This window comes from Falco rusticolus, chromosome 2, assembly GCF_015220075.1.
Source record: "Falco rusticolus isolate bFalRus1 chromosome 2, bFalRus1.pri, whole genome shotgun sequence".
Taxonomy (NCBI): Eukaryota; Metazoa; Chordata; class Aves; order Falconiformes; family Falconidae; genus Falco; species Falco rusticolus.
The window spans coordinates 114,486,858-115,640,290 of NC_051188.1; the positions used below are offsets into that span (position 1 = coordinate 114,486,858).

The window sequence follows — 1,153,433 nt, forward strand, 5'->3', positions numbered from 1 at the left end:
CTCTCATGTGATAGCCCAGTGTTTCCTCTGAGCCCAGCACAAACATCCCTTCACCCCGGGGCGTGCTGCCCCCGGAACCAGCTCATCTGGTGCAGCTCCAGCCACCCCACAGCCCCATGACAAAGAGCTCCAGCCCCGCTCTGCACCTTCAAAACCAGCTGTAGTAGACCCAAGTCTTCTAGTAATTACTTGGCTGTTTGTTTCTAACTGAATACAGCTGCTCTTGTTCTATAATTAGTATACTAATTGTTAATTGGCTTTTTTGTTCTCCAGTTCTTGTGTGTTTTCAGGGCTGGATACATCACTGAGCGAGATTCACCAGCACCAAGACTTTGATGTTCCTTACCTATCTTATATAGAACATTTCTTGCATCTCTCTTCTTCCATTTTTGTATTGGATCCCTATGCATAGCTAAAGACATTTGGTTAAAACCAACATATTTTAAAATAGAACCTGTGATTGTTAAATCACCTAAAGGAATAATAGCTAATATAAGGTACTTTTTATGGAGTGTTGAACGTCACGCCTTCCAAGTTGCTAGATGGGATTCTTACTCATCAGTGTGATGACCGTTCGGTCGTAGGTGCAAGATGAGCTGGTGCTCTCACTTCAATTCTTGCAGACTTAACTTTGTCGTGGTTGTCAGTAGCTGGCTCTGAGGGCACAGGGTGCTGATTCAGCACTTTTGTTTGTGGAAAAGTGTCCGGGACTGTCATCTGCATCATTTCATAAGCATTTCAGAAAGAAAATACTGTGCTCTAAAATAATTTGTGGTTATTTTACCCAGGGTTATAAAGAGCAAGGAAGGTTTCTGTAAACGTTTAAATGAACATGCCTTTTAAAGTTAGGTGCTGTGACAAAACCATTTGGCTTGGATGTTGGTTGCACTACAGAAGCTTTACAGGCTCAAGGATGTAACGTCCAAGACCCGCTTCAAAATTCTCTCCCGTTTTTCTCAAGTGATTTTTTTTTTCTTTACAAATTGAATGATGCTGTGCACCTGCTATCCCTGCATGTAAGGGTCGTGCAGCGAGCATATGGAACTGTGTGACCCTCCCCGTGGCAGGAGCTACCGCTCAGTCCGAGTGCAGGGAGGCTCTCAAACACACCCAGAGTTACAGTCGTCACCTCCACCAACACCTCCTCGCCGTGGCAGGAGCAATTCCCAGCCCTTCACCCCTTCCCACCTGTGCCCCCGTGCCCGCCCTGGCAGCTTGCTGGGGGCAGCGAGGGGGGGTACCGGTGGTGGCAGTTGCACGGTTTCCTCCCCCCACGCTGAAAATCCATCTGATCGCTCACATATTCAGCTTCATTCACACCACATGAATTTCACATCACGGCACTGAATGGATTTGATTGCAATCTGGAGGCTCTAAATTGGGTCTGTTACATACTTTTACAGAGGGGAGCTGGGCAAAAGATACAGAAAGGAGAAACTGAATGAGCTTCATGGTTAAATTTAAGAAATTATTCTTCTTGTCCCTCTTCTCACAATACCTCGATCTGTTTGCTGGCTATCAAGCAGTTCGGTGTAAGGACTATGAGGTGTAAGACAGTGAGCGCAAGATGCGAAGCAGCAGGACCCCTGGCCCTTCGGGCGGGCAGTGGACAGGCAGAGAGCAGCCCCGAGGAGCAGAAGAAAGGTCTCCACTTCCCCTCCACACATTCATTCCCTGGAAAGCAGATAGAGAGCAGCTGAAAGAGCAAGGTGAGGATAAATAAAAAGCTGAATTAGACCCAAAGAAGGGGAAAATATTCAATGCAGCAGTGATTTTTTTTGGCTGGTTTTTGTTTTTTTTGGTTTGTTTGTTTGGTTGTTGTTTTTTTTTTCCTTCATTGAAAGATAGTCTAAAACCAGAGGGGTGCTATAGAAAAGACTGTGAAGTGTAGCTGAGCTGCAGGAAAACACCCCAGTGCCACCTGCACACAGTATGGCAGGGAGCATCCCGCACTAAAGCTGACTGTCAGACTAACGCAACCTCCTGTGTTGCTGTGTAATGGCTGTAGGACAGTGCTACAGGAAAGCGTTTTCAAGTTGCAGAGCTGTGCAGGGGAAAATCCAAAGCTACTGTGCTGCATACCTGGAAGAGATACAGGCTTTTCTCCTTTCCATGAGAAGGTAGCTGGCATCTCAGTGAAACTGCAGGTTGGAAAACATGGGACATCCACTAGGATATATTACTGAAGAAAGAGTGGATGGGAGAGTGAGATTGGGAGTATCTTCTCTCTGGCATTGGAGCCCCAGATCTGTGTCCACCAGGGTTTTGAAGGCTATCACCAAGTTTGGTGGCAACCAGACGGCAAATGGGGTGCTTGGGCAAGCCACAGTGCTCAGAGTAGGATGTTGCCATCCACTTCTGACAGCGCTCTGGGATCACCTGAAGCGGTCATGTAAGCAGCGATGAAGTTAATATTTAGCTTTTCTACAGCTTAGCTTAAAAACGCTGTTAGACCTAGTTTACAAAGAGACACACCAGCATCAGAATTCCCCTTCAACAGACAGAGAAATTGGGCATGAAGGAGGAAACAAATTGCCTATCATCCCCTAACAGCCTAATAATAAAACCAGGGTTTGGATCCTTTAACGCTTCTGCGGTGAGTCCCCTTCCACCAGCACCTATTATACCTTCTAAAAATAGGAGGCGACTCAAAACCTTTAATGACATTCCTCCTCCCTGGCAACTTCAAATTGTCTCGTGAGGCGAGGGAGCAAGTGTGCTTCTTGGCAAACCATCAGCGGCGTTGCTGCTGCACAGATAAGCTGCTTGGTGATCTGTGTGATAACAAAACTGAGTGCTCCTAGTGGGGATCTTGCTCAATATAGTAAATGCAAAAAGGCTGGTACGAAAAAAATTGTAATTACTTGGCATTGATATGGGAATAACAGCTCTGAATGTGGTTGGTTTGTGTAGGTATGACTTCGAGCTCTTTATTCACTTTAGATCTTACAATAAAGACCATAAAATGTACCTTCTGGTTATATTAACTAGTTCTTGAGTGATTTAGCTTTACCCTGATGGAAGTGGAGTAGCCACCCCGGATGGGGTGCACTTAAGAAAAATGCAACTTCTGGGCTAAGTTCTGGGCTGGAGGGTGTCCGGGGGGGGGGGGGGATCAGCTGCCTCGGAGGGTGGCACTCCACAGCCAGGCGTGCAGATTCCGACATCTCCCCAGGTGGCCGAGTTGGCACGTGGGAGGTTCTGCAATGGGGAAGTGGGGAGGAGATCCATTCGGAAGCAAAATTCGATTCAAAACGTTAATTTGTTCCCAGATTCGCTCACTGAGAGGTGAATCGTGCAGGGTTCGATGAAACCCGGTGTAATCCAAGCCTGCCTGAAAGCCTCGTGGGCTGCCCCGAGCCAGGGACTTGGTGCTCCCACAGCCCTCTCCAGGGAGCAGCCTGCTGAGGCAGGGAGGGCTTCCCACCCCCCTGGGAAGTAAAGCTCCTTGGCAGCCTTGGCCATACCCAGAGCCAAGGACTTGGGATCCCAGGCAGCTGCGAGCTGGAATTGATGTTGTTGGAGTCACCGAACCCTCTCAGAACACAGGCAACAGATTTCATTACAGGGATGTTTCCAAAACGAAACATTCTTAGAATTCGCTGTTTGCAAAACGATTTGAAATGAAAAAAGGAAAGAAGAAACATCTTGTTCCAACATGGCCCAAGACCACGTTTGAACAGGAACATTTCTGGTAAGGGAGAGCCTGTGCTTTGTCATCCAGCTGCACGGAGCACACAAAACCTTGAGCACGTGGGAAGCTCCCTTAACCGAGGGCACAAATCAGGGAAAGGAAAAAACAACCCCCAAACCAAAAAATAACCAGCACCACAGGTATATCAAAAGTCAACTTAGATTTAGATGATTATTGCTTTGGGGCGTGGTTTTTTTGTGAACCGTATTTATTGCATTTCCTTTTTGCTGTTGTGCAGCATTAAGCCCATTATAACAAATGTGGTGTTATATTCAATTCATTTTCCAGGATTGTTTTTAGAAACACAATATGCCTCAGTATCTGCAATCTATGGACAACTTGTGTGTGCCACCTTTTTGCTGCCCTGCTCGGCTACACTGTTGCTTTCCAATTCCAGCAGTTCTTAAATTTTTCCTGTTTAACTGGTATCTCAGGCTAGATTCTTTGGGGTGCATTGGAGCGCTTCTTCTTATAATATCAAAGGTAAAGAATCCGTGTTTATTTAATGGACCCAAATATACTACCTATAAAGTAAATGGATTATGAACAGTGTTCTACGCTTTCAAAAATGTAAATAAAATTTAGGTTGAGCAAGCAAATATTTGTTGCAGCAGGTATTTCAATTCTTACTCTTATTTTCACTTTCTGAGGAAGTAAATATTCTCTTCCCCTATGCCTTCATTTTTTAAAGACATTTGACATTCCTAATTATGAGCGAGCAAAGGGAAATGAAAATCTATTTTAAGAGATAATTCTTCCTGTAAATAGTGCCTGGGCACTCCTGCCTCACCTCATTGCATTTGGGCTGTCAGATGAGCATGATAAATAACTCGTCCTATAACCTCCGTTTTGTTGTACTTTTTTTCTGTTGCAAATAATTGTCAGTTCTAGTCCTTGCCTACACGTTGCTGAAAGACTTCCTAAACGACAAAGATATGGGAGCCTTGGTTTAGCTGAAGATAATTTTAGCCTCTGTCTTCCAACCAAAATTGCACGGGCTAAATTTGGACACCATTTTCTTGCAGACCTGATAATATTTGGTTTATCTTTTGTTCTGTTTTCATTCTTCATTTGTTCAACAGCTCCAGTTATTTATTTAGAAGTATTTATTTCAGACAGACCATCAGTGTGTATTTGGGTTTTTTTAACCAAAGTATCTAGCTATTCTGCCAGGAACATGATAAATGTTAGCAACAGCAATTTCTAATGCACTTGCCTGACTTTACAGGAACTTTTTTTAAAAAAAAATAGGTTCACTTGCAGAAAAATGCAGACTATGAGGAAATAAATTGGCTCTTCAGGAAAAACAAAGCGTCTTTTTTGTTTACTCAGAAAAAGAGCGTAGTGAATCTCTCTTCCCTAATTTTATCATTGTACGAAGAGCTTGGTGAACCCACCCAAAACCCTGTATGCATTTAATCCTTTTGGTTGACTTCTACCTTGCCGCCTTTCTTGACTTCTAGTCATAATTGTGAGAGTCAGCCTAGGCTCTGGGGTCCAACACAAGCCCTGAGGCAATTGAAAATGCAATTTTTGTCTCATGATTTTAATGGCTTCCCACAGACAAACTGTAGCAATTAAATCTGTGTGGTTTCTTCCCTTCCTGATTCCAGGTGAGCTAGATCTCCTGGATCTGGTAAATGTAAGCGTAGCTCAAGAAACTAGGCCAAGGTATCCCTAGGACTGCAAAACATCAGGATAATGCATCAAACCCAGTATCTTTAGATATGCCATATAGAAATGATACATTGGATGGTAAAATTGTGGTGGATGCTGCAGAGATCCCAAACTTATTTTACGTAATAATTTGTTGTTGTCATTACTGAACATCAACTGGAGGATCTGGTTGAGGTTTTGAGGTGGAAAAAGCAAGCCCTAACTCCCCAGCTGGCAACAAGGATAGGGTGGGATTTTTGGTATGCTCTTGGGAAGTGACCTTTCAGGTGACTCCTCTTCCTTATATTCCATACACGCTAATTGAATGAACATTCGAATCGTATCAGCAGCTTCCACCAGCGTCCTCCGGATTTGCCAAGTTGTGCCTGAAATTTCTCATCTGTAAATAGGGTTTGTAAGAAGGCCAGCCCCCTAAAAAAAACCAGCAGAACCAGCAAGGTCCCTTTGCTCATGGACAAAGGAGAAACAGCACAGGAGAGGGCAGGAAAGGGAAGAGTTAAAACCAGTCCTTCTTCCAAATGAGTGAATAAAAATAACCCCGTAATAGCAGCAGGTAGAGAGGCTTCCTCCATTCTCTCCATAATTCAGCATGCACAGATCGCAAACGACATGTGGTCTTGCTATGGCAAAAAAATTGCAAATTCTTTTTTTAGAGGGTAGTGGAGGTGTTGGGAAAAGGGAGTGTAATCTCTTTTTTCCTCAGTTTCTGATGGGAGGAAGGACTTTAGCTCCGACATCTCAGCTCTAACCATGACATTGTGAAGCTTCAACCTTCAGAAATGGTGCAAACAGAGCCCTGGCTACCTGGGAGAGACCCTCACCCCGGCTCCATCACCGCCCCTGGCTGGAGCTTCCCCCGGGATGGGGGCAGTGGGCTGGAGGGCACCGGCGGCTGCCGCTGGGGCTGTGATTTAGGCAGCAAGACGGTGCTTGGTGTGGGTGCCAGCTGCCAAAAAGTCAGCGTGCTCATGAGGATCAGGCCCATGGTCTCTGGTAAGGCCCGTTCAGAGCCATTTTTGACCACCCGTTTATTTCTGCTGCCTCTACTCTCAGTATCGTCCATTTACGATTTCAGTATCGTTTTGCTTGAATCAGCGCGGAATGACTCCAGAAGCCCGTCCCTTAAACCATGCAAGGCTGAGTACTTCCCTAATTCCTTAATTTTTATTCCTGAGGCTGGGCAGGAAAGGGGTGACACAAAAAGGTGACAGCTGGAACTACTCGCTAAAGATTCGGGCTTTCTTGCCCCACTGTAAATATCTTGAATTAGCAACCCTGTACCGTTTGAATCTGACACTTGTCCCTCTCTTGTCTGGCGCAGTTGCCAGCTGATGGATGCACTAGTTTTGAAGATCGTGGCTTTCAGCTGTAAGGGATGGTGGTTGTAGGACACGACCATTCGTTCTGGGCTCCACGTCATCTGTTTGTGTGATACAACCTGAAAAGTCCGGGACAGATGCGCCAGTTCTGTTCATTTATCAACAGCCTTGCTTGAGGGATGAGTTCGGGGATTTTGTGTAGCTGAATCTGCAGATTAATGAATCTGTATTGAGCGTGTAGTAATTGAATTCTAGGCAATTTTTATAGATTAGCGTTCAATCCTATAACTAAGGCATGAATTGGGGGCAGCTCTCTAAAAATCAGCAGTCAAAATAAGGAATCGGTATTTTGTGATGTCATATTGCCATTTGGCATACAATGACAAGTGAAAATGCACCTGATTTCTTATTGTGTAACACAGAGGAAAAAAAATACTTACTGTTTGCGTGAGATAAGGTGGGTTTTTTTCTCAGTTTCGTTTTTCTAGCCAGTGGGAAATTATGCAGCTTGACATTTTTGCTGAACTGCTGTTTTTTAAAGGCACAGAATCGAAATCCTATGCCTACTCAGAACAAATTTGGATCAAAACCTGGGATCACTTTTATTTGTCGTTTTTGTGAGTAAGGCTGTTGCTCAACTCTTGAGGCTACCAGGAGACATGCTACTCTCTTGCATAAAAAGATCGCTTGCCCTTATCCTCGGGGTACTCCAGTGAAAGTTAAAGGCAATCAGGTGGTTTTGTGTGATTTTTTTAAAACCATACATGTCGCTTTATCAGTTCAACAACCCTTCAGTTATCTTCAGTTACCTCTTTAACTTTTGTACTGTTCACCCTACGACGGCACTTGAGAGATCGTTATGGTTGTGCGGTTGAACCTGGGCAACAGCATTTCACTAAATCACTGAGAAATTAATAACTGCATCTTGGTTTTAATCCCCCCACCCCCGAGGGAAAAAATAAGAATCTGTACATTCTCTTTTATATGCAATGATTTGCATTTATATCGTGATCTATCTTCAAGTAAGATAAATTCCTAGATACCATTTTCTCCCGTACATCTGTGTTTATGGAACCTCTTCTACCTTTGCACCAAGCAGAGTTGAATTTTAGTCTAAAGGGATTATACTTATCAGTCCCTAGTTTAATTTGTAAAGATGAGTAATTATGGCACTTGTCTACCTGGATGTATGTAACGACTGAATTCAAAGTTGTTTTTTCTCTTTTTCATGAGATGAGCATGGTTGCTTCTTCCCACTATAAAATGCACGCTTATGGTGCTTCTTGCCTGTGTATTTTTTCTGGTCTATTAAACATTGTCTACACAGAAACATCTCCGTTAAGTGTCTGTACTGCTGATCTGCAGGAAGATACCTCTCAGCAGAGACAAGGCGATGTCAGCTGAATTCCCAATGCATTTTGGCTGTTTGGCTCTTCCTGGTGTACCGCCAGCCTGGGGCCACGGGGGTAGCAGAGGCAGTGAGAAGTGGCGGGTTGGAGTCCAAACTTAGTCTCCCAATGACTTCCTCCTGCAAAAAAAAGATGCGGAAAAAATGATGGATAATTTAAGATATTGTTTCATGTTCCTTCCTTAATGCTTTCTTCAGCCGCTCCCAAGCAGAGTTGATGTGTTTTCTTTCACAGGGTTAAATTTCAGCCAGAAAGCAGTTCAGATGTACCTGGTGTCCTCATTTCCCATGGTGAACTGCCACGCTGCATCTCACTTTTTTGCTGTCTTTGCCATAGCTGGAAGACAAGGCTTGCTGGGCAAAGAGCCTCGTCCCAGGTCGGGTCTTTGACCAGACCCTCTGGAACAACCTCACTACTCCAATTTGAGGTAACTGCTGTGGCATGAAAGGTGATCAATGGCAGCAACAGAAGATGACTTGTACGTAACACTTGTGATATGTTTCCTTTTCTCATTCTAGTTCCTGTGTCTTGAAGGGGATTCTTGAAGGTAACTTTATTGTTTTTTCTAACTGGTGTATCAGTTGAATCGATTTTAAGGCTTGAAGGTGCCAGGATGATCAGCTTGTCTGATCCTCCTGCCCCAGACCACAGGATTTTTCATCAGATTTTAACCAATAGATCTTGTATGCATTTTTATCTCCAATATAGACGCCTCAGGAATGAGAATTCATCTCTGTGTTGGAATGCTCTCACTGTGATATTTTAATTTCCAACACCTCGTGAGATACAGAAGTTGGTATTCTATGCTTCCAGGTCCTCTGCAGGCTTCAGGTAGCCATGCCCAGGGGCTGGGATTTTAGGGTGGCAAACCCAGTCCAAAATCTGTGTCTCTTTCAGCACCCAAATGGGTAAAAAAGCACCGGTACTGCTGAGCATCCTCAGCTTCGGTGCTCACTCTTCCCCTGTGAGAAGTCTGATTACTCCATAAAATGTTAGCAACTTTCAAACCCAGTTCTGCTTTAACTCACATCAACAGCATTGCACTGCACACGTGATTTTTAGCTTTGCACCAACCACTGGAGCGTGATGGCTGTTGTGGGAATGGCAGGTCTTTTGTTTGTAGGCACACGGGTACTCCAGGATAAGGCGTTTTCATGTTGGTGTTTGAGTGTGGGGTATTTTTTGCAGAAAAATAGTGTTGTGATGGCTTACCTCTGAGGTGCAGTATGGACAGAAGAACCCGTGTTACGTGTGAGCTGATGAAAACTGGAGGTTTCTGTAGGGGATCGCTGGGTGCAGCATGCAGGGCAGTGCGGAGGTGGTCCGTACAAGGCTGCTGGAAGCCAGCATGTGGTGCCTTTTTCAAAGAGGTCCAGAGGCTCCAAACCTGCCCAGCTACTTCAGCCCCTTCTCTCCTGCCTAGTGGGGCTGCACCTCACCAAGGTACTCCCTGGCATTGTATGGGCTGCTGCAGTCTTGAGCCTCAATAAATTCTAGGGAAATCGTTCTGACTAAGCATTCTGAAAAATCCAGCCTCAAGCTATAACATCTGTTAAGGAGATAGCAAATGCTCTGCAATACTAAGCTTTTAAGATAGTGAAACTGAAAATATTCTGTCCAGATTAAATTTGGGTAAAAGTAACGCTCTGTGATTAACTTGGGAATAAAACGAGGTTTATTTCATCGTATTTAATGCGATTCAATATAATGTACTTCAGTATTTAATGCAATGAAATATTGTTGGGAAGGAATCGGGAGCTTGTCTCAGTTAAACAAGAACTGCAAATCAGCTGTCAAATAAATAAAAAAAAAGAATAAATAAAAAATAAATAATAATAAAAAAAGGAATAAAACTGTCTTTCTGTGACCTTACTTTAACACAACATCTTACCTGCTGATGCACTTCGTTTAATACAACCTTCATGTTTCCTGGGTTTGCCTAAACAAGGAGAAATGCATGAAGTTTTGGAGGGGTTTTGGGGGGTGGGGGTTGAATCTGTATCGCTTTCACCTGGGAGAAAGATGGGGCCTGAACGTGGGAGCTGGGAAAGAGGCATGCAAGGTTGTGTCCCATTTGGGAGAAGTGGGGAGTAAAGGAGCCTGGACCATGGGGAAAGGGGCGCACAAGGGTTGTGCCGCCGTGAGAGGGAAACTGTGTGGTTAAGAATAAGGCAGAAGGAATGCAAATGTATTTTTAGTCGAAATCAGAGCCACCTTTCTAAGTCTAAGGCCAAATTATCCAGGCTCCTCTTACACCAGGCAACAACTATCCTGGGGACTTGGCCTCAGGGTGACAAATGTGCCCGTGGAGCCGTTAAAAAGCAGAGTCATGTATTGTGGAATTCGAGTGTTGTACATACAGGGGTTTTCTCCTGGTTTTGCTACGTCCAGAAGATCCACTAGTCCAAGCTTGCAGAGAAATAAATATAAACCAGCATGTTATTTCTAGATTTCCTGAACTGAGGAGCTGTGCAGGAATATTCAGATTTCTGTGGGCTGGGAATGTCAGCTGGGAGCAGGGGAGCCGCTCAAATGTGACGCACGGGAGCTATTTAGAGCGCTAAGAAGCTGATAGCTGCACAGCTAGTGGCAAGGAATTTGCGGTGTGGCTGTAGATGAAAATTGCCGTGTGTGTGGAGCAGGCAGAATATCACTAAGCTGCTTACAAAGAGAAATTTTGAGCGAGTTGCAATCATTTCAAAAGACAAGGCACACTGGTGCCTGAGGGGAGAGGTATCGCACCGGGCTGGGAGCGGCTGATGTTGCCTCTCCACTCGGTGAGGGTCTCTGCTTTCCTGGCGTTATTTTCCATCGGTTATTTTCCTCTTGTTCAACAGGTGCTTCTCAGTGGTATGAAAAGATGTTTAGAACAGAAAAGATGCTCTCCAGAAGCTGAGAATAAATGAGATTACAGCCTGCTCTCTGGAAAAGGGATTGACAGTCATAGTCCTAATGCAGCTGTCGTCAATCACAGAGCAGAGACAAAAGCAAAAGCCCAGCCTGCTGCCTATAAGAATCACTGGTAAAGTGTGGGGTTTTGGTAGGTTGGGGTTTTTGGTGTGTTTTTGTTGCCTTTTTTTTTTTTTTTTTTTTTTTTGTGCTTTGGTGGGGTTAGAGGATGTATTGCTCCCTAAGGGGTGGGGAGACAGAGCCTTGCTGGCCATGGCTCCTTTCCTAACTCTTAAATCAAAAGACTTTTTCAACCTTTATTTGCAGGTGTTGAGCCTCCTCCTTCCTCTGGGCTGAGAAAATCTGATTGATCTCCAGTCTGCACTTGGACAGCGTGGACTTCGTTCTCCTTGTACTCCACCCAAGTGTCCCTCATTTCAGTCCGAGCTACTGAAAGGACATTAGTACCGGATTCCGGCTGTCTGCAGAAATGCAGCTGCAGAGCACCTCCTTTTGAAAGGACAAACCTAGCCTATGGTTCGAACAGTGCTCTGCTAAGACAAGGCAGTTAATCAAAGTCAATGATGTTTTACAGGCATCCCAAGCCAAATTATTTCAGACTATATTCCACTCACAGGTCAATACTGGAGGAAGCTAAGGCTAATTAGCAGGTATTTTGGTAGTCTGCTCAGCTTCATTTTTTCTACATCCTACTAGGTAAGAGTATGCAGATGACGATGACGATAATCATTTTTAAAGCCTTCTCGAAGTGCTGGTTTGGCTGAAGAGCTGAACGTTAGGAAGGGCTGCTCTTCTACCCTTACCGCAGGTTTGCAGCCAGACGCTCACTTCCTTTGTGGAACTGTTAATGGCTTTAAATGATGTTGGAAAATATGAGAAGCAATCTTTCTCGATGGGCATAATTAGAAAAATAAGCAATAAGTCTACTGCATTTGGTTATGAAATCTGTTGCCTGACTTGGTGGAGCTGCTTAAACTGAAAGGAAGGAGTGTAAAGGCTGAATTACATCTTGCATTTTAGCTATCGCACCTGGCTGTAAAAAGTAAGGATCTTTTAATTCAGTTTTGTGGGAGAAACAGATGAGAGGATGTTAAGCGAATGGCTGGAGGTACAAAGCTATCCAGGGCTTTGGAGATGGGCTAAAGAGAACTGAATATGGGAGTCAGCAGCACGGAGCTGCTAGGGGAGGTTAGAGAGTGAGAGGGCTCCAGTGAGAAAATACAGTAAGTAGAAGATGGGGGAAACACTGACGCTGGTTTGAAAACAGAAATTGCAAAACTTGAGATCCGTCAAGGCAGAGCAGTCTGCAAAGCAGACAGGATAAAGAGAGAGCAACCACTGACAGCCAGGGAAGGCAATGTTCGTGGAAGCCGCAGAACATTCAGGTAAAACAGCACCAGAAACGTCTACTTTAACTTAGCAGTTGCTGTTGAAGTGTACCGGAGGAAAACCAGGAAGCGAGCTGCCAGAAAAGACAAGGTCCCCTGAACAGACAGCTTGCCTGAGACCTACGGAGACAACTTGAAGAGATATGATCAATTTTGTTGTAATGGAGGCACCAGATAGAAGTCAGAAAGGTAGTGAGAAGAAGGGCATTTTTCCCAAGATTAGAGAAGTACAGCACTTGTAAGCAAAGTAGATAATGCAGTTGAAAATAATGGAGAGAACACTGAGGCACGAAAAGCGAAGGAAACGAAGGGACAAATTAAGAAGAGCGCAGAATGGATTACCTTCCCCTGAGGTGCTGCAAAGACCAAGCTCTTAGCACAACGGGCATCTTTGTAGAAAACTGAATCTCCTGAAAGCTGCAAGTAGAATCATAGAATCACAGAATGGTTTGGGTTGGCAGGGACCTTAAAGACCATCTCATTCCAACCCCCTGCCAGGGGCAGGGACACCTCCCACCGGACCGGGTTGCTCCAAGCCCCGTCCAGCCTGACCCTGAGCACTGCCAGGGATGGGGCAGCCGCAGCTGCTCTGGGCAACCTGTGCCAGTGTCTTCCTGGCTGGGTGCCAGAGTCCCTCACCACTGCTCCCAGCGCTCTGTAATCCTTCTTGATACTCCTTGGATGGCTCCTGGCTGTGTCTCTGGTGCCCATGTGAAACAGCAGCGGATAACAGTCTGTACTAGTCTCGGTGGTCTCTGGGTGATGTCCCTAATACGAGCCCCCAGTAAGGAGCCCAGCTCTCTAAAGAGAGTGTCAGGTGGACAGACGGGTGCCTCCGTCCCTCTCAGAAGAGAGTCACCTGCTGCTATCACCCATCACCTCTTCTTAGGTGCGCCGGTTGTTACACCAGGAGCAGACCGGGCTGCCTCACTCCGCTCCAGCATCTCTCCATCATCCTGTGGTGGGTCTGTCTTCTTCAGTCTGCAGAGCAGCAAAGCAGTTCTGCAAGGGCACCTCAGGCTTCGGGGGAAGTCTCTTCCTCCTGCAGGTCCTTGCCATTGCAAGCTTCCATTCTTCTGAATTATTGCTCCCCCCCTTCTGTGTACGCTGGTGGAAGAGTTGGTGGCTGTCTGGCCATGGGCTGTGGGTCCCCTGCGCTTGGAACCAGCTATCTAACTCCTGCTCAGCCTCCCTGGTGTTACGCAGCCTTCCCATTGCCTCCTGCCGCTCAGCCACCCGCTGCGGGAGGGCCTCCCCCTGGGCACAGCTTCTGCCGGCAGCTTCACAGCCCGTCCCTGCCCCAGGAGAAAGGTCTGGGCACGTCCTGCAGCCCCAGCTTCTTCGGCAGCTCTGTCTGGGTGGGGGCATCAGCCACCACCACGGTAGATGGTGCAGACCCCCCAGCTGGAGACGCGGCCTTTGCTTTAACATCTAGCAAATCATAATTTGCTAGAAAATAACTACTGGGTTTGAAGAATAACTAGTGATACTCTAAAGTATGAACGCCAGAATGGCCAGACTGTCAGAGGGATCTACTCTGCTTCCCAGCACCCTCCAACTCCCTTAAGATACTGAAGCCTCCATCTGCTCTTCACAACAAAGAAAAGCAAAAACCTGTGGTTTTCCTCGGGTGCAGTAGAAATTCTGCACTGAAAAGAAAATTTTCTCTGCCTTCTTTTCACAGTGATGCTGGCGGGTAGGACCAGTCTTTGATTAATTAAGAGCTACCATGATTGGTTTCAGGACTTAAGCATGCCTTAAGACAGAATCACTACGACCGTCAGAGCTTGTACCAAGGATATACCTCAAAGAGAACATCTCATTCTGTGATGTCTTCCAGATCTTTAAGTTACAGCTGTTCCTTTCATTCCCTTCTCTCTGAGGAGCGCTTCTTTTCCTCTTCTGCTTCTGGCACAGGATTTCTTTAAGGTCTTGTGGGCATCCACAGGTGCCAGTAAGTAACATGGACACCAAAAGTGTGTCCATGAAGCATTACCTTTAAGCTTCATTTGCCTCACTGTGGCTAAGAATAATGGTGCTGAGAGGATACAAGGTCTTAATTGCAGAGGTTTAAAAATCCTTTGATAGCCCAACAGAGAGGGGCAGTAGCAGAGATGCCAGACTTCCAGCTTCACCGTTCTCCTTTTCCTTACCAGTTTTTCCTGCTCAGAAAGGAACATCTTCCTTTCTAGAGTGACTGATGCTTCTGTAACTACTGAGGGGTTGTCTTACTTGCAGTGCATTTCCCTTCACACTTTAAGGATGCTGCTCCACAGCCCACATCTGCCTGGCCCGTGGGTGCTGTTCCTTCTCCCTGCCTGCCTGAGAGCTGCCTGCTCCCTGTCTGCAGCGCGGGCTGGGACTGCAGAAACGAGGTAGGAGCAGGGAACGGCAATGCCTCCTGCAGCTTTTCAAACGCTCGGAACGATTTGTCACTCGTGCAAATAAACATCTGACAGAAACATATGGCTAGGAATGAGCAATAGCCCCCTACGCTCGCTCACACGGGAGCTGGTAGGGCTGCTTGATGTCATGTACGGAAGAAAAAAGGAAGGGAAAATACATTTCTTCAAAACTGGGGTATTAAAATGTTCTCAAAAGTGATCTGTGCAGAATAGCTGCCAATTCCAACTGTTTGCACGCAGTGTTTGTCTCAAATTCTGTCTGTCCTAGCCCCCCCTAGTCTAACCGTTGCAGGAACCGAGCAGCGATGTGCTCAGTTTCTCCATCGTGTTGTACCTTGCGTTTGGGCTGGTGATCCCTGCCCCACCGTTCTGTTGTGTTGGCTCCTGACTTCTAAGTACCTGCTGTCCAGCTGCAGAGCCTGCCTGTCATCCTCCTCCTCTGAGTTTTGCCCAAACATCCAAATTTTTCTGAGCCTTGCTGGGTCAATTACGGTCTTTTTTTTTTTTTTTTTTTTTTTTTTTTTTTTTGTATAAATAGCAATGGTCTTCAGCAGGACTTGGAGAGAGAACTGCTGAGATTCAAGCAAGAGGTGATTGGCAGCTTCATCTCTGCAAACCTTGTCACAGGATTGCCCCAGAGACTCCTCCAAGGTTCTGGAGGGGCGAAGATGCTGCTGGAGCAAGTGGCCTTGTGCAGACCCAGCCCACAGGGAAAGACATGAGGATCCAGGCAACATCCAGCACCAGAATTCTACTCCACACAGCTCCTCTCCTTCCCCCTGCTTTATCTCAGGTGCTGACAGGCTGGTTTATTTTTAGGCTAGTTTTCCTAAAAATGCACAAAACGATCAGGGCCATTTAAATTGAGATCTACAGGACAAGGAGAAAATGTCAGCTGGCAGTCATGGGAAAAGTCCTGGAGCTGGATGCTAGAAGGAGCATCATGTGTGGTAGTGACTCTAAGCGGTGGAGGGAATGCCTGTTTACACCACTGCCTTTTTAAATCTCTATTTATGAACTGGTGGATGGAGGGAGGCTCTGAAACTAGGTGCTCCGGTCTGTTCTGCAGAGCAGTACCTCCCCGCCAATGCCCTGCCTGTACAGTGCTGATGGTCAATTAAGATCTGATGCTACAGGGATATGAAATGTGAGGGTATCAGGGAAGAATCACATACCCCCTTTACAACTGGTTATTCAGGAGGCAGCATTTTCTTCCTCCTGCTGTGAGTGATGTTGATCAGAGTTACTTGAAATTAGTTTGTTTGTTTGTTGGTTTGTTTTTTTTTTTAATAATCTGGTATTTCAGGGGGTTTGCACAACCTCAGCTCCTGAGTCAACCATGCCTGAAGTGATTGCCTTCAGAAGACTCCTTCCCTGCCCACTTGAGTGTCTGATTCTCCAGCACTGTGCATACCTGGTATCAGCTTGGGGTCTGAGTAACCTCCATGTCACCACAGAGAAAGAAAATAACAAATAAGCAATAATGCAGTCAAAAATAAGGCAAGAGCACAGTATAGCCTTTTAGGCTGTTTTATTGAATCTTCCTGGTTCAGACCTTGAATTCCTGGGTGCGTTTATTTACAATTTCAAACTCCAGGTCAATGTTCTGTATCTGTTTTTTATAGCCTGTTCTTGGTGTTGGTCTGCATTGACTCTTCATAAGGAAGATACGTGCCTACCTATTGCATCTCAAGTTTCCACCCTTGCGATAACAAATGTGTTTCTTGCTCCCCAGTAGAAGCCAAGACCATGCTCTCTTGTACCTTTAGTCTGCTGAGATAGATAGCCACAATTCTTCCTCCCAAATATAGGTTTCTGATGCTTTTCTCAACTGCTTCACGTTGATTTCTGGAAAGCGAGCACAGAAGGGTGGAGCTGCGGTGCTGTGCAGTGGTCCTCCCTGGAAATGCAGGAAACTTGTACTTTCTCAGTTCCAAACAGCGTGTGAAATAATGAGGTTTCAACACTGACAAAAGAAGAGGAACTCATACCTGCAAGACCAGGTAAGATGGGCTAGGCTGGCAAAGAAACGTAACATGCATCTGTATGACCAATTAAAAGCTACAATAACAGAAAGTTTCCACTTAACCAAACATAAATAATTATGGCATCAAATTCAAAAGTAGAATGGGTCTTTTAACTAACTTGTAATTAGCGTGATTCCCACAGAGAAGGTATAAACATCCCCAAGTTTTCACCCACGCTTCTACCTGCTTAAAATCCGCTGGACCCAAGGGCTTGTAGTGGAAGTTTAAGGGCTGTTTTGGGATGTTTGCGTGACGCCGGGGTGGGAAGGATTCCAGAGAACTGTGTCCCAGACTTCTCAAAGCTCATTAGGTATGCTGTGCTAATAACTGGCAGGAAATCTCGTGGAGTCAGCGGAGAAATTGTGTCTTGGTTTCAGGCCAGACTAAATTTAGGAAAAATGCTGAATGAAACAGACTCCTCCATTTTTCAGAATAACCATCAGGAGAAGTTTAGCTTTTGGGAGACATTGTTCCTGATCAGAACACCACCACCTTATCTTCCTTTTTTTTTTTTTTTTAATCCCTAGAGCTAAGTGACTTATGAAAAATTGTTGTTATTTTGATGGGTATTTATTTACCAATAAATTTAATTTCATGGTGGAAACCCCTTCATATCAGATACTTCTGAGAACAAGTCTCTTCCATCAGCCCAGTTCAGTATCCAGAAAAGGCTTCTCCTTTTTGATGGAAATTGTATTTTCTGTTTTTGAATAAATGTAAAAGTGCCTTTCTCTAACTCTTTCTAATCTTGCTGGAGGTATAAAATGAGATATAAGCAGAGATTTAATTAATTTTACTTTAGGTGCTGGTTGTGCACGTTGTGCGTTGGCTCCAGCTGTGAGCTGTTTAAGTGTGTCTGTTGGAGGGTGGCCGCCTGTTTCCCCTTCCCCTCGCTGCTTTTGGGTTCACCACTGTCCTCTGTGCTGGGGACACGCACGTAAGCCCTGCGTGGCTGTGACAGCAGGACAGCAGCGTGCCTTAGCTCCACACTGGGCGTTAAGCCAGCTGCCATCCTCTCCCTGCCCATCTCTGCAGCTGGAGCGGGTCAACACTGGCTGCTCTTGGACATGGGTTAGGAAGCAACTGCCCAAGTCGAGCTCCAGCAAAGTATTTTCTTCGACAATGACAGAAAGGGGATGTTGCAGGCAGAGGGAAATCAGTTTCCCCTTTTCAGATTATTCTCTGAATGGCCAACAATTTCTGCACAGTGTTTCTGTGAGATGCTAATGCTGCGGCAGTGAGGGCGCAGTGACAGCCCGGCCACAGCGGCAAGGAGCTCGACGGCAGCTCATTCCCACTGCTCTGCCTGTGCCGAGCTCTGCCCGAGCTGCCAGGCTGCTCCTAGTCACCAGCCTTGCTGACGGGCTGCTCGCGAATCTCTGCGTTTTGGGGGCTGCAGCATCGAAGTAGCTTTAGGTTGTCAGCCTGGAAGCTGGCAGTGGATGTGTAGATGAATGGGACCCCAGGCTTTGTGGGTCCGTGGGCAATGACACTGAGGAAATAACGTGCTGCAGGCAGCACGATGCTTAGCTCTGCCTGTCAACTTCAATTTTAGCTCTTTAATTTCCTGGGGCTGCAAATGATGGTGAAGGGCTGTGCTATCATTTAAAGACTCTGCCTTATACTACATGGGTTTTTTTGAACGAGATTGCAATTTTGTTTATATCCATCCTTAGGATCTTGATCTGCTGCTGTTCTTTGACTAAAGTCTTTAGAAATTTTCCTAGATTAAAAATATTAATTTTTATTAAGGTTTTTTTTTTATATTCAAGGGGCTTTGAGGACCTGAATAAAATCACTTGCCACCTTCTAATCCAGTAAATGTTGGGAGCTGTAGTGTTTTATCTCTAATATTCAGTATTAAAGAAAATAGGAATCGGGTTGAGCCTGTCATATTTGATTGTACTGGGCATATGCATGTAGCTATTTAGATGAGGTGTGTTTGCATTTGTTCTCTTTCCCCTTACAGTCTGCTAACTGATCCACTGGGTTATGTAAAATGGAGAAAATGGAATCTTACATCTGTTGTGAAATGAAAGTCAGTGGCCAAAACACTGGATGGCCCTTTTAGAGTGTTTTAAAATCTCCCCACACATACCAGAAAGTGTAAAATGGATTTTTGATGATCCCTTGGTTTTCTCTGGAGTTTTTACATGGATAATAACTACTCTTTCTTCATATTAGAAAAGAAAAAAAAAAATAATAAAAAAGATGTTTTGACACTGAGTAAGCCACACTGGAGATGATGCATGAGCTTTACTTCTGTGTGCTGCAGTTGCACCCTGACCTATACTTCCCATTTGAATTTGAACTCTCCTAGCTGCAGCACTGTAGAAATCATCCCTTTGTCTTGTGTAAGATCTTAGAAAAAGGAGGATATTCCAGTGTAATGAAAATGCATTATTTTCAGTGATGACAAAGCCAGTAACAATGCCTTACCCAATCCTTTTATATGCTTGGGAGGGTTTGCTGAGTTACAGCCTTTACTTGACTAGCTGCATCCTGGGCAGGAGAAGATGAAAGTGAGAAATTGTCTTGCAAAACCACATGGAAATACATGTCCCCAAGAGAAAATTTAAGGCAAAGAGGATTTCCAAAGTGTAAACAAAAGTGTGAATCATTGCCAGTGGGCATTAAGCTTCATAACTGCTTTTTACTTCAATTTGCCTAGCTGCACTTCCAGGCTGACTCTAGGTGACTGGGTACAATCTTTCTAAATCCTACCTTTTCCTCCTGTAGATAAGGCTTCATACCAGACCACTGCTGATGTGGTGTTTAATAAGGAAAATTATTTAGCAGTAGTGATATAGCTGCCTACCTCCCTCTTGCTGTAGTAGTAATATCTGCACTATTACTCACTTTTATGCCAGCTTTATACAGGTTGGAATTAAGATCTAGCAGGATCAGGGAATTGACACAGAAGGGGTAGAAACTCGACAGACACCGAGCAGTGGATTTTTGCCCGATGCTTTCAACTACAAATACGGTAAAAAATACAAAAGTAAGTATGTTCATTTAATGCTGTAGGAGGGAAGTAGCTTTTCAAACAGCTTTCTGTACAAAAACCCTGCAGGCTGCAGAAAGCAGATGGTTTAATAATTGACCCTGTCTCTCTGTTGCATTGAATCGTGATATTCTGGATTCTGTACCCTTTACACCATCCTTTTCTCTATTGCTGAGCGCCTTGATCTGCAGCCTGAAAAGCAAAGAGGTGGAAGAAGCCTTGTGAAAAGCGGAAAAGAGAGAAATAGTTTTTCAGTGAAACAATCAGAATCAGTTTATTTTTCCCCTGACATTTCACAAATTATGATTTTAGAGCGCTGAGTTTCTTGTCTCTCTTGATACAGTGGGATAGGATTCACATGATGCAAACAGGGATCTTACTATATATATTTTTTGGTGTGATTTTTTAAAAAGTTATGAATAAAATCCCTCTCTATTGCCATTGGTGGGAGGCACCCACACACCCAGTAACCGATCGGTGCAGAGAGATGTGGTGTGTTTGCAGGAAGCTGATGGGGCTGGGAGTTGTGGGGTGTTGATTGTAATCCTGGAAGCCTGGGTGTGTTTGAGTCTGCCTGCACCGGGACTGAGCGATACCTCCTGCTGTGGTAGGGTCATACTCTTCAGGAGTGATCAATCCCAAGTGAGTAACACAACGGTGTGTGTTGAGAACAGCTGCACGTTGCCCTTCATATGCCGAACAAAACTCCTTTGTTACAGAAAGAAAAAAAACCACTTCAGAAATATTGGAGAGGATTCTGCTGTGAGTGTTAGATGTTGAGTCCCTGAGCCTGTGAAACCCAATGCTTTGCTACAGGTTTTAATCAACTCAGTGTTTATTCAGAAAGAGGCATAAATCCAGTGCCCCTAAAAATTAACCTGATTTTTGACTAGGACTCGAGGTCAAGTCTCAGTTAGCTCATACTTCTGGAAATGTCTCAGCCAGAGTTTGCACGCACATTCCCCCATCCACACAGTATTAATCATACTCCTGCCAATTCAGGGTGCTGGGGTATCTCTGCATTTCCCAAGCATAATTTTTTTTTTCTCTTTCTCTTGGTGTTCTACAAGTCCACACACTATGGACTGACCCCCACAGCTACACCTAGTAAGCGTATCGCCTTCCTTTCTGTGGCATTTTCCTGAACACTGTGGATCTAGTACAGGCTGTAATGTAATGCTTGGCAGACCCACCCTCCCTGTAAAACAAAACTTTGTTTACTCTTGTTACTAGAAAAGCTTTTAAATGTGACTACTCAAGACTAACAAAGTAGGAGGTAAGCAAAACAGTATCTCCTGTCTGCTATTTCAAATAGCCATTATCTTCAAGTCATCCTGAATTTTTGCACTTGCCAACTTTGAAGTCTGGGGGCAAAATGCCTACTACGTTGGCCCCCAAATTATTTCCACATCAGCAATTCTGTGGTGTTTATTTCCCCCATATATATCTTGACGCTCCTGCTGCTACTGGTGATGGATGAAGTGACATTGCTGATTCTATAGGAATGCCTTGTGCTAAGGTGATCAGATTAAAAGTGAAAAAAGGATGTGGGCTGTAAGGAGCCTCTTCCCCTTCTTAACATGTGCTACAGAGCAATGCCACCTGCGTCAGGTCACAGATGTCAGTGCAGATGGTGTGTCACTTTACGTAAGCTGGCAGGGGTCATATAATAGTAGGACACCCCGTCTGGGTCAGGTTATACAACAGATTTGAGTCTGACGGCACGAACCAGCGTCTGCACTGGGGACTGTGCTCCCCCACAAACAACATAAATTACAATGATTCAGAGAAATCGCTCACATGTAATAGATTAAAATATTTTACTTAAGATCTCCAACACAAGTGATTGTAAATAAAGAACAAAGCAACGTACCAAGAATGACAGTAAAAAGTGGCGGCGGCAGCATGTTCAGGATGAGTACAAGGTGTGTGTCCCGAGGCTGCGTGATGATGCTGCGAAACTCCAGGCTGTTACCGGTGCTGATGCTTTAGACTGGGTCTCTGTAGCCAGGAACACTGTTTCCGAGCAGAAAATCCTGTATACTATCACTAACTAAAACATTCTTAATCTACATAAAATAATTAGGCTATTACCAACACTAAATTATTTGTGAGGTGTGCTCATTTCTTACGAACGAACGTCTTCGCCTTTTTTTCTAGTGTTCTTATTTCTGATCAGACTAAAGCCCATCTGTTGCAGCACTCTCCAAACTAGCTGGCTGCAACAAGGTCTTTTACCGTCTCATACAGCACTAATACATTACTCCGTGTTCCAACAAGCTTCTGAACATCCTCGTGGTCGCTCATTTCTTCTTTGACTGGAGACACCTTCAACGAGCACATAAATACCAGCAAGAACACCACCAGGCAGAGCAGCAGCAACAGCTGCAGGAACCACCCGTGGCACCGCGCCGCTCCCACCCCTTCCCCTGGCACAGCCATCACCGCTGTCTAGCTGCACTCGCTCTGGACCCGCCACCACTGCGGGCTGCCACGTCTGGCTGTGTATTCCACCGCTATTGCCCACCACCCTCGGTCTCTTAACTCCACGGCAGTCAGGCTTCCTTCTCTTTGATTCCAACGGCTCACCTTTACCGGTGTCTGATCCAGATCCCCAGGCTCTTCCCACCTGTCTCAACGTGAGCTGGATCACAGGCCATCCCTGCCTGTCTCTGCTATATTGGGCGCCACCATCACTGTTCAAAATGTCAAACATCCCCCGGCACAGCCACCACCGCTGACGCTGCTCATTGCACTCAGCCTCATCATCTGAAGGGCCTCACACAGGGCACCAGTTATCGCAGCACTCCCCAAACTAGCCAGCTGCCACAAGGTCTTCTACCATCTCATACCAGCATACTCGTCATGCCAGTCCCTCTGCTGCCTTCTCCTGGTCTCTCCTCACCCAGGGCACGTGTTCTCTCTCTGCTTCTTCCTCCTCTCTCTTCGTTGGCTGCTCAACCACTCAACAGAACCAGCCACAGCTGCACCTTATCTACCTCAGCCCCCTGCCCCTGAAGCCAGCCCACAGCTGTATATTATCAATATTAATTAACCTGCCTTCATTCCTCTACACCCACCTGTTCACCTACAGCTTTTTTTTTTTTTTCCATACTTTATGAAGCTGCTACCTTTATTTCAATTTTAAATGACATTTCATGGTCTCTTGTACCATCTGATGTACCAAGAACTACTGAAGAAACTAAAATTAGATTACAGTCCCTGGAGCCTACCTTAGCTTTGTGCTAAGGGGCTGGAAATGGGTCTCCGTAAGGAACGTGAGGGACGCTGCTCTGGACAACCTGTGGTAAAAGTCTGCTGAAGAAAACCCGACTGCTGGACATGGGCTCGTAAACTGAGCTCCTCTCGGCCAAACAGCACATCTGACTAGCCCCGCAACATATTTTATTTTATTCCCCCCCCCCCCGCTGTTGTCCCCTTCTCTTTTTATCAGCTTATACTTTGTGAGAATTCCCACCTCAGACCGCCTGCTGGCTTTCCTCACACTGTCCTCCAGATGAAGACCCTCTCCCTCAGGTCTGCTGGAGAGCCGCGCTCCTCCTCCAGCACGCTCTGCCTCGCCGCCACCCGCGGAGGCCATTTTCTCTCCTTCCCCCCTCCCCAGCCCTTCTCGCCCCCCACAACCTTCCCCACCGGAGCGGCGGGAGGGGAACGGTGGCTGCGCGGCCGCCGGGCCGTGGCCCCCTCTCGCAAGCCCGGAGCCCTTGGGCCGCTGGCCGGGGCTGGGCGCGTCGCGGGCCGCCGGGGTCCCGCACCTGTGCGCTGTCGCGGCGGGGCGGCCGTCGCGGCGGGGCGGCTGTCGCTGCCATCTTGCGGCCGCTCGGCGGGAGCGGCACGTACCTCGCAACCGCCGCCCCGGCGCCGGCGGGAAGGGCCGCCGCGGCCATGGCGGGACGCGGTCCCGGCCGCCTGCCTGCTGGCCTCGAAAGGGAAAGCGCTGCCTGAAGGCACTTCGGGGGTAAAAAAAAAAAAAAAAAAAAAAAAAAAAAAAAAACCGGGTTTTGGCCAAAATATTTCCAGAATGAGGAAAATATTTGGGAAACAGTGACCAAATCTGGTTTTTTCCTCTCAGAAATGAAAGGGGGAGAAAGGGCAAGTTAAATCTCCCTTGGGTGCCACATCAGCATACACTGCTGAGGAGGCAGAGCTGGAAGAAGGAGCTATCTGTGGCTGCAGATTTTTCTGTGTGCTTTTTTGTCTGTATTTCTGTCCTTTCCTCTGTGCCTATGATATCCTCATTTTATACATACGCATTTGTGAGTGATTGTACTGCTGTTCATCCTTGTGAGTATCTGTCATAGCATTAAATGCAAATAAGCACCTGCATGCTGATAGCCTGTAAAAACTTCCATTGATCTTGGGACATCCTTATGCAACTACGAAAAGATACATCTTTGTGTTTGTCCTGGCTTTGAAAAGCTGGTGCCCCACTCGCTCTTTCTGTGGACTTCTGTCTGTCTCTCCTGTTGTGACAAGGCAGAGACCTGATGCTCTTAGGGAAACCATGTACACACATTCCGTTATTCCTGGTAGCTTTTCCTGCACTTAAAGGCAATTACCAGGTCAACATTTCTGCGTTGAAGGCATCACAGCAGGGGTGATCGTGCAGTGAAGGTGCTCCATTTGGTTTGTGATCTCAGCTATACTTTACACGTACCTTTTACAGATGGAACGTGGCATAGCCAGGATACCTGTTTTGTAGCTCACAGCCATTTGTATGGCATTATCTTTACATTGTAACAGGGAAATAATGAACAGGAGAGCTAGAGCAAGGTCTCAGAAATGGGACTTGATTTAATGCAAGTTCCTGTTGGCCTGACCTGTCAGTCGCAGAAACGTAACAGTTCTGCTGAATACCTGCATCACCATATTTTTCAATAGACACTGTGAGACACTTGGACAGGAGAGGTGGACTCTCCCTCCTGAAAAGTGCAACCAGCAGTGTCACCATTTTTGTCATCTTGTGGGGTGACAGACTGGCTTGAGGGTCTAGTGACTAGGGGAGTGACTTACCAGCACACAGAAGTTTTCAGCAGACAGAACAAACCTTTTTTTTCCCCTCCCACTTCCATCCTGGTTACGTCTGCCTTGATTTAAGGCATTTTTATTGAAATTACAGGAAGGAGCAGTTCCTACTGGGAACAAACGTTCTCACACATGGAGCAAATGTCAAACCAACCTTCATTGCTGCTGTCCATCACTTAGCTTCTTTTTCCTTCAAGATTTTGTTAATACCCAAATGTCAAAAGAGTGTGTGAAAGAGAAATGGAAGAAATTCAACAGCAGCATTGCCTGCAAATTCTCCAGGGAAATATTCTTGTTGTACACTTGGATGCTTCCTCTTCAAACTATTGTTTCTGCAACACACCAACATAAATTTATTTAATTTTAACAGTTGCTTCATTGCAAATGTTGATTATTCCCTGTATTTCTCTGCCTGTCTGTCTCAGTCCTTTGCCCACTCTACCTTGCAAGGTATCCAAATATGTTGAAAAAAATAGCATTTTTTCATTCATTGACAGGAAACACGACTTGTTCAAATATTTATTGATTTAGAAATACATTCTTTTGGCAGCCACTAGGAAAAAGAAGGTTGTAAAACCTTAGAGGACCCAAATATGGGTACCCCCTGCTAAGTCTTAAGAATATAAAATTTAAATATATATTTACTTAAGAATACAATTCAGGTAGTTATAATTGGCTTTCCAGTTTGAAATGAGCACCTGCTCTGTGATGTTAGCATATGTTTCTCTGGAAGTTATCAACAGGGAAGAAAAGCCTGGAAAACAACCAAACTGTATTGTGCCTGATGGCTTCTGAAGCTGTTTTATGACCAATAGAGCTCAGACTTAAATCAATAAATCTGTCTCTGTTTTGACTGTAAGATGAAAAAAGTTTGCAGTGCCAAAGCTGAAAGGCACATTTTTTTTCCATTATTCAACAATTTTTTTCTCTTCATGTTCACTGGTGACAGAAAAGGAGCTTCGTAGAGATGCAATACATTTCATAAATTAGTTCCTATTGGAGATACTGTTGACTCCTGGATAACAAACTGGGCATGTTCCGGTGTCCCTTTTGTAGAAAACCCTTAATAAACATGACTGTGGCAGCAAGCAAAAAGCAAACACAGTTGCTGAATTGTTTTGTTTCAGTCTGTGGAGGGAAATGAGCCAAAAGAACTTCAGATAACAGTTAGGATCTAACTGGTAAGCACTGCTGAGAGACAGTGGTATTTGCCAGACTGCCGAGGAAGAAAGAAAGAAAGAAAAAGATATCTGATGCAGTGTATATTGCTTTTTGGATTGAAGAACAGCATTTGGGCCATACATATGGCAAACTAGCTTACTTCTCGGGGATTTACCATGCTGTTGCAAAACCATTTTCTGTGAATTGCTCAGCCTTAGGAGTTATCCCCTTGACCTTGCCTCACTTGTGAAAGATGCTAAAAGATCTTTAAAGAAATATATCCTACAGATATAAAGAATCAAACTCTAGAAACTCTTTCTGGGAGGAGATGGACATAAATGCAGGTATTGGGTAGCTGTATCCTGTGCCTGATACATGAGTATCAACGTGATTTGGCAGAAAGAAAAGTTCTGCCACTGAGTTTGTAAGACATGTAAATCTAGGAAGAATGTGGCTGCTTGTTTTCCCAGCGATCAGTCTCAAGAAGGAGTTTGTTCCTTAACTAGAGGCAGTAAACCTGATTATTTTACTTTCAGAATTGCTGGTGTAGAACCTAAGTAAAGGCATTTAGGGATGAAATTAATTCAATAATTCTTCTGTCTGGGGCAGAGTAATGAAAGGGAAAGAATCCCCGATTTAGAGGCTCTGGAAATAAGGAATGCAAACAATCAGGGAAGTGTGTCATTTTTCTTCGTTGTTCATGTCACTTTTTCAAATGAATTATCTGATTGTACAAAAGTGTGCAGCCACCACAGTTCTAGAGCAAAGAGAAGCCTGAGTTTTGTAAATTGAAGGAAAAGCAGAAAAGATCCCTGTGCCAAACAGGGTTATCTGTTCAAGTCTGATATTAAGAGGCTGTTTCATATTGGAAAATATGCCTTCCTTAGGGGGGCTGTGGTCTTGTCAGCATCCCCCCCTATAGTTTTAAAATACCTCTTTGGATGAATAGACAATGGATGAAGGCAATAACAACTTGGACAAGCTTCATGAGTGGGATTTAGTCTCCAGTCTTATGCCATTTCAGTGCCAACTTTCCAGACCACCAGCTGCTGCTCTTGAAAGCTGCAAACCTTCTATAGGTCCCATGTCCTATTTGAGAATGGATGTCTCAGACACCTGAAGAGACCCCATACAGCACAACAGCTATGTTCAGGCCATTGTTTAGCTGTGCTTTACTTTTTAATGAACAGCACTTTATCTTAAACTTAACAAAAGATTGTTCTCTAATGAGAAGAAAAGGCAGACCACTAAAGTTGGATTTGGTTTCTAGAATGTGAATCTCTCATTAGCATGTCTTACTGATTTGGTTGTGTATGGTTTTTAGAGTACTGATTTTAAGATATGTTGACCACTCAGTTGCCAATGAAGCCAACTGGAAGCCAAATATTTTGTATTTCTCATAGTGGCTTCTGAAATCATGTTATTTGCCAATTGTGCTTTAGAATTTAGATTACAAAATTGAGATTTAGCTTTACTGCTAATGGGAATGTTAGAGGGGTTGGAGTAGTGGAATAACTTCAGATCTGTGGCTGGAGGAGCTGTTGGAACAGAGAATTTCTTAGGAAAACATGCTAAAGACTGTGTGTTCAACATGCTAAAGCAGTTGTGAGGTGAGCCAAACTTCACAGGGCACCAGAGCCAAGACCAAACTCCTGGGCTCAGTCTGGATCCAGACTATGTATGTGCAGACTGTAGATGGTGACCGTGCATCTATAGATGTTTGTTTTTCTTCACAGTAAGCTTTGTCAGGTGCCAGGAATGCTTCCTTTGATGACACGAGAGTTTCACAGACAGCAAGATGTTAAGAAAACATAAGAAACCCTAAGTCCAGAACCATAATTTCACAGGAAATTTGTACTCAAGCCACAAAAAGCTTACATCCCACAAAGGGGATCAGGATTTTGTTTTAACAGCAGAACTAACACTCATTGGAAAATATCATGCGCTTACTTCAATCCTGTTGCTGGTTTTCATACTGCCTAGCAGAAACTAAGGGTACAGTTTCAAGGTTGGGTTAAGCCAGTCTTGCTGGGTGTCACCACAGAGAGGGGACAGGCCCTCCCTCCCACACTGCTGGCCGTTCCTTTAAGAACTGGCTGAACAGGTGCTGATGGTGAAGCAAGGGTAGCAAGTGTTAGTGCATTGCACCTGATAGTTACATTTAAGCTGGTTGTAAAGCCCCAGGGTGAGAGTCCGTCTGAGTAAGCACCATGCAAAATTATGGCACAGATTTTGAGCTGAGCTGTGGGTTTTGCTGGCTTTTGAATTCTTTTCTCTTTTAGTACTTTGCAATCCTTACGTGCCCAGTTTGTTACCTTGGACTATTTGGGACAATGATGGATGTTCACTTGCCACCCCTACTAAGAGACTTGATAAAGAGCAGGATGATAAGTGCTGGGTCCTGCTAGAAGTGCTAAGTAAAGCACTTCATCTGTTCTGAGGTCTGCAAACTGGAATCATAATGCTCGGTCTCTGCTTTCCTCTTAAATTCATCTTCTTAGGAAATGTGAATGGATACCTTATTCTGGAAACTTGGTACATCATTTCTGTTAATGTGTCCTTAGTTCTGACTAGTATTTTTGCAAGTCACCACGATAGAAATGGTAAGTGCTATGCACTGAGTCTGTTACCATAGAAAAGCAAAATGCTGGCTATTCTTGTGCTGCAATATTGCGTTCTCACTCTCACAGTCACTGCTCTGGTTAATCTGCTTTCTGTGATTTGCTGGTTGTTTATCAGAAACAAGTGTCTCTTAGGAGACTCTTAGGAATGTTTTTTGCTTTGTGTTTCAGTCCCTGATTAGGAGAATAAAAAAGACATGCTAGGTAAACCTACGCTCCACGTTCCACATCACATTTCTTCTCACTGCAGCTAATTTACAGATTGTTAAGTGCTAGTGTGCTATGGTGTTTCAGCTCCATATGTTTAAAATGGCCTTTAGATGTGCTCAGATTTTCCACAGATTTTTCTGCAAAAAGCCTCTGAAACATCTCTTCGTCCCTGCCATTTTTCTGCTCTTGTTTTTATAATAGCTGTTGTCAACTTGCTTTTCTTCATGATGTGGCAGGGAGGGGTTTGTAGTTTCGGATTGTAATTACCTGATACTATGTTTTATTTTGCTTACTGAAAGAAGGCATCTCATTTTTTGATACTAGGTGGTGTGTTTACCGATGTTTCTTTTGCTTGCTTGGTTGTTTGTAAACTGTTCCAATGAGCTTATGTACTGGGTTTTGTCCCTGAAAGATAAGTATTACAAACTTTTTATGGGCTACAGAGAAGTGATTATTCTAAAGAAATATTTTAATGACACCAAAGAGACAATGTTCTGTGTTTAAACACAAGGATCTATCCATGACTTGCCCAATGCAAACAAAATGTATTATCTTGTCTTTATTTTTCTGCAGAGACAGATCTTTTTAGAATTTATTACTGACAAATGCATAGGAGATTAACCTTTTTTCTTAATGGTAATTTATGATATTATAATAGGGTCCATGTAATGCTGTCTTATGCAGGAGGAAATGAAAACAACTGTAGTATGAAGAAACCCTTTTGCTGTGGATGACATCTAGTTGCCCTTGTTGATATTACACACCCATTAACGGAAGTGTTCACCATTTCACTCTGCAGGAGTCCCTCCTGAAGACTTTGCGTGCATGTGCTAGACAATTAGCTTCTGGAAGTATGCTGTAGCCAAGAACAGAGGGGTAGTGCTTAGATTTTCAGTGTGCTTAGGCAAGGCTCCTCAAGGTAATAGTGTTATGCCATCAGTGGCATGAAGGTGGTGGAATATGTCAGTGCACCCAGCCACTGTTTTTTTTTTTTTGTTTGTTTGTTTGTTTTTTTCCTAAAGCTGATTTTAGTAGGGGCAGTCAAAGGAACATCAAGCATGTTTTGGAAATTCTCCGTGCAGCACTCTCTTCAGCACCGCAACTTAGTGATAAAGTTCTTGCTATAGCCAGGAATAATAAAACAGTGGTGCTGATAACTGAATGAAAACAACATCTAATTGCCTCTTCCTATGTTAAAGACTCCTCTCTTGGCTGATGGGCCTTCTGGAGGGAGGGACATCCACATGCAGCTTGACCAGTTATTCTGCAAAGCCAACTTGCTTGTCTTTGCCATATCCCTGGAGCAGAGGTTCTAAGCACTCCCTTTTCCAGCTAGGAAACAAATACACAAAGCAACTGTTACTTATTTATTTTTAATGGACTTTTTTGACTTCCTTGAGGTTGGTACACAAAGTCAACACATTTATGCATTGGCATGACATGAGCTAACCTCAAGTCCCCTTCAGAACTCTTGATGGATAACCTCAGCACCCAGAACACCCTCACCTTCCCCATTCCATGTCTCCTGCTTAGTGAGGATAATGGATAGCAGTTTCAGCTAAGGATGATATTAAAGTCTAAAATATGGCTTTCCCCAAAGTCTCTGGAAACAATGTGGATGATTACTATTAGCAGAGAAGACAGTATATACATGTTGTTCCTTTGTAGCTGAGGAAAATGGTTGGAAATGAGTTAACACTGATGAATGTGCAGATAGCTGAACATGCAGAAATGTGGTAACACATTTACCATGCAGCCTGCAGTGTTAGCTTCTTATCTGATTTGCTACTGGTGCTGCTACTGTCGGGCTTGTGCTTAGCTGGGGAAAGAGGAGGATCCAAAGGCTCGTGGATCTTTTCTTACCTGTAATTTCATCAGATGTGCTGATACTTTGATATATGTAGGCTGGATGAGACTAGACAACTTCACCAGACTGGCTCAGGAACAAGTATTATCTCTACCTGGAATAAGTTCTTATTAGAGTTATTGTTTATTTTCAGTTTTCCACCCAAATGATAGTGCAAATTAATGGAACCTGTTAAAGGTCTTATTAACTACAGCTTGTGTTTACCTGCTCCAGAGCCTCCACTATGGGAATGCACCGGACCTGCTGGAAGCCCTATCTGACTCTCCCTGGGTCAGGCTACAAAGGATCTTCTGTAAGTTTGCTGAACAGGAAAGGATTAAACTATAAACAATGTTGAATGAGATGGGCAATAGGATTGAAAGCCTTTGATCTAGGTCACCAAATTAAATCTAACACTGTTAGAGTTTTATGCATGGTTCGGAAAGGGTTATTTTATTTTTTTTAAGTCACAGGCAGATAGATAGCCGTTTGACTCCAAATGGAAAAAAACCAATGGGAATTAGCTGTCCTTTGGTAACCTCCTCCTGGAAATCTGAGAATTATTTCTTAGCCCAAATTAAGTTAGTTAGAATCTGAGGGAACTTCTGAGGAGGCAGATGCCCACATCACAGAATTATTATCCCAGTGTGCTTGGGTGTTAACAGTCTCAGCAGACATAGTGTTGGGTATGTTTTCATTCTTGTTTGTTTGTCTTGGGAAGAAACCCACTACTGGAGACCTGGAGTACTTCTACGTCTGTTAGATAGGGGTTGGGTATTTTAATTTCCCTAACTTTCAACATCATATCTCTAATTTTCTAGATAAAGAAAAATAAACATATGATAATTACAGAACTTGCTGATGGCTTGAAAAGGATAAATCTGACTGTGTCAGCTAAGAAGGTGTGTCCAGTATTGCCCAGAGTTAAACCCACAAGAAATCTTATCACCTTTCATAGGAGAATCAAATGTGCTTAAGTTATTGCTTAAGCAATATTTTGTTAATAAAATGTTTTGCAATTCAATTGAACAGGCAGGGCAGGTTAAATGAAGTAAAGATAAAATTAGGGCTGGTGGAAGGATACTGGATTAAATTTAGGGTAAATTAAATAGCTGCAGAGTTTAGTAAAAGAAAAAAAAAGATTGTTGGTATTTCCAAATGTTATTGGAGAATATTGAGAAAACACTTCATTTTTAGTTTGGACTTTTTCCATGATATTGTGTTATTCAAAAGTAGTTCTGTATCTATAGGCAAAATCTGCAGATCACAGAAACTGAAATGATGTTAATGGTTGGGAAGACAATACAATGTAGCCAGTTAATGAAAGAGCTTGATCTGTACAGAAAATTATTTTGAGCAGATACAAACATATATAGAAAGCAAGATTAATTTAGAGACCTTTGTCATTAAAGCAGATTTTTCTATGGTTTTGTGCGGGATTTAAGGGGGATTAAATGTTTGACATCACTTTGCCTGCACAGGCTATGTTGAAGAGGTTACTGAGCGGGTGATGGAGAATTCAAATATGCGCCTGTGCTGAAAGAGTGGAAGCAATGGATCAGATGGCAGCCTGGCCAAACAAATTGCTGGTTCGACTACATTTCTAAAAGCAAGGTGCTTCTGGTTTGACAGCAGATGCCGCAGGGATGTAGAGCTGAAGGAATACTTATGATTTGCCAAAATATGAGGGAAACTGGGCGAGGACATCAGAACCGGGATGCCCCCATCTTCTGTCTTCAGTGATGCCTTGCTTCATGTGCATCCTTTGTATGCTATGCTGTTTCTAAACAGTAAAACCACTAAAAATAAAAAGTCAGCAAGGTGGATTGGCTGATCAGTGCATCTCTCTTCTGGAAGAGATGGTCCTGGTCATGAAACTTCTGTTCCTTACCTGTCTGTGGCCAACAGCAGTGCTACACAGTTCTCAAAGTCAGCATCACCATCTTCATCATCGGCAACAATTCTCATTCTTAAGAAGGCATAACAGGTAAGCAATATACTCTGTCTGTGTTCAGCTGATAGACATTATGCTGTCAACAACCTTTCAATGGACCCTTTTTGTTCACTGTCCTGTTTTGCCAGTTTCTGGATTTATAGTATGCATAGTATTGATAGGGTGTTCCCAAAACAGGAATGGTGAACTGTTAGTTAGTTTTCCATAACCAGACATTTCATATTGTGATTTCATGAATGCTTCATATATATGCAGGTATGTATACACTGACACCCACAGACAGCTCTTTTAACTTGTGTGATAGCAGGCTACTGTTGTGATAGTACTGTCGTGATGTACCAAGTATTCTTGCCCTCTCACTTCCATTACAAGAAGCAGAAATGCCTTCCAAAGTTCTATGCGAGCATTATAAAGTGACTTCCATTATCTGAACAGCAGAGTAGCTGTCAAGATACAGAAGACATTTTTATGGCACTAAATGTGGTGAATTGTAACTTATTTGTAAAGATGACACAGTGTGTTCCCTTTCTGGAATGTGCTTGTGCTTTTAGACATTTAATAGATTTAGACATCTCTATTCTTAGTCTTTTCAATCAAGTAGCTGGTTTAAAATGAATAATCATACAAAGGTTTTTACATGTAAATTTCTGTGCAAAGTGTTAGTGCTTTTTCCCCACAAATGCAATTTCACATCTGCCATGTGAGGTCTCTGAACCTGTTTCCAGATTAATCTAATAGTATGTGAACAGACCAATGACTGCCAGTGGTAATCCAAGCAAAATCTCTGTTGGGAGGTAGAAGAAATTGTAACAAGTAGCTCCATTTAAGGAAGGAGAAGGGATACAACTGTAAGATTTTTCTAGGTACTTGACCCCCTATTAGAATGAGCAGGGGAGCTCACAGTTTATTCATACAATATCACATGTGGAGGAAAAGTAACATAAGTGGACTCCTCTGATGTGTTTAAACTGGTTTTTTTTCAAGTTACATGCTTTGCAGCAGGTGTACCGCTGTTTACCTTCTGTATCACTTCTTGTGTGATAATCCAGCCGTGACATATCTCTGAATCCCTACGTGTCTTGATAAAATCACATTTAAGCAATACAAGGCAACAGAACATATCCCACTGACACAATGGAGGTGCCTGGAGATGCTATATCGCTCAGTACCTCTGGATTTCAGTTCAAGGTCATAAGTTCCAGTTTGGTCTAAGCCAAAAGCTCATTAAAAGAATGGCTGTTCAGCAGACTGTTTTAAACTCACCGACAGTTTTGGAGTGAGTGCTGGTGCACTTACATTTGTAGTAACAAAACAAAATAAACAGAACTAGCCCTAATATCAACATAAGGTCTAATCTGGTGCTTTGTTAGTCTCAGAAAGCAGTCGAGAATCAAATGGAAACAGAATAAAATACCTTCTTATTGCTGTAGTGTTAAGGAAGGTCTATTTTAAGCTCAGCTGATACACTTTTGTCAGTGGTAAAAGGGAAGCATATGTTGCTGTTGTTTGCATTTAGCCTGTTCCGCAATAGCTGAGAGGAATCGCTCCATCACTGACATAAAAAATCACAAAGCATGAGAGAAGCCTGGTGGTAGGAGACAGCATATTGTGCGGCATCCTGCTGGCCATCCTTTGCTGGCCTCTTGCCACAGGACAGCAGTAACAATACTAGCACAGTGTCCTCTCCATCTTCACCGATCTTTGCTAATACATACAAATGGATCCATACGACAATCCTGTGAGACAGGCAGAAGTGTGTTAACAGAAGGGAAGAATAGGAACATGGAGGAACGCCAGGACTGCACTCTCAGCTGATGCTGACCAGTGTAGCAGTTTTCTTTACACAAGGCAGTGCTTTGGCCTTCCATGTCTTCATTTCTTAGGTCCTGGTGATTTGGAAGTGGGAAGAATACTGCAGAATCTGAGCCACAGAAGATCCCACGGCTTAACAGCTGCAAATCAGCTTTTCTGTGGAAACGATCCAAATACATTTAATTTCTCTTTGTTTGATTCTCTGTTTTTTTTCTAAAGGCAGCATTATCCTTCAGTACGTTGCAACAGGGTCTGACTTTCCACCAGCCTCTTTTTCTTTCTGGGGAAAAATCTTTCAGCCAGCACTAGGGCTATTAGGGACACAGCTGACAGATGGCCTTGGTTAAATGGGTGGCCTTTTAAAAAAGAATCCCATGTGAAAATGTTACTTAACCTACAAGTTCCACCATTCTAATAGAGTAACCCAATTCTCCCCCCAAAGCTATTTGTCTGCATTCTCTTGTAAAGAAGATTTTAAAGAAAGCATTAACCAAAAGTACATGAGAAAGAGATTATTCTCGTGGTCCATTTCCTACAGCAAAGAACAAAGCATTTGACTGTCAAAATATTAGGCTTTTTGACAGTACATGTTGCTGATGTGACTGAACACTTAGAAATGCATTTTTATGTGTGTGAGAGAGAACTGTGCAGTTTTGATTATTACATTTATCTGGGATTCAAGATTTGATCAATGTGTTTAAATGTTTGAGATGACACTGCTGTGCAACTCCACAGGCTCTCCTGGGAATAAGAGTTCTGTGACTTGTACTGATTGGCTACCTTTGATTTGGTAGTAGCTAGAGTATCTTGGGGACACTGGAAAGAAGTTTACGGCCATTAAATCTAAGCTATTCTTTTCATGAAAGGGTCCTTCATAGTACTATTTTCATAAACTTACCTAGTTTCTTTCTGAATATGATGAGATTTTTTTTCCCCCACTACCTCCATATTGCAGCAATAAAGGAAGTGTGGTATCCTGGATATGAAACTTGTGTAACTGAAACCAAAACCTTTCCTAACTATCCTTCCCAAGGCACAAGTTTCCAATTTTTCAAAATCCGTTGTGATGAGGTGCTGGAAATGTGTTTATGTCTTTGTAAATACCCAGAGGTGCTTCAGCCTTCCTCCAGGCTCCTACCAAGAACTTTTACCATTTCATTAGTTATGCAGGCATTAAAACAGAAGAACAGCCATGCAGGATCTTACCAAAGGTCCATGTACTGTAGTGACATGTTTCTAACAAGGGCTGTAAGCACAAGTTTGGAAGAATAAGGACAGGGCAAACAATAAGACATTTCCCCCCAGTACTCCCACCCGTATCCAGTCACCAGATGTCCCTCAGAGACTTCCCGTGTTAGATATAATTTCTGGAGATTTAGTGACCTTCAGTGGATTTCTTTTCCATTAACTTGTCTGATTCCCCCTTGAACCAGCATAAACTTGTGATAACCTGGTAGGTTAAAGACAACCAGCTAGGATACTAAACACATAAATCCTGTGAATGCTACTGGTTATGGAACTACGTGAATGGCATTATGTGGTTAAATGCTTTAACCAAAACCGGTCCAAATACCCTTGAGCAGACCTTTGATCTTCCATTCACTATTAGGTATTCAAGGTTAGGTAGGAGCAGCTAAATTTGTCTTTAAAAGCCTGCAACATCTTTGCCCACTGTTAAAGAATTCTGAATTGGTTGCTTTGGTTTTGTAGGCAGTGACTAACTGCTCTTTGAGAGCTCTGTCAGATACCAAGGCACTGGGCCATGAGTCCATATAACAGTATTGGGAAGTGTCTGAAGAGTATCTCTCACTGGTTTCCATCCAAAGAGCTAGCGCTTCCATTAACTTCCTGGCGTGTCTTCCCTATGTGATCTGAAGCACTTAAAGTGCTGTTTATAACCCCTGTTGGAGTTTAATTATAGATTACTATTTCACTTGCGTAATGTAAAATGTTGCCTGGAATACAGCTGTGGTGAGCACAGCTATTATAACTTGGAGCAGTAGTTTCCTGAGCGTGTGCCTCGCTGAGACCAACAAAATCCTATTAATCATTGCTCAGATCTATGCTGATACCAAGCCATCTTTCAGAGTTCCCTTTGTTACTACTAACTCAGGTAGGTAAAGAGAGGTTTCTTCTCCTTAGGTGCATGTATTCTGCTGATGCATGCATCTGTTGATGATTTCACAAAAATTTCTTCACCAGAAGCGTTGTCCTGAATTGGAACAGGCTGCCCAGGAAATTGGTTGAGTTACCATCCCTGGAGGTATTTAAAAGACCTGTAGGTGTGGCACTTCAGAGACATGGTTTAGTGGTGGACTTGGCAGTGTTGGGTTAATGGTTGAACTTCAAGATCATAAGGGTCTTTTCCAACCTAAACAATTCTGTGATTCTGTGTAGGCTTTTCCTCTCAAACACCACAGCCTAACATCTGCCATACGATGAATGCGCAGAATCGATGACTGCATTTAGACTCCTAGGTTACAGTCCACTGGCCAAAGCTGCGTGATAAAGAGACCAGGGTGCCAGGCCACCAAAATATAATCTGTATCTTTGCTGTGCTTCTGCAAGAATGAAAAGTGTATCTCGACTGAACTCGGGAAGGTTTTCTGAGACCTACACTACTTAGATCTGTCTCTTCTTTTCAATGGGATTGGTGCCATGGGAAGGAGCACTCAAGAAAACATCTGCTGATGATTTCACAATGCTGTAGGGCTGATCAATAGTTAGATATGGGTCTAGAGTTGCTTGGGAGTAAACAAATATATACATGAGACTCCTTGAAGCGTCAGTTAAATAACTGTAATGCTGCAGTGAGAACAATTTAATACTGTAACTCTTAGCGAAAGAGCAACATCTGGAGTCCAGATGCTGATGTTAAAGGAGTATCTGCTAGAGAACACTTTTATCCTTGGGTGGGGGAAGCAGTCAAGAAGGAGCAAAAATGCGAAGCAGAAGTGTATTTGATACAGAATTTTTTATGGATTTTGTCTAAGTTTTGGTACCTTTACACATGCAGTGTTACCAGTGTCCATAAAATTAATTCCAAGTACCGTAAGCATATATCTCTGCCTGTAATCCTATTTTCCTTTGAAACAAAAAAAATAATCTGCCAAAGGAAGGTATTGAAGAAAAGATGTAGCATGTTTGTAATGCAAGTGCTATTCTGACCCCTGCAAGATCTTGCCTAGCTTGAACAACCACTTTTGATAGCAGCTAGAAATAATTATACGCACCCCACCATTTGTATATCAAACATCAGCTTGAAGAGGCTGTTCAACTAAGCGGGCACAAAGGATGCTTTGCATTTAGGCAGCATTTCTGTTTATTTTATCCTCATCCAGGGAAACAGAAGGAATATAAAAATCCCATAATATCTCTTCTCAGTGGCTCATTAAAAAAAGAATTCCTGCTCTGGTAGCTTATGTTTTGCCTCTTCTGACTAGGGAAAGTCTTCCTCAGTCACATCCTTGTTTCTTGTAAGAAGTTGCAGTAGATGTATCATCGTTTTAGCCTGCTTCTTCCAGTGAAATCACCGGAGCATCAAACAGATAATTTCCTTGGCATATCCAATGACAAATAACCTAATGCTTCCAAACTGTATTAGCTGTGCCATGGCATTCAGAACATAATTCATCATTTTCTCTTATACTGGTTCCCAAGCAGCAAAATTTCCTCATATACCTATTGCAGACCATTGTAGGTGTTCAGTTCTACTGCCCATTCTACTCTGATACAGGTTTTCTCTGTAGTGATTTTAATTCTCTGAAGCATGGGGTTTCATTTTAGCATCCACATAATTTTCATACAGAGACGACTAAAGTCTGTATTTGAAATGCCTGATGGGTGTTCTGATTGCCCTGGTAATTTGGTTCAGACACTGCCAGAAACATTCAGGAATACTAAGGTAAATTAATTTGTTCAAGCCCAACAGTTCTGAACAGCCCAGCAGCCACCTCAGTCTTCCAGTAACATAGCATTTTCAAAAGTAAGTTCTTGGGCTTTGTTATTAAGAAAAAAAGGGGGAAAGGAGGGGGGGGGCAGGAAGTAAATACAGGTATCCCATATTCTATACCTTGTCTTAAGCAGTATTTGACTACAGGGCAAACCTTCAGAACAGACATCTATCATTCAGTCTAAAGTAATAATTAGAGTTGCTATCAGCAAAGTCCCAGCGAATCACAGAAGGCATGAAAGAAATTGCCTAGGGAGAGTCCCTTGCCTGTGGCAAAGCAGCTGTATTTAAGTCATTCCTACAGATAGATGTCTAACCTATTCTTAAATAGCCCCAGTGAAAGGAGTCTGAAAACCTGCCCAAGCAATATGTTCCCTTGTTTCACTGTTGTCACCATGAGAAAGGTGTTCCTAATGTGTACCATCCATCTGTCTTCTTGCCACTGCGTATCCTACTGGGGAGCGGACACGCAGCAAAGGGCCCTGTAAAAGCTCATGATGTGTTCTGAAGACTGTGATATGTTCCCTCAGTCTTCTCCCTCTAAATTAAACTACGCAAGTTCTTACCTCTCCTGCAGTGGGGGCCCAAAGCTGGGTGTAATTCTGTAGCTAAGGGATGGCTGGTTCTGTTACTACTTGGGGCCATCCACTTAAAGCAGAACATGCAACGAGAGGTGGAAACTTAAGGAGACACCACAGCATTTTCCTTATAGCAGAACCAAAGAGTCTAATGGATTCTTTCTAAAGCCTGTGCCCCACAGTTGCCAGATCTGGCTGTAGATCTTGTCTGTGTTTACACCCAATACCTTTGTGATACGGGCACATACCAGACCCCTCTGCTGTCTGTGCCATTGTTTCTGTTTATAGAAAAAATGCATTGTGATGGGCATCTGTTGTTCATTTTAAATGCAGGCTCAGCCCATGAGATTTCCATCTGGAGAGTTCAAGTCCATTCTTAGGCATGTGATTTTCCCAGTGGAATTTGGGATATTGTGCAGCGTGTTCTGCAAAGGGAAGAAAGTTAGCAACAGTCACCAGAAAGAAGTACAGAATTCATGGTGTCCTGCTGAGAGCACAGGTTCATCTGTGCTGCCTTGGTGCTACGTAGAGGCTCAGTTATGTGTGGCATGGGGAAAAATGCAGAGACAGGACTCCTGATGCAAAGGAGTGCTGCGCGTGTGAGCAGCAAATAAGGGATGAGCTAACGAGTAATTTGGCCAAATCTGTGTGATGTTTAAGAGGATCTCCAAAGACAAGTCCCTGGATCTAAGACCATTGATTTCTGAGCCCTTCTGAAAAATTATTGACTCATGGGAGCTGCTAGGCAAAACAAAATAATAAAATAAAATATTTACAATAAAAAGTATATTTGTCTGTGTCATGGATAATGTATGAAGTGGTTTAAAAACATGGACACATGGTGTTACTTCCAAGTCTGAGTTGCAATGGTTATATGAATAATATTTTTTCAAACAGCTGTAATCTCTTGTATAATGATAGATACAATCTCTGAGTGGAACAGAAAAAGCGCTAGGTGTTCTGGGACTTTCTAGATATAATTGGTGTTCCTCATGGAGCTGGGCACCCTCTTACCTGATTTCCCTACCTTTCCCAATATAACTTTCTCCAACTTTATTAGCACAGTTTTTTCCCTTATCATACCAGATTCAACCATCCAGTATTCTTGGGTCCCTGCTTCATTTAACTAGAACTCTGAATGTCAGACAGAAAAAAATATGAGGTTTCTTACTATTTTTTTTTAAACATAGCAAACGAGAAATTAAAATGAGGAAACTTGACAGCACCAAAGTACGGCCACTTAAGTCTGAACAGCTTCTTCACATAGAGGACCATGACTTTGCACTGAGACCTGGATTTGGAGGTAAGCAGCTCATGCCTGCGCTGTGCTGGTTAATAGTTTATCCTCTCTCTGGAAGTTTGCTTAAACTCTGTCCAGCAGTGTCACTTAAAATTAAATGACAGACTTAATCGCAGCTCACCTCTTCTGTTGCACTCTGCAAATAAAGAAAGAAGAAATCCAGAAATACTTGAAGGCAAGGGACATTTTTGTGTTTAGCATATCAATAGCAGAAACTGTTTAAATTGTCCCCTTTTCAGAACTAATTTTAAAAATATTAGAATGAGATTCTTTGAGAACAGTGATTAAGGTATCCCTGTAAACTGCATAGTCTAGTAGCAATTAGCAAATTAGTCATCAAATTTGTTTTGTGAGATTGAAATGAACCATCAATTCTTAAATCTGCTCTACAAAATTAAAAAAACTACCCACAGGCCTTCAGTTTATTACCATGTTGTTTCTGTGTTGTTGGGCTCTGTGATGATTATTTCTTCATTTAACGAAATTGCATTGGATAAAGGAAGTATTCAATGGGATGTTCACAGTTTGGATTCAATTTTGAGTCTCCTGCATGAAAGGTAAAATGAGAAAGCTGTCCCACTAATAAGCTTTGTCTGAGCCTTTGTGTCACCATTTCTGTGTTCACGATTCATGAAAATAGACTGAACTGCTCTGGATTAAGACAAAATAAAATATATGAGGACCAATAATCAGCTGTGTAAACAAACATAAATCTGGCAGGCTAGCTGAAGTCTGTGGAACTATTCTTGTTGACACCAGTTGCTGGGACCTGGGGCATGCCGGGAGAGAGACCTGGGGTAAGAGAAGAGCCTCTCTGGATGCACTGGGAGAATGTGAAATGGTTTCTTGTTACCCTAGAAATTCTGTCTCATCAGAGAGCAAAAGTCTTGCCTGATTTTGAACAATAGTTGAGATACATCTGTTTCTTGACCACAAAAGTTAGGATTACCTCTTGCCTAATACCTGTCTAGTCTAATATCTATTAGTCTGGACATCTTGTTACCACCTGCTTTGCCACACAAGGAATTTAAATTTTTGAGTGTCATCTTAGAGAGGAAGTAGCATTTCCATGATAGCAAACAACAGTTTGGGATGTACTTTATCGCTGGATCATCCCAGAAAGCAATACTTATGATGTACATAAAAGCAGCTTTCAGAATATACCCTGTGATCTGGCAGATGTAATTTTCCACAGGCAGTGAGGATTTTTTTACACCCAGCAAATCTGTACCAGGCTTTTTCCCCTTGTCCTTTTATTTTCAGATGACTAGTCATAGAGCCCATTCAATTCCTATTGAAGCCAGCTGTAGTTTTTCCACTGACTTCATTGCACAGGCCTCTCAATAATCACTGTGCCATGGGTGTGATTTCAGCTGTACTCCTGTCTCTCAGAAATAGCTTTCAGCAGAAGAGTGCATCAGCTTTGCTTCTCTTCTATCATCCACACGCCATAGTGGCATGGGAGACGCTTTTTTCAGTCACATCCAATAGTTTACATGCTTCCAAATTTTCAGAACTCTCTTAATATGTGGCACAGGTAGGTGTGAATCTCTCTAAGACTAAAACGTAGATCCATTAACATTTTTACAGCACACAGTGAAAAAAGTCTCTAGCAAAATGAATGTAGATCCCAAATTTTACTCCATTATTCCTATCTTACCATTGATTTCAGTGATGTTACAGTGGTAAAGGATGGTTTGTTTTTCACAAGAGGCAGGTTAAGAAGGCAGCAGCAGAGAGTTAGTACACAGGTGTGACCTCATCAGACGACAAAACACACCAACTGAAACACAGATCTGAATAACATACCCAGAATTATTTTATGACAGCAGAGACAGAGAGCAGGTTTCTGTGAAGAACACTGGTGATTAAGTGTGCAGCAGAAGGAAACTTAACTAGAGGAGAAGGTGAAATTAGAGATACCATTGCTACAGTCATTGCCACGGCAGTTGTAACATAGCCCTGAACCACATAAAGACTTACAACACTGCAGCTTTATGTATTTAAAGCAGGTGAAGTTTTGGGTTTGTTTTTATCAAATCTAATGAAGCATTTCAGTATTGTCATTCATAAGGGGCTTGTATCTGTCACATGCCACAGTGCATGATTTATTCAGCTCAGCACAATGCATCAATTCACAATTCTGATGGGAAAAAAAACCCCCAGGTCAAAACAGCTGGGTGAAAACTAAGTATTTTAAAATCATTCTTTACCTTTAGAAGAGGGGAATTCTTTTGCCCTCTCCTATACCCCATTGTGATATGCTGGGTATGTCAGGGAGTTGGAATGACAGATTTTATTAATCTGGCTCCACTGTGCCCCTTTCTCTGAGGTCAATCATCCTTTGCACCTGTTTGGGAGAAAAAGCATCTGGAAAATTCATGCTGTTTTGAACCTCCTGGAGATCCCTCAGTTCAGGGAACTCTTAAATCTGGCTTGTTTGATTTCATTTAGCCCCACACATGCAAAGTAAATGAGGCAGACTACAGGATCCAGAGATTTTAGTATTTATAATTAAGTAACAAAGAAAAACCAGAGACAGCACATCCTGAATTTGACTTGTAAACTGAGCAAATGTGCACAGGAAAAAAACTGGAGGAAATGAATGTAGAACTCTTGGATACTGATGCTATCAGCTGCAGTGTTACTGGAAATAATTGTGACTTTGCTTACATGACTGGTTCCTTTCTCATGAAATTGTATCATTGATCTGTGGAGATAAGAATCCCTTTTTGGACTAAATGGACACAACTCCATTTGAGTGTTATTTACATTCTTCTGCGGTTGCAATGCCATTCCAGCTGTACAGTCAGAATTTGACTCTCTGACTGTTGTTTTCAAAATTTAGTCCTGACCTTGTCCATTTATTAAGAGATTAGCGATCAAAGTCTGAGAAGCATATTGTGTCAAGAGGAAGCAAAACCAACAAGCTGTTTCTACATTTTTGCTATAGACATGTTACTTTGTCTGCAGTTCATTATACAGTGAAGTTAAGTGAAGCAAACCAGTAATTCAGTACATCCAAACATTCTTAAAAAAACCTAAACTTACATTGTTAAACTGCACTTATTCCCAAGGCCAGGATCTTGGGTTGTTGTTTGGGGTGGGCAGGTGGTTGGGTTTTTTTTCTTTCCTGGATTTTTTTCTTTTGTTTTGTTTTGTTGTTGCCTTCTATGTAATGTCATAATCCAATTTGCTTTGGAAGTCTCCAACAGGTGGACCCCTGCTGATGCAAACAGATGTGGAGCAGCATAGTGATTTGATTAATTCCACTAGATATTGGACTAGGAGCATGGATGTTTCCTATGCTCAAACAGCTTTACCAACTGCATCAGTGAACATTGTAGGAATTACGTTTAATCCTTGCTGCTTCCAGAAGCACTGTTACAGGCCAGGAGATGGGTATGAGAGGGGTCCTGCAATGGTATAATATTGCTTGCCAGTTCTGGCAAGGCTGTCTGTCTGCATAGGTCCTACTAAAGGAAACAGAAGACTGTCAGTAGACTCAGAATCAGGTCTTTTCATGACTTATATATCTTCATACTACTATGGTGAAAGTACTTCAACTGATTTTTCAGTAGCCTGATAAACTGATAATCTGTGAGCAGATAGCTTAAGTTTGGGCTGGAGAAAAAGTAAGAAATTACATTATGTTGCCAGCACTTCTTGGAATGGTCATCCCCGTGTTTTAAACTCAGTAAGAAACGGTAAGCACAGGCCAAAAACAGCTAACGAGCAGAGACTTCTAGCAGCTCAGATCTGAGAGCTGTGATGCAGGCTGCCTTAGCAGCCAAAACTGTATACATTGAGAGAGGTATTAAAGCAGATCCTTTGAAATGCTTTAAAGTTACTTTCTTTGCTACTACACATCTATTTGCGTATATCCTATTATTTTCTGAACAATCTTATTTCGAAATACTGGCAGAAGTCATTGGTGTGAGCTCTTGGTTTCCTGAGTTCTATCTTCACTTACTAAAAATTAACATTGCCATTAAAAAAAATCATAGACTAGCATATAGAGGAGGCCATTCTTTTATTTCTCTGTACCTTGGTTTTCCTGACAGTAAAACACTTCCATGCACTCTCTGAACTGTTTTAGAGTCTAAAGGTTATGGAACCACATGATCATTGTCACTGTGTACATGCAAGTCCTTACTGTGTATATATATATATTTGTGTATAAATATATATTGAAGTATGACAAATTTATTTTTCTTTTACATTGTGTCTTAAGGACCTGCCATTTCCTATGCTGACAGTATGTTAGTTAATGAAGTTTAAAAATCCATTATCTCTGCTTTGTCAACCGGTATAGAGAATAATAACATTAGCAAGTATTAGAAATGATGGAAAAGAATTTAGTAGCATTTAGCTGGTCAAGAATTAACATTTTTTCTAGACAATTTGCATCCCAATTCCAATTAAGCATAATCTTAATTCCTAATTTTCAGAGGATCAGAAATTCCGTTAATTTACTCCCTGTTATGTTTCCTCCCTCCTCAAGCTAAATTAGTAACATTTAAATTCATCTGAAGGTAAACGGGGGGGGAGGGAAAGGAAAGAAAATAGCACCCAATTAATGTTCAAAAAATGCTGCAATTCTAACAACTCTTTGCCACCAAGTTGTTTTCTTTTTTGCACCACAGCCTTCCCTGAAAGGTCAGAAATATCTTCTCACTGTGGTGAAGACTCACTCTGACGAAAGTGGAATGGCTTCTTTTCTTGTGTTACTGGAAGGAGTAGCTGGGGTCCAGAACAGGAGGGAAATATTTTGGTAATTTGCAAGACCTTTAATAGGCTCCTTCGCCTGGATATTTTTTCTCTTACATTACTAATTCTTCCATTCCAAGAGTTGGCTACTGCTAATACCAGGTGCTAATATCACCTCCATTTCTTACACAAATAAGAAAGAGACAAAACCGTAACATGAAGAAAATACCATGCCAGTAATTTTCCTGTTTCAGCCATTGCCAAAGGAAAGTAAATACATCCACATAGCTTCACTTCCCTGGGGCTTGTTTACATTTGCCTCTGGTTTTCTTCCTCTACAGGCCCACAAGCCTTTTTCAGAAGAAAGGGCTCTTGTAGACCTTGATCCTTCCCTGGTCTCTGTCTTCTTCTGGGAGCTTTCTGTAAGACCTAGCTTTTTTCCAGCACACACTGTTACAAAGCCAACTGGGATACAGTGGCTGGTTTTTCTAAAGTCAACATTTCATCTTAAAGAACTTCAGGTGCAATCCGTGGTGTATTCAAAAGTCTATTACAAAAATACTATAGAATTCACTAAACCAGTCATTATTACTGTAGAAATTGATGCTAAAATGCTAAAAGGATATATTTTTTACGTAATATCCCTTCTAAAAAGGGTATTATAGAATTTACCTGCTGTACTATCTATTAAAAAAATTCCATGCGCATCAAGGAATTCTTTTGCCATGTTTAAACCTTTAAAATAAAAGACTGGAAATGGCTTGTGTGAAGATAAGCCCATCTGAAAACAGTTCTGTTTTTTCTGCTGAGGAGTAATTATCTTGAAAATCTGTGGAGCCTCCATTGCGAAAATCACTAATCCCTCTAAAATAATGATTTATAGCAACGCTCTGAAGCAACTGAAGCTGCTCAGTTTAATAACAAAATCCTCTCTGCCATCCACAGTTTTGTCAAACTGGGAAATAAAAATACAGCTTTGCTCAGGTTACTTTTTTTCAAAGTGAATTTAATGTTGTTGCCGGATGGTCAGCCAGAAATTGAAATTCTCTATATACTAGGGAGAAAGCTGTGGTACAGGCATAGAGGTAGACAAATCACTAGTCTGGCTGGTTTAGGATCCTTTCCAATGCTTATTGAAATGCTCTTTTTTAAAAACACCCAATTGTGGTAAAACATGTCCAAGTGATGAAGAAATTATAGTTCTCAGCAACCTGTTCCCAGTAGTTATTTAATATTGTTTCTGGTGGAGTTGATTTTTAACCACAGAAAAAAATATTTCCAAGAAACTAAAAAGCTCAGAAGGCCTTTACCTGAGGAAGGCCAATATGTATCTTATGTGGTGGTGGTGGTGACAATATAATAATGTTTCCAGTTAGAAAAGTGAACAGCACACTGAAGTGCCCAGGGTTGCACATATATGCAATGTTTAGCGTCTTTATCGTCTACTTACATTTGTTGCTAGAGTCAGAACAGGAAGAAAATATTCGCAGCTGCTATGATCTGTCAATAATAGGTCAGGGCTGGACTTAGGGGATGTGGTTTTATAACGGTCTGTGGTAAATGCTAGACTGAACAGTATTTTCTCATTAAGCAGCATAAGTACAGTCTTTGGCCTTTCCTCAGCTAGAGAACAGGAATCTCTTTTTAAGGAGTCTGTTTCACAGTTCTAGCATTTCGACCTAATCAGGAACAAATTTCATTGTAACAGTTCCCTTTTGATTTAATTCACTTTAGAACCATCCACTGTATTTCTCCTGGCCATAGCTTTTGATCTCTTTTATGCTATTGTGTCCCCACTGACTTGGTTTTATAATAGTTCCCAACTTAGTGCAAGCCGTCCTTTCAAAGAATCAAGTGCCTCTGTGTATTTAAGTGGCGCTTACAGTTTGTATGCGTGTGACCTATAACATAAGCTGCCACTAATTTCTAGTTCTGTGATCAGTTCCTTTGTATCTGCCCAGATAAGGTCAATTATTGAATGAAGCCATGCCCACACTGGAATACGCTTGTTGGGGTAGGAAATTGTAATTTTTGCAAATCCCAAGAAAGTATTAGGACTGCCATCATCACACTTGAGTACCTGTCACTAAGAAAAACCTTTTCCTCACTACACATGATAAATGGCTTAGAAAGCCAGTCATCCTATTCTGTGATATGATTTGTGGGTAGCTCTTTGCCTGTTTGAAGAATGTTGATGGCAGACATTTAACTTTATTTGCTTTAGATTCGTGCTTGACTCAGAAACTGGTGAAGCTGTTGTTTTACATAGAGAACTGCTCCCCCCTCCTCCCCTTCCATTCCCATAATTCCATATAAATAGGACTAATCCCACTGTTTTTAACATGCTAATCAAGCAAATCATCCCCCAAAGTTTTGGTAATAGCAGTTAAGGTCAAATGTACACCCAGATATGAGCACTTCCAGTATATCCCACCACGCGCCTCTGCCATAGTCCCAGGGTAGGAGTTTGGACACACCTACAATATCAAGAAGTTGAAGCTTCATGGTGGGTTAGGTTAGATAATGCACAGTTCATCTGCCTATTTGCAGTCACTCCAAGCAACCCTGGTAACCAACAGGCATTTCCAAGTCACAAGCCACCTCCCCCCAAGCTGGAACGTGCCTGTTCCACTGCATGGACTTTCAAGGGAGCCAAGGGCTGAAGCCAGATTTGTATCTTCAATGCTGTTCACTTATTTAGTCAGCTTTTGTACTGAACATGCTCCTAGGCTGGAGCACTGTGCTTCTACAGCTACCCTGCTCCCTGAGCCACCCTGCCTTGTGGACAGCTAGCTCAGGTGTCAGCTCTGCAGCCCTGCCTTGTCCTGTTTCATCACACAAACAAGGAGCTTGATAGACAACTCCTTATCTTTCTGCGGTGTTTGCATTTAAATGATGTGTGAAAGCTGTTTGTGAGTGATGTTCACATCATGTATAAATCCCACAATCACTTCTACTTAGGCTAAACCTGCCTTTAGTTTGCGAGATAGCTTAGATTTCAGTGGCAGACTGAGAAGACGACTCCACTCAGATTACAACCAGACATTTTTGCACCAGTACTTGGTACAAGTTGGTATTTAGGGTAAGTAAACTATTTGTGTGATGTGGACAAAGCAAAGACAAGAAGCAGTCAGAAATGGTTTAGGAGAGGCATAAACATTTTTATTCGTTTGTGTAAAGAAGCCTGGCTGGATATATACATTGATACTCTTGTGCATCAGCCTCTAGGGCAGATGTCTACTGCTGTCTCTATTCTCCAAAAGCAGCAGCGTTTTCCCAATTGCTGTCTAGTATTTTACTAATAAAATAATTGACGGAACTTTTCTGTCTGGAGTCCCGAATTTTGTTTTGAGCTTTGGCCAACAGCCTGAGCAATGCATTCCTTTCAGAGGCAGACGTGATTTCTGAGCCAGACAGCATAGCTCTTGTCAGTGCTGAAACATGCTCCTGTGTGCCCTGCTAACTGAACACGTTTTATCTTGCTTTCCCATGCACAATGCATCTTCATCTGTTCTGTGCAGGGTCAAACCCTCCATTAAAAAATACAAGTCAAATCAAGAGATTACAGAGCCAGATTTTAAAATACCTCAATAATAGTTCAAGATCTCTTGAACCGGTAAGAACTGGAGGCAGCTGTGTAATCCTCGAGGGCTGCTATTTTAAGGATAATTCCTAAAAGAGACACAGTATTGTGGCTGGTTATCAGGAGAGTGGTATTTCTGGACTATCTTAGCTTGACACTGATAAAAGGAAAAGACAAGAAAAAGAGCAAAAAAACCTGTTGCTATCTCCTGCTATTCAGACTTCCTTGTACTCATGTTTTGTACTGCATTTTGTACTTGAAAAATATGTAAGCTGACTATTTTAAACAAATGTAATTAGAATCCCATGTACAATAATTACTATCACTTTTCATGTCAAATGCAGAATTTTCCTCAGGGTGGGGGCATGTATGCACACATCACTCGCCCTCCTCTGTAAGGAAGTGATTAGACAATTGTTTTAGTGGAATGACTTGCTTGCTGAAAATTACACAGATACATAACCCGTATAGAACTAGATCCTTCACTCTAGATACTGTACACTGAAGAGACTGGAAATAATTTTACATTTTTCTGTATTTTTTGGTTGATTTTCAGTCATTTTATTGTAAAAATGCAAATATGGTTTTATAATTTGTTCATTCAGATCCCATTGTGTTATATGCTTACAGCTTTTTTTCAGTGGCATGAAATAGTGGGGTAGTATATAAAATAGTAATTTTTTATATATAAAATATATACAAATATTAGATATAAAATATATTCTAAAAAGTCACCTAGTGCAGTTTGGTATGTATTGTACTTGATAAATTATGCACTCAGAAAAACACCACACTCCATCACAGAACAAGCTTAGTATGTGTACAGCTTTTCCTTTAGGTAGTGAGCAGTCAATCCTTTTTCACAAATATCTGTGTCAAACTTTAGAAACAGTTAAGTAACTAAAGATAATTAGGAGGTGTAATAAATATTTTGTTTATAAATGTGGGAATAAGTATTGGAACTGGTAAGAAAGCTTTGCAATCTTTGATGTATTTGATACGTTTACTCAGCTTTTCCCTATGACAGTTCTCAATAGCACTCCAAGCAGTTCATTAGCTTTGGCGCCACAAGGAAGCTGTCACTGCTGTCCAAACTGTAATGCCAGTAACAACTAGTCTGGTTGCAAAAAGATCACTGAAGATTTTGTACTTATTTTTACAACTGTTTAACATCGGGTTTTACTTTGTTGCCATGGGCTTTCTCGATCAATTACTGAAGTGGACAGACTGTAGTAAATGCTAGGATGGGGTACTGTCTGTATGTTGCTGAAACACAGTCTTCCCTTGAAAAATATGGATATGTGCTCCTCATCCCTCTCTCATTCTGTTACATTGAAGGGTCGCCAATACCTGTGGGCATTGATGTGCAGGTAGAAAGCATTGACAGCATATCTGAAGTTGACATGGTAAGTTGGTTAGCAGAACCGGAATAAAGAATTTGAACCAAAAATTTGGGGTCTCAGAAACATCCAGCTGGATGATACAGAATAATACAGCTAAAGAAAGCAAACCCTTAAAGAACACAACCTTGCCTTGAAGCATGCAAGTTGTTCTCATTTAAACTAGTGAGTGTTTTATAAGAGCATGTGCTGAATTTCTCTCTGGACAAAAGGAACAGATCAGAGTGGATAGTGCTCTGATTTCAAAATGCCATCTATTCAGTAAGCCCCATGTACTTCTACATGAACTCTTAGTGCTCTGCGCTGATTAGTTACATTTTTATATATATAAGATATAAGATTATTATTATTATTTATAATTAGATGATGAGGCTTTATGTCCTTTGCTTCCTTTGCTTATGCAGATCTGAATATTCCCATCACTTATGGCATGGGAGGAACTATGGTCACAACAAATGGAAATAAAAAAATCACTTCCAGGAGGGAGACAGCCTCACTGCAATCAAGTACCTGTAGCATTGGAATGCAGGCTGTTCATTCCTCAGCCGAAATTGTCGCCAATAATGTCACCCAGACATTAGTGCCAAGTTTCTCCATCCTATAATAGCAGGGCAAACTAACTTTGCAAAGAGATCTCATTTACAATATCTTTTCACAGTGAGTGTAGCTCTAGTCATAGGTGTTGAGTTTCCTATGGGATCTGTCAGTATGAACCCCTGCATTCCTTTGCAAACCTATTAAAATCATAAAATCATATTATAGGGGAAGCCCCAAGTATCTTCCCAGTATTCTTACCAGAAGTAATTGTTCTACTGAGATAAATGATATCTGCTTAATAATGCAGAAGGTATGTAGGTGAGCACAGAGCAGTCAGGCTGTGCAGCGTCTCAGACTGGGTTTGCAGCATCCTCTCCATCTCTTTCCACATGTGCATTTGCAGTTATGTTATTTCCCTAAATAGGATGATAAAATATTTGTAACAATCTTTCATATTAAAAAAAAAAATTGTAATTCTTGTAAAATTTGTTTACCTTTATGAAATTCATCATACTGTCTCTTTATGATGCATTTCATTCATAAATGTACTAATCTAAACCCCCTTGTGCAATATTTGTACAAAATGTACAGATTAATGGATTTTACAAATTGACCTAATGCTCATGAAGAACTCTAATCCCTTTGTAAAGGAACCACGTACAGTTCATTCTGGGAAAAGCCTGTGAAGATTTCCAGAGGAAACTTTTTTCCCTTTGCCTTTGATTGGTTTTGAAGTTCCTTTATTGCTTCACTGATGGCCAAATCCAGCAGACCACTGGAATCTGTAAAAGTTTTATCTATATATAAATGAAGTATAAACCTCAGAATCAGCCAGCAGTGATAAGGCAAACAGCCAGTAACTCAGAGATAGTTCTGATCTATATTTAAACTCATTGAATAGCGTTTGATTCCTCTCATTAAGGATCCTCCAGATGATGTCCAGAGAAGAAATTGATCTTTTGCATGAGTTGATTATTTTGTACTGTTTTCTATTGTATGTGAATAAAACAAGCATTGTCTTCTTTCATTTTTAATTATACGAAGGACTTCACAATGACTTTATACCTCAGACATTACTGGAAGGATGAGAGACTTTCATTTCATAGTAACAAAAACAAAAGTATGACTTTTGATGGAAGATTGATAAAAAAGATCTGGGTACCCGATGTATTTTTTGTACACTCTAAAAGATCTTTCATCCATGATACAACGGTGGAAAACGTCATGCTCCGAGTATACCCTGATGGCAATGTACTCTTCAGTCTACGGTAAGAACAATACCCTTTTATAAAAAAAATACATGACTGTAATTGTGGACCAATAATCTGTACAGTGAAAAATTATTGGAAATACTTGCAGCTGAGATTCTGATGCTGGACTGGCATTAATCCCCTGGCATCAGATAATGGCAACTGGTGACCAGCGTACCAGTGGGAAAATAAATTTAGGATTGGTAACATACAGATAACATATTTTTCTGTCATTCATGTGTTGTTTCCTGTTATGGGATAACAGCAGTTTTTTCATCTATTGTAAAGAGTGCTGAAGTTTATCAAATATTAATTCATTGCCAGTTGTTTTAGCAATATTGCAGCAGTTTTACTATTGAGTACAGTAAAGCCCAAAATTATTAGCAAAGAACAAATGTGGTTTTTTTTTTTCTCTGAGTCTTTTAAAACTGTCTTAGCTGTTTTCGACCCTGGGATACCTGTAAACACGCCACTGATATTAATCGGGGCTCCAGATAGGCACGGAGAGCAGATTATTGGTGCTGATACCAGCAATGTTAGACAGGCATGTTGTGTGACTACAAGGAACAGGAAAATGAAACAGCAATTCCAGGACTGGAGCAGCAAGGTCATTAAATGTGTCTCCCTTCTGTCAACATGTTATTTCTTTTCTTTATGAAGCAGTTTTGGATGATGTGGCAGAAATAGTTTTAATGGAGGAATTTTCCCCCTATGGTAAAAGCCCTGAGGCCTGTGCATTGCAGAAATCACACTTGTCCAGTTTATTACTAATTTGGCCTCTGCACAGAGGTGATGTTTCATCTAATCTGGAGAGTTTGAAGATTTATGCAAGCACTTGAAATTTTGACTATGTAATAATTGTTCCATCAAGTAATGAATTTCTCTACCCTCTGATGAAGACATGCAGAAACCCTCACAACAGCTGTACGCCACTTTAAAATAGTGTATGCTCAAGGATCACACTGACCAGTAAGAAACAATGAGGTGAAGTATGCATTTTATTGCTGTATTCATTTCCACGCTTCATGAGAGAGAGAGGGATCAGAGGAACTACACTAGTGCACCAAGGCTTACAGCAGTGGCTGTCCATGTGAGGGGTATGACATACATTCAGCTGGGGGAAGGAAGAGTGGCGAAGAGACCCAAGATGTGCAAACACATTCTGTCAGCTTGCTGGAGAGGTAAAGTGTCATCGAAATTAACAGCAACAAATTGTGTGCAAATAGTTACAAACCAAAGGGAACATGTGATGGGAAGGACAGAAATGGAAAGAAAGGAAAAAGCGAGGTGGGAGGGAAGGAAAAGGAGGAAGTAGAGCTGAGGGACAGACACAGCGTGAATCAATTTGCTATGTTTCCTCATTGCTCGGAATCCCCTCTGTGATGGGAACCCTTGCCCTGTGTCCTGCATCGCATTTGCAAGCTGGTGCTCTACTTCCTTGCCCTCGCCCCCTCTGCTCCCACCGTTGTCCTTCCCTAACCCTGCCTTACCAGGTGGTGTGTACGAGGTGACTCCTCCTTGCTCTTCTGTACCAGTTCCTGCCAAACCTGTGGATTTCTTTCTGAACATAAGCACGAAGGGCAGGTGTGCTGTCCTCTTCCTTTCCTTCTCTATCAGTTATGATCAAACTGAGAGGCAGGGAAAGGGGTGACCCTAAAGGCTGGTGAACCAAGGTTTTAAAATGGTTATGGTGAAACAATGTGTTTCTAGCCTAAGTGGTGTTGATGCCTATGTTCCTAAAGAATCAGATGTTATTAAAATACCTTTTTGTATTGCCAGTTTTACATGCAGTGGGTAGGTTGTATTCCAAATACCTACGCGCAAGGAAATTGCATATTCCACAGTTTTTCTTCAGTGCCTAGCATCCAGGATTTTACTGAAGCAAAGTGGAACAGATAACCAGATTTGTTTCTAAAGTCTTTCCCCTTTTTTCAGTCAACATTTGCTTCTTGTTCCCCTGATACTTTAGTCAATAGCTAAAAGACGGAAACAACGTTCATAGTTGGAAGCCTTATGCATGATTTTAAAGATGTCCCAGACTCACAATCTCATTTCAAGCCAGTAAAATCTTACACTTGTAAAAATTCAGCTACAGTGTAATTACCGATCACAAGTTTTCAGAGATGACTTATATAACCAGTATATCCCTTATCACTTAAATCCGTGTAGGATTCAGCTTGGGGAAAACTGAAAAATCAAATAAAAACATCAAATGACATGCAAGCTGTGACAAGAAAGGGAAATTTGGCAGTATTTACCATATTTAAATTGCTGCCTCTAGCCTTTTTTTATTTATTTGTTAAAATGTCAAGCTATATTTATTTTCTGAACATTTGTGAAAAAGCAGGTGGAATATGAAATAATGTTGTTACCTACATTTCCTTAAGCTTTTTAGAGTACAAGGCATTTCCATGGCGTTGAAAAGGAGAGTAGGCTTCCTGAAATTGCAGCTTATCTTTTTAATGCAATTAAATACTGTAACTATTCTAGCTGGGAAAATAGCACTTGGAATAATATTTGCTCTAATCTGTAATATTACCTACTTCAATCTATGAGAAATCCAGTCAAGAAATGTGAACTCCCCTTGTTAATCTCTGTAAGTGTAACCTTTCACAGTGAAATGTGTGAAAGGCTAATGAAGGATCAGGCAGGCCAGTAAAGGGTTTAAAAATTGAAGGTAATGCACTTAATAAGAAAGACTATTAACAGTTTATAAAAACATGTTCTCTTGCTGATTTACTTTTATCTTGCTATCTTTAAGCAATTTTAGAAGCATCTAAAAAAGTAGAAAAATCCAATCGTTGGGATTCTAAACAGCAAATTGGTTGGGGTTCTCACTAAGATGTCTGCACAATCCTAGGAAAGTGTGACATTCGTCATGTAATTTCTGTTTTTCTGTTCCTTTCTGCAGAATAACAGTTTCTGCTATGTGTTTCATGGATTTCAGTAGGTTTCCTCTGGACACTCAGAACTGTTCCTTAGAACTGGAAAGCTGTAAGTTTAATTCATACCTGTTCTTCGCACGTGCATCTTTACCAGCACTCCATCTCGTTCATAATACCTTTTTCACTTATTTTGGTGTGTGACCTGAACCCTTCAACCTGTACGTATTAAACTGTGGCCAGTCTGGGATCCTTCCAGAACTTGGTGAGCTTTGGGAACATAGAAAATCCGTGATGCATCCTGCTTTGTTTCAACTGGGTTGATATTCCAGGGCCAAAATCTAAAAATGTTTCCTCTGTCAAAAATCATGGGTTTTTTCTGAGAAAAAAGTGCAAGTTAAAAGTAAAATGAGAGGGCCATTTTTGATCTCATGGAAAAATGAATATGAGTCCTTGTGTTACTGTGAATTGTCTGCTTTCTCACCCCTGACTCGGTTGTCTGTAGTAAGCTGTAGAGCTGGACAACAGAAGGTAATTTTGATAGCTCAGAATTTATACTTACTTGGATTATGAGTGGGAAATACCAGAAACCATAAAACTGGGATGCTGGTTTGTTGTTTAGTCTTGGAAAAGGGTCCTCAGCCTTCAGGCAGTCTGCTCAGTGTGGCAGCTCCAGAGTTCTGATCCTTTGTGCCCTGTGACCCTGAGCATGCCCATGTCCCCCGTCTGTCAGGTAAGCTGCTGGCAGGGCACAGGACTGGGCTACACTTGGAACAAGACGGAATATGGTCTTTACAATTTTTTCCATGTCAACTAACTGGCAAATTGATGTGAAAAGAATGCTTCTCTGGGGTTTTCCCAAGCTGAGTGGTCTCCTTTCCCTAAGAAAAGAAAACAGAAGCATTATTCCAGCAGCAGAAGTGATTTATTTTTTACTTTCCCATAGATGCATACAACGAAGATGATCTGATGTTATACTGGAAACATGGAAACAAGTCCCTGAGCACAGATGAGCACATCTCCCTCTCCCAGTTTTTCATCGAAGAATTCAGTGCTTCCAGTGGACTTGCTTTTTACAGCAGTACTGGTATAGTAAGCCCCTGTCTTTAGAACAGAGAAGCAGAGGACACCATCAAGCGAAATGTCTTTCACATTCAAATTCGTTGCTAATAAATGACTGTTACTGCTGACAGATCTCAGTTAAAATGAGGTCTGTCAATCACACTGGACTGTGTTGGCCAAGTCTTTGGTTCTCTTTACGTTACCAGTGTAACACTTTTCTTGATACTAGCAGAAGAGGCCATAACAATACTTACAATTTAACACCTGACAATAAGAACTTGTAAAAATTTGCACAGCAATCAAATACATGCTGTGGTGAGCTCTTGCAAAATTGTGGTGCTTCTCTGAAAGTCACTGGAGCATTGGGTTTGCAGGAATCTTTGGGTCCTGGTTATATAGAAAAAACCTGAAAATGCAAACCCTAAAGGGTGAAGTACTATAAAGCAAACAAGAGGAACCCCAGTGTGTTTTATTGTCTAAAATCTCCTCATGTTTGGAGCTGTAAAATGTCATTAAAAGTCTACCAAGTATAAGATTTCCACATGAGGGCATTTATAACCTGTTAAGGTCTAATTCATGGTTTCCTTAATGTTCCATGTTTATACATAAAAAAAACCTTTAAGTCAGTGTTACATTGTTTAAATACAGTTACCTGCCCCAGACAGGTATTTATTTCTCCCTATGGATCTCAAACTATACTTTCTGGCAAACTGCACAAGGCTTTAGGAGTTTATTATAGTCTTGATTTCATGCAAGGTGGGTTTTATTTTCTTTGTATTTGTACATGCAATTATAAATTTTGAAATACTTCCCTACATAAGTAATCTAACCACACATTTTTAACCAGATAAAATAGCATGCTTGCTACTGTACTTTCCAGTCAATACATTTCAGTGTGGATATTGTCTTTTATATCAAGGCAGATTAATACAATAGAAATTATTCCATAGAATATGATGAAATGCACACCACTTTGGAAAAAAAGCCTCTAAGACATACAGGAAAGTTGCAAATAGATTTATTTACTGTATTTTATTTACAGGATCACTTCTTTTTTGCATTTAAAAAAGAGCCATTCAAGTTTGCAGTGTCTGATGCCGAATGCAGACATTCCAGTTTAAATTATGATATAGCCTAAGCAGTGAGGAATTCACAGCTTGATCAGGTTCTTCACCCTTATCTCTTGCTTGTGCATGAGCTAAGAACAGAGGTCCAGCTTTCAAGAGACACTGTCATGTGAGAAGAGGGCAAGTGATGCCTTACTATCCTAACTGTGCCTTGCTGAGAGCTACGTCAAATTTGTCCTTGTTGCAAGAAGACCGGGATGTTTTCCACTAAACTGCTATCACTGTGTGTTGAAATGGGGTTCCAGGAACTCAGCTGGCTTCTTTCTGCCTGGCTATTCCCACCAAAAAAACACTTAGGCAAGCAAATACAGCCTTGTGCACAGCAGTACAACCTCATGCCACCCCTTTACCCAGGCCACTGCAGCATCTTCACAGCACCTCTGACTTTGCATTAACACTCGCCTGCAGATGTTTAGATGATGAGCTTATTCAGTGGGGTAGTGGTGAAAGGAAAGACTTTTTTTAAGTCCCAGGCACCACTGGGAAGTACCTGAACAATGCATGTACCATATCTGTTAATTAGAACACTGTCCTTTGTAGACATACACTTTGGCTTTGAGGTTTTGTTTCAGTTGGGAGGTTCCACTTTCTCTTGTTCCTTTATTTTGCTTCTTGTTGGAAGAAATGATTACACACAGACCCCACCCCCCGAAGTCAATAATAGTGGGGAACAATCAGCACAGCTCTAATGGGAGCCAGCTACCCCTGAAGAGTGTCAGGCAAAAAATGGACAAAAACCCTGGTCAGAAGCAGCCTTCTGCATTTTAGGTTCTGCATAACCTTTTCCGTGAATCTCAGTGAACTACCCATATGTAGCATTTAGGCTTCTGAAGTTTCCTGGCCTCCAAAGGAGTGACAATTTCAATCCATTTTTGAGACAACCATTTTTGAAACTGAAAACACATAGACTGTGTTTAATATCAGAAGGGATTATTGTTGAGATATTCTTTTTTATAAAGCCGCTCTTTGTGATGGGATAACTGCTCCAACACAGGCTCATTGATGTCTCTGTTTGTACTGGGCAGGCAGATGCTGCGCAGCCAGCCACTTTTGTCTCCTTTTCTTGTCTTTCCGATTTCCCTCCCAGCGCAGGAAGCCCAGCACGCGTGCTCTGCGGCACAGAGAGCATGCCCCACACCGCACTAGATGGCAGCCTTTCCTCTAAAGTCAACGCTGGGCCGGCGAACAGACCTGACTGCAGGAAAAGAAGCGCTGCCTGTCGCTATTTGTAGCGTGAGAGAAAGCAGGCTGGTTTTTGGGGGAGGCAGGGTGTTGGTTCCACTCTCGCAGCCGGACTGGACAACTATATTCTGTCTGTATTCTCCAGAGAGTTTCACTCGAAGTCTATTTACTTTTTTTTTCTTTTTTTTTAATAATTTCTTAACCTCACTTGTAAAATAGTATTTTATTTATAGCAGTTGTGATGCTTCACTACCAAGGCAGCAATATTTTAATGAGGTGTGATGGACAGTTTCTAAAGTACTATATAAAGCCAAAGTGGTGGCAATATTTCTTAGGCATTTACTATTACTGATGTGGATACACCGTTCCTAGTAGAAGGAGGGGGGGCAGCGAACAGAGTTCACAAATAACACAGCTCTCTTCTCCTCTCCCCCAACCTGTTCCTCTCTCTTTTTTCAATAGGTTGGTACAATCGACTTTTTATAAACTTTGCACTCCGGAGGCATATTTTCTTTTTTGTGCTACAATCCTATTTCCCAGCCATGCTGATGGTGATGCTCTCTTGGGTTTCATTTTGGATTGACAGAAGAGCCGTTCCTGCCAGGGTATCACTAGGTAAACCTTTAATGTATATTCCTTTGGGAAGTACAGAATGGAGAAGGGAGAGGGTCTGAAGTTACCTGAGCTTATTTACACAGCACATGAGTAAGTGTATCAGGTAATTAACTGAACAACACTGTTATTGCCACTGTTGTCACTACAACAAACTCCTTCAGTCAACCTCGACATTTGGAAATGGGATGTTTGGTCAGACTGGCTTTGCTATATTAGAAAACAGCTTGCACAACACAGAAGGAAAAAGGGATGATTCTGCAGATTTCCCTATGTACAATTTTACTACTTTTCCCTGCCAAAAACTGGGGGTTTCCTCCCTCTTCCCAGCAAAGTAACAGGCAGTAACAGGTAGTCAGATCTGTCCCCGAAACCGTGGTTCATGAGAGATCCTTCATAGGCATAGCACAATCCATCTAAAAGCTTTGCAGCTTTGCTTTCTCTCTAGAAACATTTGGTATCTTCCCACCCACTTGGAACCAGTTTCCTGACTGGTCCCATGTAGCAAAGCCTTCCTTTGTTAGGCACTGTGAAAAGGTTTGCTTTGGTGCCTGCGCAAGGCATAGGGCTTCTCTGGAAGCTGAAGAGTAAGTTGCACATCTTTCTGCTCTCAGAGTTTTAGTTCTGAACACCACAGCATGCGAGAAAAAGACTACTTACAGTGGGGTTTTTAATAACATTACTGTTTTTCTCAGTGATGAATCCGTTGATACCACTTCAAAACTGCCTTTGTTGGGAATTTAATGCTGATAGCCTTGGAATGAGGACATTTTGTCAAAGATTAGTATCTCTGTGACGATCTAACAGAACTTTGTTAAGATATCTAATGTAACCATCATGAATCTGAGCCCTGCAACTGTCAGTTTAATAATTAGTAAAGAAGCTCCTGTTTTTTCTTCTCACTGATGCTATCCCAGAAGCCAACTGTATGTTACCATTTTTCTTAGGCAAGCAAAAATTTGAGGTTCTTTGTTTAAGAAACAAACTTCCATGTACTGAGGGAGCCCTCAATTTTTATCTATAGCTGTATCAATCTAGAAAAAATAGGACTGTAGCTACCTAGCTCAGATCCCTTTCTACTGGCACAGCCTGAAGTTACTAATACATGAGATACAAATTTATTTGTTAGTCTAAAAGCAAATTATGGTACCTCCTACCTACTTTTATTAATGCACCTAGCAATTCCTTTTATTTATAAGAAATTTAACTTCAGCTTTAAAAATAAAGCTTTAATTCTGAGTAGGTGATTCGTAATGTCAATGATTTTGCTGATCATGTCCTTTAATTTGTGTATGGATTTCTGCAGAAGGAGTTCTATGAATAACACACATTTCAGTAGCATAAGCATACATAATTGACAGACAGTGTTAACAACAAAGTTTAAAAAGCTTATCTCCCTTAGCTTAGAGTATACTTATTTTAAATACATTGATTTTCTCTTCTATGGTACTTTTCAAACTCCATCCTTCAATCCAAGGAACTTGCACAGAGGGAGAGGGAAAATTATTCTATGTTCCAGTGGTCTTGAACTAGCATAAAACTGGTGACGGCTACCTTGAGACCCAGCTGAAAAGCCATGCTATCAGTCTGTGCTGCCTCACAGATGTTATGGAGATGTCTTCACTTTCAGTGTTACATTCATATCTTTAAAATCAGGGCCTGGGTCGGGGGTTGATGCTTCAGGGTTTTTTTCTAAGAGCAAAACAAAATGAGATAAATAGCTGCATGTAAGAGGACAGACTGAAAAGATGAGGGTGAAATTCTGGATACACTGAAGTAAGCACAAAAATATTTCTTAGTTTCAATTGCTACAGCATTTTTATGCCAGTGTTTTTAGGCAGCCGTGGGGTTATGAGGGAGACATACAAGCTGATACATGTTCTCAAGAAGTGCATTTTGAGAAAGGGTTGAGAGGGAAGTTGGTGATTTCTTCAGTGATTCTCCTGCACAAGAAAGTGTGTAGTGGAGATCTTGGTTCTGGGAAGTGAGAGACCACAGACCTTTCGCTTCTCTATAGCACTGCCTAAAGCTGTCATAGAGGTGTATTCCTTATGCTGCTGAATAACCAGTGTTGTGTTCCTGCTGTTCAAATCTGGCGTGCCACAGCTCTAACTGCGTGCACTGAGCAAAGATGATTTACTCATCTCAGTATTGTATGTGATAGGTCCTTCAAGGTTCACTCCACTTTACAGAGCCTGTGCAATGAAGTTAAAGGCAGTGTCAGTCATGTGCCCTCACAAAGCTGTGCTGCCCAAGCAACAGTGACGAGCTAAACAGAACCAGCTGGCCACTATTATGATAACCTCCCCTTTTTCTTTGGCAGGTATAACTACCGTGCTGACAATGTCAACCATCATGACAGGAGTAAGTGCCTCAATGCCTCAAGTGTCTTACATAAAGGCTGTGGATGTATATTTATGGATCAGCTTCCTTTTTGTCTTCCTGTCTGTCATTGAGTATGCAGCAGTGAACTATCTCACCACGATTGAAGAGAGAAAGCAACTCAAAAAAAGGGGCAAGGTACAATCCTCTGTGTTTTGTTGCCTTCAGAAAGCATCACAGAAGCCGTAGAGTAATCCTGATAACACCACTGTGATAAGAGTACAGTAACCATCTCTGTGACTCCTTTGTATCTCACTTTTCTTTACTTGGCTGAAGGGAGGAAATGTATCATCCTCTCTGAGAAGGTCTGTGCTTTCTCTCCCTTCCTTTTCTTGTGGCAGAGGTTAGGGAGTACACCTCCTGATTTTTATTCCCCAAGCCACCCCCAAGAGAAAAGTGACCTTCATTCTGTTCTCAAATACCTATTGATCAAAGTATTTTTCCTCTCACTGAAATATACTCGAGAATTACACTTATATAATATTCCTTCCTGCTTCCCGTGGAGCAGTCTCTTTCTCCTTCTCGTGCTTTGCCATTTTCAATTAGGAAGATGGGTTTAATGATGCCTTTTTGTCCCAAGACCAGATGAATGACAAAGTAATTTTTAGAAAAAGCGTGCCTGAAGCAGAATGGTTCACAAGTTAAACATTTGCTTTCCATGAAGCATTCACTTAAAATCTTTGCTTCAAGGATATTCCCCCCATGTAAACACATTTGTTGGAATATTACAAGGGGAAAAACACAAAAAAAAGTGCATGTGTTGTTGACATGATTTGCTAATCCCACCAAAAAACTACTCATGGAAATGTTTGAAGTGATTTCCCACAACTCCAGCAATGCAGACCTATGGGAGATGCAGAGTATGATTTTTCTGTTTCAGAAGATGGGGCACATATTGCCTGAGCTGGCAATAACCAGTCCGACAAGTGTGTTTCATTGCATGTCTCCCCTTTCTTGCTCATGTCCTGCTGGGGGGGCCGGCCCCACAGATAGCAATACTGAGAGGTAGCCCTGTTCTCCATATGATCTCCGCAGAGGGAACAACACTGAAGAGAAAGCATTCTCTATTTTCCGTTTTATTTGTTTAGAGTTTACTAGAATGGCTTCTGCTAGATGCAGAGTAACTATTCTTTGTTGCCAGGCTTCAGGAACGTATAGTATTGATGCAGTGCAAGCAATGGCTTTTGACGGCTGCTTTCACGACACGGATGTGGACGTGGACGTGGACATGGACGTGACTTCTTTCTCAGACCGCTGTGAAGAGAATGAGACTCGGGCACGCGCAGCCAGCGTCCCCAATCTGGACACAACTCGCATAAAGAGGAAAAGATCTCTGAAGGGAAACGTGGGCAGGATTATTTTACAGAACAATCACGTTATTGACACATATTCCAGGATTATATTTCCCAGTGTGTATATTGTGTTCAACTTTTTTTACTGGGGTTTGTACATATGAACAAACCCCATTATAAGCTAAGCAGTGTTTCGTGCATGAAGGTAGTAGCATCGTGCTTTCAAAATAATGCAACAGCAGTAGAGGTAAGGGTTCGAAGTTTCCGAAACTGACTTCTGCATCATATCAAGGCTGGTTTGGTTAGCAGCGAAACTGTTAATGAAAAACTCTCAGGAGTCTGGTTTCTTTTTCAACTGGCCTGTGCAATGCTTCTTTGGGGCAATCTAATGCACATGGTACTACTGCAGTAGCACAGAAGCAGTTTGCTCACTAAGGGAGCCCTTCGTAACACCCGTAAACAGACAGCAGCTCCCACCTGAGGTATTATCCCATCTTTACACTCTAACCGTTCCTCTTTAATCAGCCCTTCTGTTTGATCTCCACTTGCGGTCCATTTTAGTAGGCAATCAGCATCAACCACCTTCAAATAGCTCCTATCCTTATTTCTTTTGCTGCATTTTGATTTTGCTAGGCAACCTGTACACACCTCAGCAGCCTTTGTCCTCGGATGGTAACTAGGGGGAAAGTGATTCTGGCTTAGCAGTGGAGTAGGGGGAGCAGAAAGCAGGAAGGAAAGCTGATGGGGCTTTGCACATTGTGCATCATCGACACCTTCAGAAAACCCCGCACTTATTAGCTGTCCCTGACTTTCCACAGGATCACTAGGGAGGGCCTCCGATCTGGAGAAATCTTTCTCACTAGTCCCTGAGGCAGCAGAGGAACAATGTCCCAGACCCAATGCACTCAGTGTCTTACAGCCACCTCGCAGGTGGATGACTAGCATCACCTGCACAAGCTGTGCCCCTCATGCGACACCCATACACCTGTGCCTCATGTTGGTCTGCTGTAACCATCTGCTTTCTGCAAAACCCTTGGTTTCAGAAACATGGGCTTTGAGACAGAGATTTTAGGAGACTTCGTCTTCAGCAGAATCTGGTTCTTCTGCTTTATGTCGCATACATCAGCTTGGGGTTTTGCTCCTCTCCCCCTTCCTTTGGCTGTTGAGATTGAATGTTACAGTGCGGAGAAACTACATATGCCTGCTTGCAGCAGCGATCCCCAGCACGGTTCAAGATACCACACCGTGACACACAGGAAAAAAAAGGAAGCAGTTGTGCCAAAACCGAGCCACATACAGGAATCCTGTTGGTCCCACATGAATCCTGCACTGAAATATCCTTAGGTTCAGGCTAAGGACGTTGAATTAAGGATGTTCAGGGACACACGCAAAAAGTGCTCACAGCTCCAGAAAAGAATCAAGATGATTTTTGCCATTTTACCAAATAAGGACCATTTTCCACTTAAATTCCTTGGGTTTGTCTGTCATTTAATGAAGTGAGTTTCTATCTACAAAGTCAGTTCAAAATGGTAATTTGTGGTGTCAAAAAATGTCACAAGGTAAATGCTTGGTCACTGCTTGGTCAAGATTAGGAAATGGGAATAAATTTGGAAGCCTCAACCAGTCTCTGGTATTTGATTTTCCTGCTCCAATATTGTTTGCTCAGAGCATGGTGATGTCTCTTACTCTTTCAAAAAGCTTCATTTGTCAATCTCCCAGTTACAGAGCTGGAGAAGCTGGTGACACACTGCATGCCGGGTGATTGAAATCTGATGGAGCGAGTGGGTACTTTGGCAGCCAGTTCACTGCCAGACAAATGATCAGAGCTAAGATGGCTTTGATACTCTGCCAGGAAATCCTGTCATGGAAAGCAGAACCATACCAGGAATGACAATGCTGGGAACGTAAAGCCAAAGGACACGTGGGCTTTGGCAACAGCAACAGCACACTAGACGTCAAGCTGAGAAAATGTGTAATATAGATACATATAAAAATTACCATGACATCCTCGTTACAGCACTGCCATTATGGAGGCATCCCTCACAGATGTTCCAGATCGCCTGAGAAGATCCAATCTAATTGCTCCAGATGCGTAATGTGTGTCCTAAACATTTCACATGAACTAACATAACATCATTGTTTTCACATAATTTTTGCCATCTGCCTTACAGGAAGAGCTATTTGTTGTGTAGCCAACAGTGAATACTCAGCCTCCACCAGAAAACATACCCATGTGCTTCTTGACCCAAACCAGTTCCCTCTTCTAAATTTCTTCTAGGATCTGCAGCAGCAGAAGCCCCCCAGCACCGCGTGCCCAAGCCCTGTGTAGGCTGTCCAGCAAACAGGCCCCCACACGGAAGCAGGGAGGAAAAGATTCCTGCCTGCATTTACCTTCCTGGCGCTTCCTACACAGGTGCTGCACAGCTTGCATCGGTGGAGGACACGCTCAGTTACTTTCAGCTGCAAATGTCACCGTCAGCAGTGTTCTCCCCAGAGAGAGTACTATATAGCAAGTTTTATTATGATAATGAAGACAACTGCACATTATGATGAAACTTAACTGCATACTCTTACACCAAAGCTTATAATTTTCATCTTTTTAATGCAGTGACAGGGATGATACCAGGATGAATTATACTTCAAAAACCTATTGCTTGTATAACTAGTAAAAAATAACAAACAGTACTTAAACACATTATTTCTCATTTAGAGGGTGCTAGAGGGCTGATTGAAACTCACATGACTCTCATCTGAAGCTTGTGTTATCTTCAAGAAAGGGATACTAAATACTTTTAGTCAATTTGTCTAGACAGACCAGCATGGAAGTCTTTAAAAAAAGTATTCACAAGTATTTCCTGTTCCTGTTATTTGTGGCTGGTTTTGCAGCCAGTCAAATGTATGGGGCTTATGTCCCACAGCATTTACTAAAAGTTAAAACATCACAGCCATTATGTAAATACATATTTGTTTGAGTATTCATGTATTCATCCTAGTGGTAGTCAAGCAATTATGCTGAGAGTACTTTGTGGATTTTTGGAACAGAAATAACAGCCTCTAATGGCTTCTGTGACCAGTTGAGGTGCAGGATGTGGCCTCCCTATTTTTAGCATCTGCTGCTACACCCATCTGTAGTAAGAAAACATTCTGTAAGCGTTAATGTAGGTGATGCAAACTTTTCAGTCTGGAGAACTACATCCTTCTTCAAAGCCTTGTAATTCTCATGAAAGAAGTAAGCAGAATTTCAATAGTGACCTATTTTTCAGAGAGCTACAAAAACGTGCATCTGTAAATATCCCAACTATTGGTGAGTATTTACACTAAAATATTCATAATGTAATAAATTTTGCAAAGTGTCCTGAATGTTGAATGATGTCGTGATGAACTGTCAGAATTAAAAAGTGGAGAATGTTCTCTTTTTCTTCAAAACTCACAGCCCAATGAAAGAAATACACTTCACAGAGAAACTTAAATTGTACTATCTAATTCACATTTGTACAATTAGGACAACCTTAGGTTCACCTCTGGCAAAATCTTTCTCCTGGTAACGCATCCACATGCTGATTAAGCTGTATTTCACGATCAAGTGGCCATGACGTTTTGGTCAGCAGGTGACTGAAACGGTCCAGGCGGTAAAGGAGCAAGGACTGAACAGGGCGATTTTCTCTCCTCCACCCCCCTTTCCCACACCTTATATTTTGCCACTTTCTCTATTCAGTGCGTTGGAGTTTGCTGGATGCATTCATGAATGCAGAACCCACTGGAATCACATAACTTTTGTTCCAAAAGATCCAGCTTGTGCTAGGGACGCAGGAGTTACAACTGCATTAACAACCACACTACAAGAAGGAACCGGACTACAAAACCATTTTCTAGAGAGGGAGGGATTTGAACTGGTATTTTAAGTGTGGAAGGCTCTATTATTTCCCTCTAAACTGTTGACAGAACACAGTCCCCTCTCTCACCTGTCATTGCAAGGTCCTGCTAGTGACTAACTTAAGCCCAATATAACTTTCTACTGACACTAGGCACGCACTGCAAGGCTGCTGAGGTTTCCGAAGGGCACCGTCCTCTGGTAGTTCTGCTTCGCACGCTTCAAGGTACCGGTATCTGAGAACAAAACTTCAGTGAAACCCACCTATTTATCTAACATCTTTCAGTGAATGTAAATTAAACCATTAACGGGCATCTTTAATAAAGGCAACTAAAAAAAAAAAAAAAACCTTCTAGAAGTTTTCATGTGCTCAGTGAGGCTTCTAGAGGTTCCTCTGTGGAAGCCTCAGAGGGACTTTGGTCTGGGAAAAAAAATATAACCCAGCTGAAGCCCGGGCACTTTCGTGTCAATGAAGTAAAATCTTACACCAAAACTCCACAAGGTTTTGTGTCGTATCTCCTAATTGAATCCATGTAATAATTTTAGTGCAAAAACTGTTGTGCATTTCCTATCGGTTTCCAAAAAGGAGCCCTTTTCTCTCTCACATGTACATGCTCAGTAACTTGGGTAGACAAATGAAATATTTTTTTCCACAGGTTACGTTTTCAACTGGTAACCGGTATAAAACTCTGGTTTGGGAGTAAAAAAAATGAAAAAGTTGACGATAAGTGAAGTTAAATGGCGTGAAAAATCGCCCGCCTTCCGAGCTGCCTCCCTCCCCCTCAGCAGGCAAAGCGTTCGCGATGGCAAACCGCGCTTCTGCACAGCTCCCGGGAGCGGCAGCGCGGCCCCCGCCGCCACAGCGGCAGCCCACGCAGGTTCGGGCCAGGGGCCGCCGGAGGAGGTCTCGCCCCCGGCCCCCTCAGCCCCGCCGCCGCGCAGCCTCGGCCGTGCCGCGGCGCCCGCAAGCGCCACCTCCGTGACACGCTCCCGCCCCGGCCCGGCCGCCATTGCCTGCCGCCGCCTGCCCCGCCCCGCCCGCTGCGGCCCGGTGAGTGCGGGCCGAGCCCCGCGTCTGAGGGGGCCGCGGGGGAAGCGGGGGCTGATGGCGGCGGGGGGAGCGGGCACGGCCGCCGCCCCGCCGGGTTCTGGTCCCCCCCCGCGGGTGCGGGGCGCCTGGTGGCGGCGCCTCGTGGCTGGCTGAGCCGCCGGGGGAGCGGCCGCGGCCGCCGTGCTGTGGGGCGGTGAGGCAGGCCGGGGGCAGGGAGCGCTGCCTGGTGCCTGGTGCCTGCTGCGGGCACAGGAGCACAGGTGTCTGCGTTTTTGCCTTCTGGAAAAAGCTTAATCGTAGCCTGGTGGGGCCGTGCGGTGAGGGGGAACAGCGGGGGCCGTGTGGCCTCAGGACCGCTGCGGCCTTCTTCCCTGCCCGTTGCTTTGGAGGGCGCTGAGCCCACCTGCAGCTGCTGGGCCGCTTTAGAGGCCTGAGCTTATAAACGGGTACATCTGGTGTGTGAGGTGAAAAATACTGACGTGAAATACCTGGTTCTGTGCGAAGCAGGGCCCTGTTCTGCGGCTGTGTTTTTTCCACAAGCCCTGTGGAGAAGGACTTTGGGGGTATTGGTAGGTGACTGGGTATGACTGGAAATGTGCGCTGGTGGCCCTGAAAGCCAGCGGTGTCCTGGGCTGCATCAAAAGCCTGGCCAGCAGATCGAGGGAGGTGATTCTGCTCTACCTGCTCTTGTGAGACGCCACCTGGGGTACTGTGTCCCCACCACAAAACGGGGTCCTGTTAGAGCGGGTCCAGAGGGCCACCGCAATGATCAAAGGGCTGGAACGCTTTTCCTATGAAGACAGGCTCAGAGACGTGGGGTGGGTCTGCCTGGAGAAGAGAAGGCTCTGGGGGGACCTTATTGCAGCACTTCAATACTGAAATACTGTAAGATGCAGAGAGACTTTCTACCAGGGCCTGTAGCAACAGGACAAGGGGCAGTGGTTTGAAACTGGAGGAGGATGGGTTTAGATTAGACACAAGGAAAAAATTTTTTCGGATGAGGGTGGTGAGATGCTGCAAGAGGTTTCCCTGAGAAGTCATGGACGCCCCGTCCCTGGCAGTGTTCAAGGCCAGGTTGGACGGGGCTGTGAGCAACCTGATCTAGTGGAAGGTGTCCCTGCCCTGGCAGGTAGATTGCACTAGGTGGCCGCTTCCAACCCAAACCATTCTTTGGTTCTACAGTTGTAATAACTTAACAAAATGCAACAGAACAGCACACTATGAATAGTACATATCAGAGTTTAACTTTGTGAAATACGGTGTGAGTGAGCTGAGAGGTTGGGGTGATGGATTTAGGTCTGGAATTCAAAACTGGCAATTCAGGGTTGGTTGCATTTTTGTGGCTGGCATTTGGGGGCATCGGTTGTAGATATCAATGCTGGCAGCATCTTCAGGTGTTGCTAGCAATTGGGGACTAATTTTCAGTCTTAATTTTGAAGTATTCCCTTGCGTCATGGAGAACCGTAGCCTGCTGCAGCCAGGAATGTCCGTCCTCTCGGGAAGGTGGTGATGTGGATTCCCTCCTGTAGGACTGAGGTGACTGTAGGTTAGTGTTGAGGTACAGGCTGTTACAGGAACTGCTGATGAAACGCTGCCCAGGAGTATAGTGGGTCAATGAGGGTGTCCTGCTGTTGGACCAGAGAACCTAGTACTGCATGTAGATACCAGAACCAGAGTTGTGAGTTTCATGATAAGGGTTCTGTGTAAATAAAAGCATCTTAATAAATGAGAGCATTTACTTTTGGAAGTAAAGCTGTCTTTTTTCCTTACAAATGCATGCTCTACCTCCTCATGTGTTGGCTTCACAAGCTTGCTCAGACATGCCCTGTGTCATTTTGAGTTGGCTGAGCTGACTTAGCAGGCAAGCTGTGGTGCTAAAGGGCTTGGTGTTGGCTCATTGTCAGGATTCTTAGATCTGCTTCTCAGGCAGGCTTTTACTGCTGCCTGGTGTTCTGGGCTACTCTGAGGGGTGAAATGCTGGTGCAGACTTAAGGCAAGTACGTCTGCACATACTGTGGTGTTAGGCCTACCGTTACTTGATTTTTGCCTTTATTTCCTGAGAACTTGGCAGCTAAACCCTTTGTGAATTAACTTTTTTGTTTTTACATAATGATACACAGCCATATTACCTACCTGGAAAAACAAAGTAATGACTTCCAACTTTAAATTAAATGACTGTGCTTGGATGAAAGAATTCTTTTTATTCTACATAAACCACAAAGTTTGGTAGCATGGCAGAAAGGAAAGCAGAATCTTACAATTTTAGGTTTTGGTGTAATTGCATAGCATCAACAGAAAGTTCCCTTTCTTATGTAAACTTAGGGTGGCTAAACCTGGGATTTCAAGTATGGAGATCCTGACAGAGGCTGAAATGTGGGCTACTGCTGCTGCCTGGAGAGCATCACCAGGTGCCTGGCACTGCCGCATAATTTAGCATAAAATTGTTCCTAGGGCCTGAGGCTTCAAGTAGGTGCCCTTACTTCATGTTCCTAAAACTTGCCTCACCTGCAGGAGAGGAGCCATTTCACGGTTTTTTTCTCACCTTCAGAGAGAGTTTGCTCTGGGTTTTTCTGTTTCTGTGGAAGTTGCTGTAACCCTCCTGCCAACTGAATCATCCTAGCCCACTGAACCCGGTTACATATTCCTTCTTCGCTCACCGCAGTCTCTTTCAGTTGGCCTCCCCCCTTCCATGCCACATTTCCCTGTGTTTTCGTTGTATTCTTGTGTAGCCCTTAGTGCATGATGTGCTAATGCGAGTGTCCCCTCACTGCAGCCACACTCTTCTCTGTGAGTCCTGCTAAAGCTTTAGTCTGGTAACTGTGCAGCTGTGTAGGCACTGGGTTTATGATGCATAAGCCAGCTTGAAAGGAAAGCTTACCTTAACACACTGCGCACCAGCTACTGTGCTTAGCTGGTTGGATTCTGCGCTTGAAATGCCGTACATCCTCCTGTATTGTGCTCTGACTGGAAAGTTGTAAGAAGTCTTCACTGTGCTTTTTTCCCCCCACAATGTTAATGCATTTCAAGTGTAATAGGGTACAAGTTTCTGATCCTGTCCCCTCTCTCCGCCCCCCTCTGCATGTTGCCATTATATCTCTTAATTTTTTTAAGCAGTTCTTGCTACAGAAGACCAGTCTGCCACAGGTTCTTTGTGTGGCTGGATTCCTGCATCTGTAAAGATCTGTTGTGTAGACATCAGGTTTAATTATGTGGGTTTAGTATAAAGTCTGGTGGTGGGATTTGAGCTTCTGTGAGCAGCGGCTCCCAGTAGAGCCCTTTGGAGTTTGCTGAGGTTTGAGAGTATTGGAGGCTTGCTGCGGGCTTTCTTTTTTTGCTGCTTGGAGCAAATAGTGAGCATCTGAAAATGGCTGTTCCCAGCATACTCTGATATCCCACTGGGTAAGGCAAGAGGAGCTGCTCTGGGCCTGTGAGCTCTTGAGGTTGTGTTACTGGTTGACACTTTGATTCTCTCTCCTTTTGAACAGGAACATGCCCAAGAAAGGAGGGAAGCATGCTGAAATGGGAAAAGAAATGCAGGCACAGTGTAAACGAGCAAAGGTGGAAGCGGCTTGCTCTCCGTTGATCATGAATTTTGACAGCCCGGAGAGCCTCTTTGGAAGCTTGATCTCTCCCATCAAAGAGGAGGTGTTTTTCAGGGAGTATTGGGAGCAAAAGCCACTGCTTGTTCAGAGAGATGATCCCTCGCTGGCTGCTTACTACCAGTCCCTATTCCAGTTGTCAGATCTGAAGGAACTGTGCAGCCAGCGTCTATACTATGGGCGAGATATAAATATCTGCAGATGTGTGAATGGAAAAAAGAAAGTTTTAAATAAAGAAGGCAAAGTGAATTACATGCAGCTGAAGAAGGATTTTGACCAGAAAAAGGCAACAATACAGTTTCATCAGCCTCAGAGATTTAAGGTTGGATTATTTCATTGAATATAATTAATGCGTGGTATACTTTGCTTGAGTTGTACTAGACACAGCTTCATGGCTGTCCCCAGTAAATCCAGGGGAAGTGGCTGACATCAATGACCTGCTGAAATCTACACGTGAACTGTATTAATTAAGACATGGTTTATACTTTTGCACTTGCCCATCATGTTTCGGTGCTCAACTGTAAGAACAAAATCTGACTCATGCTATAACATTAGAAATTCTTTTTTAAAAAATGGCTTTGTCATGTGAAAGCTTAGAAAAAAATAGATGCACAGAATTGATGATTCTGCATCTGTCTACTTAAATTATCCCTTCTGCCCCACTGTTTCCTTGTGCAAATAGGGGCTTTTGCTTTCCTTTAATGGAGGGCAAGGTGTGAAACAATGTGAAATATTTCCAGGATGCTCCACTGTTCTTGCTAATGGATTGGCTTTGAATTGCACCATGGAAGTGTACCAGCCCATTTTAGCTTAGTGTTCTCTCTGTCTTGTTCTTTTTCATGCCTGTGCAACTTTCATGTATGAGAATGAGGTGGTGGTGTCTGCACAGTTGTGTAAAGGACTCAGATACTTGTGGGTACTTGGATTTAGGTAGTCCTTTTTTTGTCCCATGGTGTCAACATTTAATTTGACATTAACTTAAATGTCACAGTTTAACTGTGAAGTGGTCTGTAAGGACCCAAATACGCAGCTGAGTCCCAAGTATAGTGTTGCTGGCTGGTCTCAGTTCGGGTGTAGCTATAATGGCCTGTGGCAGGGGCATCTGCAGGTGAAGTTGAAATGTTGCATGGCAGACGCTGAAATCCAGAGCTGGAGCTGGAGCTGAAGCTGTGTAAAGTCTGGTTGAAGCTGCACTTCTGCAGGTCTGGTAGTTGGCACCTTCTGATATGAGAGTCACCGCTTCGGTGCTTTGTCTGTCATGTGTTAGATGTGGATGAGTAAAGTTTGTTCTCTAATATACCCAAACAATTGGAGTCACTGGAAAAAGGTCTCTAACCTTTGTATGCTGTCTTTGATACTAGCCCATACAATCAAGTCCTGTGTGGTTTTTTATGTGTCTTAATATGTTTTGCTGTTCGTGGGATGATGGGTGGTTTATTTTCCTCTGTTTTTTGCAGCCTAAAAACGGTACAGGGAAGAGAACAAATGTCAACACAATGTTGTGGCACCAGACTTCTTGACTTACCAGTTACCTTCACAGCGGATGTCCTTTGGGTCTACAGTGCTTGCTTTCAGGAGAAACACTCATACACAGCATCCGCCTTCGCATCCTCTGTCTCCTTGTGAGGATGTGATCATTCTCCAGAAAAACCTCGCAAGCGACAGGGAGGCTGTGGGCGCGGCGGCGGTCTGGCTTGGCTGAGCTCTGCCGTAATAACAGGGTTGTTTCTTTTTGAAGGAGGAGCTGTGGAAGATTCAGGAGAAGCTGGAGTGCTACTTCGGGTCTCTGGTTGGGTCGAATGTTTACATTACTCCCCAGGGGTCGCAGGGCCTTCCCCCTCACTACGATGATGTTGAGGTAGGACAGCACAACCTTGTCTGTGAAACTGTGCAGGCTTTTGCTCGTGGCAGTGGATACCTGCATGTGCGCTATTTCACCCCATCTCTTTTGTAAAATAACTTCCTATAGTAAAATGTTTTTTCCACTGAAAACATAACGGTAATTGGTTGCAAGTGTTTCTTTATAGTTGTTTTTCTTTTACAATTTTACTGAAAAGGTATTAATAGTAATACCTAATGGTAATTTAATGTAAAGTGTGTTTCCAGACCTGGTATATCCGTTAGATGAAAAGAGAATTTGTTTTCCCAGCTGCAGAAGCTTTCTAGGACCTTTTTTCGTTTTCCCTTCATTCAGACCCCCAAGAATCTGGAAGTCCTTTTTCCTTCACTAAGTACTTGTTCTTTCTCCAGCTGGACAGTGAAAGCAGGCTGACTGTGCTGATTCCCATTTGCTGGTCCTGCTGTTTTTAGGAAGTTACTGGTATGATGAAGTCCTGTGGTCCAAATGCGTTTTAAATTAGCTTCTGAAAGAAACATTTAAATAGGCACTGTATTAAAAAAAAGTTGGGCCATCCCACTTAAAAAGTCCCCTTTATATGTGTTTTTAGCTTTGTATTATTTTTGTTTCCATTAAATACATCTGGAGTTTCATCTTCCTTATGCTTGTTCAGCAGCTCTGCAGCCTGTGTGTTCTAGTGTATGTCATCAGCCCCCAGCTGACAGCATCCCCTAGAAGTTTCTGATGGCCTGTTTGTTGGTGCATGGTGATAAGACCTGAAATTTTGTTTGGCAGGCTTTACTTCGAAGTTAGTTGTCTGGGACTTAATGTAAGTCACTGGAGAGAAACTGGGGTTTCCAGTTGCCTGCCTTAGGATAAACCAGATCACACTTCACAGCTCCTCTCTGTTGTCTCTAAGTAGAGCCTAAAGAAATAGTTCAGATGTAAATTTCTGCATTGTAGACATCTGAAAAATGATATGAGGAATCTTGTTTGCCATGCTATGGAGTAGGTGAGAGCAGAGGGTGTGAAATCTGTTTCTTCTGTTGTCAGAAAGGCCGCCTGTGTCACTTCTGTTTGCTTTCTGTCCCTGGTTTCTGGCATGGTTTTACAGACTTTCCAAGTCAGGAGAGGGTTTAAAATTTCTGATAGGTTGGATGTGTGAGAGGCAGCAGGGCTTCCTTACTCATTTTCATTTATGACCTTTTGCAGGTGTTTATTCTTCAGCTCGAGGGCGAGAAACATTGGCGACTCTATAAACCAACGGTGCATTTAGCTCGGGAATATAATGTTGAATCAGAAGATAGGATTGGGAATGCCACACATGAATTCACGTTGAAGGTATTATAACTGAATTGCTGTATGTGGTCTGGGCTGTGATTGCCAGAAAAGTAGTCATGTTTAAAATGCTTATTTATTGAAGCCAGTATTCTGAATGATCGTGGTTGTGAAATTGAGGGGAGGGTTGGCACACAAAACACTCTGAACACAAGAAATTTGGGTGATAGTTGTCCAACCTATCATTTTTCAAAGGTATCCTTTGGTTTAGTTTCTTGGTCCATTATTTAAATACCAGTTATTTCTGGAAATTCTCCAATATTCTCCAAGTTAGGCACCCGGACTCCTGGATCGTGTTTGCAGAGTTGTGTGCAGAAAAACCACTGGGTTCATATATGGTTATGAAACATTTTTGTGCTTCTGCGTGCTCTTTATAATTCGGCTAATTCAGTGCACTAAGACTTACTGCTTTACTGAAGGCTGTCACTGTTCTAGTGCATTAGATTTAAATATTTATTCTTGGCTGATAAACAAAAGCATTAACTCAATCCCGTATTAACTCACTGTATTAATTTTATTTTTCTTTTTCCAAACCTGAAAATCAAGTGTTTGGCTGTTTTTTTGGAATAAAAAGAGCACTTCATGAAGGTTGATGAGTGCGGCCCCTTTGACAGCAGGGTGTCTGGTACTTGCCCCGTTCCATTTTACGTACTTGTGCTTTTTGAAGCAGGTTATTTACTCAGCAGCCAGCCCTGCTCCGTGTTGGAAGCCTCATTAGTTTCCCTGCCTTGTGGCCTGTCGTAGGGCCGCTCTCTGGAAGGTCTCCGCTCCGCCCGGTGCTCAGACCTGCCTTTGGGTGTAGATATTTATGAATGGTGTGACACACTGGATGTGGTACTGCCATCACTAGCTGTGTAGTCTCACAGGTGGTAATACTCAGTTGTCATGATGTGTTGGGTGATGCAAAGACTAGCAAATCACAGTTCCCTTTTTAATTTCTGGAACATTTTGGGCTGGAATTCAATGGTTTTGATTTTTATGGAATTACGATGTATTCCGCTAGCCGATTTACTGACATGAGCTGAGTTAAAATACTGGCTTCTGAAAAGGGCTTAAAAATTATCCAAGTTTTTAGTTTCTTTTTCTTCTGTTTGATGTTCTTCACTTCCTGTGACCCATTTCTTCCAGGTGGCTGCTGTCAGATTTTGGTTGTCTGTCTGGAGCTGTCTGTGACAGGGATGTTGTCAGATGACTCTTACTTCCTCCCTAAACATCCTTCTAGAATATTTCTTTTATCCTGTTTTCCATTTCTGTCTGCAGTCTGCCATCCTTGGGCAGTTTAGAGCACATGGACCAGTTCGAGATTATATGGGTGGTGTTCTCCCTTCCCACCAAAAACTCCCACCAGAGAGCAAAGGCATGCTGGTTTGTGTGTAAGATCCCAAGCCGCAGTGTGACTTTGGTGATGCTGTGACGGGCTGTTGGCCATGGCTGGTTTGTTATTGCTGTCAAGCCCAGAGCTGATTTGGTAGCTGGCTATCTAGGCACCTTCATGTATGATTTTCCATTTCATTTGCTGGTACTTCTCCCTTGCCTGCCCCTCCTTCCTGTGATTCAGAAGTGAGAAGGTGGCAAAGTGCTCAGACCCACATCGTCTCTTGTCAAATGCCCTCTCCTGTCCCAGTTGGGGTGTTGCTAGCTGGAGTCTGTGAAGATTCTGATTATTTTAATTGAAGAGTATTGTGTTTACTGGCTCATGTGAATGATGTTGATGAGACTGCCCAGCAGAAAAGGTGAGCAAGAGCTGGGCTTTGCAGCAAAGACTGCTTTGGAAAATCGTGATCCCAGCTTCTTCGTGGTAGGCATGGGGTGCTACAGCATGAACTATTTTTTTTGCAGACTAGTTTGTCATCACTCTGGTAGGTGTTCAGGGCTCTCTTCCCCTTGCCCTGTGTGACCCTCCCTCCAGCTTGTTTTCTTGCTGTGGATGTGAAACATAGGAAATGAGGAGAATTCAAAATAATCTTGGTTAGTGTAGTCCCTGCACTGGTAAGGAAGACAGTTTGTTAAAGGCAGAGAGAGGCTTGCTTCAGAACAAGTAAATTGTACATAGCTCATCTGTGATGCTTTACAGCTTGTTATAAATGGATGAAGAGACTTGATCTTGCAGAGTCCTGTGAAGCCTCATACTCTAAAGAGACCTTTCGACTCAGTGAAAAATCAGGTACTATTCACTTGAAAAAAATCTGTGTTAGACAGCTGGTAGGCTCTTAGAAGTTGGTGATGTGACCAGATTTAAGGAATGGTAAAATGAAAATGGAATCAAATTTCACCATTGTTGCTTTATGATTTTTTCTCTGTGACCATGCTATTCAACGATATAGACATTTATAGAAGCCTTGGAGGCAATTTCATGTGCTTTGCACTTCTGTCTTATCTTGACTTTCCTAATCTAAATTTTTATCAGTGTGGAGATTTAATTTAGATAGGTGAGAAGAAAGATAGGGAGGAGGAAGGCTGTACTTGTTTTTTTCAGACAACAGTGTTGTAAAATTACTATCTTTATAGAATTTTTGGCTCTTTGGAATACTGACCTTTTCTTTTGATGTGATCTGACCAAATTCACATTGCACTGCTCCTCTGCTAGCCTGCTGTGTTGTCAGCAGGTTCATCTCGGCTGCTTCTTTGTCCCCTTCATGCAGTTGGGTTGGAGTGTGCATGTTCTATAATGTTAAAAGCTTGCTTCCTGTTTTCAGACAGGTGTACAGAAGATGCAGTAAGTTGGAAAGTTTAAGGTGTTAGACTTCTGGCTTAGAGTGCTTTACTTTAATGACGTGTACAGTGGAGGATCTCTCTATTTTGTAATTTTAAAGAATGTCAGTCTGTCTGCTCAGAGGGTATTTTCTCTATTTTTTGACTGCGATAAGGTTTGACCAGGTGCCCTAAACGTATCAGTTCTCTTTCATTTTCTTGCAGCCAGGTGACTTACTGTACTTCCCAAGAGGGACTATTCACCAAGCTGACACTCCTCTTGGCATCTCCTATTCCACACATGTGACCATCAGTACCTACCAAAACAAGTAATTATTCTTTTTGTTTTGTTTTGTTTGTTTGTTTGTTTGTTTTAGTATGGCTTTTCTGAAAATGTCTTTTGCCAGATGGTGTGTGTGTACAGTACAAACCTGAAACAGATGTTTTGAAGAAGTGATGTCCTGTTTCTTAAAAAAAAAAACAAACCAACCACCTTTTAATGAGCTTGGCTTAGCTCTTTTCTGTGTTCATTCTATTTAGCTCTTGTGTGGTTTGTTTTTGTGTGGGTAACACAGGGATTGGGCATGTCACCTTCCCCCTAGAGATGTGCTGACATGGAATATATGTAGGTACCCCACTATTATATACGTGCCCTGCTGTTAGTAACAGAATCTAAGCCAGTGTTTAGGTAGCAGTAATTGAAAGTTTGGGGTTTGGGGGAAGGAAGGGAGTGAGAGCCTTGTTGTTTAAAGCAGCCTGTTTACTAGGTTTTCATGCAGCAAGCTTGATTGCTTTTTAATTGGTTATTTTATTATTTACCAGCTGTAGACTTTAATGTGGAGCATGTTACAACTGCAAACTCACTGTTGCATTTAAAAAAACCCAACTCTTACCACTGGCTGAAGTTACTGTTCATTTCATAACCCAGATAGTCACTGAGTTACTCCTTTCGACATGTTTCCTCCTACTTTTGATAGTCGCCCACAGCTATTCTGGCAGACTAGCTACGAATTCTTCCTTTGCAAGTATTTTCTACTTATCTGTGTTTTTCATCAACTACCCCCTGCATGCAAGTCAGATTTCCTTCGACACACGTCTGATCCTGATGCCCACTGAAACATTGGCATCCCACAGGGAAATGCTGCTGCCACCTAATCAGCTTCTCAGGTGCTGGGTTTGGAGTCATTGGCCTGAGTTAGGAATTGGGAAGTATTTCTACTAGCCGCAAAAGAGGGCAGAACAAGTCTGGGCCTGTTCAGGATGGTTGTAAGATGAATCTCTAACCACCAGCTGTACCATTCTGGAAGCCCAGGGTGCCAATACGGCTGGTAACTCTTGATGTGGCCAGTCCTCCCAGTTGGAGAGAGGGTTAAGATAAAGACGCCTAGAGGTGTAAGTCTTCATAAAAGTTGGCTTCAGCTGATTTTAATTCACACTCGTGTTCTATTCTTCTATTCAGAAGGCACCCCCCCAAAAAAAACCCCCAAAACCTGTTTTCTGTAAGCTTTGATTGCTGTTGCAAAGAGTGTTTGACTTCATTTGTCACGCAGAAGGCAATATTAGTGCTGAGCCTTTTGGCAGGATTGATGCTTATTCAGGGTGAGCAGTGGGGAGTTCAGTAGCGAGGGATTCTCCTCTGTTCTGCTGCCTTCTGTGTCTCACCGCTTCCTGGTGCTTCTCTCTCCCCTGGTTTAGTGAACTGAACAGACAGAAAAGTGACACTAGAAGTGGGTGGCTTGTTGGTGGAGGCTGGCCTGGAGTGATGTGTTACTGACGGGTGCAAGGAGTCCTCCTGAGCGCACAGGACGGGGTTTGTCCAGCTTGATCTGGACAGAGTTACCGGTCAAGTAGTGTTGGGGAGGTGTGAATTGGGTTCCTCGTAACAGGGTGGCTGGAGACCTGACAGGCTTGCGTGGGGTCAGTGCAGTTTCTCCATGGCTGCCTAATGCCAGCCCACTGCTTTCCTTGAGAAGCGGAGCTGTCAGCGAGCATGTTCCCTGGACACTGTCAGAATGAGGAGAGGAAAAAGGAAAAGCTTGAAGAGTGCTGTTCTAAGGATAAAAAGTAGAATCGTCATCCATTAAGGTTATTGGTAACAAAGCGTGAGAGCCTGCCTCTTCACCTGCTTTCAGCAAGCACAGGTAAAAGGAGCAGCAGTCCTGGTGCAGTCTGGTATTTTGATTTGGCTCGTAGCTGGAAGTATGCTCTGGAAGTGTTTCCTTGGAAAATTGAAGAGAACTCATTGAAAATAGCTGTCCTTATTATGGAGGATGTTTGGACTTGTGAGTGCTCTGGAAGCAGCATGTGCAGAAGGAGCTGGGAGGGGGGTAAGTGCTGGTGGAGGCGGAACTTTCAGGGATTTTTAGGCACCCAAGACAAAAGGGGCTCTGCTGTGCGCTGGAGGATGGTTCCTCTGGGCCAGATCCCAGGACGCAGAGAAAGGGGTTTGTGTGCGTGAGTTCATTATAAGCAGGGCAGTTTGGAAAAGCAATGAACAGCCGAAGATAGTTGCTGGCAGATGGAGATTGGGAGCAAAGGAAAGGAAGCAGTAAGAAATATGTCTAATTCTGTTTAAAATCAGCCAGGGTCCTTCCCTCCCAAAGTATAGCAGACAGTAGAACACTTAAGTGGAGATGATAAAAAAACAAAAAAAAAGACTAACAAGTCATATTTTTGTTCCTTTTTTAAACTGAAGTAGTGTCTAGAGATCAGTGCTGCAAACAGGGAGTGCTGAGGGAGGGCAGGAGCGGAGGGTGAAGTGTTCCTTGGAGGACGGGCCCTGCTCTGCTGCCTGCCCTAGCTGGGTGGGATTCTGCTGGCAGCCTTGGGTGCTGGGCGCTTGCTTGCCCATTAAACCAGCCTCTGAGGATGAGGGGGAGAAGTGCCTGTTCCTGATGAGGTTGACTCAAGCTAGGCAAAGAAGGTGCAGGCAGTAGTCCTCCCTCCCCTCTTCTAGTTTATTCTTGAACTCAGGGAACAGAGATTAAAGGCCAGTTTTGGTGGTTTTTTTGTTGGTTTTTTTTTTTAATGTAGCTAAGAATGGGGATTTAACACATGGAAGACACCTACAAGTTGCCTGTTAGGAATCATTAAAAACCCTGTAGAGATAGGTAGGGGTCTTGTTCCTGGTATCATAATTAAGTTTGTAGATGCCACGTTGGATTTGGTAACACTGGGTACATTTCCTCCGTCGATGTATGTGTCCCAAAAATGCCTCTTAAATGCCACCAGCCTCACGCACGTCATTGTGTGCAGTGAGGCCGCCGCACGTACGTGCGGTTGGACACTAATGGCCACAGTAGGAATTGCTTATGTACTGAGGTCAGCTTTAAGCCGGATCCACTGGTAAATGGAAGGATCTGAATCAGAAGAAACTGGACCATTCTTAAGCCAATTCCTTCCCTCTGTAGGAGCACCACTGACCTGAGCCTAGTGAGGACACAGCTGAGAGGAGTGAGTTATTGCATGAAACTACAGAGCGCTAATGGAAGGGCCAAAGGCACAAAGCAGATGTGGCATCGGAGCACTACATTTCCAGCCCTGACATGGGTTAGGATGACTGTTTTCTTTCAGTGCAACTATTTTAGCAATTTTTTTTCTTCCTGTCCTTTAGCTCTTGGGGAGATTTCTTACTGGATGCAATTCCTGGCCTTGTGTTTGATACAGCAAAAGAAGATGTGGCGCTGCGGACAAGCATACCAAGGCAACTGCTTATGGTAAGTAGGTGGGATTAAGGGAATAATTGCGGATCCAGCTGAAACTGCAGCACTGAGGCAAGCATGTATCTTGTCGATACGCTTTGAAAGCTCAGTGCAGTGGCAGTATCTTGCCTAGCAGCACAACCGCTTCTTTTGAAGTCTTCAGGATGACTGACCGTTCTGAGGTTTGCTCCATCTGAAGCATTGCCTAGTTCATCGCGCTGCCTTTCTTTCATGTCGCATTGTCCTTGTGTGGCTTGTTTCCTTCTAAAAGTGATGCCACTTGCTTTGAAGCTGTCAGACAGGCATAGTTCCTGTCAGGCCAAGCTTTTGAATCTTTAGAACTTCACAAAGCTGTAAATTGTTCAGTGACCTCTTCATGGTAGTCCAGCTGTGCTGCTGATCAGCTCACCGGCATGCAGAAGGAAAGAGTCTGTCTTTCAAGGACACTTGCAAGTCCTTTGGCATTGCAGGTAGCCCCAGAGTGAGGGAACGTGAGCATCAGTGTGGTGTGTGAACAGCTGGTGGGGAATGTGTAAAAGAAACAAAGTGTGTTGTTTTGGGAGTAAATGTTACCCTTTGCAAAAATAAAAGTGTGTCCAGACTTTCCCTGCTTTAGTGTACCTTTTTAGGCTAGTGTGTTTAGCTTCAATTAATGTGAGAGCAACTCTGTGAATATTTAGCAGGTAGAGGTAGCTGACTCGGCAAAAAACCTGAGTAGTCTTTTGAGAAGGCTTGCAGACCGTCTGGAAAACACCATTGAACTGAGATCGTCTGACATGAAGAAGGATTTCATTATGAACCGGTTGCCACCTTGGTTGGGATGTAACTCTGACCCTTTGACTCCAGGTAGATTTTGAAGTTTCCAAAACTGGCTGACGTGGTAGAGGTGTTGCTAACTCTGCCTCTTATGACTTTGGTGGTTTATGGTGGGTGAAGATCGTAGCCTGGCACCAGCTGTGTGTTGTGCTAGGCAATATGGGTGAATTTGCACACCTTGGTTAATTCCGTGTCTAGTGGAAGAGATGACGTGTGTCTCTGGGTGAAATAAAGGTTGTCCTACACTGAAAGCAGCAGCTTTAATAAACTGCTGTGTACTGAGAATATTTAACTGGTAGATTTTGTCCTTATGCTTTAGCTTGCTATTACAGCTATTTGTAGACTGGAAAGGCGAGAGAATTTAAAAATCTCGCTCTAACTACACTTCCCCACCCCTGGGTTTGACAACATGTGGCTGTTGAAACCTAGGTTATTAAAAAATCTGCCCACAGAGAGTGGGTAGTGCACGGAGGGCTCGGTTTGCACTGTTTGTTTGTCTGGTTTTCTTCCTTTCTAACCAGCAATTTTTTTGTCTCTAGGTGGGAAACTGCCAAAAATAGATAGCCAAATCAGACTGCAGTTTAGAGACCATGCTATCATTACAGTGGAACCAGATCAAGAGAACTCTGTGAGTATAACAAACCACCCTTGTGTGCTCGGGGTGGGAGTGCAAGCGCGAGCTGTGTGAGTTGTTGCTCTGTTGAACTGCTCTAACAGGGTTGTGCAGTTACACGTAGTTGGATCCTGCATCCCATTCGGGTTCGTCGGGAGATCGCGGGGTGGTTTGTTGTTGAGCAGTGATATGGCACACTCTTGCCTTCTGGAGGGCAGCTACAGAACTAAATTTGGTCTGTGATTCTGCATGGTAGATGCATGGTTTTTATCTGAGGTTAGAAGAGATAGAGCATTATAGCTGCTAAATGGCCTCCGTAGCTCTTGAAAATGGTTTTATTTTATTTTCAATTCTTTAAGAGCATGAATAAATTATAAAATCACGTTCCCTAGAGAGAGAATTCTCTTGGTTGCAGCTGCTGCTGACTGTGCTGCATTTAGTCTTCACTCCCAAGTTACCTTAAGTGGGTGCCAGTGGCACTACTAAGTTGCTACTTAGTGGCATCCACAAAATTGATGCTGACATCCTGGGATTGTGTTGTGTGCGGACTGCTTCTTAGCTATGAAGGTTTATTAGTATGAAATTGTAGAAGTGCTTTTTGTTGTCTTAATTTACAAAAATTTACAAAAAAAAAAAAAGGCAGGGATGGGCACAGGATGTACATTGTGCAATTGTTTTTGCACAAGTGAAGTGTTTCCCTCCAAGAAAGACATACTGCAATTTTCTGATTTTTCTCTTCTGTTTTGTTTGTATCCATACTGCTGTGAGACTGCGTACGTTTTGGAAACTTTTTTTTGCAATTTTTTTGCTGCCTTGCCTTCTGATGTCATACAGGTAAACCCTGAATGCCAGCACACATGCAAGGCTTGTGTCCACAGCTTCACTGTGAGACCTGCCCACAGAACCTTGAAGTGGTTCGTGCAGCTTTGACCAAGGAATAACAGGCACGTGAATTTTAAGACGGATGTGTATCAGAATGGAAACCTATTGCTGCACACTCGTTCATCAAGACTTTCTTGTGCACCACAACTGGCCTGTTTTCTCTGCAGCACCAGGCCTGTGAGCCTAGTAGAGGCAGTACTAAGGCAGAAGATTATAGGTCGGAAAGAAATTTTCAGAGATGTTTTGAAGACTCCCTTATCGCTGTAGCAGATGGCTGTTGGCTCATTCAGTTAGGGAGGTGAATTGCTGTAACAGTGGACTCCAGAATTACGGAGCTAACGCTGTCACCTGACTGAGATGGTGTTGAGGGTATGGATCACATGTAACCGTTTTCTTCCTGCTGTCTTTCAGGATGAAATTCGCAGAGAGATGGTTTATGTGTATCATTCTTTAAAGAACAGGAGAGAAACTCACATGATGGGGACAGAAGACGATGCTGCTGGCGAGGAGGGCACATTGCAGGTCGGTTCCCACAAACACACCCCAAAACCTGCCGTGCCCTGGTGGGTTTCACTGCATTCGCTGAGCCTGACGGAGGTGGTAGCGGGGGCCTGGGTGCTGCTGTGTTCCTCAGCGCCCGCAGCGTTTCTGCCCATCCCCTGCACACCCAGATGAGCTCAGGCTGTAACACAGAGGCAGTCATTAGTTGAGCTATGTAATCTCATGCTTAATTAAATGTTTTTGAGGTGTTAATAGGATTTCTTGCACATGCCTTACGTCCTGGCTAGCAAAGCTACTGCAGTGGCTGGAATAGCTTCCATGTCCTTTAGCATATCCTTTACTAAGGCTGCTGGATACATTGGCATATGTCCAGTCGTAGCAGGGACCGCTGTGCCTCATGCGCGATGTTCATGCCACGGTGGGTTCTGTAGCCACTAGAACGTACCACAGAAGGGTGCCCATTTTAGGGTGGGGTGGGTCAGCATTGGGAGTAAAGGGTTAACTCTTACTGAAACGTGAGGAGGAAGCTTTTTATATTGTTAATAACGCTGCAGATGAGCCATCTGCATTCTTAACTCCGTGCTTTCGCTCCAATTCTAAATACTCCTGAAGAGTGGCTGTGAGCTCTGGGACGTTTTGTTCGACTTCACGAGCGTAAGGTGCTCACTTTTAGGTCTGTGACTGGAAGCGCTGGAATACAGGTCTGCACAACTAACCCCCAGAGAGGCAGACCAGAGCACAGCCCGCTCTTGTCCAAGTAATTACAGCAAGGCTTTTTGCCAGGCGGTTACTTACCTTTTAAGGTAAATCTCATCAGTCCTCTAGAGTAGAGAATGCTGGTAGCCGAGGTTGTGCACTGGCACCTGTACAATGTGTGCACAGCCCAGACAACACCGTCCTGCCCTTAAAAGACACCATGGGAACGGAGGTCCTCTGGGGTTCTGTCAAACTGTGTCCGAAGACTGCATGTGGCAGAAACAAACTTGTATGACCTTCCAAAAATAATGGGGAAGGTTTGACAGGAGTGTAAATTTTAAAGTTATTTCATCTTCAGTGTGGAATCTGCATGAGGAAGCCACACACCTTAAGCCTCCCTACCTTACAAGGCGTGCTAGAACATGTAAGAGATTTCAGCTATTTTTTGTATTAAGAAAGGTGGCAGGGTAATACTGCACCTTTGGAGAATGCTCTCAGAAATACCACTGTGATGTGGAAGAGGAGTTTTACCTGCTGATCAGTACCTACAGCCTAACACACTGTCGTGTAGTAGGGGAAACTGCACTTAGCTGATGGATTTAAAAAAAAAATATTTTTTTTTTCCCCCCACAGCAGACTCATGGACTGCGGTTTCCTTTGTCATACTTGGATGCACTGAAGCAGATCTGGAGTAGCAGCACTGTTAATGTTAAAGAGCTTAACCTTACCTCAGATGCGGAGAAAGAAAACCTTGCCTTGTCGCTGTGGACTGAATGTCTAATTGAAGTTATTTGATGCTTTTGTGACTTAGTTCCTCCTGTAAGTACTACTGCTGGCCATTACGCATCCCTTGAGAGAAAGGCTTATTAAATGACTTTATCCATCCAGCCTTTGGTTCGTAGTGCTGTCCACAAAGCACTGCAATACACATACTTTGCTACTTTCTGGTGCCAAATGTTACTTTTCTTTCCTTAGCTTTGGGAAAATGGGCATCGGGAGAAACAAGTAAGCGGCTCGTTGCCAGTGAGCCATAGCTCCATGTCTGTGGGTGGCTGAAGTTACGCGTAGGAACACCGGTGCTGTGCTATCCCCTGTCCTCTGGATGTATGCCTGGAGGGGTGGACATCTAAGGGTACGCATACAGCAGGCTCCAGGACCTTGTGCAAAACCCAGTAACTTGGGTTTTCATTTGTAGAGTTCACCAGCAAGAAAACCTGTTTGCACCGAGAGAAACAAAAGCTGCTCAGCAGAAGCTGTGTATGTTGTTTGCCGAAGGGGGCCAGACTTTGCCCAAGAACACCCCTTTCCTCTCAGATGCTGCCACCACTGGAATAAAACCCAAACAACAGTATTAATAGTATTTAACCTCGACCTCCCCCAGCACCAATTTAATATGAAAGTAACCCAAGCCTGTGACCGGAATCTGTATCTTCAGTGCTCACTCCAGTGGGTTTTGATGGGAGTAGTATGGTTATTTAAATACTTGAACATCAACATTTAATATACAAACTAATATAACAGCACAGTCCGAGTGCTTACCCCTTTTTTGTCCATTTGAAGGGAAATATTTTACTGGAATGTGCCTGACTATTGCTGTATTTGGTCTGTTAAAAAAAGAAACCACCAAGCAAAATGTTTCTCCTAAAAAATATTTTATACAATTAAAATACACATGCTTAGCATTTTACATTCAAGATCTGTTAAGTACAACAGCCTGCTTTGCTTTGTTATATAACACTGACACACCAAACATGATCTAGTCATTCCTGGTTGAGAAGACTAAAACTTTCTACACAGCCTTTTAAAATTTCATACACATGTAGAACACTTGCTATACTGACTGGCTTACATAAAAAAAGCTAAACATGTGCTTTAGTTGGAAAAATACATACATACATTTGAAGATCTGTTACTTAAAACAGCAGATTTCTGATAAATTTTGAATGTAAAATAGTAAGTGCAAGTAGATATGTGTTTTTGTTTTTTTTTAAATAGTATTATATAGAACTCCATACAAAAATAGACATCCATATATTTCATTTCTGTGGCAAACTTCAGGTTACGTGTTTTTATTTGCTTGGGGATGAATCCTGTTTGAATGCACAACTGGAATAGTTAACAGCTTTTGGAAACTAAAATACCTGTCTTTAGCTAACTTAAACTTTTTAAATAGTTCTAGAAATAATACCCTGAATATACAAATAAGGAAAAAAAAAATACGATATTTTCAATGAAGTACATTAATTTAGCGATGCTGAAATCAAATGTAGTTACCAGTGATAAGTGTCAGGTGTTGGCAGCCCTACACAGCTCTGCAGCTCCGCCTCGCGTGAGGGCTGGTGGCACAGTGCTGAGGTCGAGGAACATCCTCATCCTCTGCGCCGAGGTGTATGTGCTGGGCTGAGCCACAGCAACGGGAACATGCAGTCACGCTGAGCTTGTAATGTTAAACAAGTGTTGAAAGGGAGGCTGCTAGCACCTTTGAAAATACCTACTAGGGTGAATTATTTTCTGAAGGAAGACATGATTTCAAGACCAAATTACATTGTATTAAATTAATCTATATACATCAGAACAAAATACAGCTAGAGTTAAAATCGTCACTGCTCTAAGTGTAGCTAGCCCTTGCAGAGGCCTAGCCTGACCCAGGCCCGCGTATTCTCTTCTGATACATGCACATACGGCTCCACGTTCTAGGTGATCTTCAGTGATAACTCACGATTTCACGGGTTGGAAACAGGCCGTGGGTCAGCGAGACCAGTTCCTGACTCTGGCAGTCCGGTACGGTTAAAACAACTGAAGACAAAGGCCTACCAGCAGCAGCAGGGGTGAGAGGCAGGTTTTCTGTTGCCTCATTTCACATGCTGAGCTGGTAATTCCAGTTCAAAGTTGTCTTTATGAACAAAATAAATTGCATTTTAGCAAGAGATACGATTTGAGCCTCGGGATCGCTTGAAGCCAAAACGGTTTCACTCAGGCCATAGAAGTCCAACTCAACCTTTTCCAAGCTCATCAGTGCATTCGTTCTTCAGGGAGCTGCTTCCCTCGGTCTGAGAGGAAGGCAAAGAACATTTCTAAAGAGCCTCTCCCATATTGCTTCTTGTGGCTGACAACCTGCAAACCCGATGTCTAGTCTTTTGCCTTTACTGTTAATACTTCAGATGACAAGTAACAGTGACTTTCATATGAATGGCCTCTAAGAATCACCTTCCTCGCAGGAAGACAACCTCCCATCTTCCGCATCCGTGCAAAATTCAGTTGGTTTAGAGTTGGTGCTCGGTACCAAGAAAAGGAGAGAGGAGCTGTTGCTTAAGGTTCCAGTGGTGTGTGACTTCAGTAGTTGTTTTCCCCCTCCAGGTGTTTACCCACACAAGGTCCATCTGTGTGGCGGGTTTTACTCACAGTATTTCAATATCCCATTTTTGTGAACATTTGTCGTCTATCGGCTGATTCATAACGATGTGATTCTTGTCATAGTAACTGCCTCCTTAAAAACAAAATCACAAAGGAAAAAATTTAAAAAGAAATACTCAGAAAAGTCTACACATCATCTTTAGTAAGTGTGACTAAGTAGGAAAACCAGCTGAACAACAGAACTTCGATGAGGTTGGGGGCTGGTGTCTGCCCCGCTGCCTCTGTGTGCTCGTCTCCTTCAGCCACTTGCCAGCTTGGGCTCGGAGGAGCTCCGCACCGCGCACCGCAGACCTCACACGTACCTCTGGGCAGAGGCAGCACCTCTGAACATTCTGCTTTTGGCAAATATACTCAGATACTGAGCTCCCACTACGTGTCTGGATGGTTGTGTGCATTGCTCTCGCAGAAACACACAGATTCACGGCTACAGGTGAGATTATTTGGTGTAGCAGATCTACGTCAACCACAAACTCAGGAAGTTCTTAAAATTTCCCTCCTTTGAATACACGTAGCATGGAAATGTCAGTGCGCTTTTATCATTACACCATAAATAAAAATCCATGAAAAGGAGCATTCCAAAGCGCTATCACGTGCTCTCTCTCTGCCACCAGCCTTCAACATCGCATTTTGCAGCAACCTAGGCAGCGCCGCTCTCGGCTACCCTGGGAGCTGCCGCCAGTGCGCCGAGACCTCTCGGCTGAGGGGACAGCACTGCAGAGCTCCCAAGGTCATTACCAGCCGCTGCCCCACAGCTTCTCCCTAGGGGTGACACCCTAGCGCCAGCAGCAGGGCTTTAACAACTTGTGCGTGAGGAACAGACATTCTCCAGTCGGGTAGTTCGACCGGGATGGCTAACGAGGACTAGGACTTGAGCAATGACAATTTTAACCAGCCTGAAAACATTAACGGGCACTTTTCTCTTTTTGAGCCGCATCTATTCCGTGATTGCTTTTCCTTCACCATTTTGTCTTCTGTAACTTGCATTTCTTGCCATTGGCATCACTGACCTGCCTGAAGTAGAAAAGCTGACCTGAACAAATAAACCCCTGGGATCGAAAGAACAAGGATTCCCTGTGCCCTCTGGTTTCTTGTCCCAGTCGTCCCACTGTCAAGCAACTGGACATAAACCTAACAGGAAAGATGGGATTCAGTACTTAACCTTAAATGCAAAAAGGGCTGGAATATGGCAATTAACCTCATCAAAAAATGCACTTAGAACATGTGAGGCTTAGTTGGTTGTTTTTCTTTCTTAAAATACCTTTAATATCGAGCACCAGTTGTTCGCTGAGGTATGAACTGATGGTTCCATCCTCATTGAGTCTCCACTTTTGCCTGTCCTTCCCATGTTCTGCCCAGAGCGCGACTTTGGCCCCAGGCACATCTCTGCCACCAATGACATCCAGACAAGCGTTGTTAGCCTAAGGAACGAGAGAGGAAGTGAGATCCAGGTCACACAGCCTCAGTTTTGTGTCGGACGAGCTTGTCTCGGGCATCGAGCATATTGCAGTAACTGCGCTTAGAGCTGGTAACAAGCCTGGCAAGCAAGCTAGGGAGAGATTATTCACCAACTGACCAGCTGCTTGAACAAAGGGCTTTGTTACTTCCCATGTTTCTTACTATGATAAATCAACAGGTTTTTTACATTAATAACAGACTACCAGGAGCAGCGTTAATAGAAAATAATTTGCTTTTTTCATGTACTACTTCTCAGAGAAATTCTTAACTCTTTGGAGGTAATACACTTAAACTCGCGACTTTAGACAAAACCAGGTTTCTACTGCCAGGAATGTCAGTCCCGTTAGACAGATGTGAAACGCAGTCCAGCTTGCCAAAGCAGACGGATCAAACCTGCCCGTGCACAGCGGGAGGACGCAGGTTGTAAGAGTTTTGGGTTAAGGTGCATGGGAGAGGCCAAGAGCTGTCCTGGGGCCCACGCTAGCCTACAGTAAAAGCAAGAAGCGAAGGTGCAAGGACAGCGGGCGATACAACCCCCCTGCGCCCAGTGTCCGGAAACGCACCTTGGATTTGAAGAGTCCACGACAGTAGTGCCAGATCTGGGTGTTCTTGCCGTTGTACGGGGATGCGCACACTGAGGTTGCTCTTATATCCGTGAGGCTTCCAGCAACCGTCAGGTATTTACCTTGGGCTCGGTTCCTCACTCGGAGGTACACTGCTGGCTGAAACAGCGCGAAGGGAGCCCGTTACAACACACGGACGGGGGAAGTCGATGTGAGGATGCCTCCCCTCCATCTTACAGCGGTTTTCTAAAGTTTACGTTCCATTTCCAGTTTCAGACAAGGATGTTCAATGATTTTTTTGTTGGGAACAAATGGGCATGTAAAGCAGCATAAGTGTTTTTCACATGCAGATAAGACAGCTGGAAGCAGCAACGGCAGTTTTGATTTTTTTTTAAAAAATGCATTTACGTCTATAGAACTAATTTCAGTGATATGCAAATCTCTCTAGTTCAGCACATTTCACTCATTCCAAGGCCAGTAACTGGGCTGTGCTCCACAAGCTTTTTATTCTCTGGACACAAAACTTACTGAGCCACATACCCAGCAGCTTCAAGCTCCATTAACTGGAATATACGGCAGAGAGTTACACCGTTGCTTTGGAAGGTACACAGAGAACAGGGTACTGACGTGGCATCCCTGTTTAGTCAGTTTACTCAAAAAATAAGGAGATTTTGTAGGGCTACTACAGGGTTTGAGCTTTTGCTCTGTTACTCACTGATTTTGGCACAAATAAAGAGCCGTGAGTCATAAAGGGCAGCTCTACTGGAACCCCAGCTCGGGCATGGGTTTTCTTCTGGGAGCTTTCAATCTCCTTTTTTTTGGTATTAAAACAAACCCGAAGGTACTAGCAATTAAGCCTCCCACCAGGCAACGTGTATTAGTGTAGTGCACAGTTATTCCTCACAAGGAAGGGATTGTATTATGAAGTCACCGAGCAGAATTTTTGTTTCTCCTTTTGCTTGATTTTCCAACATTTCACTTGTTCTTGTGCTGCCTTTTACACCGGCAGACTTGACTATTTTTGTAGTTCGTAACGGAGACGGAAGGAAGAAATACAAAGCAGTGCGGGTCTGTAGCATTACTCCTGTCTCAAAAAGAATTATGCCCACAGAAGTGCCGAGCACTGGTAGCTGACTGCACAAAGTCAAGGGAGCCCTCAGCCTGCGGGATTGAAACCAAAGCAAAACCCCCCAAATCACTGCACAACCCCCACATGCCAAAGTCCCAGCAAAGGACCTGAAGGAAGCCTTGTAACACCGCTAACGGTTGCGGTGTGAGGAAGGATGCTACCAAATACAAAAGCTCTTCCAGACAGAATTCTCTTTTTAAGATCAGCACCAATTATTTTCATTATTATTTGCAAAAGCTGAGCCAAAATAGGATCCTTTGGCAGTTACCAATTCCAAAGAATTCCAGGGAGCTATTAACCTCTTAGACTAACAAATCATCGGTGGGGGAAAAAACCACAAAATTCCTTTACTTTTCCAGGGGTGTGGGGAAGCAGATAATGCGTAACTAAGACTAAAGATTATTACTTTTGTTCACTGCTGGGTTTTCCCAATTGAATCTAGCGTTCAAAAACAAAACAGCACTTGCCACGATGTGGAAACAAGTTGTTCTGTGAGAAGCAGCTCTAACAAAACCTCTTTTCCAGTGGAGTTACTGCTCACGTTCCCTGCCACACTCCCTGTCCTCCTCCTGCCTGCCCAGACACTGCGCTCCCGCTGCGGCATGGCTGGGCACGCGGCAGCATGTGCTTTGACTGCTGTGGAGCTCACGTGTGCCGCTGATAACCTCACACACCTTGGAAAGGCACAGAAGCAGCACTGGACCTGCTTTTCCCTGAATGAGGGGCGTTTCCCCCAGTCTTGCTTCTCCATCCATCTGCCTTTCACCAAGCTCCTAAGAACCATGTGGTCTGGAGACCCGAATCTTTGAATGAGATTGACATTGGCATTATTTGGGGTGAGGCAGGGAGGGAAAACCTGGTGGGGCTGCGTAAATTTGGCTTCTTTTGGAAATCCAGGCTACAGCACAATAAAATTTGCTCTCGCTTCCATTCATGTTAATTATGAAACAAGCCGATGTAGAATTGGGTTTCTCATTATTATTGTTGTATGGCAAAAAGGTAAAAATAGAGCATCTACAGAACATGCTAATGAGCCATTCAGAAAAACAAAACTCAGCTCCAAGAAACTAGGAGTTATTTCCCTTTAGGAGCCTAACACGGATCTCGGGAACTGCCACTAGAGGACTTTTCTGCTTCAGTAATCTTCCAGTTGGCCCTTCTGCCTGTCATCATTTGGCCTGATTTAAGGAGCACGATGCACAACACCATTACACCTAGTGATAGAGCTGATACTTGTGCCCTAAACCCTGTGCAAAAAAAATAATAAAAAAAATCCTCAGAGTCTCACGGTACCTGCTTAACAGGACGAAGGGAGCCAATTACTTTCCAGCCACTGTGTTCATTCCAGTTTGAAATCTCACTGGGCTCCAGCAGAATCTGCTTTCCTAAAAAATTACATCCCTCGTATGCAATCCACCTGGATACAGAAAACAGAACATGAAAGGCTACACGTTACCCAAAGCAAAACTTAAGCTACAGGCCAGCGTTCAGCCTGGGCTCTTGAAGCCCCCAAACCTCCCCCGAGTAGTGCCAATACCAGAGCTCTTACCACCACGCCACAAAACGCACCATCCGTTTCAGTGGTTTAACTTTTCTGTCTAAATGAAGCCCTGTTTTCTGTTTGTCTGCCTGAAACTTGTGAACACCGCTCCGCACCCCCGTAATTTTCCCCACAAACACGAGTCTCTGCATGAGCCCCGATGGCAACAGCGCAGGTTTCAGTGCGTGCACTGGGAAACTAGGGAGCCACACACCAGACTCTGCTACTTGCAGCTTTGCCTGCTCGTACATATTAATTATGAGAGGATCTTCTCCAGTGTTTTCTTTTGTTCCAGTTAAAGCTTTTTATAGCTATTCCGCGTGTCTGAAAACACATACAAAATTTTAACTCTGTAACCTGTAGATTGCTGTTACAGCCTTTCCTGCAGTGAATATATCTGAGAATTTATGGAGAAGCCTGAACCCTTTCACCCAAGAGTTAAAGCACCCGCACGTACAGATCCCTTGTCATCCAGGCATCTGTTCAGTAAATACCGCCGTGCTGCTTCCAAAGGCAGCCTCAGGATCACAGATCGGTTTTGTTTGTATCAATAGGACATTGTTGTGCAGACAGTGAATCCTAAATGCTTGGCTCGCTAACTCATCTGAACACAAAGCAAACACTGTTCTCCCCGGGTTACCTGTTGTGCAGGCCAGCTGCTCGAGAACCGGAGGGATGGCTGCACGCTGGAGCCCGCTGCAGACACCCACAGCGCTCACAGCACCTCTCCTTTGCTTTCCCCCACCGCAAGTCATTTGGAGAAACTGACGGCCAGCCTTGTGCACGACTCCGTGGAGGCTGAAGTGTGCCACCGCGAGCTGGCTCCCGATGAGGCTGCATCACTGCTGTTTCTTCAAATTAAGTCCCAAACCTCCTGGCTAACAGGTATTCAGAGCAGCCTGACCACCACTGTGCGTTCCTTACCCTTCTAACACATTCCTGGCTTTTTTTTTCTTGCGATAACTTTCTGTCAAGTCACCGAGAACTCGCTGTTAAAATTGTTCTCGGAGCATCAGTCTCATTTGAGATGCAGTTCAAGGCAGACATTTATAGGGAACAGAGATGGGAAAGACTGTTACAGTGATAACCACGTGAAGCCAGCTTGGGCTTCTGGCGTTCAGCGACAGAGACAAAACTCATGTCAGCTCTCCCACGGAGCAGCACCCTCCGCTGTGCCATCCCTCCCACAGCTCGGAGCGCCTCAGCCCCCAGCCCCCTTCGCCAAGCCACGGTCTAGGCTCCTGCCATTTCTCCCCGTCAGCCGGCTCAGGAAGGATCCTTGTACCTAAGCCTGGCAGCCAGATGCCATCGGTGTATTTACATAAATCTTTGTCGTCTGCCTAAAGCCAACAGTAGCCTTTGGGGCAAGGAGCCAAAACAACCTCGAAATCCGCCTTCCTGAACCCTCGATGACAGCTAAGGCATACAAACCCGCCAGACATCCCACTGACTTCCTACCATCACCTGCCACCCTCAGCCTGGAGGCCATCTATCTGCAGCGGGCTGGGGACGGGCTGGGGACGTCTGTTCCCTAGGGAGCGCCACGGGGATCAGAGCAAGCCCAGCTGTTCTGCCCTGACCCTTCCCGGAGACAGGGAAGCGGAGGGAAGCAGCTAACCTGGCTCGGATAGTCGGAAAGGAACAGGAAGGCGAGAAGGGGCTGGGCTGCCGCGCTCACCCTCCCGTGCCTTCCCACCCTGTGGTCCCAAAGCCATCACCCTGCCTTTGCGGTCAGCACCGTGATTTAATTCCCAGTTCCACACCCCTGACGAAAGGCAGAGAAAGCTCATGAGGAGATGTCCCCCAACACGACACGTTTTGGACCGTAACAGCTCCACAGAGGCATGAAGATTGACATGCTCCCACCAGAAATAAGTCAGCTGTTCCTCCAAAGGCCTTTCCTCCCCCAGACTAGCACAGATCACGGGGAACGTACGCACGCTGTTCCCGGCCTCAAGTGGCGGCTGCTTGCCGCTCTCACCTGGGGAGCCTCAAGACCTCAGCAGCAGATGAACACGCTCTGTATTTTCAGCAAGGGCTCAGGATGGAAGTGACCCAGATTTTAGGGACTACAATTTGTAGCGAACTGGCAAAGCCCTGGGGGGAACCTTATATCCACTGTGGGCCCACAGCTAAAGTCAGCTCCCACTGACTGCTCTTAAAGAAAGGGAGGTTCAATCCTCAACCAACCATTCCAGAAAATGCTGTGTGTGACACTCCTGAAGGACAACAGTCCCCGGTGGGTGCTCTGGAGCATTAGCTAGGCTAGGCTTAGCCTTTGTACCAACCTCAAAGAACCAGGGGAGCGCTCAGCAGTGTTATCACGGGTATCCACAGAAGCATTTTGACTTCTAGGTGGCAGCAGACTAGATGCGTTTGAAAAACTCATCGTAAGAATCACAGCATAGATCTATACCTAAGCCTTGAACAGTCCACACTAATTCCCTGCCCAATTACTTCAGATTTTGTGTGGTTTTGTGTCATCCCGTAAGATCTCTCAAGAAAACTGCAGCCTTGTCTATTTGAAAAAGGTGGGGAAAAGGAAGGTTAAAAATAAACACTGGAGATGCGTGTCACATCACAACAGCAGTTTCCAGGCAGTCTCAGTTGCAGGATGAGACTCCACAAGTTATTTGTCGCTGCTGGGGACGTGGATGCTGAAAACCTGGCCGAGACAGAATACCTGGGGGTTGCTTCAAAAGGTGCAAGGGGCAGATGCAGGAGAGGTTAGAAGGTCACTTCTGCAGAGGTAAAATGGTTCTCACAGCTGACCCTGGGTGTGTATTCTGACTCACAGAGGGGGGTTTCAACTAATAACAGGAGCAAACTACTGTTCCAGCTGTCAGATCCAGCCCAAGCTTCTCTCCTACGTTGCTGCCTCTTTGCAGCCAAGCTTCACTGAACCACGGCGGCGGCTGAAGTTAAATCACCGCGGTTTATAGCTGCTATGCCACAGCCGGCTAACAAAGGCAGCGTGAGTTTACTCTGCCTGTCTTTTTAAGTCAGCAATCAAAACTTACCTGCTTTTGGCTTCTGGCTTGAACAACAGGCTCTATTGTTTGTTACTGTATAGGGATAAAAGAATGATTCTTACAGGGGGAAATCCATGCTCTGCCCAGAGTTTTGGTTCATTTTGTGTCCTGATACAAGAAGCGGGTCTAGTATTCAGTATTAGGATTTTGTATTGTCTCAAAATAGAATGTAAATCACATCCTATGGAGAAAGGCAGTAACTGCAAGAAAAATGCATACTCAGTAGTAGCTCCTGTAACGCAAAACTGACAAGAATATTTTTTCCATACTTACAATCCACTTCTCACCCATACAGACTGAGTGTAAAAATGAAGGTCCTCATTCAAAACAGAATTGATGGGTTCGGTGAAGTGCAGCTCTCTGCCCTTGCAGCATTCCAGAGCGAACAGACTGATGGAGGGCTCAGCAAAAACCTGCGGGGTGTGGGGGGAGAAAATAAAGCAGTTTTACTCAGAATAGTCTAGCTTCACTTGTTAGGCATGATGCACACATTTGCCCACTTCGGTTTAATTTCCACATGCTTTTGGGTTAAATCGTGCTCCCTCAGCAAACATAGCAGCAAGGAAAAAGAAAAATACATCCACAGTAGAGCACACAGGGCTGCAACATACTGGATTTATCAGTGGGTTTGTCATTAGAGCGTAGTGTCCCACTAACACAGGCCACAGTGAGTTGCTCTGAGATGCAGAGGCACCTGTGTTAGCATCTGAAAAATCTTTTTGATCCAATTTGTATCATCAGGGCCTTGATTCTTTTTCATAAATCCAGTGTATTTGTTGATGGAACAGGTTACAGCAGTAGTTTTCATGGTGATCTGCAGACTGCATCTGAAGTAGTGAGGCAAATCACAAGTCTATTGTCCACAGACTTCAGTTAGCAGTGGCTCACTGGAAAAACCTTAGGGATCTAACGAATTGGAAAAGGTTAAATACGTCAGACTAAAAAGTTCCCGATGTTTTTAAGAGACACTCCTAGGTTTCTACTGACAATCTTGAGGAAATAGCATAATTAGTAACCCCTTCAACGTCATGCAGAATTGAAACGTTTTTCACTTAATGCGTTCTTTTCTACAGTTGAGAGATTGCCTATGAAAGAAAACAAAAAGATCAGGAAAGAAAACAAAAAGATCAGTTTGCAGGAAGATGTGGTACAGCTCTAAGATCAGCAGAAAAGCAGAGGGAACAGATTTAAATATACAAAGCCTGTGCTTTGGAACAAGGAACACCGGTACAAATTTTCTACTATTTCTAACCTAAAACCGTAAGGGAATTATCATAACCAGACTCATAAGCACTTGTAATATATATCTTGATGCAGCTGGTGAAGGAAGATGGAACAGGTCCGAATAACCGCTTCAATTAGCAGCCCCTCCAGGGAAGTCACCTTGTTCTTAGGAGATGGTACCATGAGATAGCTGGCCTGGGCAAAAGATAGGATTTCTTTTGCAGCGAAGATATGGCCTCAGGTGGAACAAATAAAACAAAATCTTGAATTAAAGTTGACACAGGCGCTGAGTAATTAAGAGAACTTAACTTTCACATTTGAAGAGACACATGCGTTGTGCGAAGTCTGTCTGAAGAGCTCAGTGGTGAATCAGGACTTAGGAATTTACTGGCACTGACGCGTGCCCTTGGTATGTAGCTTGTTCAAGTCCTGCCTCAGAGACATCGCTTGCCTCTGCTAACCTGTGCACGGACAATGGAAGTCATGCAACACTGCATGGACAGGGAGTTTGCAGAGACATTTTAAAGAAGAGCCTGCAGTGGTCTGCCCAGAGATATTTTTTTTAAGCCCATCAGGCTCCCAAAAAATTGATGTTATGAAACAGAGAGAGATTAAAACCCATAACGTTTTCATTTTGGAATGTCTGCTCTTCCCACCTGCCTTCAGCTGGATGACGTGGGTCAAATTTAGTGTGTGTCCAAAGGGTTACTTTGAAATCTAGAGCAGCAGACCTAGCGCAGGCAGCTGCTTCTCAGATCGCCTGGCTCAGCAAGGCAGTATCATCACACGCTGGTTTGCAAGAGCCTGCTCCGTGGGCACTGGGAGTGCAGACCAGGAGCCATGCCCAGAACAGGTCCAACAGGGGCAATTTTCACCAGTGCATCAGTAACCACAGGAAACACCGTTTGGCATCCTCGTTGCTAGACACTGTTACCAAAGCCTAACATTTGTCCTGCTGTTGCAATATTCAATATGTTCGAGGCAGGGATGCTGTCCTAGGTCCAGCATATCCACTTACATACCAAGAATCAGAGCAGCAAATTGGTGGAGTCAATTAAAATGACCATAGCTCTCATGTGGTGGAGACTGTTTGAACTTAATGGGCCTGAGAAAGCCCTGTCCGGTTGCTCAGAGCCCCAGCACACAGCAGACGTTGCAGCTCTGACACACACACACACACACCCCCCATCACAAGGACCGATACCATCTTTCCAGGGAGACCTCAGAAGGACCCCACTGCACAGACGTGAAGCACAAAGAAAACACGCTGCCGTCTCAAGCTCTGAAGCTCTCATAGTTCCATAACCATATATAGTGCAAGGAGCCGATTGCTCACTTTATATATACCGCCTTACACCAACAGCTGGCAGCAGTGACTTGGCCTGGCTTTCTTCTCTGATTTTGTTTTCAGAGCTCCATGGAAACTACCAACAGCAGAAAACAAGGTTTTGAGGCCATGCTGTTACACTTAGTACAGAGGCAACTTGCTCCCCCCCTTCCTTGCAGAACGCCGAGGTGCACGCTCACCTATTCAAGAGTCAGCACTGATACGTAAGTGTGAGATCAGCGATACACAAGACAGGATCAGCTTTCTTCGCCAAGGCCCGATCCTGACAGCCCAGGGAGGAATGGGGCTCTCCAAGAACCAGAGGAAGGACAACTGGGCAACAGTACAAGAGGGGACAACCTCACATCATGGCATTGCTTTAGGTCCCCAATTTCTAAAGGCGAGCTGAAGCCATCCACATCTACCCACGACTGGCAAGTCACTCCTGGAACGGCAGCCTTTGAGGAAAGCTTGCCAGCTGCACGAATGACATTGCACTAAAGCCCTACTTAACCTGACCTGTGTGTTAAGGAACTAATTGCCTTGCTTAAACCAGTGCCCATGAAGTTTCAAGAGGTTTTGCCCATCCTCTTTTTTTTTTTTTTTCTAATGCCAGTGTCCAGGGAGAAACTTGAAGAGATTGAATATATTCAAGAGGCTGGTGATTAAGGAAGGCTCTGTTTATGTAGCATTTCAAGATACACGCAGCCTTGTGAGCTGTTAAATACAGTGATACTCTTTACTTAACAGGTCTGCCAGTCCAATGCCAATACAGCACGTGATGCAACGAAAATGACAGTTTTTTCCCCTCCTCACTGTGTGATTTCAGAGGCTGAAAGGTAAGCCGTGGAATTTAACACACTAAAAATCTCTTGCACAGTTCAACTCAGCTCAGACTTACCCCTCAACAACTTCCACGTTTTTTTAACAGAGAGAAGCTGCACACCACAAATTTTTCACAATTCAGAGCAGAATTTTCTATTTTACCAGTTTAGGAAAAAAACAGGCAATGCAAGCCTGAAGTATTTGATATTAAACAAAGATCAGTGCAAGATCAGCTTCCTTCAAATGCCTTTTGTTTGCAGTGCAAGGCTTAGGTGGCTTGACCAACTGTAAAGCAACAATATACAGACAGCGAGAAGTTAACCAAAAGGCGGTAGAACTGAAAACGCAGTGCACGGGTGAATTTGCACGCATGCTTATAATAAAAACAAGTATAGCTTTAGCTATCGATAACATACAGATGTTGTTTCATTATGAACTCTGCGAAAATTATTACTAATAAAACCCTTTTGAGAAGGGCTCATCCCCCAACATGTTTTTCCTTGCACCTTATTTTTGCAGACTTGGACTTTGCAGACTTTGATGGGAAAGCCCAATAAAGGCAAAGAAAGCAAGCCACGGGGCCGGACTAGAGCACCACTGTAACCCAGACACGGCAAGGGCTGGGACGTTTCCCCACTTCGCATCCCTGCTGACCGCTGCTATAAAACCAGCATTCACCAGAGCCGTAACTGGAAGAGCCTCCACAGCCGTATTACATCATCCTTGGAAAAATCTTTACTCTTCAGTCTTGGCTAACTCATCATTTACAACTGTCTTTACTGAAGCTGCGCTCGCCTGGCTGCTCCCTTGAGTGTGGGAAGGATGCCTGGCTGAGGGCGAGGAACGCTGTGCTGGATGAGAGGAACACCCATGGTCCAGTCCCAGCTACACAAAATGACTCATTCTCTGGCCGTGGGAAACACTAATTACTTTTTGTATCTGATTTCATTATTTGCCTCATAGGAATGCTGGGGAGATTAGTTAACACCTGTATTTAACTTACAAAAGATAACCAACACAGAAATACAGGAGCTATTATGATTGATCAGAGCGAGAGTAAGGAATGCCTCAAAAGAAAAAAAAACCAACCAAAACCCAAGCACGTTGCACAACCTGTAACACAGATCTCATTTTTGTTTTGAGAAACCAAGAGACTGGTTTAACTTTTGGGCTGAAGTTAGCATTTTAGATGGAAAACTTACTGCTCGCTGCAACCATCCTGGATACTCTTGCCCATGTGAGTCACACCAGATATTGCAGGGAGTTTGACAAAACATGCCTGAGAAAAGGCAGCACTAGAGCTGAAGAACATCGTAAGAACTTCTTGTAAGGGTCTCTATCCCAAAAGATTAACCTCTTCAAGCAACACTGGACAAATGCTCTAAGAAGCAACCATGGCCCTATAAATGGCCCAGTCGACTTCAGTCGCTCTCTTCCTGCCAGGCGAGCTGCCCGTGCTTTCCTTTTCCTGAATTCATGGCAACGCAAAAGGCAGGTCCTGACTGATGCAGGCACGGAAACCTCTAACTCTGCAGCAAATGCAGCAACCCTTAGCCTGCACTATGCTTTCACCCACCCGCAGAATGGCTATTAACAATAATAACCAGCAAATTTCATCAATAATCTTTTCTAAAAGGGTGCTTTGGGATTTTTAGATGAAAGGAGATGATGAGAGGCAAGTTACATTAGTTCCAGTTTTCCTACCACTACTAAATACATGTGTACCCTTTCTAATGTTAAGTGGGCTTCCAAAGCGTATAACTGCCTGTTCACTTAAAGAAATACATTCCTGTGAGATATCCTTTTTAGTGTTTTCCCCACTTACAAAATCCTACATGAAAAAGACTCATTTGTCTTTCAGAAGCATTCACTCCCCTTCTCAGAAGGGAAAGGCCACCTAACACAACGCTATTCAGTATGCAATCTAGATTAATACATGGGTATTGCAACACTATTTTTCCTCCTAGAACACCGAAAACAAGACGTTATTTTCTCATTATCAAGGTACAGATATGCTTGTTCCTTCTCTGTATCCTTTAATTAACCTATAGCTTTTCCAAAGTGCTTCCCGAAGGACAAAACAGTCCAGTCTGAATCTGAATGAAATGGAACAGCAAGGAAAAAATACAGGTAGAGCTTCCTAAAGATTTAGTTTGAGTATTATACACCTCAGAGAATAAGCCAAGATGGGAAAGAGGTTCCTGGGAATAAGGGAACACCTTCCCCACTTTCCTTACGAACCTGCCTAACTTTTACTTTGCTGCTTCCTGAACAAACAGTAAGGGAAACCGGCTACAGAGATGTGCTTAATTCCTCTACGATGCCAGTGCATCGCTAGCCTGAGCCTGTTTTCTTACCCAAATTCATTTTACACTGTTCTGAAAGTCTGGGGTTTTTTTTCCATTTTAACTGGGCCAACTCAGTGATGTAGAAAGGTATTTTTCATTTTGTAATGTAATTCAGCTCTTAAAAAAGCAAATTATATCTCTGGCAACTTTCAAACTAAAAATTCTAAAGTTTGCTTTCAAAACAAACACAACAACTCCTCATTTTTCTCATTTAGACTGCTTACTGTATTTGTTTGCATCAACGCTGTGTTTTCCAGAGAACTAACTGTTCCCTCAAATCCTTTCCTTATCTTCAATTGGTTGATCTATTTTCAAAAAAAATAAAAATAAAAAAATCAGTCAAAGCATTGCCAAAGTTCCTAGCTGTTTCACACAGATTAAGGCATTACTGTTACCTCACTCAAAAAAATTCCAAAAATCCCACCTTACAACACTTACAGTGTTGTTCCGTCAGGTCACAAACGCACCCCCATGCCATGAAGGAGTACGACAGATACGTAACTTCAATCCTCAAATTCTCCTTCCAAAACAGAGAGCTCAGAAGTCTCGTAGCAACTGACAACATCCAAAGATCCCCTGAAAACCATTACAATTTTAAAATGAAAACTCAAACAGTTAACACTGAAGGTACCAGTGCAATCAACAGCAAAAACGTTGCTAGATGTTCCTTTTAGTTGCTAGAACCGACAGGAACAGAAAGGGCATCGATGCGGGGTCAGATGCAGAAGCCGGTGTGGACGCCCCGCAGGTGTCAGCAGCCTGTGCTGACCGCGGTGTTTCACAGCTCCTTTGGAGTTAGCCCCACAGACAAGGATCTATATTCTTACATACATCCCGCATATAAAGGCCCAGAGATGGGACCTCACCCAGCTGTACAAAAATCAAGGTAACAGAGAGTTAATTACCATTACAGTCTTCCGAATTAGAAAGGGAATACCCAGATCCTGTGTCCCCATCTCCTCCAGCAGATTTGTTCTCCTATGCCAAAGACCTGGCGGAAACCATCTACTTTTAAAATATACAGCTGGACCACAGCTACACCGGTCAACACAGCTGGATTGTTTCCAAAGGCTGGCAATGAGCTAGCCTTAGGAGTCCTTTGTACTGCTAAACCCGTATTTTTTCCCCCCTCTGCCAGTGTCACACATGGGTCACTACTTCCAGTCAACATCTGGGATGCAGAATCCTCACGCAGTGAGGTCATACACGGTCCCCCCCCAGCATGACAGTCCTTCCAACAGTTACACTTACGGCAAATACACCTCACAGAGCAGAGCAGGAGACAACACACGTTCAGGGCTTGGTGTTGGGGTTAAACCTTCTCCCTCTTACGTGTAAGCTATCGAGATCCACAGCTTAGGTCTGAAATTGGGCTGGTATGTAAAGCTGGATAACGGAAGGGGTTCCCAATGTCACAATTGAATTCAATAAAGCCATACAACAATTCCACTTGGGAATACGCTTGCTGCTTTCTTGAATGAGCTAACAGAAATATCTTGTAATAAAAAGGGCTCTGTTCCAAGAACAGCGCACGGCGGACAATGCACAGAGCTAACGAGGGCTGCTCCTGACCACTGACGAAAAGCACCGCTGCGTGCTTAACATCACGTCTGGGCCACACAATGCCTGCGAGCACCGTCCTGGGCGATTAGCACACACAATGTGTTAGGGGCCGATGAGGGCATTTCTATTTGTAAACCAGGTGTGGTTCAATAGCAATTTACACTGTTTAGCGCCTCGATTTTATGAAGCACAAGGGCTCCTATTTGCAAGAGAGGAACTGAACTAAGAGGTGCTTGCTTAATACAAATGTTATTTACAAAATACAGGAAGATGTGTGTAACCTTCCCACACACAGCCTGCCAAACACACATCTCCCAGGGCTTGGCCCTCGGTAATCAAGGGCTGCCAGTAGCTTCCTACTATGCCAAACTGTAGAGTTACTTCCCTGTGAGATTACAGGCTGGGGGATTTGGACGAGACCTACCATTTCATGTCAGAACTTCACTCTAGATTTAGCAGAGTCGAGTCCAAGAGCCTAACGTGAAAAGGAGATCTTTAATCTGCAAACCAGGCTCTCGGCAGGCGGGAAGCTACAGCTCCACAGAAGTCACCATATCTACATAACCCAGTAAAAAGACCAAGTTGTACATCCTTCCCACCATGCCCACGGCTTTTGGTGTTTGGAGCCGTTTGTTGTTGTTTGTTTCTTTTTTAAAAAAAATCTGTTCGCAAGATTTGAAGAACACTGAATTGAGTAATCTTTAAAGTCTAGTTTCGTAAGAGTTACAGTGAAGAGCTACAAGTCACAGACTGAGTTTGTGCTCTGTGATGAGGGAAGCAGGAAGAGTTTTGGAGAAGTTGGTCAGTGCTAGAGAGGAGTACGCAGAGCAGCCACTTGATTCTCTTTTACCAACAGTGTTATGGCCAGCTTATCTTCGATGCTTTTCGATAGAAGCATACCAAGATATGGGACAAAGGCACAGACACCACAGCAAGAATCCAGAGGCATAAGCCTTGGGTGCAGGATTACAACAGGATGCACAAAAGGCCGTATCTGTCTTGTACTGCATAGTACAAGGCATTCCTGCCCAACCTGCTGGCCACAGAGGACCTCATATCTCACCCTACTGCTACAACAGGTCACTTAACTGCAAGTTTTCTTGGGTAGTACAACCAACGTGACCTGAAAGTCACATGAAGACTATATGCATGTGTAGGAAGTACTTGTCCTGTATCTCAGAACTGTCACCAAGAGAGAGGACAGCCACATGAGCTTTGGACTGGACCATCTGATGCGTCACACACGGCTCATAGGCCGCATGCACGGTATATTATACCACTTTATTGACCCATGACTTCAGACGCCATTAGGAGGCCAAACCCTTTTTTATATTTCTGTAAAATAGTACAGTACACAGCATTACGGCAAGTATATGCTACCTCGTAATTTCAATTTTCATGTCTTCCGTGTGTAGTTTGCTTTAAGATTGAACCTTGGCTGTAGGCCTTAGAAATGTAGCCCCTTAAGCTTAGATGGCGTGACAAAATGTCTCACTGAGTACTGAGCTCGCTGAGCTGTATCATAAAGACCTATACTGAGATTGTGGCAAGGTTTTGCCAGGAGCTACAGGGGTGACTTCTGTGAGAAGCTGCCAGGAGCTTCCCTGTGTGTGATGGAGCCAACGCCATCGGCTCCCAGACGGGCCCAACACTGGCCAAGGCCGAGCCCAGCAGCGATGGTGGCAGCACCTCGGGGACAGTGCATTTAAGAAGGGGAAAAACCAACAGCAACTGCAACCAGCTGGAGAGAGGAGGGAGAACACGTAAGAGAAACAGCCCTGCAGGCACCCGGGTTGGTGCAGAAGGGGAAGGAAGAGCTGCAGGTGCCAGAGCACAGACTCCCCAGCAGCCCATGGACTGCGCCCCCCAACCCCCCCCGGGGCAGGGGGTGCCCGCAGGGGGCTGTGACCCGCGGGCAGCGGCGCTGGGGCAGCTCCTGGCAGGGCCCGTGGCCCCGCGGGGAGAGGAGCCCGGGCTGGGGACCCCGCGGGGACCCCCCTGGGGCCGGCTGGGCCTGGGGGGCTGCGCCCTGGCAGGGCCCCGGGCTGGGGCAGGGGCAGGGGGCGAGGAGCCTCCCCATGGGGGGCAGGGGCGGCAGGGACAGCTGTGAGGGACTGACCCCAGCCCCGGCCCGGCCCGGCGCTGCTGGGGGGGCAGGAGGTAGAGACACCGGGAGTGGAGCTGAGCCGGGGAGAAGGGACGGGCGGGGGGAGGGGGTTTAAGATGTATGTTTTATTTCTCATTATCCTACTCTGATTTGATTGGTACTAAATTAAACTAATTTCCCCACGTTGAGTCTGTGTTGGCCATGCTGGTAACTGGTGACTGACCCCTACCCTGCCCTCACCCCGACCCAGGAGCCTGTCGTCGTATTTTCTCTCCCCTGCCCAGCTGAGGAGAGCAGTGACAGAGCAGCTCTGGTGGGCACCTCGTGTCCAGCCAGGGTCACCCCACGACAAGACCAGTCAGAAAAATGCCAACCAACACAACCTGTATGAAAGAGAGCACCTTTGAGCCCAGAACACTCAAAAGCACGCGCCTACAACTGACCACATGCACGCAGCCTGGCTTGTTCCTAACCCAAAAAATTCCGTAAGCCAAGAAAACAAACTTCACTCTTTTCCCTGAGTGGGAGTTTGTTAAGTGCAAGCACTTGCGTCAGACATCTGACTAGAAAAAAAGAGTTCTGAAAGGTTTTTTTGTGGTGGTTTTTTTTTCCCCAATAAAATCCTTACATATTGAATAGGCTTGAGGGATTTGATTGCAGCAGTCGGGCAGCCACAGGAACTGAGGTCAACGTAGAGGCCTTCTTCCAGCACACAGTGATTGTCAGTGATTTCCCCCTGGTAATACAGGAGCCAACTGCAAAAATAATGTGACAGAAAAGATCACCTGCTCTAGCTGCTTATTAAAGGTAAGGTTTTTTTCAAGACTTAGTATTTGCTAAGGAAACAAGGAGTAAAAAAATTTGTTTGTTCTTGTTAAGCTTAAAAGTAAGGTGACGTGAAAGGTTATGTGGCTAAGCAACCAAATCAGCAAAACCAAATCGTGTGGCACAGAAATCTCAGTTCCAGAGTCAAACGACGCGAGTGGAATGCAGACACTTCTACTGTACCAAGTTCTCAGAATCTATAATACATTCTAACTGGAGTTGAAAAAATAAATATATCACAGTAACTGCAAACTTCCCAGAGGGAAAGCAAAATGCATACTAACTGAAACCAATGACAGGACAACAGTTACTGGGATGCACTGCAAGACAAAGGGTCTAAAACATGGTGGAATACAATGGGTATGTGTTATGTGCTTTCACCTGTCTGAAATTTAGTAGTGTTTAAAAAAAAAAATATTTCACATTACTTAAAATGGTGGCATGTAAAAACAGACTTACCATCCCCGCAGAACCTTAAAAGAACATGGTATGAATGATGTAAAATCAGAAACTTCTGCTGTGAAATCTATACATGCTCCTTGGAAATGTGTATTACTGAAAGCTTTGAGCTACAAGAACAAAACAAAACAAAACCAATGACTAGAAGGAAAATGAACGCATTATCATCAACGTAAACAGAGATAGCTGTGCTCTTAGAGAACTATCCATTCGATTCACAAAGGTACAATAAAAAGGATGAATTCTCATTTAAAGAAGCTTTTATGTTTCTACAACTGCTTTAGTTTTAGAAAGATTCAAGTGTTTTACCGTCTCTGGGCCCAGTACAGGATGCTTCCCAGTGATGCTAAGGCAGTGGTATCAAGCCTAAGTTCAACTGCAGCAGCAGAGGGCCCAGAGAAAAAGAGAAGGCTAGCACTGAGGGATGTTATCTTCCAGCCAAAGCGCCCCTGAACTGCGGCTAACTCTTGCTACAGCTCAGCAATCCGGTGTTCAAAACAGGACAGGGAAGTGCTGGTCCAAAGATACAGGGCTACTATTGATAAAGTGCCTTGAAATCTTCTGTTATCACTGTGATTGTAGGTAGTTTCTCATTTAAGAACATTTTGGGGGGAACCGGGTACAGGCAGGTAGATGCACCATGAACTTCTGAAGTTCAGCTAAGCTGGTTTTATATGTCATGATAAAGGAATTGAACCATACCCCACCAGTAAGATGTGATCAATTCACCCTGAAAAAGCAGTAAGGTTGAAAGTGCTGCAGTAAAAGAAAAAGGAAAAAAAGCAGTATGCTATAGCCTATGACCTACAGCAAAGTCGCCTAGAATTCTGTACTGCCGCTGTGTAACTGAGGTGAATTTCACTTCAAAGCCTGAAAAAGAGGCTGGAAAAGAATGAAAAAAATATAATTGTATCAAGAGAACAGCTCGTATTCTGTAATGGAGGAAAAACACGATGGCTGTTGCAAGAGCTACTTCCCCCTTCATGCCCCAAACTGGCCTAGCTTCCTGCCAAAGAAAAGAAATCAAATGCTTTTGCCAGTACAGAGCAAGGCGGCCAGACACAAGTATCAGCAAATGATTTTATGGAAAAGCTCTGTCCGTGTTTTTAAAATAAATGAGTATGTTTCCTGTTAGAGAGAACAAGGCTTAACCTGGCTTTACATGCTGGAACTGCAAATGGGAGAAGAACACAATCAGATACAATATCATGAATAAAGTGTAACTGATTTTTCTGTAAATATAATTGTACTGCTATGTCACAGAGCGTCTATTTAAGCTGTAATTACATAGTATTTTCTACCCACTTATCTCAAAGCTCTTTATAAAAGAACATATACATATATACGTACACATACACGGCCTTTCATAAGCCAGATGCTATGCAAGGCTTTTAAAAAAGGTCTCTTAACTCATTTTTATACAGAATATATCTAATAATGAATGGTGGTCTTAATTTGACAAAAGCTCGGCTGAAGCTCTGATTTCCCCGTGAAAGCACTGCATATCTGCAATTAATCTCAAACTGCAGCTTTATCTACTTTGTCAGTTTGACATTATTATACAAGGTTTCACTTCCTAAAAAGTCAACAGATAGCACGTTAAAATACAAGTTATCAAAGCAATTATCTCTGCTTCCTAAAACATCTGTACAAGTCAACTGCTACTGAAAGAGGCTTTGTTCTTGCTGGGCAAAACCAAATCGTATTTTTAATAAATAAAATTAATGGCTTCTTAGAGTTGGTGACTTCAGACATTCTTGTATTCTATGTACTTCGTTTATTAGGGAGCCTGGCATGAGGAAAAGGTCAGGGGAGTTACTGAGAGATTTAAGAAAATTTACTTGCTTTTCAGTTTCTGACAAGCAACTAAAAACAAAAGTGAAAGGATACACTCTTGTAGACAGTGAAAACAGTCCCCTTAGCTCAGACATATGTTTATTAAAGGTGGGAGAATGTATAATCACTAAAAATAACTGGTATATAGCTTATACAAAGGTCAAACATTGGGATGCTTACGATGCTTAAGGATTTCCCAGCTCATACACACCATGCTTTGAAGTTCCAAACTGAGAGACTGTTGCATACATGGAAACTTCTATTTTACTCTAAATGGGAAATTCTGCGTATTTATCCAAAAGACTGTCCTTTACTTACCCTAAGCGATTGATTTTTTTCTCATAAAAACTTACTCAAAATATTTCCCCTAAAAGAACTGTAGCAATATGAATTATGTTCTTCCTTCCCTAGCTTTGTGGCAGAATCTTATGAAAACCAGGATTGTGATAAACCAGGACAGTATTTTTTTTTTTTTACAAACAGAGTAAGGACTGCTATTAGAGAGCACAAAAGGCAAAACACAGTCTAGCACGTCAGTATTTACAAGTGACTGTGCATACCCACCCACAGAAGGTTTTTTTTCCACGTATTACTGGAAATAAAACAACTGTAAAGCACAATTTATTGAAACTTCAAAGGTTTTAATTGATACTCAAGGTGGAATAAAGCACTCAAAGAATAGTTTCTGGGTGATCCTGAAAAAATAGAAGAGTTGAAGATGGAGAGAAAATTATCTTCAACTGTTTGGACGTCACCATTTCGTCCGAGTCTGTTATTTTATCTGGTATCATTTGCCAAGGCATTACTGTGAACATACTTGCAAGTCTGTGGATTTGGCTGCAAACTGCCACATGAATAGGTCTGGCAGGAAAACAGTGTTTAAGACTAAAATAATACACCAATTATGTCTTCAGACAGGAAACATTTCCTGTAGTGCTGGGTTAACCATAAAATTGTAGAACTAGAATAAGTGGAGAAAAAGAAGGGTGTGGTCAACCTAAGGAACACAATGTATGTATTTCCCATGTGCTTCTGGCTGTTATACCCATCCAAGCAAGAAAGAGCATTCTGTCCAGACGACAAAATACTTCAGCTTTCTGAAGCAGAACCAATGAGCTCTGAAGTCTCTTTTGTCCAAAAAACCGACACGTTTCTTGAAATAAAATTTTCCAAATTTGCTTAATTAAAAGCATATCATAGAGAAAGCAATGTAACCACTCAGATCATCACCCATGCTAGTAGCATACTCCAGGACAGGAAAAAATAAATCAAACAACTAACATAGGAAGGGAGGAGAACCCTGTTGGGAAAGAATGTTGTGGGAGACATAGACCATGCTTGGTGATGAGCCAGACACTTAGAGCAGGTTTTTGTTTTAGAAAGATATCACAAAGGTACATTAATGGAACGTAATTTTGTAAGATAAGGACCAAAAATAAACCCCCAAACTAACTAGTTTTTGAGACTAGAAGTGAATTATAGGGACTGCTTTCTCTTTATAAGTCGTCACCAACTTAGACACAACTTTCAGGGAAATTGTCAGAATGTATGGTAGAAGAGATTTTTCATAGATTTAATATAATCAGGATGTGTTCAGTTCCGGTCATACGTTACCGTGAGGAAAAGGGAAGCACGGAGCAAGTGGTGCCTATTCCTTAAGGAGCAGCTGTACGTTCCTTGGAAAGTACGAAAAGCAGAGCTACCAGCCTACAAGACTAAAAAACCTAACTTCCCGGGTCAATGCGTCTGCAGGTTTGAAGAATGCAGTTCAATTTTCTGCAGTTTATACTTTCCCATCTCATGTACGAGCAAGATAGTGACAAACCAGATAAAATGCGAAATAATGGAAAGAAAGTACACCACAAAGAAGGATGAATGCATGTGATAATGAGTTTCTAGAATCAGGAAGGAAAGAGAAGGAAAATAAGTAGCTAGGGAGAGCCAAAGTCACTCAAAAACCTACTCAACTGCTTGTGTTTTTGAGGACAGAATACTAAAGGGTATGGTCTGCAAAAGCAAAGAGCAGAGCATTAGCAAACTTAACCTTTATACATCTACCAGTTTCCTCCCATCAATGGTTTTCTGTGTGGAGATGATAATACTGAGATACTATCGGAAGTAACAAAGTAAAGCATTCAAGATTACCTGTATTTAATTATTAAATGTAGTTTAGTACTAGAGACTGTTACATAATGCCAACATACCAAATGTGGAGGCTCATTCGTCCCAAGTGGTTCCTGCAATAAAAAAATACATATCAATAAATACAAAATATTAACTACAATTTATTTCCTACAAGACAGGTCAAGTTCCTGAAATTTGTTAATTATGAACTCAAGAGCAGAAAAAAGCCCCCATTTCCCAGATTCCTGGCACGATTCTCTTCCCCAACCTCTTCCATCAGCTGCCCGTAAACTCACGACTACCTGCCTGACTTGCTCTGTGCCTTTCACACAAAGAACTTGCAGCAGTATCAATTAGTTCACCTAATGTGGATTAGAGTCCATGTAAATGTGTCTGCATTTATTTTTTCTGTTTCTTGAAAAAAAGACAGAATTAAAACCCACAGAAGACTGTGACACCTCTTTCAACATGTGCTCTTCAAAATAAGGTTAAATGTTGCTTTCCTATTTTCAGTGCAGTAGTATCATTTATTAATATACTTATTGCTGAGGTTTGCCTTTATTTCGCATTAGGATTTTGACAGTTCTGGCACTAATCTATTTGGGCAAGTTGCACTACCTTAGATTTAATAATGGATTAAAAATATTTCCTGTCTTTATTCACTATATGTATTACAAATATTCTAGCATAAAAATAAGAAAAAAAAAATATAAGCAGACCTCTATTACACAACATGGGGCAGATAGAAACAGTTGAGAATTTATTTCCATTATCAATTAGGCTCCACAAATTACTATGTTTTAAGGCAAATTATTCTTTCCATGAACGCAGCCTGCCACAGGGCAGTTGTTTTTACAAAGTATCCCTGACAATCTTCTCAAGGACAGAAAGATCCAGAGCGGTCATTTCAGTCTCCACCCTGAACAGACTCTTTATGTCATTCACGAGGGTCTTTAAATTGTTTCCAAGTAAACAGACGATTGGATTAAACAGCACAGCCCACATTATAACATTACTGTACGCTTTGAACTCCAAAGGTTTAACTTCTTTTAAGTTTTCCCCTTAACAAGTTCTGGTAACTCACCAACTTAACAGGTCGAATCGACATGATGATTTTACTAGATCCTCCCCAGTCAAAGAAACATTTATATTTTCCTTTCTCCAATATATACTGATCTCCACAGAAGTATTTCTGCCGATAGGCGACCCACCTGGAGAACAATGCAAACATTAAACTGAAAACATCACATCTTTCTGTATAGTTTGATGAAAATACTAACAAGTTAAATAGAACAATTTTGTCCAGCTGTCTTGGTTAAGCCCATCTGACAGACAGTGCAACATAAGACTCAATGAGAGGCACAGAGCTGTTACACACTTGATTTTCTGCTTTTACTGTGCAAACACCACTTTGACAAACACACAGCTTTGGGTCTCTGCCTTTCTATCAAATATACATTGAGCATGAGATGATGCCTTGCTTAGAAGCCCAGAGGAAAGACACTTAACTGACAAGTTTTTGAATCTCTCTCAGCTGAATCTTTACCTGTTCAGCATCCCCAGACAGGGCTTTCTTCCAACTTTTCCAGCTGGATTTAAGAAAAATGGTGCAAGAAGAGAGCGAAGTAAGTGAGGAAGCCTTGATGAGATAAAGCAAAAGCTTGCAATAGCTGGCAGTTCGAGCTTCTCCCACCCTACTTTCTCTGTTGCAAGAACAAAGAAACCCCCAGACTATGTGAGATCGAGAGTCCCTCCAGCCCCGCGCAAGCTCTCTGGCAGCGGCAGAAGGAGAAGGAGGCTAGTTAGACGCCACTGACTTTGCCACTTTTGGTGGTGTGCTCCTCTCTTAAGTCACCCATTACCCGGGGCTGTTATGTTAGGGATATTAGAGTGCGTCTCCTTTCCTAGTCCTTTCAGCACCTGTTTATGAACCTGTCATTAATTTGTCTAATGCTTTGTTAAATTTCCTGTTGCTATCTGTTACCACAGGCTCCTTCATCAGGAAGTTCCAGAAATTCACAGCCTCTGGTGTAAAAAAGGCTTTTTGCTCCCCACCTCTGTTTTAAAGCAATCTCCAGTTAGTTCTGTAAAGCATCCCCTAAACTGTTGTCATATGGGATTCTGTGAATGCTGCTGCATTAAGCTTGTCTACCACCTTCAGGATGCCACAGATCTCATTTCTATCCCTCCTCATCCATCTCTACTCCAAATTGCGTTGCAGCCTGTCATCCTTGTACCTCATCCTCATGAGACACTACTATCCAGTCTCTATGTGAGTAGTTCAAATCCCCCACTGTTGCTACCTGTCCTAAGTTTGAGGCTTTTTTAGTCTCACTTAGCAGTTGCTGATCCCTGTCACCACCACCATTAGGGCAGGTATGACAATGTTAATACTGCACTTTTAAAATTACTATTAAAGTCTGGAACTTCCACCCACGATTCCATAGTGATCTTTTCCCATAACGTATTTTATGTTTCAGCACTTGAATATCATTCTTTATGTACAGGACCACTCCTTTGCCTATAATAGCTTACTCTAACGTTCCCGTAGAGTTGGTAGTGCCTCTGCTGATCCTTCCTGTGAATGTCTGCAGTATCTGCTATATCTGAGGTGTTATTTCATGCCAAGCATCTGTCAACAGATACTGCAGATGGTCTAATGTGCCCCTCTTATTTATTGCAATTGTGCTGTTTGTTTTCCTCCTGGACTTCACATATGCGCGCTGAAAGTTAGCCAAGTCCACCCTGTAGGCTGTATCAGCTTGAACCAGTACTCTCCCACAACTGCTGCTTTAATCCCCTTCTTTTAAATAGTTCTCTAAAAAGCATCTTAATTTTCAGTGCCAGCAGCCTGACTTTACTATAAATAAGGCACAGCTCATCCTTTCTGTACAGCCTCCACCTATCCCAAAGGTATCCTAGTTCTTGACAAACTTAAAATCCCTCTTCTGTATCACTGTCAAAGTTCTTGTATCATGAAACTACAGTCTGTGTGACCTCTGGAGGGACATCACAAGCTTTTTGTAGTAATAAGAATATGCAGATCCAAATCAAGGTGTAGGCATGAGATTTAGAGAAGATTTTTTTTTTCTTCTTCCATTTACCAAGGAAACTGAAAGAAACACCTTTTTTTTTTTTTTAACCCCTGTACCCTGTGAAATCTATTCTGTCAAAGGATGTACCCAAACCCAACTGCACAGAAAAATACTCAATACTTCCATTCATGTATTTCAGTAGACTTACACTCCACTTCTCACAAGAATCGATCTCGTCTCTGGGCCAAATCCAGTCTCCTCCAAATCAGGGATTTCTTCATTGACAACGTCTAATGTTTTCCCATCTTCATCATCAGACTGAAAAAGTGCCACTGACGACTCTATGAAATCCTAAGAGGCAGCACAGGAGTTAGACAACAAGCTGTCACAGCTCAATGACACCTTGCAACATGAAACATTTTGGAAAAGAGTTGTAGCATGAAAGAGTGTTTTATAAAGCAGTCAAGGGAATTAGGTCCCTTGTGTGGATCTTTACGGGATATTTTGGCACTGAAGTGCCTAGCTGGAAGTCTGGCAATCTGATATGGCCTTCAGTGGTTTCCGCTGAAGAGAGGAAGACCCTGCTGCCCCTGAGCACCATCCTTTCCTCTATGAGGGTGACTTACGAGTGCAAAGAAGCCTGCAGGGGGAAGACAAAGGTTGGGGATTTAGCACTGAACTTCCAACAGCTTCACAAATGACTACTCCAAGCATTACCATGACTATAGTTTTTTACTTCCAGTTCTCCTTCCTCATCCTTTCCTAGTGACAACGCAATAAGGATGGAGAGGAAAAGATCACCTTTCCAGCACAAGGGGTTTGTGGTTTCTGGATATATCCATTGCATCTAACTGTATCCACTGCCTAATCACTACAGCTGTAAAATAAATCCCACATCACATTGCCATGTTCTCACTTACATAGCCATGTGCCATTGCTTTACGCCTTCAGCTAGCATAGTTCTTCGACCAGATTACTTGCACAGCTTCAGATTATTTGAATTTGGGTTTCAAATCTCTAACTTCTTAACCACTTAGCAATTTCGAGCACACAGTTCAGTCACCGCTTGGGAAAATGGAAAACAACCATCCATTCACTTTATTCCTTTAACTTTTAACAGAAAACATGAACTCAATTCTATTTCAGTGCTTTTGAAATATTTAGCAATGTTACAGTAAGTTGAAAATAAGTCAGTCTTGTAAACAAGAGAAAAGGTTATCAAGCAAATACAGGAGCTGATATAGAATCACAAACGTATGAGGACACCATCACAGGAATTGTTGCACTAAATACTGCTGCTGTAGCATTTAGAAGCTACCAACCACAGAGCAGTAAACTGAAGGCTACACTGAGAAAACAGGCTTGCAACAATCAAAAACCACTCAGAAATTAAGGCCAGGCCAGGTATGCAGTCAGATTCATTTGGCCCAGTGACCCTTATCAAACTTAGACTCCTTAGAGGACACCGTACCTTTGTATAGGATTCAGTCACCACGAAGAGTGAAAACCAATTTTAGAACGAACACTTGATGTGGCTCAACCTCTCTGCATTGTTTACAGGACACTAAAAAGTGGCAGAACAAATTCTGTAGTAAAATTGGTTTTCCTACTATGTTGACCATCTCCTCCTTTTGTTTATTTAAAAAGTCACAACTACATCAGGTATACACTAGAAATCAAAGTGCCAGGTCTGGCAAAATCATCATAAACAACTGCAGCTTCAGACTACTTTTTTAGAAAAAAACAACAAACCAAACAACAATTAACCCCAAAAGCCACTAGTGCAGTTTTATGAATGAAAACCAGCTACTCTTAACAGTCTTAAAGCAAGGACTTGTAAGGCTTCCCAAAAATCCATGCAGATCAAATCTGCACATGATTTCGTTGACTAAATTTAAAATACTGAAATATACCCATGATTGTTACCGCATTTAAAACACGTTTCAAATTCAGCCATCATTCTGTCCTCCCTAAATTTTCACTACAGCTTCTCTTACAATAAGCAATAGAAGAAATACATAAAAATGGACTTTTAGACCAAGGCAAATCATTTTAGACTTGAAAACATTAGTGGGAAAGCTCCAAAGGCAGCACATTCTGTTCCACTGAAAAGGACTCGGACACTTTGCTCTTTCCCCAACCACAACAGCCACAGGAAGCCCCAGGTCCACAGATTCCCTCATTTGACGCTGCAGAAAAGAAGGAAATGCAAGCGTCCCCCAAGCCAGCACAGTACAAACTGCTCTCTGCCCTCAGGAACAAGCCCTGTATTTGACTCCGGTGCGTCCAATATAGATGCTGCTAACAGAGCTGGCAGTACGTTGGAGAAAAACAATTCTTCAAGCTCTTTCTATCTCTGCTTTCAAAACACTCCCTGAATCCCCACATTAGAGCTTGTGAGTGTTTGCAGCAGAATTTATTTAAGACTGAAAACTCTTGCAGCATGCCTACATGCGTATGCACCTTCACCAGTGGGTGGGGAAGGGTGACTTGAAACAATCCCTCTTCTGCGTGCCATCTAACCTTCCAATTTGTCAGAAAATTAAATTCATGCCTCAGCCGAACTGCAGTCACTCGTATGTGTACAGAAACACGTGCTGGATTTTCCTAGCGCTAATAAGCTCTGGTGGAACCTGTCACACTGAGCGTCGTGGCGCAGGAACATCTGAATAGCTTTGCATAGTACTAAGCCGCGTCGACAGAGCTGGGACTGACACAGGCTAATGAAGCACGCTGTACCCAGCCTGGCTCTCTGCAAAGCCATTTACGTGCTCCTGTACCACACTCCCTGCTCTGGGAGCATGGCATAAAGACACTTGATCCAGCTCTGCCTGGAGCTGACTCAGGTACACAAGGCTCATTAGCTTCAGCTGCGTGAGCCAGGCTAAGTTGTTTCCAGGTCTGGCCTGGCCTTAAAGCCAACACAGTCAAGGTCGTCTGGTGTCATGCCCAAGCCAAAAAAAAAAAGAAAAAAAAAGAAACAAAAAAAGAAACAAACAAAAATACTCTAGCTGGATTGGCCCCTACATGAGACCACATCAGCGAGTGCATATGAAGAGCAGCGTCAATGCCCAGCCCCACTCCCTAAGCTGATCATGAATAATGCAACGCGGCTACATGTCACAAAATCCTTCATCTTCTGCAGAGACTCTTGAATTCACCCAATTAAAACAGAATTTCTAGGGAAGAGCAATAAAGATCTGATATCCAGGAACAGCCCTGCTGAGTCAGACACCATCGCAACCGTTACCACGCTACTTCTGACAGAATTTCTGAGATGACCGAGAAGACCTACTGTGCTCACAAGGGGCCTGCAGCACACAGAACTAGTTTTGGATTTTTGCCCAGGCCCTTTTGAAAACATGAGTTTGGTACTAAAATGTTATTAAATACCTGACCTTGAGTATCGCATACAAAGTCATGAAGGGAGCATATGGCAAGCCTGAACGCTGACCTACGTACTGCACATCAGCGAGGCAGTCAATCTGCTGGTCAAGCCGAACAACAAAATGCCAGTGCCATGAGTCATTTTATCGGCAACTAAGCTAATTGCCTTTAGTTATGCTACAATTTGAGAAAAAGCATTACTTATGCTTTTATTACATACATCGGTATTTATATGCCAATTTGCATGATCGATGTCGGTATATGAGTGCAAATGATACGTGTTTTTAAAATGTTAATGACTGTTCCTGGCACGAGTCAAATTAAATACATGCATATATGTGGAAGGTCAACCCTGCTAGGCACGTGCACAATTTTAAGCTTGTAATTGTGTCCTTTGACAAGAAGAAGATCTAAAAAGATCAATTTAAGTTACTCAAGTATCCTACATACAGCCTGAAAAGAAAGAAAAACTAAGATATAGTCAATAATTCAGCCGAATTCCACACGTTCAAAAAACAGCCTGTTTTTCTCAGAAACCTGGAAATAAATTAGAGAAGGACATTTTCCTTTAATTCAGTTTATTCTTCTATCTTTCAGTTATATGATAGATTCTGATTATAAATATAGATTCTTCTAGGTACCTTTTATAAAAACCAAAACTGCAAACTGTGAATTTAAGCATGGCCTTTCTGGATTCACATTAACTTTATGTTTTTCCCTTTAAGTAATGACTGTTGAGACAGTCCGTTTGCTCTAAATGCCTACCCTCAAACTTCGCCAAATTCCTGGCTCAGGAATATCACACCTCCTCACATGAGGAGATGAGTAAACCGAGTATATATGATTGAGCAATCTCAGAGTGAACAATCTAATTCTCAAAAGGAGTCACTCTCTGCAGCTGTATTTAAAGCTCACAGAGTTCCTATTATAACAAAAAAATCCTCAAACCCCCAACAAACAAAAAAATGCCAAAGCAAAGGAATTGATGAAGTTCTAATCCCATGTTTCCCCAGCACTGAAAAGTCTAACTTGGCTTCCAATACTGGACTCTTGATACAGTTTTTATTATTATTTCATCTGTGCCCCCACTAAACACTTTAGTAGCAGGGATTTTTTCACCATGATTATTTTTGCTGCCAAAATTTTCTGGCACAAAAATCACAGAGACAGAGGGTAATGCTGTTTTAAGGCTTGCAACAGCTGCTGTGCTGAAAAGCTATTTTTATTTTAATAAAGAACTACACTGTACACTTCCTCATGGTTAAACTTTTAAGAAAATTCTGTTCTAGAGATTCAAATAGCTTGAAGTGCAGAAGTGAGATATTTGAAAAATCTGGCAGGTAGACAAGGAATTCTGCAAGACACATTCTTTGTATGAACTTTACAAAGGCTCTTTAGAGCCTGCTTTTGCTTTACCATGTATATACAGTGCAGTCTAAATTTCAGCAAGTAGGAAAAGAATCAGAATGAACTCGGGCAAAAGATGGAACGACTAAACCCAAGACAGCTGTACCATATAGAAAGAATAACCCTCCTCTTTATGCCTAGAGCTGTGCATAATTGGTGTGAAATTCATAAAAGTACTTACAGCCTGAAGGAACCGGAAAGACAGGAGGACACTGTCAGTTCCCCCCCACGAGTGTCTGTCTTCATAATCTCCCTCCTCCAGCAAGTACTGATGGCCTTTGTAGCGTTCTTTATCATAGGCAACCCATCTACAGCAACCACACAACAAAAGAAAGAGAAGTAACTAAAAGCAAAATGACTGCACGCCTGATTTTCCCTAACAAATAAAAGGGGAAGAGAACATCCTAAGAACCCTACAATGAGTACCACAGACTCTGCTAACAAACAAGGCAACGCTTGTTTGAAATCACGACAGTCATCCACAAAGTGTTCTTCGTGGATCAATACTCCATGCGATTCCTTCTCCAACAACAGTTTCTTTGCGTAACACTTCCCCGCACACCTCCTCTGGGTCAGCCACGTTCCCAACACCAACATCCAGCACTAGAGAGGCCAGTACACCAGCCAAAACACCATAACCCACCAAATGTTAATGAAAAAACCACCAAGCAGTAGATGTCTTCAGTGTATTAATAAGTGATGAGATTCTACCCTTGCTGGAGCAGGTGACAAAACAATGGGATTTCAGCAGAACAGACTTTAACCTGCTTATATTGTTTCCTGCTCTCATCTAAAAACACATATATATGAGTAAACAAGTGAACTGAATATATATAAAATATTGCATATGGAATACATTTTAGCACTAAGGGAATAAGAGTTTTTAACTTTTTTTTTTCATTTTTTTTTTTTATTTTGAACAAAGAAGGCTCAATTAAAAGAAGGTATTTCCACATCAACTTTGAAAGCTCTAATGGAGCTTAATTTGAAAAAGTGCTTCCCCCTCCTTCTTTCTTGTAAGCATTTCTTTCATCAAAGCTTCCTTCTAAGTATTAGAACTACTGTACAAATTCTGTCAGCACTGAAATTTGGCAGGCAGGGATAGCCTTACTCTTTCTACCATTTGGTTTACATTAATTCAGCTGTTTTAAGTTACCGCAGTATTAAATATAAAAGCCGCCACAACAGACAGAAGGATGATTTTTAATAATTTGAGGCTTCCCCGATAGTAAATACATAATGTATTTATGAATAGATTATTTTAGAGTATTCACAATTAAGTTTATTTGTAATTTAGTGCTTGTAAGATTCCGACAACAGCCTGAAAGGACGCGTATGATTGAATCTTTATACTGAAGTATTAACATTGAAATCATGCAAGAAAAAAAATAAGAATTTCTGAAAACAATTTTATTGCTAAGCTCCTTGGCCGAAGCAAACATCCTGCGTGCTTTCAAACAGTCCTGTCCTGTTGAGTCTTGGGAGAGGTTGAAAGAATAATGCATGGTGGGGTTGGTAGCTACCTAAAATAGCTGGCGCTGAGCCTACCTCGCGAGCAGGTGACCTAAGGGCTGCGTCACACAGCCCTTCTCGTGCCTGTGTACGACGGAGAGAGCGAGGCAGGGCAACACAGAATCGATCTGAGGCCCCAGTGAAGGAAAATGAGTAGGTTCTTAATGCCAGCTACCACGCAGCAGGGTTGCAAAGGAAAACCATTAAAACAATAAAACAGTTTATAGATTTCAGAGGCATTATAATGTCCAATTGAAGACTGACCACACCTACCCAAGGTCATTTCCATAAATTAATTAGAGACTATCTGAAGTATAAAAAGCAATATAAATTAAAGCTCTGTGTTCCTTAATGACAGCATTTACAAAGTGGCCTAGTTTATTGGCATACAAATGGTAAACACTGACTTCACACCTCTCACACATTTAGTTTTATCTTCCTATGTTCCCTAGATAAGCCACATGGAGAGGTGGTTTTATCCAAGGCTGACAACTGACAAAAGAAATATATATTCCTTACTTTTCAAAACATCTTACCAGCGAGAGGTTCTAACCCCCCCTTAGTCAGTACTTCTCAGCATTTAGTTATGATTTCCTATTTTAAAGTAAATAAATATAAAAGTGAAATATACTTACACTCCACCAATTACACGTATTGATCCAATTTCCTGAAACTCCTCTTCACCACCAAACACAGCTGGGACAGAACTGATGTTCTCCGAAAACTCCTTGGACCATCCTCCAAAGTGGGTTTTCTCATATATTATTATCTAGAGGACATGATGTTAAACAATGCCTTAAGAATGCCCTGAACAGTAACTTGAAGGCTGGGGGGGTGTACTGCTCCAGTACGTGGAAGACATCCTTCTTCCCCCTCCAACAAGCCATCACTATGAAGAAAATTCAGTGTTGCATTCCCTCAGCCCTTCTGACTCAAGTGCCCTTGTCAGGCTATTTGCAGACGTTTCCACAGAAAAATACTTATTCACACAATTCTATATACATAAATGCACTCTGCAGCTATACGACTGTGATTTATTCTGTAATCCTGTGCCTGGGCAGTGCATACTAGCCTGCAGTGAATCCTACCTGGTCACAGCTAGACACACCGAGCTTAATCCTTCAAAAGTAGTCACAAAGTCCTTCTCTGACTTTGCTGAAGTTATTTCAGTGACTGCAGTTAACAGTCCCTTCTGTTTCCTCATCTGCCAAATCACACAGATCAGCCATTAATAGCATTAATATTTATTGTGGTATTGATTAGAAAAATGCCTGAGTCTTGCATGTATTTGGATAATTAAAAGTTACCTAAAACATTAGTATTTTTGTGAAGAACTAGAAAAAGGAGGGAAAAGGAACAATAACTGGATTAGCTTTCTGCTCCTCAAATCACAGAAAGGTCATGGCCTCACTCACGACTCTTGCAACGGGATCAGGTATAGGAAGGAACAGTCCTATTCCTGCCCTCTTCCTCCCCTCCCTTTTTTTAAACTCTGTATGTTAAATAGGAACATCTCTTCTCATCCTTTTCCATTATGGTGACTGATGTGTCAGTCAGGAAAACTCATTTTATTTTGTAAAAGCTTTACAATTCTTCTATAGGAAATTCACATTCTCCTAATGTGTAAGAAACAAACTACTACTACTTTTACATCTCACGAAACACTAGTAAGAAAGTCTGGATTTGACAGCATTAGTGAATACTTATTCATCAGCAAACACTGAATACTTCATCGAACATCACACATCCAACAAAAAAACCACAACAGCTTAAACAAAGGTTTTATATTTCCAATGTGCTCATATTTTATTTCCAATGTCCTCAGTGCTTACCTTGACATTCATTGGCATTTGTACTTTTAGTCCACCCTAAAAAAAGTAAAGAGGGGGGAAAAAAAAAAAGTATTTATATAAAACTTAAAGCTTTGACATATATTTCGTAGTACTATTGGAGCATGAAGTCTTTGTAATTATATTCACCATTTTCAGTGTTGGCCAAATAAAATGCTAGTTTAAATGCTCTGATAATTCCTGAAGGCCAGGGACACTATAATCCTGACCTATGAACAAATCAGTGCGTTGACAAGCCTGTAGGAGTGCAAGCAATTTAAAAATATTCCTTCACTGTTTATTAGTAAAAGCAAATATTTACTATGTGTTTTCAAGCTAATTGATATTGACCTATTTTTAAAATTAACTTTTAGATCTTTGTTGTATGTATTTCAAGTTTCTTAAACACAGATGGTGGAACACTAAGAAACTATGAACACCAGAAGAGAGAGAAAATAGAGGCTGACATATTCATATCTATGGTCGAAGAGCAAATGCAACAAATGCACTTTCTCTGAAAATGTTAGTGAATAACGTTCCGTGAGGAAATAAGACACCTACTTCCCATGAGCGACTAAAGACAGCTGTTACATCTTATTCCTTTGTGACTTTTAAACTCTCTTTCTGAGGTTTGCTATGTATACAGTACAGTTATGTGTTACACCCACAACTCTTTCGTATTTAGATCTACGTGCTGTCTAGCAAAACAAAAATCAGCTGCACCTCCCAAGGTTTTTGTGCAACGTGTGGTCACAGGAGTCCTACCTGGGTAATAAACTCCTCACCTGATCTTCCACCCCTGGTAGATTCTAGCTGTACCATTAAGAAAAGAAAATCAACAACTTCTGAAGAGCTTTTTTAGTTAATGAATTGGTGTTGGCTGCAATACAATTAAGAGCCTTTCAGTTCTGGCTTATTCAATCTCCACTCCACAACAGCAGTTTCCCAGGAAGATGTCCTGGTGAATCAGAAGCCCAGCAAGCCAAGGTGACTGCTGTGCCATTACAACACTGCAAATACACCATGGCGTGAGATGTTACATAGATAAGGTTTAACCTAAATCATATTTAGGTCAAAACTCTCTGGGAAGCAACAACATAAAAAGGAAGACACAGAGCTTATCAGGAAATTGTGAAGTCCTCACCATTTTTAAGGGACGCAGAGATTTTACATCTGCTGAAGGAATTCCAGATGGTGAATCGCATTCCTCCAAAACCTTCATCTCTCCTTTGTAATTAAAGTCTGAGTAAGCAAGCCATCTATAACAACAGGGACACAGGATTTATTGATCTGATTAGATAGATTACCAAATACAAACATCTTATTAAACTTATTTTCCTTTTTGTACTCAGAAGAGCTAGATGATGTGTTTTAGATACTGCCAGCACACCAAAACAAAGCTATATTTAAATGTACTGGCAACATCAATACCAAGATGATCTCACTTTTTCTCAGTCCAAGCTAAACATAAATGAAAGAGAAGATAATTACCAGTTTGTTCACTTTAAGAAGTGACTTTGTTACGCTATGAATACACAAAAGCATCATTAGTACTGAGGATGAGACACATCAAATTTTACCTCAGATTGTCACCTTAGGAATTAAAAGGCTTCTAATATCAATCCTACTTTGTTTTTTCAGTTATTAAAATAGTGATGATTTACAAGACTTCTTTGTAAATCAGGCTATCATAGTATTGACATGAAGATTAAATATGGTAAGACTCCTTCAGACTGTTTTAAATCAAAAAGCTGAATGAAATAGTGGGACACGGGGTTAGCAGACCAAATAAGGGAAGAAGGAAGATGCACTGAGCCATATGAAAAATTATTTTCTTAAAACTACACAGACCGACCATAAGCAGTTAAAAGCTATAATAAATTCTATCAAAATAAAGAGAAGACTCTGTTTTTAATTCCTGCACCACCTCAAGCTTCAGAGATGTACTGTGAGATTGTGGGAAGGAAGGCTCGGCTCATGTGGAAAGGCAGACTCAAGACTCTTGTAACACAACAGCTAATGTCACTCTGCAATGATTTATAAGAAGAGGCACAGAACTCCCAAACTTTAGGAACTGCGAAGTGCTGGCCACTTACCCAGGAAACAGACTATTCTGCTCAATGCACGAAATGCTGGGCTACCAAGGGGCCTGTATCATATCGCATCACCTCTCTCCAGAAAGTCAGGATACGGCTGTAGCTTGAGAAATGCTTGGATGATGCAATATTTATTTTCTGGTATTCAGCCATAGTGTTACAGCAGGGTGGAGGACTAAGGAGACATCATCTATTCTCCAATGAACTAAAAGCTAATTATAGCTGAGCTGCTTAATCTATTTATAAAGCTACTAAAAGATAGTGTTATAAAAGACTTCTGCCAGTAACTAGAGGAAAAATGCCTTCAAAAATTTGGTTCCATTGCGAGGAGCCTACATACCACAACGCAGAAATGTATAGTTTGGAATATCTAGTGTATGTTACCCGATTTGTAGCGCTCCCCCCACCTCCCCAATATTATTTCTGTTGCTGACTGACTTCCATCCCATGACGTTACTCCTCTACCTGCTGGCAAAATGCTATTAAAAAAGGTTCAGTACTCACACTCCTGATTTGACTCTTATATAAGGGTTTTTCTCAACATCCAGTTCTTCTAAATTGGCAACTGCACTCTGTATGCAGATAGGGAGTCCCTCCGTACTGCCAGCTGCCGGGCAGAATTCTGCCTCTGGAACGCCGCAGCCCTGTGGAAACAAATCAAAGGGTAAGTAAGGTTTATCCGTGCTTCCAGAGCCCGGCCCCTTGCCGTGGGGGAAGGGCCAGGAAGGTTTCCTTCTTTTTTCCCCTGTCTTCCGACTCTTCTAATCTAACTCCAGGCTTCATATGATGGGAGGGTTTTAGTTTGTTTGGTTGTTATTATGGGGTGGTTTTTTTTTTTTGTTTGTTTGTTTGTTTTTTTTTTTTCTTCAAATGAAGACTGGAACTTTTAGAAAGGCTAAGGGAAGTAAATTTCCAGCTCCCACTAATTTTCAAAGAAGAACTATGCGTTTACGCCTGTTAAGCTACTTTTAAAAAGCTCAGTTTAAATACTCTCCAAGTCAAGGATCTGACAGTATTTACTGATGGACAAACCATGCCTACAATACTACCGACTTTTTTGTTTTGAAAAACAGTGCTTCCGTAACACACACAGATACATATGATGCAAGCATAACCAAAACTTTCTGGAAGCGTTTGCTACATCCCCATCTCCCTCCCTCAGTGACAGTTAGGTTCTGTAATGCATCTGACTATGGTTTCAAGCCATACGAGTTCAATTTTCTGTCGCGCTAAATACATCTACCACGTTTTAGACAAAAAAAAGAAAAAGATCAGTGCTATAAAGTATTTGTTTTGTTAAGTAGACATTTTAGTAAGTTTCCTGTTACTACAAAGCAACAACCCCTGTTACCTTACTGAAAGTTTTCTACTGATAGGTAACACCATGCTGGAGAACAACTTGTTGAACACATGATCCTCTCTAGAATTTGCAGGGATTTTATTGAACCACCCTCGTGTCATAATATTTCTATAAAACGCATGGCCAGTACTTTCTCCCCCAGCGTTCAAACACATCGTGAATCAATGAGGATCTTCCATAGGGTGCTGCTCCAGCGGCACGTTACAGAACAGCCTTCCTGCTACAGCGAAAGGTGGCTCACCTGCTCCCAGTTTGCTCAGCTGTTGCTGGAAACCTCCAGTTCTCAGTGACAACTTCACAGCACCCTTCCCCTTATCCCCTCCTGGCCCACGGACCCATCTGCATTAGGACAAAGGGCTTGGACAGCATACAGGGACCCTGGAAAGTTCTAAACGTGGCTGGAGGAAGATGCCCCTTGCATATGCACTAGATAAGAGGGATAAGAAGCCGTCCCTGAGGATGCCCTCGGGAAGCACCTGGTTACTGGATTTGTTGAGGACGCAGGCAGGTTCGTATCAGGACAGAGATACCATACGGCCTGGCCTGTAGCTTCTGCCAGACCCGAAGGGCAAAACCACAACAGCTTGCAGAGAAACCCAGCAACAGGGCACGAAAGGTCTTAAAAGTCACAGCACCTCATCTCACAACAACACCTGCATGCTCTCCTTTTACACATAGGTTTTGAGTGTAGCTTTCAAATGATGGAGTAACATCCCACCGAGGAACACACCTCCTCTTGGCAAGTAAAGCTCTTTCAGGAGTTATTTCACTGTCAGCAATAAACGTGGCAATTACAATAGATGGACTTCAGGGTATTATTTCGATTTCCTCATGAAACCTGAAGTAACAGTTTACTTTTGCCAACTCTCCCTCATGCACAATCGTGTTTCCTCTGTATCATACCTTGCAAACAATGCGCCATTTGTTTTTGGAACAAAAACTGCAACACCAGAATTTTTATTTTCAGAAGAGTGAAACCAGAATAACTAAACTAGGAAAAAAGACTTTTAGTACAATGTTACTTTATGGCAAAGCGCTAAGGAACACCATTCCTCAATTGTAAGTGTATTGCTAGACACATTTTTTATAAAAAAAATTACCACAAAAACCTCCTCATAGTTTTCACATGTCTGTGCATCTTATTAAATCACAGTTAAGAAGTATTTGAAGTTCATAGTTTTTTCTAATAATATCTGATACGTGATAAGGCTGAAATCTGTGAATTCAACAATAAAACTTGATACTGAAAATCAGAAGCTGCACCTGTAAGAATTCCACAAATAATGATGCTACTCTTAATGGTTTCATTCTAAAACAAAGTACCTACAAGACTAGACAAGTGGCAAAATAAAGTATCTTTGCCTGCGGCCTCAGACAGTACAGGAGACGGAGTATGTTTAATTTTAATTCAGTAGGAGGCTTTTGTTGTTTTTTTTTCATTTGAAGATTGGAAAAAGTCAGTCTATGTTTTCTTTTCAAGTCTGCTCTCCTGCCTCTGAAGCTCACAAGGCAGGCTCCACCTCAAGAGATGAAGAATGCAGTAGTTCTCCAAAGGGTAGGTAAAGAACTCATAATAACATCTCTCCTGTTTATCACCATTTCTCTCCAGCCAGATTTTGACAGTCATAAAAAAAAAAATAATCTACCCATTGTGATGGTATTTGTGTGTGTAATAGATTAAGTCCACAAAGTCCTCTCATAAATCATCACACAGTAAACTGAGGTCTTCATCAAAAGCAATTCAAGTATCTATTTTTAAAGGTAATAACATGTTTGAGCAAGAAGTACATTGTATTTTCTAAGCTCATTTTTTTGAAGTCACAGTATACCTTTTGACTTAAATACTGAGTTAAATTTACATATACTAATTCACAGACTGCTGAAAATGGTAAAATTTAGTATTACTGCATGAGGTGAAAACCATGTATTTGCAGATGTACACTCCAGTACTATGCCATCAATTCATGTAATTTAAGGTTGTAAACTTTGGCTTGGTAAATATTTGCCCTAACACGTTCATATTCGCCTCCGCATATTTAATAGGAATCATTACTTTCAGGTTTCTTTGACATTCCTAATGAAGCCACCATCTTTAGAAACAAAATGAAAACCACACAGATACGATAGCATTCAGGTTGAGAACTAGATCCTTCAGTCCAAAGCCCTTTCATTTGCAAGGCGTCAAGATTTTGAAATAAGATACCCACAATGCAAAACTATTACCATGCAAAACTATTTACCACAGCGTTTCAGGCCAGATCCAAAACTGGGAAGTTTCCTCCCTGTACCTCCCCTGGCTCTGCCACCCCCATCACAACCAGCCAAAACTCAGGTCATGGGCATTATCCTACTGACACATCATGCAAAAACAGAATATAAAGCCCAGCAAACAGATTAGGTAGCTGTGTTCATTTCCAATGATAATGCACAACCAGCAAATGCTCAGGTAGGTCGCAGCCTCCAGGCACCCCGCTCTGTTTTCCTTCGCTCTGCGGTACGCTCCTGCTGCCTCCACGCTGCCATCCTGGAGTGCCTGTGCTTCCCTCGCCGTCTTTTGGGAGCAGAGATGTTTCCAAAAGGACAGGGAATACTTGTGCTAGCTCACACAGAACAGACACTTCCCAAACAGTAACACAGCCCTCAGCAGAAAGGTTAAGGCTTCTTCCGAAGAGGGTTAGGATGACCCTCAAGACCTCAGCATGAAATATTACTCTTCCATAGCATCTCTGCCATTTTTCTAGTCCAACCAAGAGCTCCACCAGAAGTAAGAGACCTAGAGCCTTCAACCCCCTCCAGGCGGCTTTAGCCGTTTACCCTTCTTTCCAGCTTCAGGGCTGCAGCCCCAACAGGGCTAAATGATTTCAGCACTGTTAGGTCTTCTCCTTGGACTTGTAAGCTGTGGTGACTGAACCGATCTAAAGTAGCTTATTTAAATGAGGTAGCCTTTTATCTCAACAACAGGACAAAGAATGACTGAAGTCTGGCTTCTTAAGCTAAATGCCAGAACAATGATGAGAGAAGAGTCTATTGAAAACCAGGCCTAATTAGTTCTGGTATTCGCACGATTCCTTTTTAATACAGTCTAGACACGCATCTTACTTTTGATACACAGTTTGTCCTTAGGATATGTCAGCTTCCACAGCGTTTTTTACTTTAAATCTTACTCTCTGTTGGTCCTCCAGCCTTTTTTACCCATTCATAATTCTTTCTCCTGCTCTGTACCACTCTCGCACTTCTCCACCAAACCAAACTACAGAACTCAACAGGGCTGGTAGCAAAATAAAATAATACTAAGGAAATTAATGACTGCTGTTTTGTAAATACCGACTAGCACATGAGACAATCTGAAGCTGCTGGGTGTCTCCCTGTGGCATCTGACAATGTAGTCCATGCTTGAATTAATAACTTTTCACCTAGCAAACCACACAAACAAAAGAAACACACCCTTTGTGTCATACCGTGAACATTCCCAATCACAAAGAGCTTTGCTTAAGGACAGTCCACAAGGAATTCAGTTATTCCCTGCTCAGCCACCTTGCAGACAGTGATTATAAACTGCCGTTTCAGATCTCCTGCCATCTTGCAAAATAGTGGTTTACAAGATTACTGCAGAATGGAAATATCAGCAACCCTTCTCAGCTCTTAATTTTGAGAAAGTAGTATTTAGCACCCTCTTTGAGGTTCCAGAAACAGACAGAAAAAGCCCTCCAATTCCATACGATCAATATATACACTTGCAGTAGGCCAGAGAACTGAATTGGCTAAACAGACTGTACAGCAGGAGCGGCACTGAACCCGTGCGTGCAGGCAGATTTCACCAGCCCGGGCTCACGCTGACTTGCTTCAGCGGAGTTCAGACGCCACATTACCTCAAGTAGGACTTCATTTGACTAATGGCGTGATCTTTTCCTTTGGGATATTTTTCTCCCCCCTCCTAAGTTCCTTCAAATTAAACACATATGCATACATCTAATGCGCATCCCCAGTAAGTCAAGCCACAAGCTAACCACAGAGCTAACAGAATCTTTGCTTGCTGTGGAGGCTTGAAGCCAAATCAGAGCATGAAGCTACTGGCAGACTGTTTTTCTCAGCAAACTAACATCTGCCAGTAAAAAATAAAAATAATATTAAATGTACCTCCTACAGTTTCTTTAGTAAACATCTGCTTTTCTCTTCTTGGCAAGCTATTTTCTTCTAAAAGATTTAGCCAATTTTCAAGTCTGTTAACTGAAGGCATCTGAGCAGCCATTAAAGAAGCACCATAAAAAGCCACTTGAAGGATCGGAAGACAAGCCAGACAGCCTGGACACACAGCCAGTATGACCAAACGAGGCAGGAGAGAACCACTGAGCTACCCAGCCTACAAAAAGAGAGAACGGCAGTAAAACACGTGTGTGATCCTGCAGATCACATGAGCTGCCTGAAAAAGAAACAGCCACTTGTCAATTAAAAACAATGCGTGTATTTTTCACAAAAAATAAATAAGGTGCTGCTTTGACAATCTTCTAAAAGTAGTTCCACAGCAGCTGAAGTACAACCTAAAAAAAAGAGGGGGATGCTTTCGCAAATCAAGGTTTAGAGGACAAAACCCAGCTTAGCGAGTCCCACACCCACGCTAGCTCCACACAGCCCTACGGGCTGAAACAGCAGAAGCCCTCCCAACCAACCATACCTGCTAGAGGTTTAAGTTACACAAGAAACAGTGTTGATTACTGAACTAGTGTACTGTAACAAAGCTTTCCATCTGTGTTCCACACAACTGAACCCCACACGGGAAGAAGAACAACGCTCGAACCTACTTAGCTCTATTACAAAGATTTTTATCAAGCACGACGAAGCTAACCACAGTGTCCTTCCGATCCAAGGGTTTTCTTTGATACCCAAGACACACCCAGCTTCCCTTGGCTTCAGACCATAGTTCCACATGTTTTTGTGGTATTTCATTAATTGTTTAGCTGCCTTCCACATTATTGAGCAATATTCCATATTGGTCAAATGCTTTTGTTTAGCTCAAATAAATGTTAACTTCGTTACTCATGCCCTCAGCCAGCCTCTTTTGAATTTATCTATTTATTGTTAAAGCTTTAAGAGAATGAAAAAGTATTTCTAATTGTTACGGCATTATGCCCCCATGTTGACGGCAAAAAGGTTATCAATTTTAAGATGACCACTATACCAGTGGAGAACAGAGACACATCTTTTTTCAGAAAAACTTCCACATTGCGATACAAATGGTAATTCACTTGCAGTAAAGGGCCATTGCCCTGTGAATAACTGGAATGTTACGCTAAACAATAAGAACACTAAGTCTTCCTAAATCACAAGATCTGGTAAATATATTCCTCATGCACTGAATAACAATAGAGGCATTACATTTAGTTTTCAGCATTTGATTCCCATCTTTTCAACAAAAGGCCTTTTAAACTTCTGGCTGTACACAGAGCCAGATGCTGTAGGTGTACCACTTGTGGAGGCCCTACAGATGGGACAACACTGTAGAAAAGAGTGACAGTAATTTTTGGAAGCTGTGCTGTACAAACGGGATCGGAAACCCAGCTACTAACTTCTGAAACAGAAGCCATACAGACACAGTAGATAGTTGAAGCTTTAGGTGAACACTACTTCGAAAAATATGGATTGATTCCATTTAATCTCAATTAACTGGACAGGTAAACATCTAAAAGGTGGGGAGAGTCGTTATTAAATGTCACATAAAGTTGGTGTCAAAGAAAGATAATCCATCATCTTTAGGAAGAAAGGCAAATCTAGCACAGCAAAAGCTCTGGAATTTATCTTGAAGGTGAAAAACATAATTCACGGCAAATTTGAATGAAGTCAGAAACAGAGCATACACACATTTTCCACTGCCAGTAATACACCGCTACTGCCAACAGAAATTCATTATGTATGTGAGTATATTATTAACAAAGTCTATACCTTTGTTACATGTTTGATCGAACCAACTGTAAGGTTTCTTCGATGATGCTTCATGCCTGGAAAATCCCAAAGGTAATCCAGCACCGCCTCTCCTTCTTCCAGTACATGTTTCCGACCCTGGAACTTTGGTTTCTCATAAAAAATCCAACTGTAATGATACCATCAACTGAGTTGTTGCAGTTAGGTAAGACTGTCCGTATACACCTCTGCTGTAAAGCTCAGTAACTGAGATCATCTTATCAAGCCAAATATCACACCTTTCTTACGCTGCCCCTCAGGAGTCACATTGATTTTAGATAAATATGGGGCTTTTATTTCTGTGCTTTAAATGTAAAATACACAGTTCTCCTCCAGGACATAGCCTAACATAACTTAAAATATAACCTGTATAAAAATACTACAAAATACCATGTAAATAAGCAGCCTTATTTTACCAGAGCAAATATATTAATTGTCACATCAAAACATGTCCTGTTCAGGCAGATACTATGCAAGGCATTAAAAACATACATACTAATGATGGCATTCAGTATTTCTTAGAACATGAAAGAAACGTATGCAAAAACCAAACAAGGCTGCCTCAAAACTGCATAAATGTGACAATGCATTGTCACTATGGCTGACAGCCAGACATGTTCACTGTAAGCACCACCAATTAAATTCTGATGCAACAACTGATGTGGTCCCAGCCCCAGCTTCCTGAAGCAAGCCTGAAGAAAACACTAGCAAAATCTACCTTAAAGGTAATTGTATATCCTTCTGCATCCACATTCTTCCAAATGCTACATTACAAACAGCAGCTGAGATTGTTCATTTTATGGTCCTTTTGCAACAGTTACTATATAATGAAACTGAACTGTAAAAAGAAACATTTTCTTTGGCATACACATGCTTCCACTGATGATTATGGCCGTACTGTCTCAACACTTCAAGCAAGAAATCTAAGCTTACTTGTGGTTCTATTAGAAACTTTCCGTTTGAAGCTAGTTCCCAAGGGAAACTTTTTTTTTTTTTTTTGTACTGCAGCATTTGAAGCCTCGTTTCATGCTTTTTTTCATTGGTACCAGTCTAATTATAAAGAAAGAAAAAGACACTTGCAGAACAGACATGTGTCATAAATAAAAAGAAACGAAAACACCAGAGAAACACATATACAGTCTTTTGGAAAGACTATTTAATTACGACCTGGATTTCTTACCATCCTCTAATTATCCTAAGTAATGATCCAATGGGAAAGATCCAGGATGTGGCATCTAGCACATCAGAATGAACTTCTTGTTTACTTTTGTTGCCATAAATATCATAAATAATAATCTGAAACAACATACAATGCATATGAATGAGGGCCCACTTCATATTGTATAGACTGTTATTTTTTGCTTGGAATGAAATCTATTTCACTTTGTGCCCATTCAATTGATATGCTACATATTTTCTTTTATGAAAAATTTTACTGAACTACAAAAGCAGTTGTTCACAGAAATACAGTAGAATTACTGGTGGCAAGACTTTTAATAATACAGTGTCATTATTAGCATGTGCAAGCATATGCACCATTAACATACAGAGAACTAGACTAACTATCCCAAATGCTTTCCATTCAAAAATTTTGGTCTAACAAATTATTCCATGTATCATATTGATTCTATGTGACACAAATTCTTCTTACCTTTCCCGGTCTTGGATTATATTTGAGACTTGCCCTGTCAATGAGGTTCTGAAATTAAAAGGACATGGAAGACTACTATTAACATCTACAACAGCAGCACAAAGCATAGGCAGATTATTCTGCGTCCACTATTCCTATAAATTGTATGCAACCGTTGCTAGCAGAAACAGCCAGGATTTGTTTCGTTGTCGTTCAGAGTTGGTGCAAATAGTTTAATAGAATGAAACTATCGGTAGAAAGCAGCAAGTGCCAGAAAGGAAGAACTATTATGGAATTGGTAACCTCTGCAAATGTATTAACCATTCCTACCAAACAATAAACTGCCTTTCTTAACAGTGTCAAAACCAAGAGAGACCTCTAACACAGACTGAAATATTTCCAACATCATGGTAGGACTTTCTTCTTCAGTTATGTGTTTGGGCTGTGTGGCATTTTCAGTTTCTAAATACTGGGAAAAATCTTTCCATATCCTCATTAGCCATTGCTTGAAATAAACTAAAAGAAATACTTATCTATGGAAGCAGCTATATTACTTACTTGCTAGCTGAGCTACAGTTTGTAGAAGACTCTGTATGAAATAATCAAGTAGCCCAGTAAGCAGGTATTTGTATTTTTTGGACAATACAGCTCTACTAATCTCCAAAGTGGAAGAAATTAAAGAACATTTTTCACACAAAAGGCAATTCCATCATCTTCAGGTTGGAATGTCCTTAACACGGACAAGTCTGTGTTTTGCTATTACACAGATTTGCTATAATGCATATTTTACTATCATATTTTCTCTTCACATCTCTTTTACAATTAAATCACTTTCGTCTGTGTGGTGAACCAAGAATACCGTGTTTTCAAAAGCATTTTATCAGAAGACTTCTTACTTTTTAAATTATGATCTTAAACAGCCTAATTACTTTTCTTTATGGTAGAAGAATTAACCTTAAAAAGGGAGGAAGGAGAATAGGGAGACAGCAATTTCAAATCTGGGCTAATTACTTTATTAATATTAATGTGACATGACATCTTACCGCTGACAGTTCTCCCAGTTTTGGCATAGTGTTGTCTTGAGACCAATGAATCTTTGGCTGCAACATATCCTGGAGAATGCTTCCAAACCTGGTCCCCTTCTCAGAGGGGCAATTGCTGGCAGATTTCAAATACTGGTAGTACACACTTGTAGGAGGATGCTTCGGAGCAGCATCAGCTTTCTGTGAAACTGCCTTACAAGGTGTTTCACTGGGGGAAGCTGCATCTGGAAACAGTTCTGGTTGTTCCTTAGAGTCAAGTTGTCCTTTAGAAAGAAAGGGTGACTGTTCAGGAAACAAAGATCTATTTTGGTCATTTGATGGAAACGTGGTTTCTAAACTCCCTCTCCACTGACTGGAAAGACAATTGTCTTCTTTCTCAGCATCAAGCATATTTTCTTCATATGACGATGACTCTTCCTCCTCTTCCTCTACTCCCTCCTCCTCTTTACTGAACCGAGTAGTAAACTGTAAGCGCTCAGAAACTGACTGGAGAAGGGAGAGCACAGAAGCATGGTCAGTGTTATCTTTAGATATTCCACTAGGATGGCCTTCTGGTGACACATCTGTGGAAAGTAAGTCTTCTTGGGAGCTGTCATCTTCGTATATTGGAGACAAAGAGAAAGGATATACTCTATAGCGCCTGGCCTCCACACTCAGAAACGATTCTGTGCTACGGCTGTCGGTTGCTTCGTTCAACTTGTTCTCCTTCCCATAAAGACAGGCTGGCTCACATTTATTCTTCACTGTTTCACACATTAGATGATCTATATTATCTGAAGGCAAATCAGAAGAAGAAAGTGAATCAGTTTGCATATCATCAGTCGGGACAGATTTGTTCTCAGTTTGAAGGGCACCTTCATAAATGATAGTAAAAGAACTGTTTTCCCACTGTTCAATTAGTGGAGAAGAGGCCAAAAGATCTGTTGGTTCCTTCACGTCGTCACTGCAGTCCAGACCATTTTCTTCAAGCTGATCATTTCTCTTGCTGTCTTGATCCTTCATTTGTATCAGCTTCAGATTCTCATTACTTTGAGCACGGTCTGTGTTGAAGCAGTTCTCTCTTTCACTGTCCTCTCCAGTAACAGACAATTCAGGTACAATGAATCGTGCATTTAATCCCGTATTAACCTCTGCTACCTCACTTGCCCCTTTTGCTAGTTCCTCTTTACTGTCCACTGCCTTTGGATCTTCTAAGGTTGCTTTTATCTGTGCTGCAGCCTCTCTTCCGCAGTCTTCATATGGACCGTCCTCTGCACTGCTTTCCAGGGACCCCCGAGGACTGCTTTTGTCTTTGGATTCATTCTGCATGCCAATACATTCTTCATCAGGCGTAAAAGATAACAAATTAACATTCACAGCTGGCAGCAATGTGCAGTCTGGCATATTTGCATTATTGCACGAGTCCTTTAACTGCAACGACAGAAGCATCGCTTCAGTCACGGTAGCATCTCTATGTATTAAATGTAAAGATCTATCAGATTTCCCATTAGTCACCGATACCTCAGCTTTGCCACACACCTCTACTGCAGCCAGATGTTCACACACTTTTCTATTCTGTCTCTCTTTTGCTGGTGTCATGAGTTCCAATTCTGGCCTTGATGAACTGCCAGTGGGCAGAAATCCATTTGTTTGGCAAGTGAATGCATTATTTGGTATCTTTTCACCTCTTTGGAGGCCATCTATGCCATTTTCCACACTACTTGGAAGCAAAGGAGGACCTGAGCAATCTGCCTTTTCACAGTTTACAGTTACATCCTGAGTTTCCTTCTTCCCTGTTGGTTCCTGTGACTTGGCAGGTAACTTCACATCCAGGTTTAAAATCTTTGGTGTTTCAGCCTTTGGTTTAGGATCAACCTTTTCAGGCGGCCTTTTATTCTCACTGCCTTGCCACTGATTGGATATCAGGTTTTGTTTGGCTGAGTTAACAACTTCATCAATTGTTTCTTTTGCTTTCAGTGCTAGTGCATTATGCAGATCAGTTTTATCAGGGATGTAAGATATTATCTTTTCATCTTGATTATTTGTATCCACCATTTCATTTCCTGTAAATGAAGATGAGCCTTTTCCACTGCTCTCATTAAAATGTCTTAATGACTGCACAGCTGACTGGATTTCTTCCGCTTCCAGCTGTACAGTTTCAGCTTTCTGATCATTTAGAGTATCTGTATTTACTAAACTATCCTTGCTCCCAGAAAGCTGGCAGACACCATTGGCTTGCTTTGCTATTATTTCTTCTATAGCCAAGTGTAAAACTGAGCCCACTATTTCCTCAGCTTTTTTAAACAAAACAGCATCTTGGAATTCAGCACGTTCTTGTCCCTTCACATTGTTACCTTCCCATACTTCCTCAGAACAGAGCTCATTTGACTCCGTAAGTGCAGCGGGTGTTTGATCATCCACTACAGAAGGGACTTCTGAGATGGCAGAAGCATTGTTACCCAGCATCACCCGTCCCACAGCATTTTTGCACGTGCTCTCGGAACAAGCTGACTTGTCTGCCATTTCCAAAGACTTCACAGGACAGCCGGGTGATGGCATTGCCTCCGCCAAGACACTACTGTCAGCCTGCTGTGTGGAGGAAGCCTCCTCTGCCCCACCACTAGCTCTTCGACTGTAAGAATTGCGGTTCCCCTGAGCAATGCCTAACATTTCCAAGGCAGAAACGGAAAGGTTGGAGGCTTCTCTGGATCCCAGAGTAGGTGAAGTGGGCCTGGGGATGCAAACACCCCCCACATCTACTCCAGCAGCAGAGCCATCAAGCAAAACTGGAGTGAGCTCAGGTTCCAGAGAACCACCTGGGACCAAAGCTCTCAGGTCTCCTGAGCAAAGTGGCACCTTGGTCATTCTGTCCTCAGAGATTATTCTCCTACACTCAGCACCTGGAAAAATAAAGCTGTGCTGTTCAGAAGCAGCAGACCATCTAGCAATCTGGCCACTTTCAGAGTTCGTGGCAGGAGAAGGCATTTTTGCTTGGTGGTCAGTTGAAACATCAAGTACTGTGGGTGGTATCCTAGGCTTATTACTGTTTTCCTTCTTCAAAGAAAAATTAATACACCTATCCTCAGAAACAGGTGGAGATTCAGAAATGATGTCTACATCAACGTCTTTTTCAAAGACAAAACCAGAATGGTTGGTCAAAGGTCTTCCTCCAGATCTCAAGGCAGAATGAGAAACCTCCAGATTTTTTTCCTGTGACTTAGAAATGTAAGAGGAAAGTTCAGAGATGTCATCTTTACACTCAGAAGGAACAAGAGCAACCGCCGTCATACCAGTCTTGTCAATTTTAGAAGCAGCAGGAGTACCGTTGTCTGTCCTGTCAACAGTGACTAAAGGGCAAGATGCAGGCTTTACTGTGCTGTCTTCTGTGAGTATAACTAGTGCTTTGGCATGAACGTCTTCAACAGTTTCAAGGGAAACAGGACCATGGTCGTGGACATGCATAGAGTTTTCTGAGAGGTTCACCTCTACAGGCTCAAAGGATTCGCTCTTCTCATAGTCAAGATCAGGACAAGAAAGCATCTCTCGTACATCTTTTAAACTGACTTCTCTTTCCCCTATAGTTTTAGTTTTGAACTTGCAACTAAGATTAACAGAAGGTAAGCAACAGCCTCCAATTTCAAAAGAAGACTCACAAGACAGAGGCGCTGCCAGCTCACTGAAGTTAGGCATCACACTTCCACACCCTTGTATGCAGGATGAAACACTGGCAAGGTTTTCCACTGCAGCCTCTGATAAAACCTTCATTGTTTCCACACCATCAGTTTCTAGACAAGGTAAACCAGTCTGCTGTGTGGCAGTGTTCTTGGAACTCTCCGCAGTGATCAATTGGTGATCATTTCGTACATGCACTGGTTTCCCTAACTGACTTAGTTCTTCATTACAAGTCCCCTTGTCCTTGACCATATCTTCATTGTTTTTAGTAGATGACACTGAAGTAGCTGGATTACCTGTGGCTATGCATTCTCCTCTGGACTCCATGCTAAGTGAAGTGGGTATTTGTTCATTAAAAGGTAAAAGAACAGTAGCAACAGAGCTCTGTGGATCTTGCTGTCTTTCTACAGCAGCCACAATTTTCTGTGTATCACTTTTTCTTGGATCACTATCTTTATTTGCACTACCTATATGCTGATCTCCTAGCAGCTGGAACGCAGTGGTACTGGGACGAAGTATCTGGCCATTCAATAGCTCTGAGTGACTATCTGTTTGATGACTACAACAAAATTCTCCCTTACTCACCAGTAGCTCTTCATTAACTGCCTTACTTTTTGATTTGGGTGAATGTAAACAATCACCCTGCATTTCTTTTGTGGGCTCCATATTAGCTGTTTTACTACAATCGTTTTCTTTATCAAAGTTAGCAGTGCCATTTTGGTCTGTCTGAAACAGCGCTTCTGTCTCTCTCAGCAGCCTGTCTTCTTTTCCAACCAAATCGTTTGCAGAGCTCATTTTAAGGGAACTGGTAATCCGGGAAGTGGAATTGGTTAGGATCTCACCGTTTCTACTGCTAGATGATAATAATGAATCTAGCGAATATGTCCTTTTAACTTTTGCTGCGCCTAAAGCAGGCGTATGTTTTAAATTTATCTCAGAACACGATTCAGTAGATGAAGTTGTGGCCTTTGCAGTTATTTCATGTTTACTGCTACCTAAGCAGTGCTGAGCTTTACCAGACTTCTTCCTTCCCATCTTAACTGCAGAAGTATTTACTACGGTATCATCTTCATGATCTTTACCCTCATCTTCCCTGTTTTCTTTTATTAAGTGTCCTGATTTCGCAGAGACAGTTGCTTGGATTTCTCCATTTTCTTTGATCATTGGAGCATTTCTGTTCTCAGCACTTTCTTCTCCTTTTTCAGCCATTTCTGTTTGATTCTTCAGTAGCTGCCTGATCCTTGCAGAACCTCGATATGTTGCATAAGTGACTGCGGGTGCTTCTGGCTTCCGTTGCATCTGCCTGTAACAAGGACCATCATTATGAGTAGAAGACAGACTATCTAAATTGCTAGCTTAATAATAAAGGTTAACACAAACTGCAGATGATGCACGATACTGTTTTCCTTCACAGGTTAGCACAAACTGTAGATTGCATGCAACACTATTTTCCTCCTTTTTCTGCTTGTTCTAAATATGGGTTTGGGTGACAAATGGATACATACACTACCTTTTACAGAAAAAGTCAATGTAAACTAAAAAGCAAAAAGTAGATGTTGCTACGAACAACTTCCATCATTTGCTTCTCAGTAGACAATGGAATTATTATTCATAACTGCTACTGCAAGTCAACATTTGCAGTGACAGAATATAAACATATTTTTGTGAAGACATTACACACTACTAAAGCAGGTCTATAATTTAAAACTGAAAGAAAATTACTGCACTAATGCTCATTAAAATATTGAATTGAAATTTAGATTTTTACCCAAGGTCTCAATATATTGTTAAGGAACACAAAAATGAGAAGCAAAACATGGAGAAAAGAAGTATACAACCAGGGATGTGTTCTGAAACACAGGGTGGTAAGGAAAGAGAGTGAATGGAGACCAGGTAAGAACGAAGACTTGCTTGAAGGCTGGAAGAAATACCAAAATAAGAAGCCTAGAAATGTGGCAAGGATCTGGTAGATCTAGTCCATCATTAGTCTTAAAGTTAGTAGCAAAAAAAGTGAATGCAAAAACTAATGAAAGAACCACCATGGAAAAACCGTGACTCTGATCCTTTACTGCTCTTTCTGATAATACTAAGGATAAATTCAGAGACTGTCACGTTCAATTTTCTGAAGCAGCTGTTTTTCTTATTTCTTGAAACTAACAGATGTCACAAATACCTTTCTTCCTAAAGCTTATTTCCTTCCCCCTTATTTTTTTATTGGTTAAAGACTTCTCATAAAAATCAGGCAGTGACAATATGAATGTGACCATCAGCTTTTCCATTCTTTACCTTAGGACAAAGCAGAGGCTCAGGCTGTGCTTAACTCCATTCTGCCCCAGCCTCCACCTAAACTAAGAACAAGCCCTTCCAAACTCTCATCCAGTCTGCCCTATGTCTGCTAACCCGGCGGCTGGAAGTGGCCATGCACCTCTCTTGGAAATGGTCATACTCCTTTCAGATGAGTCTCTCAGGGGTGGGGGTGGAAAAGGTGTCAGCTGAGATTTTGATTTCTAACATAAAAGCATTGCCGTAAGTAAAAAATACCTTCACAGCTTTTTTAAGAGCTCTCTGCATCTTACCAGTAGTTCACACTTTACGAGAAGTTATTACAGCTCTGGAGCTGAGGACAAATAATTTAAGTGAGAAATCAAACATACATTTACTAAGAAAAATGGAACAGCAAAATAAATAATTGTTTCTTTGAGTATCACCGAGTCACTAATTTCAAAGATTGTCTGTATGAATTCCGAGTGTGTATTCGCTCAACAGGCACAGAAGAAGACAAAAATAGAGTAGATTTACCAGTCTAAAATAGAATCTCTTTTCGATCAAGGTGTTAGTGGCCCAGATTCTTACTTCAATATTAATTTTATTTTGAAGAGGGAACTTAATACTATTTAAAATCACAAGGAAACTCCCTCCTTGTGCAGTATTTGTACATTCAAAGAATACAAGTGAACCAAAAGTGAAATTATTCGTATCTATAAACATTAAACCAGATATAAACAGTCATTTATATGCATGTTTTACATTGCCAGGTATATTTAGGCTAATGCCAAAATACATGAATACAGGAATTTAGACATTGTGAGAACCTGATAAAGAAGTTTGTATTGGGATTAAATTAAAAGTAATCTCTGACAAAGGCTACAGCAGAATCTCAACATAGGGTTTATTAGCCAGGTATATTGTCATAGAGGAAACAGGAAAATTGTGTATAAATAGCATGTCTCCCAAGCATTTGCCAAGTTAGATGCCTACATTTAGTCTTTTATACCACTCGTTTGTTTTCCTCAGATACCAATAGTGATTGCTGCTAAACATCACACACACAATTTGTTAAAGTCACCATCTTCCGATTCGCACCTTTTCAAAGAAAAATACACATTTCTGAATTAAAGAAAACAAAACACAGTTGGAAAAAGGGTCGTAATTTTTGTTTCCCTTAAAAAAAATAAAATTACATTATTTTCCACTTCCTCACAGAATACCTTCTTCTACATTAGAAAATATTTTCCAAAGCTCCAGAGATCCTAGAAATCTCAGAGGAAGGATCTGTTGAGTTCTGCAGTACACTATATTCGCTCGGCATTAAACAGTCATAGCCATAATAAAAATAAGTCTTATGAATGCAAAACCTGATCATGCTGTCATTCAGAATTAACCTTACCGAGTAACCTCTCCTATTTCAGTTACGTCAGAATGGGGTCAAAATGTTTCAAATAATCACTATTAAGCTTTTGCAAAACCCATCAGCTCTCCTAGACTTTGGCCAACCTCAGAAATAAAAGTTGGTCTACAACTGTCCTGAATCCAGAAAAAAATTTCAAGAAAACAGAACACAGGTTGGCACCAATTCTCTGAACCAGTTTTATGGATTTTTGAAAAGGAAAACTGTAATGCTACATGTTTAAAGTGAGCACACTGATGGTATTTTGCAAGGTACCAGACACTCATTTCCACTGAAAGGAAGGCATTATTTTGAATGAACGGCTCAATGGCAATTAACTTTTACTGAGTGTCTTTCATTTCACAGTTGGTATTTTGTCTGCTACACAGTGGGAAAAATTCAGAATTTATCTATAAACATGTGGAAGCACTACTGCTCTGACACAAAGCTGGAAAATGTCCTTCCATTTGCCTCTCATACCCAATACTGCCTTCAAATTCTTGCCACGAACTCAGCAATTCCTAAACCCAAACCATCCAGAAATATGACTAGGTTATTTTTGCAGAAGATTGCCTACACAGGGATGACAAGGAGAAGCCAGCATGATGGGACACTATTTCTACATTGATCTGAGCCACAGATCCAAACAAATAGTTACAACGTGTATTACACACAGCCAGGCAAGACAAACATAAGGTTTTTTTCACCTATTTGGTGCCCTTTATAATTTCCCCCAATTATTTTTGCTCTCTGTTTGTCTTCTGAGGGAATTTTATGGTCCAATTGATTGATTTGGAGTCTGAGCAAGGCTCAGAGCAACCTGCCCTACGGAGCTCTGTGCACAAACCCAATCCTGACTAGCACTGGCTACAGCACCACTTTGCGGAGCCCCATCCTGTAGCTGGCCTCTGCTAGTGCCTCCTAACACACAGCTCTGCTTTCCTGCAGACCTGCCTCTACCGATAGCTTTTGCAGTGGATGCTGTTTTAAAAGGGAACCAACCTCTCCTCCACAGACACGGCAACTTCAGGATCTCTGACCTCTGATAAAAGAAATTGCTGCTCAGTGTATTATAAAATTTTTTTCAACAGACCTTTTTGTCCTGATGCATTTACTTTTACAGCACATAGAAGTGTGTTCAATCTGAATGCTCACACGCAACAAGACACTTAAAAAATGAAACGCCGTGTTCCTATGCAGCAGCAGCAATTCATCCGTAGTCTTATGAAACACGTTTAGAAGCAGGCTGCGTCACAGAAAATCTTTTGAAAGTGTCACTAGAGACTTGTCTCATAGACATTTAAAGTAACAATTCTTTTCTGATCACAAAAAGAATACGGCAGTTCAGAACCTACCTTAAAAAATCTATGTAAAAAGAAAATTTTTTTCAGCTCTTATGAGGATACAGATGAAAGCCTGATTACACACAGAACCCAGTGTGTATTCTGTCACATTTATCAAATACTGGGAGATTCCTTCTCTCTCTTCTTCACAGGAAGCTATTCAATTCCCTATAAAGCCTTAATTCAGTTTCACAAAAGGCTGTTTGACAGCAACAAGAGAGGATGTCAACATGAGTTACATTAAATTTGTCAAAAGTAGGTCCTTGTTGAGATATCTTCTAATCTGAAAGAAAAATAAAAGTTCAAGAGGGACTAACTCAAGGAGGAGGGAGTTCTCCTTCTGACATCTCATATGGTGGACAACTTGTGTAACTTGCCCCAAAAGTGGCATTAGTTATAGTCATGGTTTAGCCCTGACCAGCAACCCAGCCCCACGCAGCCACTCACTCGCTGCCCCTCACGCAGAGGGATGGGGAGGAGGATCGGGAAGGAACGTAAAACTCAAGGGCTGAGATAAGAACAATGTAATAGGCAAAGCAAAAGCCGCGCACGCAAGCAAAGCAAAGCAAACCCAGGGATTCGTTCCCCACTCCCCACGGGCAGGCAGGGCTCGGCCATCCCCGGGACAGCGGGGCTCTAGCACACAGAACAGTGACTCGGGAAGACAAACGCCATAATGCTGGATGTCCCCATCTTCCTTCTTCCCCCAGTTTATATAGCCAGCATGACGTCCCATGGTAAGGAATACCGCTTTGGCCAGTTGGGGTCAGCTGTCCTGGCTGTGTCCCCTCCCAGTTCCCCGTGCCCCCCCAGCCCTCTGGCTGGCAGGGCCCAAGGAACCGAAAAGTCCTTGATTTAGTGTGAACATCACCCGGCAACAACTAAAACCATCAGTGTCTGTCAACACTGTTCTCACACCACATACGAAACACAGCCCTGCACCAGCTACTGAGAAGAAAATTAACTCTGTCCCAGCGGAAACCAGGACAGTTATAAAACAATCTTGGTTTTGAAGCCCTGAAGCGGGACACCTACAACCTTGAATGCCTCACCTCACTGCATTCATGAAGACAATATTGTTTGCATCTTTTTCAAGTGTATGTCATCCGGATGGCGACCCCTCCAATCTTCATATTTTCATAATTTTCCTATCTTTATAATTTCGTAACACAGAAAGCAGACTTCCCTAGTCTGCTTTCAAAAAGACTGAGGAAGATCACACAGCATGATACAGCACTACGTGGGTACAGCACCTCCGATCCCCAGGCAGTCCAGCTCCCTTTGCACCGCACAGCATCCGTGCTAGAGAGCCCTCCCGAGCAGCATCACCTGGCCCTGGGCTCACTGCTGAAGCATAAGCATACTGCGGGATGACTTGTTTCTGCAGCATATGGGCTTCCCCAGACGTGCAATGGTCATTTTTTCCTCATACCTCACTCTTCCAGGTATTTTCTCCCCCGCCCAGCAGTCTCCTGCTTTTTCCAGCATACCTGTGCATGTTTCCCCTAATCTCCTCTCACAGACCCCTCAGAAGCAGCTCCCAGAGCAGAGAGATCTGCAGGCTACAGGCTGAAAACCACTGATCCAAATCAGTATGTCTCTTGTGGTTCCCGTCTCCCTCTCCCTGACTATTTTAAAATTATGCTATTGTTTATTTTAATTTTTTTCCACTTAGCTTTTTTTCTACTGTGTACTTAACTGACAACTTTTTTTTCCTTCATTATGTTAAGGTCCTTTGTCTGGAAACAACTGCCTTAAAGTCACTTTGAAGAACCTTCTGGTTCTAACCTTACTTAGTCAGCTGGTTTCTACACTCATGTCAGATCTTCATAAATGGAAAAACTAAAAGCCTTTATTGAAAAAAAAAAAAAAGACACCGTGGGCTAACTGAAAAGTTGCCATATACAATGAAAGAAAATTATTTTTTAGCCTGAGGGGATAGCTTCATGATTTAAATCTGAAGTTTGAAATACTAGTGTCCTGGGACTCCATAACATGTGTTTCAAAAGGTCAAAAGTTTGGTTGAAGTGATTTGCACACAGCTGATTCTGCAGGAAATTTCAAAGCTAATGTTCCGTAAGGACAATTAAGAGTCAGTGACTATTTTAATAAAAGCAAATGTAGTCTTTGTGACCTCGGAAGGAATGCTTTGCCTTCCCCTTTGCCCTTCATGGGACTACTTGATTATCTTCCACACCTGGAAAAGCAACCTACTCTTTGAGTCTGGAGGAAGAAAGCACAGACCAAGATTGATGCAGAACACTGGCAGCTGGAAGAGCAAGAGCAGCATGAAGGGTCTGGAATCACTCCCAGTTCCTCCCCGCCATCCCGCCACCCTTCCCCAGTACCTGTCAGCAGCCAACCTTTCTGCCCCATACTTGCGGGAAGCACCCACGCACACCTACCTGCCACCCTTGCCCCCCCCCCATGTAGTTCAGCGAGCAACCCCTCTGTCGCTCAGGTATTGAGGTGCTTAAATGCCTGTGTCCTGCCTCTCCCAGGGAGCTGGGACAAGCACGGGCTGTGCTGTCTCTGCGGCAGTTTGCCACGCTCTGCCTTGCGCTGACATGCAAGGAGGGCTTACAAGATGCTGCACAGTCCAATGAAAAGCAAATCGCCTTCAGAAGCTGGATGGCACAAAGTCACCTGGTGGGAGACGGCCTTGCCTTTGGGCACAGAGCTGTGATACAGGCTGGAAAGGACCGTGTGAGACCGTCCAGTTCAGCCCCTGATCCACGCTGAGCCAGCTAGCTCAGGGTGCTCGGGGCTTCGTCCCACCACTTGTGAGCACTTCTGAGGGACAGAAGCCCTGTGCATGTGCCCCAGGGCCTGACCACCTTCACAGATATCCCATGTTCCTGTTGCCTCTAGTCCCAACAGCGCACATCTCCAAGAGCAGTCTGCCTCCATCTCCCCTAAGGCCTCCACGAGGGAGCAGAGGACAGCAGGAAGGTCTCCCCTCAGCCTTCTCTTCTCAAGACGGCAGCAAGCCACCCCTCTTGGCCTCTCACACATAAGGCAGAGTTAAAGCTAGAACATCCCTCTGCTCTCAAGCAGGAGCGTAGCTTCAGATGTGTTAAGGAAACCAAAAGGTTTGACTTTGCGATGCCAGAAAGATTATTCTTCCCTTCCATGTACGCCAGGGCCAGGAGGAGTTCAGCAGGTGCATCAGCAGATTATTCTGGGACCTGCCCCGAGCATTACACAGGCAACCAAAGGTGATTACATGCTCCAGCAGCCCACCTGCCTACTTAAAGCAGGAACCCAGTGGCACCCTCTCCCTGATGCTACTTGCTACCCTGCAACAGTAAAGATGAAGGTGCGAGAATTAAGCCCTGATTGACAAGTAAAGGCGCAGGTGGCCTGAAAAATTACATTGCAGGTAGCTCCTTAACTTCAAAATCACACTGTAAAATACTGTTTCTAAGAAACAGTCTCTGTTTAATTGAATACACTGCACAAGTGAACAACGCTACTGAAAAATGTTCAGTGCAACAAGACAACCCAATGAATTAATTTGCAGCTTAATTAATTTAGCTCAATTTTGCATCAATGCATCTGTTAAGTATTGCTTTTAAACCAAGCAGCTTTCACCCTTCAGAAACACAGAAATCTTTGCTTTGGCGCCAACAAGAACATCTCCTGTGGCCCACATCCCAGCTCCAGGCAGGTACCCTTCCCTGGTGGGCAGGCCTGGCTGGCATTCCTCCTGCAGCCGAGCCCTGACATCTGCCCACCCCACTGCTGGAAACGGGGCGCTGAGCCCCAGCACAGCACCTATCCTGACAAGGTCTCGGGTCACAATTTGCAGCTCTGTGAGTAGCGTTAAAGGGTGGTTTGTTCAAATCAAGGTATGGATGTAGAGATGTGTCTGGACGAAACAATTAAAGAATAATGAAGCCCTCTTCTTTAGTGACCTAACCCTAAATCCTTCTATGGGGGGTTGTGTATACCCCTGCAATCACTGCTGGAGGCTTCCCTCCACAGCTCACCAAGAGAATTAGGAGCAGGATGATCCTGATCCTTCCCCAGGGCAGCCTTCTAAATGAATTTTAGGCCATATTTGACTGTCCAAGAAGGGTGAAGCTCCCCACCTAGTTTACACTCCTCTCAAGCAAGTCACTCTCAGCAATGACTCACCGTCCACCTGAGCACCAACCACTGAACAATGCGCTCCCACCCTCAGTTTCTGAAGGCAGAAGCTAGAGAGCCATTGGAAGACATTTTTTATTTTTGTTATAAATTACTACGTTCCCCTCCTCCCTTCTCGTTTCCCCCCCCCCCCGATACTTCTGCCCCCACTCCTCCTTGTGCTGCTTCAAGTGTCTGTTCCAGTGCAAACTGCATCAGGGAATCAAGACCAAAAGTAACCGATCTAGGTCCAAACAGCAGTGCTTGCAGGCAGGCAGGGCACACGCTGGCAGGACCACCCAGGGTCCACAGCTTCCTGGTCTTCCCCAGAGCCACCACCGAAGGCAACCTCTTACTAAAAAGAGAAGCAGCTGTCCCTCCTGCCTCTGACGGGTTGTATACTACTATATAGCTATCCCTATTTGTCTGTACAATGGGAATCTTTACGCAGGTATTATTTAATAGAAGTAACCAACACAGTGCTCTCATTTTCCTCTTACTGCCATCACCCAACAGATGCTTTCAAAGATGGATGGACACTGCCATGCTGTGTGTACGCTTACGGTTTTAAATGTTCAGGTCCTGTATGTAAAATAGGTCCTGGGTAGGCAATTACAGTGACAGGCACAGCTCTGACCACAAGATGTATTTGGTTTCAACAAATGCAGTAGCAGCTTTCCCACTCTTCTACATTATACCTCAGGAATCACCTGGCGAGCCCACTGCTTGGATTAAGTCATTTACTTTCCATTCATTTATTCTTGATTGTCTGCCAAAGGCATCTATAGTGAAAGATGAATGCTGCTGATACTGATGGTATCAAAACCACAATACACAATCCATCAGACAAATTAAGAGCTGTTCTGTATCACCACAAGCCTGCATTTGACCAGTAACACAAAGGTGAATGACAAGCTCTGAAACAGACATGTTAACCAGAACTATGTAGACCTAAAGGGTTCTATCAGATGTGTTTCTAACAGAGCAAAATAAAAGGGCAGGATTTTTGACAGCACTAAGATGGGAAACACTATGCAATTAGATGTATAGCAACAGGTTTACTAGATGACAAAATACATTAAAAAAAAAAAAAAAACAACTCCTCACAAAACCCCATAATGTGTAACACAGTAGAACTGTAAATGGTCTGAAATTTGTCTCTCCTCAAGGCTACCTCCCTTTTCGAGTAGGGTGTGAAGTGTAAAAGCACAGTTTTGAGCATTTGCTTTTGATCCTATGTGGAACTGGATTCTTTCTCACTTCCAAGTCCACAAGGTTCATAAAAGAAGGTAGAGATCAGGACCTTAAACATTTTGTTGAATCGGGGTATTAGCATCTTAACCAGCGGTCAGGATTTTATAATCCAAACATTTAGAGTGGGTATAACTTTGATTTTCATCTCGTCAACCACGGGTTTCCTGCTGAACTTCAGAACAAGCCGTGCAGTTTCACAAGTACTATTGTTTTGCACACCACTACATGCAACATCCACTTATTGTTACTGGATGTTATAAAAATAAAAAAAAACTACTAGAAAATAGGCAAATGGCAAGCAGTCAATAGAACAGATCTGGCTCATTACTCTCGTTACTCTTCCCCTCCCCCCCAGGGAAAAAAGAAGAAAAACGAACATAAATTATCAGGGTTGTGTTCTCAGTCACCTATAGAGTACTGCCTATTACCACGACTGGTATTCCTCAGAAGATGACCAGTATGTACCGCAGGAAGTCCATTCTCAGGAATCTTAAGTGAAACAGCCTCAATTCCGAAGCCAAATCATTGCTTGTCAGTGAAAGGCAATATATGTGTAACTGAAAGAACGTTGCGTTATAGGAATGAAAGATAGTGGAGGCAAACCCATGTTTATTTCTGTCACTTTATGAAACCTTGATCTCCCTCCTGTAGACTTTTAGCAGCAAGAAATTAGATTAAGTGCATCCCCACTGTTCCACAGCTTTATTTTTAAGGCTTATTTAATCAGGTAAAGGTTGGTTTTTAACATCATTAAGAAGGAATGCAAAGGTTAAAACTAAACATGAACCTTTCACTTTTGTACTTACTCCTCTGCCACTATGGACTACTCTATACAAAAGTTGTCATCTTACTTAAGAGACTTTTTTACGCTTAGCAGCAAATACCTTACTTTGCATTTTTCTTTTCCACTCATAGCTGAATAAGCTTTACTGTAAGACTATATTTTACTGACCTCATCCTTAACTTTTTGTAGAACACTGCAAGCCCAATTCTTTGCTTCACTTCTCAATGGTAAGGAAATCTTAACTATCCCAGACAAATGGAAGGCTAAGGGATGCAGTATCCGGAGACTTGGACAATGCAACTCTCCTCACCCATCTTCAGGGCTGCAATTACCATGTTACTGTCTGCAGTAACTGTTGTCTAGAGGCTTTGCCGGATTTGTCATGGTTTTGTCCTGCGTGCTTCTCCTTTACCACTTGCCACTGTCTGGATTAAAGAGCAGAAGCCGTTAAGGTATAGTTACCTGTGAGCCAACCAGTCAGGGTGACGGAGGAATAACATGACATACACATTTTGTCCCTCACAAACACGTACTCCACAGACTGAGCTCATGAATTCCACTTTCCTTGGCTCAGGGCCTGGAAATTTGAGTCTTTACCAAGTGCCAGGCCTCCCACTGAGGGCAAGATTAACCTCAGCCTACAGGTCAGAGCAGTCTGATTTCCTTGTATTTTGCAAAATATTGCTTTAAGGAGATGAGGTTAATGAAGTTGTCTGGGTAGAGGCATCTGAACCCATTTGGTGGATATTACAGTTCTGAAAGATTGTTTTTTGTGGGTTTTTGTTTTCTGGGTTTTTTTAAACAACTCTAATGGGGATTACGCAATCTAACAACTGTTCTCTTATCACTGCAACCTCCTCCCTAACCACAGATAACCTCCAATTTAATATCTGAGGGTAGTTTAGAATTAACAAATTCATTTAAATGTTCCTCATGACAAAGGGAACAGTGGTAAAATTAATAATGCGGTGGTCTTAAGGATTTGTAAAGCCCACAGCTGCAATTTGCTTCTACATTAAATGCTAAAATTGCAGTTTAACATAACCATCAATGGAATCAATAGTAATCAATAGTACCTTTGAATTTATATGGATCACTAGCACATCAAGAGATTCACAAAAGATCACCATTCCTTACCTTCATGGTACCCATGGACCTTCCTGTTCCTTTGTGCTACAACTTCCCCCCATCGTTATTCATGTGTTTTTAGCACCCACCTTCAATGACTTCTTAATAATTTCTACAAAACTATCTGGCAAGCTGTCAGCAATCGGGAGCACTTTTACAGTTTAACTATGCTAAATGAATACCAGTTAGTTAATATTTAGTAAAGTAGCTAGCTAGTACTGAAAAGAAAAATCTGCTCTACGTTTTTTAAACTTATAAACTAAAAGAGAACAAACCCAGCATAATCCCTTCCATAACAGAAAAAAGAGGTATCCTCAAGTCAAGCTTTTGAAAAGGTAAACAGTGCAAACCTCTGCTTCCACATTTCCATCTCCATTTCTCTTTACTAATTGCTTCAAAACACAGTTCACATTGTGTGGTCAGGCAGAGAAAAACACACACGAAAGTTACACAGATTGTCTAACTTGTTTGTATCCTGAGCCAAAAAGGGCAAAATGTACACAGTACCTTTGAGAATGAGCTTAAAAGGAAAACGACTGGTTTAACGTTTGCCTGATTTTACAACAGCTACAACACCCCCCCCCCCCCCCCGCCCGATTTTCTTCCATTTAAAAAAGTAATTTTCCACTGGAAAACTTCAATCTGCATACTGACTGACTTACCCCTACCTCCAAACTAGCAACACACATTTTCATATGCTTGCCTGACCATGAGACAGGTAAATTATACTGAAAAAAATCTACACTGATTTGCACAGGTTATCTAACGACATGGGACAATTGTCAAGATATGGTCAACTGAAAATGCCACCTCCAACTCTGATTTCAAGGAAACTAAAGTAACTCAAAAATACTTGCACAGAGCAAGGAGGTCACTTCAGTGAGTTAATAACCACACCTTCTGAACTTTATAAGCTTTTATTAATGCCAAGCTTACTAATCAATGTTGTTCTGAAGAAGGATTTCCAACAAGCAAGTGAAGACTGGGACCATCTGGACCCTCTAAACTGTGCATACAGACTGCTCAGCACCTTACCAGTTTACTGCTCAAGGGGGCAGCAAAAAAATACCATGACTTTCTGCCACTTCCACCGCTGCTATTCACAGGCCTGCAGGCGTCAATAAAACAGGAAAATCAAAACAAGGCTCATGCATACATTTTGAAAAGCCAGCAGAAGTCAGAGGTTTCTACCTGGAAGGAAAGACGTGCATCAGCTCCTTATTGCATTGGGGGTGTGTGGGGGGGATGGAGAGAGACTGACTTTGCAAGGGGCTGGCCATGGCTGCCTCTCATCTACTTAGTGCAGGCTCCGATGGCCATGTTTAGTGTTTATTTCACCACATTCTGGGGGCCTGCAGCAAATCTCCGAGATTCCTATTTGTCTGAACAGGCAGGAGACACCCAAGGTAAGTTAGAGGAGCACAGCATCTAAGAGGACTGACTTTGCTGGCGAAGACAATAAGAAAAAGACAACTGCCCGGAGGACAGACTGCCACTGCAAAGTGAAGGATACAACCAGTAGCTGTGGATAGCTAAGTACAGCCGAAAGCATGCTGAGAGACAATATGGAAGAAACCACATGGAACAAAGTAAAAAGTGAAAAAGATCTATTAATGCCTACTGTCTTTTTTCTCTTTGAGGCACGGAGTGACTTTTCTTGTGTGTCTGCACAGCCCCTGGCACAACGGCACGCGATTTACCTGCAGGTTTCCAGATTATACTACTGAAACAGCAAATCGCAGCAAGAGACATGCAGCAAGCCAGCCTGTCCAAGGCTTTAAGGAATACGTGGTTTGTTCAGGAATTAAGACTCAACAATGTAACGCTCCTAGGCCTCTCCAGATAACAACTGAGGGAAGAAGAACTTTTCTTCTAGATCAACCGATACGGTGGTGCTGGGCTGCAACACGCAGCTTGGAAAAAGCTTCAGTCAGATGTGTGTGACTACGGTAAGATTCTGTAATAAAAACCAGGCGACCACATCACACCCCAAACCAGAATACAACTATTATTATTATTAATTACAAGCAGTACTGTATTTTGGTAGTGGAACTACAGTCTTAAGTTCACCTGAATAGGTATCACATCCCCTATTCATATCCTGATCGGCCGTTACATTTATAATATAAAGGCCAATGACAGATGCCTCAAATCGCAAGTCTACTGAATAATAAATGAGGACACAGTACCGGAGACATCCCCAGTATGGAAGCGAAATTCATTAGGCAGCTGCTTTGGGAATCTCTGACCTCCTATATGCAGATGAAACACTTCACATGCCACAAATAAATATACTCAGCGCAACTCAAATTTATAACTTCAAAGGAAAAAAAAAAAAAAAAAGAAAGGTGTTTTTTCTCCGTACATCCACTCATTCTGCAATACAAGTACGAGCATGGTGACAGACTTACTGGTTACCCCAAATGATTATTTTTGGCTTAAATTTGAAAAAAAATATCCTGGGCAGTATTGAAAATCTGAGTAAACATCACTTACGAATTCATTGCCTGTGGACAAGTCCATATTCTACACAACTATCAAAAACTGGACAGGTACCACATGCATACGTACACACCTAACTCCAAACTCACACTGTACTGCCCCACATATAATCAAATAGTCAACACAACAGCCACAGATGTTTATGGCATACTATTACCTACGTTTATGCCACAGTCAGAAAGATTTTGTAACATACAGTGTGGACCACAGCCAATGTTTTTGCTTTTCTACTCTCAAGCTCACATTCGTGCCCTTGGCACCATTTTTTTGGAAATATTACAAAACTGTTAAGGATGTTCCACATTCAGGCTAACAGTGTGTTTTATGTAACATTACAAGAAAACCCCAAAGAACAAGGGGAAACAAAACACAGAAGCAAAAAATCACCAGGTCAAATAAACCAGAAAAGATAGTTTAAAAATGAGGAAACCTTACTTGCAGAAGTAAAACCACTGAACTAGTGAGATACAAAAAAGATAAATACTCAAACCTTTATTTAGCCCACAATATGGACAGAAGTAAGCTCTTCTCACTTTTTTTTTTTTTTCAGTAGATCCACAATACTGAATGTATTTCTAAATGCCACATCTTTAACCTCTATCACTTAGATGGATCTACACTGGATCTATCCATGGTCAAGAGACTTCTAGAAAGCCTTCTTTAAAGTTTTATTTTGTTGCAGTCAATCTCCTCATTTATTTAAGATAGTTGCTACTATAGTTTTGCATGAAATCAAGTCAGGGACACTCCAACCATCCTTACAAATGACAGTCATTTGTCACACAGTCAGCAGAACTTAGACAAGGTAGTCCTGTGTGCACACACATGCACCAACATCAACATATTTAATACTAAATTATAAAACTTACTTTTGTGCATCGGCAGATCGTTTCCAGCCTCCCTGCAGATCCTGTGAGATATCTTTCCTGATACTATTTAAGATGGCATCATCTTTATTTACAGAATCTTCTTTTATTCTAGCTGTAGAACAGATAGGCTCCTCAATTTTCAGATGCTTTGGCTGCACGTTCTCCGGAAGGGTATTTGCGTTCTGTAAATCCTTTTCACATCTGTTGGGTTCATCTTGAAAGGTAGAAGGTTTAGATTCCACCAAAGAAGATTTTGTTGCAATATTAAATAAGCTTCCAAGAAAATGAAAAAAGCCTTCTCGGGGTTGCTTGTCTTTATCTGATGTTTTGATTCCAGGAGTCAAACTAGGAAGGCTGTTAGCCTTTTTCAGCTCCTCCTGGATTTCAGACTTGCTAAGCTCTTCTGTGGAATGATTCTTCTCTTCATTTTGACAAACCTAAGACAAATACAAGAAGCACATAAAGGAGATGTTTCCTGTCATTTTCCCACATTCCCAAATTCCTTAATTTTAGTTTGCTCCTATGCAATATATTCCTTTGAGGAGATTTGTTGTTTAAAGGTCCATTTCAAGATCAAAGCCCTGGGCTCTCTTCTCCTGTTTTTTGTACTAAAGAGGTACCTATTCTACAAAAAAACAAAAGGACTACATAGGCTAGAAGACTTACAAAACAGCTGCTGTGGAAGTGAAGTACAGAAAGACAAATGGAGAACAATTCCTTCAACTGACAGAAAAAAAAAATCAAGGAAGAAGCAAGGGGCAATTTTTCATCCTTTAGACTCTGATCTGCTCAAAAAGCACAACTTCACAAGCAAACTTCTACGCACTTGGAAGATGAACAGTTTTCAGCTTGAAAATATACACAAGAACACCACAGCAAAACACAAATGTACCATAGCCTTAAACATGGGGTAGCCTGCCATTGTAAAAAGAACAGGAGAATCAAGAACAGAATTTGGATAAAATAAACTCTAATCACAACCCAGAGACTAATCCCTACCCGCTATGCTTAGCAACCCCACGTTGCACCCTTTGGCCAGCCTTCCTTCAACTCTACAGCCAATTAACTGCACAACTCTATTTCCAAATCTATTTGTAGCTTCACACAGCTCCATAGTCTACCATGCTCAAACTGCACAGTCTTCCATACAGCCAAAGTCCTACACACCACCACCCCTGCACCCAGGACCTTCTGAACTGGCCATCAGCTAACTGAAAGTAATTAGTACTAAGGCAGAGCTTCACTTCATTTAAACCACCTGTTCATTTCTTCCCTCAACTCTGCTGAGCACCTACCCCCGGGGCAACAAAAGCTCTGGTCCTCACCAGTTTATGCCCTTGAATTTCCTCCGTGTCAGCTTCCCTTGCAGACCCAAGAACCTCTGCCCAAGCCCATGCTACTTCTACCATGACCATCTGCCCCAAAGGATGATGCAACTTCACCGGTAGGCTTCACAAACACCGCATGTAATGCCATTTTCAGCTTCACAATCTGAAAATGCTTTTTCCCTGGCCTAAAATGTGCTGGGGAGCACCTCTCACCCATCCCCACCCTTCACAGCGGGTGCCATATGCTGCTGCTGCCTATTTTATCTTTACGGTACAATCCTTGCAATTTCAATCTCTGATTCAACCCAGTTTATTTAAACAGAATAAAGTTACCCCAGGTTTTCTTAGACGAAATCTATTCTGCTCAACAGGATTGGGAAAGGAGAACATGAACAAAAGGTCCTAGGCAAATTTAAGTTGTGTCAACAGTATCTTTGGATAAGAGTAATTATTTAAAATTGGATAACACCTACCCATCCAATCTATGCAGAGAGCTACTATTTTCATTAGGTCACTAATCCTATTTCAACTTTAAGACATACTTGTTCAAGTAAACTAAAATAAACAAGTAGGCTTATTTGAATATTCCATCTAGTATCATGTTAACGATGAAAAAAGCGTTTTAATGAACAAAGTTTAATCCTTGGGAAACAGCAATTTCTTAAAAACTTGCGAGTTATGCCTAGTGATACTGGAGCAGTGGGTCTTTGATCTTTAAGCAATATTTTTTCACCTTTTTCATACAAAGAATAGATGCAATTGCTTAGTATTAAGTGATCAGATATATGTGTTGAAAATTGAATTGTTTATGTGAGGACAGAAGTTGAATGGCACTAATTTGTTCTTGAGAAATCCATACAAACTTCTATTTTCTTCACACTGGCAAGACACAAACAACCACACCAAAGTAGACTTTCAAAAGTGGGCTGAGTCAAACTCCAGCTTTTTTGGTCCCACCTGGTTCCCCACATACTGCACTAATCAGTAGCTGATGCATCCCAAAGGGATGTAGTCATCCCTGCAGTATTCAGGTATTTACTACTTTACAAGTCAACTCTACCCAAACCCACCACTGGAAATGAAGACAACAGCGCAGCTCACAGAGGTTCCGCAGTGCTGGCTGCTATCTTCAGTACGAGGCAAACTGCGTAAAGTAACATGCAAACCTAAGATGAATCTCTGGTACAATTAACTTTACCTCATGGGAACTAAATACTTTGCATAACAAAAACCAAAACACACACAAGAAAAAAATTCATTTCCAAAATTTGGTAATACATGAATGAATGAGTCACCATAGTCAACTTCAAAGTTCTAGCGTCGTAGCTTCTTCCTTCACTTTGAAAAATACCTCCGCATTCTTCAATACCAGGCAGAGTTTCTCCCTTGTTTTGTGATTCATATCATTCACACACATCTGTCAGTTAAAGTATCTCGGTGCAGGAAGTGCACACTTCATATTATTTTCTCTGCAGATATAACTATTATGGACTACAAACATTTATATTAATTACTACAGTATCTATGAAGTTAACAGCTAAATGCATTAACTATAAAATAAAATATTACATTTGAAACTTGTCAACAGTTCAGTATTATGTGTTTTTGTTGGTTGTTTGTTGGGTTTTTTTAAAGTCATTTGTATTCAGGAACTACTGGGTTTTTTTCCTATTAGGAACTGAGACTTCAAATATGGCTAAATCTCTACATGTGAAACTCTTCCCCTAGCAGCTCCGAGACATAACGCTTGTAAAGACTGTGCTGCTTATTTGTGAGCATAATTTATGCCTTGCATGAAAAGCTGTTTTGTAGTCTCTGTTTCCAGAAACAGAAATCTATTTAGACTTCCCTCCCTCTTTAATCTTCGTTTCCTTACTTAACTTCTGGTAAATCAAAAGAACAGGAAGTTTTAATATGAAAGGGTCCTTCCATACCTTTAACCGTAAATAGTGTCTTGCATAAAAAAAAGCCCTGGAGAACATTTACACTGTGCTTACTTGAAGATAGACACGGATATTAAGTCCCAACACAGAAACTATGCAAATCCTTCTTTCTTGCCTTCAATACAATCGATCCTACTCTCCATATATGCTCCCTCCTGCTCCACTTTGCCTTTGCTATGAAAGACAGCACGAGCTATTGCTGCTTCATCATTTGCCCAAAGAATCTCAGTTCGAAGTCTGAACCACTGTTTAGGCATTATACAAACGAAACCGTTCCTGCTACAGATTTTGAAGTGTGTGTTTGAAGATAATGCCACATTCAAGTTATTGGGACAAAAGCACATGATCTGTAAAGCCAGTAAGCCTTTAACACGGCAGGAGCCTGCAGGCCCTAGCACCTGACAAACACAGCCAAACAGCGATTCCATGAGGCAGTGTCACGGTAACTTTCACTTATTTCTCATATCTCTCTCCAAGCTCAGCTCTGACAGAAGCCCTGAGAAAATACTCAGGGGAAAAAAAGACAAGGGTGTAGGGTATAGGCAAAGTAATCCTTTCCCTGGTATATCCCACCAGTTTTTGAGTCAGGGCCTTCAGCTGACCTCGACAGAGCAGTTCCATCTGTGTGGCGAACAAGCTTGAGCAGTTTGATATTCACACCACTGGAAAAATACCAGTGACTCTCCTATTCATGTCATCAGTTAAAATAATCATCTTCTAGTGTCACAGCAGTCTGAACAGTTTCTCAGGCTTATCGCACAAACAGTAGTTTCTGGATTAAAACCTACCTGCCAGATCCCCTTTGAGATACTTGCTGATGCAAGGGAAAATGTCTTCCTGCCATAGTGTTGTCTTTCTGCTCCTTTTCTATACTGTTATCAGCCTTCCCCTTGACTCTTTCTCTACTCTCCATGAGCTTGTCCACCTCCTTGTGACATGCTCCAAAAAAGCTTTAATTAGCTTTTATTCCTTTACCAACTTGTTACTCAAAGTTTCACTGAGCAAGCCCTGGGTAACCTGGCCTGACCTTATAGCTGCGCCTGCCTTAAGTGGGAAGCTGGGCTAGATGACATCCTGGCATTCCTTCAACCTGAATTATCTTATGGTCCTGTGACCTCACATGCAACCAGAGCCAGTGCAGAGGGGAAGCTCGGCAGAGCGTGAAACAAGATTATGACTTAAATCAGGTGACTGAAGAGACTGCAGCAATAACCGAAGCTGTACCTACCGTGCAGTCAGATAGCGTGGTCCCACCTTGCTGAAGCAACCACTGCAGAGAAGCCTGGCAGCTCGGACTCAGAACATAAGCCCGTGATGTCATGTCTCAAGTGTGATTCTTATCTGAGCTAATTTATTCCATGGTAGATTAGGTATGCTTTCCAAGCTGTAATCCACCCCTGACTGTAGCACAGACATACGCCCAAAGCCTAAGTGCACCTAGGCAGTCAGGCACAGGGGTTGCTGCCAGCGTGAACAGCCCCCCTGAAGGGCAGAGAGCAGCTCCAGCGGTGCAACAAGCACCTGGAAGAGGGATTGCTTTGCCAGGTTTGCCTCACCTCCCTACCAGCTGGGAACAGCCACCCCGGTAGCCACCGTCTCTCGGCAGTCGGGTGGCAAAAGTTCAAATTGCCAGAGGTTCTCATTTGGCAGGGGTTATGTCTGTCTGCCAAGGATACAGTCTCTTTTATTGCCCTAACAAGTGAATGAAATGAAAACGTTAACAGCACTAAAACAAAGATCTCTGTGAACACAGAATTAGCTTCCAGCCACAACAGCCAGACATTTCGAATTTCACTCCCCACGAATACAGGCTCATCACAAAGCAGAAACTCTAGATAGCTGCATGGAGACCTCTCACAGACCGCCTGTCCTGCCGCACTGGGAGCTGCTGATGGAGACATTCTGCATATCGTGCAGATATACTCCTGCACTTGAACCACCCCATCCCACCTGCACCTGTGAGAGAGGATGGCCAGTCATCAGGATTTTAGGATCATCAGTGATTCACCCCAGGGACCTCCAACAAACCATTTAACCACAACATCCCAATTTATTCATCTGAGAAACAGTCAGAGCACTACTCCAGAATTTCTGTTTGCTAGCAAGCAGAAATAGTTTAAGAGCTTCAGATTAAAGTGTTGGGTGCACAAAGTAGCACATTTAGGCATTGCTCCCTCTAATACTGGAAAATTAACCATGTTCCTAGCCTTGACTGTGACCTTTCAACATAGCTAAGATGGTTGCATTTCATTTAACAATTATGAGCATCCCATTTAATTTGAACAGTGATACAGTATGTAAACATTGTATGCTAAACAAAATCCACGCTGAAATAGCTCCAGTTGCTGGCAGACTAGCACATCCTCACAATGAATCACTACTGTATGTTCTTCAGGAGATTTCCCTTCTCTGGGAAGCTAAAGCATCTTTGGTGTGATCGCCCACTTGTTTGCAATGAGTGGGACACGCTGAGGTACAGTCAATCCACACACAAAATAAGCTTTTTTTTTTTTTTCCCAGCTACTGTGAGGAAAAGAAGTTGGGCATTCCCAACCAACAGGAGGCAATGCATACAGAAACCCAATTAAAAAGAACCAGACATAGTGAGACATAGATTAGGAACAAGACTCGTTTAAGAAAACTGTCATAATATTAAAAAAAAAATAATCAGGAAACATGTACTATCAGAATGTGAAATACAGAATAAGCACAGAACTCCTAAAAGTCCACTGTTGCTAGAGTCCATGAGAAAAATGGATTTAAAAAAACATGCAAAGCGGGGTTTTCCTATTTATGCCAGTAATTAGAGTGGGGATGGAGATGATGCAAGGGAGCTCCACCATTGTCAAAAACTGTTTAGTCTTAACTAAAAAACACCTTTTAAACAATCACAAAAAAGCAAAACCCCAAAGATTAATAAAGACAGCCTTCAGGCTTTGGGGGGATTTAAGTTAAAGGTGAGTTCTCCATCTCTACAAGCAATCTGTGCTTTGAACCTCTGAATATTTTGGCTTTTTTATACTGTGATGTTTTCCTTCCACATCCTCCTTTCCCTGCGTGTTTTGACATGAAAAAAATCAGGTCATGACAACCCCGGAAGACAAGAGTAACTAGAAAACTAAGGAAATCATGGCATCTTCATAATTGGGCTAAAAGCTAAACAGGAATGGACTTTTAGTTAAACTGTACCAGTTTTGCATTTTTAAAAATAAACCTCTTTAAATTCAATTACTATTTAACATTTACCATTTGGAAAGACAACTGCCTCCGTTGAAAGTTCAGCATTGTGACTTTAAAAATTTGTTTATCCCATTTGAATTCTTGAAACACCAAGGAGTCCTTAATGTAAATTTAGTTTGTCAGATGAGTAAAGAAAAGATGAAACAAACACTCTCTGAAACTCTGTAATGGTCTCCTAAAACCAGAGGAAGCATCCAGACTCGCCTTCCCTGAGCAAAGAAAAAACCCCGAAGTGGTAAAGGTGAACACTTCAAATGAAAAGGTAGAGGAAAAAGGAGGTACAATATGAAGTAAAGTTTCTGTTAGGTCACCTTTACAGGGAATTGTAAAGAACTGTAAACTCAGTGAAAGCCTCTAGAATGGCAGTTCACTTTATGATTTAAAAAATTCTGTTTACACCATTTGCAGAGTTTAAATTTTCTCCCTTCTGAATTTTCTCCTGAAATTACTGTAAAGCTGTGATTGAAGGTTAAGAATTGTACTCATTTCTTAGCATGTAACCATTGCCTTATTACTACAAGGTCTAGCATGGAGCCAGAGACAACAGAATTTAATTGTCGATCTTATTTCTGTTCTTTCCTCTAAATTCTCCCAGTATTACACTTCTATTGCCTTCTAGTGAAAATGATTTCACAAAAGTGAAATAATTTTAATCCTCTTTTACTCAATTATTCCCTGATATTTGAAAACAGATTAAAAAAATAAAGGTGAAATTCACCTTTCCAATGCAGAAGGTGTGCACAAGCAGGCAATACACTGAGAATGGGGTCAGACAGTGCAATTTCCACCCATACTTACATCCTACTGGCAGCCTACAGCACCTGGCACCAGCTTCTGCTTCTCATCTGCTGTCTCAGCAGTTTCCTGTGCCTGACTGAGCAAGGTTTAACCCCCTCCCCCCCCTTTTTCCCCCCACCCATTCAGAAGTGAAGTTTCCTGCTCAAGACCCTTTCTTTGAAGAACTGAAGTAGTAGAGAGTTCTATTTCAGGCTCATCCTTTCTAAAAATCTTCAGTATGATAAAGGAATTTACCAAGATTTTAGATAGGATGATCTTGAAATATCTTCCTGAACACATACAGCTGATAACACCATTAATTCAACAAAGCATCCTGGGAAACCAGGAGGTACTATGTACGCCTATGAAATTCCATTTCAACAAGAGTCTACATCATTGTCAAAGAGAAAAAGATCTGCTTTCAGGTTCCACAAGGGAAATCCTGGTCATGCAAACTCTAAAACCATTCTGGTTTTGCTTTTCACTTGTGGTCAGCAACAATCTTTAAAGGTAACTCTCAGATTTTCCAAAAATTCATGATTGCCAGCAATAGGCCACCTCCCTTGACTCCCAAAAGACAAAGAATCCGTCTCTCTGATTTCTAATTACTGGGTCTAAGACACAGGCATTCAGCAGGCATCCACACACAGGCTGAGCAGACATTACTTTGGTAATGTTCATATGAAGTAAGACAACATAAAATAAAACAATGACAATATAAACCCCCCCATGCTATATGGAAATGTATGTGGGTAACCAAGCCACTGGGCTTAATTTTGATTTCTAACTTTGTGTAGAACTTGAAACTAATTATAAAGTCAGAATTAGGGACATTCAGTAAGAATAGCTATATATATTCAGCAAGTTTGTGGCATTTTTTTTAAAAAAAAAACCTTACGTGAGCTCACACACCAGATGAAAAATGATGTGACAGAGAATTACAGAGCAAATTAGGCTGAAAGGAATGTGGCTGGGGAGTTCATGTAGTCTAATCTCCTGCTCAAAGCAGCTCCAGTTAGAGCAGGGCTTCACCCAGCTGTGTTTTGAGTATTTCCAAGGATGAAGATTCTGCAACATCTTTGGGCAACATGTTCCAATATCTGACCACGCTTTTTTTAAAGGGGGGAAAAGGAAAAGAAAAAAAGAACAAAAAAAAAAATATCTTACAGGTGACTAGAATTTCTCATGTTCCAACTCGCGCCCGTTGCCTCTTCTCCTATTTGCTGCAACTCCAAAAAGAATCTGTCTCCATCTTATCACATAAATTGCAGACCTTGCCATCAAATTTTAATATGTCTCCTGTTTAAATACAACCATCTTTATGTTACCTTGAAATTAATGTGGGAAAGCAGGGCTACAGAATAATCACATCTCCATCTCCACAGTATACAAGAGTACTTGTCAGAGGACAATTAGCAACAGGTTTAATTTGTAGTAAGGAAGCTTTAGATGGGATGTTAAGAAAAAGACTTTGTAATTACAAGGTTTATGAAAGCAGTAGAACAGTTGTCTGCTGAAGTTGCTGAGATCTTGGAGATCTCCATCCCTGGAGGTCTTTGAAAACAAGTTAGACAAACTTCTATCAGGTAGATAAAGGGATCTCACCTCGGGGCAGCGCAGTGGGCTAGATAATGCTCACAGTACTTTCTGCTCCTATGTTTTCTATGAAGGTTGATACTGCCTCTAGTTAACCCAGGTGACTAGTGCCCAGGCTTGAGCCTACGGGTCAAATTATTAAATATTTAATGCTATTGAAATACTGAAGTCTAAATTACACATTTGGTATATCATATATGCATCTACTTCTTCAAACTTCTGCATTTGCCTGACAGAGCTCACATAGTAGTTCCTGTGCTGAGATGCTTAAGAATTTCTTCCTAATCAGTTATGGGATAATGTGGTATTTCCTCCATGCACCGCTACAGGAAGGATATCTGGGAATGATCAGCAGGCAAGTGAGTTTGCCCACACTGTCATGGCAAAGACTTCAGATGGATGAAAGCCTCGGACAGGGCAAGCCTGGGACCTAAGCCATCCACTACTACTGCAACTAACCCAAGCACCTCTCACTGCTGCAACTACATGGTAATACAGGCAGGAGCCAGGTTAGACTTGCAGCACAAGCACATCCAACAAGATGTTGCATAATTTCTTCGAAACTGTATTAACATGACATTCTCCGGCACATGGCTTGCTACAGTAGCAGTGTTAGCTTATTTGGTAGCTGTTCCACACGATCCAACTAACAGTGGGCCAACCAGTTATAAACCTCTGTTTTAAGGGCATTATCAAAAGCAAAAGTATGTGAAACTTGCAGGAAGCACTGTTGCAATATTCCTTTTAAAAACAAAGTCCCTGTAGCGCTAAATGTGAGGTTAATGATATACTAGCACAACCTGGACACTATGTAATGCAGATACTTAGAACACTAAGCATGAAGTTCAAGAACTGTTTACATCCACACAATCATCTGTTCAACAATCACATCACTCAAATGGAGTGTTTACTCAGAAAGAGCTCTAATTCAAAGAAACAAGCAAAACAGAAGCTGTAAATAATACCGGGGGATGACTGTGTATTCTGGCAATGAATTAATAGACCTGGCAAACATATTTCAGTAATACTTTCTCAAAAGTGATCAAGTGATGATTGATAGTCACCTTTGCACAGAAAATTCAGGCTTTGTATTTGCATAAGATGAGTATTAAAATATTGTCTCCTTCCCCACTGAGCTAAAGACCTCATTGCAGGGAAAAAAATAGCTAGGGTGAATTACAGAACTGGTAACCGAAGTGCTCTGAAGAGCCAAAGAGCTACCGTAGCTCAGCATGTCAGCTATAATTTAGCTGTCCGACCACTGCTGCTGAATCGGACTTACAGCTGCCCCAGCCTCCTGCTGAGACAGTCAATGAATATACAAAATCACAGCACGTAAGTCTATCAGAAACATGATAACTCACTAACTTGGTGACACACACAGTACGGCTTCAACTTTTGGTCACCATCCACCTGAAATGACAAGGTAGAAGCACAGTGCAGAGACATGGGCATGTACAGGAACCTGCCTGAACCCGATCCATGTAAGTACACAGATTTAGACATTCCTCACAAAGTACATTTTCCGTAACAACAAAACATTTTTTTTCAGCCCATAGTAACCTTGATGAGTCAGTGAATTGAACTGGAATGTCTTTCAATATCATACATTATCCCTTTCATATGAAAATCTCAGATGTCTCCAACTGTTCAGCTGCATTCGAGTGATCTTTGTACAAGACAGTTTATTTTGGCCAAGGTCAGGCACCAGGCACTGGGGTGTTATCAGAATCCAAGTGTGTATTGTAGGGAGCAGTGGAGGTGGAAACTGAAATATTTTCTTCACAAAAAAAAAAAAAAAAAAAAGGGGAACACACACCAGCAAGCAGTAGAAAATAAATTACTTTCTCCACCTCCCTGTATTCAGTTTTTACTATCTAGTTGTAATTTCAGTGCACACAAGATGTAAAACTATAGTTCTAAAAGTACTCATTACTATGCATATGAAACTGTTCAAGTGTATCTGAAGGTTTTTGATCAGCTTAAGAAAGAGGGAAGTCAGTCAGACAGGAAGCCCTCAGTACAGTTGAACAGCCAGCACATTCTGGTAATGTGAAAACCGCACCTTTCTTCTAAAGCCTATACAAACACCCAGTGTTATTTCAAAGGTAATGTAATGTACACTGTAACGCTTTAGACTTCTAAACATAGGTTAAAGACCATATAAGTAAATAAAAAGTTATGGCAAGACAAAGAAAACAGGCCAGACATTTGGAACAAAATTTCACAGCATTAATATTGGCACCAACTTTTAGTGCAGTATTACAGAAGCACAGTTTCCGAGTAGAAGACTTTACTGCAACAAATCTAGATTCAGTGAGAAAGATTCTGAATTTGGGCTTTTTTAAATTAGAAAGTAAATGAGATTTAGTTTTTGGCAAGAAAGAAACACTCTTAGGTAATTCAAACCTGATATGCTCCCTTTGCTCCAAGTATGCACCCTGCTTGAGACCTAGCCTTCTTCATGCTTCCTTTTAAGCAATTCCTGGTGTTGGAGTCCTGTGCACGTATGCTAAATGTACAGGAGGCCATTCAGTGGCATCTTCCAGGAGCTCAGAACTGACAGAGCTGGCTTGAATCCACAGGGCTTCTGAACAAACATCATCGCACTGTTACTCACCTTGATGCAGATAAACTACATTCAACATGGAATTGTTCTTGAGCTAATAACCCTGCCGGACCAAACTGGGTCTTTGCAGAGGCAACTGCCGTGTCTCCTCACCTTTGGCAAAGCCTAAACAAATGGTCCCCAGATAGTGAAGACGCAACTACACAGAGACTATAGGCCACAAAGGAAGCAGATTGCTTCCTTCTCCATATACCATTAGTGCTCAATAAATGCAATACAGGATAGAAATATCAGATTCAGTGTTTGAAAAGCCTACTGCATCTCCAAGTAAATCTGGCAGACTAATCTAGCACTTTTGGGTAAGTAGCCAAGTACTATCTGCACTAAAATAAAATGACTAGGAAAAGTGCTAAAAAGAAAAAAAACCAACAAAACCAAACAAGCTAAAGTACTTAGTGAATGAACTGCTCCAATGGCTCTGTGCAGGGCATGATGTGACAGCAGCAAAGACGGCTGTTATCACCAGGCCCTGTCCTCAACATAATCATTTATGATATTTGACTAAATCTAAAGACAACTTTATAGGCAACCACCACTTTTTGTCAAGTGACATAGGAGAAAGTCCTGTGCGCAGAGAAGCATGTCCTTTTTTTTTTTTTTTTTCTCTCCAGTAAAATGCTTACAGAGATGCTTACAATGCTTACATGCTTACAAGCACGGATAACACTGGTGAAAAACAGCCAACATGCATATGACTGTCAACAGGAAGATCTTAACAGTGTTTTGGCTGGCAACCAGTGGACCTTCAGGCAGGCAAAGACTTGCTAGTTAGATCTTCATAAATGATACAGAAATGGTGCTTTAGAGGAATGCCTGAAACCATTGCTAGATAAAAATTTTAGCTTCCTTCTTCACTGGCTAACTGCATGTAGAATTAGCACTAGACTCCCACTTCCTTAATGTAAGTGAAGATGTGAATTTTAAGAATACAAAAGTAGACAGTTTTTCTGTCCTCTGCATGTGTGTAAGTACCCTGGTATAATGGATTAACCCATAATATGGCAACCAGGTGCTGCATTACAGTGCAGGAATACATCCAACATCACAACACTAGCAAGTAGTCACAAGCACAGGTGGTAGGCTTTAGCTCAATTAAATATTAGTAAATAAAAACCGTACCTTCAAAAGTGCAGGCTGAGTTGTGCTTTCCTTTTGGTTGCTCTTTAAATTTATGGCTTCACTTCCTTTGTTTTCAGAACTGAAAAACAAAGATATTTTATCATACTGAGGACTTGCATTATTCAAATCTACCTGACAGTCAACACAGTATCATTCAATTTAAACACCAGAGCATTAACTGAAAAGGACAGAAGAACTTATTTTCCAAACCATAGCCCATATTCTGCACATATTGTAATGGAAAAAGCTATGCCCCAAAAAGCTGAAGATGAAGCAAAATGCCTGTTTCATTTCATATAGAGGTTTTCAAACTCAAGCGTTCAGAAATGGTACACAGCATTTCAGCTCTTCCAGCTGAAAAAACCCAAGCTTTCCATGCAGTGTATGTATTATTTTCTGCTGGAAAAATGATACTATAGTTGATCAATCATTTCTACAGCAGCATTTGTTGCCACAGCTCTATCTGGCACACCTGGCAGTTAGAGGGTACTCCCAGTCCTTATACTGAGGACTGTGATTAAGTGGAACATATTCAGGGCAGACGGAATCATCACAAAATGCAGCTACTACATGAAACAGATCATTACCAAACACACCTAATGGGGCTTTGCAGGCAAATTCAGAAGAAATTTTAGAAAGGGACAACAGGCATATTGTTATTACCAAGGCAAAATCGGCTGTTCCATTTTAAAAGTCAGAAGCCCAAAGTCACATATGTCCTTATTGCCAGTTTACCTTAGTCAAATTTCCTTCAGAGCCCATCTTTGGAATGAAGGGAACCATCTTCCCTGCCCCCCTCCCCTCCCCCCAGCCATCTTAAAATGATCCTTGAGCAAAGCCCAGCAGAGAACATTTTTAATCAAAACCATTACGCTACACGCAACTTAAAAGCAAAAATGTATGAAAGAAAACATTAGAGGATGTTAACAACAGACATCACTTCTTGCATTGCATATCACAAGCTGAAGAAAAATAACCTTACACCAATATATCAAAGTTGTCAGTATTGCAATGAAGTCATTATCACTTCAAAAACCCTTCTTCATCAATTAGAAATCTAGCTTTACTACTCATAAGTGCACAAACCCTTATTTCCGAACTTGTATGAAGAGGTGAATTGAAAGCTGCTTAAATGAAAATAAAAAATATTTACATTTTCATGAAATTCTCCTAGGGTCTGGAGAAAGGATTTACACGTACCAGTACTCCTGCCACTACTGACTGTTAACCACAGGTAAGCACGTCTGTGTAAGGCTTTGGAAAAGAAAGGTTTTCTTCCCATTGTGGATTAGACATCTGAATTAAATATACTTTGATACACATGCGAAATACAAAAGACAGTCTGACTAAATGTTAGTTTCCCTCTCAGCTGCTCACAGACAACATTCCCTGAACAAAAACGAGAACAGAACTGTCCCACAATTTTTTTCAAGATCTTTCAGATCTTTTCAGATACATCAAAAGAAAAGCGCCTTCCTCTCTTCTATAGATCCTCTTAAAGTTGAAAACCATGTACTTTCAGATCACCTCAGGTAATCGTTCATAATGCATTCATAAACACAAAGATGCTTTTTCAGGGACAGCATCAGAGGCAAGTCTGGGCTGTTCTTTGCCTCTGCATTAAGACAGAGCAGATGAATTAATATTCTATCCTATTAATTTCTTCTGCTGTTAATGCATGTCATGAAGGAGATGTCACAATCCACAATCACTACTGAGCAAGCTGGTACACCAATAAAAGGGCTTCTCAGCACACAGCCTATTTCTCCCTCATAGTTTTTTCTTTAAAAAAACCCATCCTTCTCAAATCTGCATAGCTTTTCCTGATGCTGATACACTTGACATGAACAGGAACTCCCTGTACTTCAGAGCAGAATAATACGCTTGATTTCCACCACACGGTCTTCCTGGCTTCAGGATATCACTCTTTACGGAACTGGTCTGCAGACCACAAATTCGATCCTTGCTTTTGTTAAGTATTGCCAGCACAGATCACCAGTGCCCTATTCTTTTATCACTTTGTTTTGCTCATATTCTTCCCTTCACATCATGTTTTTTCCCCAAACTTTTTTCACTTTCCTACTTCTTTGTATTTGAAATATATGCCTGCATTACTTTCTTCTAGCTAGCCAGGCTTGGACAGATTGCTATAAATTCCATAGTGTACATACCAAAACTGAAAGAATGCAATTTTGCAGATAAGTATCTTAAAATCTACAAGTAAAAAAAAAAAAAAAAAAAAAAGTCTCAAAACTTTACTTTCCAGCACAAAATAAACCTAAACCTGGAAGCAATTCTTCACACCCTTTCATGGTTTATATTCTAGTGTTTCTACATTCCTTAACGTTTTGCTTTAAGGTGTAGTTCCTCAACATGCTGACTTTGTCAGCAGAACCAGCTTTAAAAATTTCCACTCCTTCCTTCTCAAACTCGGCTATCTCTTCCCCCACTTAACGCAGCCAAGCAGGGCTCCCAACAGGGCCATGGTCTTGGATACAATCGAGGAGGGAGCAGAAGTTTCCATCGGGAAAAATTCAGCCTGTGATGCAGCACACAGTGCAGTGATTTGCAGCAGCACAGAAGAAGGGGCAATGAATGCCACAGGGAGGGACAAGCAAGCATCACCACTGCAGCTCACTTCAGCACTGAAGCTGCTTTTTGTGCACCTCTGCCACCCTTAGCCAGCACCCAGATTTAAATGCATCTGACCAAAAACAAGTCTCGCACTGAATGAATGAAGTTTACAGCACAGAAGTTCGCTTTGCTGGAAACCGGCCTCTTGGATTATTTAGGATAAAACTGTTTTGTTTTTCTGGAGAGTCAAGATGATCTTATACAGCCTAAACACCACAGACAGTAGCTGGTGCCACACTCAGCACTTGGGATGGGAGAACATGTTCGTTGGGCTCAAATGGTGCGGCTTATCACTTCCCGCTACCAATCCCCTAAATTTTCAGGGCTTTTTCCCTTCTTGTCATTGCATCAATCACATTCACTAATTACAAATTTTGGAACACTACCGGTATCTTCCCCACAAATTCTCTGAAGAGGAAAATAAAATAGTAAAGTTCATAGACTCACACCCAACCCTACACCCCCGTTAAAAAAAAACATACACGGTGAAGCTAATGTAATTATGCCACACATTTTTATGTTGTAATGTAAGCCTGTGTTGTCCATATGAAGCTATATTCAGAGATGCAGTAAACACAATTATGGAGCTATGACATTCACGATTAGAATTAATTCTTGGGAAATATGCAAGACATTTAGTATTTATGCTATAAATTCTCCATTTTTCCTTCTATGTCCATGCTATACTATCATTAGTGGCTACATATTACACTTCCCAAAACCTATTCCAAGAGGGTGTTTATATATATATATATATATATTTACTTTTTTTTTCCCTACAGGACAACCTCTGCAACTAAGTACTGTTACAAAATGTTGACTTGGTAGCTACATATCACACCATCACATTCTTATGCCTTTACTAAGAACTGAAAACAACAGACTGGTAGCATATACACGCTCACTGTGAACTAGGGATTTCACCCCATCCCCTCACCTCTGAATCGGGCTGCATCTGTATTATTGAAGTTTGGCTCCACAGAGTTTCATCCTTGCCCTAAGCTTTTCCAGAGCGGTGCGTTTCTGGAGTGCTTTGCCATGGCAGACACTGAGATGCTATCTCCAGTTCAGCACTCTAGAAGTCAGGTTTGTGTTTAACCACCCACGTGGCTTTGCTAGATCAGCCAGCCAGCTCTCAGGCAGCATTTCAGCACTTCCTAAATTGCAAAGATGAATCTCATCAGTCTTCCACTCTGTGCTTCACAAACTACTACTGTTACATTATATACCCAGCAACAGGACTCACCTAACCCCAGTTTTGAATCTACTTGTACTTGCTCTTAAGAGGTGAGAGAGCAAAGCATGATCCTAGGAAGACAGAAAACACCTTTGCCCTGCCAACTTGCTTCCATGGACTTCTAACTATACAGGCACTCAGCTACAAATTGTCACAACCACCCATTTACATATTTAGGCAGATATTGCTTTCATTTTATAGATTTTTCTTTTTTAAAAAAGCATGGAAATACTAAAGAACACCCATAGTAATAAAGGCAGTGTCAAACTTAACACTAGAAACCCAGCCTCTCAACTACTTCTCAAACATGTAGTGTACGGCCTTTCTGCTGCTGTTTCTGCAGATATTCCCTTTTCTCTTACATACTAGTGTATCCAACATGGATGGGTTAATCTTCAGTGATGGTAAAGGGATCTCTTCTCAGCTGTCTTGCTGCTCTTCCCTACTGTCTTGCCAGCATGCCTAACCTGATTAGCATCACTCCTATTTTTAAATAATCAAGATTAAACTCAAGTTACAAAAGATTCTGTTCTGTATCTTCTGCACAAAGCTTTCTTTGTGTGATTTTCTAACACTTTCTGTCCCTCTGCTGCTGAAAATATGTTTTGACCTTTCTGTAATACCTGGACAGGTGGTCTCTGAGTGAGATGCAGATTTGTGGTCCAAGTTTTTTACCATTATGCTTATGCAGGAGAGGTTAGAGATTCTTACGGGGCAGACGAATGCTCGTATTCTGCATTGTTGCTCACAATTAAAAAGTAGACACATATAAATAGAAGTACTCAAACTCAGGTTAGCTAACATACATGAGGCATTGCAATCAAGCCAAAAATCAATTTAATGGAGCAAATTTAAGTACATGGTTTCCGAGATCTTTTCCAACCACCTCTAAAACAGAACGAGACAATTACAAACAATCACATCTTCAAAAGGCCCTCATGGCATCCCCGTATGGTGCGAGAAGTCTGCTTCCTCCATCCTTGTCCTTCAAAACAATCCCTCGGAACTTGCAAATTAAAAGCCCTTCCCCTTCTTCCTTTATTTAATCTACCCCACCCATGTTATGCACACAGCAGATTGTGAATATGTTGTGTTAGATTAAAAAAAAAAAAAGCTACAGGCAGCATGCAAGTGAAATAAAGCACAAACATGCAAGTTTTGATAAGCTTGACTAGAAGCAGAGCTCACCAAACTGAAAGTAACTGTTGTGACATTTTAGTTTTCTTTTACAAGGAGAAGGTATGGGCTGCTGATTGCTGTTTGGGAAGGGGGAAATTAATCAGCAGTCTCTTAAGGAACCAGGGACAGCTGTCTAAAGCTCAGCTCGGGCAGCACTGTGACAGCACTTCTGGGTGTTGAGCCTCCCTCCTTCCCCCACTGCTTAGAAGCAAAGTCTCTTCCAGTGCAGCAGCTCCAGCAGTTACTTCTCATGCAGTCCAGATGCTACCACACAGGATAGCGGTCTACCATTTTGCCATCTTTTTCTCTCTCTTCAGGGACAAATGACTCCTTGAAAAATCAAACCCTCTTTGCTACTGCACTAGGCTAGCATTATTTGCTTTTAACTGGTCTTCTCTTCACATTAACTCAAGAACCATTCAGCCATTTAATGTCATAACTCGTAGTGGTTAAGAGAATACGCAATGCCTCACCTGAAAGATGCTCCAGGGTGCCAGGAGGCAAGAGGCTTCTACATCTGGCTCTAGTGACATAATGCTAATAAACTAAGCATGACCTACACATACATCTATCTATCCAGGTTTCATGACATTACTTGTGACATCTCCTTCCCAATATTTTCTTAACAGTTTTGCTCAAGTTGTTGTGTTTTTTGGGGATTGTTGACTGAATTCACTCTCTGCTGGAGTCCTCACTTAGGCTAACGTCATTTTTAAGTTTCCATTCTTCCCAGTTTCTTTATTTCAGCACATTCTGGGTGTAATGCCAGCTCATGACCCCTGCCTTTTACCTCTCTCTCAACAAAAGTAATGCTCCTCTGTGGGAAGTAACCCCTCATTTGGGTTTGATATCATGACTTCTTTCCAATGTTACTTAGTGCCAACACACTGATACCTTCAGTACACTGATACCTTCCAGATATTTCAACAGGGGAATAGAGATTGTTAACAAGGATCTCATCACCTGGTACTTTAAAATCCATCTGTGCAAGAGCCTCCCTGAAGAACGAGTGGAAAACCATGAGTGTAATATGACTATCAAATATAGATGTGCAAGACCAAAAGCTCCATGAAGTTAGAGTGCATTACAGGGATTCTCAAACTACATCCACAGAGCAGTGGTAGTTATGCAACTTTTATTATACATCTGCCAAGAGCCATAGGTTAGCTAGTGTTGGTTTCTTCTCTGTTGTGGCTCCCAAGTGGTAATTAAAAAGATGACTACTGAAAATTCAGACCTTTTGAGTACTATTTTTCTATATATAGCAGTTACCCTACTCACCATACAGACCCTTATGGTCACTAAAGCTGGCCTCCTGCATCATCTAGATCACAAAATTTCACCAAGGGAGACCTGGGTCAAGCCTTTAACACCTAACCAAAAGATATAAGCTTTACCTAAACTCATCAAGAAATGGAAAAATCTATCACATTTGTAAATAAGATCTTTCCATGTAAACTACTACCAGATTCACTACTTAAAATCAGGCTTACTAGTCTGATTTCTCAAGCCTCATCTCTCAGCCACGGGATCAACCTAGATCTTATGTGGGACAGATTACAAAGGCCTTGGGTTCAAATAATCTCTTCAAGTCAAAGGTCTACTATGACATGAAGCACTTGACTCTCATTCCATTTATATATCTTGCGGCAGAGTCATTCCTCAAACTGCAACCCTGTCATTTCAAAACCTTCTCTTAGACAAGCTAAATGCTATTAAGCTACTTAATTTTATCCTGTGAGGGAGGATTTCCAGACATCAAATTGTTCTGGAGCTCTTCTCAGAGCCCTTTTTGTTTGTCAGTATCTTTTTCATAATAAACCATGGACACCGCAACTAGACTCAGCACTCTAGTAACCAAGTTCATCCACAGAATACATGTACCTTGCTATTTATACATCCAAGAATCACATTTTCCCTCTGAGCCACCACTTCGCTGTGGCAGCTCACTGTCAACCATGGCAACTTGGTCTGCTTTTAATGTCATCTACATGGTGATTCCGATACTTTTCACTCTAGTCATCTGCAAACTTCATATGCTACAGTTCTGTCCTCTTTCAAATTATTTGTGGAGGTTAAATTAAATAAATTGATTCAAAAATACATCCTTTTAATTTTCTTGAAATATATCAAGTAGGAAATTATGTTTCACATGTGGTCTTTTTATATCCCTCTGTATGTCAACTGTTAGCCCACTGCCATTACACTTGCAAATATTTAATTGGAGCATCAGCACCAAGTCAGGTGCCTTAAAGAGTCTTAAGGATACTATTTCATCAGTTTGTCAACCAAAGCTGTAATCTCATAAACAAAACAGCCTGGCAGTTCCCATCCTCCATGGATATTAGGATCAACGTCATCTTTATTAACTTCTCAAGGTCACCCGGAAGCCTTGGTAAATCAACTTTTCAATCTTTCCATTCTAATCAAACCAAACACAATAGCCTTAAAAGTGAAATACCAACACTTTTCTCTAGATACTAATGTCACACTTGTGAAGCCGCTCATGTGCTGTGCAGCCAGGAAAACTATCAGAACGTGGTCTACAAAGAGAAGCCAATTTTTTAAGAGTCAAATTTTTGACATGTATATTGAATGACATCAGCAAGGGGGTACACTATACATTGGTTAAATGTATCAAAAGGAAGACATTACAGTAAAGCTCAGTGACAACAAGATTTTAGGAAATCAATGAAGATTCCTAAAAACTGCCTTCTGTGTCACATGACAGTTAAAATACCTTAGTATTTTAACAGAAATTAAAGATGCTAGCATTTTAACAGAAAACAGTAACAAATAAAGAGACTTCCTTCCTCTGTCCCATCGTCCGTGTCCCATCCTGTCATGTCGTTCCCCAAGTATTGTCCTTTTTGAAAAGCTCCAAAATGAAAATTTTTGGCCAAATTCTCAGCGAGATTCCCGAGGCTAACACTGTTCCTGGGAAACCAAACGGCAGTAGCAGTGACAAAGTCTGCCCCTAGCCTCGGGCAAGGCTGTCAGGGCCTGTCTTAGGGAATGCTTGCACTGAAATCTGAATGTGAAGTTTCTGGCTCCTATTTCTGTGCTTAAGCCTAGGCCACACACATAGGGGAGGAAAAGAAAAAAATGAAGATAAATAGAAATTATAAAAACAAGTTAGTGAATTTGAAATTAGAGGGTCAAAGGAAAGCAAAGCTGCTATTCCATTTAAAAACAATTAAGAAAGGAAGTTGAGGAAAAGGGAGAGAAAGCAGAGAAAGGTAAGGAAGGAGAAAATGGAGCCAGGAACTTAGGCAAAAGAAATGTTACACAATCAGCTGATTAACTGAAGCGCTGGGATAGCACAAAATGTAATACGTTCAATTAAACTATCCCACTTCGAAACTGGCTCAATTACAGACAGCATTAAGCAATTTAGATTGTTTTAACTGAAACAATTTTTCCCCTCAGACCTGTTTATGCTGGTTATTTACATACTGTTCTGCTGGTGTGGCAAAGCTAGGCCAGCTTCATGTTCTGCATTAGCAGCGCCGTGTCACACAGACTATGTGAGCTACATGGAATGCATTAGCATAAAACAAAGAGGTTTGTTTTTTTTAATCTTCTTTCAAAATGCAACTAAAAGTATGGAAAATAACGATGTTATAAAATCACAGATATGCTGCATTTTGCAATGAAAATTGACATGAAAAATGCAAGAAGCAAACTGTGTCTTTACACTGAACATATACCTTTAAGTTTAAAGGCTAGAACTAAGTGAAATAAGTATGATGGCCCATAATCGTCCTTGCTGAATGACTTAATCCGTTTTACATGTGAGGGAATTGAGCAGCCGCACAAAGGCTAGAGAAAAGAAATATAAATGTTTCTGAGTAGAGCTTACTTCGATATTGGGCAGTATGATTATACCAGATTACATCAAGGTTTTTCTTCTGGCATCTGTCAAGCATAGTAACCAACATTAATGTAGAATCTGCTCCATATTTGCCAGTCTGACTGGTTAGATAAATTCCCAGCATTCTTATCATACAAATATATTACTGGCGGCTAGCACAGAAACATGGTGTAATATCAGAAAACAGATTTATAAACTATTTAAGTTTATTAAGGTTTAAATTGTTGAATTAATAGACAACAGGCAGGCCATTATGCAACTGTTTTCAAATGGCATGTTTGTAGGGTCAGGATCAACGATGGTACTTACAAATGGCATGAAAACAGAAGATATTAAAAAAAAATAATCCAGGAAAGCTTTAAAGCAGCAGCAACTGCTGTCCTCCTGATAAACAGAGCATAACAGTTTTTAAAAGATGTCATTAAGAAAAAGCACCCAGGAAAAAAACAAGCAAGAGAGGCAGGTGTCACCAGTACAATGCAGCGAGCTCTTCCAGTCAGGTTGGAGCAGACTCTTGTAGAGGCACACAAGGCTGCCAGTTCAACACAAGAAAATACGTATCCGGTTCTCCCCATTTTTCACTCACAAAATATACATTGGGAAGTATCCCACAGCCACTTTCCAGTCCTTATCAAGGCTGCCTCTTTTGTGTTGAAAGCATTCATTTTCCATTCAACCAAAATAAATGTGATGGCTAAATCTGCAGCCTTTAATTGACAATTAAAAAGTCTGTTGTCACTGCAAGTCTTTCTGCATTTGCTCTTCATGTGCTCACAAGAAATGCTTCCCCCTATGTTTTCCCTACACAACTGTCCATAGGTGAAGCGCAGAGCCACACAGCGTTCATAAACCTAGGCTCCAAGACCTCCAAACTGCTCAAGCTGATATACTGTGTTCAGTAAAACATTTTTGCAATTTAAGAAACACTGGAACATTCAGGAAAACAAGACTCCACTTCAAAATAAGGCAAGTAATGACATCACGTTAAAAGAACACAATTAGAGACTGTATTTCTTGTTGAAAAACTGACATGAGAAAGTGAAATGACTAAGAAAACCCATGTTTCTCATCTTAAAAGTCTTCAAAAGTGATACTGTAAAGGTGGTTAGAATCTATAAAAATCATTTTAGAAATGAAAATTAAAATACCAGAAAAATAGAGGTATAATATATGCCCTGGAAAGCCTAAGCGACATAGTGCTGTGCTAATGTCTGGAAGTGTAATAGCACATGGTAACTGAATTGTATGAAATCCAAAAACTCCTCAGAAAATAACAGTAGTTGGGTTTCCATTCTTTTAGGAAGTTTCAATAATCAGAAATACAATCCCCACAGCAACATGGGTTTGAATTTTGCTTTTTTCCCCTACCTGTGAGCCTTTTGTTCACCAAAAGACTGAAGAGTTTTCATCTTTGTAAAACTGTTCCTTAGAACAACAGACTTGTAGCTGTTTTGGAAATATTTTTGCATTATTAACTCTAGCATTTATGCCAATAATTGGGAAGGAGACAATGCTGTTAACATTTAAAACAGCGGAAGAAAAATATGTTGTTTTGTTTTTTCCAAGGAGCCCTACTATTATAATTAATACTCTAGTAACATTTCCTTTAGGAAATGTCTTACACATACACGGCCATCTGCTGGGCTTGCTCCTTCTGGTCTCAGTCCCATGAGACATCTTAGGTAAGCGCCTAATTCAAATGAAACAAGTAGTCCCACTACAGCGCAGAGAACTATTTACCTATTTAATTATAGGCAACCACTTTGGTACCCTGCTGAATCAGGGCCTTTGCTACTATTTTGAATTATCCTGCAATAAGAGTCATAGTAGAGAAATCTACAAAGCAAAAAGAAAGAAGCACACACACACACCCCCCAAAATTAACAAACACACACAAAATTTTCATAATGCATCTTGCTCAGGTAAGTCTAACTTGAATTCTTCTATATGGTTGGAGTAGTCCCCTTGCTGATTCCACAAACAGTCATCCCTGATGTACCCTCACAAGCTAAAATTTAACAACAAAAATTCCTGCTCTGTCTTTGAAAGAAAAAGTTTCTTTATTAGAAAGCAGAGATTGAGTTTTTCAGCAAACAATGGATTTCTTCAAAGATGCTAATGGTATCTGAATCAAAACTAGCCAAGAGGTAGTAAGTTCAGAAGAATTAAGTTTGAAATGTATTTATTACTCCCTTTTCAGTCAATTCCCAGCAGTTCCCAAATGCACAGTTTTTACAATTACAAAAATACATATTCTTTGTAAACAGGAACAATGACTGGCAGTCCCAGAGGAAGAAAGAGACTCTCTAATCTCTCCTCAGGCAGAATAAACAAAGTTCTTCCATCTCTGAAAGCTCTTACTTAGAAACTAATGGGTGAATGGAACAATAATCTCAGCCTGAATAACAAAAATAAAAAAGCCCTTTAAAACCAAATAAAAGGTTGCTCTTCCCTGTTCGATGTCACTGGTACACTTCAGTGATGCAGAAGAAGTATCTGGACAAACCAACAAAGGCCCACTGGCACTGGTAGCTATTTGACCAACCAACCAACAGCACTTGGAGGGGAAAAGATAAACGTGAAATGAACCTGCTAAACAATATTTAGAATAACTAATAAAATACATCCATAGTTTAAAGGAGATTTTGGTGGTAGCTCTGGGTTAAAGTGATCCGTGAAAATGTGTCACACCTCCTTGGCAGCTTCTAAAGTGACCTGAAAGGTCATATTTATTTGCAACACAACAATTGTTCAGCCACAGAAGCTGCATATTTATGAAAGAATCTGTAGCGGATTGACTTAGACTGTAAAAGCTGTATCTTCATCCAGATGGACTAAGGAAACATACAAAAAAACCCCCACCACACAAAACCCCTGCCTCCCATTAGAACAGTGAAAATTCAATGGCATTTTTTTCACCCTGGGGATTTAGACTGCTCCAGGACAAACACTGTAGTAACAAATAATCAATTTTGTATTATTGAATAGCAAGTGGCCAAGTAAAGCATAATGACTGTCTTAGACAGAAGTTACCGATAAAAAACTGGGATGAAAGCACCGAAGCCCTCCTTCAAAGCAGCCCCAGCTCTGAAGAACACACTTAGGCAGGCAAGAACTCAGTGGGAGATACATCATTTTTGTCTACATTTTATGTAAAAGCCAAGTAAGCCCTTTACACATGTGCTGTTTTTTTTACCGGCATGAAACTTGCAACTAATCTGCACGGGTTATTTTTTCCACAAGCAAGCAAGCCTCCAGCGATTCTCATGCTCATCAGAGCTACAAATTGCTGAAAGGACAAGTTATTAACATAAGCTCTGAGAACCTCATTTGATGAAGAAGAGTCTAAGACACTGATTAACAAACAGTGTAATTTCCCCTTCCCCTTATTTAAACCAGGGCCACAGTAGGTTTGGGTTTTGGTTTTTGGCGTTTTTTTAAGGCTACGTCTGAAGCTGGTGCCTAGAGCAAGAGTGGGTGAGAGCTCCATATGCCACTGAGCAGAGGGGCAGCTACGTGGCTGCGGGAAGGAAAGCTGGGGGTTTCCATCCAGCCGCTGCTGCCTAACTTGCGGGAGCAAGTGGAGGACAACTTTTGGATGTACGCAGGCTCATTTCTGCAGGCTTTAAAAATTTAGGAAACTGTTGTGTTCTGCACAGGCAGGAAGCACGATGCGTGCCTCCAGAGGTCAATGCAGGTACACAGGGTGTGTATTTGGCCCTGTATAACACACTGCTCCATCTCCTGCCTCTTTATTTAGGTGTTCTGCTTTTTTCGAAACCCAACTGTAGATAGAGTATCTCCACACACAAGTTTCTTTCCATATATTTCATATTTGATCTGGTTCCAATACATATCATACTGATAACATGAACAGGAAAGTAACCATCCCGATGTATATATTTCTCATAACACTTCACAAAAGACGTATTCCCCAACTTGCCTCACGCGCTCCACACCTGAACAATAAACATACAAAGCAGCCTTGGTTCCCCCTCCCCACAGACACACACGCTTTGTTCGGCGATCCATTCTTCTACACCCATCAAGCTCACTAAATAAACATGACGAGCACACACCTGCGGCACTCATCCCAGCCCAGCGCTGTTTAATGTATGCAATTACGCTAATCTATGGAGAAGGCTGCCAGTGGAAACCAAATACTAGAACGTCAGCATTCCTGACTAACATGCCACGCTGCAACCCAGCTCAACAACAAAAAAAAAAAAAAAAAAAAAAAAAAGCGCGCTCCTTAACATACCAAATTAGACTTCTCAGAGCAGGAGCGTTTTTGCTGGCTTCCAATCCAGCAAGGAATCGCGGCTACCACCCTCCAGCTTACTGCACAAGGAGTTCAAGAACAAGGCCAAGAGGCCTGAGCCTTTTCATATCTCCTTTTCATATCTCCGTGGACTATCCCAGCTTCCTTGGCTGCAGGAAATGAAACTGTGATTTAGATAAAGATAACAGACTCCAGCCCCAAGTTAAATGGAGCAGGTCTATCACGAGTGCAACCTATAGATGGGCTACTGAGCACGCAAACCACTGAACTAGCATCGCCTTCCTCCTTACCAAGGCAACCGCTACACTTTTTTTGTTTATTCCAAACCACAGCTGTAGGGAGATGGTAAGGAGCAGCCTGATGAAACCTCTCCTATTGCCTCCTCAGGTCCTCTGCCAGATCCAAGCCTCTTCCTTCTCCCGTATCTTAACCAGGTGTAATAACCACACTATTCCCACAACCGTAAAGATGCCCTTGATTCAGCAGCCTAGTGATTTTTAATTTTTTTCCCCCCAGAAAATAAAATGCAATGGTTCATGCTCATGAAAGGCCAGTGGATCCTTGGTGATGTACTGATGTGTCAAATGCTTACAATAAAACAAAATCCCAAAGTTAAAAACCTAGACAGTGCACTTATGAGACGGTCAGTGTATGATAGCAAAACGCTCTGCTATTTTTCATGATTGCTAAGAATAGGTAGAGCAAGATCCTGAAGTTTTTTACTGAAAGAACTGCTGTGATACCCACTGCCTATCTGATTAAACTGCACTTAATTGTCTGCCAATTTAAACACAGACATACGCAGCATCACGAACAACTCAAAAGATTAAAACCACCATGTCGAAAGCAAAAAATAAATATTACACCTGAGGAAATAAGGGCTAGCCAGCTGGCACCTTTTCACCACAAAAATATCTTAATTAACAAGGGGCAATAATAAGGCTGCATGAGGAACAGAAGGAAACTTTATCTGTGCTTCTTTCCTACATACACACAGAAATCTGCCACCAGGAACAAACAAAAAAAAATAAAAGAAAAAAGGAAGAGGAACAAATACATGCAAAGTTTCCAAACGTTTTCATCTTGTAAAGTCTCCCTGCGCTAAGAAATATTTATTAATGACCAGATTTTCATAAACCACAAGTTTTGCATTGAGACTTACGCGCATCAGTAATATTTATATTGCATTAACGTTTGGTTTACGCCAGTCCAAAAGAAAACTTAAAAGTGTGAAAACTGTAGAGGGAAAAGAACCCACCCAAAGAAACAAAAAAAAGGCACGGGCAGACACACACACCCCGGGCGCTCTGCCCCGCTTTCAGTTCCCAAGGCAGGGGCTGCAGCCTGCGGAGCCCTCGGCGGGGCAGGGCCGGCAGCGGCCCCGCGGCGGCTCCTCGCAGCCGGGCTCCATCCGCCGGCTGCGCTCCGCGGCCCGGGAGTGGGGCAACGCGCGCTCGCCCGGCGCCGCCGCTCACCCGCGGCCGGGCCCGCTGCCGGGAAACCCCCTCCCGCGGCCCGAGCCCAGCGCGGGGGGCCTGCCCCGCACCCTGCCGCGGCTCCGTTACGCCGAAGCCGCCAGAGCCACCGGCGACGGCAGCCCCGCCACCACCCAGCGCGGCGTGACAAGCCGCCGCCCCGGCTGCTCCCGCGGGAGCCGCAGCGCCAGCGCCGGGACGGGCCGAGGCGCCCCGCGGCACCTCAGCGCCGGGACGCCCGGCCAGCCCCCCCGCCCGCGTCTTCCCTCTCCCTCAGCCGCCGGTGCCGCAACCCCCCGGGGCGGCCCGCACGGTCCCGCGTCCCCCGCGGCGGCTCACGGCGCTCAGGTGGGACGGGGCGCCGTCCTCGCCCCCCACGTACCTGTTGGCGCCCGCCGTCCCCTCGCCGGGGGTGCTCCTGGAGAAGAAGCGGGAGAAGGTGCTGTGCCAGGAGGGGCCGGCCCGCCGCCGGCTGCCCCCGCCGGACATCGCCGCCGCCGGGACAGGACGCTGGCGGGACGGGAAGCGCCGCCAGCAGCCGCCCGGCACCGAGTCCCCGCGGCGGGAGGCTGCAGCGGCACCCGCCTCCCTCCGCCCCCAGGGCGGGGCCGCCGCTCCGCCTCCGCCCGCCGCTTGTGGCCGGCGCGGGCCGGGCCCGGAGGGCGGGAAGGGCGCGGGGCAGCGGGGGGGGGGCGGGCGGCTGAGGGCAGCTGCGGCCCGCGGCTGGCAGCGGGGTGGCGGTACCGCAGCCCACCGCCCCAGCCCCGGGGAGGGGGGCGTTCGGGTGGCTTTTTTAAGTCACTGCGACATAACTAGCGTCAACAAAGAGGAAAACGATCAGAAGCGAAAATGAACTCCGTAAGAAAAACGACAGGCGGCCCTCGGAGCGTCACCCCGCCGGCGGCGAGCACCAGCGCCAGCCCCGGGTGTAACCCGGGCCGGCTCTGAGGGGCCGATGAAAACGACTGCCATGGAGGAAGGGGGTTTCTCCTGCCTGTTGAAAAGATTTCTTCCTAGAAAAAGAGTTTGTTGTCAGGGGGTTTTTTTTGTTTGTTTTTGCTTTTTGATTTTTTTTTATACTGAAACCATTTTTCTCCAAGGGCTGTGGCCTCCCCTCAGTTAACATCAAACTATCCCGATCAGCAGAGATGACCTTTCCGTTGCAACAACCCAGTAACAAATACCATCCTCGTTTTACAGAGGTGATGCACCAAACCTTAACGATTCACTGAGTGTGAATTACTACTCTTGACATTAGGATTTTACATGGAGAGCCACACTCTCCTCTTTCTCGCCTCAATGAGCATCTCTGCTGTTCTTTGTAACTGCTGGCACCTCACACCTGTATATCCACTCCTTTTGGCATCGTGCCATCTCACAGGATCGCCCAGTGGCTGAGGTTGGAAGGGACCTTGGGTGGTCACCTGGTCCATGCCCCCTGCTCGAGCAGGGCCACCCAGACCAGGTTGTCCAGGGCCATGGCTTTTGAGTATCTCCAAGCGTAGAGACTCCACGGTCCCTCTGGGCAACCTGTGCCAGTGCTCACCTCCTTTGCTGTAAGATTTTTTTTTCCCATTTGTTCACCTCGATCCACCCCCTCTATACCAAAGGCCTCTTTGCCCTATTCTTAACCGCTGTGCCATAGCATCAGCCTGCCCTGGCTGCAGCTTGGGGTGGCATGAAGCGGTACACTCCAGGCCCATCGGCAGAAAAACTGTCTGGAAATCAACTCCTGGCTACTTTTCTGTCTCCATTCCACTGCCTCAGTTATGAGCAAAATCTTCAAGAAATGTGAGACAGCTCCCGTTTGTATTGTCTTGTATGGCTTTGACGTGGATTTTGAAAACACAGACACAGGTGGGTACTGGACATGTACTTAAATCTCTACTGGTCAGAGCTGGGACTAGTTGGCTGTTTCACAGGTTACAAGAAGTAGCTTTCTCATGGTATAATTACCAGTCACAAACCTTCTTCAGGGGACCAGCACTTACTACACAAGGTCCTGCCTAGTTTTCAGTGGCCAGACAAGGAGCAGACAGTTCTCTTAGTGACACAATGCCCCATACCTAGCACAAAACTACAAAATGTTTAATTCCAGACCAGTGCAGAGAAAAAAGATACCACATTTTGAGAGTACCTACACATAGCTGCCCGTTCTCAGGGAAATGGCAATCAGGATTAAAACTACAAAATGTAACAGCAGCCCCTGTTACAGGAACATTAGAAGGAGACACTCCCTCTGACATTCAAAATGAGAAGTAATTAAGGCTCCAAAACCAAATTAGATGAGTGGCTATTTATTGGGACTGCACAAACAGGCTGCAGGGAGGCTTAGGCTCTCAGTGATTGTCTATTACTTGTAATTCTTACTTGCCACATACATCTTACAGCTTCCCTACCTATTGCTTAAGTAGGGTTTAATCCCTAATCTGTAGTAAACCTGAATATAATAATTAGCATTTATAAAGCTAATATATATATATAAAAAGCTATAAATCCAGTATCTCCGAAGGATTTAGGCATTAATTAATCCTCATAACCACCTCAGGATGTAATGAAGTATAATATAGTGAGTGGTTTGCACACAGAGACAGTCAAAACACCTAGCTGTGTCCAAAATCTGTCCGCACTCTACCAGCGAGGCGCTCAGAGGGGCACCACAGGGCAGCACGAAGCATTACCAGGGCTGCGCTTGTCCAGGAACAAAGAGCCAACCTCATCAGAAATGCTAATCCCAAACAGTAACATTTTGTGCTCAAATCTGTTTCTCCTTTCTTCCTTGCATCTAAAAGCAGAATATACAGAAACATACCAAACTACAGTTCTACGGGAGGCACGTAAGTAAATTCTAATCAAAGTAGTAAAACTATATTAATATAAAACCCATGAACGTCCCAGGTTAAATAATCCCTTATTTATTCCATACTCTGGAGTAATTTAGTGCCACATAAGTTAAGAGTAAATAATTTTCACACATTTAAAATAATAAAATGGGAACCGCCAGCAGAGTTGCCCACAGGAAGCCAGTTTTAGCCACCTACACCTTCCACAAAGGGAGAAAAGTTAGGCTTTTACCCCAAGATGCAGTATCGACCGTGTGGCAGGTGGCCTCGCATATTAACACAGCTGTCGGCATTAACAGCAGCACCAACACATGCAAGCCAAAACAGATGGGGGGAAAAACAGGTTCCTCTCTGCCTCAGATTAGAGTACTCACATGTGGCCCGTACGAGGTAATACGGCATCGCCAAGGGCAGCGAGAAACCATTAAAACAGAGTTGCAGAGGGGCACAATGGCACAGAAGAGGAAAATGTCAAGCCGAGGCTCTCAATACTTTTTTTTTTGTAGTTCAACCCGCCCAGAGTTTCACTTGAATCAGTATCTCGAATAAGAGAAGGGAGGGTGCTGTGCCCATTCCATATCCACTGATTTTCTACTGCAATTCAGATTTATAATGGTTGTGCACAAGGGAAACCTCCCCCTTCTCCTTGCTGCTTTAGGGTGAGCAGATGGTGAAGTTTTAATTGTGCTTTCTGAATTTCCTCCTTTTTATGGGTCTTTACAATCTTGAGTCAAATCTTTTGTTTTTGTTTGGATACCAAAAAGGAAAGCAAGTTTCCATCCTACTGATTTATGAAGAGCTCTCCCCTCACACCCTGTTTTAGAACTTTCCTGATACACTGAAGTCGTAATGAGGGGAGAAACATAGTCTTAAAACTACCAAACTAAACATTTTCACTGCAAGCACATTTTTAGCACAGCTGTTGAAGAAAAAACCCACATTCTCAAACTGTTAGCATGGTTGGACTGCTACAGTAAGAAATGGTCCTATGTTTTGAGGTACAACCCTGCTAAACAAAAGCATCGTTCTGTTTTCATACATGTTTAATGCGTTTATCTAGAAAAATGTTTTGTATGTCTTGACTACTGTCTCTTGTTAAGAGGCAATCCCATTTTCCAGGCTCTTAGAGAACATGTCTACAGTTAGGGTATATGGGATGCAAATAGCAATGGTATGTTAATAATGGATGGTCCCTTACTTATCTTTTTCCTTTCCAGTATATATTATGGCAAGGCTTCTCATAGGTGGCATGAGACCATGAATTAATAACTGCACTTAATGGAGTCATCACATGTAGTATTTCCTAGCCATTTTTCACAATGTTAGTTGTCCAGATGTTAAAAAAATACTGATGCCTTTGAAATCTCTAATCTATGCTTATCCTAAAATGAAGGTGAGTAACAAAATTGAAGATTTGGGTCTCGGATATGTTATTACACAGATGAAACATGTTAGGCAAGGATTTCTAAGATATGTTTTCTATCTAGCTATGACCTTCAGCAGTAAAACATGCACTGTGCAGCTTCCATCAATCCTCATCCCTTTAACTGCGAACACACAGTTCCTCCATTTGATTTACTGAAAATGGTTTAAGAGAGCGCCACACAGTCAGCTGCTATTGTTCAAATGCCTTCGTGTCTGGAGAAGACAGCTGGAAATGACTCATGGTGTTAACTGCAGTTACTGAGGGTTGTAACCGTGTTCTTTATTATTTTGGATAAGATTTATACACCGCGTTACCTATGGCCAAAGTTCAGTGTAGTAATTAAAATCTTTCAATCAACTTTTTGGAAGGCCTCTCCTATCTGTTTTCCACACTACAGTTTGTGACATTTATGTTTACCCAGCAGCAGAAGTGCTAAAATGGAAAACTGATTGTAAAGAACAAAATAAAAAAATGACCAACACACTTACAGAACCTCTTTTAACATAGACTTTCGCTGCACCTGGGCATGGAGCAAAAAGTATTCATAAGCCTCACACTACGGTGGTATATATGTACCTAACCACCCTAGATGACGACCAAAGTCCTTTTCTGTTAATTCCATCAGAACTGATAACTTTAGGCTGATTAGCACAGCTTGGCTGGAAGGCTTCCAAGACATTTTTGATAGCCCCTCCTATCAACTACACTCGTGTGAATACAAAGATGAAACTCACTTGTGTTCTTACCAACACTAATCATTGCAAAACACCCTGCCCTAACTGGAGCTCAAGAAAAACCTGCACGTCATATAATGAGGTCTCTGTAAAACCATCATATTCTGGGTTATGCTTCCTTGCTAAGCCAATCTGTTTATTCACCACCATCCTTACTAGAAAACTCATGGTTAAACAAAGTGCTTCAATAAGCTAACTTCATCCAACTTCTAACATATATTCAATGTACAGTAAAAAGCAGCACAAGTTATTTAGTGTCCAGAAGAATACAAGAGGAATTTCCAAAAAGAGGAAATCCGTGAAATACATAACCAGCAACTTGTATATTGTAATTAATTTAACACTTTTCCGTATAGAATGTCTTTTGAATATCAGATTTGTAGTTAAAAAGTGAATATGCACCTTTCTGTACAAATCTACACATTTTCAAATATCAAATCAGGTTACTAATATTCTAAAGGCTTACCCTATTTCCATGCATGTACATAAAAGCACATTTTTCAGTTTGCAGATTCCTAAGAAGTTTTGAATTGTGGTGCAAGCCTACATACAGTAAATTTAAGCCTCTGGACAGCAGACCTGCCATTTTTTATGTTACCTTTCAAAGATTTAGAACTGGTCCCTGGACCCCAAGGCTTCCTAGAACCACTGACTGCAACACACTGGCAGACACACACTAATTCCACCCCTTTGTCTATCCTGCTGGGTTTCACAACACAGAATACTTTTCAACCCAATGATCTAAGCCCTTTATAAAACATTATTAAAAATGTTTTAAAATCAGAAAAAAAAAATAGGTAAAGTAAACCCTTACCACATTCATAGCAAGCATATGTATTGGTATAATCCAAAAGGAAGAATCATTTCAAGTGGCTGGAGAAATACACTGCAAAATATTCCGTATGTAAAAACGACTGCAAGTACACCCGTCTCTAACAAGCAGAATTCTTACGGATTTGAGCCAAACAGGATCATAAAAGCTTTTGGCTGCAAATGTTGCAGAATCCCATCTGGTTTCATGTAACAACTTATTTTTCTCTCCACTTCATTTAAGCTTCCAGAAAGAAATTTAAAAAAAAAGAAAAAAGAAAAAAAAAAAAGAGGAAACCTTTTCCTATGTATACAAATTATATCCGTAGTTATTCCAAACAGGCAGAAAACACTCCAATCTTATTACAGAACAAACAGAAAACCAGCATCTAATTCTTGGCATACAAGTTTTACATAACAGTAAACAGTATGTATAGCATACAGAAAAAGGGTAAGAAATAATAAAGCCCAAATTTGTAAGAATGCAAGTGACCATTAACCGGACTGTGCGTGACTCCTCTCACCCTGCCCCCATCTTTTTTTTAAGCTCAACACAACAGAACCTTTTGTAGGGGAAAGAAGATTTCTCTTAATATGTAAGAACGAGAATTCTGAATAATCCATACATTCCCTGACTCAGGCGCTCATTATTGTTGAAGTTTGAGAACAGCAGTTTTTCAGCAAAGCAAACACCATCATAAGGAAATGTGTGGCTAATGGGAATATAACTCTGAAACTTGGTCTTTTCATCTGATGTTTTATAGAAATATTTTCTGTATGTAATGTACAGCTTTAGCCCAATTAAATATGAGTAATAAGACTAAAGATGCTTCCCTACAGTGGAAGATAGTATTTTATAGGATGTAGTTACTGTAGCTCATAAATATTAGATGTACACCAGTTTGTCCAAATTTTGTTCAGGGTGTGCTGAGCTGCTGCTGAAAAGAAAAGCTCACATTATCTCTTCATTAAATCAGTTCCCTGAATAAAGCTGTAAAATGTCCTTTCTATGAAAAACTGACTGAAGTGCTCCTATTTAGTACAATGCTAACATTAGATCAACTGTCATTCACTTAACAACTTGGGCATTGCTACAGTCTTGAAGAACGTACATAGATCGTTTGTATTCTGCATAATAAAGGACTTATTAAAATGCATTACCTGCCATGATGACAGAACACACACCTCAAGGAAAGCATGACACTTATCACCCATAAAAGTTTTTTTTATCCTTCTTTGAACCATTGCATGACATATCAGAGCAGACTGAGAACTAAGTGGTACTTTAACAGCTATAAAATGGTTGAAAAGCAAGTTTGGAACTAAAACCCCCCATTCCTACAACCTAAACTAGTTGATTTTGGATACGTGTCTCTTAATTTCCAGAAAGCGTAATACTACAACATAAAAGGTCTGTACATACGCTAATATTGGTAAGTCAACACTGAAGTGGCTATTCCACAATTGCTTTCTAAGATAAAATTTATTGTTCTTATTTTATAATGGTACTAATTAAAGAAATAATACAGCTAAAGCCTAAATTGTAATACACAGCAATACCTTCTAACCACTAGATCGGATTAGTTTATAGATCAATCCAGTTTGCTTTGAAACTTCTGCCAAAAATTTGTTAGAGCACTAACTTGCTCTTAATTTAAACCTCAACAGAGGACTTAAAACCCAGACAATTATCCATGGGTTCTAGCCACCTCAAAACAGAGTAACGCTTCCCCTGTGAAAGCTACCTTAAGAATGTAAAAGATCCCCTAATTAAAAGGAAGGGGGGGGGGGGGGGGGGGGGGGCGGCAGCAGGGAAGGAAATAGGACAAGAGAAAAGCATCACCTTTCCCAGCAGAAACATTCTACCTTTACGAAGAAACCCTTCATCCATCCTTACTCCTCTAAAGCAAGGATGTAACCACTGGCCAACAAAATGATGTCACAAAGATGTTAAACTGGGACCAAGTTGCTTCCATGTAACCCATTGAAATAATAAACTATGAAAACATTCTCAGAACATTGTGATCATTGAAAACAACATACACTTTCTGGTTCATTGAATCCATTTGTTACTTGTTACATCATTTTTTTCCTGTTCAGTTTAAACTAATAAAAGTTAGTGGATAAGATTAAAACAGAGATTTACTTGCAGAGTGACATTAAGTCAAAAAAAAGCATTGCAAAGTTTTTCCCCTCATAACTTTAAACCTGTGTGATCATAAATACAGACAATGCCAGGATCAGCAATGATGCCTGACAGCCAATAACAACAACTTTTTACATTCATGATTGCCTATTTTTCCACAACTCACATTATGCCATTTCTTTTACATTGGATGCATTGCCACTTAATCCCTGTCTAATGGTTAGATCCTTTATTAGTGGAATAAACTTTCCCAGTTCCAACTGGAGTGTACTACAAACTTGTATTTTCACTAGATATTTCACGGGAATTATTCCTGGGGAGCCGTGGCATTCAGAGACCTCTTGCCAAGTTCTGCTATTCTTTTACATGGTTTCAACTCCATGGTTTTAAAACTTTGGGATTGTTTCCCTCTTAAATTTGTACAGGCATGCCAATACGAGTGCATTAGTTCAGGTCACAAGGGTACTTTAAAGATCACCCTCACTAACTGCGCTTTTGTTTACATCACAAAGTAGGCTGGGAGTACACAAACTGAATTCTTTTTGGATGAAGCTACACTGGAAAGCTCCTTACTAGGGAGCCTGTATTGCCACTTCAATCATTTATCGTGGTGACTTCATTGAGCCTCAAGAGGCTTGGGCTTCTTCAATATTTGTTAGCATTAGCATGACTCTGCTTCAGCCCAAACTTCTTCCACACATCCCCCCACTTTCCTTGATTTCATACATCCTTTTCCTTACTATCTTTTCTTCCCTTTACTGAGAACTTTTGGGCAACTCCTCAGCAAACTAAATTTGGTCCAATAACTATCTTGCTAGGCCTACAATCTCCTAACTGGTCTCCAAAGACAAAGTTGTTTTTAAAAAGGCTGCTTAGCATGAAGTTTCTAAATTATACACTTCTTTTACTGAACAAATTAACTTGATGTTCAAAGGTGCCCCCTAAATCGCAGAGAAATTACTTACTCTCCCTTGTGAGCTGGTACCCAAGTAATATGATTGTAATACAACCAAGTTCATCTTCTGATAAACAATTTGTAGAACATAAGATCATTTAATGGTAGACAAGAAACGTTAACAGCCTAGCTTTCATTTTAAGGATTGGTTTTGGAAAAGGGTAGTGGGACTGGGTTTCATGCTATGATAAGAAAAGTGGAAAAAGTAAACATGGCTGATTCGCACAGTGAGATCCTGACATGCACTGAAAGACAATGGCATGTTATCACACACACACTATGCTTCTGAGAACAAGAACTTCATGTGGCTAGAAATATTCAGCCAATTAAGTAGCAATCCAGCTGACTGAACACTGGTAAATTAATTATAAAGTGCTGGTTCACACCAACACAGATGCTTGCATGATGTAACTTACTGTGACAGGAGCTACAAAGCCTCAGAACTAAAGTACAGTTACAGAATATTACTAAAAACACTTGGCATTTGTTAAAAGACAGCATTATAAATCCTGAATTCTGATTAGCTAGTACACATATTACTAGTAACATATGGGCTGTGCAATAATAATAAAAAAGATCAGGGCATATCAAGTTAGCCTTTGAAAGCAAATTTTCCTGACCTTTCTGAAAAAGGACAGCTGAAGTCTTTTCTCAGTAGTCCCCTTTTTTGCTTTTTTTATTCCAGTCTTTTTGACCTTCTCTTGTTATCTATTTTGCTTCTTAAAAAAAGAAAACAACCGGGAAGGGAGCTGCAAAGTTTCACTAGCAGAGTACACAAAAGTTAAAAGGAGCAGACCAGAGAGTTTTGAAGCAAAACTGTAAGGACTTCTGTGAAACAGAAATAAGGCAGACCAGAAAGAATTAAAGAAATGGATGACAAATTAATCATGAGGAGAGTTATTTCTCAAATGAGTAAAACAAAAAAACCCAAACCCACAAAAAACAACACTTAAGATTAAACTGTATTTCTTGGCATAAGAAATACTTGCTTTTAAGGACAAGTATTTTGATCAACATTAATAACATTTTCTTAGTAACAAGAAATAAAATTTCCTAGTTAGAGCTTCTAAGAGAAGAGCTGTTTTCTGAGACAGCATTGCACAGCTGTTTTTAGGAAGCACTGAAATGCAGGATTATCATTCCACATATTACCACATCAGAATGCCTTCCTGTAGACAGCTAAACTGAGCTGTTATGTCTAGCCTTTCACAGCAGCTTATCTTTCTTATTAGTAAATAAAAAGTGCCAAGCATATTATAGTTAGAGGGCTGAGATTAAAAGGAGGATCCATTACATTTACATCCTACACTTAGAACTGCAATTGCTTAACAGAAATTTGCCCAGGAGTCTTCAGGCCTCACAGACTCTTGGCGTACCTGCAAGTAGCTACAGGTTGAACACCAAGTTCCCATGGATTCACGTCCCGAGTACAAGAGAGGCAAGGCTCGAAAGAATTAGGAATCACACATCTTGGAGCATCCAGGCAGAACTCATTCTTTTAACATCCTAAATGTAATGGGAGAACAGTATTGAAGACTGACAGCCACCGGGCCCTCACGAACCAACTCCAAAGAAGCCTTTCTTCCACAGACGCATGAGGCTTTTGTGCAACAGACGAACTTTGTACTAAATTCAATGTTACAAAAGCAACTCAAGGCTGTAGCAAGTGTGTATGTTAGGGACTTATGCCCGTACACCATGCGGAGAGGAGCGGTGAATATGCAAACATCCCTCCAGTAGCTTTATGTCCACAGAACGATCACAAATGTTCTAGAAGTGAGACACAACTAATGGCTGAAGTGGTAAGGAAAGGGGCGTGGCAAATAAATAAATAAATAAACAAACAAACAAACAAATAAATAAACAAACTAATAAATAAATAAATAAATAAATAAATAAATAAAGTCAAGCATTTCACCAACAGGCCTGTCCCCATTCCCACTCCTTCCAAGAGGTCTCCATCCAACCCAGTGTCCTGGTAGGAGGGGAACAGAAAGCTGCTGAAGAAAAAACCCCACCGTGAAACAGGAAAAAACCCCAAGAAGGGGAACAATCACCAACGTTAAAACCTGCTGTTTTCAAGAACGGCTTACTAACCACATCAGAAAGCAAAAAGTAAAAGACAATAGGGCACTTTCCTCAGATTTGTAGGGGGAAGAACAAAGCAGTAGGTTCAAACAGCTTCCCATGACAGTAAAGGCAATCCATAAGATAAACATCAAGTACTTGGTGTAGTCCAACATAAACAAAAATAATCAGAATGCCATCAAGGTTCAGATTATTCAAGAAAGTCAAAAATGCAGACAGATTTTCTAACAACTTAAATTTTCTTTGGTAGAAAAAAAATAATGCCAACATAAACCTAAATTGAAGCCATATAAATGAACCAAAATAATTAAAAAATACACCTAGTCAGCAAAAGGTATTTCCAACAAGTATTATTTTTGTTACTGTATTATCCAGTGCAAACCAAAAAATTATCTGCCCCACAATTCCGTTAGAAAAACACCTCAGAATTATATGATTTTTCCTCCTTTGTATTTGATTTTTGTATAGATATTTAGATTGAGAGTTGACAGAAGGCATCACAGAAAGAGACATGAGAGATAAATACTTTCATAAGAAACTGAACTGTCAGAATTATGACATCCTGTAAGAAACATTTTTTTACAGTAAGACTCAGGTTCCTCTAGCAAAGCAAGAGAGTTAAAATTAACCAGTTAATAATAACTTGAAGTACATGGAAATATTCTACCATTTCAGGCAGGTCCCTTTGCTCCAAATATTACTCTTTAAGTGAGCCCTAGAAGGCATGCTTACAGAACATTTGTGTGTTTTATATGATAATAAGGTGTGTGTGGGAGCTTTTGCAAGACCTACATATTATATCTGCCACAGGAATCACCTAATCACTCAGTTAAATACAGCCTTCAGCATTCCCAGTGTCAGTCTGCTTGTTTCTTGGACAAAGGAGGAGGTATTAAAGGGGAAGAGGTGGCATGACAGAAATAAAGTTCTTAGCATTGGCTTAATTTGCTACCTATGGTACATATTTGTAGTCAGAAAGTTTATTAACAATTATTCTTGAAAGTAAAACTGTTTTTATACACAACAGAAGTATAAGACATATTTCATATTAATGATTAGTAAACTAGTGAACTGTCCCTTGACTGTGTTTCCAAAATATAACTTTCAACCATATGCTCTTTAAATATCTGGAAGAGCAGTCTAGTTTATTAGAAAGTGTAGCAAATATATTAAAAAAAAATTTTGGCAAAGGAGACACAATTTTATTACAGTATACAGTGCTATATTCGTTGAAAAATGGATAAACAAATTCCAAATGAAACTAACAGAAAACCAAAAATCTCTTAAGATGTCAAGACCATCAGTGAACATTTTAAGTTAAAAAAACAAACCATGGCATGTTGTATATTTGAAGTTTTATTAATGGGAATGCAACAATAACCATAGCATATCACACAATCAATTCATAACATTTCATTAAATCAGTTCCTTAAAAACATCTGCAATCATCTATAGCAAATACACTGAATATTTGAATCCTTGTCTTTTAAATCAAAATATTCCTCTAGAAGCCTATTGTAGATAGTTACTAAAAACCGAATGTCAAACTTTACAATAAAAAAAATGCAGAAATACCTAGAAATGGGCACGTAAAATTAGTACATATCTCATGCAGCTGTATTTCAGGAAGTGCTGATTTTTTTTTTTTTCTCTGGAAAATAAATATTTCCATTTGGTCAAAAGGTGCCCCCTTAAAAAACAGAGGGGCATTTCCTGATGGCTATCATCTAAAACTCAAATGAATGCAGATGTTTATTGTTAACACAATTCTTCTTTTAAAATAGGCTCTCCAGTTACAAGATTCAATTTAATTCATCAGTGTGCATACCTGAGGTGCTATGTTGCCTACATTCAGTTTTCCTGGAAGAGATACTAAAACGAAACAAGTCAACACAGTATATTTTAGCTGAACTGTTCATTTTCTTTAAATCATTTTTCCTTTCCAAGGATCTTGTACACCTACTGACAAAGTTTGTAAAAGAATGCCATATATCCTTTATTTATCTCTCATGTCTTCATTGCTTGGATCTGATCTGTTAATAAAAAGAAACATTTAATCTTAACACAAGGTGAATTCTTGTTGTGTTTTGCTTTTTGAAAAAATAACCCAGTATTGTCTGGGTTACAGAACTACACCAATAGATACTTTAGTGTAGCTACTTGACTGGGGGACAATGCAGTTAGTGTTGTTTTCAACTTGCTCTCTCATCCACTTCAGAAATTCCTCTGTAGCCAAGTTTTTTCCCCCAAATGTTGCTAACTGGACTGGAAGGCTCTTCCACATAATTCAATTTTTATATTTTTTTGGGCTTATAAAGTAAGCTGATGAGAATAAGGCCTGGAAGTTTACTTTATGAAGTATGCATTTCAATTCCTTGTACGTTTCAGCTTCCACATAACTGAACACACATTAACTCCCCAGATGCAAAGGATTTAAAGTTTATTTTTGAATAACTCACATGAAAACTTCTTTGCTCTCAATAGCCAAATTTCTCCATACTGCTGCCTGATTGCCACTTCTCAATTCACTACAGGCATTCCCTGAGTTAGCATAAATATACTGCATCCCCATCACAAAATGTGGAAATCAGCACAATTTCTCAGCACTAATAGGGAATGTGAACTGGGTTTAGACTGTTGAGAGACAGGTTAGTTTTACCCTACCAATAATGTGTTGTTGCAATAGTAACCCCATTGCTAAGTAGGGAAATAGGCAAACTCAGCCTTCACCAGGGGAAAAAAAGGCAAAACCTTCTGCCCCTGCTGCCCCAGATCTGCGAGCTACCTGTGTAATGGGTCTGCAAAAGGTAACTAAGGAAAGCATGGCTGTTGATAAGGAGAACTGTGCATTCGTTAATCAGTTGTCATTTCCTCCACTGGATTTCATGGCATCTACAGGCTGTCATTTAGGGACCACTATAACTTAAGAGTCGTTCCAAATATTTCTATCTAGTGCTTTAGGAATGAGGAGAATAGTAGTAAAAAGACATTTTCCTGAACAATCCATTAAAAGTATAACTGCCAAACTGCATATGTTTAGGCAATAATGCAGTTTAAATCAAATCCCTCCAACTGTTGGGGACACTGAGCCATGAAGTAAAAGAAAATGTTTAGATAAACCCATCCATAAAAAATTTCAGGTCAGAAAATTAAGAGTTAACAATACATAAGAAATTAATAGCTATGAAGACCTATGTAAGTGAATGACAGCAGAAGCACCTGCTTACTGTGCTTAAAAATCTACATACAACTTTAATAGTTTGTCAGAAAATATTTAGGCAAGCATTTGAGATATTTTTAAGTAGCTTGAAGCTATGTACAAAACCATCAATTTGAAATTTGGACTGAAATTTAAAGGTTGCTCAAAGATAAGCAGAGACCCTGAAAATCACAGGAAAATAATACAAAATCATAATTATACCTGAGATCTGGAAAAAAATACATCATTGGGAATCTACCTCTATGATAATAGGGTACAGCAAGGAAGGAAACTCTGTACCGAGACACTGGTTCCCCACCACAGAACTTTTTTAGAGGTGGAGGATGCATCACTGTTGTTCTGTAGGGCAGCAAATTATTTTGTAAAGACTTATTTTTGGCTGGTCTCCCTTCCTCTGAAAACATGACCAAATGTGTTTTATTCTGCAATAACACTGTAAAATACACCATCTTTCTAATTAGCAGTAAGGATTCTAATTAGGAAGGACAGTCTGGTACCCACAGATAAATGCAGATCTGTCAAGTCAGGGACAACGGCTATCATTTAGCTGCAGTTTGAAGGTAATTAGTTTGGTTGACTCTGGATTCTGGATCGGGGCTGACATCTAGCGGCTGCCACAGCAGAGGACACGCCAGTGCAGGGAAACCGTCTTCCAGGTTCAGGTTGGAACAGGAGACGCAAAACACTTGGGAGTGTAAGCAACGTAAATTAGGGAGCTAAATTTAGAATGAGTCTACCAAAACAATACCACACTTCGCTATTCTATGCATTTAGCAGTACATGGGAGGATAAGAGACACCAGAACCTTGCCAACATACAACAGAAGGATATACAACATCCATACCAAGTTTGCAAATAAAAATGTATATGCAATACATCACCTAAGCTGGATCTGATATTTTGTATGCAGTTATGAATGTCTGCATAAACTATGATCATTATACTGTAAGATGTTCTTATTTTGGCTCTAGATTAAAGAGCTGAAGTTGAATAATCAAAACTACTGCATTTCTGTACTTTGCTTATTTTGCTAGCCTGCTTATTCACCATTTCCTGATATGTAACCTTAGGTTACGTAAAACTGTAACAGGACAGTAAGAATAAATTAAAGAACAAGCTGAACTACTACAGTAATAAATTGAAGTGCAGGAAATGGTATTATTATTGTTTACAAGAAAGCCTTACACTGTTTGCAAGAGTATGCATTAATATTTCATAGCATACACTTCTGTCGGAGAAACTGACATGATCTTTTGAGTACTTTAAGGAGGTAAATGAAAGGCAAATATGAGACAGAGCATCAGTACTCACTGTGTAATTTGGTCTGACAGCAGAAGTAGACAGAAAGAAAACAAAGGAAATAATAAAGAAAAAACCTTACAAAATGAAAAAGTTGAACAGAATGAAAATAGAGCAAGAGAATGACATATGGTATACCTTGGAGCCAATCCACACCTTCTTGTAACCCTTCTCCTTTAAGAGCATCACTGGCACTGAAAGAAACAAATCAAATTATGAAAATGTTGTAAATATACCGGGTTTAGTGGAGTCAATCGCTATACTTGTAATTTACAGAACTGCAAAGCAGCATCAAGTACTTAAGTTTTCTTCACATGGAGAAGGCCACTTCCCAAATGATGTATTCTAGAGTACCTCCCCAATATGGAACCACCATTCCAAGATGCAATCTGTATTTTAATTCCAGTTTCAAGGCAGAGGAATCATTCTTAGAACATGAGGGGTTTCTGGAAGAGCTCCCACACAAGGCAGCCACATTGTTCTGTGGCACCTCCACTTAGATAACACCCTCCTCAGACTATGCTATAAAAGATGTTTACTACCTGCAAGAACAGTGATGAATCATAGAATCATTTAGGTTGGAAAAGACCTTTAAGATCATCAAGTCCAACTGTCCTGCCACTCAGCTCCTATACACAGCGATAATGTTGGAGTACTAGAGGGAGAAAGTATAGGGCATATATACTTCATTGTAACAGCAACCCTAGGAGTATCTGTTAATATATATTAATATTAAGCTACACTGAGAACAGCGTAAACCTACCTTTTGAATCACAGGGTCATAACTGTTTAAAGGCCCCTCGTTCTTCAGTTTATGAAAACTAGCACAGCAATAAATCTAGATTGTTACTGTGGTTAGCTATAAAATTATCTTCCAAGGACCTTGGGAATTCATCAGTGTAATTCCTGAGACAAAAAGCAGTGACCCCTAAAACAATGGCCAGGTAATCAAGTTCAGTGTGAAAGGGCCTAAAATGAATATTGTAGTTTTCAGTAGCATTTAGCTGCTGATTGCACTTTTTTAATAGTATCTGAGGACTTTATTAAGACAAAAAATTAACTCCTATAAAACACTTTTGATATAATGAGAGGGTTTTTTCCTTGTGAACACTAATACAAAATCCTTCTATTCATAGGAAAACTTAAATCCTTCAGACAGAAAAGACACTAGTTTCTACAAGTAAAAATCCCCTCAAACATTACACAGTACAAAGAGTACTGTGTCCCTCTGAATTCACATGAGAACAGCTGCGAAATGGTTTTTCAACAGTAGTTTGCTAAAGCATCTGCACAGTGGAAAAAAATCCCAACTCTAAAGGTTTTATTGTTGATATTCTGAAACCTACAAGACAAACTAGCAGCAGCACTCTGATAACAATGCTACTCAATTTCCCAGCAAAAAATAGCAGCAGCTCTTCTGATAAGCCACTGCTTTCTGATTTCAGTAGCGGTCTTCCATTTCACTCTCTGGGTAACAGTTCTATTGTGAAAATTTTCAAGACACAGTCTACATGAACGCATTGTGCATTTAAAACAAGTTTTATAGCAAGTATTGTAATGTTACTACTGTTTCCACATGTGGCAGCACAGCATTTTATCTGGTTGATCCAATTTATGTTACATAATACTGAGTGGCATGATAGAGCTTAAATATGACTGTACAAAGCAATACCAATAAAAGGATACAAAAAGGGAAAATTACCAGATATGCCAGGGCTTGTCTTTGATGTTTTCTAATGACAGTAACTGAGATACTTTCACAGATGATATTGCATCCCTGAGGTCCATCTTGTTAGCAAAGAAGAGAATAGGCAGTCGACGGTGCTTAATATCTAGGCATGGGCAGAAACATAACGATCATGATACTTACTAATCTCTTCATGTAATAAGCTACAAACAATACAGGAAGATATTCTGCTCACCTGGAACTGCCATTCTCTGAAGGTTGTATCCTACCAAGACGCACACTGTTGGGTCACATGTCCTCTGATGCATGCTTCAAGAATGCTCACAAACTTTCTGGAAGGCTTTGGGATCTTCCACCCACTCCCTCCCTACCTTATACATACATTTAAAGCTGCAGGTATAAATTGCTGGTGAAGCCGAGGATCAGGAGATCAAGCAACTGCCTACAAATGCTACACATCTCTGCTTAGTGAGAACTGGATGTATGAAATGGACAGAAACAATTATTTCTGTTCATTCATAACCTCACAACAATAGGTGCATAACAGTAGTCTGAATTATCCTTCGGCATCCTGGAGAATGTCCATGGCTTCATAAAAAAAAGTGCATGTCTGGACATCCCTTATCCTACCTTCACTTGAAGAAGGACTTTCTTCCAAAAGTTCTTATCAGCTAGCACTGAGAACTACAGATCAAACAAAGTACACTGGCAATTTCTGGCATATTTACACATTCAAAAGCACAAGCCTCGCTGATTACCACAAAAGAATAGAGTCATTGGAAGGAAAGGAAGTATACTCTCTTAAAATCTGACAGATGTAAAACTACCAAAAAATTACCAGCACCAATGCTAACTGTAAGATCTTTTCACATTATTTAAACAAAGGATTAGAGAAAAATCTAAATTTGATTCTATCAATCAATTCTGGATGGCAAAAGAAGTTAGACCCCTCCCCAATGAAAACTGCTATACAGTTTTGGGTTTTTTTTAAATTGTAAAAATAAAAGGTTATTTCATATAGAAAACAAGCTAAGGATTTATTTAAAAACTTCAAACATAAGCCAGCTGCCCCTCCTGGGGGAAGGGGGACAAAAACCCCAAAAACCCAACAAACTGTCAGTGCTGAAGTGGTTTGAACGTTCCTAATTAGGTTCTTTTCAAACCCCCTACTGAACCTTTCCACAAAAAACAGTGGAAGTAACACTATCTATTCATTCATACTCAGACATCAAATGCTGACTAAAATGCTGAAGATTTCCACAACTATTTACTCTGTCTGGAGCTATTTTTTCCTCTGATACCCTCGAACACAAAACAAAGGCCTCAAAATATAAGCACAGAGTATCATTAAATCTTTGCTTTGATTCCACAGCTGAACAACTTTTGTGTCTCCTGATTGAAACTTCTACATTAACCAATAGTATAAATAAATGAACCCTGGCACCCACAGGTTGCAGGTTATGGATAAATTAAGCCCACACAAATTAGTTGACATTGTGTATGCAAGTAGCCAAGTTAATCAAGAAATTTTCAGTACTTTTCTAAAGCAATTAAGAAGGGGCACAACCTACCCACATAGACTCATAAATGTACACTGAAAGATGTTTGCTAAATAAAGTGGTGGTTGCATGGTTTTAGATTATTTCCTACCTTATCATTGTTTCCTGCTACACAGTATTTGCTAGCTGCCACCCCCCACAACCCTTTTTCACAGTCATTAATGGAAAGTTAAATTTTCTATTTGCATGTAGTTATGAGTTACGCATTAAAAAAAATCCCAGACACTAGATATTTGTGATGTGTAATTTTATACAAAGAATTTCAAATTTACAGGGATTTCAGTTTATTTTAGAAGCATGTGCTGGAGGTCAAGTGACCCAAGAGTTAGTATCCAAAACAAGAAATCTGCACACTACCGTCTTACAAAATGCTAAAGAATGAAATTTGTTTTAAAACAAATAATACTGTAACAGTGATCATTAAACAAGCCATTATTTGCAGAGCGTTGTCCAGTTATGTAAGTAAAAATAATGTATGGTTCTGATCCATAGAACAGTCCCAGCTAGTACAACTTCTAACCCCGTTGACACTTGACAGTACACCCTCCCTTGCTGACAACCTCAGGCAAAGTCTGGCAAAAAAGTGAGGGAACTGTTTTACTGAAGGATTGCTAAGACTTTCAGAGACAGGAATTGATTCAAGGTTGTTACTGCATCCATTTAAACCTTAAGCAAACACACGTAAATTTAAAGCACTCCACAAGGTTCACAGAGGCAGAAACACAGATAGGGAGAAAGTAGGGTATGCAGAAACAAAAAGCAGAACAGTAATACAAATAAAAATATTGCTACAGTAAAACAGTTATATATCAATTCAGTTAAGAGCTACTTTTATCAAACATTACTACTAGAAGAACTTTTTATTCTCTTTGGTTCTCTTAGATATGAACAATCAAAAATCTGAAACATTGGAATAGGAACACTGTTGCTGCATTTGAACTGAGCTACTCCAAGGCAGAAACACTCAACTGCCCTTTCCTGGTTCTATACAATGTACTAGGTGGGCATAGCCGTGGTCTTTCAGAACTAGAAGACACAAATACGTCAAAATCTGAACAGTGCTGACCTGCTAAATCAGTGTTAATAACCTATTAATGCCTAAATGAAAAGTCCCACCTAAGGTTGCATCTCCTCAGTCTTAATATTTTCACTCTTTTGCCTTCTAATAAACCAGTGACTTATTGCAGCAGTCTTTACTTCCCACCCTTGGTCCCATTTTACCAACACAATTGCCTTTTACTACTGTGGTTAAGACCTGCTTTGGTACAAAGTTCCCTGGCCTCTCTATAATTCACCTGCAGCCTTTGGTTCACCTCATCCTCCCCTTTGACATCTGCCAGACTGTCTTTTCAGTGTCTGCATGTAAAGTGGCCCATACCCTCCAGCACGAAATTAAGAGGGCCCAGTCAGCTCACACACACTCAGCTACAGCATCTTTGTTGACTAACTAATGTATTACACGCAGTCTTCACAGAAAATGAAATCATACTAACATAACCGCCCCTATCACATACTACTTTTCTTGGGTGGAAATACAAGTCAGCTTCTCCATTCTTACTTTCAGCATGGTAACCCCACAAGTTAAGGCTCTACCAGCTTAATAAATAAATAAGGAATTACAGGATTATTTCACTTTTAAATTTCCTGCATGTAGTTTTATAATCTAGTTAGTCACAGCAACTACTTTAAGTGCTGAAAGTCAAAATTGCAGACTGCTTACAAAAACATTCCAGTAATGTTGCTATATGGAAGGGCAAAGAAGCAGAGAATTCACTGATCTCAGAACTTAATTAAAAAAGTATAGTCTCATGTAAAAAAACCCAAAACAAAATAAACAAACCCCCTTATGAATGCTCTTATATCCTCTCCCATCCCATGTATCCTTTTATAAGCAATTGAAACTGAGTGGTATAATTATCCCTTCTTATTTGTGACTAAAGCATAATAAATAGAAAGAAGATGAAAAAAGAAATTAAAAGTTACATTAAAGGAATTAGCTGTCTTCATGGAAAAATTCAGACAGAGATAGACCTTTTTGTATGTGTTGGTCATCACATACAGGCTCTCCAGCTTTCAAAGGGTCCAAGTCTAATTCTTCCTCAAAACGATGCAACTTTGGATCTACACTGATTGGTAAGAAACCAATTCAACTCAGTGTAGCCAAATGAAGTATATAGTCAGTTTGTAAGTGTGAATAGGTACAAAAAACCCCAAATGCCAAACTTATTGAAGACTATTACTGTTCTAGTATTCATGAACAGCTAAAATATTTGCAAAGTACTCAGAATGCACAATGTGTCAGATCAGATCAGGGCTTTTCTTAAGACAACATAACAAATATGGAGACAGAAGGGGAAAAAAGCCTCCTCACCTGGATGATTCAGAAGGGTGTCAAGCTCTTCTTTGGCCACAACCATTCTTAATTTGTCACTGCTATCAATGACAAAAATAATGGCTTGGCCTTCTCTGCATAACATAAAAAAAGCAAAGAGGCAAATTATAGGTTCTCTTAAACTGTGACTAAGAAAAGGCTTCAGAAGAAACACCAAAAAAAGCAAACCAACCTGATGATTTTTTTTCCATCTATTTTTTGTTGTTATTTACCATTAACATTTGAATCCAGTCTTATTTCTGAAATTCAATCTTTTGGTAACCTGCATAATTTTTTGAGACATGATGTTGTTAGCTGTGTGGCTCATACAAAGTTCACTCTACACAGACCCTTCAAAAAAGCTTGATTTCACTACTAAGGCTGAAAAAAGAACTCTGAAAATGTAACCAACCGCTATTCTGACAGTGTGGTCAGACAGACAAAGAAAATCAGGACAGGTTTTTGTAGAAATAATTTCCTACACTAGAACAAGTTTATTTAGAGAAAGGTCAATTACCTTTTCAGAAAAAAATGTGTGTCCACATCTGTTTAACAACTAGGCACATGCAGATTAATTTAGCTTTTACAAAAGCCGGCATAAACAGGATCTTTCTTTTGTTTTGAGTAACAGGAAAGAACTGTCACCTATTGCAAATCATTAAGACATTCTTCTGGCAATATGACCACAGTCACAACATATATACAACTTTCAGCTCATTATTTCAAGATATTATTAATATTTTATGATTTGATGTTCCATTTATTGAAACTTATTATTTGAAAGCAAGTTAAAGTCTGACCAATTCAGATGAACAATTACAAACACCCACACGAGGTATTTTTATTTACATTTTAATGTAACATTCACTTCTCCTTTGTTTTACATTTCTCTGAGACATCATTAAGGCTACATTCTTCACCCCACTGCCCCCAGCACCATCTACCTTTGTATTTTGATAAGAAACAGTCCTAGATCTACTCAAAACCAGAAATAACTCAACCAGCCTAAGACTGTATCAGAAGGTCCGTTCTTTTCTGGAGTACAGAACTCCAACAGCAAATAAAGCTTTTGCGTATTAGCTGAAAACGTCTAAGTAATTTTTATGAACATACAGTATTTTTCTAGAGGAATCACAGTCTTAGCATGTATTTACCACCAAAAATATAACTTCAAAAAGACGTACGAGTAATAGGGACACAACTCGAGTTTACAGATATTTAAGACAAGTGTAATTTGAGAACATATTAGAAGACAGTTTCAAGCCAAACACAAGAAAACGGCAAGCTTCAAATATGCGAAAGCAGCCACTTAGACACTTGATCGGATTTGATTGCCATTTTGCAATTCTTGCAAATTAAATCTTGCATAACTTTTATAAACTGAACAGCAAATTATTGTTTTTACATTATTCTTAGAAGTTAATCTTAAACACATGACTACTGCACTAACTCAGGAGGAAAGGTGGACACGATTGCACATTTCGCTGTCAGCATTACGTAAGAAACTCCCTTACTGTTAAGATAAAAAGCTGTTTATGTGGCACAAAGGGTATGTTACTGCATTAAATACAGCAGTCAGAAAAATTGTTTGCTTACAAAGCACTTGGGTAGTATTTTGGGAACAGCCTAAGGGCATCAGTTATTGAAATCCAAAAGATTTGGGAGACATACATCTAACACACTCGAACAATGAAGATCTACCCACATAACAAGTTTTCAAGAAAATATTTCAAATATATCATTGTTCAAAAAAATTCCAAAAAAATCAAAAAATAACACATTTTCCATAGAAAGGACATGAAGTGTTAATCCTCAGTTAAGAATACTTTACGCTCTATCACATCAAATATTAATGAGTATGATAATAATTTCTCTGTTCTATTTCTCCAAGCTATTTCTATGTGGTTTACTACTGTTCACCTTATTTAGATCAGTATCGGGTATTACAGAATAACAATGAGACAACATAAATGAAGATTCAAGTTTCATTAGAAGCCAGAAAACCAGCAATTGGCACTATTACAAATAAGGCAATACCATAGTGTCATAAAGTACCGCAAATATTCTGCTTAATAAATAACATCTAGGAATACCTGGTCAAGTTCTTAGTTACATGTTTGTTTCTCATTCTCTGAGGTTAATTTCCCTCACCTCTCAAAATCTCAGACATCAGCCAATACCTTTTAGGTCTTAAGTCACTTACCTACAGAAGAACAGAAAAACAGGAAGCCTAATTCATCTTGGTGCTTTCTTACAGGATCGATTTTCAGGTTTCAACATGTAAATCCCACCTCTAGTATGCTCCCCTAATCGCTGAGTCAACAAGATGTCCCCAAAAGCATGCTGACTAGCAGCGTATAAAATTTTTCATTTTTTAGAACAGAAAGAGAAGTTGTATTTATCCAGCATGACCTTCTGTCAAACACCAGGTGTAAGTCTTCTCTGAATCACTTTTAACCACTAGATATTACCATACTCTGTTTAAATAACACACAAAACAGCCAATATGAACAGCAATGCTTTAAAATAAATGATAGGCTTACTTGTAGTAATGTTCCCAGAGGTTTCTGTATCTCCCTTGACCTGACATATCAAACACTGTGAAAGACAAACTGCAAAGAAAAGAAGCATATGAGACACAGAAACAGAGAACAAACGCCAAACCCAAATTATTTGCTTTGCTGCCCTGACAGAAAAAAAAGCCAGATCAACTTGAATCCTAATCAACTGGGAAAGATTCCCAAAGGAACTCTGGTTACTTTACCTGCCTTCAAACTACCTATCCTACCCAGTTGTGCAGTCTTATTATAGAAAAATCTCGTATGAGAAAATGTGTTTGTTTATTCTCTGAAAAGAACAAAACCAATTATAAAGTCACATCAAATATAAAATAATATCCCATTCAGCCTCTCTTGTTATCACGTTAGTATCGAATATTGTTTATAATGCTGAGTAAACGGAATTCAGATGATCCATGACTTAAAATTCACAGCTTGTCTTAAATTCTGTCCCTAGACAGGCACCAATAACATCCAAAGGGTTCTGTATACAAAATAAAAGGCTTTAAAAAAAAATAATTCCACCTTCAGAAAAAAAAAAAAATCACCTTCTATTAATAACAGGTTACTTCAGATGACCAATCTACAAAGGGTAGTCTTCACAACTTTGACATTTTACCCAAATGCTAAATACAGTGAATCAACTTAAAGAACATTAGAAAAAAAATTCTGATCCACTCCTGGAATGTTTACAGAGGCAACACTTCATAATTCAGTAAACCACACAGAAATCAGCAAATGCTTAATTCAGTATTAAGCTTTCCTGTTTTGGGTAGTTCCAAATATCTCCCCCAAGTGGAGGCCACATAAAAATGAGGAGGTTTGGAAAAGGAAGCTCTCCAGCCATCCTTTCCACTCTGTATGTAGACATCCTCTGATTCTTGACTAGCTGCTCTGCTATGTGTAGTTATTAGCAACCCCCAAACAATGTTTTGATTGTAATATTAGATTAATGAGGTTTTGGGGTGGGGATGGGTTGTGAGTTTGAGTTTTTTAAATCATTCTACATGATGTATTTGCAGGTCACCTCTCCTGTTACAGGATGAGAATAAAGGAAAGCAATATTAACTGACTCACATTCTCACACATGTGCTTTACTGAGAAAGAATACAGTTGTTGAGCCTCCTATAAAAACACAAAACCTATCAACCCCACACATCAGCTCAATGAATAAACAATTTTTTTGCAGATCTCTCAACCAGTGGGGCACGTCGCTTGGTTTGAAGACTAACTGTACCCATTAAAAATACATTGTGAAGACTACAGAATAAAATGTTAACTAATGTTACCTGCTTGAAGTATCTTTGTCTCACAACATTCCTTTTCTAAATCTTAGCCTTCATTCAACTAATGATTTCTTCCTCCTGTTCCTGATCTTTGCCCCTGCCATCTTTACATTGCTAATGCTGTCGCCACCATTTTTCATTTAATGAGATTAGACTGCAATCTCTTCAGAGTCCCTTCCAGTGAGAGTGTTTAATGGAATATTGGTTACCACCTAAGCAACTGTCTCTCCTCAGGTCTGTAACAGTGCCCTATTCTGAAATTCTTAACAGACAGACATCAGATATTAATATACACTACTGCAAAAAAAAAAAAAATTTTTTTTTGGAACACATGTATAGTTTTATAGCAACACAATACATATGTCATGTCATTATACCACCGCACACTATACTCAGTTACATCCCACTGAAAGAGGTAATTAAGTCCAACTACTGTATATTAATTACTGTTAAATGGAGAAAACAAAAGAAACTACTACCTTGAAGTCTTGAATTTCTCTATGCTGAATCCTATTGTTGGAACAATGTCCTGAGTTTGAGCCTTTAAAGGAAAGAAAGTAAAAATTTTACAATCAAGTTGGAAAATGCAAATATTGAAATATATTTGAAACATGAATACACTACAGATCTATTTTTCCCCAAACCATGCAATACAAGAAACTTTCTACAATCCAGATACATTACAGTAAAAAAGTTCCCAGAAAGTACAGTAATTAAAAATCAAGGTTTTGTATTTTCTAGGAAATACAGTGAATGCTGTTGGACAAGAGCATTGAAGACATTTTAGCCTCAAGAATGAGATTCCACCGTTTACATTAGTCTGTTTGTACATGTATGGGTGTACATCACATAAATAGGAGATAGGTTAACATGGAAGAAAACTGCTTGAAGATTATGACTGAGGTCAAATTTCACAATATTTGTGCACTTTGGAAGTCACAATGTCAACCCAAACAAGTCTGTACATTATCGCAAGCCTCTTAGGTAGAGGAGGGTATAATTCTATCAAGATACTAGATTGGCCATACTCCCAGCTTCTGTCCACAGGCAGGATATTTGACATTGGGAATTATACTTCAGACGTTACACAATGGCTTCTATTCTATTTTAACTACTAGACCACTAAAAGAAAACACCATTTGCCACAGAGGAATGGCCAAACTATAAAGCATTATTAATAGATCTGTCTGATAACCAGGTTTACCGTGGAGCTATCCAAGCAACTTATCAGCTAAGTTGGTACAACAGTATAGCTCCTTCAAGAAGCATCGATATTGATCGGTGAGAAAGGTCACATTCATTAGATTACAGAGCTGTCTGAGACAGTGAGATGCAATCCTTTTACAGGCTTTCTAGAGCCCCTTTATTAAAAGTGTTATCTATAAGCAACTGACTCCTCACATACAACTGAAGCAAGCTCAGCTTGTTCACCTGGAGCTTCATTATGAAAATGGCATTCTACCACTGTAAATAAACAGTTTAGTCCACAGTTCCTGTCACCAAGGGAAAATTATTGCAGAGTAGAAGAGATGTTACTTCTTTAACATTTCTTTCAAACGTATTTATCAGGCTCAGAAGAAACAACTCCAAACAGATGCTTGTATTTGCCAGACACCCAATATATTGCCCCTGGCGAAAACTAGTAGTTCTCAAGGTGGCTGGGCTGATCCACAGCTCAAAATCATCTATCCATTGATCTTCCTAAAAATAAACAATTACACCAAATCTGATCTAATGACACTTGTTGCACATTAAAGAATTTGTCACGTCTTGCAAGGATAGGACTTACACAAGTTGTACGCAAAGCTATCCTCCTAAAAGCATCATGTTAAATGAAAATGTTCAGAAGCAGATTCTCATGACACAATTTACAGCAAAGCAAGTAATTTCTATTTATTCTGCTTGTGTAATTCCCTTGGAACCTTCTCTAATACCTATTATTGTGATGAATCTTGTAGTCTGCATTCAACTCTAGTTAGGAATCCTTTACCGCTTAAGGCATGACATAAAAACCCTGCTACAATAAATGTCTCAAAAAATTACATAAATGTATAATTTGCCTGGTACAAATTGTAGTATTTCTCCAAAATGACTGGCAGCATATAGTAGCAGTTTTCATATTTGTCTATAAATCTATTTAATTTTCATGAAAGAATAATTGCCCGGAACAGAAGAGTGGCAGAGACTTTACCATGCTACATTTTCTAAACAATGTCCAGTGGTACTCTTTAGGAAAAGTTCAGTGGAAATTAAAACCCAAAAGCTGTGTCCTGATATAAACAGCAGAAGTCACAGTTTTGCAAATGCATATAACCAAGATGCACAAGCCTCTGACTCGGAACATGCCTAACAAAATTAATCTATTTCTATTCCATAAATACACCTAGAAACACGGTAAACCTATTTTAAAACTTTGCTCATAATATTATGCACTCTTAGTGGCCTGAAACACTTTTCACTGGATGAATGAACTGCAAGCATAAATGCTACTTCATTTAAAAAGCTATTCTGCTTCAAAAATGCCAAAGTCACTATTAAGTATGCATCTTCACATTATTTCCTATTTTATTATTTATTATATCTTTATTATTTCTCAGGAAAAGATTAAAATAAACACGAGGAATTTAGATAAGTTGTTATACTTACGTGCAAGTTGTTGTATTAAACCCAAATGATCGACACATCACTCATAACTGCAACCCTGTAGCAATTATTTAAGTGACTTAAGGAAAACTTTTCAGATCCTGATTTCAGCCATCATAAACCCTTCCTTACTGGTCATCTTAGAAAAATCATGCCATATCAACAGCGATTTTTTGGGAAATGTTTTCCTAATATGCATGCAGATGCTTATATTTAGTCAGTTGGAAACTCATAAACATATTTGTTCCACTGTACTAAATCAAAGAGTTCTTCACATCTTTTCCATGGTTACATTTAGTATAACAGCATGCAAAACCAGTTTAAACAACCATCAATTCTGCAGTAAAAATGTCAACAGTGAACTAAGTAGGCTACTTACATTTGAAGGTTTAAGTTTATTTATGATTGTTGTTTTGCCGCTATTGTCCAAGCCAAGGCACAAAACGTGAACCTCCTTTTTCTTCAGCCCAAGCCATCCCGCTAGCTTGTCAAACAATCCCATAATTCTCGTTCAAATACACAGGGATTACCTGTTGTTCAGAAAATCGGAGAAGGAAATAGCTGTTGGAAAACTGTTACAGCAGCGCTAGCACAGTAGGTGGGCATGTGGCTAAGCAGTCCTTAAACTTTTAAAAGGACAGTGCGAATAAGACACTATACAAACACTGTCACAGCAGGTTTGCTTGGTATGCTAAACAAATGGAGTGTAAGCTGATTATAGCGAAGAGGCCTCGACACAAAAGCAGATTGACCGTTTATAGCCCTGTCTATATAATGCAATGTCCTTGATTCGCTGGGTGGCAATACTGCCATCATTCTGAGCAGTCCAAATAGGAGTGCAACTGCAATGCCTCTTTACCTTCCATCAAACTGAAAAAAAAAAAAAGGAAGACCATTATATTTTACTTCAGATTGTCACTAGTCGTAAATTAGACAACAAAGCTAAACAGTATTTCCCTTCTTCAGCATCTGTTACATAATTTACCCAATGATGAAGTAAGTAAAGTACCCTCTGTCAATTCAATTCAAACTCTCATTGTAACAGGCTTTGCCAATATTAACATGTATAAATTAGGAACTCATTCACTACAAATAGAAACTGATTATAATAGATCCAACAGACATGAAGCCAGACACCGTAACATTCACCCACACCTCAGGGAGATTGCAAACTCCTACATCAAAAAAGATGAAGTTACCTGTCAAGTAGCACATTTGAAGGAGCTTACATCATGAGTTCCCTTGTGGTACCTGGCTGAACACACTTTGCAAAGAGGATAGATAACTCTTGTCTATCCTGAATGAATTCCACTAAGAATAATTTCACCAATCAGACAGCTGAAATATTTGTGATGCATTCAATAACAAAGCAGTTAACTAATGTCAGAGGAACTTCGTGGTGAAGGCTGTTTTTTCTCTTAATAAAAGTGTCCCCCCCCTCCGCCCAGCACTGGACACATACCACAATCTTTACCCCAGAAAATCATGGCAGGTGCATGAAAAGGAAAATACATAAATGACAAGTGTTTGGTCTCACCTCTTCACTGAATTTAATAAAGTCACATAAGCCATCACCTTTGTCTGCAGTATGTTTCTGTTTCTTTTTTTAACACAGATGCTTTTAAAAGCTTTATCTAGTGCATTTTGATTCAAGACTAGTACTGATCTACCAAGTGGCTATGTGTGTAACAGCTACATACAGCTGTTACTGGGTCAAAATTGGCCAACATCAGTTATGGCGATTCCCTCAAAGAAAAAAAACATTATGGCTTTTCTTCTAACTCCCTTTCTTTTACACCCCACTCCTTTTTTTAACATACATACAACTCTGAAAGCAGATTAAGGCTCGATGTTTATTATCAAATTAACCTGACAAAACCCTGCTCCAAAACATGCTATTTTCTAGTCCAATCAAGAGTCTTATCTATGTATTCTAGGTGATAAGGTCCAAAAAAATACCTTGCTAGTACTCTTAGAATGGAAAAGGAGGAAACACAAGCACATGAAAGATACTTCTAGGGGTTCGCTTTTAAACAAAAAAAACCTAAATACACATTCTTTGGCAACAGTTTCTGGCAATTTTGTAATTTTTTCTAAAAATCCACGTTTTTTCTAGCAGTTTTTCCTAACATGGCAAAATCATTATTTAAGAATACAATAGAAAAAACGTACCCTTGACTTCTTGCCCTACCCCTTTTCTGCCATTCTTTTTCCCAGCTGTGAAGAGTTTCACCAGTTACAGCTGGCACAGGTTCCTTTTTTTTTTTTTTTTTTTTGCCAGCTGATATTTAGCCTACAATTCTATACAGCATGTTAAACATGGCCTAAAATTATTTTGGATAGAGTTTGGTCCAGGAACTTGTTCTCCAGCTCCGGGACATGGAGCCAAGCGAGCTGCAGCCACACTCCCCGGAGATGCCCGAGCAGGCACGGCCACCTGTCTCCGGTGGCTGCTAAACAAGACATGGCAACCTGTCACCCCAATTGTCAGGACACTGTGCTGAAAGCAACGAGCCACAGAGCACGATACTCATCGTCTCCTTGAGTTTTTGAGACGGTGGTCAGCGCAGGTAACCTGCGGATGGCCCTTCCAAACTCAACGGCACTAGAAGGCCATTTAATTCATGTGGACTACTCAACCATAAACGCTGAGATACCAAGGCTGCCTAAGCCACCAACAGAAGGCCTTTTCAGAATAGCATCACCTAAAACTCTAGCGATAGATGCTTTTTTTTTGTTGTTTTTTTTTTTGTTTTGTTTTGTTTTTTCCAGGATCCCCTGCTCCCACCGCACTCAGGGCGACAAGCCAGGGCCCAGCAGGTCCCCAGTAGCGCCTGCGGCCAGGGCCAGGGAACCCCTGGGCAGCCAGGCCGCTCGCAGCTGCCAGGACAGGTGGCCCCCTCCCGCCGCCGAGGTCCCCCCCTCAGCAGCATCCCACGCCGCCCCGGCCAGGGCCGCCCCCAGCCGCAACCGGCAGCGGGTGCGAATTCCCTCGCCCGGGGCGGGACGCAGGGCCCCACGCCGGTGGGACATGGGTTCCCACAGGGGGCCGGGCGACACCGATGCAGCGCCTCACGGCTCCCGCGCTCCCCGCGGCCGCAGCACCGACCTCGGCCCGCGAGACGTCGGCCAGGCCCCGCCGCCACCAGCCGCCGCCGTTGCCGAGGAAACCGCCTCCCCCGCCCCCGGCAGACCCGCCCCTTCCGGCCAGCTCGCGAGGCGGTGGTTGGGGCGGGGCGCGCCCTGCGGCCACGCCCACTGCACGGTCCCGGCGGCCGCTGTGAGGGGGCCGCGGGCACGGGCCGGGGCCGTTCGGGCGCCTCAGCGGCTGCCGTGAGGGGACAGCGGGCCGGGGCCGTTCGGGCGCCTCAGAGGCCGCTGTGATGGAACAGCGGGCCGGGCCCGATCGGGCGCGTCAGCGTCTGTGGCAGCTTTGCCTGTTGCCGTGTCACTGGTGCCCGGCCGCCTGTCATCTTCACCGGTGTAACTCACCTTCACCTGTGTCATTTTTTTCCAACCCCAGCTCCTCTTCTTGCACAGCGGCCACAAGAGCGCTCAGATAAATCCTCTTGGGTGTTACAATTAACGTAGGAAGAAAAAGGTCAATAAAAATTAGCATCAAAGGTGTTCACAGTAACTCTGGTTCTTAAGCAGGCGGTGTGGTGGAGTACAGTGTTCAGGGAAAACCTTAAACCCACTTGTCACTTAAATAATGGGTGAAAGTATTTAAAAATCGTGTAAGTAATGACAAAAAATGGTGTTTGGGAAGAGGGCGGCTTGCCTAGGCCAGGCACAGTGTCGGAAACATGCTTCGGTAATTTTTTGCTGTGTAGCACTGTCCAGAGAGCCTGGTTCTAGGATTGCTGCACCAACTTAAATCACTTAAAACGAGCTCCAAACAGGAGCATGTATAAACTAAACCCCAGTCTCTTTTCTGCCACGTACTTTTATTTAGCTGCCAAATTGTTCTCAATTCTGCAAAAGCGTGCTGTTACCCCCTCTGCTTCAGCACTTAACAAATGCAGTTGAAAAGACTGGTTTGAACTGGAACAGTGGGTTTTCCTTACTCTCTCAGCTCTGTTGAGGTATTCCTGGGATGTAAAAAACTTTATATGCTGCTGGATGCCGACACCCTCCATGGCAGGCCCTGCTGAGAGCCCGCGGCCAAGCAGCAGAGGCAGGGAAGCGCTCCGCATGCTGTCCCAGGCTCGCCCCTCACAGACTGAAATACTAAATGTATTTTTGGGTTTGTCCTTCAGTTTTGAACAAAGAGAAGCAGTGACTGAGGGGTGAAGTAACCAGTTCTGCCTCCACTTCCCAGAAGGTGCTCTGTCCTCCTTGGCTTGAAGAAGCAATTTTTCTTCATGGAGCTCCACCCCTTATTTTGAAAAACTCCAGTTTTATGTATGCTGAATGCAGCTTTCAGTCTACTGTCTCAAGTTCTGCCCTGGGAAGAGGAGTGATGAATGGAAATAGCTGTTTGATGGTGATGCAAACAGTTCTTTTTAAGACAAAACTGATGCCAGAACATCCCAGATAGAATGTGCTTCACATTAAACTTCAAAGATCAAAAATACTACAAACACGTCTATTGTTTGGCTTTCTGACTCTTATTGTCACTTCCATTATTATTAAAGGTTTGAGGTAAACTGCAACCATGATTTCGTGATTTCCCTATTCCCAGAAATGTTCTGACTAGAACACGAGATTCCCTCATAGTGACCTTATAAGCCATTAAAGGAAAAGCAAGTAGCATAAATCTCACAGGGAAGTTCTGGATTGAAGCACTTTCTAAAAATTTAATCAGGTTGTGGGGTAAGTATTTGTTAGTAGAGGGCGTCATCTCCTACTTTTTATATTGAAATCAGTACATATCTGAGAGCTAGTTTTAATCGCAATAAAGAACAAAGAATACCAAAGGCATTTCTATAACCAGATCTAAACACTGATTATTCATTCGTCTTATATACACAATGTTAAACCTGACAGTCCTTAGTGAGAAAGCTCTTCCCATGTAAAATATGCAGGATGTAATGGACTGTGGACATCTGACATTAATTTCCCATTAATCTATACATGCTTCTGTTCAGTTTTGTATTGTATGCATGTGATGTTATTAAATGAAGGGCTAATTAGAATTTTAAAAATTTTGAGGTGGGATCTGATGATTGTATATGGCATTTACTTCTTTGTGAATCGCTGTGTGTTGCCATTTACATAATATGATCAGGTTTAAAACTGCATTTGTCAGTGAGAGTTTTGAAAAACACCAGAGAAGGAGTTGCATGGCTCAGTGAACCACAGTAAAGAGGGTGAACAGTACTGCAGGTTCTTAGTAGCACATTAAAATCTATTTAAAATTCAGATTCACAGTGTTTCTCAAGAAGGAGGGAATGCTGTTCTTTGGAACTTTTAATGTGTACATTTTTATCCTGATGTTGTTAACAGTATGTGCATTTTGACAAGGCGTTTATCAGAGCATAAACAGCCAGTGGTAAGCACAGAAAAGGCCACTATGATTAAACATACTTTAGCTGAAAAAAAACCACCACCCTGAAGCATCTCAAGTGTTCGAACATATTGCCGGTCCATCTTTATTAGTACACCACCCTGTGTTAAGCAGCTGGGGTTTTTTTGCATGATCATGTATGACAGGCTTCACTGTGTATCATTAGATTAGTAACTTAAGGCAAAATAAACACCATTAACTCAAAAATAACCACCAGTACTGTAACTTTTATTTGCTAATAAATATCTTAATAAACAGGCTTACCCCATCTGTAAGACCTGATAATGCCTCTTAGGAAATTATAGAAAAATAAAATACAATAATAATCAGTAACTTGTACTTTGTACAAAAATCTTATTATGTTGCTCAGCAGGTAGCTTTGCCAAACCCCATATTCTTTCTGCAAAGAAATGGCATATGTAATGCAATTCACCTTAAAAACACCCTAATGTTGAGAGCTGAGCATTCTATTACACTATTAACTTGTAGGCATGCCAGCACATGAAAATTTACATGGAACATATTATCATAGGAATAGAAGAATAATAAAAAAAAGGAAGATAACACCACTTTTCAGTAAATAATACCAACTTCACTTCTAATGTAAATTCCCCTTGGGACTGCAAATCAGTATATTAAGCTTTTTATTTCATGGTTATTCCTACAATACTGTTATAAACTGGCAAAAAGGCAGGAACAAAAATGCAGTGGGAACTTTATGGGAGATACATGACGTGAAGAAAAGTCATTCTGAAGAGTGAGGCAGTCCCAGGGGGAAACCAACGACACCATCTGTGAAATGTTCAGGCTCTCAGAATGAGCAGATCCTGCTTTGCTGTGTGCAATGTGACATGAGTTCAGACCGATGAAGATATAAATTAGAGGTACAGTACCAAGGCTGCTTTTCTGTGAGATGAATGGTGAAGGCTGAGTCACAGGTAGTTGTCATCATTCAGTTACATCTCGGTAAGAGGAAAGAAGCAATGGCAAAGCAAATGTTAACTGGGGTCTCTAAAGAAAAAGTGGGTTTCAGACTACTGGTAAGGATATGAGACCTGTGCTGAGGCCACGGTTTGTCTGTAAAATCATTTGCAAGTATTATGATTATGCCATTACTTTGGAAGCCATCTACCTTTAAAGTTTTGACATGGCTGGTTAAATATATAATCTAAAGTGTCTGGCATCAAATAGTTATTCATATATACACATACATTGATACATTTTATGGCTATGCTAGAACAGCAAACTATGAAGAGCAGTCATATTTAGTTGTGTACAATCTAATTTCACAGAAGAGACAGAGATTAAAACCCCTTTTAATTCAGATACGTTTAAAACCAACACACAGAAATAGATAGAGGCTATCCTGAGAAAACATACCAACCATGTTATCTTCCAAGAGTAAATCAAAGCTAATTTTTGGAAGGTAGTAAAATATTTTTCTTGTATTTTTTCTGTAAGTCGAAGTGTTGTTGTTTTTTTTTACATGATGACAAAATCAAGACAATTAATTCCAGCTTGATCAGTGAAGGTTGCTTTGCTAGAAAATAAACCATTGCCTTTGAGTAAATATGGATTCACATGTTTTTTTAATTTCCTTGTTAAACTGCAGATGCAATCCTGAGAAGTGCAGAGTACCTGCCGTTGTTACCGAAGTCAACAGGAGTTATACCGCACCAAACAAGAACAAGCCCTTTTGGTTAGTCTCCGGGTTTCAGTTACAGCATCACCGCGCATGACATAACTGATACCAGCAGAGAATTTTGACATTGGCCTCATCAGAAGCAGATGCAAGGCTCTAGGTAAGAGCGACATATACTGAAGTACTGTCTGAATCCAGTTCCTTCACCAGAGTTAACCAAGAAAAAAACTTTTCCCACTTTTAATCTGAAACAGCTCTCTCTACCTTATGTAAAAAGTTGGGAGAAGAAATTGCTGCAAAAGAAATGGTATTAAAGATGTTACGCTGCCAATTCAAAGCTAACCGTTTCTTGTGGAGAGGCAGATAGGGAGTCATGGCCATAAGCTTTAAAATGGTTACGTGTTTACGTGTTTGGAATCTTAGAGTAGGACAGCTTTCTTGAGATAGGGAGTTAATGAAAGATTCCAATAAACAGAACCACTAGGAGGGCATTAGTTATGTTATTTGCTGCTGTGCCTTTCATTAAGTGGCAAATCTCAAAACTTACACTGCAACAGACTGGAAGTATGAAACAGCTTGTTCAAACAGGCAAACGAGCAGCTAGTACTGCTGTTATGAAGGGGAGATCATATTGCATAATGTTATAAGTTTAGGAAAGCAAAAAGATGGACAAATACTATTTTTTGGTAAGTTTTGTTTGTTTGATGGGGATGGTGGTTTTATCCTGAATTTAAATTAATGAGTTTGGGGAAGTTTCTAGAGAAAAAAAAAACCACACACCTAAAACATTTCTGTTAGATACTCTGTTAGATGTGGAGGTCATTTTAAATACTTATTCCAAACTCAGAGATGGAAGCCCATTCCAGATTAAACAACAGTGCAGCAACTTTGCCGTTCAGCTCTGTCATGTTGAAGGTAACCATAATCTATTTTACCACATTCCTGAGGTAGTAGCCTTGTCTTTCATGCTCAGTGCACTCTCTTCTCCCATGTTAAATGAGGCCATCCATTCCATGCAAATCTACAGAAACCTTTGATCCAAAATCTGTTTCAGTCTATTGTCATCTTCTTAAGAACTTAACTGACTTTGGATCATGCCCTGAAGGACCAACCTACATGTCCACCCAGAGAAATTAAAAGCAAAAGGTTGTAGCGATACACTCGAATGACAAGGCAGCATGCATCCTAGTAAGTGCTGGTTCTCTACCAACAAATTAGCCAATCAGTAGTGGGATGCAGGAAGGGAGAATCTGGTTGGAGAGCTGAATCCTACATACAGTATGTATAATGTAGGGCTTCATCCCACTGCCGCTGAAGTCAGTAATAAACTCTCATGAAATCTGGTCACAGCAAGACCATGCCTATTGACACCAAAGCATTTAATTTCTCACAGTTACATCACTGTCCCAGGAATTATTCCATCAAGTAGTTTACTAACACTTTCAGCAGGATTTGGAAGTATCAGGTTTTTTAGAGCAGAACCTTCCCAAGACAAAAATGGAACTTGTGACATTGGCATTTAGTAGCTAAAATAATCTACAGATTTGAAACATTGGCTGCACTTTGTCTTTTTCAGCTAATACTATTGTACATAAAGGGACTGTGATGGTAAGTTATTCAGCTTAAAGCACTCAGCTTCTTAAAAAAAAAGAATCCTGTTTTGCTTTTCCTTTTTGCTTCTCATTCGTTCTCAAGTAGAAATCAATCTGAATGACAGAAACCTGAAAATTCAGTTTGTAAGCCACTCTTAACTGGAAAGCTCTACTCTTTACTGTTTATTTAGGTTCCTCTGAAAAAAACCTAGTATGCAACAAGGAGACCAAGCAATCTTCAGTTACAGAATTGTGTCTACGGGAGGGTCTAGTCTAAATCATGATAATTTGAGCAACCTGGTCTAGTGGAAGGTGTCCCTCTCCATGGCAGGGGGCTGGAACAACATGATTGTTAAGGTCCCTTCCAACCCAAACCATTCTATGGTTCTCTGATAATTGTACCTGGGTTTTTTTTGTCATAGGCTGGACCCTGGAAAGTGAACAAATAGATTTTTTCTTATCACTGCTGTACATCAGAGCATTATGCAGTGATGATACTATAAAAATGCTCCCTAGACTGTTTCAGTGGGCACCTTTTCATCATTCACAACCAGAAATGAATATTTGGATTCCAGTGCAGATTTTCCCCAAATTTGATTTTCCAGATTCTAGATTCAAGGTTACTTTCTATACAACCAAGCCCCCAGGCATCACAGAGTTCAGAATACAAAGAGCTAGATTTCTCTCTCATTTGTGAATTTTCAGTCCCAGGGGTTTGGCTTATCTACCACTCAACATACGTGATGCTGCTTACCAGTTCTTCACTGAATTGTCAATAATGAGAAGTATTAGTATAATATTATGGTTTATTCACAAATTTGTAATCAGCTTGCTGATGTGCATGTTAGAAATGAGTATTGCCCCAAACATGTAGTATTTCCCAAATGAAAAAAGTCAGCAGTATCTCCTCACATATCAAGAACAATATGTGCAGGAGGTTTTGTGATAATGGCAATGAATATACTGGACCCCGCAAGGAAACCACATGTGGTAGTGAAGTTAAAGAAATGATAAAATATGTTATCTCATGCTGTCTTACAAATATTTTATAAGGACTTGGATTTGCAAGTGCTTTATGCCTAACTCTGCTCAGGTAAATAGTCCCATTTCTAATCAGCCTCCTTATATGAATTAAGCTGCAGAAACACGTAACTGTTTACAGATTCAGGAGTTTCTGAGCGTGACACATTGCATAATTATGGACACGTGTGTAGCCTAGTCAAAGTGTTCAGATTCTTAGACATAGGTCAAATTTTGACCAAGAACTAAGTAGGTGTGAAAAGTTCAAATGATTTTGAGACTGATCTTTTTAATATTTTTTTTCCCATATCTTTAGTGTCATGACTTGGCATTTTTTATTCCAGTTTAAGTAAACAGGTATGAAAGATCAGATAATATACTAAACCTTTCTGGAAGAGAGATGTACTTGGGAAATCTCTTGCAGGAAAGAAAGATAAGAGATACTTATGTAGGATATTTAAAGAAACATATACATAAATAGGTTTCACTGAATGGCATTGTATTATTTAATGTATAAAATATGGAAATATATTTGAACTCTAATCCATTTTTTAACCTCATGCTTTGTCATCAACCATTTTTGTTGGTTTTCCTCTCTAAAACATAGCATATCTTTTTATACTATACGCTGGCATATCCTTACTCAGAGCGCCTTGAAAATTTGTCTCATTTTAACCTCTTAAGTGTCTATAAATGGCTATTTAAAATAAAATAGTTTATATACTGTTTAAACATCTTGGAGACTTCAGCAGAGGGACTCAAACTTTTTATAGCACAGACTACATCTTACTAGATATGCTGGCTCACGGGCACCTTGCTTCTCCCTTATGATCACTGACGATTTCTGGAGTAACTAGTTGTAAAGAAGCAAATCAATAGAAAGGGGTTTGGTGTGGTGGTGGTAGAAGGGTCAGCACCAGCTGACCATGCAGTTTTGTGTAAGCCAGTTTGAAAATGGTTTTGTCTGCCTGTGGAGGAAAAGAGAGGCTGTCCATTTCCAGATAACAAGTCAAGGAAGTTTGGGAAGTCCTTTACACATACAGTACATGCCGTTAAAAATTTTAAAAGCCAATGGAGTGGATCAACCCCATTAGCATTATTGACAGTTAGGTAATTAATTCTGTAGGTTTGAAAAATCTCAGACATTATGATATACATCATATTTACAATTCTTTATGTACATATAGACAAATATTTTGTATCCATAATGTGCTCAACATATTCTGGTCTATAATCTGAGGAACTATATACAACCATAGCACTGGATAGGCAGCGTGCACTACTAATTACAGTATATGATGGTAGAAAATATTTGTGAGCTGTAAGTGCATGCAACTGTCTTATCTAACTCTCTTGTTTTACATTAGAGCTCCTTAGTACAATATGGATAGCTGTTCCTTCTTCACCATATTGTAGGCTTTAGGGATTTTTTTTCCTTTTCAGTGCTGATTCATTTGTCTCTCCAGGAGATTTCAAGACTACTGTCCTACTGTTAGCCCAGCCCAACAGATCTTCCCCTCACTCTCAAAATAATAATAACAGTACCATTATAAGAAGAAAAAAAAAAAAAAGATTATTATCTTTGCCATTTATTCAGGAATGATCAACTACAGTTGGTAAACAAGACTATTCTGGAAGAAAACTGCTTAACAGAATACAGTGCTTTTCAATCATGTGCAAATGCCATAAGTGAAATACCTCTATTTTTAATACATTTCCTAGAAGTTGCAATGGAAAACAGACTTTTTATTATGTCTCTGACTTTTGTTACTCTAAAAGATGTGTTGGACTGGATTAGAAGTGAGTCCTCCTTTCCACTCTCTGCAGGACATATTCCAAGAGAGACTGAGCTCATTATGGGGTAGTTAGAGGTACCCTGTGCTCATAAGAGAAATTCTCAGCTGCCAGAACATGTCCCATAGAACCGTTCCATCAGCTCAGTTAACTAAACACACACTTCAGTTTGCCATGGAACTAGCTGAATTTTAGCAACTGGTCTTCAATACAAGTTAAAGTATGTTCTGTGCTGCTTTACCTTGGTGGCTGATGTCCCGTGGGGTCATCCTAACATGGAATTTGCTGTGGTTAATACAGTCTTACTATGTACTTCCACGGTCCCAGCTAGTCCATGTAGTAAATCTCTACTGCATCTGAATAAAGGGTGTCTGTATGTTACTTATGACCCACCTTTGGATCCTGTATGAATCTGCATTGAAAAATAAATTAATGGAGTCCCGTATTAGGCTCATAATATAAAAAAAATGGAAAATGGATAGTCAGTCTTAAATTACAGAAAAATCAAAGTACTACAGTCTATCAGTTCCATGTCAGAATAATCCACCTAACGCAATTTTGGACACAGAATGCTTTTCCAGAGCAAATGATTTATTTGAATTTATTGTTGGGTGCACTATTTGCAATTAAAGGATTGCCTTATGCCAGAAAATCTTGGCTGGTGTCTTAAAGCATAGCTATGTGTCTAAGCTTTTATTGGACACACACTGAATTTACATTCATAGGAAACAAGCAGGGTAACTTTTGTTTCAGAAAAAATTCAACTATGTAGCTCAGTGCTCTTCCTTACACCTCATGGAGTCCTATTGCTTCTCAGTAAGTCCAATGTGCAAACACCTCATGAGCAAAATCTACTAAACTTTTTGCTGTTATTTGTTCAATTTTAACGCCAGCATTATGGACAAGATCCTCTCTTTTTTTCACAGGTGCAGCATAAGGACTAGATACAATCAGTGCATGAGATTCATCTGACTAAGCGCAGATACCTGGATTTGAGCTAGTCATTTTGCTGTCTTTGAATGCAAAGAAATGGGCTTCTTTGGCACAATTCATCTAATCCAGAAGTAAGTAATTACATTTGTCAGATGACTCACATTCTACAAGGATCCACTTCCTTTCATTGATTAAAAGGGAACCTTGGTTGACTATCTCAAATGCAGACCTCTGAAACTAGGTGAGAAGAATTCCTCCCAGTAGTTCCCAGGGCTCTGATTGACAAGCAGGGATAGCTTGAGTAAGGATGACCGACATGTTTTCCATGTTAGATGACCATCCCACTTGGTTGCATGGACATCAAGTTGCTTGTCAGTCAACTTTGGAAGCACTGTGATTGGCACATGATGGACAGCTGGGGCAGCGCACTTGTTGGCCAAAGAGATGCTACCTGGTCCTGCTCAGCAGTCAAGGCCCTCCCCTAAGCTTTGTTTTGGAGGCTTAAGTGATACACAAGTAGTGGTAGAAGTACAGATGGATGGATTTTATTCTAGGTTAATGACAGTCAAGTCTGTGAGAAAAATGTACACACGGATATTACTTGTAAATAACTTAGAACTATTTCCTTGCATCCACATTTTGATGCCTTTTTTTTTTTTTTTTTTGCTTGCATATCATGCACACTTTATTTTGTGAACTTTCAATGAGTACTTTTAGTCATGAAGCACTCTGCAATGTGGGATGGATTCTCAAAAACAGCCTACTAGATATGCTTAAATTTCTTAAACTAAATTGCACACTGCAATATGCAGGATAACCAAATAGAGCTAATTTTCACCTGAAGAAAGTATCCCCTGTAACAAAGAAAGTTACTCATATACATTTGTGGCCTGCACAGAATTAAGCTCACACTTGAAAAGTCACACCTGTTGGTTTTTTGTTTGTTTTTAAATGAAAAAATTAGGACACCACCCAAAATAAACCAACTGAGAGTAGGCTTGGAACCAGAGCAAAAGCAAATAAAATGTTTCCAAAATGGGAAAAATGTAAAACTGATCCAGATAACTATTATAAAAGTGTCATACTGCACCACAACAACAACAAAACCCCAAGCCATATAAACCCACAAAATCCTGGATTTACAATGTTTTTCATAAATGTTTTCACCCAAAGAATCCCTTGTTCTTTCCTTTCTGGTTACCCAAACTCTTGTTTATATAAAAAATATATCTGATTAATAAATGTGTTAATATTATATTTTTTCTATTGAAAATATATTTTCAGTAGTGAGATAAATTTGTAAATTAATTTCCATGAGATGTATCCAGGTTGCGTTCACAAAACATGCTGCTCTGCGTTCTCACTACCAGGAATGAAAAAACTGCAAAGTACAATTTAAAAGTGCACATACATGGTTTGGATTAGTTATGAGCAATTTTGAAACCCCATTAACAAATAACAGACTCATACCTCCTCAGTAACGTATTTAATTGTGAGAGAGGCTCCTTCCACAGATGTCACGTTGTTGGCCACGGAAGCAATGACAGGCAAAATGGATAACAAAATGGATAAAGGAAAATCAACTTTTAAATTACTCTGTGATGATAGTATTTTTTAAAAGACCATAAGAGAACCTTTACCAAAAAATTATTCAGATGTGGAATTCGGGCAGAATTTTTCAAGTGACAGTCACAGAACAAGAACAAATGCTTTTTGTCCCCTCTAAAGGCCTGTGATCCTGTAAAACACACGTGCTTGTACAATCCTGTTCAGCGGGACTACTTCATGCTGGCAAAATTACCTTTGTAGCCAGAATAGGACTGGAACTGCCCCTCTTTGAACAAGCTCATCAAATTGGCATTGTAGAACACTGGTGAATCCTGATCTTTAGAAAACTTGCTCCTCAGTTAAATCTGTCTTTTTTTTTTTTTTTTAATGAAAGAAAGGAAAATTTACTTAGTGCACTACTGTTACCTCACTTAAATTAACACAGTTATTCCAACATAAAGTGACAACAGTGAATCAGGCCTAGCGTGTTCTACTCTGTGAACTGGTTGGAAGCATAATCCTTTCTGAGTTGTTTTCTGATTTTCTTTCTTTGCCACTGGTATACAATGGCAGCCTTTCCCAAGAGTTAGGAAATACATTTTGATTTACAAGGTGTAAATTAAGCAGTAAATATCATTATGATTACATAAAGTAGTTCATTTTGATATACACATATATTATACTAATTACCCAAACGTACGATTTAATGGAAGAGTTGTAATGCTCGAGTATATTGGAATGCCACATAACTCAAAAACGTCCTCCAAACTATGTATAAATCAACAAAAGTATCTGCACCCTGTTTACATGTGACATGCATGTAGATCTGCGTGTGACTTCTAAAGCATGCAGACATGCGCTCTTTCCCCTGTTCCCAGTAGCGCATATCCCATGCAAAAGTTTGGAAATGTAGCCCAGCATGTCTGTGTAAGTTATCTGAATAAAACATGAAAGCTGTAAGTCCTAGAGAGGTACAAACATTATGTTAGGCCTTTGCAGACATTTTCTTGCATGTAAATATGGCTATTGAAGGGTTCTAAAGGTAATTGTCTTTGATGTCATTTAGATATCTGTACTAAATGAAGATCTAGCCCGTAGTAACCAGAGCTCCATTTCAGCAGTCTGCTTTTTACTCCTAAAAGCAGTTAGAAGTAGATTCAAGGCAACATATTATTACACTGCTGTCCTACATCTCCTTTTCTGCCTATGTACAAGATAACTGAATACCGCAGCATGTAACTTCCGGCATTAGTTGGTGGTTGTATCACTGCACTCAACTGGAGGATGATATGGCCAGCCTGCTCCCATGGGAATAAGCACATCGCCCCACTGATGGCTGGCCCTCTAAGGTCTACTACCCAATTATGCTTAGTTCAAGCAGCAGAGGCCAGCATTTTTGGAACAGAAAGCTTTCTGAAGTCTATGTGGCCATGATACAGCTGACAACCATGTTTTACGTGTGGTTATGGAAAAGTTACAATCAGTTTTCCAGTGAATATTTGCCACGTAGTAGAAGCAAATGCTGAGTACTACAAAAAAATAAACCCAAACCCAAACCAAACAAACACCCCCCCTCCCCCAAAAACAACCCCCAAAACCCCAAACCAAGGACTAGGGTGGTGAACAATCCCAAGGATGAACAAGTTTTCCAACCTAATCTCAAATCTAAAGCATAAAAAGTGTCGAGTGCTAAAGTAACTCAAACTCAAGGACCTTAAGATTTTGAACAGATTTCTCTCACTATCCTCCCAATTATTCACATACTGAAAACTCACTACATAAAATCATCAGTCATTTCTGCAAACAATACTAATGTTTTGAGGCACCAGCTTACCAGCATTCAAACTGTTACAAAGTAATATAACTGTAGGACCCATACATTTGGATTTAATCAAGAGATAAAATAAATATTTATGTCAAACTTCTTTTTGATTGCACATTTGGTATTGGAAGTTACATGGTCACAGAACATGAAAGAAGTCAAATACTTTTTGATCTACCAGCAAACTCTAAATACATCGATAAAGAAGCCACACCAGGCCAAATAGATTACTACTTTCAAGTAAGTTCATGAAAGTTTCCCAAATACTGTTATACAAAGTTACACATCCATGCTGAGTTATTCATCAATGTGTAGCAAGAGTCTTGCAGTAGGACAGGATTTGATCGGCAGATAACTGGCGGAGGAGCTATGCAGTGTGATTAAAAATTCCAGTTTGGAAGCATTAACATAGAAGTACTTTTTAAGTCTGAACAGGAGACTGCAGTTCTTGAAGTTGGGAAGAGCAGAAGGGAAGAATGAGAATATTTTTCCATTTTAGAAATGCTGAGGCACAAAACACAGTTGATTCTAGTACTTTCATACATGAAATCCTTTCTCCTGTATGTGCATCATGTGTAACCGCAAAGTCTGTAAACTGCTGACTATTCGTCTCTGGTGTCCAATGAGTACAACTCCAATTCTTCTAATGTCACTGCAAGATAAAAAGTTTCATCTTGGAAGCAAGCATAGTAAAGCCCCTTGTACACAAAAGAGGATAAATATATGATGAATTGCTCTTCTTCAGGACAGTTTATCTTCCTGACGGGGACATATAAGAAAGCTGCAAATGTTTCAGTTTTCTGCAACTGTCGATTCAAAATTTTAAAGACAGCCATTTAAGAATTAAAAAATATTTTGTAGTTAGGGAACTGGTATCTTTTTTGATAACAATAGTCAAGTAATTTTTCCAAGTCTCAAGGAAGAATCTGAGAGGTGGGTTCTAACGGCCCGTTTTTGGTAATGTGTCAGTAGCAAATGTTTCCCACTCACACTTGCAAAGGAATGGGGCTGATACACTCACTCTTGTAGTCTTGAGGTGGAAACAAAAGAGGGTGTGCTTCTGGGGATTTGGGGAATGGTAGGGAGAGATGGTCTAAAGATCAGAATAGCAGAGAATCACCCGGCTTGACCCAGATTTCCCTCCTGGTTTCCCTTCATCTCATCTAGACCTGCACCCCAGAGTGGGTGGTTCACCCGCAGAGCTGAACTGTTTGGCAGGAATGAAGTCAACACCCTCAGCATCCAGCACAATCTACTACTTGAGTTGTTCTCTAAACACCACCAGCTGCAAGATGCTGAGACAGATCACAGAGATGGCGAGGGCAGGAAGCTTCAGATATGCCTTGTCAGTTGTGCAAATCCCACCCTGGGATGTAGCATAGACACTGCCTGGTTAGATATCCTCAAAAATTGTGTGACGATCTAGCTAGTAAAGGAGCTCACGGGATGAGGCATGACCTTTATGACTTTCAGATCTGCAGTTCAAGATACCTCCCTCTGTATCCCCCAGATGAAGAGGCACTGGATAGCAGCAACTATTATGTACTTAGGCTTAACATCTGCATGGGGGATGATACACAACACTTAAGGTCAGCAGGGACTATGCAAAAAATATTGAGCATCTTAGAAGCTAAAAAAGGTCAGCTAAAAGAATAAACCTTTGCAGGGAGGAGTGGCATTAGAAATGCAAGAACAACGCTTAGCACTTATCAAGGAAGGCCGGATAAAGCTCAGAAAGAAGCCGCAGACCTAGGGTAACAAAGGTTATTTGAAGAAAGAAGAAATCTTTCAAAAAGCTGAAGTAGTATCTAAAGAGAGGAAGTAGAAAGGACAATAACCTTAGACAGATTATCTGTAAAAGCACAGTGAGACAGGTTAAAAAAGAACTTCAGGAACTACTAGAAAAAGGACACAATAATAAAACTCATAATACACCTTTTTGCAAAGTCACTGGGTACAAGAAACCTGCCAGAGTGTCTGTGGAGTCTAATAATGAATTGGGTATAAAAGAGCATGGAAAGACTGGCCAGTGTTGGAAGACTAAACCAGTTACTTGAGTTGACATTCACTGTGGAACAAATTAAAGTGACTCCCGTGCCAGAACCTTTATGGGGGACTTGCCAGAGAATCTGTCTGAAGTTGAAGTGACTGCAGGAGAGGTGATAGGACAAACTGAAAAAACAAGCAACAACCCCTCTTCAGACCAAGAGTATAAAAAGAGCTTAAGGATGAAACAGTGGAACTACTAACAGAGATGTGAGAGAAGAAGTTATCAGTTGTGTGCCATGTGACACCAATTTTTTTGGTGTCAGAAGCATGGAGAGTGATATGGGACAAAAATAAAAAGTTTCCAGGGGACACCTGGGGAACCACAGATCTGTGACTCAGATCATTGCAGGGCATAATAGAAACTACAGTAAAGTACAGGTTTATTGGATGCTTGGATAAATTATGTACTTGAGTCTCCATGGCTTTTGCAAAGAGAAGCCTGTTTTATAAAGTTACTTGTTTCCGATGGAGGAGTTAGCATACACATGGATGAAGGCGATTCATTTGATACATACACCCCATGTGGATTTCCAAAAGATTTATATTCCTTATCAAAGCTTTACAAAGAAAATAAGGAGCTATAGCATAAGAAGGTCTTTAAACTAAACCCGACTAAATAATGGGTTTAAAGAGAGGTTAGGACTAAATTGTCAAGTTTTACAATGTTATCATCAAATAGAAGTCTGCAGGCACCTATGCTGGGGTAACATCAAACGTTATTGTTCAACAAATCAGTAAATGGTCTGGGAAAACAGGTGAGAACAGACATGGAAAAAGTCAGTTGGTGAGACTGAATCGTTCAGGGTAGTAAGAAAAATGTAAAATGATTGAATCTTGACTGACTGTTACCATTATTAATACAGACAGTCCCAACATCAAATAAAAGATTAGGAATTCATGGGAAGGGCACAGAGAACCAAACAGATCATGTCATTATGCTACCATATTAATATCCATAGTTTTCCCAAACTGTTACATACTGGGTGCAGGCCTTTAATTTAAAAAATGATAGAGTGGTATCAGAGGTGGTTGAAGAAGGGCATCAAGGTGTGGAACAACTTCCTTTTGGGGACTGACATTGGCTTGATGATGTTCGTAGCAAAGTAAGAAAAGATTTTTGCCACTGATCTCAGTGATCTAGATCAGAACTGATTCTTCAAGAAACATTTAAGGATGCTCACTGCCTGATCTTTGGTAGTGTTTGGTGTGGTCATAGAATGAAACTATCAGTTCTGGGTCTCTTAATCATATCATTTTCCTATGTTGTTTTGGTAAAAAAAAGAAGTATTTGTCTTTTATTAGCTTAGGTAGGAAAGGAAATGAAAGCACTGTTCCATACAACATGATAATTACATCACTGCAGCACCGAAGCCATTTCACATTGATTAGTCACTATAGGGATAATAGATGACATACTTACTCAATATTCATTCTTGAAACCATATCCAAAGTTGTGAAACCTGCTGCCATGAAGTTATTTTTATACTGACCCATTTTTATGGAGTCCAGCCAGTCACTGACTGAAACAAACAAAGGATATTCTGAAACTTCACCAGGTGAATCTGGCATTCTGCAAAAACAAAATGCAAAGGTTACCAAAGCCGTACAAAACACAACGCTCAATTTACTCTGGTAGACATTGTTTTTATTAAAAGGCAGAAGGAATGAGAGAGAAACCTGAGCTGCAAGGTCAGATCTTAACGGAGGATCTCTCTAACCCATTGTGTAAAACTTATAAATCACGTCAGTCTGCCAAGTTGCACTACTTAAACAAGACTTCGTGGTTTTGAGCACCGCAGCTGAGTAACAAACCAAGGAGCAGACATCTCCCACTGCTCTTATTTTTGTTCCCACAGGGTGTTTCTTTACAGATCTTATGTATTCAGGATGATAGTAATTTGTAAATACAGTAGTCAAAGTAGAGGACAAACAAAATTTAACATGAGATACAATTTTAAAATATTAAAACACTGCAAGATAATTTTAATGTTTATAAAAAAACCACAAATAGCTCCTTATTGCTATACCATTATGCAATGGGAACATTTTGATTACAATGTTCAAACCCTAAAAATAACCCTAAAAGAAGCAAAAGGAATAAAATTTTACATCTTTTCTTTTACATAGATTTATGTAAACTAGCAAATAAAACCGAAGGAGCTAATTTAGTCACATTTCTGGTTCAGTTCTTTTCCCTAATATTATCACAACTGAAGTTGAAAGATGGGCAGGGAAAAAAAGAAATCCAATTTTGGGGCATATATTTCCAGTCTTCTGAAGTGTACCACACTGGTGAGGGCTCACAACTTTGTACATTTTGTGTAGAGAAACTGTAGGAACAGAATGCAGAAAAAACACATTGCTGTTTATAAAAGCTTTATGATAGCCTTTAGGAGAAAGATATAATTTATTTAAAATGAAAATTTAGACAGAAAAAGCCAGCCAACATTAACTGATGGAACATGACTTACGTGTAATGTAGAAAGCAACACAACCTATTATCTTAACATACTGAGTTTCAACACCACATATTCAAATACACTAAACAAACTGATTGTCATTCCTATTATCAAAATGATTGGAAGAAAAACTGAAAGACAGGAGAACACTATTAAGTAGAAACCACAGTTAAAGACCTTCCAAGGTCCTTTCCAACCTGAATTATTCCATGATTGTACAATTCCATAGAATAACTGCTGACCTCGTAAGTTAATAGTACACAGTAATCATGCAGATTGACTGCATCAAGCATTCCCAAATGAACGGAAAAACTTTTCCAAGCAGACAAGCTTGGTCAGAGCTTGACTGCAAGAAAACAGGCTTAAGTTTTTAGATCTTAACTAATGTTTTAAAATAAGAAAAGATAAAAATGCATCACTCTGATGTTAAATAAAGTGACCCAAGTACAAGTAGCAAGTCATATCTATATTTATATGTGAATACACACAGAGGCCACTAACTAGTGGATGGGCGTTAAATCCACTAACTTGTAGTAGATGAAATGGCTGTAGCCCTAATTGTAGGTTTTCCCAGTAATCTCTCCATTCAGACTCAGTCTTTGCCTTGTTGCTCAGCCCTTCCCAAAAAAACATACACTCCCCCTCTTAACCCACTGAGGTTCTCAGCAAGACCCACGTGGGTCTTGAGAACCCCTTATAAACCCGGAGGGCCTCCATGAAAACACCTTTATCTTAAGGTGAATTTCAGCTAATGAAGAGACCGAGGCCACCTGCACCTTCACTGATTTCAGCTAGTATCCAGGGTGAGCTTGGATCACTAAGCCTACAAACATTGACAAATCCTTCCACCAGAGCTTTACTTCTCCTGTGACTGCATTCATTTCTGTAATATCATTAATGCAAAAAACTTTGGGCAATGCCATCAAGAATTTTTTTGTAGGATGGTAATAACATAATCTCTTATTTGGTCACTGTTGTCATTCTTCTGCAGATAAATAAAGATCTAACAAGCTAAGACAACTTTCTGCAGGAAATTACTCCAAGGCAGTTCAGAAATTGCTTGAGCACTGTCAGATGGAGACACAGGCTGTTGAATAGAGAAAATAAATTACAAAGAGAAAACAAGCACATAGGAGATGCACAAAAAAAAAAAAAAAAGGAACAAAGATTCACAAAGATTAAGGATAGATAACGCACAAACAGAACTCAGACAAAAAAATTAAAAAAAGAAAAATGCTTAATATAATCTGCATGATTTGAGAGAAAAAATCCTTCTACAGCAGTGTATTGACAATAAAGCAAACATCAAAAGGGAGATAAAGTTATTTGAATCCCCGTAATTTTGTGAATTCAGACCTTTGTGCCTCTCTCTAAAACATCTAGCAACAGCCACCATCTGTTATACCAAAAAATAAGTACCCAAAAGAGTCTTACACAAGTACGTCCTCCACTAGCGTATGAAGGGTGCTCGGATTGCGGATCAGTTTGTCTAGGAAGCTGACGATGTCACTAAATTTTGGACGGTGGTTCCTCTCCTTTTGCCAGCAGTGAAGCATTAGTTGGTGAAGAGAAGCTGGGCAGCCCATGGGAGCTGGAAGCCTGTAGCCTTCTTCAATAGACAGTATAACCTAAAGAAATACCATGCATATGATTACTGGGCATTGGAGTTAAATGTCAAAAGGCAGCTTAAAGTTGACAATTAGAAACCAGTAATAACAATTAACGGCACAGCCACCCTCACTTTATACATTGCTGGGGCTTCACTCAGGGAATTGGGACTGGCAGGAGTGTGACCAGAGCAGACACCAAGTATTTTGTAGGCATGTGAAACATGGCAGGCGCTTCTTTAGGCTTTCTGGCCACCTTCTTCAAACGGCCAAGAAAAGAGGAGGGGAGGAAAGGACTAGTATCACTATCTTTTTCACCCACTTCAGGTTGATGTTGTACTGAATGGGGTCACAGGGCCACAAACTAGCCTTGGATGGCCACTGCATGCGGGGATGCTCTAATGTTTGCATCCTGACAAAGTGTTACCGTGTGGCAGTGTCACAGTACAGTCAAGCACTACAAATGCACATTGCAGCGCCTGGTGAATTTACCTGGTGATATTATGTTTCTGCTGATTGTTAAGAGTACGATTAATTCAGGCACTGTCCCGCACACTGAGTTACAGCGAAGCACAACATTATTTTGCACAGCCTCTCTCAGAAATCTGGATGTCCAAGCTGTTTATGACTAAACGAAAGTTAACAAAATTACGGTGTTGTCATATACCCTAAAGTGAGTACAACTTCCAGATTCAGCAGATGTGGAAAATGTGTTTGGTCAGGATTTGGAAAGAGACAGAACTGATGTCACAGGTAAATCACACGCATGAAAAATTACATTTGATCAGAGCTGGAGAGAGGCTTGTTTTTAGTAAGTAACAAAAAACATTGGCTGAAAAGGACATTAGCAGCCCTGGATGACAGGAGCTAGCAAAAGTAGGTAAGGTCCATGAAAAGCTGGCTGGATTAATTCTATGCAAGATTAAAAAATGAGGAAAAAAACCTAGGTTCTGCAATGTGTAGTGGTGGCAATGGGGGGTCATAACATAGGATTTCTTGTATATAAAAGCATGGAAAGATAGTGAGTGGTTGATCAAAAAACAAAGCTAGGAAAAAGACAAACCCTACCACACACATAACCCTTCCCCATAAAAATCCAATCCATGCTAAATGTCCTCTAAAATACAAATGATTGAACACAATATTTATAATAACACGGTGCACTTATGAGAAACATACCTAATGCATTTATACCTGCTCTGCTTTAAGGAGACATTTATCATTTTCACACAGATGTATGTACATGCTGCAGACGTACTAATGCAGCTGGAAGGAGGTACATTGAACTGTTTACAGCAAATCAATGTTTTATAGCACTGGCTGTAGCTTCATTATAGTCAATCTTACTATCCTGGAGTATATCCTCATTCTCTTTTTGCATTTTGAATTAATGTTGTTGGCTCTGCTTAGCAATGCCTAATGCTTATGCTGCAAACATTATGCAAATAAATAAGAGTAATGAAGCTATGTTAGGACCTTAGCTCCCCTTCATGGCATGGTAGAAAATGGAACAAGACTCTTGTAGCTGTACGCAGCTGGGTGTCTGAGTTTTATAAAATGAGGTGACTTGGTCCTACAATGTGTATCCCTCCTGTATCCTGGCAAAAACTCCTATGCATGAAAAACAAGCGTTTGCAGCACAGCAGGGAATTGGTTTTGCATGGGGTAAGTTTAAAATCCATCAGCAACAGCACAGGGAAGTACAGGCTACTCCGAAGGCAGCATTACTTGCCACTGGGATATCTGAATTTTATGCCCCTGTGAGTATTGACAGATCACATACTGCAGCCGGGACTGGCTGCACACACACAGCAGTGGTGCCTAGCAGTAAATAATATATCAGTATGTTAATCCTTCCACCTGCCTTTCCGGCTACTTGTTTATCTCCCTGGGATTTCCTTCAACAGGCCAAAATCCGGGTTGCTGAAATGGCTGCTATAGGAAAAAATACCATCAGGCTGCCAGGGAAAAATTTCCTCCAGAGCCTTGCCTCCTAACGATGAATCTGCCCCCCTGATCGCTCCTGTTACAGACTCAGGATGGGTGAGAAATTCAGCTCCACGTGCATGAAATTTTATTTATGAAACTGTCAAACCTCATGCGTCTCAAGCAGTTTGTGGAAAGTGGCTTCACAAAACGTAGGGACTGGTTACGGTGTGGGGTATAGCTTAGGTGACACTTGTCACTGATGAGGCAATCCCCAGAACTGCAGCTATCATCGTCTTTACATTTAACTGTACCTGTGGCAAATGATGACTTTGTGAAATGTATTTTGTTTTTAAAGCAAAGGGAAAGCTTCTCTACTTTGATGAGATGTAGAACATTTGCTCGACACAACAATAGAGAGCTGATGAGGTTTTTTTCTGAAATAATTTATTCAGGAAAAAACCCCCAAAGCAACCACAATTTTCCAGACATTATATTTTCTCTGACACATTCTATTTTACAATATCTTTGAAAAATAAGTTACAGTGCATTTTGTTTCCTGTCTTCTTTAAAAGGAACATTTCAGTATGAAGAGAAATGCCAGCTGGTACTGGGATAATTATAATTTCTCATTAATATCAGCACATTTATAAATAAACTGCAAATATCGCCTCATTAGTATCCCTTGTGAGGCAAGTATTATTTTCAGAGTCTAAGAAGCAAGAGTAAAGATGTGATAAGTGTCTAATACTGCAATGGGAATCAAGTCTCAAAGGAAGAATTAGAGCTTTTTAGTTCCTAATTTATTTATATATTTATTTCAGCTCCCACTTTGCTACTTGCATAGCACCTATCTCTGAACAGCAGAATTAGATATCCATATACCTAAAAGGGAAGAAGTATTACATTTTTCTTGGCAATACAAAATTATATCTTATATAATACATAAAGATTATACACGTTAACATCTTTTAAATGCCTTTTCCCTTGCCAGTTTAAGGTTGAAGAAGCACCACATTAATCGTGAAATGGTCTAAACATCTCTATCTACAAGAAGGATATAGCAACAGCTCTAGCAATCGGCGTAACTCCTTGCACCTTGGCAAATCAATGTCCCATCTATTTCAGCCTGAAGGAACAGTAACATCAGTTTAGGTTCTACACAAACGAAGCCCTGAGTCTGCTAACAAAAAAAACCTGATTACTGCTCTCTAGTTCTGGTCTCCTGATGAACACTTGATGGGTGTCAAAAGGAGGAAAATATGCGTGTGTTCTGTGCTGCCATCAAACGCTGAGAAAAAGGCTGTAGTTTCTTTTTGGCGATGAGTATGTTTAAAACTCATTAGAAGGTCTTGTGGGTCAGCATTAAGGTGAATAAAGTGGGCAGGGTGTATTTTTACAACTAATGCTTTTTGGCAAGTAAGAATATAAGCTGTAAGGGAAAGGGAATATTTTTTACAGTTAACATAGATAACTTTCCATGTTTTTTATTTTTATAAAGGGCACCATTCTTTTTATCTATTTTTGTAGACAGATGATATGTAACACTGGACACTGTTAAATACATTTTATCATTTTTGTTTGATGTTAGATGTAGCTGTAAAGGTTGAAGACAGGGTTAATATTAAATATTAATTATGATACCAAAATTTTATGTATGTTTACTTTCAAAATAATTTGAAATTGGCAAAAATGGCATCGGAAAATTAAGCTGTAATCTTTCTGATAGTTTCATTATTAGCAGTAACAGATTTTTGCTTTCCAAAGTTAACTGACAGATTTTTTAATGAGACTGAGACAGACAAAAGTCCAGGGGGACGTTGTCCCTGTGTCCTGCTGTCATCTGAAAAATCTACCAGGAGGGAAAGGCAGCTGCTCATGCCTCATGGTACAGAGCCAATCCCAGGTGCCTGCCAAGTGTTTTGATATCTGTGGGTTGAAAGAACTATATTATAGTAAGGTGTTTTTTTTACTATTACAAGAAACCTTCATAAATGTAAGGACTTTGTTTGCTAGTAGATTTCTTGCATATTGATTACAATCTATTAAATATATATATATATTTTAATACTCTAGTTCTGCAACATGCACTGATTTATACAGTGGCCTCTAACAGGTGTCCCAGTAGACTTCACTCACAGCTGTTCTACAAACCAAATGCACGGAATATAAATCTTCCTTCCCTCACTTGAGCATTAGCAAGCCAGGCTCTTAGCACAATCTGTTCATCAGTACACTACTTTCCTTGGAAAGTTCAATATCTTAGCTAATGTTTATTAATTAAGCAATAAGACACGACAGACTGTGCAGCAGCCCTAATTAATGGACACCTCTGGTGCCTGCCGCACATCTAAGAAGTGCATTAATCAGCACCAACACAGGTCGGAAGTGACTTGCCACAATAATAAAATGGTTATTTACTTAAACAAGAACATTTCTCAAAGTTAACAACATTTTTAAACCTCTACATTATACCACGTACAGTAAATAAATAAATAAAAAAATAATCATGAGAGGCATTTTCAAACCTGGTTGCCTAAAGGTCAGCTTCCAAATCCCTGCTTAGGAATATAAATAGAGGATGCTAGATTTGCAGAGGTGTTCGGTCTCTCTGGCTTGCGCTGACCTGACAGGTACTTGTGAACAGCGCTAGTCTCTGAAAACCAGACTGGGTTTATTTAGGTGGCTGGTATCCGTTTAACACTTCTCATCGCATCGGCTTGGGCTGTGTGCTGCCTGTGCTGGCTCCTTGTGATTCGATTGCTGTGAGTGAGGGGTCAGACAAGAGACCCTCGGTAGACTTAGCTCAGCCCTACTCTTGAGCCAACTGACCGCAAGGTGTGCTGACATGGCAAATACCCGCACCAGACAGCCGTGACCTTGCCTCTCCCAGCATCGCCTCCCTTTGGGTAGGGCTGGGTGTATCGTTGGCTTCAATGTTATGCATGTAAGCAATGAGCATGTAACTGGCAGCCGCTCAAAACGTCACTCAGCCATGGTCTAGAAAAGTGAATTAATTTCCCAAAGTTGTTTAATTAGAAAAGCAATTTGTAAGATGAAATGCAAAAAAAAAACCCAACAAACAAAACCCCAAAACCTTGCTCTGTGGAATTTATACTCTGAAAACTTTTGGTACTTCACAAAAACCCACCCAGTTCAATAAATATTTTATCACTAGCTAGAGAAGACCTTTATTATGATCAAAACACGGTAAGCGTTGTTCTGTTAACGTCGCCAGACATTTTGTTCTTGCAGAACCCCTGACTACTTATGTAAGACCTTATTAACTGTTGTTTGCATAATGTGTCTTTTATGAATCTTTTTAGTGCGTGCCCCTCTCCGTTACCTTCCCTGCCACATGTACAGTGTCACTGACTTTTGGGAAGGTCCTATTATTTCTGCAAAATAAGCTTATGTGAATTCAGGGTAATTTACTGTACTAAAAGGAATGTCCTGATACCCAGCAAAGTAAGCTTTACAATATGTCTAATAACTTGAAATTTCCCCATGACATTTAGAGTCACTGAACATATTTAAAAGGTCACAGGTGCTCACTGTTAACATTTTGGCACTGAAAGCCTGTGGGTAAGGCTCCAGGGAAAAAGAGTCCTTTGTGCTGTGCCTTGCTGAACTGCAGAGAAAGCCCCCCCTCCCCTGCCCGTCAGCATCGTTAGCGTTAGCAGCATCCATAGGGCCCACATCATTATTCTGTATTAACAGATAGCTCCACTTTGGATGTAGGAGTAATTAAGTGTGGCTGTCTTCATGCTGTAGCAGATTATTTAACATACTCTAAATGGAGGGGTGGCTTTATGAATCCTCACTGCTGGCGTGGCCTCAAATAGGTACGGTGTAGGGTCTGATAGGGGGGAAGAGGACGGGCTGAAGCCAGCCTCAAACAAAGGGAGAGGCAGCTGGAATGAAGGTCTGGGTTGTGCACTGCTCTCACCTGGCAACTTGAATTCTATGTGAGGGTCCCACCAGCCCTTCAAACCCTCTTCCCAGGAGGTGAATAGTGGGGCCGAATGGATGTGATAGAAAGCCTCTGTCTCCTCCCATTCCCAGTTAGTGGTAGTTAGCACTGGGAGAGTCAAGAGGTGGTCTGGTGGCAGAGCTGGTGTGAGGAGAAGGGTTATGATTACAGAGGTAAAAAGAGATGACGGCAGTTGGGCTCCTCATAGAGAGTTGACACAACACCAGGTGAAATCACTCACAACTGGAAGAAAGACTGGAATTCCCCATGATGTAGCACAAGATCCTGTGACCGTGGGACATGATGGTTGAGGTGGGCTGACCCTGGCCGGACGCCAGGTGCCCACCAGTCGCTGCTCTCCTCAGCTGGGCAGGGGAGAGAAAATACAGTGACAGGCTCCTGGGTCGGGGTGAGGGCAGGGTAGGGGTCAGTCACCAGTTACCAGCATGGGCAGCACAGATTTGAAGAAAAATTAATGTAATTTTTTACCAATCAAATCAGAGTAGGCTAATGAGAAATAAAACTAAATCTTACAGACACCTTCCCCCCACCCTCCCATCCTCCCGGGCCCACCCTCACCCCCGGTGTCTCTCCCCCTCCCCCCAGCAGCGCCGGGCCGGGCCGGGGCTGGGGTCAGTCCCTCACAGCTGTCCCTGCCGCCCCTGCCCCCCATGGGGGGCTCCTCGCCCCCTGCCCCTGCCCCAGCCCGGGGCCCTGCCAGGGCGCAGCCCCCCAGGCCCAGCCGGCCCCAGGGGGGTCCCCGCGGGGTCCCCAGCCCGGGCTCCTCTCCCCGCGGGGCCACGGGCCCTGCCAGGAGCTGCCCCAGCGCCGCTGCCCGCGGGTCACAGCCCCCTGCGGGCACCCCCTGCCCCGGGGGGGTCCTGCCCGGGCTGCGGGGGGGAGCTGCTCCCCCGGGGGCTCCATGGGCTGGGGGCACGGCCCGCCTGGCCGGGGGCTTCTCCAGGGGCTGCCGGGGGGTCTCTGCTGCGGCGCCTGGAGCCCCCCGGCCTCCTGCCCCGGCCTGGGGGGCTGCGGGGCTGGGGCTCTCGCATGGCCTCACCCCGTGCTTTGGCTGAAATTGCTGTCGCAGAGCACTTTTTTCCCCTTCTTAAATGCACTGTCCCCGAGGTGCTGCCACCATCGCTGCTGGGCTCGGCCTTGGCCAGTGTTGGGCCCGTCTGGGAGCCGATGGCGTTGGCTCCATCAGACACGGGGAAAGCTCCTGGCAGCTTCTCACAGAAGCCGCCCCTGTAGCCCCCCACTACCAAAACTTTGCCACACAAACCCTACACAATGATACAGCAAAAAAGCATCTCTTTCCCTCCCACCTCCTTGGACTGCAGTCAGTGCCAGCTGCCCGTCACCCACAGCTAGATAAGCCATGTGGCAAGGTGAGGGGCAGGAGCAGAGTTACAGAGAGATGCCATTGCAGCTGGAAGCACTGGCACCGAACAGAATCCAGGCACCACGGTAGGGCTGGCTTCGTTCTGAAGTGTCCCTGGCTTCACGGGCTTCTTTCATCTCTTAAAAACACCAGCCATGAATGCGGTGCTGCAGAGGGAACGGAGAAATGAAATACCAACTATACAGTGAGGAAAACCAGGCAAAAGAGCACTGCCCATGATATGCTCAGGGGATGTGCCAGGGCCAACCGCAGAAAGGACTGTGAGCCGATGCTGCATTTATGACAGTGCAGTCCCTCAATCAGGCAGTGCTAATGGGGGTGGGATGGAAAAAGAAACTGCCCAGTGAGCCTTGCTTGTCAAGGCATGCGTGGACATTGTACTTACAGCTCAGAGGGCGTTGAGTGGACAAGTTTGTGCTCCGTTGGGGCACAAACTGAAAAACATGGAATTCCATCAAAACATAAGAAAATGCTTTTCTATTGTGCATGTGACCGAGCAGTGGCACAGGCTGCCCAGAGAGGCTGTAGGGTCTCCATCCTTGGAGATGTTCAAAACCTGATCGGAGACGGCTCTGAGCGAACTGCTTTAATTGACCCTGCTCGAGCAGGGGGACTGAACTAGACAATCTTAAAAGCTCCCTCAACCTCAGCAGTTGTGTGATTCTGTGATTTGCTGATACCTTTTCCCCAGTTTCTTGTTCTGTTCTGTCTCCCGTTAAATGAAGGCTCCCAGTGAAACTAACCGTTGCATCTTTTAGTTTGGGAAGGCAGAAAACTTGAGGCTATATGTGCATTTTGATACCAAGTACATTCCGTACAGTGCAGAGTAATCAGGTTTTGCGACAGCATGGTAATGATGAAGGGGCTGATATTGCCATGGCTGTGTTCAGCTTTGCCTCTGAACAGAAAATTAGCTCAAGAATAGCACCCTCTGCTATTGCAAGGCTGAAGCGATGTCCCAGCTCCTTAGCAATCAGCTCCTAAATCACCACAACTCACAATGTGGCTTTTTTAAGGAAAGCAATGGCAGTTTTGCCTTAAATTGGTGCTTGTAAGCTGTGGCAGTTCAGGAGCTGGTAAATGGCTCTCAGTTCAGTCAAGGTACTGAGGATCAGGTACTCATATTTTTAGCTGGAATCTGCTTTTTCATTCTTTTTGGTTAACTTTGAACCCATCGGTTCACTTAAAGAAGTTGTGTAAGACTCAGAAGCTGGGCAGAGGCATAAAGTTGCTGTAGGACAGAGACTTAAATATATGAGAAATCTATACACGGATGATTTCACACTGTGACCTAGGGGAAAAATAGCCTTAATTCAGTTGTCTAAGCTTAGGTGTCAAATTTTAGACTCCCTAGGGTATCCTGCCTGGCCTTTAGCTGTTGTTCCAGAAGGTCTCAGGTCTCCTGCATGTCCTGTGTCAGCCGCACGTGGAGATCTTTGTTACTCTAGGGCATCTCAGATGCCAACAGATTGCTACCTGTGGGAAACAGAATTGAGCCTACTGGGTTTACCTGCTTATTTCACAGTAGATCCACGATGTGTTTATAGTTCAGATAGTATCAAAATAACGTTCCCACTGAAGAGAAAAGGTCTATCTCAGCTGAGTGGTTGCTTGTTCCTTTCAGCTGGGCAACCAGCCACCACTGCCTTGGTCAATCAACATAAATGTAGCTCAAAAGTAGGCACAGCATGAACCGTACCATACCTGGTGGTAATTAAGGAGCAGCAGGGAGGTGGGTTGCTGGCAGGTGGATGTGTGGAGAGGGGATGGAAGCCGTAGCATTGTCAGGGGAGAACGATCTACAGGACAGCTGGTTTAATTTCAAAGGGTAGACTCAGAAGAGAAATGCTGGAGAGAAGTAAGATTATAGCACTGGTGAGGCTGTAGAGTACAAAACCAAAGGAAATAAGGCTTTACTAGTTCTGCTGGTCTTTTCTGTTTTGGGTGGGTTTGCTTGGCTTTTTTTTACCTTTTCTTTCTGAAACACTCTGAAATGATGTTTTTTTAATGAAAAGCTCTCTCAGATCCTTATCCCCAAATGACTGATCAGCCTTAACAAGCAACCAGACTTGAACAGCTGAATACCTTAGCAACAATATAAAACCAGCCATCTGGGAAAAGTCTTGTCAGCTCTTCAGAACCAATGCAGAGGTATTCTAGGCACATATATGAGAGAGGTTAAGATGGGCTGGCTGATATTCTGCATTTTGACACAGAGATTGATGGCTGGTGTGAAGAATGAGTATACCAGTTTGAGCTGTCATGGGGATCCATCAAATGAGAATTACTGAAAATTTAAACTGTGGTGAAGAAAAAAAACATTTCCCCTTTCCCACTCTTCATTTTCTAGAACAATTTTACTAAAAGCAAACGTGTTGGTTTTTTTTTTTAATTGGGAAAGCTCACTTGGCCACATCTTTTGCAGAAAGAAGTCAGAGGAAAACATAACTTTGTTATGAGGGAGGATTATTGTCCTGCACTGCGGTTAAGCCTGTATGTAGTTTTTAAGGTAAATAGAATGCATTTAATTCTCAGAAAGGAGAATTGGCAAATACATTTCTCATGGCAGCTTAACTCTTCTAGAATTTAACCATGTATGCCCATTGAAGGGTACTGTCAGGCTGTACTGGAGATAATGGGCCAAATTCATCATCAGAATAGTTCCAGTATTCCCTCAAGTTTTGCTGTACAGCTTAACTGAGAACTGCATCAACTTGCATATCTGATGCAGATTCCCAAGGATTTGGATGAAAGCCCCGTATAGCCAGCATTAGAACCTGGAAAGCTGCTGTGACTCTTTGTAATAAGTTTTTAATCCTTGGGAGGAAGCCAGTCAAGGTTTTGGTTATAGAGGGTCAAGTCTTCAGGCTGCATAAATTAACTGTCCCATGGAAGCTGACAGAGTTATGCTGATTTAAATAAGTTGAAGTTCCAGCGTAGGAAGTGAATAAGAAAGCAAAGCGGGGCAGGGATTGACAATCATTTTCAAGGAACATTTCAACAGCTGGCAGATTAGTCACAGGTGGTACTTACATCCTGGTTGGACATCTCCCAGTATGGCCGTTCACCGTAGGACATCACCTCCCACATTACAATCCCATAGCTCCACGCGTCGCTTGCCGAAGAGAACTTCCGGTAAGCTATAGCTTCAGGAGCGGTCCACCTTATGGGGATTTTTCCACCCTGGAAAATATGTTGAGAACTTGTCAATATGACTGGAATACTGAATAGCACATGTTTAAAAGAACAGAAGAAAAATATATCCTGGATGCTGACATTCGACATTCTGTCAATTTGCTGCAAGTGGGAAGGAAGAAATATACCTTTTTAAGAATGTGATAAAAAATTGCTTTTATTTGTGGTCTAATTCACAAAAAACAGCACTCTGTGACAACAAAACTCAGTTCAAAGAACAGAAAGCATTTTATATGATTCATGTTTGCTCAGTCATATAATCAGTCAGAACATGCCTTTTGATTGAAAACATCCCAAGCCTGAAATTCCTTCTGCATTGACTTATAAAGTCTTTTTTCCTTAAATGAAACAGAAACATCTGTTGCAAAATGGCACACCAAAAGCACTTAATGAAACTATATAATCAGAAAGGAAACTATAGGCTTCCTATTATTCTTTACTTTTGATAGTATCTTTTATTTTTTGTTGTGTCATTTAAATATCCAGGTAAATAGCAAACCAAGTGTGTTTCTAATAGGCGTTGCTGTAGGATACTGAATAGAATAGTTTCATTCTTCGGCTTTCGAATCCAAGTGCTACCACAAAAAAAAAAAAAAAAAGGAAAAAAAAAGGTCAGAATTCAATCAACAAACCTGACTTACTCTTCACCAGACCACAGGATGCAGAGCTTTTCTCTGACATTAGTAATTTAAACCATTGAAGCTCTTCTATTCTCCCATAAATAGTTCATGTATGAAAACTACTTTTCCATTTGAAAATGAAGTATTTCTTCTCCAGATACATTTATCTTTTCAAAAGTATATGTCTTTATTTTCAAAAGTGTACGTTTGTTATCATTTTCCACTTAACTCTTTTAAGTCAAGAGCGAGCAGTGTCCTTCAGGTGCCACTAGATGGTAGGAGGAGGCAGCCAATAGAGCTGAGCTCACTTGGTTCCTTTCAACAAGCAGTAATGGATTGTGCTCAGCGTTTTAATTTTATTTCTGGCAGAAACAAAAGAAGAAATAAAGTAGAACATCCGTTTGGCAATTGAAGAGAAGACGCAGTTAAAAACAAGTATGTAAATCTCTGTTAATTTGCTTTGAATACATAAAAAATTGTCTGCAAGTTGTTGAGGCCTGACTTCAACTGACTGAGATGTTTATTCTACCAAAAAAGTGTTCAGAAGCAAAGCTCTGTGTCTGTGGTGATGTGCCAGTAAGCTAATTTCTCACTACTGAGTCTCACCTGCTGATGAACAATGTAGGGTTAACATTTACGTTGTATGATGGTTATGACAGTAGCCAAGATGTCCTTTGTATGATGTGATGTTCCTTTTTTTTTTTTCTTTTTTTTTTTTTTCCCCCTCCAGCTGCTTTTTTAAAGCCTTTGCTTGCTTGGTTGTGGTTGAAGTCAGTGGAAAACCACTTACTGGTTTTAGCTGAAGTAAAGGTAATACTTTATTTTGTATTTTTGCCCGAGTACCTCCCCTGCCCCCTTTTCTTATTCCAATAACCTGGTGGTCAGATCACTCCTCTGTCAGAGATGTCAGAAATGTAAAGGACTTTACACCCCACCCGCTGGCATCTCTAAGCTTGCCCTAGCCAGCACTGCAGGCTGTGATGCTCTCCGTCCCTCCCTGGTACAGCCGGTCCACTTGGGAAGCAACTACAAATGCTTCTGGGTATGAGACTGAAGAAACAGCGTGACAAAGGAGGCTTGTGCTAAGACATTCTCCAAGGAAAGACCAGTCTAATTTCTTGTCTCTTCCCCAGGAAACAGTTAATACGTCTAAACAAGTTGGGTAAGAGCATGTGGTGCTTGATCTCGTGGTCTGGTTGCAGTGGTGCTTTGGTGGATATGTGGATGCAGGTGTCCTGAGGCAGTGGTAGATTTAGATATTCTGTGCCCCAAATGTACACTGCACACTGGGCTGTCCAACCAGGCCACATCCAAAGGATGTGTCTTCTGAGAAACAGGCACTTTGGGGTCTAACTCCAGAGTATAGTTCAAAATATCTCCTCACACCAGAGTTACGGGCCTTATCCTTTTAACTGGATTGGGCTTAGTCCTTTATTTTTAAACATTTTATTGCCAAAATGATGTCACTCCATCCTTAGATCCCTGGCTTCTGCAGACTTTTGGGGACAATGTTTTCCTGGCCTAAGTCACAGGGTCATGGTAGGCATTGAACTCCTCCTTTGGACCTGGCCACATGTGCTTTTCGAACAGTAATCAACAGTCCTGGTGATCCGTGTCACAACAGACACCGTCCTGACAACCCTGAGTGCCCTTCCTCATCAGCAGCACCATCGGTCCTGGCTGACAAACGATGTGGAAGGTGAGGGACTTGTTCCATCGCAGGAGTTCATTGCCTGAACCTTGCCGTACCGAGCAACCCCCTTTGATGCCTTTGGCTTTACATCCACTCGAGCGGAGTGCTGCCCCAGCGTTTGAGGGAGGACGAAAAAGAAAAAAGTTCGTATTTTCTTTCCTTATCATGGATCTGAGGAGATGACAGGAAAAAAACTCTACCCGTTTAGATGGCTGTGTTACTTTAAGACTCTATCAAGACAAACTGATGGATCAGCAAATTTGCTATGAGCTAGATTTGTAATTTGAAGAGTTTTATTAATCATTTATTATTGTTTGAATGTTAATGAAAAGTCTTATGTTAATAATTAAATATCTACCTGTAGGGAAAACACAAATCTATACATGAAAATAGAAGGCATTTGGGTATTTACAGATTTTACTTTTAGTGTCTATAACATAATATGGATAACATAACAGGAAAAATATTTTTAAACTGTGTCCTTTTCATAAATCTGATTATGTGTTCCCAAATTATACTCGAAAAAGAGGTCACGTCTTGAGCAGCACTTGCAGCTAGATTTGTGAACAATTGGCTAAATATAAATGAGTTTTAAAGACTCTGATTAGGCTCTACAGCTAGTTTCATGATACAGCTTTACTGACTGATCCCTTTTGGACTGAAACAGTAGTGGCTTATTGAGTGTGAAAATGAGAATGGAGAAAAAGGTCTTAACACAATTCGGGGCAGCTCACGTTCAAGGGTATAAGATGTGTTCAGTGTTGTAAAATAAAATTCTTTTGTGCTGGCTTTAATGAGAAAGTGAAAATTTTTACAATGGATTCATCTGATGTATGAAGATGTTATATTCATAAAAATGTAAATTTCAATACTTAATTATGTCTGCGGAACATCCTTTTATGCAAAAAAGTTGTTTTATATATTTGAAAACATTCAAAAGGCAGGGATTGCAACATGACTACCTTAAGAGACGAATATGAGTGAACAGTAGTAATAGCTGCTCATGCATAATAAAAGAACACATAAGGTTTAGAGTAGCTGAAAATATATTTCCCATTTCTGATTAGAGTAATAAACAGTATTGCTGATATTGGACATGTCTTTTTACGTTTCGATGTAACTGGGAAAACAATAAATGCAATACTATTTACGCAATGCCCCACCTTGGAATTAAGATAATTTATAAGTCATTTACATTTTACTACTGTAGCAATGAAATCTGTCACAGCTGCCTGTGTGAGAGCCCTTATGCAAAGCCGTTTTGCTTCTAGGTTATTCTCTCTCTTTGGGGGATGAGGTGGCGGGGCAGAAGGGGTGTTAGGAACCAAATTGTATTTCTGCCTCATTTCATACATTAATAATGATATCGGTGATAAGCTAATTTTATTCTCACATAGTAAAAGAAGACTAATGCTGCTATCCAAATGATTAGAATTCAGCCTTTTTTTTCCCCAATTGCTGCAAGCTGAATAGTGTCTATCCCCTGATTTTTTTCTTGATTGTAATTTGATAAGCAATTTTACTATGCAGTGTCAAGAGTCCCCTTGGAATTAGAATATTAGGCTCACATTTCTTAGCTTGTTTGGAGATCAGCCCTCAAAATGAAATTTCCCCCCTTGCCCACCCACACCTCCACACACGCTCGCTTTCCCCCCATAGCTGGCAACAGCAGAGCTTGCTGCACGTTTAAGGCAGAGTTGGAACTACATGTTGCAGAATGCCTCATTCTTTACCTCAAGCTGTGCAAGAGAGGGAGACAGTCTTCCCCAAATGCCGTCTCATCTTTGAGCTTGCAAAAAAAAAAAATTGCTTATGAGCTGTTCTGTGAAAAGACCTCGGTGAGGCAACTGATACTGACATTGTATATGGTCCAACAGTGTTTTTGCCATCTCCCATTTGATTTTTTTTTCCATCTTAGACATCTTTTTAAAAACCAGAGCCATTAACAGTTTCTTTAATGAAATATTTAAATATATTTTAAAACTCCAGCAGAATGACGTAATGGCCCATTATTCTACCAAGGTGAAAGTTGAGATGTATCAGCAAGCTCAAAATGCATGATGTGAAAGATGTTCAGAGAGGGCACAGAAGCAAAGAAGGAAGCCTGTTAGATGCCCGGAACTTTTGGCATGCCCTGCTAGCTCCTTAAAGTGAGGCATGACACCTCTGAGAACCTTAGATATAAAACTGAAGGGAAGATGTATGAGCCCCTAATGGATGTGCAAAGACAGTGATAGACGTAAGCAGCCAGAAGCCTCAGGCTGATGGTGCCCCAGAACTGGCAGTGATGTGAAACAATGCCTGTCTCTCCTGAAAAGCCTGTTCTCTATTTTCCTTGAATGACAAACACTGCAGAGGGACTGTCACAGAGCTGGCTGTTTTTACTAAATGATGAGGTTCCAGATGCAGAGACATCTAGAACCGTCTATTTCTAGGACAAAAGGTACCAAACTATGGGCACCACTAGCTTTACCTGGCACGGTAATCCCTATGCATCTGTCAGTTACTATTCCTTTATGTAGGTTGTTACTGAATTGTGCAATAATTTCCCATTAAACAAGTGTAGTATCTGTCTTTTTCTCTACCCCAAATGACAGAGATGGGAGAAAAAGAAGAACTTCAGAGTGAAGAGAGACAAAAGTAATGAGAGAGATTAGTTTTAAATATTGGACATAATTCATCATTCTGTACAAAAGCCTTATGCCACTTTGCTGGAGCGATGCTTTTGTTTGAGCATATGAATCAAATTTTTCATGTGCAAAGTTACAAATAGTCAGAATTTAGCATCCTCAAATCATAATTTAGAACTATTCATTATTATCAAGAGTCTTCTCTAGTGCCTATTGGAATATCAGAGGAACTACATGGCAAGATAACAAAACTGCTCTGAAAAGGCATTTCAGAATTTGTTCTCATTATGCCCAATTCCAGTCAGTTCTACCAGTCTTTCATTTCCCTCAGAACTGAAATGAACAAAATCCCCTGATTTTCAAAAAGACTGGATTTGCTTTTAGTCTCTGGGAAAGTATTCATTTTCTTTCACATATCCTGATTAAGAATGCTAAAGTTAAGTATGTGGAACTTGATTCCCGCCCCCCCCCCAAGTTAGCAACCCAATTTTTCAGCACAAGTTGTTTATGATTTTGAGAATACATCAATTTTAGTGAATATTAACCCTGACAGTACTGATCTATTTGTGTTTTCCAAAAGGGGGAAAGCTGTTGATAGATGGAAGGAATCAGCGTTTAAGATATTGACAGAACTAAAACAGCCAAGATGAAATGTCTGCCCACAGATCACCAGAAACACTTCATGTTATTAGAGGTAGAGCAGGACGCTTCTCCAAAATACTCCACCCAACCTGTCATTTTGTCTTCCTAAAGGTCATCTGTGGGATGAATTGAGTAGTGGTATATGTACACAGGCAAACCTCCAGAGAGACAGATATATCCTACCCTCCCGTATTTCAGTTCAAAAATCAAAGAATTAAAATATTAGATTACTTTACTAAAAATTGAAGAATTATGAAATCAGGAACTCTCTCTAAACCAGCTGGGATTCTCATTAGTAGTAGTAGTAGCATTTCCTTTGAAACAAAACACTTCAACATGCTGTCTCTTGCCTGTTCTGAGGCATTGATCTTCACTTGGGTTGAAAGATAATAAGATGTCTGATAAAAATGCATAGCTTTGACCCTCAAAATCTATGTGAGTGAAATGGTAGTGAATATTTCTGACCACTTATATCTGTCCTGCATTCGTGTTTTCTTGACAGTGCAATTTAAAGGACTTTATACAATGACAAAGATACAGCAAACTACCAAAGACAAGCAGTTGATGCGATTGCCTCCTGTTTGTGTTACCAACTGGACTACAGACATCTTTCTTTGTTAGCCATGATGCCTTTGAAAGATGCTCGTTGAAAGACCCAAGGTTTTTACCCATTTAGTTTAAGAACATATATTTGTTTAGTTTCTGAATAGACAAAGTAGTTCATTCCAGTGATGGAGTGAAAGGGGTCCGCGGCTGAAGATGGGCAGAGGTCTCGCTCTTCTAGAGCCGAAAGCTCAATGTGCTTTTTTTTTCAGAAGAGGAAGAGGAAAGTAAAGAGGAAGAAGGGAAAGACAGGAAAGAGATTAAGAATGATGCAACTTTCAGAAGTTAACTGCTTTATGCATCAGCGCAGGCAGCTAGAGCTGTCAGAGCAGCAAGAGCAGGGCTGCTCCCTGAGGGATGGGGAGCCAGGAGCGGCCGCCACACAGGCTGAGCAATGCCCTCACGGACAGGGTGCACCCCACGGTGCCCGGCGGGAAGAGCAGGGCAGGGCGGTGATGGCAACGGGTGCTACAGACAGACCCTGTGAGCACCAGGCAAAGGCGAGGTAGCAGGCCAAGGTGAAGCCAGCAAATCCAAACAACTTCCAGCCAACAGGGCTGGGGCTGGCTGGCTGCGACATCGCTGGAGCAGGGATCGGTGGTCCCAGGCTGAGCTGAAACAGGGTCCTGGGCCCGTCCATGAGCAGGGCTGGGGGAGTCCCACAGGAGGCCAGGCAGGCCAGTAAGGACTGGTGGTGTTCTCAGAGCCCTGGTAAGAACCAGGCGATTGTACAAGGACAGATAAAGAGTATTTTGCAAAACTTCTTTGAGACTGGTCTTTTGAAAGGTAATGGTGAGACTGGTGGGGCCAAGGCATCTCGTAATGTTTTAGAGAGTGGGATTTTGCATTTCCCTAGGATTAAGAATGCACCAGTGAATTTTACAGTATTGGGTGCTTGGCCCTCAATCACAGAGAAACCCTTTCCTTTTCTGAAATTAAATATCAGAACGATGCATCTCGACCAAATCCAGTTTAGAAACTATAGCACCACTTGACAGTAATGATAGGAAAAAATGTCATTTTCCTTGAAACTAATATTTCTGGCAAAGATCTATCTCTTTTCAAGAGCATCAATTTCCAGCTATCTGCCAGCTGTGTCAGCACAGCTCACATTACAGCCGTAACCAATTTCTTGAAAGTTACCCCTGCAGAGTCCTTCTATCTGCACATCCAGAGCCCATCCACTTTGCTTACACAGGTCGTGCTGCTGGAGTCAATGGAAAAGGTGAAAAGGATTTGGTCAGAGGCGCTTATTGGAAGGATACCTTACGATGCACAACTCTGTAACACAGGAATTTGCTACAAGGTCCATTCTTATGGCAAAACTGAGTTACTGAATACAAATATCTCTCAAACCCCAAGTAATTTATGTTAAAAAAAAAGTTACTAGGCACTATGCTTTCTCAAAAGCATCAACAAAGACTTGTCTCTGAAATGATACCCCTGACTTGCCCGGGGTTTACTGAAGTGTTTATTATCGAATCAAAAGTACACTGTTACCATTCACTGCTTGAATACTTCATGTCATTAACTATCATTAACGATTTCACAGCTAGTGATTTCCACATGCATATCTAGTTGACATGCACAACAAACAGTTCCCATGTTTCAGTAATCCAAGTGGCCTCTCTCTGTGCTGCAATAATGCCCAGATCATTCACACTCTACTGCCTTGCCCTGATCCCTGCCAGAATTCACAGAATCACAGAATCCCAGGATGTTTGGGGTGGGAAGGGACCTCTGGGCATCACCCAGCCCAAGCCCTGCCAAGGCAGGGGCACCCGGAGCGGGTTGCACAGAGTCACGTCCAGGTGGGTTTTGAGTGTCTCCAGAGAAGGAGACCCCGCAGCCTCCCTGGGCAGCCTGTGCCAGGGTCTGTCACCCTCAGGGTAAAGATGTTCTTCCTCATGTTCAGATGGAGCTTCCTGGGCTGCAGTTTGTGCCCGTTGCCCCTTGTCCTGTCACTGGGCACAGGATAATGCAATACCTACAATACACTATACACATACACCATACGATTTGAAGTGGCCAATAAAACCTCAGAAGCATATGGAAACTTGACAATTGAAAGTGAAATGCATTTAAATGCAAAATCGACACCATATAGGCTATGGTACTGTCTCCAGTATACATTTTTGTATTCCATTCTTTGGGGTGCTGCACTAGAGAGAACGTAGGAACTTCGATACTGAATTCACATGCAGCTTGCTCTGAGGTACACTAGATTTTATTTATCTAAGGCTTCTTCAAAACTTTATTCTAGAAACCAGTCAGAAACATCACAAAAATCAGGCTTTTCTTTTGAAAGTTACGGTGCCACACACAAACATACAGATGGTGATGATCAGAAGTATTATGAGGCTGAGCTACTCTGCAAGTATCATTGCTTGAGTTTTCATCCCACCTGCATCAGGAAGTGCAGAGGAGGATTAATATCTTAGTAACTGATGAATTAAATGTTCTGCTCACATTTTTGTGAGGTCACTTGTCATTTTATCCTGAAGGAGTTTGCCAGTTATTTAAGTTTCAGTCAACTCATGGATAAGTAGCTGGTCAAAAGACAGGAAACAAGCAGACAGAAAGAAAAGGTCAGTTTTTAGAGTGGCATCCCCCTGGGACCAATGCTCAAGTCCTGCTGGCAGCGTACGTATGTAGAATCTAAAATACAGACCAGACAGAAAACAAGTAAAATTGTGCTAGCGCTCCAAAGGTATTCATGGTGGCAAAGATGGTGGTTGACCACAAAAATTTGCCGAAGAGTCTTATGATACTGAGTGGCTAAGCGATAAAATGTCACAAAAATGTCACAAAATTCAGTCTCATAGTGATGCACACAGACTAAAACGCTCCTAACTTTACGTCAAAAATAACAGGACTCTGTACTAAGCAATCACTCTCAAGACAGATCTTGTGGTTGTAACAGCCAGCCAGCTCTGTAAAATTATCAATTCCCTGCTCAAAAGCAGACTAGTGGGAAAAACTGAAATGAAATGATAGAAATGATCAGGAAATAAAAAAAAAAAAAAAAGGCATGGCACTATTATAACCTAGGATATTCCTGCGTATTGCTTACTGATTGCAGCCTTCATCCCCCACCCCAAAAGCAGACACTGAAACTAAGAGACCTGTAGAAAAAGACAGGATGGGTGTTTAAAGGTACGGAAGAAAAGAAACTAAGAAAGGTCTGTACAACCCTGAATATAATGGAGCAGATAATAGGTAGTGAGTAGAGAACCATAACTGGCAAGTAGCAGATTAAAAACATCAGCAATTTTTTTTTTAATAAGGAAACATTGCTATGGGATGACATGAATTCTAAAATTACAAAGACCTTCAAAAAGTAACAAGAGAAACTTACAGAAGAAATATTAATGAAAGGTACTGTATGTAAAGACCTACCTCTGACTTAAAGAAACCTTTGAACGACAGGCTGCTAAAAGCTTGATAACCAGAACTGAGAATGCATCATGACGTGCTCTCTCTTATTATAGCCCTCCTTGACGTTGGCTACTTGCTTGCACTGTGGAGACATGCTTCTGAGCTCGCAAGCGTTGCAGCTGTCTGGGTTTGATCGTTGTTCCCTTCCTATGATCTCAGGTCACTTGCAAGTACAATATAAACATGACATAATAGTGTAATCAAGTAAATGTGGGTGATAAATGTGTTGCCAACATTTCTGGGGAAAGTAAGTTAAAGAAAATTAAAAAGTTCAAGAAAGGCACCTGAAGTGAGGTGTTCTTTGCTGTGAGACAGTGTAATTGTAGAAGGCTATCTTAAAGATCCCAAGACATTTTTGTTGTTGATTCTATTGATGACATTACTATGTCTTTCTACAGGACCCCAATGTTTATAGATACCCTTTATGAATAAACCCTTTGACAAAAGGAAATAAATAGTTCTACTGTTATTAAGTTTTAGTGACAGAAAAAGGACCGAGTACTAGAAAGAGAAACTGGCAGACTTAGCTGTAAAAGTACTGCCCTGAGATAGTAGGGGCTTGCTACTGGGTGAGTATGCGGAGGCCTTATGTTTGCTCCGTGGAGCAATGACACTGTCTCGTAAAGGTTTTGGTCTTGTATCTTTCTTCATCAATAATTTTTTTCACTTAGGGGAAAAAAAAAAAAAAAAAAAAGGGAATAGAAGTATTCCCAGACTGTTGGGATGCATGCAAGCGAGCCCACATCCTGCATAAAAATATTGTTTATATATTGTAGGGGAGATGGGAGAACAGATGCTGATGAAGGAGAAGCAGCTGAGCCCAGGGCCACGGGTCAAGAAGCATGACAGGGGCCAGGGACCTGTCAAACGCTATCTCCTGCCTTCCCGCCTGGGGACAGGGAGGGGCAACGGGGAGGATCGGCTGGCCAAGGCCAGGGTGGGCAGTCAGGCTCAGCAGAGAAGAGGACGGTAACAGCCGCTCCTCCTGCAGTAGGTCAGAATGGTCCCAGTGCCTCCCTGCTGGTTTTCCAAAGAAACGAGGTGTACGCACTGCTGCTGCACCGCTGGGATGCCGGTGGGCCAGCTGGCCCCTGGGCTCAGAGCGTCAACCACTGCCAACTGCAAGAAGCGCGGATGGCGGAAAGGCAGAGGCAGGAAAGACATCAAAGACCAGATCAAATCACCTAAACATGGGGTCTGCTGTCCCTTTAGGTGCTGTCACTGGCTCGCTAGCTGTTGTTTTAGGGAAATGCAGGTCTCCCACTCTCTCGTTCTTGTGCCTGCTGGTCCTTTGCAGAGATCTCAGGTTCCCCATGATATCTCAGAGGGCATTGGACCTCTACCTATAGGCAGCTGATCCATTCCTGATTTCCCACATATTTAATGAAAAACAGTACCTAAGCAAAGGAGAGAGCACAGTATTTCTCCACAGGGAAAGGCAGGAGAGCTCAGGATGCAGCCGTTCTTCTGGACCCACCAGCAGGTAGAAGGCAGTGGCTCAGTGGCTGACCTTGCTGCCACTTGCCCAGCTGGCAAACTAGGCAAATGTTTGGGCTACTGGGGAGACAAGCAGAGGGATGTGGAATACGAATATTGAATATTGAAATGGAATTTGATATGAATAATTCAATATTGTATGAGGCCACAGGGAGATGGGAGTGATCTAAGCTTTACCAAGGAAGCAAATGTGGTGGAGCACAGCAAGAAGCTGGAGGTACCGTGAAGATGCCATAGGGAGACTCTGAGAAGAATGGAAGTTAGGCTGTTGAGGCTGCAGAAGACAGCCCCAGATCGGGGATAACTGCAATGTGAAAATGCAGTTGGCAATGTAATGGAGCCCTAGGACACAGGGCTTCATTAATTACGTTCTCGTGAAATAATTTTTTCTCTATCTCTGACCAAGGAAGGTATCCTGTTACAGCAGAAGTTACAACACAGCATTATCATACCGTAACTGCACAAACATGGATGAAGCACATCACCAAAAAATTACGAAGAAGTGAACGTATGAGAGCAGTTTTCAGTCCAAGTTAGGGGCTGCTTCACAACAAAGTTTCTCTGGTATTTCTACTCGGTTCAGTGACATACTGGTATTGTCCATAGATCACCGTAGCGTGGCAGCATGCAAATTGTTGAATAATAGGATAACCATCTGTTTGATGATGAATAGTCTGGCACAGGAGCGTGGTCGAGCCTTCCTGCAGATACCCATGCTCAACTAAATCTCCGTCAGCTGTCTGAATAAAGGGCACTGAACGTCAGGTTAGTTTCTATTTCCCTACCATCACCTTACCAGCACAAACCAGTGACTGATGCCTATGGTGGCAGCTCCAGTCATACTAACGGCAATACCAGTTTAATGTATAGTGTTTATACTGGTGTATTACTGCTTTACAGACACAGAGAATCAGCTTCTGACTTCTACAATAGTGACATTTCTTAGTATTGCACCTCCTAGACTTTTGTACTTCTTTTCTATATCTTGATATAGTTCAGTTTAGGCTGTTCATGAATTGTGGCACTGGGATGCCTTCTGTCCTATAAGTCAGCTGAATTTACTTCTTCTATTCCCCAGATGGCATAAAGTTTTGAGTAATACCCTATTAGATTATCTTTTTTCTGATGATGCATCGTACTAAATCATCATCTGACTGATGATAATATAATGGGAATAACATATTAACATAATTGATCATCCCTGTACCTTGTTCAGGGGATATTTTACTTTATCATATAATATATTAGTTGTCACTTCCATGATATATTACAGTAAGACATCATCAGAAGGAAACATTTTGATGAAGTAGTACCTAACAGTAGAGACTATTATCTAGGGATAAACAGCCCTCAGGGGTACTTTGTTTAACAGAATAGTGTAATACAAAGGTAAGAAGATACATGGTGTAGTGAGAGATGTGATTTTTCTTTGACATCAGACTTGCCACTGGTGCTAGACCAGCTGTGGTTGATCTTGGAATAGTAATTTATATAAATTGCCATACACCCTCTAAGCAGTGGTGACTTTTGCATTATCTACATGAATGTACCAAAAAGCTTCATCAAAGTAGTTGAAACTTGTTTTGACCTTTTAGAGTGTCTTTACAGATAAAAAAAAGCCAGTGTGAAAAATGAGGTTATGTTGTGTTTGTTTGTTTTCAAATTTAGAAATATTATTTGAGCAGAGGTATATTGGCAAATGACAAATCTTTTTTAACCAGAAATTCACTGATAGCCATTTAATAGTTTTTAGCATTCAGGCTTCATGGAAATTAAGCTTATGCATCTGGCAAAGTCATGGCAAAGCTGGCTAAATGCCTGCCTTCAGGCACAGGTGCATGGCAGTCACGTGTTTGCATGGCCAGCTCACATAACATATGGATACAACTTCTGCAGGGAGTCCCTTTTTCTGCTGTAACAAAGCGTACGCACTGAGTTTTTCTTTTTTCCCCCAATCATCTCAGTTACATTTAGGTACTGAAAAATGAATACATGCATATATGCATATAGATATATGTAGGACATGGATTTCCAAAGCTCTTCTTGCGGACAAGCAAAACATGCATTCCAACAGGCTGCTCTAGCACAGCTGTGCCTGGAGCATCTGCAGGTAAACTCTTAGATGATAGCATTGGGAAAGAGAGTAAATCAAAAGCATTCAGCAGAACTCAATGACATTTCAAGAAAAAGCATTTTTCTCCTTTGTCTATAGATAGCTGACATTTTACTGTTCTGCTGCTCTTGATTATGACCTTGTATACTTAAGGAAATTAAAGCCAACTGGTTTTGTTACCAATGGAGTATGAAGTTACAGAATACTAATGCATAGTTTTGATTCCTTAGTTTTAAGATCTGTGTAAAGTGCTAACGTTCAAGCCAATCTTCAAAACCAGAAATTCATATCACTTTGAGGGCCAAAATGCCAATCAAAGCACTACCTATTTTCACAGAATGGAGTATATTTTATAGCACATGCATCCCTCCATTGCTTGTTTCAGTGTTGACTGGAAAATTTCTGGAGCGGACTGGTGGTCAGTAATTTCCAACAACCCACAGGATCCCTTTAGTTCTGGTGAAATAACTAAAGAACAAACTTGAATTTTGTAAGGACGGGCATGATACTTACACCTGATAAAACCAGTGGTATCAAGATGAAAAACTTGTCAGGTAAACTCAGCGTTGAGTGATTTCACATCACCAAAAACACACTGTAAGGAAGACAGCATCCCTTACCAGCATTTCCCAGAACGATTTATTCCAGGTACGGGAGAGCTCGCTGATTGCAACCTCAATGTGCTCTGGCAAATTGATCTAGACGAGCCATCTATCCTCCTTAACAAATTTCCACACCTTCTGGCATATTCTCCAAAACTTCCCCCATGACTAGGCCACCAGTATCCCCTCAGCATGTGTTCTTATGACTAATGACAGGTAGATTAGTCTGCACTTCCGGCATAACTCAGCCTAACTTAAAAAACACAAAGCAACAGCCTCCACCCCTAGTTACATGGTCACCTACAATGTAAAAATCAATTAATAGGAAAAATTAGACATACAAATGCACTGTTTTCTTCCAAGGATGAGATGTAACGTTTGGAAAGGAAGCCCTTCACTGCTCTTCCCATCTTGTCTTTCTGTGCTGCACCCACGGTGCACCACCGATGTGGTCATCCTCTTGGTTGCTACTTCTGTTGAGTCCATGTACTTGAGTCGTTCACTGAGCCCTCACATTTCAGTGCCTCAATTAAATGTTTTTCTCTTCACATTCATGCCTCTGTTTTACTATTATGTGCTACAGGTGATATTTAATTAGGGAACTTTTTTTATTTCTAACATACAAGTGGGTGCTAGAGATCTTTGGGTTTTAAGTGTATCTACTACTGCTTCTGCTGATTTATCTTGGCTGAAAAAAGGTACATCTCCAGTCTTAATCTGCCTGGGGTCAGAGGATTCAATCCAGCATCTTTACCTCCTGTTCCATGGTTTTAGGCATCATTCTCAGTGGCAGGTATCTCACTCACTTATTTTCATGTTCTCTGTTTACAGAGGAGATGCCATTGCAGATAGCTTTCTAGTGATTCCCGTATGAACAGATGTTCCCTTGCTTTCCCCAGACTCCTTTTTCTGAAGCTCATGTTTTCTACTCCAGATTCCCTTTGGGATGCTGGAATGATCACAATCTCATTTGTCTAAATGAAGTTGTCGATGCCATGCTCTTGGTCTTTCTAGCCCTCTTTCCCCATCTCAGCCACAGTCTGGAATTCAAATAAAAACCCAAGAATAGGGGAAAAAGCAGTCTTCAACGTCTCACAGCTATATAGGAATAATGGAAGCAATGGACTGATCAGTTTTTTCATGTGTACTGCTTTTTGCAATATACACAAACATTGTGTTCATGGACTAAACCCATAATATTTTATTGCACATTTGGTCTTTTAAAAGTGCTTCAAAGCGTATTAGTTGTTTTTTTCAGCAACAGGATATGGGCAATTGCTGCTGCATTAAAAATGTCTACCAAAAATAAACACGAGGATATTTAAATAATTTTGTTTATTTTGGCATTTGAGGGTTAAAAAGCTCAGGGCTGAAACTGCCTTCTTTAGATTTGTGGTAATCACAGCAAATGTACCATACAAAAGCTCTTGAGTCAGAAAAACAAGCTTGTTTTTGTATTGTTCCCCAATTGTCTTCACAATTACGTAAAAGCCTATAAAGCATTTGTTTGATGTACGCTGACCAACAATGATTTTTCCAAGTACTGCAACCAAATTAGGAAACTGGGCTTTCACTCTTCATATTTTATAAGTATTTCCAAAAACAAGAGATGATTTTGCTGAAATCCGTTGAACATTGAAATGGTGCAATAACACAGCTTAGCCATTTTGCCTTTCAGAGCGCTTTACAGCTCATAACTAATTACTCTCATGGCAACCCTCTGAAGATGCTGCTGTCTCCATTTAACAGTAGGGAAAACAGAGACAGAGGTTGAAGACTGGCAAACATGCAGCGATACCTGCAACTCCGCCTGGCAATCACTGCATTTCTACATGAACGCTGTTACCAAAACCAGACTGTGAATGATCTATGATGAGTAAAACTAAAAGACCAAGAACCTCTGAGACAAAGTCCCAGCTTATGCAGTTGTTGGTTTCCTGGGCTGTGCCTTCACCTCACAGCAGAGAGCGCTTTACGATGGATTTTGTACTTATAAAAATAGAAGAACAAATTAATGTTCAGCTGCTATGGATGCTTACATGGACACCTTTCTTCTTTGCAGTCTGTTCATTTAAGTAAAAAAATCATATAAAGTTTTTTAAGAATGAAATAATTACAGGCAAAGCTGAACCAGTTCTATTTTGGGACAGAAATATCAAAATTATTCTCACAGTACGCACCTCACCAGGAAGATGAAACATGTGACACAAGGAAATGTATTGACTTCCATAATTCCACCTTGGAGCAATCTTTATCATACTTACCAGTCCTAGCATTATATTCCACATACAACTGAGAAATGTTGCTAAAGTTATTAAGCAACAGTAACACATATAAATCTCCGGACTGTTAAATAATGAATCATATTCACTGTAATAAATCAAACCTTTCCCTCAGTGCAACACTGTGGTGTGTCTCCCAAAATACAACGATGCTGATCTCCTATCTCTCAATCTTTGTAAACACTACAAAACCAGCAGAAAGATGTTTAACGTCTAAGAGCATACAATCCTTTCATTATCTTTTTTTAGTTTAGCTCAACAGATCAGAAAGCAAGCTAAAAATAACTTCTCTCCTTCGTTATTCAACTTGCTTGATAACTTTCATGATGAAAATTCAGCTTCATCTTTTCAGCTTGCATTTGTGGCTTTTTATTTTTTTATTAAATTTTGCTCCTCTTATCATTAATTTGATTAAGCACACATCACTACTACTAAGCTGCAGGAACAAAATGTTGGCTTTAATGTGTTGCTCTGGGACTTGTCATCAAGCCAAATTCACAGATGTTCCAACGAACACATGGCATTTGGTCCATTTCTAGGATAAACATTATGGATTACTTTATCTGAAGTGTCACAATCCTATAAAGTAAGCAGTAGGATCATGTCCCCTCACCTACTCTGTCTATAGCTCTATATTTTTAATAAGCTGATCCAAAGGAGGAAGCAAGAGGAAAAGGCAAAAACAGGGGAAGAGGGGAAATCCTTGTGGTCTTCACGCCTCATCATGAAAGATTTTCTTTTTTGAAGATTCCTTTGTAGTTTTGTCTATCGTAAGATGATGTACATTTTCTTATAAACAGTGAGGTAGGTAGAAGCATTTGTACTTAGAAGTGGGAAACCCTGTGAAATTATATCAAGTAGCTGAGTAGAAATGAGATGATCATGATGGCTCATAAGGGTGTGAATAACCTTCCCAGAATCCTCATGAGGTCTTACCAACTTCTGTTATGTTACTGAAAGATATTGGCCTATAAAAACTTAATAGGACAGAAAATTGGGATTTCATATTTTGAAGCACTATGACATAAACAAAAGAATGCTTGTGCATACATGAAGAAATTGTTCATGAGCAATAAACAGCTCTTGGGACACGTTAGCAACAAAACAACTGCAAATATAAAAGTGTGATCCTTTACAACATACAGGAATGCTTAACAGCTTTGAGGTGCTGTTCACATGGACTTAAACCTGCTGTTGTATGGCTACCAGGAAGAGTTGTGCGCATACTAACTATGAAAAATAGCATTTTTCCACAGATAATACGCAACTAAAAATATAGGAAGATCTTGGGTAGAGAGATGTTCGCTCCTCATATATGCTTGTCCCGGCCTTGTCCTCCATGAAAAAAATATTACTCAAATTGCAGAAGTTCACTAATTTTTGAACAAGAATTTTTTTTTTAAGAAGCTTTTAAGGGACAAATTTTTAAAGTTTTCTTACTGTTACAAGAACTAGGCGGAAGAAAAAAAGGCATCGGTATTTCAGTCTCATGATTATTCCAAGAGTTGATTCTTCCTAAGCAAAGATAACTCAGAGTGAAATCCCATGTGCTGACAAGTGAGATGCTAGCAGACTGTGGAGCCCAGCCTGTGCATCTGCTGGAATTAAATTTGTACACACAAATTGGAGCGTGCAGTGCTGCCATTCCTCTTAATGGGACAGACCTTCTAGGCAGAACTTTTAAAGCCTGAGTTAAAGTCTTCTTTTATTTTACTGAGTCTTCACTATGTCACATCAATCTTTACTTATGGCTTTATGTGTGTTTTATACATATTTTTTTTTTCACTGCATAGATTATCAAAGAACATCAGTTGATGTATAGCTGGCTAACACAAATACCTTTTACTATTGGCTATAAACAAGCCTGTGCAAAAAGCCCAGGACAATACAGCACACCACAAGCAAAAAACCTAAATACAGCACTAAAAGCAAAAATTCAAGACCATGTTAAAAACCCCCATAATTACTTTGCATTTAGCATATAGAGGTTGGTTATGTTGCCCCTGTAACAATTTCGAACTTTAATTTCAAATCCTTATGTTTCGATGTTTAAAGCTTGAGAGCACTATAGCATTATTCATGTGGAAAGCTAAGTGAAACGACGTGGCAGCAAGAGCCTTTTTCTTGCTTTTATTTATACACCTCGTAATACACAATTTCAATTCCAGTGTGGGACTAGAAGTGGGTACCTCGACACCAAGAAGATACAGCTTGTTGCACCGCAATCTGCAACTCTGAGGAGATCACGGACAGCTTGATTTCACGACACCTGGTCAAAAGGCATGGCTGAACTGGCAGTGGCACGGACTTTAAAAAAATAAGCAGCCAATGCAGTGCTTGGCCAACTGTTTTGTAAGGGAGAGAGGTTTCCAGAGGAGCTGGGCGGAGGAACCTTGTCTAGATGTGCCGTCAAGAAGCACAGAGCTTGCTACCTTCACCCTGGGGCACCACAGTGGCAAGGATATTAAATAAAAAGGAAAAAAAAAAAAGACATGCAAAAGGACAAAAACTATCCCAAGGTGCAGCCCCCACCCTCATACAATTGGGACACTGTCAGGAATTTAGGACTTTCCTCGGGACATAACACACACTTGGAAAGAAGCTGTCCATGCGACAAACATTCATGTTTGTGCACCTTATCTGGGGGGGAGGAAGGATGCTTCACCAAAACATAACGTCTGCAGCAGTGAAACAGGATTTGTGGTGTGGCTGGTTATGTAGGGCATGGAAAAAATGAGAGGTCAGTTAATGGCAGATGGATGGAGTAGCAGCCTCTATAAAGGTATGACAGCACAGAGCCAAGCAGGCTTCTGCTGGCTTCCCTGAGACTTCCAGAGTGACAAACCTTCCCATGCAGAAAAACATCTTGTCAAAGAAGCCAGTAAGCAATTTCCTATATAGTTTTGCTGTCTCAAATATAGTAAAAGGTGTGTTAAAATTAGTAGGTTCCTATAACTGAACCTATAATATGCTTTTAATAAGGACTTGGTTCTGCCTTCAGGTATCACCTGAGAAAAAGCAAGCTTGAAGCAAGATACAGAGCTTCACTCTCTAAGCATTTTTCCTGGCCATGCAGTCAGGAGAAGGAGCAATAATAGGCCTTTCTAGAACATGATACAGGAAAAAGGCAGCAAACCCATATGACAGGTATTTGGTTTTTTTCCTTCTTTGTGTGTGTTCACAGTTGTTCCTTGTGTCAGTGAGATGAAAGCCCTGGGAGAGGTGCCACATTACCTACAGTTTTACTGCTGATGGAGGCCCCTTTGCTTGGGGTTCTACTGTCCCTGCTCAGGGAGAGGCGTGCTGGGGGAAGGGAAGATGTGGCAGGCAGGAGGCAGCTTTGAGAAGGTCATGCTGAGTGGAAAGACACATACCAAGGAGCAGGTGGCCAAACCTGAGAGGAAAAGAACTTCCTAGAGATAAGAAGGGGTTGGCACAATTCATAAAGTCATTGCCTCAGCCTAACCTGCAAGCAAGACTTCGGTCTTTGCCTAAAGTTCTGGCTTACTCAAGGTCCTGTCACAAACTTCTTCTCCCCAGTTAGCAATAGGGACTAGAAGGTGAAGCCCTAAGAGGGGGAAATCCAAAAGAACTCTTACTGACATTAAAATATTTAACCATGGAACCACAGCATCCTCTGCATGGCAAATTATGCTGTAGATGATTCTGTCACCTACTCACAGCAATGGGATATTACTACTCTGTGGAGGAGAGTTAATGCCAAAAATACATAGAAATTCTGCCCCCATTATCCCTTCCTAATTGAAGAGAAGATGTTAACTTATGCTTTTATTTCTGATGGAGGCCAAATGTTCTATATGCAGTTGGAAAGAAGGAAACAGATACAAAACCCTCAACAAATTGTTGAAGCTATGGATCCCAGTATATTTCTTTCAAGAAGAGTGTAGCAGATCTGCTAAAAAATTTATGAGCATGACAGTTTCATGAACCTTTGGCAGATCCCATTTAGAAAGGACTTTGAAAAGAAAGTCTGCACACACTGTGCATTAATTTCATTGAATAATTTACAGTGTATTGCAATGTGGTTCTCCCCCTCCTGCCCTTTATTCTATGAACTGAGCAGATTTCAGAAGCAATACTATGCAAGGAAATATATTCCTTTTGTTAGTCACAGCTGTTATGTGTATCTTTCTGTTTTTCTCTTTTTTTCTATATCTCTTCTTATTGTAACATGGCTGTACCATGAACAAAGGCAATTTCATCAAGAGACTGAAGGGATCCCAGAAAGTTTTTCAATCTTTCTGATTTCAAAACCCCTAGTCCAGGATATTTATTGCTTATAACAAATAATCCATTTATATGGTGTAAAGCGTTCCTTCCTGTTTGAGCTGGAAATACCCAGCATCAGCACAACTACGACACAAAGACACATGGTGCAGGGATGAGCTCTGGGGAAGCAGCCAGGCTAGACCATGTGGCATGGCTTGCTGCTGGGACGGTGCTACAAACCCAGGAGCAGAAATGCTGTTGACTTGCTTCAGTGCAAGCTACAAAAGAGGGCCAAGAGCTTTTTGGATCTAGTATTTCATAGAATACAGTCCCAGTTTGACAAGGCAATTCTTCACCTGTCTATCTGAACCTAAAGCCAAGGTACTCCTGCTTCCATTCTTATCCAGAATAGCTTGCTAAAGGAATACTTTTTTACATTACATAAGAAACTGAAAATTCCGTAAAACAAAATTTTAGGGCTACACAGTCAAGCACTCAAAAATTAATAAAAGCTAGAATTAAATGGGTAGTTACACAATGCTAATGAGAAATGCTGTAATAGGCTGCCTTGATGCTTTGAAGGATGGCCCGTTGGCTTCCTCCCTGTTTTACAAGTGCAAATATTTAGAAATAACTAACACAGTAAAATGCAGACTGATATAGTTTTTTCATTTAGAAGACTGAAGCAGTTGTGACTCAACACAGACACACACAGGCTCTCTCACCTTCAGGGAATATGCTTCCATTCATAATCAACATCTGCGCATTTGAAAAGTAAGTATCCTGAGCAAACCAGCACAGGAGCTGTTCATTTTTAAAACACATTTAAATTACTTCAATTCCTGCAAAGGACTACTAAACTAAAAAGGAAAAGATCAGTCACAGAGCTATGCCTGAGAAAATTATACCAAAAATCAGACCAAGGGAACAAAGACAAAATTTAACTTGATATTGAGAACATTTACTTAAAGCTGTACTTGAATGTATTATTTGGCAACTTGAATTAGTTATTCCAGTTTGTTAGAGAAAAGGCTGAAGACAGTCTCTTCAAGTTAGATACTTTTATGAAGCTAATGATGTCATTAATAATTTGCTGAAAAACTAAATTAACAATTCAGAGAAATGTATTTAAATAAATAATATAGAATACCTAATCCATCCATACATAATAATATATAATTAAATCTGTTAGATAATATATCATTAGATTACTATGTAATATAATGATCCATGCCATACAATATATTACATATTAGTATATAATTACGTATTATATTAATATAATACAGTATTATGTATAATGTTAGAATATCGATTATTACTACCTGATATATAATGTATTACATTAGGTATTATTTCACGTATAGTATCTGAATAAATTATCATCATATTACGTATTATAATATATTATTATAACACATCATACAAAAATGCAGTTACAATGAGTGTGCAATGTTCATTCATTGATACACAAGCACACCACGTCCAGACTGTTGGATATTCCATCCTTCTCCAGGAGGAAATGACCATGAACAGAGAACATTTCCTATGTGTTTGACCAACAGTACTGCTCCTGTAATTTTGGGAGCATATCTGCATTGAAAAGCTTCTCGGTGTTTAAAAAATAATAAATTAAGCATAACCATGACGTTGGTAAAGAGGCTGAAATAAAAGGAATGGCTAAGTGTGGTGGCTGAGTTGCAGGATTTGGGCATAAAATAAAAATTTTCTTAGAGTTTGCTATATATGTTGTTATGATGAATTTAAAAGGAGGAAAGAGGTAAATATTCCTTAATTGTCACATGTTGTTACCAGCTTCCTTATTCTGGAGGAACGGATCTAGCATGCTTTTCTCAGGCTACAAGTGACTGTTTACCAACTATACTTCTGTACTCACCGTGAGTGCTGCAGTGGGAGAAAGAGCCTACAGACTCAAGCGAATTGTTCATGTTGAATAACATCTTATCCATGACTAGAAGTATTTATTTCAGTGGAGGCACAGAAGATTTGGCAGCTGCTCAGCCTGAGTTAAGGATAAGAAAGCTTCCAAGGAGATGCACAACACATTTGAGATTTACCCTAGAGCTTTTTGTAAAGCAAATAATAGGGTGACTGCATTTTTATTCAAAAGGGTTTGCATTAAAACCTCAGATGTGGATCTTCAAAAGGGAATTTAAATGAAAAGCAGAGTGCCTGATGGAAAAAATGTGATAGTTCCAGTCAGAGGGTCCGATATAAAACAAGATACAATGAAAAGAGAAAACAGAGGGAGCAGTAATAGGCAGTGCACTGAGAGTGAAGGCAGAGGCAGATAGAAATTATAGTAAAAATGCAAGCGCAGTGAGCAATGTGGTGTTATGGGAAAGGATGACAAGTCTCATCTCAAAATGCACTTCAGCTAATTTTACAAAAAAACAACGCAAAATCAAGGCAGTGAGCATGGCCACTTTACTAAGAAGAAAACGAGTTCTTCCATGTGGTTTCAAGTCTTTTTATGCCCTTCTTTATTTCCAAATACTGCACTTTTCTTGGTGTGGTCAATTAAGCATGCTCATCTAATGCCTTCCTTGCAAAGAAAAACTATTTTAAGAAAGCAATGAAATTTCTAAGTTTATTAATGGCTCAATTGGCCTCATCTATTACTTCAGAAACCTGGCCCTAACCCTTATTGAATGGATTTCTGACGTTTGAACTCTGAACCAAAAGTCTTGCACGGAACAGGCAGTGATATGAACCTGTGAAACATTTTATAGGAGAAAACAAAAAGCCGTGAGATTTCTTAAGAGTAAAAGTTCTTTTTCTCCCCCAACCCCCTATAACTGAAAAAAAAAAGCTGAAGCTCTAGAGTAGAAGGAAGGGGAACAAGAAATCTAGAATGTAAAATGACACGTTCCCTTCTTATGCAGTAACACGCTGAGTTGATGCGCATAGATTTTGGAATTACTTTACATATAATGAATATGAAGTTGTGTGCGTGTTTGTTTTCTAATATTCTGGCAATGAAGATATGCTTAGTGTCAGCAGATGGAAGATTCTGCCACCTTTTAAGCCAATTATGATACAGCCACAGCGGGGCAGTCAAGGACAAGGCATACGCTTTGCTTCTAGAACACTTCCAAAGTGCAAGGCACAGATCAAATATTTTAGATACTAAGGGCAAAATCTCACGGTGCTTAGTCAGGCAAAACTCCCGTTCAAGCCAACAGGAGTTTTGCCTGAAAACGTACTAAGCAAAGACCGTGATGCTTGACCCAGATTTATCAGAGTCACACAAATCTAGGTCTAACACGTTTTTGAGACAGACAACCACCGTGCTGCAATATTTCTGCAGAATTCTGTTTAAAGGAAAATACAGGAACGGTAAACTATGAATCATCCATGTCTATAATGAAGGGAAGAATTCACAGCTGGGCAAAGAGCTGCTATCTTGAATGTCTGCCAAAAAACAAGACTGAAAAAAAGAATAATTTACCATTACAAAGTTTTGGAAATCTGATAAATACAGAAAAGTGCTCAAGTGAGATTCCCAAGGGCTTGTACGTGATTGAAAATAATCTGGCTTTCAATCTTTTAAGAGGACAGACAACAGTGAGTAATTCCTTTTCTATAGCTTTTCTTCTGATTTACAACAAACAGCAATTCCTACATGGTCAGCAGAAATTCCTCTAGCTGATTTCACCAGGGATTAATTTAGGTGAATAACTAGGTCAGTCTTGTTCCTAAGTTAACATTTCTATCACAGAAATATGAAAGTAGATGAAGTTTAACATACATTTATACCTTGCTTCAGAAACCTCCTTCTGTAATTACAGAATCTCATTTACAAGAACTTTGATATCACGTAAAGGAGAGATATTAGAATTAGTATCAAAGTGAGCAGAAATATTCATAAGCGTGCGAGACGTGCATGTTTATGGCTTCCTTCTCCTAGCTGAAGTGAATATCAAAACCCCAACACCAGCAGCAGCTGGAGCAGAGGGTCTCCCTGAAAGGCGAAGGGGGGGCGGTGGAATGCGAGTACTGCATATTGCAACACAAAAGCCAAAATCGTACCAAACAAATGCCACCCTTGCATATTTAGCTGGGTCTACCCTTTGCAAGATTCCTTTACAGGAAGAGCAGCAGTTAAACGACATGAAAAGATACTTTTTTTTTTTTTTTAATCTGAGAGCTCTTCCATCATTAATGTATCCCAAACCTTCTGAACTGTGCAGTATTACCTAGAGAGGCAAACAGCTGTACTGTGCAGCCAGATAATAGCTTTATACCATCTTTGATTATTAAATTACATGTGATTTTTAAAGGGCGTGTCCTTGAAAATGAAAAGCTGTCGGTCTAGGGCCTTGTAATCTTACAGAGTGCTAAACCCCAGAGTCCAAGTTTGGCCAGCTCCAGGTTTGGTCACCGGCTTATGAAAGAACAGCACCGCTGGCTTCGCCTCCGTTCAGTTTTCAGGTGAGGCAGTGAGGTGCCACAGAACTAGAACCTACAGCTGGTTGCCTTGGATGGCTACAGCTGTGGAGAACATGACTCCTTGGGCTGGTTCTGGCTGGGAGAGAGGTAATTTTCTTCATAGCTGGCATGGGGCAGGTTGGGGTTTGTGCTGGGAACAGTGTTGATAACACAGGGCTGTTTTCGTTGCTGCTGAGCGGTGCTCGCGCAGAGCCAAGGGCTTCTCTGCCCCTCACCCCACCCCAGCAGCCAGCGGGCTGGGGGGCACGAGGGGCTGGGAGGGGGCACAGCCGGGACAGCTGCCCCCAGCTGGCCCAAGGGGGATCCCAGCCCACACAGCATCATGCTCAGCACATAAACCTGAGGGAAGGAGGAAGGAGAGGGGGATGTTCAGAGTGATGGCGTTTGCCTTACCACGTGCTGGAGCGCTGCTCTCCTGGGGATGGGTTGACCCCTGCCTGCCCATGGGAACTGGTGAATGGATTCCTCGTTCGGTTTGCTTGCACATGGGGATTTTGCTTTACCTATTAAAATATCTTTATCTCAACCCAGAAGGTTTCTCACCCTTACTCTTCCGATGCTCACCTGCATCCCACTGGGGGCAGTGGGCGAGCGGCTGGGTGGTCTTAGTTGCCAGCTGGGGTTCAACCACAACACTCGTACTCCAGAAGACCGCGGCTCAGAAAACAAGTGCATCTGAGATTATCCTCCGAGTGTTCTGCATCCAAACCTATTCTCCTCAGCCATTTTCATAAAGTTGTATAGACTGGACTTCAGCATATCCACGACCTTGACACGTCTCCAACAAAACCCCCTACTCACTTTCTGGATGGATGGCTATCTGAAGCAAACATCAGGGTATAACAAAATCAAACCAATACTAATTCTCCTCTCTTTCAGAAGCATCAGGCTTTCCTCCTTGGTATTCCTGCAGGCCCTCTGCTCCCTCCTCTCCCTCATTTCTCGATTGTTTCCTTTTGGGGACATTATATATTAACACCAATCCTCGTTCAAAAAAACCCCAAACCAAACAGACAAAACACCCAGAAAGGACTTCCTTAAGTAAAGGCAGAAAAGGAAACTTGGCTTTCCCCAAATTTCTGTCTTGAAGATTGCATGTCAGAATTCCAGACTAAAAATCAATTAGGGTCAAGTCCTTGCTAAGCTAACAGAATTTCTATTTTTGACATTCCCATTTATTTTCATGGAATAAGAACATAAATAGTGTCTGAAATCTTCATGTCTCTTTCTAATTTGATAAACTTGAAATTGATAAAAGTCATTAGGAAACACAGGTCTAGCCAGCCACATGCAAATACAGTGTAGGATAATTCTTCAAGAACCAGACAAAAAACCCCACCCCAAAACAAAACAAAAAACCCCAACCCAACAAACCACCAGAAAAAAACAGGTACATCCATGTTTTGGGCCTTTAGCACACAGGAATTCCCGGTTGTAAAAAGTAAGTTTGTATCATGGTCCAGCAACACTGCCAAGAATTTCTGGTCTCTTCTATCATCATAATTGCTTGCTCTCCAGAAGACACAGCATCCTCAGCACAAAACACAATATGGTAGGGAAAAATTGAGACACAAACATAAATGATCCCTATAACATCTGAAGATGCAGTATGAGCCTCTTTCTCTCAAGGCTCCTTCCCTGTGAGCTTTGAAATATGCATCTGACTGTGTCTGAAAAAGTGACTGCTTTCAAATAACCAAGTCTAACAGGTGGGTTTTCTGTTTTAAATTACTCTTATATGGGACTGGAGTCAGGAAATCATTTGATTATAATCATGGACGTAATACAAAGGAATTACACCCTACTGTGGAATATGTCGAGATTTAATTATGAAACTTTACAAAAGCCTTGTGAAACCAACTGCTTCAAATTTTCAACCTGCTTCAAGTTTTCAACCCAGAAGTTTTATATGGCTGTATGCAGAGAAGTTACTTCTTACAGCAGTATTTAATGTGGATCATAAATTCCCAAGGTGAGTGGTGCAACAAATGAAAACAAAAAAAGCATCCAGATCTTATTTCCTTCCACCTAACAGCAGCTAAATAATAAAGTTGGAGCCGAGCTCTTTGCATCACTGGAGCTGAATGGTTTTCTTTTCCCATGGAATTGCTTACCACTTCTGACTTCAACAGCACACAGTAAACAAATTTAGTTTCTTAACCTGCCTTTGAAAGGTACCAATAATTTTGAATAAGGAGAAAAAAAACCCCAAGCACACATACAACCAAGCTACATTCTTTCTCAAGCTTTCAGGAGGTTGTTCTGCTTGCTCTATATATCAGAATACTATAACCTACAGTAATTACTGTCAGCTGACATGCTACTGAAAGCAACAGCTCTGACCTTAATGGAATGTCCTTAAACTCATTAAACAGTATATCAGGAGCTGTTCAAACTGCAGGTATGTTCCAACGTGCTTAACACAGTAAAGGTATTTTATGATACACTGCACCTTGGTCAATACACTGAATATTAAAATACCAAGTAAACCGTGGTCCATCATTAGCAAGAGTTTAACAGAACAGGTGTTCAGGATAATATTCATTCACATAATTAACAAAAAAGCAATAATGTTGATTTTATGTCAGCACACCTACATTTTTAATCTTAAGTGTGGATAGTATCATTCTAAGTGAATGTAGGTGTTGCTAAAAATGTATAAGCATGTTCTGCACGTTTACAGTAGCTTCTTCAATTATAGTTTGAAAACAGCAATTCTGATTAAAAAATAAAAAGCTATAAATGCAATCAAGCCCATACGCAGCTAAAAAACCAGCTGTGTTTGAAATTAGATTATTATTCTGATAACTGTTAGCTTTAAAAAAAAAGAAAAATGTATCAGCAGTATGAGGCAGCAATAATGAAATGCTGTGACCGCTTGTAGTACGCAGTGCATGTATACACATATATATTAACATATGCTTAACTTCCTTGGACTTGGTTTCCAAGGTAAGTACTGTGCACGAACAGAATTTTCCAAAGCTCTCACGTCCAGCTGAGAAGTCAGTAACTTTGGTGCCTTGGTCAATTTGTAGCCTTTCTGAAAACATCACATGTAGCTTTCCAAGACTCACAGTCTTCATTTAACTATTATTTCAGAAGTGATTTGCAAGTGCATTGGCTTTTTCCTCCCCTCCTCTGTCCTTGCATACCTATTTAAGATTTGCTCAGAGAAGCAGCATTACTCATTTGTTTGGGTTCAATACCAACAAGTTTTGAATCTTATACCAAAGCCAGACTTAACACTCATGGCTGAGATAACGCTGCCTGGAGGGGTGGGGGATGGAGAGGGGTAAGAAGCCCTTTTCCCCCCCATTAGCTGTATAACGACAAGTAAGGAATGACCATTTTCCCCCCAGATAACTTCCTAGATGTTCTCCCCGTTAATGACACAACACCAGCCTTGGTGATGTTAAAACCAGTCAGTATTTTGACACACTTGATGAATAATCCTTCATTGTATGCTATAGCAGAAGTAAAACATATTTATAATTTTTTTTTTTCTTAGACAATGGAAGGTATTATTTAAGCCCTGCAGGGAAACTGACCCTGTCTCTGCCTTCCCCAAAGTATGAATCAGATCCCTAGGTCACCAGAAGCAATGCCAATTACAGCTCTGAAAATAAAGAGGGTATTTGTGACATTGAAACATTTCAAAACGTAAGTTATCCGGAAGGGAAAAAACCCTACCACCGACAAACCAAAAAACCAAACCACTTCACAGCTTTATGCAGAAATTTAATGACACTTCTTTGTCAAGATAAAGAGAGACAAGCAGCAGGGTATGAAATACCCTGAAGACAACAGTGTGGTCACCACCAGCCACCTTCCGAAGGATGGCAGCTCCAGGGGCTCCCCAGCTCATCCCAGTTTCCTTTCTAAAAGGGAGTCTCCCTATATAGCCATACATCCTTGGCATTCCCTGCCAGCAGGGACTCAGCGATGCTGCAACGAGCTACGCAGAAGATTAACAGCAAAACGGGACTGCAAAGAGGGGATCTTCCCTTCATGCCAGTGGGATGTTGTATCGCTGCTTCACGTCTTTGGCCAGCCATGCGCACTCCAACAAACAGGTACACTTGAAACCCATAGAACAAATCAGCATCTCCTGGTAATGAAACTTGTATTGCCAAAGAAGAGGTGATTGTATATTAAGTGATTAAACTACAAATTAGAAAGTAGTTGTTGGTCGGGTTTTTTGGTTTTTTTTAGGTCACAGAGTAATATCAAATGTTTCCTAGAATTCTGTTTTAAACCTAACAACAAAGAGTGAAATAAAAAACAACAGTCCCATAAGCCCTCACCTAGCCTTTGATGATGCACATTTTATTTAGTGTTTCTTTATATCTGAATTAAAAAAATAAAGCCAGACAGTATTCCCCTAACGGTATGTGACAGCTACAAAGCAAAAACCAGGAACTCAACGCTGCATAAAAGTATCACAATGAAATGCACCTTTTTTTTTTTTTTTTTTTTTTTTGCTTGTGAAAGTAAATGAGGGATAAATTTTATTTGAGAAGGACAGTCATACCACTGGACTCTAAAGTCAGATAATGAAACATGAATTAATTCAATGAAAATACATTTCCACATCAGCATTCTAAGATTCTTCAGCTAGATCTTGAATGTATCTTTTGTATGTTTGCTTATGAGACCTCCTGGCCCAGTGTTTGCATTTGCTCTGTTACTGCTCGCCTTTGATCATAGCCAAACTACAGTGAAATTGCAGATGTGCTTTTGTAGGTTAGCTTTCTCCTCAGTTCTGTTCCATGATCTTCTGTTGTGTTAGCTGTTAAGCTGATCATTAAGATCCACTCCAGTGTCTTTTTTTTTAACAAAGAAGCTTTTGCACCAGTCATTTTACCTACAAAAGTTACCTTGGCTAATTTTTGTCATTATTCACACTGCTAAAATAGTGAATGATAGCCTCCACCTTCTTACCCGCTCTTACCCTTTTTGATCTCTACAGTTTTCCCCACAAGAGTGATTTTATTTAAATTTGATATTCTATATTAAGTTTCAGAAGTGCCACATAAAATGTTTTAAACTCTGCAGATTTACCCGCTTGCCCTTCTCCGCCTGTTGTTACCGCTGTACACCGTTTTAGAGGCTTTCTGTTGGATCGTACTCCACTACATAACTGTTTCCACTTGGATTGAGGCTCCCACAGTTATGTTTTGATATTGCTTTCACCAACAGATGCATTTTGCAAAACTAAACTACGTAAAAGCAGTGACTTACTGAAAAAAGATCGAGGCTGGGATGATTTATTTTGCATCCATGTAGCAGGTGGCACAGAAATTCACTGTGTGACTCCTGTGCAGCCCTTTCTGTACGAAGTAGGGCACGTCTGTTAGGAAGGTGCAGTCCTCACGCAAGGACGTCTACAAACGGACATCCCACACCTCCACAGTCTGTTCTGGTGCTGTCGTGGTTGGACCCCAGCTGGCAACTAAGACCACCCAGCCGCTCGCCCACTGCCCCCAGTGGGATGCAGGTGAGCATCGGAAGAGTAAGGGTGAGAAACCTTCTGGGTTGAGATAAAGATATTTTAATAGGTAAAGCAACATCCCCGCATGCCAGCGAACCAAACGAGGAATCCATTCACCAGTTCCCATGGGCAGGCAGGGGTCAACCCATCCCCAGGAGAGCAGCGCTCCAGCACGTGGTAAGGCAAACGCCATCACTCTGAACCTCCCCCTCTCCTTCCTCCTTCCCTCAGGTTTATGTGCTGAGCATGCTGCTGTGTGGGCTGGGATCCCCCTTGGGCCAGCTGGGGGCAGCTGTCCCGGCTGTGCCCCCTCCCAGCCCCTCGTGCCCCCCAGCCCGCTGGCTGCTGGGGTGGGGTGAGGGGCAGAGAAGCCCTTGGCTCTGCGCGAGCACCGCTCAGCAGCAACGAAAACAGCCCTGTGTTATCAACACTGTTCCCAGCACAAACCCCAACCTGCCCCATACCAGCTATGAAGAAAATTACCTCTCTCCCAGCCAGAACCAGCACGCTTGCTTTCCAACAAGAAGTTGCTTTGGGCAGAGGTGGTTTTGGGAGGCCAAGACAGGCTTTGGCAAGGCAGGTTTGTGTTCAGACTGGCACAAGTGGTTAGAGTTACTCTTACTGTTTGCAGCAAGAACTGCCATAGTGCATCAAGGCCAGGGCACTCTAGTCCCGTAACCTGCAGCAGCAGCTATGTCAGATGTTTCAGCGAAGGTGTAAAAGCTTCAAAATAATCCACATTCTTGCATTTCTCTTTCAGATCCATTTTATTCCTGTCCTCCTTCCTTCCTTAGGTTGAAACAGGTTTCATATCTCTGAAACTGTTACTGACTGTACTAACTGGATATTATTTCTTCCCAACAATATTCACCCCCTTTTTTAAAAAAAAAAAACACCAAACCAACACAAACCCCCAAACTTGCTGAAATCTTGGCCCAAATGGTTTTCTGCAGCAATCAGCTCCATAGTTAATTACACACTGCGTGAGAAAACTATTTGCCATCTTTAAAATAGTTTTGAATTCCCCATCATTTAACTTAACTGAACATACCTATATTTTTGTACTTTGTGAAACAGGAGTGTACTTTCCTGACCTAGACCGTTCACTATTCAACATAGCATGTTTCCAGTGATCATGTCAGCCAGATTTTCAATCCAAACAAAAGACTCACTGATGTGAGTTTCCCGCGTTACCCTGGACATCCCTGCAGCAGGTAGGTACGTTTTCCTGTTAATCCACTGGAATAGTGGCTGGTTTTGATGGTATTCACAGCCAGAGCTAAAGAGATCTTTTCTCAGTATTGAGATACTTCTCATAACCTGGGATACCTCCCAACCTTAACCCGTATTATCTTTCTTGCTACAGCATCTACCTTGAGTCCAATAAAAATATGCAGTGAATCAACAAAAAATACTCCAACAGTAGAGGGGGTTTCAGCCTGAGGCATATCGACCCCTGGGAGTCTATGGAATACTTTAAAGAGAGTTGAAAGATACCAACTTGCAATGGGCTGTAGAAAAACCCACAAATGGGAAATTTCTAACAAAGTCCGCATCTCTACTGGATATATTTCATAATCCATGCGCTGAGAAAGGTTGACAACCACTGCACCAAAATACGCTTTACTGTTCCCAGACAATATTATACTAAAAAATGCAATCACTATCAGTAATAACTGTCTCAAGCAGATTCTTCATTTATCTCCTAGATGTGATCTACAACAGCATTGACACTGTATAAGAGGTTTAGTCTCAGTCCCTTCAAGTCATTTGTAAACTGTGCCTCCCTTTTCCATAAACACACTTACAGATGACCAGAGACCCAATCTGAAAAACAGCAAAGCACGTATATGTAGACTTTAATACTCAAATTTGTTAATAAGAAATCGGGAGGAATCAGAGAGACAAAACGTTGAAATCCAAGCTATACAGAAAGGCAGAGCTTGCAAATCTCTAAAGGCGGAAATTTTTAGATTGATTGCAGTACAATTTCTTCTTTTCATTGGAAATTAAATTACTTTATGATGAATAGTGGGATGATGCTTTGAAAGTCACATTAAGAACAAAGTGTAAAATACCACCCTTTTTACAGCCAAGATGTTAGGGCATACTTGTGCTGAGTTCATAAACATAATTATTTTGAACACGAAAAAGTGAAATGCAAAATTTTTAGCTGTGTTTCTCTATCAAATGCGTATTTGGAGTTCCTGCTTGGGGTGGGGGGGAGGAAAAGCAGGGATGAGAGCGCTATTAAGTTTTACAATTACATTCAACAAGTTAATTTAGAAATCTCTCGGAATCAAGCTCCTTTTGATTCTGTGTACATCTAAATGCAAATTTTCATGCTTTTTTCCTCACACATTCTCAGAATTCAAATGACAATGGTTACAGTGAGGAAGAGAGTACTCGCAGAAATAGAAAGTTAGACAAAAACATGGAGAAAGAATGTAATTTTATATTTATGTCTCATTCTTGTCCTTGGACCTTCCTCCTAAAGGTCTGCTTTTGTTGTGGTCTCTATTATATCCTGTTAACATTTCTATTACTAACTTTTAGGGAGGTTAAATAAACCAGAAAACCTCTTAAATGACCTTGGGATCACAGCTGGATAAAGGCTGACGAGACAATCTAAGAGTGGATGTATTAAATTTTGTCAAAGACACGTCTTCATCTTTAGGTGCTACTACAAATAAGCCAAGTAAGTAGCAAGCACCATGCCTTACACTGAATGAGTAAGTTTGGGATTTCTGTTCCTTTTAAACATACAACTATTTATTAAAAGTCATCACACCCCATGCTGTTGGTGCCCAAAGGACAACAAGCCTCTTTTTTCCATGACACTCCTTCCTTCAGCTACTCTTTTACCTGTTGGCGATTTGTCCTTGAGCATAACCTGAGCACATTTTTCCTTTGTCCAGGCCAACACAACAGAAGACAGAGGGCTGGAGGGGGCACACGCAAGGCCTCCAACCCCACGCATCCTTTGAGAATGGGGAACGGATCCAGCTGAAGCTGTCAACTCACATGATGGCAATTCATCTCACCATCCCTTGGCACAAACCCCATCACACACTTCAGAACTAGTTACTGCATCTCCCATACACTGGTGCAGGCTGAGCACACCCGCACAGCTCTTATTAATTTGCTACTTGACTTCTTGCCCATGCTCTGAGAAATTATTTACTGTATATGTTAGAGTCATTCCTACTGTTATGTTGTAGTTAAAAGCAACCTGTTGCACTCAGCAGGCTGATGCCCAGCTAAGAACAGGGATGGGCAGTGTCTGGAGATAGGCAGCAGCTGCCAGCAGCTGGATTCCTGCACAGGAGCACAATAATCCCGATTAGACAAGATGATACCGATCGCCTTACCAAAAGGCAACCCCTCCAGGACCACTATCAAGTACTGTATCTCTGGTTTGCCAAACAATATTATGACCTCATGTGGCAGCCCTGGGAGGATACAACCTTTAGTTAAAACGTTTTTGCAAACATCAGCACTTGTCCTGAAAAGTAGGAGTTAGAGAAAGTAGGAGTTAGACCATGAACAGCACACATTTCAGCTGTAGCCACAAAGGCTAAATATTTGCCTCTTAACTGAACGGTAAAAGTAATGGAAATAACTGTCCTTTTCCTTTCCCCTCACTTCCAGCTAACCTGTTATTTTACAAAAATGCTGACTAAGCAAATATCCTGCATCTGATGCTTGGCTATAGAGCGGATGCAATGGGGAAGGGACAAGAAAGGGATTTTCGCCTGAACAGGAAGACGTGGGGTGGCGTGAAGCAAGTCCCTTGAAAAGAAGGGTCTGTCCTGTCCTACTTATCCCACTAAGATTTATTAGCGAAAGCTGATCTGTTAAAAGGTGTCAAACTGTCGGACTGTCTTACAAGCTGCAAGGAAGACTTCGAGGACTTGTGGATATGCATGCCCTCCTTTTAGATGCCATGAGGATAGATGCCACGAGGAGAGGAAGGCACCTGTGAAGAGTTTACTTGGCTATAGAAAGATGGAGAAAGGTGGGTTTGCAAACAGGCTCAGGCTATGTGGTTTCAACTAGGCTTTCATCAGAGTATTCAGACATGGTACACATGCCTGGCAAGATGAAGTTGCAAGGGTGGAGAAGAACAAATATTATTCTTTTCACAGGGCGTTAACTTGCTACCAACCGCGTTCGCCCACTCATTTTGCAGCCAGTCTCTAGCAAGATCACATGCAAAAACCACCAAAAACCAAACACAACCCTCCAGATAAGGGAGAGTCATGGTGGGATTCCATACCACATGCCTGGTTTCTGACTGAGAACCAAACACGGTCATGATGCATCCTGCTTATCATTATTTGCCTCCCAGTTTGGTGACAAAATAAATGTGCTCTTAGAACCATAGAATCATTTATGTCGGAAAAGACCTTTAAGATCACCAAGTCCAACCATTAACCCAGCACTGCCAAGTCCACCACTAAGCCATGCCCCTAAACACTGCATCTACACATTTTTTGAACGCTTTCAGAGATGGTGATTCCACCACCTCCCTGGGCAGCCTGTTCCAAATGCTTAGCAATCCTTTTGGTGAAGAAATTTTTCCTAATACCCAATTTAAACCTCCCCTGGTGCCACCTGAGGCCATTTCATCTTGTCCTGTCACTCGTTACCTGGGAGAAGAGACCGACCCCCACCTGCCTACAGCCTCCTGTCAGGCAGCTGTAGAGAACAACAAGGTCTCCCCTGAGCCTCCCTTTCCCCAGGCTGAACAACCCCAGTTCTCTCAACTGTTCCTTGTAAGACTGGTTCTCCAGGCCCTCCATGTCACATAACAGAATTAACAAATTACCAACGATTGTGCTCAACCTTATGTCACCAAGTAGTTTTCAAGAAACCAAGTTAATGCAGGTCTTTAAAGTATACAGCCTCTTTTTCTGATTTGTTGCCAATAATCAATTTTCTCCATTGTCTATGATTAATTTGATTCTTAAACTAAATGTCTAGGCAAGGTGCTTGTCATAGCATTCAGGTTGTTCAGAAACTATTGGTTGACGTCCTAAGTTAACTAGAAAGTTATTTGCGCCTTGTTTTACTTTTTAGCAAATTAAACCTTCTCCCCCCAAAACCCATTGTTTGTATATGGGTAAGAGTAAATAGAAAATGTCTTGACATATGGAAATTGATGCAACAAAGTAAAAAATATGAAGTCCTCATCCTGATGCCTCCAAAGTTGCTGCTTGCCTGTGTTTATATAGATTACTGGCACCAATCTGCTTTGCTCCTCTAATGAATCTAGTAAGTCTGAAATCTCCCTGGGTCGGGTATTTTACCCAACTGGCCTGAGAAGAATCAGACTCATAAAGTTTATCAAATGATTCAGGAAATTCAGTGCGATAAATCAATTCTCTAACTACTATTATGGAAATAAGAAAATATTCTATATATTAAGGCTGAATTCAGAAACACAGCTGGTAAGAGAAAGAAGTCTAGAATACATTTCTTTACATATCATAAAATTAAGTTTGTAGCAGCTGTTTGACTCACTAAAAATCAGATTTAATGCAGAATATTAAGGTGTCACCTTTAACAGAAATACCAGTCTAGTCCTCTTTGCAGTAGTGCCACAGATCTTGTTCTGATTATATACATGTTTTGCTACATGTAAACAGTTTTTCTGGAGGCACATCATTTTTTTGAAATACATGTGAACCCTGACTATGTTTTGAACTAAATGAATCTACAGCATATACCATAGACTATCTAAAAGATTTGCAGGGATGCAAGAGCCCAGAAGTCCTCTGTGTTGATAGAAATGCTTGTTTATATACTAAAAATGTCTTTTTATGAGTGACTGTTGCCTTGGAAACCACTACTAAAAATGAAAGTTTGTCTCCATGGAAAAAAAAAGAAAGAAGCATATTATTCAGTTATCCCGAAATTTACCTTATCTTTTCTTGATCAATCTGAAACATGCAGCTTGGCAGTCGGATGTTCCTAGCTCTTACGTTCTCCTTCCTATTCTAAAATTATATCTTGCTGTAAGTTTTGCAATTCCCAATAGCCAGCAGAAGCCACTCTCTTATTTCCTACCAACCCTCTTAAAAACATACGTACATCCTTTGTCTCCATAGGCTAGAGGACAAAACCCCAAGTGTTCGAGAAAGTCAGAAGGCTGTTTTCTGACATTTCAGTCTTTTCATGCACCCTTTTAAAGTGCTCAACAGCTCTTGAACCAGTAGCATCACAGTCTGAAATTCTTGGAAAACATAATGATCTTAAAAGATGTTATTCTGGGGCATTTGTCAGGTTTTTCCATCATTACTTAGTTGAATAGTCTCCTAACTAGTGCTGCAGCGTGAGCACAGAATGCAGTAATTTTCTAGGTGGTTTCCTTTCCAGCTTTTCCCTATCAGTGTTATTGTTTTTCCTAGACTTTGATTTCTGCCCTGTATGTGGAAGGATGCATCAATAGAAATAATACAAGATCTATTTTAAACCAGTAAGCAGAGGAAGACACATACATTGAATGACAAGAGGAAGACAAAGCAAAAAGATGTCAATCATCTGACCCTAGGGTGAGCCTGCCCAGATGTGGTAAATTCACCAGGTACAAGAGTCTTTTGGCTTATTTTTGGGAGAATGTAACCTGTTTTGCCACAGTTTGTCTTTTGCATCAGTTCACATTTTTATGTCTGGCAATACAGTCACACATTATTGACCACAGCATTACAGATATAAAGTTCTGGGTTCTTTGGCTTCTGTTTGGCTTAGGTTGTCTTGCAGCTCTTGTTCCAAAGAAAACATCCAATTGTACCATTCTATTTCTGACACCAGGAGGACAAAAAAGGGAATAAAAAAATGATCAGTTTCCTCTGAGCACTGACAGACAGTGGTGCACCGGGAGATGTAAGCCTAAAAATACCACTGTTCAATACACAGACCCACTCTATGGATTTCACGTAGCTACAGGTACTGGGCTATTACCAATAAAAACCTCTATGGAGAAGAAACACAAGTTCTAAAAGCACTAAAGCCTTTGTAAAAGCACTAAGGATTTAACCTTCATTTGGCAGAAGCACAGTATGGAACTAAATAGATGCTATAAAACCCTCTAGTAATACATGCAGCCTGCTGTTGGGAAGATGTTTATGTTGAGAAAAAAGGTCAATGATATAACGATGGTCAGTGGAAGCTACAAGAGGACATGACAGCCAGCGTGGGGTTCTTCTCTGTTACTATGAAAAGACTGCTTAAAAGGTGAAAGTCTTCACCAAGTCCACAGTCACTGTGACAAACATTTCCTTCTTCTTCCCCCCATCCTACTTTGGTCATAATTGTGCTGTGTTCCTTTGAAAAGTGTTTTTTTAGGGCTGTTTGACTCCCTACAGAGACCATCTCCTGGACCTGTTCCAAGGGGAGCAAAACCCAGAGGATGGAGCACATTATGGCAGGCAAGGGCATCACACAGAAAACTTGGCTCTCACCAGATCACACAGAATGACTGCAACATGGAACAAAGACTGCAGCGGTCAGTCTGTCTTCAGGGATGAGGGAAGGATGTTTCCCAGGGACCAGAGACAAAAAGAAGAGAACTGGGCAGACTCAGCCACAGTGGCTGAAATGGTCTGGGTGTAAAGACATACTTGCAAGGACAGAGGGAGATGGAGTTGAAGGAACAAGCAATTTAAAATGCTTTTAATTTCTATTATGCAACATATTTCTATGTTGCTTCAAATTCTTCCTATTTACAAAGTTTCTAGCTCATATTATAGTGACACGCAGCATTTTTGTGCCTAGTTTCAAAGCTTTTTGATCTTCTTGGTGGAGTTCATGGTCAAAGCAGGTTTACCCTAAATGTCTGGCTGACACAGGGTCCTGACACTGGCCATCAGCCTCTAATGTCCCCTCCTTATGTGCAGTATCCTGATGGACATGCTACAGATACCTGGTCAGCATGATTTTCCAGCACAGCATGCAGATGCAAGCTTGGAGGACTGAAGCTCTGAGGTATCCCACCAAAACCAGCTGCCTCACAGACTCGTGTTAACCAGCTGGCTGAACAGATCTGAGAATAGCGAGCATTTCATCAAAGCCTGTCCTATGGTTCAAGAAAGTCCTTCAACACAGACACACTGCCATGAAATATTCCTTTATTTTTATTTTTTTAATCCGTATAGCATTTCCTGATTCAAAGCAGCTTTAGCTATGATGAGAAAGGCAGGCATCAACTCCTGTAAAAAACTAAAAAAAAGGATATGTAGTAGCTGAAAGCCTCAAATTATCATTTGGTGGTTTTCCTGAACCCAGCTGCGATAGGCTGCACGGCATTCCCAGTGCCTTCCACCAGCCCAGCCGCTCAGCCCCTGATCAGCCCTGAGCGATGTGACTTGCCTGTCACAGGGGCACTTGCTGCCAGCTGAGCACGCTCACATGCACAATTAGCAAGGCTCAGCCAACATGCGAGAGCTTGTTAAGCTGCAGTAATGTTTATTTTTCCTTTCAAGCCTCATAGAAAGAAGCGGTGTGAAGCAGAAGATGTTTTGAGAACTAAACAAGGGAAATCTCCCCTATAAAGCAAAAAACTAGCCCCCCCCCGCTTATTAATACTGATAGAAAACCTTGCAGAGCGACTTGTTTTGCTCTAATCAGCTTGCAGTTCTACATAGACCTTGTTCTAAGAAATTAAATTTACAGTGAATTTATTAGAACACCCCTATTTTAGGCTTAATTTGGAAAAAAAACACATAGAAAAGATCTATAATCCCATTACAATAGCTATATTGAATTCAACAGATAGAGCAGAGTACTTACTACAGTACAGTTAAATTGGATGAGTTCCTCATTTTGGCCATACATCACTTTTTAAAGTGAACTAGAATAAAAGGTTGAAATAAATTATTTAATGCTAATTTATTATCTCTATTAGAATTCTGTCACTGTGGGCTATCATGGGAACATACAAATTCTGTGTATTTGGCAAGAGTACTAATGAGAATGCACTCTGGCTCTGAAATAATTTCAGTTTCAGTGATATATATCTGAGTTACTTAAAATCAGCTTACAAATAGCTAAGATTCTTAATGTTGTGGTAATAATCATAACAGGAATGTAACTGAACTTCTAGTACGGTGAAAAAATGTATATCTGAACTTGTAATTTTATTAGCACCAACGTACTCCTTCCCCTTCTTTCTTCGTAGTGCAGGTAGGTACAATTTCCTTCTTTTATTCCAAGTCAAATTTAAAGAAGCTTCTCCAGGTTCAAGAATTTTTCACGTCAGCAGACACCCCCCCAACACCACAAACCAGAAAAACCACCCCCAAAACCCCACCTAAAAGTCATTTTCCACTATAACAATTTACTTGTATTACATAAGGAATTTAAGTATTAATGAAATGAGACTTAAACCTTGAGAGAAAGGTCCTATGTATCTTGTTAGAAGTTAAGCCCAAGTGAAATAAAATGAAAATTTTTATTTATGAATACAAGGCTTGCCACCATGCTTCCATCAGTGGAACAGGTGAGATTCTCTCTGTCCCCATCCTTCTCTTTTAAAAACATCTCTTTGTCAATGAACACCAGGTAACAGAAAGGGCAACTATGCGGGGAAAAAAAAACCCAAACCAAACAAAAACCCAATAGAAAACCCAAACAAGAATGGGAAAGGTCTCCCACTTGTACCCCCACATCTGCTTAAAGTGCTTTTGCCAAAGGTTTTATACAATCCTTACACCACCAAAAATAAAAACAAAGTCCCTTCAACACCCTGGCAGTGCTATTAAGCAACGCTGGCTGAGAATGGAACAAAGCCAACCCGAGCTAGAATTCCTACGGCCCAGACAAATCTGGGAGTGGAATAAAGAACAGAAGAGGCACAAGGCAATCAGCTGTTCAAATTAGATAAGACAAACTTACGCTTGTTGTGTAAGCTGCTTCAGGGTCGTCCTCTAACACTCGCGACAAACCAAAATCAGAGACTTTACACATGAGGTTGCTGTTGACCAAGATGTTACGGGCTGCCAGATCGCGGTGTACGTAGCCCATGTCTGAGAGGTACTTCATGCCAGATGCGATCCCCCGCAGCATGCCAACCAGCTGGATGACTGTGAAGTGGCCATCGTGCTTCTGCAAGTAAAGGAGCAAGTTCAAAAAAATCCAGCTCTTTTTGTTACATTTGTACTAGTGATATTAACTACAGCTCATATTTAAAACACACTTGTAACCCATCCAGCCAATCTTCCCACTGCAAGCTTGCTTTTTCCCCAGTATTTAACTTGATCAAAGTGCAAGCTATCTAATCTCCCATTGTGCAATTTATCTCCCTTTTTTCCCACATTTTCACGTACTCCACGATCCATCTACTGAGAGCATTTAATGTCTTTTATCTTCAGTTACTAAGAACACTTTCCCCTAACATTATTTCTTAATACAAGAACGACAATGCACACAAAAAACTCCTCTCTTCATTTCTTACTCCATGGCCTCCAGAAACAAACGCCCCCTCTTCTTATTGCCTCAGCTTTATTGTCTGCACAAGGTACTACTGTTACCTCACTCCTTGCTTTTTTAAGGGGTTTGTTTGGTTTTTTCAAACAAACAACAAACAAACACCAAAACCCACAACAAACCTGGAAAAAGGCTGGGCTTTACCTTACGCCTGTTCTGCACCTAACACCATATAGTCTCTGAACACTGGATTAAAATGGAGATTTGGGTTGAATTTCAGGGGTTATGTAGCTTTTCCAAAGTCTTCCTGGCCCGCTAAACCCATTAATCTCAGACCCACAAATGCATTAAGCTGCTTAACTCCTGCTGAAGTCTACTGGAGTTGAACATGTAAGTAAGAGTTATGTTGTTAACCACACTTGTCCATCCTGGTCAGCCTCGGTGGGCCTCAGTTTCCCACCTGCAGTATTACAGTTAATATTGCGGTGCCCCCTACACCAGCAGGCTCCTGAATTAAGGGGCAGTGCGGACCAAGCGAGTACCTGTGCACAAATGTGACCACGGTTTAGGTCTGCCCTCTCTATCCTTTGCAGCAGACCGCTCACAGCAGTGTTTCCGTGACCTCAGCTGGCAGACATTTAGCTTCTCATGGATAATTCAGTGAGCCAGGCTTTTAAGTTAGTGGGAACAGCCAAACAACAGCAACCAGCTCTTCCTAGCAAGTTAACTTTCCATTTTCTCTTTCAACACCTTCAGCATTGGGCTACAGACAACTAGCAGCGTCCTGATCAGCATTTGGGACATTTCTATTGCTCATACATCTAAACAAGATAATTTTTGTAGAGAAGTTTACAGTAAATTCCTTAGATTCAGCAAAGCAACCTGCTGAACTGTATGGATATGCTTAACTCTATCCCTGATCAGCAAAGTGTTTCAGCATTTCCATCATGATTCAGTGATTTGGCGGCTATATCGAGCTAGTCAGTATATAAATATTTAAAGAAACAGGGAATTAGTACTTGGATATAATGAATGTTACCACCCCCACCCCAACAAACCACAAAACCCCAGACATGGAGAAGTGTGCTGTTCCTTGCTTCTCCTATTATTAATCTATCTAAAAATAATAAAGCTGCCTCTAATGTATGTTATACCTCTACTTGATCAAGTGATTACATATTCTTAAGTGATAAGCCATTTATTGTGCACAACAGGCTGCTAAACTTAAAAAGTTGTTTGCCTGTAAAGAAGTTGGAGGAACAAGTTCCCGAAGTCACTATTATTCAGTTAAACTCTATTGGATATATACAGAAAGACAGGCAAATGCAGCAAACAGAAAAGGCAGAGACAATGTGGATTCTGCAATTTGTAGAACTTGCAGAGTATCTTGAAACTCTTTCAGTTCATTTCATAAAATCCATTGGAAGAAAAGCCCAAGTGCAGCAGGACATGAAAACCTGCATTACGGCTAACGTTGACCAGTACTGCTATAACATGACAAAACCCAGAAAGAAAATGATAAAGGAAGATACGCATGGTTGCCACATGGTTAGGCTTCCAAGCTGCTATTCTAAGTCAATGTAATAGAATGCAAAAATTCAGATGCTAACACATCTTTTCATCTAGAAAACCTCACAGCTCATCATACCCCTCAGCAACACTTGTATATAAGGGACCGCGCTTCCATCAGTAGCCAAGCACCACAGCCACCTTACAAACTTCTCCAAACAAAGCATGTTTAATGACTTCTTTAAAACCAGCATTTATGACTGACTCATAGCAACATTACCCCTGGAACATTCATAGGATCACAGAGTGGTTTGGGTTGGAAGGGACCTTAAAGACTATCTCATTTCACCCCCCTGCCATGGGTAGGGACACCTTCCACTAGCCCAGGTTGCTCCAAACCCCATCCAACCTGACCCCGAACACTGCCAGGGATGGGGCAACCACAGCCTCTATGGGCAACCTGTGCCAGTGTCTCATAACCCTCAGAGGAAAGAATTTCTTCTACTATCTAACCTAAATCTACCCCCTCTTAGTTTAAAGCCATTACCTCTTGTCCTATCACAAGTCCTCACCGTTCCTCCTGCATCAGTGCTCTGGACCTTTTTTGTCTCTAAATTACCCAGGTAAAAGTGCTAGCAGACCCCTCCAAACAATCATGTCACATCTACAAGCAACCCTCTTCCTTTGCTGTGTCCATACGAGCCACCTGTGAGCAGTCAGTTCTGCAGACAAGGCTCAGCTGAGGGTGGAGGCACAGGTGTGACAAGCAGCCCTTGCACAACAAGCCATCCCCTGTTACCGGCCCATGATATTTCCTAGCACTGCCCCCACCACAACAATAAGGGGAACCTCCCAGAGTCCAAAACATGCCAGTGACAGATGTTTTCAATAAAGGCTTTCCATCTAGCAATTAGCAGAGAGGCAAAAAAAAAATAAAAATTTAAAATATTCTTACATACTTGAAGTCTTCCAATAAAGGAAGGCCATGAACTCCATCTTATATCTCATGTAATGAAGCTACAAGGGATTTGAGAATTTAATAATTCTAAAGGCTCAATTGATTCAAAGTTTATTAAGCTGGTTGCAAAGAGTTAATACTCTTCACACTTACCCTGTATGGATAACATTTTTTAGTTAACTCCAGAATTAGGGTTTGGAACAAAGCACCCAAGACTGACTTTTGCAAAACAACCAACCAAGCCCTCCCCCCCCAGTCCCTGCAACAAAGCACCAAAGAAAACCACCCCCCCAAACCTATAGATTTTACCTCCTCCTCCTCATCATTAACAGCTCCATTCTTTCAACAAACCCGAGTCATCTGCAACACCTCCCTTAGCCTTTTATCCCCTTGGATCGCAAGCGTTCCTTCCTTCCTTTTTTTAATTTGTGCTCTTTCAAATCTAGACCGTGCTTGACTGATTTTTCATAAAACGTAACCTTTTCCTGCTCTTTCCCAATCTCAGTATTTGCCTTACCAGTATAGCAGAAACACCTAATTTAAAAACAATCTCATGCTTTTGCCATTCTCGCCCTCCTTCTTTCAAATTTCTTTGGGCTTCTGCCTTGACACAAAAAGTTCAAGCTGCTTTATCTCCACCTTTAAAGAAATGACAGACTTGCTAACATACCAGTTCCGATTTTCTTCTGTCCTCCTTCTGCCTCTGTAATTCTCTTTTCTCTGAATCCTCTTCTGCATCTGTTCTCCTCTGTCCCTTCTCACCCTTGGTTTTATATTGTTTCGTTGCCAGCCTTACAATTGGAACAACTACATTTTTCCTGTCGGCAAAACAGTCTTGTGCCTCTCAAGTCTCTCTGTAATCACTTTTGCATCAGTTTCCCTGCCAGTTGTATTCCCTTACGGTCTAGAAACTGTTATCTTGCAATATATCAAAATATTTGTCTGATTTAAACTGATCAGGATAGAGACTATAGGCCATATCTAACCCTGGGAAAATTCAACAAAGTTGATGAAATTATACCAGGTACGAATCTGCCTTCGTAACTTCAGCATTTGTAAATCCCCACGTACATCTGTGAGCCTAACCAGTCCTCTGGCAGCTTTCCATGATCTCGTTTCATTTGATTGTCATATAGGGACATAAAACTCTCATCTGAATGATATGGTGGTTGTGATCCCAGGGCTTTCTTTTGATTCCCATGATTTAGATTTGAAATGCACTTTTGATAGGGTTCCCACTGGGGTGTTAAGGGTGTTAATCAATACTGGCAGCAATTCAGACCTCAGTGGACTTAGCACATTTATCCTATCATCCCATCAAATTTTAATCAGGCTTTAACGGCTTTGCTAAATAAACTTTTCTCAACAGCTGAGTATAGATGCAATATCTGAGTAGTTGCCATTGCATTTATGGGGCACTGCGAACAGCCTGAAAAAAATGTTTTTCATTCAGCTGCAGTTTGCTTTTGAAAACCTTATGTGCATGAAATGTCCTCCTCCTGTTACAGGCCATTCAATAGCACTGACATATAACAGGCTGGTGAGGAGGGTCAGTTGCTGGGGGAAGGAACGATGATATCCCAAGTTTCTCACATTGCTTTACGCTCTAGTTTCCAGCTCCAGCGTGCGCTAGTTCAGTGCTCTTCTACAAGCCCTTGGCATTTTTCTTCTTCAGAAGATTCTTTCCATTTTACAGCTGAGCAACCTTTTGCAGGCGTGGTTGTTGAATTTTTCTGTATGGTTTCTGGACTTTTATCTACTCTAAAATCCACTCCTTTATTTGCCCTATAAGTCAGAGCACTTTTATGCCTTTATATTCTGAGATGTATACAGAATTTGCTATAGGTCTAAATATTTTACTGCAGCTGATTTAGATCTTATTTTAGATGGAGAATAGCATTGAAAATAGTGTGTCTGCGTCTAACCTAAATCATATTCACCAGTGACAGTTCCTACTGGTCACTACACGTAAGAAATAGTTTTTGCTGTGCATTTGTTGTTACTATTCTGTCATGCAAAAATTCAAGTTGTAACTTGGTATCTCCTGGAAGTATAAACTGATGCTTCATCCTATCACGTGGCTCACTCAGCTTTGTATTGCTGGTACTGAATAAGGTCAGCTGTCAGTTTCTTCTTTAATCAACTGCTAACAGGCTTCCATACAATTAGCAATACGTAATCTCATTAAATATAATACATAAAAAAACCCGAAATGATGTTAGTTCATTTTAAATGCTACTGAGTGATCCTACACAAGAATCTAAGTGCCTCTTCAGCCATTAAAAATACGGGAAATCTTTTTATTATTAAAAAAAGTGTTGCAAGATGAAGCTCTTCCAAAGCTTATTTTAGGATGCAATAGTCACCCTCAAATCTGGAGAGAACAGCAGCGGTAACCTTGCAGCCCCCGACCCTGTATTCCTTACCCAGCTATGGCAACAAGAAGGGGATGCCCTGGAATAGCCAGGTGTCCCTGCCCACTCTGTGCACTGGAATATAGCCGCCAGAGAATCACGGAGCGGGACGGGACTTTGACGGGGGATCAGATCATCTCCTTGCCCTGTGTCACCCCGACATGCTTTTCTAACCTGCACATAAAGGCTGCTAGGCCCAGTATTTCTTATCCTACCCACTCTATACCCCATCTTAAATAAGATGCCCGCTTCAATAAGACGCCTCCCTTGAGCCTGGCACTTTGACTGGCACAAATTTCAATTCCTCTTTGCCACTGCTTTTTATGCCCATGAAGACTAAATATCTCTCTTGCTCTTTTCTTTGGGCTTAACACAGGCTCAGTCCACAGGTCCCATTTGCTTGGCAACTATTATTTTTGATTGTGTTGTGGACTCTTCCCACCTACTCCATACAGCTCCTGAAGCATTAAGGTCCAAACAAAACACAGTACTCTGAGACCTCGTCAATGGAAGTAGCATCTCCTCGGAGAAGCTGCTTGACAGACCTTGCAGGGGATACTCCTGGTTTTGGATTCCACTGTGGTATTTGCCATTTTCACAGGAACGTGATGCCCCTGACCTACTGCAACCTCTCGAGTCATTTCTTCCAGCAGACTTATTTCTGAGCAGTTCTTCTCTGTTCTCTCTAGCTGATTATACCAGTCTCAGTGGAGTATTGTGCCCTCATCCTTACTTATTTCTAATTACTTTTTAAAACTAATTAATTACTAGATTATTTGTTAAATTTGTTGGGATGATTCTAAATTCTAGCTCTGTCCTGCTGTCTGCCTGTGGTCCTACTCGGCTTTGCATTGCCTGAAAATTTTCTAAGTTTGGTCGCAGTCTCAGGATCCAGAAGGTTAATGAAAATATGGGAAAACACAGACTGCCAAACAACCCTACTTCATATATCTTTCCAACCAAACTCCCTTCTCTTGACACGGTACATAGCAGTACGGTGTCCACTCAGAGAAATCTCATGAAGACCGTATTTCTCTAGCTGCTCACAAGGTTCTCGTGTGACAGAGTTTTAAAGCTTTACTAAAGTCCAGGTTTCTGATACCAGCTGTTTCTCCCATACCCCAAAGCCCATGCCCTGTTACAAAAGGAAACCACTGTTTGACATAATTTGTTCTTGACAAATCCATGTTGGCTCATACTTTTCTCACCATTATCTTTAAGGTGCTTATAAATACTTTTTTGATAATTTGTTCCAGAAATTTTACAGTGGTTGACATTAAGCTGACTGGCCTGTAATTTCTTGGCTTCTCTTTTCCCTTCTTTTTAAAGACATGGATAACACTGGCTCTGTTTTGATCTCCCGGTTTCTTATGTATTCTCCACAAATTCACAAAGATAAAGATCACACTGTGGATAAAGAGTCCACATAACCTATCAAAATCTTTCTGGCTTGAAATACAAGACAGTTTGTAATATATTTCTTGTTGCTCAGTAGGAAGAATATCTACAGTGATTAAAAATACCCAGCATTTCTAAATAAACTTCTCACAACAGTATCAGAGATACTGTTGTCTGCCTCCTTTTAGTGAGGTAAAACATTGCTTGAGAATAAATGTTGGCTTTGTAGCATCAGCGACAGCTTATTAGCGTAATGTTTGATCATGTAAATACACCCTGCTTACAGTTTCCCTACTAAGCAACACGTTCATTCAAACTCAGTTTCTAACTGCTCAGTTTGTTTTTTGGTTTAGAAAAAAATACTGGAATCGGCAGTCTCTGGTGCAGGTTTTCTTCTTTACAGTCATTTTTGAGAGCGAAATGCCACCTTTATCCTACCAGGAAAGGAACGTGCCTCCAATAAATAAAAGTGCCCATGAACTCTGTGTGTGAAAGCAAAAGGAGAAGTATTACTTATGAGCTCTAATGTTGTTCCCTCTCTGGATGCAGATAAATAATAACAGGAACCATTAGATTTAGGAAAGGCCATCTGGCCTCTTTTCTCCAAAGAAGACTCTGTCTAGTGAGGCCATGTTTGATGGATATACAACATATACTTTACAACATTGTTTTGTAGAACTTTCTACAAGTCTTCATTTTTCTCTTTTCTCCCTTTCCTCCAAACTCACTAAATGTAGGTGTCTGCTGCAGCATCAAAACTCTAGTTGAAAAAAGGGCGAGCCTGATAGCAAAGCTGCTCTGAGAGTAACTTCATAACAATTACTGCATCAAAGAGTAATATATCATAATATTTTCTCCTTCTAGGAACATTTTTTTCCACACATTTTTACACTTATCTGAGCCTTTGCTAGACAGGCCTCAAGGGATTAAAATTTGGTGATTAATTCCAGGGTTTCATTTGCTGTAAAGTCTGCTCCAGTTAGTGCTCTAAGGCAGTTAAGCATATTTTTGTAGAATCTTTAGAAAATATTTTCGTTGGAAGAACAAAATATACTTCACAGCATTTCTACCTACTATGCATGCCTGTAAATAAAGCTAACATTTTTTTGGCAAGTATTTTAATTATCTGAAGTGAAAGGAAATATATCAGTCACGAGGTTTTAGGCAGGAAGAGGAGCATTACTATTGCAAAGTGACAATGAAGAAAGCAAGGTGACCCTGTGATTACCCTAGGTAAACGAATCCCTTCCTTCTACAGCTGAGGTTCATAAAACTGGGCAAGATCGGAGCACCTTTCAGACTTTAACATCTGTCTTTTCAGGGTACAGTTAAGAGAAAATGTTGCAAAGCCCGAGGAGCTTGCTTTCCCACTTTGACCCCTGGTAAGTGCATGTTCCCTTCTGAATAAAGCAGGGTGAGTAAGTACGGTGCAGTGCATACGCGAGCCTGCAGCTGATACTGCTGCGTCCCTGGCGCCTGCCTCACTGTGCTGACTGTGGTGAGCATGCCTTGGACACGGGGCAGGGGTAACCCACTGACAGCGGTCCGGCAGCCTGCAGCTGCAGGCAAATACTGAATTATTTAGAAAGAATTACTCTGCTGACAGTTTTTGGGTTTGTTTCACGTGATTCTACATAGCCAGACACAACCAAACGTCCCCAGAAGGCAGCTTCTAGATGCGTTCTTGGTCTGTGGTGTAAATCCGTGGCCATACCGAACGATGCACGAGGAGGCTGAGCAGAGGCCACAGCCCACAGATGCTCGCCAGGTATCATTCTGGGCAACAGAACCCAAGAAGCAGTAGTCCCCCCAAGCACACAAGCCACCTAGCCTCCTCATCACCCCGTTCCTGTCTATCTGATGCTAAATCCGATTGGTTTAGCCAAGAATGACCCTTTAGATGGAGCTGTGAAAACACTAGATGAGACTTAACTCTTAGCAGCTCCATAAGTTTGTGAGGCATCTGGAGAGCGGGCTAAGCAGGGGAGGGTACGTCAGGGTGAAGGGACCAGCCTCGGGGCAAAGGGCTTTTACAGGAATTATTGCAATCATCTGCCAGGCAAGACGGAGGGAAATATTGTGGTGTCCAGCACAAACAGTGAGGGAGTGAAACTGGGATTCAGACCTGGGCTGCAGTACTGTATCACCCTCTGACCTGCTACACAGGCTCGGGTGCAAGGTGGCATCCATGTCCCTCTGCCCTCCGCAAAATGGGGTTGGGTTTATGTCATGTACAAAGACTGAAGGATCACCAAGCAGTGGTTCGGTACTCGTGGGGTTTGCTCAGCTGTGGCCAGGCTCAAAGAACCGGCATCTCAGACCTGCAGCAGTGGGAAACCGCTTGCTAAAACGGTTTTGTGTTTTTAGGCTTTTAAAATCTTTTTTTGATTATGCGTCTCTCTCGGTTGTCTCTCATGTTATTTCTTCTGTAGTCTGCATCAACAAGCCTGAACAAATATACCTGACTGCAATTATCCCATCTAATTACCAAGGACATCTTTCTATCAGCACAGATAGCTGCCCTTTCCACTCTTTGTGTATTTATTATTTCCCTCGTATGCTTGCAGAGTGAGTAACTGCTAGGATCTCTGTGACACAGGCAGGTGACTGAATGTGTCCCATCCTGTCTGTGAAGCTGGTAGATGGCACCTGGATCTCCTAAATTCCCAATTCTTTCCAAGCACAGACTACTTCTATCTGGCAGCTGTTGGAGTAATACTGGAAAAGGATCCTCCAGCCCCTTGGGAAATACTAAGCTGGAAGCTCATGTTCTTTTTCAGAGAAATCTCTCCAGATCTTACCAGAAATGAAGTCACATGTACCTTATTTCTGGTCAAATGACCATTTCATTGACAGCCAACATCAGGTATACTTTTGTGGGATGATTAGCTTGCATGCCTCAATCTCATATGAGGGAAAAAAAAAAAAAGATAACTGAGTTTCATCTTATGGAAATTAGTTATATATAATTGCAAAAATAATACAGGATTTCTGAGGAAAATTTAGTGTCAAGTGTCTCCAGCTATTTAGTCTGTCTGGTGGTGCACAATCACTGTAATTAATTACTGTCATTTTATGGAATTGGCTCTAATTACCTGATGCCTTTCCACTAAGGATATATCTGAAGCATCTTCATATTGCAAATGCAGGCCTAATTTTTTTACCCCCAAGCTTGAAGTTAGCAGCCAGTACACAGGATATTTTGTGGGGTGGACAGACGTAATCTAGCTGAGTTTACTGTTCAATTAATGCAAATAGCAGAGAGTAAGGCACGGGTTTGGGGACTTGGTCACATACTGCAACCAAAATACAGCACTAAATGAAATGAGGGATGAGTGTAAGCTGCTGGCCTGGGATGCGGGGGAACTGATTTCAGTTTTATTCTCTGCCCCACACTTCGTGCATAATAATGTGCAGATAACACCTCAGTGCTTTACTTTCCTGTCTGTAAAGCAAGGAAGTAAAGGCTATTAAGATTTCAAGGTTTAAAGGTCAAGGGGAGTTTTACTTGGAGCTTGTGATTCCTGACGTGACTCATACTGGCATGAAAGCTAATATCCCACCAAGGCTGTGAAGAGGGTGGTGGTAAATGTCTTCCATGAAGAGTCCTTCTTCTGGAACACCCACACAGAGTTTCATTTTGAAACGGTGAGACTGACCCATTTTTGCAGGCTTTTGGAGAAGGACGGGTTGGAGGGATGTGCTGGTGAACTTTTGCACGTTGCCATGTGTGGGGAAATATTCCTTCTGATGAGAAATGGATTTTCTCCCCTCTCTGTGAAAACACTTTGCACTGTAACGAGTGATTCCTTTAAATAATAAGTAAGATCAACTACCCTATAAGCCCTTCAATATCTCACCACATAAGAATTGTTATATTCACTGAACACCTTTCATTAGCATTGCTAGAGATAAACCCTCTCTGCTTCTTTGTATCTTCACAAAAGCTTTTAAAAGTGTCGACTTCTATCTGCAGGAAACAACTGTTATTAATGAAGCAGCTGGATTTCTTTTTAAATAGGTTATTTTGCAGCCATTTGCTTTGCTAATTATTAACAGAAATGCTGATGACATATCTACAGTGCTTTGGGATGCTGAATATTATCTAAAGTCCTTTTAGAAAGCATTTTAGAAGAATAAACTGTATCTGAAGCGTTAATTGAAACTGTAAAATAATACACAAGGAAACCAGCTGCAGAAATGATTAGCTCACATTCCCCCCCAGCAGTTTTGCTTACAAATACATCTGATGCAATGTGAGAAGTATTGCTTCACAGTAACATCACAATTTTGCTGATGTCGGTTTCTATTAATGTATCCTAATAAGTAGTTACTATTCTGATAAATGAATACATGTGAAGAAAAACTGGAATATGGCTATCACACTAGAGCAAATCAGAGAAAAGTAATTCTCTCTCATGAATTAGCTCAGTATTTGGTTTTCTTCTCTTCTATGAAACTCTGCACACACACACACACACGTGTGTGCACAGTGCGGAGTTTCAGGCCCAGGCAAGTTTTCCTGTGGCACTGATGGAAAATGACAGCCCAGGGAAGGCCCAGGTATTCAAACCAGTGGCAGTCTGTCTGCTGCAGGTGTATGGAGGGATGAGCTAGAAAGGCAAAGGGGGTGATTTTTTAAACCTGCCCAGTTTTTAAGAACTTGAAGAAGTCAGACTCTCCAGAAAAATAACCTGACTTGGAGAAATCTGAAAATTCTCACCATAAACTGTGGTGCTGGTGATTCTGACAACACAGCAGGTATCTGTCATGTGTCTTGACAAAGGAAAATTAAAAAAATAAATATTTGGGAGAGTTGGTGAAGAGGACAAGAAGAAATATTAGAGTTAGATTGCTATAAAATACTCAAAAGCAAAAGGAAGGGAGAAACTATGTTCAGAAATAGCTAAAAACTATGTTTAGAAATAGCTAAGACAATAGCTCTGATGTGCTTTCAGGGCAGTATCCTCTGTTCCAGATGCTCTTCTCTTGTGACTACCTCTTTTCTCAGCACACCATCAAACAAGTACTCTTTGACTTTATTTCCCTCTCTCTGATTTAAGACTTTCTAAAGCGTTGCTTGTTTTTTCCCCTCTGCCTATCCACTCTTTTCTCTTAGCAGTTCCTTCGTCCTGCTATCAACACATCCTGGAATCACCATCATCTAGATTTTCATGCAAATATTTTCACAGCTCCTTATTGACCACCTTTGCACTTGGGATGCCCTTTCAACCAACTTCACAAACCCACAGTTCCCCTACCCTCCATCCCAACCTTTGCCTACAACCCCAGCTCAACTGTTCTGCAAGATGGAGCTGGCAAGGTTTTAAGATGAATTTGAAATACTTGACAATCAAATTATTCACACAGGGTCTTATGTCAGTAGGCCTCCGGAGAATTTCCAAAGGTTCTGTTAACAAAAAGACTATTTTAGGATAAATTTAGCTTAGGAGGGTCCATGCTTTCCTTCTGCTTTTCTAAGAAAAATTCAATACAATCGTGCCAACTTATTATTCATGCTTTCTGTAGCCCTTCTTTAATGTTTGTTTGTGACCTTTGGGGGTTAATTAATGTCAGGACATTTCACCCATGAACTGTTTTCTAATTCAATTTGTTAAATGCAAGTAACCATACATAATTATAAATCAATTACTGAGTCTATTCTACACTTCACCAACCAAAAAAATCATAACAAAGTATTTTTGAAGGTGATCGAGAAAAATGAACCGGTTCCATAAGGCTAGGCGTTTGTGATTCAATTTATCTTTTTCTTCAGAAAAACACTATTTGAAATTCATTTTGCTAAATATGGGAACTACTTTTGTAGAAGAAATCAATTATATTCTTAAGTTTAAATCTTCTTTTTTTCCAGACATGCTCTAATGTATCACTGTACCTCCGAAATGTGCCCTGGGGAAAATGCTTCTATTCTTCACTAAAAATCCATGAATAACATTATGTAGAAATTAATTTATGATAAATGATTTAAAATCTTAACCTAGAATGGTGTCTTATTCAAATGTCATCAGAAAATGATACCTCACCCGCAGAAAGGAGTCAAGGGATCCATTCTCCATGTATTCAACTACAATCATTACTGGTCTGCCTGCAAAACAGCAAATATACACATTAGGAATATAGACATATTATGGGGCTTTTATGATTCCAGCTGTTATGCACAGATTATTCACAGTAGTTAAATACGTTACATATTTGCAAAATCCTCATTTATATCACAAACACAATTCCCTGTGTTATTCTCTAAGAATTATTTTTTTTGTTTGTGTGTGGTACTAGACTAGCTGAATGCACACTGTTTGCTCCAGTTTTTCCTCCCCTTAAAAAGGACCAAAGAAGCGCCTGCTCTTTCCAAATAGCAACATTTGCTGTGTAATATTTTGGGATATATTTGAGTTAAAAAAAAATAAAATTCATAAACCATGTCCAAGAATTTATAAATGCAGTGCTACACTTTCCTTCTCAAAGAAAAAAAATATCTCAATGATTTAGGGGCATACAGATAGAAAGATAGAAGGGAATGTCACAAAAAAGCTGTCCTAGAGGGGGGTGCGTGTATTGGGTGTGTATAATCCAGCAAAACTCTGAATTCCTATGTCTGTACATACATAACATACACAATGTTACTCAAATCAAAGGTTTGCTTAACTAGCACAGCCTTCCTGTAGGCTTCCAGGGTGGGATCATATCCGAATTGAAGAAGAATAACACATGACATTTATTTCTTAAAAGAATATCCAAATCCGAAGATGAACTTTTAAACTGGGTGCTTAACTAAATACTATTTCCCTGTTGATACCCAGGAATAAACTACCTGGAACTGCTTGACAGGAGAGGCCCAATTAACACATTAATCAGGCTACACAGTGAGAACTTTTTAAGAATTGTTAATATTACAAAGGAGCCATTCTAATATATGCAAAACTCATGTAATGAACAAGTATGTTAGATTAGGAAGCAGGCAAAACATCTTAAAAATGCCAACTTTCATTCCGCCGAGCACGCCCGTCTCTGGGTGCCAAGTGGTGACCCCATAAATCTGCCCATTTCATGTTCTCAATACATCAGCTGTTCCAATATTTTTCAATTCCAAAGGAAGCCACTTTCATGCTTTTTTTTTTTGTTTGTTTTTTGGTTTTTTTTGTTTTCCCCCACCTCTCAAAATATGTTTGTGCTTTATTTGGAAGAGGGGATGAGAAACAACCCCAGTGGTCAGGGTGAGCAAGCGGAGAAGGGCGTTGCGGCCGTTCCAGCACAGCTGTCCTTTCTGTACCTGCTCACTTGCTGTTCAGTTTGGTTACTACTGGAAAGCATCTATTAAATTGTCCACAATACACAAGAAGCCACAGCCAGGTTTTTCTCCTGAGCTGTTAACAGCTAACCTTGAATTTCAAGAAGTGAATGAGCCGTTTCTCTGTTCACCCCAGCATGTTGACTTGGCCTTCCTGGTACACTGGTGATGCTCATTCACGCAGCTCAGTCTGGTCTTTCTGGGGTTCCTCACAATATTCTCTCATTTCTTCTAGTAAAATTTGGGGTTCTTTCTGTATTCACCCTCATGTTTAGGCCCTCAGTGTGCTTCATAATATTGGTGCAGTAGCACGTTTTTTTATGTGTGAAAATTCTCAGATGCCTTAATAGTCTTTTTGGATAGCTTTTCTGAAGCGTGAAGAATTACCAGCTTCTTTATTTTTTAATTGAATGTTTGGTCTCAGCTGCAGATGTGCATCTGCCACCAAATCAATTTATATTCATCTGCATCCATTGGTTATACCCTGGTTTTGCATTAAATGATAAATCACTGTTAAGCTCTTAGAGATCACAGCATTTTAAAAATCAATGTTTTCTTAACTTCAGCTTGCTAATGATGACTAGTTGTATAGCCTAGTCTCTTTAGTTTCAAGCACACGAATGACCTAGATTCCCTTACCTTTACCATTTGCTTGCTGTCAAGGGGCTGACATCCCCATGTGAAAGGAATATTCTCTAATCTAAAGAAGTAAATAAATGGCAGCCTGATGCTAGAGGATCTTACCATATGCAGAGCTCTCAAGCAAGCAGTAATTTCTAAATTGTTGCAGACAAGAGCATCTTGCAATAAATAGGGATGTAAAGCTGGATTTCAGATGGTATATTCGGTCAGGCACCCAGAAATTTCTCTTTCTGGGTAAATCAACAATTCAAACAGCTTTATGGAAGATTTGCATTTGAAGGGACTGGCAAGTGGAGCTATTGAGCTTTAAACCAGTGCCCCTAGTTTCCTGTTGGTAACCCTCTGGCACCCTACACTTTCTGGAAACTATTTTGTAAGTTTCTCTAGAGGTTCATAGGCTCTTGTAACATCTTTTATGCTCCTTAGGTTAATATCCTTCAACAAAAATTATTTTCACACTCAAAGCAATTTTTAATTCTGCGTTCTCTCACAAAATATTCCTCCCTCCACAAAGCCTCCAACAAACTGTACTTCATTTTGCTCAGACCAACAATATGAACTTCTAGGCTAAAGTAACTATGAAATGTATCTATATGCATTTATCTGTGGATTTAAAAAAGAGATTTCAGTATTTTTCACTGGATAATGTTTATGAGTTTTTAACCTGCTCAATGTGTTCCTTTAATCACTTGAAATGATATGCCTTATCTTAAAACCACACTTTCTTCCCCATGATAGCACGGGAATGGCATGATGGGATAAATACACCAAAATAAGCAGCATTTGGCTTCAAACAGGTTGCTGTATGTTGGAAGATCAGGATGTCATCAGGTTTTCAGGAATTTTGGTGAACGATAAATTTAGTCACTCGGGCTGATAGCTTCCCACAGACTCAGTCTGTGCCACTTGCCATCCTCCCTAAATCTCAAATGAATGTGATGCAAGATTGTCTCGAGACACCACAAAAATGAACCCAACTTCATGGCTTGATTATCTTAAGCAAAAACCTTAAATCTGGATCCTAACACTAACTTCTCAAACACTCGTCTTTTAGTGTGCCAGCACTTGATAAAAGATCCTATTTTGGCTGTGAGTTTAACGTATCACTGAAGATATTTATGTATTCCAGGCTGGACTGTGACAGGCAATATAGTGAGAATTTTAGTCAGCATATTATTTGTCTTTGGAGTACCTGTAGATCAAAAATGTCTCAGCTATTGTTTTGGTTGCTTGAAGATATAGTAAAAAACTCTGCTACACAGCAGATTCCAGTAGGTACATTTATCATCAAAGCAGTAACACACAGATTCTATTCCCAGCAAACAATTTGTTGCCAATAATTTTAAAGGTTTGCAAATTTCATACAAGGATCTCTAAACATTTCACGAATGTAAGTACATCAAGTGTCAGGAGATGTAAGGTAGGACACATCTTGATTCCAAAGGTGCAGGAAAAACAGGTTCAGAAAATCAACGAGCCCTTTCCTCTGGTCAGTACAGCCCACCCAGCCAGGCTGTGCTTGGTCACCAAGACACAATGCTGAATTTTCTTCCCTAGAGCAGTAGCCTGCAGAGGCACTTGAGTGATCCCATGGTTTGCTGGTGGCTGCATGAAGAGACTCCCCAGCTCACAGATGGTTGAAGGACTGGGGCGAGCAGCTGGCTCTGGAGCAGCTGGCTGAGATGTGAGGGTGAGCAGCTGACTCTGGCACATCCAAGGGTAGAATCCAACATTGGGCACCTCAGTCCAGAAGATCAAGTCACCAGTCCCAAGGGCAGGCTGTGGGGCAGACTGGGGCTGGGACGCCCAGTCTCCAAAGGGTCAGGGGGTGGCACCAACCCAAGGGCTTGCGTAGAACAAAGTTCTTAATAACACACAAGGCTATGGATGACAGTAGTTGATGTTAGCTTCATTTTAGCTGCAAAGAGCAGATGCTATCCTTTATATTGGGGTACAATTTGAGTCCAGGAAAGAGAAAGGTCTGTGCTGAACCCTGTACAAATACAGAATACTGCTTTCGCTTTAAAGAGAACTAAAAAAAATGACTTTGAAAAATAATAGTGGGATATTTCTAACCTAGTGAAATTTTTGCCTCTAGACAAAGCAAAAAAAAGACTATTACTTAGATTATGAAAATCCATGTTACTCTCATGGTACTAAGAAAGATGAATTCTTCATCCCCAGAACAAGGACAGGAATGAATTGGGGGGTGGGGGTGGGGTGGAGTGGGGAGGGGAGGGCAGAGAAGTCTCAGATGGAGAAGCAATCTCTGACTATTTTATCATGGGGTAGGCTAATGCAGTTCTGGAAGGCCCTGAATCATTTTCCTCTATTTGTTATTGCTTACACATACAAAACATCAACATCTTTACTTGAGAAACAGGTTTAAGGACAGACTCCGTACAGGGAAGACAGCATGCACCAGAAGGCACGCGTGAGACCAATAACAAGTTCCCTCTGAAGCGTGGGTGCTCCTCACCGGACAGGTGGACACCTAAGCTCTAGTTTAAAGACTTGAGCAGTCCAGGCGAGCGTTTTCACACAGGTACAAGCATACACACTTGAAAAATACCTGAAGAAGAACCAGGTTAATTCTAGAGTCAAGTTCTACGTAGGAGAAGGCATGGAAAAAGGACACTGAAAAAGGTGTCAGCTTGGGCTGAGGACTTGGCATAGAAGACAGAGGTCAAGAGCATCTAGGAGAGAAAATCAACAGATGCTGCTGGAGGAGAGGACACAACTTCATGTTTGAATTGGGGGAGGACAAAATAAAAGGTTTGAAGATGGATTCAATTATCAAATGAGCCAAACAAATAATTCTTGCAGCAGTTTTAGATACCCGGCTGTGCTGCATTAGGGAGGACTGTGAGAAAATAGACTTTTAAAGTAGAGGAATTATATAGTGTTCTGAGGTTCTGTTTTAACCCTAAACAAGCATTTTACACGCTATGTATATTTAGCATTTGCAGTATCTTACTGTAACAAATTTGTCATTTAACTACATGCTTAACAATATGAAATTATCATATTTATACATGATGAAGCTATAAATAATCCTGCCCCTGACACGCGTGCGGGATATTGGCTAAAGCAGCTTCCCCTCCTTGCACATGGAGTCACTCTGGCAGATCCATGTCACTCCCACCAGCTCAGAAAGCCAGATTGAACACACAAGAGCAGTATCGCTGCTTGGCGTGATGCAGGAAGACATGGATCTCATTACTTAGAACTTGACTAAACCTGTGGAAGGTGTAAGGGTTATTCATTGCTTTGATGCAACTACTACCTTGTGGCACGAGGCTGACTGCTTTTGACAAGGTGGGCTTTCTTTCCTAAGAAAGTTCTTCACGGGAATTCTCCCACCCAGCTGTACTGCGATGTCGTAAAATAAAACCAGCATAAATGACAAACACTCTTTCTTGATGTCATGCCACCTCAGAACATGCTACAATTTTGTATTTTCCACTGATCAATCTGCTTGACATTGTTTTTAATAAGCAGAAATGCAAAAAAGAAAAAAGCCACACATTGCAGACTAATGTAAATACAATTATATTTAAAACTCAAACAATATATATTTTTAGTTATCTTTCTGGGTTTCTTTTGTTTTGTTTTGGTTTTGGTTTTTTTTTTTTTCCACAACAGAAGATTTTGGCAATTTTTAATTTAATTGAGTGGTGGAGCGATGAATAAGGAGGAGAATCTGAAGTGTCATATCAGTGACAAAATATTCAGCTTGTTGTCTCCTGTTGTCATTTTAAATGATGCAGCGAAGCCCACTTTAATGAATTTTTAATGTAAGATTAATCCTCCTAAAAGAATACAGTTAGAACATGTTCATTTCTACAGTCTTTACTTATAATGGGATCTTTAATACCCATTATGGGAATAGATCTGTGAACATAAACAGGATATTTATTCTTCCACTTAAAAAAGCAAAGGTTGAAATCTCTTTAGTTCATATAAGAATATATTGCTCCTGGGGCGCAGGAGCCTGCAAAGCACACGCAGCCATGTCCCCCCCTGAGGTGTCCAGGGCTCAGAAGGCATTCCTAGACCTCACCCTAGTTCCATTCATTGCATATGCCTCAAATAAGAGAGCCACTTGCCAGGGCATTGCAGCTTCTTCCCTCCTCCTCCTAATGATGCATTTGCTCGCATCACAGAGGAATTTCAGCGAATGAAAAAAAAATATTTTTTTTTCCATAATGCAAAACCAATGGGGGAAAAAAAGAAAAAAAGAAAATGAATGTTTATGGTAAAAGTCATTGAAAAACATTCTGCCAGGTTTTAAGTTGTTAGCCCACATCAACACATGTGAAGCCAACGGGAATTCTGTGGCCAGCCATCTCACTTGCGTTACTGACTTACTTCACAGGAGGTCCCCAAGACCTGTGTTCCAAAAGCCTCAAAAAGTAGAAGCTGCAGTTCCAACCCCTTCCTGGAGACTTCAGAAGCCAGTTGGCAAACAGGACAGCACTGACATATATACATCTGCTGTTGTGGGAAACCACACAGATCGAGCCTACTTATCTTGCTGTTAGTTCTCTTTCTATTTTTCTGCATCTGTATACCGCTTTTCATTACTGAAATTAGTTTAGTCAAAGGAAGAAACCTTTGCAAAATTGAATCATAAAAAAAAAAATGAATGAGCATGTTACTGTCTATTTTTTAGTAAACTATGGCCATATAGCCGTTACTGAAGAAGATTTATTGTATCAACACAATCTGAAAATATTGTTCTCTGAGCTTTTTTTTTTTGTAATTTTATATTAAATACTTTCCCCCTCACTACCGTGTAACCCACTGGCAAGAATTTACATCTGCTGGTATGTTTTGGAAGCCAGGAGAAGACTGTATGTATACTTCTAAAATACCATCTCAACCCCCCTGGCCCTCCTCTCCTGCCACAGTGCTGCACTGCCAGCAGTTCTCCCGGTCTCTCCCATGACACAGGGACAATGTGCTTTGGACAACAGATGTTTTAGTGGTCTCCAGCATTCCGCAACCCCTAACTCACATCACTCCTCTGGTGTGCCTACAAAAGATGTTCCGGAAGGCTCTGAGGAAAGAAAAGTGGATCTGTAAAGAGAAAGCAGCTGCACTGTTTCCATGATTTATTTTCTTGTTCTTGTCTTTCCATGGAGAAGCAAATGGAGTGGAGTAGAAGGCAAACCCAGAAGAAATAGGTTTTGGTCACTAGTTGGAGGTTGGGTAAATGAGGGAGAAATACTGGCTAAAATTATACCATAGAAATACAAAAACTGTCCCAAATTTTGATTTTTTCCCCCTACATTTATACCTTCTATCCATACGTCTTTGAAAAAAATCTGAATTTCTTCAAGTTTCCATTTGTTGCGTTGTTTATCTGTATCATCTATTTCTACATATTTATTAGCATTACAAATACAACAAGGATGAAGAAAGTTCCATTTTATTCCTGATGCTTATATTTACATGTTATAAGCAGAAATAAAAAAGAATCGTCTTCACCATTAGGGCGAGATGGCTTATTAGAATCCAGAAGTACACATGGAGGGGAAAAAGAGCTGGTGCGGTTGTAGGCCAGTTCTGAAAGCTGTCGCATTAGCTGTTCTGAGTATGTCTGAAGCATCTCATTTGAGAGCTTTGCACTGTTTTTCAAATATTAACCTATAAACACATAAATCCATGCTATGTACGGTGAAAAGAGAAGATGAGCTGAAGTGGCTTGGCTGAGGTATCACAAAAAAGAAGTCCTCAGCCTGCAAGAAAAAGCTGTGGGAGCCACCATATCTGCAAAAAGTGCACCAAGAAGGCTTTGCATTGCCTTCATGTTCTCCTGATCCTTAGCGGGCAGCATGCCAGCCTAGGCCCTTGGGATAAACCCATGTACCCTAAAAAAGTAATCTATCCGAATTGTGGCAGTTGCCCAACAACTTCCACCGATCAATAAAACAGCTGATGTTTGCATCAAAATCTTGGTTATGTACCCTGGAACTGTTCTGTCATCCCCACGCCTTGTAAGGACCACTTTCTGCTGACTTGAAAGAGGTTTTAAGAGATGACAAATCACAAGTCAGCACAATGAACAGAGCTTAAGGATCGCTTTTGAAACACCCTATGTCAAATACTAGGTTATATCATCCCATCTTAAATCAAGAAAACCCATCATTAATGGCAGCCTTTATCAGTGTGTGAGTAGGAGGGAGAATGCGGAGTTGTGTCTTTGTAAGAATAGGTAATTTATTAGTGACCAGCCACAAAAAATGTGGGCATTCAGTTTTAGTTTAATATGTTCTGGGGAAAAAATTAACTCAATTAAAGTGATACTGGCATAAGATTTATATTGCTTAAAATTTCACTCACAATCTTAAACGTTCCAGCACTTTCACTTTAGCACTGAAGCAAAGAACAATAAAAAAATTCCATAACAAATACCAGATTCTGTTGAGATTCAGTTTGAGAGAGATACTTTTGCCCAGTTAGTTTAACCAAAACAATTCACCTCACTTTTTCATAAGTGCATTTCAGCATATTTTGCTTAATCTAATGACATTTCAACCTTAAGTTACTCTTCACATTTCAAATGTTCCTATGAATATACATTCTCTTGTGGAAAGAGCAAGGGATGTTCTTTGGTTCAGAATTAGTCCACAGCATCTGACTGCATCAAGGATCACTTGCCCTATTGACCCCAGAGCATGTAAAGGAATTTAAACAAAATTAAGTCTGTGTATCAGGGGCTTCTGCAGTTCATCAATATGCAGCACACCATGATACAGAACAAGTACTTATGGGATGTAAGAAACAATGCTTACTTAATCTCTGTTGTGAATTTACCCATTATCATAGGTGTGTTACATTTAGAAGCTGCAAGCTACAACAGAAATTTGAAAATGAGCAAAATAAAAAAATTGAATACGTAAGGTTACAGTAAAACATGGTTTGGGTCTTTCATAAGTATAATGACATGGTTAAGGTATTATTTTAATCCTACTCTGAAACATCAGATCGTTTTTTGATTATTCATTACTATGCCTGATTGTGATATTTATACGATTCTAACATGTCTTGAATATCCTTTATGTATTTTTTCCATTTACTATTTGAGCACACATACTTTGCCCTTATTTCCCTTTGGTTGACATAAACTTTAAACTTCTGAGCTATACAAAACTGATGAGTTATCACCTCCTGCATCATTGTTTATGAATATCTCGCTGCTTTCTACACATGAGAAAGGCATCATTTCCCATTTCAAGAAGCAGTGGAGGCCACATATCAACACTCCTGACGTTTCTGAAAGCCACAAAGGAAGCTCTGGTTGTAACGTGCAAGTTGCTCAATCCAAAATTAAGAAAACAAAACATCATGTGTCAGGTTTCCAACAACTAAATGATGCACTGCACCTAACATTGTGACTGTTTTGTGATCTCATGACTTTTTTTCTTATTTCTCTGAGGCTTTGTACCTTCAGGACATGCAGGCATACATTTTCAAGCTTCTCCCTTCAACCCTGAGTTGTAGAAGATGAACAAAAGCCAAGAGTTACAATGAAGATGGGTCAAGCAGCAAACCTCATATACTACTTGAAGAGATAAAAATATGAAAACACATTGACACATGAAGAGGAAAACCAAAAGCGTTCATCTCCCAAAACTTAACTCCTGTAACTGTAGAGTCATCTGCAGCGCCAGCAATTCTAGTAATTTTAGTTAAGACTGTTCTGAGAATGTAAAAGGAATTTCAAGGGAAGGAGTCAAATTCTCATAACTATGCAACACAAACTAGTCATATGAGTCAGTCCAGAACTGTCCAGTGTTCACCAACTGTATAATGCACCTAAACGGGTTTGTTAAATATCGGTGTGTAAAATCCAGAGTTCACAGATTATTTCCCGTACATGGTATTTGGGTCTGGGAATGGTACTTCAGCAAGTTGAATTTGGTAAAGGTACACCGGCTTCCTACCTAGAACAGATCAACCCATCCCTACATGTTATTCAAGTTAACTATTCCCCCCATCTCCCACCTCACAAAGTCAGAAAATTTGGAATCTGCTTTCATATCCAATGCTTTCAGGCTAGGATAAAGAGGGAGTTCAGTTTTGGTTTTATTTTTTTCTCCTTTCACCTCGAGACGAAGAATAACTGTGTGCAGCTTATTTACAAATACATTTATGTGTGTATCCACCAGGCTCCTCCAGCTGTCCTCTTCCTGTCTTTCTGCTCCTGTTAGTAATGAACAGCAACTTGCTTCAACTTACATGCCTGTTACAATAAATTACCGCATGTGCTGAAGTCAGATTTAAAAAAAATATGCAAAGTAGTGTATATTATGAAAAAAAAAGGACCACATATGCAAATAAACTTTTCTGAACTTCTAGGGCTAAAATATTTGGAGTTGTTTATAATGACCGTCTGGGCATGAGATGAGTTATTTAGCAAGGGTGGAGAATTAAGACCTCCTTTTTATCACATCCTACACTCAGAACTTAATCCTAGTTCTACAGTTCAAGCTAAACCCTAATGGACCAGTACAAGAAAGTTTTTCTCACTATTCACGTTACTTGCTGCTCATCCATGTTTTGGTTCTGAAGTATTCTGTGCCCACCTAATGGAAATGTCCATATACGTTTGAACGCCTGTCCTCAGAAAATACATGCCATTATGTATTAGCTATAGGGTTTATAGGCTAGGCATGCCAGAGAAATAGCACTGAGGCTGGAAAGAAGAAACTGGAAGAGCCATTTGGTTCGGATATCCTAGAAAATGGATATGCAATAAAAGAATCAATTTGTTAGTCACCCGAGAAAGAACTAGCAATTTTTGTTTAACAAATACAGGAGTTCAGATGCTGGAATCCAGAGTAGGGAAAAATGCATTAACTGAAAAAAAAAGAAAAAAAATAGAAATTACTTTTCTCATTACTGGAGTACTTTAATTATAGTTGAGTTTCACTATGAACAATTGCTCCTTGATGGTTCTTGTTGAGCAATTTTGTTCAATAAGGGTCTGTCAATACAATTTTCTTTCAATTGTCAGTTTATAGAATATCAAGAATAATGGGCTTATTCAGGTGCACTTGGAAATTGTAACAAAATATTAATTTGGGGGAAAGAAAAACGGATAATCATCTTGTTTAGTATTCTATGGTTCTGTCTGAGTTTTTTGAGAAACTCCCTGTAATAAATGTGAACATTACAATGTTAGACAATCAGGCAGTGAAACACTGAAAAGGGGATATCCTCGGTATAACGCACTTTTTGTGGAGGAGGAGTCCTGGCACGCCCTAGTCCAAGACAACAGCGAGCAAACTGCCCTGTACCACTTCTAAGTTTCTGGAAAGTAAGCGCATCCTCATTTCTTGCATATTATATATTTTCTGAGGTTCACAGGGGTGGGTTGGTTTACCAAGCCTAATTTCCTTGCTTGCCTTTTCCTAAAATGTAAAAGACCCGAAAATCATGCAAAATGACCAAATAAACCATGCAAAACAAATGGTAGGAAATAACTGATGCTCATATTTCATTAAAAAAAGTCACATGAAGATACTTTCACAGGAGCTTCAGAGAGGTGCCCTGTGAATGAAAGAGGGGGCAATGATCCAGCTGCTGACTCCGTGGGGACATCACAAGCAAATCACAGCACTGATGGCCATAGAAAGGTGTGTGTGGAAAGAATAATTTTGATTTTTTTGCCCCTCTCCTGCTAATGCAGTTTGAACTCTGAGCAGCATGAAGGGGGTCTGGGAGGTTCGCCTAACACGAACTTTTCCAGTTCCTCATAGCCTAACACACATCTCTCACTGTTCTTGTCAACAGAAAAACTCAGGAGTTTATCTTGAAAGATACACTAGGGAAGGCATTTGCTTTCCCTCCCTTCCTTTCCAGCTCGGCAAGCTTAACAATCTGTCTGACACTCTTCAAAGGCAGCAGCATACCATCATTTTTTCTTTCCTTAACTTCTGCAGGGCAATACGAGCATCCATTTACATAGCAACTCCTTTACATCTGACTGAAATTGGGAGCTGCCAATACACAGCAAGAGCAGTGAGTTACGAATTTCCCCCAAATGGAGCAAATAACACTGTGCCTAGTTTGGAAGAGCCAGAATTTGAAGAAATAGATCCAGCACTGGCACTTTGCAATTTTTTTTTCACACCATGTGTACGTACGTGTATGTTTGTGTGTGTGTTTGTAATTATGAAAGAAGGGGTGAACTTCCACAGCTTATGTATGTATGTATGTATGATGAGGAGTGTAAACTGCCACGTGGATTAAGAATTCTATTTAATATATGCAAGGATATTGCTTGAGAAAAAGTATTTATTGCTTATGTGAATCCATCTGTCATAGACCCCCATCAACTAGGTCATCTGAATTTGCACTGCTAACAAATGGGATAACTAGAAACTAAGTAATTTGTGACAAAAATTATAGCTAAATGAAAAGGAAGCTCCTGCCTTAAAACGAGCATATTTTTGCAAAAGTCTAGGATGGATATTTGGAGGCTTGCTGAAAGCTTTGCTTCTAGTGAAGTGGCTTTATAGCAGCCACAGACTTTTTTGATGTAACTATCAAATATAAGCACTATTGCATTAGCATAGTCATGTCTAGGCTTAAAAACCACCTATATTTGAGGCAATCTATTTATGCAGAAAGATGTACCACCTCATGCCAGCAGCATAAATTACTCTTTCAAGCTGGCTAAATGAGGATACTTTTTACATAGGTGAATCTCTGCACAGTGCAAAAGCAGACACCAAATTCCACAAAAATGAACATCAGTTGTCAGTGCAACGGTGAAAAAAACCACACTCCCCAGAACTATTGACTGAAAAGTAGAATGAGAAGAAAGGAAACCAGCAGCGAGGTTGCCCTGCTAAGCTGTTTTCCAGATACTTATAGCAGGCTTTCCAGTTTAGTTCTGTGCCTCACTTAAAACATCTCTGGGGAATTTTTTAGAAAAAAAAAGACTTAAAAGCATTTTGTCTTTAGTAAGGAATACATTTTCTGACTATTTTGAAGTAAATCTGCCACTTAGCTTAGCTTAAAGGTTTTGGTGAATAAACCCCATCTCATTATCTTTGTTCCCAATGACCCTAACAGCAGAATAATGCAGGCATTTTAAGCCTTCCACGTAGTTAAATTCACTGAAACCTTACGCACAAGCTGTATGTGAAACAACCAGGTTATAGTTCAGCGAAGTTACTAAACGTTCAGTACTTCTGTTGGGCTCAGGAAAGCTGCTGTCCAATATGAGCCCCACGTCTCCGATAACAGAGGTGGGTCACTGCTGTGGGAGGCAGGGATGGAGCATGCTGCCCTGCAGTACCCATACACACAGCAGCCCTCCCGCTTTAAATTAAATTTATTTTTTATGTTTATAAATTAAATAAAATTTAAGCTAATCAAATGCCAGGGTAAGCCTCAGAGACAGCATCAAGACTGCAATGGGAGGTTGATTTTGCTGGCCTGTTGCTGTTCTAACAGCCAAAGGCTGCCACGATACCTTAGAAGGAGCATTGTTACCTTGGGTGACTTGTTCCTTGGTAAAGCAACGCTCAGAAAAAAGGTCCGGTGTTTAGTGCAGTGTTTTTCGGTGCAAAGGAACAAAGAGTACATCCTATCTCCGGGGTTCAAGGATGAACTTATATTTTCCATTGATCATGCACAGTAAGAGATTCAGTTCTGAGACTCTCACATCCCAGATCAGTACTCCCTTCAACAGACATTTTTTTTCCCTTAAAAGTGCTGTAAATGTGTGTGGTTTTTGCTCACACGTACAGCAACACTGGTTTTAGCAGTTTAGGAAGTTATCGTGAAAAGAAAATGGCATCCTCTGGTCATCTCTGTAACAAAGACAGGCAATTCAGAATTAAGATGGGGCTTAATGTAAATACAGATATGATGAAGTCAAAAAGGAAGAGCTAAATAGCAGCACTAGAGATAAGATTGTTAGGGTGCATTTGTTAACAGCAATGTCTGACTTACACTGCTGAGTTCCATGCCACGTGCCCCCCCCCCCCCCCCCCGGCAATCTTTCTCAAAGGAACACACCTCACCCATTGGATTTATCACAGTCCTTCACTGGCTTTCAAGTGCCTGACAATCCTCACTTTCCAGAAGGTGGGCAGTCTCTCCCTGTCTGTGGGGTTGCTGCTTGGATAATTTTTTTTTTTCTATTGGCATAATCAAACAATAACATTGATTTCCATTACCTTCCTAGAGTACATGCTGCACACTATGTAGTTGCATTTCCATTTTTCCCCCAAAAAATTCCCATTTTTTGAAGATATCATCAGATTGAATCAGAATTCCTAGTAAAAGACATTTAGTAGCATGAAATTATGAACTAATTTTATTAAACTAACCACATCTCAGAGTCCAAAGTGAAAAAAATGTGATAAAAAGCTTTACAAGCACTCAGAAAACAACAGTCCTGGGGACCTTAAAAGTAAACTTGTAGGTAGGTATGTAGCTGAGAAGCAGTTCATGAATGCAGTTAAACCATTTGTAATTAACAGAATCAGTGATATGCTGTACCTAATGCTATGTTCAAAATGGAGAATTTTACGAGCCTTGGAGCATTTCCTCTTTCACAGAGTTGTTTGGTTACAGATACCAATCTCATCATGATGCTAACTGCCAGAATAGCTGAAGGGCTATTAAACACTCTCAGATACATGAAGCACAAAAAAATTTACAAAAAATATTTTACAAACTGTTGACAAAAGACACCTGAGCAGTCATAAGAAAAGGCATCAAAGTTGCTGAGAAGCTTCTATTCAAAGAAAGAAACAAAGAAATAGTAGCACTTAAGAAAAGGAAAAGTAAGCATCATCTTGTAGTAACGAGACCTGTAATTACTGCAATAGATAAAATGGGGCATAGAGAAGTAGAACAGTTTCTTTTGTATAGCAAATCAATAACATTACATAATTTTTCAATTTTCTCCCTACTTTTACAATGAATTTTTTTTTTTTCTTTAAGAAAAACTGTAAGTAACATTACAGATGTCCTGAAAGGATACAAGTGTGACATTAGCCCACGTGCAGATTAATTTTACTTAGAAATATCTAGTTTGGAAAGCAACAGAACTGAACTTTGATCCTGTTTTATTTACAATTAAGATACACGTATTCATCATGTATTAGCTTTGGTGGAAGATAATGTTTAATGGCTCCAGTATAGGATGGATAACATATATAGCCTTTCTGGGAAAGGATGCCTCTGACCTGCCCTTCTGTCCTGTTTCAGCCCCGTGTCCGGCAGCAGCTTGCTCACTGGCACGGTGCTCTCACCCTCTGCCTGCACCCAACACTGCGCCGACCTCCGGGGTCCCTTGTGCCATTGTACAGCTGGCTCTCTGCTGGGGACCTTGCCAGAGGCAGCGCAGCACACTGTGCTGGCAACACAAATGATGGGGATGGGGTTTTCCTACTCGTTGTAAGAGAATTACAGTCGTTCAAATTGTGATAAAAATTATTAAAGAAAGTTAAGGCAGCTTTCGTGAGATACGAGTTGCAACTGCAGAGGCATACAAAGGATTTAAACACTATATCTATACATAATTAAATTTTCCCTTTCCTTTTTTTTTTTTTTTTTTTTTTGTGTTTTAGCAAGGGAATGTAAATTTTTAGGGAAGAGTCGCGCAGTCACATCAAACCTGGGATTTCACAGAGGCATTATTAAAGTTATGTTTCGCTGGTGCACATGGGCATGTTTCATGAAATGCACGATTAGAGGATACTAGGTCTTCTCTTCCAATATTTAGGTTGACCACTTAACTACAGATCAGTTTCCCTCACATTTTTTCCTGGATTCAGACAAATGGCTGGTTCCTGAAAAGCAATTTAGCTTTCCCATTTTCTTTCAGTTTGGCTGGTTATTGGAAGGCACACCTAAGCTCCCTGGCTGACCAATACCAAATCTTATTTCCCTAAGATGTGTGGAGGGGGCAGAGGGTGAAGGGAAAAACCGATGTGGGGGAATAGGCTGGAATACCTACCAGAGGAAATGCTGGGGGGTAAAGATCCACCCCCTGACACTGGATGTGAGGCCAGGATGCTATTTAAAAATCCCGCCCTCAGGAATCTCGAAAGAGACTTCACCCCAATGGTCGGAAAGGATCCTTTCAAAGAGATAAAAATGATCATTAATCAAATGACTTGTTCTTTGGCTGATAAAAGAAGTTGACTGTTTAAAGAAAGAATAACCAAATCTCTGCAGAGTTAACAGTGGTTTCACTGGAACAGATTTTACAAAGCAGTTAAAAGTCTTTGTTTGCTTTTCAACCAAGTCATACAATACACAGCTTTAACCAGAATTCCTGCAAGTGCTGCAAATGGAGAATTCCAGCACTTCTAGGAGGAACGGAAAAATTTGGTGTTTTACAGGCAGATTACCCCTACTGAATATTCATAATGCATTCCAAATGACGCTACCATAGAGGCATTTTACACGTTTGTATACAAATCAAAGAGCCCAGCAGAGGTGAAGCTATGCCAGCAAACCTGTGTTTTATACCAGTATTTTAAAGATACCTGACAAACCACCTAACAAAAGTCATGTCAAGCAAGGGGAGAAGGGGAACCAGAATTTGCAGCTGCATTACTGACTTCTGCATCAGGGCAGCTACAACAGCCAGAGCTTCCATTGCATCTCCCAGCATCTGTCAATAAGCTGATATAGGTGAAAACCAGGAGTATAGGCATGACCCCTTTCTGCTTTGCTCTCACCAGAAGCTTGCACATTTTACGCTTTCAACATATTAAACTTCATATTCTTCTCATTGTCTAAACGTACAGTTTTATATCTGGAAACCATTATCTGATCCATCTCTTTTAACGTAAGTACTTGTGACATATCTATTTGAGTGATGATAAATACGGACTCTCTATCATTTGATCCACTGTTTCAGCTTCAGTCTATGTACAGAGATCTAGAGGCATCATCCCATCATGTCAGTGCTCAGAGAATGCCAGCAAAGGTGGATCTGAAAGGAGAGCTCTACACATCTTGCCTAAAAGCACAGAGCCAAGATTCTCCCACCTAGCAATAATTTTAAATCAACAATTAGAATAATTTTTATATTTTTGCAAGTACATCAAGCAAGCATCTATCCAAAAATTTAGGCAATGGCAAATTTCTTTTCATCATCTTGCAGGTACTTCACAGTTGTTCTTCTAAGAGATAGAAAACAACTTAATGTTTATATACAGTGAGAAAAATAAATGTCCCTCTTAAAATTTATGCAACAGTTGGGATTTTTTTTTAAACTAGTAAAAATGTAGCAAGGAAAATTTAGCCTCAAAACACACATATGTATTTGTTGAGCTTAAAGTAGCCTAAGAGAGCTTCGAATCTTTCTCTTTTATTTTTAAGCAAGAGTACTATTCTTTCCTCTCAATATACTTGCCCCTTAAATTTGCTATTAGACCTACTGCAGTCTGTGGGAAACAAATTAATTTAATCAGAGTTCTGGATGCAGTATTTTTATATCTGATTGGTTAAAGATAAGGTATAATAATGTTTTCCTCTGGCCACTCCAGAAAAGGCTTTGGCATTCTTGTGAAAATGTTTCCAAATTCCAGGGCTTGCTTTTTAAAATATTTTCAGAAGTGATCACGGATGGAGAGTCCAGAATGCGGTACACAGAAATGAAATTTGAAAATGGAAAATGGTTGCATTAACTCCAAGATGTTTGGTACTAAACAGCATCTTAAAACAGGAGGGCTAAATGACGAACATATGAAGACTTGTCAAATAAAACTTTGCTTCTCTGTTTCAAAATACGGATTATACCAACCATAGCATACAGTCACATGCCATACGTCCAGACCTTCAGAAAGCCAAACAGCTTGAGCTTCACCATTGACATTTTCCTACATTTAAATGGTGTTAAATGGAAAATAACTCAAGTTTCCTGTCTTACAATAAGTTACTTTGTTATAGAAAGTAATGAAGACAAAATAAAATATATTTTACTTATTGTACATATTCAGAAATAAAAACAAGGAGCAGCACGTTTTGGAGCAATTAAATCTGTAAATACTAAGAGAGCTAGAGGGCTAAAATTATTGAGGCTTTATAAGCAGCAAATAAGTAAAAGAATGCATATAAATGATGTTTTTCTTTTACACTTCAAAGGTAGGATTCAGTCGCTAAAGTGTAAGTGCTTTGTGTCATGTGAGATGCTCTAGAAAATTTGAGACATTCACATGTGAGTGGCAGGCATGACACGATCTGCAGATTTGCACTCTCTGAAAGTGGCAGCAACAGGCAAAGCAGCAGTTGGGTATCGAAGAGTAGGCACTTTGTGTCATTTTAGGCAAATGAATCCCATCCAAATAGTCTACTGTCACCTCAGAAATGTCTCTGATTAAGGAGCGTACAGAGTTGCAAGAACAAGACCTCATTTATTCTCTTCTAGAAGTCCTCAAACAGCTTCTGAAAAGGACAAGATTGATAACATTCAGCCCTGATCAGTGTCCATCAACATAAAAATGCAGACAAAGGAGATGCTGAAAGTTCATTTATCTTAAAATATGCATGGTCCTAAATTAAAAGACAGCATATGTCCCAGAATGAGCAAATGGGCGCTTTTTTGGTATTATCGCCTGCACAACGTGAAGAGGGTTTCAAACTCCATTACAGAGCTATGTGTGTGGATGTTGAGTGTCATTGCAGGTAGTTGGGAAAGAAAATGAATTCTTTTAAGTCCCATCAACCACCACCAGAAGGACAGAGGCTTGATGACAGCTTTGGGCATTTACAGTAATTTAGAAGCTAACTCAAATTCTTACTTGTTTGCATAAACATTCATGAAATAGGTGAAAGAAAATCTGCAACAAAAAATTGTGTTCAAGAGAAAGGGAGAAAGCTCTCTGCTAACACAACAAAGAAGGGAGGTGGGAACATGATATTAAAAAGAAAACACCAGCTTCTCAGAGATATTATAAACTTCTGTGTGGAAATCAATGAACAAGAATTGCATTTCCTTCTATTTGAACATTATTTTTTCTTATTATTGAACAATGAAGATGTAGTTTTTCCTCTTTTTCCATATTGGATCCATGCTTAACTAAAGAAAATGTCCACCAAAAATGTGCCTGCTGCTTTACGCTCCAAATTGCAAAAGCAACATTTGTTTTTGAGAGGTGTATGCTAGCAATAGAAATCTTAATGCTGGATTTAAACAATCCCTTTAAAGCAACCACACTGTATACTTTCCAGATGCTAGCATATTATCACTTTCATTAACCAGCTTTCTTGAGAAATACCGTTCTGCCAGTGCACACTGTGCAGAGACTAGTGCTTTACATCCATTCTGTTTTATATAAAAATTATCACTCGTTTTTGCAGTAGAAGCTTTCAGTATAAGGTCTTACTGGTTCTAAACTGGGAAAAGCAGACATGAATAATAAGCCATGACTGCTCAGTCCCCTGAAATACAGCTGTTATTTAGCAGCTTACAGGCATGGTTTTATCAAGAAAAAAACCCAACCTCTCCCCCCTCCCTCCTTAACAAGGGGAACAACATTAGTTACGGATATTAGCTGGAAAAGTGCATTGAAACAGTAAAAATATATGGCAACACTCTGAGTAGCTGACAGTTCATGAAGTATACACCATTTACTGAGTCTTGTGATACCAGTTTATAACTTGACGTAAATTCTTCTGTTTCACAATTATTACAGCTAAGTGCCTGTGCTCAGAGACGGTGGGGGAGTGCTGAATCAATTAGCCTGCCTTCCACCTTCATCTGTTGTTCCAGGGGGAATATCATCCCACAAATTGTAGAATTTGATAGGGAAATCGCTGGTATAGCATCCTAAACTGGCATAATTTTAGTAGCGTATTATCACACTGAGCAGAAGGGCAAGAGTAGGTAGCTGGGTAGGGGAAATACCTATGCTTAATTCAGCTTCAGAGCATATACATTATTTCACACACATTTATTAGCACTTGCATCATGACAGCAGGGCCAGCCAGAAGGAACGGTCATTTCTGCCCACACCAAAGGCACATCCCACCGCCTAGGGTTAGTGGCAATGTAACTGGGCTGCAGAGTCCTAGATCTACAAGGGTGAGAAAGTTCTGCCACGTGGCTCAGGAATAGTACTGAACAGATGGATGGATGGATGGATGGATGGGTGGATGGATGGATGGATGGATGGATGGATGGATGGATGGATGAATGAAGAGAATGGCATCAAATGCACCTGGTGCAATGCTGGTGGAACAGTGGGCTAGAGCAAAGCACACAACTTGTTTGAATGGGGGGGGTGGTGGGCGAGCACTTGTGAGCTATAGGAAAAGGCATTTAAAAGGATCTAGCTAATATGCACTTTAAAACTCTCTGGGATTGAGCCAGCTGAGAAGTGTTATGTGTGCGACCTTAGTGTAATTTGTGGATATTTTCTTTGAAAAAAGAATATTTCTAGAGTCTCTACGTTGTGTCTAACGACCTGGTTGAAGTAGGTTATTAGAAAGCCTGCTGAAGATGCAGACTGCTCTTCAGGCTTGTTATTTGTTGTTGTTTCTTATTTATTACACTTTAAACTTATCCAATAGTTTCTGCAGGTGGAACTGACCATTTCAGGTGCTGTATATTTTTGTGCATTGTTATAACAGCTTCAAATTCACAAGGAGCTCTTTGGCTTTAACAAACTAGAAGGAGAATTTCCAGAGACATCACACTTACTGTCAGTTATTTTTTACTAGTACCATCTGTTAATGGCATGAAAAAAAGACTTTAGTCTGTTACTCTTTCCTCATAGATTTTGTTTATAATTTGGAAAAAAAAGGAAAAAAATCACGGTTAGTGTATTTAATGTAAAAAACCGAATGATATTTTTTCTATACAGTCAGTTGTCTTGATGCTTTCCATAGAGCGGTTGCAAAATACAGCTAAGAGAAATTTCTTAGGAACTCTGCAGATGAGCTTTTGTGTTCAGTTTGGCAGAAAGCAATGAAATGACTTCAGGCTTTTCACTCCCAGCTGCACTCTCATGATGGCAGGACTGTACCATTTAATTATGAAATACTAGAGGACAGAATGTAGAAAGTGTTTTCCTGCTTCTGCATAGGGGAATTATCCCATGTTATCACTTAATGTTGGGAGACGGCTGGCTTCTGTTACGAGCACCTTCCACTCTAAAATAAAACCTGGGTTTTATCATTACTAGTGTTTCCTCAGGGAAGCTAGAAGGGTTAGAGCATTTTCGCCAAAATTATTTGTAACACATCCATTATGGAAAGTACTGAAAAACAGTCGCCTTGTCTCTCACATGGTTTTATTGATTTATCCTTCCCAGATCACCAGGAATTGCACATCATAATCTTTTATGGGGGAACATATGGAAGGTTTTCATAAGGAAGGGCTTTAAAAAACTTTGAAATTATGTCAGGTTACAATTTGTAGAGCATTCAAAGTACTTGACTTGGAATGGAAAAAAAAGTCAGAATCAGGGTTAGAATTTATCCCCGACTAATTTGTTGGTTCCTATTTCCAGTGCATTTAGAAAACACGGATCTATACAATTATTTTTAACTGTTTTGAATGCATTAATCTGGAGATTTAGAATATGCTTTTAAAAAAATTACGTTTGAGCTTTTTAACACACACAAGTAAAGGTGATCGAGTATAAAGTGATATGCCTAAATTTTTACCTATATAGCTTATATGTCTTAGGTAAATCTAATTTTCAAGATCACTAAACAATAATTTGCAATACGTATCATACAATATTAGAGCACAACAGCAATTAACAAAACCGAATGTGCTTACCCCCCTTGAAATCACAGAATCACGGAATGGTGGAGGTTGGAAGGGACCTCTGGAGCTCATCCAGTCCAACCAAACCATGGCAAGATTTCCATTACCTTGCAAATAACACAGCCAAAAATTTGGAAGGCTAAATTCTGATCCCAGGAACGTAAACTAGACAAACCGAAACCTGTATGAAATGCATTTTGCTGTGCAGTTATATTTGTACTATAACGTTCTGCAGCAAATTTTCAAAGGGTGGTTTAATTTTGTTTCCCCACATTCCTCTCGACTAAATGACATCACCCCAGAGCACTCACAAATAATCCTGTCATTCCTGAACACACTTTCAAGAACCCACAGGTCTTCAACTGCCTTTGTCTGAGCAACTTTTAAAACAGCCTGAATTTTTACTTTCACCATTGTAAAATACAGAGCTTGCAGTCTTATCTCAAAGTAGAAAGTACCGTTAGAATACTTAAATATCCTAAATACAGTCAATGTAAAACTTAGATCTTCATTTACCAGGTAGACTCTGACAAATTCAGTTAGAAACAGTCATTTCCTGACATATCTCCAAGGGAACAACTACAGTGGAAATTATATCATTTACATTAGTAGATTTAGAAAGATGCCAAGGGATATGAATAGAAGAATAAGGAAAACAAAATATAAACTGCTGTCAGAGGGATGCAGCTGAGGACTGCTCGCTGTGGTACTTTTAACCAGTGAGACTGGAATTTCTTCTAAAGGAACGCATGTCAACATCTAAACCAGCAAAAGACTTTTGTGCCTGTTCTGTTCCATTTAAGGTCTGGAACAGAGTTTGTTTGTTTGTTTGTTTGTGTTTGTTTTTGTTTTTGTTTGTTTTTTTAAATAGAATCATTTAGGTTGGAAAAGACCTTTAAGATCATGAAGTCCGTCTGTTAACCCAGGACTGCCAAGCCCACCACTAAACCATGTCCCTAATCACCGCATCTACACTGTTTTTGAACGCTTCCATGGATGGTGATTCCACCACCTCCCCGGGCAGCCTGTTCCAGAGCTTGACCACCCTTTCAGTGAAGAAATTTTTCCTAATATCCAACCTAAACCTCCCCTGACACAACTTGAGGCCATTTCCTCTTGTCCTATTGCTTGTTACCTGGGAGAAGAGACCGACCGCCACCTGTCTACTTAGGCAATATAGGGAGTTATTTGGCAGAAGCTTTTCAGATAATGAATTTTCACAATTTCAATTACAAAGCAGTGTCTAAAAACTGAAGCTGACAGGAATCTCTGTTGGGGAATAGTCACCCAAGCTGTGTGGTCTCTATTAGAAAACCTGGGTGCTCTTGCTAGTTCTTAAGATTAGAGATTTAGGGAGGCATCACTTTTGTCCTAGGATGTGGCATGGGTACATACTGTCTCCCTGACAGTGCCCATGGAAAGGAAGATCACATGCCCTGTGTAGAAGGGAGCTGCAATGAGCTTCAGCCACATTGTAAGTCTGCAATGCAGCTGCCCACACCCCGGGAATGATCCCGAGCTCCTTTTGTCTGCCTCCGAGTGCCTATCTCACTTCAGGTTTCAGCATTTCACACCAGAAGATGACCCAGGTTCAGCTTTAGTTCGCACAGGACAGTGGCCCAAAGAAGGAGAAGGATCACAGGAACTTGTCTGCAACACCGTGCATCAAAGAGTGGCCAGTTGCTTCATTTTTTGGGGTGCTATTACATAGCCACCGTTGGTGATTTCATCTCAGAATAAACTCTGCTGTGTGTTTAAAATAGAGAATTTAGCTTATCCCAAATTATGAATATTATTAACGGAAACAAAATGGATTTTATGAATATTTGTGGTGGGTTACCTTAAAACACACTTCAGGAAAAGCTCTCTAAGAAATTTAACAAACTGCATCATATATTTATCCTGAATAGTCTTAAAAATGGAATAACAGATGCTTAAACATTCCTTTTTTTTTTTTTTTTTTTTTTGCCATACCTTAGAGAGATTGTGTGCACTTGAAAATTTTATTTTTGAACAACATAATTCTGCCCTGTTATTCTGCATAGGAAAGCGTCTCTCTCAGAAAGGACTGGAAAGTAACAAGCTGCTGCGCCCCATAACCAGCGGGACTGCCCTGTTTCAAAAGCCACCTGCCATTACTCTCAGCTGGATCTTGCCTACAGGTCGGTGACTATTCCGAGAAGCGCAGCAGGCTTCGGAAGTATCTAAGGAGCCCAGATTCATAAATGGCTCTGAAAGAGAGCTGTTAGATCACTGGAAACAGCAGTACCACAGCACGCTGTGATCAAAATTTCCACGGTGCAGATGTGCGCAAAGAGCGATAGAAAATAACCCACATGTAGAGGATGACTCTAAGAAATCCAGGGAGCAGGAGATGGCACTTTTGTTGATGGATCAGTTTGCAGTTAGAAACAATGGCAAAACTTACTAAAAATTCCTAAAGAGCTCTTTTTAAAAAGCTTTGGAGCAGATATACTTATTAGAAAAAGCAAAAGAGAGATGAACACTAGAAACACACATGTTTGGAAGAAGGAAAAAGGTGTATGGAGGTTTGTGTGCTTTGTACCTAAGAACAGTGCAAGCAGAAGCAGGGACAGGAGGACGGATGAAAGAACTTTACATTTTGGTTTGGAAGAGGTTTGGAAGAGATTTGGATAAATACTTACCTGCTTTGGACTGGCCTAGCTGTGACAAACAACTGTACGCTCAACTTACTCAATCTGTACATTCTGGCCAGCTTGTCACGTGTTTTTTCCTTAAAATAAGAGCTTTAATAATTTCAGTAGAAATTCAAGGAAATACACAATGAACAGGCTTGCTGATGTTTAGGAAAAAAGAAAGCTTAGAAAGCTTAGAGTAAATTTTAGTATTTTGTTATTCTAGGACTGTGCCATGATTTTGAAGGGCCTGACCTGAGTTTTTTAATATTCAGCATCAAGCTGCATTTCAAGTATAAAGAACCACCGTAAAGATTTTTTTTAGCCCTTATTAATCACATATAGTATTTAAATAGGAAAAGGAATTTCCATCAAAACCCAGACTTCATTTTAACCAGCCACCTACACTGAAGTACACTCATGTCCTGCAGTGAACTTCAGCCTGGAAGGTGTATTATGAAATATATGAGGCAACTGTAATGTCAACCTCTTTTCTTTTTCTGCCTCTGCCAGTAGGCTACGGGGGCCTTAGTGTTGCTTTTGCTTGACCTAGTGTGGGGCCAGAGGCACTGCCATGACACAAGCACTGATGGAGTTGTGATGGCCTCATGGAAATCTTACACAAACCCAGATGTCTGTCTCTTAGTATCCAAGCAATTTTTGGGGGGAACAGCAGGGAAGCTTTCTGGCACCCAGGCTCAACAAAATAACCTGAAGAAGTCTTTGTGTGTCTGAAAACATTTCTGTTTTCTTCGTCAGTGACAATAAGTAATAATAATAATAAAGGACCTGTTTTCTATGAATGTCGCTTTGCTTATTTTCACTGCAAGGTTTTTGCATGATAGCACAATGAGTAGTTCAGGTGCCTGGGTTATTCATTTCCATGCTTTTGGGCGTTTATTTTTCAGTTTGATTTTAACTGAATTTCCTTAATTTTCTTGCTTTGGGAATAACAAAACATCCACATGTTTTGGTCTCATTTCTGAGAAGCAGACCACTATAACCTAGTTCTTTGTGAAAATAATTTTAAAAAGCCTGTTTTTCTATATCAAGTCTCCTAATCTCTGTTCCAGACTTAAATTTACAGGGTCAGTCTGGAAAATACGAAGAAGACAAACACGTGGTTGGGCAAAGCTGCAGTTCAGGTCCCCAACCCTGCTGAGTTTAACCTTGAAATCCCCGTGACAGACAACGCTTTCCTAGGAACCTAACGTGCTGGAGTTCTCTTATTTCTTGATTGGCGGATGGGAATAAATTCAGACTTAGGAATATTTACACAGAATAAGACTATTTTAGAAAATCCCAATTATAGCAAGTTTTGGCTTTACTTAACGACTTCTCTGGGAGAAAAAGCAAATGCTGAAAGAAGCTTACAATTTCTAAAGAGGAACTGATGGAACTTACAGAATATTTGGGTAGAATATTAACACTAATTTAATTTCCTTGCTGCTTCTAGACAAACAGGCAATTTGGGGTGGAAAAAATGAGGGAACTGCTTGAAAAGAGTTCTACAAACAGTATAGCCATTTATTTTGTGATGTGTTAAATGTCAATGCTGACTGAAGTTCTAGTTGCTGAGAGGACTGGTGTGACAACATTAATATGATTAAGGCTTTTAACAGCAATAACAACTGTTGTGTTGAATCATCTTTGTAGTCTTAATGGAATAGTAATTGGAAATACTCTGCTGTTATGGGAAAAACAATCTTGTGTGAGCTGTATATTAAATAAGTATTTTTCAGTCAGTGCTTAAACTGAACATAGCTTTAGCACAATGCTATACAATAATCTTTATGTATTTATACTTCTGTGTGATACACAGAACACTGTTCTGAGCACTCTATGCTGTACATTTGGATTTCATGATCACGCATATATTATCAAATTAGCTGGAAACAAAATAATTTAAAATTAGAGTTCTCATGACAGAAAAAAAACAAAACCTGCAATTTTGGCCAAACCCTTTGTGATTCATTTGGTAGATACCATGATTTTGGGGAATGATTGGCCCATTCATAATTAGCAATATAAACTGGAATACAGAGAAATTGTCCAAGCATCCAGGGATCAGGTTAGGAAAGCTAAAGCCCCGACAGAATTAAAGCTGGCCAGAGACATCACGGGCAACAAGAAAAGCTTTTATAGGTACACCAGTGACAAAAGGCCAGCATTTTCCCGGCCCTCTCTGGAAGGAAACAGGAGACCTGGTAACCCAGGATATGGAGAAGGCTGAGGTACTCAATGACGTCTTTGCCTCAATCTTCACTATGCTAAGGCACATAGAAGAGAGGGAGGTGATTTGCGACAGAAAACAGGGCTTCACCAAAGGCAAATTGTGACTGACAAATTTGGTGGCCTTCTATGATGGGGTTACAGCGTTGGTGGATAAAGAAAGAGCGACTGATGTCATCTACCTGGACTTGTGCAAAGTATTTGACACTTTGCCACATGGCATCCTTCTCTCTAAACTGGAGAGACATGGATTTGATGGATGGGCCACTCAGTGCATAAGGAATTGTTGGATGTTTGTACTCAAAGAGTTGTGGTCAATGGCTCGATGTCCAAGAGGAGACCAGTGACAAGTGGTGTTCCTCAGGGGTCAGTATTGGCACCAGTGCCGTTTAATATCTTTGTCAGGGATATGGACACTGGAATTGAGCCCACCCTCAGCAAGTTTGCCAATGACACCAAGCTGTGAGGTGCTGTCAACACGCTGGAGGGAGGGGATGCTGATCCAGGGGGACCTTGACAGGCTTGAGAGGTGGGTCCTGTAAGAACCTCATGAAGTTCAGCAAGGCCAAGTGCAAGGTCCTGCACGTGGCTTGGGGCAATCCCAAGCACAAATACAGGCTGGGTGGAGAATAGATTGAGAGCAGCCCTGAGGAGAAAGACTTGGGGCTGTCGGTGGATGAGAAGCTCAACATGAGCTGGCAATGTGTGTTTGCAGCCCAGAAAGCCAACTGAATCCTGGGCTGCATCAAAGCAGCGTGGCCGCCAGGTCAAGGCAGGTGGTTCTTCCCTCTGCTCCACTCTCATGAGACCCCACACGGGTGCTGCGGTCAGCTGTGGAGCCCCCAGCATAAGAAGGACATGGACCTGTTGGAGCAAGTTCAGATGAGGGTCATGAAGATGATCTGGGGGCTGGAGGCCCTCTCCCGTGCAGACAGGCTGGGAGAGCTGGGGTGGCTCAGCCTGGAGAGGAGAAGGCTGCGGGGAGACCTGAGAGCCCCTGCCAGTGCCTGACGGGGCCCTGCAGGAACGCGGGAGAGGGGCTCGTTACAGGGGCGTGGAGTGTAGGACAGGGCGGGTGGCTTTAAACTGAAAGAGGGTGGGTTTAGATCAGATATTAGGAATAAATTCTTTCCTGTGAGGACGACGAGACACTGGCACAGGTTTCCCAGAGCAGCTGTGGCTGCCCCATCCCTGGCAGTGCTCAGGGCCAGGCTGGATGGGACTTCGAGCAACCCGGTCTAGTGGAAGGTGTCCCTGGCGATGGCAGGGGGCTGGAACGAGATGTTCCTTAAGGTCCCTTCTGACCCAAACCATTCTGTGATTCTATGATAATACAAATTTCATTTCAGTCATCTTTTGGTCACCCAGTTTTTGTGATTTTGGAAGGAAAGATCCTGAGTAAAATCTGAGCATTGCTATGATGTGGAATTCTTCATCCTTTTAAGACAGCAGCCTCCCATGTAAAATGTTGATCTGGTCTTACAAATGGAGTGGTTAAGAAGTTCCGGGGGCTTTTAAATTTTCAGATGTCCTTTTCCATGGCATTTCCATGAAAAGAGAGATAATAGGTTTTAATTTTGTCCTTCATGTTTAAAAACTGCAGTGAGTTTTACTTTAATGAGTGAAATACCTTTTTAGGGGCAGCATCTGAAGATGAATGTATTCAGGCAGCCTGCTGTACACTGCATTTCTGCAACTAAAGCTCTGATTATCTGCTCCTTTAGCCTGCTAGCCTGTAACAGTGTGAACAAGGAGTAGGAGATAAATGCTTTCCACTTTTAGACAGTAATTAGTATAGTTGAAAAAGGCTCACTGTTTTCAGTTAAAAAAAACCACTTGGGGCTGAAGTTCCGACAAGTCAATTGAGAAAAAGTGATTTTTTTGTTAAACAAATGTAGAGTATAAATTGCAGGTGAGGATTCCTTTCGCTGTTCACATTCATACCATTCACAATTCACATTTTTAGTAATATCAACACCATTAAGTACAAAGGTTTGATTTTCTTCTTGGTTACAAACACCAAGTGACTCCCTCAAGTAAGTGATGCCAAGATTAGAAGCAGGAGGATCGCTATCATGAACTCAGATGAACTCTTTGGTAAGAAATATATTATATACTGGTCTACATTTACAAGTCTATATGCTAGATTAGAAAAACCTCTATGCCTGTGCTCAGTGAAGGTGTCCCAGCTCACACCTGACAACCCATGTCAGAGGCCAGGTTGCAGGCAGCCCCCCTGAGTCTATATCTGATGGGCTGTGGCATATGCATGGGCCTTTTGCTTCCTTTTTTTGGGAAATGCTACTGACCAAAAACTATTAGCTGTGCTTGTTGATTATCTCTTTGTGGATATCAGTGTATTCAGAGGATTTTCCGTCGAGCTCAAAGAGCACTTGGTGTTAAGGGTGAATGCCATGTGAGAAAACCCCTCCCATCTGATCTTCCTTGAGCTAGTTCTGGCAATGGTGATTGTGGCAAGATGAATACTGGGCAGTCAGAGTTTACACAGGCCACCAAGTCACATTTTTCAATGCTTATAAAGGCATTAATTGAAAATTGGAAGTGAATTGCCAATCTTATCCAATGCAGCAAACCAGCATGTGTGTGCTGAAGAGTGTATTCCACAACAGCTGAGAGGAAAAGAGCAAAAAAAGGAGAGCGGAGACTCATTTCCAAAGTGGTTAAGTTATTACCAACCCAGGGAGAAGTAATACATGTTTCTGTTGTTTCAGGAAGAAAGGAAATCAATTATGTGAATTCTAGCAACAGTACAGTAGTTTGTTTCAGATTCCCACTATTATGAAAAATCCGTTTTATGCTTCTCTAGATGAAATATTGAAAAGAAGTCATTATCAGCTAAACTTATTTGCTTTCAAATTTTATTCAGCAGAAATTACCTTGTTAAAGTTTAGTAGGAAAATGACAATATTTACTGATAGATGTAGTCATGAATCTATTCTGAAATGTCAGATTGAATACATTTGCCTCTTAAAATGCGTTTACAGGACTGTCATTAGCGTTTTGTGCTTATATTACGAAAATACTTAAATGGAAGACTGCAAACTCACACCATCTAATTATGGTGGTTATTTTAAAAAATATTTTTTCCACATTTATATCTCTTTCAATTGTGTCCCCCTTAACAGTTTTATTATCTACTCCTGTTTTATAACCAGTGTCAAGGCTATGTTTATCTGTGAATTGTAAGATTTAAGAACCAGTAGGTTTTGCAAGCTGAATTTCCCACCAAAACTCCAAGAGTCTGGATAGGATCCCAGACAGTTTTCATCTAAATTATTTATTCAACTGGAACCTGAACCATGTATGTATTAAGAATCAGAAAGATAATTATAGCCTGTGAAATGGATAAAGCAAGACTCGCTGTAGAGAGGAAGAAAGGAATTTAGAGGTCAGAAATGTGCAAAGAACGTAGTGATGGGCTGAGTGAATAGGTTCTGAATACACAGTTTACAGATGAAAACTCAATTAAAATAATGGCATTATTTTGTGTGGATGTTGATGATAGTGCTAGAAGAATGGCAGAATCAGAAATAATTTATCTGCCTTGGCTGGAGCTGCAACGCTGAGCGAGATCAGGAAGCAAAATGCATGGGTGGGTCAGTTCACTGCAACCCTCTGCCATTAAAGTTCCCACTTGTTCTCCAGAGCAGAACACAGAAAACACATGGCACTTCTCAACAGACCATAACTCAAACAAGTCTAAACAGATTTTCAGTGCATAATATGACTGTTCCACTTTCACATTTCAAAGATTTCTTGCTAATCACTGAAAATAGTTACTTTCAGCAACTTTTACTTCTGTGCACTGGAAAATTGATCTGTATGTGGGAAGCACATCCCAGCTGGCAATACTCCACACAAGTGCTTTGATTCCTATGGGAGGAGGATGTGTCTGGTTTCAGATAAAGAGAAACTCTTCCTTACTCAGAGAAACCTATCTGCAGCTTGCTAAAACAAAATGGTATTACCTCCTTCTCAAGAAGTTCCTTTCTTTCCTGTTCTGTACTCGCTCTGTTCTATCCAAAGGATTATAACTACAGTTGTTTATAGCAATCCTTGCATTAGAGAGAAGATGATGTAAATAACCAAAGGTTCCTTTTCTTCACATCCAACTCTCATGTTTCCATAAAATATAATATCAGATCATTTATACGAGAAAATTACCAATCCATGTTCAAATTCTTTTCTTCATATGAGTCTGCTGTTAAAGATATCTCAGGCTTCTTGCCTTCCATCAGAAATTTAGGTATGAGCTTTTAAGCTGTAGTAAAGACCACAATACAACCTCTTGAGGCAGAGGTTTATACACAGATTGTGTGACATCTGGACAAGCACTACCACAACTACCTGATGAACTAGCAGCTCCCTAGGGCTGATGGTCTCTCTATTTTAGGGTGACAGGAGATTGATCTCAAGGCTCTTTCTTACTCTAGTTCAGGTAATTCTGTGGACCATAATTTGTCCTTACATATTAATCTGTAGCGCACTGCTGGCATTCCCCCTTCAACTCATTACTGATGTTGGTCTGGCATGTCCTGTTTCATCACTAGTTTGGCCAAGTGAACTGGTAGGCCTAAGCAACACAGAATATGAAAAACTTATTATTTAATTCCTTATTCAAAGACTTGAAAACAAATGTAAAATTTACAGAGAGGTGAACCAGAGAAGGGGTACAGCTTTTGTGGAATAGTTTTAATGACTCAAACATTCATCCAATTAATCAAAGCTCAAGCATACAAGATGATCTGTTTAACTTTGCATATTAGGAGAATTAGGGTATATTTACAGGTTGCATTCTCTTATTTCTTCTGTGAAGGCTTTAACTCAGACAGCTGCTAACTAGAACCTGGCAGCATGACATGGTTAAAAGTGCTAACGCCAATACTATCAGTCCATAAAGATTGTCAGTATAAGCCATATGAGAAAGCACAAAGAACTGTGCTCTATTTTTGGTAGTGACAGAAACATTTACCGTATTTTTAAAAAGTTATTTAAGGATCTCAACTTACCAATAAAAATCTAGTTGCTATCTTGTAGCTGTTTAGTTTAATGAGATGTGCATTTTCTGAGGTTTGCAGAAGTACTAAGATACACACCTCCATCCTTAGATACCTAAAATCCACTGGACTAGGGAAGACTAATATTATTTATAACGTTCACTACAGTTAACAACTCTTCTGTAACAAGGCTCCAGCATTACTAAATTATTTAGTTGTAACAACTGTGGCTTCAGTAGCACTCCACCCCCCTGGGTTTTTAAACACTTCATATATACTGTCGGACTTGATGAGTTGGGTTTTTTCCAACCCAAAAGATTCTCTGATTCTATGATAAACGAACTTGTAAGTCCCCACAATAACCTTTTCACACATGTAAGGCAGTAGGCTTATGCAAAGAAGAGGAGAAATGCAAACAAAACTGTGAGGGTGAACAAGAATTCTTCACCCACAAGCAAACTGTAGGCAACATTAGGGTAATACGCTGCAAGTAACTTTGCATCAAATTGAAAGCACCAGGGATGTATTATTAGTTTGATACACTCACGTAAGTTTGAATTTAGTTAGGCCAGTGAGGATGGCAGCTGTTTCTCTTAACAAAAGTAACAGTGGAGACTTGACAGTCAGCATGATTCTGTCTCCCATCTTTCATGTTGTCACCTCAAGGAGAAGCTGTGTTCCTTGTATCAGACATGGATCTAGACCCAGCATCTGCCATGGGACAGAAACATTGCTTCCTCCCTATTATTTTTATATCTAATATAGATTTCTTCCATAAAAGTGTAGTCTTAGTGTAACATCTTAACTCAAAAGATCATGAAACAGGTAAAACTTGGTATGATAAGGCTTCTACCCTAAGCAAGACACATCCATTAGCTTATTATCAAGAACGAACTGTAATCCATGAAAATACAGAGATATATTCCCCTAACGGTGACAGCCTTCCTGGTACAAGGTTTTATCTTATGTCACTGCAGCCTACAGTAGCTTTGTTGCCACTCTTTCATTCTTTAGGTGATTGGCAGTACAAGAACTACAACTGGAAATGTAGACTAATGGCAGCACAAAAGAAGGAAAGGTAGTAAGCGAGTTAGTCTGAGGCAATGAGACGTCAGCCCTGACTACATTTCATCACGATCCATACGAGCTTGTATTCTAATCTGTACTCTGTGATTTAACTCTTTTTCCTTAGGACTTTCCTCACCTTTCCACATAAAATTTCTGACGAAACTAGTGCACAATCAGGGTAATAACAGCTAGGAAACTGTCCTTAGAGGTTCACTGTCAACCTGGAAAGATATAAATAGTATGGTCCAGGGCTTTTGGTGCTGTTCTGTTTTCTCCTTAACGACTGTGAACTAGAACTAAGAGTGTGTTTCTAAATCTCAGAGACATCAAAATGGAAGACTTGGCATGCCAGGGAAAGGGGTGAGAAAACAGAGAACAACATTCTGGAAGACACAGCAGGTCAGTGGAGATGGCAGCAAGCAACCACACAAATACATCCTGGAGAAAAGACTAGACAGGCAGTTCACAGAGGGGGATCTATGGGTAATAGTAAATCAAAATAAACCCCAACAACGGTTGCTATTGAAACCCACACATATTTAAATATGAATAACACAGTTTATATTTAAAATATTTATTTCCTGCTTGCTAGTGGAAGGTAAGGCTCAGCATCCACTGCATCCACTCTTGAAAGCCATACTTTAAAAAAGATATGAATTGACTGGAAAGAGTCCAAAGTAAAGCTGTAAGAATGACCAAAGGTCTAGCAAACATATACCATGAAGAAAGACTTGACAGAACCTGGATGATTTACTGAAGACAGTAAAGACATTATAATGGTCTACAAATGTAAAATACCGCTGCAAAGAGGAAAGGCACAAAGTGTTCCACCACAGACAGGAAAAGAGTTAATGGCCATAAGGTGCAGTAAAAACAATACTGAATTTACTACTGGGAAGGTTAAGTATGATGATAGCTAAGCACACTACAGGTTGCCCAGGGAGGCTGTGGAACCTTCACCAGGAGAGGTTTCTGAAAATAGGATAGGCAACCATCTATCCAGACTGGTTTAAATACAACCAATTTGCCTAGAGGCAGGACGATGGACAAGATGACCTCTCTGTCCTTCACAGCCCAATGCTGTACATTCTGTGAATTATGAGAGAAAGATTTATTGTTGAAAAACAGTACAAAGTTTATTTACTTTGCCGTTTACAAGGACAGAACCCTGCCTCAATTTCGAGCATACTGTAATATTTAATAATTAGGTTGAAGTTTACCAAATAATGCTTCTGGTCTAATCTGACTTTGCTAGGCTTTAAAATACAGCAGAACCTCTCTCAGCTATCATTAGCAATTATTCTCAAACTCAGCATGTCTTGGTATTAATTTGAGTGAGAGTCCCTCACCACACAGCAAAGGTTTAGTAACAACAAAGTTGCAACAGGACTTTACCAATACTCAATCATGTGTATTTACTGGTGTGTTATTGCCCCTACACAGAACAAAAAATGAATGCAAAGTTATCAGAATAAATCGACCAAACACAGCTTGTGAATCAGGATTACCGATTGCTTTATCTACACTTTTTAACCCACTCACTCCTTTAACGGGCAATTGCAATTGTCATTTATAATTGTTCTTGTCATTGCTTATATGGTTTTCCTACACAGGCAACAGATCAGCCATGCTGTTGTATCAAACCTGTCAGCACAGTGCCATCCTGTCTCCTCCTGTTATCCATTAAATATTCTGGTTACAGGTGCTAAAAAAAGCCCCAATCCTTCATATATCACCTACACAATACAACTATCTTGCCCTTTAACTTACTATACTCTTCTCTACTTTCATGGTGGAGGAAGACATTACATAGTTTATTTAGAAGATATGTGGAAATGCGATCACCTGCAGTTAATAATGATGATCATTATGCAAATTGATAACCATGCTTTTCCTTAAAAAGAAAAAAAAAATAAATCTGTCCATTTCTTATCTACGGGACTTTGTCTTTTTATGGCTATTGGTAGGAATGATTTTTGCCACCTGTTTTTCTACTAGAACCACATCTCATATCAAGGCATCCAAATATCTTTGCAGGTCAGGTCCTGTGTGTCTGAATACAGACATCTGAAGGGGAAGGATCCTGAAGGAAGTGAAACCCTGTTTCTCAGATGTAACCTATAAAAGTAGAATTATAGAAGTTTAGTTATGTTAGATACTGTATCATGGTCAGATTAAGCTGCTGCTAACAAGATGTTAGCTGTTTGATGATACACTTTTCCTCATTGCTTATCATTGTGTGAAAGATGTTACAGCAGAATTGACAGTTATAATGTATAGCTTGCTAGCTGCGAAATAGAAAAGCAGAACACAGAAACGTGACTGATTTGAATTGCAGGAAAACATAATGGCCCTTTGCTTTTTGTGAAAAAAAAAAAAATAAAAAAAATCTCAGAATGTAATAAGTGAAAGAAAAAATTAATTTTCCCCACAATTTAAAAACTAATGTCTTTTAAGCATGTGCCATTCAGGAGAACCAATATTGTGTATTCTTAATTTTTGCCAGCAACCTTCAACAAATGGAATGCATGGTATTTTGCTGTGTTGTCTGAAATATCTGCATGCATGTGTAAAAATAACTCAGTACTATCAACATTAATTAAGTTCTTCGAATACCAGTTCCTGAAGGGTAATCTATTTTGCAAGAAGGCTACAGACACTTAGTTATATCTGTGTTACAGCAGTCATATCCACAGCTCTAACTTTCAGTGCTTTATTTTGGATGATATTTTAATAAATTGATCTAGTAAATTTGGCTAACAGTGCTGGTGGTGATTGTGGGTTTTGTGCTAATTTGCTGGCCACAGCAACACAGAATTCAGTAATGTGTTGTGATATATATCGATGAAACAGGATACAAAGGAAAATAAAGGCAGTGAGCCAAATTTAAATTTACAGCTCCAGTTACTGAACAATTTACAACACAACTGAAATTCTGCTGTTTTGTATATCATTATGTGCACAGCTATACTATGCTGCATCAGAGAAATTCAGCTTAATGCCTAATGTCATGTAAAGCCAACTGGCTAATATGACACTCATACAGTCTCACCACCACTCTGGGTCACCATGGGTTGTCCACAAGCAGAATAAAAGACATTCAGGGATGAATAATGTCTTCATACCCTGCTGTATGTCTCTGCTGCCCAAGGTGGGTGCAAGTGCCTGCCAGTGCAGGGGGCAGGTTCAAGGATGGGTGGGTGGGGGGTGTCTGAAGCCATTTTGGCCTCCAACAGGTACCTCTGTGCCTGGAGATGTCAGTGAGCTCTCTGTGATGTACTGAGATTACTGACAGAAGTAAATGTCAAGATTTGAAACTGGTTAGACTGTAGGTTATATACAATGCTAATATGGAATTCATTAATGTCGTATGTTTTCTGTTGGCCCTAAAGGTTTCACTTTCCAGAAACCGATGATAAATACTGTAATGTAGGTCTCACATTTTTTGCTGTATATTCACAATAATATTCTGTGAAATATCATGGTGTAGCCTGCTTCAAACAGTCACAACCTAACTCCTACAAGGTCAACATTTAAACTTTGCAAAATCACATTTCTTGGGAGTACAATTTCACCATCCACGGCCAAGGTAAGAATGTTACAAACGCTGCCACAAAATTTCCTAAATCTTTTGCATAACAGCCAAATATGCAATGCTGCGTAAGAAACATGTACTGCAAAATACATAATAAACACATCTACCTTCCAAAATGAATTCTGAACTTCATTTAACAGTCTCAGCCTGTTAACAGGTTGGAGAAAAGGCCAACATTAAATTCATCATACTAAGGGCTCAAAGACCTAGAACACAAAGTCTTGGCTAAAAATAAAATAAAATAAAATAAAATAAAATAAAATAAAAAAATCATTGTTATCTCCTGCATTTTTTAAAAATGAAAAATGGATCAGATATGAACAGCTACATACTGGAAACTGTAGTGAAGGAGGATCATGCTGCTGCTCTGCCTTCTTCACGGACAAGGCAAGGTACGCTGACCTCCGGACTCTTCTTGCACTGAACCGGTTATGTACAATAATTTAAAAAGCAACTCAATGATTAGAGCTTTGAACTTCATCTGCCAGATGACTGACTAAGGATTTCAGAACTGCGAGAGCATTCACTGTTGGAAAGTCACTAAAGCAAAACAATGCGGAGATGATGAGGGAGTTGAAGGTGTCATTCTAGACACAGACTCGATGTCATGAGGGTGTGAGCTTACACAGAACCAAAAATCCAGGTGCTGTCCTTCATTCATCCTCCTTTTGTGAAGGGATTAATTTGAAAATTCTGGAGAATAACAACATACGTAATGTTGTTAAAGCAAATGAATGCCTTAAAAGGATTCCTATTGTACATGTGGCAAGTGCAAATCCTCCAGCAGCCAAAGTTCAGAAATGGAAGCAATTCCTTGGAAATTAGTTTTAAGAACCCAAAGTTCTTTGGGATAGATCTGAGGGGAAGGGGAACAAACTAAGATTATGAACACAGCAGAGCCCTTGCATGCATTGCTGTTTGGTAATGCCACAGTATTACACAGACCTGACAAGGCTGTGCTATAAATAATTGGGTAAGACACTATCAAGCTAAGCTACCTATAGAATCCAGTTTGGCTAGCCTAACACCAGTGGTTTCTTCCTGGGTTTCAATAGTCAGAGAGCATTTTTTCATGTCTCTTGTAGATACAGTTATATTGGCAGGTGTTTGCTGTCAAGCATAGCTTTAATTTACAGACTTTTCATGGAAAGGCTGTGATGCAGCCTTCAGCATGATGTGGAAGTGGAAGACACGTCTTAGTTCTATAAAGCCCTGATCTCAATGTTGGTTACATATGTTCACGCTGCAGAAAGACATCTTGGTTTTTTTATACCTGTTTATGAAACAGCAGCAGCTCGGACAATAACGTACAGTTCAGCCGAGTGTACCCTGACACCCCCAAGAAGAGGTCCCAGAATTAGCACTGTCCTAATACGACTTGAAAGGGGGACATGAATGTTTTTACAAAGTACCTAAGCATCTCTCATAAATTAGTGAGGCAATAAATACGCAGCCTTTTATGGCAAACCCTGCAAGGAATGGTGTTGTTAAAGCAAACCAAAGAGGAATAAAGTTTCCCTTGTGCCTTCTGATTAGCCATATAAGCCAGCAATCAGATCCAGATTCTGTGCCACAGCGTATTTGCCTTGGCACTGCAAATTGCCCTTGAAATGAACTCGTTGCTAACAGAAAGCTTGTGCTACAGCAACTGTTCTGCCTACTGCTCTCCATGATTAGGGATCGCAGTTAGGACAGATGAGAAATGAAGTAATTAGAAAAGGGGATTAAAACTCTGTTTCAGACCTACTTTGGAGCAGGCTTAGTTGAGCATTTTTTCATCCTGTACTGTATATATTCCATAGCAATTTTGAAACCAGTATCGTTTAAAAGTTAACATCTGCTTAGCTGGTAGCACCAGATAAAAGATTTCATTTGTAGCGAACAGGCAAATTTGTTACTGCCCCAGTCAATAGCTATTGACTTGGTAGAGCACTTCTGCTTATTATAATCAAATCCTTTTTGTTTTCTGTTCAGTATTCAATGACACTGTAATGGAAGGTACTGCTTGCAACCTGATGCAACATATATCAGCAACTGCTAGAAGTTAATGACTAATGGTTACAAAGAGGAAAGCATGTGCTAAGGACAGCGTTAGACACCTATTAATCAAATTTACTGCATCTGATGTGCCTTTATATGTTAGTGGCACTGTAATGCACTTCAGATAAATAGTTTCTGCTGTTATTAATCTAAGTTTTAACACAAAACACCATTTAATCATGCTATCATTACATAAATAATTTGGCTATGACAAGGTTCTGTCTGACTTTTACAGCACACCTTCTCATTATGGGAAATTTCTGTCCTGTGTTGGCTGATGCAATCCTAGATTTAGGATTTAGTGAAATGCGAGGTAACTGTTCTGCTTCCAGCTAAAGCCATGTTATTCTCTCAGTACCACAGATGGGGCAGTATAAATGCAAGGCAACATCCTAAAGATAAACTGGCAAAAAAGCAGCATAGTGGCGTGTATGCGTCCATTGCTCAGCCTGCCTGCCAGCTTCTTTCCTGCAGCAGAGCAGTACTGCACAACTTTGTCCTTTATGCTTTCTATAACTTGCACTTTCCATGCCTTAGGGTGAAATCTGTTGATAACTCATGTATTTTTTCCATTCTATAACTATTGCTGTATAATTGTTTTATTTTTTAAACCTGCCTGACCCCAAAATAATTTCTTTCAAACTTCGTCTATGTATTTTATATCTGAAAGAGATGCTATTTTTATAGGACAGTATGACTTTAACAGTAACACCTACAGTTTTTATATTACCTCTATGCAAACTTTCCAAAAACAATAATGAAGTTTGTTGACTCGTTAGAAAAAAGTGGAACTGCTGCTGCTGACTTCTTGACTTACAGGTGTCTATAATCACTTTTCCTGTAGAACAGGAACAAAAGCTCTAATGCTGGAGCACTGATTTATCTGTTTCTGTTTTCAGAATGCAATCTTCATTTCTCCCTAGACTGATGATGAGACATTACAGAAAGAAAAATTATAAATGTGACAAAGACTAAACAATCAAGCCTTTGCCAAGCACACGATATTGTACTCGGTGTGCACCTTCTCACTGGATTTAAAAAATGTTCGTAAATCACAGCCATCAGCCTTTTTCAGAAATGAGACAGACGCTACTCGACCCACTGCATGGCTCCTAGTCATACCTGTGATACTGGTGCATGACCTGCCCATGCTGGTGAAGGCTGCTGGAATTCAATTGTTGTTGTGCTGCCCATTATGAAGCAATGAGCTAAATTCAGTGAAGTTCCTACATATTTACATCTCTTGACAAAGATCTCTAATGCTGCTCAGCCAGTATTAACCTGTGTTCTTGTTTTTTTGTCAGTAGAGCGGTTACTGGCAGGAGAGCGATGGAAGACACTAAGCAATATTTTTCCAGAAGTCTTCAACCTAACGGATTTTGTTAGTCTAGTAACCAAACATTCCTAAATGATAATGAATTTATCCTTGCAATACTGTGTGAAGAAGAAAGGAAAGATCCTTTTCATTTTTAGAACCTCAGAGAGACAGATTTGAAGAAGGTCATTCCATATACCTACTGAAACCCCATTCCAATGCCATGAGCTCAGGATCTATACTTTCCTCTTTGTTCTAGTAAATTGCATTTCCCGAACAGCTTTTGATATTGTAACAAGGTGAAAACAGGAAATATTCCTAAAATATTGATTGTATTTATGTGACGGTAAGAGGACATCATTGTTTTATACACACAAAACTTATCTTTAAAAGAAAAATATAAGTACTGCATATCAGCAAACAACATGGCTTAGTTGAGGCAATGATTAATTTTCAGAAGAGTATCACTTATGAGTCTTTTAATTCATTACTGAAAAAGCTGGCATTAAAGAAATTACATGCATGTTAATAAGTCTTTTTGCTTAATACTTAAGTGATAGCTAGATATTTCAGCATTTCAGAAAATTTCATAACTGCTTAAAATGCTAGATTTCAGAGACAAGAGATATCTCTTGTCAGCTGCAACAGGTATAAAGAGTAAGACATTTTATAGATTATTATGGAATTTTAGTGAATCATTTGCAAGTCTACAATAAGTTTAAAAGAGGTTACATTTTATTTCTTTTAAACAGGAAGTTGATCTCTTCTGATATAAAAATCGGCAAAACACAACCAAGTAAATAATGAGTGCTTGGGGGAAAAGAAAAAGATAGCTGCTACCTTACAAGACAATTTGACTTCATTGTCAACTTAGTTAATGTTTATGGTTTTCTCTGCTGTATTCCACTTGCCTATAAGCAAGCTCTACAGTCTATTTCATAAGAACCTGTAAAGACTTTATTTGAATGAGGAGGATATTTATTAAAATATAAAACCAAACCATATTAATTGGAAACAGATAGGCTATGCATTTCTTATTATGGTCCCAAACTCTGCAGTATCTACTGCCACTTTATGATTTGGATAATTACTGAGAATGGCAATCCATCTTGAATGTGGAAGTAATGATTAATTTGATAGTAAATAACAGAGGATGTGAAAACCAACAAAAAACCCCTATTAATAGGAACTTACTTTTTGTAACAACTCCTTCAAGGCGAATTATATTTGGGTGATCAAATTGTCCCATGATACTAGCCTCTCTCAGGAAATCTCTTCTTTGCCTGTCCACATAGCCACCTTTTAGAGTTTTAATTGCAACAGGTATCTCTCTTTTTCCTGGTGTCTTTAGACGTCCACTGCATACTTCTCCAAACTCACCTTAAATAGATAAAAATATCTGTTAGATCATTCACAGTGCCTGAAGAACTACAGTACAGTTTGCATTGTTGAACCTAAACACCACGTTTTTTGAAATAACCTTCAACAGCTGTCTTAAAAGCTGTCTTTTTTAATAGTTCAGGGTTACCTGTAGTTGTCAGCGAAACAAGAACGCAAAAATATTGAAGAAACTCACACATGCAATACAAGTAGACAGAGAAATAATGGATAGGATATTCGAGTTCCCAAGTTTCATCAGATCCCAGAAAAGCGAAGCATTCATCATGACTTCACAACAAATAATGACCTTTCCTTTGTGCCACATCACAAGATCATGGGGACTTGTACTTTGACTGCAAGAGCCAAACCATCTGCCCTCCGCAGCGTGGCTCATCTTGCTTTACTGACACTTTGAGACGGGGATCAGTATGTTTGTGATATAACTGAGCATGCTATGAGTAAGGAATGTAATTGTAATGATGACAAAATATCTATCGAAAAAATATATTTATAGCAATATCTGTCTATAGGGGTTGTCATGCACTAAGACCTACATGAAAAGAAATGCCACCAGAATATCAGAATACCTGACTATCGTGTGATTGTAGAAAGCATTTAAAATGTACTTTATGCTGTTATGCCCCAAAAGAGCAATTGCACATGATTTATTTAAATGGGCTTACACACCTACTTGAAATTAATTACATATTTCACTGTTAATCCAGCCAAAGGCCACCAGTTTCAGCATGAATCAGGGCTGAGCTGAGTAACGAGAGGAACCTCAAAGCTTGCTCCACCTGATGTTTTCCTGTGTATGTAAGGGCCTTTGAAGAATGCGTGTCTCCTCGCATTTCCTATACACATTTACTAATTAAGCTTGTATGGAAATCACAACTTTCTTTTGATCCTGAAGCCACTCAAAATTTATATAAAGCCCCTACCAAATATACCCTGGATGCCTGCAGGTCAGTTTTCAATGGGTCATAATCCAGTAAATGAAAAACAGTGTTTGCAAAAATGTTTCAAAGCACTTCCCAGTGCAGGGTACGTCTACAGCAAAACTAAATTCTCTACCCCAGTCGTTTTGGAATCAGAACTTTTGAAAAACAAAAAACCCAAGTAATGAATAGACATATATTTAACTGGAGGAAATAATTTGTTATCCCCTCCATTGGGTGCTGTTTGAATTAGTTGTCCTTAGACTTGAAGGACAGAATGAAAGAAAATGAAATGAGAGCTCTGTCCTGTAACAGTGTGTCTTCAGACATGAACCAAATCTAGAAGAGAGAGGCCTTAAAGGCAGAAGCTTCCTTAAGAAAATTATATCTCCCTGATGTTATAGGATTAGAATTGATATTGTCATACAGCTTTTATTTTATTAGGTTCTGCTTCTTCCGCTAAAATAAAACCAGGTTTTATTAGCCAATAAGGTCCAGGAAGAGTGAAGGGATTAAAAAACCAATTTTACAGCTTGCCTTTCACTTCAAAACAGAGGTGTCATCAAGTGCAAGAGTACAATTAACAGATGCTGAACGTAACCTCTGAATAAACCAGCAGCTTCTCAAACAGCTAACAAAAGCCAAGTGTCCTAGGTCTCCTTTTTACCAAAACCCCCGCATTCATTTTATTTCTACTTAATTTCCCAAAATAAACCGAAGCATGCGCTTCCCTGAAGGAGTGTGTCATCAGACTAATGCTCTGGGAATCTTTTGGCAAAAGGGGAAGCTGCGTTGGGATTTTCCTGTATGGTTTTGCCACTTTAGCTCTTAGAAGGCTCTCCTTAAAAGTTTGTTTGCCTGAGCACTGCCACTGGAAAAATACTAGCTAATTTGGACTTCCAAAGTCCTACCATAAATCAAAGTCATGGAACCTGAATGTTTTGAAGGAGACATGGTATATCAATCTTCTGTTCTGTGATATATCCGGCAGGGCTAGAACACACCTCTAAAGCCGTGACCTTATTGCATCTTACTGGCTTTTGGAACTTAAATGCCTAAAATGAGAAAAATTTCCAATTTCTTTCTCTTGATGAAACAGTGAAAATAAAAAATACTAAGGCCTTAAAATCTAGATTTTTAATGAGATTTCATGATCGATATATCCGCAGAACTGCAAAATCTTATTTCTGAGAATAATTTGGAAAGCATAGGTTATAGAAGAAATTGCTTTGCTAGTATGAGATCATACAAGAGTACTACAACTTCAGAATTTCATAAGTAATGGCACTCATACCTCAGGGACTGTAAAGGGCTGTTCACCAAGTGTTTTGAAATGAATTAAACTGAAGGAGGCAGGTGAAGGATTTACAGTCCCAAGATTTATCATCTGTACAACATCCAAAGCAGGGGAAGGCACATCGTGTTTAGGAAAGGTACGTTGTGTCTTCTCCCTGACCTATTTTTTTCCCTGTTTTTGAATGTGGGATTTGTACAGTTAGAAAGAAATTTCACTCCCCTTGGATATTAGGATTCATAAACTGGTGAACATGGAGACTAACAGCAATTTTTCTGTGATGTAATATCAGCCAGCAAGTGATCATCAGCTCACAGAACAAACACCTACATTTGGAAACCTGAGGTACGTTTAACTTCGAGTTCTGGTTTAGACTAGATGGAGATCAATGATATAATTTAAAACACTGAACTACTTAAACTGAGAAAGGTCTTGACAAAATTTCATCCTGGAGTATTTTTTTCTACATTTTTTTTTTCAGATAAAGGATTTTGAATGTTTTTAAAATCAAAGGGGAATGTGTTCAACAAAAGGGGTTTTTAGAATGTAAGAACTGAAGCCTCATTGCTCAGGTTTGACAATAAACAAGACAAATGTTGACCCTGCAGCAGTAAAGGTTCATGACCGCATGTGTAATAAGTAGAAGCTAAGAGCCAGATGTCAATGAAGTCGCCATCGTTCCTTGCTCCAGGGAAAAAGCTAGTGATAACTAGAGAAAAAGGTTCATTGAGAAAAAGAGTTCATTGCCTGTTCAGTTTTAATAAAGTGTAAATAATCTCTGGTTTAATGATATAAACCCTACACGTCTTACTGTATGTTATACAAAAAGAAGCTAACCGAGCAGTCTAGAAGCTTACTCTACGCAAACCCTGCATGCCTCTTCTCATTCAGTCATAACATATGTGTTACTTAAAATGAAACGGGAAAAGTCGGTCACTTCGAAGTCTGATATGCTGATATTACAGCACGGGATCAAAACAAATGTCTTACAGACAGTTGCTGTTGATAGAACCGAAAGGTGACAGCACCAAATACAGTTCAACTCATTTCTCCCCAGATTTAGTCATTAGGCCTGTGGGAGAACTGGCAGAAGATTTAGATTATAAAAAGAATATAGTGTGTCCTCTGAGAAATATTGAAGAGTTGGCCTCTTCCTTGAGTTTCAACGTTTTAACAAAGAAAATAAGAGGGTAATAGTAACTCTTAAGGACAGATTTGACAAAGTACCTCTGTGATATTCCTCCTATGAAGAGGTGCTGAAGCCTTAAAACAAAGAGCAAGAAGTGATGGGGCAGAAAAAAAGTGTCATGGACAGGAGAAAATCAAATGGTATCACAATATGTCTGTTAGTGCAGCAAGCTCAATATGGAAAGTGGCTGGAAGGGACCATCTGAAGGAAATCTACAGCCATGTATAAACGGCAAATTGTGGGAACCAGCAGGATGATAATTACCAAACACTTTAAAAGATAACTTGGGTAGAGAGTTAGGTAAGCTGAAAAAGGAAACTAGAAAAAATACTTGCCTTGAGTGTCAAAGCCATCTGAACTGCAACTAGTAAATTGTCAAGACCTTTTGGACATGACTTTTTCCATTGAAAAACCAAATTGGAAACTGTTTTCAGGAAAAGATCAGTTTCAAAATTACTTGACCAGAAATGCTAGAAAAAAATTTCAAATATTTGTAATTTTCCACTTTGATATTTTCAAAATGAAAACTTACAGTTCTTGAATGGAAATAATTTTTCTTTTGAAAAATTAAAGTTACAGTAATTCAAAATGAAAATCATTGATGAAAATAAAATGTTCAAACAAAACAAATTTAAGAAATGCATCTATTATTTCACTTCAAAGATTTTAATGTTTTGTTTCACTTAGATGAAAATTGTAAACATCTTTTAAAAGTAATTCTATAATAAGAAATCCATTTTACATTCTGTTGCCATGTTTACTACAGAATTGGAGAGAAGGCATAAAGAAGGTTTTAGGATTGCTGTGAATTATAATGATATGTTGTGTCCCCCAGCAGCTATCAGAGAAATCTGTCAGAATTTGTACTCTCTGTGCCTCAGGTATGGTATTTAACCTGTATTTTGCCTGCATGGAAAGGGATTTAAATTTCATTGCAACCAGTTTGCAAGTCCTGCTAGGCAAATATCTTTGAAGATGGCAGATTACCCAAGTAATTTTAGAAGATAAAAAATATAAAAATAAAATATATTAAAGCAGGCAAAATTCACCCCCATGCATACAAGAAAAGGGACAGAGAAGCTGAGTAAAGAATTTTCATAAATGAATTAAGTTGAGAATAAGGACACAATTTTCATCTGAACTAAAATCAATAAGCTCAATCCTTTTCTGTCGTACTAAACTGCTTTGAAATCAGCAGTTATACCAGTGCTGAACGTAGTTCAATGTGCTTTATAATCTAAGACATCAATATCTATAGTATGTCTGAAGAAAAGGAAGAAATAGAAGAATTGGATAGGATGTTTTCTGCAGAAGTCAGCCCTCTGGCTGCACAGTGCCAGCTACATATTATCTAGCTTAAGCAATCAGGTAAACTCCAAAGTACTCTAGTGATATGGACAGCACCGTGAAACAGAATTTTCCCTACTTTCAGACTGATACTTTCTCTCCCTGTTTGTTAACAGACCTGGTTTTATTTCTGTTGAATTATTTGCATGACATTTTCTAGTGCATAGAACACTTTTCAGCAACACTGGAGTAATTTCCATTGCTATCAATGTAGTAATGTATCATGAATTGAGGAATCTCAACTGAAAAATACCTCTCCTTTCTAGAGTGACTATGATATATGAATCAAGCACGACATAAAAAAAGGATCACAGTGCATTATGCCTTCTGATAGTAATTTTCCTGACAATGCTTGCTAGTATGAGTTCTTTGGTGGGCTCACTATGAGCAAATTAATATAATTTTTTTCCCACTGACCCCCTTCTACAAGATGTAGTTCTGATTTTTGCAGTCTGTGAAGTATTTTTTTTTCTTGATGACATTAGAGTTAGACAAAATAAATAAGGTTAAAAATAAAAAGCATTTGTGTGTTGGCATTTACTTAGTAAGTAATAAAATAGCATCGTTAAAAGAAATCCCAGAATGGATAGCTCAAAGATGGGCATTGGTGTATGGAACAGTAATTTTTGCTATTGAAATAAAATCACAGTGAAGACAAAACACCTGTGTAGTCAGTATTATAAGTGCCTTTAAGACAGCAATTTACAAAACTCGGTCACTCTTAATACCTTAAAGACACAGGGAAACATCTATACTGTGTGAACTAAAGATGGGTATAGTGTTAATGTCTTTCACAGGAAGAAATTAAATTTCAGAGCTGGAATTAGAGCTCAGGATTCTGTTTTTATGTTCGTCAAAATTTCTGACAGAGACCCTTTGCTCTCCCACCTTCCCTTTCTGTTGGGGCTGAGCAATGACGAATGCTCCCCAGCCACTGACGGCGTGTGGGTAACAACACCGTGGATGCAATGCACCAGCAGAACTTCAGACACTCCTTGCCAGTCTAGTTTTTGTTTTCATTTGTTGTAACTGTGTGAAGTGTTGGTGGAGCTTCAGAATGACACGCTCACAAGCCATGCACTGAGATCCACTCGTTAGGTAAGTTTGTAAGGCCTTTTTCTAGCCTTGACTCTCTCAGTCCTCAGTAAATTACAGCTGGTTCAAACAGACAGCAAGCAATCTCAGGACGTGGTCAAGAGCAACATGCCATCCACCCTAGACGGTCAGAGCACAAGTTACATGCAATGGTTTTACAAGACTCTGATCTTTACAAGTATTTCACTTTTGTTGTGTTAACCCCAAAAGTGTATTTTCTGTCACCACTGAGCTGCCACCAGGACCTTTAGTGAACTCTGGACAGCAGCCACCATGAGCCTCTATCCCTAAAAAGTCTTTCCAAAAGTGAAGGTGTGGGAACACTTACACAGCACTCTTGAGTAGCAAAACCTGACAATTAAACCAATGCTAAGACAAGAGGATAACAACGCACAGGAGAGACATGCCTATAAGCATTGCATATTAGGAAAGGGTAAGATCCCTAAAAACACACAGGGCATGTTATCACCTTTAGCACAAAAGGCCAATATACATACAGGATTCTTCTGACACTTATTTTCAAACAGCTGTGAAGTGGCCTCTGTCCCCCATGTGATGTTCTGAACTGAAGGTAAACACCCCATAGATGAGAACAGGGTCTAAAACAAATGTTCATGTGTCCCCACCACACACTTGGACAGACAGGGATGTAACAGGAGATCCTGCTGCTATTTTTCTCATTCATCCTGCTTCCCACCTCTGCATCTACACCTTCCCATCAGATCTTCCTCCTTTCCCTCTCTGCCAGTGAACCTTCTTTGCACAGCTACAGGAAAGCCTGTCCCAAGCCAGCCTCTCCTTTTCCCCCTTGTCCTCCTCCTATTTTCTATCTGAGAATATTTTTTCCTCAGCCTTCTATATTCTGATCTTATCTCCTCCCAGAAAGAGACTCTGATCTAATCTCCCTGTCAGTGACAGAGAACAATATGTGACACTAGCTATGGCAAATGCTGAGTGACATGGTGTTTTGAGTGCATTTGGGACAAAGTAAAAAAAAAAACAACAAACCAAACAAAACCCCAACTAAAACTCCAACCCTGCCTAAAAAAATGATAAAGCTAAAAAAGATTTGGGATAAACCTATCACTTTGGAGAATCTGCCTCTCAAGAGCTCCTTATTTGAATACACCCACATGTGGAACATTAGCCAAATGTAATACTTCATGACCACCACACTGGAGAGTGAACTGGTGCTGTCAGAGAAATATGCCCCTGTTTTGTACTATACTTGACCACCTGCATTATCCTGGTGACTTGAGAAAAGCAGTTTTTCCGTGCCCAGACATTTTTAAAGTGGGTATACATTTACCTGCCCCAATAACTCTCTCAATACGAATTCTTGAAGGATCTATCTCCTTTGCAAACTCATGGACAGCAAGAGATGGGTCTTCATACGTGTCTGGATCAATATATGTTTTGATTCCTGGGAAACGTACTGCAAGAAAAGGAGAGAATACTAGGAACCAAGAATTCTTTGACACTCATGCAGTGTAACAACATGGTATTTTCTCCCTGCTCCACACCCTCCCCCTCCCCCCCTTTTTTTTTTTTTAACTAGACACTTGCAAGTTTTGGAAATAATATATTAAATCTTCCACATTTAACATTTCAGAACCCAAAAGAAGAGCGTAACGACCCCAAATTACTAATGCTTGCCACCATCTTCACAGAAACCAAGTGCAGAATCCACATGAGTTGTCCCCATATGCTGGCAGCACCAGGGCCTTCAAAGACTGACCGAACACAGACTGAAAACATTTCCTCTTGTCCTTCAAGTGGCTGTTTTAGGTGAGGCTTTGGAGAGGCTTTGGAGACATTAAAGAGCTGGGTGTTATGACTCCGTAGACAGAGGATGGGCCTCTGCCAACTCAAAACTTGCAAAAGCCATGGCTGAAGCTGTAAGCAGGTTCCTGCTGGCCCCTGCTCAGATCTCCTGGGATGCTCCGGGTGACTGAACGCACGGCTGCTTCTTGAGGGCTGCTGCAGTGCAGTGTTACATTAAATATCCCTTCCGCGTGCAGTGAGAACTGATAACCAGTGTTAGTGTAAAGAACGGTGGAAATACAGTATTAGGCGCTCCGAATGTTATTTATACCTCTAGTTACTGTCGTGTTGGCTGTCTACATGGGTCCCAGAGTTTATCCTGTCCCACAGGAACAAAAAGCCAAATGCCTTTAGAAAACTCAGTCTTTGGTATTCAACTGATAAGATGTGCCAAACTCTTAAGCTGTTTTTTGTCCCAGCTGAACACAAACATCTGCTGAGGTATAGCATTTCAGGCAGGAAAATTTAGAAGTCAACAAAGTTTCTGGAAACTTTTCCATAGGGAAAAATAACAGCCCTAGCTAAGTTTTAAAGAAAATACTATTTTGGGTAAGATAAATTCCATTATTTTTTTTTTTATTGTAAGCATTTTCTTTCAAAATGCTACTTAGTATTTTAGTCTGAAGGGGCTCCTTAGAGTCTCTCCACTTAGCTCACATCCTTAAGGAATGTTTCAAGTACAGCTGGTAAACCTGGAAAATGCAGCAGGTCATGAGAGAAAATACGAGCTCTGAGCTGGTCACTTGTAAGGGTGTCTACAGGGATGCCAAACTGAGGGTTCAAAGATACAGGGAAAAGCAGATCCTCAGGACTAACAGTGATTAGTGCCAAAACAGTTTACATTCCCCTTTGCTGCTCCTTGGGCAATTTAGGCAATCTGTCCTTTACTTTGAAAACAGTGCTTTCTAATTCACTCCTTTCATTTGTGGGCGGATGCGTGAACAATCCTTTTGCCAAAAGGGTCCAATCTTTGAGATCGTTTTCTCTCAGGATGGCTCCTGGAGGACTGTGCTGCTTTGTTCTCTTCTGATCAGCTGGAACAACCAGACAGCCAGGTGCAAGACGAGAACAAAAATATCCCAATCCATTTACAAGGCTTCGATAATTTGTGTCTGCTTCCTTGGAGATGGCCATGGCAATAGTGGGTTGGTGCCAGATTGCTTTGGCAGGCTCCAGCAAGCCATCATTTTCTGGCGTGGCTAATATCCCTTGTGTTCTTGAGTACAGCACATCCAAGAACTTACGTTGTTTCTCTTGGACTATCTGTATGGGAATTTTTTTAGGTTGCTGCCATGCAGTGATTAAGTTCTGGAAAACTTTCAATCCATTAACAGAAGCTGATGTAGATAATGCATCAACTTATGAGGATAAGAGGAGGGTACTGCAGCAGGGTCCAGAGAACCTCTTTTAAAATAATTAAGTACCTCTCAGCCTTCTTCCTCTTACCATTTTGTAGCTGAGTCTAAAGCAGCTCATTATCTGATGAACCTAAATGCATTAGGTAAAGAACACATGTTCAGGACACATGAGTGTGGCTGGGCATCATTAATTAGTATGCAACAGCCATTTGGGCCACTGCTGAGAGAGTACATGCGCCATACAGAAACAGGGAGGACACCAGACATCATGGGATGTCGTATTACTGGCAAGATCACGGGTCCCATTCTAAGTCCCTTCAAAGGGTTTATTTCCTGAAATCATCCTCCGACTCACAGCGAGCTCCTAAGGGAGAGAGGAAGGATGAACAGGAGATGGTTTTCTTCTGCACACAGCAGAAGCATAGGATGTAAAACGTGGACATGACAGATCTGGGCAGAGGTGACGCTAAGCAGTGCAGGGTTTGCAGTGAGGCTTTTTTTTTAAACAGCTTCAGCCAGTCTAGGAGAGGTTACCATTATACTGATCACAGCAGAGACCCTGCAGCCCCACATATTGTTTCAAGTTGAGATGTTGGATACCAAATCTATAGGCACTCAGCAGTCAGGTAAAGATTGCCGCTAACATGACGGAGGCACTTTTGGAGGTGCTGGGTGCTAAGCGTAAAGGAGGGAGTATTGCTGGCAATCCAGTCTTAGCTGTTAGGGCAAATCACAGAAACTCCTGTTTATCCTTAGTTCTATGGAGCACACGTGAGTACTTGCCCCCTCCAGTCTGATGCTGAGATAACTGCAAATGAATGAGAAGCCTCTGAGATGAAGCTACGTGTCAACATGAAATACAGTCATCATTCACCCTGGCCTCAAAGACACTGAGCGAGGCTTTTCTCAAATGCAGTCACGGTCTCCGAGGCGTATATCAAACTTTTCAGCAGAAAGCTTTCTGTCGTCTTTCCTTTCTGATCATATTTGAAAACAAATGACAAACAAATCTTCAAAGGGAGTATCCTTTATGGGGAACTGTGCCCTTTTCCTTGACAGAAAGAGTCACTTGGCTGGATATAGTGGTGTCACCTGAAAAATGATTTTATTTCTGGTGACTTATCTTCTGCCTTGATCATAGTATTTTGAGGGATGTTACAAGAAATGGCAAAAGAATAATAAAATTTAGTGCCCTTTTTCTAATACTCTTTGAATAAAGACTTTAAATATCTACTCTAACATAACAGTAAGGCTAACAATTTAAACTAAGTAGCTAAACCAAACTAAATAAACGAATATACTGCCTATGGGACATTGCCAGGATATTCTCTCACTGTACTGATCAGTGAGCGAGAACACGAGGGAAGACACCCCATTCCACTTTTAATTTCTTGGGTGGCTGGAAGTGAAGATCCCTAGAGCCAAAGAGAACTGGATATAAATGAGGCACATAGCAACCAAGAGAGGAATTTTGAGGCAGAAATTCAATATGGTCCAGACCAGCTGAGAATTCAAAGAAATATACCTGAAAAACTGATAAATAGTATTAATAGAATACCAAAAAACCTTATTAACTAGAGTGAATTCAGTGAAATTGTTCAAGAGAATATAGAAATAAATACCCTTGAGGGTGCAGAAAGTAAAAAACTATTCAAATAGCCAGACTAAACCATCAAGGGCAAAAGCTGTACAGAAAACAATGAACATTCTTCATTTAAAACGTGATACAGATATTCTGTAACTCAGTGCTGAACTACTTACAATGTCCGTTTTGCAAATGAGCCCTTCTTTTCTCTTCAGATTTCATTTTGGCCTTTATGTACCACTGGCATCTTTCGAGAAAAACAAGTGAGGTTTTAATTAAAACACGTGTCATACATAAACCGAAGGTAAATAAAGTTTTATCTGCACTTTTATGAAAGCCAAAATCTTTGCATTTGGAATATACATTTATTTATTAATCTAAAGAGAGAAATATGCATGAAGAACTACAAACAGATTAGATACAAATAAAGATAAATCATGGTTGAATGATAAGTATGAAAATGACTACTTAATTTCAAGGCTTGATCCAATATTTTATTTCCAAGTTCGACTCCTCCAAAGAATCCTGATATTTTAATCAATCATTTCCCTGAATTCTTATTTGCATACATTGGTTTTTACTAATGATCTTATTAATTTTCATATCCAAAGGGTCAAAAAAGCTCATATTTTCTTCATGAGGTAATAGTTTCTATGACTTCATCATGTTTCATGAAAAAAGGAAATATTTTTTCACACCAGGACTGCTTTGTTTTTCCTTTCTTTTCTGAGTAGCGCTGTTCAGTCTGAGCCAGGCACTGACTTCTTCTGAGATAGCAGCTATCCTATACGATAAACAATACGTAGCCTCCTATGTGAATATGATGATTTAAACATATGACTGTATGATTGCTATAAAATCGCAAATCCTTGGCAAACAACACAAAACTGTGGACGTTTGTGAATTGTTAGTGACCTTACCTGACAGTGCAAGGGTGTGTTGGAGAAAACTGCCAAATGGCAAGCTCTCAGGTTGCCTGTAACGAAATCCCCCAGCCTGGCTACTGCCTACGTGTGGGACTGTTAATGCTGATTTAGAGGGTCACATGATAGGAGCAACTGTTGCAATCAAGAAACCCAAAAATACTTGCTTTTGGTCTTAAAGCTCATTCTCACTCACTGAAGAGTTTAAGAAGTATGACTTAGAGGGAAATCTGGGCTAAGGGCTGGTGAGGCACTGACCCTGGTGGGGAACAGCAGTGTGTGCGGACATGTGCATCGCTGTACAGACATTCAGTTTCAAGACCAGCTTGAAAGAAACGACTGGCCTCTGTGTGTTCATTACCAGCCTTATAAAATAAACTAAACTATAATTATAGATTGTTTATCCAGTAAAATGCTAACAATGGAGACATGAGGAAAATGTGAATGTACCCACCTCATTTCAATGGTTCATATGAAATACTGAAGCAGAGTAGGAACACTCATAAATTCATTTATTGCTACAGATGTGATGATGAACACCAGAAGGCAGAAACTTCTGAAGCTCATGGTTATATACACTTATAGAGGGAAACAGCAACCGGTGGCTTCTCAGCTTTGGTTGGAACCTTTAAATTGCACATCAGCTGTTGGGACCACTAAATATGCCAGTGCCGTTTTTAGGACCTGATCTACTGCTCTGTAGCATGCCAACTGCCAACAACACTGAACTCAAGTTCTTACACAAGGGAAAGGTCAAAGAAACAAGGCTTTAACCCTGTCCAATCCTCCTAAGTATGCATGTTGCCCCAATTTGACTACAGAAGCCAGCGAGTAATCACCAGCAGAGGAGTCTTCCAGCTCCCCTTTCCCCGTTAGCGCTAGCTACAGAACAATCAGGGAGGAATGATTTCTGTAATGAGAAGAACAAATCACACTGAGCTTTAAGTTTGCGTTGCCTGGCATTTAGCCAAGACCCCCATCTTGCTGCGTATCCTGCGCCTCCAAGTCTCCGTCGCTTTCATTTTTCTGCCTGCAGTCGACAGCCACGCTCCCTCCTTGCTCTCAGTGGGTAATCGCTCAGCAAAGTGCCGAGGCAGGTGCTCACTTAACCCAGCCTCTCCACTGTCAACAGGCTCATCAGCAGCCCTGCAACTCCACAGCTCATCGAATTGATAATTCTAAACAGTGAAGCAGAGCACGTCTGTAGGGTACTGATCCCGTTTTTCCAACAGAAATTTGCCTCCAGTCCTAGAGTAAATTGAGTATTTGTTTAAAATTTTCTTGTTCTGTCTTCTGTGGAATACACTCTTACCACTGCATTTAAGCAGCACTTCAAAATGAAATCGTATCTTACATAATTGAAATGGTTCCGTTGAGTAAGATGCTAGAAAGCTAAGAGAAACTCTGATATCCTTAAAATTAGCAGACAAGAGGAATAAATGCAGAAATAAATCTATTTCCATATATTTTTTTAATTCCTGAGTTTATTGACCTTTTTCTAAAGGAAGAGTTTGAGTTATGTTCCAGGATTCCACACGATCATTTTCTTCGAAAGTTTGAGTAATTCCTCTCTCTTCTGAAAGACCCTACTGTTTGTCAGTGTTTGTAGTAATCACAGGAATATTTGCTTAGCTTCTAAGATTATCTAAGGTCACAATGTGTTCCAGTGTTAACTGCTCCCATTAACTTCAACAGAATGTTAGACTTAAGTGGTTTTATTATTTAGCAGACCGAGCATTAATTCCATAATGGCAGCTACTGTAGTGCCATATTTGGTTGCTGGGGTACTGCAAATAAAACCTCCAGCCTATACTGGTAGGACTCCACTTAATTTTCAAATTAGAGGTAATGCTACACCAACAAAACAGAAACTTCATTACAAACCTGAAACCGCAGCACCGCCTACCGATACCAGCCCTGCCCGCGGTGACTGTTACCGCGTTCAGAGGGGTCAGTGTAATGTGTTTTCCCTAAGGACAAACGCAGGCTCTGAACCAGGACAGGAACAGCGCGGCCTCCCATCCCAGCTCTGGATTTTTCCTGGCCCCAAGGTGGGCAAGAAGAAAACTCCACGGAGACCATTCCTCACACAGAGGTCATCCACCGGCTGTTTTATGGAGAAGAGTGTATAGGGGAAGAATGTAGAGAGGGGTCTGAGCCCACGTAAGCCCCTACGGAGCCTGCAGCAGGAGCTTGAGCCCAACTCCTTGGCTCGAAGGCCCACACTCTGCACATACCAGTCTGCTTTTAGCCTTTCTCGATCCATGGCAGCACCGTGGTGCCGCTGATGTCTCACAGAGGAGAAGGGGACATAATGCCTTTGTCCTCTTAAATTCTGCTTTGCTTCCGGGTGGAAGCAGGTAAAGTCCTGAAATCCCACAGGAGACACACAGAAGCTCAGTGAAAAAGGAAACAAGGCAGCATGGAAGCAGCTACACCTGTGGGAATCTGAGCTCCAGCAAGGACTGATGTTCCAACTCAATGTGCGTTTTTTAGCATGTTCGATTAGAATTTGTGAGTTCCCTAAAAACCTTCACTGTGTAATTGAACGTGGCATCTGCCCACCCAAATCAAAATGCTTTTCTGATCCAGTTTGCATAATGTCATTATTTGATCCTGATCAACACATCAATTGAAGGAAGGATGACAATCAGCACTGTAGTGAAAGAATTGTAAGTAAAGAATCAGGGTAGTTACAAAAAATAATCATTGTCCAGACTGGTGAATTCCCCTGTAGTAGTGCTGCAATGTAGATTTAATTGGCATAGCTTCAATGCAATTAAAAAAAAAAAAAAAAGAAAAGTCAAAAAGCAATAAAACAGGACCTTCAGAAAGCTATTTTCTGTTCACCAGTGGTATCACAGGCCATAGAATAATTTTGAGTATTTTTGGAGTAAAGTTTTCCTTGGGTTAATTTCATTACATAATTCCTGTATTTTATCTTAATAGATGCAGGAATGAGCATACAAAATATATACATAATTTTGGAAGTGCATATAAAATAGATACATAATTGTGTATGATTTTTCCAAACAAATTTAAGGTAGGAAAAGTATTGAAGAATTGTTCACTCAGTGCCTTTAGCAAGCTACGTTGCCAAGGCCAAGACACCAAAAATCCTAAGGTTACACCCTTCAAAGCTTTGCAATGGATAGCTGTAAGATTTTCCAAAAAATACCATAGGTTTTTTGGCTTTTGTCTTCTAATGTCAGAGCCTTGGGGATGCAGGTACATTGTATTTTTAAATTCTTGCTCTGTAGGCAAAAGGTCCAGAAACTTATTTTAAAAATAGCCAAGCTAGTTCCCAATTTCACATAATTGCTTAGCATCCCAAACTGGGTTTTTACAAAAAACCAACACTCACAATAGAACTACGAGTATAAGCAGTGTTGAACAAAGAGGATTTTCACCTCACTATGTCTAAACCTTATTTTAGCATTGTAAACATGGTTTAATGACTTAACTATTACTCTTAAATTCTTAGGCTTGTATGACTCTGACCCTGACTCAATGAGACCATTGTAGTGTTAATTACCTCCCAGTGATCAGGAAGAACAAAGTGAGGATGACCAGGAGAGTGAATCCACCAACAGCAGCAGTGGCGATTACAAGAATCTGTCCCTGCTCTGCAGCCATATCCGAAGCTGAAAGAGAAGCACAAAGAAAAGAGGTTGAAGTTCCATCACCCAGGGTTCTTGCAGAAAGGGTGATAACACTTCAGTGGTCAAATGTTGCCATTACTCTGTACGTCAGATGCGAACATACCTGTGAAGTGAAAAACGGTAATCCATATCCCAACTACAATGAAGGGGAGAAGATGTTTACAGTTTTTTAAAATGAGGAGCTGGCATTATCAGACACTTGCAAGTTACAAAAGTTTGAGTGTGACAGGATTTTGGACACAAAACTAGAACATATTTTTTCTTTAGCTTTAGATTAATCCTACATCTAATTCAGAATTTTTTTCCGTCCAGCTGTCCCAGCGAAGCCAGCAGCAGGGCTGTGTATGTAAGAGAGATGAAACTGGGTTCAGAAGACAGCAAAGCAGAAAAAACACACCTAATGTGTAGCCTCACACACCCTTTTGTATGTCAGGTGTTTAGTTTTATTGTCACAAAATGTGTATGGTTTTATCTATAACATGCTCTGGTGATTTGCAACACTATAGTTGAAAGAAAAGACTGATTTTCTTACACCTTGTGTTTTCCTCTCTGCTTTTTGTATGACATTTAGGAGTTAAAAAAGATCACCTGAAATTATCCAGTCTCTAGACACTTGCTATTTATATTAATTTATTCTGTATAATATAAAACCTTTACATTAACAAAGTACTACATCCAGTCCAGTTGGTCCTCACTTTCCAAGTATTACATAAGCAGAAAAATAATTAGGCTCAGTTTTTTCTCTATCATCTCCTGTTTTGTGACTCCAAAGTTTTATTTCTTAAACTCAGTTACACTTGAACATTTTACTATGTCATGTTTACCTAACTTTCTGTTTCCATGAGAAACACCACTTTGTTCTGAAAGAAGAATAAGTAATTCTATTCAATGACCTCTGGCAAGAGTAGTAAATGTAGGAAAGAAAAGAAATTTTAGATTTCTCAGGAAAGCAGCTTTGCGTTTTTAAACTTGCAAACGGTTCCGTGAGCAAAATCTTCAGCTTTCTTTAGGCACCAGGCGATTAAAACTTAGGGAAAGCACCTAAGCTGCTGCCTAGAAAGGTCAGCAGGCTGTATTCTCTCACTCTGCAGTTGATCAAACCCATTACAATGCACACATTGCTGCCCAAAGCCTCATAAAATGCTGTTTCCAAGAAAAACATTTAGCTTCTAAATAATATTTATGAGTGGTTTAGAAATTAGCAGTGTAAACTGGCTTTGTAAAAGTAGTAAAGCAAATAAAAACAATAGTTTATGTCAAATTTTCAGCAAAAACAACTTGTTAAATTTCAGCCATTAGGTTTCTGACCGTATAATTTAATGGAGATATGCACAGGCAGTAAATTACAAGTCATTCAGTATCTGTGGTCATAAGCTCTCCACAGACAAGTTAAATATATACATCTTCCAATAAATGATGTAGCAAATACTCACTGAATAGCTAATCTCCAAAATGGTATCTAGTGATATTATGGGAGTGGATTCTAGCACTGCATTATGTTCTGCAGAGTCAGATTTAGTTGGAGAAATACAGCAGAACAAATATCATGCCACACAAGTAACAATGCCAATAACAACAGGCTCTGCAAATGAAATGCTGAATACTGTTTTCAGACTAGCAGGGGGTTGTGCTAAATGTTGTAAAGATTGTTAGAGTCAGGCACAGTTTGAAGGTGTAAATGGAGGAGGAGGTTTTAGATAAGTCTATCTTGCCCATCCTTGCAAAAGGAAGTGAGAGGACAAGCTGCAGCCCTCAGATTGTTTTTTTTCTTTTTTTTTTTTTTCTTTCTTTTTATCTCATTTTAATACAAAAAAGGAGTGTGCAAAAATAGTGAATTCATCAGGAGAAAAGCAAACCATGAGCTCAGAGAAATTAGCTGTCTGCTTCAATAGATATTCATTGCCAAGGAGACAACCCAGGGCCTTTCTTCATGAGAATTAAAGATGCAAATGTAGGGACTGATTCCATGGTCCAAAGCAGTGCTCTGCAGCTCTCAAGATGAAGAAAGTAATGTGTCCTGGATCATTTCTGCTGAATCGAGCTGATATTTTTTGCTGGTTTAGCTAAACCAGAATGCAATCTATCAGTTTAATGGCATATATTTCCTATTAGGAACCAGGGAGAAATTCATGAAGGGGAGAAATTCCGGACTGACTTAGGTCTTTCAATCCCTAAGCAATCCGAGTTTTAGCTGAGACTGAACATACATAAAAAGTGATCATTCTGTTTCTCGTTTGTATTTTACTATGTTGGCAGAGGTGCCAGAGTCCAATACATGAGATTTTTTTTTTTTTTTCCCCAAGTAGCCAAATCACTGTAAAGGGCTTTCAGGCCTGACGCTCCCCGATGACCTTAATTTACTTGTCAGATAAAACCCGCAAATGACAGAGAAGTATAATTGGAAAATGTGGATTTGTTAAAAACTGACAGAGAGGCAGGTAAGGTAAAATGATGGAAATACTTATTTTTTCTTGAAGCGATCTTTCTAGAAATCAATAAAGGCACAGTGCAGTGAACAGCACGTATATAAGCACATGTGTATGCGCACACCCAGGCTCCTCACATGCAGGTAAGAGGTTCCATAAAACACTATCTAGGCAGCAAGAAGAGAGTAATCAGGGATACTCAATAATTACAATTTTTACAGCATTGCACCATTCTAAATTAAATTCAGCATGTCCCTCCATCTCTCTGTTCTTTTCTAATTTCTTCAACTTTCTCTTAAGTTAAAGTCCAAGTTGTAAATAAGAGCCTTTACATGTCTTGTTTCTGTTGTACATGTTCCTGAATCTTTTTTGTTTCCTGCTTTTTCTTCCTTCATTTTTCCTCTCCATCAGCTGGGCATATCGGTATATGGCCCTGTGCTTCTCCTCAGGAATATTCTTGATTATGCAAGACAGAGAAACTCAGTTTAAAAAAACAATTATGATAGGTTGCAAAACCAAACAAGCCCCTGCAACCTTAGTTCATCTCCTTGTGTGCACATATTAGAGTGCTGCATTTAATCATAGAAGTACACAGCACTTTTCCCAGAATCTCATTTGTTAGACATGCCCAGCAATCACAGAGCTAAAATCAAGATTTTGTTGTCTCTACAGTCTCCGATGCATGGTCTTGTATCTGCCAGCTGTGCACCGCGCTAATGTGTCCAGTGCAGGGGTGATCAGTGGCTCTGTGATCACAGGGATGGATGTGGCTGTACCACGAATGGGGCCACACCGCATTCCATAGTTGAGGCTGATAAGCAAGGGGGCAAGGATGTGCTGGTGCAACAGGAATATGTAAACCACCAGCAGTGCTAAGACTCTTAAGGGAGCTTAGTATCTATCTAACTGGGCTGGCTGTTTTGTCTGGTAGTATGTCTTTCTCTCTGCCTGTCTGCTCAGTAAGTTTATTTTGACAAAAAACAGGTTTTAAAAAATGAGCAGCATAAGATGAGGAAAAAGGAGGATTTATTACTTATCCCAGTAGATGATTAGATAGTATTCTATTATGTTTGGGTATCAGAACTCTTTAAACACATTGTTGCTGCAACTAATGTGATTAGTCAAAGTGGCGATTTGATTTTACAATTGCAGTGTGTATCATACATGTACCCAGAAGTGTATTACCCAGATAAACTCTTCAGTCCCATTACTCTTCATGCTTACCTGAGGTTAGATGCCCACAATGACATTTGAAGTGTCTAATTTCATCATTCCAGCTTCCTTGCTTAAACTGTGCCCAGAAATCCCTTCTGCATCCAGCTTGGAGTCGGTTCTGTCCCCACCATCTACTCCTTACATCCTTGCCCTGTCTCAGTCCCTCTCTGAGTTCTTCACCCAGGTGTGTGGAGGAGGAACTGCACTTCCCTTCCTCTCTGTGCTGAAGGGAAATACCCTGAGGCTTCTCCACTTCCTCGCTGGGTAGGCGGGAAGAGATGGTGCAGATATTTTAGTCACGATGCAAGAGGATGAAAGACAGAGAGAATCTTCCAGCTCTGTTCTCCTGTCTTTTCTTTGAGCAAATTTCTTAAAATCTTTTAAAAGGTTATGTATTTGGTATAAAAGGGCTAGAAGCCCTAATGACAGCTCACTTCTGCCTTTTAGCTACGTTCTTTAGTTATTTCAATTTGACATCTATCAGGCAGCGGACCTTCCAGCAGACTGAAAGATAAAAAAGTGACAGAAGGACAGCTAGACAGATAACTGTGAGTAGCTGTGAGGTAGATAAGTGTGGCTGGTGAGAACTGGAGCTCTAACAGACAGGAACGGGCTGTCAGATGGGTTTACAAGGTGGCGTAAACAACAGTGCTTAGGAACAGTAGGAAAGAAAAATATAAAGTCTAATTAGGGTAACATTTACATTTTCATAAGTGCTGTAGTTCCTGTGCTGTAGTGAGCTGATGGGCTCCAATCTAAGGGGGAATGCAGGAAAGGAAGGAAGCAGTGGAAAGGCAATCTTAAAAAGGAATTTTAAAAGGGAAAAACAATGCCATCACTAGCATAAGAATCTAAAAGTTTTTGGCATGTATCTGCTTGAAAAGCTTTCAACATGTTGCCCCTAACATTAGCTTCCTGACTGGTGGGCGAATGGAAAGCCTGTGCAAGCAATTTGAGATCTGAGCAAGGATGTTGCTCTTGGTTAGGAAATGCAGAGGACAAGTAAAGTCTCTGGGCCTTCTGGACATACACAGTAGAGAAATGAGATAGGCCAAAGTCAAATGTGAAGAACAACTGCCTGAAAGTATAAACCACAGCAAGCAAATACTTCAAGATCAAAATGAGACATTCTGAGGCATCCAGTGGTGGCTACTACTGAATGAACAGTAGGACTAGGCAGCCATGGGCAGAGACCCAGAAAAACAGTTTCTACACATGAGATATGTGCCATCTCATTTGTTTGTTTCAGCCAGAAACTGAATTTACTATTGTCAAAACCTCAAACATTCTAACAACCCCCCCCTCCATTTTGCATTGGTAATTCAATACATTTCTTCTCTGTTGTGGCATGAATCAGAGCATGTGCTTGAAAAAATATTAGAGCTCTATTGGATTCAACGATTCGGGACCCTTCTCTTGAGTTTTGGAGTTCTTCAGAAAACGGAGTTCAGGGTGTAAATCACATCTGGTGGCAAATCCAAAATAGCATGATTTGAGGCTGAAAAGTTAAAGATAGATTTTGTGGATGTGGGAAGAGGAAGAAGAATGTGAGAATTCAGCAGATCTGACAATACAAGAAAGTCACCATCTGTGCCTACAGTAAACAAATTAAAATTATTGTTTCATCATGATAAAGGTTCCAGGCCAATTAGTTTTCACAGTCCTCAAATTTATAAATTATCTAATCAGCTATTCTAGCAGCATTTCTGATTTTTTTTTTTTTTTTTAATTCTTAATATGATTTATTTGAAGCATACAAATGTCTATGTTACTTTTGGATTAAAAGTTGTCATGTGCTTACATTTATCACTCTGTTCAGCCCAGGCACTAGCCCACACTGCACACATGCTAGCTTGCCCCTTAAGTCCCTTTTGGAACAAGCCAGCTAGTTCCCTTTCAGATTTTTTTTTTCTTCCTAATGACGTGAAGGTTGACCTGGAAGATACCCTCGGTTTTAGAACAAGCCCTGCGCAAAAGCTACAGCATGAAAACATGGCACTGCCTAACAGCCGTAAATTGTTCCATATTTTACAAGTTACTGGAGGCACAAGGGCCTCTGAGGTGATATAGTAAAAAGACATTTCTCCAGAAAAAAAGAATACTTTGAATCAGTAATTTAAAAAAAACAAAACAAAAACCAGCAAACAACAACACAACCCAACCAAACAAAAAAAGTCTTCCGTAAACAGCTAGTTAGAAGAGCGAGCGAGAGAGAAAAATAGGGAGAGGGAAAACAGCTAAAGACTAAAGCATGTTTGCCCTGGGACAAACGATCTTTTATTCTCAGAATATATTTTATTCTACCCTAGGAAGGACCAGAGCTGTTTGTAGTGATTCAGTTGGTACTCCTGATACATAAAAGCAGGAACTGTGAGTGAGGTTATGCTTCAGTTTATAGCCACAGCAGTGGCACAGGTCGGGGTGAAACCCTGTCAGCTTTGCTAGAAGTGTTTTGCCTGTAAGGTAGCAAAACAGGGAGATGGAATAAAATGTCAATTAGGAACATGGTCAAAAGCAGTAGTTACTATGCTCTGTAAAGTTATTACAGCAGCAGCCTCTTGGCTTTAATAGTGGAAGAAACGCTTGACGACATCCATTCATCGATCTCTGCTTCCTTGAAGAGAAGTTTTCTGACTTCTCCAGGTAACTCCATTTCCTTTCACAAGGAAAGTACAATTTTTACTCTATTAGCTGTTCCATTTATTGGTCTCTGCAGCAGGGATAAGAGTTCAAGAACAACACGCTCCCCAAGCAATGGCTGCCTCAGTCTGCTGGTAGGTGTAGGGGGCTTCCCAAAAGCCAGACCAGCACTGCAAGATTAATCAACTGTCCTCATTATTGCTACAGACTTGGCCTTTCTGCCTTGTGCACCACCGTTAATAATTATACCAAAATGTCTTAGTGTTCCTAGTAATGATGTATCTAGCTTTATTCTGTAAAAGTGAAGTGGCACAGAGAGTGTTTCAACCAGTAAACTGGAGCAGACACGCCAGCGCTGTCCTGCCAAGGGCAGTATGTTTTAGGACACTGGTATACCCATCCCACAGTTCATGAACCATTACTTTTCCACAACTTCTCTATCACTTTAAAGAAAAATCTTAATTAATTTTGGCTTGCTCACTTTACCACTATTTATTAACAAATTATGTCAATGTTCAAATGGAACAACCTCAGGTGTTCATCTGCAACTGGTCCTGGAATTCTTCTCTAGATGCTAAGACTGTAACATGTACAGTTTGTAGAGAGCTGAAGGATGTTTAAAGCTGGTGCCAGTTGAGAAGGATTTTTATGAAACACATGACTTGAAATATTTTTGGCCAATTTTATGAGATTTTCAGTTGATTAATTTTCTGTTGGCAACACAGAATTTCTTCCCAGCCTTCTCATGAAAATGTTAACTTTATATAAAATCAGTATAGCCCACATTAATTAAATCTGGCTATGTGAAAGACCACAGAAAGCAATTGCAAACCTGGAATTTTCACCAAGTAACTTGTTTCTGATGGGTAGGAATGGAGGGAGCTGCAATAGTCTGCTTTGGCCTAGCACTACTTGGTATCTTTCAGAATAATAGAGAAGAATATATATGTAAAAAATCAGAACATCTTCAGCTGAGCTGCATACTGCGAGAGTAATAAATGAGTCCAGAGGAGGGACACAAGTATGATCTCAGGGCTGGAGCCCCTCTCCCGTGCAGACAGGCTGGGAGAGCTGGGGTGGCTCAGCCTGGAGAGGAGAAGGCTGCGGGGAGACCTGAGAGCCCCTGCCAGTGCCTGACGGGGCCCTGCAGGAACGCGGGAGAGGGGCTCGTTACAAGGGCGAGGAGTGTAGGACGGGGTGTGTGTGGCTTTAAACTGAAAGAGGGTAGAGTTAGGTCAGAAATTCTTCCCTGAGGGTGGTGAGGCACTGGCACAGTTTCCCATAGAGATTGTGGCTGCCCCATCCCTGGCAGTGCTCAGGGGCAGGTTGGACGGGGCTTGGAGCAGCCTGGTCTAGTGGAAGGTGTCCCTGTCCCTGGCAGGGGATTGGAACGAGATGATCTTTAAGGTCCCTTCCAACCCAAGCCATTCTGTGATTTTGTGATTCTATGACTCTTTACACAGTTTGACTTGGACCACTTTGTAAGAGAGATGCATGCCAGCAAGGGTGAATTAGCATTTATGTGTACTGATACAACTGTGCAGCATAACCCTCCCTAATCCCTCCACCTAGATGTAGATCAGTATCTTGGAACACAACGGTACTGACAAAAATGTTGGTCTGTTCTAGTTATTCAGCTGTGTGAGACAATGCTCTAGTTCAGGCTACAAGTGCTTAGACCTATAGGTAAAAAAAAACCAAAACAAACCTAAAGAATAAAAAGAAAAAAAAAAAAAAGGAGGTGAGCAGTGTTAGATCTGTCCACGGCATCATAAAAAGATTTAGTTTTCCTATTTAATTCAGCATCAGATTCAGCTCTGAAGTTATACTTCAAAAAGGATGGTAAAAATCTAGAGAGCTACAGAATTATTCAACGTTTGGAAAATCTGGATTTTTTTAGAGTGAGAGAGGTCATTTATATAATTTATGAGAAAGATGAGAAGTTTTAAAACGAGCATGCACACATTTAGATGAGGAAGAGATTTCTGATACTATTTTGCTTTTTTAATTTGGCAGAAAAGGGTGACAAGGTACAAATTAAATTAAAAACAAATTTAAAAAAAAGGGTAGAAATAAGGTGCTGATTTTTAGTTATGAGGCTTAAGCACTGACACTACCTATAAATATGGTAAGCTCCCCATTACTGGAAGATTTTAAATCAAGACTATTGGTATATGGTAGATGTTACATTTCAATCTATGGTCATTAGCTGTCTGGAAAAGTTACAGAATTACAGACATTTGGTCTGTGTTGTGAAAGGGGTACAAATGAATGATCATAATCATATGGATTGCCCTACAGTTTAGAATAGGCCGATTTTCAAAATACTGCTGTGAGGAAGTAAGATAACTGTAGAGAAACAAGGCATCACTTGAATGGTCAGAGTACTGCTTCAATTTGAAATAAGTAATATTTACCAGCAGGCACTTACTTTGCTTCCCCCCCCCCCCCCCCATCCCCCCCTCCCTTGAAATCTAAAGCAGTGCTGTATAAATATTTGAATAAGACACGGTCCTTTGAACTACCCTTCTAATTAAACTGAAGTCTTTATTTAGCTCCAGGTAGCATTTCAAACAGCAACAGAATTTCTCTCCACCTCCATCTCGATTGATCATAAAGAACAATTCTATCTACATTTCCTTTCAATCACACAATTTACATTTAGAACAAATCAAATACTTTTAGTCAGGAACAGGCTTAAGCAACAGATGTTGGTAAACAGCAAATAAATAATGTGTATTCATGTTTCGCTATCAAGATTCACACTGAGTGCCTGGAAGTAATAGAAGGTAATAAATGTTTAAGAGTGTTGTGAGCTCTAGCTCACCACGCAGCCCAAGAGCCAGTTGCATTAATGCAACTGAGATGGAGATGTGGGGCTGGGAAGGAGTGGGTGGAATCTCACTCCCAGGAGATGTTTCTATCAGCAGTGCCAATGACAGAAATGTCACTGGAACCACAGTCTTTCTGATTTAGATGGGTAAGTCACATTTTTACAAACATGACATAGGCTCATAGAGATTTAAATACCATTTACTTTTGATAAGTTATGTCTCTGGGTGCCTAAAGCCTAATATTTATTGCATCAGAAGATGCAGAAAGGATCTACTGGAATTCTTGAAAGCACCCAGGTGCTCAGCTCCTATTCAAATCAATTGGCTTAAGTACCTAGCAAACTTCAAAAAGTCCATTTAGGCATTAAGCAATTGGAAATCTACTCCTAAAACATTTTTGAAATAGAAGTTAAGAAGCAATGAAAATGGAACACAAACCCATGGGTACTCTTGAAAACACTTATATAGTTTTGAGTCTGTATTTTAGCTTAAATAACTTGAATTCTAAAACACTAATGAAAAACATGGTATACATAATTGGTTAATTAAAGTAATTTCATTAATGAGTGTTTTAGTGTTGTATCTACTACACTAATTATATCTTAAATGCTAGTAAATACCTTGTGTGCAGTTTCTTTGAACAGGGAGGGCAGTACATGACTGAAATGTAAAATTGTTCAGAGCACGGACATCATATGTAGCATCAAGCCTTTTGTATATACTGTAGGAACATGTAGGCTTTTTGCTTCTTACTGGAAAATGTGGTAGGCTTATTGGTTGATGTAAATGCATATAAAAGTTTTCAATTTTTTTATTTGTAGAGTCTGGGATCACTAACAACTACAGAGAAAAGACCCCGTCGCTGTGTTCTGGGAGCTTGCCTGAGGCTGCTAGACTTATGTAGAGCCTGACTAAGGGTATTTATATTGACAGATGTCAAAAGCAAGGCCTTCGTTAAACAAATACAGGATCACAGAACATCGCAAGTTGGAAGGGGAGCTGTATGGAAATTTTGCAGATGAAAACATTCTTCAGCTGCAGCACTGGGCTAAAACTTTCATTTGTGGTTATAAATCCAGAAGTGTGAGGCTGAGGCTTACTTGTTTTTTATCATAGAGCAGTGGTCATTTTGTGATAAGCAAATGGTATGGATTCAGCCATTCAAACTCCCAGGGTCTCACTGTTTTAGAATTAGATGCTACTTCTATTGCATATGATTATTTTTTTTCCCTTCAGTGAAACTTACTTTCATCTCCAGTTTCAAATTCAAACTTCTGGCTATAGCCGCTGTATCCTGCTGCCGTCCTGACTCTGATATGAAATATATACTTGGTGGCTGGCTTGAGACCTGTGATGATAACACTTGGAGCCTTGGACCTTGTGGAGGAATAGCTGAGCTGCTCATGCTCCTGGGGGACAAAAGAGGGGAGAAATGATATCAAGTTGAGTTGTACAAACTTTGCAAAAATGATATAACAGAACTGAAACTCTATATTCTTCTCATGAATGTAAAATGTGTTTGTAAGAGGTGCAGGTATGGATTTCTGTATTTTGATTTTGTGCTACAGTCATAATGTATGATATGGCCTTGTCTTAGATTTCATCTTTTTGTCTTTAATCTCGCATATAAACACATCATATCTTTGTGACTTGGGTTAGTAATTACACTGTAGTCAAAACTATATGGAATTAGTACAAGACTACATTCACAGAAATGGCAGCTAGAATGGTAGCTCAGTATTTTTGCACAATGGACAAACTAGGAGGTCGGTAAATACTGGTAAGCTGTAAAGTAAAGATGTGGGAGTATTCAAATACCCGCTACTCACTTCTACCCGCAGGTAGTGCCAAAATGCCGGCGCTATCCGTGGGTAGACCTGTGGGTAAAAGAAAATAAAAATTAACTTTTTCTTTAAAGTCTGTAAACTTCTAGCATGGTTCAACTGCTTCACTGCTGCTGAACTTCATTTTTCTTTCCAGGTAGCTGTAATGTAGTTGTAGATGAAATTCTCCTTAACATGCTACGAGGTGAAACAGTCTCTGCAGAACTCCCCTGCTAATCTCCTAGCAGTTGATCCTGGGCATCTACTCCAAATTCCTGACTCTTGCAGAGATGGCTGAGAATTACGGTGTGCAGGGAAAACTGGGAATTACCGCTGCAGACCAGCTGCTGTACTAGGGTGACCAGCCACATCGACTGCTGTGCAAAAACTAAGTGCTGCTTTGCTAGACGGGTCGTTGACGATACTTTTATGTGAGGGCATGACTTAGAAGAAGAGGGAGTTTATTCCCTGTCATTAGTTACTGTCACTTGATAGATCAGTAATCTGTAATATTTTATATGGTGCCTTAAGGCTAGCTTTGCTTTGTTGCAGCAGGATTTGTCTCCAAAATGACAAATGAGCAGAAATGTCCTTGGCATATGCCTAACAATCCAACTGTGATACCCATAGGGCACCATATACATTTATTACACTACGCAGTAATACTAGAGTAGGTATAAGTTACTCGAAGGGTGCTTCCAGCCTGTTAAGAAGGAAATCATCTGGTTCACAGAAAAGATATAACCAGGAGAAGAACAGGTTTCAGTTAGATTCTGTGGGATTCTTAACCTCTTCTGTGTAAAATACATATTTTTTTATATAAAGCAAACAGTTTTATATAAAACATGCCGAGTCAGCTTCACTCATGGTGTAACAAAGTCATATTGGCATAGAGCAGCAGGTATGTCAGTATTCCCCCAGTAGGCGTACAAGATTGTTACGAGAACCAAATTAAAAACCAGACACAAAAATAAACTAATATTTCTGCTAAGTGGAGGAGGAGAAGGAAGGCACCAATGACCAATATCTAAAATAACTGCATTTATTGCTCACTTCAAACCGTGGAAATAGCTTCAGAAACTATAGTAAGAGGAAGTGTGGATTTTTCTACAGTATATAACCAAATTTTAAAACAGCAAGAAGCATATATTTAAATTGAAATAGTATGACACAGTGTACATGTAATCTTATGGATGGAGACTATGATTAATATACCATCTAACAAATTCTATAACTATCAGTTTTCTCCCAATTACTTGAAATGTTATAACTTCACTTTGAACAGTTTAGTGAATTTTGACAAACTTTTTTTTTTGACATTTCAGAAAATATCTATTTTCTTTTGACAGAAGGCCAACTTGTTAAAGTGATGGATTTATTTATTTATTTATTGTGATTAAGCTTGCTTCAACTTGAAAAGCAGCTTGTATGTGAGCAGAAGAGGTATAATAGGTTAATACTCAGATTGGAAAGGCAATAGAGAACTCCTACACACACAGAGGAGTTTTCATACTGCTTTGTGGACATTTCACAGACATTCAGTGTCATGAAGCTAATTTCTATCCTGTAACCTTGTTAGATGTGCAGCATCCAGGGGTTTCGATGTGTAGAGGAGTCATATAACATAATGTGTAACTTGGCCAGGGTATGCAGACTTGGAGAACAAATGACTTGAATTTGTTTAGAAATGAAGCTGCTGGCTAAAGTGTGTGCATTTCTGCCCAAAGGGACCAAGTCTTTAAACACAAGTTTGCTACCAGCTCAAAATCAACCTAAGAATTAAGAGAAAAAAAGAAAAAAAGAAAAAAAGAAAATAAAAAAAGAAACCACCTGAGATTGCACTGTCCTAAGACCACACCGAATCACAGTGTGGCACAATGTTTGCGATCATATCTGTTAAATACAATATCAATACAAGACTCTGTTTCTGCACTTCAGTCCAGGTAAAGACACGGCATCCAGTGAAGGAAAGATTCTGGATATGTTCCTTACAGGTTATGTAAACAGCAAATGCTTGTTTTATACAGGCGTTAGTATGGTTTATTTCAAAGTTTTAGCAAGTACCACATGCTCCATCTGTCATGGCCCAGGTAGGCAGACAGAGACTTTATACTCTGGAATGCTCTGGAAATTTTTACTTAGGCTCCACAAACCATAAGATAAGGAGGAGACCACTACCTAAGGGGTTTCACCGCACGACCTAATAGTTGCAAGTCATTTCTTTTCTCCAGACTACTTTGCTGCTTGAAATCAAGTTCTAAGCATTTAACAATTTACTTTTTTTTTTTTTTTCTGACCTGCTGAAGAGATCAGAGAAATAATTCAATGGAATTGTAGAAAGAAATACATTCCTTCAGAGGAGGATGGAAATGGAACTTTTGTCAAAAATTGGTGTAGACTCCCTGGGATCCACTGGTGTGATTTACTCCCTGAAGCCTGCAGAACAAGGCCAGTGACAGCAAAGAACTGGGAATGACTTCCGAAAAAACCCAGTCTGAGCTATATCTGTTATTACAGGCTAATTACTGCTTGTGTAACACAGCATTTGGGATACAGCAGCTCCCTAACCAGGGATGTGGACAGACAGTCAAGTATAATTTACTATTTGTAGTTGGTCAAAGATGATGAGTGTGACAAGGACTATGATGGTAATATTTAATCAACAAAATGGTCCCTCCATCTGCGTGGGCAGGCTGTGGATAACGGCAAGTTCCTGAAGAACAGCCACCTCTGTCCCTTCTGGGTGGTGGAAGGCATTTTGGCCACCTCTAATGGTTGTCTGGCTTTCTGCCCCTCACCACCTGCCTGGGGTCCCATCTCTGTGCCCCCCCATCCCCCATCTTCTTTCCTTTCTGCAGCCTCTTACGCCGTCCATCCCATGGTCTGAAAAATGCTGTCTGGGAGTAGGCAGCCACAAAAGTAATACTGTTGTCATATGAGAGAAGGGGGAGTATTTGTTATTGCAAGTGGAACAGGGGAAAGGTAACCTGTCCCCTTGGTGTGTCTGAGAAGAAAAAGCTTCAGTACCTGGTACTTGAGGAGAAAGCTACTCACACTCGAGACAAAGTGATTAATAGCTAGAAGCTTCACATTGTTTTATGTGAATGCTTCACACAAAGAAATCAGCCTTTTTGGACTGGATTCATACGTAAGACAGTTTTCCAAAGAGTGGGTGCTTTGTCATTACTCCCTCCTCATGACAGTGACAAGATGTGTAGCCTTCCTGGAAAGCCAGAGCTTTCCACAGAGGTTGCTGGGGGTGGCTTTCAAGGTTGGCCGCTCCTTCTGCCGTGGCCTTTCCCAGGAAGGCTAAAGATGATCGCAGAATAAAGCCATAGAATTCTAGTCTGCAGAAGTATGGGATACTTTGTCTTATTCTTGCCACAGACAATATGCACTCACTTTTGCATGGATTCTGGGTTCAAAAAGTGAATTTTAAACTGCAGGACTTAGATGTACTTCCTGTATGTTAGTGCACGCTTTTACCAGACCCTGATTTTATGTTGTGACAAAATTTAGACATATATCAGCCCTCCTGACATGCACCCTATTTTCCCTCAAAAAGAAGCATGGTTTTGTGGGCTAGAAGGCTCTGTGATAGATCTCTGACCTGAACAGTGATGGGATCAGGATCAATGGGAAATGGCAAGGACTATATCTGTTCTCTATTTCTTGATAACTATAAAGGATTACTAGAAAATCTGCAAAATAAAATAAATTTTTCACTGATGTGGCTGTATTTCCCATTGCAATTAAGCAGTAGGTGAACCGCTGGCCATTATGTATGCCTCAGATTTCATATAGGAGTACAAGAAATACTCTGATCCTTCACACTAGTATCAGAGCAGCATTTGTGGTCTTAAGATGGCATAGGACTCACAAGAAGCAGTTCTAAGCACAGGGGCTAAGGGTTTAAACATAAGTTAAATGAGTCTGTCTAATATAATATGTAATTGCTAGTCAGACTCTGGTACAAGGAAATTCATAAGACCTCTTCCACAGCCTTCTGCAAATTTATCTTGGTAAAAATCTGTAATTAAACATAAATATAATCCAAATGAGAAGTGATGGCAATGTTATTACACAATGTAATACAGATCCTATGACCACCCATCCAAGCTAAACAGAATTTTATTATGAACTTTGAAAATTCTATCTCTATTTCTAAGGAAATTGAATTTTTCTTGTTTGTGTGATGCTTCTTGTCAGTGGATTCAGTTCTGATTATGACAGACCGCTCAGGAATCCACGACAGTTTGGTCTCTGCATGAACATGAACACCTTTCAGAATCAAACTCTTTCCTGCAGCCACCTGTGCATGAGAGTCCGAGTCTGTATCTATCCTAATTTTATACTTGGCTTTATATTCAAGACATTTTTTCATATCTAAAGAAACAGACTGACTGACTGGAAGTTACAATGGTGCTAATGGTCTAAGACTAGACAAACTCATTTAATGGAGTAGCAGAATCAAGAGTATAAAAAAATCCTGAAAAGCCTTCTGCTTTTCCAATGTACCAGAATCCCTGGGTCTGTCCCATCAACCATGCTGTAATGAAACACTTCCACTGTATGACATTGTCAGATTAAATGACAGCTCTTTACTCACTGGACGTAGCTGCTTTATGAATAAATGTTATATTCATTCAATATCCAAATGTTCTATTATTGTGATGAGTATCACTATTTTTCTCATATGCTAAAAAGAAAGGGGACTCCCTCCGATGACATTAACACTTGCAAAGAAATAGATAAACCTCCCCACGCCACACCTATGTGAACATGCTGCTCTGCTTTTATCCCTCCCTTACTTCAGAAGGAAGCAGCACAGAAATGAAGACTTTGTGCACATATATGAAAAAACCCAAGAAACGGATAAAGAGTAACCAAAATGTGACGAATTTTTATCAGTTTAGACTCATACTTCAAACCAAGTGTTTACATTCTGATGCTATGGTTGAGAAAATGTATGTATAACTAAAAACTTATTGACAAAAAATATTAATGTAAATAAAAGCTGAAATGCAGAATTTCACTCATAGTACTCAAATAACCTTTAAAAGACAGTAAAGTCTTTAAAGTAAAAGTGCCAGTAAAGCACTGATAAAAATCCAGGCACTTTCAGGCATACAGGATTTGTCACCATTTCTATTCGACTGGAAAAGAGAAATATAGCTCTCATCAAAATAATATCAGCCCCTACTTTAGCGATTGAAAAAGTTAACCAAATATAACTTTCTGTCATTTAGAATACATAATGGGAGCTCCTGGCATTACCACTCTCTTGCAATTTACTGTGTCTAGCTTATTTTACAAATGACAATCAAGGTATTTGGTTTGTTGAGTCCCATGAGTAGCTGAAAAGCCTTCTTAAAGTGACACTGGGGAAAGGGTTTTCAAAGGTTTCTGCCAGCAGAAAACATACTTATTGCGTACCTACAACTTCCAAATGTATGTGTGTGGAAAGAATCCATGGAGAGAGTAACTGCATTAACTATCAACTGCTTGCAGATGCATGTTCTAGTTTATATCCATTGTCCTCCAACATGAAAATTCTGTACTTAAGCCATATAATCCTGCTCAGCCTTTTCAGAGCACTATCACTTAACAAAAAGAAATACTAACAGAGATTCAATCTATATACTACAGGGACCAGGTCTTTCTCCTGTGCACTAAAGCACAATGTCAAAGCTGAATAAGTACCACATTAAAGTAAAGAAGATTTGGAGTTCCATGATTCAGACGTTATCAATGTTTAAATAAAAGCACCAATAATAAAAAAGATTCTTTTATGAGACCATTTGGTCACATTTTTCCTCTTTCCTAGATACATCTATCTGAAGGATATACACAATGCGACCTACAGAGGAAGCATCATTATTTTAAAGGAATAACCACAATTCTGGCAGATCAGAATTTTTACTAATCATAGCTCTGGTCCATTGTGAAATGAAATCTCCAGTCTCTTCCTTACTGTGCTCATGGAATCAGCTATGATAGCACTTATTTAACTTCAGGGTCACCTGAACTTGAATGATGTGATACACATGAGAATAAAACAGTAGGTAATTACTAGGTACAGTCAATAGGTGATTAATCAGTTCAAATAGAATCTATTGAAGACAAGTATCAGCTAACTGTGGAGTTTGTACCTACTGTCTGTGTTTTCCATGAAAAACATAGCCCCCACAGCTCTAATTTATGGAAATTGCCTCTGATTTATATTGCCTATATTCCTGTCACCAATAACTTGTCCCCAGTCATTCTCAAAAATTATTTTCTTTCTTTGCAATAAAATATTTCCATAATACCATTTCTGGATGCCTATTGCCCTTACTCATATCTCACCTCTCATCTTACATAGGTTGTTTTAGATGAGGAGTAATTATACTGAAATCAGTTAAAGTAACTACACCTAGGAAACTCAAAGTCTGTTTTTGAAAGCTTCTTTGTATTTACTAATTTTGTGTGTGATTTTCTCTTAGACTATTTTGACATACAGTATATCTATTAAAATCAATGCCAACAGTAATATTTGGAAGATATTAGCGAAAAGACTCAGGTTCAAAAATGTGCTTCTAATATTACTTACTTTCTGATTACAATATAATCAACAGGATTAGGTAAATTCTCATTGCAATACAAAGCAACAAGAAAATTACAATAATAGAAATAATAGTAAAAGACATCATTCATAGCCTTAAAAACCCACTTCCTAAAAATCTTGTACCTTTGGTTTCCAGCTGACCAACAAACTTAAATTTAGCAAAGTGATTACAAAGATCTGACGACCAATCCAAACTAAAATGAAAACTCTGACAGGAAAAAGTAGGGCCATAGAGACAATCACCGATGGCTCTAGTACGGGCTTCAGAGAAGAAACCTACAGCATTTTAAGGCATCAGCCACTTCAGGTTGTAATCTTCTCCCTTCCCTTCTCGACCTCCCTTGTGATTAATCTCAGATGTAACAGTTTGGGGAGCTGAAATACTAAAGTGTGCTTTCCCTCTTTGGCCTTTCAATATTGTATATTTTGATTGCCTGTCAGTCAGCTCATCACTTTCTCCATACATAAAGTGAAGCTGTCAACAAGAAAACGGGAAGAACAGATGACCAATCATAAAGAAAATATGGAAAGGCCAAACCCCAGCCAAACCTCATTTTAATTGGATTATATACCTGGAAAGGCAGAAATGAGTTGGCGTGAGGTGAACCACGAAAAAGAGAAAATTAAACGAGGAGAGATGAGGACAGGGTGACTCTAAAGTCGTGTCAACATTCTCGCCACTGCAATGAGGCGAGAGGTGGGCTGTGCTTAGCAGGGCAGGCCAAACGGGACCACCAGGCATCACGGCAGCAGGCAGGACACTGCTGATCGCACTGGCAAGGAGGGTTTATTTTATTGTCTTATTATTTTACACCATATAAATATAATAGAATTATAGAAATTATACATTTCATAATATAACATTATATGTTTGCAATTTATATATGAAATAAATCTATAACAATACATTATCATCGTTATCATTGTTATTATAGCTATAATTATTGTTATTATAGCTATTATTGTTGCGTTATTATTATTGTTGCATTACTATTACTGTTGTATTATTATTATTGTTATTATTATTGTTATTGTTATTATTATTGTTGTTATTATTATTATTAAGAATAAAACCAGGTCTGCGACTGAAGTCCATGATGGAAAAGGATGCAGTTCACAATATAATAAAGGGAGTTGGGCAGTGTGACTGGAATTGTCAGATAAGCGTGGGTGTTAAATTCCACCTTCCAGGCAGTTATGAGCCACTCTGGTGACATTTGTTTGCTAATTACAAATACTTACCAGTGAAAACCTCTGTACCAGGATCTCCAGGACTCTTTCTACCTTCAGCATATAAAAATGTCAGCCTGTCCAGTCGTCCCTTGAGAATTTTCTCATTTTTCCACTCATTTTAATTTTCTTTTGCCCTGAACTGCCTTTTCCAGTCAGAAAGAATCAAGGAGCTACTGTAAGCACTAACTAGTTTCCTAATGGTAAAAATCTGCTCTTGTATTCAGAAGTTTTGCTGTCAATAAAGCACACTTTCTTCTGAGATACCTAACACCAGGGTGTACTTCATAACGAGAAAATAAAGCTGCTGACAAACACAGCTCAACAGGTACCATGCAATCCTGCAAAATCCGAAGATTGGAAGCTTTCTGTGACTGCCTCTGTTGTGAAACATGCCCAGAGAACAATGTACCTACAGCCAGTGGGCTAATTCCCAACTCAGTTATTTGGTATATGAGATTCATAGTTCAAATTTCTGAATCAAGTCCTGTCTGTGCCGCTGGAGACCTGAGACTCCACACTAACAGCAGAGGTTCCTTCTCCCCATGCTCACCTTTAACAGTCCCCCAGAGTCCAGAAATCTGCAGAGTAGTGGGTGTCTGAATTAACTAAATTTGCTTCATTATGTTTTACAGCTCATCGACTTTTCTTCCACAAATATACTTAATTATTTTTTTGAACCAGTTTTGCTAGTGGCTTCCAAAACATCCCTAGGCAACAAGTTTAATTACAAACTGATTTTAAAAAAAATACATTTTTTTGTTTTAAATCTGCTTCCTGATGCTTTTATTGAATATACTCTAGTTCCTTGTCTATAAGAAATAGTGCATAACCATGAATATCAGTGATTTGTCCAGTCCAACTCAATATATCTCTGTAGATCATAGGAACGGTACTTCTAGTTATAGATGGGAAGTAGGTCACTGGATAATGAAACTTTTAAATTGAAAATGCAAGACCCTGGGGGAGAGATAACAAAAAAGGACAATTCACGTGATATAAAAATCTGTAATGAAAAAAGCCACAGTTCAAACACTTGAAGGTCTCTAAGTTACTGAGAAATATGGCAGGCAACCTTCTCATGCCTAACATTATCAGCATGAGTAAAACTGCAGCTGTACTCACAAAACTGCTGCACTCCTTCCCAGCAGAACCCAAAGTCGAGGTTTCCCTACCTCACACTGAAGTGTGGAGACATTTTTAAAGTAGGGAAACATCTTACAACTGAAGTGGAATTTCAACACAAGAGCAACGATCCAGCTTTTCAGAAGGCTTGTACAATGATGGTGACTTGCTACAATACAATATAGCCAATGCTCTATTTTGACAAACAAACAACAAAAAAAAAAACAACCAAAAAAAAATCGTATTTTCAAAGCTGTGAAATTCAAGTGATTCTACCAACCCTAAAAATGTAGTACAGTACTGAGGCAGCTACACAAAACTCAGCTGTAACGGTGCTGACGACAAAAACTGCTTAACTTGCCTAATTTCAGATTCCCTACAATATCCATAGGCAGGTAGGCCCAGGATTTGGATTCGAGCTCCTGTTCTGTCCTGGATATTTTGTCAGGTTTATAATATCTTGGTAGAAAATTACAGAACACCCTTGTAAAAACTACTGTATTAAAACCCTCTTGAGGCAACAAGACTTTCCATCTCCTTTTTAAAATATGTTTCAGCCTTGGAGGGTGTTAGGACAGGTAGAGCGGCTGGGCTGATTTTAAGACTAGTTTAAGCCTAGGTTCAATCTTCTACATAAATACCTTTCACTTTTGGAAGCGCAGACTAATGTACACTTCTCTTTTCATTTGCTACTGAATTATTTCCTACCTGGCAAATACAGAAAAGATCCTTATTGATATACAGCAGCTTCGAAACAAGCCATACGTAAAGCAAAACTATGTATAGCTGTTTACTTGTTTTATAGATACACTTAAGAGAGCAGTTAGCTGTAGTTTAGTGCTATTAATCAGAAATCATAGAACTGTAGAATCACAGAATGGTTTGGGTTGGCAGGGACCTTAAAGACCATCTCATTCCAACCCCCTGCCAGGGGCAGGGACACCTTCCACCGGACCAGGTTGCTCCAAGCCCCGTCCAGCCTGACCCTGAGCACTGCCAGGGATGGGGCAGCCGCAGCTGCTCTGGGCAACCTGTGCCAGTGTCTCACCACCCTCACAGGAAAGAATTTCTTCCTTCTATCTAACCTAAACGCGCACTTTTTCATTTTAAAGCCATCGCCCTGTCCTACACTCCTCGCCCTTGTAACAAGCCCCTCTCCCGCGTTCCTGCAGGGCCCCGTCAGGCACTGGCAGGGGCTCTCAGGTCTCTCCGCAGCCTTCTCCTCTCCAGGCTGAGCCACCCCAGCTCTCCCAGCCTGTCTGCACGGGAGAGGGGCTCCAACTCTCGGATCATCTTCGTGGCCCTCATCTGACCTTGCTCCAACAAGTTCCTGTCCTTAACAAAGCTATCACTTTTATTTAAGTAAGCAAATTACTTATTTTTATAGGTAGAATTGATTCAGATTGCTGTTGTGAATCTGGAATAAATGATTGAAGTCATTAAGATTAATTTAAATCTACATGTTACATTCTAACAAGTCTTTCACGTGCTGTGTATACAGTTGTTTGGGAGAATTACTTTCCTTTTCAAAGAAAATCAGGACTTATACAATAATGTTCACAATATTAATACAGGTCAATAGGACAATATTAATTGGTCAGCATCACCCTACAAAAATCAGTTTTGGAGGAAGAATTTCGGCTCTAAAATACAAAGTCTGACACTAACTAAATTTGACTTTGATCACTCCAATACAAATAATAAATGAGAGGCAAGAGGGAACATGCTGATTTATATATAGGGACAATCATTTGGGATTGTGTAGCATTTTTCATTATGCAAACCTCTTCAGATTTAAATACATCAAAATGTATTGAACAATCACTGAAATATGACATTCTTTGTGTATTTGTGAGCATGTGTGTACATCTTGTGTCTCAGTTCAGGCAGACAGCAAACATCTATCCTATAATATTAAAAGGGCTGAATTAATATCTGGTGTCATGACTCTATTGCAGATCCTTGCATTACGTCATCAGTAAATGTATCATAGTATTTAAATTCATGTTTTCTTCAAACACATCAGTGAGTTAGTAGTGGAGTATAAAGCAAAAATGGAAATATTTTTCCAATTAGTTTAACATGAGTTTCAAAGGACAAAGTAAACAATCTAAAATGAAAAAAAACAAAATGCTGATTTTACACTTTCAAAACCAAGAAAGTAGGTTTTGTTCCTATTTTTCCATCAGGGAAGTGCCCATTTCTAACTTTACCAGGAACAATACTTTTGGAGTTGGTAAAAACAAACAAAAAAAGTCTGAAAAAACTTTAAAGAAATCTACGGACAGGTGACAATACCTTATTAAATGGGAAGAGCTGCCTCAGTCACTAAAGAATCGCCATTGTGTTAACATAGTATGTTAGTACTCCTGGCAGTATGCGCAAACCCAGACAGTTTGTGCAAGGTCATTGCAGATACAAGATGCATCAACCTGGTGAAGTTCCTACAGCAACATAAATGTGTTTATGAGCAGCAGGTGAATTCCTACAAAAGACTCTAAAGCTATTAAGAGCTCAGTAAGGAGTACATAATAATAGGCTGTTAACTCAGCCTCCCTGACAAGAACATCAAGAAAGGGCACTTTGAAACTATTAATACTAATACATTAAAAAAAAAAAAAAGAAAAAAGAAAAAAGAGAATTTTCACATTATGTTTCTCTAAATCAACAAAATAAACACTCATGATTCTATTAGTGTATAAAACTAACAAAACTACGTGGGAGTAACTGAATAGCATGCCCTTTCTATGAATTCCAGTGAGCTAACAAAATCATGCATTTAAATGAAAAGCTCCTCTAATGTTCATTTTTCATTCCAACAATCACCACCACCACCACCCCCCAAACCCACAGCTTTTATTTAATACATGGTAAAATGCTTATACTAATGTTAAACATGGAAATGGTACGTTTTATTGCATGGAAATGGAATGGGTCTCCTTAAAAGAGCTTCCTCTTTTCTTTTGTTTTTTTCTGCCTTCTCCCAGAATGACTGCTTGGGGACATCACTACTTAACAAAAAAGAGGTTGCTTACGATTCAGTTAGTGGCTTTGTTTCCATTTCAGTGTGAACAAAATATTAAAAGTGGAAAACTAGTAACAATCTCTCCTTCTGCACAGTTAGTGTGCAGTTGCAATGCAGTCTCAGAAGAGAGGAAAAAAAATCCAAACTTTGTTTTTCCTCCCCAAAAGAATACGTCTTATTACATGTAACTCCCCAAAATGTCCTGAATATAGGAAAGACTGCAGGAAAAAACAGGAAAAAAGTGAAATGATACCTCATATTGGAACATTCCCTCATTTAAAGAAAGATATAACCTCACTTATTTCTCAAAGTACACAACTTCTTGACTTGGTCTGCGAATCCACCTTTTTGGCTGCGAAAGAACAACTTACAAACAGTACGTAGTTTGTGTATTGTGAAAGCACTGTCCCTAGTTTTTAAAACAGCTTGGACTTATAGATGAAGACTTTTGGGAATGTTTAAGTTAGCTCTTATTTTAAGAAGGTCTAAAGTAAACGTTCGGACAGGTTTTAGAGAAATGGAGACCTGGACATTGTATTTAACTTATAAATAAGGAAATTATTTTTCCTTAGATGGCCATCTTTTGGAAACTATGCTAATTATTTTTAGGTCATTGCTCACAAAGCTCACCGTTCTTTTTGTAAAAATATGTCAAACTTTCAAAGTTTGACTCCAGATTGTGCGTTAAGGTACTTGAAGGAACTACAAATCTGACTTCAGATACTACTAAAACTTACTGCACCAAAACTCAAAGGTGAATACACTGAAACTAGTTACTAATAACAGCAATGACAACAATAATAAAATGTTTTAAGTTGAGAGTACATCCTCTGTATTATTATTTCAGGATTAAACATGTTAAACTTTTTACCACTTCCTTTTGTGCAATTGCTATATTCTCTCTGAAGAGACAACATTTCTTTCTTACAATATGTTCATCAAAATCATCAAAAGCTTGTCCTTGGGAGGGAGCTGAACTTACTGTACTATACAATAACTGCTTCTGATTTTTGACGCTACCTAACCATACACTTAAGATTAATAGCTGATACCTGCAGTTAATGTTACTATTCTTGCTGTGTGAGTAATCTATTTTTTAAACTATTTTTTTCTGAAGTTCGAATGCTGAATGGCTAGCAAATATGTTTAATAATTCCTTTTATTAGGAATCAACCTCTGCTATCAGTGGATTTAGCTTTCTTAGCTTCCTCTGAAGTATGGACTAGCTGTGTTTGTTGCCTTGTAATAGTTCGCACAACTCCTATACTGATGTCTTTGAAAGAGTTTGAAAAGCATTTATTCAAAGCCATTAAAGCACCTTTACTAAATTTGTGTGGCTCTTCTAGCAGTTACTTCAATAAGCATTGTACGTGCAGTTTTCCTTGGGGAAAATGGTATTGGCTACAGACAAGAACACAAGATCAGCAAAGACTGAACTATGTGGTTTTTTAAATCAAATCCACTAGGCTTGCTTAAACAGCATTATATTTCTTGTTGAGATTTTTTGGTTCAGCAGGAACGACAACAGTAATAGCTCTGTAGGCTACTTTATTATTAAATACGAATGTTTAGAAGCTATATCTAAATAATTGACGAGAACGATTAGGAGACTAGCCAAACCAGGCACCTAATGGAGAAGGCCTAGCTCAGAACTTCTATGATAAACCCTTTGCTGCATGGAACAGATATTTGAGGCCAGATTACTTTTTCTCCTAATAGTAATTATATCAGTGTCATTAATAATAGCTGCTGCAAGGTCCTTAGGTTCTTTCCTGCAGGCAAAAATTATATCTGGTCAGAGAGTCTCATAATTATTCACTCTCATTTTCAACAGTCCTGAGACCTATTTTTTTTTTTTAAAGAATCTAAGGCTTTTACAGTTCTTCCCTTGGGAAACTAGGTTAATAACAACAGAATAGGAAAACTGAGAAGCTTGTTTAACATCACTTACTATGCTAAAATAAGCTAGGAGATTTCATTTTAATGATCATCTCCCAAAGCGCATTTGTAGTGACTGTTTTTTAAAAACATTTACCAGACATGGTTCATTTCCCAGGAGCTCCAAACGGCCGAGAATGCCAGAGGTGTTCCTTGGGGCTCTGGTGCCTTGCAGTGACATGCTGATCTGTTCCTGCAGCTATGGGCAAATACTAAGGTCTGCCTAATACTACTATCCAAAAGTTCTTAAGTATCCATATCACTCAATGCTCTTTTTCTTATGAGAACATGCTGAAAATGTAATGAAAATGTGTTACTGCATGAGCCCTACATTTCTTGCTTCTAGTCACATCAGAAACATTTTACTTGGAGGCAGCAGTTTGCTACTTACGCCTCAAGTAATTTGAATAATTGAAAAATATTACAGGAGCAAAGCGTTCGTTTTAAAAGAGAACGATTAGCATGAGGCTAAAAATTGCCCAGCTGATCATTCAATGCTAACAGCACAGCGCTCACTATTTTATACTGCATATACTCACTGAGTGGCCAGGCACCTGAAAAGCACATCCCTATCGTTACAAGCCTTCTCCTGTTCCCCAGTTTTGCCACCCACGTTGACTTTAACATTTAGGCAGGAAGCCTGCAAGGTTATCAAGCATGCTGTGGTAGGTATATATAAAAGAATGTGCCCGGAGAAAGAACCAGTACATGGTAACAATCCAGCCACAACAGTACCGAATGAACTGTGCTGCTCAGGAGTAACAGCGCACAGTCTGCAGGCTCCCTTCGGCCTCATGTGGGCTGGAGCTGGTGCGTAGATTATTCTTCATGATTTAAAAATCTAACATAAAAGCAAAATCTGAGCCAAGAAAGTATTAGCTGGTACTTCAGGGAAATACGGAAGCTGTAACATTGCAGTGCCTGAAAAAAAGTGATCCTTCTAACTCCGTTCAGCATTATGTGAAATTGTAACTAAAGGGGGTGGACAGACTGGAGCGGTTTAACTTTTTGAGTAGGAGGGAGGTTGTGGGTCAATGAACCTCACACATGTCATACACACCTCACAGAAAGGCATAGGGCTATAGAAAAGAAATTACTAATTTTATTTTGTCTTTACAAAGCATTACCCAGAAGTTCAGAGGATTGTCTGATCAACATGACATGGCTTCTTATAAGAAATGTACATATCTTGTCTAATGAGAACATGTATGGCTCCTGGTCAGTGAGGTTTGAATCCAGCTGATATTCAAGCAGGGTCACATTCTGCCTGAGCAGAACTGAATTAATCTGAGAAGACTGTAATGAAATATCTCCTTAGCTGGAGAAGACACAGAGGAACATCTGTTGTCCTAAACCAAGATGGGTCACACACCGTACACTGGCAGCTCACATGGGAAAAAAAGCTGGAATGAAACAACTTGGGCACATGTGGGAAAGTGAGCTTGGTGTGTTCCCCGGGCTCCCAGGAGCATGAGGTTGCTGTGCTAGTCTTCAGTACGGTACCGAGCATAGCACAAGATTATCTGTTCCTCAAAAAGCGTGGAAAAAAAATTGGCAAGGCTTATCAGTTCATACCTCTGTACAGGTACCAAGTGTCACATCTTTTTACCATCAAAGTGCAAAGTATGTGATCTTGTATATATACACTTCTGTGGTTTTGAAATATATTTCTACACAGATAGATTTGCTACAGATAAACTACAGAATACTACTGTGGACAAACAATTCTGAAAGAGAAAATTACGTTCTTGCTAATCATTTTCCATATTAATTTTTGTAAAAATAATACTGTCATTCAAAACATTGATTGTCTTAAATCTTCACATTATTGCTATCAAAGTCATTTACCTCAAGGTCTCTTAAGTATTTTACTACTTATATTCAGGGTGGCTCATTTTAATTCGTATTAATGAATATTCAAAGAAATAGCGGTGCTTGTTTTAATAATATATATTAAGAAGGAGCACCATTTCTTGTATAAGCTAAATAAATACAGCTGTAGACTGATAGAAAAATTAACAAGGTCATACTGCTTTCTAATCCTTTAATTCTGGTACTTTATCTCTTTGCCTTATCGGCTCTTCATCTCTTTTTAAAATCTCATTGAAAAACTAATTTCCCCCTTGCCTCTACTGCTCAGTTATTTTCTCTCTTTTATTTATTAATTCAACTCTAAATAATACTGGAATGGAGGAAAAGTCCTATCTGACATCCTACATATCCTGTCCGCTCACTGTCATATGGAGGTGAGTTACAATTTTTATGTGAAAACTGCCTGTGATTTGTAAATTGAGTCTGCCAACAAAATGAAATATTTTGTCAGAGGGATTTGGCTTTAGTGTAAATTTCATCAAAAGACGAGAAAGTGAAGAATCATCAGCCAGCCCCCCCCCCCTCTATATCCTGCTCCAAAAGATATTCTCTGCCTGGAGATGTCATTGCCATGCCTTGGGATATCACTTGGGTACATTCCATTAAAATCTGTTCTCTATAGAGAGGCTTCCTCTGCTAATTATATATTATCTTGTGCGCAACAGAAAATATAATCCAGCTGGTGTATTTGGGCCATATGGGAGAATAAACTTAATACAATTGCTGATAAGTATACAGATTGATATGCTTAATACAGCTCTCTGGGAGCATTAATTTTTGATGATTAACTTTAAGGGTTTGGGTGGAAAAGGGGAGGAATAAGCATTTTCCAGTTCAGCTGCACAACCTGAAGTGCTGCCGGCATAGTGTATATCCACCGCCGACTGCTTTTCCCTTCCCATGAGGGAATTGTGACGGAAGGACTTGGCGTCATGACAAGGCTGTGACAAGGCCACATCTCATCCCACTCCTCCACCTGACTCGAACTCGTGAGCTTCTTGGAGAGTGGTAAATAGATTACAATGGCCTGGTATCTTTCAAAAAGTACAAGCTTTGGTCAATGTCTGAGTAAGAGTTTTAAAGTATAAAAGAAAAGTTGATTACTCTTAGCAAGGAAACGGAGCTTCTATTCATACTGGGAATCTGATTTTTATAGGGAAAGACAATACTGCCTATAAGAGATTTTTTTTTTTTTTTTAAAGTACTGGGCTATTTGTGGAAGATATTAATGGATTTTAAAATAGAATGGCTAGCTAACAGACTGCAGAACAGGGCAGACACCCTGTACCAACCGACAGTTTGCAAATGTTTAGTATCTATGAGGACTCCAAAGAAGGTCTATCAAGAAATGCTTTTCAGAGTACACCTTAGATCTCTAAAGTCAAACATTTAAAGGATTCTTTGTGTGTTGGTGTAGACTCATCATCTAAGGTGACAAATGTTGCTAACTGTATAGTTTTCAGAGTGATCAATAATCTTCTAGCAATGAGATATTTCAACTACCAAGCCACAACATACAGTATTACTTCAGGCTCATGACAGTCTCTCCCTGGTTACATCACGTAACTATTTAAGCAATGGAAAACTTTTTCTCTTTACTGTGACAGAAACTCCTAGCATCTTGGGCTGAATGTCTGGGAATTTTTGTCTTCCTCACAGGCCAAGTCAGCTCTCTAATTATGTCCTGGGTCAGCTTATGTTCACTGCACTTTGGGCTGAAAAGCTGCAGAACAAAGTGACCTCTTGTCAGCCAACCACATAAATATGTACCAGTGTATTCCGAAATATGAAGCTAAAAATCTGTACAACCCATTGATTGACTCACAATGAATTTTTTTATTTTCTCAAGATTTCCATTTTTAGAGTCAGATAGGAAGCCAAACAATATTTTGTTACGATTCTGAGCGTTCTGCAGCAATTCACTGAAGAAAAGGTCATATGGAAGATGGTGCTTTAAAATAGACAAATTACTGAGCTGCTTTATTATATTTTAAAATTCAAATGTTTCATACTTATAGCTTATCGATAGCCTTGTATAACTTACTTTCTCTATTTCTTTATTGTTTGGTAGCTTTTCTCAGAAGAAGTGAATATTTTTCACAGAGAGAGCTTACCTTTCAGTAGTTGTCTGTGTGCAATTTGTATTGCACAAGAGTGCAAATATAAGTTTCTTGCGTATTTAGCACCGTTTAGCCTCCTTCCCTTGTTCTGCTTGTTCTGGATACGCATGGAAAGATGCATCTCTATGTTCTGTGTTCAGTCACTAATTTGTCCTACTGATGAAACTGTTGGAAACTGCCCTATTTTGTGGAATGCTCACTGTAGCTTATTAGACAGGTACTTGATTTCTGTACGTTTACACATCTTTCATGAAACCTTGGGAGTACATGACAAGATATTACTTCCATTTATGAGCTGCAGAGTTGCTGCTGGTTATAATTAAATGCAAGCATGCTCCCCCAGTGTGGTCCCCAATGTCATATTGACAATTTTGCAAATATCAACAAGGAACCTTATAAGAAATAGCAGTTAATACTTGTAAAACTTTAAAATCCTGCAGAGTTCTTCAGACTTTTGCAAATTTAAGAAACGGATATAATCAGATGAATCTGGGGGACTGAGTGTTTGTACTTGATGGAGAAATACAATTTCTTATAAATCAAAACAAATCCTCTTTTATAAATACAAATGACCAGTAAAAAGGAATAAGGACAGGACTGAAAAAGATGTTCCATTTTACAAATTAGTGCATTTATTATTACCTAAGACTATTGTTTTCTGCATTTTTCTTGACTCCTTAAGACACTAATAAAATTTCTGACCTTCTCATAGTCAACGTGTTCTTGAACTTCAGCTGCATTTTTTACTGTCCAGTAGAGGACTAAATCTAGTAGACAATTCTTTCACTTTTATCACATTTCTTGTGGGTATGTAACACCATCTCTATTTTGTCACTGCTGCTGAGAACGTGAATGCTGATATTTCCCTCTTTGAGGGTTAGTGGGAAGCCTAACCTATCCACCCCTGACATTACACAAACAATGCTACTTAATACAGAGAGTTCCAAGGTGAATAAGAATGGATTAATTGATTCTGTTAATAATTGAATTAATGTGCACGTTAGTATTTTCTGGCTTTGAGTTAGGAACTATCCTTTTTTTTTTTTCCAATATACAAATCCCATTTGTATTTTGCCACTATATTTACCAAGTGCTACTGTTATACATTTCTTCAGCGCTATTTAAATATAATTAAAGTGTTATAAAATCACATTTAATACTGCAAATCATCAGACTGACTTGCAGTACTAGATGACTCATCTCTCCACTCTAGAATCTAGTCTTCAAAAAGTGTTGTAGAAAATCTCTTATATACCTATTCCTCTACTCAAATAAGTGATCTTTTTACTGCTGTTGCTGGCTTGTCTCTTACTCTGCCTGTTACACAGTACTGCCAGACAGCATGCCTGTTGTAACTTACTAATAAAAGGTGTATTCAAGAGCTAAGCATTTAGTGATTTAGGAAAAAGGTGATGCCTGTGGAATAGTGCTGGAATAGTGTGGAAGAGATGCCAGTAGTGCATTTATCTCCCCACAGCTAAGAGGGGAGAGAAGATTATAGTTCGAGGATAACTCCTTATGTACTACAAAAGGTGAAAACAGAAAATGGTTCTTTTTTGGTAGAAACAGATAGGAGTGGTTTAGACTGTATACACCAAAGGGCAGTGAATCCTGTGTATTTAGTCTTGCGGCACAATGGACAAGAGTAAGTAATATGTACACCTCTAAGGAGAGCTATTTGACATGATATATCAGCAGATAATCAATCTGTTGATAAAGGACTTCTATAAAGATAACCTTTATAATTTAACATCCGTATGAATGGCTTTAGATCTTTGAAATTGTTCCTATTCACTTGAATAAAATCTCACTGTTTCTCTTGTTTAATTCACTTGGTTATTGTTTTAGTACCAACAAACAAAACAAGGGCAGTCCAAGTTGTAAGGTGGCTTTCTTTGCTAATGGATCAAAACCTGAAGGACTTCCATTACTGTAGGAAAGTAAGGTTTCCTTCCTTTGACTACCAAATATTCTAAGCGATGTCTCTTCTCCCTCTAGGTGTGCTGTTTAAATTGTTTGGATTTTTTTTCCCAGTTTACCATTTTTTTCTGCATCATTAAAGCTGCGTAATCTCAATGCAGCCAAGGAAAAAAAAAATCTCAGATCAATGATTCTATGATTCTATTTACAGAGCCTAACATCCCTAAATATTTCTTTCATTACTTGGCTTATATTTCTGTTCTTTGTGGTCTTTTCACAACTAATATCCATTAGTTCCATTGTGACTTTCAGATGGGGACAGAGAAACAGCAAGAACTGACCTTAGCAGGGAAGTGTTAAGATGTTAAGAAAATTAAAAATTTTCCTAGGTCTTTAGGAATGAAGGCACTGATTAGCACTACATCTTATACTGGTACAAGGCTCTATAACCAACTGGAAATGACAAAATATGTTTTGGGCTTTGGGAGAAGTAGGCTTGAAATCACGCTTTCACAAGACATACTTGTGTGCACCTTGTACCTTTACTGGTATTGCACGTTGTTGCCCTCTTTTGTGTGAAATCACCTAATTTTGACAGAATGTCAGAAATATGACATGGATGACAGGCAGTTTCTCTCCCTCGTGTAACCTTCTGTAACCCTCTAAACAAGGCTGGTGCACTCTATGATTTAAGCATGAATTATTGCTAAATAATGCCGCAAAATGAAATGACATTGACATTCATCTTAATTGTTTCAGTGTCGTGAAGTGTTTACAATCCATAAATCAAAATATCTTCAAGCATACGATCCATTTATCCACGTTCATAAATGTAGTTACTATAACACGGGTATATCTACTGCCTGCTTGCTGCTCAACTTGACTCTGATGTGAAACAAGACAGTCATTAAACAAGTTAGAAGTAAAACAACAAAAGACCAGTACAAAATAAAACGTCTACTTCTATAGCATCGCACGTGGGATCAAGTGAAAAGTTTAGAGTATTTTTAAAAAATATTGAAAATATGAAACATATTGCTCTTTAGGATCTGAGTTTGGGTGATGCTGTAAGTGAGACCTACTTTCTCATAGTACTTGATCTCGTAGTCCAGAATTGCTCCATGGGGAAAGTCCGGCTCTTGCCAGGAGAGGGCAATGCTGTTTTGGGAAGCCCAGTCCTTCCTTACCATACCTATCAAGGAGGGTGCTGAAAGGGAAAAGGATAACTAAGGGTTAAAGACAAAGCACACGGTTTATCCTTTCAAACTACTGTCTTAGGATACCAACCCGAGGTAACTTGGAGTGACCTCCAGACAGAAAAGCATGACAGATGGCAATTCTCAGGGAGATGATACAACCTGGAATTAACGTCTCAAGTACATACTAGTAACTCCTTTGTTGAAGTGCAGTCCAGCTTCTGGAAAATGGCTATATATAAAAATATAGATAGAGGCGCCTGTGCCAGTCCCTGCCACCAGGTCCACACAACCAGGCTGGCTCCCAGGACATCGTGTCCATGGTAGAACCCCATTTCAGAGACAGTAAATCCTACATTCCGTATAATCTTCATTAAATGTTATAATTCAACTGTGTAAAATGTACATTGGGTTTATTCTTTGGAGTAAAATGAAGTGACACGGCTTAAACCAGATGCAGTGAAGTTGATTTCTGCTAGCTGGGCTGGCAGCAGCAAGGGTGTTTTAGCCGGTCGGTGAGGTAGCTGCCTGCACAGGAGCCAGCTTGTCAGGGGAGGCCAGTGGCAGGGAGGGGGCTATGGGCAAACCCTGGGGGCAAAGGTGTGCCCAGACCTACCTGCTATAACGGAGACTGCAGGTCTGCTGCAGTGCAGCACGTAGGAACCGCTTCCAGCAGCTTTTGGAAAGGGCCCCGCATGGGTGGATGCACGCCAGAGCCAAATTATCTCTTGGTTATGGGGTTAACTAATTTTAAGAAATGCTTTTTCTGCCCTTCTAAAAATAGAAGGCGCACTGTTATCTATGCAGTAATTTCAAATGGTGCAAAAATCGCATTTTAGGAAATGGTCTTAGCTTATGTTATTAATCTGGTCAAGCATGCCAAAAGAGATCTAATATTCTCCAGGTACTAATGCTGCTTTAATGCTATTGGTGTGCAGCTTTCCCAAATTTTACAACAAAACCAGTCATGTTGTTCAACATTCTTGAAGATGACTGAGAAAGCTGAACAAAGCAGCTACCATAAAAAAAAAAAAAGTTATTCCAGTGATTCATAGCTTTTGCTATTTGTCTTTCCACTAACAAATATCAATTCATTACACACCCTCCCTCATTCCGCTCTATTACGAATCTTACTTAACCTCTTCTGAACTTCCAAGGAGCTGTCTCCTAAAAATAACACATTTTTACAGCTTCTGTTTTAATCTTTTGAATGAAAGAGTCTCCCTAGGAAAATGAAATAAGAATCTGCTTCTAGTCACAAAATTTCAAGCCTTAGTTTTCTTCCCTGTAAATATTTCAAGAAGTTTAAGAAATGAAAACAATAAATAAATTCTAGAATGCAAAGAAACACTAAAGAAAACAAAACCCGATTGTTTTTCTTTGAAAAAAGGGAAACTTGCCACACAGACATGCACATAACAATCTCTTTCTTTGTGACAGTGCATTTATCCAAGAGAGAAAATAAACTTCCATCCACTGCCAATCCTCCCTGTGGATAACTATTCTGTAGTATAATAGTCCAGTCCTCTCTGATGTGAAAAACCCAACACCTCAACATGAAACACTAAATAAAAAAAACTACCAAAAGCATTAAGTGGACAAAACAGAGCTCACACAGGAAACTGTCCTACACCTGTACTTAGGCCACTCTAACCACAGGTCTGCTGCAAGGGAATGAGAGAAAAAAAGAATTGCTGCTATGCTCAATAAAGGATTAACTTATTTTTAAAAGTCCTTAAAAAGCATAATGTAGAGTACCTGAATAGTACAAAATACAAATAAATAAATGAAAAGCAGTCATAGATTTTGGGCCAAAAGTTTATCGCTGGGTATGTATAACCACTCCCTCAGTTAAAATGAAATTTTTACTATTGAAGTTGAGGGTGAAGCTGAGCTCTTGTAATATCTGGGGTAAAATCAGCTACTCAAGCAGGCAACAAAGATAGATCTGCTTAAAGGGAAAAAGAAGCTAGCAAACATGGATTTGTATTTGCTAAACAGTGATCGAAGGCCTACCAGGGTATTGCTTATATAAATTTGTTTACCATTTGTTGTTTTGATTCATTCACTGTTATTTGCTGTGATTTACAGGCGGGTTGAGGGAGCTATAGCAACCTTTCAGATACATCTAGGATACCCTGAGTACCTGCTCATGGGTGATGGACATCAGCTGGGCCACCTTCCCCAGCACATCATGGCTTTGTCTCACTGTGTTTGGGGGTTCACTGGTCAGACAACCAAATCCCTGGGAAATGACTGAGGTTGATTTACAGAAAACAGCAGTTTAAACTGTAGATACAATTACATTCTTGGCCTTTCTAGGTTTTTAAAATATAGATTAGTGCTATTACACTTCTTTAAATTATGATCTAACCTTTATAAGCTTTGCATATGTGCTGCATGTTGTGCATTTTTCTTTGGGTTCCGAATTCCAGATTTATACAGCAATTTATGCAGGTTTTCAGTCTAAGCTCACTGCAGTAACTCTGCCATTTGAGGAAGCGCATGTCAAAACACAGTCCTGGCACATCCGAAGATCCTCTCAAAAGTTCAGTGTAAGAAATAACCCAAGCTTTCTTCCTGGGAAACAACTCAGCAGCAAATTAATGAAAGAAAATTACTTTAGCCCTCTCCTAAACCAGCTGTGCTTCACCTGCACTTGAAGCTGAAACCCTCACATCACCCCTGTAGCGCTGTGCCAATCCTCTAAATCAAAATGCGGAGGTGTAGACATAGGACAGTGAATATAAAAAGCATATTTGTGTTTGTACTAGGGTACTGGGCAAAAAAAGAAAACAAAAAAGGAAAAGTGTACTTTTGTGTACTTTTGAACAAAAAGCCACAAAAGAGCCAACATTGTCCATTTCTTATATGTTCAGAAGGATAAGCCTGTATTTGTCATACAATGGTTATCTATTGACATCTCAGAGGAAATAATGAGTTTTGGGAAAAGGATTTCAATCAGAAATTTATTGTACAAATAAACAGTCAAATAAACCCAAGTAATTAAAACCTGCAGCTAGCTCAGTTTCTATTTCTTTAGTTATTGTGAAGTGCTACCAAAAGCAATACTTTGTACGGAGATATTTCAGCTTCTTATAACAGTTGCTCACTAGAGCAGAAGTTATTTATTCCCTAAAGATCCTATCCATTTATTGTTAAAGCTCTTTTTAACTGGAAAATTGTAAGATAGGTAAATCTTATTTGCCCATTTATAAAGACTGCTCTAATGTTCCTATGATGAATCAATGGGAAGTTCTTTTAATTAGTTGTTTCAAATCCAGTAGCTGCAGGAGAGCTCTAATTTGGTTACCCAATGAAACTATTTGGGAAAAAATGCTTAGAAGCACAGCATGGCTTTTAATCACTTTAATGGCAGCACTTTCTTGCCGTTGGTACTAGGCTGAAGAATGGCTTCTGGCTCTTAAGCTCAGCGCAGATCTCCGTTTTGTACTGAGGATTCTTTGCACCATCTGCTCTCTATGTTTTCCGCCACACCGTTATAGATTTCTTGAATTATGATGAGTCATCTACAGCGCTGTGAACTCCTGATTTAGTTTAGTCTGATAAGTTTCTTTGTCTTTTCAAATTTGTATTGAATAATGGAAGTTCATTCCTTAATTCACAGTAAGCTTATTTTATTCTAAATCTGTTTGGCTTCTCTTTTTTTCAGAATCCCTTTTCTCATACACTACACGAAGGACAGAAAAATGTGTCTTTTAATTGATGATTGGATTCCGGTGTCATTTCTCAAGAGACTTTCTCTTCTTCTGAAGTTGACTTCTATTATATGAAAGCATCTGATTTCAAAACAGGTGACCTGTAGGGTTTCTGAAGCTTTTTTCCTTTAGTCCATTTTCAAATTTTCCTATTTCTTGTTCCACGCTGTCGAAAGACAGCAAAGAATTGCCAGCATTTCCCCCCTGGTTTTCAGGGTTGAAAAACTTTGATATGGTGCCCATTCACTATGAAGAAGCTTCAGACCGAACAGTAGCTGATGACAAAAGCTCATTTGATGGCTGTCTCTACACGGAGTGCTCTACCCCTCTGGTATCTCATCTCAAATTTTACTACTTTGGTGAGAAGAAACCATGACAGGTCAGTGCCCTTTTACTGGCTGGCAGAACCCTACCAGGTATGCACAATCACTTTCTTGTTAAAAAAAATTACCATCCAACAAACAGGAACAGCTGCATCACTGTGTTCCTCTTCCCTGCTGTGTTCTGTCTGTTTGGCCAAAGCCAACGAAGTGCCAGCAGATACCAATTTGGAGAGGAGAGAGTGGAAGGGGGGTCTGAACTGGGCACATGGTGTGGTGAGGACTGCAGCTTCCCTCTTTTGGACACCATCCTCATGAGAAGGCTGTGGGTCTCAGTGGGTAAAATACTGTCATTTAGGATAACTTGGTTTAATTTAGTTAGATGTTTCTATACCTCTACCATTGCCAGTAATAATCTGAATCGTGTAACTGCATGTTATTCTTTCCTGGAGACCTCTGCTTGCTTCAAAGTACAGGAAAGACCACAGTCACCAAAATAAAGGGCTTTATCATGTTTTCTGAGCAGGGGCTTCCCAATAGATGACAGAATCCAGCCCCCTCCCTCTTCTTTCTCTCCTACCTCAGCGACTTCCCAACTGCAGCTGGGGGAAAAATACTGATTGAGGCCCCCTCAGCAACCTTGCTTCTCTTTGAAAACTCATTCATTGATCCCTTCTAGTTTCATACAACACAGTCGGAGGAGGAAATCTGCTTTAACATCCTGCAGACTTTTGTTGGGGAAAAACTTCCTTCATTAAGGGAAGGATACTTGAGGGTGGAATAAATACCAGTGCTGTGAGGACTAATTTATGTTGACTTGGGTTTCATGTCTCTGTTGGCCAGAAAAAAAAGACGACTGCTTTTCTGTTCATTAAGAGAAAAAGACTTTTTCAAGCTTATATCACATATTAATGGCATGAATTAAATCACACAGTAATGTGCCACTATGGAAGCCATGGGTATCTCATCACCCAAAAGCCATTCAACAACAGGTTTAGGAAATTAATGAAGCAGAATATGGTATAAGTACATTTACTTTCAAATGTTTTCTCCTTTTGCTTAATTGTAATCCTAGAAAGTTCTTTTGGAAACTACGGATATTGAAAAGGAAAAACTGGTCTAAATTTCCGTTTCTTTTAATAAATACAGCTATAACTAAAAAAAAAACAAAAAAACCCAACAAAAACCACACTGTCAAATTTTGTCAAATCATACATATGTAGTATTTATAATTGTTAACACAGATCTGTACTGAGATCCAATTTTCAAGTGTTTTTCTGGGTGCTAAAAACAACCTTCGCACCTTTTTCTATACCAGAAAATGTTATTATATTTGTACAGTGTTTCACCAGTCTAGGTTCTGTAACTATATTAGAATTTCTATACTATTGGGCACTGAGTATGATTTTGTATTATACATAGCAATAAATGAAGTCTGCAATTTTATTCATGATCCCAAGCTTGAAAAAAATATTTCAGGGCACAGTAAGAAAAACAGTGATTTTACTTTTGGTTCTAGAGAGTCTGTGAAAAAGGTAATAAGCAATAAAAAGATGTTTTCTTAGGGGAGCCATTTTGCTCCAGTAACAGAACGGGAAGTAATGAAACAACATTTCTTGATCAATGATAACACCGCCAGTATTATTAGCATTTGAGCTATTTACCAAGGAAGGATTTGCCAGGGAAGCTAAGAAGCCAGAAGACTTCAACCTCCATCAGTAACGCCACGCGTGACACGTATTACCGGTCAGCTGACAAGGCTGTAGTTGTGCTGCCTATCACCTACAGCACTCCTCATTCCTGCAATACGATTATTACTCCTCCAGCAGAGATGCCTTTCATCCTTTTTTCCTTTTGTGTTTGCTTGTTAAATCTTTCTGTTGCTATCTTTGTAGGATAAGGGAAGAGACACTATTTTATGGGCAAGGAATGTGCTATGGATTCAGGAGACTTATGTTTGTATTCTTTTCTGGTTGTGCTCCAGAGATTTTCTTCTGACTGTGTTATTGTCATGGTTAACCCCAGTGACAACTCGAGTACTACACAGACACTTGCTCACTTCCCCCTTCTCTGTCTTCCCCGATGGGATGGGGAGGGAATCAGAAAAAAATATAAACCCATGGGTTGAGATAAGAAAAGTTTAGTAATTGAAATAAAGTAAACATTACGACAACAACAACAACAATAATAATAATGAAGAGAGGGAGAGAGAGGAGTGAAACCCAAGGGAAAAAAACACCAAGTGATGCACAATACAGTTGCTCATCACCCTCTGACCAATGCCCAGCCAGTCCCCAAGAAGCGATCAGCAGCCCCCAGTCACCCCCCGCCCCCCCAGCTTATACACCCAGCATGACACCATATGGTATGGAACATCCCTTTGGCCAGTTCCGGTCATCTGTCCTGGCTGTGTCCCCTCCCGACCTCTTGTGCCCCTGCTTGCTGGACAAGCCTGGGAAACCAAAAACTCCTGGATTTAGAGTAAGCGCTACTCAGCAAGGACTAAACCATCAGCGTGTTATCAACATTGTTCTCATACTAAATCCAAACCACAGCGCTGCACCAGCTACCAGCAAGCAAATGAACTCTGTCCCAGCCAAAACCAGGACAGCTATCCTAACGTACACTGGGAATGTCAATACCTTCCATTATGTACAGTATGTGAGAACTTTAATGTTAGAAGTGTGTGTGTGTCTATATGAAAGACTAAAAACTAAGCGCAAGTTTACATGGAAAAAATCATGGAAATATGAACATAAATTAAACTCTTATTAAAAAGCCCAGTTCATAACCCATATCTCTTTATATTAAAGATGTCCACATGGCTGCAACATCTTTGGGTTTATGCTGAATTCAGTAAGAATTCTTTTTCTTACCATACAAGGCTGTTTACAATTAGCACAGTGACTAGATAAGATACTTGATTCTTCACAAAAGAGAGTCTCTTACCTTCCTAATCACTTTAGTGGTAATTCACAGTTACAATGCTTGGAGGGGATACTATTACTGACACTAACCTTGGAGTTCAAAGTTGAGGCTCGAGTTTTCCTGAAAAGTCATTAGAGCTTGCAAATTAGTAACTTTGGGTGAAAAATAATGTTTTTACTTTATTTTCTTACACTAGTTCCCTAAAGGTTTGCATTCAAAAGGCAGCGTAACAGTATGCTTCTTTTGAAGCACTTCATTCATTGAAAAATAGGCCTCCAGCAAGCTATAATTATAATTTCTCCCTCCATTTTAAATTCTTTCCCCTTGCAGATTTTCTTTGCTTGCTCAGAAAAGGTGGATGAAAGCCAAGTGAACCTAATACCATTACCAAAAAACAGATTCTGCTGCAGTGTGGTGGGCTAAAGGTCATCATAGATGCAATCCCCAAATTTCCTCCAGGCTAAATGTGGTTTCAACATAATTTTTTTCCTACAATGTTCCATAATGCAACTCTTTATTCCTTGTTGCTTAATTTCCCTCTCATTTGTTGTTGATCTTACATAAGAAGACAGTTAAATACTCACCCAGACGATTTTGCAACACTACGGATTTTCTTTCAGTTGGAGAATGTGCTGCAAATCAGTATTTTGCAAGCTTGAGACAAAAGCATTCCTAGATCTTTAGTTCTACCAGGACTGCTCAGTCCCTGATTCTTCAAAAAAGATTATAGCACAAGATACTTAAAAGCAATTTTAGAAAAGAAAGCCTTATCAGCCGTCAGTCAGGGTGTGTGTATGTTCTGTTCTCTCTGACAAAGTGTATGTGCAAATCCCTCAGCTAAAATGTATGGTGAGCTATTTGGCATAATTTATAATACAGTGATCAATTTAAAATACTTTAATAATGCTTCTTTAAAAAACTAGCTGACACCCCCCCCCCCAAATGTTTTATATATATATGTACGTTTGAAGGAGTTACTCCATATGCTCTGTATTTCCAAAGCAAGCGGAACAAATCCAGTTCAGACAAGTTTAGTGGAAGGGTGGGACTCCAGGAATCACGTGCAAACAAAAACAGATCTGCAAAACTGAAAAAGGTTGCCTGTCACGTAAGTGGAAATCACCTCAAATCAATGCCCTCTGACAACCAATGGGATCTGCATCAGAATAAGCAGATTCTTGGCTCCCTTCCATTGCCTTTTACTGTTGAAGCAGCAGGACACAGTAAGTGGCTTAAAGACCTACTAGGTCCCTGCGATTCCTGAGGGAACAGCTCTCCCCAGCTCAGAGCTTCCCTGTCCTGCTTTGGCAGAAGACAACACACCGGTTGTGTGGCACCGGCGTATCAGCTCACATCAGGTAGCAACAACCCCTGCGGCTGAATGGCACAGCAAGAGCGTGGTAACTGGGGAAAAAAACACCCTGCGCTCTGTTCGCTTCTTCCAGGCATTTTGTTCTGGATCAAGCAACAGAGTACTTGATGGCACAGGGGAGGGTGCGGGAGGCCCCCCAGGCAAATCCCTTCCTATCGTCTCTTATGACAATTATCAACCCTGTTGTGGTACCCACAGCAGAACTAACAGAATGCGATGTTCTTAGCCAGCAGATTCCCTGCTTTCAGAAGCTCAAACGTTATGTCTTGTACTGTTCCCTGTTCCTCCTGACCCAAACGTTGTGGCAAGTCACCGACTGTCGGCTGGTGGAACATCCCATTTGAAGGTGGTGTGTGTGCTTTCCTGGGGGAAATATTCCAGACATGCAGGATTCCTCTTAAAAATGAAGGCTGAATGGCTTATAATATCCTTTTTAGGAAACATGGTGCTAAAAGAGAAGGAGGTGGGAGAAACTGGTTTATCAGCAGATTCAGATTGCTGCTGTAATGATGTTAATCAGCATGAAAAAAGATGTGTTCCAGCCAATGTGTTATGTAGTTATAAATACCGTGCCAGCACTGCTAGGTGGCCTGTGATGCGGGGACAACCTGTGGTGACACATTTCTCCGGAGAACTTTGTTTTCAACCTCCTAATGTAACTTGGGAATTGCTATAAATTTACTGGAAATACAACTTGAGGTTAAGGAGGCATCATTTATTGCAGCAAGGTGTCATTATGGAAACAGAGCTGTAACTAAGTCTCATTCAGCAACAACCCCTCCAGGGTCAACTGGAACCAAATTGCTCTGCAGAACTTCCTGCTGCTAAATTGATCTCAGAAGTTTGGAAATGAAATAAGCAGGTTAAAAAGCACTAGGAAATCTGCAATCTTTTCACTCCATTAATTGCTACTCATCCTGCCATGTAACAAAGACAAACCTACAATGTACGCTCATTTCAGCAAATCGCTCCTGATCTTGTTTATATCAAAATACAAGACTACATCAGACTGTAGGTCATTTTCTGTCAAACAGTACTTTAGAGGTCTGAAAGAAGTTTTTCTTCTGACAAGAAAGTCATGAATATTTTATTTGAACTTCCGTGAACCTTCTGTAAAAGCTGTTGGCGTGTGCAGGGAATGTCAGAGCTACTGTGCTTCAGCATTTTGAGTGGTATCTGTAGAGTGCATGGAGACACATCGGATACTGACTTAAAATGTACATCTTTGGACAATTCCCGCACAAATGTTGATTTTGACAAAGCATTTTATAAATCACAGTGATGCTAAATAAATATGCCTTCATCAATTAATTGTCCCAGTGATGCTACAAACAAAATTATATCATATATTATATAAATGCTAAAAAGATTCCAAAGATATGCTCCCATCTGTTCATTACAAAGAATCATTAGATAACAACAAATGCTATGGTTTAGTCTATCTCTGTTTTACATAGGGTCAGGTATCTTTTAAATCTTTAATATGTAGGCCTGTGGACAGAAAAGCACACCATTTTAAGCTCTGGCATAGAGACAATGTGAAATACTTCTAGAAGGCCAGTAAGTCAATGGTTTGTACTTGATGTACATGGATCACTGAAAAGCACTGTTGCTGTCAAAGGTATGTTCGGTGTTCAGTTTTTAGTCAGGTAGGGTGGAATTAATTTTACTTGATTCAAATAATTTAAAATCTGGGGTTTAGTTTTGGCAAGCTGTCTTGTCAGAGGGACACAGGCAACTCCAAAGGGCAATTTATGACACCTGCCACAGACACCATCTTAGGGTGGCACCAGTGGCACACTGGAGCTGCCTGTTTAGATGCTGAACTTTGAGGTGGGTGCCACTGGGTCAAACGTAGACCCTAGTTTCAGCCACAGCATTCATTACATGCATCACTACTATTAGCACAGAAGCTTAGTGCAAAATCAGCCATGGAGCTTCTTCAAAGATGACCTCTAGAGCAATGCAAGAGCTATTTTAGATATGCCAACATCCTAAATAAAGTGGCTTTTCCAGTTGGGTGTATCTATATGACACAACACAGTGTTGCATAGACATATCTGAGTTGGCCAGCTTGCTTCTACACTGGAACTAATACATCTGAATTAGCTCAGCCTAGTTAACTCTTTGGAGAAGATACTGAGCCAGTATTATGCTGTGCTGGAAATACAATGGAAAGATATAAAGAACTGGAAAAGAAATTAATAGGAGACTCGTGAGGTGAGGTTAAGTAAAGGTGATGCGTAGTGCTTAGTGCAAATAATGGCAGTCTACAAAGGTAAGTTGTAGTAATTCTCCTGCTTTCTGTGAATGACAGGAGGAGAGAATTAATGAATAGAAGGAGCACGGTCAAGTTATCGAGAAACCATAGATTAAATACCAGGGAACACATGGTGTAGTGAGAAAACAATTATGTCTTCTATTACTTAGATCACAGGGATGTTTGCACACCTGTGAGTCTGAGGACAGGCTCTCAAGGTGAGGGATAGAAGCAATCACACTTGAAGGCATCAGGGCAAATCAACCCTAAAAGCAAACAGCAGCCAGGTGGAGTGGTTGGATGGTCTATCTCACCTCTGCCTTCTGTTATGTCTGGGATCTGAGGTTCAGAAGAGGCAGTGGCTCTTCTTGGACTACTGTACTCATATATTCTGAAAATATGTTACAATGATATTAAATGTGTTTGAAAAATAAATGTCTTTGTCTTCTCTTTCAAGAAGATTGAGTCTCTTTTATTCACAGAGACAAAACTCCCCAGAGTTAAAGAACCATTGGGAGGCTAAAGAGTTCTCATCTTTCTGAGTTGTATAAAAATTAAAACACCAGGAACATAGAGCATCCTAGAGATCAGATGATAGGTGGTAAAAGATGTTTCAAAGGAAGGTTTGTGGAATCCTGGGCAATTACGGAATTCTGTTTCAAAAGGGAAGCTTGTTCAACTAGTAGCTACCAGTTAGCCGGTGCCCTGAAGCTCGTGGCTTTATATTTACTACACACATCCATCCCCATGCACTGATAGGCAATCTTCTGACAGAGATCCAGGTAAGAAAGAAACCTGAGTATTCACAGTTCCAGATGAGTGCATCACTTAGCTTAAGGAGCCTGTCTTTTATTTCCAGGAAATTAATTATCTGATGACTACCCTCTTAGCAAGAGCCTCTGAATTCTCAGAGATCATTCACTATGCCTTTTTGGTATTTCTCTTCTTTTTCTTGGCACTGCCTTAACCAGTTTTTGTGTTCTTCAACATTCTGTGTGCTGAACTCTGCCCTTGTAGGTTTTTTCCCCCAAGTCTTTTCTTCATCTCCTACCTCTCTGTCAAGCCAGTACAACAAAGGTGTTTCCTACAGACCAGAAAAGCAGGAAGGTTTAAGGAGGGAAGCTGAGCACTGCTGTCCTTCCCTTCACAACCTCTTCTTGTGCAAGGGACAAAGCCTAGTTGACTTGAGGACACATGTAGAGTTTACACTGTTCATTTTCTAAAGAGGACTGTAAAAATTCTGTGGCCTCCAAAAAGATAGGAAGATGAAAGATATTCAGGCAAGAAACGGAGATGTGCCTTACTAACTAACATGTTACTGAACACTGCTGGCATCTGGAGAAGTACATAAGGAGAAGTATCCATTGATACTTCCCTGATTTCCTTCCATCCGTGTCCCTTGTTGCTTATTGTCAGAGAAACAATAATGAACTAGATTAACCTTTTGAAATTCAGAAGTACTCTCTGATGAGAAAGCCTTCTGTTTGACTCAGTCCCAAGCAGAAAGGCAAGTTTGTTACATACAGCTCTCCTCTGGAATAAGCTTCTATCTATCCCTGAATAGTCTCGTGCACTGCAGAAATTTTACAGAGAGAAAACCCCCAGCTATGCAGCTTAGGTAGCTGCTTGTAAGAACTAATGGCTCATATCCACAGAGCACATTAGTGATGTGGAGCTGAGCGCTTCAGGGTCTAACTTTTAAAGTGCCTGATCCTCAGAATGAGAAATAGAGTTAAACTATGCTACGTGTCCAAGCTCTTTAACACTGTCAAAACAGAGGCAATCCAAAGCGTGCACAAAAGCAGAATTTGAGAACTATGACACCTTTTAGTTTGACAGCTGATTTAGGTATACATGAGTTTTAAGCACCATCGGGGTTAGACATTGGTATTGCACAATTTCAATATTGTTACATTGGAACAATCCACAAAATAATGTTCTAATAAGCAAAATATTGTCCAGCCTCTTTTACTCTTATCGTTAAGTAAATCTTCTTATTTCTAATCCTCCTTAAGTATTTTAAATAATTCTCTTTGCCCAATATCACATTTCATGTCATGATTCAATTGTGAGGTGAGTTTGGTTGGAAAGTTTGAGAAACTAGCATGTTCGCAAAGGGTATTCAAAATTATTTGGCAAACAAACAAACAAAACCAAACAGTAAGATCCCTAATTCAGATGTGTCTCAGTAATTGGCAATGTCACATTCATCTTACAATATTTTACAACAGGCAATCATCTCAAGTCCCTCTGTACTCAAACATATGGTGAAACCCGTGCAAAGCAACCACCAAAACACGGCAACTACTAAGGGAATCCTTGATATATGAAAAAAATATAGCCTCCACACATGTAGCAATTCCTTGAATGCCATCTAGAAGATACTATCCTAGCGCAGCTCTGAAAGGGTCCTGACAGATTCAGATGTGTGCGCTCCAGATCTACTAGTTCTTTATATACTGTTCAGAAAACAAAGGTTTGTAAAATGTCATCAAAAAGGAAGTTTAAAAAGATCAACAAAATAAATCATACAGAATAACTTTATAATAGTTTTCTAAAAATATTATTCTGCTTGCACAGAATAATTCTGTGCCAATAACCTTATGGAAAAGAATTAATAAAGACAAACGGGCTATTTACGTATTACAGGTTTTCACCCTAAAATATACTTGTTATCATTTTGAGGAACCTATATCAATGGCATTAATTTTCTGAGACATCATGCTAACTCTGCCATAAATCAGAATTATCTATGCTTCATTAATGATCATGATCACCAAGTATTTGTGCTGTTGACTTAACTACTCATGCTGTGTGTTTTCAGATACATTGTGACTGGGTTTGTAACTGCTCATGCAAGTCGATCTTCACCTGAAATGTCCTTTCAAAATTTCCACTTTGGCTGAACACATAAAATCTTGAGGAAGAAAGGCTGTTTTGATAATTAATTCATTGGCTCCGGCTGACAAGAGAGGAGTCAACCGCTCTGAAAATGAACTCCTCTAACTGTAAGAGCTCTGAGTTTGTCAGTGTTCATTGTCAGTCCTCACTTGCTGGTCAGCTCCCATAGTTTACTACACTACCCCCATAGTCAGGCAGTTGGGAACAGCCAGCTAGTCAGCCAGAAGGTAATCTGCTAGGTGGACAGGCTAGCAAAATGTGGGAATTTCTTGACAATGGGCGCATGCATTTGGCTGGCTCCCTGGGGGAGGTTTATTTTGTTTCTCTGGCCTGGGGCAGACTAATTGGTAGACAAAGTGCTCTGGAATGCTCAGGAACAGGAGGAGTCCTCCCTGCACCATTTGTTATCCATGTTCTGGGACTGAGGATGAGTGAAGGGTGCAGGATATGCATGGAGTGAGGGGAAATGCAGGAACAAAGAGACTTCAAAACATCAGGACTATGGCAGCAGCAGCAAAGGAGGGAAAGGTCCTATGGAGGGAAGCACTGCAATGAAAACTGTGGAATGTCTGCAGGGAGTTAATTGTACCAAAAGAGGTGTAAGCTGAAATATTAGCCTATCTATGTGAGCGGATCATCCAAGAGACATCTGCATTGCCTGTTGATTTTTATAATCACACAAAGTAGGTGATGAAATTAATACACCACTGGAATGATCTCTTTTCATAAGTCTCAGAGTGGCTTAGACATTACCTTCTTTAAGTATGAGCTATATTCCTTAACATGGCTTTCCTGGTTAAAGACCTCAGCACTGTCTTAAGTATCATCACTATCAAAACAGCAACTATTTCATTCAGTACAGTTGGGACTGGGTAGAAAAACTCATGTGAAAAGATTTTATCACTTAATGAAGTTTGCATAGCACATTTAGTCTGGATGTAAATCATAGCATCTTGAATATTTACTATCTATATCCTGCAGTAGATAAAATAAGGGATAACTAGTCTTCTTCCACAAGCCAAAAAATAAGAAGCACGTTTTGGCTACTGATCAAACTGAAAATACGTAGAGATTGAAACTGCCTCATCTGTGTTCTGGCTGCAAAGGGGCTGAGGCATGTTGCAACTGAATCAGAGACATGAGCTTGAGTCCTGCCTTGCCTGTGCACTGAAAGCTACCGACGGTCGCTTTGGCGGCAGGTGAGTAAGCATCCACAGGCGGAGAGACACAGGTGGCACATCAGGCTGTCAGCCGCATCACTGGCTGACGTGCCATTGCCTACAGGCGTTCATACACCGTACCCACACTAGCCCAATGGATCACCTGTGTCGGAACTGCCTTTTTGTCTAAGCTGTCCAGAAAACAAGGCTCTCCAGGGATTGGTTTTAGGTCTGCCTGCTTAAAAATGCATAAAAATAGGCAGCTCCCAGATGGCTTTCCAACACATTACATTTTTTGTCATCATGTCTGAACGTACATTTATTGCAAACTGTTTTCAGAATGGAGAGATGACTCAGCATGTAAAAAATCAAAACAAAACATCCCTCCTGCCCCCCCATTTTCTATTCATGATTGCACTACTATCACACAATGGGAAATAAAGACAGACAAAAAACTGCTTTGGAAGTTTAAACTGAGTTTTCTTACCTAGTGATAAGAAACAACAGTAGTATAAACACAGAGGTATACCAGATGGCTCCAGTCAAGCTTTACCAATTTACTGAAAAGTTTTTAGATGGAGAACATGTAAGGTCTGAACTTGAAGTCCACTGCATGCTTGTGAAAGCACATGCATTACTTCAGAGGTGGGAGGCAACCATGGTGCTATAAGAAAAAAACCCCACAAGATGAAAACCAGAATTTTGACAAAAAAAATTTAAAATTATACAGGTTTCTTAGAGAGACATTTTTTGAAGTTAATTTTAAGAATGTATTTTCACTTCTGTTTGCAGCGCCCAAGTACTTTTATTTTCAACTTTTGCTTTCATTTTCCTAACAGATTTTTTATTACAAGCATATCTATCCTTAACACTTGTAGAAACTCATATTAGTTACTCCTTGAAACATTTGTTGCTGTGAATAAATAATGGAAAAAAAAATTTAAAACAGGTATAGTTCAAAGTCTATGATTGTTATCTAACAACTATACTAGTCATCACTTGCTTAAAAAATAAGTTCATGTATGAATCAGTGCTTATTTATCTCAGTGTGTCAATCTACAATACAAAACTGTATGGCTTAACAATGTGAACAAACATATGCTATTGGTAAGACCAACCAGGTGAGCAACCCAAGGAAACAGAACTGATTTGGCTACAAAACTCTAGTTATTTTTCTTTCCATGTGGCTTATTTTGACCCTTTTAAGGGTATCTGGGTAAACGTGACATGTTGTCAAAATGGCCAGTAATAGCATGCAGAAAATACTTCTCTCTTTAGGTTTCCTACCTAGAAGCCATCCTGGTCCCTTTCTGTCTCGTAACATCCTTGAAGTCAAGGGTGTTTTTCCTCCCAGGGAAAATACCAGCAGAAAATAAAAGTTTGTTTTCATTGTAATTATCCATTTAAATTTTGGGGTAAAAAGAACAAAAAACTTATACAACTCAGCCCATAACCCTAAATATTTTATTTTGGGAATGCCTCTAGTGTTTCATATGAGTTGCTGTTCAGGTGCATCATGACTTTGTTCCTTTATCAGATTTCCTACATGCACCATAGTTTCCTCCTCTAGTTGTAAAGGAGGCAACTAATCCTTGGGACATCAGGCAGCTGTGATTGATGTGAGATACCGTCTGATGGAGACAGAAGAAGACACTGACATGAGAAAATTACAACTCTGATCACAGCCAAACTTCGGTTTTCAAACTTTTGTTTCTTAAATGGAAAGCAAAAACTTTCCAATCAAAACAGACTTTGTGTAGTTAAAAATGAAGAGTAATGATAATCTTAATGGAACACCTCTAACCAGTCTGGCTATGTTTACATCTATAAGTTTTCTACTTTCTCTCTGCATGATACACAATGTCAGAATGACAAAGATTTGGATGCTAGAGAACACATAAGTTCATCCTGGAGCACAGTTTTTTTTTTAATATGTACCTGACACACAGGCAGAGTACATTTTCTAAAGAATTAAACCCCCCTCTTATCAAAATGATGTACTAAAATCCCACAGATTTTATACATCACAATGATCAAGGGTGGCTGATTATAGCCACCCTGGAGAATTCAAATTAATCCTGGAACTCCACATGTTGGCTTCACCACAAACACTGCAAATGAGACATTTGATGAGTGAGGGGGATTTTCAAAATCAGACTAAACTAAGAATCTTACTCCTGAGACAGAATAAATTTAGTCTTGCTCAATTTAGAACACGGTAAAAGGAAGCTCTTAAGATATGATAGAAGGAAAACTGAGATTGTATATCTGAATTCTTAGTCAATGAGATCATAAAGATTAGACTGTTACCAGGTCTGAGTCTCAGATTTACTGCATTTGGAAACACTGAAGTAAAGTGTAGACAAGATAAATACTGGAGATGACACTGGCAGCCAATAAAGTGCTGCAGAGTGCTCAATTATGATCCATTATTTATGATCTAGCAAGAAAAGTGCGGGTAGGAGGAAAAGGTCCCTTTCTCAAAGGCTTGAATCCAAGAGATGAGGAATTAAGGAAGGAACAGAAGGGAAAAGAAGAGATTATTTCCTAATTGAAGACATAAATTGTGTTTTTTTCACTCCTAGAAGGCTGGCCCAGTGTTTGGGATATGTAGCAACATTAATAAAATTACTTGAAATGATCTGAGACCATTTGTATCCTAAATAATGCATAAGCAGTGTGGGTTACCGTTGGGATCAGTTTGGACTAACTCAGTGTCGGACGCATTGCTCTAACCAGAAGCAGCTGGATATTGGTCTCTCTGCACATTACAGTGAAAATACCTTTCAAATAGAATGGCTGGGGTCCAGGCTCCCTTCATTGCGGGGAAAGCTGTTCATATAGCACCTGCAGAGCCTTACAACCAAAGGTATAACCTGTCACAATTAAAGATTAAATGTAAATTACTACTCATTTTGAAATACACGTATTTGGTCATACATAGCCTGGATTTCTAAATGTGCTAAGCTCTCACAGCATCCAGATGGAGTTACGGCTGCCCAGCTTCTTTGCAGATCAGGTCACAGATAACTAATTAGAATTTGGAACAGCGACATTAGCCTCTGCATGTTTAGAGTGACTACACAGAGTCAGCTTTCCTTAAAGCTACCTATAGGAAGAAATGCATGTGATCTTTAAGTTAAACTTTCCAGAGCAGCTCACCCAATTATACTGAGATTCTAAGACTTCTGTTACAAAAGTGGGCAATTTATCCTAACAGCCACTATTCCAAAAGACAGTTTGAAACAGATCCTTCTTCAGTACATGAAATTTTCATGTTCTTCTACCATAATGCAAAAAAATCATATAGATACAAAAAGTTTGCTTTTATGCTCTGATCAGTATCATCAATAAAAAACCCAAATCCTGTAAATTAAGTTTCAAATATATCAAACTACATTAAAACACAGAAAAAAGGCAAGAAAATTTTAATAGTTCTTCACGGTACATTGCAATCAGCAGAAATATTTTACTCTGTTACTTTTTTTACCCACTGATTCAAAGTAAGTTTTTTCAACGTTTAAAGGCAAATGAAATGAAACGACTCCATTGTTACACAGCAGAATTTGGCCTTAACGCAATCATAATCAGCTACTTCACATTTAAATAATTTTGAAAACCGATTCTGAGCAATGAACTGCAGCCAAAATGCAGAGACACGGAGGAATTTTAGATAGATTTCAGTGCAGAAAATTTACACTGCTCCTTTATTTGTCTCTACAAAAATGCTGAAACTATTCCTAAATTTGGTACTTAAAAAAATGTTAAGAACAACTTGGGAATCAGTAGCATCCACGCCTTTCAGCTCTGTTTCATGGTAGTTCCAAAGAAAAAGCAGTCTATTGTCTAAAGAGTGTAGGGCTGTGTGCAAAACCGGAGTGGGTTTTTCTCCCCTATAGCTAAGGGTTTCAGACTTCTACACCTCCTAGTAATTGCTGTATAGCACCGATGCTGATCTGTTCTTATTTTTTTCCCCATTTTTGAAGAGCAATACAACCTTCTAAATGCTGTTCATTTATTTGTTGTTCAAATATATTACATATTCTCCACTGCTATCACAACTTCTTCCCTGGGTCGTGCAAGACTCCAGGTAGGTGAATCTCCCCATTTCCAAGGCATGGCTGTAGAAAGCACAGGGAGTGTGAAAGGGGACCAGGAGGAGATGGGTACCTGCTCCTCTGCTGTGGGCAAACCCCTGGTGGTAAGGTGATGACAGGTGACAATGGGCTGGCAAGTGCCTCCAGGAGGAACGGCACCTCAAGTGTCTCCCTGCATTTCCACCCAGCAGCCCCAGGGAAATCCCTCCAAATCATTCTGTGGCATGACTCGCTGTCCTCATAAATCCTCTTGCAAGACAGTGTAGTCCACTTTTCCTTAGAGAAGATTAAGTTCTTTGTAACATGTACCGAATGATAAATCTGTACATATATAAAAAGACTGGCTTTACCAGAACTCATGTGAAAACAAAAACTACCCAAAATATTCTTACTTCGATAATGTTATTCTGACAAAACAGGCACGTCTCTTTGTTGCCAACGTGGCAGCCCATTTCTATTCATGCTATGCTGTAAAGGATTTCAAATTGCCTGGGATGGGGTGGGGGGAGTGGGGAGGGAAAGGGCAGTTTGTTCTTCATGCCACCATCCAGGTGGCCTCTTAGCAGCAAGTTGGCTCAAGCACACATTCTAATCTCAAATAATTTTGTGTGTGCTTCTGTGCATGCTAAGCAAATCCTGCCATCCTCTTCCAGCTCTATCAGCTAGCATCTTTCAATCAACAAATTGCACTTTGGCATGAACAGAAGGTTTAAGATGGACTTCTGCCACCCTCCCAGTCCCAGGCTAAATAGCTATGAACATATGCGGAGATTGTGTTGTTCATTTTTAGGGCTTTATGATGGCACATTTAATTGTACTAGAAGTGCAATTGATGGAAAGTGAGTTGCAGATTGAATAGGCAGTGTAGCAGATGTACAAGGTCATTCAACAAGGACTACTCATTACTTCAAATTACCACCCTTGAGGAGAAACCATAGTATGTGCCAGGATGGAGCTCTTTCTCTGACACCTCATCTTTCAGCTCCATCCCAAAGGCCATCTTTGTTTTCTTACAGATAACAATTCACAATTAGAACCTGCTACCTTAAGTTACAATGACTCAATTGCCGTGTCTAATGTATTTCACGTGTGAAGTATGCTGCTGCTGCTGCCATTCATTTTAAGACAGGCGATTGCCAGAAACTGCATACAATGTGTTTGTACATTCACAGAACTGTGTTTCTGCCCCATTTGACAGAATGATGAAAGACAGCTGCCTTACTTAGTTTTAAATCACATTAGTGTTCTATTTTCATTTACCTTTTACTTTCATAACTCTCCATTGAATTACAGTCTGGCAAAAATTTATCAAAAAAGAGCGTAACTTGCTCAACAGTTTATAGGGTTTGGTAGCATTGGAATGTTTGCTGCTTTTTATTTGGCTGTCCTGACATTCATGAACAAAGACAAATATTAGATGGACACAGTTAACGAAACCGCGAATTTGTTAATTCCCCTAGGAACCAGCAATATTTTATTCAAGATAGTTCATGACCTTTATCAACTGCTGCCTGCCAAGGAGCCACCGTCACAGCCTTCATAGTTTTCAAGTGATTTCCCAGTGAGCTAGAAGGGAAGCGGTGTCCTCTCCAGGTAGGAGAGAGGTACGTCTACGTGAGATGGAGACAACAGGGCATTCATTAAGGAATTCTCGTTCCAAGACCTCTTTCAATTTCATTTAGCAGAAAGTCAGACGTCCTGCCAAAGGAATATCTGCCCTAAGCAGAAGAAAGTTCCAGGAATTAGCTCAGCCCTCTGCAGCACTGCCTTGCACCTGTGGCACACTGCCCCACTGACCTCTTCCAGGGAATAAGGGGATACATGACCTGCCCATCCCTTCAGAGGATGCTTTTCTGACCCCTTCATGCCCTGCTTCCAAATCCCAGGCCTCTTTCCAGGGAGGACCCTTAAAGAAAAGCCTCTATTCAACATGCCCTCACCAGCATTTCAGACAATTCTGTTCTGCACAGCAAGACTTTTTGTTTAACAAATGTATGATGTGATGGTGTATGTTACAACATCAAGAAACTTTTTACTGTTCATTTTTGAAGCAATAGCAGAAATGTCTTAAAGCAAGAATGTAAAAAAAGTCTTTTACCTTTCTCTGATGAAGAGTGAGCATCACGTTGAACAGTAAATGTGGAAGAAAAAAAAAGTGAAATCTCAGGAATTAAGATTTATATTTAACTGCTTGAATTGGTCAAGAAAAATCTCAGAAAACAGGTAAGTTAGGGCTGTTCACCTTGTATTTTTGTGTTGGAATTTCGTGTAGAGATGCTGATAAAATAGTTGAATAAATACCCTATTTCCATATAGGAAAATGATGGGTACTGTTCATATCGCCTTCAACCTATGGTCTCAAAACTGCTAATCTAGTAAATGTCACAGAATGAAAAAGATAAAGTTGAACTGGAGATCAGTAGCAATATTGTTATTTGCAAACATTTTATCTGCAAATAGATGTCAACCTTTTTGTCAGGAATAATTCAGGATAATGGATTCAAGTAACTCTACTTTGAAATATTGTCCAATAGCTTCCAAAACACCCTCATTAATTGTCCTGAAAAATATGAAAAAATACAGGTTTTTGTCTTCAAAATGCAGAAGAGAAACCGTGAGAAAATGATTTATTGGGTACATTTAATAATGTAACTAATAACACTTACCCTGCAAGGTTGCAGAACACCCAGTAATTATGAAAAGCAGAGTAAATTTCTCTTGCTCATTTTCTTGTCATCCTGTTTCTTCAAGATCTGGCATCAAATTTATTTATTTATGAGTGGTCACCTATAAATCTCTGATAAGAACTGCTTCTTACAATCTAAAGTGCTGAGATAACATGTTCATTTAACAAACTATTTTTATCTGTGTGCTGTGTACATCACTGTGCTGACCCACTTTTACTAAATTCAGGTACTGTGGGGCCTTCAGGAGTATCAATCAGTCAGCAGATACACTCACTGGAGGCTTTATTGTTTTTTAAAATGGCACACAATGCGTGGACTGCATGGCTGTCACAACTGATAAGAGCTCGAGTCATTGCTGGACATATCCAGCCTTATTTTGTTTTTCTTCCCTCATTCTTTGTCATTGTTTATCTCTGTCTTGCAACACTTAGCTTTTGTGGTGGACAAATCCAGTTTCTAATATTAATATGTTTTTCTGCAAAATGTTAATTTCAGAGTGCCAAAGTATTTCCTTTTTTTTCCCTCCATACGTCCATCTCACATACCATTTCAAAGGCAACCATTCCCACGTATCTCACAGCAGTACTATGCTCTGGTTTATAATATGCACTGTGCTCAAGAAATGGTTAGAAACAGTAGTGATGATGGTAAAATGCCACACAAATAAATAATTGGAATGAGAAATATTTGGAATCTGTCCGCATTGATAAGGTTTCTTTAAAAGCAAGCTTTAAAATCATGTAGCAAGACACGAAAACTTCTGCTCTGTTTTGTTTTTCAAAGGATGCTCTGCAGGCACTTCACAAAAAGGCATTAAACATTTCTCAGATTAAAAGAAAGTAATGAAAGTACTGGTACTATAACACTAACGATAAAAATGATAGTGGTCAGCAGTGTCATTTACTTTCCTGATAAACAGACAGACACCCAGACTAGGTGCTACCAGTAAAGTAGCAGTTCTGATATAAATCACAGAACCCCAGAATAGTTTGGGTTGAGGGACGTTTAAAGATCATCTAGTTCCAACCCCTCTGCTGTGGGCAGGGGACACCTCCCACTAGCTTAGGTGGGATGCTGTGGATGAAGACAAAACACTTTCTGAAATGGTTCATCTGCACTGGAGTCAAACAATGCTGGCTGGTCAGAGTCAGCACTCAAAGTGCTGGCCCTTGCACGAGCCTTGTCTTCCACATTAATATGAGTTCAGCCTCAAACTCTGCTACTTGTAACCTTACAAAAGCAATACAGTCACTAAAACAATTTTTATAAATGGAAAACGTTCCTACATTAGCAACTGAGTAAATGAGATATTATTTCTACTGGTTATTGATTAGCTTTCATAACGTTCTTGAATTTCCACTTTGCTGTGCCAATTCCAACTTATGAAGACATCAATAGTTTATGAAAACATAAATCATGTTCAAAGTCTCATTTTATATGGACTTGCTATCTAGCCTCTCATCAAGTATAATGGACTGGGGAAAGTTTTGCTGGGTTTTTACAAAGAAATGTTTACTACTGCAATGGTACTGCTACTATTAAATTGTTCTTCAATAAATACATTTTTTAGTTTGAAAGTGTGTGCAGGTTATTCAGCTAGCTATAACTTTGTTTCCACATTAACCCACAAATTACTTAGAAATGAGGATACTGCCAATGTTAATGGAAAAGTGCCACAGACAACTAGGTAGCTCCATTTGTACATGGATAATCATTAAATAAACATCTATACAGCTTGACAAAAACTGATGCAACTCAGCACAGTGAAAAGTTTTTTTTTCACGAAGAGTAGAGAAACACATTACTTTTTATACCTATGAAACCTCAAGGTAAGAAACTGAATAATCTCATTGAAGGGCTGAATGTTAGGTGTACCGGAGCCAGCAGTTCATAAAATCTTGTATTTCAAATTTAGATTAACTCCTTTTACAGAATATTAAATTCTTATTTGCTTAGGGGCATCTCTTTAATGTCATGAGAATGTTAGTAGGAGTTAATCGAAGAAATTTCGAATCACCGACATTGAAGAAAATTGGATCCTAGCAAGCGTACTGAATAATAAGATGACAGTGACATAAGAACTGGACAAAGCTTTACGTAGTTACCACCCTGCCCAGGTAATGCTAGACACATAATAGACAAAGAACAGGCAAGCCTTTCAAAAATTAATTAATCAACCCTCATCCCACTGAGATAATACCTTCTGTGAAATGTTTTATCATGGTTCTTTTAGCAGCTTCTGCTTGCGTAAGTCACCACCTTATAGCGTAAGTAAACCATACACATTGTACTGTTTAAAAAGACATCTCCCATATCCTGTGTACCATATTGCCTATGTAACTTCCACCAAGACATTTAAAAGGCAGGATTGCTCTGCATGAGATCTGTTTCTCTTCCCTCACTGACCCTGAAGGGAACATTTCCCAGTAATGCCAAGATAACGCTGCCCATTAGGGAGTAACACACTGGGAAGGGCAGTGAGAGACGAGGGTTTCAGCAGGTGCTGAAGGTAACGAGCGGTAGCTTGTCTCAGCTTGAGGCGAGACGCTGTGTTTGCGGGGTAGGACAGGGATGTGGTGTATACTACGGTGAAACGTGATGTAAAGAGACAGCAGACTAAACAAATGAATTCTGCCACATACAGAAAAGCTAGTAAAATGAGATGAGAAAGTGAGTGGTATAGTCTGGAAATGCAAAACACTTTTGGGATGAGACCTGTACAGAGAGAAAACTTCCACGGGCCAGGGACCCCCACAACTTGCTGCAACCAAAGCAGCACCAAGGCACAAGTGGGTTGCCGCAGGAGTGACCAGCCTTGGGTTTTTAGGTTGTTTCAGGAACAAAAATAAGCAGCTTCCACATGGTTCAAGGGCAGCAACACCTCCTGCCTGGCGGTGCAGCAGGGCTGCCACGCGGGCTGCTGGATAATAGGGACCCACAGCAATGGGAGAAAGCGAGACAGCAACAGGCAACCTCCCTGGGGAGATGTCTTCCGATCCCAGTCCTGTGCCAAAAGGAACTCCTAAACACAGAGAGAGCCTCTGTGGTTCCTGGTGGCCAGCTCCTCTCTGCTTTCTCGGCCATGGCACACACTTTTTGTCTCTTGATAGGTCACAGAGCTTGGTGTGTGGCTCTGAGGGCTTGACGGGACACTGGTGCAGGGAAAAAACATCGTTAGTTTTATTTTCAGCCACCGTTCAGCAGTTTAACTGTGTGTTGGAGCACCTATTAAAGGACATTCAAAGCTCTGCTGTGTTTGGGAAACTCTTTGGCCTTCAGTCAGACGTTTATATCTGCAGAGCAAACAGGAATGCTATTGAACCAGGCAGTTGCACCAGCTCCATATTCAAGTTCAGGTTCATGAGGCTGCTTACATTTTTCTGTTGAGCTTAGACAGCCAGTTTCCATTTGGGTTCCTGCTCCTTTTGTGCCCCATGCATTGTTCACTATAATTCTAGTTATTAGGTGCTGAATAAATGTCAAGAAATGCTATCTGTTATTTCTGTAATATATACTGCATTAGTATGTTCCATGCTTGCTTTCTGTTGCTTTCCCATCACATAGTGTGATGTTGCATAAAGGCTTTTATCCCCAGAGAGCTTTTTTTCATGAAATGTGCTGAGATGCTAGAAATCTATCCAAAACATTGCTGCTATCTTTGACTTTGATACAATTAGCTACTCAGTAAAAAGGCACATTGGAATACACTATGAAAGAAATAAAAAATATACTCAGTCAATTCCGAGTTGATTCAGTGCCAATGTGTTTAGCCGACTGTCTGAAAAAAGATAAGTAGCAAACCATTTCAAAGATTACTCTTCCCAAACAATAAAAAAAAATACCCCAAACTTGACATTTCCGAAATGATGAATCTTGGTTCATGTGAAATGTCAGAATGAAGAGAAAAAGAAAAATCAATATCTGTGCAGATGAAGCAATGTAAGGTCAATTGTACTATATTGCCAGTGCCAGGCCACCCATGTCTTTTTAACAGCAGTATTTTTAAAGTGTACAATACCTGAAAGACGCTGGAGATTAACTTTCAAGACTGAACTACCTTTTAACAACAAAGTTATTAAACATTTTGTTTTAGAGACTGGAGCAGAGGCATAATAAAATGGCACATTTCCAAAAAAAGTTTTTACTCTATCCTTGAGATTAGTTCACCAACATTATGCTCAGCATGTTACATTACATGAATTTTCCTTCTAATTTGATATATTTTTCCTGCCGGGTAACTGAAAGTTTTAATCAGAGGAGGGAATTTGAAATGTGTCCTGACCCTTTTGCTAACTCTTATGACAAAACCCAGCATTTCCCTGGGAGAGCCATAGGTGTGCCATGAGTATACTGGACGGGGTGTAAGTATATTACAGGGGCTCTGGCACCACGGAACTTGGGCACATTCTGAAGGAGCACATGCCTCTCACTCCCAGGCTATGTAGGTAGCTGAAGGGGGACACTCAAGGTGACTGTCCTGAGCCCATAATGCAGATAATCAAAAATCAAATGTAGACGATATGAATATTCCCCATATTGTATTTCTGTGTGCATGGTTAAGAAGTAGACCTAGGACATTTGATTTTTTTTTTTTCATTTGCTGAAAGCTAAAATGTTTCTAAATTCCTTTTTAAAGTTGAACACATTGACCCTTTTTGGTTAGTCTGGGTCTCAGCCATGTACAGTGAGATGACATGGACTGACGTTCACGTCTTTACCATTCAGCACCCTGCACGGGTATACGCGGATTTCATGCCATTTAGTGTGGTCCTATGGGCCCGAATACAACCCCTGTGACGATGTGATCATTCACACGCTGGGAAAGCTGGCTGAGGAGCTCGGATCACCCTTGGACTAGCCAGAGGAACTTGCCAAATACTGACAGGTACCTATAGGTAATGAAGGGTAATCACCAAGTCAGAAAACCCCTTATTGTTCTAGAGAAGTATACCATAATGATTTCCTCATTACCTGTAATCACAGTTTTTCTTTAGGTTTAAAAGATTTCTCAGTTGACAGATACTCTAGACAAGGAATATTAGCAGAACTGGTTTTAATGCAGCACTATTTATATTTCCGAGAAAACCAGAAGTGCGATGGAACTGGATTGCTCCTGGATAATTCTTTAAGAGGGGACTGAGAAAAGAGAAGCTTTTACTACTTTTTTTTTTTTTTTTTTTCCAATCTGAATAGTGGGACACAACATTTATTTGAAAAGAAAAAAAAAAATCAGAGCAAAGAGGGTGTTTGAAATTAGATTAGAGACTAGGCTGATAATGACTGACATTAGAGATCAGACTCTAAAGATAAATGGCATTAATTCACAATGCCATCCCTAAACCTCTCTAGTACTTCTAGGACCATATAAAATGGTGTATTTTTACAACCTGACCTGCTTTACAGCTTTAAGATGGAGACAAAAGTGGAGGCTAGAACATTTTGTAAAATGGAGTTAGTGCTACTAAAAGAAAGCTGTCTGTGAAGCTTTTCTTTTAAGTTTTCCTACGATAGTTATTATTGATGTCCCCTATTGCTGTTTAAAGAGAAAGTGGGGGAAAAGCCTCCCTTCGAAGGATATGAGAAGGATATGAGTGCATTATATCAAAAATGGGTTTTCATTTTAAGACTTTTTTTACAGCTAGGGGGAAAAAAAAAATCAGCTTGCTTTTGAAATGAGATTTTTCACTCACGCACCCACTGTAGAGCTAACCTGACTGTGGCGTTGCAGTACACCAGCCTGTCAGCTCTCTCTCTAATTACCGAGCGGACAAGAGCATTTCTGAGCATGACTGAGAGTTTGTTGTTTCCCCAAATCTGGTAGGAATCTTGTTCAACTGAATGTGGTCAATAAAGGTAAAATAGGATAATATTAATTGGCTTTGATGAGCTGATGGTTAAATAGCTTCTTTGAAAAACTCAGTTTTTGCCAAGGCAATACGTTCAGGAACGTGCCTTTGAAGAGGAGGAAAAAGCCCCAGTTTCTCTTTCTGTCATTACAAGGTATCCAGAAAAGCAAGTATGAACTGCTTTATTCAAAACAGCTTAAATTTGTGATGTGACTGTGATGTATGACATCCATAGGATAAAAATCCATGAAGACACTACAATGTGGAAGAAAATACGTAATTTAGCTCTGCACTCACACAAACATTGATGATTAGAAGTCACAAAGTGACTGAGAGGGAATGCTGCTTTCTGAAAGCTCAGAAGAATCCCTTAAAATCATTTTATGCTTGCATGATTTTTTTTTTTTCCCTGTCAAAGACATGAAATCCTCTTCAGCTACCCAATTCTGGCAAGAATGCTAAGGAGAACACAGTACATGTTCTCCAAGCTACTGTTAAAGGAAAGGGCTCTCAGCCTTGTCCATAGCACTCCTGGTCCATGTAATGGAGGTCCCTCTTTGAAAAAAATAACCAACGTATTGCACAACAGAAATGTGGGTAAATTTCTACCAGTGTTCATTTTTCTGCTGTTTATAGGTAAAAAATCCCCCAAATCACTAAAATGAGCCAGCATCCCTTGGTTAGTGTCTATTTACTTTCTTGCCAAATAAGAAATACTTAGCTAATGATATCTGGGGACAAACCATGAGAGGGAGATATGTGAAATATCAAGATGTCAAAACAACTACTTGATCTTATGGCTAAACTCACAAGCAATCCTAGAGAAGTGATGTTTTCAACAACCTCAGCTATAAATTACTCTCCTGTACTGTCTGTTCTTTTCTACATAAAAGACACTGAGGTCTTACAATTACTGCAGTGAGCATTTTTCAGATATGGAGGTCACTGTAACTTGTAAGATTATTTACATTTGAACTATTAACTTCCCTGTTTAAACTCACTTAAATAAAAGTCTGACCGTAAAAAAAAAATTAGAATTTCTGTTGCAGAGGACTATTCTTTCCTTTTTTTCTTATAGACTAGTATCTTTTGGGATCCTTCTACTTCTGAGGTATAAGCATGTACCAGATGTTTGTCAAAAAAGATCCTGTTAATCACTGTAATTAAACCAACTCTTTTTATTGCATACTTTTGCATTTCATCAGTGTTCTGCAAAATCAAACTGCAAATGCTAATTACATGAGCCAAAACTCAAATGCAAGCAAAAAAGCTCATTTAGATCTGATTTTTTGTTTTATTATAAAAATGTATCATGCAGAGGCTTGGTACTTCTACCTAAATTTAGGGTACTTGTATAACCCTGTTTATTATTAGCCTAGGATTTTAGAAAAAGTAGACCACCATGCCCTGCCATATATATGCTTGTCAGCATCTTCTCGGAGGCTTCTGAGCTGCTGATTAATACCAATCAAGCTGGACATGGAATAAGGTTATAACTTGGGATGAAAAGGACTTCAGAGGGCACCTGGTCTGACCCTTTGCTCAAAACAGCAATTAGATCAGTTTTTCAGGGTTTTGTCCAGTCAAGTTTTGATTACTTCTAAAGATAGGGCAGAAATCTTCAGGGCATCAAGTTTCCACAAGTATTAAGTAGTTCAGCAGAGTAAAAAGCCTTTATTACCAACCTTCACTGAGTAAAAGGCTGCTCTCAGCCTTCACACAGGAGTGCCTGAGACTTGAAACCACAGCACACGAGGCTTCACTGGGCTTTTTGCTTTCAGAACTGGGCATTCCACCTGCAGAACAACACCTCACAAAAAACTGACATGGCTTTCTAAAATTGGGCACATGGCTCTATATGAGCCACAATACATACGTGGCTCATAGCCAATTACAATAATATATTAGTACAAACGCATCACTTTAATTGTGTATGCCAAATGATGTTAATCTAATAAATACATAGGTAAAAGATTTACTGTGAATTAAATTCATCCACAGATTTAACCTGGAAAATACTGTAATGAACCTAAGTTTTCCATCAGTCTATACAGGCAAAACAATTTTCAAAGTAGCTAAGTAGTTTAGATTATGAGGTTTAGTTCTTTCATATGATCTGGAGCTGGGCGCTCTGCCCATAATTCTTTTATTCTATTTCTCAGTGGAAAGAATAGTATTTAAACAGTTTGGATTATCAAAGATCTTAGTCTCAGTAAGAAAACTGACAGATCTAAAGTCCATTTCTCTATACATCTGCCATCCAACCATTTTTAGTTCAGTATTAAAGTTTGCCAAGTGCTTGACAGCCCAATTGCATAAGTGAATTAATCACTGCTAAACCTATTGTTCAACAAACCACAAATTAAATCTCTGGAAAAACAGACTGATTAAGAATTGGGCAGTTTTGTAAAGAACAAACCCAAACCTTTTAGGCAGCAGTGCTAGGATTTGATTAAATCTGTGGTCACTGATAAAGGCAAGTTTTTTACACCACCTTTCCTCTCCAGATCTGGCGGCTATTTTAGCCTCTCTGCATAGTGTTCCCCATGCCAGGAACATTGCCCTTCTTTAAACCTAGAGTGAGGTGATGCAGACACATATAGACACAGCCTGGGGAGTTGAGTTTCTGGTTATGTGTTATCCTGGATGTCACGAGGTTGCCTCGAACCTTTTCTCTGGGGTGTATACAATGCATTTCTCACCATATACATCTTGCCAAAAGAAAGATTTCATCCTTACGTAGTAGGAGACCTCTAGCTGATTAACTAGGCGTGATTAAAAACCTCTACTGATTAGAACACCTATCAGGAATACTTTGGAGAAAAAACAAATATAGTGTCTGAATTTAGGTTCAAGTATATGTTGCAAATATACCACCGTGTGCAGACTTACAGTTCATTAAATACGATGCTGCCATTGCTTGTGACAGGCCAGACTTTGCGTTAAGGTAACAACGCCAGTCTCTGGATTTATCTTGGCTTGCCTGAAGCTCTGCTTCAGCTTGGTTACCTGTAACTAATGCAGCTGATCACAGTGACTATCTCAGGCCCACGTGACTGGTCCTCATCCAACTTGTTTTAGCTTTTGTCTAGCTCTGTATGATTATGTGTAGTGCATTGTGTCATACATACATATACATTCTGTTACGAATAGGCAGTAATGACAAGGAGTTATTGTATGCAGAACGAACTGTCTATGACCACAGAACTACCTGCAGCATAAAGGAATAAAGGCACAGGATGACAGCAGACACCTTCAAAGTATAGTCATGGGATGATACCAGAAACCCTAGGGCTATAAAAACCTCAGCAATCATCAATTACCATCCTCATAGGAAGGCAGGTTTTGAAGCTGGGTAAAACCAGATCCAGAGGCTTTAGGGAAAAAAAGCAAAAGCATCTAACACACCTAAAATACCCACTGTACTGGGGCCAATTTGACTTAATGTCTTCATTAACAATTTAGAGAATGGGACGGAATAAACTCTCAGCAAATTTGTGGTCAATACCGAATCTGCAGGAGTGATTGCTACACTGGAGGGATATGGCTGTTAAACCTGGGATGACTGAGGGGAGACTTTATTGCTGCCTACAAGTACCAAACAGGATGGTTTAGAGAAGATGAAGCCAGACTCTTCTCAGAGGTGCACAGTGAAAGGATGAGAAGTGATGGCTGCAGCACATGACATTCTGGTTAGATATAAAGAACTACTTTTTCACCATTTGGGTGGTCCAGTGTTGGAATAGGTTGACCAGAGAGCAATGTGGTATCTTTATCCTTGGAGATACTCAAAACTCAAATAAACAAGAAGCTGAGAAACCTGATCTCATCAGACCTGTTTTGTTTGGGGCTTGGATCAGATGATATATAGATGTCTCTTCTGACATAAATTATGCTATGGTTCTATTTTTTTTAAGAATTACAATAAAATTGCATAAGTTAGTAATGCTGTATCTGTCTTGTTATCACCGGTATCCATATATTAAATTATGTTTAGAAGGTAAGATTGCAGAGTAAAGCATTCAAAATGTGGAAAAGTTCAGAATTATGGCTAACCATCAACCAAATTAAATGCTATGCATTCAAGCCATACTACAATTCTTAATTACATGCATGAATCCATTATTCCACCACTTCAGTTACTGAATAGGATGAATCATATTCACTGAACAGGAAGTCATTCAATATTTCTTATCTTAAGCCAGCATGGTCCCAGATCATATTTGCTGTGGCTCTGAAAAGCCATATTCCCATTCTAGGATTCCGTAAATGTACCAAACTCTAGCGACAAAATTCTCTCTGTGAGGTGAATTGGTATTACTTTGAAGAGAAAAAATAAAAAAGGCAAGGATTAAAACCTGATGTTTCTTGGAAAGGGTGCATGCTGCCTCTGACATTGTGAAATCTACACTGTGATAGGGTATCAGTTTCCATTACACAATACAGGAGGAAAAAAAATCATAACTCACAAGTTTTATAGCATGCTGGGAACTAAACCAGTAGCACATATCACACATTCTTCCTAGGTTCTGAAAATACCACTTCAACTCTAGAGCCTTAATTCATGTCTGATATATCTTAATCAAAGTGGTGGAATTGACTTAGGAACATCTGATATTGGGAATTACAGCAGAGTATCCTGCTGTCACATACTGGCTTTTATGACTGAATAACCCAACTCCTTTGTTAAGACAGAAATGGAGGCAATATTCAGAAGCACAGATCTAATAACAGAAGACCAAACAGAAATTCAGCCATGGTACATATATCCTCTAGTGATTTAGCTACTACGTGTGAAGGGATGGAGCTTTTGGGCTAAAAAGCATGAAATGCTGACACACCACAAGCTGAGATGAAAGAGGAAGAGCAGGGAAGGAAACTCCATACAAAGAGAAAATTAGCAGAAGACAACAAGCAGAGAGAGCACAGAGCAGTGGATCTAGCTGAGGCAGAGGATGTGGAGTAGGTGGGTCGGCTGATTTGAAAGAAAGAGGCTCAAAGGCATCTGAAGACGGTACTTTTTTATCAGTGGAAAACTACAGGATGAAAAGGAAAAAAAACCCCACTATTTTGATGACATGTCAGAGTATGACCTGGATTAAGAAAGCACTTAAACATTTCTTTCGCTTCCAGTATTAAACAAAGATTACGACCGTATAATTCAAGATAACAAGCCATATTCTTCAGATAGTCCAAGTCCCAAAGATAAAAGAAAACGGTTTGCAAGCCAAGGAGGCTATGGCCCTACAGGAATTTCACCTTTGCATGGCATTTGGTAAGCATTTAATTAAGAGCACATTTTGAATGAGAAGACTGCTTCAAGAAAATAGTCTACAGAAATCAGAGATAATGTAAGTCATACATTATGGAAGTAAAAACTTGGAATTTGCTTTTCTTTTCTTCATTTAAAATTTCCTTTAGTTAGTGACATTCACACACTAACAGCTCAATGGAAAAAACTTACACAAAATGCTAGCAAATGCCACTGCACTGCCTGTAGAGAATAAGGGGTTTATTGACGTGCCAGCTTCTAGCATAAAATGTCATGACTGCAGCATTGACTAACAGTATATCAGAATAAACATCTGAAAGTTGGGCAATGCTTGGAGTTTCTGAAAACAGTCTTCTTGAACCACCAGCTCTGCCCTTAAAAAAACAAAAAATCTCATATCTATCTCCTGAAGCATGTTAAGATATAAACTAGAAATTCCATTTAAGTGGTTGAGGGATGATATAAAAATTCTGCCTGTTTCGACTTCTGTCTTAGGCAATTTAGCTCTTGCCATTTTTTCATTACTTTTGCTCTGTATCTTCAGTAAGTATCATTCTATGGGAATGGCAGCAAAGAGTATTTTGACTTTTACTTAATCAGAATTACTTGAGAAATTGTCTTGGGAACGGTATTAACAGCGAAGCAATATACAAACCAACGAATTGCCTCTGCTACTGATTACTAAACGAGCACTGAAATGTTTATAAAAGTAAAGGGCATCCATCATCAGCAAAATCCAACCAATTTAGCTAATTTGTATTGTATGTGACATAGGAAAAAATCAACAAGCCGCATTTTAATGACTGTCATATGTCTTCTCACATGATGGTTTGAAAGTACACCAAGGCCTTTGCCCTGTTAGGATTCCCACTGACATTAGTGCTGGTGTTTGTCATGAATAAATTTGTCCAGCAGAATAAGAATCCTGAGCAGGAATAGTGGGTTTGGCCAGAGTCTCCCACGGTAATATTTAGACTCATCTTTAGCAGATGATGGATGTCTGCAGTTCCTTCCTGCAGTTAATCTGGTCCTTTCATCCATTTTATTATTGAAGTAAAAGGAAATATGGATGGTATTGCAGTATGATTTATCAGGTTTTACTTCTTCAAGGCAATACCAAAGAATCAGTTCAAGCTATGTTGCACAAATACATGCAGCTATTTTCTATTCCCTGTTTCTAAGTTAATCCATAGTGGTTTGGTCGTGGTTTATTTATTTATTTATTTATTTATTTATTTATTTATTTATTTTTCATTACCAAAGTCCTAAAATGCATCTATATAATAGAAACTAGTCAGATTATCAGTTGTTAACTCTTTAAATACTTCAGTATGCTTCTTAATATGTCATTTACCAGACCCTTCGAAAGAAACAAGGCTTTTAGAATGTCAATTGCCACACTAAAAGGTTTCAGTTAAGCTCTAAAGTACAGCCTTAGTTGTCAGAGAGGGGAAAGGGTCAGATATTAAACAGGTTTCTTGAGGTTTTTGGTGGCACTGTAAGTGAAATCGCTCTTGCTCCATGCAGCTGTGCCTTAGCTGTTTTACCCATCTGTAAACTGAGACAAGTAGCGTTTGCCACACAAAAATTCAGAAGTGAATGAAGACTAATCCGTGGACAACATGGGAATGTATCAACCATACGGCATTTGCTGTATGTGCATCCCTTCAGGGGCTGGGCAGAAAAAGAAAATAAAAAAAAAGAAAAAAAAAAAAGAGTAAGAAAACCCCCCTTTTTTTGAAATTAGATCCATAGTTTTAGAAATTGCCTCTGCTTGTTTTCAAACTTAATAACTGAAGTCCATGTCTTGAAGTGTGATGTACAGACTTTTTTCCCTTAAGAGCTCAAGTTCTGTAAATAAATAGCTTTTCATAAGTGCTGGGCACTCACAGGTACCTGGATATTTACGCAGGTTACATATGGGCAGATTTTCGTGCAGTCTGCGAAAAGAGGAGCTCACGCCAGTCCCAGTTCTGTCTCCTGCCTATACAAAAATATTATTAGAGGTCAAGTAACATAAAATTGCTCAGCTGCTTGTGACAGACTTAAGCTGCAGCCCAGTAGTCTTCACCTTTTTCAGACAATTTCTGTCTTCGCATAGACTGATCCATAACCCGCAGCACCTTTTAAAATAGCAGGAGTAACTTCACACAAAGTAGTAACTCTAAATGGTATGTATCAGATATGCCCTGGTATAGGTGCCACACAGATCTTTCTTTGCGGACTGGTTTGGCCTTTGCTTGTTGTGCCACTCTGTATTCCTGCTGAAGTTAATGACAGACACACTTCTCAGCTTATTTGGTGAAGCACTGTGAGTGTCCTAATTTCCTAAGATCACTAGCTTTCTTTCATGGCAGATATCTTTCATGGCAGATACATGCTATTGAATTGGGTCAAACAGTCAAGTGTGAATTAAATTACTTTTTTTTTTCCCTTTTTTTTCCTCTCTCTTTTTTTTCTGACATAAGTAGCTAACCCAGTTTTAATCTGAATAGAATTATCAGCAGTTATTCAGTTACTATGCTAAAGAAACATGAAATGCTAATTAATCTTTTTTTTTTTTTGAATGAGAGAGGTATCACCATTTCATTGCCTAAATGATGATTCTCCATGAAAATTACTGTCTCTTACTGTGAAAGGAGAAGGCTTTTTTTTAGTAGAAATTTAATCTTAATTCAATTTGGATACTTCTTTGTAAAGGATTACAGGAAACAAACCTGATGACATATGAAGCAATAATGAGACAGGAGAGAGAGAATCTCAAACCAGTCTCAACCCTATTAAAATTTATGCTCCTTTACACCCTTGAAGCAGACAGATACCATAAACTGATATGGCAAGGAGACAAATTAAAAAACGTTATCTTTTTTTTTTAGATATTGTCAACATGGTTTTGTATTTACATGGTACAGTTTTGCCTGTTCAAAAAACCCTGAACTTATGAAACCAAGATGCATTCTGGAGGAGCTTCCAAGCACTTCCAAGCTGTGGACCTAACATTTTCTCCCTTGACTCCTGGGGAAGAGCCCCTGTTGAACAAATTCCTGACTTTGCCTGGGTCTGATGGCAGGACTGACTTTTGAATGCTCAAAGGGAAACTGCAAACCAGCTTCTGCTACAGCTGGTGAAAATTAACCAGCAACAGTGAGAAAAGCAAATTCTGGCTATATATTAATCTGCTCTTATGAAAACCAATAAATATTTCTCACACCTGCCACATATTAGCAATTAATCCTGCAAGCTGAAGGTTTTGTCAGCAGGGAACTGAGGTGCCCAGAGAAACCCTCTGCATCCTTAGATGACTTGACTGCCTGTCTGTATCTTCAAGGATGGAGACTCCACCTCTCTGGGAAACCTGTGCCAGGGCTTGGTCACCCTCACAGTGAAAAAGTGTTTCCTGATGCTCAAACGGCACCTCCTGTGTTTCAGTTTGTGCCCATCACCTCCTGTCCTGTCACTGGGCACCGCTGAAAAAAACCTGGCTCAGTCTCTCATACCTCCCTTCAGGTATTTTAAATCTGCATGTATTTTTCATCCTACAGAAAAGCCTATCTTAACTTAGCAAATACAGATAATAATTTAAGCATCATTATACTACATCCTGAGGAGAACAGACTACTAAATGAGAGCCAGGATGAGTTCGGGGGACTCATTTGGCCCCCACTCATTTCCCAAATGTGTTTTTAAGGCCTCACATTATAATTCACAGAAGAGAAATAAGTCCAAACGCCAGTACTATTAAACTTGAAAGAATTTTGCTTGCAAGAAATCTGTTTAATTAATAGAGGTACAAAAGAAGTAGGGACATGGATTTTAAACTAAATAACGAATACATGAGAAGTACAGGGTAACTGGAAAGTAAACACAGGACAAGCAAAATTCTATCTCCATTACACGTTGCAGCCCAAGGTCACCCCAGCAGCAGCGCCCACGTGTAACAGAAAAAAGTGACTGGTGTGCACTTTGGCAGCAAGATACCCCATTCTTTCTTTCCTCCCACCCAGAAACTTGTGTTAGAAGGGAAAAGACAGAAGTAATTGTACAACTCAATAGGATGGCTATTCATTAAACATCTTCAAACCATTCACAAGTGGGTTTCATTTATATTTTATTCTAATAACTCAGCGATGCTGATCACAAAACATATTTGTTTCCTTGAATTGTCACAAAAATTAAATTTCAAGCACTGCCGCAACAATCACTAAACGAATATGCATGTTGATGCTGCACTTTACTGGGTGAGCGTAACTTAGTATGTCTTTTGCACAAATGGTGGCAAAAGTGAAACATTTTTCTTCACTTGGAACAGTGATAGGAAGCCGTCTATCCAGGTCACCATGCAAGAATGATTACTAAAGATATAGCTATTTATCATCCTGTGTGGTCATTCTAGCTTAGAAAAAATATTTTTTCTTTGCATAATTAGTCAAAAAATGCTATAAATATTTCACAATAACGTGTGTATAAAGACAGCTACTGTGGAATAATTTATTGTGCAATAGCTATTCAGAAAATTTCCAAATGTAGACAAGCTATTACACATTCTTCATTTTAGGAGGACAAGGGCACATCTCACTTCTCTCCTAAACCTTTCTGAGTCACTCACAAGAGGAAATCGGAAGAATTTCCTACCTGGGGAACCCTCATAGCAAGAGATGGAATAATTACCATGGATCTCCCCAGGCCCTTTGGTTTCAGGGGCTTTGTAATTTGCTGCTTTCACAATGATCGAAAACAAAGCTATGGGAAAGGGATACTTTGAGAAAGCAAATGTTTACTCAGTTTTAAAGAAAAAGTGCCAGCTGTGTTGTGTTGGCCCCTTATTCCCTACCAGTTCTGCTGTTTTTTTAAAAATTATTTTTAATTTATAATATGGGTTGGGTCCAACTTCCAAGGCAGATGTTTATTTTGAATATGTATGTAACTTGCATCTTGCGAGGGAGGAGAGGAAGGGATTTGCCTCGTAAGCCTTGCAGGGAGTTGCTTTTTGTCCTGTCACTTTCTTTCCTTCCTGTGAACTGCTCATTTGTTGCTTTACCTGCGAAGGATTTGTCAACCCATTTTGTAATGCCAACTCTCTCAACTCTCTGAAGTACGTCATTATCTGTGGCAGTGCTTCACAGGGAAAAAGCTTGCTTACTGCACTTTAACTGGCAATTTTTTCCACATATTCTGCACTACTCGTTGCTTTGCCAGCTCAGAAGACAGCATGCATTCCCTTAACTCTGATCATGCATTGACACTTCACCAGATTTGGAACAACAATCAGTTGTTGCCCAGTACTCATTATTTAGTTGGCCAGGTGATACATCAAAAGGATTTCAGCACAGGAGACACACCAGCTGGGGTCTTGGCAAACAAAGGTAAAATTTCCCAGCCTTAGCTCCTCTGCAAAGATTACAAGCACTCAGACCTAAAATGTAGGATAATCTGCACCTAAATGGCGGGATAGAACATGCTGCTCTCAATGCTTACAAAGGTACAGGTTATTACTGTTATTTTCCTGTTACACAAACAGACCCTCTTCGCTTACTTGATAATGTGGAAATTTGTAACTCACAGACACAGGATGATAGTAAGTGTTGAAATAAGTAACAATTGGTTTGAATCACAGACTTCCTTGAGCTGAGTCAAAATTAGTATGTGTATGAAATTTAATAGAAATATAATTTTTAATATATAAAGAGTTATGTTTTCTGGACTAACGATTAGATTCTATCATTAGCATTCCATCATGTGAGGCACTTAATTCACATAATGTAAAGATTCCTTTACTCTAGGAAGAACTTAAAGTAGAAATGCAGTCATATAAGAGCAAGTACATTAAAATTATAAATATGGATTAGTTTATGCATCTTTCCTCAGTGGTTTTATAAAATTGACAGGTTTCAGACACTTCTTCATCATACAGGAAAAAGCTTAGCAAGTTTTCCCAGCAGTGGCTACTACGACATAGCTAAGCCTACTAGCTAGTGCAACGTGCACATGAAACCTCCTACCAACAAAACATCTTCCTCTTCTTTCTCATCACTCTTCATCCTACAGTAAGTCCCTTATCATCTCCCCTTACCTTCCTCTCTGTTCTTCAGCGCTCAATACCTTCACATAATTTTCATTTTTTTCCCAGCAACCCTCAATCCCTCATGCTCCATTCATGACACACATGCATTCAGTCCTGCAAAACTATAGCATTACAACAATTTAAGAGACAGAGAAGACAACCTACTAGCTAAAGAATGCTCTGAGAGACAATGCCAGCCCACAGCACATACTGGATTTTTTCTAGGCTGCTGCCAGCAGATCTGCCAGCACATGGTCTCAGAAGTGTAGCAGTGTTCTGCATGCTCACGTATTCCCCTGGGCAACGGAGTGTGCCCTACGATGTACTAAACAGCAAGACAAGGGCTTCTGAGGTCTAATTCTACACTCTGTGCTGATTGTTAATATTTTTGTGGGTCTCAGACTTCTAGAATCCATGTTTCCTATCTTTCTGCAGGAATGCAATGATCATCAGCTATAGAGAGGAAAAGGGGAACAAGATGAGATCTATCCGAGCACTCTAATGCTACAGCCCTCCTGATTTTGCTCTACAATGAAATGCCAATTTTGCTACTGATTCCATATTGCCCTTCAGCTGCTGAAGGCAGAGGAGCTCTGAAGAACCATGTGGTCCCAGAGTCAAGACAGGCCTATTGCAACATCGTCTATTTGTAGCCACTGAACTAGAGTTTATTAATGATATTATACTGCTGTCATAATGCTTCAGTGCTTTAAGGCAAGACCCATCTTATGCGATGTTCATCAAGACATTTAACAACCCGTGTCTCTAGAACTCAGGCTTGGCTCTCGGTGGTGAACGTTAGCACTTCCTATTCAGCCAGCAGGGTTTTCATCCACTGAGTAAATTCAGTGTTTCACTTTGCCTCATACCCCCTCTCACCTCTTTGGCCACACAGCTGACACACTAACGTATTCATGAGGCTGCACTAACATCTGCTGTCCTCAGAGGAGATGTCCTCTTGACGAAGAATGGCAGGACAGTGGGGGAAGGAAGCCTGTCCTCACTTCGCTAAAGCCTTCCAAATTTTTTTTTTTCCACAGGTAGAACTAATTTCCATGCAAATTAAGTGGAACATGCAAAATTCACACAAAATCTGAATAAGGCACCAGGCACTTGTAAACAGTTCTCCAGTTCTGCAAAAGCCTTTATCTTTCTTGACAAAGTCTAACTGGTCCAGCACAGTGGAAGCCTTCAGCAAAATTTCCTGTTGATGTAGTTTTTCAGCCTCCCTCTAAATAGCCTCCTGGCAGTGACTTGGGGTTTCTTTGCTATTCAACCTTTTCTTCATTTTTATGTCTCTTCTAGTTGCCTTTTTTATGCCAGACTTCCCCCAGGTTCTCACTACTAGAAAGGCAGTTTCTCAGTAACTGTATTTTCATTACCCACTTTCTAGCCTCAGTCTAGGTTTTGAATAATCGTTCATAGCAGAGACCTCTCTGTTGCGAAGCCACACACATTATATTTTGCTTTGTTCACATTGATAAAGCTACTTTTCCTAACAGCCATGGTAGAAATAGGAAGATAGGACTTGCTTAGAAAGCCTTCTACTTAGAACTGCATTTCTAAAGCCATGAAATAGACTCTTCCCATAAGCCAACATCAAATAATTCAGTTTCTAGCCAATGTTCACAGATGTAAAAGCTCAGATATAATTTCTTCAAAAAGCTCTGAATTTTTCCAGACTTTATATGGCCTATGTATTGTTTGATGGAGGACTACTGTAGCACATTTTATAATGAACAGTGAGACAGAATTCTGCTCTTTTCAGAATCTGAAATAAAAATTTTCTGATCTGACAGGACCATGATTTTTCTGAACTAGGCTTTCCACCACTGACCTTGGTGACAGTTCAACAGAGGGAATAGTACAGCATTACTGTTTTAAAATTAATTTAGTTTAATTTTGAATCCAGTAGGAATTATGAGATGTTTTCACAAAAAATAACTCAGTAGTGATCGTCTAATCTTTTTTTCTGCTTTCAGTACTTATGTTACCGTGAACAATCATTTCCAAGGCAGGTGCCACTTCAATACTGGATTAAGATTTTGGAATAAAATTACAAAAAGTTGCAAAGAACATGAAAATACATGCATTGTCTCTTCAGCAATTTTAAAAATTGCTTGGTCTTAAGGAATTCATTCCCTTCCCTAAATGAAGCATCAGACAGCATGCTCAGTGGAAGAAGACAGGCTTCGTGTTAGCAGGGCAACCCAGGTCAGGACGTTTAGCCCCAAGTGCAGTGAAGAGCAACCACAGGAGCCGTTCAGACTTGGCAGAGCCTCAGACACCCTGTGCCTGCTCAGAATTTCTGGCTGGCCAAGGACCAGTGTGGTCACAGGACTCCCAGGAGGAAGCACCTTAATAAAAAGGAGATTCCCAAAGGAGTTGTAGTGTTTACACCATGCTGCAACAAAAGGGAGAAGAGAAATGGTAGAAACCAGCCCTACTATATTTATATTTGACAGACAGATGCCACCTATACTGGTCTTTTAAGATTTAAACCTTACAGCTAAGTCATCGAAGATACTGCTTTTGAGGGTATTGATATGAGTCTGCTACTAACGTATATTCTGCTTTGGTTATACAAGTGCAGAATGTTCTGACTACAACACTGTGATTTACTGAGTGTCAATCCTGCCTCACACCATCGCTCTTAAAACCAAATCTATTTACTTTGCACTTCTCAACATCAGTTTGTTTATAGGAAAGCTGTATGCATGGATGGCGTGGAGAAATGTGTAAGACTTTGCAGAGCCTGGATCAGGTATCTGTAACATTTTTTTTAAAGAATGGTGTATTAGTGAGGCTGTTCCTTGAGGAGATACAGAGTCTTATTTATTACTGCAAAGTACTTACGTTCATGCAGTATGAGAGCTAAAAGACATCAGCTCAGAATAACAGTATTTTCCTTTCTCTTTGCAAAACTGTACACGACTATATAAGATGAAAAGCATCATGAAGGATCTGGCCCTAATTTCTAGGCACTTTATTGCTACTTTTCCTTCTGGCTGAAACCAAGTGTAGCTATAAGTACAGAACCTGAATCATTCTCTATCAATTGAGAATATCTTGTAGTAACATTAGAGATAAACTGCCCAAAATTACTTTTTCAACAGTATGACTCCACCTTACACCCAGAAATAAGTGGTAGTAGTAAAGCAGGTTCAAGAAGAGACATTCCTGTCTTAAAACTGTGTTCTTCCTTTAGCATTAAGTAACCTGCAGTTAAAAACTTCTTAATTGTGTCTACCACTTAGAGGGCTCATACGTCATGAAAACTCTTTTGCTGTCTCATCTAAGATTAAACAATCAATTTTGGTAATTATGGTATACTGCATTAATCACAGAAGTGGTTTTTTTTCTGACAGTCTTTTTGAGATGCTGAATTAGGATTCTCACCTTCAGCTTTTCTCTCCTCTCTTTACCTTCATGCCTACAGCAATACCCCTCCGGCTATCATCTTGTCATATCAGGCCAGTAAGATTCTGAATCAGATACCTCTACAACAAACGAAGATAGTGAGGAAAAGTCTGTCTGATGCTCAGTAGTTACTACTCTCTAATCAGTACTGAGTCATGCTAAAGTCACCATGTGGCATTTCTTTCAACTGAGTTATAACATCCAGGCTTCTGATCACCAAGGGCCACACATTTCACATAAATCTTTCCCATTAGTACAATTCAAATTTCATTTAATTTGAGAATGCATGTTATTCCCATTTCTGCTGTTTCCTTTCTCCTTCCTTTTCTAAAAAAAACCCAGTCTGACAGTTCCTTCCCGGACCCTGCTCCATTAACTTTGACTTTCTTTGGGGGTCTTTTCCATGACATCCCCATGTTAAGCGTAACGGGATTACTTCTCAGTATCGAGAGCAAACTTGTGTTTTCTGCTTGTCTCATGTGTGTAGGGGCAATACAGAGTAGGGCAGACTGAAGGAGCACATCGAAGGGCTTATCTTTTCTATCCAAGCATATTCTTAAAATCTCTTTTCCTCTGGCAATCTGCCCAAGGTACTTCTCCATCTTACTACTTTATTAGCTTCTGATTTTGTAATTCTACTTTGTAATTCTGCATGTGACACTGACACACTCTGAGGAGCCAGGTTATGAAAAATTAAGCTCTCAGTTGCAGAAATATGCATATGGAAAATGACGCCTTCTCTCTCGTGAAAGGCAGTAAACAAATTAGCTTATGATACCTCATCATTTTGTAACATTCCCACATATCTGTAAAGGCCATCAGTTGCAAAAACACTTGCAATCTTTGTGTGCATTATTCAGTTTGTTTTATTAGCTTCCATTTTAATTGAGAAAATGTTTTCATAAAACCCCCAATATCTCTCAGAGAGGATGGCAGTGGAAATTGGAACCTATAGAATATTCTCCCTTTCCCTCTACGGAGAGGAGTATGTACTACTGTTTGTTTCAGTTTTCCATTAGCACGATTTTACATGAAAAACATCCTCAAATTCCTGCAACTCCAAATACTATCCCAACCTGATAGCATCTTAATGTGCTCTTGTAATGGATTCTGGAACAGGTGGCTAATAAATTAACCAGAGGTATGCAATCTATTATTGACTGGCATCATTCCAATCACATAGCTCTCAAATGACAGCTTGTTTCATGTAAATTTTATTGTATTGAAGGTTCCATTTGTTACCAAGAGACTTCCTTATAAATAGAAAATGCAAATAATATTTTCTACTTTACATAGAATAATGCTTTAAAAAAAAAAAAAGGCAAGCAAACACTATTTTCCTCTAGGCCTTTTAATCTGTAGGATGTTAACTAACAAAGTAAATATGTTGAGAATATAGTAGTTTGGTAATCGAAGAGATAAAAATTAATATAAAAAGCTAATAGTTAGCTGGTTGGGTGCTTTTCACACTACTAAATAAAACAACTCTGTCTGAAGCAGATTATGAAGCTCTTGAAACCACCAAATGATCTTTATTTTGCCATGTAATATTGTATAGATTACCGAGTACTTTTTAAATCACCTCTTAAATTGAGCCAAATAGCCGCTTCCTTACAGATCTCTGACCCTCTATCATCCACTGATGCCCACCCCTGAACAAGTAAGGCAAAGGCGTCTCTTCTAAGTCTTTGCTGTCCTCCTCACTAGCTGTATCCATATTTCCTTGTGGGTGTGAAGCCATGAGCAGAGTGCTGTTAGAGAAGTTATTCGGGAAAAAAGGAATTCGTATTCATGAAGGACAGCCAGACTCTCTCCCTCCAATTCCGACATCAGCTTGCAGGATATTTTGCAGAAATTCCTGCAGCCCTGTCGGAAGGGCATGAAATAGGCCTTTAGCCATAGCTGTGCGCGTCCAAATCAGGCTCAAGGGCTGAAGCCACAGACTTTGAGTCTGATACATGAAATTTAAAAGGAACATAGGACTTAGTAAAACAGGCACTCAGAAAAGCTGTGTATTTTCCTGAGTGACAGGAAATTGAGTCTTTCCTTGAAAATGATAGTAAAAGTGATTTAATTTTGTCTGGAGAGAAAATGAATTAAAAGTTAGTATTTCAATCATGTATCATATTACTTATATATTACTGGTACGGTTTTCTTTTTACATTATGATTGACATATATACATGTCAAAATTCTAACTTTAATGTCAAAGGAGACAAGGGTCTTGACACTTTCTTCCTGTAAAACAGATGAATAAATACATTCTTCTGAATTGATGATTTGCTTTGTGAATCCTTTTTACCTCACAGTTCTTCCTCTGATGGACAGTGCACTAAAAACAATCCAAACATTTCCATAGATAGACTTACCTTGTCCTTTACCCATTATCTGGTTATTACTATTGTAACCACCAAATTCTATGTGCTAATTATTATTTCTATTATCTAATTCTGGATTTGGAAAAAAAAATATATTTCTGCTACGAATTGCAGTTATTGATTCTATATTTCTCTGTCTTTACTCACTGATTTTATTATGCTGATCTCCTAAGTCTTTTAAGACTTATTTTATTTTTTGCCATAAATATAGTAGTTGAAGAATAATATTCAGTCATATATAGAAAAGGCAGTTGTTCACCGAGAAAACAAAACATTGTGATTCTTTCTTCCTTTTAATCATTGACACATATACATGGAGAAGGAAAAAAAAGGATATTTATGATATTTAAAAAGTTGTTCATGAGCTTTAAATTAATATTGGAAAATTATATGCAAAATAAACATCAAGTATTGCATTGGGGATTTTACATGCATTCTGCAAGTGAGTATCAGACACTGTTGTGACAGTCCTCAGAGAGTCTTTTGTAGCCTGTGTAAGTGTTACAGCTATTTGTCTTAAGAGTTGCTACGCATAAGGATTTGTCAGTTTGATGTTCAATAGAAACTTTTCCTCTGAAATACTGTCAGGCATAGGACAGCTAATACTGATATCCATGGGATAAGCCACATGCCAGCCATGCTAATGTAAAGATTAACATCAAGAATGGTCAACTGCTGCCCAACAAATTATTCTGGCCTGCTGACAGTTTATGAGGCTTTCCATATTTTCTGTTTGCTATTTACCGCGTATGTACACAGAGATGATGACAAAAGATGGCCTGTTGTAATTTGTCCTCTTTCTGTGCAACCCCCCTGGGAGGCTCACTGAGAAATGAGGGTGAGGTGATGGCTGCAAGAGCAGTTTGGTCACATGCACAAAAGAAACCACCCGGGGGCATTTTCACTGAAGTGCAATGCTGAAGGTAACACCACAGAGAAACCTAAACCTGTCAAATACATATTTTGGAGTCTGACTAAGCAAATATCTTCACAGCACACAGAAAAAAGGAAAAAAAAAAGATTATCCAAACTCAGGAATAAAATTTGCCAGTATAATGCCATTAAATAAAAAAAAAAAGAAACACTGCAGCATATTGTTTCATAAGACAGCACATTTATTCTTACAAACATTTTATAGTTCATGAGTCTTTCAGTTCTGTGGGAACAGGAAACATTTTCCAAAGATCAGTTCTTCTGTTTTGAGTTCTTTTTATCTGCCTCCCTACTGCCATTGCTTTTGTGCCTGTATTCAATGTGCATACAAATTGGATAATCACAATGATCCTCTATTATTTTTGCTTTACAAACAAAAATAAAGGCCAGCAAAATGAGCTGTCTTGACATTCAAATGAAAAGCAAAAATAAAAGCCAGCTAATGGTTTGTATGTATGGAGCCTGTAAAGAAATACCAATAAAGCGTAACGGAGTTTCCAGTGGCCTAGGGGAAGCCAGATATGTATATCAGAGATCAATAACCTCCATGTTAGAATATTAATATACAAAGTGAAACATCCACTTACTGATTAGTATTCAAAAGTTTTGAGTCACATGTCAGTATATCCTTTTCTGTCCACATTTGGCATAACACGCCTGCAAGACGTGGTGATGGTGACAGTTAACTTAGAATACACTGTAGGACAGAGCGTTTAAACCAAGAAACAAAACTGTCAGCAACTCGTCTGCTGTTCTTACTCATCACATTAATTGCTTTTAGGATCTACTGCAGTGGTACTCATGCCAATGCACCTTCTCCCCATAGAAGTCTATCTCAGAGGAGCACAAGAAGCCCTGGGAAATGATACTGGGTCCAAGACTGAGCCTTGTATCTCTGAAAATCAGATTTTCTTTCTGTCTAATTTCTAACATAAATTTTATCTTTCTCAGGTTGGTATTAATCATATGATCCTGCCTGAGCAGGATCAAGGTACTGTCATGCAAAGGAGTTTTGCACAGGCCAAAAGGGCTCCATTTAACCCTCAGAAATAATGTAGAGAAAACTTCAGCTCATCTTTTTCACTTTCCTGGCTTCTTTGATGACTTCTGTTATTCTTTTGAATTCCTTTCTATTATATAGCAGTTCGTTTTTGCATTAAGCTGAGATGCAGTGCATTCCCTGCCATCTTTCCTGTCATGTTTACTGGGTGGCAATATCAAGCCAGGTATTAGTGACAATCACCTTACTCAAGGAGATGTTAATGCTCCCAGTTTCACTGATGCTGTTTAGGAATGGTTTTGGTGTGTGAGTTTAGGCTTATTCTGCAGAATTCCTGAAAATGCTACCTTTCTTATCAGGACATTTTGTTTTCCATAGATGAAATTTATCTTAAATTTCATAAAGGTGTTTCATTTGAACTTTTGTGGGTTTAATTTCAGCTTAGAAACTGCATCTTGTTTTGTGACTTCTAGTTCTTTCCATATTTATAAAGTCTACCATGACAAGTCTTTTTGGCAGGAAAATACAATACTAAATATTGGCCAACAAATACGTTGATGTAATAATTTAGTAATTGCACAGTTACACAAACAATATGATGTACTAACCAATGTGTAATTAATTTGAAAGTTCTTTATCCTATGGAAGATGTCTCTATTTCATTCTTGTTCTTATATTCAGAAGAGACAAAGGAAAGGTAAAAAAGACGATCAGTTGTTATCGATTTGATTATTCTGCTGCTCTGTTCCATTGTTTGTCCCTTTGAGCTAATATAGACCCTACCTACCATCTTGCCACAATGAAATGCCCCCAAAATGAAGTCAGTGCAAATGGTAGGTTGGTACCAATCTCACTGCATCATGGAGTGACTCATCAACCCGTCTGCTTTACCTTTCCCTGTTCCCTTCCCCTTTTTATAATTCCATATTTACTTGCTCCTCATTTTTCAGACCCTAAACTCTGGCTTCATGAACTCTCTCAAAAACTCTCTTCATTTGCTGATGCTGTCCCTTCTGTATAAGAGCATTTATTCTTGTTCTGGGTCACTGGGTGCTAACATGGTAAGAACAGATGTTCACAAGTGTTGTATAGAACACTTGGTAAATCTATCAGATAGCATTATTGTGACATTTATCAGGTTGACATTTGAATTATTTTAGTCACTTTCAGTACAGTCTGATCAGAAGATTCCTAACTGCAACCAGTTGAGGTGAAAATGCAGAAAATGGTACAGAATATATTTAAGTAATAGTTAAAATAACAGGATGAAGTAAAAATGTTTGCATTACGTCTATGCAATATTCTGAAAACCATTTACACAAAAATCAAATAATGATATACTGCTTGTCTCATAACTTGACAAATCACTTATAAAATAAAGTAATTTTGACATTTCCCACTATACTTCTTGTCACTGCAAAGTACTCTACCATTATGGACTTTGTCTACCCCCCTGTGATGAATTGGCACCTCAGGCAGTTTTGTTCTTTTTGGTGTGTAATATCAGCAGTCAGAAAAATAGAAGAACCATTAAAGAGGAAAAAAAAAGAAGCCTTTTCAGCAGATCATGCAGATATGCTCCAATAGCATACAATTAAAGAGTGCAAAATTTAAAAAGATAAAAGGAAGAGAAACAGAATAAGTAAAGAAGTGATGAAGGAGTTAGAAAAGTACAAGTAAAAATGCTGAAATAAGCAAGAAACCAATTTAAAAGTGTACCTTGGTTGCCTAGGCAAAAGCCTGGACGGAATGGTCTTGCAACCTTGTGGAGAATTTTGGTTTTCTGTATCATCCCGCAGTAGTTTCGATTACATGTGCAGCCACTCCTGTAACCTTCTGGGCTTGAACCGTTCAAGACTGAGCGCGACCTCAGCGAACTGCCCTCAGCCCTGGCACTCACACACACCTGCAGTCTCCAAAGGCCTAAGCTTTACTACGAATTTTTATGACAGTGAGCAGATTCCCCGCTAAGCCTTTGAGAATCATAAATGTTACGATTGTTTTAGTCTACTGCAAATAATAGAGGGCAATGTGGGGACTTTTGCAGAATAAAAGAATATTTATCTTTCTAGAGGGAAAGTATAATGTTTCATTTCTGTGGTGGTAAGGATTTCGTACTGTTTTTTAATGATAGTTACATGCCCATGTTCTCTCAATGAGCTTCCAAAGGGATCTAAAGCCCTCTGAAATCACTGCAGACGGTCAGGTGCAGGAGTAGGAGGAACCCATCCACACTGGGATGCCATGGGCAGCAGTGTCACACAGCCCTGTGTACCCACTTGTCAGATGCCACTGGAAACTGGTGGATGTTTTCTTTCTGCAGCATGTTACAGAACTTAATCCCTGTGACAGTGGAAATCCTCCATGTAATCATCCAGTTAAAGAAATTATTCAGACTTCTAAAATATACTTTTAATAGCTTTATGTGGCCATGTGAAATAATAACAATTCAATTCAATCTGTCATAAATTGTCACCAGCTAAGGGTAAATGCTTACCAAATACATCTAAACCAGACTGGGTGTTGATATATAAAGATGAAAAAGAAGTTCTAAAGCAAATAAACATTTTGAAAGGGATAAAATCTAAAAAATACTGTGAAATACATGACATTTCACTTCAGATGACGACCTTGTTACTAGCAAATAGTTCTTGAATTTTCCTCTGAATTATCTGGTATTGATAACTGTCAGAAGAAAAATATATTATTGGATGAAGGGGTAATTGACTTGATCTGGTATAGCACATTTTCCATGTTAAGTTGGAAAAAAAGTAAAAACTGTAATCATTAGTAAAAATATATTAACACTCTTCATTGTCAGCCAGAAAGACCCTTGGAATCATGAAGTTCAGAACTTTCAGAAGAGGAATGATTATTTTATAAATAAAATTACCTCTGTCCAGCATATTTACTGTCACAAGAAATTTACTTTTTTTTAATCCTATATATACAGTACATTAATCAGGAGAAATTTCCAGAAGCAAAGACAGGTTTCTTCATTTCTCAGCAGAGGAAGGACCTAATGCCACAGGAAAATTCTAAAACAGAAATTCAGGGACCCATCTCCACGGGAAGCAAAAGGCAAAAGCCATCCTAACTTCAGCAGTGACTGTAACCATATAGTCTCACTGTACACACACAGTTATTTTTTTTCCCCTGTATTTCTAAAACCATTTCCAAAGTTAATCTTTGAGAATCAATCCATAATATCAAAGAGAAAAAAACACAAACGAGCATAAATCAATCAACTTGTATCTTTTGCATCGTTAATGACTGACACTAAAAGGTTTCATAATTGCTAAAAATAAGACCCCTTTAGTAAGGAACAACGTAAATCTCTGTAAACAAAGAACAGTACCATGACAGGGGTATAGCTATGGCTAATGTCACGTTAGGTTTTTAACAGCAAATGTGTTTAGTGATTTATTTATCAGACAGAAATCTGAATCCCTACTACTGGCATTTGACAGAAATCACTGGCTCTAGTACAGAATGCTTCTCAGACCCGTCATTTACAAGAAATGCAATTTTACATGGACCCTCCATCATGTCTAACACCTAATTATCTTGTCTAAGTGCTTTTGCTGGGCAAGGAAGATAAACAATTAGCATGAAGGGTGGTGAATTTAGAAAGTTCAAAACCTGATTGTATTTGAAGAAAGAAAAAAAAGTTTTGATTCCTACCTGCCTGATTAAGTTAAACCTATGGTTTAGATTTTTTTTTTAAATACTCAATTAGTATAATTTTTCAATATTCATTATGGTCAGTGAGATGAAAAATCAATTAGTCACACAGCTTTGCTCAGGAGACAAGTGGTGATGAGCTGGGAAATCATGAAAAACCATGAAAATGCTGCAGTTTACACAGAGAGAAACTTTGAAGGTTTGAAGACAGAAAGAGAAGCTGTGAGATATAATCTGAAATTGCATATCCTCTCAAAAAGGATTTTATTATTTTTCTTTAGTTGAAGCTTGAATAGTTTTCTATTTCTACATCCTATTTCATATAATTACTCAATTCTAAAATCTTAGAAAAACAGTTTCAACTGTTTAACAGGTTGCTGCCTTTCTCAGCCCACAACTCCCTGCTTTCCCCAAAGTGTGCATTTTGGCATGGATTCATTATAGCCTTGCTTTTAAACTTTAGAAAAGAATATTTAAGCATACAAAGCTTAAAGAAAATCAATTGTACCCTTCATTTCTTTGTGGAGGAACAGAACTAGTACATAGGAGTAGAGAACGCTTGTACCTAAAATTTCCTTACCAGCACATTTGTCTGAATCAATCATATTTCAGGGCGCATTTACGACGAGTTACATTGCAAGTGCCAATAGAAGTACACGTCTCCAGTCACTCCATTCCACCCATCAAACCTCAATGCTTTTGCCTTTAGGCGCACAGGACCTTAATTAAATACACTCCAGTGAAAGTCATGAATCCTGCACAAGCACGATGCTTTATAAGCCAGACAGCCGAGCGCTTTACATTTACAATAAAGGTGTGTTATCGTCACACTATTTGATGTGTGCTCCAGTTATAAGAAACACCCAACTAATCACAAGATTCTGTAACTGTACTCCAGGCTTTAATATACTTGGCTGAAAACAGTAAAGACATTTCTCAGGACGAGAATTGTTTCAATGTCTGAAATTGTTTCAAATATCTCTAGAATTATTGAAGTTCAGAAGTAAATAAATCCTTGACATGCCTCATTGCAGGTGTGAACACAAAGTCTAAAGGACTGTGGCGAAATTAGGGCGTGAGCATTCCTAACACCCCGGCATCACCCAAACGTGCTGCTGAGGTCCCAGTGGCGAGCAGTAATACGGCAGCCCGTCACTGGGGATGTGATGCTGCACCAGCATGCAGTATGCGCGTGTGCTCAGGTCACAGACAGAAGCACTGAAGGCAAAAGTATTGCATTTGGGGTAGCCTGAATAGCTCCTTGGATGGTCTAGAAAGCGTTCACCTAAAAAAATGACACCCAAATATTGGTTGCCCCACGTTCAAACACACTGGCAAAGGTACAGGGATGGTGTTTATAGGAAACCTTGTGAGCTGCTGTTGTGGCCAGAAAGAAGCACTTCTCGCCACCCTTGCCAACAGAAAGCACCAAGACACTGGTGAGAGTATGACGGCTGCGGAGGATCTCACCAGTTTAGAAGGAGGAGAAGAGAGACCAAACCTTCACTGGTTTGCATTGGCACCGTGTAAGTTGGTCTAAAGAGAACAGTATCATCTCAACATTGCTAACAGAGACCTGGAGATGGAATGTGGTCCTCATGGACACCAAGACCCAGAGACCCTGGGAAGGAGAACTGCATGGTACAAAGAGTATTATGCCGCTCCCTGCTTCCTGGGACTTAAAGGAACAACTATGATAAGGCCGCATGACAGCTGTCCAGAAGATGGATCACAACCGTGGTCGTAACAATGAACCAGAAAACATGAACTTCAGGTGAACGTTCTTCATTATAATATCATTATAATACAAAAGCACACCTCCTGGTCTGAAGCCACCCGCCTCTAAGGCAAACCATGCCTTGGGCACTCTTCTTTGGACATGTGTGATAACCTGGCTCGAGAAGGTGGAGCCTGGCAACAGTCCATGGGCCAGAGGAGGAGCAAGGTGTGCTGCCTGGTGTAAAATATGGCACCTTAGCAACTGAACTTTGAAGATCTTCCCCACCAAAGATCATGACAATCGGAAGGACCAGCGGGACGCTGCCTGGACCTGGGACCATAGGGGCGCCTTGGACCCGTGGTGGTAGCTATATTCCACTTTTGTTTTCTTTTTACTTTCTCTTCTCTTCACTTTCTGTCATTCTACCTATCGCACACGGCTTTATGGGCAAACAATAGAATTGTGCTGTTTGATTGAAGCATAACCCCTTGGCGTGGTCGCCTTGATTTTTGCGCTTCGAGATCATAGTAAACGAACCGTCACGAGTCCACTGAGTGGACCGTGACACACTGTCACCAGCAGCATCAAGAGATCACAGCTCTCTTTCAGTGCCACGTTTGATTCCAGAGCTTTGAAGGTACACTTGGAAGGTATACACAACCCAACAGATAACGGCCAGTTAACGAATGAAGGTAGTATTATATATGAAAGTCATAACCAGGACTTCAGAAGAGAATTACTGCAAGTAAATTGACTTGTAAAAAACAATAGTAGATTTTTAGAAAATTATATATTTTCAGTTTGCACAGCAAAACCTAGTGAACTATTATGTAAGTTTATATACATTATACAGCAACTGGGACAGTAAAACTAATAGGAAATGCTGCTTCTTGTCAGATTCTTGCAGCAAGAAATATGTTTTTTCCATTTAGGAGATATTTGGCATGTTGTGGAAATATAATAAGGTATTTCTGAAGAATTACAAAGGCAGTAATTTGTACAAGATTATTCTTTTTATCCCCAATTGCATTTTTTGTCCTTCCATTGGTGAGGCAATTAAAATTTTAAGTAAAAATTGAAAGAATGCTAGTGAGCAGTAATGCATAACATATGAAGATGGAAACCTGTAACAATCTGCTCTAGCAATCAAAAACTGTGTCTTACAGGCAAACCAAGGGTCTCTTTCTGAAGTGACCTAGCCTGTAATCCTTCTAAAGAATATAGGCTGATACAAGTAATTACCTCCTCCAACAAACTAAATAAATACCTGCACAACACATTCCCAAACGAGGATTTAGCAAGTGCAATACAAATGTACTTTTAGAACTTGGATTTGAAATGAAAACTGAATTCCTGAACTGAATTGAAGAATTCCATCAGCAGTAAGGTTAGCATCTCGCAGCCTGGTGGGAAAAGACATAGTCCAACTAAGAATTCCCCTCTTTTCCTTTAACACTTAAGCACTTGATGGCTCATAAGGATTATCGGAGGGATAGTGATACTTCAAATAATAGTAGTAGCAGCAGTAATACTAGTAGTAGCAGTAGTAGTAATAAAAATAATAAAGTAACAAACTGATGTGCTGCATTCTGATTGCTGAGGGTTTTGATACTGAGCCACAAATTGGAGATCTGACTCACAACTTACCTGAACCCTACAGGTCTAGAAATCAATATGAAAATACCGAAAAACAAAATGACTTTAGCTCTTTGCTGTTTGAGGTATTTCCATTTCTGCTCCGTGTTTAGCAATATAAAGATGTCATTCACTGTTTTCCCTGGCTGCATCCACTCTCACAGCATTGTTTCCAGACCTGCAAGGCACCCAGCAAGTGATTCCTGTATAATTCAAGAGTACAGACGATGGGCTCTGGTAATTTCCAAGGCTACAGCTTTTGGGTCTAATAATTTAATTTGCATATTCACACATATCTTGCATATGCAGAATGCTTCAGAACTTAACAAAAGCATGGATTTGGTGGTGGGGAAAAGGGACTGCCTTACCAGCTCTGCTTCATGAAGTTCTCAGTTTATCTGCAGGAAAGCAAAAATATAAGATTTCCCTATTTGCATTAGTGTCTTAAACTTCTGCTTTGCCCTGGGGACTTACTGTTTTCAAGACCTATCTAGTGGTGGGATTTCACCTTGTTTTTCAACTGGTGACAAGCATAAGGAAATATTTGTGTATAAGAGCAGAAACTGAGACATTTGTTGAGAGAAAAATGTACCTGGTTTAACATAAATCACTTTTAAATAGTGTTTTCTGAAAGGATAGCAAAAATAATGCAGAAGCTCTTTTTTTTTTTTTTTTCAGATGACAAATTACTTATTTAACTGAATTTAAAGCAATTCCTAATTAACTTAAGTTAGTCCAAACCAAGTTCATTTACACATTAAGCCATGGATAAGGATCGGATGAAAATTAGTTTTGGCAGAATGAAGGTTATATTGGAGATGCCAGATCTTCCAGAAATGACCTTGTTCAATTTTTCAGGTGACTTCAGAGTAAAACAATAGGGCTGCCCCAAGCACAGAAGTGTGCAGCTTTGACTGATAAAAGTCAGAGAGTGTGCAGAAATCTTGGCTTCTGGATCAATGCACAACCCTTTCCAGTGCAGCGGCTGTGCGAGGGAAGGTCTCTCCCTTCCCATTTTTTCCCTGAGGTCTGACATGACCTGACAGAGCTGTCACCTACATGACTGCGAGGCATGGCATCCAGTAGGTTTACTGTGATGCTGATTTAACAGTGATTGAAAAGCAAAACTCAATTTCTAAAAGCTTTCATGATTCTTCCGTACCCATCAGCCATTAGACAAAAATCTATGCTGAAAGCTGTTCTGTCCTAGGGAGAAGCGAGAGCTGGCATGAGCCTTGCTTCTGAGGATGCAGGGAAAAGGTACTTGCCATCAGGGAAGCTGCCTAAGCACCCCAACCCAGAGCTGCAACAGAAGCTGGAGCTCAGCCCCTTCATTCAGTGTTAGGCTCAGACTCCTGCTCTTACTGTCTTGCTATAGCTCTGTGTGTTTCTGCATAAAAAATGCAGGCCTGACAAGAGTGAAAAACTAATTTATTCTGGCTTTGTCATTGTGTCTTCAGCAAAGAAAAAAAAAATAATTCTAGGTAAGATGAAATACTGCCTTTGAAAGTGAAATGAAATTTCTGCAGAAGCAATTTCTGAGAGCATGCTGTCTGCCTATCATCTGCCCCCTTTTTCTAGTCCTTCATAAACAACTTTGGAGCCAATCGGCAAATTTTAGAGAAATTTAGAGAAGTTCAAAAGATGTACTTCTACAACTGTCATGAGAAGCAATATCTGCGTAAAGACAGACACAACAATAAATGTGTAATTGTGAACTAGTCACAGCAATTACTGCCAATATTCCAGCTAAATCAGTAGGAAATGCAGGAAACAGCCCCAAGCCCAAATCTGAAGGAAATGAAGTTATACGATCCTGCTACTCCTACTACAAACCATTTTGTCTTAAAGAAAACAACCTTAAAGGTATTTTCATTAAAACATAGGGATAGCATCTATGAGGAAGATGTGAAAGGCTGAAGTTAGGTAGGTCTGACTTTGCATAAAGACTTTGTAAATGTCTTAATTTATTGCTTTCGTATATCCAGTTAGTGATATGATTGGATATGAGAAAGAGTAGTTTTTAAAACTTACCACAAAAGAAATCCAGAACTTATTAAATTAATAAAGTTCAGATTAAGGGCCTGTACTTATGAAGGGAGAGTACAAAGATAATTAAAATGTCCAGTGGAACCAATTTTATTAAGCTGTATGATGCTTTTTATAACTGAGATGAGACTTCAGTTACCAGCCAAAAAAGTAAATATTGTGACTTTGGCATCAGTGTTAAGTCTTCAAAAAGACATGACACCTAGCTGGTGCCTCACTTCTAAGAGAACACAGAGTAGTTCAATCTCTTTGCTAAAAAGCATGTTACACGCAGACCTTCACTGAAAAAGCCCCAGCAGAATCTGCGATAGTTTCAGAGTATGTAAGGAGAATTACTCCTAAACACATTTCTTCCAAAAAATAGTGGTTTACATAGAGCTACTCAGGCATATCAAGGGGAGCAACATAAGCAGCAAGCAAGTGCCTGAAACCAATTAATCCAATTCATTTAGACAACAATTAAATACTTACTTTTGAACTGCAAGATATACTGACTACAAACTGCCCTTTTCACATTCTCTAATGTTTGCAGGATTAAAATAAATTAATTGCCTACTGAGATAAGTGCATGATAGGAGGTTTTACATTGCCAAATTCCTGCATATGTTAATGTGCTGCACCAGTGACTCCCCTGCCGATCAAGCCAGGGACCTCCAATCCACTATACTGCCCAGGGGCTGAAGGGCTGTCCTTAGCCAGCTCACCTAAGTGAGTTTGCAGAATGTTTCGCAATGTTGAATACAATATTTTCTACTTATTTAACAAGCACTACCTGGACTAGACGCTTTTTCAGCTAATTGTAAGTCTCCAAGCAAGAGTCTGCCCATAGCCAATAGATACTACCACCAAAGGGGTACACAGGGTCTCTACCGTTCCCAAAAGACATGAGTTATTAAGCATATTTGGACAATAATTATAGCAGAACTGTCTGAAAAAATAAAAAAGATTTAGCAGATTTGATCTGAGCAAGTGTAGTTATACAACTTTAATAATGCTTTAAATATCATATTTAAAAACTGTGATTTTAAATGCTGAAAATGGTGCACTACTGAATTTCAAATCATGCCAACCATCCATCCAGGTTTCTTCTAAATAGAAAGGCTGTAAAAAAGCATCTTTTTTTTTTTTTTTATGGTATTAGTGATAAAGCAACTGGTGTATCTTCAGTCTCAACACTGAAAATTTCAAATAGTTGCCAGATGAAGGAGACTGCAAACACGCACTAGTATTTGCATGTTTCTCTAGTGAGCTCATGCACAGCTATGTGAGCTTCAGTGAAGTGCACCAAGATTGCAAACTCTGCCTTTCAAGGTCTGAAAATCCCTTTTTCTAGCCCTAACGTTAGGGTTCAGAGTACCTACAATATGTAGGCAGGTATTACAAGACACCAGAGTTTAAATAGAGCAGAAAGCTGTCCTTCTAAAATCCAGCCAGAAATTATAGCTCCCTATGCAACCCATGCACATGGCTTTGATGTTTTTTCTTTCCATACTCAATTTCTTTTAAGCACTCGGTTCTTGTGCATCAGTCGTTCTGTCTTTACTGCCTTGTATCTTGCAACATTTGTTCTGCTGCAAGGCAAGGTTTAGTTGTGCAAGAAAAGGTTTCTGAATTAGTAAGACCTTCTCTCTGGTCCTGATACCAGACTAATACAATTATTTTAAGAGTTTACTAAAATTTAATGCTTGGTCTGAGGCTCTACAACAAAAACTTAACTTGAACAAATGTTTATGGTTGAATCTGAAAGCTTTGAAAATGTGTATGGTAGGAACACTGGAAGACCATTAACTATCTAAGCAGAACAACACAGCACAGTAACAAATTTTGATTAAAACTGTACAGCTCCCTCCAGAATAAATAAGGCTTGCACAGTGACAGATTGAGAGTATACAGCAACTACCTGACTTCATGATTAACATAGTGGTACAAGACTTAAAACTGCAGAGGATAATGAAATAATGGTGTGTGTTCATGTCACTCACTGATGGGCTAAAGCAATTTTTACCTTTAAGGCTATGCCCTCTAGGAATAAGTAACATGTGGCAGTCCTTCCTGTGACAACTCATGATGTATGTATGTATGAATATATGGATTGCCAAGGCCACAAATGATACCATCAGCTTTGCAGTGGGAAAAGGACTCAAGCATGGGAAATGCAAAAGTAGAAAAGCAAGGAAAAGTAGAGTAGCAAGGAAAACAAAGAGCTCAGTTCAGTACTCTTATTTATACTTCCACTCTTGTACTGAGAGCTCTGTAGCAACTCAAATTAAATGTTCAACTTCAAATACTCATGTCTTTGATTTACGAGGTAAAGACTCATTTGCATTGACTTCAGCTTTTGCAGCTTTTTTTTTTTAAAATCCTTCTTTTCACCTGGGGCAAACAGATAACATTTCACCAATTTTATACTACCAGGAGCTTTTTCACATTGGTAATGAGTAACTAATGTGTTGCTAGAAAGGACAGGTAACTGATTAGTTGTGAAACAGTCCCACTGATACTGAAACTAGCATTAAATCTGAAATTTTAGAAAGGGGAAACTACTGTCCAGTGAATTTCTGAATATTGTTGTGTCCACTTTTTAGATCTGTGCATAGTAGACATAAAGTAAAATAAATGAGAGACTAGTTAAGGAGATATAAGATTTACAGCTCCACTTGGTCTTTGAGGTCACACTCTTTAAAAGAGTAATTGTTCATCCCGGCACTTGCTCTGCTAAAACAGTTGACAGCAACTCTAATATCTAGTCAGTAGTGATAGAGATATACGTACTTAACCCCAACAACCTACAACCTAGGTACATGAATGTCTCATGCATCTTTCAATTTGCTCTTACACTTTTAAGCTGCCCCATGCATTCTCAAAGGAAAGTCACCTTCACATAAACACAGCTATTGCCACAGATAGACACACCCACAGCAAATACTCACTTTTTCAATCGGACTAATTTTTATTAGTGTTTACTTTTTGAGATGTCAGATGGGATTGCTGCAAAGTGAAAAAAATGTTTTATGATGCCTTTTCCAATCAGCATCATCATTTTTATTGCAAGCTAGCAATTAACTGCCTGCCTAGTTTGTCACACTTAATTTAAAATGAAGCATGCAGCAATGTTTAGAGCTACAGTCATGGTATTTGTGTTTGACTGAGGTAGTGGTCACTAGCAGTCTCAATTTATCACCTTAAATTTAAGCTCCCATGCCAATGATTTTTGTTCTTAAAGCTATGACTGGCACTTACGGATTTCAAAATCAAAGGGAAAATAAAATAGAGTTAAGAATTCAACCACTCAGATCAATGAAAACCTGTTTTATAACTGAGTGTGCTCCAGTTAAATCCCAGCTGCCTGACAGAAAGAATTTAATGTTTCAAACAGTTCTTTTCCCACTTAAATTCTCAGAACAACTTTTTATTGCGGCAGTAAGCCACCACTTGGTGAACAGATGTGGACTGCTGATGTTATGGCCTCAGGAAATAGTGCAAAGCAAGAAAAGGTGAGTGCCTCAGCCTAAAGAAGCATGCACCAACATCCAAATGGCAGTCCCTGAACCGTTTGATTGTCCCTGGTGTATACTTTCTCGTTTAAGAATAATGATACTATGTATTATATCACTGTTAGCAGTTAACAACAAAAGCTTAAGAGAAATTAGTAAACGGAAGAACATACTCCATTAAATTTACTATTGTGAAAATAAATGTCAGTTATGTTTCTAAACTTCTTTGAAAGTGAATAATCTAGATTATTTGGTCCAACATCTCACAATTAGCAGTTAATTTGAATTGGAATTCTTTTCTGTCCCTTTAAAAAGTTAAACAGATAGGTACATATTTTTATCTGTTATTATTTGCTAACATATTTTCTACAATAACAAATGAAGACTGCACAGATCCACCCACACACGTCTGTGTATAGTGCTGGCACAGACCTACCCATCCACATCAGAAAAATAGAGGGTGAGGAGAGAAACAGAAGTCTGCATACTATTCCATACTACTCTATATAACAGAATAAGAAACACCCTATCATTCTTGTTCTATGGAAACTAGGAAGTAATTAAAAAGTGTTTAAAAATACTTTTTATATATATATACATTTAGGGGAAATGGTTTTGTTTGGTGTGGTTTTGTTGTTTCTAACCAGCCTTTCCTCTACCACAGTTTTCCATCCAGAGAGAGACTGTTACAAATTTCAAAGTCCTTAATAATCTTCTGGTGAATCAATATTTTATGTTTTGAGATCATTAGTGTAATCCAAACACTAAAGCTTGTTCCACATTTTAGGCTGTGAAACAGCCAAAGACAATTTGAGGGCAATTCTCTCTTTCATTAGGCTCACTGCAGCTCCTTGGGTTTACAGGATTATCAACCCCTACTCTGCTTCCCTTCTCAATTTATTATTCAGTAAAGTAGCCAAATGTAGCATGCTGCACTTTGTAACAAAATTTCCCATACAAGAAATATGTTTCAAGAAAAAATTAAGCAAAGCAGTACTAATTACAGGATTGATCATAAACGGGTTTTCTGGTAAAAAGAAATTCTTAATTTTCAAAATAAATCGACTACATTACTGAGGTAGTAGTGAACATTTTTCTCTTCTTTTTTTTTTTTTTTTTGTGTGTGTGTGTGTGTATAAATGATGAGTATGCTTAACTGCCAGTGAAACATACAGAAAGCTCTAAATTCTCCCAAGTCCAAAAAGTTTGGTACCTGCATCCCGAGGGAGCTGTGAGCCGTGCTTACCTCATGGACAAATACACCCTACAGGGCTTTACATGCATAGACTTATTCCTTATCTTCTAAAATGTGAGCAATTCCATCTACTTGCCTTCAGGGATCACTGACAATGTTTGCAGTGTGCGTAAAAGCAACCTAATTCTACAGCATATGAATACAGCAGAAAAGTTACAACAGAGTATGTGGCACATGAAGGCGAAGCTTTGAGAAATTGGGCTAAATAAAGGATAAAGGGACAATGCACACACTGGCAGATGAGGATGATGTGGAATAACATTAGTTTGTTATCATGGAGACTGGACCAAAAATGTGTAGGCCGTTAGACTGCATAGTAAAACATAAAACATGGTCCTGAATTAAGGTTTCATGAAAAACTTCCCAGAGATTTAATTTGGAACCTTATTTTTTTAAATGAAGGTTTCAGTTGCAACTTGGGTGTATGAATTTCATATTTGATGTTTTATAGCTACATAAAAATAATTTCTTCAAGAAATGAATACATTATTTGCCATAAAAATGGTTGTGAAAGTCGTCAAAAGTAAACCACTCTCTTTTATTAAAATCTGGAGTATTTATATTACTGCCAACAAACCTCTGCTATTCTTTTTTCCTGTTGCAAATATTGCAATTCTTACAAAGATTATCTCATATTGCTTTAACTCAGAATAACAATCTTTTTGTGCTTTAAAGTCCAGAGTATACTGTAATAACATTTACCCTTATTATGTCTTTTTATCTTTAATCATTGTAAAGGTATCCAAACTCAATAGGTAAGCAGGAATTCTGAGCAGAAAAAGAACAAAACCTGAAAATCTATTTATTTAATGCTTTAGGAAACAGAAAAATCTGGTCAGAGCACTGGCCACCCAGTAATAAGGTTGAGAGTGTAAAGCTCACAGTTTCACCTTGTATCAAGAGATTAGAAGCACTCAAAGAGCACACGTGTTTAAATCATTTACTTTCACAGTTACTCCATACTTCTATGAGTGTATGAGATAATATGTGACCTCACATCCATCTGAAATTCACTTCAAGTGAATTTTATTGATTAAGAAAGGATTAACAGCCCAGTTTGTAAAATAAGCCATTAAGCACCTCAGTGATGGCACAGTATTTTGGAAGATGCTCTGGTGAACTGGAGCTCTCAGTGCTTTCCTTTCACTGAGATGCTTAATGGGACCCAAATTCCCTGGAAAACCTGTTAGTCCTGTAGAAAACATGCACACACTTCCCTTACTCTCTGTGTGTACTCTCTCACTCGGTGGAGCACACACAGTGTGTAGTGGTAACTGCTTAGGAGGTACCCAGCTTCCTGTAGTTAAGGTCTTCATTTAATACAGCTTGTAAATGTTCATCATGTTGCTACTTAATTCACAATATTCCACTGAGGAAATAGATTGTACATGTATCAGGTACTTAAAATGTTTACCTGTCACTGCAAAAGAGAAAGGTGGGAAAACAGTTTAAACATAAAATAATATTGAGCAAGGAATGGAGTGTGATGAACTTTGCGATGGAGAGCAAGGAAATCTCGTCAATGAACTTTTCAAAAGTGTTGGAGAGTTTCAGTGAAAATGTCCTTTTAGTGGTACATAGAAATGTAGCTCATGTATCAAGCTGGTAAATACGAAAATATTACAAAACTATTAAAATAAATCAACAAAGTAAAATGATGTTTTCTTATAGCAAAGTGAAAGACATTAACATATTAACATGTATTTAGTATTAGCTAGGCTAATGAATCACTAGCAAATCATTATTTTTATGCTATTCTATATATATTGAAAGGCACTTTTTATAATAAATATGCATAGAGAAATAAAACTATATATGTTAAATATTATGCATTTTTATTCTTTAAATTATATTAAATTTATAAGAAATTCCAGATTGAGATTTTAATTAATTTTAATCCTCTGTCAGCTGAGACTGAATAATAGTGACTTGCTCATGAAAAATGACACATATTCCACCCACTCATTATTTTTGAAGGTGTTAGTTTTACTCTCCCTAAAACTGCAGGAGAAAGCCATATTTTTAATGTCTCACAATACAACTATCACCTTAAAATAGAAAAATGGGAAAAAATCAGAATATTTTACTCACATTGCTGCTTAAAGGGGTTTAGATTTATTATGTTTATGCAAACGCAAAGGTTATCTAGAAAGTTTATCGAGAATGCTACTGTATATATAAGTAAGGAAAACCAAGATCTGAACTGATTTTTCATGCAGTAGCCTGCCTTTTGGAACTGTTCACCAGCACTGCAGCTAATACCTTGGGTAACTACCTAGAAGTGTCAGGCCATCTTTACAAACCAGTCATGTCACAGGTTAATGCTTATAATGGAAAAGCAAAGATTTTAAAAGGGAAGGTAATGAGGCAAATGTGATATTGCATAACTGGAAAACAGATCAAGATATCCTGCAGTATGTCCCTGAACCTGCAGAAAACTGCACTCCTGCATACTTTGGAACGGGATGTAAAACCATCACAGTATCGTGTCCAACGCCTTAGGAGTGTGTTTGATGCAGGTGGCTCTATGGGGTACAGAATCTGTATGGGTCAAGTGTGGAGGTATTTGGATACAACATCCTTTTACATCAGCTCCTATGGGATGCAACATAAACCATTCACAGTGAAATTTAGGTTCAAAGATCTCGCAAACATCCCTTTGTTGATCTGAGATTAATCGCTTTTTCAGTATTTCACCATGCTGCATGTAACAAAAGTTACCATTGAAACTGGTACCACTGAACCTGATTGTTTCAGAGAAGATCAGGGAGACAAATGCAGATAAAACTGTGCTCTTCTAATCTGTCAGCACCACAATAATATAGACCAGGGAACTAAATTAATACAGCTCCACAGTCACACGTTCGCTTAAAGGGTATAGACTTCAGACTTCCATGTTGTCAACTTATTTGACCATACAAAATTCATTTCCAAATACAAGTAAGCATTTTAGAAGAGAAATAGTATTTAACACTACATCAGAAAAATGTGCCTTTCTCTATTTCCTCTGTCCAAAGGTTTCATACTCTAGCCAGAGTTCCATTTATAAACTGAAATCATTATTTTCTGTAAATTGGCATAGAGCAATGCTAAATATCAGTTAAAATACTTTCCCTTTATTAGAATAAATCATATCTATGAATATATGGAAACAAGGCATAAAAAAGCCACCTTGTGTCTAATTAGTACATGATACTTCTAGCTTGACAGAAAAATGTACAAACTGAGGGAAGAAGGCAGACACTTATTTGCCTGTATTTTTGATAGACCATAGCCTATCATCCTTGAACTATGGACTGAGTTTCCAGAGCCTCATTATTCCATTACCCTAGCTTGAAAAAAATATTTTTTTTTGCCCTCATTGATCTTCAATTACAGGATAAAAAGAATTGTTAGATAATTTTAGAACAGTCTGATTTTGAAAAATGGAGTTTGGAGTTTAATATTATGTATATATGAACTAGACATTGGATCGAGACCATTTGTTTTCCAGACAGCTTTGAGTTAATAAAATAAAATGATCATTTGTTTCTAAAGTGTAAAATACAATATTGGAAAGTGGTTGAACAACTTGTCAGTGACTTACAGGATCGTACATCAGCTGTTTGCTATGCATAATAAGTTGGAATTTATAAGTCACTTAGATAATACACATTAATCTCCAAATACTTCAATACAATTATAGATCAAGTACATGATTTTGAAAGTGTTGCATGTATTATTTAAGATGATATGGAAAACACAAATTTAGAAATATTACTTTATATTCAGACAGAATAAGCACAAAGAAAATTCTTGCAAATGTAAATTAATTCAATGAAGAATGGGATTTAATTAACACTACAGCAAGTCATAGAGTTTGCCATTAAATTCAGCAGAAAAGTTGTGACTAGTTATCCAAGTACTGTGGATGAAGGCAAAAGAGTTAAGCAAGAGTAGAGGAGACAACAGGAGAGTTCAGGAAACATCAGCTGAGCCAGGCCTCCCTTGCCAAGGGGTCATCTGTAACTGACTTCCAGTGAAACAGCTTTGGGACATTAGATCTAATTTTGCACATAGAGATTTCTTGGAAATATTTGCTTTAAAATTTCAGTTTTCAAATAGTAGTTTAGTGTACAAGATGACATTGTTATTCCAAGAAAAAAATATACAGTGATCAAATTGGTCTAATTTGCTGAATACATGCTTTTTAAAAAAGTATTAAATCTATTTTTTTTTAAGCTTATTTTGTGTATTATAAATTTTTTTATTCACATGCCTCTTCCTTTCACACATGTTTTCCTTGTAATGGTTCTGTGCATCACCTTCCTTCTCCTTTTGGCTATCATGACTCTACATGCAGGCAGCAAAATCAAGTGCTTTTATCTGGTGCAGTGTTTGCCAACTTCCACGTCACTTCAGCAAAGTGAAAACAACCAAGACAAAATATTCTGAATAGTTAGTCCTACACAGAATTAGTTGCAGTCACTCCAGAAGGTCATCAAAGTATGAAACTGATTTAAAATGGTTTTATTGAAAAAGTCCACTTTAGAACTTGTAGCCATGTCTTGAATATCTAATAATATCCCTGCTTAATTAAGTGAAGGTTTAAAGTGAAGTCTTAAATGAGGAGAAATAAAGAAAAAATATGCAGATTTAATGTGCAAAAAATCACTTCTCAATTGAAATTACAGACTTCAAGCTAGAGGAAATAATATTTAGCAGAAGTAGAGTGCCTTTTTTTTTTCTTCTTTTGCTTCTGGCCAACCAATACACTGGCCAGTCTTGATGCTGGTTGTCATCCCCTGCCTAATCTGTCAGACTAGGATTCGGACTAGATTAAGAAGGCTCACTTGTGATAGGGGTTGTTAAAGGCAACATGCGTTTCTAAAATAATATTGAGTGCATATCCTGGCTACTCTGAACTTTTCAGAGGAGCAATCATTACTATTTGTTCATTGGAGACCCCGTATAAATTTTACCACAGTGGGAAAACATTTAAATATGTAACACAGATATGAAGATAGTAAACAGATGTCCCTCACTGTTAGTCTTGGCAGAAAAAGGTGAAAGTGTATTATTAGAAATATCTTGAATCTAACAGAACTGAAAATAAATGGACTTCTGAAGCTTAGGAAACTATGTAATTTTGAGTCTGCTCTCAACCTTATTCCAATGTGCATAACTTAATACCATTATTGTATATAAATGAAAACTATTTCCAAACTGTGAGCCTAAGGCAAATGCATATGGAAGAGTCACAGAAGTGGAAGGAGAAGGGTTGTTGAGTGTAATGAAGAAACTACATTTTAAGAAGCAAATGAATCGGAGCAACCTGCTACCAACATAATTGCTTTAAAGACCGCACAGCAAACATCAGCAGAATTGGCTTGTAATTTACCATGTCCTTCATTTTGAACATGCTCCCTAAAGGTTTGCGTGAAAGTCATGACATCTACAAACACAATTTGTTTCAGATTGACTAGCCATGATGAATGTCTTCTGTTACTACCCCAAACAAAACCGCTCCTCTTGGCAAGAATGCAACAGAAGTCTTCATTTCACTTGCCATATACTGGGAACACCAGCATTGCGGTTGTTTTGTTGGTTTTGTTTGTTTTTTTTCAAATGAAATAGCTTTTAGAAATGTTTAGGTAAGTTTTGAAAAGAGAAGGTTCCTAATGTAACTCTGAAGAATTTTGTAATTGTGGCAAAGGTTTCTAATTACTTAGGTCACCAGTTTATATCTGAAATATCTTGTACCCTACCCTAACCAGAATACTCAATAATGATAATTCTAACTACATATCATTCATTGTGAGAAAGTCCCAGCTAATTAAAATATGCTTGATTATCCTAACAGGACTCTAAGCTGAGTGGTGTGTAGACAGCACCAATAAGCTTATTCAACATTGCTGTTTAAAATTACCAAAGCTGATGAATAAACAACTCATTCTTAGGGGTCTTAATCATGTTGAATGCCCTTCACAGCTACTGACCACACCAGGAACAAACAAAATAATGGCATATGTCTTATCTCAGTGCTGTATGCCTACCAATTTATTTGTAACAATTATTTTACATTTTTCTCCACAAAAGCTCCTTTTACATATTGAAAACCCCCCCACCCTATTATTATTAAATACACAATTGTTGCAGCATTTGGACATTGTATTTTAGTGACTACAGCTTAAATCAGAAACTTGCTGAAAATGCATGTCACAGACAAATTGCCAATGGTTATAAGTGTGCTATGCAATGAAAGAAACTATTATAAAAGCTGAAAGACCACGCTGCTAAGTATATTATGGGAAAAATACTTTACAGTATCGATTAACCTCTTTCCCCTCCTCCTTCAAACTAGAATTTCATTTTGTTCTCCTCATATTGCGTAACTTAGAGAAACATATCTTAAAGCCATGCATAATCTGACTAGCTTAACGGATGATACTGGTGAATAAGAAAAGAAAGCAAATGGAATCAGGTTGACTTTCACCGCATTAAAGAAATGGCTGATCATCAGTAACTGCCAGCAGAAAAAGAACATATTTGCTAAAGAAAAATTCTAACTATTTAAAAAATCTTTGGGATATAAATCAACATTGTTTTAAACTCCAATTTTTCACCTATGATTACTGTGTTGTAATCAAGCATATGTGTAAAGAAACATGATCAAAAAGTAGTCTAAATGTACAGAGATGACCAGCAGATGAAAATCTATGGGTAACAACTACGCTGCACAAAGACCTTGCCTCAAAACTCTGAATTTTGGCAGACCTGAAGAGTGTTCAACAGAACATTAGTTGAACAAGTCTGAGAATTGAAATTTAGCATTTTTATCTTGTGGTTTTCTTTGCAACTGTAAATGCTCTGATTTATATACACACACTGGCATATATACACATATACATTCATAGAGTTCAACAGACTGGCCTGAATATTCATTGCAGGATGCTGAATACCTTTTTTAAATGTATCATTTAAATATATTGTTCAGAAGTGGATTTTAAAAGGGAGCACACATCTCAAACTTTTTTTTTGTTTAGTAATCCCTCTTCTTGTCTTCGTGTCACATTCAGTATGGGCACAAACAGACAGTCCCTAGCCAGTAACCAACAAGTTAATGTTTCTTTTCAAATTTTTCACATAAATTAGCACCCACAGCACTGTTCTGCACTGCTCCCATGACAGCACAGGGTTTGGTAGAACTAACAACACAGCTGTAGGTGTTAGGTAAACAATTGCCATAAATCTCTCATTTACTGTCATCTACGAAAATTTCATCATCTTTCTTCACGTGGCTTGAGCTCTGATGTGGCAATGTCTGATGGAGGTTGCTTTGTGACTGTTTCATAGCAGGCTTTTATGTGACCTGCTATGCCATTTCAATAATTAGTAACTAGAAATAGCTGCTCCTTTAGATTTATAAACCATTAACATAAGCAGCTGGGAAGATGGTTCAAAGGCCTTCATCACATCATTATGAAAACAGAAGCTTTCTTGATGTTAAAGTTACAAAGGACAATCACATCTGTAGAGATCTGAGATTTAGGGAAAAGAAAAGCAAAGCTGACTTTTGATTAGGGTGAAAGTCAGATGTTACTGTGGGCAACAACTTAGGATAAGCAAACAGGGAACATCCCTGCCACCCCAGTGAGCATCCTGAAGCTCTACTGTCATCAGTCAGAAGGACTAATCCTGATAAACTGTCCTGCCACTGAGATGCTTTTCAGACTGTCGGGTGAGGCTCTTAACAACTTACACAATCCCCATTGTGACTATAATGCTGTACATGCCATTAATTCATGGCATTGCATTCATGTTTATCCCCGGAAGACACACTGAAATCTTTTCTCAGTTCCCACAGCTCTAAGAAAGTGATAAGAGGTTGCTGTTGCTACACATCATCCACACTGGGTTACAAATATCAGGAGCCACCTGTACTAGGAACAGTGAATTGGAATTTGGAAAATAACTTACTTGGAAAAAGGAATTAGATGAAAGGCAATCCCTTTCAGACACTGGCAAGATTTTACAATCAGATTAGGAAATATCTTATCATCTAGGATATATCTGCCAATGGCTCACATAAAATAAATATATTAGACAACGAAATCCTGCTAGATTTGCAGTTTCAGAATCTGCCTGAAAACTTCAGCTTGTCACACTAGATGGACGCAGCGGAACTAGACAGGTCTTTAATACAGTGACAGGGTGTGTGCCCACACAGGGTGACATCTCTCAAGCCTCAAACTTTGTCCACTGGTAGCAGGTCTTTGATGTCTGGTCTGTGAGTGACTAGAGTCACTCACAAACTGCAGAACTGAGGGAGGAAATGAGATTTCTGGGATGCAATGGCAGAAGAGGTATTTCTCCAGTGTAAACGTTCCACCAAGGCAGCAAAGACATGCGGAAGGAGCCCACGAATGGAACAACGCCTGCGAAGCATCCCATAGCTGGAGTGTGATCCTAGGGGGGACTTGCAGGTGAGCTGGAGAGAGCTGGGGGCTGCCAGCATGGAGGGACACGATGCGGTGAAGATGCAGACTGGACAATGGGGAAACTATTCAGTCAAAGAAACGCTACAGCTACGGAGTGCTGCTCTACAGCTACGGAGTGCTGCTCTACAGCTACGGAGTGCTGCTCTACAGTGAGGGAGTGCTGCTCTACAGTGAGGGAGTGCTGCTCTACAGTGAGGGAGTGCTGCTCTACAGCTACGGAGTGCTGCTCTACAGTGATGCAGATGAAATGGTGGACTGCAATGGAGCAGGCCACTCTGTCTGTATAATCACGTACTCAGGGTATGTCTCATGGCTTTACTCCCACTCTACGTAGTGTAACATTAAAACCCTCTCTGTTCTCAAGGAATACAACACATACATGTGAAGTGAGTGAATGTGTATGTGGACTGTTACTTGGAAATAGGAACTATTGTTTTAAGTTCTGTTTTGCTTAATTATTCATTATTTGCTGAATTATGCATGAAAAACCTCAAGTACTTCTGAATTTTCTTTAAGCAATGCAGACTCCAAGGCATGCTAAGAAAGTTATATAGTGAGGTGTCTTTTCCTTCCATTAGTCATAAGAGAAACATAAATCACAATTCAGAATATAATTCTCTGCTTCTTCACACAATGATTTAAAGTTGATTGGGTACAATTACTTCATACTCAGCATATTTACTGCTGTATAAAACTTTCTTGCACCCATAAAGAAAAGGGATCCAGGCACTTTTCTGAACAACAGTATTGTTAAACATGTTTTGATGAGGCTTTTTCTTGAAAACATGTTTTACCTTTCAGTTGTTTACTTCAGCAGTGATTTGGGAAAGCACTTAATATGTGCTAATGTTCTTCCTTGAACAGGGACTTGGCTTAAGTGCTTTTCTGAGCAGAATCTCGCATTTATCTGTCCATTTATCTGAATTTAAAGTAGGCAATATTTGTTATCTCAAAACATTTTGAAACAAAGCTACACAAGAGTAGCATATAGCTTACTTTCCTCATCACTCCATCTGCAACATCTGTGCTTCCTAACACATCCCTACCCCATCCCTGTTTGCCACACTTTCTGGACAAAGACACAGCATGTGCTGTGATCATACAGGAACTATATATATTCTTTTTTTACTGACTAGCCAAAAGACAGGTTAAGTGGTCAGTCAGCTGGTATCTCTAGTCCAGTAAGTAAGCCTTACCTAGCTGAACCTTGCTTTACAACTTGCAGACCCAGTCAACAGCTTGGTGACTCTAAGTGGTCATTTTTCACAATTTTGAGAGAACATAAGATCTGTGAATTTTTTTTCTCTTTTATCAAGCAAATGGCTAATGGGTTTACAGTTCTTTATGGTGCCTGACAGACAATGTCACTACAGAAACTTTGTTTCCTTATGAAGCCTGAAGGGAAAACCCCAAAACGTGGATATTGAATTTATGAATACCTGTACAAAATTAGTAATGAAAAAAGTCATGAAAACCACCAAGTTCATTTTATATGACTTAATATTTTTTCCCTAGTATTTATTAAGGTCTGGTAATGGTTTAGTCATCAAATCTCAGCGAGGTTTAGGGGTTGCATTTCGCAAAGCCTTTTCAGAGTGCTGCTTTCCTTTTGTCTGCTTCTTGTCATTATAGCTGAGCAGTATACTTAATCTTGTTAATGCTGGTGATTGCAGTGAGGAGGCAGTTAAGATTTTAATACTAGTGATGCTAGAGCTCTGTGCATAAAGATGAGCCCTAATCACTTTTGAATTAGTTCACTTCTGTCAGCAAATATTCTTCCTCTTCGGTGCTCTCACACTACTGTACTCACTAGCTGTGGTAGAATACAATCCAGTTTCTGTGGATGCCCACCGTACTCTGCATTACTTTATTCAGCAAAATGCGAACAGCAATAATTTCTCCAAACGAGAGAAAAAACATTGAAGAACAAGTGAAGAATTTTGCATGTTTAAAGAAGAATCTGTTAATTTCACATAAACCATCAAAAAGAAAGAGCCACTAGAGGGAAGTAAATCCAATATACTCAAAGAATATAAAATGCTAGCTCCTCAGCTACTCTAAATTATTGTGGCTAACAGAATGGTCTGAATTTACAACAGCTGAAGATATTGTTCTATATTCTTAAAAAAGAAAGGACAATTTATTTATAGAGGTCTAGCACTTCATGCAATGTGTATACCAAAAACATTAAAAGGGTATGTATGAAAAGATTACATATAAAAAGCCAGTATGAACATGGGATAAGTATGTTTTGTAGGTATAAATTATTATAGAGCTAGATCTTTCATATTAGATAAACATCAAAAGAGAAACACTGTTCTAAACCAATATGTTTGGACTTCAAGTAATGCAGTCCTTGTACACATTAGGATATTTTTGATTTGATGTCTTTGAATCTTTTTTTTATATGAGCATATGCGCAAACCTCAAACACCATGCAAAATTACTGTCCATTTCAGTATAATTAATATTATAAGGAAATATTGTAACAGTGAGTGTCCCATTTGGTCATGTAGATATTAAAAAAAAGGCAATATAAAGGCAATTATTTAGTATTTTTGGAAAATACAGCAAAAGCAAAACTATAAATGGTTTACTAATAGCTGGCTAGCAATAAAAATAAAAAAGGTCACCATCCCTTTTATCTGAGAACAATGTGATTTACAAACATTAATAAAATCTCTGCAATGTTCTGAAGCTTTTGTTCTACAGCTTTCTTTTCTAAGGTTAGATATCCTAGCTTTCTCTGTATCACTTCTTATTTATGACTAAAAGTGACTCACAAAAAGTATTTATTGTCCTCTCAACAATTTCCATCAACAAAAACTTCATTAATTTTCTGCCATATTTTGTATGACATTATCTTTTTTTACCTCTAAATATATAGTTACCCTGCTTATGATTTTATAAAACTACACAGTTTGTAAGCTTACAAAAATGGTTTTATCTTTATAACTACATTTTATAGATGCCTCCATTTCATTTATTACAATGCTTTCTCCTGCAAAGCTGTCTTTTTATATCCAAATAAAATGACAGATATTCCGGAAATCTGGTCTTAAATTCCCTGAAGCCCTTCCAACAACACTTTCAGTAATGTAAGAATTAGTATTGAGAACGTAAGCAGTCTACACTCTAGAGTTTACTGTCAGTGTGTCACAAATTATCAAAACATTGGTCCTTGCACTGCTTTGAGTAAACTGCAGTGAAAATCTATATCCTTAAACCAGGAACAGACAACAGCAAAAGACATTATTTTTTAAAAACCCACCACTTAAATACACATCACAAGCTGTGTTCACACAGCTGTTAGCCAGTTTGAAAACAAACTGTATCTCTGGTGACCTCCACCTGTGCACGCTTGATGACTTGCATTTAGTAACACGCAACAAAACATCTAAAAATAAGTACACCGAGGGGTAGTTCCGGGCACGGTGTTGTCTTCCATTAATGAGAAAGGAAAAGAGAGATACAGGTTCGCAACATGATACATAGCCTAAGAGCTTAAGGCAATTCTCAGTGCAAGGCATGTATCATTAGGCATCTTATATAATTAGCTCTTCTGTTACCATCATCGCATGAATGGTGAGCGAGTAGTTTTCATGTTTTTTCTAATCCATTTTCATGAATATTATTAGTATTACCATCACTGCCATTATCATCATCATCACAGCAAGCTGTTAATTTTTGTATGCCCAAAGGCAAACAAGTGATTACTTACTCATCAACAAAACTACTTGTCCCAGATACACAGGTAAGCAGCTTTTTGCTAGACTGATCAGTGAAAGAACCCAGGGCCTTCCTACAAGCGGAACATAACAGGATCCTCCTGAACATTAGCACCTGTACTAAATACTCTCATATTATCAAAGGTCTTCTACTCAAAATGGTACTTGCGCCAGTTTGGTTCCTGTTCTACATTAAACACTTCAGCTACAGTTGCAATGTCACTGCACAGTAGGTGAAAAACATTTCTGGAACAAATGTCAGCAAGGGATAATTTTGAAATAACCTTCTCATCTACAGTAATACAAGGCAGAAGATAACACTGCTATACAGATTGCTTCGTTGGTAACCTATGATGCTGTTTTCTGGCATAGTAAGTATTTCTAAAGATGGAAAAGGAAAAAAGTTGCAGAAATGAACAAAAATATAGAGCTCTTAGTTTCCCATGTTTCTCATAAAGGTTGACCTTGGACATGAATTTGAACTGAAATGGGGGGAAGAAAAAGCTCAAAAACAATAATGCAAAGTGGACAATTAAAGGAACAAAACCGTCTGTCAGGATACCTCACCTAAGGAAATGGCTCACTCAAATGTTGAAATTCCTTACAGTGAAGCATGATGTAGTACTACTATGAAACATGGATACTAAAGGAAGTAAGTGCACATTCATTTAACTTTTGAATTGTGAAATTGTAATGGATAACCTATGGTGTTTTACTCTTTCAAAAGTAAAATTGTAAGGAAAGACTTGGAAAAGCATCAGCGCCGTCTCCAGTTCTGATGAACCACTGATACAGTTAGTCTCGGGTAGTTAAAGCTCGCACTTCATTTTAAACAGGAAGGTACATTTTTGTGCCCTTTGTAATGGGGTCAAGGGCCAGCTGCCAAAAGCATTTAATGCCCTCATCAGCAGAAGCTGACAGAAGCTGAAAGTCCTCACCAAAAGCACTTAAAAACATTTAACAATCTGCAAAACATCCTAACTTGCTGATCCAGACTTCCAAGAAACAAAACGATCTCCCTAACAAGGGCGTAGATGACAGGGGCACAGTAACAGACATTCAGTGCAGGGACTTACCATCTTGGTCTGTGGTAACCGTGATAGCTGTGAACTGCTTGGGAGAGAAACTCAGCTCTGAGACCCCATTTGTGGCTTCTATTTCAAAGGTGTAGTTCACGTGTGCCACAAAGTCAAGCACTGTCACCGAGGAGTTGATGAGACCTGTGTGCCTGGGGATGAAACGGATACCTCCCCCACAAATCTCACACTGGCTGGCATCCGACCCACATTTCTTACAGATGACACTGTAAGTGAGATCTTTTCTTCCTCCGGTATCACTCGGGGGGCTCCATTCCAACATAAGAGCTGTTTCGTTAATGTTAAAAATGACATTCCTTGGAGCAGAAGGCGGCCCTGCAGAGAAGGAGGGGAAAGCCTGTTAAGTGACAGTTGTCTATTTTGGAGAAAAAAAGAAATCATGAAAAAAATACATTAATCTTAAGACAATTATTTGCAAAAAGATGCTAAAAGAATTATGTTTCAATTTAATGTAAAATTTAAAAATTATCTAAATACAATCTTTGAAAATTAAGCAGGAATAATAAATGCATGGGATCATAGAAAGCTGAATAATCTAAATAAATTAGAATTAATGCAGAAATAATTTAAGGCAACATAAAAATGACTTGGGAATGTCAAAGCTAGACTTGATAACACAAATTTGCACTAAATATGTCTTGATCTTGTGGGATACTGGGGTAGAGTTTAACCACAAAATTTATTTCCTTATTTTATGTCTTGTAATGTAGGCTTTTCTGATACTTATAATCTTTGATGTTTTATAAGAGTCAAATTGAATAATAAATAAATACCAGCTTTGGAAAAACTACAAGAAGTAAAATTGTTTGTACTAGTCCTGCAATGCCAGATATTTTTTCTATCCTTCACGGCTTTTCCCTGGGAATTTCTTTGCTGCTGTTCATTAGTAGCATTAGGTGGCAACAAGCCAAGACTATTAGGCACAAGAGACAGTTTACAAGTTGTTTTTTTTCTTTCCCAGATGGCACCTCATCAGCATCAGTATAACAGTGAAGACATCAACCTTGCAAGCTAAAGGTCTAACAGGGTGGCTGCAAAGCAGGAGAAAAAATAATTCATGAAGACTCTGAGGAGGAATGCAAAGATAGTTGCAGCAGGCAGAGTACAGGAAAGCTCTCAGCTAGCAAGCAGGTGGTAAAACTGTGTACTGTGACCCATTTCCCATAGCTCCCACACTAGTCAAGTTATGTCCAACAAGTTTGAAGCTGTTATGCTGACTTACTGTGTAGGATCATACGTAAATCACCTGAGGCTTTACTTAACAGCTTCCACAGCCTGATGGAAGAACTTTACCATCTGATGATTTTTCAGATAGCAATGAATGAAGGGGTGAAGGAAAGGCAGAAATTGTTAAATGAAGTCTGAATAATCTTATCTCAATTTCTTATTATATTCTTTTTCTTCCACTTAACATATTTCAACCAAGAACTTACAGACACATGGTTTTCAAAACCAATTTCTATATAGTCCCAAAATATGCCTATACAAATTATGTAAGAGACACAGATGTGGTAAAATGCAAGGCTTTATACTCCAGGTTTTCACATATGTAAGATGACTGTGGTAAACTTAACTGGCAAACTCTGGGTTTTTTTGAGCTGATTGAGTTAAATAAGCATTATATTCCAAGCTCTCAACATAAAATGACAGTGCATGTGGATTGCCTCGCCAATGGTTAGCAGAACTTTGAAAATTTTCAGCTTGCTTTGCAGCTTTCCATGATTTATACAACCTGCCTGCAAGACTTAAGTGTAAAGTTTTGATTGAGATGCTGTTCAAACTTTGAGTGAGCTTTTCATTACTTCAGGGCCTCTTAAGCCGGCTGAAAGACTATGTGAAACATTTGCAAATGACATCAGCCAATTCTCATCCAGAGTGTATTTTACCCAACAAATTGAGTGGCACAGTAAATGTGAGAGACTTAGATAGTTAAAATACCATAATGTCCTTTATAAAACTTTTAAGACAATGAAAAAGGAACTAAACAAAGAAAAAAAATATTGATCAACACTTGCAAATTCCAGTTCTACAACTGGTAGCATGAGGACAAGACCTTGTGCCCAAAGGATGTCAGATAAATAAATGGTCAGATCTTTGCATTAGGGAGGAAAACAAAATATAAAAGCTCCTCCTGACATTTGACACACAAATCAGGTTCTCAAATTTTGGCAAAAAACCCCCAACAAACAAACAAAACAAAACTGTTATTAATTGTTGAAGATGACCCTGAATACTAAAATGGACTATACTTTAAAGTATAAATGGAATACTAAAAGTATAAATGTTTAAATGGAAAACATTATCTTACATTTTACTAATAAACTATGTAGTAGCAAAGATTCAGTTGTACGTACACATAGCAGCAAGAATGAATATTAACTTCCATGAAGGAAAGAGGCAATAATATTTGCAGAAAGAAAGTCACTGTTCACTGATATTTTTGATTTTTAACTCATGCTGTTTGTTTACTTATGTGGCATAAATGTGAGTATAAAAGCTGGAATGCTTGTAAAGGGAAAAAAAAACTTTCTATGGTGTGGGAGGGATAACATGGACAAACAAAAAAATAATTAAGGAATTCTGTGAACTGTAGTTGAACATTTGAGCTGCTTTTTTCTTTCTGGTATCCATTCATAACTTTAAATAATGGAGACTGTGCTTTCATTAAAATGATTTTTGGCCTGAAGTAAATGATGAGTTAGCTGCCAGTTTTCAAGCATTTGATAATTAAAATATTTGGGAGTTTTATATTGCTTTGGATTTTTTTAGTGGACAAGAAAGTAGAAAATATTTTGTATGTGTATTTATTTTTACATCTATCTGTGCAGAGTTCATAGCAGCCAAAAAGCCCTGGACTGTAAAGACCAGTTATTTTGCAGTGTATCAAGGAATCATTTAGCTGAACAGTATGTGTCTTATTTGTACTGAAGATCGATATTTCTGGAACCTGTCAGATGAAAATTGTATTTGTAATTTGCAATTTTTATGGTTACAGAGAATATTTTGAGTATTTCCTTCCTGCTCTTTGACTGTGACCTTGTGCTAAGTCTAACACTGAAGCATTTGAAATACTGTAGTAAGTATTTATAAATGCAACTAGTTAACAAAGGCTATTTATGTTACATCATTTTCCAATGGTATGGAAAACAGAGGCAGGTACAGCCTTGAAAATACTGATGTGGTCCAAAAGCCCCTACAGCCTTAGAGTGTCTCAGATTTACAAATCCCAAAAGTTCCCATAAAATTACTGTGAGGCTGATGGTTCTAGTTACTCTGGAGAACAGTCCTGAGATCAGAATAAACTCAAACTACCACAGATTATGTCAGCATCAGTTATTATTTACATGCAGAATACATGAATAATTATGTTTCCTCTAAAAACATGCTGTGAGAATTAAATAATGACTGGTCTTAACAAATTCCCACTGTTAAAACCAATGAGGAGCTTTAGAAATATGGAGGATGAGCTTTAATTGCACTTACGTATGTGCATAACTAAGCGGATCAGTAATCCCCTTGAAATAATTGGTAATACTCATGCACTTAAAACTAAGCATGTGTGTAATTGCTAGAAGGATTGGAACCAATGTTTCAAAACTGGCTTAAATTTAATCTTACATAAACTATAGCTATCAAGACAATGGGTCCTCACAGCCGAGTTTTTTTATGTTATTTCATCAACTTTGGTGGGCCAAAACAGGAATCAATCTGAATCAGGGCAACAGAAGAGCTTTGTCTGGCTTTGCCAATTCTAAATTTCTATCAGATTTTTGTTGTACTATATGTAGATGGCATCAGTAGAAGAACCAATACAGTAAGTAAAAAATATTTTTTTAAAGAAAGTGTATTTTATTTGTACTAGAGAGTGAAGGTCCTTATATTCATGATTTGGAAGTTAACTGTAAGAGAGAACATGAATTATTGTACATTCATATTTCAATGAATAGGGAAAACATTATCAATTATGTTAAGAGGTTTCTGAAAGTATGTGACTGTCCGCCTGCAAATACTGAAAAAAACCTTAGACACACTTCATACTCAAGGCCCCTCATGCCAATTTGCACAACGATTAAATAGCTTTTTAATTGCTGTTAAATTATGCCAGTTAAACTGCGATTTCATGCAAATATTAAGCTGTAATGACATGCAGTGAATCATTTACTAAGATTTAGAACTTGGAACAAAGAGAGACAATTAATTCTAATCCTCAGATTCAGTTAAATTATGTGTCACTGGGCTTTTATGAATGTGGCCTGATTGCTTTGTTATCATTTATAAATTATACAAAGATTATTTGACACATTGGAAAAACTTGGCAGTAATAACCCTTCTGCGGACTTCTGTGTGCAAAGCTCTCAGGGATTTCCTTATATTGATTTTTAAAGAAAACAAGTATATTGGTGAAACTGATGGATCCTTTCCTCACAGAAAAAATCACGACTTTGGATTTTATGCAAAAGAATAAAACACAGTTCACATGGAAGCATTAAAAAAAAATAATGCAGCTCTTCTGTTTCTTAGATGAAATGCAGCCCAAGTTGTGAGTGGTGTCTTTTGCTTCATTTACAAATTAAAATGTAAGATGTATTTCTACGCCCTCTGTGGAGTAGATGGGCATTGATGTTTTGCAGAGAAGCATGCCCGCTCCAAAAGCAAAAGAGCTGAGTTTATGCCTCATTTTGGTTTGCCTGCCCTCTCCCTCTGTGAAGGTGAAGTGTATTTTGCCCTTTATGGAAGGAGAGAGGAGCAAACCCAGTGCTGCAGAAGCCTAGTGAGGGCAATGCAATATGTTAAACACTACAGTGATGACTGTCTGGCAAAAACTGTTGCTTTTTAAGTGAGAACTGCCCATTACCAACTATTGGACGCTCAGAAGTGTGTGTTATTTGAGTACTGAATTTACAGTGGAAGGGCAAAAAATAACCATCGACTTCTGAGAATACTCAGGATCAGCATCTTGCTGTGCCTTGTGAATTCATAATTGCTTTTTTAAATCCATACATACATGTAGCATAAATAAGTGTCCCTTGATGTAGAATGCTGTATTACATGTCTTCCTTTTTAGAATCACTTATTCTGTGAGGCAGGCAGGAAGAATGGAAGCCAGTGAATACAAACCAATACTTCAAGTCTGAGTGCAACGATAAATTGCGAACAAATATATATATAAAATAACAATAGAGGTAGTAAAGTGGAAGGATTCAAGCTCATTGCTTGATTTTGATGACGGAGTAGTGTTGACTTCAAAATAGAGGATATAGTTTGTGACAGAGATTATTGAACAGAGATTAAGTTTGTTGGGTTCAAAATCATTTAAGCATAACATGTAAAGAGATGCATTCAGACTCAGACACTCAATATAAGCCTGCCTGCCTCTGACCTTGAAAAGATGGATCAATTTATCCAATTACATTATGGTGGGAAATGTTAGTTTATGTACAGAGTAATCAGACAGGGGATTAGGTATGATGCTATTTGTTGCTCACTGTGTATGCAGAGAGATCACTGATAGAGTACTCGTATATGGTAAAGAAATACAATAAGGAGAAAGAGTAGCAGCAAGAGATTGGTAAGAAGTGCCAATCAAACAAAAAAACCCTAGGAGAAAGAGATTAACAATATATCCTAATCTAACTTTCATTCCCTTTATTAAAATTAGATTTCTTTGCTTTTCTGCAAAGTGCACACTCTTACAAAATACAGTTACATGAAATAAAAATGGGAACTGTACAATTTTGGAAAAGCATACAGTAGGCACTTTCACAGAATTAATGAAATTAGATTAGAAGCTCTTGAAAAAAGTGGATGCTTGAAGCTAAACTCTTAATTTCATAGTCTCTTAAATCAAGGTCTTTATTTTCCATAATGCTGCATATGCAAGTTTTCCAGTACTCAGGAAAAATCTGAGTGAAGAATACTGTCTAACCCTATACAGAAATGGAATAAAACACACGCATATTGCTTTGCAGGATTTGGGGAAGCAAATACAACAGGTATGAATTCAGTTGGTTCAAGATGTTTGAATATAAAGAAATTTGTCAGGGAGATCCGCTATTCATTCTGAGTTCAATTGAAGTACAACTCTAAAAAAATCACAAGAAAATTGTCTAATCTCTTACTTCACATCTCACATGTCAGGATACAAATTTGCAAATAAACATAAAAAATGAAGATCTGCCCCAAAAGTGGTTATGCAGAAACAGCATTTTCTCACTGCAGTCTTTTCTCTCTATTTAGTCAAATTGGCTATTTTTTTCATTAACTTTTCAACTCTCTTTGTTACAGTAAAGCATGACAGTTTGGAAGGAACAATCTAAATTCTACTCATATCTACCTTTGTTTATTAAATCTAAATTAGCCACATCTGCACAGACCTACCGAAGGCAGTAAGGTTGTATTTATGACAGAAACATAATTTTAATAACTGAGAGCATAATTTGAAAGCAGTGGGGCTAAAGATATCACTTAGGGAATAATTTGGCCTGCAGATTCTTCATTACTGATGATGTGCAAGATAAGAATGCAGTCTGCCTGTCAAGAGTCTCAGTGTCATTTGCAGAGCTGACAATTAGTGAAATAATCATCATTGTAGGTGTAAGATGAATACATCTGCTGTTACAGTCAATGAAGTACTGATACTTTGCAGTCTAGGCTGAATGACAGGCAATATATGGTGGCACTGAACCAAGAGCAAGGCAGAAACTAGAACGTGGTTCACCGCCTCGATTATTTATTTCTCCCAACCTGGGGTGAGGTGGGGCACTGGTACCTCTGTTGCGGTTGATTTCTTCCCTGCCTCCACTCACTCAGTTGCTTTGGCTGACATCCTCGGCAGGAATGGAGAGGTCTGGGGCAGTCAATCTTCCCTGACAGTTTTTGGCCAAAGCAGCTCTTCACACCCTGCTTTTTTTTTTTTTTTTTTTTTTTTTGTGAAAGCACCGGGATGTTGTAGGCAGCAGCTCCCTGATGCCACAGGGCTCTCATGCTCCTCCCTACCTTATCGATACTAATGGGTAGCAGGGTTTACAATTGTGCCCTGAAAGACAATTATGGAAACATAATGCCATGTATGAGTAATTTTTTCAGAGATGAACTGTCTTTTGGAGATGAAAAATCAATGACTTATAAATAATATGGAACCGCATCTGCATAATGCATGAGTGAAACCATCGTTCGAAGCATGAGGCTGTCAAGAGCGCCTGGGATGTGTGTTAGTTCTGTGGGTAAGTTTTTAATGGCCTGTGCTTGGGGCACTCATTTGAGTGGAATTATTTGTAATCATCATTCTCCTGTGGGAAGTCTGGAACAACAGTGTTTATTCCCTCATATATTTTGTGCAAATAGGCCTATGTGCCTTGCTCCAGAGTGAGCTGGCAGCAGACTGTGCATTGGATTGGGGTGCCTCTCCAAGCCCCATGTCCCTTAAGTAACTAGAGGCTTCTGTTGTAGATATTTCACCTCTGAAAACCTTATGGTTAGACAACTTTCTGCTAAGTGCCTTGGATCTGGGGAATGCCATTTTTGGCGAACATCACTCCCATTTAGTGGATGCATGTCTTCGTCCACATAATGACCTCAGGATTACAGAGTGCCTATGACTTTGTAAATCAGCTCCAAATCACCTGGTATATTCACAGTTTGTCCAGTACAGTGCCATCTGAAGAGACCTCCTGAAGCACAGGAAGTAGTTCAATTCTACTAGTAGTAGTAGCTGTTCAATTATGTCAGCTCTGTTATTTTTACACAGTGCTGCCTTACGCAGTGTAAACGTAACAAAATTATGGCTACACACTGATGGTTATTGCAAGAGTACTTTGTTTTTATATTTTTATCTCAAGCTTTTTGTATACTTAGTCTGTTAAAATATTCCATGCACTTAATATATAAATTTTTTATAATTATTTTAACAAGAGGACGGTGGCATAAAATATACTAGAATCAAATCCTTCACCAAAAGAGCTAAAAAAATGCTACACAGAAAATTAGGTATGTTAAGAGTTTTTCAAACTGATTTTAATAATCTCTATTAAATAATAGAATTTCATATGTAAATATAGTATTTCACCCATGGATTTTTAAATTTTTAAATGCTGCTCTTTGCTCCCAGATATAGTAGCTTCATGATCAATAAATGAATCCCAGTGAGTAATGAACTACATATGAACCTCTATGAGAAATATTTTATTACATGAGAAGAAAATTTGTGCTGTATGTTTCTAGACATGAGCACATTGATCAAAGTAATAAAAATCTCTGCTCAGTCAGAATTTCTGCCCCTAGATTGATGCGCATCAGTTTTGTCTTAATGACAAATTTAGGTTATTCAAAAATCACAATTGTCAAAAAATCTAAATAATTTTCATCATTACAGTTGTATAAAAGGAAATAACTCTTTGTTGGATATATCTTTTTTTCTTTTTCTAATTTTCTTGTGTTTTTATAGAGAGTTTAGTTTTTATTCAGTTCTGTTGGGATGATACTGCCTTATAATTTTCATTTCAATCTGGAGAGACAGAAAAGTGTCATATCTTTTTTTTCTTTATGTGACCGGTTTTTGAAAATTTTTGTACAAGTGGATTTTTATGTATTTAAAATACACACTGGTAGTTAAAACTCAACATTGTTATCCATATGACAATGCTTACAAACATTCCATTCTCTCTCAGAACTATACGCTAAAAAGTCACCAACCTAAGAAACGTGTTTTTAGTGATATCTAGAGTAAATAGAAATACACTGTTTGAAGTTTGATTTTAAAAAAATCTTTTGGTTATCTTACATGGAATTCTTCACTGAATGTACAAACTCATGTCCTTTTTTAAAAATATAAAAATAAATAAATGAGGCAGAAGAGATTAAAATTGCAGACACTGGTACTGATCAGACTTACGGGTACATGCCATAGTTGGTGGGTCCTTCTCGGCTCTGAAGTAACCTTTCTCACACTGACAGACAGAAGTTGCTTCTAAGTAAGTCAAACTGTGTGGAGGGCACTTGGAGCACTTTACATTTCCAGCAAATGCTTTGTAGAATCCAGGCCTGCAAGCTGCAAACAAGAAAATAAATTTCATTAATAGAAGCAAGGTTTGGTCATAAGTAAAGCTGTTCCATGCAGTTATAATGCTATTTTGATCATACAGTTCTTCACGGTTTTTATTATAGTATATGGACTTAAAAAAAAAAAAATAGATCTGTTCTTGGTATATAATAGGAAATCATTAAAAGAGACAGCTTCCAAATGTAAAGATAGTCCTCACTGCTACTTGAAATTCTTATCTAGAAAGTTTCACTAGTACCACTAAACAAAAGCACATTATCTATGTTTTATATCAGTTCCACCTGTTAATAAGAAAGAGGGAATTCTTATCCCCCAAAGCTATTTATATAGCTTCCTTATTTAAGTAATGGAGTCTTGCAATGCTTAGTATGTTTACCCTCACAATGCCTTGATGAGACAAGGATGACATCCCTATTCATAGATGGGTCTGACTTGCCTACAGCCCCTTGAGAAGACTGCAAGAAGGGTCACATCAGCTGGGTCCTCTGCACCCTGTCGGCACAAAAGCCTGGGAGGTGGTGCCGTAACCACCTTCAGGCGCAGGGAGGAGATGCCAATACCCTCTAGCATGAACTACTGCAAGCTGGAGGCTACTCTTAATTGTGGCAGGAAACAACCTGGACAGTAGCTGCTGTAGGGATGGGGGATGCTGTGGTGCTCAGAGCTCGCTGCATCCTCAGTTACTTAGAGCAAAGGTCCCTGTCATTAGCCACAGCACCACCTTACCTGCCTTTTGTTAGCCTTTAAAGCAGAAACAATTCTTCAAAATAAACCCTATCATAAACCTGCCAGGTTTGCATTCTGAAATATTATTTTAAAACCATCCTCAGACTTCAGCACACATGTATAAACAGAGATTTCTTTCTTTCTCCTGCCGTTACCACATTTACGTATGCCAGCATGTATTGCAGTTACTGTCTTCAGGCTTCCCAATCTGAAAACAGAACTGAAACAAATGAAAGAGCAACTCAAACATGTACAGACCGTACAAACTCATACTCCTTCTAACTGCTCTAGCAGTACGATGGAAACCGTTGCTATAATTATCATGTGGCTTTTTATCATTTTGACATATTCAAGACTATTTTCTTTACATTGCTAGAGGAACTAGGCAGTGCTTCCTTCTCTTGTAGTAAGACCAAATAAGAATATTAAAATGAGGTGTTCTTTAAAAAGTACGCAAAAGTACGCATTTTATGGATTCACTGAAAGTTCATATTAAGTTAATTACTGAAAAGTATTAACTCCTAGACAACATATACACAGATCATTTTTGCTTCTGATTCCAAAAGACTCACATGATATAAAAACAGTTTCACTAGTAGCTGAAGGAAAAAGAGTGAAAAATGGGACTGGAAAAGGTAACAGTTGATTGCCTATCAGAATCCAAGAGCCAATTTTTCAAATGTAATTTTAAAGAGCTTAATTTTGACCCAACAATTTCAGCAGTTCTCCTCCCAGTATGTGCTTCTGACTTTGCTGAATAGACATTAGGGAGGAATCCTGCCTTGCTGTCACTGACCAGGAAAAAAACCAAAGTATTTCTGGTGTTAGAGATAAGAGGGGTGGGAACAGCAGGAATTTTTCCCTTGAAAGAAGGCTACTGGTCTGATACAACTGTGATTATAGTGAGTGGTAATTTTCTACTGATTGGAGACAGCAGGTTTGGTGCATGGAAGACAGCAGCATTGTAGATATAGGCTGTAGGCACTGACTCCTCTTAGGTTGATGGAAGGTTGGAAGAGACGAGGTAAAGCAAAATTGGGGAAGGGTGTTACACTTGCCTGCTTCTTTTTCCTTTTCTCATGCCCGGATTCTTATCTAAGGATGACTACTAAATTCTTGCTTTTAGTAGCCACCTTTCATACACGTGGTGTAATATGAAGAAGTTTGTGATGAAAAAGTTGGCAATTTCAAGTTAGTTTCAGTCAAAGCAAAATATGTGCTCTTTAAAATCTTTATTACTTCTGAAATTCATGGTTGTCAGTTCTGAAATCATTCTGTCTTCTCTTCTATCCCCCAAAATGACAAACCACTTTGGATCAAAAGAAACATAGCATTCTCTTTCAAGAGAAATATTTTGTTTAAACTTCAAGCAATTCACTATTCCAAACTAAAACTCAAGGAGGAGATTAATTTCCAATTTTAAATAGTAAATGTTTTATTCTGAAATGGTATGTTGTAATGTATTTAAAGCAACTATGGGTTTGATATAGTATGTCTCAAAAGAAAGCACATATATGCTCATGGAAAAGATGGGGGGGGGGGGGGGAGGGGGGAATGGATGACCATTTTACTTCTTTTGAAGCCAACCCAAATATGTTTAACCTTTAATCCAGGTATGCACCACAAATTCTGAAACAGAGGAAGACACTCAGGGAAGCTCTCCTATGGATGAGTTTACAAAGGTATTGATAACCCACTCCCCATCCAAATGTATAATCACACAACCATGATTATTCGATACTTTCAAATAAACCCCCAGCCATTTATATACAAGATAAAATAACACAAGCTGAAAACCCCTAAATGGTCACAAGCTTGGGATAACTCACCTCTGGATAACTCATTGCTGATTGCCAACATTCAACGTGAAAGAAAATAAACTGTTACTTTATCAAAATCAATAAATACGTAGCACAAGTATGAAATACAGTACTTCAGCTGCCCTACATATCTAAGCTTAGACTCTGCTAACAGATACTGCGTTTCAGTAGCACAATTAACAAAAACAATTGCTAAAGCTACCATTTTCCACAGAAAATCTGCAAGCACTACAGTTATTACCCTGGTTTATAAAAGCTCATTTAGGAAGTGTCTCGATTGCTATGACTTCAGACATACGTCTGCCTCTGAAGAAAAGAAAAGAAATCTCTGTTCCTTTGGTCTTAGGTGTATTCAGGTAGCTGAAGACCCTATTAGACCACTGTAAATCAACTGTAGCTCACAGCAATTCCAATTGAAATTTACAGCAAATTTGCACAAAGGAGGCAACAGTATATGCATTCCATTGTAATTTCTGATATATAAATAATATTTTGTAAACTGGGGTTAGCAAATGTTCTGATATGAGAGCTCAGATTGCATTAATGCATGTAAATCACTGTGTGTGACTGCAGGTTGTGATATCAAGCATTAGACATATTCAACTTCAAGAGTTCTAAAGTCACATGCTATCTAAAATAAGGATTAGGATATGACTTGTAAAGGGATTAATCAATAGGCTTACTTACATGCTTAACATTAACCAAGTTCCTCAGATTTTGCCTAGCTTCCTATTTTTTCCAATGTTTATTCTCCTGTGGTGGTTTCAGCCACACAAAATTACTTAGTACACAAATTGCTTGATGGGCAAATCAGAAACTCAGTAACTTTTAATTATAAATGGGTTGTGGTTTTGTATTTGGAGAAGGAAAAAAGGTCATCTTTCCAGTGCAAAATTGCACCCTATGTAAATATATGACAAGTAAGTTAAAGGTTTGTTCCAGATGTTTATGTATGCAGAAAGTTTCATTTTGTATGGGTTGATGAATCAGTATTTTCAGTGTTTCTCACAACATTTTCTTCACTTAGCTAATAGTTATTGCATCTATTGTTTTCAAAAATTATTTGTGCATAAGTTAGTGCAAACTAAAATTTTAACTATGAAAAGCTACTGTCTGAAAAAGCTTCTAAAGATGACTATTCAAAAATCTGAAGTTTTTATCATTGTTACCAGAGTGTTTTTTTCTACCTTCCAAATCACTGGCAGGCATTTTATTTTCCCTAACATTATCTAACAAAAGTGACTTTGTGAGTTACTAATTATACAAACTGTATGATATGTGACTTTTGTAAAGCCTGGGGGAAGATAATATATTGTCTTAATTGTTAAGTAATTAGCAGGGTATCTGAATGAACAATTCAAAGACACTAAAGTTTTCTCCAATGAAATACCAGGGATCAGGCAGAGAAGCACTGATAAGTTAATTTGCTTCACAAAAGATAACACCATCTATAAACATGCTTTACTACAGCTGTATCAGGATTTGGCTACAAGGTTTTTAAACTCTAGAGACTTTTTAATTAATACTATTTTCCTTATTTAATGATTAATATATGGCATTTAGTTTTGCTTGTATTATGCATAGGTGCATCTGAAGAGAAATTTAACGCTATGCAAAGCAGCGGTGAACTCTTAAAAGCAAGCGGTTCGTTGCTTGCCAGCCTCCCAGCCTGGGCAGGGAGTGGAAGGAGGCATTTAATCAAGGAGCTGCAACACGGTTTAGCCTCATTGGCGTTATATGCGGAGCTACTGAAGCGGAAAAACTTTTGAAGTGCACTGTATAGTTACTGTCTCAAATGTGATATGACCTTAGCTGTTGCCAACAGCTAAGCCTGTGGTGCAAGATGCTGTGGGAAGCCACGCTTCCCCATGCCCAGCTGCACGGTCTGCCTATGGCCGTCAGCATCCCAAGGGCCCCCAGCGCACCCCCCTGCAGGGCTTTGGCAGGGGGCTCAGAGGCAGCAGAGCTGAGTGTGGCCCCATCCAGCTGGGACCATGGGGAAAGCCACCCTACCAGAGCAGTGCTGAGGCCCCCCAGCTTGTTGCGGCACAATCAAACTAATAGGCTGCAACAAGGCTTTACCATCAGTCAGGTTCTACTGTCTGTGCTGTACCTCCTTCCTCCAGAGGCCAGGCCACGCTACTCCTCCTCCATCTAAGCCCCTCTCCCTCAAGCCTCAGGGCTATTTAACCACTTAGCAGGAACGAGCTACAGCTGCACATCACCCATGTCAATCAACCCACTGCGCTGAGGCAAGGCCACATCTGCAGTTATCAGTGCTGATCAACCCACTGCCTCCATTCCTCTACACCCACTGACTGTGGTAGTGAGAGAAGGGGTTAAAGAAATTTTAGTAGCTCTATTACCTAGATTGTTGTTGATAATGCTTTGTTTTACTAACGATTGTGCAAATTAACTGAAGCAAGGAGTCTACAGTCCCCCCCCTCCCCGAGGGACAGTTCATGATGAGAACTAGCTAAAACCAACTCTATAGTTTGGATAAAGACCAAGGAACAACTGAGTTGGCGCAAAAAGAGAAGGTAAAAAGTTCAGAGCAAGGGAGACTACCAAGCCTTCATCCCCACCACCCCCACAACCACCCCCAAGAGGCATCAGGCAAGGGCAGTGGGGAGGGACTTATGGAAATGACTTCTCAGAACTAATTTTAATATTAAGAGGAGACAGGTCATGAATATGTATAGGTGTATTTGGAAACCTTATGTATATGGACATTTGATTGTATAAACTGAGGCAGGTTGTTGCCCCTGGCACACACGGCTTTGGTGGGACTACCCCCAGTGCTGCCCAGCGCTGAATAAACATACCTACTTTACAATCTGATAAAATTGGGGAGTCTGATTCTGCAGGTCAGTAGCTGCTTTTGGCTGAGGGCTCGGTCCCTGCCAGGCCCATGACTCCGCCATGGCACAGCCCTGCCCAGCCTCAGGCCCTCCCAGCCACCCGCGGGCCAACACCGCGCCCCAGCCCGCCACCAAAGGCCCGTGGTGGTGGGACAGGCCCTGCCCACTGCCTCCATCGCTGCTGGCGCCCTGACCACCTCAAATAGCTGGATATATAATCTAGGAAGTGCAGAGAGCGCCATACTGCAGTGAGATCCAGCCAGCAAACCAGGCACACATCCAACGGCAGGAGGGCAGCTGGGGGTGGCCCGTGTGAGGGCTGGCGGCCGCGGGCCTGCTCTCCGGTGGGATTCACGCAGCCAGGAGCCACGGTTTCATCTCCTGATGGAGGGGACAGGATTTTTAAAGATCTTTTGAATCTCCCAGTGCAGTAAATAAGGTCTCGGCCCAATTACTACAACATGGAGTTGCGGGCTCTCTTGCAGAAGAGTCTTTACTGCTTGAGGCTGTTATGGCCATTAATTTCTTCCTCAGCCTGCAGGGTTTATAATGTTAAGACACAAAATCCAGAAAATGCAAACATGGTGGTCATCTTAGTGGTCATAAACCTCGTTGCTTTAAAAAAAAAAAAAAAAAGAAAAAAGGAGCATTTTCACTCCTCTGTGGGAGTGTGTCACTGGGAAAGAAACAAGCCAATTCCAGTTCTCAGCTGTTTCAGTTTAACAACATCTGAATCGACTGTTCTAAAGGCAGCTGAAGTAAGGGGAGGCCACAGGAAACTTTGGAGCAACTTTTAGGCATGTCTGACACTGTTGATCTGTGTGTGGGAAGGTATTTCTCATGCAAATAGGATTTTTATGGCTTGCTGAGGACTCATCGATCAAATTAAAATACAGAACACTCTGTTGTCGTTTACAATGAATGGCAACCATCAGTAGCTGTGGAAGAGGTGTTTTAATCTTTCTGAAACACATAATTTGCTATGCTTTTCCACCTCATACATTTTTTGAAATTGCTTACCGAAACTCACTAATGCACTATGAGACTGACATCTTTCATATTTGTTATATTCTGTCAATATATAATTATTCCAGTTTTAAAGTTCTCTTACCCCTCTGGTGCCTGATCACCATAAAAAGGGCAGTCCAATAAGGTCTCTTCTAATCTACCACTGTTCAGAAACAAGGAACTATAATATTATTTTAAACAATTTATATTTTAGTAAAAGTGTATAGAAAAGAACAAATCAAATAAGTGTATAGAAAAGAACAAGAGAAAAGAATGTAACAGAAGATGCACTTTTTATATTACAAAAGGCAGTATATGATCACAAAGTCAAGATTAGGATATTACAGGACCTGGACAATGAAGCTATGAGGACAACCTTTGATTGTGAGTACTAGCTGATTAAATAATTTCATGTCTTTTCTTTTGTCACATGATCCTTGTTTTATTCAGGTCATAACTGTGAGAAAAGAGAGTGGAATCATTTTGGGTCATGTTCAAACCAGCAGTGAGACTGTGCAGAAGGAGTTGCAAGAAACATGAGGCATCACAAAGGACCCATTGCAGAAAGACTGGCTGTGACAGATTATGAATTATGGAACATGCTGGTTAGTTGAAACCAGAAGAATAAAAGACATGGTGTATCAAGAAAGCAAGGCTCTAGTTTGGTTCAGTTCCTACAGATGGTAAGAAGGGGAAAACAGGAACCCCTAGGAAACTTAGTGACAAAATGACCCAACTTTTGGGGACAATAAACTGTTTTTCCTTTTTCGTTTGTAATAAAATTGATGGATTATATTTCCATGTGCTTCGGCATACGCTTAAATGCATCTGTGTTTGTACGCTCCAGTCAATCTCTTCTCTTGCCAGTATCTTCTGCTCTCTTATATTTCTGTTCTTTGAGGTGAAGACAAAGAGCCCTATGCACACCCTTGACTTTACAGAGGAACAAGGGAGAAGAAAGAAAAAGTTGCAGGTATAAGGCTGCTTCCTCAAACATACTATATAATGAAGATAGGTAAATTTCATTAATTTATCTTTCTCTTTGTGATAATTCCTTTTTCCCCCCAGTGATTTATTTTCTCATTCTCGTATTTCAATGTGCTATTGAGGTTGTTTATTGAATTGATTAGAACAAATGACAGAAGATAATTGGTATGTTTCAAACAGTATTTTCAGTTCATATCAGTGCAGTTTTTCTCTCTATAAAACATTAGTTGAAATACAGTAACCTGAGCAATGATTCGGGTCACACACCACGTTTTTAAAGAATTTGTGGTTTATCCAAAAAATTCACACAGACAAGGAGAACAGTCAATTATATTAATTTTATCACTGCCTGTCATACTAGATAAAATTCAATAGATCATCAAAGAGCTGGGGTCTGTACTACACAGCACAGGTGAATAGTATTCTGCACGTCTTAAGGTACTTTGTCAACTACTTTCAAAGACTTTTAAGTTGGCAGCTAAAGACTTCTGATAACAACAAAGAGAGACATATTGTTTGCAACAGAGGTGACTCAAATTGCTTTGCAGCGTGAAAACAAGCTATCTTATTAAATTTCGCTTTTCACATATGGAGTAATAATTGCCCAGTGACTTAAGCTGCTTTTAATATTGCTGCTGGAGACTATCGTTGCCTAGTTATAGAAGGATTTTCAATGATCTGGCAGGAAGACTCTCTATATTCTAGCTTCCCCTTAACTTACAGGCAAGATGGAGGCAAGTGACAATGTAGTAATAATACATGTACCTGCTGCTCTTTTTTTTTGTTAATCACAAGCAGGATACTTTCATAGGTTGCCTACCCATTGCAATTGTCACATTATTTACAGATTTCTCCTGTAGGTGTACATTATATATTGTTAACCTCGTCTTTAAAAGATCTTGACTAAGGATTCATTTTTATATTTTCAAAAAAAAAGAGCATCCTAAACACTTTCATATAGACTAGAAATTAATAATATGATTCTAAATACATAAGTACTACGCAAAGAAAGAGATGGAAAATGGAAAAACCATTTTTCAATACTGACAAAACTTTTTTTCTTTCATTTAATTCTTAGCACTAGTGGAATTATTTTTATATACTAAATGAAATTTACTGCTACAACAGGTTGATGGCAGGTAAGGATGTTTCAGCTTGAATGAACACAAAACTGGCAAAATTATAAGCAGCTGAAAAGCAGCTCATTTCACTGAAACAAACACTGAACAAAGGACTGAAACTACACATCTAAACCATAGCCATAAAAATAAAAGGTATTCATAATACAGGCTGCACTGCTTTACAGCGGGTCTGCAAACTTTTAAAATTACTCATTAAACACATTTTATAAACTGTACTGATGAGTTAATACAGTTAATTTTTTAGACAAAGTCGCTATACTGCAACTTACTGCAACTTGTTCTGTGTGTGTGTTTAGCTTAGATACACCTTCCTAAAGGGGGACCCAGAGATGGCTGTACAGTTTCATTTTGTCAGGTCCTTTTTTGTATGCCCGTGTAAGCCCCAACAGTGAAAAATAAACTCAGGTTAAAAACCAAAACAAAAGCAGCTTTCATGCCACTTAGGTATGTCTGGAAGAAATTAGTGATTATCCACTGACTAGTGAAGATGTGTTAGTGATTTGAGAGAAACATATTTATTTCTGGCATCTGAGTCAATAAAAAGGCTGCCTAGACAACCCCCAGAAGCTATTGGAATGAGAAGACTCCAGTTTTAAACTGCACAGAGACTGTGCTACCACAGTACTGCAGCGCTGCGTTACTGCCATTGTCACCAGGTACCAGCATTAAAAAACACGTACACAAGACCTTTGCAAACTTTGGCTCAAAAGTTTCAAGCAGGACCACCAAAGCTGGTTCACTACAGGGGCAATAATCTCGAATTCCTCCATGCAATGAAAACCTATGTGCCTAAATGTACTGTAAGTTTACTCTGTGTGGCCATAAAGATTTCTTGTTAATTGGTAAGGGTGGCAAAGGCAGAATCTAGCCTGTTTCACACAGTTATTGCTGATCTCTGTTAGCAGTTTCTAGCAGAGACACCGATGCTGGAAGGTCCTCACCTGGCACACTGTCTTGAAGTGTCTCAATGATGTGCAAAGCACCAATAATATATAGGCAGGCTGTTAGCCACAGATTTAAAATACACCGCGGTTATATTTGTGGAATTGGGAAGAACAAAGAGTCAAGATGTTTCACAGAAATGGTGACTGACAAAAATGGCTGGAAGGCTGAGGTACTATATATTAGTGATGGAAGAGAGAGATGAAAACAACGGGATGCACCTCCCTGAGGGGGCAAGCAACTATTTTTCCCTGCTTTGTGCTGCTGACTTTGTTGTGGGGATCCCTGAAATCTAACAAATTTTTGGAGGTTAGAACTATGCATACTCAAATGCACTCCTCTGTATCCAAATTAGTCTTTATTGCTGTTGATATTTTATGGATAGACCCCATAGAAAATCCACAATTAGACATTAATCTTTAAAGAGATTGTATAAATACTATTTTCTACACTGCATAATTTTTAAAGGAATATCACTGTGTTTTAGGAAGATAGTGAACAAAAGAAATCAGTCAGGCTAATTAAGGCACACAACAGAAATGGTAATCAAGGAACCTGACAGCAGTGAAAGAGAAGGGAAGTAATTTCCTGCAATATAATAGTACATACTCCTGAGATCAGGAAGCTCTGCAGGAAAAGAATGGAAGGAAAATATTGCACCTCAAAGCAGCCATCTCTAGCATCTCCAGTAACCACCTTTAACTACAAAAGCAGGGGAAATGTAACCCTGAGAACAATTCAGGGCAATGCAGTGCTGGAGTAAATGGCAGAAGCCAGTAATTCCCAAAATCTGTCCACAGCAGCTGTAAAACCTCTTAATTTTAAAACCATTGTTCCATTATTACGAAGCTTTATTTTTAAGAAAATACTTTCTTTGTTCCTTCAATCCTGTCCAGTATAAAGCTGGTATCTGAGTGACCTGGAACAATGGCAAGGCCAACGAGTATTCTGCACCTCTGCAAATCCTCAAAAACTGAAATACTAGATAATCAGCTGTAATAGTCAGCACCCCGGCATCTTTGCTGCAGGGTATCTCTGGGGTAAAAGAAGTATTCCTCTGCTCAGCTGCCCTGATTTATTTGGGAACTCGCAACACAAAGGACCAAAAAGGGGGAGCATACCTCAGTAGCCAGCACTAGTCAGGAAAGCTCACTGGCACACGTCAGAATAGTGGAGAGAATCCTTGAATCTCCAGGTAAATTTTAATAACTTCTGTTTAATATGTTTACTTTGCGGTTGATGCACAAGCCAAGGCCAAATGGAAGATTTTGCGCCCTATAAAGCAAGTGGAGCGTGTTTACTTCTATGACATGCATGTTGCAGTGGCACATCCCTCCTTGCATTTCTGAGGAGGACAGATTCTTCTGTAGGTTTCTTTATCACTTCCAAAAATAAAAGAAGGAAACTGTTGTTGCTGTAGTCCTCAGACTAAAGCAATATGGAAATCAAGAAAATCCGTTAGACCAAGGACACCGTATCATGATGCACATAAGGAGTCGTTTATTTAACATTGCTGGGAGCTGTTCAGCGTATCACATTTCTTTTCATAAAGAAAAGTGGAAATAGTGGTTAGGCTACAGTTGTAGCTGGAAGGGCTTTTTGAGGGGAGGGATAAGGCAGGAGTGCGATAAGTTCCTCAGCACTGCAGTGAACAGTACAAAAGAGAAGTCTGAAAAACAGCAGTAAGAAATATTATTTATTGTAACTGTGGAAGGAACCTGTGTTTGCTGGAATTTCTCCATACCATTTCAAGAGGAATTAGTGTCCAACTTGGAAGGCCATGAAGGCTTCTGTTTTCACAGGATCATTTACATTCTGATGTCCAGCTGATGATTCCTACTTTATCAGAAGACTGCAAACAGGCATTAGACTGTATCAAGTATTTCTTTCTGCAAGAGGAAAAAATGGTCTGCAGAAATCAGATCCATTTTGTGGTTAATTCTTTTTGCACATTAGTTATCTTTATATCATAAAAGTGAAAGCAGCATTTCTATGAGGAGGTGCTCCTTTGTGTACCTCATGATCAAAATGAATGCAAACCCATAGCATATGATTGCTCTGCAATGCTGGTGTTAGCATAGGGGCTGAATTTAATCAAGCCCATTTAAGCTATGGCCACCTCTTCTTCTTTTTTTCCTTCTATTGTCACAGTAATTGTAAAAAGATGGATCTCCCAATTCAGAACTGCAGGGCTAACTTTGCTGTCTAGTTCAAGTTAAGTATCTGTTACATTGCTTGTAACGTTTTTCCCAGTATCATAAATATGTTCAGGTAGTGGCCAATGCAGTGATGGTTTCCAAAAAGATTTTTCTCTATTGGAATGTTAAAAAAAAGCTCTCTGAAAGTTCTTATAACACTTATAAAATCATATCTCTCAATCTGAGCATAACTAAATGCTAGAAAAATACCTCCTCCTGTTAGAAAGATTGAGTGCTTCCTACCAGATATATTCCTACCAGAAAATTTGAAACGTTTTCTTACTAGATACATGTACAAAAATTGATGACGTATAGAAAGTAATTTGTCCACCTTATGATATCTTTATCAAATGCTACCATATACATATGATTCTTCTTCTCTGTCCTTTCTACTGATACTATAAAGCGATATTTCTGTCTTATCCTTCCTGATATTTTTTCTTCTGTCTTCCTTCCCCTAGTATGAGAAAGCTTTCTGTTTTCAACTCTGCATGCCTGTTAAGTAGTTCATCATGGATTTCTCTGTTCTGTGTGCAAGAACAGACCATTTGAATCTGCAGATGCACTTTTCTCTGTCCATAACAAATTAGTCTGCTAGCTTGGGTTAATTAATTCCCATGCTAGCAATTATTTCATTTGTTTTGCAGGTGCTTTTTCTGGAAGCAATTTTTCTGAAGCTGTAAGGCTTCAACTTTTGACAAATACCAAAACTTTCAGCCTGCTAGCTGTTGCAGACATTTGTTGGCTGGCATTATGTCAGACTGATTTTCCGTGTAAGAATAGTAAGTTACCAGCACACTTGTCAAATAATTAATGACACTTCGCTTCATGCCTCTGAACACATTCAAGGTGTACACTGAAAGCTTTCCCTGACATGACTTACTACTTTATTACAAAACTGTAGTACAGCTTTCTAGAGAAGGCATACCTTGAAGGAATGTAATATTCTTACAGGCAGTTATTAACAATAAAAATCTGAAGAATAGTGCAGTCACTATTTACAAGGGTATCATTTCTTGTTACAGCCTTATTGTAAGACTGTAGTTTTTATTGATTTAAGATCTCAATGCTCATTTTTTGGGTTCACAACTTTCACAAGACCAATTGCTTTTATAATGGATCAGCTAAAGCTTTGCCATTCTTTTTTTTTTTTCCTTCTCTGTGTAACTGTCTCTTTTACATGATTATAATTAGCAAGAAATCATAGCAATGAGAATACTGTCTAACCCACTTTAAGAGGTACTTCATATAATCCAATTTTTAAAAGGACTGGCTTAAAATTATGCTTACATTTTTAATTATGGTTGCCAAGATGGCACATTCAAGTATGGATTTGTATGCGCAATTTATTTAAGCCCCTGTTTTATTTGTACGTACAGGTCAGGAGTTCAGGCACACAAGCAAAGTTCATGTAATCAAGCTGAATATATAAATGCCCAGAAAAAGGTAATTGTACAGGTATGCAATTTCTGATGCAAAAAATGCTGAAATATTCTTATAAAATCATGCATTTGATCTTTAAAACAGAATCCTTTTTGACGTGCTTGTAGAAAAACTCACAAGCTTCATTTTCAGACACACCAAACATCATTAGTGACACCCAAACTATTTCAGCTCTGATTTGCCACATTTAGTAACACTGAAAATGAAGCGCTCATGCTTCTGTGGAAACCAAATCCCTTTTTCTTTTGTATTATCTCTGAGTGCTTCCAAGCACAATAATGTGCTTGGTTATTAAAAAATATTTCAAATACATCTTTTATTCTTCTACATTACCGTACTAAATATTATGTAATTTTATTCTATTCTATCATTAGTGTAAGACATGGAGTAACACAATGTGGTACTTCTGAATAAAGTCACATTGCATGTCAGCAACATACACAATATTCAAATACTGACCACCAATGTGGCTGTTAATGTATCATGTAAAATGATTTTAATAAAGCTCAAGAACTTGCAGTCCATACATTATACTACAGAATTTCCCCATCCATTTAAATGTCCATTTTATGTCCATATGTAGTATAAGCAGGTGATATTTTAAATTAAAAGAACTGTAGGTAGCATTTTGTTTCTGGTTGTGATTTGTTTTTTTTATTTTTATTTATTTACTACACAAGTGTTGTCTGCCTATAAAATACAGGTACATGCAATGATAGATTCTGCTCTCAGAAACTTCATTGGCCATACTGCCATTGGTTTTAATACAAAAGGTCTTTATTTTTGTGTTACCAAATATCCCTGTCAATCTTTCAGAAAACTGTTCCTTAATTACAGCTAACAATCAGGGTAAGAGCAACTACATTCATCTATTGCTCACCCCAACAACAATCAGTTTTCCTGTCTTTTATTTCCAGCCAATTTTGCTGTGGAAGCAACACAGAAAATTCTCTAGGTAGTCCATTTAAGCTTTCCTCTTCCTTTCCCTTTCCTCAGCATATCTGTAGAACTACTTGCAGTACTTGGCCTCAAATTATAATTACTGAATTGCATTTACATATGACTATCCCCACTGTATGTATTGCATGTTGCTTTCTCTACAGCAGGTAAACTGACTACAGAACAGCAAAAAGCAGTGTGTAAGTGAAGCCTCGGGTTTATGTAAGAACTGCAACCGTGTCCTACCAATGAATGACAGGTAAGCAAACAATACTAAACTCTTTTGTTAGGAACAGTTATTTTAAAAAAAAACCAAACAAACATACTTTAAAGTTTTATGTTTGCACAAAGCATAGGTTAAAATTTACAGATTGTTAGTAGTGTTACATGCAATAGCAGAGAGTAGTGGAGATTGTGTAGACAGATGAACAGTAACAACAGGAGAAACAACAAAATACAAACTTACGTTCAAGAAGTCAGCAGGCAAATTGCTCAGTAGTCTTGAGATCAACATTCTTGTAATTTTTTTATTTTATAACCAAACATTTCCATCTTCTCCAATCCCATCACCACTGCTGCATTTGGATTTATAAGAATTTCAATATATAGCCAACGCCTTAGTAAGCCAAGGGAAAGCTCTCAGTATTGCCTCAAATATTCCTCTACTGGTCTTATACAACAGGCATAACTAAATCCTTTGGTGATGCAAATCCAACCCCATTTTAATAAAACAGGAAGGTGCCTTTTAGCAGAACAGGGTTTCTAATTTTTGTTTCACCGAAGTAGTTATGTGGGCTATACCTTCAATCCTTGTGTCTAGAATATTTCACATGCTTGATGACAAGTATCAGAGTTCATTATTTCTACTGAATGTACTAAGATACTTCATGGGAATCTCAAAGAGGTAAACCATGAATTTCATATGAATTCTCAAACAACCAGGTTGAATTGAAAAATGCTTCTTTCAATAAGACTTCTGGTACGGATAGAGAAATTTGAGCATAAGAACAAAGGTAAGTATTACTATACAAACATATTAATTCTGCATAAAATCTGAATGTTTCCCAGAGTAGCATATTTCTAGTTTTCAGCTACGTTGGATGCACACTACAGTGTTAAGTACTTTCCAAAGGAAGTAAAAATCATTGTCCTCACCCTTAAAAAATCCCAACTAAAGACTTCTATGCTTAGAGAGGTCAATGTGACTTGTTCAAGGTCTTCTAGCAGCCTTGTAGCAGAGACAAAGTCAACCAGCTAATTATCCTGAGTACAGGTGCAAAGGCCTCACCAGTCACAGGCCAGGTAGGGCTGCAGCTAGTTAAATGAGGAGCTACGCACCACAGAACAGTAACCAGCACCAACAGGTCAGCCTACAACTGAATTTACTTTTTTGTCCACTTTGATCTACTCCACCACTGCAAACATAAAATCAGACAGATATTTGGCATAAAATTGACCTTTTAACTGCAGATTGTTTAGCTTAAGCGTTCTTTTTTTTAAGTTAGCAGCACCAGTCAAGTAGGATTGTGTAAATATGGTATCCTGCTATATTTAGATATGTAAATCCACATGACGGTCAGGTTTAATTCTGGAAACAAAATGTTTAAATTTTGTAATATGCATATGTGTTGGTAACATTTTAGGGCAATCATACATTTTAAAGATAATGGTAACAAATTTTATACATAGATTTTTAAATGTTTAACAAATTATCAGATATATCTGGAATAATCCCTAAATGAAAAGAAAACTAAATTAAAAATTAGGATTACACTGTCTCCAACACTGAGAATTACTGATGTGGCATCCCCATTTCTCATTAGATTGTGAATTTAATTCTAGCGAAGTTTAAGTCCTCATTAAGAGGTGTGCAGGACAGTTAGTTTTAAAGTTCATAAATATCTGCTGCTCAAACGGGGCTGTAGACATACGATAGGAAGTAAGAGAGCGATCACTCACTCACTGAACTGCAGACCCTGGTTGTGCCTTAGCCTTAGAGCAGTTAACACTACATTTACTTCGCAGTTGGGTATGGCAGATTGCTTGTATGTGGTCAATTTTCACTTTTTTTCCCCCACTTATATTCACGTTTATCATACTGTGAACAAAATGACTGGGAGAAAAAGGTCAGGGTCTACAACTCTGATAGTAAACGAGATACTGCTGCTGTCGTTGTTCAGTATTTTGAACTGTAAAACTTGGTGATCTGTATTTATCAAAAGAGTAACAATAGACTGTACGATTTGGCATATCTCTTTTACATGACACTGTTTTTATTTAATAGACTTATTTTTGGATAGAAAACTTGAGAGGGACAAACAGCTGGCCCTGTTAAGAAACAGCCACAATTCTGTAACTTACACCTGCCATCTACATTTTCAATTAACATATAAAATCACAAATATGTACATGTAATATAATGTTTGATTTTAGAAAAATATATAAGTATTTGTCACCCTTTTGGCATAGCATTTAGAGAGTATTTCAGTTATAAGTTAGTTATTTTAATTGCACTATCACAGTCATTGGTAACTATCACTATGATCATCTACTCTGTATTGCTGCATAATAGATACATTTTAGCTTTGCTTAGCAATTTCCAGAACTACTTCAAATATCATGTATTTTAGGGTGACACCATGGATCACTTGTTTAATTCTCTTCCTTCCTGGTTTCATTCTACGAAACTGAGATTTTTCTTGACCATGATGATCTTACTCGCCTCCCAGACTGGTTTTCCTGGCCTTTCCTTCTGCAATTATTCCAGAATCTGCTTTCTTCTACTCACTCTGGGATTATGGGTATTGGGGCATTATACCCTATATATTTTCTCTACTGATTTTTTTTTTTTTTAATGAATACACACTAATAAAACCATTCATTGTAATTGGGAATTAAAAAAAAAAAAGTTTTCCTGTTGCTTTATTTCAAAATACAACGCTGTGCCTTTTCTGTCTTTCTTTTCAGTTTCTTCTAGCTGTATTCTATGTTAGTGTGAGTTACTACCAGTGCTGTTTAAGGCTAGGATTCTCAGTTCGCAATGTGAAAACGTTCCACAAAACAGCAGCTGTTCTCTGTAGTTTGATACAAAAAAATATAGTTATATGATTACTCATTGACAGCATGTGTGCATCTTAGGTGCTATGGAAGTCAAAAGAGGATAAGTGCTTTGTTCCCTGGGAAGTATAAATTAGACCAGCACAAGCTGCATTTGCATCTTACAGTATCTGGAGCTCTGCGTGAGACTGGAGTCTTCATCATGCTACACATAACACAGATAAGGATTTTTTCTGCTCCTCACAATTTGTGTAAGTTTTCTGAAATAAAGCTCATTTGAAAACTCAGAGAAACAAAAAACCAAAGTGGAGATATTTCCATTTGGTGATACATAATGCCATTTTTGTGATACAAGAACTTTTTTTGTTATGAAACATAAACATTAATTAAAATGAGAAGATTCTCTTATATTACCTAAGGCTAGTAAATAACAATCCACCTTTTCATATTAGATTTGTAATTCTTAAAATGAGAAATGTTTTAGGGGGTCAAAGGAAGCAATAGCTTAGGTCAAAAATGGAAATTAACATGAGCAGTCTCATCTCAGTTATAAATTTGCATGTACACATTTCAAATCTATCATAGTAGGCATACAGGAACTTGACTGGCAGTCTGATTAAGAAAAGCACGAGACCGGGGTTAGAGGTAATTTCATTTGCAGGTTGTATTGGTCTGGGAAAACATATATAACATCTCTGATATTATGCTTGGTATCAGCTCACACTACAAATCTATAATACTTAAAACAAATAGGAATTAATCACAAGCCTTCTCCATCCTCCTCCTGCTTTCTTCCACCATATATTATAAATACTGCACTTGCAGAATGGATCCTACTCAGTCTCATTTATATAGCACAGCTAAGCTTTCAAGGCGTACAAACACTACACAAAGAGGCCTGTCAGTTAGATTCCCAGTCACTTTTGATAATATTTGAAAGAAAACAATGAACTCAGACCCTCTTTGAATACAGACAGAAAAAGGACTTAACACAGCAATCAAGAAGCACAAGAACAGAAGAAAAGCCAACAGAAAGGGGATGTCTGTGTGTTACTACGTTTTAATATTACTGAAATATAAAACTGGAAGCAACCTCTGTTCGGTGGTAAATAAAGTGTTAGACTTCATAATGCTTCTAGTATCAACTTTATGATCCCAATTAAATCTTCAACATTTCATCCATAATATTATAGCTTCTTCTTTATAGACTCCTTTCTAATGCAAAACTTAAGTTCATGCAATCTTAACACTGTTGTTGGAATAATGAATGAGATTTGAATCAACTATAAGACTCTTAATCTTAATTGGCAAGAGGTGTGGGAAGATGAAAACTCCCCTTTCCCTATAATCTAATCAAACCCAGCAATATCAGCTTCCACATTGCAATGTCAGCCTTTCCACTGAAGGGCTGAGCAGGAGGTTAGGAAATAATGAATTGTAAACATTAATGTAAATATCAAAGGTTCATACTGGTCATGCCAGGTAAGCCACCTCAGCAACATTTGTGTTCCCTCTTGTACTCTCTCACCCGCCTTGCTGGCACTGCTTTCAGCAGCCTGCCCCAGCAGGCTGAAGCAGGGGCTGTATTTTGAAAGGTTTCCCAATGGGTTGGTTGAAAACCTAAATTGCATGCTTTAAGGAGGAGCCCACAAGAACTCCAAAATCAGAACCACTTCCAGATCGTCTGGTCAAAGCCAGGAGGAACTTTAAATTCCAATTCTCAATTCAGAAAGAACAGATTTTTGCAAGAGCTTTTAGAAAAGAGGCCCTACCAGCTATAGCTATTGCAGCAAGGCAGAGGGAAAGACTCCTGTGGTGCTTGTGAAAAACTGGAGTTTGAGGCTTGCTGATAGCACCCTATGGCTGCAAGCACCTTCCTATCCTTGATGCTAATGCTCATCAGGTGCATTGACATTTGGACACTGGGGAAAGACAGAGATATTGTCCCTGAGTCCTGACGAGTAGCAGTCATAACTCACCTCCAGCAAGCAGGAAGAAACCTTGTCTGAATTTCTAAGAGCTCGCTTTGACACAGCACAGTACTGTAGCCATTGAAGATGAGAACACTGTTCAGGACAATGCAACTTAGCCAGCTAATATACTTGAGAGAGGTGAAAGACGTAAACGGTGCTTTTTTCACCCTCTTCGGTAAGCGTCAAGGAGCCCAGGAGGCAGGCTGGGGAGACACTGCACCACTGCTGCTGAGGCAGATGTGACGAACCATCAAGATTCTTGGATTATCCATTCTAATAGCTGGTAGCAAAGGGCTAGAATTTGAAAAGTAGCTTGATTTTCAAAAACAGCTACAAAGTAGGAACGATCTTCACACCATAAACAACGGTAATCCCTTCATGGCTTCTTGAGTCTACACATGCGAGCTTGCCCAGATTTCTAAAGTCACCATAAAATGATGAAGAGAGACTTTTTCTTCTATTATCCTGCATAGATAAGACTCTGAAACCCCCAAGACAATCCCCAAGGCAGGGATGTCTGTTTGCCTGCAAAAATATTTCAATGACCACTAACAGTATCATCTATCTATCATCTTTTGTATAAAACACAGAAGCAAAGGTGAGGCGTTTGATACACAGTGGAGTGAGAAAGCAGCTGGCATTACTGCAATTTATGCATAGCCAGCCAGACAAGCTGTTGCGACGGATGGTTATGCATTTTAGCACAGCCTGCGGTTGGCACATTGTTTAAATAAAAAATATGAGGCCCACACATCCAAAACAACGATGGAAAGCTGATGATCAGTCTTATAGGAGTGGGCTGTTGCTTCTTAATTATTATTTTGTTTTAATAAATATTATATTTTATGAAATACATCATTTATTACTTAATACCAAACCACTCGCGGCTGAAGTGAGTGATTTTAGCTAAACTGCTGAATTGCCATATGCTAGGCAGGCCTTTTATGCATTAACCAGAAACACGGAATGAAAATGGCTATTGCTGGCGGGTAATAGCATCCTCCTAGTGGTGGGGCAAATCTGGCAAGTGTACCACCAGGTTCAACGTCAGTAGTGCAGTGGCCACGATTTAATATGCTCCAATAACCGGAACGCTATTTCAGATGCAATGTGCCATAGCTTCTATCTTACTTTCGCTCCTCTCAGTCCACTAAAATAATTCAAGGGACATGGAGTTACTTTTTGCTCTACTTCTGCCACATTAAGTTCAAGCAAAGCACAGGGAAATAGAACCGACCTGAACAAATGACTGATGGTTTCTCTTGGGTTTCAAAGGCAAAAAGGTGTTACAGGAAAAATGCAGCCTTTTACTGACTGCAGACTTTTCTCAGAATAGGGGGGACAGAACAGAAAGAAACAGAATTCATTACTACTTCTAACTGGAGAAAACCCCTGGCAACTGCCAGCATTTCCTTTGTGTGAGACCATTCCTGGGAACACTTAGTTGTACGTTAATATGCCCAGCTGCTGAACTGCAGAGGAGGCCTGTTCACATGGTGATGCAGTATATATGGAATAATAAATGTCAATAATAATGATAAATATATAATAATATATAAGCTGTAACCTTTAGCTAACCCTAACCCTTAGTTTTGCCATGATTTTGAAACCTGCTAACATAAATTAGGAATTATTTTCACTAATCTAGTAAATTACTGTGAGTTTATTGTGAACTGGCTGAAGATGCATCCTGTGGTTAAGGCATTCATGGTCAGGGAGGAGGAACCTTCTGTAGCAAAGGACAGTGGACACAGTCAAAAGAAAAGAGATAATTTGGTGTTGTCAGTACAGGCAGAGACCTGGGCACTTCATGTGAGCACTGGCACAGAATATTAACAGGGCTCTGCTAAGAAAACAGCCAACCTAAATTTGCTATGGTAAATTAGCAGCTAGCCTAATTTATTTTATTTTCATGCACTGTATGCCAGATACTAATGTTTTTACATTTTTTTGTATTATTACATAATGCAGTGTTTTTATTTTTGTTTATTTTTCAAGCACTACAGTACAGTTTTGTCCATTGCAATCTGGTAATTAGATAGCCAGTGGTATTACAGAACTCCTTATGACTGAATTCAGTGCATGAGCATTGGTGGATTGCCGAGTGCTCTCGTGATGTAAGAAAGTCTCTTCTGAGACCTGCTCACAAATGAAGCAGAACTAACCAGTCCCTCTTGGACAAGCTGATTACCTGGAAAGCAATCAGCCATGAGTTTGTTCTGCCAGCCTCCGGGATATGAGCAAATAGTAAATGTAACTTCCAGCAGAAGTAACACAGAAAGCACATCTAAGAGGCAAATAGCTGTAATGCAGGTACAGGCAGCACTGAAGCACACAAGTTCTTGTTGCTGTCCCAAAATACTCTGCTGTGACACAGAAAGCACAGCCATCCGTACTCTGTCAGTCAGCGTCTCACAGCAACTAATTTTCCAGCAGTGATCAGGAAGCTTAGAGCACTCGTTCATCAACATCCAGGGAACTGAACTAGATCCCAGTACAGAACACTTTGCCCTTCTGGTAACGCAGTTTGTGTTTTAGATTTTAACTGTGACAAGCTTTGCATTTTGCTCGGGTTTAACATGGCATTACAGCTGCTAGGTGTTTCACTTTGTTACTGCCAGGTCCAGACATACCACAACCTGGAAAAGGAAAACAAGTGCCTGCAACAACTGAGTGACAAGCCTAAAACACCTGGGAGAAGACCATTGCAGAAGAAATAATGATTTAGACGAAAACAAATTAGGAGCTGATTTATATTCCAGGAGACATTTTATTGCCTGCCACTCTCTATCCCACTGAAATATTGTGATGGATTGGGGTGAGTGAAGAGAATTACTAGGTGCTGGTAATGACAATTTGAACAATGAGGTGAAGGAAACACACCATGCTCGGCCTCTTCCCAGAACAGGGTTAGCTTGTTGTGGAAGGAATCAAGGAAGGAAATACAACCCATTAGTCAGTGGAGGCACTTCAGGATGCACATTCACACTGTGGGCATCCCTAGCCCCAAATTCTGGTGAATTTCAACGACTGTATTCTGAGGTCAAATTACTGACAGGGAACTGAAAACTGAAAGCAGATTAAACAGAACTTTACCTGCTTTCCACAGAGCTGCAAGCCACCCAGCAGTTACTTGTCAAAGCATGGGAAGAGATCTATCCCATTTAATCCGCAAAAGCCTTGGTGAAAGGGGTGTGAATACGTTCTGAAAATGTTAATAGCCTAAAGCATATTTGAACTCTTTCTATGAAAAAGCTGTAATCACAAAGTGACTATGTGCAAGCCAGGCCACTTCTGAAATGATGGTGTTGCAACTACTGTCATCATCATGATCCTGCACATACAGGCATTCGGCTTTCTCAAGACAAGTGTCAATCTTGCGTTCCCAACAGTATGAGAAAATAATCATCGTAAGATCTCTTTCATTTGATAAAAAAAAAGAACCTTTTTGAAAACATCTAGAGCCAGAAGAGCAGAGTTATTCTGCCAAAGGGAAGTGGTTGCTGAAAAGGGATAGGAAGATTGGGCGAGGTAGTAGTGTAGGTGTAAATTGAGTCATGGCTTTTCTATAGTATCAGTGGCCACAGTCCAGCCTGGTCTCAGGTAGTATGTTACCATGACAACTTGTCCAAAAAAATGAAGGAGTGAAACAGAAAAGAGAAGAAAATCTTTATTTTTCAGCACGTCATTTAGAAAGACACTTAGAAGTTAGTCAAAATTCCCAAAGTGTTGGAGCTCTTAGTCATGTTTCTGAGACCTCTGAGATCTATCACAAAAGGTTGTAGGACCGTCATGGAAAGGCAGTCTTCTTTCTCCCTGGGAAGCCTGTGAGATTTCCAGGGGTTTCAGGATGCTTTCATACTCTTTAAAAGTGTGGATACACTCCATCAACCTGACTCGCTCAACAGTAAGTCTCTGACATCTGCTGGCTTGTCACTAGGTGGAACAGAGGTTTTCTGAGCCCACGCTGTTCAATGTGAGCTACGAGATGTATCTTCAGGCAAAGGTGGTCTGAAGTGAGGTGCGAAATGTCACACCCAAAATACACCACAGCCTGACATACAGCAGCAGGAAAAATAAAGGACATATGTCTTAACCCTTCCATCTCACAGGGCCCAGCTCTGGCACACTCCAAGCATTGAGCTTGTTTAACTTGCTACTGCCGAAATCAGAGAGGATGAGGAACAGGAAAAGGAGTTCAGATGTGAACCAGGAGAAATCCAACACCTTTGGGCAACCCTTCAGGAACTAGCTTTGTGCTAGGCAGCGGCCTGGTACGTGTCCAGGGTTAGCCCAACAATTGTGCTTTATTCTCTGCCGTTACCTGAATTGGGTCAAGGTACTAGTTTGCCTTATAATGCTTATCAAAATACAGACATGTTTTTGAGGCGATTCTGATATTTGATTTAAAATCAAGGAAATGCTCAAAATACCTGGACAGCGGAGAAACAGATGGCTGCTTTTTTGGCTATGGAGAACAGAAACAAGTAGAGACCAGACAATTTCCCAAGAATGAGACAGGCAATTGAAAAGGAGCCAAAAAAACCTCCTTCTTTGCTACCACATGATTGGAAATATTTGGGGAAAATTATATAAGCACAGAGGTAAAAAGAAAAAAAAAAATCTGAGATCTCTTCCCTCTGAGGCCAGCTATGACTCTAGAAAGAGGCCTGTGGTTACACAGAAAGGAAGGTAAGTAACAGGAGGACTGTTCCCTGAATTCCCTCCTGCAGGGTCAGATGGCCAGCACTGACATAAGTACTTCCTTGCTAATCTTTTTGTGATCTTTTTCTTTGTTGAAGGATTTTTGAGCAATAAGAAATATATTCTCAGAAGAATAAAAGGGGAATAGTAGAGGGATGAGACCCTGGGAACAGCCATATGGATGGAGAATGACTTTATTCTCTGTCCTGGCGTTTTTGATGACCTGAACTTGATAGTACAGTACTCCCTCTAAAAGAGAAATCTCTGGGTCATGCCATGGCAGAAGTGATGCCTTCCCCATGCAGATTTTTATGATCTCAGCGACAGACTGAGCCTTGGGAGACAGCAAAAGTAGGGATAAGACAGCAAAGGAAAAACTGATTTTAGAAAGCACCCAGAAATAAGAAAGGAAAACTCCTGACAGGAAAATCTCAAATCTAAGGAGGCTCAATAGGAAACAGGCTGAAATACTTTGAATCCTGTGAGGACTCAGACTGTGCACATATGACACGCTAATAACAAGGTCACTGTGTGTTTTTTCTCTCATCCCTGGCACTTCAGATCCAACAGACTTGTTTTGGGGAGAAATAAGGATAGGCTGGAATGGAAACCGACCACCATGTGACAGCTTTGTTTTTGGAGAAAAAGATTCTTTCTAAATCATAGAGAGGGTGTGAGATACCATCTGTGTCACCTTCCCCTTTCGGGAGGGAAAAAAACACGCAACTTGTCCAACTGGCATGCCAACAGTAGAAGCAGTTGAAGCAAAATTAGGTAAATAAGGAAGAAAGGTTAACAAACTTTAATTTCATTGAATAAATGCCAGATGTGCTCAGTGAGTAAACAGGACTCCAAGCCAATCAGACCACTAAGAGGAGATGGAAGGATGGGGAGATACTCCTGTCTTCTATCATGTTTTAGAATGATGCACAACACGGACTGCCTGTGAACCCATTACATTTGAAATACACATACATGAAAAAAATTAACATGTAGCCTTCCAAGCATTTTTAATTTCTCAACCTTCCTCCTCTCACTTAAACATACTGATGTTTTTACAGAAGATTCCCCTAGCTGAATGATACCACAAATAATTTCTCTCAGGTTTCAGTAAAAGCCAAGCAGTTCAGGTGAGCATCTCATGATGCCAAATATGAGTAGGTCAATCCAACCTAATGTATCTAAGAAAAACAACTAGGAAACAAACATTCTGAAGGCAATTGCTGTTAAGTGGCAAAAAACAATGACACTAAATGAAAGTATGAGAAATCACAGGGAAAAAAAAGCTTGAGTTTATAACTAAAGGTTTTGACAAGATCAATAGATAAGTACACGGTTGCAACACTGAGCAAGGAACTTTGATGGACAGTTGTGATTATCTGCAATAATATCTGCATTTCCGAGAACCCCTTTCCCAGAAAGAACTTAAGGACAATAAGGAGAATGTGTTCTGCTGCAGAAACTAACAAAAGATTAAAACAGCTAAATATGAGGAGCTTGGCTAAGCAGCAAACTCCAGAAGAAGAGGAAAACGCTGTATAAATACGTACAGCATATAAACACACAGGCGAGGTAATCACTGAGGATAAGGTGGGTGATAGGTCAGTGGAGTAACAGTACAAAGTGAAAAAAAGAAAAACAAAGGAAAAAATGTGGTCCAGATCATAAGAAAAACTTTTTAAGACAGCAAAACCTATTCAGCTGTGAAATATTATCCCAGAGGATAAAGAAGTTCTACAACCTATGACATTTTAAATCCACTGTAAACAATTCACTAACATCAAAAAAAAGAAAATAAATGTAGAAAACTTTTGGTTCTGGACAAAGTGACCAAGTCCACTCCTCTATCTTCAAAGTTCAAAGAACATTTATATTATCCCTTTCTCCAAAGACTAGCCTCATCAAATAGTGGAACTTTTAATATTTCATGCCCATCTAAATCACATTTTTACATATGGTACTTTACATGTTCACCATTCAACATTAATAGCAGAATTTTCATTAGGTAATACGAAATAACATGAAAGGAAAAGATTGAAAATGTATCATCCAAGTCACAGGTGTGCTGTGAGCTGAGATAGCAATTATCAAGATCATTATTATAGTACATTAGCGTCTAATGGTGTGCGATAAGGATTGCAAAATACCGACTATGTACTTAGCTATCTTTCATTTGGCATTCAGTGACAAAAAGGAAAATTATCTGTATTGTATGTATACACTGAACGACTGAGAAAATAGAAAGCAGCATTAAATGCTTTGACATGTAGAGCAGAAAACTAACACATTAACAGGAAAAACTTAAATACTTTTTCATTTTTATAAACAGCAGTGCCAGCTTTGGAAAAAAAGACCTGTCAGAAGGTGCTAGGATGGTGCCTTGAATAAAGCAATTTTTGTTTCCTCGGGTCACTTAAAAAATGGTGGTAGTGTGTGTATGCGCACATGTGTGTCCATGCACACACATGCACAAAGGACCACCAATTTCATAAATATTTTTAAACAAAATGCTTTTCTTTCACCACAATTGACTTTTTGAGCAAAAGATGTCTGGCTGAATCAATTTAAACAGCAACATGGAATTTGGCAGCAGTCCATTTCTGCTGAGATTAAACCAGCTGCTACTGAATCCATTGATCCTTTTAGCTATTGATTTGTTAATTTAATAAAACCTGAAGTTTTAGAATGTGAACAAATTCACAGTGCTGAGGAGACAGGATTTTGATAAGCTCTGCTGCCAAACTGGTAACACTATCAAATGAGAAAATCACATGATTTAAAATATTAAATATTTTCAGTGTGGCAGCTTGCTTAAAATAAAATTCTAAAGCGAAGTGTGACCTGTTCGAAAAAAGCTCTTGTAATTAAAAAGGATAAAAACCAACAGATCTGCTCCCTTTCTTTTCCTTGTACTAATATTAGTGATTAAAACAATTTTGCCATATTTCATGCTCCTCTTTGACAAGCCAAATTATCTTTAGGAGAAAATAACAGATTCTATTCTTGTTATAAGTAAAATTAACGCAAGTTCTAACTAAGGATCAGGTTCTCCCTGAGATATCTCATGCCACAACAGCCCTCGCTGTGCAGCTCCCAGCTTTTGTTCTCAGTGGAAAGAGTGTATTGCCAAACAGGTAGAGATTTCACAGTGTAAATATGCCATGCTCTTAGCAGCTACCCAAACTGTATCACTGGCATTATTCTTGTCTTTTTCCCTGCTTGGGGCATTAGAACCATTAGGATGTACTTGTTTTCTCATTAATTCAATTCACATAAATGAATGCTTGTGAGAGTCAGAGGGCCATAGCTATAGACTGCCAAACTGATAGAGTGACCTCTATTGCTGGTGGCATTTAGAGCAGATCAGCAATTTATCACCAAAATAGTTTTTCTCTGGAAAATGCTAGTTGCAGAAAATGGATGTTTTGGAAAAAAAAAAAGATGTAACAAATCTGTAAAAACCTGCCTGTTTTCCTACCAGCTGTCCCGAAGAACGGCTGTGGATCCCAGGCTGTGAACAATTTGAGCTCCAAGGGGATGACTGAGGATCGAAGTAACTTATAACAGCTTCTAGCAGCTCAGAAGGTGAATTTGCTGTATGAACTGCATCAGAGGAAGGAATTAGAATTTCAGTGTTTCTGTCTCAATCAAATGGATTGAGGTTCTGTATTCCCAGTATAAAACCAAAATGAGCAAAGTATATGGTAAAAAGAAAATATTACTGTTGAGGAAAGTCTCCCATCTGGGAAATTTTCCTGAACTACAATTAGCTACAAGATTGGTGATTGCTCGGTTTAGCCTGCCATACCACTCACAGATCAGCACTGTGAGCTGCATCATCACTTAAGAGCAAGAGAACAGGGGCATTAGTATAAAACCTGATGAAACAGAATATGAAACTGAAGAAAATCTGGCAACACATGACTGACTCCAGATTTAGCATGGGTTTCCTGAGAAATGGAGACCAGAAGCCTTGACATTGCCAAGCTTTGGTTGCACAAACTATTCCCCAAAAACCTGTACTTGCACTAGCTGAAAAGCACATACCAAACACACACCATTCTAGCCGTATAAGCGGAGAAATTTATACATACAAATGTCTATATAAACCCCCAGTTTCTATGTTTTTTAATTACTGTTGAGAGTCCCAGTGCACTAGATCGGAAATGCAAGATTCTGTTTGAATGGTTTTCATGAATTCATTGCAGTCTTTACTGAAGTTTTTTTCCACTGGAACAAAGAGGAAGCATGGAGATGCACAAAGAGTTGTAGGGGGGATATTGTAAAGGATATACATTTTCTCCTCCAAAAATTAAACTATAAAGTGTGAAAATCAAAATATAGGTGGAACAAACCCAAGACAACTTCCACTCACAAGAAGTTGTTTGTGTTACTCATTGTCTATTACTTTGAGACTTGGCTCATTCTTATTATATCTGTTTATTCTCTTCGAATAATATACAATATCTAAGCAGTATTGATATATATGTAAGATTAAAATAGTGCCAGATTTTAAGATAGTGCCAGATATTAAGATAGTGCCAGAATTCAAAGAGCAGTCTCTTGGGTGGCCACGTGAAACGTTTGAAATTCACATGCCATGCCACCAGCCAAGAACACTATCTAATAAAAAGACAAAGCAAAAAAGAATTAATACATCACTATTGAGATAAGCACCTTGATAAGTCTGAAGGAAAGCACAGGCTTTGAACTTTTCATATTTTCCATTCCATACAGGTTTACTCTATCACTGAAGATATGGGCAGAGAGCACACTAGACGAGTTAAATTCAAGGAAAATTTAATATGTTTGTAGAGGTACACGACATGTGAAATTATGGAAAATGACAAAGTCCAGGAAATCTAGGTAAGTATTAATGTGAGTCTTCAGGAAATCCATATACTTACAAATTTTGACTGGCCATGAAGTTCCAGCCTGAACAGAAGTAACTCAAGGTCAAAGCTATGAATGGTATGCAGCCTGTGCAATAAAAATGTAAATATCCTTCATCCCATGAAACTATAAATATTTTTAGTTACACTGTGCAACTGGCCATCAGCACAGCAAGGAAGAGAGTGATGAGTCTGTTCTTCATAGACAGCCAGTGCAGATGCTGATAACCAGAACTATAGAAAGTGCAACTCTTGCTGCTATGGTATTCTGTATGTGCATACACCACATACACATACAAATAAATCTCTATGGATCAAGTAAAATAAGGAGAAATAAACCTAAAAGTAGATAGCTTATTCATAGGTATCAGCAGTAATGAGAGGGTTGAAAAGAAATGATTTTGAACTAATTAAAAAATATTGAAAAGCTATCTTCTACTTTTCTATCTACATTTATCCGTCATTTTGTATCGGAACAGCTACAGGTTGAAAATGTGACATAATCAAACCAGCTTTCAACTGGGCTTAAAGTCAATTTCCCTTCCTAGTCCTGATTCAATTTAAAATATATTGTCCTTTTGAGTGGAAATCTACCTTAACGGGAAGATGGTTAAAACTGATCGTCCTGCCAAATCCTAAATATTTCCATGACATAAGGGTTTACATTTCCAGGTCTGCAGTGCAGGGGCTGTTCTTTCTGGGCTTTTCTAAGGGATCTTGAATGACATAAACTTGATGTGAGATTGGGCCTTTTGCACATCTGCCATAGCGACTCAGAATTATATTACCACTCAAAGAGTGAACAAACATGAAACATTCAATAAATTCCTCTGATGTGATTATGTCAGACAGAAGTTGTTTTTCATTTAGTTGCCTTCAAACTTGATGCATCCCAGAGCCATCACCAAGAAAGTAAACACTGTGATTATGAAATGAAATAGTAGGTGCTATACACTTAAGATCAACTTTTATATCACTTTAAACAATAAACTTTACTTAGGATAGGTTATTAACATGAGAATATAGCAATACTTCTCCCATTCTTTCAAAAAAGCCATTGATCGCTGTGCTACCTTTTGTGTTTGAAAGAGGCATAAACAGTATCTTACCTTCTAAAGAATGGGGACTCAGATAATATTGTATCTTTTACAATTTCAATCCAATATGAAAACGGGGTCCTGGTATCATCCTAGATAACTGGGATAGGATGATTCCTGTACCTGTTATATTCTTCTGCATCAGGAAAAAAACCCACCAGTCTAGAAACTAATTCCGAAGCATAACAAAGAATAAAAGCTTCAGATGTTTAAATTTAATACAGTTTGCAGTAGCAGTGGACAACAAATTTTCTTCCAATAGAAATTAGTAACTTCAATATACAGTTTTTCAGAATCAGTCTGGCTAGTTCTGTTGTATTAGTTGATGCAATTACAATAATAGGTTTTAAATGGGTTTATATTTCAAGAATGATTGTGCTGAATTGAATTATTCCCTACTTATCATGAAAATATTGGATGAACATTCCTTATTTTCAACCCACACCTTTAAATTGATTTCCATCCACTTCAGTGTGACTAGATTTTTAAAATAAAGCAGGCAGATACTTCACAATCTCAAGTGCTGTCACAAGTAGCAAATCTGATCCAGAATGTAAAAATAACTGAATTAAGTCCAACCTCTCTACACAAATATGCAAATGGACACCCACCTAAGGAAGTCTACACATCATCATCGGCTCTCTAGCCAAGAACTTGACTTACACAGAACAATACAAAGTTTTGTTTAAGGCTTTCCATTTAGAGATATTTAATTGCTGAAGAAATGTTGATGAAGTTCAAGGTGATATGGAAAGGAAGACTAAACGAAGGTATAAAGCAGAATGAGGTGGACTGAATAATGTGGTTTTCTCCTTGAACAGTATGCTGAGATCAGTTCCATCTTGGGAGAACCTAGGACAACCTTTTTATGAAAGGATACCAAAGAGAGTTTTTAAGGCTGATAGTTTTAATTCCTAATGTATTTTTGTATCTAGTAGTGGGGAAGAATATTTATTGTGATTAAGAGATACAGAAGAAAAGAAGAAACTCCTTATTGGACACCATTACACATCAAATAATATATTAGTTTCTACCAAAAAAACCCATCATAATGAGGAAATAGACAAATGCAAAAGAAACACTAATGCATAAGTCTGATAAATAAAAAGGTCAAGAGTTCTGAGAGACAAATCTGGTAATAACTTTATTCGCCTTGACTCACACAGTACTCATTCATTTTCTTCACAACTGAGGAATGAGACTCATGTATTCATACAGAATCAAATATAGAAAAAAGAGGTGCCACTCCCACAGACTGGCACTAAGCAAGGTGGCAGGAAGGAAGGTGCTCCTTCCTGTGTGTGGCACACGGAGGCAAAGCAGTCCTCTTGGTGGGCTCATGCACAGCTGGATGATTTGGGCTCAGAAATGAAATAAGGGTCTGGTGGACCCTTAGCATTGACAACCAGCAAGCAACAGCAAGAAAAAAGAAGTAACTTTTGAGAAAGGTGACCAAGGCCTTTGGATTTATACACAGTGGTTTTCCTCATGGATTTCTCCACATATCTGGGCTTGAAGGAGGGACAGCATCAGAAACTGGGAAAGGCCACAACAAAGAAACAAACCCCCACTGTCTTATTGAACCTGTAGAGGACAGTTTCCTGCATGGCCTTAAACAAAGTTCAGTCACATTAACTGATAAATCTGATGATATAAATCTACTTAGTGCTTCCCCTGTGTGGACTTGTTTTCCTATGTGGAGGTGGGCACAGGGCTGGCAAATACAACACAGGACTTGTGAGATTATCTGTGCCCTTTTGGAGAAGTAGCTGGAGACCACAGAGAACATCTTAGGATGTTTAAAATGGCACTAGGCATTATGTTTAGGCAACTGAATCTCCCTACTAATATCCGACAGGATCAAATGCTGTTAGAGAATCAGATCTTGAAGGAACATCAACATAGCCATGTTTGAATATGTTTTTAAATGCTCTACATAAGCAATTATCATAATTATTCTTAATAATAAATCTGAAACAGGCAATGCACATGCTTACTATAATAAAATATATCTGTATCAGGTATTAAGAAAGGTCTGTGAATTATATTTTTTTACCATGCCCCGAAAACTTCCTAATGAGAATTAAAAATCCCAAATACTAAGTCAATATGATGATTTACTATATGCCAGAAACAAAAGCAGGGATCATTCCTAATTCTGTTTCTGAATAGCAGGGAGCACTGTGGTTCATTATATCCACCTTTTTTTTCACAGTCAGATGCTGGAGGTTACAGTTTTCGAATATAAGCATCGACTGTAATAGAAGTATGAACATCAGGCCAGAGGAAAGAGTAGCTGCTGTTCTGTACGTTGAAGAGGAGCGTATGTATTCCAGCCCTCAAAACCGATTAGTTATATGGACAGAGGAGAGGAAAAACTGAAGCCAAGATACTACAACCCTGGTGTTGAATACTGTTGAAACTTCATTAGCTCTGCATTCTCCAGAAACTCATTATCTGAAATAACATTTGATATTTCAAAAAAGTCAAAGGGAGCATAAGAGCCGCTCTTACTCTGTCCTTTTACATTTTCATGAAGAGTTCAGCTTGAGTAATACATTTTAATTTTATTTTCTTTTGTTTGAGAAAGATGGTTTAATTCAGTATTACCTGAACTGAAAATATTCTCAATTCATAGAATCACAAAATAATTCAAGTCGAAAGGACTCGGTAGAGACCCAACTGAGCAAGTCTCAGGTAGATCAGTTGCCCAGGGACTCATCGAGTCAAGTTTTGAATATCTGCAGGCATGGAGATTCCTCAACCCTTCTAGGCACCTGCTGCAGTGCTTGACCACCCTCAAAACAATCGGGGAAACAATTTCACTTATTTCTGAACAAATTTCTTATGTTGCAACTTGAGTCCATTGCATCTTTTCTTTTGCCCATGCAGTCTTTAGAGTCTGGCTTTGTCTCCTCTATAACGAACTGTGGTGACGTAAGTCGAGGCGACTGAAAAGAAACACTATGTCTGCATGGCTGGGTTCGGACAAAATGGCCTTTATTGCTTATACAGACTATTTATATATCTTAGACAGTGCAGGTGTTAGACCCTGATAGGTTTTTGTGTCCTTCTTCTTGCTTGCTATTTGCTGTTGCTGTAGGTGCCCGTACGCTGCGGTTCTAAGTTCCGGTTCTTCACATCCTGTTTACATACCTGACAATTTGTGGCTGTCTTAAAGGTACACGGCTAAGTCTTTGAGGTCAACTAACTTGTCTGCAGACCCGCTGCAGACCCCAACAATGAACACCATTACTTGTCTGAATAGATGCCTGTAGCTTTCCCTTCTCCAGGCTGAACGAGCCCAGCTCCCACAGCCTCTCCTTGTGCATCCTGTGCTCTGGCCCCTGACCAGCACGGTGGCCCACTGCTGGGCTTGGTCCAGTACCTCAGCCTCTCTCTTGTATGGGAAGCCCCAAACTGGGCACAGTGCCCCATGTGCAGTTTCACAAGTGTCAAAGAGAGGGTGAGGATCACTGCCTTCAGCCCGCTGGCTGAAGTCTCGCTAGAGCCGCTCGGGATGCGGCTGGCTTGCTTTGCTGCAAGGGCGCAGTGGCTAGCTCTTTTTTAACCTGCCATCTACCACTTCTGTTCTGCAAGGCTGAATTCTTGCCAGCTGGCACCCAGCCTGTGTTAGTGCTTGGAATTATTCCAGTTCAGATGCAGGATTTTGCACTTGCCTGTGCTGAACTTCACAAGGTTTCTTTTAGTCCATTTCTCCAGCACGTTGAGGTCCCACTGAATGCCAAGCCTTCCCTCCAATGTGCTTTCAAATTTAGTGTCAGATCCTGAGCTTGCTGAACATGCAGCTCACCCCATTGTCCACGTGGTTAATGCAAATGCTACATGGTCTTGGACAAGGTATCAGCAGTTGAGGTGTGCCACGGATAACCAGCCATCATCTGGGCTTCAGACTGCTGATCTCTGCTTTTTATGCCCAGCAGCCAAGACGGTTGGTTTCCACCTATGTCGTGGTCTACCCATCCAGTCTGTAAGGATACTACCATATGGCAGCCCACATCAAAGGTCTTTCTAAAGTAAAGTAAAGAGCATCCACTGCTCTCCCCTGGTTTGCTCAGCCTTCACATACCATTGTAGACAACCATCAGTCAAGCTGGTGAGACACAGTTTGCCCTTGATAAATCCGTAATGGTTGTACCAATCCCCTTCTTGTCCTCATGTGTGTGGATGTGCTTTTCAGGAGGATTTGCTCCACAATCTTCGTGGCGATTGAAGTGACACTGGCTAGCCTGGATCCTCTTGACCTTGCCTCTCTTGAAGACGGGTGTGACATTTCCTTTCTTCCAGTCATCAGAAACCAGGTTCCAGTTATTGATCACCATGACCTTTCAAAGGTGGCAGATAGCCTTGCAAAGGCATCGCCCAGCTCCCTCAGCACCCCTGAGTGCATCCCCTCTGGTCCCACAGGCTAGTCTATGTCTTATTAGTTTATGTGCTCCTTAGCTCCATTTTCCAATATGCTTCATTGGGGATGATGCTTCATTCCCACTGATGCTCAGGGACTCAGGAGGCTCAAGAGCATATATATTGCCAGTTAAGACCGGTAAAATAAAACCTTGACATTATTCTTTTTTATCTTTATGTAACAAAGACATTTTAAACTTCCTATCACTTCCAGATGTCCCTCTGACTTCTACTAACACTCCCCAGTTACCCTAAGTGGTTTATCACTGCTGCGTGTTTTTCACTCGCTTCCCATTCACTCTGAATGGGAAAAGTCACTCAGTGCTTTCTATCATATAAAGTTCTTCACATTCTGAGTTCAAATGAGTCTTCCAATAAATTTTATGCTCACAGTAAATAGTATAGGTTACACTTGAGAAAAGTGTCTTATACTTCTGTATGACGTTATCATATGGATATATTTATTATGTAACCAAACACTGCAAAATACAGACTAACATTAGGAGTCAGATTGTTTGCTTGAAAACTTGTGTTTTTCAAGCAGATTTGACTATAAATATTGTGGTTGCATCTGACCATCTGCCATTCTTTTCTTCAATGACAACAGAAGCAGTTCACAGCGACTCTCCTAATCTATTTGTATGCTCAGACAGCAACTTGATACATGGTTTTCATAAGCACTTTGAAGTATGTCACACATGCCAGGTTTAAGAATCTCAGAGATAGGTTTCTTAATAATTTGTTTCACTGTATGCAAAAGAGAGGACAGAGAAATTCCCTTATTCAATCTGTCAACTTTCTACTCTGTATGTTCAGTTAGGAAATGTATGATTTTCTATGCGTAAGTTTCTTTGTCTAATCATACTGAAAACCATCAACCTAAGTTTGATTATGCTCCACATTTAAGCAGCTACTTCGCTGTTCATTGAATGTGAGCAATCTTCCGTAGGTTGCAAAGCAGAAATTTTTTTTTATTACTCAATTTTCTTAATGCTCATGCAGTTTCATGCTGATTCAAGAGACTGCAACAGCTTCATTCTTCACTTTACTTATTTGTGGCCATATTTTGTGAGAGCTGTCACTGAACTCTACTCCTCTGCGTGATGTGGAGTCTTCTGTTACCAACTTACTGAAGCAACTGAAGCACTCAATACACCAGATTTGTGTAGATATATTTGTGGGTTCAACATACTTTTTTTTGTGTATGTCCCATATTTAGATTTAATTTCAGTGGCTCCACATTTTCTAAGAAATTTAATACTTGTTCCTATAAATTTCCAGTCAGATTATTACCACTGGTAAAGCATGGGTAAACTAATTGCTACTCAAAGACAGATTCACTACCATGAATACAAGTTCTGTGTTCCATCAAGAAATTACATGCAGATTACTCATCTACTTTTTATTTATACTGCAAAGCAAACTCAGGGAGACACAATTTATATTTGTACTTCTTGTTGTTACTTGTTAGAAAAAGACACATGTGATGTAACACTGTTTGCAATGAAAACTCCAGGAAAACTATAAATACTTTAACCTGCCTTTTTGATAACAAATTGAAACCTTGTATCTAAATACAATGTTAACCTATGCATTGAAATACTTCATTTCTGTTTCATATTCTGTTCTGATACGTGAAAAGATGTTCTAAATAAAGTATCAAAGTCTCTAACTTATTTTAAAACACAGGAAAAACTTTGATTCAGAAAATCAAATAAGTATAAAAGATAAATATGAAGTTAAAGTAAGATAAACTAATTTAATATTATTTAAAGTATTCAATAATATTGAAAGTCACATGATTATAATTCATCTCTTCTGTTAGTGTCCTGTCATGAAATTTCAGAGATTTAATATGTATGCATAAAAGGAAAAAACCCCTAACCATGTATTTTTATCATTTGATTAAATTAATGTTTTGCAGTTGTCCTTGGATAGCTGGACAATAAATGCTTTTGTTCTGATTCAGAAAGAAAAGCAATGTCAAACTCTTCTCTGCAACAGAAAATCTACATTTTCTCAGGTTGTTGGGCATGGTGCGTCCTCAGCTCTCTGGCCTGACAATAAAAGGAAAGTCAACTGGGAGCTTGGAATGCAAGAAAATGGTGCTGTCCTATTCAGGGCAGACTTTTCAGTCCCATGCATTTCCAAAATTGCTAAGTGCCTGGAGGGGTTCTTGGTAAAAGAGGCAGACTGAGTCATTTTGCCTTGGAAAAGAATGAGAAGCTTCCTTAATGGGAATCTATTTTAATCAACTACCAAAAGACCTGAAGCTAAGATCATTCTTTTCTTTTGCAGGAACCACTAAAGCCTGGCCAAGGGTAACAAGCAGAAGAATAGTATATCTTTTGCAGGACCCACTAAAGCTTTTCCACAGGTAACAAGCAGAATATTATTTCATATACAGGGATAATGGAAAAGTCTTTCCTTTCCCATTCATTCATAGTGAGTTAGAATTTCATTTTAAACCAGTTTCAAAGCCTGACAGCAGTGGAAAACAAACTCACAAACCTCATTTAATCATGAAACTGTGTTCTCAGGAGCAGGAAAACATTGCTTTTATTTTTGCTTCCTGCTAAAGGGTGGGGAGTTTATCCTTGCTGCACTGAAAGCAGAGATTTTAGACAAAAAAATCTGTTCTTTTCTCCTAGAGATGATAGCGCTCCAAAACATTGTCAAATTCAAAATCTCAGAAGCTGTCTATAATTTTCTGCCAGGTTTCTCCTTTATTTATGCCACCTGCTGCCGCCCTGTCATAACACAGGCACAGCAGGAAACAGGAGTGAAAGGAAGGGCCACAAACACAGGCGGCTGGATTGTGTTTTCCCACCGGAGCAGCAGGAGGTAAAAATGATAGGGATTATGTTGCCACTTGCCCTGAGGCAAAATGTTAATAATGGAGGAAACAGCCTTATGCTTTCCTCTCCCAAGGGAAAAAAAAAAAAAAAAAAAGGATCTTTGATCTTGGGAAATTGAGTTTTTTATGCCCCTTAAAGGTTGTTCACTAGCTCATAAATGTATATTACTGCATGGGGTTGTTGAAATAGCAACGTGATAATATAACGGCTAAATTTTGCCCAAGAAATGTGGTTCTCATGCCTTCCAAGGTGGCATCAAATGGGATTTTCAGATAATCCAAAAGAAGGGGTTTTATTCCAGCACAGCTTTATTATTATAGCAAATTCTTTTTTTTCCTTCATATTTCAGGATTTTCACATTAGGTAAGTGCTTAGAAAATAAATACTATGGTCTGTTGTCTGCAATATAATCCACATGCACATTTTAGTAGAAAGCAGGAATAAAATGCATTTGCTGTGCACTAAAGTCTACAAGTTTAAGTCTAGATACTGAGAAAGCAAACAGATTTCAGGTGGTCTTGATCACTTTCTCTCACCATAGCATTCTTTCCAGTTGTCACTGAACTTTCCATAAACAGTACTGGGGTTGTGTTTATGAAGGAGGCACGATTAAGTACTGAGTGCTTTTTTGTTGATAAAACCAGGAAATGTGCAGCAGCAAAGCCATGCTCCTGATCTCGTCCCAGATCAAACAAAAATCATCTGCCCTATTTCATAAAAATAAATCTTTGCCAAAATCTTGAAATCCTAACCCATAAGAAAATTAATTGCATATGACAGAAAGTATTCCTTTCCATGACAGAATTAGAATGATTGGCAGTACACATTATGCTTTGTTGTTACAAAGCATAATCATTGCTGTCTCAGGTGAACCTGTTGATAGAAATATTTTTGGTACCTTTGCTATCACTTTCTGGTACTCAACAGGCACTCCTGAAATTACAGATGTAAGAGCAGCCCTTGGCAATTTTGCCCTAATATCAATGCAGTTGATAGGATTTTTCATTTCCTCTGCGTGGCTTTGGGTTGTAGCAACTTCTCTCCTCATACTTACTTTATACTTCAAGACTAAGAGTATGTACACCTAACTCCTTGTCAGTATTAAATGGAATTATGCATATTTACTGCTGAGAGAAAAGTTCCTTTACTGTATTAATTCCAATGAGAAAAACTACTGACTCATGTCCAGCACAATATGTTAAAGCTGATAAAGTACAAAAGTTTATTACAGACTGCCATTCTTTTCCTTTTCTACTTTTTATTTTGCTAGAGTCTTATCACAGAAGCAGTTGTATTTAGCTGTTTTATGTTTTATTTGGGGAGAAGAATGTAGAAGCATTACCTGCTGGTCTGGAGTATATAAATGTTAAAGAAATTTTTAAAAGGTTGCAGGTTTATCATTCTAATAAATGAAGGTATTGCAGAATAGTTTTGTCAGTGGATAGCTGGGCAATAGTTGTTCTGCTTCAGAAAGAAAAGCAAGGTCAAACTTCTTTAAAACTGAAATTCTACATATTACCAGCTTTGCTGCGTATGGTGCAACCTCAGTTCTGGTAGGATCTTATAGAAGAAGCTTAAAGGTACATTAGCTGTTAGATTTTTTTACGAAACAACACATACATGGCGGACAAGCTATGGTGTGCACATTGAAGATAGAGACAATCCTTCAGAAAAAGATGTGAGTCTAAGCTTCCTACTGTATGTGAACCATAGGCAGATTAGAGAGGAGAAGCAACCAGTCATGGGTGGTTTGTGTGGCAACAGAGACTGAAGAACTGGAATGTCTCAATGGAAAGAACAGTGCAGAATCGTACGTAGCCAGAACAAGATGCAAGTCATTAGAGTACAAACATATTGGCAGCCATCTACAAACTGACATAAAGAACTGGCAGAGAAGTCTGTACATGGGATGCAGTTCTGCAGAGAAACACAGAAGTAACCTTTCCGCCACCTTGGGTACTAAAAGCAATCATGTGTAACGGTAGCCTATCCAGGCTTGGTTTCCTACCAAGAAATCACATTCTTTCCCTTACAATTAGTAGGAGTCGTCCTACCAAATCCCTGCTGAAGTCTGAAGACATTTGTCAGTATTGTGCACAACACTGAGCGGGGGGTGAAGAAGCAAACAGGTTTGTTAAAAAAAAGGGAAAGAAAATTACTTTTAGCTACATATAACCTTGTGAAGCATCACTACGGAATGCATTAAAAAAATGTTCTTAAATGGTACCTTAATGGAACAACCAAATCTAGAGCACAAAGAAGAAAGGATTCTCAACGTAGTTCTAAGACTGCTTTAAGAAGCAAGTACAATTGAAAAACTAGCTAGCAGCGTCTGCCTTGGGAAAGAAAGAATTAGCAAATTCTAGCTCTGAAAATCTCCCCCTCTTACACCACGTTCCCAGCGCAAACTTCTTAATGAAATATCTAACAGTATTAGGGAAGATAGCACACAAACAAAAGACCCTCTAAAACAATCCCGCCTCCAAAACTAAAGCAAAACACCGTACCTAAATTCCTTAGTAAGGATGAAACTTACTGGGGGAAAAGAAGAATAAAACCCCCACCTCAGAATACCTTTATTTTCTGTGTATTTGCTTTGTAATCTTTTTGTTTTTTATAAAAAACTGAGAAGAACTTTCGCTACATTGAATCTAAGCTTACCAAGACTAAGCCTTGACACCTAAGATACCCACAAAAGGTTAAATTCTGTTCTCAGTAGTGAGGGAAACGGGCTGGAGGGCTGGGGTGGCTGAAGCTGGCAGGGGCCCACCTGCAGGAGCCCTGTCAGGAGACAACCACGAGGGTCACCAGAGGGACATTACACAAAGGCCAGAAATCTAGTGCAAAAAAACCCCATACAGCAAAACAGCCAAATTCATTATGATCTTTATGTTTACAGAGGTTTTATTTAGCTTTGTTATATTTTATTTGGAGAGAATGTAGAAGCACCACCTGCCAAGCTGGAGTAGCTATTGCAGTTACAATAGGACTTCAAATTGAAAATGCTTACCTGAAGGAATACATTTACCTTCAATGTTTACCAAACGTTTGCTTTTTGATGTTGTTAATTTTCCCTATGTTTTCTAACAACACTAATGACTTTAGTCCTTATGGAAGAATTAGACAAACAAAGCAAGCATCAGGAAAATACCTGCTCTGCTTAGTCTGTAGCAACTAAACTAAGCTAGCCAAACAGCACGAAAAATAGGATAGCTAAGAGAGATTTTTGAAAATCATTGACATCCAACACAACTGATACCCAGAGCTCAATATTTTTTGTGTTTTTTTATTTGTTTGCTTGTTTTCTGTGTGTTTTTTTTTTAAGAGATTAGCAATTTGATGAATAATGAAATCATTTAGCTGACACTATCATGATGCTTTCCTCTCTTTGGAGCCTTCACAACTAACAGAACCTGTCAGACACACAACAAACAGCACAACTCTTCCAGGTGGAAACATAGAAATGATTTTAAAATTTCAAAGTCTTTGCAAGCCTGATTCCACATTTTAAATGCTACTTCTGTATAGAAAGCCAGGAGAACACTTGTTTGTTCTCCCTACATACTACTTCAGCAGGAAATTCTAAGGCCTGCTTTCGCTGCTTGGTGAGAAAGGCCATTTCCATTTGTAGTCTGTACAGTTTCAAACCAGCAGCAATGCATTGTACAAAATGCTCGGATGGCTCCAGCCTGTCTGAAAGCACATTTCTCTCAGATCTGTGTTTTCCAATTGTCATCCTGTATGAGGTTTGCGGGGCAAGGTGTTGGTGGCAGAGGGCTACAGGGGCGGCTTCTGCGAGAAGCTGCCAGGAGCTTCCCCCGTGCCCGATGGAGCCCATGCCAAGTGGCGCCCAGACGGGCCCAATGCTGGCCAAGGCTGAGCTCATCAGCGATGGTGGTAGTGCCTCTGCAATAGCGCATTAAGACAGGGGAAAAAATAAAATCCCCCTGCCCCGGCCGGAGTACGGGATGAGGCCGTGCGAGAGCCCCAGCCCCGCAGCCCCCCAGCCCCCCAGGCCGGGGCAGGAGGAGGCCGGGGGGCTCCAGGCGCCGCAGCAGAGACCCCCCGGCAGCCCCTGGAGAAGCCCCCGGCCAGGCGGGCTGTGCCCCCAGCCCATGGAGCCCCCGGGGGAGCAGCTCCCCCCCGCAGCCCGGGCAGGACCCCCCCGGGGCAGGGGGTGCCCGCAGGGGGCTGTGACCCGCGGGCAGCGGCGCTGGGGCAGCTCCTGGCAGGGCCCGTGGCCCCGTGGGGAGAGGAGCCCGGGCTGGGGACCCCGCGGGGACCCCCCTGGGGCCGGCTGGGCCTGGGGGGCTGCGCCCTGGCAGGGCCCTGGGCTGGGGCAGGGGGCGAGGAGAAAGAAGCAGCAGAGACAGAGTGTGAGGAACTGACTCTGCCCCATTCTCTGTCCGCCTTCGCCACTCGGGGCAGAGGAGGGAGAGAAACTGGGAATTAAGTTAAGCCTGGGAAGAAGGGGTAGGGTGTGTGGGTTTTTCTTTTCTAATTTGAATGCTAATAAATTAAACTAATTTCCCCAAGTCGAGTCTGTTTTGCCCATGACAGTAATTGCTGAGTGACCTCTTGGCCCTTATCTCAATCCAAGGAGCCTTTCGTTACATTTTGTCTCCCCAGTCCCATTGAGGAGGCTTTGGTGGCTTTGGTGGGCACCTGGTGTCCAGCCAGGGTCAACCCACCCCGCATCCAAGCACTGTCAAAGCACAGAGCAGTGGATCTCAGACCCTATTAACCGGCTACATGTGAGGTTAGGCAATGCAGCCGCGGGGGGGGGCGGGGGGGGAAGAATCATTCAGCAATGGGTGCCTTGACAGCCCTGGAAAAAGCACAACATTTTTGTCTGTCAGCAGAGAGGTTAATTTTAATAGACCTTTGGTAACAGGGATGTGGCTGGATGGGCACAGGCTGCCATTGCCGGCTGCTGTCAGCACCCTGCACAAAGCGCCAGAGAACAGCGTTTCAGCGCCTGCTGAGGGCGGGAGGGAAGCCTTGTTAGCTTCTCCCAAACCGCCAGGACAGGGCCTGACAAGCCTGCAGGGAAAAGCCAAAGAAAGCAACGCTGAAAAGGGAAACGCAGACTTTTATATTGTGTTATCCTTCATGTTACAATACAGCCGAACTCCAGGGGAGAGAGTACAGACTGTATGCATAATATCTTTCCTATTCAGACCAACAGAACTGTGCTATTGCACTATCATCACTTTTAATAAAGAGTTGAGTATCGGTGTGTGCATCACAAGCTTCCCCCATATTCATGTTGCTATCTTAGGAAAACATACTGAAGATGTTTTCTTTGGTAGCACTCTTCTTCTTCTTCCCTGTGAGCCTTTTGCTTCTTGCTTTTATAAGCTTCTGATGTTCAACAGTTGTTTCAATCTGATTTTTTTTTATAGTTGATATAGAGCTAGGAAGTCCATTTCTTCAAGAAAAGTTGGCTTTTCAAGACATTCAGGTATTTAAGTAAAGTTACTTTAGGGAACTAAACAACACTCACAAGATGCATCTGTTTTTCTTACCACTGCCACCAAAACACAAAGCAGGTGTTTTATAGGAGGAGGTGGATGCTACAGGTAGCATTGGTATGAACAAAAGCAAATGTTTACATATTTGCATCTGACTTGAACCAGTCACTTTAAGGGACCTTTTCTAGACAATGAAGAAAAGCTCTCTCAATCTGTGATTCACCTTATCTTAATATGTATCTATATATATAATTGTAAAGTAAGTATCTAAAATAAAATATATTGATCTTTCACGAAAATCACCTATTTTTTTCTACCGACTAGAAAGAAAGCCTCAGCTGCTAGCTCAGGTTTAGACATCTAAAGTCAGGTGTGATGAATCTTTCCCTGTTAGATTATAAAGGCCAACTAGTCATTCAGTTCCCCCCACTGATAATGACTATTACAGAATCAGAGATACATAGCACTCACGATCCAAATAATTAGTGACTATAAGCTCATGTTGTGGTTTAAGGGACAGAACAATTTACTGTGGTGTCTCTACATCTGCCCCTGGTTTTTACACCGAAAAAACAACGTATTTGATTTCCTTGATAGTGGCACAGTATTTTCTAACTCTGTTATAACACAGCTAGAGCCCCACAGTGCCCTGTCTCCTGCGCTCCACAAAGCCAGCTCTGCCCTCTTTCCTCTCCCAACCCACCCAGCTGCTGCCAGTGGCACAGCACCGAGAGACCAGCGAGCACTCACCCACACGTAGGCATCCCTGTGCATCTCACTACTCGCACCAGTGTAGATGTTGGACACTTTGCAGCTGCCGAAAGAATTAATTTAAAGTTTTTCACTTATTCTTTTTTCCATTTCTGCATTACAGATACTAGCAGAAACTCTTTCAGCAGCCAAACGTGTTTCTTTGGTCACCCTCGCAAGCCTACTTCAGTCAATATATGTTCTTTGATGCTCAGTGCTATCCATTACATAGCTGGAAAACTGTATTAGCTGAGTACTCTAAATTAATCAGTAAACTTGGTCTGTGAAGTTTATAATTTTGCTTATTTCCATGTGAAAAAGGTGGCAGAACTACTTGCTTCATTTATCCTTGTATACAAATCAAAAGAGGAACCGGTGATAAAGTGTATTTTAGACCATCAGAAATTGTAGTTTGAAAAGCATTTTTCAGATCTATAGTTCATAATGAAGTGTGCAGAATGATGATAAGGATGAGCTACCCTGAATAAGTATTAATTTCATTCCTACTTATCTGTCTCTTTTTCGTGTCATGGCTTCAATTTCAGGTTATGATTACCTAGATAAAAAACCTCACCTTAAAACACTTCAGCATTTTGTGTGTGAGTGTGCAAAGCAATTACGGAAAAGATCATTTGTTTTCTTTTGATTACAATCTGCATGCTTAAGGTACTGAACTAATAAATGATGCCAAAAGTTCATAGAATGAAAAATTGCAAGAGCCCCAGTTGCTGACTTACTTTATGAAGAAAAAGGAAAAGAATATATGGGAAAGTGGAAAAGAAACAGAAAGAGTTAAGCATGTGTTGTAAGACATCTTGAACAAAGTAGCTTGGCTCTTCCCAGAGGACTGGAAATGGACAGAGAAAGGATTGCTCAGTTTCAGGAGAAACCAAATAATTCCTTTTCAAAAACATTGGAAAGCAGAAATAGGAAAAAATTGGCTTGAGAAAGCAAGCTGGTTTTTTGCTCAGCGATCTTAATGGCATGAGCAAAGTGCTAAAAAAATCTGGATTTTCTGGAAGAAAAAAATGTTGCAAATGGGGTTAGCACAATCATGCGCAGGGCTGATGGCATTTGCAGCCACTCCAAATGCCTGCAGGTCGGATATGCAAGGTAGACAGCTGCCGAAAAGGGAAGTCCTATGTTTCTTTTCTTTCCTCTCAATTTGTTCTTAGCCACTTTAAGCAGACTCCTCCCTTGCATAAGATTTAATTGATCTTATGAATACACAGTGCGTTGGATCAGTCTAAAGAGTTAAGAGAAAAATGTGGGTTTTTTCGTTTGACAGGTTCATTCTGTGTCAGCAAATGGCAGAGCTGATCTTGCTTGCTGCTGTGTGGTTGCCAAATTACTAACACAGATGCCTGGGAAGCCGGGACAGGAGCATGTGGCTGCTAAGACAGGCCACGGCTTTCGACAGACACACAGCTGGACTGGAATAAGGGCACTGTGAAGTACAACTTGCATTTTTTGGAAATACACAGTTGCTGTGCATGAGTCATCACAGGTATCATCCCCAGAGAACATACCAACATGATACAGGCCAGGGGTACAACGATGAAGCTAGACCCTCCTTGTACTGGCTGCACCTGACTAGATTTGTGACAAATACTTCAAATAAGAGCAAGGGGTAGGAAAATCCTACCATGGATATTTGTGGAGGTGGTAGGGCTCAGATCCAACGAGCAGCTGAAGTGGAGAGAGAACAAGTTAGGACTCAAAGACAAAATATCAGGGAAGTGAAAGAGAATGTGACTGAAAGACAATTTTGGGGACAAGCGCCTATGGCTAGGAGCCAAACAGACAGGAATGCAGAAACAAAACACATAGGGCTCATGTGTACGGAAAGGGGCTCTGGAGGGAGACAGAAGAGAACTGCTATACACTGTGTGAAGATCAACCTGGACCCAAAAAATGCAACCTGAGATGGGAGATAGACATTGGGACCTGATAAACGGAGGCTGGGCTTGGGAATGATGGGAGACAAGGATGGCAGTGAGGTCTCAGTTGAAGGAGCAGGACAGTGACTGAAGAATGCTGAAGAGATCAAGTCAGCAGAGGAGGAGACGGAAAAGGAATGCACACCTACTTGTCCGCTAACATGATGATGTGACTTGGAAATCCAAAGCCTCCTATTTCAGTTTCCGCAAAGTGGTGGAAACCACTGTGCTGCTCGTTTTCCTTTCAGCAGAATATCCACCAGAGAAGGGCAACCCTTACTGCTCTGTTAGTCAAGAGAGGAGGGGGAGAGAAAGAGGCCAGTAAAGAGCTGAGAAAGGAGGTAACACCAGGTCTTGGCGACACCAGCAACTCCAACAGCCAAATGGGCATTTTGCTTTCCTGAATTTTGCTTTCACCTAGAAATAGCCTCCTCCAGGGTATATATGGAAATCAATAAGGAGTATACTTCACATAACAGCAGCACTATAATCTGGTGAAACTTGCTGGGAATTAATAGGAAAATGAAAGAAAGGCAAATTATTTATTCTGCTTATCTTCCTAATTACATGAGGAACAACTGACTATTAATGGTGAGACAATCAGTCTGAGACCACTAAGAATTCATTTCTAAGTGTGCCTTCTATACACATGTAAGGGTAGATAATGAGCCACACAGTGACTTTTTGACTGATATAAATTAAATTTCAACTAACTAGACACCTTTATAACTAACTAGTCCCCTTTATTTTTAAATATAAAAGTTTTCCGCCATATATTAATGTTTTAAAATAAAAATACTTAATGTATTACCTATTAATAGTAGCCTGCACTATGAGAAAAATGCATATTATTAAAGGTTTCGATATCAGTAAGCAGGAAAAAAAAAACAAATTTTCTCTCATTCACAGATGGAATCAAATCATACAGCCAGCCAGAAAACAATATTTTTAACAAGTCACGCTAATCAATAAGAAAGCCAACATGAATGGAAGGGTTCTCATTCATTTTACATACTCTCTGAAATATCATCAAGCAAACTGCAACTGCCAAAGTAATAAACCTAAGTATCCAGAACACTTTGTACACATAATATTTCTAGCTACACAAACCTAACAACACACTAAATGAGTTTATTAGTCTCCTCTGTAGGCATTAAGGGGGCAAATACGCTGTACCCCGTAGACTTGCTCTCCACAAAATTTTCACGAAAGTTGTGATTATCAAGTAATGTAAATGCAAAACCAGACTCATTCATATATGCATATACATGCATTCATACAAACATATACCCAAACACATTCAGAAAGTAATGGGAAAAGATCACCAGGCTATTCCTAGCTGTTTCATTGAATCACAGAACGGTTGTGGTTGGAAGGGACTACAAAGATCGTCTCGTTCCCACCCCCTGCCAGGGGCAGGGACACCTCCCACCAGCCCAGGTCGCTCCAAGCCCCGTCCAGCCTGACCCTGAGCACTGCCAGGGATGGGGCAGCCACAGCTGCTCTGGGCAGCCTGGGCCAGTGCCTCGTCGTCCTCACAGGAAAGAATTTCTTCCTTCTATCTAACCTAAACGCACCCTTTTTCATTTTAAAGCCACCGCCCTGTCCTACACTCCTCGCCCTTGTAACAAGCCCCTCTCCCGCGTTCCTGCAGGGCCCCGTCAGGCACTGGCAGGGGCTCTCAGGTCTCCCCGCAGCCTTCTCCTCTCCAGGCTGAGCCACCCCAGCTCTCCCAGCCTGTCTGCACGGGAGAGGGGCTCCAGCTCTTGGATCATCTTCATGACCCTCATCTGAACTTGCTCCAACAGGTTCATGTCCTTCTTATGCTGGGGGCTCCACAGCTGACCGCAGCACCCGTGTGGGGTCTCATGAGAGTGGAGCAGAGGGAAGAACCACCTCCCTTGACCTGGCGGCCACGCTGCTTTGATGCAGCCCAGGATTCAGTTGGCTTTCTGGGCTGCAAACACACATTGCCAGCTCATGTTGAGCTTCTCATCCACCGACAGCCCCAAGTCTTTCTCCTCAGGGCTGCTCTCAATCTATTCTCCACCCAGCCTGTATTTGTGCTTGGGATTGCCCCAAGCCATGTGCAGTACCTTGCACTTGGCCTTGCTGAACGTCAAGAGGTTCTTACAGGACCCACCTCTCAAGCCTGTCAAGGTCCCCCTGGATCAGCATCCCCTCCCTCCAGCGTGTTGACAGCACCTCACAGCTTGGTGTCATTGGCAAACTTGCTGAGGGTGGGCTCAATTCCAGTGTCCATATCCCTGACAAAGATATTAAACAGCACTGGTGCCAATACTGACCCCTGAGGAACACCACTTGTCACTGGTCTCCTCTTGGACATCGAGCCATTGACCACAACTCTTTGAGTGCGACCATCCAGCCAATTCTTTATCCAAGGAATAAGGGATTTCCTTATCCAAGGCATAAGGAATCCTTATGGTTTGAACCATTTAAATCCAGCAACATCTCCAGACACCCCAAGAATCCAGTAAGCCACAGGGATGTTTGCTCTATGGGAAGATCTGCACGTTGCCTAGAGCCATTTCTGGTGCAGCTCACCAAGCAGCAAGGATACCCACAGTCAAATGTGGGACAGTGGATGTATGACCACTCTTCAGCTATAAAACTTTTGCAGAATTAATACACTGGGGCTATAAGCAACAGGTTTATAATACAGTGCATCTCGGATTGATCTAAAGCCTACTGAAGTCAAAGGGAGCCCTTCAAATGATTTCATATTAGCTTTGGCTCAGTCCCCTAAATTAACTTGTGGGCTACATTAGCCAGATGAAAGAGGCTGGGAACACAGAAAGGTGGTACATGTAGACTTTAAATAGAAGATTTTGGTTTTAGTATAGGTTTTGGATGCAACAGAAAGTTTAAGAGATAGATTATTTTTTTTTTTAACAATTTAATTACCTTTACTCATTTAAAAGTTTGTATTCACACTGTAGCTATAAAGACCTATACCTGTTTGTTTGCAGTTAATATAGTAAATGTACAAAACCAAGCAGTAGGAAAAGATATTTTCAATACTATTTACTTCTTCAAGAAACACTTATCCCAGAATCCACAAGGTTGAGAGGAGTCTAAAATGAAGAGACTTATTTTAAAGTTCACACCAGTGTAGACTCTGTGTTGATTCTTTTGTACAGCTGGCGATTTTACCATCACAATCTGTGGTTTACAAAAATCCAGAGAAGCCTGGTCATATTACAAATGTGTTAAGGAGAGATTTGCTGAATGCTTCTTATCCTCTGAATTCAAGTCGTATTAAAAATGATCAGGTTTGTGCTATGCTTATTCATACTCATGTTTTAAACAGTCAAATCTTAATTTGTGTGTACCTGTTCTTAAAGAATGTTACAAGGAAAAATACTTTCCTGTAACATGCCTCTTGCTACAAAATACTGGAAAACCTGCTCTGGCCATCATGTCCACCTCTGAGCTCAGGGGCCACTGGCTTTAAAGTCTCCTTTCTGCAGGTGGCTTTAGCCAAATGACCTTGTCCTCTCAACTATAACATCTCCAAAGTGTTTCACAAACATCTTGTAATTATCTCAATAATAGGGTTTGCTTGCTGTAACAGGTACATGTTTTTTGTTAATAATCCACCCAGGAGTGTGCCTGCACAGTCCTGATCTTTTCAGCTGCTCAGAGGTAAACACACAGATGGGAAGAAAGAACAGGTTGCTGTAATAATTAGCCTTGAAAATTCTGAGCATGGAAAATACACCAGCAGCATGCACTTAAAATATAAACCTATGGGTTTCAGAGAAAGTTCAGCTCCTGCTGGTGCTTCTGAAAATAGTGTTACCAGTTTGCACCTCTAAAAATCTGGCTACACGGTTACTACTTCCTGAAGACTTTCAGAAAAATATATATGCACATCAAATCGACTTTTAAGAATTAGACAGATGCGCTTTTGACAATTTTACTCTGATCCCAATTTTTACAGCCCAGAAATTCCACACTGTGCTCCCTACGCCAACTGCCTAGTTAATGCAGATTTGCTATTTTTCTTTCTACGTGTTATACATAGTAACTTTTCATGATGGTATGTGCAGTGCAATTGGAAAACCGGCAATAATATTTTCATAAATTTTTTGAATTTGACAATTTAAATACCAAATGCTAAGGAATCTTTAATTCAAAGTTAACTGATTACCTTCTAAAATGTAACTACCTGCTAAACTGTATGCAACTTATCACAGTGAACCATTGCCATGGAGGTTCTACAGCCATAATGCACTAAAGGGAAGAATATGTATACATATACGTATATGTATGTATATATAAAATAACAATATAATTTACCTCTATTCTTTATCAAAACGTTCAGTGAGGTTTGTCAAAAGTGTAAATATCAAATGCTTTATGTCTTTGAAGAATTACAAATTTATGTGAAATTATATACTGTATGTGGATCCAAACTAGAATCAAAAGAATTCCTCATTAATATCACAGTATAGGCTTATCAAAGTCAGTCTTTGTTCCCTGAGAGACTCTGTACACATTTCTTTAGAGACTGCAGTCCTTTCCAGGGGATGCACGACCCTATATTTGGCTGTTGCTCAATAACAGCCTGTTTGCTGCAGCCCAACATTTACTGACTATGACAAGTCACTGGGTGGCTTGGAAACTCTACTTAGTATACTCTTCCCGACAAGAAATGGTCTTCATAAAACTTCAACTTTGAGTCCCCAAGTACACCTGCTTCTTGAACTCCACAGGTCAGACAATCTTTAATCTATTTAATACATACCACAGTGAGCTGCATTGCTCTAGTTCCTTACGCAGAATGTTGTGCAGTGTCAAGTCAAATACAGAAGACCATAGTAAAGACTTGATAAAAATGAATGAGGTTACGAACACTAAAGGCACAAGAGACCTAGGAAATTTACTTTCTTCCTATTTGGTAACCCAACCACAGTCAATGGATTTTGGATATGAAGTGAATATAAAAGATTAAATGTATTATTTCCAAACAGCATGTGGTATGTAGATAATGCTTGCTGCTGTAAAATCTGAAATAATGAATTTAGTGATATTTCAAAGCAAAAAATATTTTTGTATCAAGTATTTTCAGATAATTGATGACAAAAATGTTGGGATATACCATTTCATGCTGTTAAAGTGTACAGCAATCTAATTATTAAGTTATCCAGATAACAACTAACGTGTGGCTGATTATATCACATCTGTGGAGATCTTAAACTTTCCTCTGAAGTATTTGCTATTGGCTTTGAAGCTGGAGTAGCTGGATGTTGTCTGAGTCAGCATGGCAACTTCTGTTTTCCTACTGAATGAAAGGTTGTGACGTACCTGCTAAGAAAAGACTCACACTGTAATACAAAAATCATATAAGTAAAATCTTATTATAGCTAAAGACACTTTTTCTCTAAAATACACAAGTATTTTAAAAATCAATGAATGTGTGACAAAGATTTCAACTTCCCATAAAAAAAAGCTAAGAAATGTCACTGGTACATTTGCATGATAACTTAAACAGTCAGCCACTGGAAAAAAATGAAAGCAATTTAAGGCTGAGATTTCCTTCTGCAAACAAATTCATTGTTTTTTCCTTAAGAGACCCTCCCACGTATTTGTTATTTTCCAGTTCATGACATCTTTCCATTAGTCACTTGTAGCCTGAAAAAACACTAATTGTAACATTTACCGTACAAATAACTCTTCCCTCCTCTCAAACTTCACAGTATTGATTTTCACAATGCAAATGACTCAAGATGGTTTTTCATTCATTCAGATTTAAAAGAAAAAAGGTTCCTCATCCCAGTTCCTCGCAGAATGACTTGAGGTGAAAAATAACTCCTCTTACTTATTCTTTTCCTTTATATATATAAAAAAATGCTTTATGTTTGACTGATCCATACATTTTATCCACTCTCCTTCAACCTAAAGTAACTGAAAATATGTTGTTCACTATCAGATTACTAAGAATATGTCCCCCATGCAAAACCAGATGATGCTATATAATGTCCAGAAATTTGGGTGAAAGGCAGGCAGAAAGAGAGGCAGAAGTCCTGTCAGATTTTTCTTTTTGGCACGCCATCACGAGCTGCCTGGAGCAGCGAACCTGAACAGCACTGGGGCTTGAGCAGGCTGAATGAGGGTAATTTACTGAAGTCTATTAAGGAGACCACAGAGTTGAAAGTATAACGCGCTCCTCACATTTCACAGCTTCAGCATTCAGTTTGATGAGGTTCTCGGCAATTAAAGTTATTCTTTGTTCCATCTGTCTATTTGTTAAAAATGGGCAATTTTCTAAAAACCTTTTAACCTACCTGATAGGCAAGCACTAAACTTCCTGCAAGCAGACATACAACTCGCTAGATTTTCAAAAAAATTAAATTTTTACAAGACTGTTTTGAAAAATGTTGTGGTTTAGGTGTCAGGGAAGCCTCCCTGAAGCTGCTGGCAGAATATCAGGAGGGGAACTACCTACAAGAGGCCTTTGGAAAGGCAAGAAATTTTGCACCCCTTCTGAAAATCTCTGGGGTCTAAATGGAGCCCTCTTCACACACCGTGCAACATGCCACTGACCCCTGTGCTTGCCAGCATTAACGTTTTTGCAAAACACAGTGATCATTTATGGATTATCAACTGCAATTGCTTCTTGGTACCACAGGAAAAGGAGTCCGTTAAGCCAAGTTAAACAAGACCATAAATAATCGAAACACTTTTTTGCTTCTCAAGATGAACTCTCTTGCATTCAGTCCTCATGGTAATATACACTGTTTTCTTTATATTCCATATGCTATGGAAAACAGCTTCAAAAAGTACGCTAGAAATTGGTATTGCACCTGAGCTTTTTTAATAAAAAATTCATTTAGTAACATCCTTCAAAATGCAGATGGATATTTTTATTGCATTTTGTCTGAGTGATGAAGCATTTTAGCTGAATTCCAGTTTGCTAGCCCATCAGAAGAGAAAGCAAATGATAAGTAGGTGTCACACATTTACTTCAGTAGGAGCAAGGAGGAACTCTAAACACTCAGAAGCCAGATAATTTATTACCTGCACGTAAAAAGTGAAGTTTAATCCTTGCTATGCAACTAGAAAAGGAGTGATGAATATAATGGATATAATCTGCTTAACATGAACAGCAATAAAGCACTAAAAAAACCCTTCAGAAATCTGCAGCACAAAACAAATATGCTGCTCCTAACATGGAATGCTTCAGTTACATAAATTACAAAAAGCTGTAAAATGTTTTACAATCTACTACAAGATCATCTGCCTTTAATCAAAAAGTTATTCTTCGGCTGTAGGTTATAAATGAGGTTTGGGATTTTCACTTATTTCATTTCTGACCGAGAGGCTTTTTATTTTAAGATACGACAAAATTCAAATGACACTGCACATTTTAAACTGATATAAACTGATACAACTGAGAAAATCTGTGGGGAAAAGAATGCACGCAAAAGAGTATAGAATTGTTAATGTATTTCTAACAATATAATGCAGGTGTTGCAATCTAAACTTTAATTTCTCGATTATGAAAAGTAAAATAAAAAATATTGACCACCAATGTAAGAAGAAGCACCGGTAGATTTCCTGCTAGGAAGGTGGCAATATTTCAGGTACTGCTTTACTATATTTGAGCTTGGTTTATGAGTACATTGTATTTCTTTACAGAGAGACTGCTCGGTATGGTACTTGCACACTCGGCTGAGCAGTACCACTTTCGTTCAGCACTGGACCTTGACTCTGGCTCCCGGTTTCCACCTACGTCTGAAAGGACAGAACGGCAGATAAAGCCTGTAGAAAGCCAAAAGTCATCAGAGAACTGACAAAACCTGCAAGAAAGGAGAACTTGCTATACCGCTAACCTCAGCAACTGCAATAGCTCCATCACACGTGTTACAGAAACTGTACTTCAATCAGAGGCCTCATGGTTCAAAATTTGAACTTTGAGCATTTTTATGCTTAATATTCATCACTAAATTGTAAAATCTTGAAGTCTTATAATAATACAGTGCATGTATTTATACTGAGGATTTATGAAGAAAGAAATCTGAAGACTGTGCAAAATAATGTGTGGATTTTCAGGCCTGTATTTTTGAGGACAATTAATCAGTGCATCTACATACATCATGTACTTAAGCAATATTTGAATGAGGAAATTTTGATTGCCAAATCTATTCACATCTCTGAATGTCAATCCCAGAATACTTGTCAAAGCCATAGAGAGTCCAGACAAAATTAGTGATATGAAAACTTTGCTGAAAAGTCTGAATTTATCAGCTCTCTACAACCTGATCAGAAACAACTCAGAAGTATTTCTGATTTGACGAGACATACTTTCACAGAATTGTTTTTCTATGCAATAGGTGAATGGATTTCAGTCTTTTCCTTCAAAACTATCTGCATGTTAAAAAAAGTTTGCTATACCGTACCGTCATAAGAAAAATACGCATATCATTCCCTGCCTAGTTTACTAAAGTTTAGAACTTGTTTCCTCTTTTAGTTTTTTAAAGCTAATGTTATATTTTGCAGTAGTATTATATAGCATATCTCAGCTAATACAGGGGATAGTTGATTTCATAATAACTATGAAAATATCCTGTCCTTTAGAAAACTTTCACACTCCCCTTGCGTAATGGGTACATCTGCAGGATTTTAAAAGCTGTTGCCTAGAACTGTTATAAGATTTACTACGGTGTTAGAATGTGGTGCATCTATTCAGTATTTAAATGTAATAGCCCAGGACGTACCTGTTTACAAATAAATGTCATGCCACATTATTTCCTGTCATTATAGCAACATTATCTTAGAGTCTCTTTCAGCTGCTGGAGAAGAGTCATTGCTTAGAAGAGCACAAGAAGTAGATGGGAACTTTTTTGTTTGTTCTTAGTTTATTTTGGCTGAGGTTTGTGCAATCAGAGCAGAATTTTATTAGTGATGAAGATTAGTTTTTACTTTCACAAGCCATTGACTTGTTCTCATTGCCAATAATCTTTAGGGTTTCCTTTCTATTTCATACAATGAAGTTTCTGAGGTACAGTCTACTTCATATAAACCAGTGTTAATGCAAAATAAAGCTGCCTTGAGGATCAGTACCATTCCAAACCATAAAAACTGTTCCTTTTGTTCAGTCGGCAAGATGTGGGAGGCTGGTAAATAGAGGAGAATCCAAAGAAGATGTAGCAAATCTTCAAATAAATGAGCAATGAAAAAGCAAGAAAAGAAAAATAGGAATTATATAGCCAGCCATGAAACCATTGTCATTATTGAGACTTCATCCAAGACACAGTCCATCATTTGGGGTGACTTAAGCCTTTGTCTCCTAGATGGCAGGATTCTAAAATAAACCAGCATTTTTCAAGAGATGTGCTCAGGCAAGGTGAAACACCTGTGGTTTTGTATTACTTAGCAGAAGTCTGTACCACCCTTCCATGTCTAAATGGGAACTATCTTACTAAGACAGTGGACGCTGGATGCATAGCTGAGCAAAACAGAGTTCAGACTTTTGGATCTTAGGACAGAGAAAGGCAGAAATGACAAAAAGTGCATATGAGAACACCGAAGCGGTGGGTGCTCTTCAGGAACTGCTGCACTTGAGCCACAGCAACTGGGGAAAGGACCACGGTAAAGAAAAGTCCACCTTCTTGTGACAGGCATCTACAGATCCTCTGTAATGGGTTTCAGTTGTGTGAAATGATAAAAGGGGAAAAAAGAAAAATGCAGACAATGTAATTTACTAAACTTTGTCTCCTGCCACATAATGCTTGGAGAAAAAAAAAAAAAAAGTGCCCATTTTACTATGGTAGCAATCAATCTTGAAGTAAATCAAAGCGTTCAGAATTTAACAGACGCAGATGGTTTCCTATTCACACATTTTTATTCATGAATTCAATTTTGGGTTCAAAAACCAGTATAATTACTGGGAAGAAATGTTTGAACTTTACTAAACTGTCAGTTGTAATGTTGAAATAGATTATCAATTTCTTACCAGAACAAGTGAATAACAAAGTTAGATTATCAGGGGCAAATATGCAGAAGTAAAGAATTGGAATGGGCTCACATACTCCGGAGGGAGGCTGATTTATGCAAAGTGACAGTGACAACCTGGATCTAAATGATTAGAATCAACCTCATGATCTAGTTGCAAGTGCACGGCCTTTATCTCTCTTGTCATCCTAAAGGATAATCCCTTCAATTTTATCTCAAAGGTCTTTTTCAATGCAAATGATTCTGTGATTGTACCGCTTATCTTTAAAAGACTGTTTACATTCATATTTCGTTTTTATGCATCATCTAAAGACTGGAATTAATCTTGTATCAAAATGAGTAAAAATAAGAGGGATGACTGAGGGTCACTTCATTGATTCTTCAGTCGAAACTTCACAGAAATTCAGAATGTATTCTAATGGACCCCAAATTAAATTGTTACTTTTTATTATTACTTTTAAATATAATTAATATTCAATGCAAGAATAATTCAAGGATGAACCTCTACTGCAGAAGGTGATGATTATTCAGTCAATGACACTGCGCAGAATCAGGATGAAATCATTATCTGGACCTGGCACTTTCTAGTCAACACCATTTCATGAAAGACGTGAACATCAGCTAAGTATTAAAACAGAAGGAAATGCAACAAAATTGATGAAATAAAGGCAATGAAATAAAAAACACCAAGCAGGTTATGGCTGTACTACCCCGGTGGATCCAGCTTCATAATCCAAGGTAGCTATCATGCCCTAATCTAAGAAGTATGAATAGATCTCATTAAGGCGATTTATTTTATTCTTAAGGTCAGATGAATGTTATTTCTGTATCCTGATGACCAGAGCAATATAAAACCTCCATTCAAATATGGACAATTCAGATTAATTCATTTACATTTCTATTTTTTCACTTTATTCAGTACAGTTGACATAGCTCAACATCCTAAAATGACTGATGTGCTTCAGTTGGCTTCAGATATTTTATATTCTTATTGAGTTGATAACACTGAAAAAGTGTTTATTTTATTATTGAAGTATATATTGAATATCTTTTTTTTTTTAAACAAGGCTGCTAAGAGTTCTGACTAAATATCTAAACTGAGCTTTGCTTTCTGTTTATAAATGTACAAATGGCAAGTTACACTTGCACAGCAGTGCGGAAACCAGGCTGTTGCTGTTGTGATTCAAGTTATTTAGTTAATGATAACTGGGGGAGTTGTTTTCTGCATCTTAAAAAGTAACACCTTGAAGCTTTGAGGTATTGCTTTGTGGGCTGTAAAACAGAGTATGTTGCTAGTTTGACAACTTAATGAAGCATAGATGAAAAACACCAATGAATGATTGGAATATTTATTTCAAATAAAAATGTATGATTTTTAAATTATTCATTATTATTCTAAAAAGCCACATTGTTGTGGCTCCTAATGATAAATATATAGAATCCCCATTCTTACAGAACTTTTTGACGAATACAGGGCATATTAAACAGCCTCAACAATGCCATTTTAGGAACTATGAAAATGCCACCCAGTTACACCCAGTAAATATCTTCATATTCTGGCAAATTGTAAAGCACAAATGGAAAACAAATTCCATTGTTATTTAAATGGAGAAAGTTTGAGTTTTATCTTTGCATGGACAGAAATCCAGTTGCTTTCTACTTTTATAATAGCTATTATAAAATATGTAATAAATATGCATAGATACAGAAGGAATTTAATTTCAGAAGGGTAGAAGCATAGGAAAACAGATTGTTTAGTGCTATATGGTGACAGAAAAACGGATAACTGAATAAGACAGCAAATCAAGTTGAAAGACACTGTGAAGTCTGTGTTTGTATGAAGCAGGAAAGAGCTAACCACATCTCAAGAAGAAAAAATGTTCCTATCTATAGAAAGGAAGAGATGAACCTGTTATGAAGAAAAGTATAGTAAAGATGCAAAAAATAATGAAGACTAAATGGCAAGACCCATATAGCCAAATTAGCCAGCTCTGTAGGTGAAGACTCTCAATTAGCGAAGCCTAGAACAGACCACGGAAAAAAGGAAGGGAGCACTGTGCAGGGAAGAGAAGATACCTTTGTGAGGAACTGCATGGCATAAAAGGAACTAAACAGACTAACGATTTAAATAAGAACCTAAAAAGGAACCAGAACTGAAGGAAAGACTGATTTTGTGGTTAGAACTTGACAATCATCAACAAAGGAATCCAAATTTACCTGCTCTCCTCTCCTCCACATATGCTGCTTTGCATAGCAAAGCAAAGACAACTTTGCAAAATGAGAAAACAGTTCACAGAAAGTTTTACTTTATCTGCACATTCATCCCACAGTAGCACCACCTCCTGTTCTTGCACACTATGCGGCTGCAAAATAGCATATTGCGAGCTGGGGGAAGGTAGCAGTGTTCCCACCACGTCTCCATTAGTGCAGTCCCTGCACGCCGGAACGTGCCTCTGCTGGGATGGGGAGACTTCCCCCCTTCAGCCCCCCCACCCCCACCCCACCACCCCCCGAGCTGAAAATGCCTCGAAAGCATGACTGATCCATAAAGCAGAAAAAACCCACGGTAACCTTGTGTCAAGAGAAGGACAACATTTGGTAAGGCTACGACATTTCTGTTGCCTTTTTTTTTTTTTTTTTTTCTTTTCCGAAGGGTGCCAGAGCCTTGTCTTGGTGGTATTCCTGGCAGACTTCTTGCCTCAAAACTAAGTCAGACATGCGAGGGCTGGGCTGTTCCCACTAACTCCCCAGTCCCTCACCTCACAGCTGAAATCCTACAGCGTTTTATCCCATTGAATTCCCTAGTATTTCTTTGCTACCCCAAGTCTGCATTTCATAAAGATTTTCCACCCCAAGGGTCTTCATCCTCCCTTAGCCTTCAGCTGCCTTCTCCTTGCAGACCTGGTGGCTCAGAGGCTTCCTACTCCCAAATCAAACCTTCTGTTTAAGACTCCCATATTTTTTGCCCTCAGATCACTTTCTATTCACCATGACTGCTCCAACACCCTTTCTGTCCATTTTTTACATGTATCCTGCTGTACCCCAGCCCAACCCACTCTTACTGGTCACCAGCACTGACCGCTGCCCACCCCTCGGCTGTTGTGTCCGGCCAAGCCCATAACGCAGCTGGTCCTCTCTGCCAAAGAAACACCCCTGTATATGATTCTGGCATGGATTTCAAAGGTTTTAAAATAACCACCCTGGACAGGACACAGGAGGGGAAGGCAGCAGAAGAAGACCACCTGGAAAACCCTCATGGCAGCCCTGCTGGTGTATTCATAGTCCCCCCCATCTGTGAGCTCATACATTTCTTCTTTCTTTCTTTATATAACTAGATAAATACACAATACCTTTTTGAGATGTAATCAAAGTGGTTTTTCAAGCTGCTGACCTACGGCAGTAGTTGGCCCAAACCTGAAGGAGTGCTGGAAGTCTTCTGCATGGTAGGGGCCGATACCGTGGCTAACTCCTAACACCACTGACAACTGCTGCAGAGCTTACCAGCACTGTAAAGGTGCTTTCGACAGTTCACTGACCATTAGTATATAAAAACGGCAATTACATTAATGAATTAAAAAAGCTTATTATCTCAAAATGGTTTGTATTCTTTCCTTGGTAATTATTTCACTGGCCTTCAGGGTTAAATGTTGAGCATGGAGAGAGGATACACTTTTGTCTTCAGCAGACAGCAAAGGGCAACCTGCACATACCATAGGCTGCTTCTGCAGAGACATTTGTATTTTTTTAATCTGATGCTGGTTTTCAGCATCCTTTCACAACTACAGAAGAAAAACAACCTGAGACTGTGCTCACTTGCATGTTTCAGTTAGGATATATTGCTAGCATTAATTGCCCATTAATTGCACCTACTTTTTATTAAAAAAAACCCAACAAACAGTCCAAAGGGAGGAGGAGTGGGAAGAAGAGAAAGTCGCAGTGCAGTAGTTACTGACCACAGGTGGCTTTTGTTGTCAGGTTTTTTTACGTAGCTATATTCAGCCTCGTATCTCATTCCCTGAGCACGTTTTTGTGATGGTATTGTTATGTGCTTTGTTGAGTTTTACAAGTTTAGAGAAGTATTCTTGTCTATCAGAACAGTCCACTAACTTTGCTATATCAGCATACTCACTCGCCAGCCTGACGGAATCAGAGCAACCAGCAAGGCAGGAGGTGCCCTGCTTTCCCAAGAACCCCATCGCCATTCTGTATGACCTGTATATACATGCACAATCATATTGCAGGATCAAAAACTAGCTAAGAGGAATTTGCCTGACACTTGAACCACGATTGAGTATTCTGGAACACTAAACATATATTCATACGTCAAGGCACAATGTATGGCAATTTTTTTCATAGAGTCATCTTACTACACAAGATAAGAACCTGAATATCCTAGTCTGCTTCTTTTGCAAATAATATCCCAAATGAAAATGGAAATTGCCTCTGGTAACAAAAAAATAGCTATTTGCAATATGACATGGATTTTCTCATCCCCTGGAAAAATATTTTTATAACTATCAATTCTTTTTATGTTTAGTCTTTGCAAAAATTTGTTTGTTGCAATCTATCTGTATAATAAAATACATTACAGCAGTTTAATGTGGTATGCATATACTGTAAGAAAGTACATGCATTTAGCATTAAAAGAAGCGAACAACCTGCACTCAGTTAAGGTGGGTGTCTGGTGCACAGCAGGAAAAGAGAAATTAATTCAGATTTGTTATAAATATATGTCCTTATAAATTTATATTTTATTTATCTATTTTTTCATGATTTAAATAGACAAATTCAGATTTAAAATAAAGATCAGCACACCCTTAAAAAAATAGCTCTTTGAAGTCAGGCTTCTGCATCACTAGGCTGATTTTCAAGAGTGCTTTAACCCCAGCAGTGCCCAGTAACAGTGATGATGGGAAACCGGCCTTCAGCATTATAGAAAAAAAAGATTCCATAAACTGCCTCTGTGGGAGAAATGAAGCGATGTCTTTTGGGGGAAACCTGGACTTTAAGGGCCATTTGTATCAGTTTTTGCAATCTGTCCAGTGCCATTGAGGTGCAGTGCCCTGAATTCACACTGTATCAGCTAACCTTTAAAACTTAACTGACTTCAACCCAATGCCATACGAGTTCTCCTTTGGCCGGTTTTGCTAGGATCCCACTGAGGAGTGGAGGATTTGCCATCGGGTAAGTGACAACTGATAAATCCTCGGCTGAGAACCTGTGCTGCCGGTCAGACTGTTACCGTTTTGGATGACGAAGAAAATGTACCTTCTCCGAGCGATGCATTGGCTAATTCAGTCAAGGGGTGCATGAACCGCTGATCCCCTCCCTCCATTCGAAAAGCATCTCGCTGCGGGCATGTGGACTTCCCTGGTGTCCACATATTGTGCTTGTGCTGGACTCTGGGAGCAGCATGTTGGCTGGTGACGGGAGGCACAGCCGGCTCCTCTTGGTTCCCTACCCGGCTGCAAAGCTCCTTCATCTCTGTCTCTAGAAAAAGAGGCTGCTGGCCATTCCTAGTGCTTGAGAATCACTTCTTTTGGAGTTACACCTATCAATGCTAGTAAAATTTTCTGCTGTTGTGGATACCCCCTTGAAATGCAACCTAGCTTCCAGGATTATTAGAACTGAAAGCCTGGCTTTCAAGGGTGCATAACAACCAGCAGTTCTTCAAAGGCAACTGCTGGGAGTTAGGTAAAATAAAAATAATAAAAAAAAATAATAGGTCAGAGGCTTTGATCTCTGCTAACAGCCTTACCCACTTGTTGCTGGAAAGCCGCTGGGGCACTGAGCGCAACAGGCTTTGGCCACCCTGTGCATGTATACTTGAAGATGTTTTTAATCACTGAGTTTTCCAATTCATCAACTCGCTGATCTTATTTTAGTCACTGAGTGTAAAGGGCAGAATTACTTTTTTGTATTTGGAAGAAAACAGAGGATCATGAATCTAAACAAAAGCTTCACGCACAGGCAGTTCCTCGCTCAAGGTATATGACAGCAACGATCACTGCTTTGAAAATTTATTCCTGAAAACAGAGGTATTTGAAACCCGTTTGAATAACATGTACTCATTAAACAGCACTCTCTTTAGGAGATGGAAACCAAACTGTGTGCATCATAGCTACTTTAAAACAAACAGGAAAAGGTAAGTCCTGAAAAATTAGTTGGCCAATACCATGACAGATTGCTCTGCTTTTTTCTGTTTGTGAACATAAAGAAAATTTAATAAGCCAAGATCATCCAATTCCTTCAGGAGTTACACTGCAAATTACGACTCACATTTATTTTATAACAGTAATGCACCAATGATTTATAATTTCGATAGTAAGATCCTCTCAGGGCTGAAATTCAGCATATGAGAACAGAGACATAATTTATACCTTCCTTTCTCGTTTTGAAGGTTATTGCTTTTGGGTTTGTGTGCATATTTAATTTTCCATATACATGTTTAAACAAAACACTGACATAATATGTAAAAGATGAAATTTTACAGACAATTAGCTTGTAGTGTTATTTGTTTCCTCCTCAACGCTCAGTTATGATTTCCTTCTACTCCTTTCTCCCATTTCCCACTTTTTTCAGCTAGTCATGCAACTATGGGACGACTGGTCTCCCGCGCTGGCTTACCTACATGGCTGCTGTAAATGAACCAGCCCTCTCACTGCAAGGTGCGGTTTCACAGGGATGCAAGTGCTCTTGGAGTGGGCAGGGAGAAGGGTAACTACTTTCTTTCCTCTCGCATACCTGGCAGGTGTCCCCTGCTGTCCTCCCACCCAGGACTTTCTCCCACAACCTCCTCTCCTGCTCCTCAGCTTGAGCCTCTGGGGGCATTGAAGAAGCAATAAATGAAGAGGGACAGGACCTTTTGCACCAGTGGAAGGACTGGTGGTGGTGCGGAAGAAGAATCGCGGCAGGGCAAGGCAGAGAAGCATCTGAAAACAGGGCTTTCTGCTTTGGAAAGCAATGCATGCAGATGCTGTGACCTGGACCATGGGTTGCCTCTTCTGTAACCTGGACTCTTCTCTGCAGAAAGCAGGGAAGCCCCGTTTTGGGGTAGGGAAGAGCCAAGACCCAACTCCTCAATCATGGGCAGAGCAAGTGACCTCACAGACATCTGCCTGTTCTCGAGCCAGCTCTGATTCACCCTGAGCTGTCAAGCAGCAGCAGACCCAGACTGTCCTCAGGGTGGGAGGGAACCTCTACGTACTGCATTGAAGATGTACAGTGGAAGACCAGGAAAATACTTGTAGATACGATCGTTCTGCAAAGCAGTGCAAAGGAGGCAGCTGACAGCGAGCTTCCAGGCTATGCCCGTCCTGAGTGCCCCACTTGCGATTCACAAAGCCCTGGAAAAGCAGCTCTCCCTACCCCTGGCAACTTACCAGGGATGGAAGCTTACTTAAAATTTTCTACCTGCTAGGTATCTTGAGGTTTTCTAAGTCTAAATACCAATTCTCCTTTCACCTGCAATGAAAAAAGTGGTTTAGCTGATGACAGCCAGTCTTAACGACAGTCTTAATGCCCTATAATGATGATGGGATATGTGAACATTGCCTAAAAAGAAAAAAGAAATCTCAGACAGTCATAAGAAAAGTGCTTCACAAAGAGATAAAACTGAATTAACTGTCTTTTCTTATTTTTGTGTACTTGCTTTCTCCATAAATCCAAGTTTGATTTCTAATGGGCGGGATTTTTCTAGTAGGGGTGGAAAAGCACTGGAGCCCCCAGCTGAGGCGGGCGCGCTGGCTGCTCCCAGCAGCGTGACAAGTGTCACTTGGTGGCTGCTGAGACCCGCGTGTTTAACAAGGGATAAATGTGTGACTGCTGCCAGAGCCCAGCTGAACCGAGTGAGTGGAGGAGGATCTCAATGATCTGAAACTGCAGTGTGGGACAAGACACCTGTCACAAAAAGAGTAGAAGGGTGGTGTTTGGTTTTTTTTTTCAGCTGGCAAGGCTGTAAAATGACAGACCTTTCCTTGGTGAGCTGGAAAGCTGGTTGTAATTGTCACCAGGGGTATCTGTGACAAGATCTGAATGCGTGAGAGATGTCAGCTCAGGCTGCAGCCCTGGGAAGTGCTTGTGTTTACAGATCTCCACATTCTTGGGGTTCTTTTGTAAATTTTTCAAAACAATATTGTGTAACATTGTCAGTAATTTTTTGCAATATTTAAGAAACAGGATAGAATTTAAAGCAATATCTGTTCCCAGATGAGAATGGAATTTTTTTATCACAGGAGCGTTTTATCACATTTCACTAAATATACATCTACTCCAATTAAATTTGCTGTATTTTCTTTCACTTCCTCTACGTGAGCTCATGCACTGAAGGGTTATGCACTAAGAGACCTCTTATAATGAGCAATATGAACAATGTACAGGGAGGCAGTGAGAAGAAGGGAATGTTAGCTGAATTCTGTCCTTGCACGAAAACACCCTCCGTTAACACCTCCTAAGCTAACAAACCAAAATGAGTAGGAGATATTTTAAGCCACAGTGGGTTTGGACAGAAAAGCCTGCAGATTTGCAAGAGGTTACTCTTTCTCTAATCCTTTTAACACACATACCAACTTTCTGCCAAAATGACGCTTCACTTTATTTTTGACATATTTTGACAAAATGACTGATTTATTAAATGAAGGCCTATGATGGAAATCTTACAGTATTATACAGAAATAACTTCTATATTTGAAGTCATAAGGGAAAACAATTTTATTTTCTTCCTAAGGAAAATACTTTAAATGCCTAATATAAATCACAGCGACCTAGATGCCCGAAAGCTGCCTGCCCATCTTTCTACCTTGCAATTTATCAGTAGATGATAACATGCCTGGCACATTGCTTCCTTGCTGTCACCATCCACTTGGCATAAAAACTGATACTTTGATAGCACATACTGTTTATTAGGATAAAAGCTGAAGTCATAGCAAATCCCCTTGATTTTTGATAGCTATTATCCCTAGAACTTACAGCTCAGTTGCACATACATGGCACACCACACAGAGACTGAAAACCTTTTTACTTCAGAAACTGGAGGGATGGCATTCTTAGAACCTCAGCCCTATTAAATCAATGGGATCTGAGAGTGTTTGAATTTTCCAAGTGTAAAAATTTTCCAAGATGCTGCGAATCAGAAGCTGGGCACCCTGAAAACTAAGGGTCCTTACAGTCTCTGAACCAATTACACTCCCCTGATGCCCCCTCAGTATGTTCATACATGAAATCCTTCCCTTATGTGGAGCACGGCATCACCCAAGGACACGGCAACGTTGCGCAGCCATGTCACAGCCAGCAGCAACATGCAACCGGGATACCCTCCGTGCCGGGATATTGGATATTGGGAGTTTTTCCCTTGCTGTACGAGTGGCAGGACTGCAGCTGCGGCAGCGCCGGCCGAGCCGCTGAGCTGGTGCAGCCGGTGAGCGATAGCCGCCTCCTGCTTTAATTACTGACTCGAGCTGGCACATCGCGCTCTCAGATTTATATTTTGCTGGGCGTGCTAACATGGATTGTTGTTGACTCTGCATCTCTTCCAGCTCTGAGTGGTTTTAACACCTGCAAGGTAGGTTTGTAACAACCAACCCCACGTTGATTCCCCATGGAAAATACTGCACTGAGCGGTAAAGCAGCCTGCAAGCTGTAACAGCAGGAGTGCTTACGTGAGAGGTGGCAAGCAGTAGCAGCTTTTCTTGAGGGAGGCTGTCTTCAGAACAGAAATTATATGCTGTCAGTATGTTTCTTACTCCAAAGATCATTCAACACTAGAGATACTATGGTAGCCAAGGATGGCAACTGCAGGTTCTCCTGAAACCTCCATTTTCAGCAAGGACCTGGTACCTCATATATTTGTAAGAATAGATCAAACTCCTGAGAACAGTCTCAGGAACATCCTTATTCCAGTATGAGTCCAGTCTAGTTTTGTTTGCATCAGTTTTTATATGTGAAATGTAAGCACTGTCAGATGTTCAGCTGGAACTCAGAAAAGTAGCCGTGGGAAACAGCTGCATTTTGAGAAGTAGCCTGAGCACAGCAGAATCATGTTGCAGCTCAAGACATTTTCCTAGTAAAATATATCACATAATGTTGCTACTATTGTAGAAGTAGATGCAAATTAGTTCCTAAATCAGTCAAAAAAAAAAAAAAAATCCACCAAACTCCACCAGGGAAGCTGTCCTTCCAAGAGGAGTAGTTAGAATGAGTCAAGGCATTAATCACATCATGTCAGTACAAATACTGAAAAAAAGTTTCAAGAACTTCAAAGCCAAACACTTTGTTAATGCACAAGCTATTTAGATGGGGGATGCCAAGCCATTTGCTGAATATTATTGAACTAGCTTTTAAAAGGTAAAGTGTTTTTTTTTAAATTTAGAAGTACAGACGCAGAGCAAAAAAAAAAAGCAGTCTTTCATAGCTGGTATATACCATTATCCATCTGCCTGTTTGGGCCTTCTTACCACAATAATGGTGCCAGCGAGGGCTCTGCCAACTGCATTTGCAATTTTCTTTCTGTTTTAAAGAGCAGGCAATTTTAGATCCTATTTACATTACTCATATGATTTTCTCCAACTGAAAATCCCTCTGTTACTATTTTCCACTGACAGAGAAAATATTGTTTGATATGCAGTCTGTTCCTTGCCTTCCAGATTTCGAATTTAAGCTCGTCTCAGCAATCAGTTCAGTATTTTCTTTTAAGAAACAAAACCTCACCTCAGCATTTACAGAATAGAAGCAGCATGAGAAAAGTAATAAAGTTACTGCTGTCCCAACGCATGGATTCCTACTGAACATCATACAACCTCTATCTAAGACAATCTGCATAGGGATTTAATTATATATTATTCTATAGAGCTCTATTATAAATTGAGTTGTTTTAAAATACCTGGTGGTGATACAGCTGTTGCAGTAAGCACAGGGTGACATATAGCCTTGCAGAGCCGTGACACAGTCTGCATCCACTAATATGCAACAGGTCACTTTGGTCCCTGTGAAGTCCCATCCCCAAGGCAGTCACCAGGAAACAGTGAGGATGCTGGGCCTCAGGAGTTACAAATCCTTAAATAAAGAAACCTACAGATTTTCTAATCTCTGCTTTCCTAGTGGGTGTTTTCCTGAGACAGTTTGATCCCATTTAAAAGGTAACAGAACAGGAAGAATGTACAACAGTGTTTTGGTTTACGTGCACAAACACCGTGCAGGATACTCTCCTCTCCAGCTGTCCTTTTATCCCAGCTGACTGTCAGACACACAAAACCAATGAAACCCTGTTCACCAGCAAGTCCAGGATGCAGGAATCATCCCCCCACTCCCCAATACTCTCCTTGTTCCCAGGAATAAACCAGGTCACGTTAAACAAAATGGACATAACCTACACCAAATGCTTCCCAGCTACGAGCACCTGAATGGTAAGGACCTGTAAGTCAGTAACTTTATGCAACTGGTGAGGCAGAATGTTGTTTCAAAACCTGTTTGTACCTAAGCAGATCACCTAAATGTTGAAAATAATAGCTAAGGAAAACCAGACCATTAACATTCTCAGAAACAACCTACACCAGACACTGAGCTAAACTTTGACTGCTCCTGTTATCATTTCCTTACTTGCAGAAGATGCAATATCTCAATTTTAAGTGCCACATTACTGTTTTCTTTCTTTCCAATAATTTGGTGGACCACCAAGTAATGTCTTATGGTCTGTAGGCTGAGAAATTGTTGGAAGATTAATCTGCCTCAGAGCAGCAAAGAGGCAGGGAAGATTCAATTTGCATCTACGTGTGAAGGGATGACTGCTGATTTCTGTCCCTAAGGGTCTGTCTTCTTACTTTAAGTTAAAAATAGTCACTTACATGAATAAACAAAAGTCACTGAAATTTTGAATGACTTCTAAACTACTGCTTTCTCATCCACAGGGAGCAGGTATACTCTGGGGGGAATGTTTTAAATGTTCTAAGAGCTTCTTCTAATAAAGAAATAATAAAATGTTTCTCTAATATAGTTGCCACTGAGAGATGAATCTTCTGCCAATCTTACTAACAGGAAAGTGTGTATTTCCTGAAAAGGCCATTTTTTTTAAAGTGAAAAAAACAACCAAACCCTACCCTTGAAAAGAAAATGCTGAACTACAAAAAACAAGTTTTGTACAACTTAGACGAGTTCTGCCTGGCTTTTGTATTTATAATTAAGATAACATTAATTACCCACATGGAATATAACTTTACTTTTTTACTGAAAAAAATGCAATCTTCAGGAAAACAAAACCAAGCAACTCACAGGATTTTAAAGCCATGTTGTTACTCTTGACAGAACATAAGAAATAGTTCAGGAGCTTGATTTAAGTCTGTGGGAGCTTAAAGTTCATGAATTACAGCTTCTGCGGCCATGCTCAGAAGCTACTAAACAACATAAAATGGGCAGCTGTCGCAGTCCAATACAACCTTGAGCTCTGGGTTTCAAACATTTTCACTGGGAAATATATTTTTTTTAACAGAAAAACAGTGCAAAATACAGGCAAAGCTGCTACCTCCAAAGTCCCACACACTCTGCGGCAGGAGGCTGGGTGACCTGCAGCTCCTTCAGCCTCTGTCCCCATCAGCATGCCCACCCCGCGCAGGTGGTGGGACGAAGGGCAGGGCTGGGAGCAGGTGGTACAAAAGCAGGCTGGGAATGAACTGCCTGGCAGCACACTCACAGCGAGTCACCAAAGTGACTTTGTTCACGTTAGTAATTGTGGTGGTTCCGTTTCTCTATTTATTAAATCAAGGTGCAGCTCAGCTCACAGCCAGAGGAGAAATCCGTGCTATTACCAAGGTGATGGGAAATGCTGAAAGTGGGTGCTCTCCTTCATCCTACCCACCTGGCACTGCTTAGCCCAACAGCAGATTAAAAAAAAATAATAATCCAATATCTATGATACATTGAGGAAGAGTAAATTTAGAGTTTAGAGGATATTCACCATCCCATACATAAAGATTCTGTACATTTTTAAAAAAATTATAGAACAATCCTGGCCACTGGACTTGGTTGAATCTAGAGAAATAACATTCAGCTCTCCATCTAAATTTAAGAGAATCAGAAAAACCTTTTAGAGAGATGCTGAATTTCAGAGATCATTTTAATATTTCAGCTTCTAAACTGCCTGGGACAATTAAATGCATTGGTAATATGCAATTTTATTACTAGATGTAAACGACAATTCAATCTGTACACCTTTTTAACATAAGTAGCTTAACTCTAGTGAGAAAACATTTATTTCTCCCAGTTTCTCACCGGCACATGCGAATTACACCTGAGCTAAAGACATAACCTTGATTTTGGATTCCTTAAGGATGTCTCATTAACAGTGAAGCGGAACTAACACTTGTCATAAATAAATGGAAAGGACATTGATGTGGGAAAAAATGTTATTTCATGTCATGACTTGCGCAACTCTTGCTACACAAAGGAAAGTAGTTTATAAAAGAATAAACGTGCTGTATTCTTAAAGTAATTTTAAAAGATTATGTAACTTATTACGGTTGTCCATTACATTGACTGCAATATAAGTGTAATTTTTTCACAGAAACAAGTTTAATGCAACTATCCTCACTGCCAGTGCAAAATGCTTTAAAAACACTATTACTTTAGGAAAACATCTTCAGCTGCGAGTCCTAAAGTTAGAGTTAGTAGAATAAAGTTTACACTAAGAAACATTCCGAAAACCATAGGTGTTATTTTGGCAAAGCAATAGAGGAAGGCTGTAGGGTGGTGTTCTGGAAATAAGTATCTCAACCAAGATTAATAATGAGGAAAAGCTTATTTCGAATTGATGAATATACATACTCACTCTCAGCTTCAATTCACTGGAATAACTACTCCACATTAACATAACAACAAGTCAGCAATCAGCAATCTGAGTCTCAGGTCACTGACCACCTTCTGAAAGATGTTGCCCTCTCCACCCCTTCCTACTATACATGATCCTCATGCAAAACTTTTGATCTTCTTATTACACTCTTAACTATAAAATATTTCAGTAACCAAGTGGCAAAACTTTCCATATATCAAGTTCTAAGTGTAGGGATGGCACAAGTAATAAGACAGGCTAAGAACAGAGTTTAAAACAGCATCACCGTGAATTTGGTGGGCAATGTCAGCCGTTACAGCATCACCAGAGCCAGCAGGTGACAAGGTGCGGTGCTGCACAGCTCTGAAAATTATTGTTTTGCGTAGCCCCACTATTTTAATTCTGCTGATTTTTCTTACTTTTTAAATTTTGCTGCCTTCCTTCAGCTTTGTATTAGCTTTCTGGTGAAGACAGGATGATGGTTCCAGGAATGGTACTAAGGAACCAGTCAGTGACAGACGGCCAGTTTTCATCTATGCCAGGCTACTAGAATCAAGAGTTTGCTCAATTTTAATTTCCCACATAAAATAGGTTGCTGAACCTATGACCATTTTTCAATATGTAAACTTCTCTTCCTGCAAAACCCCCTGGACAGATGTGGGAGCTTCGCTATGTCAAAATGGGTACAGCCAAGGAAGCACCTGCGTAGACCTGGAAGGGCTGATATACAGATACCAAAATACAATTTTACGATTTCCCTCTAGATTATTTTCATCATAGACTCCCAGAAAATCTCTCACTTTTCCTGGGATGGGCTTCAGGCGTGGGCAGAGCAGAGCTTTCGTCATCTTAATTGAAGGACTGATGATACAACACTCCTGTGGGGCTGGGCGCCTCAGTCCGTGATGTGCTGCTGAATCCCTCTGACAACTCACATACTGAAGCAACTAAAAATTAGTTACATTTTAACAAGTAGCACAGCTCATTATATTTTTACCTTATTATACAGTTTTTTAATGTTATTACTACCTAAAATCCCTGGTCTACTTTGCCAGGCAGTCATCTGTTCTTCCAACAACACCTTTAAAATAAACACAGTCCCAAGAAGGCTATTTTGTTAAAACAGTTTTAGAGCTGATGATAATGACAGAACAAACAAAGCAACAAACCCCCTACATTTAAAAAAAACAAGGAAGGTATTTGGCCAGCACTAATAGTTATTAGCTGCTAATTTGCCTTTTGTTAATCTCCTTCTCTCAGTTTGAGATGTTCATTCTCTACCAGATCATCAAGATAAAAGATAAAGGGTGTGTTCTGTGCTTTCCTGACACCAGTTTCAATTGCTTCCACTGGAAGTAAGCTTAGAATCATGGTATTTATACTGGGAAGTGTGTTTTCTGAAGTGTAAAAAGCACAGCATAAACCATGAAATAATTATTTACGCAAATAAAATAAAAGTATCAATTCTCAGAGCTCTATCATTATTATGTATGGCATTTAGCCCAGGTTAAAATGTTCCAATTAACTATCTTTTTTGTAAACAAAGGGGGTTTCATCTAAAAAACCCAACCCATTACTTTGAAAGGAGTTTTCACACCATACCCACCCTGTTACAAAAGTATAACTTAAAAAAGACCAAACCCTACTGCTCTTAAAAGCTAAAAAATCAAACTATATTACACTTAAAAGCTTACAATTTAATCGAGAGAAGGAAATAGCCAGGTGGATAACAACAAACGATGTGCTCGGAACTTCTATTTTTGGAATACTGATATTAGAATTTCTGCCAACGCTAACAATAATGCTTATTGCAAGGTAAGTTTTATGGAAAGAAATGTTAGTATGGAAATAAAAACTTGGTCTTTTGCATTGCAGAGAATCGTTCTCCTTCGAGAGCGTGACCACAGTGGGATAATTAGTCTGACATTTAAACCTTTCTATCCTTTTGAATTGTTTATGCCCTTTAAGCAAAAGAGCTGATTATGAACTTCAATATTTTTCATCAGCCTAGAGCGAGTCCTAGGTTGCTCATATGTAGATAATTGACCAAAACAGTTCCAACTACGCTTAATTTTAATAAAACCTAATGAAATTTAAGTACTAGTAGATATTTTTCCTTTGACAAAGCAAGTCTTCATTGCTTCAAGCCTATCTTCAAGGAAATCTTCTTGTAATGGCTGATGGCAGGTAGGGAACACAATGTCAGCAAACACTAAATGAAGGGTAGCTTAACAAAGCAACGTTCCTAAATTATTTTAAAATAAAATATAAAAAATATTTATCAAATCTAAGCAAGTCTGCTCAATTTGTTGTGTGATATGCACTTTTTTGGCACAGGTTATGGAATGCCAAGTATAAAGTAAAAAGCATCAAAAATTGAGAAATACGTTAAGAAAAATATTTTTTGGGGAGAAGTTATTTTTGATACTTTACTGGAAGGGTTTGATATGGAGAAATAGTGTGAAATGGGGACAATGGACACCGACTGTGATTGTCTATGTCTGCTCAGGAATGTGGGTATGGTGACTAGTCATGGGTGCGGTGTCTGGTCACATAGCCACACAGCTTTGAGGAGACACCTACCCTTCTTCCTCTAACAAAGGGGCTATTTAAAAAGAATGAGAAAAGGATGAGAGACATTCCAAGGCTATCTAGAGGGAGGGAGTGCTAAGTCTTCTTGCTGGAGAAGATCGGATGGTCCCAAGGACATGAATCACCTACAAACCTGCAAGACCACCACATTCCAGGCAAAGGACTGATAAGCTAATTAACATACGAAGCGGGGTTTAGGTAACGAATATGTATAGGCGTTAATTGAATATTCATTTGTTTTATTGTATAAATGTGAGATGGTTCGTCGCTTGGGTATGCATGCTTGTGGAGGAGTGATCCCGATCCCCCGTGCATCTGCGCGCAATAAACATACCTACTTTGTAACTTTCGAGTTACAGAGTCTAATTCCGCACGTCAGGTTGTTTATGTTCTTTCAGAAAGACACACAAAACATCAATAGTTTTCTTGAGCTCCCTTCTAGGCAAACAGGCTCCCATTCCGAGGGCTGCCCTCTGGTCTGTGCTGCAGCAAGCGGCATTGCCCCCATGCTCCACTCCACCAAGGGCAGAGCGGACGGAGGTGCCACTCCACCACCCAGCTTTCCTGCACCACCTCCCCCTTCTGTGGGAAAGCTGTGGACAACAGGCCACGGACAGACTAGGAAAAGAAAGGGGAAACACCGCACCCCAGGAAGAAAACAGAATTTACTGGCCAGGACTAACAATTAACAGCAAAGACCCCCCGCCTGCCTCAACCTTTTCTGACTCCCACCGCTATCCATCACTTGTTAGCCACACGGGCACCCTAAAAAGCTGGCAAAAGAGAAAGGAGGTTGCTTAATAAATGGCCTTTCTTCAGCAGCCCTGGCCAGCTGCTCTATGAGGGCCACAGGTACCTGCAGGTACTTCTGAAAGCAGCCCACGGAAACCCTCTAGGACGTGGGGAGCATCTGGCAGGGAGGCAGGTGTTCAACCCAACCTGCAGCAGCCAGGCAGCCCGCTCCGCTGGAGTCAGCACAGCTGTCCTGACATTGGAGCCAAAATCCAGCTCTTTGAGGGGCGACATTCAATGTTCTATTTTGAGGCTGGCAACTCAGAAGTCAGCCACCTGCTGTTTAAACTACCCTAAAATTGGAATTTTGCATACACAGAAAGCAACAAGTGTTTCCACTGCTGATATGCAAGATAATGTAATTAAAAGGGCTTTTTCAATCTCTGACTTCCATCATTTCCATCTAGCCTGAAGCTAGATTATCGCTGTCCTAAGAGGCACTGCATACTCTTTACAGTTAAAAACTTTTCTTAAAGTGAATGTAATGTGAACTTAAAAAAGGAAAAAATCCTGCTACCTCCTAATATTATTGTCTACTCATTCAGAAGAGCTGTGCAATAGGGCAGATGCACACATACTTTACTGTATTCATTTATATATTTTTATATATATATATAGATAGATATATTTACTGTATTCAAAAATACAGAACAGTTGTCATCATTCAGACAACATGTCATTGGTGCCTTCCCAGGTCAGATTAAAACTACCACTAATGCCAAAAAAATAACACAATCAACGGTATGCCTTGGTACAGAAAGCAATTTAAGTGCCAGTTTTTGAAAACCCTTCCCTCATTCTCATTTTTTTCTGCCCCCTCCTCTTCTGCAACTATTCCACAACATGTCCTTTGGCAGGAGACCAGGACATGCCTCTAGAGGAGCAGAATGCATCGTGGAAATCACTGACCCTAAAATAGGTGTAAGTGTCACAGTTAACAGGCGTTCCTATTGAGGAGCTGGCAGAAGAAAAGTCTAATGCAGCCCTTGCAGCCCTTGGCGAATGAGTCTTACTACTACACCCTACCCTGATTTGAGGACCACATTTTGAAAGGTGCCTGAGAAGCTAAGGAAGAGTGCAGAAAAAAGCCAGAAAACTTTGAAGCCTGGAGAAAATGTCCTATGGTCAGAGGTTTAATGAGCTCAATCCTTTATTTATTTATCACAAGATTTAGTGGTGACTTAATTACAGTATAGGGGACTTTCAAAGGGAAGAAAAAACAGATATATATTTTTTTAAATGTATTGGAGGGAGTAAGGACAAGACAAAAAAAAACCCAAACCAAAACTTGCCATCAGCCAGAGAGAGAAAGTGAATAAATTCAGCTCAGTTTAAGGCAGTGTATTTTAACAGTGCATTAACAACTAAGATAAACCAGAGAGCGTTTCTTATGCCTCAGTATCTCCAAGCAGAGCCTATGCAACTCAAGGAGACTTGTGTTAGTAAAACACAATGTGTATTTTAAATAAATATCCATGACTTGGCTCCGTACAGGGCTAACTATGTACCACATAATGTTCTGGAAAGCACCAGGGTGCAACTGGTCAATGTTCACAAACAGTGCCTTTAGGTCTGGCTTTCCTGAGAAGAAATCTTCTTCCAGATAAGAGGGAAGAAAAAAAAATACCAAACAAAAACACCTTTAAAAAATTGAGAGTAAGACATTAAAGTAAGTATTTAAATTTCCTTAATTGATTTCGCTTGTGTTTCTTGGCTAATGCAAGCCTTTGTAAAGGTACCACCAGATAACATCCTAGAGCTCAGCCTGGCCTTAAGGAATGGTCCATCCTAAAAGGCTCTGAGATGCCCAGGCCAGCTGAAGGTGGGCTCACAAACACTGACAATGCCATCAGAAAAGGTTCTTGCTCAGGGATCTTCAGCTGGGTACTGCTCTTGCAAGCCTGAAGGCAATACTCAGCCAACCCAAATTCAGAGCTATATTGCTGAAAAGTGTCTTAATTCACTAATATGCTTAAACAGTTATTAACAGGGCAATTTCAGAAAAATACTGCAAAAAATCTCAGGTTTGTGTTTTGGCTTTTTTTTTTTTTCTTTTTTTTTAATTAAGAAGCCCACACAGTAAGCCTCTCCTTTATTGACACAAACACTCATTTATCACTAGTTAGGAGCTTTTTAAAAATAGATACAGATACAACGTTACTGAATCAAATGCAATAAATAAAACGAGAAATACCATTTTGAAAAGTCCTTTGTCTTTTCCAGGAATGGTCAGCATCACAGCATCACCCCTACAGCTGCAGTGGTGAAAACACTGAAAACACAGATAAGACCCTCTGGCACTGAGTGTTTCTTGAGCCTGTGCTACTTACCTTGGAAATACACTGATTTGAACACCACCTTGGGAAGACCTCCTCAAACTGGTAAAATGCACTTGACTCATGGGTTGTCCTTAACACAGACACAGTGAACATCTGGGAGTTGCTAGGGTTAATGAGTATGTGACACAGCAAGGTGGATTCACTCACACTTCCCTTAATTAACACATTTATAAATATTCATAGGTCAACTAGATCTCTAATTATTCCCAGAGACTCAGAGAAGCCTAATCTTCTATTAAAATCTTAGCCTTTTATCTTTTTATCTACTAGACTTTTTTTTTGACCAAACGTTAAATCTGTCACTTGAAAAAAACCTGTGAATCAGGCAGCGCTCATTAAAATCTGGAAAACTCATTTCAGTAAGAAGTTAATTTAATTAAAACAACGTGAAGTATGAACGGCATGGTGCAACAAGCTGAACAAGGACCACAAAGCCACATACTATGTTGCCTTATTCCAGGTGTAATACCATTTCGTGTCGGCATTCTTCACATTACAGTAAAGCCTGAGGCAAAAACTAAAAGAGGACTTACTATTTTCTTGCACAAATACATCTCACGAGTCTGCGTCCATGATGAGTCTGTCCCTATACTGCACACAGATACATCAATAACCGGCCACCTCATTTTCCTCGTCCACAGTGGTTTCACCATGCCATTCCTCTACTCCACAAACAATCCCAGGCCACAGTGGGACCCATCTGACCCATTAGAGCATACCACAAATACCAGCCTTTGCTGGAGGTGCTGGTAGAGCATCCTGCCCTCCACCAAGTCATGTTTCCCACACTCAGATTTCACAATGCAGCCCCGAGGGTGGAGAGGATGCAGATGCCCAGCAGAGTCCGGCACTAACGCTGCATTTATGGCAAGCTGGCTGCCGTGTCCGCACTGCTCTGTGCATTTCGAGCTTGCCTATGAAATCCTGCCCTCTCCCAGCTAGGCTGCTGCTCCTGCACTCTGGATCCATACTTGTGTGGGAACACATGCACGCAGATGAACTCTGCTCAAAAAATGAAAAATCTCTCCAATTTCCTGCCAAGAACTGTTCAGAATCACATCTTCAGAACAGTGGAGATCTCTCAAACAGACTCATATTCCTCTTCGATAACTACTGAACGCCCAGAAAATAAAACCCGTAGTGCTTAGAAACCTGTCATCAGCCACTTCAGGTTCTGATTTTTTTCTTCTTTTACCTGTTACAGATTTTCCTTTGGCAGAAATGGCTTTGCAGTATCACAGCTGAAATACCACCTGCAAAGAACCTATACTCCAGTTTCGTGAGCTGAAACGTTTGCAAATGCCGAAATACAAGTCCCAGCAACTTCTCTTCTACGAGGACTGCAGCTCCCAGGTATCAGTGCAGGTTTTGCCCTACGTAAAAGTCCAGTGATGGAGGTAGGAAGGGCTGCACAATGCACTGGATGCATACTGGAAGATCAGCCAGACAAGAGAATACACTGTGTGGAGGACAGTTAGAGACTAGGGTAGGCAATACTTGGATGTGAATGTGCGGACAATTTTGCTCAAAGGTTAGAAAATAGGCAAGAAATAGGTAGAAGAATGGCAAAAAATCTATAGCTGTTTCAAAAGGGTAAAAAAACAGCTCCCTTGGAGAATCTTTCTTGAAGAATCAGAAAAAAAAACCCCAAAACAAAAAAACCCAACCAAACCCAAAAACCTGAATTGCAAGTAATTTAAGCTTGAAGAGACACTGCTGAACAGGAAAGGTAGTTCAAAGACCTTACAAGGACTACGGGGGATGCACGTGCAGTCAGTTGCAAGTTAGCAGGAGTGTGATTCTCAGGAGCCTCTTTCAATGACAGAAAACTCAAACACAATCCAAGACTGAATCGCTCTTTGCCTAGCCGAAGGCTGCACACTGCAAGGTGAAAGCAAAATAATGCAAGATTTCTGAAAACAGCTTTATATTTTGCCAGTGAAAACATTTGGCAAAAGGTACTTTGGTATCTGTGTTTATACAACTTACTGAGGACAGGATTCATTGTAATGCTCTAAATCATAAACGTATAGCTTGTGTCTCTTTGGGATTTTAATTATGAGGACACTGAGAAGAAATTAAGCAACAATTTTTATAATACTGGTATAACAAAGAAATAGAAATTAAACCCCTCATCAACATATCTGCATCTAGTGTACTACTTTCTGGGTGTTCTGCAGCTCCAAATTCCTTTCCTTGAAAAGACAGCGTTTCCCACAATCCTTTTGCTTTTGTTCACAAGCATTTTTCCATTACATCCTGCTCCCATTCACATTTTTCCATTACATCCTGCTTCCATTCCCACTCATTATGCTTTTTTCCCTCTTTTTCATAGTTCTTTCCCTTTTAATGATCTCAAGACTATACAAGAAATGTTATCAACCTATAAGCGTATCATCATGCAAAATGCATCCTACAAAAATAAAATCAGCTTCCTAAAAATACTCTGGTTTGAAGAACTTGGGAATTACGTTTATGTAACAATGACGGATAAATACAAAGCGATGGAGAGCAATTATAGCTACAGGTATCCAATACACAACAATTACTTCTTTACTGAGAAGCATAAAACCGCAGTGCCTATATTGAAGTACATAAGTTACTATTGAGTGTTATACGCAATTTTATACATAGAAACACATATTAGATTTTGATATTTGTTCTGGTTTTGGTTGGAATAGAGTTCATTTTCTTCCTAGTAGCTCATGCAGAGCTGCGTTTTGGATTTCATATGAGAATAATGTTGATAACACGCTGATGTTTCAGTTGTTGCTAAGTAGAACTTATTCTAAATCAAGAACTTTTCAAGTTCCCAGGCTCAGCCAGCGAGCAGGGGCACAAGAAACTGGGAGGGGACAGAGCCAGGACAGCCAACCCAAACTGGCTAAAGGGATATTCCATAGCATAGAATGTCATGCTCGGTGTATAAACTGGGGGTGGGGGTGGCCAAGGTCACAATTGCTGCTCAGGGACAGGCTGGGCATCTGTCAGCAGGCGGTGAACGACTGTATTATGCATCACTTGGGTTTTGGGGTTGTTGGGGGTTTTCTATTTGTTTCTTCTTGAGTGTTATTTCTCTTTCTCTTTATTATCTCCCTTTTCATTACAATTACTGTTATTATTATTATTATTTTACTTTATTTCAATTATTAAACTGCTCTTATCTCAACCCACAGGTTTTATGTTTTTCCAATTCTCCTCCCCATCCCACTGCAGGGGAAAGGGTGAGAGCGAGCGGCTGCGTGGTGCTTTGCTGCTGGCTGGGGTTAAACTACAACAGTTCTTTGTTTTGCACCCAATGTTGGGCATGAAGCGTTAAGATAACAACAGATATGACCAGAGCGTGTTAAAACAAATTTGTTATAAGCATTCATTGTACTGCTTTAATAATCACCGGTCACAAAGTTGATTTATTTGCTCTCCGAGTTGCGTTGTGCAATGCCTTCCTTGCAGCATGTGTTCGCTGTTCTGGTGTTTATCTCCTTTGGGGCCTGGGTCGAGGTTATCGTTTTGCTCTACTTTGTAATGCTGCCTTGTGATATGATAGAATTGCTGGTTACACAACTAATCTGGTCCGTGTACCCTGCATTACTGTCACCTCTGTACTCTGGGAGTCATCTAATGGGAACTATTAATAATTACATCTTTTGCCTTTTCTCCTCGGAGAGCCAACCTATGGAGGAGGCATCCTCCCACATTTTCCCCTTCCTCGCCAGGTTAATTACAGCAGCATTTGAGAATTTTGAAAATTTTGAATAGCCTTGGGATGTTGAAACCAGCATGGTCCTATTGCAAGGAACCAGCATGTTGCTTAATGTGCTCCACATCTTGTTTAAGGTTAAACTATTTTAAAATACCACCCAGAGATCTGTGCAAGGCTGGATAGTTGTGAGTGGCAGGGTGTGTGGGATGGTATGGGCAAGTGTCTAAGGACAGCGGGCACCTCCAGCATTTTGGAACTTCATCCCTGAACAAGTTCAGAATATGGAAAAAAAAATTATATATTTGGAAAGAGTATGCTGTTACCCTGGCAATTCCACAGAGACACAAAACTCTGCAATGTGCTGGGGCTTGGCCCATGCCTACCAAGCCCAGTTCAACACCATTCAGTACCACCAAGGGGAAAAAAGGTCCCCGGGTCTGATGGCAACAACAGACACTGTGGCTACTCCAGCCCCAGCGACAGTCATTGCAACTGCTCCAAGCCCAGCAACAGACATGGGGGCTACTCTGACCCTAGAGTATTTCTACACAGAGTAAAGTAATTCTATAGAGTAGCCATCTATATTTCTACAGAGAATAATCCTACACAGAGCAGCCACCCACACTGGCAGTGTAGCTGAACCAGAGAACCTACCCAGGCTGGTATCAGTCACCCCTATACACAAGAACAGACATGAAAATCAGCGCATTTACTGAAGGAGAATGAAGGTCAGCACAAGGACATGAGGAAGAGGCAGAATGAGAGGTAATGACAGTGAGTTGCAGGATATGCAAAAAGATTTCAGCCACCACCCAGCTGAGCACATTATCACCTGGTTGCTCTGATGCTGGGACAATGGGGCTAACAGTTTGGAATTAGAGGGTAGGGAAGCCAAGCAGCTGGGATCACTTTCTAGGGAAGGGGGTATTGACAAGGCTATTGGAAGGGGGACAGAAGTCCTCAGCCTCTGCAGGCAACTCCTCTCAAGCATTAAGGAAAAGTACCCTTTCAAGGAAGATGTTGTATGTTGCCCAGGCAAGGGGACATCAGTAGAGAGGTATCCAGTGCCTGAGGGAATTAGCTATGCTAGAGATTATTGATTATGACCTGAACAACATGCAATTATCCACGGAACCAGACAAACTCCAATGCACACGACCCATTGGGAATTTGTACAGAGCGCATCGTCATCGCGTGCCAACTCATTAGCAGTAATGTACTGGAGAGATGAAGCTGTAGCAATGGCAGATGAAGTGGCTCACCAGCCCCGGGATATGAAAACAATCTCTCTTCCTCCTTCATCTTGGCTGTGGAGAAACTGATCCAGTGACTTGATGAGGATAGATCCTCCTCCCCGTCTGTATAGACCTGCATCTCAGCTGTTAACAGGGGGTGTCCTTTTGCTCAAGAGAGAGGATATAGAAGGTACACGCCACAGGGTAGGCAGGACTACACAGAAGACATGATTAACTGGGATGGAAAACGTATATCAACCCTAGAGACACAGGTATGTGAATTGCAAGGAAAAACAATCACAGATGGGGGTTCTGCCCGGAAGATTGCTCCAGGCTCTGGTGGGCAGGTTCTCAGGCAGAATGGAAGGGCTGATCTTTCTCCTGATCCGATGGAAAGGAATTCTAACCTGTTTCTACAAGAAGTGGGCAGGGCAGCCTTGCACCACAGCCACTCTGCATCGCTCACTGCCCTGATGGAGACTCCTGTGAACAGAACTAGAAGGGCCCTCCTTCCAGCAAGGTGGAGGACAAGGATAATCACGTTTACTGGACTGTGTGGATCCCATGGCCTGGCATGTCAGACCCACAGGAGTATAAGGGTCTAGTAGGCACCAGTGCAATGTGTACTCTAATGTCACCACGCTGTAAAGGGGCAGAACCCATCTGTATTTCTGGAGTGGCAGGGTTATGCCAACAGCTAACTGTATCGAAGGCTGAAATAAGACTGACTGGGAATGAGTGGCAAAAGCACCCCATTGGGACCGGCCCAAAGGCTCCGTGCATCCTTGGCATAGACTGTCTCCCCAAAGCATATTTCAAGGACCCAAAAGGGTACCAGTGAGCTTTCAGTAGAGCTGCCGTGGAGACAGAAGAAATTAAGCAGTTGTCTACCTCGCCCAGTCTCCCAGAGGACCTTCTGTCAAGGGGGCTGCTGAAGGTTGAAGAATGACAGGTGTGATCACTACCCAAACAGTGCACCGGCAGCAATATCACAGCCACCAAGACTCCAATTCCCATCCATAAGATGATTCATCAACCATAGAGCCAAGGAGTGATCGGCAGGACTCACTCACCCTTTAATAGCCCCATATGGCCAGCGTGAAAGTCTAATGGAGAGTGCAGACTAGCGGACTATTGTGGCCTGAACGGGGTCCCACGCTGCCACAGTGCTGCCATACTAGGCATGCCAGGACTTCAGTATGGAGTAAACAGCAGCCAGATGGTATGCCAGAACGGATATCGCTAACGCATTTTTCTCAATCCCTTTGGCAGCAGAGTGCAGGCCACTGTTCGCTTTCGCTTGGAGGGGTGTCCAATAGACCTGGAATCAACTGCGCCAGGGGTGGAAACACAGCTCTACCATCTGCCATGGACCGATCCAGGCTGCGCTGGAACAGGGTGGAGCTCCAGAACACCTGCAATACATTTACGATATCATCCTGTGGGCCAACACAGCAGAAGACATTTTTCAGAAAGGGAAGAAAATAGTCCGAATCCCTCTGAAAGCTGGTGTTGCCATAAAGTAAAGTAAGGTCAAGGGACCTGCACTAGAGATCCAGTCTGTAGGAATAAAATGGTAAGATGGACATCATCAGATCCCCATGGACGTGATCAAAAAATAACAGCTGTCTCCACCGACTAGTAAGAAACACACACAAGCTTTCTTAGGCGTTGTGGGCTTTTGGAGAATGCATATTCCAAATTAAAGTCTGATTGTAAGCCCCCTCCATCAAGTGACATGGAAGAAGAATGATTTTAAATAGAGCCCTGATCCCCGGCAAGTGTTTGAACAAATTAAATTTTATGTAGTAGCTCTTGGGCCAGTTTGGGCAGGACAAGATGTAAAAAATGTGCTCTCTACTGCAGCCGGGGAGAATGGCCCTACCTGCAGCCTCTGGCAGAAAGCGCCAGGGGAGAGGCGAGGTTGACCCCTAGGCTTCTAGAGCCAGGATACAGGGGGTCTGAGGCTTGCTGTACCCCAGCTGAAAAATAGATACTGGCAGCTTATGAAGGGGGTTCGAGCTGCTTCAGGAGTGATTGATACTGAAGCACAGCTCCTCGTGGTGCCTTGCTTGCCAGTGCTGGGCTGGATGTTCAAAGGGAGGGTCTTCTCTACATCAGGCAGCTGATGCTGTATGGAGTAAACGAGTCGCATTGATCACAAGAGCTCAAATAGGAAACCCTAGTTGTCCAGGAAATCATGGACGTGATAATGGATTGGCCAGAAGGCAAAGACTTCAGAATGTCACCAGAGCAGGAAGTGACATGTGCTGAAGAAGCCCCACTGTATAATAAATTACCAGAAAATGAGAAGCAACGTGCCCCGTTTACTGATGGGTCCTGCCATACTGTAGGAAAGCATCAGAGGTGGAAGGTGGCTGTATGGAATCCCCTACAACAAGTTGCAGAAACTGCTGAAAGAGAAGGTGAAGGCAAATCGAGTTAGTTTGCAGAGGTGAAAGCTATCCAGCTGGCTTTGGACATTGCTAAATAAGGAAAATGGCCAACACTTTACCTCTACACTGACTTATGGATGGTGGCAAATGCTTTGGGGATGGTTGCAGCAATGGAAGCAGAGTAACCGGCAGCATAGAGGCAAACCCATCTGGGCTGCCCCGTTGTGGCAAGATATCACTGCCTGGGGATGAACCTGGTTGTGAGGGCACATCATGTAGATGTTCATGTACCCAAGAGTCATACCACTGAAGAACATCAAAACAACCAACAGGTGGATCAGGCTGATAAGACTGAAGTGGCTCAGATAGATTTGGATTGGCAGCATAAGGGTGAATTTATAATGTGGTGGGTCCATAACGCCTCAGGCCATCAAGGAAAAGATACAACAAATAGGTGGACTTGTGATAGAGGAGTGGACTTGACCATGGACACTATTGCTCAGGTTATCCACAAACGTGAAACGTGGGCTGAAATTAAGCAAGCCAAGTGGTTAAAGCCTCTCTGGCATGGAGAACGATGGCTGAAATATAAACATGGGGAGGCTTGGCAGACTGATTCTATCACACTCCCACAAACCTGCCAAGGCAAGCACCACGTGCTTACCATGGTGGAAGCAACCACCGGATGGCTGGGAACATGTCCTGTGCCCCATGCCGCTGCCTGCAACACTATCCTGGGCCTTGAAACGCACGTCTTATGGCAGCATGGTACGCCAGAGAGAATTGAATCAGTAACAGGACTCACTTCCATAACAACCTCAGAGATACTATGGCCAAGGAGCATGGCATTGAGTAGGTATATCAAATCCCTCATCATGCACCAGTCTCTGGAAAAATCGAACACTACAATGGACTGCTGGACTCCACTGACAGCAATGGGACCTTCGAACACTGGGGTACACGTCCAGCAAAAGCTACCTGGTTACTCAACATCGGGGGATCTGCCAATCAGGCTGGTCCTGCTGAACCAAAATTTTTACGTACTGTAGAAGGGGACAAAATTCCTGTAGCACGTTAAAAACATGCTGGGGAAAAGAGTCTGGGTTATTCCTGCCTCAGGCAAAGGCAAACTCACCTGCTGGGTTGTTTTTGCTGAAGGACGTGGGTGCGCTTGGTGGGTAATGCGGAAGGATGGGAAGTTTGGTGTGTGCCTTAAGGAGATTTGATTCTGGATGAGAATAGCCAATGCATTAAATTATATGATGTTGATTGCTACATAACACCATATATGATCACTTCTATGGCGGCTATATGCCCATCGCTGCGCTGGGCACCGTGGGCATCTGTCTCTGCCACTCTGGATTTGGGGATCTGAACCCAACTCCCTTCCAATCACCACATTAATGAACAAACTTTAAGGAAACCAGACAAGTACAGGTCAGAACTAGCTTCAGCATGCAACAATCCAACAGCACACACCATTTTTCCTGCTCTGAAAGACTGTGAATGACAGATTGAGCCCAGAGTCATGGACTAAATGAACTCAACAAGCATTTCACAGGGGTGACCCACAGACTAAGGGAATGATATCTGTCTGTATATATCAAAAGACAGGAAGGTGATGGTGTGCTGGAAAGTGTGGGACCTGGGCATGACATAAATGATACAGAATAAGGGGTGGATACTATCCTGGTTTTGGCTGGGATAGAGTTAATTTTCTTCCTAGTAGCTGATACAGCACCGTGGTTTGGATTTACTATGAGAATAATGTTGGTAACACAGTGACATTTTTAGTTTTAGCCAAGTAGTGTTTATACTAAGTCAAGGGCTTTCCAGCTTCTCAGGCCTCGCTAGCCAGAGGAGTGGCACGGGAATCCGTGAGGGGACACAGCCAGGACAGCTGACCCCGACTAGCCAAAGAGATGTTCCATACCATGGGACGTCATGTTGAGTGTATTAACAGGGGGAAGCTGGCAGGGCAGGGGAAATCGCTGCTCAAGGGCTGGTTGGGCATCTGTCAGCAGGTGGTGAGCAACTGCATTGTGCATCACTTGGAGTTTGTTTGTTTGGAGTTTGTTTTTTTAGTTTTATTTCTGTTTTTGTTATCTCCCTTTTCATTAGAATTACTATTAGTTGTAGCATCACTATTTTATTTTACTTTATTTCAGTTACTCAACTGTTCCTATCTCAACCCACGGGTTTTACCTTTTTCCAATTCTCGTCCATGTGGCAGGGGTGTGTGTGGGGGTGAGTGAGCGGCTGCACGGTACTTAGTTGCTGGGGGGTTAAACCGTGACAATAGTGCACACAAATTCAGGTTTGAATAGTTTTGAAGTTCCATGAAATGTGAACACAATCATAAATTCAGAAATGATCCCCAGCCTCACACTGCTAAGCCTATCACCTCCAAGCCAACACATAGAAAATGACATTTTCCGTATTGGTTGTGGCTAGTTCCCTTATCGCAAACTGGCCACGTTGCCATGACACAGCGTTTGGTGCTCTGGTTTCAAAACACAATTGTTCTTTCTTTGATGTTTCTTCAGTTTATAATAGCTTAGTTACTGCGAGGGCTGAGCAAATGAAATAAATCTCACCCATTCTAGTTACTGATGAAGTCCTATCAGCGAACCGCCACCAAAATTGCAATAAAGCTTTATTTCATAGCGCATTAGTTGGTTCACTTCATGAAAGAGCTGAAAAGAAAATTAATGTAGTGGGTGCTCTGGGGACTAAAACTTAGGACGAACTAAGGAATTGAGTTTTTGATCATATGAAAGTAATTACTGTTATTTAGGGAAATAAAATCCTGAATTGTATTATACTTTTCCTGGTACAGCCGCTAAGGCTAACAGTGCTTTGGAAAAGATTCATTTCCTTTTGAGAGAGGCAATATGAAAGAAGAATAAGTGAATATGAGACAAAAGACACTGTATTGTGATACAAAATATTCTCCATAGAACAATAACAACTGATAAGTACTGTACAAGGTTCGCATGAAAGCAAAGGCTAAAGGAAAAAAGGACAGAACTATATGATTGTGAACAAGGGAAGTTAAGCAAATATGATAACACTTTAAACAGAACAGCAGGATTTCATATGCTGAATTAATGATTTACACAGAGAAGTATAATGACAAGTCAGAAATCTTACTGCATTTTTGCTGAAGGTTACTGAAATTCCTTCACCATATCTAATTGCAAAATTACATCTAATTACAAAAAAAAAAGTTAACGATTGTAAATATAAGTTGACCAAGTATAATGTAAGCATTTTCAGAAATATCTATATTTCAGTTGAATTTCTAATGTAAACAATCAAATGCTGATGGGGTAAATACCATGTCACTTGCAGCCAGGCTGAATTTGCTGTTACTCATCTTTTCTTTTGCAACAGCACTGTTTCTAGGCATAGCAACCTGGAAGCACTGGGATTCTGGAAACAGTTTTGAGGAACCTCCTGCAAAACCAGGAACTCCAGGATAAAAATTCTTGGCTTTTGCTTTATGGCACTCAGTGGAAAGTCTTCATCCTTAGATAAACTCTCAATTTCAAATGTTTATTTGAAACACACATAGTGACTTTGCACTAAATCTGTTTCTAGACTCAATTGTTTTGTTTAACTTATTTCTCCCACTAAATGGAGAACTAAAGACAGACTTGCAACCGTCACATAAACATCTTCACCCTTTTTTAAGCGACCAAAAGTGTCTGCAAGTAAATTAGGACAAAAAAAACCCAAACCAAAACAAAAACCCCAAACAAACAAACCAACCCAAAACCAAGACAAACAAGTGTAAGAGGCAAAAGCCATGATTTGCAACCAACGAGCAAGCGAGTTCACTGCAGAACAGCTCTTCACATCAGAATTCAGTAGAATTATCAGTGTTTTCCCAAGAATCACTAAGGGGTGAAAAAAAAGTTGCCTAGGGAAGTGGGATGAACAAAAGAACTAGTCATACTTCCAATAGAGCTTGGCCTGTGACTACAGGGAGAGCTAGCATCTTCTCTCCTCATTCAAAACGTATTAGAATGGCCACATTAATAAATGTTTTGCTTTTAGCTTTTAATATAATGGACATCTCTATTGCATATCTGAAAAATCAATAAGTACAGATCAATAGAAATGCAAATATCAGCAGGTTTTTTTTCCAGTACTGTCTATGTAGAGTTTTTTAAATAGTTTCAAAAAGTCAAGTAACTTTGGAAAGCATCCTGATAAATGTAGACTAATGCATGCACTAAACAGGCAAGTGGAGATCAGAAAATTCACAATTTTCCATCTTGTTCGGTCTCCCAACGGCCAATGTACCTTACATCACTGGAAAAAGGGAGCATACGAACCCATTTTTCCTCTTCAGAACTACCTGCTGAAAAGGAAAAAAACCCAACCTTTAGATTCCCAACCATAATTCAGTTATTATGAACATATTATCCAAGTCCTACCAATCATATATTCCCTGTATTATTGGTGAAAAGTAGGCTAGGAAGAACATCTAAAAGAGATGTCGGGAACAGGCTAGCAGATACATTCCTACAAGCAAGAAGTTACAATATTTACTACTACCTACAACAAATAAAAATACATTATCAAACATATAGAAAACATTTTGTAGACATTATCAGTCACGGTATTCTTGACTGAACAGAAATCAACTAGCCATGCAATACCTTCTCATGTTTCAGATACATCAGATGCACAGCGAAACACAAGCACCACTTCTGTCCGGACCAAAAAGGCAGCTGCGTGTCTGCTGTCTTGCTTTAGCAAAGCACATTTCCCTCTGTCAGGCATCTATGCAGGCCTTTTTTTTTTTTTTTTTTTTTTCTTTTTCTCACTGGATTTATTTAAGTTTTAATGATATATTTGAAAATAAGGCTATCCATGTCAATATCCACTTTATTTTACAGTTTTCAGTCTTTCCAGAAAAGATCTTGGTTTCTGCTAAGGCATCCTGTACCTACTACTTAGCTATCACGAAGACCTAAGTCCAAAAGGCTGTGAATGATGACCCAGGGCTGAATTTCAGGTGCATCAAGCACCGTGACCACCTATTAGTTTCAGGCGTAGGGGAGGAAATAATTCAGTTGTCTCCGTTAAGGAAATAAGAAACCAGTGATTATTTCTGTCAACAACTATTTAGTTGTTAGCACTTCTTAAAAAGAAATTGAATTTCCTCAAACACTATTTGCAATGTGGAATACAAGTTTCATTGCTATACATCCCACTCAGGTTTTACGATAAAACATGAAATACCTACTCTGATGCCAGAAATACTGAACAGTATATCTTAACTGCATGCTCTATCATACTGATTTAACTAAAATCCTTGTTAATGTCACAAATCAACCAGCACGGTTTGTATTTAATCACTGCTGTAATTGCAATGACATGTATAATTGTTGATTTTTTTTTTTTAAGTGCTGGGGGGATAACTTTTTGGATAGAATTTATGACTAGAAATGGGAACATTTGGTGTCTGCTCCCAGTTTCTAGATTTCCATTTACGAAAAAGAAGAGGAAAAGCCACAGGCGGTGTTCTGAAAGGCAGACTCTCCATTTCACACCGTGATGGAGACACCTCTTACAAATCGTAGTCCCCAAAAGATGCAGTCACTAGAACAGTTTGTCTCAAAGACCGTGGTATGTTCCCTATTCATTTTTTCCCTGCATGATGGGAACATAACGGTTCTGTGAATATGGCCCTTAACATCTCTGTATTAGGACAGGAGATATGAGTAGCAATTATGATAATTAAATGTAATTACATTAAAAATAATTAGCACTTTAGCTATCAATTGCCATGCACTGTACAGCAATTAAAAACAGACGAAATTTCAGCATAATTTTTATTACTCTATTCTTCATTCAAAACAGTAAATGGTAAAGAATATTTTCTTTTCATGTGTGCTGTGCTCTCATTTTAATGGGCTTTACCGTCATCTGAGTAGAATAAGTACTACCAGAGGTGACATAATTGTCAAAACATTACAATTTGGACTTTTTCCCAAAAGACTCAAGTAAATTATTTTAATATGTATACTTACGAGACATTGAACAAAAGATGATTGCCATCTAACTTTATGGTCTAACAGATCCCTCCTCATTACAGATATTTAAACAAAATTAAAACGGATGATAGGATCAAATTGAGTAAACAAACTTTTAAGTAGACTTTATTGCTGATTGACTACAGCATGAAAAATACTCCAGCATGCCAGTATCTTGCGAGAATTCAGTTGGACTGTTTGTACATATATAACAGGAAAACACGCTCCAGCATTTATAAAATCTACCAAACCAAAACGACGTTTTCTTCCTGGATCTATGAAATAGTACTGTCAGCTGATACAGAACATGAGGTCTTCGTAAAAGAAAATCTCCTGAGCAAATGAGTGTGACTTGAGGTGCTTGGAACTGGGATTGGTGAGAGACCTCTTACTCAGCAGGTAGAAGTGCACTTCAAAGCTGCCTCAGTGATGGATAGTTTCTCCAAACTTGCTCATGGAAAGACATCTCTCCTTCTCCCACTTTCTGAGCAGAATCCCCTTTTTGTGCATAAAACCTCAGGCCACTGAAAGTGATTCCTCTTTGGAAAGAGGCCAGTGTGCCTTGCCTACCAACTGACCAGACCAAAATGTCGCCATCAGGCAAAATAAATTATTTACTTGCCAGTTATCAGTTCTCCAAATTCAACTAATAATATACTCAAAATTCAAATTAAGTCCTTTCTCAAATAACGTCATAAAAAATTACAACAATTCTGCCAGATCCACACAGGGACACTGGTGGTTTGATTTGGTGGATACAGGAATAGTAACACAAGAAAAAGAAAACATGCATGCACCATTTCTGATTTAGTTACAACTGGATTGGAAAGAAAAAAGTAAAAATTATCTGGAAAAAAAGTTTCACTTGTCATCCTTAAAATGACTACATCAATAGAAATGCAGCAAGAAGAAGGGGAATCACTCTGCTATCACCCAGTGTCACTGTGTAACAGACACAGCAGATGCCGTGTAAAATTGCAGAATTTGTCTAGCAATGTAAACCCATAAGAACACATAAAGTTAAATAAAATTGTACCCAAAGGAACCAAGGAGTAGATTGCTCGGGACTGAGCTGACTAGTATTTATTGTTACCAAGGTAGTTTTAGATAGCCTGTTGCCTGAACACCACTTCTCAGCCACTTTTGGGACCAGCCCCTCTCCCATCCCGTGTCTGGACGTCGATGACAAGTGCTGCAGGGCACAAAATATTTACCTGTACGCATCTGTGCGGCACCTAGGCAAGCTGGCCCTACCTTGGTTTGACAACAGGTGTCACAATTATAAACATTACGAATACCTACCCCTGGAAGACATTTCTGGCCAGTTCATGAGGTATTTACTATCAGCATTGTGAATTCTAAGAGTAATTTGAAATGTATTCATTAATGATTAATGGAGTAAATATTTGCTGGCCTAGTGAGGCAACTAGGAATCCAATGTTTATCTGTGTTAAGAAAATCCATTATTTAAATACTTACTGAACACCTGTGTTATTCATAAGCTTGTGTTGTAAAAATAACTGGTCCCACGCTTGGCGCTCACATTACTCTTTACTTCAGAGAGACCCTGTGAGGCCAAACCATTAGCTACTCACACTGCACCTTCTTTAAAGCTTACAGCAGCATTAGGCACGTGGCTGTTTCAAGCTGATTTACAACACGTACTCCATTACTAGTGGAGTACTTACAGACCTGTGCTTTTAGGGGTTGTAGCGCTTCAAGGCATTTTAAGGAATATTAAACTTTTAGCTGTCGTTCCTTTATGTATCACATTCAGCTTCTGCCCTCTGCCTCCAGTCTTTACAGGCCTCTAAGGGGATTCTGGCTAATTGGCATAATTAGGGAATAGACATGGGATAATGTCACTGCTCTCCTGCAGAAAAATCCTAGAGGTGATGGGTCAAAAGAATAAATCTTGTGGGGAACTGGGAGCCTGTGAGGATCAGGAGTGGGAAAACAGAGAACAGCAAAAGAGAAAGAATATTGCTGGGGTTTGTTCAGGGCTCACGTCTGCAAAATGTAATCTTGTACTTGGTACCCTGAAGGGAGCTGGGAGACCAATGCTTTGGCTAACCCGCCAGCTACAATCATTTGATTTTGAACTGATTTGAACAGATCCTGTTTTTTCAGAATAGTGACAAAAACTCTAACTCAGGTCAAACTACTACTACTTTTGAAATCTTTTGTTTGAAACTTTTTCATAAGACCAGACTTTTGAATGACCAAAAAAAAAAACCCCAAACCCCAACCCAAACTACACCAAAACCTTTTTTGCCAAGTTTAGTCCCCTAACTTTAGTCAATCTCTATAACAGCTTCCTTCAGGAGGATACACAACTCATTCTAGACTGCAACAGGTAGGTAGAATTTAAATGATTTTATACAGACATGCACACACACGTAGTACCTAAAGACAGAAATGCTTAAACAATAAAGTAAATCAGGTCGCATTAGCTTGCCAAGACACATATTTACATGGTCCACGTCTAAAGTGATTTAAGAATCATATACTTCTACGCGGTTCCATTAAATAAAACTCTTTCTCCAAAATAAATCAAACCATTAATAAATTTCACTTTAGTATCTTATGTACATGGGTATTTTTGAAATATAAGTTCATTCAAAAAACAGAGACATTTCTGGAATGTCACTGTTGGGTAATGCTTTTTGTTAACAATGTTCATCACACATTTTAAATTTAACTTCTTCCTTTGCCTGCGCAATAAATGGAATAAAATATAAGGTGGTGGAACTAAATTACAAAGAATTCAGAGTATATAAATCTACGACTTCTAAAAGGGTGTAAAAAGCCCCTCTGAAAGAAGAATGAGCAGAGATTCAAAAAAATGTAAGATGGAAGTGAAGGAATAGGTTTTGCTTGACACCAAAAAAAAAGGGATAGAAAAGGAATAAAATACACATCCTTTTTGACCATGATAGAGAGGATGCTATCCAACAGATGATGATATACAAAAAGAAAGTCAGCTTAAGCTGCAACAAAGAGAATCAAGGTAAATAACAAGGAAAGCTCTTCCAATCTTATGATGATGGTAGGCAGCAATTGGAAGCTTGTAGTCTCCCTCAGTAAAAGCTGTAAACACCTTAAAACCTCTGCCAGGGTTGGTATGAGTACAGTGCAGCCTGCATCGATGCCACCAGCAGAATTAAATGATCCCTGGGGGTCCCTCCTAACCTCACATTTCCATGAGCACTATGATCTCTGCAGGTAACACTTTAGAATATACTATTAATCCCACTTCATGTTCCAGTTACAACACTCCCTGTTGGGGCAGGAAAAAAGTAAATCCGTAATTTAAGTCACAGCCAACACCTGTGATGTGCTTCTAGAGTTTAAAGGTGGAAAAAAACCCCAGCCACAGAAGAGTTAACTCTGCAACCTACACTTGCATTCAAAGTAACAAACTTAAGTACGATATAATCAGTGGTACTATCTGGCACCATATTTTCTGGGTCTGTTCTTCAAATGTGGATGAATATAAATAAGTTTCAATCCGAGCCCTCCAGCCCAAGATGGCCACAGGACATGCACAGGCAATCAGGAATTTATCAGACTGTGCTGCTGAATGGGCCACGGGGGTTTCACACAGAGTTGCATATATTTACCGAGCTTTCTTTATGTGCAACCACTAATAGCTTCTGGTTCAGAAATTGATAGTTCTGTCGTACATTTGTTACAAGGAGTAATTATAATGCCCATTTTTTCAATCAGGAAAAAAAAAAAAAATCAATGCAAAAGGCCCATTTACTGCAGATAAAGGAGATTGAAAAGTTTGTGGTAATAGCTGGGGCCAGAAAGAGCCTTTAAGAAACAGCTTTGCAAAGAGAAGGGAAGGCATGTGAAGTTTCATCTCGTGTTTGTGCAGGTGAATATAACTGAACAGAAACTTATTTGCTTCTGAAATACATTTTTTAAAAGATACACAATAAATAAAAAGCATTTACAAAATTCTCAACCTACTGTAGGCAGTCCGTAACATTTACTCAGCTTAACGTGCTCATTAAAATAAAAAAGAAATCATACCACTTATACTAAAATGAAAGAGAACCACAAGTTTCATAGCCTAGAACTCCGTGGTTTTTTTATTAAAACCTGAATAGTTGTAAGCCTCTCTAGCACCGTATTTTTAATAACCTAAGAAATAAAAGAATGTCAGCCAAGGTGTGCTTTCCAAATTGTCTTGTTCATAGAAGATGCCATGCAGATATCTATTTCATGCTAAAGAACTGCATATTATTGCCATTCCTGTTACCTGTCAGTGCAAATGAGCACACTTAAATATGACATTTGAATTAAGATGACTAAATATCTATGAGAAAAACGCATAAGGTCTTCTGATACTGATACTTGTATGGTGGTGCCTTACCCCCCCAGCTCCTCTGGGCTGCTCTACGATCCCAGCAATTCCCATTCAGCCTTGCCCTTTGTGTAACGAGCAGGGCAGTTAAGCATCCCTTGACTGTACCAGTCATGGGATCTTATATATATTTTATATATATATATATAATATATAACCATATATATATATAACAATTTATATATAGCCACAGCATCCCACATGGCTAAGGTGGGAAGAGGCACTGACCGTACCAGGAACTCCCATTCCCTGACCAAGCTGGGGAACAAGAATGGGAATAATCAGTCCTGGGAAGCTGGGAAAGCTCCAACCACCTTGGAACATCCTGTAACTGAAGTTGTAGCCTGAGTGCAATGGTAGCATTGTTACTGAAATTTTAAAAATTCCAACCTGGATTGTAGCTGTTACTTGATGACTAAATTACCTTGCAACGCAATGAACAGTGGTCCTGAGAGAGGCCCCTTGAGCTCTCCTGGGTCACAGTGGGCTGCGACCCGCATCTCCCTCGCAGTGGGATGCTTCTCACAGCTCCTGACCTCTCAGGTTTGGAGGACTGTTGCTGAAAGCTGACAACAGGCCTGGGCAAAAACCTTCCACCCCCTGAGGCTAAACCCTCACTGCTGACACCCGGTGAGACATTCAAACTATTTAATTGAACTCGAGGGGAACTTTTAGCAGCCATACCTATCTTTGTGTCCATGCACGTGTGCGTGGATTTAGATACCCGATAGCAAGTATAGTATGAATGCTGCCACCTTGGATCTGTAATAAAGTCACTATTGTGATTGTAGTAAATCCTATTGACTCACATTGCAAATGATAAATTAATCAATGATTACATGCTGCTAAAATCTTGTGATCCACCTTAAAAAAGCGAATAAACCTTAGACTGCTGCCAGATCAAAAGCATGTAAAAATTCCACCCGTGGTGAATTGGTATTTTACATCATAATGAGACCGTATTTTGCTGGTATCTTGAACAGTGGCTCTTTAGATGATTCTAATTGATTACACGTGTAATCCTTTAGATATAAACCATTGACCAAGTCTAAGCCTGGGCCCAGCTGCACCTAAGCTCCATCAGAGGTTTAGAAAGCAAGGGGATCTACTCTGAACCTCGTGACTCAACAGGAGGGTCTCCCTCACCCTTTTGCATCTTCAGTATCTGCGTAAATCATTCTAGCTCAATTCTAACTTGATTTTCCCTTATATGTTTCATCCACGTAGTAACAGAGTGAACCTTGCCATCAAACTTTTTGGAGGGGCACTTCTACAAGTTCATATACAAGCTATTTTTCTAATACCTTTGATGGTGATTGTTTAACCAACATAAACCACTCATCCATGACAACCTGCCAGCAGGTGAGGTCAGTGCTAACAGCAATTTAAGAATCCTTTGCGAGCAAAAAATCTGTGATGAGAATAAACTATGATTATTAAATTTCTAAATGACAGCAAAAGGGGAAAGACTTCGTGAATATGTGAGGAAAAGATTAAGTGTCAAAGAATTTTTTAAAAATTCAAAAGTGCAAGTAAAACAAAAAGTCTTTCAGTAGGAGAAAGAGAAAAGGTCAAAAATTCTGGACAACACTCTTAATCACACAGTTTTTTAGTCTAGCAAGGAGCAAGGGGTTTGGACTCAACGATCCTTATGGGTCCTGTCCAACTTGAGATATTCTATAATTCATGCAGAAACAATAATTGCCTATAAAACAGAATTGGAAAACTGCAGGCAAGGAGTCTGCAGAAAGCAATCAGGTGATCTGGGATTGATAAGGGGGCCACCACAAAAATACCACACTGATGCAAAACAAAAAAAAGAGACAAAAGAGACAAAAAAAGAGATGGGGGGGTGGCAGGGGGTGGAGAGGCTGCCAAAAAGAGAGAAGGGGACAAAAAGCAAGCAAGCAGGGAGAAAGGAAGGAGGGGGGGAGGAGGGAGACAAAAAAGTGGGGGACAGGGAGAAAGACAGGCTGTCCTTCCATTCAGCTTTGGAAAGGCATCAGATTTTCTCCTCTTTGTTTTTGGCACTCTAAGGTGCCACTTTCAGGAAGGATAAGAACCAGCACATAAAAATCAAGAAGAGAGCAACAATCTTTCAGCACCTGGAAAGCACAATTTTAAAGAAAGCTGAAACATCCCTGACTTTGCTGCATGAAATGAAGACTGAGGTCATGATAACAGTTTTCAGCTGTCTCAGAAGGACTGTGATGACCTGCATTTCCTATCTAGAGTGAAAGAACAAGGAAGACATTTAGGCTGGAAGGACGTTTAATAGTAAGGAGAGTAAAGCATGAGGAATTATATTCTGTATCCATCAGGGCATCATCTGTATAAACAGGTATTAGGAATGTTACAGATGTCAGGGACGTTGTCTGAACAATTTCTGAACAACTTCCAGGGTTCATCTCTGTAAATCTATGGTGGTTTTCTACATGCTGCCAAGCACACACAACTGTGTTTTTAAAGAGGTATGTCCACAGAACTAGTTTTGTTCTTTTAATATGCTTCACTTGGTGTCTTTCGGACAGAGCAACCATCTTAACAGAGCTGCATGAAGACTCCCCTCCCTCCAATACTATAAGTTTAAAAAAAAACAAACAAAAAAACAACAAACCAAAACACACCACAAAACAACAAAAAACCCAAAAGTGAATTTGGAAAAGCTCAAGATTTTCATTTTTCCTACGTAGGTTTTACGAAGGATGAAACTGTAAGCTAACACTATTGTGGCTTACATCATAATCCCGAAATGCTTTCCCAGATAAAACTACCAAAACAAAAAGCAGCTTTGCCTAGTTCAGCATATGCAGCTGAAAAGCCTCTACAGAAAAAGTAACCATGAAGGTTACAGCGAGGAAAATGAGATGCTTCATTAATGTAAACCAAAGCAAGCCAAACAGACATAACCATGAAGGAGATTTTTGGAATGGATTACCTAGGTGGTTTGGGGGCTCTTTTTGGATTGGGATTTTTTGAATAAACTACTGAACTGTCAATAATAACAGTATTGAATTATTGTTAATTTAAGAAACTTTCAAATGGAAATATGGGAACTATAGTGAAGAAAGATTAAGTGAATGAGATATGGTCAGCCAAGAAAAAGAATAAAGAACAACAAATTAAATCCCTATGAATATATAACAGGCATCCTGTAGAGAGGAGTAGGTTTTATTTGCACTAGTTTTTTTTAGGACAGAAGCAGAAATGGGCTGATCCTGCATCACTGGAAATGTAGGTCATTTATTGAGAAAGCACTATTCTAGGAAAACATTAAGCATGGGGAAAAGTTGTTAAGGGAAACTAAAATTCACTGAAGGATTTTAAGTTGTCTATAAAGATTGAATCAACTAAGCTTGAATAAATAGATTTGATACAATAGGAACTATCACCTCTTTCACAGTAAAGATTTATTATTTTGGAACTGAATGGAAAAAAATTGTGTTCATTTCACACATTTTTGTCTTTATTATCAAAAATAATTTAATCCAGAAAATTCAGATTCCCATCATACCATTCAAGTAACTGTACACAGTAGCCAAACATTTTGCAACTAACTGAATGCAATAAGTCAAAAAGGAAGTTATTAAGTATTTGCAATTAACACTGTTTGACTTTTTTCTAGTTAAAAGTTTAAGAGTCTACAATACTTGAACAAAAAAGTGACCATTTATTGATTCTAGGGTAATATAACACTGTCCTATGTATTAACTTAACATCTATTACTCAGGCTTAATGCCATGTTTTTAGCAAAATTTAAAACAAAGCTTTTAAGTGAGCTACCCAAGAAATAACATGGGGTAGCAGTTAATCTTCATTTGACCAAAAAAAAAAAAAAAAGAAAAAAAAAAGAAAAAAAAAAAAAGGAACACCAAGATATTTTTTTTTCTTTTTTTCAATTTGGCTATGAGTGCGACTTCAAAACTTAAAAGTTGTTTTGATAATGGTTCTCCAAGTCATTAAAATTAACTCTGCATTATGAAGTACAAACTGTGGAACACCTTGGCATGTGGTTTCCATTCAGTGCCAACCAGTGCCTTCTGTGAGACAAGTAGAAAGTGCCCTGAATGTTAAAGTTTCTCCTGTGTTTTGTCTGGTAAATGAATCCACACACTTGTTTCCTTTTAGATAGAGGAGTTATTTCTGTAGACAGATTAGCAGACAATCTTTAAACTAACCAAACCCTGATGTATATCACCACCTATTCTACGTAACAAGAATTTAACATCATGAGCACAGCAGCAGCTTCTCAGACACCTAATGCTTTGCCCTCTTCAAATTGTGCCTTTGTGCGTGGAGGAGAAGATACATAAAATTAAAATCTTTCTGCAGATAAATATTGTGTGTGTATATAGCAACACGTGCATACGGCCATCCAGCATATATCGTTATGATCTTTCGGGGTCTGTTAACACTTTTAAAGCTTCACACAAGCACACGTGAACTAACAGAAAAGCATAGGTATGTCAGACAAAATAAGTGTAGCACACATCACATACATGCACCACTGAGTTGGTACCACCCTATTGAGTTAGCGTTGTTATTGTAAATTTGTATTCTAAAATATTACATAAACATCACATCTATATTGTTAATTATACATTATATATTTTTTATTGTATTTATAACATATTACGTTACTTTCACAATTTTTTTGTGGAAGCATCTACAGTTCCTTTCTCCATTTTCAGCTGTTGTCATCTTCACAAAGCAAAACCTGAACCTCTGGATTTTTGCAAGTGAAGCTGCTGACAAGCTAACGTCATGCTCCTCTAATGTAAGCCATATATCCTGAGAACCAAACAGTATTTTTCAGCACTCGCTCACAAAGCAGCTTGCCTAAAGGAAGGTCATATTCAGTCATTATATCAGGGAATCCTTCTGCATGAACATGTTAGCTATGTGCTGTGTCACTTTACATTTATAGTAGCATTAGTCCAAGTCCGATGTAAATTTTATGACCCAGAAGGTTATATCACTTAGGCAGTCTGTCAACTATCTTTAACCTTATCAGTCAAGCTACTTTTTGACAGAAGCAAGCAAAGCCCACACGCACCGGGAAGAGCGAGGGGACTTTGCTGCTGTTTTGGGGGTCTGGCCCCATGGGATGGAGCGCTCTGGCTGGTTGGTTAAGGAGCTGCTGGAGCAGCATGCACACAGCGCTCCCTGACCATCTTTTGGAAGTCACTCCTCAAGGTTAAGACACATCTGAAAAGCAATGCATCGCAGTATCTACAGTCTAAAATAATGTTAAACGACAAGCACGCGTCCTTTCTGCCACATCATTTCACAAGTCAGCTGTTGGAGAAACATGAATCATTTCTGTTCCGTTGGGACAACACCAGAAGCGCTGCCTTTTCAGTTCTCTCTGCCAAAGGAAGGGAGAAAATAAACACATCCATACCTACATATTCAGGCAGTTTTTCTCAGAGTACTAGTGCCAAAACTGGTAAACAGGCAGATGTCAAGATATACTCAATACAGAACTGTGAAGAAAATTTACCCCACGGTTCATAACAAGCAACTGATCAAAAAGAAGACGAGCCTGTTATGAAAGTGTTTTCATGTATCTTTTCCCTCATTTTATGTTTCTATCTTTTTATCATTGGATATGAATTCCTCACCACACCTAAATTCATAGGTTTCTAAGTCATTGACAGCCAGAGGGTATTTAGGTCTAACTCAGGGAATCATGTTTCTGTTAGCCCCAGTCCTGTGCACACTAGTGTAAAGAGCAGCATGTGGGGAAGTGAGCTATTAGTCTATAACACAGCAGTGAAAAAACAGTGTTTATCATTTCGGTAGCATAAGATGTCTAGACATAGAAGATGAAGAAGGGTTGGGAGCATTTCAAGCATACAAGCGCAGAACAGGCACAAAGCCCTTCTTTCTGAATGATATTTTCAGGATCATGTGACCAACTACCCTGAACTTGCTAGTGGATACTAAATAAAACTAATAGTATGTGGTAGAGCTTTGGACATGGCACGAGAAACCTCAAAGGGTACTGAAGATGCAGTTAACATCAGAGAACAGAGATAAAAGATCATATTTCTGGGTAAAGGATTTTATTTTACAGATACTGAATGCATGACCACTTGATCTTAGATCTAACTGATTTTAAATGAAATTAATAGCTAGAAAAGAAAGAAGCAGATCAAAAGCTATAAATGCGGTGCTGATGAAACAAGAATTTCCATAAGAGATTCTACTTGTGAAGCAGGCTTTGCTCATTCTGTGCAAGTGATCAGCCATTTTAAACAGTTTTGAGACCAAATAAAACAAAACCGAGTAAAAGATGACCTAAGTTGTTTCACATAGGTAACCTACTGGAAGGAAAACCTGCACACACACAAACACACCTTTGTAACAATAAAAAAATGTATGCTTAGTTACAGGACAGGCAGTGACCAAGAATGTTAAAGATGCTTTAAGCTCCATCTTACTAGAAAATAAAAAGGTTCATGATTACTGTATATCAATTAAAATTCTGCAAACACATATCCACAGTTAATTATATATAGTTATTTTCAAACAACAAAAAAATCCCAGAAAAAATTCACACCTCTTTCATCCCTGAGTGACCAGAAATTTCAAGTGGTTCTAGTTCATTTCTCTTGTTAGAGAAACATGAGAATTACAGAATCACATTTACTAAACTGTGTTGATTTATATAGCACAGATATTTCTCTCTATATTATGATCTCATCTCGCATGAGCTTTCATATGAAAATGTGTTTATATATAAACAATTTTACAAAACTGAGTCCATGTCTCCTCTTTGCTGTTCTCCCCTCTTCTTCAAACATGCTTCCCTTCTTGAACTATTTTCCACTTCATGAACAAGAAGAGTAGCAGCAGACTCAAAATATCTTCTGCCTGACACCGCTTAGCAGATTCATTTCCGTGCATATTCATATTTAATCAGGATTCTGCCATTTGCAGTATCAGTATTAACCACTGCCCAGTTCCCTTCTGAGCACAATAATGAATGATTATCAAGACTTACAGTTCATTACAAACTTGTAATACAAGCTATTTTTCCAGTGATCTGTTTTGTACATTCAGCATTACTGCAAGGCCAATGTGGTACTTCACAGCAAAATGTTATTACTAGTCTAACTTTGCAACTCTTTCAATGTCATTAATTATTGGAATAGATGGCATTGATGAATAAATACGATGAAGGAAGAGCTAGGACATAAAATGGAATCCCAGGATCACGGTATCGGGGAAGACACAAAACACCCTGTAGCTGGTGCTATGGACCTCTTTTTAGAAACCAGAATTTTAACTCTTAAGCCTAATAGATCTAGAACAACTATTAACGCTGACATTGCACAGTTTGTACGATCACTGCTAGTTTCTGATGCTATACCAGCACTTAAAGGAAAAAACAAATGAAACCAAAAACCTGACATATCCACAAGGCCAGCTACACCTTCCCACTTTTCTATCAAGGACAAGAGATGTGTGAGAAATACCAAAGCTCAGAGCATCATATGTTTTATGCTTTTGTAAAAGTTCTGTTGCGACAGAGTTGTGGTATTTGAAACTATTGTGTGTTCTTAAAACATTATATATGTAATACCTTGTAAGGCTGTGAGGTAAGAAGATAGTGAAGTATCTCTACAATACTTGAGGCTGAAAGCCTCTGCCTTTTATGAAGTCCATTGTGCTCAGCTTAACTGAACTGCTGGGAAGTGTGGTGCGTCTCCAGTGGCTTCAGAGCAGGACTGGTGACGTGACCATGGGAACATTCAAGCATTTCAAGAGACATCAGAAATGTGTTTGGCTCCAGTTACTCCTTGTGAATTCACTAATAAGCCAAAACTAAGGAAAAACGTCAATCTCCAGAGACGTGTGTAGGCTTAACACCTGTGCCAGAATCCACCATGGCTTTCTTGTCATTACTGTGCAGACTAGGACACAGAAAGGTCCTTACCAGAAGGTAACTGAAAAAAGGAAATAGAAGAATTTAACTATGAAGCAGATGTGAAAGGTATGTGTCCCAAGAAAAGGAAACAGCAGCAAAACATCCCACTCAAGGTAGCTCAGGCCTCTAGTAGACATGTCCAATGAAGCACCTCTCGGAAAGGACTATGTCTTTTACTGTACGTAACATCAACACAGCCAGGAACACCTACTGAAACGCTAATGGCTTCATGGCATAAGGTAAAGATACTTCCCTGGAAACAGTGTCAAGGACTGGGAGGATGTGGCACTACGTGTTGCAGGGATGGAGAAAGAGGAGAGGAGAAAAAAACCTGCTCTTCTGTAAGGGCTTCCAGGCACCCAAACTTCCCTTCAGAAACCTGTCAAGGACTCAGGACAAAGACTATGCTTATCAAATACCACTTCACATTTCTTTTACAAGCTCAGTTAGTAGCTATACTCTTCAGAAATGTCAAAGCTACTATTCCCTTGCTGTTATATTTAAGGAGGAGGGATGAGGTAGGGATTATGCAGACACAGCATGACTCACTCAGGCGCTGTCATATCGCACTTACAGCTACCACTGTGTAAATAATCACTAACGCTTGGGAAGAAAAATGCACACGCACCCAGCTAAACCCAGTTCTTTTCCTGCTGAAAGAGGCTTGAAATTTGGTATATGACTAATTATAATAATATTTATTATTAATTGTAAAAATAAATAATAACTAAATTTGTTATTCATAACAAGTTAATGTGCTGCAAAAGTAGTTTGGATCCTTATAGAACTGTTTAGTAAAACACTTCTGATAATTCAGAAATTAAAAGTAACATAATCATTCATTATAAAATTAATACCTCCTTTCTTGCTGATAGGATTGCCTCCGAAGGCTTCTGATTAACTGCTGAACAAGATTTAGCTACTATTTCCTTACAATCAAACAGCCTTTCTGCAGGAATTTGCTAAACATCTGCTAACATCTTCTAACCGTCTGCTAACTTTACAACTCCTCCGCTCCCATAATTGTTCCAGAGCTCAGGCAGAGCTCTGCCAATCTGCTTCAACAGATTGCTCTGGTATAAAATAAAACTTTGTAGAAACTGATGAAAGAACTTTAGCCACCAGTTCTGGGGTCTGGAGGTTGGGCGCTTTGTGTGGGCATCCACACTTTCCATAACACTCCCAAGTCAGCATTTGCTGAACACGGTTTCTGGTGGTGCGCTGTTGGACTGTCCTGACTTTGGGATAATTTGATGGTTTGGGCTCTGAATGTGCCTGTTGGTTTTAAGGTGTCCTGTTGGGTTTTAGTACTTAGGAATGAAAGAGAGGTGAAAAAAGCCCATCAGAGAAAACACAAAATATATGCAGCTGTCAGTGAATTTCAGGAATAAGATGCTCAGATGCAACCCAAAATATGACATTTTCATCATACTTTGTCTCTTACATAACATTAATCACATCTATTTATAAGAATTTCTTCAGAATCAATTATTTTTTTAACTTATTAGCAAATGTAGCAATAAAAGTTATTTTTTTAATAATTCCTTTTAAATAATCATTTTCTTAAAAGAAGTACATCCAACACTCCAGATCCAATCCACTACCACTAAACCACAGGAATATTCAGTTTAAGTCCATTACCACTGACAAAAGAAAAAATTGCCATATTCAGAACAATGACAGGTATAGTCGCTGTATAGCTCATAAAATCTTCTGTTCAAGATTTTTGGGAAAATCTGATGCTACTTAATTTGGCAAGCACTGGCTGTGCAAGGTAACAAACAGCGGTACAATTCAGGTTTGGTACAAAGTACTTGTACAGCGACAAAAATGCGCTTCTGAGGAGATTCACAAACTCTAGCAGGAGCTGGAATTTATGTTAACAAACCACTTTTTCTGTTCTTGCTTTTAGCTAAATGGAAACCTTACAAGTAAATAGCATAATGAAGATAAGGCACTGTAAAATTTCAGTATTTCTATTGTTAAGTTTCATCCCTTGACTACTCAAGGAATTCTCTAACTGATACAACTTTTTGACTGAAGTTGCAATAGATTAAATTTATTCCTCCGAAGCTGGTCTAATTTTAGGCTCCTTTGTGGTCTCGTTTAGGGCTCTTAGTGACACCAGCATTTATTTATTCTTTTGTTCTCTCTGATTGCACAAACCTACAGAATCATAGTAAGAGAAAGCTACAGAACGTTTTAATAAGGTGGAAGCACTTCACTTGAAACTGTGACATGAATTGCTAAAGATAATTAAATTGAAGCCACTGAACCAAAATCCCAGGCAGATTGTACCGTAGGCTCAGATTAAGGCTTCGAGCTTTATAATAAACCTAAATGAGATGCAATATGGATCTGACTCCTCCTACAGTGTAAGAAATCTAACTCTGATCAGCTGCTTGGACGTTATCTTTTTGCTCAACTCCATCACAGAAGCCATTCTCTGTTGTGCAGATATAATTCATACGCATTTATTATTTCAATTTTCTACTGCTCCAACTATTTCCAGTATCAGAATGAGGTTCTTGTCACCCACCGCTGCCTCCTAACCAAACCCAAGGTGTTCTGCCCCAGTCTTGCCATCATTTCCAAACACTTTTACACTCTAATTTTGTCTCCATTCATCTGGGACCTGCTTCTGCTCTCACTGCAACGTCAGCAGCAGGTTTGCCATGAGCGTGAACCTTTCTTCTTCTTCTGTGTGTCCTTTTTCCTCCTTTCCTTTCCAATAGCAGGCTGTTATGCCTGATTTTACTGTTAGCTTTCCTTTTAGTATCTCATGACACTCTAATTTTTTGCACTTGCATTTCCACCTCCCACCCCCCCCCATCCCTCCAAAGTCTCTATGAAGGCTACCCAATGTTTTTGGTTTATTTCTTTACATCACCACCCCAGAAATCTAGAAAATATTAATCGACTCTACAGAAATGCCATCCTCCTCTTTTCCTGCTCTATTTCCCTTAACTGCTCTTTGTAGCAATTTTCCACTGATTTGTTTCTGAAGACAGTGTATCAAAGAGCTAATATAAAAAAGGAAAACAGCCATTTGCCTTCTTACACCTTTGTTTTTTCACAACAAATGTTATTTCCTATAGGATCATTCATTTCAACAAAACTAAAAGATAGTAGCAGCAGCTTTGCTGTTTAGCATTTCACTAATGCATGTAAAAACAAAGATCAGACATGCAAAGCTTTCATCACAATTAAATACTACGAAAAGCATCCATGAAGCCATCAGATTTTTGTTCCCAAACAAACCATTTGAATTCATAAAATTAGATTGGTATTTTCAACTTTGTCTGTACCTGAGGCACCATTGTGTTGAAGCATGTTATTGGAGAAGAGTTGACCATTATCAGAGTGACATCTTCAAGTGAACTCCATTTATTTCTTTATTAAAAAGGCATTTTGATTAGGTTTAATTATACAGCAATTATGAAAGCTACTGTAGTTACTGAAACATCCTTATTAGCCAGAGTGCAGAGATGGTGGTAATCTTGGTTCTCTTTTTATTAGTCAAAAAAACCAGCACAGGGATCTGATTCTGAACTCTGTGAAAGTTCTGTGTAATTGAGCCAGTAGCTGCCTTTAAAAAGCAGATATTTTTTTGTTGTTGTTGACAATTTTTTTTGTTCACAATTGTCTGCAGAAATTCCTGTCACAGGTTCAATCCTGAGACAGTATATGAATTTACTGCACTGAAATAAAATTTTCTTATATGGCTTTTTGTCATTCACAGCATTGGTGTTAGCATCAGAAGAACATAAGTAGTTAAAAAAAAACACCTATAAATCCATTGATACTAAACCCGTAATGAATATAAAACTTTTTCGTGTGATTTCTATCCTGCTCTGTGTATCTTCTTATCATTAAAAAATGAATTATCTACCTATTGAAGAACACATTCTATTTACAACCAAAAAAATTTGTTTCCCATAAAAAAACCCAAAAAACCCACAGCAACAACTTGCATTTTGTCATCCTGTGTGCTTCAGACACTGTGGTTATCTTTGGTGTACCAATTTTAGAAAACGTATGATCTGATTATAGTCAACATGTGACAAACTCAAGAACACTAATTTTGTTACATGTGGATGAGTTTCCATGTGACCCTGGAAGGATCCTGAAATGGCTGTTAGATCAGAAAGCAAAAGGCCCTCTGCATGGACCACTGCACAGGCAAAATTAAGTATCCAACTTCAATTCCTTTACAGTTTTCTCTAGCAATTTTTTATAATTTTGTCAAATGCACTAAGGAAACCTGTTCTGTGGTGAGTTTCATATGATACCATTCATAGCATATCAGGACATTTTCCATAATATTTCTGTAACAGAGTTTATAAATAAATAAATGAATGAATGAATGAATAAATAAAATCACCTAGTTGTTTCATGCTGTCAACCCAACCACACTCTGTGTGCATTTAACTTTGACATTTACAGCCTTCACCTATTTGTTAATGATGTCTTTTACTACTTTTCTGTACCTGACAAACCAGTCTGCAGAGGAGCAGCTCTTGCTCACCTAAACATTTTTCCTTTGAAACCCTTCTGACACGTTTCTGGTCAGACCACCTGGTCTCTTTTAGCTGTTTTAGAAAGAAGCAGACCCATGCTACATTTTCAACTGCTCTAAAGCCCACTGCAGTCTTCTAATTTGGGTTAGTAAAATCCAAACCCCCACAGATCATGTGAATCAGAATTTGTTGCTTTGGTTGACTTAAAAGATGTTAAATATTTTTTCGATAAACAAATGCTTTGAAAAAGAAACCCTATGAAATTTCAAAATATAGTATCTTCCTCCTTTTCAAACCAAATTAATAATTTTTTTTTTTTTTGCAAAAGTAACCTGTTTTAAAGTGTTGAATTGCTATTTAAATTTTCATTTTCAAAGTGGTTCCACACTATCAGGATGCCAATACTGCAATTTATAATAAAGACAATCCAAATTACAGAAGATTAAATGGATATCACATTTCAGGTCTAAGCTACTTTAATGAGAAAATCTGTCATCACTTTACAACAGTATTATTTAATTCTTAAAAGCACAGAAGGGAAAGGATATAGGTGCAGGTTTATTTCATTTAATTCTAAGGGTGTTAGTCTCTGAACTTTTAAACTGAGTTAACGAAAACATTGAGTTGTCAAGATTAAATGGTCTTTTTAAAAAAAAAAAAAAAAAGCCTCCAAAGGATTACTATACCTGGGGGAGTTCTATTAGAGAAGAAGTAAATGCAGAAATCTTAGTGTATCTTCCCATGCCTGCATAGCCTGGCTCATAGAATAGAGGGAGGCTTATCAAATAAATTTCTAATCAATGCCTTCATGCAGTTTAATTTTAGCATTTTCTCCCACCTATTCCTATAAGATTGCTTATTGCACCTAAACCTCTGATAATTGGAACAATTTTCTATGACTGTGTGTATGCAGCAGTTGGGAAAGCTCTTACATGACCGTTACATTCCTAAATTATAAATTGTGCTTCTAATTCTTGATTAAAAGCATCAAATGTAGGGGTGAGCGCAGCGTAACTGGGAGTTACGTATGTGTCTATGAAAAGATTACCTTCCCATTCCCAAAGGAGAAAACAGCTTCAAGATTATTAATTTCTTGTGAAAACCTGTGTCTGTGTCTGTGCGTGTGAAGCGGGGAGGTCACTACCTGTGATTCTGACACAGAACTAACAGAGAATAAAGAGAGGAGCGCGGGCGCGGGATCAGATCCAGCAGGCACCACTGTTTCCATGCGGATGCTGCAGCTGCTGAGAGCAGAACCCCCCCGGTACCACCTGCCTCGGCACGGTACTTGAGCCAACAGCCCAATCATCTTGTCCTCACTGCCTGCCATCATAATTCAAGTAGATTCAAGTAGAAGTGAGGAGCCCCCCCGGTGATTTAGCAGTGGAATCAAATTCCTGGAAGATTACAAATCTTTCTATAAACCTAATGACCCAGTCAAAAAGTCTTTCTATAAACAAGATACTCGAGCTTGTGGATATTAATTGGTGCAGACTACCAAATGCATTAGCCATTTCTAAAAGCATCATCTCTGCATCTACTGCAAAATCAGTAATTGTTAATATGTCTACAAGGTTTTCTGCATCAGCTATAGCAGGGCATTTCTAGCAAAAGTAGAAAGAAAAAGCTTCTCAGCCTGACTATATTTTATGGAAATAGTTATAAAAGCTGATTTGGAATTTGGAGGGAATTAAAAACACAAAACACACACACACACCCCCAAAAGAAAAAAAAAAAAGAAAAGAAAAACCCAAAACAAAACAAACAAACAAAAAAAAAACCCAAAAAAAAGGTTTGTATTCCAGGTCAGTCAGTGGGTTCAACTGTATAGGTAATAGTATTCATTCTTCTTTCACTGTTAGTTCTGTGAAAGTCACAGTAGTAAAACTACTACAATAAGTTGCAAGATCCTAACTTTGCAAGTATGTAAATGAACAGACAAGCCTGGTGTCTGAGTGCGCTTCATATTGTGGGGGAGTTTCCGTAGCTGCTTCGAGCAGTTGTACAGAACAAGTGGGGTTTTGTGCACTATAAATCCTGCTCACTGATTTTAGTCTTTATAATTCAAAAAGTGCTCACAGAATACTGGTAGTACAAAGAAAAGAAGCCAAAAGATAATGTTTGACTTTTAGACAAGACAGTGTAACCTAATCAGCGAGGTAATACTTCTCTGACCCTAAATTCCTTGACCTCACAGCAGATTTTGTCTCAGAGCAATTTTTTTTTTTTCTTTCTTTTCAATTCTCCTACAGATGTTCACTTCCTTGAGGCAGCCTGTTTACTTGCAGCATATCACTACCATTATTTTTATTACTAACTATACTAGTTAGTATAGTCTCAGGCCAGGGCACACTGCAAGCAGGGCCACCTGCCCCTCAGCTCTCCCCTTCAAAACATAATAAATAAAAGATGCGCACCGGCAAACCAGGCTGCCTGGGCTGCATACAGAGTTTGAAAGAGGAATGTGAAGGTGGATAATGAAGAAGACAACTCCTGGAGAGCTGTTTCCAGCTGTGGGAGGCAAAGAAAGGAAAATGCTGCAGGCATTGGGATGAAAATGTAAAGTGGCCATGAGGAGCTGGTGTTACGGGCCATGCAAAGCCACCCTTCCTACGTGGCACAAGCAAGCGTAGGTGTAGCACAGACAGGCTCTAAAGATCTTCATAGGAGAAACTAGTTGGGCTTTTTTGTTTGGATATTCTTTTATTTTCTTTGGGGGTTTTTCTTTGTTTTGTTTTGTTTTGAAGATCTAGATAACACAAGACTGAAATGACAACATGGCCAAATAGTGCGCTATGGGAATTGGCTCTGCAGTATCTCGGTGTCTCTGAGCAGAGCAGACAGCCTTTGCTGTCTAAAGAGTTGTGCAGTAAATGAGTTGGAGAGACTTTGGAAGACAGTTGGGAGAGGGGTTTACTTATCTCTAAGGACAGAAGTGACTGCATCACAGACATTTCACGCCAAGAGAATATCCATGGCTTAGCTACAGCAGGAGGATGAGAAAAGACCAAGATAAAGATGCTGACCAGAATGAAGGGAAGAATAACGATAAAAATATGCAAGGATGAAAAAAGGAAATAAATAGTGGCTAAGCACTGGTACAGGAAAACTAGTAATGCTGAGGTTAATTTATTGCAAAATGTCAGAAAGTAGACATTTCAATTTGATGCAGAAAGATAGAGGGGAGATTTAGCAAACACCCACACCTGCCTGCCTGTCCTTCCTTGTTGTAAGGCAGCACTGAATTTATACAGGTGTACCTTACACAGAACAGTTTAAGTCTGGCAAGTTATGAAAAAAACATCTTTCTGATAGCAACTGGCAGCCAGAATTATTTGCATTTTACTCGTTTGCATTTTTAATTATCACATAGCTACAGAAGGGAATTTTACCGAAAGAGCTCCAATGAAATAATTAGTCATAAAAGCATCTAACTGATTAAAAAATTACACAAATCTCAATGTCACAAGAGACTAGTATACCTTTCCCGAAGTTGTAAAGTAATAAGATTTTAAAATTTGTTCCCCAGAAGGATTATAATACCATTAGTCTTAGGCAATATAAAAATTAAAGAAAAGAGATAATAAAAGCTATGCTCTCTCCTGCTGTAGCCTAACTTTGAAATAGAACTTTGGAACTGAAGTAAAGCGGTGAATAAGCAATACAATCTTAATGGTAATTTTTCAGTATCTAAGGCAGCAGATTTGTACTAAACCGTTCAGTGAAGCATCCTTCTAACGAGATTTTGATAAACGTACACCCATTTTTGAACCCTATTGCAAAGATTATATGCTTGGGAATTAAAGTTTTCAGAGCACTGAATTTTCAGACAGACATTTCAGATTTTTTGAAAGGAAACCTTCACTTAATTTTGAGGCAGAGAGTTTGACGCTCTGAAGTATTTTTCCATTATTTCATGTAATCTGGAAATTCAGAAACTGGAAAGTACAGAAAATTCAGAATCTGCTTTATTTCAGATATCCTTTCTTGGTTTCTTCAATAGGAAGACACTCTAACAAAGTTACTGACATCTCTTCTATATTTTGTGAAACTAATGTTAAAGTGTTTTTAATGAAGATGCTATAGTTTTTGCTCCCAGTTGCCCATTCATGGTAGATTCTCTTCTGCTCTAAATGAAATGTGTTAATTTTTTTTCTGAATTAATCTTTTACTTCATTCCTAAAGGGAATAAAATGTGGAACTGGCCATTTCAAAAACAGCACCTAAACTGAGAGCAGTCTACTTCTCCAGTCTCCTTGGCTACATACTGCTAAATAAAAGCAGTCCCTAATGCCTATTACCGGCTTTATCATGCTGCTCATACTGCACAGGATTTATCCTTGGAGACAGCATGCCGAGGTCCAAGTCACGGAACGAGCTGATGGTTAAGTATGGGCAGTCAGGAATTCAGTGTGTGAGCCAACTCCCTGCTTCTACTTTTTTGCAAACACAGAGCCATTGAGAACTCAAGTCATTTTGATGTTCAACAAATTCATAGATAGCCATGAGATGTCGCTGAAAATACCTACGTAGAGCGGAGAAGAGGAATACGCAAGCAGAATGTGTTTTGGAGGTTGCACAGCTAATGAGAGATAGAGCTTGGAAGCCATGTTACATTCAGCGGACAAGGTGGCTGGGGATGCTGCAGGCTGGTCAAACTACACAGGCAGTTTTGTAGCGAGGGATAAAGGCTTCCTACTCTCGGCTGCTGCTCTCCTCAGCCAAACTGAAGAGCCCCCTCCTCCCTGGGAGGAGGGCAAGCTGGAGGGTCCTGCTGCATCACGCAAGGAAACTTTGCTGGGGCCCTTCCAGCTCCCTGCCCCTCACCCTCCAACTGTTCGCTTCTGCATTCCTACACTGTGGACACCCTGGTGTATGCAGTTCCCCTGTATCACCTCTGAAGTGGGATTTGCTGGGGTGGGAAGCGGTCCAGCCAGGCTCTGCAGGAGAGCTGCAGGTGCCAGGAAACGCTGTTGCTCATCCCCCTGCTGCCCCTGTGCCATAGCCGCGGTGGGCTGCCTGGAGGTCTCACACAACCAGATGGATAATGAAGACAACATACCTGAAAGAAGCCCTCACTGAGTAAAGAAAAAATTGCCGGAATCTGGATTTCTTAAATATATTAAATATTAACAGGAAGTATTTCCTGGGGCATCCTTTCACAGTTTTGAGCTTTACCTATGAAAACACTGTCCTACGGCTCTTTTCCGTACTACAGTGGGAAATCAAGTGACATAAAGATCAGCTGACACACATTCTGCAGTTTGAGTAGGAAGCACTGTGAAACAGCAAAATTGTATCAGGATTTCTTTTTTTATTTTTTTTTTTAAGCTAAGAATTCATTTCCTTCAGATGTGAAACCCTTTTCTATTTAGCGAGCAAAAGCGGGGTTTTAACTGCATGATATTTTTACATGGGTGGATTGCAACCATTTAATGAACTATGGATTTGAAACATACAGCAGTAGGTTGTATTCAGGAGATACCAGAAAGTGAAGAAAGATGAGAAATATTTGTTTTGACATTTTGTCATAGTTCTGGAAGACCCAGGACAATCTCTCCTATAAAGTACAATAATATTATCCCAATACTACAGAAAGGCAACAAGACTTACCTTATGAGGAATATGTATTACAATGAAATCAAGTCTTTCAGTGGACAGAGTTCAGAAAAATGAAGCAAACAACAAGCAACATTGTCAAAAGCATGCTTCACTTGTTTTAGAGAAAGCAGTATTAACAGTCAGAAGAAAACCAAATCAGTAAAAATAATGATAAAAGAATTACTGCATGTATCATAAAATTTGAGATTAATAAAACCTCTGGAACACATCTGATAAAACCCCACTGATGTAAAATTTTTGGTTCCAGTATAATAAAAATACTTCAAGCCTAGGACAGAGATAATGACTATCCCATAAAGTATAAATCTTTTAAACTGTTCTCTGGTTGAATAAAATATTTCTTCCCAAGAAGACAGGAGCAATGCATGTGTGAGTATGCACACAAACGTGCATGTTCATATATATAAATATGTGTATAAATATAGACATACAGACATAATTAAATACATACTGGTATTCTAAGTACAGGTGAAAAGAACCTTCATAGTTTAGAATGTCCATATTGAAAAGGAGTAACAAACATATAAGTAAATGAGGATGAATGAAAACTTTGACATATCGTTAGATGTTACACTGCGCATATTGTGGCATAATGATGATCATGCTGTTGTCTCAGCAATTCCTTAAAGTTCATGAGTCAAGATCATTCTGTAGTCCCAAAACCAATGTCTTGAGATTCCTTCCTGTAGGATTCATGTGGAAGAGGAAATGGTAAGCACAAAATGAAAATTTTCTGGCATTATTGGGGAGTTCCTCCCTCTTGGGAATCAGTACAAGACACTGTAAATACAAATTTGTTTTAATGTCCTTTATGTAGTTTTAGGCGTTACCATAACTCTAAATATTTTATAAGCAGTTTAGATGGTTTTAATAATAGTATTTTTGCATTTCTTTATTCAATTACCAGTCTATACTTGTAGCTTTCATTTTAATGTGGTTTTTAGTGTAAATTTTCTAATCAATTTCTAAGACCTAATTAATTTACACAGAAATAGTAGAAACCCCTACAGAAATAGTAACACAAAACAAAAGGAAATAATTGAGAGGCATCACCAGTACCCACAGTGACCACAGTACAATAAGCCAGTAAGCTGGGTTCACAGCTGCTTTCTGTCATCAAAAGGGATGCTAGGCAACTTAAGTAATTGATAAATTCAGCATTTAATTTATAATCACCTAATTGGTCTGTATCATTTAGCTGATTTGGAGTAAAAGTAGGGGTGGCAACTAGGTCAATATCTCTTTTTGCTGATAAAAAGGCAAGGCAAAGCAAGTCAGCCTTAGAGACGCCAAGTACCTATACAGCTAAATCTTGCATTTTATGTTTCTTCATATCATACTGGCAGTTTAGGAACCAAAGCCATGGCAGCTGATAAAATTTTAACACCAAAAATGTTTAATGGCTGAAAAACGTAGTACAATGTACATGACTAGCTCAATAGTTAAAGAGTTAGGAGGCAGATGGGTAAGGAGAGGCCATCAGCAAAATGCTATAAAGACATCTTCTCAACTCTATATCAAGTAGAGGTAAAACAGAGTCAAGGGAGCCTGGCATGTCTTAAATCTGAGCATATCTGTCTGGTTAGAAGAAGTTTTATTTGTTGTTTCCCCTATTTTAACCCTAGTCATCTCTCATTTAGTCTAATAAAGCACAGATAGCAATGCTGGAAAGTGTAACACTAGTGAAAAACAAAACATTTGCAAGATGTTCAACAGCAGTTAAATCAATCACACTTTCTTGTTCTTCATGGTAAACAATTACAACATAGTATTAGGTGAAAAAGTATGATATGGTCACTGCAGGATGAGACAATTAAGATTAAATTATTCCCACTCCAGCTACAGCTCAACAGACAAAACTGTGTACATTTGGATCACTACGAACAGGTTAAAACCAATTAGAATTGATCATTCATAATTTTCAAAATTATCAAAGAAAAAATATGCAGTATGTACACGGTTCCAACACCAACAATATTGTCTAACCCATCTGATCCTAAGAATTCAAATCACTAAGTATCTCATTAGTTTACTCTTTGATTTCACTATATTGCTTTTTGTATGTCAAATTATGCACTGGTCAGGATGTTCTACACAATGCTTCAATTAATGCCTATCTAGAGGACTATTTCTCAAAAGTGTTACTCAAATTAAGGTTCAAATTAGTTATAGATTTTGTGCTCAGCTTGAAGTATTAGTACCATTCCAGTTGGTACTTTGCACAAAGCTCCACTCGTCAGATATTTCATTGTTTTGGGGAAAAAAAAGAAAAAAAAAAAAAAAAACACAAACCAAAAACAAACCTGAAGAAACCCCGAACATCTTATTCTATACTGGGGTCAGTTCCAAGTCAGATTATCACATGGGAGACATGGAAATAGCGTGCCTCCAAACATGCAACCTTTTCCCTGGAGTCCTGTAAGAATGAGTCACATCACCCTTCTGACAGTGAGGTCTATCCCCTGGAGTCCCCTTCCTTTCCTCCCTGTTCATGGTTCCTGGTGATCCCCTAATCACTTTCAGGTGATTTCTCCTGTAAAATACTTCAGAAGGGCAACGCTCAAATATTCACAGAATCCCAGGATGTTTGGGATGGGAAGGGACCTCCAGGCACCATCCAGTCCAAGCCCTGCCAAGGCAGGGGCACCTGGAGCAGGTTGCACAGCGTCGCATCCAGGTGGGTTCTGAATGTCTCCAGAGAAGGAGACCCCACAGCCTCCGTGGGCAGCCTGTGCCAGGGTCTGTCACCCTCAGGGTAAAGATGTTTTCCCTCATATAATATTCTTAGGCTTGGGGTTGGCTACATCTAGCATATAACCTCCCTTCTTCGCTTCAGACCAGGTACATAAAGATAACCTTCGGTAAAGGTAATCTCAGTGTTTCTGCAGTGTTTTAAGTATGCATAATAGATGTTCTCCAGAACATGTCACTTGATGCTTCCAAGTGTTAAAGGGACTTTATGATGTGAAGCCTTTTGAGAGCAAACATCCATCTTCAGTCAAAATCTGAATGTACAGGTTTTTTGGGGACGCTGAGGGTCCTTTAAATAATTTAGTTCACAACACTCACTTAAGGATTTTACTGCTTTGATTTTCTGTTTGGTTTTGGATCTCAAGTTCTTGTTTACAAGAGGACAACATGTTAACATGTTAAGGTAAGGCAAATAATTTTATAGTTTTCTACAAACTCCAAACGTTTCTTTATATCCTGCAGATTCACGGTTAGGAAAGCTTACCCATCTAACCATTTGAGGTAGTATGATGATAAATCCATGATGAATCCTACTCTTATTTTACTTGCATAGAAGTGAGGATTTTTCATCACCGGAGTTCACTAGCTGCTAACCACACACTTTGATTAATAACATAAGAACCAAAATAGAAGGAAGGTGCCTAAATACATAGCTAGAGGTCATTGCAATCTCACTCACGAGGTCATGCAAGAGGGAGCAGCCTCGCTTCCTTCATTGCTTAGAAGTGGAGAATGGACAGATCATTTGAAAGAACCACAGTCTCTCCGAGACATGCCAGCAGCCTCCAATGAGCTGTGACCGAAGTAGAATTTGGATCCACCCCTGCAGGAGGGGGCCTGGAAATCAGGACCATGTTAGCTGAAAGGAATGTGCTCGAGCTTGTAGGCCACAAACCCTGGGAGGACAAGGAATGTGAATAGATAACAATCAACAGGGTGAGTCATGCTGAGAGAAGATAAGGGAATGAGGAACAGATGGCGCCAAGGATAGGTAACACCTTGCTGTTAATTGACGGTAGTTAACCACCAATCGGGGATTGCCTAGTATGCAATGCTTAGCTTCAAGAACCAATCTGTTTAAAACGTGCAGCTTCTGAAAGTGTATATAAACTCGTGCTTCTGTACAATAAATTGGCATCTTGCTTGCATCAAGCTATGTCCCGTCTCTTCATTCGCCGCACACCCCTGACCTGCAGCTAGCACGAGTACAGAGCACAGATCTGCTGGACTTACTTTGCCATCTCTCTGATCAGGATGCTGCCACTAGCTTGTGATTATTCAGGGATCAAATCAAAAGCTCTGTGACTGCTCCACAAACCCCCAGGAGAAACATTCCCGTCGTCGCCTGTGCTGCCAAGGAACAGGAGCCCAGCGCTAGCTGAGGCAGCTCCACGTGGGGCTGGACCAGCTGCTGTTGGGACACCAAGCCATGGGCAGCCCTACTCCCCTACACACTGAGAGTGCGATGGGGAGATGCTGTGATTAGCTTCAGAGCCCTGGCCAGGCTAAACAGAGATGATTGAACAGAAACAGAATGACAGGGTGGGCGTGGGGAAATGGAAAGGTGAGACCCGAGAAGAAAAATGCCCTCCATGCTGCCTCAGGAGCTTGCATATTTATAGCCATGTTATGGACTGCATCTTTGGACCTGAGAGCAGGGCAAACGACTGAAGATGTGTTTGCTGCTGCACAAACCAAAGCAAAATTCTGGCAGACTCAGTTAGCTTTTTTCAGGCTGTGCTGACAAAATACAAAGTGGAGCAGCAGCTGTGCTTTCCTTTGGGGATACTGAAAAATACTTCTCTTGGATGATGCACTGGATTAACTTTGATAGCCAGTGGAAAAAGCAGAGGAGGTGCCAGTAGCTTGGTGCCAATATTTATGCTCCGAGTCCTTTGGGTTGGTGTTAATAATAGCACTAGTTTAGGTAAAGCTCAGGAGGACCAAAGGCTGCAATTTAATAACTATTATCATAAAACCAAGGGAAGACCCTGTGTGATCTGATCTCCCCTTCACAGTTGCCTGGCACTAAGTAATTCTGGTGAAGATCACACATAAAATCAAAGCTTTCTGAATTAAGCAGGCTTATTCAATTCCCATGAAGATCATCAGGAATTTCTCTTTGTAACAATTTAAAAATGGAAGGTGTCGAGATTCCAGATGATCAGTAATGGTAGAAAATGCTAAAACAGATAGCTCTTCTCTCTATAGCTTAGCATGATATCAGCCATTGATGTCTTCACACACTGATTTTTAAAAAACACAGTGTTTCCTTTGCATTTTTCCCAAGATTTGTGATTTCCTTTTGTAAAATAAATGCTGGTGACTAGGAGTCTGCATTCAATGGCACCATTTACAGCTAGACTCTGCGTAAGTAATGCTGTACAAACTCTCTTATGTGGTTCACCAATGTAACCTCATGGGATTAAGTTTCTGGCATTACAGATTGTCCTGAGAAAAACGAAGGACAGCATATACAAAATCCTCTGTTATAAAGGACTTCATGCATGCCTTTTTAGATCCCAGTATCATCACCAGTGATGTGAGAGCAAAGGCTTAATTTCATTTCAGTGGGATGTAGACTACACACCCAAAACCCATCACAGCAGGGTTATCCAGCCTCAAGAATATACTGAAGAAATTTCACTGCAGCACAGATCACTGCTGTACAGAGGCAAGATGAAAAATTAATGCCTTAGGTCAAAAAAGGAAACTCTACCACAGAATAGAGCATTCCAGGAACAACTGTCATACTGAGATTGAAATTCAACCAATAACAAGATGCTTTTGGAAGATGCAGATAGAAGCAGCTGACAAATCAAATTCAGATCCCTGAAAGTGTGCAGCTTATTCCTGGAAAAATGTATCATCTCAAGTAAAAAGTCAAGTGTTATACAGTAAAATTAGAAATGGGAAATAGTATTTTTTTTCACAATAAATTTTTATTTTTAAGCATTCATAAGCATTGTGTTTTCAATCCAAATCACATTTGTGTAGAACAGCAGCTCTACCTTGCACTGCAGAACAGTCAAAAAAAAATTTTTTTGGAAGGAAATGAGTCCTCACAGATCAACATATGTAGAATTCTAATCAAAATAATAAAAAGCTACGCATTAAATGCAGAGTTTTAAAATACAGTAATTTGTAGGATAATAATTGAAAATATTCCCCTTTCCGCCTTAATTCAAAGCTGTATGAAAGCAATTGGAAGTTTTATATGAACAAAAAGTGACAAGTTAAATTGGACTAAGTTGAAATAACTGGCACTACAACAATGTTTAAATACCTCTAAAATTTCCTAGACATTTGTCAAAATGAACAGCCTGGGCTTAAGACAAAATGACAATGTTGGAGTTTTTTTGGAAAGCACTGGGGACTACAAGCATATGTTCTGAGAGCATTAAACAATAAGAATGGTTTGGCAGAAGTTTCTTGAATATTTGAAAATATAATTATGCAAAAAAAGCCCCCCAAACCCAAGTCTCAGACCAAAATCATGTCAGTTCTTACTTGATCAATCTAAATCACACAGTATCCCATGTGCAATGGAACCCAATCTCTTTATCTAATTGCTATGATAATTATTCTCAGAAACTAGAAGAACAAGAATGGTCCATCTGCGAAGGAATTCAGTGCTGCAGCACATAAAAGTAATTCCAGGAAAAAAAGCATAGGCTCAGTATGTGGGAGAGAGTACATGTGTGCGTATCTGTATATGGGGAATATTTTTTTAATATACTTTCAGAGGATCAATATACCTGCAGATATGCTTCTAAATAAGAGAAAATATTAAATAATGCTATATTGTCAGGGGTTTCTATAGTACGTAGTAAAATAAATAGCGAGATAAAGGACTACTAGGCAGCAAGGAGAAGCATAAAAATTAATCCTTCTTTGGAGTCATATTTATACAACTTTAAATATACTACTTTAATTATATGCAATGTTTCTAAGGCTGGAAGTCCCCCTTCTGTATCGGAACTCCTGCTTTTACATAAAGTATTCAATATATTCAAACTTTTCTGTTCACTACTTAATCCTATTAATGAAGGGTTGTCATGGCTTAACCCCAGCCAGCAACTCAGTACCACACAGACGCTCGCTCACTCTTGCCCCCTCCATACCCACCCCCCACTGGGATGGGGAGAAGAATCAGGGAAAAGTAAAACCCATGGGTTGAGACAAAAACAGTTTAATAATTGAAATAAAGATAATAACAATAATTGCAATGAAGAGGGGGAGAGAGAGGAATAAATCACAAGGGAAAAAACCACAAGTGATGCACAATACAGTTGCTCACCATCTGCCCAGGCAGCCCCTGAGCAGCGATGAGCTGGACCCTGGCCACCCACACCCCCACCCCCAGTTTATACACTGAGCATGATGTTCCATAGTGGGAATATCCCTTTGGCCAGTTCGGGTCAGCTGTCCCAGCTGTGTCCCCTCCTGACTTCTTGTGCTCGCTGGCTGAGCCCAGGCAACGTGAAAAGTCTTTGGTTTTGAGTAAGCCCCACTTAGCAGCAACTAAACCATCAGCGTGTTATCAACATTGCTCTCATACTAAATCCAAACCACAGCGCTGCACCAGCTACCAGCAAGCAAATTAACTCTGTCCCAGCCAAAACCAGAGCAAACAATCACCATTTTTAGGATGCTCTCAGGAAGCATTTATTGATAAGTAAGGCCTGAGGCCACTCAGTATTTCTTTCCAAATGGACTTTGATCAAATTAAATCAAGTATAGCTTTATAAATGTTGTTCCTACCCACTTCTGTGGCAGATTAGGTGACCAGGATATTGTGACTCCTGATTTCTCCTCCAGCAAGACAGACGTTGTCTGTGTTTTCCTATTACATCCCCAAGAATCTGCACATTCAAGTTCATTTATTAAGACTGAATTCCTGTAACTCCCTCTCCTGCCTTGACACCACGTTGTAATGCCTGTTCAGAACATCACAAGGATCACCTTTGCATGTTTTTGCATCCCATCTTTTTCCTCCTTCTCCTCTTCTTTCTTCCCCCTTTATGACATCAAATATAAGCACCTTGACCTCACGACAGCTGTTTGTGTTCTACCCAAGCTCGCTTATCTCAGCCTACTACCAGCTCTGCTATCTCTAGTTGGCTTGAGACACCAATCTTCATTACCACCCTGTCACCTTTCTGGTTGGGTACTTTTGTAATTCCCTGCTTCATAAATATCTGAAAAATAATTGTCATTATTTCTACTGAGAAGCTCCCTCACTTTCCATCAAGCCTGCACAAAAAACCTTTTTAAAAGCTAATTCTCAGGTGAGACTGTAGCACGGCTCAACAGCACCTCGTTGACTTCTTCCTATACCCAAACAGGCTGTGACTGTATTTTTAGGAAAGTTCTGGCAACTTTTACACAACGCCTAGAAAAACAGGTTTTTGTTCTATCATTAGAGCACTTGGTTAATAACACAATGATAAAATATGGTAAGGGTATTACTTATTACTTTACCATCTATTTTCTTAGTATTGATAAACCTCTGAAGACTATCACTGTATACCGACAGACAAAAATAATCTAGCTTCTCACTTTCGTTGTGATTACTCCACTGAGCTAACAACACAAGCCATAATCCCTCCAACAGCAATCAGTTTGTATCATTCGTTTCTCTTCTCAAGCAAACCTCCTGTTAAATTTGAAATTCTCAGTCCTCTTTTCCTGCAGCTGCTGGCTAAATCAATACCGTAATAGACGTGCTCTCAGCAGAAAGCCGCCTCACTTTTGACGCTGCAGTTGGTCAAACAAATGCAGGCAGCTTAGGTTCCTTCTTGTCAGGCCCAGTGCCACAATACTGTTGACCTTGTAAAGCTCCAGATTCCTGGAGCTCTCGTATGATCTTCCTGAGTTAACCTCCCAGCTAACAATTTCTGTTAAGATAAATTCAGCCACGATGGATAAGAGCAGTTCGCACTGTTTCATTGTTTGAATAATTTAGGCAGATTCTTTGTACTTACTGCTACCATACTGCTTCAGCGGGTTCAGAGGGGCTAAGACTGCTAAAGACTTTTTAATTTAAAACATATGCAACTCCTTTAATTAAGATTCCAGTCTTGCCAGAGATTCCGTGGAGTACCCTGCTGACATACAGAGGTGTGTACTGAAATATCTTTGCAAAATCTCACCTTGCAACTTAAAAATAGCAACACTGTGTTTTAATCTAATATGTTTTAATGTTCTAATGTGTTTTAATCACATGAAACTGAAAAGAAAAAAAATGATATTTCCATTACCAACAAGACATTTGATAAAATCCACTTAAAGTTTGGCAAATATACAAAAGACGACCCATTCTTCTGTCCCACAGCAGCTTTTTAAATATGTCAATCATGTTGGAAGCTCTTTTATTGGAATGTTAGATTTTTCACAATCCTGAAGTTATTTTGTTGCAAAGATAAGAGGAATGTTGCTGACCTAGCGTTTAATGCCAGTTCAGCAGTAGTAGGAAGGAGTGAAGGATACTGATACTCGATGTCTCCCTGCTTGCATAACGTTTCTTGGCTTTGCTGCCACCTGCAGCAAAACACAGGGAAAAAAAGGCCAGTTTAGATATTTCTGTCCTACTCGGCTTCATTGCTTTCCAGTCCCTCTTCGTGACCTGCATGTATTGATTTTCAAAGTTTATGAGAAACAAATAGGAAAGGGTGGCTTCTAAACTAATTCAGAATTTCCCAAATGTTAAAATGTTTTGTGAAGGAAAAACCCCAACTATCAGGCAGTTGATATGCATGTTTATTTCACTAGATAAAAAAAAGACAATTTAAAACCATGTGGAATTGAAACATGTATGCCTACATATTTATTTAGACATTTCAAGGCATCATTTCCCCTTTAAAATTTCGAAATCCTACTGATAAATAACAAAACTCCTTTCCATTCTATTTAAGTGCTTAAGTTTCTTTTAAAGGTAGCCTGTGGGTTTTGTTTTGTTCCATTTTTGGGTGGGTTTTTGTGTGTGTGGTGTTATTTGATTTTTGAGTTTGGTGGTTTTGGGTTTTTGGGTTATTTTTTTACAATAGCAAATATAAACTTGCAAACATTACCTTTGAATACACAGTTCAGAATTTAAAATACATGCTTAGTTGAATGACTTACTCAAATGTTGCTAAATAGAATAGAATAGTTCAGTGTGGGGCCTACAACAATTACGTAGTCCAAGTACCAAATATATATACTTTTGAAGAATACCTACCAATGATATATGTATATCTTCTTAACTGTGAAGTCACAGACAAACCTTTATAATTCTAGGTTGTTGGGTTTGTTTTGTTTTGTTTTTTTAATAAGTCCCATTGGAAAAAGAAAACATTAACACTACAGAGGAAAAGCAGATGGTCCAGCATTAGGGTGGCTTCACTCATTCTTCTCAGCATCAATTGAAAACTAAGATTTGACATATTTCCTGTTCCTCAAAGACCATCATTTTGGCTTCCAAACTGTAAAACAGACAGCTCAATTAAAACAAAAGCAACATATAAGCAAGTTATCACTGAAAGGGACAACTGCCTTGAAGAGCTGGCCAAGATTTCTGTCTCTACCTTTTGTGAAAAGTCTACTAGACCTTTTTGTCATGATAAAAATACAGGGCCTTGTTGGATTGCCCTTCTCCCCCCTGCTCCCAACTTGAATAATCGTTCAGTTTTCCAATGGTCGTCTTTTATCTCCTGCTTCTTAGGAAACTTTCCTACTAGATGAAAAGTTGGTCATAAATCACCCAATATGTAGTCAACCTTCAGTGTAGGTCACTGGAATCCACTATATCTGAATATTAATACAACTTTATAATGTATAAGCTATGGTTAGTAGGGAGTGTATCTACTCACCTTCTTTTCATGCTTGAGGCCACACTGATAACATCAGTCCTATGCTTCATAACCTCTATCAAGTTCTAGTAAACACTGGATACCACTTTACATCACTATCTTAATTTATAAAGCAAGTTATGTGAAGCAATCCTCATATTGGGTCACCTACGTCACCTTCAAGCAACACAGAGGACAAAGGTCAAGTTATGGTATCCAAGATGAAAAGCTCAGTTATAGAACAAGTTTCTTTCCTTTGGAAATACAGGAATCTACTCTTTCAACAACCACCCCCTCACAAACTGCTCTATTTCAATCTTCTACCATGACCAGGTCCATCAGAAGGAAGCTCTACAAACAAAAGCTTGAGAGAAGACCTGCCAGAAGTTGCACACATCCCACTGATCATTTCAGTGATGCTGTGGATGGGGTACGACAAACATCAAGCCAAACAGTGAAGGGAAGGAGCAAGATGTCTTAAGGTATGCAGGCGCTCCTTGTGTGCCTTCTGACATATTAGTGGCTTATTTTTGGCATATTTGTCCTAGCACTTAAAAACCCCCACAACTATGCATACAGAAGAGTTTGCTGGATTACATGCCTTCCCATGTGACAAAAAGAGAATTTAGTTCAGTAGCTGCACCCGCCCAATGACTGAGGCCATGTAAATTGCACAGAGGTTCCTGCAGGTTAATTTATCCTACAAAATCTTTACCAAGGGGAAAAGGAAAAGCTCCAGCTTCATTCACAGATCTTTCACAGGCAGCTTTTTTTTTGGTTTGCGTTTGGGGTTTTTTTGGTAGACTGGACACAAAATATGATTGATGACATTTAGTTGAATATTTTTTTTCCACATTACCTTTTGTCAGATATGGTTTCTAAGGACAGACCGCATCCAGCGTTCTAAGCTGCTGAGCAACTGTCTCAGAAGTTTATAACTTTAGAATACTGCTCAAAGACCCCACTTGAGGTAGTGACTCTACTGGGCTCAGTACCGTACAAGTATAAATGAACATGTGAGAGCCATGCTCCAAAGAGTTTGCAAGCCCATCCTCTCTATCAAAGATAATTTAACTCTCTGGCAGTAAATCCAGATCTGATTTAAAACTAAAATAAAAAGAAACCCCAAGTTTTGCACGACGAACTCCTGCCAACTTACAAACAGCAGAGCTTCAGAAATAACGAAAAGGGAAAAGAGACTAGAAACTCAGCACGGAATCTGGATTTTCATCCTGAAAACTGCATGGCTCAAGCTGAGGGGGAGAAACGTTACTTCCATGGACAAACATGCTGCTATGAGAGAGAGCAGAGGACAAGACCAATATCACAGGAGCAGTTAACAGAGAAACTGTCGTTCCCTTGGGATCCTTGTACAGCTGCTGATCAGCCCAGTGAGACCGTGCCAGCAGCAGCCACCTTTGTGCTGGGCACAGAGAGGTGAGCTGAACACTCACCTAAACGCTCCCCAAATGAATGAGTTCAGCTTTCAAAGTAAAGATGAAGGCACACATTACGAATAACGGCGATACAATTTCTGCTGGCAATCCCTAACACATTCTTATATACCAGTTTCTGAACAAACTCATTCCTTGAAATTACAAAGAAAAATTTCTACTGAAAACTAGGGCAAAAGAACTGAAACATGAAAACAAAACCTGTCCTCGTTTTCAGTAGATAACAAGGAATTATTACCACTTTAGAAAAGAGTATTAAGGAATACTATGTGTCTTTGACCTTCCTGCAAATATAAAGTTAAATTTTTATTAATAGAGAAAGACTGAGGACATTCTGATTTCTTTTTTTTTTTTTTTGTTACTTTTTAAGTATTAGAAATTATAGAGTTAAGAAATTAAGGAGGAAGGTGTTCTGTTCTTTTCCTCAGAAGTACCACTTCTACAAAGAGTACTGATTTTATTAGAGCATCAACCAGAAGACCTTAACAGAAAGAAACACAGATACAGGAAACTGTATTCAGGCATTCTTCACAGTTCAGAGCAAAATGGTATAGAATTAAAGGACACAAAAAAACAATAAGCCTCTTGCTTGCTATGCTGTTCTTATTTTGTGTCTCAATGGGAAGAGAATGACAGATGGAAGTATAAAGTATGTTTACTCGTATCAGGCCTTTGATATGCAAATGCTTGTTCTGAAAGAATGAGAAATACACTGACCAGCAGACATCCCCTCAGAAGGGGAGCATCACACAACCTGAGGGAGAAGAGATATAAACACTCCTTGGCAGATGCATTATGAATACTGACTAGGGCAAGTTCTGCCACAACACTTTCTGAGGGAAGCGTTACGTTTTGAAATGTAATGGCCTGACAATATTTAAATGCAAAGAGTAAAAGGAGAGTGAAATATCTCAGGGATGCTGCTAATAAATAAAATACATTCACTCACCTGTGCCTTTTTATTTTTTTTTTAATCTCACAAATAGTTGCTAATATGAAAGTGCTTGTTGTAACTCTGCAGTAAAGCCAGAAGGGTTTTCAGATATGCTCAATCTCTTTTCCAATGTGAAAAACCAGTATCGCCTATTTTCCACCATGATACAGTATAGAGTCTGGATGCAGAATGAATGCCCCATGAAGCTCAGAGTACAGCTATACAGTAACGTTTCAGAACCAATAATAATAAAAAAAATTACTTCAAGCACTGTAGCAAGGGTTAAAGAATACTATCTTTTACCTGATGATTTAAACAGGGTATTAAAGCAGGATCACCAAGATGGTAAAAACCAAAACTACCCCACTCACTTCCCTTGTGTTTAATATACTCAAACTGCACAGGGTACTGATTTTTTGTTTTCTTAAGGATTCATTACCTTCTCTGACCATCACCAGCACAGAGATCTAATGCAGAAGAAAAATACTTCAAGATTTTTCTCAAGTTATCCCTTTTTCAAGATACCTGCCACATCTAATTGTTCACAGTGGAAATGAGGTCATGCATTTCTCTCAGCTACAAGTCTTTTTTGAGAAAAAGGGTTTCCTATTATTATTTTAATAGCTTTATCATAGAATTTTCACAGTAATGACAGCTATTGTAAGCATTTGTTTCTAAAAAAGCCCGCGTTTTATATCCCTGCTGTAGTCCTCTTGAAAAACAAACCAACCCAAAAAACTCAAACAAAAAAAGCCCCAAAAAACAAGAAAGCACAACCCCACACCCTTCAGAAATGGAAACCAAAGAACTGCAGAAAGTAAAAGGACTGATGTTCTGGCAGTTAAAGCCAAAAATAAACACAACATTAATATATTTACTATTATTATTACTCACTTATGAAATAACATAAAAGTTTCATTGTGCTCTTGTCCCTGAGTTTCAGGTTAAATTGCTCTGCTGATGCATTTAGGTAAAGAGGGATAAGGTACAGGTGTAACGAGCCCATCAAATACCAATTACTTACATTGCTTCTCTAGTAACTACACTGTGTGGTTTTTTGGATGCAGGCAACTGTAAAAATTACCAAAGACAGAGATTTAGTCAAAAATCAATAGGTTGTTTTATAGCTACTGCACCTTCATTCCTTCCAGGTTTACCTAATTTATTCCTACAGAGTAGGAAAATCCATAAATCAGAAACAAAGATAACAGTTTTATAGGTTCTCTTGTAAGAAACTCCTTTTTTTTTAATTATGTACAATTCCTTTTCTGTGAACTGTAAATATTGCTGTCCAGTAGATTCCAACATTGCTTGCTATTCCTTACAAATTAAACTATTTTTATTGCTACTAGACTAGATACTACTTCCGAAAAAACAAACAAACAAAAAATACTCTAAGCATTTTAAATTAGTATTTTATCCACAGTGTGGAAGCTCTTCTTTCTGATCAGCAAATTACAGCCTTCACGACACATTTACAACACAGTAGTTGCTAGCTACAGAGAAGTAACTTCATGTAAAAGAGTCAGTACCATAACTAACAGTTGCTACTACCGGGATTTGGGGACCAGAGATGCTAACCAGTCACGTCTGATGGAATATACCAGCGAAGACTTCAGGGCTGGCTCGAAGTCCTTGCAGACCTTGCTTGGTAAATGAATAAGAGGTGCATTGACACCTTAAAGTAACTTAGTTGTCCATCTCACTTCTGGGCCCTTGGCCGTCCCCGTCACATGTGCTAGTTCCCTCCTGGTCTTTCCAAGGTGGAACCTCCGTCTGCTCCCGTGGAAGGAGGGTTTCTCTCAGAGGCTGCTCCCGGGAGGCAGGAGCAGCTGTGCCCACACCACTCTCCTGTGGGAGCTGTGATTCAGCTCCTCATGCCTCCATTATGGCAAGGAGCAGAAGGAATAATTCAAATACAGCTATTCTCATCAAACACCCGGACACGACTGCAGCAAGACACTGTTTGCCAGGGAGCACCTCCCAGCAGCCAGGCCCTGGTCCCCCCACCTGCCTCCACCGGGTGGGCACACAGGGGAGGGAGATGCGGCTGCTGCATCGTGGACATGGATTTCTCAAATGTACTACCAGGAGATGTGTACAAAACTAGTGCCATCTGGGCACTGGTACAAGAGTGGTACGGTATGAAAGAATATTTCTTCTTCGGAACTTTTTCCCCTACAGTATTGTCACACAAATTTATTCAACACTCACAGGGTAAGAGCAATCTCAACACTGCCTTTTAAAGTGATGTGGTTAGTTTTTGGTTCATTAGACTAGGCAATATATTTTATTAAGGCATATCATTTTATCAGCAGACAGCTTGCAAACAACATTTTTATGTTTACTGTTTAAAAAAACCCCCAACATTATTTCTCTCTGTAGCTGTGGTGATTAGCATGACCTGTATTTTTAAAACAACAAAAATATGTCCACAGAGAGCAATCCCACAGTTATTTGCAGGGGTGGTTTTATTTATATTATGATTACTACTTTTGCTACAGCTAACTGGAACATGAGTGGGTAGTTTTAAAATTTATTCTCATTTAGGCAGGCCACCTCTTCCTTTAGAGGATGGATTCAGTTTACGCAAGTTTTTCCTTTCACAGTAGTTTGCATTACGGCTTTTTTAAGATTTAAATACAAATTAGTTCTAAGTTTTAAAATGCCATGATAATACATCTGCATGTAAATGTCAGATTGCTAGCATAAACCAGCCTGAACTGTTAGAATACATTTTTCCTACAACTTTGCTTCATATATGGCTCATTTACACTTTAAAACACACCCCACCCAACAAAGCATATGAACTGCTGCATAAGTATTAAATCAAGCTAATGGAGAATTATGGAGGTGGTTGTGTCTGCTGATCCCTGTAAGCGTTGCCCTCCCTCTGACCGGAGCCTATAAAAGTATTTAACAGCTAAAAAGTTGGCAACTAGATTTTTTTCTGATTATATTTGTACACAAGTATTAACAGTTACTTAGTCAACCACCGACTTGATTCTGGTTTGCCTGACCTTAATGGAAGTTCACCACTATTTTACTTTTGAAACTACAACTTTTACTCACCATTCCTCAACTGCATCATTGCCCCACTCCCAAAACGATACAAAAAGCCTGCCAGGTTTGATTAAATACTGAAGGCCTGACACTGAAAATTCTGACTTTGGCATGTAGTATTTTCATATGTACACAGCACTACAGGATCCAAATATGAGTCTTAAACTCTAACATAAATGGTAAAGAATAAGAAAGATGTTTTAAAAGTTGATATAATAAAGGACTTGGCAAAATGATGTTGGCTTATCCTTAGTTTCATCCCAATTACTGTATTAGAAAACCAGCTCCAGCAACAGGAGACAGCACAATGAAGTCTGCTAGCCTGATTAGTGAGAAGAATCCACTCACAACACACTCATTCTCCGAAAACTGAAGACCCTCCCCTCAAATACGTATTTATTAAAGAGGGCATGCACGTCAGTATCTGAGTTTGTTCTTGAGTGAATGTACGTTAGCATGTTCTTGCTGCCATAGCAAACATGACTAATCCTGGAGTCTGAAAATGAAAAGTTCCTACTAATTTCAGCTAAAGTCACGTTGGATTTTGCAGGTTTCCCAGTTGAATACACGTACTGAATGGTCCCCAGCTTTTAATAATTGTTCAAAAGAAGCACTTCAGAAAAACTCTGGAAGATGTAATTGGCATGGTTTTCAGTTTATCACTAAAATTTCTAAAAGATGCCTGAAGAACACACAGACCAGAATAAGTATACTTCAATAATTTATTTGCAAGTCTATGTCATGTCTTACTTGAAAGAAATACTCAGCTTGCTTCACATGGCCCTATACCACCTCACGCCTGCTATCGGATTAAAGCCTAGGTTTCAAAGCTACTAATACATCAGTAATCAATTTTTGTGTTGTAATTACTTACTGTAGAAAGCCTTAAAAGTTCACAGTTTACCTACCACCACCACACAAAGTTGATAAGAGAGAAAGCATTTGGCCTGTCCAAGGCTACCTTTCAACAAAGTATTTCTTGGATGCCTTTCAGTTGTGATCAAACAGCATGAGTTATACCTGATCCCATTATTCCACTCCACCGTTTACCACTATTATTTACTTTATTCTGTTGTTACGGCATAATTGATAGTGATGCAGCTGTAGAAGAGAGATTTGCATTCAACTGGTTTAATGTCCTCTGCTGCCATCCATAGCAACAGTTGTAGCTATCCAGAATAAACAAGGATAGCAAGTTATCTTTCCCCACATTTCCAGAGTTCCGAAAAAAAATTTCTTAGGTTATGAGTGGGACTGTTTTCTTAGACAGGGCAGTTGTATTTCATTCAGGCTAGGATGAAAGCTCTTTACCGAAAAGAAAGGTTTTGGAGAGTTCTCTGAAGCTCAGGCTCATCTAAAACAATTGTTTGGCTAAAACTGTGAATAATTTCTTCCCTCCTTTTCTGTTTTTTATTCTAAAATTGGCAATAAAAACTGACAGACATGATTGCAGAATTTGGTAGCAGTTAACAGCTTGGTAAACAATCACTAATAATTCCCTGATATATTAATTGTGTAGAAGAGAAGGGTGAGAACGGCAGTAAACTGGAACTGTTGCTCTACTTCCACCCTAACAGTCTTGCCAGGGTCTACAAACATACGCTGCATGCTGATCTGCATTTTGCACTAGCAAAATTCAGATTAACTTATATAAAAATATATATATATGTATATTAACTCAAGAAAACCTTTGTTGTTGTTTTTTTTCCAGCTAATATGGCTTATATTAGCCATTCATCAAAGGGAAAAATCCAATGAAGTTTAGCAAGTTTCCCACAGACTGACCAGGAGCCATCCTGGTCAGAGCACTGAAAAAACCCCTCTGTAACAGGACTTGGTCAACATTGCCGCCACGTCCTTAAGGACATTAAAGATGTGAACAGATTTCTTTCTTTTCTGCTCTCCCCGTTCATTTGTTTTTCAGAGAAACACAATAGTTTCTGTTGGGACTTTTCACTAAATATTTGGAATTTCAGCAAACATTAACAACTTTCACACATGAAATTTTATTTCAAAACTTTAGTCACCTTATCAAGTTACACAAAGCAGTGTAGCCCACACAATTCAAGTCAATATACATCAATACATGAAAAGTAAAATACTTCAAAAAAATTAACCCTTCAAGCCCCAGATATTAATCACTTGTGAGTGATTAGAATATGATTTCCTGACAAAAGAGAAACATTTTGCATGGTTGTGGTAAAATAATTATTAAAAAAGAGGATCCAACAATATCAAGATATCCAAAAGCCACTCAAAAGAGTTTTGAATTTTCTATACTGCAGTCACAATCCATAATATTTTTTTTCTATTTATTTTAAATTTTGCGTCGTTAAGCATACTTCATGTTTCTCAAGGGAAGCATTTTAAAACGCCTAATGTAGAAGGAAAAAAGTAGCTTTCTGATCAATTTAAATTTTGCCCCCCCCCTCCTGTCCTGAGCTTTCCTTTGAACAGTTGAAGAGAATCCCGATTTTTACTGAGAATTGAAAAAGAAATCTGGCAAACTCAGATTCTCTTATTAACATGGTGTCTCATGACCTGTTAATTATGGTAACTATTTGTATAATTTTAAACTGAGATAAATATATAAAATGATAACAATGCATAGTTTACAAAGAGAAGCACATGCAGAGGTAATCAAATATATTATTCATTCACTGTGAGTCAAAGATTCCTTATTCTGATTTGAAAAGAAAATTTACATATCCCTCCTACTCTGGGTTTTGCCTTTTCTGGCATCCTAAATGTTACAAACTAGCCATGTCTTCAGGCATTCCCCTAGGTCTCTCCCCAGGGCCTTTACTGCCTCCTGACTTGGCGCGACTTTGTAGCTTTTTTTACATTTTCTGTTAAAGGTGGTGGAAATTTTATTCTGAGTAACAAAGACTTTTGAATCTTTAACTATTATTCCAGTCTCCAATATCCCAATGATTGAACACTAAATTCTTGCTATCCCTGTTAAAGCATCTTGAACATACACATGGAGTACAAGGCTTCTCCACAACACAGTGGTTTAGTATCAAAGTGCATTACATTTGAAAATCATGGTTTCTCAAATGTTGCTTTAAAATAATTGCAAACAAAATTGTAAAAGGCAAATTGCACATTTGCAAACAAAATTTTGGAAACAAAATTTTAACTGCAGCAAATTGCCCGTGGGCCAGCAGTGTGCCCACGTGGCCAAGAAGGCCAATGGGATCCTGGGGGGCATTAGGAGGAGCACAGCCAGCAGGTCAAGGGAGGTGACGTGACCCTTCCCTGTCTATGCTGCCCTGCCAAGGCTGAATCTGGGGTGCTGGGTCCACTGCTGGGCTCCCCGGGTCGAGAGAGACAGGGAGCTGCTGGAGAGGGGCCAGCGGGGGCTACCGAGGTGATGAGGGGACTGGCCCGTCTCCCTTATGAGGAAAGGCTGGGGGAGCTGGGGCTGTTCAGCCTGGGGCAGAGAAGGCTGAGGGGGATCTTACCAATGGCCACAAACATCTCGGGGGCGAGTGTCAGGAGGCTGGGGCCAGGCTCTTTTCAGTGGTGCCCAGTGACAGGGCAAGGGGCGACGGGCAGAAACCGCAGCCCAGGAAGCTCCATCTGAACATGAGGAAGAACATCTTTACCCGGAGGGTGACAGACCCTGGCACAGGCTGCCCGGGAGGCTGTGGGGTCTCCTCCTCTGGAGACATTCAAACCCCACCTGGACGTGACTCTGTGCAATCTGCTCCAGGTGCCCCTGCTTTAGCAGGGGGGTGGACTGGATGATGCCCAGAGGTCCCTTCCCACCCTGACCAGTCTGGGATTCTGCGAATATGATGGCAAATATGGCCTTTAAGATCATATTCACCAAGTGAAATAAATACTTCAAGCCACTGGAATACTTACCAAGTTTGGGAGGTGTTCCCCCACCCTGCTTCTTGCCTAAATTACCAATACATGTAGATACTGATATGTAAAATACTGCACATATTCAAATGACTTTTGAATATGATTTTTCATTGCTTTTTTATCTTGACTACTCAGTTTTTCCTTGAAGATTGGTTTACAGTAAAATTGAAATCTGAATTTTGGACTCTGCACAGAAGATATATTGCTATGAAATTTATAGTTCCACAGGGACTTTATTAGGGCTGCTACTGAACTGTGCATCATTTTAATTAGAATTAACACTTTCATCTTGTTTATGAATATATGTAAGATAAGCTTTGAAATATTTAACATCTGGGAATACCATCAATCTGCCACAGCGAAATTAAGACATTTCACATACATAACTATTATTATATAACAGCCAGATACCAAATAACTAAACATTCATTGTTAGCATTTGGAGTATAATCTCTCCATGCATACATTTCCACATCCTTTGGGAATGTATTTATGCTTTGATCATTATCCCTTTGAAGCAACACTTCTTTAAAGACAGGCATTTCAAGTGCAGTCCTTGACTCTGTTAGATGTTTCACCGGTAGGTACGAGACCTATTTTACATAATTTATTCCACTGTTAGCAGACATATCCCTAGAACAGCACAAGCTTATTGAAGTGCATTGGTTCCCAAGGATCATCTACCTTTGCCAAGGTATTTAATTTATGGGACAGAGAGATTCACAGAAATTACTGTCCAAAAGGCCACCGTCACCGGGTCAGCCACCTCTTGTGAACTCAAGATTCTTCCCTGTGGAATATTCTTTTGCGATTTGATGGGGCTCCTAAAAGAAAAATTGAGGGTGTGTGTGTGTGTGTGTGTAGGGAGGACAACACATGACAGGACCAGACCAAACCAAAAATATCCCCCAAAACCCTTCAAGAAAAGGACTTTCTGCATGTTAGCTAAACCACCATGGGACTGCAGACTCTCCCTGAGCTGCTGGTGAGGAAATGCAGGGAGCAGTGACCAGCCGCTGGTACCTCTGAGAAGGAGCTAAGGAAGGGGCAAGACATGGGAGACCCCCAGCAGCAGAGAAGGCTCCTGTGAGAGAAGCCCTGGGGGCTGCTCTGGTGGAGTTTGGCTCCACAACTCACTCAAAGCCACTTTTCACCGTGGCTGCAATTGATGCAGGATACGTGAATTCAAATGATGATTAAGAAGCTGCTGTGAACCATCCATCACCTGTCATGGCACTATTTAAAACCCATATAACAAAATATCAACTGCATAAACCTGTCAGGAATCTGTAATATCCAGCAACCAGTAAGAATTACCTTTAAATTCTATAAGCTGTATTTTCTTCCATACCCTTGCTGTAGGCACTAAACACCTAACGAACACCTAAGTTCCTCTAAAACCCCACAGGACTACCCTGTGCAGTTGGACATCAAAGTTCAGCACTGGAACATGCGGTCTGGATATTGAAACACGTGGGTTAACTTTGGTAATAACTTTTTTAAAATTCTACCAATATAATAGCCTAGTCTTCTCATGCTGACAAGTCAAACAATTTTTACATTTAGAAAACAGTTTTGTCTTAGAAATACGTAAGAGAATAAAGAAACATGTAGTCCTCAAGCAACAAGAAATCAATTATTCCACTTTTACAAACTCAGCTTCCTGGCACACTATTAGAAGCACAGAACATTAAAGGACCATTTTTTTGTTATGTAATTGCTTTTTGGGGGGATTTTTTTTTCTTACATAAAAGCAAGTAGAAAATAAGGTATGAGTAGCAGAAACAGGTCGTAAGAAAAAAGTCATATAAAGACGGAACTCAAACAACAATGGGGAAAATTGCAGAGAAACGCACTCAATCAAATACAACCTTTTTGCCTGAAAGCAACTTAGATGCATCCACTGCTTAGAGTAGGCTGAAGTACAGTAGAAAAAGAACATAAATACATTCCAGCTTCCTGGAAATTTTAGTCTACACAACTAGATACCTACTGAAAAGATAGGTTGCACACAAGAAATATATTCACTGTATTTGGTTCGACCCTTCAAATCCTACATTCAAGTTTAACCACTGATCAGCATGAGAATTATTTCTTTAGTTCTGTATAGCTTTGGAAGTATTAATCTTTTAATCAAAAAAATCCCATGGAAAGTCTTAACAGAAAACTTTCTAGAAGTGACATATTTAAAAGGAAAATGAAAGTAAGATCTTTAGGATATACATGTAAACTTGTCACCAGAATCTTCCAAAGATTTACCAGCAAATGAGTTCTCTGGATAAAATTCACTTGTTATGTATCATAATAAAATTATGAACAGTACGTTTCTGTGATTTTCTCTCTTCAGGTGGTGTTGTAGGGTTTCCTTGTTTGTTTTTAAATGTTTGCAACATTGCATAGAACTGTACAAAATGCCTTGTGTGTGTCTCTTGAATATTTAAATTAATTATTTGAAGAAGTCTGTTATATGATATGAAAGCAGAGATAGACACAAAGCTTTGAGAGATATAAACTTTAAAATGCTTACATAAACCCCAGCAAGACTGATGCTGGAAGAGCAGTACAACCAAAAGAGCAAATTAGAAGTACTGGTAGAAGCACAACCACATTTGTTCAGAGTGTGCACATATGGGGACTGAGACACCTAGCAAGCAGGAAAATTCTACAAGTAGGTCAATAAATAACTATAACTAATAATAGTGATGTAATAAACCACCTTTTTTTTTTTACTTTTTTTTAACATTACAAAGGTGGCAATACCACTTTTGTAAGGTTATCATAGGTATGTCAGGGCAAGGAAAGATGCTTAGAAAAAAATAAATAGAACAGCATCTCTAAACTGTATCAGATGTTCAGTTGTATTTCCTTTTTATATTAGTACCAGGTGCCAAGGCGAAATGGTTCTGCAAGTGAGCGCTCAATGCCACCTGCCCAGCTCAGCTCCCAGTACAGGTCTTCCAGCTCCCCACAAAAGACTAAAGCATTGTGGCACTACAGACCCAAAAGAAGTATCTTCCCTTTCAGAGTTTGGCATCCATAGCAGCTGACCTTTTGAAGTTCCTGTTACTGATCCTCTCTTCTTGCCAAGAGACCTGCCACAGCCTTCAAAAGGCACCCACCTGCATCACTTCTCTTGAAAGCTGCAAGCTGGGTGCTGCAAGCCCCAGTGGAGAACCGCCCGGCACCGGCACCTCCATCAAGCTGAATTGAGCTTCCTGCACATGACAGAGGTCAGGGAGCGACGCAGAGCCCTTGCTTTCTGACCCCGAAGCAGCTCCAGGACACGTTTTACTCGAGCAGTGCTGCAAGGCAATACACTGCCAGGGATGTGGTTTTGCATAGGGAGGAACTGTAATCACAGTCAAACTTCTGCCCCCTTCAAGAAGCATCATGGTACAAACCCCAACCTAAATTGCTGAGGACAGAAAAATCTGTAACTGGCATCTCAGCCTTCACGGGAATTTTCCTTCCTCTCCCTCTTTTATACAAAGGTGTCAGTCATAAATCCTGCAGCTAACAGTACTGCATTTGCCATCCTTTCCTCCCTCCTTTCATTTGGCAAGAGCTTAAGCTCACAAGTAGCCTCCAAACTGCTTTGCTCAAATAATGCCTCTAACATGACAGATTTTGGTGGGGGTAATTTCTGAAAATCTTTTAAACACCACTGACCTTGAAATCTAGTAGTTAGTTCATGACTTGGAATGACTTTATAGTCTATGTCAATCTTGCAGTGTAAAACAACTGATATTATTTTCAGCCTTAAGCTTTAGGAAGAAAAGGATGAGTCAGTTGGCTAAAGCAAATCTCATCTCGCATTTTTGCAGAGTTACAAAAAGCAAATACAGTTAAAGTTTTTAAGTACTAATACATGTTTATATGAATTTTGTATTCAAGACAAACTTTGTCAGAAACGTCTTTGCACAGTTACTGCACTCCTGCTTGTGATTCCTAGGTTACACTACACAGAAGGAAACCCTGTATTGATTGCTTTTGAAATTACATTTCTCAGCATAAATGCTTTAATAATTGACTGAATAAAGTGATGGGAAATCTCTACAAGAACAGTTCCATTACAGAAACTGTTTTATGGTTTATTTGTGAATGTGTTGCCAATTAATAACTTGCCTTGGAGGAAGTACTGGTGATTATCTCCAGATTTTGGAGCTCAACTTTATGAGTTCTCAAAGGGACATTATCTATATTGAAATAATAATGATATTCTAAAAGGTTTCAATTATTTCAAACTATGAATTAAAGTCCTTGTGCTCAGCAGCGGCATGTGAAAAAACTTTAAAAAAATAAAAATCTAATTCCTAGATTCTGAGAATTTCCAAGCCAGAATTCTCTGAACATTATATAAGTATACATATTTTCATAAAGTGTTAATATTTAAGTGAAATTTCTTATCATTAAAAAAAAATCCACAGCCTATTGCAGTGTAAAATCTTGGAAACTTTCAGTGAGCACAATTTTTTTCTGAGGTTATATTTATTTATTCAGGGCCCCACCACAAGTCATCAATGATGAACAAACATTCTAGAAACTGAACTTCCACAGCGACAAATATATCAAAACCCTATTAAGCCAGAACTGTTACTTTGCTGCAACACGCGGCTATGGATGTCCTTAAGACATGATTTTTACATCATCGTTCTGTACACAGAGTTTCTTTGCCCAATTAGTGGCCAAGTTTGTAAGCCACAGCTTCCTCAAAGTATTTCTTTTTCACAACTTTCAATTAATTGAATGCCTAATAGAAGGCATTTTGTATTCAGCCAATGTTATTAGGTCTTTATAAGTGAACCATTATTGTTTTATTCTCCTCCACGTGTTTGTCAAACAAGACCTATTCAGAACTCATAAAGACGTACATTTTCCAGCATATTGAGGAAACCTATATGCTAACAAAAATACGCAATCATAAGAAAAGCTCATCACACTTCCCTTGCAGCTGGAAGAAAGCCTCCTACAGCTGTAATGAGATACAAGCAACCAACGCTGAACTTTTACACCCATTAAATACAGCAGGCCAAGGTTTTCGCTCAAGCAAAACTCACCTATGTTCAATATATTTGATTGCTGAAACAGTTAAGGTTGATCATGTGTAAAGTGCAATGAACGTTTTCCAAGTCAAATTAATCTGAAGTGTTTGAACTCAAGCTTTAGCTACTGACTCCCAGAACAAGGAAAAGAGTAAAAAAAAAAGTTGTGGCAAGCAAGAAAAAGCTGTATTACCCAAGACCAGAGAGGCATCATTCCTGTTAGTCTCTCTAGCATGAGACATATGTTTTGAGGCCAAATCCCCTCACAGCGAGGAACACAAGACAGTAACACAGGTTAGTGCCTTCCTTCTTCACCTCTTGCCGTACTACAGCAAACAACCTGCCAGTCTTTATGTTATCTCCATTTTTACCAATACAAGAGTAATTTGGGACAGGCACACCAAGAATAGGGCATGACCAAGTATTCGATTACAACTAGATTATTACTGTTGGAAGACAGAACCTTGTTTTATATAGAGAAATCCATCTGCATACAGATTTACAAAAGATTTGTGAATGAGACCTACAGACTTTGTTCTTGTTCCCCTACTCTGGCACTTCACAGACGTAGCACAGCACAAGGTGCCCTTGCAAGCCCTTGGGCTACATGCCCCAGCCCCTTCACACCTACAGTGTCAGAGTCTGTGGACCTAAACTGTTATCATCCCCTGTGTTGCAATCCCAGGACCCAGCTCCACTGCTGACACTGCCATGGGGATAGGCGTCACACATGAGTCTAATGGATGGGGCAGATGGGAAGATACTGAAGTAGCTGAGAAACCTGCACAGCAAGTTAAAACCACAACTCAAACAACGGTTAATGTACTTATTCTATAGAGAAATGAGTAGATATACAAATACATTTGTATGTATACGTGCATTTTATAAAACGTAAACAATTTGTTCCCAGCAGTATTACAAGTTTTACACACAACCATCACCAATGTACTTCTTCCAACACAGAAAGAAGAAGTAATTGTTGTTTACTATGGGCTGCTGCTAATGGTAATATAGTGGCATGATTTGACAAGTCATATGCAACAACAAGATCGATCACCGTGGTCCCTTTGACAATTTTTGTTTCCTGTTTATCAAGGATACTTGGTAGGGTCAATACCCAACAGTACACACTAACACAAAACCTGAGACGAGACATCTCTGTGTAAACAGCATGCTTTTGCTTCTGAAATTTCAGATCTATGTGGACAAACAAAAAGGTGACAGTTTTTCAGTTTGAAACTTGCTATTTAACTTAAGCTGCCTTCCTTGTTCCACTGTCAGAGTAGGTTTCAAACCAAATGCTGTATTTCAATGCACATTTCAGTATGAAAAGAAAACGCAGTAATTTCCCAGGATTAATTCAGTTAGCGAACAATGAGTTTCCTACATATGCATAATTTATTCAGATGCAGCTAGAAAAATCAAGGCTTTAATTTGAATTTTTACAGTGAAATACTCTTGAATCCAGGTAATGGTGGCTATTGTAACGTCACTTATTTGCTCAAAATAAGGCAATGTAAGTCAATATGTGACAAGACAGTGTGCAAACAACTTGTGGCCATTTACTATCAATGTTGTTTCCTTGAACGTAAAATCAAATAAAAAGTTTTTTGCCTGTCTTTTAAATCCTCACTTCTGAAGCAGCACCCCTTTCCAGCTGTTATATTGACTTTACTGCGTTATGGTTTATCAAGCTCAACAAATCTGCAGATGGCAATAGATTAAGTAAAAAGGGTTGGGTGTGAGCTACAACATGAATTTATAAGGTATTGAGATTCTTCTGGCTCCTAACTCAGGCACTCATTGAAGACAGGAAATAAGTAAGCACCTAAGGGCACCTGACACTGTTGCAGTAAACCATGAATGAAAAATTTTCTGTAACAAATTTAAGAAATATCCTCAGTTTAAGACAATGAAAATAAAATATCAAATCATACAGTTTTAAAAAAACAAACAGAACAAATCAACCCAAAAACAAAACCATGTGTATCTTCAGAAGCTTTGCAGGAGCCAGACTGGTACCCAGTGTATAAGAAAAGGCACAAACATGTAATTTTGAAGAAATATAAAAGCCATAAAATCTAAGTGTTGAGAAAAAGGCAAAGTGAAATACAACAAAGTCAGATCACCTCATACTGGTCCAGCTCACTAAAAATTCATCTCTAATAGTAAATAATATCACATTAATTTCACTTGGTCCACCATACAATTTTCCTCCTACTTCAGCTAGGTAACAATGTTATTTTTAATTCACACTAAATGCAAGCCTTTCAGGACAAAAGAGCTCTCTACATGCAAGTGGAAAGTGGGCAGTGAAAATGAAAGAAAGACACAACACAAAATAGCTTGGCACATGACCTGGCATTTAGTAATTAAAACTACTATGTATGAACGTAAAAGTGCTACCAGAAGCATCTGCAACGTCCACCTACAACAGTCATTTAAATTTTAATCTACTGTAAATATATACTCTAATGTATACAGTTCTTGAGTTCATATCAAGTCTTATTTTTTGCAGCATGCTAACAGTTATATGTGGTTAAGTATATTTAAAAAATTTGAACAAGTCATTATCAATTGCTTTTCTATACCGTTACCTACGGATCTGCTATTATCTGGGATTCCTATTTTTTTCATGTATTATCTTGGATTGTACTAAAAACATTTATTTAGTGGTTCAAGCTAAAAACTGAATTTGGAAATGTCAAACCACAATGCTGTTTTATCCATGTTCAGAATTCAAGTTAAAATAAGTGGTGAGTGCTCACAGATGTTGTGCAGCCTTACATAGGCTAGAAAGCAGGTTTTTTAGTGGAAAATACACATCACTGATAGTCACAAAAGGTCTAAGTACTACCATTGAAAACTGTGAAGTCTAAAGCTCTTCAGACTCACATAAATTATATAAAATAATAATAATAAAATAATAAACCATCATTTAAGCACAGGAAAATAGCATCAACCCCTTCCACAGGACTTGCATATTCAGGAATTTGCTACAAATTCCAATAAATGATACGGCTGTTTACTTTAAAGAAATAATGCAACTACTTAATAATTTTTTGAGTTGGATAATAAGTTAAAAATACTATTTCAGAAACAACAAAACCATTTACATTAACTCCATAAGAGATCAGCGCAGAAAAGATTGTGATAGACAACTGTACTCTCTGACACCCAAGAAAGGGGAAGAATTCAGTGAGTTGTGTAGCCTTTCCACCCTCCCTGCTCTCGGGAACGTTGTCAAGGGATGCCTGCTAAGCACAACACGCCGTGTAGTGGTGCAGAGGGAACAAAGGATAGCGAAGAATAACCTTGGAATTGATACTGATGGGTCTATGGTCATACGTAACCACTCCTCCTAACCTTCTTCACGCCACCTCTGGTGCTACCTCTACGCATGCTCCCACCTACCTCCCCTCCTGCTCCTTCACAAATCGGCACTGGCTTCCTGGCACAACATTGCATGTGCACGCTGCAATGATGAGCTTTGAGGTGGGCTCACTGTGAGGTTGCACTTAAAAAGAAGGAAATTGAAAACAAGAGGAGGAAATTGAAAGGCTTTGGTTTCAGGGGGAAATGAGGCTTCAATTAGGGTGTTGTTTTTTTTCCTTTAAACTGGTAAGTTTGCATTATCATTCTTCTTACTTGTCTGCCCTATATTTTGAAAGGAAAAAGGAACTTACTGATGTTCCACCCACAAGAAAAATCACTTGTGGTGGTCACGGAGACAGATCGTACCAACTCATGCAACCACAGAGCTGCAGAAGTCCCAGGACCTTCTGCACCTGTCCCATCACACAACAAAGAAAGCACCGTCAGTGGAGCTTCTCAGTCCTCCACTCATTCAGCACCTCTGACAAATTTCCTGCTGCTGGCTATCCAAAAGAGTGGGCACGGAATTGTACCCTTTCTTGTAGGGATCTGCTCCAGCACAAGAGAACTGTTCCAGCTCTGCTGCAGGAGGGACTCTGTGGTGGAAAGATTTTCTCTTAAACAGATAATTTGCAGTCTTTGAAATTTAAATTTAATCTTATTTTGTCCCTTTTTGGTAGTCCAAACCTTCTTACACTTTTCATTTACAGATCTTCCTTCAGTGCCTACGGACTGGCAAAACAAAACAAAACAAACACCAAACAAAAAACCAAAAACAAACCATGAGTAAATCAGTACCTCGGAGAAAAACCCAAAAGAAGTGTACACAAAATTTATCCCTGTAACTATTAGAAAGCTTGCTGTTCCAATGCATGGGGTGGTGGTTAATTTTTTTTTTTCCTTTTTCTGCTTTCATGACAGCAGACAGGTAACTAAAGCATGAATATAATACTAACTTCTTGGTTTCCCAGCAAAAATGACATGCTATAGGTACATATATGAGGACGAGGTTAGTTCATATTTGCAAAATGAAAACATCTGCCAGTTGACTCAGATGAAATGGCTGAAGATAAGATTGCCAAGGTAAAAATCTTAACACAAACACATTACCACAAATTTGAGTAATGAATAACAGAAAGAAGGGTTTGTTCAATTAAACATATGCTCGGTGCATTCAGACATTGGTATCCCTTGGAAGTGTCCTTCAGCCAACTCAAGATCAAAGAATTTGAAATTTACATTCCTACTTCTTATTTGTTTGTATTTGTTTTATTAAAAATAAACAGGTGAATGTCAATGCCTGTTGGTTTACATTTTAAAAACTTCTTCAACCCTTTGGGGGGTGGGTTCCTGAGAATATTCCTCAAGAGCAATCATCTTGTTACAGTTAAAATACACTTCTGCATTATGTTCGGTTAAAACTAAAATAAATCCTTAAATGATTATAAATTAGTATTTGCTATACATAGTTGATGAATTTTTCTCTGCAATTAATTGCTAACCTTGAGTAATTCTCACAATTTTTGGTAAATCATTAAAGAGCTAGACTTCAGTAAACAGTCATCCAAGTTTTATTATATCATACCTAAAAAGAACTGAACTTTTGTACTTAAGTTTTTATAGTGTTTCTTGTTATGATTGTTTCTTTCTGTGAAAAAATAATAATAAAAAAATCACTTAAAAGCCTCACATGGTCTGTATATGTTACACATTTTTTAAATTTAGCACAACTCTTGTCTTGAACTGACATTCAGAGAAGATATGACATTGCACTTGCTACTTTTAACTGATGTTCAGTAGAACCCTGTGCAGCATCTCCTCCTTCTATGTTGTAATTTGTGAATGGGGCTGGTATAAATGATTCAGCAAACCAAGTACTTCATATTAAAGCCATTTATGATTAGCATTGCCACATTATTGGTACCAATTGGTTTACTAATACCTAAAGAAACAAAAGAATATGTGAACGCTGCTGCTATTTCAGGACATTGAGGGAAAAAAATAATCTTGAACGTAGATTCAAATCACAGAGCAACAGTCTATTTACACAATCAATTCAGAGAAGATGCTATATTTAAGATTATGCCATTAAAAAAAAAAAAAGCACCACACAAATAACTCTGAACCTCTTGCAATCAATGTTACTTTTCCCCTCTGACTTCAGAAAAGGAAGACAGTCCTGAAATGAATGAAAAATTCTCTATCAATGTGCCTCTGAACAGTTCTAGATGCATTGGGGTATACGTTTAATAAGTATGGATATTTTAATCTGGTTATGAATTATTCTCAGACACTTTCATTCTGAAATGATGCTTTTAAAAGCACATACAATGGATACAGAATACTGATAGACTGACAGACAGAGATAGATGTGCATAAAACCGTTATATATTGAATTAACTGAAGCTTTGCCAGTTAGGTTATTTTCAACTGCCAAAATTTACTTTACTTGCCTCCCTATGATTTTAACAGCAGTCGTAAAACTGATCAAAGAATTTTTTTATTCCCATTCTTGCTGCTTTGTGAAACTAGGAGCAATGACAACAACAGAGTATCATTCCTTATGCCATTTAGTGCTTCCTGAAGTAGAGAGTGCGTATCTCTACAGATATCAAAATAGAAATTTATTTTTTACATTCTGTGACAGATAAGACATGTTTTCCATGAAGAGCTTATTATTCCCCACTGAGCTGTGTGCCGGTGTGTAATTTAAAGTTTGACACCATTTGAAAGTAGGAAAAATACACTGAAGTATTAGCAAATATTGCCCACCACCTAATCACTTACCAGAGCAGATTTCAAAATACAAAATTTTGAAAGTTATTTTCATGCAGAATAAATTTATCAGTTTTGAATATGTTACAAAATATGTCTACAAGCAGCACTGACAGAATGGCATCACATACTTCCAAGACACAGATTTCTAATTCCAGCAGCGGAATGGGAGGGACAAGACACCTTTGGGTAGGGATTTGGGGGAGGGATCTAGAAAGCACGAAGATTGTATAAATATATCTCACGTCTTCTTAATAGACTAAGGTGTAGCGGCTTCTCTTCTCCTCCTGCCTACCCCCTACCCACTACTGCCAGCAAGATCAAAGCAAACTTCCTTTTCTGATTACAACGCATAACGTGCTTTTAATACTTCACATTAGCCAAGGTTGCTGTGCAGCTTCCCTAACACCAAAAAACCTGAGGAGCTCTTGAGCAAAATACTCAGGCAATAGCAGTGTCACTTGAGTAATTTATGGATACGGACTCTTTCTCCTCATTGCTACAAAACAGACGTAAAACCAAAGTAGCCTGGTATCTTGGTGACTACTGAGGCTTTCTTTACAATTATTACTGCAGAAAGAGTACCTTATTCTCAAGTCATTTAAACAATGTAAAGTAGAACACGCAAAGTACATATATCCTTTAGTAACTCTTTCTGAAGCCATCAAAACAACTAAGAAACTGTGCAGTACGAAAAGATGCATGCCTTTCAAGATTAAGTAAGAGTCACCTATCCAGCAGTCCTGGCAGGTGGAAAATAAAGTCTAAACATACACACTCTCTCCATGGATAGTAGCCTCAAACTGAATCCACAAAAGCGCAGAGTCCTGGGCTTTACTCAAGTATACCACAGCATTTACAAAGTTTTAGCAACATATTAATGTTCTGAACAGCACAAAAGTTAAAGTAATCTGAATTTTACCATTTGTACATGAAATCCAGTTCTCACAAAGACACAAATGCAGCCATGCTTTAAAGAGTGGCAGCGAGAGCATTAAGGAACACTTGCATTGCACAGAAGACACGGCTTTTGCTCCTGCAGGTGTTCACTGTCCTTCCTATGAAAGTGAGAGGTTGATAAGGGAAGAAAATAAATTTCCCTTTGTAGTCACCTCCAAGTTGAAACCTTGATTTGAAATATCCTTAATTCGCTGTCATAGTGACAAGGTACTGTTATATTGTTCTATAGATACCAGCACAAAGTGCAGTTTCAGCAAGATTCTTGAAACTACCAAGCGCAGCTATCCTCAGAGAGACAGTTCTTTAGATACAAGAAGGTGGCAAACAACATTCAGCAACTAACTGATGTACTGACACCTACTTCACAATCTGTATTTGTACATTAGTCTTAGTGAAAAAACAATACTAGAGATACAGCATTACTTATATTATTGTAATTAAACCATTTTGATCACTTCAGATTTTAATCTTTTGCATTAACTCTGAATAGGGCCTCAAGAGTCTCTAATTGAACTTGATACCTACTGATTTTCTACTACATTAATATGCATGTTATTCATGGTGGCATTTAACCCCCTTTGGTTTTTTTACAGAAGCATGGATAATGACATTATCTCTTAAGGTGAAACCAACCCCTCTGTCTTTATGTGCTTACAGGAATGGTCTGAGTATGAGTTAATTGACCATGAGCCAGCAGTGTGCCCAGGTGGCCCAGAAGGCCAACAGCATCCTGGCTTGGATCAGAGGTTGTATGGCCAGCAGGACCAGGCAGGGATCACCCCCCTGTACTGGTGAGGCCGCACCTCAGACATGTTCAGCTCTGGGTCCTCCCTACAAGACAGACATGGAGGTGTTGGAACGTGTCCAGAGATGGGCAACGGAGCTGGGGAAGGGTCTGGAGAGCCAGCCTGAAGGGGGGTGGCTGAGGGAGCTGGGGGTGTTCAGCCTGGAGAGGAGGAGGCTCAGGGCAGACCTCATGGCTCCCTGCAACTGCCTGACAGGAAGGAGGTGGTAGGCGGGGGGGTGTGTGTGCGCGCGCGTCGGTCTCTTCTCCCAGGTAACAGGACAAGAGGAAACGGCCTCAAGTTGCACCACGGGAGGTTTAGGTTGGCTATTAGGAAAAATGTCTTCACCAAAAGGATTGTCAAGCACTGGAAGAGGTTCCCCAGGGAGGTGGTTGAGTCACCATCCCTGGAGGTATTTAAAAGACCTGTAGGGGTGGCACTTGGGGACATGGTTTAGTGGTGGACATGGCAGTGTTAGGTTTACAGTCAGACTCAATCTTAAAGGTCTTTTCCAACCTGAATGATTTTATGATTCTATGACTAGATTCCTTCTTAGGCATATGGAGGGGAAAAAAGTTATTTTTTTTAAGTCACTGCTCATCTCACCCTGTGCTAGATACCTCAAATGTGTTAGAGGAATCCTGCTCCAAAGCCTGTACTTATCTCCAGGTACCTAGATAATACATATATTATCTGTACCTACAGAAGGAGTCGGGGTAACTAGCTTGTCCACACACATGCACATTGTGGGCACCTACAGTTAGATGAAATGAAGGTCAACTTTAGTAACTAAATGTTTTCTTAGAAATCCACAATATCATGACTCAATATGGCCTTGCTCATTTCTGGACAAGAGGCATTCCTTGAAAATGTGATGCAGTATTTCCAATGTACACGAACTATTTGCTGTGCATAGAATATCATGACTTTTTTGTTTAAAATTTAAAAAAAAAATAATAAGTCAAACAATATTTTCTTACCATGGCAGGAACCATCAACTTCTTCATATCCTACACTGCAGATGCATCGTCCTAGAGGCACAAGCCAATCCCCATCTGCTCCACAATACAATTTTGGAGTGTCACGCTCCTCAGCACTCTTCACACAGGAGCCTCGTACTTCCACCAAAGAGGAAGAATCAACCCTTGGAATAGTATCAGGAAACATAGCCAAATTACGGACTGTGAAAGGGCACTTCTTGTAATAAACACGGACTGACACCAAAGCAATGCATGCTCCAATGTCCTGAAAAGCGAGATAGAATCCTTTCTTGTTTATTGGCCCAACCTCACGAACTTCCGTGTTGAGTTTAAGAATGCGGTCACCCAAGTCCATCTGGGTAAAGCTCTCATCAGCTGCAATAGTATCAATTTTAGTGTACTGGTTTGGCTTGAATTTTACTCCATGGGACTCATCCGACTCCATGTAGTAGAGATTGAAAGTTTCCTTGCAGGTCCCCAGTACCCATGGAATACTGTTGCAGTCCCTCAGGGTAAACTTCATTTCCACATAAATTTTCTGTGCAGCATCACGGGAGATCCAGTTTGTTTGAAGCCAGTTGTTTTGGTTTGGTTCCATCACGTTACACACCTGATAAGTATGAATGGGACGATTGTGTTCATCCATTTCAGTTATGGCATCCCACTGAAAAGAAAATAAAATTGTTTGAAAACTAAGAAAAATATGTATTATGCATATCCATATACAACACTGAGCCCATCTATACAGACACACCCCCCATGTATGTGCACCTATGGATTCACTAAGGATAATTAAAGTTTAATGGAAAGACAGCAACTACAGAATGGTACAAATATTATTTCAGAAACTCTCTGATAAATTTCTATTAACAAAAACGTTTAAATGTACCTCAGAGAAGAGGGAAGTACTGGCCATATTTACATTAGGAAATTTAATTAGTCTGAGAAAATGCCTGGCCATGTCATTCAGTCATCTATGGTGCAAAAAATTCGCTAGAACAGTGCTGTTTGGTATGTTGGTGGGCTGGTGCTCTGGCAGTTCTCTAAGCAATGTCCACAGCTCAGGCACACAGTACTGGTGATGCACCTGCAGCAGTTGGCAGCTGGGAAGCAGTCATTCTGGGCTGGTGGGTCTGGGCTGTTTGGTGTAGGTTGCCCTGGTTTACACAATTGCCCTTAGAAACATTTAGCTGTATATACAGACGTTACATTCCTGGCTCCATAGGGTCTGTATTACACTTATTTCTGCTTTAAAAAAAAAAAAAAAAATCTGTCACAGATGTCATGCCATTATTGTTGCCTTTATAAATTCTCATTTGTACAGTTCAAAGGTGAAGAAGGAATTTTTTTCCTCTTGCCTTCACACCCCTGAGGTTTTACATTACATCAAATTAGCTAAAAACTTCTCAAATACTGGTGGAAATTCCTGCATAGAGGCTCTCAAAAAAGATGAATCTTTGAAAAAGTATCTATGTGTTACATATGAAAGGTTTATCACATGCCTAACTTGTTATCTGCTACTCTAAAGGATTATCAACATCCCCAAAATAGCTTCAATAGATTTGAGACAACTTTCCACTAAACACTCCTAATACCAATACAGCATTAGACAGAGATGTTGTCTTACCAAAACACAGAACTAGTGATATGTCTGTATCCAAAAATATCATATCCCACCAGAAGTTTTAGCATGGTTTTTAGATGCACTGTTGTCTTATGGCACTGACATACAGAAAAAAACAAAAACCTGTTCATAAATATCACTCAAAATGACAGACTACATTGTGTTAATGCTATGATACATCAAAATATACATTATTCATGTTCATGGTTTAGCATACATGGAATAGATTTATTATGAAGCCATGTTTAGTTAAATTATTTGCCTGCAAAAAAGATTCATAAGATTAAAACTAAGAAAGCAGAAGTTAAAAAGTTTACAGAGTATTTTCACTCTTACCAACTTCCTCAAATTTTGAAGTTACTTTGGTTAAATTCACTATGTAGCATGTTAAAGTTAAGTATTACTTACATACAGTACACACATAACACGCCAAAGCATATGTTCAAATTATGCGCAATATACAATTCTGACTACAAAACCAAGATATGAACCTTACACATTATTGGTAAAATATAAATTCCAATCTGTTACCCCCGTGGTATACCAATCCCACACATTCTTCTACTCTAATACACAGAGTATCAGTATTTTTAGAATTAAATTTACACTCTTAAAAATGCATTTTGACTACTTCAGCAGCTTAATATTTACAGTGCGTATGTACTTCAGTATTACAAAGAAGGTATAGTTGTCCCATGGCCTAGTGGATCGAGAAAGTGTAGGAAGTACAGTCCAGTTTACTGTTTTAAAGCAATAATATATCTATCTATCTATATCTATATCTATCAATCACCCTTTAGAAACACTGTGGAAAGAAAGACTATCTGTTCATCTTTTCTTGTGAAAAAGAAAGATATTGCTTAAGAGTTAGGCCCTAATTTCAGAAAAATTACCAGACACCAGATGACTCTCTTAAGGCCCATGTGAACATGTAGAAAACTAACTGGCTTTACTTTGAGTTTTACGAACAAATAATGTCACAATATGGAAGCGGGGCAACACACATCCAAGACTTTTCACGTAATCTTTATCTAAAAACAACACAACACAAGACAAAAGAACACAACAGCAACAACATGGGAAGGGGAAGGGAAAAATAAGTGCACCTTCTTTAGGAGTGAACTGATCCAACAACCTGTGGCTCCATTAGCCTGAAAACTTTGATTTTAAACAGTAGCTGGCATTCATGTAGAAAAAGGAATTCTAAGTGCTGCCAGATACAATCAGAGGATTTAGATTCCGGGTCACTGCAGTGTACACCTGGAAGCCATGCCAAAAGTCAGGGTAAGCGAAGGCCTTTACAGGCCATCGCTTTTGGGGATTGTCCCTATCATGACAAGAATGATAACCTCATCTGAAGGTCCTGTCCTAAGGATCACAAAACATACTTCTTATACAATAGCCAGACAATGGCAAATAACTGACAAACAACGTGCTGACTCAAGAGATTCTTCCACAGCCAAGGGCTTTTGGCCTTTATGACTTGCATGCATTCAGAAAGGGCAAAGTTGCTACTTCAGTATTCACAGCAAGACCAGAAGTTCAGATTTGGTCAAAACCACGTGATGAAGGACTAGTTAGCACAGGGCTTCTTGTGTCATTTTCCCCAGATTGGTTTGAACTATGGTTAAAGTCTACCCTATAGCTAGCAATATAATACCCCGAGTAGATCTTGGCTTTGGGAAAGGAAAAGGGGACTCTGATGCTCTGGTGGGCCAGGCCTTTTCCCTTTTGCCAAGCATGAGCCCATACAGCTTAAACAGAGTCAATATTCCACAGCCATGACGAATTAAAGAAGAGAATTAGGATTAGGTTTTAAATTTTAAATAAAATTGATTAAAATCCACAACTCCAAGCCTTAAAACCTCACTAGAAGAGGTCTTTTAACAACAAAGCAGATAAGTCTCCCAGCTGCTGATCCCCGTTTTGCCTACCATATCTGTTACGTGGTATGGACATATCACCTTTTCTTCACATGTAAAACATGTACTACAAATTTAAGCATTATTACACAAATTTCTGCTATACATAAATATAACCACAATGTAGATTTAGAAAAAAAAACCCAAAGGTTTTCTGCATTTATTTCTGTATCAAGCCCCATTAAAAGGAATATGTGCTAAATGTTCCAGAGAAGACTCAAAAAACACCCAAACCAAAAAAACCTGCACAAATAATAATAAAAAAACCCCACCCCCCACCACACCAAACCCAGACTTAAATTGTATGTGGGATGAAAATGTAGTTGTTAAAATAGAGAGCAGTCTTCAGAACGGAGTAAATTAACTTAAAGCAAAAAAGCCTCGACATACTACTGCCTCTTAAAAACATTAAGAAAAAAAAAATCCAACATAACCTCCCCCACCCTTACTGCGGGATTTTCTTCAGAAATATTTACATATTCACTTTGAATCAGTATCTCAATTCGAACTTAGAAATTAAAGCCCTGACATTAGCTGCTAACCATGTAGTTAATAAAGGCTCAGCATTTCAGTAATTAGCTTAAAAGAATAAAACAAGATGGACCGATCACACACGGACGGTGCTTTAGTTCATTCAAGCAGTCCTTGCATGCTGCATGCCTGTGTCTTTCTATTGTGCTCCCAGATAGTCTGCCATAAACTCCCAGTTTATAAGAATTCACACAATGGGCAAGAAAATATTTTAAAGCTATTTGCAAAAATGTTCAACAGAAGTAGTAGTCTAACCATCATACATATAAAATACTTTCAAAAGAAGTTAACATCTAACCATCATTTTGAGATAAATCTAGCGATCGCACTGAGACATACTGTGTAAGGTATGCTTATAAGTACAGCTGTGTGCTGGAATGTGCTCTTAATTACTAGTCCCAGATATTAAATGCAAATGAGGTGAATTCCAAAATGTCAAAATAACTTACAGAAAATTCTGGCAGAACTCAATCTGTGACAGTCTCAGACAAGGACATGTTTTTCCTGGGTGAAATACAATCTGCTTTTCATTTTACACTAAGCCTTGCATATTTTTTTTCAGTGCAGACAAGAAAAAGCCAAGTAATTTATCAAATACACACTCTTTTGGGTGTATTTCATATTATAGCACTTAATTAATTGAATTAAAAGTATTTATAAACATTCTAGTCATGCAAAACTATTCTTTGCTTAAACCTTAAAAGCAAAGGTTCAGAGGCATCTCACTGGTGATGTCTGCACAAGAATGTGGTAGCTCCCCACAAAATACCTAACCTGACATGCACAAAAGCTGGCAGAAGCTGTCTAGTTTAGACAAACTGACAGTTCAGACTTCCTTCAACGAGAGCTTCTTGGCATCCCAATGCACTGCATTACTTCCAAAATTTTTTTATTGTGTTCCTTTCAAATGAGGAAAGCCTCTGACATTGTTGATGGAAGTAGCAGCGGTGTAAAGCTAATTCTTACAAACTGAGTTCCTGGGCTTAGGCAGAAGAAATGTCAAAAACAGGGTTTGGAAGAAAGACTTCCAAATTCTATTTCAACATTGTAACCTCTTATCCATGTTGCTGTTGATTACATTTTACCATTTTGCTTTCACATCTGGCATAAAGGAGGAGTAAATGTCACTAAAATAGAAGAAAATGGAATGTGAAGATTGGTAGAGAGAAGATTTTAAGATTACTTCCCACATTCAAGCACAAAATACAAGATTAGGCTACAGACCACACTGAGATTTTAGTTAGATTAAAACTTAGCTGCTTTCATATCTCTACAAGCTACTTTACAACCTTTCTGTTTCATTTTAGAACTTCACTAATATCACAGAGGACACTATAAAGAGCAAATTACCTAATTTAAAATTGCACTAGCTATACACAATACTGAAATCTGTAATCTGTTTTCAGTGTTCCCCACTTTTTGTTATTCTCATTTTAAGCCAAACACTACAGACCAACAAAATCAGCAAGAGCCATTTATTATAATTCGGTAGGTTGTATCACCAAAGGCTGCATGAACAATACAAAAAGAGAGATTGCATTTCACGTATTTTATCTTATTTTTAAACATGTTACCGTCTGATAAGAAAGTGTCTTAGTGATGCCGTGCTACAAAAAAGTAAACCCAGCGGAGCAGTTCCAGCCTGATGGGAGCAGTCATAACTTCCTTGAAGACAAATTCTGAATCTTGACCTATCTTTAAGCCATGGTCAGCCTCTGAAGCAAACCTTTGTTGGGTCATATTGGCTGCTTAAAGAAAAGATGTTAAAGTGACGATTGGCATGATTTGACCAGTATTAGCGGTACACAAGGTCGGATTCAGAGCAGGAATGCAGAACAGAAAGGACTGAGAGGATATAAGCTCACCCTGTTGTCACCTCCCAGCCCTCCACAGCAGCGCCGTAAAGTTGCATGTTCCCATGTGAGCCCTACAGTTCCTCTGACTTCCAGTCCCAGGTGCTGCCTATGGGAGCAGCGGTCACGGCACTGCCCCACAGCCAGGAACACTGCATCTTTTCCCACGTGAAGGGAACAGTGCATCTTTTCCCACTGTAGGCTCTCCTCCACCATGTCCCTTAGCTTTTTTCCCATGCTGGCAATCTCCATCATGCCATTTGTGTAGAAAGCCAAGCAGATTCCCACTGTTTATCAGCAACCCTGTTTGTGGTTGAAGAATTCATCACGGTATTTTATTTGTATGTCAAACTTTACTGTAAGAAGCTTTTCCAATTAATAGGAGTAGTTATATCAAGCATTTGTATTTCATAATGTGTTGGTATCTAGATAACTTCACATGTAGTGAAAGACACTTTCCCCCACAAGTTGTCATGCTGATTGATGAATTAATAGTGGGTTGTTAACCTCAGATAACAGTCATTCAGGCACTGATCCCAGCAGCGTTTTCTAGGATGGCAGTTTTAGCATATTGCACAGTCCAAGATTCTTTTTATTGACATTTTACTTCATTTAAAGGAAAGGGTAGGGACACTAGTGTAAGAGTCGGTCTAAAGAGAACAATATTGTCTCAACATTGCCAACAGAGACCTGGAGATGGAATGTGGTCCTCGTGGACACCAAGACACAAAGACCCCGGGAAGGAGAACTGCATGGTATGAGGAGTACTATGCCTTTCCTTGCCACCTGGGATTGAAAGGAACAACTACAATAAGGCCACATAACAACTGTCCAGAAGATGGATCACAATTGTGGTCATAACAACGAACCAGAAAAACTTCAGGTGAACTTTCTTCATTATAATATCATTATAATACAAAAGCACACCTCCTAGTCTGAAGCTGCCCGCCTCTGAGGCAAACCATGCCTTGGGCACTCTTTGGACACACATGATAACCTGGCTTGAGAAGGCGGAGACTGGCAACAACCCATGGACCAGAGGAGGAGCAAGGTGTGTTGCTTGGCATAAGAAGATGCCTTCTTAGCAAATGAACTTTGGAGATCTTCCCCACCAAGGATCATGACGATCGGAAGGACCGGCGGGACGCTGCCTGGACCTGGGACCATAGGGAAGCCTTGGACCCATGGTGGTAGCTATAATCCTCTTTCCTTTTCTTTCTACTTTACCTTTTATTCACTTTCTGTCATTCTACCTATCGCACGCTGCTTTATGGGCAAACAATAGAATTGTGCTGTTTAATTGAAGCATAACCCCTTGGTGTGGTCGCCTTGATTTTTGCGCTTTGAGATCATAGTAAACGAACAGTTTCGAGTCCACTGAGTGGACCGTGACAACTAGTTACTTCAGTGTATGCCCCTAATCAGTGGTTTTAGGAATGGAAGAAACCATCTGCCCTTAAAAATTTTGCCGCATTTGTATCCTAAGCTAGAAAGTTCCCTCCCCTTCCTCTTTATCCTTTTACTCAAAGGACAACTCTCTAAAAATGAAGAGTTCTTCACTTACATATACCTAAACAGAGTATCTTTGCTCACTCCTGAGTAAGGAAAGGTTGTGGCAGATTTAGCATGCAACACATGTGGATATTAAGTACAGAACCGGATCCCTGGGTAAAATATTTACACAAATGTTTTGTTGTTGAGCAAAACACATAGGGGTAAGTACTGGCCTTCCATGCAGAGAACTGAAAAAGTTGTGCCTGAAATTAACATGGGATAGGAGACTGGGAAACAAAGTGTGTTGACTTCAGCTATTCTGCATTTGACTACCTCCAAAGAAAACACATCTGTCAAGGCAACTTCTCAACAGTAACAATGGCAACAGAAGATTTCCCTTCTAAACCAAGGAACAAAATATGTAAGGTTCACACTAGATCTTGTTTATCCTATTGGTTGCAGAGAACTAGGTACTTTTGGAAATGTAGATGTCAACTACTTCTTACACAAAGACGTAGGCTGACATTTGAAAATTGAGTGAACCTGAACTTAGTGATTCAGTTTTCTGCCATATATCCCTCATTGCCCACAGATGTCCGTTTGGAACAGGTCAGGTCCCTAATAGTAGAAGGGATGGACTAGGTTTGTTACATAGAACTGCCACCACCCTAGAAAGCAGTCTGGAGAAAGTTACAAGTGTGTCCATGCAATTCATTTACCCAAGAACAGTTACGTGTTTATGACATCTAGTGAGGCTAAAGGAAAGCGGACAGTATTTTTTTCTAATATTTTAATTGGTTCTTCTTATTTTTTTATAATTTTTATAAATGGTTTATTACTCACTTTGGCCATCAGTATTTTCAGTTCTCAGCTAGGATTCATCTAATGAAACCTACAACTGAATTCTCACTTTCAACTGTTTGCTACTGACAATCTTTTGGATCCCATTTCCATGGAAACAAGCTGAATGGTAAAAATAAAGAGTTTTAAAAGTTTTTTTTAATTCCTTTATACTATCTCCAGTGAGATGATCTCCATAGAAATGAGATCAGAAAGGTCTGAGCTAAGAAACAATAGAGAAGGACCTGCACTTGGCAAGCACAGCTGCTGCCTGCCATCTGCAGATGCAGCTTTAAACACCTAGCTGCTGTGGTGACATTCAAGCAAAACCAGCTATACTACGTAACAGAATTGCCAAAACAAAAACTTCTTTCAAATTGATGTGCTTATAAAAAGATCATTTCAAAACACAGTTAGCATTTAAAAAACCACACTGAAAACAGCAAGATTAAAAAATATTAAGAACTACAGAATTACTGTAAATTAAAGGAATTGAGTCAATCTATTTTCCCATTCCCTCCAACTCATTTTTCTTTACCTCCATCTTTTTCTTTTTCCAAGATATACAAGTCTATTTGTGAAAATAGATGTTCAGACCTCTGAAGCCCAGTAAGACAAATGATAATACAGAAATTATGAAATGTGCCTGCCTAAAAGAAGAAGAAAAAAAAAAGGCAGACAAAACTCCACAGTTGTTCATGTATTTCCTACCAAGTACACGTTGGCATAGTTGGCAAAATAAAACAGCAATTAAACTACTTATGGTCTTACATTTAAATCAAGCTGATTTAAAGTTGCTTAGGGAATGCATATAAATGTATCACGTATTAGATTAGCTCTGCAGAAGTATAACTAGAATTGCAACACAGGTTTAGAGGAAGAAGTGACATCTGTTTTCTACATAGGCGGCAGCAGCAGCATATAGACACAAACTATGACAGTCGATGGCAAATCCCTCATAAAATCCATAGAATTAAATGTAATTAAAGAACATAATCAGAATTTTAAAAAATAATAAAGAACGAACTACTAGGGAAATATAAACAAGAAAATATAGGAAAGAAAGTGGCAGATTGTTCTGTATTCTCCAAATGCAAGTGTTAGTGGGTCTTGGGCTGTGAACAGCTGCTCTATGACTGAAGGGGCCAGGATGATTCAGAAAGCTGTTAATGCACTCAAAATTGAAAATCCAAACCAGTAAGTTGCTTTTCTTTTATTTACATGAAGCACTGAATACTGAACAACCATGAGGATAAGCTACTTCAGATGGTCCAGCTTTACTTAGCTCTGAAAACTGGAAACTGTTGTGGTTCATATGAATGTTTTCTTCGTAGGAGCAAGACTAGGATATGGTGAGATTCAGGGGATGAGCTCTGGAATCCAAGTGAGACCAACTTCAGATTTAGGAAACAGTTGACTCTCACACTTGGGGATTAGCCAGAGCAGGACTTTGGGATCAGAAAGCAAAACAGGACAGCCCTGCTCTAGCTCTGAAGAGAGCATTGCAGCTGTTCCGGAAGAAAAGGGAGTCACAGGTCCTGAACATGGACCTTTATGCATATACTAAAAAACCATAAATCTGAAGTAGAGCTCAAACTACAGAGGCAGTCAATCCATTTGACTGACCAGAATCTAGACAACAATATCATCATGCACCAATAAAAGAGTTACTCGTGGATCAATGTTTCTGCTGTCTGGATATGGCAGAGAAAGCATAAAACAAGCAGCAGAAATACTAATACACATTTTCCTCCATTTCAGATCGCGAGAGGGCAAAGCACATTCAGAAAAGGGACACACAGAAAAATGGAAAGAAAAATGAAAAAAAGAACTCACACATATATGCATACACATGAAAGTTGTTTAGAACAGACTGATAAATAATTGAAGCCAACCACTGACATATAAAGAGTCATGTTTTCCTCAGTACCCTGGAACAAGACCGTTGTTTCCCTGAATGCGTTATGGACTATGAAAGAGTCAATGACTTGCATCAGGGATCTGCAAGGATAGCGCACCAGACTGTAATTTTCTTTTTAAATGAGACGCACTAGTAAAACCTCAGCAGGTGGTGAGATGCCACAATCACACGGTGAAAAGTGCTGCTGATCACCTTTCCAGGGCACCTCATCCCTATGTAACACAACACTTCCAACATACTCAGAACTGAAAGGAAAGTGAGAGCAGAAAGTCTACACCTTTCCAAGACACAATAGCTCTTAGCCCTCAACCCTGCTGCACGCCCTTCAAAATCTGTCTGCGCTCCATAGCTTGCTGACCTCTGCTTTACAGGGGAAATACGAATAATAAATCTATACAACAGTGGTTTAGAGATACCTGCTACTAGAACAGAGTTGGATCTAGCTAATCATAAAAGTTGTGTGCTACAATTAGCAGAGAAGCTGCCAGCAGCTGCAGAGTCCCTCTGCTGAGACAAAAAATGCTGATGCTGGCAGGGTAATGAGAACAAGGGGCTAGCAGTCCTCACTTGGCTGAACGAGACTTACAGGAGTAACTAAGAATTCATGCAGAATGTGATAGCTCTAAACAGCAATACCGACGTCATGAAATGCATGGGCCTGATGTGGAATAACTGATGTGTGTATGTAAGAGACAAGTTTTGTCACCCATTGGGAAATAAGAGATATGATGACTTAAAATACATATGTGTAGATGCTTATATTTCCTTATAATTAGAATAAGGCAAACAAGGATTAAGAAAAAAAAAGTTGCAACTACACAGAAATCAGACTGTAGCTATAGAGTTCAGTCAGGCTCCAATAGCTGTAAATAGCTGTTTAGTAGCGGAAGACTTATTTGCTGCTGTATTGCTTTATTTCCTGAATACGTGGAGCTGGAGCAATCCTGACTCTGCCCTTCACACTATGATCAGAGTAACTGGAGCAGGAACATTGTAATACTACTCAGTGAAGCCACTGCACTGGGTACACTGGTAATGCTGCACAATAGCTGGCTGCATCAGCTGTGTGGCCTGGGGGAACTCGCTGAATCTCCAAAATAGCAGAGATAATGTTACAGTAAATGTTTGTGTGTCCAGAGGTACTTAGAAACAAAACAAAACATGGACTGGAGAGACTTTTACAGGGAAAAAAACCAAAACCAACCCAAAACCATGAACAAACTCTACATTTCTAGTTCAGAAATTTCTACAAATTCAGAGGTCACCTATTAATCTTACTCAGCTGTTTGTGACCAGCTCCATGCACCATGTCAGTACTGCACTGACTCTGACCCAACAAGCCTCATGGTACCAGAGCTGGCCCACAGGCTGCCCTCCTGCCATACCCCACGTCCCACACACCTCTGCCCTGCACATGCCTCCTGAGAAGCCAGAACAACATGAGAGCAGGGAACCACGCTTGGTAGGAGATACTCTCAGCCCTCAGTTTGAAAGCTGACCTTATCTGCTTTACAATTTAATGCACACAGTACTAGGAGCCAAACGACGGGCTGCTTCTACCAGTTAACCCCTTCCAAAATTCTGTATTGCTTCAAGTCATAAATCTGACCTTAATGCATGAAGTTCCAAATATTGTTTCCCTTTCACTTGCTTTCCAGGCTTTGAATCTTCTATTTTAACACTGGAAATTCCCCTTCAGCAGCCCGAAGGTCCTTTCGCCTCTACCACTCCAAGAAGTGGAGGTTTAAGCAAACCCCACAGCGACGCAGCAGCCCTGGCTACGCGCACGCAGGGAGCGGGCTGTGACTCAGAGCTGCCCATCTGCATTGCTTGACTAAGTGCTCGGAGAAAAAACATTGCAGTACCAGTGACAGCAGCGACCGTACAAACACCTCTCCGTACTCCACGTTTTCCCCCTGAAGAGCAGTGGATGTCAGAGTCTATTTTTACGTGGGCATCGGCATATTTAAGTTACTGCAATTAGCAAGCAGTCAATGAGGTTAATACGGATGAAGTAAAACCCAGAAGAATATCTATCCATTCCTTCTTCCCATCTCTCCCCTATTATTTCCTAAAGTCTCTGGTGTTTAAAAAGAAGGGGGGGAAGAGATCCTGCCATTTCTAGTTCTTATTGAATTCGTACCAGTCAATTAGTGTTTTTAATTGAAACTATACCAAATGGAAACGATTAAAAATAATAATTATACAAAGCAGCTACATAAGGCTTTTCATCTTTGGAGTGCTTTACAAACACTAACACGTTAATTCAAACAAAGACATAAAACTAAAGAAGCAAAACTAAAGATAATGAGAGGAAGGTTAATTGAGAGATCACTGATTTTTATGAGCATGCGCTGCAAGTTATAGTAATGAGGAGCTTGCTGTATCAGTGACAATGCCTTTACCTGACACTGCACATACCCACATGAACTGAACCGATGCCACTTCAGAATTTTACTGCAGCACAATATTCCTTTAAGTATGTTGCTAATGGGCTCCTTCAAACCTGCCCTTCATCCCTCTCCAGCTATTGTGCTACCAGGCAAAATGGAGCCTGCTCTTGCAGCAACACACCTGGCTGAAATACCTGCTACTAAACTGCTGACAAGCAATTAAGAATTGCACCTTTCAGTGATCACCGCATGCCTTTCACCATCACCCTAACAATTGTCATCGCTATGTATCAATAACATGATTCACAACTTCATTTCCAAGTTTACTTACCCCTTTTGAGCAGTATCAAAAGGAGGAAAGCAAGATTAGAGCTATGGAAATTATTAAAGGTAAAAATTTGCATTTATTGGCTTGCAAGGGATCATGTTGATATACCCAAGTGAAAGCCAAAAGCAATGGCATCACAACCTGCCACCCCAAAAGTGGTGGAAATTAAATCAGAGGTGAAGAGAAGGACCAATTGTTAGAAGTGGAGCAAGCTGAACACTCTAAGTAGCAGCTCAGTTTATTTGCAGATATGCTCCTAAATTTATTTGTATATTCTAGCAACATGCATTACAGCTTTACTTGTTTTCTCGGCTGAATTAGAGCAGCACATAAAAATTCTGCAGAATAACTTCCATTAGAGGTTGGAAACAGCTTTATCAAAGCATCCAAAATATGTAGATAAATAAATACCTTTTTTAAAAAAACAGAAGTCTGCAGTATTTTTAAAAGAAAAAAACCCAAACATTAAATGCCATACACATCAGCCTTATGCATATAGCCTGCAAACTGCAAAGCAGGAACAGAGGAAAACAAAAGGGGAAGAGAAAAGAAAACAGTCACCAGTGTTTTCCAGCAAATCAGTTAGTTCATGCTTCCAATGTAATTGCTTATTTACTGAGAGCTTGTAAAGTAGTATTGTCTCCTGGGGGAGCCCAGGCTCAATCATACTCGTTAAAATGTACTGGAAGAAACCAACCTGATACCCTTCCCTGGTGCTCCTTCTTTTCATCCCATTTCTGAGCGTACAAATGGAGGAAGCATCAAGCTCTTAATTATCCTATAAGCATATATACACTGGTATTGAAAACACTCCATTCACTAGAGTTGAGTACAGTATCATCAGAGCAAACTCAGACATCTCCTCTTTTCTACATTGTGCTGCCTTCGTCAGATATATCTAAATAAGAAGAGATGAACTATGATAATGAATAATTCACATGCTCTTTCAGCCTCCCCCCCTCCCATTACCCATATTTTCAATTAAATAAAAAACAAAGATACTTTCTAAATCAATACCTGGCAAAGCTAGTGAGAGTAAAGGAGAAAACTTCATTTTACTATATTTTGGTAGACAGAATAATGTTTCATACAGCTTTATTCATAAACTCTTTAAAGTGGATCCTCTCTATTTTTTGGGACAATTTTGAATCACACTGGTACATAATGAGCACTGGTTTGTTCATGTCTACCTATTTGGCAGAGTAGACCAAGCTATCTTCTTATGTAGGCTTGCAAACTCCTTAGGTCCACCCAAATTAGAAATCAGCTAGAAAATATTACTTTAATGAATAACTCCATGTGATGAGACATAGGCAGAATTCAGTAAGTATATTTTTCCATACGTCTTTCGAGGATTCTGAAGGAAAAAAACCACAAAACCTACAGAGTAAGCTGTGGAGAAATGTATCTATTTACTTGTTCCACTTTTAGTTCACCGTTTCCTGAAAGAATACATAATTCCCCATAAGACACATAGAACAAACTTTGGCTGTCCCAAAGGATCTTGTTTATCGCACGAGGCATCACTCACCGTGTGGACACTCTGCCTTAGGAGCGTGTCCTGATCAAGGCAGTTGCAGTTTCCAGGAAACCGTTTCTCAGGGATGGATCAAGGATGCTTATATCTCCATCTTTTATGCCTTTGAAGGGATGGGTTGAACATAGAACTAAAAAGTAGAAACGTCCCACCGTATCAGATTATTTACCTCCACTGAATGTGACACCTAATGAAGGTATCTTCACCGTACTCTTAACCTTTTGTGGCAGACATTGTGAAGCTTCTTCAGAGACTTATGGTCCGGTGGAAATTATCCCTTTCTAGCCAAAATAACATTGAATATCCCAATCTTCACCTAGTTAGTATCTTTTTTTCAGTTATGTTCTATGTCAAAGTACAACAAGAACCGGAGTTTAAATATTTCTAGATGTCCAGTGTTAGTGTTGACAGCTCAAGTCAGCAACACATGACCACCTCACAACCTATCCCACCAGGTGTTTCAAGACCTTTTTGTCAGCACAGAACACATGGCTCTTGCCACGTGTCTCTGGCATAAAATTCACAAAGGAATTTATAAGACTGAAAATTGCAAGTCAGAGAGAAGATAGCAAGCAAAGACACGTAGCAATAGCAAAATTAAAAACCTCCTGCAAACTACTGTAATACTTAAGCAATTCAATGAAATTCTGAGCGCTTGAGTTCAAGAGCAAATCCATATTTAACATAGGAAAACAAGCTTGAGCCATAGTTTTCATTTTAAAAGCACATAATTTAAGGAAAAGATATTTAAACTTGACATTTTCATTTGCTTTTAACACTAGGAAATACTTAAACATATGTTGACCACTCTTAGCTTAATTTCTGTAGTCTACTTTTTGGAGTTTATAATAATTATCCTTATATTTTCTTGATTCTGCAGTTGCAAGGGTAGCAACTGACTTCATTGTCTTAAGTACAATGAGATTTTTCATCTCACTGAAACCCAGAGCTGTATTTGGAGCCCACCGTAGGCAACTACGTTTGCAGACATATTGAACAGCCACAAGCTAATGAAAAAAATCACTGCAGCTACGGGTGGCCGTGGAATGTCAGCTACAGGTCAAATGAGACAGCAGGTTCTTTTACCAATTAATGGGGAAAAAAAAAAAAAAAAATCACACTTGGCACGTTTTTCTTCAAGAACTTTCACTTTTAGTTGTCACAACCAACATCTCTCAAGAGAATGATACTTTCTTATGTTATAGTTGACCACAATTTATTGAGATGTTAGCCCAATGTCCCTACTTAATTTATTGCCTGCCAGCAGGATGTCCTTTTAACATGAATGTAAAACCCGTTCATGTATATAATTTCTGAGGACCAAAAAGGAGGAACAGATTTTTTTTGGCATATGTCTTCACAGGGCTGTTTTTTTGGTTTGGTTTGTTGTTTTTTTTTTAAAAAAAAATAATTTTGGTGTTTGCTTTGTTGGTTTTTTTTTTTTTTTTTTTTTTTTTTTTTTAAATGAAGGGCACTAGGAAGATCTAGATTTTTATTTAAAAACTTCCACACCAGTGAAGGTCTTCACATATCATTTATTTACAATAGTTCCATGACTATCTGGTCTAACTAAGAAATATTGAATAAAGCTTCCATAAAAGTTAGATTAATACCAATGAAAGAATGCACACCAAAAGCAGACAATCTTTATAGAATATTACTAAAAATCTTTAACTTCATTTCTATAAACTGAGCTAAATTTTCACTATGAAACACAACTATTTTGTGTGTGTGGGGGGGGGTTGTTATTTAGGCTATGCTTTTAACAGACCTTCCAGTTTGCTAGAACATAAATGTTGGAGTATTCACATGGCCGAGGGAAGAGAGCAGTACAATTCAGCTTTGAGAGTTATCAAAAGAAATTCCATCCTACAGAATTAAGAGGCTACACAAGAACTGAAAGTCCAGGGAAAGGGAGAAAAAGACAGCTTCACGTCCAGTTTTTATCTTCTTAGTCCTCTCATACTCCAGGAACTGTCCTACAGACCACAGCAGTGACTTTATCTGCACTGTGGTATATGATGTGACTATTCTACTAGCATAGTATTTAGCCAAAGAGAGGGTCTTCCGGAAGCTTCCAAAAGTCTGGTTCTCGATAGCCTATTTAAATACAGGATTTCAGAATGTAAACTTGTCTCATTATTAATCAAAATCATTTGACCATCTAAACTGTACGACTATGTACCATTTTTGTAGAGGAAAAGTATCTATCACGCTGTTGAGCATATAAACTATTGTCATCAAATGATCGAACAAATGATAATTGCTTAGTAGTTTTTTTAATATTCATACCTTAATTTTAATTATTGCAGAATAACAACTGTGGAGAAACACACTTCCAGTTCCCTAAAAACGTACTTACTAGCTGTCCTGGTTTCAGCTGGGATAGAGTTAATATTCATCTTGGTAGCTGATGCAGTCCTGTGACTATGATCAAATTGGAAAGCTGAATTCTGCCATTCCCTCACCGCAACAGAATGGAAAAGAAATCACAAGCAGCATTTCTCCCCTTTTATAGACTTGACCTTGCAATCTAAGATGTATGCCATACCATGGGGCATCATGCTTGGTATGTAAACTTGGCAGGTTGGCTGGGGGATTGTTGCTCGGGGACTGGCTGGGTATCGGTCAGTGGGTGGTGAGCAGTTGTACTGGGCATCATTTGTTTTCCTTTATCCCTTTCCCTTTGGATTTCATCCTTTCCCCCACCTTTCCAATATAACTACTATTATTATTATTCTTCCATTTAAATTCTTAAATTGTTCTTATCTCAACCCACGAGTTTTACATTCCTTTCTGATTCTCCTCCCCATCCCTCCTGGTGGGGGGCAGTGGGTGGGCAGCTGCGTGGGACTGCGTTGCTGGTCAGGGTGAAACCATGACAGCCCTTTTTGGCACCCAGCATGGGGCGTGAAGGGTTGAGATAACGACAGGTCTAATCAGACTGTGTTAGATTAAATTGTTTTCAGTATCCACTGTACTGGATTAATAATCATTGGCAACAATGCTGGTTTCTCTGCTTTTGAAGTTGCAGGGGCTAGACCATCCAAGAATGGAGACATAACCCAGAGGAGGTTATGTATGTAACTGCATACATATGTTATGAACTATGTAACTGCAGGCACCAGAGATCAGTCTGTCATTCCTTCATCATATTTTTCTTTCCTTCATCAATCACAAACCATGTAGATAGAAGTAGACAATGATCATATATGATTAATTGAAATAGACTGTTTCTATTAGCTTTGCACAAAAAGTTATTTTTCCTGCATTGTATTTGTATATTATTTTTATTGCAGCCACCCAGTTGCACATTTTTCCTTCCATACCCCATTTTTAATACAAAGCTCTTTTGATTCCATGAGGACACCCATCTCAAGATTTCTGCCCTTATTTATCAGATTTAAGAAGTGTATTTGCATTTGAAGTGTAGCTACAAAAAACAACACTGAGGTATATCATCTGCTAACCATAGTCTCATAAGCACTTTGGTTGAAATTACATGCCTATGAAAATAAGTCCGTCCTCAGAGCCAAGTGCTGAATCCAAGTCCCTTCCTACCCCCCGCTGCCTCCACAAAACACCGTACACATCTTCCCTAATTCTTCCTATTCTGCTCTTCTGCTGAAACACGAGATGGAGGACTGTCAAAAGGAAAACTGTTTTTGTAAATTGATTTATGTAGAATATTCACCTGCAATCCCTTCTCAAATCTGCAGAGTCCTCTCTCAAAGCAGGTATGTTGAAATAAATAAGCATGTTCTTGTGTGCGCATCTGTTTTCTAATGAGATTTGACACAATAATTAGCGTGCAGCAAGCTGGGGTAGTTTAATACACTTCCCTCCTCGTTTCTATCCAACTTTATAAAAGTTTCATTAATCTTTGCCACCAACAACAGGAAAGCAATAAAACGTGTATAACAAAGTAAATAACAGTACTTAATAACAATCTACACTTTCACTTCAGTTCCAACATTAAATATTGGTTTCTGAAAATAAACAGGCTACTCTGCAGAAAGGCTAATTAGCTCGTTAGTCAGACAGTTCAGGTAAGCTAGGTACTCTAAGGTTCACCTTTTATATTTGCTGCAGAGGAGAAGTATCAGATAAAGTTTTGGGGACAACATGTGATTTTGATGCTAGAGGAAAGAGTAACACAGTTGTCAGTATTCACTTTTTTAATGCTCTGAGCTGCTGCTTTATTGCTCATTATTCTCGACACAGCTCGAAAACTCCATCTTAGTATTGTAAATTAAAAACCAATAGATGATTAACCAAAACAAAAGAAAGGCACAGAATGAACTGGAAGGTTGGATATAACACTTGCGGTACAGAAATAGAAAAGAGAAAAATTATGCTAAAGCCTCAAGCTGGCAAAACCACAATAAATACATACAAATGAATTAAAAACTCCTCAAGAGCAGGGTCTAATACTTTTGTTCTCTTCGTAAAGAAAGTTAATGTTTTTCCTATGAATCGGGATTTCTGTATCAAACTTCATATAGAAGACATTTATTCAAAATCTGACACTAATACCCACTATAACTTCACAGATTTCTTAATTCCTTACCCTGCATGTGTATTCCTACATAGACTTTGTACATGCAAAAGAGGCACTTGGACCCAGGATTAAAAGGAAAAGAAAAAAAAAAATACTAAAACGTTTCAGCAAGTTACTTTAAGCAGCTTCTATCTGATAGGGAAAAATTATTTACTATAAAGACTTGATTAAAACTCTTGTCCAAACATTTTTCCACCAAGGAAAAAAGCAGTACTACCCTAGAGAAAGTTCACCTTGCGTCTAGGAAGTGCTGTAAGATTTCTATGCCGGTTCAGAGCTCCCCAGTCAGCAGGTCCTCTCCATATCCTAATTCCTTCATGTAGCGTGTCAATAACACTGACACTGGATAGCGATCCCTCTTCTGACTCCGCTGTCCCCAGATACATTGCAGATTACTTGTCCACACTGCCTACAAAACACAGCTCTATTATATTTGCCAGCCCTAGAGAGACAGAGGACCCTAAATGTACATGTCTTGGCTTCCACTTGCTTCTTGGTTTCTACACAGTCATACACACATCCCAAAAAGTTTTATTCAGACTTACAGCCAGGCTTTTTGTTTCAAGCTAAAAAAGCAAGTAACGAGTAGAAGGTACAAAACACTCCTACAGTAAGACGCCTGTTATCTTGTTAAGAGATCACAAGGCTGCTCAGAAGCATTACGGCCAGGGACTCAGGGTTTGTAGCTACTCCATACTTCCCAAGCATCACCTCTTATTCAAAGCGACAACCATCTCCACCTCCCACTACTTAGATTCTGCAGAGTTCAGGTTTGAAGCTGTCTCCAAGGACAGCCTTTAAAGTACTATTTAATGATATATAGCGCAGTGGAGCTGCTTGTGCCCAACATTTTCAAATGCTTTGTGCACCCCTGCCGCACACCCAAGCTGTGTGTAACGCCGCCTGCTCCTCCAGCGGCTCCATCCTGGGCTGAAACCATTGCCGGGGCAGGGAGCATGCTGCAAGCCAAACGACTTTTAAAACACTGCCACTCCTTTTTGATTGCATTCCTGTTGCAGAAAAGTTACAATTCACTGTAAATTGAATGAAACGTAGCAGCATGATTGAGAGAAAGGAGAGAATGGAGAGCGGTGTAGCAGCAGCAGCTTGGGGCATAAACTTCACACACTAGCTTTGCTGCCAAGGTATCAAGAAAACCCAGAGTGATAGTACAAATATATATATATGGTATAAATCTTATGATTGTGGACAAATCATAATCAAACTGATATAGGTCTCTGATAAATCTGACAGCAGGACTTGGCAACTTTTCTGCCCAGCATTCTAGCTCCCTGTTCCTACTGGAAAATTGACTTAGTTGCCTGCCAGTTTTCTACAGACACTTCCCCAGTTCCATCGATAACGCGTACAGCATGCCCAGTAACAAGCTGCTTTGCCTGGTGCCGCATCTGCGAGCAAATCCCCTGCCCCATCCGTGGGTGTTGAGGTTGTTGAGCACCACTAACACCTCCCACGATGGCTCTGCGTGCAGGTGCAAATACCATCAACACCCTGAGCTGCCTCTTGACCACAACCTGCAGATCTGAAAGAAATCCAACCCCTTAGGGCATGATTTCCCACCTCTCCTGCTGCTTCCCAGCCACGGTCAGCCTCTGCCCTGAGTATCCCAGTGATGACCCACTGGTCTAGTGCCCCTCGCCTGCGTGCTTTCTTACAACTGCTACTACTGAGCACATTGGTAGGGAGTGCTCATCACTAAACAGTTATCCTTTTCGTGGGATTTTGGCAGGTGGGAGAATGACAGGCAGGATGCCAGTCAACATAGAGAACATAAGAATAAAATAAACAGTAGTCTCTTGTACATAAAACAACTGCTCGAGTTAGCTCAGATGATTCAGAGGCTCTGTTGGGAAGCTTAAAGTCAGGACTAGAAAAGTAAACAAGAAAAAAGACTTAATTAGGAACTGCACATTTAGCATCTTTGAAATCACGTACTTGATTTTTTATTTTGCCCCAGCTGTTGTATTTTGCCCGTGTTTTTTTGCTCCTACTGTATTCACAAAGTATCATTTATAGATTTCAGCACGTCACGTATAAAATAATCTTAAAAGCTCTAGTCTGCAGAAACTTTTTGTGGGCTTGTTCTGTTGACAGGACCTGCCTTGATGGAATTAGTAGGTACTTAGAATCAAATGATGTATCTATTCTATGTTAAATAGCGCTGTCAAATAAAGTTTGGGGACAGAGGAGGGTGGCGTGGATGAGATGAGTACACTAGATATGTTAAGAAATTGCTTAGAAAAGCAGAAACCTATTTTCCTACAGAATATTTGGCCTTAAAATTGCTGTTCTGCTGGAATGCTCTACCAGAATACCAATAATTATGCTATAAAGTGTCATGAAATGATAGTACTGCATGCAATATTTAATACAAACTAAGCCCCATGAGCCTGCTCTTTTAGTTTTTAAAGTCAGGTTTTGCTTACTTCCAACATCATATTTTGAAATGGCTATTATGCTTCAAAGAAACAAAGTGCTCCAGTAATCTTCAATAGTCTTGATAACACAGGCTTCGCCACAAATAATCTTAAGAAAATCACAGGAACACTAAAAAGACAATTCTAGGCAGCCCCTCCATTTTTAACCTTTTTCATCAGTGTGCTTGTGCCATTTAATTTTTTTCTACTTTAGGTACAAAGTGTATTACACAACTGTATTTCAAATCTAAGTATTTAAGTCTTTATAGCACTTTATAAGGGAACCTTTAATGGAGGAAAGATTGATGACCACAAGAACAGAGATTAAACCCCCTATTTGGGGAATAAATGGTATTCATTTGCTTGTAGTTTAACACAAGGTCTCATTATGAGTACATTCTTCATCCCAGCAGGAATACAGTAGTTTATGCTAGTATAGATCACAAACCCTACAAATTCTGTCACAGTTACAAATTTTTTTGCAAGCCGAAATAGTTTGGGAAATATTGCGCTGGGTTTTAAAGCACCCTGTGTTAACTAAAGTATTTTGGAGGAGAAAATAACCAGTGAACATAGGAAGAAAAGTATTACATGCATGCTAGGGCATAATTACTCAAAACCTCAGAAAATTACCAGGGTTGATTTTCTGAGTACACACGCCACAATATTGCTCAGATATTTCTTAAGAAAACAGAGAAACTGATGTTCTGCCAGATGACTTCAGCATGATAGCAACTACTTGGAAATACTCACTTTCCAACTACATACATTTCAACCACTTATTTCTGAGTTTGTATAGTACCACATGAGGCTTTTTTTCTTAATTAGGCAGGACTTCTTTCAGGTATTACAATTTATCACAGTCCTGATGTGACTCCTGGACGTTCCCAGAGGTTCTTGATTTGGACCTACATCCTCTTGACCATTTGAAGAACAGAGCAGACTACACATTGCCTCCAACTCTGGATCTCCAAAGGCACTTTCAGGGAAGAAATGACCTGCTGAGTAACCTATTTTAAAGCCTCCTGTATCAGGTATGTAAATTCTTATATGCATGTCAATACTGGGATTACAGGTGCTTAGTCATACCCATTCCCAGAGATCAGCTACTCTGAGCCCTCCTGTTCCCTGTTACTTACTTCTTCAGAGGCACAGAAAAACCTGCAGTGAGGCATATGTAGATGCCAAAGACATCAAAACCCCCACAAAATAATAAAATACTGCTATGCTTATTCTTGAGCCAGCTTCCTGAACTTTCTTAGGCATTTTCCAGGATGCACGGTTTATCTACAATGCCAATACTGCCTTCCCACAAGTTACCTCTCATTCACAGGGTAATCGTCTATTCCTTTCATCCATTGAGCTTGATTTACTAACTTAAAAAAAACAAACAAACAAAACACACACCACATACACAAAACTATGTATATTCCAAAAAATAAGTCACCCAGATGTGTTTACCAACTTCAGAGCTTATTGAGAAGAAATGGTAAATTACTATAATGGGGATTTTGAATATTGGATACTTATTTAATGGCTGGTATCCTTAAGATTTCTATTACAAACTGTGTAAGGAAGGGGGCGGGACACAACACCTCCACAAAACTCACTGGAATGTAATATTGTTAATATTACAGGAGGACAGGATTGATTAACCCAGTTTTAAACACTGTAGAGCAAGAAGAAACAAGTTGAACACAGAGGGGGGTGGGGGGCAGGACAAGAATGGCTAGTAGTGACAGTGCAAAGCCCCAGCTGCTTCAGCATCCCATCCCTAGTAATGGCAAATAGATTCATAGAGAAATCCAGGAGCAGGGTTAACAGACAGGGATACCGCTCCAGAATACTCGCCAAGTCTCCAGCTGTCTCACAGACAAGCTGGCTCAGAGCTTGTATCTTTGTAAATTTTTCCCAGGGCTCCCCTGTCAAATTTACAATCCCAAAATCACAATCCAAAACTACAGTTTGAGAGGGGAAAAAAACCCCACCACAACAAAAATAAGGGACAACAGAATACAAAAGCCTTGATTTGGCTGGATGGGAGAAATACTTAAATACATAGTTGAATCCCATTGCCACCCAGGTCTGCCCTTACCTACCTAGATAAGCAAAGATGAATAATACGGTAGGACTGGTCCAAGAACACCTTTTCCACATGTTTCTTTCAATTCATATTAAAGTCAGTATAGCACGTGGATACCATTTCAGTGGAAGTATCTATAAAACAACAAACGCAACCAAAAATGGATGTTCTAATTCACGGAGTTGTTTCCCAGGCATACTTGAAAGTAAAAGAAAGTCTGATCTATTCTGTCTTTATTTCTTTATTCTTCTGAGCAAAAGGAACCATAATCCATCATGTTTTTGCCTTATAACATTCGTATATGGAAGTTTCTGGGTAGAGGTGGCTTAAAAAGCACACAAGGCACGTAAAACTAAAACATTTTCAGACTAGCATAACTGTTGCCTTTGCCTTCCTTTTCTGCAGTGTTCTGTACCATGCAGCCTTAGCATTCTGGGTGTGTGGTGCAGAGAACTTTTCATCGTGAGAACACTGTTTTTAAGTTTCCTGACTTCTGTGTACGCACAACATCAAGAGATTAGTTACACTGAAAGATGGATGGGATTTTCCGTGGCATTTCACGTCTGCTGAGGGTGCCAACCGTCCACATGCATTTGCACAGACAAGCACAGTTTGCACGAACAAACATTTGAACGACAATTTTCAGCTTGTGCCAATTAGAACAGTGCTTGTTTAAGTGATAAATACTTGCTCATTTTCTGCCTTTAGTTCCAAAAAGCTGAGGAATTTATCTCCTTGACAGCCTTCCTGGGGCAACTGATATTACCTCCCCAAACCTGCAATGAGAGCGAGGTGCCGCCTTACAGGTGGACGCTGCTCCGGCTGCCCAGGCTACGTGTGTGCGCGCACAGGTAGCGCCTGCAGATGCTGAACACCAGCATCCCCCTGTGCCGAGCAGAGAGGCTACCTGGTGTTTTTAATTAAAATGCAGTCAGCTGAAAATCATTAATAATGCCAGAGAAAGAAAAACAACCTTTACTCTACTGGGCACGGGTAATAAAGTTTTTGGGTTTTTAACTCACTGCGCTCCATCTGTGAAGGTTAAGATGAAGGTTAGCTCAGAGAGGGTTGCAGCTTTATTTTGTAGACTCTGTGGTTACGTCGCATGCAATCCCTACCTCCACAAGCCGAATTACAGATTTTATTACAAGATTACACCTATTATTTTTGTCTTAGAAATTAACATTAGTTACTCTCTGTACTAGAAGCATGCCTATAAAAATGTAAATTTAGAGGCAGGCCATCTAAACAGAGCACGCTGAACTTCAGCATACCAGACAGGTCTAATCTTGCAGACCTCTGGTAATTTAAATTCTAACAATGTAAGAGAACTGTAATTGATATTCTGCATAATGGAACTAAACAGAACCATCAGTATTCCAGTGGAGACTGGGGGAAAAGGAAAGAGACTTTTAAATTGAAGTTACATTATTCAGTTTTAAGTATTTTCATTTTGTGAAAAGCCTTGTTTATTCATTTGTTAAACATACAGAGAAAAAAAACCAAACTCTCATTATTAAGGACTGGTATTTACCACTTATTTGTCAGGGATTTGCTTGGGGCTGGGAAGTGGGTGTCAGCACATACCTGCAACTTCCCTTACCACAGCAAAAAGCATGTCTCTCAAAATAATGCACAGAGACTTACTTTAATGTTCAGCACCCACAGAATTTACCTGTATTATCACCTACACCTTTCCCTCCCCACCCCCCCAATTCAAAATTGTTAATATTCCTTACTCCAAAGATTAGAATTAGCATTTGCAAGAAATGTTTGTAATCTAAGAGGCATACAAATATCAGTTCTCATATCATTCTTAAGCCTAAGGCTTTTTGTTACTTTAAAAAAATCTATTTGCTCAAGTTCTGTAAAAGAGAGAAAGATGGAGTGCACCCGTGATGTCTCCTGCCATGAGGGTTTCAAGTAACACAAATTCAAAAACACTGTACTAGAAAAAAATTCTCTGTCATATCCTCTCATTCTTCATTTAGGTGATGTGGCAACACAAAACCTGCTGAAAGCTGGAAGAACCTTTTGGGATTGAAGAGCTCAACTGCAGTTTAGGAATTACAGATATCACCACTTGCATTGCCAAATTTCTCTGGAACTACTGGGCAATATATTTAACCTCTTTGTGCTCTATTTGTCTATTTACTAAAGCCAGAATGCTTCAGGTCATCAGTCCGCAAGTACAGAGACGTATGATTTGGGCCATAAATCTACAGAGTCAGACAGAAAACGACAAGTACAAGAGTAACATAAAAGTGAGAAAAATCCAAGCAATGATATATTCAGGTGAGCTTTTCAAAGAAATCTTAGAATATTTAGGAATTTCAGACTACCAAAAACCTAAAATAGTTTAATTTCTCTTAAAAATAGATATTACAAAAATAAACAAATCTGAGAATGAGGATAAGTTGTTCTGAATTCAGTACTTCCATTTAATCACCATAGATATACATGTGCCTCCGCACCTACCACCCTTCAGTCTCCATCTGCATGCAATAGCAAGAAATCTGTGTATTGTCCCCCCCCCATAAAGACATCCTACAATCTCAAATCCAACACATCTCAGTTTGCCTTTCATTTCTGAAACTCTGTTCCCCAATTATTTTTTTAAGAAAGGAAAGATACGTTAGTCTTTTCCTTATGTCAATTTATTTCCGATTCAAAGCGTTGATCCTATTTTATTAGGCTCAGTGAAGAATATTCTGCATTTATTTCAACTGCAAGGGTAAGGCTGCTTTGTAGAGCTGGCTAATGTCCTACAATAAAACAGTTCAATTAATTTGGAATGTGTCCTACTGATTAATAAAACCTTTTACAGAATTGGGTGTTTCATCTGTATTCATAACCTGGCACTAATGACTTTCTTAATTCAGCAAATGTCGCAACACAGATTATCAAATATTTATGTTAAGATATTGAAAATTTAGTTTTAATAATAAAATCTGATAAAATTAGCAAAGTTTTGTCTCATATTCTGGTCTAGCTTTATAGTTAAATTCTACTCATCTACAGACTAGATGAACTGGGCAAGAGAAGCAGTTGCAGTTTAATATATTCTTGCCCCTGTAGAGTAAGTCGGGTATTTTGTTAGAAAAAAAAGAGAAGAGACTTGATAAGATGCTGGGGTAACTGCTGTATATGAAAATGTACAGCATGTGATTTAAGTAAACCATTACTTTTTAGGGCATACCATTTTTCAAAATATAAATAAAATAACAAAAATGCATACAATTAACAACAGTGTATTAGATTCCTATATTTGCAGGGGCTAATGTTCATACTTGCAGAGAAGTGCCCGGAAGAATTTGAGTGAAGTTCTCCAAAGGGCCAAGAAGCTCAACTCAAAACTTGAGAGGAATTTGCTCAAATGAAGAGGTTTCAAGTCCCCCTGCAAACTAAACCCTTGCTGCTTTCATAATACGAGACAACATTCTATTATTTCAGTACTCTGCAGGTTTTGCTCCAAAGTGAAAGAAAACCCATATTCAAATTAGCTTTGGAATGCTGTAATACAGCAAGCAGATAAAAAACAGATAGGCCTGTTGATTTTTCTATCACTCAAATGGAAAAACAAAACAACAAACCAGGATTTTCATCCTGGAGTGATAGTTATCTAGTATTCATTGAGTGACACTTGTCCTACAGTTCTGTCTTCAATCCCATACAATGCATGTATCGCTGCTTTCAATAAAAACTACTGTTCCATTAGTTTTGTTATTATCATAACAAAAAAAATGTGGTCAGCTCATGCCCAGTTTCCAGATTCAGTCAGCACTGATACACAATCATCACAAAGATTACAACCCTTAACTAGAACTGTCCTTTTTGTTTATTAAAACAAACAAACCATGTTTACTTTTCATCTTCTGTAGAGATGCAGTTCACAATCATGCTTTACTCTTCACAAGTGTATTTATTAAAAAATCATTTACTTCACATGCTGATCAGAGCCTATTTCTTCCCTCCCGTATCACTGCTACAAGTAAAACAGTCTCTGATATTAGGAGTAAGTACATTTGTTCCATTAAAAGTGCATATTATTCATTTTTAACAGAAATATACTTTAAATGTCAGCTACTTATTTATTTCTAGTTCATTCAAACTGTATTCTCCAGTGGCAAAACACAAATAGCACTTCCAAGGTACATTTACCGTCGGTTTTACATGACAATGCAAGGTATGAACCAAAGCCCTACAGAATGACAAAATGTCTGTACCACCCCTTTATTTAAAGGAAATGTTCCCAAATGGAATCTAGCTAGGGTGCCTCAACGGCTGTTTGAATTTCCTTGCACTGTTCCACACATCTGTACTTCCCAGTGATCATCGTCAGCTGCTGCTGCTGACACAGAGATACTGATTCCGGAACAACTTTTGTGATTATGGAAATCCTGTGAGTAATGAAAAACAAAATACATCTTTAGCAATGACACTCAAATTGAAAAATGGTAAAATAAATCTATCGTTTGTATTTCTTATTCCCTAGTAATATAGGTAAATCCACAGTACAAAGGAGGCCCTTAGGAAATAAATCTAGAATAATTTCCTTTTTAGTTATTTAAATCTTATTTCAAGACTTTTCATTACAGTTTCAAGTCAATAGTTATTTATCTGTGTAGAAAGAATAACATCAGAAATACCGCAAGAATAACGAACATTTTTATGAAAACCGTAATAGCATTTGGTGTTGGAAGTAAACTGGGATAGGAATGAACATGTGAAAGATACTTTTAATCCAAAGATCTGCTACGTCGTATGCCTGCTGAAAGCAACTGGATATCCCACACCAAAAATTAGCACTTTTTAGAAGTCTACGCTCTTTGGAAAGAGCCTTGTGCATCCCTCGGCATGGAACGTGGTTTGCTCTCAGAACTAGACAATGGTAACACCTTAAAACCAAACAGTTGCAAGAAAACGGGAGAACGAAGTTTATGGTTTAAAAGCATACCTGTTCAAAACAAATTAAAGAAAACAAAAATCCCTTCTGCTTGTGGGACACTGAAGAACTGAACACATACTTGACTAAAGACACTTCCCCGAAGAAACACACATGGTATGCTTTACATACGATAGGTGTTGATACAAATCTGAATTTAGCTTTAATATTTTCAATATTAATTACAGAAGGTATTTCAAGATGCACTTTATGAATCTAATGAAATAAAAAAGGAGTAATTAGCACTGCCTTATGATTTTTTCTTTCCATTAGAATACCAGTTACTGCAAACAGCTGATGAAGCACTGCAGTGAAAGCTACAGAGATCCTTCCCTCATTCTAAAATTCTACTTGGATCATCTTGTTACAGGAAATCCAGGGTTAGTACCCCAAAACAAGAAGATTGCACTGTGACCTGCCTCTTCAGTTTTCACAGATGAAAGGACTAGAATCCAGCTCTGCACACATACACGGGTCTTCAGCCCAGCAGACACTACGTTAATGCTATCTAGTTTTACAGATTATTCAAACCACTTCCCTACATTGCTTGCTTAAAAAGCCTTTCTAAACATGAGCACAGTGAGTTTCAAACAGGTTACAAATGGCACGGAATATGTTTTTCATTTTTAATTATTCCTATTTAATACATATTTATATAATGTATTAATAATTATATATTGATAATTGCATATAGTGAATATATATTAATAATATATAATATAAAAGTAATATTAAATATAGGTTAATATTTTAAAGATAGTTATATAACATTTTTTAATGTTATTCTGTACTGCTGGTGGGTTGTAGAGAGAGGGTAACACTTTTCCCACTTTCGTATGAAGTTTACCACACTGCAGAAAAGCGGCAGTGGCCCGCATGACCACAGAAAAGGAAAAAAGAAAAAAAAAAAGAAGTGATGAAAAAAAATTGGATGGGACATCTGCTGGAAGTCGTCTACTCACACTCCCCTACCCAGCAGAGCAAGCAGCAAATTTAGAGAAGGGTTCCTGGGCCTTGCTCAGCTCATCCCTGGGGATGGGCATCCAGCCACCTCCCTCAGCACCTGCTCCAGTGTTTGGTAGTGAAAAATTGTTGTCCAATTAAAACTTCATGCTATGGGCTACAACTATTGCCACTTCCATGCTCTATAACCTCCCCTTACCTAGGAAAAGGCTGTAATTGAGTCACCTGAGCCTTCTCCCCTCTGGGATGAACAAGCCATACTCCCCTGCTGCTCCTTATACATCATATGCTTCAGCCCCTTTTCTTGGTGCCTTTCAGCTGGATGACTACTAGTTTGTTTATAACTTGTTTCCTGTACTTTCCAATACAGCAAATATTTCCCTTATCAATCAACAAATAAAATGAGCTTCTTCAAAAAGAAGTTTAAAAGGTAGATCACAATTTCACTATCCAAGAATAAACTGGTAAATGAAGTATCCATGAAAACGGCCATGCACTGACACAACATAGCTATTAATTTCTAAGAATAGTTTCTACCTTCTATTAATAGCTGCTACTAGACAGTATTATACCGTGCTATTAGATAATACTAACAAATTGTTGGAATGGCCCCTTGGATGTTTTGCACACATTTGGACACTCCCCCAGATAACTGCCAGGCTCAATTTCCCAAGTTAAAAATCAAACCCTTCTTCAGGCCATTTTTAATATGCAGTTTGCACACAGTGACGCTCTTGTGGAGGCTAAGAGGCTCCAAAATAGCAGCAAGTTATTCCAGTAAATATACCCAGGCATGTTTAATTACTCATACTGATGTCCACTAGCCTTCCGTTACTTTACCTTACCAACTCAACCAAAGGCTGTGCTTATCTTTCTTTGGTTAATATTAAAAACCAAACAAACAAACTACATTCATAGCTGATGTTTTATGATAACCAGGAATAAAAATACTCCTGTCATCTGTTGCGTAACATCCATATCAACTTACATCTATACCCAGATAAATTACACCAAGGAGTGGAGAACCACACTAAGTGTCACTTTTGCCCTTTGCTGTATACATCCGGACGTACTCCCGCCGCACAGACAGCTGTTGATCCTTAACAGATGATGCAGTAACAACAACATCCCATCTTGTACTGCAATTTCCCTTTCTGTAAGTGTTTTGCAAACTGTACGGGGGAAATAAGATTACGCTAAGAGCTGTGGTAAATATATAGCATGTCCAGTAAATACACAAGGAAAATGCAGTCAGACAACAGAAGATACTGGTTAAAGACTCTATCCCCAAGTTATGTGTGCTGGACGATCACTTCTCTTGTTAAGTTTCATCATGAGAAACTTAAAAATGCAAATACCATGAAACAAATAAGCTGTAATTAAAAGTATTTCCAAGGGAACTTTTAGATGGCATTTTTTTCTCCTTAATGCCTACCTATGACTTCTATTAGCAATAAAACAATTTTACCATTCCTTGGGAAAAATAAACTCTCTAGCTGAGGCTTTATTCAGGACTAAAGTTTTTCACAAAAATGTTAAATATAAAATAACGTTTAACATTATTTTCCCAAAGAACTACAGTTAAAACACTTACATTAAGGCACATAACATTGAAAAGGTCTCCTTACAGTCCACAAGCTTAAGAGAAAGAAAATAATCACAAGTAAAATATTCAAATAGGATTTTTCACTTCTTTACAGTTATTATACTGCTGAACATCAAGCTGTACTTTTATCTTAAAACTGTATTCTTCCTGAAATGTGTACTAGTAATTAAAGCGTAATTAGCGCTGAAGCAACGAGGTCATACAGTGTTTTGTTTCTCTATATTAAATTGAGCTCTGTCTACAGGTTTGTTTTCATTTTACTAAGAAACTTGTGCATTAAGAATAAAAAAATCTGCACATTTAGAATCAAAACATCATTAATAGTAAAGCGCTGTCTTATAAGTCTATTTCCATTTTAATTATTTTAGCGCAAAATGTTTAAAATTAAAGTTTCAAGTAAGACATACAAGCATTACTATCGCTGGTGTTTAAAAAGAAAGTTCTTCCAAGTTAACCTCATTCTCACACTAATATTCTCCTTTTATGATATGCTATTTTGCTACTACTACAGTTTTTCTGAATTCTTTTGAACATTAATTGGCATAATTGCTAAAATAATTTACCTTAATAAAAAAACCCCAAGAAATACAGAAGTAAGTGTTGGCTTATTTGGGAGAAAAAATTATAACAGAATGTGACAAGCCAGAAAGCCAATTTCATAGTTTAAAAACAACTGGAAAGCTATCCAACACCCACATATTATCCAGAACCACAAAACACAGAGATATGTTTAATAGATATACAAAGGAGTCGACAGGGTTTTTTTTGTTTTTTTTTTTTTTTTAAAAAAAAAGGGGCATATTTGTAGGAACATAACAACACTAGTGTCTGGCCTCAGAGTTTCCTTTCCGCTCCAGGAAATCCTGGAGAATGCAGTTTGGGAAGGTTTAAAGCAATACACAAATGCAACTGTCTTTAATAAACATCCATTCTTTCAGGTTTTTATACTCAATCATTTTCTTTCTTAGTATTTCTCCTTTAATTTGTTGACCTCCCCCACAAACAGCACCACTGCTAACCTTTGGAAAAAAAGATTATGTTGTCTTTATACACAGAAGATTGCCATTCTGTGGTGTACTGCGGGTACAGCCATCACCAAAATACACATCTATCATTTGTGGCATCTGAGCCTAAATTTGTGCTTTCGGCTCTGGTGGAAGACGACTTATTCTAACAGACAGAAAGTCCTAAATGAGCTGTTCTAAACGAACCCTTTGTGACAGCATCACAAACCTAATGCAGTATTTCATAAATATCCCTAGAACATGAAGGATGGCTTGATATTGGCTTCCTGGGAACAAGGGATTGACGTTTTGAGCCCTTCTGGTGTAGAAAAGTAGTAATAAACCAGGGAAGTTTCCCAAAGGAGCTTAACAGTTCTTCATGTATCGTTAGAAATCACTATGTGTATTTAACTACTAATTTTAGGCATTAAATAGATATACCAAATCAATTGGTTAATGACCAATACGACAAAAAAAAAAAAAAAACAACCCAAAAAAAACCACAAAACCCCCACTACACAAAAACCTTTGAATCCCTTAAGAAAATAACGTATCTTTTAAGAGCACAGTTGCACTGATATTCTAAATATTGATCATTTGCAGACAAAACAACAGAAAAGCAAATTAAAGTTTATTGGGTGGCGAGAAACTGACATTCTGAATCAATGAATCAGTCTGTTACATTTAATCCCAGTTGATTTGAGTAGTTCAGTATATCTTCCAAGCTTGTCCTTACGTCATATCATAAAGCGTAAGGCAAATGGAAATTTATTAAGCTATGAATCCTTTATTACTTAAATTCAATAAGCTCTAAATGGCTCAGCCATAAATGGCAGCTCAAGTTCTCCATGTTTAAATTTTTTAATACAATAAAAAAACTTTAGTAGAATCGACACAGTGGTTCAGTGGCAGCGTGATGTACAGTGATAACTGAAACAGGCTTATGGCACTGCTCGTAGCCCAGGGAGAAGCAGTAAGGCCACAGGGAGGGATGGGCACAACCCAACAGAGACTGAACATGAGCACCGAGCTCTTGAAACCAAAGATGGAGCTGGCAGATGCAGAGAGCACAAAGTCCTCCCAGCAGAATTAAAATCTCTAAGATATGGGGTAAAGGTGAAATTATATATTATTTCTGGCTGAAGAAGCAACTCGTCACCTACTTCGTTACCTAGATGGACCCAAATGACACAGACTAGAGATTTCAACATTAGAAAACGGCCTAACCAGAGCACTGAGTAACCTGCGCTGCAATCCAACACACCTCCCACCCCCTCAAAATAACCACTGGCACAGCTGGTGCCCAGCAAACAAGACTAACTTGAGTAACAACTCAGAGTGTAACAAAACTCGTAATAAGGTTGCCTTCTTTCATCCAGATCTGTTCTTCCAGGTAGTGTTGTCCCACTGAAGGACAGCAGATGATGCTGCCACCATGTTTTGTCTCCTCCAGTGATCTTAGCAACAAGATGCTGGACTTTCAAGTCACAACCACCAGAGTACGCAAGCCTCACTGAAACGCAACAAGGGGTGCAGCCTAACGCCTACCAGCTGCTACAGAAACCCTCCTCATGCAGGTAACCAACCAAGAGGTGAAATCCTCATTATAAGGCAGGGCAGCTGTAGCCAGCAAGGTTTTGCCAGATATAAGTGATCTGACAAACAGACAACACAGAAGCTCTTCAAGAGGTAGTAAGGGACCACCAAAACACACATCAGGAACAGTTACATTCCACACTGAATTGCTGCAGCTGACAAAGTGGTGCCACTTTCATCTTGCTCCTGGACAGAGAAGATTTAGCTCTTGCAATTTATTCCAATGCAAATGCAGAAATGCAACAAGCCAATTTTAAAACTAATTTCCTTTTGGGATCCAGTTCTAAATTAGTTTTCATATTCAGAACACCTAATAAACAATACTAAAGTCCAACACGGAATAAGTTATAATACTTGGAAACACCACCGGTGTAATTCTACAGTAAAATAGTATAAAACGCTGTGGAGAAGTATCCTGCACAGCATACTGGGGCAGGGGAGAAAGCTAATAGAACAAAAAACCCACCGAAACCAAACAACATACAGTCTACTTCATGGAAACATATCCAAGCTGACTCCATTGGAGCAGCAGCATGAACATCCATAGTAGAAGCAGGGTCTGATGTGGATGCTCTTCTCAAGGTAATCTTTTTCCCCTAGTTTTGAGCTGTGTTGAGAACGTGTCTGGAAAACCACAGGAAAGCTATATGAAATCATTTTTATGGGGCTTATTTGGTGGTCTTAGTAACTTTGCACTAGGTAGTACTAATGCTGCATGGCATCCCATCGGCATGGTCACTAATTGGTCCTTCCGTGCCATGCCATCTGCTTTTTCAGGTTACTTACACCACTTACTCTACAGCGACTGGTGTATGAAGATGAGGCAATTCATACACAGGACAGGACTGTGCGTTAGATGCCAAATAAATCACCACACACGTTGTGCTGCACAGGGACATAAATTCACAGCACCAACACTGAATGGATGTTTGTCAGCAAAAAAAATAATTTAAAACTACTGACTGGAAACAGTTTTCAACCGGATGCCGAGCCAATTTTCACTGTCAGTAATATCTAGGAACGGACTTATTTTATTATTAGTCTGATATTAAATCCATCTGTTGATGTTTATTTGAAATACAAGTTATAGGATGCAGTCCTCTAAAATTCTAGATGAAATAACACATTCTTATCCCAATGAAATAAATGCAAATTTTGCCGTAACTTCAATAACATAAAAAATTGTCCCAAATGCGATATTTGGATTGACTCAAGTCTTCATAGAAATGCACTTAAAACGGACCAAAAGTGGAATTCTAAACCAGCAAGTCTGTGAAGCTTTTTGGTAATCTCCTCAGGGGATACATAAACTATTGCCTACTTCACCAATGAAACCCGTCTTCTCTGATTATTATGGCAATGCACCCCAGAGCCAAGTAATTATTCTGTCACTTAGCGACCACAGAAGGAAGACAACTGAAGTAAAATAAGGATCTTTCTGCTTTTTGGCAAAATAGAATAATAAAAATATACACACACACTTTCGTCAAGTGGCACAAGAATACTCCATTCACTCCTAAATGAATGGTGAATTAAAACCGCCCACCCTATCCTTCCCTTCACTTTTTGGAATCTAGATCCCTTTTAAATTATATGTACTGTAAACAAACAACAACAACAACAAAATAGAGTATTGTTTAGAGCACATGGAAGCAAAAACAATAAAAATATCTGTATTTTCAAAATCAAGCCTTTATACCCTGCTTTTTCTGGCCACGAGCATTTGCTGAATTACACAAGACAGTTTGAATCATTCCCTTTATGCTTCGCAAAAAATCTTTAAACACGAAAAAAGTCCACAGCATTAAGCTGTGTTTTCTGTGTTTAGAGAGACTGTTCCCTTTAAGGTATCTCCTTTTTGAAGCTAAATCCCACTCACCATATTCATTTTTAACCAGTAAGCTACATTCTGTAAGTTTTATAGCAAGCACAAATGAACTATCTTGACTTCTGCTTTGCACACTAACATTTGTCTTGAATTGTGTTTTAATCCAAAGTTTTCTATTTGGCTTGAGGCAGCTGGAAACTAAAATAGACTTGGACTGTTTCATAGGTCTCTCTGGACATTTGATAAAAAGAAAGGAAGAGTAGTTTTGTGGAAGGGACATTCATTAATAGTAATATTGAGAATCCAATTGTATTAAAGAGTAAATACTTCACAGTATTTATCAATATTGAGTCCCCTGGAACGTTACAAGTCTTCAAAACTTAAAAGAATTTTGAAGGTTTCCTTTCCCTGACTTCTTTATGCTTTTATTTTTTTACCTTAAAGTTTGCCAAATCCTATTTAGTCTGCAGGCTAAAAATAAAATTAATTAACAGTTACTCACTTTTAAATAAAATATGTTGATATAAGAAAAAAAACCCTTAAGTAGCATTAATTCACTGAAATGTCAAATGTGACTGTAACATATGGTAAGAGACCTTCAGTCTGAGATTTGTTATAAATTTAACTAGAAAAACAACAAAAAACAGATAAATATTGTGCTATCTACAGAAGGTATAGAATTACATTTCAGGTGAACAGCATGTTTCCCTAACTTCAGCATACTTTTATTTTTAAACCTTATTCTTTCTTCTGAAAGAAATAAGAGATGGACAAATGAAATTTATTTCAGTGTGACTGGATATGGAGTGGGCCATTATGAAAATACAGCCTTCTCTTCTAAAATATGAGAGGATCCACTAATCGAGAAAATGTGCAAGAGATTAATGAAAGAGATCCCAGAAATAAATACTGGTATAGGATATACTGCTAGCACCGTATAGAAATTGATGTTGTTAAAACAGAAATGCTGTTCTAGTCCACTTCAAGTTCTCTGAATGTGAATGAAGTGCATGATGCTGTGGGAATACTTGTATTTTAATGTTCAATGAAGAATATAACTAATCAAAAGTACAGTCAAGAGAGGCTCATCTTCGGCGGTTTACACACAACCCCATTGCTTGGGAGCACTCATACGAATAAATATCCTGGGGTTCTGTTCTCTTTTCATCTTCTATATATTGACTCCTACTAATTTTAAGGTAAACTCGAGCCTTCTGGTTTTTTGCACAGTCCTCATTATCAACCATGTTATCCCTCAGGAACATGAATCCGGACATTGCTTTAGCTTTAACTGCTAAATTGTCATATTCAGATGCACAATTTCATGTATCTGGTTTACAAACACGCCACCTTGCTGACTTATTTCTAACTTGAAGCCTTTTTTTGTGTGCCTTTCTTACTGTCTTATTGCCTCCTCCTAAATTTTGAAACACTAGGATAGTGATCACTATCCTTCTCGACTTTGGAACACACAGAATACATTGAGACCTGATCTGTAACTAGCACTTTTTTTTTTTTTTTGCAATATAGGAACGTGAGCACAAAAAGTTCTATGGATCATTTTCACAGCCACAGTCTTCCAGAATAAATCCTAATATAGCCTGACCAGTTCGTAAAGCAAACCTGAGGGGACAGACAGACAGCCCCACACATCCTAGATACACCACTATACATTAAATTATAAACTGAAGATATATACCTAACTTACAAGCCATCCATAGGGACATAAAATACAAATAAGACTTCAAAGAACCCCAGAATCCATACTTGAATGGTAAGAGCAGTGCAGATACAGGCAAAGAGAAATAACTCCGATATCATCTTATTCCTCTACAATTTTGTAATGAGAGGGACTTTTGGGGGTTTTGTTTGTTTTTGCTGCTTTGGTTTTTTTCTTTTTTTCACATCTTAAAAGTTTTACACAAAAACATTTAACGACCAGGACACTACCTGAAGGAACTACTGAGACTGTATGTGTTCGAATGAGGCTAGGAAAAGGACAACAAAAATTCCTAACTAAAAAAGTGACTTTCAGAAGATATTATTCAATTTAAACCTTCTTATTTAGGCTGATTCTGACAAAATTAAGTGAGAAGAACATGAAGAATAATTTTAATTCTGAAATGTTGTTTCCGATATGGAAAATTATGTTAATATGCAGAATCACTTAAATATTTAAAACACTTAAAATGCGCAGAGGTTTTGCTCCTAGTATTTAGCTACATATTTCTGAAAACTTTTCATTATGTGAAAGTATTTATAGCTTTGTCTTTTCATCCTTTATAGGATTTTAATGTGCTTTGTAGCTCAGCTTGAATTTCCCACAGGTCATAAATTCTACATTTTAAACATCTCTACTGACAGACTTCAAAAGTAGAATAAGATTTAGATTACTTGCATCACTTTCTGTCAATTATCCACCTATTACTTATTCACTTGAGCTATCCAAGTGCTACAGCAATACATCAAGAATTTCTACATGGATTCCTATGCATTATTTTTGAGTTGCCACCATGACAAACAACCATATCATCACCTCTGTCAGAATTTTTTAATCAGTAGATCCGTAGATCTCAAAGATCTTTGCAAAGAGGGAAAAGAGTCAGCAGTTAGCATTGCTTTAGTAATTCATTACTTTTTCACAGAAAATCACAAACTGTTCACAAAACAGAGCTGATTTTCCCAATTTCCCAGTCTGGGCTTCTTAAGGATGGTGGGAAGACAGCTTCTTATGAGTTAAAAAAAAAAAAAAAAGTTTAAAAACATTGTTATTCTGGCTTGTTAATTTTTTTTAAATATTCTAAAGTTCAGGAAATTTTCAGAAAACAAAAGAACCTAAATAAAATATTCCAATGAAGCCAATTTCATTAATGCTTTGTTTCATAAATAAATGAATAAAAATATGAGATTTTATTTTTCATTCTCACATGAAAGTTTTATCTCAACATTCCTCCTGGTACATGAATGCAGCATGTTATCTATCACCAACATGCACCTCAGCCCTGCGTTGTAGATGAAAGAAGAGAGACACAGAGACCCCTAGAGTAACAGCAGCGATGAGAGAAGGCAGAAACCTGCTGTTTTTTCATCTCTACCAGGCTACGTTGCCTCCTGTGGGGTCTGGTCACGTAAACACAACAACAAGCACTTGCAGGTTGTATATTCACGTTAACAGCACACAGTCACGCATCCATGAACACTTGCAGTGCAGTTATTGCAAGTGCATTAAAAGAAAGACCGCTCTACAGTTGCTCTCTAGTGTACACATCCTACTGTAACTTCTCAAGCAAAACTCAGTGCTGTGAACGTCTCCTGCTCAGATGAGACACTTCGGGTGAGCCTTCACGGGCATCCATCACCCGAGTGCTCTGACAATGCATCTCCATCTCAAGTGTCCCGCACGCAAAAATTTAGTATATGCACTCCTTCCCACCTAAAGGGCAAACACCTTACAGAAGCAGCCATCTAGAAGAAATTTTTTGAGGGGTGAGAGGTGTACAAAAGTGTTTTTACAAAGCACTTTTTTTGGCATATTAAAGTCTAGTAGTGTTGTGGGGCAGAAAAAATAGTTGATACATTGCACCCAGGCACTTCAAAATGCAGGAAGAACTGGGTAGCACAGTGTCATGGCTTAACATCAACAAAGCTTAACGCACTTCCAAAATCAAAAAGTAGGATAAGGTGGAGCACAGAGCTGCAGGAACTGAATGTAACTACCTCTGCCAAAGAGAACAGCGCCAATATAAATAGCACAAAGAGAGCCAGAACAATTTTGCAAAGTTTTTACTCCAGCTAAAAGCCTTTTGACAATAGTTAAGGGCAAGAGACTTGCTCAGAAAAGCAAGTTACACAGGTAAAATTGTCAGAGGGCACCAATTAAAGAGGGATATTAACATCGTTTCAGGAACTTCAGAAGCAGAGGTGTTGCCTGCTTGTATTCACGGACGGCAGATCAACTGCTCCTACCTGAGCCTCATGGAGCCTACTAGCCAAAGCAATCCCTTTAGGAATTCAGCCTTTCACATCAAAAAATATTAGCTCCCAGTTATTAAGCAACTGAGAAGAAATTTCCTCCATGAAGGCAGGACAGTAGTATTATGCCAGAACTACATTATAAACCCTTTAAAGTAAGGACTGAACCTTACCAGCAGTTTATTCAGGATGGATCCAGACTCTGCTGTCTACTGAACTGCAGTGCATAGGCACCACTACAATCTTAATAAAAACAACAGTAGGGCAGGAAAGATTTATAGTAGTTGCTAACATATCTTCACAGGACACATAAATACTGACACATAAATTCTGAAAGAAGCTGACCTTCAGCTAGACTTTAACAGCAAAACGTCCAAATGACTCACAAATGGGTCATGTAGCTAAACTGAGATTAAAATATGTATAAGCATCTTGAAAAAAAAAAAAAAAAAGGAGGGGTGGGAAGAGGGGCAGCTAGTTACCCAGTAAAGTGAAAGCACAGAGCCCTACCTATAAAAAAATACCTACAAACACAACACTCTCTTTATAACACTCATTGAACTTACCTAGATTGAAGAAAATGTTCTCCAAAATGGAAGTTCAGCCTTGTTTTTTATAAAATGACACCCTAAACATACCTCTCACTACATAAAAAACCTCTGAATTCACCATACATCTTCACCCACCCTTGTTCCTTCTCTTCTGTCCTCCCAGCACGCCTGCAAGCGATACCCCTGCCAGGGCAGCCCCCAGCTGTAGCTGCAACAGAAAATCAGACCTGCTAACGGGGGAGATAGGCTGCAGCTGCATCCCGCCACTAAAACCTTGCCTTTGTCACCCCTCTGCAACCCCCACTTTTCAGGAGATGCGTAGGAATTGCAGATTTTTGAGACTTTTAGCCTTTGGAAATGGAAAATTAACCTCTTATCTTTCTATGTGCTTTTGTTTTTCTCTTCACAGTAGTGCAACTGGCATGGTGCTAAAGCTAAAAACAAGTAGGAAATAATGAAAAGAGAAAGCCATTCCCCCCCCCCCCCCCCTTCAGTATTAAACACCTGTGGATTACCAGCTGGATGGGGCTGTACTGAAGAAAATACATGCTCACAGCCTCCAAAGGTCAAAAGGTGAAAATACTGGGTAATTCCTTGCCCTTCTTGTCGTAAAGCTATTTGCTAGTTTTCTGCAACAGCAAAGCTGGCATTGCCTTTGCCTTCGGAAAGACAAAAGGGCCAAGAAATACATGGTAGCCATCTCCAATGAGTCCACTTGTACTTGGACAAAATAGGGGTCAGGATGCTCACAACGAAAGGAATACCAAGTTATCAAAATGCTAAGAGAACATTAAGCAGCAATCTCTGAAAATGTAAGATTAAAAATAAAATGTTTAGAAGAGAAAGAGTAAATAGAATTGCATTCCCTCTCTGATTCACTCTTCAAAAGCAGAAATGAATAAGTGATTTTAGAAAACTGTTGTGTGCAATGAATATTTAAAGTTAAAAATGGAAAGTTACATTCTTAAAATCCCATCAGCTTGAGAGAGTAAATGACATTCCTGATTCATTTTCCAACAGAATTGGTGACAAAGTTCCTTTTGAAAGAGCCTTGAGTTATCTGTCTGACCAATTTTCTCCAGAAAGCAAGCTGTATGTAAAATGTTTTCTTTGGGGAAATACAAGAAGAATCTGTTTAGGCAGTCACCAATATTTATGACAGATGATGACACGTGAATTTGTTGACATCCTGACAAAGTCAGTACAGTGTTTTTCATGAACCAGCCTTTGAAGACTTATTTGTAGCAAGACCACGCTGGATAACAGGTCTCTCATGAGCTACAGGACTGGCCAAGTAATGCAATCTAAGAATGAAAAGCAACTATTATTCTACAAGTTCATAAATCCATAGCTCTGGAAAAGCTTGTCTCAAGTATTAAGCTTTTAATACACTTACAGAGTGGGCAGATACTTCCGCAAAGTATGATCAACATTTACTAATCACAACAAATGCAATTACAAAACACAAAATAAAGTCTCATGGTAACAAGCCACCCTCCAAACACAGAGACTCAAACACAAGATGAGGGAGAAATGAGATCTGGAAAATACATGAGCAAATGTAAGACAAAGCTGGTCGGACAGGAAAAATGCACATTTGACCCGTGACAGAAAGCAAAGCTCATCTAGATCCTTAGAGAATAAGGTGGTCAGAGCTGCTGTATTTGCAACATAGTATTAGAAAATAATAACAGTAATTAGAAAATATTTTCAGGGCTCACTGGTAGTAGTATCCAGATACTCTCTCCAAATTAAGTCAAATTTCTTCAGCAGCAAGCTGAAGAAAGCCGAAAACAAAATTAAGACAGCTAGTCAAAATGAAAAAGCAAAATCAAGAAGTTTTGCAAACAAATCTCTCATCAGCTTGTTTCACTGTTGGGCTGCAAGAGTTATACACTGATAATTAGAAGCGTGCTCCTTTCTCCCTGCTCTGGGAAGCCTTAAAGGTTGGTAATTACTCCATCGATGATACAGTTACATGAATAAATTGTACTGATTCTGGGTTACTGTAAAAATCACCGTTATATGGAACTTCATTATGGTTTGTTTGGTTATTACATTTTTGGGGACCCTATGGCCAACTTAGTGTTAGATTTTCAGGCAGGAATGAAAAATATTTCATAAGACAACAGGAAGCTGTGGCACAGGTTAAAGCAATAACATCAAAGCTTCATGTGAAGGATGTTCTTGAAGTTGGTAGGCAACTCTTTCTTCCTTACTGAGAAAGAAAGAAGAAACAGGTGGAGAGAGAGCAGTAGAACAAAAAAACCCACACTTCGTTAGCAAAGGCACAAGAAGGGCAAAGCTGTCGATGCAACAACGAGGAACCGTGGAGCTAGAGAGGCCTCAATGGGCCTGACATTGCTATTAAAGATGCTTCTACAAACACTGATAACAAATCAGTTAATGATTCCCAGAACGGTTGTCTGTAGGGCCACCCAAAAACCACAAGGCCACATCATTTGTGAAATGAAGGCACTTGGACACCCTCCCCCACAACTGGGCACTCCCCAGGTGTCTGCAACAACCAGCTCAGGCCCTTCTCCCTTGGTTCCTTCACCAAGCTGCATGCTGGCTTGGAAGGCCAATCAGTCTGGCAACCACCAAATGGTACATTCACGTGGGAAACTGAAGTGTATTGGTCTGGTGATATCTCCAAGATAACCCGGTTTGCAATTCAGCCAAAACACAACTGGATGGTACCATGTCATTGGTGACTGTGTTGGAGGGAAATAAAGACCCTCCTGGTTTGCGGTTAATTTAAGGTGTTTCCCCTGGAATTCAAACAGTACTTGATTGCGGATTTACCTTTAAAGCTTGCAGGAGCTATGATATTTTACCTGAAGAATACCATTTCGCTACTAGAATAGGACAAGATTCACCCTTGTAGAACAGTTGAGAGAGTGATTTGAAATAAAAATCAGTACAATAGTGAAACAACGAAGCCAAGCATGTCAGCGAAGTTGATCAGCAAGATATATAATACAGTTTTTTACTAATAATATTAACAGATGTAATAAATAAGCAGAGAAATGAACTAGCAAGTTGCACATAAGCACCATATAAATTTGTATATGAACTATATTGTTTTATATACTTTTCCTTTTTATTTTTACTATATTGTTTCATATAATTTTCCTTTTTTTTTTTTTTTTCTTATAGAGAGAAGGAGTAGAAGAGAGAAAGCAAAACCTAGGAAACTAGTACCATGACTGCCATACTATGAGTTATTTTATAATGAAAATTTATTTCCTAGCACAAAATTTTGGAATTAGTGACACGATAAGCACCAGGGAAATGTATATCATTCACAGTATGAATAAGAAGTCCATTTATTATTTCACACATACAATATTGCTAACTGGTCTAAATAAAACATTAGTAAATTTGATTGCATCTGTTAATCCTTGAAAAAATGCACTGTGAAATTAGGTTTGTATCAGGTATATGGAAGTTCACTGAACTTGCATAGTGTGCAGGCTCTGGATGCGGGGTCAGCATAGGCTATCAAATGTTTCAGAAGTGTTTCGTTTTCATATTTCAATTCTGAAAAAGAAAAATTCAGAGAGATTCCCAAAGAGAGTATTTCAAGAAGACTTTGAATGAACAACACTGAAAGACCACAGGTATCTCTTTCTACACCAACTCCTTAAGACTTTAACATACTTTGCATATCTGCCTTTATCAGAAATACTGACCAATAAGTTGAACAAATGACAACTCTCTGAGACCTGAGAAAATACTAGAATCAAATAGAAGTTCTAACCATATAATAATTCAGCTTTGCAATTATGAATAGTAAAGGAGGATCTCGGATTATAAATTATCTTATTTTAAGGCAAAATATGGTTTCTCTGCATGCAAGTAATTCACTTCCCAATGTACATGTACCTCCCTTTACTAACAAAAATCACATTTATAAGTACAGTCAATGCCGGTGATTTCAATACTCCTTCCTACACTGATGAATAACAAAATTAATGTAGGTCCATGCTATGAATTCAGAACTACTTCACAGCTTTATTATGTTTATTACCAAATAAATCCAGCCAAGTGATATATGTTTTGCATCTCTGAACTGGCAACAGAATAAGTAAGAAATATTTAATGTGGATATCTCAGTTCAGGCAGTGTTACTCAACAGCGTCTGTTGCTTACTGTGATCCAAAGCCTTGTTTTCACTCCTCAAAACCTTTTTTTCCCTAGGGTAAAAATGTAGGGAATACAGGACCAATCAATGTTACTGCAACTCACATCAAAGGTTGTCAACCATAAGCCAAGTGTGAAGGATGCCACAGTAATAAAACTGGCAGGTGTTTTTATCTTGAGATAATTGTGCATGTTTTAAAGCTGTGCGCAAACTAGTGGTGAAGCACCCCTCTTTAGTCACTGAAAACCAGAACTTTCTTACAGGGGTGTAAGAGTCGGTCTAAAGAGAACAATATTGTCTCAACATTGCCAAGAGAGACCTGGAGATGGAATGTGGTCCTCATGGACACCAAGATGCAAAGACCCTGGGAAGGAGAACTGCATGGTATGAGGAGTACTATGCTGCTCCCTGCTACCTGGGACTTAAAGGAACAACTGGGATAAGGCCGCATAACCGCTGTCCAAAAATGGATCACAACCACTGTCGTAGCAACTAACCAGAAAACTTGAACTTCAGGTGAACTTTCTTCATTATAATATTGTTATAATAAAAAAGCACACCTCCTGGTCTGAAGCCACCCGCCTCTAAGGCAAACCACACCTTGGGCACCCCTCCTTGGACACACTGGTAACCTTGCTTGAGAAGGTGGAGACTGGCAACAGTCCATGGGCCAGAGGAGGAGCAAGGTGTGCTGCTTGGTGTAAAAGATGGCACCTTAGCCACCGAACTTTGAAGCTCTTCCCCACCAAGGATCACGACCATCAGAAGGACCGGTGGGACGCTGCCTGAACCTGGGACCATAGGGGCACCTTGGACCTGTGGTGGTAGCTATAATCCTCTTTCCTTTTCTTTTTACTTTACTTTTTCTTCCCTTCCTGTCACTCTACCACGTGCCACTTTACGGGCAAACAATAAAGTTGTGCTGTTTGATCAAAGCATAACCCCTTGGAGTGGCTGCCTTGATTTTTTGCGCTTCGAGATCATAGTAAACGAACCATCACGGGTCCACTGAGTGGACCATGACAAGAGGCTCTTACTGCAGCAGCTGCCATTAAATTCACACACCTGATGATTATAACACCCTCCCTGCCATGCTGGAAAACAGCTTCACCAAGTGCCCCTAGCCATTTCTGTTGGATTTTTCTTCTTCTTCTTCTTTTTTTTTTTTTTTTTTCTTCTCTTCATAATTTACTTTCAAATCGGACGGAAATTTTAACTAACAACATCAGTGGAAGACGCTCGCCTCTTCCACTGACAATTTGAGCTTTAGCTTCAGCACTAGTGATTAAATTAGCAAGTCAAACAAGGTAAATGTGGGAGGAGGAAACAGAGACATCTTTGCTGCACCTTTTATTCCGAACTGATTATGCTGATGGCCACATTTTGTTTTTAAATCACTAATGTATCTGCCCAAACAATCCATTTGACATTGTTTTCACAAATAAGTAATTTTACCTATGGAAATTTTTCACAGAGCCTAATCAGCTAACATAATAAAAGGGGACAATTGAGGAGGAACACGCAAACTAACATCAGTAACTTCCAGACACTGGCAATTTGCCTGTTCTTTACAAACCCAGTATGTCCTTTGTTTATTAAGATGGACAAAACATTCCCTACTTGTTCAGCCAAAGATGTTGGCAAAACACAGACATTTATTTTAACAACCTTAAATTCAAGGGCAATCCAAAGAAGAAGGAGCAGGAGAACAAACTACTTCACAGAGCATTAAAAAATCCATCATACTGACAGAGCTCTCTTCTTCCAGGAACCAAGAAAAAAAATCTAGCACAACGTACTGAAGACAAGCCTGCTCCCAGATACCTGCATAGCTTAGTACTGGACAATAAAACAGATTTTGTGTTTACTTAAATACACTTTTCATTCGTTCATTTAGACAGCTCTTAGCTGGATTTAAAAAATTACCTGGTTTGCTATGAGAAAAGGCACTGGCCAGACTATTCTTATCTTGATTACAACTATTGTTATCATTTATGTTAAGCTGCTTCATGCTTCACTTTTGCTTTTCATTGAGAAACTTCCATATTTTCTTAGTCAGTCACAAGGGAAGCATAATCAAATAAGTCACCATTAACAAATAATACGGTTAAAAGCAACTGCAGCTTCTTACTGTGGAATGCAGACTTCCCCCCCTCAAAAATAAATAAATAAATAAATCCAACCCTTTCCCAAGGAGAAGCAGTTATTTCCTGGGACATTACATCTAGCTGTTTCTGTGGTTGAGGGTGTTGGGGCGTGGTGATCTTTTTCTAGTCTATTTTCAGAGACACCACAGTCCATTCTAATCGCTTTATAATTCAGCAAGTATGGCAGTGCTGGTTGCTTCAAACATGGTAAAAAATTATTTTAGGTGGCCGTGCCCAAACTGCTCTCACATCTGAATGCAGGCAAGCCATGTTCTTGCACGCAGTCTCCCTACTGCAGCCTTTCAGTGCTTACGGGGGGCTTATAAGAAAGATGGGAACACACTTTTCAGTAGAGCCTGTTGTGATAGGACAAAGGGTGAGGGGTTTAAACTAAAAGAAAGTAGATTCAGACTAGATATAAGGAAGAAACTTTTTACAGTGAAACACTGGAACAGGGTGCCCAGAGAGGTGGGCGATTCCCGTGCCCAGAAACATTCCAAGTCAGGCTGGATGGGACTCTGAGCAGCCTGCTATAGTTGAAGATGTTCCTGCTCACTGCAGGAGAGTTGGACTAGATGACCTTTAAGGGTCCCTTCCAACCCAAACTATTTTACGATTCTATGATTCTTTAGTCTTTAAATCCTTCTACTACTCATATCCTATGATAGTTCTTTGGTTGAAAAAACACCATGAAAGGTAAGGCATTTAATAGGCACACTGAGTTACCCAAACTTAAGCACAGTATTTTTTGATAAGGGAGGAAGGCAGCTATTAAACTGGGTTTTTCCCTTAGATTTTCCTACTGAGAACTCCTCCAGACAGACATCAAATGAGTAGTTTCCATCCTGGCCAGCTGCTCTCTTGACCATATATTCGTTCCTGATAGTTCCCTAACATGAATCAAACTGCGGCCACATGAGTCTACTGCAATTCAGTCTATCGACAGGGTTGTTAATCCATTCATTTCCCTCCAGTTTTGTGTTAATGTAAATTTGGGTTGTGTACTTTGCTAGTGGAACAGGAATCTAGAACACAGCTTTCAGACAACGACCACTTTTGAGCTGAGTGTCTATTGATAGCCAATCTACTCTGTTTAACAAACTATCTCCACATTATCTTCTCTGTAACAAATTTGCATCTTCAGCCTATATTTCATAGTTCTACACTAAACAAATCAAACATCAGCTGAGGTGTTAAATAACTATGGTAACTCAGTATTTTAGTGAATTAAATTAGTGTAGAATCTTACAGACAAGATACAAAAAAATAAAATATTCTATTTACACCTGCCTTCTCAAAAAAAAAAAAAAAAAAAAAAGGAGTTGTACATTCATCTACATTTACCTTTTTAGTTTCAGTGGAAGGGCTGTGCAAACTTGAGTGGCAAAATTCCTTATTGCAGGAAGCAGCAAACACTTTGGTGCTCAGAAGCCCATCACATTTTCAGTAGAGTAACTTTTAACTGCTGAGCTATAGAGCACAACCCATTGGGTATTTGTGCTGAACCATTTCCTATTAAATAAATGACTTTTTCATTTAATAATGGCAGTACAACATTGCCCATTGGCAGTGATAACTACTCAAGTTAAGTTCAAGGTTACTGAAGCAAAGCTACTGATTTAAGTAGAAAGACTGTAAAATGAAAATTATTTTTATTTAAGGCAGTTACACTTTAGATATTGAATAAGCATTAAAAAATTAAACACTGTACATTTTAGCCTGGGTACTAAACTGAAAGGAAAGATTTGTGCAGATGATATGAAAAAAAATATTACAAGCTAGATTTTCTTTGTGGAAAAGGGGAAAATATCATGGAAACTACAGCAGCCCCAGTTTGAAATCTAGATCGTGCAGACAGATATAGTCATCAAAAGTTTTTATCCTCTACCACTGAAGAGGTCACTATCAAAATGCGTAATGGCTCTATATAGAACCACACAGAACAGAGTTTACATCATTTGTAGAAAGGTTTTATTAGAAGTCTTGTTTGATGGATTACTTAGGCTAAAAGCAGCAAGCAATCAAGCTGGAACAGAAATATTGGATAGAAATAGTTAAAGAACAGAAAATAGAGTATAAGCAAAAGAAGATCTATATCCAGCAACTGGAAAACTCTTCAGGAGTTCTACTGTACATGCTAGCATTAGGGCAAGAACAGCATTTCTGAAGATAAAAAAGAGTGAACCAGACACAACCAGGGATTAAAAAGAGCAGAAATGTGGGCAGGTGAAGAAAAAAAATATCTTTATCAATGTAGCAGAAAAGTCAGCTGTATGGGAATGGGGCTGGGAGCATGCAGAAGTACAGAATATGTGGACGGTATCACTTAAGACTTATTTTCAATAGAAAAATGAGACAAAATAGTATAAAAAGAGATAAAACATAAATACAGATAGAACTTCAAAAAGACATTTTCTGAATTGAAAATACCTACAGTGGCTTCCATATAAGATACAGAATTTGAAAAAGAAGAGACAAAAACCCTACATCCATTTTGTATCCAGCACTGTGACGGTTTACAGCCACTAAACTACCAGCTACTAAAAAACAACACCGTAACGCGCTTTAACGCACATTTTCCCTTTCCGTGTATCTCATGTGAATGTGGACAGGATAAGAACAGAGGTTAGGGAGTGGGAAACGTGTATTTTATCACTGCGTTTATCTAAGGACTCTTATTCACCACGAATGGTGAATGCCCATATTCACCACGAAAGGATATGACGAAAGGTTTTGCTGTGTTCTCTGAAACAGCACGTTTCCCCAAAGCAACAGGTTACCTCAAACAGCAGTCCTCCCAAACGGCTTTGGTAACTCTTGGGAAAGAGAAATTTCAGGGATTCCTAACTCCAGCTACATTGCTGCTTTAAGTAGCTGATTGTCACTATATCTGATTACAGTGAAAAGACCTATACTTATTCTAATTAGATGTTTTCATCAAGTATATTTGATAACACATAGATTGATACAAAACAAAGGTCAGTCATGAGGGCACTTCATAAAAGATGGAAGAGTACAGAGTCAGGAAGGAGGCGGGAAAAGGATCAACCACCTGTGTGAAGAATTCCTCGATAACCCATCAAGTACCACTGATGCCTGACAAAGAGATGAGCGCAGCTTCAAGGGAATAAATGCTGCTTAATGTAGGTAGAGGAGTGCTAAGACTGAGGAGCACTCTCTGCTGAATAAATTCACATGAAATACGTTTCAAGTAGGACTGTTTCTCACAACATCTCCTGAAGATACTGGTGGCAAGAAGAAAGTAAGCTACCAAGCCTTGCATATTACAACCAGACATAGCACTTCTTGGGAAATACAGATGATGCAGGAAGATGAAATCCCTATAAAGATGTATTCCAGGACAGCATCAACAGCAAGTTACCAGGGTTTTTATCTGGGATACTATTCAGGCTAAATCCAGTGTGAATATAGCAAGCATTCTTCCAGGTTTTTATTTATATCCATTATTAAAAATAATAATAATAAAAAAAAAACTTGTAGCAGTGCTGTTCCGCTTGGATATTGAAGATAAAGACTTTTCAAGGCATTTTATTAGACCTGAACTTGAATCCATGGTGAAAAAGTGGCTAACTGGCTAAAAGCAAGCTATTCCTTGCCTCACGTTCACAATTCAGGGTGCTACTACACGTCCCAGAGGCTGAACTGAGAGCTGGTACATCAGCAGGGAGGAGGAGGATGGGTGCCCCTGTGCAGTGACAGAGACAGGTCTGCAAAGCAGCCTTGTAGCAAGAGTTTGTCTGACTCCCAAGTATTCTAAGGATAAACCTCTCTGTTTTGAGACTGGCTTCCATTCAGAATCACATAACTTCACAGAGAAACAGGCAGTAAAAAATTCGTAAGACACCCCCTCACCCCACGTGAGTTGTGAATTGGTGGCATATCTCTACTGTTAAATATAAATAAAATTATTATTCTGTGATTTAAAGTACCTTAATGATTTTTCTAACATCAGAGCCCCTTCTGCGATTTTTTATCATACTTAGGTATTTCTTCCCAGGAATCTAATACAAAGAAGGAAGAACAAGAAAAATTATGATGAAACTGCAGGAAATCATAATGAAAATACCTTTCTAATACTGTCCCCGCAACATACACAGTTAAGTGCATGGAAGGAACTGTAAATATTTTGTTGTGTTCTCATTGTTACCACTGATAATATGCTCCAGATCTCCTAGCTAAATTAGAAAGGTTTAAAAAACTGCTGAAAGCATGTTCTCAGACTGCAACATGTGAAAAAGAAATAATCCTGTAGTATCACTTCCACGACCAAGTAGGTATACTTCATGGGTAGGATTAAGAAAACATGGAATATTATTGTCCTGTATCTTTTTAGTGGTTTCTTGGGACCAAATGATCCCAAACTCCCACTTATATTGGAAATACATTGGGTATTGTCTTTTCACTTTAGATTATGAAAGTGCTTGTTTCTCTAACAGTAGATATAATTTGGGATAGGGAAAAAGGGGAAAGTCTGACAAAACTTAAAAGGGACGTAGAAAATTTGAAGTAGGTATGTCCAGTTTTCTAGTAAAGCAGTATTCAACTTTATACCCCCTTTGTAACCATGTTTTTAAAATACTCTATATTTGTGTAGGGTTCTGTCTTTGGACCATTCACTTAAACCAACAACAGCACTTTTCTTTTGCAATTTTTGCATATCTATCTTGAGATTTTAAAAAAAAATCAAATTTACTACCAGGAGGTCTGGTGTCAGTCAACTTGTTAAATGAAGTCGTTCTCTCTGCATAATTTTTAAAGTTGTATTTAATTCTACCTCTTTTTCCCCTAAAATGAAAATCTGGGATTAAGACTGAAGCTCTGCTTTGAAGTCTGAATTTTCACTTCTCCCTACTTCTTTTTTTCATGCAAGGCATTTCAAATTAGGTTATCTGTGGCTTTGGAAGTCTTCAAGGTTTTCTTGGCATCCAAATGAAACACAACCTTTTGCCACGATGAATGCTATTTGCTAATTGCTTTGGGGCTGCTGAAGCAGATGAGGGAGCACTAGCATCCCTTGTGCTCCCACCCAGCAACAACGGAATTATCACAAAATGACCCATTAGCACCAAATGTATGCCCTTTATTGTATTTATTTTAATTCTCTTCTCTTTCCCTTAGAACAGTATGTAGCCAACACCATAAGAAGAGAAATTAAAACAATCACAACATCATATGTAGCTGTATAAATTTCAAATAGCAGAAACTACTATTTTGTGATTATTTATTTAATTATGGCACTTAAAACTTCATCCCCCCGTGACTTAGTATGATCCACCATGTCGTTTCCTACCACCCTACACACTGTAGCATCGGTATTTATTTATTGTGAGGAGGAAATGCCTGAAACAAAGTCTTTCGTGCTTCAAGTTTTCCCATAGGATTTATCAGATTACCTTCCAGTACAATCCTGGTGCGGACCTTGGAACGCTTGGAGGAGGCCCAGTGTTTTATTTAGTGTATTATTTAGAATGCTGTGCAGCGTAGCACTTACACTGCATATCTTGTGGAAAGGTTTTTTTATCATAATTCTAAGGATGACATGTCGGAAAACCTTTTTGTAAGGTTAAATGTAGTGCTCCTAAGATTCATGTGACAAAAAATATGTCTTTGTACATATTAATACAACTTCTAAACTAATCTATTCCCTAGACCTAATTAATTGATCTAAGCTAACTGATCCAATTGATTTTTTTTTCTAATACATACTTATACCAAGTAGTTTATGATGATCACCCTCTGAGGCATCAGAGGCAGAAGAGTGAAAACTTCTTTGAAACATTCTCTTCCATCAAGCTGTATTTTGAATTTCATTGGACTTGTCACAGATGTTAAGGTTACAGAAAAAAGGAATCTCCAAGATATCAAAGGAGAAATTCTCAGTCATTTACATATGGCAAACTGCTGAAGCAATTGCTGTTTAGAAAAGATGTCATGATTGCTATTTCTAATTACAGCATTTGCAAACAGATTACCATTTGTCTAACCTTCTTTAAAGTACATATTTGAAGATAAATTGCCAATACGAAACAAATTTATTTAACTTGGGGAAAAAAAGATGGAGGTTTTAAAAAGTAATGGAAATGGTAGCTATTGAAAGCACTACAATAAAAGAAACTAATACTGGCTTCTCTGACCCGGTACATTCTGTGAAATTATTGGACGAAGAAATACAACAGTCTGAGGATAAACTGCTTCAAGATGTTGAACAGTCTTAAATAATTTGTCTGGGATACAAAGGACCATCCATATGGAAGAGTACCAAAGAACAGATTAAATGAGAGAGGTGAACAGACTTTCTGGATTGGATATCGCTTACTGCAGAAAGAGCAAAAAATTCACCTAGCTAGGAAAAGGGAGATGCAGGCTCGTTATATATTAACTTGTTGAAATACACATTTGTTGGTTTACTGTGTTTACTTTCATGCCTTCTTTACAAATCACAGGAAAGACAGAAAACACATTCCATATGATTTCACCTAAACACCTGGAGGGCTCAACATTTACCCCCACTCCCACTTGTGTGACACTGTCACTTGGATCCATTTTTTTCTGGTACTTTTATGAATGTTTTATTCCTTACTGCCCAAGGCCGCCTTCAGGACTCAGTACCTTTGTTCCATTAAACTGCATGCAAGTGACTTTATTGATAGCTCTGCCACCTCGCATCAGCATTTCACAGGCACTGAAATGACTTTGGTTCAGCTTCTGCAATAGCATTTTAATGGGAGTGTCTCATCCACCGTTGACTGAAAGTAAAGGAATGGGAGACTTTAAAGTAAGAAGGAAAAAAATTTCATGCCAACTAACATATAAAAGGAGACAGCTGAGCTAAAGAAATTAGGGTTCTGTGACTACTGCCTGCCTGTCCGTAATTCCTTCCATTACTAACTTGGAACGTCTTAGCTTATGTGACAGAAAATCCCCATGCTACACCTCCAAATATTCTGCAGAATCAGAGCACGAAAATAGTGACTCAAATGAAGGAAAGGACAAGAGTGCACCTCTGCTCTTTGGTCTCTTCCACGCGCTGGCTGGCAGAAAGCATGCATGTCACTGGAACCAGACATGGCACGTCTTGCTTCTTGCCCCGGCTGCGGTGGTGGCTCCAGCACAGAACTGCCTGTGCTGCACAGCACGGGCTGCCCCGGGACATGGAGTCCTTGGACAGATCTACGGACAACTGGGTTTTGCTGTTCATGTGTCTCATAGGTCAACTTGCATTAAACAAGGTTCTCTTGTTCTATTACTGTGTCCCTGTCTTCTTTTTTGGTATGTAGGAACTTTGATAGCATACTTAAAAAAGGCTAACGGGCATAAGCGACTGCATTTACTAGGCTACACAGAAAGCACTACATTAGAATTTATGCTTAAGTGTCCACTTGTGTACCATGTTCCTCAAGAAGTTGAAAACACTTTGAGAGGCACCCAAAGCTCAAGTTACTCATTCTGTAAACTGTGCTTTATATCTTCTTACACACTTTTTTTTTTCCCCATATGTGCTGAGAAGCAAGATGTAGATATTCCTTTTACACATTTCTGTATTTCAAAGAATACGCATTCTGGCAAGCTTATGCTGGGGACTATTCCTCTAAATGTTTAGCCTAAAATCTTAGCATCCTCAAAACAAAACAAAACAAAAAAAAAAGCAAGGAGCTCCTTGCTGTACACACAATCAACACATTTCCTCTCATTTAGAAAATAAATATGTATTCATCATCACCCACTTCAGTAATTCTTTAGAATCTAGTTCTGTAAAAAATATCTCCATTAGGTAGTTTTGCTGAGATTTATAAAAGGGCCAGCTGAGCCTGTGGATAGCAAAACTGTGTAGATTGCTGACAAGGAACTGGGTACCAACACAAGAACTCGCACTTTATTTTTCATGTTTAACATTAAAAAATCATAAACATACATGAAAGGAAAGTCAGTAAATTGCTAAGAAAAATTCCATTCAACTTTCTAACTCGTTAGCTTTTCTGTAGAACTATTGCCCTCTGTTAGTTAAGATCTCTTATCTGAGATGACTTTACACGTATGGACCTGTATACGTTATCCTTATTCCAACAACTTCCAACTATACCCTCCCAGTTAATAGCACAGAGGCACTGGCTGCCAACCCTGCAAACTGCCACTTTTCTAACCTTTAGTTGCTGAGTCAGAAATGTTTTTATCACTATGAAAATGTTTTTGGTATGCATGTATGGGGCTGAGCTGCTACAGTGGATCATACCTAGTTGGTCTTTTTCCACCACCCTGTGCTTTACCATCACTAGTATACTCATCTTCAGAATATCTTTTTGAAGCAGGAAAGGATCACCTTCTATAATAAATGTACCAAAAGAGGAAAACTAAGTAACTTGTGTGAACAGCAATCTACCCTAGTCCACTTCCCCGGGAACAGCTGGTGAGATGGTGGTATCTCAAGAGTCAACATGAGATCTGTCATTTCCACTCATGACAAAGGTAAACAGCACCACATTGTATTTCTCGTGACATTTACTCAATCTGAACAAAGACAGTATCAACAGCGGTTACAAGCCACCTGTCTTAGAACCATGATGCCTCCGTAGTGACAAAGTGTCCATCTTCTATGGGAAGCGGCACATTCCCATGCCGCACAACAATAACGTATGTCAGTTAAGATACCCTTTATCATAAGTCTTTTGACACTCTATCAGCATATTTAACCATTTTCAATGCATTAACATTTTGAAAACCGGGTTTGGCATTCTAAATACCAGGACAAGATCACAGATGGGAAAAATGAGATTTGAGCCTAAGCAGTATGAATTCACTATTACATTCTTGTCTTCTTTGCTGTGCTAGGAACTAGAAAGAAAATTCTTCAAAACATTTTATGACTTTCAGGAGTCAAACCAGAATGGATATTCCAAAGTTTTCAGGCAAAGGAATAGTGTGCGTAGCTAGTGGCTGGGTATGGGATTAAACACAAACCCTAGGGGGTTTTCCTACTACATTCTGTTCTCCAGAGACATGCAGCACTGCGATATAGAAAAAAATCTCTTTTCTGTCCTTGCAACATTTACTTCAGCGTTATCTACTATTATGCACTAAAAGCCTTAAGCCAGTAAAATCATAGGCTTAATGTACAGTAACAGAAGCAAATTATCTGTATGCCTTTTCCTAATATTTGCTGCTCCTTGTCCTGTGATTGATTACAAGTAGAATGGCTGTTTATTTACAGAGATTACATAGTTCTCTGCATATATTGGCCTCAAACCCATTCTATTTTTCTTTCTGACTTAAACAGGAGCAGGATTAGATCTCTGATGGAAGCTTTACTGCATAGGAAGCATTGATTTGAGAGATTAGCAATACACTGTTGCAGCAAAAGATATTCTTCATCACAGCTAAGTAAAACAGGTTACAAGACAGTCTGTTGAGATGCGTTATGTGTTTTCATCAGCCTGTGTCATTTTTTTTCCAAAGTCTAGCTGATTACATAGGCTCATTTTATCAGTAAACGGGAATGGCATTAAGTAGTTTGTTTGTGCCATGGAGTATATTCCAAGGACAAGTAAGAAAGGTAATTCCCTTACTTGGAAAAGAACACAGCATCGTTAAAGGCACACACTCCTGAGTTAGTGTATGCCTTGACACAAATGGAAGACTGGCATGAAGAAAACTCAAACCCAGCTTCAAGGTTCCATGGTTAAGCACTGGGAGTGCTGCTCCAGCTAGATTTAGGCTGCTGGCGGAATTTCACATTTCCTTTTGGGAGCAACTGAAGAAGAAACATTGCGGCTGCATATGGATTAACTTTTCTTAAACTCATAGACAGGCATGCTTTCCACTAAGCTGATTATATATTGGAGCAATTTTTATTTTTTTCTTTCATAAATTGTCATTAATTTCAGGAATACAGACAGTAAACACTAATTCTATTCTTTGCATGTACATCTTTTCATTTGTGCCATTGTGAACATACATTTCCTTCACGTTACCTACCAACCTGGGTGCTGAGGTCATTCTAGAGAGCACTCTCTGTGGGCGCAGATTTGCAGGAGAGAGCGCAATTTTTTTCCTAATCTTTTCCTACTTGCCTTCCTCAGAAATCAGAATCAAGAGTGCTACAGTCTTTGCTAGGATGCTCAGAGACGTTTACATTTATAAAACCCAGCCACAGAAGTCTGCATTTATAAGTAAACAGTTCCTAAAGTGCTATGTAAAAAAACAGCTGAAAAGGAAGAAGTTACGGGAGATGCCAAATTTTCGTAACGTTAGTGTGTTACAATGTCCTGAATTTTCATACTGTTACAGTGTTACAAATCTACAGAATGGCTTAAGGTATTACTGAAGCACCATACTCAGCCTACATGTCAGATACATAACTTTGCATTCATTTGTGATCACTGAGATGTCTAAGAACCATTCCCTGCAATGAAGTATAAGCAGTGTTAGTAAAACATAACAGAAATAGTGGGTAAAAGACACACACATTTGAATGAAACTTTGCTCATTATTAAGGGCTGTCCACATACTTTTCAAAAATAGCTTAAGCTCCTTCCTCCGTTCTTTTAAATCTGTGTCTGCTTAGAGGCTACATAAATAATTTCATTTGGTCACATACACATCTGTTAAATTTGATCTAATCAGCTTTTTCATTTTCTTCCAAGCTATCTTAATAAAACAGGAAACTAACAGGACATTCGTTCAAAAACTTTTTATATGTGGTCCTCATGTTTGCACAATCAGCACTTTTCATGGTTTCAGTTTTCACAGAACTGAATGGAAACGTGAAGGAGTCATTGATCTCACACTGCCATAAGTGATGCAGAATCTGGGCTTCTGATGCCTGGTTACATCTCACAGGGGTGCGGATCAGTGGAGTAGCTTGAGTTGTTTAATATGAATGAGCAATTACTCACCGCCTACACATTCAGCCACCCACGCCCTAGTGAGCTTGTCTCTCTGCTTCTGTGTCAAACTCAATTCTTCTAGAAACGTATAATCGTTTTCAAGCCTTTATACTGCAAACAGTTCAGCATTTACTAAAAATTTGTTTACATGAATCTCTTAAATGTAGCTCTATCTATAAATCCTCCATATATATAAATGAACTAGGCTAAAGATTTTATCTACAATGTAGCCCTAGTTACTCCTGCAGAGCTGTAGATTTTTATAATAAAGGTGTATTTTACAGAAATTAGATCACACTCTATATGTTGAAATGTGCAATTTTATTTAGTCCCACCAAAGTATGCAAATTCGAAATACTCTATTAAATTCTGAATAAAAATACTGTTGGAAACAGTATTTCTAATGTAGCCTTAATTATTCAGTATTTAACTAATTCCTCTAGACAAATAATATTTTAGTAGCTGTTGTACTTCAAGGAGTTGCAATAATTGTGCTTCATGATTTTAAAGTTCCAAAATTTGCATCCTGCTTATATTACTGTTTAGCTGCTGTCAACTTTACATGCTGAAATAAAGTATTTTATTCTATGGATAACAAAAGATTCATAGGTGGAAGCTACCACTTTTACTAGACTAACTGATGCAATGGAAAAAGCAAATAAATTTTTCTACTCTGTCTAAAGCCATCCAGAAGAAAGGCTTTTGTGCATGAAAGTCTGTGTGCTGAAGTAGTCTAATGAATTAAATGATCTCCGCCTACAAACTCTGTCTAATTTATACCCACATACCACCATCACCTTAATAACAGTACTACTTTATGTGTAGTGATAATGCGTCTCTTACCAGTTTCTTCACCTACATCACTCTCCCAGTCGCCTTCCTATAACCCTCAGCCTCAAAATCTGGCAGCGACCCCTGTAATTAGCGATGACATCTGAAAGCAGGAGCAGCCCCACTAAGGCCCGTGGCTCGTTGCCTTGCAGTTGGGAGGTTTTCAATGAATTCTGCATTTTGAGTGAGTGAGGGGGTTTATACTCCAGTTGTTAACATTCGTGCAAATTATACCTTTTGGGACCAAATTCTCAAGACTTACTCTCTGCTTAACTGAATATATTACACTGTCAAAGACATGACACGTCAAATCATAGTGGAAAAAATATTCATTATTTTACCCGCAATAGAGTACAGGGCATTCAGATTTTAAGACAACCTTTCCTGCATATTAATGATAATGTTTTTCTCAAGATGGAAAACACTAATTCTGTAAATGAATCCGGTGTTTTCCCTCACTTCAATGCAACGGGAAATCACACCATCAAATGCAGCAGAGAAACTCTGGTACACACTTTAAATTGTGATAGATCTTTAGTAATCTTCAGCCTCTTAGGAAGCTTTGTCCTTCATTGAACTTTGTTTCCCACAACTCACTAGGAAAGCCTAACTTGCGAAGATTTGGCCCATCACCTATAAATAGAAAAGTTTTAAATGCACTGTTCTTTGCAGGATACTGAACTTTCAATAGTGCCTTTTTCCCATGCGCATGTATATCTCATTTCTCATTCTTTTACAATATCTGGAAAGAAAAAAAAAATGGAAATAAAAGGAAAAGATGAAAATATTACAAGACACATTACATTTCTAATCCATCTATTCCACCCAAAAGCATTAAATCAGCTAAAAAAAAAATTGTTACATAGTCATGCTAGAGAGCTATTTCTCACAAAGTTTAAAATTTTTATTAGGATGTTGGGAAGCAAGTTGAAATCTGTATTTCCCTAAGTGGGCCAAACTACTTGAACGTTTTCTTTCTGTCAGAAATATTAATGTGAAACATTTATTTTGAAAAGACCCACCGGAAAACAGTCACATTTTACTCATGTTCTTGTATTAAATATGTGTGGACTTGCAAGTACAGCTCAAATCAGATGAAGAGGGGAAATCTTTATCTAAATGAATACAAATTAATTCAGCACCTTCCACTGCCAATGTCTGTTTCTTTGTGAGTATAGATGTGACGGCTGTTTTCTGTGGCTGATGAACAGCTGAAAGCAGCTGTTATAATTTAAAGCTCTTGTGATATGCATGTTTCACTCTTGACACCGTGTTTCTAAAAGTCCTCATCTGAATGCTACAGTTCTGAGCTACACATGACATGCTCTTTGCAGTGTGCCCTGGAATGCCCGTGGTCACTCTTGGCACCTCTTTGCAGATCCTTTGGTTTCCCTCGGCATCACCAAGCTTCTGATGAACCAAAATGGTTGCTGACAGCTGCCTGAAACAAGACGCTGAGCTTTGTACTTGAAAGTATGCTTCAGCTGAAGTGTGTGTGTGGGGGAATAACTTCTGTGATCCTGCAGAACAGAGAACTTTTCACAAGCCATTGATCAAAATGATTAAGTTACCCTGAGAAAAGGCTCCATTATGGCAGATCAGATGTTTTGATTAAATTTTCTAACCTCTTGCAGTGAAACCAGTTTATTCCTAGAACTATCTAGTGCTGTTCTTCAAAGAAATGCTCCCCACATTAAGTTCTGACTACAATAAGTATTGCCGTAAAAATGCCAAATTACAACCCCGAGTATGCTACCTGTAACTGCAAAAAATTACTTCTTGTAGAAAGGCAGATCATTATACATAGTGTAATGATGTGACAATGGAAGAGAAAGAAAAAGCTTTGCCAGGCTTTAAAAGCTTCCTAATTCCAAGCATGGCTCTACTACTGGCTGACCCCGAGGTAGCCTGAGTGAGAGAAGCCACTTCTTTTTTATTGCATTTCCCAACTATGATTTGATCTTTTTCATGATAAGAATTTGGCATTATTTCATCAGCATTACCTTGATCTCAGTAAGTGAAAAGGTTAAAACCTGCCTGCTTTACAGAAGTATCAGGCATGCTGAATCCTCTGGAGTGACAGAGGGGAAATCCATGGAAGGCAGGAGGAGAACAGATCTCCTGGGACACCAAGCTCTGCTGCTACAGTTACGTTGTGATAGGCTCTTCCTGCTGGAAGGCTGCTCCAGAGCACTGATTATGCGAAACTTAGTAAGTTACTAAAAGTAATAATAATACCTCAGCAAATCTTCCTAATTGATGCACTAATATACAGTCAAAGTATTGACTTGAGATTATGTTGAAGAAAAAAAAAAAAAAAGAAAAAAAAAAAGGTCTTGTGGGGTGTCCTGGTTTTGGCTGGGACAGAATTATTTTCTTCTTAATAGCTGGTGCAGTGCTGTATTTCGGATTTAGTATGAGAATAATGTTGGTAACACGCTGGTGTTTTAGTTGTTGCTGAGTAGCACTTACTCTAAATCCAGACCTTTTCACATTTCCCAGGCTTGGCCAGTAAGCAGGGGCACAAGAAGCTGGGAGGGGACACAGCCAGGACAGATGACCCAAACTGGCCAAAGGGATGTTCCATACCATATGCCATCATGCTCGGTGTATAAACCGGGGGGTTGGCCATAAGGGACCGATCACTGCTCAGGGATGGGATGGGCATCGGTCAGCCGACGGTGAGCGATTGCGTTGTGCATCACTTTGTTTTTTTCCCTTGGGTTTTATTCCTCTCTCCCTCTCCTCTTCATTACAATTATTACTGTTGTTGTCATCATTATTTTTAATATTTTCAGTTTATTTCTATTATTAAATTGTGTTTTTTTCAACCCATGGGTTTTACCTTTTTCTGATTCTCCTCTCCATCCCACCAGCCGGATGGGGAGCAGTGAGCGAGCAGCTGCGTGGCACTTAGTTGCTGGCTGGGGTTAAAGCAGGACAGGGGGTTATAGAGCACAGAGAGAAATTCAACTGAAATACATTCTTCTCAGGAATTCTCTCATATGATGCTATTAGGAATCAAAATGGCAAAAGCATCTTAATTTGATCAAGACAGTAACTTACACTAAGGCTTTACTTCTCAGAGACTACAGTGGATTTGTTAGGCTGCAAGAATAACCATTAGTATAAATTTTTATTTTTGTAATGGTTATACCTCGTACCTTCCTTAAATTCCTCTTTATGAAAGAGAATGAACACAAGCTTTATATCAAGTCATTTTGATAAGAAAAAAGCCCAAACAGGTCAATGATGTTAGCTAGAAAATGTTTTACAAAGATGTGAAAAATACACAAGTAGCCACATGGATATGCGGCCATGTACTTTACTATTATATATGATATTTGGTAAAATAAGCTGATTGTTCCCAAATGCTGTTAGGCTGTTGGGTCGAAATACCTTTCAATCATTATATTTCTTCATCCAGGTTATCTGAGAAACTTTAAAAACTACGTAACATGGCATCACATAATGTAATGAAGTTTACACTGGTAAAACAAAGGCTGACAATAAATGATCAGCTTCCAACAAGCTTTTTTAGTCTGGAGGAAAAAGACTAGAGAACTGTCAACAAGTGCCCTTAAACAAATCAAAATGAGTTAATGCAGGTAGAAAGATTTTTCTTTTTAATATATTAATTACAGAACCATCCATGCTGGAAGAGTCTTTGGTCATCTGGTGTCACCACTAGCTGAAAGCTGGATCAACACTGAATTCAGACCACATTGCTCTGGGTTTTGTCCAGTCAGGCCTTGCAAACCACCAAAGATGAAAAATCCACAACCTGCCTGGCCTCCCAGTCCCATTGCTTGTTTATCCACACAGAGAACAAGTTTTTCCTTATACCCAGTCAGAATTTCCTCATTTCATTTTATTCTCACTGTCTCTCATCAGCCTGCTGAGCATGTCAACAAGAAGCCTGGCTCTGTCTTTTTTGCCCTTGTAGGTACTGCCAGGCTGCTAGGTCCTCCCAAAGACTCCTCTTCTGCAGGCTGAAAAAACTCACTTCCCTCGGTGTTTCTCAAAGGACCTAACCATACTGGTGACCTTCTGCCAGACGCTCAAGTTAATCAATACCCTTCTTGTACTGGGGGCCCCAAAGTGGATGAGGTATTCCAGTCATGGACTAACGAGAGCTGAGTAGAGAGGAATGATCCCCACCGCTGCCTATAGCCCTGTTAATACAGCGGACACTGCTAGCTCACAGCGCTGCGAGGGCACACTGCCATCCACCAGGATGAGTAAATCAGTCCCTTCCAGCCAAGCACCTACCCGACCAGTTAGTACTCAGCTTGTACTGTTCCAAGGGATTACTCCATCCCAGCCACAGAACTTTTGCCCTTGTTAAACGTCACAGAGTTCCGACCAGCCCATTTCTCTAACTTGCCTACATCCCTCCGAATGGCAATCCTACCCTCGAGAAAACTGAGTGCACCCTCCAGTCTGGTGTCATTCCCAGCCTGTACAAGAGTACATTCCAGCTCCTCCGCCTGGTCATTGATAAAGGTATTTAACAGGACAGATCCGAGGATAGACCCCCAGGAAACTCCAGTTGTGAGCACCTTCAAAGTAGCTTTTGAACTGTTATCTCGTATCCTTGGAGGCCAACGATTCAGCTAGTTTTTCATCCATATGGTAGTATATTCCTCTACACTACACTGTCCCAAACTGGATGCAGAAGTACTGTGGGGACAGCAATACCAACAGACAGAAACTAAAAAATCAAACATTTCTTTTCTGACATGCCATCAGAAATGAAAATTCATTAATATCTAATTTATTTTTTTTCTCTCTGACAGATTGGATAGACTGTAAAGTAACTCCCATCGTGGTTTAAATGTCACTTCAGTCTCCCTGCAGTAAGTCACAAAGTAGGGCTAACTAACTTGGTGGTCACATAAAAGTCACAGCCAGACTGCTGTGCATGCAGTGAAAGGACATGAGGAAACCACCTCACATTGCAGCAATGAGCACTCTGGTCAAATATAAACAAAAAAAATGTTCACAACGAAGACAGTTAAGTGCTGAACTCAGTTGCCCAGAATCTCGGGAATCTCCATCCTTGGAAATATTCATAATTTGCCTGGAAAAAACCTAAGCCACCTCGTCTAACTTTGAAATCAGCTTTGCTTGGTTGGACCCCCAAAGGTCCCTTCCAACCTTGAATATTCTATGGTTTTAGGATTTTGTGAGTTTTCTTCCTTGTATTATTGGCATTGCCTTCACCAGTCTTAGCACTGTCAAAGCAGAATATGCCATCTCCTCTTAACAGTGACAGGTTCTGTCACTCAGGAGTCACCTGACCACATTCAAATGTTCATCTGTTCTCCAAAGATCATGGGTATTAACCTTTGTCTTCTGACCACATTCACATATTGCTCTCTTCCCTAAAGGTCACGGGCATGATCCTTTATCTTGTGACCTTTGGAACTCATCTCATAAAAGCGAATACTTTTACTTCTACAAGCCCATTGCAGTCTACACACATCATGCCTGCTAAAGCCCCTATTTAACTGCCTGTGGCTCAGACCATGTCACTCCTCTCTAAACATCTTCACTGATATTGTTTTTCCTTTGTTTAAATCATATCAGAGCTCCACACATCCTTCTCTATTAGTGTGTCTACTGTTGTGTGCCCACACAAATAACTAGGCTGTCTGGCCTTTAAACCAGTTCTCATGACTCATCTTTGCCATTCCACTTACACAAGAGATTAGGTGACTAATAATAGCTAGAGGGACAACAGGAAAAATGGGTTAACTGTAATCTATGAAACCAAACAAAACCTTGGTTGCAGCTTAGCTTACTGTTCACAGCACCTCTTCAGCACAGTGCATTAATTTTCCTGTATGATGGCAGGCATGTAACAGCAAGTGGGAAACTCGAACAGAAACCACTTCCAGCATGCCAGCAAAGAACAACCACCTCTATATAGCAACTTTGAAGAGTTACAAGAGACTTAGGAGACTGACACGTGCTCCGAAGTTTTCCTTAGGTACCTAGCCCTAAAGATCCATGCCGACAGAAGCAGAGATCACGCATATATATGACCTTTCTGGTGGTATTTCTGTCAATGTCAATCTGACCATCAAATTTCTTGTTGGTCACTGTAGCTGCCTTTCACTACAAGAGCTAATTGTAAAGTATTTTTCCTTTACTTTATTAAATAAGTTGTGGCCTTTATGCACACTTTTCCCAAGAAAATTTCTTGCTCTTCTGTAGCAGAAAACAAACAGCTGGTATAATCACATGCCGTAACAAAAACCATTGTGGTGTTTATGTTTGTTTACGGTAAGTGTCCACTCATCATATTATATGATAGTTCTTCCTGATCTCCATAAAACATCTACAGTAAAACCTTATTAAAACACTGGTGTATTTCATCTATTGTAGGCACTGTGTAAGGCAGCGGTGAAGCACAGAGAGTAAATTCTCTCAAAGGTGAAAGCAGAGCTAATGTGAACATCGGGAACCTCTACTAGATCTTAGATTAAGTAGAGTACACATAGAATGATAGTATATGATTTCTGTTTTGCCTCGTGTCTGATGGTAACAATAACAGAATTATTTGCAGGCTGAATGTGAACAGCTCATTTTCTGTGGGACAGGGAGAGATTGCAACTTCAATAAACCCTCCAAAAAATGTATAAATTCCATAACACAGTATTTATATTTCAGGAATATATATACATAGTGGAGACAATGCATACTACTGAGTATCACAACTTTAGTTTTAAGTCTTTCTTGGTACAACAATTCTACTGGCATAGCTACCCTTGCAAAGCCAACAGCGAGGTGTGGTTTATAATAACAAAGTGACTGTTTGTGCTCATGTACGCAAACTACCCTCCCGAATAATATCTACAAAAACAAAGTAGATTATTTCTTTCCATACTTTTTGACCTAACCACTTCACATGTTTTAACTGATAATCATCATGCATCTCCACACAAATGGGAAACTTAAAAAAAAAATATATTAACGTAGGTTTTTATCTAACAGATGTAGATTGCTTCCCAAATGAGCATTCTCTTGCCCGCCCCTCCTGAGCTATCAATGAATAGATAAAATACAAGGTTTGATCATTCTCAATTCCATCAACTGATTCAACTTTTTATGTCTTGACAGCCTAAAATAAGGAATTTTTTTGTGACAGTAAAAGCCAATTGAGAATAATCTCATTTACTTAGATTAAGTAAAAAAGAAATCCTGTAAGGATAACCTGATACAACCACCCAATTACATGGTGACGTGGTTTAAGCCCAACTGGTAATTAAGCCCCACTCAGCCGCTCGCTCACTCCCCCCTCATCCACAGGGATGGGGAAGGGAGTTGGAAAGGAATGTGAAACTGGAGGGTTGAAATAAGAACAATTTAATAATTGAAATAGAAGAAAAATGAAAGAACAATAACAACAATAATGACAATATCAGTTACAATGAAAAGGGGAAGGGAAAGAATAAGATCTGGAGGGAAAGGAAGAATCACGTGGTGTGCAATGCAACTGCTCACCGCCTGCCGACCGATGCCCAGCCAGACCATCTGCCCACCCCAGCCAAGCCCCCCGGTATATATACCAGGCATGATGCCCCATGGTATAGAATACCCCTTTGGCTAGTCCAGGTCAGCTGGCCTGGCTGTGTTCCCTCCCAATTCCTTGTGCCCCTCCAGCCTTTTCACTAACAAGGCCTGAGGAACTGAAAAGTCTCGCATAAAAGCCACAACACAGCACCGCACTAGCTCCTAAGATAATAATTAACTCCACCCCAGCTGAAACCAGACACATGATCTTCCTAATCAATGTATTTTCCTATTCTTCCTTTTCAATTGTATAAAAAATTAGACTCCATAGTTCTTTGACAGAAAACGAAAACAGAAATGTTTCTTCTTTTGAACTTCCTGATTCCAAATTAGATTTGTTCTTAACAGACTGGTATCATGAAAGCAACAGCATTAACTCAGTTTAATCTTTAGTTAAAACAAAAAGAATAGTAACAAGTAAGAATGACAGAGTTCAGTTCCTGACCAAGTCCTCTTCCCTCTCTCTTATTTTCTATGTATTTTTCTTTCCTCAACTGACAACATGAAAAAAATGTCCACTGGGAGCCAGTCTACACCTATCAAAAACAATCTAAGAAAAATTTCCACCTACTATATGTAGTGATAAAAGACTACAAAACTGTATTGACAAAACTGTGAGTACAGAGACTTTGGGTTGGAGCTTCTAACAGGAATAAAGCAAGCTTAGTAGAGAAAGAGTTTGTATTTACTATGAGTAAATAAAACAATCCCCCAGCTGTATTTTTAAAACATATTTCAAAACTTCGTAGATGTGATTAAATGGCTTACAGTAACAGAAAAGGCACCAATAAGCAAAAGGAAATCTCCTTTTTAACCTAAACTTGCATTTATTATTTTCTTAAGCCTTTAGAATTGTGAAGGATCTACTTACTGAGTAACTTGTTGGTAATACGTGAAATTAGACACTGGCAAGAATTCAGTCAGTACTACTGATATAATAATTATTTGTATATAATTTCATAATTAAAATAATAAAAATAATAAAGTAATACTAATGAATAACTGAGAAAAAACAGAACAATGTTGACTTGCCTGGGGCAAAATACTTCAGTATAAATTGCAAAGAGCACAAACAGCACTTCCTTGTAGGATACCATTTCAATCTCTACTTTTGGGTTTTAATTGGAATAGTATTACAAGTGTAAAGGAAAAGAGGACTCTGTAAGCTACAACAGAAAAAGACAAAAGAATAAATTCAAAGGTTTCCAATGCTCTGTTACAAATGCAGATCTAAATGAGCCACGTGCAAAACATTTTACAACAAAGAGTTTATTTCTGTGGGTGTTTTCTTAGTGAAACACAAGCTATTCCAGCAGTGTTCTCCTGAAGCCAGAATCCATGGTGACGGCATATCACGACATCCTAGCTGAAGGGCCTTCCTCATATGGCTGCCCAAAAGACACATAGGTACAAGCACAACATTTACTTAAACAAAGACCTGTTGACCAGCAAATTCATAGCATGTTTTGTTTGAGTTCTACAAAATGCGTATTTGGAAAAATTCCCTATCCCTACTATTAATTCAAATGCACAAACAGTTCTCTGAAACAACAAAGTAGTTTAAAATACACGTAATCTCCAGTAGGAAACATGTGTGACAATTTAAAAAAGTGTATTTGAGAAATAAAGGTATTTTGAATAAATAATCCATTATGTTGCATTATTGTAATGTATTTTTATCTCATTTCTTTGTTTTTAAAAAGCTCATATTATTTTCGAGACTGCTTCTTCAGTTTATCAAGATCTTACCTTCCAAGACACCTGCAACCCTCCCAAGCTTATCTTTTGTAAAATTAGTAGTCTTTTTTATCGTATCACTCAACATGGGACTACTGGCCAGTTTCTCCTAGTAGGAGAAGAGACACATAAATCTGCATTTCTAACATTTGTTCTAATAATTTCATAGTCTCAAATTTATGAATGGACCAAACTTCCAAACTTGTACCTAACTGCATTATGCCAAAACCAATTCAAGTTACCTGTCAAATGATCCACTTTACTGATCTGAAAGATTTCTACTGTGTATTATAGTATCATAGAATCATGAAACTTCTAGGTTGGAAAAGACCTGTAAGATCATTGAGTCCAACCCTTAACCCAGCACTGCCAAGTCCACCACTAAACTGTGTCCCTACATGCCACATCTACATGTCTTTTAAATGCCTGCAGGGACAGTGACTCAGCCTGTTCTAATACCCTTTTGGTGAAGAAATTTTCCTAATATCCAATTTAAACATTCCCTGGTGAAACTTGAGGTCATTTCCTCCCGGCCTATTATTTGTTACTGACCTCGTTTGTTATATCTTTGTTTTTGTTGATATCACCTATCACTTGTTGTATGACCTAGTCTATCTAAAGCAATACCACACTAAACCTTACCAACATATTTATTGATTTTTTGAATATAAACTGTCTCTCAAATAGCACCTGGCCTGTCAAATGTATATTGAAAATATACTCAGCTACTAAGCTTTATTGAAATTCATATTGTAGTGAAAAATCATCATGCACTTTTCAGACCAGTATATTCCACTGCAAAATAATATACTATGACATTCTGAAATAGTGATAAAACTGATGTCTAATCTGTATTGCATCAGTTTTACCAATTGTCCTATGTCACTTTCATGCACTTGCAGATTACTTACACTGATTATCTTTACTTGCTTTTCTGGCAATTTAGTTATATTATAGATGCAATTCTTCTGAAGCACTTCAGACATCTGGTAAACATTTGGCATGATGTGTTTTACCTGGTTTTATCAGCCTGAATACAAACTAGAATTCTAATGCACGTCTATACTTGGTAAGTCATACATAACACAAAAAAATAACAGCAATATGTACCAAGATGAGATTACCTCATCATTCACAAATTTTAAAGAATTGATCGTGTTATTATCTGTTGATAAAAATATCTTACATTTTGTCACTCCACTTTATTTTTCTTTTTCCCCCCTCTTCATTGATGGCATCTTCAAAATCCCTATTATTGTGTCTTTCTTTCAGGGCGGATTTAATCATTTAAACTACAGTAGTGCTAGGCTAGTTGTCAACATGCCTAGTTCTTTATTCTCAGTCCTTAAACATCTGTCCCAAACCAGTTATTCTCAATGACTCCTGAATGTGACATATGCAGTACTACCCAGTTAACATAACCTCCAAAGGGACACACACCCCTACTAATTTCTGTTTCTTAAAGCGGTAACTGTAATGAACCTTTCCAGCATGGCTTGCATGCAGAAGGCCTTCGTAACTAACAATCTGAAAACACCTTCTATTAAAAAATTTCCTAGGGAGCATTTTAGTCTTCATTCGTGGACATATTCTTACCACAAATGCATAGTTCTAATAAAGAAGCATTTAAGATTGCAAAAGTAGATGCTATCATATAGTGTCAGTCACTACACAAAAAAGATACTATTTTTTTTTCAATGTGTACTTACACAGAGGAAAGCCAAAGGATTATGTTTTAGGGAGGTTGGTCAGTTTGATATTGTTTTGAAAGCACAAATATATTTGGTTGTGTTTTTTTTTAAAGTATCTACAATGCTTTGAAGATATTAACTGATACATATTTTACAAGGTGAGGATTTAGAGGTTATGCCTATGAATATGAACATAATAAAGAACTCCCACACTCAGAGTTGCATGATGCTCTAATACTGCGTTAAGATGACATACTGATGACAGGATATACTCAGCTGACACACAAGTCCCAAACCACAGTCAACTGATACAGCAATATAAAAATACATGTACAGTAAAAAACCCTCCCAGTCTAATTTAGATGATGCAGACACGGGAGACTGGAGCAAATCCTCAGTCATTGTTTTGTAACTGGGATCGTGACATTTTGAAGGCTAGCTTCAATTAAGGATGTTTTACAGGTGGTGGTGAAAATTTAAAGATGGAGACTATGTATTTGAATTACAAGGTATGAATATTTTCTAAAAAAACAAAATTGTACTTGACTCAGAAAATTCAATCATAATACTTGCCATAAATGAAGTATTTTATCATTAAATTATCCTATATATGATTTGTCGTTTTTGTTTTAAGTACATTAAACTAACGTCATAATAATTTCTTAGTTGTCCCATTTTCCAACTGACCAACTGTCAGTTACTATTTCTAGACACAATTACAAATCCAGCACAGAATGTGGCAAAATGAATGCAGAACAGATTGAACACTGAGGGGAATCTAACCAAGGCAGCTAGCAGAAATGAAAATGTTGCAAGCCTGCTGACAGATTGGAAAGGAGTAGAAGGAAGCCAAATGAACTGACAAATGCAGTCAGAAAACTTGTGAGACAGCAGGGTACAAAAAAGCTAGACTCACAACGATTGGGATATAATAGTAATTTCTAAAACAACGCACATCAACAAGACATGCATGATCATAGAGGACGATCTACAGATATTTATATAATACCATTACCATTATTAACAAGCCAGTGATGAATTAATTAAACAGACGCTCTCTGCACTAAACACAGTATTTGAATTAATTTAAAATAAAAGTGACAGAACTGAAAATAGTCACGGTTGCCTAAAACACTGTGAATCTTCTGCCGTAAAATGTATTTCATTATCTGTCTACAAAGAAAATCAGAGTAAAAGTGTGGCATGTGGTGATCACGCTTTTATTCTTCACTAATTCCAGGATTCATGCAGCAAAATTCCTTCAGTACCTTTATGTAGTCATATTTTGTCTCTTAGGTAGCCGAAGTCTAAATTTTTCAACAACTCTTTAGCAAGGTATGATGTTAGATACACAAAATATATTGTCACGTATTCTGAAGACTATTTTCATGGTGTTTGGGACAGAAAAGAATGCATAATATTTCTTCAAGAGACAAGAAGATACCCTTCAGAATGCTCAAATTAGAATCAGATGCCAAGAAAACCTTATTATTGATGTCATTTGTCTATTAGGTCTTTAAAGATTAGATTGAGCTTCCTTTTATAAGATACGTCAATCTATAAATTCATTTTAGAAGAAAAACCTTAGTATTTATTTTTATTTCAAAATTTTAGGGACAGGGAAATTCATTTTCAGGAAAAACTTCTTATTGAATTCCCTTGTCCTCAAAATGCTGGTCCTTCTAGTTGCACTCTGAGCAACATTTGCGTAATTGTTGTACAATGCTAGAGATTTCTGTCAAAATGTCCTTGGGCTGTGTAGCCCCCTTACAAGGCAAATGGAAAGTGAGATCCACAGTTGCACAGTGTAAACCTTAAGTGCACCAAAAGAGCCATATCTGAAGTTAAAGGTTCTGATTTTTTTTACATGTGTAACGCCCCTGTTCTGACACGCTTCCATATGTGAACGGAACGTGCAGTAAGTCCCTTCGCAAACCTACAGACTGAGCTAAATGCCCAGTGTGGTCCCAGGTAAGCGTATATTTAGTCCATAAACAGAGGCCCAATATTTGTGTTCCATTTCCAGAGGCAGTTAACTGTAATACTTACTTTGCTTCTGTTCGTAGTCATTGTCCTGCCTCCAATCTCATTTGAGGTAAATGAATTTACTTTCAGTAAGATGCATTTACCATAGGACACACCTATATGCCAAGAGTTCAGAGATTTTTGTTATTGCAGTTTCTATAGGGTTTCACACATTTTTGAGGCATATGCTGTCCATATCGCCCACATCTGTGACTTAAACGGGTACAAAAGACATAGCCATTAACCTAGATCGCATATATTTTTAGATCAAGGAGTTCCATCAGGTATGTCAGATGCCATCTGCCTCTATCCCAAGGTGTGGCTATGAAAGCGCTCCTCTTTCAGATAGTGGCCAAGACAGTCTCCCTGTTCCTTTCGTATTCACCTTCAGGAGGTAAAATGTAGTCCTCCATTTTCTTTAAAAAGCAAAAAAGAGCAGGGAAATCCATGAATAGTAAGACTTTACATTTGCTTTTAATTTAAGGTCTCGAAATGTACTTTATTCTTTAAAAAGATTTTTAAAAATGCTGGGATTAAGAAAGCTGCTGTCTCAAATATCATGTCAGTCAGCATTAGCTGTGGCATTATTTTAGACAAACTAAGATTTTGAATAAAAGTATTGTTCTTCTAATGTCATATTCCCAAGGGTAATGAAAGTAATTACAAATTGTATCACACAAGGGTATGAACTTTACAGGGCTGTGTTCTCTTTGTTATACGAACCACACAGTACCTAAAAATTGTTGAATTCCACTTCCAAGGAACCCAGGTGTGATGCAGAACTTCTTTTACGACACTGCTTGATGCTATTTCTATGTCCAATGCCAAGGAACTACAAGAATTACCTACCATCATTCCTAAAATTTAAACAAGCCAGCTTTGACATATCAGTGCAAATGTAAACAGATCAAAAATGAGTAATAAACATTCAGCTCTTTGAATGAAGTGAAAACTGAAGAAGTCAAAACATAGAAAAAAAGAATCAAAAAAGGTTCTATTGAAAAAACCGAAAAACTGTACAAAATCACACACAGAATTGCACCGAAACAATTTTTCACTGATGTTCAGAAACTTTTTCAGTATCTTTGATATTCTTGACCTTATTCTTAAATCACAACTTAGTAGCTAATGCATTTCATTTTCAGTACAACCATAGAAAATAGTGGCTTCAGCAAAGTATAGTGCTTCTTACCAAGTAGTTCACCACTTACTGCACCTTTCTCTAAGAATGCTTCAGTTCTCCTACATAGCAGCTACAATAGTTGTATTTAAAATTACAACTCTAAAAAGGAAATTATAAATGCCATTTCAAATACAACCAATTCTTTTAGCCAAAATTAAGAAGCTTTCCAAAAGCATCCCCTACCTGACTCAACACTTGTAAACAAAATCTTAATAATATACTTTTTATTGACATTACAAGAAGACAAATTAAAAAAAAAAAACAGGTTTACTCAGCATATATAATTAAATATTGCAAACCTCTATGCATTCTGAGAATCAGCAGGACATAGGTTAAAGTTGCATACAATTATAAAGCTTCATTGAAGTGTTCACAGAACATTAATAGGGTAAGAAATTTCAGGCTAAAGTTCATATAAATATCAAATCATTCTTGTATTGCTTTCAAAAATCATCAAGCCCCAGTTAAAATGTCTATTGTGAAACTTTCCAAGAGTTGTGGGTAAGTGAACTATGGTGACCACAGTAAGGTTGGGTTTTTTTGCTTACTGGCAACATATCACAAATATTTTATGTATTTACTTTGTAAAGAGAAGAAAAAGAGGGATATTGAAAAGGAAAAACTTCTTTTCAATGGGATTGTTTAAGAAAAATTGTTCTGGGGCTGAAAGCCAAAGAAGCTTTTTAGACTTCTTTCCTCTGTATAATGTAATGCTGTTGAGTATAAGTGTGTATTATAGGTACTGCTATTATGCTATTTATGACATTTGGTGAAAACCCCCCTACAATTCATTTCTCTTAGTAAATATTCCTGTGTCTAAATTTGTCTTCACTGAAGTTCTGTCTTTTTTCTGACTAACCCTAATTCTGCAGGCACAGAACGTATGCGATGAAAATTTTAAAAAGCCCTTCTATATACAACAGTACCACACAAAAAGGCATAAATACGACAGCAATGAAAAACCCATCTCCATACTCCATAAAGATTCAAGCTTTACTCTTACACAAAATTTATCCCATTGCTTCTGATTAATTTGCTATCCCCAGTACCATATTTTATTGTATATTCATAACTTTAAAATACATGCAGCAAGTTACATTACTCCAATGGAGTCAAGAAATATAAAATGTAATAATCATAGATTATAAATGATCTGTAGCTCAGGCAACCAAGTTGTAGATTCATGGCGATTCCCATGAGGAAGGAATATTTGGAGTAAAGCCATTGCAGTAACTCTTACTCTGTTATCCTGGCACTTCTGTAACAAAGAAGGAAATCCTTCACCCTTAGAAACAGTCTTCAGTATATACATCGAAATAATTATGAAGAACAAAACATTCTCCCTCAGGAAATTTCCTGCACTGACCCAAATGGGGAAAAAAAATAAAAAAATCTAGAGTTGTTTGCATCTTCATCAGACACTGATCCTATACTGTGGGAAATCAGCTGCTCCTGAGTTAAAGCCAGATTTCTCATAACACTGTTACCTCAACTACATTACAGAGATTTTGATTTTTTACTGAGGTGGTTTGCTGCATTTTTGTCTTAACATACTAATATCTACTCCATAAAAGATGAAGATAGAAAGCACTTGGCAGGTTAGAGTTTCTGGAAGAATGTCTCCATTGCATTTCTCTTTTCTCTTCAGAAATGTGCAAAATTTCCTACAAAATCAACTTGCTTTTCTAATTGTTCTGTTTCATTTTATTTTTAGAGGCAAAGGGAAAAAATGTCATAGCAAAAGAGCCTTGGAAATTTAAAGCTGAGTTAGGCCACTGAAGGGAAAAATTCAAACACTGTGTTGTCCTGTGCTGCACAAAGCACCAAAGAAATACCAGAATGCGCTGTAGCCTCGAACCAGGTAATTGTACAACTCAGTGGACCAGATCTAAGCACACACAATCCTAGGGGAGTGTATATCTACTTGCACATCTCTCACGTTCATATACAATCACGACTGCATATAGAAGACTGAAGTGGCCGTACGCATAATAGAAACAACCAGCTTTTGAGCTGACAGCTAATAACAACAGCTGCTGAAACAGTTCTGCTATATTCCATTGCAGAGGACCAAAACTGCAAACAGCGTATGTTTTCACAAATGTTCTCTTCAGAACGCTGTCGCTAAGGCTATGCCTGCCCCAGTACAGCGGGCAGGGCTGGGGCAGTGGGCTCCAACACTGATGCACAGTCCCCCACACTGCTTATTTGGTAGCAGAGCTTCCAGTGTGGCTTTGGTCTTGGCCAAGCAGCACTTCCCTAGACATCTTCTGGGCATGGTGCAATCTGGATAGTGCACGTCAGGCAGGGACTGCTTCCAGCAAGAGGTGTGGATGAGCCCCATAGTGAGCTAACGGTTATTAAACTAAAAGACAATGCCCGGTTTTTTTCTGATTGCTTACATACATACGTATGCTGACACCATATGGATATGCATGGCCAGTTCTTCACAGAATTTAAGCACATTTTTAACTTCAAGCACACCGCTTCAAAAGAAACACTTAATACCTACAAAGACAAGCACATGCTAAAGCACTGTAGTAAGCAAAAACGTAAATTTTCAAGCACTTCCACTACACAAATAGTTAACAATAAAAAAGACCTAAAAATAGATTGTCAAAGAACGAAGCTCATTAGTTTCTGGTTTATAGACTAAAAACTGCTCATCCCCTAGACAGAGACTCAGATAAGAACAAGTATTTAAAATGGCTTTGTGGAGCCTTCAAAGCCAGGGCACAGATCCTGGTTTATTTAATAGCACAGAGATAAACTCATTAGCTGTGCATGAAGTACCTGTTTTGAATTTACATATAGACACCTCATTTGCTTCTGAGTGGCTTGAAAATATCAGTTTGCGCTAGCTGCACGGTGTGGTTTGGTACAAAGACCTCCAAGCTTTTTCTACTGGATATATATCTATGTATATTCACAGAAGCAACACTGCACAGAAACACGACGAGAGCTTCTGAGAGCGCTCACGTCTAGGGTTTTGCTCCCTAAACTTTGCTTTGTTTGGTACAAAGACCTCAAAGCTTTTTCTACTGGAGATATATATATGTATATTCACAGAAGCCACGCTGCACAGAAATGTGAGAGTTTCTGAGAGCGCTCAGGTCTAGGGTTTTGCTCCCTAGCTACCAAACCCTGCCCTTGCAGAGTGCCTGTTGGCTTGGATTTGGTGCCACAGAGTTGGCTATACTGCTTGTGGCTCAGGTGATACCTTCATTGGACTTGATCAAGAATCTCTGCAGTTTTGCTCCAATGGGCAGTGTAAACAGTCCTCTGACTCCTTCAACTGAAGTTCACGGTCACATTCACTGCCAGAAATCAAATACTGCATTAGATGGACCAGCAATGTGAGCACTTATGACAATTCTTACACCTGATTTTATCCAAAGAAATAATGAAGTTTGAGTTTCAACGAGGAAGAGAACAAAACCACATAGAATTTCACTACTCATTAATTTCCCTACTCACTAATTTCACTTAACGGATTCAGTATGGGCCATGGGCCTTCTAATTGCAGGGCAGAAAGTTTGAAGTAAAATGACTTTGGGTAACAGGAACAGAGGAAAAGAAACTGAAACAAGAACAGAAAACACAAGAAAAATCTTGATGTAACCACATGGACAGTGAAAGCAATTGCCCTTAGTTATTATGTCATGGAATGAAAAGCTAAAGCTAATCCCCTTAGCTTTCCCACGTGAAAGTGGAATCCAAAACTAATCCTTTTATAGCAGCTATACCACATGAAATAGGGTGTTTAAACAAATCCTTTTAACCATCATGGCAAGAATCAGGGAGCTAAAGTCAATCCCCTTAGCTATCCTACATGAAACAGGGAACCAAAGCAATCTCCTTAGTTAAGCCAGTGTTAATAATGAACTCCATCAACCTTTTAAACTATTTTGATATAAAATTATTAGTAGTGTTCTTCTGACATACCAACCCAACGTGAGTATGCAGTAGCATCTATGGTACAGTAAACTGGACATCACTATCCAAATTTTATGGCATAAATCACATGTATAATGCTCACCACTTCATGACTTACTAGTTATAAGCATAATGCAAGAATATTGATGTATCTATTAGCTGAGAGGCAAAACAAAATGTTTGAGTTCTTCTTTAAGAAGAATTAAGAAACTGGGAATACTCCTTACAGTAAGGAAAGCTGACGAAAAGTACTAACAGACTTGCAGAGAAAGCACTGAATGCCACATTAAGCATCTCATCACACTATTTAGCTGTTTTGGCTGCTGACTTAAACTTTGGTTTGTTTGGGTTTTTTTTTTTTTTTTTTTATTTTCTCTCAATATGCCCAGTTTTATAATGCTACTAGTCAATTCCAAAGAAACAGTAACAGACTTCTTAAAGTAACTGTTGCTACTTGCATTCATACCTACTTGTTCTGTTCAGTGATGGCCGCCTTGGGGAGACTTGATTGGTTTCGTTTTTTAAACAGATCAGGTTGATAAGATCCTTGCCCAACATAAATACTCAAAGACCCGTTCACATCCACCTTGTGTCAGTGTGTTCATGGGTAAACTTTTCATTGTTTCTAGAAAAATCCACAGGAACATCAGGCCTCCAGAAATACCAAATGAAATCTGTACTGTTTTGTCAAATGAGACCATAAATCTCTGTTCATTTCAAGGTTATACGCTTGTCTTAACAAAACAAAAAGTCAGCTAGAACATCTGTGTTCTTCAAATGCCATTCTACATCTCAACAGCGCTTGTGATCTTTCAATTTACTTCTGCAAGTCACGTATTATGTTTTAAACTCTTAGGAAGAGATTCTTTTGATTAAATATAATAGAAGAGGATTATCTTCTTAAATCTGAAATACAGTTATAAAATATTATTCATAAACACCTGGATTTTCTACTGGGTTTCTTTCTAGTTTGTTCTCCACAGAATTCTGATTATTAAAAATAATTCCATATCCTTATTAGCAGTCCATAAACATATCCGCAAACTCTCTCTTTTCCACTTTTTGAAGTAGCTGATTAAGATTATATGACAAGTATCCAATTCTGCTATGACCACGTACATAAACAGATAATCCATGTGGTAAAGGCCACATGGGATCGCTTGGATCCCTTTGCAGCATATGCACATTAAATGATGTGTGCAAATTACTCTGTAAAGTGTCTCTTCTTAAATCTGAAGCTTTCAATTCTTTGTATTTTAGACCAGCAATTGCTGCACACTTTAAATGTTAACTGTTCCTCAGAGAAAAGTTTTCAAGCTCAAGTGTTGTACTAGAGGTTTAGAGACGGACATCTACTGGCAGAGAGAGCGAAGCAGAGGAGAATTTCTTCAACACCACACTTTCAGTCCAGCTGGAGTAAGTTTTTCAGTAGTTTCAGGCCTAGTTTTAGTAGTCCAGCATTTATTAGAGGGTCAGGATCTCAGGTCAGCCCTGAGTTCATGGAAGACTTGTCTTAGAGACAGCAAGTGGGATCAGTGCAAAGCAGCAAGGAGGAGGTCAACAGGCAAGGAGCATGCACAGCCCAACACTACTACTGCTTCTTGGCGGCCTTTTAGCTGGCAAGAGTCAAAGTCTATGGTTCTACTTGACATTTTAGCATGAATGCATGGGCAGGGATGGACGTGTTACTGAGGAAGCCAATAAAACAGGGAATTTTTAACAGAAGATAAAATACAAAGGAAAAAGGAATGGAGCAAGGAAAATCAGGGAGAAGTCTGCCTCTACCTACAAGGAAGAAAACGAAATGTATTAGGCCCTTGAAGACTGCAACATGAATATTGCAGATGACGTCCTTCTTGTCCCACACTTTCTCAAAAAGAAATGGATATGGCTGTCTCAGCACCAAAGGGAAAAAACTCTGGGAAACAGAGCAGTATTTAATTGTGCCCCAAACTGTTCATAATTGCTGTACTGAGATCTACTTGGTGAGAATTCCAGCGGAGCACAAAAACTATTCGTATACAGTCTTTCTGTCCTTACAACTGTTTAAACTGTTGCTAACCACATTACATCTCATAATTTAAAGCACCATCAGAACATAAATGGTTTACTGCAATTTGCAAAGGGGTTATGTGTGTTCTTAAGTATGTAAAAGAAGCTTAGAGAATGCTTTAAGCTTACAGATGTCTTGATAAATTACTTTTCTGTAACTTCAAAAATGCATGCAATGTATTTAAACATCTGTATAAGGTTCAAAAGTAAAGTTGGGAGTTTAGGGTTTTTTTTAACTCCCTTTCCCAATATTTCTAAGTAAAAGCTTCCAATATAAGGTCAGTTGACTGCAAATCCTTAAGAATATATTAATTATTTTATTCCATTAGTCATAGAAGATCCACTTTTCAAAAATATATTATACCTGTCACTAAAAATGACGAAAAGAAAGCAGCAACTTGCCTAGAGCTTCCCCCAATTACTGAACACAGCATATGAGTAAAAACCAGCAAATGGCCATGAGACAGTGAAGCATCTTTTGCTGCTGCCACTTTTACATTTTTCTCTTGGAAATAAAAATATTTTTGTGGCTTTTGAACAATCCAGAGAGATTGCTTTTCAGAATACCTAGATATTTATCAACTACTTAAGCATTTATGAGACCATTTTCTAAGCACACAGGAATTCCAAAGGGTATTTCCCATAAGTTCAGTATAGCTGTTCTTAAGTCTCTGAAAATACAATGGTTCAGATAAAAAGATATTCAGTATGCACCTGGTATTTATATAAATATTGCTTTTCTTCCACTTTCCTTTTGTCCTTTCTTTTCCATGATTTGTAATGAAAGCAACACTCAGTTTGACATACTTTCTAGCTCCGTGTGTGTGCACAGTTAATGCCAAATTATATCAGAACAATATTACATTTAATTGGGAATGGATATGAGTGAATTTTTTTCAATTTCAGAGTATGTACATGCCGGCAGAAACCATAAAAGTTCTGTAATTCAACAGTGCTGAAAATACACCCAAAGCAACTTAAATGAATCATTCTTTCTCCCTCAACCCAGTATGTTTTCCTCCTCAAAATATGGTTCTTTCTCTACAGGAAAAAAGGCAAGAATGTGTTAATTTTCACTGCATTATACTCTCTTTCTTTTTTTTTTTGTACTGCACTTTTTGGTAAGCCAAGATAATGTAAACTTATGAATGCAAGATATGAATGTACAACCTATGAAGACTTAAAAGCTATTTTTCATTCACTGAGTACACAGACTGCAACCCATGTATGGTACTCTTATTTATTTTAACTTCAACTTCCAACTGTTTTGGACAAAAACCCAAACAATACAGGATTTAGCATACATTTTGTGGGGCTGCAGAACTGAAAAAGTTTAGTGTTTTCTGTGCTGCACTAATAATGTTTCCCATACCTACAATGAGAAACATAACAGAAAACAGAAATACTGCTACTGACATTCTGTGCCTTCTTTTGGTCAGTAATATATAACATACACTGAAAAATAATCCATTTTCTTTGTGCATTATAATTGAAACATGTGATACACAAGATACATTTAAATCAGTATCATAAGAAAATAAAGATTTTTACATTTGCAATTGGGCAGTTTCTGGGCATTGACTGCATGAACTGATTCTATCTAAAGTACGAACAAACATTTTTAAGGAAGAAAACATTATTTTTAAATCACATTTCTCTGAATCAAGGATTACAAGACTGCCTGATTTGTTTCCTTTTTCTTTATTATGTTCTTGATGCTACTCAAAAGTGATTAAAATAACCCCAAAACAGGGTTCTTAATAGTCATGAAAGCATACAGACAAGGAAGAAAACAGAGTATTTGGTGTGAGGAGGGAGTCAGGGAAGTTAGATCTCGGTTGAGAAAGAGCCCAACTCATTAAGGGTCATATCATTTCACTATGAATTTGATACAGTTGAATTTCAGCTATGCGGTTTCAACATGGATTTTGCCCTCCTTGGTATGTTTTATGTTAACCATTTGAATAGTCATGGAGGATGAACTGGGGATGACAAGTTCCTACCTTGACATCCTAGTAAGAGGTTACCCTACTGGAATACCAGTAAGAAAAATGTTTATGCTTCACAGATGGCCCATAGTTCCAGTTATATACAGGAAATTTTGCCTTTACTAGGAGTATATTTGTATACAATACCGTTTCAATTAAACAGGAATGGGAAAATACTGCAGAAAGTATATGCAACATTACTATTACAAAGTTCAGACTTAACACATAATACACTAAAAATACAACAAATTGCTTTTGGATGAGCAGTTTAGAGACTACTTCTATTGCCGTACTATTACAGATTACTATTTAAGTATATAGCTGTGCTGTATTGAACCATTCAAACGTGTTTATAATCCTTCATTGTAAGAAAGCAGATATAAGTAGTTTGGGGTTTTTTTTGTGGGTTTTTTTTGTGTTGTTTTGTGGGGTTTTTTTTTGTAATTTACAGTAAATTATATCTCATTGTTTAGGCTATGAATGCTTTACATCTGTGACTGCACAGCGGCAAGCACAAATGGGCCCAAATGTGATTGCGATATCCAAGTAAGAACACGACAGTGTATTTTGCCAATAACTATCCTCTGTGGAACTTGTAATTAGATGTTTCACACAAAACCAAATGAAAAATAATCAAGATACTGCCCAAATGTATGTACAGAAAAAAAAATGTAATAAAAAGAGGATTAAAAATAATATCTCTTCTTCACAGTGCCTAGCATAACTTGTGAATTTAAGCATTTCAGCTGGAGCATCCTCTGGTAACCCTGCATTCATCCAACAGATACTCAAACCCCCAGAACAGCTAATTCTGTGGCCAGGGTTTTCAGGTTACATATGCAGGCAAATTAATATTTTTGCCATTTTAACAGGAAATACAAGCAAACCAGGCAAAACTAAAAATTCAGGCATGCATCAAATTACTCAGACATCGACAGTCCCAGGGACTTACAGTTTTCAGCAAAATACTTTCTAAGAGATGTTCCTAAAAGAAACATGGAAGCTTGACTCCCACAGGCAAGTAATCTCACGTTAGCAACAGCAACTCCTTTAGAAAAGCTTTAGTAGACATTTAACTAGCTCTGGGATATACCTGATTATTTAATCCCTGCAGAGGGAAATTTCTCACAGAAAAAAATACCCATCAACTTACCTTTTCCTTCATGTAATGTTTTGATCGTCAAAAACGATTCTAAACACAGCGTTGCAGAGCATGGTGTCTGATTATATCCAAATTATAGCTCATATACGTGACTTCAAATATTTTTCTTAATGTCACCTCTGTAAATTCCCCATATTGAGTGAAAATCTGATTAGTTTCCTTTTTCCTTCACCCTTGTTGAATGTTCTGACAACTAAATCTCTACCTTCTATTAAACTTGTTATTAAAACCACAGCCTTTTTGACACCTCTGAAATCCTGCTGGCGAGTTTTCATAGATGTAACTACATATCTTTATTACCATTGAACTGCTGTAATAGAGGGAAGAATTTAGACTTTTGGATGCATTTTTCTCAGTTAAAATTGCTTCTTGCTACTTCTGCAACATCTGTCCACATAGCTGCAGTGCTCTGTTCTTCAGATGATTCAGAGTCTGCCCAGGTGGCCCAGAAGGCCAACAGCATCCTGGCTTGGATCAGAGGTTGTATGGCCAGCAGGACCAGGCAGGGATCACCCCCCTGTACTGGTGAGGCCGCACCTCAGACATGTTCAGCTCTGGGCCCTCCCTACAAGACAGACATGGAGGTGTTGGAACGTGTCCAGAGATGGGCAACGGAGCTGGGGAAGGGTCTGGAGAGCCAGCCTGAAGGGGGGTGGCTGAGGGAGCTGGGGGTGTTCAGCCTGGAGGGGAGGAGGCTCAGGGGAGACCTCATGGCTCCCTGCAACTGCCTGACAGGGGCTGTAGCCGGGGCCGGGGCGGGGGGTGTCGGTCTCTTCTCCCAGGTAACCAGCAATAGGCCGAGAGGAAACAGCCTCAAGGTGCACCACGGGAGGTTTAGGTTGGCTATTAGGAAAAATGTCTTCACCAAAAGGATTGTCAAGCACTGGAAGAGGTTCCCCAGGGAGGTGGTTGAGTCGCCATCCCTGGAGGTATTTAAAAGACCTGTAGGAGTGGCACTTGGGGACATGGTTTAGTGGTGGACATGGCAGTGTTAGGTTTACAGTTGCACTCAATGATCTTAAAGGTCTTCTCCAACCTAAGTGATTCTATGATTTGCTTGGAATAAACCACCTTCAGATAAAGTCTTTTTTTTTTTTTTTTTTTCTTTTTTGTATTGACATTTTTTTCCTGTTAACTTCCATGCAACTTTCATTTTAGCTATGTTTATAATTATCACAGTGGCCTGTCTGGGATAGAGGTTTGCTCTTCATAGTTGTCCATATGGTACTGTGTTTTAGACTGGTGACCACGACAGTGCTGGTAACACCCCAGTCAGTGTTGCAGCTGCTGCTGAACAGCGCCTGCACAGCATCAGGGCCTCCTCTGTTTCTAACTCTGCCCTCTCAAAAAGCCAGCTAGGGGTGGGCAAGAGGTGGGGAGGGGAAACATGCTGACGAAAAGGACATTTCATCCCATATAACGTCATGCTCAGCAATCAAGCTGCTGCTGCTGCTGGTGGTGGTATTTTTTTCAAAGCAGCCATTGCTTGGAGACTGGATGGGCATCAGTCTGCTGGTGGGAGGTGGTGAGTAAGTGCTTTTGCATGACTTTTTTCCCCCTCCACTTACTAAACTGTTTTTATCTTGACCCACAAGGTTTTGCCCTTCTGATGTTCTGCCCTTCCCGCTGAGTGGGAGGCAGCAAGTGACTGGGCAGGGGCTTAGCTGCTGACTGGGGTCAATCCACCACAACATACCACAGTAAGAAGCGGAGGATGCCTTTGAAGTACAATATCTTGTTCACCAAGTCACAGTTCTCTAACCACAGAGCAGACTAGGAACCGATAAATAAAATTGTTGTTCTTCATTCTGGTTTTAAATGCCCTAAAGTATCTTATTCACCCCACAAATCCTGACCTTAAGCTATGTTTACAAAGATGGTTTAGTGAACGTAACACGCTGTGACCTTTTTCAGCCATTATATTGAGTATCGTATGATGCATGACTAAAAGTAGCGTACAATATTCAAGCACAGATTACAGAGACTAGGAAGTATTATACATAGCATAGTCATATAGCATCATAAATACCATATTTTAACTTTTGAGGTTTTTTCTAATCAGATTTTCAAAAGTAAGTTGCTTGGTAAGTATTTAGAACATGAAAGTCACACAGAATCATATAAATATTTTGGTCAGAAACACCCACTGAAGGATGATGTATATTTACATACCTAGGGGTGGAAATGCCGCTTTCACCTAACAGATAGATTACTATGTGATACAGAACTGCAGTTCTGGAAGACAATAATGAGTCACAGTGGGAACCAACTAAACACGAGCCCACAGTATTATTACTGCAGTGAGAAAGCCTAGTGGCATCTCTTCGTTGGTTAAACAGGAGAATAGTAAAGAAAAATGGCATGATGATTTGTAACTGCAGAAAATAATGAAATTGACTGTAAATACTACATACTCATGTCCATATTTTCAAAAAAAAAAGAAGCAGCACACGATGATTTGAACTTACCAAACATACAAATCTGCAAATCCACATGGCCACTTCAGTATTGATTTTAAGGATGATGGTGAGAAGTAGTAGTAGGAGCAACAAAGGAATTCATCGACTTAGATACAATATGAGGCTGAGAAGGAAGAATCAGACAGTAGGAACCCTGTTCTAAATAGTGATTTAATTAATTAATGGAACAAATTACCAAGGGAAATTATGGTTTCTTGATGTCTTTTAAAAGTGAAATACTTGATACTCAGAAAACGTAGTGGTAAGGCCTGAAATCTTAGAGCCTGTGATATCAGGGTGACCCGATTAATTGTTCTTCTGGTCATAAAAGAAGTATGTATCTATTGAGTTCTACTAGTTACAGTATTAAAAGTGAAGATTAGAAGTACTGATGATATTCTAATTTACACTGCTACATTTAATGTTCAAATCACCATCATCCTTAAAATCAATACTGAAGTGCCCATGTGGATTTGCAGATTTCTGTGTTTACAGACACACATAACTTACATGGTTTCTATATCATAGACACATCCAAATGACTGGGAACCACAGTGAGGAGAATTTGGGTTTCTTTCATGCTATAATCTGTACTATTTATTTGTGGTTATCTTTTGAAAAATATAGTTCTCTGATTGTAGATAACAGGGTAATATGAAATGCAGAACTAAACTGTGGACACTGAGTGTCACCATATCTACCATACGCTCCCTGCCTTTTACCTATAATGCCATGCTGCTACCTGAGCATGTTTAATAAGCACTAACCTCACTTTCTGTTTGCTTATTAGTGATTTCACTGCGTACATCCTAGTCTCGTATCACAGATACTTGCTCATGTTTCACTTGCTTATCTTGCTACCTTTTACCACTTTCTTACTACTTTCTCTGTCCTCCCTTATTTATAATTTCCTCACCTTATATTGCTTACTATATTGTGTGTATTGTGCTTAAAGCTGAACCTGGTACTTATATTATCATTTCACACAGTAAAGTCGTACTGTCTTTCTTTATTCTTTCCGTCAACATTCTTAGCTAACTTCTTACCCTGATTTCTACTCTTTATGCATCCAATGACTTTGTATTGGAGAGTGCTACTTCTTTTGTGAATTGCTTTGTTTATTGATAGTTTTAATAAAGGAAGGGGCCTCAGCTTCTCTCTTCCTTTAGAAGTGTTTTGGGTTTATGTGACTTCAAAGGAAATTAGGAGAATTCTAAAAAATAATCAATCTACTTAAGAAAATGAATAGTTAAAAATCTTAAGTATTGTATAAGTACGTTCCAAGATGTATTGGCCCAATCACCTTCAGACATACCAGTTAAGAAATGAAAGCGAAGTTGGATGCAGCTATTGAAAGAAACGCTTGCAGGCTGGCACTGGGAAACCTCAATATCATCTCTGATTACAACATGAGAAAAGATTAGTGAGTGATTACTGGTGACAACGTCCTAAGCCATTCAAGAATGTGTTACCATAAACTATAGAAATGTCTTCTAATTAGCTATGGAGCTAAAAAGTGAATCGTTGAGTGATGCATTTACTGTAAAACAATTATTTTAACAGAGAGGGTAAAATAATCAGTCTGGAAGGGAAAAAAACCCAAACAGATCTTTGATTAAATCCAATCTCAATGGATACATAACACACCACACACACACACCCCCAAAGTGTAAATTAATGAGGGTTATTAACACACTTAAAAGATCCCCTGAAGAAAGAAGATATTCAAAACAGAATTACTTCAAATCAGTAGGAAAATTACCAGTTGACAAGGTAGCTATTCAAATAACTGTAGGAACTGGGATTAAAATAGTTTTAGTACTCACACAGCTGTCAAAATATTTGGAGGACTTCTAGTAGTCTATTTACTGCTAAGGCTATATGTTTTGCCTACTGTGACAAGTCAACGTAGCTTTTACAAGCCCCTTCCACATGTAAATAATTTTCCACAGCTTTCTGTTTTTGGATTTTTTTTTTCTTTTTGCTGATTATTTTTTACTGATCTGAAAAATCAGTTTTTGGGGGTTTTTCTTTGGTTTTTTTTTTTTTTTTTCTTTTGTTTTTTCCACACCTTGCCCTTGTTTTGCAGTAATTTTAAAATGTTTTGGAGCTTATGAAGTGGCTACACACAAGTTAAAATTTAGATTAACATTAGAAGCAGAGTATTTTTCTGTGATTACTTTTCTGCTTCAAATAATAACATTTCATTCCAAACTAACAGTTGCAAAGTAGATACAGGTCATGCAAAATGAAGCATTCTTAGAGTTAAGTAGTAGTAGTCATGATAGAAGTTTACCAGCAATAGACAAGCCATTATGACAATAGTCTCCAAACTGTAGCTCATGAGCAAACTTTGCTCACAATATTGTGTTACATTGCTTAATGCAATGGGAAATAAATATTTAAAAAAAAAAAAAAGTTACGTTGAAGTCAGAAGGAAAAAAAAACCTAACACGTGGAGTTGCCCAAGGTACATAATTTTATTAGCATTACTGCTAATGGATAAGTGAAGCTTATGGACCACTACTTTTCAGTTAGGCTTTCAGTTTTTTTCCTTTCCTACCTAATTTTCAAAATCTTATTAACCACTTAAACAGTGCTTAATCTCCTAGGAAAAAAAAATGCCCTGCTAACAGTGACAGCACCACAGGCTGTAGTGAGAAAACCTAAAAAAAAAAACCAACCGTGTCCCCAAGGTCAGCAAAGTGACTTCAGCTGGAGCCCTGGATAATGGTTCACGTGAACTCGATTTGCCTGCTCACGTTCACATCTTCTTTTGAAACCTATGAAGGGGTTCCTTCCCATTTTTTATACCAATAATAAATTAAAAAAAAACCCTTCTGCATTTTCAAGGTTATGGAGTGACAGTTTGTTGAGTAAAGATCTTCTTTCATCTCATAGCACATGCTTTTTCATAAATCAATCGGTCATTTTGAACTATAGCCCAAAGAACAGAGGAAGTATCAGATGTGTCCATTATTAAAGTTGAAATTTTAGACAGCCCATCACCGAGAAGCTAAATTGGAACTCAATCAACAAAAGCTGATGCTATTGACCTCAAAGACAGTAATGTTTTACATTGCATTTTTGCAGCTCTAAGCACTTACTTTATTACCTGTTCAAAGTACAAGGAAAAAATCTGAAAAGCTAATGAAGAAAACACATTTCTAAGAAAAACTATTGTAGTCTTGTGCTTCAGGAAGGTTGCACAAATAATTGGGAAGAAAATTAAAAAATAAAATCACATATTATATTACCAAGGAATGGATAGCACAACTGCACATGACTCATCTTTGCAGCTAAATGATGGGATTGCATACAAATGCCACACACAAAACTACTGTGTTGCATCTTTACTTGCTTGGGTAGGTACCGCTAGAGGTTACTAAAACTGCTGAAAGCTTGCTAATATTACATTATGAATGCACTATAAATAAAGTCTGGGAGGTAAAGGTTAAGGTTCTGCAAATTCCAAAAGAACACCTCCTAACTTTTTCTCCTACTTCACCCTAGCCTGTTAGTTTAAAATCTCTGAGGCATACTCAATATTACCTAAATCCCAAGCATTAATATTTCAGTTGCTATTTAGTTTAATGGAAACATTCTTTGTGACTGAGTATGCCAGTAAATTAATGACTTCTGTTAATGTCACAGTCTCAAGAAAACCTATCATCCCATCCTCCTAACCTCAAAAATGTTAATCAGAGCAGTAACTATATGTCAGTGGCATTTTTCTTACACATGTAAACACCAAACACATACTTTTTTGTTTGTTTGTTTTGTACCATGTAATTAACATGTAAGATTTACTAAGTGTCTGAACAAAAATCTCTATCAAAAGCACAAACAAACCAAAATCTGTCACTCTTCTCCAAGAAAATGGAAAATGCTGATAAGCCCAACATGGGACAAAATAGGTTCTTACTTCTGCAGTGAAAATCTCAGTCACACCAATAATTATGCCATATTCTGAATTATATTAGGATAGATAAATAACTCAGCACTATGGACATAAAACAACATATCTGATATTCATGCAAGGTACAGAAAGAACATTTTTGTTGTTCTTTACTAAATCAGTAAGTATAATACGACTTATTAGCTGACAGCAAAAGTACTATTTTGCCTCTTATTTTAATAAGAATCATGTCACAATTAACATGAACATTGGCCTTTTGTTTCAGAGATTGCATACAAGAGTGACTTGAAGCATATAAATGTCATATTCTGTTAATTACATGAGTACTTGTAAGCCCAACTTTCTTCTTACCTTTGTGTATGGTACAGGATCCCAGAATAACAAATAGAAACAGTTTAGAAATTCATTCCAATTTAGTTTTTAACTTCAGTATCTTTAATATTTTATTAGCCAAAGTAATGTAATTTTTCATATTTTAATGGCTTTATGCATTTTTTGGAATGTTGAAATATCTATACCAGAACATACATTTGGTATATTTTAACGAAGTTTGTCAGAATGACGCTCTGAAAAATCAGCAAACATTGATTTTCATCAGCAGTTCTGCATAACTCTCAGTAAGAGAAATAACTCTCATTTCTCATTTCATAAAAGTTGTTTGTCTCCGCTATTTATTTGGGGGTTTTGTTTGTTCTTTCTTTTTGCACCATTTCAGAGGTGCAGCATTGCCACTGGGTCCTACTGCTCACAGGAGCCTTTCCCAGAATGTTGACCTAAGACATTTTTCGTCATCCCACTGTGAGAAAAGGAGAAATCTTGTTCGTCTGCATATCGAGTGTGCCCAACATCGCATAGCCTCTTTCTTAAATGGATCATGCTTCTCCAAATCATGTATTCTCTCCTGTCCAACTTCCCAAAAAGTGTTCAAACCCTTCTCTGTTGTAGTGCACATGAATCTTTATCCCATTTACAGCTTAGATTAATACATTAAGATTTGAGACGTATTTTCTTCCTGAGTTAACAGTACCTGCACACTTCCCTTTACTACCTCTCTACACTTAATTTATCCAGTTCCTCTCACAGTTTTTACTCTAGCCTCTTCTGCCTATTTTATGGCCCAGGCAGCCTTATTCTCCATGTTTTCCTCGTGCTACAAACTACTTTTCTCCCACATATTTACTCTAGCTTTTTTTTAAAAAAAATTATACTTATTTGGGAAATTCTCTAATAAATTGAATCCCAAGTGCAGTCTTAAAGTTAAACTCCTTGTATTCTAGTAAGTGCTACGAATTCTTAAAACACAGCAAAGATCCTAAGACACCTGAAAACTTCAATATGCTGCAAAACTAACATTAAGGGTATATATGACCAACCAAATAGTCATGTTGTAATAGCTATGTTTTAAATCTACTTTGACTACAGGTCTTTTTGTGCTCTTATAATGTGGTTACTGTTACTGGGGCTAACTAAAGCTTTTAAGAATTTACAGAATAACTGAAATTATGTCTTGTGTGCTTTCCAAATGCCAGCCTGCCTGTTCAATTCAACAGAGCTCATCACAAAGCTAGAGTAAAAAATTCCTTGCTATATTTTCTCATCCTGGTATATGACGGTATTTGCTTCTTGCGAAAGAAAAAAATCCCTCACTGTATTTTCTCATCATAGTCTACAGCAGTATTTACTTTGTCTAGAATTTTTGAAGGAAGAAAAACTTGCAAAATTATAACTCAGATTGCATGAGACTGCATACTAAATGTAAACCACAGAGGCAGCTGTAGCAGACTGAAATTATGTCCAGGAATACAAAAGAAAATGGAAAATCCTGAAAAAGAGTAATCTATAAAGTTGAAAATAGGCTGAGATTGAGAAAAGTCACATTGCTTGAAATCCCTGAAGGCAGAGACACAGAAGGCATTTTATAAAAATAGACTATTAAGGTGCTGAGGATAGACAATTTTACTTCCTTCTGGAAGAGATCACAAGAAATAAAATAACTAATAATGAAACAACATTTTTCACTCAGAAAACCAGTATTTTCTGAGCTCATTTCAGAGAAGCAAGTAATTATACGCCTCATACACAAGAATTAAGAGATAATGCCAGGTAATATAAAAATAAGCGATATACAAGATGTGCAGTGGCATCAGATCTAGAAGCTGATAAAATAGGTGTTAAACACTCCAGTATATTTTATCTTAATTAAAAAGTGAAACTACAAGTGCCTCTGATATTCAGTTATGTGCATTAGCTGGGTGGAAAGAGAAGATAGGTTTTGGAAGTGTAGCCACTGACAAAGCACTGGTGGGTGACCTTCAAAGAGTAAAAATGCTCCCCTTCCCCCTGCTCGGATGGGCACACCATCTCCAAGTATTCCAGACACCGCTAACACCCTGGGGTCCTGCACGCAATATCAAGTGCTTCCTGGCAATCTGTACTAACGGTATGACATTAAACTGGAACAGTGAACTTTAATCTAGACTGCTCAGTGCAGGGAAAAAAGCAAAAGATTTCAATTTTTTTCTCTAAATCTTTAAATTGGTTTAATGACATTAACATATTTATAATGGGTTTTTTTGTGATTTAGCTAACCTGATACAATTTTACCAGATGCTAAAGTCTATATTAATCCTCATTTAAATCATTAAAGTTTTGTTTCAAGTTATAAAATCTAAAATGATTCTTTATTTCACAAAAAATGTAGTCATAACACATTCCTCCAGCATAGGAATTTTTAATATAAAACTTTATGATGTGTAACAGAATTGGATTTCAATATAGATTCTCAATACTCAGAAAAGCAAAAGAAGGGCATCATAACGTGTACTCATGTCACTCTCACAGCTGTTATTTCTACTTACAAGACAAGCTGCTCCAGTCATGAGAACAACTAAAATCTTTCTGATGAGTCTATGCTGCAAGAATGTCCACCCAAGTATAACAGCCATTCACTCAGAATGCCAAAATCAAGACAATAAAGCCAAAACGGTGAGTGACTTACCCCATTTAAAGGAAATGTTTTCCATCCTAGTTCTCCGAGGGCAGCTGTAGTATCAAGTAACACAACTGAAAATGGAAAAAGAAATGGTATGTTTGTGGTATTGCTTGGTTTAGACATACACAACGTAGTAAAGTATTGAACTGGTATGGACTGAACGTGCTATACTAGCCAGGTACATCTGCATAAAACTATTTTAACAATTAAAATATTAGAGTAGGAATATCCAGTATCTAAACATATAGGCTTTCACGGCTTACATTTCATTATCAAATGTCTTAGAAGACATAACTCATACACAGTTAAATACATACAGGGTAAATCTTTTGCAGAAATTATTGTCAAATCACTATATGCTACCGATGCTTAATCATTAAACGGTGCCTGAGCAAGCACGCAAATTTCTGCAATCCCTTGCCTGGAAATCTAGAAAGCCTGCACATGGACTTAAGCATTAAAGCTAAAAAAATAAACAGATTTTCAAAAGTAAGATGCTTTAAAAAAAACCCATACACTTCCCAGAAATAAAGTTATACAATATATATATTGTATAATTCCGAAAAAACACAGACTAACTTTAGGGTTGATATTTTAGGTATAACATCACAGTGCTGAAAGCTCCTACATATATTTTCCACCACTTCTGTCATACTCATCGTGGTTTTTTTAATATATGACAGCATGTGTGTTCTTGTATTTTACAAAATGCTTCTTATTATTTTAATATGTTAAATTACATTAGCCTCATTCTTCTCTTCCTTTCAGTAATAATGCAAAAATTATACAGAACACAGCTCATAGTGACATGAAAACTAAATATCTAGTACATGAGACATTGTACCTACATGTACTACTGCCCTCTAATGGAACTGTTTCATCTGACCCTCTAGTTTAAGAAATGTAAATTAAGATTTAAACATAAAATTAAGTATTGCATAGGGCAGTTTATTTTAATTATAAAGTTGCTGTGTTTGGAACACTCAGTTCCTCCTTACAGCCCACAAATTCCAGTTCTTCTTTAGGTGGTTAAATGACAGAGAAAAATGAAGCTATCACATCTCTCTCCATACATCTGGGAGTTTTATGCTGTTACGCAGTATATTCCACCTTTTATCTGTTCAAATAATCAATGTTCAGCTGTCAATAACGTGCTTCTGTAAAGCAGTACAGCAGCAGTAGCAGAAGCCAGACACCATGGGATTTTCCCTTATGGAAAAGGCACACTGGTAAGGGAAGTCACCAATTTACTAGAGGAAACGCCACCGAGCATCTTCCCTTGTCTTTCGTATCAGTGACAATTAGAGTTCCTCTATATGTGAATGCATGTTGACTTCTAACCTGAAACTGAAATGGTCTTATCAGTCAATTTACAGTCAGGTAACAAGCTCAACATTAACCAAATAAAATTTTAATGATTTATTTGGAGAAACTAATGACATTTTAAAAAGAATATTCAACGAAGGAGAGTATTCTGCTCCCCAGTTCTTCACCACTTCTCCAGTTTATGAAGCTTTGTGAATAACTTGAAGATTATTTTCATTATCTATACACTTTTTCAAAAGCCCTATTTTACTTCCAAAAAATGGAATCACTACCCTACTGAGACTATTGCTGCCTCATGCTTACTTAAAAAGCTGTGATTTACAGCTGTCATCGTATTTCCCATTTGAATCAGGCTACCGTATTCTTGTTGAAGAGTCAGAAAAGTGTCTTCCCATGTGGCCTGTGATGAAGCAGCTGCCTGTGTAAACCTTCAAGTTATAAAGTACTGCAGATCTGTCACCTCCAAAAAATTTAAGCCACTGGGTTTAGATATTTCCATTTCACAGGGAAGACCAAATGCTCAGCTGGTTTCAGGATATATTTCAGTTCATCTTAGGAGTTTGTTTTCTTCTCTCCATCTCTCCTCCACTCCTCTCTCCACCCAGAAAATGTGGACTATTTGTAAATGTACTTGGTTTTCAGCTGAGGTTATATCTTGCTGCTTAGCAAGTGCCATTCTGATGACATTTTAATTTTTTAATACAGAATTAAACAAATAATCAAATAAACCCCATTATACGTTATTGCTAAAGCTATGGATCTGCAAGCAGAAATGAATTCTTTCTACAAACAGGACTGTGGCTTGAAGTGTCATTACAGTTTTACAGTTTTTGTGTTAGCAGGACCATGATTTAATAAACATCATCCAGGTATTAAAAACTAATACTTCCATGGAACAAGCCCCAAAATACAGGAAGGAAAACTAATTCATTTCTTCAGTGGAGCCTAAATTAATTAATTCCTTGCCTGAATTAATCTACTACTTGAAAGCTCAAAGCTATACATTAAAAAATTAAATACTAGAGTAAATTCATCACTGAAAGTATGCGGTTTAAATTTAGTTGAACCATGATCTAATAATATTTCTTCTATACATTTACCAAATTATCCCCATCAAATAACTGAGTTTTGTTAAAATACAGTTTTTGATACACTTTACATACCAAGCCTCTTGTACGCTCACATATGCTCACCTATAGCCACCAAATGTTAGAACCTCCAACTGAAGAATTCAGACAACCAGACAACTACTAACTAGACTTAAAATACTACCACCTTCAGAGTCAGAAATGAGAATCATAAAAATTAAAATACTTTTTCCAATAGCACTTGTATTACAAGACATAAAATAATTATCAATCAAAAATGTGCAAATACTGACAGAGCAAGTAAACATTATGGCAAAGAAATACAAACCCCAGGAAAGTGGTGAAACCAGCAGGGCCAGCTATATAAAATGAGGACACAGATAAAGTAATAAAATCCTCACACACTTCAGTGATTTGGAGATATCTACATGATTGACTTCAGTGTGGGACAGAGATACCCAAGCTATCTTTAAATGAGGTAATTAAGAAGCAGTCTATCCCCAGCAGCACAGACCTGATGGCAGACAAATTTGCACTGCCAAGAAGCTTCCAACTCTGAGCTCCTTGGCAGAAAATTCACTCTGCCAAAGAAATCCAGACTAAGAAGAATGCCCGCATGTGTACATCTGAATTACATGTAGGAATGAATGTTTCTCCTCTGACCGCAGAACAGCGAAAGTTTCAAAAGAATTGGAAATTCACACGCAAAGAGACTAAAAAGAGATGGTGGACACTACACATATGATGCTTAAAACGAGAAAATTCCCTTAAAAAGTTAATGGGTCCAGGAAGCTACACTTACTGACCCTTGTCCCTACGTTTACTTATTTATAGTCCTTTATATGCCATAAAAAGCCCCATACCTCTTAAATGAGCCTTCACGTAAGTGGCCATTATGGGGAAGCCATTAGCTGCCAGCATAAGCAAAAGTGTGTGTCTGGAACTACTGCAGTTAATATTTATGAAAAAAACTATAAATAAATTGGTTGCGACTAAGCAATGTTATTGACATTTCTGATACCCAACCTCCACTTGTAGCAGCCACTTTTCTGAGGTGAGATAGAGTATAAAACTTGCAAAGTGAACAAGAGTGAAAGAGTGTAGGTCTCCCATCACCAAGTCATGTCATGATTGAAAATGAACACAGAGATCCTTTAAAATATCTCTTTGGATAAAAAAGAACTTAGATCTAGCACTTGCTCATCCTTCCTTAACTGAACTACGGATACTGTCACTTGCCCAACAACAATACAAATATACAGCTGTAATTCTATTGTGTTAGTTAACTGCACAGTTCATACTTAGAATTTAAAATTGTTTAGCTTTGTTTTTCAGTGCACACTTTAATAGATATTACATTATTATAACTCATTATGCGCTACTGAGCTGCAGTTTCTTTTTTTTTTATATATATATCTTACACTGCTATTATTAGACTTTACAACTGAAATTAATCTTTTCAGAGGTTTCGCCTGGTCCTGAGGGAACTTTTTTATTTAAAATTATGATGAGCAGAACTCTGAGGACTGGCACTGTGGAATTTTAATTCTAATTCCAAAATACTGTTCTGAAGATGAACTCTACAGTCTACAATGAACAAGCCTTCCAAAGATTCATTTCACCGGTTTCTTTTTTCTTTATGCATCTCCAGACAGCCTGACCTAACAGTTTTAAATGAATAACGGATTTTGGCCAACTTCATACTCCAACATCAGATAGGCCACCAGATCACCCAGCCTCATCTCCCACTCATTGTGGACTAATACATTTCACTGTTACCTCTACAGTGGATAAGCCAAAGCCAAAGATTTGCAAAGAAAACAGAATGGCAGACATTCATTTCTTAAGACACCACTAGTAACTCAGGGAGCTGCAGAAAAATACCAGTGGGGAAAAACCCCATGAAAAAATGCCAAAGCTCAGAAGACGACGACTTGGCCAGACCGCAGTCCAGGTGGCTCCCACCACATCCCACCCAGCTAACGCTGGGCTGGCAGGGACTCGCCAGTGCCTGCGCTGGGAGCAGGGAGCACTCGCTGCCAGGCTGGGCAGCGCGTCGGCCCCATTTATCTGCTCCGCAGCTCAGCCAGCAATCGCACACCGCAGCCTCGGGAGCTATGGATGCCCTGTGTGTGGAATCTCTCATCTGCACTGGCTAAAAGATACCCAAACAACAGATGGAAGTTTCAGTACCTTCCACAAGGGTAGGCAGTCATCACAGATGTCACCCAGAAAGAGGCGAAGCTGGCACCTTTTTTTTTTTTTTTTTTTCTCTGAGAACTTATTAACTGCAATCAGTTTATATTTACAGGACAAACACACTGAGCTTCTAAAGTCTCTCACTCCCAGCCCTCAAGAGAGTTGCTGCTCTCTTCTGACGTGTGTGCACTTTTTTCCCAGGTTTTATAGTCTGTTTCACTTTTAAAAATAGGATAACCTGCAGTATTCTGAACTCATTCCTTCTAAACAATACACATTAAGATAAAGAACCATGCTTGTTTTTATAACCTGTTTGTATATCCAAGGTCACATTAGCTTACTTTTTACTGCAGCACTGCACTTACAGGCAGTTATTATTCTATCAAGATCACTGTCCTTTACAGAATCACTCCTTTTCATCATTATTTTCCAGTATGGGTTGCATTTTTGTTCTTGGATGTACAAAGATCAATTTGTTTATATTAAAACAAGTTTTACTTTTAAGAGCTGAACTTTACTAAGTGATGAAGGCTGTTCCCTGTCTGCAAATTGTCTTTCTTTACTTACTACTCTTTTGTCAGCAATAGATTTTCTACTTATTTCCATGTTACCGATGAAAAATGTAGACCAGTTAGAATTTTGAATGTGTAAGGAGTATCTCAAATTCTGTGATTTAACAGAGTCCTTAAAGATTAAAAATCCTAAAGAAACCTTAAAGTTTCTTTAGATGTCAGTTTGTAAAAATCCATTTACTAAAAAATGTTGTAAGTTTTTTACTGTCAGAACACTTTGTAATATTTTTGTCATACTTTACAAAGTCTAAACATATTACATCTGTGGCTTGTCTTCTTGAGGAAGACAGAAAGAAGGGGGAGATATGCAATATGCTAGTTACCTTTGGCAATTAAAGTGTCATCAGTTGGGAAAAATTATTTAAATGCTTGGGGTTTTTGACCAGGCTTGTTTTTCATAAAACAAATGAACCGTCATTCATTATATATGTATCAATTCAATAATTTTCCAGTATTTCCATTATTTTGCATGCAACAGCTATCTGGTTTAGGCAAGATTAATGAGCTGCAGTAATAAAGGATGAGAAGCACCTGTCTAGTAGCAATTCTGCCGGGAAAGTACATAGGGGTCATAGCAAATCATATAGTAAACAAAGTATGGACAACGCTCTTTGAGCTAAACAGGATTATAGCCAGCAAAATGCATAAAGTAATCCCTCCCCCCTCTTCAGCGCTTACAAGCCTCTAGCAGCAGTGCTGTGTCTGGTTTTCAGTGCCTCACTTCCAAAAATCCCTGGCTCACTTGCAAAGGCACCACAGGAGAGCAAGGGGAACGAAGGGATCTCTAGAAAGGCCGTGCTCTGGAAGGTCCGAGTGCACTGGAGTCATTTAGCTGGGAGGTTAAATTAGGACTATCCACTAACAGTCTTCTAGTGTGCGAACGGGTGTTTAAACCAGAAGAAAATAATCTGTTCTCTGTGTTAATGGTCAAAAAGGAAGAAGGGATTTAAATGACAGTAAAAATAGTTTTATGTTAAGACTTCAGGAAAAATTGTACTACCCCTACAGTTGTAAAGAAGAGGGATAGCTGTGACTAATTGGAAAGCTGGGGAATCTCCACTATAGGAGGCTTTTAAGACACCTTAAACACTGTCAGACCTGGTTTCTACATAATCTCATGTTGCCTTGGGGCAGAGGGGAGGGAGCTAAATGACTTCTTAAATCCTCTCCAATGCTGTGATTTTTATAAAAATCTAGTTACCTGGTTAATGGTGCTTTCCTTTTCTTTTCAAACCAGTACTCTAACACCTACGCTCTTCCAATATTCTTGAATTCCCCGAGTCCCCAAACTCATTAAATTTACCATCAGTAGCCCAGAGATCTCCTTAGCCAATTCTTTCAGGACTCTTGGAAAGAACTATTTATGCCAGATGGGGAGTACTTCATATTCTTCATGTTACACGAATAAATTACTAATTTCTAATTTTCTCAATTCTGAACACCTTATTTTCTGCATCTTTCTAAAAATAGTTCAATACTATGCACACAAACATTTTTATTCATAATACAATAGAGAAATTCCCATTTTCTAGAGTGTTGTGAGACTTGGGCTTTTACCTAACACACTTAGCTTCTATTTTCAATTTTCTACACTTCATGTTTTGTAACGTGTATTGATTTCCCCATATATCCTCTCTTTTCCATTAATTATTACAAGTGTATATATACTTCTAGTTTCTGCTTTCATGTTACCTCTAATGTAGGTTGAGCTGTTATCCAAAAATGGCCTTTTTTATTGAACACCGATTTCCCAATGACAGATTTTAAAAAGGAATGTTCACTTCCACCTTTTTCATTTTCACATTTGCCCACTCACACTAACACACAATCAGAATTCTCCTCTAACGAATGAGAACCAGTCAGAATAATCTCAGTCATGATAAATCCACATCCTCAGTCCCAAGAAGTTTGCAACATTATTAGACTGGGTGCAGTATTTTTTGTGTTGGATAACTGCCTGGCTTTAACTTCGTAGTATTTTACTCCCAGTTACATGAGGCTTCCAGTAAGCACCTTCATAAACTAATTCCCCCACAGCACCATTTTTCTTTCTATACATTACATACAGATGCTTAAGGAATAATTTACCCTGTTTTCTAATATGATTCATTATCTGTTTCAATCTTACTGTTGCCTACCACTACCTGGATAGATATAATTTCAAATCCTATGGCTCTGAGCTAAGATTAAAACAAACAGTGGTTCTTTTGCATAAAATGCCACTACCCACCTTTCTTATTCAGCCTTTTTTTTTCCTGGAGAACCATATTACCTATTTCTAGTAAGATCATTTTTTAAATGAAATTAAAATTTATGCTCTTTGCTATATCATTTTATGCTTTCCTACACTTTCATAGTGCTCCTGCTATTTCAGAGCCAATATAATTATCCTTTCCGTACCTTAAATGCAAACATGCATGCTCTCCTGAGAGTGCAAGGCTGCTGTAATCCTACTGCTCCATCTCTCACCGGAATATAAGCCAACATTTTCATACCAAAAGCTTCAGTTTTACATTAGCCTTTTTCACATTGCCTTTCTTCCATTCTCACTTGAAAAATCAACATGAATCCTTTTATTCTCATGTTGTATTATTATTAGCATTGCCGACCACTGCAGACCCCTCAGTTAACATCAGAGTAACCTCACTGGATTAAGTGTTAAACAGAAAAAGCAAGAGGAAGCTCTTATTTATTCTCTTCTTGCGCTTTTTTTAGGGGGGGTTGGCTTTTATTGAATTTGGATTATGAAATGCCTATTTGTATGTGACTGTACCATGTAAATAAGCAAGATAAGTAAACCAAATGTTGTACTATGTTCTTGCTACCTAGAATTATAAGACACCACACGGAGAGAGCTGATTCATGTAATTATTTAAAATGAAAGAGTAATTCTTGCACCTACTGAGAGAACTGTTGGAGGCAGGGGCAACTGATTCTAGCTGTATCTTCAGCACTGTTATGCCATATACTGTCAAACCATCGAAGCTAGTGAGATGGAAGTAGCAATTAATGGAACCTTGGAATAGTATGACATTTCATTTGAACAATTAAGTGGATAAGACATATTGAAGACCAACACTTTGGTCTTCAATATGTCATTACAGAGCCTTTTGCAAGCTTATGTGTTCCCTTCTGTTTGCAATTCATTTGCCAAGTATTTAGTTTTCAACTCCATATACTTTTCAGCAATCGGTTTATGAAGGTAAAGGAAAGAAAGAAGACACCTGCTTCACAAACCATTTGGATTTTTATATTCATTATTCATGCTACGTAATTGATCCCCAATTGTATCATCATGTTACTTTAGAAGAACAAGTCATGAACATCATATATGATTATATCTGTGGAATGGGAAGTTATACGGACATCCACTGAACTTACATTTGCATGAACAAAAAAGCAGTTTTACAATCATAACAAGGCATGTAGCCATGGTAGGATGAAAAAACCCTCACATTCTAAACAAATACTCCAATGTGCATTTCAGCATCTCCAAAGTCTCTATTTAAAAAGTCAAATCTAAATTAAACCCAGCAATACCTGAGACTTAAAATTCTACGAATAGGCTTAATTAATTTCATGACTCCTACAGCACCAAGGGATTAAGGTATTTGTGCTTTGCCAGCATCTTCTGAGACTGTAAACGGTCTACTTCATGTCTAAACTTTCTGTATCTAGAAATGACTGTTGAAATTATCACTGTAAATTTTGATGGATGGTCATAAGAGTCAGCCTTCCTGGAGGAAGCCTTGGGCTTTCATATTCAGGGAACAATAGACACCAGTCCTTACATGTTACTTTCACACTAAGACCATAATTAGAACATACAGTCAACTAGTTGCTTATTGCATTTACTGTGGCTTATTTTTAGTGTTGTTAACACGTACTTTTCTAAAAGCAGGACAGCTGATTTAAAAAAAGTAGCAAGTCTATGTCCACAGGCTGTCTGTCAAGCTTTAACTTTAGGGTTTAAAGTATCCAACCACAAACATTTCTTAAATTAACAAGAGCATTTTTACTTCCTTCTTAATGCCAATTTATTGTAAAATAAGCAATTGCAATGCTTTAAACACCTATCAAAATGCTCTGATAAGCAATTAGTATCAATTACAATTTATAACCTGGACACAGCCCACTGAACATACCTGTATCTTATCACACCTCTGCTTCAAGGTAGATGCAGGTAGGTATCGACATGATCATACTTATCATTTTTTACTTTTAGGATCAGAAAATACTTGAAATATTGGAAAAATTTAAATATCTATTTTATAAAATTGGAGCTTGAGACATAGTAAGATTTAAAAAAAAAAAAAAAAAGTGACAGACTTCTTTTCAGGCAACAAGAATCCTTGCAACCAAAAGAAAGAACAGTAAAATTTTATGTTCTTGTTTTTCCATTATTTTTGTACCCACATTAAACATATTTAGAATAGTGATAAAATACTTAACAAAAACAACAACAAACAAAACCAAAACAAACTGACAAACAAATCAACAAAATAGAAAACCTGGTTAATTCTGAAAATTGGTCAATTATGCTCAGACACTTTCATTTAAATAAAGTTTTTTTATGTTAAGACATCCTGCAACACACTGAGTTCACTCCTTAAGTAGTCGCAGTACAATTAAAATAGAGACTTTGGCCAACTTAGCCTTTACAACTATTTAAGCCAAGGTATGAAATTAGTAGCAGCTTTCTGTACAAAGTATGTATCTTGCAAAACATTTTTCTAGTGTACAAAAAAGAATAATCAGGTGAATGAAGGAAAGAGAAATGACCTTTACTGCTGTTTTACACAGAACTGAGAAAAGGCTCCCTGCATAATGACCGACAACAGCAGCTCCTTGGTGTTAAGTGCAACTAGAGATTCTCCTACCTCCACACCAATGCAACCATCCATGCTTTAATGCTGTTTCTGCACATGCGTATACGACCACTCTGATGGTGAACATCTCTCTGAAACAACTTATGAAAGACAGAAGTCTTTAAATGTTTTTTTCTACTAGGATAACACATTGATTTTCTTTTTTTCAATATCAAAGCTGCCTTACCACACAACTTTAATCCCTGTTCATAATACAGACAAATGTTCCAAAGAAAGAGGAGAAATTAAACAATTTATCAGTCACAGGCATGTAACACCCATCAGTAAAAGATACAGCCTTTCCCAGGAAGGCAGGTTCCATATTTCATTTCATGAATACCAAGTGGAGCCTTGGGAATCAACCCAATACATTCAGCGGCACCAAACGAACCAAGCATGTAGAAAATGTATCTGTCAGACCAGAAATACATGACAATTTCTGCACCAAAATCTTTCTGGGTTGATAGATATAATCCCAAATTCTACACAGATAGATCTTAACTACATATTCTACTGCTTAGCAGGTTGTTTTGTGCTAAGACAACCATAAACATTATGTATTTTGAAGTCTAATGCAAGTCCTTGCTTCTCCAATGTGAGTTTTATTCACAAGCACACACACACACAAAAAAAAAATTATTGCGGTAAAAAGCATATTCACATCTAAAAGAAATTAGTTTACTTCAGAAACATGAACCCCCACATTTTCCTCAGGTAACTGTGGGATGTCCTACCTCTCCTAGCCTAGAGCACAGGTTTTTCCCCACAAGCAGCATCGAAGTGATTTCAAAGTGATTTAATTGAACACTGCACTTCCAAACAGGGGGGTGAGACAAGAGGAGGTTTTCAAATCCACAGCTCAGGCAGAAGGAATGAATTCCTACAATTTTCAGGCATCAGAAGGGGCTGAGCACTGCAAAGTCAGCCCTCCAGGACAGGTGGTGTACACAGAACTGAAGAGTAAGTCCTGGTAGGTAGAAGCAGACTGCTCTGCTTCAGTGGATTCCTCAGAAAGAATGAGATGGGGGCGGGGGGAAGCGAATTTAGGTACCAAGGAAACAGTGTATTCTTAAGCACTGACTCAGCTTTCATTTACAAGATATTCCATTTCAGCGGGAATTGCTGTTAAAATGAAGTGAGATAAATTAATGCTGTTCACAGGTCCAGAAAAAGACACCAGAGCTGGTTTAAGTCACATCATTGTATTATTTCCCTAAGCTTTTGGTTTCACGTGTGAGATACAATGAGGGCAAGAGCGAACGCTGATAAAAACAGTAGTCACAAAATCATGATAGGAGTCTAGCTGCCCTATGTAATAATTGCCATTCTGACTTGAAAAAGCTAATTGATATTCAATTCACCATCAAGCTTATATCAACAGTAGATTATTGGGTAGATTTTTCTAAATGAGCATGAAAACCTGGCAATTTTGTCAACTCTGTTTATTAACCTGAGTATATCTTCATTAGGGAAATTAGAAACAAGTGAAATTCAGACAAATGGATTTATCTTTCCTTGCACTGGTAAAGTACGAATGACTTTTGTGTTGAAGTCAATCCTATTAGATTGGGACTCGGTTTGTGGAGTCGTGATGCTAGATTTGATATTCTCCACTTTGCTGTTAACCTTTCCTATTCTGCATTCTTACGAGCATTTGCTTTTATGCCTTTTACCGTACTATTTTTTCTAAGCGGTGATAAAAAGAACAAGAAGTTTATATGACAACATCCAAAAATAACTTTTGGAAAAGTATAATAACACTTGTGCGTAACTGTCAGTCAGACTAGTTATGAAGTTAATGATCCCATAGCTATTTCTCCCGTATTTTGCATTTCTTGGGATTTCCACTTCAAGGGGGAAGGAAACTTCCCACAGTTCACGGGGATAATCAAACCCGCCCTCGGTACGCATTGTGTCTTACACTGCACTGATCCAAAGACGTAGCCTATTAGTGAAGTAGGAAATGGTATTGCAAGGGTTTGTTGCCTTTGCATAACCGGGCAGGTTAATTCAGAGGTACCTTTCAAGCTGGTCATCTGTCTCTTTTCAAGTGGAGTTAGAACCAAAATCTACACACACCTTTTCCACAGCGTCCTTTTAAAGAAAGAAGTTTTGAAGAGAACAGCTGATAAAAGTGACAAATGGGGACTGGGAAGACAGATGGCCACTGCTTCCTCTAGTAGTTACTTAATAACCATAATGAAAAATTAGCTGTTCGGTGACTCCGAGGAACAGAATAGACAGATGTTAGGAGAGGTACCACGGCTGAAGCAACTAAAGCGAGTTTGTGCTTGACTGGCAGCACAGCCCCGTGAAGAGCTGTCTGAGAATCTCTAACTCAAGAACTGAGGCAAGGGACTAGGTCAGGTTTTTTGCCAGGACCCTTGAGGGTGCAAGTTCCCACAGGTGCAGAGCATGTTGCTCCAGACCGCTCAGAGCAAGAATCAGGAGTCTGGAACTAACACAGAGGGAAAGCAGACGTGGGAACAACAGTTGGGGATGCTTCAGGCATGAAACACGAAGGCAGGCGATTCTGTTGTGGCGCAGACACACCTACTGAAGCCAAAGACTCTTTACTACTCTGTCTTCTACTGCTTTTGTAGTAGCTTTTTGCTCAGCGTAACTTCTTAACTCCAGGAGCTAAATAAGAGTTTACCTATGTTCAGACCATATTTTTACATCATAAAATGAAACGGGGTCATTCCTGTTTTGTAGGCATAAAAGCTATAATACAGAAAGCAGAGAGTTCCTACAGCCCATAAATGTCAGATTTTGACTACCCTGCTTTCCCAAGCCAACCATAATGCTAACGGTACCTGTATGAAGTGGTACAGAGGGTGGAAAAGCATAGCTGTTCAACCCCCATCTGTTGCATTGTTGCAGTCTGAACCCAGAATTTATCTCCAAGTCTTATACATGAACCTCCAGAAGTGACAGGACGTTATTATCCTCACCCGTTACAGATCTACGCCAATGCCATATAAATAGGATATAGTTAGCATTTCATACTCAAATAAAAAAGCCATGCTTCCTGATCTCCCAATGACCTAAGAAAGCAAGCGACATACAGTGGATAGGGGCGAGCTATCAAGCCTTGATTTTTACTTTTTCTGCTTGTTAAAGGTGATGTAATTAGTAACGATTTTAGCTGTCAGCAGGTAAGGCAAGTGATCAGGAGAGCCACAAGCTGTGGGCATATCAAAGCAGAAGCAGTCATGACTTTCAAAGGTGTCAGTGCTCTCAGGCAAAGTTTTTTATCCTTTGCTTCCTGAAGTGGCATCTTATTTCCTTGATAAGTTATCTAGTTTAGAAGTGAAATACCATAGTTGGCCTTACTGCTATAGTCTGAATGTGACCATGATGTGCAGAAAAAGAGTTCAGCAGAACTCATATGAAACAAGCATTCCAGGAAGGAACACAAACCATGAGATTAACATTTGGCTTTATTAAATGTTTACCTTTTATTAATGCAGACCCTCAAAAATATACCAAAGTAAATGGAACTCATCAGCAAGAAGAGTTGTTCCACTCACAACAAATATTCCCAGAGATATCCTAGGTTTATATTCATGATAATAAAATGTTTCTTATCTCTTTTGATTAAATATCCACACAGCTGGTCAGTTTAATGTTTTTCAGCTTTGTAATTCTCTCTTTCATTGAGTCAGCCTGTCACTTTTTCCACTAGCTCTTCATTTATAATTTATGGTGTCAAGCACCAAGCTTTCACAGCATGAACATTTTACAGGCGCTAGGTCAGGTTGTCAAGCTGAAGTACATACTAATAATCGGTAGCTTTGAAAATCTTGGTCTCTTTACCTACAGTGGAACATCAGCTCAATTGTTTTTACAAAATAATCAAGTTTGCAATACTTTCAATGTATCAACAAATAAATATACAACATTCTGTCTTTTACTTGACAGGAAATAAGTTCTGACTATCTAACCGAAGATCAAATTGCTTTAAAAAACTGGACAGCATGGAGTACTCACCTCTACTCTATACAGACTTTGAGCTTTGAGTGATATACTGTTAATGCACCTACATGGAGATTAAAACTTCAAAGATAACTGAAGAGCATAAAATACATCTGAGAATGCCATTCTTCATGTAGTAAGCTGTTATGCTTGATCCGTTGAATAGCTGGTCTCATATTCAACAGTATATAGGTATGGTCTGTTTTTCTTTGTGACTATATGATCATCTAACTGGACAAAACAAACTTTTTTCCTGATTTGACACCAAGAAGAGAAAGTAAAAAAGACTGCTTTTCCTTATTATTTTGAAGAGTTTTTTTCAAATTTTCTACAGTTCAAGATGTAATCTGGATATGATGCAGGGAACATATTTTTCAGTACATCTCTTCCTGGTCCACAGCTCTTTAAATGCCAGGAAAAAAAAGGAAAAAAAAAAAAAAAAAAAAAAAAGAGTCAAAACCTAACAGCATAGTACTAATACTTTTTAAAAAATAATTAAACAAAAAACCTTCCTGCTAAAACAGTGCAAAGTAGAAACAGTCACTTCTGATATGACTGAAAGTAGTCTTTTTGGTAACGTGGTTGTCACGTGTAACACACATGAAGGTGGAAAGCATTTGTGGGACTTCCACGACGTGCAATGCGGATGTCTTGGGCAGGCTGATTTGGCAGGGACAGCCCTGCGTCGCTACTGCTGGAAGTGCGGTAGCACTGGGTGACTTACTTAATTCAAAGCACTGCTTTGAAGGGCTACTTGAGACTTAAGTGCCTGTTACACAAGCCAGTGATGCAAGAGGAATGTCACTATGGATCGCCGGAGCACTGCCAAGGGGCTTTGAAGGCAATGCCAAATACAGGCTGTATAATACTACATCCATGCTGCAGAATATGGGAACCTTTATAGTTGAATGAGTATCACAAAGGTAATTTTTGCATTAAAATTTGCTTTATAACATTTTCCTTCAACATTCTGTCTGAAATGTTTGAGCCCAGAAAATGTGAGAAGGGGAGAAACAGCATCACAATTGTGGAGATGAATTACCCTATTAAAGGAATAATAGGGAATAATTTAAAAATTATTCTTTGCTCCTATCTGAAGACTACAATATAATGAAAATGTTCAATTTGTTTGGGAAGGCTATCCAGTATATCATAGAATTATGGAACTACAGAATGGTTTGGGTTGGAAGGGACCTCTGCAGATTATCTAGTCCAATGCCCCTGCCATGGGCAGGTACATCTTGAACGAGAGCAGGTTGCTCAGAGCACTGTCTGACCTGGCCTTAAACACTTCCAACAATGGGACATCCACAGCTTCCCTGGGCAACCTGTTCCAGTGTCTCAACACCCTCATCATAAACAGTGACTTCCTTATATCCAATCTATACCCACCCTCTTTCAATTTACCCATCACCCCTTGTCTGGTCACTACAGGCTCTGGTAAAACATCTTTCTCCGTCTTTCTTAAAAGCTCTCTTTATGTATCAAAAAGCTGCAGTCAGGTCTCCCTGAAGCCTTCTCTTGCCCAGGCTGAACAACCCCAACTCTCTCAGCCTTTGTTCACAGGACAGGCATTCCAGTCCTTGGACCATTTTCATGCCCCTCCTCTGGACCCGCTCTAACAGTTCCACGTCTTTCTTGTGCTGGGGGCCCCAGCACTGAACATAGTACTCCAGGTGGGAGTCTCATGAGAGCAGAGCAGAAGCAAAGCATCACCTCCCTCAGCCTGCTGGCCACACTGCTTTCTATGCAGCCCAGGATACGGTTCTCTTTCTGGGCAGCAAGCACATATTGCCAGCTCAGGTACAATTTTTCATTCACCAGTATCCCCAGGTCCTTCTCCACAGGGCTGCTCTCAATCCATTCATACCCCAGTCTGTATTAATATTGGAGCTTGTCCCAGCCCAGGTGTAGGACCTTGCACTTGGCCTTGTTGTTTCATGAAGTTCACATTTATCTACATTTCTATGTATCAAGTATATACATCTATGATCTACTGTGAAGTAGTTTTTACCAACAGAACAAAGACCGAGCCTGAAAAATTATTGCTGCCGGTGTACTTCTTCCTAAGAAGGTTTGTTATACATAAGTACTTTGAAAAGCATCTGAAGAATGCAATTTATGGACCTCCTTTAGGAAATTCTGTAGCTCATACAGACCCCCTCCTTTAAAACCCCAGCACACGCAGTTCCATAGAAGTCTTTTGTTTTCACCTTTCATTGAAGATTTTACCAGATGTAATTAAAGCACAGAGGAAACTTTGTCATGGAGTGACCTACAAGAAATATTATCCACACACGTTTTTAAATTCTGCTAATGAAGCCTTCCAAGACTGCCTATTTTGCTATTCTAGTTTCCTTTAAAAAAAACACGCTATAGCATGGTTACATGCCTGCTTACTGGTGTGGGGAAGGGTAGAACCTAAACCAGTTTCCTCCTCTTCCAACTCCTCTTACGGAGTGGGAGCCCTCCATGTCAGTGGGCTGTTTTCCTGCAGTGCCTCTACAGCACCAGCTGCCCTAGAAGTCACCGCCAAGAGAGATGGGAGAAGAACCAGTTAGTCCTCCAGCACCCAGATTTTCTGCAATCCAGGTGTCAGCATCTTACAGAGCAGGTAATTCAGTGGCTTTGTCTTGCCTAAAAAATGGTCCCTCCCTGATTTCAACGGGTGGCATCTCTATCCACACAGTCAGTCAGAGTCTAGTTGGGATTACAAAGGATTCAGAAGTAAAGCTGGAGAAATACAATAGTGTTAGCTGCAAAAGATGTGAACAGCAAAGTAGCAAGAAGGAAGAAGCCCTGCAGAGAGGCAGCAAATCGATGGTTTGCGGCTAGGCCAGGGCCACCCAGATCAACAAACTTGAAGACCACAGGTCAGCTGGTTAAGGACAGGTATTTTTACCCAAAGTTCAAGTGAGTGCATCTGACAGTTAAGGAAAACCCCAGTGAAAGCTGAATGCTGTGGGAATTGCAGTTTGATGAAGGTGGTTAAGGACCAACAGACTGATGATGCCTACAGAGCAGAGGATGGATTGAGTGGGTGGACTAGAGCAGTCAGACAATGAATTTTAGAAGAGTGTAACATGAATTGATGAGGTTACAAGGAAATACAGTCTTATGGAGATAGTAGAAGAGCTTCAGAGGGTGCAAAGACTGATAGAGGAGTCTGAGGGAGAAATGCCTCAGCCTGAAGACAGACATTTGTATGGGAAGACTTGGTGGAAAGAGAAAGAAAGAGAAAGAAGGGAAGGAGGAAGGAAAAGAAGGGAAGGAGGAAGGAGAAGAAGGGAAGGAGGAAGGAGAAGAAGGGAAGGAGGAAGGAGAAGAAGGGAAGGAGGAAGGAGAAGAAGGGAAGGAGGAAGGAGAAGAAGGGAAGGAGGAAGGAGAAGAAGGGAAGGAGGAAGGAGAAGAAGGGAAGGAGGAAGGAGAAGAAGGGAAGGAGGAAGGAGAAGAAGGGAAGGAGGAAGGAGAAGAAGGGAAGGAGGAAGGAGAAGAAGGGAAGGAGGAAGGAGAAGAAGGGAAGGAGGAAGGAGAAGAAGGGAAGGAGGAAGGAGAAGAAGGGAAGGAGGAAGGAGAAGAAGGGAAGGAGGAAGGAGAAGAAGGGAAGGAGGAAGGAGAAGAAGGGAAGGAGGAAGGAGAAGAAGGGAAGGAGGAAGGAGAAGAAGGGAAGGAGGAAGGAGAAGAAGGGAAGGAGGAAGGAGAAGAAGGGAAGGAGGAAGGAGAAGAAGGGAAGGAGGAAGGAGAAGAAGGGAAGGAGGAAGGAGAAGAAGGGAAGGAGGAAGGAGAAGAAGGGAAGGAGGAAGGAGAAGAAGGGAAGGAGGAAGGAGAAGAAGGGAAGGAGGAAGGAGAAGAAGGGAAGGAGGAAGGAGAAGAAGGGAAGGAGGAAGGAGAAGAAGGGAAGGAGGAAGGAGAAGAAGGGAAGGAGGAAGGAGAAGAAGGGAAGGAGGAAGGAGAAGAAGGGAAGGAGGAAGGAGAAGAAGGGAAGGAGGAAGGAGAAGAAGGGAAGGAGGAAGGAGAAGAAGGGAAGGAGGAAGGAGAAGAAGGGAAGGAGGAAGGAGAAGAAGGGAAGGAGGAAGGAGAAGAAGGGAAGGAGGAAGGAGAAGAAGGGAAGGAGGAAGGAGAAGAAGGGAAGGAGGAAGGAGAAGAAGGGAAGGAGGAAGGAGAAGAAGGGAAGGAGGAAGCAAAAGAAGGGAAGAAAGGAAGAAAGAAAGACAATGTGTTACACAACAGCAAAAAAAAAATCACAAAGACAGAACTAGGAGTTTAGGAAAATGTCAGTTGGAGACAGTCAGGAAAGGCACTGAATAGTGGTAATGGATAGATGGGCTGTACAGGACAACAATGAACACTGACTCTTAAAAGTAAATGTTTATTATTCTTTGCGCATCAGGAATGGTGTACAAGTTGGAAAGGGGAGGCATCTATCAGCTTTTGCACATATTTGCTTTCATTCAGACAACTTGCCGCCAGAATTGTATCTAGAATCCAAAATACATCATCACTAACTGATTTGTCTAAAATGCTAAAACACAGTCTTTCAAAATGCAGCAATTTACACAACATACTAAAACTAAGACAACTGAAGCTGTCTTCCCTTCTCATTTCAGACTGCATGAGAGAAGCCGGTCTTCAAGAAACAAGATTTCATTTTCAGTAACGATAGAGTTATTCTGGAGTAAACAATATCCTCCACAGAGTTAGCATACATTCAATTAAGACTGCTGAATCTAAGAATAGTTTTAGGGCAAACTTTCTTTTTTTATTTGCATGCAATTTTTTTCTGCCTATAAAAAGGATTAGTGAGATTATAATGAGAATTTAATAAGGAATGAGATGGAGAGAATCAAGTGTTAAAATTAAATATTTTAGGGTAAAAAATAAATATATAATTGCATCCCTAGTTAAGAAAGCAACTATAAAGGAAGATAATATCTAAAATTGAAGACAAATTCATTACACAGATTTCATAAACCCACTTTGATCTAAGGTCTCTCTTCTTACAAGAGCTAGCTACCACCATACCTGAGCAATTTGAAATACTGTGCTTATTACTCTCACTTTCCCACCTGTTCAAAATCATTCTCAGACTATGAATATAATACTATCTCATGGCAGGCTTCTCTACCCTCTACATGAATGCAATCAATTACTGTTTAACGTTGTTTCCCACCAACAATAATGAATGCCTTGATCAGAATCTCAGTGTGCTTTTTTGATTGTCCACAGTCCCTTCATTTCCAGCGCTTGCTCTCAATCAGAACAAGTTATTTAAATCTCATACTTAATTTAAAACAGATGAAGGGGGAATTTAAGATGTTTCATTCGTGTAAATGCCAGATTTATAACAATGAATATTATCTTTTATATTGCTATACAGCTTAATTTATTTCATCTAAAAGCAATAAAACAGAGTAAGTACTGAGCGATCCTAATAGCCAAGCAGAATCAAATTATGAAGAAAATGCTGACATCTGAATTATAATGCATTAAGGTAAAATTACAGCTGAATTTGAGGATAATTTCATTCAATTTGACTTTCAGAATGCCGTACTTTCTGCCTTATTTCAGTATCATACAAACTGAAGGGTGTTTTGAATCTACAAAAATTATGAAATATTATTTGAGGTTTTATAGTTACGTTATCATTAAGTGGATATTTGTATGGCAACACTATATTGGTAGTGAACATGTTAGCTCACCATGTACATTTTGTTGTATAAATGTCAGAAATAAATCTGGGTTAGAAAAGTGAAACAAGTTGTTAAAAGAGCTTTTAGCTGCCTTAAATAGAGAGCAAAAGAGGTGAGGAAGTGCATAAAAGGCATGCTTTTGATACAGACAGTATTTAACTGTGTAATTCGTAGAGCAATTCCTCAAAGATTAGTCATGAGTTTGATCTTATTTAAGTAATGTCCTTGGCCAAAGTAGGCTTGTTCTAATGAGATTTTTTTCATGGGAAAGTTGGGAGGCATTGTCAACACAGCTGAAGGCTGGAACACTGTGTGTGGGGCTATGGGGAGAGAAGGAATGATTCTTCCTATCCAGAATAATAAAGAAGGAAGGGCATTAAATATAGATCATTCAACAACTCAAAGGGAGCCAAGGAGAATTTCTTTTATGAAGTGGGAGCCTAGTGACAGACAGAGAAGATAAGATGTGCATGTATTAGCTGATGACAAGCCAACCAGGGACCAATCAAACCACACAGGAATGAAGGTGACAAATGCCATCACACGAAGTGTCAGGTATGTTTACTAAAAAAACTATTGCACAAACACCTGTAAAATCTCACCAGCAAAGCAAAGAACGGCACATAGTTCTGGCCACCTTTGCTCAAGAAAGAATGAGTTAAAATGGGATGAAGAACAAGCAAAGGCAACTGTAACTGTCATAGTGATCAGAAATCTCTTGAATGAGAGATGAAAACAGCATGCCAAAACCCAAAAGAAGAGATACGACTCCTCCTACAACAGTGTAGCTGGATAAAAATTGAGAATATAAAGTTGTTCTCAAGCTTTGGGACAATGCCAGCACAAGCATAAATGAATAAGAACCAACCACTAATAAATGCAGTTTATAAATGCATTTCAATTTCATAACACTGAAGTTCAGGACAGCCTTCCAACAGGAGCAAAGGGGCAACGTCACTTCACTAGATGTACAATGAAAACTAATCATTTTCTTATATGGCATCATAGGAGGCAGTTGCATGTGGTAACAGAGCTCTTTCCCAATCCTGTGTTCTAATTACAGTCAAGACACTCGATCCAGTGTCAACAGTCTTAGCATGTACCACTAAAGCAAATACTATTATTTTTCTGCGAAGAACAATTAAAAAAACAAACAAACACCACCTTTCAATGCCACTATTGTTACAGCTTTTCCTGTATCGTAAAAGTATTGTTACAATATTTTCCTCACCTCCAAGGAAACTAAGCCACTTGCTTAATGATAAACTGACTCTTCCACTGCTAATTTCCTTTCCTGTCTTTGAAGCTGATGGTAATGTCTCCCCTCCAACCTTTTTGCTTTGGGAACACAGTAAAAAGCACTTAAATAATTCTTGAACTCTCTTCACAGGACTGCAATATAGATCTTTCTGAACCACTGCATTATCTTTAACATAAGTCTCCAAAGGACATAACCCACATTATGGACTAATAGCCTGTAAAACTGCATTTTATGAACTGTAGCAGTTTTGAGCAATAAAAATGTAATCAATAGACTCAAGTTGATGACATTTCTTCCCTATCCTACACTGGAATGAATTTATTTTTTATATTTTTAAAATTAAGCAATTTTTTAAAAGTGCTAGAACCTGCTTGGAGTCTGCTTGGAGTCTACAAATCTGTTTGCTTACACCTGGACATAACATATTATTGAAAAAATTATTTTTTTCCTGCCCAACCAACCCCAAAATTTTATAAATTAGAATATTCATGTAAGAGACTCAGAGTAACTTGCTTTTCTATCTTCACTTCCTTTTTCTTATTTTCTTCTCCTCTCCCTTATAAAAAATATACTGTTCCATCTCATTATCTGAAAAGAAGGATAGTTCACTGCTACTTTGGGATCTTTAGCCATAAATTGTATTACTTTACTGCAATGACAATCATACTTACATTCCTTACAGCTGCACAATAATGTTTACCTCTGTTCAAAGAATACTACCTCCATGAAGCTCACCAACAAAAATTTTACTTTATTCATAAAGCATTTCATATCAAGGCTATTTCTTAAATTATTTTCATAATTTTCTCTTTCTTGAAACCAGATCAATAATCTTATATGTTCCATGCAGCAAAGGCCCCAAACCCCAAACATTCAAAGTAACTTTTTGTGCATGCTGAATAACTGTGAAATCAACCTGAGCTGTCGGCTCAAATAATCAGGTCGTTTGGACAATGTATTCACTGAAATTGGTGTAATTGCATCTCATTTGGACCCAAGAACACCAGCTATCAGAAAAGAAAGAATCCCTTAGGTCAGAGACTCAAGCATCCATAATCACAGTTAAAAGTTTAAATACATTAGTGCAAAAGAATGAACAGGTCTTTAATTATTCTTTGCACAGCTTGAGTATCAACTCAAAAACTTCTTCCTTTCTTAAACGCAGTATAAAAAAGAAGACCCTTAATTAAGCAGATGCTTAACTGGAGGGTATTACACACACACACACACCACACCCCCCCCATCATTTTTAAGATAAGGAAAGTATATTACATGCTACAGTGAAGGAAAAAATCTCCAACCACAAATTGCTTTGGCAGTCTCATCTGACCTGCAGAGGTAGAAAATTCTCATCTTCTCAGATGGTGGCAATTGGCCTTAGCCTGAGAATATGAGCAAGACACACAAACCTGTCACCTGCAAAGAGGTTTCTCCTTACACAGCACAGCAGAACACTTCACCCAACCCCAGTATTTAACAATTTTTAGTGTTTCAACGGCAAAACAAAATTGCTACAACAGAAGGAGAAAAAAAACCCCACCCTAACAAGCTTCTGCTTAACAATAACCCCAAACAGACAATTCTGCTCCACTGTCATTCTCTTTCATTCCCAGCCTTTGACAGTGCTTTGATACACTTTGATATTGGTATCATTCACACTCCATGACATCAGCATGGTCTGGTAAATGTCTGCTACTTAGACCTGAGTTTGGTGATGCAGCAACTCCAGTTCTACCCACTCCCTTTATGCCTTTTATACAAACCAAACGTTGCACCTTTCAATTACAGTATGTCCTTAATTTTATTTACATAACTGAGTGCAGTTCCAGATGACTCACTTCAGTTATCCTTTGTTTGCAAAAGGACATACTGCGTTATTTTTCTGCTGTCAAAAAAGTTTTACTAATTGGTATTTTTTCAGTCATTCTTACTTCTGGAATTTCAAGTGAATTAATGGGACCTTCCAACTTCATGGGGTGAGTCCCTTACATAAATAAAATAATCTTATACCACCAACACTGACATATGTAGTTACTGAACTCACTGGGAGCTGATCAGAGGGCTGTACAGAACACTAATGTAAATTACCCGCTAACAGAGCACACTGTTAACTCCTGTTCTGGGGTATGTGTACAAGTGAAGATGATACTTAGGCCAGACATCTCAACAGGGTTCTCAAAAGGCTACATTTCACTTTTATTCAAATAGAATGGAAACAATACTGACAGCTAAGGAGAGAAAACAACGAAAATTACCAGGATCTATATTAAGGCAACCAAAGCCCAAGTCATGATTTAGTGATTTTCTCAAAACCCAGCAGCTGTAGTGGGCTATTACCAAAGAACCTTACAGTATTATCTCTGACTAGGTGGAAAACTTTGAAATGATCTACCACATTTTGCAATACAAAAGAAATATAAAGAACTCTACTGAAGACTCTACTTCTGACTCTACCTCACAATATTTGGAAGTTTGGGTTTATTAAAACCTACTGTATGTCCATTTGATTTCTATCACCAACCTTGGTTTGGCATCATTATAGTATACCTGCCATTGTAATATTCCCATTCTCTATGGTGTGCCTTGTGATACTTGCTTCAGTCACAGTTGACCCAGAAGCCATTGTGTTTCTCTGGGGCATTGCCTTACATGCTATATATTAATTTTATTGCTGTATATTCATCATGTGATTATTATCTCTCCAGCTTTGGTCTTGGTTTTCTGCTCTGATACCCAAATGGTCCAGCTGTCCTTTCCTACTCCTCCTTTTAAGAAAGTCACAGTGCCTTTCGTTGACACACAAGCTTGTTTCTCTTGAATCTGCACTTTAATAGTGCCTAGTACAATCATGTCCTAACTGATTCCTCTTGAAATGATCCCACAGAATGTGTCACAGTGCAGAAATATCTGGGAGAATGCTGATTATTCACAGCTTCATTTTTACCTATGTAGATTTTGATGCTGAAATTATTTATCAATGCAAAACAGCACACATCCACCTATGCCAGCCCACACAGAAGGTCAAAGAGAACAAAATGGCTGAAAAAACCCAAACATACAACAATTCAGTTTTTAAAATATCATTACAGAGTTACAATTCAAAGACAATCGGTTAAACCACTCTCAGTTTCTAATCAGCTTACTTTCTTCCTCCATATATACCTATTCCCTGTTCAGGTCCTTTAATAAATGCAATGGAAAGCTACTACAGATACTGTTGGGGCTAGGAAGAGTCAAGTCTGAGCGAACCAGAAACATTCACAGCTAAAATTTGGATTGCTGAGTAATATGTTTTGCTGATTCACAGAATGGTTGAGATTGGAAGTGCCCTCTGGGGGTCATCTTCTCCAATCCTCCCCGCTCAACCAGGGTCACCTGGAGCAGGTTGCCCTCAGGACCGTGTTTAGACAGCTTCTGAATATCTCCAGTGTGGGAGACTCCAAAACACCTCTGGATAACACGTGCCAATGCTCAGTCACCCTCACAGTGCGGTGTTTTTAAAACCCAAACCGTCATAGTGTGGTTGAGAACCACCACAGTGCAGTGTTTCTCAAAAGACAAAAAAATGTTTCCTGACATTCAGAGACCACCTCTGTGTTTCAGTTTGTGCCCACTGCCTCTGCTCCTGTCACTGGGCACTGCTGAAAAGAGCCTGGTTCTGTTTTCTTTGCAACCTACCTTCAGGTATTTCCATGGACTGGTAAGACCCCCCCCGAGCCTTCTCTTCCTGTGGGCTAAACAGTCCCAGCCCTCTCAGCCTTTCCTCATAGGAGAAAAGCTCCGGTCCATCACCTTCATGGCCCTTCACCGGACTCTATCAGTATGTCCCTGCCTCTCCTGTAATGAGGAGCCCAAAATTTACTTTGAGTGTGGACTCACCAGCACCGAGTCAAGGGGAAGGACCTCCCTTCATCTGCTGGCAATACTTTGACTAATGCAGCCCAGGATACCATTTGTCTTGGTGTCCTCATCCAGGTCCTTTTCTGCCAAGCTGCTTTCCAGCTGGGTGGTCCCCAGCATATACTGGTGCATGGGTTGTTCCTCCCCAGGTGGATGACTTATGCTGAACTTCAGGAGGTTCCTGTCAGCCCATTTCTCCAGCTTGTTAAGATTCCTCTGGATGGCAACATGGCCCTCTGGCATATCAGCCACTCCTCTCAGTTTTATGTCATCAGCAAACTTGTTGAGGGTGCACTCCACTGACAAAGAAGTGATCCCCTCCAACTGCAAAAGTGGAGTTTAAATCAAAAATACAAAAAAGTGCAAATAGCAGAGAATCTTCAGTTCTTGAACAGTAATAACAACACACGGTTATTTTCCAAACTACTATTTGTAAATAAAAATTTACTTATTAGAATCGAAAGGCAGAGAGGCAGGGTTAACAAACCTCTTGGGACTTTTTAGTCACTTTTAGTTATGAACTGGAAAAGGCTTGAATTTCTGCAAGGGCCAACTGGGTGAAAAGACCAGTTTGGTAATCCCGTTGAGGGAGGTAAAAGTACTGTTGTGCATTAAAAACTGACTAAAAGGTAAATGCACATATTGCTGACAAAAAGTACATAGCAAGGTGAAACAATGCTCTGTGTTACGATCACTGTTTGATATATTTATTAAATGGAAAGGAAGCAACTGAGGACCATGATCCTCACGCTCTTTTCCCTTAAAAAGAATGCAAATCAGGTAAAACTATGCTTAAATTGCAGCAGAGTAAAGCAAGTGTATGGAGGAAGGTAGGGCAGAAAATCAGTTCATAAATTATTTTGGACTCATCTAAACTTTTAAACAATTCAGAATTTCATATAACAACAACAAAAAAATTTAAACAAATTAAGGTTCTACATAAGACAAACTACATTATAAAACATTCAGACCTCCAGGCTAAAGCCTGAACAATCAGATGAGCAATATGGTAATTTGTTCATTAACCTTTACAATGTATGTACCATGATCCATCTGAACCAAGAATGGAGGTACAAATGCAAATCAGGAAGAAGACTGCCTGTTGTCAGTAAATTTTAACATTATCTATGTGCCATTCTAAATGTCAACTGCTAATCAAGCCTAATCTATTATTGATTTTCTTTTTTGTTTTCAAAATACCTGTCTGTAGCACCAGTTTCAATCAGCTTTCATTTCTTGAGGCACACCTCTCAAGTATAACATACTTCTATCAGACTATAGCTGTTAAAAATAATTTCCTAATTTGCTCTAATATAACAGAAAGCCACTAAGGCTAAGGCTTCAGGACATTACTTAAAATCAAAACTACTTCTTAAAAAGGAAGTAAGGAAAATTATTATTAGTAAAGTGAATAGGCTAAGCATTACTGGAACTTTTGATGTATTGCGGCAACATCAGGTGTGCCATGAAAAAGGAACGAAATGGGAAACTAGGTACACGTGTGACCTCCGTTCTAACTATGGTTATAGCTCATGTTACTTAACTCTCTCATCTTACAACAGTTTTTTTGCCTCTTCAACATTTACCAAACTAAAATATTCTATTTCAAACCCTATGTTTGAAGTGGACTTCTACAAAAAAAAACTGAAAACAAAACTGCTCAAACATTTCCAAGAGCAAGAGAAGGGAAAATATGTTCTGCATCTTTACTTCAAGAACACTAGCATTTCTGTGATTTGAAGCATCCTGACAGATATTCACTGATGTCCTTTGCTATAAGCTCACATTTACTCAAACTGAACATGTTCTCTACAGCAATTTGAAATTTTGGCTCTGCCAAAGCTTATTTACACTTACTGCATTCCATCCTTAGCAGACTCTGTGTATCAGTTTGACTGTGCTGGTACTGTTACCACGGAGCAACTAAGCATACTCCATACATACATAAAATCTTAGGGCTGCAAGGCTGCACGGGATGGTCCAGTCACTGTATCTTCCAAGTCAACAGGTACAGAAAGCTTTCTTCTCATTCTCTCATCTCACTCAGAGCTCAGAGACAGTGGAAGGACAAGGAAACCAAACAGCCTAAATCAAATGCAGCAAAATGAGGAATGAAACCATAAAAAGCAGAAATTAAAAGGAACTTGTGGGCACTGATGGACAGACACCTTTTAGCAGAGGAGTAAGGCTGAGAAAGAAAAAAAAGAGGAAAGAAAAGAAAGGACAACTGAAGTGATAAAAAGAGCCACAGAATATGAGGTCATGGCCATCAGAGCTCTTATGCAACCTAGCAAGGACAGCCCTGGTACGTTACCTGAAAATGAGCCTATTTTACTTGCAAGTTTCAAAATTCCTTTGCTGCTTAACATAATCTACTGGCAAGCTGCATGCCTTCATTACCATCTAATGCTTATGCCATGGAAGATGGCATCTCTCTTGCCTTAAGTAATTCAGATCATTTAGTAGAGGATTACACTGCTAATCTAAACAAACCATCATCCTACGTGAATGGCATGTGAAGAAGGAGAGAAAAAAATGAACTTTTTAAAATATAAAAAATTGCACTAGAAAAGGAAATTTTGTATTAACTACATTTTTATACTATTGCAAGTCCCACATTTAAAAGTTAGGATAAGCCAGAACTGAAGCAGTCCCTGTGGCTCACAGTCTACATCAAAGACAGCTAGTTCCCAAGCCAGTGGGAGCCGACAGCTCTGTGGGCGAGCTGGCCAAGAGTTCTGTTGTGAGTGGAGGCCTTGACTTCAGGAAGGCTGTTAAAGAGACCAGGTACAGAAAATGGCAAGAAAGTTTCAGGTCTTTAATTTGTGTGGCACAAATCGACTTCATAAGCATTCAACATTTTGACACGCTGGGTTATATCACGGATTTTTAAAACAAGGACAAAACGTTCCTTGTAGAGAACAACTTAGTGAAATACAGGAGGGAAAAAAAATAACAATTAGTTTCACTGAAGACTACACTGAAAACCAAGGTGTGGTATCTACCTCTGCCACCTACCTCTGAGCACATAAAAAACTAACTCCTTGGAAGATGCAGTGGGTGTCACAAATGGGTCACAAGCTTTGGCCTTTAACTCTTCTCCTTAGTTCAGTGGCTATAAAGACACAGAAGACTTGCTCAAAAGAATATTGTGAAAATAATAGTTTTGAAGTGAATCAACACTGAAAAAATAACTGCATGCAGCCTAATATTTGCACAAAGCCATGTATTAAATGTCGGCTACAAGAAACGTTGGACTCCTTCCAATCACCAAATGCATTCATTTCTCTACACTAGATGAGATGCCCTTTAGATAGCCTATAGAAAAATGAAGTATATGATAACATCATTATATTCATCTGCATCAAGAGGAACCATTAACATGACATGGAATACCATCTGATTTCCTCATTGACTTTTACAATCCCAGATTTCTTCAGAAGCAGTTTTTCTCTAGCAGACCTTTTTTCTTTGTGCAGTATACACAATCATTCCTCCTCCTTTGAATACAACACATCTTTATCACTTCCAATACAGGCAATTTTACAAAAGCAAATTCTTACCCTTAGCATGAGATCCTTCTCTGTATTTCTTAAAGAAGGAAATAGCTAATTCTGAAATTCTTAGTGTGAAAATCTGTAACTTAATAACCTTTTTTTATCATATACCAAAATCACAGGGTAAACGTTCCTACTGCTGTCATAGCATCAACAAGAGTTTGGGTTTCCACCACAACTGATGGCAGTCTGAGTGCGAGTTTGGCTGAGAAGCTTACATGTACCACACCTCTCATCATGTTTCTTCATTCCTAAATACTAACAGTATTCATATTTACCTAAATTAAATGCCCCTCTAAAAAATAAAGTCCACTAAACTGAATGATTAAATCTAACATAACCCTCTGCGTGGGTGTTCCTGCTGTATTATTCTGGCATGCGAGCATTTAGCAACTCCAGCAATACAAACAGAAGAAATCTAACAGAGTCAAAGGTTTTACATTTCCTTTACCTTCCCCTTCAAAGATCTTCAGCAGCCAGACACAACAGGCACAACATGAAGGACTATGCAATTTTACGTGGCCCCACTTTGTTTAGCAGAAAGTGCTGGATCCAAACCACATTTTGAAATATGAATCCCTCATCTAAATGCTTTTCATGCAATCAATTTCCAGCCACAAAGAATGGAAGCGCTACAGAAAAAATGGCTAGGCCCCCTTTCATATATTTTTTTAATATGTCCAAAATATAGTTCAGCAATTTAATTCTAAATTTTTGCAGAATTTCTCCTATAGAATTTGATTTTAAACCAGCAGCTGGAACCCACTGGGAAAACTGGCCCAGGAAATTTCAGGGAGATAATCACTTTTACCAAGATTAAAATGCTACTGCATTATTTTACAGAATGCTTTCCAATTCATTCTTTTATTCCTTTATTTTAAGCCAAGAAGCAACCAGCAGCCAGAGAATACAAATTACAGCAGCAAGCGCGCTCTAACCAAAGGTCCCCAGCCAAAACAAATCACTCATTACATGCATCAATGATACTGTTTGCTATATGTGACTTTTCCCCTTTTCTTCTAGGTGCAGAAGCCATTAAATGGATTGAGACAGTAGAGATCCCAGTAAATACACCTTTCACTATGTCCTCATTCTGTGTGTACCTTCACAGTAGCTTGTTACAGATGGTGCCTACTACCCACCTTTTCCTTTGCGTGGAAGTGACACAGCACTGATTTTAATCGAAGCTAAAACCTGTGTAATTTCAAGAATCTGTTGCCATGAAGGAATGCTGTATTACAAATGCAGTTAACATATCTGTATATTAAAATGTTCACTCCGGATTGCTCATGTTACTGCTTCTCACACGAGTATTGCTTATGCTATCCAACAGAGCTGCCCTGCCCTGCAGGGAGCTGCTGTGCATCTAGCCCTCATTAATCTGGTATTGCTCTTTTTGGAGAACCTGTCAGCAAACAGTTAAGACACCTCCAAAGACTGCCTGGAATTCAGTCAACTTAGAACAAATAAAACCACCTCTCCTAAAAGGAAAAAAAAAAAAAAAACCCAACCAAAAAACCAAGTCTACCAGCTTCTTACAAATCTACCTAAACACAAACCAAGAATTTCTGTTAAAAGAGTATTACACCTTTAAATTCTTGTTTTTTCCTAGAGATATTAAGTAGAATCTTAAATATGAGCACAAACAAAACAGGGGACAGTGGAAGAAAAAGGGAAAGTGGACGAAAGGCGATAACAAGAAAGACTTTTTCCACGTTTCTTATGGTGGGACGGTCTTGTACCAGCTGGTACAAGGAATAGAGACCCATGGACAGAGGCCAGCCCTGGACAGGCAGCTTCCCCCACAGCAGCCTCCTGGAGATCCTGTGTGGACTTCTGGGCTGCACCAAACCCCACGTTTCCCAGAAGAGGATTTCAAGCAACATTAACACCACAGTTAAGGAAATGTTAAGGGTCACAAAGCTGGTGACCAAGTGAATGAAGCATGGCCGCCTCTGGCGGGTAATACAAAAAGAATCAGGACCTCACCTTTCCTCAGAATTTCAGCTTGTCCCCTTCTTTGCATAGAGATAAATCACAGTGACACAGAACTTTGAGCCGTGGTGCGGGGTTTGGCAGAGAAGCGTATGTGGGGAGAGTTAGGGATATAACCTCAAAAACATTGGGACAACTTAAAAATAGATTTTATAGTAACCCATTCCTTACAGATTTTTGAAGAACAGGAAAAAGATTCAAAGCTAAAGTTCTTCATTTTAATTGACCTTGTTTCAAGTCTGTTTGACGTTCATCGTTCGTACAATTTATTCTATGTTGTGTTATATCATTAAGACTTTTTTAATACTAAATGTTTCTAGAGTTTTGAATCAAGATTTCCGAATTGTTGTTAAATGTGAATGTCACCTTTTTATATTTAGAGATTTTAAATCCTGAGATTATTCCACAGAACATTTATTTTCAATCTAGATATAATTTCCCCATGAAATAAATGTTTTTGAATTTTGAAAAAACTGATCCTACTGGGCCACCAAAAGAAATGTCAGTTAAGAATATTACAGCATTTTCTTAATCTAGTCTTAGTTTAAAGATCGAAATACCCCTACTTTCTTTAAATACACATAATAATTATTGAGGCTTTAGGTGTTTAGAATGTGGAAAGATTCATAAAGCAAAGTAATAGTATCTGCTAGCTTACAGGTTGAGGCATTTGTTTTGTTGGGATGCTTTTGGGTTGCTCTTTGTTAATATAATGGATTAGCAAGTTTCAGATATCTTTATAAAACATGGAGTGGATTTAAAACCAAGACTGGTCTCTAAGCTGTGTTCTGTAACACATTAAAATTAGTACTTACGTTAAAAACAGATGCTGAATTAATTGAAGTGACTTCTCTTTGATGCTTACCTATTTTGAACAGACTTATTCTTAGATGTGGGAACGATCAATAACCTACCTACACAAAAGAAAAAAAGGTGTTGCAAGATTGATAATGAAAGCATCCTTGGAACTAATATAAGGATTGCTGGAATAAGTAGTAGGCTGGAAGACTAACTAAGGGGATTACAAGAGACATAAACCAGCTGAAGATAATGTCACTGTTAAATTTTACAGGCTTTTGTATGGTCTGGAAATATTCTGCCAGAAGACAGAGTGATAATTATTGACAAATAAGCACAGAAATGGAAATAAATGTTTACAAATGCATTTTAAAAGCCCTAAAAATAAATTACTAGATAAAAATATAGTTCTTTATGTTTTTAATAGGTCATACAAACCTATTCCAAGTAAGAAAAAACCAAACATTAGTACAAAAATCCTGAATTTTACAGAAGTTGCCAAGAGAGAAATTCACAAAACCAAAAATGATAAGGAAGTGGCACTCAACAATTAGAAAGTAATCTAAGAGAAAGGTCTGGAGAATCATTTTCTCATGAAGTTGAGTAAGCTGATTTGTATAGACCAGAAGGAAATCCTGCAAACAATTTCGCATTTTTATCATGCAAGAGAAATCTTTTCAGTAGTAATTCTTAGTTCCAACCCCTTATCATAAATACTGGTATATCATTTACAAGTTCAAAACCAGCTTCTGAAGATACACTGTTCACAATAGATCCTTTTTTGTTGACCTCTCCTGCACAATAACATGGTTCCTGGAGGTCAGCAGAGATTTTGGACAAATACTTTCTTTCCCTACTTGTCTGTTTCCACACTATTTACCATTTTCTCTCTCTGTCACAGAGTTCAGCATGTCAAGGGGCGTAACGAAGGACTAGCCTCTTCTTATGTCAATGTGCAGTTAGAAAAATTCAGTGATCCTCACGGAAATGTTCCTTCCACCTTACACACACAGCTGGTATAAGAATATATGCTAACATAGCTGTGCTATATTGGGATATAAAAAAAATGAAATGCTTCTCATATTGCATATTGTATCAGTTTCTAAATATCACTAATCAGTTAAAGGAGTTTTAAACATGTTAGGGTTTTCATTTTTTTCAAAAATTGCCAACAAATCGAATATTAACTTACTCTATATCTTACTGACAAATAATTTACTGAACTTTCAGACTTTCCTGAAATCCGCAAGTGAAAAGTCTAACATCAGATACCCTAAACAAACCCATCGTTCAGATCTAAGTAATCTGACCTAAAAACATGTATCTGGAAACGCAGAGGAGATCTGCATAAGAAAACACTGAATTTCCTGCATGCTTTTTCCTTCTCTCATTTGTAAACTACTTGACTTGCCAAAAGAAGTGACACCTGGCCAAAAATTAACTGTTAAATGCACACGAGGATAAGAATGGTCATTCTGGACCATTCTCAAGTGTATCTGATCCAATACCGAGGGCCAGTTTGAGAGTAGCCAGCGGGAGATGTTGAAAAGGACCGCAGAAGAGTAGGCAGGTGAGGTATGGCCATCCCCTCTGTGCTGGTGTCAGTCCGGTTTCTAGGAACTACACTGGCTTGTTTCCTGCTGTAGGCAAGATGCTGGCTGAAACTGGAAACACTGCTCCCTGAATAAATCATGAGAGATGGAAAAACCACTACTCACTAACTGTCAGCTGCTCTCTTAAGTTTGGCTTTCCATACCTCCTTGTAACATTTAGCTTAAATTTTGACTTGCCGCCTTCCTCAAGAAGGCCACGTTGTATACTTTTGGAAACACTTTAGTTCCCCTGTGGTGCCTTCACACCCTCATGTTACATGAGAACTACTGTACTGACCTAGTTTTAAACTGTATCTGCTTAAGCGATACATTTTTTAATATTTCCATACCGATCATTCTCATTCGTCCAAAACAAATTATTAACAATATCCAAACAGCACTTGGTACTGCCAAATACAACACCAGGAATATATCACGAAGCATTAACTGCAAATTTGTGCATCTCATACTTATGGCACACAAATCGAGGCTTTGGGATAACAAGTCATTCTATGCGTATCTTCAGCTTCAGAGGTTCCAAAGTCTTCATTAGCACTCAAATCTATATGGAGGTGAGATGCGTGGGTAAAAATATATTTTTTAAAATTTCTTAAAAGCTTGAAACTGAAGTATGATTTTGCTCATGACTTTACATACTTAAAAGGGAATGGCACACTTTTACTGCAATGGTTGTGTTTGTTCCATTCTCTCATCTTTCCGGAATGATGAAAATGCTCACAAAAAATACTTGCTGGAAAACTTAACATCAAAATCCATCAGGATGAGTACAACACAGGCTGCAGCACAGCCTTCTTCACAGTACCTTAAGTCCTCAAAGTAAGGGATACCCTCTAGCAGTGAAACACCAGTCTCATTCAGAGAGAAGTTCAGTCCCCACAGACACCAAGTCTCCTTATTGCTACAGGAAAATTCTGAGTGCTGTATTCAGAAAGAGTGCTTAGCTGTGATGGATTGCGCTTATGTAAAAATAAATATGTGAATAAAAATAAGCCAACTTCTTTGAACTGATGAATAACTCAAGGTCATTATTAATCTGTCTGAGATTTTAATACCAGAATCAAAAAGCTTTATTACCTACTTTGAGCTACCCAATTTACATCTAGTGTAATCACTGTGAAAATAAAGGCTATACAAATTTTGGAACTTAAATTTGACATTATTTCTTACCTCGGGGTTTGGGTTTTTTGATATGAGGAAGAAAATTAATGCAGGTGCCTTTTAGAAGGAAGCACAAAAAGACCAACCTTGCATAAGCTGACAAGATGTATCAATACCTGGTAACTGAAAAAGCAACAGCCTGCTTTTACAGTTCACCGGTAGACCTGACGCATTATCAACTCCGTAAGTTCTGTAGTTTACTTCAGAAATTAATCGTCTGGTGTCATATCATTACAGATACAGTTTGAAAGAAACCAGGGTGAAAATATTATTTCCATTTTACATATATGTGGAAACATACATGCATGGATGCTTAGCAAAAGACACGGTCAAGCTGTTACCTGATGCGACCTTTGTCTTAAAAGGTCATACACGTTTTGCACAAAGAAGTTCACAGCTCAGATGCTATTATTATCTGGACTTCAAGGTTTGAGAGCAATTGTCTAATTCATTGCGTTCTGGCAACCAAACAGCAATCCCACAACACAGGCTGAAATCCTGCCTAATAATGCAACTGTTCATAACTGGATGTCATGGACAACTAATGAAAATTTAGATGAACATGCAAGCACTCATCCTACGCCATTAATTAAGGCTTATGTTCCAAGCAGTTTGGTTTCAGACTGCAGTGGTACGTTGTTCCTATGCAGCTCCATGGCTATGCCTACCTACAGGGTTTTTCTAGTAACAGCTAGCCCTTGGCATGGTCATAATTTGTTTTTGAACTTACCACTCCATTAAGATGAATGAGTAAATTCACTTCCCTGTCAATAGTATTGTTTGTGTCTGCCTTGCTACAGATACTGTAAAACGCCACGCATTGATTTACTGGGTGAAGAATGACAACCTAAGAGTCTTGGAACTATATAAAAAAATACATCTTTCTGTTTGAATAAAACGAACAAAAAGATTAATCCCAACACAGTAATAACAATAATTTATAAGACTGGAGTATATTAATTCTCTGAAAATCCCTCTTTAATAAGAGGAAATAAACCATTAAAAATGAAGTGGAAGGGCTGCCTGTTTCCTGCGCCGGGTTAATAAACGTATTCCCCTTACACCTTTTTCTCCCAAGCAATCAAGAAACCCATACAAAACATTCCTTTCCCATTTAGTATTAATGCTGGTATGTTTGTAAATACAAAATAGAAGACTAAATATATCAGATAGTAAAGCCAATCTAAGTTTTTATTATTATTACTAGTGAAAACCCCACAGCAAACATGTTCCCAAGACGTACATTCTGAAGATATCACCTTATGAAAATTTCAGAGTTTGTTTGGGGGTGCTTTTTTCTCACAAGCTTTCAAGAAATTCTTTACAGCTGGGACTCCAAGTGTTAGTAACTGGCATTTTATACTTACACGTTTAAGTGTTTACACAATGGGCAACTTCTTTATTGTACTAATTTTCTTTCATCCAATTCCTGGATTTAGAGAAATTAATCATTAAAAGTAGACTCTTCTGCTAGCATTTTATTAATCAGGTGGGGGGTGCGTTTTAAAGCACCTGTATTAATTCAATAAATTTTCGGTTTGCACATGCTTTGTTGAGTTACACTTATTGTTTGATTTCTATGGTACAATGACAGTACCAAAGACAAGAGGTCGCTCGTTTCATTGTACGTTTTGAAACAAGGTGCAGAAAGAGAAGTTGTTCAGAAGTTAGGTAATTCATCAATACTTATACAGCCAATACCTCAGTACCTGAACTTGTTGAGAAAAGTTATGTCAACATCAAAAAAAACCACTTGACAGCCTTTTCTTTGGCCTAAATTGATTTTGGTAACTATTCCCTCCCACCCCTTTTCACCTAGTTTTTAAAACACTATTTAAACAATACTAATTTAATCCTAGGATATCAAATACTAGTTTAGAAACCTAAGCTGACAAGTATTACTTAATAAAAATTCTTCACCTTTGATGCAGACACTGTGCCTCGGTCATTCTATAACACAGTGAATAGATTTATTGTTTTTTTAAACCACATTCATGTATCTTGTTAGGCCTTGTGGTAACATAGCCGACATTAGCATGCACTAATGAGCGATAGAAAAGGAAAAAAGCTATGTTGTGCTACTTGGAAAATCTGACATTTTCTAAGACACAAGTAAGGGTAAAATCTAATACAGCATTGATACGACTATGTTATGCAATTACAAACTGAAATTATTCATCATGTTTAGTGCACAAGAGGTAAAGGAACATCCAGGCCACAAGTGACCCTGATTGCTCAGGGTATCTGTGGCCATACCATCATATTTTTCCTATCTTCTAGATACTGTATTCTCTCCTCTTACTGTTACCCGCAGGGATACAATGACCACTGAAAACAGATTGTAAAACAGCAGTGTGAGAATATATGAACTACAGATCCGAGAGTACTCCACAACTGAACCCAGTTTGTTTTCTCTGATCGTCACTTTCCACCATAGCTGTTTCCAGCCCTTTCAGTAACAGTGGGTGAAATAATTACTGTTGGAAGCAACATAGAAGGCTACCCTTCAGTCCCATTTCCACTCACGTCACTCCGTCAGATGGAAGCTAAATCATACAAAAATAATTTTAAAAGTAGGTGAGACACTCCCAGTTTAGGAATAGAGGCATCCTACATCCTCCATATAAACAGAGAGATGTACATCAAACAAACAGTTAAGGAAAGGCGCTGCTCTATCCAGATGTTCAATAACATATATTGATGTTTCACGATCAGTTATAAGGTTGTTGGTGGGTTTTTTTCAGTTCTTCATAAGAAAACCCGATATCCTCTGGATGTGCTGTGCATTTTTATTTTTCTAAACAGGACAATTCCCTTTAATCCAGAGGCATTTTGCTGAAACGCACAGTTTACAACCTAAGGAATTCAAAGCCTGCCTTCAGTAAGAGACGATGAGCACGCACCTGTGACAAAGCCAGCCTTGAAATGGTAATTTATTTTTTTTTCGGACAATCACAGCGTAGCACGGCAAAAGGGGGTGCCAAGGGCAGGACTGGGTGCTAGCTGGGTATTAAGGGCAGCTGGCTGAGGGGGAGCGATTCCCCTCGGCGCACCGAGCTCTCGCAGCCCCGCTCCGCAGTCGCTCTGCGTTCGGCTGGAGCTAAGTTAAACCTTAAAAAACACATTTTAAGTAAAAAAAAAAAAGAGCCGATGGTACCGCTCGCCCTCAGCGGGAGGTAACTGCCGTTCCGCTGCTCGGTCCGGGCAGGGGTGGCCGCAGCCCCCGGAGGGGCGAGGGACCGGCCCCTCGCCCCTCCGGGGGCTGCGGCACGGGGAGGGGGATACCAAAGCCCCTCTGCTTCGCTCTCACCAAACCCCCAACTTTTGGGGGTGGCGGGCACAGGCGGCACGAAGGGGCGGCGGCGGCCGGTCCCCCGGTCCCTCTGTCCCCTCTAGCGGCCGGGGAAGGGGTGTGTGTGTGTGTGTGTGTGCAAAACCGGGGGGATCCCCAGCTGCTGAGCACCCCAGCGCCCCGACACCGGCCTCGGCAAGCACCCCGCTGCCCCGGGCCGGGCGGAGGTGCGGCCCCAGGCCCCTCGCACCCTGCGGCCGCCGGAAAGTTAGCGGGAGCCCGCCCGCACCGCAGCATCCCCCCCCCCCCCCCCCCGCCTCCATCCCCCGGCCGCCCTTACCGTGGTTGCTGGCGACGTGACCGGCGGCGGCGGGGCGCGCTGTCAGCAGGGGGAGGAAGAGGCCGACTCTCCAGAGCAATCCCCTCACCTCACAACACCCCATGGCTGGTGCCCGCCGAGCGCCCCGCGTCCTCGGCCCGCCGAGGCTGCCCGTCCTTCTTCAGGCCGGCGGGGAACGCCGCCGCGGCGCCCCCGCCCGCCACCCCGCCGGGGTCCGGTGCGGCCCGGCCGGCTGCGCTGCCTGCACTGCCGCCGGGGGCTGCCCGGGCCGGGGCGGGCGCATCCACCGGCGGGGTCCCGGGGCACGGCGGCGGCCCGGAGGGCGGGGGCGCGGGCAGCCCCCACTGCCGCCCCGCCGCGGGAGGCGGCGGCGCTGGGAGCCGGGAGAGCTCCGGCAACTTCGAGGAGGCGACGGCCGGGGTTGGGGCGGGGGGCGGGGGCGTCGCGCTCCGTTCCCTCCTCCGGCTCCGGCCGGTGGCACCTTCAGCCCCGGAGAAGCGCTCCCGGCAGCTTCAGCAGCTTCCTCCGCGGGAGCAGCCTCCTCCCCCGTCCGCGCCGCACGGCCCCCCGCATCCCCGGCCGGAGGCAGCGCCGAGGGGCTTCAGTTTCCCACGGCGGAGCGTCTCGCCCCCCGCCGCCGAGCTCCCGAGGCGGGAGGGGGACAAGGGCCGGGCGCCTCCTCACGCTCCCGAAGGCATCAAGGAAACTTGCGGGGCGGCATCCCCGGCCCCTCCGCCGCCGCTCCCCGGCGCTGCCGCTCGCCCCCTCTCAGTCTCTGTCTCTCCCCCTCTGCCGCGGAGCAATCAGAAACCAGGCGGCTCTGGTGTGATGCTCGCTGCTCCCTCCTGATTTGCGTGCCGCGCAGCCGGCCGCAGTTTTTTGGTGCCGCCGCCGCTCCCCTGCCGCCCGCCGAGCGATCGCCCCCTCCGGCGCGGCCGCGGGGCCGCCCCGCTGCGCCCAGCCCGGCGGGTGCCGGCTCCGCCGGGAGGCCAGCGCGGCCCCGCGCCCCGCCAGCAACGGGCGGCCCGGCGGGGGCGGCGCGGGGAGCGGGGGAGGTAGAGCCGCTGGAGCGGCGGCGGCGACGGCCCCTCCTCAGCCGCCCTCCCGAGGGGAGCGCGGGGGTGCGGAGCGGGGCGGGCGGGAGGCGGGCGAGGCGAAGCGCCCCCTCGCCTCGCCGCCGCCGACAGCCCGCAGGTCAGATGCAGCCGGTTCAGCGCTAGAGGGGGTTAGCTGACAAGGCAAGGCAAGGGGGGAAACATTAAAAAAATAGAAAAAATAATGAAATAAAATAAGCAGCCCGGCCGGCGCGCTCCGCTGAGGAAGGGCCGCGGGGTTCGGCCGCTGAAAGGCGGGCGGCACCATGGGGCGGGGGCCGGACCCGCCCGGGGCGGCCACCGGCCGGCGGGGGGCAGCGGCGGGAGCCGCTCCGGGAAGTTCCGCCGCGGGGGTGCGGGAGGGAAGCGGGCGGGAGCCGCCCGCCCTTGGGCATCCCCGGAACACGGAGGCTTTTTTGGGGTTTGGGTTTTTTTTTTTTTTGTATTGTGGGTTTATTTTGGGGGGTGGTTTGATTTAGTGGGGTTTCTTAGTTTGTTTGGGTTTGTTTGTTGGGGTTTTTTGGGGGTTTTGTTTTTTTTTTTGGGGGGGTGTCTATTTCTTTATCTATTTCTTTATCTATTTATCTATTTATTTATTTACCTATTTTAACTTTTCACTCAGGTCACAGGTGGCCGGCTGGGGGTTGCGCACCCCCGGCAGGTCTCCGCCGAGGCGGGGGGGCAGCGCTGGGCGCTGAAGCGCCCTGCCGAGAGTGCACCCCACATAATCCATCGAGCATTGCCATTTCTGGGGGGGAAAAATCCAACCCCCGACGCGTAGGAAGATACTCATAGCTATGTGACTGACTGTGCATCTAAAATCAGGTGTCTAAATCCACACGCAGGAGAAAAAAAGCTGATTCCCAGGGCTTCTGAGTGAATGCAAATCCCACTGAAGTCAATGGGTAACGCATCTACAAGATCCTGCACCAGAAAATATCAAAGTTCCTGCTGAGGTGCCTAAAGAAATGTTCAGAGAAGCTATATATATATAAACAGTTACTTTGTAATGCAAGAATAAAGAGTATTTTTAAAATTTTTAATTTAAGGATTATTTTCAAAGGGCTTGTTCAAGGAGCAAAACCAGCCCAGGAATACATATCTGGGGAGTTTTAAAAGGATTTCTTTAGATTACAACCTACAGTAATGTAAAATTTCCCATATTTAGCTGTATTAACAATGTCCTGTAAGGAAATGAACCTTTATTCAAAAAGAAGGTAACGGGAAAAGCTTCAGGAAATATTTATAAATAGTCATGAGTACTTTGCCTTAACTTCACAGGGTGGAAAAGGAGAAAGTTCAATTTCTAGGATCTGGGGTTGGACTAGACGACCTTCAAAAGGTCACTTTGAACCCAAACTACTTTATGTTTCCATGGTTCCGTGTCACAGTGCTGTTCTGTTTTAGGGTTAACACAGTCACAAGGAAAGAAGTGCAGACATTATGAGGTTAGCTTTTTAGGGTAATGGGTGAGAACTCAGGTTTTTCTTCTCCATTTCTTGGTTCAGTAGTAAGATGCTTCTCAAACAAACCACTAGAAAAAAATATTGTAGGATACCATATGTAAAGATCCCTCAAATTAAGATGAGTCATTTGGGGCCTACGCACAATGGAAACCACAGCTTGTCTGTAACCTCTGAAAAACACTTTTCATGTGTTAACGCAAAAGGGCAATTAGCACAGCAAAAGTAAACTGAGGTTCCTTCCCGCAATTAGCACAGCAAAAGTAAACTGAGGTTCCTTCCCGCAATTAGCACAGCAAAAGTAAACTGAGGTTCCTTCCCTCGCATCCATTGTGTGATATGGTTTGGGGCTTTTTATAATAGGCTTTCCTCAGACAGCCCTAGTAACGCATGTGTATATGTGTTTATGCATGTGTGTGCACTCTCCACATACTTGTGTGAACTTGTGCATCTCCATGGTGCACACCTGCATACACCCCAGGTGGGCATGCTGCACATTACGCATCCTTACTTGCCATGAATGAAGACAAATTAGACTTCTTCCAGGAGCTTAGAAGGTCTGGCTTACCACTTCTTTTGCTTTTACATTTCACGTCAGACTAGAGCTCAATCCAAGAAGGGAGGCAGTGAAAGATGTGACAGGAGGATAGACAAAACCTTTTTATGTTTCCTCTCACACGCAAAGCACAGCTTTACCTCCTGGTAGCCTTGAACTCCACAAGCCACAGGAAACTCTTAGATAACGAAACAGCTAAAAGGGTTTGCATTTTCTCTGAAGTGTCCCTCCACCCACTTTTAACAAGCTACAGAATTTCCAGGGGAACAACTTCGAAAAAACACCGTTCATTAACCCACAATGTTACCAGAAAAACACCTACAGATTAAATTTTTATAACCTTGTGTATTATCTGGAATTCATAATTAAATCTTAACCACCATGCTTTAATCTTTCAAATGTATGCAAGCATGCTAAACGTAACAGAGGACAGCAAAAATATTAAATATAAAAAGGTTGAGTCCTATTTGTATACCCATTTGTTTCTGGAATTTAAAGCCACTTAGTATTGTAAACAGTGCAGCAATAAATTTTGTAAGAGATAATTACACCAGGTAAGACAAAGAAGAGCCACAGCTTGAGTACTTCCATCCTCAGACTTCTGGAGAGTATGTTTTCTTAGAAGCGAGGAAAACCACAATTTGGTCTGTCCTGGGAACAAAAAAATACCTATTCTACTTTTATTTTTATTTTCCTAAATAAAGGGATCATCTTTCTGTTCAAAAGAAACAAACAAACAAGAAAGGAAGTATATAGCATGGACATAGAATTACATGGAATGGGCTGTCCGTTCTTCTTCAGGTAGTTACCCATAAGTAATTTCTCTTGAGTGTACCGCAATTGTTTTAATTATAATAAAACTGTGACTTCCTGCAAAAAAAGAAAAGCTGTTCCTTTTTAATTTAAATTCCCCATAATATAGTGTTGTATTTTGTGTAAGCCCTGTGAAGAGTCACTCACAACTGTATGTGGTTTAGTGTGATCAAAGAAAATATTTCAATTAAGACACTGACAAAGAACAGATTTACAATAAACTTAAAACACATTTTCCATGCAGCACTCAATAGGATTCAGTGTTGTTAAAATTACTGTAATATTTGGACCAAGGCACTTGCGTTAGGATTTTTTAGAATAATGCTCGCACATACTGACCTTAACTGTAATGTGTATACTACAAAAAAATACAATGTAATATTGATCCCTTAAAGTCTGAGCCAATAGCTTTTCTAGTGAATAGAATACAGTGCCGATTTGGCAGTCTTAACCAGAAAATAAACTTTTAAGAGTATCATTTTTATTCAGTGTTAAAAATTACACTTTCCCATAAAATTTAAAGCGAATTCTACTTTGTTATATGTTATATTCTTGTTTCTGTCAAATTATGCATTTTTTATATATATATTTAGTTTGAATGAGTGGGCCTTTTAGTTTACAAACATCTTTAATCTTTAGCATATTTAATGACAGGCTGTCACTAGATCATTACTGATACTTTTCCTTCTTCCTACTATAGTCCCCGAATATGCTTATGATATGTGCAGCAATTCACATAAAGTTTTTTAAGTGTTTGCAAATTCTACCAGTTTTCTTCGCTTAAAACCCCATGCCTGCACCCACATCAAGGGAAAAAATTAGAAGGTTAATAAGCTGTCAGCCTTATTACCTTCCCTATTATTGATACAGAAAAAGATAATGAAAGTAAAGGGGATGATAGTAAAAAAGAATACTGTCTTTTCAAAGAAGTCTGCTGGAAAGATAAGAGTACTAAAACTAGACTGAATAGGTATTTGCATTCTGGCATTAAAAATATTATTTGAATTACAGAACTAACATCAACACTTTAGTCATGAATTTACTATGCTGTAGAATATTTTGTTATAGGCAATGATTCCTGCATGTATAGGATCCAGGGAAACAATTTGCCAAGTCTTGCCTGTTAATTATGTAAGCTATGTTACTAGATTACATTTTTCTTTTCAGTTGGCTTGTACATAGTATGGACCTATTCTGAGCATGCTAACACATGCTCTGCAGCGTATAAGAAGGTGCAATTTAATTGAGTGACAATGAACCAATTATACAGAACAATGTTTTAGGAAAATTACTGACAAAATGTGCAGTATAGTAGCTTCATCCCCATCTCGTTACATGCACAAGCTTTGAATTACCTCAAATTATTTTTACACTAAAACTACTGAATCACAATTATCAGATTATACATTGTACAGGATTGTAAAATGTTACACATTTTTCAAAGTTTACACATTACAGTTACAGCAAAGCCTAAACGACAACTCTTTCTTCACCTCCAGTATTCCTTTTGCATTTCCATTTGAATATATAAAGTAAAATTTCCACATTTTAAAGGGGTGATGCAGGCAAATCGGCTACCACGTTTTTCACTTGCAGTTTTTTGAGATAAATCTAATTATTTGGATTAATAAGCAAAGCAAAACATCAAGTCTAAGAATTTTATGTTTTGCAGGAAGTTCTAATAGTAACAGAATTGTCCTGGAAATAATTCAAGAATAACAAATTGGTTGGCAGTGAATATTTTCAATATTTAATTTTAGTAAGTGGAATCTTGTTGCAGCCAAGCAAAGGGATCCCAGATAAAGGCATCAGAATGAATTAAATCATGGATTCGGAAGGAGAGGAATGGAACAGGTAGACCACAAAAATGAATATTGTGGCCTCACTGGCAATGGAGGAGCCCAAATTTTCCCCATAGTCTTGGTAGAAGTATTGTCAGAGGTGTAGGTACGGCTGTGGTTTGGTAGAGCATCTGAGTTAAAATGCAAGAGAGAGCAGAATTACATACTAATCAAACTTGGGAGTCCAAGACAGGTAAGCCTTTGTATAAGGGCTTTCTCCTCTCAGTCAACTAAATAATTCCAGCTGAATTAATTGCAAAGTGAGTTGGGTCTGAAAATGCTACAATAATTTTATTCATGAACAAAATGCTTTGGAAAAAAAGAGAAAAAAAACCCAGCCCTGTAGTTACTAGAGAGTGAACCAGATTCTACTCACACTACCCAAATAGTCTCCTTGACATAACTGAGAGTGATGAAGTGAGGGTATACTTCAAGGCTGTGTCTAAACTGTTTATCTTCTGGAAGTTAGAAGACTTACGTTTCACTCTCAACAGCACATAAATCTTAGGTTCTTTTCTAAGAATATTTAGAACCAATTCATGATTGTGGTGGGATATTTCTTTAGTAATTAGAAATAATAGTAAATACAACCATAGCTATGTATAATGGTAATGCTATAAACCTTCTGGGTTATATTAAAAGGATCATATGCCCAGTTTCAATGACCTACGTTTCAAATTATCATTGACATATTACCACTAAAAGTTTAAACAACATACTTACAGCTTTGAAACGGACTTAAATTTAAATGTGTACCCTTTTATGAAGAGGCAAGAACTTGCATTATACACCAGACTCATAAAAACGGTGAAAATAAAAATGAGGTCAAAAAGATTAATTCATATTGTAGGTTGTGATAAAACTGGAGTTTTGCTTTTGAATCATATTCGCTATGGACAAATTGGAGCTGTCTGTATCTAAATATTCTACTTGAGTTTTATAATAGTTTAGAAAAATGGGGAAAAAACCCACATTTTTAAATACCTATTGCTTCTGAAATCAAACCCTGTGGCTATATACTATTTTACTTGAACTAATACTGTATCTACTTAAAGAATTGACTTTTCCTGATTGTTTTTCCTTTTTGGTACTGCTGCCCTGTAGATGAAAATGAGATAAACACTGAGGTTGGCTCAGTATAAATAACAACACATGCAAACAACCAGACTTATTATAAAGACATATCTTTTTGACTACAGCTTAATGCAGAAATTGCTTCGGGCACTAGAGCAGACGTGTTTATCATTACCACAGATTAATGTTCTGTTTCGTCACTCCCATACATGCTTGCATTATCTTAGTAACTGGTGTGACGTGATGTATACATTTTTGCGCATCGAGCTGAGCTAATCTCCTCGATGACAAGCAATTGTTCCCACAGAAAACTAGCTATAGGATATAGTAACTATATCGTACGTGAGACATGGGTGGCAATTATTTTAACATAGCTGATATAATCTGAACTAGTCCCGGAAACTCTGAGTCAAAATGTTTTCAGTTACATGCAGTGTTCCTTCATACCACCACCAGATTAATTTGGTGCAATCGCTTAGTTTTAAATTCTACACAAAATATTTTAACTGTAACTAATTTTGAAAAAAAAAAAAAATGTTGGCATCAAAGAAACTAGTCTGATTTTGAGAATGTCTGTCCTTGGCACACCCTCAAACTGACATATAGGAGTTAGCCATTCACAGTGACTTCAGTAAATTGTATCTCTCAGGCAGCCTTTACTCTGCCCTTAAAACATAAAAAAGACACCTTGGAGCACAGTCACAACCTATTAATTTGAAAAATAACAATATGTCTTCAAGTTTATTTACTTAAAATAGCCACAAAATATCTAACACTTTTGAACACAGTTAACATTTATTAGTGTCAGAAGCCCTAAACCCATCATTTTGCTTGGGCGTCATGTTGCTTTCCACCAGCAATGACAACTCATCTATTAGACATTTGAGGAATGTGTTTGGATGTCCAAGGGAATTTTGGACATAACTATAATGAGACATGGAAGTATGCCTTCAGACCTACCGTTAAATATTTATATGTATGTATGTATTGTGTATAAAAGTATGTACATACATATTTTTTGCACATATGCTAAGTTTTCCAAATATGCAACCTAACACTGCAGTTCACTTTTGGTGATTATAAGAAACTACGTATTTTGTGAGGACATCAAGTAGCCTGCATATTCTAATGATGCATTTCGCAAATTAACATTTGGGGATTGTTTAATTTTTTAATATTTTTAAATTTTAAAGATTATAAAATTGATAACAAATTGCAGACTGGTATTAACTACTGCAGGAACATCCTCAAAGTCTAGCTACTTCCATAATTTTCATATGTGAATTTCCCAGCTTTTTACATTCTTATCATTTTCATCAGTTATGTATTTACATTACTAGGTGCTGAGTTGTGACATTGTGATCACCAGACCCTTTTCAATATGTGTACAGCTGTATTCCTAAAAAAATTACCCCTTCAAACTTAGTCTGACTGAAGGTCCCCTGTATCTGTCTAGAAATAAAGCACATGAAGTGGGGCTGGGCTGGGCAAGGCAAGTTCTTAGGGTTTACACTTTGAGTGGGCAGCCATGGCACCCCAAAAATACCTACAAGATCTATGACGCTTGTCATCTCCCTTAGACTACAATGACCTAAACTTTGTAGGAAATGGAAGTTGGGGTAGCAGACTAAAGGTCCAAATGCTGTTCATGATACAGAATGAAGAAAATTGTCAAAGAATGCTGTTATGTGCCAATAAGCCTTATTTATAAAACCTCAGAAATTCCATTTGTATCTAAAAAGAAATAATTTCAGTTGAAATGACAAGGACACAATTTTTAAAAATAAAGCTCTGAGACTTTTTTTTCTTGTGAATAACTACTACAGATTTTTGGTTTTGTTAGTATAAAATGTGTTTCAGTGCCTGATCCCTGCTCCATTCAATGCCCAGGATTAGTAGTGTTCAGGACCGTGCTATTGAGTGAGGCAGCAAGGTGTTGCAAACATAATTTGTTGTGTGAATGTACCCTTCAGGAAGACAAACTCAATTCTGTCCTGACCTTTGCTACAGCCTTTTTCAATGACACCAAAGTCACTGAAATCAATGTTAAATGCAGGTAGCTGAACTGATCACGTAGGTGGGAGTTGTCAGTGATGGATAAAATGGGTACTGACCAAAGGTCATAAAATTTTAAAAAAGTCTCATCCCTTTGTCCTAATTTTTTCCTGATCCTTCCTAAGTTTTGCGAGGTCAAAGCCATTATGATTTTTAACTAAACCTTTGGTAAATGAGAAAGAAATTGCTACACATTTTCTCATTTGACCTACACTTAGCAACTAGTCTACGGTACAATGTAGTATGTCAGATCGCAGTTTTGCTTCATTCAATTTCCACCAAATTAAAAGGACAGGTATAAAAGGAGTCTTCATAACAGGAGGTTTGCCTTGAATAAAAAGGAGATACCACTTTCCTCTGTAATATATTATTGTTTAGGTCTCTTCAGGCAGGTGTGACAGGTTGGACTGACCTAGAGCAGAAATAACAAAAGGAAGCTATTACAGTGCTCTTATATCTGGCACAAATCAAGTGATATTTTTCCCATAATATATCACTACAGAGGGGAAAACACCCAGAATTACTTAAACAGGCATTATTTTGTTTTTTTAACTCATGGGTCTAAGAAGAAATCAACCAAAAAAAAATGCATATCTTGTCAAAAACCAGTGGGAAAGGGTTTAAATTTCTTTTATCAAAACTTCAAGCAATTGTAATAGCAAAAAATTAAAATCCAAGGGGGGTATGTGTATGACAACCTTGTGCCAGTAACCCCTTGGGGGGCTCACTGGGAACTGAAATTTCTCTGCTTACAGCGATTGTCTCTACACAGGTATCTTGCTTTACCTGCTTTAGCTTTATCTGTTGCTATGATTCATTATTTCTTAAGAACGTCTGCCTGGCTTTGCTAGCTCTGTTCCTTCACTGCCACAGCTTCAGCTGGCCCTCTCTTACTAATCCTCGCAGTGTTTTCTAATAATGTGGAACAGAATTTTAACACCTACTTTCTAGATGCATGGTTGCTTCTATTCATCGATGTTTATTCACAGTATAACTTCCTATGGTGCTGTGTAAGTTATGCAAAAAACACCTATGTGTATTGGTTGTTTAGAAAGATCCTATCCAGGCTTAGAGGGACTGAGGGTAAATAATTTTCTTGAGTCTTTGAGGAGCAAGTGTTGTCAACATTTTATTCCATACATTTTATCTCCAATCCACTACACACAACAAGACTCCTACTGGGAACATCCTGTCCACTGATATTAGTGGAGACTGGCAGTTTTTCAGTAAGGCTATGCTTTTGATTTTTAGAAGATGATTTAAAATAAAATAATTGCCTCATATAAAACAGAAAAGGTTCCACTTTGATTCCTGAAATCTATTGATTTGGATCATCTTAAATACTTTGTCAACTTTATTAATAATAGTTAGATAACGTAAGAATGACCATTACAATGCTCTCCAAAAAAGAGTCTACATGGATGCCACCATAACTTTTGTGAAGAATAAGATATTTCTGTACATACACATTACTAAATATATTTGTTGTAGCCATCAACTGCTGATGTAATATGGAGAAACTGCATATATTAGAGGGTAGGTGGTATATCTGGGAACCTAGTAATTGAATTAGTAGCTTAAATCTTACAATATTATTTAGCATTATGAGGTACAAATCATGTCATATTTTGAGCTGTGATCTTTATTTAACTCCAAAATCTGAAAGAGATCTATGATCACTGGTCATAAAATGCAATAAACAAATGTTAAATAAATATACAACTAGATATTTCAATGTAGAAACGGAGCTACTTCTAAGAAAAAAAGAGTTTTTGGAAGAGAGCGAATATATTTGAGCTGCTGATCCTGGGATAATCAGTCCATCACAACGACTCAAACAAGCATTTGAAATATTTTGGTACAAATGCTTTTAATATTTGAAGCCTAAATTCCCAAAACTTTTCAAAGTGGATTGCTGGTAATTCTGTAATCTTTACTTGATGCTATATTAAAAGTAAACAGTAGGCAGAAGCTAATGCTTTTTGACCTAAGAAGTATTAGGGTAAATTATGTTCTCATTTATGATGAATGATGAGATGAGAAAGATGAAATGAAGTAGTGCCACTAACACTGATTTAAAAATTCTCTCACTTCTACTTACTTTGATCGCATAAGACTATTTTCAAACTGCAGAATACAAAACCATTTTAAATTATTTTATCGTCACAGGCCAGAAAAGAGTGAGAACATGGAGTCCTTAACTTCTTAATATTTCAGAAGTAACAGCCAACCTAACAGATCTTGCTCCAAATACTGTTTTCTAAGACTGAAAGGCCAGCGATATCAAAAAATGCTAATTTTTTTAGAAAAAGAAATTAATCTTAAGGATGCATAGTATGAATAACAAACACAATCTGAACTGTTACAAGGACTATCAAATGAGTTTTAAGCTGAATGTTGTTCTGCTTGCTCAGTTGATGGATTAAAAGTAGTATGTGGGTAAAGAATGGGAAACAGAACTGAGCTCGCGTGGTTATCTATTACACACAAGATGCCACTAGAGGGACTTGTACAGCCAAGAGTAAATTACATGAGCTTCTGAAAGCATTGTGGATAATTTTTTAACAAAAATGGAAATATGTATAAAAATCAGTTATAGCTATATTTTTTTAATCACACCTAAGAAGAAATCTGCCCTTTCCATCTCTGTCTTTTCTTGACAGCATCCTAATTTGTTTGTAATGTTGACATCCTAAAAGGATGCTTCATCCGAAGCGTACCTTTAAGATTATTTATATCACATCGCTAAAAATAGACTTTGTTTTGAATTCTGAATGTGGTTTAAGTACCTTTAAAGTTATTCTCACTCCTCTTGATTAAAATTCGATTTATGCAATTTGAACAGTTCATTTGTTTCTGTGCAAGCAAGGCAATATAAAACCGTATACATAGTTCACAGGAAAACCTCATACATATAGGTAATGAATATTCCATGAGGTGAAAGGACTGAAGAATTTTCAAACGAATTTTGAGAAGGGTCTTTACAGTGATCTAGCTGCACCACATGAGTAAGCTGCTAAAATGGGATAAGGAATATTCCTCCCTGTGTTTACAAAATGAATACTCGAGCTGCAGTAAAAAGATGTTTTTGTCCTTTCAAATTTTTCTACAGATCTGTTTCACATAGTAAAATATGTAACATTAGTCCCAGAACAGAAACATTGTAATGCCATAAATAAGAAATAAATAGACAGTACAGTATGCAGCCAAACTATAACAAAAATGTATTTGTGTAATTGCTTGCTGTAAAAATCAAAATGTGGTTATAATACATTGATATTAGTTTCATATTTATTTCAGACAATGCCCTAATTTATATTAGCAGATGAAGTGGGTAACAATTTAAATTCATGAGAAACACATTTCATGTGACTATTTACTTTGATCATTGAATGGATATATTCAATTGAAGTTTGACTATAATTTTAGATCTTATAAAAGTGCACTCTTGAAAACTTTAAAATCAGTGTTCTGAAATTCCAGACACAAATGAGTTGAGGTATTTAAGACAGTGGTAATTTTGTGCTACTGAAATGGCTGGATCGAATTCAAAGCAGAAAGTATCATCATCTCTTTCTATTACTCTTCCAGTTAATGCAAGTTGTGTGTGTTATATCTAGAAAAATATTTTTGGCAGGAAAAAAAAGCCACCTTTATAACTTCCAAACTCAAATTTGAAAGTAATGCTATACAGGTACAGGATTCTGGCAGGTTGCCTTCCCAGCTTCATCCAGACCTGGTCCATCACCATGGACGTGCCCCTGCCACTGGACTGTGTCTGACCTATTTACTGACACTGGGCTTGATCCTGAACCTGACTTTCTGTGCGATGTTCCTGGCCTGACCTCAGACCTGCCTCACCGCAATGGACGTGTCTGACTCTCACTTGAACACGACTGCCACCTTCCCTCTCATGGCTCATTGGGGTTGGGGTGCTGGGAGCAGCAAGGGCTCCCTGGGGCAGCAAGGCGAGACCTCACCTGCCAGCAGGTAGGGCAGAGCAGGGCACAGCTTGGGGCAGCCCCAGCCCTGGGAACTGGGCACCTTTCTGGGGACTGCGGGTTGGGCTGGGCTCAGCACTGGGCTCAGCAGACCCGTGGCTGGGCAGGGCAGGACTGTGATGCTGTGGGGTTGCAGCTCGGGCAGGGACCAAGCATGAGAGCCTTGGCCGAAAGCAGCTCCCACAGGCAGGGGTCAGCTTCCCACCATGGCAGGGGTCAGCTTCCCACCATGGCCAGCAGAAGGGTGAAGACCACCGTCAGCTGCACTGTGTCTGAGACCAGCATCCCCACTCTGCACCTTCCCGCAGCAGGATGGGTGCTCTTACAGCAGCCTACTCCTAACCCTGGACTTGTTTCTAATGTATTTTTCCTAATGCTAGCCTATGCCTATGCTCAAATATTTTCCAAAAATCCCTTGGAATACCTAAAATGCTTATATGGTTATTTTGACGCATCAGTGACACCTTTGTGAAAGACAATATTATAAATGTTATTCTTCGCAGAGCCCAACACACCGGACAGGAGCAGTCACTGTGCATGTGTAGCCTGCGCAGGGAAAAAATCGTTCAGTTTTCACATAATGCTAAGTGGCCATAATGATTAGCACCTGTGCACTATAAATTCAAAATTTGTGCTCAGAGAGGTTGTACATAAGTTCTACAAGCATCAGAAGTACGCAATACTGAACTATTTAAACACCCACTCAATAAATCCACGCTCATCTTCCAGGAAACAGCAATTCAAACAGCAAACAGATCTCTTTTTTCTGCTGACAAGACCACTTGTATAGCCTCCTCGAGCTGATTTTATCTGCCACAGTGTGTGTCACGATGTACACCTTTTCCCTCTTTGCTATTCTACCTAGATGGAAAACTCACCCTTGTAAAAAGCGTATGGCTACACAGGACACCCTCAGCTACATCTTTTCCAAGCCAGTTAAAGAGCTCTTTTGCTATTCAGTACAGCTGCACTTGAAACAGCAAGTAATTCCTGGGAGGACAAAAAAAGAACTAAGAAAGTTTTCCAGACATCCAAAGTAAAATTTATCCCATTAGGCGTCCAGGAAAAACAGAAGATAGTACTGGACATCTTTAGCTTTTAGGGAGTTGCTGAAAGTTCAATTTCAGAGATACTAATCCAAACAATCTTATTATGTTAAAAATATCTGAAATTAGGAATAGAGAACTTGCATAACAAGAGATTGTGATGGAAAACTGTAATTAATACAATTCTCGCTCTTAAGTAAATTAAATGGAACAGCCATCTTTTTACATGATCTGACACTACCTAAAAAGTGACTGTTACTAAAGGAGTGTAAAGTGGGAAAAGTGAGAAAATGTGAGAGAAGGAGTTCAACTTATTCCCCATTTATTGTTTTTAAAGTGTCTGTAGAGGTTAAAATTCAGACAGATCACAAAATACAGAAACAAACCAGAAATAATCATAGAATCACAGAATGGTTTGGGTTGGCAGGGACCTTAAAGACCATCTCATTCTAACCCCCTGCCATGGGCAGGGACACCTTCCACCAGCCCAGGTTGCTCCAAGCCCCGTCCAGCCTGACCCTGAGCACTGCCAGGGATGGGGCAGCCACAGCTGTTGATTGGGCAACCTGTGCCAGTGTCTCACCACCATCACAGGAAAGAACTTCTTCCTAATATCTGATCTAACTCTACCCTCTTTCAGTTTAAAGCCACCCGCCCTGTCCTACACTCCATGCCCTTGTAACAAGCCCCTCTCCTGCGCTCCTGCAGGGCCCCGTCCAAGGTTATGTGGTCAAAGGTTATATGGAATTGCATTTGTACTATCCTGTTTCTTCTAAGGCTTTCAGGTGATGCTAAGACTTATTCTAATATTCTGTTGTCCAGTGTTTTCCAGTGTCTTCTAATCTTTTGACCCAAGTCACAAGTACCAATTTTATCGACAATGGGAAATCTGTTGATCTACATTAAAAATGTCATTTTGAGGCACTTAGCAATGAACACCGTGCTCAAGCTATACTACTTATTCAATACCATATTTTTTGATGAAACACTCCTGTTATACTTTTTCCTTTTTGGAAACTCATACACTCACGAATGCCTTCTGACTTGAGGAATCTATATCAAGAGGATACTTGATACCTGAGGAACACTTATCAAGACATTCTTCATCACGCCAGAGTTTGAGAGAGACACAGTACAAGCATTAATCCTCCATGGGATACACAGCAACATAACCCCCTGCTTTACAAGCCATAGGGGACCACTTGCCTGGCATGCTGCTCAACTGTTGCTTTTTGACAAAACGTGCAGTAATCATAACTCCTGGGCATAACAGGGTTTCAACTTTGACCTCCAGAGAGTCTCTTGTGCATATGCTCATTTGCTTTGTTCTGTAAGAGGAGAGAGATGATTTGTTGTTAATACCAGATCCCATAGTCAGGGCTTTTTCCTGTATTCAAAGTATAAATACATACAGAAGCTTGAGCACGGAGTTAAGAATTTGGAATTTGAGCATAAAACTTTTAGTGACCGGATCCTGTAGTGTTTTAGTCTTGATTAAGCTATGTATGCTTTCCACAATGCATATGGGCATGATAAGACTCTTTAGAACGGAATTCACAAGTAACATAAGGAGTTATTTGAATGAGCAATAGGAAATGAGCAGAAATTCTGCACTGTTGCATTTTAGAATGCAGTATTTTCAGCTCAGGGTTTAAGATTCTTGATGCCACAGGTTTGTGTTATGAGGTGGAAGGTATGGCATATTGGTTTGTGTTTCAATTTGCAGGTGAGAGAACTGCATCCTGCATCCTTAATTAGGGTTGCTTGTCCCTTGAGTTATTCACGTTACAGCTTTATTTTGTAATAGGTTCACTTTTAGTAAGATACAGGTTTTATTGGGTTCGGTTTTGTTGGTTGTGGTGGGGGTTTTTTGTAAGTTTTAAACAGATTTCTCTTTTTGAGGATGATCTAAATATGAACAGCAAAGAATCTAAGTACCTGGAAATATATGTTATGGACTGACTCCTATGGATAGGATCTAAGAAGGATTGGGGTATTTGTCTCCTCTTCTAGCTGTTCTCGTCATCCCCATTAGGTTTCATCTCTTTAAAACTCCCAGGAGCCATGGGGGTTGCACACAAAATTATAAGAAGAAAAATAAGTGTTTATCACAGCTGATATACAGCACACTGGAGAACATCTTTCAAGCTGCAAACAGCATCTGCAGGAATAATGTCAAATGCTGAGATTTCTAAATTTTCCTAAGTTTGCAAATGTAAGCCACAATATCTCATGGGTGGCTACAGTAAAAGGCTATGTAACTGAAAGGTACAGAATTATTAGCAATATGAAATTCCTTGAACTCCTGCTTGTAGCTAAGGAGCCTTTAAAGAGCCTTCAGGGAAGAAAAATCCATGTTTTCATATCCTAAAAGTGGACCATGTTAAGCTTCATTTCCTTGCTTACAGGTTGCTTAACTCCTGCAATGAGAATGTATTTGTTCTTGAATTATGTCTTCGCACAATGGAGCACAATGTAGTTTTCCACAGACATACATGCTGTACATGATATTGAGCGAAATTATTCCTTCTAGAAATCCCATTCCATTCATTTTGTGGTAATATCTATCATCTGCCATGTATACAGGGGGGAAAAAAAATCTAACAAACACATTTTTTTAAATTTACAAAGTGTGTATTCTATTGTTGGACAGTTACACTTATGCATGATCTTATTACTAGTACTATTTTATACTACTTTATATAACATCTTCAGTTTTTCACCAAATCTACCGTGAGGTTCAAATGTAATGAAAATACACAACCATATATTCTCTTACATTTCTCACATACACTGTTTATGACTTCCATAGGAATTAGTTGTAACTTAGAAAGTTGCAGTTTCATTCTGTAATAGGTAATATACTTCCTAGATTTCTATAAAGCACTATTCTCCCAAGATACACAGCAGTCATTTGGTTTATTAGATCTTACTGTCTTTTAAAACACAAAATCAATTGCTGAAATGATAACATGTATGAGCATAGTTTGATAACGGACTTTGATTTCTTAAGTACACCATGATTAGGTATTCAAGATATACTGCAATATTTAATTTTTTCCATTACAGTTTGCTTATTACACTATTTTCAGACTGTAAATTATTTAAGTCAGCTGAACATTTGGCCTTCAATAATTTGTTTACTATGAATTGTAAATTGCAGTACTCTGTCAAATTTCATGCAATCTAGTGAAAATAATCCACTTTATTGGGGGTTGATATTATTGGTTGCATGAGCTTCCCCAGTGACTGGTAGACAATACCAAAGAAACTTTTCTATAGTGTAAGAAAGTAAAAGACAAGAGTGAGCAGAGTCAGGAAGTTAACAGGTCTAAGGTTTTTATTTATTGAAACAACAGAATCATTTGCATTCCAAGAACATGAATCTTTGCATATTTGCCATTTAATTTGTTAGAATGTGTCAGAGATTTTGATTATAATTTAAAACAATTGTCTTTTAATTGAGTGTTTTATTTACATAGCAGTAACTGACTGTAGTGGTTAGCTCTCACAAAAATTAGTGTACAATCTGCATGAGTTAATTAAAAAAATACTCTAAGATGAGACTGATCTCTTTTTCAAATAAAAGAAAGGATAGGTTAAAAGAATAACTGCAATCTCTCTTTTCTGTTTCAGTCTTTGTGGAAGCATGACAAATATAAAGCTTGGATCTTTTCCAATTAAACATGGAAAATACCACTTTATTAAGGTTAGTGTTGGTAAACATATTTGATTAAGGCAAATACGATTTGTCCAAGGAAACAACAACTACACTACACATCCTTTGGAAAAATAAACTGATAGACTATCTGCTATAACAGAAAGGATGAAACAAACCTGGATTCCTGCTGACCCGTATGGGCTGTTCACTATTAGCCAGGGATAATGTTCTGGCATAACAGTCCATTCCATAGTGAAAATAGTGAATACCGTGTTCTCACAAGAGATAAATACCCAGTTTAACACACAATTTAAGAACTATGAAGTCGATATAGTAATGGACTGTTTATTTGAATAAGTAGACAATTTACAGGCAAGATTATTCATTCGATGCTTTTTAGAATGTAATTAGCTATGCGCCTCACAATCTTAAGTTTATTTCAATAGCTAATTCTTCTATTTGAGATATGTCTGACATGCCCTAATTCCCCACTTAAACTGGCCCAATGCAGAGGAACCATCTTGAAAGTCAATGGATTGCAGTAGGGTAATGAGCAGAAATGAGCATTGATGTTCACAATTCATACCCTAATATACACAGATTGGATACCAAGGAGATGAATTATATCCGTAAAGGCAGGACTAGTGTCCTTTAAATGGCTTTCCATTAATGCTGCGTTATTTTATTTATTAAGCAATTTAGTTTAAATAGGTGATAGATTTACATCAGACAGGGTCAGATTTTCCTTACTAATTGCAAAGTGGATTATACTGTCTCTGAAATTACGCCTGCATTCTGCCTTTCCAGAATAAAAAATTTGAAAAGTAAAACTGCTGCACTTTGCAGCAAGATATCCAGATATAGCTGTTGTTCAAATGGCTGCTAGCACAACCAGCTTCAGCTTGGTCTGCAAACTCATTTTCATTTACTTTCAAGTACTGTATGAACACTTTTTTTTTTTTTTTTTCTTCTTCCAATGAAAACTGAGTTCAAATATTAAGTGACTTAGTGGTTGTCTTTCTTCTTGCAGATCAGAAACTCGGCAAAACTTCAGTTATCCAAACCATCTAAACTATTCAAGCTATAAGCAAATCTGAACTGGATACCAATTAGTGAAAAGAGGATTTATGCCGGATTCCGAGTTTTCCAGCCACTAGAGGGCAAGGTTTTTCTGTGTCTTTTTCCATGTGAGAAAGTGTTTGATGCCAAACCCAGAACTGTTATTTCCTTTAAAGCATCTATAGCCTTGAACACGCCATACATCCAGGTGCATCTGAATTTGAATCTTTTCACCACTGTTGAACAGCATTCAAGGAACAAATTATCTCAGAAGATGCCTACATGAGGATTTTCCTTAGGTTGGTGGTCATAGTAAACAGGAGTGAAGATAAAATCTTAGTTGACATCAACCCACGTTAACTCAATCCCTCATTTACTTTAGGTGTGCAGCCTGCACTTTTGTGCCAGTTGTGTTATTAAACTCTTTAAATGATGCAAGGTAAATTGAGATAAGGATGTCAAGTACTTACTTCAAACCTCTGAAATTTGAAAGGCAATGTTTATTCTCAGATTAGAAAGTCAACTACCATTTTTATCAAAGAGAGTGTGTAACCTCTTTGGTTTTCTTTTGCATGTGGATTTTCCTTTACTTTTTCTGGACCATGCATTTCCCCTTCTTTAAAAGTTACATAACCTCTGTGGTGGGCCGACCCTGGCTGGACACCAGGTGCCCACCAAGCCGCTCTGTCACTGCTCTCCGCAGCTGGGCAGGGGAAAGAAAATATCACAAAGGGCTCCTGGGTCGAGATAAGGACAGGGAGATCACTCAGCAATCACCATCATGGGTGAAACAAACTCAATTTGGGGAAATAAACTGAAAATCAAAACTGAAAAACACCTTCCCCCCACCCCTTCTTTCTTCCTGGGCTCAACTCACTCCCTATTTCTCCATTTCCTTCCCTTGCATGGAGCAGGAGGACAGGGAATGGGGGTTACGGTCAGTTCATCATACATTATTTCTGCTGCTCCATCCTTCTCGCATTCTTCCCCTGCTCCAGCGTGGGGTCTGTCCCACAGGAGACAGCTCTCCATGAACTTCTCCAACATGAGTCTTTCCCATGGGCTGCAGTTCTTCATGAACTACTCCAGCATGGGTCCCTCCCACGCTCAGGAACAGACTGCTCCAGCGTGGATTCCCCACAGGTCCACAAGTCCTGCTGGCAAATGTGCTCCAGTGTGGACTTCCCATGGGGTCACAGCCTCCTTCGTGCATCCCCCTGTTCTAGTGCAGGGTCCTCCACAGGCTGCAGGTGGGGATCTGCTCCACCATTAACCTCCATGGGCTGCAGGGGACAGCCTGCCTCACCACAGGCTTTACCATGTGCTGTAGGGGAATCTCGGCTCCAGCGCCTGGAGCACCTGCTCCTCTCCTTCTGCACTGACCTTGGTGTCTACAGAGTTGTTCTTACATAGCCTCACTCCTCTTCCACTGCAATTTTTGTTGTGCAGATATTTTTCAACCTTCTTAAATAAGTTATCCCAGAGGTGCTACCACTGTTGCTGCTGGGCTTGGCCTTGGCCAGTGCTGGGTCCATCTCGGTGCTGGCTGGTATCAGCTCCATCGGACACAGGGGAAGCTTCTGGCAGCTTCTCACAGCAGCCGCCCCTGTGGCTGCCTGCTACCAAAACCTTGCCACGCAAACCCACTGCAACCTCTTACTTTTTGCACCAGGAATTTAATCCCATTTTTCTCTGATTTTTAACATGTTCTTATTTTATTTTTTATTTTATATTTGGGGGAAAAATGTCTCTACTTATAACCTCCGGAGATTTTAATTGATCTTCCTGTTTGTTACTTCTAGTCAGGCTGGGTATTACAAGACCTAGTTCTGAATGACTTTTTTTTTTTTTAATCAATAATATTCTGAGGTTTTGTCTAGCTGTCATTGCTCTTTTCTTGATTATCTTTGCTAGTCCCATTGCTAGTATAAATATTAGCATTGCCAACTAAAGCATTGCTGAGCTGAGTAAATCTCTTGAGTTATTATCACCTCACTCAGAGCTGCTCCACGTTCTTTGATAATACCATGTGTCTCCAGTTATTTCTTCATGTTTAGTCCTTTATTTTATACAGTCCTCCTCTGGTTTTTTTTCTGCTAGTGATTTTTTTTAGTGGTGTTTTTGAGATGGAAATATTTCCTTTATGTTTTTTCTTAAGATTCTTTCATCTGTATATTAGTAGATTTGTTTGTCTAAAAAACCTATCTGGCAGTGTTATGAATGGTACACCGAATAAAGCAACACAGCATTTCACTGATAACTTTGTAAGGATAAATCAAAGTTTTGTAATACCTGAAATATTTTCTCAAATACAGTTTGAAAGAGATACTCGAAGTGTTGTCTGCGCATCCTTGTGGTTTCTGTTATCAACCTGCAATTGTCAGTTCCTTTTGCATTTGACATACATCTCAATCCCTCCCAAAAGAGAGATGACTTGTGTTCTTTCTGGTAACACCCATGTGTTGTTAGGCTATTTTCTGGAATGCCTTAGCCTGTGGGAGCTGCATTTGTACATCTTTTTATCAGAACTGGTGCTGGTGCTGGGCAAGCTTCTCTCACAGACTTCAGTCCCATAGCTGTGGTGGCTCTTTCATGACCATTACCCTCTCAGCTCATTCCCTGTCCTGGGACCTCAGTGGACCACTTTTCGTCTGGTGCCTACTCTTTGATCTGGTCAACGTGGACAAATTATTTGAAGGCAACATATTTTTGCACAGATAGTCAAAGCCATGATGTGGTCCACGTGGAAGTCCATCAGACAGATATATGAAACCAAAACACGGCATGAATTTAAGTAAGAAAGAATCCAGAAGCAGTTTGGGTTGTGCTGTAGGAAAATCTGTGTCTGTAAGGACTGGAAGATAAAGGCCACAAGACTGTCTTACCTGCCAGATACTATCTTTTTATCCTAATATATTATCTTCCCTGACATATATTCTTTAACAGGTAAGATAGGAAAAAGACCTGAAACCCTTCTATACGACTGATATTCTACCCTGGGGAGGTGTTCAAGCTATGAGTGCAGTAATATATCTGCAGTCAGATATTCTGACTATCAGTAGCCCTGTCAAGTCAGCAGAGCTGTACAGTGCCAGTGATGAAACCACTCCACCTGAATGGAAAGATATAACTTTTACAGCTACTACTTAGTTTAGAATATACTGCCTACAACTATTCTGAATAGTTGGCATGGTCAAAAATGCAGTTCTCCAATTGAAAAGAAATCTTAAATATAATTTTCAAATACATATTATTTTAAATATGATTTTCAAAACAAAATTTAACACTTCCTGGTTAAATATTATTGTAATATATAAAAGCCTAAACAGTGTTCTCTTAATTTATATTCCACTCTAACATTATGAGTTGTATAAAGACTGGAGAGAGAAGTAGTAAATTCTAAATTGAATACATTACTAACACCGATCTAACGTTCAATATAATAAAATGTAGTATAATGTGGTATTTAAAATACCATATATAAACATACAATCTACCAATAAAACACACATAAGGACTGATTGTGAGTTGAAAAGCCAAGCAAGAAAGGTGAATGCATTTGTTCACCAACAGCCACCTCCATGAATGGGAGTAGTTTTTAGGGAATCTAAGAAGAGTGTCCCCCAGCTTTTTTGAGGTGATCAAACTTACTCATAGGCATTCAAGTCATAGGAAACAGGTTGTTGCTGATAAAGTTTTACTTGCAGAAGGAAAACAAACTGTCTCTGTAAAATTATTTCCAACAAGGGTCTAAACATGCTTCTACTGAATATACAAAATATTCACATTCCATTAAATATTGAGAGTGATAGAGGAGAAATTAAATGCTGAATGTTAATGCTGAGGCTGGCTCCCTGAGGCATATGAAGTCACTGGTCCCTTGCAGTGAAGGTAGGAGACAAACTTCATCTAAACCCGATCCAGTGACAGCACCTGCCCTGCGCTAGCTGACGAGCAGAGCAGAGATTAGTATCCAGCTATAAACAGCTATATGCATTTTAGGAAATAAATCAAGGACTTGAATTAGCAGATTGACCAACAACAATCTGTAGCGCTAAGTATCAATTGTGCTCGCTGTCTTTGCCAGAAAACTCTCCTTCCTTTGGCATAGTTTGCTAAAAAGAATAAAAGAACAAACATAATCTTAGTGTTCAGTATCACTTGGCTGCTGCTCTTTGCTGTCTTTGCCCCATCAGTTCACCATATCTCAAGAATGATCATGACAGTACCAAATGATGCAAAGTTATTTGGGATGTCATTTGAAGATAGATGAATGAGGTGAGAAGTTTTCACTATACTCACTCAAGTTCTATGCACTACAAAAAAAATATAAAGTCCTTGGCAAATAAGAACTTAAATACATGACATGAATTTTCTGAATATAAGAATGTCATTGTTGCACTTGTTAGAAGGCAGTGTGAAATGGAAGGGGGAAAACCTGCAGAGCTCTGCTCTGACATATTTAAATAGAAATTCTGTTCATCACTCTCAACCTCTCAACTGCTTTTAGATCATTGTTAGGTCTGTTCCTTCTTATGTTAGTGAAGTATGTGAACTGTTTATAGGGAAGACTTATTTTTTTACCCATCCATTAGTCTGATCATCTAATTACAGCAAGGAACAAATTATCATTTTTACTCATATAATATGTGTGGTTTAGCTATAACCCCTTTTAAATCTGCAGCACCTTTAGTGAAATGGCAGATAGCTTTGCATATTAAATAATGTGTAAAGAGTAATATTCATTAAAAACTATATACTCTATAGTGTAGAAAGCAGTCTCAAACTTCAGCATCCTTCAGTTTGTAGCTAATATAGTCTAGATGAACAAGCAGATTAATTGGATATTTAGTAAAAGTTACAGGTATAATTGCATTGGTTTGCTCATAGCAAATTATGACTATTCCTTTTTTAAATAAAAAGAAAGAAACAAGGTAGTTTATTAAAAATAATTACTACGCTCTAATTCTTACATTTTTCCTCTGATGTTTATCAGAACTTAGTGTTTTTTTTTTTTCTTCCAAAAAGGCTTTATTAAGTCTTTTTAAAGATGCTTCTTCTTCTCCCAGTGCCAAACAGAACCTAAAAACTAAAGATTCAAAATGCAGCATCATGAAATAATAAGCCGTCACCTTGAACTTTTGATCTCTTTCCAAGGATTTTATCTTTAATTTTTGAAGATACAGGGTAATAGCCTCTATTCCATTTCTCCCTATTTGTGAAATTGCTGTCTGGGTTTTGTGTGTGTGTACGTTTGTGCATGTGTTCATATATGAGCATGTACTCATGTGAACTGTAAAACACCATCCACACCATGAATTAACTTATCATAAGAAGGAGACATTTCTAACAACTTTCCTTTAGTTGCAGTTAGAGAGGATACAGGGGACCTCAAAATGCAACAGCTATCCAAATAGAGGGCAATATTATGGGTCCTGCAAGACCCTGCAAGAATTGAGCCAGGTTAAGCTACCTGCTAGATAGAGAGCAGTGAATGGAAAAAATCTTCCTGTCCTTATGTACCAGAAGGATAATTAATTTAAATCATTATCTGTAAGTTATGTGCATGCAACCCTAAACATAACTGAGAAATTCCATAATTCTGCTCTTTTGTCAGGCCTACTGTGTGAAACCAAATTCTTTTGGGTGATCAGAAAAAATATAACTTATATTCCAAACAGGTTAAAATAAAAGCAAGAAGGAACTACAGATACATTCAGCAAAGGCATAACTCATCCTGATCCTTTTAAAAGCAAGCACAGGCTTACAATACACTTACATAGTATACTGTTCCAAACAGTGTCCAACAATTTTATTCAATAAATCATACAAAGTGAATGTGTATGAAACTGCAGCAGGGAAATCCTTGGTGTTGTTAAAACATACAATATCATGGACATACTTTGCAAGCTTTGCATTATCTCTTTTCTATGTCATTTACACTTTCTAGGTTTTAAAGCCAGTTAAGTAAATGCTGATGTGACTCTCCAAGATGCACGGTAGCTGTATCACTGGTACAGCTGCGTGATTACTCTTAAGTCTCAGTGGTAGCTGCTCTTCTAATGAGCCAGGATAAAATCATTAAAAAGTAATTGTGTGCAGGTTTTGCAGATAAGTCTCCGCTCTGGGAGAAGGCAATCCTGACAGACTGTAATATTTCTAAGGCAATATACTCCTCCCTTCCTGTTTAATGAGCCATAGTTTTTTAATCTGGAAGTTTTGGTGATAGGCAGAAGAAATGCACAAGAGGTTGGTCTGGAGGCATCTGTATGCAGCTGTATGTTATACATGGCTATATGCAAAGTAGACAATGAAAAAATGGGAACCAAACCCGGCTCTCAATCTCCCCAGAAGTTCTGTGTTACTGTGTTAATGTACATTTGCTTTCAAATGATAGGTTGCTTTTACTACTAACATTTAATGTAAGTGAAAACATACAAAATGTGCAAAAATTTAAGTTACACAACAAAACTGAAACAAAATCTAATTCTAGTTTGTAGAATCATTCAGAAAATAATTGCAGTAGAGGATTTTCCATTCCTTAAAGATGGAATGCAGCTATTTCATGGATATATTAAAAAGAGTTCACAAAATAAGGAAGTAAAAGATAACAGCTCCTTACAGGAATTCAAATATTCTTAGTATACTACATTCATAATTAAACACAGTCCATCTAACAACCATTTTGTAATAACATTCTATAAAAGTAGGGAAAATAATAGATATAAAATGGATAAGTTATCTCCCTGAACATGTTGAGGAAACCCACAAAGTCTAGAAGAGGATGATAGCATTTAGAAGTACCTGGTCTGCTTTCAGCTCACAGGCATGCATCACTTCATAAAAGCAGTCTGCAACACACTATACTCTGCTTTCATCATGCTACGACAAAAATATCAAGCTTTTAGTATTCACTGCACTGCATCTCCTCCACTCCACTCCACCTCGACTTTGCTTGCTTAAGATCATAACCCTGTCATGAACAGAGACATCCAGTGAAATAAACTGGTGAGCTAGAAAAGCACAAATTTTAAAAATCTTTGAAGTATCACTTAGCTGTAAAAACACTAATTTCCCAATTCTCCATAACAGGTTTCATCATCTTTTGATGAGAATAACAAGAGCAAATAGCAAATGGCATTGCAGAGATCTGAGTAAAGATATTTTCATGCAAGTCGAGTCAACTTAACTGTGATTTATTCTCCAGATATTGGTACGTTTCCCCAAAAATGCAGGCACAAAATAAACTTATCCTGACTAAATCCCCTATGGGGAGTATAATCTGTGCAATGCTTTTGTTTAAGTGCAAAAGACCAGAATTTAATTTTAGCATTTGATCAGATGAACTCCTTTTTCTGACACACCAAAGGAAGAGTTTTCGCTTATCAGGGAAGATAAGAGTGTTGTACTTAGTCTGGTGGTCTTTATCTACCATTTTTTTCTTCTATAAATTAGGTCCAGAGGGAAAGAGACAACCAGTAGTACCTAAAAACCTAGTAACAATTCAGGTTTTTGGTTTTACAATATCTCCAATTGGATTCTTCGAAGGCAAACCGTGGGAAGCCATGTAGTTTAGTGCAACCTCTTAAACCAGGAGTATGAAACAGTATAGGTATGGAAATGTGCATACTGTTAGTTGACACCTTTTCTTATTGTAGGTATCTACATGCACATTCTGGTACTTCCTTAACTTCCCATGTGAAAGAGCTCAAGTTGCCCTAAACCCTTTTTATGACGGACTTTCAGTTACAGTTTTTATGAGAAAGGATAAAACCCTTCTCTCACATTGCAAGGCCCGTTTAACTTCCCTAATCATTATAAAACAAGTGCTGCTTGTTTTCTCTCACATACTGTCTCTCACCTCTCACCTCGCCTATGCTGAAAGTTTTTCTTGACGTTTATGATGATAATAGCATCTGTGATGTTCGATGCGTCTCTCCTTCTGTGTTTCCACCCCTCTGTCCCCACAACTACCTTATGTTATGCTACAAAGCACAGCACCAGAAAAGGGAAACACTTTGACCAGGCCCTGATGCTGCTTATTCACAGGGGTTGCTCTATGAAACCTTCAGTTTAGTACTGCAAAATTAAAACAAAATGAAGAAATTATCTCATTTTTTTCCCCCTAGCCTTTAGGAAATAAGATAATTTGATAAGTCAAACAAAAGACTATGTCATAATAAATTAAAATTTTACTTGTGGCAAGAGGCCTACTGGAAAAATGATCAAAGTTGGAAAAAACTAGTTATTTTTAGCAGGTCATCAAAGTCTAAACCTAGAGAAGACTGTTACATTTGAGGGGGTACACACTATTGCAGTGTCTCAGGGTATGGATTTGATCACTATTCTGTCAAATACAGCAACACATTGAATCTACCCCTTACAGTTGAACACATTTGTCATGTTACCTGGTCTACACATTTCTCTTACGCTATAGTGCAGGTCTGCTAGAAAGGCATTTTGTTAAAGCAGCATTCTTCTAAATGATGTCGTTAAAATGTATAAAGCAATTTCTTCAGCCTTGTTAGCTAGACAAGCTGTTCTTAAGATTAAGACGAGGAAAGAATAAATGACTAAAAGACTGGGCTGGAAGCAGATGTGACTTTTGCATCTGGTTTCAATATAAAATTTTTGATGTCACCTGCAACAGTTCTCCGAACTATGACGCATTTTCCCCTTTGTATAAAATATGGGTTACAACTCCTTGCACTTCTGTGCTGTAAGAATGGAGGCCTTGTCTTACAATGAGCTCTGCACATTTCCAGCTTTGTTCAAGACTGACACCTGCCTCATCTAATACGCACTAGATACAGGGTAGTTTAGGGAATAGCTTGTTTGTGAGTTCAGAATATGATTCAGAATAAGACTCTTATAACAAAAAATTCAATCCCATATTGTGATCCTTTAGACCAGACTGAAAGGGCAAGCATAGTAAAAGCATAAGCATTTCTGTTTTATCTGGAAAATTCCACTATTCTACATCTTACAAACCTAAGTTGAAGGGATATATTTTAATTATTCTTCTATATTCTGTTTTTATTCCTTGAGCTACATGGGTTTTTTAAGTGCACTCATATGTCACTGACGTTATACGAAAATGTGATCAGAATTCATAAACATGAGGCACCATTGTAAACTTACTTGTTTTCTGATTTCATCCCTGGAAGATTTAGCCTTTATATAGATAATTGGTGACATTTTCAACAGTCTCTAACCTCCGCTAATGTTGGACATTATAAATTGCACACCAAAAATTATTGATTACTGAGTTTCTTTATGCAACTGAGAATGTTCAATGCCTTAGAGGAACTAACTCTAGCTCCTCAGCCTTCTGTATTGATATTATATCTAAATTATCCACCCCATAAATGACATCACCCATCCTGTCCACAGTCCTTTGAAATGTGGAAAGTTTCTACAGAACCATGTAACTTTGCTTTAATAAAAACTTTGCTTTAATAAATCTGCTCACCTTCAGGGTGGGATGGGAGGTTATAAAACCTAAATTAACTAACTTTCACCGAGGCTGGTGCTTAGTGCATGCTGGTTGATCTGCTCCTCTTCAGGGTGGCTGCCTATAGAGACGATGTAATAGAATCATTCTGTCTCTGTAGCCTGTAGGACTGACAACACAGAATCATAGAATCATTTAGGTTGGAAAAGACCTTTAAGATTATTAAGCCCAACCCTTAACCTAGCACTGCCAAGTCCAATGTCCCCAAGTGCCATGTCTACATGTCTTTTAAACACCTCCAGGCATGTGATTCTACCACCTCCTTGGGTAGCTTGTTCCAATGCTTAACCACCCTTTCAGTGAAGAAATTTTTCCTAATATCCAACCTAAACCTCTCCTGGTGCAACTTGAGGCCATTTCCTCTTGCCCATCTTATTTCTTTTTGTTGTTGTTGTTGCAACACTGATCAGATTGAAGCAACACCCCTGGTCACAAATATAAGCACTCATGTTCCAAGGGCACTGAAATTTTCATTCTGTTCTACATTTTAGGCTTTCAGCTTTAACAATCGAAGATAGAAACAAGTGTAAGAAAGTTAAAGCAAATAAAGTTTCTGTAATTCAAGGAAAATTTCATGGAAAATATAAGAAAGAAAGTAAAAAAGAAGTGGATTAAAACAAGAATAGAGCATTACATTCTTCAACATTTTTACTTCTGTTTGCATAACAAAGAAGAGAAAGCTTTCCTAGAAAGCAGTTAATTTCATTTCTATAGTGTGTCTTACAAGGTGAGCTTGTGGTTATGGTAGACTTATACTGCCCTGTATAGTTCCTTTTGCTTCCTACCTCTATCATAAGAAAAGTAGAAGGTTTTTTTCTTAAAAAAACCCATCAAAGTATTCCTACCAAAGAGACCTAATGAAGTCTTACGCCCTGAACAAAATATAACAAAACACTGTCTGCCTCTGTCAGGAAGTGCTACTCTCTCCATTTCAGTGCGTGCTGGAACAAAATTCATTACAGGTTCAGACTCAAGCCATACTTTTTTCTGAAGCAGACATATTTTACTTTATAACAGCTATGTTGTATATTTTAGTCAACTGTAGAACTTGTTAGTCTTCTTAAATTTCATGTAAATGAACCTCCATGAGTAATTAATGTTGAGATTCAGTAAAACAGAGATGGACATCCATGTGCTCAGATTAAAAGTCTCAGGAGAAATGTGTCTAGTCATTGAAACGTGGCTTAAGATATTGTTTAATTTTCATTCAGACAGTACATGAAGCAAAACTTACATGCCTGCTACTTTTACCACCAAATTGATAGAAGAAGTTTTATTTATAAAGAACTTTTAAAAACATTTACCACCTTTGGAGTTTATGGCAGTAGTTTATCTCCTTCTTTATCTTATCTTCTACAACTTCAAGTTGTGCCACTCCACAGAATAATATATCCCTCTGAAAGGACTGTCTAGAAAAGCCGTAAGATTTTATTCTATTTGAAAAAACAAAACCTTTAGAGAATCTCAATTCCATTTCAATGGATGTTTTCAGTTTCTACAGTGCCAAATCAATTTTAAAGAAGCAGCTTCCTTCTGTGTGCTTCCTACAGATGCATCTATATCATCATGGAACTTAACTTATATTTGGACTTTTGCTATTTAAATAATTTTTTTCCAGAAAGACATAAACAGTCATTACACTGACAGAAAAGAGGAGAAAAACAGAATTTGCATTAATTAAGTGGAATAAACAAAAAAACCCCAAGTAACATTTATTATACAAAATGGCTTCTAAAGAACTATGACTCTTCATCTGTGCCATACAGGAAGGGCAATTACTGGCAAAAGGAAGGGGAAAAAAATCTCTAAAATGGTCTGTCTTAGTATAAAATGTGTTGCGTAATGAAGGTTGTTTTCTGCTTTACTTCTGTGAGTGAAGATTCTCTTGGTTACAAAAGAAAAATGCTCATTTCTTTTGCAGTCCAACAGAATCATGAGTAACAGAGATATAATTATTGTTTAAGAGTTTTAACTGATGCTAAATAGCTCTTTTTTTGTTCCTGATTTAAAACCCATTTAATATACATCTCTTTTTTTCCACAGCCTATCTTTCAGATTTTTTTTAAAAGAAACAAATTATGCTAAATGTGGAGGTATTGAAGTTGTTTTGGTATATGTTCATTTTTGTCTCCATCATAAAGCACAGACACCCAACTGAAGTGAAATCTGGGCAAATGTAGAAGTCAGGAAAGCTGTTTCCTGGAATTGCTTCAAGGACTTAGGAGCCACAGTCTGGATATTAAGTCAGTGTCTCAATAATCTAACAGTTGCTGTCCCTGAAAGCTTCTGAAGAACTGAAATGAAACATCATCACCCACCCAGGAGCAGAATTTGGATCCAGACAGAATGTAGTGAGCTAAACCACCACTGATACTGCATATGCTTCTGAAAATGCTGAGCATCCTCAAAGGCCTTTGTCATAATGTTAAGCATGGGTGCATCTTGCACAGTTGCACAGTAAAACATGCCAAAAGTCATAACTCAAGAGGTGAAGCTGGGAAAAAAGTAAAGGTTTGACAAAGTCAACAACAGTTCTAAACTTATCCCTGATCTAAGACACCAAGCTTTTAGACCTGACATATGAGTTTGGGCATATGCTTCCCTGAATGGCAAATCCAAAACCCAGACATGCTGCAAGAACATGAGATGCTCTGTACAAGAGGTCATTCCAAAAGACAGCAGTAGAAAGATCAGATTATTTCCACAGTGGCTATTGTAAATGACTATACTATAAAGTTTAGTGGTTTTACTAGAATAAGTATTGACCTCAATTGATTCACTGTTTTTTCAGTGGGCAGAATTCATATTTTTTGTAAGGTCACAAAACTAGTTCATTTCAGCATTTGATTACACCAATACTCTGTTTGGATAATGTCATTTGATTAAATATTGTTCTGCTTAATTTGAGTGGGAGCTGGAACGTAAAACCTTTGCTGTTTAGTTACTTTCAGAAACTGACATTTTTTGCAGCTGTGTGCTGCCAGTTTATTTTTTTTTTTTGCCAGGCAAAGTATTCTAGCTTTTCATGACAGCCAAGATAGCCTATTCTGGTGAAACTGCAAAAAGGTGAAAGGAAAAGGCAATGTCTGATAACACCTACCTACACTGAATAAGTCATGCAAAATACTGTCAAAGTGACACGCTGTCTGAAAGCTGTGAAACCAAGGAAAGCTTGACACATGCCTGCAGGTATTAAACCCACACATCATTTCCACGCTTTAGATTCCCCTTCACTTCTACTGCAGCAATGCTGAAAGAGTTCAGGGTTAGGATTGATATTAAGGGCTTGTTTTCATCAATAAACTGCTATTGCAACTGATACGTGATGTTTGCCAAGCTACAGTCTACCATTTCAAATGATACAAGTATATCCCACTGCTAGATTTAAAGCTCCTTATAGCAAGGAAAGGGTTAAACTGGGCAACAGGACTACTGGAAGAGTATTGAGAAACAGAAGATAGAAGGCCTAGTAGGACCACAGGAGAGAAGTCATCTGCAGAAGACAGTTTGAGAAACTACTCAGCAGAGTGGAGGAAATAAAACCCCACTTGTTTTCCAAGGGGATGCTGACAATTCTGTGTGTCTGGGGGGAAAACAGGGCCTGGAAGAAAGTTCTGTGAGATTAATATGGTTAATATCTACTGACAGGAGCAAATAATGATAGTGATGGATGTATGGATTCCAAGAAGGTGCCCCAGGAAGTGAATTTTTTCTGTATAACTTGAGTCATTTAAGCCAGATCTTATATTTTAAGGCCTCTATAGCTATCACAGGAATACCAAAAAAAGGCCACATTCTTCTATTTCATGGATATTTTTACTGCAGCAAAGCTTTAGTATAGGTTTTGTTTTGTCTTTCTGTAGTCAGAATTGTTTTTTTAAGTATATAGATTTTTTGTGTTTGATTCCATTATGAATGGAAATGAATGTCTTTCTCAAGGGAGCAGAAAAGGTACTGTTTCCAACAACTTTCTTATTGAACCAAAACCAGATCTTATGACTGGGGTGATACTATAGCATGAAGATGAAGTTATAATGGCTGTAATTTGTCTAGGTGCTAATGCACTGTTTCTGAAAGTTGCTAGATGCAGAGTATTGGGCAAGAAATCACTAGCAGCCTATATATGTTGCAATATTAAATCCATTATTACGTTTGCAGAAGCTTTTTTAGACACTCTACAATGACTTAATGCACTATTTGCCAACTGTATAGAAATAAAAATATTGGTTCTTAAGGTGAAAGAAACTTACCATATCTCAAGAGTGTACCGTATGTTTTGTTAAGTACAGCTAAGAAAGCTTAAATGTAATTAGGAACTACTGCAGCAAGGCTTTATTTATTCACTCCTGTTAGTTCTTATGATGGTTTCAATATTGTTTATCCCAAGTAGTACATTATATTGAATTCATTTGGTTTGTTATTTGTGGCACTGATATATTTGCATTCGGTATATGCCTATGATTTACCAGTGTGGAGAGCTGAGTGTTAAACAATGATTATAAGCAAAGAGTGGTTTGAAGACTTTTATCTAAACTTCCACTATTCTGAAGTTCAAAAGAAGTAAAAAAGCATCTTATCATGGCGCAGTTTAACGACAGTGTGAATGCTCCGGAAACTTATGTGAAGCTTGTCCTGTACTTCTGTTTAGTAACACCACCCTTACAGACTTAATTATGGACTTTATTACCCTATTATCTTTTCTGTCCACCTTCTTGAAGCCTGTTGTATAGAGAATCTGTTGCCTGTAACTCTGTTTCTTAAAGGAGAATCCAAGCATTGAGATGAACTCTGAGACAACTCTTGTTGCAAGAGGTCAATAAGGAGGATTTATTTACATTTACTACTTGTTTCCTTGAAAGAACACAGGAAAAAGTAGTTTGTGGTACAGTATTCTTTACTACCTTGAAAAATTGCTCATTTTGCTGATCAGGCCCTGGTGACAGCTCAGCGTAATGAAGGGTGAAATGTCTCCCAATACACAAAACAGAAATTTGCACACACTGCCAGGTGTATGTCTTCACAACACGACACCAGACAAAGCAAATAGTTCCCCAAAACCCTTGTAACACTTATTAGACAGTGATATAGGTGTTGTCTAATGACAGAGTGATTTATACCCAAACAGAAGGGAAATGCTGGTAAATATTAACTAATACCAATTTTATTATAGTTCTGGATGCTGCTCTTCCACACAGACTGTGTGGAAAAGTAACCACTACAACCACTTCAAGCAAAAGATTTTAAGAGATTAGATTTGTTACAATGTCACACCAGTAGGTGTGAGATAGTTACGGAAGAAAGGATAAAGTGCCTGGATGTTTGCTCCCAATCTGTGCCACAGGAGTCTGGGCAGCCACATCTTTCCTTTTTTACAAGGTAGTAAAACAAGAAAAACTTTATCCTCCCTGTTTATGCAATGCACAACATATTTCTGTCTTACAGGCCTATTTCACCAGAGAAAATGTGTTCTAGTTAACATGATACCCAGAAGCCAGAGAAGTGCTTAAATGTCAAAACCCCTTCTATGACTGGTGTTTCAGAAGTTTATCTCTTTATTATAAAGTCGTTCCACAGCTATATGGCTCCCAAGAGAAAAAAAGTCACTTACCCTCTACACTGAAGCACAATTACTTGAATATATTCGCAGTGACTAATCAGCGTTGAAGAAAACACTGAGATGTAGTTTCATCCTCCTTACTATGGCCGTGACACGATTTAAAGCGCTAACTTTTCAATCTTGACGGTCTACGAGTGCGAATTGCTCAGAGGGGCAGAGTTACCTTTCTTCCTCCAGGTGCCCCAGGTGCTGCCAGGTGGCCCCGTGTGTCGGGGCCGTGCGATGCCTGTGTGCCCGCTGGTGGCTGCCCAGGGGCTGGCAGCCCAGGCAGAGGGCGGACGGAGCCTGGGAAATGCCTGCCTTGCCCCTGGATGTGCCAGTCGCGGAGGGAGTTTGAAAGCCAAGTGAACCGCCCCTCCTGCACTTAAAATGGATGCAAGCAACAATTATTCTGAAATTGCTGAGGCTTTAGGTGTGTTTAGCGTTAGCTTTGAGGAGAGGAAAATGTTATTTTTCAAGATGCATGTGTTCAGCGGTTGAGAGCCTGTGTTTTGCAGAGCCCTGCGCACAAGAGGCAACTCCTAAATTCAGACTAAATTTTCAAGCATTGATGGGAGAAGGTTGTTTTAGAATAAAGCCCAGAGGCTAAATGGCCTCAGTCCCACAGCCCTGGCTTGAACCTCCTCTTGCTCTGCCTCCACGCTGTCAAGCTTACGTCCACGCAAGGAGCTGGCAACCGCCATGGCAGGCGGTGGCCCATGTGGAGGAGGGACTCCTGCCTCCCTGCCCCTGCAGGCAAGTGGCTGCTGCCTCTCTGGTGCCAGCAGTGAGACAGGGCACAGCCAGCGAGACAAGGTGGGGGTCCCTCCCTGCGCTGGTGAGCCAAGGGGCTCCCAGGAGGCGGCTGGGCCAGGGCCTGCCAGGAGCAGGGCAGCCATGGGCAGCTGGAGGCCGGCCCTGCCCTGCCAGCACTGGTGCAGGGGCTGCCGGCCCGGGGGGCTGCCGCGGGGTCCTGGGCACTGGGGAGGGTCAGGGGGCCCTGGGGAAGGCCGGCCCTGGGTGCTTGCTGCCCACCCTGCTGCTCCTCCATAGGAGCCGTGGCACAGCCCTCGGGGTCTCTCTGGCTGCCACAGGGAAGGAGCAAGGAAGAGGAAGAAGGGTAGTTAAATATTTACATATGTAATGCTATTTTGCTGTTAATAGCAGCGTCAGAATGTAAAAATGATTTGTTAAATTATTGCTAGTTGTTTCTATTACAATTAATCATAAATTATAGATTTATATTGAAGAAATATTTACCTTTATTTCTCTCATCCATCTAAGGTGAAGGCCACAGACAAGTCCAGGATCTTCCTTTCAGCAACCAGCCTCCTCCCTGTGTCACACTGGAGTCTCCCTTCGTACGTCTTGGAAATAAGCAGCCTTGTGTGAGTATAGACAACATGTTCTGTTGTCTTTTTATTTTTTTTTCTTTCTTTCTTTTTAAAACCAGACTTCGTAGTAGTTCTACTTGTAATAGTTTGTCCAGAGTTACACATGCTCCGTAGCTTTCAAAATCTGAGGTTTAACCTGTCATTTCTGTGTCCATATGATTATTCCTGCCTCCAAACCCCAGTCTCATGCAAAGCATTAGAAACTGGGGTTTTTTCTACGACGTCACCAGTCTCCCAAAATGTGCTTGTTTAAGAGGACCCATACTGAAATTTAATTATCCCCATTGTGTTTATGACTGAATATACTCTATATCTGCCTCACTAGACATTGGGATATTCAGTGATAAAGCAATTTACTGAACTCAGTCCACAACATCTACACAAAATAATACTTCAAGATCATCTTACCCCTCCCAGAAATTTTTATGCAGTTCTTCCATTTACTGTGGCTACTGGGAGTGGTAGCTTTATTTGCTGGATCTTTAGCTAACAACACTGGCAGCCATTTGACATGCATAGATCCAGGCCAGAACCCTATCAAAAATGTGTTTAACAACAACGAATAAAATCGGTTCAAGCAAAAGACATGTTTGAGATTACATTTTAAGTTATTACCCCTAACAATTCTCTCTGGTTCTATTACTCTTTTGTCTGTTGCTTCCATTGTTTACAGAAGTTCTAAGGTTTGTCTGTAACATGCATAAACACAATTCATGGAACACCTTGCTTTTTAAATGCCTGCTGGTAGATACGAGCAAAAAGGCTGTTTTGGGTGAATTAAAATAACATTAGTTCATGAGTGCACCAAGCAGACCTGGAATCATTCCTCAGCCGTTACAACTCAAACTTCCAGTAGCTGAAAGCAAAGCAAATATCTAAAAAAATTTTGTTAGTGTAGTGTCCTTTAAGCAACATTGGACAGTATGTGTTAATGTATCAGTCTACATACTCTAGACACCTGTATAGAATTCCTTTGCAATATAGTTATTAAAGTATACACAAATTCTGATCATTTCTTCTTTGATGAAAACACTGTTTACCACCAGAGCTTTAGAATGTCACCCAGTCACCTGTGAGCAAGAACTGTGGGTGTTCCATGCAGCAAGACTTCTGGTTCAGGAAGAGAATATTCTCAGAAACAGCAAGTCAGCCTTGTATTCAGAGTTTCAGTAACTGATAATAATTTATGATGATCCTAGTTAAGCTATTCCACTGGCCTGTATTTTAAAAGCTTAATTTTATTTCAAGAGTCTTCCCTCCCTCTTTTAGATTAGTGTCCTTGTCAGACACTGGATTTGCTGTCGTCTACTAGATTAAATTCCTAAAAGCATTCATTATTGTACTGTGGGAAAGTAACTTCTCAGACTACTTCATATTCGTAGAAAACAAATGGTGCAATATCAGTAACACCGCTCTGTGAACTGGAATATACATCTTAAACCCCTGACACTTGCTCTATTTTCTTTAAAAGCTTCTTTATTCAAAACATATTTTCCCACTGTCTTTAAGGAAACAACTGCTTGGCTACTTAGTATCTCACAATAACTGTCACAACTTTTGCCAAGGAAAGGATTAGTCCATTGCAAAGACAAATGATAGAGATCTGAAGCAAATCCAAAGCAAAATGCCAAATGCAGTCGAAATTAAAGAACCTGTGAATCAGCAATATACTGACATAAATAATTAGAGGAATTTATTTTGTTTAGAACAAGCAAACAACTCTGCAGTGATGTACAATGTATTTAATTCTTTTCAAAAGCTGCTACTTCACAGGTACTAAATTACAAAAAATACTCTAAACATCACTGTCCTTGGCCCTGTGCTCCATCTTTAAAAAAGGGTCACAGATTTACATCTAACACATCCCATTAGCTTGGTAACATGACTTCTGATTGTTGTTGCAAATTCTACAGTGATTTTTCAAAAGATGAGCCAAGCTGATTCTTGTAACTTTAAGATATCTATCAAATTAACACTGTTATGCTGTATTACAAATAATATTTGTTCATTGTTTTACCAATGAGATAAAATGTTGCTATCAGATTATCTGACTACATGTAATTTTTTTATATTTATATTGTATTATTTATGCAATTTTAATTATCTGACTATATATGTGACATTAGGCTTTATAACTACACTATTGTTGTATTTCAAAGATTTTTACTGAATTCTGCATTAATGCCGTACTATCTTAATTGTAATAAGCTGTTTAAAATCTCCATGTTTTATTCTGTAGATGAGCCTTGCATAGCAGTTGATTAAAACTGTTAAATGAAGCATTTAATGTGAATATAAAGTCACATGCCATCTCATTTTTATCACTTCTCAAGGTAAGTAAAATTTTCACTTAACTATGAATATTAACACAGCAGTATCTAAATATATCATTATCTTTCATTCTTAGCTAGTACCTGAATCAAATAACTTTTAACTTCTGTAAAATCTCCTTTTTTTCCTTTAATATTTGATTATTTTTTTTTCCCACGGCAGTATGAAGTGTTTCCCACTAGTCAATGGTAGCTGTAGGGCTGTATTATGGGAACAGTTTTGAGGCTGAACTATTAGACTGCAAGGCAGGAAACTATTTAAAGTTCATAGGAAATTTAGAAGAGTTTTTAGATTAAGCTGTATTTCCAAGACTGTTGCTGTGCTAATGAAGAATATGTGGTGTAAACTGCTGATATTTGCAATACAATTTAATTAACACTTTGTTTTTAATTACATCACATTTTGCCAAATCCACCAGCAACATAAACAGCACTGTAAAGGAAACATCAAAGCTGGCAGAAGAATTGGTCCAAGCAGCGAACAGGTGTCATTTCCATTCATTTATTATTCAGTGATTCACAGGATTAGTAATTACAATACTTTTCCTTATTTGATCATCTAAATTGCCTCAAATGTTGCAGGACTTGTACATAATTGTCCTCTGTTCTGAGTTTTAGCATTTGTACTTTCAGAAATGAAAGGTAAGAGAAAGCAGCCTGGATAGTCATCATAAACTAAGGAAAGTGGAGTGCAGCCTGAGTGGAATGCAGGTTGAAAGTCAGTTTTTAAAAAGTAATTCCATTGAGCTATAGACAATAGTTAATGCAGAAAATGCCATTTGATATAGTCTGTGGGCTCTGACATAATCTTACTGGTAAATCAGAATGTAAGCTGTCTATACACACAGTTACTACTTGAAAACATTAATTAAATCTTCCATATAAGATCTTTAGGATTTGCAACAGAAAGTGTCAAAATGCTGCATCGTACTTTCAAGAGCCTGTATCATAGCAGCACAAAACAATGTGAACAACACCTTGTTGTATTCTTAAAAGTAATGCTATAGATGGCATTTTGTCTCTTATTTGTCACACTGATCACATGTGATTTGTTGTTAGAAATGTATATTGTGGAAGCATACATGGGTTTCTTCCATGGCCTGTTTTTAAGGGCTTTTATCTTTAGAAAGATAAGAAAAACCAAAAAAGTATGGCTGATTCTTTTCCACATGTGCCTATTAAGAGTATGGTATGGATACAGCAACATGTTTTTCAAACGTGAAGTATCCTAGGTGCAACTGAGAGTACAATTTGGTGATAGAGATATGCTAGACTTAGTTAGAATCAGAGTACAGGCTGACTTTGAAGGCTTGACAGTTTAAAAATATTTAAACTGAGAATATTTGCCTTAAAAATATGTAAAGGTTAATTCTGTACAGTACTTTGACAGAAAGAAAATATCAGAGTATTAGCTGGTATCCAAAGACCAATCTTGGAACTCATCATGGAGTGCATGCCTTGTTTGTGCTGTGTGCAGATGTGATATGTAGCTGGAGGGGTTTTGTTTGGTAATGTTAGTATGTGTGGACAATGAAGAAATGAGCCTTGTCTGGTGTGGAAATTGGTCAGCTGCATGAGTTTTCTTAAAAGACACAATACTGAAACAAAAGTTTGCATTATACTTCCCTTCCTCAGGTATAGAGCATCTCATGCTGAAGCAACACATTCATTTTAAAGATATGGCATCACGCTTGCACCTTTAAGCAGCTGAGCTCAAGCTGCTTTCATGCCTTAGCATGAAATCAAGTACTACAGATTTGCATCCAAGCCTTGAATCTTCTGTTTCATCAAATAAGCACAGATGGCAGGGGATTTTCTAGATTAACAATCACCTTCCTCTGTCCCTTCGATCTCCAGAGTAAGTGCTGATAAGTCTTTCTACTGGTGTTTTCAAAAGCTTCTAAAAGTGAGACAGACCTTATATTTAAAAAATATTTTAAAACAACAGTCCTTAGGAAAAGGACTATTGTGAAGCACTCTTCAAAACAGCTATTCACTTGATGTGAAATGATACACAGTGAAAGTGCCACCACTATGCTTCAGGTACAGACGGGGGAAGGTGATGATTGCAAGCACTTAAAATAACTGTTTTGAAGAAACAGAAGGTCACTGCATAAGTTATATGATTGATTTTTTGTGTGGAACAGCATAATCTAAAGACTTTAATTCAGGGTTTGAGACCTGGATATTTTCACAGCTGCATAATATAACAGCCCAGAGAGTCTTAATTTCTAAGCACTGGAATTAAATTTTAAGTGAACTGAGAGACTTCATTCATGGGCGCAAACCATTCTGAAGTAACTTTGGGGGGTTTAAAGTTGTTTGTACAGACAGAGCTGTAATGTCACTTATTATTAGCATCAATTACTGTGACAGAATTTGATCTAAAAGTCCTGAAGCAAGCAATTCTAGGGGAATAACTCAGTTTACTTAGTTTATTTATTCACAATGTAGTTTAATAAAGATATAGTATTCATAGAAAATGACACATTTGAACAAAATTTTTGATTTCATAGATGCAACACTTTCTGCAAATTATTTGGAGGCTAGGGAACGTTTGTGCTTTTGACACTAATGCCTCAAACCTCTTATATTTGCAGAGCTCAGAGGTTTGGCAGCAGGCCTGCAATATGCTAAGGCTTGCTGATCTTTTGTATAGATCTCTTTTTTACATCAGCACAATTCCAAACTTTTCTCTGTAATTTTCTTGTCACAGTGCCACAATCGTGACAATAGAAGTCCTGTACTCTGTGTTAGGACTCAAAGGGTACCTCCCAGCTAGCACAAATAGAAATTGCATCAGAACTACTTACTTAATAGGCATCAGAATCAGGAATATTTTTTTATGTTCTGCTCACATGAGCATTAAGTATCTGGGATTTTTTGTGTTCAACAGCTTCAAGTCAGGACATAGGACTAGCTTTCATAATCTGCCATCTATATTAAGCAGGAAGCTCTGTTTCTTTAGGACTAGGAATAGATTCTCTCTTTGCTGCTGGAGTTGTTGGTTCAGACAAGACAGATCTCCAAGAGATGCATTTCCTAGAGTTCTCTTCAACTGGTTCCTATGAGAACCCACTCAAGTGAACAAACAATTTAATTTCTGATTATTGTAGTGCATCAAATGACATTGTTTAATCCAGAATCATTCACAAAAGGGCCAGATGGGTTAGAGGAAGGTTTCTACATAGATAGTCTAAATTCTTGCCGTTTAAAAAAAATAGAAAAAGCCCCTCTCATCTGTTTTAGAATTAGACAAGAAAGTAACAGGAGAATCTGAGGTATGTAGGATGGAGGGTACTGGCAGAAAATGCCCCCCCACTCCCACCCCCCAAAAAGTGTGTGTGTGTGTGTGTGTGTGTGTGGTGTGGTGGGGGAGGGTAGGGAAAAAACCAAAGAAAGATAGAAGATGGCAGAGTATGATATGTATTTTACAGCTTGCTGCTTGATAATAGCAGATAAACTGATAAAGATGCAGTCTTTTAAATCCCTTGTTTCTTGGCCCAGAAACAAAGGAAATCCAAAAAAAGCTTTAGTGGAGGTGTTCTTAACTTATAGGAGAGAACTGGGACCACTAAACATTACTTATTTACGTAAACATAAACATATTGTTACGTACATATTGTTATGTAAACATATCTCAGCATAAATAAAAAAAAAAAGAATTGCTGAATTTACAAAGAAAACTTTGTGAACATGGTCTTCTAAAACAAGATTCAACCCTCTTCTCAGTTCTTTCCATGTGTTTAATGAAGACACATGAAGATTCTCATACTTGAGGGTTTTTATTTTAAAAAATGACTGAGTTTACCATCCCGTAAAGTTGGCTTTGAATTCCTGGAAAAAATTAAATAGTGAAGCAGTTAAACAGCATTTGCTAAACAACTGATCATGGTGACATACAGCATATTTTTGCCTCTGATTCAAAATCTTTCAACTTTTGTATGATTTGCTTAGTTACCCATCACCCACAAAGCTTACACTGCTGCCACAAGCTTCTGTAGGTTTGAAAACGCAGAACTAGTAGATATTCCTCTCTATTTCTCTCTGTTGCACACTTCTGTCTTGTGAATAGAAAATTGTATCGAAGCATCACTGAGACCTTCAGCCTGAAATAATAAAGGTGAGAAAGAAACAAGAAATACCTATAGTAAGTACCAGCAGAGCATTGTTTGGGTTTTTAGAGCAGGGCAAAAAATGTCTTGGTTCAGATATTTTCATGTGCCTGAAATGCCCATGCCACAGGGCTGAAAGATACAAAAAGTTGCTGTTGCTATTATTTCTTATCCTGATGATTGTCTTGGTTCTGTCTCAGATTGCAACTTTGCTGTAACTTTCCTTCTTCTTGTGTTGAATTGCTAGGACTCCCAAGAAGTGCCAGCAGCCTATGAGTTGTACAGTTTTCTGTTTCCCTCTCTGATCTTTGCTGTCTGTGCCTCAGCATCCTGGTTCATCACCTCCCAGTGGCTGTTGCAGGTGTTTCCACTGTTCGCTCCTTTGAGTTTGCCTCCTTTCTGGAGTCACCCAGGAAAGCAGAAGTAAAAGGCAGAGAGAGCCTGCCTACGTTGGATGTGTCACAATGTCTTTCAGTATCTGAAAGAGTTTACTTCTGCTTTTTCCTGTATCCCCATTTAATGAAGGAGTACCTGGTAGATCTCTGAGAATATACATCACAGGTACTAAATGTTGCATCGAATGAGCTGTGAAATGTAGCAGCTTTAATGAGGAAATAGGGAAAGAGTCAGACCTGGCACCTGACAGACCCACAACAGTAAAAGGCTCCCTCTTAGTGTTGAACTTGTTTTGCCATGTTAGTTCAAATCACAAAATTAATTGAGATTGGATTATGAATCCCTGTTGAAAAATTCAACATTGGCATCTCAACTCCCAGATGTTACACTGCCCTCTCCCGCTAATACACAACTATAAACAGTAGTCAAGTCAAGCACCGGTATAAGGCACAACTACAGCCATGCGTATACATAAACCCCAAGTTTTAATAGCTGAAGATGTGGAAACAGGAAAAATAGGGACAGGGAAAGGGAGCATCAGTTGGCACCACTGAACTATCACAAGTGAGTGGAAAGTGAAATACATTCTCATCATATTAGTGCAAAGTGAAATACATTATTTCTACAAAATGTGTATATAAATCTTGTTAATAATCTTCCCTACAGTCAGGACCTAATCCTACAGTTTATATTCCAGACACACAGTGAAGCATTGATGAGACCTAGTGTCCCATTGCAGTTCAGTGAGGATGACTCCCAAGACAGCACCTCCCCCATTATCTGGTCCCTTCAACTTGTGCAATGTAAAATAGAATTATCAAAATTCACTAAAAAAAATTAAATATGTTGCTTTGTAGTGGCAAAACAGCATGATATACTTTATAAATATTTTTCTGTTAGTTTTGGTACTCTAGTGTGCTTGATTCTGGAGCTGCACTTGCCTATACAGGCTGACCCTGGGAAATCACATCATGTTGAAGTTTATCTTAAACTGACAGGTAGTTTGACTTAGGCCTGGTGACCAGGTGTGCTTCACAGATGTGACAGGGTTATTCCAGATATCTCACACTTCCTGTGCTGCATGGGAAGCAAGAATAAACTAGATAATTTCTGAAGCTATTCTGACCCACCTGGAGCAGCTTCTCTGTTGAGTTGTCCCCATGCACACCTGTGCTGCTGGATTTACCGCGATCGGCTGGGAAATGAAGCTTGTTATGTGCAAGGGAAGTCCATTTAACAAGACTGAAGAATAACTCTGGTTATCCTTTCTCCATGCTAGCAACAGCTTTAGAGAATAAATGAGGCAAATCTCCAAGGAATTAAGTTACAAAAGGGTTTCATTTAGGTGATACAGGTTAGGGTAGGGATGGACATACAAAGATGATACTGATTTGTGGGATTGATTCCAGATTTTTTGAAAATGCAGTATGTTTTTATTAATGAAATCTAGAATCAAGAACCAGTACTGCATCTACTGTTTTGGGTTTTTTTTACGTTCATCTTCACCAACATAACTAGATTGTCTTCGGAAGATTCATAACTGGTGTGGAAAACCTTTCTGCTCTGGTTTATAGGAATACTGTACTGTTTTCATGACACAAAAAGAGTAAGTTAATATTTTTTCTTCTGTAACCAGAATAACTTCTCTAATTTCTAATTATTTGTTCTGATTTTACTTGCATCTCCTACTGCTCTAACTGTCCATGGGTCTGATAACTATTATATTTCCAGAAATAATGTAGGGATTACTTGGAAATATTTGCATGTATTCTAATAGGAATGCATAAAAAAATGCTACTGTAATACAATTTAAATGAATGTTGTGAGCCTAAAAAGGAAAATAAAGCTAGCAGTTTTAATCTGCACAAATACTTGCTTTTAGTATATTGTCAAAAAGTATCATTATTTACAAGTTTTTAGAGTTTAAATACGAGAGTATTTAATCAAGTGTAATTGCTCTTATTGAGCCTGAATCAGTGCTGAGAAATGAATGGTCTTATCTGAACCACAAATCTGCTGCTAACCAAAATCAATGAGAAGTACAAAAGTCACCTGAATTATGAGTTGACCCTGCTAAACAGGACTCAGGTGACCAGCAGCAGATTTCAATTATTGGATCAACTCTAGGACTGGATGGATACTTTACAATTAGTTATTGATTTAGCCAGCTTTCATACATCATTCTTTTGTCTCTAAGCATAATGGTTTTGTCATTCTTTTTTAACTCCCTAATTGTTGTACAGCCAGATGTATTCCCAAGCCTAAATGTTTTTTTTTCCCCTACATGATATATCCTCTAGTACTGAATGACTTGTCCTATAACCACTCAGTAAAGAAAAACTAGTATAAAAAGGTAACTAATCAGGGCGGTTGGAACAGAGTTTATAAAGGTAGATAACAGGGCATGTTGAAGAAATTAAGTTCTTTTCAAATAGAACCAAAGTTTTCACTTTTTCAATCCTTTCAATGGGCAGAAACACTTAATCCTGTGAATACTGTGCTGTAGAGAAGTCTAGGAGCAGTACTTTCAAATGTAAATGAAAAAGAAGAATGGATACATTGTGAATAAGATTATTGTAGTGAACTGCATTTTTGAGGTCTTTCTGAAGGCTACGGACAATGACGTTTCGTACAATAATAAAACAAGTTGTGGCATGGAGCAGAACAGTTTTACTTGAATTGTTACAAATGCATTGTGCTTGTCCTGAGAGGTGTTTTGCAAAAGAAAGGCAAAGCCAGAGTTGTCATTGTTCCCAGCTGAAGGTCTTGAAAATAATTTTTCACCCACTGTTCTTGAAAGATTTGGCAAGTCTTGGCTCTTGTATAAGTGAATAATAGTAAGCAGCAAGCTAAAAATACTACAGTGAAATGAATGAATGCTGAAAACAACTAGCAGAGGGGTTTACTGTTCCCTTCTTTCATTTGTTACCCTAACAAATGGACCTGCAATACGTGCTTAGAAAGTAATAGGTGTATTCTTGATTATACTGATTAGAGGACCTGATAGAGCAGCCTTTTCAGCAACAAGAAATCAAGCTGGAGTAAGCATGCACTATATCTCTGTATCTTAAATGTTCAGTGTATGTGGGTAAAAGAAGAGGGGAAGGCTGGAGAAAAAGACCTTGATATTATCTGCCCGTTGGTGTGCAGCTAGGATGACAGCTCCCTGTAGGCAGGGCTGTCAGGAGTGGCAATGGGGGTCCCCATGGTGAGAATCAGGGCAAAGCCAGGGAGTGCGGGCTGGGGGGTGGCTGAGGAGAGCCCCAGCCCTGGGCGTTGGGCACCTCTGAGGCCATGTTGGGGTCAGCATCAGGCCCAGTGTGGAAAGTTGGGCAGGACCAGTAAGGCCAGTTGGCACCCTCAGCACCCTGACACTTGTGACAGATCTAATTTCACCTGGAAGATTGTTATGTGATGTTCACCTTAATTGTTAACTCTCATTGGATCATAATAATTCCCTGGAAAGTCCTTTTTCAAGACTGGATGGTTGCTTTTGTAAAATCAGTAGTAGTTCTCAGCACCCAATGAGGATTTTGCTGTTGTTGTATAGCCAGTTACTGTTCTGAGATCCCACCATAGACTTCCATATGCTTATGCTAAAAGCAGTGAAATGGTCACTGAACTGAATTCGTTGTGCCAGCGTTGTTACAGAATGTTCTTTTTTAGACCCATGGGTCTTTAGACAGTGTGAATTGTAGTTAGGCCACTAACTTTTTTCTTCTGGTCAACTTGGGCTGGCTTCCTTTCAGGTGGATTTAATCAACAGAGTGCACATTCCCTTTCACGGTGGATGGGACATCTGGGTAGTACTAAAGAAAGTGTTGCAAAAGCATTTGTTATAATGAGAAAGCTATGGAGAAGCATCTGTACATGCTTGTTAATGTTTTTGAGAAATCTGTTGATTTGTGAGGATACCTTAACGAAACATTACTACAAACCATAGCTTTTGCACATATTCAACAGCTCCAAATTAAATGGTAGAACAAAAGGTTGTTAGGAGTTACTAGTTTATTGAATTGTGAATTTTGAATAATTGTTTTTTCTAAGGAGATTATATATGCCCAGTTTTAACAAGCTTTCTGAACCTGTTGCTTTCTGAGCTCTTATTGCATGGTACACCACCAGTTCAGTGGTGTTCTTTCTTCAAGGTAAAGTGTGATGACTTGAAGGGAGTTCGTAGTTAGTAACTGAACAGGGATTTGCACTTGGTGTTCATTTCTCTCCTTTGTGAAGAGAGACAACTGTGTGTCTCTAAGTACCTTTTGGATTTTCCAATTATTTTACACTTTATTGCTGTAATTGTACCACCTTGTCCTAGTAAGATTAAACATATTCCCAAGTGTATAATCTCATTTTACTCAAGAAGAAATCTGTATTCCACCTTTTCATTAATTATGGTGGAGCAGCTGGTGACTAGTTAATTTTTATGTATTACTAGCTGATTACATGAACCCTACCTTTGTCATTTCTTCATCTAATGTGAAAGGTCTAACTGATTCACAAGCTAAATGAACCCAGTAGTTTATCATAACAAAGTCTAATGACATGGTGTGATTTTAAATGATGATGCTGTTTTCACTACCAATTAGTGTTAATTTTCTCTACCACTCTTACTTTATATTTCAACTTTTAGGATTGGTAAACAGGAAATGAAAATTGCATATCTAGACAGACTGACATGGGAAATAAACAAGCAGTAATTTTTTGATGCTTGACACATGTTACCATAACAGAAAATAATTTTAAGCAGTCAGAAGTTTTAATAGATACCCAACTGAAGTGTTTCTCAAGATTCTTGAGAGAGTGTTATGCCAACAAGATTACTTGTTTATTAATTTAATCAAATGATATGCTAGATTTGGCAATGCAACACAGAACATTTGTGTCTAACTTTAGTAGAAGCAAACTTTATGCTTATTTTGAAAACAGTTTTAGAACTGAAGATAAGGTTTCTCAATCAATGTGAGATTTTTAAATATATGGCACAAAATGGCTGCTTAAAAAGTGTTCCTATTTGAGACATGAACGACAAAATGATTGTACTGTTGATCAAGGCTCTTCAGAAAAGACCGAGAACAGTATCTACTGATTTTTTTTTCTTTCCTATAACTGAGTGATTTTTTATTTTTTTTTCTAAGTGCAATGCTTTCATCTGTATTCTTCCACATCTTTTGTAACATTAGTGAGACTTTTGAACACCTTTCAGAAAGTACTGTGGATACACAGAATTGACCTGGTTTCTGTCAGAAACTTGAAACTAAACACTGACAACTTGCATGAATAGCTTGACTATTTGAACTCCATGTCTTCATTGAGCTCAGGAATTACAAGGACAGGCAACATCCTTTAATAATTTTAAAAGGAAATTGAAAACAAAACCTATCTTTGGAAACTAAAATTTTCCTTGAATTAGCCAAGAAAAAGACCACCAGAGGTAATATTTTTCTAGATTTTTTAATTGGATTATCTTTTCTCTTGGATTGTACAGGTTTTTTGAGCTTGAGATGTTCTTTCCTGAAATATTTATTTACATTGACAGTATTCAGGAGTAATGTCCAATAGGATATATTACAATCTGTAATTCAGGATAGGAATATTTTGAAATGTTGTTTATCTAAAGTCAGTTTTTTATAGATTTTGAACTTCCAATGGAAATTTCATTTCCCAAAATTGGTACCAATAGATGTCAAAAATGCTTGCTGACAATGAAAAAACTTTTTTCCCCAAAAACCTCTTTCATTTTCGCTATCCACTTGTCTAACGGATGGCTTTTTTATTCCTTTTATTTGGGGCAACATGTTTTACAACCATTGTCTGTATTGTACTAACCCATGCTTTTCACAACACTTTTGCTATGCATTGTGATGTCTATTTTCTGTCCAGTTATTCAGCTTCTTTATACTGTGACCTTTATTTCTTTCCCTTTCCAACCTCCTACATAATTTTATATCTCATGTCTGTAGCTTCCATTTTCCTCTCACCTCTCTCTTTCTCACCATTTTCTCTACCTTTCACGCTTCTCTCATTGTCAGACTTTCCCTTTCCCTTGCTGTGTGTGAAATACACATTATACCTCTAAAACGGTGATTATTATTCACACTCTTTTCACATCTGGCACCAGCTACTGCCTCTTTACTGACTACTCAGATAAAAGCACTTAATACACAGGAGCTCTTTATATTGTCTCCCACTAACTTACGAGTGATACTTTTTTTGTCCTCACTACCACACATGCTTGTCTCCTGTCATTTTGTTCCCCACAGATGGACTTTTGACCATATGCCCACACTGTCATTGAATCTCAAGCTCTGTTTTAATATGATTATTTGATTTTACATGATCAGAAAGGGATATTGGGGATATTGGGCTTTAGTAAGCCTGACTCCTGCTCCCTGTCTTATTGGTCTTACTGGGCATTGTCCACCAGACTTTTCAAGTCTCCTGTCACATAGCCTTTCTAGTTACATATTAATCATCTAGCCTAGCTCTTTTTTTGGCCTTGCTTTGGTTCAGCTGTTTTCTGATTCCTTAGAAGATTCTTATTTCTGGCTCTTTGCGCTCTTACTGGATGTTAAGATTGCTAAAGCAACCTCCAGCTTCATCTGAACATCTGCTTCTCTTCTCCTACTCTTGTAATATAAAGCATCTGTGATGGCAATACCACACACAGACATGAGCCTCTCTTTCTTTCTCAGTCATCTTCCTATCAAAAAACTTATTCAAGCCAGTTTCAGCTGCTTCCTTCTTGTCTGTCATTCCTTCCTCATTCACTACTTCCTCTTGGTTTCCTGCACAGGATTGGTAGGAAATTCAACGAAAATACCATATGGTCTTTATCTTTCCCAGATGTCCTTCCTTTCCAATGATTCCTTCCCCTTTTTCCATCTCCCTTATGTTCACTCAATCCTTCCCTTAGACTACAGTTGCCAAGTGAATAATATAGGTGTCTTTTATAGATAACTTCTAGTCTTTCCTAAGAGATACTTTTCTTTTTTTTTTTTTTTTTTCCTCCTTCCCTAATATGGAATTTTGTCCCTGAATTCAAATGATGTTGCTGTGTTGGTGACTTGCACTCTACTACTGTACTCTAAATCTCTCTCTTCGCCCTCATCTAGGTCTGGAACACATGCAAATCTAAAATCTTATTGTAGTTAGGATTTAATGGATATAATTGGATCAGATAAGGTTTAATACTTGAAAATTTAGTATTTTGGACTAGTACTCTGAGGAGATTTCGCATACTGAGAAACTGGACTTCCCTGAACCACTGAAGTCTGTTATTGATATGGTGAATCTGTGCTTTCTCTCTGATACCTTCCTTTTAAAGCTACCAAGATATTCTTTTTGTTTGACTAGCCAACCCAACCTTAAACAAGGTTTATGATCTCAAGCTTGAGGTTAGATATGTTTGGTTTTACTATAGTATCTGTTGGCCCTTATCAAGTTGCGTTTGTTATTAAATCGAAATATAAAGCTATGACATTAAACTTTACTCATTCAAAATTATTTCTTCTTAAATATTCATTCTCCAGAGACAATAAATGTTATGCACTGGCTCTGTAAGAAAACTCATTTTTCTTCAGAAAACAACCTCTGTTAAGACTGAAAGTCAAATTGGTCCTACATGCAACTTATAATGAAAATAAAACACAAATCTAATAAAAATGACTAAATATTTTAATTAAATAATTCAACATTTTAAACTATACATAGAATTTTAGTCTGTCACCAAAAAGCATTTGTAATGCTAATCTACCAAATCTTCTGAATCCATTATCTGTTGTGGCAAGAAAGTAAACATAAAGCCAGAGAACAAAAAAGAGTCTGGGATCCTGAAGGCATATGTGTAGGAGGATGTTTTTCTGTTTCTGTTACAACTTGTGCTTTTCTATATCTGATGATACACAGATGAACAGAATGGTAACTCCACTTTAAGACTAAAGCTGAGTGTACTTGTGTAAGAGAGTTGAAACCCACAGCTAATCCTAGTTAGAAATTTCATAAACTGTTCAGCTGCTGCAGCTGCAGTTTGACAGTTACTGCTGCATTTTGCATGTGGTATGAAAAATATGAATCACAAAGGGTAGTTCTATCTCCCTCCCCACATTTGCTTTAAACCCCTTTCTCAAGACAGTCCACTGCTTAATATAAGTTATATAGTTACTGGTTAGATTTTATTTAATCCTACCATAGTAACTGCTTATAAATATTTAAATAAGTTCTTTCAGAATTGGTCTTAAATGGTAATGCTGAGTTCACTTTATTTATTAATTTATTTATTTATTAATTACTTAAAAGGAGGCAACTGGTAATCTTAGAGATGTCTGAACATCTTTCATAAGGTTTTCATGTTCAGAGGGAAAGAAGGAAAGGAGAAAAGGGATGAGGCTTGCAGGGGGATGTTACCTCATGGCTAACCAGTCTTTTGAGGTCATGATATGCATCAGGCATTTTTTGCCGGCTCCACTGCTTCCCTGATTCTCCATCTGAATAAAAAGTTGTGTTATTCATGTGTTCCTTATTTCATAACTTCAAGAGAAAATGTGTATATTTTTACTGGAATATGCCTCTGGATCTTTGGAGTGGAGTGTATGTATCAGTCACTGTAAGGAAGAATAATTAGGTTGTAATTAACCTTTAGAGTTCAAGAGAGCTTAATGATGGCTGATGATGAACAGAGGAAGATGAGGTGATAGCAAGGTCCAAGTAAATGAAGTCTGTACAAAGGGATGTTTTAAAATGCTTTTAGCAAACAAGTGCTTTTTAAAATCTGTTAGAAAAATAGATGTTTTGTTTTCAGATAGTTTTCTTTAATACCATTCAGGTTGCAAGCTGATCATGCTACAAGGAAAGAACACTTTACCTTTACGTTTGATAACATCACTATTACTCTCTTCTAGAGATTATTTAGGATATGAATACAATAATATACCATGTTAAAACATCTGATGCCATGTATGTGTGCTAGATGTACTGGAAGAGTCTTTCTTTTATCCTGTGAACCAATCTTTGGGGGCATATTTATAACCATTGTTTGTGTTCTGTGGCAGCATAACCTGAATAGACAGACCAGGCTCTCTCCAGGACAAAGTCTGTAGCTCTCTGAATCTTTTAAGTTGTGTATAACCTACTACAGTCACTAGCTGATGCATTTCAAATCCCTTGCTAAGCTGCTACTGTGGATATCAAGGAAAAATCAGGTTGGTCAGCATACCAGTAATTGATAGAGAGTAACCAAAACCCCCGCCTAGTGATCACAGGGCTTTATGCCAGTTTGGAGAAGTAAGCTTTTAGGAATAAAGGACATCTCCAGACTATAAGACCAAGTGTTGGGGTTAAAGTAGCAGGGCAAAGCAGAGTAGATTTTCTACAAAAAGTTGACATTTTTTATGTTTTCCTCGGCCAGCTCTAGTTAAGGGATGATATTGTAAAAATGAAGTGAGACATTGTAAGGAAATAGGAAAAATGTGACAAGACTGAGGAAGAGGATAAGAAGAGGTCCAAGTGAGAAATAAAACCACTGTGACTGAGGAACAGGAAAGGAGGAGGTTGGATTTAGAGGGCAGTCAGCATAAGGCTCAGAAAATGTAATCAAGACATTCTCTCAGAGATCTGTACTTCAGCTATTTTTACAACAGTTTCTCTGGGCTGGAATTTCTGGCTGGTTCTTCCCAGCATTTTCCCCCTGAAGCTGCGTATTAAAGAAGAAAAAAAGAAGTGTCACTTCCAGCACAAACCAGCAGTGAAAGATTAAAACAACATTTTCCCCTCACTTCTTCCACCTCTGTCAGTGAAAAACCAGAATGAGCTCTTTATTTGCTATTTTTCAATGCAATGTTGTAAAACAATTGCCTTATCAATTTCTTTGTTGTGGCATAGCAGTGTGAATGTGGAACACTGAGAATTAGTTAGACCTTCTTGATACAGCAATTACCATTTGTCATAGAGCTTCTGCACTAGGATGTAGAAAATTAAGCAGATCTGTTATGTGTTTTTCCAAAAAACTACTTTACTTCCAAAAAACTACAATAATGAAGCATAGTAGTAGTGGCAACAAAACACAAATGGTAATTTGCACTCACTATGCATCCAATTAAAATTCTGTGTAAAAGCATTGGCAAGATAATATTTTCTGTCTAATATAGATTTTGCCTTAACTTCTCTTGTTCTGGGCACTTTAAGTGCTAATGCACCTATGTTTCTAACATTTATTTGCCTGGTTGCCCATAGCATATTTTGGAAAATGGAAATGTCTTACATTCTCTTACCAAGTTTCTGCAGTATGTTGAAACCACTGATTTATGTACTCTCTAACAGACAGATAAAATACTCTGTAACCTGATAAACGTTCCACAGAAATTATTACATAATACTTTTACAATTATTAATTCTCCAATACAAACTTTCTGCAGATTTTAACTTGATTGGCAGCCTTGCTCATTAAAAACGTGTGACCAGAATTAGCATGGTTTTGCAGACCACCAGTGATAAATAAACAAATATACAAAATGGAAGCATTAATGCTATCTTTCTACAATATGTTTTGGATCAGCCTGTCCTTCATGTTCACTACATCTACTCCAAACCCCATCAATAGGGAAGGATCTTTGTTGTTCTTTAATACTTCACCATGACTACTCTCCTCAAGTCCATTTGGTTTGCACTGTTTGATATAGCAAAATACGCCTCTTTCTTTTAAATAACTTCTCTTGAGAAAATAATTGCATTTACTTAAAAATGGAGAATTCTACCCCACTTTTAATGATGGTAAAAAAGTCTTAAAATGTGTCAAGAATGTAGTTACATGTTCCTTTTGAGACAAAGAACGGATGTGAGAACTGTAATTGACAGTCTAAAAGATGCTTGCTAGAGAGCAGACACAGTTGCACCAGGATCTGTCAAGCAGTAACCCCACGTGTGGAATACTTTGAGGAGTAAAAATCATTCATATTTCAGCAACTTCTAAATACGAAGTATGGTGTGACCATGTTTGCACCAAAGAGTCATTTCTGCAAATCTTTGTTTAGGCAAAGTTTTGTTCATGTGGTGCTGCTGAGGAATAAAATTTTATGGGATAGCTGGTGCCTTTATTAGTGAAATCAGACACATTTTGTGCAGAAGCACAGAATATAGATAACTATTAACTTCTGGGAGGACCACTGCATGGAGCACTTTCCCTACTGCTATGTGACATGCCAAAGTGACTCTAGAAACCCTTGCCAAAGATGAATCTTCTTTCTAATTGACACTTCATATAACTGACTCCTGAAGCTTAGAGAAAGAGAGTGACAGTTACGGGAACATTATTTTGGAGTGCTTGACTCAGAGAGGGGAAGTTAATCTGTGCTGCTGGGTTTACTAGGCCTTTGGGAAGCCACAGGTTTGCCAGTAGCCCTGAAATAAAAGATATGTTTTGAAACAACTAATAAAAAATCCCACTGAATTGCAAAGATTAGTCAATAGTTACTGTATTTGGAGACGGCCAGAAAAAATTCCCCTCTATTTGCACTGGGTCCACATTGGTTTTTCACAGCAGTTTCTGTGTTTTCTTCAGCTACAGACTCTTAAGTCCAGCCAGAACTTTCCAGAACTGGAGTCCAGAGCTTCAGAAAAGCCCTTCAGAAATGCTCAGAAAAATAATGAGAGTTTGCCTTTCCTAGGTATGTCCAGCAGATGCCCCATTATATCCCTATATTTTTTGTTTAGTAGGTTTCTGAGTTTGGAACCCCTAGTCTTAATAAATGAGTCAGTCAGGAACATCAAATGATGCTTCATTCCATGCCTGCTCTGCATGCGTCTTGTCTGAGAAGGTGTCAGTCATAATGCCTGTAAGGATGCCCATCTCTGCTGCCCTATTCAGTTCAACTCAAAACCCATCCACCTACATGCAGATTTTTTGCCATGTAACTGTAACAGGAAATTGTGGCTTAATACTTGACCTAACCATTAAAGAAAAAAACCAACAAAAAAACCCAAAAAAACAAACAAACAAAAAAACCCCAGCCCCATAAAGTAGGAATGACAATCTTCCTTCTTTCTTAGAAGACGAGCTAAACTTTCTGAGATGTGGTATATGTTCAAGTGTAGAAAGCAACTTGAGAAACTGAAAACTGAATGTGGTTAATGTAATGCCTAGTATTTCAAAAGACATTAACAATGGCAAAGAAATCTGAGATTATAGTGTTTGAAATAAATAGACCCAAAGATGACTTGCTAGATTTGAGAAAGGGGGCATGTTTTAAGATGTCCTTGCAACACACTGCGAGGAAATAATCTAGTGGAGGTGCAAGTGCCAATAGATATGCATCTCAATCACTGCAGCAGCTGATCAATAGAAGACAAAATTTTAGCTTATGAGGGATGTTTGTGTGGCAGTTTCATGAATCCACTCTTTCCTTTAAAATTCTTCTCTGTGTCCTTGTTCCCTCTTTTTAGCAACATCTTGACATTTTTTGAAACACGATTGCTTCCACTAGACAAAAGATACCATGTCTTTCCTCACTTATGCTTACCCTGAACACTGTCTTCTGCCTCCTAATGCCCTGAATGTGGCTTCTGTCTTTGCCTGTTTGCTCTCTCCACCTTCTTTATTCCTGACCTCCTCTACTTGACTTTCTTCTCAGAGTGCCTGCAATCCCCTTGAGATCCTTCTCCTGGTCACAGAAGGTACTCAGGAGGACTGTCAAAGCAGATAAAGCTGTTTCATCCAAGAACTTTTCTTAGGCTTACTTTGAAATGAACTATAAAGATAGGGTAAATGTCTGCAGGTCATCAGACAATAATTGCTACCCCAAGTTCTGTGAGCGGGCAGAGGAGTGACACTGCCACTTGTTAACTTTTGCACTTCCTTATGAGTCATAGCAAGTTTCTTGTTTTGCTTTTAAATTCTTGTGTGCAAGTGATTACATGATTATGTAAGCCTTTGGTGTCATTCATTTCAAGAAAGACATTTATACATTTTACACACATAATTAGACGAATGGAAATACAATCCTAAAGTTTCTAATACCATAAACCAAATAAAGACCAAACTGTTATTTTTAAGTACCATGAGTTTTCATCCAGTTGTGATATAGGTTGAATTATTTTAAAAATAAAAAATAATAGGTAGTATGGAGGAAAAAGGGATATCCACTTTACTTTTCTGAAAAGCTACTGCTAAAAATCTGAATTAATAGCTGTCTAACCCTTTGCTAACCTGATTGCCACTGCACCCTGTTGCACTGAAGCAACAAGTCAAACTACAAACTACAATATCTGTTACTTCAGTCCTTGAATTCTTCAAAATAAGAATCAAACAGGTGTGTAGGGATACCTGTGCCACAAAGGTGCAAGACACTTGCATATTTGTGTCCTTACATTGCTATCTTTTACCTTGCCTTTTCAGCTTTTAAACATGATTTTAACAACAAAATAAAATATAACAAGGATCAAGACAGACTGTTGCTCTTTTTCCTAACTCAAATTAAGACTCCTCTGCAGTAGCGTCATGTAAGATACTGTGAGTTTGCTTCTGCGAATCTTCTGGCAACAGTTAAAGAGATGAGATACAGAAGAAGAATATGCTTGTTGTGCTGTACTTGCTTATTCATTTTCCACTTTACCTGACAGTCTATGTTTAGGGCAGTAGTTTGGGATGTTTTGAGAATGCAGGCACAGTACTTTTGCACAGAGTGTACTTAGTACTGTATGATCTCTGGAGATGATGTACTAAATGAAAAAAACAGTAGTGTTGCAGAAGCTCCAATGTGTTTAAGCCTCTGTTTTACACAGTCTCTGACTTAGATACTGTGGGTAGTGTAGAGGACACTCCGCTAATCAAGGAGAAAGACCACCAGGTCTCTCTTAGTGTTCTTCAAGTAAGAGGGAGGAAAAACATATATAGAGTAAAGAAATGGAAAAATTACAAAACCCAGCATCAGATGTACCTGGAGCTGTAATAGATAGAGACTCCAAGTAGTCAATAGCAAGGCACCATTACATTCTGTTAATAAAGAGCCCATAAATACACCAGCTAACTCAACTGTCATCAGTAGTGGATTCAAATAAGTAATTAAACTGTAGTTTTCCTTATGCTAATTTTAAAAGACAGGTGATTGCTCAAACCATGAACAATACCTGAGGGGGAAAAAAGGAAAAGTTGAGATAACTTCCCCAGTTAATAACGTTTTGCATTGTACGAAGTTAAAGGGATGAATCAATTTTCAAAATATCAGCGAGAAAAGCTAGATGGGAGAAAGCTAGCAAATGTTCATAGAAACTCCCATTTCTTGTCCATCACTATCAGGTGTAATAAAAGCATCTACATGAATGTTTCAGTACCTGACGGACTTAGGAAGTGGCTACTAAATTGAGGTGGGGGGTGGCCACCTTAAAGCTGGGTTGGTTTTGACTGCTATTCTTATATTATTCTAATACTGTAATGGAAGTATTATGTAAAGATACGTAACAGACATTGAAAGAGTCCCTTTTCCCAAGTGTTCAGAAATGCTTTATGCTTCCAATGGGAAATGCAACTTACAGAGTTTAATACATTTTCTGGATACAACACGTGAGTCTTTAGGCAGGGCCTGAAGGGGTTGTGGTGCTTGTTCAGCTCTTTCCAGGTTCCTGCATGTGGTGTGTTCTCCAGCTCTGTCCTGCTTCCACGTGAGACAAAGCTCAGGTATTCAGACTCCCCTCCCACGCCTGATTCCCTTGAGAAGGCAGCTACCTCAGCCAGAAGGTACCTGTGGCAGAATCTGGCCAGGTTCACAGTTTTGACAGCTGGGAGATTGGAACAAGAGGTGATGCCATGCACTATTCCTGCCTGCCTCTCTAGGTTCGACCTTTATGGCTAATAACAGCAAATTCCATCATGGGTCAAAGTTTGAAAACTGTGTGTTTAAAACACTTTTTTTTTTCTCTGAGTTATGCCAACATGTGTTTCCATGGCAATAGAAATGACAATCTATTGGCAGCTTGTAGGCAGGCAGCAGCTGACAGCTCTCAGTACCAGATTTCAGGCGTTGACTTTCAAATAACAGTTCCAAGAACCCACTGCAATAACAAGCACAAAGATTGTAGTACAATATTGGCTCCTCCTGTATGTATTACTTTAAAACAGAAGGAACGTGGCTTGAGGACAAAATTATTTAGAGAAATATTTAAGCCTCTCTATTGTCAACTGCTTGCTTGTGCTTTTTGGCTTCAGTCCTGCAAATATGCACAGCGTGTATAGATGTAATTGTATATTTTTTTTATGTGATACCTTTATGATAGGGCAATTTTTGATAATCAGAGAAGATATTTGGTGTCTCTATAAGTGAGATAGTTTAGGCAAAGAAACTTGCAGCAGTGCTAAAACACTCCAGGATATGGAGCGAGAAACTCACAAAACTCTGGGGAGGAATTTAGGATGTGTTTTCTTGGGACCCATCAAACGTAAAGGAATATTCCCAAGAAAGAAATCTATGAAGAGAGAAGAGGTGATGTGGGGACTCTCTGAAGAGCTTCCCAGGAACGAACGCAACAGCAAAGCACTGTTAAAGAACAAGTTTTCACTCTGCTTGCGAGTCTTTCAGGACCGATCAGGAGCAATAACAGACAGTCATCTTGTGCGCGCCCCTTACAACAGCATTTGCTGCCAGCAACAATGCTGCCCTTTCCCCCTCTGCCACTGCCTCGTGCGGGACTTGCAAACTCCTACTAATTTGTAAATCAGATCACGAGGAAAAAGTCTTTAGTTCTTTTTTTCTTTCCAGAACATAGGTGGTGAAGCTCTTTTCTGTGTTAAAAAAGAGTTCTAATTCATTGTCCTGCTAGTACTGGCCAATATTTATTTCAGTTAGAGATGGAAAACTCTGAGACAATATTTATTTCAACAGAGCTGGAAAACTCTGAGTCAACACCTGTTTGTACGTTTTATGAATTTTCCTTTATATGTGGTTTATATGGTGTAAATATGATTTTGCTAGTGAAATTCACCTTTTGCAGAGTGTAAACACACTTGTTGATAGCAATTAAATCCATTTCCATAATGCCTTATGGAAGCCCCCTGTTCATACAGAAATTTCTAAACTGTTTTCTTTGTGTCACTCTGTCATGAATATTTCCGAAGAGGTCAGTCCAGGACATCACTTCTCCTGAAAGGCCTTGAAAAAGCTCTGAACTGTTAATCCCACATTCTACTCACCTCCAGGACTGGAAAAATGATATCTTATGCAGTTCCTGATGAATATAGAACAGGAGTCAGTGACTTGCAGTTGGCTATTCAAGAACACTGACTTCTCTCTCCGTTACTTGAATAACTATGAATAATGTTTTAGAGAAAACAGCAAAATGAAGGATTTCTCCAAAGGAATAAAAAGAAAAAAAAAAAGGTGACCGTTACTGGCTAGTGGTGCATTAAGAGATTTTATTTTCTCTGGACGAACTTTCTTTTCAGAGAAAACTTTATTTTCTCTGGGTCATGCTATTTTTTGTGGAATACTACTGCCTGAACAGGTACTCACACAGCTCATTGCTCTTGACAAGAAAGCACAGTTTTTTCCTTGCACTTGCTAGTGCTTTGCTAACACATAGTTCCAGCTTCTATCTCTTCTTGGCTGCATCCAGCTTTCTCAATCTACTCCCTGTCTTGGATAAAGAGAGTTAAAGGCAGTAAGTTGATCCTACATGCACATTTTCATGTTTCCCTAAATATGAAAAATCTCCTTTCACCTCTTGCCCTCAAAGTAAGAGTTAATTGATTTGAGTTCAATCCCAGCTGTCTGGCAGTATGAGGATTTCATACCTGGTTACATAATGTCATGCTGCTTCTATCTGAAAAAAAGCCTCAGCAACTCTGTTCCTGGACAGAGTGTCCTGTGTGGCCTATTTAGAAATAAAACCTGGCGCTGGGAGGCTTCTGTGAGGTGCTAGCTATTGCTTTATCTGTTTCTGTATACTGCTTAGCGTAACATCTTTAGTTAGTCCCAAAACACCCAAGATTAACAGAGGAAGTAAATTTCCATGAGTGCTTCAGCAGGGGAAAAATAAAGATGCCATTTCTTGGTGGAAGAATGTATGTTCCAAAGGCCAGTATAAAAGCAATTATGGAATTGTTTGCAGATGAGATCCTTTCCTTCCCCGTTTCAGTTCCCCTGTTTTGCCAGTTTTGGCTAGAACACTATCCTAAGCCAAATATCGATCATTATGGGTTTAAAATAGGAAAATGGAACTATTCTTAAGAGTTAGGTAATCAGATAAAGAGTTTAAGTGTTAGACCACTGTCTTTAGCCTTGCACATGACTATAGGCTTTCTTCATGACCTTATTTTTGTTCCAGGCATTGGTAGATTTAACTTTCTGAGGTATAGCATTCATTTTTGGTTCAGGACAGCCTCCTTTCCTAAATTATGATTCCTTAGAATTAGCTCCTAAGGAAACAATGTCATGTCCCTATAAACAGAAATCTTTTTGTCATAGCTGTCAACCTCTGTCACAGGAATCATTCCACACAAAAGTCTTGAAGATGTAAAGCTCCAGGAGATGGTGCGGACTGTACCTCAAAACAGGAGGTAGCCAAGTTTGTTATCTAGTAAGTTTATTCTGAACTTTCATCTCCACCCAACTGCAGTGTCTGGGACATCATGTTGAGAAGTATTTTCTCCCTTGTTTACCTGTTTCTTTAAAGGCAGACAATATATTTTATTGCCTGCATTTTTAGGAACCAGGGCACTAACCCGTGTAGAGTGCTAAGTTTACTGATTACCTGTTACTTTGAGATGAGAGCGCAAAAAACTGTTCCTCGAAGAACATAGTCATTAAAATACTTTGTTAAAAACTGCTCAATTCATTGGGAGTGATGTCAATAGAAAACCTGAAATAATTCTAATAAAGTATGAAAGCTAGCATTAAACAAACCAAATACAGTATTGATAAGATTAAACACACTGAAGGACTGCTGAGCCTGTAAGGATGCTGTTGGGAGACATTATATCTAAAGGGGAAATGTGTAATAATGGACATCGATTCTCAATCCTTTGTTAAAGGGAAATTGCTAGATGTTATGATTTGCCTCTAGTAATGTGAGCAGAAGTGTAGATACTGAAGTGAATAATTGCAACATGCTAAACTTATTGTAATTTGTTACTGTCCAATATCCCTAATTAGAACATTGGTAGGTTTCCATGAAAAGGAAATGGAGAAGAATAAAACTTTTTTTCAATAATGAAGCTTATTGAAACGAAATAAATATTCTCTCATCAGCCATCAGTCATTTGTGTTTCAATTACTGTCATACAGATACCTGTTGTGGCTTCATCTAATAAATACTAAAGCATAACAGTTTCTACACCCAGCTGATGCCCTCCTAAGCTATGATTCCTTTTGTCATCCAGATCCAATTTTTTTACCGAATCATAATTACTTGTTTACAGAAGTCGTAGTTTTATTCTCACTTTTTGTCTAATGAGGCACTAGAGCAAGATGCATATATGAGAGGCCCAATCTCAAAGTATTTGTGAAAAAGGGTATCTAAAATTCTCTTATCTTGGAAGGAGCATGGAAGGATTTTCTCAGAGTGACCCAAGTGCTACAATTTAAATTCCCTGTCTTCCGTGGCTGGGAGCGCAAAGAGTAAGTGAGAGAGTGAGAACACTTCATGGGCTCAGAGGTGGCTATGCAAGGAAAAGTTTTTATAACAAACCAAGCTTTTGGTGTTTTATGCTGAAATACTTTACCTCCAACTAATCTGCCAAAGCAGAAAAGTCTCTGAACATGACTTTCCTCTGTTTATATTAATGGCTTTTTTTTTTTTTTTTTTTAATACAAGATTGTTTGTGAGTAAGTAGCTAAAAGCTTTAATATTCTGAAGACCTTTTAGACAATATGGTGGCACATGTACCCAGGAAGCTAGAAATTGGCTCTGTATAAATAAAATATCTAAGTTTATATTAATATGTAAACACTGTTAAACTTTTAGGAAACAATATATATATATATATTATATTTGAAGCAAAAAATCTGGCTCTTTTATGTCTGTGCATCTGTTAGCTGAAAAAACCCTGAAGCATACCAAAACTCAGATGTGAAAACCCAATTCTGTGGCATGCATCACAAAACTAAGTTAATATTTTTGGTGGTACACAGTATTTACTAAATTGGAACAAACTATGCCATTGAGATGACAGCTATTACAGTGACATAGTGCAGGGATGCTGAATGCATTCATTTCAGGGTGACTTAAGGTATCTCGTTTATTACTTCTATCCCAAATTTCACACACCATCAAGAATTATGAAAATACTGGTTCCTGCAAAAATCCACTGAATCTTTTTTTTTTTCTCTCTCTTCTGAGAGCCTTCAGTGTGGTAGTATACCGGGGCTGCTATGAGTGCCTGAAGACGATTATTCCTAACTATGGGGAAAATAATCTTATGACACGAAAATGCCAATTTGTGACAAAGTAGCCATTTTAATAGTAGGTTTTCATGAATTAGTGAAAGTATTAAGCACACCTCTAATTTAACTAAACATACCATAATTTCTAAAGGTTTGTGGAAGTTTTACAATGACTAAAATATACAATTCTATTCCAAACTCCTCACACTTAGAGAAGTGCTGCATAGTAACAATATGAAATCCAGGGAGAACATTCTCGCTAGTATTCTTATAAGGTATTGCCATTCTGAAGCAAAGTAGTAGAGGTGTTTCAGGTTATTGGTAAGAGCAATGCATTTCATTTCCATGGACAATTAAAACCTTGGGTTAAGCTTTGCGATAAGTTTTGGCACTAGGTTTTGTAACTGAACTACCTAGTGTTAAGGGGTGCATCTGAGCACAACGATATCTCACTGTGATAAGATAATACAAATAGATTTTGACAAAACAGGAAGACCAAAAGTGCTTATATATTTTACAGTATTTATAAATAACATTGTAAAGATAAACCTGACGTGTACCCAGGGATGCAGAATGGAAAGTGATATCCAGTCATAATAATTACTCTGTGAAAGAGCTTTAGGGAAGTAGTGAAGGTGTAGCTTAGTTCTTGGTAAAAAAACAAACATGTGCTTGTGGTCACTTACTACAGCAGCCTGTGGCAGACTTTGAACAAGCAGGACTACCTTGTGTCATTTGTGGTTGTATCTCTGAATGCTGTAGGCAGGGACATCCTCCTCGACCATTTGCAATGAGAAAATCCACGGTGCTCTCCATCCTCTTTCCTTCCCTGTATAGCTGCACAAAAAAAATGCAGGACTTTGCTACCAATACAATTCTTAGTGCTCATAAAATATTCCTTCCCTCTTCCTTAAAGGAAAAAATAATAAGCTACCTGGTAGGTTTTAAATATTGGAGGCTGCTGTGTAATGCTTACAGTCTGGCATGCAAACTGTGATGCTGGTAATCAGTAGGCTCAGGATGAGCCTCTCAGCTAAGGATATGGAATAGAAAAGGTAAGTGTAGTTCTCCTGACCTGGCTTGGTATGCTGGAAGTTCTCTGTCTGCCTCATTATCAGGTAGCGTGTTGGGTAAGAAGCACTTTTCTGAAAGCTAATGAAGAGGCTTATGTGACATTCAGTCCTCACAACTGGTGCCAGTAGCAAAAGAAGCAGAAGACTGGAGGTCCTGAAAATTACAAGGCTGTATTTAAAACTGAAATTATTGGCTCATGGAGAAGTCAGTACTACAGGTTTGGCTAGACCACCATACAGTGCAAACCAAATCTTGCTTACAAATAAACAAGAATTAATTCTGAAGAGTATCTTAATACCTCAGGCCACTGCCTATAATACTCAGTGTCAATTATGCATCCACAATATTGTGTTTTTCTATTTTGTATCCCACATATTAGCCCCTGCAGATTGAATTTTGTCTAACAAGTTCAGCACAAATACATGTATTTTAAACATGAAACTGTTCAGACTTCATGCTTTTCTTTTCAGATTTGGTCAATGATAAACAGTCTCTTTCAGATTCTTGTACAGCTGTTGTTACTGACATGTACTTAATTGCTGTATTTGAGCACCTCCGTTCTCATCCTCACATCAGCCATATAAGCTAGGACATGTTATTAGCCTCAGGGTGCAAAAGAGAGGCCAAAAGGCTTAAGTGACTTTGCCATGGTCCCAGTAAACCTCTGGACTCTGAGGTCCTAGACTAATGCTTTCACCGAAAGAACTGTCCTTCCACATTATATAGCATCTGTGCATGCTTAATAGTTTACTTCATGACTGTGAGACTAGAGTACTGACTCCCATTTTTTTATATTAGGTTTCCAAAAGAGTCGATTCCTCTCCATTGCAAAGGAGAAATTGAATGTATTTAAACAGAATTAATTGAAAATAATGTAAGTAATCCTGTGAAAGACAGTATCCGTTCTCTTTTTTCTTAGGTTGTCACTGAAATTTGTTAAGGAAGATGGATGATACCTTTGTTGAAGGAAGAAGGAATGCGTTCAAGAGGGGAGAAAATTCCTTGTAAGCAAATGAATTATCTTCTGGGGAGAAAAGCTTCTAGATTCAACATGAGGTAGAGGTAGGAGCATACAGGAACTGGGCGCTGGGGAACTGGTGGCTTACAAAGCAATGGTGACAACAGTGGGGAGCATGCAGTCAGATCACAGAAGCAACAAAACCTTTCTTTTTGAAGCACTGGAGTGGTTTGTGAAGCTGTAACTGATTCACAGAGTAACTGAAACACAGTCTGGAAGTAAATGCTTGTAAGGACACAGTATAGACCCTTTATTTTTGTCCTCTGACATAGTTTTCTCAGGAAAAAAAAAAAAAAAGGGTTACAGAATTGGCTTTTGAGTATAAAAGATGTTCAGTCTTCACAAGACACAAAATATGAGAAGAAACCCAAGGCAGATCCATCTCAAACCTCTTGATGACTCAGAGTACGATTATAAGAACATAATCCTGGTTTTGTTACTATTAAATGGTGAAAGTATATTTTATCAGGATTTCTATCCCCCAATTTGGACAGCCTCTACATAAGACAGAATGGCTACAAAAAGCTGTTGTGGCTGCGCAAAAGGGAAACAGAGAAATTACCCTGGAGAATTTGTCTAAGAAGGCACAGTAAACATTGAGGAGTGGAGAGGAGATGAGGGGTGGTTTGTTAAAAAAGCTGGTAACTTAGCTATGGGAAATCCAGTATAACTCCATTCCATGCAGAGGCTAAGAAATGTCTACCTACTACAAAGTTAATCAGGCAAAATATTTTGAACGCCTTTAAACCAGTCCAGTCCCCTTGGACCACACCGTTGTTGTGAGTTTTCTGGTAAGAGAGTTGCTGCAAAGCCTTGCTCTGGTATGTCATACATTATCAAGACAAAGTCTGATGCATGTCCTGATTAGAGAGAAATCCTTATTCTAAGCTCCATTTAAACACGTCTTCAAATCCCAGTTTAAAAGCTTTTCTTCCTAGGGATAAACATAAGCACATCTTTATGTCTCTTTGATGAAGGGCCATTTTTTAGGCATTAGAATTAAAAAAAATAAATTATTTCTGCTTTGCTCTGAAACATCACGTGAAAAGACTGTTTTCTGTTGGTATTCTGATCATTGACTTCAGAGTGGTTTCTGAGGCCTGAAGATGTAACAGCATATGCTTTTAATATATCTAATATGTAACTAATCCTCAGATTCCCCTCATGCTCTCTCTTTTCTAATTATGCTTTCTTCTGAAGTGCTTCCAAGTGAAGCAGATGTAAGTTTATATTGAATATATTCTTGGTTCCTTAGTTTTTACTAGTTCTGGCCTTTTATTCACTAGGTCTTATCTTAAATTAAAATCTTACAATCTGATGAAGAAAAAGAACTTATTTTTCCCTCTGTGATCATGGGCTTCACTCACTGCTGGCTCCTGAGGCTGATAGGCACCACAAGCACACTCTAAGGAAATTTTTGGAAGGTTTCTTTAACAGAGACCATTAACTAGCTGTAAAAGTGTAAGAACACCAAGAGATTTAAGACTTCAGGATTATTAGGAAGCCCTTGCATAGGGAACTACACATATTGAAATAAGATGATAGAAAAATAAGGCAAACTGGGGCAAGAAAGACATTAGAAGCCCAAGAAATTTCCACGTAGAACCTATTGACTGCAAAGTTCTAGAGAGTGTTTGTTGCAGAAACGAGTTATGGATTTGAAGGTGCTGAGTGCTGGTGAACTCCTGTGTAAATGGTGGGAGTTGCACAGCCCAAACCCAGACTAAATGCTAGCTCAGTGTCTGTGCCTGTCATTTTCTAAGTCTTCAGAGGTAGAAAGCTAATAGGAAATGCTATCAAGTAGCTTAGCATCGGTTACCTGCAGGTGGATGATAGAAATCTGACAGGGGACCTTAAATGGGAGGCATGTATTCTGAACTTGGAGCCCACCAGCACACCGATTGCTATCTCAGAAAAAAAAAATAAATAATCAAGGTGACCTTTACATTTAAAGGCCTAGAGGTTTATGTGTCAATCGCAAGTCTGAAAATCTATATTCCTCCAGTGGAAAAAAAAACCAAACCCCTATATTATTTGCTTATGTAATTTCTCTCTCTCTCTTTTTTTTTTTTTTTTTTTTTTTTTTTTCTTATAGAAGACTGTGTATGTTTTTAAGGACAGTGTATCTGCACTATAGGGAGAATGCCATCTATTGCCTTTCTAATATTTTTGCATTGTAATGGCGTTTAGTAACAGTTTGAAGATTACAGTTAGAAACTTAGCCGGTTAGTAGCCAACGCTGTAGTGTAAGTTAAATTCATTGCAGCCTAATTTCCGTGTGAGTGCTTGCACACTGCAGTCCAGTTTGGTAAAAAGCTGTCTTTCTTAGAGTGAAGTTTGAAACACCGCCTGACAGTGATGTCACAGCAAAGAAAAGTGTAGCAAAGCTGTGTCACCGTTCCTTATGTGGGTGCACCAAAAGGAGGCTTTGGACTATGATAAATTATTGTTTAACAATTGAAGGAGTGACATACTCTCCAGGAAGAATATATTTCTTGATTTGTAATTAAGCTATAAGAAAAAGTAGAAATCCATACTGCACTGAACACACACACCATACACATGCATTTTAATCACTTAATCTGACTTTTAAAGGTGTCATTCAGGATCGTAGGGGTTTTGTGTTTGCAGTTAGGGGGTAGGAGGCTTAGTTTAACATGAAATGTCCAATAAATAATCTTGGTTTTTAAGGGTAGAGAAGAGTTTATCCTTTCATTCAGATATTTATTCTATTTAAATATATTAAGTGTGTACAGGATTATAAAGGATTTATTTTTGGAACATGTGATTGTTCTGAAGTGATTTACTGAAATTTCCATTTGAAATTATTCTCATAATAATAAATTTGAATTCTGCTGGTCAGTTCTAACATAATGATTCACAAATGCTATTAAAGAATTTTCATAGTTCTTACAGTTAGATCATAGATGTATTCAAGGAAAATAACGCCCATATTCTTCATTAAATGTTGGGGTTTTCCCCAAGATATACCATAAAACTGATTTTCCTATAACTGCATTGATGCAGCCAAAGTATGAATATGCCTAAGATTGCTTGAGCATTCATGGTGAATCATATGAATACACTAAGTAAAAGAGAAAAGAAGTGACATTTTTCAAGGGAGTTCCTTTCAGAACTGTGAAGTAACTAAATTATTTTGGTTGGGAAGTGAGGAGACCATGTTGCTAGTTACCACTGAAACTTACAAGGAATTAGATTGTGTCCAATGAATGATTATTTTTTATCAACCTATTTGCTGATAGAATGTAAGTGTAATTTGCCTTTGTCTTAGACTACTACCAGAGGCTAAAATACTAGGCTCACACATTCACCATTGCCTCACACACACACACACACACACACACCCCTTTTTTAATTTCTTCTTAGTTATTTTTCTTTTTTTAAAAAAATGGTATACTTGATCTTTTGCACAAGTACTGTGTATGGATTGAATTGCAAGGTGGAATCATATATTCCACTTATGATGTAGAAGTGTGCTATTTTCTTTAAAATAGGGAGGTGTTATACTTCATAATTTTTCAATATTGTTTATAGACTAAAGCCTGTAAGAGCTAGAAATGCCAGAAAGAGAAGGCTGCAGTCTTTGCACGTGATATAAATGTAAACGTTCATCCTAAAGTTTATGCTTATATGTTCACACGCATTTAAAAAAACTTGCCCTTTGAGGCCTTTGTCAACACCAAATAACTGTCGCGTGATAAATACCAGAAGTTCACTAATTTTAACTTGTAACACTTGAGGATAACAAGCACGGTATTAGCTACGGGAAGTATTGAGCCAGAAGCAACTCTTACTGCTAATTGAGAAGTCTGGCTGTTGACCAAAGGCTATTGTTGTTAATACAGCCCCAGGCGTAGTTTTGTAATTGCAAGGAGTGAAAACACCTTGGCACTAACAAAAACTACCTTTAAAGATCCTCACCACTATTTATAGATATTCTCTTGGATGTTGTCTCGGTTGAGCAGTAGCAAACTTAAATTGCCCTGATTTAAGGAGTAAGGAAGAAAAGTTCCTGACTGAAAATTATTCTGGATTCTACCTATGAAATCATGCCTGCCAGGACTCTTCAATATGTTCACCAAGTGGTCTCCTTGCTTGTTAAAATGCCTTTTGTTCAAACAAGCTCTTCTCCTTGTTCATCAATATTGCCCACAGCTCCCCACTGCTTAAGTTTTATGTGTGCATGCTGTCCAAACGGGGGCTGGATTCTGCTACTTTTCGTCATTCTCAGCGATCCCTTGAAATAAAATTGAACTGAGGTAATCAGCTCTTACAAGGTCTCATCCTAAAGCTAAGACATTTGGGTTGACTGGGGTAGTAGCTGAACTTCGAAGCGTTTATATGAATCCTTTGAAGTTTGCCCGGCATTATTAGTGGCATGTAAAATCCTTCAAAGCCAGATGCAGCCATTTTCCTGACACAGAGTTGGAACTTCCAGAGGCGTACTAAATTGGCATCAGTGAAACTACTGTCACCATGGCAGAAGTCTACATGAATAACACTGTCAGAGTCCAGCCCTATTTGAGTTTATAAATATAATTGCAAACGCATAAAGCCAGATACAAGTCAAAATCTAGCTGAGGGAGGATGCGGGTATCGGATAAAGAGACAAGCTGGCACAGGAAAAGAAGGAATGCTGTGCCAAATGGAGTAACTAAGAAACAATAGTGTCCTTCTCAATCAATGATATTTAGCAGAAGAAGAATGAATGAGAAATTTCTGCAGCATTAATCATGCTTTTTCCCTGCTAGGGAGTTGCTCATTCAAGGACTGACCCCTTGTCTGGCATTGTGTAAAGTGTGATATTGTTAATTAAATACCAGCCTCTTGAATGTGCTGGGCCCTTCAAATTAGCCTATTAGCAGTTTAACACAATTAGATGAATTAAAACCAGCATCCCTGCTTGAATTAAGACAGCATTTGTTCCTTCTTTGTAGCTCTTTTTGTTTCTGGAAATACCCATTTCTCAGCTGTTTTAAAATGATGTTTTGGTTTGACATTGCAAAGGCTGCCCTGGCTGCTCCAGCCCAATTCTGCCATTCTCACTGGGGGTGAATAATCCTTCCCCCCTGAACCTACCCCTGCGACTAAGGGGAGCTGCTCATCTTGAGCCAAGTACTGCTCTGCAGAGTTGAGGTGACCGAATGGGATCCTTGCTGAAATTACGTTTTACAAACATTCACAACGTGGAGTTTTGGTGGGTGAGATTGTGAAGCTGTTTTGGTGAAATTTTTGATTAACATGACTTCTTGTGGAAACCCTTACCTACAGAGCCCCTAGCAGTCAACATGCATTATTAGTGGAAGTAGGCTCCAAGAGAGAATATAGATGTTTGGAAAGATAAAGTTGGAAAAGTCAAGTTTTGCGTTCTTATTTTGTCTTTAAAAATCCAATCAAAACAAAAGCCTAAATAACACTTCAGATGTGATAGGTTAATGTCGCTCTGTCACCCTCCCGTCTAAATTATTTGAATGTGTAGGCAGGATGGGGGTGGGGGGCGTGGGTGGTTGCATGTGATGTAACCCAAGGAAATATTCCTTCAAGAGACTTTGAATATGCAGTAGCTAGCATTCAAAAAGCGACAGATTTTACACAGCAATTCTTGGCAGCTTGAGTGTGATAAATAAGCTGGCTCAGATTTGATATGAGTTTTTTTAAAAACTTGGTTTCTGTCAATACAGATACTGCCATCTTAGCCATATCCATCGGAAGTACACTTTAAAAGTGGACGAGATTATAAAATTAAAGTCGTCTAAAAGCCAGCTGTTGCTTGTATGGAAATTGCTAAGAACGGCTTGTAGCTAGTAACTCAGTGTAGAAGACAAGTAAACCACTAGTAATGAGGGAAGGAGCATACTCATGCCTTTCAGCAAATACTATACATAGAGATAACTTCATAAAAAATTTACTGATGCTTCTCATCACCAGGGCATAGGCTTCTGCCAAAAAACTTTTAGTTTACCATACTAGATCTTAGAGCTGTACCCTTTGAGCGAGTGGGAGTTCTGCCAGTCCTTACAGGCTAGATCAGGCTGTCGTTGGACCAGTGCAGGTGCAAACTCAAGTTCAGTCAAGCTGTTTTGCAGAGACCAAGTAGAAAACCCCATGCGAATTTTTGGTATGCAAGGTAAGACAAAGCTGCAGCAGTCTTCACTGTTCATTGTGCTTTTCTTCCTCCAAACGTGAAATGCTAAAATTGTCAATTATTCTAGAATGTGGCCACTTCTTTAAAGAACTGATAGCTATAAGGCAGGTTATATGATCAAAGCAGCGGACAAAAGTGCAGTTCAAAGAGGTTTTTTTCTTTAGATACTGGCTAAAATTTTATTTTAATGTCTGGTGAACGCTGAGACTCACATAATGCTACTATAAGCACCTGAGGAGTTATGCACTGTAATTTGTACATCTTTATTGTCTTGCTTGTCATACTACATCTGAGACATGAGTGTCTACAGAAAGCAGAGATCATTTTAGAGAACTGATGCTACAGCAAACTGAGCTTTTTTGCGGATTGCTGAAATCATATGAAAATCTTACTACATTTTATCTTCAGAACTCCTGGAGTTATGACTGAATGAAGTTTGAATCCTGTATCCAATAAGCCTGTTATCTTCTATGAATTAATACCACAGATAAATATATCCTTTAATCCTCATTTTGTTTAATATTGTATATTCTACTCATGAGCTAACTCATTATGAAAATATCTTCCCTGAACTTCAAAACATTGAAAATACATGGTCTGTCTCCCTCCCACCATATATAGGTGTATAGATAAATATATTTAGGTAAAAAATACTGTTTTTTTTTTTTTATGACAGGAAATAATTACATATTAGGGTTTGTTTTCTTAATTGTTGGTTGCTCTGTAAACAAATGATAGGAAACTGGTCAGCAGTAACAAACTTATGATCTAACAGACAATATGAAAGAAGTAACTGATTCTACCTGGACTAGAGTTCTCTTGGAAAATGGCTGGCTTAAGCATAACTTACACTTTAGCATTTTTAGGATGGTTGAGAAGTGTTAATTAATAAGAAAATTATTCTAGATAATTTTGATTTTCTTTAGGAGACCTTTGTTAATTTTACATGACTCAGCTGCAAATCCTTATTCTACAGCTCGTTTATTTCACCTTTCCACCTACTGGCCGCATTCTTCCATCAGAGTACCATTCTGATGCACACTTATCTCTAATTCTTATAAGAATAGAAAATGCATTATAATACCTCAAAAATCAAAGGCAGAGTAGTTCAAATTCCAGCCCACTCCTTCTTCCCACATAATAGGGGTATGAGGTGTTCAGACTGTGATCCTATATATGTTTTAGATATATCTCAGAAAATAAGGTTCCCAATTTTGCTTAAAAACTTGTTCTCAGATATTTTTTAATGAAAATGCAGGAAGGTTTTGGTTGAAACCCCAGTTCTAATTCCATCAGCTTTCTTAAAAATCTTTGTATTAAGTCTTTTATTCCTGTGATTAATTAAAGGTTACTTCATAATTAGTCAAGTTTTATTATTATAGTATATATAATTATATCCGAAGTTCAGTAAATAGAATGCAAGTGAACTAAGCTCTAAAGCTGGCTTTGAATCGCAGAAAATATTTTGCTGATGTCCCGGGCGTAAAGGCTGAAGGTTTTGTCTTATTCCCAGGTTTATACACAGATTTATTTTTTTTCTAGAGAAGGCTTTCAGAACATTGCCTGAAATTTGACTTCACTTCGTAGTCCACTTTTTTACTTCCTTTCACATTATCTGCAATTTGATTTTCCTATAGCACCTTCTACATACAATGTAATCTACTAGTGGTACAGCTGTTTTCAGAGCATCTGATTCAGTCAGGCTGACAGTACTTTAATTGTTAAATATTTTTCTCAAGTGTAGTACCATTTTAATGGAAACTGCCATACCAAATAGTGACAATGACAGGCAAACAATACAGACAAATCTATAATAACAACAGTTTCCCTTATCGCAAGCATTACAAGCAAACGCCTAGTTAGAAAACAAATATTAAAAATGTGAGAGAGCAGTAAAAACTGAATAGGAAAATCAACAGTCTGAGAAGTTATGAGATGGGACAGAGGCTGAAGGGCTAGATTATTGTTTAACATGCTAATAAATATTTCTGTTCAGTATTAAACTAGTGAACGTTTCCCATGCTTAAGGCAAGGTTAGGCATAAACTGATAAAACGCTCAGTATTTGCATATGTTTTAACTGACGATGGATGCGATGCATGGTTGAATGTCTGTCATGCCCAGTAGCTAAATCGGTCACGGTGCCAAAGCATAACTACTCAATAGCAGTTGTCTCAGACAACAGCTCATTATCTTGTTCTAAAGCACTAAACTTGAGTCATTAAGCATGGGGTAAATGGAAGAGAACCAAAATACAGTAAAGCTGATTAAGGCATATGGCTGTATATTAAACAGTTTTCTTAGATCAGAACTGAATGGTAAATATCCATCCCTATTGATATATTATGCTATTGTACAGTAAGAAAAAATTGTCAGCTTTAGATACAGTGAGTAGGAAAGACCTGTTCCCAAAATCAAAGCTCTAATCTATATATTCTGGGTTGATTTGCCTCTTAAGCAAGAGGACATCTTTCCTTTAGAAAGGGATTCTTAGCTGTCAAAACCACCTTAAATACTAAATATGGAACTCACTAACTTTTGGTTAAATCTGTATTGTGACACCATAGGTATAACATGTTGGAGTAACTCTAGATTCTAGCAGTGCCCTAAGATACGGATGTAAAGTGGATTAGAAATTGAGGAAGTGCTTTCACTTTCCTGGCATGGTAACATTGGATCAACATCACAGACTCTGTCAGCAGTACAAAGTAGAATTAAAAGTGTTGCTTTAGCCCCTATTATCAAGCTGATAAATTGCAGGGGACATAGCTTGATTTACCAGCTATAGCCTTTCTCCCCAAATCTTTGAGGATGAATGTACAGTAATTGTACTATACTGTCCAAAAAATAAATACTGAATGCTTATATTTGTCTACAACAAAAATCATAAACAGAATATTGATGATATTGGAACTGGAAAACAATTTCTGAATGAAAGCTATCTGTAAACAGTAGAAGGTAAAATTTTAAATTTAATTTCCCCAAAATGGGATTGAAGGGGAGGATGTATGTCCCGAAGTTTCATATGAAGGACAGGAACACAAGTACTATTCGGTCTTGCTTCTACTCTTGAAATCATAACAGTTGGTAGTGCTTTGTTATTGTCTGGCTTACACCAGGTTGTGGCTCTGTTTCAAGGAAAGTGTAAGTGTATATAGAGAAGATAAGTGCGTGTTAAAACATCTTTAAGCATTGACGTACATGTTGACCTTACAGTCACTTCAACAGAACTAAATAAACAATATTAAAAATATTTTACAAATATTAAATTTAGTTTCAAATTTAAGTAAATTAAACACAGTTAGAAGACCATTGTGTTCTTTTTCCATTAACCTATGCAGCATACTTGTTTCAGCAATGAGAAACAGAAAAAATAAGGTTGGAATACATTAATAGATACTGTTCTTGAAAACTGCACATTATTTGCTGGTTATGAAAGTCTTGAAGTCTGTGAACAAAGACAACACTTAAAAAAACCTGGACAAATATTCAGATGTGTGTTTCAAAAAGTCCCACATCCCTATATAATCTACCAATCTGTAAAATAACCAGTATACCACAAGTTAAGGTGAAAAATAATTACAATAATGTCACCATTATAGAGGTCAGCTCTGAAGGAATTTATGAGATTAAAAATTAGAATATATAATCATTTTGTCAATATTATGATTTTTGCAAATATTTCATGAACAGAAATAGATTAAAATGAATATAATTTGTACAATGAGTAAAATACATATAAAATATTAATTATGAATTTGTCTCAAAGGCTTTCCAATACCTTGATGTGAATTCTAAGTATGTGGTAAGACTAATAAAAACCAATGGCTGTATGTATATAGAAATCTTCTGTGAAATGCTTTTGCTATATTTTGATGCAAGTATATTTTCTTCTGTGAATTATCTCTGATGTACCACCGGGACAGCATCACTGAGAGGTATAATAATTTGTAGGAGATTAAAAAATACTAAAGATCAGGGTGTAGAAAGAAATCTATATCTACATTTTTCCTTCTCCTTTATAAACACTTCATACATTTATGCCTGTACAAAACAGACCACGAACTGGGAGCACTTCTAATATTAAAATGAGTACCTGTGGTAACTTGCTAAGAAGTACTAGGAGCTGCCCTGGCCAAACCAGGACAACTTTTATTTTATTTTTGTTTTAAATGAATAAACCAATAGAGCTGGTATTACAATATAAAGAAATGAAGAACAAAATATTTAGAAAATCAATGTTTTAAAGACTCTGTGGTGTCCCTACTCTACCTTGTAGCCAGAGAAGACACAATCCATTTAGGATAATATAGACAAGGGTAAGGGAAAATCACACTGGAATATGATGGACAGAAGGATTTTGTTCATAAATAATGAGTCATTTTAACATAATTATATTGCCACTGCCATACTTTTTTGGCTCATGTTAGGTATATGTGTCTTTCTTTTTAAATGGCTTATAACTAGCAGTAAATCTTCAAGTAACATCCTATGACTGATGAATAATGGATTCTTGGTGATTCAGCTAGTTTTAAAATGCATGTCTGAAGTGTATTATGCAAGAAGGTTTTGGTTCCCTGTTATAGCCAAAGTTCTACTTCTAAAACTAAAAGTAATTTTAAGTGCAACTATCACGCCACCTTTGTGTTTGTGGGACAAAACATCTGCCGGGGCAGTATATTCCTGAGACTGTACTGCATGTTGGAATGGCTTATTTCCATTGTGTCCTAGACTTTTATTAAAAGTTTAGAGTTTTGGTAATATATAAACAAACAAAAAAGATTCTGTAGTAACTAAAATAAACATTTCCCAGGAATGAGTCTTACAGAGTCAGCAAATTAATTACCCAGAACAAAAAGTATTAGTAGGGATATACTGCATGATAATCTAATTTCATGACTGTTACCTGTTACATTTGTATATCCGTGTCAGTAATGGAAAGCCTACAACAGCTGAATGATGCTTCTCCTTTGCAATGCCTTGGGAAAGTGTTAGGTTAATCATCCTCATGACAGCATGCATGACGTAACCATGAATTATTGTGCTATCTTGTGTAGATTGTAGTAAAACTAAGATAGAAAATAAAAAAAGACATGCTTTAACTGCCAGAAAATCTGTCAGGACTTGAAGGTAGAAATCCTATCTTCCTGATGGCATAGTTGATCAACTGCATATACACCGTCACTGAAGAACAACAGAAGACAGGTCAGTGACATGGAAGAAAGTCGATTCAAACATAAATTTACACTTGAATCATGTGTGTCAAGACAGGTGTTCTGGTAATTTTTCTCACTGCTGAATAATGGTGTAAATCCTCAGACACCTAGCACAAATGGGAGTTGCCTTGCCTTTTGGATGACAGATGAGAATACCACGAGTGTTGAGAATAATAACTGGTAAAGCTACGAGTCCCTATTTTTCATCTGAAACTAGGCAAGGAACAGCATAGCACGTGTTTCTGTAATGCACATCACCAAACTGCTTGTGAAAGGTCATTCTTTCCTGTTTCAGTCACACTTAAAGTGTTCTGAGGGAAGCCAACGTAAGATTTCAGAGGTACAACAGCCCCAATAGCTTCCTTGCTCTTCTGCTTTCCAATTTTGTGTGTTACAGCCCTTTCTCACCATGTTTACCATCTCCTAGAATTATATTGCACACCTTACTACAGAGAGTATTTTCAGGGGAGCGCAAGTAATATCTACTGACTTTATATATAGAAGCAAAGCCTTATGTTTGTTACATTTTAAAAAAAGAAAAAGTTAAAAATTAGAGAAAATACTCCAAAGAATGATATTTAGAAGCTCAAAGTGTAGCAATCTCAAGAAAAAAAAAAAATGTTCTTTATTTTTTAAATGTCTGGTTATTTTCAAGGCGATTTCTGAATTCTAAAAAGTCCAGTTCCTAATTCTGAAGCGTTCAGGACTGGCAGTCCATCCTACCAATATTATCATTAAAACATCTTACTGGGTCACCTCATCTGTGGCAGCTACTTGCATGTTTCTATGATAAGATTAAAGCTCTTGTACTTAATCCCATTTCATTCTCTTCTCTTTTGCTTACTTTCTTATTTTACCCACACTTCTCATCCAGGCGTACAGGAATGCTCATCTGTTTGTGTTGGAATAATTGGAAAACTTAGAAAGTTTGTATTTATGTGGCTGTTTCTTTTTCCTTCCACAATGCCTGTTCAAATGTAAAAAATAACTTTCATACAGTGATCTTGAATTTGTTCTTTTTATGGCATGGATTTCAAAAGCTGAGAAACTAAGATCAAACCAAATGAAAGCACCCATATATTAGAATAATCAAAACACAGTGTTATTCAGTCGTTCTGTTCATCAAATCTCTTGTTAGTAATACAGGTAAATACCTACAGTACATCTGGCATTCTGTTTCCCTCCCCTGAAAACTTTCTTAATTTTTATGCCCCACCCCCCACCCCCATCCCCCCGTCTCTTTTGGGGGAACTTTTCTACCATGGCTTTCTCTGTTACCTGCTTTATGATTCTTTAATTCTCTTCACCTCTTTTTTTGTCCCTTTAGCAGATGTTTCTTTCCTGTGCCCAAATTCTGGTCGCTTCTCCTTTCCATTTTTCATTTGTTTTCTCTCTCTCCTGCTGGCAGACAGATGGGGGACGGGCTGCTTGGCACTGAAAATGTTATGGAGAGGTTTAGTTCCCATCCCACTATGAGAACAGGCTGTTCCTGTGATATTTCTTTGCAAATAGAAGGAGAATGCTCTGGAGTACCAAATGGCACCTTTCTGGGACTGCTCTATTTTCATGACATTCTGAAAAGTTCTCGAAGATGTTCGTGGAAAAATTTGATATGGGACTGACAGCCAGGATTTGAGTCCTTTTGTCTTCCACATATTTACTAATGCCATTTACCAAGTACTTGATCTATTCATCATTTTTCTTTTTGGGTGATGCTTTGAAAGACAAGTGTGAAAGAATAGTTGGCTTGTACTCTCCCAGTATAAGCCGAGTTCTCAAAACACAAAATGTTCTTTCTAGCAAGAAAGAATACTTACTGTATGTGTTGAACTAGAACACTATCTAAACATACATCAGAGGCTCATCTCATATGCTGCTTTTATCTGAGCAGCCTGGCACTACAGCCATACCATTAACGTGCATCACTGTAATCAGAAACATAGTATGCAAAACTTCTGCCACTTTTGAAATGGTTTATAAAACAAGATGTGGATTTTTTTTTTAAAAAAAAAAAGTTCATATGAGCTTGACTTGAAAACTAAAATACAACTCAGTTCCGAAATACTTGTTCACAGTTACAGTTGACTTTTCCAGCTGAAGAGATACTGGTAGATAGCCTTCACCTAGGAGGATTTCATTACCTGCAGCTACTTGTTTCTGAGCTTTCTAACCTTACGTGTTTGGGAAATAAGGTCTTAGCTCTCTCATTAAAATATAGGTTAGAGAAATTTTGACAAAATATCCTTCCCTGAAGGGAAAAAATCCAAAGAACGAATCTACAAACAGCATCACATTCGTTCTGTTTTTTATGAGCAGCTTAAACCTTCTTGTGGAGATTGAAACATTGGGTTTGTAAGACCTTTGAAAAGTTGAAGTTCAATAAGTTAAAAGCCTTTATAATTCCAATAGACTGAAGTACTCTAAAAACAAGGATGACTTTATTATTTGTATTTCCTTTAATCATGCAGTGGTAATTTTCTGTTCAGGATGGGGTTTGAAATGGTGAGGCCTGAACTTACTTTGTTAAAATAATTGATTGAATTGGGAAATAAGGAAGGAGAATTTGTCATCTTGTGTCTTATGACTCATTTAACTTGTCATATCTACAATTGTCATGTGTGCAACTCTAATCGCTTTGAAAGCAGCACTGTAAGACAGCACCTTGAGGCAGATCGGTAGTTAGGAGCTGGGAAAGTCAAAACGGGTTCCTTCCTTCTGTATTCTGCAACAAATGAGTTTGGAAATACTCACTGATAGATAACTCAATAGATACAAGTTACAGAGAATTGACATTCAGAGTCTCAAACATCTTTTGGTCTCTTTGCAATTACTGCCAATCATCTTAAATTTCTCCATAATTTTGGACACAAAAATTTGACTGGAAAACAGGGTCTTAAATCCCTTAGGAAATCTGTTTGTTTTCCTGAGGAAATTTGAGGTTTGTGTCTCTATTTGATAAAGAATTTTGGATCTGTCTTTCAGGAGCTTAGTCTTCCCGTTTAGTTTTTTTTTCGAGGATGTGAGTGGAGAGGTTAAAAGGTTAGTTTTGCAAACTAAAATTCATCTGAAATTCCAAGCCTTCAGGATCTAAACCTGTGCAGGGCTAATTACTATGGCTATGCAAAAAAATCATGCCTGTATTTTTCTTCTCTCATCAATATAAATCTATTCTACTCTTCAGTAGTTTGGATGCCAGGACTACAAAATCTTGGACATGATGTTGTGACATGTATAGCGACTCAGCTAATTGCATTTTAGAATAGAGAGTACTAGATGGTGGGCCACCATGTTTATTTTGGTGGAAAATCCTACAGAAGATGCTGTATAATGTTTCTCTATTTGTTTTATTTTCCTTCAAACAGTTCAACCATTCAGTGAAAAGCAAGAGGCAGGCAAGCTGTTACAGGAACAGTCTACGATGAAGAAGGAAGGAATATTTGTGTAGAATGGATGAAACAAAGGTAGAACAAAAGTAATGTTTTATCAAATTTATAGTTAGTTATGAAAATATAATGTCATATCCCTAAAATCTGTATGTGCTGTTCCAATAGTTGACTTTGTGCATTGATTTAAGGGATGGTGATAGATTAAGGTGCCTGCAGTATTAAGGACATCTTTTTCCCCTCTTTGTGTTTGAAATGAGCCTGAGACCGGCCTGGTGAATGAGTATTCAATTACCAAAAGAATGTTTTAAGGCTTTTAACCATGTTGGAGTTCTAAATGACTACTCTATTGAGTAATTTGAAATACGGAGATGACTGCTAATGGTCTAGGAGATTTTCGTGTCTAGGGCGTTGATACCCTAGATTTCAACTTCATAGTGAATAGATGCGAATATAGCTAAAAAAAAGAGGTTTGTATAAAATTTCTAGTCTTGGTTGTTCTAGTCTAAAAGTCTCCCCAAAACCAACAACCACCCTTCCTCCTAGTGGCTGATATTCCTAAACTAACAGCTCCTCATTTAAAATTAGAAAGGTTTTATACTTCTCATTTTTCATTACGTTTCTTAATACTAGTATGTATCTTAAAAAATTTGCATTGCTTAGCATTGTTGGTATCCACATTTTTCAGGGCTTGTGAATAAATCATGTAGGGGAGATAGTTTATTCATTTAGCTGGTGTTTAAGAAAGGATGGAATTTTTCCTGGCTATCAATTTTACTATAATTTCAGTGTATTTACTGTTAAAAACAATGTCACAGACAGCTAAAGCCAAAATAAATACATATATTTAAGTACCCTTTGACATGATTTTTAGAACCTAAAGATGTCATTTGCAAAGGAAAGTCCTTTACTGTGAACCTTATGAACTGTGGCATTATGATAGAACTTGAGTTTGGTGGCCTTTGTACAAGTTTCATCAGGATGCTACTTAAAAAAAGTGTAATAGGAACAGTTAAGTGTTGGTGATTCATTCTTTTGAATATAATGCCTCAGAATGAGATAAAGCATCAAAATGCTGCAGTTTAACCTACCGCTTTGACTACTTAATAATGCAGATTCCAGTCTTAGTTGGAAGGCATTAATCTCAAAACACAGGGGTCTTATGCGCTGACTGATATAATTTACTATGCAAGAATGGGACGTTGGTGCTGCCTGTGAGTACATACCATAATTCACTTTGCAGAGATGTATGCTGAAGAATACATAATACAAGCTCTTCCCAATGAATAGCTGCTCCCAAAGCCAATGTGAAGTTAACATTAAAACCAGAAGCTGTTTAGGTGTATGATTTGTATGCTTTGCTGTGCAATGATAGCCAAGGACACTGCTATTGTTAAGCTCAAACAATGAGGTCAAGTCATATCTTCCTTTCCTATTTCTGCTCTAAACTCCCTGTAGAGACCCTTGTGTTCACTTGGTTTGCATTTAGAAGGCTATTATTTTCAATTCTGCAAGCTACACATCAAACTTGCATTTAAGAGTGTCATAAAAAAGCACACCTAGTGGGTTCCTCCCCCCTCCCCCCCACCAAACACTGAATAGTCACAAAAGTAAACCAAATCACTTTATATTCCCAACTTAACTCCTGATTATTATTTTTTTCCTGTTGCCTACCATCTCTGAAATTGCCTATATTTAGATCCATCATCATTAATACAGAAGCTGAAGCTCCTCTAACTTGCTTAGGAGGAAGAGTTGTTTCTTCACAGAGATCCTTGCTCATGGAATCTAATCCGATCCACAGGATCAATCCAGAACTAATAAAACCTATCTGTATGGCTTACATGTCAGACTTTATAAAATCTGAGGCTTGCCTGCCAAGGATATACTGTGCAGACATAATACAAGACAGTTATTGCTTCCCTAACTAGTTTCTTCTTCGATGGAAAAATGAAACGATGTATGCCACTTCCTAAGACGCATTATCTCCAACTAGAAAATTATAACACAAGCACACATAAAACATTATCACTTAAAATCCCTGAAACACATAGTTGTTTCAGCAGTATTTCACAGGACAGAAGGTCAAAAAGACCTCAGAGCCCAACCCTAACCAATTCTTCAGCCTTTAAACTCCTCGAATCCTAAGGATTTAAGGAATACAATAAATTAGACCCTGAAGGGTAAAGAGCCGATAGTCTTAACCAGCTAGCTTGGAGCTGGTGGACAATATTATATAGAATTTTAAATTGAGAGAACCTTCAAACATAAGCAACTTCCTCTTGATGTGGTTGAATCTAATAGAGTATGCCTCTGTTACACAGAAATAATTGCTGTGCTTTTAAATTTAAATATTTCTAGACAACATTCAGAAAAACATCTTAGTAACCAATTTCATATCCTTTCTTATGATTTTATCGTTGTAATGCACTAGACAGACAATAAACCAGAAAAAGCTCCTGACATCATAGAGCCTTAGGAGGCTTTTGAATCTCTGTCTGCAAGGTCCGAGGCTCGATCATTGCTGGAAGTTTGCTGATCCATTTTATAGTTTTCAAGGATTAACTCTGTTTTTGTTTTATTAAACCTGCTTGTGCTGGGTCAGCTCCTGCACTTCCAAACGATCCAGTTCCATATCCTTCTGAAGACTATTAAATGCATGTTCTAGCAACTATATGTGTATTTTCCAAATAAGAAAAGCTATTTGGGAACAGTGTACCAGTAAGTATAATGAAACGACTGTAGAAAAATGAGAATCCTGGCAGTGCTTTTTGATGCTCAGGGAAATCTCTATACCTCTTCAACAGCCTTTCGCCACACTTTGTCAGCTTGGCTGTAAGCTTCCTGGCTACCAGCATCCTGAGGTGGAGACATTTAGGGGACAGTCACTGGACAGAGCTGCTGTGTTGGTGGGCAGCTACACACCTCTGTCAGCCAGCTGCCTGCCCTTACTTCTGCCACTTCTGCATCTGCAGGCTTCCGATAGGCGCAAGGCTATCCTCCCACCTTTCTCCACTACCTGTGCTACCGCTGTCCTAGGCGCTTGCCCTAGCTGCACTGAGTTTTACCTAGAAGTGGCTTGGCTATTGCACAGCCATGTCATTTGACCAACGAGAAAAGGCTGGAGGGCTATCCTCATCCTCATGAGGTGTCCTTCACACAAACATGCACACACTCTCTTCTAAGGATATCTCTCTCTTTCCCATCATTTAAGGCTATGAGGTGGAAGAAAATAAAATAACTAACTCCATGCAAGACAATGCAATTACCTCGTGCTGTCAGGAGTACAGCTGAGGAAGAACAACAAAGCCTCCGTTCTAGTACAGGACAGTAAGTTTCCCTTTGCTGCTGGAAAAAGCACAGAGGTAACATTTTGGAGACCAGTTTACATCTCTTATGATCATTCCATCCCAATTTGTTCCATAAGCAAGAATGCATTCATAGAATCATTTCGGTTGGAAAAGATGTTTAAGATAGAGTTCAGCCATTAACCTAGCGCTGCCAAGTCCACCATAAAACCATGTCCCTAAGCACCACATTCACTGCCCTCCGGCAAGCAAGACATAACCAAGTGGCAAATAACCAGCAGAGAATGCCTGGCGCCATCCAACATGATCTCCTAAGACATGACATCAAACTCCTGCCACCCTTTGCCCTCCAGAACTGGCCATGGGGAGATAGAGCTGTACTCTTCTGGTTTACCATTCAGCTTTCATGTCGCTATGATTTTTAGTGGACAGGCTCAAGCCTGCCCTGCCTACCTTCTAGCCCTGTGCCGCCCAGGAGCACATGGCCTCGTTACCGTGGTGCCACAGCCTGGCTAATATGTTCTGCTACTGAACAGGGCTTATTAACTTGGCTTCAGTCAAAACCAGCAGAAGCCACAGAGCTTCCAGCTGGCTGGGAGCACAGAGTGAGTACACAGGCATCTGTGAAACAGCTTAAGTCTGTAGCCCAACTTAATGATGCTTTTAGAAATCAGTTTATAACATAAGTTGGGGAAGGCTTGTGGAGATCAAAACTGTCTTTCCTCTCCCCCTTTCATTAAGCACTCAGCAGTTTTGAATATAGATTTATAAAAGGCTGTTTAAGTAGTTTGTATTCATCCACTATTTTAGAGCAAAACCCAGGTTATGCTACTGAGTAGCACTGTAAGAAATAGGAAAGAACTGTGATACTAATACACAATAATTTTTAATTGGCCCCTTTTTACATGCCATTCAGTCTTCAGTACGATTTTTCAGTCACACCCTTAAAACCCAAAGTATTATTCTTTTCACTTCAAATTGCTATACATTATCAGAAATACTTTGTATTATTTTCTGAACACATACCAACAAAAAACCCCACGCAATTCAAGCCACAGTGCAAGTTTTCTGGAATCATCACTCAAAAAAACCCTGAAGTCCATTACCCTAAACAGTTCACCTTACATTTCTAAATTATTGATAATTAACTTTTACTGAAATATCAAAAGAAACAAATCTCATGCCTATTCTGGTAGTAGTCGTCTCTTACATTAAGAGCAGAACTAAAGCCTCTTTTTTTCCCAAATAACCATACTGCCATTTGACAAATCATTAGATGTAATAGAACAGCTTCCTCTATTTCCTTCAGTAGTCCTGAAAAGTGGAAACTATATCCTGTTCTTATAGAGGGACATTCAGGCATGAATTGAAGCATAAGCTTGAAAGTGACAGACAAAAAGCTTAAAAAATCCCCATATATGAAAAGGCTTCTGGAAGTTGTGTACAGTTTTTTAAGACAGTAGTAGACAAGAAGATGTAAGTCAAGTAGAATAGTGTTTTCAAAGAATTACATGACAGAATTTTAATTTGTTTTTTAATTAACCCAGACTCATTTTTCAAAAATCACTTCAACACTCAGGTGTCTAAATCACAAAATCTTTCAAGATCTGAGACCCCTGGAAACCTGGATTAATTTGCCTTTATATTTTAAACATTTCTTAAGTTTCCTCAATTTTCAAATATAAAATTAAAAGTTACTTATAACCAATGACCTAGTTGATTCCTAGAAGTACCTAATTTTTTTATGCATTATGTGTTCCTAAAAAAAACTGGGGACAGGCTTGGGTACTGAAAGCTATTCAAGAAACAAAAGTATATGATTTCCTCATGAATTACATGTAACACTACAATAAGTTCTTGTTAGGTTGCCCATCCAGAAGGAAGAATTGCATCAGAAATAAAATGGCAAATATAGGTTTAGAGCAGCTCCTAAACATTAAAAGTGCTATTTATATGATCTCCAGTTGGGAACGAGAACTTTTTAGTTAAAGTGAAATATTAATGGAACCACACCCTGTGGAACAGCTCTACAAATCTTTCTGTGATAGAAAATTTTGGTATACAACGGTCTTGAAACAGCTAAAACCCAGAAACTCCCTACAAGCGTTACCATTGATTAATAACTGAATAAAACATAGAAATGGGAACTACTTTTATAATATTAGTCTTATCTGATGCTTATGACAGAGTGCCGAGCCCAAAAGTATTTTTCCTATGTATACTTGACTTAACCAGGAAAAAGCTTATTAATGCGTTAGCAGAATAACTAGTAACACTGAACAAATAGAGAGCTTCTCCCTGAATTAGGACATAAAATCTTATATTAATAAAATATAAAATTTTATATTTATAACATATATAATAAAATATATATTTTGTGGGGTTTTTTCCCCGTCTAACTTTCCTTCTTTTAAGTTCCTCAACTAACAGTCTTTTGCCATGTGATATACATAGGATTGTGCTATAAGAACTGGGCATTGAAGTAGTTTTAATCTTGTTATTTCCTTAGGAAATATAGCTTGCCTTATAACACCTAGCATAACTAAGAAAAACCTCGACTAGAAACAGCCTCTACTACAGCATGAAACACCCCCAAATTCCACAGCAATAAACCACCTCATCTGGAGTGACACTAAAAAAAAAACAACCAAAAAACAAACCAACAACCAACCCACACCACCAATTTTCCAGAAAAAACAACATAACTAGACACCACTAGGTAGCAGCAAGAACTAGAGAGGGAAAGTTGCTTCCAAAAGAAATTCACTCTCTTTATCCAAAGGAATGTTGCCACAACTGCAGATCACAATCAATACTTCACTCCTCCCTACAGACATTTTGGCCTGAGGTAGATATGGGGCAGTCATGGTAACTGCTCAAACAAGGTACTTATCTGAGATTGCTGACACATGGACTCATACTGCCAAAAAACCCCACCAACCCACCTCAGGTGACTGCTATCTCAAGGGTTTGAATTCTCAGGTGGATTTGATCTCTGTGATGAAACAAAACTTGCCTCCAAGCAAGCTGTGGAAAGAACTTTAAGTCTGGTCATGAAGATGTCCAAGTAAGTAGTTTTTTTAAATGAGGAATTTTCAGGAAGTATAAATACCAAAAAAAAAAAGTTAGAAGTCAAGTTAAGGGCATAAAAAGAAAGATGAACTTTCATATGGCATAGTGAGTTTTCAGGAACGGTGAAACTTTTTCAATGGTTTTCTCAAATGCAATATCAGTGTTTAGATTGCAGAATTGAAAATAATAGCCTTCTAACTGTGAACGTTGGGTTCTATACAGGGTGTTGAGAGCAGAAGCAATAAAAGAAGATGTGATTTGACCTTATTGTTTAAAAGTAATAGTAGTAATGGCAGAAACAGATTCTGGGATACCTGTTTGCATGTGTGATTTCTGCCTTCTGGAAAGCTAAATATGTTTAAATTTGAGAGTATAAATGTGTGTGCTACAAATAATTTTCATCGTACTTAAAAAATATGATATTAACTGCTACTGGTTGCGTAGGATTGGGCTAGACAGGGACAGAATGCTGATAACCAGCTTGGCAACAAGAGTGGCACTGTATTCTCTTAACGTTCAGGTTTCTTGCCAGCATAACACAGAGAAGGTAGTTTTGGTAAGATCTTGAAAAGAAGTAAATTTAAATGTATGAGCATGTGACTTTGGGGCTTTTTGCTTCCAAATTTTTTTTTTAATGTAAGATGCTAAAAAAACAACTTCCAAAGTTGAGTGTTTAACATTAGCTTCCTTGAAGTTTTTACAGTATGCTAGCACTTTGTTCTTAAGCAAACAGCTGTGCAACTGTTGGTATCAGTAAACTACCAAGTTGCTTGACTAACTTTTTTTACCTAGTAAAGTACTAATATTTATAAACTTGCATATTTCTTCATGTTGATTTTTTTTTTTTTTGTAAAGGAAGTAGGGAAATTACAATTGTTTGATTAAACCTCTTTGAATGTTCTCTGTATGGATACTATCTTAGTGCTTCTGTTTGTTTTTTCAGATTACATTTCTATTGTCTTGTTTCTTGAGACAGAAGGTGACAAATAAGGGAATAAAGGAAATGAAAAGCAGAGATAGGAAACTGTAGCTTCTGTTTCTCATATTTTCTTTTGGGTTTTGAAAGGATCACAGAAGCAGTAAGCAGCTCCTTTGAAAATTCCTTTATCTGTCATATCTGGGGTAGTTCGAGAGCTTTTACTTCTTCTAACCTATCTGTGGGATTGAAGATTTTTACCAAGATCAGGCTGTGCAAATACCATTTTTAGATTAGCAAATCACACCCAGCAAAGTGTTAAGGTGCATCTGAAAAGAAAAGCAGAAGTTGATAGGAAAACTAAGTGAACATAGACACCCCTAAGAGAAATAATGGGAAATTGATCCATATTTTGAGGTTTGTTTACTAGTGTAAAAACAGAAAGGGTGATGTTATTTCTTTTTTGCCTTTGAAGACCCTGGTTTTGGAAGTGAAGTGAAGAAATGTGGTGAGTAGGTTGAGGTGGTGATACCACCTGCAGCACTGTAATGTGCAAATGAATGCCTGGGTTACATCATCTTGCTTTCCTCCAGTCACTTGTAACAAAATAAGATTTCTTGCAATGTTAACTTTATTTTGATAAAGGATTTAACTTTTTTTTCTGCTGAAAACACACCCTTTGTACGCTGTAAGGGTTGGAGTACAATTTACTTTTTGCTTGGCAGCCTGTACCAATTAACTTGATTTCATCTAGTTCTGTGTACAGCATCTTTCTAAAATTTCCTGGACTTTTTAATGTTATCTGTTGCTACTCTGCATTGATTTTTATAATGGGATAACAAAAATATAAAGGTTCTAAGTGTGCGTTTCCTATCTTATGCCAATTCACTCTTTGTCTTTTTCTTCAGTTTAAGCATATCAAATGTTCTCTATTCATGTGCCAGTGAGTTTCTGTGTGGTCACAGGAAGGAAAATTTATTCATCAGTGTGCTTAACTTTTGTATTATTATGGCAGAGGCATAATCATGAATTCCTATGATGTCTTACATGAAATGTAAACTATGATCTAATCAAATAATGGTCTGAAGATGTCCAGGAGTTCTCCTTTTCAAACAGTCTTTTCCAAATATATTTTGTTGGCAGCCATGGTCTCTTCCATGTAGTAGGTAGCTCAGAAATCATTTGGATTTATTTAAAAAAAAAAAAAAAATAATTCCATTTTCCAATTTAAGCAAAATACCTGGTATTTCCTACAGTCAAGTTTCCTGTCAGGAAGAGTGACAGAAAATAGGCAAGGAACGCTGGCAAGTTGAAGGGAGGCCCGTGTGTATTGTCCTGGATTCATGCTTGCCTCTCTTGTTAGTGTGCATTAACAGATGTGACCTTGTAGGAAAACTCGAGTACCAAAGAGTGGCATGACACAGCTGTATTTGATTCTTTCTGTAGACAGGGGGAAAGGGAGAATGATAGTGTGTCCTAGTGACATGACGGATTGGGAGAAAATGATTGTAGTAATCTGTTTCTGATGCAGTTTTCAAGCCAGTAGGTTGTCTTTGGGATTTTTTTTTCTCATGCCCACCCCCTTTTTTTCTTTTTTCCGTGGTGTTCAGATTATGTGTGAGACAGATGCTCAGCCTCTAGTCACCATTCTCCTGTGGCTTTTGTGCCTCCAATTTGATTGAATATGAGCACAGCAATGCTTTTTCTCCTTCAGACAGTCTGACAAACGCTCTTTGTGTGAATGGTGCACTTGGTTGCTCTAGTAAACAGAGCTGTCTTTTTATCCAGATGTCAGGAAAAAACAATGACTTCCTCACAGTGCACCTGCATTGTACCGTATCTCATTCCTCCAGGGATCTAGAGGCTAGAGATGCCATCTTTTAGCTGAATCAGAAATGTTTGCAATCAGGCTAAGGCCAAATGCTTCCTTGTGGAGAAGCTGTAGACAGCCACCCTTATTCAAGGAACTTTGTAGTGTTCATGTTGTGGAGTTCTAGGGAAATGCTCCCACCTGAGGGGAGGTGTTTTCAGCCACACAGCTGTGCAGCAGGACAGAGGAAGGCAAGAGCTCAAGTTTTTAAATGAGGCAGAACTGGAAAAGATACAGGCAATCAAGCAAAAGTTTTTGGATGCTCTGAGTAGTCATCCCTTGTGTGCCCTGATCATCTCTCGGGTTCATTTCTCAGGGTTCCATGCTAAGGCCTCATATTGCAGCTCACACTGGTGAGAGAAAACGTGTAGAAGTTATTAGCATACCTGTATAGTCTGAGTGAAATTACCTTCTTCCCTGGAAAGGGAGAGCTGCACTATTATGCTTGACTTTCTGAAACAGGATTAATAAGACATCCTCATGTCACTGTGATCCCGCACAGCTGCTGGAATGTGTGCTTCTTCATCAATGTGTTCAATTTTTATATCAATACCTCAGGAAAAGACATCTGGGTGCTGCTGAACTTGATTATTTTATTTTTTTAAATTTTATTTTACTTTTGCACTAGCTCGCTTTGTAGACATCTGTGCATTTCTGGTAAGGAAGTGAGAAGGGGATGTTTTAATCTCCATCCAGCCCAAGATCCAGTGGCAGAAGACTGGCTATGCTGTGTTAAGGCCAGGCCCCTGGTATCAGAAGCGTTAAAACTCCTTGTCACAAGCTTCCTGCCCTGAATTTTGTCTTGGTGGGGAGAGATGATGGTTCATGTGCCTCCACCTTCCAAGGCTGAGGTTGAAGGTCTGCTGGGAATTGGTTTTCATAGTTTGTCCTACTGGTGGATGTGTGTGGGGAGGTTGGTTTGGTTTCTTGTTGTGGTTGGTTTTGTATTCCCCCCCCCCCTTCAAAACCAAAGGGAAAGCTTCTTTTATTCAGAGTGCTGTTTTCAAGGAACGGGAAACAATTCAGCGTGTTATTGTTAAGGCATGAACATATTGCTGAGAAATACATTGTTGAGAACAAAAAGTCTAGCAAGCCACCCAATTGAGATGACAACTTAAGTATAACAAAATAAGGAGTGTTGAAAGGACTTTGACAGTTTTCATTAACAGCGTTGTCTGAGGGAAATGCCTACTTTGCCAGTTTTGGCAGCAAGTCAAGACAGCAGTATAAGGAGTGTAATTACCTTGGGCACTGAGCCAAGTAATTTTGTAGTAGCATTTTCATGCAAAACACATTAAAGATTTGACATAAATTAGAGAATATTGGTATACCTCCTGTTTTAAATGTCATGTTCTTGACTTAAAACTATTAAAACTAACTAGGAGGACCACATGTGGAAACTTCATAAACCAAGCAGTCTTACCATGCAAAGCCTGTTAGACAAAGATTTTAATGTAAAAAAAAAAAAACCCAACTAAAATTTTCAGCTCTGATATTAAAAATTGTTGGTTTTCTGTCTGATTTTGGTTTTTTTCCCCTTTACAACGATCCTAAGCAATGGTTGCCTTGTTCTGACTTAGTGCAATAATATGGCAAAAAGCTAAAACTACCAGAGAATACCACTGAATGGAAGGGAATGGTTGTGGAAGAGGCACTGAATCTGCTGATGATTTCAGGACGGCCTTCAGAGGCTTCCATAATTTTCCTCAGCCATAATCCTGAACTCATAAGCAGATAAAGCAGCTTAATTACTTGACTGATGACCCCTACTAGTATAGATAAAAATTATTATCAGTTGAATAGTTCCATGTCATAATTCCCCCTCCTCTAAAATCTAATTCTTGTGCAACAGAACTTTAGAACTGTGGAAATGTATGATCAGTCATCGTGTGTGTTCTGGAATGTCACCATGGTGATTCAGTGATGATTGTTTCCCTGAACTGGGAGGGTGGAAAACTGCATTTCAACTTAACAGAACTTTTGTTTTCAGATAGCCATTTTGGAAAGGAATGCATGACAGGCATGCGACTGATTTGGTTGTTAAATTCTGTTAGGATGTAATTGACTTTTAGTGGAAATTTGGTGCTTTTTTTCCCCCCCTGATGTTCTGGTTACAGTCACTGGTTATGCAATATGCATATGTCTTGCTACACATAAAAATTTTTCCATTGCAAATGAGAGCCTTAGTACAGGCAGACCTGACTTGGCTGATACCTGAAGGGCTTGATAAACTTGTACATGTTTTGGAGCACTCTGTGTGCCCATTTAGTTTACACTAAAATGTTTGACGACTTTGTTTTTTCTTTCTACCTTTCCCTTGCTTGCATCTCAGGTTTAAATCTGTATGTGCCATGAGAATATAAATCTGTTGGGCAGACATTCACATATTTTCAGTAGAAGAATAAATTTGCAATGTGAAGCACTAAGCATTGAGCTTGATGTACTCCCCCTCTTCTCCCCCCGCGCCCCCCCCCCCCGTTGTTAATATCATACATATGTATGCCAGAACTTTTTGTCCACTTTCTTGCAGCAAGAATCAAATGTGCATAATTCTGCCACCAACCTACCCCTGAGATCTCAATAAGACTGTCAGCTCTTGCCTTTCAAAACAAAGGATCAGAGCAATCTGGATCTTTACAGGGAAATGCAATATAGTTAATCCAAAGAGAAAGTTTAGCAGCTTAAACTTTTTCTTGTTTTTTTGTTGACCACAATTGGCTTTGACAAAGCAAGATTGGCTCAAGCTGGATTCTGTATTGCAGTGAGTTTCCTGAAAGCAAGTTTAGATTTTAAAGTTATCACTTTTTCTCAGTATTAGCAGACAGGATGTCTTCTGTGAAATGTAACCGTAGCTTAAAGTAGCCTTTCTACTTCAGCTGAGCTACAAACAAAGTTCTAAACTTCTTGCACCCATATGTAACTGCCGACTATTTTTTGTTCCATGACTTGCCAAGAAACTGGCTGAAGATATCCAAATGACTTGTGCCTCATTTTCCAGCCTGCTTTTGGTAATGCATACAAAGCTGGAGATGTTTTTCATATACTTCCTGATGTTTGAGATGTCTGCGAATGAAAGCCACCTTAATAACTGGTTTCTGATTTCCTTGGGTACTTTGGCGAGCAGATACTCAGTGGGATAAATAAAACTGTCTTGGTCTGGCATTTTCTTCGTAGCCCTTGCAACCTGAGTACCCTGCTCAGGTCTGGATAACCCCACAGCACAAGTTGTGTTTCAGAAGACATGTAGCCATAAGCTCTGTTGTGGTACCGCTGTGCTGTCCTGCTGTGAGGCTGGTGCAGACCTGGTGGGAATGAGGGGAAAACCTGTCTGTGTTCTGTTGTCCAGCCATACTACATAATGTAAAAGTGCATGGACTGTATGGGACCCCACTAATGGAAAGACCGTAGTGATGTTCTTAAACATCTTCACAGGTTTCTCGTTGTCTTTGTTGCTCTCATCCGATTTAAAAACTGGTTTTGATATGTGGGTGTCTATAGCAGAAAATATATACAGTTTTCTCACCCTGTTTGTACTGCAGGGTCAGTTGAATCTCCTTTTCAGCTGAATATCTACAAATTGTGTTAAAGAGCAGTTAAACTCCTCAGAAGAGCATTTTGTTGCAAATGCTGGCATGAGTTTGTCATTGCAGCCTTCTGTATTTACAGATGTCACCGTAAATTTGCCCATTCAGTTAGAGCACCCACTGTAATAGCAAGCTCTTCAAAAGACAGGCACTTTGCATTTGTGTATTTATGTATTTATGACTTCATGATTTTTAAGCAGCCAGTTGGTTTTTTTTTTGTAGTTAATGACTTATTTCCTACTTTTTGTACCTAAGTACTCTTTTATTGTTTTCCTGCTGTGGAATCTTTTATACTGGCAGTCTTAATTTTTAAGGCTGTAGAGGTGTTGTGTGTTTTCTTTTTTTCTTTCTATGGAAATGTGTGTCCCAATATAACTCATTAAGAGCTTGTGTCAGTGCTTTTGTTTGATTCCCTGCTGTGAGGAAGTGTTTTAATAAATCATTTTTCTGAAGATGATGGCACTTTTTCTCTTGTTAAAACTGCAAGCCTGATAAAGGTGCTTAATATTTAATGTATCTGACAATTCCAGTCAATGATGAGAGGGCTGTGCTCCTATGGTAGAAAAGTAACGATGGCTCACAAAACTTCTTCAGGGCTCATGGTCAGGCTGTGGTTGACAGTAAAACAATATTGAGAGGTCTGAATAAGTAGTGTGTTAAAGTTCTTTTGTGAAATAATTCCAAATGAGAAGACTTGCAAGTCTGTCTGGACTGTGCTAGTCTAGAGTGATCCTACAAGAAAGATGACCTCTTGGGTATGCCCAGTTAGACGTGGGATCAGGCTTCAGGCTCTATTAGGAACATAAAAAGTCCTGGGTACTTTTTTTGGGTTAGCTGAATGATTGTCTGAGACTCACGGGCTTTCTAAGGAGAGCATTATAATCATTTGTATATAATGGGAATATAATTTCTGGGAATTACTATGAGTTTCTTAAGAATAACAAGTCTGCTCTTACCGAAGTGTCATGTTTTCCTATCTGCAGCTACCTCCTTTTGGTTACATCTGGCAGTTCCTGGTCTGCTGGAAGAGGTGTGTCTCACTTCCAGCTGCTCATAGAAGTTGCTGCCAACTCAAAATCAAGCCACAGGGCTGCTTTTATGTCTGAAACCTCCACTTGTCCTTTTTGATTAATACTTCCAAATGACTTGGTCTTTTAAAATACATATTTAAAACCAAACAAAACCCCCTCTTGATAATCTGTCCTTGTTCACTTCCTGAGATTATCTGTCCTGATAAGTTTTTCTCCACAGGCTTGAACTGACTTGCTGCTTCTGATTACAAGTCTTCCTAAGCTTGTTTCTAGAACAATAAATTCTCTCTATCACTCTATCAACAGCATACCATGAAGCACTGGTCACTTCTCTTTAATATGTTCATGCCTGGATGCCAGCTAATATTCATGACGAGAAAGGAGTTATTCACCTGACACGTGGAACAAACGCTTCTATCAGACAGATCCGTAATAGCAGCTTTTCTGCGTGCTTTGTTCATCTACAGCAAACGAAATGACCAAGCCTTTAGCAGAGCAGAGGAATGGAACGGTCTTACAAACTCTAATGGCTGAAGCAGAGCGTTCTTTTCACTTTCGGTACAGAGCCGAGCTCTATAGTTATTAGTTCATCTCACTTCAGAAATCTAACTGTTGCTGTCATACTTGCTCTAATTCCAGAAAGCTGCTGTTACATTTGTATCTTGCTACTGTATACTGGAAAATCAGCTTAGCCTACAGTAAGCAAGCTTCTCTTGCTTTACTTAAAGATACTTATTTCTTTTTGAAGCCTGCCTTTTCAATTGTTCTTTGTCTTCAGCTCTTTTACATATCTGTTGTCTGGTAGGAACAGGTCCTTCTCGAACAATTCCTTGAAAACTAAACAGAAAAACCCTAATGCTGTATACGGGGACAAAACCAGATCCCCAAAGCTGGAATCCCAGTCACGCTGCATAACACGAGGAGTTGGTCTTTTACAGCATCTCGTTAAACCTATTTCTTTATTTCAAGGAAATTGTTTGACTGAATACCTGATATTGTTGGAGCCATGTATCATTCTACCTGACCAAGCCTTCACCCTTTTCCCAGGATCCTGGTCATAATAGGTGCTTTTTTCTTTGACTGCCTTGTCTCAGTCTTGCTAATATTACAGTCTTGCTGCATAACATAAATAGGCTTGTACCAGAACTTGGACCTTGGAAAAAAAATATTTCATTTTGTGGGTGCGAGAGTTTCAGCTTCTCCTCCTCTTCCTTTTTTGAGTGTTGTAATGCAAATACTGTCTTAAAGGAATAAGACACACGAACATGACTAAAAGTCTCATGCTTCATTTTTCTGTAGATGCATGACTGCTTGAGGACTATTGTATCTTTCTTTCTTCACAAATGCACCTTTTTGCTATAAATATTAAATGACTAGACATAAGAGTGATTTACCCCCCAATATTTTAAACAATAAGTATTCAGGCAAAGGAGGTCTGCAGTTATGCCCACCTTGCTTGCTCTTACTCGCTTATAGGAATTTTGCAGTCATTTTCCTTTATTTGTGATATACTCTTGCCTGCAAGGGTAGCTACACTGAATTAACCTCTCTTCAGGCAGCCCATGTGTGGTCTAAAGCTGCATTTGGGCTGTGCTTTGAATTTGACTCCTTTGCATACTAAGGCATAATCTGGAACAGACAGATGCCCCCTTGGGTGTCAGTGGAGCTACCCTGAGACCAGCTCTGTTGGAGTAGCACTGACCTTCACATTTTAAGTCAGATAAAACATGTAGATATCATGCTAACAGAAGTATATAGTTAGCTTTTTTTTTTTGTCCTAGACACTGAATTCAAAACTGTGAGTCATTGTGAGCACAATAGTTATTTTGTTAATACTGCTTGTTTTAAAATATTATGAAAAGAAATAACTTGGGGAAAAGTACAAAATCTGATTTTACTCCAAAATGTCAATGTGCCAGATAATTCTTTGTGATCAAATACAGTAAGAACAGAGAGCCTGAAATCTTTTAATCTGTGAAAGGAATTCATTTGTTATGTAAATTAAGTGGGAAAATTGTGCAGATGTGAGAATAGGAAGTTTCACATTCTAAATCAAACTCCTAATGCCTTTGCACCAGTTCATCTTTTATTGAAAACTTCATTAATTTTCTGTTAACCTTAAGAACAGGTATGTAGGAGAACTTCATAATGTAATTGACCAAAGGTTTTTTGCTTAAAAGCTGCAAATATAGTTTCATATGTACATATATAGGTGTATACAATCATACGTTATTTGCCTGTTTCTTTGAGTTAATTTTTAAGTATTTAAAGATGTGCAAGACTGTAGCTTTGCTCAGTATTTTCAACCCCTCCTCGGGCAATTTGGCTTTCAAAATGTTTTATACACTTCCCTGAAAAGAGGATACAGAAGAAGAATGTGGCCAGATGCCATGGCTAGGAAGGCAGATGCACTAGGCAAGAACAGTTAAGATGATTAATACCTGTTTTTCTCTGAATGCAGGCCTTAATGAGCATGTGAGGCAGAGGACATCACCCCCACTTTTCTTGGTACTGCCTTGAAGCTTGGAGGAGCTTGTGAATTCATGTAGTCTTGCAGAAAACAAGTAATGTGGTTTTAGGCTGCAAAAGCCAAAGCAATCTAAACTGTGAGCTTTCAAACACGCGGTGATTTCCTGTCTTCCCTACTTCCTTGTTTGGCATCTGACTTCTGGTTTTCCTGTTGGAATAGGTCTGCTTACAGTGGGAAGAATTTCTCTGTGTTACCAATTACAGCCCTGCAAGCTTCAATATCAGTACAATTTAGTTTTTCTGGTTCAGTCTAGGACTTGGGGTATCGACCTCATGAAGAAGGCTAGAATAATTTGGACATCTGCACTGTTAGCATAGGTGAAGTAATCACCCCTTGAAGTGACTTGTAGCTGTTCAGTAGCAATACAGGATTTAAGAGATAATTCCAGGCTTCATCTGATTCAGGAGGCAACACTTTTAACCACGTTTCATAATGAGGCCGCTCTTTGATTATTGCATCCCAGTAGCAATTGGTAGATTTTCAGCTATGGAAGTTCATTCTGTGCTTTGTATAGAGTACATTGCAACTGTACATCTTTTATTAATTAAAAGTGGATTTTGATCTAAAAATCAATTGCTCCTCTTGAACAACAGATGAGAAGTATGATTAATGCTTCTGACTGAACATGAAGTAGAAATGTGGTAGACCAACAATTGTCTTAAGGTATCTTGCTGTGTTTCTCTTCATGTGTCAATGCAAATCTAGTCTGAATAGGAGGGAAGAATTAATTTTCAATTGAGACTACATTTGTAAGCTATGTACAGTCTATTTTGCTCCTTGTACTGTTAAAAAAATAGATTTTTTTTATAGTAAGCTCAATCTCCTCCTGTTTATGGTAACAAACTGCTTTTTCATAGCTCCCAAATTATGAAAGTTTGTGAGCTTTGTTTTAAGAAGACATACTTGACTTCAAAGCTTAGCATTTTTCAGGAATTTACTTAAATGTATGTCTCCCTATGATATTTCTGCTCCTCTTGCTGACTCTAAGCTGCATGTGCAATGCTGTGGTTTGATTTCTAATATGTAGAATTTTACAGACTAATATTCTATATTAAATATAGAATATATACGATCTAGAAAAATAATTTCAGCTGAGCTCCTACTGTAACTCCATACAGCTGAAAAGTCTGAAGTGATCTGTTAGTAAAAGTTAACATCTCATTAAAGTGAGGAAAATATGTAACTAGAACCAAAGCAGAAACTGCGTAAGATATGCAATTGTCTTTGGACTCTTCATACACTCTTTTCTAGGGTTTACCGACAGTTATTTCAACTGTTTTAGTTCAGTTAATCCACAAACAGAGTATCCATAGCAGGTTCATCAGTGTGCCAGGCTTGCTATTTTTCTCTCCTTTACTTATCTGTTTTTTGCCTTCCCTCGCCCCCTACACCCCTGCACCACCCCCACTCCCCCCACCCCCAAGCTATGGAAAGTATTTATCCATGTTTGAATACAGATGATAAATCTCTAGAGGTGCTTTTGAGAGATGAAGCTTCAGGGGTTTGAAAGATAGACATTTACATTTAAAGTGCAAATTATTTGGGCTAGTGGGTTATTATGTCTTCAGGGCCATTTCTGCCAGTGTTTCTCTGAATGTGACACATGGGACTGACTTCTTCAACCTTAATAAAGATGAAAGTTACTAGAGCATGAAACTTTACAAACAAGTTCTATTGATATATGTTGAAGATTTTACTCATTTCCATTTTAAGTGGAAACCAGTTTATAGGCTTGTAAAATGGAGCATCCTAATCATTGGTTTTAGCACTAAAAATAACTGATATGGCTGTAAAGTTACATGGCACTTCACAAATATAAAGTTAGTGTTATCCTGAAACAGCTCTGAAGCTTAAGTACAAAACCAGACATAGTCCTGGAATAGAAAACAATATAGTAAAAGAGAACAGGAGATAATGAAGAAAAAGAAAGAAAAAATATTTATCTTTTTTTGAGGTGAGAGAACAGTTAGGAAGAAGGAGTAATCATCAGGAGTTCAATATATAAAATAGAGATGAAATAATTAACAAATCCTCCAGATTACAGCTATAGGTTTCTAGCCATAGTTTATGAAAGTAGAATTTAAGGTGAAATGACTTATACTTGAAGATAAGGAGACTAAATCTGACATAAAGACATCAATGGAAGATGTGGGAGAAAGGGAAAATAAAATAAGAAATGAGTTTCAGTAATCTTGGGGAAAGGAAGCAAAGACTCTTGGTGAAGGCAGACATGCTTGTGATGATGAGAAGGAAAACTAAGTGGTTTTGAAAATATAGGAACAAATCAGCTTGAACGGTCTGAGCAGTCAATCTGCAGACTGACTTGTGTACTTGATACATTTTGCTTTTTTTTTCTTCTCTATTAATAGTGTCTCCCTCTTTCCTACTAAAGGTAGAAGTGAAGTTCAACTGAGATTCTTCGTGCCAGCTTTGACAGTTACCATTTGGCACTATTAGCTTAGAATAAGATGTTCTTTAGTGAAACAAGGGAAGTTAATAGACTGAGGAAATACATTTATGTTTAAAGAACTTCTGATGAACCCCAAAAATATGGTCCCAGTAATGTATATCCAAAACATTAAATATAGTCCCCAGAGACTGGAAAACACAGGTGATACGCTGAATATTTGAAGGCATAGTATCTTCTTTTGCACTCCTGTCTGCATGAGAGTTCTGGGATAGAGATAACAGCAGACATGTTCTACGTTCTTCAGTCCATGAAATCTTGCTCAGAAATATTAAAGATAACATATGGACCTAGGCTCTTCCAGTGCAGACCAGTAACTAATTGCTACCCATGACGTCTGTAAAAGTTTATAGGTATTTGGCAAGCACATATATATATTAGTGTTACCAGCTCCTTTACATTGGACCTTCCGAAGCCCTTGAGTATCTTGGCCTTCTAAAGGTCCTCTTGGATACAGACATGGCCTCAGCTCATACACATGGCCATTTGTAACTGTCTCTTTGTAAGACAGAAATGAAATGTTAAAGCCTTGAGGCACTAAGCCTTGGATGTTTGATGCAGGCTGGGTTGCTGAAAGAAAAAAGGTGAACAAAAATTCTTTCCCTTTATACAATGAGCAAGCTGGTAATGTAAAACTCCAAAAGCTGGTAAGACTATCTCTGATATTTATATGACTTAAAAGAATATATGACTTAAAAGAATATAATATATTCTTATAAGAAAATGTAGATTTCATCAACACTCTTAGTAGGGTCTGACTGGGCCCCGAAGAGTCTAGATCAGTTTAACAATCACTCGAATGCCTACAAGGAATATTCTGGATGTAGGCTGGTTTGGAGTTTGGTGAGGGTTTGGGTTTTTTTGTTGTGGTTTGGTGTTTTTCTCTGGTGGAATTTGTCTACTCCAGATTACTGCTCATGCCACTTGTCTCTGATTTCTGAAAGTCAGTGGGAAGTACAGAGCTGCTACAGTTGGTTATGCACATGCGTTCCTGTGCTGAGTAGGCTTTCTGCTTCTGTCCAGCTTTCTCCTGTGTTTTTGTTGGGGGGGGGGGGGAGAATTATATATATTTTTTTTTTTCTCCTGATGAGATTTCTGTATTGCTTGCATCAATAATTCATAATGTTCATTCTCTTGCTGCTCTGAAGAAAGACAAGGAAAGAAGGAAAGAAGATTGTAGTAGAGGGAGGCAGAGAGGCAGGTTATTTCAGGAAACAGGACTGAGAGGTAATATAATCTAAAAAAGGATTGTAACTGCTCTCAAACTTGTCTTTATTGCCCTGAAGCCTCTAAATTATCTTTTCATAAAAACCTGCTTCTGTGAGAGGTATTTTCTATTCCCTTCCTGGTCAAGAGGTCTCAGATTTCTGTGCCTCAGAATTATTACCTTGACAATCAATAAGCCTACACTAATTCATCCGAGATTTCCCATTTGAAATTATTTACTTACTGGTAGTGTCACATAGGTGACAATATCAAGCTGAAACTGGAAGGCTGATGTTAAAGATGCATTTATTTCCATTAGCTCTTTCTGAGAATTACAAGCTCATGTTTTGATAGAAGAGCTGTATGGTGTGCTGCTCCAAGTCACTGCTTGGAGTGGGAAGGTGCACTTGGAGCTGCCAAGTAGGAGAGAAATTTCACCCTCACTTATGAGGGAGAACCGTTTGACCTCTCATGTGCCAACAGATCCTTGCTCTTCGGGGGCTCTGGTCGGCTGGTGCTTGCATAGCCCTCTCTTAACCCTGTTTTCCTACCACAGGTGAGCATGAGTGAGATCTGTGTGGTTCTATTTTCATAGCAGTGACGCTCATCACAGGCATGCTCAAAATCCTGGCTCTCCTCATAGCTCGCTTCCCCTTGGCTCCCCTGCCGCAGGCAACTCTCCTACAAACACACGGTGTCAGTTTGAATAGTGTCCACCTGCGACTCAGCACTGAGACTGGAGCACGGAACTATAGCGGCCTGGCGTTGGGCTATATTTTCTAAGCATTCTGGCTACATCCAGGAATGAATGCTGGCTAAGAGAGGTTTAAACTGACCAAGAGCTGTTTCTTGAGAATGTGTTATTAGTGGGTTTTTCCTCTACATTACTTCAGAGTGAAGCCCCGTGTGGAGGGGAACCCTCAGCAAATGCTGTCTGTGCATTAAATATTTGCAGAATGTTGTTTCTCAGGCTTAGCTCTTATATTCCAGCACTTTGTGACTTTCTCCTTCTTCCCATCTGTCTGTCCCAAATACCGTAAGTGCCCTTAGTTAAGGGCCCAATTTCCACTAAAAATGACTGGAGTCAGGTATCAACTGGTACCAATTTGTTTTTCCCTGGACCTTCTGAAAATCACAGTGTGGATCAGCTGTGTGAGAACGTTCAGTTTAGCAAGCTTTTTGACAGAAAACAGAAGTTGACAAAATCTTATGTTAAGTTTCTCTAGTTTCAACTGAGGCTTTCTAAATAACCCTTAGCAAGTTTTAGTACTTCAAATAAGCAAACAGCATTTACCACCCACCCTTTCAGTTCTTGCTTCAAGTGTTTCCATTTCTGTTGGTTGAAGACTTGCTACCTCTGTCTCCCTTCCACCAAAATTTGTTTTATGGCAGAGCTATTATGACAAGCATTGGGAGGCTTGGGTGAAGAGTAATTTTTCACTTTCTCACTGTTGTTTTTTTGTTCAGATTGTCTTGTGTGGTGGTAAAATTAGTAATATTTAAGATCTGAGAAGTCTGGTTAAGAAGTTTATCCTAATTAAATGAATGTGGTTTTTTTTTTGTCTAAAAGCTAACAGTCTGTGATTACTCCCAACTGTCAGCTTGCCGTGCTGCCACGCTAGTTACTGTGTGACTCCTTAGAAATGTGTCAGTTGGCAAGTTCCTTGAGTCCATCCCTCCTAGGGATGGATATCTGGCTTTATTAACATTTAAATTATTGGTTTCCTCACCTTTTTTTTTTTTTTTTTTTTCTTCTCTCCACCTTTTTCTTTTTTTCCTCCCCCCCCCTTTCTCTTCTGGAATGGTACGTAGGCTGGGTCTCTGCAATCACTTGGCAGAGAACAGGCGAGCAGACAGGAAAATGCTGTCCAAATGTTCTCTCACTATGATCAAAGCTAATAAAGCTTCTGTCTGACCTGCCCTAAATTGTACTTGTGTTATTACACACTTGGAGCCCTCAGATCTCCAGTACTTGGAAGCTCAGTTTCTCCATGGGTGAGAATATTTTCTTCTGAAAATGTGTATTTGAATTGGTTTGCATGTATGAAGAATAAAGAATGGAAAATAGCTGGTGAGGTTTTGTATACATAACTTTCTGAAGCTGTCATTTCACACTTCCTTTACTGTGGCTTATTTGTAAATCAAGAGTCATAAATCAAATGTTTGTATGTGTGTATAAGACAGATCTTAAATCATAAAAATATTATTGACTATTGAAGCAGTGGGGGAGAAACTGTTCTGTTGCCTGTGAGCAGGATTGGGTCCATAAACAGGTTTCATCTGTCTATAGCTTGATGTAAATGATAATGTTGGTCTGAGCTGGGATCGATTTAGGATAAAGCAAGGCTTGCTCTAGGCACATCAATACAGATTAAAATATGACTTGTTTCAGCCAGTTTGAATGCCAGGCAAGATATTGCTGACTCTTAGAATGCAAATAGCTTCACTTCTGCACAGATACTGACCACTCTGCACTCCCTCTATGAAATTTTATGTTCCTGTCACCTCCCTAGACTCATGTATCTGCTGGCAATGAGGCTCATTAACATTGCTACATGGATCACCCAGTAATCCACCCATCCTTGTTAGTTAATTGCAGTAACATCTGGCTGTTTGGAGGATAGCTTTAACACTGTTTCTGCCCGTTCAGCTTGAACATAACTTCCTGCCATCTCAATCAAAAATAAGTGTGAATCATTTTGCACATAAGTTCATTTCAAATTTATTTTGTCTGTGTTCCAGAATTGCTTAGTCCCAAATGTTGAGTTCAAATGTAATGAGATTGTAAACCTGGGATCTGTACCTATGACTGTGTATGGATATTTAAAAAACAAAACAAAACATTATCTTCAATCATTTCGGCCCTTTAATTTTTTGAAGGAAAACATGAAGAAAAAGAAAACAAAACATTATCTTCAATCATTTCGGCCCTTTAATTTTTTTGAAGGAAAACATGAAGAAAAAGACTGTTCTAATTATTTTTATTTCATTTTTAAATTACCTTGCTCCAAGAGATGAAGCTTTAAAAGTAAACATTAAGATATGATGCTTAGTCAATATGCAAGATACAGCACCCTTGATAGTGAAGAAGTGGTACAGAGAGTATTTGGGGTCTGAGACCTAACAATTGTTGGGCTTGTATTACATGCTATGTAAATTCTTCTTTCTGTTCTCCCAAAGGAAAAACTGGTTCCAGTCCTCTCTCCATGACGTTACCTTTGCTATACTGCCTGAACAGAGGTCACTGCAGGTGCTTGAGGCAAAGCTCTAAAAATATAAAGAGTAGAAGAAGATACCCATAAAATGCTTCCCGCAATAATCTTTACCTTTTGAGCTCACTTTTAACAGTCAGGGCTATTGAAAGCTCCCCTACTTAGCTGGGATTTTGAATAAGGGGGGAATAAAATGAAGGGCTATTATTGTTTATATGCTGTGATTATTACTTCATTCTGGCTAAAGAGGAGGGAAGCTGAGATTGTGGGGTGGAGTTCTGATAAACCACTTGGCTCTGGGAAGCCCTGTGGGCTACGGGGCAGGACTTGTGGAGCTCAGTGGTAATGCATCAAAGAACAATTAAGGAGATGCCTCGGAACTATGTTACTATTCAATACGCTGCAGGCTTATATACCTTGGTGGCTAAGATTATGGAGCATGGAGGGGGGTCAGCCCTTATTGAACTCTGCCCTTCTCTACGAAGGATGGATTTCTTAACGGAAAGAGCACTGGACGGAGTGTTTGCCATTTATCTGTCTGATAGTTTTGGTCAAATTATTTTGTTTCTTGTTATCTCCGTTTTACCATCTGCAGAATGGAGATACTGCGTGCTTGCTTTGTGGTGCGATCTGATCACCACGAGTGAAATACAAGTCTTTACTGAGATATATTGCTACTGCTTACAGATGATGTATAGGAGTTTTCAGATCTTCTCCTAATTAGTTGTACTCCTGCACCCCAAACTTACATAGGTACATATTTCTTTGCCTTTGCAGAATTCCATTAACTTCAGGTCAGATTCAGGCTGCCTTCCTGCATAACAATGGAGAACTAGAGACTTGTTTTTTCTGTAGTACTTTGGATTGGAAGAAAGTACTTTTAAAAACAACCTCTAAATCAGAAAAAAACGTTTTAAAATCAGTTTCAAAATCAGGTCTTATTCAATTTAGGTCAATCACTAGTCTAGAAAGAAAAAATTCAGAATAGAAAATGAGTTTTGTTGAATATGTATGTCTTTGGGCTTCTCTATGACTTTTCTTGTGGGAGTTACATACAACAATATAACTGAATAACTCTCTAAAATGGTTATAATGTATTATGTACTGCTTTTTCTATATTACTATTAGCAGGAAGTAAATGACCTCAGTATTAGGGGGTGAGTTTCAAAACTGTGGATGTGGAATCATAGGTTAAATGTGAAAAGAGAGCAGGTGAGCTGTGTGCATACTTTCTCTTGAAACTTTAAAAATATATTCCTGCAAGGAAAGAACTTTTGAAGATACAACGAAAACTAAGGGTATTTCTCTTTCTCATTCTTTCTATGATAGGTGCTAAGAGACATTTTTGGTAAAGTCAACAAGAAGAGTTTGTATAAATATACCCACATTTATTGAAAGCTCCCATTGCATCATTTCACTAATCATATGCTGGAGATTGCAAAAGCAGTTATAAGGCTATTCCTGGTTCTTAAAAATTGCTGTGTATGCTGAAAAGAGGCCCAATTTGTAGACTGAAAGCAGAACTTTTCAGTTCTGGGCATACTGTTTAATCACTTACGATTTTGACAGCGCTAGCCTAGAGCAGAATGAAAATAAGTGTTAAATTAATTTCTTATATAATTTCTCATATAACTTCTCTGAAATGATCAGGTATTTTCCATATGAAGTCAATGGGGACAAAAGGGAAAAACACCCCAACCTGTCCTTAAATGAATTTTTTTTTTCTACTTGCTATGTTTTTTCCCTATTGTAGTATGGACAATTAATCACTAGAAAGACTTCCCTTGAAAGTAACTGTTTTTCAGAGATCCCACTGAAATAAGGGGTAAAAAAAACCAAAAACCAAAAAACAACAAAACCAAACAAAAAACCAAAACACAACAACCAAAAAAATCCCCAACAACAAAACCAAAAAAAAAAACCCGACAAAAAAAGAATAAAGAATTTATAAAGTTTATAAGATAACCTTTGGGTTGTCAGAACACTGGACTGGTAAGCTGTTGTGCTTTCTCTTAGACATGTTAATCTTCTGCCTTCCTTCCTGTGATGTGAAAACCACAAAGAGTTTCAGTATTTGTGGTTAAGAGTAGTAATAACCTGTGAAAAAGGAAGCCCTTTCTCTGAAGGAGATGGTAACAATGCTATATTTGGTTAGGTATCAGGAATTAGAGTTGTCACACACCTAGTTTTCATCAAAACCAGAGATATAAATTCAGCCTTACTATATCAATAGATAGATCTATAAATGTATTTTTTTGAGAACAAAAAAACCTTTTTGTTATATAGAATAAGCGAACTACACGCCACCTGGATTCAAAGCTCCATTGCTGAAAAATGTCAAAAATAGTTGTGAATGATGTGGTTTCAACAGCCAGAGGTTTGAGGCCCCTCCAGAAAATTTCCTGAGCCAATGGTACTGTTATTAACCAAAACTGCCAGGTCAGATTTACTGTTATAGCATGACTTAATTCTTGGGTTGATCAGCTGTAATTCAACACATGTTTTAATATTGCCCTGTGTAAATTTTCATTTCAGAACATAGGATATGGGCTATACACATGGGGTGACTGAATCAAACTGTCAATAGCATTCATGCTTCTTTCTCACTTTTTTGGAAATTCGTCAGTGATGATGCCTAAATCTTTGAGTTGAGACTACTCTGTATAGTTTTTGAAGGAAAAAAAAAAGAGCTGGGTGAGAATACTAGACAGTGTAAAAAGGCAAGCTGCTAAAATCTAATATTAAGGAGCTAGGGTGTGAGCTTTCTATTATGAATCTTTGGAAATTCGTCCTATTCAATTTATTGTAGAATATTGGACTTCGAAAATGCAAGAATGTTGTTAGATTTGGGGATTTCACACAACTACCAAAAAGTTCAGTGGCTAATGGTTGATTTTATATTATTAAACCTTGAAATTAAGATGAAGCGTCCCACATCTGAGCCTAATTAAACTCTAAAGCACTTTAAAGTATCAACAACAGCCATCATCCATAAGCATAACCTATTTTTTATATTTTAAATGAGCTCATGGGGGAAAAGCCAAATCATCACATTAGATAATCATAGTGTTTCTTTATGACTATCAAATCATGGCGCTGTGAGATGGATCTCAGTGGCAGCAGACCTTTCAGAACTTTCCAGGGTAAACATATCAAGTAATTTCTTTTTAAATTTAAAAACATCCTTAAATCAAATCTTCCATAGCCCTTTGAAATCTCACAGTTTTTAATGCTTTTTTGATGCATTCCTTTGTATCTGTTTTGACTCATTGTGGCTTTTTTAATAATGCCTTCAGAAAATTTTGGTAAGGTGTTTTAGAAAAGAATTATTTTTGTGGTTGGTGCCATATCAGACAGTTTGCTAACATCAGTGTGATGTTTCAAGATCCTATAGCTCTTCATTTTAGTGTAATAAATCTTTCGTAAGCCTAAGTAAACTCATAGTTCAGACTCTGCCTTCCCCTAAATGGGAAGTACACATTTGCAACTGGACTCAATCACGTATTCTAAATTTGCTATATGCAATGTAATATTTAAAAACAGGATGGAAGGGGGAAGTAAGTCACCTTAAATATCTTTCTAAAATTGGATCTTTGACTTTTTTTAAAAAATTATTTTTAACCTATTCGTAAGGCTTAGGAAAGTCTCATGCACATAAAACTGCTGGAAATGGGTAAAGTCAATGATCATATGCATTGCGATATGCATATATTTCTTGTTATCCACCATTATCTTTTTCTTTTCTCTCCATCTTTATGTGAAGTCTTGATCCTAATTCTGCAGAAGTTATGAATTAATAAACCTTATTGGCAAAATAATTTTCCTAATAGTTTAGATGTGTTTTTCCAGTTTTCATACTTTGAAAAACAGCAGTAATAAAAGTTGCTGCTGTATGTAATTAACTTTTTTCTCTTGGATTTTTATTGCCTTTGAACAGGTTAAACAAGTAAGGCCTTAAAATGAACGCTCTTTCAAAGCAGGCAAGTGTTATAGAGTGCTTTTAGGGCACAAGACAGAACTGTTCTCTAGATCATGGTTATTGAGGCGCCGTTATGCCATGTGCTGAAAAAAGAATGTGTGTGTGTGTGCTTCTTGGATTGTACTGCGCAGTGACCAAACAAAAAATTCCTTATTTGCAATATGCAAAGGGAAAAAGATCAGAGGATGAAACATGCAAGGTCTGTTTTTCATTGGTTGTTGCTGGTGACTTATTTAAAACATGTTTAATAAAAATGGATTAACTTAATTTGTAATAGGTAACACTTAGAGAATGTGGCTGCCTAAGATTTAAACTCAGTCTCTAGCTTCAACATTAACTTTATTTTCCTAGTAAGCACTAGATGACAAATGTTTCCAAAGCTGTTTCCTGAACTGAAAAAAGTTTTAAAAATGAAGCACTTTTAAAACCGTCGTACATTAACAACCTTATAGCTGGATACTTATTGGCTTCTGTATTTACAAGCTTACCTGTACCTATGTGGTACTGAAGATCACAGTACAATGAGAATACATGGGCATGGGGAAAAAAATACTATAATTTCATTACTGTTTTGGGGACAGCATGCAGTATCTGGATATTTTTTGCCTCTTCTTCCACACTTGGCAGACATTATTTTCATTATTAAGGTGTAGCTATGTGTATATTCTGACCTCATTTGATATATATACCATTTTGCTGTAGCGTATATCTTGATAGATTTGCTTTTTGTTGTGCATTAAAGATGGCTTTTTAGTTCTTCTAGCAATATAGCCTTTTTTTTTCTTTTTTTTTTTTAATCTTCAGTTTGGAGGTGAGGTTGTTAACTCTGACGTTAATTTAGCTGTGTATGCATACACCACAGCATTCTTCTGAAGTGCAGTTCAGGGGGTAAGATTGTTAGCTGCAAAACTAATACAACTGCAAACTCCAAACGTTCTGTGTATGTCAGCCAAAAGTGAGTCAATACATCATCATAGACTAGTAAGCTACTTGCTGACTTAGTACTTCTCAAATATTGCAAGGTGCTGTCCATTAAAGATGGTATTTCCTTTCTTTAACCATATGATTACTGACATACTTTTAAATAAAGTAACTTATGGTGGTAATCCTAAAATGCCTCTCACTGGTCTGAACTGATACATTAGCTCATTTCCCTCTGCCCCCCTTCTTGAATAGACAAAAATTTCTCAAAATTCCGAGTAAAAATGTAAGATTTGGAAATAAATACATGTGCAATTTTTCAGTCATCTCTGCTGCTGCCGAGATGAAATTTTCCCCCAGGTCCCGTTTTTGACATATTGAATAATACTGGTCTTGGTAGCAAGGACAACGTAGTTTCATATGATATCTTTCCACTTTCCTATGTGACATCACTGGTAGTAAGTGCTGTTGCTTCCCATCGCCATTTACCCCTTATTGTAGTATATGCTATTTCTTTGCCAGTTTCTTTGAGATTTCCATGTGGTACTGTGATAAAGACCCTGTTAAAATCCAGTTCAATTAAATTAATGCTATCTTCCTTTATCTGCTCAATCTACCAATGTGTTATAAAAATATTTCATATTATATTGTGTGAGTATCTCTTCCTCATATTTATTTATTTTCTTGTGACTTGGTAAGTTCTGTATACAAATAAATTCATAGATTTTTATTATTACACTTACCTAGTGCTGTACCTGTATTCCAAAGCAAGTTCAGAGGCTGAAATGCATTTCTGAAACATAGTAGACATGAACAATAAGGGACTTTTGAAGATGCCTAAAGCGTCCAAATGCCAATGTCACATTAAACTGGAAGAAATAAAATGTCTTGATTCCTTAGCATCATTGGTTCGTATGGGACTTCATAGGCAGGCTAATAGCAAACCCATCTAACTTCTCATTAAATTACATTTGTGTAATAATAGCCTTGCAGTTTTCTGCACATAAAATGCCATATGCTGAAAACCACAAAGTTTGACTTAAAGGTCTTGTTTGTGTTTTGCCTTCAGATAAACTGGAATTCTGGTTTACAAACGTTAGCATATTAAAAGTCATTCCCTGGTTTGTTTTTCCCTTTCCTTTGCTCCTGAGATTCCTATCCCTTCTTTCAAAAGTGCCAGCTATCACCTTACAGTAACAGCAGCTGCTGTAGTGGGGGTAATGTCTGTGGGGAGAAGGGTGAATGCACCAAGATGTGTGTTCAGTAACTTCCTTAAATGTCAGATTTTAATTTGTTTCTGCATGAAATTCAAAATCTTCAAACCTGAAAGACAGCTGTTGCTCCAGGAGACTGGGGAGACACTGTGCCTTGGAATAGGGTGGAACACTGAAACAAAATCTAGTCTTTGGTGTAGAGGGTTGTTTGAACTCTGCCTAGGGAAGATGTTCAAGACAGCAAACATACTTACCGTCTCCTTTAACTTAGCATTTCTTTAATGAATTGGGTGTGGAACTGTAATTGCCTTTTACTGGGTTTTGAATAGATCTGAAGTTATTTATTATTTAAAACTGTAGTGAAGTGTTTTTGAGATGCACAGCTGGATAGCAGCAGTAACCCTGCATGCTGTTAAGATTTTTATTTTATTATTTTTTCTTTTCTGTAAAAGTAGCCTTTAGGAACAAATGTTAGGGATTGGAAACAATTGCTTTCCTCCATGTCAAGATGAGAATATGGAAACAAGTTGCTGTCTTATTTTTATAAACCACCTTAAAATAGAGTTATATGCATTAACATGTTGTGGTTTAATCCCAACGGCAGCTAATCGCCACCCAGGTGCTCGCTTGCTCCCCCCAGGTGGGATGGGGGAGGGAATCAGAAGGGTAAAAGAAAACTCCTGGGCTGAGATAAAGACAGTTTAATAGGTAAAGCAAAAGCCACGCATACAAGTGTCATGTGAAAGGAAGGGGGGGAGGGGAGACTTTCTCGACCCCAGGTGTTTGATCTGTCTACCAGTGCCCCAGGAAAACTGAGACCCTTGTGCCCGACCAGTCTGTCGGCATCCCATTACAGGGACCCTTCGCCAAACAGTCCTGCTGGACCAGAGGGTGGTTTGGCCGACTTGTTCAGGCAAATGTGCCAACAGCATCAGGGGGACCCCTCTGCAGGTCTTTCCACTTTATTCCAATGCGTTACCTGCTGCCAGCAATTTCTAGTGTCCACGAAGGACTAACACTAACAGTTTACGGTATAACACTCTTTATTAATATAAAATCGTGGCAAATTAAGGTTCGTGGTTGCCAGTAATAGGGACTGTCTGCAAAAACAAGCCTGAAGTGATATACAACCAAACTATAATCACTAATAATAGCTAGCATGAGTTAGTTACTTAGCGCATGTAAGATAGTTTTTACCCAACAGGTGTCCCTACGGGGTAGAAGACGGGCCCAGCCTGTCAACTGACCCCAGAAGTTATGACAGAGTCTTCCCGACCTTCTCCCCTCATTTGCCACTTTTATGCTTCATAGGACATTGCATATTCATTCATTATACACGGGACTGGTTACAAGTTTCTGGTTTCTAACACAAATTAGTGCACATCCTCAGGTAGCACTACTGAAACTTTCTACTAACTGCGCATGCTCCTCAAGAGGGATTTTGCCCTCCTTCAGGGGGGCTATTTGAGTTGGAGGTCGTGATCTCCCAGTACCACCGTTATCTTTGTCCTCTTTCAAGTATCTTTTGATGCCAGTGGTTTGCAATACCTTATCATCCTGTCTTCACTTAAGCAAGAACTTTCCTCACTTGAAGGCTTCTTTCTGTGTAACTTGGCTAAAAGAACACCATTATCTGGTTTTTGTTCCTCATCCTTCCTTCCCAAGGCTGATTCCCTTGACTGGAAGTCCCTTCATTCATAATTCAAGCTGACCCACTATCTAACTTAGTGAACACTGAGTCGGAGTTGGGTAATCCACGAGTTTAGATAATTCATCCCCTTTGGATTGACTTCAGTCCAGGACTAGTCCATCTCCATCATATTTAGGTGGAGCTTGAGTGACTCTGTTGTTACTGTTGAGTAACTATTGTTGTTACTGGCTGGTGCCACCTGCCCAGTGAGGTGCATTAGTATCCTGGAGGCATGTAACTTTGGGATGGAGGTGTGCATTAGTATTACAATGAGATTATTTTATCTAAGCAAAGTAATTTTGCCACAGTGGTTGGCTCAGCCATGGACATCTCATCTTCATGTGACAACTGCTCTGCAGCTTATCAGCTGTGTGGTGCCATTGAGTTCCCATTCCTGCAGGGAGCAAGGCAGAGCCTGGCCGTGGGGTCTCCACTCCACTCCATCCTCCGTTACCCCCACCAGCAGTTGCTGAGCAGGGTGTGTTGCTTAGGGAGCTGTGGTGATGTAGATTCTGTGCATGCCAACCATCCTGAAAGCCATAGCTGTATTTTTACACTAAAGAAACCCACCTTTCTGTAATATTACCCTTCTACTAGGTACCAGTTTTCTCTAACCCCTCCCCCCCCTACCTTGCCAAGTAGTTTTCCCACACAAGCAAAATAAAACAAAGAACATCTAACAAAACATTGTTATTCATGTGGCAACATCCGACCCTTACAAGTGTTTATGCTGAGAGGGTAAGAGTTTTAACTAAGGGACAAAAAGAGTGTTTTTCCTGAGTGGGTTTATTGGCTGTGTCACAAACGGCATATCTTTCATCCTGGTCTTTGACCTCACCTTCAGGGCAAAAAGTCTTGGATGTTCCTCTAGAGAATATCACCTTGATCAACAGCTATTCTTCTAAGATAATACAAACCACCCTGGCAGGCTGCTGGTGATAGCTTTCTAAAATGCATTCTTCAGTGTTCTTTTTTGCCTGTGGTGACATCCTGGTTTTGCTACAGTTATGGGTGTACGAGCTCATACTTTAGACTGTAGTTCTAGGTCAGAAAATGCAGAAAGGACCCAATGCAGCATGCTCTTTCCACTAGAGGACAAATATTTTTTTCCTGTGTATAAGTAGTGCAAAGCATCCTAAGCAAAATTAGATGCTTTTAAACGTAAGTCTAGAAACCTTGAATATGCGCTAAATATGCAAGAATTTATTAAATGAAAAAAGGGAAAAAAAAGTAGTTGCCCAATCTTACTGTGTATCAGTACTTCAGCCATGCATGTTTCTGTACAGTATTGTACAGATAAAATATTCTTCCTAATTTAAAGATGGGTCCCTAGTTTTTTCTTGTATGTAAACAGGCATTTGATCATAAGTTATAAATTGTTTTTACAAATAGTAATTAATTTTAATGGTTGCTTATACATGTTTATATTTACTGAAAACTTTCAGTACATCAAACTATCATTCCTGTAAAATATTCTGTAAACTAAGTGAGGCTTAACAGATCACAAACAAATCTGCATCCTGATCCGTCATCAAAGCTTGATAAATATTCTCAGTCCCTGGTAGTGTCTTCCCATGCTTCCAACCATTTTTATGTGAGTTGAGATTTATTCACACAGGTCTCATGCAGACCTCAGGACTCCATAACAAGTCCAAAGGAGCACTGGTAAAATACAGTGAGATTTTCAAGAGTAATAACAGAAATCTGTGCCTTTTTGGTGCTTACTATTTACAAGAAGAATAGAATAGTTAAAACATATTTATTCTGCCTCTTGTACCGTAATTTTTTAACATGTGTTATTTGAAAAAGAATACACATCTTTACTGCTAACATAGTTTATTTAATTCTCTTCTTCTAAAATGGTATGTCTGAAATAGCTCGGTCTCGTCTGTTCTAACACTATGGGTAAGTACTCCTCATTCAAAAATTGTATTGGGTAACAAAAGCAAAACACAAATATGGATGATTAATGGTGGTGTTCAAGCTTTTAAAGTATCACAAACATGTCTGCCAGGTGACTTATATCAGGGAAGTATGTGTCTAATCCAATATTTTTTTTTATGCTGTAGTGCACGAAAACTTGGAACACTCTCAGATGAAGCATGTGTGAAAACGCCTACTTTTCACACTTTTGGTGGTTTACTAACAGTATTAATAAAGAGAGAGTAATCTCTGGCTGAAGTCTTATTTTTGATATGTGCTGATTATGAGAAGTATTTCTTGAAACTTTATTTAGATTCTGACTGTCGTCTTTACCATGGAGCCAGAATTTGTATCTAAAGAAGACAGAGTACAGCAAATAGAGCTGACAGCAGCTGGCATAGATCTTACATATTTTTCATTTAATTCCATTCATTGATGCAATTTGGGTAGAGATAAAATAAGCATTTCAAGTAGCACTTCTTTTACTATTCCAAGGTGACTTTTGTGAAATTTTGGGAACTATGAAACTTGTAAAGTTCATTTACATTAGCAGAAAATTAGTCTTTGTATGCAATTTTTGGATACTACGTGTTATTAATAAACACAATGATGCTGCTTTTAAATATGGACTTAAACTTCATTTTTTTCCCTTAAAGTATAGTTAACATTCTTTTTCATAGGCATGGGAAGAATAAAAAGCTCAAATTCTATCTAACCTTCAGTTTGAAAATGTGTAGTTTCCTAAATGTTTGCTGTAGTCCTTCCCCAGTAACTAGGCAAATATCCTGAGATGAAGTATTGTTCCATATTTAAATTTAAGCAGATTTACTTTTTTTGTAGTCTATGAAAATATTTACAGTACTTTTTACTTCAGAACAACTTAACTGTTTCTTCCCACTTCAGAAACTGAATTACAAAGAACTAAATACTAAACAAATCTTTTAAAGGCACAAGGTCTCTATTTAGTCATGCAACATTTTGGCAGCCCTAATCCAGACTTGCATACTGCCTACCTCATGCTGTACAGCAGACAAGTCCTCAGTATATGTTTTGTGAAGTACCTCAAGACACTTTATTCTTGGCTAATTAATAAGTCATTAGCACCGTGTCTTTCTGAAGCTAACTTTAGTGATGCTGCTCTTGCTGTTCTTCAGTTACCTTTGGTTTTCTCTAAACCCTGTGGACCTCTTAAAACAAAGCACTGCTTACTTGTGGATGTGTTTTGGTAAACGTTTGCCTCTGAAGCCTTCCTGCAATCAGAAAATTTTGGCTCCACCACCTGTCTCCTTTTTTTTTTTTTTTTTTTTTTTTTTTTAAAAAAAAAAAACCAGAAATCATGACTTGTCATGCCGCAGAACTGGAGAATAAAGCATTTTGTGTGCTGTGCAGCTACTGGTCACACCTGGCAGCTCACCTGCTGTCCTTTCTAGTCCCCAAGCTTCTCGGTAGAGTTACTTATTTCAGTGGTTTCTTCCACAGTCCATTTAGTGCTGTAGCTACGTGTTCTCAGTCATTCTCAGCTGCTACAACATATTTCACACAGCCTCCGCTCCCCTGGGGAGGGTTGGATGGAGAGCAGGGGTGGTGGCATGCCAGCGTGCTGGGCATGGTGATGGGGAGGCTGCTGGCGTAGCTGCAGAGAGTCACACTGTTCCAAGCAAGGCTACCGCAGCTCAGGTCAGCAGTGCTGCGGGGAGATCGGGCAGAAGGCTGGGCTGGGTCAGCCGGCTGCTCTCCAGGCTCTGGGTACTGGACTGCCTGAGGCAGAGCATGGTACAAGTGGAGGGAACCTCCACGCTGACTCGCCCTGAGCCCACCTGCAGGAACAGCTGAGCCCTTCAGGGCTGGCTGTCCTGGTTTCAGCTGGGACAGAGTTAATTTTCTTCTCAGTAGCTGGTTCAGGGCTGTGGTTTGGATGGGGTGTGAGAACAATGTTGATAGGACACTGATGGTTTTAGTTGTTGCTGGGTGATGTTTGTACCAAGTCAAGGACTCTTCAGTTCCTTGCGCCCTGCCAGCCAGAGGGCTGGGGAGGGCACGGGGAGCTGGGAGGGGACAGAGCCAGGACAGGTGACCCAAACTGGCCAAAGGGATATTCCATACCATGGGACGTCATGCTGGCTACATAAGCTGGGGGAAGAAGGAAGTTGGAGGCATCTGGCATTATGGCATTTCTCTTCCCGAGTCACCGTTACACATGCCGGAGCCCTGCTGTCCCGGGGATGGCCGAGCCCTGCCTGCCCGTGGGGAGTGGGGAACGAATCCCTGGGTTTGCTTTGCTTTGCTTGCATGAGCGGCTTTTGCTTTGCCTATTACATTGTTCTTATCTCAACCCTTGAGTTTTACGTTCCTTCCCGATCCTCCTCCCCATCCCTCTGGGCAAGGGGCAGCGAGTGAGTGGCTGCGTGGGGCTGGGTGGCTGGTCAGGGCTAAACCACGACACTGGCTTAGTAGGGCACTGAGATATTTACTTCCACCCACCCCACCCCTCTCTTGAAAGTCATCAGGGTTCGTTGTTTGGGGGTTTTTTCCTCTCATTGTAGTTTTTCCAAGGCAGTGACTTCTGTTTGTCTGTTGCATCATTTTCTGTCAATCCAGAGGATCTACTCAGACACTGTTCCCCACTTTCCCAGGGATAATCCAGTACAGGCTACTGATATGTTGTGTGTGTGTGTTTTTTTTTCTTTTGATGGGCTGCTATAATGGGACCTTGAATGGTGTGTGACCCTCCCTGTGCAGTTGTGGAGAGCCAGTCTGTGGACGGTACAGATTTATAGTATTTTTTTAAAAGACAAAAAATAAATAAGCCTTTTTTTCTCTCTCTCTTTTTTTTTTTTTTTTAGAGTAATGATTTCTGTATATTGGTATTTTTCCTTCCGTGTTCTTTCTTTCTTTCTGTTACTTGTAGACAGTAACTTAATTTTCTTTCAATACAGAATAAATTATGCATCCAGTTCTATGGTTGACTTTCAGATGTGCCTTGTATATATCGCACTGTACTGTTAAAACAGTTTTCCTCTTTTGAATTCTTTGATCTAATAATGATTGCATTTGTATAAAAATAATTCTGTACTGTTTTGGTTACCTACTGTTTTCTTTGGGAGCAGCACCAAACACTCCAGAAAAGAGTGTAAAAATCCTTGCTGTGGGCAATAATGAACAATCTATTTGCAGAGAAACTCTACCTAAACCTTAAGAATTAACACTGGGTTTAGCCCTTACTCTGATGTAATCCTGAAGATTCTCATTATTTCTGCAAGTATGCAAGGATCTATGGATTTCTGCCTGAAACTGTGATCACCAAAGACTAGATCTGACAATAACTGTTGCTTATTATTCATTTGATTTAATTAACTGCAGTGGGGTTTTGTTTTGTTTGGATTGGGTGGGGGGAGATGTTTACATTTCCTATTGCTTGGTTTTAACATTTCCCTCTCTCATACTATGAGAGTAAATGTGGTATAATGAAAAAAGGGGGGGGGGGCAGGATGGGACGGGGGACGATGACGACTTTTCCTACGTGTCAGACTCCTTTATTTAGTTCCTACATAAGTTTGGTTTTCCTGTGAAGCAGAACATGAAAAACAGAGGCAGGCTCAGGTCTGTTTTGAGCAAGGTGTTTGCAGCTACCACAGGTGTAGGTTTCTCATACCTTGCATCACCAAGCTATTCCAAACCTCTTCAAAGAGGTTTTGTGTTCCTGTTTGTACTTACTGCAAAATTAGACCTGCTTATTTAACAGATTTATGATTTAATGCTTCAAAGCTTTGAGGCCCTCTGGGAGCTGCAGGAGCCAAGCTCCTATTCTCTGCTATTTTGATACAATAAAAAACATTCCTTTCTTACAGCTTCTGATTTCATGGACTAGTAGGTTTTGCTACTAAATGGTGGAACTGTGTAAGCATCTGCTTTTCAATTCCTCTCCTATAGGAAGGATAATGTTGACAGTAGCTACCATATCCAGACTTCTTTTATTCTTCTCAAAAGCCCATCTTCACTGGCAGTATTCCTACATCAATTTATTTCCAGCATGTTTTGCTCTTTTTTTTTTGTTTTCTTTTTTCTTTTTAACACTGTAACTATACACAATTTCCTGAGAAACTTACTTCAAACAAAAAGTTGTGCTTTCAGAAAGCTAACTAGAAATTTTATGCCATTCAAACAGGATGGTACAACAATATGTGATTGGCAGCCAGACCACTAATGACAGTATGGTGATTCAAAGCTGTAATGGTTTTAAATGGTCTGAAAATAGAAAAGCTTGGATTTGGAGGATTTGGTGTGTGTCTGAGGGAAGAATACAGAAAAACCCTATGGTAATCTATTTTAATTAAAAGCTTAGACTGTGGTGGTGGTTGCAGTCAGGTCATAGATGCTTTACTACAGCTCCATGACTTGCTAAAAGCATTGTATCTTCTATTATTTTTTTTTTTTAATGGCAACAAGCAGGAAGAAAAGGCTACCCAAAACAAGTATGTTAAGCATTCCAATAAAGGAGTTTGGTAAATTCCCTCTCAGAAACAGCTACCTTTGTTATTGTAGGTTACTCCAGTCTCTGGTTTTGGATTGTAAGTGGGTCACCAGGAGGTAAAACTGTAGTTGAAATCTATTGAATCCAAGGTAAATATTACAGGTAAAATGCTTTTGTGTGATGCTATCTTTTTTCCTTATTCTTTTGTGGTTGTTCCTACTGACTTTAGACAGAGATTTTCTTTCCTGCAGGGGTGTTTATTTAGACTGTTTGAGCTTAAAAGTTATTAGCAATGCTGTCCGGGTTTTTTAGGAGTCATCTCTTTCAGGTATTAAAGGAAGAACTCTTTTTCAGGAAAGGCAGCTTTGGAGGATACTGTTGTGTTCTTAAGGATGGTCATCTTTAGCAGGGATTTGTTAAATCATTACTAAACGTTCAGAGAAAGACTCCATAAAGTAAGAAGAGTCTTTGATTCCAATATATATATATATATATATATAGCTAGCTTGAACCCATTGCAGGAAGCAAGTTAGCATTAATGATAGCAGAAATAAATAAATAAAGCATTATGCATACAACTTTTAAACCGTTGCCTAAATAATTCCAAAATTTAGTTATTGCAGAGCAACTCACTCATTGAATATTGTTCTCTTATTAAGAAAAGCAAATAAACCCATTGCTCATTTCCCAGAAACTGAACTCTGAGACTGTAAAGCATAACTTTGGCTGCAAAGGACGACGGTTTAACTACTAAGTTTTTCAGAACTGCTAAAATACAAATGACTTAAGCTGTAAAAAAATTTCATATTATTTTTTTTTTCAATTAATGGCCATCAGGAATACATAAAAGTGATTCGAATCTGAGTGTTGTGAAAGAAACACTTAACTATCACTTCCCATCTGAGCATCTTAATTCACAACAAAATTTAATGTTTGGATGTAGATTACCCTTTCTTGATCTCAGTAACTTAAAAATATGTCTCTCTTTTTGTGGTCACTGGGAATCTATCAGTATGTAGCTGGTACTGTAATGGCTGAGGGAGGACACAGTAAAGGGCACTGGTGTTGTAGCACATGGTTTCTACCTGAATAGCTTTTCCTTTCCTTTGAAAGTCCCCAAGACATAGAAAGCTTTTAGGCTGTGGCTAGGTGGGGAAAAAAAATCAAAACTGCTCATTGATTTAACACTGGGGGGTTTATTTACCTTTTTTTTTAAAAAAAAAAAACCAAAACATTCTTGAGGAGATTTATTAAGTCAGAAAGATGGAGTGGGAGGAGGAGAGCTGGACCCTGGGGTTTATTGTATCTGTGTGTGTAAGAGGAAATAATCTTATTGTGTAATATCTTGGCTTTTGGGATTTTTCTGCTTAATTTAGCATTCTGGCAGATCACTGTATTTTCATGAACTTGGCAGGGTGAGCTCGTATTCCCCTGCTCTTATTTTTATCTTTCTGCTTTTTCAACTTTTATCTTTAGGCACAATGAGAGGAGGAAAGAAAAGCCGCTGAGGTATACCACTGACAGCAAGACCCCATTTACACTTACCGATGACCAGCACAGATACAGCATTATTGAATCTTCTTTTACAAATGAAACTGTCAGCAAATAGAACATGCTACACTTCTTTTTATAGTGTCCCCCAAGATTCTGGTGTGATAGAAAAAGAAACAGGAAGATATAGATAACAGATAACACAATGTCTTGGAATGGGGAAGCGTTTGTCACTAAGGCTAAGCTCAGAGATGCATGTGCAGGTCCCATAGGATCTGAACGAACATATCTGAAGGCCCAATCTAGCCTGCAGAAAAAAATAATGATTTTTGTTTTGGTTTGGAACGTAGTCAGATTTTTGGTGATTCTAGCCTACAGAAAGCCCTAAGGCTTTAGTCTGTCTGCTGTGCTGTATAGCATAAAATAACAATTTTTTCCTGGTAATGGCTTTCCACAATAAAGATAAATTTGTGTTGTCATGTTACCCCTTCCTCCCTAGCAGATGAAAGGGGTAAAAAGTGAAATTGAAAGTATATTAAGGAGGACCAGAATCCTAAGATTCTGCCAGCTATCTGGAAGTACAAACAAACAAAAAAGGTAACATCACAGGTCCTTCAGGCTTATCTTGAGTAAAAAAAAAATCCAGTAAAGTTTGCTGCTTAACTAGTTTAGAAGCATACTGATTGGAGGGGGTGGTAGGGAGCATTATCCACCCTAGGGATGTCTCAGGAGCAGTTTGACAGTGGCATAACTGTATCAAGACAAGAGGCTGTGTCAACAAGGTGGATATGTTTAGGTACAAGTAGCGTTTATCCATTAGGGTTACGCATGGATTTCAATCTTGTGGTATTCCAGTGTGTATGTACAGTTATAAGGCCTTTGATTTAACTGTAGAATTACGTGAGGCTTGAAGTTGTAGTGTAAAGCTTTTACTGGCATGTTTGATGTAATTGTACTACTTGTTATTTTAAAGAATTAATTAAAACCAAAAAACTGCCCTCAGTCTTTCTGCTTTGCCACACCATATTTTGTTGTGTGGAGGGAGAGGTAACGATTAGAGGAACTCCATTTTAAAGGCCCCTAAAAATGAGTTTTGTGTCACTAAACTGTGTGATTTTGAATTTCCATAAATCCAGCTGTTAGTGTCAAGCAATGACCTATTCTGTGGCTCTGGACAAGCTGAATAGTGTCTTTTCTTTATAAAATGGAAATGGTGAACTTTGGCTTAAGTGATTGGAAGTCTTCAGATGGGAAGAGCCCTAGTGAGCTAAACATACTTACTATTTCTGAGCCCTTAGACTGCTATAGATTATTTCAGATAGCTTAAATATAAAAGCTAAAGCATCGTCTGATTTTAAGCCCAGTGTCTAAGTGGCTCCTAGGAGCAGAAGCACATGTTATGCCTTCCAGGAAGGTTGGATATCTTCCCTTTCCAGTGGTCTGCGGGTCCTGTTTCTGGGTCTGCTGGGCTAAGAGAAGAAAGACTTAACTCTGATGCTTTTATGGAGGGAATAAAAATGTTACCTGACTCAAGACTGAATTATATCTCTTTTGGGCTTAGAAGAGGTGTAACTTTGAGAATTATTTGTTACCCAAAGGGTTGGAGGAGACGATGCTATTGAAGGTTTATTATTTTAAAACAAACAAAACAACAACAAAAAAAAGTAGCCCAAGTAAAATAACAAAGATTAAAATCTCCAAGTTGCTTAGACTGCTAGAAATCCTGATCAAAATGTGACGGCAGGCAGAAGACTAAGGTGGATAAAAGATTTTGAGTTGAATCAGTTCTTTGCAGGACTATGCAGTTTGCACCATAGCCTCGAAGCACGGCATGTGCGCATCGCCCTGCCTTTTCTGTGCCTGGTCTGTAGGACTTCCTGACAACCCATACTGAAACACATGCTCAGCCTCTCTAAAGATGTCTTCTTCCAGCTGTCCAGTCTGATCTGGGTCCTTGCTGAGTAGTCTGATACATGCTCTGTTTTAAAAAGGGTTTAGCTTCAGAAGTTTCAAATTAAATGGGAGTACTCTTTCCCAGGGTGGGCTCGGAAGCTCTGTGGCTCAAGGGCATGCCAGACCAGGAGGAGCGGACAAGGCTTTATGGTGGATTTATCTTCCGTGAACTTGTCCGCTAGTCCTTTAACTCATGTAAATTTCTAGTATTCGCTACAGGCTCTGGCAAAGAGCTAATTTTAAAAAAAGCAAGCTGGTTAGACTTCAAAGAATAAGTTCATGATTTTTAAACTTTATGTAATTTTAATTATGTATTTTATGTTGACCCTGTCAAAATCCTTCAGGAAAATGACCTTTCTTAAGTGAAATAAGATGGTCCTTACTTTCAGGAGAAGATGTTAGTGTAGTGCCAAGAAATTGTACGTTGTGGTAAAAAAAGCCCTCCCTCCTAAAGGCAAAAAGAGCAAGGGGAATAGGTGCCACTGTCTTACATGAACCTTTTGGAATTAATGTAGTAGGGAATTTTGTCGTGGCTGTGATGGCAGCAGAGTTTCAGTGCCGTTGCTGCATCAGAATCTCACCTCTGGCCTTTGGAGGAGACAGGCAGTGCTGAAAAGTGAGGAGTGGAAAAAGAGGAAAGGAAAGAGAGGGAACAGTGCTTTACTTTTTCCCCTCCCCATCTTCAGGATAAATGGACAATGGCTATTCCTAGTTTTTTTTAATCTAGGATTTATACTAGCCTTTAATTTACTTAGCACAGCACTATTGAAAAGCTGGGCTGTATATTACTGGCACCTCATAGATTCTGGAAATGGCATTCACGGCTGATGTGATATTCTTCAATTATAATAAATCATCTTAACTGTAACATCAGTACTTTTATTCTTTAGGATGCGTACTGTACTTGTATAAAAACTTTAGCTTGTTAAACTTTATAAACTTTTGAATCAAAAAATACCATGTGAGCAATGTAAATTTTCTTCAGGGCTTTATAGGATTGAGTAATGGTTTGGCTTGGGTAGAATACTGAAATCTAAGAACGTTTTTGCCAATTATTTTTTTATATTTTTTTAAGAAATATTTACTTTTATTTCGTCATACACACCCCTCACACATACACGCACACAAGTCGTGTGTCATCTGTGATCACTTGTAGAAAGAAGATGATGAGGTGGAAGACTGAACGATGTCTATTTGTTGAGTTCTGCATAGAAAAATAATTCTGAGCTAACTCGTTTAGTCTGTTTTCAAGAGTTGCAGAACTACTTTAGAAAAGTTAACATTGATTTGGAGGTAGAGAGGTTACTTTGATTTAAGAAAAGTATTTTAGTAGACAAGCCAAAGCAGTAAGTCAGAATACCCTGTGCCGTTTAGAGGAACATGAGACAAGTACATCGTCTAGGTTGTTGGACTTAACAAAATGCCTCATGGAATCAGAGCAACAAGAAATAAGCCTCAGTTGTACAGGTTTGTAAATACATCCTTACATACTTATACTGAAAGGATGTATAGCAAAATGAACCTGTGATTCAACTTGTTCCTTAGCGTCTATTTTAAGTACTTGAATTTTTTTGTTTGTTTTGCTAAAATAGGAAGTGAATTATTTAATTGGGAAGATGTGAGGATGTGTATGTATCTATTATAGGTTGTTCAGCAATGCAAACTTTCTTTACCAAAGTAGATTTAAAAGTTGTTTTGTTTTTAAGAAAAAATCTGGGTGATACTGTTCTGTTTTGAAAAATGACATTTAAAGATATACAAGCTTCTAATAGATTTATTAACTTTTAAAGGTGATGCAGGCAGAAAAGGCTTTGGTGATTTCGTATTTTAGCACCCACCAAAGATCTGTTACTGCATCCACTCCTACTTATTCCTAAAACATGATAAAAGATTTGGAAAAAAAAATACTTACCGCCCTCTGTAGTGAAGAATTTTTTTTTAAAGTTGGTTTTGTTTTTTTTCTTTTCAAGTGATTGTTTGAGGATCTCTTTAATCAGCTTAAACTGCAGTGGTTGAGTCAGCAGTGAGGTACGTGAGGATTGCTACTCTCATGTTTTGTGAAGATCCATGTAGCTCCATGAACTACCACAGCTTGTGCCCTATTCATTGGGTAGCTAATTCCTAGTATGTGTTGCTTAATTGGGTTAAGGCAAATATTGAACCACTGTAGGAATATCCCCATGGGACTTTACATGGTTAAATGCACTTTAAAAATAGCTTTAAGTTAAAAATAGCTTTAAGTTAGCCATTTAATTTAAAGTATTTGGAAAAAGCAGAGTCTGATTAGAAAATGCCTTTTCTGTGATCGTTTGCCACATGAAGTCTGACATCTGGTAATTTCTAAACAAGCTGACAAAATACAAATGAGTGAGTGCCTGCTGCCAGCGCTGGTGAGGGAGGTATCATTAGGCACCAGGGAGGATGCATGGCTAAGCAGATGTGCCCTTTGTTCAGAGACAAATTTTTTGATACTGTGTTGGTAACCCTGAAGCAGGACATCTGTCCACCAGCGTGCCTCCCTGCATTGAGCACCAGCAGCTCCAGAGCAGTGTATGTGTGGCCACTGCCCACATGTCCTCTGCCAGCCACCACAAACATTTGCTGGAGCAGTAAGGACAGGTCGCTGAAGGAAGGTGAGACCTTCGGTTGCATGGTGAAATGAGCAGCTGGCACGCCCCCATACTAGGGAGAAAGGGGGGTCATGGGCTGAGGAGTTTTTATTCAGTCTGCTGCAGTAACTACTTGCTGCAGCTGTGACAAAAAACCTGAAAGGTATCCGCTAAACAAAGACTAAATCTGGCGTCCTCATTTAGGGGACAGAGCTAATTTAAATTCTAGCAAATATGTATCCAATTAAACACAATGTCTTTTCTTGTAAGACGCAGCAATAACAGACTGAAAATATTTCAGGGCATATATCTTCTTAAAGCACTTCCACGAGGAAGGCCATCTTCCTACCCCCCGGGTTTCGTTTTTTCCCCCCTTCCTCAGTTTCCCTTTTCCCTTGCGGCACTGTACTGATTGCAGCACCGCAGCCACTTTGCAAGTTTCACAGCTATTTCAGACTTTCCCACCTCTTGACCCCAGAGAAGTCCCTACATCTCAGAGTCTCAGCAGTAGGTTCATGTGTCTGAATAAACAAGTGGTGCCTTCAGCCTGTCATTCCGCCTGCTAACTCACTTCTGTCCCAGCCTTTTTTGGACTCCCACGTTTCTCTTGCCTCTGTCTGTCCCTTCCATGCTGACGTTTATGTCTTTATTTTCGATCCAGTACAGCTGCTCCCACGTTTCTCTCCTGGATTCTAGCATCGACATTTTTAGTTTTCATGTTTCCTTGTGGAAAAAGCTCATTAGGAGCTTTGCTTCCCCACAGCCCTCTCCCTGACTAACAGAACCTGCCTTTCGATTGCTGTTAGGTCCTCACAATTGATTTTCATAACACCAGGGTCACATGCTTCACCAGTTCCTTCCTTTGGTGTTTCCAAAATTCTGGCTTGTTTTAGAACTAAGGATTTTTTCCATGGGCCACATCTATAGCACATTACCAGTGCTTTGTCTTCATTTGCCTTTTCCTGGGGAGATTGCTCACTTCCCCAGGTAATTTCTCCTGTCGTTGCTCCTGCTTCTAAACCACTGTTTCATCCAGTTTGGGTAGGTGATGAGCACCTATATAGCTTGAATGGTGAAATCCAACTGTAACAGAGAAATCTGCCCAAATCTACTAGTTTAATATCTTGCCAAAGCAATGTGCAAACAACATGAGCAAATAAACAACCGTGGTTGGTCCACAGCTGTTTCACATACCTGAAAAGAGGGCAAAATGAGTCTCTGCAAAGCAACTCGTTCAGCTGCATTTCATCTATTACAGTGTAAAAAAAAAAAAAAAAAAAAAAAACCAAACCAAAAAACCAAATACTATTAAATGACTGAAGATCTCTGAAGGGGTTTTTACTGGCCTCTGCAAGACATGTTTTAAAAATCGTCTTTGTTTATGTTGAAAAACATCTTTTGTCAGTACAGTTCTAACATTCTGGAACCAGGAAAAAAAAAAGTCACTAAATTTAGCATGAAACTGAGTGGTGGTAGTAATGATGGTTTTACTTCTGTGCAGTTCCTTTTGTACTGAAGGCAAACTTTAAAGGTATTCAAATCATAGGCAAGGCTCATTTCATGCACTACTGAACAGCTGTGAAACAAAGGCACTGCTGGCTGCTTAGCTGCACAGCAACCCGCTCTGATCCGCATGGGAAGGTTCTGACAAGCTGTAAGTACTGGAGGTTGAATCTGGCCAAGACACAGAGATTAACAATCTTGCACTTAGAGAGCCATGGAATCTTTACCAGTATCAATAGGTGGCTAGGATCCTGGTTTAACATCATCTTCTGTTTCTTTCAGAGGGAGATGTCCTTATGTTCCTACTGACCCAACAGCGATCGAACGTGCACAGCCCAGAGTCCCGCCTGCCTCCTGGGTTCAGCTCCTGATCCTGGGACGCAGGAGAGGGATTTGTGCTCCCTGGGAATAAGGTTGTGCAGGCAGAGCGTGAATCTCGACTTGCACAGATGTGCTGTTAAAAAGCAAAGTAATGGGACAATTTTGCCAGTGAAACTGGAATTTTGTCGCTATAGCTTGTTTTCATCTGAAAGAGAGGGTGAGCTTCAGGCTGTGTCTGCGCTAAGCACATAAGGGGGTGCACCAGCGCAGATGTTACCTGCTGCTTTCTCTGCAGGACACTGTAATGCTCTCAGACCTACTGGAGCAAATGGTGCTTAGTTGGTTTTGGTCAACGTGAGCCTCATTTAGCAAAAACAGGCTTTTTGAGCTGTTTAAGTGCTCTGGCACATGCTGGCTGGAACATGCAGGCTGGGTGATCTTGCAGGCAGCTTGCTCTGCAGGTCAGATGAGTAGGAGGGAGGGAAGAGACTAATGAGCCGCCAAGAGCACTTACTGCATCTATGTGGGAACTTCTGTCCCTGGGGTCCACTGGGCACTGGCAGGTCCCATCCCCAGCACCCCTTTAAAGGCAATGCATTGCTGGTGTGAATGCACCCTTTGGGACATCACCTTTTGGGATACTACTTATATTACTTAAAAATATACTTTGGCTAATTTGCCTTGTTAACTGTCCGTTTGGTTTGGTAGGAGGTGCTGGACTTTGTAAACTTAATCTGGGTCGACTTTGTGAACTGTCCAGGGAAGTGGTGGAGTCACTGTCCCTGGAGGTATTTAAAAGACACGTACACTTGGTGCTTAGGGACGAGGTGTAGCGCTGGACTTGGCAGTGCTGGGCTAACAGTTGGACTTGATGATCTTCAAAGTCTTTTCATCCTAAATAATTCTATAATTCTAATGTTCAGCCATCCTAATTCAGCAGCTAATCAACTGGGTCAGTGATGATACAAAATAAATACACTGTGAAAACAAAATGGTTTTAGCATATTGGACCTTAACTGCCTTTAGGGTTTTACATGCCTTGCTAAATTGCAATTTCATACACAGAGAATACTTCCAGTAGCAGAGTGGCTTCTTAATCCCATGCTTTTGTGATCACTTCCTTTCTAGAGGAGAAAATAAAATGTAAACTTAATTGCTTAAACTCTGAAAAATGCTTTTCTTTGAACTCAATGAAGCACAAAGATGAATAGTTTATTACTAAAGGGAATTTAGCTCTATTTACAACTGCTTGTACTGTGAAATTGGTTGTTTGTGATCTCTAAAGACTTGCTTTCTTTTCAGGGATATTACACTGTAGCTCAAACTACAGTGGAAAGCCAGACTCTAAAAAAATTAGTCTCTAGGACAAGCTGTTTCTGTATTTATGGAAAATAAATATGGATCTTTACCAACTTTAGTATTCAAACCAGTGAACTTAAAAATCACTGAAATGTAAACTAACGAACACTGATGGTTTTAAAAGCAATTATTCTGTAATACTGAATAAATGCTGTTCTGTTGGTGCATACTACCTCATTTACGTCTCCAGCGCTGTTAAACCAGCTTTGAAAAGCAGTCCAGAACACAGACGCAATGAAGTCAATTCAGTGTGGTGGACAAATGCATCTCCTGCAAAGTTCCTCCTGTATTTATGAACCTTTACACTTGTGATCGATGTCTGGTGACCTACTGCACGGCAGAAATGTAGGCCAATGATTTAGCACATGTACGCTAATGTCCCAGCTATTCTGAAAGTTTCCATCTGCATATATGGCCAACAAAATTTGTAATTCTTCATCAGGTAGCAGGATAAACCAAGATTTTTAGGTATACCAGCATTTTCTAGGCCATCTTGCTACATAGAAGCAACCTCTGAAAAAAATTCTTCCTTTTTCTCTTTCAGAGTAACTAAGGAGGACAGGAAAAGGGAAGGTAGATGTATTCAAACCATAAGAACTGCTGCCATTCTTCAAGACACGGGTAAGGTGTCATGCAGAGCATTATGTCCAGCTTTGCTCAAGACCAGCTTTCGAACGGGCCCGCGTTCAGGGCAGGGCCAGCAGGCTGATCAGTGGAGCAGGGAGCTTCTCTTACCCCAGGAGACGTGCAGCACCTGATCTGTGCAGCCCTGGCAAGAACGAAGGGATCATCTTTGCAGCATCTTTCCAATAGAACTGAGTAGATGTGGGGGTATTGGAGGAGGTAAGAAAGCTGACACTTCTTAAGGTAGTGTTTGATAACTTGATAAGTGGGATTATATGAAAAGGGTAAACCCACTAAAATAGCAGAGCAGGGAGCCTGCTGATGCAGGAGGCACATTCCAGGTCTCTGTTCTTGTGAACAGATTGTCATCAGCAAATGACTCGATTCTTTAGGAAAAATATTGAAGGGCTGTTTAAAAAAATATTTGAGGTAAAACATCTCTAGTTGTTTTTTGCTGTGTGTGTTGGTTTAGGCTTCCCTCCCCCTTGCCTTGTAAAAAGCCTGCTTCAATAGCATATATCAAAAAAAGTGCAAATCTGACATATACTTGTTGCTTCCAGAGCAAAAGCTAGAATGAAGGTTAAAAAAACCAAAACATCTTAAAGGAGGCATAGTTCATTCAGCAGTTAGTTGCCAGTACCAGAATCTTGGCTTTGCTCAGCTTTAATTTTATACCATCAGAAGTTTTTCCTGTTTTGAAATGCAGCTCTGAAGGCACAGAATGGGTGATGAGGATTTCTGGTTATAATTCAAAACACAGGTAAAACTAACTGTGGCCTGTATAGCAATGAAAATGAATGTTGTTCTCACCATTTATGCATGAAAAATAGGTCAAACTAAATGCACAGTTTCTAGGCTACTCACCATGCTGGTTCTAGTCTCAATAAAGCCTGATACCAAATTAAGGGAAAACATCTGTGCTCTAGGTCCACAGATACTCTTACTGTGTCCCACACACTGCTCAAAGGACCTGAACACCTTGGGTTTTCTACAGAACAGCATGTATATCGCATTTCCATGAAGGACTGATACTGTAGGTTTCATGTAAGATAAGCAGCTACTTAGATAATGCAAATGACACCATTTTGATACCAACAGATTAAAAAAAAAATAATAATTAATGCTTTAACCCGATGGCCTGATGTATTGTAAGGGCCACCAGCTGTCAACACATTGCCAGTTTATTACATTTAAATTGGACAATAACCTTTTTAGTGCAGGAAAGTGGTGGAGTGTGAAACCTGCTTTCAAGGACGCGGAGGGCCATGTGTTGCTTGGTGTTCATGCGTGTTGGGTGTATTTTCATCATATGTCTTGGCCTTGGGAGCAACTAGCTTGTTTCATTTCTGGGAGGATGGATCATGTTGCCAGCACTATTCTGACTTGGCTTGGTCTTAACCCTGTGCTGTTGTGAGCATGTACTTGGTGTTTTGGCTGAGAGACTGTACAAAGCATGCTTGCATCACTCTGTAGTATAGAGTATTGTAAATATACTCATTATCAGTATGCCTGTAGTACTTGCTACTTACAATCCTCCTGCTGCTAGGCATGGAGTTGGAATTTTAAGGCCATAAACCCTAGTGCTTTAGTGAAATCATATGCAAAATTTACAGGGAAGGGTGAAGCAATCTGAATTACTTTGGTATTTGAGGCACTGTTTGCTGAAGGCTGTAAATGGCATTACTGCCACATACTCTGCTCACTTAGAAGTCTGATAAGGATGGTTTTGCCAAGTCGTTTCACTTGAAATACAAGTTGTGCCCCAGAAATGTGGTTCTCTAATGGAAATCAGAGTATTTGGGAAGAAATACAAGTCTGTTTGGCAAATAAAAATGCCTAAGATATTCTACATTTGCAACTGGTATTTCAATAGTTACATTTCTGTATGTTCACTATTTCAGTTTCACTTTTATTTTTCTGCTGGGAAATTGCAAAAAAAGTACGAGAAAAATCTAATCACACAATTTATGTGAATTCTTCATCATGTTAACGTAGCTCCAGTTCTTGCAAAGGATACTTCATGGTGGGATAGCAGTCCAGTATGAAATAAAATAGGAACTGAGGGGACAAAAAAAAATAATAAAAAAAAATCGAAGGTGTGAATGACCTCTCATTCGTGCATATGTGAAACTGAAAGAATATATTGAATGCAGCTGCACGTATGTTTCCCTTGGTTCTAACTGTATTCCATATGTTTTGTTAATTTTAGATGAATGTTTGATTACTAAAATTTGCTTATGCCATCAGGTGGATGAGAGAGTGAGTTGGAAGATGGGATTAGAATTTCAGGTGATCTTGACATATAGGAGATATAGACTTAGAGTAGGTTTTGGTTAGGGATGAGTGCTAATGCACAAATCCAGGTTGAGAAACAGTACTTGTGCCCCGTGCTATATCATGAAATGAATGCAATCAACACTAGTAATGTGGCGAGGAAAACAAAGGCTAGAGTGGGATATAGAAAGTAGGAGCAATGTATGCTTCTCCCAGCATAGAACTTGGAAGCTAGTGTGGGAAATGCATTTCCAAAGAGATGTAGGTTACTCAATAGAAGAGCAATTACAAAGTTTACAAAACTGAAAACCTTGAAAACAATGGCTGCAAGGAAAGCTTGAGTCAGCTTCAGAACCAAAAAGATAAATTAAACCTTTAAATAAGTTCTTCCATGCAAAGGAAGAGAACAATCTATTCTCCCTATGCGTGGTGAAAAGGACAAACGTAGATGGCCATGACTTGCAGCAAGGAAGATTAAGGTGAGGTATCAAGAAAAGTTTTCTAAAATTTTATAATTCTAGAATTACCCTTGGCTCTTCTGTTTCCAAGCAGTTCTCATGTGATAAATTATTTGCAATGAGGTGCTGTATTTGTCTTATCAAAGACTTTTTTTTACATTCCGAGTAGTTTATAAAACAATATAAATGAAAGATTTTGCATTTTGGTAAATCTAATCAACTATGTAAACAAAAAATTTTAAAATTATTGAGTGAATTTAAAAAACAACCAAAAAAAAAGATATTCCCAAGAGAAAATTAGAGCAAATTAATAGGGTACATTATTTGCTGTGAATCTTTCACTTTAAGCAAAACTTAGGAATTAAGCTATTATTGATCCTTAATTAGAATAATGGTGCTATATGCAAAGTTAATTGTTTTTATTATCACTCTGAATACAGGTTCTCTCATTGCTTTAAAAACATGCATCTTAGATGTACTTTTGAACAGTCTGCATATTGATAGCTGTTAATGTTGTGTTAAAACCCATGCAGTATCATTCTGTGAATATTGGAAAAGTAAGGGTAAGTAAACATGATTAACTGCAGGCTGTGATGCTAAACATATTCAATTATTCAAGTGAATGTTTCTCTCTCTTTCGGCTAATGAAAAATTTATGGATTAGCCTTTTCCTCTTTCCCTGGTGGTTATTCCCTCCTATTGTTAAGAAACTAGGGGATAATATAATGAGATGCTCACTTGATTACTATCAATAAGACTTCAAATGGTATTTTTAGGAAGAAGCAGCCAAATTCATCCCAGGTGCAACATCAACAAAATCAATAACATAACAGTAATGAATATTGCTAAAGAAAACTGTCTTGATCACTGCTATGTGTCTGCATGATCGTTCTGATTTACAGCATGTTTTTTAATTTACCAAACACCTTTTTTAATGACATTAAATCTTGCAATATTTATCCAAAAGCTCAGCCTGGGGAAAGGATCAGTCTATGAATATGTGGCAGTTTATTTATACAACACAGAACCTTGCTGACCTCAGCAAGGTGCTGCCTTGGGAGGGTCAGGGCCTATATATATAGTGTGTGTGTGTCTATATATATATGTACATACACACACACGTAGTGTTATATATATATATATATAAATAACGTACAGGGGTGTGTATTGTTAAGGGCCCAAAAGCAAGCCGTGGCCACGCTCTGCATGTCTGGGCAGCTCCCACGTGCAGGCTCCTCCAGTGGGGGATTTTCACAGGATTTGCTGGGAGAGGCTTGAGTAACTGAGACATGGGTGAGCTGGCCAAGGGGCTATAGTAGCTCTTGCAGAGTACAGCCTCCACCAGTCAGCTGAAAAGGAAAGGGTCCCCTCCGGCTCTAGGGGCAAGTGGCACCCATGGCTTGTGTTCATAGGACTAAGCTCTGGCCACCGAAACAGGCTGGTCTCTTCCATACTGCTCGTTGGGAGCAACCTCTGCCACGTACTTCACCCACAGACTGACTGCTCCTGGGCGCTGCCTGGAAATTTGGCCAGGAGCACAATTATCCCGGTGCACCACCACAGGGCAGCGCTCATGCCTGCCCCAGGCCTTCAGGGAGAGATGTACCCACAGCTCTTGAGCCAACGGCAGGTACGTGAACGCTCCAGCCTCCTGGCATTTCTCCTGCCATCTCCTCTGTTTCTGCTGTCGGACTGGATCTTAGGCTGAAGTCCCCTACTCTCCTCACCTTGGCTAATACCCCCATCTAGGACGGGCTCAGCAGACCTAATGTAGACGCAGGGCAGGAACTCATCTCAGAAAGTCCCCTTGATATATCCAATAACCAGCTGAACCTCTCCAAGCAAAGCACCTCTTTGGAAACCAAGCAGCTCCAACAGACAGCCTTATTTCATAAGAAAGGTTTATTTTAAAGCCTTTTCTTAATTTTCTTTCTTGAAATTTCATTTTAACACATGGCTTATCTTAAAAAAAAAAAAAAAAAACCCAAACCCCCAAAAAAACAAAAAAAAGAAACCAACAAAAAAACCCCCAAATCTCACAACTGCACGCGCTCTATTGATATGAAACAAATCTATCATGAACTTATTGCTTTTTTTTTTTTTAATTAAAATTTTCTATTATGTAAAGCATGAGTCTTAGGCTTACTGGCAATCATTCAAGCTCTTGGAACAGAAGATCTTAGCACAGCCTTATAGAAAATTCAGTGAGAGAGCCTCCTGCAGGAGTTCCCTTTTCCACAATGAGATTTCAGTAAATTACACTATCCCTTTCAAGAGTAATTGCAATAAATCTAATATAACCAGCAAACATGAAATATGTCTGTGTATCACAGTTCATTACAATAGGATCTCCATTGCAGACTAATAATAAATAGTAATGCTCAGATAACAGCCAAGAAAATGTAATGTCTGAGCATTGAATGAACATAAATAAGGATCTGAACTCATCGGATCCTGTTCTGAATAGAATAAATGGATGCCCTGTGGACTTCTATCAGAGTGATGGATGAGGGGTTTTCTTTTTGACTACTGAAAATGCAAAGAAATAAAAAATGTATCCAACCCCCAGACTTCCAATGCTCTCTCTGCATTTGCAGCAGCTCTCCCCTCCAACAAATGATTGAAGACTGTGAACACAGAATGTGAAGGACAGCCACTCCAGCAGGAATATTTGAGATCATAATCCAAGTTGTGGCAGTACCTTGGGCTCTTAAAAGGATATGGTCAAGTAATTCTGCTGTGGGTTTTGTTTTGCGCTACTTTTCAGTGTCTGTTAAAAAAGCAAACCAAAACAACAACAAAAAACCCCCCAAAACCAACAACAAAAAAACCACAAACCCCTCCATGTTTTCTGGAAAATGTGAGCCTATTTTCTTTTGTTCTTGGCTTGTTCTCATTTGGCAAGTGTTGATTTCTTCCCTTCATTTCTTTTTGGAGCACAACCCGATTTAGTATGTTTTTTCTTCTGCATTACTGATCCTGTCAATCAATAACTAACAGTTGTGTTCATTTTTAATATTATTTTGTGCTCTTTCAAGCAACTCTGTCTAAGCACACCGAAGCATATTTGGGCTGCAGCACAACACGCTCTATTTTAATCTTTCACTGATACTAGCAGATGCACAGAAAACGCTACTTACTTGCAAATTATAACTGAATAATTTAAAGCATGGCCAGATCATTACTGTGAGTTCATGAAGGAGAAAATTAAAGGTTTAAGGGACAAACTCAATTTTGATCTAAAACTACCATAACATGTGGAGATAATAAACATACATCAGTAGTGAAATTGGTCCAAATATCATCCCTGAATTGACAGTGTGCGTGGATAATTTTGCGATAGCATTTTATTGTTATTCAGGCTGAAGCAGAAGTAATCAAACCTCATTTGTCAAGGCAAGTTTGTTATTTTAACCATCTGAGGGGAATGGTTCTTTCAAAAGTTACAAAGGAAAAAAAAAATCTACGATGAAGTGAGTGTAATTAAAGGACTTTCGTCTTGAGGTATGTGATACAGGACACCAGTCTTGAGTGACGAATGGTATGACCCATTAGGGACCACCCCCCCATCCCACCCCTTTCTTTATTCTGTATTTCCAGCAATTTATAGTTGCTTTACAACTTCAGCAGCTTTTAATAATTTGTGATGGTGTTTTCTTTGCAGAAATATTCCTTGTGCAGTGCTTGAGTGTATAACAAATATTATTTACAATGGGTATACTGATCTAGTATTAAGATTTCAAATAGTTATGTATATTATACATAACAGGTAAAGGACATGTATCTGTTTCAAACTTCTGTTAAAGTGGCTCAACTTCAGCTGCTCAGCAGAAGTTTGAGAGATGCAACGAACTGGTGCTAGAATAAATGTCTTCTCGACAGTCAGCCGAATCCAGGAGGGTTGCTTTGCTTTTGCTGTAGTTGTAAAAATGAATTATCTTGTCTCCTTCTCTCTTGTCTGAAATAACAACGTTGTTACTTTTAGAAAATCAGAAGTGATTGTGACACGGGGATGAATGAAAAAACCCTCATCTGGGATCCCAGTGCTGCAGCTGATTGTTAGACAGCAGGCCTGTTGATTTCGGAGCTGATGCACGTAACGTTTCAGCTTGCTCCTACTCTAAGGTTGCCCAGGTTTTATGTTAGTTTTCTTGTCCTTGTGGGTGAAAATATTTTAAAATCCAAGATGGGCTACTAAGATTGCCTGGTCTGATCTCCTGGATGGCATAAGCTGTAAAGTAGAGGCTGCTGATCTCAATAACAAGAACATAATTTTGGTTGGAACTTGAGCATGTTTTCTTCAATTTTATTTTTGTTTGGTTTTTAGAAAGGCGGTAATCCATGGAAAATCCACCTCCTCTCTTCTAAACCTGTTTCTTTCCTGCCATTTTCATTCTAATGCTTATAGTCTTAGTATTGAGTAAAATTGGTCATAATTCTTTGTCTAATTTTGTCTAGACCAAATACTGACCTTTTTAGCGAACCTTGTCACATCATTCATTGCTAGTTTCTGGTATTAGAAAACTTCATCCTGAGCAAACAGTTGCAGGCTGTGAGGAAGTTTCCTACTTGCTCATATCTTGGATAAAATCCAGTATGTGAAGCAGAGCTTCCAGGCTTGTAATCGCTCCTACAGGGCATATGGTATTAAGACCCTTCTCACCAGCTTTTGAATCCTTGATGCCAGAATTTACACAAACCCAATACATATTTTATCATTCTGACTCTAATAATTTGTTCTTTAACTTTGGCAGTAAGACAAATAATTGTGAAGAATGTGACCATTGTTTTGGCTTTGGAAGGCCTCGTGCCCATGTCTGGATTTTAGCCAGGGTATCGTGTAAGGCTGTTGAAGATGAACTCTTCTGGGCTCCTGTTAGCTGTACAGGATGGGGACCCCTCTTCAGCTTGGTTCACAACTCATGTCTGCCTTCTTTCTAGAAGTTATTGCCTCCCTGGGTATGCTACCACCATTAAACAGTCGCTCCGTAGGCTAGCAAATACCTTATTACCAAAATTACTTAATTTGAATTTGGTCCCCAACATCAGGATGGAGAAGATCAGCTGGTGGGTCTGAGATATCCCCACCCCTCAGTAGGGCAATGGCGAAGTGTGGCTGCAGGGGGAAGGGATGGGAACAGGATTCTGAAAAATCCCCGATCTTAGAACATGCTGAACATACAGTAACAACTGCATACTGAAAAGGACATTGCCGATGTTCTGCATAAATCTTGGAGGCGTTTTTCTAGCAATCTCAAACAAGACAGGAACACCCTGAATTCCTCAAAGATGGGAAGACCAAGCCTGCAAGGAAATTCAGGCTGGCCCTGGAAAGCACTGGCTGTTGTCAGGCCGAAGATGCTGGGGATGTGGCTGTGCTTGTGTTGTGGGACAGATGCAAAGCCAGGTCAGTTCTGCCAGGGTTTGCCTCATCTGCCGCAGTGCTGCACAAACGTGGCTGCATTGCTCTAGCTTCTGGCTGGGAGTGACTGTTCCTGCAGCGTCCAGGAACAGGGCATTTGCAGGTGTCACTTTTTGCTCTTGTTGTTTAGGAGGTTGTGGGCATTTTATTTTCATTTCCCTTTTATTATGATTTTTTTTTATCATTTTCCATCCTGTCTTCCTCAAGTATATTAATATCAAACCCAAATCATTTCACTTGATGCTGATTTGTCTTTCGAGAAATGTAGTCCTTCAGGTTACAACATTCTTACCACTTAAAGGTGCTTTTCATACACGTGTTCTCCGTTTTGTTCTCGGAAGGGCAATCACATCTACTACTTCAGATTTTTATAAAATTTAATTTTTAAACAGTGTCATAGTTCTCAGCAGAGAGATCAAACCAGAGCTGCATCAAATTGCATTCTGACCTCAAGGTATTATCCTCAAACTGCAATTCAAGGTGCTTCCCCTCATTAGTTTAATGAATGCTACAGTAGTTTGTCTCGGTTGACTTTTTTAATAAATAAGTGGAAGCCCTTTGTTGCCATGGCTTAATATCATTTCATGCCCTATCCCTTAATGATTCACAGACAATTTGTTAATCCGGAACTCTATTTTCCCTGAAACACTCCTGGCCATGGTGATTATTCCCATAACTGCATCAAGCTGACTGGGAGCTCCGGCTCCTGCCCATGAACCATCCCTCCATCTCCACCAGAACAGATGCTAAGGAAGTCTGCTACTTTACTCTCCTGACTCCTTTTGACTAGAAATTTTGATCAGGTGCTTCTTATGTGAACAGAGTATTTGAAACTAACTAATTTACACTCCTATACAGGTACTTCTGTGTTACTGGTCTGATCTAGTGAAGTTAGGGATTCCATGTGCTGCTTGCTGATTCAAGCCAAGCTGCCAACGAGGCGGTACAAAGTGTTCATGCTGGCTCTTGCTGATACCACTATAAGATTTAAGTTGTGGATGAGCTGCCAAACGGGAAAACCAGACCCTCCTGCTCGTAGCCAAATCTGCCTTTCCCCTCCAAGAGATTTCGAAGGATTCTGTTTTTTCGCTGTCATCTATAATTCTGAAATCCAAAAGTTTCCAAACTTGTGTCCCAAGAGCTATCATAGGGTATTGTGCATTCCATTGTTAAATAAGTTGAGATTTAGTTGGTTTAAAGTGTCCTTTGGGTACATATGTCTGCATTTGCAAATGTAGATTAGCATTTTAGTTCAGACCAGAAGTGGGCTTTGGAAGGAAGTCTTCCAGTTGTCCCCACTCTCTAAGCTTTGCACCACGGACCGCACGAACTGGACTACACTTGGACCAGAACAAACTGGGGCATGCTTGATGTGAGGCATCATGGGCTGACCTCAACTGGTGACCAGCTGCTCACGGACTGGTAGGCATTCAGCCGACATGGTCAGGTTAGGCTCCATCCAGAGCAATCGCCCCCATCTCAAAATGCTCATGGGATGGACATAAGCTCCTCGGCACCATGCTTAGCTCCACAGACGGGCTGCTGTTGAGCTGTGCTATTACCTGTGGCAGGCAGATATCACCAGGGATTCTGAAAACCAGAAATGTGTGAACGCTTTTTTCTTTTTTTTTTTTTTTTTTTTCTCTGAAAAATGTTTCTCCTGAATGTAGCTATTAGTACCAATACTGGAATGGTCTGAAAAATATTGAGCCTTTTGTGGATGTGCATTTTTATACCCTTATCGTAGGGACTGTGGTGGATAAAGGCAGCAAAGATCTGCATCCCAGATGGATCTCAGTGCTTTTGTTTGTGTGGTTAAAAACATTGGTAGCGTATTTTAAAGTATATTGTGTTTGAAATGGCCTATAAGAAAGGAAGCCTGGTTGGGAGACTAAGCAACGCTTAAGAATGTGTGTTTACAGGTAAACAACAAGTAAATGAGATATCCCAGAATGAGCAAATCACAAATAATACTTATTTCTACCTCTGCACAGCTATGCAGACTTCAGTGACCAAGGATTTAATTGAAGACTGATTTAGTGTCAACTATACAGCACAAATTGAAGGAAAATAGATATGCACGCTTGTACTCTTTGTTTGCAGAAATAAATTCCTGAACCAAAATGCTTTTGTGGCCCTGTGCCAACAGTATTCCAATTTCTCCTGATGATAGTGGGGAGGTGGTGGTGGTGGAGAGGAAAATCATAAACTGAAGCCAGTAGCCTATTTATGGAACGTAGTGATTCACATGCAAGGCACGTTGATGCCCTGTTCTTGTACACTGCCAGAGAAACAGATTGGTTTGGTACTGTGGAGCCCATGGGCTGTATGCTGGCATCAGCTTTAGTGTGAACTGAGTGGTTTAATTTTTAGGAGAACATTTTTCCATATGTTTGTAAATTTAAAGTGGCTATTTAAAACATTTTGATAATAGAAATCATGCTGTTGATTTTTCTTTTTTTTTTTTTTTTTCTTGTAACTTCCTATGAATTAAATTCACGGTTCTCTGGCTACTGTTCTGGATGTATGTTTTAATTTAATTAAAAAAAACCAGACAAACAGAACAAAAGAAAAAAACTCTTTATTCACCTATTCTGGACACATCCTTTTCCAACTTATCCTAATATAGATAGTATGTTATTTAATTCTGTTGGCTTACGTAGGACTGGTACCAGTGGTGAATCTGGCAGTCTTTCTTATTGCTGAGCTAAGGAGATGCTTCTCTGTTAGATGTTTAATACACTGTTTTCTTTGCTGTGATGGATTTTTATTTTTTTTTGTTGCTGTTAATTGTTATTGATGGCAGCTTAGAGAATTATACCCTCTGTGAAATGGCCAGCACCAAAAAAAATTAAGCAATTACAAACCTAAGCATTAATACAAACATAGCAATTTAAAAGATGTGTACACACATACATTCTACGTTCAAGCAAAATGAAAATTAACACAGAAAATTACACAGAAAAGCCCACATATATTACAGATCAACATTTTGTTATTCCTATTAAAAATATTTATAGACAAGATGGTGAGTTTTAAATCCAGTTCAATATGGATTACGGAAAAACTAAGGAGGTTTGAATAAATCAATTAGATTCTCATTAATACTACCCTCAGTGTGAAAACGTTTATTATTAATACAAAACAGTATGCTTTATCTACAAATGAATCTATCGTATCATTTTGTCTTTTATACCACTTTCTAGTCAGCAATTATTGATCTATCAACATGAAAATTCTATGGATTTTCCATATAATAGCAGCCATTTTCTAATGTAGGAGTAGCTGCTTATTTTAAATCAAGCTAGTGTTGTAAAACACTGCCTAAAATATGTCCAAATTGTGAAGCTGTGGATAGATTTCACTTGCCTTTGGGTTTAATAAACCTAAGGTTATGTGCCTTTTCGTGGGTGCAGGTGGGGTTTTATGTATGATGTGTGGTTACAGTGGGTTTGCACAAGTGAATGTTACTTTAACTTTGGGTTTCCAAGTTCCTATAGGTAGCTTTGGCAGAATTACTAATTTCAGAGAAAAAGAAAAATTGCTGTTCTGCTATGAACTGTCTGAGTTACAAGGCAAATGGTTCCAAATTTGCAGCTCTGCTGCTCCACAGAGTACAGGCTGAGTGCGGACCGCAACCTCCTCAAGGCAAGACGAGCTCTGTAAGCTTTGTAAGCTCGGACCAGCTGCTGGGTATGGTGAACGGTGTACGCACCTGGGAACCTCCGGTACGTGGGGCTTGGATAAGCAGGTATTCCTGTATTGTGGGAGGTTCATTTATATTCCTGTCTCTTCAATTAGAACGCTGGAATGTGGCTGCTTGTATTCGGTTCAGGAAAGAGCATGAGCTAGTCTCAGTAACACATAATTTTCATCCTGTTCTTTGCAAAGTAAATGATTCTAAATCAGGTGTTAAGCTGTGGGGCCAGATGATATACTTCTGTGAGGGAGCGAGGGCCGTATCCACAAAGGGAAGCTGGTCAGAATTAGCCTACATAGGTTCACACTGTAACTGGGGTACAACTCCGCTCTGATACAGGCAAAAGCATCGTGTAGCTGGTTACAGTTCACTGAGGGCTGCAAACCCCGCCGTGGGCTGCAGGCAGACACCTCGAGTGGTCAGCTCTTAGTGTGTTCTTTGCTGCAGCACACCTCTGCCGCTGCTTGTTTCACTTGCTAAATAAAAAGGAGCTTGTGTTCTGGCAAAAATTAGGATACAGGAAAAGAAAATCACTAGTCCAGTCCTGTAAGGATCTTCATCTAGTAGGCCTGAATGGAAGGACTTTAATGTTGATAGGACTGAGCAGTTTGGCATCTGGTTCACATCTAAACCCTAGCTGCTATATCTGGGAGACGTTCTTTGTCCTTGATCTCCGTTAAGGGCACAAATTGCAGTGATATCTGCCTTTTTCTTTCACAGCACTTTTCCACTCTAGTATTCATCCTGGGTGAGTACCAAGGAAGTCGGAGATGTGTTTGGCCTTGGGGACTGTGCATATCAGCCCGTGCTCTTCTGCCACAAGTGCTCGTGGGATTCATCACAGCGCACAGTGAACAACTTTGACATATAAAATAACAGAACTAAGTTCCATGCATGTCACTCTGGAAGAAACTGTATATCAGTTTTAAAAAGAATTAATGATAACCAGCTCATACGTGAATATATTCAGCTGCCAACGTGTAAAACTGGATGAGTTGAATCTCATGCTGTGTGTGTGTCCAAGTCACGACTACGCATTCCCCTGAAAGGCCTATAAGCTAAGAGGTAAGGAATACTAAGGTGTTGGGACTTGCTTATTTCTTCAGAACAGTTTTCTAGAGAGCCCAAAGAGTTCAGTTCCATGCAATCATCTTCCTTGCATGTGTAGGTACAGCACAGTGGGGAAACAGGCCAGAAAAAACAGGCGATGCTTGAATATACCTAAGAGAGAAATTTTCTGGAGGAGCTAGTAGGTTTATACCAGCCTTGCCTCCTGTACCCAGGCACCTGTGGCGATACTGTGTGAATTCCCAGCTCACTGGCTCAGGAAACCCTCCGGACCTGTGCAATCCCCCCTAAGCACAGCATGGATGCTGCCAGCCCTGCCCCCCGCCGAGCCCTGCATGTTGGCATCCTTGTCTGGTCCCATAAGGGATCGCTTTTTGTGAAGGCCAAGGAAAAAAAAAAAATTACTCGTCAAGAGGCGAAGAGGAGGTACATCTCAGTCATGGTATTTCTGGGCACGTTGCTGGTTATCTAAACTCTCTGGCTGAGGTTGAAAGTAGCCTCAGGAGTGTATGGATCCCGCTAGAAATGAGTGTGGGAAACTTTTCACGCTCATTAATTAGCTCTTTTTTTGCAGCATGTTGTGTTCGGTTGTTTCTTTGGGGGTTTTTTTTGTTGCTTTTTTTTTTTAATATATATATATATATATATAGCTACGCTCTCCCTGTCACACACATGCAGCTTATTGGCAACCTGGCAGTGGTCTGTGTGCCACATTATCGATGCTTTAACCGCGGGAGTAACCTGTGCATGTTCTGTCCATTGTCATAGGCAAGAGGTATTGCCTTTGGCAGCCTTGAGGGGGAAACTGAGGCAGTGGGAAGGCAGAGCTGAGAGCTCTTGGCTTTTGGTGTCTTGAAACAAGCTGAATATGTTTGTTTTCTTCATCACACATATTTGATCTATGTTAATTTGTGCTGCACCAGAGGTTCCAGAAATATTTATGGAAGACAAAAACTTGTAAGTCCCTGCTTATATGTATACTCTTAGGCAGTCAACTAGATTTCCCGTTGAAAAGATACAATCCCCTATAATGGTGTAGTGGAGGAAAATATATGTGCTGTGTACACAACAGATATATTGTCTAAATAATTCATATGAGGATCACAAAATTTGACAGTCTTGTAAGTGACTTCACTGAACTGAGCTTTTTCCCCCATACAGATCTTTCTATTATTAAAAAGGACATAAATGGCTATGGCTTTTATTAAAATACACTTTCAAAAGCAGCAGTAGTACATAAAGTACTAAAGCACATAGGAAAAAAAAATCCCTTAAATAATGTCTATTTGTAATTGCACCAACAAAGATAATCACCTAATGAACTGAATGTACAGATCCACAGTTCTACCAAGAGCTGCATTTGATGCCCAAGCTACTCTAATTGCTACCTGTGTAATTGTGTAACTCATGTAAATTACTAAAGACAGGTTGATTTAAACACAGTGTTAAAATTTAAAAGGAGTGACAGTACTAATAAAGCAAAATAATCAGAATAGATGTATTTGACAAAGCCAGTAATTATAAACTTGAATACCAATTAGCTCTGAGTAGGTAGGTTTATTCCAGCTCTTTCATTGGACTTGAGAGTAATTACACTCATTTTCCAAAGTATTCAGAAAAATTAAGCAAAAAAATTTTATGCAAAACCCCCACGTGCCTAGCACCTGCCTTTTCAGTGTTTCTATTTACTGTCATGATGAAAATATACATGCTGCTAAATCCATCTGCTCAAAATAGACAAATTGTTACCCCTTTGTTGAATTTAAGTAATGAAATCTATCTGCCAGAGTTCTGCACGTGGGGGAAATCGATCCAAGTAAGACTGTGTGAAACACTGACGGAAAAACTGCTAAGGCAGCTTTTGAAGATATATTGACAATGCACCTGCTTTTCTCACAGCAGTTTTTCTTGCATTTGAAACTATTGCTTTTAACGGTATAGTCACTGTAGCATTGGCTTCTGGTTTTCTCTTGTGAGTGACACATCATCTATCTATCTGTTAATCATTTTTTTATTTTAATAGGTACAAAACACTTTGTTTCCCCTCTCATTTCCTTTGGGTTTATCATAATAACTAAGTTAAATCAATTAAAATTCAACTTAGTCATTTTTTTAACTCTGAAATGCAAATAAGTGTCTGTACTTTCTGTAACTATGCATTAGCTGAGCAAATACAAATTTGCATAATTTAGCAAGTTAGAGTTTAGGTTGATTGCAAAGCATGATGTTGCAGCAGCAAGACTTGGTAGAATAAACTCTCAAGGAGAAATGGGGAAAGTCTCATTACTTAGGACATCTTAAATTGAACTAGAAACAACATTAATATTACAGGGCTTTGTGTTCATAGGGATTTTCTCAGAGAAAGATGAGTTAGCTTACTCGGAATGCTGGTAGGCTTTTTTTTTTTACAATCCAAATTTTAGCAGGAATGTAGGTAATACATAATGTATAATTGACTGTATCATTTTGGATAAACCTTTGAAAGCGCTGTTGTTTTTCATTCTAGCAACTGAAAAATATGAAGCTAAGTTGATAGAAATATGTGAGTATAATGTTATCTATACTATAGAAATTTCTTTCCTTTCTGATTTTAAATAGATATATATATATACATGAGGAAACATTTAAGGCAAGAGTTAAGGCAAGCTTAACATTTAATTTTTTCTGGAAAGTAATCGATGAGTGACAGTTCTTTGGTCTGAAATCTATACCACCTGTCAATTGTTCAGGAGAAACGGACACAAAGAGGTACGGTGATGCCACTTTGTTACTACAAAATCTGGTGTCTTTTATGTTTTGAACATGTATATTAGGTTTACATACAAGTACAGATTTTGCATTCATTCTTTTTGTTGGGTATAACAGCACATCCATTACAGGCAGTGCCTCATTTATTTCGCTGTTGGAGTAGTTCATACTGAGAACATGGAAAAAACAGATGATGGAAATAAACAACCTTTCATGAATTTCTTTTTCCAAACAGTTTCAAAGTTTGGGTTAAGCTTTTTGAAACATGGCACACTACCACTGTCAAATGCTTTATTTTAGGTAGGCATATCAGGCATAGTCTTACCAAAGTGAAAAGACTATTTGTTTTACTGAAAAAAGCCTGCGCTTTCCTAGGATGATCCTCTGACACTGACATTTCTCCCAGCAGTATGAAGTAATGCTGTATAACATAAATTATTTTCTTTTTTAGTTGAACATTTTCATTATTTTAAAAAAGAAAATAGTAGCATAGAGATTAGCTGCCTGAAAAAGAGCAAGACACAGATTCTCTCAGAATGCCATGTTCCAAGTTAGTGAAAGGTGTGTTGAAGAACTGGCAAAAGAACGACAGAGAGAAGATGATGGGTTGATGGTGTGTGAGAGGTGATGGCTTTTTGTAGGCCATGTGGAATGTTAAAAGTAAAATCGTTTCATGCAATGGTAGTTTGAATGCAGATTTCCACCCATGCTAGAAAAGAAAATATTATTTTTGTCAAAATGTCACTAATCATTCTGGGGGGTTTGGTTGTATGAATGGAATGTGAAGGACAGATCTGGCAATTTTCAAGGAAATTATGATGATGAACCTGAAAGAAACATCTTTGTTGATTTGAATCTGGTTTTGATGTTTAATACCCTAGCAGAATTTGTAAGTGATGATTTCCCTTTTGTAAAGCCTTTGTGGTTTATGTTCTTTGTGGGTGTTGCTGATGTTTTCCTTTGCAAAGTGGGCAAAATTCAGGAGGAATTTATTGTAAATGAATCAAAAACAGTGTTTTCCCTGAACAAGAAGTGTCTTTTCTGAATATCTAAAAGCTGGAAAAGCCTCACTGAGCTTTGGAAACTAGCTGCAATGCTCAAACTCTTCGTACTCAGATCCCTGCTTCCCTAAACTAGTAACATTAATTATACAACTTGAAATTTGAGGCATTTTGGGCAATGGTCAGTCAAAAAAATATCTAGTGTGACTATTGTAGTGACAAAGGTACTAGTTAAGTCCAGTGAGTAAATAAGGATCGTGTGTTCATAAAACAATTTTTTTTTTCTTAGGTGATGTTTCAAAACAGTTATGGAGAACTCTGGGTTATCAGGTGTACAAATACACACACAAACTATCAGCACCTTTTTTTTATATATGTGGGAAGGAGTAAAGTCACTGGACTTGTGGCACTAGTAAGCAGAATGCCTGTCATATTTTAAGAAAGGGTCATCAAGGGCATGGATCTTATTTGGATACAAATGCCAAGGCTAAGTTGGAAGCCTTTTAATTTTTTGAAAGGCTAGTTTAGAAAATGACATGTGTGTTAGGTTAATTAGCTGAACCTTGTGTAACCATGAATGTTTGCTCTCTCTAAACAGTGAGGTAAATCACTGTGAAAAGAAAACCACTCAGAAGTTTGTTCAACAAAGCTCAAGATCTGCTTGGAGGAAGTGAGAGACATCTTAGAGCAGCAGCATTCAACCTGTCTTTCAGTTGATAGGTTCCAGATTTTTGGCAGTACCTGTAAGGAGCCCTAGATAAGGAATTTAAATATGACGGCACATTGAGGTCTGTTTGGATCTCTCAGATTTACAGAACAATGTACCCTGTGATTTCAGCTTTATTTCCTGAGCTCATTAGGAAATATAGTAAACAAGCAGGACAAAGAGGGGCTCAATCCCTTTTTGCCCAGACCAGCCTATCATTTAATTCACTTATTCACCATTCAAGTTGTAGGATTCCATAGCTTATAACCTGTGACTCTTAATATCGTGCAGAAGAGCTGGTTGCCTAGCCGACAGTGAGAGGGCTCATTGTTCCTTCTCCATCATGCGTGGGTGTTCCCTGTATCGCTGGGGAGCACAAAAGCCTCAGCAGTCCAGTTGCTGTTGGATCCACTACAGAAGCTTTTTGGATAAGCTGATGTTTTATACCCTCCAGCTTGGAGGTTTGGTCTATAGGTTAAATTAGTGGCTTCCGAGGAAATGGCTAGACAAAAGATGATGGTTGCAGGTGACAGCAATTTGCAGGTGATCGCGGCTGCATAATGACCCTTCAGCCCTTCCTGGGCCTGTCCTGCCTACCTGGTGCCCTGGCTTTGATCTAATGGTGCTGCTCCCAGCACACATCAGGCTGGAGCGTGAGCTGGGTGAACAGCCACACAGCCAGCCTTGTCTTTACCTTCAGCAGACACCATAATACTTCATGCCTGACCAAGAGCCTGCAAATGACTGCTCTAGCAGATAAAAACCTGCTTCCCGTGTGAGTTGGATGAAGCTCACACTGCTTGCCTAACTTTGCTCATAGAAGTAGCCTGGAGGGAAGCAGATAGTGGAGAAGCCCCTGAGACTCTTCCGCTATGGATGGACGATTCTTTACTCCTGCGGACAGGCAGAGCATAGGCACTATATTTTTCTTACTTAAGTGAATCTACTTAATTTTAGTATCAGTTGCTAAATGCTGTCTGCTTTTTACTCATCAGAAAGGTTTCCTATTTAGTACAAGGAATGGCCTACTACCTCTGGATAATGTTTACCTGTAGCAAAAAGGGCATTTTGAGGGAAGTAAAGATAAATGTGATGAAGATTTTTGGATAGCTGGAAGCACAGCATACCCAGAATATGACTGAAGACAGATACTACAGTCTCATTAAGCAGATTAATATATTGTATGTATTTTCTAAATAAAAGTCAGGTTCTGGAGAGCTAAAGATGGTCAACTATCCATTAGTGAAACCACACCAACAGTACTGACAAATATCGGGTGGTTGTCCTCGTTGCCCTGGGTGAGGAAGGGGTTTCTGCACTCTCTTCAATTTTCTGTGCCAGAGTGCTTTTTTATTGCTAGTAACTGTCTTCAGCCCTACATTCACTTTATGCTTGTTGTCTTTCTTTTTCTAAAACTTAGTGCTCCAGGCAAGAAAGCCTCCCCTAACTAATAAAATATAACCACACAAGTTCTGTTGGGTAAATACACTCAGCTCTTGATTCAGTCTCTACAGTCGTTGCTGATTATATAGTTTGTATGCCAGAGCAAGGAGAACTCGAGGTCTGCTGGCCCTCGTGAGGACAAATAAATTTGAGACGTTAAAAGAATCAACATCAAACATGAAATCTGATGGGGAGCAGAATCATTTGGGTATCCTAAAGGCTGTTTTCCCTTGAGTAGCCTACTGGCAGAGATCTGGTCCTGTCACAGCCAAAATATGTATCAGTCCTTCCTCCAGCTCTTAGCACTTACAGTGGAAAATTATTTTTTTTAGCCCAGAGGAGCTGGAAGTAGAAACCTCTCCTCTTACTTCTGCAGCACCAGTTGCTCTTTGACTGTCCTACTTAGTGCTAGTGTGATTAGATGCTGTTACATGTGGAAGAGAGAGCTTGATATCGTGGAACCATGGCTGCTTATTTTTATATTATTGATAGGTTTGTCCAATATTTGCTATTGACAAGGTTTTTGTATAAGTAACTGGTGACCCTCATTCTTTTTCACCTTTCAAATACATGAAGAGTTTGTGTAATACATATCGAATGTTAAATATCCATTACTTGTGTGTCTATCAGGGCTTTTCATACACAATAATACTTTTTTAGAAATAAGTTTACATTTATAAACTACAGGAAACTGGACTTGCTATTTCTGTATATAATGGGATAGAATTGCCCACTCCTTTATGTTTCAAATTGTTATTTATTTTTTCCATCACAATTCTTTTGCCCTTTCTAACTTTTCTTAGCTAAATTCAAGCCTGTATAGACAAATGTGGGAAATAAAAAAAAATTGCTGTTAATACACAGGCACAGTTTTAATTAAAGAACTAAAAAATGCTGGGGTTTAATGAGTCTCACTTCCAGCATTTATGTGTATTAACTGCAGTAAATTGGCTTCCTTTCCATTTTCTGTGAAACTCCAAAGAACAGAATTAAAACAAGAACTTCTAAGAGATTTTATCCTTGAAATATTAATTGTTAATGATATATTTAAAAATCTTATGCTTTCTATCAAAAATTACTTCAATGATCAAGACAGCAGAACAAAGAAATGCCTCTATATTGGAAAATATTATACAGGTTATTGTTTTGAATAAAGCTAGAGAATTCTTAGAGAGATATGGGAGATTTTGAAAATATAGTTTGTAATATATTAATTTCCTCATGGATTGGAAATGAGTGGAAAATTGTTTACATGACAGATGCTGTCCTTGCATACCTTAGTGTTTTACTGTTGAGGTGGTGAAAATGAAATTTATCACTATGTGAAACTCACTGAGTTTTGTGTTAAACTGTAACTACAGGCTTAATCTGCTGGGGCTTGGAAGAAAGAGATTTTAATTAATATCTGTATGCCCATGGCTTTCACTTTCAATTATTACTTTGAATTATATCTAGAGTTTTTTTCTGAGAACCAGTCTTTAAAAAAATCACAGCTGATATGTTCATTCCTGCAAGATGGTTAGTGCCTTCATTTCTCATCAAAGTCATTGTAAAATGAATGAATGCAACAGATTAAGAAATTGAGGCTTGAATTATTCATTCATTATTCACAGAACTGGGAATCTCTGATGTAGCTTGGAGGATTCATGGGGGAAAAGAAGAGGATACTGTGGGAATTACTGTACTTTTGGACATGAACTTGAAGTGGCAATGTCAGATCACTGACAAAGTAGGCAAGCGCAAGAACTGTAAGAAAATAGTGTGGCAGAATACACAGTTGAAATAAAACTTTATATATATAATTTAGTGCATATTTAGTTTTAAATTGAAAAGTTTGGTGAATTTCTTCTAGTAGTTAAAACTGAACACATTAATTGCATGGTAGTTGAAGATGGAATTATCACAGCTACTAGATTAGTCTCTGTTGCTCAGTAGCTTGTGGCAGCTGCAAAATAAAGCCAACAAAATATTTATTTATGGACAGCTCAGAGAATTTAATTCTTCAGTTGGAATTATCATATAAAGGCAGATGGGAGTACAGAAGGTTAAATCAAAAAAACATTCTGCAGATGGAGAGATAGAGGACGAAAATAAACTGAATTTATCAGTCATTTTGAAAGGGATGTTTTAATTATGGAGATCTATGACTGTAGAAGGTACATAACACTATATTAATCTAATAAAATTTGGTATCTACTTAATGAAATTCTTTCTTCTGTCTTGCAAGATGGAAAGCTCCTTGAATCCCAGATTGTAGGAGAAAGTTTTTATTATCATCTCATCCAAAGGTCTCCAGTCATTAGAAGCGTTTCAGGTTACTTTCAGTGAGAATTTGCCTGGGTAGATCTTTGCATCCAGGTGTAATTCCATAGGGCCCCACAACCCTGCAGGGACTGATCCAGACTTCAGGGCCAACAGTTGAAAAGCTTGGACATTTTTCAGTAGTCTGAGCATACAAATCACAGACTTCTGCAAGGTTTCCTTTTGAGGGTCGGGTAAAATATTTGGATCCTTCATACGGAAAATTCCTTTCCTGCATTATCTACAGATAAGTCTCATGACACAGGCATTTGAGATGCAAGATATTCTGGTTTTCACAGGCTGTTTAGGGTAACTGTGAATAGCTTTGAGATTGCTTCAGTCAGTTCTCTAAATGTCCTAGGGTTAATATTTTCAGGACTAAGCAAGTGGAAAACCTCATGTATTGTTATTGTGTGTGTATTGGCTTTCCCAAGTGTTTCTTTATACTAGTCTGTAACCTGTGCTAATTGCCTTAAGCGTGTCCCCACAACTGTCTGGCTTTACTGAGGACTAACTCATAAAAAACCCTGTCACAGTTATTCTACATTTTGGCATGATTGTGGCCCACTGTAAGGTGGGACCTTTTCTTTCCTAGATTTTCAGTATTTGCAAAGTCACAAAGCCACACTGACAAGAAGGACAGAAACGCAGTGCAGCGTGGACAGCAGCAGTGTCTACCCACATCTGTTTTGTTTCAATATTCCACAAAGTGGCTCCTTAAAGAGTGAACAACTGCTACCCTTCTTAAGGCTATTCTCCTTTTGGCCTTCCTGCGAGCTGTAAAATGCATGAGCTGTGGTTGATGAAGTTATGATGTGATTATACCAAAGTTAAAAACCGTGATGGGGTCATACACTCATTTCTACATGTCACCAAACCTCAATCAAAGGAAACAAAGTGCTTACATTCCTGGCACATGCATCCTGTTATGCCTTCTGTGAATCTTTAATTAAAAAAAAAAATCATTAAAAAGTTGTAAAAATCAGTTATAAGTTCATCATGCTTGCAGAAATAAAAATAATCCCTTCAAGACTAAGTTTTTAGAAATAACAGTGAGAATTTCATGCTACTTCTATTATCACCCAGACCTATGGTGCTCATTATAAAGTAAATATTTCTTCATGGAAAATTCCTTTAGGGTACTGAATGCAAGTAAAGTGCTGGCAACTTGAAGATAGCCATTTAAAACTTGAAATAAGTTTGTGTTTTTTTTTTTTTTTTTTTTTTTTTTTAAGAAGAAGAACAGGTTGTGCAGACAATTCTTCCACTACAATAAGTGGAAGACAAAAAAAGGAAAAAAAGTAGCTATTTTTCATAAGGGAGAAGAATGATTTAAGGTATAAAGGTTAAACTGATTTACCTCTCTTTCCTGGAAATATACAGAAATTCATGGTGCAACAAAATATTTTTTAGTATCCAGAAGACAAGATAAGAACCTGCATTCATTTATCAATAGAAAAGTCACTTGAAGCCTACTTAATTTCGTTCTAAGACAGAATCTTGCATCACTGGAAAGGGGAGAAGAAACATGTCAGAAACATCTAAGGTTTTTGGCATTGTCCCAGATGACATTCTTAACACAAAATAGGGGAACATCACCAAACAGAAAAAAAGTGTAAGCTCTGCGCAGAAGTATTTGGAATTCCAGAATGAAATAATCATTGAGGTTTTCTGTCAAAATGGAGGGATGCAACGGAATGAAGTTCAACAGATCTCAGTATGCCTTGAAAGGATCATTAGTGACTTGGGTAGCAGAGCATGGAATATACTTATCAGATGTGTAGGTGATGTGTAATTAGGGATCCTTCAAGCACAATGGAGAATGCCATTCAGATTCAGAGTCACTTTGCTGAACTAAAGTAAGGGACCAAGCAGTGCGCAGCACAGTGAAGACAGTGTGAGGCAGAAAACTTTGCAGCAGTTATCTACAATGCAGGCTGGAGAATGACTGGGAGTTAATTTTTTTCAGAAAAAAGCACAATTATCAGGTGAACATGAGTTATCAATAGCATGCCCTTGCAAGAAGAAAAAGCGTTAAAACAATGTATGTAAATGGGACTGCCACTGCAAAGCATGCAAAATAATATTTTTTCTCCACTTGGAACTAAATACTTAGCCTCAGTGGGAATTCAGTGAACGGCTTCCTGGAAAGCTGTGGAGCTGGGGCTGTCAGTCTGGAAAATTACCACTTTTCCTCTCTTTTCTCCTTTCTTAATCTTTTGTTCTCTAATTTTTATTATTTTCTTTCCCCCGGAGTCTGCAGTTTAATAATGGACACATTTGTTTCTTTGGCTGCTCCAGGTCCCAGCCCTACCCACCCACCAAAACCCCACGAGTAACAGCCCCCAGCAATTCATACAACGCGGTCTCATTGATTCCAAAATTTTGCAATACGTGCAAGATCCTTTGCTCGGTGCTTCGTCTGGTCAGCTTCGCAAGCAGGTGATGCTTGTGCACTTGCAGCTAAAGGGGCCTTTTGTTCATAACAAACCACCAGATTTCTTCTCTGGCTTTTAATGTATGTTAGAATGTAGACCTTTAGAATTTAGGAGCCTTTCAGTGGTGATATTTACAGAGGAAAGCCTAGGAACGCAGTACAAGCAGACTTACCTCCCTTTAAATAGTTCCACAGATGGAAACCCGCGCAATGCATGTCTGACAGAACAGAAGAATATTCTGTTCCTATCTGGCAAAGTAATGTCACTTGTTAATCCTGGTTACAACTTGTTTAATTGAGTCTTATTTCACTGATTAATGCTATATGAGGTGTAACTATTTCTGACAGCCTAGCAGTATGCTAAATGCCGTGCAACTGTCTCGCTGCGTTTGTTTCACCCCTTGTGGCCCCTTCTCAGACAGGTAAGAGCCTCTGACCCCCCTGCTGTGCAAGCACAGGCTCTGGAGCCCTGCGTCAGCCTCCAACACGCCGTGGCCAATACAGGCGTCCTTGGAGAGGCAGCCTGTGGGTCACACCAGCACCCCCAGACCCGTGAAAATATCTAAGCAGGTGGGGATCTCTCCTAGCAGTAAGAACCATTTCAATTCTGTTTCAGCTGCCCTTGTTCCTTGTCAAGTTAATACTTGCCTTTCCTATTGCTATTTTTATCTTGTTTTGTTATTATTTATATTCTTTCTGGAGAAGATGGTTTTCATGTTGTTGGCAAGGAATTTTGGGTGAGTGTCTGTTCAGGTGTTTCTCCTGACAGTAGGAATATGTTCCTTAGTTTGTCATTCAGCATTTAATGATTTTCCCCTTAAATTCTGAGTTTCTTGAAATGGGCTGAAATCTAAAAATATTTCTGGCAGAAGCAGTTACACCAGACATCTTAATTATTATGTTTCCAAGGGAATGACAGCCTGTGTAAGGGAAGTTGACATGTCTCCCTGCAGCTATGTGCTTTTTCTATTGGAACTTGAGGCTGTTATAAATTACCTAGGAGTGAGACAGACACGAACACGTTACATCAGATTTACACCAGTTGCCACATTATGTAGTAAGTAGGCTAGCCCTTTCAATTCTTATTTTATTTCTCTGCTATTGAACTTATTGATGACAGTGGATTTCTCAAGTAGCTATCGGGACTCGATAAAAGCAGCTCCACTGTTCGCTAGTCTGCAGCTTGGACACCTACAGTGGTGGCAGGGGAGGCAGGGCTCAGAAGCAGGGTGGAGGAGTAGTGGTGATGGAGTGCTGGTTCAAAAAAATACACCTGTTTTTCTTGATAACCCCTGTTTGATTTTTGAGGCACTGCTTGTTATACCTGCTGCCAAATTTTCTCATCTGTCAGGGCATGGGAGCTCTGCACCTGCTGCCTCCTGGTTAAATGGAAGAGGAGCAGGCATTCCCTAGACCCCACGCTGTGCAGCTAATAGGACAAATGAGTAAAGATGAAAGTAGATTTAAAAATAGACCCTGCTGATCAGGTATTGTGTTGTCATGTTGCATTGCACTGCCATCTAATTATTCAACCAGTTTGTTCAGAAGATCTTGCTTCCACAGGAAATTTATGACAGGGAAAGGAAAAGGGGAAATATTTTACAGTTTAATATTATGTGTTAGGATTATTCTGCTAATCTCAAACTCCTCCTAAAAGAGACCCAGCTAAAAGGGGCAAACAGATGAGTGCTAAAATGGGCTTCTTATATTGTCAAAAAAATACAGAGATCTCTATATAACTTTGAATAATTTTATTACTAGAGAAAGAAGGAATTATTTGGAAAAATTGCTATATCATATTTTATGTAAAGACTTCTATGCAATTTTGAGCAACAAGCAGTTGTCAACAGCAATTGAAACATCACAATCATAAAACAAATAGCTGACAGTCAGTAATTTGCAACTAAGATGTAAAGTTATTGGTGTCTGATTCTCTCCAACCGTTACAAACTAATTTATCCACCTGTCACTCAATTCACTGATGTTTTCATTGCCACTGCTTTCCATGAGGTTCATGAAGCCTGTTTTCCTGGATAGTCACAAGATATTAAGTTTGCGTACTGACTTTTTGAATGCAAGAGTTATGAGGTTTCCTTTAGTCCAACTATTTTGGTGCCCTCTGAATAAATCCCAGAGTCATCACTAATGCTCTGAGGGACCTACATTTGATTTTAGGAGTGTATCCCTGTAGGGATTTGCACACCAATATTAGGACATTTTAAAGGGAAATTTAAGAGCTGAGTAGCATTAAAACTTTGCAGGACAGCCAGGATTGCTGGACTGAATGCAATTTCCTATGGTAGGCATGTACTCCCCTCTTTTTGCTTTTTTTGGGCGCAGAAGGCTTATGTGTGCCACCAGGCTGTGGCTCTGTTTCTCTCTCCCAACTCTTCACAAGCAAGTGGATGCTGATAACAGCACGGAGATGCTTGTCACAGTCCCTGAAATCTCACCTCTGCCAGGAAACCTCAGTAAGTTTTCTTGTAGATGCAACTTCCATTTCCAGTGTCACAAATGTGAGAAAAATGAAATACCAGAACGCTAATAGCTGTTAAGGACAACCCAGGAACAGGATCATTCTGAAGCTGAAAGTCCCTGAAACACCTGAGAGAGGGGTTAGCCCACAAATGAAGTATTTTCTCTTAGCTAAAAGTGAGCAATTAGACTTATATGAATAACACCATTTCCATTAATGTCTAGAGACACTGAACTTTCCTGTGAGTCTTTATGAAACATCAAGCCTAAAATTTCCGCTACAGGAATGCTTTAAAACGATTTTAAGGGTTTTTTTGCAATGATATATTTTGTTAAAGAGAAAATCCTATGTCACTTATGTTCCCAAGCCATTGCTAATTTCCTTCATTGTGTTGTCCATCACATGTCAGTCTCCAAAGTACCCTGACTGTCTCTCTGTAGACCTTTCTCTAATGTCACAGAGTTGAAGACTAGGATGCCCTAAAGAAAATATGTTTCTAAATAAGATTCTAAAGGCAGGAAATATGTTTCTAAAAAAGATTAACAGCTAGCTATAGTCATTCAATTTCTATACAGACAGATCCCGTGAATTACAACTGCAACTGCAGTTTATAGATAGCATGCACTTTGAGGAAGGCTGCAGCAGAACGACCGTTGTGGTTTCTGTAAACCCCACATTTTCTGGATCTCAGTCCATTGCTTTTGAATGAGAACCATGTTAGGAGGAGATTGCTAACTGATGTAGCTATAAATAAGAATGAAATAACTGTTGATTTCATAGAATAACCCTGTAGTTTTGTCAGGACAGCTGGAGTTACTCGTAAGAATGGATAGGTTTGCTCTTAAGTGGCGTTATTTCGTTCCTCACTGGTGAAACTTAATCCAAATAGATCTGGACTGAAGCCAGCAGTCAGAAGAAGCTCCAGGAATTTGTCATGGCTATGTCTGTTCCCCAAGCTGGCTGGCTGCTGGCTCCTTTAGTTTGCAACCAAAGAGCTTCCTTCCTCAACAAAACTTCCGTTTGCAAGAGCTTGTTTGGGGAGAAAACAATTAGCTGTCACCCACTACTCACTCTGCAGCAGACTTGAGCAATGAAGTCCTTGTGATCATATAAATATATCGTGACCTGTAAAAGAGGGAAGGAAGGTTTCTTCTGCGCTGTCAGTGACTGCTGCATCCAGCCCTGTTGCAGGCCACCTGCTGACGCAAGGTTTGGGCATCCCTGGGTGAGACAGCACAGGCTGAACCAGTGGGTGCCCTCAAGCTCTCAACTTTGCTGAGACGTGCTAGGAAGGCACAAACAGCCGGGTAGAGCTCGCCAGGTACCTGCCGGCTCATGTCCCTGCTTCTCAGCCGAGACTCATTAATAGGCTGCCAGAGCTCCCAGGGCAAAGCCAGGCGGGTTCACTTGAACACACAGCTGGGGGGTATTTAAACAAGCACATTTCTCTGTGCCCTCGGAGGAGGTGTTGGCAAAGCTGGGGAGCAAGATTTTGGAAAGCTTCAGTTGCTCAGATCTGTTTGTGTGCAGATTGCCTACAGAGAGCGCGCAGACAGGCAACCTGCTTCTGGCACTGAGAACAGATGCTGAATAAATATCTAATACTTGTTATATATTTAATATTTGTTACGTTTGTATAGTACCTGACCTTGCAGACTCATCTGTGACCATATCACACACAGAGAGAGGAGGCTGGGAGCAGGAAGAACTAAAGCTGAAACTAAAAAGTCTAACCCCAACCACATAACAGAATAATTCATTGCACTTTGTCTGGGTAAAGACATAATGAGGCTTTATAAGAACTCGCATATGCATGAAAGAAAATGTCTTTGGGGTGCTAGCGTTTATCTTTGTTGCTCATTTCCACTAACCATGAGAAAATCCTATGGTTATAATTATAACTGCACATATACCACAACGTATCCTAGCCTCTCTGTTGAGTGTAATTCTTTATATTTAGTTAAATTTTAGTGGATCTGCTCGCGAAGAGACACTACAGCAGATGAGAGCTCACAGGTTGAGAATCAACCTGGCTGCAACTAAAAATGGTTTAAGTATAGGATAAAAGAAAGAGAAAGTGCTTGTGATTGACAGATTTTTTTTCTGCCTTCTCAATTTAAGGTTCCTGACCTGATGATCTCATTAGCTCCCTGGACTATTTCTGTATTTCCAGGACAATGGATGAATTAAGGGGTGTTTTACCCCTATTTTGACAAGATCTATTGATGTGGGAGAGGTCCCCTGTACTTACATTTACAAGCACTGCTGGAACACCAGCAAAAACTGTCAAAATAGAAGAAACATGTCAAAGTTACCCATGCATTTGTCATTCAGAAGATGGATTGCTGAGCAGGGCTATAGGTTAAGGAATGTGTAAGCCATAGTTTGTACAAAACACAGTGGGTGATGTTACAAGTAGTATTGATTTCATAAGGAATAGTGTAGCTGCACTCCAGCCAGAAATCAATGGACAGGTAGTGCCAATTTTGAAGTCAGAGTGCTAGTTTTCTAACATGAAATGTTAAGTACTTCAAGTTCTGACTGCTATGAGGAAAAAGCATGTCTCTCGGGTGTCTGCCTTGTGCTAGAGTTCACACTGAGACACTTTAATTTGACAGGTCTGAGCATCCGTCTCCCCTTGGAAGAGAAGACGACACTTTGAAGGTCTTCCATAATATTGCTTCTTGGGTGCAATTTGATAAAGTTCATCTTTACAAACCTCAGGTGTCAAGTGTATGGGTCCCCATATGGACGGGAGTATTAAGTAAGGGGTAAGAGAACAGGTTTCTTGGATATGCTTCAGTAAACAGAAGAGGTGGCAGTTGAAGAAGTACATAGGTTTAAAACCAGCAATGCTGTCGTGTCGGTGGACTTATTGGAGCAGAGGGCTATTGTATCAGAGGAGACTGGACTCTGCAGCACAGTCAGTCCTTGGTTCTACCACAGGCTGCTTAGTCAAATCCAAGGTTGTATATAAAAAAAATCACGTTACCTGAGGGAGAATGTTGGTTTTCCTTCATACCTGTCTCCTCTGCTGATAAAGTCATTGCCTGAGGAGTTGTGTTGGCCACTAACCGTGGAAGAGCTGGACTGAGGTCTTTTGGAAGCCTGCCTGTGCTTGACTTGCTATCTGATGCTGACAGATACAGTCAGATTTCTTCTGCAGTGAGGTTAAATTTGATTTGGAACCTGTTTGTAACTTGTTTGGATATAGCATAACCATTTGCATAAATAACAGAGAAAGAAAAAAAAAAATCCACAAAAAAACCAACAGAATGCAAAATGAAAGATTTTGGGGAAAGTAATTGCAGCCACCGGCTCACCTTTTCTTTGTAAATGTGTGTGCTGAAACCTAGAAGCTGTTCTTATCCTTAAGTTTAGATGATGATGTTCCAGTTGCAGAATAACATATCGTAAAGCTTAAAGGATGCATAGATCTAATTACATGCTTGTATGAAATATTATGAATGCCTAGAACATTTCTCTCTCTCCTTCCAATTTAAAGCAAGATCATTCATAAAAAATTCTAAATTTTTAATCTAGACTTTTAGGCAATTAGTACAATCAGTAGTGCATTTTATCTGCGTGCCCATTCTTTTTACAAGGCCTTAATATTCATCACCATACCTGAAAAGAAAAATAAAAATCAGCCTTAATACTGACAGTAACGCCATCTGTCAGTGAGCAGCTCCAGAAGGGCTAGGTAAGAAAGGCGTAACTCTCTTCTGTTATACCCTGTTTTACAAATTTTGTGTTTTGTACAAACTACTTAAGAAAAAAAATCCTGAACAGAGGTCATAAGTGTCTATTAATTGCTTTACTCGCATGTTTAATTTCAACCCATATCTTCTCATTGTGCTTGGACATTTTATAAGAGGTGAGCTGCAGTATCCAGCCTTATCCAAGAAGCTAGTTCAACAACGGATATTTTATATTTTATTTGAATTCCATGAAACCGCCATCAACTCTTCTCTGAATAACTGAAGAAAATAATAGTACATAAGTCAGTCCAACTTTTTCAATTACCAGCTCTGTGAAATGAATTTAATTTGCAAAGAGAACACTTTGCAAGTTTTTCTCAGCATTTCCAAATCAAGATTTTATCAGACACCTTAGGTAACCAAGGTATGTGTAAAAAGAACGCTGAACATAACTCATCTATGTTTAGTATTGCTTTCAGCTAAACGGAAGACAGAAATTACATTTTCATCTCCAGTGGCAAAGAGTTCTGCATCAGGAATCACAGTTTTTAGAGAGTATAGAGACTGTAGATTTAAGCATTCACTGATGTTGGTATGATAATTTTTTGGTGTGAAGTACCACAGTAATTGTAAGCAAAGCAACAGAAATTCTAAATTGTATTTAGTTTTTTTCCCATATTTTAAAGCATGAAACCATTTGTTATAAGTATTTTGCCAAAAAATCTGATCAAGACTAACTTACTGGATTTGAGAATGGTTAGGTATGTGTATGTGTTCAAATCCAGCACTCAATTATACAGTGCATGGATCTAAATAACCCTAATGTGCTGGTTGTCAGTGGTGATATGGAGCTCCAAATGTAGATGCGAATTCTTTGATTTATAGCAGAAACTTAACTTAACTTAATCTTTTCTCTTTTCTTTTCTTTTTACTTTTCTTTTCTTTTTTCTTTTCTCTTTTTTCTCTTCTCTTCTCTTCTCTTCTCTTCTCTTCTCTTCTCTTCTCTTCTCTTCTCTTCTCTTCTCTTCTCTTCTCTTCTCTTCTCTTCCTTTTCTTCTCTTCCTTTTCTTTTCCTTTTCTTTTCCTTTTCTTTTCCTTTTCTTTTCCTTTTCTTTTCCTTTTCTTTTCCTTTTCTTTTCCTTTTCTTTTCTCGGAGAATACCGATTAATTTGAGTCTTTCATATGATATTTCAAGGAAAGTTTGAGTTAATTTAACTGAATATCTGTCTCGGTCCTCTGCAGTTTAGCAACAAGTAAGGAAGGCCCATTACAACGTGACGAAGTCTCAAGGACTTTGTTTTGTTCTGGCACCAGTTTCTCTGTATGGTAATCGGGAGATCCCTTTCGTCTCTCTAGAACTCAAATGTCTACTTGTGAAAAAGGAGATAAATGCATTTTCATGTGCCACAGAGGACAGGAGGAGAGGGATGCACTCAGGACTGGGTCACTCTAATCCTACAGCTGTGAGAGCCTCTAGGTATATTTGATTTTTATTTCAAGTTTTATTTCAAGCTATTATAAAGTTGTAATCTTGCAATTTCCATAGAAATGAAGTGATGCAACAATCTTTTTATCTATTAAGGTATCTTTGTGCCTCTTTCTAGCTCACCAAATCTAGATTCTCTTATCTCTGTCTAAACTTTAATTCCCAGTCTCCACTTCTACTGCTCTCAGTTACATTTACACTTTAACCAAAGGTGGTGTGGGGAAACACCAGAACCTGTAAGGACATTAGGTAAAAAGGAGAATGAGGCAAACTCCAAGCCAGGGAAACCCTGTAGGAATAGCAGTACTGTCTGGAGTCTGTCACACCCTGAAAACTTCTCAGGAAAGACTGTTATTAGAAACACTGGCTCAGAAAGCAAGCTCCTCTTAAATACTCCTGGGCATAAACGTAGAAATATACCTACGAGCTTTGTTTGTGCTTCAGTTGGGTGTCAAAAGTCTGGTGAGATAAATTTGGGCTAAAGACTTTGTAGTTTGTTCTCCATAAATGAATGCTTGGCTAGGGCTGTGAGGCAATACAACATACCTGTTGCACTGTAATAGTACTGGCTGGCTGTGACCGCTGAGCATCCTCTGTGACGGGAGTTTCATGAATATATCCTGCAGTATCATAGTTTTGCTTTCTGAACCTGACAAAGTGCAGTTTTTAAGTATTATCAATGATACAATTTCAAGTACAGTTTTGGCACATTAAGGTTGCCTTTTTGTCTTTTGACAGAAGCAATGTGTATCAGTTGCTCACTGAAAGAGGACGTTGCCATATAGGTTTTTTATTTAACATATAAGCTTACAGTCTACTGTAATATGTATACATATTGTATTGGTTAATTTTGCCTTTCAATGTCAGAGAAAAACTGTAAATAAAAGAGGAAAAATGATAACTTGATACAGAAAAAAATAATCCAAGCAGAAAACAAATTCTTTAAAGAGCCAGTGTCTAGGACATTATGTAGAGAAGCAGGGTGTGCACTGCATTTAGAACACATTAAGTTACAATCTTATTGTCAAAATTGGAAATATTGCCTTCAATAATGTTTTCCGTTGTAGTAGTCTACATGTAGATAAAAATATTGCATCACTTTTAAAGTTTTTACGTGGTGTCGGAATAGTTTTGAACTAGAATGTTTTTATTCAGTCACTTTCTCTGGTGATCTGAATTGGGAGTTGAGCACAGCTCTACCAGGGACAAGATTACTGGGTTTAAAACTCAGTTTCTTCCCATACAGCATCACTTCTTGCCTCCACACTGTAACACTAGGGAAGGTTGTGTGGTGTCCTCTGTTTCTTCTCAGCTGGGAAAAAGTGTCTGCAGAGACACCACTACACTCCTCAGAAGTGCAGCACATGGGCACCACTACGTATGCATCCATCTATGTCTTCTGATTTTATTCCAGCAAGTGATCCCAAAATGTCAGTGGGCAAAAATAGACAGCAAAATCAATGTCCCAAGTATAAATAAATAGATTGTGTGCATACATAGTAGACGTATACACAATAATATCAGTGTAACTGATGATACATTACATTGAAGATATGAATTTATCTTCATAAGTTCATAAATTTCCAGGCCTGAATTCTTGAAAGGGTGTTTACAGGTTTTTGGCTGCTCCGTTCAAGATGCCTCTAGACTAGTCAGAACACAGGCACATGTTTGTTCATCACTTTGAAAACTGACATCATGTTCCGGGGATGCGTGTGTGGAATAAAGCTTGCCTTTGAAATCAGAAATTAAATTGGAGTCATTTATACTACCTTAGCTCTTTTATCCAGGCAGAAGCAGCTACCTATTGCCAGTTATAAATAGGTTAGATATATATGAGGGCTTTTTTCCCCACAAGAATCTTATGAAGTCCCTCAAGGATGTCACATTGGCAATAAGTGTCCTGCAAATAACGAGCAAACTTGACATAAACAAAATGCTTGCCAGATTCCCTCAGTCCCAGCAATTTGCTCATGATCTGGCAACACAGCTGACAGCGGTGTCTCTTCTTTTGTCAGATAGGTGAAAGGCAACCCAGAGACTGTGTTTTCTTCCCCCACCTCCACCCCATTCTCTCTCCTCTCTGTTCACTCTCCTTTTTCTTTTTTCTGTTCTCTCTCCTTCAGCAGATGTACAATTTCTTCTCATTTGAGACCTCTGCAGAGTAGCTGAAAAATGCAGCTTCTGCCATTCCTCTTCAATTTTCTTAATTATTTCCATTTGATGACTATGCTTAAGTCTTCCTCTACTTTTACTAGACACTGTATCCAAATAAACATGGAAATGGAAAGTTGCTGTTTAGTGCTAAGTTACTTATTTGCCTGTATATAGAGAAAAACAGTATCTGCTTCTTAATTGTTTAAGCATTCAATTTTATTCCTTCAGAGTGTTGATAGATACCACAGGAAAGTCTAGATTGGAAGGGACCTCTGAAAGTCATCCAGTCCAACCAGCTGCTGGAGGTAGTGCCTTAGATGAGGTTATCTAGGGTCCTCCTGGCCAAGGCCTGAACACCTGCAGAGATGGAAATGTTGGTGCTTCTCTGGGCAGCTGCACTGGGTCTGCGGGCAAGGCGTTGGCAGCGGGGGGCTACGGGGCGGCTCTGCCAGAAGGTGCCAGAAGCTTCCCCCGTGCCCGATGTCACCGGTGCCAGCCCAGCCGGCCCCAGCGCTGGCCAGGGCCGAGCCCAGCAGCCGCGGTGGCAGCGCCTCGGGGGCGGCGGGTGCGAGGGGGGAAATAAAATCCCCCTGCCCCGGCCGGAGCGCGGGGGGAGGCCGTGCGAGAGCCCCAGCCCCCGGGCACCAGGCGGGGCAGGGGGAGGCCGGGGGGCTCCAGGCGCGGAGCAGAGCCCCCCCGGCAGCCCTGGGGAGCCCCCGGCCAGGCGGGCTGGGGCAGGGGGCGAGGAGCCCCCCATGGGGGGCAGGGGCGGCAGGGACAGCTGTGAGGGACTGACCCCGGCCCTGGTCCTGGCCCTGCGCTGCTGGGGGGAGGGGGAGAGACACCGGGGGTGAGGGTGGGCCCAGGAAGACGAGAGGGTGGGGGGAAGGTGTCTGTAAAATTTGACTTTATTTCTCATTACCCTACTCTGATTTGACTGGTAATAAATTAACCTGTTTTCCCCAAGTCGAGTCTGTTTGCCCCTGCCGGTAATTGCTGAGTGACCTCCCTGCCCCATCCCCACCCAGGAGCCTTTCGTCGTTCCCTCCCCTGCCCAGCTGAGGGGGGCAGTGATGGAGCAGCTTGGTGGGCAACTGCTGTCCAGCCAGGCTTAACCTACCCCGGCAGCCTTTTCCGGTGTTAAATTGTTTTTCTGGTAAATAACTATTTGCGTACATCCCAGTAAAAGTTCCACTGATGCACCCATTGCCAGCTGCCCTGTCACTGTGCATCCTTGTGAAGAGAGCACCTTCATCTTCGATACGTGCCTTTTAGGTAGTGAAAGAGTATGATAACATCTGCCATGAGGCTTCCCTTCATCAGGCTGAACAAAACCAATTCCTTCAGCTTGCCTTCACATGCCACTTCTCCAAACCTTTGATCACCTTGGTGACCCTCCACTGGACCATTTCCCATTTTTCTAACGTCTCTGTTGAACTTGAGAGAACCAAAATGAAATACAGTATTCTTGGTATGACTTAAGTGCTGTGAACTAAGTGATTCCTTCCTCTTTCTTTCTTTCTTTTTTTTTTTTTTTTTTTTTTTTCCCTTCAACATGAGCATTTCTCAGTTAAGAACCTCCACTGAATGTCTGGATGGATTTTCTATTAGATCAGATTCTCCTTCCAAATTGAGGCATTTTTTAACATATCCCCTGAGTGATCAGTGTAAATTGTTGATTTTCTATTTAAAGGAAACTCAAAGGTTTTTGCGCCAGAAAAACTGCTGACATGCAAGTTGACAAGATCATAGAATACCCTAATGATTGGGCTCAGTCATTGTAGATTAGATTAATTAGCTTGTTGGGGTTTACTTTCAAAGGAAAGGTTATAAATTTTAATAGTTTTAATAGCATTTTGATATAGCATAAATGATTACTGTTATGACCATGTGTATCTTCGAGACTACTTAACTGAGCAGAAATTTGAGTGCCTTTATATGACTCTTGCCCATCATGGATGTAAAACTAGTATCTTAACAGGTTTAATTTCTTTTTTTAATATATTTTTAATGAGGACTGTATGAAATAGCTGCATTTTAGCCACAGTTTAACAGATCTACCCACAGGGGTGTGAAAATCTGGGATTTTATTTCCATTTAGTACAGAGACAAAAGCCTTTCAGAAAACCCTGATTCAAATTTATGTCCCTCATGACATTCCTAGAATGAACAAGCTTGATATTTTGGTAAGGATCCCCTTCTAAAAATTTCAGCATCTGTAAGCTGGGAACTTCATCAGGAAATCTGGGGCTTGTTACTTCTCTAGCATAAGGTTAAAATGTGATAAAGGTTAAGAAGGAAAACAAAACTAAGTCAGATTCCTTTTTAGTCATTTCCATCAAGTAAATATTATATTCTTAGAGATTTTGTTTCAAATAAGTATGTGGGTTTTGTGATACTCAGCATATCTGGTTAAGAGAATGTGCCTAAGAAGAAAAATACTTCAGTGACTAGCTTATTAGATGATTGATCCTATCTTTTATCGCATTTTGAGAGAGAGGTTATACCTGTAGCGGGGTTGATCGCAATTTCTGATTATGATTAATAGGGCCTTTTTTTTTTATTATTAGACCTACTATGTAGATTCTGTTACACATTTTCAAAAGCTTTAACAAGCAAAAGTCTTCCAGAAGAAATATAATTGAAAAGTTAAATAGCTTTTTCAGCTGAGCTTCTACATAGGAAGAAGCAACATGAAAGACAGATAATTATCCCTAGATAAAACGTCAATTATTTTTTCATTTTTTGTACATCAGATCTTCTTACCTTACCATATGCTGATAACAAGGAACAAATATTTTCTGGAAAATCTAAAGCTTAGCGTTATCCAGCAGCTTGATGGCTAGGCTGTTTGTTAGGGTAAGGGGGAAGAGAGGAAGGCAATTAAGCAGCTACCAGCTGCTCATCTTAACTAGGATGAGTAAGGAGAGACAGAGTCGGGCTCTGCCTTCCTGCTGCCCCAGCCAGCCAGGCTGCAGGGAGCTCACCTGCCTCTTCTTCCCTTCCCTTTCTCTCAGGCTGCTCTGTGCAGCACTGATGATAGCTTATCTGGCTCTTTCAATTAAGGGCAAGAGTATTTTTTGCAGCAGCCTTGCATGAATGGATTTATCTTGCACAGAGAGCTGGTTGGGAATCAGAGGCTGGGAGGGACCAGGGACTAGATAGCAGGAACTGTCTAGCTGGCTCCCAGCCCCAGCACATGGTGAGAAATACCACTGCCATTCCTAGGCGTTTTTCCTAGCCTTTTTTTTTTTTTTTTTTTAAATAGCTCCTGCAGTGAAAAGTTCGTAACACCTCCTGCTGTCTGTCTTGTTACTGTGTTACTTTTCCCACTACCTAGCTCAAATCTAGCTCAAACATAAACTGATCATTTTCCATCCATCTTTATTGATAACAAACTATCTCCTACCTCTGTGCAAGAGCCTTTCATGCACTTTAAGAGATGACTCTGGCCATTGCTGTCTCTTCTTTCAACTGAACAAATCCAGTTGGCTTGATCTTGCCACACAGATCATGTCTTCTAGGTCTTGGATCACTCCTTTTGTTTTTCTGTGAACACGAAGTGGCCAATGCCTTTGTTCAAATATCCTGACTTACACAGAGGCATTACTCTAACCAAGGTCTTGCTAAGGCTGAGCAGAACAGGGGATTGGTGTGTGTCCTATTTAGCCTGGTTATATGTCCCAGGATGGTTTTTGGGTTTTTTTTCCTTTTGCCAACAGGGTAACATTATTAGCCATGGCGTAGCTCATGAACCATTTCTATACAACTGTTTTTTATTGCAATTGCAATAAATAAAGTCAATTGCATTTATGTTGGTGATTGTTTCTTCTTGAATATAATACGTTGATTCTCTGGAATATCATCGTATGATCAACAGACCATACCACTTATATGTTGAGACAGGGTTAGAATTCAACCTTGTCTTCTAAAGTGTGGCCTGGTTTTATGCACATTTAATATTCTAGTGCAGTTTCTATGGAAAACCACCATCTTTCTAATGCCAAAACATGGATTTGGAATGACTCATGTTTGACAAATGTTCCCGAAATTCGGAGCCAAGGTCTGTGCCCAGGTATCTATCCTCTCTGGAGGCACCTGGAGTATCACAGTGGCCTGGACCAATGATGGAGGGCCTAATACTTCTTTGGGAGAAGTGAATGCTCTGTTCTTGACAATTACAATAGAGTTTCACTGAAATGTCCCAAGTGTGGGAACTTGCAGCTCACTGGAAATTTTGAAGAAAAAAAAATTTAGTCTGATTTAGACTGATTACGTGTTGAAAACATTGTTGTCCCTCAAGATTTCCAAGTCAAAAACTTTTAAAAAAACTTATCTATCTTGATAAAAGGGGACATCTCAGATGAAATGAGAAAAGATAGCTGCAGATCGCTTATACATTCTACTCTGACAGCAACTGTTCTTTCCTCCCCTTTCTGCCCACAACACTCTCTGACAAGTGACCTACAATGTCAGACCAGCGCCTACACCAATTCCTGGTGGACAGATGCCCACGCTAATAAAATACAGAAGTCCAGCTCTGTTGAAAAACACAGGTTGAATATATACTGCATGCAGAATGGAAACCGCCTTCCTAACCTTAGAGGGTACATATCACCAAAGTGGTGTCAAGATATGTGCAGAGCATCATAAAGAAAACAAAGCTCTTACTGAAAGCAAAGGACCTGATCATGGAGCTAAGCACACCAAAGATGAAAGACTCTGTTGACATAACCAGATTCTAGTTCTTGAAATTCTCACTGCAAGTACTTAGTTTGACATTGAAGGGGGGGAAAAAAAAAAAAAAAGATGGATTTGAAAAAATGTGTTAAGAATGGGTCTCTTTTAACATGCATTGACGGTAAGAATCTGACATGACCTTGCTTCCTCATTTTTCACTTGTACAATGTTTTGTGACTAATTCTTCCTTTAAAAGCTGGGTTTTTCTTCTCTTTATTGAAGAAAAAAATAATTCTAAACTTAAGCCTCTCTTATCCTGATGTTACAGTTGCAATTATGTTGATGTATGCTCCCAACCTTTTGTAGCCTACCTCTAAAGTATTTGTTAAACAACTCCTACATTTCAATCACATGCTCTTGCTCCCTTTATTCTCATTATTCAAGGTTCAAATGTATTTATTTCCTTGCACAAGCTGAAATCTGAGCACATCCACCTACTGCCTACCCAGTCTACAATTTTCTCCTTTTAATATAGCAAAACTTTATTTTTTAACCCTGTCTGACAAATAGAACAATCAACATAAATTCTTTCTAATTGAGGTGCAACATGGCATATCTCAAAATTGAATTTTATTTTGCTTTTCATCCTAGCTCTTATGTCTTCACTGATTATTTAATTAGCTTTTGCAAAGTAGTTAAAAGATAACGGATTACAAGGAGTTTAAAACTCAGCCTTCAGCGACTTCAGCTCCTCTTAACTTACAGGGTTCTTGACTCGTTTTTCACAGTGCAGAGATAGATCAGTGGTGTTTCTGTGTCACCTGAACAGGTGATGCTCAGTGCAGATCCTTGTGGGCAGACATTTGTTAAGACATGCTTGTCAATCTCAGAAAAGAAATTTGAGGCAGCCTGTGATGTTTTCTTCAAACTTTGCGCATGTTGTGTCTCAGTGCTGGGCAGGCAGAGATCTCCGTTTCTTACATTAAGATGTTTGAGATGAAGAGGCTGATGTTCTGAGAGGTAAGTTGGTTGCTCCCGCTGAGAATCACAGTCTTGAAAAATGTACATTGTTTTGTGCTGTCCAACTTCTCCAAGCTTTTAGAGTCAAAGGTGTTGGAAGAAATACATAATGCCAAATTCTGAACTGCCTGCTATGAGCATTCAAGGAACGTGTAGAGAAGTTATGAATTAATTGATATCACAGAGCTGTGACAGACCAAACCCGAGGGACAAGTGATTGCAAATTGCATTGTCAGAGAGCAGCGAGGGCTGGCTGCTTGGCAAGGGAAGGCAAGCGGGAGCTGGTGGGGGTGCCTCACAGCACCCCAACTAGGAGGGCAGAGCAGGTCGGGTGACAGTGACCTGGATCAGGCATGAGCCAGCCATCAGGGAAGAGGCTGCAGAGCCTGTTGGTGCTCTTGGGGCCCTTGCTCATATCTTTTGAAGTACATGCATGTGTTTTCCTGGCCCTGCAGAATTTTTCAAGATTGTTAAGAAAAGGCTTGAACAAGCTTTTCATACCAAACCTAGTTTAGCTGCTTAGAGAACTAGATTTGTCAGCAGGTAGACAATGTTTTACTGATCCAGCTTATTTGTAAACAATAAATGGTTAGGGTGAGAAAGTCTTCTTGGTTTTTTGCCTGCCTTTAGATGAAGAAGGAAATTTTCGTGTGTTACCATAAATTGCTTAAGACTTCTAGAAAAAACAAACAAACAAAAAAAAACCTGCTCCAGTATATTTCTGTCCTTGAATAAACAAATGTGGGAAACACAAACAAAATTCTAGAACTTTGTAGCCAGTTGGACTGTGTGCAGCTGAAAACCCATTAGTAAAACTATCACCTGAGGTATGTTTCCAATTGCTAAACAGCTTGGGCATTATCTGAATCTTTTACCCATAAAGTATTTAGACTTTATAATTAGATTTTAGAAAGACATGGATTGATTAGCTCTTTTCCTCATTTAGGAAATGATACCCCCTTCTGGATTTTGACGTCTGTTTCCAGTGATGCCTACCGTTTAGAATCCTGTAATGTATTTAACTCCGATCTATCTATGCAATATCTGCAATACAGGAAAACACCATTAAATTTTAAATAAGCAGGATTCCATTAGGTTTTCTCAGCTTTATGGATGTTTTAGCTGCTAATGCTAAGAGGTTATAATATTTCATGCCTCTACTTCATACAGAATAGATTGCATTTCTATAATCCTTTGCTTCTCTGTTTGCCAGTTGCCAACAATCCAGTCGTGTCTCATTCCAAACTTGGGCTGCATGACTGCTTGGTTTCCCTGTATGGTATGAAAAATGTGTTTCTGTGAAGCTAATGAACAGACTTCGTTTTCAAGTGTAAGGTTCAGGCTGAGCTCTGAGTTTTAAGTTCTTAACAGTAGATTTTGAAAAAAAATGCAAAGATAAAGAAAAGAAAAAAAAAACTGGGGAAGGAAGGGTGGGAAAAGGGGTTGGAGAGGCCAGAACAGTGGGGCAATCTTGTACTTCAGAAGATGCAGGAGAAATTCTAGTGATAGATATGGGCAGAGAAGAAGGAAGGATATACTTTTGAAATTCCAGACAGGAACAGGAGATGTAGATCAATCCCGTATTTCACTCATTACAAGTGGGGAACTTTCTCTCCAGCGGCATAAAAAGAGTGGAAGCAGATAAAAGACTAATAAAATCACTGACTACTGAGAGCCAAATACTTACAGAAACCTTTTATCCTACAAAAGAAAATTATCACTTAGTAGTGGTTTTATAGCAGCAAAGAACAACTCCAGTGATGGCTGGGGTTTCTGGTTGTGATGGTCATTTACTTCTAAATGATAACTGGGAATGGCAACGCCAGCCACAGTGATGAACACAGACTGAAAAATCCTGAAGAAAAAGAGTATGTAATAAGAAAAGAATAAATACTACTGTTAAATCCCTTAACAATAGTAGCAGAAATAGGGCACTGCTGAAGTAGCCCATATTTTATCAGTTCTTCTGAAACTGTTCCTCCTGCTGAGAAGACAGACAAAGGGAGGCAGGACAAACTCCACTTTTCTGAAGAGAGGCCAAGCAGAAACCTAGTCCTGGCACCCATTAACCTGACCTTGAAAGCTTTGTCATGGGAATGCATGTGGCAATGTTTGAAACACTGGAAAAAATAAGTTCATATTAGCTGATGATCTTGGACCTTTATTGTCTGGCCAAGCTAATTAATTTAGCACTTTAATAAGGAGCTTGTAGAATGTAAAATCTTGCTTGTTAGCATGTTAACAGGGCTGTAAACCGAGCGCTCTCTTTAGATTGTAATATAACCAGCTTTATGAGAGCAGAGGGATTAAAAGAGCTTCCTCCACAGCACATATCTGATTTAAATTAATAAAAATACTAATGAAAAATTATCTTGGGGATGAGATAATAGACCTGCTATGAGACCGTCAGTACCCATTCCCCATGGAATTCAGGCTCTGGAAATCACAGCCTAAATCCTTTGGGGTTTGCTGAAGTCTTTAGCAGCAGAGCCTACATGCTTAACCCATGAAGGACCAGTTCAAAGCCTTCAGCATTTCCCCAAAGACAAATTAACTTTCACAGTCATTAACAATGCCCTAAAAACAGGGTATCTTTTCTGCATTGCATCTATCTTGTTTCAGCTGCAATTCCTTTCGTCCAAGTGGGAACTGAATATGTGTTAGACAGCCAAAGTACCTTTTGCCTTTTTCCTGATTATTAGTAAGCCACAAATACTACTGTCCTTCTTCATCTCAGTCTGGATGCTATTTGGCTCTGTAGCCTGGTAGCCTGAGGCTTTGGTCACATGCAGCACCAGAAAGATGAAGGTTAGGGTGATGCGAGTATTTTACAATCTCCTCGCAGGAAGCTGAACAGAGAAGCCCATGGAGCAGGCCTGGATCTGTTAAATTATCTTTCTGCTTGGAAAATCTTATGGTACGCCTGTTAACAACGTGTGTGGTCTAAACTTGAAGGAGTAGTGCTGTTTTGGTTTTTTTTTTAAATTAAAATGCTGTAAAAAAGGATGGTTTAAGTTCAGTTGTATCCAGTGTGCCTGACTGACAAGAGTTACTAATTCTTTAACTCATAAAGTTGCTTTGAAGAAGTTCTGAAGAGCACAGAGTCTGAAAAAGAAGAAAAGATTCACTATAGAGCTGAAGGAGCGTGACTAATCCTGGCTTGGCACTGTATGTTTCCTGGGAATGGAGTTAGTGCAGTGAAATCCCATTGAGAGGGGTGACCCAAGGGACCAGAGCGATAGCAGGGGAAGAGCAGGGAAGAAGTGCAAGTGAGACATTAGCTGGCCAGGCCCAGCAGGGTAGAGCAAATTGCCAGCCAAGACCTGAGAGGAGGTTCTATTTCTGTTGCATATTTAAAACCAGATTTACCCAGGATTGGAGCCATGGTCCACAAAATGGTCACCAGGTTTCCTAATGGTGGTGGAGGGTTCATACCGAATGCAGAAGATCCCTTTTGCATAGGAGCACAAGGAGCACCTATAGCCACCGACTGCTTCAGTCCCCAGGGGATTTCTTCTATGCAGCACAATGGAGAGAAATTTGTATCGGCAGTCCCTGTGTATTCTGGAGATTATTCAAGGTTAGCGAAGGCAACAATATTAATGTTAATGAATATTCTACCCCAGCACAAAGTTTTGTGCTTTCTTTGGTAAGCAGTTTCATGTTTCATATTTCATATTTGTGATTATTTACTGACTGAAGACACTCTCCATGTAATTGCCTGGCTGTGCTGTCTGGCATCTAATAGCATATTTTTAAAGTAGCTCTTCTTATTTCCATCTCTCAGTTTTCTTCATTCTACTGACGTGCGGAATTAGACTCTATAACTCGAAAGTTATAAAGTAGGTATGTTTATTGCGCGCAGATGCACGGGGGATCGCTCCTCCACAAGCGTGCATACCCGAAGTGACGAACCATCTCACATTTATACAATGAACAAATGAATATTCAATTAACGCCTATACATATTTGTTACCTAAACCCCGCTTCGTATGTTAATTAGCTTATCAGTCCGTTTCCTGGAATGTGGTGGTCTTGCAGGTTTGTAGGTGATTCATGTTCTTGTGACCATCCGATCTTCTTCAGGTGATTCATGTCCTTGTGACCACCCGATCTTCTCCAGCAAGGAGACTTAGCACTCCCTCCCTCTAGATAGCATTTGAATGTCTCTCATCTTTTCTTATTCTCTTTTAAATAGCCCCTTTGTTAGAGGAAGAAGGGCAGGCGTCTCCCCTTTGTTAGAGGAAGAAGGGCAGGCGTCTCCCCTTTGTTAGAGGAAGAGGGGCAGGCGTCTCCCCGTCTCCCCTTTGTTAGAGGAAGAGGGGCAGGTGTCTCCTCAAAACTGTGGTTGTCACCGCACCCATGACTAGTCACCATACCCACATTCCTTAAGCAGACACATACAATCACAATCCATGTCCATTATCCCCATTTCACATTATTTCTCCATATCACTACTTTACCAGCTTCAAGAAACCGGCCTTGTTAAGCCATTCGACTTTGGCAAATATTATTTTAATTCAGCGATTAACTCTATTTTACCCCAAACAGCAACTTCAATTTGGATTTGTCTAAATAATTTTCTGCGTTTCAGACACGTAGTTTTTCTAATTTTTAGAAACATCCTGAGGATTACTAACAGTAAAAGAACATTGTATATTCTCAAATTGTTATGATTTCTCTCTTTGGAGATGTTTCTTTTTCGCTAATTTGGACAATCCAACTATATCATGATTCCTATAATAAAACGGACTTGCCTAGTAGATTTACTCATACCCACTCATAGGAGTTGTTTGTAATTTAGCCCAACTGAGATTATGACCTCATTAAATTTTATGTAATATGTACGTGAACAGCAACATCCCCATCTCCTCCTCCCATAGCAAAAAGTAAAACCTTGCCACTTGAAGTTCCATTGATAAACAGGCCAGGGAGAAAAAAATGCAGACTAAGATAGTAAATCTGGTTGGGTTTTTGTCTGGATAGGGAAGTCAAGGCACAAAATTATCCAAGCAACTTTGCAGAAATCCACTAAGTTCCAGTGCAGGATTAAAAAAAATGTCCTTTTCATTCCTTGTGGAAAATGGTGAATTTCGTTGGGAATAAGAAGAAAGTCCAGATTCTTTCTCTTCATCTTCTAGCCACACCTGCCTGAAGACTGCTCTGTTTGGAGACAAATGCTGAAAAAGGCACAATAAACTGTCATTTAGGATGAAAGTCAGTGACAAACCAATTGCTCTCAATTCATTGCTCCTCATCACAACAACAAGGAAACAAAAGACCTATTTGTGCAGCAGCTCTGGATAAGAAAAAAACCCCACCCAACCCATAAGTATATTGAAAAGCCAGGGAATTCACACCAGCTTTGGAGCCTGTAGTAGTTTGCACCTTTTAACAGTAAAAGCCTGAGTAGTTATGCATGGTCAAGGAGCCATCAGCTCCGCATTCAGAACCTGAAAGAACTGAAAAAAATACTCCTGATGAGCCTGGGGACATGAGCTGAAACTTCCCTGGACCTGGCAAACATAAGAGGTGTTGAGGAAGGGCTGATGAAGCTAGGAGTATGAAGATTCAAGAACAGGACTGGGAAAAGCGTAGAAAAGAAGGTGTCCAGGGTAGAGTTTTAACAGTGGGCGGTAGAAATTGTAATGCTGAGAGTGGGTATTGTAGCAAAGCACATGAAAGGTGATGAATAGAGCCAGGCAAAGTACTTTGGTGGAAAACACAGCCTGCAGGCAATTTTTGTAGTCTCCTTTTTTATCCCTGAAGAGCTAGGTGCTGTAACTGGAAATAAATTCTGAATCCTATAGGGAAATACGGATATTTTATGGAAACTGCTGGGAAAGGCTGGAACACTATTTGGCGTTTGTTCTGAGGAAAATAAATCTGTTTGGACTATAAAGTCATGGTTCCCCTTCTAAAAGTTTGATTTTATTTTAGTGTTCCATCTTCTGTAAGCTGCTTGTCCCTCAGGAGCCTCCAGAACTGGAAGAACTGGAATTCAGACAACAACCATCTTCATTAAAACTAAGGTTTATCGGTAGTGAATCGCTCTTGACCTGCATTTTAAATAGCCCTCCATTAAACTCTTCCCCTTTTCATCTACTTTTGAATTATTTTGCCATGTACTACTCATCCTTTCACCAGATTCTGCTTGATCTGAAAGCTGTACATGGTATAACTAACATCAGATATTATAGCATCTGTGACAAAAAATAGGAAGAAAGAAGCAGTTTTGTTTCTGAAGAGAAAAAGGAAACTGATAGACCCCAAGGTGAAACTAAATCTAGAGACTTCTGCGAACCTGGAGCGCCAGCAGCCAAGGGGTACAAGGTTCTGCCTAAATGCTCTGATGAACACAATTAACTAGACAGATTTTCATTTCCTTTCTCTTTGTTATTTGTTATCTGTTTTTATTACATGATCATCATTTTTTAATCTGTCCAGACTTCTAATTAGCGTAAGAGCTGCTGGAAAAAAAAAGAGTTTGAATGGTTTTGAGTTAGCATGTTTTCTTTATGGTCTTTAAATGGAAGGAAAATGGATATGATCTCCTTCTGTTAGTTTCTTTCACAGAAAGAAACTGTTTTGCACAACTAATAATGGTGACCCTGACCAGGGAAACCCTGTCCTGATGTGGAAGCCAGTGCAAGGGTGCAGGCAACATCGCTGCTCACTGTACTGTTAGAAAGTTATTAGATGATGTTACTTTAGATTTAATTTGCCAGCTTTATCAACTCTCCTGCCAATTTTTAGCTAGGATTGCCACATATTTCAGAGAGAAAACAGCACTGCTGAGATCTGCCTTCAGGCAGCTGTTCTAGTCAAGATTTCACGTTCTGAAGCAGACGTAACCCTTCCTTCTCACAATGCTGCCCACACCTCTGGGAAAACAGAAGACAAAAGGAGAGAAAATGTTTAACTTAGAGACATGCAGAAAAGCCTTCCACATGCTGTGCATGTTTTCTTGTTTTTAAGAGAGGTTTATTAAAGGTCTTATGTTAATGAAAATGATTGTACAATCAGCCATTGCCTGTAGTTCTGAAAGGAATGATAATATGCCCTTTACCGGGGCTCAAAAGGGATTCTTATTTTAAACTTCATCTGTTAATAGAGCAACCTTGCTTTGAAGTCAATGACCACTGCAAATATCAAACATATTTATAGATGGGTACAAATATGCATTTGTGAACTGTCCGTCAACTTGCTCTCTTCCAGCCTATCCCAGGGTTTAGTGAGATCTCCTGTAATGTCACCCTTTCAACCAAAACCATGATGCGGGCTAGCCAGCCTCTGGAGATTAAGCACCAAGAGGATACTGTTACACTTCACAGCAGTAACCAGCGCAGTCTTTTCAGTTTGCTTGTTTGTTTGTTTCTCTCTCTTTCTTCCCCTCTTCCTCTCTTCCTTCCTCCTTCCCTCCCTTCTTTCCTTTTCTTCCTTTTCCTTTTTTTTTTTTTTCTCCTTAACCCGCAGTATTCATTACAAGTCATGCATCTTGTTTTATCATTAAGTGGAAATGAGATAACAGAAAGAAACTTTCTGCTGAAAATAATTTAACTCCCAGGGGAAAACAAATATCAGTTTTATCTTTACACAGAAATTCATTGTATCAAGGAAGATACCAGGGAATAAATTCTAAGAAAAGAAGTCAACACCTGTTTATACCATTACTTATTTTCCCCAGTTTCTTAACTTTTATAATGTTCAGCAAAGACAGGAACATAATATTTTTTTAGTATCTTTTTCTTTGTCATTTTCTGCAATGTTATTCTAAGGTTCAGTCCTTAATGGTAGGCTTTGAATAGAGATTTCTTCCTGGTCATCCTTCTTCCTACCTGAGAACAGAAATGCCTGACCCACAACCTGCTGAAATCAACAGGAATTCTTTCCTCTGGTTCCAGGGAACCTTGGGAGAAAGTTCTTTGGATTTTACTAGATTTTCACTGCTCAAAATATAGTGAGCTGCAGTCACCTCTTGCTGGGTCAAAAGGAAGCTTGTCACTGTCTTTTTTCAAGACAGTGATTACACCTTTCTTGGCTTTTACCAGTCCTTAGAGAAATATTCATGTCTTGCAGTCTCAAACATTGCTGTTTGCAACATCATCTGTAATACTTGACAAAAATGAATGAGGGTTTAGTTGAACACATCTGCATCTCAGAGAAAAATGAAAACAGGTCTTAGCTTGTAACCCCAAAGCCATTATGTTTTTCTCTCTGTCTCTCTCCCACATACTTTTTTAAAAATCTTTGGATATATTATGAGTTTTATTCAGTGGGTGCTTATTTATTTCTTATTTTCTGCTTTTTAAGCCATCCAAGCTCTTGTGCAGAAATCAGTGTAGATCTAATACTTTGGGAGTGTGTAGATCAATGTAGGCACACGACTAGCACTCTATCAGGCAATGAAGCCTGTGCAATAAATCCACAGCTGTTGCGCTTGGAAGGCCTTTCAAAATCATGACAAACATCTTTAGAAAATGCCTGAATAATTAAATGTTTTCCCCACCTTTTCTTTTTCCCTACACTCCAATATATTTGGTCACTCCCTCATTCCCCACATGCATCACATCTGAAAACATGCCGCTGGAGTCAGAGCCTGCTTTATTATTCATCCTTTTCAGAACAACATGCTGACAAACTTGAAAACATCACCTAAACCCACACCTGGAGTTTTGAAAAAGAAATAACTTCTTGCAGAGGTGTAGGATCTGTCTCTGTTCCCACAGAAGTATCAAAAGTGGGTTGAATGTGCACTACAGGATCCTGAAAAATGAAAGGATTTGGAAGAAACAAGTGGTGACCTGTGCTAATCAAAGTAGTTTTGTCTCTGTGCCATGACATGTTTACACTTTTAGATGCAGTACAGGATTTGGCAGGATTGTGTCTCATCACAGCTATGTGGGAATTGTCTGCATATTTCAGTTGTCATAATGAATTTTCCCTGACAATAATCGAAAGTCAACTTCTGTTCCCATTTCTGCTTCAAGTTAAACCAGGGTAACTCTAGAATAATTCTGTTGAAATGACTTCCAGTGTTGCAACAGCGTATATCTTGTATTTCACATTTTCTGATACTAGAGAAAATGTCTGTCTTTTTAATGTGATCGTAGCCACGTCGCATGCAGTAGCCTGGCCAGCTATAGCCTCCCCTAGCCCATTTTCGAAGTAGACTATGAGCAGATAATCTGCTTGTTACATAGAATATTTACTGCCACAGCCTTTGAAAAATAAATACTCAAAACCAAATAATTTTACCAAGTCATCGTGTGGTTAATGTATTCAAAGTCCAGAGGCTGCAGAAATTTTCAGCTCAGAAATGCTGAAGACAGTTGACAGCTTCCCTGAAGAATGAGGTGTTTTCTGTCCCCCCCTCCCAGTTCTGCTCTGTGTACCCAAGGAGGAGCCTGGGTGCAGTCAGAACTTCAGCAGTGTGACACTGGAGTCTGCATCTCTTTCAAATAGTCGAGAGGAGAGGAAAAAAGGCACCCAAGGAATGCCAGAAGCTCAGAAAATTCACGTAGAACGAACGTCTTTGTCAAATGCAAACTCTTGCCCACACACCAAAACACGTTACCAAATTGTGTGGTTTGTGGCTTACAGCAAATTGAATTTGACGACACTTGATGCTCAAGAAGCCTTAGAAATTGATTTTATGCAGCTTCAGTGAAGTTATTTCATTGGGTTTGGCCTGCCTCTGAGCTAAAAATACCATTCTGACAACAAAACACGCAAATCCAAGTTCGCATCCAGGGACTAAACCCCAAACTTTCCTGCCTTTGAGATCAAGTTTCTGATTGAAGGCTCCATGTTTAGCATTCTTTTATTTTCTTCTAAACCATCTGGATCAGCTTTCCATAAAAAAGAGGTATTTTTTAGAAAGATATTTTTGGTACTTTGTTTCCTCTACTTTGCAATCCAGAACTGCTGTAACAGAGGCAAGTGTTCACTGTAGGACACAGATCACCAGTGTAGTAAGATCTTTACAAATGCTCTTTACCAACATGTCAACTCCAGAGGCTTTTTTTATTTGAAACAGCTGCTAGAAATCCATCTTTATGTGAATGCATAAAAAAGAGAGATAAATATATATGTGTACACCCTCATACGGATTGCATACTTCCAGCAGGGTGAACTACTCTTTGCTAAAGGAAAACTCCTCTGGGTTCCTGTCCTGTGAGCCAAATTCCCATTAGCACTCTACACTTCCAGGTGCATCCTTCTGCCAGTGCAAATCCACACAAATACATCTCATTAAAGATCCCTGCCTGGCTGCTTTTCTTGATGATTTACATTTAAATTTTAATTCCCTTCAGAAGAGCTAAGGAAGAGTCACAGGAATAACCTGAGATGAGCCTAAAAAGAAACTTGGAAACAGAAATATAGATAGAAATAATAGGTATAGAACAGTCAGATTACTGGAGGGGGAGAGGGCAGGGAGGGAAGGGGACTGTTTTGATAAAACTATCTTTTTATTCCACGGTAAAAGACAGCCCCTGTCCCCAAGGACTGCCAGTGTAAATGCCGAAGGGAACAGAAGTCCGACAAGGACAAATGACTTGCTGAAGGTCAAGCTGCAGTCGCAGAGCCTGGAGCTCCTGCCTCTTCATCCAGCATCCAAGTGCCCCAAACTCTTTGCTGAGGCTCAGGTTTGTTGTCGGTTCTTTTGGAGGAGAAAATACTATTTTAGCAAAATATTTCAGAATAGATCTCAGTATTAGAAGGCAGTAGTTCGTTTTAGGCTGTATTATATATGTGTTGTATCTTAACTTAAGGAGACCCTTTCTGGCCTGTAGAAATTATGTCATCAGTATATCTGTGGCACTTGCATGCATTACTCTAGAAGACAGGAACATAAGCAGCATCTGCCTTTTTTGCTTGACTGGCTGCATTCAATTTCATTACACTCTATGCTACTTCTGCTGCGTTTTTGTATAGAATACACCTTACCAGGAAGGTCAGATTGGCACCAGATTTTACATTATGACTTATATTGCCAGTAATTAGGAAGCGCTTTCCCCTTTATTCCAATTTTAACTCGTGCATGGACCAAACAATCCACCTGCTTTTGAAAAAAACCCCAATTGTTCTATTACAAAAATAAAAGAAAATGGACAGTTATAGATAAAAAGTTATGTTTCTGGCACATGCTTTAGCAATGGCTGTTGCAATATCAAAATTGCTCTGTTAATAATCTCCTGTTAGGAGCTAACCACAGGTGATGTGCAGCAGACAGCAGCTCTGGTGGCTTGCAGCAATTCACACGCACAGAGAATCTATTCTGCTTTATGGCTAACGGGTATCTCTGAGAGGCAGACCTCTACCTAATTATGACCCAACAGAAACCCTTCAGTTCTTACAAAATGAAAAAAATACCCTTAAAGTGCACAATTCTTGTGATCAGACATTCAACAACTCATGTGTCATGTTTCCCAGAAGTAACCGTTATTTACCGTTGCCAATGGATTTCTATCAGTTAGATCTCTTTGTGCCCTGCAGCTTTTCCCTCTATTTATGCTGCCCTCCCTCAGCCAAACACAGGTTTCATTGTAACACAATGTTAATAATCAACAAAACAAAAAAAAATTATATATTTAATGCCGGTTTATGCGAGATAATGAAGCAGTATATTTTATTACCACGGAGGAGTGCATTTTCAGCGTTGAATAAATTTTGATAACAGCAGAGAGAATTGCAATGGAGTCACATCTGTGACAGCTTCAGATTGCGCTTCTAAACTTGCAACAGGTCCTGCCACTGTCGGTGGCGTACTTAGTGCTTCAGCTGCAGTGATTTGTGTCCAAGCTGCGGCTTGTTGATCAAGAGCTTTACTAGGAACAAAACTCTCAAGGGAAGTGTGCGTGCCAGCAGTGGCATGGCATTTTGTTCCTCCAAATATACAGTGGACTCTGAAAAGGCAGCTATGTAGAAGAAGTTTCTCGGTGCAAACCAACCAGCTAAAGAACGTTTTAGATGACTCCACTGGCAGGTGGGAGTGCTCTACAAAGCTGATGACATGTGGTGCTGGACTTCAGCTTCCTCCAACGTTGGACATCACTGTGTTGTGGCTCGTAAACCTTGCACACTCTGCTATGACCACCACAAAATCCTGTTTGGGTTGCAATTTGAAAGCTGTCCACTTTGGTGCAATCTGTTAGAAGATTAAAAACACCAGTACGGTCTAGCAAGCTGTACTGCTTGGGTGATGTGAGTCTAACAGCAGGGAGACTGTGGCACTGCATGGAGCCTTCCTTTGCACAGGACTGTCATCAGGGAGTGGGCAGTCAAGGACTGAGGGTTTTCCTGACTGTGCGCTCTGATAAACTTCCTTCTGCCCCACCTTGGTGCTGGGGCAGTTTTTGCATCCTTCAAAAGACTGGTCAAGACTGTATGAGTTGGCATCAGGGCAGAGGTAGCAAGCCTGGTGTTGGAAAAGCTGTTACTAGCAGCTGAGTAGCAGCTACCTGGTGCCCAAAGGATCTTTATGACTTGCAGCAGATGAACGTGACTGAATCCACATTGATGTACTCTTCTAATTTTAGCTTCTCAGTCTCATATTTGTTACTTCTTTCCTGCAGAAAGGTGCAGATGCTTTGCTTTTCTTCCTAAAGGTCAATTGTATGTTTTATTCTCTGCTTCCTTTACTAATTTGTTAAACATGAAATGAAGTCAAAATGCAGCTCTAATAGTTTCTCAAGCTAACTTCTCCTTCCAAGCTTTCTTAAGCCCCTCAAATATACTAAAAGGAAATTTTTCATTTGTGAAACCAATGAATTAAGAAAGGGAAGGCAAGAAGAAATACTTGGGAGTACGCTTGAATCTTGACTACCTTTATTGCCTGAAACATCTAGCAAACAGATCTGATGTTTCATATTTGGCTTTTGCTACAAAACCTCCTTCACTCAGGTTCATTCCACCCAAATTGTGTTCATTACTTAATTATTGGCATTTCCATTTAATTTATATAGAGCATGTTGTTCTCTATCCCAGCTCTAATTAACAGTTAGCTACAAGTACCCCCTTTATGACAGCAATTAGCTTGTATGCAATGGTAGCTTTTCCTCGGCTGGGAAAGGGGAAGACCTGTGGTTCAGGTGCCCCAGAGGCCAGAACAGCAAATGCCCTGCACTTTAATCTATTGGAGCAGAACTGATCATCATATATGTTTGCTCTTAACCTGAAAAAAGGCTCCCGAGCCACAAAATTGGGATTTGAATCTGATCTTCCCTAACACAGTTTTACTATAAAGTAAGCTACAGGCCTATTAATTTTTACTGGACAACTTTTTAGAAAAGTTCATTTTTTACATTGTATTTTCACTGGAATAGGAAAATGTAGGTTTTATTTTATATATATTGTATACCTATACAATTATACAGACATGCTTCATGAGAGTGAGATACGTTTGCAGGTTTTAGTTTTGAAAGAAATAATGGAGAAAAAACTAGAAGGGGATATTTGGTCTGTAGACCTGCTCCAGTGGATGCACGAAGCTTTCTCACTGATAGTATAATGAGTACCACCCCATGATTCAACACAATTATCGGAGAAGAATATTCAATTGCAGTTTCACAACTACCGTAGCTGAAGCAACGTTAAGTACAAGAGCAAGCCGTGAAAGCTGGGGTCCTTCTCCTGGGTATTTTGAGGAGTAACTGTTCAGCTAGAGGTAAGTGAATTGGTCTCCCTTTCCTCATTATTTTGTTTTCCACCTCATACAGTTTTCAAGAGCCTTAATTTATCATTTGGAAAGTGCTTTAAGATCCTTTCACAGAGCTGGCTATAAAAATGCAAAGTATTAGGAAACAAAATCCCATGAACAATTAAAAATTAATCACCTTCAAGCCAGAGCTTTCAGAGAAATGCCCAGTGGAAATAAAAAGACAACCTGGACTTGCAGGAAGAATGCTGTATTCACAGGAAAACTGAAGAAAAACAACCACTTCCAACTGAGGGATGTTGTTTTCTCCACTGTCCTGCTGCCGCCTTTTCTTCTTCTGCAGTCCCCTGGAAGTTTGCACTGCCAGAAGAAGCAGAAGGAGATGGAGGACAAAGGGCATTGCCTGAAAAACAGCAACGTGGAGATGCCCTTGCACTGCCTGCCTGCTGGCAGCCTCGGGCAGGCTTCCCCCATGAGCACTGGCTTAAATAACTGGTTTAGCCCTTCTGTGGGGGGTGACCAGGCTTGAAACAGGGGCTGACACTCCCCAGCAGGGAGGTATGGGGGGTGGTTGGGGGGCATTTAAGAGGAGGTATATGAAGCTGAAAAGGCGAGAGAACAGTCAGGGTCTCTCAGAGACAGAGGCTGGAGCGCCTGGAGAAAGGCATGGATGGAAAGCGCTTTATCTGGAGAAGCAGAAATGCAGAGGAGTAGGTATTTGGAGTTCAAAGGATTATGTGGGGGCTGGTTATGGGGGTGGGTAGGAGGAAGTCCTTGTTCCTTGGGACAGGAGGAACAGCAGCAATGTGAAGATGTCACACCTGTGTCTGTGTAAAACCTCAGTCTTGCGGTAACTCTCATCTCCACACTCTACTTCGTCAGCACAAACCCAAGGAAGTATTGCCATAGAAAACTGCTGAACAAGAAGAGTGGAACAAGCACCAGGAGGCCCCCAAGGGGATCCACTATCCTCACAGAAGCTTGTTGGTCTGTCCCTGAACATCTCCAACTGAGTCTCCAAGCCTTCTTGGATAGTGTCTTCCAGGCCTTTGCTGGCCTTACCATTAGGAAGTTTTTCCTCATCTGAATCTCCTGCATTTTAAGCCCACTACTCGACTTGTCCTACATGGCATGGTGCAGTCATGCTCCTGGACAGTAAATTGACAGAAATACGATATTGGGCATTAAAAGGCAGAGTGCGATTGTGTGTATGAAACAAGAAAGATGGTACATGGCCCACTGGACTGCAACATTATATGCACAGGACAAAGAAGTGTTTGAGAAGAACTTATTTATAAAAAGATATTTTTGCAAATTGGATTTACAGACATAGCAATAAAATAATCTGAAGTAAAAGACTCAGCATGGCGATTGAATAAGTATTCAATGTTATGCATCAGTGAAGTATATAGATCGGTAATAAAAGCCCCAAGGAAAACTGACTCAGAGCACATAACCTAACCATGGTTGCTCCAAACCGAAAGTGTTTGTGCATGCGATCTGGTTATCTGGCTGAACTGAGGCACACTCATCCCAAACTTTTCAGAAGTTTTATGTTTAAAAACTTTCCTTTGGCTATTGTCCTGCAATGACCTTCTTGGCCTTTTTCTACAGAACTAAGATACTAGTTATTTTGTCTGTCCAGATTTCCCGCCCCCCCCAGTTTCTATTATTTTTAATGGATGTTTCAGGTTCTCCTTTTACAGAACATGGTGAGAGCTACACTTACACTAGAGAAAAAAAAAATAATTTCAGCAAGCAAGCAAGCTATAAATGCCAAGTTTCTTTAATGGTAGAAAAGACTAACTTTCTGAACCTTGATATCAGTAGTTTTGTAAACCGCTTTGCCAAGTGACTTGGTTTTTTTGTTGGGTTGTTGTTGTTGTTGGGTTTTTTTTTAACAAAAGTCAAGCTGCCAGCCTGACAGTGTAAACAAATCTGTTTTTCTGGATTCCCTTTGTCAGATCAGCCTCCAGCTGAAATACAGACAGATTTATCTCAAATGAAATATATCAGGCACATGAAGCAATAATTATAGCTGCCTGGTCGTATGTCAAGAATAAAGAGCCAGCCTTAGATCAGGGTCAGCAACAGAGGGTGCCTAAAATACATACGATTTTTGAATAGAAGCTGGGAGGCATGGTTTCTTGATAGATACACAGATAAAATGGCAGTGAGTCCAAGTCTAGGCAACACCACCCATATGTTAAGAGGACATTAGGAAGAACACAGTAATCAACACGTAGAAATAACTCTCTGTGTGTGGAGAGTCAGTTCTCCAGCTTCAGCCACACGTCAGGCTCAGGCACTGTGAACTAGACATCACCCGAGAGCCACCCTGCCGAGCCTTCTTTCTTGGGGTTCAAATGAGGATCTGCAGAAACAGGGAGAAGCTTTCTCAGTGTTCCTGTGACTGAACCAACCTCCCAAAGAACATTGAAATGATTTCACAAACTTTCGTATTTTGGTCTTTGCAACAGCTGTTCCCAAAGGACCATAGTAGAGGAAAATCCAACGCAGGTTTGTATTGAGTAAAATCTCTTCATAAAATCCTCAGCACCAGGTACTCCAAGCTGTGATTGTCCAAGGGTGGCACTACGACCCTCAGAGAATTTGCTCTTTCTGAGGGGTTTTTAACATGTCCTTAGGACCAGGCACCTTTGCCTTTCAGTGCCTCCTGCAGCTTCGCTGTATTGCACGAGGGTTATGGAAATTTTTCAGTTGAGTGAAGAAGTTGGTTGAAGTCGTCCTTGCCTCGACCAGGGGTCAGGTTTCGGAAAAGCAAGGTGAAGCTGCTTAATAGGAACAGATTTCTTCTTAAAATGTACCAGTTTAGTTATATCCTATCACAAGGGACACCACGGCAATGACTGCCAGGCACACCTTGGCATTTAAAACCCTCTGGAGACTCCCTGCAGAGTGCCTGTCAGTCTAACACCGTTGCCAGATCAATGGTCCAGGAAAAATACAGAGGACCCTAAATAACCCAACTAGCATGGCCTAGTGCATAATTCATACTTTTGTAACTGCGTAGCTTGGAAATCCAAGTCAAAGCCTGCAAAAGAAATCAAATAACTTAGTGCTTTTGTGAAATAAGCCCATTCCCACCAACAGGAAAGGAAACCAGAGAGCAAGGATGGGATCTTACACTGTCACCTTTCCTCAGGAGTTCATCCTGACCGTTCCTTTAGGGACAGCCGATGCCAATAGTATTTTTTGCAGAAAACTGTGTTATGAAACCAAATGAAAACTGGTGAACTGGCTAGTGTATTTGTATATATAGGCCACAATTCTAAAAGAAATGTTAAGATACAGCATTTAGTACTACGCCACAGGCTGGCTTAAGTGTTAAAAATTATATTCTTTGTTTAATTATTTTTTTGTTCACTGAAGTTTAAACTTACCCTGAAGATCTGTGGAGGAACAGGGGAAAAGCAAATAGAAAAGAAGAGAAATGTCCACAGTTTAACTCCGGATCCATTTGGGTCACTTTGTTTCATACAGTTTTTGATGCCAGTGCTGAGGACAGATTTCAGTCTGAATATTTATTTAGGTATTATTTATAATGCATCTTATTCAGCCTGCCACTCTTTTTCTTTGGGCAAACACCCCCCCCTCCCCTTCCCCCAGAGAACAAATAAACTAAACCTTAACCCCATATTATTTATTTTAAAGTCATAAAATTCCATTTGGTAAACAATATTTTTTTTTAATTAATCTGAAATTAACACAGCAGTTTTTAAGCTGTCACCAGCTTCAGCTTTTGATTGTCAACAGCCTCATTTTTTCTACAGGATTAATGTGCACTAACATAACTAATTGACGTTGGTACAGAGCCATATTTAGTTGCTGCTATAGATTCAGAGAGGAAAAGGTATGGATCCACTAGAAATAGGGAGTGTTAGAGTTAATAACATAATTAAACTTATTTTTGGAAAGCATTAAACCTAGAATAAGTCATTCTTGTCTCATATGATGACTGCTACGCTAAGCTACAGTTTGAGTTTACCATTTTTAAGATTCTTGCAACGTTGTTTTTCAATTTGTAGTCTGCAGTGTGTGTTTCCTGTCAGGTGAAAATTAATTCCACTGTTTGTTTATTTTAAAGACTGGCTGCAAAGTTGAATTTCTGTGCTGCCAGCAGCTGACTCCTGCAGAAGCCACCGCGATGCAGCAGCAGGCTCGGAAAGCTCCTTCCCAGCACAACCCACCACTTCGGTTTGGCATTCATCCCTCACACCAAACCTGAGTGTGGTGCGGCCGCGAAGTGTCAGTATGGACCTATCTATTGCACGTCCATGGAACCTAATTCTATTTTTTTTTTTCTTCTGATTACAATTTGGTATCTTCTTCCTTATTCTCTTTTCCACATTTTTCTAAATTATGTAATTTTGGTGTGGAGAACTGAGGTAGGACTGCTTTTGACCTGGTTAGTTGATTTTTGTGAGACTATTATTCACTTACAGACAGGAGAAAATATGTTGTAAATAGGGAAGGATCTGAATTAGAATTGCTACTTAGATCATAAGAAGTCAAAAACTTATTTGAAGAAACTAATTGAGTTGTCTCATCATCTAAAGAATTCTCAGCTAAGGGGGAAAAAACAGCTGATATCCTTTAGCAAAAGATTTTTGCTGTTCTGTGCAAAAGAAACTGTCACAGCTGGACATGCAATAGCATTCCTCTCAGCTGGAAGATTAGTATCACTGCACCTCTCTCATACATTATTCTTATCTACTGTGCCAAATTGAAAGCTGTATCTATGTGCTCTGTGAGGAAAAGAAATATTTTTGTCTTTTGAAATTTAATTTTTGAATTAACCATTCTCCTGTGCTGTTTTAGTCCAGACTCATGTTCACAGTTTTTTGGCTTCTGGCTTGGGAACATGTATTTTATATTTCATATATTACTATTTTTCTTTTTATTTTTTTACAGAGTCTGATTTTTATGGTGTTCTACAGCCCTGCCAAAAAACTGCCCACTCCCCCTGGGAATAGCAATGCTGTGTTTGAAATCTTTAATGGTCTTCAAATTCAAAGCCTATGTATCTGAGCTCTCAGAAGTGCCCTAATTTCAGTGGAGCTGAGAGTGCAGCAGACTTACACACAGGATTTACACACTGGGTGGTTTACTGAAAAGTTCAAATAACTTTATGAATATTATAACTTTTTATCAGCTAAATAAAAATCTGACAGAAAAGTGGCTTACACAGAAAAGGAGGGCATGGCTCAGACCCAAATGATAAAATTTAGAACATTTCTTCTATCTGCTAGTTTAGGGTGTAGATTAGTTTCTGATCCATATCAAAGCAAAAGGGACCAAAATGTAAGTGGCACTATACAGGACTGCCAGCTTTTGTAGCTTTGAAGATGAAGTCTGAAATACAGGAATTGTTACTGATTTTTTACAAGGGGTTTTGGACAGAGGGAATTTTAAAACTGGTTTACTAAATAGGTTTGATTTTCACTACTGTACTGTTAGGCTGCTAGACACAATTGTCACTAGAGGACTGGCTAGGACACCTCATGTGGCACCTTCTCCAAAATCTGATTTACTTTACAAAAATCTAAAAAATGAAGGAGGACAAAAATATTCTCCAAAGTATTCTAGCGGGATGTGCACTGCAGGGAAGAAGATGGAATTGAGTACTTGGCTTGTTTTGACAGTTCCTGTTCAAGTTTGTGTTTACATGTAATGATATGCAGTCTCTGTATTTCCTATGGCATTTTTCTTCAAGTGATGCATTTTGTTATGTTTAATTGGAAAGAGATTTTCTCCCTATTTTCCCAACACTCCACCAAAACTGACTTGCGCTATTAATTTTTATGTGAAACAGTGTATTTTGTCTGTCAAAACACTAAAGAATGATGAGCTCTTTTAATTTACATTTCTGTATCAGGCTAGATGAGTTTGCATTTAGGCATCTCATATTAATGCATCTTTCTTTTCAGAAATGAAGAACAACTCGAAAATCATTTGATGGGAATAAGAAACATGAAAAAAACTCTTCACAAAATTGATCAGCAGGTTTGAAAATTCTGTTCTTGGTCAGTAATTTATATCATAAAAGGCCATGAATCTATAATGCTGTTAACATTTATTAGAGGTTTTCCCTTTTTGTTAAAGATACTGCCTTTGGTTTTCACCTTATCACCAATTAGTATATAGGAGGTGATGGGTTTTTTGGTGATGGGTTCCCATGGATGTACTGCCTACAGGCAGTTGCTTACACTGGCTGCACTTGTGCGCAAGATCTGCTTTTTATTTCTTCCTTTAAACAAGCTAACATATCTCTTCTTTATTATTAGTGATGGGAAAAGGATTCCAGATAGATTTGTTGTTACTTTTGTTCTCTATTAGCAGAATTAAGGAGTAGGGAATGTGCGAGCTCTTGCTGACATGTATGTTTATCTAATTAAAGAAGTGCAATGGCAGTTTGTACAAAATAATTTCCTGAGCATACTAATAAATCTGTAGAAGAATTTGAAGACAGATAGTTGGAGGTTTTTTATTATTTGGATCCAAGCTTGTTGACGTGTTTTTTTGTTTTGTTTTGTTTTTTGTTTTTTTGGGTTTTTTTATTAAATTGGCTCAATAGTTGGCAAGCATTTACTTACAATTATTTTTTCCTCCGGCTGATGGCATAAATAATTGATCTGATAAAAGATTCTAATAAATTAAATCAGTAACAGCCTTCCAGATGAAATGACACACATCCAGCACCCCCCACACCCAGCAAGAGTACACCAATTAGACCCGTGAAATGTGTTTGGCCTATAATAGCTAGCCAAACTTGTGGGTTCACTGTCCCTCAACCATTCAGAAAGATAAATTTATTGGGCAATAAGAACTAATTGAATGCAGGGGTTAGAAGACAGTATTGTTGGTCTCAGCCTTTTGTTCAACAGCTAAGGGGTGGGGATGTTCCCTGGGATGCAGGGAATCCTCAATTCTGTCACTCCAGTCTCCAAGGGACTTCAGAGCTGTATGTCTTCCCTCCTGTGAAATGCCCCCATGACGACGTTACTCTTAAAGGGACCACTCAGGTCTTCCTGTCAATGCTGCCAAACTTCAGTGTCCACTAGAGTATGGCCTGAACCCAGGTGAGTGTCCTAACCACCAGTCCTACCCCACTACAGGGGGGAAATTTTTATCCAAGTATTATTCACCCAGTGTTAACTCCTTGCTTCAATTAATAGTCATTCTCACATAGCAAACCAGTGTCAGTAGAAGAGATGCAGAGGAGCCTCTCCAAAGACTTCCTTTGCTTGATGATTAGTATAGCCTGTCAGATATTTCAGCTTGTGCTTTTTTTCTTCCTTTTTGCCAAATGTAATTCTGTGCACTTTAGTTCAACTTGTTCTCATTTCATTTGGATAAAGAAAATTTATTTTTGCTTAGCATTAGACTGTGGTGTTTTACTTCTCGTCTGACAACCACTGTTTTCTGGTTATTTGAAATTAAGTGAGGTTAAAAAGGGTTTTCTAAACATTGCAGTGGATACACAACACTATTCTGCAGAAATGCCACTGCAGCTGAAACTCTATGAGGAAGAAATGCTCAGTTGTCATTTTAATTTCCTCTTATTATAACAAAATTCTTAGCTTCACATTGCCATAATTTAATACCTGAGTGAGAACAGCAGATTATTTTTTTTTTTGTTCCTAGCAAAAGTTCACACTGGCAGAAAAATCCATGTATGAAATACATTACAGAGGAAAGCTTAATTGTAATGCCAAAGTAGAAAATCAGACACTGGCTGATTCTTTGGTACCATCTGAATTGGGTCTTCTTTTGCTATTTCTTTTGGAACATGGGATTAACTGTTCCAGCTGACTCCAGCGTGAGCAGTTTCAGACTTGTTGGATTTGATCATGACAAGGGACTCACTTCTCCCAGATCACTTTGCTCTAAGAGCATGTGCAGCATCATGCATGGTCATAAGCAAAATCAGTTTTTTGAATTAGGCACCTGTTCAGGTACCTGGCAGGACTGTGGCAGAGCCCTGTGCCCAGAGCTAAGAGCAGTCCCTATTTCCTTCTACCTGGTTTTCCCTATTTTTCTGTATCTTCCATAGATGATGGCTCCAAGGCAGATTTAGGTGACTTACCACATGTCAGCTGAAAGGCTCAGGAGGCTTGTTTAGTGTTGCATGCTGCTCTTGCTAAGGAGTCCCTAAGGTTCCTGAACTTTGCAAGGACTTCAAGTCCCAGTGAGGGGCTACGAAATGGTGCTGGGGCTGTTCTCCCAGGAGGTCTAGTCAGGTTCAGGACAGAACAACAACAACAACAAAATTACTCTAACAGACTTGGTTCTTAACCAAAGTAGTTTAACACCTGAAGCCATTGTTTTTCAAACTTGGATGTAAAAAACAAAATGTTTGTCCATTCTTTCTTTGTCCCACCCCCTCCCCCCATGATGGCAGCTAACCCAGCTGTGTCCACAGATGTGTCATGGATGCAGATGAGAATAACTGATCCAATTCTCCATTTTGTCCAAATGGCTGATGAGGGGCTCTGCCAGGGCAAAGGTAAGCGCAGCCTTGTGGGGTGGGTCAGTGCTGCACTGCTGGGGTCATCAGCCCCTGCAGTGTCCCTTTGCCCCCAGCCTCTCCTTGCCCTGGGCAATGCCCAAATGCCCCAAATGTCACCGTCTTGCCTTTCAATCCTTTTAACCACACGCAAGTGTTACAGCAACAGAGGAGACGGAAATGGTATTAGTTTTTCAGCTAGCTTTTTTTTTTTTTTTTTTAATTTCTTGAAATGTTTATGGGAAACTACATTAGAATCCCAAAGTAATGAATTTTAAAAAAACATCTGGAGATCTAAACCAATTTTAATATAAAGAGTTACAGTAGTACTGATGTGTGACCACAAAGATATGATCCATTGTGAGTGTGGCAGGTAACTTGCAGTTGTGCTCAGGAACATAAAATTCTGATCTTAAAAAAAAAAAAAAAAGAAAGAAAAGTGGGGTAGCTAAATAATTGCAGAATGAAAATGATAGAAACTATTATTTGGCTGCATAAATACAGTAAGACTTTACTTAGCGAATACTTCTTCTGGGAGGGTTATGTGCACAGAAACACATATGCATGTGCTAAATAAATGGGACTGACTTGATGGAAATGGTGTGTACAAGTATATAAAACCGACAAATATATTTTATGTTACATAGATTTATATCTTTTTCTAAACCATAGATAGTTCCTAGTTGCTGTTTTAATTTTAGCACTGAGTTTCAGGGTTTATTTTTGGCTTTTGGTACCTTAAAAATGCTACCTTAAAGACATAAAATGTGATATAAAGATAGAAAACATTACCTCTCATGGAAACATGCTGAAGTCATTGAGACTTTTTTCACTTCAGTTTCTTCACAGAAGAGCAGTGCTCTGTTTAAAGACAATTAGATATCCTCAGTCCTTTTAATACCCAATTATTTTCTGGACCACATATTGCTGGTGCATAGAGAATCCTGCCTCAGGTGGCACATGATGTGCACCCTGCAACTCTCATCCTCAGGGCCCTGAGAAGAGGGGACCTTTGGGGAGAGATGCCTGCTCTCCTGCATGCAGCCAGGCTGTGAACCTGGGAGATGGGACTGCACACAACGGCTGCAAATGGACTGTACCACAAATGCAGCCAACCCACATGGCCGTCTTATCTGCTATGGTGCTGCTCTGCGGGCTTCATCATGCAAGATTAATGTGATACATGTTACAACAAGCAGACTTGAAATCAATAAGAAATAGTCTCCAGTGAAGCTCTTGAGACCCCATCCCCTGGAGTAACAGGAGGGTAGTTCAGCATCCTTCAACATCAAATTTATGTCAGGAAGATTCCTGCCAAAATCCACGGAGCTGAACCAGTAACTGTTTCAGTACAGTCATCTCCCACATGACACCACATAACACATCCTTTCACTACACCATCAACAGCTGACACAAACTGTTACGAGAGAATCTCAGTTTCCCTGAATCACTGTATATCAGCACTTCTCAGCGTCTCAAAAAGTCTCCTTAAGAGTATAGAAGTTACTGCTTTTCCTTACTTGTATGATTTCTTTTTATGGAAAAGTCATTTAGAGTGGACATAAGTCTTGATGTAAACCTAAAAATATATATATATATATATATTTAGGTTTTCAGTAAATGCATACATTTATTTAAGTTCAACAGCTTTTTAGTGGCACACCTTGCTATTGGCATTGTGAAATGAACTGAATACTTCACTGATTTCTTGCTTAGCTGATTTTTGCTTTGGCCCAGCCTATCTGATCGAGCAGGAGACAGTACTACTCACTTCTAGCTGCTATTCCAACCCTTTGGTACATTCAGAAGATATGAAAGTCATAAAACTATTCATTGGAGTTAGGGGACTGCAGCATAGTTTTTCTTTCTGGTTAGGCTGCAAATTATTGGACACAAAGAGCAGACCCTTTGGTGAATGAAAAGGCAATGAAAATGAGGTGGATTTATCCAACTATCTACCACAGTGAGATGGAAAAGTACTACCATATTCAGTAATACTTTAATTATTGATGAACAGTTCAGATGTCTTTCATGTCTTCTGCAAAGAATGTAAATGTACTTTTTCATATTCAAACTGATACAATTTATAAGGCTGGTAATGTTTTCTACTCAAGGTTTGTGTTTGCTGAACAGGTATTTAATTTCTCTCAATATGTAATACTATTTCTGAATTACCTGATCTAATTTTTTTTTTTAAAAAAGATGACACAACACTGTTGGTCAGTCCTGTATGTTTCTTAAATACGGAACCTTCCCCAAATAGAAATTCTCCTATAGAAAAATACACTAAAATTTCATCCAGAAAGAAGTTTTTGTTTACTTGCTTTATCCCAGGACAAACCCATGTAGTACTTGTGTAGGAGCTTTTCTTTCTTTATATATGTTCACTTTTGTTGTTTCTTTTCCCAGGAGGAAGTAACACAGAAAATTCAGAATATTAAGTACTTTTTTTTTTTTTTAAAAGTCTTTTAGAAAATGAGGGCAAAAGTGAACGAAGTCTAGTGTCCTGCAACAGGCACTTGGAAATTCTTACAATCTACTTTTCCCAGTTTTATTACATTTGACAGTCAAAATGAGCATCTGAATCTACCTAATGCATTTGGAAGCACGGAATAGTTGCATTCCCAAGCCACCAAGTGGAAGCCAAGCGAGTGCAGCAGCTTGCCACTAGAGCAAGAAGTCTTCAGGGGAGCAATGGTTTTTATGACTGCCAGAATGTCTCCAGGAACATTGTTTCCTGCTTCCCACTAGGAGCCCTGCAACGTACAGAAATACTTTATAGACACGTATGTGAATTCAATGCCTATTAGACTTCCAGGTCTGCAGATTGCAGTCCAGAAAAGAATGCTGCTCAGAGAAACCTCTCTGTGCAGTCCCACCAACATATTTCATCTGTGATCAGGAAGACATGTGCCATGGCTGGCAAGTGAGGTCATCACTGTCATGTTTCTTCTTTGCTAGCGTTAACCATGAATGTGCCAGCTGTGGTGGTGGTTACTTGGGAAGTAGATATATAGTGTCTGAGAAAACTGTACAAGAGCATCCTTTTTGTTTCATATACACCCCTAAGCATACATTACATGTTAAGAACATTCAGTCATCAGTAACCTATTCAGGCATTTAACCAAGAAGTGTTTGTACATTGTACTGCTGGCGAATATCCCAGCTTACATAAAATACTCCTGTAGGAAATCTTGCAATAAAACCTTCCCTACCACTCTTCTTTTTGGCAGAAACCCAGAGCAGGAGCTCATCAACACGGAGGCAACAAAGCTGCACCTTTGCTGTGTTCAAGTTGGATTCGTTAGGCGCTCAGAAGTGAGCTCAAGAGAAAGCAAAGCCAACAAGTCCCATTCTAAACTCTCATCAAATGGCTTCATAGAGATGGTAAGGACTACAAAATTTGGCTGTCTGTGGCTATTTTTCAGATTAAAGCACTGAGCTATGCAAAAATCAAGGTGCTCAACGCATTAAGGCTGCAATTCTGTCCTTAGTACATTCTGCACTACTGTGCATAGAGTACAATTTGTGAAATCACTTGCTGTTTGGAGACCTTTCAGATCCTCACACATTATGTTGAGTTACAGAACAATTTTTTAGCATGGCCTCTGAATTTTTCATACTTCAGTTGCATAAACTTGCTAACTAAATACAGAGTGAGTCCTTTTATTGTTCCAGTTTTCTTCTGAATAAAAATAAGGATATACAGGGAGGAGAAAGAAAGAAGTGCAAAACTGTTGATAGGTTTGAGAGTACTTTTCTAGTAAATCAATGTAAATCAGTGAGGTTGAGTGGAGTGACCCCTTTCTGAGAAAGACAGGCTTGATTTCAGGTTCATGTGGCCCCAGACCAGAAAAGAGCTTTGAGATCACCACAAGAAAAAGCTACTAGTTCTGCTGCCAGGGATTACTGCAGAGCTGCTGCCAGAGAGTCTGGATACAGAAACATCCTAGTTTATCATAGTTGGCTTTGAAGGGAAGGATGGTCTGCAGAATGCAGCCTAGAGGGTATCTGGCTAGGAAGGAGCCTGGCTAAAGACATGCCCTCAGAAGCTTACAGATCGTGGGAGTGTGAAAGAATGATAACAGAGGACATGGCTGAGTTTAAAAAGTATTAAACTTTAAATAAATAAGACCTAATCCCTGAAGAAAAGAATCTGAAATAGAATGGCTGGGAGGTATTTTTTGATGCCTTGGTTAGCAATTTGGTCTAGAGGCATACAAGAAGTGTTTGCCAAACAATTTAATGAAGTTTTAAAAACTTCGAAGGTTCTAGAAAAGCAAAATACAACTAATGAAAAAATACCTCTCTAACCCCAAATTCAATAAAGCATATATTGAGAACTGGCAAGAACTAATAGTTTACCACTTTGTGCTGTGAAATTAGCCCAAAGATTTTGTAGGGAGTCATTACTACGCTAGTGAGGTGTCCCATTAAACAAATCAAACCTTCCAACAGTTTTAACACCTGCTGAGGAGAAGTAAAGAGTTTGGAAGAAAAATCCAGGAGGAAAGTATGAGATATCTGCTAAGCTTTTACAGGTATTTTTTCAAGGGCAGAAAGAGAAGTCTTCAAGGCTAAGGCTGAGAAAAGAAAGGGTAAAATTAGGGGCAGCAAGATTAAAATATTACTCAAGGTTACTCAAGATTAGCTGTATGATGAATGGTCCACAAACCACTGCATAAATCAAGATAACTAAGATAAATGGAAGTCTAATTTAAGGAGTGTGCTGTCTCTGGATCAGAACTGGAAGGAACCAGATGCATGCCTGCCAGTTTGGGAGGTACAAAAGCCATACCAAAATCACAGCAGATCTGTACAAGGGCTCTGGTTTGGGATACTGAGAGCAATGGCTGTTTCCTGATGTCTTTACCAAAGATGGCAGAGAAAAATCAAGTAGGAATTGAAGCTGGGCAGTAGCAGCACTTTTTAGTGTGCAACCCCTCCCACAGAACAAAACTGTTGGCTTTTTTAGACTGGAACTTCTCACTCCTGTGACAATATCTTGGCTTTTTGCTACAACCTTCTGTTCATGTACCTTTCTGTACATTAGTTGCTGTACTTCCTTCCCACTGCACACTCAAATCTCTTTTCATCTTTCCTTCCTTTCCTCTCCCACTCACCTTTCTGAAGAGCTAGAAGATATGATCAGAGAGGCTAGGACACTTTTGCCTAAATGTTATGCAAGAATTGGGGAGTTTTGTTAAGGAAAAAAAAATCAACAAGACCCACTATACAAATGTATTTTTAGAGCTGAGATGTCTTTAACACTTGCATTGATGTTTAAAAATGCATTGGCCAGAGAATTATTATCATTGTGCATGCAGAAAGCAACAGCCTGACCACAGTGAGAGGGCACAGAGCCTTGTGCGACCAGAGAGGTGAGAAAAAAATCTGTCTTCAGTGGGTAAAGTCTCAGTGAAAATATTTAGCTGCTGAAAAAGGTGATCCAGTGAAAAGTGGGAGTGCTGACAGCATTTGATGAATGACTGGGGTAAAAGAGCTTCAGGCTGGGTTCATCAGCTGCACCAGCCTTGAAGGAGGCATTTGAGTTGTAATTTAGGTACAGCAGGGATAATAATCTCTGCATTCCTTGGGAATGATAAATTCAGTCTGCCTGAAATCTGGGGTTCCCAAGCACGGACTGTAAATTGTGATTAGGTGATAGTTGCGAGAAGAAGGTGGCAACTAACTAACTCCTGAGCATCTCTCAAATGGAGGAAGACTGATTTGGGATTACAGCCAATGCATTCTGGCCCAGGGAAAGAAAGTTCCCATTGCCTATCAGGTTTTCCAGATCAGTATTTTTTCCACCCCTCCCACCCCTGCTTCTTCACAGACTTCCTCTTTCCTCGTACTGCAAAGTTGTGTTTAAAATCACTGCTGATGAGTAGGGAAGTATCACTTACTGAGCCCTCTGTAGCCTAGTTTTGTTTCTCAGATTTCTTGTTGGGTGGTTCAATCAGCATCACTTCCCCCACATTTTTTTAAGCTGAATCAATTAAGATTGAACTTTCCACTACCCAGAAATGCCCAGCAATAAGCTGACATTCATTTAAGGAGGTTAATTTTATTGTTTTATAGATCTAATTATGGATGCATAGTGAAATCCAAGCAACTGTTCCCACTTGCTGATTGTTCACAAGCGTGTGTACTAGACCATCCCCCACATTTATTAATTTGTAAACAAGTAATGGGGAGGTAAGCGTTGCCTTACTTCAGGTGAATATGAAGGGGAGAAAAAACATCCAGTAACAATTGTCATTACGCTGATATTGCCTTTAATAACAAGCAGAAGCTATCAGAATTCAGAAAATAACTGATACTTAAATGGGCAGCATAATTTCCTTGCTGCTGCTCTTTTTTTCCCCAAGAGCGGTAAGGAACGGAAACTTCCCAAAGCACAGTAATTCTGGCCACAGCTCTCTCCTCCAAGATGCTTTCCCTTTTTCTCCCTCACCTCATCCACAGTATTTTCTTTAACTGATGTTAATTAAAAAATCAGGAAACATTCTGACATCATCAGAGCAGCATGATTAGGCTGATTAATAATTTAGTTTCATGAAAACTTCAATCAGAAATTATGGTTGTTTGCAGGAGTTTTCAGTGTTTCTTCAGCTTAAGAACTACCTTCCCCTTGTATTCCTTCCACTTACTGTTCCCTCTCCCACTGCCCCGAGGAAATTCCTTCTCCCATCCACAAGCCTGTGAGACTGCAGGGTGAGCCAAGTGGCAGAAGTGACTGTGATTCAAAAAAAAAAAAAAAAAAAAATTAAAGGTTGAACAGCAGTTTTAAATTTTTACTTTTAAATATAGATTCTTGCAGGCATCCAGCTTGCAGAGTACAACATCCCAAGGCACCTTTATCTGCCTGGTATTCAAGAATAATAATAAAACTACTGAAAAGTGGCATCGTATTAATAGTAGCATCATAATAAATAACCTGTTCACTTCATTTATCTTTCTTAAAGAAACTGTATGAGAAATAGATACAGGTCCAAGGATGAACAATGAAAATTATCACAGTCACAGAAGGACCTTTGCTATTTAGTTTGCAGGGCAGTTATTTCAGGATATAAACTAATTAAAATCTGCTCTTTCCCAATCCTCAATATTTTGTTACTGGGCAATGTGTACTTTATGAAAAGTTAATATCTGCCTCTCCAGCATCTGAACCCACCTACATGAAGTCATTTTATTGCTTTGACTGGGTACAGCAATTGCTGTGTGCCTGCATGTTAGCAATCGGTGGACTGATTTTTATTTTGAGCTTGAAATATAAGAGACAAGGGAGCATATCTATAATATAAGACACATATATGTGCCTGCCTCTCCCCTTGCTAAATTACTTAGTGGTTAATACATTATAATGGAACTGTTTATATTTGTTAGCTATAGATTATTGCATATTACATTAAAAAAATCTAGCACCATTGATAAATCATACTTTTATTCTGTGCTCCATTTAGCCAAAAATATGCACATAGGTACAGACGCATTTTATTATACAAAGGCACTACTGAATATAAATATTGTCAAACTTCAGATTAACTTAAAAACAACATTGTGCAAATCCTGATTCTGCCAACGCACTGGTACATCCTCCACATTTTAAAGTGTTCTACCTAAAGCAGCATAAAGACTACATTAGCGGGAAAAAACAGGTGAAAATACACCGCAGATTACACAAATAGAAAAGTAAGAGAGACAGCAGATGTCACTAAGATGAGAAAACTTTGCTGACACATCAGGAAACCTTCCACTTAAATGATATTTAAAAATTAATGATCAAGCACTGACAAAATAAGGGTTGAATTGCCTTCTGAGAAAGGAGACGATGTCTCATATACATCATGGTCTCTGCTAGAATCAGGAAAATCACAACTTTCCTGAGTGAATTCACAACTTAAAATAGGCGATTAAGCCAGAATCACATAGTGTATTTAAAAATATGCATCTCTGTTTAATGTATTTTGTATAAGCAATCACTATCAGTTGCCCAGACATGGCAACAATGTTTGAAATACTTTCCAAAGGCTCTGCAGGCAGTGTCAGCCTAAAAAGAAAGCAGCCACGGAGTATGCAAAAGATAAAGGGTGCTACCAGGTTCTCTTACCTGGGCATTTAGAAAGGTCTGAATTCTCATGACTTTTAAGTGTAAAACTGTACTTTTGCAAAAAGCTGTGGCTTTTAACCACAGACTAAGAACATCTGTACTTTGACACTAACCCCTTCTTAGGAAAGGGCCTTGCTTGGTCATTAGGCTGGCTATTTTAATTGCAAAACAGCACCAGCTCCGGGAAAGTAGTATACAGACACCGGGTCTCCTCACTCCTTCAGGAAGAATAGAGAACGTCCAGTTTTTGCATCTCAGCTGCAGCAGCTCTTCTTACAGCCAGTTTTCTTTTTAAATAAGGTGATAGAAGGGTGACTGTATTAATTTTACTAAATTACTTAAGTGTCAGCTTTAAACAAAGACCATGGGTTCTGTGAAAGGGCACACAACTTCTCTATGGTATGGTAGCCGAGGATAATAGAAATGGAAGCTAAATATTTTTGCCACGCTTTTTCAAACAATACAAAGAATTTAACTCATAAGATAGACGCTTAAAGTTAATGCAGAGATGATATTTAGCCTTTCATTGCTCCACTAGAAGCATACCTACTTTCTCTGTGTTCTACTGTCATCATCAACATTTGTCAAAGGTGAAACAGAAGCAAGTGGAGAGAAATTGCACAGAGTTGTTAGTAATTGGTTACGTTTGTAGGCATCATTCTAGAAAATGAGCTTAAAGGGAATGGAGTGGGGAGGGACAGTATGGTTCCAGACAAGAGCACACTTTCGGTGTACAGGACAGCAGCAAATACAGGAGCGCGATTTATTAATTCGGAAATGTTTATAATGTTGCTCTGAACTCACATGAAAACAGCTTTGTGGAAAAGGCCCTGACAGTAGCTTCAGCTGAAAAGGCAGAGAGAGAGAGAGAGAGAGGATGGATTCCAGCAAGTAATAAAATCCTGGTATTTCTGCTGGGAAGGGTCGCTTGCTGTGGGCCAACATGTGGTCAGATCAAGGCTTGCTTTCCATCAGGAGTCCACACTGGTATTTACAGAAGCCAGATCAGATGTAATGATGGAAGCTTCTGTGAAAAATTCCGCAGGCCAAAACCAGCTAATTTGACTGAGATTTATGTGATAAAATGTTGTTGATTATCACCCAGAAAACTGTTGCGCTCCAGGGCTGCTTGCCAGGTGCCATCAGATCTAGATCAAGTTCATAAGTACTTATAACAGATTTTACACTATTGTGTCAGTAAGCTCTAAAGGGAAAACAACTGTGTAAAATGACTTCTATTAAAAAATCCTCCAGTGTAAATAAGGGTGAGGAAAAAAATCATGAAATCATACAACTCTACTAAAAATGTCAAATTGCTGGTTTCATTGTTTTATACTTTGGTTGGCATCAGCGCAGGAATATCTACAAAGAATGAAAAGGAATAAATTTTGCCACCTTTGAAATATATGGGCCCCCACCCCGACTGCTTTGCTTTATAGTTCCTGGTGTACTAAGACCACATCTCAGTCCTGTGAAACACAGTTCTGTCAAAGCATCTTATGATTGAGTAAGGAATTGGGAGTATTTCACACACATCGCAGCTGGATTCAATTCTTCATTAGAACGAAGCTCATAATTTTAGCAAGTGCACCTACTGTCAGAATTCAGCCTCAAAATAGAATGAATATCATGTCTGAATGTTAATCATAAAAATAAATCTAAAAGGAAAAGTTTCTCTCAAGTCTGAGCACATGATGATTTGAAAGGGAGTAGTAGGTGAAAGAAACCAAAACAATAAATGTTATATTAATAGGGGTTTGCTCTTTTTTGTCTGAACTCTGAAAGTGTTTATAAAACATAACAACTACAACTTTATAGTCTGATCTCACAGCTAGGAAAATTCTTTGTAGCTGACAATGAAAACAATGCAATCTTCTTTGTCACCATTCCACAAAATAGATGTTTGTGTTGTACAGAATTATTCAAAACCAAAACTCAGAGTTTTAAATAGCTTTAAAGTCTTAGATAAAGGGAGTCTGGAGTAGAATTTACAAATGCAGAAGCCAGTGGCCTTGACAGCAGTTTATTCATGTCTCATTTCTTGTAGATTCTGGGCTCCTTTTTGATAAAGTGCAACCAGACCTCTGCAGGACTTTTAACTTTGCCTTGCTGATGTGAGAACTCAGCTGGCTGTTAGAGCAGGAACTCTCAGTTACAAAGTCTGGGTTCAGACTCCTGACTCAGGGACAGTTTTGCTATGCAGCCTTGAAGGACATTCTGTAATTACAGATGAGACAGCAATCTGGAGATAGTGTTTTATTTTCTATCTTGCCAAAGTAATGCAAGAACTAGTTAAAGTTCACAAAACACTAGGAGATCTTGAGGCTGAACATCCCGTGGAAGTACTAATGATTTATTTCATCTCTTTTTGACCATATGCACACAGTCAGTTAGATGTTTTTCCAGAAAAGACTAATCTTGTCAGAATAACAAACTTGAGCTCTTCTTTATCGCTCCACATCATGGCTTCCAGTATAGAACAAAACTAGCTGTAATTGATATAGATTTCCTGCAATCATTTTCTTGATTCTTCTCCATGTGTTAAATAATGTATGGAAATTTATACCCTACATTTATGAAAAATTATTTGCTCAGTACTCTTCCAATTTCTAGTGTCAGATTTTATTTCTTAATCTAAAATTAACTGGTTAGTGAATTTAGACATGCATTTGATCTCTCATAGTAAAGCATTTTCAATATGCCAGAAGGTATGGCCACAGAAACTGCCGGGAGGTTAATCTATTTGAGTGTCAGTAGAGTGAAATAATAAAAAAAAAATAATGCACTTCTTACTTGATAGTGACAGCAAACTATAATAACCAAGGAACGATATAGTGATGTCAGAGGTGTCTGTCATTTTTACGAGCTATAGACATGCAAGTTGAAACTTTTGCATCTGGCAAGTGACTTCAGTTTGGTGTATCTACTGCTACTCTACTGAGATCTCTAATCTATAGGTGGCTACAGGGATCAACTGGGAAAACTGAAAAATGGCTCTATAAACCATGGCTACTATTCATGATACTGAATTTGCCAGTGGACTACACTTGATGCTGTTTGATCATATCTGATCTTATTGCCCGTACAGCATGATTTCTGGTCTTCCAAAGAAATTGTAAACCAAAGCATTTGTCTTACATCTCATCTTCAGTAACACCCCACTCCCTCCTTCAGGAAGACAGCTCATCATTTGAGAAAACTTAATCTAAACCCACATCCCTGTGGGCGGCCAATGTCTTTCTACGTGGGGTCTTTCTGAGGCCTACTGAGGTGAAAGGAAAGAGGCTATCTCAGTGTGCAACCCCGAAAACTGGATCAGACTTTCCCTATAGGACTGACACAGAGAAAATACCCTTTCAAGGTGTATTCTATTTTGCGTGCTAATCCAATCTCTGGAAGACAGTATGGCTTTTAGTTACCTATTATTTTCATTCCATAATTTCAATACATGTCTGGAACCCTAGGAATGTTGATTAAGTCTTAAAAGAGAAAACAAAGAAATAAAAAAAGCGGCACAACAGTTTCATTTATCAAAGCTGGGATCTGTGGGCTAAAGAATATGTTATCTTGGAAGCAATCTGTGTGAACAGTGAAGACTGAAGTGCACAGGTTCTTGTAGGACAAAAAAAATCAAAACTGTGGTCCAAAAGAACATAAATGGATCAATTCACGTGGTGAAGGCAAGTCATAAGTGGCCATGTCCCTTCCAGATGTAATTCTCTTAATGAATGAGCAGAAACCACCCACAATTTCATGCATAATTTCTGTTCTCTGACTGTTTGCTACAGTGCTACCCTCCTCCTCAGTTTTAGAATGTATTATACAGTTACAATGCCTTTATCGTTAGCTGGAAATATCAGATATTTTGCTTTCATTAATGATTTCAACGTAGCAAGGAACAATTTGGAGAAAGGATCAATCACCAGCTCATAGCTGCAAGAAGTTCATTGTGCATGTGATAATGGAACTCAATCTTGACTGAAGGATGGTAGAGGATGCCGCCCCCCAGATGAGTATTTTTTTCATTCAGTAGTTATTAGTCATTTTTTGTTCAGATCTCAGGAGCCAAAGTTTCTGCTTTTGTAGAAGTGGTAGTGAGATAGTAAGATCTTTGATAGTGACATCCTTAGGCCAGTCTTTTCACTTCATGTTTAAGAGGATAACAAATCTTTATGGTTTTCTCCTCTAAAAGAAAATAATAACTTGAGGCATGTGTGGGTAAAAGGATATTGAGGTAGAGATGACTGAATTTCTTTCACTCAAAACTGTTTTGATTGAAAACTTCTCAATTCTACTGACAAACAATATTTTTTTTCACAAAATGTGCTTCCATTTCCTTGTTCTGCTCTGAAAAAATTGATAACGCAGAACTGTTCAGTCAGCACAAGACATTCATTTCAGAAAGGTCCAGAGCTGTAATATGGGCATGTCTGCTCTTCTTCAGTCTAGGCTCTCCAGGAGGAAACCGCTTGCTGCTGTGCACTGCTGCTTCCTGTCACTCGGAAGAAGTCTGACTCGTGATTCCCATTTTCCCCATTTTAAAATCCATGTACTGGGATTAGTGCCATCCGAAGCCCTGCTGCCATTCAACACCACAACAGTATTTCTAAGTAAACACAGGCATTTCTGATTTCTCACTGAATTTTGCAACAGGGCGAGCCTCTGGGTTTACTGTTTCTTCTGTGGGTGAGAGAAAAACACATTGTTCTCTTGACATTTTTTCAAATGAAAAACAATTTAACAGTTCTTATTCCATGGATTGCTTCTTCTTTATTTTTATAAATATAAAGGTAGCAAAGAATAAGCTTGGTGGTGCTTTTGATGGGTTTTGAACTTGCTGTAGTAACTTGCAGTCTAGAGTTGTATAGCCTTTTTTTTTTCCCTTGCCATATCTCAAAATAATGACAACACATTGTAAAGCTGGGTACCATTAGGTTTTTGAGGCATCCCAGTTTAGTGAGTCAGTCATTTAATTTATAAGACAACACAAGTGCCAGAAAATGCACAGGTTTGTACCAGCCCTCACAGTCTTTCCTGAGCAGCTCTGGGCATAATAACAGATATTTTTCTTTTTTTTTTTTTTTTTTTTTTTCCTATATCTGCTTCCTGTAGCAGCTGAATATAAAATTAGGTAATCTTATACAGTCTGATTAGTAACTTAAGGATTAAAAAGGTGATGTTTGCTCAGCCATGGAGGAACTGCAAAGTTCAGTGGCTATCAGTTAACATCCTCCAAAGCAAGGAGTTCAAACTCATATGCAATCAGTATTTGAAACACAGTAAAGCATTGCCAGGCATATGATTACATACAAGAAATTTGGTTGGGATTTATGTCTTAGTGAACTATTTTCAGTCCATTCTGGGGTTATGGTTACTACTGTTCCAGCATTCTGTCCACTGTGATTTTACTAGCAACAGCACACATCACTCTGTGGAAGACTGTGCCATATTACGGTAACAGCAGCTTGTTTCCTTGAGTTGAGATCCAAAATCATTAAAATATTACAGTAAGGTGCACTGAATTTCTCCAGCTCAAGATTGCAGCATGCATGTTAATGATGAAATAGTTGGGTTTTTTTTATAATGCAGACATGCCCAAAGAACAAGCCCCCTACTCAGGTCAATTTTCTCTGTGTAAATGCCTCCTTTTTTCAGTGCAGTGCACCAAGTCAGGCACTACAGGGGGCCCTACACCTGGCCTTGTGCTCACACCTCTGCTTGCCTGCAGCGCACTGATGCAGACATGTGCACCCTGCCCAGCACAGGGTCCCAGCTACCTGTCCTGGGGGGCTGAGGAACACTCCTGAGCATGGCACCCTGTGTGCAATCATCAACTGCTCATGCACAGCCCAGTTGTGCTGGCCTGGGAGGAGGCAGGGCAGGGAGAGCAAGAGCAAGGGGCATCGGTGGAGTGCTGTCCAGGAGATCGCGGTCTAGAGAGGCACCACAGGCCACATCCCCAAAGCCACCATGCAAAGCTGCCAGTGACCTCCCTGCAACAGATGTGGCAAAGGCCGGTGAGTTTTTTGCCTCCTTGGGAGGACTATCATTGATACCAGTGATGCCAGACATTTAATGTATAAACTTAGGTTTAATGTACTACATGTACAACCTTAGTATAATTATTAGATTGTAATCAAGGAGTCCTTGTATTACTGTATTTGTTATGATAGTGATCAAGAAGACCTGGTATTGAGTGGACAAGATTTATGATTTAACTACACACTACCGTCAAAACTGCCTTCTCCAATCTCTATCTCCCTGCTGCTCGGTAACATTTACACTGGGCAGTGTCTGCATTATTCACCCCCCATGGCCAGGCCAGGGGCAGCCTTGGCACTGCCAGCCGACATGCTGAAGGGATGGGTGGCCTCTGTGCCCTGCCGACCGTGCTGCCTGAGGGGGTGAGAAAAGGCGTGCTGATACTGTGCATGTGCAAGAGAGGCTTCTAGAAGGGGGCAGGGCAGAGGGGGGCAGGAATTGTGCCCTAAGTGGGGGGTTCTGAGGCAGTGAGGCAGTGAGGTGCCCAGTAGTGAGGCAGTGAAACAATGAGGCACCAAGGCAGTGAGGCACCCAGGCAGTGAGGCAGTGAGGAGCTGAGGCAGTGAGGAGCTGAGGCAGTGAGGAGCTGAGGCAGTGAGGCAGTGAGGAGCTGAGGCAGTGAGGAGCTGAGGCAGTGAGGCAGTGAGGAGCTGAGGCAGTGAGGAGCTGAGGCAGTGAGGCAGTGAGGAGCTGAGGCAGTGAGGAGCTGAGGCAGTGAGGTGCTAAGGCAGTGAGGTGCTGAGGCGTTGAGGCAGTGAGGCAGTGAGGTGCCGAGGCAGTGAGGCAGTGAGGAGCTGAGGCAGTGAGGCAGTGAGGTGCCGAGGCAGTGAGGTGCTGAGGCGTTGAGGCAGTGAGGCAGTGAGGTGCCGAGGCAGTGAGGTGCTGAGGCCTTGGGGCAGTGAGGCAGTGAGGCAGTGAGGTGCTGAGGCAGTGAGGCACCTGGGGCTTCTGTGGGGGATCTCTGTGTGGGGTTTGTAAGGTGCTCCGGGCATCCTTTGTGGACTCCATGCCTGAGGCCAGAACTTCATGTGTGTCTGCAGCTGTTTCTTAAGCCTTCATGCAGCTGAATTCTGGGTTTTGAGCGTTTATGTCAGGTGTCCATCTGAAGGTGAGGTGTGGGGCAGGGGGCTGTGTGGAGCCGGGAAGCGGGTGGGGGGGGGGCCCTGGTGAGAGGCAAGGCCCTGGGCCAGGGGGACCATGGCTGCAGCTTCTCATCATTTCTTAAGGGTTTAGGATGTGTAGCAGTAACCTTTTTTGTGCTGGAAACAGTTTACTCTGGTAATGTGTTGACGTTAATTTTCAGTAATCCAGTTTCTAACTGGGAAATAAGCACAGCAGGAAGGTGAGCTTTGCAGGGGAGTGTGCTAGGCCCCTGGGTGCACCAAGGCTCTGAAGTGAAGCTAACAAGTATTCTCTGAGATTTCATCTGAGTACTTGATCTAGTCTTTTTCCATTTTTCTGGTCAACACATGAATGCCATTGACAAGTGTAACTGACAAAACTAAAAAGGATGAGGAAATAGATTTTCAGTCCAGAGCAGATGAAGTGACATTACTTACAGAGCGTGTCCTGCTGGAACTCTTGGAGTTTGTACTGAGCTGTCTTTAATGTGAGGCTCTTACGGCCATAGCAAAACCTCATTTATATTTTATTTGTGTCCAGCCTATTTAGTGAAAACATGCAAAACACTAGAGTAAATAAATGTAAAAATTCTGGAGGAAAAGGAATGGACACAAGTTCAGACACAACTACTAGTTTATTAAATATGGCATATTGTAATTTTTTAGATGTTGTTTTATTCAAGACTATTTTCCTTAATATTTGTGGTACCTTGAAAGTCACTGTGTAATCTGGAGACTTAAGACATTTTTTTGTGTGTTTATGCTGCAGAACCTAGAACTGAATTTTAGTTCATTGTATTCCCATTTATGTATTCATGGAGTTGAAGAGTAATGTTCATCGGTGTGTATATTGGAGGTGGAGGATCTGGTGCCTCTAAATGGATTTTGCATAAAGTTTAAGTGTAAAGCAATAGTAGAAGCAGCCATGGGTGTCACAGGGGACTGACCTTACATCATAACGTGTTATTCATAACTGAAGTCACTGTCCAGAACCTGATGAAGACACTGGCGGGCAAAGGCAGGTTTCCAGCCAACAATCCTGTTTCAAGCGCAGTGACATTTCTGTCTTCCAGGAAGCACTCCTTACTATTGAAGTGAACAGGGAAGTATGGTCACTTTCTTATATATTCCATGTATAGTCAAGGGAAAGCTAGCAAATAAAATGTAAAATATATGTTACATTATTGCAAAATAACAGCTTTTTAAAGAGTCAATTTCTGAATATGTGCCTGTGTACAGATAAATGGAAAATTACTGTTAATGAAAGTGCAGAGGTGTTACTGCAGCCTCCAAAGCTGCAGTATTGCCAGCCTTGTGTACTCAATAATTTAATAAACCAGAGAGTGATCTAGCAGGTCTAGCAGATAAAAGTGTGCATGCAGAAAAGCCTGTTCCTCATATGACCCCATTTTCCAGATTTAACATTTCAAGTAACAGATGATCTCAGTGCCCTAGGAAAGAGAATATTCAACACTCTAAAAATGGCCTAATTTTGCCAGCATAGCTTTTCCTGAGATCACAAAAAAGTGGATAAAATCTGCATGGGCTCATGTGACTTAATCATATTCTCACCAGTCAGAGGGCAGGAGAAAGAGAAATGTGGCTGACTAACAGTAGTATTAATAAGGCCTGTGTACATATAGACTTTATTTAGAGGCACGGTGCCCTAGGAATTGGTCAAATGAGGATTTTGCTCACTGTAGACCAGCTATTGTTGTTCCTGTATTGGGAGCTTCAAGTTAAAAATTGCCTTTGGATTTCAGAAGGGTGGAAGTAGGTAACCAGGCATGTCCATATACAAGACAGTCTACAAAGGGATAGAAGTGCTTTTGCTAGAGGTGGCCTTGCATTCAGGAACTGAACTGAGCTTCCTTTGTGTAAACAGGCCCATAGATTTAAAACCAGAGTGCTTATACCATTTTCCTTTTCTCTGACTGACTTACCTTTGGCTGGTGTCTGGCAGCCGCTCAAACAAACCTCTGCGTTTTGCCTCACTGTTCTTGACTTGGGGAGTGCAAAACTGATATCTACAATCAAATTATCATCCAAAGTGATAGTGTTCTTGCTAATGCTTAGAACATTTTTCTGAAATTTTGATTGCTCAGACTTAGTTTTAAAAGGCTGCCACATTACCAGCAGGTCAAGAAATGCCAAAGATTGGCTCTTAGGCCCTGTTTTCACTCAGCTAAATTCAAAGTGGCAGTAATCCTAGTTATTAATTTCATGCATATGGTGTACTGTAGGCTCTTGTGGTGGGGCAGCCATCTCAAAGGTATGTGTTAGAGAATAGGAAAAATAAATACCAACAGGGAATTAAAAAATAAATAATGTTGCTGCTAATCTAAGGTGACAGTGTTTCACAAAAGAATCTGGCATCAAAAGGAGGGAACAAGTGCTGCTGGGAGCTTGCTGTTCTTAGAATTTGCAGATTACAGCCCAGAACAGCACATGAGAAACTTGTGAATAATACCCGTTGTATGCTTCCTGACATCTGGATTGCTGCCAACATCTTCATTTCAATAATTGCACTTTCAGTGATTGCTGTACTATACAAGAAACTGATCCTGGGGACACTGAGAGGCAAGCATATTTTTTTCTTTTTTTTTAGGTAGGTGTAAATGACTAAGTGTTGTACCAAGGAAAATAATACAATTTAATACTTAATCCCAGGAAGGCTAGTGGGATTAATAATATAGAATAGAATGAATGTGAGTGACCTTAAGTCAAATATTTAAATTTAATTGTTTAAAATTTTATTCATTTTTTAATTTCATGAACAGCCAGGAAACAGGAATTTTACTAGAAGGATCTGCCTTCAGCATATGGTAATGTGTTGACTTTGGTGTAGTTAAATTTGTACAGTAGACTTTTTGTCAGTAAAGTATTGGTGTGCAAGACAGTCTTACTCATGTTTATCATATCCCCTTTATTTTTCCTCACTGAATGTGTCACATAGCCAGTTATTCATGGAAATCAATTTTTAAATGCTTGTGCATGTCTCTTCTCAGAAGTAGGTTATGTTTGTTCATCCAGTCAGGAAATGGAAAAATACCAGATTATCTTTTTTTTGAACACAGCTTAGCAACCCTCTGAATATTGGCGGCTGAGCCTTACGTAGGGAGATGCTGCAAAGAGGTTCAGATACATTTGAACAATGCAATTCCATTCACAGTATTCTAGGAACATGATGAAAAGAATGAGGCTAAGTTTGTCAAACACATTATTCGTGGCAAATTATTCATTCAACTTTAACAAGTATACAGCTGCTGCTGTACTTTGCATGCTGTTAAACCTGTTCTTCAGCGGCTTCCTCTAAAAGTGACATGTACTGGGGAGTCTCCATCCTTGCTGGGCACGCATGCTAGATCATCAGAAGTGTTTTCCCATAGCTGCAGGCCATATCATCCTTCCCTATCTTATCCTTAGTTCAATTAAGACATGACACACTTTTCTTCCTCACTGCTCTCCTTTTATCTCCCCTTCTTATGTTTCTATGACATATTTCCTCTCCATTCAAGACTAGAATTGGTCCTGAATACTGATAAGGTTAAATTTGCTGTAAATTACTGGAGAAATAGGCTAGCCGTGGTATCTGGGATCTTGCAGAAATCAAACCTTCCATGTTCAGAGGGTTCCAAGAATTATCTGGGATTTCATCCTTTATTTTTCACAAGGTTTAAACCCAAATGCTTTTTTTTAAAAAAAATTGCTTTCATGTTTCTCCATTTGAAAAGTTTCCCAGTGAAGACTCAATGCAAAATGAAGTAAAAATATATTACCTCTCTTAGGCCTGTATTAATTATGAAGGTTTAGAAGGCCTCAGAAATTGGGCTGGCCCAACAGAAAGGTTCCTGCTGTATGGTAGTAGTACAGTTCAGTTTGGTTTATTTGTTTGGTTTGTTTTGTTCCCCTCTGTTTTTTGATCTTCATTTTTTACTTTCAAGTTTTTTGAGTCTGTGCTGGCATTTCTACTCAGCTTCTTAGCTTTTTTTTCTTTTTTTTTCTTTTTTTTTCTTTTTTTATTTTTTTCCTTTTTTTTTTTTTTTGGGTGTGTGCTTTTTAGTATTTTTAATTGGAATAGAATGAAATTGGAAGATTAACTTTTACAATGATTGCTTCAATAGAAAGGAAAATTGTGATTCACCTCTGCTGTCAAAAAGCCCTATGTCGTTAAGAAATTAATTCAGCAGATCAAGCTAAGTCTTGAAGCCTGACAGGCCAGATTAAGTGACTGAATCGGTTTGCATGCTGTTACCTGCAGTTGTTCAGTACACACTCTTCCTCTTTTCAAAAGTCTCATGTACTTTTACTGTAGATGTTAGCCTTGGCTAGACAATAATTTAATCTTTAGGTTTGTGCCTGTGTTAAGATCATAGTTGGGTAATAAATACACAGATGGAATTTTGGAGAAGCTCCCAGATGCTAATATGATCAGAGTAGACCTATTTTTCCCTTATTATTTTTAATCATTAAGTTGTTCTCTTTGTAAATACTTATCTGCTAAATGGTGTGTACAGATTTTTCTAGAGATTATTTTAATGTGTGCATAATCTGCATAGTGAACTATATTGCTTCTTATTAGAGAGGAACTACATGCAATATGGAAAGCAATTTAGCTTTGATAGAATATAGACAAAATTACCTTTTCTGTCTTGGATCTTTCTGTCTTGGATCTTTGAGCTTGGCCTTATGCCAGTAGAAACACTTGTTTATGTATGTGTATTATAGAGTTACTGTAGTGAAAGGTTTAGTTTAAAATATTGTAAAGGGGTTTTAAAAATTATTTTAAAAATATTTAAAGACATCTTCCTAAAAATTTTATATGCTACCAACAGAATAAATTAAAATTCATTTATTTTGTTAATAATTAGGTTAGGAATCTCACAAAGAGGCAAAGAAATTATCAGGTTTTTAAACGTGGCAGAGGGGCTGAGAGTGGAGATGAACTTGTTTGTCTTTGCCCTTTGAAACAAATTTTCCAGTTCATATTTTCTGGGTGACTCCTATTTGTAATATACCAAGCCTCAAACTTCAGATCAAAATGTATTGAGGCATTAAGATTGTTTACATCTAGGTTGTTTGTTATATGTGTCTGTAGTGGTTTATTTTGGGGTTTGGTTTGTGGTGGTTTTTTTTTGTTTTGTTTTGTTTTTTAATTCAAGAGTATTTTGGGCACTGGGGGATTAAATGATGATTGCCTCATACTTCAGGGATGAGTGATGTATTCACTGTGCCGGTTGATTTGATTATAAAACTGTTTGCTTGATCTGGTTTGGATTTTTGACTTGACACAAACTAAACAGTAACAGCAAAAGCAACTTGGTCAAAATCAGGACAGCATTCAGTCTTTTCCAGCTGTAGGTTATTTTAGTTTTTAAATACTTTAGCATCTGGATTTTGCTTTCCATAAAATGCTCTTTTGTCTGTTGTGGCTTTTAATGTTCTGCTTATGAGAAGAGGGTGGGAAAATGCTAGAGTTAATTTGCTGGTTTCTTGAGTCTTACCTTTCCACGATCCACATGTTCAATCTATTCAAATTGTATAAAATGTAAACCTGTGCTGAGATTTAGGTAGATGTTGGAATGCAGATGATTTATTTAATAGCATTTTATCATTAGAGTGTTACATTTTGATTAAACAACTGTTCAAGGTAACATACTTGCCCCAGTAGAAGTTGAGAATTCAGCCTATCAGTTAGAAATTAATTTTCAGAGCAACAGAAGTTAAATCCATGTATATCAATGAGAAGGATATGAGAAGTTTCTGCAAGTACTTTTTTTCTTAACCAAGTTACAAAATCGTACAAGTTTGGTAGAAACTGTGTTTTACAAAAACATAAAGAATATTGGTACAAATTTTCTCAAACCATCAATAGTGTTCATACAAACTTTTGGAGGGACTGGTATGTTTCAGAGCATAAAATCTTTGGGAAGCTTGTCCTGGGTGATTCAGTCAGTTTACTTACTTCCCTGATTCATTCTGCCAGAGAGTATTTGTATGTTTCTACTCCAGGGACCCAAGCTTCTCCTATTTACTCTGTTCCCTACTTTTCTTCAGCAATTTTAGTATCTTCATCTCTGCATGTTGCTTTTTGGAGACAGCTCAAAGCCCATGCTTATCAAGAGAGAAGATCCAGCACTTTTTGAAAAACTGGTGTCTTTGCCAAATTTCCAGGCCTGGCATTTGTCATCCTTTACTGATTTCTGATGTTGCTGACAGTGTTCTTAAAGCTATTTTTACAAAGCAAACCATATGTTCTTTTTGGTGGTTTGAGAAGCTTGTTGTGTCCATGGTGATACATCTAAGTGTTTATTGTTCTGTTAGTTAGTATGGAGTAGCTATGGATATTATCGGTTCACAGATACACTGCTATCCCTGAGCCAGTGGTACCAAGGAAGGAGAGCACGGAGAATGGCTGAACCACGTGCTCTGGAGACTGACATGGATTTTCTGTGCTTAGAGAAAAGTGGGTCTTACACACATGGGTTTCATCTTGGCATAAACATTTTGTTCAGGATTTTTGTTTTAACACTCCTTACATAAATGAATAAAGTAGTCCTACAAATCATCCTTTGGGTAATTAAGGGTTAAGATTCTGCTCTGGTGCAGTAGGTTTCGTTTTGTTTCCGTGAACTCTGCAGTTGTGGCTGGCAAACTTCATTTGCTATAATCAAAAGAGCATACACTTACCCCAAGTCCCATTGTTTTGAAGGTTGAGGAGAGGGTAAACAATAGCTCCTGGTGCTTTATCTCTCCTAACAGAATTAGCTGGAAATACAGAGAGAAGTAAATGATACTTCATACATGGAGTGTAGTAAAATCTGCATGGGGCTCTCAGCCACATGCACGTAGCTTTACTACTTCTTTCTGTGGTCTTTGAACACAGGGTATAACAGGAATTTCATCAGTTGTCTGTATGTAAGTAACCTTATTGTGTGCATAGCTGTGAGTATAAATGGTAATACTGGAAATTAGGAAAGTACAAGAAATATTATGGTTTATTTGTTTTGGAGTTTATTACACAACAGTAGGTACTTGTGATAATAGTGTTTTAAAATCCTTTTAAGCATAGCACATGATGTTTACCATCACTGACCTCTTAGTTTTAGCCCTGTGTCATCCAATTTTCTGCATTGCCGTTGTTGGTCTAATTAAGGAAAATAAAATTACTAGTTGGAGTACTAGGCAGGTGCAGTATCTCTCATGGGTGTAACTTTGCAGCATCCTGTCACTCAGTTTATATGGAAGATAAAAGTAAAACTGGAATCATGTGTAGGGCCTGCAGTACAGGGAGAAGAAGTTCTGTTTAGCAGCATGATGGGATCCTCTGCCCTACCCCTGGTTCTCCTGGTTTCTGCTTTTGTGGCACCATGTTGATGAACTTGCCCATGGAAAGGGAAATCTTCCAAATTCAAGACCAGTTTTTGGTTGTTTTAAAACTTTTTTAATGGTTTGAAATAGGTTCTGAGACATCCAGTTTCTAAACCTGTTTTAAGTGGAAAGTAGTTGGTCTTCAGAAACTGATATCCTTCTCTGTTTAGGTTTTTAATACAAGCCCACATAGAGGAAGCAGAGGACAGAAACTTATTGAATACTGTGACAATTACAAAACCCTTTTCTGATGAATAAATGCTGTTGATGTGCTATGAAAATTGAGTGTCTGATAGCCATCCAAATTTATCTTTTCTGTGCCTGGAAAGTCATGTAGAGACTTTACACTTGGCTGTAATACAGCCAGTATTGGCACGCATACCAAGATTTAACTTGAGAGGTTAGTGGTTTGTTTCAGTGAGCGCATATTCAGCTTTTTGTATTAAGTCAGAATGCTTCCTATAGTTTCAAATCTTTCCACGAGCCAATTTGTCTAGGTCAGAGATGTGTCTGAACTGAGGTTTGTAAAGGCACCTAATGAGACTGGCAAACAAAAGTAGCTTTCAGGAATACCAGCTCTTTTTTTGTCAGTTCCAGCTACAGCACTCTAGTCCAATGAATTGCCTTTTCCTGCAGAATTTGCTTGCTTCTGTTGGATTCAGGTTCAGAACATCACTGCTACAGTATAGAAATAATGTGGGAATGTTACCATGAGGGAATAGTTTAAATCGCTGGTATTAAAAGTATGCCCCCAAAAGTCACATTAGCATTATTGAAAATTGTCGGTTGCTTGCATAGTGAGACATGTACTTAAGTGAAGTTTCAGAAGCAATGTAACTAAATGTTGATTCAGCATAAATAATAAGTTCTACAGTGTTCACTAAGAGATGATCATGATGCTTAATACGGAAGCACATCTTCCTGTGCGGACATTCCTAGCTTTTTATGGGTAAAGAACTGATTTCTCTTCTGTGGCATTTTAAGACATTCCCTGAGTTAAACCTGTGGTTGTTTTGGTAGATTTTTTTCCTCTCTAGTTAACTCTTACTAGTATTGAGATTTGAGTTTTGTGTTTGTATTTAAATTTAGAGTTCTACATAGTAGTGCTTTTAAAAAAAATGATTTTTGGGCTGCAGCATTTTGTTTTAAATAAGAAATCTCAGAATTGATACAAACTCTGTGAAGTGACACTTGTAATGTGTCAGACTGTTCTTCTCCCATCTCCTTTTTTCCGTGACTGCTGCATGGAATCTAGGCTGATGCTAATCTAGAAGGACAGTCACACCTCATGAAAGAATCATCACTGCTAATCAAATCAGAGTGAAAACCCACCACTCTGCATCAGTGGAGACATTTAATGTGCTGAATATTTCATGTACTGGGGGCTGTGGCTGTAGACAAAACCCTCTCAACAGCTCCTCGTTGCGTGCAAATATTTACTCAAACACTCTGGTGTGGTTGAACTGGTGTGCAGCAACACCAGGAAGCCTTGAGTGATCCTTATAAATAGTGGTAATTACATGTGACTCCACACACGCTAGGTCACAGTGGCTTGCAGACAGCCTTTTGCTTTGTCAAAGCTCCCCCCTTGCCTGCTTGATTAAGTGGGCAGTGTGCCACAGGAAATTTGATGCATACGGGATGACAAATGTCTGTTTTGGCTGCTGAGAATTGAACTCAGTCGTAGATCTGCAGAAACATCAAAACACAATCAAGGGCTGACATCAAACCTGTGAGCCAAGAGAATTCCTCAGGCAAAAAGGGTTGAACTTGAAAGTACAAGAAAGCAGTGCTTTAGTTTGTACGCTGGTACACCAGTTTGGTTTTGGTGACTTGTTACAAGGAGGGGTGGAGGAAGTAACAACCCAGAAAAATGTGTGTTTCTGCCTTTCCAGTTATTCTTTACATTAGGGTTGTAGTAGAGGAGTGGCAAAAGAGCAAAGTAATACAAAACAGTGAGTTTGGTTTCAGTTTTTATATTTAGCCTTTTAATTGTTTTCTCTGAAGTATACAATAGTTGATCTTGGATATCTGCAGTGAAAAGTGTGCTTACTTCTTGTTTACCCCAGTAGTATGTCTTTGGGACATCGGGAAAAACTCCCGAAATAGTGGCGCAAATGATCTACTCACCCGCTGCTTTTGCAATAGTTTGCTCTTATAGAGCTGTTTTAAAAAGCTGTCTTATTTCGTTGTTTGCATGTTGCTCTTATTTGGTACCACGACAAGTGCTGACACAAGGGGCAAGACTGTAAAATCAGCTTCATTATGTGCCTTCCTGTAGACATAAGGATTGACTTTATGTTATTTTTAGGCCCTAGGTCTGCACAGCCTGTATAGTCGTGTAGGTTAATGTGTGTGATGGAATCCACGTCCAGCTTGGAAGCAGGTTGTAAGTTTGCACTGGCAGCCCATCATCTTTGAGTGGAGAATAGTTACTGTGTTCCTTTGTGAGTGATGGCAGAGGCTGGTTTTGGCTAGTGAACCCTACATCAAACTTACCCTGTGGTCTTCATTTTAACTTGAGCATTTCTGCATCAATATTTCTGGTGTTTGCTTACAGCCTTACAAGGTTTACAGTCTTTTTTGAATACAAAATGAAGGGAGACATCCTGTTGAGCTGCAGTCAGGCATCCTCTTCCCTCTGCTTTTGTACTGCTGCATCAAAAATAGGGGCAAAATACTTGCTTGACAGGTATGCTTGTCAAATAATAAAAAATATTCCTAAACAGGAGTTCAGGAGTTGTGAAAAGAACATGTTGAAAGAGTTATTTGCTGAACTTGGACAGTCTGTGGAGCTGGTCAAATAATGAACTGCTGAAAGGAATTTGAAGCAAATGTCAATATTTGTCAGATAAATTGCTTTCAATAAATAATTTTTCCAGGCTCTACTCATCTGTCAGGAAACTTAGTGATGTTGGCACTAAAGTGAAGACTTTCATAAGGAGTACAGAAGCACTGTGTGTTAGGGATGTTTCCAGAGGCAGTCCCTGTAGTAGGGCAGTAGTGCAGCTTCTGCCCCATCTCACTTGTATGTTCTGTTGTGCGGCTCTGCTCTAAAGAAAGAAGAAAAACTGCAGTTGCTTCCATCTTGGTCCATTTGAGTATCCACAGGCTCTTTTTGATGTTGAGGCTGTATCTGTGTTAAATAAAAAGGATTAAAACCAAAACAATTTTATACTCTGTGCATCCTGTTTTACCTGCAGTGGCCAGATAAGTAATAAGTAGAAACATCTATAACTGGTAATAGCGGCCATAACTGTTTCAGTAGGGGCTGGGGACACATGATTAACCCTTTGCAAGTAAATCTGTCACAGCCTGAAAAAGAATATCAAACTATAAGCAAATAAAACCTGAGGAATAGCCCTACAAATACATAAAGCAAGCTCTGGAAAAAACTTAGCTTTCTTCCAAGAATGACAGATTTACTTTCTGGATGTAAATGGCTAAATCTGTCATGTTCCCAAGTGCTGCCTTCCAGTGTGCAATCTGGTTTTGCATGCAGCACTGTAAATGCTACTTGCCCCAGGCTTATGTTCTTGAGGTTTTCCTCTCATTGCCTGGGTCCACAGTGGTAGTGAAACTCTGTTGATATTGGATATGTCCTTCCTCAGGTGTGATCAGTCTTGAGGTTTATCATTTCACAGAGAGTCTAGCTATGGAAATTTAAATTGCACATTACAAGCTGGAGATTCAGATAACATTTTTTTTTTTCCTTAGGAATAACTGATTTTTGAATGACAGAGCTCGCAATCCAATACTTGCATTTGTCTTTTCCATAAACGCTTTCTGTGCAAAACAGAACACTGTAAGACGTGAGCATGATTGTTTCCCACTGTAAGGAAGAGATCATTTGTAAAGAAACACTTTTTCTCAATGGGTAATGTACCTACTTGTGTACAATATTTTATCAGAAGATCACAGTGTTACTTGAATGTGGCGTTACTATTTCTCCTTCCAGATGGATTTACATGATGTCAACCTCTTCAAACTAGATTGAATCTGAGAGAACTGGTGATTTTTATTTTTTTTTTTTTTAAGGGGTAGGCCTCTGTTCTCCTTGGTGTTCAGAAATAGCAACACCCACACCCCCAACATTTTTGAAGTTGCATATTGTATCCTTTTGAAGAAGTCACACTTCTGAAGAAGAATGTGAACTGCTGGGTAAGCAGCCTGACATGCTGTTAGGCTTTGTAAAGAATTTCTTACACAGTGACCTTTTTCAGGAATTGTTCCTCCCCTCTGGGAGGGGACACAAATTCATTTTGTTCCTGTCAAGAAATGTTGCAACAGTTGTGATATGTGTTGTAACAAGTTTCAGTGGTACTGAACTTAAGTATTTTGGATTTAATAAAAGCAAATCCTGATACTTACTGCAAGCATTCACAACATTGCATGGCATGTAAGAAATAAATGCATTGCTACTGTGAATGCTGAGTGGCTGCATGGATTCACTTAATATGACTTTAAAATTTTACTTCTTGCCATTTGCTTAGTACCCAGGAAGCAGTAAGTGGTGGTTAAAGTAGGAGTTCTACAGACACTATCACACAAAGCTAGTCTTTGATTTCCATGTTTTCTTTTCCCTGTTTTGCTGCTTCATTATGGCCTGTGAAAGTATCTTAGCCTGGAGGGTTTCAGCTGAGCTTATCTGGACTTTTGCTTGAGTGGGATAGCAGCGATATGAGTAAGAATTGCACAATGTTATCAGCTACAGGGAGAGAAGCCAGACTGTGTATGTTTATTAAAGTTTTTTTTTTAAATGTAAGGAGGAGTGTTCTGTAGTCCTTATTGTACAGCATAATTTCAAGTAAAAACATATGAGATGCAAGGAACTTAAGTCAATGGTTTTTCAGCCACATTCGGGCTGTCTGAAACAATACTGTATGTGTGCACTGAGTTTTCTGAAATAATGTAGTTACAGTTTCTTGGGAAATGTGCATTGATGAGATCTTATTTGTGCCTTAAGTCTTACAATCAGGGAAAAAACCCACCATAATGTGTTTGCATTGTGTATACTCTGATGTTCAGTCAAAGGTCTGTTGTTATATTAGGAACTTAATGCATCTTTGATAATGGCTTGTGTACATACTACATCTAGGCTGCTTATGTTCTGAACTTCAGCTAATTTGAGAATTGGGAAATATAATGGTTGTCAAATTAATTCAAAAAGACATGGAGGAAAAGCTGGAAATCCTTCTATTTCTTTCTTTTTTTCTTCTTCTTCCTTAACTTACCTAAAAAAGCATTGTCACTTGTTCTGATCCTGGAAGTGCAGAGCAAAGAGCAGCATTTGGTTGCTGAAAATCCAGGAAACACTTGAGTTGTCGGTTCTGTTGACATCTGACTGCCCTTGTGTGCTTTAAAAATTGGATAAGGAAACAGGATGTATTGTGCTGTTCTTGTTTTTTAATGGGAATATCTCAGAAAATAAATCACTTCCTCCATCCTTTTTCTATGAGGAACACAAGGATAATTCAGGCAGAATCAGAGTAGAAGCTTCAAGTAATTGAAGTTCTGCTTTATCTGGTTTTGATTCCCTAATGGACCTTCATTCCCAAAAGACTGAGATGAGATGGGTATGTTCTGATTAATGTGGACTATTTACTATTCCTGCTGATAAGCTGGAAGGATGCATTAAATCTGCCTCCGCAAGTGGCAGTGAAGTTTCAAATGGTAACGAGGACAGCTGCATCTTTCTTTGACTCCTGAAGGTCAAGTATTTCTAAATCCTCTCCCAGCTTATAAATAAGACTGCTGATGTGATTCAGTTAGTTACGGAAACTGTAACCTCAAGGATATTTTCAGCTTTTTGTATTGGTGGAAATACTTCTGGCTGTATTTATAATGGTATTCCACATAGTACTTTCCCGTGTTTTTTGAACAGTAGCTTGTGTCAAGCCAGAGATGTATTTTGAATGAGTAGCTAAAATGCCCGAATCTTAAACTGCAAGTTTGAGTTAGAGCCAGACTCAGGGGTGACAATTACATGAGGAAGAGTTGGTTCAAAAGCCCTTGGCTTCCTTAGGCTTGTGCGTTTCAGACTAGTTCAGTGCTGCTTGTGCTTGGTGTCTGACACAGAAACAGAAGTGATTGCTTGGAAGATCACAAGCCATTGATGTGCCTGTCAAGGTTCAGATTTTTAGCTTGATTTTCCTCCCCCCCTTTTTAATTAGTATTAAAGAGCTGCATAAAATGTAGATTGCAAATGAATCTGAGTTTAATCCCCATTTGAGAAGAGAGGGGAGAGAAATGGCTACTGTCTTACTGGTTAAAGTTAGGGAGAGTAAGAGCAGGGTCAGAGTTGCATGTAAACCTTGTAACCAGCCTCCTCTGGTGGTGTTACCCTTGCCAATGTCACAGCCCAAAATGCCAGTCTTATGCTTGCAGGACCTCTGCTGCTGCTGGGGGACTCAGTATGTGGACCAGTGGTCACTGTCCCCCTACTTTTTTGCGTGTCTTGTGCAGCAGTCTTCTATTTTGAAGCTCTTTGTTAGGCTTTTGTTTCCAGACTTACACCCTTTCTACTGGGGCCCCAGCTACTTCCATTTCCCTTGTGCCCAGTGAACGGTCAGCCCCCTCTTACCCTTTTCCTGCTGCCTGTGCTAAAGCTGAATCTTACCTCCTCAAGGATGAGAACAGTTTCTGTGGAAGGAATCCATTGTCTCCACAGGACTGAGAAGCCTTGAGCTGATCCTGAGTAATGACTTGTTTATTCAGCCCACAGAACATGGCTGTACTTACCTTACAGAAGCGTGTACTGTAGTTACTGTTGCAACTTCAGTGGTACAAACTGATAACAACTATCTTGCTCATAAAATACTGGTGTACTTGCTCTACTGTAAAGTATATTAATGCTAACATTTCAGAGAGCTTAATCTGATAGTAAAATTTCTTATTTCACTGCAGATTTCTTCTTTGGGAGCGTGATGTAGTGCTGTGTTCCTTCTATGAACGTATTCCAGAATCTGAGGCTTCAAACAAAAGGTGAAGTAGTGACTGTGCAAAGGCGGTCAGTGCTACTGACAGAGCTGTCATCCTCTTCCTGAACAACTTTCTCACCTTTTGTGTGAGCTGCTTTCTGATATGATTTACATATTGTAAATACTTTGAGGATGTCCCTGAACTTCAGATCATGATTTGCATACAGGGCAGCAGTCAAAGTTAGTTTAGTTTAGTGCTCTGTCTTTCACAGTGGCTAGTACTACATTTGTGAAGAAAGGTTTTAAAAAAGGAATAAACACAAAGATGTAAGATAAATCTACCTGTGTGGTTATGTTTCACTTGGATCTCTAAAAAGTAGGCATGGATTTGTCCATGATGTGGGAGACATTTACTAATCCATCCACAAAATATATTTAGCATCAGTTGTAACTGCATAGTTTAGTTATTTTTCCTGTGTTTCATTCCCTTTTAATTAATGGTAAATTCTTGTTTCTGTGTTAGGGAGTTCAAGCTACATGTTGAGTGATAGAACATTTCCTTTCATCATTTATAAAATGTCAGTTTATCACATGTGAGATCTTTTCTGTATGGAGAAAATGAGTGTTTTAACGTGGTGCCTTTACAGACACACCAAATTTATCACACTAAGGCGTGGACAGACAATTGTGTAATTGAAATAATCTGGAGTTAGAGTGGAAATTCGGTTTGCTTCTGGGATTTTGATATTGCTATGGGACTAATACGGCGGCTCCTTTTACTGGAATTGTTATAAAGGTGCAGATATTACAGCTATGAAGTTATTTTTACTATGTTAATGCCAGTTCCAAGTAACACGTCTCTATCCATGGTAATTTTAGTCAGATATTCCAAACTCAGATTTGGGTGGACACATTTTGCTGGTATTTTTTAATTCATGTTGCTTAAAAGGTTAGTTTTTCCTAAGGCACGGCTACTAATGGTGAATGCCTGGACTGTTGAGTTTCCTGAATATTCACAGAAGAACAGTTAAATTTTCTGTGGTTTTGCATGTTATATACTACTAAAAAAGTCTTTAGTGGACTTGAAGAGGAAATCTGTCATTGGGACCTAGAAAGACTTCAGTAAACTTCAAGGATGAGCTGACATGCCATGGATCCCCTTCGCAGTATGGTTTTGCCTTGAGCTTTTTAGTAAACTTGACAAAAACTGTATGTCAGAAGAGCATGACAGAAGCATACATCAGTAGTTTTGGTTTTCTGAAAGCTATTGGTGCAACACGGAAACGTACATCCAGTTTTCAGATGCCTGATGACAGTGTTCAGTGAAGAGTTGATTGATATGCCAGCCCTCCTCTTCTCCTGCATGTGTAAAACAGGGAGGAAAAGCCCAGATCAAACTGGTTTTCATTTGCTTTGCCAAAGTGGCCTCCACTGAGTAGATTCCTGTTATCCTTTATTTTGTAACTTGTTAATTTTTGAGAGATTCCTGAGGAACTACCTAAAATCTGAGGCACAGGGAGCTACGATTTCTGAGATCTGCAAATGAGTGATTTCATCTTGCAGCAAAAAATCCTGACATGCTGACGTATGACCAAACTGATGTGCATCCAGCTAGTGAGAAGCACAAGGCTTTATGGAAAGCCATTCAAAGCACACTAAAAAGACACCTGCTGGTCAGTGCTCAGATTTAATCAATTGGCAATGTCATTGTTGCTGAATTCCTGCTGTGTGCACACTCTATACACTATCCCAGCCAAAACAGGAATTGTCTTCACTCAGTGGGTGTTTTGCCAGCAGAACTGAATGGCAGATATCCCCTCAAGCATGTCATAGATGTCCTAGTAAATGTCAATGACATATAATGTATGGATATGGTTAGTTAATCATTTGGTGCTAGTAACACAATAGACCTACAACTGGGTTCCTAAAAGTGTGGTTCTGTAAGGCTCGCTGTATGCTTATGTGTAAGTTACATAGACAGTGGATCAGTATGAGGTCTGTGCCCTGTAGAACACGTGAATTCATAGAAAGCTATTGTTCTCGTGCAAGGAATTCAGTCACTTGGAAATCAAATTCAGAGCCTGTGCTACAAAGATTGCCCATGTTCCCTGGCTTATGGAGAATCAGACCAGGGCCAGAGAGAGACACCCTGCTGGGGTGCCATGTCTTGCTATGGAAGAAAGTGTTTGCAGGTGATAAAGGATTACTAATGACAGCTGGAGGGCTGAGGAGACTCAGGTTTGTACAAATCACTGGCTCTGAATTGTATTAAGGAGACCAGTGCACCATGTCCACATGTTTATAAGGAAGGCAGTGTAATTTTGAGGTGAAGATATTTTAAGAAACTAGAAGCCTCACAATGAAATCTACATGATGCCTGTAGTCCACCAAGAAAACGCAAAGTGAATCCCATAGAAACATTCAGTGTGGGCAGTGTTGCTAATCAGGTAAGTGAAAAAACCCAAAACAAACCAAAAAACTTACCAAACACTCAGGCTCATAGCACTATGGAAGAAAAGCAGACAGCTCCTTTAATTTTGATGGTAAATCTTTTATCTTGATTATTTTCTTTTTTTTTCTTTTTTCTTTTTTTTTTTTTAACATTGTGAATGACTTCTAGATTGTCAGTGTTGAATTAGTGCGATTGGATATATGGCACGGCATTTGTGTGAGGCAAATGGGCACTTAAATTATGTTATTTATATTTGTATCTGGTATTATGTTTGTATCTATAGACAGTTACATCGTTACACGTCACATTATCTTAGTTTACTATAGACTCCCTTTGTAATGACCTGCTACACTTGATTTTTGAGATGGTAGGGAGCAGAACAAACTGCATAGATGCATCAATATAAAGATACAAAACACGTGCCTTTATGGTAAGGTCCCAAGCCCAATTTCTTACAGTGCTGACCTTGGTGACTGTGTCACCTCAGGTAGAAGAGGCAGGTGAGGGGAGGGTTGGTTTTTCTCTCTGGACAGTTTGCGTATTATTTCCTTTGTTAATCTTGCCAGGGAGGCAGGATTGTGCACAGACATTCTTGAGCTCTGTCTACCAGATTGCCTGCTTGTGGTCACAGACAAGCAAGCAAAGAACACAACACCCTGAGAATGGGGTGAAGAACACTGGGTTGTGGGCCCACTACTCCGGAAAAGTGGAGAGGCAAAGATAGTGTTTAACTGTTTTTTGCCATGCTGATTTTCAGGGTTCTGTGCAGGACTTATAGCCCAGTAATGAATTGTATCTGCTTCCAATTACCAGTCCATCTTCTGATTCCACTCCTTATTGTATCCTAAGACCAGCTGACACCTCCCAGCCCTTCCTTCCTAAAAATGCAGGGCAGAGATGCAATTCATGGAGATGAGAACCAATATTTTTGCCACTTTCTTAGTTGTATACTGTTTTAAATGTACTGTGGGAAAGAATAAAGCAGGCAGCTGCCCATTGGTTGTATGAATTTTGCTGTCATTTAGTGTTGAGATAACGGAAAAAGAGCTATCAGTCATTTCTGTGAATACATGTAAAATGTCTTGTGTGTCCATGTGGATGTGATCTTCCCTTTAACCACCCAAAATGAAGCCTCTAATACTCTGCTGTATTAGATGATTATGGATGCTGCAGCAGATCTTTTCTTCGTCCAGTTGACAAGGCGAAACACTTATGTGGCCTGGGACTGTAATATGTCAGAAGAATTAGAGACCAAGATCAAGCCAGACTGTCTAATGTAGATTGCGTGCACACCATGCCTTTGAAACACAGGACAGCTATCCTTAGTGGGAATGAAAGATAGTTAAACCTATTGGACCAGAAGTTGATGCTCTCCTATAACCTTGTACAGAGAACTGAGTTGACATAAAAGTGAATGTAGCATGGATCATGTTTGAGAGCTTGTTTTCAGTATCTGTAGTGTCTGTTATTAAAATTCATTTCTTTAGTTGTCAAGCAATTTCTTCGTTTTGTAAATGGAGTTAGTTCCTGTCAGAATTCTTGTAAACTTATATTTTATGTCTTTTACAAACAGACTGGTAAAAATTGACCAACAAAATTATTTCAGGCCTTTTTACTTTCCGCTTTCTGTCTTCTGGTGATCTGAGGTCTGTAAATGTTGGCTGTTAAGTGCTGTGTTACATAAAGCTAGGCAGTACAAAACATCAGGTGTTGTATTTTTTTGTATCTATTTATATATTAAAAAAATTAAATGTTTCTTCAAATTTATACTTTTCTGCAGGCCAGAGACTGCACATGCATAGCTAATCTGCTGTACTTTTTAAATTCAAGTAAAGGCTGTGGGAACTTCTTCCTACCAATTCTAAGCATTCATGTCACTTTTTTTTCCAGACTGAATTTACTGAAAACATAAATGCAGACATACTATCAAAGTTAGGTTATCCTGATCTGTGAAACTTACCTCTGAGAAGTAATTTGACTACTGTGATTTTCTTTTAGCTTCTTAAATTGTATAATGAAGAGATGTTAGTATTGCACGCCAGAAACCCTCATAATGACAATTGAAAGGAGTAGTATCGTTCCTCTAGCTGTGAATTTCCTGATGGCAGTAATGCAGGCTGAACTATAATATTAACTATTTTTCGTCTTTATTTTTGGTTTGTAACTTCTTTTGGATTTGATACTCTACTTATAGCTTTGGCACAAGTTTGAACAGACTAGTCATACCTCATTGGTTGTACATTTTACCCTTAAAAAGATTAAGAGTCTTTCTTATTGATTCCCAAGCTGAGCAATTTTGTTTTTTGTTTTCATACTTTGACCTCTAACCCTGGGATCCATTAGGACACCGAGCCAGCAAGGTAGTAGACACATCAACTGCAGAGGAAAAGGGCTAAAATGACACTGTCTCCAGTAAGGGATGCATTAATAGACCTGAATTCAAACATAGAAAAGGCAATTTTTTTCCTGCTGGGAAGAAAAGTCCTCAAGAGAGTCATCTTAGACTGAAGAACATGATATGAAAATCAATAAAGGCTCTATTGTGCTGGTGATGTGTCCGGGAAGTGTCATTTTATATCTTGTTAGTGGATATCTAAAGGAAGTTAAAGCTACTTTGCTCATAATAATTGGATAAATCCTCTTTCATCAGTGGTCTATTTCGCTGTTCAAAGTAAAAGTAAAAAACAGTGGAGAGTCCAGTCTGGATATGATGAGACTGAATGAAGACAGCGGCTGTTAAGGGTGGTGGTTTGTTTATTTATTTATTTTTTATTAGGCTGATACTGTTTCCAGAACTGATTTCCAGCTCTGTTTTTCAGTCAGAGATACGACAGAGTAATTAAAAATAGAAGGCTTCTTCTGTCTGTTTAATTGGAATAAAACTCTGCTCATGACATTTTTACTATATTAATGCTCCAGACGAACTGTAAATGCACTGTTTGCTTTATTGCAGTGGATGAAGGAATTATGAGTCTTGGTTAAGTTTATCTGCATTATTAATGCTATAGGCTGGATAAACTGAAATGGTAGCAATGATAACTGTATGCACAGCCCTAGATATAGTTGTGGTCTTGTGGAATTAGCAACTAATATGGTAATATTATGATAGAATTTTCAATTAAGTTACTGATTAAAAAGAACATAGAGTTGGCAGAAGGAAGAACATGAGCTGGAAGAAAAAAGGAGTTATTGCCTATACTACAACTCAGTTTTTCAGTTTCTTTCCATAGGTAACAGGCATTCTGCAGTTGCTATTCCATGTTATCATTTCAAATGACATACGTGAAAGAAAATTGAGACTTTTTCCTTTGTCTTTCAAGCCAGACTGTTGCTCATTTTAACATGAGTATTACAGGGGTAGGAGCTGACTGAATATTGAAAAAGACTGAGTAATTCCATGCATAAATTTTGCTGATGGCAGATTTTATAAAGGTACTGTACTCTTCTTTGCTTCCCCTGTGTACCACAGGGAAAAAAAATGCATGAGTGTTGAGTAGTCTTTCCTCCTGAAAAGTTTAGTTGTTATGTCTGTGTCATGAGCCGCTTCACTTCGTGGCTTTCTGAGTGGTTACATTAATCTCGTTGGGACTGCGTGAAATTATGCTTATTTGCCAAACACTTATTCCTCTTACCAAATGCATTCTGTGATCTCCTTTTTGCTTTTCTTAGTCCTTCACTTTTACACAGTAGCTTTTAACTTAGTTTCTTAGTGAAGCTGAAGCTTTCCCAAGTAGTTTGTCTTTTGGACCATGTTCTAATTGTAAGATTCAGTAACTTTATCTTTTCAGTGCATCTTTGTGCTTTGCATTGCTGTTTTTAGGTAATGTCTTCCCTCCACTGAGACTGAATAGTGGCTTTTTTGTGTTTGCTTTATTTCATTAAAATATGCAAAGAAAGACGTAAAACAAGTTCTTTTATAGCTAAGAAGCATTGCAAGGTAGAAAGAAAGATTGCGTTCTACCTGCTGGGCTGCTGAATGGATCAGTGGTGCAAGAGGAAAGGCAGAAAAACTAAACTTTCCCCTTACAGTATCAGCTTTGATTTTTTTTTCCTAAATAGTAGAATATACTGTTCAACAAATCAATGTTAAGAAACAGCACTTTCCATGTTTACCCCCCACAGCACACATGCACTTTCTTGCAGTAAAGATGCCACACTTATCACTAGTTGTGTGATAATCTGTCCCAGCACCCTCAGATATTATTTATTTCCTTACTATTTTCTTATTATTAAAGTAGTCTCAATAATTTGAATGAAAATCCTACTGAAAACAAGGAAATTGCAGAATTGAAAGACGGGTTTGCTACAGAAGTTCTTGCTTTAGTAGTATTTGACCTCATGTTGTTTGGGGTGAAATACAATGACAATTAGGACCACCTTCATTTCTAGGGTTTTGTTAGAGGTTTATGGGACCAGAAGGCTTGATAGTAAATACAAGGCCTGGCTAATAGAGATTTATGTAGTATAAGCAAACTGCAGTTAAAAAGATAAACCTCCAACAGACTTTGAAAGAATTTTTTCAGCCTTTGATAGTAGTATCACCACTGCAGCATGGATACCTTTTGCTGTGTATTTCCAATCTTGCTGCTGGACTGTATTCTGAAAGAGTAGCGGTTCTATGACTACCACCAGCAATGTGAAACTTACTATAAGCTTTAGATGTGATCTCTCAAGAAGTATATTTATCAAGTACAGTAGCTTCTGTTATTTTTGCTACCCCTGTAAATATCCAGTCCCTTTGAGAAACTTGTTAGGTTTGTGACCTTTCATAGGAAGACGTTTTCTTGCATGTTCCTCTTCATTACAACTGCAGGTGTGTATAGATGTATTTTTCACTCATGTCCATGCATATGCAAAATTTCTAGTTTCTTACTGAAGCTGTATAGGTCAGAGGTTACTTCTGTGCCACAGAATACTGTTCCCACTTTTAACTCTCATACATCTCATCGCTTTCACACAAATTCATTTCAACAATAGAGCTCAGTTAACATCTGCTATTAAATTTCTGTTCTTGAATTTAAATTACTGTCTTAATCTCATTAATTTGAATAATGCATTTTATTAAAATTGGAGTCTAAATTCAGCACTGTCGGTGCCGCATGAGCCTCCTTATTTCTCCCTTCACCTTACTTATCGGAGAAAAATAGCTGGAATAGTATTTGGATATGGCTTTAAAGAATATTTTTCCTAATAGTTGATTGTCCTTGGTTGATGCCAGCCAGCAGCTAAGCCATCACCCTGTCATTCACTCACTCACACACATACTCCTGCCCCAGCAGCATGAAGGAGAGAATTGAGCAAAACTGAGAAAATGCATGGGTCAAGATATAGATAGTTTAATAAGTGAAGGAAAGACGAAGAGAAATAAACAAACAAAAACCCTCACAAAGAGATGCAAAGGCAATCACCACCTCCCACAAGTAGACTGAATCCCAGCCAGTTTCTGAGCAATGGCTGCTGCCCCAAAGCTGCCTTCCCCTTAGTTTTTATTGTTCATTATGATGTTATGTGGCATGGAATATCCCTTTGGTTGATCAGGATCAGCTATCTTGGTTCTGGCCCATCCCAGCTTCTTTCCCACCCCTTGCCTGCCTGCTGGGAGGGACAGAGTGGAGGAAAGAAAGCCTTGATGCTGTGCAAGTACCACTCAGCAACAGCCAAAACACTGCTGTGTTTTCAGCACTGTCTTAGTCTCAAATCCAAAACACAGCTCCAGATGTACTACTAGGAGGAAAATTAACTTCATGTCAGGTAGACCCAGTAAATTGATACAAGAGTACTTTTTGATTTTCTAAAATTCTTGTATCTTTGATGTGCTCCCTTCACACACACTCCCCCCATCCTCTCTCACCCACCCGCCCACTCACCCCCCAAAAAAAAGAAAAAAAAAAGTGACTTTCATAGAGTTTAGCTGCCTTTTTCATGAAAACATCGGAAAGCCAAGAAATTGTAAGTTCAGGTAAGTTTATTTTAATAAGGGGGTGTGGCTTCTCTTCTACTTTCCCCCATCATCTGGGCCTGTGAATGGCAGAATATCCTCAAAATCCTGCTCTGGTCCTGAGATCTCTTCAGTGTCTGCAAATAAGAGGAGGTTTCAGTCAGTCTTTGACTATTGTTTCATTCCTCCCCTCCTCCTCACAAGCAAATACTATCTCCCAGTGCTCTTTAAAGTAGTAAATGGATGATGGAGGTTAAACTGGTGCGCTAAGAACAGAGCTGCATCTTTTATTACCTCTGTAGGTCTGTCATCCCATTGATGCTGCCAGAAATGCTTCTTTACATTCATGTTCACTATGATGAATCCCCTCGGAGGAGATAACCATTACAAGTCAAATCACCAGCAGTTCAGCATAAAAGCAGGGCCAGAGTTTTTCCAGAGAATGTAATCATTTTGTGTTAGGGCTCTGTCCAACACAGACCTATGCTCGTCAAAAGTGATTTGCATGGTGTTTTTAAGGAAAAGGTATTTCTTCACAGGGTGATATGTGTGTCAAACCAACCCACACACCTCATCTTAAGACTCCCAAAAGATACAGTCTCCTCTGCCAGGAGAGAGATATTTCTTTATGGATCTACAGCTCCATTCTAGCTTTTGCCTACAAAAAAACCCCACAGCCAAATAAAACCCAAACAAAAACCCCCAAAAACCTGAGCACAGTGACTTCTCTGTACTTTTCAGTATATTCATTAACAGAGTATCATTCCTCCTAAATTAAGTTTCTTGGAGCCATATTTTGATTTCAGATCTTGGAAAAGGAGCAGTTAATGATAAGATCAAGGTGCACAGGGCCAAGGTGATGCCTTGCTGCAATGGAACACCTGATAAGTGATTCAATGCAACAGGTGCTTACATCTAAAAAAAATAAAAACCATGTGAAAAATAGTAGTAATTTGGGCTATTTGTCCAAATTACACTTTCTTATGGGCAAAAAGTAACTGCTTAGTATCTACGATAGCTGGTTTGTTGTGTTTTTAATTTTTAATTTATGTTTTCTAATAGTCTGTTTCAGTTGTATTCTGTATTGGCAAGCAATATGTCTTGAAATAGACACTAGAGACAAAGGAGTTCACTATAGTGATATGAAGGATGAAAAAGAACATTCTGGATTCATTCTGTGTATCTTCGTTTGTCATTGCTTTGATGTCTATTCTGGTCATTATGAGTGGATCTATTTAATTGCATTTTCATAAGCTGTATAAACATCACTTTTTACCAGTTGTTTAAGTATTGCTTTAGTACTAGAAAAACAGGAAATAAAGTCAAGCTTAATACTTTCTCAAAGCTCTGCCTTTAAACTGTGGTATTTCAGTTGTATGGCAAAGGAGTTCTGTAGTAACCAAACAGAATATAGAATAGAAATATAAACTAGAACAATAAAAACTGAACTCAACTATTACTGACAATAAAGGAAGTACAGCCTCAGCACATACATAAGAAAACTGGGAGTCGGAAAACCTCTGCTGCCTCTCCCGGAGAAAGCCTTTTTTTGCTTCCTGGCAGTTTATCTGTTAAAGAAAAGCACTGGGTGACTTCCTGGAACTTTAAGGTGTGTGAATCTTGTGCTGTCTGTGCTCCTGGGGCATGTCTCACAGCGGTAACGACATATGAGAGGAATCCTTCCGGGCCGTGCTTTTGTTTCTCATCAATGGCTGAGGTCTAGTTGTGGGGTTTTATGGTGCGTATGAGCTGCACAAAGCTGCAGAAACAGATTTCTGACTTCCTGTGGTAGACTTTGAGTCTGTCAGTCTCCTGATGAGCACTGAAGGGCCCCTGGTGAATTCTGCAGAAATAAATGGGCCTGCCTGCTAATCCTGCCCTTCCCCAACCGCTGACGTTTTGGGAAACCCCAAGCTGCCTTTGGGGCACCCTGCTGGGAGATTTATTCTGTAGCTGATGAAGAGTTTTTGAGGTTAGTAGTGCTCAGTACAGCATTACTGACAGAATGTATATTATTGTCCTTGCCTCAGTCTCATTCTTTATACATACATAACTCTGATGTCACTTAATTTTCAGTATTTTTTTTAAATTTGAAAATAATCTGCCGCTTTTGGAAAACAGTGTTACTTTTCATTTAAGTAGTAAGGGTGTTTACTATAAGCTGTCGGTTACTTCAGGCTGAGGTTTTTGGGCTGTGAAAATGGGAGCCTAAGATTTAACGTGAATTTAATTATTGGTAGTTATGTCTTGCTCTCAGCAATGAGCAGGAATGCTAAAGATGTGGAAATATCTGCAACAGAATTTACAAGCTGGGGAAAAGAGTTTGGCTTTGGTTCAAATATTTGCAACAAACTTTTTCATAAATTTGTTCATCACTTCATTTTTATTGGAGGTACTTGAGAAAAGTGCCTTGACTTTTTTAAAAACACTGTGAATTTCCCATGGAAAAAGTAATCGATGGAATGTAAAGTTTGTCCAGCATTTGGGGAAATTTTATTCTTTCCCTCTCCCCCTTCTCTCTCTGAAATGGCTGTTACTGCCTTGCTGATAGTATTGCCATCACAAGTCATTGGGACTTAAGCTGCTGTTTCTGCAGCTCCTCAGCATTTTGAAGAAGAACACAACTTAAAAGACAGAGAAATAATAGAACTCTGGATATATCTCTGTAGAGGTGTTTTTATAAAGACTTTTGAGTTAACTACATTATCCTTACCTATAGAGATAAAATCTAATTAAATTGTGCATTACATGTGAAGTAGTAGGGAGACATTATTAAAATAAACAATTGATTCTCTAACCCTCAGATTAAAGCCTCTACATGAAGAAGAATTAATGTGAAGTAATGCAAGCTTTACAAATAACAAAAGGTAGTATACCCTATTTGACTGTGTAATGGATAAATTGGGGTTGGTGAAGACTTGCTTCTTTTTACCTTAATTTTTTTTTTTCATGTGTTGGAGCAGCCACATTCATGCTAGATGGCTATCAGATAACAATGTGAATTACAAAAAACCAAAACTTGTCTAGTTTGACTATCCAAAGATGTTAGAATACGTTTTCCATTTGTAGAGCAAAGGTACTCTGCAAGAATTGAAAACACCTTAAGGTTGCGATGAAAGAGAGAAACTGGCCTGAGAATTGAGGCTACAAAAGTTTTATATGAATGTATAAGCTACAGTTCCTTAGACACAAGTATCAGAATTGTTAGTTTATTTTGTCTTCTTGGCTGAAAAGGGTAGTGTTAAATGGTAAGGGTTTTTTTTCCTGTTCTTTTCTCGTACATGTTTTCTGTATTGCTGTGCTATCATCTGAGACAAGAAATGAGAGCATGAAGCTTCCCGTCTGGTTGTCCAGGATTTGAGGTAAAAACTTGTTTTAATGTCATACTTTCTTGTTTTCTTGTAATTTTGCCTATTGGAAAGAATCAATATGAAGTTACACCAAAAGCATTTTACTCAAGCCTGCATTTTTAGTTAATAACCTTAACAGATGCTTCAAATAAGCTATACTGTGAGTTCTTCACCAGCTGGATGCATTGGAGTCAGTGCATTCGGAATAGACAACAGAGTTGGGCAGAAAGGATACTGATGTTACTTTTCTTCACCTTTTGTTTTTTTTAATCTTGCCTTAATCCTAAAACTTGAATGGTTATTAAACCTCTCCTCTCTCCCCACAAACCGCACCAGTAAGACCTTCCATTATGTTTCTTACCAATTGAGAGTCCTGACCTAGTGCCAAAGAAAGGTGATAAGCATTTTAGACCATTGACTGCAAAAGGCTCTAGATCTATCCCAAATGTGAGGCTTAAAAAATTACTTTCTGTGTTTAGGGTGCTTAGAGTTTTGTTGGGTAATCTTTGCTTGGTGTCATGGCCATGTTTAAGATGGTGTCAGTCTGCAGGGAGTATAGAGTGAAGTAGTGTGTCTTTGTCTGGAAAAGAGAGAAAAGGTCTCAATAAAGCTGTTCATAATGGCTGAAAGATGAGAATGTGTTGTGTAAACACTTATAACATAATCCATAAATACTGGTTTTGCAATTCTTAAAAGAGATTTCAGAAATTGTTTCATAAGCATTTATAGTTAATTGTCCACTTCTAGTGAAACTCTTCTTATTTCTAGGATTATTAAAGGGGGAAGTGGGGGAAATCCTAAAAATGTTGTGAGGTTGTGGATTTTTTCATTGCACATCTTGCTGTTGATGAATTTTGTGTATCATTGTATTTATAGGTTTTGTTATCACACACACTATGATGTCTTAGTTTTGTGGGAGTCCTTGGCTGTTGAGGGGGATTAAACTTTCCTCTGTGGTTTGAATGAGCACAAAGAAGATTTAATCTACATTCCAAGACTTATAAGAGGCAGAAATCCCTGTGTAATTAATGAAGAAAAGATTCCCCCAAACAGCAGTTCAGAGCAGAAGCTTAGTGTCACAGCTCCACACTGGCCTTTCCATTTGCTGTCATAAAACATTACAATATGATTAACTCTTTTCTCCCTAAGGTTGATTTTTTAATATTTTTTTTTTTTTTTTTGGTCAGTGAATTCTGGCTTTGACTTTTAGGTTGAAGAATACGATATTGCCTATTCTTAGTAACTTAGAAATTACAGAGGAAAGATTCCATGTTACTTTGTGTGTACAGATGGTCTTTTCAATGGTCAAGCCACAAAATGTGCCATTTCATTAGAAACTCAGAAAACCTAAATGCATGTGTTTCTGAAAGAAACCATGGTTATGTTAATACATGATACTACAATCTTAATGTCTGTGAAACCAAAATATGAATCTCCCTGATAACTTCAACTTCATTCTCTTAAACAATTTGTTAGGTGTTTTTTGGTTTAAAATAGGATTCACCTGCCTTACTAACTAGTAATCAGATGTCTATTAATTTCTTCATTAAGTGTTTTTGTGTGCAGGAAGTTACTTGCCCTGTCACCTAAGGCTGTAAACCTAGTTAGTCTGCTTAATTAGTGTCTTCTAAGACCTGAGATACCAACAAGCAGAATGAAACCACTGAAACTAGGATGAAACTCCAGTAATAACTGAAAAACAGAAGCAAAATAAAAACATACCTAGTTTGTTCCTGACTGGGTCTGAGGGTTCTGACTAGGTCAAAACGGTGCCTCAGAGCCTTCATTTTGATGTGTTGTCATCATGCCACAGCCATATAAACACATCAGGGAGTTATAACTGTAGTTTTGGTATAAACGGACATTTGTGCTATTCTAAAAAGGTGAAATGACAGTCTTTAGAAAAGCATTGGTATTTACACAATGTTGAATTTGTAGCCAACTGTTTGTTTACTTCATCCTTGAAATTTACTGTGCATATACACATAAGGCATTGATGGGCTAATCTCAGCCAACCAGCAAAAACTCAGTGAAGAAGGAGCTGAGGTTCTGCATCAGTAAACTTGCTCCAGTATTCTGTACATAAGCAGATAGATCTGCAGAATTTTGAAGGACAGTAAAAAAAAACCAAAACAAAACTAAAAAACAACAAAAAAAGCGCCTGAGAATCATTTGAGATGTGGCAAAATACTTCACAGAGATTTGGAATCTCGCTGAACTCGGTAGTTTGCATTTCCATTTTTCATTATTCAACACATTCTGCTGAGGAACTTAACCTTTAAGATCTAGAGAAGTATACTTGTACATACTTTGCTTTACTACACTTATTCTAGGTAACTTTTAAAAAAGCTTATATGTGGCTTGACTTACAAATGCTATGGCAGTCTGTACTTTGCTTCAGAAGAAGGATGATGATTTTTATTATTTTGGGGAGTGTTGACTAGTGAGTTTTCTAGGTAAGGAAAGCTTGCTGGCCTCTGGAGTTGTCAAGAGGTAACATTTTTTTCCTGATATTTTAATAAATGAAGGTTTAAATTCTAAGAGTGCAAGCTGTAGCCAGCAGGAGCCAGCCAGGAAGAATGTGGCAGCAGATTCATGCCATAGCATTGAGCTAGAGCAGTAGAAATCTTGTATGAGAGCATTTTCTGCATTGTGCATTCTTATGTAGGTATCATAGAATGTGTAGGAGTTGTGGCTCATTTTTTATTTCAGCCACATCATTTACATGCATTTGTTATATTTAGAAGGTCCTAAGTAAATGTCAGAACATATTTCTGTATTTCTAGTCAGTTCTGAAATGTCTAACACCAGCCTACAATTGGAAATTCATTCAAATTCCACAAGCAGCCTGTGTCTTGTACTGTATGTCTACAGAATCTCAACCCACAGGCACAAAAGATGTGCCTGTCATGAATTTGCCATGTGCCTTCAGTTTACCTGTCATGAATTTTGTATGTACTCTGTGAGTTGCAAAAAAGCACTGTGGCAAATTTTTAGCTGACGATAAAAAAAAAAAAAACAACAAACACAAATCATTCCCCATTAGCCCTAATCTTGTGCTCTTCCCTTATAGTCTTGGTACTTGCAGGCTCTGATTGAATGCAGTGTTTGGTTTCCATTTTTTCCAGGGGAAAGTTAGGCCAGGGAGGAGTTAGTGCTGTGGAGCTATTGGGAATACATGTGCATATGTTTTGAAACTCCATGGCACAGCGCATGGTCCGTTTCAGAGTACGGTGTAGATTCATGACTAAGCAGGTATTAGAGGCAGCCCCATGTGCTCAGCTGATTGTGTACTTCATCCCATGTAACACTGAAGATGTATTAATCCTTAGTACTACTCTCAGATCTGAGCATTATTCTCCAGTTCACTTGGCCAGTATTTCATCCTCTCTTCTGAGAAGAGAGCCTATTACTCATTTTATGTAGTGAGATATGCTCTCAGTAGTCCAGATGCACTGTTTCTGAGTTGCAAGATGAACAAAAATCTATATTCTGTTCAATTCACCAAAAACCTGATATCTTGCTGATGTACCTTTTTTTTTTTTTTTTTTTAAAATCTAAACAATGTTATTGTAAAGAATGGGACAGTCAGTAAAGAACAATACTATTGAAATGTTTAGTACTTATTATCCAGTAAGTATAGATGCCTCTCAACAGAAAGTAAGGGGTTCCTCTCCAAAAAAGTGGTAGGGAAAATATCCCAGGAAAACCCTGACAATCAGGAGGTTTCCTGAAATGGGGAAAAGATTCTATTTCAGAACAATTGATTTCCACAGAAACTTTCTGACTCCTTCTATTTAATGTTTTATAAACAATTAGGTCACTAGAATTTTGGGAAAATACTGTATCTTGAAGTTACTTGACAGTAGAAGTATACTGATGGTGTGTACTACATACTCTGGGATGTAGGAGTCTTAGTATTGTTTGAGAAGCTTAGACTTTGTCAGGCAACTCCAGTTACATGAGATGACTGGTAGGCATTAAGTAAGGACCATGTTGTTGGAGGAACCACTTTTGATGCTATCTAGTAAGCTTTACGTTGTGGATTTTGCCTCACAAGGGGAAGAATTCCTTGGAAATTGTGTCATGACATAATGGTATTTAAGGCACGTTTCTCAATCCATATTTTACATTGCTGTACTGCAAAGGTAACAGCAGCATCTTGACTTTCAGGTGCTGAGCTTTAGCAAAGCTCCTTAGCAAGCTGATAATTCAGGGGCTGAATGCATAATAAAATTTTTAATTATACTAGTTAATACTTGGATGTCAATATAGCTTTAAAGGACCTCAAAGATAGTGACAAAGGTCTATTGGCACAAACAGATGTTTGAAACACCGAGCTGCTAAAGCATTGAGAGGTTGAGAAAATACCTTCACATGTTTTGTGTCAAAACCTCTGGAGGTCTGAGGGCCATCTAAGCAAAAATATGAAAAGCCACACATACATTTTACACTGGCTGGGCCCTGTAAACCCCCCTCATCCCCTATAATAAGAGTCAAAAGTTTAACCTGAAAGGAAGCCAGTGCTTTTTAAGTTCACCATCCTCCTAGTATACAACCCATACACTTTGGCTACTTCTCAACAAAAGGACAAGAGAATTCTCTTCAGCCTGGCTTCCTGTTAGCTCTGCAGTGAAACCTATGCAATATTGATTTTAATGATGTAAACTCGGTCAGAGTTAATGAAGACAAACTATTTTACCTAAGAATTAGTTCCAGTCTGTGTCAGAAACAAGGAAGCCTACGTGTATCTTTAGATCCTTGAGCTAGCCTTGATCTAGTCTTGTTACAAGCTTGCTCCCAGTACTAGGAAGAGGATGACTTCTGTTAGGGATAGGTCAGGCTTTTCAGACTCAGATTGTTGTAGTAACAGTGTTGTAGCTTCTTGTGATTTCATCACATCATATTATGGCTTTTATTGGACTCCAGCTTCTGTAGTCAAAGGTGTAAGTATTACTACTATCATTTGTATAGAATCTCTTCCTCTCTTGGTTATAGATAAAACCTTGTAAAGCATATTAAAAAGTTAAAGGATCATGTTTTATTGTAACCTCTAATCAAGGCATATTGTTAGCAAGCTTGTTTTGTTACCAAGTTCTTAATAAAAGGTAGGTCTTGTACATTTTGATATCCATAATGCAGATTTTTAGGTGGTGTGCTAGCCTTTGAAGAACTGGGATACAGGATAGAGTTCAGATTGTTGGTTTAATACTGTCTGCAATTTCCTCACAGGGAGAGAAGGTCTTCGTTCTAGTTATTCAACACTAACTTTTCTAATGTTAATACATAGCTTAAATGCATACTTTGGGAATGACTAGTAAGAAACAGAACAGAATAATACACAGGGATGTTCTGTATTGTGCCAGTGCACAATTGCTTGTATGAACTTTCTAGCAGGAGTGATTACTCAAAGAGCTGGTTTATTAGAAGATGTAGGCTTGGTTGTGTTTAGGTGGGGAAGTATCATAAGCATAAACAAACTAAGGAGGAAGGATACAGGAACAGTGCTTCATGCTGAAAACACATTAGAAGGGAGCTGAAACTTTGTGGAACATGATAGACATTGAAGTGGGGTAGAATTGTGGCAAAGATGAAAGGACAGGTAAAAAACTTCTTTTCAGTAAGTTGCTTGATCTGAAATATTTTGTGAATGAAAATAATAATAAATCTATGATTAAGCTAGAAAAAATACTTTAGTTGTAGCATAAGAACATATCTGGACCCCCCCTCCCCCCCATTTTTGTTTGTGTAGGAGGATGAACACCAGCCATGTAATGGTTGCTCACTTCACTGGATTCATCAGCATTATCATTCAGGTATTTTAGTCTGTGGAACAAATTAGGGAGTGATGGTCCACTGAGAGGAGGCAGAGCCTCCCTGCAGCCCCAGGGAGCCAGGTGAGCTGTTGTGCTATACAAATCATGTCAGCCTCTCCTGACAGCAGCAGCCAGGACTCTGTGGGAGATGGGGGGCTTTGTTCCAAACTGACCATGCTCTGGTCTTGCTATAGCACATCTGGATCACACTGTATCTTTTTAGAAGAGGATGTAAAGATCATTTTGCCTTACAACCTCTTCAATGATAGTGTAAAACTGAAGAGATAAGCAAAGAGTATTTAGTCAGGAGGTAGTTTTCCTGTTGTATACACTTTTCAAAGACTAAGGTAGTTTTTGGAATCTGGATTACTTGACTTTCACATGCTGCTAGAAATTTTACACTTAAGGGCACAATTTTTAAGCTCTTTTTAAAAATTAATGCTGTAGAATGTAAAGGAACGTAATTCCAATACTGCTCTCTAGTTTTGTTTTGTTTTAGATGAATGTGTAGTTACTGTTGAGAAAGTTTCAAAAGTGTTTTCAAAACAAATGCAATACATAAAAAGCGAGCACAGTGCCCAGATGTGAAATGAAAGCAGTAGCTGATGAGTACAAATCCGAGGGAGTTGTGCTGTGATTATAAACTGTGCCAGCCATACCCATTTGGAGGACTGTTTCCACATCTGGTTGCAGTGCTGCAAAAAAAAAGGAAAGGTCAAAAGGATTATAGCACTTACAAATATAGCAGTACAGAGTAGGCCAGAGTCCTGACCCCAGTATCAAAGAAAAGAGGCTATGACAGTAAGACAGAAAATTTTATCCTCCATTAAGTCTAAGGAAGCAGCAGCTTTAGGAACTGTAACTGTTTTGAATTGCCTTGTGTACCAAATACCAACAATTAGGCATAATTCAGTAGGCATAATTTGCCCTTAGAGAAGTTTTGATCAGATGTGGTAAGGAATAAGAGGGCTATACGAGTGAGAGTCATTCGTCCACACAAAAGTACACACAAGTCCTCCTTTTCTTCTCTTGGTTCACTCCATGGTTGAAACATGTATGTAAATGCTTTAAAGTGGTTTGGAGTGGTGGGAGGTGAGGAAAAAAAGATCAAAAGAGAAAACAAGCATTCTTCTGTTGTAAAGAAAACAGGACTAAATGACTGAAAATGAGCCAGTCTCAGGAGGCCAAATAAATTCATCCCCCCTTCAGTATTGTATATGTGTAAGGTTTGTGCTTTGTAAAGAGTAGCACCATAATTCAAGCAGTGTTTTAAGAAAGGAAAAGAAAAAAACCCCGGTCTTAGGACACTTTGATTCTTGAGGTGGTTGCTGAGGTAATTGCCCATTTCATTTCTGGTATGTTTTGTGTCCGTCCTGCCCACACCAGCGCAGTACTGCAAAGAGCAAACCCAGGCTGACAGAGAGGTGTCAGGGTTAGACTCCAGGTGTTGTGATGGAGCATTACTGGCAGCTGGGGGAAGAGCTGCAGAGGGAGCCCAAGACTTGCTTGACAGCAGAGGATCTGCATGAAGATAAAGCTGTCATGAATGTCCCACCTTGGAGAAAGAAGAGTTTGACTTGGTCTCTGGACATTATTAGAGTCCAGAAAACCTTCCTGTAGGGACCAGTCAGAAGGCTGTGGGGGAAGAGTAGAAATCCTGAACTTCTCTCCAAACTCACACTTTTTCTGAAATAAGTTTTAGAAGAGAGAGGACATTGTGACTATCTTATTATTTATTTTTTTGAGAGTTCAGTATTTTACCACAAGGAAGAAACACAGAAATGATACTATCTTTATCTGGCCCGGCCCTAGCCCAAGCAGCTGAGCTAAGATTTAAGCATGTTTGCAATGTTTCTGGGTAGTCAGCTGAAGTGAAGCACAGCAGCTTTCTTTTTTAACCTTATGAAAATTGGAGGATGGTATCTGCCTGTGGAGCTTCACAATGCACATTTTAAGGAAGAGTAGGTCTACAAGTTTCAGATGCCAAAATGTAGTTCATTACACTTCAGCTGAACAAATTGCTATACTAATCCCCCTTCTAATGTGAGCTGAAGTACTTTACCTTGGTTCCCAGTTGTATTAAAAGCAATTTCAACATCCTTGTCAGGAAAAAAATGGCACACAAAAAGGCTGACTGTGAAGAAGAACCTGACCAGAAAGGACGCCTTGTTAAATATAGTATCATGCAATTTTTTAGTGCCTAATATATTTTCATGGTGGCCTGATACTTCAGAGGGTTACAAGATCCAGCATTGCTGGAATTATTTATGAGAAGTTAGATTCTTTTCTTGCAGTAGAGTCTCTCAACTGCAGTGGTTAGTGAGGAGTTTGGCTTGGTTTTAATCCACAGATTTTTATAATGGTTCCCCATCTCCGCCCCCCCCCCCCCCTCCATATTACTGATACTTGTACTACAGACATAAGAATGGTTTTAGTGGTAGTTGTTCCCTTAAACAAAATATGGGCAGAATTTGCAACTGTAAAATGAATAAATATTCTTTTAAGTATGCCTCTGTGCTGTTTGCACATTTGTGATATGAGGTATTTGGAAATACTTGTGTTGCACAATAAAACCTAATGGACCTCTCATGGCCTTGGGTAGGAAGCATTAGTCCAGCAGATTTTCCCAATACTGAACCAGTGCAAAGCATATCATGCATGCTGTGTCACACAGCATTAAAAATCATTACTGACTGGCAGAAGACTGTCTTTGTGGTCTATACAAACAAGGGATTTTACTTCAGCTCTTAGATGGTAAAGTTTACAGCAGTCCTCTTAAATATAATATTGTACACAGTCTGGAGTTGATTTGAGAAGATAAGTAACATAAGAGCAGGTATCTTCCTCATGTCCTAGTGTGCCTAAAAGCTGTACAGCTTTCCTTCCTCATTATAAAATTTTAGTAGAGGTCAGAATATGTCAAGGGACCAGCAGCGGGACAGACAACCTTTTGCTTTTTACCTCTAGGATTCAAATCCAGCCAAATCATTAGTAGCTGCAAGTTGTTACCACCCGGTGGCTAAGCACTTCATGTAAAATTAATTTGGTAGTCTCAGCCCAGTTCTGAGTAAACACATTTCCACTTTACAAATATGATGAAACCTGGCACTAATTGGCACCCTTGCTAGCAGCCTCATCAGAGATGCCAAAATAACTGAAATGTTTCTTTGCTTCTAGTGGTGGTCTCTCCAGGTCAGCAGTGAAATACATTGATGGGGCAGTATGGAGAAGATGGCACAGCTGTTGCCCTCGCTGTTTTGTGGACTAAGTCTGCAAAGTTGTCAGTCTGGTGCATTTCTCATGCCAATCTATGTAGAGTTATTAGGATTTTTCCACCACTGTTGGTGCACTTTGAGCAGTCTGTTGGCAGTCAACTTAGAAATCCTTTGTGCCATCTGTGTGGTTAATACAGTGATAGCATAATAGCTAAGCGGTTCAAATGTAGGTTTGTATAGTATGTTTAGGAACTCAGAATTACAGCCGGTGTAGGCAGAGTGCATTGCTGACAGGTAGCTATTAATCACTTTTAGCCATTCTTTTCACTGCCAGCTGCTTTGTAAATGAGGATTGGCACATGGTAGATGAATAGCTCCTCATTGTCCAAAATGAGAGGAGTGTGTACCTTGTTTTCAGTGGTAGTAACAATGTAAATGTCAGCAACCCCAAATGAAGATCACAGATTTCGAAGCGAGACAGTGCTTTATTGTATATAATGTCTGGAGGGATACGGGTTTGGGGGAAATAGTTATAAAGAGGGAGAAGGAAAATTCTGTTGCATCTGTTTTGTGAGAATAACTGTGTGTGTCTGATAACTTATTCAACTGAATGAGAAAGTCAGTTTGAGAAGTGCAGTCACTGACTTAATCTCCACTACAAAAGGTGGGGGATTTGACAGCATTCACAAAGTAGGGGTACCAGTGTTGCTAGGGAATCCCCACTTGCTCTCAGTGGGAGTTACAGTAACTCATCTGGTGTTGTTGCATTTTAAACAACCTGATGGAAATCTTTATCTAACCATTGTGCCAAAAAGTGACGGTAGTTAGAAGAGAGATGGGTTCCACTAGAGACTTTCCTTCCTTCAGAGTGACTGCTGCTTTGCCAGTGCTTTTGCTTGTGGTCAATGTAACAGTGCCTTCAGGAGAAGTATGCAAAATGAAGCTCCTGGCTACTTTTGGTAATTAAAGATGTCATTTATATCTGCCTCCAGCTGTGAGGTTCTCAACTCGGGCCTGCATATAGTGCCAGGCAATGCTGGAAATTTTCACCTTTTGTTTGAATGGCACATGTTCAGGTTGAAGATACATCATACAGGGACGAGAGTCACAGTAGGTAGTCATTGCTTTTGCTTTCCCTAGGCAAGAAAGAAGAAACGCAGAAATTGCATTTTGTATGGCTACTTTTGCATGGAGTTGATTATGATATTTTCCTTACTCGAGCCTTTAGTTCTGCAGTTCGCTTTCTTTGAAATACAGCATCTAAAAGGTGTTCTGCTTTTCCTTTCAGAAACTTTGGAATCTGCAAGAAAATTCTGCACACTTACTGCTTTTCCATTATAATATTTTCAGGCTGAATATACTGCCATATTCACCAAAGCTCTCAATTTCTATCATGAAGCCAAAAAGCTTTATAGATAAGCAATTATCTATCTATATATGGAAAGATAGTCTATTTGTTCTGAAGGGAATGAAGAAGGTAGTATAGTCTGTCTTGAGAAAGAGATCCACAGGCTGGCCCTTTGAGAATCAGCGTAGTTCCATGGGTTTGATAGAGGTATGTCAGTTTGTGCTAGGTAATCAGCCAGCTCAAACTAGCTGTCTGTGCTCTGATTTATTTGATTAGTACAATAAATGTGACTATGTCCGTGCTGGGGTACTGGGCCTCAACTTTTTTGGCTTTTCTGATGGAGGTTGTAAAAGTATATAGATGTTAGAAAGATCAATAAAGTTCATCCAGAAACTACTCACACCTTGGACTGCCAGAGACACAATTAATTTACTTCTGGGGAGAAATTACTCTGGGGATCAAAACCAGTCTGTGCAAAGTGGTAAACTGTTGAACCTGAAGAACTGGAATCTAGCAGGACTGTTGCTGCATTACCCTTGAGATCATGATTTATGAACATACATACAATAGGATCCAAATGCCAGTAATGTGCATGCATGATTAAAAACTTCCTTGATTTTTGTTTAACCCAGTATCTTCATGTCCTTTTATTATAAGAAAACGTGAACATAAATTGTCTGTCGTCTCTTAACCACATTGCTTGCTACTTTGTATGCTTTTACTAAGCTGGTACATATTGGTCTCTCCTTGAAAGTAAATAAAGCTAATCTTTTACAGGTGGTTGGGCTATGCCTTTTAAACCTTCTTTTATGCACTGTTTCTGAACCACCTGTGCTTCCGCTGTATCCACTAATGAGAAAAATAGTGGTATTGCTGTGGGAGCCCTGGTTGAAGGGCGGAAGGTGATGGGTAGGGGGTATTCTTAGTGCTATAAAACGTGCCCTCTCCCTCATTTCCAGAAAAAAAAACCACAAACCCAACCAATGGCAATAGCAGCCACGTATAATAACAGCAGAAGTAGCTGAACTGCATTAAAATTGGCTACTTTGTAGCCAGGCAGATTTGCACTTCTGCTTTTATACCTATCAACATTTTTATTCCTTATTTTCCAAGAGAAGTTGGTACTGAGCTTCAGAGGTTTAGTGAATTAGAATACCTTTTGCTGAAAAGCTTTTGAAGCCTGAAAGGTGGTTATCCTGTGACCTCACAATTTACAGACACATGATTTTTAATTTCTTCTTAATTTATTCCAAACTGATAAAGTACTCTGCTTAAGACATGCAGAAAAGTGGAACACAAAATAAAACCATCTGTCTTGTGGACTAGCTTCTTGACCAGCCTTGTTAAGGTGACTTTGTAAAAGAACATCGGTGTAAATTGGAAAATGAGTATGGTCTAGAAATAACATTCATATGGTAAAAAATACTGTCTACCACCTTGCATTTTCAGCATACCTGTTGCACTTAAAAGGCAGTCACACCAGTGCTTTTTCTCTGTGCAGTGCCTGCATCTACCTGTGTAGTGCAATATAGTCTACCTTCACTTTCATGTTCTGCAGTCCAGCAGTCTTAGCTATTTCTTAGCTTGTGTAATATCCAGCTGAACTGAAATCTGAATATGCTATATTTCATACCTTGTTAAAGACAGAAAAACTAGAAGGATATGGGAGTTGGAAGAAATAACACTAGTGTAAATTATGTGTGTTCATTCTCATCGTCATGTGCTTTTAGTGTGGCCCCACAGTTTAAGAGTTAGGTGAGTTCTCAGTGAGCATTAGAAGTGGAGTCACTAATTTAATTTCCTTAAGTAAAAAGAGGTCTAGTAGGAGTTAAAGCTGGTCAATATTTGAGTGGGATTGAAATTTGTATTTTAAGCTGTACTAATACAGTGTTTGACATTACAGACTCTGCTCTCAGTTTGCCTTATACATTTACAGTAGACATTTCAAAATGTAACTTGCGCTATAACAAAGATATGAATAAAGGGCAGAAATGGAGAAGTAAAGTTATTCCTCTTCTTGTGGTTTAACCCTGGCCAGCAACTAAGCCGCACACAGCCACTTGCTTACTACGCCCCTGGTGGGATGTGAGAGAGATTTGGAAAGGTAAAAGTAAGGAAACTCCTGGGTTGAGATAAAGATGTTTTAAAAGGTAAAGCAAAATCCATGCAAAGCAAACTGAGGAATTAATTCACTGCTTCCCATCAGCAGGTAGGTGTTCAGCCATCTCCAGGAAAGCAGAGCTCCATCACATGTAACGGTGACTTGGGAAGACAAACACCACTGTGAACATCACACCACCCACCCCTTTCTTCTTCTTTCCCCAGATTTATATACTTGGCATGATGTTCTACAGTATAGAATATCCCTTTGGCTAGTTTGGGTCAGCTCTCCTGGTTGTGTCCCCTCCCAATTTCTTGTGTCTCTCCAGCCTTTTTGCTGGCAGGGCCTGAGAAACTGAAAAGTCCTAGATTAGTATAAACATTACTTAGCAGCAGCTAAAACCATCAGTATGTTATGGATACTATTCCCACACCAAATCCAAAAGGCAGCAGTGTACCAGCTGCTAGGAAGAAAAATCATCCTGTTGTAGCTGAAAGCAGGACACCTCTGTAGCCACTACTTAAGTAATTTTAATGCATGGATGTTTTCCTTAGGTATGGTACACTGGAACTGTTTATTACAGTGACTGCTGCTTTGACTAGATGTTTTTAATTATAGGTATCAAAAGAGATGAATATGGCATTTGGAGTGTCTGTCATGGTATGTTTTTGTGACTCTTTTTTTCCTAGCTCCTTGGCATTCAGTTTGCTAGGTGAAGTGAGAACATTTGAGACCTATACTAAACATTTCATACTGCAAATTAATTTAAATGAGTAGCTGTGGGGCATCTGACTGATGTGGCAAATACCAAAATATCTTTTAGAACTCAAAATACCCAGGCACAGTTAAATTTTGGGATGAACCTTGGAGTTATAATGATATGCAACTAAGAACCCATTTTGTATGTTTAATTTAGAATCTGCTCCAAAATACTGTCTTGCTATTATCTGAGACTGGAGTCTATTCAAATGCCACAGTTTTTCTGTTCCCTTGGGGGTACACAGAACTGATCAAAAGACCAATGTGATTGTATAACTATATTTATGGAATATGTAACATAAATTACATACAGGCAGTATTAGAAATATTTTTTAAAAATCAAACCTTGAATTCAGTATGTGATAGAAGGCAAAATACTGATACTAGTAGAAATGGAAATAATTAATTTAATCATTCTTTGTAGTTGCTGTAATTCATTTAACCACTTCAAAAAATTTATTCATTATAAGCCATTTACTCAAAATAATTCATTTATCCAACAGTATAATTCATTTGCTGCTTTATGCATTTAGTCAGCAAAATTAAGTCTTCTGAGTAAATGTATTTGTGAAGATTCACTATCCTTTTATCAGGGCATTAAGATGTCTCAGTTAAGTTGAAAGAAAAATAAGTCTGTTGTCATAAAGATTAGCCTCACAAGCAGCTTTGGTTGTGTTTATAGCTCATCTTCTGCCTGAACGGATACTGATGCTGGCTGGAGAGCTCCTTTCCTGAGTGTAAGCACAGCTGGAGTGTGAGCTGGTCAGCTGAGAACTGGGAGTCTATTTGCTGTAGCTGTGAAACATCAGCATGCTTACATGTCCTTTCAAGGCATTGTAAAGCACAGCATACACCTGAGAATAAAATGTTCATGTGACATCTTCAAACTGCTTGCTTGAGTATGTAGAGATGACCTGTTCCCAGGCTCTATGTGAATGGTGCTGGCTGTGTTAAAACATACTGAACTAAATCACTAGGGGTGGTCAGCTAAGCCAGAGAGCAGAGCAGGAAGCTGCTGAGGACAGAACAAAGTTCAATGGCTTTTTTTGTTGTCATTTTTGTTCAAATAGTTTCTCTTCTGCAGGTGTGCATGGTTTTGGTGGTCTGGGTGTCTTTTTTTTTTTTTTTTTTTTCTCTTTAATTCCTCGCCATAGATGGAGGCAAAGTATGGAATTAATCTGCAGAGCATTAACATGCTACAATATAGCTACCTTGTCCATCCTGGATGTTTAGAGACTAACAGACACGTGGCCATGGAGTGCTTCAGGGAGGCTGGGGTAAACTGCCCTTTGGAGAGGCAGAGGGAATATCCATCAATAGTAAAGCAGTCAAGGTACCTATTTTAGCTTGGCCATCCCAGAGTAAGTTCTGTTCCCTTTGTAAAAGTATGACCAAGAAGAGGTTCCTTCGTTGAGCGTGGAAGTGGCCATTTGATTGGGTATGAAGAATGAAAGTTGTCAAAGTAACAGTACAAACAACTGTCTGTTCGTTTCTTTGCCTGAAAGGCCAGTACTGTTACTAAAGAGATTTCTGGTGATTTCCCCACTGCCCCAGGCCTGCAAAGCAGGCTTATTATTTGCAGAGTTTAATAAGCTCCTTATGCTTATAAAGAGATACACAGTGTAGGTCAATATTTGCAGTAGGCAGATGTTCTGCTTGTATCAGGGTCTTGGTTCTGCCTTCCTCTGTAACTCCATGCTTTTTAATTTAAGATCTGTAAGGCAAGTAAAATCTGTAAAGTGAAATGGCATTCAGTGGGTCTCCTGCTTGATCACACAGCTTTAGTATAGACTTTCACCTGTTTCCAGATCATTGGACTGTTCTTCCCCCTGACACAATACTTCCTGAAACAGTTCATTCTCAGCTGCTCTTTTCAGTGTCCTTGGCCTTTTCAGTTTTCCAAGCCACTTACTCACTTGCCTTTCTGTTTTCAGTGCTCGTTTCCTGCCCCCCCCTCCCCCCTGATTCAATGAGCAGCTCAGGTACTGATGAAAGAAGGCAGTGGAGGCCGGCATGGAGTACAAGATGCTTCAATGTCCAACCTCCTGCTAGGGTGTCTTTACTATTAAATTACACACATAAAAGTCAAGATTAATGGCACTTGCATTATGCTTATAAAATGGACTTAAAGGGAAAACACATTTTCATACAGATGATAGCTTATATCTTTTATATTTTTGTGATTCTATGCCATTAAAGTTCTTAGTGTCTCGTCAGTAACAAAAAATATGCATGCATAGATTTAAATAGTTTTGTAATAATTTGTTACATGTTTATGTGATTCTCTCTTGGGATATGTCATGGTTTAACCCCAGCTGGCAATGAAATACTAAGCGGCCACTTGCTTGGTCCCCCCTCCCACCCAGAGGGATGGGGAGGAGGATCGGGAAGGAATGTAAAACTCAAGGGTTGAGATAAGAACAATGTAATAGGCAAAGCAAAAGCCACACATGCAAGCAAAGCAAAGCAAACCCAGGGATTCGTTCCCCACTCCCCACGGGCAGGCAGGGCTCGGCCATCCCCGGGACAGCGGGGCTCCGGCATGTGTAACGGTGACTCGGGAGGACAAATGCCATAATACTGGATGTGCCCCATTCCTCCTTCCCCCAGTTTACATACTCAGCGTGACATCATATGGTATGGAATATCTCTTTGGCTAGTTCAGGTCAGCTGTCCGGCTGTGGCCCCTCCCAGTTTTCTTGTGCCCCTCCAGCCCTCTCACTGGCAGGGCCCAAGAAACTGAAAAGTCCTTGGGTTAGTATAAATGTTACCCAGCAACAACCAAAAGCATCAATCAATGTGTTATAAACTTTGTTGTCACACTACATCAAAACAGAGCCCTGCACCAGCTACTAAGAAGAAAATTAACTATCCCAGCTGAAACCAGGACAGGATAAGAGGTATATTAAGCAAAGGGAGAATGTACAATGCTAAAATAGCATTTGACATTGAGAGCTCCTAAATTTTATTGTAAGGGTGTGTAGCTGGGTGCGTTCTTTTGGAAGATCTCTCTAAGACAAGCTGGGAGGCAGAAAGATTAAGTGGTTTCTTTGACTACAGACTGAATCACAGTGGATGGAGTGAGCAGTGTGTTGCAAAGTTGTGGCTGCAAAAAGAACAGGTGAACAAAGAGGTATGGGCAAGAGTAGTCCTTTTGCTTTCAGGGTACGCCACCACCAAAAATGCTCTGAAATGGTAGTGAGAGAAGAGGTGGTGGCATTGGAAAAAATAAAATGGTAAACATTTGTTAAAATTTTGCAACATTTGTTAAGAAAAAACAAACAAACAAACAAACAAAACCAAAAATCCAACAAAGAAAAAACTTAAACTCTGGAAACCAAAATCAAACAAAAAAAGGCAAACAGACAAGAGCAAAGAAAGGGTTCAACAGAAACAGATAATTGGTCAATTTTGTAAGTTGAGTGGGTTCAAATGCAGTATGGTAATACAGCTGTGCTCCAGGAGCTTCTGCAGAGGTAAGCTAGTGTTTTATTCTGCCTCCTGCTTCTTTTCCCCTTTTCCCCATCCTGGCGGTTAGAGAGGTGTTCTTCTAGGACCATAGGTGAGCAAACAGTGAAAGGTGAATAAAAATCTATTAAATTTAACAAAAGTAAGGCTTGGAGTTGTCCAGTAGCAGGATGACAGATGATACCATGAGTGAAGGGATAAAAAGGAAACAGAAAACTTTTAGATCAGATGATAGTGTGTGGTCTTGGAAACAAAGGAAGATGTAGATAAATGGACTGGAATTCATTAGCTCTTGTAAGGTATATCACTTTTTTAAGGACACTTCATCTTTCATTTTCATCTCTAAGTGAACCTTTAAGCCTAAGATGAAAAACTTCCTGAACATAATTTGGCATTTTTTGCAAATTATGAAAAATGAACTTCCCCCCCCTAAGATTTTTGAAACTGAGAAGTCTTTTCCTAGAACCAAAAGAGAAGATAAATTCCATGGAAACTTTGTAGACTGAAGTTGGTTTTGGCTTTATAATAAAACCCAAATTTTGAGCAAGCTTAGAAGAGAATGATGATTTGTATTACTTACCTAGTAAGGCTTTTTTTAATCTAGGTGAAGAATCCTGTTCAAAGAGATACCTATAGCCCTTCTGGGATGTTTGAATTGAAAATAATTACACTAAATTATTCTTTTTCTTCCTACCCTTCCCCCCTCCAAAGCTGAAAATTTAGTGGAAGTATTAATTGGACATTATTTTACTATTTCTTATTTTCTACTGAAACAAGTTTGGGTAATCTTGTCTCTTGGTTTTGGCAGTCTTCCTCCTTTCTCCTTCTGGAATTTGATATCTTTTCCAAATTTGATCAGTTTGGAAAAAAACTGTAGGATGGAAAAATTACTATTAGAGCCACTTGTCAATAGGTGCAGTAGCAGCTGGCAGGCATTCATTAAAAATCAAAAAGGTAATTTTTCGTATCTGAAAATCCTGTTCTGTACCATATATACATGAATATCCAAGTGTTGGCCAGTCAAAACACTTTTGTCTCACTTTGTGTAATTATGAGTTGTACAATATGGGAATAAGAATGAGAAGATGGAATTCAAACAGCTTTTTTGGTCATTCAGCCTTAGTATCTTTAACTTTTGTAGTACACTAACTGTATGATACTTACAAAGCTTGCTAATGCAGCATTGCATTAAAGTTATCATCTAAAAGCTATCATGCAGAATTACAGAATGTCCTCATTTATATTTGTATGCATTTGCATTTCTTAAGTAAATAAATAAATAAATAAATAAAAAGTAGTGAAGTAGTGCAACTGAATTAAAATGAAAACTAATTTTGGTTTTGAATTTTTGAATTCTGGTTTCTAATCAGTCATCACTGGGAAGGTTCTTGCAGTCCAGAACAGATTGATTTTTTTTTTTTTTTATGGTTGTTTTCGTGGTGCCATGACCCTGTAGGAACAAATCTGCTTTCACTTCAAGGCTTGAGGGGCATCCCTTTTTATCTCAAAGCTTAAGAAAACCTTTACATAAGTATGCGTATCCTTGGTAAGAATGACTAACAGTGACAACATCAACAAAGATGTTTTGATTTCTCTTACTCTTCTTTTCCTAATATCTTTCCTCACTTCCAGAATAAAGCTACCTGAACCAACAAGTTTGAAATATGAGAATAAAATGGTGTAGATTATTTTAGGTAGTCATGGCACTTAGCCAGTGCTGTGCATTTGTTTAATAACTTGCAATCAGAGAAATAATTTATTTTTCTGAGATTAGATTGATTTCTTAGCTGTATAATGTGGGGGTTGCTTTTTTCACATTAAATGAAGTATAACACTTTCAGATTCATGCAGCTCTGAGAAGATAAAATAGTGCCAGGTATAAATAGAACTGTATCATACTGAATTTTCTTTTGCATTTCACTCATTCTTTTGATATGTAAAGCTGTTACAATTTATTATCTTGGCAGAAAGCTTACTCTAAGGATCAAAGAAGTTGTCATTTGAGGTGGGCTAAATCAGAATAGAAAAAATTTACTGCAGGAAAGCTGCAAGGAGCAAAAAAAGAGTAATTCTGCTATTAAAAAGTTATTGCCAAAACCAACCTTTATGGAGTCATCGTGCCTTTGATTTAGCAAAGCACAGAACTGAGGCTTTAAGTCTGAGACACCACCACAATATTTAACAAAGATAAATGATACTTTGAATCAGAAGAAGCGTTTCTTATTACTTCACACATCAGCAGCCTAAACTTTTTCCACTTACTTTGGTTTATTAATTTTAAAGATGATGACACCTATGAGCCACAGTTCTCACAGCTCTAGGTATGTTTGCCGAATTCTGTAGACCTGGAGGATTTAGAACAAAAAGACAGTTAATCCTTATTGTTTGTATAAAAAACCCCAAACTGTTTTGAGAATGACAGAAGAATGGTGCCAGGGCTGTGCCCTTACGTTCTTAGTATAAAATGCAAACACAATCTTTAAAATGTTTGTAATACATACAGCTAAGTGAATTAGCATTACAGTGCTAGTTTATTTTTTCTTGAATACAGAAAAAGGTCAGAAGAATTCTTCTTATTGTACTACTTGGTCTTTAATGAATAGATATTTGTTCCTTTGAGGATCTAGCCCTAGGCTTTGACAAGAATGGAAACATGATGCGCCATTTACTGTCTGAGAAAAATATGAAATACTTAACATTTAATTTGTATTAATTGATACTATGCCAATAGTAAGAAAAAAGTCACACTCTTCCTTGAAAGAGCTAAGAATGCTCAGTGTGCTTTGAATTTGACCTGTATCTTTATAATTAGAAAAGGCTTGTAACTGTGGCAACCAAAGTACCATTTTTTATTTTTTGGGGGGCAACTCTAATATGCTGTTGACTTTTCATTGCTGCCTGTAACATTACACAGAAAGTCAGTTAAGAAGTTACTTAATTACTTCCTCCATCATAGTAGCTCTGTCCCACTGCATTGCTTCTTACCTTTATTTTTTCATTGTGATTTCAGACTTGGATGAGGTTTAATGCTTTCAGGGAGCTCTTGTTTTACATGCTGGACAGGAATAATCTGAAGTTTCTGAACTGCACGCATGCAAGCCACACTTCTTTAGGATGGTAGTACCTTAGAGGATATTGGACAGGTTGTCAGAGGAGCAGCAAGAGAAGGAAAGACTTGTGTTGTATGATGAGTACTGCTTCTGTGATGGATTTTTTGCTCTGGAGCAATGAGGACTTTTAGAGCATCAGAAACAAAAAAGTTTATTGATGTATTTATTTTAGCATTGAAAACCTTCATCTTTATCCCCAAGAATGGAAACCTAATTGCTTACGTTTTTCAGTAAGGAAAAAATCCAGTCCTATTTTAACTTAGGAAGACATTAGCCCAAGTAATTAGTGTTGCAATGGTGCAAGTGACTGAAAATGCTGTCTTACAAGGAGACAATAAAGAGGCCATTCCATCAATAAATATAATGGGAACTATATGGAGGAATAAGTGATAGAGTTGACATCTGTAAAAATCACTGCCTAGAGAGTTGGGGAGTTACTAAACATGAGTAAATTTTTACTAGAATATCACTAAATCATTATTCAGTACTCCCACATCGAATAAATCTGTAATGATAGAAATTTTAATACCTTTTGTCTCTAAACAAAACAATTGCTGCAAGTGGGTAACATTTCTTCAGAGCAGTCTGTACAATAAACAGAAGCTGACAGCCAGGAAACAAACAAAACAAATCTGCTATTTCTCCCACACCCCTAAACTGAAAAACTTACTTGTAACTCATCTTCTTATGTTAGCAGAGGGCTCGTTTTTTCCACACCCTTTCATTGCTGTGCAGCGTTAAGGCTGTGTTCTAAAGGAACATGCTAGTTATTCAGTAAGTGGAAAAAGAGCAGAGAAACATCTTCAGGAAAAAAAAATTCCCCCCTAGAGAATCTCTAACTGTCACCCTTACTGACAGAACTGAGCATGTTGCAGCATCAATACCCCTGTTGACTCCGTCAGAACCCCTTGCACAGCAATGTCCTCCTGCTCTCTGCAAGAACAGACACTTGGCCCCAAGGATTATATACACAGCTTGCTCTCATGACTGTGTACCAGTGTTGGTGGACGTGTTTTCTCTATACCAGCACAGAGGTGATAGATGAAAAAAATGGTATGAAATGCTCAGATTGAAAGAAGAAAAGATTTGCTGGAACATGCAGCCTATTGCAATAGAAATGTTCTTCCAGAAACCAGGCAGGATTGTGTTCAGATCTTGTTTGCCAGGCAGGATTTTGAACTTTACTTGTGTTCTTATGATGGTTTGTCTACCAGGATCCATGATACTAGATACTCTTATTTCCAGGTTTCATGTCTCTGGGTTAAAGCAGATTATTTACAAACTGGGACTTAGTTTTTTCTCAGATATCTTATATATTTTTTTCTTCTTAACAAGAATACAAACAAGTTTTGAAATGGCAAAATGATAAATGAAAATGAACTTTCTTCTGCGTGCTCCTGAGAGTAGTTTCTGGGAGACTGATTTTTCATCTTTTCTGGTTATTTGTGCTTCTTTACTATGATAGCCAGTTGCACCTTCTTCCTACTACTCTTTCCAGTGGTGCTAGAAAGCTGCATTTGACCCCTAAGCCATGTATATGCTGCAGCCGTGCCCGAAGACAGTGTCACTGTGGTCAGTCAGAGGTGGTTTGGAGCAGAATGTCCCACAGGAGAAACCAGAGGGAATTGTGTTTTAGAGGTTTCAGTACTCTGCTTGAAGGTGCCTTGTAGGAATATGTTTGCTGTCATGTGCTGATGGGAACAAACTTGTCCTGTTTCCCAGACAAGGAGGATGGGAGGGACAGAGGGCTTCTCACAGCAGCCTCTTGCTGTGGTTCCCAAGGGGAATGGAGGACTGGGGTGAGCCCTCTCTGCTTTCCAGGTACTGCACGGCTGTAAGGACTGCGGCTCGGTAGCTATCCAATCTTTTAAAATCTCTTTTTTTATCCTTCCCCCCCTCCTCCTTATGGCTATGAAAAGGCCATGTATAATCTGGCTCTATGCCCTATGTCAAGAATACCTTTGGTCTAGAATAAATTGTGGGGCTCCTGCCATGTTTTAAATGGAGTCATGTTTCCAGCTAAGAGATTCTATGGAGGACATTGCCAGTTCAGACCCTGATGTTGCCCTTATCTCCAAACAGAAGGAGTAGGACCTAATGAAATCTATTAGTGTTTATAACAGTGTTAAAATTTATGACATACTGTATTCCTAGCTCATAGTGAAATAGGATGAACAAACACTTTCAGTGGTTCCGTGCTAATAGATATGTATTTCCCTTTGAATGCTGTGTTTTCGTATTTGCCTCTTTTTCTTGGCACCTGGGAGCGGTGGGGAAAGATTCTGAGCATGAGTTACTTACAGTACATGAATGAGTTCAGCCTGATGGCCAGATTCTCAAATGTCTCTGAGGTGGGTTTAACAAAGTCCTTAAAATGAAAAAGAGCTTCAGGCTGTCAGATCCTGTTTATTAATTAAACTGAGTATGCTGTGGCTATCCATGGATTTTTCAGCGCTAGTAGAAATACTATAGCCTTTATTGATGGACAGAATTGTGAAGTGAAACATAACTAAGGCAGAACAAAATTGTATCTGGAAGCAACTGGAAAATGTGCAAATTGGCATTTGAGCAGAATGGCTCCTTAACAGAGAATAATGGAGCTGTGTGATGACAATGCATTACAGTTTAGGATTATCATCAAGACGTTTCTGTATTTCTCCATGGTGATAGATGAGTCTACTGACGATAGTACCTCTGCAGCTCAAATCTCTGTTGTATAAAAAAACAGTATTGGAAGTGCAAAGAGCTGTGATACTGGTTTTAATTCAAATCCAACAGATGTCTTTGTTTTCCAAGTATCTGTTTATATAGGTGTAATCTTTAGCCTTGACTTATATTATCTTTCAGATGTTTTAACTTAAATTAGGGTTTGGCTGAATAATTTCTCTCTTAAAATATTCAACAATGAAAATATTCTATGTGTTTTGCAAAACTTTCTTGCAGAAATATAAAAAGAATCTGAAAACTTTGATACGGAATGGTTTTGTAAGTCAATGATTCTTTCTTCAGAAATAATCTTTGAATTTTATTTAAAAAGTAACTGTTACAAGGGTTTTAAAAGAAATCATTCCTTAAAAAAAACAAAGCAAACCCCCAAACAACTAATTTAGGTGACACAAAAAAGGGTTTTCATAGCAGGGCTTTTGACACTGCTAGAAGATTAAAAATATATTCTCTCATTACCACTGATCTTTAATAAATGGGTTCTTTTTAGCATAGCATCAGAATTCCATGACCACCACAGCAGCAAATGAAGTGAAGATATTTTTTTTATTAAAAAATAATAATTGTGTCCGTACACCATACAGAAATGTTAACAAACAGACCTTTTCTGATTTGATGCTGGAGCCAATGAGGCTGCTGCACACTATGTGTTTGGTATACAGAGAGCGATTTACCCCAGGGAAGCTAATGGGGCTTTACCCTCCTCCTTAGCCTGCCTGGGATGCCTTATCCACTCAAGCAGCCTCTTCTCCAGCTGCTCTTGTCAACAGCATGATGACACAGTCATTCCTCAGAGTGTAATCTGCTTAGTGGAAAAGACAGTGCTCCGTAGCTTTCCAACATCTGATATTGCTGCCTGCCTTTCAGAGGTGTTGGGTAGTATGGCTCTGACTCAACAGAGCCAAAATGCAGCTTTGTCTCTTACCCCTCAACTTCACAGTCATGGTGGACTGTGCCCTCTTCTTCCACTGCTTAAGTTGTAGCTTTAGAGTAAATTTTTTCTTTAGGCAGACTGAACACAAACTGTCAGTCCATTCCAGTATCATTAGATATTCTGTAAAAGTCTAGATGAGTTCCTTTTTTTTTTTTTTTCTTCACACATCCAGAATATTTGTCTAAACTGTCGACTGAGTTCCCTTACCTCTGTGCAGTGTAAGGAAGCTCTCTTAAGATTTTATTAAAATTCCCCTTTTTGTTCACCAGCCTGACTATCTCTCCTCCCAATTTCATTCCAAGATGATTTGCAAAACTAAACTGTTAGCTCATCTCATCAGAAAGCACAAAAATATATTTGAAACTTCCTGTGCTTGTAGCTTTGCAAAGGTAAAATACAGCATTTTTGCCTGTGTTCTGTGTTACCTCTGTGTACATGTTTATCCTCTGTATTTGCATATTGTCTGCATGTGGCTTTAGAATGTATACCCTTCTGGAGAAGTCTGTTTTAGTTGAATTGTGTTTCCTCTGAGGCCTGTACTAGGCTCCCTGCTGTTTGCTAACTATGTCAGCTGGCTGGGAAGCTCCACTTCTGCCATTCAGCAAATGTTCTGCAGGACCTGTTTTGGTTTACTGCATGTGGGGGAGCTGGTCACTATGAACGTTTCAGGGTGTTACTGTTTGGTTGCTTTGGGCTGTCCACTGCCTCTCACAAGGTTTTTTTCTGGTTCTTGGGATGGCTGGCCTAAGGTCTAGGTGATATTTCCCCTTAATTTTAGTGTCTTCATACATTTTGTTTTTAAACAAATCACAGCAGTTTCTCCTAACTTCACTTTCTATTAATTTTCTGGCAACTTAAACTTACTAATTTTTACAAGGTGTTAAAAAACTTGGATGCAAGTGGACTAATTAAAATGTTACTGCAATGTTCATATTTGATTTTTATGCTTAACTGGGCTCGTGCACATAACAAATGGAAAGTGTATTCGATTAATTTTTGTTTAACTTTAAGGCAAATGTGTGACAAGCTAGAATTCTGGATGTATGGAACTTCTTGGAAGATGTTTGATCTAGTGAAATTTAAAATGTGATTAAAATGTCGTTGCCTAGAAATAAATAGTACTGTATCCTGTACAGAATAGAAACAAGCCATCTGAAGTATGAGGACTCGTCTGTATATGTGTTTCACCAAAAGTGCTCTAAACTAGACTAGAAAATGTCCTTAGGTATTACAAAAGTTAACTGTATCTTGCAAGCCAGCAGCCTCTGTAAAAGCACCTACTTCAGTGGACTGAAGTTGATAAACTGTGTTGTCAGGGCTACCAAAGAGTTTGTAAAAAAATTGGGTAAAAGAACATATCCAATGTAGAACAGCCCTAGTTTGGCTAAGGACTGTGTAACATGTTTTGAATTTCTGTACTTACTTTTACATAAAGATTCTTGCATGCAGAGTTACAGCACATTAGCCAATGCACCATAAGATCCTGCTGTAGTTAACATAATTTAAGTTTATTCCGCTGCTGGCTAAGAGGGATCCCCATTTCAAGGGTATGTGTATGTTAACCGAAGAATTTGTTTTTTCTTAAAAACAGAATTAAAAATGGAGCCAAATTCCATGTGTGAACTTCAGTAGGAAGTGTGTGATGGTCAAAATTTTTTTTTTTTGTAAAAAAAAATAATCAACCCTAAGCCTAAAACAGAGTAGCTAAAACTTTGCTGAACTTTTTGGATTCTTCTTTCAGTAATTCCAATTAATAATTTTGTAGCAATTTGAAGTACCACTTCTGGCTCCAAAGTAATCCATTCAGCAATAAAAGGAGTTCTGTCACAAGTCTGTTTCCTAGAACACTGGTTTTTAGTCTGTTTCTCCAATTCCTATGTTGCTTTATTTTTTAGAAGCAAAAGGGATTTACTCAGAACTGCTTACATTATTCTTTCCTGGAGACTGCCTTGTAGATTGTAAGGGTCTGTTTCAAGCAGGTGACAAAGATGATTTCATTTAGCAAAGTGTTTATAAACCCGATTCATCTTTCAGGCCTACAGAGTATTGCTGAGATGATGCATTCAGCTTGTCAAAGCTATCAAAGGGCATCTGCCTCTCTGATGGCTAAATAGCTTTTCCATCAATTTGTGTGAACCATCTCAAGATAATCTCCCTGTAAAAAATGCTGTAATCTTTATTCTCTTGGGGGCTATGAGATTTCCTGTAATAGCACCAAATTTAGGGTAAGTTATCTGAGATAATCTCAAAGAAGGAGTCCAGACTTCCAGATCTACGCTTGCAGATCTCCAGGAGTGATTGGTAAATGTATACAAGGATACTGCCTTGTCTTGATTTGAAACTGAGAAATTGCAGTGAAGTGAAAATGGTTGGCTGTTGTTCTGCCTTGCCCTTTGGTGTCAGTTTTATACAGTGTGGCAAGAACATTAAGGCAAATTTGTATGTTATACCTTTTTGTTTTGTTTTGGTTTGTTTGTTTATAATTCCATTTGCCTTAATTTGTAAGGCATAACCTCTAACAGATCAGTGTTTTCTTTGGGCATCAAGAACACCTACCAAACTTTAAGAGCAGTAAAATTCACTTCCTCTAATGGCTGTTAACTAATTTCTTACAAATAACAGAGATACATGACCTGATCTATCATAGTACTTAACTCTAAACACATTTAGTGTGGCAGATTATTAGTTTATCTAAAATTTCTTGGTGCAATTAACTTTAATCTTTGCTGAGAATCTCTCCCTGGTGTATTGTTTCATTTTTTAGATTTTAGCTCTCTAATAATACTGGTGAGTAAAGTTAGAATCATAGTCAAATACGTCTTTTGTTTTCAATGTACATTCAGTTTTTAAAAACGTGTTTATATCGCCTCTGAGAGGAAAAAACATGATCAGTATAGTGTCCATATTCAGGAATACCTTTTATCTGGGCATATGCTAATTGTTAACTGCATTGTCTTTGAGTGTTGCTTTATTTATTTTTTTTTAAAGCCAAGTCTAAAATGTTTTCAAATACAGAAGAATGATTATAACTGCATTTCCAGTATGGATTATTGTTTTTAGAATTTATTTTTGTAGTAGCTTGATAAGGAATAGTGATCAGTATAGTTATGCTAAAATAGCCAAACAGCTGGAAACCTCACCAGCTGATAATGCTGCTTATTTTTAATGATTCTCTCAAACTCACTTTGTGGACCTTTTCTAGCAATGCTTGACATTGTGGGTTTTTTGTACAATTCAGACCTTTGCACAACAATATATAAGTGTACTTTTCTCAGATGTTAAGTTTCAGGTTGAACAGGACTTGCAGATAGGAAATGAAATTTAAAAAATAACCTGTGAATGCTACATAAAATATACGCATAAATATAAGGCCATATTTTGGTGGCTCAAGCCCTTACTGATCTGGGTTTATATATGTTCTTAATATCCTAGAAGTGAAAATGAATTTATTTCTTTTAATCTTTGAATCATTCAGGATTATCTGAATGCTCTGTATTCATCCTTCTGCAAAATATGAAAATATCAATTTAATTTTATTCCAGCTAGCAGCATAAAATGGAAAGTGGTCAGTAAGGAAACACTAGAAAGGAGAAACAGAAAGAATGTGCTATGCTATTAGTTACCTCTTTGGTAATTACAATACATGATGTATAGTTCGTATGAGAAGTTTGCAGTGTTGGCTGGAAATGGAGTGCCATTATTCATTCTTGAATGCAATGTAACTTAGGAGTCCTTTGGCAGCACAGTATTTGCTACTTGGATTATTTAGGGAAGAGTGTATATTCTGCAGCTGAATCTTGTGGGATGTGAGCGTAACATCGCTGGAAGTTCCATGCTGCTGAGCCAGTCACAACTGATTTCTGGAATTCAGCTGCTCTTGTCTTTGAGGTCTCTTTCCCATTTGTAAGGCGTAATTTCCCAGATCTTCCTCTTTGTGGGAGATTAGGCCTATGGTGGGTTTTTTCCTTGTACTTTTAGTTCTTTTAAGATAGCAGTGGTCATGGACGGCAGGTTAAATAACTTGTATTGCGTTAGTCCCCTGGTGCTGGGGCAAGCCTGAGTTTAGTTAAGCCATATCTGGCTTAACATCCCACAAATCTGTCTGGCTTCATGGAAAGCCAAGAAGGAGATGCAATATCCTCCAGAGTTCTCCTGTGTCAGTGTGTGAAGTATCTGTACGGTGAGGTCCCTCCCCTATTTATGAATTTGGGAGAGGGGGTGAATATCAGATTACAGTAGCAGTTTGATTTGCTTGGGGTGTTCCTCCTGCCTGGACACTGCCAGCAGAAAACCAGAGAAATTGGTGTTCTTGATAGTTATCCTTGAATACAGGAAACCCATTTTTATTGGTTGTCTGAAAGAGAAAACCTGATTTCCCAATTTTTCCATTGTTCTCTCTGACTTGTGCCATACCTTCTGAAGCGCAGCGGGATGAAGAGTGGGCTAAAGTTCTTGTGGCCTTGCTAAGTCCAGGAAAAGTGAGCATTCACAAATGCCCACCATAGTGTCTCCTATGCATACAGGATATCTGACTTCTCTGAACTGCTGCCTGCTGCCTAATTTGCTCTGTATTGTCTCCATAAGAACATAGCTGCTTACCTAAGATAGCTACTGGGGGAGACCTAAAATGAAGGATGGGGAATATTCTTCACTGTATTTCACATCTCTGTAAAGAGGTATATTGTATATGTGTCATAAACATCTGTGATTTTTTTTTAATAGCAGTACTGATCCTTTCTAATAAGCAAGAACTATTTGCACAAATGGACTGCTCTAGTGATTTATTTTTTTTTTCTGCTTCAAGTAGGGAAAGCTGTAGAACCAAGTTACTGCTGAACCATATATGACAGATAGCCCAGCTGTTCCTTGGTAGGCAGTTTTTAATTCCCTCCCTCTTAGAAAGTTTCACAGCTAATTATAATTATACTTTAAAGCAGATCCCTTTAAAAGCCTGCTTGATGAGGCCTGCCTATCTGCAGTAGTTACGACCATCCCTCAATCCTGCAGAAAATGACAGAGCTAGGAAAATGGTAATCCAAATATATATTACTTTTTACATTTAAATATGTAAATACAAATCTGTTTGTGAAACATCTAATAGTTGTCTTATATTGCTGCATTCTTAGGATGGAAAATATTTGGCATGTAGATTAGTGGCCATCAATAAGGAGATGTTGCTTTTACCCACCCACATTAGTAGATGTTTTTACTGGCACTTGCTGTTGGGCTATGAGTGTATGTGAATGCAACTGCAAAACAGTTCCTCCCAGATGATAACTTTGATTGTGAAGAGCTGTTGCACAAAAGCAATACAGGAGATGGGATTGGAGTTTTGAAAAATACATTTCTGAGGTTTGTACTATGTACAGATATGTTTTCATTTTAAAAGCCATTGGGGGCTCTTGGTGTGTTAAGTTATACCTTAAAGCAAATCAGGTGGACTGTCTTTGGTCGAATTATTTTTTGAAACTCTCAGATTATCTTTGAGTTGTGCTTCTTACCTTCAAGTTTTGCAGTTTAAGCCGGTAGAGTTTACCGGGCTGAACAATGAATTTGTAAAGGCTGAAGTACTGAAATTAGAACTGCTGACATATTTGCAGGATAAAAATAAGGGCACTTCTACTAAGTATTTTAGATTTTAGTGTTATTGAATATGTTTGCATTTATACTAATAATTTCCTTGGAAAAGCAAAGATTTGTTTTTCACTGGTTTTTTTGTTTTTGTTACTCTTATCTGTCAGAACCCAGTGGCAGAGCATTGTAAACCAGTAATTTTATGTTGTGACATCTGATACCAGTCTGGCCTTGCCTTCTGCAAAAGGGTTTGGAACTGGTGGCTGTAAGTGATGCTACTGAGAATCAGTACTGCTCCTGAATCAGGTGTTTGACCACAGACCAGTTACATTTACCTTTTGTAATCTTTACTATCAGTTAAAATGAGGTCAGCATTACCTCTGTGGAGCTTGCAGACTGGATACCGCAATAGCAATTTAAGATCCCTAAATTACGGGTTGTTATGCTCAGTCTTACAGTGGATTTTCAAAACCTGAAATGTGAGTTGGTCTTTGTTGCCCTTCTGCAGGACCTGTGTAAAATACATGCTGTACCTGGTAGTAATTTGTGTGTGGCTTTATATATAAAGTGAAATATACATTTCCTCTGTCTTAATTGGCATAGTACTAATACTTCTTATCTAATACTTTGAAAGCAGACATGAGGGACACTTGGAAGAGTCCTTGGATCTCTGGATTAGATACATATCTAAAACCAGAACTGGTTAAAAATGAATGTTCTATAATGTCACTAGATTTTCTAATAGGGCTTTCCTTTCATCAGTGATGTTTCAGGTGACAGCATGTTACTGGATTGTGTTGGTACTGTTGAAAACATATGGGGTATGCCATTAATGTTTTTACTGTTTGCAATTTGGTTTTGACAGCACAGTTTATCATTAACTACCTGGTAATGAACCATTGCAAACACTCTCCAGTGAAACGAGTAAATGCAAATATCTCTTAGAGGAAAACAAAATGCATTTTTACCTTCTGTGAAATCTCTGTTGTCTGTGCAGTGTCCTCTTTCAATCATCCTAAATGTACCATTAAGTAGCACTCGGGGGCAAAACTGGGAGAAGTGGTACTGCAAGTGTTCCTGAATGTAAAAATGGCTCTAATATTTCAGCATCTGCCATGCTATCATAATAGCTGTGTTTCCACTCAGATGGGCCACTTACCTTTTTTGTAAGTGCAGACCTTAGTATTTTAAAGACTAAAATTATTCTCTGAGTGTTAAAAATTTAAGGTGTCTTGAAAAATGTAGTATAATTGTGTGGAAAATGGAGATTGAGAGATCCAGCGGTCATCCACCTTCATCTCATTAAGACCTGGTTCCTGAAAATGAAATTATTTGCTTGAAGCAAAGCTTCAATCAGTGTTCTACTTAACAGCTTGCTGCATTAATTTTTCAGCGGTGACTTCTTAACTTCCTGTATTGCAGTACACACCACCTGATGCTCATCTGGGGTGGGGGGGGGAAAGACTGAAAAAAAAATTCTGCTGGTTAGGAGGATGAAGCAAAACACTGGCAACAGCAACAGTTTAATTTTTAGGAGTATGCAGGCACTTTTGTCCCACACTGCCTGCTATAGTGTTTATTGAGACAGTAATTTCTGTACTTTGTAGCTTATTCAGGAGGAAATGCACCACAGGACTGTTCTTGTCTGATGTTAAAACATTTGCCAAAATCTTACATGCTTTCCACACAATTTATACCAAAAAGAGTTCTTGCCTTCATTAGAGGTCCAAAACGTGCAATAAATTGACAGAGTGGTCCTGGTTGGTCTTCAGCTCTGTGAATTGCTAAAACAGGAATTATGTGGCGGTACCCTGACCAGGTACATGACCCAAGATATCTGAGAAGAGCCATGCAGCTTTTCTACAGAAAGACAAATTGAAATGCGGTCAATAGGGAAAAAACCACACTTAGTCACAGGATAAAGTAACGCAAGGCCTCAGTTTTAAATGGGATGATGAGAACTCCATGCCATGCATCCCTAGGGGCACCAGCTAGAAAATGCTAAATACATGCTCCTATGAGAGATATTTTCCTAGTAGCTTTGATAATGGGGTCATAGTTCTACCAGAGGCAGAAACCATAAGATCAGTTCACCATACTGGTGTGAGTGAAAACCCAAGAAATCTATATTGTTTCTGGGAGAGGGTCTAGAGGGCAAGCAACCAATCCTGTTCTGTGTCAGGTAAGTTATGATCTTCAAGCACTGTGGGAAATTGGGTCTTAATACAGTTCTACCCATACTTGTCAATTTAACCTAAATGCTTTCAGATATCACCAATCTCCCCTATGCCACTGAATTTGACCTTGGCATAGAAGCTGTGTATAATGTTCTAAATCAACACAGGGCTGGTAAATTGCATCTCGGTATTGATGGAATAGAAATGTATATTAAATTCTTCAGCTTTCAGAGAAAAGAAGTTACTGCCTCCAGAGAGTCCTGAACTAATGTCATGATGTTGGAAACCATGTAAGTGCAATGACTAGCAAAGACAGGAATAAATCAGGTAAACCTATGACAACAAAATACAGTTCTATAATAAAAACACAAATTCCTTGTTAGTGAGAAATCACTGTCACACCTCATGCATTCACACAGATTTCAGTATTGCAGTCTATTGAGCAACTGGTAAAGTTATCCCATCTGCACAAATGCTTAGAAATAACTTTTACCAGTTCCTTAATTCTATTTAGAGTTTTGTAGCAACTAATGGTCACTTTGTATAACTTCAAGTCCCATCTATAGAATTGCAAACAAGAACGTGTGTACCAAAATGTATGCATCTGTACAGAATGCTTGAATGACAATTTATAGAATTCTTTCTCCTTTGTCTCATTTAAAAGTCTGTATTTAGGACACAATGCAGATATACTTTCTTCCAAAGGTAGTAACTTATATCACTTATTTCAAAATGCTTCCTTTTAATGTGCATGATTTTTTTGCAATTAAATAATGAAAGCAGCCAAGTCTAATAATTGTCATGAAGTGTGTTTCAGCTATAATGTCTACTACTTTCTGAAGGAAAAAGTATCATAAACATGTTAATTAAGGAAAGCTGGAAAAAAGACAGAAAAAAATAAGAAAAGTTATAGACAATAATTAATATCTTAGTGTAAATTATAATACTCTTCTCAGTATAAAAATAAGTTAAATCTATTAGATATTTTTTAATATTATGATGTTCTAACTAAGAACGTTATGAACTGTTGAACCAGCATCTATATTGAAACTGCTGCCAGGCCTCAAATAGTTGTCTTGGTCAGTTGTTAGTTTGGTCCTTGGCCTTGTTCTAGCCTGCACCACTGTACTCAGTGCACATAATACTCAGGTGTGGCCTCAAAGATTATATATTCCAAAAACCATTGCTAAGCAGTTTGGGCACTACTGTTCCTGTTGGGCAGTGGTGGTGGCAAAGGGGGAAAGAGTTCAGTGAGTCTGCAGAGTACTCACTTTGCTGTTTTATTTAATTACATAGAAATAGCGTTAGATAGCCAGTACATATCTGTCCAATATGAGTTGTCCTGACTATGGAAGCAGTGCGCTACAGCTCTGTTCTGGATTCTCACAATGGGGGTACCCCTATGCTTATTTAAAGCTAGACCTGAATTCTGTCCCCAAGAATGGCATTTCTCACTGAACAGCATTTAACAAAAGAGAAACAGCATATAACAAAAAAGTACAACTCCAATGTCTGGGAAAGTTGGGGATAAAAACAAGAAGAAAGTGGATGTAGCTGGAATTGCAGTGTGTAGAGGCTTACATGACAGCTGAATAGATCAGAGCTATGACCTTAGGGAGACTCAGCTTCCCAAGCCTCACTTCAAATGTCTATATTTTCTTTTTGAGGAATGGTATGTGTGGACTGGATTTTTAAATATTCTGCGCTGTCTTTCTCCTAAACGAGAAAATTGTGAGCAGTATGTGTGTCAAGATACATTAGATAAACCTAGCTGGCCAGTCTTGCTCATTAGCTAACATGAGGATGTGCCTAGTAAAAACAAGACGGATAGAAGAGGATCTCAAGGATAAATTTAAACACAAGAAAGCCTTATTGATATATTGCAACTCCTTGGAAAACTTCTTTAATCAGAATTTAATTTCTTTCAATAGATATTAATGCTTTTCTTGAGCCAGTGTGCATTTTCTGGTTTTGTTTTCTATCTCTCAAACTTTACCCAAATATTCAATTGTTAGCGCACTGTGACAAAACGCAGTTTTTCAAAGGAGTAAGTGTTCAGCTAATCTAAGACTGTATTGGGAAGCAGTGACCTTGGCAATTTCCTTTTATAGGAAGAAGGGAATGCACAGTGTTGCCCCAAGAGCAGCACTGGAGAATTAGCATATTTCTTTGGTAGTGGAAAACAATCATTCATTGAACCAATTTTTGGATTGTGTTCACCTTCATGATCCACTCATCTACTTGTTTCTCCTTCTGCATATTTATATCTGGAAGGAAATAGGTTCTGTAAGTGCTTGTGTTTTTAAAGTTGTGTTGAGAAAGGCACTGTACTGCATTTCTGTTGCAGTTTGAGTGCAGACCCAAGGCATTGCTTACATCTAAACTCACCTAGCATCCCAAATTTTTGGACTCAAGTATGTGTTTAGACAAGGACTTTGACCAAATATTAGAGCATTGCTGGGGAGTAATTTAGCATCTGTGCTACTCCTTAAATGCTCTGCTTGAATCTGCAAACACATGTCCAAAAATGTCTCATGGATATGTAAGGGTATGTAGAACACACTACTTAATACGTTTTTGGATTTATGCTTTACTAAATTGTTCAGAGAAAACTAAATAACTGTAGTAGCATTTAACCCCATTTTAGTCTGCTTCTCTGTATAGCCCTTTGCAGGGATGGATACAGGATTGCTCAGCATCCAGTTTTTACTGTAGATGATCACATTCTTCAGCAGAAATACCCCTTGCCAGCCTTATGGCCCAATCCATGTGATCTGGATGCTTGCCTTCCCCCGGCCCTAACACTGAAGGATGTGATTTGAAATTGGATGAATAGAAGGTCTAACATGGCAAATGCTGTCCAACTAAAGTGTTAGAACTGGCATGGTTCTGGGACCGCAAAACAAAAATTCTCTGGAATCTAGTGATTTTGAATATTCCTAGGTGGATCTGCACCATAGCACTGCTTTTACTTTGCTCCTCCTTTATAAATTATAGAGACAGTGTCACCTGTTCTTCTCTGCTCAGATTTTGAGCTTCAGTTTGCAGTCTTGAGTCTCTTGACAGAAAAAGCAAGAACTATTTTTGGGAAGAACTATGAAACTTAGATATTATTATCTTTTTCCTGACACATTTTTCTTTTTTTTTTTTTCCTGAGGAACTGTTTTCTTATATGTGCTGCTAAAGAATACAGTTGTGGGTTTGGGTTTTGTGTGTGTGTTTGTTTGTTTGTTTTTTTAAATAGTGTTTTCCTCTATTAGACCTGTTTCCTTTATAGGTTTGAGAGTAATCAGTTGAAGCACTTACAAGTTTGTAAATATTATCCAGGACACCAGTAAACAAGGTCATTTTTTGCCCCAAAGCAGGCATTTGATGCTTGTCAAAGATCTTGTCTTTAGATTTGTTCCATACAAATTGTTTGCGTGCTCTGTGACATGCCAAGGTTCTGCTTGATAGCAAACCTAAGTTTTGTTGTTTGCTTTTAATGGGTCTCATTTCTCTTGTGAATTGTCAGTCAGTTTCTTTTCCTAATGGTTCTCTAAAGACCCTACAGTTCTAAATGATCTGTCAGCATATCTTTGCAGAATGTCAATTGAAAATTTTAAGATTATCAACAATATTGTTACAACACAGTCACACCCCCTACCTTCAAGTGACAACATAAAAACCCTTAATGCACAGCATCATGATTCAAAATGGCACTAACATAACTTTTGTATTGGAAGTTCTATGCAACTTTAAGTTGTCTAAAAAGTGGTTTGGGCAATGTTTTTCTTAAGCTTATTGTTGATGGAAATTCAGTTGTTTGTATAGGATATGTGCAAAGATATCTCTTCATACTAGAACAATAAAACTTGAAAGTCCAAGTAAACTCAACAAATCTTTAATTGCATTTCCCCCCTGTCCCTCCTAGTTGCCCAGTTAGATTTCTTGATGTGCAAAATCATTCCGGTTATGTACTTGTTATTTAAAAAACAGTTCTACAAACAGTGTTATTGTCACCAAGAGAAAAATATAACTTGTGTGATATGCTTGTTTCAGTACACTCTTTAGTTCTGAATATCCCAGTTTCTTTTCAGAAGCTGGTATTGTTACTGGTGGCCGCTTCATACTGTAACACCCTTCAGGTGTTCCTGGATTAATAGAGACAGCAAAGAAGCCAGCATTAATAATAATGTCGAGGAATAATTATGCTGGTGGTGGTTCTTTTGGGGGTGGGGAGTGTTGGTTTTTTCCTTCCCTTGCACAGACACCTTAACTGGTATATAGACTTTGTGCCTGGTTTTGTCCATAGCATGGATTCACTCATCTTAACCAGGCTTTTCCTTTCCCCTCAGGTAAGTCTTTTTAGTGTTCCTGACTCGGAAAACTACATGTAAAGTGAAAAGTAGGTCAGAGAGAGACAGCCTTTTAAGCCCTGGGCTACTGCTAAAGCCCACGGTATTATTTGGTGCACCTGCAGCGCTTGGAACTTCTTCAGTAAAAAAAAAGAGATTCTTTTGAGAGAATGAAAATGCAGGTCACGTTCATCTTAAAAGGGAGGGAAACCTGACATGGTAAGAAAATCAGCATTTTCAAGACTACTCCAAGAGAAAGCATTTGGCTTACATTCTAGGCTTAGGGAACTTTGAAGGAAGAAAATGCCTTGAAAAGTCGTGCATAGTTAATATTGCCAAAACTGTTGATAAAATGATGTGTTGGAAGGGTGGAAGCTTGAACAGCTGGTAAAATGGAACACCGGAGTTCCTACTATTGTTTTTCTACATTAGCAGCTTCAGGCTACTGGGAATTTTCACTTTTCCCCAAACATTTTTTTGACAGTGATAAATTAATGATGCTGAAAATGAGTCAAATATTAAAGTACAGTCAGTGAGGGGAAAAACATTGGAGATAGAGGTAATTCTTAATGGGAAAGTAGGAGCCATGAAATAATATTCCTCTTCCTCCTGTATCTTAGCTAAAAATCTATAAATATGATTTCATAAAATTGCCTGAACCAAATGACCACTCTCTTCCACGCTCCCCTATTCCTGCTCACAATTGTGTGTTTCACTTTTAAATAGAGCCATCTCTAACAGCACTTTGTCAGAGTAAGCTTATACAGCTCACAACAACATGAGAAAATTATCCTGCCAGGGGTAGCATGTTTGATCAGTTTACTTTGAGCAGAAAAGCGCTGGAACTATCCCAAAAGGAGAAAGTGTGGGAGAAGAGAACAAAAATTGTGAAATAAATCGCATACCTTGGAGCAGGGGAGGGGAAAGTAAAAGGATGGCAAGCAGTTGGTGGCAGAGGTGCGCGCAAAGTGCGTATATTCATGCAGATAACTTTAAGATCCATGCCTTACCTCTATCACCATATTGAGGATATTGTTTGGGACAAATGCTAGGAAGTGGCTCTATTATTTGGAGGCTGGATTTCCTGCAAGGAAATCTTCCTTATAATACAGGCAAATAAGCAGTAAGAATGTCCTGTAGTTCCATACTATATTTTGGGAAGCCTTACATTTGCTCTTCACTCATGCAAACCATGTTGTCTCCATACTATTTTTCACCATTTTTATTGTCAACCTTTTGAGAGTTGCTTTGGGTTTGTTTTGTGAACAGAGATGCACAAAGTGTTACATGTGGGTTAGAATTCCAACTCTTTTTGAAATCCTGGCTCTTCTTTCATCCCATCTGTCCCAGGAGAAGCAGCATGAGTTTGTGCACTGTAAGACCAAGTTCCCTGTTGACATTATACAGTCCAGTTTTTTTTTTTTTTTCTACCAGTCATGTGTATTGCTCTAAGAGAAATGTGGGAAGATGAGATTAAGATGCTGCCCAGTAATTCCTGGCATTTGGGGGTGCTGGAGTGGAGTACGCAGTGGAACTGACGCATAAATCACAGATAGGAGAGGCAAAGCAGCTTTGGCTCTGAGAATTTTTTTGTTCCTTTTTCCCCACATGAAGCCTCAATATGTACACTTTTGTTCCACTGCTGGAAATTTCTGTCTGGCACTAAACAGTTCTTCTTCCTCTTCCACTCCCCTTTCTCCAGAAGGACTTTGTAGGTCCAGAGGGAAGAATAGTGAACCAGCTCTTTCACAACACCAAAAGAGAAGACCAATATTAGGGAGATGCTGATCATGAGGTTTACCTCAGACTGTATCCACCCTGTGTTGCCATACATGAAACAGAATAAAAGCGCACATTGTTCCATTTGCTGAGTTGCTGTTCCCTGGAGTAAAAAGGTGGTCTTGGTACTGTGTCAAACCTGATGGTGTGTTAAGAATGATTGCACTAAATAAACTTCCACAGGTATGGCCTAGCACAGCTTCTCCCCTGTCACCACATGAGAGATTCCAGGTGCAGCCTGTATCACAGGGCTCTGTGTGGTCTTTTTTATATTTGGAAGAAGAAACCTGAGAGATTTGGTTTCTCCAAGCAAGGTCCACGGAAGGTATAGAAGAAATTATCAATGGAGTTAGGGTATGGGACATTGATGGTTCATTTGGTGTGTTGCAAGATTCCCAGACTAAAAATAGGATCTTCCAAAAGTTGAATATGGAAGCAAAGTGAAAGATGTAAACCTTTGCATGCTTTTAGTTCCTTCCTTGTGAGATAAGCAGATATATCCCCAGGTTTGGATTCCCAGTATGGGAAGCTGCGAAGAGGACAACCTAATTGCACATTGCATTGTAAACTGCAGTTTAATATTTTTTTCTGTGAAATCTGAGTATGTTTTGTACAGCAGGACTCAAACAAGCTGAAAAATCTGCAGTAGCCTAGCTTCAGTTTGCTAAGGCTGGTTCACGTGACTAAGAAGAACAAAAGGGAAAGCCTTCCACGACTCTGAGTATGGAGGCTGTAGTCTTCAGACTAGAGTAGCATGGAGCAGTACAGCTTGCTACACAAATTCAACAAGAAACTCAGAAGGTGTATCTTTAGTAGGTCAGCCTCTCCATTCCTTTGCCCTTGAGGTCCTTACCAAGATGAAGAGTAGTTGGGTTGCAGTGATATGGCATCACTGGAGTAGAAGTCACATGGAGGTGAGAATTTGGAGAATAATTAATGAATAGATTACAGTACTTACATGGCAGGTGCTGCTCCTGGTTAATATCAGCCTACAGATAACACTGATCCTAACAATGAATTCAGAGTACATGTCACACTGTTTAGTAGTGCACTTTTGCTGAGAAATCTCAGACAATGGGATACTTGTTCAGCGACATCTTTTAGCAAACCCATTCTTTTATCACACAGTCGCTTGAATAGATTCTGTTGCATTTTTATTATGTACAGAGCTGTGAGGAATGTTTAAATTAAATCTGGATAATGGCCACAACTTGCATTTGTTGAAAACTAGTTGTAATGGAGAGAGTTGTAATAAAAGCAAAGACAATTCAGTGAAGACTTTTATCTCATGTAATGGTACAGATCTTCTGAACAAAAAGGTATTGTCCACTGATAATTTACAAAGCTTAGTAAAAAAAAAAGATACCTCAGAAAGTCTGTAAACTTGAATGGTACTCATGTCACCATCTCTCCATATGCATTACCCACCACATAGCAAAAGACTTGTTGCCCCAAAAATGTTCTATGTTCTTTCATTTTAGCTCAGAATATGAAATGTAAAGCACAGGTATGCTGGTCAGGACTCTTGGGAACCTTCTACCTCTGTTGGAATTCATTCTTTCTGGGAGTACTCTTAAACTGTCTGTAAGGATGTCTGGATGCCATAAAATGATGTCTGAAACGCAAACTATGCTAAATGGTGCTTATTTTCAGAATGCATGATGTGGATGGATACATCCTGATGTTTCTATAAGCTCTTCATGCAAGTGCTAGTAACAAGTACAAACAAGAAAAAAAAACAACCACATTTAATTGTGACTGTGTTACATAATTTGCTGAGGAATACAGTTCAGCTTGGTTGTCCTCATCCTGTTTGCTCTGTAGGTTTGATGTGGACTGAAGCGGGAGCTCTTCCTCAGCTCTTCTCTCTCTTCCCTACTTTGTTCTTTTGGAATCAGCCATGATGACTATGTATGTCTGAGTATTGTATTTAATCCTGTGTTATAGAATGGTGCAGTAGTTTATTGTTGAGATTTTTTGACAATGGTGCTCTTCAAATTTTTCTACCTAACCACTGTGACACTTGGTGCAAGGGAGTAATGTATCTTCTTTAGCACCTTGGGTTGGAATAGAGCTGGGCTTCTGAGAGAAGTTACCAGTTCCATTTGGGAAATTTTTTTTTTTCTTCTCACTGTCAGATCAGACTGTGAGGTTGCATTTTTGTTGTGAATTTTTTGGTGGTTTTGTTTTTATTTTTTGTTTTCCTCTGTTCTCTTACCACTTTAGGAATCTGATAGAGGCAGCTGTTAAAATGTGTAGAATCTGAACAACCTAAAGTACGGTAGTATTTTCTGCATCCTCTCCCTCATATTACAAATGAAAACTATCAAACCTGCCTGGAAAAGCTGTCACTATCTCTCAATTTGAAATAAACTTACTTCACTTATATCAAACTCAACCATCTTCTTGTTTCATTGTCAGCTACCTGATACATCTATTCTTACCGATCTCCAGTCCCCTGGCATATCAAGTTATCTTTGGTTTTGATGAACAAGCATGGTGACCGGGGCATGACCATACCACCTTCAGTTCATGGAGTTTCCAGATGACGGTCCTGTGAGTGATACAGCAAACTGATCAGCTTTAAAGGGCAGGTCTCTGAGAGTACGAAAAGGTCACATCTTAGCGTAAGGCACACTGGGAACTAATATGTGGGCAGAATTGATGCCAGGATATAGAAAAAAGTGGATATGGAAAGGCAAAAAATAAATAATATTATCTGATAAAACACAGCAGGGCTTGTACTATGATTAAAGTGTTTCAGAAGGCTGATGGTACTGCTAAAACTAATTGATATTTTAATTAAATAAAACTAAATGAACCATAGGTGTCATCCTAGATATGAAAAGTTTAGAGAAGATTTCTTCTATTCTTTACCTTTTACAGATTTCAGAGATGTATGAAATCTGGCAGTTGTCCCCAGGGAGACTTTCTCATTTTCAAGCCTTTTTTTTTTTTTTTTTTTTTAAAAAAAAAACCTCTCTAGTCACCCTCCTTATTTGTCTTGAATATTAAACAAGCACCTCTTAGGGATTAACACTTGGCAGCCTTGGCTTGATCAAAACTGTCTAGACCATGACAATGTATTCTACCTATCTTTGCAGGTTTCACTGGTTTATTATTTTTCTGCTTGTGTTAAAAATGCAACAGCACAAACAAATACCTCCTTATACAGTAGATTGCTTAGAAGCAATGAAAAGCAATGTAAAGCTGCCATAGAATTTCCCACTTGTTTGTTTTTCCCCCTCTGTTATGATGTCAAACCCAGAGAGGTGGCTTTAGTCATAACCTTAAGACAAAACTTCTCAAACATGAAAGAACAACAGCAAAATAGTGTTCACAACTGGACCCATTCACTTCTTGTTCTTAGCGGTATACTGCACACAACTGGCAGTTACTACCCTCTAGACTAACCAGGCTAAAGACTTACCAGGACTAGTACAAAATTGAGAATAGGTCTTCTACAAACATTCATCCCTTTCTGACTACTGTGTTTAGTTTTTAGTCATGATGAACACTTAGTATTTGCTGTTGAGGAATGAAAGTCAAGAGTAAGATGCAAGCAAGCATTTTGAAAGCTTGTCTTGTACTTGGAAAATTACTTGCCTGATTTATAATGTGTAGCTCTGAATGCGTTGGCTTATGTTTTTCAATTAAGTTGAACCAATGTGTTTGAGCAGAATGCATACTTTCCCCCAGAGATGCAGCTCTATGTCATATGTCTGGAGTGGTATGAAGACATGCTAATATCATGTGGATTATATAATCCTTAGAACTTGAATATGATGCATAAATTGTATTCTTTGTGGAGCAGGCTCATAAACTGCTATTGCTGTCATTGTTTTCACTGTCTGTAAAAGCATGAGTTCTACTGTATTTCAAATGGAATGCCCCTTTTGCACGACAGCTGTCCCTTGCCTGATTTGTTTCTCTGCCTGGCATTCTTCTGCCTTGCAAGAACCTGACAACGTCATCCTTGTTGTTGAGATGACTGTTACTTTTTCAAACTTCTTTGTGCTGGGAGTTCCTTTCCCTTCTGCAGCTGAAGGCGTGTTCTGAACAGATGCAGCAGAAAAGAACATGTGGACTGAGGAACTGCAGGTTGCATTACTAGTTGCCGTGGTGAAGCACAGTTGACTGACCAGGGGAACAGACTAAATGAGACATATCTGGAAAGGAAGAACATTTGAGTAACACAAGTATATGGATAATGTTCATGTTGGGATGCAGTTGCAATTAGTGTGTTTTGAAACTAACGTTGCAGTCAAGCTGGAAATATTTAGACTTCCTTTTGCTGTTTATGTACTTGCAGAAGACTTCCTTGTTGCACTGCACACCCCTTGCCACGTTCAACTCCAGGTTGGCCTTGCCTTTCTGAAACTTACCTCTCCAAGATTGAACAGCAACTCTATATCCTTCCTTGGTCACTTTATGATCCTGAATTCCACCATCTCTTCATGTCCCTGACCAGTTCTTCCTAAGTATCAGGTACAGCAGAGCACCTTTTCTTGTTGGCTCCATGGTCACCTGAGAAAGCAAGCACTTTTCACTGCACCCTAGATGTACCTTAGTTTTCTTGGGCCCTGCTGTGTTGTCAATCTAGAAATTATCAGAGAGGGTGAGGTCCTCCAGGATGACCAGGTCTGTGAATGTGAGTCTTATTCCAGCTGTTAGAAGAGGACTATCTACTTCTTTCTGATCAGGAGGTCTATAGTGGGTACCTGCTACATCAGCACCCATGTTGGTCTCTACATTCCAGCTTCTCCCCCTTGTAAAGGGCAATTGCCCCTCCTCACCTTCCCACCCTGTCCTTCCTAAAAAGCCTGTACCCACCCATCACAGCACACCAGTTATTTCTCCCACCACGTCTCTCTGATCCCAGTGAGGCTGTTGCCCTGTAGCCATGCACAGCTCTTTGTGTTTGTTCCCCATGTTGTGTGCATTAGTGTAGAGACAAGTCAGAAGCACTCTAGCTTATACCAGGGAATCAGCATGCTTGAGTGCTTTCCTCACAAGGCTGTTCTGCAGGCACTTCCTTTACATGTTTACGTTCAAAGGGACTGAATTTCAGCTCTCTTCTGTTGATTGCTATGTCCCTTCTGTTCCCACCACCCTGACTTCTTGGCTTGCCTGTCCCACCCAAAGTTTATTTCTTCAAGGAATGCTGTGCATATGGGGTGCTGTGGGTGTGTATGTAGAAAGGCAGAACAAATTTCTGACATCGTGTTGACATCTCATGTTTGCAGGCAGGCTTTCTGCGGAGCAACAGTATGCCTGAGTTTCTGCTGCTTGGGTAGTGTCTCGGGAGGAAAAGAAAATTAGAGATGGGGAGCTGCTACTTTTGCTACCTGAAGTGAACACAAGTCTTGTTCTTTCATGATTGTGGAATCCAAAATACCTCAGCTTTCCTCCTTCCTGTGCCTCTTTATAGCAGCAGGTTATGGTGTGGATGAAGGGAAAAATGTGGTATTCACAAGTAGCTGCGAGAAGAGGATGGTGGGCTTCCTCACTTTGATTTTCAGTGCCCAGGCCATTCCGGTGCAGAGTACTTGAAAATCTTTAACTTCTGGGTTATGAATTCTTCCTGTATGAATGAATGACTTTGCTATTTCCTTCAGTTTCTGCGAGTCTGTGTGAGCTATCTATTCAGCATAATTTCTCTCCCTTGTTGTATATTATCTGTTGTTACAGCTTAATTTTTATGTATTTGTTCATTATTCAAAATAGCATGACAAACACTTGGTACAAACACATCTTCGCAAATAGTTGTCTTCAGCTGTTCTCTGTTTGTATATGTTTATGTATCTCTTGGTCATATAATACTCTATCTGCTTGCCAGATTCACAGTTAAAATGGTATAAATTTGAAAAAGGAAAAATTCCAAATAGCTTTTGGGGATTTCCTTAAGGGATAATATCTACAAAAAGTTTAGTCACACTTGAAAAAATAATGTGGTTCAAGAATATACTACTAGAGTTCATGTACGTTCACCTCTCATCTACAGTATTTTTCTCATCTGATCTTTTTAATGCTGGTAGAAGCATCTAACTGAGGACTAAGAACAGAAGTGACCAGAGTGTGGGTCTCTTCTTCCTGCAGTTCTTTATTTTTGGACAGTTGATTTTGGGGGAGACACAGGGGGATCAGGTATCTTTACAAACTCACATGTGTTCTGTATTCCAGTGACTAGAGTGCTCATCCCAAGGACTGAAAGTACACTTTCCAGAATGATGCCGTACAAAGTTTCCTTTCCCTTTTGCCTTTCATAGAGGGGGAAAAAGCCCCCAAAAACGTCATCACAGCCCTTCAGTTCTACTTGGAAAGAAAGGTTGCCCCCCTTGTCCGGCCTTCTTAGTCATCAAATGCACATTTTTGTTTTTCTTTTTTTCCAGCTTTTCTCTGGAGAAATTCATGGTAACGTTTAGTCTTGAGGGCACACAATATATCTAAAAATCTGGTGAATTTTTATGGCTCACTACATATGCTGAATGAAATGCCTTAGTTTTTGAAAAGGGCTGAGCACTCACTGTTTGGTAAGTGGAGCCCCTTTTAAGATCTAACAATGGGCAAACAAAATCAATTTGTAGGGATTTCAGATGGAAAAATGTATACTAAAAAAGGATTAGTACAGTAATAACCAGCTCTTGATTTTGATGTGGTGGCAGTGTGAAATTGCGTGTTACTGTGTGGCACACAAAACTTTTCAGTGATTGTCTTAAGTGGTGAGTTTTATCTTATAAAATAACCCTGTGATTTCTTACCAGGGAAATAACATTGTTTTCCATGGACTGATGGTGCCTTTCTTAATAGTAGAATGTGAGTATAATTCCAAGGACATTGAATATCCTCTTTTGGAAGAGGAAAATGTTAACGGATCGCCTTGGAAGACTTACGCTGACATTGGGATGTGCCTGCACAAGTAGTCTTACAGGAAATGTGTGTGTAAGTGCCGATTAAAGTAAGCAAAAGTGATCACAGTTGGCTCTTTTTGCAGAGGCGTGTAATGTGAATTCTTGTCTGCTCTCCACATCATGCTAAAATTTGGTAATTGGGGTATATTGTGAGACTTGATAGTTGCCTGGCAGAGGTAACCTCTCTCAGGAGAGCTCACTAAGCTGGGTGAGTCTACTCACTTACGTAGCCATGGAGGTTTCTATGCTGCAGTTCCTTCTGAAAGAGGTTGTCGGGGACTGTTTAAACAGAAATACCATAGCAAAAAAGGAAGGGGATGGGGAGAGTGTCAGCGTGTCTGCACACACATTGCTAATACATTGACTGAAAAATGATGCTGGTATGCCTTGACATAGAGCTGGTGATGATGGGAAGTAGGCCCTAGGTGTTGTACTAATTCTCTGTGGTTGGGCAGATTGTAAGGTTTACCTTGTGAACACTACAAAATTGATTAAATAGAAGTTCTACTGCTAAAAATTAATATTTAATTTTATTCTGATTTATCAAAATACCTCATCTGCACATAAATCACATGATGTATTCACACTGTTTTGTGTGTTCTCTTTGGTTTTGCGTTAGAGTATCTTTTGTACAATGGTCACCTATGGAATACAATTTTATCTGAGTAACGTTGTTGACATAGGAAATAACTAGTTGTTATTATATTGGCTTCAGTCAACTTGATTATAATGAAGTAGTATGCTTCTGTGTGAAGTCAAGCAGTGTAATAAGACCTTTTTTATTACTACTGGACTGAAGATGTTAAGGTGCAGTACTTAAGACATCAAGAGAACCTTTGAATTATTTTTAATAACTTGTTGCAATAATAGGTTACAATAAAAGTGCATTATATGATATGTTATATAATTACATTATAATGATAATAGGTTAAGGTTTCATATCATTAGATATACGTTAAGTACAATGAAGGGTAAAACTTATTCCCATGATTTTGTCACGACAAGCAATAAAGTAAAAAATTATCAATAAAATACAGAAATTAAAACTTAAGATGTGTTTTCTCAGTACACTGAGCTATCCAGACATATAAATAAATTACACCATCCTTACATAGTTTAATAGCTGAAAGAGGGTAGATATAGTTTGGTAATAAGGGAAAAAAAAAAAATCCTGTGAGGATGATGTAGGACACTGAAACACATTGCCCTCAGAAATGTATGCTCCATCCCTGGAAGTGTTCAAGCTCACACTGGCTGGGGCTTTGAACAACCTGATTTAGTGAAAGATGTTCCTGCCTATGGCAGGGGGGTTGGACTAGATGATATGTAAAGGTCTCTTCCAACCCAAACTGTTACATAGCTCCGTGACTTGAAGAGATAAAGGACCCTTTGAAATTTAATCTTAAGCATTTTACTCCATAATGCTAAAATATGTTATAAATAACCAGCTATGAAAAAAAAAAATCAATATTCTATAAGGTAGATCTTTATTATAAACAATTTTCGTTAAAAACTAGTCTTTTAAATTTAGATGTTGCTAATACTAAATTTAATGTTTTGCCATTCAGTCACTTAGATGATTGCTGGTACTTAAACAGAGCTTTTACACCCAACCATTTTTACTGCTCTTTTATAGTAGTGTACCTAAGTGTTTATCCATTTGTTTCTAAAACCTTAATACATCTTCATGATTATTGTAGGTGGCGTAACAGTCATTGACTATAGACAAAGCTATTTAGCACCTGCTATATTAAGGGTCTACTTTCAGTTGTTTGGATCTTTGCCAGTAAGTCTTGGGTAGTTTTTATGACAGAGAGAAAAAAAGTCAGGAAGAAAAAAACAGTTCAGGGAGGAAAAAATGCAGCGAACGCTGGCTGCTATGTTTGGATTTAGAAGGCAAATGCCATCCTAAATAAAACACATATCCATCTATCCATATGTGTTTGAGTGGATATGTATGTATGTGTGTATATATATCTATCTATATTTTTCTGTTGAGTGGAAACCTGTTCTAGATTGGCAAATCTGAATGGCTGTACAAATCTGCTGTATGAATGGTAGCTATCCTTGGAGCTTGGTAACAGAGCTCTCTATTCATTTTGTCAATATTGGGGTACACAACCTCTGGGGGTTGGGGATCGTTCTCTCTTTGTTTCCCTGTTTCCCACCCCACCCCTGCAGCGATAAATTAGAAATAAACCAGCAGACCTTTACTGGCATGCCTTGAGTGCAAGATCTAATCTGCTGTAACAAGTTGCCTATATATCAGACAACCCATGTTGTTCTAGAGTGAAAAGCTACATTTTTTTAACATGCTGGTGAGAGTTTTTTAGATAACCCTATATTATCTGGGAACAGTTATGTATTTGCTGTTCTCACAATTTTTGTTGTAGTAGCCTATGAACTTCTCAAGTCCTACTCGAGGCCTGTCAGTCAGGGGAAAAATACACACGCAGACTGTAAAAGCCTTGCAGCTGTCACTCTACAAGAAATCTATCTGGTCTCAAAGGTGATAAGGAGATAAATCAGGTGACAAGATGTGCAGAGCACATCTAAGGATGCACTGCTCAAGACTTCTGGATGCCTACAATTGGAGAAAATGTATCCTAATCTGGAAAGCAAGATCAATACCAAATGGTCAAGTAATATTAAAGGGCAATGACTGACAATCAAGACAGGATCAGAGAAGTCCTGGAGATGGAGCATCATTGCAGAAGTTCACAGTATGTGTGGGCTAAGCTATTACCATAGGCTGAAGCAGATTTCACTGCTTGCTCACTTTTTGATAGCTAGTTTGTTGGGGTTAGTAGCTGAGGTTACTGATGCTAAAAAGAAGGTGCCTACACTTTTAACCTGTACTTTGACAATGGAGAGATTTCATGTAAATAGTAGTGGGACAACAAGCAGAAGGGCGCAGCCTACTTGTGTAGCTGCTAGCAACATGGAAGGGGTAAGCTTGAGGATGAGCAGCTCCTGGCAGTGAGGATCAGGAAATGTAGACGGGGAAAAGGTGTGAAACTGGCATCTTGGTTCAAGGTTGGAGCAGTTATTTAGAAAGTAAAGGAGAAACAATTTCAGAGAGCTTTCTGAGGTGACTAGGCCTAAATAGGTCACCACCGCTGTCTTGTGTCATCATCCATTTTGACATTGATCCAGACCCCGGAGTTTGAGTTATGCTGTTTCTACATTGTCACAGGACATCTGTGGATTAAATACTGGTGTGATGTTTCATCCCTTAGCTAATGCTGGCCTAGGGAAGAGAGTAGCTTGTTTGTAAGGTGATAGAATAGCCAGTGCCTGTGCCTAGATAAGACTTGAATATTTTACATGTATTCAATATAATACTGAAGTATTATATGATGTATATAATGAGAATAGAAGGCTGTAGGGAGAAAGAAGGCTGAAAAAAATTTTAAGGAGAAACGAACAGTCAGGAGAAAGCAAGTACACAAGAGAACATTAATTGAAAGTAAATTCTAATACCTCATTGAGATGTAATTTCTAATACTGTTGTTAAAGTAGAATTTTATATTGCATTTTTATACGGTGCTTAATTTACTCTGTTCCTCTCTATCCTGCAATAATAGGTTATTTTTTATTATTTTAAAGCAGAGTGTCTGACAAAGGATAGCCCTACTGTGCATTCAACTTTTTAGGGATTCCAATAAAAGATTACTATCCAACTAATTTCCTGCTCTCTGATTGGATATTTTTCAGTTATTAGTATTCTGTTGTCTAAACAGATGTTATTCAGAAGTACAATATTCCTCTAAAATGTTACTTCCAGTTACCATTTATGTGCTTAATGTACAATATTATTTTGGAGACTGAGGTGCAGTAAAATACAGTTATCACATGTCCTTTGTCGTAGTTTGTGCAAATGCTGTCCCATTTTGTTCTAATTAGGGATGCACAAACTCTGTGATACTAGTATTCACTAGTTTGTCCAGTTTTTAAAGATCTTGAATACTTAACAAATTTGTGCTTCCCCTTCCCCCCCTCCCCTTGAGGAAGCAAAAATTAAAGACCATTCTCACTGATGGCTGCTGTTCAGCATAGCTGTTGTTTTTGTCAGTATCATGCAAGATTGGAGTTTTATTGTCTCTTTGTGTCTTGGGTCTCAGAAGCGTTGAACTTGGTTGTTCTGGGCTCTCCGTTCATAATTAAACAAAAGGCATTCATCTGTCCTTATTCTGTTGTATTATTGTAGCTACCAGCTTCAAGATCAGTTTTCCCTGAATGTGTGCTGCCTCACCTTTATATCCAACGAATAATTATCTATAGTTGTTTAATTTTCAGATTTAATTGGGTCACATTACATTTGTCTTCATTTACTGTATGTCTGTTTTAGTGCCTAAACAAAAGGGAATTCAGAGGGAACCTAATGAGTGAGTATGTAATGGCTGAATGAGTGTGTTTGACAGCTAGGCTTAAGGGCTTGAACTCTTTTGCACTGACTATAGTTAAAGTGTAAGAAGTAAAGCTCTAATACTGTTGTACAGTTAGGAACGATGTTATTGCTTTAACTGTACCACTATTTTTGTGGTAATAACACAATGCTTATAACATGATTAAGCAAATCTATCTTCACCCCTTGTATACATACACTCAATATTTTATTTTTCCTCCTTGTAAAATTATTTGCTACCAGTTCTATTTTAGGCCACTCACTCTCTTGGCAAAATTGCATGACTCAATATTATGTGCTCATCATTGAATTCTTTTAGCCATTATCTAAACCTCCAAAGTAGGGCTAATGAAGTGCTGCCAGATCTGTGACATGTATTTTATGCTAAAAAAGGTTAATTCATTCTTATCTTAATTGGTGGTTTTTTTAGGGCTAATATTCTTATCTATATTAAGGATTACAAACAATCCTACATAGCAATGGAAATCAGAAGGACTTTTAAATTTTATTTCTACTGTATGCTCAGCACCAAATGACTTCAGCCATGCTGCTTGATAAATGCATGAAAATTCTTATCACTTACAAGGAAGCAAATAACTTTTAGCTTTTTGTAGTAACTCCAGTGTGTTACATTGGCTAAATCACCTTTTCCCGACCTCTGTGGTTGCTCATGACCTCTCTATAGTAACTAGAATCTTAAGAACCTCCACTATCTTGGTTTATTTTGTTTGTTTGGGATTTTGGTTTTTGTTTGACTGTTTCCACCAAAATTCAACTTCATAGCTTTTTAGGGTAACTAATGCAAACTTTCTTCTGCTTTTTTGTAGTTGGAAGGAATTTCCTTTCCACTTGGCCTTTGTAGGAAGGGGTGTTTCCAATTCCGTTTGTGTGCTTTGCTGATTGAAAGCTGAAGCATCCCGTATGCCTCCTGTTGCCCTCTTACTCGTTCTGTGTAGGTTACCAACCTTTCCTGCATTAACAGAGCTGTGGGGAGGGTGCCAGCAAGGCAGTGCTAAGAGAGAAGTTACTCAGTTCTGGTAACTGAAACTTGTATTGTTGGAGAAACTGTTCAAGTTTTCAGGCATGTAAGCTTTTAGGCCAACAGGAATGTGAAGATTATTATTTTCTGTACTGAAAGAAAACAAACTAAAAACATCCAATTCTCGTATTTTTCAAGGAGCACCTGTTATGCTGTAAAACTAACATAAAAACTTCAGAATTACCTGGTTGTCTCAGCTGTTATTAATCTACTTTTATATGAAAGATTGTGTCATTGGTTACTTTTGGACATGAAAAAAGATGATTAACCTAGGATGATTTCTTTTTAACCTGAAAAGCTCTAAAGAAAGGCTGCAGAGGAATAAAATTGGTAACAATGCACGCTTTTTGGCTTTCCATAACTCAGCAGCCAAACCAAAAGAGAAAAAAAAAAATTATACAGTGCATTATTATTGAACAAGAAGATATACATGGAAGGCTGGGAGGAATGTATAGGGTCACTGTCTGCAGCCATGGAGATGAGTCATTGTGCACTACAAACTTGAATTCATAGTATCTTAATTTATATCTAAAGTATGATGCACACACACACACCCCCCTCATCCCTCAAAAGGATGTGTCATGTACTTAAAAAAGCTTTAAGTTACATCTGTAAGTATAGAACGGTTTGTGATTGCAGCTCCTGCATTATTTTAGTAGTAAGGTAATACCTACATATTTATTCTGAACTACAGGCTCAGATACAAGTGGACAGCCCACTGTGGCATTTTATGGCTATGGTGTGAAAATAATACCCTTTTGCAACCACATGTTTAGTTAGAAAGCCATGGTACTGAGCTTATGAACTCTTAAAATTTACTGTGGAATCTTCCTTTATACACTTCATATAGAAATCAAAGGACAGAAATTATTTGGCAGCCAGAGTTCTTCCATAGAAAGATCATCTTCTTGGGAATTAAATCTAGCAGATTGTTACAGAGAGTAAACAAACTAGATGTAGTTAGCAATTCATTTTGACTTCAGCTGTTAATGAGATTTCATTGTTTATAACCACCTGTGTATGAGATGAGGGAAATAGTTGAGGCGTCTAAATATCTGAAGATCCATTACAGTTTGGCAGCTCCTTACCAGCCTTCCTTTTTTAATTTCTTCAGGCCTATCAAGCTTTTTTGGGAAGCTGATGTTGAGTGGGGCATGGTCTGCCATGGTCTTTTAGAAAGAGAATTGTCTCTGATCTCCTTGACAGTAATGCATTAAAAAAAGGAGAAGAAACAAACTTAAACCTGAAACAAACAAAAAAACCCAAACACCCAAAACCAAAGGAGCTGGGTGTTAAAAAACAGTGCTTCAACACTGTAGTACTTCTGGTATTTAGGGGGGCGGGGGAGGGGAATGCAATACTTGTTTAACTTCTACCAGTAAGACCCAGTAAATTCGCCTTTCTAAAGAAGATTTGTAACACTTTGTTTCTCTGTCCAGACGATTGTCTTGCTACTTGCTGGCATTAACATTGAATTAAATACAGCCATGTTTTAAACAAAATAAGTTTTGTGTTGAAGACTCAAAAATCTTAGTGTCATAACTTAGATTAACAAAAAGTAAATTACTGGTTTAGATAGCAAACACATTATTATAACTTTCAAGGCAACTACATGTCTTTTTACATGTCACAAATATTGCAAGTATCTGCATGGGGTTTTGTCTCATCTGCTAATAGACTTTAGAAAAAAAATTGTTTACCTTAGAACCCCTTTAAACCTTTACTGGCATCCCCAGTTTCTCACCTGTAATCGGAGGCACTTCGTCTTCAACTGATGGAGCGGGAGTGTCTCTCTGGACTCCTTGAATCAAAAAATAGTGCTTTCTCTCTATTTTTTTTAAATATCATTTTCCACACTGATAGTACCACAACAATACCTTTAACAAAAGGAAACAAAAACCTACTTGTCTTCCTTTCCACTCTTCTCCTTGCTCATTTGCTCTTGCTTTTTATTGATGTGGAAGCTTACACAAATGTGTGATGAGGTAATTAAAAAGCAAACTTTGTTATCTTCAGTATTATTTTCATTAACAGTCTAACCTTTCACACTGTTTTAGCTCTTGAAACCAAATCTTTTGGTCAGTTTTCAGTGCACGGTTTCCCAACTCAGACTGCATGCATGCACAAAGCTTTACCTAGTGAGATTGTATGCATACAGACACTTGCAACCAAATGGAAATAACTTGCTAAATTTACTTACATAATTGTTTTGCACAGGAAAATATGTGTGCAAATACCTTGATTAAATTCAAGTTTCTCATGCTAGGTTCTGAAAATCTGTTGCTAGAAAAAAGTAAATTTACATTTAAATGCACTCCTGCTAGAAGTTAAATCTCAATTTAGCCCTGTCAACAAAAATTAAGCTTATATATACAAAGGAGTAGTCTGATAGATTTACAATCAAGTATGATGCATATGACTTTGAATGTGATGTTAGTTAATGCTATCTGAATAGGCAGATAATTATAAGTTATAGACTGAAGTGTTAGGAACCTAAATGATGTTATTTAAAAGTTACTAAATTGAGTTTCCTAAGTTTGAGTTGAAAAAGCTGCCTTTGATTTGTGAGTAGACAAATTTATATAGATAGAAAAAATGAGACCTACAGTATGTAAAACAAAGGATCAGAACCCAAGTACCTATAACAGTATCTCTAGAAAGCAAGGTAATAAATCAAAAACTTACTTAGAAATTGTTTCAAAAATATGATTCTGATTTTCTTTGGGCATCATCTGGCTTCATTGCATTTTTGCTGAGTCAGCATGCCTAAATCTGAGCAACATTGATAATGCAAGAAGCAGGTAGAATACTTCCTTGCTGATCCCCTGCCTGCTGCCCCCCACCCCCAGCCCAGCTTTGGGAATTCACAGTCAGGTTGGGCAGACTGGGAAAAAAGAAGGGAGAAAGTAATTTGTTTTGCAAGTGTAGTTCAGAAAAATAAAGCTGTGATCGCATGCCATAAGGAGATAGCAAATCAAAATGGTATACGGCTAATCGCAAAGATGATAACTATACAGCAGTCTCTTAACTTTCTGTATGCTTTAATTATCATTGTAATAATAAATATAGTTGATTCATAATTAAGTTACAAGTATGTTGGGACCACTATTTAAAAAGTGTAGAGTTTAAGCTGAGTGCTTCCATTTTGGTTTTGGAATATGGCAGAAAATACATTATTGAAATATAGTCTAATAACTGACTACATATTGGCTTGTCTCTATAGACACTTACTACAAGTAGATAGGTAGGGAATGTTTCCTTAAACATTTGAGAACTAGTCAAGTTGATCATACAGTCATCTGGGGGTTATCCATGGTAGCCAGTTTCTGGCAGCCAGCTGAGAAGGTTGGTATCTGTAGGTGAACCTCAGTGGCTGGAGCAGAAATACATTCTTCTGCAGGACAAATCAGGTTACCTGTTTTATTTAGGCTTTTGGTATGAATTCCTCTTTTCCAGTACCTCACCTACCACTTTTTCTGAAGTGATCTGTCAGGTCTTATCCCTTCAGTGACCAGAAACACCCAAAAAGAAATGCCACTGAGATCACTTATCATGATAAAAGGGAACCATCTGTGCTCAGGTGTATCTCTATAATATCTCTTCATGCTTTTATAGTTTTCATTCTGTCACACACCTCTTTACTTTTGGGTTGGGTAGATGGACCACACTGACAAACAAAATATATTTTGTATCTATTTCTGCATAATTATCCATTTCCAAATAATCACCATTGGTAGGGGGGGCTGAAGTCTTGTTGGTGCTGTTGGACCAGTCAGTAACTTTCTACACTTCATGAGGAGGCCCGGCAAGAGGGCCCCGCTGAGAGGAGCTGGCAGAGCCAGTACCTCAGGGTCTGTGTTACAGGTTTGTGTCAGAAGAGCTTTTGCAAGTTCCCAATAGAAAGTTACTGTTTACTTCAACATCTGGCAAAACATCTGCCACTTTTCAAAATGGCCTGCAGTTTCTGCGAAATGGATGCCATTTACTGGTCTGCTTCATAGTAATAGCTGCAAAAGCTATTGTCTGCTCTCATGTGGCACTTGGATGACTTTGTTGTATTTCAAATACTTCTGATAGTTGCACTGCTGTCATGGCCTAAATACGTAATCAAGACAAGATTTGTTTAAGGAGGTCAAATCTATTGTTAAACCAATTGGCAGGGGTTGCCCAGAGCAGCTGTGGATCCCCCCTCCCTGGCGGTGTTCAAGGCAAGCCTGGACAGGGCTTTGAGGCACCTTCCACTAGCCCCGGTTGAGCTGCCCACGGCACTGGGGTTGGAACTCGACAATTTTTAATGTCCCTTCCAACACAAAGCATTCTATGATTCTTTGATATGTACAGAGATCACTGAATTGGTTTAGCTGGGTACCGAACTGCTAGCACATAGTAATAACTATTAGTCAGTAACACCTTGGGCTGAATTCAGGTGTGTTACAGTTCAGGGGAAAGGCTCCTTTTCTAAAAGGTCAGGCAGGCAAACCTTAATTTGTCTCAGTTCTTTGTGGCTTGGTTATCAGCCAAAATGGATTTCTTGTTGAAAACATGAAAGGGAAGAAATGCATTGTGATTCATTTTTGCACAGTGCTATTAAGAGTGTAAAGATTGGGCCACAGTTACACAAGGGAAAACCATTATTTTTTTTTCCCCCTCCAGTGTTTGATTTATTTTATGTATTACAGTTTTTCTTGCACTTGCATTAGGGCCATTTGTGGCAACTTTTATGTTCTGCTTTGTGAATCTACTTGGTGGTTCATTTTGAAATAAACCACTCTGCATATCTCTATGATAGGCAAGTAGTGGTAGCAGCTTGGATGTTGTTATCCCATTTGCCTCAGGCAGATCAAACCCATTAAAATGGTAGCGACATTAATGTAAATTAGAAAATAACAATATTCTTTTACTTTAAAATAAACAAGTCAATAAAATGATTAAATACCTAAAAAAAATAAAAATGCTGAGGATGAGATAATACATTTGATGAATGAGAAAATTAGCAGTTGCAAATAGTATTTGAGAATTTCTAATGTATTTTATATGCAAATTAATAACACATTTACAGATCGAAAATGCAGCCGTTACATGGACAGAGATTGTCAAGATACAATTAATACTGGATTCTGTTTTATCTTTATTGGACTTGGCAACAAACCAAATACAACAATGTTAATGCAGTACTTTTGCCTAGGAACTCTGCTCCTGTATTTTGTAAACCGTTAATGTTCATTTTTTAAATAAATTGAAATTCACTCTTACTGCAGTCACAACCCATGTGGCATTGCTTATTTTCCCCACGTGAAGGGGTAAGTGATACAGTGTACTCTGAGTAGCATAGTGTTGATGTTACCAAAAAATTGGTAAATATGTTAGAAGCAGCACTGTATTGGAATTGTGTGACAAGGCTTTGGTAGTGGGTGGGCTACAGGGGCAGTTTCTGTGAGAAGCTGCCAGAAGCTTCCCTGTGTCCAATGGAGCCAGTGCCAGCAGGTCCCAGACAGATCCAGTGCTGGCCAAGGCCAAGCCCAGCAGCTCGCCTCTGGGTTAGTGTGTTTAACAGTGGGGAAACACTTGCTGTGCAACAGCCATTGCATCTGGAGGGAGGAGTGGGAGTATGTGAGAGCCACAGCTCTACAGGCACCAGGGTCGGGGAAAGAGGAGGAGGGAGGTGCTTCAGCCCCCGGCCAGGCGGGCCGTGCCCCCAGCCCATGGAGCCCCCGGGGGAGCAGCTCCCCCCCGCAGCCGGGGCAGGGGGTGCCCGCAGGGGGCTGTGACCCGCGGGCAGCGGCGCTGGGGCAGCTCCTGGCAGGGCCCGTGGCCCTGCGGGGAGAGGAGCCCGGGCTGGGGACCCCGCGGGGACCCCCCTGGGGCCGGCTGGGCCTGGGGGGCTGCGCCCTGGCAGGGCCCTGGGCTGGGGCAGTCTGTTCCTGAAGGACTGCACCCCTGGGGAGGGACCCATGCTGGATCAGTTGGTGAAGAACTGCACACCATGGGAGAGATTCCATGCTGGAGAAGGTCATGGAGGACTGTCTCTTGTGGGAGCGACCCATGCTGGAGCAGGGGCAGAGTGTGAGGACCTCTCTGCCTGAAGAAGAAGGAGTGGCAGAGATGACGTGTGAGTGCCTGTCCACAGTCCCCATTCCCCATCCCGCTGTGCTGCTGGTGGGGAGGAGGTAGAGAAAACGGGGAGTGAAGACCAGGAAGAAGGGAGGGGTAGGGGGAAGGTGTTTTTAAGATTTGGTTTTATTTCTCATTACCCTTTGATTTGATTGTCAATAAATTAAATTAATTTCCGGAGTCAATTCTGTGTTGCTCGCGATGGTAATTGCTGAGGGGTCTCCCTGTCCTTATCTTGATCTATGAGCCCTTCGTTATGTTTCTGCTCCCTTGGCCAGCTGAGGAGGGCAGTGACAGAGCAGCTTTGGTGGGCACCTTGTGTCCAGTCAAGGTCAACCCTCCACAATCATGAAGGATGCGTTTTGAAACATCCTTTCTGGGCAGAGGATCCCTGTGGATGTTGACTATGGACTTATTAAGCCCAGTTTAAGCCCTCACTGGTACTTGTCAGTTTGTAGGCATGTTGGATGCCGATCCTGTTATGTTGGACCAGTTGTTGAGTAGATAAAGATTCTTGTGTTGACGTCTGAATGTAATTGTAGATTGGGGTGCATGGTTACCTTGTGACTGTTTTACTATTTGAGCAACAGGAATTTTGAGTTCAACTAAACTCAAGAAAAAAATAAAATTATTATTTTATATGGCAGAGAGATGTCAATATAATGCATTTGTGGTTTGGCAACAGAAAGAAGTGATGTGAAAACATCTAAAATGCTTATAAAGTAATCTGTCATGCCTGCCATGACCGCTGCAGTTCTTGGGTATTTCATTAGAGTCAAACATCAGTATTTCTGATCACAATTAAAGGGTAGCTTGAAGTAGTCATCTGCGTTTCTGTTACTTCTGTTTTGTGTTTGGTATTTTGTTCCTTGTGCTGCTGGTCTGTAATGCATCACTGCAGCCCATCAAAGAAAGGACCATTTTGCCAGTTGTGGAGGTGGTGGAAGCAAGTAGTTGGGGATGGTATTTGGGGAAGTTGTGTTTGTGTTGAGAATGGTGGAAAAGTAGAGTTACTAAGGAGGAGGGATGTGTTAAATGAGAGTAACAGGCTATTAATCGGGAAGTCGACATATGCAAAGTCTTCAGTGGGGAGGGGGCATGTCTGCAAGGAGGGGGACTTTGATTTACTTTACTTTTAAACAATGGAATTGGAGTCTGATTTCGGAAGTGATACCCTTTTTGCAACAAAAAAAAAGGAGGATCAGCATGTGAAACAAGAAACTTGAAAGTACTTGAAGAAATTTCTTAAAAATATTGTGAGATAGAGAAATTATACCCTATGTCCTTTGCTCTTGCATCCCTTGGGGCTGGTTGGTGGCACAGCTGCCAGTAGAGACACACTGGAGAGCTGGGCAGGGGATGCTTCCAGTCTACTTTAGAGCTTATTTTTATCCACTATCAGTTTTGGCTTGGCAGAGTAAGAATTAGGAAGACTGGCTGATGAAAGATATCAATATGTTTTCATATGTACATTATAAATTACACATTAATACTAAAAAATACTGTAAAATAAATTTGTTTATATACTCAAGAAAGTCATAACATATTCTTCTCCTTCCATGAATTTTCTTTGCATTATCAAATAGCTGCATATTTTCTAGCTCCTTTTGATGAATTTTGCCAAAACAAAATTAATATAAAGAAATCCTTTGAACTCAGAAAGATCTGACAGAAGCTTAGACTTTCAAATACTGAATTTTTAATCTATTAATTCTAACACAAAAAGGAATCAATGAAAACTTTCATTATAAACCCAGAAGGACCAAACAAAATTCTTTCCTTTCTGTATTACACCAGAAAACACTTTTTTTTTTTTTTTTCCCTTGACAAATGTTTTCTAAGATAATGTTACTCGTAACACCCTGCTGCCAGTTCTGCCTCTTATACTTTTATAGGAGGAAGGAGAGATAAGAATGTTTTATAGCAAGCAAATTCAGCCTTAGCAATTAATTCTAAACTCTGAATCTGCCTCATGAAAAGTGTTTGTAAAGTTGTCATTGCAGCCTGGTGTTGGTGTAGTCCTTTGAGTTTTGTTCTCTCTGGGTTTTGGTGCACTCTTTTAATAGGGAATATCTTATCATGTGATGAAATTGCTATTTTTTCTTAAAATTTACCCAAGTTTGGATGTTGCAGTAATTTGGGTTTGGAGCCCAAATGGCATATATTGCTGGATTTGCAGATGCTTTGCAACTTTAAAAAATTATGTTAGGCTTTACAGTATGTGCGTAAAAAGGGGACTAAGTTAAAATCATGACTTTTTGGCCTTTAAGTTTGATTTGGTTTTAACATTTAATCTTGTGAGAAACCATTATGCTGAAGTTCTATTCCATACACTGGAACTGTGACCTCAAATGAGTAACTGAGTTGTCCTTCAGCTTCCTAGAACTTTATGAATGATAGCATCATAGGATAATTCTGGTGGAAGGAGGTTGTCTTGTGAGGTTTCTAGTTCAGCCTCCTGGTCAGCCATGTGATCGTATCAGGCTGCTTACAGCTTGATTCAGTTGGGTCTTGAAACTGTCCAAGGACAGAGACTACACAACCACTATGGACAACTGCTTCAGCGCCTTACTGTCCTCATGGAGTGGGAAGGCTGTTACCAGGTCCCTCTCCGGGCACCTCTTTCACAGGCCAAACAAGCCCGGTTCCCTTAGCTTCTCATCCTTGGTCAAGTGCTTCAAATCCCTTACCATCTTGGCGGGCCTCAATTGAACTTGCTCCAGTTTCTTGATGTCTGTCTTGTATTTCTTTAGACCTAATTCTGCATGTCCCTTTTCAACAGCCATGGGAAGCACATACAAACTCCAATTAGCATTTGTGCTGCCTTTGCTTGCTCATTTGTCACCTGCATTTTAGGCATACTTGAATTTTTACAGACTTCCCTTAATCTTAAGAAAAGTTTTTGAATACTTTAAATTGCAGCTATGGCTGCATTTTAATAATAAACATTGAACTAATAACATAAAAGTGAAATTCTACTTTAGTGTTCATTAGGGTGGGAAAATAAGCATTAAAATAAATACATTTTTCATTATTTTTCTTTATTCACAGCTGGAAAATAACAGCACTTTCAGGTTATGGTTTTTTGTGTTGTTTTTTTTTTTTTTTTTTTTTTTTTTTTTTTTAATAAACCCCACATTATTTCCAAAAGCAAACCAACTGCCTGTTTTGTGTTTTACTTGTTCATCTTCTGTTTTCAGATCTTCAGCCTTGCTGGTAGGAATTTCACACTGTGTTGTACTGCACAAGAGCATAGCCCTGATGTGTTGCTTTCAGTTGAGGAGACTTTATTTTTTGGTAAAAGGATGAGGTCTGTTAAGAGATTTTTTTTTTTTTTTTTTACGAAATGTCTTCCACCAAAGCTGGGGCTGTGATGACTGTCACAATTCATGAATCTTGGAGACTTGCTAACACTTTTTCCCTCACTTGCTCTGTCAGCAAGTTAAACTTGGACACACATTTGTCTTGGGTGCAGCCCTGTTGTATTCGGGTGTGCAGAAAATACTGTAACTTAACCTGAGGCTCAGTGAGTTTTAGACAGTGATGAATTTCAGCTCTCAGCTCCTTTGGGAGCTGTGGTTTTGTCCCTCCTCATGCCAGGGGTGGTTAATTCTCAAAAACAGGTGTAGATTCTAAACAGCTTGAGCTATGACAGAGGTTACTCAAGGAATGAAACAACCTGAAAAGGTAGAATGGAACAAAGATTCATGTGTGTGTTTCCAAGGCAGGTTCTTGGCACCAGAACAGATGTACCTCCTACCAAAGGGAAAGGTGGAGGACTCTTTTCCCTTGTGCTCAAGTCCTCGGCCATCCTTTTAAGTTGTTGGGAGCAGAGGTATTAAGAGTAGAAGTAGTAAGCAAGTGGCTAGTGATGGATCACAAGATTAACCAGTATCTTAAAAAGAGTTTGTTTTTCACTCCACAAGAAATTGATGCAGACAGTTCATTGGAGTAGTGATTGTGCTGGGGCATGTAGGTGGTTGGAGGGGAAGATGCCATATGAAAAAAAAAAAGCATTTTAATTTTGGCAGATACTGCAAAAGATGCAGGGAAAAACAGTTTGAGTAAAACCTGCATATAAAAGCATGTGTTTACAGTGTGGAAATATGAATACTTTACAGCTCTGACTTTAAATATTATTTCATGAGTTAGGTGAACACCAACGAAAAGGGAAGAGGAATGAAAACCAATGTTGTATTACACTCCTGAGTGTGAATCCTTATGAATGGCAGTATGTGTAGGCGCTTGCTTGCCGTTTACATATAGCTAGAGACCTGGCTCCAGTAAAAGGAACAGGTACAGGTACTGCAGTGACAGAGGCAGTCACATGGATTTATGTGTTGGAGTTATGTCTTATTTATATAAGAACAAGGGATGAAAAAGCAACGTACATGATTAACTGCAACCAGACCAACAGCAACTTGCAAGCTAATAATTTAGACTAGTTTTATAATTACTTACTAGGCACACAGTACTGTTATTTACAAAATAAGGGTTTTTACAGTACACCTGGTAAATGTCACATTACTTGGTGCTTTTGATGTCTTTAGCTATTTGATATGAATACGGGACATATGAAACTGTGGTTTGTTCCCTATACAAATTGATGAGTCAGTTAATGCTCATCTTAGAAAGTGACTAAATACTTAAAGCAAGTTATTTTATATAGCTAAGTTACATCAACAGCTCAGTCATTCTGTGTATAAAAATTAGCTGTTTTCTTAATTACACACATGCTGAACAGGATAGTGGACTGCGTGGGCTGTTAAGGAGTTAGAGATTATGTTAACTCCTGAAAAGGTCAGTGCAAGGGCCATGTGTGACTTAAACTTTGAGGGCTTTAGCAGCACTCCGCCAATGTCCTCAAGGGGTATTCGGCTGCAGTGTATTTAAAGGAGTAAAAGAATGCAAGGTTTTCTTGAAGTATTTAATACCTCCAAATTAGTCTTTTTGAAGCTCATTTCTAATATTTAGGCACATGTAAGATCATGGGCTGTTAAATTTAATTGCATGTTTTTTGTTGGCTTTTCTGGTAAATTTATCCTTTCTAAATTCTATCAAATAAATGTCTGTGTTCTCACAGAAATGCATAGTTCTTTCCCAAAGTTTTAGCTCAGTTTTGACCTCTTACAGCCTAGATTTAGTAAAGGGTCTTGAAAATAAATAAACCCTGTACAGGTAATATTCACGCGAGTGTCTTAAGCTATTCCTTGAGAGTACATTAAGATCTTTGCAACTATCTTTTGCAATTCCTGCCCATCCTCCCCTCATACCGTCCCCCTCCATCCCCCCCACCCCCCAAAAAAAATAATATAAAAAAATCAGGCATGATTTATTTTCCTCTATATTAGAGCCTTATACAAAAAAATGAAGCAGGAAAGGGAACCAGATCACAGATAGCGGAGTGGACGCATCTGAGAATTTGCAGGGGCATAACACTTTAGAACTTGTAGTCCTCTGAAAGTATGCACCTATTTTTGCTTAAGTTTTTCCTTTATGCACTATAGTTACTAACACAAAAGTGAAAAAAAAAACCCAAACATGTCAATATACTGTTTGATTTTTACTAAGCAAATGTATTCTGCATTTTTGTCTAGTTGAGCATGTGTCAGAACAATACAGATACTAGTTGCATATGGTGTAATTAAAGTATCATGGAATTTCTCAAACTAGGTGATGCCTGATTGTGCACAGGGAAGATATATCTTACTTTTATTTTGAAAAGAAAAGTTAACGTGCAGTTTTAGATTGAATAACCCAAACTCTTGTCTCTGTGAAGGTACAAGATAATGTATTGTATCAAGGTTTATGAACAACACTGCATGTCTGCTCAGTTTTTACTTTCTTACAGCTAGTGGCTCTTCATATATGTAATATTTGCTAGTAAGAAAACAAAGGAAAAATAAAGGATATTAGTTGAAGCATTATTATGGAAAGTCCCATAAAATCTGTGCTAGCCATTTTCCTTGCCCAGGTAGGAGGATTATGCATTCTATTAAGCTCAATTTTGATTTTTCTTCAGATAAGGCTCTAGAATTAACTTTTTAATTTTCACTTTCCTGTTTTTCAAATGCTCTGCATGTTATAGTGACTAATTATTTTGTTATAACCCCATAATTTTTATTGAAGCTTCAAAGTGCTTCATAATTTGGAAGACACTGCAAAGACCAGTTCCCCCAGAGGCAATGTTAATACTAAATATGCTGTGTGAGCAGCATTAGAATCAAGTCAGGAACTTTAAAAGTTGTAAAATCTCTCCTAGGGACTGGTCCAAAGCTGGTCAGAATCAATGGTGGTCTTTGATGGGATTCAATGGGTATTGACCCAATCCCTGGATAACTTACTGCTGTTTTATGACAGCCATATATCTTTACAAATGTACACAGTTAAACATTGAATTGGAAATATTCATGTTAATCTTACTTGTGAATGTCAGTGGATGAAATAATTTATTTTTTACTGTTTCATATAAAATTGTAGAGTAAAAAAAATATGTAAAAGCAACATTTTGATCTCATAAGATAAACCCATTTTCTATCTTCATTAAATATTATTAAAAATCTGGGAGAATATTGGGGAAAGAAAGGTATTTGAGAGAACTGAGGCTGCAATGGTTTCAATGGTTAATTGTTTTTCTTCATATAATGGATATGTGCAGAAACATTGTTTGCCTCAGCATGCTACAACATTTGGTTTTCTGATCAATAATTTACAATATCGATCTCTTATTTCTAAACTAGATGTTTAGGGTGTCCATGATTAAAACAAGAGGTGGAGCAACATGGAGTATCCTGATGAAATACCATCGTATCACCATTCTCTTAGTATGTGATAAGTAATAATATAGAACCTTAATAGATTTATCAGTCTGGTATCTATCACCTCCTGCAGTTAAAATTGAAGTGGAAAATTGCACTTATGACATAGAGAAGATACTAGTGAAAATGCTGAAGAGGGTAACACTAAGGTTTTCTTGATCCTGGTGTCACAGTGAAAACTTCAGTGGCTTTCAGCATCATCCAGTGTCATATACAGGTGCCATCCATCATCACTGCCTATGGCATTGTTTGAAATTAAGTGTCAGAGGCAGCTGAATCAGAATGGCTGGATTTGTATAGCTTCATCTGCCTTCACAAAGAGTGTTAATTTCCAGACTGAAACTCAGATTCTGAAATACGGGCCTGAAATTGAACCTGATAGCCCATTTCTGATGGTGAAAGAGTTTTCTCTTCATAAGCTTTCAGTGGTTAACAAGAGTGGCAGCTGGCATCTTAACATAGAGGTTTTTCTGCATTTCCTGCACTTTCCCCTGTGAGTCTGAAGGGGAACAGCAAGTGACTTCACAGACAGTTAGGTAACTGCTGTTACCTAAGTTAACGGGATTTAATCAGTATACACAAAAGGATAAATTATTTCTCTTAGTAGTCAGCAATATTTTAAAAGTTCGAGGACTAAACACGCTAGTGCACATTAAGGGTTGTGTTTCAGTCACTCCATAAACACATTGCCTTTTTTCTAGAAGTAAAATGTGAAGTGAAAACACTTTAAGATCGTTTGTGCCCTTAGTCCTGCTGAACTAAACTTCCATTTCTGCCATATGTCATCCTGTGCCATGGATTTAATAGATTGTCATTTATTAATTGTCTCCAAATGCAAACTGAAGATGTCAGACACTAGAGCCCTTGTCATCTACTCTCTAGAGCTTCAGATTCTCTGCCCAGGGTGTTGGATCAGCAGTTCTGTGGCTGTGTTGAAAACCTAGGTGAGTACACAACCAATATCTCAGGTGTTGCAGGCAGAACTGTGAAGTGTCGTCTTCTGCTGGTGGATTACTATTGCCCACCGCCCCCCCACCCCCCACCCCCCGTTTGTGCATGCCTTGTGATTCTTGTCGTGAAAGGTACTTTATAAATGTATGTTGAATAGTTAAATACTGAGCCAATTTGTAAAACATCTAGATAATATTTTAAACCTGAATTAGGTTATTACCTTGTTTGCATTTGACTAATGTGCCAGTTCATTAGGAAGCTGGCATACAGAAAGCAAGCGTATTATGGTAAAGAATGGATGAAATTTTACACACATCTTTTAGAAAGATTTCATGTGCAAGAAGAAGAAAGAATATAGTAAAAATCAAAGCACGCAGTTATTGTAAAATGGTTCTCTTCCTGTAGTTCAATTTCTGAAGTAAAGAATTTGTAGGTAACAAAAAATTAAATTGTTCTTATTCACTGTCTCCAAAGCCTTTTTTCCTCTCTTCCTCCCTACTATCACACCTCTTAAAAAGAAACAAAACTTACTTTTCATTGCTATGGCCAAGATACTTAGTAGCATGACTTTACTAATCTCAAATGTCAAGTTCATCTATGAATTAACAAATTTAGCATGTGACATGATGACTGTGGATTTTAAAAGAATAAAGGACACGTGTGATCTCCCTGGACAAACCATTGGAGGGGTGCTTTTGAATTAGTAAAGAAAATCTGGAAATTTTTCTTCATTTTTTTTTTTAAAGGCAGCTGTTTGTGGACGATATTCGCACAAAACCAGAGAGGCATAGTAGGCATAAAAGTGAAATGAAGTAAAAGAGTGGCTGACTAACAAGGAGACAATAGGTATTCCTAAATGTGTCCTTAAGTCGTTATATTTTGTAGTCTTCCATTCTCCAGCTTGCTTTGGGCTGCAAAGGAGATCTCTTACTGCTGCCAGGCTGTTTTACTGTAGCCCTGTTTGACTTAAGAGAATGTAATATAATTCTTCTCCAAACAACATCAATAAATGGTTGATGGCGCCTATAGATGCTGCACACAGAGGGAGGTTTGTATCAGAGCTGAACAAGTGAATGGGGAAGAGCTGTTGCTTTATCTGCCTCCTTTTCCTTTTGGCTGTGGAAAGGAGAGGGGAGGGACTGAGGTGTGTTATAGTTGATTTGGTGCTATAGCAGACAATGTCATGTGTCACCTTTTTGTGACTTTCAGAATTTAGTATCTCCTACTGCAACAGAAAGCAATGGAAGAATCGCAGGCTAAAAATGTTAGGAGCGTAGCATGATGTGGTGTTGTTCCCTGGTAGCAATGACCATCTCTCAAGTTCTTCCTTAATCCCTTAATATTCCCGTTATGCATTCAATATTGGAAGGTCTAATCGTTGTACTAGAGAATTCAGATTAATGTTTGCTTATGGCCTTTTGATGAACGTATTTGGATTTTTACAGTGCAGATCTGCATTGCCTTACATTGATATACTTAACTAATGTTAAGTGATGGTGCTCCACTGATATTGAAGACGTAGGTTAAGGCTCAGGTCTGATCAGTTCAGAAGTGCATAAAAAACCCCATGTAAATTCCAGTCAAGTTTGTACTTGCAGAGGGTGGTATTAACGGTATAACCTAATGAGTTTAATACTGCACTGCTAGTACTTAATCATGTCATGTTCTGCTGTTCATCGTTAGTTAATATATGTCAGAGACTAATGAAAGTGTCAAGGTTAAAAATATATCGGTAGTACATTGTTCAAATTGATTTTTGGTCCTGGAAATAAGTTCATTTTCCTTTCTGTAATTTTTTCTTCTCTCTCCTGTTTCTGCCTCCCCCATCCCCCTTTTTATGGTTTGGGGTTTTTTTGTGGTTTTTGTTTGTTTGTTTGTTTTGTTTGGGTTTTGTTTGCTTGTTTGGTGTGTTTTTTTTAAGTTTGGGGAAAAGTGTTGGTGTAGCTTTTTTTTTTTTTCCCTTACAATTTTTATGATTCTCTTGTTTTATTTGATGAGAGAAACCAATGTTTTCTGCAAAGAATCTCATGTTTTTACTGGGCTACACCACTGTGAACTGATTTGGCATAAAGGGAAAGGCTGTAACTGTCCTGGTTTCGACTGGGATGCAGTTAATTTTCTTCTAAGTACCTAGTACAGTACTGTGCTTTGGCTCTGATGTGAGAACAATGTTGATAAGGCACTGATGTCTTTAGTTGTTGCTGGGGGATGTTTATATCAAGTGAAGGACTTTTTGGCTTCTCGGCCCTTGCCAGCAAGAAGGCTGGAGGGGCACAACAAATTGGGAGCAGACACAGTCGGGACAGCTGCCCTGAACCAGCCTAGGAGGTATGCCATACCATGGGGCATCATACTTGGTATATAAGCTCAGGGGGTTGGCTGGGGCTGGGGGAATCATTGCTCAGGGACTGGCTGGGCATCGGTCAGTGGGTGGTGAGCAGTTGTACTGAGCATCACTTGTTTTCTTTTCTCCCTTTCCCTCTGGATTTTATCCTTTCCCCTATCTTTCCATTATAACTGTTATTATTACTGTTCATTCCTTTTTATTCCATTTAAATTATTAAATTGTTCTTATCTCAACCCTTGAGTTTTACATTCCTTTCTGATTCTCCTCCCCACCCCTCTGGGTGGTGGGGAGTGAACGAGTGGCTGCGTGGGGCTGGGTTGCTGGCTGGGGTTAAACCACGACATCCACATCATTCATTAGGAAACCCTTGATACTTGTAGCCATACTTGTAGAAATACTATTAGAAATACTTCTAGAGAAGGGGTTGTTTCGGAGTTCAGCAAGTAAATGAGGAGGAGCTGCTGCTGCCCCTACCTCGTCTTTCTTGCTGTGTCAGACAGGAAGCGAGAAAGGATGTACAAGACAAAAGGGTAGCTTTGTAAAGTGTAAGTTTTAAGGCATTATGTAATAGCGATCTGTACCAAATGCATGAGCTCTTTGTGGGGTCAGTAGGTGGGCCCAAAAAAATTCATTTCACTAACTCACAGTTAAATGTGAATGTCTGTATATGTATGCATAGTTAATAATCACCGATATCCATTATTTCACAGGAGTATTCCAGAACTGGCCTGTCCTCTGGTCTAACACTTCTTGTTCAGTAGCCAGATTATTTGTGTTTGGGAAGTGATGTATTGGCTGCTCTGAAATCACCTGGATGATCCTGCCCACTTGATGGCCTCACACCTTAAACAATCTTGAATTCTACTGTTCTTTAAAGACAGCTCTGGGAGTAGGGAAGCCACTTTAGAGGACTGCAGTACGAAGTGCACAACCCCGTATTTGAAGTGAAAATAAAGCCTCAACTATTGTTCCTGTTTACAGACGTTTTAGCAATTATGCAACTAAGCAAATAAACTAACTTGCTGTTTGCAAAACATCACTGGGCAAATAAATGGTAAGAGGTGACTGAGCTCCTGAACCAAAGCAAACATCAACCACACATAACAAAAGTAAGGACCTGATCTGAAAGCAGAGATATTTTGGACTCCTCCAGGCTTTAAATAGAGTTGACAGTGTGCAGAACCCCACCAGACCTAGGTAACCCGAGGGCTGATTGCTATGAGAAAATTAGGTTGAAAAGAGGTTAAAAAAATTTATGTTAGTTCTACTTAAATTTCATTCTAAAAAAGTAATGGAAGGTTGTTTCTGGTGGTTTTCGTGTTTTTTTTTTGGTTCTGAGCTGCCCGTCTTGAATTGCTGTTATTAAAATAAGTTGCTCTTTTTGCATGCTTAGTCTTAAGTATTTCTGGTATGCTTGAGTAAAGTAAGTAAGATACTTTGTTTCTCTTCTGTGTTCATAGTGGTTTGCTGTGTATTCTGTGCATTGAGTTTTTTAATACCCAGTTAATGCAAGTGTAGCAGGAAGAACATTATGAAATATGGAAGGCCTTATCAAGTCTGTAAATTATCTGATGTAGTGTTGGATCCTCCATGACTTCATTTTTTCACCCTCACATTAAATGAAGGAAAAACAATTACTGTCAGTGTATGAGTACTCCCTATCCTGTGTCACATCAAAGAGCTCTCCTGATTAAATAAAATTATCTCCTCCTCACAGTTCTGTAGTTCCAATGCCACAATTTCTGCCTGACAGCGCTACCTGTTCATTAATCATCTTTCAATCTTTTTTTCCCCCTCCATTATTTTTCTTGCAGATGACTTAAATTTATGGCTGCCGAATGTTTCATTGCTAAGCTGGGGAATTCAGTACTTGGATTCTGGTATGCAATGTTAAAACCCCCATCATTTCCCCAGTATGCAGCTTGAGCTATGTAAGAGACTTTACAGATTCCAAGGCTGACTGAAGTCAGGTCTTTAATGTAGGAACAAGTATAGCAAAACCATAGGTAGCTTTCTCATAGCAAAATAATCTGAAATACTGTAGATGGACACCTTTGATACCTAAGAAAGTTGAAATGCTGTTACATGAAATCTTCTGTTACTGGTGTCTGATATGATCCTTCTAGCTTCAAGAGGTGCCATACTACAGACCATCTTCCAACTCGTAAATGTGAGATCTGTGTAAGGATTATCATAACCACTTCAGGGATTGCCCTATTGAAGGGAGTCTTGTGTCAGATGATCAGTTCATCTGTTATTAGTGACTGGGGTTGCAGGACTCCTTTCTTACAGTTCTGATAGCCTTTGGGAAAGGCTGAAGAGTTTATTTACATGCTTGATGCTTCTAATATTTTCTAATCATCCTCATTTTTTGAAGGTTGTTAAAACTGTTTTCAAGTTTGCTAAATACATAACTACTTGTGAGCTATAGAACTTAGTCACAAAACTCGGGCAACAGAAGAATAGGATATATTTAATATGTGATTTCACTTCTTAATGGGTAGAGGCATCCATAGTACATTATTTTACATTGGCTTAATTTTCTGTGGATTTTTGTGTATCTGAGATAAAATAGGACAGATGTGCAGTAAGACAAAGATTTGATCTTCTACTCGTCTGTCCTCATCCTCTTTCAATCTGACAACACATTTATGTTCAGTTTTCACCATACCGTTCAGTTTCACAGCTTCGGTTTCTTACTAAAGACAAATCATTTTAAAATAGCTGGCTAGAAGGCTACCCATTTAAGTGTACTAGCTGATGAAGTCTCTAGCCCATAATATCAAGGTACCTTATTTTCTAGTGGTTTGTTGTTTTGTTTTTGGTGGTTTTTTATATACCCTTGATACCGTTATTAGATTTCTTCTTGGAAAAATGACTGTGAGCATTTGTCACCATTTGGTAGACTACTCGGTATCTAAACACTGCCTCGCTTGCATTCCAGAAGATACAGGAAATCCAGTTGTTTGTGTTATAGTACGCAGTAAGAACAGCATGATACTTTATCCATGAAAGAAAGAAAAGAGTCAGCGTTTGAGTAGGTCAGCATCATGTGTGAAACAATGGCAACAGTCTTACCAGCATGTTCAAGCTAGGTTCTGCCATCCAACATGTTCAGAGAGGGATATATCCTCACTCCCTGTAGATTGCATGGACTTGATATGCCCGCGTTTGTCTGCGCTCCCTAAGTCTGGAGGTAGTTGTTGGTAAGGGATTTTGTGTGTGTGTGGTTTTTTTTTTCTCCCACTGATGCCCAAATCTTTTGTCTTCCTGAGGACCAGTTAAGACTTAAATATTTTATTATGCTTTTGCATAAGTAATTGCTGACAGTGGCATAGTAGGGTTCCTCTTAGAGGACTACCTGACGTAATGGAAATCAGAAAGCATGTTTTCACTCGCTGGAACATACATGTGCCTGTAGCTTCAGCTGTTTTTAAGTAACATAGGAGCTATGCTGGGAAATCAGTGGGGAAAAAAATTAGTCAGTGTTGTCCGAACATCATCTGAAGACACCTATGGTGTATATATACATATTTTTAATATTGAAACAAAAAAATTCCAATGGTGACTTTTGCTACTTAGTATTTTAATATTAAAGTGTGTGTATATATATGTTTTCTTGCACATTCATTTTCATAAAGTGAAAATGGACCATGTACAGGAGTAAACTTAAGACCACTGGTGGAATTTTGAACAAACAGACCTTTTAGAAATCTAAACACAATGATGTTGGTATTAAGCAGATAAGTAACATGAAACTTAGAAACTCTAGGAACAGGAAAATTGTTTGAATTTTGCAAATGCAGAATGTTTTTCTTGGTATCCACTTAATACATCTAGGATTCAGACATTTCACGTAAATGTAAGCCAGTGGTGTTACATTTCTGCGTATTGAAATAATAGAACTACACTTGTAGGATTTTTTTTACATTTTCTGTCATTTTTAAACGATTTATACATAAAAATTGCATACCTACTGCATAAATGCTAATTATTTTCTCATTTTGCTGACTAGAGGAATTACTTTAGTCAATCGAAAAGTTAAACTTCAGGAGCACAAGGAAAATGTTTTGTGTGTTCCTCTTGCTCTGTTGCACTGTGCACTGAAAATTTTATTTTCCTGGCAGTATTGTCATATTTTATCTGCCTTCAAATTTTGTTATGTTCCAGCTTCTGTTCTGGAGTAGAGTAAAAAGATATATTTCTTTACCCTAGGGATAATTGATTATTTAGTGGGGCGGGGGGGGAAGTGACTTCTGGGTTGTGGTTACATGGTCATTGCAATGTGTGCATCACCCTACCACATGGTGGTACAGCTTGGATCCCTCTTAGGCATGCACGTACCGTCCTTTCTGTCAAATGATACGGAAATTTCCCTGGGGTTTTTGCTCTTTGTTCTTTTTGCCAGATGTTGACTGACCGTGGTGAGCAGACGGTAGCATAAAGGTTACTAGTACCTACATATATTGTAGGCTATTTTAGCGAGTGTGAAACAAAGTGGTGGTTTTGAGTGTGTGAAACAACAGTTGAGCTTACAGCAGATGCGTGGCTTGTGCTGTGTAACCAGAGATCTTTTGGTACTTGGAACTCTAAAGCTGGATTTAATTTGTTGTCAAACAACAGTCTGTGACAGACAAACAGTACTGCTGAACAAAAATTAATCATCTGTAAATATTTCAAATACTGGGAAGGATAACTAGGTGCATACGTTTCTTACTTCAATCTCGAATGATTTCCCCCCTGTACAATTAGCTGAACCAAAAAAAGAGTAAGTTTATAATGGAAGTGCCAGCTCACTGTAACGTAAAGCTACAGTCACAGTCTCTATAAACAGCAAGTGAAGTGTGAAGGATTAGTCTGAACCCCAATAGACACTTCTTATGAAGAGGTAATGGAAATGAAGAGTTGGATGGAAAGGTTGAGAAAGATTTATCTAAAGTACTGCGGTTGCTCTGCTGTGGTTTTAGAACAATTTAACAGATGTTTGTCATCTGGATTTTTCTATCCAGTCTCTCAGAATGTGCTAATTTCATACATATTCTCCTCTTGCTTTCTCCCTCCTTTTCTGCAAGCAGAGCAGCACATGGAAAAGGGCTGCCATGTGAGCGTCCTTATCCATGTGAAATTCAGCACTTGAAAAGAAGCAACAAGTGCCTTAGCTGGCAGAGCCAGGCGGCTCTGGGCTGCTCCTGTCTGGTTAAGGAGGTGAGAGGGATCGGTCCAAAACCTGTACTGTTTGATCAACTAGATGTAATGTTGGTATATACATGGATGTAGGCATTGTGCTGAAACAGATGCATGCAGGAAAGGGAAAGTTCTTTGAGACAGCATGCTTTTATTTTAGAAAGATATATATCACCTTTCATCTTTTTCTGCAAAGCTCTGTATAAATTGCAGGTGTGGTGTGAGAAAGTGTGTGTATATTCGTAAAATCTGGTTGGAATATGCAACAGAGTCAGTAAATGGTGCTTTTTTTTTTTTTTTTTTTCTCTGAATAATGAATTCCATAGAACAAAAGTTTTGGATTTTTTTTCTTTTCATAGAAAGAATATCTATATTTGGAAGCTGTGCATTAAAATATTCTTTCTACGTTAAGTGCTATAAATGTGTGAATTTTCTGTCTTCTCTAGTGCAAGAAAGCCAGAGGTACTTTATCTGCCTCCTGAAATTACAATCAGCAGCATTACTTTGAATGGTTGGAGTGATAGACTGCTGATTTTAACATTTTCTCTAAGTTTTGATTTTTGTGCTTTTTTCTGACATCTCTAGTACTAGTGTCATCAGAAAATATCTTTCCCTTTCTGCATCAAAGGGAAAGATAAGCCATAACAGTACTGTTCTTAAAAATACCATGTTTTCTACATGTATAAAGGGTTTCCAAACGAGTTAGTTAAGATTTAAAAAAAAATAAAAATTAAGATATAGTTGCCTGTCATGAAGGTTTTGCAAGATTCATTGGGCTTGAAATGGCTCTTGTGTTTCACCATTTTCTGCTTGGCCAGTCATTGTTTGTACCTGAAAAGGAGTTTTTTTCCCTTCCTCCTCTAAGGAGTAAGTTATTAGAAACCCGTCATTGCGTGGTTTTGAGGCGTTCAGCTTGGAGGCCTAGAAGTTGCTCTGAGAGCAGAGGAGCACCGTCCTCTTCTGTGATGTCAAAACTGCAGGTTTTAGCCTGGCTTTGCTGCAGTTGCAGTCAGATACCTAACCAGCCACCACTTCAGTACGTATTTGGCACACGAGATCAGACGAGCTGATTTGTCTTGTTGCGTGCAAGCCAACGTCAGGACTGCACGCATAGAAGAGCCAACAGTGTGAACTGAAACACTGAGGCACTTCATCCCAATTCAGTGACATCCTCTAAGACCTAAATATGCTGCTGCAGAGCCAGATGTTGGTTCTGATGGTAGACAGAGATTATGTGTATGTCTTGACATGATAATAAGGGGAAGAACAGGAGGAGGAGTCTGCTGGATTTATTCAGCCTGACAATGTATTTGTTGACATAAAAGGTGTCTGTAATTGATGATCAGATGAACTTTGCGTCCTAGAGCCTCTGTGTGACATGCACCTACTCATGTGTAAAATGTTAATTGCTAATCATCCTGGATTATTCATTTCCTGAACAATGTGTGTGAAATATACATCTTGGCAAAAAGTGTAAGTGAACGTGCTGTGTGTTGAGTAATTAAACCTGTCAAGGGCAGTACATTAGTCTGTGGTTTCTCTTTTGTGGTAATGGTAGGGATACATTTGAAATGTCTGTCCTATGCAGGGAATGAAAAAGGGTCTGTAGGGGGGAAAAAATGTAACCATGTGATTAGGTAGTATGTGTGTTTGTGTGTATCCATATACTCATATGTCAGAGAGCTAAATTAAAGGCACTGAAACAACAGATGCAAATGAAGTTTCTTAATTCATGAGCATTTGGCTTTGCAACATTGGCTTGGCTTTTATATTATGCAGTACTCTGTACACTGTCGTTAACACAGCAGATTTTAATGCTAGCTCTCTACTTCTGAAATACCATTGGTGTTCTCTTTATAATGCAATTGTGTCGCTTACCTCAGAAATATTAAATAGGCGTTTTACAATTTTTGCAAATTTTTGATGCTCAGAAATAGCACTTTGATGTTTAGCATGGTCATAATTGTGTTCTGTTTGGTTCTGGCAAGAATCTTGTGCTCTCGTAACTGGAAACTTACTGTCTAAGGGGTCTTCAATCCCCAGATGGCTGCTGTCTGGGAAGATTTAAGAAGGGAGATGGGTAGTGGCCCCCATCTGTGACTTAACAAGGTGGTTAGAAGTAGCTCTGGTCCATCTCCACCCCAACCTTCCTTCTCCCTTGCTTATTGCTACTATATCTCCTTAATCATCCCAGAAAACAAAAGAATGTGTAGGAAAGTTGTTAAGAAGCAGTGAAAAATGAGCTTGGAGAAACTAGGAATTCGGAGAGGAGTAAATAGACTAATAAAGAGGAAAATCAAGGAGAAAACATTATAAGTATTAAGGGATGAGAGAGCGCAGTGCTCTGCAGCTAAAGGTGGGTTTTGGCTGGGATCTTAAGGACTCTGTGTGCATGTGCCTGGGTTCCTTTTCCCCAGTGGCGACTAAGAGATGGTCCTAAAACTTAAAAGGGAAGGATCTAAACTTTCTGGCCTCAGGAGCAGGACCTCTTCAGATTTTGGGAGGGGAAGTAACTATTTCTGTCTGTATGCTTTAACTCTATGAAAATGTCACCTCTGAGTGATACTTTCTGCAAGGAGCATCTCTCCTCCCCAGACTTGAGTGTAAGTTAGTTTGTTAGTTGCCTTTTCCCTGCTGGGAAAGAGCATAAAAAAAACAGGAGAAGGAAAACAGTAATTCTGCTTGAATTAAAAATCATTACACAAGTTCTGAAGCTGTTATTACAAGATTTACTTCTAGGTCTGTTTAATCTAAATCTGTGAAAGGGTAATTGGGACCATGATCCAGGTGTAAAAGTGTGAGAAAGCAGAAGTGGTATTGTGGGTCAGTGGGAAATAATTTGTTTGGATTTTTTTAAGTGGGTTTTTTGGAAGATATTCTACTATACTTAGCTGTAAAATAATTACAATAGCTGGAAATATTTTAAAAATTCATACCTATGATTAAATGCAAAACATCTGCAGTTCTGTTGTGGATCAAATAAATCTGCCAAGAATTAATTACATAGACTTGAGTTGGTAAGTTAGATGATAACCACAGTATACTAATATCACAGAAACAGAGTCATTAAGGTTGGAAGGGACCTCTTGAAATCATCTAGGCTAAGACTCCTATTCAAGCAGGATCTGTTGGAGCAGGTTGCTCAGCACCATGAATATCTCCTGGATGGATACTCCATGACTCTGGGCAAACTGTTCTAGTATTTGGCTGACTTCACAGTTTTCACTGTGTTCTTGTGTTCAGATGAAACCTCATGTGCTTGAATTTGTGCCCACTGTCTCCTGGCCACTGGGCACTAGTCTTGCCTCCCTCTTTGTTCCCTCCCCTCACTTACCAGATTCTCCCTAAGCTTTCTTTTCTTCAGGCTGAACAGTCCCAGCTCTCTCGGCCTTCCTTCGTGTCACAGATGCTTCAGTCCATTTATCTTTGTGACCCTGCACTGGACTGACTCCAGTAAGTCCATATCTTTCTTTGACTAGGGGCCTCAGAGCTGGACTCAGTACTCTAGATGCAGCCGCACCAGTGTGGAGCAGAAGGGAAGGATCCTTTCCTTTGACATGCTGGCAACGTTCTTTCTAACAGAGGTTCTGATGCCATTTGCCTTTCTTGCATTTATTATTTCTCAGGTTAACTGATATTTTTGCTCTTTGTTTTAGCTTTTGCCTTGTTTGCTGCCCCACTCAAAGTTGGTTTTGCAGTACTACATAATTCTTCCTTAAGTCTGAGCAGAAAGTTAAATAAAACTTGTGGTGGAGCAGGGTGAGAGCTCTTCCATATTCCAAAACCAATCTGCCCAGTAAGAAAAGGTAGATGTTGGAAGGAATCACATGGTCTCAAGATTAATTTCAGAAGAACCTTCTTTCAGACTCTCACGCTTACATCACAGCCCTTATCTTAAGGTGAATACTTTCCCTGCTTTCTCTATCTTTCTGTTAAAGATACAAGCTCCTTGGGGTGAAGAGTGTCTTCTGTGTATATGCACAGTGCCTAGCACTGAAATGTTCCTCAGTGCAAATGGCCTGCAATTTTTAGAATACGTACAGGTGCATGGCACATCTTTATGATCTACTTCAGACAGTTTTAGATCTGCCTGCAAAACCACTGGGACTGCACCAAGATCTTAGGATAGACAACCTTCAAGGGAGTGCAGCATTTTAACTTCTGAGCACTTTGGCTCTTGAGTTTTTAATGTGCTTTTGTAAATTGAAGTTCATGAACTGAGAAATGTATTTTAATCACATTTCTTCTTGCTTTTCTAAAGTCCTCTGTTAAGTCTGTTTGCATTTCTGAGTAAGCCATAAAAGGAGCAGATGCTATTTTCTTACTGTGCTTTAACTCTGCATTGTGTGTTTGAAGAAGCAGTGTGACAAACGCTTGAAATTGAAAGTTCCTCTGAAAAAAAATTACTTCTATAAAAAAAAAAAAAAAATAAAATTTCTTTTCTTCCTGCATGCTCAGGAGATCTCTGGTTCATGCACATGCTCTCTTATCATAACAGTAGATTATACTTATATCTGTAAAAGGCAACAGCTGTGTCATCTTATTACAATCATGACTGAGAAACTGTGTCACCACCAAGGTTCTTGGTGTTTGAGAAAATGTCAGCTATAGAAAACTTTTCAGTAGACAAATGTTAGTGAGATATTAAACTGGTCTTGGTGGACAGAACAAGGGCATAATGTTTGTCAGTTTCTAAAGTCACACAGATCTCAAAAAGGTATTGCATTTCTTTTTTTCATCATCACCCCAGAGTTGTTTTATTTGCAGTGAATGTTACTTCGTTTTTGTGGAGATGGATGTATTTGTCCTGTAAGAACAAACAGTTGAGTAGCTGGTCCTAGGTCTCCTTTTCAAATAACGAGAAAGTGTCATTGACCAAGTTGATGCCTCACTTTAACATTCCTCCTGCTTTCAGTCTTGAGGTGACTACTTATCCTGCATGTGGCTTGCTGAACCTGTGCTTTTAGAGAAGTATAGGAAGTCTGAAGCACATGAAATCACCAAGATACTAAACAAGGAAGCCCAACAACTTTTTTACCCCCATCCCCATTGCATTCCTGTTTCTTTCTGAGTAACAGTTTTCAATATAATTTTCTTGATAAGCAAACACCAGTCATTAACTAATTAACGTATATAATAGCTCAGCATTGGTCCCTTAAGGATCCTACGATGAAAAATGTGTCTTATTAATCCGTGTTTTGGTCAGCTTGTTCACTGGTCGAACATCAGTTGTGGTAGGATTTTGAGGTTCCAGGCAATGTCTGTTGTCACGGAATTTTATGAGTAGCTAGAATGAGTTTGTACTTTTCTTGTGGAATGCTTATTGGGATAAAAGGTACACTGACTGTAGCTTAGAATTACTTTCAATTCTTTGTCCGTACCTTCAGGAATTTGTGAAGAGAAGCAGCTATTGCTTGGATGATTGTAACATATCTTGATTGCAAAGCAATGTCTGCTAAAAGCAATATTTACACAAATAAAATTCAGTTTTAACAGTACACTATTACTTTGATTTGCTGATTTTTCTCTCCCCACCCTCTGCCCTCCTTTATTTCGTTGTACAGCAGTGAGTGCTGTTGACTCAGTTTTTTGGCAAGTATGATTATCATTTGTTATCTGTTCTACATAGGATTCAATCTTAGGGGTTTTTTTTTCATTTTTCTTTTCTCAGACTTATGCATCTATTGGTATGCAGCATTTGCCTGTGTGTGCATTTCAGTTGTACTTTTTGTAGTACAGTAATCCTCAAATACATTGAGAAAATGATTGATTCTTCTGCAGTTCCCTAGCTTTAGTATGAATGCATTACATATTATCTTTCTCCTTCAGAACAAATATTGTAGCTTTTTGGATTGGGAGTCTGATACTTTGTGCATATTATTTAGCATTTTCCTATCTCTAATCTTATAGTGTATTCAATTTCACGTGTAGAGAGTTGGATGAATAATTTTTCATACATATAGATAAAATGTGCACACACCCACCTCTGAAAAAGGGGTAATATTGACTTAGAGACACGTTAATTAATGAGCTGTTTCTACTTTCCATGCCAGCGCAAACAGGTGGCAATGCAGATACATCGTTATACATCACTGTAATTTTTCAAAACATGCATTTTCTTTTTCACACCTGAGCAGTTGCACAAGTGTACATATAGCTGCTGCTCTGAATTTACTGTGACTTGGGATTCAGTTAGAATGTGTGTTTAGATATTCTGCATGCAATGTTCTGTAGTAACTCTTTGTGAGTCTTTGCAGGTCTCCATATTGACAATTTATTCTTTCCATTAAACTGGTAAAAATTAATATGTCAAACAATAATTTATGTAACAATGTTCTGTTAACTAATTTCAGCTTTAAGTTTCTAACGGCTTTTGCAGCAACCAAAAATCCGTGTTTTAAACAGTACATACTGCTTCCCTACCCCCAGAGAGTAATGTGTGATTATAAAAAAAGAAACACAAAACCAAACAAACCCACTCCCCATCCCCCAACAAACCACAAATGGGCAGTGAAACATATGGCCCTCTAAAGGGACTAGTTGTAGACATACCACTGTCTTCTAAGCCACAGACAAAAGCTGGGAAATATGATTTGAAGTTCTACTGGTTTTGGCTGTGATAGAGTTTATTTTCTTCATGGTAGCTGGTATGGTGCTACATTTTGGATTTGTGTTGATAAGAAAGGGGTGGGTTTAGTTATTGCTGAGCAGTACTGAAGTCATGCCAAGGCCTTTTGTCCTTCTCACCCTGCCCTGCCAGGGAATAGGCTGGAGATGGGCAAAAAGCTGGAAGGGTACGCCACTGGGACAGCTGAGCGATTAAAGGGATATCCCAGACCATACAGCAGCATGTGCAGCAATAAAAGCTGAGAAGGGGAAGAAGGAGGAAGGGAAGATGTTGAAAGTGATGGTGTTTGTATTCCCCAGCCACCATTAGGTGTGACAGAGCCCTGCTTTCCTGGAGACGGCTGGACACCTGCCTGCCGATGGACAGCAGTGAATGAACTGCTTTACTTGCGTGTGCAGCTTTTGCTTCACCTATTAAACTGTCTTTATCTCAACCCACGAGTTTTCTCATTTACCCTTCTGATTCTCTCCCCCACCCTTTTGGGGGGAGGTCAGTGAGTGGCTGAGCTGCTCACTGGGGTTAATGGTGGCAGAAATTCAGTCCTGATTCTGAAAGGGAGTCAAATGTATTTTTTGGCATGTTTACACCAAAGGCAGCACAGCTCAGTGCGTGCAGCTCCTCACACCGAGGATATGAGTTATGTTCTCTTACATGTACCTGGAAGTGTAGTGTGTAGTCATTAACTGGTTTGTTCTGTCCAAGCCAAGAGCATAAGAACTTGCTTGAAAACTTGAATGAGGGACAGAGAAGAGCGAGCAACTTGAGGAAGACCAGGTCTCTTATCCCTAATTCTTCTGTTGATTTTCATTTTTTGGTGTTTTCCCCACCGCCTGCCCACATCCCCTTAGGTCAAACCTGGAGGGGAAAGAAGCAGCAGCACTTGTTACTTCCCGTCTTCCTTGTCCCTTGCACCTCCAGGTTTCAGTCTAGCTGTGGAAATGGAGACTGAGATGAGCTAGCTGAATTTCACATTAGCGGGAAACATGAGTTCTTGATTTAGTGCAAACTTCGGTTTTCAGACTTCCCTGAAAACAGAGCTCAAGGGGAAAAAGGTTTTCAGAATCACAGGCTCTTGATACTCCTTACTTGATTTAATTGGACATAACGACATAATTAAATTTTTTTTGTGCAAGTAAATCTTCAAAGTGTGGTTAATAAGTTGGAGTCTTCTGCTGTAATGGACTGAGTTCTGAAACAGTTCAACCACCACAAGCTGACTGTGCCACTTAAGTCAGAGGAAAAAAAATCAGTTTTAATCAGGTTTTTTCCCCCATTTTATGTTTGTGTCATCAGAACCTGTACTGAATGAACCACATACTTCAGATGTCTTCTAGGAGCTTGGAAAGACCAGATTTGCCTTTGATAACCACTTTGATTTCTTGGAGTTTTTAGCCTCTTTGAAGCTTTCAAGATGGTTCAGATCTCCAGGTGACCTGCAGAGTGAAGTGCTCTGCTGCATTTTGCACTATTGTCACCTTTTGTCTGCCTCCTTGGCCTGGGAATCTGTTTTTTTTGACTCTTCTTCAGCAGATTGTGGTCATCTGTGCAACTTTCTGTTTGTTTTGTTAAACAAAGGGAAGGGTACTGTGTTGTCTTAATCTCTCCCACATTAGTTTTTAGATGCTTGTTTCTTTCTTCATTTGTTGTGTGCTTAAATATTTAAGCATGTTGTGAGGTCTTTTAAGGATTATGGCACATGCAAGATGTGTTTGGGTTGATGTTCTGGGCTAAATACCTACAAGGAGCAGATTTGAGTGAGCGGGAGGGTAAGTTCTAGACCTGGGTACTTCAGTAGGTTATCAATACCCCAAGCCTGAAAGTTATAAATTATTGATTAGGTATTAGCACTTTTCAATAGTAAAATGTGTTCTATCCCAGCAATAAACTGTACGTGTAGAGGACAGAGGTATGAGGACAGTTTATAACAATTATTTTCTTTTTCAGCTGAATATATCCCAGTTTAGTAACATAATTTTAAATGCCTGGAATAAACTATTTAATGAAAAATTTAACATTTAGTGGAATTTGCTTAAGAAACTGAGTAAGAAAGGTATAATTGAAACTGGAATTTGGTTTGTCCATGATCTGTCTGCTATAATGAAGTTCTATTAGTATAAACCAGTTTCATACTGTAATTGCTAAATGTCCTTCTTAACCATTCTAACAGTACAACTTAAATGGCTTCAAAGGAAAGTGAATGTCTACCCAACATAGTTACAGTGCTAGCTCAAGCAAGCAAAACAAACAAGAAAATAAGTCAAAACCCATAGACCTGAAGCTTAAAAATGAGCCTTGAGTGATATTGCTCCTAATAATTGGATAAGAGATTGATAAGTCAAGACATTATATATTGTCTTTGCATTTTTTCAATGCTAATAAAATGATACAGGGCAGTAGAATCACTTGTGTAAGGCCAAGTACAAGATCTTTGTGGACATTCTGTAAAGATTCGCTCCTGGAATCTGTCCCCTGCCATTCAGTGTGTCTCTGATTCAGAAAACAGGAAAACTCTGAAATTTATCTAATGCTATAAAACTCTTGGGCAATGACAGTATGGTGCCAACTGCAGGGTATGTAAGCACTTGAGTCACTTCAGAGAAACTGGGATTCTTTCATCCTTATAAAGAAATGCATATAAGCTTGTCTGTTGGGCTCTTGTTTACTCCAGGCTAGAGTTTTGCCTGAACAAACCTGATACATTGTCAATGTATTCCCAGGATTTCTTGATCCACGCAGGTTTAAAGATGATAATAGCTTGCATTTTAATTCTCATTTTTAATATGTAATATTTGACGAGAGTGATACTGAACCTTTTTGTATGTATGAATTGCATTGTGTCGTCTGTTTAGACAAGTGAGGTGATTGAACATTACAAGACAGGGATTGCAGTAATCTGAGCTTCAGAAGTACTCAAATTGTAGCACACCCGTTCGGCTGTGACAAAACCAAAATTGCAAAGGGGAAATTGCTTTTTCAAGATGATTGTACACTGAATCCGAGACTTGGAATCCATATATGATGTTAATCAGCATCTTTGTGGGCTGTAAAATGGTACATCTGTAGTGTGACATACACTTTAATAAATGTATGTATAAATCATACACATAAATCAAGTAATAAAGTGGTGACAAAAAATAATATTACCCTTTTAACATAAGTTACAAATTATCTAGTGTCCAGAAATAGAAATATCTCAAGATAAATCTAGTAAAAGAATTTTCAGTTGTGGTCAGTCCTTTCCGTTTCTGCTATTTTAATTTGTATTTATTAGTTAAAATACAAAAGTCCCCTTCTAGGTGCAGCTTTGAAAAAAAATTGTCCTGAGGTTTTTAGTAAGAAACCAGACCCAGTTGTTGGCTACTGTGTTGTCTGCGCACACTCCTGTCCATGCTCCTGTCAAGCCTCAGGGCTGAGTTCTTTCTCTCTCCTTTCCTGCTCTGTAGCATGCTGCTGCCTCAATTATATAGTCATTGATTGTTGGGGTTTTTTAATATTCTTTTTTTAATTGGAAAATGTCAGATCAGGTTCCCCTTATTTATAACACTTTTCTCAGCTATATATCAAATTTGCTTGCATAAAAGCTTTCTATCGTGGCTTCTTGGGTTGTGCATTGTGGGCCCTGAGTCTCCTTTAATATGATTCATACTTAGTCGTAAGGACAGTTTCTCTTCTCAAACAAGCAAATCCAAGAAACTTGTCAACGTGGAGAAGTTGTTTGTCAGAGTCAGTTTTGAAATGCAGCACTAAGCATCTTTAAAGCTCTTGTATTATGATCTAAGACCTTGAAAAAGAGCAAAGTACATAAGTAATTTCTTTTTTAAAAGGTGGCAATAAACCAAGGTACCATTATTCAGAAATATATTACATTAGAGAATATCTGAAAACACATTTTCTTGTGGAAAAGATTTTCTTTTTAAAATTCTAGTAGCTGAAACATTAAACTGATGGGAATAAATAGCTTATTTGTCTCAAGTGTCCAAATGAACTATGTAGAAAATCTATTTTGGCTAAACAAAGAACAGATGGTAAATAATGTGATTGCATTAAAATGACTATGATAGTAGTCACCACATAAAAATGAGCAGTGCGCTGCATTTTTCTGAAGTCTTTGTGTTATAGTCTGGGGAGAAGAAATATCACAAGAGAATGAGAGCAAGTCCCTTATCATTTCTTTTATTACCTTCACAGAAATTGGCCTTATTGTAAGCATATGCGTAAAAGAGAGGCTACAATGTCATAATGGGCAAGGATCATTTAGAGAAAACATTACCGTTGTCATTTGCTTTGAAATCTTTGAATGCAAATGAACACAAAGGATGCTTAATAAATACTTAGAATGAAAATGTTATTGTTACATGAATACAAAAGGTCTGTTATTCTAATACTTAATTAACCGAGTGTTTTAAAGTGATTTTGTACATTCCTGGCAGCACTTGGCACAGATTTAAACTCCCTGTGATGCTGTCTGCTGCTCTGGTTCTGGTCCCTCTACCATTTTGAAAGCAGCCATTCACATGGATTCTCCAAAGGGTTTGACAGAACAAAGCGCAAAGCAGTTTGACATAACACAACCAGTATTTTTCTCCTGTTTCCTATTGGAAGAAGGGAAAAGGGCAACTTAGAGGAAAGCTAAAGTTAATTTTCAAAGTTTTGTTACCTGTTGAGGGTTAAAAAAAAAAAAAAAAAAATACGGTGCTCTTTGAATCCTTTACAGGGATCCCTAACCCCAGCTGCAGGGACAAGAGAGGAAGAAACCGGAGTTTTTTCTGTTTCCTGAGGTAACTGTGCTCCTAGTGACTTCAGGATTTAAAGTTAGGTGCCAAGCAGAACCAGATCCTGAAGACCTGAACTTTATTTCTTTGAGGCTGTTGGAGGGCTGGATAGAGCCAGAACAGAGCAAAACCAGAGACTGGCCCCAGGTTTTCCAGGTGAAGTTTTTCATTCAGCTGGGGCCTCTCTGTGCCTGGCTGCCGTGATCTGGAACAAAAGCATCCTGTGAGCGATGCCTTGTTCGTTTGTCAGGAGCACGGAGTCGAGTCAGGGGGTTTTGCCAGTGCCTTACTTGGCATTCTTTTATTATTGTTTTTTTAAAGGGTGCTTGAAATGTATCCAGGTGACGCCCAACACCTGCATTTCTGAGAATGTAAGAATAGGAAGACTTTTAATGGTTTGTGGTGTTCTGATTATTTTTTTCCTCCTCTCTCCATTTGGTGTTATACAATTTCAGGTGTTACTGTTTTGGGTTATTTCTGGAGTGCTTTCTGGGAGGGAAGAGAGCAAAAGGCAATTTCATTACTCTTTGTTTTTAAAAGCATTTAAATACTGCTGCTTGGAAAGCATTGTGCTGTGAAGAATTTTGCATTATGTTTGCTTCATTACGCTTTTTGTCTCTTGCCTTTCTGTGATGGGAAAGATGCTAGAAAAATATGCTAATAGAAAGTTTAGTCATTCGGTATTGGACATATCTGGAAGAAAATTTACTTCCTTGCAGTCAGAATCTCTTTTTAATACTTGAAGATTGCTGACATGGAACAAGAATTATATTTTTTTGAGACAAATGGTATGACTACATCTTTTATGAGTGGAGAAATAGAATAAGGCTTTAGAATTTCATTGTGGTCTGGTAACAAATATCTGGAAAGGGATGTAGAGGTATTTTTGACAGAAAAAGCCTCTGAAATACTCTTGCCATGCTAGTGTGCAGATTCTCACCTCCTGGATAGTCTAGCATACTTGGGAGTTTTTTCTGACTCAAGACCTGTACTGTACATACCATCCAGCACTCATCCCAGCACAGCTTCCTGCAGAGCCCTCCATGTGCTTCAGTAAGTTTGATCGTCCTTACCTTCGGTATGGGAAAACTCCGTGTTGCTGTAATAGCAGAATGCTCTTGATGTCAACATTGTGTAGGCTTCCCGTCCTTTTCCTGTTTGGTGATTACGGTGTGATTTTGGAGACCCTGACACCCCACTGCACTTTGGTGGTGTGGACAGGCACGCAGCTGGGCGCTTCCAACAAACCAGTGATGCCTGCACATCCAGATTCTCACTTGGTGCTATGTATGTGTGCACCCTATTCTGTTGAAAGCTTATGGATTTATGTCAGGTCAGAAAGAAGTTCAAAATTTCCCCATTTATGAAATCCAAGAAGCAAATCTAGGTGCTTTCTGCCAGAGCAGGACTTTTCTTTAATCATGTGCACAAAAGCAAAGCTGATTGAAAGAGACTGCTGAAAAGGAAAAACTGGTTATTAGGCACACTGGCCTTGGAATTGTTTTTGCCTTTGTATTGGATCAGAAATACCAGAAGTAGCAGGCAATTAACTCTGGAGAGATGCAGTGTACTTTATTACTTTGAACCAGATGAGATTCTGCTGTGGTATAGGTCTGCATTCTGTAAGGTTAATGTGAATAACAGCTTTCAATTTCAAATCAGACTTAAGAAAAATAACAAGGACTGGTGAGTGTAAAAAATATTGTTGGATTCTGGGCCACAATATACCAGAAAGTTCAGAGTCCTTTCACTCAAATGTGATTGCGTAAATTAGTGAATAGTGTGCTAGATTAATTCTCATAAGACTTCAGATCTGTATGAATATTTCCTTGGTTTGTTGAGTAACTTTCAACTTGTTTCACTTCTTATTTTATTTTTTTATTATTATTATATTTTTAATGTATTTATTTTATATACAACTTTGTTGTTACATTAACTTACAAAGCCAAAGAGAATGACATACACAGTTTATATTGTTTGTGATTGGTGAAAAAGACAAACGTTATCAGAGATACACATCATGCATAATATCATGTGTTTGATAATTCTGAGTGATTACAAAGGAAATAATCTTAACTCTTTAATATAGTAATATATTTTGCCTTTCTTTCAGAATTGTGGTGTTTGTTGTTGGGTGGGTTTGTTTTTGGTTTTTTTCCTGTGAAAGGAATGCATAGATCTTGTAAGTGGCAATACTGTACCTTTTCCTCCTGCTCTTACTTTAAAGAAGAGAGGAACTTGTTCAGGAACAGTGCTGTTTAGAAAATCGAGGCTGCTTTAGAAATATGATAATTAAGGGAACAGTTGTCAGAAGACAGATCTGTGTCTCTCAGTTTTGAGGTGTTTTATGGCCGTACAAATAATTGAAACTTTCAAAGAAAGGCATAATAATACACCCTTAAATTACTAAACATTCTAGACTCAGATTCTGCTTTCTCATATGCTGTTGTGTTTTGGGAAGGTTTTTAATAAAAAGTGAGATTGTACAAATGCAAACCTGAGGTAAACGATAAATTTTCAGTCCTTGTGTTGGTAATATGTGCAGTACCATTGAAATACCACACTTGCTTTTTTATGTCTCTGTTTGATTAAGAAAGTTAAGAAAATAGGTTCCACTGAGAACATTACATACTATATTTATTGTATGATCTTTACTGCACTTTTTCCTTCTTGTGGTTCATAATCGTAATACTGCTTAATTTCCATACGGTTCTTCAGGGCAAGTATTTTCCTTTAGAGGCAATTTTTATAACTTTACTATACCCGTTATCTTAAATCCACAACGCTCTTTGAGTAGACAAGTACCATGAGAAAATACTGTAAAATATTCTTTTTAGCAAGAAGATCACAGAACAATGTACAAAGTGGCTGCGAAAAAAAACCCAAAACCAAAAATCTGATTTATTTATTTTTATGTATCACTTGCCTTTTCATTAGAAAAAATCAGTAGCATTTAGTTTCAAGTAAGGCCTTCAATTAGTATTTATCTAACTATAAGTATCTAATTATATTGTAATTAATTCATTTTTCTAATTGCTTAATTTAAAGTGTAACTGGAAAACCTTCTGTTTGGGTAAGTTTGGGGCAAGTAACAGGAGAAAAGTCTGATAGCAATTAAAATCAAGATAGATATACCACCCTGTACGTATTGACTTCTAGGGCCACGTAGCATCATGTACTTTCAGCACGGACCACTGGAACTGGTAAATAGGCTAGGGTTAATTTTTTTTATGTAAATCCAGCATTTAGGTGCTCTCAATAGTTCTCAGACTTAGTTATGAAACATAATTACTGAAAATGACATTAAATCCCTTGAAGTAAACACCAGATAAGGTATGAAACAAAATGCAGTCATCTGATGTTTTGGTTTTGCAGCATTCATGAAGTACACTAGGTGATGTGACTTGAATCATTAGCGTTGGATTTTTGGATATCACACCCTTTTTTGCCCATACAGGGGAAGGGGGGCAAGTCACTGTGATATTTGCATGATTTCAGTGCTTTGATGTTCTGTGAATATAGAAGTAAGGTGAGGGTGAGTTATGCTATAGTAAAGAAAATGCTAATGTTTTCAGTGAAGTTCAGGTCTTACTGGGTTTTGTTGTGCAGTCATAAACTTACATCAGAAGAATTAAAAATCTGTCTTCATAAACCAGCTTTCTCTTTAGTATGGAAATTTTCATTGTGACTGTGGGATAAAAGTTAGAGCAAATTCTGATTCCAGCTTTTTAAAAGGTTCAGGGGTCAGCCTGTCAGCCATCGTTGAGAGATACTCTGGATTTTATTTATCATTATGAGAAAGATAAACACTCAGAATTTATTTTGGTACTTTAAGTGCAGCTAGTGTGAAGAACAAGAAAATCATAACACCAGCTATTTGTGATTCTGAAACAGTGCTACCAGCTACACAACTGTCCAGTTGATTTTTCACTTCCATAGCTGAAGACATCATTTAGTCAGTACTATATACTGCTTTGTCAGATACTTCGATAGCAATAGCAACACTAGTGCAGACACCTCTTCTAAACACCACTAATATTTACAGTATCATTCAGTATCATTTACTGTTTCAGTTTGAGGCTGTGATAAAGTCTAGGTAATTTCACAGCTCTTTGAAAATTGTTGTGAACTATGTTCATATTTTCAAAATTAAATTCAACTGAATGATTTAATCGGTGGTGGGGCCAGCTAACAGTTACTCTGAATCATATTGTACTAGAGGATTAATAATGAAAAGAAAAATTATTGTAAGCTCAAAATTTATTTATTTTTAAAAAAATTCTTGAAATATTTGCAGCTGGGAGATGGTTGAATGGCTACCTGCAGGACAGCTGTCAGTTAGTGGTGGCAATGCACATCTCTCTCTGCTCCCCTTTCCCAGCCTGGATGCAAGCTGACCTTGACAAGAGCAAGCTGCCTTCTGATTTTTAGTACACAGCTGCCTATATCACCTGATGTGCGTTCTGTCATCGCTGTGTGGATGGGAGTGCCCATGGCACTGCAGTCCTGAGATCAGCCTACTGAGGGGCCAGAAAGGAAAAAGATAATTTGTTTAGTAAAGGTTGATAATGATGCCTTTTGCTTTTGCAGGCATAGAGTAATTCAGTATGTACAGCAATACTTGAAAGGCTTTGTAACTTCTAGTCAGTGTTTTGAATTAAAAGAAGAATATTACATTAAGAACACTTGAGAGATGCATTTTCAAAAGGCCGTTTCATACTTCTAGGTGTTATGAGGCAAAGACTGAGAAGTTTTGGACACTACAATTCAAAACTTTTATCCGCCTAGTCCAGTTACTTGATAGTAAATGGTCATTAGATTGTTTAATTTCTTTTAAGGAACAGGTTTGTTTTTTCCTCTTTTATGCATACTATTTTTATTTCCCATATTGAATTTTATCTTGCATTATTAAACAAAATCATAAAACAGTCATGTCATTAAGAAGCTTGTCAACATATCTAAAATTTTTCCTTTATTTTCTGCAGATAACACTGAGGCTAACTGAATATGAAAATAATAGAGAAATCCTCAATTTCTGCAGATAACAGAGGCGAACTCAATATGGAAATAATAGAGAAAACCTCAAGAAACAGAGGTGTCTTAATGGGGTCCAGAGAGGAAGCAGGTACCTAATAAAAGTTGCTATCATTAATCGTGGGGGGAAAGATGCATAGAGTGTTAACTCGAGATGAATTTCAAGCAAAACATATAACTTTGACACTTGCAAGTATGTCTTTATGGAGCACTTAACCTGTGGGTTTCATTGCAACAAGGTATCATGCAGGCCAAGAGCTTAGGAAGATGAAAAGGTAGTTCGATATCTATATCAATAGTTAAAGTATCCCCTGTGCCGTTTGCTGGAATATAGATATAGATTTATAAACAAACACATAGCAGTATAAATAAACATATAATAGCATATAATGTCATAAGCCAAACAGGAGATGAGAATTGTATGCATATTATAATATTAATAGCTACAAAGTATTTTAACTTTTCTCAGGCAGGGGAAGTAACTTTTGTGAGAGCTGAGACTTAGAGTTAAATGTATAATCCATTACTGAAATTTTTGTTTCTATACTGTGGAACTTTTTCGTAAGCAAATTCAAGCTGTGTGCACAAATGCCCATACTTGTCTGCAGTTCAGTGGATGAGAAGTATAGACTCAGGTGAGCAGATCTCTGCATGTTTGGCCCCGAAAGCTAATTTATGCCTCTGTTGTGAATGGCTTGGTGACACTTACTTTTCTATTGAAAATAACACCCCTGAGTTTTTCACTGTTTTTTTGGCATTGCGCTTTCTGTCAGGAAAAAAAAAAAAATGTTCAGAATTTGTACATAAATAAGGAACGCTATTAGTAAAATAATAGAAAGAAGTTTATATGATTATTACTAATTACAGAACCATATATTCCAAAACTAAAACAACAAACACCCCAACAAACCCACAGAATCCAAACCGTATGTTATAAGATATTACAAAACAGAAGAGAGATTTCCTAAGATAAGCACATTCTTCCTTCTGATGAAACAACCTATTACAGCGTAGTTGGTGTGATGATGTGTGTTGCTGGTGTCTTCAAACTGTGCTGCTACCATGAGTCCAATCTGAACGATGCTGATGGGATCAGCCCTCCTGACGAAGCCGTGCCCTGCGGGGTGATCCGTCCCTGGCTTACCGCTGGCAGTGGAGTTCTCCACCTGTGCAAACTGAGAACTGGACCTGCCTTTAGGGGGATGTGCTGTAGAATAGTCCCTCCAGAGAAGGAATGGATGCCTGTTTGCCTGGAGAAATAAAACTGTCAAAGAAAAGTAGAGAAGAGCTGTCTGTTGCCCAGAGGGATGAAAACTTTTCTGATTATCTTCATGATTTTGGAGACAAACATGATAACTACACATGCCTTTCTTCATACTGTTTCTTTGACAGCATGTTTGGTCATGTTTTATGAACTAATATTTTCTGGCTGTGGAACACGTTCATATATGCTAGATTCAGTGTCAACATTCCAGGGTTGGCAACAGTAGAAATTAATTTGTCAAACCATGCTAATATGTAGTTTAATTTCATTGTGAAATGGTGTTTAGGGGCCAGCAGAACCCACTAACGTATTTTTCCATCCCTTCACAAGAAATTATTAGGTTAATATAATGAATTGCTTTAACTTGGAGTTGTTGTCCTGTTGTAACTTGATGGGAGACTGTTGATTATTGAAGTATAAATGTGACTTAGGTTAATTTGGACTAAAGAATTTTTATCAGTCATAGTTCCCATAACACTTATGTGATGATTCTGCATAGCGTGGGAAATGAGCACCAGTTGCTCGCCTTACTTGCATGGCTATGTTTATGGCTCTTTTTTGAAAAGTAAAATGGTAGCTATACCGAAATAAAGTTAAATCAGGAGTAGCAGTTGGTACAGATTACTTTGACTTTGGAGAAGTACATAGAACGGCCATTGTTAGACTCTAACAGTTAAGACAGGAGAAAACAGCCCAGGTACTGTTCTGATTGAGGCTTGTTTCTCCACTCTGAGGCTTGAGCAAAATTATTGGCAGAAGCGAACGGCGTTCCTATCAGTGAACAGGATCACAAAGAAAATTCAGAGCACTGTTATCTGACGGTGCTTTGCTCTAATACAGATGGATCAATTCTCAGAATTGATCTCTCAAGTACATTCTGTTGCATTATCAGTAATTTATTTTAGAGCAGTATTTTTATCACATGAATGAAGTCAGGATAAAGACAAATCTCATGATGTTTTCTGCAAGGAGATGCCTTAGTTTCTGCTGAAATTGGGTACCGTATTAAAAATGTCAAGTTGGTCCAAAAGAATGCCTGTGTAACAGGCTGTTTGAACCCTTACTGGGCACAGCAGACCACGTGTAGTGAAAGAAATAGGAGCCTGGAAGAGGTTTGCAGGAATACTTTCATTTTAGTAAAAGTTAATCACTTGAAGAGTGATGATTAAAATGATAATTACCTGTATTTTTTCCACTACCTGACATTCAAGTGGCAAACTGAATGTATTTTCCAAGAATAAAGTATCTAATCATATAATTAAAGAACGATGCCTGAAGGAATAAAATGGGAACTGCGTATAACCTTACATTTGTGCCAGTGCACGCTTCTAAATTTCTTACTTTCTTTTGGTGCTGTCACTGATCTGGTGGCTCATACATCACTCATGTATAAGCTTGTATGGCTGACTGTTGAAAGTGCATTTAGGTATATAGGATGGGATATATCGTGATATATGCATATATAAAGAATAAAAAACGTTATATATTGTGCCTGTAAGAATTTCTAGAAATACTTAATATTGTAATAATTCTGTTTTCAATTGTTTATGTTGTCAGATGTTTTTCCTCCTGCTTTATTATTTGTAGAATGAAGGGAAAGAATAGAAAGTAAGGTTTTGACCTGCTGTGTGCTTCTGAAACTGTCGATCTCTGCATTCATAGCCAATTTAAGTAGTGATGACCAAGTAAGATTGTGTCTGAACCAAGCGTGCTGTTTGCCCTCCTCTGTGTGAGGATGAGGGGCTGATTGATGATCGAGTGGGCTAAAGGCAGTGGGAGAGGAATGGGACAGAAGGGTTGAACTTGCTTTTCTGGTAAACTGAGAATTAAACCTGAGCCTTCACATTTTGCTTGCTGCACAGTAACAACTGTTTCCCAACAGTCACTCCATTAGTTGAAAAGGCAGACCTGAATATTTGAAACCTGCAGACTGGCTGAAGCTGGGATCAGTCTGGCTCTGTATGCAGACAGCTTTGTATGCGTGAGGGGGCATCAGAAAAAGTATTCATGTTATAAGTTTCGAGATAAAATTAGGAAATTCTAGAAGGAGTCAGGTGACCATATTATGACTTCCTCATGATAAAATTCTTACATCCCTAAGTGTGAAAGAGACTGAGTCTTCTTGCAGGCTGGAGCAGAGCTCTTGCCTTAAATAAGCCATTGCTTATGGCATTTCTGTTGCTACTCATGTTTTCCAAATACTGAATATTCTGTCAAAATACAGATTTGAATTATAAAATGAGGTTATTTCTGGCTTAAAAAAATATGAATGCAATTGTAAAGAATTAAGTTCTATATTGGTTTTGCCACTAAATTATGTATTAAAGCAAGATGTTTTCATCTGGTCACAGAATGTGCTGTACAGCATTAGACACTTGTGACTAGATTTGCTCAGCACCTAAATGCTAAGGACTGGTTGAAATAATGTTCGGTAGCTGAGCTTTAACATGCAGAGCACTAAGTTCTTGTGGCTTGAGTTTGATTTATACATAATATTTGTGTCTAGTCTTAGTGGTTTTATTCTTCACTCTACCTCACTTCTGTGCATGACAAGGAAAAAGGGGTAACAGTACTCAAACTCCTGTGCCTTGGTGAAGATGAACTAGTATCTAAATGCACTGTGACTGGAATAATACAGAACTCTGAAGGGGAAATATTGCCTGACTGTTGGATTTTAATAGTGTTTGATAGGTATGGTCTAGTTCCACAGGAAATATGAAAATAAAACTAACGTATAATGTTTATCAAGTGAAGTAAGTTGAACATGGATTATGTCACTATACATATGTGTATTTGTGTAAGCACGTGTCGAAGATGCAGATTTAACATACAAATAAACTCAATTTTAGCACTCCATGTTACAGGAATTTGTAATATGACTCATTTGAAATCACTTCTCTGTAAATGAGGTGTAATAATGTCAACTCAATAGCACAGATGAATTGCTAGAATTACTTTTCTTTGAAATTTGTGGAGCATCACAAACTTACATGACTACTTCTACTGTAGCCATCTAGTCATGTGTTTTGTAGGAACTTTTTTCTTCATGTTATGGGTTTTAGAAATACGACTATTAAATTGAGCATTAAAAAACCTTCTGTCCTTATAATACAGACATTTATCAAATTGTTCAGTGCCGTCTTTTTCTTTCCCACCAGATGTGCCTTCAAATCTTCCTGAAGCAAAAATATTTTTTTTAAAGTTACTTTTTTTTAAGTATAGCAGTTGTATACACCTGCCTAACAAGATATACTATATAAGAAAAGTTTTCTCATGGTCCTTTGACAGTAAGGAGCTGACATACTGAAGCCTTGTTTCCATGATTTTGTACTGTCCCTGTACAGTAGCTGTGGAGCACTTTCCCTGCTCTCCTGTATGTCTCTCTTCCTTTCCTGTATCTTCTGCTCCTTCCTCTAACTGCTGGCAGGGCAGGAGTCAGCAAGTGCATCCCAGCAGAGCAGCTTGGCTAGTAAGTCCATGTGCCGGTTGGCCAGCTGCCGGAATGGATAGAGCATGAGCTGGTAGTTGACACCTATCTCACGTTTAGGATGGGTAATTTAGGGAGGCACTCTCTCCTACCCAATTTGCATTCATTTCTTAGCACTTCAGCATTGTTGAGATTTACTTAACCAGCAGGTTGAAGGCCTTGAGACAATATATGCCTCCATTCCTTGAGCTTCATTTCCTTAAAGATATATATGCACACGTATATGTGAAGCTACCTTTCCTTTGAGAAATGTTTGAACTTGAAAATGAAAGATTTTGGAACTACTTATTTTAAGTATTTTGGAAATACTGTCTTATCTCCCCCCACTCCCCACATATAGTGATTTTGATTAAAGCTGATGTAAAGTAAGTTTTGAAAACCACATTTTTATGCTAAGGAATATAAAGCTTGCAGTAGAGGGTGGTTAGAGAATTAACTATGAGAAAGTTTCCATTGTTTCAGGAAGCTTTTCAATAAAGAAGTTGCTTTTAATTGTAGCGAACTGTTCTGTGGTTATATATTAAAATGCATTGCTTTGGTTTGCCATTGGTGAATGTAACGTGAATTCAAAATATGTCTATTTTGAGATCTCCGAATGAAGGCTTCTTCAGAAGCAAAGCTCTGAAGGTAGAGGACTCTTCTTGACTGCCAAACATTTACTGCCTGTGACAAGTAAGCCTGCACCGGTCACTAGATGCAGCTGGGGAAAGAGAAGAATCTCAGAGCCCTGAATACTTCATCAGTTATGTTGAATTGTTTGTGTAATTGGATCCTGTGACGATCCAGCTCCACCCTTGCCCTGAACACTCCGTTCCTGCCAGAACAGCTCTGCACACAAATGATGTATTATAGATTGTCGGTAGAGATGGTCCCCATGGAAAGCATTAATTGAAGACACACTAGTTATTTCCTAAGTGTGCTCCAGGAGCACTATCCTGTTGTGCTCTCTTTTCAGTCTTGTCAGAATATGTCCAGGCTGATGTTCCAAACAGTCGGTGACTCAGAACAAACCAAGTACAAGAATATTATGGAAGAACAGAACAACTGCTGCAGCATTTGTGAGTGAGAGAATCAGTCTGGCCACCTTTAATAATTTTCTTTTTTTGCATCACTGGAGAGCTTATAGTAAAACTTGACTATTACGTTTGTCAAGATGATGGAGCTGACTTTATGTGACATAGAGCAAGATTAGCTCTCCAAGATTAGATCTCAGCAAGATTAGATCTCCAAGAATGGTTAGATGAAATAATACACAAGTAATTAGTGCCAGTCCTGAAAACCTGGTGGTCCCCCCCCCCCCCCCCGCCCCCCCTTGCTCCTGAATAGTATTATCTGCTCATAGGAAATACAGATTCTAGTGACCCTGTCTATCATAAAGAAGCTACATTTCCAAGTAAGCCTGACAGTTTCAGGAATGCTTTCACAAAGTGCTTACAGTGTAAGCTATTGATTCAGAGAACAGTAGGGCTGGGACGGATGGACATTTCTGGAAAATGTGGTCCTCTGAGCTGGAAATAAATTCTTCCATTCGATGCTGGATTGAAGGACAGCAGTTGGTTATATGCAGTGTTGCAGCTGATCTTAAATGACCAGCTGTCTGATGATATTTCCTAATCTTCCTCTCAGAAAAGAAGGGCATATTGCTCAATATTTTTGGTAAATGGCTGTATGATTCTCAGCTTCCTTACCACTAAATACATTTTTGAGTCTGGCTATAATAAGAAGTCCTTGCATTGCTGTCGGTGGGCTTGTCGTCTTGATTGGTAATTTCCTAGAGAAGCTAAGGACTCATTTATTTGGGAATAGTTCTTGTCACTGAACTTCAAGAGCTCTGCTGAGTGCTTTAAATATTTGGCCAGTTGTTTCAGTGTGAAAATAGGAGCTGAACATTTGAAAGTTTTGGCGTGTTTCATCAAGTTACAGTAAGAGGCATACACAAAACAAAACCTTCCACTGAACTTACTCCTTTACATAGTCAATAAAACAGAATATTACAGAGAAATTGTATTATGCAATGATAGTATTTTCCTCAACTTTTTTTTTTTGTGAGAGGAGAGCAGGGGGAAAAAGGTTTGAGTTCTCAGATGGCTGGATTTGGTTTTGGTTTTTGTTGCATCTAGAGCATAAGCTTTTTAAGTCATCTGTGTAAGTTAGATAGGCAGCCCAAGGCTTATTTATATACAATACTGTGTTCTTTTTGTGCAAAGCAGACGTAACCAAAAAGTAATGAAAAAAACTTGGTATTAAAAGCACTCTTAAGGTAACCAAAATATTTTACAATATTGATAATTGCAGAGCAGCTTTTTAACACGCTGCTCATCTGCCTGCCACAATTTTTCAGCCCACTGTTTGTTTTGCCAAAATGGAGCTGACAATGGAAAAATATTTCAGTTAACCGCCCATTTCTTTCATCATGCTAAAGTTTTTCAGCTGTGGAAATATGGTAGAAACTTCCCTGAATGGTGTAGAATGTAAATGACAATGCTAGAGTATTTCCATGCAGGGATCCTGATGAAACACTGCTGTTCAAACATTGTAAAGAAATTGCTGCCATATGTTGTGGATATCGGATATCTTTGCCAGCTGTAAATTAGTGAAAACCCTGTGTTCTATTACATTAATTGCAGATATTTCTTCTTAAGGATAGCATTTGTTAATATATTTATAGTCCATTTGTTTTAATAAATACTAATTTTACTTCAGTGTTTGTCTGAACAGCCAGACTTGAATGGGTTATAGATCTGCTGTGTTCTTCCCTTTTAAATTGCACATTGTAGCTGTCAACCTTGTGTTAACATTATTTAAGAGAAGATGTGGTCCGTGTACGTGTGTGTGGGTTTTGGTGATTTGTTTTTCTTTTTTTTCTTTTTTTTTTTTTTCCCCACTCTAAAAATTCTGGTGTATTTCTTTAAGCTAAGATAATTTAAACTTTTTTTAGTGCCATGGACATCTATAACTGTGTGTGTATATATATATGTGTATATATTTAACATGAAGTAAAGAACGTTTGCACTTAGTAATTTTATTCCACCTTCACTAAGCAATACTGGTTGCCCTCTTCCAATGTATTCTAATAGATTCTTTTAGGAATACATAAATCTGAGAGAATTTACTGCCTGGATTTGCTGTATGTCCTGTTATCACTGCTGTGGCTGATGCATGGTGATGTTTCCCTTTCATTCAATACAGAACAACAGTTTTGCTGTTTCTTCTTTTTATTTCTTCATAAATACTAGTCTCTCAGAATTCCTTGTACCTGTTCTGTGCAAATATTTAGCCTCCTTTCTTGTTTCATTTGCCGTTTTTTTGGCAGTTCTTTTTTCCCCTGTGAAGTAAAATGATATTCTTGTATTTGTAATTGTTAAATTAAACAGATTAATATGAAGGTCCAGTCACTGTAACTGGGGGATGAAAGTAACCTCTCCAGAGAAGGCAAGAGATTAGTATTTGTGTGGGTAGTGCAGCTTATAGCACAGTACTGACTGTCTTTCTCAAATTGGAAAAATTACCTCTACGTGTAAGATATTTACAGTGGTCCTGCCTGGATACAGAGTTAGGGTTCTGGCTTCAAGCAGCTGGGTTTAATAAGCTTTCCATCCAAAAAAGAGGCTGATTGTTATGAACCGTAGGTCAGAACTTGGTTACTGAAGTTACCTCTTGAAAATGAAAACTTGTGTAGGTAGCTGATAACCAGATTCTGCCATAGCTTGGTGGAAGCTTGTAGTAGATAAGGATTTGAAGAACTGAGCCTTCTTTTTAACCAGTATGGGAGAGACTTCTTGTTCCTGGAGCCCACCCAAGCAGTTTATAAATGCCTTTCTTTATAGAAGTTGAAGTTGTAAATTCTTAATGATGTATTTCTCTCCTTAAACCATTTTTTGGTATATGAGCTGCCCTGCTGAGAACAATCGAAGCTAAAACCCCAATTTTCTTAGTTTCTGCTAGTAATTGTATTTTGGTTTTCATGTTGCTTTGTACCAACTAGCACCTGTTACAATTACACAGGTTATAAGGGACACATGACACTGTATCTATGCAATATATTGCCTAATGCTTAAGGATAACTATTGATGTTGCAGGTATGCAATTAATAGCTCTAAGAAAGTCACTGAAAAGTAATTTTCCACGGAAAGCACCGAAGTTAAAAGAAAAAATGCAGGAACTTGTTTGCAATTGGATCTTGTTGTGTCACTCTGGTCTTTAAGTAGGGCTGCTATAAATTTTCACCAGTGTATCTTGGCTTTGTGGAATGACCTGTATTTCCTGAGTCTCAAACACAAGTTCAGGTTCTTCTGATGCGTAGCGAGCTGTGTGGTTCAGTTTCCGTAAATTAGGTGCCAAGGCCCATAAACTATATATTTAAGTTCCTTTTAACACTTCTGTTTAGCTAGACACTGTGAAACTTGTGCTTTGTAAACTAAACCCCGTTTGTTTTTCCTTTCTTGATCTCAATGAATCTGAATGTCCTCTGCGTGTGACCTCTGTAACAGATATCATTCATCTTAACAATACCTAATACCTTGAAAAATGTCTTGAACAATTTAAGTTTAGATCAACTAGCTTTTTAATTAGCTGATCACAGATGCACTGGGCTGTATCCTTTTTTCTCAATTATACTTATATACTAATTTCAGTAATTTTAAATGTTTCAGTCTACAGAATAAGCTGGCTTTTCTTTACATATTTTACAGATTTATTTTATTAATTAGGCCATATTCACTGCAGAGGTTGCTGGACATGAAGGACAAGCTTTGTTGGAAGTGTTTGGCATTTGCTTTACTGTTTTCCCATTGCAGTCAATTGGCATGTCTACAAAGCAAAATGAAGGTGAAAGTGTAGACATACTTTTTGCTGCTAATGTTACCCCTGCTAGCTGGAATTTCAAGGTTCTGCTTGCAATCATATTGCAACCCCGAGAGCTAGTATGCACTGCAGTTTTTCCACTGCAGTTGGACCATTTGTGCTGTTCAGTTTAAGGCTGTTCCTCAGATTTTACAAGCAAACTTTTGCTTTGGAGGGATAAACTTATTCAGCACTGAAATACTAGTAACTGAATAAGGATATGTGACTGTTAGCACTTTGTGAAAAATATCTTTTCAGGTGCCAGCTGTGTTGCTTCAGGTCCAGTGCTCAGAGAGTGCTTGTAGTTTTAAACTTAAAGTTGGCATATTACTTTCAGAAGAGTGTTACTCCATGTGCATTAGAAAACAGTTGTTATTAAATAGCTGAAAGTATTTGTGTGATACAGTCAGAAAACAGCATGATGTGTTTGTAGTACAGCCTGCTTTTGCCACATTAAGTTCATGTCTGGGTTTCTGATAAACCACCTTAATACATGAATGTGCAAGAAAATACCATAGAATAGTTTAAATAGCTGTGTTCTTTCTGTATAAGAAGGTATAGTGTGTTATTAAATTTATCTACACTACATCTTGGTTAAGATGCTCCACTGATCTAATTGGAATGCAAAGTTACAGCTACAGAAAATTTCAACTGGGGAAGTGCCTCCATCTGCCTTTCTTACCTAGAAGAATTACTACATTGTTACTCAAAGGTGATAAACACCACGTTTAGGAGTTTTCAGCCAACTGGCTTCTAAACTCTTGACCCAATTTGAGTCTTCATCACATTTGAGACTCCCTCATAGGGCTCTCTGTGAAACAGTTTTGTTTACTTTTTAGGTAGTTGTATCTTTTCTGTATGTCAGAGACATTTTTGGGGTTTTGGTTTTTTTTTTTTGGGGGGGGGGCAAGGTGAGCATTTTTATCCTTTTTTTAGAAAAAAGAAACAAGTATGGACGTAATAGAAGGTGTTCTGAACTGTGTTCAGATTTGACGTGAGCATGGGCTGGGCACCAGTGCTTTTAGATAGAACGTCTTTGTGGTAGGAGATCTCAGGCAAACGTGCCCATGTTTAGGAGACTTTGTTACTCTTCCCCCCTCCTTGTTTTTAAAACTGAGTGTTATGCGTATACCCAGAGATGTGGTAAATATTTTGTATACCTTCCCTAAATATTAGTGGATAGCTTTTGTTTTTAATTTGAAATTAAGCATAGAGGAAGAGCTTGATCTAGCTATTTTGGATAGCTACCTTACTAGGACATCCTGTAAAAGATCTTTAAAAGTAATGGTGCAGCTTCCTTGGTAATATTTTTAGGCTTGAAAATACATAATTTATTGGAGAATAAAATGTTCTGAGTTTTGACTTCCGCCCCTGCCCCCCCCCAAAAAAAAAAAATAAAAAAATTGTATTTTTTGGGGAATGGAGTATGGAAAAGGTGATATGATTTAATGAAGTTTGTGATATATAATTATGTTACAATATCAGGAGGCGGAATAGATACATTTGACAGACGTTTGCTGTCTTGGTCAGTAGGATTTGGCTGTTGACTTACATTGGTTTCCCCCATAAACAGCCAAGTTGCAGCAAGGTATCGGGAAGGTATTTGTCTTGTGTTCAGTGGCAGGAAAAGAGCAGATGAATAGAAAAATGTACATATATGCTTACGTTATACATATCTTCTTATGTATAGTGGGTATGTACATGCACACATCCAGATGACTAATTCTTCGTCTGATCTTTCCATTTTTATCTTCTACAGGAGACGGAAGGAGAGGAGAAGGCTGGTGCCATATCAAAAAAAGGAAACTCTAAAATGTTCACTCATTCTGAAATAAATCTGCCTGTTATTTTACAGTAGAATACCAAATAGTGAAAAAAAATGCCAGTGTGTCTTTATGGAGATATCAACAATTTTTTCTGTAAGATTTACAGAAGGAAAAATATTCCGTGCTGGTTTTGATGCAGTGAAAAAGTGAATAATGTGGGGAAACTGTGCAAGGGTCTTGTTACTTTGCTGCTTGATATTTTTAGAAAGTCTCCTGCTCATATATAACTAAGCTACTGCCATTTCACATTAGGTTAATAAGTAATAAGTAATTGTAATGAAGGATAAGGAGGCTGAGAGGTAATGATTAAAATGTGGTCGGTGCTGTCTCTATCGCACAGATGAATAGCAATATTAGTTTAAAACCCCAGGTTCCTGGAGGACATGACTCTCTCCCTCCGCCACCAGTGTCGTATTTTCTTGTCTTGGGTCACTTCATTATTAGTGACTCTGACTTGTTACTAATTCGAATTCATGTGTCTAAGAACATGGAGTTCAATAAAAAGAAAACAGTTATTGCCATATGCAAATTCCTCCTAGGTAGATGAGATTTCCCTGGCAGAAATGATGCGTTTCCAGTTAAGGGTGTCAAAAGCATCTGGCCTAGGCAGTAGAATTTCTTGCATGTGCCAGTTAATAGTAGCTTTCTAAGGAAAGCAAATATTAATGGAACAATATGCTGTGAAGATAAGGTATCAATGGCATTTGTAGGAGTAGCTCCATGAAGGAAACGGCTTCTGCCACTTTGCTGGAAATGCACTAGTGACATTTGAGCTGGTATTACTGGGTTGAAACAGTTTCTGTTGTGTGTTGATGAGTATATGCATAGGGGTAATTTGGGATTTAGTTTTTGCTGAAATGTCACTAAACTAAATATACGTTGGTTTTACTTGGATGAATCAGCGTTGCCTCATAAAGGAGAAGTGGGACTATTTAAATGAAAAAGTCCTGGTATGAGTAGTGACATTGTATATGTGTATAGAGAACTGAAGACCTCTGGCACAGATGGGTTGAAAGTATTCTTTGATGCCTTAAAGAGGTTGAGGATGTATCAGTTGTCCTGCTCCATATACCCTTGTTGTTTCCACATTATCATGGTGAATCCAGTAATCCATCAAAATTACTTAGATCGAACAATTCTAACAGTTTTGTAACCATCCTTTAGATTGTTATAACCATGGCCATTTTGTCATCGGCTTTTCAATTCCAGAGCCAGTGCCCATCATTTATCTGCATAAGTAAAACCAATGGTAAGCACATTTCTGCCAGAGTGAGACTGATAATGGTTTCTGTTAAAGTCTTTTTAATGATTCAATTTGAAGCAGTGATTTCCAGAGGAAGGAAATTCCATTTGTTAGGGGTCTTTTACTGTAGTTCTCTTTATGAAAAATGTACCAGAGAATAAAACCCATAATTTCTTCTTTTTTCATTTTCTCAGGCTTGCAAAATAACTGCATATGAAATACCAATGTATCATTATGCCCCACTTCCAGAAAGAAAAGCTTTGTTTGTGGAATAAAATGGTGTAACTGCAGGGTACTACAGCCTCTTTTCTGTTCTAAGAAAATTATGGGTCTCCAGGTACTGCATAAATTAACTGACATTGCTTACATGGTTTTAATCATGTCTGAGGTCCCACATTACCTCAAATGGGAGAACAGTGGCTGAAATGACTCCTCCTATATAGAGCTTTACCACCCTGCTACTACAGTAATTATACCTGTGCTCGAGCACAGGACTAAGCATCGTGAATTTGCGTCTGAAGCATTTACTGTTCATCTGAGTTCACACAGGTGGCAAATGATTTTCCAGTGCTGGCAATCCAGCTCCACAGTTCCTCTTCTGTCTCCATACTGAACTGGTGGCAGGTTTTCCTGATACTACTTTTTAGTTCTGTACAAGTGTATAAAGTGTGGTTTGTGTTTGTTTGTTTTTTTTTTTTTTAAAAAAAGAGGGGGAGGGGGGTGGAATCAGAAGTGTTAATGAGGAGCTTATGTTCACGTGATGAGTAATGTTATTTAAAAAACATGTAATTTCTGCACTTCAGGAAACAGAATGCAGGCAGTTGCCCAAACTTGTCAGTAAACAGGGCATGATTGGAAATTCTTAGGCTGCAGTAAATTAAGTCCCAAGTATTTTTTGCTTTTTGGCTTGTTCTTTTTTTAAAATCTGCTGCTGTGGACAAATGTGGATCACCAACATCCTTATCTTGAATGCTGGCCTTGCTTTAGAGGACCCATGCCTAGACTGGCGTCATGATTTAAGTGACTAGTGTGAGATTTTGTATAGGCATACTCCAGCCAGTTTAAGATGATACGTTTTTATAAAATGGGCAATGGCCACATGATAGCTCTGTATGTTTGAAAATTTAATGATTCTGGTAGAGTTTTGCACTGAGTATCTTACATGGGTAGACTATCTCATTAAACACATCTCTGCTTGCTTTAAAAACCTGGGCAAATTGCATAATGTTCAGTTCCAGAAACTGCAACAGCCTCTTTTCCAGCAGCTGAAAGCTGGTGGCAGGGTCTGGGGGATTAGTGACACTGCTCTTCACCCTCCCCCAGGGCCAGCGGTTGGCTCTCTGTGGTGGCACAGACCACACTGGAAGCCTTAGAGTGTATGAAGGGAACTTCTGATCAGCATGGCTAATCCCTACGTTTAAAGACACTGCAACGCTTTAAAGAATTTCAGATTTTTTGTGGTACTCTGGTCTTCTCAGTGCACTGGGGCAGGTAATTTAATCCTAATTTCAGACCCACATATACAAGACAGAGCAAAGTCTTTCCCTTCCTAGGGGGCTGGATTCTTGATAGCGATCTGTATGCAAGTTGTCATGCTTTGAGGTGTCTGAAAGAAATCTGTCTTTAGATGTATCATGGCGTGTCTTCTCAAATCTACTTTAATATTTGTAGATATCTCCCAAGTAAAACCTCAGAGGGTCATTGCTTTCCAGTTGTGACAGTCATAATTATTTGTAAAATGGTGTGTAAAAAGCTCACTGGATTTTTGAGACATGTTTCTTAGCAGACTGGGTAATGCAGTCCTAGTGGTCCCTTTTAGTCTGAAATGCTATAGCTTGCTCTCAGCTGATCACCTGTTAAAATTTCTCTTTTCCGAAGCCACAGTTTACCTTGCCCTTTGAGATAGAAAAACTTTTAGGTCAGGAACTCGGCAGACCACGCAGTTAAGACAGTCGCTGATCCTCACGACTGGTTGCTACTAGAAAACAAATCTGTCACTTCTAGAGCTGCTTGTAAATGGGAGGGAGTAGTTGTGGTGAAGAAGTACTTCTTAGCTGATTTCCCACACATGAGGGAACAGGCTGTCATCTTTTGTGCATGACTATTACTCTTCACATTTTTGTATTTATGGCATCCACAGAAAATTCTTAGAAATGTTTCAAATCTTGATTTCTTGAATCCCTAGGATGATTCCTAGGCTGATGAGCATTCAGTACTTTGTGATGGCTAATGCAACTTTACTGATAAATAATCTTGTTGTTTGGTTGTTTTGTTTTTTTCTGTAGTCAAAATATGGCAAAAGGAATTTCAGCAAAAAATGGAGGGGGGAAAGTTGTCTACTTCCCACCTTGAGTGAGAATTGTGCCATTGGGAAAAAAAAAAATTAAGTCAAGGGAAAGGTTACCAAAGGAAAGCAAACTTGTTTCTGCACTGTCCTACTTCTTGCATTTTATGTCTTAGAAGTTATAAATTATTTAGCTCCCTGCATTGCTTTGAACATTATATAAAGGTAAATTTTATGTGGGAAATTCCCAAAATCTGCATGCCATGAATGTTTGAAAAATGAACAAAGATGCAGAGTTTTGCAGCCCCTCACCCCTCAAAATATTTTTTTCCAGGTTCAAAGCCACAAAGTGCTGCCCTCCCTCTTTCTCTGTTGAACAGCTGCTTCTCAGACTGCTCATTGTGTCTTCTCATATCTGCTTTCAGGATTGCCGATATCTCCCAAGTAAAACTAATAGGTTCATTGCTTTTCATTTGTGACAGTGTGACAGCATATTGTCACCTCTAGTCACATCTTGTTCTACATTCTGGACACTTCTTGTTGGTTCTTTGTCACACTCAGCCTTCTGCTGGGCATAGCAACTTTTTGCAGTTAATTTCCTTTGGGTTTTGTGGTTCTTAATTTGGTAGCTGTTCTCTGAACCCTGACCTCTTTTTTTTTTTTTCTTTTTTCTTTTTTCTTCCCTTGCTGAATTTGGCACTGTTAGGACTCCCAGTGCTTCCCCATGCCTCATCAGTGCCCATTTGCAATGTTAGGCTAAGTGATGTAGCACTATCTCTTTTTGACTTTCCTATTCGTGCACCCTGTGTGTTACCTCTTGGATAGTAGGCTACTTGATAGCAGAACCATTGCACAGTGAACCACAAAGCTTCTGTCCTTAATAATGCAGTGTTGAGGTTTTAAAGGTGTTACTGGTAATTCACCCAAAAAATAATAGGGAATCCAATTATCTGTGCTTTGCTTGAGTGTATCGCGTGAGGTCAGCTGTGGTTTTGGGACTTTTTCTGATTTGAAACAGATTTTTCTGGTTGTGCATTAACACGGCACCATCCTTGGCTTTCCTGCTTTATCACTCTTTTTGTGGATTAAATGTTTTGTTTTCCGCTGCCTCACAGGTTCTGGGTTTCTTTACTGTGTTTAATGCTGCAGAGCCTTTTGCCCTCAGTTTGCCAGTTCTCTCAGTTGTGTAGCAAGAGGATACGTGTGTGCATGAGTGTACCGATATGTGCAGTGTGCAATTTGTTGAAAATGCTTACAAGTAACTTTGATGTGAAAAGACCATTCATATGTTTCATAGAACAAATTGCTATTCTCCCACATATCAATAAACTGTCTTTCTTCCTGTACTGTGATAATTAATAAATAAGACATGACAGGGCATGAATTGTGTTGAATTAATTTATACCTGCTAGGTTGTTAGCTATGAATCTGACATCTGAATGCAGTCCATGCATGCATTAACAAGATTCTTGTAGAAGCCTAGCAGTCTAAGATTATAAAATATAGACACATATACACGTTTTTATAATTTTTATTTTTAATTGCTACATACACACACACACACACACACAAACCTGAATTGGAAGTAACTGGGGTAGTTACTGATGAGACTTCCATGGCTTGTTTTACTCTGAAAGTTCTGTGGAAGGTTTGTAGGGTCTCATCTAGTCAGTACAATTTTCAACTCCATAATGAAATGAGCAATTTACAGTCACAGCTCAGAATTATTACTAGAGAGTCATGCCTCTAGATTTCTTCTGCCTGTTTTATAGCAAGAAATATTTTGGTGGCCTGCGCTATTGCTGACAGCTTTGTTGTGAGCTTTCTAATGGCAATAAAAAAAGCCCCTCCAGCACAGCAGCTAATTCAAGATTTATGAAGCATGTGGAATTCTTCCTGCTTGAAAACTAAACGTGTACATAATCGGGAAGCAGAGTCTGAATACAGGGAAATCGAGGAGGGCATTGCCCCTTATTCTGCCCCAGTGCACCATAAACCCCCTGCGGTTACGAGAGCCATGCCACAAAAGTTGAAGCTTTTCCATTCTAGTAAATGATTTTCAATCATATGTGTAAACACTGAAAAGGCATGAAGGAGGTAGAATATATATCTTCCCTAAAATTTTTTCTGTCAGTGTCTTTCTCCAATGCTGTTGTAGGTCTTGTATGTTTTCTCTTGTCTTTTCTTGCCATTACGTCTGTCTTTATAATTTACTTCCTAATATGTTTTTTTATATTGTCTTACTTGGTGCTTTTAAATCATATGTTTATGATTTATCATGAATTTATCATAAATCATAACCAATCAATTCAGATTGGTTTGTGGATAATTAGGCCTTTCAAAAGTGTTAAAGTTAAGATTCCAACTCTCATTTTGAAGATTCCGGCTCAACTGTAAGCTTTGGAAGCTTCACCTCAAAATCTTTACCAAGGCTGATGCTTGAAAATTGTTTTTGTGTATGGCAAAACTAGTGAAATCCGACTTCATAAGCACCGGTTTCCTCAACCTCTGACTATTTGTCCTTAGTTTGCTTGGGCAAATTACAGTATGTGTTAAAAATTTACGTGTTAAATACCGTTTTTTATTGCACTGGATGAACCAGCGCGTAAAAGCAGTTTGACCAGATGGCTGCTGCGTCTTGCAGTGGGTAAGGGGTTGAGCTACAATTGCCTGCAGCAAGCACCTGACCTGGAGACAACTTCAAGTTCAACAGTGGAAGTTTGTCTGAAGTACGAAACTAGAAATATGGTGGGAATCACTAATGTGAAAAATACTTCGTTGTTCTATGACCTTTATCACTATAACCAGTTGTACTTTCGGTTTCTTTCTGCTCTCTCCCAGGGGCATATTTTGTTCCTTTCAGGGCTTTTGGAGGATTTTCGTCTCTTCTTTCGCTGGCAGAAAGCTTCCTATAAAAGCTGGGAGAAAAGGTTTTTGCCTTGTGGAGATGGGAAAAATGCGTAGTCCTGCAGACAGCAGTGGTTATTTCTGCTGAGTTTACTGAACTTGGCATCTGTTACAGGTTAATTTTGAGTGTTGGACTCCATGAACTTAAATGGTTCAGTCCTGTATTATCTTGCCATGTTCTAATAATGCCAAAGCAGATGAAGGTGCAGACAGGTTTTTCCAGGCTGCATAGACTAAAATTGCTGTTAACCTTACCCATCTATTTTAGAGTATTGCCTTTTAATTTCCTTCAGTTTTGCTTCCAATATGCCCAATTCTCCTTCAGTCTACCTTAGGCCTTTCTTAATTTTTAATAATGATGACTAGAAGGATGCATTGCTTGATAAACAATTTTATTAAAAAAACTGTGTGTCTGTTGCCCAAGCTTCTGGTGTGAAGCTTTCAAAACTCTTTCACAACCTTATAGGCATCAGAGGTAGAGTATGTCGCTCACCATCTGACACGTAGGTTCCCTGACTACCAAAAGCTTGGGGCTTTTTGTAAACCCAAAGAACCTCAGCACTGACTAAGGCTCAGCAGCACTGCATCTAGCGTACACCTCAGTGCTCCTCTGTGAAGGGTGTAATACGTTTTGGGGCGTGTGTAGCAGCGAGAGTACTTCATGCTTCAGTCTTGTATGGCTGAAGGAGCAGCATGTGTGTGTGGTGTTTTTCCTGCATCCTTGGGGTTGGGGTTCCCTCCTCTGACCCCTAAATTCAAATCCACTTCTCACCTTTGGTAAGGACCAACAAATTATCTTGTGTTGTATCTTGCTCTCTCTCTTCTTGGAGACATATATATATATATATAGAAAGATCTACCTATAAGGTCCTACAAGAAACTGGAGTGGGCACGACTGAGTCCTAGAAAGTTTCAAAACTTTAGTCTTAAGGTGTGGGATGCAACAATAGTTGTAGTGTTGTCAGTGCCCTAGGTTTGCATTGGGTTATAAAATGGATAAAGCTTCCTGAGTCTAAGCAGTGAGCTGCTCAATAAAACCCCAAACCAACGATAGGAAGACCTTCATCACTATCACTAGCTGTGTTTTAAAATGCAACCAAGCACCATTTCACTGGATTATTTTTTAAAGGATGTGTTATCCATCTTCAGGGCAAGCTCCAGCCTGTGCATGGAAGGAGTTCTTCAAGGCTTAGTGTACTATTTGGACATGCAGACTTTTTTTAGCATTTTCTGCAAGTTGGCTCAGGCAGCCATCTGCCAAGTGTCATGACCTTCTAAGTCCCATTTTAGGTGCCAAGCTTTATCTGTGAATTAGGTACAACCCTAATGTGAACTGCTTTTGGCTTAAAAAATCAGATACTGAAGCAGTGCTCTGTCTTTTAAATTTCTTTGTCAGATCTGTGTCTCTGCATGAACAGTTACGTTGCTGGGAGTAGCATATGTCTGCGAACCAGGGACACGTGTTCCTGGCCGTGGTGACGACTCTTACCTTGGGCTGTGTGTGGGAAGACATGAATGAAGTGTTGTTAGTCACTAGCATGTAAGATTTAGCATATCATTGTAAGGCAAAATCAGAAGGCAAGAATGCTTTTTGATGCATGGATTGGTAGGATAATAAGGGAGCACAGACATAATTTATTAATTTGTTAAGGCAGCATGTTCCACAGCTCAGTCATCAGGACAAACTTGAATTTTTCCCCTGTGTTAGTCCTGTGTCATTTCAATTTCAGTCATGAGGATATAGAATCACAATCGATAACTGTAACTTGGATCAACGCATAGTATTTTCTATGGATTTTTCTGGTGCAGTATCAGGATGAGAAATTGTAAATGTGTGTAGAGTGAGTTTAAAGTATTGGCTGCCACTTTCAAGTGTGGCACACTACCATTTGGTTACAGAATTAAGGGGAATTTCTAAAATACCCTACAAGGCATTTGAATTTGGAATACAAGTAACTTTAACCATGTTATGTTTGTGTTGTAGACTGGTTTTGAGTTTTAATTTATAAACACTTAAACATCTCAAAGCTTACTAAAACTTCTATTCATTTCTGTTTAGGAAGAATGTGTATAAAAACACACTGAAAAACATTTCTTTCTGTGCACAGCTAAGCAGGCAACTTAAAATATGAAAGCAAAAGGGATATTGCCTCTTAAATATGAGTGTAATAGATGGGATTTGAGGCAATTCTTTAAGCTATGTACATGACTATGCAGATAATTCATATTTTAATATTGATGTAAAACACTTTCACCCAAAAATATGTATAGGAAAAAAAGAAATTGACCACTAAAGATGTATGTAAAGAGAAAAATTTAAATGATGTTTTGAAAGTGACATGCCAGCTATGATCTACGCTGACGGCTTTTCTTTTAAAATTTGAAAACTGGAAATAATAAAATCAGATTACAAGAAAAACTATTTTGTACTGTAGTAACATACAAAATATTATTTAGATGAGTACAAGTCTTTTGTTGCTAATACATGTCAAATTCAATAATACATGGAAATGTATTGAGCAGTCATACTGCAGAGAATAAGAGATTGAAACCTGACTTAGTTTTGAAAGCAGCCCTACCTACTTTTGCATAAACTGCTATGGAGGGACACTTCCAGGAGCAGTGTTTTGTACCTTTTCCTCCTGCGTTCCTCTCTGGTTGGCATGGGGTCCACTGAAATAACTGTACAGAGAAAAATATTTGTCAATTGTAACAGATGTTCACTCATCTTGTACAAGATGTCTAGGTTGCATAAACCTAAGCTTTGAATGCTACGTGGGGGAGTAAGAGGACTTCAGCACAGCTGGTGCATGGGCTCAGGTGCAGGATACTTTGTAGTGCTGCAGTTTCTCTCCTTCCATCTTCCTTTTCCCTGTTCACTTTGGATTGCATCAGTACCTGTTGTTGTGCTTTGCATGTGCAAGATATTTCAGTGAACATACATGCAACTTCAAATGCACCATGTGAGTGTGTATGTGCTTTAGGGTTTTATATGAGCCTTAGTAGAAAGATGCCTTGCTTTTGCATATCACTGGTGTGCACAAAAGCTTTCAGATGCACAAATGGAAGGGAAGTGAGGGTTAAGGTAAATTTTAAAACCAGAAGTTTGTATCATAGCTTGTGCTGTGCAAACAGTAAAACAATTTTCTACCAGCTGTCACTTCTTATGCTTGCCTATGCAGTCAGGGACCCAAAGAAAAAAATTGTCATGGTATTTATGGGATTAGAATTCAATATCACAAAAGTGTGTGTGTTTGAGGAAGTTGGACAACATGACTCTCCAATTTTCATTTATGTGGAAATTGTAAATATTTCATAGTTGTCGTAAATTTAAGAAAAAGAGATTTTCGTGGCTGAATATGTTACTATTAAATTGTTCTGTTGTTTTCAGTACTTGAACATTTTCCTCTATTATTCATTAAAAAATTAGATAGAACCTATTTCTCTACTATGATTTTTTTTTTTTCTGGCAATAAAGGCTGTTCTAATAAGCAGTGAGCCATTCTGTTCTTCAGTCTGATTGGCTTCTTAACAGGTATTTAATGTTTGGTCACTGCCTAGCTTTAGGGTACCTAAGCAGTAAAGGGGTACACAGGTAATGCAGGAGATACTAGTGGATGTGGGTGAAATGTTTTCCTGTGACTGTAGTTTGCCGGGAGATTGCTGGCATGCTGCAGGGCAGCAGAGCGAGTTGATGTCCCTGTGGGGTTCCCATGACTGTTTCAAACAGATGGTTAAATTTTGACTTTTGCTTTTAGGTAAAAGTTCAATTCCACTGCTAATCTGGCATCTCAAATCTCCCATCTATTATGTTTCTTCCCCCAGTCTTGCTCTACATAGAGAAACTGAGCGAGCTTTAGGGGTCAGCACTTCACTCCAGACTGACTGAGGACTTTTTCCCCTCCTGCTCTTTGAGTTGGCTTTATTTAAATTGTCAGTACCTTCAGTCTGTCTGTGTGGTATCTTGCTGAAAAACTTGGAGGAGATTCTCCATTTACTACCTTTGACTGATTTTTAGCTATTCTATGTCCTTGCCATCTTCCCTTTTCCTCTCTGGGGACTTGACTGAATGTAGAAGAGGTGGAGCAGAAAAGTAGTGGATGACTGTGTATGCCTGAGCAGCATGTGATTAGATTTAGGCAGTCTCTGCTTGAAGAAGGTCTAGCAGTGGCCAAACCACTGAGTTGGTATGGGAAATCGTGCTACTGACAGCTGCTGAATTCCCTTGAACTTGGAATTCACAAGGGTTGTATTCAGGTTGATGTCGGTGTAATCTAAGAGCCACATGAGCTTTCTGTCTAAAGCTCTGATTCACAAATTTATTTTTAATGCACACTTAAGTTCACTTTGGTCTAGTAAATCATCAGTGTGTCATGCTTTGGGCTCCCAGGTCTTATGTTCATACCTATTTGCTTTTCTAAATTAGGATGAGGTGGTGTATGACCAGTGAACTGAAAGGGCAGATGAAATTTGAAAGCTTTTACTTATGTGCTACAGGGAGAAAGTAATGAGGTGTTCTGCCTGAAACCAGATTAATTTAAATGTGTCAAATTGTTCTACAGAAATTTCTTATCAAAATAGCAGTGAGGTGAGTTTTACAACATCTCTGATCAGTACAAGTTAGCCTTAACAAAACCGTGTTTTTTCCTTCTACTCCAGGTTAAATGCTATTTTTGTTACTAAACAGAATTATTTGTTATTAAATATTCTACTTATGTCTATATGACACATTACTTTTGTATCATATAGAAAATGATGTTTGAGCGCACATTTCATTGCCATGGTTCATGTGGTAAGACATGTGTATTTTAGCACCACAATGCAAGCTACATTTAGTAGAAGTGACCATGGAACATGCTTTAATTTCTGGAGTATTTTGTACAAACTTACAGCTCAGTATGAAGAATAGACCATTATATCGCTCCTGGCCAGGTAGGAATGTGTTAAGAGTATCTGATTGTCTGGCAGCTAGGAACAACCCCTGGTAACTTTTACCATAGGAGTTCAGAAGGGTTTCTAAGCTTGGAGTAATGCTCTGATTTTTCAGAAGCTGGAGAAAACTGAAGTAAGGAGAAGAAGGAAACCGTGAATAAAAAAATGAGTTTGTCCAGGAAACCTTAATCCAAAAGGAAGGAGTCAGTGAAGTAGCCACGTCCTTGTTGCTAGTTGATACAGCACGGAATGCATTGCAGGGGGTGTTAGTACTGGGTGGGAGTGAAGGGAGACGCATGCCAGAACGGAGGGCAATGCTGTACCCAAATACCTCTGTAAAGGGAAGGACATTTTGTGACTACAGCTGTCTTGTCTAGTATGTTTGGGTTGGTTTTTTGGGTTTTTTGGGTTTGTTTTTTTTTTTGTTTGTTTGTTTGCTTTTTAATTTATTTTTGAGGCAGGAGGAAATGGGTGATAGTTCTGATTTGTGTCATTTCTGAGAGGCATTGCTGTGTTTGGGACATGCAGGTGAAGGAAGGTGAGGAGACCCTGTCAATAGAATTGGTTAGGACAGATGGAGAAATGCATAGAAGGAAATTATCATAACAGTGGTGAAAGATGTGTACACCACCCTCTAGCACGAAAGTGCTAACTAACATGAAGAGTAAGCAAGCTAAGAGCAATGGCGGTATGTTGTGTATAACATAAGATAGCGACTGGCTTGCTTTTGCAGACTATCCAAGTAATGTCTTGGGGCTCTGGTGGGAGATTCTGCTTTTAGGAGTCTTTTGTGGTTTCATCACTCTTGAAACAATGTTCTAGTAAGTTTCAAATACAGGTGGTGCTGATCTCTCATTTACTCTGAAAGTTGGTTTACAATATGCAATCTAAACCACAAAAAAATTAAATTGTGGCAATTATAGAGGTATTATGTATTTTACAGTGCAGTAAAAAGAAATCAAATCATAATGGGTTTGTTTGTGTACTTTCAGAATAGGAACAAAATTATTTCAGAATACTGATTTTTGATAGAGAACAATGAGCCCCATTTATTTGTAAGTAATTGTACCAGTTTTGATGGTGTCTTTCATTGTTCTGATTTTGCCAGTGCGTTTGTTTTTCCTTTTCTTCTTTCTTTTTAGCTTATCTCCAATTCAGAATATTCAGGCAAGAGTTTCAACTGATATAAATAGGCGAAATTCTTTGAAAATGGTGAAGTCATTTCTTCATTTAAATCTGCAAGGAGCTGACTATCCTCACTTTTAGCTAAAGCAATAGCATTCTGCTTTTTAAATTAAATAATTGCTTCCGAAAACTTGAAAAGAATGTGACAGCAGTTGTTGAACCAGTCATGCGGAGTCAGGCAGAATTTGTAGCTTACATCTATCACTAATAGAAGTTACAAGCACAGAGCAAAAAGAGAATGTAGTGGTACTGTCAGGAATTTATGAAGAGCTGTATTCTTTTGTTTTTATGCACACCCTGGTGTGAGGCAGACAGATACCAATGTTAGTAGCTGAATATTTTAGGAGGAGGGATGTGTTTGTGTGTGTATCTGGGAAAATGTTATGTAGCTGTGATATAGTATTACCTGAGCCTGGGTATGTGAACAGTATAGCTTTGTGAGATTTGAGAAACAGTCTGAGGAAAAACAGCTTGAGAAAAAGTGAGACATAATGAATATGTGAATAGTTTTCTATTAGTTGAAATTCAGTTTATAAAGTTTACTACGTGTTCTTTAGCTCCATTTTTCTTAAATCATGTCAGCAAACATGAACACATATGAGGTAGTACCTATCCGTGAAGTTGCTTGGTATTTCTCAGTTTGAGAAGTGCCTCTGTTATTGTTTATAGCTTTACTGTACTTTAAGAAGTGAAATTCTAATGTTAGATATCTAATTCAGATTCATTTCTGGCTCTGTATATTTTTTCATTTTTCATCAGTAGAAGACAAAAGTGAAAGAAAACTGCATGGGTGCAGCCGTGTTAAAGAAGAACTTGCCAGTTCTTTTTATCAAGTTCTGTAACATACTTGAACAGTAGAGATGGGTCTAGGCAGGGTAGTCCCCCTTGTGTCAGGGATGTGAGGAAAATATACCTATTTTGAAATATTTTGTCTTCTAAAAGCAATGCTTTTTGCTCATGATAGACTTCTAAGAGATTTTTAGGAGATAAAACCTAAGATTTTTGCTTTATTGAGCATGGTCTGCAGCAGTCGGTACAAACTGCACATACATCCTTTTAATTCCTGAAAATATTTAAGCAGGCTTTCTTGAACCCAGTTTGGTATTCAACTGACCTTGCCTCATAATAGTTGTTTTAATCTCTACCTCTTTTCTAGTAATTATTAGTAAATAAGTATTAGAACATTTGCTTTTTGTCCACTGCTGAACACTAAGCTGACATTTAGTGGGAATGATCATAAAGCATACAAGATCTACCACCTGCATGGTACAGTAGAGCCCATTATTTTGTATGAGAAATGAGGATTTATTATTTTTTTCCTAAAGTGCATTTACTTTTGTTTTCCTATGTTGGATTTCATCTGCATTTTACTGCCCAGTTATTCGGTACTGTCAGATCCTCCTACAGCTAACACACACACGTTTAGCTTTGCCAGTGTTTTGTACATTGAAACTTCAATGTCCAAACAGGGAGTGTATGTTCAGGAAAGATCTGAAGGTTAAAATCTCTTGATGAAGTCATACTCCAGAGACTCTGGAATATCAAAAATAAGAAAAAGACTCAGTTATGGTTTAATTTAGCTGAATTGAAGAAAACAGAATTGAAACAACTGGTAATTAAATTGGCTTTAGGGATGTGGGGGTTGGTGTTTTTGTTTGGGTTTTTTTTGTTTTCTTAGGGAGTTAATTTCTTAACAAAAACTCAATGTACTAAAGTAAAATTAAAAATAGCCAAAATAACTGTTTTGCTCAGTATGTTGGAGGAACTATGCTACTATGTTCTTGAAATAACAGGTTTGTTTCATACTACAAGGACTAGTGAGATATTGACCATCAAAACAAAGTCAAGAATGAACACTGGAGTTTTTCCTGTTTCCTTCATGCTTTTGTACCTTCCTTTTCAATTTTTTCTACCTACAGGATAGTTTTTGAAGGCACAAGCAACTTAGTATAGTACTAACCATAAAGCGAGGCTTCTGATCTGCAGGTAGCTTCTGCCCTTGCAAAATTTGTTCTAGCTTGAACTGTGTTTGTCTTGAAGCCTGAGTACCTGAGAAGCACCACCCTCAGCCTTTAGCATACCCACCAGAAACCCAGGTTGATTTTTGATGTTTTCTTCAGAACCTTTCAGAGAAATCTGCCAGAATTATCCATCTCTAGCTCTGTTTAGTAGGAAAGAATCACAAAGTGGGGCTCTAAACACTGGGAAAAAATGTGAGAATTGAAAATCGGTATTGAAGGTAAACTAAAAACCCCCATATTGTTAAGGGAATAATAGTGTATTGCTGGTTGTCTGGGAAGCACAAGAATACTGAACAGCTCTTTTTATTTAAGAGACTTTTTCCCTGAGACATAAAATTCTTTGTTCTTGCTCTTTAGAGGTGTTTCTTCACTGTCAAATCTGTAGGGTTCTTACTGATTTAGCTTATTCATGGAAGTACTTAGTTGAAAATAAATAGGCACAATAATAATGACTATTATGGCAAAAGAAGTTTCCAAATGTAGAGAGAAAACGCTATTTTTCCAGACTTTGTCACTGGATGTAGAACCTCACAGTGGTTTCTCAGTCTCTCTTACAGCACAGCTTTTCAGCAATATCCATAATATATGACATTAAGTATTAATATGGGCTTTTATGCTCCAAGGACATTGCATGTTAGTAACCAATACATTATCCATGTATTTTTGTTCTTCCTGCTCCACCTCACGCTTACTGGTAGGTGTTGCATGTTCATGTTACTGAAGAGACGTTAGGTAAATTATTCACAGCCAAGTATGCCCTGACAGTTTCAATATCTTTTGAAAACCAGTTGTTATGAATAGATAAACTCCTGATGTATAACTCTTCAAATTTAAGCAATAGAGCACACAGTAGGAGTCCTAATGCTGTATCCTATAGGTCTTGTTGTGCCTTTGCTCCTTAAGATCAGAGCAGTGACCTTTTCTGTCACTTTTCTGTACCTTTTGTGTACACCACACTGCAGGACAAAGATGCTATTCTGGTCACTCTTAAGTCTGGCATATGTTTTTATTTTTTCACTGCCCGTCTAGCTAAAATATTTTACATTTTTAAAGTTCCTCTCATAAGATTGTAGTTTGTTCTTCTGAGATGCTCAAAATCTTTTTTTCTTTATATAGTGCTATGCACTGAACTGCCAAACAACTTCTGTGAGGCACTGAGTGACCTCTACTTGCATTAATTTAGTTGGCCAATGAGTTGAGCCACGAAGATAGAAACTTTGGCAGTTTAGGTCCTCCCAATGAAGTCTGCCTGACCCTTAGGTTATGCACAAATGTGTGGTAAAAGAAAAGGAGTTGTCTGAGGTAGCTTGCCTGTGCTCAGTGAAGCAACATGCAGAAAATTAAACCATTCGGATCATTATTTTGAAAGTTCACGTGGCAGATGATTTACTGTATCTCCTAATTTACTCTGTGGAGAGAACAAAGAGCTGAATCCAGGGAAAGAGGCATCAACCCCTTTTCATAACCAGAATTCCTGTTTTCAGCGTTGAGTGATAAGCTGCTGCTTTGAAGTCTTGAATGTAAATTTGTGAAAAATTTTCAATAATCTACTGAACAGACATTTCTGGTTGTATACTTGATCCATCATGGTGATACCTGTGATGTGTGGAGGATAAAGCTCGCGTTTTGAGAAAAGAATATTCAAATGAGAGTTGACAGAAATTGAGAACTATATAAAGGTAAAACAAGCAAAAAAACCTTCCAAGTATATGTCAAGAGTGTTTTCAGCATGTCCAAAAAATTGATTAACAGCAGCGTGGAGCAAAATTCTTCGGTCAAAATGATCTTCATTAAAACAAAAAGGCAAATTCAACTTTTTGTAAATTTGAGTTTAATAAACTAGTGTTCTAAAACCAGAAATTCTTTCTTAAACAGCATCACCTTTGCTTACTTTTTAAATTCATTTTTAAGACGCATGATGTTCAAATCAAAGAGTACAAAATTATAGTTTGTGCCAAGCATAAAGATCATAAAAATCTGGTTTAGATTAGCCTGAGACAAATATTTTTCTGTATTTTTTTGGTTTTGGGTTTTTTTTGGGGTATCATAAAGAAGCTGAGTAAATGATTTTCTCCATTTTTAAACGGATTGTTGTTTAAAGTGCCAGGGATCAGAATTTCAGTGTGTTGAGTTACATAAACATTGAACCAAGAGATGATATCTTCCCCAAAGAACTTACCAATTACTGTTTCAGTCAAAGCCTTGAATGATTCATGCTTCAGATTTGATTTTAGTAGTCCGGTATATTTAGTATTATATGTTAAACTCATTTCTCTCTGTGGGGAAATGCATTTTAGCTGAGGGCAGCTGGTACCTTGAGATCTTCAATTTCCATAGACAGCAGACAAGATGTTGCTTGCAAATACTGTCAGAAAGAAGTCTACCTCTAAATACAAAATGTGCTGTACTTGTAAAACAGTAGTTGCAAATGGTTACTTTCTCTCATGGGAAAGAACAATGTTGACAATATATTGACGGCATTTCAGTAATTTCTTTCTTGGCAGTGCTTACTTTCTTTGGGCAAGAAATGACTGTTGATTTATATACTCATACAATTAACTTCATACTTAATATATCTTATCTTGGAGGCTGACATTCTGTGGAAGTAGCCTTTAAAATAATACTGTCATTTAAACGGTCAGCAGAGAAGTCATTAATTATAGATCCCATTTTAGACCTCATTTAATTTATTATTTGGTAGTTAGTTATTTTTGCCTCTGGCTAGAAGAGAATGACTGAATTCACTCATTCTGCAGTTTTCTGGCCTTGTAATAGCACAGAATTATTAAACACTACAATGGTTTTTGTGTGTGGAAGGACTAATGGATTTATTATTTCCTTTTTGCTGTCCACAAGCAGTTTGTGGCTTTTCTTTGTTTTTATGTTTAGTAATTAGCAGCTGTTGAAATACTTCACATGTGCAGCTTCTTAACTGATAGCTGTAATCTGGAATTTCTGGAGGTAGTGATTCCTTTTTGTTTTGTAATGAAACCTGTCACATGCCCATGCAACTTTGGTGTGTTTGAGATGGTACGGAATTATCGAAATAGGCAGCCCTTTGCAGGAGACATATAATACTTTCTGTTTCTTTATATCTATCTCTGTGACATCTGATGTATAACCGCTGGCCTTTAAGTTGATGCTGTTTGAAATGAATGGGAAAGCTGACAGCCTTTTGTCCAGGCAGGTGGAAAACTCAGGGGGATCTTGCTGAATCTCTTTCATTTCCATCCTGTTTTCAGATGTAAGGAAGACCTTACAATTGAAATAAAATAAAATATTAGCTTGCTTGTGCTCTCCTCCTTCAGATCTCAACAGGAATGGTTTATTTACCTTGGGAAATGCTGGAAACATCTGGTCCTCTGTCCCTGAATATTTGCTATTTCTTTTGTATTACTCAGCACAAGCTTCATATTACTGCTTGTACTTCTGGTTTGCTGCTTTATTCTTTCTTGTAAGACTTCAACTTTAAGTGTGGAAAGAGGTTTAAAGTGGAATTGTGGTAGGAGAAAGTTGTGCAAAGCTCACAGAGGGTGGCATGTGAGATACTGACAAGCTAGTACACTCAAACTTTTCTGTTTACTCCTTAAATTAGAGAGGAAGTTGTATTTGTTCAGGTTTTGGGGGCAGCTGACTTCAAAAGTGTTGTGGATTTGTCCCAGTGTCTGAAGGAGAGGCAAGAGTGAGGAATGTGCAGCTTTGTAAGCAAAAGATAATGTCTGGGAGTTCAGCTCTTCAGGTGCTGTGCTTCAGGTCGCTTCTCTAGTTACTGTTCTCATTCCTTTTCTTCTTCTCCCTCAGTCTCTGCTCCTCCTCTGAAGCTTCCTTCCTTTTAATGCCTGAAAAAACTTGGCATTGGTTATGACATTTTTGTGCTGTACTGGTGACCTCTACTAATGTGTCACTTTCTGGGGCTTCCTTTGCATCAGTCTGCATGTGCCGTTTGTCCCTTTGGTCTTCTGGAAGGTCTTACTGTCATTTGTCTCTAATAGTACAAGGAACTTAAACAGTGGAGCCCTGTTTATGGCCTGGGCACTTTGAGAATGTAAAAAGCCCCATTTTCTGATGCATGGTGGGCTGCTTCATAAGAAAAAAAAAACCTTATAGGACACAGAGCAAACCTGCTTTGACTTGTACAAATCCCCTGGTACTGATAGCAATCAAAGGAAGGGGAGGAGAACAGGGCTTTTGGAGGATGGTTTATATTCAAAGGCCTTTTTGAACACTAAATATAAAGAAGAGAAAAACTAGATTTAGGATTATGTATTAGGATTTCCTAAGGTTAAACACTATCAGTAAAATAGTGGCTTAAATTGGAGTTCATGTCTTGATTTTCCTTTTAATGGATGTAGTTCATGTTCACTGACTGAGTAAATGAAGATTAATGAGCCCTGGAAAATAAGTTAATTTACTCATAAAGTGGAATTACCTTATGATGAAACCATCATAAAAAGTGTTTATGGACTGTATACAATATGCTTCAATCTGTGTCATGAATCTTGTCCTGGAGATCTGCAGCATGTGTTTTTGAGGGAATAACAGTTGGTGAACATTCAAGGCAACCAGACTGATACTTTAATGTAGAAGAAAATACATGGCTGACGAAAACAGTGTGACAGTCTGCAATAATGAATTTTACTCTGCAATTGGGCAAAGCCTCACAAAGCTGGAGGAACAGAGATTTCTGTAGTTTTCTGAAACTTTAAAGGTAATAATAGTACTTGAAGATACATATGCAGAAAGGTGCCTGGCTGAACAAGAACAGTTAGACCTTTATAAATTTTTGTTTGCTTTTGAAATAGAAGACAAAAGGTAGTGCCAAAATCAAAATAAATATACAAGGGGTGAGTGCAGGTAATTGCAGCAATGCATGCTCATGCTTGTATAAAGATCAAGCTCAGGACTGAAGCACAGAAGTGTTCTGCAGTTGAAACTTGTTAAAGAGTCTGTTTGTGCACCTTTATTGTAAGTGTTTTTGGTTGTTTGTTTGGGTTTTTTTTTAGTTTTATTTTGTGTGAAATGTATGCTGTTATCTAAATCTGCTGCTTTCCACCGAAAACACGCTGCATTAACCCCTACAGAAACCCAACACAGAAACCTCAGGCCCTGTGGTGTGAGGGAAGGTGAAGCTCCAAGACTGAAGGTGGCTTTTGGTTACAAAGGGGATACACCTCATTCTTTTTGCAACTGCATGGGATAATTCTTTGGCAGTTTGTTGGCATTAGACACGCGATCACTTTTGTTTTTATGAAGATTTTGCAAAATATAGTTATATAACCGTCTGTTAAACAAAATCATTTGGCTGATCCATCCCTTTCCTGGCAGGTCTTCGTGTCATTCGTAATGTTCAATATTCCATAGGATATTATTAGGCCAGTTAACATTCACCCTTAGCCAGTGTCTGGAAGATACAAGGCATGTAGAGATGTTGATACTTTCAGTGACTAGTCTGATACTTTCCACAAGTAGAAATCCCTGTATTTGACTGTTGTCTACTTTGTACAGTGTAGCTAAGGAATAAACTGGGTTTTTTTTGTGTTGCAGATTTAATACGTGAAACTTTGTAGCAGCTGTTCTTTTGCCTTTTCAAGGAGTACTTTGAATGTTTAGCCATTTATCCCCAAATAGCAATAGTTCTTATTTTCTTTAATCCAAGAAATAAATATACTTGTGAAAAACTTGTCTCTGTTTTGGCAAGCTACTCGGTATTGTCTGTCCTGGCTGTATGACTGCTTATGTCTGTCCATGTCTGCTCTGTTCCAGCTTTCCTAGTCTGATGAGGGTGGAACTGTGAGGCTGTACTGGGGTCACTGGGGAGCCCCCCAGATGATTCTCAGTGGAACTGTGTGAACCAGAGTGACATGGAAAGCTCCTCCATGAATACTGTGACTGCATACGTGGCTAGCATAAAAAGCAAAGGGTGTGATGAAAATAAGGTATCAGTTCATCTACCACATAACCAGTCAGCTTCTAAATGTTTAAAAGCAGTGGTATAGCTTTTCCCCTGTCCCCTGCCTTCAGCTTCATTTTTTTTTTTTTTCTCCAAGTGGTCTTGAAGATATGGAGAAGTACTGTCCAGGTTTTGTTACTGCCAGAGCTCCCTCTCTCATGTGATGCACTTGCTACTGATAAAATACCTTTTCTAAAAAGTTTGTTTCATTTTGGTTTCATTTCTGGATGTATTCAGCGGGGCAGTGTTTTCATCAGCTAGGACAGTACCTAGTGGGCCAGTAACTTTCCCATAATACACACCTGCAGGAGGAGGGGTCCTGGGTTTTTACAGCAAGGTTTTGGATAGTTCCTTACATTTCTTGATGCTCTGTTTCTTGCTGTGGTTAGATTTGCAGCTGAACTTACCTGCTGCATGAAGTTGCTCCTAGCCCCTCTCCAGCCCGTCTTCTCCACTGTCAAATTTTTTGAAATTTTTATTTAAAATAAAACACTAGCCTGTACTGCAGTCTGACCTAGCTGCTGCACAGCTCCTTCCTTCTGCTCTCAAAGGCCTGTGTTGTGACTGCTCCTGCGAGGGTTTTTATGCCGACTTGTCACAGGTTTGTGCCCCACCTGTGCACAGGTACAGAAAGGTGCGTCGTGGCGTGTTTGAAGCGAGCTCCCCGTATGAGACACCCAGGCACTCATTTGATGTAGGACTGTCCAGTCGGTGGTGGCTGAGGCACGTGCTGTTCTCGGGAAGCTACAAATGAGCTGCTCCAGGGGTCTGTCATGCGACTTACCCTAGTGCTGTGGGGATGCCATGCCTGCTAATACACAGCTGCAAGACAAAGTGGTCCTAAGTTATCCTGAGACCAGCCAGTGTGCCCAGCCCCCTCCACTCCAGCTACAGAGTACCGGGAACCCTTAGGTACCTACTGTCCTCTTAGGTGTGGGGTTTTTTAGAGCATCTCCTACCCACAGGTCTCCTTGGCACACAGCAATTGCTTGTGATTGCGTCACACAAAGGTTTTTGCATGTGGATAGTAGAGACTGGATGACTGAACACCTTGGCTAACTTACTAAGTGTAACACGTGTGGATCAGGAAGACTTCCAATACAAATAGATGTTTATGAAGAGTGATTTATTGTAATTTTTTTTTTTTTTTGCTTTTAACAGCTACTGTTAAGCAGTAGTGGTTTTCATTAGCAAACTACTTCTTTCAGCTCCAAAGCACTGTAATTACTTCCTGCTATAATCCTTTCTATTGTTTGGAATTCCTAATTACAACACATCTCTAGGAGCAAAAGGTTTCTGGAAAGACTTGAATGGAAGAATCCTATAAAAGTTGATACATACATCTCTGCAATGAGTTATATTTGTTTGTTGCAATTTATGAGTGTTTTTACCAGAACAGCTATGGAAAAATGTTCTGTAACAGTTATTTACTGCATTTGGGGGACAAATAAAACCATTAGAGTTTTGCTAATTTTCATTCATTTTGGTTTTATTTGTAACCCTTTGAAATATAAGTAATGCTATCTCAGCTTCCTCAGTCAGATTCAAAAGGACTTTTCAGTCTATGTTGCTTACAGAAATGGGCAGTAAACTTCTGTCTTCTGGGGAATCTTTCTTACTTTGACCTCAGTAAAAGAAAAATTCTTTCTAAAATTAAGCCACCACCTGTTAAGCGACATGGTGTAGCACTAAGAAAGTCTGAAGTATCTATAAGATTGTCAATAATAAACACATTTTTAAAGCAGAAAAAATATATTGCTAAAATTCAGCTACAGTAAAATATTGCTGCAGAAATCAAACGAGAAACATCTTCATGTTTGGGGTTTTTTATGCCAAGGGGAGATGGTAAGTGTGGTGTGTTTTGATTCCTGTTCATTGTCTAGAGGTAGAACTGGCCAAGGCATGGTTAGAGGGCTTGGGGAGAAGTGAAGAAACACTTCTGCTGAAGAGACTGTAGCTTTTGCTGGGAAGGTCTTCCCAAGCCAGACAGGCATTTCAGCTGTTTGCCAACAAAGAAATACTTTGTTGCATGCAGGGAAGAGTAAAACCATTTCTTTTATGAATCTGTGCCAGACTTCACGTTTGAGTCTCATGCCAGCATGGTTCTGTTGCAGCACTCCCAAAACTAGCCAACTGCAACAAGGGCTTTTACCATCACATACCAAGTTAACTTCAGTAAGTAGTTAACACCCCTTGCCCTAGCACAGCCACCAATCCCCCACAAGGTTTCTAAGGTCTATCTACTGTTCACACAATTTCTTCACACTTTTCAGGCTAATCCCTCAGCTTCTCACCTCTGCTACCTTCTCCTTATCTCTCTTCATCCAGGGCACAGCCTCTCTCCATCTGGCCCTCTTCTTCATGCAGTCCTTAGAGCTATTTAACTACTTCGCAGGAACCAGCCACAGCTGCACCTTACCCACATCAGCCAGCCCGCCGCCCCTGAAGCCAGCCCACAGCGGTATATTGTTAATTAACATGTCTTCATTCCTCTACATCAGGGGTCCTCAAACTTTTTAACTGGGGGCCGGCACAGATGAAGTGGCAGGGAGTCATCTGCAGCTGCTTGGTTTCCCCCCCAACTCCTGGGTGTGTGTGTGTGTGTGTGTCTGTAAATACCAGGGGCTGGATTGAGGACCCTGGGGGGCCGTATCTGGGCTGTAGTTTGAGGACCCCTGCTCTACATGGTTCTGGGAGCAACACTGAGCTACCTGGGCATGAGAGATTTCTAACAGGAGTTTTGGGCTTTGTGGCTGGAGTAGAAATTTAATGTTTGTGCTAGGGCATGCGTGAGCCCAGACAAGCTACAATAGATTAAGATGAGCGGTTGCTTCCATGCTGAGCAGTAAATAACCGAAATGGGACATAAGGGCACATAAAGTCTTTGTAACTGACTTTGATTGGATTATCTGTTCTTTCTACCACCACTCTTATTTCTGGCAGCAATATTTTTCCTATTGGGGATTTTTCAGCTATTTAAGAGGTCTTTGTATAGTTGTATTGCTACAATGAGCTCAACTTATTTCAGGTTTGCATATTCACCATTTCTGTAATTATTTTGTAAGATCTTGCATAGGGGCAAAATGCATAAATGAGTCATTGCTGGCAAATGGATTTTCCAATTTTCAAAACAGTCGTGCTTACTTCACTGCCTGCCTGCTGTTTGGAAGGAGAGCCTTGTTTCACAAACATAACCAAGTTTGAGATCAAGCCTGTTTAAGGTAAAGGACAAACTGAGATATATTTGTTGTGATGAAACTTGTGATAATGCTCTGAACCTAAGGACGCTATAGCTTGAATTTAGGAAGTCTTCTTTAGCCTGAGAAATCTTTTCCTAATTTTCTGGCAAAGTTAGGTCAGGTTATTAAGTTTGAAGTCATTGTTGTTCAGAACTTTTTTCTTTTCCAACTACACATTTTTTTTTTATTTTACTGCAGTTGAGTCTTACATACATTTTTGCTACAGGGTTTCATACTCATGAATGGGCTTGGATATTTTTTTTTTAATGCTTAGCATTTGAATACAACCTTTACACTAAAAATTGGACTTTCAAGATGTCATACTGTACTGTTTATTTTAAAAAACCCAGTTACCGGCATCTTTAGTCTTCAGAACAACATGTTCTATCCTTTCTTGTCATCGTTACGGACATAATATTTATGTAATATCTTCCCTAAATAAAGGGCAATCAACAGTTTTACTCATTTGTTAGGCAGCCGTGTTACTGGTAGTTTTTTGTACCCTCAATCCTGACATGTTACTTAAAAATTCAAATCCAGATTTCCTCAAAGTGTGGAAATTGTTCAGGTCTGCAGAGGCACTTCACCTCTGAATGGGAAGCTTATGCTTCAAGCTAAACCCTGCACTTTTAGTGCATGACTAAGTAAAGAGATTTCAAATTGTTTGCAGATTGCAGCACTGAAAACATTTGAACTGCATTGCTTTGGTATCAGTCTGTTGTGTTAAGAGAGAGCATATGGCCAGATCACGCAGCCCCCTTGGCTACTGCGAACACTGGCACCCAGCAGATTTCTGATCAGAAGTGTCTAATATCCACACATGCCTTTGATGACTCGGTCAGGATTCCCACTCCTCTTCCTGACAGCTGGGGTAACAGGGTATCCAAATAACATATATGCCTGTGGAAATGTTGGGGTTTTTGGTTTAAAAGAAGACATGCAGTCATAAGGCTGTTTGTGAGGAGCAACATATTCTAGCTTAATGTTTGCAAACATAATAGCTGTTATCTTAAAAATGTGGACAAATTTTAGGTATTTTTTTTAAAATGGTTTTGAACTTAGCCTGATAGTGTTACTAACATAAGTTTCTGACAACACTAACAATTTGCCTTATGCACAAATTTTGATTACAGCTACTATATCCAACAGTATGAGGACTGTATATTCTAATGTAATCCAAATTTTAATTCAGTCTTATGGTAATACTACAGTGATAATTTTCTTCATAGTCTAGCATCTACACTTGTCATTTGCTGCACCACAGAAAACATCTGAGTTACACTTGAGTAGATTTTGCTGTTTTGTGCTAGGTTTTTTGGTTTGGTTTTGGTTTTTTGGTTTTTTTTGTGGTTTTGTTTTGTTTTGGGGTTGTTTTTTTTTTTTCCTTTTTGGCAGTGGTGTAGTTAAAAAAAAATTGCCATTACTGTACAGGTATGGTAAAGAACTGATTTCTTTGCAATTAAAAATATTGCTTTTCCAAAATTATTCTGATGTGTCTCATAGCATGTGGAGGAAAATTGTTCTTGAAATAAGAAAACCTTATCATTTGGCTTTGTCATGAAATTCTTAAAGACTATCCCACACCAAGAGTTGAAAGATTCACATTTATATCTTTTTGTGCCATCTTAACTTTGAAGAGAATAACTGGCTCAGTCTCTGAACAGGTGGAATGAACAGGATGAGAGCACTTAATGAATTCATTATTTTTTCTTATTCATTGCATTTCATTGATGATATTTCAAAATACAGTAAATAATTGTAATTACAGTTACAGGGAAATTATCTAAAATACAGATAAAGAATTATTTCAAACACAGTCTACCAGTTCAAAGTCTTGTGGTAATGACTATGAGACTATATTTAAAAAAAAAAAAAAGGGGAGGAGGGGAACCTATTTTCTTCAGTCTTTCAGACTCCTAGTTATTGCAGAGAAAAATAAGTGAAATAGTAAGTTGCTGTCTCTTCTTGTGAAGTTGCTGGTTTCTGCTGCCAGGAATCTGTATCACTGCCATTAGATTTTTCTTTTTTTATATTCCTTTTCTCTCTGTAATCTTTTGTCATGGATATGCTCTTATTACCAGCACAATAAGAGCACCACATATGTATTAAAGTTGGTAATGTTACTATGAGAGGTACTGGTTACCAGGGATCTGGCAAAATATAGTTTGTGATCTCACAGGCCAGAGACTGTTTTAGTGTTAAACTAATACTGTGCAGGGAGGAAGACAGTTGTCGGTGTATTACCTGTTTCAAACAGTGAGTAGACAGGAGTACATAGCTCGTTTGTGTAAGGATGGAGTTCTGAGAGCAAACCACAGGGCTTTGGTGTCCCAGCTTCCTGGTGAGTCAGACGCTTTGCAGAACTGGTGGCTGGTGTAGATCCAGCACGGTCAGTAGGCAGGCTGCTGCTCTCCTTCCCTCTGAAAAATGGCACTGCTTTGGTCCCCATTTCTTTGCCTGCCAGCCAGGGCTGCATTTTAAATGGGCTGCTTTTAAATGGCTCACTTTCCTGTGGGAGCCGTGTTCCTTTTCCTCTTGAAACTTTCATGCTTCATGTCTCATGGCAGATGCTGTGAAGCTAAAATTCAGGTGGTGGTTTAAGTTAACCTGGCCTTTATGAAGGACAGCATGGGGAGAGAGCTTCTGAAAATCAGAAGGAAAGGGCATTGAAAGGTAAAAGGAATAGAATCTGTTGTGTGTTCAGCTCCAGAGGTGGTTCTTGTGGAGCAAAACCCTACAGGTAGGGAGGAGGAAGGAGTAAACAGGTTTGAATTGATTTTGAGAGAGACGACAATGCTGCAGGGAGCAGCTAGAGCCCTACCAAGGGTTAAAGGCGTGATGTCAGAAGCTGATCTTTTGTTAAACAGTTTTATTTTGAACACAGGAAACTGAGGTCATGGAAGAAGAGGAACATGTATTCCCATGAGATCATTCTTTGGTGAGAGGCTGTTGAATTAAGCTGATGTGTTGCACAAGAAAAAGCTCTAATCCACCTCTTGTATGTGTGCTCAAAACCAAACAAATGTAAAGCAGTTTTCTTTGTGCGTTATTTATAGCCGCTAGTCCTTGCAACACACTGTTCCTCTGTGATAACCTTAGGCTGCACTTTGGCTTTTCAGACTCTTAGGAGTTCTCTGGAACAAGCTTTCTTCTATATCAGCTCTTTACTTTGGTTACTGGCACGCTATGCACCATGTCAGTCTCAGACCACTGAACTCTGCCACTGTGCTGCAGGTAAAATGGACATTTTGTGGAGCAGACTTTAAGCCTGCAAGTGACTGGAGGCTGTTCTGAGGCTTATTATTTCTATTAGTATGTGTTTTACGGTGACCAAGATAGCAATCTTTTTGGATGAAGTGGAAAACAAACTTATTTCATGGACAATGTAAGAGAAGGTGGAGTATGAGAGCAGAAGGACTCCATGTTTCTGTCTGAAAATGCCAGTGAAGTAGAAGACTGATGACAAAACAGCAGAAGTAGTTTGGGTAGTTCATCTGCTCACCTTTCCATGTGGTCCAGCTCAGTAAACAGGCTGAGTGCTGAAAGTTGTTCAAACAGTTGCTATGATATGCCTAATCCATTGGCTTTTCCTTCCCTTCAGCCTCATTTACTGATGACCAGCTATGATTTGGAGGGGTTTTCCAGGTAACTGCTGCAATTAATTAAATGGCATAGCAAAATAAGACCATATTAGTGTTCAGCTGAAATGGGGAAAACCCTTATAACACAGCATAGCAGCTCTCATGTAGGTTAGTTGCCCTCATTAACAGGTAAGTCCTGTCCCCCAAAAGTGATCCTTACCATGCATGTTAGAGATTTTATTTCAGATTGGAAAAAAATCAGACTTCATTACAAACTCCTAATTTTATTGTATAATGCTTCGAGTTTGTATTGATTCACCGTACAGTTAGGAAGTTGCTCCCCACTTGGCAAATTCATTGTGGTCTTGTCATTTGATGTGTTTAGAGAATGTTTTGAGACCTGGTCACAGTCTCTTGTTAGTTGTCTTGCTCATTGTCTTTTTTTTTTTTTTTTTTTTTTTAATTTATTCATTATAAAGATCCATGCATTGATTTGAGAATAAACCACATACTAGTTTTTTAGAGTTTGGGTTGTTTGGTTTTTTTTGGTTTTTTTTTTTTTCGTTCAAAGCATGTGGTTGGGTTCTTCTGAGCATTCGGTTAAATCTCAAGATGTGTATCTACTCAGTCACTGACTGACTGGTGCTGTTTAACCAGGTGTTATGAGTAAGTAATGCAGACCCTGTACGTGTTACTGTTTGTGATCTGCTGAATATTCTCACAAACGGTACTTGTCTAACAGCAGAAAATACTGAGGTTTCTGTGAATCAGAGATCAACAAAAATGATGCAAATCTGTGTCAATGGGATTTTTTGCAAAATTTATCAGCTTTAAAACACTTACTGGTGTTCCTGCTGTGTTCAGTGCCCAGATCCACTCTGTTTCATTCTCATGTTGAATCTGTAGGATTGTAGCAGGTAGCCAGATACTTCCAAACAGACAGAACCAGGTTATAAAAAATTTCAAGAACTATTGCATGATCTCCTTGATGCAGAATGTTCCTCTTGGTCAAAATGTTATTCCTAAGTTGCTCAAAAGGGAGGTTAATTACTCTTTTTGTTATACAGCCTAGTTATGTTTCACAGCAATTTCAGATTGTATCAGCCTGAAGCTTAGTGTAAACATGTTCCCTGAGATAATATGACACAGGTAAAAGCCATCACGTTAATAACTTCAGCTTCCATTTTTCTGGAGGTTTTTTGGTGGCATGGATTAAAATGCTCAAGTTTGTAACTTTTTGATATTACACAAGTTTTTTAAGATTTTTTTGTCTTTCACATGTTTTACTGGAAGTTTTAATTGCAAGGCAATAGACTAATTTTAATATAATCAGCAAGTGATTGTTAGACTTTGGTATTAAATTAGGTTGAGGTAAAGGAGAAACTGAAACTGTGGTTTAACTTCTTGAGATTCATAAGATGTTCCCTGGCTGTTGTATTGGGGTAAAAGGCATACACTAGTTCCCAGTTCACCATCTCTGTACCTCCACTATCATATATCATATATTTTTAAAGACTTCTCTAGATAGGAATACTTCCTTCAAAACAAAACCCCATTGTTTCTGCATTTAGGGACCAACTTGCTTACAGTGATTTCGAGCCCATCTCCTCAGTTCATATGGTGTAATTTAAGACCACTTAGACTCAAGTCTTTAGATGATTAAAATTACTACATCTAACAGTTGATTACTACTGAAGAGGCTACGCACCAAGAAACAATAAGTTGTTCTCGGTGAAATCATGTGAAATTTAGATCTTAGCACTTGAGTAAATGAAAAATGTCTTCAGAGGATCTGGGGGGGGTCACAGAGTCATAGGTAGGATTGGGGAAGAAGTTACAGGAGCTGAAGAAAATGAAAGCCAAATGTTTTTAAGGAATGAAGATATAGATCCACATCAGAAATAACATAGTAGAACTAACTAGCAGAGTGCATACAAGGTAACAATCCAATTAGAAGCAAAGCATTGGCTCCGTGTGAGGAAAAGTTGGGACTTAATGTGCTGAGGAAAAATACAAACAAGCAGAATGGGACAGCAGTGTAGTTTACACTTACTGCGCAGGTAACCCGGATCTAAGGCTATTTTTCTGTTTCCTAAATATCATAAAATGACCCAGACTAAGAAGGTGAAATTGGAAGGCAAAGTTACCTGCATGTGAGCGCTGTCTGAGGGCTGACTGACTCCCCTCCTGTGCGTCCTCGGGCTGGCAGGTACATCACTGGGGGGCTGTGAGTTCCCTTGGAAGGCAAGTTTTCCCTCACCTAACTTGAATTACTGAGGAAAAAATCACAAAGTGTCTCAGAGAGCAAAGCTGTGGGATGTGCCCAGCCCTGGAGATGAACACAGGAACAGTGAGAGCACAACGTATATATGTGACCTGCGAGGGGCAAAGCTTTGCCCTAGTTTCCTTTGCTTATACCTAGATGCCATTTTCCAAAGCGAAGGATTAAGGATATGGGAAATAAACTGCTGTTGGGTCACTGAGGGTTTCAGAATCCCTGTGATGTTTTGAAAATAACATTGGAAACATATTAATATTCCTTAATCCTTTTCTTGTGCAAAAGGGGACATCCTCATACGCTTTTTTGCATAACAAAAATGTTTAGAAGATAAAATTGTTTGGTTTTCCTATATTGAATTATTGCTTTAGAAGTACTGTGAAGATAAAAACAAAGACTATTAATTAAATTCTAAGTCAATGAAAAGAAACCAAGATAATAGTTTCATGTGATATCTATAATAGAGCTGTCTCTTCCCTGTTTTAGAAAAATATTGAGCCTGAGATAGAAGGTAAAATCCCAACAAAGGGTGTCCCCTGCATTTTATGAGAAACTGTCATAGTGTCTCTGATTGGCATATTTTTTCTATTCAAGCAGCCACATTTAGCTGTGCCTTATCCATACCAATAGAAAAGATTTATATTCTGGAACAAATCTAGGAACTGACAGTTATTTCATATGGTACTTATGGGTATCTTTACCCATAATGGCAAATATATATTAAATCTTGAAGGCATATTATCCTTTGATGCGTGCTTAGTTCCTATTACTATTAATGGGAATTAAATATGTTGAAAGAAGAAAATATTCTCTGGCGTGCCGTTTTGCAGACCACAGTTTTTAAATGCCTGGCTTTATGGAGGTGGCTTTTCTGTTTTGACCAATAGTGAAGAACTTTTGCAGCATTATACATGCATGCATTTTGAAATACCAGCCAGAAATAATTGTTTACTAGAAGATAATGTTGCAGTCATGGCATTTTCTGTAATGAATGTACAAAGTGTAAAGCCTTACCAGCGGAGGATGTGCAGGGAATTCACACAGTATCCCTGAGCACTACCACCATCAAACAGGAGCTTCAAACCTTTCTCATCAGTGTTTTTATTCAAAGCTCTCCCTCAGGGAAGTCATGGAAGGAGGGAGAGAGGGCGAAAGACTTTTCTCAGTCCTTGTTCTGGCTGCCTCCTTGGGTTTTGCTTTTAATCTCTTTGCTTCTCTTTGATGCAGATACATAGGCAGTTCCACCAAACAAACCCGAGAGAAGCCCTTCGCCAGCTGCCTTCTGAGTCTGCTTTCTGTTTGGGCCTCTAGCACGTATCAGTGCTGAGTGCAGGGGGTGGGGGGGGGTGGGGGGGCATTTTTTCAGCAGTCTAGTTTCAAACAGGAGGTTAATGGCTTTCTTCCATTTCTCAGAAGTGAAATGGAGAACACAAATTTCAGTGTGATGGACTTGGACTGTGGCAGTACAGTCTTACAATCCTTGTTCCTCCATCCCTTTAGGTGCTTATCATTAGCAATTCTTTTTTTTTTAATAATGAAGTCTGTTACATTTTATGTTGCTAAATATTACCTGTGTCACCTAAGGCTCATCTTTCATCCAAACAGAGTTCAGTTGTCAAGTTTGAGCTACAGTTTGTTCCACACTTCTTGCAAGTATTTGTCTAGGCATGTGTTGTACAGTGCGGTACTTGCAGTACTGTGTTTTGTGATGTATTGTGTTAATATATTACCTTGGTTACGGTTAATATTTAAAGTGAAAAAGTTTGGGGTTTTGTTGTTCTGAAATGTATGAGTTAATTTTGAAAATGTAGTCATTTGAACCTTTATTGAGCTGTCTTGGGAAGCTGTATTGCAGGTTATTGCATGTATATGATCAGGAAACGTAGTAATTCACTGTATCTTTTCAGATAAGTCTGCTTACAGAGATTGGGGGTGTTTTCACACAAAAAATGAGTATGGCATCTTTGTTACTTTGTTTTTGTTAATGAAAACTCACAAGCCTGTGTAGAAATATTTTTCTAGAGTAAACAGCTAGTAATGGCAGAGAGAAGGAAGAAGTTACAACCAAGATCCGGTGGGATTCAGGAGGCAAGATCTGTATATATTCTAGACCCCTTGGAGAAATTAAATCACTAAACGCTTGTTTTAATTCAGTCTTGATACCTTAATACTTTGTCCCACACTTCTCTGGCAGCTTTTGAAAAGTGGTAGTTTAAACTCAGCACTTATTTGTGGCAGTGTCCTTTTCATCAATAAAGAGTGAGAATTTACAAAATGTACCTGTGGGATTGCAACTAAAGCTTTGAGGGGTGTTTGCATTGCGAACCAACGCTGAAGTTGCAAATTTTGAGTAAGGTTTCTTGGTATTTCATTCAAACTAGTTACTCGCAGACCAATATCAGCGTAGCCATGAGTAGCATGGAGCTTACTCCAGATAGTTTCTTCAGAGTCTTGTGGACCATACTGAGTCTCACTCTTTCATGCTCTGCACAGTTGTGGAAACACTTGTTAGCTGGCTAAAGAGATAGCCAGCATCTCTGGTAAAGCTTTAAGCGTGCTTTTAAAACAAAATATAGACATACCTCAAGACAGATTGTGTGCTTACCCCTGCATCTACAGGGTCGGAACGTTTTCTTCTCCTTTCCCTAATTTTAAAGTTCCATTAATTATACAAACCGATTGAATAAAACTTTCTGGAATAATGTATGGAGATTTGTCTCCCTCTACCTTTTAGGTGTGATTATGTCTCCAGAGTCTTATGTGCAGTGGCCCCAGTCTGGGATATCTTTTAGATGTTCTCCCTCCCTTGGCAAGTATTTTCTGTAATTTTCTGGGCTTTTGGGGAGATAACTTGGAAAGTTCTCAGTACTGGGTAATTTAAGGTTTTTCATCCTGCCCACCTGGACATGGAGATCTTGGACTGTCTGCAGTTGCCTCATGCATTTCATCGTTTATGATCTCAGTTTGCCAACGCCTTACTGTCACAGCCTGTGACCTGTGGACTGGACCTCAAGCCAGACTTCTTGTGCTGTATAAAATGCCCAACCCCAAACAGAGCTTTCACCATGCAGATTTCTTTGCCTTGAAGCATATCCCATTCTTCAGGGGCTGCCTTGAATTATTTGAACTCATTTGGTTTGTTCCTCAGGACTGTAAGCTCCTGTAATTTAAAATATATGTAACACAGTTATCTGCCTTGTATTTAAAGGGAAAATACAAATTTACCATCAAACGGCTCATTTAACATTTTAGCAGGAAAAATACGTGTTCAGTTTGAAAATAATTCTGTTGTGATCAGACTAATATTTAATGACATCCACCTGCACAACCTGATTCAACAAACAGCATTGCAACAGAACTTGTTTTCTGAACTGGACTCACTACAACCATACAGTTCTAGTTTATTTTTCAACAATATAGAGTCTTTTAAAATACCATGTCAAAAATAAATACACCTTTTCATTTTCCCCCTACTGGCTCTCTGTCTCAGGAGCAAGTCAGGCATGTCACCTGTATCAGCTTGAATCTCTGACTGAACTCCCAATCTATGCTACAGTTGCTGGCTCAAGTTTGGAAAAACGGTGGAAAAACTAGTGCTTGGAGGTTAATTTTTATTCCTCCAGAGTGCAGTATTTTCAAACTATGAGGAAAATACCTTTTAGGGAAGTTCTGAAAAATGCTGTGTCTTGGGAGGAGGGAATGCAATATATTGAGATAATAATAAGCTGGAAAAATGGCAGCATCTTGTAAGATATGAGATCCAACAGGAGTCTTGAAATCATTTATTTCAAGAGCAAATTTATCATCAGTTTGAAGATACTACTGTGGCATACATGAAGGTGGAAAAAGCGATTTTGGGAAGTGAGCATGGGCTTTTAAAATAGGCAGACTTAGAGCTAGAGGTGAAAATCTGGGAGGGAATGAATTAAAGTTCCTTTGTTTTGTGTTATAAATAACCATCTGCACAAAGCTGTGCCGCTGAGGATGCTTTCCTTGGCTTACCTGCCTTGCTTGCCTACTATGGGAAGATCACCAACACTATTTGTTATGTGTGTACTGGAATATTACAATAGCATTGTTGTTAGTAAAGACACATTACATATCCCTGACCCCTTGGGAGGAGATACATGCTTAGAAGAGCTACATAATCTATGAAATTTTGTTTGATGTGGACACCATTTTCTTGGTTGTCCTTGTTGGAAGGAAATGGATGATTCAAAAAGGTAGAGAAAAGGGGACTGACTTGACATAATCTTGCAGATTATGTCAACATCTGAAGTGTGAATTTAGAGGGAATGTAGTCGCAACTTTAAGCCTAAAGCCATCTGTATACTGAACGGGCCCAAAGGGGCCCAGTGGCTGACTTGACAGCTCCAAGATGCAGGAGCTGCAGCTGTGCCATGAGAATCCATTTAGTGCTTGACCTTTTCCCCCGTGTCCCTTTTTGGAGAGCTCTGCAGCCTTTCAAACCAGTCGCATGAAGTCCAGCTACCTCTTACACAGGTGAGGTGCTTGTAATGGGACAGGCTGGTGTGAACACTTTGCATGTGGCTTGGTGGATTGTGGTGTTGCTGAAGGGGGAGATTGCTGGATGGGAATAGCTGTTTTAGCAAGAGGTGTTATGGCTGTATTTGATGTAAAGATAACTGAAAATAAACATTTTTGGAAATGCAAAGGTTTTGCTCCTACTCCTAAACCTGTTGTTTCCTTATAGAATTAAATATCTGTATTAAATACTTTCAGCCTTATAAGCAATAAAGATCCTGGAAAATTACTTCTGCTCCTTTTTAGTGTCAGTGAGAGACTTCATGAAGAGCGGCGTTCACATGTAAGTATTTCAATACAGTGCTCAACAGCCTGTCTGGGAAAAGCTATGGATCACAAAGTTTATTGTCTACCTGTTGTAAATTTAGGCTCTTTCCTGTCTCTCTTTCCAGTAGATCTCTGACCTTTTTGTTTCTATGGAAGTTAGTTCTGTATTCAAATTGATCTGAGGGAGAGGGGTGATGGTGTTGGTGTAGGTATTTGCTGCTTTTATTTTTTTTTAATTTTTTTTTTTAATTTAGGCAGTGGTTTAAAGTGGTTTTAAAACACTTGAGGCTCGCTCTCCCATGAAATATTTTATGGGAAGGTATAATAGAAGCTTCCTCTTCTGCACCATCTGTTTTAATGTAAACTCAAAGGGACAGTTTTACACTATGCTCAGAAGATAATGCTACACGGACAAAATACATAGTGCTATTTCATCTATTGGAAACAAAGCTGCAATAACTTTTCTTAATTGGGGTGATTTCCAGTCTTTCTACTTGGTAGTAGAATGATGGTATAAATAATGATGGAGTGCCCTTCGGGTACACTTTCTCTAAGTAACATACTCTGTGCTTTCATTCCTTAAGGAATCCATATGTTTGAAAAATAAAACCTGTCTCTTCAGCTGATTTTTATACCGCAAGCTGCCCAGGAAATAAAGAAAACTCAGTGCTGAGAGTCTGAAATATGTATTTTAATGATACATCCTGGAAGGCGTTCCCAGCACGTGGAGCACACTTGTTGGAGTCCTTAACGTGGGTTTGAACGCTGCAGTATGAGCAGTGACAGAGGTGTTGCCTGACTGGTTCTGTGCTTCAGCTTTAAAGCAATTTCTGTGTTCTTTGTGGCAGGGACTTTATATGATACCCAGTATAATGGACCTACAGAGTATAAATAGCCCACCTCATCTTTCTAGGCGTGCTACAAAACTGATTTGACTTTGAGAAAAAGTGGTCTTTGAACACAAGAGAATAAGGAAAGTTAAGAATTTAGGGAAGACAAATTGAATAGGTGAGTGTTTGTCATGGAGAGAACTTGAGCAACCCCGTTTCGTGTCTGAAGTCGTCAGATGAGCCTGAACTTCCCTACAACTAAGTACATATTTTTTCTTATTTATACACACAGTCCCAATCAGTATAGCAGTAGGGTAGTTGAGATGTTGCATTTTGAGGTAGGTAAGGTATGAGGCCAAAGCTTTTGAAGAAAGAGTGCATTTTTTAGGAGGTATAGGGATACAATTAATTTTGTAACCCTAGCAATTTAGTTTGCCATCAAGCAGAAATACTTGATTTCCTTTTTGTGGCATTTTGTCTGCTTTTTCGTGTCAAAAGGAGTTGCCATTTATGCTGCATTAGGTAAACTGCTAACAATTACTTCCTATATTCTGTTAACATATTTTCATTTGAAAAAATTCTGTCAATTATATATCAGCTCTGAAGTCATGTGCATTATCTTGGACTTTAGTTCTTTGTTCTTTGCACAATATCTTTATCTCCACTGTATGTTATTCACTAAATTAAAAGTATTTGGGTTGATGAACATGATTCTGAATTTTTTTGCTTTGAAAATACACAACCAAGATCTAATAGGAGAGTAAACATGCTGTATAATATCATTACTATAAATGGAAATATCCCTAAGGTCTGAAATAAAATATATTTGTGATTTGGGTACCTGTAGAGGAATGGAGGCAGTGGGTTGATCAACATTGATAACATGCAGCTGCGGTCTTGCTGCCACGGCAGTGGGTTGGTTGACATGGGTGATGTGCAGCTGTAGCTCGTTCCTGCTTTAGTAGTTAAATAGTAGGAAGAGGGGGTTGGATGGAGGAGGAGTAGTGGTTTGGCCTCTGGAGGAAGGAGCAACAGCATGGACAGTAGAGTCTGACCAACGGTGAAGACCTTGTTGAAGCTTATGAGCCTGCTTGTGCTGTGACAGGTACCTACAGTATGTGTGGGCACGTATAGGCGAGAAACATCCAGAAAGTCAGTTTTTAAAGAACTGATGTGCTGCATCATTCATTCATGTTATAAGTTGGTGTGTAGAAGTTTTGGATCTGTCAATTCATATAAATTATGAATGGCTTTGCAGAGTGTAACAAATATGTTTTGGCAATGGTGAGCATGAAGTGGTTTAAAAAAAAAAAAAAGAATGTATTTTCTGTTAAGTGTTCTGACTTTCCCTTAGTGTACTTATTTTCACTTTACTACCAGTTGAATGCTAACTCTGCCTGTGTGTTCTTTAATCAAGTGCCTAAATAAGGGAACAGGTACTTAGGTTCCCAGATTCTCTCTTCAGCTGATACAGTATTATGTTTTAATGATATATATTCAAATTCTCTGATTGTATATGTTGTCTTTTTGTGGTCATTTAGCCATCTGCATTCCAGAACTCATTTAATATTTCCTGATGGACAGGTGTCAAGTTAAGTCTTAAATGTATTTTCTGATAGCTAATCTGCAGCCTCACTTGGCAGCTTGCTACTGCGTTGTGTTCTTTTTACTGCCTGTAGGCTTGTGGTTCAATGATTAATGTTCCCTTAACTTCTGAAAGAGAAACACATTTGCTTGTTTTGTATATACTTGGGGTACAATTGTTCTGATATAATTATTGAAGACCCCCTTGCTTATTTCTAGCTAAAAGTCATGGGTTTTTTCCATGTTCTGTTCTGAGGCATTTGGCTGTACCTGATTCTGTTCTTACTAGCAGTGCCTTTTTTCTCTAGTATTGTTTTTCTGCATCTCATGGACTCAATATTCTTTCTTTGTTTTCCTTTGCTTTCTGAGAATTTCCCCAGTGTGGTTTGTTCATTTCCAACCCTTAATTTCTAGCAGACTATTTTAGTGGTATCTTGGGATTTTTCTATAGATAGCGGTGCTGTTTTCACTTTTGTAGGTGTGGGTTTCATCAACACAATAATGAGAACATTTAGCAAATGCGCCCCGGTGCAATATGGTTGTGTGATAAAGACGTTTGGTAAATACCTAAATCCTACCAGGTAGTTTAGAAGATACTTGGCCTAAAACAAGGCAGGATCAAGACACAATGGGTTTTCAGAAAAGTGAGTTCCAGCACTTAATTTCAGTTCTTGAAAAGCACTGCCTTTTTTGAATGAGTCAGGAGCAGCCTAGTTTTAAGCTAGATTTTCCCTGGCTGTTCACAATTCCAGGTGACTTTAAACATAGCCTATGCATGTACCTTTAGCAATACCGCATTTCAGGCTCTGCTTTGCTGTTTGTGAAGTTTTCCTCAGGCTGAAATTGTTGCAGGTCTTTGTGTGATAGCCCAGGGCAGGAGAAAGCAGCAGGGAACAGACACTTTCGAAGTGATGGCTTGGACCAGTTGTTGCTTCATCATTGTGTGTTATACTTAGGACTTGCTTCTCCTGAGCTAACTTAAATAAGGTGTGATGCAGCCTTAGTGTGCCCTATGTAACGTATAGTCATCAATGTCTCCTGTGTGCACAACCTCTCTGCAGGCTCGGCTTGCTGGAGCGCAGGTGGTATGGGGAACAGGGTAGAAATCCTGCGTGAGGACAGGTTTTCCTATTTTGGTTGTGGACAGTTCTGGGTCAGGAAATAAGTAATTGTACATTCAGTGTACTTAGAACTTTTTGTTGCTGTTAGGCTTTTTTTTTTTTTTTTGAGGGAAGAACAGAAAATACAGAGGCTATGATTATTTTTTTTTAAAACAGATCTGGAAATTGCCTCGAGTGATTATAGCCATTAGTGAACTGTAGCAAGAAGGACTTGAGTCCTTTTTTTTAAAAAAAAAAAAAAAAGAGGAGGCTGGAAAAGGGATAAAAAGCTGTCTGAGTTTATTAAACATAAATCTCTATAGATGAACCTGAAAAGTAGCTTTGAGAAGCTTTTTTTTTCTTGAGGCATGGGAAATCTTGGGGATTTAAAACCGTCTGGAGCTAAGTACTGCATAGATCGTAATTAGCTGAACTGAAGAAATTGTGATTTGATATTGATTTGGGATGGTAAAGAGAAGGCTAAAGGAAAGCTGTCAATGGGCTGTGTTTTGGGGGGGGGGAAACCCCAGTGTATGTAGGACTGGAGGGAAACTCTGCTTAACGTTTCCATTTAAGACTTTGGCACCAAAAATGAGTGTGTGATGACACACAGAAGGTGTTTCTGAAGTGGGAAGGGATGAAAGTAAAATATAGGAAGAACTTGATAGTAAGGGTAAAGTAGTAAAAATGGGATGTAGTTAAATGGCATGGTATTACAGGTCAGACAATTAGTAATGTGGAAACTCCTCAGCTGGAAGCAATGGAAGTGAAAAGCTTGGGAATATTAGTTTACACATTGCTGCCTTGATGTGATGAGATACTCTCCTAGCAGGTGTTGAACAAGCTGTTCTTGTGCAGGGAAGGGAGCAGGTGTCGTGGCCTGGGCGAGGAGCACTGGTGGGTGTTCCCTTGGGTTACCCTGTGCAGGTCTGGTTGTGCCTAAGGGTGAACTCAAACTGGAGTGAGGGAAAGCAGGGCTGCTAGGAAGCTGGGGAAACGGGGCAATGTTATCACTGATGCTTCAAAAACATAACTATTACTGGCTGGTCAAAATGCATAACTGGTATTGAAACTGGCCAGTGATCTTGCTAAAACTGCCTGTCCTTCTTTTCCTTCATGCAGATGTCTGTGTTGGGGTGCAGTAAGGGACCAGGTACTAAGGTCAGGAAGTTGGGAGCCAGCAGAGTGTGGTAACGCAGCCGTCTGGCAGGGCCCCACCAGCGGGGGCCAAGGGGCAGCCCTGGAGGCGGCAGCCAGCTTCAGCTGAGGGTCTCCATTGCTGGGCAGGTCTGTGGGGGGGGGGGGGCAGGTCTGAGGCCAGGCTGGGAGGTCAGGGTCAGTACCAGGGTCAGATATACCCCAGCAGCTGCCAAGCCAGTCAGTGGTGACAAGGCAGGTGTGAAGAGAGGCCAGGATGCCGGTCTGGAGCGGGGTCCCTGGCCAGGCAGGGCCATGGCTGCGATGCTGCTGCAGCATGGCACTGGGGGTCCCAGGTGAGTGCGGCGTAAGAAGGCACAGACTCGGGTTGTGGTGCAACCAGAGCCACTCCATTGCACAGAGAAGCTCATATTTATCTCTCTGAGCCCGGGTACAAATTCCAGCCGTATGTACCACCAGGCTCAGGGCAGAAACCATTCATGCAGTTACATATAGCTATATATCACTACACCATGCAGACACCTATATGCTACTAGATAACCGTGTTTATCTTTCTTACTTTCCGTCACAATATCCAGCTGTTCTCTCATCTCCTGCCAGGTCAGACATTCTCCATCCTCCTCTCCTACACCATTCTCTATTCTCCTGTCCCACACTGGAGTCTCAGGTGAGAGCCTCCATTTAAAAGCAGCTCCTAAGAGAAGGGTAGCCCTCGAGAAGGCTTCTTCACAACAGCTTTTTTTCAAGAGTGTTCCTGCCAATGTGGGGCCCCAGGCAGGCGGACTCCCAAGAGCCAGGGGAATGCATGCAGGGGACTGGTGCTGCAAGTCTGTCTTAAAAGAAGTCTTCCTTGACCTCTCCGTGTTATGGTATCTGGCGCGTTTACAGCTGTCCCTTGGCTTAGGCAAGTGGCCAAGATTCACCCAGAGGAGTGATGCGTAGGGAGTGCTGGCAAACCCATCCACTTAAATGTTCCCACATAAGGCTGCTACATGAAAGTGTCCTTCAGAAATACTGCCTTGTCAGGGCCTGGCAGCACCCCCCACCACCCTTTGGAGGTCTGGCTGCTGGGGGATACAGGGCCAGCTTTGCTATGGCACAGCTGCAGGACCTTGAGAGGTCTCAGTGGATGCCTCCCCTGCTGAGGAGATGATTTAGAGGTTGGGTCCTCACTTTTGGTGTCTCCTTGAGCTGCCATGCCTGTGCCTGGGAGGCATGCTGTTGGTCCAGACGCTGATCTGCACATCTGACTCCCCAACTGACTTTGGACCTGCCTTGTTCCTTGGCTGTTGGCTGACCTCAGTTACCATCACTGGACCAGCCTGCCCTTGTGTCTCTGACGCTGCCTTTCACTTTTAACTTGAGCTTCTTGCTGTATCAGTTTTGGGGTGTCATCAGGAGGCAGGCCAGACGTTTTTGGTGTCAGGATAGAAAGACAAGAAAACTTTGATTTACATCCTCTACATGTCATTTCATGTACTATCCCCTTCTGATAACTCTCCCTTCTAAAATAAATCATTTTAATTTGTTTTCATGCTCTCTTTTTGTGAGGTTCTTTCCACCTTCCTTCTCAAGACAATCAGTCTCTCAGCTGTTGACCTCAGCAGTGATTGCCAGATTTAACATACGGAAATTTTTTATGTGATTACAAAGCAAAACAGCTGTGCTGGATTTTGGGGGGAGAAGGTATAAATCTTGACTTTTTAATGTCTAAGTCTAATACATAATAGAAGACTTGGGACAGGTCAAGGAGAGACTTCGCTTTGTCTGTGGACTAGATGACTTATCTGTAGTACATAAATCTGATAGTTTACAGCTTGTTGCTTGGGTTTTGTGGGTGGTTTTTTGTTTGTTTGCTTTTTCTTTAATCCCTTCTATCTCGTGCATTCCCTGAGTAAGATTCTTGCTTAGTTGCATGACCTGTCATTCAACTTTGTACTTAACAAAAATCCTTCACAACCACCCACCACCACCCCACCCCACCCCTATCATATTACTGTCTTTTCTTTTATTTAAAGGTTTAACCTGTCTGGTTTAGCCCCAGCAAAACCAGTACTGTCACTTTTCCAGTTATCTAAGTTTTAGTTGATGCTTGTTTCTATTCTGTCTTAATAGTACAAGAAAATAAACAACAGTTTAGAAAACTCTGACCTTGTTTTGTAAAACTGGGAGGTTGAGTTGTTCAAGAGTGAGGCTGGACAAAAGAGCAGAGATACTTTGCACTGGAGAAATTTACTCAGCCTGGAAAAAAAAAATTAGATGACCTGTTGCAATTGCACTACCACATTGTATTCAATTATGCCACAGTGATCAAAACAAACTTCCACTTGGTCTTCTTCAGGGGGATCAACTATTATCACACCAGTCAGGAGAGGAACATGAGGAAGAGCTGGCTGTTTTCTTCACATTTATAACCCACTTGGGGGGAAGAAGGGAAGGAAAATCCTTGCAAATCGCTTCACATCCGGGGGGGGGGGGGGGGGAGGGGAACCCAAACACCATGTTTTGGGGTTCATTTATAACAGCAAGAGTTAAATTTAGAAGCCAATTCTTTGCCTGAATGGACGTTCAGAAGAAAAGCCACTGTGTTCCCACAGCTGCCAATGTGTTTTGTGACCGTGTCAAGGTCTGAGCAAGGAAAGGTTTGGGGCACTTCTTGTTGTGTGGCCTTAACTTAGTAAAATCAGACAATTTAGTACATGTGCTTGGGATTGCCATTCTCCTGTATGCTGTACTTCTTCCTGTTGCACTCTGCTCTTGGGAATGTATGCTTACCGGGGATTTCAGTCAGCATGGCAAACTTCAGGTATTTCTTTCTAGAAACCTAAAGCAGTGTAGTAACTATCGGTGTCACTAAATTCGCTAAGTGTTTAATTCCTGGTTTAATGAATATAATATTTGGTTTTTATCAACATCTTTTTATTCTTACCTAATTGAGAACCTAAAGGTTTTACAGGATGGGTACCAGCTACAGTAATTTTTATTCTGTTATACAAAAGGTGCTTTCAATTTGCATTTTAACTCCAGTTCTGCTTTAACACCGATAATGTGCAAAGCCCAGTGATATTATTACACTTTGACACTGAATTACCAGATAAATGACTTGTCAGAGTTCATTTATGTTTCTGAACGTTTGGCAAAGAGTGACAGCTGCATAGAGCTTATAATTCAGTGATGTATTATCTCAATGAAATAAAGTAGCTTCCCCTGAAAAATATATGCAAAACAAAATCTTGGGGGTCTAGATAAGGTGGGTTTTGATTCAAAATGAGATTCTGTGCCAAATAAGAGGATTAGTTCTAGAAGTCAGATAATGCCAGAGGAAAGGAGATACAATGACTTGTCTCCTTTTGAGTAAAGAGCAGAATTTTGGATGAACGTCAGGCACCTGCACTGGAAAAAGTTTTCTACCCTTTAAAATGGAAAAAGAACTAGGTTATTGATATTGTTTAAATTCAGTTTAGAGTATTCTGGTTTCCATTTTTTTTATATGCGTGATCTCTGCACTCTGCCAATCAAAGTGATGTGACTTTTTCAAAATACCTGAGAAAAACTGAGGATAGCAAGTAATTTAAAAACACCTGATAACATACTGATGCAAAATAAAACCTCTGTATTTCGAATTCAATCTCTTAAATGTGGGGGAGATGTGTTTGTGTTAACTTCCAGAAAAAAGAAGAGTAGCAGAAACTAAAGCAGACCCTGCTGCCTCTCCTGGTCCTTCTGGCTTCATTTCTTCTATTGGCCCAGGATTATTTTGCCAAAACTGCTATGTGCAATGCACATCGGGATTTTAACATTTCTTGACTTTGCCCCTTGTGAGATGGAAAAAATGAACTAAGCTGTCCTTGTTCCCTTTCTGCCAGTACTAAATGTAACGGGAGGTCAAGTTGCAGCTGCCAGTGCTGGAGGGCAGCCCTGGTGCTGTGATGTGTGGCTGTGGGTCAGACCCAGGTGGGCAAGAGTGAGGGGGACCTTCTCTCCCTTCACCAGCTCCAGTGGGGCCAAGTACCTGTCTGAGCTAGACCTGCTGCCTTGGTCTGCTGTCTCAGGCCCACCTCATCACCAGGGTCTTTCCTGGTAATCCGTGGGCTGCTGGCCAGCCCTGGCTGCCATTGCTGGACCTGTTACAGGAGGATTGAATACAGGATAAGTTTAATCTTAAGAATTTAGAAGCAGTCATGCATCCTAGGTTGGAACAGTATGTGTTAAGGTACCTTCATTGTTTGAAACTAATCTTTGTATACTTGTAAGCAATAAATTCAGGTTCTAACAAAAGGGTAAGCCTGAAGGATGAAGGAAAACCAGCCCAAGACCATTGATTCCAGGCCAAGAAAGAGTAAGAGACTGAGACAACCTGATTTAAGACCATATATAGGGGCTACAAAGGAGAACTCTAGCCAACTGAATAAAGGAGCGGGCAAATTTGCAGACCTGCCAGACCACTGAAGACCCCCGCTTTGGACAACTGGACATGCACAAGGGGGAAGGCAAATATTATAAACAGTCTTGGGTAATCTCATTGATATGTATGCATTTCCCAGGAAATTTGTTAAATACGTATACATGGTCTGCATGAAAGTGCTACCTAAGAGAAGGAAGCTATGTGTGTTAGGTGGAGCGATCCCCTACGCATCCAGCACTGCGATAAAGAATGCCTGCTTCTTAACGCTACATTGGTGTTAAGGAGTTTCATATTCCCAGTCTTGGTGACAGACCTGCTCTCCCTTTTTTGGTCCAGTACAGCTGCTGCCCTGCTGGGCTCCCAGATCTGTGACCTCTGCAGAGCAAGCAGCCTGTGCTGCCTCTGACCGTCAGGTCCTAGCTGGTCTCCTTTATGGTGGTCGTTGGTTTACCTTTATTGTCCTTTCTGGATGTTGCAGCTGTCATCTGAAATAAAATATGAAAAGGTTTCTTTTTGGCTTATTTATTCCAGCCTAGTAGTGCAACAGAATGAAATGGTACTACCAATGCTGTTAAACTTTTAGATGCCATTCCCCATCCCTTAGGATGGGAGAATAGTGCTGCTGATGTTTTTTTAACTACTCGCCCCCCCAGTTGCAAACTCACGTTAATATAATCTTTTACTTCTTTACCTACTATAAATGCTCTTCTAATGCCGGATTGCCAGACGGTATTATTGTCTGATTACTGGATATTCAGCCTGAACTATTTTAATTTGCCAAAAGAATTTTATAATTATGTATATTCATCAGTTCAATTCATGAAGGACAATGTGTGGCATACAGGAAATTAGAGCTCCTGAGATAAGAAACTCTCCCACCCTACACCTAGCAACTGTGTAATTAGAAGTGCTCATTTAGTGGATCAGTTCTCAATTAGCCGTTAAGTGTAAGTATTTGAGTTAGATATGTTCCTTTGTCTAACGTGACTGAACATAATTTAACTAGAGTATGTGGGATGTGGGCTACTGAAGGCAAACTGACAGATGACACTTCTTGTAAATTGTATTTCTGAATATGAAACTTTGTACGTGTAGTCCATGTTTATTCTGAAAGGGAGCTGGAAAGTAAGTAGCAGAGCTAGGACTATATAACATTCTGTAGGGAATACTTCCAGGGATGTGCTGTACAGTTTCAATTCACTATAATGAGGTTTTGTTGTAATAAATACACATAGTAAATTGCATAGGAGGTATCAGACAGGATTGATGGTGGCTATAATGAAGTTCTGTTTATGGATAGGTACATAAAAAGGATCAGATACTGTCAGTGCCTAATTCAGGTACCCTGCTGTTAAAAGAAAATATGTCTCAAAGAGTCTGACCACTGGAAAAAAAGGAGTCCACAGTATAAACCTGTTTGTGTGTGCATGATGTGGGTTTTCTGTCTGTTTGGGTTTTTTTACCCTCTTACTGTACCTATGGGTTATTTTGTTAATATTGCCACTATCTGGCAGAGCCTGACATTAGCTGTTTTAGTATTTTAAACTGTAACACTTGCTAATACCTTGTACTTGACTACTTTCAGTCTTGATTTCTAAATATTCTGAACACCAAATAAATGTCATTGGTGGAAAGCTGAGCTTTACTGATACAGAAGCAGTTCTGCAAAGGAGGCTAGAGGGTGAATTTATAACACGCTCATGACTGTCGTTTTGTTTGGGGTGTTTTTTTGTAGAGAATAGTAAAGGTAGTGTTTACTGAAGGTAATAGGATGGGTACAATCTTCTCAGCTTTAGGAGAACTTGAGCACCACTGGTCTATAAAATTGGAGGTTTGTTTAAAGGTAAACACGTGAGGGTTGAACAGCTGGTGCTGTAGACTGCCCTCAAGCAAATCAGACTGATTTGGGGTGATGTGGGTTGCCTTGTTCCTTGCTTGCAGGCTCCTTCTTGCAGTTCAGGCAGGTCCAAAGACATTAATTTAGACTTCTCTTATAATCCTTATTGTCCTTGGGGATGTGTACTAATCTTTTATAGCTGTCTGGTTGCTAATCTATTAATCTTATTTGTAAATGTGTTAAATATTGGACTGCGCCTTATCTATAGCAACCTTATCACAAAATTCAGGCAACACCAGGTATAACATGAAGTGTTGGGTAATGCATTTAACAGGCAAAATCAGCACCTGTGTTGCTATTACATATGTATGATTTTTTTAGAATTTTCAATGTCAGTTTCAAATGTTAAAACAGATGTTTATGTCCATGAGATCAGCTTTCAGACCTACAGTGAGAAAGTCCATCTTAGAAAATGCAGCAAACCATTCTATCCCCTCTCCTCTTGTTACCAGTGTTCCGCTGTTTATACCACCTGCTTTTTCTCTCTGATATTTTTGACTTTTAGTATAATCAAACTAAACCTACCACAGCTCTTCTCAGTTGGAAAATGCTGCTTCTGTTTAAGAAGTAAAAAGCTGATTCCTACTCCCCAGTTATATGAATTGACCTAGCAAGAGAGACCTCCTTACTTCAGACAGAGGTACTCATCGTAGGTGAAGAGTAATGAATACAACAGTAAGTTATACATTCACACTGTGTCTTTCTCTGCATAACACCAGACTTTCAGGGTGAAATCAAGTGAGCCTGAGGCAGCAGGAGTGTGCCTGGTGTTCTGGGGGTCAGTAAATCTTGAGGCAGGTTGCTTGGTGGCACTCAATGCCTCCAGTCGTAGGGTGTGCGTGGCAACAGTTCAGACTCATCTCTTACGGCGATGATATTAGATTGCCTCGCCTAATACAAGGACGATGCATTTCTCATCTAGAGCTATGTAATAGCAAGGGAGGGTTTGTGATGTACAAAAATACATGGGCATTTTGGTTCGATACACTTGTCTTTTTGATAAAAAAACTGAATTGCATGAAAGGATGTAATGCCTGAGGTACTGTTTAAATCTTGGAATTATGCCCAGTTACGTTCTTTGCTCCAAACCTCCCCTCATCACTTAGTTTAAACCCAAGATTTTAAAGTAGGGGTTTTTTTCCACATTCTTTTCATACCATAGATATAAAGCAGAATAATTAAGCTTTTTACTGGTCATTTGCTCTTGTTTTGCACAGATCTATTTTGGCTAAGTGGCTTTCAAGTGTATATAAAGAATGATAAGATAAGCTTTTTCTTGAGCACTTAACCTATAAACCATTTGTCTGTGAAATGTAATGTTGGTTTCCCATAAACCTCTTTTAAAACTCACTGATTGCTTAAAAGCAGTAGGATAAAGTAGGGCACAGTGTAATATTCCTAAATAGGCTTGTCAGCGCTGTAGGAAATGTGATAATTTTGAAATCAGACCTTCAGTTCTGCTTATTTGTGTTTTTCATTAACATGTCCAAAGACACATTCTGTTGTATTGGGGCTGGGGATACAGGTAAGGTTTATGCTCATCTTTACATGATTAATAACCCTCTCGCTCTCTGTTTCCGTTATGACTCCTCTTGGAAGCCTTCTATATGATTTTTCTTCTCTTGCTTTGTTTCTGTGGCCTTGTGGGTGTAGGTGTACATCTCTCCACTGTTGTCCACAGAGTAATTTCCTTTCTTCTTCCTGCGCCATGTTCTAGTATATAGTCATACTGATTTCGTATTAGAAAGTAAATGTTGTTTCATGTACATGAACACTAGTTCAAAAACTGTATTTTCATTATAAACAAACACATCATAATCAGTTTAACTGTTCTTTTTGCACATGGAATATTTGAGATTAGATAGCGATTCCAATTTATTAGATTTGTTTGAAATCATCTTTCTTGCCAAATTATTTAGTGATTTGAATAGGACTTCTGAAAGATCTGGTTTGCAAGTCCCAGATTTTTCTCGCAATCTGGGGATAGTTTAGTAATAAATGTGGCACATATTAATTCTGTTTGTAAAAAAAAAAAAATAAAATAAAATAAATTGGTGAAAACCCAATGAAAAAGGAATGCAAAAAGGATGAAATGGCATTATCTTTAAACCCATGGGGTACTTGCATCATTTTTCACTATACAACTCAAATAATTAAGAGGTTTGTTGCGTGGTTGTGCAAAGCAAGGATGGATTGCTTTTCCCTTGGGACTATTCCTTTGTGTAATTACCCATCAACAGGGCTAAGCCATAGTATCTGGATGTCATCATGTAAATGCTGTTTTCCATCTGGGTGTTGATGACACAAGATGTTTCATTGTAAAATTGTGCCTTTCCATGTTCACCTGTTTTAGTTACTCTCTTTCAATCTGTGTGAGGTGTCATGCTTTTAAAGAGTAATTCAGAGAGTGTATGTCAAAACTTTTTTATTATTATTCCCAGAATGCGTCACTACGTGGAAGGGTGGAAGCATATGGTTATGTAGCCTTTATGAACATGTAGCTTAAGAGTTCTTTTGTGATAAATCTGATTCATGGCACTTAGAGAATTGTGGGCATGTTGCAGCCCCCTGTACTGAAGGTCACCCTTCAGACAACTCTGAATCTTGTAAGACGGCAGAGGCAAGCTGGAGTCCCACGCCTCTGGCTCTAACCTCGTTGGGAGCCCTGTTCCAGTACTGCTTGTCCAGGCTTGCATGTCTGGCTTGGCAAATTGGAGTCAGGTTCAAAAGAGACTGAACATTTGAAAACAATAGTTATCTATAACTTTCCTCACAGGCTACAGAATGTTTATCAAGGATGAAAGTTACCGATATGCATATTTTAGAAAGCAGTTAGTCAGGTACCTGGGCTTAAGGGTAAGAAGTCTGTAACATGTAACAGCTAAGAGAGACGCGGTTTTCAATTCATCTGAAAATGTATGGTAATTCTGCAACCTTCATTATGGCAATTTCACCACGGGGGAAAATCTCTCATTTTATGAGCATTGACATGCTTTGATTAAAATTATAAACATAATCTTATATTATAAACATAACATATATAAACAAAATTATAAAGAAGTGATTTTTTTCCACATTAAAAGCATGTGGAGAATCTGCAGGGGGGTTGAGGACCTTTTTTAATAGATGAATAAACCTTTTTTTACTAGAACTTCTTAATGAAGATGTTATATCTTAAGTCTAAAAATTAACTTGAACTCTAGTTACCTTTACACTTGCCAGAAAAGCATATAGACTTCAGCTTCCACAAAACAAATTCTTGTGTACTTGAAAGTATAGAGACAACTTTTTTTCCCTATGACTTGAGAGCAGGGTTGGATCCTCACAGAAGAATCTCAAAGGTGAGATCAGTTAATGTCTGGGTAGGTTTTAATCCCTGATTTAGTAAGCGTGGTATGATGTAAATGTCTGCCTGTGTCTTTCTGAATTGCACATCACTGTCCTCTTTGGTTTGACTTCATCTAACTTTATTTTTCTGGGGAGTATTTGGCTTCTGGAGGTGGCTTATGTACTTGAATGTATTGTATGTACTGAATAAATTAGTTAAACAGCAGTCCTAATACAGTAGTGTTACCTTCTTGCAGTTTATAAGCTAATGCAAAAGGACTAAATTTTCAGTTGTTACACAGAGTGGTGAAGAGAGGCTAAGATTTTTTAGGAGCTGCCGCTGTTTAATGAGGAATGAAGGAACAGAAGCTGGCATTCTGAGGAGCGGGGCTGCTGCTAGTGACTGCATTGACAATGATTTTACAATCGGGTGTATTTTTTCCCTTGCCCAATAAAAAAAAATAAAATTTGAGTCACTCAAATTTAGAGGATAATATTTTTGTCAATAAAATTTTAAACTTTAAATTTGCAGTAGAAAAGTCTACAGTTCAGACTTGATCATTCCAGAAAATCTTGTGAGTTTTTTTCAGATTACTGTAGGCAGATAAGTTGTAATGATGCATTGCAGTTCTTGGCCACAAAAGCTGTCAGTAAACAAATCTGAAGTGCTGAATTTTAAAAAAATAAAATAAATAAAATCTTTCCTACATTAATGTATATTGGTCACTTGTATGGCTGTAATAGGCACACAGTCATGCTATATGGCCAACATTTGATAATGGTATGTATTTTGAATTTTAAAAATTAGTAACAAAAAGCAATGTTTCTCAGTTTCTAAAATCTAGCACTGATACATCCCCTTCTAAGCTGATACTGATATGGAGAAATAATGTGAAATGGGGATAATGGACATGGATTGTGATTGTATGTGTCTGCTTAAGGAATGTGGGTATGGTGACTAGTCATGGGTGCGGTGACAACCACAGTTTTGAGAAGACGCCTGCCCCTCTTCCTCTAACAAAGGGGAGACGGGGAGACGCCTGCCCCTCTTCCTCTAACAAAGGGGAGACGGGGAGACGCCTGCCCCTCTTCCTCTAACAAAGGGGAGACGGGGAGACGCCTGCCCCTCTTCCTCTAACAAAGGGGCTATTTAAAAGAGAATAAGAAAAGATGAGAGACATTCAAATGCTATCTAGAGGGAGGGAGTGCTAAGTCTCCTTGCTGGAAAAGATCGGGCGGTCACAATCACCTGAAGAGGATCGGGCGGTCACAATCACCTGAAGAGGATCGGGCGGTCACAATCACCTGAAGAGGATCGGGCGGTCACAATCACCTGAAGAGGATCGGGCGGTCACAATCACCTGAAGAGGATCGGGCGGTCACAATCACCTGAAGAGGATCGGGCGGTCACAATCACCTGAAGAGGATCGGGCGGTCACAATCACCTGAAGAGGATCGGGCGGTCACAATCACCTGAAGAGGATCGGGCGGTCACAATCACCTGAAGAGGATCGGGCGGTCACAATCACCTGAAGAGGATCGGGCGGTCACAATCACCTGAAGAGGATCGGGCGGTCACAATCACCTGAAGAGGATCGGGCGGTCACAATCACCTGAAGAGGATCGGGCGGTCACAATCACCTGAAGAGGATCGGGCGGTCACAATCACCTGAAGAGGATCGGGCGGTCACAATCACCTGAAGAGGATCGGGCGGTCACAATCACCTGAAGAGGATCGGGCGGTCACAATCACCTGAAGAGGATCGGGCGGTCACAATCACCTGAAGAGGATCGGGCGGTCACAAGGACATGAATCACCTACAAACCTGCAAGACCACCACATTCCAGGAAACGGACTGATAAGCTAATTAACATACGAAGCGGGGTTTAGGTAACGAATATGTATAGGCGTTAATTGAATATTCATTTGTTCATTGTATAAATGTGAGATGGTTCGTCACTTCGGGTATGCACGCTTGTGGAGGAGCGATCCCCCGTGCATCTGCGCGCAATAAACATACCTACTTTATAACTTTCGAGTTATAGAGTCTAATTCCGCACGTCAATACACTCTTGCAAAACACTCATTTAATTATAACTGCATTTTGATTAGAATGGCATTATTTTCTCTCTTTCCAAATGAGGACTTCCTGAAAATATTCAAGTAGTATCTTGGGGAGAAAGACGAAACAAATCCAGAGCAGTTGAGGGAAGTTGGGAAACACATTGCATTTTTTACCCTCTCTGCAGTAGTTGTGCCACTGGCTAAAAGGAATTTTGAGCATCAGGTAATCCAAGTGTAATGGCCTGTGATTTCTGGCTTCCCAGTAACATAGTTGAAGCTATGGAATGATGCCAAAATGACACAGAGTAACTGCTCAGAGATGAATTTTGTCTTTAAGCAGCAAAGGTATTTATTTTGTGCAACGTTGGGAAGCTAGCCGATTTGTACCAGACAAACTAGCTCCAAAGTTTTCAGTGAAAAGTTAGGTATTTTATACAGTTTTTGAGAGAGGTTACAGCTTTACATACGTATTCATTTGATTTTGACACTTAATCATTCTATTTGTAAGTAATAGGTGGGATCTAGGTGGAGTAAACCTTTCAACTTTCTTTGTTCAATGATTTCTTGACCCATGGTCTCCTTATCTCCTTCAGGTGCCCACCTTATCTTTTCTAATTATTCAGAGTACATTCCTTTAACATCGTCAGTGGGACCTTTTTTAATTATTCAGAGTACATTCTTTTCTCAACACAAACAGAGCATCACCCAGAGCATTGTACCAAACTCATCCTGACTAATCTTTTTAAGACCTTGCTCTGTTTCAGGACCTCTAGAGATCTGAGATCCAGAAGAGAAGTAGGTGGAGTCAGTAGTGGAAGGGGTAAATTAAAGGCAACTGAAAGACCTAGCATCAACTTTGAAAACTTCCTTGCATAGGAAAACAGAGAAAATGTGAATCTGGAGAAAGAAAAGCAGGAGAGTGAAGGACTTGCAACTTAGTGTGGATCTGTGGAAACTTGATATTTTTCTAAAACTTACCCATCTTGATTCCGGGATGCAAGGTATGGATCTATCAACTGTTCAAGAGCAGAAAGGAAAGCATAAAAGATCTAAGCCCCTGAATACATCAATTCCTTGGATAGATGGCTATTATGATAAAACTTAGAGTGAAGTCAGAGAAGTGGGAAGAGTTTGATAACCAAAGAACTCCCATCTGTCCATGAGAAAGGTGAGGTGGGATTACTTCCATGGTTCAGTAAGAGAAATTTTGGAGATGTTTAAAACTTGGAGAATTATTAATGGTGGAGCTCTGTCTCTGGAGAAATACAGCCTGTCCCATAGCTGACTATTCTAGTAAGTGGGTTTTTTTCCACACCTCCAGGTCACCTTCCACACCTTTTGAAATCCTACCAAATAATTGATATCTATAAAACGTAGGAAGAAAAAACATGGAAATAGATGGACACTCTTTACGCTATGACTAAGGTAGTTTTAACTTGTTATTGCAGAGTCTTGAACAGATCACATTGCTTTGAACAAAGTACTTGGCTGGATTCGGGCTAATAGTTAAGCAGAGGGCTTTTAATGGCTATAGCAAAAATATCAAAGTACAGCCTGATTTTAAAATAATTAAAAATAACACCCCCTCAAATTAGTTTTTAGTGTTTGGTAGTACCTACCATTAAAGAAGTCTAATCCTGTCATGTTTAGAACTTTAAAGTCTTCACAGGTATGCTGATGGATTAGATAACTGTCATTATTCCAAGCTAATGAACAATGGCTTTGCTATTAAAGCTCACTGGGATGGCGTACGTGTTACTGTGGCCACAGCCGTATGCTTCCCGTCCTGACTCTGTCTGGTGCCTGGCCAGAATGCACAGGGAGAAACTGAGGTCACACGGATGACTCCGATCACCCTGCTCTTATTATTTAGAAATTGTGCTCTCTTGAATAAAACACCATAAACTATCAACTATATGGGTGTACTGTGTGTGCATTTGACACATTGTTTTCCTCTTTAAGGGTGTCAGAAAAGCATAGATTTGTATGAAAAAGAAAGTTGTTTTTTACTGGAAAAAACACTGAAGCTTGCAGGCAAAACACCTAGTAGTTTCTGATGCTATGTGCCTTTTTCTTTTTCTTTGCAACGGTAAGCTTTGACTCAACATTTTAAAAATCACCCTCCCCATACTAAAGATCCACTTTCCCTGAATGATTCCTATGACACTTTCCTGAATGCTAACAATGACTCCATCATTGTAGATAATTTTAGTTATTTTTCCATTTTCATTTATTAACATTGAATTTCACTTGATGTTTTGTCACTCAGTATGAGATACTTCCGTGCTTTGTAGTCAGCTGTAGGTTTGACTACTGCAAAATACTTGGTGTGATGCACAGCTTGCTATAAATCTCTGTTTTCCAGGCCATAAATCTCTGTTTAAGATGCTGATGCATCCTACTGACAGCCACACTCTGGTTTAGATGGGCAATGATTAACGCAACATTTGGTGTCTTACTCTGTGCTGCACCAAGGGAGACACTGACCCTTCCTAGAAGGACTTGATGTCTTTTGAGGGCTGCTACTGAAAATGTGTGTTTTCTTGTGGTTGGTTTTTTGGAGGTTTAAATTATTTGATTTTGAAAGTGCAAAAACACCTGTTCATCCAAACTTGTGTACTTTTTCAAAGAATGCAAGTTTGTGAAGTAGTTTGTTTGAACAAAAGGCATGTGTTTATTTCAAAAAATATTTAATAGTGGCTTAGACTGGATACTGGGAAAATTTTTTTCACCGAAAGGGTTGTCAAGCACTGGAATAGGCTGCCCAGGAAAGTGTCCGAGTCACTATCCCTGGAGATATTTAAAAGATTGCAGGCGTGGCACTTAGGGACATGGTTTAGTGGTGGAGTTGGCAGTGTTAGGTTAATGGATGGAATCAGTCTTAAAGGTCTTTTCCAACTTAAATGCTTCTGTGATTCTCTTATCATTTTTGCTCTGTTTTTACCAGAACAAACCAGACTTCTCTGTAGTTCTGTGAATCGCCTTGTGTATTAACCTTTATAAAGATTAGAATTGTTATATTTTTTTCCTTTTTTGCAGGATGCAAGTGGTAGGAGATGTAACTGTTAAGAGTCTAGCATATTGATGTTGTAGTTCTGTTACAACCTCTGATTGAATTATCATCTGCTTCAGAAAGTCTGTTGCAGTTCAATATTTTTGTTTGTTTAAAATCATGTCTATTGAGCTTCAGTTGGAGTAAGTTTGTCAATAATTGACTTAGAGTGTGGACCTCCCATCTTTTTCTGTAGTGAATAGAAACGCAACGAATTTAGTTAGGCTTTCAGCAACAATTTCAGCTTATTTTTGGTGATCTGTGTGCTCCGCTGACTCTGATAAGCTTCTTGCTTTTAATGCACCTGAAAAGCTTTTCTCACCTAGCTCATTATTTACATGAACATGTTATTTTTTAATTTAATGTTTTTTCCTTTTCAGTTTCCTCATACAAAAGCTTGCTCTGCTAATGTATTAGTCTCTCCTTTGCATGGCTGTTTGGCTGTGCCGTCATTTTCCTTTGGTGTTTTTTGGATAGTGTTTATTTTATAGAGTGTCTATAAACTGTGTCAATTCTGCTCACAGAAATTTATTCTTTTAGGTAATGTTTCATTTTGACTACACTGTTTATATAAACCCCCCTATGTATAGCTTATGGATATAGTTTACAGATAGTCTAGTTTAAAATATTACTCTAGTAATTTGCAGTACTGTTGTCTCTGCTGCAGAGATAATGTGACTATTGCTGCCAGCATTACAGAGTGGCTACAATAATTGCCATGTAATACTACCCCCCCCACACACACATTTCTGTAAGAGTAGTGGAATTAAAGAAATAGTAGGGTTTCCCCCCTTTCTGGACATGGTAATCAATAGTGTTTCTAGTATGCTGTATTTGACTTTGACAGGAAAAGTATCAGTTGAACTGTATATACAGCAACTGAAATCAAACATTAAATAAAACCCTCAGAAAGTACTAATACCTAAGAATGAGAATACAACCAAGCAGTCCAGAAGACATTATCTTCCAAGAATGAGGTAAAAGCAGTAATAAATAGTGAGGAAGTATAAAGTATAATTTTTAAAAAACAAGGAGGCAAACCAATAACCAAACCCCTAGTGTCATGGTTTAGCCCTGACCAGCAACCCAGCCCCACGCAGCCACTCGCTCGCTGCCCCTCGCCCAGAGGGATGGGGAGGAGGATCGGGAAGGAACGTAAAACTCAAGGGCTGAGATAAGAACAATGTAATAGGCAAAGCAAAAGCCGTGCACGCAAGCAAAGCAAAGCAAAACCAGGGATTCGTTCCCCACTCCCCACGGGCAGGCAGGGCTCGGCCATCCCCAGGACAGCGGGGCTCTGGCATGTGTAACGGTGACTCGGGAAGACAAATGCCATAACGCCAGATGTCCCCAACTTCCTTCTTCCCCCAGTTTATATAGCCAGCATGACGTCCCATGGTATACAACACCTCTTTGGCCAGTTGGGGTCACCTGTCCTGGCTCTGTCCCCTCCCAGCTCCCCGTGCCCCCCCAGCCCTCTGGCTGGCAGGGCTCAAGGAACCGAAAAGTCCTTGGCTTAGTATAAACATCACCCAGCAACAACTGAAACCATCAGTGTGTTATCAGCATCTTTCTCACATCACAGCCAAAACACAGCCCTGTACTAACTACTAAGAAGAAAATTAACTCTGTCCCAGCTGAACCCAGGACCCCTAGTCAGACATGTCCCAGGCCGAAATGACTCGGTGGCGCAGCATTCTCCTGGGTTTATAAACAAACCGGCCTGCCGAGAGGCCTTCATAACAGCTGTGTTGTTAGGCCCTGCTGGCAAAACCCAGCAACTTAGCTACATCAAAGCTGAACTTCAAATACCTGATGGTTTACCGAGCCTTGCACCCCTCCAGGCAGCAGGACAGCCTACAGAACTAGCTGTTGTCCAGCGTGTAAATACTTGGGGTTTAGCCTATGCAAAGGTTACAATGCAAAAATCAAATTGCAGAATTTTGTTTTGACAAATGCAGTTTTTGTCAGTTAAAAATCGGTGCTTTCACCTGGGCAAAACTGGTGTAGATTGATATGCAAATGAAACTCTTTACCCCGTTTGTCCTGTAGTTTCTTTTCTGTTTGTTTCTTTCCTTGTTTGTAAAAGGTTTCAGATTAATATCTACGGTTCATTCAGCAAGGAAAGTGTGTGGATTTTCTTTCTTTTTGAAAAGAAATTGCTGTCTGTCAGTGCCATGCCCCCTAAAGACAGAGGCTTATCTGTGAAACCTCCTTACAATTATTGTATAATGAATTCCAACCAGTTCATTAAAAGTGAAAATCACCAAAGAGACCTTTTAGGGCTAATCATGTATGCTGTATGGTTCGGTGTAAGTACAGTGTAATCTGAGCAGGCAGATAAGACCTTGTCTCTGTAGTAATATTTTACTATTGTTCAAAGTGTTAAATAAAAACAGTCCGAACATAGAATTTTATATAACTCTTATAAAGCTACATTGGATGAAGAGTTTCATTCTTGATTTCCATAAAATTAACTCTTGTCTATAAGTCCATCTGCCTGACCCAGTGAAGTGTTTGGTTGTCTACATACCTCATCATATTTGGCAAGTTGAATAAAACTTGCAAGAAAATTGTATGTTGTGTGGGTTTTACTACTTATGGTGGAAGTTGGCATAATTGTTTTCTAAATTAAAATAATTTCCCAGATTGTAAACTATTAATTAAAATTGTCACCATCATATTTACATGCTGCTTTCTGTAAATAACCAAAGAACAGGACTTTCTGTTCAGGCTGCTCATAAAACTTAGAGCCCATGAGCTTACAGGTATTGGGCTGAAATGCTTAATCTCTCAGAGAACATTCACAGTGCCCAACTTGAGATACTACTCTGACTTAACTTGTCTCCTTACCTCCTGTGTTTCAGACGGTAAGAAAAGTTGTGTTGCCCTCTTGAAAATTTTTTGTATGCTGAAAGTTACATTTCCATGATAAGATTATCATGGCCAAAAGAAGGAACAATAAGATGGTTTAATCATTGTTCCTGGTAGAGAGATGGTTTTGTGGTACTTTTTTTTTTTTTTTTTGAATGTGGAGACTGGAATTTCAAAGATGCGTGCAAAAGCTATGGGGGAAAGCAATATAACTGACTATGAAACAACTTACTAAAATCAAAGATGAATGGCTACTACAGTGAATTTAGTATTTGCGCTCACTTCTAGTTCTAAACTGATTTCAACCATGCAGGAAAATGAACTGCACACCACTGCTGACATGTCAGTCAAAATGTTTGTTCAAGAAACTTATTTGTATTGAAAATTAATAAAACCTAAAAGAATATTTTGCCCAATGTAGACGTGTTTTTCAAAGTCTCTTACAAAGGAACTTTTCATTGTTATTTTGCCATGAGGAAAAAAAAAAATATGGCTTTTTGCTGAAAACTGAAATATTTGCAAACAAATGCTAGGTTGGTGCCTAATGGAAACTGTAGCTAGTGCTGCAGGCCTGAGCCCTGGTTTGCACCCAGGCTTGCTCTGTCTGCGCTTTGTCACTGTGTCCCTTTTCCTCACACAGGCAGTGTACCTGGTCAAGTTGCAAAGCAAACGCTAACTTTCTTCTATGGTGCAAAAAAGCAGATTAGAAAATGTGGATTTGAAGAATCAAACCCAAAACTTTTGATGAAGTACAGCAAGGACCAAATATCTTGCCTGAAAACGGAAGTATTTTTTTTTCCAGTGGGTAAGAAGGGGATTTTTTTTTTTCCTCTTGAACATTTTCAAGAAGGTGGAGATGCACAAGAGCTGTGATGGCACATAATTTATAAGTTGCTATTAACAGAAATGGTTATGTTTCAATCTGTTATGCTTTGGTGACCTTGTCCCCGAAATAGTAGCAGATATATATCGGTACAGGGATGATGAGGATGACTTTAAAAAAAAATAATAATCATAAAATGCTATTACACATCTCATTACTGAGAAGCAAGGGTAATAAGCTGCTGTTCTGCTTCACATAACCATGTTAGTTCATTCAGGTACTGAAGCTAACTTGGGCATCTGTCATGCAGTATTAAAGATTACTACTGTTTTGAAAAAGTAATAGGTAAATAAAATAGTATTGCTGTGACAGGGGAGGCAAACCAAGCATCTTTCTTCTCAATGGAAAGTGAATAGGTGACATGCTGTTTAAAGGAACTGATACGTGACTTGTTAAAAGGAAGTGCTATTCTATTTTTATATGTGGTTTGCCCTTACTATTCTTAACTTGCTGATGGCTTTATGTAAATGTGGCTGCCCTAACGGGTGTGCCAGCGCTATCAGACCCTTGTGTGTCGGAACAAAGGTTTGCATCTTCAGCAATGTTCATTTGTAGCTATTGCTGTTACTGCTAGAAGTAGAGATGGGCATGTGAGGTCCCCTCAGTGACCACCTCCGCTCTTGAAATGTGTCTCCTGAGAGAAGGACCCTGCTTGTGAGGTTTGGCTGTTTCTGCATTGACTAATTTTAGTGCGGACTTCCCAGAGCCTGCTTCTCCATCAACCAGGATGTCTGACTACCTGTCACCTTGTGATCAGATGCCACTTCCATGCAATATATCACAAACTCAATTTGATGTGGTGTATTATTGACTGAACAGTATGCCAAGAACTCTGTCTGGTTCTGCAGATAAATATGATAGCAACTCACACTTTACGTGTTGTCCAGTGGATTACTTGTCTTTTATCACTTGATAATCAGTTGCACTTAATGCTCATGAATACCTGCCTGGCTTGTGAGTGCTCTAGCTCATGGGTTCAATCAGCTGGCACATCTCGTGGTGCACAGCACCTGGGCCTTCCCAGCAGTCTTAAGGACAGTAGTAATCTTTCAATAAAGACTTGGTAATGCTGTAAACAACTCTATAGCATCTTGGGATATCATTCAGGCTGAGGGTGTGTTTTTGTTTCCTTAGTAACATGCTTTTTTGGAATCCAGTGATTGACACAAAACCCATATAAGCCTAGCTAGAGATGTTTGTCAATAAATTGATATTATCTATGATATGATTACAAGGCTGATTGTCAAGCAACAACTGTTTGTTCCTACCCTGCTTATGAGGCTGGAGCTGCCTTTCATCAGTTTCAATCAGCTCTCTGTATTGAGTGGCAAGGTATGAGATCAAATGTTGCTGCTCTGGAACACTGGCACTGAAAGTAAATTAAGGTTGGGATGAGATGTGATTGTAATTTGTGCAAGAAAAGTCATTCTGATGAGGCAAACAGAAGTAATGTTTTGGTTTTTTTCCAGAAACTTCCTAAGGCATTCACTTCAGAGGTGACAACTGAAACATCAGAACAGCTTACTGTACCTGCTGTGGTATTTTGGGATCTCTTGGCTCAAGACATACTTTGATGACAATTGCCTGGACTATTAGTTTTGACCAAGGCTGGAGATACGCTTGAAGCTGTTGTCTACAGCATATGCAGTGCAAAATGAGAGAAAATAAGAAAACTGAGGGGAGGGGGAATACATCACAAACTTCAGTGTATATCATAGATGATACTTATTTAGGTTAGATTTCATTCTAGAATACGTAAAACAAAAAAACCACAAAAGTGTATTTTCAGATTAAATATAGATTGGCTCAGTGCCAACAGCGACAGACAAGTGCATCAGCTTACTGTTGCTTGATGCTGTTGAAAGCATAAGGTGAGTCAAAAATACTTCCGCCATGTCAATAATTAAAACATCCTTGTTTATGTGGGAACAAAACCTTTTTTAAAAGCATCTTTAACAGAGATAGTTAGAAATCAAACTCTTAACTGCCAAGCATTAGGAGACTCCATCTACGTGAAGGTTTGTTTTGCTTTACTGTGGATGCTTTGTGTTGCTCCAGAGGCAGCTGGCTCTGACCACAGCTGGAGGCAGCATTCTGAACAGGATAGGCTTGTGCCGTCATCTGCTAAGGACGAGCATCATGCTTCCTCTATGCTTCTGACTGCATAACTTCTGTACACAGGCACCACCTTCCCCCTCCCCATTCCAGATTTTTAGGGGCTTGTAGTATGTTTTTATTAATGTATTTTTAAAAAAAATATTTCTTGCCGGTGTTTTTCAGAAGTAATAGCTGAATAGCAAGGTCTGAGCAGAACGAGTACTTCTGGAACTGAACTGAAATAGGCGTTACTGCTTGTTGGGATGGGACAGGGGAGCGTACCTATTGGAGCATAAATTCCAGGTAGTGTTTTGCTTAATTTTTTTTTATTATATCACGGAATAATGACAATACTCTAGCTTAAAGTGGGTCTCTTCTTGTCGCTCAGGAATTCAATATGCCAGCTCTGGGGTAAATTTATACCCATTTTTTCTCATGTCAACAGAACCCTACATCCAGGAATCCTTTTGACTGTTCCCAGTGCTGTTTAATTAATTTATAATTGGTATCTAAATATGATATCTCCACCTTCATTTTGAAAATAAGTATCCTTCTTGTTCTGACTTGTGAAATGGGTTTATATTCTTGCAGTTCTGGTAGGTCTTATTTTATCTTTTTCCTCTTGAATAAATTCTCCTACACAGGTCACTGGAATTGAGAGCCTGTATGAAAACTGTTCACATCAATACATACTACAGTGGGAATAATTTTCTTACCTCTTCCGGAAATTTTTTAAATCATGCATAGTTTATGGCATTTTCACAGATGTATGTTTATGCTGTGGAGTAACATTGCTCTTGAGTAAACAACAAACTTTTCTCCAGCTCGGATTATATAACAGAAATGCATGTTTTCAGTCTCCAAGTAACTTGTAAATACCTTTGCAAGATTTAGTGCTTTATATTCTAATTCTTTATTATTCCAGTCTTCATCTCCTTCATGATTAACATTCCAGTCCTTACTTTGAGTGTTCCTCCCAGTTTTGTTTTTCAAGAAATTTCATTGTGGCTCTTGTCCTGTGTGCCTAGGCAATTTGTGAATATGCTAAATAACGTCAAGTACTTAAAGAACTTCACTAGGTGGCTTCTAGCATTATGAATCTTCAAAGCAGCATGTCATTATTTCTTCTTTAACTTATTTGCTGTTCATTTTAAGGATCTTGTGCTAATAATACATAACTTACATTTCAATGGTGAACTTCTCTTAGGAGATAGGTTCTTTTTGAAAGAAACATGTAAGTTTAGAGCCTGGACTGCAGAGGCTTTGTCTGAAACACTAAGTATTGTCCTATTTTTACACCCCTAGACAACCCCCCGTGTTTTTTTTCTTCAAATTTTGTTTTTAAAGCTTTTTTGGCTACTTAAAATCAGATTGCCAGCCTGACTCGTGCTACCTCCCCTGTTCCTACCTACTTTCTTGCATTCTTGGTGTTATTTTAGGATGATGCTATGTTTCACTAAATTTATTAAAAAATAATCTTTGGTCTACAACTGTATGTGCTGTTGTGTCTGTGTTTGTGATTTTGGAGTTGTCTGATCAGTGTGGTGTGTGTTAGTTTTGCTTGCACATCAGTTTTTGCAGTTGCTTACTTCTATACTTTTCCTTCCTGTCCCCATTTGACTTTCTTCCATGTTCAACATCGTCTGCTGTTGTAAATATATACAAAGTGTTATATTGTCTAGCTATGTTATTTTTAACTGATCCTGCTTCATCATTGCTCACGTTTACTTACCATTTTTTATGGATGAATGATTTTCTGGCTTCATTTTTAATGCAGAGTCTAACTCCGTCTGACTGTGTGCAATTCTTGCTCTATTTGTACTTTTAATCTTTAAGACACAATATTCTTTGGTAAGTCCTTTTCCCTGTTACTTTTTAAGACCTCTGCATATCCAAGTGTTCCGCTAGTTTTCCATTTCACAAGTGGAGAAGTACTTGCTTGGGACACCTGTTCCAGGCAGTACTTTGACCTTTTTGTCTTAACGAAATCCAGAGTTTCCTCAGTGCTCTGAAGTTCCTAGTCCATTTGATACAGTTTTTCTACCTTTATCCAGGTTTCCCTTTTTGAAACAGAGATTCTTAATGCAGTTTGTTGGGGTTTTTTTTATGCTTCCATTGAAGTTGAATGAATCAAATAGTAAGCATTCCAGCTGTAGTTATTCTGTACAATGCTTTTCAATTTTTAACTTTTGGAAAGTAATGAAGTCATTAAGAGTAAGGACAGTAACATTAGCAGTTCAAAACACTACTTTTCAGGAAACGCTTTCAAGAAAACGTCCTAGTATGTCAACAATAATTCAAAAGGTTGACTTTATTCTGTACATCGCTATCAGACACTGAATGTTTTGGGTGTTATGAGAACTATTTTGAAAACAGAAAATACATATTTTTCATATTGTGCCCTATTTCTTAAGGTTTTTTTGGTAAGCAATCATATAATTAGACTTATTGGAAATCCATAGATAGTAATTGTCCTGGTTTTGGCTGGGATAGAGTTAATTTTCTTCTTAGGTGATGCAGTGCTGTGTTTTGGTTTTGGTGTGAGAACAGTGTTGATGGCATGCTGATGGGTTTGGTTGTTGGTAGGTAATGTCTATGCCAAGTCAAGGACTTTTCAGGTTCTCGGGCCCTGCCAGCCAGAGGGCTGGGGGCGTGCTGGACACTGGGAGGGGACACAGACAGGACAAGTGACTCAAGCTAGCCAAAGGGATATTCCATACCACTGAATGTCATGCTGAGTATATAAACTGGGGTGGGGGGGAAAGAAGAAGGGGGGGGATGTTTGGTGTTATGGTGTTTGTCTTCCCAAGTCACCATTATGAGTGATGGAGCCCTGGGGATGGCCCAGCCCCTGCCTGCCCATGGGAAACGGTGAATGAATTCCTTGTTTTGCTTTGCTTGCATGTGCGGCTTTTGCTTTACCTATTAAGCTGTCTTTTGTCTCAGCCCAGGAGTTTTCTCGCTTTTAGTCTTCCAGTTCTCTCCCTGATCTTGCTGTGGGGGGAGTGGGTGGGTGGCTGAGTGGTGCTTGGTTGTTGGATGGGGTTAAACCATGACAGTAATGAAATAATTAAAAATTTGTAAAAGTTACGGTGGAAACAAATTGTGAACTAAATTTCATTCTGACTGTAACCACTGAAATGGGGTCAAGCTCACTTCAGTTTACCACATATCATGGGGGATTCTTTTCTAAGTAGTAAGTCCTGGAGGGCCTAGGACTGAGAAGACGTGAATGAATGCCGCTTAGCACCTCGTTCAGTGGCTGGAATGAAATGCCTTTTGCCGTGCAAAGTCATCTCTTGCTCCTGGACTTTGACTCAAATCCTCTTGTTTGTTCAGCTTTCAAAATGCGGAAGGCAAACCTGTATGATCAAAGTGCACACATCAGCACAGTGTGGTTTTCATGTGTTTTTATACTTTAATTCCTGACCTTCCTCCTTGTAAATGACTTCTATTTCTTTAGAAAAAAAAAAAAGTAATAATGGAAGGCTGTCTAAGAGAGCAATGGGTAACGTTGCCTTCTGTGTGTTTGGGAGCTGAAAAATCCCCAAATGCCTGAGCAGCAGCAGCAGGGAATTTCCCCGGTGAATTCATATGTCGTGCTTATGTTTTTTAATGGCAAAACAAATAAGTCTACGAAAATGTTAAAAACAAGATTTCAATTTTAAGTACTGATATCTGGATGACTATGTTAAACTTTGTAAGAATGGGTTGTCACCTCTGATGTCTCCTTGATGATTCTTTATCCTGTCAATAAAGATAAATTGCAGTTTCTCCTGGTACTTCTGAGATTGCTGTTGGAATCTGTTATGCTAAGCCACCTAGTGCATTCAAATTGGGCCTGGTTTTCAATGATGTTCACAGGACAGACTTTTTACTTTCCCTACACAGCTTAAAGTTTATCTTTCTCCCTGTTCTTCATTCTGTCTTTCTGATATTTGTGAGATAGGTTGACCTGAAAAGGCAAGACTAACAAGAACCTAGTCATGACCATAGGTTATGGCTGAAGGTTGGTGAGGAAATGAGGATGTCTTACCATTGCTGATGTCTTCCATGCCTACAGTGCTCATCTGTTGGGTGGATTCTTCAACAAGCTTCCATGTTTCTTTAGACACAGCATCCTCCTCTTGTGTTCTGGAAGACCAGGAAAACATCATCTGTCCTATGTTGGTGGGAACTGGTGTTTCACTCACACCAGAGAGAGGGCAATTTTTTGCCATGAAGTAAACTGGTGTATAAAGAATGAATCGTACGTGCTAGGTGTGTGGAAGAACTGCAGTACGACAGTGGGCAGGGCTTTTGTCCTTTTAATCTTGTGAGGTCTTTGTAATATTAACATAATATTTAGTGAATCATTGTGATGGGAAAAATACTGACAGTCTTATTAAAATCACTATCGGGTCACCCTCTATGACTTCAGGGTACTAAAGTGAAGTGCAGGTTTCATGTAACTTTTTTTTCTGATATTGTTTGCATGTGTCATGGATAGAGTTATAAAAGAGAAAAGTTAGTTCACCAGTAGGAGTTAAAAAAATAAAAAAGAAAAAAGCCAAGAGCACAGAATAATATTCTTTTAATTTACAGTCTATGTAAGAATTGTTAGAAATGTTGTCTTCCACTGAATAAGAGTTGACAATATTCAAACATCAATTTCCTAACATGGGAAGGGTCAAAGGTGTGGTTCAGGACCTGCTTCTACAAGCTTAGTCCAAGCTAACAGTAACCTGTTGCAAAACTGAGAATATGAGGATGTCCACCAAGCATTTAGGCTTTCTGTTGTTTGAATTATTGAGCTTAACTCATGTGTCCATTTTTCTCTGGTAACCATTAATTAGGTTTAATGCTTTGGATTCTATTTGGAGATCTTGTTTCAGTGCTCATCAGCTGGTTCAATAACTTAAAGGATTGAACATCTAGATGCAGTTTAGGATCGGACCATGTGTGGGGTTTGATGTTACCAAAAATACATAGATTTTTCCTTAATTTCTTGCCTCCTGTTGTATCAAGTGGGAGTTTGAAGAGCTTTATTCGGTTGTGTTATTTCAGTATCATATTTGAGACTGGAGATGAGCCAAAGGCTGTGGGGCTTTTTTGGGTGTGTGGGGTTTTTTTGTGTAGTATATAACTTGCGGGACTGGATCATCATCTTTCCTTGTTTCTCTGTTCTCAAAGCAAAAATACCTCACAGAATTCTCGAGTCCACCTGCCCTGCTCAAGCAGGATGACCAGGACTTTGTCCAGTCTCCAAGGGTGGAGACTCTGCAACCACTCCTGTTTCAGTGTTTGGCCACACTCAGAGTAAAAATGTGTTTTCCTGTGTTTAGATTGAATTTCCTGGGTTTTAATTTGTGCTCGTTGCTTCTTCTCCTGTCATTGGGCACCACTGAGGTGAGTGTGGCTTCTCCTTCATTCCCTGCCCAGTGTTTGTACACATGGATAAGATCCCCTGATCCTGCTCTTCTTCAGGCTGAGTAGTCCCATTTCTTTCAACCTCTCCTCATAAGACAGATGCTTCAGACACTGCATCATCTCTGTGGCCCTGCACTGGGCTTGCTACGCTGTGCCCATCTCCCTCTTGTCCTGTGTAGCCCAGAGTGGGCAGCACACTCCCGGGGTGTCCCACTGGTACTGGGTACAGGGGAGGGATGACTTTCTTCTGCCTGGAGTCAAGAAAGAGAAAGAATGTGGGGAATCATATTTGGTGGGGGTGGGGATTAAAAAAAAAAAGCATACATGTAGATGTATGTGAGAATCCAGCTATTTCAGGACTTGGACAAATCATTTTGTCATCTCATTACCCATTTAAAAATAAAATAAATAAAAAAATAAAAAGGGAGGTATTACCCTAACGTTTTATGATTGACTTTATTGTGCTACTTCCTCTGAAATACCTGTTCTCTCAGAATTTTTAATCCATTTATCCCTGCAGCATTTTTGTGTGAAAGATACATTAAGTGTATCCTGAGACTGCGTAATGATTCCAGATGGATTACTAAAGGCATGCAGTAAGCCTGTTTCATGGGGAAGCAGGGCTGGCTAATCAGTTTCTTTAAAACTCATTCAGTAACCCCTGGAGTTTCACTTGCCCTTGGGCACCTGTATGTGACCTCCTGGAGAAACTTCCATGTGTTGTGTATTCTGCACGTGGTAATATGTCAGCAGCTTCAGCTTTAGTGGCTGACAATGTAACCTCTTTTAAATAAAAATGAAAACTGATTTTCATTTAACAAGTATATCATGTTCTTAAAGAAAAAAGCAATGTAAAATTATTTCATTCCTAGTGCTACAACTACACAAACAGCATCTTGAACTGTATAACTGGCCATATTGCCTGCACACTGGCGATTTTTATTTTATAGTGTAACATTTGCAGTTTTCGTGCTGAATTTCAAAGCTCATAGTCTACCAGGTCCCCAAGCTGCTCACCTGAGCCATGCAAGCGTTTGTAATATTTAATCTTCTATTTTGAGCCAGCAAAGTTCTGGATTTTTTTTTTTAATTTTTGATATTTTTTTTTTTAGGGAGGAACTTTATTTGCTTTATTGTTGCTAACTGCATTTTGATGACTGGAGAACACTTAAATACTGCTCAGTTTGCAAACTGTTATGGAGGGGAGGAGTTGCTGTGGGTAGCATTTCCTGATCACTTCATGTGTTGCAGTCGAACACTGGAGCTGGCCCCCTTGCTGCCTGCTTATCTGTTACCTATCACAGCAATCATTTACACTTCGTACTGTGGAAATCTAACGAATCCTTAGCGCATGTGTCTGGGCCGTGCACAGCTGGTGTAACAGAAAATTAAGTTGCCCATACACTAAACCAAATGATTGATAGCCAAGGTTTTCACCTAGCAAAGTGCAGTTTTCTTACATAATTACAAGAATTTTATGCAGCACTAAATCTATTCCCTGACTAAGAATTGAAGGGTTGTTCTGACTGAGTTATGAAAGAAATTATAAACTAATTTGTGGAAACAACATCTGTTGTACACAGGCAAAAAAAAGCTCTTAGAGGAAAGAAAGAGAATTTATTTCCCTCTGTTCGCAGCTACTTATAAGACAAAAGGAGAAAACCCGGGGTATTACAGTCAGTAGTTCTTGTACAACACATGTTTATGTACACAATCTCATTTGCTGAAAAACAAGGGGTTTTGTTTTTAGATGTGCCCAGGGACATCAAATATGTCTTGAGTGAGACACAATGAGTGGGAATTTATTTCCATGTCTGTTTGGCACATGGTCTTGTTGAGCTTGTGAGATCTTTGTCATTAATGTCACAGAATTGAGACAAGGTTACTCAGTAATTAACGCTGCCAGAGACTAGAACTAAAGTGGTGAAGACTGCTTGAGTTCTGGTAATATGCCTCCCCACTTCTGTGCGGTCTGATGTTGTCTGTAGTGGATTCTAGTCCAGCGCTTTATGCGGAAGAAAATGCTTTTCCATCTGGGTTATCTAACATTTGTTCACTTTTGGCAAGGTTGAATGCAATAAAAATGTAATTCCCACATTGCTTAGTAATGTGGTCTTTTTTTTTTTTGTGTGTGTGGTTTTTTTAAATGTATTGCATATTTTGCATTGTCACCTGCCTTGCTGGGACTTGCAAATAGCTAGCAAAAAAAAAAGAGTATGGAAAATTACAACCTGCACTTTTACATGGCTTAAACAGTTATTTCCAAAGACAATATGGTATGACGGTGAGAAACTTTGCATATGCATTGTCCTAGTGTGTGAGGGCAGGTTCTGTGTATGCATCTTACTTACACAAAGAAAATATGAAGGATATTGGAGGTCAGTTATCAGTCCTGGCTGATTTAAAGATAGATGGGTTTTGTTGCAACTATGAGTGATGTTTATATTTACAATGGAAATGTACCCTTTGAGATGGTGCAAAAAAAATCACCATCAGGCTTTGAGGAATACTGGATGAGAGGGGCAAAGTAAAGGGAAGAGTCAAAGGTGGCAATTGTGCTACAAACCCAAGTGATGGATGTTTGTTGGTTTTTAAAAAAAGATTTTTATTGGCTGTGCCAGCAATGAAAATATTCAAGTTTACAAGGGAAAATGAATTCATTTTTGGCCTTGTGAAAGTGAAACTGTGTTGAAGCATCAAAAAAGATACTGAATGAAGGGGGAAACTGTTGCATAATTTAGCCAAGGTGCAGAAGTACCAAAAGTGTAGGTGGAACAAGAGCAAGGGGATCAGGGGTAATGGGTGCAGCCGTGACTCAGGAGCACTAAGTTGGTACAAGTACTTATCTTTAGACTTGTCTTTGCTGCTTTTCTTTTACAGCTATTATCTGGACCATTTATTTGAACACTATTTTGCACTGCAAATGTTTATGTCTACTGTTCCACCATTAATTACGCAAGTAAATGTCATCATTTTCATATAAGTTTTGAGTGTGCTGAGGTACTGTTATTACTAGTGGTAAATGAACTAAATTATAGTTTGCTTTAGAAAGTAAAAACCCCAACCTTTAAAAGTGATACTATCCCTCCAAATGCCAGCCTGATACAGATTCCAGTGTTAGAAATGAGGAAATTAAGTCAAGAGAAGCTGAGGAACTGTTGTATTCTGTGGCATCTTGTCTCATCTGCTAGCAAAGCAGTCTCATCTAGGGAAATAGTGAAAAGTTCTCCATATGTTGTTGTTCTTATTAGCAGTAATAGTTTTTAAAGGAAAAAATACATTAATTTTGATTTCTTATTTTCTTTTCCTCTGGTCAAACAGCTGCCTTCAGAAATTTTATCATTAGAAGTTTACTGCTTGCAGTTCTTCTCAAGGTTAGTTCTCCCTTCATTCTTCTGACTTCTGTGAAGACAATTTAGATAAGTACAGTCAGCTTGAGAAAGCTCTGCACTTTTACAAGAATCCTGTACAGAAAAATATACTTTGGCAGAGAGTACAATTGCTGCCTACCTGCAGTAAGAATGTCTACAGTTCAGCAACATAGTAAATTACTTCTTTAATACTCTAATGTATTTGATGTGATCCCCCCCCCCCCCCCCCCCCCCAGTCTCTGAAATAAATATTCAAAGAGCTGGGGGGGGACACTCTACAGTGTCTTTCCCTCTCTCTATTTCTTTCAGATGTTGTGTGTATGTACTGTTCTGACTGAGAAGCTGTGAGTGCTACCATAACATGGAAAGTGTCTTTTTTATGGAAAAGGCAACTTCCAAAAGGTTTCCTGTACCAGCTCTATGCTAGCTGCATCCACAGGTGGAGTGGTAGGGGATTAGCCAGCTGTAATATGCAGGTCTTGTTCAGCTGTGCAGGTAGCGCAGCTCTCCAGTGCTGGGTAACACCACTTCTCCAAATTGCCAGTCTGTAGGATAGGAAGAAAAAAAGTTAAATGCTACTTACCGCAGGAGTAATACTGTTTTACCTTTTTTCTAGCAAGCTGGAGGAGAGGGTGTTACTGAGCAATGGCACTAGGTGCTGAAATAAGAATACTCCAACAAGATTTTGCGTAAGGGTCACTACATCACTTTAATAAAAATGAACCAAAAACCCAACTGAAAACGCTTACTGACGTGGTGAAGAAAGCTAAAGGCCTTTCACCATAACTCGTTCTGCGCAAGGATGCTACGTGTGGTGCTCGGAGAGGCTGCCACAGTGCAGCTGCCTGTGCCACCCTTGGCTGTGGCTGGCTGCCGCGGGTGTGGGGGCTGTACTAGGAACTCTCGCTTTTGCTTTTTAGACTGTGGCTAATGCTGAGAAAACTGTCCTTTTGTCCTCTGATGCTCTGAGAAACATGTGCATGCTTGAGCTTGCAACTGTAAGATGAAGTTTGGGTTTCTGTTTCTCAGATGACTTGGGAAGGTGTGTGGGCAGCAGAAGCAGCGTAGCCTGGTTTGTTATGGGTCAGCCATGCTGCAGCAGGTCAGGTGGTCAGAGGCAGATTATCTTGGTCAAAACAAAAAAAGCTTGAAATGCAGAGCATGTTTACTTGCACGACTGTCAATAACAACATAGATACACTTCCATTTTAGTAAGGTAGATTATATTTGCTGATTGACGTGGTACTAACAATCCAGGTCCTAGAAAAAGCCTTAATTTTTGACTGAAGAGAATAAAATATTTACTATGTTTAAAAATAATATATAATTATATAACCATATAATGTTACATTTATAAAATTTATAAGCAATTTATGTTTCTCCACCATTCTGTTTTTGCGGTTAACTGTCCAGGTGCGCAGCTTCAAATGTTATGTAGTGGCCTGTTAATGTTTAATTTCTAGTTGGACATTGGGAAATGTAGGAATCTTCTGTGTTTAACTCTGCAGCACTGTTGTAACTGTCATCTTCTTGAGTGTTTCTGTTCCAGATCTTAACATAGCTGTAAGAAGAGAGATAAGTATACTATTTTTCAGTTTTATGTATGTTGGAATATCCTAAACTAAGGAACTAAAAGAATAAGGAATAAAAGTTCTAAAATACTTTTTTAATATACATAAATTCATAATTCCTGTGAAGAATCCATATATGAGTTATATAATCCAGTGAGAGTTGTGCATTAATCCTTTGGAATTTGCCCGATATTTAAATGAACAAGCACACCAGTGCCCAGTGCGAGCCTTCTTTTACTGCTGTAGCGCCACAGTGATCTTATAGACTGCACGGGGAGGGGGGAAAAAAGACCCTCCGTCCTGGTCTAATATCCTCCTACAACTACTTCTGTTATTTTTACTCTTACACAATATATTCATGTAAGATCCTAGTGCTCGAGCAGTAAATATTAATTCTGTAGTAAAAATGATACAATTTGCATGCCTACCACTACCTTTTATTGAATAGCTGCAAAGACTGAACATCTAAATATTGCAATATTCTTTAATGTAGAACTGTCAGATACTGATATGAAACTATATTACACTGTAGTTTTTCCACTGTACTTTCTGTTCAAAGAAATTCATACAGTTAAAATGAGTTACAATAGGTTCTTTATCTCCCACAAATTCAAGGCATAACGTTTTAGTGTGAGGAATATGGAATAATTGGTTTACGCTCTGAATTATGTAAATGCCATGTCTAAAAGGTACAATAATTAAGGACCAGACTACCTATGCTTTAAAAAAAATAAAAAAAAAAAATATCTGTGTTAAGTTTCAGTATTAATTCAGCTTGGTAGTAAGAGAAGAGGCACTGTGACCAGATCAGCAGCCAGTGGTGTGTAAGGAGCCAACGGGTCAGGATCTTGCAAATCTTTCCTCCCCAACCTCCGAAAGGGGGTTTGCATTTATGTCAGGGGGGGCTTGTGGCACAAGCCTACTCCTGATCTGTGTGTCTGGTGGAGCTGGATGGCAGGTCCCACTGGTGCTGGGAACCCCAAGCTGGCCGGAGGAAAGGGTGCTGGAAGGGAAGGGGAGAACCCTGCCAGAGCCAGGGCTCTGCACACAGCGCTGCACTCCTTCCACACTGATACATTTGTCAATGGTCCATTTCTCCTTTGTTATTTACAAACACGTTTTATGGACCTTTTGCATTTTAGAGAGGAACATCTGCAACCTCAAGTACCCTGCTGTATTTTAGAACATTAGTAATATGAGAAACGAGTATTCTTAGAGATGCTAATAAAACTGTTCTAACTATTGCAATATTCCTCCCTGCAATTTTTGACCAAAATCTAGTAGCAGGGAAAACATTGTCATTTCTTTTCACGAACGTAATTCTCTGTAATACGTGATCAGTAGGTTTCATTTTAGAAGCCAGTGGTTTTGATTTGCTAGTGAAAGGACTTATAAGTCAAGCATAGTCCGTCTTCAAGGGTGGAAAAATCCCCACCTTTCAAAAGATTCAGCATGAGGAAAAGAGACTGAACTTTCTTTCAGTGGGACTGTTGTTCTTCAACCAGAACCAGTCTGTTTGCTCTTCTCATCGCCCTGGTGCAGTTCTTCAGGAGCAGGCAGAATTTAAACTCATCCCTTCCAAAGGACTGTTCTTGATAGGAATAGGTGAACTCTCGCCGGATAAGTTCAGTTAAAATAAATTGCAAGCTTTGGCATTTCCAGTGCTTCCCCACCTGGAAAAGGAAAAAAAAGAAGAAAAAAAAAAAAAAGCCTGTGATCCATAGCTGACGCAAGTATTTTTTCTTTATTGCTCTTCACAGGGAATTAAAAGTTCAGGAAGAACAGTGAAAGTGAGATTCAAGCCTCTTTCATAAAAGGTTGTATGTTGCTATTATTTGTTGCTATGTACCCAACTCTTACTTGTTATATTTTTCTTTTGAAATATTTACTTTGGGTTTTTACAGTGAGGTGTGTACCTTCATCATTATTTCAGAAGTATCTATTTTTCTTTAACTTGAAACCCCGTTTTCACCCAGAAAAGTTTGTTGGAAACTTTCTGGTGAATTTGAGGAAAGTTTCATGCCTGCCAGAAGTCCACCTGGCTCTGGACTGCAACCTGGAATACAGATTCACTGAGGACATCAGCATTCCCTGTATGCGCATCCTTGACTACCACATCTGATTCCCAGTTAGTGTGAAGCAAGCAATGCCTTGCCTAATTCATGGCATTTCTTAAAGAGCTGGCTATACCTTTAACAGCATTAGAAAGAAATCCGAGACATGATTTTAAAGTATCATTTGCCGTACAGTGTAAAAGCTATTTTTTTTTTCACTATTCCATTGAAAATCTGCAGGTTTTCCTACTGCTAAAACCACCAGGGCCCAGAAAATGAGTTTTAAAAAAGTCCCGTTATATCCATTTTGCGTTTCTGAATTTTCATGCTGCCTGCTTTCAGACACTTTTTTTCAGTCTGCAGTTGTAATAGATTTGTAAATTTAAAACTAAGATACCTGCATAAAATACAGTCTCCAAGAGGGATAGTACTAAGAATACAAACCATTTGGACTGGGTCCGTTGTTGAATATTACTAAGAAATGAAATCAGCCTTCAACCTGCAGGCAGAACCTCATCAGGGCAAAACCACTCCCAGGCTGCCCAGAGGAATAGTTTGGGGTTTTGTCTGAGTGATGGTGTGAGTTGTGCCCCTTCCCTTCACTGAAGGGCAAGATTTATTTGGAGGGAAATCTAGTTAAAGAGGGCATTGATATGCATTTCTAATCTCCTTCCCAAACATCAGTACGATTGTGAACTTTGTCATCTTTTTAACTGAAAGAACCGGGAACCCAACCCAGATTCCTGCTGCGGCACTCAGGTGTGCGCAGGTGATGCTCCAGGAGCAATCTTGGTTAGAGGGGAAACAGAAAAAACGAAAAGACCAGGGACCATTGACACAGGAGGATTCTCTAAACTGACCTGTGAAGTGTGACTGGATGGTGTTTGTTACCACAGGACGCTCAGTGCCTGGTGGTGTAGGAGGAACTCACTGAAGTCTCTGCCTCTTGCTCTCTGGCTCCTTTGTAGGATCTCCCGGGTGGATTAATTTGGGTGGGAGGGGGAAAGGGGCAAATGTGAACGTGGATTTCAACTTAGAGTTGTATTTTCTTCTTTGTAGGAGGCTCTGAAATGATGAACAGGCAAGCAGGGAAACACATCCATCTGTGTTGGGTGTTAAATTGTTACCAGCTCAGCTGGTAACCTCTTTCTTGTCCCCTTGTCATCTTTGTCCCTCCAGCCTCCAAGTCTGTCTCCTGTTAGAACTTTTTTTTTTCTTGCAGATAAATAACAAGTTACTTAATGCTTTTGGAACTTTTTTTTACTAAAACCTGTAATACCTGACTCAAATCTAAATTCTTTAGGTGTTGCTTAGATAGGTAAATCGTTAGTTTTATTGTGAGTGTGTACAGGACTACACATGGATAATTGAGAAAATCTGTTGTAAATCTAGTACTGGTACTCATCAATATATAGTAATGTTGTATAAAATCTTAAGAGCATCCCATTCACAACTTACATTCACTTCTTTCATCTTACCCTTTACTGTAGTAGTTCCACACAGAAGGAAAATATTTGCTGCCTTTGTATGTTGTGTTGATGGTTACACTGTTATTGATTTCTTTTTTTTTTAAAAAAAAAAAAAAACACCAAAAAATTAGTAGGTTGATTTTAATGCCTATTTTGTTAGTACTTACCTATACGTTAAAACTCCAGAAGTTTCTTGAAAAGATTAAGGGCTCAGTCTTGCAAATCTTTACTTACATGGTAAGTTTTATTTAATTCGGTAATAGGGCCTTACTCTGTGGAGAAGGAGCCACTCATTTGGGGTCTGTGCTTTCAGTGAGCTTAAAATATGTTTGAGAATTACCGTGCTGAATCATTTTCTAATTTAGCAGACAGGAAAACCTTCAAATGTCTGAGAAAGAGACCTTCCAAGGATTTTGATGGTGATAAAGTATAGAAGTGGCCATGGTCTCTTGTGAGACAGCATCATGTTGAAGGGCAAAGGGAGAATGGAAATTCTGCTGAAGCAGCAAGAGAGAATTCTTCAGGGAAATGATAGGACGTTTTGATTAAACCAGTTGAAGAACAAATTTCTCTTGTTAAGGGAGGTTGGGGGGAATTGATTCAGCTCAGTGGTGTCCTCCCTCCTCCCTTCAGCTTCTTGGAGTAACTGAAGTTTATAAAGGGGTTTTAATTTTCTTCCCAGATTTATGTGTGTGTAACCTAATTAAGCATTACCTGTATGCTGCATTTAGCAATAGCTTATATTCAGAAAGGGTGGTGGGATTTTTAGCTAACAATGGTGTAAGAAATTTTCTGCATAATGGTCTTCTACTTTATAACATCCATCATCAATACTGCTAATGCTCCATTTGAGAACCATATTTAAAAAAAAAAAATAAAAATTGGGACGATGGTTATGTTAAAACTTGTTTCTTCTGTTGGAATAATGGGATGTCCCAAACAAAACTGATGTGTCACAGTGCTAGGCAGTCTGTCCATGAACTGGAATGATGGTTTTCCCTGAAATGTGCGAGAGGGTCTTTTCCCATAGGACGCTGGCATTTAAGAAATGTCATATTGGATCAGGTCAGTGTAATATTTTGAAAGGTGTCATGGAGTAATGTTTTGTCTTCTCCTGCTGCAGCAAATAAATCTTGTCTGCTAAAATCTAAGAATAGTAGGGGCAAGCTGTGCAGCATCTCAAATGTTATGTTACACCATCTCTGTGTGAGCAGAGATGCCAGTTCTAAGTGGGAATGGAAATAAACAGGCAAAATGATTTTATGTTTGGTACTGACCAAACTGCAAACACCCGTTTGCATTTAACTTTTTCCTCCATTATTATTACTTAGTGACTACTGGTTTTCTTTGTCCCAGGAGCTGATACATCTACCTCCAGGACAGGTGGTTTATTAATAAAGATTATATTTTATTTGACTTCAGTAATAGTTCATAAAACAACTCAAAGTGATTTAGAAATATTTATTAAACTTTGAAGCTTCCAGCTATGAAAATTCTCACTGTTATATTGGTGGAATCATTGAAATGCATCTAATACTTGGGGTTTAATAGATCATATAGTGCAAATAAAAACTCAAAATGCAGGTGAAGACAAAATAATAAGCAATAATAAGTTTGATGTTGCTTTTTCGTCATGCTATGTGAGAAAATCTAGTAGTTTTGGAAGGGTAAGTGAACATTTAAACAAGACCCCACTTGTTTAAGTCTTACAAGTCCAAGTCCCTCCAGATTAAATGTAGAAACTGATACTCAGTTAGAAGTTTTCCATATATTGGATACAAAGCCTGAAATTAGACAGTAATCAGGCTTCAGCAGAGAAGAGTTAACTTCCTTCACTTTCTTGTTTCCTGTTCTTCTCCAGTCCCATTTTGTAAGGCAGTTTAGTCTTACAATTAAAGCAGTAGTCAAAGACTCACAAATCTTGATTTTTAATTCAGTTCTACCAGAGATTAAGTGCAATGCTGAGTGACTATGTAATCCTCTTTTAAAAAGAAATTCTCTGATGGTGTTCCACAATTATGCCAATGATGGTTGTCTGGTTTCTGTATTGTCTGGTTTTTTTTTCTTTGCTTTAAATGCGACTCTCATCACTGTAAATAAAGTCTCAAATTACAGTCTGACTTATTTAGATCTTCTTATGAAACTTCTATTTTTCTCTCTTTCTGATAAAAACATACAGCAATCATAAACATATTGATGACATTTGGAAGAAACTGTCTTTTCTAAGCAGAAAACATCTTTCCACAACATCCTTGTAATTCAAACACAGGAGTAGTAAATATTTTAAATAACTTCATTTCTAGAAAGGAGCTTAACAGAAGTAGTATTGTGAACAGGAAAAACAAGTTATGGATCTGTTTGGTGTTTTTTTTTCTTTTTGTGCATGTGTGTATATATATATGTAAAAATCTAGGTAGTAGGATAGAAGTATTCTTAACCTCAGTTCATGGTCAAGTTTCTTCATCTTCTTTACATAATCAATGTGATGTGAAGCATGGAATTTATACTGTAGCTTAGGGATTTGCTAAAATATTTGACTTTTTCCTTTCCTGAGAGCTACCATATATACATAAAATGTGTATGTGAACATACGTATGGGTGTCTCAACATTAGAGATAAATTTGTAAGGAAAAATAATTGTTTGATAGAAGGATATATGGAGATGAGCAAATGTTACGATATCAGTTGGATGTGAAAGTGTATAAGACTTGTGCTGTCCGTCTTCTATTGAGCATTGAGTATTTCATGCATTGGTTAAGTCAATTCAGAGACTTTAGTGTTTGATACATTACCTTTTCCCTTTGGAAAATTACCACCAGTAGTAAGTACTTTTAGTGCTGACAAACAGCACGTTTAAAGGCAGTGGTCATTGTAGCATCACAAGATGTGCAGGGAAAGAAGAAAAATGTAATCACATTTTTTTAGCGAAAGTCTTCTGTTGTCTTCACTGTTCTACTCGGTGAAGTTGGTTACGTATTTTACTTGCTTAGAGCAAATGTGGATCAGCCCCAGGAGGAAAGCAATGGACCCAGAATCGTTTTGGTGGTAACAGTTCCTATCCGGAGCACAGCTGAGGCTCTCAGTGCGGAGCTATTTCATCATGTTTACTGTGGCAGCTCGCCACAGGCAACCCAATGTAAAGGTTATTGTATTTGAGGAGTTAATATTGTTAAAGCCCTTGGAAGATTAGTGAAGTGCTATCTAAAGGTTAAACAGTGTTATGATGGGAAAGAGTAATGCAAATGGCATTCCCTTGCTTCTCCTACTGTTACTTTCTCTGCTTCACCTGTGACAGGGTGTGTTGTAGGTGTGTGGGTTACAGTCCCTGCCGGAGGCCACGAGTAGGTAAGATGTCAGGTAACCTGCCTCTCCTTTGTGCTGCTTGGAGAGCACTGACTGTGTCACACGGCTAAGCATATGGTCCCTGGTGTATCGCCCGTGTCTGAAAAGGGCCTTGTGATGCCTTAATTATCATTTCTTGGGTTACAGGAGTGGGTTCCCCTTTCCACTGTCTTTGTGGTGGGCTCTCGTTTGAGAAGGAAGAAAAAAACCTTTTGGCCTCAGTGATGCTGCGTTGTCAGGGGTCGCGCGCTGTCCCTCTGGGAGGCGGGGTCTGGCTGTGCTCATCCCCCAGTAGCACCTATAGCACCAGCCCTGGGAAGCATCAGCCGTGGAAGTTCTCTCATGGGGCTTTGATTGATGGTGTCAAATCTGAGCGTCTGGTGAGGGTGAGAGCCCTGAGGGACTGCACCCTTGAGCATCCACTTCTGTGATTTTCCCCTCCTTTTTCCTTTCCCTTTACTGCTGAGACTCCACTGAACTTTGTCGTAATCAAGACGTTTTTGACTGAGGGCTGTAGGGATGAGTAACAAATAGAAAAGAAATAAAAAAACCAAGGTCTGCAGTTTTTTCTGTCGCACAGTTGCTGTATAATATTGTATGGTTTTATGATGTGACCGCCCCTGAGCTCCAAAAGAGCTCTTCCTGCATTATAAGGTGCTACAGTATTTCTTACAAGTGGAATGAAAAATGGATGCTTTGCAGATGGAGGGATGTGACTAATGGTGGAAGATGTTGATCTGGCTGGAAATTGTTACGTAAGGTTTCAAGATTTCAAGAACTGACTTCTTCCAACTAGGAAGCTAAAAGTTGAGAAATATTCTTCACGAAGGCAAATTCTACAATAATTATCTTAAGGATTGGTCATGGTTATTTTTACAGTATTTCCCTTTTATAAAGGGAAATTTATAAATAAGGAAAAAAATGTTTGTTCCGAAACATCAGGTTTGGGAGCTTGGCACTGTGAGTACAGTTTCCAATTTTATTACAAAAACAGTACAAGTGGAAATAGGGCTTGTTTTTCTTTAGTTCTATTAAAGTTTCTCTGATTAGCGCTAATGATAGCTACTCAATGGTAATGATGATAACTATATAGCTGATTTTTATTACAATAGAGCATACAGATTTCAATTAAGATAGGGGACCATCTCCCTGTTTTAGGTCCTTCCTCTGTAGGAAGCATTTTTTCCTTTACATACTTAACTGGTGAAGGATGGAAAGGGAACAGTCATGGACATTAATTGATACTTCAAAGGTTTTACAGCAGGTCAGCAATTAAATAAAACATATTTTGAATAATGATACAGATTTCTGTCTACATTAGACCACATAACTCTGCCAAATGTGCCTGCAAGACTACCAGAAACATACTTAATGCACTGAATCAATGAATTGGTGTAGTCATGATTTGTTTTTAAATCATTATTCCAAATGAGGCACAATTCCGTGGGCAATTCTTTCTGTATTTAATAATGTTCTAAGCAGCTGTTGTGATACCCTTTGCTGCACATTGCTATTCTGATGCACAGCTTTGGACGTAATAAAACACTGAATTTCCAGGAGAGAAAAAGAAAATCAACACAGCACTTCAAGCCATTTCATGTTTTGTTCTACTGTAAATTCAAAGTATGCTCGCTTCTTCCATCAGAGTGGTTATTGTGGGTGGTTAAAAATGTAGCCAAGTATAGAAAGCCATTCTTCCCCCACCAAACTGGCATTTTCTCTTTCTTTATCTACGCTCCCACTTCCCTCTGCATTACTTTGCTTTGAGTGCCAGTGTGCATGTTAACCAGAGCTGTATGTCCTCATATTTGAGGGGTGGGGGGTACAGGGGGAAAAGGAAGGCTTTTATGTTATTGTTTTCTAAATATTATGTTGTTGTGTAATTTAACCTGATTTCAGACGTTCTCCTGAGTGCTAGTAATGAAAACTGTTATAATTTGCAATAAAGTCAATGGCATGGTTTTTTTTACAAATTATTAGTGTTTAAAATTCTTTTAATGAGAACTTAATGAGTGAGTAGCAAGAAACTGCATAATGAAAACAGTGCCAGGCAGCATTTTTATTGTAGCAAAGTAATCTCTGAGAAGAACAAGATTCAGCGTGGGAAGAAATGTATATATTTTCTCAGTAGCTGATGACCTCTAGACCTCTACTGGAATGAGAGTTTAGCAAACAGTAAGTAGATATTGCACCTGATAAGAAGAATAAGAGATGGCGAAAATATCAATAGCAGTTAAAAGTAATTGGGCCCCAGAACAGTCATTTTAGTGTATTTGATATAAAAATACTCCTTCATATTTTGAGTGCTTGAAATTTAGTAATATCCAGAAACAACCAGAGGATTTGAATCTGTGTATCTGGACTTAAGAAATACTGCTAACTCTTTCATAACTCTTGAACTCTGGGTAAAAGTAATCTGAAGATTCTTGGAAAAGTGTGCCTCAGACAAAAATGTGGTGACATCCACTGAATTCTTTTGTCAGCTGTGCAGTTACTGTAGGTTGTTACTGTCTAGAGCTCTATAATGATGAACGTAGCTGTGCTTATACTCAGTTTTCAGCTCACTGACGTTTAATGTGTCCATCCTTTGTACATTAGTCAAGAACTTGTTGCATGGGTGACTAATGAGATCTAGACAGTGACAGAAAAAAGTGGAACTGAATGTAGCTTGGAATAACTAAGGTAGGCACAGTGATAACTAAGGTAGGCACTTGTGCTTTCATCAAGTAGCAGTAAAACCTCAGACTATAACATTCTTGAACCAATCTGACGAGGATAGACAGAAACCTCTGGGTAACTATTTCTTACATTGAATAATTTAATAATTTTAAAATTAGAATGGAGCTGGTATTTCTAAAAAACCCTGACACCGCATTTCTGGTGCTAGAAGATGTGCAGCTAAAATGCAGAAATAATTTAAAGTGAAGTTTATGCACACATGTATACGTGTGTGTGTGTTTGAGCTTCTACTTCATGGTGTATCAAAAAGTACAGAATATTGTACCAAATATTACATTCAAATAATGGATATCTTTCTCACAATAGTCTTGCCCTGAAATTCTTACCCCTTGCTGCTGAGCAGTGATACCATCACAGGAGACCTTGATAGTAGTGGCTGCATGCACAGGGCTCTGGGTGAGGGTGGAGGTGATGGGGTTGTGTTCTCTGCAGTTGGCCCAGAGAGGGATAAAAGCTTAGGTAGAAGTGTGTGCATCCTGTGGGTGAACACCTGGCTGTGCAGCTGATGTCGCAGTCAGAGGTCTGGCTTCTGTAACTAAAGGACCCTCTGAGTAATGAGGGCTGCTGCAGAGGCAGGGTCTGTCTGACAAAGCGAGGCAAAAGCATCTTTGCCAACGGGCTTGTTAACCTAGTGAGTAGAGCCTTGAACTCTCCTCAAGAGATTGAGGGCTGTTCCTTTGCAAAGGTGATTAGCAAGTCTAAGATTGAAGGTACTCTGCTGTGTTTATGACTTTCAGATACAAAAGGATGGTTAGGGATGTAAAGGCTGCCGACAGCTTTGGCTACAGCAACCATGAGGTGGTGCAACTTATGAGAATGAGAAAAGTGAGCAAGGTGAATAGCAGGATTGCAACCCTCAGCTTTGAGACATTACCCAAGTAAGGAGAGATTGAATTCCAAGAGCCAAAGCTCAGCCAGATTTCCTGTTAGAGGTTTCCCATCAGCGAGGATGATCAGCGACGCATATTATATGCATTTACTAGTGTCGTCTTGTCAGGAGTTGGTGCTGGAGCTAATAATGTTTAACAAGTAAGGTGGGACAAAGTGCACCTTCAGTAACACTGAACATAGCACCAAACTGGGAGCAGTGGTGAATACACTGGAGAACAGGGCTGCTATTCAGAAGGATCTCAACAGGCTGGAAAAGAGTTGATGGGAATCTCATGTGGAGGAGGTTGAACAGGCTGGCTCAGTGTGCCCTTATGATGGAGGCGGCCAACTACATCCTGGGCTGTATTTGCAAGAGCAACAGGAGTGTGGTCCTCTGTCCTGTTTTGGCTCCCCAGTGCAAGACTGACAGTGACACGCTACGGTAAGTCTGTGGGTGGACAAGAAATATGGTCGTGGTGCTGGAGTGGTTGATGTTTTAGTAGGGTCTGAGAGCACTGGGTTTATTCAGTCTTCAGAAGAGAAAACAGAAGGAAGATCTTGTGGCTGTCTACATGTGCCTGAATGGAGGATATAGAAAAGACAGTAGTCATTTTTTTTTTTTTTTTTTTATGATGCACGGTAGAAGGAAAAGAGACAATGGACATGATTTACAGGAAAGACAATTTCAGTCAGATACAAAGGGGAAAACACAAAAAAAAAGACATCATGAGACCAGTCAAGTACTGGAACAGATTGACCAGAGAGGTTGTGGTGTCTCTGTTCTTGATGATACTTAAAACTTGCCTGGAGGAGACTCTGATCAGTCTGATCTAAGTTTGCTGTGTTTTGAGTAGGGAGGTGGTCCAGGTGATGATAGGAGGCCCCTTCCAACATAAATTAATCTACGAGTCTGTAAATTTATCAGGCTTTCTCTTGTTGATAGGTTAAAGGAGGCTTACAATAGTAGATAAGCCTCAGCACCGCAGTTCCTAAATTCTCTGCATTTGCCACTGAGCGATTTGCATTAGTTTATGCTTTGGATTATCAATTTGTAAAATGTTCTGCAAATAAAGCTTACCCACAGGGAGACCCTGAGATTTAATCAATGTTTGTCAAATGCTTTGGAGTTCTCTAAGGGAGTATATTATTTCTATGTTTCCCGTAAAGGTTCTTTTAATTTATTATATGGATATATACAGTGATTTTCCATATTTCCCAGTTTATGAATACAGTAATGACAGATGGGCCTTTTTTCGTGACAAAATCTTGAAGTGGTTTACATGTGAGTTGTTGACAAAGATTGCGCTTAATTTGTACTGCAAAAGAAAAGATGGTGATGAGCATATGTATGTGTGTTTTAAGGGCTGTTGCATTATATATTCAGCTACTGGTGTAGACAAACACTTTTGGCATGATGATTCTAATTCAAGCATATGAAGAACAGAAGGAGCAGCCATGAATTTCAGGTTAAGCAAACTCTGGAGTGAAGTCACAAATACTTTTCTGCTGCTCTTCAAGTTTAAGTCTTGGTATTTTTTCATTTAAATATCAGTTTGTTTAACAACTGCAGGACTGAGTGTGTGTTTGGAATTTAGTAAGACACTTGCCCTTACCGTGAATTGAAAACAGTTATTTAAAAAGTAATGGCATCTTATCTGCAATTTTTCACTGACAGCACTTGTCCAGGTGGCACATAAGTGTAGGTGTAATTGCTACGGCACTCTCCATTATGGTAAAAGCGGCAAATAGTTGGCTCAGTCTCACACACATTAGCTGTGTTTCATGGGGAGGGTTTGGGGTGTGTGTGTGTGTATAGCAGATGATTTCTTGAGAGCGCTGTAAAGACCACCTGGTACAAGCTGAGTTTGAATGCTGCAGGCATCTCTGCACTGCGGTAGTGGTGAGAACGTTGACAGGTTGAAAGAAACTCTGAGAAGAGACCGGCAAGGACTGATTTGTGAAAACAGATTAGATAACTGGGTAGTGGTTCTACTGCTTGGCTAAATGATGGCAGTGGGCCCAGCCAAATTAAATGGCACCTGTCACATGAAGTGCTCACAAATGTCACAAAGGGGACAACAGTGCACAGTTAAGGGAGGGAGAAAACCAATGTCCTGGTTTCAGCTGGGATAGAGTTAACTTTCTTCTTAATAGCTCGTGCAGGGCTATGTTTTGGATTTGGTGTGAGAACAGTCTCGATGGCACGCTGATCGTTGTTGGTAGGTAATGTCAAGTCAAGGACTTTTCAGGTTCTCAGGCCCTGCCAGGGAGAGGGCTGGAGGGGCACGGGGAATTGGGAGGGACACAGCCAGGACAGGTGACCCAAACTGGCCAAAGAGGTATTCCATACCATTGAACATCATGCTGGGTATATAAACTGGGGGAAGAAGAAAGGGGGGGGGGGGCGGGGACACGACATCTGGCATTATGGCATTTGTCTTCCCAAGTAAGTTACACATGCCGGAGCCCTGCTGTCCCGGGGATGGCCGAGCCCTGCCTGCCTGTGAGGAGTGGGGAACGAATCCCTGGGTTTGATTTGCTTGCATGCACGGCTTTTGCTTTACCTATTAAACTGTCTTTACCTCAACCCAGGAGTTTTCTCGCTTTTAGTCTTCCAGTTCTCTCTCCCCGACCCTGCTGCGGGGGCGGTGAGCAAGCGGCTACGCAGGGCTTGGTTGCCAGCCTTGATTAAACCACAACAACCAAATTGCTTGTAAACGTTGAAGCAGTAATGAATGGGTAGACGTAAGGTGACATGGTTAGTAATTGTGATAGAAAACTGAATTAAAATAAATTTGCTGGACTTTGACGTTTTTCATTAATGTTGTTCCTTATAGATTTAGTAGAAATGGCAGATTCCCTGTAACCTCAGCCCTTTGCAACCGTAGTGTAAGCTGGGATTGTGAAATTCAGCTCACCTAATTTAGGCATCAAAAGCTTGTATATTTATTTCTGGACTGATCGTACTTCCTTTGTATTCTCTGGAAACAAGTGGTCCTGTTTAGGCTGCAACTCACTTGTATCCTTTTTAGATGTTAAGATTTGATAAATTGTGCCTGAGATGCTCTTGACTCTGCTGAAGTGATTTCTGCCAAACTGCAGAAGCAGCTGGTGTGGCTAGCTCCAATGCAGATATCCATGTTTATCCAGATAAATTTCAGTATTAGTCATAGTCTTGTGACAATAAAAATTAGAAACTTGTTTCAAAGCTCATGATTAATTCTGACACTCTGCCCTAACGAGAAACTATATTTTAGTACTATGTTGTGGAGGATACAGAACTGAGTGTTTGCAGCTTGGCATTATTCTGTTTTAGCGTAGTGATGCATTTAAATAACTTTAAATCTTGCCAGGCTATCTATAGCTAACAACTGATGTAGATTAATTAGGAGACTGGAGGTCTGCATGTCCAGAAAGAATAGCGGTTTCCTACTCTCTGCTTAAAAGAAATGAGATTTTAATCAGGAGGTTGTCTCCTTTATGCCTGTTTGTGGCCCAGGCAGATGGTGCACTAATCATCCTTACAAATAAAGTGTATTGAGTATAAATAATCTAAAAAACAAGGACTTGCAGGAGATAATTCATTAGTCCTCTAGTTATACTGCAAGAAATGCTTCCTCCTGCCACCCTGTGATTCTGTCTGGGAGACAGAGTGGTTGGATGAGCTGCTTTGTCTTGATCTGACAAGCTGGATTTGGGTTTTACAAATAGTTTCATTCTTGCTCTAAGTAGGCATGTATATCATATATGTACTTCCATTGTTTACGTTCAAATTAAGATCAATCTTTCTTGATTTTTTATTCTTTCCTTGCAATGGCATTGGATTTTTTTTTTCTAAAAAGAAGAGCTGTGTTTCACCAGAAAGAGACTGTATTTGACCAAGGAATATCTTAGAGGAGAAGGCTGGACAAGACTCTCTTGATTTGCACCCATTTAAAGGGATAAGGAGAGGAATTTCCATACCTTCTGATAGCACTTGAGGTCCTAAAATACATTAGATGTTTTAATCTTACTTCTTTCAAACTTAGGTTATTAAATTTGTAACAGATACATTGTACAAATATAAACAACATATTTTGGATTTTGCAAGATCATTCTCCCAGGTTCTTAAGATAAAAAGGCAGACCTATCAATATACTCATTAGACCTGTGGTAGTAAGAGAAACCCAGCTAAACCTTGTAGGCTAGCTGTGCCTTGGGTTACTGAGGAAAGCAGGAAAACAAAACAGAACTGAAAAAAAACTGTCCCACCTATACCTGTTTGAATCTGGGAATAAAGTCCAATATGACCTTCTAATGTGATGACCCATTTGGTCTATGCGTGAGAGTAAGATAAACAATCTGTGTCAAAAAAACCCAAACACCTCCAAACAACAGGACCCCAAACCCAAACAAAACCAGTACATGGACTGCCATGGAAATGGAAAGGTGTGTGTGTAAGTCAAGGAAGAACTAAAACTAAATTCCCTTTGCAACAACTGGCCTGTGCTCTGAAGCATTTTTTTGGTCATAAATATCCTTAATGCGCAGCTGTAGGTGTTAGCTCATGCAAGTGAAGCTAGCCTCAAATTTCTGCTGGTCTCAGAGGGATGGGGCTGAAGAAGACAAATTTCAAGCACAAAATGAATGGCTGTGACACCCAGCCCACATTTCTCTCCACCCTTATATCCGCGTTAACTAAGATGCTGGAAGAAACACTTTAAAGCATATGTTTTTGAAGTGCACCCACTATCCTGAATATTTACCTATATGTTACCACTGGAACATTTCAGGCTTCACACTTGTTTAGGTGTGAAGTTAAGGATTTGTGTGCAGGGTGGGAGAGTTGGGGACCTGGCACAGAGTGGTGCCTGCTCTGTGAGCCAGCAGTCAGCCCGAGCTGACAGTTCCCTCCAGGGGGTCACACGAACAGGCAGCCATGAACACACTGTACATGGGGTGATATAGATCTTTCTGAGGCTGTTCATGCTTTCAGTCTCCACAGCACCCTGTGACAGAGAATTCCATGACTTAGAAGTGTGCTCACTTGAAACGTTGCTCCCTCTTGGTGCGTTGACTGGAAATGCTCCAGCACTCGCTTACAAAAACAGGTGGAATGTATCTAACTGGTCTTTCACTCTCAAGCCTCAATGGATGCTTTTCAAAGGCACAAGGGTCTGCTACTTTCCAGATGGGATAGATGTGACAGCTCTTTTGTTGAGCTCTTCTCTTTCTTGAGCAGTTGGTGATTTAGAAATCTTTCTAATGGATGTGGATTTTGAATGGCTGCCCGCTGATGTGAATTAAACAGTGCCTAGTACTTGGAATGCTTTGACAATGATAATTAAGAATTTAAGTGAGGGTCGGTGATTGTCACCGAGTCATGAAGGGTCTGAATGGAATGGTCTGGATGCTTTCTTACTTATAAAAAGTTCAGACTATTTTAATGTACTTGGTTTTGTATTGTATTTGTTTATCAGTTCCTTTCTGTTTATTTCCTAAGGGGTCATTTTGTTAATACATATCACTGATGGAAATGCATAAAACAAAAACCCAATCTATAGTGTTACCAAATCTCTGTAGTTAATTAAAGGAGGGAATGAATGCAGGGCACAGAAGAAGGTGACTGGATGCCTCAGGCTCAGCCTGCTGCTGTTAGCACTGATTCTGAAAATAACATTGAATTTGTTAGTGAAGTACACAGAGCCTACCGCCAGTGATAAGGTCAATGAACTTTGCTACTGTCAATCTATATAAGCTGAAAAAAAATCCCAATTTAAGAAGTACAGGTACCCTGTTGATGCCCTCAGCAGGCTACACGTTTTGAGTAATATATCACTGGATCAACACCACTTGACTTTCAAGGTGCTGAAACTCAATTTGTTTGCAGTGCCACGAACTCAAGTACAGTGTAGAACTATGCAGCTCAGTGGTATAAAAAAAACAAAACCCACCCAAACCAAAACTGTAAAAACAGACTTTGTGGAAGAAGTTAGGTGATAATGTGACATGTGCATGGCTGCTTCAGTCATGCCTAAATCAAAATGTCTTAACCAAATAAATTAATATCCTACTTCTTGGGCTTGCTTTTTGCCCTCCTCTTCAGGAGTTTCATACCTAAATGCTGTTTTGTCACCTGGTTTGGAAGAGTTAGAATGAACTTTTAGAATATTTGGGGACCTGGCGCACACTGGCAGCCAGCATGACGTTCTGCATGGCCCAGCCCCAGGGCTCCAGTGCTGTTGGTTGGGTTCCAGGTTTCTTGCTCTGGGAGTGTATCTCCCCTCAAAGGTGTGTTGAAGCTAAGTTAAAATGTGCAAGGTAGATGATATTCACTGATGGAAACTGTTAATAGCATGAGAAATAGAGCAAAACCTGATGAGAAAGCCATGTTTTAAGGTGGTACTGTGAAATTTTAAAAGTCCTGAGTATCTTAAAAAAAAGATACCTTTCTGAGTTGAGCTGGTGAACATTTACTAGTATTTTGGCAGGAAAGAAGGACCAAAATAACCCAGGCTTTTCTAACCACAATCATCTGCCATCCTATTATTTTTTTCACCACTGACTCTGCAGACTGGTTGAGGTGAAATGAGATAAAAGTTCAGCCCTTTTGGACAGTGCTGGGAAAAAGTAACGGCTCAATATAAACCTGGTCAATCATATTAGAAATACCCAAATGTGATACTTCAAGTGAAAACTTTCTGGAAAAATGTAAAGCCTTGGTTCCACATACCTCTAATTTTTGGATTTCAGCTAAACACCAAACTCTGTTCTGAGTTATTTGATGATAAAATCTCCTAGAAACTTCTCGCCCTTCAGGTTCTCAACTAAGATTATCTAGCTGGACATCTCTGATACTCTTAAGTCAGCATCATTCAAACTGTCAAAACCTGATTAGATGACCACTTTTGCCAGATCTATCACTCTATTTTTCTAAAACCCAGCATTTGGAATTTGGAAGAAGAGGAATTTGGAAGGTGAGGAGGAGGTAGAGATGGCTGTACTGAACCCTGGAGTGCAAGGTTGAACTGAGGATGGCTGTTGTGGTCCATGGGAGTAGCGAAGACTTTGGATAATGAAGGAATGGGGAAACCCCTGTTCTCAAAATCACTCCCCTCCTTTCCCTTCAACCTTATCCCTGCGCCCCACTAAACCACCTCACAACTCAGACGTGTTCTGCTGTTACTGCAAAATTACATTGCAGGTGCATTGCTAGGGAACTTTTGTAGTAGTATTGCTGTTTCAGTTTCTTCAGTGCTGCTTTATGACTAGATAGATCTAACAGTAGAAATAAAATAAATATATCCATGCACTATCTTACTGATGAGAGAATAGTTACCTGTCTTTTAGGCATTGTGCGACTGCTGTTCTGTGATCTTCCATCTCTCTTCTCATGAATCCTCAGTGGAAGGAAATCACAGCGTGAGTAGCAAACTGTCTTTAAATTGTTGACACAGGCTTAAAAGTAATGTCTGCAAGAGGATAACCTGGAACAGAAATAGGACAATTGCTTTAGAAAGCATCTTTCTTTGGCATGTAGAAATTCTTTTTCGTTCGGGTTTTCTTCAGCTACAACTTCATGGGCACAAGAGTTTTTCAAACAAAACTCATTTGCTTAAATCATCAAGCTACTTTTCTGTAAAGATGAAATAATGGAAAGGATGACACATTTATTACCTGATTATCTTACATAAAATGTTTTTATATAATAATACTGCAGTTTAAAAACCCTGATTAAAGACACTCAATGAAATATCAAGTCTCTTATTATTGATAACAACTCTAAATTATGTCATAAAAAAGGACATTTGTTAGAACTGTCTTTCTAATTCGATTCTGAATTCATATACAGGATTCAGAAGTGCATCATTTTGAGGAGGAATGTTTGTGTTTGTAGCAATCTTTTTTTGCCAGAGAGCCTTGTGCACTGTATAATGCATTTCCCTTGTAAAGCCAGGGTACATGAATGAGGGTGTTTTACTGCAGTGGAATAATGATATAGTGACAAAAAGTGGATGGGATGCTCCAAAAAGGTTCCCCACTGCTAAATGAGAGTAATATCACTCAGCAAAGACAGCCCTTCCTGAATTTTGTTGTTTGTTTATATTGCAACATTTTAGACTCTGCAAATTGATAAGAAAAAGGCTTCATTGTGGTTTGGTTTTTTTGTGTCATATTGCTAAAATGACTGTGTAATCATGGGTTATTATGATAGAAGGGTTTTGTAAACTTCGTATTGTGTTAAGATGACTTGGAACAGGAGGAGAAAAATGCACAAGGCAGGAGTACATTATGGTGACAAACAGTGCACCCAAAGAACATGACGAGTGGGGAAGATGAGTGTCCTTTTGCCTAATAACAGAGAATCAACTTTTTTTCTTGTGTGTATTCAGAACACAATCATGACAGAAGTTATCTAGAGCTGACAAGGCCTATGCATCTAAAGTTATCGCACAATGCCGGGAACAGGTATTCCAGTTTAAGTTGCAGTGGAATGATATATCAAGGGAAACTCTCTGTTGAAAACTGTCTAAGGAGAAAGAGGGAACAAGACTGACCTGGACAGACATTTAAGATGAGCAGGTCTAAACTTTCTGTAATGAGCTCCCCAAAAAGATCAGAAAGATTGTAAATGCAAAAAGATAAGTTTTAAATAAATAAAAATAATTGATTTGGGATGGGGATGGGAAGGTTGGTGCGGAGGGAGGTTGAATAAAAAGAAAACAAAGTTTCAAGGTAAAACATAAGTTATTTGAAGGACTTTTGCCCCACCTGGAGTATCCTTGCAACTGTACTCTTGCATCCCAGCTTGGTTCCAGGTTGGTGAAAACCAGGGTTTGCTGCTTTCTGGATTGCAACAAATTCTGTCTCTCATCCCGCCATGTTCTTTCCATCAGGCAGCTTCTCCTGCCCCAGGTGGGGTTTGCTGCCCTTGAGGGAAGAAGCAGTCTCCTTCCTCCACATCCCGTCCTCCCTAGGGAACCCTGACATCCAAACTGAGAATAGATAAATGGGATGCTGACCTGCGTGCTCGGAGAGAGGGAGCTGGGTCTGATCTGCAGTGGCTCCCCTGGCAGCAGAGGGGTGTTTTGGTCTTCTCTTACTGAAGGACATGCTGGCTAACAGGAGGAGCAACAAAGAGGTGCTCGGCTGGTTTTCTCTGGCCACGTGAGACCGTGGGGTTACCTGGGCCGTCTTGGCTGCAGAGGAAATGCTGCAGCCACTCAGAGGATCATTCAGTATGTGGTTGGAGTATGCTTTAATGCTTTAAAACATTATCAGCTGGCAAAAATACATACTTTTCTTCCCAATGGAGTAACTATGAGTTATTAACAACTTCCCTTTAATAAGGAAGCCTAATGACAGTTACAAGGAGTCCCATTGTCTCAAGTCCAAGAGGATGCTGGCAGGCTCCTGGGGTGCCTCTCACCAACCCAAATTTAGGAGGCTCTGGAGAGCTGGAACAAATACTTCTCAGATGATGGCCAGGCTGGGCCTGGCAGAGACTGTCCCCAGTACCTGCAGATGGGTGGCTCCTCTGGCAGGTGACAGTACTCCTGCAGCGAGCCTGGCAGTTTCCCCAGTGACGTATTTTCATCGCAGTGACTGCATGTTGTGCGCTGCCCTTAA

General features: G+C 39.4%; 5 protein-coding genes across 11 annotated transcripts; 2 read left to right on the forward strand and 3 right to left on the reverse strand.

Moving 5' to 3' along the window:
- Positions 1-32,176: 32,176 nt before the first annotated feature.
- Positions 32,177-63,952, forward strand: GABRR3 (gamma-aminobutyric acid type A receptor subunit rho3). The gene is made up of 9 exons (XM_037378077.1): positions 32,177-32,704; positions 40,204-40,316; positions 49,945-50,012; positions 51,588-51,811; positions 54,705-54,787; positions 55,622-55,762; positions 58,509-58,661; positions 60,982-61,178; positions 62,182-63,952. Exons 1-9 carry the CDS (start codon positions 32,577-32,579, stop codon positions 62,494-62,496), a joined length of 1,422 nt encoding a protein of 473 aa, XP_037233974.1. The 5' UTR covers positions 32,177-32,576; the 3' UTR covers positions 62,497-63,952.
- Positions 63,953-67,144: 3,192 nt separating this feature from the next.
- On the forward strand, positions 67,145-87,337 carry RIOX2 (ribosomal oxygenase 2). Of its 4 annotated transcripts, none has more exons than XM_037378081.1 (11): positions 67,145-67,254; positions 70,740-71,175; positions 72,592-72,711; positions 73,903-74,031; positions 76,945-77,048; positions 80,333-80,435; positions 81,101-81,266; positions 81,776-81,864; positions 83,143-83,253; positions 84,562-84,747; positions 84,904-87,337. In XM_037378081.1, exons 2-10 carry the CDS (start codon positions 70,744-70,746, stop codon positions 84,721-84,723), a joined length of 1,416 nt encoding a protein of 471 aa, XP_037233978.1. In that variant the 5' UTR covers positions 67,145-67,254; positions 70,740-70,743; the 3' UTR covers positions 84,724-84,747; positions 84,904-87,337. The 4 variants fall into 4 exon arrangements, with proteins under 4 accessions (XP_037233978.1, XP_037233979.1, XP_037233977.1 ...); XM_037378082.1 differs by having other exon boundaries at positions 85,124-87,337; XM_037378080.1 differs by lacking the exon at positions 84,904-87,337 and having other exon boundaries at positions 84,562-84,815.
- Positions 85,909-180,172, reverse strand: CRYBG3 (crystallin beta-gamma domain containing 3). Of its 2 annotated transcripts, XM_037378078.1 has the most exons (22): positions 179,978-180,172; positions 164,915-164,993; positions 152,283-152,719; positions 132,954-137,907; positions 131,932-131,979; positions 131,461-131,576; positions 130,263-130,410; positions 123,470-123,609; positions 122,014-122,128; positions 120,873-120,908; positions 119,676-119,809; positions 117,710-117,836; positions 112,943-113,085; positions 110,784-110,910; positions 109,780-109,812; positions 105,740-105,849; positions 105,084-105,210; positions 95,335-95,474; positions 91,783-91,906; positions 89,361-89,519; positions 88,601-88,760; positions 85,909-87,415 (listed from the first exon to the last, which is right to left on the reverse strand). In XM_037378078.1, exons 1-22 carry the CDS (start codon positions 180,082-180,084, stop codon positions 87,327-87,329), a joined length of 7,653 nt encoding a protein of 2,550 aa, XP_037233975.1. In that variant the 5' UTR covers positions 180,085-180,172; the 3' UTR covers positions 85,909-87,326. The 2 variants fall into 2 exon arrangements, with proteins under 2 accessions (XP_037233975.1, XP_037233976.1); XM_037378079.1 differs by lacking the exons at positions 152,283-152,719; positions 164,915-164,993; positions 179,978-180,172 and adding an exon at positions 148,921-149,057.
- Positions 180,173-191,937: 11,765 nt separating this feature from the next.
- ARL6 (ADP ribosylation factor like GTPase 6) lies at positions 191,938-210,430 on the reverse strand. Of its 2 annotated transcripts, XM_037378094.1 has the most exons (9): positions 210,330-210,430; positions 207,600-207,750; positions 205,057-205,118; positions 203,277-203,345; positions 200,734-200,828; positions 196,819-196,948; positions 195,255-195,310; positions 195,129-195,141; positions 191,938-192,630 (listed from the first exon to the last, which is right to left on the reverse strand). In XM_037378094.1, exons 2-9 carry the CDS (start codon positions 207,720-207,722, stop codon positions 192,594-192,596), a joined length of 585 nt encoding a protein of 194 aa, XP_037233991.1. In that variant the 5' UTR covers positions 207,723-207,750; positions 210,330-210,430; the 3' UTR covers positions 191,938-192,593. The 2 variants fall into 2 exon arrangements, with proteins under 2 accessions (XP_037233991.1, XP_037233992.1); XM_037378095.1 differs by lacking the exons at positions 195,129-195,141; positions 210,330-210,430 and having other exon boundaries at positions 207,600-209,469.
- Positions 210,431-222,871: 12,441 nt separating this feature from the next.
- EPHA6 (EPH receptor A6) lies at positions 222,872-736,524 on the reverse strand. Of its 2 annotated transcripts, XM_037378258.1 has the most exons (18): positions 736,272-736,524; positions 698,643-698,707; positions 607,893-608,556; positions 463,308-463,463; positions 454,397-454,732; positions 380,809-380,933; positions 359,313-359,475; positions 348,825-348,933; positions 344,543-344,613; positions 340,909-341,034; positions 333,551-333,736; positions 308,660-308,782; positions 292,760-292,821; positions 279,906-280,115; positions 239,533-239,682; positions 229,023-229,216; positions 226,550-226,699; positions 222,872-223,732 (listed from the first exon to the last, which is right to left on the reverse strand). In XM_037378258.1, exons 1-18 carry the CDS (start codon positions 736,372-736,374, stop codon positions 223,618-223,620), a joined length of 3,108 nt encoding a protein of 1,035 aa, XP_037234155.1. In that variant the 5' UTR covers positions 736,375-736,524; the 3' UTR covers positions 222,872-223,617. The 2 variants fall into 2 exon arrangements, with proteins under 2 accessions (XP_037234155.1, XP_037234156.1); XM_037378259.1 differs by lacking the exon at positions 308,660-308,782.
- Between the last annotated feature and the right edge of the window lie 416,909 nt (positions 736,525-1,153,433).

What these genes read in the sequence shown, in the direction of transcription:
- GABRR3 (XM_037378077.1), top strand. Translation starts at nt 32,577, where the DNA reads ATGGTCCTGGTCATGAAACTTCTGTTCCTTACCTGTCTGTGGCCAACA. An exon ending in TGCTTTTTACAGCAGTACTG is followed by an intron (nt 55,763 to 58,508) that starts GTATAGTAAGCC and finishes TTTTTTCAATAG; the next exon opens with GTTGGTACAATCGACTTTTT. An exon ending in TCCTGCCAGGGTATCACTAG is followed by an intron (nt 58,662 to 60,981) that starts GTAAACCTTTAA and finishes TTTCTTTGGCAG; the next exon opens with GTATAACTACCGTGCTGACA.
- RIOX2 (XM_037378081.1), top strand. Translation starts at nt 70,744, where the DNA reads ATGCCCAAGAAAGGAGGGAAGCATGCTGAAATGGGAAAAGAAATGCAG. An exon ending in CACATGAATTCACGTTGAAG is followed by an intron (nt 74,032 to 76,944) that starts GTATTATAACTG and finishes ATTTTCTTGCAG; the next exon opens with CCAGGTGACTTACTGTACTT. An exon ending in GCGAGGAGGGCACATTGCAG is followed by an intron (nt 83,254 to 84,561) that starts GTCGGTTCCCAC and finishes TTCCCCCCACAG; the next exon opens with CAGACTCATGGACTGCGGTT.
- CRYBG3 (XM_037378078.1), bottom strand. Translation starts at nt 180,084, where the DNA reads ATGTCCGGCGGGGGCAGCCGGCGGCGGGCCGGCCCCTCCTGGCACAGC. An exon ending in ATAATCCAAGACCGGGAAAG is followed by an intron (nt 131,577 to 131,931) that starts GTAAGAAGAATT and finishes ATGTTGTTTCAG; the next exon opens with ATTATTATTTATGATATTTA. An exon ending in AAATGCCAATGAATGTCAAG is followed by an intron (nt 119,810 to 120,872) that starts GTAAGCACTGAG and finishes CATGTCCTCTAG; the next exon opens with ATAATAATATATGAGAAAAC.
- ARL6 (XM_037378094.1), bottom strand. Translation starts at nt 207,722, where the DNA reads ATGGGATTGTTTGACAAGCTAGCGGGATGGCTTGGGCTGAAGAAAAAG. An exon ending in GAGAAATTCAAGACTTCAAG is followed by an intron (nt 203,346 to 205,056) that starts GTAGTAGTTTCT and finishes TTTTCTTTGCAG; the next exon opens with TTTGTCTTTCACAGTGTTTG. An exon ending in CTCTGGGAACATTACTACAA is followed by an intron (nt 200,829 to 203,276) that starts GTAAGCCTATCA and finishes TATGTTATGCAG; the next exon opens with AGAAGGCCAAGCCATTATTT.
- EPHA6 (XM_037378258.1), bottom strand. Translation starts at nt 736,374, where the DNA reads ATGGGGTGTTGTGAGGTGAGGGGATTGCTCTGGAGAGTCGGCCTCTTC. An exon ending in ACCAACTATGGCATGTACCC is followed by an intron (nt 454,733 to 463,307) that starts GTAAGTCTGATC and finishes CCTTCTCTGCAG; the next exon opens with GGCCGCCTTCTGCTCCAAGG. An exon ending in CTAGTGGAGGACGTACTTGT is followed by an intron (nt 226,700 to 229,022) that starts GTAAGACTCTTT and finishes TTGTTTTTGCAG; the next exon opens with AATGCCAGATTCACCTGGTG.